Raw genomic sequence first — 1,074,872 nt, 5'->3', positions numbered from 1 at the left:
TGGAGACTCCGCCCACCACTGAGCCGGCTGTCAGACGTTCTAGGTAAGGGTGAATTCACACAGGTGTGTTGTAGAAACGTCTGCGCCTGTCACATTTATTTTACCCTATTAGGATGAATGACACTAACTGAGTGGCAGAAATTTCTGCAGCACACCTGCTGCGTGTGAGTATAGCCTAAGTCTGGATTCACACTGCATTTTCTTTTTTTTTGCAAAATAACAAAAGGAAAATTCACATGAGTATTTTACCTGAGGAATCTGCAGCAGAAATCCAAGATGCATAAATGTTTGCAGAGTTTTACAGTCACAACAAAGTGGATGGGGTCTATTTATTTTTTTAAAAAACTGTAATTATTAGATCCCCTAGGGTCTTGAACCCCAAGGGGCCTGACCACTACTGTAATACAATGAATTGCCTTGTAAATTCACTGTACTTCTATTACAGGCTGCATAGAGATGATTGTCCTGGCAACAGATTGCCAGTCACAAATCTAGCTCCAGGGGTCATTGATCCACCCAAGGATCAATGTTCAGTTGAGTTTTGACCTAGGCGTCAGAGGTTGGGGGGGAGGTAATGCGCTCGTTCAGTGCAAGCATTGCCTCCAGGTCTCTGCTGTATGATTTAGGGGAGACGCGGCCGCTCAGCTCCTGAGCATATATATACCATAATTAAATACCCACCATCCACCGTACTATTATGGCAGATGTTGGGAAAGGGTTAATGGGAAACTCTTCTACAGTGTCTCATACAGGGCTGCTTTAATAATAGGGCAAACAGTGAATCCACATTGCATCCTATGGTAGCAGGGCTCCCTCAGCCGACCTAGATTGAGGCTGTTCCGAGCATCAAGTACTGATTTCAGCTCTATCCATGTTCTTAAATGGAATCTGTCTCACAATTATGGCCCCAAATCCATAATGCCATGTAAAAGATGCCTTACAAACATATCCAAAGCATGTGTAATGCAGTGCTAAGGCTCCCCCGTACCTGAAACGGCGCTATCCAAGCCCCCTCTCTGTGACTGACATCTATAGTCTCTTCTTCTTGCCCTGAAATTCCATAACTGAATGCAGTGATAAAACACAACTGAGTGTTTATGTCCTAGTGTGTATGTATATCATCACAGATTGGTCACAAAAATGGTGGGTTAGAACCGGACTCAAGTGCCAGTAAAAACGCACATTAAGATAGAGCGTTGGATAATTTAGGGGCACCATTTTCAGGTATGGGGGACTACACTACACTAATTTAGTCTACACTAATAATAATATAATAATGAATAATAACTAAGAATAGTGTAGTCTACACTCCATTAGTGTACACTACATTACATATGCTTTAGATATGTTTGTGAGGGTGGATTCACACCTGCGCCCGATCCCTGCTTTGTGGGTTTCTGTCTTCTGCAGACAGGCGACGGAATCCTGGCAATCAGTGTCTGCCCATGAGCGTCTTCTGGTCTCCGCAGCAAAACCGTTTTTTTTTTTCTAACTGGACACAAAGTCCTGCATGTCCGACTTTGTATCCAGTTAAAAAAACGGTTTCACCGCGGAGACCAGAAGACGCTCACGGGTGGACACTTTGCAAACCCATACAAATGAATGGGGATTGAAAACTGAATGCCTGTTTCCGTCTCCTGTCCAGTTTCTCAGGCAGTAGATGGAAACCTGAAAGCGGAGACCGGGCGCAGGTGTCAAGCCGCCATAAGGCATCTCTTACATGTTATGTATGGAGGTCAGTGGCGTAACTACCACCATAGCAGCGGTAGCAGCTGCCACAGGGCCCGGGACATTAGGGGCCCGGTGACAGCTGCTACCGCTGCTATCATTATTCTCGGAGGTCTTTTCGGACCCCTGAGTATAATGATCGGGGCCCCCTGTGGTGGAATACTTTCCACCAACAGGGGGCCCCGAAGCTGCAGCAACGGCTGAGACACAGGAGCTGCAGCTCTGGCTCCTGTCAGCGCTTCAGGAAGATCTCCCTCTCTCCCCCCTCCCTTTCTCTGCTGTCCTCTGCCCACCAATGAGAGGAGGAGGCGGGGCTTATCCCTGCCGTCCAGCACAGAAGAGAAGAGGAAGAAGCTGCTCCAGGAAAATGAAACTGAAGCTACACAGGTACGTACTGGGGTTACTTATTAATATCAGGCATTTGGGGGGATTATTTGTGTTTTAGTAACTCCATGTGCCTCATAGTAATAGCAGTTAACCCCATCATCTCCCTCACATTAACCCCTGTTTGCCTCACCATAAGAGTTACTGATATGTGAGACATATGGGGGTAATAGTAATGAAGATACTTTATTATTACCTCCATGTCTCTCACATATCAGTAACTCTTATGGTGAGGCAGACAGGGGTTAATGTGAGGGAGATGATGGGGTTAACTGTTATTAATATGAGGCACATGGAGTTACTAAATTGTAATGCACAGGACCAGATTTTTTTTTATTCACAATTTGTCCTGGTATAGTGGTCAGCGGGTGACAGTATTTAGTCCTGTAGGGGCCACTAAGGGACATAATACTGTGTGCAGGGGCCACTATTGGGTATAATACTGTGTGCAGGGGCCACTATGGGGCATAATACTGTGTGCAGGGGCCACTAAGGGACATAATACTGTGTGCAGGGGCCACTATTGGGTATAATACTGTGTGCAGGGGCCACTAAGGGACATAATACTGTGTGCAGGGGCCTCTAAGGGACATAATACTGTGTGCAGGGTCCACTATGGGACATAATACTGTGTGCAGGGGCCTCTAAGGGACATAATACTGTGTGCAGGGGCCACTATGGGGGATAATACTGTGTGCAGGGGCCACTATGGGACATAATACTGTGTGCAGGGTCCACTATGGGACATAATACTGTGTGCAGGGGCCACTATGGGACATAATAGAGCGCGCAGGAATGCGTAGGAGGGACTCGGTTGAGATCTTCGGTGTCGGGGGGGGCCCCATGTCAAAAGTTCGCCACGGGGCCCCGCCATTCCTAGTTACGCCACTGATGGAGGCCATAATCAGGGTGACACAGATATTGTTGAATACAATAGTGGAGCACAGAGCAAACGGCTCCGTACTCCATCATTCAGCCTTCACGTGATGATGTCTGCTGCAGGAAGGCACGATGATCCTGCAGGAAAGTCCAGGGGACTAGTTACGGGCAGTATACTTAGAATATGGCTTCTAGCAGCCGCATCAGCTGATCAGTTCAGGTGATGGACCCCTTATACTAAAGAGCTATCCACTGATTGACCTAGGGTCTGGGTGTCGGACCTGTGGACAAGTCATTAGATTCAAATATCTTCATGTTCTGGAGATCTCTTATAATGCTCCTCGGTCCCCCTTCTCAGTAACTCTCCTTCTCCAAATTGTCTTTTTTTCTCTACTTCACCAAGAATCATATCTCTCCCTCTCCTGCCAAGATTTCATCTCCCATCCCAGAAATATTAACTTCTTTCTTCAAAGCTATCACCTTACCCTTCCCCTTGCACAGATCTTCCCTCCGAGTGTTGTATTCTCCATGGTCTCCCCGGATATAAAATCCTCCTCCTAGTATCATCTCACTCATCCCCCCATATATAATCTCCCTCCTCTCCCAGGTAACAACTCTCCTCTCTGGAGAAGGTATCATGTCTTCTGGCTCTACCTAAGCTTCAGTTTCCCTGTAGTCTCCCCCCTCCCCCTCCCGAGTCATATAACACCACTCCCCAATATTATCAACCCTAGTATTCAGTGGCGTAACTATCGCCATAGCAGCGAAGGCAGCTGCCACAGGGCCCGGGACATTAGTAGCCCGGTGACAGCCGCTACCGCTCCTATCATTATACTCGGGGGTCTTTGAACATAATAAACACTGTTACTTACCTCTCCACGATCCTGCCAGGCCTTCTTCCTTCTTGTCTGACGTCTCTGACGTCACATGAACCCGGCCTGCTTCCTGGGTCATGTGACGTCCGACATCATAGAACAAGGACGGCAGCGTAGGAGCCGGGGACAGGTAAGAAACAGTAATTTTTTATGTTTTTGCATACTGTGTACAGGGGCCACTAATGGACATAATACCGTGTGCAGGGCTTACTAAGGGACATAATAGAGTGCGGAGGAGGGGGTCGGTCTCGGTTGGGGGGGTTCCCATGTCAAAAGTTCGCCACGGGGCCCCGCCATTGCTAGTTACGCCACTGCTAGTATTATCTCTCTTTTTCCCAGTATATCTCCTTCCCAGAATTATCCTCCACCACTACATTGAGTGTACAGTCTGTAGCTGTGTCTAGTACAACTTTCTAACTTTCTGCCCATCACAAGAATAAAATTATTTCAAATGCCGGAAAAAACCTAAAATATGAATTTCTCATAAAACAGGTGCGAGGATCTGGCCCTACCACTCTGTGTGTGGCATGCATCCTCTACAAACACACTTTTACAATGGAGGGTATTTAAGTGGCTGTGACTACTTTTATTAAACATTTATAGGTATTCACATAATAATGATAACGTCTACAGCAAAACGGGAAATTAAAAAGAAATTGTAATTAAAAATTAATAAACTATTTCCAATCAAAACTTTATTGTGTCTTTTTAAGTGACCGTATAAATATAAAATTCCCAATTCTTTCGCCACATTATTAACATTTTCCACTTCATTGCCACCCATTATTTACTGCCTGTGATTCAATATTTGACGGTAATTTCCAGAAATATTTTCCAGAAGTAATGGTGGATTATGATTCACACTCGTCACTGACATTAGTACTATGTATAGGGTTTGTTACACACACTTGACTTAAAGTTCACAAAATCCATAAATGAAGGAGTAGCAGTGAGGTTTGTTACTAATCTAACTATCTATCTATCTGTCTGTCTGTCTATCTATCTATCTATCTATCTGTTTGTCTATCTATCTATCTATCTCCTATCTATCTATCTATCTATCTATCTGTTTGTCTATCTATCTATCTATCTATCTCCTATCTATCTATCTATCTCTCCAGACACGACTGTTTTGGTACATACTTATATTCCTCATAGCACAACAAGAATTCTACAGTGTGTTGTTCTTTACATAATTCAAAAAAAAATGTATGAATAAATGGTTACCAGATGGAGGTAACTATATACCGGGCAGGGGCACAACCCCGAATACTAACACTCAGTTGTCGATTTATTTAAAAATATTCAGGTGATATAACATTGGAATGGCACAACACAAAATTCTAAGGAAAGATGCTCCACAATTGCTATGTTATAAGGTGTGGAGATATTTCCTAAAACAGATATGTCCAGAGAGTTTTAGCCCTGACTGATAGGTACAGTATGCTAAGACTGCATTCACATCTCTATCACAGTCTCCATTTGGCACAGAGTTCTGCACAAATCCCGAACAAACAAGTCCTGCAAGCACAATTTTTTCATCCAGCAACGTATGTGAAAAAATAAAGGACACATGAATGACCCCAAAATAGTGAAAGATGCCCCTCGGGATCAGTTGTTGATTGTCATTAGATGGACTGTTTATCGATTCTTCTGGCTCTGTAATGGACCAGGACAATAGAGACAACAGCGCAGATGTGATGGTAGTCTTATTCAGATTAAATAGTTTTTAATAGAATATTTAAGAGGTTTTAGAGGTATGTAAGGGGTTTAAACATTAGGTTAAAGCTTACAAATTGTACAGTAGTACAGAATATGTTGGCACTATATAAATAAAATTTATTATTATTATTTCCAGCTAAAAGCAGTTACATGTCGGGTTTTGCTGTCCGCATGAAAAGTCGGACATCTTTGGGAACGGACACTTAAGGACAGACACGGACTGTAAAAGAACGCACCCGATGTCCCATTAAATCAATGAAAAATGTCACGGACACAGCTAGTGTCCGCTGCTAATGTCCGCACAAAATTTTGCACGGACATTAGCAGCGGACACTAGCCGTCGGACACCGACAGTAGTGTGAACGCCCCCTTAGCGAGGAATCAAACTGAACACACCTCCTGCACTGCAGCATGCGAGCAGAGGATGGTGCAGAGACCCGAACAGGCAGAGATAATACACTCTACGAGCTTGAAAAAGTATATTTTGTATACGAAACAGCTGTCGCCCAGTTGCTGAGCGTGCCTCCTCCCGCTTTTAAACTTTGTATGGACATTCTTCAATAAAGGTTCAACTTTTTACGCTACTGTTGGTGAGTGCCAAGCAATTTTTTCTATTCATTTTTTTCACATGCTTCTTTGTTCTGGACTTAGAGCACCACCACATTTAGCGTTTTTTTGTCTCCCGTGCAGATATATATCTCTGTGTGAGTAGTGCCTCCTATATCTACGTGCCCTTTTGGAAATCAGAGATAATACACTCTGGCTGCTGCTATCACAGTCTCTGACACTGTGCTGTATCTTCATCAGTGGCAATAAAAAGTTATACAACTACATCCTTGTCGGAGCAGTAATGAAGTAGGATGGTCGTCTATCTGGTCGGCAGCAGAGATGATGGAGAAGTACAAACGGGATTAGCAGTAGTAGTCGTCTATCGTCAGCAACAAGGTACAAAGTGTGAGGCAGAAGCAGGTCCAGGAGCAAAACAATGGTCAAAACAAAATGGTTACATGGGAGCCAAATCAGAAGACAGGAGCGAAGTCAAACGGCGAAGCCAGGGGTCAGAAACACTAGAGCAAAGTGCAGAGACAAAAGCCAAACTAACAGGACAAAATCTAAATAGCCAGCAACGAGGTTCAAAGAGGAGTGGCCTTTTAAAGACCCAGGAAACAAACAGGTTCCCAAACCTAAAAGGGGAACACAGACCAAGTAGAAAAGACATTAGAGGGAGGTTGTTACACTCACAGCAGAAATCACTGAGGTTCCAGCTCTGCTCCTAACATATACAGTGGGGCAAAAAAGTATTTAGTCAGTCACCAATAGTGCAAGTTCCACCACTTAAAAAGATGAGAGGCGTCTGTAATTTACATCATAGGTAGACCTCAACTATGAGAGACAAAATGAGAAAACAAATCCAGAAAATCACATTGTCTGATTTTGTAAGAATTTATTTGCAAATTATGGTGGAAAATAAGTATTTGGTCAGTAACAAAATTTCATCTCAATACTTTGTTATATATCCTTTGTTGGCAATGACAGAGGTCAAACGTTTTCTGTAAGTCTTCACAAGGTTGGCACACACTGTTGTTGGTATGTTGGCCCATTCCTCCATGCAGATCTCCTCTAGAGCAGTGATGTTTTGGGGCTGTCGCTTGGCAACAGAGCCGCCATCAGGAATTTTGGGGCCCCATACAGCCTACGTGTCTGGGCCCCCCCCACGCGACAAATTTAGCCCCGCCCACTTTTCTGTTGACTCCGCCCATTCATTTTCATGTGCTCCCACACAGTATAATCCTCCTACAGTCACCTGTAAATTATATACCCCCCCATCTCTCCCCCAGTTTCATATACACCCTTCCTCTGCCCCCAGTTTCATGTCCCCCCTCCATCTCTGTCCCCAGTTTCATGCTGTTCTCCCCCTTTCAACTGCCCAGTTTCATGTCCCCCCGTCTCTGCCCCATTGTCATGCCGTTCCCCTCTCATCTGCCCCAGTGTCATGCCATTCCCCCCCCTTCATCTTCCCCAGTGTCATGCCGTTCCCCCCCCACTTCATCTGCCCCAGTGTCATGCCGTTCTCTCCCCACCCCCTTCATCTGCCCCAGTGTCATGCCATTCTCCCCCCCTTCATCTGCCCCAGTGTCATGCCATTCCCCCCCCTTCATCTGCCCCAGTGTCATGCCGTTCCCCCCCCTTCATCCCAGTGTCATGCCATTCTCCCCCCCCCTTCATCCCAGTGTCATGCCATGCTCTCCCCACCCCCTTCATCTTCCACAGTGCCATGCCGTTCCCCCCCTCCCCTTCATTTGCCCCCCTGTTTCATGGGCCCCTTCACTTACCTCTTCCATCACTTCGTGTCACCCGCCGCTCCGCTCTCACGCCACTGAAATAATTTAGGCGCGATGTGATGACGTCATCACATCGCGCCTACAGACGCCGAAGCCGGACAGCAGCGTTTAAAGAAGGAGCTGAGCTGTCACAGCTCCTGCTTTAATCGCGTAAGTATTCAGCTCATCGGCGTCCGACGGACGCCGATCAGCTGAAATCGGGACCGGCAAGTGCTGGGGCGGGCAAGTGCCGGGGGCCCCAAGAGGCTCTGTGGGCCCCGGCACTTGCCCGACTATGCCCTGCGCTGACGCCGGCCCTGAATGACTGGTGCAGGCGCCAGGAGGCCGGCACACGGTGGCGGGCCAAAACCGGGCCCCCACCAGTTTTCAATTTGGCCGGGCCCCTGACGCCAGTACCAGTAATACTGGCCTATCGGCGGCCCTGCTTGGCAACACGGACTTTCAACTCCCTCCAAAGGTTTTCTATAGGGTTGAGATCTGGAGACTGGCTAGGCCACTCCAGGACTTTGAAATGCTTCTTACAAAGCCACTCCTTCGTTGCCCTGGCGGTGTGCTTTGGATCATTGTCATGTTGAAAGACCCAGCCACGTTTCATCTTCAATGCCCTTGCTGATAGAAGGAGGTTTGCACTCAAAATCTCACGATACATGGCTCCATTCATTCTTTCATGTACCCAGATCAGTCATCCTGGCCCCTTTGCAGAGAAACAGCCCCAAAGCATGATGTTTCCACCCCCATGCTTTACAGTAGGTATGGTGTTTGATGGATGCAACTCAGTATTCTTTTTCCTCCAAACACGTAAAGTTGTGTTTCTACCAAACAGTTCCAGTATGGTTTCATCAGACCATAGGACATTCTCCCAATACTCTTCTGGATCATCCAAATGCTCTCTAGCAAACTTCAGACGGGCCCGGACATGTACTGGCTTAAGCAGTGGGACACGTCTGGCACTGCAGGATCTGAGTCCCTGGCGGCGTAGTGTGTTACTGATGGTAGGCTTTGTTACATTGGTCCCAGCTCTCTGCAGTTCATTCACTAGGTCCCCCCGCGTGGTTCTGGGATTTTTGCTCACCGTTCTTGTGATCATTTTGACCCCACGGGGTGAGATTTTGCGTGGAGCCCCAGAGCGAGGGAGATTATCAGTGGTCTTGTATGTCTTCCATTTTCTAATTATTGCTCCCACAGTTGATTTCTTCAATCCAAGCTGGTTGCCTATTGCAGATTCAGTCTTCCCAACCTGGTGCAGGGCTACAATTTTGTTTCTGGTGTCCTTTGACAGCTCTTTGGTCTTCACCATAGTGGAGTTTGGAGTCTGACTGTTTGAGGGTGTGCACAGGTGTCTTTTTATACTGATAACAAGTTTAAGGGCTCGTTCACATCTGCGTCGTCGGTCCTTATTGCAGGTTTCCGTTTCCTGCATAAAACAGATGCAGGAGACGGAAGCCTGCAGGAGACTTTCTCACCCATTCATTTGAATGGGTGAGAAAGCTGTCCGGCCGTGCGCGGCAGTGAGCGTTTTGCGCTCTCCGCCGCGAAACCGGGTTTTATAATCCGGACACAGAGTCGGACATGCAGTACTCTGTGTCCGGATAAAAAAAATCCGGTTTCGCGGCGGAGAGCGCAAAACGCTCACCGCCGCGCACGGCCGGACCCGGTCTGTGGTTTCCGTCTTCTGGCATGCAGAAGACGGAAACCATAGAACGGAGACATGAACGCAGGTGTGAACCCAGCGTCAACAGGTGCCATTACTACAGGTAATGAGTGGAGGAAAGAGGAGACTCTTAAAGAAGAAGTTACAGGTCTGTGAGAGCCAGAAATCTTGATTGCTTGTAGGTGACCAAATACTTATTTTCCACCATAATTTGCAAATAAATTCTTACAAAATCAGACAATGTGATTTTCTGGATTTGTTTTCTCATTTTTCTCTCATAGTTGAGGTCTACCTATGATGTAAATTATAGACGCCTCTCATCTTTTTAAGTGGTGGAACTTGCACTATTGGTGACTGACTAAATACTTTTTTGCCCCACTGTAGCTGCGGAAACACTGGCATTTTCCGTGTAGGTATAATAGGGGCAAAAAGTCCGCAGGGTAAAACTCTGCAAAATCACAATGAAATTTTTTTTTTTTTTTTTTTTTTGCATTTTACTACATGGGGTCTTAGTCAACCTCCTCCCATGCCCTAGTAGGGCATAGGGACTCAATTTGAACAGCCCCCCCATAATATAAATTTTTTTAAGCCATGGCTGCAACTTGACAGCTGAATACTGGAGGTTCAAGTGTCATATCCACTAAATTTCTTTGATTTTAATTTAAAATTTATATCACCATTATTAAAAAAAAAATACACAGAAAATGAATATGAATTGAGAGAGTTATTCCCATCTGAGACATTTATGTCACTGACAATGACCACCTCAATTGGAAATGGAAATGCCATATATATGAATATCCCTTTAAGATGTAGAAATAGTAACATTTATTAATTTTATTTGTAGAATTTTTCATAAAAACCTTCAGAAAAGATAGAAATGCTAAAGAAAAAAAATATTTGAATCCTAAAATTCCTAGAAAAATAATTCTTCTGTTGGATTTCTAGTAACATGGTGCAGACACGTCCTGCATCATATTCTATGGATGGGATAGAGGAGACTATTTTTCTGTATTGATTAAACTCTCATGTTTGCAGTTTGCCTGCGCTACTCAGATAACGTCTTACAAGGTATATTCCATGGTTTAGCCAAGAAGCGGAAGAAGCTGGAAGGATGCTGATAAGATATTAGGAGGGGATTCAGCCTGTGCTGAGAAACAAGAGACAGCATATTCAAGACGTCAATTAATTCTACAAATTTTTTTGTTTTTAAGTAAATTTTAGCATTTTTTATACAAGTGCATGGAAAAAAAATCCAAATTATTCAAGCCATACACATAACCAATGAATTATTATTGAGGCCTAATACGTAAGTTTGTATTGTCAATATATAATGTATAGTAACAAGAGTACAAGAAGTAGAAAAGTAAGATGTAACGCAAGGGCAAAATCTACGAGATAACAAGAAGGAAGAGGGAGCAAAGGAGACAATGTTAGGAACAGAGGTGAGCGAACACTGTTCGGATCAGCCGTTCCGAACAGCACGCTCCCATAGAAATGAATGGAAGCACTTGGCACGGCGACCGGCTGCCGGCAAAGTATACGTGCCAGCTGCTTCCATTCATTTCTATGGGAGCGTGCTGTTTGGAACGGCTGATCCGAACAGTGTTCGCTCATCTCTAGTTAGGAATTATTATGGTATGAGTGATATCTAATTTCTGTGACATGACGGAATCTGCATCAGATGTGAAGCCTAGAACAGATATTTTTGTTTGCAACAGTCAACTATTAATTCAAAAATATTCAGCCCATATTCTGCGTGGTAATGGCAATCCATGACGAAGTACTAGGGGCCCCTTTAACTTAATATATAGGAAAAATAACACAAGTCGTCGGCTGCTGACAGAAGAGCAAAAGGGAGCGGTAGAAAGACTGTTCACTCTGATAACAACGTCCCGAACAAAGTGGTCAGCAAACCTAAAATGCATGGAAAGTGGTTATCGTGTTGATTTGTAATTTCCCTGGAAGAGGCATCATCCTATGGTCCTTGATCTTCAGAGAACTCATCTGGTGACACTGATAGTAATGTGGGACCAAAGATTACATATGAATATCAATTACCATGGACATAGTACTGCAACAATTGTATACAATAGGCATAGAGGTTCAGAAAAAAAATTAGAATAATTTTAAGAATTTTAACACCTTGAGGACACAGGAATTTTCCAGTTTGGCATTTTCGGTATTTACTTCCCATTTTTTAAAAAAATCCTAAATATTTATTTTTTCTGAGTTGTAGGAGGGCTTATTTTTTCAGGACAAACTGTACTTCATAATATTACCAATTAATATTGAGGATGATTTACTGGAATGCTGTAAAATATCAGAAGCAGATAGATTGGGAAAAATGAAATTGTGCTTTTTTTCATGGATTTGGATTTCATGGAGCCAATAGGGTTTTTGGCATTGCGCGCCTTGTGTATGTTGAATATATTTGAAATGCAGACACCCACCCCTCTCATAGATTGTAGGTGTGTGGGTGCACCTGAACTGTTTCTACCATGTATTGCAAGGGCCTGACTGTACCCTACATAGAGCCATATTTTTATACTGAAACCAGTACAGAGTACTGAGTATTTTAGATTGTGAGCCCCATATAGGCTCACAATGTACATTTTTCCCTTTCAGTATGTTTTGTATGGGAGGAAATCCATGCAAACACAGTGAGAACATACAAACTCCTTGCAGATGTTGTCCTTGGCAGGATTCGAGCCCAGGACTCCAGTGCTGCAAGGCTGTAGTGATAACCACTGAGCCACCGTGTTGCCCCCAGACACTGCTGATTTTCTTCGGGTTTCTACTGCTGAGTCTCCAACAGAGATCCCTACGCAGATGTGATCCTAGCCTAAGTGTGACTTTTTATTCTCTGATCTTTTTGTATTTTATGTCCTTTTTAGTAATATGTTTTTTTTATTTTTGGCAAATGGAAAGGGATTGCCCTCATGGGGCAACCCCTTTCATTTACCCCTCCAAGTAATATTCATATGGACTCGGTTACACTCAGGAACATTTGCACTCAATCTTTTAAGATCATACGGCACAAGTTTCTATGATATAAAGGGGTTTGTTTTACCCAGAATTTGCTGACATACAAAAAAAAAATAATTTACTGGGAAAACACTTTGGTAAATATCCTCTAAATTGGCCATATGGTATCTCTGTAGCCTTCCTCTCACAGCACTGCACATAGGCGCTAAGGTTTTTCCTATAGTTTTGTCTAGATGCCAGAACTCTAAATATAATATTTTTCCCCTGATGGTAGAAGAACGTGCTTTATAACTCATACTGTAAAGCTGAATTGAGATTTTAATGATCCCCATACCCTCTGCCCCATTCCAGCATCCAATAACCATAGCAGCTCTCACTCAATAAAGCACAAGCTCTGTTTGAAATACAAGAGGTCTACGGTTTTTCACCTCTTCTAGTTAAACTTCCATGCTTATCATATGTTTTCATGTATTTTTGGAAAGCAGCGCAAGTGAAGATGTGTGTGCTTGCTCTATTAACCTCCGTGAATATTTTCTCATAGAGGTCTGTGAGTAATTTCATGCCTACAGCTAAATCAGGCCTTGACTTTTTTATATCCAAAAAAAAAAAAAAAATTTTTGTTCTTCAGAGGGAATCGGGTTATGATTCGTATTTCTGCAGGCAATGAAGTTTTTCTTAAGGTTTCCCACAACTCCCAGAATAATAATGTAAATAAACCTCTGTCGTAAGAATGGACTGGACATCAGGGATATGCAAATGGTGGTAAAGGGAGCCGTGGCTGGTGACCAAAGTTTTTGGCCAGTTTCACGCAACCATAATAGGTCATACATATTGTGCCTTCAAGACTCAGACTCACATCTCTACCCATCAGAATCCTATGGCGATCAGAGGCAGGCTTGTTATTTCAGGGGCTCCAAGCAAAATTATGTCTAGGGGCCCCCTAATCATAAGGTTTACCAGAACTGGCCACCTATAGGTCAAATAAATCCACCTTTAATGCCCCACACAGAATATTATGCCCCTTTTATAGCCCCTACAAAGTACATTATCCCCTTTTATGGTCCCCACATGGTACATTGCCTCCTTTTATACCCCCAACTCAATACATTGACCATTTTTATGGTCACCATACAGTACATTGCCCCATTTACGGCCCCCGACATAGTACATTGCTCGCTTTACTGGCCCTCACACAGTACATTGCCCCTCTTATGGTCCCCACATGCTACATTGTCCCCTTTTTTGGCCCCTGCACCAGTGATGTAACTAGGAATGGCGGGGCCCCGTGGCGAACTTTTGACATGGCCCCCCCCCCCCCCCAACTGACACCAACGCCAAAGACCTCGACCGACCCCCTCCTCCGCACTCTATTATGTCCCTTAGTAAGCCCTGCACACAGTATTATGTCCATTAGTGGCCCCTGCACACAGTATTATCCCCCATAGTGGCCCCTGCACACAGTATTATACCCCATAGTGGCCCCTGCATACAGTATTATGTCCCTTAGTGGCCCTGCACACAGTATTATCCCCCATAGTGGCCCCTGCACACAGTATTATACCCCATAGTGGCCCCTGCATACAGTATTATGTCCCTAAGTGGCCCTGCACACAGTATTATGTCCCATAGTGGCCCCTGCACACAGTATTATACCCAATAGTGGCCCCTGCACACAGTATTATGTCCCCATAGTGGCCCCCTGCACACAGTATTATGTCCAGGATCGGCAAGTAAATAGGGCCCGTAACAGCCAATTTAAAAAAAAAAAAAAAAAACGCAGCGGTAGCGGCTGTCACTGGGCCCCCTAATGGCCCGGGCCCTGTGGCAGCCGCCTCCGCTGCCTCTATGGTAGTTACGCCCCTGCCCTGCACAATGCATTGCCCTCTTTTATGGCATTAGGCCATTACTTCTTGGATTATTCCAACAGGTATTACTGATATTCACTCACCCATCCTTGGTCCTGTTTGGCCTCCAGGAGACATCACACTCTATGATTGGACACTGAAAACTGTCAAGATGGGACGTTTGGACATAGTGAGCAATGCGTCATGGAGGCTGAAGTGGAGAGAGCATAGACAGGACCTGGTATGGATGAAAAAATTTGCAATTGCTAATCGAAAAAGTAGCGACTGATGAAAAAAAAGACCGTTATGCAACCCACTGCTGCACCCCATGACCTCCAAAGCTCCGCGCAATTTCATGGGTTTCATTATGGCAAAATCCAGCCCTCCCAATGAAGTGATTGGAAAGCAGAAAATACTGCCTGGAAGGTGTGGAAGTGACGCAGAATTTAGATAAGCAGAAAATTCAGCTCCAAATTCCTGAAGCCGAATTTTTACCTAGGAAAATTTCCTATAGAAGAAAAATCTCATCTATTCGTCAGCTTGTCCCTTGTTACTTCCGGTGATAGTACTGTCCCTACATATGTGACTGGCATCAGCAACCTGACCAAGACCCAAAATAACCTGAATCAGCCTGCTAGGGGTCTTTTTTTTTTTTTAATGTAGATTGTGAGCCCCACATAGAGCTCACAATGTACATTTTTCCCTATCAGTATGTCTTTTTTTGGAATATGGGATGGAAATCCATGCAAACACAGGGAGAACATACAAACTCCTTGCAGATGGTTTTTTTGCCCATGGCAGGATTTGAACACCAGGACTCCAGTGCTGCAAGGCTGCAGTGCTAACCACTGAGCCACCGTGTGCCCCCAGGGGTCATTTATTTTTTATTAAATTTTTTATTTGTTTAGATTTTATGTATTTATTTATATTTACCGTTTCAATGGTCTTTGGCCATAGAGAGCGTTGAAATATTGTTGACTACAAAATGGCAATTGATACGGTTAAAATCCTTCTCCTTGTAAAAAAAAAACACAAAAAAAAAAAAAAAAACAACTTTATGAGAATATATTTTTAGGGTTCATATATTATTGGGCTGAATCCAATTATCTTTAAACAGAAATCCACCCGCCATTTTTAAAATATTCTCTTATTCCCTAAGGATTGAACTACAAGCATGCTCAGTCTAAGACACAGACAAGAACATTAATATACAGTACAGCCGACCCGTCTGATGAGTGAGGGCAAGTCATAAGCCAAACTAAATTGGGAGTGAGAACATGTTTATTGCCCTTGTGCTGTGACATCACTGCCGAACAGGGATCTTTTTTTTTTTTCTTTTTTTTTTTAAATGTAGATTGTGAGCCCCCACAATGTACATTTTTTCCCTATCAGTATGTCTTTTTTGGAATATGGGATGGAAATCCATGCAAACATGGGGAGAACATACAAACTCCTTGCAGATGTTTTTTTTTTTTTTTTTGCCCTTGGCGGGATTTGAACACCAGGACCCAGTGCTGCAATGCTAACCACTGAGCCACCGTGTGGCCCCAGGGATCTTTTTTTAAATGTGTAGGGAAAGTGATTGTAAGTACGGTATTTTTGTTATCTATGTGATAACATATTTGAGAGTTTTGTTAAATTTTATTAAAAATCAGGCTTTGATGTTTTTATCGTATCAATGCTCTAAAACAGCATTTTCTAACAAGGGTGCCGCAACATCCAGGGGTGCCTTGGAGATCCGCCATGGGGCCATAGCATTCTGGTTGGGACGATGACTGCATGCCTTCATGCAACATTATCTGCATCCTTAAAGAGGACCTTTCACGTCCTCGGGCACATGCAGATTTATATACCACTTGAAAGCCGACAGTGCACTTTCCCGTAGAGATGAGCGAACAGTGTTCTATCGAACACATGTTCGATCGGATATCAGGGTGTTCGCCATGTTCGAATCGAATCGAACACCGTGTGGTAAAGTGGCCAAAATTTGATTCCCCTCCCACCTTCCCTGGCGCCTTTTTTGCACCAATAACAGTGCAGGGGAGGTGGGACAGGAACTACGACACCGGGGGCATTGAAAAAAATTGGAAAAAGTCATTGGCTGCCGAAATCAGGTGACCTCCATTTTAGACGAATAGTGGATTTCAAATCCGGGTCATATGAGAATGTGAACTTTGTGACTATGAGACAGGGATAGCTGTACAGGCAGGGATAGCTAGGGATAACCTTTATTTAGGGGGGAATGTTATTAAAAATAACTTTTTGGGGCTCTATCGGGTGTGTAATTGTGATTTTTGTGAGATAAACTTTTTCCCATAGGGATGCATTGGCCAGCGCTGATTGGCCGAATTCCGTACTTTGGCCAATCAGCGCTGGCTCTGCTGGAGGAGGCGGAGTCTAAGATCGCTCCACACCAGTCTCCATTCTGGTCCGACCTTAGACTCCGCCTCCTCCAGTAGAGCCAGCGCTGATTGGCCAAATTCCGTACTCTGGCCAATCAGTGCTGGCCAATGCATTGTATTGGCGTGATGAAGCAGTGCTGAATGTGTGTGTTTAGCTCAACTACACCGGTGGAGTAGTTGAGCTAAGCACACAGATTCAGCTCTGCTTCAATCAGCGCTGGCCAATGCATTCTATTAGCTTGATGAAGCAGAGTGTGCACAAGGGTTCAAGCGCACCCTCGGCTCTGATGTAGCAGGGTGCGCTTGAACCCTTGTGCAGCCTCGGCTCTGCTACATCAGAGCCGAGGGTGCGCTTGAACCCTTGTGCAGCCTCGGCTCTGCTACATCAGAGCCGAGGGTGCGCTTGAACCCTTGTGCACACTCTGCTTCATCAAGCTAATAGAATGCATTGGCCAGCGCTGATTGAAGCAGAACTGAATCTGTGTGCTTAGCTCAACTACTCCACTGGTGTAGTTGAGCTAAACACACACATTCAGCACTGCTTCATCACGCCAATACAATGCATTGGCCAGCACTGATTGGCCAGAGTACGGAATTCGGCCAATCAGCGCTGGCTCTGCTGGAGGAGGCGGAGTCTAAGGTCGGACCAGAATGGAGACTGGTGTGGAGCGATCTTAGACTCCGCCTCCTCCAGCAGAGCCAGCGCTGATTGGTCGAGTTCCGTACTCTGGCCAATCAGCGCTGGCCAATGCATTCTATTAGCCCGATGAAGTAGAGCTGAATGTGTGTGCTTAGCACACACATTCAGCTCTACTTCATCGGGCTAATAGAATGCATTGGCCAATCAGCGCTGGCCAATGCATTCTATTAGCGTGAACTGAGTTTGCACAGGGGTTCTAGTGCACCCTCGGCTCTGCTACATCAGATTGCTACATCTGATGTAGCAGTGCCGAGTGTGCATCAGATGTGTAGTTGAGCAGAACTGGCTCAGCACTGCTAAGTCTCTGCATTCGCATAGGAATGCATTGGCCAGCCTTCGGCCAATCAGCGCTGGCTCTGTCGGAGGAGGCGGAGTCTAAGGTCGGACCTGAATGGAGACTGGTGTGGAGCGATCTTAGACTCCGCCTCCTCCAGCAGAGCCAGCGCTGATTGGTCGAGTTCCGTACTCTAGCCAATCAGCACTGGCCAATGCATTTCTATGGGGAAAAGTTAGCTTGCGAAAATCGCAAACTGACAGGGATTTCCATGAAATAAAGTGACTTTTATGCCCCCAGACATGCTTCCCCTGCTGTCCCAGTGTCATTCCAGGGTGTTGGTATCATTTCCTGGGGTGTCATAGTGGACTTGGTGACCCTCCAGACACGGATTTGGGTTTCCCCCTTAACGAGTATATGTTCCCCATAGACTATAATGGGGTTCGAAACCCACTCGAACAGTGAGCGGCTGTTCGAATCGAATTTCGAACCTCGAACATTTTAGTGTTCGCTCATCTCTACTTTCCCGTTATGTGCCCCAGGGCTGGAGATATCAGTGCCATTACCGATATCTCCCCACTGTCAGAAGGGTGTTCCTGACAGTCTAACTGGGAACACCCCTCCTGACAATACTGTCCGTAGCTTTGTACTGTCAGAGGGGGCATTCCTTTCTGCCCAGCCTTGATGCTAAATGGTGAGGAACGCCCCCCAGTACTAGTCTATGGATGAGTACAGTCAGGAGGGGGGGTGCATTCCTCACTGCTCAGCATCAAGGCTGGGTGGTAAGGAACGCCTTCTCTGACAGTATAGCGCTACAGATAGTACTGTCAGGAAGGGCATTCCCAGCTGGACTGTCAGGAACGTCTTTGTGATAATGAAAAAAGATATCGGTAACGACACTGATATCTCCAGCCCCGGGGCACATAGGAGGAAAGCCGACAGCGCACTGAATTCAGCACACAGTCAACTTTTTAGCGGTATATAAAACCGCATGTGCCCGAGGACATGAAAGGTCCTCTTTAAGATGTTTTTGGTAATTACTTGGTAGGGGTACCCCAAGGAAATAGTTTTTTCAGTCTGAAAGGATTGGGAAACACTGCTCTAAAAGATTGCTGTCAAGGAAAGTCCATATTCAGTGTTTACTGCCATTGCATGCAGAGGCAGGTTCTGCAGCCTGTCTCTGCTCTCCTTGCAGCAGCCTTCCTATATACAGTGCCTTGCGAAAGTAATCGGCCCCATTGAACTTTTCAACCTTTTGCCACATTTCAGGCTTCAAACATAAAGATATCAAATTTAAATTTTGTGGGGAAGAATCAACAAGTGGGACACAATTGTGAAGTGGAACGAAATTTATTGGATATTTGAAACTTTTTTAACAAATAAAAAACTGAAAAGTGGGGCGTGCAAAATTATTCGGCCCCTTTCCTTTCAGTGTAGGAAACTCACTCGGTTCAGTGACGATCTCTGAATGATCCAATGTTGTCCTAAATGACTGATGATGATAAACAGAATCCACCTGTGTGTGACCAAGTCTCTGTATAAATGCACCTGCTCTGTGATAGGCTCAGGGTTCTGTATAAAGAGCAGAGAGCATCATGAAGACCAAGCAACACACCAGGCAGGTCCGAGATACTGTTGTGGAGAACTTTAAAGCCGGATTTGGATACAAAAAGATTTCCCAAGCTTTAAACATCCCAAGGAGCCCTGTGCAAGTAATCATATTGAAATGGAAGGAGTATCAGACCCCTGCAAATCTACCAAGACCCAGCCGTCCCTGTAATCACAGCAAAAGCTGGCGCTACAAAGTATTAATGCAAGGGGGCCGAATAATTTTGCACGCTCCACTTTTCAGTTTTTTATTTGTTAAAAAAAGTTTACAATACCCAATAAATTTCATTCCACTTCACAATTGTGTCCCACTTTTTGATTCTTCCCCCAAAAATTTAAATTTGATATCTTTATGTTTGAAGCCTGAAATGTGGCAAAAGGTTGAAAAGATCAAAGGGGCTGAATACTTTCGCAAGGCTATATATATATATATATATATATATATATATAGATATATATATATGTACTGTATATATATGCAACTATATACTGTAATACACTCTCTTCTGTAAATCTAAGGTTTCTTTCTGACCCCCTGACTTTTACACAAACTGTCAGCTCTGCTCTGTCTCCCTGATATGTCCTGGCAGCTAGTTCTGGGAGTTCTGGAAAGCTGACAGTCTATGCAAAGTCAGGCGGACAGGAAGAAACCTTAGGGCAGCGGTTCTCAACCTGTGGGTCGCGATCCCAGCGGGAGTCGAATGACCAAAACACAGGGGTCGCCTAAAGCATACCTCCCAACCGTTCCGGTCGGTGGGAGGTATGTCCCGGTTTCAACTGATCAGCGCCCAGAGGACACCGATGAGTTGAACACACAAGCGATTAAAGCAGGAGCTGTCACAGCCAGCTCCTGCTTTAACGCTGTGCTGCGGCTTCTGCATGTGTAGCCGCGATGTGATGACGTCACATCGCGGCTACAACTATACGAGTGAGCCAGACTGTGGAGAGAGCGGCGGGGGAGCGTTGGAAGGTGAGTATAAGTGGGGTTTTTTGTTTTAAACATTAAGGTGGAACATAATAAAGGGGCCCATGAACCTGGGGGCAGATGAAGGGGGGGGGATGACATCACACTGGGGCAGATGAAGGGATGGGAACGGCATGACACTGGGGGCTGAGATGGAGGGACATGAAACTGGGCAGATGAAGGGGGGATGGCATGACACTTGGGGGCAGAGATGGAGGGACATGAAACTCTAGGTAGAGATAGGGGAACATGAAACTGTGGAACAGATGGGGGACATGAAACTGGGGGCAGAGATGCGGGGACATGAAACTGGGGGCAGAGATGGAGGGGGGGGACATGAAACTGGGGGCAGAGATGGAGGGGGGTCATGAAACTGGGGGCAGAGATGGAGGGGGGGGACATGAAACTGGGGGCAGATGAAGGGGTTATATGAAACCGGGGGAGAGATGGCAGGGGGACATATAATTTACGGGTGACTGTAGGAGGATTATACTGTGTGGGAGCACATGAAAAATGAATGAGAATGGGCAGAGTCAACATAAAAGTGGGCGGAGCTAAATTCGCTGTGGCGCGCTGCATGTGCCGCACATCTTGTCCCTCCTTCTGATCTTCAAAAGTTGGGAGGTTTGCCTAAAGCCATAAGAAAATACATATTTCCGATGGCTTTAGCCGCTGAGAAGCTGTGCTACTGTCTGCAGCAGCGTTATTCAGCTGGAACGCACGCCATTATGGATGCATGTTCCAAACTGAATGGGGTCACTGCAACATGAGGAATTGTATTGCGGGGTCACGGCATTAGGAAGGTAGAGAACTACTGCCTTAGGGAATCCTACAGTAAATAGTGACATATACAAGGCAGCAGTCAAGAAAGTAGAGTCAAACTGATGAACCTGCCTCTCCATGCATACTACATGCTGAATATGGATTTTCCTTAGTAGAACTCATTGAGAAAATTGTTAAAGAAGAATTTCTGAGCTAACTTAGTAATTATTTAAAGGGGTTGTCCAGGATAACTAATCTAAACACCCTCCCACTTTCTTAATAACATAATTAATCAAAAAAGTATAATTACCCATATCATATGACCACCCCATGGATATTTTCTGATTATCCTGTAATGATCCGTTTCTCCATTTCCAGAAATGGATTGTAACTACTACTCCCCTTCCCATCCACTCCATTATAATTACCTTCCACACTTCTTCTGGTGAGACGGCTCATGCACCTGTACTGATTCTGTCTGTCTGCACTATTCTCCAAGTGTTCTGCGAACTGCTGTCGATAATTCGCCTGTACCGTGCATCCACGCATGCGCAGTAGAGATGCATCATCGCTGCAGAGAGCAGAGCAGTGATGGAGAAGAGTGCGCACTGACCGTATCAGTACAGGAGGATGAGCCGTCTCGCCAGAAGAAGCGTGGAGGGTAAGTATACAATATGAGTCGGAGGTTGGGCTGAGTAGATAGGGAAGGGTGGGATAGCTAGAGAGACAGGGAGGGGGTTTATGGGAGGGGGAGTGATGAAGGAAGGGGGAGTAAGGTGAGAGGGGTTAGTGAGGAAGTTACACAGCTAGGTATATGGGTACATTTATTAACCCATTAATAGCACCACCAAACATTTAAAAAAAACAACATTTTTTTGCTCAGAAACCCTCTTTAAAAAAATATGATAAGCAATGCTACCTCCATTGCTGCCCCTGCTACCTCTGTTGTCATCCCCTTTACCACACTGTGTGACTTATTCCTGGACTATGGCATCACTCTGTGTACTGGGCTCTTTGTACTGGGCTTATTCCTGTGTTGTGACATCACTGTCTTCTTATGTGTAACATCTTTGTTTATTGTCTTTGCATTGTGATATTATTGAGTATATTGTGACATCACTTGTTATATTGTGAGTGTGTATTATTCATCTTCTGTGATATATCCATCTTCAGTAACATTACTTTGTGCATTTGGAGGGACTTAAGTATATGAGATGCAGAGATTGCAGTCACTTCTGGAAATTGAGGCCAGGTTACGGATTTTGCATCTGGACCCTGAAACTCATCGTAACGCCTCTGCTCCTGGTTCTCTGTTCTATTTCATGTACAAGCAAATCATAAATCAGCTCAGCACGTGAATAACTGTATGTTGTGACTGGATTGCACAATAGAACAGAAATTTGTCCTTCTGCTATTATATTAATATTAATATAATATTCTGCTATTATACGGAGCGCTCAGACATACCGCAGGGTTTATTGCACACATGTATTCATTTTTGATGAATAATGATCTTTCAGAATTGGACTGTATGTACTTTATAATAATATCCAGCCATTTATGAACTGCTATAATTGTTTGTTTGCATACAATTTCAGTTTGAAAAGAGAAAATGTCTGAACTTTATGGAAATATTTGTAATTTTATCAAAAAAACAGTCATGAAGTGTTTGGGGGTTGGAAAGTTTTACTGGGTCCTGCAGACAGAATTTATTTTCTGCCCAGAATTCTGAGTCAAGCCGGGGCCCCACGGGTCAGAAACGCCGCGGGAAAAATTGCGGTGTTTTACAGTAATTGCAAAGTGGATGGGATTCTTGCAAATCCCATGCCCACTTTGCAGGAAAAACCGCAGTGTGGACATGCTGCGATTTCCAAAACCAGCTCAATTTTGGAAATTGCAGCATGTCAATTATATCTACAGAAACACTGGTGGCTTCTCCGTAAATATAATTGTAACAGAAAGTCTGCGGAGGAAAACTCAGAGAACTGTCTATTTAAAGCACTGCAGGAAGAACCGTCCCATGGGGCCTTAGCCTTAAAGGTTTTCTGAGACAAATAGTGATGTCCTATCCTTAAAGGGGTTTTTACGAACATCAAATGAGTTCAGTTGAGGGCAGAGAAGGGGTTAAAATCATAAAATAAGTTATACTCACCTGTTTTTGCGCCATGGTCCCAGCTATGGGGCCCTGGTCCTCTCCATCCATCTCTGGAGACCACTGCTAAGGACTGGGACCTCCTCAGCTAAGATGGTGGCTTGAAGAATTGGGAACTATTTATTCTTTTACTTTGTTTTTTCTCTACTTAGATACAAAAAAATTCCAAATCTATTTAGTGGTTTAGTGGTGAAACTATGTATTCTCCCCCATGAGAGCCAGTATCATTTTTTTCAGCATGCCCTATCACCTGGCCCATGGCCAACCATGTCCGCCTTCCCTCTCTTTGTAAATCAGAGTGTATTTCCCTGGGCAGTCACAACTGAGTATCATTGGGCTAATTCCAAATATTCATAAAGAGGAATCCACTCAACATTTATAAGAATCCTCCTATTCCCTGGAGAGGGAACCGCAAGCACGCTATCAGTCCAAATCACAGACACACATATCAACGCCAGGACCTTTAGTAAGGAGTTCACAGGATGGCCTACCAATCTGAAGAGCAAGTCATCAGCCAAAGTAAATTAGAAGAAAGACATTCGCTTCCAGCGCTGGGTCTTCCTGATACTATTCTAGGGCGACTGCAAACAAGTCATAAATCAGCTCAACGACAAGAGGGGAATTTATCGCTGACTCTACGCCAGGCATAAAATAGTCTAAAAATGTTATAAAAGCTCCTTTTTGCACAAAAATTTGCAATTTTCTCCCAGTTTGAGCTCTGCTTGTCAATTTTTCTTGAAGGTAGGTATGGAGGGACAGCAGGCTTATTTAATATAATCAAACTGAAATTTACACCAACTCCTTGTCACCATAAATTTCAGATTTTGGCACTCTATTAAAAGGAGTCTACCACAACTGTAATCTCTTATAGACCTCTTCTATGGTGTGGGAGTGGAGGTTAGTGACGGGACAGGGGCCCTGGGCAATTGTCCAGTTTGCCCCTCTTCCTAACACCAACCCTAACCTTACATGTACTGTGTTTAATATTACTTGAGTCTACATCCTCTGAATTCCAGTTACGTCAGTCATGTATATTGTCTGACATTGATCCATATATTAGGGCTAAATACACATGGATGGCACATGAATGATATCTGTATGCTACTCGTGCCTTCACGACCCATTGATTTCCTGCAGTGAGTATGGGCTGCAAAATGGACAGGTGTAGAATAGGATAGCACCCTTAAAGGGATTCTACCACTAAAACACATTTTTTTCTAGTTAACACGTCGGAATAGCCTTTAAAAAGGCTATTCGTCTCTTACCTTTGGAGTGCTCTCCGCCGCGCCGTTCGTTCAAAATAACGGTTTGTACCGGTATGCTAATTAGTTCTCTCGCAGCGCTGGGACCGCAATTTCGCGCATGCGCAGTACGTTCGGCAATCTTCGCCGAACAGAGCGTACTTGCGCAGGCGTTCGACAGACGCTGAAGGAGCAAGGGGAGGACACCGAAGACCAGAGAGGCGGCGCTGCGGTCGGTTTTCGAGCTGCAATGGGGACGCCCCCATCCCTTTAAAAGTACAGCATGGCGGCTCAGTGGATAGCGCTGTTGCCTTGCAGCACTTGAGTCCTCTGAATCTAACCAAGGACAACATCTGCATTTGTATGCTCTCCACATGTTTGCATAGGTTTCTTTCTGGATTCCTCTCACACTCCGTAGACATACTGATAGGGAATTTAGATTCTGGGTCCTTTATTTTACAGTGACCACAATAATAGTTGGCGCTATGTAACTAAAATAAATACAGCAAATACACATATTCATGTGCATAGAACAGAGGTGTAGCTAGGGGTCCAGCATAGGGGGTGGCGAACATATCCAAGTAGGCACCCAACTTAGGTATACCGATATTACCACTATACAGTGACTGTATAATGGTAGATAGCGGCTGTACACAGGATCTCCAGACAATTTAGGTGAATACATTGCAGAAACATTTAGTGACTTACAGGTGACGTCTCTGATTAATTGTTCACATTTCACATCTCTTCCATCAGGACCACCATGACGTCTCCCAGGTTCTGTAAAGTTTGCAGCACAGACAACTTTGGCTCTTTACTTTTCCAGACACCTGACCCATATTGTCCTTACCTGCACACCCATCCTGCTGCTACCCCAGTGATAAAATATATAATATAACCCCCATAATGAATAATAGATGGATATGAGGATATGTCTTATATTTTTGCTGATGTTCGCCCCACGTGAGTTGGAGGGGAAAGTCATAAGACCAGCAGGAAATGGATATTTATAAATCGGGGAATCAGTTACAATAAGGCTATGATATAGAGACATATTCTCCAACCTGTGGCTCTTCAGCTGATCTGAACTACAACTCCCAGCATTTAACAGCTGAAGAGTATCTGGTTTGGATGCATATAGGGGGGCCTGTAATCTCTCAGGGCAGGGTATTCTACGTTGCCTCTGTGTTGCATATAAGATGTTTATCCTGTATACAGTAAAATCTCACCATTGTTTATTCTTCATTTCTTAACAGTGACCACTTCCACCATCACCCTGCCACCGGCTACAGAGGAGTTAATCCTGGGATACACCACTGTGGCACTATCTGGCGCCTTGCTACTTATCATTATTGGCGCCTTTGTCTATTACATGTGCAAAAATCATCAGCCCGCATACTCGGACATTGCTGAGGAAGACTACCTTAAGGAAGTGATCATCGAGAAGCCGACTGTTCTGAAAATAACATCACAGACAAAGACAAATTTCAGTATCGAGCCTTATGAAGAGCCGAAAATCACTGAGGTCCAGAAACCTGAGTCTATGGAAGACTTGCTAATGATATTACAAAAAGAGGTACAATTGTATATCAGTGATATCAATAAACATCTAAAGAATATAGTTACTCTGTCCTCCTCCTCCTTGACCTCTCCTCTGCCTTTGACACAGTTGACCACTCCCTCTTGTTAGAAATTCTCTCATCCCTTGGTATCTCAGACCTGGCCCTTTCCTGGATCTCCTCATACGTCACCGACCGCACATTCAGCGTCTCCCACTCGCACACCACCTCCTCACCTCGCCCTCTCTCTGTAGGTGTCCCCCAAGGCTCCGTCTTAGGACCCCTCCTGTTCTCCATCTACACCCTTGGCCTGGGCCAACTCATAGAATCTCATGGTTTTCAGTACCATTGCTATGCCGATGACACCCAAATCTACATCTCTGGACCAGACATTACCTCCCTGCTGGCCAGAGTTCCAGATTGTTTAGTGGACGTACTCCTGCTTTCTCCAACTGAACATGGAGAAAACGGAGTTCATCATTTTCACCCCACCCAATGTGGCCCCTCCACCTGACCCATCTATCAAAGTTAACAGAACCACAATTACCCCTGTCTCACAGGCCTGATGTCTTGGGGTAACCCTGGACTCTGACCTATCCTTCAAGTCACACATTCAAACCCTCAACACCTCCTGCCGCCTCCAGCTCAAGAACATCCACCGAATCCGCTCCTTCCTCACCCAGGAAACTACCAAGATGCTTGTCCAAGCCCTCATAATCTTCCGCTTAGACTACTGCAACACCCTTCTCATGGACTCCCAGCTAACACCCTCGCCCCCCTCCAGTCCACCTTAAACTGCACTGCGCGCTTAATTCACCTCACCCCCCGATCTTCATCGGCTGCTCCCCTCTGCCAGTCCCTCCACTGGTTACCTATAGCCCAGCGAATTGAGTTCAAGCTACTAACACTTACATACAAAGCCATCCACAACCTGTCCCCTCCATATATCTCTGACCTAATCTCCCGCTACCTGCCCACACGTAACCTCAGATCCTCCAATGACCTCCTGCTCCGCTCTGCTCTCATCCGCTCCCCACAAAACCATCTCCAAGATTTCTCCCATGCATCCCCCATACTCTGGAACTCCTTACCAAGACACATAAGACTGACCCCCACAATCACAGGCTTCAAGAAGGCCCTGAAGACTCACCTATTCAGGAAGGCCTACAACCTCCAGTAACACTATCACCACACTGCCATCTGTACAGTCTCCCCCTTCTCCTTCTGTCTCTCCCCCTTCCCCCATAGATTGTAAGCCCTCGCGGGCAGGGCCCTCTACCCCACCGTGCCAGTCGGTCATTGTTAGTATTATATCTACCTGTATATTCTGTTTATTGTATGTAACCCCCAAATGTAAAGCACCATGGAATTAATATAATAATGTAAAGCACCATGGAATTAATGGTGCTATATAAATAAATAAATAAATAAATAAATAATAATAATAATAATAATAATAATATAATATATCTGAAACCAAGAGAGAAGAAAAAGAGTAAGAAGAGCCCCTACCATGTCCCAAATACAATATAAACTACATAGAAAACCTTCAAAAAAGAAATAGAACTTGGATACGGCTCACCTGATCCTCTTTAGTCTTCAGGGTGCAACGTCCTACGCCTCCGGACTTTAAGAGGCCACAGCAATGTAGTGAAGAAACAAGAGAAGACTGCTTTCCCGTCAAGACTTTTAAATAAAATTTAACTTTTAATCCATGACGTTAAAACATACAGCACCAAACAGATAAGTGAAAAAAGTCAGAAAGCATGTGAAAGTATAAAAATCGCTAACGCGTTTCGGGATGTAGTAGTCCCTTAGTCATAGCCATTGCTAATTAGTACACATTAGTAATGGCTATGACTAAGGGACTACTACATCCCGAAACGCGTTAGCGATTTTTATACTTTCACATGCTTTCTGACTTTTTTCACTTATCTGTTTGGTGCTGTATGTTTTAACGTCATGGATTAAAAGTTACATTTTATTTAAAAGTCTTGACGGGAAAGCATTCTTCTCTTGTTTCTTCACTACATTACATAGAAAACCACCAAGACTTCTGTTAATGGGTGACCATAGGATGGAGTGGAGGAACATTAGGAGTACCAGGCATCTTCAGTGGATAATCCCAAAGAGACTCAATGATGTTGAGATCAGGGCTTGTAATTGACAAAAATAAATAATTTTATTTGCAGCATTCATTGTAATATTTTTTCCACACCTACTTAAAAGTTCTGCTCAGTATTATAGTTTAATGAACTTGACAAAAGATAATTCCACGGGTTTCAGAATATTGTTGCAGGGCCGTGATTAAATGGCATGGACGACACAAGGATGACATCTGTGTGCAGCCTGTGCCTGCACAGCCCCATTCTCTCAGTTCAGTGAGCACGGGCCACAAAACGGTCTGTGAAATACATGCAAGGCCGCTTTAACCATAGGGCAAATGGTGCACTTGCACCGGGCCCTATGGTTGCAGGGGCCCCGTATCCGGGCACCAGACGTTTTGCCCAGGACAGCTCCACTCCCAACTGTGCCATGCACGCCGCTACAGTCGAAGCTTATGACAGGGTAGAGAGCTGAGTGCCCTGGCCTCTGGAGCTGTAGACATGATATGATGACGTCATTCACATTGCGCCTGCGCACCCTGAACAGTCCGTGAAAAGAGACTGTACAAGGTTGCTAGGAGAGGTCAGTATCAGTGTTTTATTATGTTAAACTGGGGGAAGATGAAGGGGGAGTCATTAAACTAGGGCAGATGAAAAGGGGAAATTAAACTTGAGGCAGATGAAGGAGGCAATTAAACTGCGAGCACATGAAGGAGGACATTGAACTGGGGGCAGCTGAAGCAGGCATTAAACTGGGAGCATATGGAGGTGGGCATTAAACTGGGGAGAGATGGAGGGGACATTAAACTGGGGTAGATGAAGAGGAACATTAAACTTGGAGGGGCAAATTAAACAGGAAGGTAACATTAACTGGAGGCAGCTAGAGGAGGACATTAACCAATGGGGTTCGCTGGATGGGGGAGTAAACTGGGGGCAATTTGGAAGGGGACATTAAACTGGGGGCAACTGGAGGAGGATATTAAACCATGGGGATAGCTGGAGGGTGACATGTTTGCTTCTAGTTGCCCCCAGTTTAACCCTTTCTTGACATCTGCTGTACTAGTACGGAGAATACTAGGTATTTAAACATGAAGACTGTTCAGGAGCCAGGTGGCCACCATCGCTGCCACGTATCTGCTGTTTTATACAGCAGACACCTGGCGCTAATGCCCGCGATCAGTGCCCACATGGATTGTAGACATTAACCCCTCAAGGGCCTCAGTGAAAGTTGACCAAGGTCCCATTTTGCCGGGGATTGCCAGCACCCAGAATAAGTTCCGGGGCTCTGTCATTTTATGGAGTCTACTGTAGGCTATTCTATGTAGTTGGCTACTCTATGTAGCCTGCAATAGAACTGCTGTTTTTTTTTATTGCAATACATTAGTGCTCAGACTCCCTGGGGGGATAATACTCCTAGGGGGTCTAATAAATGCAAAAAAAATAAAATAAAATAAATTAAAAAAAATATTAAAAGTTCAAATCACCACCTTTTCCCTAGAACACATATAAAATTACTAAAATTATGTGAAACACAAACACATTAGGTATTCCTGTGTCCAAAAATGCCCGGTTTACAAATCAATAAAAATATTTTTCCTGTATAGTAAACGGCAAAAAATCAAAAGTACCAAACTACCGTTTTTTCTTTGTTTTGCCTCTGATAAAAAATTGATAAAAAAGTGATCAAAGCAATAGACATTCCCCAAAATGGTATAACTAAAAAGTGTACCAAAAAGTACACTTGCTCCTGAAAAAAGAGATTCCTTATACATACCCATACATGGAAGTATAAAAAAGTTACGGGTGTCAGAAAATGGTGACTTTTTTGACACAGTTTTGGTCTGTTAAGGGTTTAAAATGTAAATAAAACCATATAAATTTGATATCCTCAAAATTGTAATGAAACATAGAATACAGGTGAAAAATGGATGAGAAGGGGCGGAGTCAATGTAGAAGTGGGTGGTGATAAATTTGCATCGTACGCTGTCCCTCTTTTTATTTTTTGAAAGTTGGGAGGTATGCACAATGTTACCGCCGTGGTTTTTCCTGCAGCGCATTTTTTGCACCCTCATATTATGACCCTGATCCCCACTGACATAAATACTGCACCCCTAATGACCCCTTATATACAAATGATCACCTCTTTATGTTCATAATTCCTCCTAATATAAATGATGACCCCCGGTGAATGATATCGCCTTACCAAGAAGCTAGACACACCTGGCGATCACCCTTCTTTCTTATTTTCCACTCATCCCCCATGAGTGTGCCTGGGTTTACAGGTCAATATAAAACGAGCTTTATAAATTTTATACATGCATTAACCTGAGTGGGTTGGTACTAGCCACTAGGAGGCATGATGATGTCACAGCATCGCGCCCGCCTATGTCGAGAAGCAGACATCCATCTGTGGTCTCTGTGTCTTGTAAACCGCAGGCCTGTATTGGCCTCTCTTGCTGCTGTTTTGTCACTGGAGACAACCACAGGGGTGACTAATCCGCCTGCCTTCCCATGGCAGTAACAATGGCAGAAACTTAAAGCTTTACTTTAGAATTTTGCCTTAAGATTCAAGGCAAAAATACACATTAAAGGTTTCCAGCATGTATTTTTTGCTATGTGAACAATACCCTAAGTGACCTCAAGAGTTTTCCCATCGTACAGGTTCTTCCTCTCACATCCACATCTTCTCCATATTTATACACTGAATTCCAACATCAGATCTCATTACAGTTGTGTAAAATGAAGACGGCGAAGCTTTCAGGTTGCTAAAATAAATTGCACAGATATTACAATTTAATATTAAAATCGTAAATCTTCTGCGCTTATCTATCGAGATTTTATCTTTTCTTCCTTGTATTTTTTCTCTTGTTATTTTTTTCTCTCCTCACAAACTGCAATGTGAGATGCTCAAGGTCAAGCTGACAATTATTCAAGATTCCTTCAAAATGTCATCCAGAGTGTTGCCAAAAAAGATTGTGAGGTATTTACAGGCAATTCCACCCATGTTTTCTAGTCTCTGTAGTAGTGGATAAGGAGAGTGACCCTAAGACAATAGTCTGTGGGCAACTTCAAGCCCTTTAGTGCTACCTCAAGGTCTTAGAATGTGTTGACCTTTGGTCATGGCTTCCATTCATAAGGAAGGATCATTTTGAGGGCCAAAATATAGCTACATGTTTTGTAAACTCTGTGATAGTAGATTAGGAGAGAAACTAGAAGCCAAGTACTCCATGTTCACTCACTATGCTCGATTCCAAAGCCCTATGTGATTTTTATCCAGTTCTATATTTAGGTCTTAGGAACAGTTCACATCTTTGCTATGTCTTCTATTGGTATATAAGGTTATACAGTATATTGGACCCATCGTCCCCCAGTGTCTGTAAAGTGGTCAAAGCCACCCCCTTCCACAAAAATAACACCCATTGGCCCTCAGTGTCTGTAAGGTGGCCAAAGCCACCCCATTCCACAATATTGCCTAAAGTGACTGATTTTGCTACTTCCTTAGCATGGAAACCCATACAAACATGGGGAGAACATACAAGCTCCTTGCAAGTGTCCTTGGCAGGATTAGAACCCAGGACTACAGCATTGTAAGGCCACTGTGCTGCCTGTATAACAGGAATTACACTCTTTATTACTACAATAAAAATTTGACGATGACTTACTAATGTAACACTATCACTTTAATTGTATTTCTTCTACCTTCTTCGGTCTAGTACATTCTGGAAAGAGGAAGGTTCATTGGCTCTAACCAAACATATGACTCCTAGTTGTGCCTATTAGTGGTGCTGTGTATGATGTACAGCCTATGACCCAACACCTTGTAGTCACACTGGGCGGTAGAGTTCCCATATAAAAAGGAGACTTTCTTGCTCCTTTGTGTCTTCTGCCCAGATCTCCATTGCAACCTTTGCAGAAGCTTGTATATTTCCATATCAGTCAGTATCATGGAGTGTTGTCTCCAACGTTACCCAAAGGCAGGTGTAACTAGCTTGTGTCTGAAAATCGGAATGCATATGAGCTAGAAACTTGCTAGAATTGGACAATCACTGTGTGTTGACTTGGGACTAGGGTTGAGCCGATCTTGACTTTTCAGGATCGATTTTAAAATCCGATTTCCGATCATTTTTCATTCGAACCCAATCTCGATCCCAATTCCGATCCCAATGCAAGTCAATGGGATTTTTTAATTAATCGGAGATCGGATTTTAAAAGCAATCCTATTCACTATACAGCATGGAATCTAAGAATTGTTATAATCCACGCTGTGTAGTGAATCACTAAAGTAGCCAGAGGATTTTTTTTTAATCCTCTGGCTACTTAGTCCCCCCTGGTGCCCACTTACCTCCAGAGATGGCTGGTCCGGTGCCCGGTGCTTTCTTTGCTTTGCTGCCGCTCCACACTGCTCCCTGCCCCCTCCCTGCCAGGTTAGGAGAGTGTGGGCAGGTTAGGAGAGTGTGGGCGGGTACTGGGAGGGGAGACGTCACGTCTACCCGCCCTGTACCCGCCCACACTCAGCCACAAGCCCCACCTACCTAGTGCTTTAAACACTAACCTGGGAGTCGGGGCAGCAAGACAAGAAGAAGGAGGGCACCGGAGCAGCCATCTCTAGAGGTAAGTAGCTGCTACAAATGTTAGTTTAGCCTCCCATTCCAATGAATGGAGGCAGCCGGCGCGCAGGGGATTAAGGCTGTGTGCCGGCTGCTTCCATTCATTCGTATGGAACTGCAGCAGAGCCTTCACACTGAGTATACAGCGTATACTCAGTGTGAAGGCTAAGCAAAGCATTGTGGGAAAAGATCACCGATCTCGATCCCACATAAAAAGATCGTGTTCGGAATTCCAATGGCGATTGTGAAATTTTCTCGATCACCGATTGGAATCCGATCTTTTCCGAACACGATCGCTCAACCCTACTTGGGACTGATCTTCTCTCTAAGACTGGGTTCACATCGATTCCGTCACAAAAATGGCTCAAAAGTGGCAGAAAGATTAGTCCAGCACAGGTTTTATAAACACCGAAGTCTATTATAGTCAATGGGGCCTACTGGTGTCCATGTGTGACCGCTGTTTTAGCAGTCCAGCTCTTCATAGTTTGGGACTGATGGAGAACCTAGTGTGAACCTAGCATAAGAAAGGTTGCTGAGCATATGGAGTGTCAAGTTGGTTCCTGCTACAATGGAGCAACAAGTGCTACGTCAGTAAAACAATGGCGACAACGATCCTGTAGAAGTGACTGTGCTTTCTTTGACAGCTGCCCTGTCCTCAGGTCAGTCGGTACGGGTGAGGAACAAGGAGGTGCTCTTAGATCTGGAGGACTTTGGGTAAAAGTGGTGGTGCTACCAAATTTACGGTAGGAATAGGGTTACTGTATATGCTGTGCTTACTGTCAAAAGTGATGGAAACCTTTACTGAACACCCAAATCATATGCCCTGACTGGGCTACATAACCGTAGTCATAGACATAGCATTTTTTGTTTTTGCATGTTTTTATCTCATTTACCAAAATACAAATACATGGATTATTCCCTTAGGGTATTATTGGCTTATTACCATTAACAATGACAATGATCATCTGCACAGGAACATTTTCCAGAGTATTTGATAGGTTTTTCTGCCAATGAAACAGATGCATTTACACTCATTATGATTAATACACATAAAGTCTTGTGTCTGCCAAATCTGTGTTTGTGTTGCTGTGTCCTAGAGATGCTATATGTCTAAATGAACGTCTGTCTCTGTGATTCCAAAACCTCGTATTATTCTGATAAAAATCAAGCAAGCCCTATAAATTATATTCCCATCCTGGGGAACCCCTATTAGTATGGATCAGTCACCCTGCATGTATCTCAGCACGATCTTAGACATCCAACTTGAAGACAGAGAACATGTTTAATGGCCCGGACCCCTTATTTAAACGTTTTATTGAGGTTTTGAATAAAATAGCAAGTGAAGTAATAAAGCAGGAGAACCAGATAAGATATAGGGCCAAGCCAAATACCTTACGATAGCGCAAAGTAACAACTATATAATATTCAATTTTCTGTTTAGATTCTTGAACTAGATAGATGCATACAAAGAGATAAGACCAAGTGTTTGACACTAAGACCTAGTGCACACAACCAAGTATGTAGGCTGATGCTCCTCCAAAGGGGCATCAGATAGTCCTTTACGTTCCAATGAACATAGAACAGGTTCTATACTGCTCCGTGTCATTGCAAAATAATGTGTCGAAAGCCCCCATTGAGGTAAGTACATCACGATATGCACTTGGATGACAATGCCCCCATCCTTCTGATCACTGGGGAACCCAGCATTCAAGCCCCCAGCGATTGCACACATCCCTTGTCTTGTGGATAGGGGATAATTGTCCATAATGGCTCAATTGGTGCTACATTCCCAAGGAGGATTTAGGGAGACCCCGTTCTGATCACTTGACTATTTAGTAGCAATCTGGTTGTCGTTCCTGTATGCTGGAATTGGAGAATAGGTGAAGTATCAGCAATTGAACTGAGTATTGATCTGAAGTGAACCCTTTTCGTGCAAGCAAAGATGATGCAAGTGGTGCCAAGTGGTAAGAGTGATGGAAATTGGGCTCTGAAGATGAAAATATTGCTAAATTTGAAAAGTACTATATTTTTGTGTTGCTGTGCTACTGTTGCATGAAGTTCCGTATAAACAGTATTCTTAAAGAGGCAGAATCCCTTGCAAAAATTTTTACAGCAACTGTGTCTAGTTGATAGCCTAGTATAGATATCTTACATATTTGTACTTCTGAATGTAGCCACTTGGAGACACCCAGGCAATATTAAACAAGAGGCTGGCTTAGGATGGTTAAGGTTGGACCTGTCAGCCATCTTAGGTGTACCTGTACCAACTGGAGGACGAGTGGTGAGGTACACTATTTTCTGGACTGCATTAGAAATTTGAAGACCAAGCTGAAGTTCTATAAGTGTTTCTTCTGTTGAAGTGCAGGTTTCCCACCACGTGTGAATGCCGGACACTAGGGATTATTTACCAAAGGAACAGTAACCATCAAGTATGTTGTATCCTAGCAGAAAAGTAATGATGGGGCATATTTATTAACATATTTTTGCCTTTTTCTTTGTGCAAATTGTATCATTTTGTGTCGTGGGGAGGGGGGCCCAGTTTTTGCTAGTTTCACCCCTGGGAATATATGTTTATTGGATACAGTTATTTTGGGTTTTATTCAATGTTCAATAAAGCTGTGGGTGTCCCCGCTAAATCCATACATAAATGTTGGTGTGAATTGATTTACGTATTACAAAACTATGGTGTTCAGTAACGAGCACAAAGGTCCGCTTGAGGTGTAGAAGGGTCAAGTCCTCACAGTCTGCACACAGTCATGTTATATGCGTGGAGTGGAGGAAGCAACAGCCTCTGAGCAGCGCTCACACTTATCCATTTACTAAGAAGTACGTCTGGCCTCGCAAAAAGATACCTTATGCATAGACAGAATATGAAAAAGCTATGGGTGTCTGAATATGGCACTCCAAGAATCTAACCCTCCATTGTTCACTCTCCCACGTTATCCCACAGGATATGATGCTTTATATGTCCAGGCACCATCTGCACAATAAAGGATACTGACCAGTGATGACACCTACAGCGTAATACATATGAATGATTAAGATAACCTTTATCACAAAAACCACTGCATAAGCAATGCTACATCCAATGCCGCCACTGCTACCTCTTGTGTTACCCCCTCCACCCCATAGATTGGAAGTGCTTGTGAGCAGGGCCAGTCCCATTGTGTGAATTGACTTACTATTCGGTTATGCCTCACTTTGTCTGTTCTTGAACCTTACAAATTGTAACCTGCTGTGTGAATAAGTTGGTGCCATAGAAATAAAAAATTTATTATTATTATTACTCCCCAAAATTTTTTTTTAAAGGTTTGAATTATTTTTTTAAAGGGGTTAAAACGTTAAAAAAACCCAACTATATATATTTAGTATGCCCAGAATCATACCAACCCATAGAATACAGGTAACATGTCATTTTGGCTGCATAGGGAACACCGTAAATACAAAACCTGTAAGAATGTTGCATGAATGCAGTTTGGGGGGTTTTTTGCAATTCGACCTCATCCTAAATTTTTCCCAGTCTCTGAGTACATCGTATGGAATATTAAATGGTACAAAATAGAATAGAAAAAGGGGCAACACGGTGGCTCAGTGGTTAGCACTGCAACCTTGCAGCGCTGGAGTCCTAGGTTCGAATCCTGCCATTGCATTGATTTCCTCCCATTCTGCATAGACATACTGATAGGCAGAAAAAAGTACAATGTGATTCCTATATGGGGCTCACATTCTACGTTAAAAAAAAGAACGGAATGGAAAAATAACAAAGTGATGAGGTTTGGAAGATAAGGAGTCAAAAACGAAATTCAAAAAATTCTTATAATGGGAAGGGGTTAATTTGGTCCTTAGGGTCCCACGTTGGGGTTTTGTGCTATACAGTCTACAGTTTGTGACACATTTTTGATTCATTAACCACATTCCTGCCACCGATATCCTAGTGTATTACTCATCCCCATGGAACCCTAAGTATGTGCCTGTGGAATAGACAGATATTTGCTTTTAATTAATTTATGCGTTCAAGGAAATGACTAAGAGACGGACATTGACTTCTGTTATTTATCTTTGATTTCAGAAAATATTGAGCTAAAAATAAGCATTTGTTGACACTACAGATGATGTCACCCGGCAATGTACAAAGAGTTCTTCTATAAGCCCCTTGTAAAGCTTCTTGCAACATAAGTTAACAAACCACAAAGAGTTTACACCCAAGAACATATAAAAATAGAAAATTTATTGATCATAAATAATAAAACTATCCAAAAAATTATCAAGAGACATGAGCAAAGAAAACAAGTATAAGGGAGGAACATAAAATATAATCTGCCTCTTCTGCAAGGAACATGGAAGAAAAAACACTGGACATATCCGCAAATAATCCATTGGTTTTTTTGTGGTCTTACCCCCATTACGTTTCCTGATTATATTTCATTTTCCTCTCTTATACTTGTTTTTTCTTAAATTGGATTTAAAAATTCCAGAAAAAGTTAATATACAAAATATCATGGAAGGGAAAAAAGTAAAAAAAAGAGCTTGTGAAAACAAAAATGTGAAGTAAGTTTGTTGATGTCTTTATTTTGTTGCAGAAATGTATCTGGCTGCAAATCAGTTCCATTCACCATGCATCGGTCCCTGGAAGCCCTAAACCTCTTTAAGGATAATGTCCCATAGAACACACAGTATAATTTTCCATAGTGACCCCTTCACACAGTATAATGTCCCACAGTGTCCCCTTCACACAGTATAATGTCCCATAGTGGCCCCTTCATACAGTATAATGTCCCATAGTGGCCCCTCCATACAGTATAATGTCACATAGTGGCCCCTTCATACAGTATAATGTCCCATAGTGGTCCCTCCATACAGTATAATGTCCCATAGTGGCCCCTCCATACAGTATAATGTCACATAGTGGCCCCTTCATACAGTATAATGTCCCATAGTGGCCCCGCCATACAGTATAATGTCCCATAGTGGCCCCTCCATACAGTATAATGTCACATAGTGTCCCTTCATACAGTATAATGTCCCATAGTGGTCCCTCCATACAGTATAATGTCACATAGTGGCCCCTTCACACAGTATAATATCCCATTGTGGTGCCTTCATACAGTATAATGTCCCATAGTGGCCCCTTCATACAGTATAATGTCACATAGTGACCCCTTCACACAGTATAGTATCCCATAGTGGCCCCTTCATACAGTAAATTGTCCCATTGTGGCGCCTTCATACAGCGTAATGTCATATAGTGGCCCCTTCACACAGTATAATGTCCCATAGCGGCCCCTTCACACAGTATAATGTCCCATTGTGGCCCCTTCATACAGTATAATGTCCCATAGTGGCCCCTTCATACAGTATAATGTCCCATAGTGGCCCCTTCATACAGTATAATGTCATATAGTGGCCCCTTCATATAGTATAATGTCATATAGTGGCCCTTTCACACAGTATAATGTCCCATAGTGGCCTTCATACAGTATAATGTCACATAGTGACCCCTTCACACAGTATAGTATCCCATAGTGGCCCCTTCATACAGTAAATTGTCACATTGTGGCGCCTTCATACAGCGTAATGTCATATAGTGGCCCCTTCACACAGTATAATGTCCCATAGCGGCCCCTTCACACAGTATAATGTCCCATTGTGGCCCCTTCATACAGTATAATGTCCCATAGTGGCCCCTTCATACAGTATAATGTCCCATAGTGGCCCCTTCATACAGTATAATGTCATATAGTGGCCCCTTCATACAGTATAATGTCATATAGTGGCCCTTTCACACAGTATAATGTCCCATAGTGGCCTTCATACAGTATAATGTCCTATAGTGGCCCCTTCATACAGTATAATGTCACATAGTGGCCCCTTCATACAGTATAATGTCCCATAGTGGCCCCTCCACACAGTATAATGTCGCATAGTACTCCCTCCACACAGTATAACATTCCATAGTGGCCTCCATACAGTATAATGTCCCATAGTGGCGCCTACGAATTTCCTAAAAATTTAGATTTTCACCGAACCTGAAACTTTTGGGTTGCCACTCTCAAACTATTATTATACTCTGGGATCTCTTCAGACCTCATAGTATAACTAGAAGAGGCACAAGGGAGGTGCAGATACATAACTAACAGAGTTACTCAACTCTCCTGGGCTCCGGCACTGGTCTTCAAGCCTTTTCAGGTCTCAGAGACAGAGAATTGATGTCAACGACCAATAAGGCCCAGTAATGCATAATAATGCTGACCCAACTGACTTGACTGCTGAGGCCAATCACAGGCCTCGGCGCTCCCTAATGTCAGACAGAAGTGCTGAAGAGAACAGGGAGCCACACCAGAGTCCAGGGGAGTTGAGTAAAACCACTAGGCGAGTTTACCTAACAAATACTGTAAATACTGTCAGTGCTTCCTCCTCAGGGACTTGACATCTTACCTCATGGCAGACAGGGCCCTGCTTATATAGAAGCCATAAGATGTAGTAAACCAACCCCTTGTAGTTGCTTTATAGCGGCCTTGAAGTTAATGCCAGAATGACTGTTTATAGGGGGCCACAACCTATGATGGACATTTTGTGTAATCACACGCTGTGTGAAATGTATTTTGCATTTTGTTTTGTACGTGTGTTTTGACTTGACATTTTTCCCATGGGTGTTTTAGGTCAGAACAGAACTCTTCCTGACTGTTTGCCATAGGTGGAGCTGTAGATGAGCGTTCCATGGTGTGTCGCCATATAGCTGAGACAGGACGCATGTTCTACCGCCCAGCACAGTTACTCTACAAATAAGAGTTCCTTCAAGTTTTCAGAGTTCAGTTGTCATCCATGTGCCATTCCGTGCTCTGCTCTCCAAAGTGCCACCATTATGTCCTGTTTAAACTTAAAGGGGTTTACGGGGCTCAAAATGGCAATGACAATGCCCCATCTCTGTCCTGCTGAAACTAATGAGACTGAGCTGCAACATAGCCATGTGACCTACGGACATGATGTCACTTCCTGAGAAGAAAGCAGCCATGTTTTCGAAGTTATACAACAAAGACGTTGGTTTCATTAGATTCTTCCTTCTTTCCACCTTGCAGCCAATTCACCAATTCTGAGCAATTTATAGACTTTGCTAAATGGACATTCTACAAAAAAAAACAATGTACATGTAAAACAACTCATGGACTTATATATGCTGTTAAGTCATTTTTATTTTATGACCAATGTATTTTCTTTTATTTTTACAGTTTTTGCCCTACAATATCCACATAACATCACGCAGTAGATCTATTGGAAAGAAGGGGTTAACTATCGGAGTGCATGAGAAAATGTGAATTCTGGTCTGGTCATGTGAAGGGAAACACCTTTGGCAATTATAGGGTTAACACGAGGTCAGAAAACATTTGTGGAAGGCAGAAGGCATATTCCCCATAGAACTCAGCAATCAGCCCTATTTGTACAATAATAAGCTATTAGAAACGGGAATTAAATAACAGGAAAACAAGGCTATCTGGTGAACAAGTCTATATTACATGTAGAGTCTGATACTGATGTGACGGACATGTTATCCGAAAATCAGGAAAGAAATACGCCGTATGTAGCGAAATTGTGAAAGCTGCAGATATAGTATAAAAATGTGGAATATTCATAAAGATGCTTCCTATAGTGTGTGAACTTAGGTTTTGTAAAATTCCCATTTTACAGGGGCAACACGGTGGCTCAGTGGTTAGCACTACAGCGCTGGAGTCCTGGGTTTGAATACCGCCATGAACAACACCTGCAAGGAGTTTATATGTTCTTCCCGTGTTTGCGTGGATTTCCTCCTATTCTACAAAAGACATACTGATAGGAAAAAGGAAAAAAAAAATACATTGTGATCCCTATATGAGCCTTACAATCTCCAAAAAAAGAAAAAAAAAAATCCCATTTTACGGCCATTTTTTTTCTGTGTTCCTGTGAACGTAACTTTACAGGGACCAATTATTGGCAATGAGTGTTTCTAAGGATTGATGCATTTAATAGGGATACTTAAGTAAAAAATAATAACTGATTTATCGAATGGATCTAGTGTGGACACAGGAACCGTTATATCTTGTGAAATCAATTCAAATAAATGTAAAAAAATATATATATATCAAATTTAATGGTCTACAGTCCAGGAGGAAAATATAGGATGGTTATGACATTACCATGGATAGCCTTTAAATCTATACGATGGCTAACAAATTACATTGCCAACATTAAAAATATCATAAAGTCACTGTAGCAAATTCACGAAGAAAACTTTTTTTTGGTGTAAGAAGGAAGGAACAGAGTCTTTGGCGGTCATCTTCTCCAGAAAGGAGTCTTGTCATGAATTAAACGTATCCTCCATCAGTGCAGGGAACATTTTTCGAGCTCAAACCAAGAATGGCTACAAACGGAATGAGAAATATATGGGAAGCTGTAATACTTCTCCCTTCTGCTAAATCAACATTGGCCTCAGTCTAAGGTCCCTTGCACATGACTAAGTGCAGGCTGCCGGCCATGATGGAACAGCACAGATGGTGCACGGGTGGCACATGGATCTGTATACCGGCATCACAACCTGTATTTGCAGTCCAGTGTCCTGGGATCTCCTATATTTTGGTCTCTTGGGTTTTTCTCAGCTATTTGTTTGATATCTTACAGTTACTTCTGGCAGAAATACATGTATATGAACCAGTAGCGGTAGTAATGGATAGGGGAGGGGGTAGACTGCTCTGTATTGTATACACTCCCCCCTCAGAAATAAAGGTAAAATGTGCTGCAGCCATAATAAGGCTATTAGCAACAGAAAAACTGATAAGGTTTATATAAACAGAGAACAGAATGCCTAGCAAAACCATGAAGACATCAACTTTTTGTAAAAACTCAGGAACCCTTTAAACCTAATTTATCAAATGCAATTTTTTTTTTTTAAAGTCTCAACATTTTGCATAGGCGCAATACTCTTGAAGCTTGTCATAAAATCTGCCCCCAAAAACTAGAGAACTGCAAAAATGTATGAGTAGGGCTGATTCTAGCTTTTAGTAAATTTAGAATGGACCCCCCCCCCCCCCCCGCCATGAAGTTAGAAAATTGGGTTTAACTACTACTGCACATGCGCACTGAGATAAAACTGCATGTGCAGTGATTAAAAGAAGCTGAGGATGTACACCCAGCTCCAGGGCTCAGCTTAAACGGGGTTTGGAGTCAGCCACCGCGGCCCAGTGATGTGGCATCAGTGGTCACGTGGGCTATGCCATCGTCATGATGCCGGCATCAAGCACAAGACTGCTGAAACCCAATCAAAGGTCTCAGTGGTCTCAGTTACAGAAGAGGACTGAACACACCTAAATACAATGCATACCTGCACTGGAGCCCAGGAGAGGTGAATAATGCTGTTTGTTATAGTTAATCACACGCACCCTCCCCTGGGAAGAAACCCCAGAGACTAATAATAGCACTTCCATTGCAGATTCAGACAATCTGCTGTATGAGGCAAAATACTCATCTTACCTCAGGGCAGATGCAACCCAGAGCATAAGACATTTGGAGGAATTTTTTTCAAAAAGACAAGAAAGAAAAATAGCATAAAAAATCCCCTTATGATAAATCGGCCCCACTGAGCATGCAGGTAGGTAATAGGATCAGAACAGGAACTCTGCAAAGCTGCTCTGTCCTCACCTGGACACAATTGTCAGAAGACTGATAGGGTCAGTGATGGACCATAATGAATTTATCATCATTAATACACATTAAATAATAAAGTTTGATTGTATTTGTCTTATTCAGGCAGGTTAATGATTGGTAATCTGAGACATAGACTTATTCTATTTATTTCTGCTACTGGGGGAGATTTATCAAGCAAAATGCACCAGAAGTCCAATGTAATTTGTGTAAAAGATTGTCTAACATGCACTGCACATTTATAAGTGTGTTAGTTATTTCTTAGACACATTTACAACTTGTACAAAAAGAGGTGCAGCCTAGCAGGAAAGGGGCATGACCTTGTGGAAAAGAGGTGTGGGCTAAGATGCAGCACTGTGCTGTAAAAATGAGACAAAACTTTAGAAACCAACTAAGTGGTATGATATTAGACTGCACAGCATCAGACGCAGATAAATCTGCCACAGTTTAAGGCTCTTCAGTTTGTTTGCACTAATTTGTCTAAAACTTATTACTACACATTAGTAAATCTGCCACATTATCTCTGTACTGTCATATTACTACATTATCTCAGTATTGTTATATCCCTGTACTGTGACATCACTGTGTGTATTATCTCTGTACTGTGACATCACTGTGTGTAGTATCCCTGTACTGTGACATCACTATGTGTATTATCTCTGTACTGTGACATCACTGTGTGTATTATCTCTGTACTGTGACATCACTGTGTGTATTATCTCTGTACTGTGACATCACTGTGTGTATTATCTCTGTACTGTGACGTCACTATGTGTATTATCTCTGTACTGTGACATCACTGTGTGTATTATCTCTGTACTGTGACATCACTGTGTGTATTATCCCTGTACTGTGACATCACTGTGTACATTATCCCTGTACTGTGACATCACTGTGTGTAATATCCCTGTACTGTGACATCACTGTGTGTATTATCTCTGTACTGTGGCATCATTGTGTGTATTATCCTTGTACTGTCACATCACTGTATGTATTATCTCTGTACTGTGACATCACTGTGTGTATTATCCCTGTACTGTGACATCACTGTGTACATTATCTCTGTACTGTGACATCACTGTGTACATTATCCCTGCACTGTGACATCACTGTGTGTATTATCTCTGTACTGTGACATCACTGTGTGTATTATCCCTGTACTGTGACATCACTGTGTGTATTATCTCTGTACTGTGACATCACTGTGTGTATTATCCTGTACTGTGACATCACTGTGTGTATTATCCCTGTACTGTGACATCACTGTGTGTATTATCTCTGTACTGTGACATCACTGTGTGTATTATCACTGTACTGTGACATCACTGTGTGTATTATCCTGTACTGTGACATCACTGTGTGTATTATCTCTGTACTGTGACATCACTGTGTGTATTATCTCTGTACTGTGACATCACTGTGTGTATTATCTCTGTACTGTGACATCACTGTGTGCATTATCCCTATACTGTGACATCACTGTGTATTATCTGTACTGTGACATCACTGTGTGTATTATCCTGTACTGTGACATCACTGTGTGTATTATCTCTGTACTGTGACATCACTGTGTGTATTATCTCTGTACTGTGACATCACTGTGTGTATTATCTCTGTACTGTGACATCACTGTGTGTATTATCTCTGTACTGTGACATCACTGTGTGCATTATCTCTGTACTGTGACATCACTGTGTATTATCCTGTACTGTGACATCACTGTGTGTATTATCTCTGTACTGTGACATCACTATTTATTAGCAGACTATCCTATGTATTATTTATTACTCCATTTAGTATTACTGATCTCTGTAGTGTGACATAACGCTTATGATATCACTGTGTTTATTATTCCCCTGTTGTGATATCACACATTATTCTATTCTATGACATCATAGTACAGAAGTAGTTAGCAGTTTTTCTTGCTGTGGTCCTGGTGCAGAGGGGCCACACCACATGTTCTGTTTCGGGCCCCCTATTATTACTGGTTGTACTTCTGATCAGAGTTACCTGTAAATATTTACCAGCACATAAACATCCCTGAAATAGACAGATATTGCAGTCATGTGCCTGTAAATGTCCTGGCTCTGCCCCCTCCTCTTAATTCACTGTTCCCATGTAATCAAATTAAAGATTACATTGCCTTGTTAATTATTTTCTCCAGTGTTGTCTGCCAGAGCCCCCTCCTCTGCTGAGACTCTTATGTTCTCTCCTATTAATAGAACCCGGATCTTGTTACATTGTTCAGGTTTCATAATGTGCAATCAGCAAAACCGCTGACTGACAGTGTGAACACCAGGGAACAGCTCATTAGCAGGCAACATAAATATGGAGACTGTCCGCCAGGTGGCGCTGCAGCTCTTCAGTTCTGCATTTGCAGGATTTAGAGGATTGTTCCCTTCCCCCTTCTTGTTCCATGTCTGTGTCCAAGGTACTTGCAGTGTTATCTCTATGTCAGCCTCCTGCAGAGATGGCAGCCCCTCTGAGCATCCATGCCCCCTCTAAATAGCTGTGCCCTTTTCTGCAGATAGATCCAGGCATGACAAAGGGAATTTCCCTGCCCTCCAAAGTCATGGATACTACAAGATAGAATAATCTTTATTTTTATAGCTCAAACCTATTCTACATTGCTCTACAATTCATAGGGTTCATGTACAAAGAAACCAGAGAGTCACAAACTAAACAAGTCACATCAGTAACATGATAAAATAAGCCCAGTGGGTTTGTAGAACTGGAAATCCCAGCATGTACCCCTAGCTTCAGTTCTGCAACATAATTGTACTTTAGATTATAGATTTAATACCATTTCACTATGTGGTAGTAGTAGTAGTAGTAGTAGTAGTAGTAATAATAATAATAATAATAATAATAATAATAATAATAAATATATTTTATTTATATAACGCCAACACAGCTGTACAATTTGTAGGGTTCAAGTACAGACAAAAAGATACATTGCAGAGAAATATTCAATACACACAATGGGAGTGAAGGTATATAATGCAATATAATCTATATTATAATAATGCAATGTAATATATTCTGTATTATAATATACTTATCTATAGGTGTCCTATAAACCCCACTGGATTGTGAGTCCCATCACAAACAGATCAATTTAGGGACTTGGGTTGGATTTTTCTATTGCAACCAAATCAGTAACAATATACTATATATATATATATATATATATATATATATATATATATATATTATAATATATTAGTACACCTTATATAACTCGTACACATGTATAGCAATGTTGATATATAATAGGGTTTGGAGAGTACAAGGTGTTCTCTATATCCCTTCCACTATCCTGGTACTACAACTCTAAGCATGCCATGTTGTGGTCACCTCAGGTTGTGACTAGTGTCCTATAACCAGACACACTTTCTCCCTCCATAATAGAGTCCTCTGTAAATAATTCCCTGCTGAGATCTGGGATTTCTGAACAAAGGGAAGTGTTTTACACATCCTAGAAGTGTTGCAGTCATTGTCTGTGTACTTACTGGCAGCTTGCACCCTGTTTACATTGCCATTGTACACACCAGTCTGATATATCTATAGAAGCACCAATGTGCAGTGTATTTATAAAGCCCCTTTCCAATATGTCCCTCTGTTTCTTCCCTGAAATATGTAACAGTTGCAATAAAGATTCTAAAGTTTCACACTAACCTCTGACTTTTCTGTTCTTGGTGCATCTCCTTCATCTATAAATCAAGGTTGTATGGGCTATGTATAGAAATAATGGCCACATGTTGGGGTCTTGGTGTGTGGGATCAACAGTTTAATAAGAACAAATAAACCTACAAGTTCCTTTAAAACATACAAACTATTAGAGAGGGATGAGGTATGAATGAGATATATGAGGGCTGAGCTGCCCTATGGATGGGGAACATGTGTGTTACTATACCTGCTGTGTGGTCCATATACAACACTAGTGTCCTGCTGAAGCTGCTGCACATATATATAGGGGATTTATAGGTTTCTGACAAACAAGGAATAGACTGATAATTTAAGGTAACCCCTATAGGGTGTAGGATCTGCAGTGTAAAAGGATCAAGGTGCATCACCCTGGTAATCCAGGCACTTAGATCCATCAGGACTCTCCTGTATACAGGCTCTGAGCCTTTCATGTGTCTATAAAAATCAGAGATTATAGAACAAATCCCAGCTTTCATGTGTCATCCCCCCACTGAAGAGAGGAGGATTTAGGGGAGGGGAACTCCTGCCCTCTCTATACAGAACTCCAGGCTAAATTGTGTATATTGCTGTAGGGTTGTCTATAGCTCAGACCATAGCTTAATATAAGGAATGATTTATCTCTGCAGCAAGGCAACCAAAGTGTTAACTCTCCTCTGTCTATTCACATCAATGAACCAGAACAGAATGACCCGAAACCCGACAGGTCCTCTGTCCAGCCAAGTGATCTGTCTCCTGGGGATGTGCCCCAATGTCTTATTATAGTGATATCAATGCTATGTACTAATATATATAGAGAGATCATTATTATATACTACAATATAATATTATTGCTGCATACTAATATATAGTGACATTATTGTTGTTATATACTGATAGAGAGAGAGAGAGAGAGAGAAAGAGAGAGAGAGAGAGAGAGAGAGAGAAAACAATACATACTACTAAATACAATAGTGCTATTATTATTACATGCTATCATATAGTTATATTATTATTATATACTACAATATCATGATATTATTGTTACATACTAATATATAGTGATACTATTGTATATTAATATATAGTCATATTATTATTACATACTTATATAGTCATATTCTTGTTACACTCTAATAGTCATATTATTACATACTAATATATAGTGATATTATTACATCTTAATACACAGACATTCTATTGTTACCTAGTAATATATAGCGATATTGTTACATAGAAATATATAGTGATATTATTGCTACATACTAATGTATAGAGATATTATTGTTACATTTTCCTCTCTAGCGATATAGTTACATACTAATATCTAGTGATATCACTGTTACATCTTGTACATACAGTTTATAGGCTAACAAGCGATACATTGTATCCAGTGTGACTGCCTTGTGTCCCATTCACTTCCATATAACACTGCTGTGTAATAGAGATATTGTCTACATGTCATATTCTCCGGAAACTGGACTGGATATGATGTAGCAGAGGTAAGTAAGGCGCTGTACACACTGAGGGAGCGGTAATACTTTCTTATTAGTAATATTCATAACGAAGAGTAATAATAGCACAGTAGTGAGTAGTAATAGAAGTGATAGGAATTGTAATGATCAGTAATATTAATATGGACAGTGTGTATTGTATATTAGTAGTAGTATGTATTGTATATTAGCAGTAGTATGTATGTATTGTATATTAGCAGTGATGTATATCTATATTGTATATTAGCAGCAGTATATATTAGTAGTGATGTATATCTGCATTGTATATTAGTAGTAGTATGTATTGTATATTAGTATTAGTATGTATTGTATATTAGTAGTAGTATGTATTGTATATTAGTAGTAGTATGTATTGTATATTAGTATTAGTATGTATTGTATATTAGTAGTGATATATATCTGTATTGTATATTAGCAGCAGTATGTATTGTATATTAGTAGTGATCTATGCCTGTAGTATTAATTCTTAGAGCAGTATATACTGTGTATTACCAGCATTAATACTTGGTAGTAGCATATACAGTATATGTTGTATATTGGTATTATTAATTCTTGGCAGTATTTTGCATGTATATATTGTGTATTAGTAATGTTACAATATGTCCTCTTCATTAGTATTAGTATTACTATATAGTAGTTTGTATGTGTTTATTAGCAGATGTATTACTACTTTATAGCACTATGTATGGTTTATTAGTAGCAGTATATATGGTTTATTACTATTATTTGTAGTATTAGTATATACTTAGCAGTATAATGTATCGTGTCCTAGTATCTTCAGTATTCTAGTATACATAGAACGAGCATGTCTAGCTGTATTATTAGCTGTATTATGTATACTTGTACTATTAATACTAAGCAGTAACCTGTTTGGTTTACTCTGGTTATTTAGCAGCCGTATGTAAGTATTATTTATTACCGGAATTGTGTTTTATCAGTAAAACTCTTTATAGCTGGTAGTAATAATATTTCTAATGATTCTGTGTAGTTTCTATTATTATACTAGTAAGATACAAATCATAAGAACATGTCATTTTTATTAATCGCTACCTGTACTTTTTGTATTCGATAGCAGAATACAAGAACTACTACAATATACAGTATGTTATATATATTCTGATGATCCGTATTACATTAGTATCATTATTGTCACCTATACATTTCTCCCAGTATATCACGCTAAATATCAGAAGTTTAGATTTCTGTATTTAATGCAATGTGATCTCCTAAATCGATCTATATTAAATCCAACCATCTATACATCCATGTACACCATCACTTCTTACAGATCCCTCCATCACCCCTATATCAGGTCTTTTGCTTTTTTCCCATTTTCCAGCCCTATTTCACCCCTCACTGTCCAGTTTCCAAATAAAATCCCTCCTGTAGGATCAGATTTCGTTTCCTCTTCGTTTAATACATAACACCACGTGACCTTCAAACCTGCAAAAAATTTTAATAACGCTGCAAAACTATATAGAAAATCATAATAGTCATCAGTCATAGAAATCCCAAGTGCTAGTAGTGTACAAAGCCCAGCCCGTATATACAGCTATAGGAGACATTTGTGTCTATATTTTATTATTTTTATTATTTATTTTATTACATTGATTTATACTTTATTGATAGTTTGTTGTTGTTATTATCATCAGTAGATTATAAATAATAATATATCTCATTATATAATTGAAATAGGCAAGTTACAAAATTGACTTTATAGGACAGGACACGGTAAGGAAGGACAAGTAATGTAGAAAGGAATAATAATAATTATAAAACTAACAATTTAGAGTTGTTACAATGTAAGAGGTTCATAAACATATTAATAGCTGGAAGTGATCGATGATTCTATATATTACACATATCACTATGATATTATGGGGTCTTTCTATAATAATTCCCCCTTTGCTTCTCTCTCTGATCTATAATACGTACTATATAACATTTCCCTCCTTCCAGTGACAGATACAATGGCTGTGCTGGTGTTTTCCATAGGATTGCCATTTATTACTGTATCAGCTTCATTTTTGGCTAGAGGACAAGGCTTCTCCCCTCTCTGGGGTCAGTCTGATCTTTAGTATTGAGGATGATGATGATCCTGAGTTGCTGACTATGCTCTATGTCATTTATCTACCACCCCCTCCCCCCAAAGTGATATAACAGGGCTCCTAGGTAATACAACCAGCCTGTATCTGACCACTGGTGACCAATTCCACATCTTAAGGATAATATTAAGGCTCAAAGTACCCAAAAGTGAGACCTACCCAGCTCTGCATACCCATTCTCCTCTATGATAGCTGGCATGCGGTTATAAATAGCTGCAGCATGTGATCAGCGTTATAGAGAAGGGGGCTTTTTGGTTTTACCAGCGGGAGGAGTGTTTGCAAATGGAAAGGCTACTCTAGATGATGTCCTGCAAAAAAAAACTGCGGTCCCTTTAAGGGTTAGTTGCTATCCAAACAGAAGTAAACACAGCGAGCCATTAGAGAAGCGGCGGGGCGTGGCCAGCGGTAGCAAGGGGGCGGGGAGAAAGTTGTTACAAGTTGTAACGTTCCATGAATGGGCGGGGAGATAGAAAGTTACAACTGCGAACGTTCCATGCGTGGGCGTGGCCAGAAGGGAGATGTTTGCAGCTGGAGGGCGGGGCTACAAGTGGAATAGACTCAGGGCTGAAATGTGATGGATCTGAGAGGCTGATCTCAGACCTGCAGCAAACTTAGGAAGAGGAGAGAGAGGGAACAGGGGGCACTGGGGAGCCACTGCACGGGCTGACTGCAAGCACTGTACTCCAGCACTGTACACCATGAGTCCTGCCACTGCAGCAGGCACGGACTGCCTCTACTGATCTTCTATGGTGGACCAATCGTGTGGATCTAATGCAAGGACAGCAGTACTAAGAGGATCTATTGTGGAGATTGGGGCCCCTGGAGCACAGAGCTGTGTTAGGTAAGTCAACTTGTGACTGCCCCAGTGTGTGGGAGGAAGGAGGACAAGACATGGCCTGTGCTTACAGGAAAATCACCAGTGTGAACACAGCCCAGGGAGAGAGGAGACTCTTCACACATAGACTAGTCAATGTGTGAAACATAAGAGCAGCACACAAAGAGTTAATGAGTGCAAGGGCCATGGCAAGGAGAAATTGCATTACTTAGAGCAGAAGTGCGAGGTGTAATGAAGGACTGTCAGGGATTACTGTATACCTGAGGAGTGTGAGATCACCTGGAGGAAGAGCCAGGGCAAGGTGTGGGGGACAAATGGTGGAAAGTCCAAAAAGTGACACCTACTGAGAGGGAAACATGCAGGAAGAACTAATACTATGTACAGGACACCATGTCAGGAGCTGGGGATGGAGTAACAGATAGATAGATAGATAGATAGATAGATAGATAGATAGATAGATAGATAGATAGATAGACATGCGATTGATCTTGTACACATGAGATAGATAGATCGATCAGTATATAGAAAAGAGATAGCTATTGTAACATGAGATAGATAAATCGATAGAGAGGTAAATCTGCGAATATAAGATAGATACAGTTGAGATAGATAGATAGATAGATAGATAGATAGATAGATCCCGTAGATCTGAGGGAGATAGATAAAGGTATAAGATATACTATAGGGTAACCACATGATTCTGCACTAGGCTTACACTTGTGGTTCCAGCACACACAGGAGATAGAAGTTACAGCAGATCTGTAAAAACAGACTATAGATAATTAGAAGATAAATATAAAGTAGATTAACAGGCAATCAGAAAGATATTAGACAGATTGATAGATATTAGAAGTATGTAAAAATACACAGACACATTGCTAAAGCTGTTACATAGATAAAATACTTAGTAGATGGACAGAATACATTTCACTATTCGTTTTTTAAAAACTGCAAAATGAGCTCTGCTACATCTATGTGAATCGCCAGAATACAGGAGTTCATTACTTGGTACTATAGATTTTCTAGACGATGTGCAGGATGTTCTCTGTATATCCGAATTCTCGAGTTGACCAAACTATCCCCCAGGCACGATCACACTGTCTGTATATATATATATATATATATATATATATATATATATATATATATATATATATATATATATATTTGTGTATTTATATATGTGATGTCAGTTGTTACTGTTGAACCAAATATTTCCTATGTTCTCCTTCCATCTGCTCAGGTGTCCTCCTCCTCTATATATCCATATCCTCTTCATACTATTACCTGTCCTGTGATATATATATATACAGATATTATATTATACAGATAATTCCCTCTCATGTATCCCTTGCAATGTACTTTGTATAATCTCTTGTTAATGTGTAATATTAATGTCTCTGTAGACAGAGATATATTAAGAATTATTCTAATAAATAGATACCATGTATTGTAAAAAAAAAAAAAAATACTTAGTAAACCCCTGTATATATTGTGATGCCATCTACCAGAATATGACATTGATATCATGGACAATTAATAAGAATGTTCTCTAGCTCTGGACATATCCAGCTCTCTATTCGATGGCGTTAATATAGAAAAGTAAATGTAATTGTTTCATATCTATTAAAGAGCGATATTCTGAAATTCTCAGCAATATAATCCCTTCCCTATACAATCCGATCAGTCTGTATAATAAAGTATCAAACAGTATACAGTATATGTGTCTGTATCTTGTGTCATGTACTAGGAATAATGTTTTCAGGTTACATTTCCAGGATATAGGTGGAATAGTTTAGGGTTTATTTGTATTAAATACAATAAATATCTTGTCTGATTATATGTATATTATAAGCTCAGCTCCTGACTATTGGCACTTTCTATAGTCTGTCAGATATCTGCAAGGAATTATATTATATAAGTATTATCAGAAAGCCGAAAAGTGTTGTCAAAACCATTGTCATCGAAATATCTATTATGTGCTACACAAGGAGCATTATAGAGTGTGAATATAGATAGACAGAGATATAGAGATATGTATGTGTATCAATATATATGCTGTATGTAAATATTATATATATATATATATATATATATATATATATATATATATGTGTGTGTGTGTGTGTGTGTGTGTGTAGATAGATAGATAGATAGATAGATAGATAGATAGATAGATAGATAGATAGATAGATGTATCAATATATATGTGGTGTAGAAATATATATGTGTGTGTAGATAGATAGATAGATAGATAGATAGATAGATAGATAGATAGATAGATAGATAGATAGAGATATATGTATTTGTATCAATATCAATATCTGTTGTGTATAAGTATATATACTTGTGTGTAGATAGATAAATATATAGAGATATATAGATATGTGTGTGAATATAGTGGTGTGTGTATGTAGTTAGATATAAATATATGTGTGTGCGTAGGTAGATAGATGATAGATAGATAGATAGATAGATAGATAGATAGATAGATAGATAGATAGATCATAGGTAGGTAGGTAGGTAGATAGGTAGGTAGATAGATATTGTATGGACAATGATATAATTGGGTTCCCGCATATTTAATAAACTCATAAGAAGTGACTACAAGAGAGATAAATCTTTATTGAAAGTATAACTGCTGAGAACAGGGATTCATGTGATAATTCATAGACAGTGTGTACAGATACTAATAGTTTACAGTGCGGTATTTAGTCTTACCATGTATATGTTCTCTAGCCTATTTCTTCTGTCTGAATATTCATATAGTTAGGGGTCCATAAAGTCTAACTACCCATGTCCTATAGTAGTGTATATTATGGTGTACATGTATACAGTATTCAGAATGGATCTATGTGCTGCTCACATACAAACACATCGTGACTTCTGTGTATAATAAGAACGGTTTACATGCAAGAATTCTGTCTGAGATTAGGATTCATGTAATGTTACATTTGGAATATTTTTCCATTTATCTTTCTTAGGAGTAGTTATTATTGGATCATATGTATAATAGTAAAATTATAACATAGGGATAGTATAATAGTAAAATATAATAGTGTAAGGGACAAATAATACCGAATATACTTGTCTGTCTAATGTGATATCTGTGTGTATCTAATACCTATTTATCAAGTAGATCTAGATATCTATTTAACACTATCCTTTCCATCCAGTATCTATCTCTCATCTATCCATCATCTATCCATCTGATATGTATCTAGCTCCCCACTATCTACCTACCATGCATTTCATGCTATTAGTTAGTCTAAGTATACTTCAGGTTGCCTGGGCATGATGGGAGTTGTAGTCCCACAGTAACCACAGTTCTCCACCTGTAGAAGACAGGACACTGGTGTAATCGCTGTATATGGTGTCTTGTGTCCTGGGGTGAATGTGGGGTGCAGGCTCAGTGTCCCTGGGCAGATACAGTGAAGTCTCTCCCTCCTGTGTGGCTTCTATACAAGGACCATCTGGAAGGGATCTGCTGTAAAGTGGATTTATTTAGAACCTGCAGTGCTGGAGGAAAGTGTGTCCTTTCTCTCCCCCAATTGCCTTGATGAATGAGTTGTTGTTGGATGAAGATAAATAGGTGGGCTTCATCTGCACTCCTTTCATGTAAACTCCTCCTTTCCCTCAGTTTGGACTTTATTTTAACCCTTCGGTAACCAGAGTTTCTAGCAATTTATCACAGGATCATCCTGAGCTATATACTATTCTGCAGGTTCTCCCAGTTTGCCTACTATTATGTATACACCCTATACACTCTCATAGTAGGACAGCAAACATTTAGGGTTTCAATAGGTGTTTTTGTTTATTTTAATGTACATTTTAATGCATGAGACTGTGGAGTACAGTGAAGGTCCTAGAGAGGATGGCAAGTTCCTCACAGCACTAGGAGGGCCTGGTGGTGGGGCCATAAGTTGCCTGGGCCTGGTGTCCATACTGTGTAGTGACTGGTTTATAGACTTCCCCCTACAAATAATCTCTTACTTGTCTGGCACAGCCTCCTAGGACTCTTCATTTCAGTCTGATCCAAGAAGCAGAGGCTGTTTTATCCTTTTGGTTCTAATTAGGAGAGGTGAAGTCCTTTGGAAAACATTGTTCTGCAGAGCAGCACTCTCTATTAATGCAGCCAAATGAATTCTTCCCACGTCTTGAATCACTTTGGTTTAAAAATATGTGAGGAAATGAAATACACATTGTGAATAAATCCACTTTTTCCCTCTTTTTTCCTCTTCTTCCTTAGAAACCCTGGTGTGGTGTGACATCCTTACTCTGGAGCGGGTCCATTCCACAGTACAAGGTGCTGGGTCGTGTGATCTGGAAGAGTTTGGAAGATGGGTAGCAAGGCCCTGCCAGCTCCAATTCCCCTGCACCCTTCCCTACAACTCACCAACTACTCCTTCTTACAAGCGGTCAATACCTTTCCAGCAGCTGTGGACCATCTACAGGGACTTTATGGACTAAGTGCGGTACAGACCATGCATATGAATCATTGGACTTTGGGTTATCCTAATGTACACGGGATCACAAGGTCCACCATCACTGAGATGGCAGCTGCTCAAGGCTTGATGGATGCCAGATTTTCCTTCCCCGCTTTACCCTTTGCTACTCATCTCTTTCACCCCAAACAGGGCACCATAGCCCACGTGATCCCAGCCTTGCACAAAGACAGGCCAAGGTTTGACTTTGCCAATTTGGCCATTGCTGCAACCCAAGAGGACCCACCTAAGATAGGTGACCTTTCCAAACTAAGCCCAGGGTTGGGTAGTCCTATTTCAGAAATCAGCAAATTGTCTCCAGACCGAAAACCTTCCAGAGGAAGGTTACCATCTAAAACTAAGAAAGAATTTATTTGCAAGTTTTGTGGAAGACACTTTACCAAGTCCTACAACTTACTCATCCATGAAAGAACCCACACAGATGAAAGACCCTACACCTGTGACATCTGCCACAAGGCCTTTAGAAGACAGGACCATTTGAGAGACCACAGGTACTGTCATATAATATGTCTTATGTGTGTTGACTAAAAAGATATTTGCTAGTACACATGTAATACCCAGCAGCTACTACATGAGGCAGAAGAATTGATTATAATGGTGTCAGGATCTCAAAGGAACTTCTAGTAGGCCCAGGTTCAGCTCAATAATGGACCTCACAGGTCCAGCAGAAGACCAACCAATTTGTAGATCATTAGGGTTATTTCTTAGGGGTTGATGGAGGTTCAACCCTGAAAAAATGTTTTATAACCTCACCTTTAAAGGTTGTTCATGATAAAACCACCATTTTGTAGACACAGGTTAGGGTACCTTCCATGTTCTACAAGCAACAAATCAATTCTGGTGGAAATCTATATTCTATCTGAATCTCACGTCTTTCTTCCAACGCCATGAATTCCTTTTAGTTCCTCCTGTGCCAGGAAGTTCTTCTTCCATTGTGAAATATGACATGTGGGCGTCATTGTCCTACCCATTGGAGTGGTAAATCTTTCGTTTTAGCCAGGTCTAAGTAAATATTCAATGTACCAGGCTGATTTCTGCAGGTTTATTACCCAGGTGAAGTGAAATTGTTGCAGTAACCTCACACTGAGAATGTATTTACAGGAGCTATTGAGATAAGGCCTTGTGTGAAGGTCGATGTCCTCCTGCAGATAATGGTAGGACAATGTATACTGTTTGCCTGTCACACTCCTGGGTTATAATCTCTGAGCACAGAGCAATAGTCTTTGATCAGGATCACTGATCCCCCTTCATAGGACTGAGTCTGTGAACCCAGATCAGTATTGCACACAGTCCTATCTGGGACAGATAGACTTGTATAGGCCCCTGTTGTGGCTGCTGTGTGCGCTCATAGCCATTAAACATAGATTTTTCATTGATTTTTTTTTTCCTCTCTCCACTAGATATATTCATTCCAAAGAAAAACCCTTCAAGTGTCAGGAGTGTGGAAAGGGATTCTGTCAATCGAGGACCCTGGCGGTGCACAAAACCTTACACATGCAGGTACAGCAATTATTTCTAAAGACATGTTACAACCCAAAGCGACCCATCACATACTAGAATATTACATGCATTATTGGACTAGGTTCATACACGTCATACCACCAATTTTTTAGGTCACTGTCTATTATATTATGCATATTGTACATATTTCCTATCTAAAAATTACATCTGCAAATAAAATGAAATTTAATATAATAATAATAATAATAATAATAATAATAATAATAATAATAATAATAATAATAATAATAATAATAATAATAATATCAATATTTAACTTTGGGAACTTTTATTACTTATCCTTCATTCCTACAAAAAAAAGCCCAGTTCTATATATTATAAGGCCTAGGACATTGGACTTTAACGTATATAATATCATACAGTTTAATATAAGGTCTAGGATACAGGACTGTAAAGAATATCATCCACTTTGATCTAATCTATACTAAAGCATAACATTTTCTATTAATAAATTTTAAAATATATATTTTAAGAATTATTTTCCTACAATGATCTGATCATTGCTTCTCCATCCCCCAGCCCTCCCCTACTATACTGTTTACCCCTACGATGGATTACTTGACATAGGTGACAAATATTCTTGATCAATTAATTAGAATCTAAATATTATTTATTTACCTACATTTTTTCACAAGTTAAAAATCTAAAACGTTTATCCAAAAATCCAAATAAATAAATAATTTAAATAATTAAGATTTTGGCCTCTATCTGATCCTGAAGTAATGGCGTATTAGTAGGTTGATGTAATATGTTGTATATTTTTGGGCAACGCTATAAGGGTGCACAGGTTGTTGATGTACCCTGATGACCAATGCCCTTCAGTGACCCAAGAAGACAACAGTATTATAATAACTTATAATAACTATGGGCCCCATAGTTTGAGGCAGTGCAGAGGGTACAGTCTTACTCAGGCCCTGGGGCCCACGGGGCCCATAAGGCCTCTCTTCTCAACTATAGTTGTGGAGCTTGGAATAAATTTTGCATTGTGGCCCCTGAGCTTAATGTTACACTTCGTCCTGTTAGGGATTACAGTGGTGCCCCCCCCCCCCAAGTTAGGCCTTTGATTCTATACTAATTTTCATGTTTATTAATCCACTAACTGATCAGACATGAAACGTCTTTCATGTGCTGCACTAAAATCGTCCAGTGTGTCCAGGGGCCTAGCTGGGTGTTCCACCCTCTGACTGATACACAATAGGAATAACATTAACATCAACAGGTAGACAAGGAGAGATGGTGTAAAGGATTAATCCTTTGCTTGCTTCAAATCTGAACAGGAATCACCCCACAAATGCCCCACATGTGGAAGAACATTTAATCAAAGAAGTAACCTGAAAACTCACCTTCTTACCCATACAGACATCAAGCCCTACAATTGTGAGCAGTGCGGGAAAGTATTCAGGAGAAACTGCGACCTTCGGAGACACAGCCTAACCCACAGCCCCAGGCAGGACTACTAGAGTGGGACCCCCACCCCAGCCAGCTACCTACCCACACCCCCCGCCTTACACCCCAGTGCCCCCGCATAGGGGAGGAGACATTGCTTGCACCTAAGGACTTGCCATTATGGACTGGACTTTACAACTCTCCATCTACCCAGGCAGCCTCCACTTCTTGTACAGATATAAAGCTCATTTTAGAGCTGTGTAAATAAGGTTTATTTTTTTTTTATTATTAATATTGTCAGGTTTTGATGCACAGTGGGACAGATTTTTTTTTTTTGCTCTGGAGAAAATACCATAAAAGTGTATTTCAAAAATAAAAATCTAATGTTTTTCAATATCTCTTCATGTATTTATTGAAAGGTGACTGTTTGTTGCTGAGGTTGTCAAAGTCTGTATACTCTATTGTCATAGCTATACATATATATATATATATAATATGTATATAGAGAAGAGACACATATCTCATATATATGCATATATATTTAAATATATAGTATACACATGCATCATATATATGTATGTATATATTATTTTATATATATATTATATTTATATATATATATATATATATATATATATATATATATAATTTATTTTAGTTTTATATATATATATAGTGTTGAAATATATATATATATATAACGATTAATAATATTATTAATTATTAATATTATTTATAAATGAAACAGGTCACTGACTTGGGATCATATATCTGAATATATATGAGAGGTGCCAATAAATATATCACAAAAGAAACTCATAGAATAAAATACATTTTCAGATGAATGTTCCCATCTTGTCCCAGTCAGACTTCAACCTCCCCTTGACATGCTGAGACTTGTAGTACTATGACATGTTGGCTACTTTTATGCAGAGCTGATAGAAAACACAAGAAGTAACTTTCTATAAACGTTTCCTTTCGTGTTCTTTTTCTGCCGTGTTCCACATTCTAGTAGAGATTGATACAATGTATGAAGCCTTCACCCTCCTCCTCCTCCTCCTATACAAGATCTGATTACATTAACAGAGATATTAGACTGAAATACTAGACGCCTCCAACATGGAGATTTCATTTCCACTACTTTGCAGAACAAGTTTTATTTACTCCCTGTGGATCTTCTTCTATTAGTCACTTCTTTTATGAAACACATGGAGAGGAGAAATCTCCAGTCACCCTAACAACATAGTGCAAGGACACTGGGGTCTGTTCACATCAAGCGGATTGTTAATTGTAATAATATACTGACTGCGGGACAGGAGGAGGATACAAGGACGCGACACGTTTACACTGCAATCCCCCTTGTAATTATTATACATTTATATTATTATTCCTCCAGTGAATATTTCAGAGTTTTTTTTGTATCAAAATAACTTTTAAGTCAATGGAATATTTAAAAAAAAAAAAAAAAAAAGTTCAAGCGATTGACTTTGTCTGCAACAGAATTTACTGTACTGTATATATATATATATATATATATATATATATATATATATATATATACATATATATACATATATGTATATATTATGTATATAGATATATTATTGTTATTATTATTTTTTTATTGAGAAAAAAAGAGTGGAAATGTTATTTTAGTTTAAATTCACACCGAGCAGATTTATCGCAGAAATGTCCTGGCCACCTAAACAATCGCATTCAGATGAATAGATCTGATCTTTCAGTCATAGAATATTCTATACCGGCCATTTTTTTTTTCAGTACGTCCATTTTTCTACATTTCCATTTCCTTGTGTTTTATTGTTATTGTGATTTTATTTTGATCAGACATCTATTCTAATATTGACTAGTTCTTACATAGTTTATTATAATTTATTCATAATTTAATTACTATGATTGACTTATTATAACATACAATTTTAATGATTTAGCGCGGCATCTAAATAATTAAAAAAAGGGAAATACATATTTTAATTGTAGTAATAAATTAATATGAGAGTTAATTATAAATCTAGATTTACAAAAAGCTATTTAAATATAAATAATAATCTCACTGCAGACAAGGCATAGCATTGCGATAATAACCTAAAGTCAGTGCAAGAAATCTTATTGCGATCCTGTAGAGAATTGCAGAATTATACAATGTATCTTTTTAGTGTATTTTTAATGTAGATTTGTTTTGATAAAAGAAATATAACTAGAAAAATAGTAGATGAAAATAATGCAGAAAATCGAAACAAATGTGATATTTGGCAATTGTTTTCCATAGTGTTGTAAGGATAGATAGATAGATAGATAGATAGATAGATAGATAGATAGATAGATAGATAGATAGATAGATAGATAGATAGATAGATATTATAAGATAGATACATGATAATTATTTATTTTAAAATGTTGGCAATTATTTTTGCACAAGTAACATTTATAAACTCTAATAATCGGAGGAATCTTTTCTTTCTATACTTCCATTGCCTCCCTGCTCCACCATCTGCTGATCTTGTCCCTTTCACAGGATGTTCATTCGTTAGGGATTTACAATGTTCTGCTAGGAATGCAGAGGAAAAACTTCTGAAAATATTATAAAAATTACAGCACAATCTGAACATCTGAATATATTTCCCGATGGCTGTGCTGAATGAATGAATGAATGAATGAAGGAAGGAAGGATAGATACACACCTATGGAAGATGCATATAGTAAGCTCTAGTATACAAAGTGTTCTTGGTGTATTTCCAGGGACATTAGGGAGTGGAGGAATCATGGTGTCATCTGTCAGTCATTCTGAAATTGGAATTTCCATTTAGAAAAATAGAAAAATACAACTTAACTAAAAAGTAAATGAATATATATGTCAAAATATAAATATATATATATATATATATATATATATATATATATATATATATATATAGATAGATAATAAATTTATGGAATTATTAAAATTTGTTGGCATACTAGTGTATGTTTGCCTGCTGGGTGTGGCTCATTTTGATATTGATGTAGTATGATGCAAGTTATCTGCAATTAAAATATAGATAGATATTGAATTGGCCTGTTCAGACTAGTGTGTACATAAAAGGGTATATTAATGTAATTAAACAAAATCCTGAAAATAGAAACAAATCTAAGTCAAGCATTTAATTGAAACCAATACATTTTCTGCTGACCAATCTGTTTAGATCAGTTGCTCAATAGTATAAATAAGAACATAGAATACAGAATTTCTATCTATGCACTTACCTATCTGCCTAATTTCTCTCTCTCTCTCTCTCTCTCTCTCTCTCTCTCTCTCTCTCTCTCTCTCTCTCTCTCTCTCTCTCTCTCTCTCTCTCTCTCTCTCTCTCTCTCTCTATATATATATATATATATATATATATTATATATAATTTTCATTAGCACAATTCTTTAAAATGATCTTTGGCTCTGTTCAAACCACATTTGCACACATCAGACACATCTGCCAGAAACAAAAAAGCATAACAAAAACATGGAGACATATTCAGCAGAATACCAAAAAGCTTCTATATGACAAACATGCTATATGTATATATATATATATCTGTAGGATTGGTTCACATCTGCATTTGTATTCCGTCCGGGGGAGTCCGTAAAAGCACATGCACCCCATAGACTATATATATATATATATATATATATATATATATATATATATATATATATATTTATTTATTTATTTATTTTTATTTTTTTATTTATTTTTTTTTATGTAGATTGTGAGCCCCATATATGGATCACAATGTACATTTTTTTCTTCCTATCAGTATGTCTTTTTAGAATGGGAGGAAATCCACATAAACACGGGGAGAACATACAAACTCCGTGCAGGTGTTTTTCCTAGCCGGATTCGAACCCAGGACTCCAGCGCTGCAAGTGTTGCCCCCGTGATCCCCATAGACTATAATGGGGTCCGTGTTCTTGCCACAAGATCTCCACAGGGAACAAGCGGACAGGAAAGTAGTTCACAATCTGCTTTCCTGTCCTCAGGACTCGTGCGGGCAGCGTGCAGAGAGCACATGGACCCCATTATAGTCTATCGGGTCCATGTACTTTTACTGCAGAGCGCTTGCAATTGCGTTTGGTATTCTGTTCAGGGGGTCACCATGCAGACTCCCCTGGACGGAATATCAACGCCGATGTGAACGAGTGGTATGACATTTCTTGCGTTGAGTATACAGTATGTACTGAATTCAGATTTTTTTTTTTTGTGATGTGGAAACTAACATGGTGCAGATTTTTAAATCTAGAGTTTGACAATTCTTAACACTAAGGCCCCACATTGCGGGAATACAGCTGTTTTTGTTGCAGATTTTGCTGCATTTGTATGAGCCAAAATCAAGAGTGACTACAGAAGGATTGGGAAATATATAGGAAGTTCTCAAAAAGAACACATCAAAATCTGCAACAAAAAAGCAGCCTTTCCGGAATGTGGGGGAAGGATTAACCACAAAAAATTTGCATGTAGATTTTTGAGTATTTTGGTGCCAAAAAGCTGCAGCAAACACAATTACATGTCTATGAAGCTCACCAGTTCTAAGAAGTCAATGTCAGACGGATCCAAACATCTTTGCGTATTTTTTCATAGTATACTTTGGATTTTAATGAAGAAAAGTGGAATAAAAACTTGAGTTCACCTAATAAAAAAAATGTTATGAGAGAATCCTTTACACACAGCCATAAATCAGTCAGGATGGGAGGGGGTGTCAAGTCAGACACATGTTACATAAATAATTTCACTTCTTTCAGATCAGAATAAGCAATTTAGCTGTATTGTTTTGCTGTCTGTGACCTATAACTGTTATATTTGGTGTTTTTGCTATTATTAAGCTAGATTTACAGGTATTGTGGAAGGAGTGTGCCTACATGGGATGTTGCTATGCTCCCATTACTGTAGGCTGGTTATATTAGGGGACTATATGTTCCTTATGTCACTCCCTGTTCTTTCACCAACTCCAACTCTTTGACTCCTTCCACTGATTCCAGCACAGTTGGAATTTTTTTCTCTAGCCCCCACCATTCCTGAGCAATCAGTGCTGTTAGTTTCAGGACCCAATATAGTAATTATGTTCTCTACTGTCAAGTGAGCAGTCCTGGTCTGGAACAGAGAGGGAGGGACCGCCCACCTGACATTAGAGAACATAATAGTATTGAAGCCAACAGAAGTGATTGCTTGGGAATAGCGAGGGCTAGAGAGAAAAAAAATTACAACTGTGCTGGAATCAGTGGATCGGTGCCTATTATAGGAAGCAAGAGTTGGAGTTGGCGAAGGTGGTGAAAGGTTTAGTCTGACATTGGAGGCCAATCAGACTTCAGATATGTTATTTGCAACGACCTGATTGGTTGCTATGGGTAATTACATCCTGTTAAGTCTCTTATATTGTACTTGTATTATCATAGTATCACATCTATGAGGAATTTTCCTAAAAACACATACAGTAACTTTCCAGTATTTTTTGGTCAGTGCAGATTGTCTCAGGGTAACAGAGTGTCTCATGAACAAATTAATCATTGCTATTGGAGAATTTTATACATTTCATCTTGTACTGAAGTTCTCAGCCCAGTATGTGTCTCATAGTGAATTATTGCTCATGACTCATTGGACTGTTAAAAGCGATAAAAGTACCATCCAAAATATTCCAATCCATCCTATCTGTTTAGGCAGTTTTAGACAAAGCAGGGAGTCTGTCACCAGGGTGAAGCATATTAAACCAGCAACACATTCAGATAGGTCAGGCTCACTTCAATGCTTTTTTCCCATGAAAATTTATGCTGCCATTGCCAAGGTATTCATTTATATCAGAATATGCAAATGAGCAATCTGGAGCACAGAGGGTAGCTGCATCGCACCAAACTGCTATACCCCATTCTGCTGTAATATGCCCTCCTTACTCAATTCCTTCTATGAGTAACAGGGCCAGGTGAGATTTCAGCACAGCTCCATGGCCTTGTTACTCAAAAACGGGAAGGAGGTAGAGGTTGGGGCGCAACTTTTGGGGGTGCAGAGGGTGCAGTTGCCCCGGGGCCCAGGTGCCTTAAGGGGCCCATAAGCACTGGCATCAGTATTGAGATTCCAGCTTCCATCTGGTCCATAAGCCAAGGAGACCCCAGATTACCCTAACCACACCCAGGTTGGTTAAATTCCTTAGCCCCCGTAACCATCACTCAAGAATTGGCTGTAGGGATGAGGTAGGGGGCCACGGACAAAAGATTACACCGGGCCCACAAGAATTTAGTTACGCCCTGAGCAGTAAGGGGGTGTAGCAGTTTGGAGCAACGAAGCCACCCTTAGTGCTCCAGACAAGGCATTTGCATATTGTGAAATAAATGAATGTCTCATCAATGGAGGAACAAATTTTCATGGGGAAGTGGGTGTTACCTTCAGGTGATCTATGTAGTATTCTATAGCAGGCATTCAAATGAATAACCATCACTATAACATATGGACATTTCCAGTTCACCACAATGGACACCAAAGTAATATAAATGTTTGTGAAGAACTACAAGATGTTTTTCCATAGAGATTTATACAGATTTTCTAAGAAAAATCCCTATCTCCACAACAATCAGTTGGAGAGGGGTTGTTGTACAGATGCCTCAATCTTTAAATATTACAATGAAGTCTATGGAGAGGGGGAGGAGGAGAAGGAGACAGCATTAAATGAGTCATATTTGTCAGGAGGAGTAGACTGCATAGTAATTCCTGACCTAAGCCAGCTATGTTGTGAAAGAAAACTCTATAGTCTTTCTATAGTGTCGGTGCCTCTCTGTTTTGAGAAGCTCTCCTTCTTCCTGTCCCTTTCCTCTCCTCTCCATAGACTTCTATTGTTCAGTCACAGATGGAGAATACAAGGGAAAAAACAAGCACATTTCTTTAATAAAATAGAATTTTATTATCTTCAGCTGTACTATGGATTTATGAATAAATAGATAAATAGATTTATAGATTGTCTTCTCCTAATATCTGCATCAGAGTATAGTGCAATGCAATGAACTATGGTTTACAAATGCCATTCACACACTGTAGAAAAAAAAATCTGTACAGTGTTTAGAGCATGCTATGATGCTGAAATCCAAAGCCTGCTCTGTATGGGGAGTATTCATGCAGTTCAAAGGGTAAAATCTGCTGAAAAAGACTACTAATGCCCTGACAGCTAAATACTGGGTGTAGTAGTTTCTGTAACATGGAGATCCACAGGCTGGAGACCCCTGGCATCATAGCAACATTGACATTACTCCACATAAAGAGGACCTTTCACCTGCTCCAACAAGTCCAACTCTTTGCATCATTTAATGGTCCACAGATTCTGGCACAGTTGGATTAATTTGTCTAGGTCCCAATATTCCTGAGAAATCAATGCTGTTATGTTATAATATGCTATTTAGGCTCTGTCGGGAGGGTGGAGTCAGTCAGAAGCATGTAAGTGGTGTGACACTAGCTGCCTCTGATTGGAGCTCTGAATCAAGCCCCCTGCCTGACACCGCCCTTCTGATATTACAGAGCTTAAATATCACATCAGGCACCAAAACTACCTGCACTTGTTGCTCAGGAATGGTTGGAGCTAGGGAAGAAAATCCAACTGTGCTGGAATCTGCACCTATAAATGGAACTAAGAACTGGAACTGGTGGAGGTGGTGAAAGGTCCTCTTTAAAAAAAAAAAAAAGTAAGATCTTATTATTAGCTCAAAGTGCAACATTTCATTCCCAAAGGACCTTTCTCAAGTAGCAGCTGATTCAAGACTTTATGGTCTTAGAGCAAAAGCTGATGGTACTGTGAACAATTAGATGTCACTATTGTGTTGGGCTCATTCACACAGAGACACTGCACATACTAAAAAATACATAATTAGACATACAACTAATGCTGCAATATTGGGGATTGGTCTCCATTGACCAGTCTGCCTTAATAAGCTGAGCAGAGGATGGTCCTCATCTGGAATCCCCAGTGCTCAGCTGTGATCTATAGAGGAACCTGCAGCAAGTCTTAAATTCACCTACAACGTCACCATAGGAAATAATATAGATTTGCAGATATATGGCACAAGTTATAATGATACTGTTGAGTGTTCATCCCTCTCCACCCCGTTCCCCACTATGCTCCACCCACATCTGCACAATGTGGCAGGCGAGTTGCGAATAGGGAATGTTGGTGCAAGAAAGAGCCAAATGTCTGGAACAATATCATCCCTTTATATAAAACTGGTGTAGAGGGTATGATGTATTACCCCATTTGTCTATATATTTTACAGACAGGCAGTCCTCAGCAGGTTGTAGTCACAAACCAGCTTGTCCTTGAATAACTCCTAGGCGCATTGTCAAAGTAATCTCTCCAGTTTTCCAGGGATCTGAACTTCACAGCGGGAAGACTACCAGTTAACTAGCTCTAGCTATTGTGACTGTCTGATGACTTGTCCTTGCTAAACTGTTCTCCTGCTATTAGATTGTATTACTGACTTCTGACCTTTTGGCTTCCTTTGTGACTACTCTTTTGGATTACGATGCTATATTGCGATATTGCTTTGTCTTTCTGGCTTTGACCCTTGGCTTGCTGACTCCTCTTCTGTGTTGTTTTGGCTTGTCTTGTTCTGTGTACAGTTATTCAGAGAAGGGACAGTCGCCCAGTTGTCATCTGATGCCTAGGGCAGTTCTGGCAAGTAGGTAGGGACAGGGGTTGGGTTAAGTTTAGGACTCACTGTCTCTGTCTTTCCCTTCTTCCTGTTTAGCAGCAGTACTGGGAAATTGCTCAACTAGCAATTCCCTTACAGGTCAATGGAGAAAGTGTTGATCTGGACAAATATAGTCTATGTGGACCCCGGAAGCTAGCCTTCTTTTTTTGCTGCAGTACCACCACAGGGAAAATAAAGTGAAATGAACACGCTTTTTTTGACATAGAAGTATATAAAGAGAAAAGAAAACGTATTCAGTCTATGTTGTATCTTTTTCTTGCTCTGTATCTCTGGGATGAAAATAGACAAGCTGATGAAAGAGCATGTTGTCACAGACTTGTGTTGACTTTCTATCGTCTTACGCCATATTAAAGGATGTCCGAGATATCCCTTGGACATATTACAAGATGTCGGCACCTCGTGAAATACTTTAGAGTCCTATAGTTCCAACGTGTAAGTCATCGCCATCTTATGTTTCCTAGGAGTGTTGTCTTCAAGTGCAATCCCAACATCATTGTGTTGCTCTTGCAGGGATGTACGCTGTTCTGAGAGCTATTTATGTTGTAGCCTTTTATATGTAATAAAACAAGAAGGAAAATCTTTAGGAAATTTTTTATATTTTTTTTTCTCATAAATAAATACAATAGGTTGATGGATAAATAAAGAGAGAGAGAGAGATAGATAGATAGATAGATAGATAGATAGATAGATAGATAGATAGAAGATAGATAGGAGATAGATAGATAGATAGTAGATAGATGGATGGATGGATGGATGGATGGATGGATGGATGGATGTATAGATAGATAGATAGATAGATAGATAGATAGATAGATAGATAGATAGATAGATAGATAGGAGATAGATAGACAGATAGATAGATAGATAGATAGATAGATAGATAGATAGATAATAGATAAATAATAGATAGATAATAGATAGATAAATAGATAATTAAGTTAAATGATTATAGTTCCACATATTTTTCCTTCCTCACAAATGTAGTGTTATATATGACACCAATAACTAGACAATATATATATATCCTCTGTGTGGGAAATGGAGAAGACAATTGTAAATTACAGTGATACCTGTGGAGGTATGAAATGTACACAGATCAGGTGACGTACATAATATTGACTATTTTGTCAAGATCTAGGATATATTGGACAGCATGTGTAAAATTTGTTCTTGACGTTAATGTTAGCAGGAAAAATGAGGAACTTTGACAATGGCCAGATGGTGATTAATATATGGATATGGATAGCTAAGTGACTAGGTCAGAGCACCTACAAAATGTCAGGTCTTCTGGGGTACACCCAGTATACAGTAATTACCAAAAATTTTAAAAGAAAGGGTAACAGGTCACTCAGTGACAGTGTCATGGGCAGCCAAGAATCATTAATGCTCATAGGGAGCAAATACTAGGCCATTTCATCCTATTCCATGCAGCCACATATTGATCAGAGTGCCTATGGTGATCCTGTCCACCACCAAAAGTGCCTACAATGGGCATGTGAGCATCAAAACTAGAACAAGGAGCAATGGAAAAGGTGTCCTGGTTCATAGTGAGCTAGGTTCATCCTGAATACTCCAAATATTTTAACGAAACATAGGGTGATTTGTTTCCGAAAAAACAAAACTGTCCACGTTACAAGAAAATAGCACCTCCACGTCTTAGACCTTGAAATACAGAGCAGACAATGTCATGTGCAGTGACTCAAACATCACACAATAGCAACATTTGACAGTCTCAGCCAAAAGATAGTGTTAGGTGGACATTACAGTGCCCTTATGTAGACTATATAAGGTTGTGCACTCGAGACCCAGCCTTTGCTGTAATGTTGGAAATGCACACGCATCTGTGTGCTATCTCAAGGCATCTCATAGCAGCTAGGCTATAGGCAGCGCAAGTCAATAAATGAAACCTGAACAATAGTTATAGGAGTACTTAGAGAGAATCAAGGAATAAATATACACAAGGAGATTAGTAGTATTGAATAGAATAGAATAGAATAGAATAGAATAGAATAGAACAGAACAAGATAGCTAGACATAGGACGGGTTGATTCAGTGAGTCTGCTCTGCTGCAGACAGTTAACCCTTTAATTGCTAGGCAATAATCTATATTGTTAGACAGTAATTATAATAGAATAATTTAATATCTACTCTATACACATAACACACTCTTTTCTAGCATTGTTTTAAGTCTGAATATTTTAAGTGTTTCTCTGTATGTGTAAGTGCACTGCGTATATGTAATTCTAGATATTCGTCACACACAATAGTGGCTCACAGCCACAAATTTGTCTCCCAAATAATGAGCCCTTGTAACACTTACAAGCCAACAAAACAGACAATTTTTTTTCTACAAGACCATTGCTTTATGCAATATAACTGCCATGACTGTCTAAATAAAAATGGATGCACACAGTTCCCTAATAAATACATTTTTAGAGCATCTTAAATGTTAACAGCGAGTGTCAGTGCAGTTTATGATTATACTCGGAGTTTGTATCCTCTGCTTATCATTCATTTTTTTTCATAGATATACATGTCACTTTCACTTTGACACTACTTTGTTTGCGTTTTTATTAGAGAGCTAGAAATTGGATAGATAAGTTCCTAATAGAGTAAGAGTATTCTACACTATGTTATATAAATAGGTTCCCAGGAGCCCTGACAGTGTTCTACACTATGTTTTATAGATATGTTCCTAGGAGTCCTGAGCGTGTTCTACACTATGTTTTATAGATATGTTCCTAGGAGTCCTGACAGTATTCTATACTATGTTTTATAGATAGGTTCCTAGGAGCCCTGACAGTATTCTATACTATGTTTTATAGATAGGTTCCTAGGAGCCCTGACAGTGTTCTACACTATGTTTTATAGATAGTTTCCTAGGAGCCCTGACAGTGTTCTACACTATGTTTTATAGATAGGTTCCTAGGAGCCCTGACAGTATTCTACACTATGTTTTATAGATAGGTTCCTAGGAGCCCTGACAGTGTTCTACACTATGTTTTATAGATAGGTTCCTAGGAGCCCTGACAGTGTCATACACTATGTTTTATAGATAGGTTCCTAGGAGCCTTGACAGTGTTCTACACTATGTTTTATAGATAGGTTCCTAGGAGCCCTGACAGTATTCTACACTATGTTTTATAGATAGGTTCCTAGGAGCCCTGACAGTGTCATACACTATGTTTTATAGATAGGTCTCTAGGAGCCCTGACAGTATTCTACTCTATGTTTTATAGATAGGGTCCTAGGAGCCCTGACAGTATTCTACACTATGTTTTATAGATAGGTTCCTAGGAGCCCTGACAGTATTCTACACTATGTTTTATAGATAGGTTCCTAGGAGCCCTAAGATTATCCTATGCTATTTTTTAAGGCAATTTGAAGTGTGGTCTCAAAATGAACCAAACAAATTGAATATTGAGAGGTTCACCCATATCTACTTGAGAACCATGTTCACTTCCACACTAACCCCTCTCATCTCACTCCCCCCTCCCTCCTTCCCTTCTCTCTCTCTCTCTCTCCCTTCCATACACCTATTCCCTGTCTCTCTAGCTATCCAGCCCTTCCCTACCTACTCAGCCAAACCCCCGACCTCATTATATACTTACCTTCCACACTTCTTCCAGGGGGGTGGCCTCTCCTTCCTTACAGATTCTGCGGGTGCGTACTCTTCTTCAGGGCTGCTCTGTTCTCTGCATGGATGATCCACATCTACTACACATGCATGGAAGCTGTAAATTAGAGGTGGATTATCGGCAGCACTGTGCAGAGCAGCACTTGGAGGAGAGGGCGTGCCTGCAGCACCCCATAAACAGTGCTATCATTATACTCTGGGGTCTTTTCAGACCCCGGAATATAATGATTGTTGGGCCAGGGGAGGTGAGGGAACATATAAAACACTGTTACTTACCTCTCCTGCACTCCGACAGGTTTCTGGCCTGTTTGGTGATGTTATGACATCACGTAGCCCAGGCCAGCATTATTGTGCATCGCGACGCTGGCCTGGGTCAGGTGACATCTGGTCCAACATTGAAGAGACCTGTAGGGAGTGCACCAGAGTCCAGAAGAGGTAAGTAACATTGTTTTTATGTTTGTATCCTCCCCTAGATCTCCAATCATTATACTCTGGGGTCTGAAAAGACCCCAGAGTATAATAATTGTTCATGGGTGGTCCACAACTGGGCCTAATACTGTGCACAGGGGCCAATATGGGGAATAATACTGTGTGCAGGGGCCACTATTGTGCATAATGGTGTGTGTGTAGGGGCCACTATGAGGCATATTAGTATGTGTAGGAGCCACTATGAGGCATAATAGTGCGTGCAGAAATGTAGTTTGTGCGGGGGGGGGGGGGGGGGTGTGTGTGGTGGCAGTATGCTGGGTTGGCCCCAGGTCAAGTGTTTGCCTTCGGGCTCTGCCATTCCTAGTTACACCACTGGATGGATCACAGTGTTTAGAATGACTAATTATAAAAGTGTTGAAGCAGAAGACACTTTGCATTGGACTCTCCCGTTGTTTGGGTTGTCCGGGGTCTGGAGCCCTTCAGCTAATACAGCTGCGGACAGCTGATACAGCTGATACAGCTGTGGACAGCTGCATACCTCATAGACTATAATGGGGTCTGCTGGGTACCTGCCGGGTTTCTGCTATTTTTATACTGAAATTGATAGAAAAGTCCTTTGTGTAGAGGAGACTACCACTCAGATGTGAACCTGACCTAAGTTATTGTAAACCCCGTGTATCACAATACCAAAAAATCATGTTGGTGTGAATTATGCCAATGGAGCCATATAACTACAGTATGCACAAATAACCAGAAACACTATAAATACTGGTAAGCAAAACTTTTTGGTCAGTTCCACTTACTGTAGTGGGCCTATTTGATCTCTTGGTGTTTCACAATCAGCTTTCTTCTTGGGTGGAATCTTACTCTTTGGAGATACAAGGCACCAGCAGACAGATGACTTGAAAGGCCATTCCTTATGTAAAGAATAGCTTATAGCACGCAGGTGATTTATCCGGTCAGGAGGTGTATGATCAACATAAATTACATTGTTTCAAGAAGAATTCCAGCAGATATGTAATCTGGACAATACTCATAAATACGGCATTAAAATACTTTGATCTGTAAGACGTATTAAATCTAGTAATCCTGCAAGTGCTTAATGACTGTGTGGCATTGAACAGAAGGAGTGTGAGAAGAGATAGAGATAAGGGCTCTGATTAAGAAGCTGTGTCAGTTCTCTGAGTACACAAATCCCTGATACAGCCCTGTACTAGAGAAGCAGTAAAACTATCTGGGTAAATGTATACATAGACATTATGCAAGTTTACAATGCCACAAGGTTGTAAGAGACTTGTAGAAATCCCTAGGCTCACATGTGAAATGTCAGACAGAGAAAAACATTTGTATTTTGGGGTTGGCAGAGTCCGCCATACTTGATGGTCACTACTAGGACTAGCAAAAAGTTTACCAGTCCTGCCAATATTTTGGTTTGATGATATGTTCAGTAAGTGGACAACAGTTAATAGCACGCATACACTGTCCTTTTACCCACTAGTGTCCTTAGATATTTGGCTTTCGGAACCAAATGGCTTCTTTGGCTTAGAGGAGGCTTTCCTTCTCAAGCTGTCTGAAGCTTCCAAGCTGGTCAGATCCAAGTTGTCTTCTGCTTTGACAAACAGTACTCCTTGGCAATCTGTCCTCCAAGTGGTCCATTCAACACAAGAACGGGCCCTTTAATACAGAGCCATTCCAGCCGTGGGCAACACCTGACTTCAATGGTTTACACCATGGGGAAGCAACAAAAAACTTTGCACGCCATGCAACTCACAAGTGCAACTTCATTCCTCTTCTAAGGAGACAGTGAGCAATTCCTCTTAATTTCGGTCTAGTTGTGACGGGATGGTGATGCAGTGCATTGATGTTCCATCGTGGCATCCCTCTGCTGATTAGGTCCAGATGAATGGGTCTGATATGCAGGGAATCTCGATCCACCGACTCCATGGCCGAATCAGCCGCAGGTGTCCGCGGAAAGATCAAGCAGGACGCTTCTTTTTGCAGCATCCTGCTGTGATCTCTGCCTCCCATTGAAAACAATCCTCCTCCAAATCCGTGGCAAATTCCTCTGTGTGAGCACAGCCTATCAGAGGATAGGATTTCTATCGTTTGGGTCCCCAAGCGGACCAGAAGGACAAAAACCTGAATTCTAGTCTGATCTTAGCATTACATGGGAACATATACTAACATCAAATTATACTTCTATGAAAACAGGAAGATGAGGGGGCATCAGAATGGCGAGGAGTTATTTTATTTTATTTTAACTTGAATTTTAGGGGTCTGAAAACATGTATTTTTATAGGGTCACTATTTAAAAAACAAAAGAAGCCATAACAACATAGGAGTTGTTATACTTGGTGGCGGTCCTGGTATCTGGTCCCCTAAAATTTTGATAATCTGAAAGAAATGAAGAGGCAGAAGCCTGTGGCTGAGTATTGTGCCTTTTTTCGGTTCTAATGTTTTGTTGTTTTTTTTTCCTGTAAGTGATGGGATTATAATATACCAGTCAAACACCTGCAATTCATTAAGCTCTTCAGGTCTACAAGGAACTGCAAGTTAGCTATAGGGGAACAGTGCTCACCCAATACAAGAACTTGGACCTCCACCATTCTAAACGTCTCATATGTCCTTATATATGTCCAAGTATACAGTGAGCACCAGAGCTCCCTCTAGTGGAGGCTGCTAACAGAAAGCTATCATTGAAGGGGTATAAAAAAGTTGCTATAACTGCAATACCTGATATATTATGAAATATGGAATTTTAGATATAACAAAAAATAATAAAGGTGGGCATTCGCTGTAACTGTTACTTTGAGACTGCATTTTTTAAGATTGTCCCATACAGTAAGCCACCAGAATTATATAGGGCACATGGTAGGTACAGGGGGTAGATGGCTGTTACACATTTTGCACTAGGTCTACTGTAGAATCGTAAAGTTACACCTCTGTGATCTTTTATACCAGTCTTTTTTTTTGTTTTAGATTTCTTGCACAATTTTGCAGATTTTCTTGCACATAGTGTTGGTTCATGCTGGTAATTCTCTGTTATATTCGCCTCCTGAGAAATTGTATTTGGTTAATGCCCCTTAGGTGAAGTCTCACCATGGCAGGAAATAGTTCTGCAGGTGCTGATCTTACCCTATAAGACATCTGAATGGAAGCATGAATTTTGCGGCAACAACTCCCAATTATTTTGGATTTTTGTGTGTCAGCTCTATAAATGTCTCTAAGCATGGGACTTATTGCACTGTCAGTACAGTAAATGTGAGGACAGTTTACTCATAAAGTTCACAGCAAAAACTCATATTCAGGAAATCTTTGCAAATCCTTCAAACTTTCTGCGTGACGGAATGGAATCATTGGCTCAAAGAATAGGTTTTCTTTCTAGAATGTAATATATACTGTGTATAAAGACCAAAATAAACTCATAATGCAATTTTTTTTTTTGCATCCTTCTTTATCTAGATGAGTCTTTAATTTGCTTCTAGGTTTGTAAGATACATCACACATCCAGGTACAAAAGTAAGTTCTAGTTCAGCCTTATGGTTGTCTTCAAAGAGCCATTAGTAATTCTGCGACTGTATAAAGGTAATTATGCCAGTGAGGTGTGGTTACATTTATAGTCTGTTGACAACAACCATAAAGCTGACATATTGTTATTTAGGACACTATTACCTATGTGTATTATCTCCCCCTACGGGTAATAGTGCCCCTCGCACATAAGTAATAGTGTCTTAATTGTCCTCCCCAACCCAAATTACATTACATACTGTTAAGGCCACACAACACTGGTGAACTGAATACTTATACTTATCTCTTCCAGCAAAATGCTGACGTAACGTTCGGCTGTGCACTTCTTCTACTCTCTTCCCTGCTACCCCTTAGGAAATAGCATGGCTAACAGGACATTAAAAGAGGTGCACAGCCGGGTGCCACATCAGTGCATTGCAGGAAGAAGAGGTAAGTATGAAATTCCCTACACCTGCAGTCAGTAGTGTGGTGACGGGTACTATTAGGCCACTCTGGTTCAGGGGCCCAGTCAGAAGGGCGACTTCTGTGACCCTTAAAGGGGTATTCCCACGTTGCATAGTCACCAGTCTTCACTGCTGTAAAATCTTCTTTCTTTCTGGTTTCTTGCGTCATTTGGATTTCACATGCAACCTGTTGTTAGCTCCACCCCCAAATTAGTATGTATCTCCGCCCACCACATAGCGTGATCCTATGGGGCGGCTGAAGGGCCTGTGATGTCATCAAAGGTACTCAAACAACACTATATGCACAATTTTGGACTATGAAGTACAGGCAGCAGCAACTCCATTCTGTGTTACATACAGAGACTGCCTGTCTCTGCCATAATGAACACAAATTAATTAGCTAGCCTGATAACTGGGAGAACAGAAGATGAGTTCAGAAGTGAAAGCAGCTCCTCTCCTCTATCTGAGAGCAGGACCTAGGTCACGTGGTGTAGACACAGGAATAGCTAGAAACACAGGCTCGCTCCCGTGCACTTAGCCCCTCCTCCCTGAGAGCAGCAGATACATCACTTGACTTTTGAGCAGATAAGTCAAGGGCTGTGTCAACAATGAATTGAATAAAGTAAGATAGTGGACAAACAAAGCAGTTTTGCTGAAGCAATGTATTTAGGAAAAGTCTTACATCCACATTAACAAGCAGTATAGATAGGATCCTTGTGATGGGACAACCCCTTTAAAGCTGTTTGTTTTGTGCTTGGCTGGTAGGTCTATAGCACTCCCCAGCTATATACTGGGCACCATCCAGCCGAAAGTAGAACAAAGTGATGTCATGTGACATGGTTTACTAGCAGCCAACACATAATATGGCACCCACACTGTATAATGCCCCCTTTTTTGGCATCCACACAGTATATCACTCCTTTTTTTTATTGGCAACTACACAGTATATCACCCCCCCTTTGTACTGGCACCCGCACAGGAAATCATTCCCCTTTTGTATTGGCACCCTCTCAGTATTTGATGCCCATTTTAATTGTCCTCCACAAAGTGTATGGCCCCTTTTAATTTTAGCCTACACAAAGTGTTTTGTCAGGCTGCTACTTACTCTATATGTAGCGGCTGATAATTTACTTACCTATGCACGCTCCTGTATAGGCAGGCCTCTGCTCCCATCACCAGGATGCACTGTGCCAGATGCTGGAAAATGCAGGGATCTTACGTTCTTCAGTGGTGTGATGTAATGTGCAGTGCCACATAGCTGCAGTAGTGGTGGCAGTAGTGGAGGCCAGCCTGGTGAGGAGCATCAATAGGTGAGCAGATGATTAAAATAAAGCATGGATAGGTGAGCAGACGTATTAAAAAACAATGTCACCCTCCAGTTCATGCCATAAGGCCCTCTCTGAGACCTTGAGTTTGACACCTGTGTTCTAGACTAACGGTGCACATACATCTTCTATACATTCAAAAATGCACCAGTCCTTCTGGCATCTCTGGTTCTGCACAGAAGTCTGGAGATCCAGTGATGTCTGACATGGCTTGTAGTCAAGGTGTCCATGTATCTTCAATAGCTGTTGGCGTGACATTTGTTTGGTCATGATTTGGGCTTGTTTTGTAGCCTCAGGATCTGGCCACCTTGCAGCCATTGAGTCAACCATGAACTCCTCTGGATACAAAATTATTCTAGAGTGAAGTATGAGGCCATCTACTCAACAGCTAAAGCTTGGTCAAAACTGGGTCATGTAACACACAATGAACACAAGCCCACCAGCAAATCTACAACAGGATGCATGGAAAAGAAAAGAATCAAGATGTAGCAATGTTCCAAAGTCCAGACCTCAAACCAATTGAAACCCAGTGGCAGGACCTTAAATGGGTAGCCTGGTTTCTCTTATTGATGACCTATCCTTAGATATGCCAAGTACCGAGACAGGTAATCTGTAGGATCCCAGGTTTTGGATCCCAAAAGCTGTAATATTGATGGCCTATCCTAAAGATAGTCCATCAATATTAAAAACCAGATAACCCCTTTAAGAGAATAACCTCAATGAACTGAAATAACGTTGAAAGTAGAATGGGCCAAAATTCCTTCAGAATGATGTGAGAGACTGATAAAGTCATACAGAAAACCATTACCTCAACTTATTGGTGGTTCTACAAAATCTTGATCCACAGGGTGTACTTCAGTTTCTCACACGTCTTTTCCTTTTTGGCTTCATTTTTGTTAATAATTTTAAGACCAGATTCTTTAGATGATATTATATGTAACACCATACACTTCAATGAGGGTGGACTTTGTTCTTCTCACGGCTGTATGTCTGGGCATTTCTCTTATAGGATTTTCCCAATTTGATGGGCTTGGTTTGTCTATTCTTTATCATCTACCAAAATGTGGTTTGTGTCTTATACGATATCATTCATTGGAGAGGATGGAATTCTCTAGAACTTCATAAAGTTTTACAATAAAATAAAATTTAGACCTTATTAAATATGACATCTAATATAATAGTAATAGTATTGTGCATGTGTTTCGCCTACAATGGTCTGTTGATTCATCCTTGGCTCGAGATTCTCATGTTCATCGTAACAGAAATCTGAATCACACAGCCCAATTGTAACCACAGAGTAGTAACTATGGGAGTACATCTGCAGGAATGAGAAAATATCTAATAAAAGCTGATATAAGATATAACATAACAGCAATCGCAACGCCTGCCCTGCAGTCACATGTTACAGCCAAGAATATTTCTTCTTTCTACAGTAAAAATTTCAGGGAGTAATGCTATAAAATCACTAACAGAAAAAATACTGTCAAGTTATTCACCATTGGATTTTTTGATTTTGTGTTTCTATATCTATATTTCTATACCCAAGCCTTCCCTGCTACACTGTCTACCAATAAGTATTTGGATACCTACCTATTCAATAGTTGATAGAGCCCAGCAGATGCTTCCTTACGAATGGTATTGAGTGACACAATACTCCCGGATGCCTGGTGAGACTCCTGGTGTATGTGAGCCATTGGTTGGGTGCGGTTTCTCTGGCCAGCACTTGTTGGTCTCTATCTCCCAGTTTCGGGGGTCTGCCGACTCGGGGCACATTCTGTCAATCACCGTTCACCTTCGACTTCGTAATTACATAGGCCACTGTCAATTTTGGGTAATTCAGTTCACTTGCTATGTCCCTTAAGGATCAACCATATCTATGGTACCCCACAATTACCCATTTCTCGAAATCGGATAACTGTGCACTTTGTGACATCTTTCAAGCGATTGATGTCAATGCTGTTTCCGTTTAATAGTCATTTTGAAAAACCACCTCTAGACAGAGATGGAAAATTGTGAAAGTATGGAAGAACTTTATTTGTAAGAGATTTTCTGAGTACTAACAGAACCTATCCTAACCCGCAAGAAAAAATGTACGGAAAATGAAATCTGGACTGAATATAACAAAGGCAATGCATATAATAAAATTAAATTGTCTTCCTCATTGAACCATGTAGTTATGCACTTGTTCCCTAAGGCTAAGACCGGGTTCACACGGAGTATTTTGGTTCGTAATGTGGAACGTAGACGCCGCGGGATCTTTTGCGGGCCGTATACACTCCCATTGTTTTCAATGGGAGCCGGTACCGTATACGCGGTGCTATTTTGCGGCCGTGATTTTTCGGTAGATATTCCGTTTTTCGTCTTTATGCAAATGAGTTCTCTCGCAGCACTGAGGGTGGCCCCAGTGCTCAAAACATACTACTAGAGCTTACGTAAGCAGCCACAAAAAAATGGCCACATGCAGGTGCCGTCGGCTCTGCCCCGCATGCCTGGAAGATTGAAAGCCAGGCCGGAGGACGACGCGTAGTTCTCTGGCAGCATTGGGGATGCCCCCAGTGCTGTTTGAGCGCTGGGGCCCGCCCTCAGTGCTGCGAGAGAACTCATTTGTATAAAGACGGAAAACAGAATATCTACCGAACGGCGGCAAGGAGAAGATATCTAAATGTAGGAGAAGAGTAGCCTTTCTTAAGGCTATTCCTATGTGATAGTTAGAAAAAAAGGGATTCGAATGTAGGATCCCTTTAATAAGGGAAGAAAACCCACATTAAAAAATGCAATGTGTTTCTGCTGCATTTTTTTTAGTTGTGATCCGCAATGTAGGGTCTTAGGCTTAAAGGGGTTGTCCAGGATTAAAAAAAAAAAATATTCCAGGGGAAAAAAAACATACTCACCTGTCCCCTGTTCACGCAGCATGGTCTGCTTCTGTTGCTCTGCTGTCTTCTTTTGCTGTGACATCCCATGTCCCTTTTCTGAGGCCACCGATAGACCCCTGTGGTCATGTGTGGCACAGACTTCCTCCAGAAGAAAACAACAGGAGCTACAGCCTGGACAAGCCCTTTTAAGATAAAGACACAATTTCAGGTTTTGTTGATACATTTCTTGAAGGCAAAACCAAGAGTGAATTGAAGAAAGAAAAGAAGTCCCATCTGGAGGTGGACCGTCTCCCTCAAGGGGAGAACAGAAGAACCGCGCTCGCCCAGATGGATACAACAAACTTTATTTGCACAGGCGCGATGCGCCTATCCGGACGCCGTGGGATGTGTAACACAGCGGCGTGCTCACAAGCACTTTGCCATGTGACGCTGCTTCCTGCAGATATCCCTTTTAAATCGTGAGTAGCAATTTTCACCCCCACACTGAATACCCAATATGGAAAGGTAAGCGTCTATATCATCCCACTTATTGTTGTGAATGATTTTAGCCCCCATCCTCTATATGTCTTATCGGTATCCTATGGCTTGACTGTTTTTTTCCAGAAGTGTTACTGTAGCCTTTTGAATGTGGGCAGCATGGTGTACCTGCGTGCACCTCTGTGGACCCTTGCAGCTTGCCCTTATGTTTTTATTTGTGACATATATCTAGCGTGACTGGCCTGTATAAAGCATGTCAGGGCCACACTATTTCCTTGTCCATTTGAATACGCACATATATTTGTGTTTAAATATACCGTATATACTCGAGTATACGCCGACCCGAATATAAGCCGAGGCCCCTAATTTTACCACAAAAAAACTGGAAAAACTTATTGACTCGAGTATAAGCCGAGGGGGGGGGGGGGGGGAATGCAGCAGCTACTGGAAAATTTCAAAAATTAAAATGTTCAGAGTTTTTGGGTGCAGTAGTTGCTGGGGAAAGAGAGGGGGTGTTTTGGTTGTCTGTCTGCCCCTTCCCTGAGCTTGAGAACTGTTTTTTTCTTCCCCCCACTTGGAATTCAGTCTGGCTGAATATAGGCTATCTGCAGTGCTCCTATTAACCCCTTCCCGACAGAACAGGAGCACTGCAGATACCCTATATTCAGTAGACCGGGCACTGTCACACACAGGATACCTAATGTGTTTGTGTGTCACAGTCATTTTCTACTTTTTTATGTATTCTAGGGAAAGGAGTGGTTTAGAACTTTTTTTTTTGTTTTTTTTTTTTGCACTATTTTATGGGAGATTCTATACATTGATATTTTGGCTGGTCATAGACCCCCCTCCCCTCCTTAAAAAAAAAAAATATATATTTTTTTTGCTGACTTGAGTATACTTCGAGGGGGGCTTTTTCAGCACAAAAACTGGGCTGAAAAATTCGGCTTATACTCGAGTATAGACGGTATGTGACCAATTTCTGTACTAGCCATTTGGTTTGATTTTTGGACACTAGACATAGGTCCCCCTTCTTTTACTAACATCTGTTTATGACTTTTTTGTTTTTGTGTCTATTTTTAGTTTAATCATTATGTTTGCAAATCTTATTGATCTTATTGATTATTGATTTTTGTGCCTGTTTGATTTTAAAGGTGATTTGTGTGCACTTGAAAAAGAGCAACATTGGCTCGAAATGCGTTAAGTGCGAATAAAGTTTGTTGTATCCATCTGGGCGAGCGCGGTTCTTCTGTTCTCTCCTTGAGGGAGACGGTCCACCTCCAGTACTGTTTCCTTGACGTTTCTTAGACGCGTATCCAGCTGTTGCCCTCCCTACCTGTGACATCTTTCTTATTATATACTACAGAGGTCGTTGTGTCCCACACAACCCTGCCAGGTGAGCGGCTACTCTTACTGCTTACCTTGGACTGACTTATTGTCTCTAAATACTACACTAGGGTCGGCTCGGAGCCTCTTTCCTTTTCTTTGCTAAGAAGTCCCATCTGTCATTTATAGGCTCTCAATCTTTGTGATCCCCACCTGCTTTGACTTTACTCCATCAAGGGAGTGTGTCACTGGAAAATGACCTATTTTTTATGTTAAACATATGTTTTACGCTTTTTTAATGTATTTTTTAATGAATTTTCCAAAAATGTAGGTTCATTGTTTGAAATATTTAGGGTTCACAATCACAAATTACTATTACACTTTGAGGCTTGTGATTGGGTCTCGTGGTGGTGTGGGGCGTGATGATGTCATGATTCTTTGCAATTGGAGGCAAAGCCTTGTGAATATTCACAAAACAAATTTAATGATAATAGGCAGCAACAGGCAACAGGCAGCAATCCCAATAAAGTCCTTACCTCTTTTCAGCTAAATATTTTAGGGGGTTATTCAAGATTACAAAAAACATGTCTGTGCTCTTCCAGTAACAGCACAACACCTATCAATTGGTTGTGCCTAATATTGCAGTTCCACAAGCCAAGTTACTATAACAGTCGTATCCTGCGGACAGATGAGGCGCTATTTTTGAAGGGAGCAGCCATGTTTCTTTCTATCACTCTTGGAAACTCCTTTGATGCTAGGCTCACACTAGTATTGTGATCTCCATTGTTCAGGTCTGGACAACGGGGACCTCATTGACTACAATGGGATGTGCTGGGTGTCCAATGGAGAACCAGCGTAGATATGAACCCAACCTTAGAAGGAACAATAAGGGCATATCAGCGCTCCAATCTCTACAGTAGAAGAATATGTAAAATTTATGTAGATCACTTCTACCATTGTTTAGACCAATGTTTTGAGGCTTCATAAGTCAAGTATCCACAGTAAAATAAGATATACCAGAGTACCCCAAGGCACATGAGCAGTACAAGTACCCCATAGAGATTATGTATTTCTACTTAGGTATTTGCTTCATAGCGTGAGGAGACAAGTTTGAGAACTCTTTATATGCCTCTCTTGCTTCAAAGGGGTTTTTCCATTCCACTGTTTCAGCAGTCTGCCTAAAGTTTCTTCTTCTTACTTCCTGTATTTCTCCCCACCCCTCCCAACTTGCTGAACAGGACTCTATGAAGTATCACAATACATATGCAGATCAGAAAATATGCATATTCTTGTACATAATGGACTCAGTGTTATCTGTGTGTTTACATACAGAGATAACAGACTCGGTTCTATCCGCAAACTGCAATTAGCTGAACTGATCATCCTGCTGCACTGAGTAAGTTACATCACTTGTCCTATCTCAGAGGTCTGAACTTATGGAAATGTTGTGTAAACAATGGGAAGAATAAATTCACATAGCAGGCAAACAAAGCAGCATTTCTAAAGCAATACATTTAGGAAAAGTCTTCAATTTTCATAAGCTACCAGTACAGATAGGATCCCTGAGATGGGAGTACCCCTTTAATAGTGGAACAGAATTTTTATCATGTACGATCAACATAAATCAAATAAAATGTATTTTAAAAGTATCCATTTTTAATTTAATTTTGCCCATTTGGTCTATAACTTTAAGGTGTTTGTTTTGTGGAAACCTGGCGTTCAATCCTATAAAAACCTGACTTTTTCATACACTTGACCAAACACTTGTGAACTAGAGTATTTGAGTATGTTCAAGAAAGCGCTTGGTGCCAGGCTCATGAACTATGTAGGCTGTGAAGACTTTTCCAATTTCCTGAAGCCAGTCTGACCATATGCGTCTTTTCTAACACTAGCAGGAATAAGTCTGTAAAAATTCAAAGGAGTTATAAGTGGGAATATGAGCTCTTGCTCCGTTCTAAAACTTCGCTTTGGTTCATTACTGAAGTAAGGAGCGGAAGAACTTGCCCCCCTCGCATTAAGAATACCTCAAAGCCAGCCATGATTTGAGAATCCTTGCTGGCACTCACACAGTCTTCCTCTGGAATATTAATTGGAAAATCTAATAAATGACATCTGCCCCTTTCAGATGTGCCACTGAATTTCAAACAAGCTTCTTGCTGGATGCGGAATACTTTCCAGTGCCAAAACAGGCAGCTCTAAGACATCTAATAACCTAGAATGTAATTTTCACATGCTGGATTTGGCATTCGTAGCAAGGTTACAGAAACTTGTTTCCCGGCGCTGAAAATCAACACCAATACTAAGAAGAGTTTGACTTAAATAATCCTGGTTTACTATTTAATGTGCATATAATATATAAGAGACTAAATCTTTAAAGCACAGTTATACAGACACCACAAAGCTCCGTAATAGAGATCTAAATCTTGTTTTCCTAGGGTTTAGATGGAGCTGGTTTGTAGAATTGTATATTGTGTGATAGCTAATATCAGATATACACAACTATAACATAGATATGGGCAGAGAGGGAGTTATTTACTACTCATGGTGGAAACAGTATCACAGTTACTACAGCTGGCCATACATGTTAGCTAGATGTCAACCCAATACTTATTTGGTCATCAGCTATTCCTCCCAGCTACTACATACACATGCACATACAGCTTGATGAAATCCAACCGCCCAATCCTTCCATCCACAACAGGGTGTCGAGGCAGATTTGCTAGGCCCCCATACACGTGAATGCTTGGCTTGTTGCTCCAAAATTGGGGGGTTTGGTTGACATTCATTTGATGTTTATGGCCACTTAAAGGGAACCTGTTAGAGCTATTTGGGGCGCTAAATCACTCACATGTCCTTATGGGGTTTAGTGTCTCAAGTCACCTTGTTCCAAAGCCACCAGTGCCTGCAATAAAAATAAAAAAGCTTTAAACTCCCCCTGCCGTTGTACTCCTTGCATCGGCGCAGTGTACACCTCAGCTTCAATGTGCATGTCCTGTTTCTCCAAAGTGTTGGGAGCACCAGAGGTGAGTCCTAAACTCATCTCTAGGTAAAATAAGATAAGACAATCCTTTAATAGTCCTACCATGGGGAGAATTCAGTGTTACAGCAGCATCATAATAGGGATACAGGATAATAACAAGTAATATCTACTATGCAACTATGTAATATATTACAGAAGGAGACACACATAAGCTGAGAAAAACGCTACAAATCAATAGAAGCTAAAGAGAAAAAAGAAGAACTTCAGGATCATTTAGTTCTCTCTCTTGTCTTGGTCTTATGTAGATTATGTAGCCTGACCATGGTTGGAAGGAAGGATCTCCGATAGCGCTCCTTCTCACACTTGGGGTGAAGCAGTCGGTCACTTACAGTGCTGCCAAGTGCCATCACGGTCTTATTCATGGGGTGGGATTTATTCTCCAGCATGGACCTCACCACGGACAGTATCCTTCTGTCACCCACCACTAGTACTGGGTCTAGGGGTCTCCCCAGGACAGAGTTGGCCCTTCTAACCAGCCTGTCAAGTCTGTTTCTACCCCTGGTTGATATGCTACTCCCCCAGCAAGCCACTCCAAAGTAGATGGCTGAAGCAACCACAGAGTTGAAAAAGGCCCTAAGAAGTGGCCCCTAAGTAAGTATAAGGGTTATTTATGTTAAATGTGGGAATGGATGGATTTTAAATAGGGCTATTTAGGACACTATATCCCCACTCTATAAGGATCTGTGCGTGGTTTAGTGTTCCAAATGCTTGGGGAGCCATCATCCATTGACCTTAGGAAATGCTGTCTTCTTTATCCATGTTTTTGTGCTTACCCATAAAACTGTAAGAATGATCCAATTAATTTATATGGCCCTCTTGTACAGGCATATAGTTGCTTAGCCTGTCATGTAACCTCACAATAATTTCTACTCAACAAAGACTGGAATTGGTCAAAGCCATCACTGAAGCTCCAGTCTTCAGCCTTATTCAATAGACTCATTCGCCCACGTGACATCATTTTAGCCAATATCTAAGTCAAAGATGACATCTGCTATTGGGAAACAATCAAGATACTCTCATGCTCATTAAATGGTCCCCAGTACTGCCTGGACACCGTAAAATCATAGGGTAGCTAGATTGCTGGGAATTACACCTTAATGTGTGTGTATATTTGTATATAAAGAAAAAAGTGCATTATAGGTCACACTGGATAATAATACAATAGGGGATAAATACTGATAGGAACACAATATTTTAGTAATATGCTAATAATACTTAATAGTATTTACATAACACTCCCATAATCCTATAGTGTAGTTATACCCCTAAAAAAATATAACTTTCAGGTTAGGCCCTATGTACGGGCCGCAGCAAAAAAGCATTGGCAGCACTTTTCCTAGGAAATCTGCTTCCATTATACCTATAGGGAAACCACCGGCCTTTCTGTAGGTAAAATTGACATGCTGCGATTTCTAAAACCACCACTTTTTAAGAAATTGCAGCATTTTTTGTTTTTGCAATTTGTGGATGGGAGTCACTGGAATCCTATCCACTTTGCAGGGACTGTTAAACGCTGTGGTTTTTGCATCCACCCTCATAAAGATCCCACTAGATCCTTCCCTATCCCCTTGACTTATATTGCTTTCTATGTCTCTACAGACTGTTATTCTTGCCATCAAAAATATATAAATGCCCGATGGCAAGGGAAGATTGCTCATGTGAACACAGCCTCCTATACGGCAAATGTTTTAGAATATAGAAATACATGTTTCTGACTCTCTGGTTGAAATCAGAGTATATTCGGATTCCGCTGTGGTTAAGGAAAATCCAGTCTAAAATGGTCGAAGTTAAATATGATGTCAAGTCGTAGTCGCTGTGGAGGTAACAATATATATACTGTACTGTGTTCTATGGAGATTTTGTGGTTAGGGTCCACTTGTTACGGTAACACAAGCGGATCGTATTAATTGACCACTGTGTCATATACATTTTCCCCTCCACCTTGTAATTTCGTGTAAGTTCTTCGACGCAGGTTTACTTTGCTCACACTTGGCTTGATATATATATTGTAGCTTTCTCTCTGGTTTCCATAGCTCAGTCAGCACCCCACATTCTTCACTAGGGGGGAATGATTTAATGTTGCTGTTGCTGACAGGTCTTAATGGTATGCTGAAAAAGACAGATATGAGCAAGGCCGTACATTTCTCAGGTTAAACAGCTCACTTATTCTGTGGTCAGGATAATAAAACCAAAACCCGTGTTTTTCTTTCTCCTTCCCATTCAGAGTCAAATTCATCTCTATTACACGTTTTACACTTTTGGGTTACCCCTCTAATATTACATTTTTCTCCATTTACCGGCTTCATAATCGGATACTTGGGATTACAACCCTAATACTTGGCTTTTGGGGATGTATTTGAGAATGTGTACTTTATTTAGAGATCATTTTAGCAATGTTTTCAGTTCATAAAAGTCTACTCCTTTGCACGCGATACGTGTAACACATAAAATCCTGTCCTCTTATGTGTTTTTATGTCATGTGTTTATGGCACTTTCATTATAAGTATGCATTTATTCTAAACTCACTTAATAGTATATAAAAACTAAGCTCAGACATCTTACAAAAACTTCTAGGGAAGGGCAAGAAATAAGAGCAAATAACTTTGGGGAAAAAAGTTGATGAGAAGTTAAGAATTTCCCTACTGTCAAACTGATCAAATATTAGAAGTCACCAAAGAATTTAGGTGTTATAGAGTTACGGTATTTTTAAGTGTTATTTCCTGTATTACCCCTAATTTTCTATTGTGCTTAAAGAGGACTTTTCATGTCCTTGCGCACATGTGGTTTTATATACCACTAGAAAGCCAACCTGAATTCACTGACAGCTTTCCCGTTATGTGCCCTGGGAGAAGAGATAGCAGTGCTGTTACCGATAGCTCTTCACTGTCAGAAGGGCGTTCCTGGCAGTCTAACTGGGAATGCCCCTACTGACAGTACTGTCCATAGATCTATACTGTCATAGGGGGCGTTCCTTACCATCCAGTCATGATGCTGTGCAGTGAGGAATGCCTTCTCCTCCTGACAGTACTCATCCATAGACTAGTACTGAGGGGGCATTCCTCACTCCTAAGTGTCATCACTGGGGGGTAAAGAATGCCCCCTTACTGTATTACTGTATATCGGTAACAGCACTGATACCACTTCCACCAGGGAACACAACAGGAAAACCGATACTGTCGGCTTTGTAGTGGTGTATAAATCCACATATGCCCGAGGACATGAAAGGTCCTCTTTAATGTACCATATGACATCATAATTCACTACTTGTAGTTAAGGATATTACTACATATAAAGTTTCTATTTAGAACTAGAGGTGGGTGAACTACTTTGGTATGAGTCAGATTCAACCCAAATATCCCAGATTGTGCGGTGTAAGCCGATGGCTGGTCAGGTAATGGAGGGGGTGTACATCTCACCCAGACTACTCAGGTGGGTGAGATGAGAAAACTCCAGGAATGTTTGCTTACAGCAGACAACTTTCGTCTGCTGAGTATTTTGGTAAATGCTCAGTACTGGGCTGGATTTTTAGGAATGGCAGGTAGGTTGGTAGTGGGACCTGTCATTCCACCCCCCACCAGTCCACACTTTGGGGATGTTCTGGCAGTGACTCAGCTGCAGAGAGTCTCCTCGTCAAGGAGGCTTAAGAAGTCAGCTCCAGCAGCAACACTTTGGCAGAGCTTGGCTGGAGAGCCAACAGAGAGGTCATATTTTTAGAGCTGTGTCCTGAATGATTCAACTGGTTTTTTGGATCTCTGTTATTCTAGGTGAGGTAACCTATTCTAACCTATTCTTCTGCCTAGCCGGGCAGGGATTTATTTTTGTATTGTTTCCTTTTGTTGCTACACTATATTTTTTTGTGAAAATAAACTCTACCTTTGTTTTGGACTAAAAGAAACTGGACTTGTGTGTCTATGCCACCCCACCTAGCAACCCCAGACCCTGAACTAATATGGCTGCCGCAACATGCGTTGCGGTGAATTATTATACCTCAGGGTCATTTCCTATTCTTCAGTATAAAGGGTGGAGGCCCAAGGGAGGTGAACAAAAATTTTTAAACATTTGTCCTCATCTTTTCTCACCTCTTTTGGGCCTCCTCGCTGCAGCTGATGCTCTCCTGATGACATCATGCATCCAGGGTCACCACTCAGGCCTGTGATTAGGTCATAGCAGAAACAAGGGCACACTGGGCACAAGATGTCATCGAGGAGGCTGAGCGACAGCGCTGGACAGGTCTCCTCCTATTATACTCTGGGGTTTGAATAGACCACAGAGTAACAGAGTAAAATAATTTCACTACTGGTTGAATAGCTCACTATTATTTAATGGGACTACTTTGCGGCTTTCTATGTTGAATCCATGAGAATAATGAATATACTCTACTTGAATGATTTCTATTACATGATTTCTACTCTGTTGACATGTATGGCAGGTAGATCAAATATCTATAATGCAGATTTTGGTGCTGGTTTTGCCCACTTGTCTATCTCCTTAGGTAAAATAAGCATAATTATTAAACTGGCTACTGTTCTAATTTCTGAATTGATAATATTGGTTACAGAATGGAAATCCTATTAAATCTTCTGTTGTTCCATTAGGCCTTATGTGCATCAATCATAGAGGGGAGTTCCATGATAATGATCTTGTTCTGCAACCTAAAAGAACAATCATACTTTGCATGGTTTATGGAATGGTTCCAATATAATCTTACAGTTCCCCATTGGTAAGTAGCTATCACTGAAATGTGAGTTTCACAAAAAGTGAGTTTGTTAGGACATCTTAGAGAAAAACCAACCCAGGGTGGTCAGAATTGAAAATTCTGAAATCTAAGGAAATGTTCCAACATAGCCCTGTTCTCCAAATATTTTATGTGATCATCATGTACTCTGCCTTTCTTTTTAATAACCTTTCATACATGTTATTTTCAACTTGAAGTGTGTAAAGAAAAATTTAGCTGTACAATAGTCAGCTAATCTCTTTTCAGTACTATACCCAAAGAGGAGGTCTAATGTGATAACAGTTGATAGCCAAGGGGCAAATTTTAATGTACAGCTGGCACTATGGGTACTACAATAAGTCTGGCACCATGAGGATTCTGGGGCTGGCCTTACTACTTGGCTGATGTTCAAAGAGCAGTGTGGGAAGAATAGAGTCTGGTTGATGGATATCTGCAAGATCAATTCTGAAGTTGTTACAGTCAAAGTCAAGCAATAGATTGATGCAGAACTTCCAATTTAGTTGAGGTGAATGGGTGAATACATTTTTTTCTTTGGTATTCTTAGTCTTGGCTGATATTCTAAGACTACATGCATACTATGGGGGCATTCACACTATCGTTGGTGTCCAACAGGTAGTGTCCGCTCCTAGTGTCCGCTCAAAATCTCGCTCGGACATTAGGAGCGGACACTAGCTGTGTCCGTGACACCTGTTATTTATTTAAATGGGCATTGGGTGTGTTCTTTTGCACTCCGTGCCCTTCCTTCCCTGTCCGCAAGTGAAGATGTCCAACTTCTCAAGCGGACAGAAGAACCCTACATGACATTCCCCTATTGCTTTCAATGTGATTGAAGGTAAAAAGAGGAGACATAACATCTGTCCTTTATAGGTTCTCACCCTTTATGATCCATACCTGGTTTTGGTGTCAAAAACTGCATATAAAATTAAATATGTTCCCTTACCCTTATGGGATTATGACCAGAGGTAGTTTACAATCAGACTACATGGCATGCTGCTCACGACCTATGTACCCATCCGTCCATCCAATCTGCTATTTAATTGTTCAATTGAAGGGGCAGAAAGGGCAGAATTACCCCTGCTAATGATGTATGAAGACACAGGTCAACGTCTTGAACTGCTATAACCTGTTTTGCGGTTCCACGTCTTCCTTGAGAATCTAAGGCAATGTGCTCAACGTCACTATTTACAAAAGGAGTAGTTATCCCATTTTATGTGCACTTTTATACACCATTAGTAATGGATTTGCACTGCACACTTAGCATAGTGCAACCTCTGTGCCTATAGACTTTCACCATGAGCTAAATGCTAAGCCAAAGCTCTCCCCATTATGTGGCTGATCCAGCAAATGTAAATGAAGCATTTTTAATGTTTATTATAGCTGTATAAACTAAAAGCTTTTCAGACTTGGGTCAAAAGCCAATTTTAAAGCATATGTTATTGAAACCATTATGGCAAAAATCCTACTTACTGCTTTTCATATTGCCAACAGTTTACTGCTGCAAATCCGATCATGCAACACTCTACAAAATTATGTGGGTACTTAAGAAATACTTTTACATTGTTGTTATTTTATAGCATAGTATGATACTCAGGAAGTCATTTATGACGGACCGTTTCCAGTTCTGTATTATTCATACATTTACTGGATGTTTGTATGAAAACATAGGCAGTATTTGCACCAAAACAGGGAACCCCGATGAGAGGTGTACAAGGGCCGCAGTGTTAAGGCTAACAATGTAAGTATGAGGGGTTCACACAATATATGGTATATTTTATAGCTGCTGGAATAGCTTTGGCAGGTTACAACACAAGTAATGGAAGACTGATAGAGTTGGGAAAGTACATTTGGTATGATTTTTATTAGGTTCAGATAATACAAACATATTTGCAGTTCGTGCTTTACCTACAGTACATGCATTAGGACGCTACATATGGCAGGCCTGTGTGCAAAAAGCTAATGGGGGGGGGATACCGGCATAATACAGCTTGTAGTAGAACATGTCGACATTTTGTGTCTAGGGACTGCATGTCTCACACAAAGAGGTAAAAAGCAATACAGCATAGCTCATGCTGGAAGATCTAGTATGGCCGTGTGGAGAAGGTCTAAGACAATGAGGATATACACACACAAACCAAGCATATAAGGTTTAGTTAAGACTGACCCCATCCTCTGATCCTATGTATCCACTGGCACTGCATTGCAAACAAAAATGATGTCAACATGTCTTTAGGTGTCCATACAATAGCTCCTAGCCAAATGCTTGTTTGGCCAACAGTTATACCTCCGGACCTCACCATACATATATATACTCAGCTGAACCAAGCATAAATATATTCTGAATGGAGAAAGAGGAACAGTTATGGTGGTTGCTCCTTAGTACAAAAGGATAGGACATTTAAATTCCCCAATCCTTTAAATTCCCCAATCACCAATTCTCCCCAACAGATAATAAGTCTATATATATTGAAAATTGTAGACAATTATGTGAAACATTTTTGCAAATATAGATAATTAAAAATTTTGCAGCATTTTAAGATCTTAGTGGTGACAGTTTTGATCGGTTTCCATTGGATATGGCCAATAATGTAGGAACTGTCTATGACCTGGGACTTGTCAGAAACTGAGCCATGATTCCTTATTGTGGACACATTATCAGGAGGGGACACTACATGTATGAGAAGATAACCTGACCACCATAAAGACATCATGGCTGGGTTTCTGACAAGTCCCAGTCCATAGAAAGTTCCTGTAGTCATGGTTGTATGAACTTTCAACAGTAAGATTGTTAGGGAAAATCTACAAAACATTGCAACATTTTGCATTACTTATATTTGCAAAAATGTTTAACTTTTGTCTACAAATTTAAATATAGTTCTGTTCACCATTTTAAGCTATTGGACTGGTCCCACTGAAATAGTTGGGTTTGGTCAACTAAGTATGGGTTCCAGGTCATATCATATTTACCTCTCTCAATATAAAAGAGTATGGTTCAACAAGTCCTGGGTCCTCTTGTCTTAGGATGAGGTGTATGTTTGCATGTATGAAGACCACAATTGGCCTCATTATTATTTCGGTATGATTTATAACACACATGACCGGTTGTATTCTTTGTCAGGTCATATCATTAATTCTTTTGGGAACACATTAATTTCTAGGAAGTTTTCAAGGAAACTTGTCTCTGCTCCTGGACAGATGTAACTGCGGCAGTGTGATATCTTATTGCAGAAGACAACAAAAACCAATGAAAATGTTTTGTTACAATGACTTTACATAGTTTTTTGCCTTCTGTGATAACTTATCACACCACAGCAGCTTAACCAATTGCAAAAGTTCAGGTTAACCCTGCTTCATCTGTATATCGTATAGGGGTTATGAAGGTTAGGGCTATATAAGTGTATCTAATATATTATTCCTGAGTGTCCATTCTGCAGGTGAATTAGATGGTGCCATTACACCCCTACACCTTCATAGGAGTCTTCTGTGTTTCAAGAACCATTTAATTTAGTATCCGCCTTTCTACACCATTCTTAGAATTTGGAGATATCCAACAGGATCCAGAGGGAGGACTATACCAGCAGGGCACATGCCTGTGTCATTTCACTTTACCAAGCTCTTAAACACATTGTCAGAGCTCGGTCTGATCACCCTGCCATATATTTTCAGTAGCGCTTAAAGGTTAAGCTCCCAGAACTCTACTTACTGGTCTATTGCCAAAGACTGTCCCTGGCGCCAGCGACTTAAGATCCTTTACCTTCTTTCTGCTCCTTCTATAATGCGTTCTGCTCTTTACTTTTCTACAAACGCAGCAATAGGATCTGTGTTATGAATAGCAACAATCAATCTCAAATGCTACTTAAGTTTCCTCTATTGCATTTATTCAACACCTGTCAGCTGCGATCAGAGATGCTACTTTTTTATGCAAATCGTCCTAGTTAGATACAAGCGATGCGTCCAAGTGTTCGGTGTCAGGCTGTGGTGAAGGGTGATAGATGACCCATGAGGCATAACCAACCTGGGAGACGATTTTGGACCATGTGTTCATGCGAAATGTTCGTTGCTACATACCATACGACTGTTAAGTAAGGCAGCAGTTTGTGACCTGCATTTGACAGTAATCTCTGGGCTGTAGGCATGAGTCCAACAGAAGCAATTTGCCTTTTGGAAAAGACACAGGCTGCTTAGCCTATAAAGAAGAATGTGTAGAGTGGAATTCTCAAGCTCCATGCCGTATGAACTTTCCCAACTGACGGCATGGGGGTCGGTTTTCAAACAGGCTGGTGTAATATGTCAGTATGATGGAATTTTGGATGTCGTGCAAATACTAGGTTACATTGGAGGTTCTAGGCTAAATCATACTAAGCTATTGATTCATACCACAAGGAGCGGTATATACAACTTATTGGCTTTACAGAATTAACACATGGGCACATTTACATGATATTCGTGTAATAAATATTTTGTTAAGGATATGCAACAATGTAACTGTAAAGTTAGCTTTGCACTTGACATAGTAACACAGTTAGATAGTTGAAAAGGTTGAAAAATAGCACAGCTCCTTCAAGTCTAACCTATAATCCTACGGTGTTGATCCAGAGGAAGGCCAGAAAAAAACATAAGACAGACACCAATGGGGGAAAAAAATTCCTTTACGGCTCTTAGCCACTTATGTTCTATGCCAGGTAAAATCAGATACAGTTTTGTTTATTTTTGAAGCCAAAACCATGAACAAATTGAAACATCAATTTATGGATGGTACATCATGCGTCATCACCCTACTACAGATGGAGTTTAGGTTCCCAAATTACTGACACCCTTCCCCGAAATGTGTAGAAAATGAAGATATAACTCACAAAAGTTTTACCCCTTCAGGACACAGCCCAAACGTGCAGTAAGTACCAGGCCTCGTTTTATGTGTCACTTTAATGGCAACAATGTTGAGACGCTATAACTTACACAAGTGATTTTGAGATTGTTTTTTCGTGACACATTGTATTTCATGTTAGTGGCAAACACTAATTTTCAAAATGTGAAATTTTCTGCTTTTCAGGCAGATAGTCATACTATGCAAATACATGAATAAATACTATCTACCATATCTCAGCTTTATATCGGCATCATCTTTTGATTGTCTTTTAATTTATTTTGTGTTACAAGGCTTACAAGTGTAACGGCGATTTTCCAGAATTACAAGAAAATTCCCCAAACTAATTTTTTAGGCATCACTTCAGTTCTGAAAGGAATTATAAAGGCCTATATAATAGAAAACCCCATAAATCACCACATTTTAAAAACGACACCCCTCTAATAGTTCAAAACAACATTTGAGAGGTTTTTTTTTTTATTAACCCTTTAAGCATTTCACGGGAATTAAAACAACATGGAGATGTAATTTAGACATTTCACTTTTTTTCACTAATACATTCATTTAGACCTAAAATTAACACATTCACAAAGGGTTAAAGGAGAAAATGCATCTCACAGTTTCTTATGCAAATTCTCCTGGGCACAGAAATACCCCACATGTGGGTGTAAACTGATGTTTGGGCACTCAGGAGCACACGGAAGAGAAGAAGCAACACTGGATGTTTGAAAAGCAGATTTTGCTGGAATAGTTTTCGGGTGCCAGGTCTCATTTGCAGTGCCCTTAAAGTACCAAAACAATGGAAACTCCTTAAAAGTGACCCCTTTTTGTAAACTACACCCCTCACAGAATTCATCAAGGGGTAGAGTGAGCATTTTTACCCCAAAGCCGTTTTAAAGATTTTACTATCATTGGGATGTGTAAATGAAAAGTTACTGAAATGTCACTTTATCCCCAACGAATGAATCAAGGGGTATTATTATTTTGAGCCTAAAATGCTTCCCAAAAATTAATGTACAAAATGAAAATTTTAATTTTTAAAAAAATATCAGTGACTAAAACATTTCAGCCACTTTGTGGCATGAGAGACATACACTCCTTAAACTATTATGTGGGCTATCCTGGGGGGCAAAAAATTGTATATGTGGTGGGTGTACACCGTTGCTTGGGCACACAGCAGGGCTCAGAAGGGAAGGAGCACTGTGTTTTTTTAGCTTTTGGAGAATAGATTTAGAGGGACTTTTTGGGTGCCATATTGTTTTTGCAGAGCCCTGGAGGTGACAGTACAATGGAAATCCCCAAGAAGTGACCCCATTTTGTAGGGGAAATCTTAGGGTCTCTGCAAATGTGACATGTGTCCAAGAATCAACAATCTAAATATGCGCTCCAAAATCACATAGCACTTTGCTGTGTTCCCAAACGGCAGTTTATGCCCACATGTATGATGCTGGTGTTCCCAGGATAGTGTACTTAATGGCATATGTGGTGTCAGGGTCTGGGGTTGTATAGACACACAAATCGAGTTTGTTTAGTCCAAAACAAAAGTAGAGCTTTATTTTCACTCACAAAAGGTAGTGCAGCAACAAAAGGAAATAATACAAAAATAAATACCTGCCCGGCTAGGCTCTTACTAAATATAAGAATATTTTACCTCACCTAGGATAACAGAAATCAAAAGCCAGTTGAATCACTCAGGACACAGCTCCAAAAATATGACCTCTCTGTCAGCTCTCCTAAATGTTGCTGCTGGAGAAACTTCTTAAGCCTCCTTGACGAGGAGACTCTATAGAAGCTGAGTCGCTGCCAGATCATCCTCAAAGTGTGGACTGGAGGGGGGGTGGAATGACAGGTCCCACTACCTAGGATGACAGAAATCAAAAGCCAGTTGAATCACTCAGGACACAGCTCCAAAAATATGACCTCTCTGTCAGCTCTCCTGCCAAACTCTGCCAAAATGTTGCTGCTGGAGAAACTTCTTAAACCTCCTTGACGAGGAGACTCGGTGCCAGATCATCCTCAAAGTGTGGACTGGAGGGGGGTGTAATGACAGGTCCCACTACCAACCTACCTGTCATTCCTAAAAATCCAGACCAGTACTGAGCATTTACCAAAATGCTCAGCAGACAAAAGTTGTCTGCTGAGAATAAACATTCCTGGAGTTTTCTCATCTCACCCACCTCAGTAGTCTGGGTGAGATGTACACCCCCTCCATTACCTGACCAGCCACCGGCTTACAGTGGGTATAAATTGCTGTTTGGGCACAGCCGGGCACCGAAGGGAAGGAGCGCTATTTTAGTTTTTGGAGCACAGTTTGGTTTTTGGACGTTATGCCACTTTTGCAGAGCCCCCCACACTACACCACTGAAGGGATTTATCAAATGGTGTAGCGAGCATTTTTAACCCTTGAGTGTTGCATTTATTTTTTCCAAAACTGAATCTCCACGACCTATCTCATTGGCTGCCTGTCCGGTTATAAGGTTAATACCTCTAAGACAGAGGCCTTGCCTATCCAAATCCCACTTCCTAGCTTGGCTGGATGTCAGGAATCTTTCCGGTATAAATGGCAGTCCTCCTCACTGAAGTATCTGGGTATTTGCTTGACAGGTTCCTTTTCCCAGTTATATCAGGCAAATTCCCCCCGCCGCCTCTGTCTCTCTTTGACAAGGTTGCTGCGGTCAAGATGAATATTTTGCCTAAGTTTCTCTTTCTTTTTGAGATCCTTCCAATACTGGTGCCCTTTCAGGACCTTTGTGCACTGCAGGGCTCAGTTCTCTAGTTTGTCTGGGCTGGGGGTGGGGGGGAAGACACAGGCTTTCTAAACAGCTTCTGCTGACCCCCTAGGGCGAGGGGTGACCTTTGCTTTCTTAACTTAGTTTTATACTACTAAGCACCCAGTTACACAAGATTTAAGTTTGGTCCACTCTCCAGGCCTCCTCCAAGTGGATGGAGATTGAGAAGTTGTGGCTTTCCCCACAACACCCTAGCTCCCTGCTTTGGTCCAGCCCCCACTCCCGCCCTCCGGGACTTACTTATTGGGCCCTATGGCATTTACAAGGGATGTTTGGTGCACCAGTACATCCCGCTTTCCCATTTCCTCAACGCGTTCCTCCATGACATTTTTCCTCCTCCATCCTAACTACCCACCTGGAGCTGACCTTTTTAGGTTAGCTGACATTATTGACTATAAGACTCGGACTCTTTTACTGTTTGCCGAGCTACAGGAAACCCAGGTCCAGTAAGTTCACGTACATCCAAGTTTCCCATCTGACCTCCTCTATTTTTCAGGGCTCTGTAGCACCTATTCCTACACTTTTTGCGAGGCTCTGTGAAACTGGTGTTGGGACACAAGGGCTTATCTCTGACATATAGCGCCTTCTCTCAGATCCCACCCCAGATGCCTTACCTAAATTTACCAATATGTCACGATGGGAGAACTATTTAGGAGCACCCATTTCAAGTAACAACTGATCCCTTATCTGGAGCAGAACGCCAATGACTTCTAGATGTGTTGCACATAATGAAAATTTCCTTAAAATATTGTTGCACTGGTATCACATACCAGCTCTACTCCACTCTTTTGATGGAATGTCCCAGATTGCTGTTGGCATTGTGGTACACTTCCCGCACATATTTTCCATCTCTTTTGGACTTGCCCCCTTCTCCAACCCTACTTGCGCCATGTCCAGGGTCTCTTGGAGCAAGTGTCAGGTATTAGTCTCCCCTTATCCCCTAGAACTTATCTTCTTAACCTTTGCTCCAACAAATTGCTCAAGCCCACTCTCCAGCTCCTTCTACTGCTCCACAACTCCGCTAGATGCCTGATTGCTAAACACTGGCGGCATCCTGCCCCCCTCTGGCCCTGGAGGAGTTATAGTCCAGAATTAAGGATGTGCGGTCCCTGGAGTACCTGACAGCTTTACTTCATAATGAGGAGGGGAAGTTCCACTTGATCTGGAACCCGTGGGACGAGCTTTGGGCTACTCAACCTCTCTGAACTAGCTGAATTTCTGCCTCCCCCTTCCTGGATGTCCTCCCCTTTTTTCCATATTTGTCCTCCTTTCTCATTTCACCCTGTTTTGTTGTTGTTTTCACTAGTTTACCCTCAGCCATTGCTGCCCCCCTTGTTTGCAAATTGCATTGTTTACAAGCCTTGTATGTTTTCATGGATGCGTGGGGCTCTCAGATTATTCTGTTTACAATATTTTTTATTTTATTAATTTCGTTTCTGCCTTGTTCTCCCTTCCTTATAGTGATTCACTATAAAATGCTCTCGGGAATTGAGATCTGCAGTTGGAACTCAATGCCAAATAGTGTTTTCAACAGTGAATCGCTCCATAAGTATAAATTCTATAATCAAGAGCTTGATATCAGTTTAAAGATAAGATTCTCTTCTTTAAAATGCATTTTAAACCATCAAGATATTGTCATGCAAAGATATCGGCATTAGTAGGGAAGACGTAGTAGCTACGTCCTCCCCTACTGTGGTGACACCCTGGGAGGACGTAGAGCTGACGTCCTCGGCGAGAAAAGGATTAATGTCCCCCTCCAGCTGCCCCCAGCTTAATGACCTCCCAACATCTGCCCTAAATTATGTCACCCCCTAGTTTAATCTGCTTCCCAGTTTAATGTTTCTCTTCATCTCCCCATTATAATTTCCCCTCCATCTCCTCCAGTTTAATGCCCCCATCCATCTTCCTCCAGTTTAATGACCCCCTTCAGCTTTCCCCAGTTTAATGTCCCTCTTCATCTACCTCCAGTTTAATGCCCCCCTTCATCTGTCTCCAGTTTAATATCCCCCTTCATCTGCCTCCAGTTTAATGCCCCCTTTCATCTGTCTCCATAATACTTTGAGCAGGGGCCACAATGGGGCATAATACGTTGTGTAGGGGGCACTAAGGGGCATAATACTGTGCACAGGGGCCACTATAGGGTATAATACTGTGCGCAGGGGTCACTATAGGGCATAATAGTGTGTGCAGGAATGTGGTTTGTGTACAGGGCAGGGGTGAACCTACCTGTTTCGCCGCCTGAGGCGGACGACAGAAATCCCCCCCCCAGGAGGGGGCGGAGCGAACGGGGTGGGGCGGAGTAAAGGGGGGGGCGAAGCGGAGCGGCGTTAGCAGGCAGGGAGAAGACCTGCTCTCTGCCCGAGCGTGAGGGGAGGCCGCTGGAGCAGCGCTGCTCCAGCGGCCTCCCTGATCCACTGCTCTGTGACTGTGACGCTAAGCTAGTCCAGGATAGCTTGTCCTAGACTGGCTTAGCCTGGTAAGCAAAAATGCCGCCCTCTCCGAGGCCCTAGCATAGCGCCGCCTGAAGCGGTCGCTTCAGGTCGCCTCATGGGAGGTGCGGCGCTGGTGCAGGGGCAGGGGAAGCCCATGTTAAATGTTCGCTTTTGGGCCCCGCCATTCCTAATTACGCCATTGCATCCTTGTGTTGTCCATGCCGTTAAATTACTGTACGGTAACATTATTCTGAAACGCATGAAATTATCTAATGTTAAGTTCATCAAACTATATTTAGTTTTTATTGAGAAAAAGAAAATTTTACTATAAGAAAATAAGAGCAAGGAAAGTAAGTACCAACAGTATATCATCACACAATTCAAATTTATTAAACTATAGTACTGTGCAGCATTTTTAAGCAGGTGTGGGGAAAAAAAAACATTACAAAGAATGCTGCAAATAAAATTGTTAATTGTTTCTTCTTTTTTTTCTTCACTTAAGAGCCCTAATCTCAACATCATTGAGTCTCTTTGGGATCATATGAAGAGGGACATCCACCGAAGACCACTGGTAGTCCTAAGTATTAGATTTTGGGACACAGTATTGGCACTTTCTTATTCTCACACACTCATTGATGGCACTGATATATAATTGTACCTCTCTTGGTAAAGTTATTGGAAAATTTTCCATATGTTTAGGCTTCTGGACCTCAGTGAGTTGGGGCTCTTTATAAGCAGGTTTCTCGACAACCACTTCTTTTAGGTCTTCTTCCTCTGCATTGTCCAAGTGTTCAGGCTGATGATTTTTGTACATGTAATTGATAAAGACGGCAATAATGATCAGTAGCAAGGTGCCAGATAATGCCACAGTGGTGTATCCGAGGATTAACTCCTCTGTGGCTGGGCACAGGGTGATACTGGAAATGGTGACTGTTAAGAAATGAAGAACAAACAATGGTGAAATTTTACTGTATACAGGACAAACATCTTACACGCAACCTCCATAGTTTAATGTCCCCCTACAGTTGCCCCAAGTTTAATGTCCTCCTCCAGTTACCCCTTTTTAATGTTCTCCACCCCGGGTAGCAGTATCCCAAGGACCAAGGATGGTGCTAGTGATCTGCGTATAACCCTTTGTACCAGAAGCCCCGGTTATTACGTTATTACCTTGACCTATCATGATGGTGACTCTCCCGTCCACATCACATGCGGTAAATAATAGTAAATTCGCAAGCAAAAATCTCTTCTCCACCTCCGTCTCTTCTTCAAAACCCTCAACTGTTTACCTCAGGTTCCTCACCTTATATACAGAAGAACAGGGCATTGTGATGTCATCCATACCTCCCAACTTTTGAAGAACAGAAAGAGGGACAAAATGTGGCAAATTTTAGCTCCACCCACTTTTATGTTGACTCCGCCCATTCTCATTAATTTTTCATGTGCCCCCACACTGTATAATCCTCCTAACGTCACCCATACATTATAATGTTCCCTTCCAACTGCCCTACAATATTAAGTCCCTCTCCTGGTGCCCCAGTTTAACCTGGGGGAAACTAGAGGGGACATGAAACTGGGGGCGCTGGAGGGGGGCAATAAATTAATGGTTGCTGAAGTGGGACATTAAACTGGGGGCAACTAGAGGGGAGGATTAAACTCAGGCAGCTAGAAGCAGACATTAAACCGTAGGGATAGCTGGAGCGGGACATCAAACTGGGGGCAACTAAAGGCAGACAGGTCCCTCTCCAGCTACCTACACGGTTTAATGCCCCCTCCAGTTGTTCCCAGTTTAATGTCCCCCCAGTTTAAGTGCCCCCCTTCATCTATCCCCAGTTTCATGTCCCTCCTCCATTTCTCCTCCAGTTTCATATCCCCCTCCATCTGTCCCCAGTTTCCTCTACCCGTCCATCTCTACCCCAGTTTCATATCCCCCTTTATCTGCCCCCAGTATAACGTCCCGCTTCCATATCTGCCCCTAGGTTACTGTTAACACACACACACACACAAACACATGCACACACACACTCACACACACCTTATACTGCTAGTCACATCCAAAGCAGCATATAGATGTCTTACACTAGTCACATCCAGATCTATATTCACAGGCATTGCACTAGTAATTCCATAGTGGCATTCCATTGACTTGTCTTACCCTAGTCTCATCCAGAGCTGGATTCACATATCATACACTAGTCACATCCAGAGCAGCATTTACATATCTTACACTAGTCACATCCAGAGCAGCATTTACATATCTCACACTACTCACATTTAGAGCTGCAGTCAGATATATTACACTAATTTCATGTAGAGCAGCATTAGTTTATGTTATACTAATCATATCCAGAGTTGTATTAACACACACACACACAAACACACACAAACACACACACACACACACACACACACACACACACACACACACACACTCTCTGCACCCTGCATCTCACATCCCCTCCCCTCTCAGTACCTTAGGGCTAGGTCACATGGGGGCAAGGAGGCAGATTTTGACAGCGGATTTCACCTCAAAGTTTGCGTCCATACAATGGTGGTCTATGAACACTGCAAGCTTTCGTTTTTCTGCTAACAGTTTTTTGCTGCTAGCAGAAAAAAGAAGCGACATGACCTTTCTTCAGGCAGATTACACCTGAGGAAAGCAATAGAAGTGCAAAAAAATGCATCGTATTTTTGGTGCGTTTTTTACAGTCCATTCACTTTTAGGGGAGGGGAAAACCGCCTGGAGTTTTCTGAAGCAGTTTTTACCAAAAACTGCTCTAGAAAACACTCCAACAAATGCCTCAAGGTCAAAAAATCGCTTCCTAATTAGGAAGCGTTTTTTTTCAGGACCAAAATAAGCCAAGTAGTTTTTACGTGTGTCCTTTCCTTCCAGCATTGCACGGGATACTATAACACGCCTACCTAGTCACGTGACATCTGATGTCACACAAGGTCTTTCAGATTACTGTAGTATAAGCTTTCTCCCGATTACAACCTTGTATCTATTATAAGAGCCGGGGGGGGGGGGGGATCAGGGAAAGTATATTAATAAGTAAAACACCTCAGGGGCAGAGCGGGACATGAGGGTAGCCGTGGGGGACCACGGGATATGAGCTTATGAGCTTAAAATCGGAAAAGTAGCTTGTTTACAGACATCATGTGTCAATAAAGATTATTCAATTATAAAAAATGCAATGGTCATGTAAAGGGGAGGTCCATGGACAGTCTCTAGTTTTATTCATACTATGGATATATTCTGGAACATTCTTTCTTGTTACTGTTGTCATTTCTGGCAGTTGAAGGACCTTTGAAGATGTCATCAAAGGTCTTTTAGCTGACTTACCATTCAGCAATCTATGTAGGACCTAGATAGATGCCGAATTGCAAGTCAGCTAAAGGACCTTTGATGACATCATCAAAGGTCCTTTAACTTACTAGGTTATGAGCAGACTCTTTAGTGGGCGGAGCCACACGGGACAGTGCAGTGTTACACAGAGAGCACAAGCTGCCAGGAATGGAGAATGAACAAAGATAAGGAGGTGAGAAGAGACAGCATGGGTGAGCAAGAGGAGGAAACTGAAGGCAGATGTAGGGGGCAGTTTAACTGAAGGCAGATGGAGGGTGACATTAAACTGGGGTCAACTGGAGGAGGATATTAAACCGTGGGGGGTAGCTGGAAGGGGACATGTCTGCCTCTAGTTGTCCCCAGTTTAATGTCCCCCTCCAACTAGCTCCACTGTTTAATGTCCACTTCCAGCGGCTCCAGTTTAATGTCCACCCTTCAGCTGCCCCAGTTTAATGTCCCTCTCCAGCTGCCCCAGTTTAATGTCCCCCTCTAGTTTCTGCTAGTTTAAACTGGGGCACAAGAAGAGGGGCTTAATACTTTGGGACATTTGGAGGGGAACGTTATAATGTTAATAAGTAAACCACCTCAAGGGCAGAGTGGGACATGGGGGAAGCCATAGGGGACCACGGGACATGAGCTTAAAATCGGAAAAGTCCCGCTAAATGCAGGACAGTTGGGAGCTATGTGTCATCAGCTTGTTTACAGACATCATGTGTCAATATAGATTATTCAATTATAAAAAAGTGCGAGAGAGAGAGAGGTTAAATATTTTAGTAAGGTAAGTCATGACAGCAGGCGACAGAGATTGGAGAAGGTGTGAGGGGAAGGGGTCACTACTGCAGGTTGTAGGGCAAGATGAAGAACGTAGCTGGGAGACTTCCTCTTCTGTAACAGGTTCAAAACATGAGACTGTACAGTCAGAAGTGCGGATTGTGAGGGGATCAGTACTATGGTAGGTGTGGGAATCAATGCCACCTGGGGTTTGGGCAGTTATTTCCTGATCTTATCAATTTTACCATGGAAATAAGTGGCCAGGTCATCAGCACTAAGGTCTGTGAATGGCGTCTGCACCTTGGGTGTGAGTAAGGAGTGAAAAGTTTCAAAAAGCCTTTTAGGGTTGCTGGAGAGAGAAGAGATGAGGGCGGTGAAGTAGTCTTGTTTGGCGAGGTGAAGGGCAGAACTATATGTTTTAAGCATAAATTTGAAGTGGAGGAAATCTGCAGGTGAACGTGATTTTCTCCAGAGACGTTCGGCACACCTAGAGCACCACTGAAGAAATCGTGTCTGTGGTGTGTGCCAGGGTTGCTGCCTCCTATGTGGGACTTTACGAGCGGAGGGGGGAGCCACCTCATCCAATGCTTTTTTAAGGGTTTCATTATAGTGACTGGTGGCCAGATTGGGACAGGAGATTGAGGAGATGGGGGACAGAGAGGACTGTTACACTATGTGTGGATGCTCTGTGGACACCTATGGCTGATAGGGGAAATGCACAGCAGACAATAGTTACAGCAAAGAAGAGACGAACTTACAGTCAGTTGCAGCACAGCTGGGTAGCGTTCGGCCGGTAGTAAAAGGCAGGTTGTGTAGCACTAGAGGTTTTCCTGATGAGAGACTGAATCAATCAGGGGGAGCTCATGTGCAGCTGAGGGGATAAGCTGAAGGGCAACAGCCGGGAGGAAGACAGGTATCTAGATGCAGGTATGGTAGGAAATGGCAGAACTCTGGAACAAGAGAACCACAGGACTCTTCACAATAGAGGCGGAGAGCTAGAGGCAGACGAGACAAAGATCTGACTGATACTCAAGCAGGGAGGAACACAGGTGCATTCATTAATATAGCCTCAAGAGCAGGCAAGATGGCCACCGAAGCTATAGCGGCCATCTTACAACGAGGCAGACTTGCCCACAGACAGGTGAAACGTAAAAACAGAACTGGATCCTTACACTACCCCCACCTTAGGAGTGGCCTCCGGACACCCTATGGGCAGGCTTACCGGGATGTCTTCGGTGGAACCTGGACACCAGACGGGGAGCATTTATATTATCAACAGGTTCCCAAGAATTTTCTTCAGGCGGGTACCCTTCCCACTTGACCAGATACTGTAATTGGTTCCTATGGATTCTAGAATCCAGAATCTCTTCCACCAAAAATTGTTCCTCACCATCAATCAATACTGAATCGGGTGGTTGGGCAGCGCGTCCCGGGAACGGATTAGGGATAGCAGCCTTCAATAGGGAAACATGGAATACTGGATGGATTTTCATGGTGTTGGGGAGCTTTAATCTAACGGCCACTGCACTGATGATGGCACTTATCTTAAATGGTCCTACAAATCTTTGCCCCAGCTTCGGGGAGGGTACTCTCAGTTTTAAATTTTTTGTAGAATGCCAGACTAAGTCTCCAACTTTGAATATGGGTTCTGGTCTGCGGGACTGATCCGCTGATCTCTTATATCTCTCCTGAGCTGCAGTCAAGGTTTCCTTCAACACTTCCAAGTTTTGCTGAATGATTGCCACACGTTCCGTAACTGCCGGTATGGTGACATCACTTGGCAGCCTGGGAAAAACTTTGGGGTGGAACCCCAGATTGGCATAGAAGGGTGACACCTTTGTAGAAGCACTCTGGGAATTGTTATAGGAGAATTCTGCCAGAGGAAGGAGATCCAGCCAATCATCCTGCAAATGACTGATGAAACAACGCAGGTACTGTTCCAAAGTCTGATTGGTCCTCTCGGTCTGGCCGTTTGACTGCGGATGGTAGGCAGAGGACAAGCGGACTTTAATGTCTAATGCTGAACAAAATCCTTGCCAGAGTCTCGCCATGAATTGCGCTCCTCGATCTGAAATGACTTTGTCGGGGACCCCGTGCAGCCGAAAGACATTTTGAATAATTAATTCCACAGTGTCTTTAGCAGTTGGTAGTCTGGGGTAAGGTATAAAGTGGGCAGCCTTCGTTAATCGATCAACCACAACTAGAATGGTATTCATACCCTTAGAGATAGGTAATTCGACAATAAAGTCCATAGATATGGATCCCCATGGACGAGAAGGCACTGGCAGAGGTTGTAGCAATCCAGTCGGAGCAGACCGAGGTGTCTTACATCTGGCACAGATGACACAAGAACGGACATAGTCTTTAACATCCCTCTGATACCCCGGCCACCAGAAGAATCGTGAGAGGAACTCTTGAGTCTTCTGCACCCCTTTATGACCTGCCACCTTGGAGTCATGCATCAGTCTTAGTACTCTTAGTTTGGCAGACTTAGGCACGTAGAGGCATTGGCCTTGGAACCATACTCCATTTTTAAAGGTCAGATGAACGTCATTAGCCGGCTGGGACAAGAGAGGATCAGTGACATAGGCTTCCTTAAAGGCGTTAATTAAGTCTTCATTCTGTATCACTCCCACCACATTGGCGTCGGGTACTATAGTCTCAAATGAGGGAGCCGAATCCGATTCGGTAGAGAACATCCGGGAAAGGGCGTCAGCCTTGCCATTACGGGAGCCCGGTCGATAGGAGATGATAAAATTAAATTGGTTTAGAAATAGGCTCCAGCGAACCTGTCGGGGAGAAAGACATCTTGCGGATCGGACAAACTCCAAATTACGGTGATCGGTGAGTACGACAATCTGCTGAGAAGCCCCCTGCAAATGATGCCTCCATTCTTTGAACGCGGAGATGATCGCCAACAGTTCCTTGTTTCCGACATCGTAATTCCTCTCAGCAGAGGATAACTTTCGGGAGAAGTATGCACAAGGGTGCAAGAGACCCTTCTCTCCTGTTCTCTGAGATAAGACAGCTCCCACGGCACTGTCTGAAGCGTCCACCTCTATTATAAATGCCAACTCCGGATCAGGATGTATTAATACTGGGGCGGATGTGAACCTTGACTTAAGGCGAGTAAATGCCTCCTGGGCTTGGGGTGTCCAACGGAACACTGTCCCCTTCTTGGTAAGTTGGGTAATGGGACTGACAATCTCTGAGAAGTGCTTAATAAAGCGCCGGTAAAAGTTGGCAAAGCCTATGAAACGTTGTACCTCTCGGGTATTCTTCGGGACCGGCCAATCCATGATTGCTTGGATCTTACTGATATCCATATACAATCCTTGTTGTGAGATTACATAGCCCAAAAACTGGATCTCAGTCTTGTGGAACTCGCATTTTTCGAGTTTAATGTAAAGTTGGTTTACTCGTAGGCGGTCCAGAACAATCTTCACATGTTCCTCATGTTCTTGTAGAGAGCTGGAAAAAATAAGGATATCGTCCAAATACACCACCATGAACTGATCCAAGAGATCCCGGAAGATGTCATTAACCAAATGTTGGAAAGCAGCTGGGGCATTGCATAGACCAAACGGCATGACCAGATATTCAAAGTGTCCGTACCGACACCGAAAGGCAGTTTTCCACTCGTCTCCTTTTCTAATCCGCAGTAAGTTGTATGCTCCTCGAAGATCTAATTTGGAAAAAATCTTGGCATGTCGAACTCGTTCCAGAAGTTCGGGGATTAGAGGAAGTGGATAACGGTTTTTAACAGTGATTTTGTTGAGTTCCCGATAATCTATGCAGGGTCTGAGGGACCCGTCCTTCTTTTTCACAAAAAAGATTGGAGCACCTGCTGGAGATGAGGAAGGACGAATAAACCCCTTTGCCAGGTTTTCATCAACGTAGTCCTTGAGGGCCTTTAACTCCGGCCCGGCTAGAGGATAGATGTGGCCAAACGGAATTGCTGCACCGGGCAAAAGCTCAATTGGACAGTCATATGGCCGGTGTGGTGGAAGTTTATCTGCATTCTTCTTGTCACTCACGCCCAAGAAGTCAGAATAGACTGATGAAAAAAGGTTAGAAGGATTGTCAGGAACCGATGTGACCGGGCAAATGGCTGACTTCTTCTTTGCAGGGAAGCGTAACTCTCTAGTTTCCCAGTTGATAGCTGGGTTCTGCTTTTTCAACCATGGGAGGCCTAGGATTACTGGAAAATGAGGAGAGGAGATAAGCATGAAGGATAGTTCTTCCTGATGATCAGGCGGCATGGATACCCTTAGGGGTCTGGTTTCCTGATCTATTGGCCCCGATACCAGGGGGGAACCATCCACAGTCTCCATAAGCACGGGTGAGGCCCTATGTTGGGTTGCGATACCATGTTCTTTAGCAAAGGCCAGATCCATGAAGTTGCCACTAGCTCCGGAATCCACCATTGCTGAGGTGGAAATCCAACGAGTGTTGGTCCAAATCTGAATTGGCAGGAGGCAATGGGTCTCCTTCTTCCTCTTCTCCAGGTGTGAAGCCACCGACAACAGGGTCTGAATAACTGCATTCAAAGGCTGTGACGCTTCTGAGGCTTCTGATTCACAGTCAGACAAATCTCCTTCGGCCACGGCTGCAACAGTCCTGCGAGGTCGATTCGGGCAATTTATGAGAAAATGACCGGACTCCCCACAATAGAGACATAGACCGTCACGCAGCCGGCGTTCCCTACGAGCATTACTCTCAGACCTCTGTACAACATCTAGTTGCATTGGCTCAGTCTCCTGTGGGGGCCTATTAGAAGGTTCCTTGGGAAATGCAGGAGAAAATGCTGGTGGGCTGTCCCTGCGATTCATCGCTGCCCATCTCTCTTGTCTTCGTTCGGATAAGCGGATATCAATCCGTATGCAATGGTGTACATACTCTTCAAACTTGGAGGGAGCCTCAGAACGGGCCAGTTCGTCCTTAATGGCGCTGGATAATCCTCTCCTGAACAACGGTAGTTGTGCCTCAGATTTCCAAGTCGTGTCCACTGCCCATCTCTTAAATTCCATGGCATACTCTGTGACCGTACGTCGGCCCTGTCGAAGCGCCAGTAAGTTGGTCTCTGCAGTGGCACGACGATTAGGATCATCAAACATCAGGGCCATGCCATCAAGGAACTGAGTCAGACTATCTAGACAAGGATCAGCGGTCTCAATTAGCGGGTTTGCCCATGCTAGAGCCTTGTGTGTCAGAAGCATGATGATGCAGAGTACCTTGGCGCGATCATTTGGAAATTGACCGATATGTGCATCAAAATAGAGTTTACACTGGTTTACAAAGCCACGGTACTTGTCGCGGTCTCCACCAAACCTAAATGGTGGCAATTTTGGGGGGCTCAGTACTACGGGGGGAGCTGACTTCAAAGCCTCAACCGCGGTTGTCCGTGTATGCAAGTCCTGCATCGCTTTGCCAAGATCCTGCACATTTTTGTTAGCTTGTAACTCTAGAGTATTTATCTTGGACTTTAGCGACTGCAACTCTGTATACAAAGAAGTTGTGTATTGCTGTATTCTCTTAATACGGGTCTCCAAGTCCCCAGACTCAGCGGCCTCCATCTTGTGGGCTTGAGTATCCTGTTACACTATGTGTGGATGCTCTGTGGACACCTATGGCTGATAGGGGAAATGCACAGCAGACAATAGTTACAGCAAAGAAGAGACGAACTTACAGTCAGTTGCAGCACAGCTGGGTAGCGTTCGGCCGGTAGTAAAAGGCAGGTTGTGTAGCACTAGAGGTTTTCCTGATGAGAGACTGAATCAATCAGGGGGAGCTCATGTGCAGCTGAGGGGATAAGCTGAAGGGCAACAGCCGGGAGGAAGACAGGTATCTAGATGCAGGTATGGTAGGAAATGGCAGAACTCTGGAACAAGAGAACCACAGGACTCTTCACAATAGAGGCGGAGAGCTAGAGGCAGACGAGACAAAGATCTGACTGATACTCAAGCAGGGAGGAACACAGGTGCATTCATTAATATAGCCTCAAGAGCAGGCAAGATGGCCACCGAAGCTATAGCGGCCATCTTACAACGAGGCAGACTTGCCCACAGACAGGTGAAACGTAAAAACAGAACTGGATCCTTACAAGGACTGTAGAATATCTGAGAGGTGTTGGGTGTCGATAGCACGCAAATTCCTATATGTGTGATGGGTAGGGGTATCTTGTGAAGGGGAGAGAGCACTGATGGTGAAAGATAGAAGGTTATGATCAAAGAGCGGCAGAGAAGAGTTAGTAAATTTAGAAACTGTGAGGAGTTGATGGAAGACAAGATCAATCGTGTTGCCATCTACATGTGTGGCGGAAGAACATTTTGAAAGACCAAGAGAAGTGGATAATGAGAGAAACTGTGAGGCAGCTGGGGAGTGAGGGGTGTCAATAGGGATGTTAAAGTCACCCATGATGAGGGTAGGAATGTCACTGGATAAAAATGGGGAAGCCAAGAAGCAAAGTGGTCCAAAAATTGGTAGGGTAGCCAGGTGGACAGTAGATCATGGCTACACGTAAGGAGAGTGGGTGGAAAAGTCTGATAGCATGGACTTCAAATGAGGAGAATGTGAGTGAGGGTACTGGTGGAATGGACTGAAAAATGTACTGTGGCAACAGAAGTAAGCCTACCCCACCAACCTGCCTGTTGTCAGGCCTAGAGGTGTGTGAAAATTGTAGGCCACCATGAGACAGAGCAGCAGGGGAGGCCGTATCTGTCTGCTGGATCCAAGTTTCAGTAAGGGCGAGCAGGCTGGGGGATTTACTAAGGAATAAGTCATTAATATATTCTAATTTGTTGCACACTCAGCGGGCGTTCCAGAGAGAGCAGTTAAAAGAGACAGGGGAGAGATGAGGGGAAGGAACACGGTAAATATTGATGCGGTTTGTAGGCCTTCTAATGTGTGCAGGAAGAAGAGTTAGTGAAGGAAGGAGTGCCGGGGTTAGGAGAGATGTCCCCAGCAGCACGGAGGAGTAAAAGGACAGAGACAGAAGGTGGTTCAGTGATTTATGTGGGCGGTTATGTTTGGTTTCACTGCTAAAAGAAGTAAAGGGGTGATTAAAGAGTGTGAAAAGTGCGTGAGAGCTGTACATGGGAGAGGAAAGAAGAGAGGGACTGACATGGATGGAGTGTACTGGTGGTAGAGATGGAGGAGAGGTCTGCAGGAAGACAATGGCTAAGATAGTACACTAAAGACACTTATTGTCTCTCTGATTCATTCTCGCCTTGACTACTGTAACTCCTTACTAATCGGTCTTCCCCTTACTAAACTCTCCCCTCTACAATCTATTCTGAATGCAGCGGCCAGGCTCATCCATCAGGCTAAACACTACAGTGATGCCTCTGGTCTGTGCCAGTCGCTACATTGGCTGCCTATTCATTATAGAATAAAATATAAAGTTATCACCCTCATTCACAAGGCTCTCCATAATACTGCACCTCCCTACATTTCCTCCCTCATCTCTGTCTACCACCCAACCCGTGCTCTCCACTCACTCAATGACCTAACACTTACATCCTTTATTATCAGAACCTCCCACGCTCGTATACAAGACTTCTCCCGAGTTGCACCACTTCTCTGGAATGCTCTACCCCGGACAATCAGATTAACTCCCAATTTCTACAGTTTCAAACTAAAGACACATCTTTTCAGACAGGCCTATCACAATTTTTAACGTAAACCCTTCCGTACTACAATTAGAATCCCCAAAATTTAACCCTCTTCTGTCCCTGCTCCCACATTTCCCCACATGATATGATGCCATTTCAGGCTAACTTTATAGGTCCAAGCTCCATCCACATGTTACAGGACACCACTAGTGACGGCTCATAAAGTTTTATGTTTGTGTAATGATAGTAACCTCTATTACAAAAGTGTCTGTCCTCTGTATAAGCAATGCCACCCCTGCTACCTCTTGTGTCACCCCCTCTACCTCATAGATTGTAAGCTCTTGCGAGCAGGGCCCTCAGTCCCATTGTATGAAATGACTTTCTTTGTAATGCATCTTTCTGTCTGTATTTGACCCCTACAAATTGTACAGCGCTGCAGAATATGTTGGTGCTATATAAATAAAATGTATTATTTATTATATTATTAGGGGTTGTCCCATCTCAAGAATCCTATCTGTGCTGGTAGCTTATGTAAATTGAAGACTTTTCCTAAATATATTGCTTTAGAAATTCTGCTTTATTTGCCTGCTATTTGAACTTATTCCTCCATTGTTTACCAAGCGTTGCTATAACCACGGACCTATAGGCCAAGTGATGTCACTCAGTACTGTTGCATGCATGCAACTAATTTGCTAGTTTGCTGATAAAGCCCTGTCTTTTATCTCTCTATGTAAACACACAAATAACACTGAGTCCATTCTGTACAAGCATTTGCATATTATCTGATCTGTATAAGTGTTTTGTGTCCTGTTCAGCCAGATAGAGGAGGGGGGAGAGAAATGCAGGAAATGAGAAGCAGGCAGAGTGCTGAAACACTGAGATGGGAAAAGCCCTTTAAGGTACAACTTACGAAAGTCTTAGGATAAGACTTTTAACTAAGGCTGATTAAACTCCTTACACCCATAACCATCACTATCAAGAATTCACTATATGAATGGATGGACAAAAGATTGCATCAGGGCCCGCAAGACTTTAGTTACACCACTGACTATAAAACATTTCAGACTACACAGTAAGTGGTCTTCCTATTTCTCTTTATTTTTTCTACAGGGTAACTACTAACTATCATTTTATACCATTTTTGACATGTTTTAAACCAGCTCTATACACAAATTTGTCAACATTGTGCGACATTTTGATAAATTTATCGTAATTAACAGCAACGTTGCCTCCATCAAACCTGACTCGAGCAATACCACACATGATAAATGCCCCTTCTTACCGACTCCACGGAACATGAGGCATTGGTTGCATATTCCTTTGGTTTACAGAATGAATGCACAATGACATGTTTTCATTCTTCAATTTGTAACTATCATTTTGTACAACTTTTGACAAGTTTCTAACCAGCTCTAGACATATTCAAAGACTGACAAATTTATCAACATCGTGCGACAATTTGATAAATTTATCACAATTAACAGTAACATTGCCTCCATCAAAAGTGACCTTAGAAATACCGCATGTGATAAATTCTCTTCTTACTGGCTCCACGCAACATGAGGAATTGTTGGCGTGTTCCTGTGGATTACAGAATAAATATATCATTACGTGTTATTGTTCGATTTGCTCTATAAATTCTGTTATATTTCATGAACCTACTTTATAGATTAGGAACATTAGCAATATGTCTGGGCGCCAACTAAAGTAATATTTAATAATACAACACTATCTATTTTTCCTGCTTCTATGTCCCAGATATGTAAGAGAAACCCAACACATGTCAAATCACAGAACACTAACATGTACATAAAGCAGGTCCTAGACTATTATTCTGAGTTTTATTTTTCCTTTTTTATTTCCTCGGGGGGATATGGCCGTCAGATAACTGCTTGACAAATCTTTGCGTAATTAAATTAGGCGTCTAATTGATTGCTAGAAAAATAAAACAGTTACTTGACCTTTGATTGTGTATCTAAGTGATTTTTTTTTTTTTTTGGAAGAAATTATTTTTACAGTTTAATGGATGACCCAGACATGCAGTGACATGCGAGTCAGACCAGGCTTGTCTGCGAATACTGAAAAAATAAGTGTGCTCATTGGAAAAATACTTTAAGCAGTGACAGCAAAATCTAGCAAGCTACCAACTATAAGGGAAAAATAAATAGGACTGTGGGAGAAAAAAAGCACCCGTACATAGGATCGGAGCTTTATATTTCCATTTTCTCACAAGGGATCTGGATTTCAGTGGGAACACCTCTACATTGCAGGTGAAATAACCTCTGTTTAATGAATGTTCCTATTAACCTTGCTTTGGAGATGTATACTGGGTATTATATTGAATTAACAGTAGTATAACTACCATACAAGACCAGAAGTTAAAGACAAGCACCTGTTCCACAAATAAATTTTAGTACTGGAGGGCAGTGCAATTTGTCTCATAGATTTTAAGCCCTCTGGGGCAGGGCCCTCTATCCCACTGTGCCAGTCGGTCATTGTTAGTATCATATCTGTTTGCGTATTTTGGGTACTGTATGTAAACCCCCAAATGTAAAGCACCATGGAATTAATGGAGCAATATAAATAAACAATAACAATTGCAATTTGTCCATAAACTCCCTGTAGATGCCCCATAATATTACACTTTTATACAGTGGCATAACTAAAGTCTTATGGACCACAGAGCAATCTTTTTGCCGGGCCCCCTACCTCATCCCTACAGCAAATAGTGATAGTGATGGTTACGGGTGCTAAGGAGTTTAACCAACCTTAGTGTGGTTAGGGTTAATAGATAATGGGTAATCTGTGGGTCTCCTTGGTTTATGGTACAGGAGGAAGATGCAATCTCAATACTGATGCCAGTGCTTTTGCCACCTAAGGCTCCTGGGCCTGGGACGACTGCACCCACTGCACCCCCCTAAAGTTACGCCCCTACTTCTATAGTCTCATGGATTGTAAGCTCTTGCAAGCAGGGCCCTCACTCCTATTGTTTGATATGTTCATTTATTTGTAATATGGAATGTCAGATTATTGTCCCTTCGGACTTGTAAAGTGCTGCGCAATATGTTGGCACTATATAAATAAATTAAATATTATTATTATAGCCATAAACTGTGAAGGGGGTTTCTTCACTTCCAGTGATAAAGTTGAGCTGTAAGGCCGGGCACCATGACAGTACAGGAATATTGGTTCCTGAAACTAAAAACACCAATATCTCTCAAATGGGTAAAGATACTAAAAAAATGGAAAGTGTGCTGAATTCAGTATATCAAGAGCTTTGTGATGGTATATAACTTACCTTGTCTTAGGGGACATGAAAGGTCCTCATCAAAGTAGCCATGATTGGCAGGCTGTCTGGCGAAAACCATGATGAGCACATCTACATACTGTACATTCATTTGTAATATAGATTGTGGACCCCAATACGGACAGGGAATAATATATAATATATAATATATATATATATATATATATATATATATATATATATATATATATATATAAATGAGTGTCTGTCTGACCTCTATGCGCAACCCAACAACTGGACCGATCTTCGCCAAATTTAGCACAGGGTCTCAACTCTCTCGGATGTACCGTTCCTGAGATACAGTATTCCCAAAACAATGACCTGTATTAATCAATACAAACCTGCAAGTCTCTCACTCATTTACAGTACCAACTCCCTTACACACGGTCACGTCACTTATCAGCCAACAGAAGCTCGCAGGGGCTTAGTCTCCACATGCCCACAAGTATTACAGGTTTCCATAACAACCCCGCCATTTTTCTACACTACACCCTTAGCAGAGCAGTGCGTGATGTGTAATTTTTTTTTATTAGTCCAGGGAAGATAAATAGATGTATAAATATATACCTGCATCTCCCCCAGGCTAATAACAAATATCCTGGACCCCCTTTCCTTCCCGACTGACTGTCAGGAACGCCCCTACTGACGGTGTAGAGCTACGGTACCGGCACCGATAGCTCTTCACCAGGGGCACAGATCGTGAAAGCCGACAGCGCGCTGAATTCAGTACGCGCCCCCCTGATTTTTCTCTGTGGAATACATTGGATTCTACTATTTGTTGTCCTTATTTTACTTGGTATTTCTGGAATAATACCCTTCTGCTTAGCACATTAGGGCCTGAAAATATAATTTCTAATTTCTACATGGCCTAATTCTCCACATTACTGCCCTAACCCTGGCAGTACACGCCAGCCTTCTATGTTACAAAACCCCTTTCATCTCTAGTACCAGTAATATAATATGCATTGTAACTATAATTATATGTGTTGGCAAAAATCAAAGGTGTTAAAACTAAGGCTTTTGGAGTGGAGCCCTGGGCACATTATAATACAGGGCTTTATGCTGAGTGCCGTCTCTGACTACTGGATTAGTTGACTTCAGTTCAGAATGAAGCACCCAGTCTGATATATCCTGGGGCATAGTAGCTTTATTACTGTGCTGAGATTTATTGAAATAAACTGGAACCACATGGCTGGATTTCCTCCCAGATGTGGGCAGACAAGGGAGCGCAGAGCAAAGGTCGCCCTTGGAAATAACTCACCTATACTGCACATTTTGCTGCTTTGCATGTTGAACTTTAAATCGACAAGTACAATGATCAGCCAACCATTACTTTAATAAAGGCCCACACAGGGCTGTCATCTAATGTAAAGCCGGCCACCTAGGTAACCGCCTGAAACATAATTCACATCTGCTAAGGAACATTCAGCAGGCAGATGACGCTCATAGATGGCCAAGGAAACAGGAATGTGTTCATTTGTCTTATCCTTATTCCCTTGTAATTGGTGCATGCAAATAAATTACTGTTATTTCAAGGAATACACGTGTTTTCATTATTATTATGTATTATCGTTTTATTAATCCGTCATGACTTGTAAGGGCAATGGACAGAAAAAAAGAATAAATAAGCAGTTTAATAGGAATACATCATTTCATCAAAAGAAGCCAATACAATACGTAACCACAGGAATAGAAAGAAAAATGCTTAGAAATTATAGTTTGTAGTAAAATACAACTGCAACGGACATGCTGCCATTTCCAACACCATCACTGTTTTGGAAATTGCAGCATGTCAATTATGCCTACAGAGACAACGGCGGCTTCCCTATAGGTATAATGGAAGCAGAAAGTCCGTAGAAGAAACCTGTGCCGGCTTGCTATCAAAAGTAATGCAGGAAAAATCACTATGCGTTGCAGTGCTTTTTTGCCTTTGTCGAGGGACCTTAGCCTAAAGAAATAATGGAAAGGAAAGGCAATTGTTAAAGAGGACCTTTCATCAGATCGGGCACATGCAGTTCTATATACTGCTGGAAAGCTGACAGTGCACTGAATTCAGCGCTTTCCCGATCTGTGCCCAGTGTAAAGCGCTATCGGTCCCGGTACTGTAGCGCTTTAATGTCAGAAGGGCGTTTCTGACAGTTAGCCAGGGACGCCCTTCTGCCCAGCAGCGCCCATCGCACTGCACAGTGTGAGCGGGGAGGTACACCCCCTCCGTCTGCTCACACAGCTCGTCCATAGACGAGTATTATCAGGAGCGGGAGGGGGGCGTTCCTCCCCGCTCCACAGCACAGTGCGATAGGCGCTGCTGGGCAGAAGGGCGTCCCTGGCTAACTGTCAGAAACGCCCTTCTGGGGATAGCGCTTTACACCGGGCACAGATCGGGAAAGCCGACAGTGCGCTGAATTCAGTGCACTGTCAGCTTTCCAGCAGTATATAGAACTGCATGTGCCCGATCTGATGAAAGGTCCTCTTTAACTAGTAATGCAGACATGAACAGAGTTCGCACTACCTGTTTTCTGAAAGAGTAATAATACTCATAATTAGAGATGAGCGAACACTGTTCGGATCAGCCGATCCGAACAGCACGCTCCCATAGAAATGAATGGAAGCACCTGGCACGCAGACTTTGCTGGCGGCTGGCCACTTAACCCCCTGCATGCCGGCCGCTTCCATTCATTTCTATGGGAGCGTGCTGTTCGGAACGGCTGTTCCGAACAGTGTTCGCTCATCTCTACAATAATTTTTGAAGAGTATTTCTACCTATAGAAGAGAACAAAGTTTACAGTAATAAATGATATATGGTATAATAATAAAAATAATATAATGATAATAGTATAATAATGCTAAGAGGTTGCTATCTTATGTAGGGAATCCATTACTATAAATGTTTTCCATGAATAAATTGTGAATTTAGGGTTTTGTTTTTACAAGATTCACTTTGCATTAAAAATTACATTCCTTATATTCTTTGGGTCAGCACGATGATAGCGATATTGAATTTACGTAGCCTTTTTCATGTTTTAATACCTTTAATAAAAATCCCAAAATGTTGGGAAAAAGGCATATTTTGATACCTGTAATTTCTCAATATTTTCTTTTACGGAGCAATGTAAGGGGTCATTCACACAGGGCAAGATGGGGCAGATTTTGGCGCTGAATCCTCCTCAAAATCTGCCCCCTCACAATAGAGGTCTATGCAGCTGGCGGAAAAAAGAAGCGAGCTGCCCTTTCTTCAGGCGGATTCTGCGGCTGATTCATCCGTGGCGTCCGCCTCACAGCAGCACCTTCCGGACTAGGCCCGTTCATTTGGACCTACTCCGGAGCGGGAAGACGCGACTGTCGGAAGCCGCGACAGTTGCAGCAGCTACATTTTGGTCCTATTCTGACAATGGGGAAAGGGGGCTAGCAGAGTCAGCAAAACAGCAGTGACCTGGTAGTTATGATGCTCGGCACACTCTGCTGTTTTACACAGCAACCAAAAGAAATTGAAATTGTTTTCCTGGTTTTGCCGCTGTTATTCAGATTCGGAGCCCAGTGTCCATGTAATTTGCTCTTTTATTCACAGGCAAATGTGTGTAATAGTGCTTTGGTGGTTTGCCTTAGCTTACCAGGGCTTTGACGACAGCTCTCGATTCCCAGGTAAAGCACTTATCCCCTCATTGACAGAAGAATTAAATGGTGAATTACATGAAAATAGTTGAATAACAGAGGCATATTTAGAAACTCTAGAATAGTGATGGCAAACCTTTTGAGACTGAGTGCTCAAACTGCAACCCAAAACCCAATAAATTATCGCGGAGTCCCAACACGGCAATGTAACCTTAAAACTCTGTGGATCCACAATTGCAGACAATTATGGACCCACAAATTACAGTCATATGAATGGGGCTTTACTGAAAGGTAAAGGTCTCTGTATTTGGTACTCTTGAACAATTAATGTTCACTATTTACATCGCACAGGATCTGTTTTATAGTGACAGCCATGTTATTACAGCCTGAACTAATATCACGTCTGCTATAAAACAGATACTGTGTGATATAAATAGTGAAGGGATCCCACACAGTACAATCTGGCCCACAGTGGCTCCCATACACAATACAATCTACCCCTGCAGTGGCCCCAACACACACAATACAATCTAGCCCACAGTGACCCCCACACACAGTACAATCTGCCCCGCAGTGACCCCCACACAGGATTATACCTGTATATTCCACAGTAGCCTCCTCCCCACACAGCATGAAATGGTCCACAGTAGTCCCCTCCCCACACAGCATGAAAGGTCCACAGTAGCCCCCTCCCCAGGCAGTACACACACATACACACAAATATACTTACCTGAAGAGCTGCTGGGCGTTCTCTTCTGTTCACTGCACACGCTGATGACTTACGTCATCACACCCGCGCAGGTGCAGAGGTCAAACTCTGTAGTCAGTGTAGGCCGTGCGGTACGCGCGGCCTACACTGAGCTACACTGACAGCTTTCAGCTGGATGTGCGTTTGCACAACCAGCTGAAGGCAGCGATCGCTCAGTAATGGGGAATCCTGTACCAGATTCCCCGTCAGTGAGCGATCCAGGCGACCACACGCATGCCAGCATGGAGGGCTGTGCGTGCCCTCTCTGGCACGTGTGCCATAGGTTTGCCATCACTGCTCTAGAGTCACCTCTACAAAGAACTGGGGTCAGATTTTTAACCAATTTACTGCTGACAGACTCCCATTAAATGGGGAAACAGCCCACATGATTGACCGCCATTCCATTTACCTAGAGATCATGGAACCCCTGTTCCAGGTGCTAGTGGTGAGATCCAATTTCTGGAAAACCTCTGTCCCATTCGAGCCCACAGCTCCAGTACTAAACACTGAGCCATGATGTTGTCCAAAATGAGTAATTTACTTACCAGTATTCCATTGGTCAGACAATCAGGCATATGTATGTTTTTTGAGTGTATTCATATGCATTAGATTTATTGCAGATAGTCGGGTGAAAAGAAGCTTACAGAAATCCACATGCTTACCTCCAAGGCAACCACATTTATGTATACCCTTATTCTTCCTAGAAAGGTTACCAGGCTCACTGGTGAGGAATGATAGTATAACATCAATGTTTGGTACTGTGTTATACTTTGTACGTCAGAACACATTGGCTTATTCACATTTGTTTAAGCTGTTACCCGGTTGACGAGAGTTAATATTGTGTGTCTTACACATGGCATGAATGGTCCAGTCCAAATAGATTATTATGACAACTAGACAGGAAAGACTGTCAAATTCTCTCCTGTTAACAGGTTACACACTTCCCAATGTGTTACATTGCCATATTAAATAACAGAGGAATAACAAAAAGCAATATTACTGACCTATTGTACCCAATAAGGTTAACCCAAACTTCCTGCCAATCAACTTCTATTTGACCATCCCTGAAAAGGGGTTAAGCAAACCATGAAAAATCAGTAGACAATCAGGACTGTGCGTACCCCAGGGACTCGAATATTAGCTATTCCTCAGGGAAATTGTTATCATAGGACGGAATGTACAAAGTAAGTGTTCAGCATATTTTACTTAATGTTTAATACAAGGATAACATTGTATCCACAGTACAGAGCTAGAGATGTATACTGGTAAATTATTACAAATGTGTATAGACAGAAAAAAGAATATATTCATTGCATGGTAGTAAAATACTTTCCCTTTAAGACCTAAAAGTAAAAAAATATAGTCTTTTACCAAAATTTTAAAAATTGCTCCTCTGTTCATACCATGAAACAGTCATTGAAATTTTTTCTTTTTTACAATAGGAACTAATGGGAGATGTGTGTGACATACTGATGGCATTGTTACTACTACTACTACTACTACTACTAAATCTAATATTATTAGAACCATACATTCAATAAATATAATAGGTTCCTGTGCCATGTGGTGTGAACAGAGGCTAGTTGTTATTATTTATTTTACTTATATAGCACCAACATATTCTGCAGCACTTTACTTATATTGCCAGTGACTGTCTCACGATCTACATTCCCTATCAGTATGTCTTTGGAGTGTGAGACAACATACAAACTCCTTGCAGCTGTTGGAACCTAGGACTCCGGTGATGCAAGGTGACAGTGATAACTACTGATATTTCACACTAGCTTGCTCTCTGTTGTTTGGGTTTGTCAGGGAGAGGCCTGGACCACTATAACATCAGTTACACACACAGCCCGGTGGACTCCATTGATTAAAGAGTCTGTTAGGAGTTGGTTGAAACCGAAAGTGACACATACCGCCCAACCGTCCTGGACACTTAAACTGGGGGACAACTGGAGAGGGCATTAAACCGTGAGAGGAGCTGGAGGGGGACCTGTCTGCCTCTAGTTGTCCCCAGTTTAATATCACCCTCCAGCTACCCCTACGGTTTAATGTCTGCTTCTAGTTGCCCACCGTTTAATGTCCCACTTCATCTGCCATTTATTTATTGCCTCCTCCAACTACCCCCATTGCTAATGTCCCCCTCCAGCTGATCCAGTTTCATGTTTAAACTGGGGCACCAGGAGAGGGACTTAATACTGTGGGGCAGTTGGAAGGGGGACATTACAATGTGGGGGCATATAATGTACGGGTGACTGTAGGAGGATTATACTGTGTTGGGGGACATGAAAAATGAAAGAGAATGGGTCAACATAAAAGTGGGCGGGGCTAAATTTGCTGCGGCGCGCTATGCATTTTCTCCTTCTTTCTGTTGTTCAAAAGTTGGGAGGTATGGTGACATAGGAAAAAGTTGACCATGCAGAACTTTTTCCTTCATCAATTTTTGACAGTCTCTGTGATGGAGTGTGATGAACCTGAGCTGCCGTGGTGCTCAGCCTTGGTCTTGTGATACATCCACACTGGCTGCAAAACAAGGAGGACTCACTTCTCATAGTGATGTGATGTCTTCTTAGGCCGCTTGCAGACGACTGTGCTGCAACCGCCCTGCCATGAATAAAAGCATGGGCTGCACACGGGGGACACAGGCTGTGATTCCGCGTCTCCTTTCATTAAATAAATAGGAGCCATGGAAGCACGGGACGTAAAATAGGACAGGGATAGGACCTGTGCTATCTGATGTGGCCTGGACTGTCGGCCTGCACACGGGACTGTGAAAATCACAGTCGTTTGAATGGGCTCATAGAAAATAATGGGTCAGTGTGCTCTCCGTGAAATATAAGGATAGCACACTGACCTAGACCATGGTTGTCTAGAAGGGGCCTTACTCCCAGCTTCTAGCCCTTGGGCTGTACAGGATATAGCCTCGCTGTCTATTTCTAGCCATGCTCAAAAAGAGAAGAGAAAATAAAGCAGCAAAAAATAGTGTAGATCTGTTGTAACTTCAAAACCGCAACTATATAGAGTGTGAAGATGTAATAAGACCAGTTGGCCTCTCACCTGCAGTGGTTGTGAGAATGCCACAACCACATATAAGAGCGTATATGAGCACCCAGGCGGAGGAGGCAACAAACACCACTGATGGCATTGAACACCAGATACGTGAACGGGAACAAATTAGGCAGAATACCAAGAGGAGTCAGGGGGGCGCACTCTGGTCAAGGAGGTCAGACGCGTGTTGGAATAATTGTACACTTTATTGGACAAAGCACAATGCAGGAGTGTTTCGGGCATAAAACAGCCCTTTTTCAAGTGCATAAAACTAATAAAATGATACAAAAAAAGGGGGGGGGGGGCAACAAGGTGGCTCAGTGGTTAGCACTACAGCCTTGCAGCGCTGAAGTCCTGGGTTTGAATCCCACCAGGAACATCATCTGCAAAGGAGTTTGTATGTTCTCCCCGTGTTTGTGTGGGTTTCCTCCCATTCTACAAAGACATACTATACACGTATGTACATTGTGATCCCTATATGGGGCTCACCATCTACCTAAAAAACTGATATACAAAATAAGCTAAATAAATTGTACACAATATTTGTACACAATATTTCTCTATGTATATGCAATTTTTATGTATACTGTATTTGGATTTTATGAATGATTTATGTATTCCACGTGTACAAATATTTTCTCTCTCTCTAGTACTATTTTGTTTATTTTCTTGCACAAATTATTTATTTATTTATGTAACTTATTTTTTCATGTTTCTTTGGATCATTTTATTAGTTTTATGCACTTGAGAAAGGGGTTGTTTTTTGCCCAAAACGTTCCTGCGTTGTGCCTTGTACAATTATTCCAACACGCGTCTGACCTCCTTGACCAGAGTGCACCCCCTGACTGCTCTTGGTATTCTGCCTATTTCTAGCTATGGACCAGTAAGAAGGCGCACTATGGGAGACACCACCATGTGGTATATGGGACTTACTAGATTTTGTTGAATGTATTTTTTATGCCATTTAAAATAAATAAACAAAAACATAACTAAAATTGAATCACTAAGGGCTCATTCACATCTGCGTCCGGGACTCCGCTCTGCAGGTTTCCATTTCCTGCACAAAACAGAGGCAGGAGACGGAAACCTGTCGGCATCTTTCAAACTCTTTCATTTGAATGGGTTTGAAAAATGTCCGGCCGTGAGTGTTTTATGCTCTCCGCGGCAAAACCGTTTTTTTTTAAAACCGGACACAGAGTCGGACATGCAGTACTCTGTGTTCAGTTTAAAAAAAACGGTTTCGCCGCAGAGAGCATAAAACACCGCCGCTCACGGCCAGACTCGGTATGACAGGTTTCTATCTTCTAAATGCAGAAGACGGAAACCTGACGCTGGTGTGAACCTAACGTAAATGGTCAAAACTAAAAAGCTCTTTGAGTACAGAAGTGAAAAAAATAAACAAAATAATAATAATAATAATAATTAGAGATGAGCGAGTACTGTTCGGATCAGCCGATCCGAACAGCACGCTCCATAGAAATGAATGGAAGCACCTGGTACTTCCGTTTTGACGGCGGCCGGCCGCTTAACCCCCCGCGTGCTGGCTAGGTCCATTCATTTCTATGCGAGCGTGCTGTTCCGGATCGGCTGATCCGAACAATACTCGCTCATCTCTAATAATAATAAATTTTATTTATATAGCGCCAACATATTCCGCAGCGCTGTACAAATTGTAGGGTACAAATACAGACAGAAGATATATTACAGAGAAAGTCACTTCACACAATGGGACTGAGGGCCCTGCTCACAAGAGCTTACAATCTATGAGGTAGAGGGGGTGACAGAAGAGGTAGCAGGGGTGGCATTGCTTATACACTTGGTCCTGAGGGAGTTACTGTAATACGGAGCCGTCCTTGTGCCAATGTGAACAGACAGACTCCTCCCACTCTCCGCCCCTCCCGAGTGATTGACGGGCACGTCACACGACCCGGATCCAAGTTCCGGCAGCGCGTCTCAATGTTTATACGACGTCACATCCGGCTTACACCACATACCCGGAAGTGTGGGTAGAACTTCATGCTGCTCAGGCTGGCAGTGGAAGTGCCGGGACCGGGTGGCAGCTGCGGGTGTCCGGTGTAAGTTTTTACCTCACACTTTACAGTTGTGACTCAGAGCGCGTAGCATAGATGAGGCGGGCTGATAATACGTGAAGGCGCTGCCAGGGTTACCGGCTACAGCTGAGACAAGCTGCTTCCCGCCAGCTGCTGAGGTACTACAAAGCCCAGCGCGTCCTGTCAGTCAGAAAACCTCTGGGCTGTAGAGCCGGGGAGCTGCACTACACGTACCAGCAGTGCCTGCTATGGAACTCACTGGACATACTGCTAGCATGCACACATCAATAAATTGTACTAATCATTATAGTCATTATAGTGGCCCAAAGCAACCAATCACAGCGCAGCTTATGTTTTATGTTCTGCGGTTATAAAATGAAAGCTGCCTAGTGATTGGTTACTATGTGTAACCTAAGATGCGTCTCTTCAAGACTGTTGTCCTAAATGTGCTCCCTCAGTTATTATTATATGGGCTATTATTACCCTTCTGTCAGGTATGAAATTGGCAGGAATGAAGGCGTTTGCCATCTGAATAAGGGCCTGTGCACACAAAGTTTATTTTCGCACTTGGCCATTCACTTTATTGGGTCAGGTGGCAGGCTACATGTGCCCAGTGAACTTGGTTCATTGCCCACATGTAGTGCAAGTGCTGCCCATAAAAATATCAGACAGCACACATGTCCATTATAGTGAATGAAGACATTCACACATTTGTTTTTTTTTTCCTGGAACGAGAGATACTCTGAATACAAATAAATCTATAAATCCTGGCATGCCGTATTTTGCTTTTCCTCTCTTTGTCCTGATCGTTATTATTATTGTTTATTTATATAGCACCATTAATTCCATGTAATACTAAGGGGGCGTTCACACTACCGTCGGTGTCCGACAGGTAGTGTCCGCTCCTAGTGTCCGCTGAAAATCTTGCACGGACATTAGGAGCGGACACTAGCTGTGTCCGTGACACCTGTCATTCACTTAAATGGGCATCGGGTGTGTTCTTTTGCACTGCGTGCCCGTCCTTCCCTGTCCGCAAGTGAAGATGTCCAACTTCTCAAGCGGACAGAAGAACCCTACATGTCGGGTTTTTCTGTCCACTTGAGAAGTCGGACATCTTCACTTGCGGATAGGGAAGGACGGGCACGGAGTGCAAAAGAACGCACCCGATCGCTATTTAAGTGAATGACAGGTGTCACGGACACAGCTAGTGTCCGCTCCTAATGTCCGTGCAAGATTTTGAGCGGACACTACCTGTCGGACACCGACGGTAGTGTGAACGCTCCCTAACAATGACCGACTGGCACAGTGGGGTAGAGGGCCCTGCCCGCGAGGGCTTACAATCTATGAGGGAAGGGGGGAGACAGTTCAGATGGCAGTGCAGTGATAGTGTTATTGGAGGTTGTAGGCCTTCCTGAATAGGGGAGTCTTCAGCGCCTTCTTGAATCCTGTGATTGTGGGGGTCAGTCTTATGTGTAAGGAGTTCCAGAGTATGGGGGAAGCATGAGAGAAATCTTGGAGGCGGTTGTGTGAGGAGCGGATGAGAGCAGAGCGGATTGGTCATATATGTCTGTGAACAACATATGTTTTGTTTTTCCGACCATTATATAATGCTGAAAAAAAAAAAATAAAAAAAAAAAATATATATATATAGTTCACTGATTGGACCCAATTCAACCATTTAGGTGAATGTAGCTGGTATAAAAAAAAATAAAAATGGCTGCTGCATAGATCCTAACCTAGATGTAGATTCTGAGCCCAATATAGGGATCACAATGTACATTTTTTATTCCTATCAGTATGTCTTTGTAGAATGGGAGCAAATCCACACAAACACGGGCAGAACATATAAACTCCTTGCAGAAGTTGTTTCTGGTGGGATTCAAACCCAGGACCCCAATGCTTCAAGGCTAGCCACTGAGCTACCGTGTTGCCCCCTTGTTTGTACATTTGACAGGACATACCTTCATATGAAATTGCAGGACCATGAATCCTGCAGCCCCTTCAGTACTCACATGATCACGGTCCCTAGCTGCTCACAGTGGCATTCCAGATTCCTATTCATTTCAATGGTGAAACTATAATATTGCTCATGAGTCATTACCTCTATAAATTGTGACCGCATCTTTTACTGAAGAGGTCACATCACTTACATGCCTGCTGTTTGGCAGGGATACTGAGAGTTGGACCCCACCATTTTAATATTGATGACCTATCTTGAGGCTATTAACTCTTATATAATGGGAGAAGGAGCTTTTTGGCATCTGATTGATAGTGAATCTATTGAACTTAATGGAGGTGTCTAATTTAGGAGTCCCATTTTTTGCAGCAGGTCTCAGTTCTGCCTACTAGAGGGGAGTCTTTACTGGGGAAGTAACCTCTATTAACCCCAGATTCCCCTGTATCATATGTTTTCTATCACTTCATTCTTTACATTGTCCTCTTTTCCCCTAAATGCAGGTAACCGGACATCCACTCCTGGAAGGGTTTAACAATGTTGGAGTCCTATGTGACTCCGATATTAATGAGCTATGTGAATCGATACATCAAGAATCTGAAGCCTTCGGACTTGCAGCTGTCCCTTTGGGGTGGAGATGTTGTCCTTAGTAAACTGGAATTGAAACTGGATGTTCTGGAACAGGTACATTTTCTATTTTGGTATTTTTGTCACGTGACTTTTGCACTGGAACACTCCTTACTGCTTTGATAACATATATGGTTGGACTTAAATTTCTGATACATATAACTGTTTATTAACATTAGTTTTAATGATGTACTAGATGATCTACCTGGTGTTGGAAATTATACAGATATTAGTAGTCGTTGGCGAGTTATATGTCTCCCACTGAAATGAATGGAAGAATTGGGAGTTGTTTTTTGAGTTTGTGTTAAAACGATATCTCTTTTGGAGACTGCACGTACTTTTCTTGTCACTATTTAAATATGGCAAATAGTGAGAAAATGTGCAAACTTTAGTGTGAAATCACATTATCATTTGAATTTTTTTGTGCACAGTTTACTCCAATAACATGCATAAACTTCCTTGTACATGTGACGCTAGGTTCACACCTGCGTTCGGGTCTCTGTTCTGTGGTTTCCGTCTTCTGCATGCAAGAAGACGGAAAGCACAGACCGGGTCATGCCGTGAGCGGCGGTGAGCGTTTTATGCTCTCCGCCGTGAAACCATTTTTTTAAAACCGGACACAGAGTACTGCATGTCCGACTCTGTGTCCGGATTAAAAAAAACGGTTTCGCGGCAGAGAGCATAAAACGCTCACCGCCGCTCACGACTGGACAGCTTTCAAAACCATTCAAATGAATGGGTGAGAGTCCTGCAGGTTTCAGTCTCCTGCCTCTGTTTTGTGCAGGAAAGAGAAACCTGCAGAACGGAGACCGGACGCAGATGTGAACAGCGCCTGCAATTGTGTTTGGTATTCCATTCTGGGGGGTCGCCATGTGGACTCCCCCGGACGGAATACCAATGCAAATGTGAACAAGGTCTTAGATATTTGAACAGACTGCAGCATTTGGACAAGCACTGCCGCCTCTTCACTGCTCACCATGGACTGTATATTATATAACCGCTATGTTTGGTTTTGCAGCTTAGCACCAGTCACTTGAAAGGGACTGAGCTTTACATGGGTATCAGCCAATCTGTGGGGTGTTCTGCATGTCGGACCCCACAATCAGATGTTGATGACCAATTCTAGGGTTATGTCTTAGTATTTAAATCTTAGGAAACCCATTTGAAGGATAAAAACAAAGCAAGTTATGTCGTGTTCAGAGGATAGATTGCAGAGTGCAACATCAATTTCAACAGCAGTGCACACAAGCGAGTTACATTTCCATTCACATGGGCAGGCAGGACATCATTATCGGCTTTGATGGGGGTCTGAGCAGTCGGGTCCCATCCCCCCCCAATCAGCAAGTTATGATCTATCTTGTGCACGTCATAACTTGCTATGGTGGTATTTCTTTGATTTGACAATTGCTGTCAGTGCTTTAACAATGGAAATCGTGGTGTGTTTTCTCATCCCATTAATGATTTGGGGGAGATTAACCCTTTGTACAATAAAAATAATAATATATTATACTATAATATGCATAATAAAATATAAACTTTAGCTGTTATGGAGAGTTTCATAAACTGTTGTTTTTTTTAACATTATTGTCTCAAAGAAAACAAAAAGTAGCTGTGGCCCCTGTGATTGCCTACCCTTGTTATATTATATGCAAGCAGTTTAGTTCAATAATCCATATCCTTGGCTGCAGCAATCCCATTTTTTCTGTAGACAATGTCTAGTCAGCTAAGTATACTCACTCGTAGGTTTGTTGCAAAAATTTCACACATGGGGTTGTTTCTGTACCCAGCACCTGTGAAGCTATGGAGTTGGAGTCTGGTCTCTGGTCAGTTTTGGTTGGTGTCAGAAAAAAGTTTCCAACCTCGGCTTCAAAATATCCTATTCAGGTTATAGCAACAGAGCCGCATTCCCATCCACTGTGTAGTGGTGACACTGGTGAACTGCAATTATTACTTTAATAGGAACAGGCTGCTCACGCTTCCCATCCACAGAAGCAACTTCTAGTGCCTGGAGGCTGCTAGAACATCTTATCTGTACATGGTCAGGGTTTCGGACCCCCACAGATCACATACTGATGACCGATTCACAAATGCCATTTTTCTCCCATTCCATAGGAAAATAAACTGTCTCTCCAGTGCCAATGTCCATCCTATGTCTGAGAATTACCGTATTTTTCGGACTATTAGACGCACCTAGGTTTTAGAGGAGGAAAATAGGGAAAAAAAATTTTGAAGCAAAAAATGGTGAAATATTTAATATATGGGAGTTGTAGTTTTGAAACAGCTGCAAGGCCACATTGACAGGTGACCCTGCAGCTGTACGGGGATGCATAGAGTGTTTTTTTTTGTGGGGCCAGCTGTACTTTTTAGTTATACCATTTTGGGGAATATCTATTGCTTAGATCACCTTGTATTGAAAAAAAACCCGGTGGTTTATGATAATATATATATATATATATATATATATATATATTTTCTAGGGACAGGAGGTGATTTAGAACTTTTATTTATATTTTTAAAGCTTTTTTTTTTTTTTTTACTATTTTATTCCCCCCCGGGGGCTTGAACCTGCGGGGGAGAAGGGGCCACCGATACTGACCCGGCATCCGCTGTACTAGAGAGGCGGATGCCGGGGAGGGATAGACGCTGGCACAGGTGCCGGGCCTGAGACATCGCTGCGCTCCACTGTCCTGCATGAAGCCAGCGGCATCACTCCTCCTGCTGCTGGCTTCATGCAGGGCAGAGGAGCGCAGCGATGTCTCAGGCCCCGGCGTCTATCCCTTTCCGGATTCCGCCTCTCTAGTACAGCGGGTGCCAGGCGCCACATTCGGACTATAAGACGCACCCTTCTTTTCCCCCCAAATTTGGGGGGAAAAAAGTGCGTCTTATAGTCCGAAAAATACGGTAAAACATGAGCAGGGTTTGACTGATATCACTAATCATATTTTCAATTTTTTTTTTCTTTTTTGGTTATGGGGGTGGGGGGGAGGAGTTTATATTGATAATTTATGGGAAAACCCCCGGAACACTATTTTGAAACTAGCTTAAGTAATCATGTAATGCACTGGTATATGACAGGAGCAGGACTTCCCCCAGTCCTGCTCCTGTCATATACCAGTGCATTACAGGACTACTTACACTAGGTTCAAACTAGCGTTCAGGTCTCCGTTGTTTGGGTTTGCATGGGAACCCGAAAAACGGAGAGCCGTGGACCAAATATACTTCAGTGGTCTTCCTTGCAGCACTTTTCTCTCTGCCAATTTTAATCCTACAGAGACTCCAATGCAAAAGTGAATCTAGCCTTAGTCCCATTCACTTGAGGTGACCTCTTTAATAAGTTGGTTGGTTAGGGTGCCTGGAGTCTGACACCCACTGAACTGGGGGTACAGTTTTATTCCTTACTAGCAGAAGCACCCGGCTTCGCTCGGGCGTATTTCATTTTTTGTTTGTGTAGTGGCCCCATAACAATTGCCCAGGTTTGCACTGGTGTATTTTGTATGTTGTTTGTGTGTGTCCATAAGCGTCATGTGATCATATGTATCTCAGTCTGGATAGCAGTGAAAAGCCTGTGATTGGTTGGTATGGAAACCTGGAGTAAGGATGTGTGTATGTGACCTTGTGTAACAGTGTCATCCATAGCGCCCTACCCCTTTAACCCCTTCCTAACATCCGCCATACTAGTATGGCAGATGCTGTGTGTTTAAACATGGCGGCTGCTTGGGAGCTGGGCGGCCGCCTTAGCTGCCGGGTGTCTGCTGTTTTATACAGTAGACACCCAGCACTAATGCCCGCGATTGGTGCCCACACCGATCATGGGCATTAACCCCTTTGGCACCTCGGTCAATGCTGACCGAGATGCCATTTTTCCGGGGATCACCAGCACCCGGAGCAAGTTCTATGTAGCCTGCAATAGAACTACCATATTTTTGCAATGCATTGCATTAGTGATCAGACTCCTTTGGTGTTCAAGACCCCTAATAAATGCAAAAAAAAAAAAAAAATTATTATTATTTTTTTTTTAAATTAAGTGTTAAAAATTCAAATCATCCCTGCCTCCCTTTCCCTAGAACACATATAAAAGTACTTAAATACTGTAAAACACATACATATTAAGTATTCCTGTATCCGAAAACACCCGGTCTACAAATCTATGAAAATATTTTTCCCATACGGTAAACACCGTGGGCGGGAAACGAGTCAAAAGTGTCAAACTGCTGTTTTTTCACTGTTTTGCCTCTGATAAAAATTTGAATAAAAAGCAATAACAATTCCCCAAAATGGTATAACTAAAAAGTGCATTTGGTCCCGCAAAAAAAAAAAAAAAGACACTATGCATTCCTGTACATGGAAGTGTAAAAAAGTGTCAGAATATCGCAACTTTTAGAAAAAAAATTTTTGGGCACAGTTTTGGAATTTTGTTAAGCAGTGAAAACGTAACTAAATACATATAAATTTGGTATCCTTGGAATCGCAACGAAACATAGAATACAGGTGACATGTCATTTTGGCTGTGCAGTGAACGCCGTGAAAAAGAAGCCTGTAAGAAAGTCGCACAATTGCACTTTTTCTTCAAATCCAACCTTTTGAATTTTTTTGCCGCTTCCCAGTACATTGTATTGAATAATTAATGGGAACATCATGAAGAACAATTTGTCCCACAAACAATAAAACCTCATATGGCTCTGAGTGCAGAAAAATAAAAAAGTTATGGGGTTTGGACAGAGGGGTGGCAAAAATGAAAATCAAAAAATGCCCGCAGCAGGAAAGGGGTTTAAACTGTGAAGAAAAATGGCTCGGTTGCTCTGTGTGATAGTGTGCATTGCCACATATCTAATCCTTCGGCATGTGGTACTATGTGCTGAGCCGTGTATCTAATCCTGCGGCATCTGGTACTGTTTGCAGAGTGTATCTAATCCTCTGGCATGTGGTACTGTGTGCTGAACTGCATATCTAATCCTCTGATGCGTGTATCTCAGTTTGGATATCAATGTTGGATTGTACATGTGCAGTAACTGTGTGTATTGCAGTTGGTATGTGAGTGAAAGACTTGCAGGTTTGTATTGGCAAATGGAGAATACTATATCTCCAGAACGGTACGTCCGAAACAGTTGAGGCATAGTCTTAAACCTTCCCGGACACCTGAAGTATCTGTGTGCAAAATTTGGTGAAGATCGGTCCAGTTTTTTTGGTCGCGCATAAAGAACAGAAAGAGAGCTGTTTTAACATAGTTTATGATATAGAACTGGTTCGACTCGATTGATGTGTCTTATGTTTGAGCAGTACTCACCATGTAAGGCTCTATTCAAACTTGTGTTATGTTCAGGGACTTAGCTATAAGGATTGCAGCAGGAGCCGTCACTACAGGGCCCTGGACCTTATGGGAGCCTCGGAGGTACCCGGCCATATAAAATATACCATTATTCTAAATAGTAGGCAGGGGCCCCACACTACAATTTTTGCAATGGAGCACAAGATCTTAAAATTTAGTTATGTCCTCTCAGTTGGGTTTGCATTTTGCCTTGTCAATATAACATCACATGATCTGGGAAAAATCAAAAACTCGACACTTTATATGTCAAAAAGGAAGTAGAGATATCTTATAACGCATCCATCAATCGGATCAAAACAGATCTTGACCTCTGCTTGTGCCCAATGTCAGTGCAAATGTAAGGAGATGATTTTTTTTTTTTTTTTTTTTTTAACTTCAGCACAAAGCCCAGGCTCATAATGACTGTACACAGATTGTCTAGAAAATAAGATTAGAAAATTCTGGAACAAGAACACAGAGCGGGCAGCGCCGAGCACAGTGTCAAGTATCAGATGTGTATTATTTTAGGAGGGAGGAGGGAAATTGGACTTTTCTAATGTTCTAGATAAGGTAGTAGACATAACATTTTTAATAAGGATTATGCTGTGAGGGTGCCAAAGTAAATCTCCACAGTGAAACGCATACAAATCTTATTTCTATTGTGGTCTAGCTCAACATTAAAATCCACAAGTTTTCTTGAAAGGAGGGAATATTTTTGTTATTGTACACTTGGTGCTCATCAGTCTTAATTAAATGGAGTAAATATTAGGGAAAGGGAAATGTGGAAAACACAGCCTCCAAATATAGTCCACGAGGAACGAATGTATGGATATCAAATGTGACAAATATATATGAGTTAAGAACACTTACTTTCATAAGAGGGGATTGCTGCACAGACCATCCAGGTAAGTTCCTCCGGCTAAGAGTGTGATAGCACATCAACGGTATACAATAAGAGGTTGGAGTCCTGCGAATCCTTTCTCGTTAAAATTCTTTTATTTTCACAAAAAATTAAAAAATACAGCTTCGATCATAGACACGAAGTGGTATAACAAAGATGGTATAACGCCAGGTAGTGTGACTGGTCTTTAGCTGACGTGTTTCGAGAGTAACTCTTATGTGAGGCACACAGGGGGTTAATGTGAGGGACATGATGGAGTTAACTGCTATTACTATGATCCCCATAGAGTTGCTAAGCTGCAATGCATATGACCAGACTTTTTATTTGCAATGGTGGATTTCCCCCCTCAGCTTATACTCGAGTCAATAAGTTTTACCACTTTTTTTGTGGTAGAACTAGGGGTCTCGGCTTATATTCGGGTCGGTTTATACTCAAGTATATACGGTATATATGATGGACACTATTAAATGTGGATACAGATTATTTAATTAAGCCCTTGAAATACATCAATGTTAAATAGGGCTCCAAAAACATCCAATGTGCCCACACAGGAGACGCAACAGGCTGTAGACTATAGTGTGAACATGGACTAATAAAATTTTAAACTATCCATTCTAAGAAGTATTGTGCCTGTCCAATCTCAGTTCGGGTGGGGTGACACCTTATATCTAAGAGACAACTAGAATCATAGATGTGGCTCTATTATTGTTCAAAGCCCAAAATGATATAAATTATATAGAATTCTAGGAGGGAGGGTAGAAGAAGGTTATTGGTTATTGTTACATACAAATAAATAATTCATCAGTTTGCAGTGTTCTTATCAGTTCACAGAGTTCAGTTCAGTGATTTCTGTAGGATGCCATGAACCCATGTGACAGATTCATCCCTTCTTGCAATGTCTGAAGCAGGGTCATAAACTTGTACTCATAAATCCGTCTCTCTTTCCTGGATTTAAAATTCCCTCTTAAAACCAAAATTTTCATGTGATTGGTGATATTATGATCTTCATTGCTGAAATGTTTTGACACAGGAAGGTCCATTCTAAGGCTAACAGTGATTGAGGAGGAACAAAGCCGGGCCTAGGTGATGAGGAGCCTCAGTTAGTTGTAAAATGATCTGTTTAACACCGTCCCAGAATGAGGACAATGCAGGGCAGAACCAGAAAATATGGAGCATATCCCTCTCTGTCTGCCCACATCTCCAACACAGCGGGGAGACCTGTGGGAAGAATGTGTGTAATTTCGTAGGGACCCTGTACCAACGAGACAGAATCTTGTAGTTGGTCTCCTGGTAGAGGGAACTGACAGAGGTTTCATGAGAAAGGCGAAAAATACGTCTCCTCTGGTCCTGGGACAGAGATAAGTCCTGTGCTCTTCTCTTTTTACCCTGGTCCGTCTGCCTGCATGTCCTCTACTTTGTTGTTACAGTGCAGGGTGTCACTTGAATGGGACAAGGCTGCAATCTTCTGTTCTACCACCACTAGGCAGACAGCGTGCCAGTACATGGACTGTTGTAAAACATGGAAAGGCCCGCGCACCATCATCCCATCTTAATGAAATTTTATAGAGCTATGCTTACTAAACAATGAGGATCAGCAGTGCTTGTCCACTTACCACAGTCCTTTCATTCAGCAGTGCTAACAGTTGGGCTCCTATAGATATAATATGGATGATTTGCCCTAACAATAGCCCAACAGTATTCTGACACTTATTAACAAATTTTACAATAATACATCTTACTGTTCTACACACTACAAACTACACAAAGTTTTTTGCTTCCGGCTGCATGGTATGTGGCAGTCTGGTGAGTGATGGACCCCACCAATCTGATGGGCTGACGTATCAAGATTTTTGTCCTAGAAAGCCCCTTTGATTTTTTGGTAGTCATTGTGTGGCAGATGTAATCCTTATAGAGGTCATTGACCTTCTGGATGTAATAGTTTACTTTGTGTGTTATATTAGCACAGTATGTTCATGTTGTTTGGGAATTATATGGCGGTATTTATCTAGGCTTTGTGTAGCATTGCACATTGTGTTTGTTTGGAATTTTATGGTAATGGTGGTACTGTATAGTTGTATGGCAATTGTGTTGAAGTCTTTATTTGGCCAGTGTATATCACTATTAGGTTCTGTTTGTGTCTGCCAAGGGAGAATTTTTTTATAGAGTTGCTGTCCACTATTAAAATATGTTTGACAGCAAGAATAGTGCAGTCTTCAGGACTATTTTAACAGGTGAGGATACTGGAACATAGATGACCCATTACAGTGTCTGTCTGCGTTTGTTGGTTACAGTAGTGTTACCAGAACCTTATTTCATCAGAGTACTGTATTGTAAAGGTATTTGTATACTGTAGCACAGTACACTTTATGGGGAGGGCACTGCAGAAGACCCCACCACAGAGCATCATCCAATGTATGGCTGGTCCTGAAGACAGGTTTTATTTAGTAATGAAGCCAGCCGAAAGTAACATGTATGTCTTCTAATGAGTTCACCTGGGTCGTACACCTCGTACTTGCTTGTAATCTTTTTTTTTTTTTTTTTTTTTTTAACGTAGATTTTATGTAGATTGTGAGCCCCATATAGGGATCACAATGTACATTTTTTCCTATCAGTATGTCTTTGTAAAATGGGAGGAAATCCACGCACAGGGAGAACATACAAACTCCTTGCAGATGTTGTTCCTGGTGGGATTCAAACCCAGGACTCCAGCGCTGCAAAGCTGCAGTGCTAACCGCTGAGCTACCGTGTTGCCCCTATATTTGCTTGTATTCTTGTCGTGTCATTCTGATATATATGTCTGCTGTACAGAGATTGTACTACTGCCCGAATCTATTGGTATTAGTATCTAAGATTAATAGTTGAGAACTATACATGCTAGTAGGTCCCCCGACTGTCTATTATTATCTGTTTTTGTCCAAACGTTAGAGAGTTTTGCATGTCAGTGAACCCATCCAAGATCTTTCATAGTAAGTGTGTCAATTGTAAAAGTAAAATAAATTGGGTAAAATTAAAACAATCCAAAGATTTGGTAAGGATTGTAGTACTTTGGTAAAACCTCAATTTAACCACCCTTGAAAAGTTGTTGCACTGATGTTTATTTGCTTCTTAATTTTTTTGTTTACTATTGTATCAAGGTGTATTTGATAAACATTTTTGTAATATAATTTATGAACCTATCTAACTTTCTTTGTAATAGAAAACAGGCTGTAACATTCTCCTTAGCAACCCTAACTGAGCTGTAATATCTCAGGTTGTTTTGTAGCTTAGAATCTCATCTTTCTTGAGCAATTTTACAAGGTGTATACAGTCATTTAAAGAGATTATCTCCCTTTATTAAATCCTTCAGCTTTATATACTGCATTAAGTACCAGGTATACGGACAGTCTCCTTACCAATGCTTAGATCATTGCTAATGGGAACATAACAGCCTATTTGCTGGTAAAAGCAAGCTAGATGGGTTAATACAGTATAGCAATATGTTCAACCCCCCCCTTCCCCAACACAATGGTGAAAAAAAAAAATTAAATGTTAGTTACTCTTTAAGTGCAAAATTAAAGGGGCTCTATCAGAAAAATTTTGCTGTATGAGCCCCACATATGCGTGAATGGCATTTAAAAAGGAAATTCAGCCACCGCTACAGTGATATTAAACTATCCCCCCGTTTTAAAATAAAACCTTGAAAAATAATATGTTAATCTTATCTATCGTGCACGGTGGGCGGGCATTTAGGGTCCGACGTCATCTTCAGCCACGCCTCTTCTTCCAGCGATGTCCCCGGGTCCCGTCTTCCTCCGGTGCTCGCGAACTGCCATTGATAAAAAATGGCGCGGGTGCATGCACAGTAGCTGTAGTAGTAGTAGCAGCATGCTACTGTGCATTCACCTGCGCCATTTTTTGTATCAATGGAAGTTCGCGAGCGCCGGAGGAAGATGGGACCCAGGGACGTCGCTGGAAGAGGAGGTGTGGCTGAAGATGACGTTGGACCCTGAATGCCCGCCCACCATGCATGATAGATAAGATTAACATATTCTTTTTTAGGGTTTTATTTTAAAACAGGGGTGGGGGGTGTAGTTTAATATAACTTTATCGGTGTCTGAATAGTCTTTTTTAAGGCTATTCATGCATATGCGGGGCTCATACAGCATAATTTTGCTGATAGAGCCCCTTTAAGAAACATTCTAACTAGTTTTGTGTTGTTGTGTCTGTGAAGTTTTTCATATAGCTGGTTATGCTGTTGGTTCTCACATAGATTTCTCAGCACACTGCTCATAGCTGTCGTTGGCCCAGGGCTGTCCTTGCTCTTCTCCTGTTCTCACAGCCCAGTAGTTGTTGTACAGAACATTTTAAGATTTATAAGAGGAGAAATAGAGCACTGAAAGTCTGCAGAAGGAGGGAGTACAACACATGGTCAGTGTATACTGTAGAGAGGAGATCCATCATGTATGATAGAAGTCCAGAAATGAAGGTTAGTGAAGGCAGAAGCTTACACACACACAGACCTCACATCCATATGCCTTAACAGATTCATGGTATACTTATTTTCATCATAATAGAGAAAAATCAGATGGTCTTTAGTTTAGCACAGCAGGTATGTTTGATCCCAGGCCTTACCTGTAGTAGGGTAATATCCTCTCTTCTTGGAGAACAGGACTCCATGGGAATACCCTATTTACAGAGCACCAGGTATCAGGACTTCTGTCACATCATAAATGGACTTCAGTATGAAAGCAAGAAGAATACAAGCCAATAGCCAGGCTTTGTGGCTATAATTTATATATGCCCTTAAGTGATCTTATTTTTGTTTTGTCTCCTTAGGAATTAAAACTGCCATTCACCTTTCTCAGTGGTCACATACACGAGCTGCGGATTCACGTACCATGGACCAAACTTGGGTCGGAGTCTGTTGTGATAACCATCAACACTATGGAGTGCATACTGAAGTTAAAGGATGGGGGACAGGTAAGCCCTTTTGCCTATTTGCATTGGTAGAATTTACCCTCTAAGACCTTGTATTGTGTATGAGGGTGTCCTGACTGTCGTAGAACGACACGTCATGGATATAAGTAACCGATTTCAATTAGCCGTTGCTTTTGTTCCTTTGAAGATAAGTCTCGGTCAGGGGCTTTCTTCCCATTCACCTGCATTGCCTGTCTGAGCTGACTGTACTTGTGTATGAGAGAACCACATGAGGATATCTGTCTGTCCACACAACCACATCCTGCCACTTACCTCTTTATCTCTGCCTCACCAGGCTTTTTCAAGGATTGGAGACCTTGTTCTTTGATACACAACGTATGGAACCATATTCTTGATGAAGGTCACACTGATATCCACATACTGGTATTCTCAAAGAAATTGATATTTTTGCACCGATACCTACAGATTTATAATCTTAAAATTCTGAGATTTTTTATGAAGCGGCCATACTGTTATTGCAGTATCCTGTGACTCTATGGGACTGCATCTCGGGCGGCCCCATTAAGTAAATGGAGCGCCAGTCACACAAGTGCCCTTGTACTTCATACACAGGGGGTACTAGGGGTACTTTCTACTCCCGCTCTCCTTATCTTTGGCGATCCCATCATGTCTTTAGGGTCACAACCCATTTAATAGGATTAAATTAATTTACACAGTGGTTACCCACCCACAAGACGGCAACAAGTTGAATTATCATCAATAGAAATGTAATGTAAGCAGTCATAGCCACAATTTTGTAATTCATCATCAGACCATAGTTATATCTCCCACTAGCCTATATATTTGCATTACTTTAGTTTTTACATATTTCGTCATCTGATAAACTGCTCACTTTGAACAAATGCATTGACATGTGAGGCTAGGAAACACGTGATAGATATTTAGGTTCATTTATTTTGTGTGGCATGTATACTTTGTGTTATTGGCCCTTGTACATGGCCCTTGCAGTTGCCTCATGGACTAGAAAATATTCCTTTTCCTGCTGATTTCATATTTCATACAGGACATAATCTTTATTATCAGCAGCACATCTCCTCATGCAAACACGAAACGTGCAGCGGACAACATGCAATCTGCATGGAATCCCAGTGAGTCTATTAATGGGGTTATCCAGTTTCTCAATAATATTTACATAGTGCAAGCCACGCCGCACACCCAGCGTGCAAACTGTAGTGAGAGTGTAAATACTGTATCCATTCAAGATCTAATGGGGCATTTTGTGTTTTATTTCATATATTTGTACTGTGGGACTTGATCCTGTTGTTGATCATCTGATCCCTGATTCAGTATTTTATACTGCAATCCTATTAATATTATAAATGTGAAAGTTTGTGGGTTTGTGTGTTTGGATGTTTGCATGTTCGGATGTTTGTTCCTCAATCACGGAAAAACCGCTCAACCGATTTGGCTGAAATTTTTCACAAACATAGTTAATACACCCGATTAAACAATAGGCTACTTTTCGTCACAATAGCTCACATACGTTTGTGCCAGGACCCCCACAAAACCCAAACTCACACCACCATCTCTGCAATCTCACACACTTTGGACCATAGCAAGCTACAAAATTCATATTGCCCTCTGCAGCCTCACCCCTAACCCCACACAATCTCATATACATATACTTTACCACTTTGCCCCTCACCTTACCGATACTCCAGGAGGCTCTCTTTAACGCTCCGGAGCAGCCATGTTTGCCGACCCCCACCGCTCTGACAATCCGCGACACCCCCCACCCATGTCAATACCCCTAGGCGGTCTAAAAAATGCAAAAATTTTTTTTTTTTAAAAAAAGTAAAAAAAATATATAAAAAAAATACAAAGGATTAAAAATTCAAATCACCCCCTTTTCCCTAGAACACATATAAAAGTACTTAAACACTGTGAAACACATACATATTAGGTATCCCCACGTCCGAAATCGCCCGCTCTACAAAGCTATACAAATATTTTTCCTGTTCGGTAAACGCTGTAGCAGGAAAAATGGTCAAAAGTGCCAAACCGCTGTTTTTTCACTGTTTTGATTCTGATAACAATTTGAATAAAAAGTGATCAAAGCAATAACATTTCCCGAAAATGGTAGAACTACAAAGTACACCCGGTCACGCAAAAAAAGACGCCCTATACATCCCCGTACACGTACGTATAAAAAAGTTACGGCTGTCGGAATATGGTGACTTTTCAAAAAAAAATTTTTAAACACAGTTTTGGATTTTTTTTAAGGGGTCAAAATGTAAATAAAACCATATAAATTTGGTATCCCCAGAATCGTAAGGAAACACAGAATACAGGGGACATGTCATTTTGGCTGTACAGTGAACGCTGTAAAACCAAAGCCCGTAAGAAAGTCGCAGAAATGCATTTTTTTCTTCAAATCCACCCCATTCTGAATTTTTTCCCTGCTTCCCAGTACATTATATAGAATAAATAATGGTGGCATCATGAAGAAAAATTTGTCCCAGGAAAAATTAAGACCTCATATGGGTCTGGGAGCGGAGAAATAAAAAAGTTCTGGAGTTTAGAGGGAGGGGAGTCAAAAACGAAAATCAAAAAATGCCATCGGCGGGAACTTCAAATACTTCTGTCCCAAAGTCACTATGTAAAGTTTCTCACAACACCGTATATATAGCAGCTCAAATACAAAGTAACTTCAACACAAAAGTCTCATGTATCCTCTGAATTACAGCAAAAACAAGATACAAAGTTACATTTCATATCCCATCCCTTATACACAGTACGAAAACCTTACCCACGCCTGTATATACCCACTTCTACAATCACCGCAGACGAAGTCGCGGGTACCAGCTAGTACTCCTATAAATGCACATCCATAGAACTTACTATAATGGCAGGACAGAAGAAGGCAGCCCAGGGACACTGACCCTATATAGGAAGAGCAGGGACAACCGACCCCCAGCCACTTTGGGGTTCGTGTGATCAGGGGGACGTCATTGCAGTGTCAAGTACCAAAGTTCCATGATGTATGTACCTGCCCCCAGTGCTCCATTGTACGCCGGTGCTGTCTGTGTCAGCGCACACTGGTGCCTGTGCCAGCTGAAGTCCTCACTACAAGTGGGGAGCCGGTGAAGTTACTTACAAGAGCCACCTATTCCTGTTCTTAGGCTGCTAGGATAGGCTTTAGCGGTCACTTATGGCAATGATTTCAGCAAGCACAGGCACTGACAGGCGCTGCTCCTGGTAGCGGCAGCAGATAACCGAGCTCCGGGGACAGGAGAGTATCTTTTTTTTTTTTTTTTCAAGTTTTCTCTTCCACAACCTCCACCAGGGTTTCTGAAATTCATGAACAACCCCTTTTAAGGGGCCTTTTATTTGGCTTGATGCAAGATATATGGGAATGTTGTTAATGGGATTATCCGTATTCTAATATCGATCTAAAGTGCCAGTAAAGTGGGATTCCCCGAGACATGACCTAACTTTGGAAACTACACCCCTCAAAGAATTCATCGAGAAACAGAGTGTGCATTTTTATCCTTCAAGTGTTGCATTAATTTATTTTCCAGAAATGTTACTTACAAAACTATAGATTAATTTGCTCTGTTCCTTCAGTGTGCAGAGAGCCTAAAATAAAGCTTTTCCATATACCGTCATTTGGAATATGGAGTTGATCTCCTGTTTAGGATCCTACTCTCTAAGTATTCCTGAGTTCCACTCTGGAATACTTCTAGTGCGCTCCAATATGTAATACTATATGTCCCCTGCAGTGTCAAAGTAACCCGAGCAGCTGATAACTGGGACTTAGACTCTGTTTCAAAAAAGGGGTCACTTCTGTAAGATATTAAAGGGCTTTTCTGGGTTAAAATGATGGATGACCTACATAGATCAGTAATATAATGTCTTATATCCAGCTCTTTCACTGATCATTTGGTTTCTGGCTGATACACAGAGAATAGAGCAGGAAGCAGACAGTGCTGTTCTCTGTGTAGTGGCTGAACCGAGTCATTGCAGCTTAGTTCCTAGTCAAGTGCATCGGAGCTGATCTGCAATACCTGGTCTGACCACTACATAGAGAATGGAGCTGTCTGCTTCCTGCTCCAAAAGTATAAACAGCTGAGAACTGCTGATCCAGACCTCCTTAGATATGATATGTGTGACCTATCTTTAGGATAGGTTATCATTATTTTTAGGCTAGAAAACCCCTTTAAAGTGGATGCTTGATAAATAATCTTATAGCCTAGGATGGAATTATTCTGTATGTTGTACAATGTCAGCGCATACATGTTTCATTTATTTTAATAGATGATAATTTTATTTGTGTGTTTTTGTGTTGAATTGTTTTTAGCAGAAAACCCCAATGTACTTTACTTTTGCTGAGGCCTTTTTTTATGGCCCGGTAAATAGTTTTGAGCGATCGGGGGGGAAGCACGGACATAAATATTTTTTTATTAAACATGCATTATGTTTGGAAGCGGGTCTGAAAAAGCCATTGACAAAATCCGGTGGCATGATCTCTGCTGTGCCAGAAAGATTATTGTCAGAACATGACATAACTGGAAAGACATATGTGCGTGTTCAGCAGGTAATAAAATATTTGGAAAACAGATCAATGCGGATTGTGTTCTGGGTTGTCACCGAGGTCGGGTTGTGAGCTGCTCCATGTTCAGCAATTTTTGTTACTGATATTGCCAGAATATTATATCATATATAGAGGCTGCAGTAAACATGTAGTTAACCTTTTACTGTTTTCTGCTCCAGCTTCTGTCTTGTACAGTCAAGTGTGGGAATGTTCTAGTAGGTTCACTCTACGCTTTATATATCAGGATAAAGTAATATTTAAAGGGAACTTGTCACCATGAAAATACAGTTCAGTCTGCAAGCAGCAGGTTGACTCATATTTTTCGGTGTCACAGCTATCTCTATGCAGTCATATATGGAGGACTGTCAATCAATATCCCTATAAGGTGCACGTCTGCAAAACCGCACTCCTTTTACTGTCCCCCTGGTCACTTTAACTGAATGCCAGAACACTGACAAGTGTTGTGGACTCCTTAGTCCAGGTGGTACATGGATGAATTGGTGGGCAAGCATTCAGCTACATGTGGTAGCCAGTTATGTCCATAGTCTATGTTCACTCATGTATGTAGTCTTTGAAATTCAGACCGTATGTCAGCTGTATTTCCTGGACTGGACACTGAGCAGAGACCCTTGTCTCCCTATGAGACTACTGTTTCGCACAGCCATTATATTTTCGTTACGGGACAGTAATTCAACAACTGGAAGGGCCTCCTAGCATTGTAGATGACTATGATGTTTGGATTCTGGGTCCAAGACAAAATATGTTGATGTGACGCTGACCATACTCTTACAAGTCTTTCGAATAAGGGGCAACACGGTGGCTCAGTGGTTAGCACTGCAGCCTCACAGTGCTGGAGTCCTGGGGTCGAATCTAGTCAGGAACAACATCTGCAAGGAGTTTGTATGTTCTCCCCATGTTTGTGTGGATTTCCTCCCATTCTACAAAGACATACTGATAGGAAAATAAAATGTACATTGTGATCCCTATATGGGGCTCACAATCTACATAAAAAAAAAAAAATAAAAAAAATCTTTCCATTAATTTAGGTAATGAAAGAATCGGCCATATTCTTCCTTTCCTGGACTTGTGTTGATAAATCTTACGCTAGGTTCACACTTGCGCTTGGGTTTACGTTCTTTGGGTTCGATTGGGGACGCAAAGAACCCAATCAAACCCAATACTCCAGCCACTTAAAAAGTGATTACCCGTGGAAACCAGTGAACCTCATAGACTATAATGGGGTCGGCCGGGTTTCTGGCCCGTTTTTGCCCGAATGCGGGATAGAATCCCTGAACAGGATGCAAGCGCAGATGTGAACCCAGCCTTATAAGTTGGCTGATAGCAGCCCAAAGATCTGTTACTAACTTGCATTGAACTAAAGAAAAAAATGAAAGGTTTTTTTTTTGGTTAAAAATAATTATTTATTTTGTTTTAAATATGGTCTGTTAGTGATATTAATGGGTTAATACGTGCACCCATAGAACTTACCAGCGTTTTGAGTAATTTATGGATTTCTATGGGAGTGCCTAGCATCTTCTGCATTTGTTTACAAGGTGTAGCTTCCTGCTGCAATGCATTGTGGTAGTTGTAGGCTCTCACACTATCTCTCTCACGCCCCTCTTTCCTCTCTAACATCCCCCTCCCTGTCTCCCTAGCTATTCCTCCCACTGCTAGCCCTTCCCAGCTCACTCATCCCTTCCCTGTATGCTATTATACTGTACCTGTCTTCTTCTTGTCTTCCTTCTCCTGGGAACATGCAGCTCCGTGCCGTAGCTTTCAATACCTCTGTATTGCACAGGCTCTCAGCTTGCATAATAGAGATGTACTGTTGGCTTCAGTGCTAAGCCAGGACTCTGGCTCTGTTGCGCATGCGCGTGCTGACGTCAGGGAAGAAGGAGGAGCCGTTCCCCGCAGAAGGAAGCCTTGACAGGAAAAAGATAAGTAAGTATGATGGAGTGGATGGGGAAGAGTAGTAGTGACGATCTGTTTCTGGAAATAGAGAAACGGATCTTCAACGGATAATCAGAATATGGGTAAATATACATTTTATTTTTATTAATAATGTAATTTAGATAGTAGGAGGGTGTTTAGATTAATGTGGGGGATTTATTGTTACCCTTTATGTAAACAAGTATACAAGTATACACTAAGGGATTTCATGGTAACACTTTGTTCACACAGTGGTAGTTACACATCAGAGTCCGCTGTAGTAATTACGCCATTAAGCGCTTTCTGATTTTTTTTAGCTGGAATTAAATGAAGCATCTGCCTCCCAATGAAATGAATGAGAGATGATATTTTATTGTCTGACGCCGGTTTTACATGTAGGGTCTTTCCCCCAAAAATGCTGTGTGAACCTCGCCTAAGGCCGGACTCCCACAGGACATAAACGCCACAATTTGCTCGCAGCGGAGATGCTACGGGAAAAATCGCGGTGTTTTGCAGTGCAAGCAAAGGGGATGGGATTCATGAGAATCCCATGCCCACTTTGCGAAAAAAAAAAGCTGTTGCGGCTTTGCAAATCGCAGCATGTCAATTATATCTACGGAAATGCCGGCTGCTTTCCCATAGATATAATTGTAACAGACAGAGGAAAACTCTGTGAACTTTCTGTTGACAGCGCTGCGGAAAGAACCGCAGTGCGTTCACGCGGCGGTTATTTCCACAGCGCTTTAGCACTGCGATTACGGCCCATGGGGCCTTAGCCTAAAGGTTTCTGCTGTTTCAGGTAGGTGAGCGTCCATTGTGGTAGGGATTAGTAGAGCGTATTATGTTTCTTACTTTATATAATTTCTTTCTTTCCTTGGTTGTTTTTGGGTTCAAACATACAAGTGTTAAACAACCATTAAAAATGAGAATTTATAGCCCACAGGGGGCAGTACTTAATCATTGGTTTAATTGTTTGTCCTTTATATTATATGGAGCCCGTCTATCCCAGCGTATTTATCATGTTTAAGGAGGTCTACAAATCTGTAATTGATATGACCATCAGTCATGGCGGTTTTATGGCTCGGCTGCTATTGCTGTTGATAGCCTTTTGACACCAGAGGAGGAGTTATGTGAGAAGTCTCCAAGATGATGATGATTTACGTAAGATACAGCAAAACCATATATACAACTTGTGTGTCCTTCCAGCCCCCCAGGATAACCTTTTGCAGCGTTTCACTAGATGGAAGTTACATAATACGTATGACTGCTCTGTGAAGGCTCAACTTTTCCTCAGGAAGGTCTGATTATTTTCCAGCACTGTCTCACCTTTTGAGATTCTTCAATTTTCCTTTAAAACATTTTGTGACTGCCGTTCCTGGAAATGGATTTAATTTAAGATGTGTTTTATGTGAGGTGTAAAATTTAGTAGAAGTCTTTCCTTTCTGGTAGATCATATAATAAGAGCTGAAAAGAACAGGTTTCTTTAAAACATGCAGTAAACTGTGCCCAAAAGGAGCTAAAGAGAATATACACATAGGGATCATTGATCCCAATATGGAGAAAAGTAGCAATAGACTGTATACCACCCACTAGTACAGAGCTTTTATGTGGACCAATTGTGAAGTCCAGCAAATTCTTCATTAAATGGATGTGGATGATTCAAGTTCTTAGAAACTGTCAATAGGTCTATTACTCGAGCACCGTCAGAAAAGAAGGAAGTGACGTTTCGTGCCCAGAAGAATGAAGATTGATAAGTAAGAACTGGCGCTGGAACTACATGGTGAATGGACCTGGAAGTAGAAGACGCCATCCATTCTGTAGTGGCCATATCAATTTTACAGCAGCTCAGTTCCCATATGTGTCAATGGGAACTGAGTGTAGTAACTTGGCATGGCCACTAAACAATGGCAGACCTGTCTGCTGTCACCTTTGTCTACGGTGTAGGTCCAGCAGCTGTTATGAGTGTTGGGGCACCATATCTGACCCCCACCAATCTTATAAGGTCACATTTACTATCAAATTGATAGAGAAGCCCTCGTGTGGAAAGAAATCTTTACCCGTCTCTTTATTTTGACATATTCAGGGCATTTAGCCCTGAACACTATGTAGAGTTCCAAGAAGAGACGTTCCGTAACTTTTTTTGTAAGTTTTTGCTAAACTGGAAATCTCAGGATCTGCCAGGTCCGCTTTGGCCATGTTTCATTGCACTACCAGATTATGTGGTGCTCATTTTCCTTTGTGGTGCCTCCATTACCATCTTCTGCCACCTGAGTCAGAGCGTGTGTGTCAGTCTTCCCTTAGGTTAGAAGATGAGGTTGTTATTACTTTCACAGTAGCAGATGGAGGAGACATTTTTTGGTTTTGATTAGGTGACGTTGACTTGCCGGGGCACGTACTAACCACTTCTAATATGTTAATTTCCTTTTTTTCTGGAAACACTTTTTTTTCTTTCTGTGGACTATTAGCTAAATGTCAGTAAACACATTGGATGACTGAGGTTGCCTTATGGAAACTATTTTTCCCATTCCTTTATAAATAACCGGACTTGTGGTAGTGCATTTCCGCTTCTGGCCCATCTTCTGCTTTCATGTAAATTTTTCTATAATGACCGGGCACTGAGGTCATGGCTGACTGTCATGTAAAATTCTGCTGAATTCCTCCTCTGGCTTGGCCATATTTTGGTAGGTGCGGAGTAACGTTGTCTGTGAAGCTTTAGGAAATATGCCTCCGTAGTATAAAACAGACTTTAACAGTAATGGCCTTTTTTTTTTGTTTGCAGTAGTAATTACTGTATGACTAACTGTGGAAAGTTTTCATGTCTAGTTTAGAGCAACACGAGTTGCAGTAATGGCATGTAACAACTCTCAATGTTGGCTAATAATGACGATTTCCTCCAGGGACTGGCAATTCTCCGATCCTTTTGGACTGACCGTTTTGCAGGCTTTGCTTGATGAGCTATGTGCAATTTTCTGGAAATTCAGAGGTCATGCAGTTCAAGCTAGTTGAAATTATGTGGGTGTATTTTTTAAATAAAATATATATATTTTTGTAGACGCATTGTTGTCAGCTCGATTTTTGTGAATTGTTTCTTAAAGAGTATCTCCAACTTTGCATACATTTAATAATTCAGGTGAAAATAAGAATAGTTGTAATATATTTTATTAGAAATCAGTTTTCTTCTCCACTTTTCTGGCTGAATTTTTCACATATTAGAGGGGAGGGGTAGGATGAGGCTGATAGAAAAGAAACTCAAATGCTGCTATTCTTAGCACTTTTAACAGGGCTGTGTTTGTAGATAAGAGGCTAGCAGTGCACAGAATAAAGCAATAAATTAATTAAGTAGCCTCCTACTCCTCCCCCACCTTCTTCATGTGTTCTGTGTTTGTGTGGCTGGATGCAGAGGTGAATCTTATGAAAACAAGCAGTCAGAAGATAAGGAGCAGAACAGCTTAATAACTGGTAAAGGCAACCACAGTTTCTTGTATTCAAATGTAGAGCTGGGCGATTAATCAAAGAATAACTGAAAATAAACATCAAGATCTTCTCTTTAAACCACAGAGTATAATAAACTGAGGCTTTGAGAAGTGAAGAAACAGCGTTACTTGCCTCTCCTGTGCTCCAACGCAACTCCCTGCTGTTTGTGGACGAACTACATTTCCCCCGATTCATCTGCCTGCTCTCACTCTCTGTGTTTGCTGCTCACAGGGAGGGGAGTGAAGTGAGCCTGCAAACAAAACATCACAGCATCATGTGACCTTAGATGTGGAAGGGATTTATTACCTGTGATTTAATTGCAGGGGATACTGGAGAAGGGAGGGGAGGCAGATGAATCATGGGAAATGTAGTTTGTCCACAAATTCACTGCAAGCAAAATTAAACCAAGCAAAGAGTGCACAAGGGAACAGAGAGTATATAGCACTACAGTGTATGTATTTGCATATAATTTTTGGGAGCTGGATAACCGCTTTAACTCTCCTGACGTTTCAGTTGAACATGAGCAAGGGCCCATTCTCCCGGTTAATTTTGGGGGGTTCTTTGCCTCTCAGATCAAGTTTCAGGGGTGGTGAGCCATGCTGAAGGCTCCCAGGCTTGTCTGGTATGGACGTCTATTACAGGCTGCACTACATTCACTACATTTTACATCATGTTCTAATGAACCATATAACAAAGGTCCTATTGCTCGGTGTATGATCATACCGGGGTCAGGATTGCTTTTCCTGATAGATTTGTTGGATCTAAATGGATATTGGTTTACTCCACTGAATTACGGGGTCTTTAAGGCTTCTTTTGGAAGTTAAGGCTATAGACAAAACTGGCCGTTTCTTGTCATTCTTTTTCCGAGTACCACTTACGTGTATTTTTCTGCACATTGTGTATTTATTCACTCTTCAGCTGTATCTCTGATCCCCTAAAGATTTCATTACAATCTTTTGTAATTGCTGTAACCTTCCGGATGATAGCAGAATACAGATTATTTTTCGTCAAATGATATAATAGCTTTGGTAATAATCTTCAGGTTGCAATACGTATAGAACAATATTTTCTTTTTGAGTGTAGATGGCAAGTGGTTGTACAAGTTAGGTCTCCTCTGATTCGGCTGTGTGATATATGTATTCTCGGAAGACTTGCCAATGAATGGAACATTCTGGGGAGCTGTTGTGACAGCTGTGAGGAGTAGCAGGCTCAGTGTATCAATGACAAGTGTCGGAGAACGTTCCATTTTGGAAAGTTCAATTTATGGGTCATCTGTTGGGTAAAATAATATCACCAATGGACTCTGCAGAACTGGTTTGGCAAGTGACTGATTTAACCTGTTAGGTGGTGCAAGCAGTCCTGCGAAGAGGAAATCACTTATACATTATGTTATCTATGTGCGTCAGCTAATTATTGTTTTGATGATATGTTAAATGGGTTGTCTGGGACTAACATTAGTGAAAAATTGATGGCACCAATAGACAAAACACAACACCACATTGACTATAATGGGATCCATCCAGTGTCTGTTCTTTTAAACTGAACTTTCTGAACAAAATTGCTAGACTTGTAGCACTCTATCATCTGCCGATTTTCAGAAGACACTGCAATGGTGTCTCCAAATGGAGGCTGTAACTCAGATGTAAACTCTGCCTTAGGCTAAGGCCCCACGGTAGGATACGCAGCGCTGGGGGAAAAACCGTGCTGGGAACGCATTGCGATTCTTCCCTCAGCGTTTTGAACAGAAAGTTCACAGAGTTTTCCTCCGCAGACTTTCTGTTACTATTATATCTACGGGGAAGCCGCCGACGTTTCCATAGATATAATTGACATGCTGCGATTTCCAAAACTGCATCGGTTTTGGAAATCGCAGTGTATCTGCGCTGTGGTTTTAAACGCAAAGTGGGCATGGGATTCACATGAATTCCATCCATTTTGCAATTACTGTAAAACGCTGTGGTTTTTCCCGCGGCAGAATGGCATTTCCAGCCCATGGGGACCCAGCCTTAAGGCTGCATTCACACTACGGAACGCCAGCGTGTATCACAGCCGTACACGCCGGCGTTACAGCAGGGCTGCCGGACACTTCCCATTCATTTCTATGGGAGTCGGCATGCGAGTGCTCCCCATAGAAATGAATGGAAAAAAGCAGTCCATTCATTTCTATGGGGAGCGCTCGCATGCCGGCTCCCATAGAAATGAATGGGAAGTGTACGGCAGCCCTGCTGTAACGCCGGCGTGTACGGCTGTGATACACGCTGGCGTTCCGTAGTGTGAATGCACCCTTAGAGTGTTTTGTAGCGCTGTTATTGCTTTGGCATTTGGCACCTGATACAGTTTAAAAGGATTCTTAAAATTTGAATGTGACAGAATAAAAAAAAAAATCTTTAAATAACACAGAAAAGTGTGCTCATTTTTTAAAATAGTTTTAAAACATTGAAGTAGTAGTGTGTGAAGTTACCATAAGCTTTTTCTAGATAGTAGAATGCACCTCATAAAATGCCTCCCAACCCTCCCATTCATTTCAATGGGAGTTTGGCAGATTTTTTGCTGTAGCTGAAAAAAAAAAAAAACAGCTAGAGGGAAAAAGAAGCATCATGACCTGTCTTTGGGTCTCTAAGGATTTTTTTTCTTTCTTTTTTCTCCCATTCATTTCAGTAGGAGTCGTAGATAGGTCATGATAGGTCATAAAGCTTCTTTTCTTGTAGCTGAAAAACCAGCTATAGGAAAAAAAAAATCTGCCACTTTTCCCCTTTGAAATGACTGGCAAACTTGAGAGGTGCCTTTTGCAGCAGATTTTACTTCAAAATCCAACTGCAAAAAAAACTCTGTGTGAACTTATTCAGGGATACTTTGGACATTGAGGGAGCTTTGTGAAAGTGTCTAAGGGTATGTTCACACTGAGTTTTTTGCAGGCGGATTTTGATGCAGAATCCACCTTTAAATCTACCTCCAAAAAAGGCTCCCATTCACTTCAAATAGAGGTGCTCGCTTTTTTCCCCCGCTAGCTAGCTAGCGGAAAAAAGAAGCGACATGCCCTATCTTACCACGGATTCCGTTTATTTGGGTCTAATCAGGAGCGGGATGCTACAACTGCATTGACACTACATTGGCATCCCGTCGCGGCTAGCTGCACCAAAAAACCACATGGTGGAAAACTTTTTCACTGTGTGAACTAGTCCTAAAAGGGTCTATGTTGTGCATAACAACCAATCACAGCACGGCTTCTTATGGTAAACTTTAAACTTAAAGCTGGCCTGTGATTGGTTGAGCAGAGACTATTTTGTAAATCTGCACCATTATGTTGTGGGCTGTTGTGCTAGTTTTTTATTTGGTGGTCTTTGCCTTTCTATTTTTTTGTACCATTATTATTTTATCTTTATTTTTCTATGACCATTCAGAGTTTTCATCCCCCCTCCGCCCCATTCCACTTGAAAAGAAGCAAGCAGGACTTTTCTCTCCTCATTTTTCGGGTGGAAACTTGATGGAGCCTATTCTAGTTTTTTAAGTGAATTGGGTTGAAAAGTGGACCCAAAGTATGGAAACCCCAAGGCAGGTGTGTACCTAGTGTTACTTACATAGCGCCATCATATTCCGCAGCACTTTACTGGCATTGTGGTCTCGGTCCCATCTAGGGCTCACAGTTCACATTCCCTATCGGTGTGTCTTTGGCGTATGGGAGGAAACCGGAGTACCCAGAAGAAACCCATGCACCATTCCCTTACACATGAATAATATAGAATATAATTTAGGCCCGGTTCACATCTGCGCATGGGTTTCCATTTGGGCTTGAACGGAAACCTACTCTACATAAAAAAAAACCTGTTACCTTAAGGAAACCCGCGGACCACAAAGAATATAAAGGGGTCCATGTGGTTTTGGCACGAAAAATGCGGAGAGAAAAAAGCTGCTTGCAGGACTTTTCTCTCCGCGTATTTCATGCGGATAGGGGAACGGAATGGGACAACGCAGATGTGAACCGGACCTGACAGATCCTCTAATTCCCAAAAAGCTCGTTATTAAAATCCTATGAAAGTAAATATGTCATAAACTATGTATCGGATTAATAATATAAGATTAACAATTGAATAACATTCCTAAAAAATGTTTTATTACATAGCTGGCATCGGTAACTTTTTTCACGATCGGCCGTTACTTAATATACAAATGTAGCCTTGCATTGAAGTGCATGAAAAAAAATAAGGGATGTCGAGAACTTTCCCCCCTCCCCGAACCTGATACTGTATCAGAAATGTTGAATTCAGCAGCTGGCTGCCTGCATGTGTGAACTACGCTTACCAACGCAGTTAAAAGCCTGCTTTGCTTTAATGTGTAAATCACTGTGCGTGCATTGCTTCACGGATGAAAGCCTATAGTCCAGACATGTTTTGGAAGCTGGCAAACTTTTGGAGCGGCGTTGGTTGTTGAGTTATAAACAAAACAATAACACTCTGAGGTTGGGTTCACTTTCCAAGCCAATAAACAGATCTTAAATCTGTAGAGATCTGGAGCTTAGGTGTTGATAGACAGTTAAAAAAAAAAAAAAAAAAAAAAAAAAATAGCCCTGAACTTGCTTTATAACGTATTCGGGTTGGAAATGAAAGATTAGCGTGTTTGTCATCGGAGCTAGTGCAAGATGACCCTATGGAAAAAAAAAAAGGTGGCTATTTATTTCAGCCTGTATATGGCTTTCCCATTATATCATTCAGCCAGCGCCTAAGTTTATAGCAGACTAATAGTGTTGTCAGACAGATTTCTGGTTTGCTTTTCTCTGGTCCCCGCTCTGTTGTGTATTGTGGCGCTGATATTGAAGCAGGCAGTCTATCAGGGATCTCATTCGCTGCAGGAACCTTATCTCACCATCACAAACATCAAAAGATGTTACACCAGGACGTTTTTTTAATCCCTCTAGGTAAGGTCGCGATTTGCCGAAAATGGTCAGCTATGTCTTATCTGTTTATATGTGTCATGTTATCATTGCGTTAGAAGAGATGGTAGGGAGTTATGTTGGCGCAACAAGGACTGTGGCATGGCTATGACTTTGTTCACATCTGCACTGTGGGATGTTATGAGTTTTCTGTTCTGTGTTAGAGAAACTGATGATATGGATCCATTTATACATCCATTGAATTCAATGGGTGTGCAAACTGTTCAGGTGCCATCCATTGGCATTTGTCAGGGATTAGTTTTGTAGATGGAGGTAAAACCACGTATAGGGGTGTTTTCCCTCTGTTTAGATGAAACCGATCCACAGTGGAAAGCATTCAATGTAATTGTAGTCCATTGTATTTTCCTTGGAGCTATTTTTTATGTACATTGCGAGCCCCCATATAGAGATCACAATGTACATTTTTTTTTAAGTACATTCTTGTACTTTTTAAGTGGCTGGAGTATTGGGTTTGATTGGGTTCTTCGCATCCCCAATCAAACCCAAAGAACGTAAACCCAAGTGCAGGTGTGAATCTAGCGTAATATTTATCAACACAAGTCAGGGAGAGGAAGAATATGGCCGATTCTTTCATTACCTAAATTACTGGAAAGGTTTTTTTTTTTTTTTTAATGTAGATTGTGAGCCCCATATAGGGATCACAATGTACATTTTTTTTTTTCCTATCAGTATGTCTTTGTAGAATGGGAGGAAATCCACACAAACACGGGGAGAACATACAAACTCCTTGCAGATGTTGTTCCTGGCAAGATTTGAACCAAGGACTCCAGTGCTGCAAGGCTGCAGTGCTAATCACTGAGCCACCGTGTTGCCCCTTCTTTGGATCCATTTTTGCATGACTGATCTGTCAACATCCAGATCCACAGCCAATATTCATCTCCTTCTCTGACTCCTAAATATGCAACAAACTATACGCTTAATACATTCATTATATAATAATTATATATTTTAATTTCGAAGCAATAGTTGGAGCAGGTACACTTTTACTAACACTACCCAAACCTCACTTTGACTTCATGAGTCCGACTCCACAGGCTTCGATGTGATGGAAATGATTTCTCATGTAACTTTACTCTCTGTGCAGTTACAGAGCTCACACAGTGGACCTGATCATGGGAGGAAAATCAAAAAGAAATAATAATCCAAACTATAGAAACAAAGGAGTCAATTCTTACTAATCTGGGTACAGCAAGTATTCTGGTCATAAGAAATGATCCCATCCACTGCTAGATTGATGAGGGTCCGACTATTGGAACCAGCAACACCCATGATAATGGAGGTCTTGAGTTCCACTGAATGGTGGGATTTAGATTTTGAAGAGTTTCCTTGTCTAGCACTCAGGGTTCTGTTTCCTCAGTAGGGGGCTGAGACCAACCCAGGATAATAATCGTCCTGCTCGATCTGGATGCTGCTGCAAAATTCTTGGTGCGAGACACAATGCTGAGCCCCATCGAGACAGAATCCAACTCAAAATCCACCTGTAAAAATTATTGTGTGAACTTACCCTGAGGTTGCTTTCACACGACCGAGTTTCAAAACCCAGTCCATGTGTTGGCCTGCATCTTATGCTAGGAAAGGCACTCCTATCAGTATAGTTATTTATGAGTCCCTGACTGGCAGAGACATAGTGTGTCATGCTATAATTGGTACAGGACAGTATGTCACAGGGAGGCAGGGACTCCTAGATGTCTATACTGCTAGACGTCCCTCTTCTGGATGAAACACGGTGGTGTGAATGCACCCTAAGACACTTGAAGACAACCTGGCTACAAAGCTTGGCTAGCAGTTCCATAGAATTGAATGGAGTGTCAGCTCACATGTACAACCACCATTCCATTCAAACATGGAAAATTGGGACCCCATTCTAGAGATCAATGGGAGCCCCTCCTGTAGGAATTGATTTACTATGCGTCTGCTATCCTATATTACAGGAATAATAACATGACACAATGTAAATAAGAATATAAAACCCATTTGAGATAGTTTTAGATATTTTCCATGAAATTTGCAGCTTGTACAATCAGTCTTGTAGATCTGTTCTCGGTTTTGCCTTGTTTCTCTGTAGTGTTTAGCGGTGTGCAGGGTGGATGTGTTTGTGTAATGCTCACTTACATCTGCCTCTCTCCTTTTCCATACGGCTACTAGTGCTCTGCTCTTGTGCCTGTTCAGCCTGTCTATGGCTATTTTGCAAAACTATTTCATCGACTGTGTTTGTGGAGACTTTCTGCCAACAGACATGAGCGAGATTCTGACAGCATTCCGAGACATTTACTAAAGCACCACAAGGTTACCCAATGAACCCTGGTCGTAGTGCTGAATAAGATGCATTAAGTAAGAGGTGAACACACAACAGATCAATTTTATGTCTGGCGCAGGCACGGTGCTGGTGTATATTCATCTGAAGAGACACCCACACCACACGTTTATTCAGGTTTTTTTTCACCTTTACTGGAATTACTGAAATTTTTGCCAATTTTTATTTGAACTATCTTGAATTCTTATAGACAGGCAACCACATGATGATGAAGTGTTAAAGGGTTTATACAATATAACATCAGGGAATGTACGGCACATCACTGGGCACAGCAGTCACATGGATGTACCTTACAGCGTACCAGATATCGGCAATTGATGTACCTTACATTAATTGGTAATACCATTTAAGGGGCCGGTGACATGGAGGCATTTAAGGCAGTTTTCCGCCTCAATTCCTCTCCAGCTAAAGCACAAGTTTGGCTTTCCACCACAGTTTTGCCCAAAGATTTGCCTTAGATAAAATGGGATTTACCTGCATGAGCCTCCCAGTGCGGCTGAATCCTTTCTGAAATCCACAGGAGGATTGAGCAGAAATTCGGAGCTGATTTTGAGATGGAATCCACCAAATTCCAGCCCCAAATGCCTCCATGTGATTTTTTTTTTTCTTGTGGGTTTTTTTTTCATTTATTTTTTTTTATTTTTAATAGATTCTCTAATGACTAGGTTTCAGCTCTTTCATTGCGTTAGTGCTTGTTTTCACCAGTTAGTGATACTACCAGATTGAAGTCGTGTTTTTTTTTTTTTTTTCTTTTTTCCTGTACCCAGTGGATTATTCACAGAAAAGGTATTCCGTGCATTAACCCTCCACCCTCGCCCAGGTTCAAAATACACAAATAGGGCAGTTTCAAAACCTTCTTTAGGCTTAATTCACACCTTAAAGGGGTTGTCTCATCTCAAGGATCCTATCTATACTGCTAGCTTATGTGGGTTTAAGACTTTCCCTAAATACATTGCTTCATCAAAACTGCTTTGTTTGGCCGCTATCTGAGATTATTCACTTCATTGTTTACACTGCGTTTCCATAACCATGGACCTGGGGATGTTCTCATCTCTCTGCCCAGGACAAGTGACGTAGCTCCCTGCTCTCAGGAGGGAGGGGGAGCGGAGTGCTCAGACCAGCTTGTATTTCTGAGCTCTTTATCTCCCAGTTATCAGTCGGTTAATTGAATTTTGCTGAGACAGAGAGTCTGTTACCTCTGTATGTAAGCACAGACTTGTTCCTGTAGCACATAAATTTGGGATTCTCATCACCTGCTATATCCGCTTCATATTTTGCATCTTCCAGTGATACTGTGCTAATTTATTTACAACCATCCCTCATTACTGACTGCAAACATGTACTGCTATGAAGAGAGATAGCAGAGCAAGTGAAACCCTGCCCACCAATTCACTGAGAAAACAGAGCACACCACAGCCTGCAAGATGTTGTACAGGTGAGTTGGGAATGCCCCTTTAAAGGGATTCTACCACTAAAACACATTTTTTTCTAGTTACCACGTCGGAATAGCCTTTAAAAAGGCTATTCGTCTCTTACCTGTGGAAGTGCTCTCCGCCGTGCCGTTCGTTCAAAATACCGGTTTGTACCGGTATGCTAATTAGTTCTCTCGCAGCGATGGCGGTGTCCCCATCGCAGGAGCAGCGATGGGGGCGTCCCCATTGCAACTCGAAAACCGACCGCAGCGCCGCCTCTCTGGTCTTCGGTGTCCGCCCCTTGCTTCTTCAGCGTACTGTCGGACGCCTGCGCAGTACGCTCTGTTCGGTGCCGAACGTACTGCGCATGCGCGAAATTGCGGTCCCAGCCATAGTGCGGGCACCGCAATTTCGCGCATGCGCAGTACGTTCGGCAATCTTCGCCGAACAGAGCGTACTGCACAGGCGTCCGACAGACGCTGAAGAAGCAAGGGGAGGATACAGAAGACCAGAGAGGCGGTGCTGTGGTCGGTTTTCGAGCTGCAATGGGGACGCCCCCATCGCTGCTCCTGCGATGGGGACGCCCCCATTGCTGTGAGAGAACTAATTAGCATACCGGTACAAACCGGTATTTTGAACGAACGGCGCGGCGGAGAGCACTTCCACAGGTAAGAGACGAATAGCCTTTATAAAGGCTATTCCGACGTGGTAACTAGAAAAAAATGTGTTTTAGTGGTAGAATCCCTTTAAGTTGTGGTGCAGTTTTTAGTGTAACTCTTTAAGGCAAAGAGTGGATACTATAAAGGAGATTTTTCAGTCTTTTCTGTATATTTCCTTTTCTGTCCACTGCTAACTCAATATATGAACCAAATATGACATCAGATTTGCCTACGTAAATGTGGCCTTAGGTCAGTTTGATCCAGTTCTATGGGATTTCTGATAATAGATAAACCTTCCTGCTCACCTAGAACTGAATAGATAAAGCTGCATCTGCTTCTTCACATCTCCAGTTACTGCAGGTTCAAGTCAGCAATTGAGAGGTCTCAGAGGTGCCACCTGCAACTACCAGACTTTTATGGTGTATCCTATGCAGATGCCATAAATGGTCTCTATGGGAATACCCGTTAAAGTCTGGGACTGTGATATTGATGACCTATATTTAGGATAGGCCATTGATAACCGTGTGGTGGTCCTGTCAGTCAGATGTTTAGATGAGTGCTGTGGACACTGTACACCAAGCAAAGCACCCTATATTGTATATCCGCTCGGCTCAGTACTTGCAGCTCTACCCCATTTGTTTCAATGGGACTGAGGCAATGCATGGCCATGTCATCAGCAAAGATGACATCACTGGCCCATCAGGACTTGTGGGTGGTTTAGTGTTACAAATCACTATGGTGGATGTCCTTTAAGGTCTAACGCACTGATTTATAATTTTCTTATGACCCCCACACAACCATTTATTATTATGGGTGAGTGTAGAGGGCCATAAGCCCCAGGGCAAAACTCAAGACTGGTCCTATTCCTGTCTATTTTGAGGCCCGGTCTTATTTATGAATTGAGGGCATGGACGGCACATGAATATCATCCATGGACCTATACATACACACATTCATATGTCTGCATCCTAAAATCACAAAACCCCGGGGGCTTTTCGGAGTGTTGCTTCTTGTGTGGTTACTGTTACTCATTATGCAGTAGGTCACTATTACAGTTCAGTTTTCTGTACGCAGTAATGTGTCCGGTTGCTATAGACTTCCCCAGATTTTCTTTGCATTCACATATATATATATATACACTCACCGGCCACTTTATTAGGTACACCATGCTAGTAACGGGTTGGACCCCCTTTTGCCTTCAGAACTGCCTCAATTCTTCGTGGCATAGATTCAACAAGGTGCTGGAAGCATTCCTCAGAGATTTTGGTCCATATTGACATGATGGCATCACACAGTTGCCGCAGATTTGTCGGCTGCACATCCATGATGCGAATCTCCCGTTCCACCACATCCCAAAGATGCTCTATTGGATTGAGATCTGGTGACTGTGGAGGCCATTGGAGTACAGTGAACTCATTGTCATGTTCAAGAAACCAGTCTGAGATGATTCCAGCTTTATGACATGGCATTGCATTATCCTGCTGAACGTAGCCATCAGATGTTGGGTACATTGTGGTCATAAAGGGATGGACATGGTCAGCAACAATACTCAGGTAGGTTTTGGCGTTGCAACGATGCTCAATTGGTACCAAGAGGCCCAAAGAGTGCCAAGAAAATATTCCCCACACCATGACACCACCACCACCAGCCTGAACCGTTGATACAAGGCAGGATGGATCCATGCTTTCATGTTGTTGACGCCAAATTCTGACCCTACCATCCGAATGTCGCAGCAGAAATCGAGACTCATCAGACCAGGCAACGTTTTTCCAATCTTCAATTGTCCAATTTCGATGAGCTTGTGCAAATTGTAGCCTCAGTTTCCTGTTCTTAGCTGAAAGGAGTGGCACCCGGTGTGGTCTTCTGCTGCTGTAGCCCATCTGCCTCAAAGTTCGACGTACTGTGCGTTCAGAGATGCTCTTCTGGCTACCTTGGTTGTAACGGGTGGCTATTTGAGTCACTGTTGCCTTTCTATCAGCTCGAACCAGTCTGGCCATTCTCCTCTGACCTCTGGCATCAACAACGCATTTCCGCCCACAGAACTGCCGCTCACTGGATGTTTTTTCTTTTTCGGACCATTCTCTGTAAATCCTAGAGATGGTTGTGCGTGAAAATCCCAGTAGATCAGCAGTTTCTGAAATACTCAGACCAGCCCTTCTGGCACCAACAACCATGCCACGTTCAAAGGCACTCAAATCACCTTTCTTCCCCATACTGATGCTCGGTTTGAACTGCAGGAGATTGTCTTGACCATGTCTACATGCCTAAATGCACTGAGTTGCCGCCATGTGATTGGCTGATTAGAAATTAAGTGTTAACGAGCAGTTGGACAGGTGTACCTAATAAAGTGGCCGGTGAGTGTATATACATGTCCCCCAATGAGTTCGCATTTCAGTCTTCGACAAGTTTGCTGCAGTGAAATCTTATGAAGAGAATTTACAGTTAACAGCTTTTTATTTGGCTTTTGGCATCCACCGGCAACAGTCCCAGAATTTATTGCCCCGCATATATTCTATCTTGATATTTTGCAGCTTACTGCGTTATTATCATGGGATGGGGGTGGGAGATGTCCGCGGCCCTCCTGGCTTCCTTTCAAACTCACAATTTTCACACATTTCTTCATCGCTATTTTGGTGCTCACTCAGAACATGTTTGTTGCGATTCCCATACAGAATTAAGACCTTTTCCAGCCTCTCTTCAGATAATCGCACTCGTAAATATTGTAGCATTCGCCGGTATTATCACACATTTAGCGGAGTGAAAGGTTCACACAATTCCTAGGTGGCTAGTAAACCCAAGTTATTGGAGCAATTAGAAAATGAAGGAAACTTATGGAGTGATGGTTGTTTGCTTTGGATAATTTTTCATTGAAGTTGTAAGACTGCGTGCCAGAATGTTTTAATGTCTTTCGAAGCCTCCAACTGATAAAATGCTTTCCGTCATAGGATCATGCGTGTTTCCCCAAAAATTGAAATGTGGTCGGCGCTTATCTTACGAGGAGATTTAACAAGTTTTGACACAATCTTGGACCGTAAAACAACTTAAAATATCTTGTGATCGAGTAACTAAAGCGATTTTCGGTGTAGGTGGGAAACTTGTCAATATTCATACCAATCATTTTTTTTTGCTCTGGAGTAGTAAGAGTTGTGTATTACTGGTGGAGCTGGAAATTTTAAAAGGGTGTTCCAGCCATGGGCACGGTTTACATCTGCACATGTGTTTCCCTTTGGGGATCCACTTGGGGCCCCCCTCTCCCAAAGGGAAACCTAATCTGCATAAAAAAGTGGTTACCTTAGAAAACCTGCAGACCCCATAGACTATAAGGGTAAGTTCACACGGGTTTTTTGGTCAGGATTTTGAGGCCATATCCGCCTCAAAATCCTGACCAAAAAGACGGCTCCCAATGATTTCAATGGGAGCTGGTCAGTTCTTTTTTCCGGGAGCTGTTTGTTCCGGCTTCCGGAAAAAAGAAGTGACATGTTCATTCTTCAGGCGGAGTCGCCTCGCGTCATCTGCCTGAAGACACTCCCTCCTCCCGACTAGGCTATTCATTTTGGCCTAATCCGGAGTGGAGTACGCGACTAGATGCTGGTGCAGTGCATCGGCATCCAGTTGCTGATACCCGTATTTTGGACCGGAAACTCTAATGGGATCCATGTGATTTCCACTGAGTTTCCACATGAAAAATGCTGAAACTGGAACAGAATGACCCCAACGCAGATGTGAACCGGGTCTTACTCAGTTTTAAAGGATGTCTATCACCTCTCTCAATCATAGTCTACTGCCACCATCACATTACAGTGATAATAATATACCTGTGGGATGTTGGTCCGCTTGGGGATTCCCTGAATGGAAACCTAATCCGCACAAAAAAGTGGTTACCTTAGGAAACTTGTGGATCCCATAAACTATAATGGGGTCCGTGTGGTTTCCGGTCAAAAAAGGCAAAAAATGTGGAGAAAATAATCGCTGTTTGCAGCACTTCCCTCTCCACAGTTTTCATGCGGTGAGGGGAGCGGAGTCCCTGTATGGAGACCGGGCGCACATGTGAACCGAGAGTAAGAAAGCCTTACAATATGCTACAAGTAGTGAAAGCGACAAACAAAAAATATTTTTTTTTTTTTTTTTTTGTGGTTTTAGGAACTTTAGCGGCTTACTGCAAACAGTATACATTATTTTTTATTGTGTTTTGTACAGTAAGCTCTGTTAGACTATGTTGTCCCCGTTTTCCATACATAAGGGCTGCTTACATGTAAGAAATCCTTGTAAGCTTGGGTTACTGCTTTCAATTTGCCATAGTGAACTCTAAAGATGTTATTATTCGGTATCCACAATCTTACTTCCTGACCCTATTGTTGAGGTCCTTTGGATAAAAAAGAAAAACCCCTCCTCTTGTGAAGTAGTGTGGCAGTGGAACCAAAGACAGTCTCTTGGAGAGAGTTAAGTCGAAATGATTTCCGAGAGACCAGTGACCACATGTTGTCAATAAAAGTGTGTGGCAGCCTCGGCAGTTAACAGGAGGATATCCCTTTTAGGCTGATCCACAGTCTACTTTGAAGTGGAATAAGATGAGGGTTTAATGTGGGGTTCTTTGGTATCCCATACATTTTACAACACATGAATCTGCAAATACAAAGAACATTGAGTAGGTGCGGAGATTTGGTGCATAAAAGAGAAATGCAGTCATTACATAAACTGGGCGCTATTTCAAGGGTTCGCTAGGCAGGACAGGAATGATTCCTAAAACCCGGGGCTGTGTAGGACACATTGAAATGGTTTTCAGTCATCCTTGAGATGAACCCGTAGAGGTGGTGCAGTAATGTGCCGTTAAGTTGTGATGTGTGAACCAGTCTATAACGGGAAAGATCACAAAAATCTGTTAGGGCTGTATAGTATGTGAAAAAAATACCGACAATCGTGGCTGAAATATATGGAACATTCCTGACAGCCAAATGCACTTTGTATTATGTCAGGACGCTTGGCTGCTCGTAGAATCATAGATATTGTATATCCAGTTATTTAGAAAATAGGAGTGTGCTCAGAATGGTTTTGGTTAGTTTATTTTTTCCAAACAATTACATGTATTTAATGGACTCCTATGGCACAAGAGCTTTGCCCCGGGGTTAAGCCTTGGGAGATTGGCTGGAATTGCAAACCCCTCTCTAGGTGTAATGACTGGGCTTGAAAGAAACTCCTATCCTGGTCATTTATCGCCTTCAGTAATAATATAATAATAAATTATATAGCGCCAACATATTCTGCAGCGCTGTACAATTTGTAGGGTTCAAATACAGACAGAAAGATACGTTACAATACTGTGGTTGGGTAGCTATCATTAAAGGGAGAAGGAAGTTTAGCTTAGGAGATAATTATCAGTTTATCCTGGACAACCCCTTTAATAATTTTGTCACATCTCATGGGCCCCTGTTAGTTGCTCTTTATGGAAGTTTTGTTTGAAAAATAATGTTAATTCTCTCTACCCAAATCTATTTTTCCAAAAACGGCAATAACAAAGCAAATAGAGAAGAAAGATGCAATCTTTTCCACACATATGACCACGTGCCAAAAACTGCAAGTTTTATCATATGTTTTATGGAAGAAACTGACAGTATAAAGTATGTGTGATAAATTCCCTTTTAGAGTAAAGAATGAAGAGGCCAGTGTTATATTAGTATAAAGCTCTTTATCAGGCTGCACCCACAGAGAAGGTCATCAATATAAAAGTAATGGAAGACCCCCTTAAATAAGGAAATTTAAAAGAACAATAGGAGGTGGGAAAAAAATCTATGACATTTTCTGGCATGAAAATATTAGATACCTACTGAGTACACGACTAGTTGGGTGACATTTGACTATTACACTACATTCATATCTGTGCCATTTTGTCAATTTTTTGGGTCATCAAAAGGGGCCAGCAGAACAGAAAAACGGACAAAAACGGATCCATTCTATGACAAACATGAACAGAGTCCAAGGGACCCCAATAACTATAATGGGGTCCATTGGGTATCAGTTTTCTTAAACTGACATTGCCAACTGAAAAAGTCGGAATTTCAGGACTTTTTAATTCATGCAATTCCTGATGTACATAGTGACAGACGCTCCAAATGAACATGTGAACATAGTATTATACACCGTCAGTTGAAGGCTATTAAGGCTCCAAAAGTAATTAGAAAAAAAGTTCTGCAAAAAAACATTCAGCAGTTTTTGGACAAAACAAAGTTCCAACCCATTGTAGAGCACAAAAAAAAAAAAAAAAAAGGGGGGGGGGGGGCTTGCCTGGTTGACATTTTTTTTTATTTTTTATTATTGCTACAGATTAGAATAGGTTTTTGACAATTGTTCTAAGTATTGATCAGGGTATTACGAAGATTACGGGGGCGTAAATCCATAGTTGTGCGAGAAAGAAATAAGCTTTCTAAGCATTGAACAGCGTGATAAAGCTATATACAAGAGTTACAAGGTTAAAACCAGGTCAACTTGGTGAAGAAAACAAGATTTAAAAAGTAACTGGGGAAAAAGATAGGAGTGTGGGAAAATGTGAAATATTTGGACACATCTTGTAATCGTCTTATATAATGCCAAAGAGCGAAGCAGAGGGAGCAGTTAGTGTGTAAGACAAAAAGAATGCATGGTAGTTTAAATGGAAGACATAGGATGCATGCGCAGCCATACAGATGGGATTGTGTAGTTGTCCGGGTGACCATACAAAGCTGTAAAGACTCCGACCTGGTGGACATGATATGATTTCATTCCCATATCTACATACTAACGGCTAAATAAGCAGCTGCAAAATCGGAAGAAAATGGTCGGCCACCCGGACGCTCTGCATAAATATATATCACGGCTCATGTTATAAAATGTATTAAAACAAAGCTCTAAAACGTAACTATTTTACTAGGACGTTCAAGTGAAAAAAAAAAAAAAAACCATGGTGGGGGGTGGGATACATTGCAAAATGTGGACAGTGGCGGACACCCACAGAGCCCATAAACTATAATGGGATCTGAGAGTTTCCATTGGTTCGCAGGTTTCCGCTTTTTTAAATGTAGATTATGTTTTCGTTCGGGGGCCCCAAGCAGACACCCAAATGGAAACCCATATGCATACATTAAGCCGCGTTCACATCATGATTTGCCTTATGTTTAATGTATAGGTTGGAGGAAAAAATGCTTCTCCATCCTTCAAAGTCCATTAAAAATGCATAGGTTAAAGGTTTTTTTTTAATTTTTTTCCCTACTGTGACCCTGTGGTCATTGCAAGGCATCTGTTGCAAGCATCCGATTAGAAAAATGTAAAAGTTTCCTTTAGAAACAGCGCCACACCTGTCTGTAGGCGATTTATGGTACTGCAGCTCGGCTCCACTGAAGTGAATGGAAATGAGTTGTAGTACTACACACGTCCTGTGGACAGATGTGGTGTGGCTTTAGGAAAGAAAAAAAAAAGCAGTCATGTTCTATAAATTTTGACAACCTCTACGCTCTGAAAATGAAGGCCTCAAAGCGGATATGAATTCCTGCAGCCAATAATTAGAAAAGAAAAATTGTTTATCGGCTTAAATTTCAGTGGATAAAGCTGTAGACATTATTGTGGGGAATATAAGAGCAGCGTGGGGTGTTTCAGTTTGGAGTAACAGAGACACCCTCGGTGCTTTAGACTACTCATTTGTTTATTGCCAAATGAATTAAAGGGGTATTCCCATGATGCTTGTTCACTAACCTGCAGGCTGTTGTGCTCTCTTCACTTCCTGCTTTTCTCAGCACATAGGTGGGCGGGGTTTCACTTGCACGGGAATGGTTGTAAATCAATTACCACAGTGTGAAGCTGATGTAGCAGAGCTGGATTTGAGCTGAATGTTTTTTTTTTTTGTTTTTTTTTGCAGAACTTTTTTTTCTAATTATTATTTTGTCTGTTACTATGTACGTCAGGAATTGCTGAATTAAAAGTCCTGAAATTCCAACTTTTTCGGCTGGCAATGTCAGTTTTAGAAAACTGTCACCCAATGGACCCCATTATAGTCATTGGGGTCCCTTGGACTCCGTTCATGTTTGTCATAGAATGTATCCGTTTTTGTCCGTTTTTCTGTTCTGCTGGCCCCTTTCGATGACCCAAAAAATTGACAAAATGGCACAGATATGAATGTAGTGTAATAGTCAAATGTCACCCAACTAGTCGTGTACTCAGTAGGTATCTAATCTCTTCATGCCAGAAAATGTCATAGATTTTTTCCCCCCTCCTATTGTTCTTTTAAATTTCCTTATTTAGAGGGGTTTTCCATTACTTTTATATTGATGACCTTCTTTGTGGGTGCAGCCTGATAAAGAGCTTTATACTAATATGATGTAACACTGGCCTCTTCATTCTTTACTCTAAAAGGGAATTTATCACACATACTTTATACTGTCAGTTTCTTCCATAAAACATATGATAAAACTTGCAGTTTTTGGCACGTGGTCATATGTGTGGAAAAGATTGCATCTTTCTCCTCTATTTGCTTTATTATCACCGTTTTTGGGAAAAATAGTTTGGGTAGAGAGAATTAACATTATTGTTCAAACAAAACTTCCATAAAGAGCAACTAACAGGGGCCCATGAGATGTGCCAAAATTATTAAAGGGGTTGTCCAGGATAAACTGATAATTATCTCCTAAGCTAAACTCCCTCCCCCCACCTAACTTCTAATTTACTTCATTACCAATCAATACCTATCCCAATCGATACTTACCAAGTCTAGCAGTGGGCGGAATAGGTTAGCCAAGGAGGGTGGGAGGGGCTAGCAATGGGCGGGATCGCTAGGTTAAAGAGAGATGGCAGGGTAGGAGGGGCTAGTAATGGGTGGGATCGCTAGGTTAAAGAGAGATGGCAGGGTAGGAGGGGCTAGTAATGGGTGGGATCGCTAGTCAGTGAGGGTGGGAGTGGCTAGGCTTAGTGAGGCGGAAAGTTTTGTAACGGAGTGAGAAAGGAGGAGGTGGTCTGAATGAGAGGGAACTAGTGCAGCAGCTACACAAGCAGCAACACAGCAGGAAGCTACAGCAAGTAAACAAACTCAGAGGATGAAGCAACTGCCAGAGACACCCAAAAATCACTCCAATAACTACTAAAGGTACACTTGTGGGTGCACTTATTAACCCATCATTAGCACTAACAGACCTTTATAAAAAAAAAAAAAGAAAAAGATTTTCTACCTGGAAAACCCCTTTAGGAGGTACTCCATGGCCACCAATTGTTAAGACTGGCATATGGTTTTCTAGTCTCAATAATTGGATGCCTTGTGTCTTTTTTCTTGCTTCATACAGACTCTCACGTATAGGAATGTTTGTTGTCTACCAACTACGTAGTAAACAATAATTTGGACTACCCAGCATTGTGTAGAAAGAAAGTCTTAAAACTCTTAAGGAACAAACATGTCCCAGTTTTTTCCTTGAGCTGACAGTGGCGCCCCCTCAGTATCAGCTGATCAATAAAACTCCACATTGGCTAGTTGACCACACATGACCCTGATTGTCTCTTAAATGGTCTTAAATGAGACAAAATGTAGCCGTTGGGGATAAGTAACATAGAAAGACAAAAGAACCACCATTGAGATTGGTAATTGACTGCAGTGGTCACATGCTGTAGCTAGGGCACCATCGCACCAAAATACACAAAAATTGGTCAGTAGGATTGAAGCTAAGGCCCTAAAATGATGCTGGGTTAACACCAGCGTTCGGTCTCCGTTCTCAGGTTTCTGTCTTCTCCCCTCCTCCATGAAAATAGAAAGCACCCTCCAATGATTCCATGGGATACTGAGAAAGCAGAAAAATAGACACCATGAAGCGCTAATGATGTAATACAGTATGGCTAAGAATAAATATGACGGATAGCTAGCAGTTAGCTGGTCACCTTCTAAGGTTTTAGTACATAACCACTCTTTAGGCATGTAAGATGGGATGGCTTTCCCAATGGACCTCTCAAAGCGGCTGGCGACCTCAGGATCATAGCACCAGGTACATGTCAGGATAATCCAGAAGATTGCAAAAAAAGGAGGTGATGGATTGTAGGCCCAACTTGATCAAATCTTGATTTCAAATAGTTGTAATATGCAATGCATTTTGGGTAAAACCCTTTTTCAAGTATGCATCATCACACTTGAGAAGGGTTGTACCCGAAACACGTCGTGTGTCACACCTATTTTGAATAAAAATTTACTCAATTTGCCATTGCCTGTTTTTTTTTTTTTTTTTTTTTTTTTTCTTTTTGCAATTTTCTGAATTAATTCCATGGGGGAATGGAAGGCACTCACATGTCATCCAAATGCATTCCACTAAAATTTTGGACCAACTTTCCCCTTGGCCTTCACAAATGGTCATGTTCATGAGGCTCAAGTAAATGGTCTTTTTTTCCCCCCTGACATTTTGGACACTTTGCTAGGTTCTTGGACAAACCCATTACCTGTAGGGTCCTGCCCCTGTTGTTTCTTTTCATGAACATGAGTTGGGCAGTTTTCGTTCCCCGATGGCATATTCTTTTCATATACGTAGTGGGTATTGTCCCCCTTAATACTACATAAAAGGCATACTGGCTTATTTTTGAACATGTGTTCTATGTCTAAAGATTTTTTTTTCCTCACTAAGCGTCTTTGTTAGCAATAATTTGTAACATATTGTAAGTTTTCTCTTTTGGGCCATAGAAAAACCTTGGTCTTAGGCTTGATCTTTTGGTGGGACATTGGGTTTCTCACGCTCAATTACAACCCCCTGCGTTAAAACAACATTTAAAACCCTTCATCGCTGTTACAAATGAGCTTAAGCTGGACTTTGGCGGCCCGAAAAGCTCATATATAACAACATCCGCTAAGAATGTTCGCGATTGCTCCAATAAAAGCCAAAAAACCCATCTAACAAATAGTCAGCTTGCTATGTTTCCTGCACGCTTAAGGTAGCTCCAAAAGCCTTACTTCTCTTTACTGTTCAGCTGGGAGAGCCGAGAAAGCTAGAGGTCGACATGTTGTGGCAAGAGACAGAAGGAAAAGATTTTTATTCCCCCTTTTTCTTTTCGCTTCTCAATCTTTCACATCTGGCCATAAAATCTGTTCAAGAGTCACAGCTTATTCTTCATTCTCATTAGTTTAAGTAGAACCATGCCAAGAGCCCGTCAAGGAGCGCTACCTCTTACATCTGTATCCTACTGCGCTCCTTGGGGGGAGACCTTGATAACACCTGAGTATTTGGGCCCAAAGGTCTGGCTTTGTTTTTATTTATGTATTTTTCCTTGGTCATTTTTCACTGTGGTTTAGTGCATAAGCTCTCCCATGTTTCCTGTGGTTATTACTCCTGCGGTTCTTGTTGTGTTTGCAGGTGCAGATGGATTTGGTGTTTTGGTTATTACAGAACCAGTGACAGCAGATTACAGGAATGCTTACTTTGGGGTGTTTGATAAGTAAACATTGTCTAACTTTTTTTTTTTTTTTGTAAGGGAAGTTGGTCATTTACGAGGTGAGAAGTTGGCATCTTTCTAATAAACTGTTAGAGAAAAACATTTGCCATTTTTTTTCTATTTTATTAGTGTTTGCTTTGCTCTTTTCCAGTTATTTTGAGGTGCAGTTACAGAGTGGCATATTGGATAGTGCCAATGCCACCCACTTTTTCGGTAAAATGAATTTGTGGTTTATTTTGGGACTTATTTGTAATGGCCTCCCAGTGACTAAACACATTTTATTATTTTCTCAGGGAGTCTATCACCTCTCCTAAGCATATCCAACTGTCAACACCGTGTTACACTTTGTTCACACTAGCGCCGGACCGCTAAAACAGCGGTTTCTCATGGAGACCGGCGGACCTCGTTGACTATATTGACTATTATTTCGAAATTGAAGGTGGCTAAGAAAAAAGGCCAGACTTTTTTCTCTGCTGATTTTCGACGGCCTCCGCAACGAAACCCTGACGCAGATGTGAACCCAGCCTTACAGAGAATATTATGCCCCTGTTATGTATATCACTTTGGTAAATTTGGAGAAAAATAACTTTGAATTGGTATGCAAATGAGGAAGTTGGTGCACTGGGGATGGGTCTTCAGCTCCCTGGAGTAATGAAAAGTGTAAGATGGGTGATGTCATAGCAGTCAACTCTCATTGCACGGGTGGTACAAGCAGGAAACAGTAGGGGTCTGAGTAGCAAGAGCAGCGACCGGTTCATTTGCATAAGGGTTTAAGTTTTTCTCCAAATCTACAAAAGTTAGCTATATAACAGTGGTATATTGTTTGTCATTGTAATGTGCTCTGTAACATAATGTTGGAATTTGAATATACTTGAGAGAGGTGGTAAAACCCAAGGAAGCATCAAGGGATATGAATTTGGCTGACAGAGAATCTTACAGGGCGGTCCTGAAGGTACCTTGAGCAGTATAGAGGGACTTGTTCCATTTTGGACTTCTATCTTTGTTCTGGTAACCGTAAAATGGGGAGCAGAATTGGCATATAAAATGGACTTATGTCATAATCTGCAGCAGAAAACGTCCGAAATGTCTGATCCCACCATAATTGTTGCCACTGATTCCTACCATTAGACCAAAGGATAACTTAAAGGGGTTATTCAGGGCTTAAAGGGAGTCTGTCAACAATAAATTGGTTAGAAACCAATCATTGTCGAGGTGATTCTACAGTTTACAAATATGCCTGTGTTATTCAGCTCTGGAGCCAAATGTTCATGTAAATCGCAGTTTTATTCTTATGCAAATGAGGGGAATATGTTTTGGCCAGAAAACTATAGTTGAAGTCAAAGCCCAGACAAGATAAGACACATGCCAAAAGTACTCCCCCCTCATTTGCATATTCATAAAATGGCACTTTTACCATGAAAATAAAACTCCAAAGCTGAATAACAGAGGCATATTTGGAAACTGTAGAATCACAAGACACTGAGGTTAGGTTGGTAACTAAATTGCTTGGGCAGTCTGTTCCATAATTGTATAAGCCTTCGTACATGACGTCCTATCTATCTATCTATCTATCTATCTATCTATCTATCTATCTATCTATCTATCTATCTATCTATCTATCTATCTATCAGCTTCAAACATTCACATTATAGCTGTAGCACATTTTACATTTGTCTCTGAGACAGGGTGTGTACAATAAAACAGTCTGCCACCTTCCTCTATTCCTTATGTATGTAATTCTGCCAGGAGTAACTGTATAACAGGAAACAAATAGCTGAGTAAAAGCCAAAGTACATATTATAGGAGATAAAGGAGCACTGAACTACAAATACAAGGTAAATGCATGCAGGCATGATACAATTAAAATGATCCTTCACACAGGGATAGAGCAACATAGGTGCACAGTCAGAAAGACTGCTTGCTGTCTATGAATAATATCCCACCTGTAATCACACAATACCAGCACATAGAAGACTTTTCTTACTTTGTAAGCTGTGAAATATGTAGAATATTCAGTCCTTTGCACAGAGAAAGTAGTTTGCAGACTTGTATAGACGCTGTGAGGAGAATCAGCCCCTCCCATCTTCATTAACTGTGTGAAGACAGAACAGAGCCTCCCCCTTCGCTCATTGTGAAATTGTCTTGCATCTATGGACAGGCCTTCACTAGTAGTGGGCTGAAATGCAAGTTAGCTGGAAGGGAGACACCTAGTGGCAGTAACTTTCCAGAGGTTTTTCCGGTTTTTCCATGTTTTACAGGGATCCTATCATTCAGACGACATTTTTTCTAAGTACCACGTCGAAATAGCCTTAAGAAAAGCTATTCTTCTACCTTTCGTCGTCTTCTTCGCGCCGCCGTTTGCCTACAATCCCGCTTTCTCTTGGTATGCAAATTAGCTCTCTCGCAGTACTGGGGGCTGGCCCCAGTGCTCAGACAGCACTGGGGGTGACCCCAATGCTGTGAGAGAACTCTCTCCAGCGCCGCCTCCATCTTTGTCAGGAATGGCCTCTTCATTCTCTTCTTCTGGTGGTGTCTTCTTACTTCTAGGCCTCGGGCAGAGCAGACTGCGCATGCCCACAGGGCCCGAGAAAATGGCCGCTTACAATACTATGCAAGCGGCCATTTTCTCGTGGCCTATGGGCATGCGCAGTCTGCTCTGCCGGAGGCCTTAGTAGTTACAAGCCACCGCTGGCAAGAAGAGGCTGAAGATGACGCTGCTGACGAAGAGGAGGTTGCGCTGGAGAGAGTTCTCTCACAGCATTGGGGCTGCCCCCAGTGCTGTCTAAGTGCTGGGGCCCGCCCCCAGTGCTGCAAGAGAGCTAATTTACATGCCGACAAGAACCGGGATTGTAGGCGAATGGCGGCGCGGAGAAGACGACGAATGGTAGGAGAAGAATAGCCTGTCTTAAGTCTATTCCGACGTGGTACTTAGAAAAAATGTCGTCTGAATGATAGGATCCCTTTAATTAAAGTGTATTCTATTTTGGTTCAGAATCCCATAGTTACATAGATCTATGAAACAAGACTAAGTTGTATGAAACGTTATTGACTCTTTTCTATTTGCTTGTACGAGTTCTTTTTATGGCTAGCCGCACTGAATCTCAATTTACCGTTTGGAGCTAGGGTGTGCACATATACACAGGGATGGCGGATAAATCTGTGTAATGGGTAAATCCTGGTCTCTGCTGGAACTTACCCTAATGTTCAGTTTCCTGGTCAGATTGTGTAAATATACAATTGCACAGAGTGACACAGCGAGCGGCTGGCCCGACTTCCACATTGTCTGTATATGATAGTGTCAAAACGACCCTCCAATTTATTTTCCTTTCTTAGCGTAAGGTTTTACATTACAGTGCGAGACCATTAGCCCGCCATAACTATCCATTCAGGAGGTTTTACTCCTAAATTAACAGTTTAGCCTCCATGATTAAGACTTCCTGAATACTTGTCCAGAACGCGGCAAGTGTTTTAGGACGGAGACCAATTTGGATCATTTGTAGGGGAAGGAAATAGGTTAGTTTTGCCGGAGAGCGGTTCTCGAGGCTGACATCCATTCGCTAGAACCTTCTTATGGCATTTATGATAAATATGTTTCATGAAATGTCTAATATATAATTGGTGTTCCTTTTCCCTTTTCATTTTCACATGTTTATTGTCATCTGGTGTGAGCCAGATTTATGGGAGCGCAGTAGTTTTAGTACGTTTTGGCCGGCCCGTATTTAATGACATCACCTTGATCTATATTCAGTATGTGATTCCAGTTGGTCCCAGTGTTAAATATTTTCATAATTATGCTGGTTTTGGCAGTTCTCTTGGAACTTTTTTCTATATTTTTTTTTCGGTTTCTTTAATGAACATGTTTCACCTCTGGGCTTGTGAGACAAGCGCAAAGGTTGAAAAATTAATAGTGTAGTTCTAATGCGTAGATTACATAGAAATGGTCGAGCACAGGAGCTTTTTTTTTCTGGCTCGGAATTTCCTCAGGGTAAGCCCACAGGGGTAGTCGCTTAATTAAATTGTGACATTTACTTCAACCAAATATTTGCATTTCATATGTAGATTTCGCTTATGGTCTGGTAATCTTTGCCGATTGACAAATATTATTGGACCAGTGTTATTGTCAAAGGGCAAAGTGCAAAATATATTGTATGCTGTGTATAGAGTAATGGAAAATTTCTGCTAACCTGCCTGTTATCTATAATGTTATGTTGTGTCCAGGGCGGTGGAGTCGCTAGACCAAACCACCAACTTCTACTCTGATTTGTCTATTTTCCCACAACTCCTACTCTTACTTCAATGGACGCTAGGCATGGTCAGACAGAAGCAGTAACGCTCCTCTAATTCACAAAAAAAATAAGCCATTGATTAAATTCATATGACAGTAGTGTATATAGACAAAGTATACATCTAATGATACACTAATAATTTTAGGTATAATTTATTTAATCATTTTATTTTGAAGCCAAAATTGGTAACTTTTTCTGACTCCACCCAAAACTAACCATTGAAAGTTGTGAAGTAAGGCTGGTCTTACACGACCGTAGTGGTTTTTGCGGATCCGCAACACAACTTTCACTTTAAAAATTAATTCCGCAGACATCTGCAAAGTACATCCGCAACGTTCCGTGTGTATCAGTATTATGCGGATCCGCAAAAAACAAAACACACCACAAAACACACATGTTGATATCCGCAATTGCGGATATTCACTGATGTATGTTCAGTGTATATCCGCAAAAATGCACGCGCCCATAGACTTCTATTGGACCTTCCGTGCCGTGCCGTAAAAGCATGGCCATTATGGACATGCAGTATACTGTCCGGACCATGGTTGCGGCGCGCCACACCACTGACAAAATCTATGATCGTGTAAGAGGCCTCATAGAAAATTATGGGACCGTAAATGGTCCGCAATTTTGAACCCGCAATTTTGAACCCGCAATTGCGGACCATTTGCAGTGCAAAACTACGGTCGTGTAAGACCAGCCTAAGGGAGCCAGTGGCTGCCATACAGGTGCTCGTTCCCAACACCCATGGGAAGCCAATTTACCTCTCACTTTATTTTTGACATGTGGGAGGAGACCAGAGTGCCTGGAGGAAAAGCATGCAAACACATGGAGAAAATACAAACTCCTTGCAGAGGTTGTCCATGGTCAGATTCGAATCCAGGACCTAAGTGCTGCAACCACTGAGCCCACTGTGCTGCCCCCACTTTTTTTTTTTTTCAAACTACTGAATCTGTTTTTCCTATAATAAAGGCATCATGCACACAACCATATCACTCATCCATGTGCATTTTATAACACAGTGACCCATTCATTTCAATAGATCGTGTACACAAGGGATGCCGGCAGTGTGTCATCCTTTCCATTTTTCATGGACCTACACACAACAACAGTTGTATGCATGTAGCCAAACATAGACAACACCCTAATTTCATCTCCTTATTTCCCTCAGTCCTACTTTGACTGCCAAGAATTAATCCTCCTTGTATAACTAGATGCCACATTCAGTAGTGGCATCTGTGCAGTTGGCACAATCGTTGGGGTGCTAAGGGGATGCCATGACAGTAGGACCTAGTGGAGAGCCCAGAACTGACATTTTATTATTACACTATTGCCCACTTATTATTTATATTATAAAAATTACCTAAATTGAATATGTAATCCAAATGCTACCAATAAGAGAAACGTCCGATCCTACAAAAAAACCCGAGCCTATCACTAGAACAATGCTTACATTTATGGCTCCCAGAATATGGCACCACAAAGCATTTTTTTCTTTAAGGTTTTATTGGCCTGCAGAATAAAGTTAGCACCTACTCTTTAGTGTGCAATGAATACCGTAAAAAGGAAAAAAAAAAAAAAAAAAGTTTTTCCATTCTTCCGCACTAATTTTTTTTTTATACTTTAGCAATGAATTTTATAATGTATTAAGGTGCCATTAAAATTAGAACTTGTCCCACATAAAGAAGTCCTCATCATTAAACAGTTTTTTCCACCGAGGCAAGTCATCCTTCATCCGTAGGATAGGAAATAACTTGTAGATGGGAAAGGGGGGTCCCACTGCTCAGACCCCCACCGCTCAGACCCCCACTGTCCCATATGCAGAATGGAGAAGCGATCAGGCACGTACTGCTCCATTCATTTTGGTAAGAGTACTGGAAATACCCAAAGTACAGCAACAATGAAAATGGTTTCTTTTCTTATTCTGCACCTCTTAAAGATCGTTTCGGATCTTGTGATACAGCTACACGGCTCTTTCTCTTTATGAATGGGCCCTATGCAGGGCACACTGTAGTAAATTATAGGTCTTTCCATGTTTCCATGGATTTATTTGACCCAATGCACACGGAGAAATCCAGATCGTAGAAAATCTAGCCCGTACATTCCCTGGATTTACCAGCTCGAAAATGAGAGTGGGACTTATTGCTCCATAGCTAGCCCCATACTGTATACAATATGGGCCGGAGAAGCCATGGGACTACTATGAGGCGAGGAGCCCTGCTTTCTAGACTCGGTTTGGACCTGGAAATCCCACCTATGTACAGACCAAATTTTCCAGTCCGGTGTGCGTGGGGCCTTACAGTTTTCTCATCTCATATCGTGTTTTTATTCTGTAAGTTCCCCTAAGTATGATTATTACATTGAAACAACTGAAATCCGCGGCGTGTATACATTTTAGCAAACCTTCATTTTTCATAGAGAATAGTTTAGTGAGCCGGTTAAATGTTTGACTTCAGCAATTTCGGCTGCGAATAAAGGTGTGTGAGTGATTAATACCATGTGAGAGAAAAATGGAGCCAAGAATCACATCCAATGATATATGGAGAGACTAATATACATTGCTGATATATTATCAGTATGAGCCTTTGCTTTTACATATGTGGCAGTGTGTGTTTTTTCACAGATTTTGCACATGTTTTTACTAAGATTAGCCTGTACATACCGAGCGGATAGGATTTAACCTAAATAATGTTTATTTTATGTCTGGTGTATTTGTCTTAATTGAGCCGAGATCCTCATCTATATTACTAGAGAGCTTTATGAGGCTGAATAGGATCACAATTACTTTGATTATAGTAGATATGTGACCTTCCGTAATGCCTTGGTTACCAGCTTGGAGAGACACCACAAAATTTCAATTGTGCACCTGCTGTCAAAATATTAGTTCACTTAGATAAGTCTCAGTGTGCTAATATACTATACTATACTATACTATACTATACTATACTATACTATACTATATACTTAAAGGGAATGCGTCACCAGAAAATGGCCTATTAATGTGACCAAGTTTTCAAAGAAATTTTGAAAGATTTTTTTATTTTTCCACGTGACTATTTATATTTGGAAACCAAAGTACTAAATCATGCAATTTCCACATTGGCAACTCATCTAAATAATAGACTGACAGTTGCCGATTTTGTAGATCTTTTCTTCACAGCAGTAACCTCATTTACATCACAGTCCGGTCATATAGCATTACAATAGAATACAATACAACTACTGTATATATGATATGACCTAATACTCATCATTGCATCAACTACTCATAATAGATGATGTCCTAATTTATTCAGCCCTTCCAAAGCATGCCTAGGAAACTGTCCTGTAGACCTCAGTGAGCGCGTCTATTGTTGGTTACGGCCATGAGACTAAAGCATGGCCATATCACTAAATGCTGAAGTTAAGTACTATTGTAGTCCCCATAATTATGTACGGAAAATAGAACAAAAAATAAATACAATCAGAAAGCAAAAGCTGATTTTTCCTAAAGGTTATTTCTCAGCAGCACTTTACAATTACTGCTTCCCTGGTGGCGAATCAGCGAACTAAAAGGGACATTTAAAATAAATAAAATAAAATAAAAAATCGTGGTGGGTGCACACTAAGGGTATGTTCACACGGCAGAATTTGCATTCCGCGTGTGAACATTGCGCGCGGCTAACCGCAATGGGATGCCAGTGAAGTGCACCGGAATCCCGCTGCAGCACTCCACTCCGAATTAGGCCCAAATGAAAGTGCCTAATCGGGTGGCAGTCTTGCACCGCGGACGCCACAGCTGAATCTGCGGCAAGAAGGGTCATCTCACTTCTTTTTTCCGCTACATTGAAGTCAGTGGAAGCCGGTTTTGAGGCAGATTCCGCCTCAATATCCACTGCAAGAAACCTTGTGTGAACTGACCCTAAGACATTGCCAACAACCGTGAATATGCATGCACAGTAGGAAAGATAGACATGGTGAAAAAAAGGCACAGCATTTACTAAAACAAACATAAAAGCTTACAGTCTCATGACAACGGAAACTGGATTTACCTTGAAATACATAATATCACAAAGATAATCAAAGTTATAAAGAAAACCTACGTAGTCTTGGGCGGTACATTGACATGGTACTTGTTAAGAGCGGGAGTAGCTGAGCAAAGTGATAAAGTTGTAACTGGACTTAGGAGTCCAGTAGGCGTCTCCTGTCATGGTTGGCAGCCTTCCTTGTATGAGAGTACATAAAGAGATTGACCATCAGGTAGGACCGCCCGTTGGACTGCTTAGGGGAGCCGCAGATGAACAATTTGCAAATCACTACAAATTTTACCGAACCTTTTCCCACAAAATGATATATTAATATTCTCAGCGTCTTCTGCTCTGTAACACTGTATTTCCAATACGATGGGTCTCGCTGTAATAATAGAGTATGTGAATGAGTGCCTGAAGTCTCCAGAAATATTGCAGCGCTAGTGTCAAGAAGAGAACGGCCCTGTAACTGTAGCCGGGGCCCTGTAAATGTAGCCGGGAGCTTTTTCAGATAATTATCACTGTGGTTAAAATCCAGCAAGGACTAATGTGAGACTTTATTATTTAGCTTGTTTGACTGGAGATTTCTTCAAAACCACAAAAGCCAACAAGTCTAATTAAATAAGGATTTCACAATATAACCTAACACTTCCACAATCTTAACCCTGACTGTTTGCCGCAAGGCTACTGGAAATGGATTCCCAACTGCATTTGGCTCTGGTCCTGTACACTGACATTATCTGAGCGTTAGACATGATTATGGTTTTGTGTAGGTTGGAGTCGATCTCCGACCTCTGCTCTGTTTACTGTTTGTCTTCTCGGAGGGTCCATTGGATTTCTTGCTCCGTGTAGCACCCTATAATTACTTTGTGCAGGAGTTTCTGGAAATCATTATAAGACAAATTGTGAGAGTCTACTGATAAAACTGGATTGAGTTTCTTCCATTTATTTAGTTAGCTCTAAGATGTTCCCCTTTTCACTACTCTCTTTAACCCCGTGACCTTTAATTGAGTTCTTTTTCTCCTTTTTGGAACATTTGGTTTGCACTGTGTTGTGTACTTAGGATGCATGAGTAGTCTTATGTCTAGAGCCTCATGGCCGTGTTAATAGGGTCATGGCTTCTTAAAGTGTTTTAAATGGCTTCTGAATAGATACAGAGCATGAACAGACAATCGACTGTAGTCCATCTTCATGCTCTGCTTGTTCTTGGAAAACAAAAAGTTGGGTATCCATTTAGAAGTTAGAAGCGATTATGTATTTCTTCTCCTTTTGGAAATTATTTATTAAAATTCCACCCTGAAGAATCAGAACTAAATTAAACAGAGTTGTAGTATGGCGCTTGGAGTCAACTCCAGCAACAGCGACCTATTAAGCTTGACTAGAACGAAGAGAGCCCCAAATTTGCTACTACTGGTGACACAGAGCAATAACTGAAATGCCTGGACCTGAGCATTCTCCATTTCCGTACTGAAACCCTACACACCCCTTTGTTTCCTTGTCTCCTTCTTCAGGACAATATGGTGGCTCATTGGTAAGCACTGTTGCCTTGCAATACTCGGGTCTAAATCCAATCAAGTCTGTTGTGTGAGAAAATCACAATACAAATGATTGTCATTCTAACATAGTTACATAGTAGATGCGGTTGAATGAAGACACAGTTGCATTCAGTCCAACCTATAACTCTACAAAGGAAGGCAAGAAAAAAACCCCATGAGGCTTATGTCTATTGCCCCATATCAGGGGAAAAAATTGCTTCCCAACTCCAATCTGGCACTCAGTATAAAATCCCGGATCAACTTGTCCTTACCCAAATCTAAAATCAATAACCCATAATATTGCTTCCAGGTCCTCTTTGAAATTGAACAATGAATTCACCATCACCACTTCCTGGGGCCGAGAGCTCCATAACATCACAGTCACTGAGGGCGGGTTCACACCTGCGCCCGGTTTCCGTCTTCTGCCCGAGAAACTGGACAAGAGATGGAAACCGGCAGTCAGTTTTCAAACCCATTCATTTGTATGGTTTTGCAAAGTGTCTGCTCATGAGCGTCTTCTGCCTCTCTGCAGTGAAACCATTTTTTTTTATAACTGGACACAAAGTCGGACATGCAGGACTTTGTGTCCGGTTAAAAAAAAAAAAGATTTTGCCATGGAGACCAGAAGACGCTCACGTGCGGACACTGACTGCCGGGTTTCCGTCTCCTGTCAGCAGAAGTCGGAAACCTACAAAGCAGAGACCGGGCGCAGATGTGAACCCGCCCTCTCTCCCAGCCTAGCAAATATGAGTCCCAACCTACTCCTGTTTAACTACATTATGTTTTCCTAAAATGTTTTGGATTTTGATGTTGGGACATTTTTGGTTTTATAGTACATTCTTCTAGATTAATGCAAATTTCTCTATTGCTATTTTTTATCTTTCAGGATGATCATGAAAGCTGTGGTTCAAGCTCTACCAGTCGAAGCAACACAGACAGTGCTAAATCCTCAGTTAAACCAAGGAAGATCCAGCAAGCAGCCCCCACCGATCCTGATCTACCACCAGGTGATTGTCTTATTAGACTCATTCTATTTCATCAAGTAGTCGCCAAGCCAAGATCTTTATAGATACATATGAATTCTCCACGTGGACGCCTTATATTTAACATCTGCTGAAAATTGAAAGCCAGCCCAGTTCCTAATGTAATGTAATTTAATGTAATGGGACCTAATTACAGGCCTACAGTTTTTTGGGAGATCGAACGTCCCCTTCAAGCTGTGGGTCAGCCACTGATGTGAGCCAATGAGTGCCATACAGAAGGATTTTATATAGTATTATCTAAAGCTGTTAAACAATGCAGGATGTGTATGTGGCCATTCCAAAATATAGCTATTCACAGACCATTATTAGTTACAAATTAACCTTTAGGCCAACACCCCACGTAGCGAAACACAGCTAAAAAACGCAGCAGAAAAAACTGCAGCAAAAACTCATTGTGTTTTTTCAGCAGCGTCTTTCATTACGTTTTTCTTCCCCTATTAAATCTATTGAGAAACCGCCTTCATTTCCATAGGTAAAATTGATATTTGCACTTTATATATTTATTTATTTTTCTTACTTATATAGTACAAACATATTTCGCAGCACTTTATAGACATTGCCAGTCACTGTTCCATATAGGACTTACAATCTACATTCCCTATCAGTATGTCTTTGAAATGTGGGAGGAAACTGGAGTATCCAGGGAAAGCCCATGCAAACACAGGGACAACATACACAGTCCAGTCACATTAATGTGATCACCTGTCACTATCCAGAGTAATCACCTTTGGCAGAGCAGACGCTGCGAGACGTGCAGGAAGAGAGGGGATGTTGTGATGATGTCACTGGGATGTTGAGCCATGCCAACTCCAGTGTCGTGGCCAGCTGCGTGAGGCTACGTGGTTGAGCATCCATGGCACGAACAACCAGATCGAGGTGGTGCCACAGATTCTCGATTTGGGTTCAAGTCCGGGGAATTTGCTGGCCAAGGGAGTACGGTAAACTCATCCTGGTGCTCCTCGAACCACGCACGTACACTTCGAGATTTATGACACGTCACATTGTCCTGCTGGTAGATGCCATCATCCTGAGGAAAAACATTTTGCATGTAGGGGTGAACATGGTCTGCAAGGATAGATGCATACTTGTGTTGATCCATCACGACTTCCACAATGATGAGTGCCCCCAGATGGATGATGACACATGCCTTCTATTATTGGTTATTTAATGTTGACGTCAAAAGTAGGCGGTGGTCACATTAATATGACTGGACTGTGTACAAACTCCTTGCAGATGTTGTCTCTGATCGGATTCAATCTTAGGACTCGAGCGCTGCAAGTCTGCAGTACTAACCACTGAGGGAGAATGGTGGAGCTGGGAAGTTAGTGGCTATTGTACAGGCGCTCATCCCCAAGTACAAGGGTTAGTTGTTTTATGGGAATTTACCTATTAATATATTTTAATAATAATTCCCAATTCATCAAAACGTTCTATTTTATTGTTAAACTTTTAAAGCAATTGAAAACCCATTACTAATCCAAAGCTTGTCCATTGGCACACAACCTATATTGCCATAGGCCTAGATCAATCAAAAATGATCAATGTTAAATAAGTCAAAATAATGGATAATAGCAGGCCTTAGATAATCACCTCAGAGCGCTCTAGACCCCAATGGGAAGTGTGCTAAAAATTCAACAGTGAAGAAAGAATTTTTTTTTTTTTTTTTTTTTTTTATACTCCTGTTCACCTCTTTGTACTACCCCTGTTGGTTGAAACAAGGGCAAAAGGGCAGACCTAGTTAGTCCGGAGGTCAGAGTTTGGTGGAAAACAGCAAGTGGGCTGTCTGGGTATTGAGTGCTCTCATAGCGGGGCCTCCTGCATTCCATCACACAGGAGAGGTTCCTCCAAGACGGTACCCTCACTTGGTGTTTATTATGCTTTAACACTGTCATAGCAACTTGATGATGGAATAATAAAGATATGTGTGAAAAATTGACCTTTTGGGATTTTCAAGCCTTTTCATGTGATTTATTGTAGGCTCTAATTGAGCTGTATTATCTAACCCGCTCTGTTAGCAGAAGCAACATTTTTTATATGTATTGCGTCAGCCGAACAGGTAACACAAGTCATTGCAGTCAACACTTCATTGTAGGCGGTGAATAATACTTTATTGGCTACTTTAGTAGTGTTAGACGCCATTCTGATACTGTTTTTTTTTTTTTTTTCTTCCGTTTAGCAGATTTGTCCAGTGGACGCAAACTGCGTTTAGTGTTTGTCCAAAAAATGTGGATGTATCTTCTTTTTTTTTCTTTCTTTTTTTTTTTGAAATGGTAAAGGGTTTGTCCAGGATAAAAATTTTATCTTAAAATTAGGCTAGGGGAGGTGAAAAAATAAGAATAAAAATACGTACCTGTCCCTGGTGTCTCCCAGTGTGGTCTGGTTCTGCAGTTTTTTTTCTAGCTGATGTCCCCACCGCATGTGACCACTGCGGGTTCAATGAAGGACATGAATTGTCACTACCTGTCACATCCCTGGGTCCTTTCCTTAGGCCGTAGAGGCTGTAGATTGGTCTCAACTAGAGATGAGCGAACAGTGTTCTATCGAACACATGTTCGATCGGATATCAGGGTGTTCGCCATGTTCGAATCGAATCGAACACCGCGTGGTAAAGTGCGCCAAAATTCGATTCCCCTCCCACCTTCCCTGGCGCCTTTTTTGCACCAATAACAGCGCAGGGGAGGTGGGACAGGAACTACGACACCGGGGGCATTGAAAAAAATTGGAAAAAGTCATTGGCTGCCGAAATCAGGTGACCTCCATTTTAGACGAATAGTGGATTTCAAATCCGGGTCATATGAGAATGTGAACTTTGTGACTATGAGACAGGGATAGCTGTACAGGCAGGGATAGCTAGGGATAACCTTTATTTAGGGGGGAATGTTATTAAAAATAACTTTTTGGGGCTCTATCGGGTGTGTAATTGTGATTTTTGTGAGATAAACTTTTTCCCATAGGGATGCATTGGCCAGCGCTGATTGGCCGAATTCCGTACTCTGGCCAATCAGTGCTGGCCAATGCATTCTATTGGCGTGATGAAGCAGTGCTGAATGTGTGTGTTTAGCTCAACTGCACCGGTGGAGTAGTTGGCTAAGCACACAGATTCAGCTCTGCTTCAATCAGCACTGGCCAATGCATTCTATTAGCTTGATGAAGCAGAGTGTGCACAAGGGTTCAAGCGCACCCTCGGCTCTGATGTAGCAGAGCCGAGGCTGCACAAGGGTTCAAGCGCACCCTCGGCTCTGATGTAGCAGAGCCGAGGGTGCACAAGGGTTCAAGCGCACCCTCGGCTCTGCTACATCAGAGCCGAGGGTGCGCTTGAACCCTTGTGCACACTCTTCTTCATCAAGCTAATAGAATGCATTGGCCAGCGCTGATTTGCCAATGCATTCTATTAGCCCGATGAAGTAGAGCTGAATGTGTGTGCTAAGCACACACATTCAGCACTGCTTCATCACGCCAATACAATGCATTAGCCAGTGCTGATTGGCCAGAGTACGGAATTCGGCCAATCAGCGCTGGCTCTGCTGGAGGAGGCGGAGTCTAAGATCGCTCCACACCAGTCTCCATTCAGTTCCGACCTTAGACTCCGCCTCCTCCGGCAGAGCCAGCGCTAATTGGCCGAAGGCTGGCCAATGCAGTCCTATGCGAATGCAGAGACTTAGCAGTGCTGAGCCAGTTCTGCTCAACTACACATCTGATGCACACTCGGCACTGCTACATCAGATGTAGCAATCTGATGTAGCAGAGCCGAGGGTGCACTAGAACCCCTGTGCAAACTCAGTTCACGCTAATAGAATGCATTGGCCAGCGCTGATTGGCCAATGCATTCTATTAGCCCGATGAAGTAGAGCTGAATGTGTGTGCTAAGCACACACATTCAGCTCTACTTCATCGGGCTAATAGAATGCATTGGCCAGCGCTGATTGGCCAGAGTACGGAACTCGACCAATCAGCGCTGGCTCTGCTGGAGGAGGCGGAGTCTAAGATCGCTCCACACCAGTCTCCATTCAGGTCCGACCTTAGACTCCGCCTCCTCCAGCAGAGCCAGCGCTGATTGGCCGAATTCCGTACTCTGGCCAATCAGTGCTGGCCAATGCATTCTATTGGCGTGATGAAGCAGTGCTGAATGTGTATGTTTAGCTCAACTACACCGGTGGAGTAGTTGAGCTAAGCACACAGATTCAGCTCTGCTTCAATCAGCGCTGGCCAATGCATTCTATTAGCTTGATGAAGCAGAGTGTGCACAAGGGTTCAAGCGCACCCTCGGCTCTGATGTAGCAGAGCCGAGGCTGCACAAGGGTTCAAGCGCACCCTCGGCTCTGATGAAGCAGAGCCGAGGGTGCACAAGGGTTCAAGTGCACCCTCGGCTCTGATGTAGCAGAGCCGAGGCTGCACAAGGGTTCAAGCGCACCCTCGGCTCTGATGTAGCAGAGCCGAGGGTGCACAAGGGTTCAAGCGCACCCTCGGCTCTGATGTAGCAGAGCCGAGGGTGCACAAGGGTTCAAGTGCACCCTCGGCTCTGCTACATCAGAGCCGAGGGTGCGCTTGAACCCTTGTGCAGCCTCGGCTCTGCTACATCAGAGCCGAGGGTGCGCTTGAACCCTTGTGCACACTCTGCTTCATCAAGCTAATAGAATGCATTGGCCAGCGCTGATTGGCCAATGCATTCTATTAGCCCGATGAAGTAGAGCTGAATGTGTGTGCTAAGCACACACATTCAGCACTGCTTCATCACGCCAATACAATGCATTAGCCAGTGCTGATTGGCCAGAGTACGGAATTCGGCCAATCAGAGCTGGCTCTGCTGGAGGAGGCGGAGTCTAAGGTCGGACCTGAATGGAGACTGGTGTGGAGCGATCTTAGACTCCGCCTCCTCCAGCAGAGCCAGCGCTGATTGGTCGAGTTCCGTACTCTGGCCAATCAGCGCTGGCCAATGCATTCTATTAGCCCGATGAAGTAGAGCTGAATGTGTGTGCTTAGCACACACATTCAGCTCTACTTCATCGGGCTAATAGAATGCATTGGCCAATCAGCGCTGGCCAATGCATTCTATTAGCGTGAACTGAGTTTGCACAGGGGTTCTAGTGCACCCTCGGCTCTGCTACATCAGATTGCTACATCTGATGTAGCAGTGCCGAGTGTGCATCAGATGTGTAGTTGAGCAAAACTGACTCAGCACTGCTAAGTCTCTGCATTCGCATAGAAATGCATTGGCCAGCCTTCGGCCAATCAGCGCTGGCTCTGCCGGAGGAGGCGGAGTCTAAGGTCGGACCTGAATGGAGACTGGTGTGGAGCGATCTTAGACTCCGCCTCCTCCAGCAGAGCCAGCGCTGATTGGTCGAGTTCCGTACTCTGGCCAATCAGCACTGGCCAATGCATTTCTATGGGGAAAAGTTAGCTTGCGAAAATCGCAAACTGACAGGCATTTCCATGAAATAAAGTGACTTTTATGCCCCCAGACATGCTTCCCCTGCTGTCCCAGTGTCATTCCAGGGTGTTGGTATCATTTCCTGGGGTGTCATAGTGGACTTGGTGACCCTCCAGACACGAATTTGGGTTTCCCCCTTAACGAGTTTATGTTCCCCATAGACTATAATGGGGTTCGAAACCCATTCGAACACTCGAACAGTGAGCGGCTGTTCGAATCGAATTTCGAACCTCGAACATTTTAGTGTTCGCTCATCTCTAGTCTCAACGATTACTTGACCTCTGAGGCCAATTGGTGGCCTAAAGGAAGGGACCTGAGATGTCACAGCCATCGAGGACTTCTGGCGAAAGAAGATAGTGCAGCAGCACTGGGAAGACATCGGAGCATCTAGTGACAACACTTTTATGCTATTCAGTATATACAGTACAGATGAGCCGTCAGTAATACACAAGGAAGCCGAGCTGCAGCTGTAGGGGCCCAAGCTTGCTAATAAATTTTCGTGCATTTTTTTCCCACCCCTAGCAATCGTCCTCCATTGGGGAAACAGTGAAACAAACTTGGATAAGGGCTGAAAAATAAAGCATGCAGCACTTCTTAAATCACTGCTAATGCTTTGGACAGAAATTGTTATTCGTCGACTTGAGTCATCGAGCTGTGCGCTTTGTTAGCGCTGATACCCAAAGTGGGAAATATTTACGGCCATTTATTTGCCAGAAATGTTCATGTTACAAAAGAAAACGTTCGTTTTCCCTGGTTTTGTGACTCGACAAAGTTAAACCGTGTTTGACAAGTGGAGTAGGTTTGTGGGCTTAGTCATAGGGCTCTGCCGCTAATGTGTGAAAAAGCTTCATCCTTGTATAATAGTAAGTTTTACAACTTCTACACCGGGGTTCAGTTCCTTACCAATAGCAGAATCTGTTTTTGCAGTCAGTGAATGGAAACTTTCCCATTTACACCCAAGGGCTTAAAGAGGTTTTCCTCTCATTAAATAGGAATTCACAAAGGTTATATGGGTATGATAGAGATTACTCACCCATGGAAGTGTATTAGTCTTTTGTAAAACCCCATACACACACATTATACTGCACATTTGATAATTTTTTCTTGTGCAGCATGGCCGTGCACAGCGAAACTGTCGATAAATGCCTGCTAGGATGTTCTGCAGCATTTTCTCTGTTAGAATTGCTGGTGAAATCAGGTAGTTTTTCCTGTGGCTCACTCGCAGATTTTTTTGCAGCCCTCTCATAGCTTTACATAGAAGAGTTTGACATCTGTGGGTAGAACCTGCAGCAATAATTGAAATTCTGTGGACTTAAAGGGGTTTCCTGCCCCAATGCATGGTTCTTAGGCTGAGCTGTTGGGTGAGTCTGACCCTTCAGTTGTCTGAAGCTGCTGCAGTGGATGGAGAATGGAAGCAACTTGTTTCCATTGAAATAATAAGAGCAGAGCTGCAATTTCTGCCACCGCTGCAATACGGTGGACGGGGCTCCAGTTCAGCTCCAATTACTTGCATAGTAACAGAACTTCTTCCACTCCCTGTCCAGTTTCCAGTGCACCAGAGGATCCTAGAATAGCTGATCTGTGCAGGGTCCTGTGTGTACGACATCAGTATAAATAAAGTATTAGGGGTCCGGAAAACCACTTTAGGGCTTAAGGCCTCATGGGACGACCTGTAGCTATAAAGCGCTGCGGGAAAAAACGCGGCTGCAATGCAATGTTTGCAGAGTTTTCCTCCACTGACTTTCTTTTTCAATTATATCTATGGGGAAACCACCGGCGTTTCTGTAGATATAATTAACATAATGCGATTTCCAAAACTGTGCCGTTTTTGGAAACCGTGGCGTGTCCGCGCCATGGTTTTTACTATAAAGTGGGCATGGGATTTGGAAGAATCCCATCCACTATGGAGTTGCTATAATAAAAGCCTTATTGCCGCTGGCAAATCGCAGTGTTTCAGACCCGTGGGGCCCCGGCCTAAGGCTAATGCCCCGCGTTGCGGAAATGCTGAAAAAAAAAAAAATATGCTGCATTTTACAGTATCATCAAAGTGAATTATGGGTAATCTCATCCACTCATTGCAGGAAAAATAATTTGTGTAAGAGCTGTGTTTTAAAAAATAATTAAAAAGATTTAATAATGAAAGAAAATTAATTATACAGTATTAAAAATGTAGTATTACAATTATAAATGTTTTTTTTTTTATTGTGAAGCTGGAGTCGGTAACTCTTTCCTAACTCTAGTGCCACCTATTTTTTCCCGACTTGACTCTCCAGACTCTGCTGTGCTGTATGGGTTGTGTGTACTGGATGCTTCTGTATCCAATATCATAGCAGACGTCACTATTGCATACAGCAGAACAAAGGTATCCTGATGTACACCAGTCTGATGACGGGACACTCTGTGAATGGGGGTCTATGGATAGTTCTCACTGCGACCAGAGTTTATAAACACTTGTCTAAGTAACAAGACCGGGCTATTTGCTCAAGTGTCTTAGCGGAAGGTCACATTTTGTAGCACATCTGTCCAATTGGTGCCTATTTATTTCTGTTTAGTAATTACCCCGGCTAATATTGCCTAATACTTTGCGTGTCCCTTGTGCCGGGCCCCTAATAGTACATTGCGTTACTATGTGCAGCGTGTTTGTTGCTTTATTTAGATATCGGCTGAGCCATTGGTAATGGGCTTCCTATGTGCCGGCTAGCAGGTGGTAAGCACCTCGCTATGGTTAGCCTCACAATACACAGTGTATATGGGGGTCACTTATGACTCATATTTTCCTATTTTAAGAAACAAAGCCGTCACCTTTTATTAGGCCGGCAGTAAAAGTTATGTTTGTTAGATTCTTAAATGATACTTTTGCATTTTTTTTTATTCACTCGATATTTGCTTGTAAATCTTTTAAACGGCCTTATAGAGTAAACCGCTGTTTAATGTGAAGCTGTGAAGTAAGTGCCGATCATTGTAACACATACCATCTTAATCCCCGGCTATTTTTATATCATGACTTCATAATGTTGGAAACCTTAAGCGACTTAGAACAAAAACAATAATCCCTTCACAGCTTGATGTGTAAACTGGTTATGTGTCCTTGTTTCCCAGTTTGATATTTTGGGAATATAGTAAATTTATAGTATGAACATGGAATTTTTTTTTTTTTTTTAAAGGGATGTGCATTGCTAGTACTTTAACAATTGCAGCACATTGGATTATAGGGGGTCTCTCTCCATGGTGAAGTGTATTAAACCAGCAATACCGACAGGTCAGGCTCAGCTGAATGTTACACTTTTCTCCCCATGACAATTCGTGCCTCCTTTGACAATATATTAATTTACTTAAGAATATGCAATTGAGTAGCACGGAGTATGGCAGTCGCCTGTGTTGCTCCAAACTGCTACGCCCCGTAGTGCTCTCATACGCTCTTCTTTCCACCTCCCTTCTTTAAGTCCCGGGCCAGTTTGCTATGCTGAAATATCGTCTGGCCCTGTGTCCTAACTTATATGCTGGTGTATTAGAGTAGTCTAGTAAGTAGCAGGTTGGAGCAACAGCGTCACCCTCATGCTCCAGATTACTTATTCGCATATTGTGAAATAAATTAATATTTTGGCAACAGAGGCACAAATTTTAATGTGAAAAAGGCGTTACCTGTCTAACCGTGGTGCTGTCATGCGATTTATATACCACTAGAAAGGAGACCGTGCACCCAATTCAGGGCACTGTTGACTTTCCCATTATGTGCCCTAGGCCTGGAGATATCGGTGCCGTTAATTTCGGCACAGATATCTCCCCACTGTCAGAAGGGCATTCCTAACAGTCTAGCATCATCGCTGGGCTGTGAGGAACGCCCCCCATAATAGTCCTTGTCCATAGACTTGTACTAGGGGTGGGGTGTCCCTCACAGCTCACTGTCATGGTTTGGCGGTAAGGAATGCCCCTCTGACAGTACAGCTCGTAGGTGTAATTGACATGTTGCGATTTTCAAAAGTTTTGGAAATTGCAGCATGTCCGCTGCATGTATTTCCCTGCAATGTGTGCATGGGATTCTCTAGCGCTGCGGGCTCCTCACTGAATACCAGGCATGGCAGTGTACATTGCGTAGCGGCTGTGTATGGTATTGTAGCTCAGCAGCTTTCACTTTTGAATGAACTTGACCTCACTGGCCTGTGAAGAGGAAATAGCGTTCACCCCACCGCCGCTGCTACTGCAAGCAGATGATCTATGGGGGTCTTCAGTGTCAGATCCCCCGATGAATCAAATATTGATGACCTATGTTAAGGATAAGTCATCAAAATATAATTCCTATAATACCCTTTTATGTGTATTACACCACATCACACAACACTATTCTACCATAACATCCCAACTTAAGCGGGCCATATACATTGTACCAGCACCAGCCTTCATAATCTTATTATTGGCGGAGGGCTCATGCCTTCTCCAAAATAAGACGTATTCTCCACCCCCGCACGCTCTCACCATGCCCCCTTTTCTGTAGAGTTGACCCGACCAACTCTGACTCCACAGACTTGCTCTAGATAATAGGAAAAACAATTACATTTTGCTGCCAAGTAAAAATAAAATCTATTTATTCCTGCATATTGTTATTTTTATGTATTTTCATTCTGCAGCACAGATGGAAATCATCTCTTGTGGACAAATACATATTGACTTTTAGAATGTTTGTGCTCAGTTTTTTTTTGCAGAGTCTTGAAGGATCTTCAGGGGACTTGTAACTGCGCTTTATGGCCTTTTTTTGTTATATTGCTGTGTGTGCATTTATGTTTTTTTTTCCTTTCTCCACCATGCAGCTATAGGATGTACGAGATGATTCCAGACTCTACATGACTGGTGCTTTCTCTTGTAGGTTATGTCCAGAGTTTAATCCGTCGCGTTGTGAACAATGTGAATATTGTGGTGAATAACCTGATCTTGAAGTACGTGGAGGATGATATCGTCCTGTCGGTCAACATCACATGTGCAGAGTGTTACACGGTGGATGAGTTCTGGGATCTAGCATTTATGGACATCTCTGGTGAGCTGTAATTCCTAATGTTTGTGTCTTGACTCATTTATCTTTATATGTAAGTTTGGCTTTTTACAGTCGGACATCTACTGAAAGAGCAAGTTAGCTTAGTTGTTTTAAGGATTTTCTGGGATAATGATGACTATTATCCAAAGGGGTTTGCAAACTTCCTTTAAAACCGAAAAAGTAATGTAAGCGACCCGTCACTGAGCAGAGGATTGTTGCCTTTAATGTAATGTTTTTCCATTGCAGGCACTGAACTCGTCCTTAGAAAAGTTATTAATTTTTCGGACTGCACAGTTTGTCTTGACAAGAGAAATGCCAGCGGGAAGATAGAGTTTTATCAGGATCCTCTTCTGTACAAGTGTTCATTCCGAACCCGCCTGCACTTTACATACGACAGCCTTAACTCCAAGATGCCTGCAGTGATCAAGGTAATTGTCTCTTATACTATAGGGTCAATATACCTTCTATTCCATGATCCCCCACCCTCCCCACCCACACACACACTTATACACTTACAGTAAATGTGTGGTTAAGTACTTGTGTTCTGGATTTGGAAAGGAGAATAAAACACTGCTGACTACTTCTCCTGCCCTGACATAATATTAGCTGGTTAACTGCTTCCATCCAAATCAACGTTTTTGGTTGGCATTAATTCATATGGCCATGATCTAAACACGTATACTTCCACAAAAGTCCAATCTGTGTATTCACTTCCTTGTTCACTCTAGCGTTTGAGTCTCCATAGGAGACTCTATCCAGGACTCTGCTTAAAATCAACAGAGAGAGAGGTCTTTTAAGGAGGACTTTTCAATCCCTTGGTTTCAGTATATAACTGGCGGAAATGGGTCAGCGTTTTTTTTTTTTTTTTTTTTTTTTTTTTAAAGCGGACCAAGTCTCCATCTTTCAAGTCTCCGTGTGGACCTTAACGACAGATACTCGAATGCTAATGTGAACCTAGCGTAATTCCGACATAATAGGGAAAAGGTATTAACACTGTCATTTCCTCTGCTAGTCTTAATCCATTCCTCCACTGGTGCAAGAAGTACCTGAATTACTAAGAGGCACCTTGGGAAGAAATTCTCAACTACGTTACAAATAAGTCAGTCTTGCAGGATTTTATGTCCTGGATTTTTGTCAGACACTGTGTCAGAGACTCTAAACGGAGACTCCAATGCAGATGTGACAGTAGCCTTAAAGGAAAAGTGTCACCAGGAAATGACTTATTGTTTAAATCTTTCAATTCCAACACTTGCCGCTAAGCCTTAAATAGTCTGTGACTTCCTGTCTTCTGGAGATCAACCATGGGCCGTAGACACAGTGGTCTATGGCAGACCCTATATACTTCAATGTGGGCATTTTCTCGGCAAGCTCTGTAATCTCTGCAGGATTTTTTTTTAAATATAGATAACAACATGGATTTTTTTTTTTTTTTAAATAAAAAAAACCTCACTAAAGAATTGAATAAATTACAGAGGGGAGCAGGTAAGGTGAAACATAAAAAACAAAGCAAAAAAACCCATACCTCTTACTGGCGCTCCAGTATCCGCTACAATGTCGGTATAGGCATGCACCATGCTGCTGGAAGTCCTGTGTGACAAGTGACCTCCAAGGCCAATTACTGGCCTCCGTGATGGTACCTGACAACATAACTCACGTATATCACCTGATCTCAGTGGTAACATGCAACATGTGGTTTCCAGCAACAAAGGCACCGCATGTCTGAGCAGACGGCGGCGATGGGCACTGGGGATAGGTGTGTATGATTAACTGTATATACTCGAATATAACCCGAATTTTTAAGCACAGTTTTTGTGCTGAAAAAGCCCCCCCTCGGCTTATACTCGAGTCAAGCAAAAAAAGGGGGAGGGGTGTCTATGACACCCGCAATAGTAATGTATAAAATCTCCCATAAAATAGTGGGGGAAAAAAAAAAAAAAAAAAAAGAAGCTTTAAAAAATATAATAAAAAATAAAATAAATAAAAGTTGTAAATCCCTCCTTTCCCTAGAATACATATAAAAGTAGAAAATGACTGTGACACACATACACATTAGGTATCCCTGTGTCTGACAGTGCCCGGTCTACTGAATATAGGGGATCTGCAGTGCTCCTGTTCCGTCAGGAAGGGGTTAATAGGAGCACTGCAGATACCCTATATTCAGCCAGGCTGAATACCAAGTGGGGGGGGGGGGGGGGGGAAACAGTCCTCAAGCTCAGGGAAGGGGCAGACAGACAACCAAAACACCACTCCCCTTTCCCAGCAGCCAGCAACTACTGAACCCAAAAAAGATTTTAATTTTTGAAATTTTCCAGTAGCTACTGCATCTCTCCCCCCCCCCCTCGGCTTATACTCGAGTCAATAAGTTTTCCCAGTTTTTTGTGGTAAAATTAGGGGGGTCGGCTTATACTCAACTATATACAGTATTTTATTTATTTTCATATTCAACCTTCCCCCTCCTCCTCTGTGATTTGACAACCCCTTTAACATAAAACTTGATTTAAAAAAAAACAGATAATTTTATGGTGAAACATTCCCTTTAAGTTATGGAAAGAAATAAGTGATGCTTACAAAAGTGAAGGCAACAGCTAGAATAATGATTCCAACCAAACTCCTGCAGGACTTCTTTATTTTAGGCATATTGCTGGATTTTTTTGTTCATGAAACACTTTTCTTCCTAAGTTCTATGTTCTTATATTTAGATTCACACAATGGTTGACAGCCTGAAGCTCTCCCTCACCGATCAGCAGCTTCCCATGTTTATCCGGATACTGCAGCTAGGGATTGCTCTGTATTACGGAGAGATCGGAAACACGAAAGAAGAAATTGAGGAACCTCCTGGACATGTAAAGGACACTGTAGTTCACATACCTGGTAAGTGCTGCAGTTTTAGCTTAAAGGTAGGGCTGTATGGCTACATTAAATTGTACCTGGTAGAGTTTATAATGGGGTGGCAACCTAAAAAATATGGTGCTCACCTCTTACTGTTTTCCTGCTGGTCCAGTTCTATCATTGTCCAGGTTCCTGCTACTCTTTGCCTCCAGGCCCTGCTCAACACACAGGAAAGAGCTGGAGGTCCTCACTCAACCTGTCGCTAGCCAAAGAATTGACCCACGAGTATTTGGCTGAATGGGCTTCTCCAAGCATTTTCAGGATGTGGAGAACAGCAGGGACCTGAACAGGACTGGCAGGGGATCCTAGAGAGTTGTTTTGCTAATTTGTTATTCCTTAGCCCTATAATCCCTAACAATTATGATATTATTGCATTGCTAGAAATTCCCTTTAAACCTGCAGCCAACTTGTCATGGAAAAAAACCGCGTGTTTATATTGTAGATTTTGCGACAGTTTTTTTTAACCAAACCTAAGAGTGGACCCAAAAGGAACAGACAATGTAAGGCAGTTCTTATACTTCTACCTTCTACTAAATCCACTCCTGGCTTTGGCTCAAGAAACCGCAGCAAATTCTTCAACAAAAAAAAAATGCAGCCAGTGGTTGGCCTCAAATATTAGTCACATCTCTAGGAAATGCCATCACTTTCTTTAGGACAACCACCGATTGTGAGAATAAGGGGGGCACAGTACCTCTGTATAGCTGCACCCCTTCTAGGTCTTCCCTGCTTACTTAGGAGATCCTTACGTTATATATGCCTCCGACAGAAATCTGCAGTGTGTCCCACTGTATAGGCCAAAAAATATAGCATACAGTATGTTAAACATTTCTTTATTCACTGAGTCTTTCTGCCTAAGACTATGCTTTCCCATACAGCTGAACAAAAGGTATTATGATACATACCATCCTAATGTATGCCAAAATAAGGGCAGGTTCACATCTGCGCCCGATCTCCGCTTTGCAGGTTTCCATCTTCTTCCCGAGAAACTGTGCAGGAGACGGAAACCGGCAGTCACTTTTCAAACCCAATCATTTGAATGGGTTTGCAAAGTGAGCGCCCGTGAGCGTCTTCTGGTCTTCGCGGTGAAACCGTATTTTTTTTTTTTTCTAACCGGACACAAATTACGACATGCAGAACTGTGTGTCTGGTTAAACAAAAAAAAACAAACAAAAAACGGTTTCGCTGCGGAGACCAGAAGACGCTTACGGGCACTTACGAGTGGACACTGACTGTCAGGTTTCTGTCTCCTGTCGGCAGAAGATGGAAACCCACAAAGCGGAGACCGGGAGCAGATGTGAATCCGCCCTAATACACACTCTTGGCTTAATGGGATCACATTGTACAGTGTTAATTCACCCTTTTGCTATGTTTGCCTCCTTGCCATTGTGTCCGTTGAAGGAACAGAACAACAGACATTCTGTCTGCTAAAATAGCGGAAACCAACATTGCCCGATGACCCCATTGACTATAATCCTTCGGATAAATGTTCTTTTACGCGGAAACTGACAGACAAACGTCAGACTTATCACACTTTTTTGCTTCTGTAACTTTACACTATGAACATGTGGAGGAGTGAATTGATAAATCCATACATCTGAATATATTTTGTAAGGGAACAGAGCAGTAAGGGAATGTCCCCAAATGAATGACCGATCTTCTAAAGACTTTTGGAGATGATAATGGAGACAATGGTTGTATATAATGACCGGTCTTCCCAGCATGTCTCCATTATGTCATTTTCGTTAATCTATGCATTTTGTTAAGCAGGCTTTCAATGTGCTGATCTCTGGTAGCATCATTTAGTGAATTGGGCCAATGATTAAAGATACTAGCCACAATAATATAATGTGGACAATTGTGGTGATTGTATACAGGGAGCTCATGGATTTCCCCCATTTCTGCCTTAAATGATTGCAGGCACGGTTTAACTTTGATCAGAAATTCTGTCCTGTAAAATCAGGGTTCAGGCCGAGGGATGGGCACAATACATCTGTTTTTAACAGCTTACAGATACGACGACGGTCCCAAATGACAATCCCAATTACCGAATTTAATTGATTACTGACATGGTCCTGAAATTAAATGATGCTCGGATTATGTCATGTGCCATGTGCTGGGATAGGAAGCACCTTAAATAGGGGAAATTGCAGTTCCTACTGGGACAATAGACAGGCCGGGGACTCCATGTCACTGCATTAACCCTTTATGTTATTGAGGTCTGAATAGCACTAAAGCTCAAGCTGAATTTTGTACCTGATAAACTCTATTTACCGATTTAAATACATTTTTATGATTCTGATTATTAAGCATTTTTTTCTGAATTTTTTTTCCCATATAATCTGATGCTTTTATATTAAATCACATAGTACGAAGCAACGAAGTGGGATTGGAAAAAAATGCTGCAAAGTAAGAAAGTTTCCCAGAAGGGTTAATAGTTTATTCTTGTCAATTAACAACATTAAGTGAATGAAGAAAAGAGAAATGTAAATCCCATCAATATTAGGTGTGACTTTTGCCCTTTGCCTTTCATCCATTCTTCTCGGTACATTTAAACACAGTTTTTGAAGGAACTCGGCAGGGAGGTTGTTCCCAGCATCTTGGAGAACTAAGCCCAGATCTTCTGTGGATGTAGTCTTAGTGCAATCCGTCTGTCTCTTTAGATAATCCCAGACAGACTGAATGTTGTTGAGATCAGGCCTCTTTGGGAGTCATATCATCTCTTTCCTGATTCCTTCTACATACCTATCTGTTCGTTCGTGGACCAAGTGGGGGAACTCTGCTCGGGTTCATGGTCTTGGTTGATATTTTTCCTAAATGTGAGGCAATCCATGTCTGAGGGGAGAAGCTAAGCTGTGACATCATCTGCTGTCAGTAGTGGATAATGTGATGCTTCAGTATTATTATAGAGGTGTGATCTTCTATTGGGATAAGGTGACTGCGCCAAAGAAAACCATTACAGATTTGGCAAGGGTCAATCTATTAATAAGCTTAAGCAGGTGTGGAAAAAATATTACATAGAACGCTGCAAATAAAATTACCAATTGTTTATTTTTGTTAATTACAAGCTCTGATGTCTTTGGGATTACATGAAATGGTTACTAAGTCCACCGAAGAGCTCTGGTAGTTCCTCCACTCCATCCAATGGTTACATAGTAACTGAAGTCTCCGTGCAAATGGCAGTCTCCTGAAGGAGTTTTCTTAGTCCTTGGTTTTCTATGGAGTCTATGGTGTTTTGGGACTCTTATGGTGTGTTGGGACTCTGTATGGATCTTCTTATTGTTCTTCCTCTTCTTTCATTATTTCAGACAATTCTTGTAGATTTTCACTGATGACGTTCATGTAAAAGTCTACGTCTTTTAGTAATGTTCTTATTAAAGCCTCCATAGGATCAGTCTTGGGGTCTTTATGTGCCGGTGTCTCAGTAACCACTTCGGTTAGTTCTACCTCCGCACTGTCCGTGTGTGCGGGCTGATGTTTCTTGTAGGTATAATATATAAAGGCGGCAATAATTATCAGTAGCAGGGCGCCACATAGTGCCACGGTGGTAGATCCAAGGACTAGCTCTGTAGCCGGTGGCAGGGTGATGGTGGAAGCGGTCACTGTTAAGAAATGAAGAATAAACAATGATGAGATTTTACTGTATACAGGACAAACATCTTAGGGGGCGTTCACACTTGCGCCCGGTGTCCGCCCTGTGCCACTCCATACCATAAACACAAGACAATTGTTCAGGAATGGTTTTCTTCCCTGATTCTGGTATTTTACCTTCTGTCTATGCTGAGATTATGGTTGGTTTATATATTTGAGAATTGGATGTTTTTGGGTTATATGTAGAAATAAAATGACAGACTAATTGTGCAGGGAAAGATAAATGGTGCTGTGATCTGCGTATAAGCCTTTGTACCAGAAGCCCCGGGTATGACATTATTACCTTGTGCTGTCATGGCAGTGACTCTCCCGTCCACATCACATGCGGTAAATAAAAGCATAGTCGCAAGAAAAAATCTCCTCTCCATCAACTTCTTCAAAACCCTCAACTGTTTCCATCAGATTCCTCACCTTATAGAGCAGAACAGGGCGTTGTGATGTCACTGGTATTGTGATGTCATCAGCTTGTATACAGACATCATGTGTCGATGTCTAATAAAGATTGGCAATTAAAAAAAAACATAGTGCAATGGTCATGTAGAGGGGAAGTCCATGGACTGTCCCTGTTTTCCTCATACTGCTGTTATGGTGGTGACATGTGATATCCTGGATCAATTCTCCGTGTCACGCTAGGTTCACACCTGCGTTCTTCTTTCCATTCTGTGCTTTCCGTCTTCTGCATGCCAAATGAATGGGTGAGAGAGACTCCTGCAGGTTTCCGTCTCCTGCCTCTGTTTGAGGCAGGAAACGGAAACCTGCATAACGGAAAGCACAACGCAGATGTGAACGAGCCCTTACTGACGCTTTTTCTTGTATGTAAGTGAAGCAGCGATGAGTTTCAGTTGGATTCCATTGCTGGCTGATGGTTTTGCTGTTAGCGTGTGGTCACCTGGCATACAATGGGATTTACAGAGAAGTGAAAGCACCGGTGACCCATGGACTGGCTATTGCTGGATCCAGCACATCATGTGTCGTCACCCTAATGCAGATGGAGTATAGGTTCCCAAATTACTGACACCTGTCCCCAAAATGTGTAGAAAATGAAGGTACAGCTCACAAAAGTCTTGAGACAGGTCATCATTAAAAATGTTGTGGGATATCCCTTCAAAGCTTGATGTTGTCCTTGAGTCTGTCAGCAATAAATCAGTTAGGGGGCGTTCACACTACCGTCTGTGTCCGACAGGTAGTGTCCGCTCCTAATGTCCATGACAGATTTTGAGCGGACACTAGGAGCGGACACTACCTGTCGGGCACCGACGGTAGTGTGAACGCTCCCTTACAAACCCAATCCCGATACCATGTACAATTTCCAAATATTCCTGTTATTTAGCTTTGGAAATGTAAATTGTCATTTTATTAATATGCAAATGAGGGGGTTGTGCTTTGACGAAGAGCTGAGACTGAAGCCCAGACAAGATAAGTCACAGCCCCAAAATTTTTTTTTCATTTGCATGTGGATTAAACTGCAATTTACATGTAAATGAGCTGAATAAAAAAGGGATATTTGGAGGCGTAACTTGAAGCACCTGGGCCCTAATGCAAAATCAGTAATGGGGATCCCACCTCCCATGTGGTGTATTCTTACATCAGAGAGAGGCCTTTGGGCCCATTGGGCTCCAGAGTCATTAGTGATTGTTACCCCTGACCTCATTTTGCTATGGCCCTATAATGTGATTAGATTTATAAACATCTAGCCTCTTCCCATGACTTCGTCTGTGGGCTGTTGGTGAGGATCCGCCTATATTTAGCGTAATGCGGCCAGCGATGATCGGGCTGCGCCTGTGTGTCGGCTCTTCTACATCTGTGCATATGCGCAGCAGACCCTGCGGAGGCCGCGTCTGTAGCTGTGTGGAGACATGTATATAGCAGTACAGACATGTGACAGGTAGAGCGCAGTATGGATATGAGACCTATAGATCAATGTATGGAAATGTGACATGTAGGTAGCAGTGTGGAACTATGCCACGTATATAGTCTTGTGTGAACATGCAGATAGCAGTATTGACATGTGTAGCTGTGTGGGGGACATGTATACAGCAGTACAGATACGTGACAGGTAGAGCACAGTATGGATATGAGACCTGTAGGTAAGTGTTTGGAAATGTGACACGTACATGTATTTCTCCCAAGGGCAGGTTCACACCTGTGCCCGGTCGCCGCTTTGCAGGGTAATATCTAGTTTTTAGTTATACTATTTTAGGAGGATATGTTTAATCACTTTTTTTTTTTAGGCGGTGAAGCAGTGATAAAATGGTTATTTCATCCATTATTATTATTATTATTTTGCTACGGCGTTTATCGCAGGTGATGAATGTTTTTATATTTTAATAGTTTGGGCATTTTTTGATTTGGAGATTCCTCTTGTGTTTTATTTAGTAATATTTATGTGATATGGGGAAAGAACGGGTGATTTTCAACTTTTTAGGTTTTTTTTATTTTTATATATATATATTTAGAAAAACAAAAACATTTAAAAAAAATGTGCCAAGAAAACAACAGATCTCCTCCACCTTCGTGAAGTGTTGTGACATGAAGGGTTACAACAGAAATCTGGATTCATCTGGACAATGTGTGTCCTCTGCTCGAGGATCCAATTTACGGTATGTTCTCATTTGCCCATTGGAGCTTTTTCCTAGAAATGGCACAAGGACTGGTCATCTGCTCTTATAACCCACCCGTGGTAATGAAGACTTGTACGTACAGATACCAATGTTGTATTCAGCTGCAGTTTGCTTGACTGTGCCCCACCTGTTCCTCAGAACAATTCTTGGCATCTCTGACCTCTTTCTTCCATAAGTATCGTTGGATGTTTTTTCTCTATTACACCAATCTCGTATATTCTCAATAATACAGTTGCATAAGAAAACCCCACAAGGTTGGCAGTTCTTAACCCCTTCCCGACATCCGCAGTAATAGTACAGCGGATGCCGGGTGTGTAATTATGGCGTTGGCCCAGGAGCCAGGCGGCCGCCATAGCCGGACCGATCGGAGGCATTACCCCTTTCGGCGCCACGGTCAAAGACGCCAGAGGCGCCATTTTCCCGACAGCGCATGGGCGCCGCCATTTTGCCAGTGATCGTCGGCACCTGGAGCATGCTCCAGGGCCGACGTCACGTTGGCATGACAGCCGGGAGCCTTTGCAAGGCTCCCAAGCTTGTCTGCAAATTCTTTCTTTTGCAGGCTGGTCTATGCAGCCTGCAAAAGAAAGGATGATTTTTTGCAATGCATTAACATTGTAATGCATTGAATTAGTGATCAGACACCGCCATTTTGCCGGTGATCGCCGGTGCCAGTAGCAAGCTCGAGGGCCAACGTCACGTTGCCATGACAGCCGGGAGCCTTGTTAAAGGCTCCCGGCTGGTCTGCAATCTCTTTCTTTTGCAGGCTGGTCTATGCAGCCTGCAAAAGAAATTATGAAGTTTTGCAATGCATTAGCACTGTAATGCATTGCATTAGTGATCAGACCCCCTGGGGTTCAGCGCCCCTAGGGGGTCTAATAAATGCAAAAGAATTTTTTTTTTTTTTTTTTTAAATATAACAGTTTTTTTTTTAAAAAGTATTAAAAATTCAAATCACCCCCCTTTCCCTAGAACACATATAAAAGTAGTTAAATACTGTGAAGCATATACATGTTATTTTTCCCTGTTTCCGAAATCGCCCGCTCTACAAATCTATAAAAATATTTTTCCTGCTCGGTAAACACCATAGCGGGAAAAATAGTCAAAGGTGCCAAACCGTCATTTTTTCACTGTTTTGATTCTGATAAATGTTGAATAAAAAGTGATAAATGCAATAGCATTTCCCAAAAATGGTAGAACTACAAAGTACACCCGGTCCCGCAAAAAAAGGACACCCTATGCATCCCCGTACACGGACGTATAAAAAAGTGACGGCTGTTAGAATGTGGCGACTTTTAGAAAAAAATTTTTTTAACACAGTTTTGGATTTTTTTAAAGGGTCAAAATGTAAATAAAACCATATAATTTAGGTATCCCTGGAACCGTACCAAAACACATAATACACGGGACATGTCACTGTGGCTGCACAGTGAACGCCGTAAAACCGAAGCCCGTAAGAATGTCACAGAAATGCATTTTTTCTTCAAATCCACCCCATTCTGCTTCCCAGTACATTATACAGAATAATTAATGGTGGCATCATGAAGAAAAATTTGTCCCGCAATGATTAAGACTCCATATGGCTCTGGGAGCGGAGAATTAAAAAAGTTATGGGGTTTAGAAGGAGGGGAGTCAAAAACGAAAATCAAAAAATGCCATCGGCGGGAAGGGGTTAAAATCCTGGCGATGACAATTCCTGCACTGATGGCCATGTCTTGTTCCAAGTCCTATTCTCTCATTCTGACGTGAATTAACACTAAGGGTAAGTTCACATAGGTTATTTTTGGTCCTAAACTTGAGGTGGAGGCCGCCTCAGGTTCCGGACCAAAATACGGGTAGCTGCGAATGGATCCCAGTCCGTTTTGTGGCCTGTGCTCACTGACCTGAGAGAATGGGGCTGTGCAGGCACAGGCTGCACACAGATGTCATCCATGTGTCGTCCATGCCATTTAATCATGGCCTAGCAACAATATTCTGAGACCTGTGGAATTATCTAATGTTAAGTTCATTAAACCATAGTCCTGTGCAGAACTTTTAATGACCACAGTGAAAGTTGAAGGATTAAGGGGTTTTTCCCTATGCATCGGAGTGGAGATAATTCTTAGGCACCACTCACACTGAGTTTTTTAGTGCTGATTTTGATGCGGAATCTGCGTCAGAATCAACGTGGAAAAAAAGCCTCCCATTGACTTCAAAGGGTTCCATTTTCCGCTAGCAGGAGGCTTTTTTTTTTCTCCATGTGGGTTCGGACGCGGATTCAACTACAAAATCAGAGCCAAAACATTCTGTGTGAATGGACCCTTAGACTTCCACTGATCAGTAGAAGCGAGCAGTGCTTGGACATCATGCACATCGTTCTATTCATATTAATGGGAGCTCCGGAGATAGCCAAGCCTTCTCTAACACTCCCATTGACTTGAATGGAGAGGTAAGCCTACTGTCTGACCACTGCTCCATTCAGAATAAGGGGGGTGGGGGGTCCAAAGTCCCCTGTTCTCCTGATCAGTGGGGTGAGCAGTCAAACCACCCTTGATCTACGAATTATCTCCTGTCCCATAGATAGCGATAACTTGATTTTATAGGAAAACTCATTTAAATATAAGTAAAACATGAAAGTAAAAAATCAAAAACTCTTAAGAAATTTGTATAAGAGAATTTTTTAAAAATCTGTTTAATATTAATTAAAATTCTGATTTCGAGGGCAACACGGTGGCTCAGTGGTTAGCACTGCAGCCTTGCAGCGTTGGAGTCCTGGGTTCGAATCCCGCCAGGAACAACATCTGCTAGGAGTTTGTATGTTCTCTCCGTGTTTTCGTGAATTTCCTCCCATTCTACAAAGACATACTGATAGGAAAAAAATGTACATTGTGATCCCTATATGGGGCTCACAATCTACATTTAAAAAAAAAATAAAAAAATTCAGATGTCGGATTGCGCATATTGCATCTGATCCCTACATTTAGCATATGCTTAAGGAAAAATTCTTGACATATACGTTAAACATATCTATAGGGCTCTATTCATCCAACTAAGACCAAAAGAGTGTCCTTGGAGTGCAATGCATCAGCATGTCTCCCCCCCCCCCCCCCAACTTTATAGAAATAGCATGCATCAGAGGTACACAAAGGGAGCATATAACTTTGACGGAAGGGCTGATCACTGTGTGCAAAGATCCTGATTATGTATAAATAAATACATAGGATTTAGTGCCATAAGTCAGGTTCTATAGCTGAAGCTACTTATAATCCAGTGTAAAGGAGCACTGTGGGAGTTGTAGTAGTCGCTAGGCTGTTTATCCCGCCACTATACGTGGTGTTAATCACTGTAGACAGATAAAAGGCTGCGGCAGAAGGAAATGATTACTTGATGGAGTTCAGCGAGGCTATCTGTGCAAGGAAGCAGATACAAGGTTTCCTTTCTCATCTGCCACTGTACATTACTCAAAAAGACTCTCAGCAACTGGTCCATTCCTTCTGCAACACATAATCATGTCTCTGTGCTTCTGTGGGGTTGGCAGCTCACATATATACTGTATGCCACTGATCTCCTTAGTGCGTGAAATAAAGCATCTGTTTCATCAAGACTTCCCTTGTAAAAAGTGATTACTGTTCTTACTGTAATAACTGCAGGCTCGGGCTTTACATTACTCCAGCCTACAGTCATATTGTTCCAGAGACTCTCAGTGCTCCTATACAGCAGAGGCTTCAGGTTGCGGCATAGAGTGCCAGGATAATGCCAAGGTGCCCTTTAAGTTAAACATTGTAGCAGGATGACAGGAATGTGGAGTCAAGAACAGCTTATTGACTCCGACTTCAAAATAAAATAATAAAATATTTAAAGTAATATTATGCAAATATTATTATTAATGCAATTATGTAATTACAAATATATATATATATATATATATATATATATATATATATATATATATATATATAAAGGGATTCAATCATTAGGAATAGCCTTAAGAAAGCCTATTCTTCTCCTACCTTTAGATGTCTTTTCCTCACCGCCGTTCTGTAGAAATCCTGGTTTTCTTCTGTATGCAAAGAAGTTCTCTCACAGCACTGGGGGTGTTCCCAATGTTGGCTTCAAACTTCTAGGCCTCGGGCAGAGCCAACTGCACATGCCTAGAGGTTTGAAGCCAGCGCCGGAAGAAGACACAGGGAGAGGCCGTTCCAGGCAAAGATACAGGTGGTGATGGAGATTTCTCTCGCAGCATTGGGGATGCCCCCAGTGCTATTTGAGCGCCAGAGACTGCCCCCAGTGCTGTGAGAGAACTCATTTGCATATAGAAGAAAACTGGCAGAGAAGACATCTAAAGGTAGGAGAAGAATAGTCTTTCTTAAGGCTATTCCTACGTCTTAGGGACAAAAATTGTATTTTAATGATTAAATCACTTTAAACAAATTCTATAAATAATTATACAAATACAGTTATATCATTAACCACATGAGGACCGCCGTACGTAAATTTACGGCCTCATGTGCTGGTACCTAAAGACCGGACTATTGCCGAAATACGTCCGGCCTTTAGGTACCTTTCTGGCGGGGGGAGGGGTGCGGGGGGGACAGGGGTTAGGTGTTACTAACACCTAACCCCTTCCTCCATAACGTCCAGTCGGAACTGAGTCCGACTGGAAGTTTTAACCCTTTCGATCGCGCCGTGAAACATCACGGCGCGATCGAAAGGCATCCGCCGACAATTAAATCAGATCGGCACCCCCCGCGGCGAGATCGGAGGGTGCCGATAGCAGTAAAAGGTAGTCTGGGGTCTGGCCAGTGACCCCAGACTGCCCGTAGCCCCCACATACCTGGTGATCCTGCCAGGACCTTCTGATGTCAGGCTGTGCGTCTACACAGCCTGACATCCTGCTACGGAATGCCATGTGGGACACCTGCATGCTGTGTCTCACATGGCATTCTATATCAGCAAAGTATTGCTGATTGAAGTGTCCTAAATGGACACATGAAAAAGTAAAAAAAAATGTAAAAAAAATAAAATGAAGTGTATGAAAAAAATTAATAAAGTTATAAAGCCCAAAAATCCCTTTTTCTCAATAGAAAATGAATTATATAAAAAAAGAACTCAAAAGTAATAAAAACAATGCATATTTGGTATTGTCGCGTCCGTAACAATCTGTACAATAAAACTGAGATAATATTTAATGTACACGGCGAACGCCGGAAAAAAAAAAACGGAAAAAACTCGCCGGAAGTAATGATTTTTCGCCATCTCACCATACAAAATATGCTATAAAAAGTGATCAAAAAGTCATATGCATCCGACAACAGTACCAATAAAAAGCGCAGGTTGTCCCGCAAAAAATAAGCCCTCAACCAACTCTGTCAACCGAAAAATAAAAATGTTACGCCTCTTAGAAGATGCGATGCAAAAAACATTGATTTATGTCCCCAAATGTGTTTTTCCTCTGCAGAACTAGTAACACATAAAAAAATACTATAAATGAGGTATCGCCGTAACCGTACCGACCCGCAGAATAAAGGGAACATGTTACTTATACTGTACGCTGCATGGCGCAAAATTAAAAAAAGTAAAACTCAATGCCAGGATTGATTTTTTTTTTTTAAATCCAGCAAAAAAGGGTTAATAAAATGTATTCAATAAGATGTAGACACCCAAAAATGGTGTCATTACGAAATGCATCTCATCCCGCAAAGAATAAGCCCTTATATGGCCGCGTCACCAGAAACATAAAGAAAATATAGCATCTCACAATGTGAAGACAAAACCCCTCAAAAATCGCCAAATTATTAGAACACAACTGGGTGCGTCATGTAGGGAATATATAAGCTGTGTGAGCGGATATCAGGGGACACCCCAGATTTACAGCTTATGAGGGAACAGACACCAGAAGTGACCCCTAAAGTGACCCCCAGAGTGACTCCCCCAATCATAGGAGCTACGGGGACATAGTAGGGAATTTGGTGTTTGCAATGTCCTCCGCACAGCTTATATATTCCCTCTTCGCCATCCGCTGTGCAGTCACGTCCGGGATACTAATACTCACTACACCCCCTGATAAATTCTTTGAGGGGTGCAGTTTTCAAAATGGGGTCACTCCTGGTACCCCATGGAATCCACTTTTCTGGTACCTTACAGGCTCTACAAACATGACATGGCGTCCAGATACCAAACATCTGAATCTGTACTCCAAAAGCCGCATAGCGCTCCTTTCCTTCTGCACCCTGCTGTACGTCCAAACTGCAGTTTATGACACATGTATGACACATGTATGACACTGGTGTACCCCCGGATAACGGACATAATGTCATATGTGGGTATAAACTGATACTAGGGCACAGCCGGACACAGAAGGGAAGAAGGGTCATTTGGTTTTTGGAGCACAGACGGTTTGGTTTTTGGATGCCATGACACTTTTGTAGAGCTGAAACGCCAGTAATTTGGAATCCCCTGATAAATTACCTTATTTTGGAAACTACACCCCTGAAGGATTTCTCCAGGGGTACAGACAGCATTTTTAACCCCCAAGTGTTGCTATAACTTTATATATATAACTATAACTGTAGTGGATTGTGAGAGGTGAAAATGACCATTTTTCCAGGAATACGTCCTTTCAGTGCGTAATATGTTATGCCCACCTTGTATCAGAGATGAACGCTCTGAAAGCTGTTGTGCCCAGGATACCCGCTTAACAGTTTTTGGAGTGTCTCTGCTGACATAAGTCGGGCACAACATGTTGCACACTGAAATGGCAAATCTGTAAAATTTTCATTTTTAACTTCTCTATCAGTTGCGATTTCATTTCTGGAAACTAAATAAATGCAACACTCAAGGGTTAAAAATTCTCGCTACACCACTTGATAAATCCCATCAGTGGGGTAGTGTCCAAAATAGGGTGACATGTCTGCGGATTCCACTTTATTGGCAATTCAGGGGCTTTGCAAAAGTGGCATGGTGTGCTCCAAAAACCAATATAGCGCTCCTTTCCTTCTGTCCCCGGCTGTGCCCAAACAGCCATTTCTACCCACATATGGCATTAAGTACGTTATCCGGGGTACACCAGTGTCATACATGTGGGCATACACTGCTATTTGGGTACCCAGCAGGGTGCAGATGTGAAGGAGCAATATGTGCTTTTGGAGTGAAGATTTAGATTCTTCGTTTTTGGACACCACGTCACATTTGCAGAGACCCTAAAATTGCCCCTACAAAATGGGGTCACTTCTTGGTGAATTCCAGTTTACTGGAACCTCCAGGGCTCTGCAAAAACATCATGGCGCCCAGAGGGTCCCTCTAAATCTGTACCCCAAAAGCTAAAACGCACAGTGGTCCTTCCCTTCTGAGCCCTGCTGTGTGCCCAAGCAGCAGTTTACACCCACATATATAATTTTTTGACCCCCGGGATGGCCCACTTAATAGTTTTAGGAGTGCAGGTCTCTGACAACACAAAGTGGGTGCAACGTATTGGGCACCGAAATGGCATATTTTTAAAAATTTCAATTTTCATTTTGTACATTAATTTTTGGGAAGCATTTTAGGCTCAAAATGATAATACCCCTTGATACATTCCTTGACAGGTGTAGTTTCTAAAATGGGGTCACTTTTGAGGGGTTTCCATTGTATTGATACTTTAGGGGCTCTGCAAATGCGACATGGCACCTCAAAACTATTCCAGCAATATATGCCCTCCAAAATCCAAATAGCGCTCTTTCCATTCTGAGCCCCAGCATGTACCCATACAGCAGATTATGGCCACATATGGGGTATTGCCGTGTTCAGAAGAAATTGTGTAACAAACTGTGGGGGGCTTTTAATTCTTAAACTATTTGCAAAATTAAAACTATGGCGCTAAATGGACGATTTATTGGGAAAAAAAGTAATTTTTCATTTTCACGTCCCAATGTTAATAAAATCTGTGAAACACCTGTGAGGCCAAAATACTCACTCTACCCCTAGACAAATTCTATGAGGGGTGTAGTTTCCAAAATGGGGTCACTTATAGGGGGTTTCCACTGTATTGGTACTTTAGGGGCTCTGCAAATGCGACATGGGACCTGAAAAATATTCCAGCAAAATCTGCCCTCCAAAAGCCAAATAGCCCTCTTTCCATTCTGAGCCCCGCCATGTTCCCATACAGCAGATTATGACCACATATGGGGCATTTCTGTGTTCAGCAGAATTTGTGTAACGAACTTTAGGGAGCTTTTTCTCCTTTATCCTCTTGTGAAAATTAAAAATTTGGGGCTAAATTGACAGTTTGTTGGAAAAAAAGTAATTTTTCATTTTCATGGCCCAATGTTAATAAAATCTGTGAAACAGCTGTAGGGTCAAAATGCTCACTCTACCCTTTAATATGTTCTGTGGGGGGTATAGTTTCCCAAATGGGGTCACTTTTAGGGGGTTTCCACTGTATTGGTACTCTAGGGGCTCTGCTAATGCGACATGGCACCTAAAATTATTCCAGCAAAATCTGCCATCCAAAAGCCAAATAGCGCTCCTTCCATTCCAAGCCCCTCCATGTTCCCATACAGCAGAATATGGCCACATATGGGGTATTGCCGTGTTCAGGAGAAATTGTTTAACAAACTGTGGGGGGCTTTTACTCCTTTATCCCCTTGTGAAAATGAAAACTTTGGAGATAAAGTGACATTTTAGTAATTTTTCATTTACACATCCCAATGTTAGTAAAATCTGTGAAACAACTGTAGGGTCTAAATGCTGACTATACCTCTTGATGAATTCTGTGAGGGGTGTGGATTCTAAAATGGGGTCACTTTTGGGGGGTTTCCATTGTTTTGGTACTCTAGGGTCTCTGCAAATAAGGCATGGCGCTGAAAATTATTCCAGCAAAATCTGCTGTTCAAACACCCAGTGTCGCTCCTTCCCTTCCATGCACTGCCGTGTGCCCAAAAATCAGTTTACACCCACATGTGGGGTATTTCTGTGCACGGGAGAAATTGCACAATAAACTGTCAGATGCATTTTCTCCTTCAACCCTTTGTGAATGTGTTAATTTTGGGTCTAAATGAATGTATTAGTGAAAAAAAATGAAATGTCTAAATTTCACTGCCATATTATTTTTATTCTTATGAAATGCTTAAAGGGTTAACAAACATCCCAAATGCTGTTTTGAATAATTTGAGGGGTGCAGTTTTGAAAATGGGGTAATTTATGGGGGGTTTCTATTATACAGGCCTTTATAATTACTTTCAGAACTGAAGTGGTCCCTAAAAAATTGGTTTGGAGAATTTTCTTGTAAATCTGGAAAATTGCTGTTACACTTGTAAGCCTTGTGACGTCCAAAATAAATTAAAAGACAATCAAAATATGATGCCAATATAAAGCAGAGATATGGGAGATAATATTTATTCATGTATTTGGATGGTATGACTATCTGCCTGAAAAGCAGATAATTTCACATTTTGAAAATTGCAATTTTTTTCAAATTTCCATCAAATTTCCTAGTTTTTTTTATAGATAAATGCAAAAATATTGATTAGTGTTTACCACTAACATGAAGTATAATGTGTTACAAGAAAACAATCTCAAATTCATTTGTGTAAGTTAAAGCGTCTCAAAGTTATTGCCATTTAAAGTGACACATGTCAGTTTTGAAAAAAGAGGCCTGGTCTTTAACATACTTTTGGGCCTGGTCCTTAACCGGTTAATAATGTAATATTAATATTACAATTACTTAGATGTTTAGTTTGTTGCATATTTATTTATAGGCGTAGTCAGCCACTTGCTTTTTCACGAATTAGAGGAGCTTTACTGTATCTGTCTGACCAAAGCTCTAAGTCAGAAGTAGCCAACCATCGGCAGCTGTTGTAAAACTACAACTCCCAGCATGCATACCTGCTCTGCTGTTTTGGAAGTGAGTGGAGCGTGTTTGAAGTTGTAGTTTCACAGCAGCTATAGTGCCGAAGGTTACAGACCCCTGCTGTAAGCCATTTATGGGATGGTGTGGATGGTTTGTCCTAACAAGTCCACAGCCTTGCTGCATTCTGTTATCGGGCTCAAAATGCTATAGTCATCTCCACCTGTGCATGAGTTTATGTGGTTGCTTTTTGTTTTATTTAAAAAATTGGAACTGGACTTTTTTTTTTCTCTTTTGTCAGTGACCTAGTTCTCCTTGGTTGCACCGTTTGTGGCTATTCGTGGCGGGTGCTGGCTCCATTATAGAGCCTGTCATTCCCCTTCAGCTTCTGAGCCCTCTTCATACAGTTCCTCATGGCCAATGACTTACTTGTACATCATTGGTCATTGAGGGGTTAAAGGTAGTCTATGGAGAAGGGGGGAGGAGACTGCTAGAAAAGCTAAACCTCCTGCAGCTGCTGAGCTCTGCTGCACAGTCAGTGAGATGGCCTGAAGAGAAGGCTATACTTCTGCACAGTATGTGGCTTCAGTTTGACTAGAAGCCGCCTCCTTCTCCTCTTCCCTCCCCTCCTCTGTAGACTTCTTTCTGTGAAGCTAAAGAGGGATAAGGATGCTATTAGAGATAACCATATGAGTGAAGAGAAGATGCTAAATAGGAATGGTTAAATCGGGTTCTGCCTGGTATGTCAGGGGTCCAGTAGGTGTCGCTGCCTCCTGTGACTGTTAGTATGAGGCACCACCTGTTGTATCCACATCAGACTAGGCTACTTAGGGTTAGGATTGCACATAGAGGAGGCATAGTCTCTACTTCAACAATTCAACACCCAAAAATGCCGAAGCTTTGGCTGTGTCGGTTGTGATGGAGTGGCAGGTGGGGCTAAGACTCCTAGAGCCAAGACAGCGCCACCTATTGGTTCCATGACACACCTCATTTAAACCACTCAATTCTAGTCTCAACCGTGTGACTGGAAGGAGGAGGAAAATAGCCCGATGCGTGTGGTAGGAAACATATTCTTATACATTTTATATTTCTTCTGGATTTATTAAGGTGTCATCTAGTCACCTGTAGTATTCATGGGAAATTGTTTTATAATCGGAGGTACACTTTAAATGAAGCCTATTTTCAGAGTTTCATTGCAGAAAGCATTGACAATAGTAAAACTGTAGATACCCTATCAGTGGCGTAACTAGGAATGGCGGGGCCCCGTGGCAAACATTTGACATGCGCGCCCCCCCCCAACCGACACCGACGTCGAAGACCTCGACCGACCCCCTCCTCCGCACTCTATTATGTCCCTTAGTAAGCCCTGCACACAGTATTATGTCCCTAACTGGCCCCTGCACACAGTATTATCCCCCATAGTTGCCCCTGCACACAGTATTATGTCCCACTGTGGACACCCATAAACAATTATTATACTCTGGGGTCTTTTCAGACCCCAGAGTATAATAATCGGATAACTGGGGGATTAAAAACCATAAAAAAACACTTACTTACCTGTCCCCCCAGTTCCTACGCTGTCTTCTCCGCTGGCGTCCTTATGAAATGACGTCAGACGTCATATGACCCCGGACGCAGCCCGGATTCATGTGACGTCAGAAAGGAGGCCTGTCAGAATCTTGGAGAGGTAAGTAACACTGTTTGTTATGTTCCCTTACCTCTCCCGATACGCCGATCATTATACTCGGGGGTCTGCAAAGACCCCCGAGTATAATGATAGTATTTGTGGGGCCCGCGGTGTCACTTGCCCATCCCGGCCAAGCCAGAATAGGCGAGTGAATAGGGCCCGTAACGGCCTATTTAAATAAAAAAAAAAAAAAAAAATGCAGCGGTAGCGGCTGTCACCGGGCCCCCTAATGGCCTGGGCCCTGTGGCAGCCGCCTCCGCTGCTACAGCGGTAGTTACGCCCCTGTACACTATAAATGTCAAATGTGAATTTCCACTTGAAATGGTTACTTTTGGTTGTGCACTTTATGGGCTCTGACAGATCCATTCATGTAAAGTCTATTCCTAAATCTATTTGACCAGTGCAATGTAAGTATTGTAAGGCTATGTTAGACTAATGAAGGGAACGTTGTTCTTCTCCTTCCATACTCCCTTATGAGAGCGGCAGACATGGCTACTTGTATGGCAAATACCCATTTCGTTGCAGAGGTGCTTGGAATATTTGCCAAATATTGCTCCGACTCTTCTGTAAAATGTTTATGTGGTCCTGCGAATAAAACTTGAAACACAGAGCTCTTTTTACCAATTCCTCACAGAAGTATTGTATCAAGGTAAAGTATCGGCTGTAACATCTGGGGACCAGTAGCCCCGTTCCTGGACTCGTATAAACTTCCATATGCATCTTTGGTTTCTCAAGAATTAATTCTGAGAAAATCTTCAAAGTGTTGGATTGCCGACAGTCTCCGCACATAACAGCTCATTGGGGAAACAGAAACATTAAAAATACCCCTTTATTTACTTTTTCCCCCCCATTTTTTCCCTATTATTTTTTTTCTCCATCATTACATAGGAGAAACCGTTAAACATGTTTAAGCAGTTTAGTTGTTACCTAGAAAACTGAATTTCAGATTTGTTTCTAATTGTAATGAACAAGGTCAGTAAATCAGAATATAGTGGAACTACAGAGTCGTTTATTCTATATAAATGGAAATTTAAAAATTCCCGTTGAAAAGGGTTTTCGCCAAAATGGACGTCTATTGCCTATTCCTTAAAAGAAATGCACCGCCAATTTTTAAATTCAATTTAATTAATTTTATTTATTATTTATTTAATCTGTCATTTTTTTTCTATTTTTTTTTTTTTTCGTATATATATATATATATATATATATATATATATATATAATATATTTTTATTCTTTTTTTCTGTCCATGAATATGGAGGCTGTATCTCATGGGCTGCATATGGCCATATGTTTTGGTTAGAGATGAGCGAGTAGTATTCGATCGAATAGGTATTCGATTGAATACTACGGTATTCGAAATACTCGTACTCAATCGAATACTACTAGCTGTTCGAAGTTAAGATTCGATGCAGAATCAGCGTTGATTGGCAGAATACTATACAGTCGGCCAATCAACGCTAGTTCTTCTCTTACCTTTAGAAGTCTTCTCCCTACACTGTAAGCGGCCATTTTCTTGTAGCGCGGGCATGCGCAGTTGGCTCTGCCTAGGCCCGATGCCTAGCAGAGTGAATTCAAGGCCGGAAGAGGATGCGGGGACACTGCGCAGAGAGAAAAATCCAGCCCGACCCTCACTCATGGACTTGGTAAGTAGAATTTGATCGAATGTTGCGTACCCCTGAAACGAGCATTTCCCCCCATAGACTATAATGGGGTTCAAAACCCGTTCGAACAGTCGAACAGTGTGCGGCTGTTCGAATCGGATTTCGAACCTCGAACATTTTAGTGTTCGCTCATCTCTAGTTTTGGTCCATGTGCTATGATTTGTTTGTGGACCCATTCATTTCTGTGGCCCCATATACATGACTGTGATGTTCATGGATCCATGGGGGGACATTGAGGCTTAGCCTCAAAAACTATTGTAAAGTGAAGGGCAACACAGTGGCTCAGTGGATAGCACTGCAGCCTTTGCAGCGCTGGAGTCCTGGGTTCGAATCCCGCCAGGAACAACATCAGCAAGGAGTTTGTATGTTCTCCCCGTGTTTGCGAGGATTTCCTTCCATAGTGATACATAGTGATATTTCTTTACATGAATATGGAGGTTTTATCTCATGGGCTGCATATGGCCATATGTTTTGGAAAAATAAGTACATTGTGATCCCTATATGGGGCTCAGAATCTACAAAACAAACAAACAAAAAAAACAACCCAAAAACTATTGTAAAGTAACCATTAGAAAAAGTGAGATGTAAGAAGTCGGTTCCACAATTTACTACTTAGTACAATGAAGCTGGTGGAAACAAAACGTGTATAGGTCCAGCTATATATACAGGAGATGCCAAGATGGGCTTATAAATAATGCTAAATGAGCCAGGCACCCAGACGTAAGGACGTGTTCACATTAGCATTTATTTGAGCTCCATTTACACAGAGCAGTGTTTCACAACAATTGAGTGTCTGATTTATGCTTTCATGTTGCCAGATTTACATTACAGGATTTTTTTTTTTGCCAATCCAATTTTTTTTCTAGGACATCACATCTTATGCAGGCGTTTAGAATTTTTTTTTCCAAAGGATCCTGCCCTCTAAATTCAAGGATTGAGAAACCACTTCAGACCAATATTATTCAAAGATGATCAACTCCACTCCCCTTCTATGTCTATTTTAGTACATTCTTGTACTCCAACATACCTATTGTCAAAATATACCATGTTACAATTCAGAAGCAACCTTTCCATCCTAGAAATAATTTGACAACTGGGCGTTCCCATTCCTCACACATTCTATCACTGTCAGTGCCGACTACTGCACCCCTCCAACTGGTAACACACAGATATCAATTCATTGATGACATTTCTAGGGAACATTGTGGCACATTGTTGACATCTGTAAAAACTGCTGAGGAATATGATGGCGCTATATAAGTATGCAAAATAAATAAAAAACCTAATGCCTCATGCGGACGATGCATCTGGTTCATGTGCATTGGACCTAACGGGAACAATAGAGCAGAGTTATCTATACTGAGGACTCTGCCGCAGAAACCGCCAAAGCCTGCACGGAGGACATTTATTCTCTGCTGCTTTCAGTATGAAAACAGGGGACAGCCGGCGGATTCCATTATAGTCAACGAAGTCTACATGTAACTGCTGTTTGTGGTCTGACTCTCCATAGTTTGAGCCCCTTTCTACCCTTTCTTTGTTCCTTCTTTGCTCTTACCCTTCAACCCTCCACCTTGTTACTGTAGCCACAATTACTGCCACTTTTTTTGTCCTTTTTCCAGAGGCTAGGTTCACATTTGTGGTCAAGTTTCCTAAGCAGTTACCTTAGGAAACCCGCGTACCCCGTAGACCAGGGGTGCTCACACTTGTACAGGGGTTGAGCTACTTATAAATTGACCAAGTCAAAATGATCTACTAGGTGACTGCGCCAAAGAAATCCATTACAGATTTGGCAAGGGTCAATCTATTAATAAGCTTAAGCAGGTGTGGAAATTTTTTTTTACACAGAACGCTGCAAATAAAATTGCCAATTGTTTATTTTTGTTAATTAAAAATCCCTGATGTCTTTGGGATTACATGAAATGGTTACTAAGTCCACCGAAGAGCTCTGGTAGTTCCTCCACTCCATCCAATGGTTACATAGTAACTGAAGTCTCCGTGCAAATGGCAGTCTCCTGAAGGAGTTTTCTTAGTCCCTGGTTTTCTATGGAGTCTATGGTGTTTTGGGACTCTTATGGTGTTCTTGGGACTCTGTAGGATCTTCTTATTGTTCTTCCTCTTCTTTCATGATTTCAGACAATTCTTGTAGATTTTCACTGATGACGTTCATGTAAAATTCTACGTCTTTTAGTAATGTTCTTATTAATGCCTCCATAGGATCAGTCTTGGGGTCTTTATGTGGCGGTGTCTCAGTAACCACTTCGGTTAGTTCTACCTCTGCACTGTCCGCGTGTGCGGGCTGATGTTTTTTGTAGAAATAATATATAAAGGCGCCGATAATTATCAGTAGCAGGGCGCCACATAGTGCCACGGTGGTAGATCCAAGGGCTAGCTCTGTAGCCGGTGGCAGTGTGGTGGTGGAAGTGGTCACTGTTAAGAAATGAAGAATAAACAATGGTGAGATCTTACTGTATACAGGACAAACATCTTAGGGGGCGTTCACACTTGCACCCGTTGTCCGCCCTGTGCCACTCCATACCATAAACATACAAGACAATTGTTCAGGAATGGTTTTCTTGTCTGATTATGGTATTTTACCTTCTGTCTATGCTGAGATTATGGTTGGTTTATATATTTGAGAATTGGATGTTTTTGGGTTATATGTAGAAATAAAATGACAGACTAATTGTGCAGGGAAAGATAAATGGTGCTAGTGATCTGCGTATAACCCTTTGTACCAGAAGCCCCGGGTATGACATTATTACCTTGTGCTGTCATGGCGGTGACTCTCCCGTCCACATCACATTCAGTAAGTAAAAGCATAGTCGCAAGAAAAAATCTCATCTCCATCTCCATCAACTTCTTCAAAACCCTCAACTGTTTCCATCAGATTCCTCACCTTATAGAGCAGAACAGGGCGTTGTGATGTCACTGGTATTGTAATGTCATCAGCTTGTATACAGACATCATGTGCCGATAAAGATTGTCCAATTAAAAAAACAACAACAATAGTGCAATGGTCATGTAGAGGGGAAGTCCATGGACTGTCTGTTCCTCATACTATGGATATATTCTGGAAGATTCTTTCATGTTACTGTTGTCATTTCTGGCAGTCAATAGTCGGGGAAACTTCTCATAGCAATAGGACTCCCATGTGCCAGATAGTAAAGGAATCCTGTAATGATTTTTGGGGCCACTAAATCATCGTTATGCTGTTATGGTGGTGACATGTGATATACTGGATCAATTCTCCGTGTCACTGACGCTTTTTCTTGTATGTAAGTGAAGCAGCGATGAGTTTCAGTTGGATTCCATGGCTGGCTGATGGTTTTGCTGTTAGCGTGTGGTCACCTGGCATACAATGGGATTTACAGAGAAGTGAATGCATCGGTGACCCATGGACTGGCTATGGCTGGATCCAGCACATCATCTAATACAGATGGAGTATAGGTTTGCCAATTTACTTATTACTTATTTACTTATTACCGCCTTATTCATAGGGCACCAGTCTCTTATTACCAATTTACTTATTACCAATTTACTTATTCTCTGCTCTGATGCAGATGTTCTGATTGGCTCAGAGCTCACATGGGTTACATGTGGTTTCCGTTCGGTATCCGCATGACAAATGCGAAGAGAAAAGTGCCGCTTGCAGCGCTTTTCTCTCTGCATTTTTCATGCGGAGAGGGGATTGGAAACTCTGAATGCAGATGGTTTTTTATTTTTGTAGATTGGGAGCACCATATAGAGATCACAATGTACATTTTTCCCTATCAGTATGTCTTTGTAGAATGGGAGGAAATCCACGCAAACACGGGGAGAACATACAAACTCCTTGCAGATGTTGTTCCTGGTGGGATTCGAACCCCTGCAGTGCTAACCACTGAGCCACCGTGTTGCCCCCCTCCCCCCCTGAATACAGATGTGAACGGACCCTAACCCATTTCTTGACTCACGCTCTTTTTCTTGAGCCACTCGAGCTCAAATTCTAATACTGTCGGCAATAGACCCGCCTTCCTTTTTATTATTTCCCCTCTCCTTATCGTGAGCACAGGCATGCTTGGATGAGTGCATGTCTATGGAGGTTTTCGGGAGAAATGACTGTTGTCCAACAAGTGTAGTGCCAGCACCAATTGTATGTAATATACAAGAGAATCCACCAGTGTGAACCTTGCCTAAAGCTCAGGAGCGGGCCGTAGAGTACAGGAGAGTCGATGAATGTCATAGTTGGCAGGTTGAATCATACAATTAAACCTACAGTAATTTCCAAGACAAATAAGTCAAACATGAGTTTCCCCCAAAAGAAACAGTAAGTTTTGTCTTCTTTCTGGTAGACGCCTTGTGCAACATTGCCGCAAAACACTTCACTCTCAGTCAGTGAGACGTTTTAATGAATTACAAAATGAAATGTATTTTCTCACCTGCGAGGCGCACACCAGGCTTTTCATCCAAGTATGTTCTCCCAGGTCAGAAGAATTTCTCTGTGGTTGTGTGCGGGTTTATATTACCTGAAATGTTTGGAGGCAAGATAAATGTGTGTATGCATGTGAATGCACATAAATATACATAGCACAGCTGCACAACTTACACCATAATTGATCCATTTAGCTTGTTTGGACTCTGTTCTTTTATATTATAAGCAAGCCTTTTCTCCACATGGCACACTGGAATGGTTAACCCCTGGAAAGAGGGAGGGGGTATGATGAAGGAGCTTCAAGGGGCTGTAATTTGTTTTCAGGAGGCTTAACCTTAGACCAAGTGAACAGGCCCTACAGCCTTGCGCATTTGGTTTGGAATTCTTACAAATTGATGAAATGGAGTCGAAACAGTAAAAATTTAGCTTAGGGTGATTTTGCCCCACCTTAACTACTGTTCCATTTTTGGGTCTAGATTACGACGGCACCACCTGAATGTCCTGCAACTCTGCTCCCTCAGTATAGGGTACTGGTAGAACAGCGGTGGCCTAGGTATTACATCTTTTTGAGTCCTACAAGAACTATCAGAATTTTTTTTTAATTTTTTTTATTTTTCAAGATAGGGTATAGTCAGAGTTTTTGGTTTTTTTTCTAAACAATAGTATAGTCAGAGTTTTTTTTTTTTTTTTTTCTAAACAATAGGTGTATAAATAAAAACTTGCTAATAAACTTTAGTGAAGGGTTTTCCACTAGGGTAATGGATCGCTCGGAGTCTGACCATTGGAATTTCAGTGATCACTAGGCCATCACTCCATTTTAATTTCTATAGGACTTTGGAGGGAGTGATGTCTGTCCAGCCCATAGAAGTGAATAAAGTATGTGCACCACCGCCTTATTCATAGGGCACCAGTCTCATAATCATTTGAGGTCCCAGCCGCCTGAACCCATATACAGTGCCAACAAGTAGTATTCAACCCCCTGCAGATTTAGCAGGTTTACACATTCTGAAGTAACTTGGCATTGTGACATTTGGACTGTAGATCAGCCTGGAAGTGTGAAATGCACTGCAGCAAAAAAGAATGTTATTTCTTTGTTTCATTTTTTTTTAAATTGTGAAAAGTTTATTCAGAGGGTCATTTATTATTCAACCCCTCAAACCACCAGAATTCTGTTTGGTTCCCCTAAAGTATTAAGAAGTAGTTCAGCCACAAAGAACAATGAGCTTCACATGTTTGGATTAATTCTCTCTTTTTCCAGCCTTTTCTGACTATTTAAGACCCTCCCCAAACTTGTGAACAGCACTCATACATGGTCAACATGGGAAAGACAAAGGAGCATTCCAAGGCCATCAGAGACAAGATTGTGGAGGGTCACAAGGCTGGCAAGGGGTACAAAACCCTTTCCAAGGAGTTGGGCCTACCTGTCTCCACTGTTGGGAGCATCATCCGGAAGTAGAAGGCTTATGGAACTACTGTTAGCCTTCCACGGCCTGGACAGCCTTTGAAAGTTTCCTCCCGTGCCGAGGCGAGGCTTGTCCGAAGAGTCAAGGCTAACCCAAGGACAACAAGGAAGGAGCTCCGGGAAGATCTCATGGCAGTGGGGACATTGGTTTCAGTCAATACCATAAGTAACGTACTCCACCACAATGGTCTCCGTTCCAGACGAGCCCGTAAGGTACCTTTACTTTCAAAGCGTCATGTCAAGGCTTGTCTACAGTTTGCTCATGATCACTTGGAGGACTCTGAGACAGACTGGTTCAAGGTTCTCTGGTCTGATGAGACCAAGATCGAGATCTTTGGTGCCAACCACACACGTGACGTTTGGAGACTGGATGGCACTGCATATGACCCCAAGAATACCATCCGTACAGTCAAGCATAGTGGTGGCAGCATCATGCTGTGGGGCTGCTTCTCAGCCAAGGGGCCTGGCCATCTGGTCCGCATCCATGGGAAGATGGATAGCACGGCCTACCTGGAGATTTTGGCCAAGAACCTCCGCTCCTCCATCAAGGATCTTAAGATGGGTCGTCATTTCATCTTCCAACAAGACAACGACCCAAAGCACACAGCCAAGAAAACCAAGGCCTGGTTCAAGAGGGAAAAAATCAAGGTGTTGCAGTGGCCTAGTCAGTCTCCTGACCTTAACCCAATTGAAAACTTGTGGAAGGAGCTCAAGATTAAAGTCCACATGAGACACCCAAAGAACCTAGATAACTTGGAGAAGATCTGCATGGAGGAGTGGGCCAAGATAACTCCAGAGACCTGTGCCGGCCTGATCAGGTCTTATAAAAGATGATTATTAGCTGTAATTGCAAACAAGGGTTATTCCACAAAATATGAAACCTAGGGGTTGAATAATAATTGACCCACACTTTTATGTTTAAAATTTATTAAAATTTAACTGAGCAACATAACTTTTTGGTTTGGAAGATTTATGCATCTGTTAATAAATCCTGCTCTTGTTTGAAGTTTGAAGGCTCTAACTTATTTGCATCTTATCAAACCTGCTAAATCTGCAGGGGGTTGAATATTACTTGTAGGCACTGTATAGGCAGAATCTGAATTAGGGATGGGTGTGGAAAAGCCCCTTTAAGGCTGAGGTCCTACGTTGCAGAAAAGATGCTTTTTTTTGTTGCAGAATTTGCTGTGGATTTTTAAGCCAAAGCCTAGAATGGCTACAACAGGAATGGGAAATATATAGGAAGTTCTCATACTTCTCCCTTTTGCTCAATCCACTCCTGGCTTTGGCTTAAAAAAATAAAAGCATCAAAATCTTCAATTTAAAAAACAAAACAAAAAAAACAAAAACAAAAAAAAACACAACAGCTTTTCCGCAACGTGGGGTTTTGGCCTAAGTGTTTTCACAAGGTACATGCTATTTTTATCCTAAATTTTGCGTGTTATCCAGAAGAAGGTGTGAATGAGCTTGTGCATCATTGCCTTTATTCTCATGATTTTGGGGCATCTTGGTGGTTAATAAAGAACTGTGGAGAAGTGTTTTTGAAAAATGGGTCATGTTAATTTTAGCTACAGAATCCTGAGTGTTTTCCTTATAGATTTAATAGGGGAAGAATATATTTAGAGAAAAACGCAGCAAAAACTGAATAAACAAATAATGCGGCAGAAAAAAATCAACACATTTTTGCTGAATTTTTTTTGTATAACTTTTTTTTTTTTTTTTTTTTTTTTAAGTTGCACAAAAAGTAAAAATTCACAAGCGGTGGCACATGCCTTTTTTTTTTTTTAAAATACATTTTTCAGGTTCACTAGGAGAAGATCATGTCCAGCAACAGAAAGCCCATCCGCTAAAAAAGCGGTTACCCATAGACTTTAAGGGGGCATTCATACGGAGTAAAGTGGCACTGATTCTGCCACGATACCTCGCGGCAGAATCAGCGCTGATTAAAAGACTCCCATTGACTTCAATGGATTCCGTTTTCCATGCTGAACACATTGAAATCAATGGGTTAAAAAAGCCTCCCATTGATTTAAATGTGTTCCACAGAAAACGGAACCCATTGAAGTCAATGGGAGTCTTTTTTTGTCAGCGCTAGTTCTGCCGCGAATTATCAAGGCAGAATCACTTTACTTCTTGTGAATGTCCCCTAATGGGTTCTGCTGGGTGTTCATCAGGTTTCTGCAGTTTTATACCAAAACTGGAATCTGAGACCGGAGTCTTCAACGCAGTTGTGAATGTAGCTTATCATTTCTAAAGTCAGAAAAGTTTAGCACAAATCGTTTTTTTCCCCTAGTAAGCGTAGATTTAATTTTTTATCTTTACGACAATCAACGGTGTATTTTAAATATATTTTGCATATTTTCAGTTTCCTACTAATCTCTGAAATGCCAGTCTTAATAAATCTTCCCGTGTGTTACAATTTCTCAACTTTTTCAAATGTTTTTTGCTGCAAATGATTGAAAACATTTTGATTTAATTTTTGTTCTCTGGATCATTAACGGTCCAGCGGTCGGACCCCCCCCATTCATAATGTTATGGCATTTCCTAATGGTAGTTATCACTCGTGAACATCTCCTTACTTTATTGCTTAACACTTATTAATGGCAGATCTACGGGACAAGTAGCGCCCGGCGATATATGCACAAATAGTGGACAGTTTGATCCTTTTGTGTGAAATCTTCACCCACACCCCCACAAAAAAAACAGTGACATGTCCAATGAAGCAATTTGTCTTTACTGAAGTAAAATACACCAGAGACAGGAGTCAGTAAGGGGGTAGATCATTATAGGTGATACTTTTTGGAGTTTGTCGGATGTGCCATATGGTAAAATAAATGAGTCCGCCGTCCTTTTGAAGTTGGAAGCAGAAGAGAGAAGGAGCGGAGCAACAGGTAATTTATCTCTTGGATACTTTATCTGTTTATAGAGAAGATATTGCTTACACTGTTACTGATGGATTATCAGTCCTTTAACACTTAGGTGACTGTGCCGGAGATTTTTGGAAAATATCCAGGGAAATGTATAAAACATTACATAAGAGGAATCTATGGGGAGGTATTTTTGAGCTTCTTATCAAAACCCATCCACACATTGCAGAAAAATAAGTGCAGTGGAAACGCTCCGATTTCTGAAACCGCTGCGTTTTTGGAAATCGCAGCATGTCGATTATACCTACGGCAATGCTGGTGGTTGCCCTATAGGTATAATGGAAAAGAGTGCTGCTGGAAAAACAGTGATTGGTTGCCAATGCGTTTTTACTGCAGCGCTTTATTGATTCGACCTGTACATGGGGCATTAGATTTAAACACCTATTTCTGTGCCAGCCGCCTACAAAAGCGAATTTAGCACTTTTTAAAGAGTATTCTTTTATCATTGTGTCTTAAATCGTGGCCTAGCAGCAAGCCAGAGCGCAGACAGATAATAGATGTGCCCCTTAGCAGGTTGTACACTACTTTGGAATAAAGTATTAGAGCGCACGTTATTTATACATATCTAACGCCATGTTCACATTGATGTCATATTCCGCTCTGCAAGATTTTCATTGTACTTGCAGGTGACTCAAAGAAAGCCTGGTTTGCCCATCTTGTCCGTCATGAATTATTAATAATCTTAAATCAAGTTTCCAGTGAAAATGAAAGCTAAGACACCATGTAACTAAAGCAGCTAAAGAATGTTGCCAGGAAAATTGCGCAACGAAAACTTTCGATTCTGCAGCTAAAATTAACATTCTGCATTTTCTTACGTGCAAAAATTCTCGTTCACTTTGATGATTTTTTTTTTTATTCTTTTGCGGTGCATTTTAGCAGCAGCCAAAAACGCGCACTTTCACAGCATGGGGAGTCAACCTTAGGGGGCATTCACACGATGTAACGCCTCGCTGATTCTTGCATGATAACTCGTGTAAGAATCAGCGCTGCAAAACAGAATCCCATTGACTTCAATGGGTTCTGTTTAGCACACGTAACACATTAAGATCAGTGCGAGGCTTTTTAACCCATGGATTTCAATGTGTTACGTGCATTACACGGAACCCATTGAAGTCAATGGGATTCTGTTCTGCAGGGCTGATCCTTACAGGAGTTATCATGCAAGAATCAGCAAGGCGTTACATTGTGTGAATGCCCCCTTAAAGGGGTTATTCTGGTAACGTGTTTGACCATTGGGACTCCGATTATGAGAACTACTCCCTAGTTTAAATGGAAAGCCCGGTTGGAGGTGCACAGCTGCTATCTACATTTTAATGGGAACCACAGTAGATAGGAGAGCAATGCACTTGGCTATCTCTGGCTGTTCCCACTGAAATTAATGTAGCTGCGGCATGCATTTCTGATCTGCCACTCCATTCATACTGAGTGTAAAACTAGTCCAGTTCATATGATCAGTGAGGGTCTCGGAGGTCAGATCCCCCATCGATCAGCAAGTTACCAGAATTCCCCTTTAATCGGTGTCCGTCAGCAAGGAAATCAGTATGAAACTAATGACTGTACCTTGTAGAGCGTCTTCTTCACTTTTTATTCACTTTTTTTTATTGTGCACTAGAGTTCCAAATTCATGAAAATTAAATGGAGAATAACAAATGCATCTTTTGTTAATGTATAAGGCAGAAAAATGCGAAGAGAAAAATCCTACTTGCAGGACTTTTCTCTTTGAATGTATAGCGAACACTATTGTGAACCTAGCCTGACAGACTCCCTGTAAATCCCTCTTGGGCTACCGATAGTTGAGACCCAAGTAGGTTACTTTTTCTTATTCATGCAATAATAAACTATATCCCTCCATTTTTTCGATTGTCCATTGACTTAAACAGGGATAATCTACAACACCTTGTCTAGCTGCTGTATGTGACTATAACCCTTTTGACCCACATTGACCAATATCAGCATGATTTTGCTCAGATTTACCTGTAGCCAGTGACTGCCGTGTATGGTGGGGCTTCGGTCACATGTGGACGTACACTGATACAGTCACAATTAGAGGCCTTATGATGACAACACCCTAAAGCAATGATGGCAAACCTTTTAGACACCGAGTGCCTAAACTGCAACCCAAAGCCCACTAATTTATCACAAAGTGCCAACATGGCAATTTAACCTTAGGCTCCGTTCCCATGGAGTAAAGCGCTGCACATTCAGACACGTATACACGTGTCAGAGTGTGAGCGCCCAAAACAGATCCCATTCACTTCAATGTGTGCTGGCTCATGCGCACTACACATTGAAAACAATGGAATAAAAAGCCTCCCATTGATTTCAATGTGTAGCGCCCGTAAGTCGGGACACTTTGAAGTGAATGGGATCTGTTTTGAGCACTCACACTCTGACACGTGTATACGTGTCTGAATGCGAGGTGCGTTACTCCGTGGGAACGGAGCCTTAATAATGTGTGGATCCACAATGGTAGACAATTACTGACCTACAGACAAAATATGGTCATGTGAAGGGGGCTTTTTATAGAGCTTTCTGCTCCATTGTGACCCCCACACAGTACAATTTGCTCCACGGTGGCCCCCACACAATATAATCTTTTCCACAGATCTGAGTGCCACCTCTTGCACCTGTGCCATAGTTTTGCCATCACGGCCTTACAGCTTACTCTTTCTGTACTGTACAAAATATGGATCGCCGTGATATCCTGGAATTGCAGTTTCAAGTTACTCACTGCAAAAGCTATGTGTAGGCTACTGTTTCTTATAGTAACCTTAACTGTATTATACATTTACTAACACTATATTCTCTCTATATATCTACTAAATTGTGTTATAATATAGGTGAATTCACACTGCAGAAATTTCCATGACTGTCCCATCCATCTCAATGAATGTTAGAGATCCCTGTGCTTGCTGTCTGTGCCGGGTTTCAGAATTTTGCAGAAATTTCTGCAACAAATCTGGTGCATATGAATGTATCCTAACCCTTCTGGTCTAATTTTCTACGTGCTTTACTTAGTAGGGAACTATTAGTTTACTTTTCTAGCTGCTCTTGATGGCCTGAATAGTTTCAGCCCGTGTGCCAGACCCGGTGGCAAGAGAGGGTTAAGAAAACTCAGTAAGTAAGTTGTCTTTCTGCACACAAGTGAGGTCATTCCTCAGGCTCTGTAGGCAGCTGTGCTCTTTCTAACCTTTCCTTTCAAGGTCTGAACTTGGTTCATAATATGTCTGTCAGAACTGATTTCTTTCTGATCCAGAAGCAACAGCTCGGCAGGAACAGATTAATTGCTCTGTCACCCCAGAGGTGCCTGGCTGCGGTGCGAGGCAGAGGTGATGTCAGTCAAGAAGCGGGTGTCATTGCTGATGAATTGCTCTATTGCACCAGATGAGCCTTCCTTCTTCTGGTACACTCATGCTGGAGGACTGAGAATGGCTCTGGCAGAGCTTATTAAACACCCACATGTCAGTGATATCATTAATAGACAGCTATTAGACCTCATTCACAGAGTGATAGGCTGACACATGTTCATATATTAGGAAATCTCTGTCCTATTTATGAGAAGCCTACAATCCCATCTCCCGTTAGTCCTTTGTTAGGGCTGTTTGACTAATATACACTATCAAAGTGTGCAGTCACATGACTTTATTTCAACCATGGACCTTGGATCGTGTGTTCGCCAGATTTACCGTGTGCTGGGAGAAGAACTCCTAGCAGTATACTTATCTGTGCTGCTTGGAGTCCTTGCTTCACTATGGGACAGTATGTTTCTAGGAAGCTAGCAGTATAGATAACTATAACACTAAGGCCCAGTTCACATCTGCATTCGGATTATTCCATTCTCCTCTCTGCATGAAGAATGCGGAGTGAAAAGTCCTGCAAACAGCACATGGAAACCACATGGACCCGGGGTAACAGTGGCTCAGTGGTTAGCATTGCAGCCTTACAGCACTGGAGTCCTGGGTTCAAATCCTGCCAGGAACAACATCTGCAAGGAGTTTGTTCTCCCTGTGTTTACGTGGATTTCCTACCATACTACAAAGACATACTGATAGGAAAACATGTATATTGTGAGCCCTATATGGGGCTCACAATCTATATAAACCCCCCCCCCAAAAAAAAATACATGGTCCCTATTATGGTCTATGGGGTTTGTGGGTTTTCTAAGTTACCAGTATGTGGAGTAGGTTTCCATTTGAGGGTTCCCCAAGGAGACTCCCCGAACGAAAACTCATGCACAGATGTTCACCGAGCCTCTCCTGGCATACTGTTCAGGCTCATAAATTCGGCAAACAGACAGATCGAGCTTTAGGTCACATGAATTCTGGTGCAAGCAGCATTAAAAAAAAAAACAGAAAAAAAAATAAATCAGTTTTTATGCCATTTTTGCACTTTAGGGTCGTTTGTTTTCCTCAGTCCCTCATACATTGCAGTGTAAGGGGCGATCTATGAAAACGGGTACAAATAAAACCTGACCTACAGTATATGTTGACAGTCCTTTACAGCAGGCCGTCAAAATATCAGTCATGTGAATAATTCCCATCCACATACAGAGAATTGAATGCAGCCATTAAAAAAAGAACATGTAAATATGGGGTAATAGTTATGCTTCTGCTGTATTCAATGGGGAGAATACATGATCACACAGTTCAGACACTGGTGGGGATTTACTCATCAATATGGGACAGAATTCTGGCACAATTCGCATTGAAACACTGGCGTACATGCTTTGCACCCCAAATATACATACGTTTTTATTTTTTTTTAATTTTTATTTTGCCTCTTCTGACAAGGAGGTTTTAAGATTCCAGTATTCAATATAACTTGTAGACATCTTCCAGAATCACTAATTCTACCCTTTGCACTGTAAAGGGTAAAATCCATAGCAAAATCCTAAGGTTCAACCAAAAGCTGCCATGTTTCCTATTTCTACATAACCTGCAATGTGTTAGGTGGTCTGTTACTTCTGTGTCACCGTGTGGGGAGACTTTAATGTTTTCACAGAGTAGATTAATATAAGTGAAGTGCGTCTGGTTAGGTCTCTGTTGCTCTATTTCCTAGACACCTGTATGCTATATAATTGTCACCTAGTTGGTGAGATAACCTTCCTGAGGTCAAGGGACCTGAAATTCAGACAAAGGTCAGGTCGAATACTAGTGCAAGGATTTAGAGTAGTTCAGAAAATGTTTGTCTTGTGGTTCTTAAGAAAACAGATTCCCTGAAAAACGAAGATGGGTTTTATGGTGGCAAGTTAAAAATTACATTTTATGGACTGCGTTTATCTTTGCTGTCGGTATAATAAAATGTATATCTTTTTTTATTGATTTACATTTCATTTTTTTAATCTTAATTTTAAAAGAGAGATATGGGTATTACTGCCTTGACAACCGCAACTCCCGCCATCAGGGATAGGGCCGTATGGCGACTTTGACTATGATCTAAACATTGCCACGTCGCCCTGTGACTCCTTCACTTTGGTTAGAGAATGGAATTCCATCTTGCGACGCTCTCGGGGCTGCAGTGTGACTCCATTCACTAACATGAGTGAAGGAGTCGCAGAGCAACACAGCCATCTTTGGTTTTGCAATGGGAGTCATGGCCAAAGTCGCCGTGTGGCCCTAGCCTTAGTTTTCTGGTAGGAGATGTACCATAGGTATGTGTACAAGTTCTGTCCAACTGGTTCTATATTTCCCATAGATTTGAGTGGTCTTTGTACTTTCAATAAACTTCACACAATCAATGTTACAAATATAAGAAACTTTGTAATAGATCAGTAAAATCTCAACTTATCAAGCTCCTTTACTTTTCTTTGCACCACTCCTTTCTCCCAAACTATTCAGTTGTGTTGAATTCTCTGCGAAATCCATCTTGGGAGAAGAGATGTACACAAACATTGCTGTGGCTAGTCACAAGCTTTATTCCCTCAGTACTTTTCAGTACTTCTCTATAATGTCCTCCATGCTGCTTCTGAATTATAAGCAGCAGAAGCTCCTGTTTTCTCCAAGTACTCTGCAAAGGAAACATCTTAGATTCTAGTGTTTGGCAATTAGCTCAGGAAAATCTTAGAGATTGAAATAAAGCCTGCAGAGGGGAAAATTCCTAAAATGTAGAATGTGAGTCATGTAATGGCTAGAAATAGTGTTAATCCTCATGTATACTATTATGGCAGCTTATCCTGAAAAGTAACATGAAAATGTGGCATTATCAATATGGCATAGTTACATTTTGAAATAAGAGAAGAAAAAAAAATCAGAATTCATTCTTATCAGTACTTGCAGACAAGTTCTGAAGAAACTCGGTAGGGAGGTTGTTCCCACCATCTTAGAGGATTAAGCACAGATCTTCTGTGGATGTAGGCTTGCTCCAATCCTTCTGTGTATTCATGTCATCCCAGACAGACTGTATATCATGTTGAGATGGTGGCTCTGTTGGGTCATATCATCACTTCCAGGATGTCTCCTCCAAAGGGCAAAGGCCACACCAAATATTGATGAGATATAGCTTTCTCTTCTCTTCATTCTGTTAATTGACAAAAATAAACTATTACCGTATATACTCAAGTATAATCCGAATTTTTAAGTACAGTTTTTGTACTGAAAAAGCCCCCTGTGTCTGAAAGTGCCCGGTCTACTGAATATAGGGTATCTGCAGTGCTCCTGTTCCATCGGGAAGGGGTTAATAGGAGCACTGCAGATACCCTATATTCAGCCAGACTGAATCCCAAGTGGGGGAAAAGAAACTCAGTCCTCAAGCTCAGGGAAGGGGCAGACAGACAACCAAAACACCCCCTCCCCTTCCCCAGCACCCAGCAACTACTGCACCCAAAAACCATTTTAATTTTTGAATTTTTCCAATAGCTGCTGCATTTCCCCCCCAGGCTTATACTCGAATCAATAAGTGTTCCCATTTTTTTGTGGTAAAATTAGGGGGGTCGGCTTATACTCGAGTATATACGGTAACACCTTTTCCCATAAATTAAATTTAATAGATTTTAACCGATCCATTCTTAATTTGTTTTTTTTGTTTTTTTTTATAGATAAGCCAGGAGTAGATTTAAAGAGGACCTTTCACCATTTTCCCCAAAGGCAGTGTTATATACTGCCAGAAAGCTGACAGTGCGCTGAGTTCAGCGCACTGTCTACTTTCCCGATCTGTGCCCGGTGTGAAGAGCTTACGGTCCGGTACCGTAGCTCTTCTATGGTCAGAAGGGCGTTTCTGACCATTAGCCAGGAACGTCCTTCTGCCTCGCGGCGCCAATCGCGCTGTGCTGTGGAGCCGGGAGGAATGCCCCCTCCCTCTGCTCACGCAGCTCGTCTATAGACCAGTATTATCAGGAGAGGGAGGGGGGCGTTCCTCCCGGCTCCACAGCACAGCGCGATTGGCGCCGCGAGGCAGAAGGACGTTCCTGGCTAATGGTCAGAAACGCCCTTCTGACCATAGAAGAGCTACGGTACTGGACCGTAAGCTCTTCACACCGGGCACAGATCGGGAAAGCCGACAGTGCGCTGAACTCAGCGCACTGTCAGCTTTCCGGCAGTATATAACACTGCCTTTGGGAAAAATGGTGAAAGGTCCTCTTTAATGAAAGCGGGAACCCTTAGTGCTTCCTCTTGAAGTCACTCGTGCCTTTGGCTCAAAATCTTACATAAAAATAATTTTTTTTTAAAAAAAAAGAAGAAAAAAACGCAATGTGTGGCCTCAAATGAACCTCATTTATGCAATGCATTTGCACTTAAATAATTCTTAAATTCTTTAAGATGAGAGCAAAGGAAAGTAGTAATTTTTTTTAGAACTCTCTAGTGTTATCTCTTTTTTTAATATAGCATTTTCAAACCGCTTTAGCCTTAGATACGATGTAAGCACTTGGGAGATGACTTGGCAGCCGTTTTAGGAACCATTTGGCTTTCAGAAGTAAATTAATCCCAATCCACTGCTTAGTGGGGTTCCAGTATATGTACATATTATTCACATCTATATAGTCTTATTCTGTGGCTGGCAAAAGGAAGTTCTCTTTTAACTTTTCAAAAGATTCCTGTTCAACCAGTGAACAAAACATATCCCAGTAGGCAACTTGGATTTCTCCATGTGTTGGCCCTCAGTGTGATTTGTCAATGTTTTCAACATGTAGAATTCTAATGAAACAACTCTGTTCAGAAGCTGATATGGAAATTTTCATTTCACGGTTACTTGTGTGCCGGACGGGTGTGCAACACTTTTATTCCACCCTTCCATGACAGATTTACTTGTTCTATAGCTTGTCTCTCTAGTCATTGTTCAATTAAAAAATCATTGCACACTCCGCTTATGAGGCCGGTATTCGTTTAATATAGTCATGTGTCGGGCTTACGGTTTCAGGCTGTGTTCTGTTGGTTACATTACGTAACTTTAGAACTTCATGAACCAAAATTAAAATTAGTTTAATTTAAAAGCATGAAATGTTCAGTTAATTAAAAAAAAAAAAAATGTTACTCTTAGCATAAAATAAATGACCAGCTCGAATAGCTATTATTGTAGATGTTGCCCATTCACATGTGCATCCTAACTCTCCCCTAAAAGAAGGTATCGGGATAAAGAGTGATCAGGCTTGTTGGGTAGTAGAATGGTAGTAAGGCCAAGTTAGGGCCTACCCAAAAAATCCCAGGTGGGCTCTCACACTGTTTTGAAACACTATAGATGATTTGATGTAGCTTCTATTGAACCGATTATGCGTTTTGGGGTTTTTGGTGTCAATCACAAACATCAGATCTAGTTACAACCCACCTGGCATTTTTTGGGTAAACCCTGACTGGGCCCTACTACCATTCCACTATTCTCCCAACAGTGTTGCCCATAGTGGCACCCGTCATCGAGAGTGTGGTGAACCATCGTCCAGGCCAAGTAGCCTCTCTACTCTCTGGATCAATATTTCTGCATCTCAGGACTAAGGAGTCCAAGAAAGTGACTAGTACTTTTGTGGATAAGTTACGAAGTCCATCCCATTAATCATTCTGAAGAATTCCCAAGCATAAGGAAGTGCAGAAACCCTTCTACTTTTCTTCCTCCCATAAACGATCAGGCTTATTGGGTGGCAGACACAACACTGCTTTTTTTTTTTTTTCTTCTTCGTGTATGGGCACCTTAAGGTGTTTGGCCTAACCTTTTTATACCAGTTTCCAATGCCAGTCTTCATCTCTCTTTCACTGGCACAAAGTCCGTCTCATATATGATAAGACACATACCATCTTATAAATCAGGAGCACCCTACGCTGAGCACAGAAATCTGAGCTTGTTCATACTAAATGGAATATAAATCTGGCGTGAGTGCAGACCCTTCCCATGCCACACTCACTTTAAGAAAGGTGTCGAGGGTGACTTAAAGAAGAAATTGAAATTTTTTTCATAAGATTTGTGACTTTATTGCCATCTTTATCTTACACACTTCCATATAAAGGCTTTTGTACATTTGCACTCATACCTATATGCACTCACATCTAATGGATTAATATATTTTATTCTCATTCATACAAAATAAGAAACCTATTATGGTACACTACAACCCCATGCACCTGTGTGGGAACCATATTATGACTCTGTTCTTTTCTATTCAGAATATGGCTGTTTGCGTAGACAACAGTTTGTAGCTCTTGTGTTATGAGAGTGAAACCTACCGTAACCTCTGTGGTTTTTATACAATTTTTGACTTTGTGTTTGTTTCTTTTGTTTCTAAACAACCTTAGGCCAAGAGGGTGGGCAGTACAGTAGGTAAAAGGGGAGTCGGTTGAAGTAAATCGACACCCTCACGATTAGTAGTTCTCAGCATCTGATACACAGGGAATGGAACTGGAAGCAGACAGGTCTGTTGCAGTGACTCAATCCAGCCACTACACAGTGAACAGCGCTGTCTGCTTCCTGCTCCATTCTCTGTGTATCAGATGCTGAGGACAGCTAGATGGATGGGGGTGCTTGCTGTCAGAACCCCACTAATCTGATATTGATGACCTATCCTTAGCATAGGTCATCTGTATTTTTAGCTTGGAAAACCTAAAACAAATTCTCTTTCTCTTAAATTCATGCTCCTCAACATCAGGATTCTGGGACCATTTTGTGCTTCAAGTGCTATGAATGCTGTATTTATAAAACCCAATATATTCTTATGTAAATATGAGTTACGTGTTGTTGCTCCTTTTCACAACTATTCATGTAGATAATGATATTATGAGTGATCAATACATTGAGTAATTTATAATTCTACTGTATGTGTCTTGTAGGATCTGAAGAGGAACTTGTAGGTGTACAGTACCCAGACCAGGAAATGTACGCTATGCAAGATGATGACCAACAAGGATGGGTATCATGGGCTTGGTCTTTTGTCCCAGCTATTGTAAGTTACGGTAATGACGTTGAAGGAGAGGACAGCTACATAGGATCTGAAGATGGGAATGTAACGTACGGTCACCAGTCACAACAGTCCAAAGATCCAATTATCTCCATAGGATTCTATTGCACAAAGGCCACAGTTACATTCAAGGTATGCTGGCTTTATTATTCTTTATTGACTAACTTTTTTTTTTTTTTTAAATCCATTTATAAAATTTAGAGGGGTCATCCGATTTGTAGTCTTTAGAATAGGCCAATAATGTTAGATCTGCAGGGTTTCAACATAAGGAACCCCCGCAGATTACCAGTACTAATGCAGCGCTGTTCTTGATAATATTTACATACCATGAGTTACTCTGCTCACTCACTGTACAACCAGTAGTGGTGAGTGTAGGTACTTTAGTGTTGTCCCATTGACTTTATTGAGCTGCAGTGTCTAAACTCGCCACTACAATTTGTATGATGAGTGAGCAGTGTAACTCATAATGTGTAAATATTTCTAGGAGTCACTCAGTCTCAGTACAGGTGATCTGCCAGAGTATTGAGTGTCAGATCCCCTCAGATTTATTATTTATGGCGATCTATTTTCCGAACCCTTTAAGGCCACCCTCGGGTTCTTGACAAAAAAAAAAAAAAGCTCAATAGTATACATCTATGTACATTATGCTTTGGTAGTCTAAGACACTCCCCCCGCTATAGAATGGACCAGCTGATAGCCGGAGGGAGTATCTTAGACTACTGAAGTACGATGGGCGTAAAGTAGATAAGTAGATTGACAAGTTAATGGATATTTTACAGAAACAGCAAGGGGACTTGGAATTTGAGGAATAACACTAGAGAGGTTAAAAAAGAGGACCAAGTATTTTATAGTGTAATGTGAATCAGAGAGTCACTTTCATTGACTTGGGCTGAGCTGCCATATTAGATAGAGCTGGTGCTGTTATGCTGGGTTCACACCAGCGTTCGATCTCCGTTCTGCATGCAGAAGACAGAAACCGGTCAGACCGGGTCCGGCCGTGAGTGCTGGTGAGCATGTTATGGTCTCCACGGTGAAACCGTTTTTTTTTTTTTTAAAAAACTGGACACAAAGTACTGCATGTCCGACTCTGTGTCCGGTTTAAAAAAAAAACAACGATTTTGCCGCGGAGAGCATAAAACACTCATCGGCGCTCACAGCCGGACACTTTTCAAACCCTTTCAAATGAATGGGTTTGAATTGCCTGCAGGTTTCCGTCTCTTGTCCAGTTTTGGGCAGGAAACAGAAACCTGCAGAACTGAGACCGAGCGCAGATGTGAATGAGCCCTTACTAGGGAAAAAATATCTAGACATTTCTTTTAACCATCACGATTATACAGTATTACACCTCATGGAGTGAAAAAATTTAACTTTGTGGCCAAAGTTTTCTATAATTTATTTTTTTCATGGTGTTAAGTTATTCCCCTGTCCTGTAAAGTTTACGTTAACTAAAGTTTGTAAAGTGTGTATAGTTTACGTTAAACCTAGTATGAGCTAGGAAAGGACGCAAGACCAACCCAGACCACGTAGAACAGTGGCCATCGAAGCTGCCGGCTCCCATATTGACTCCAACTTCTCTAAGCAATAATTCGTCTGCTCCTTAACACCTTCTACCCTCAAATGACCTGCAACAAATTAACAAACATCGAGCGGAGAAGAAAACTTACATCTGCAATGTGATGTTCAGTATGAGATTCACATGTTACACCGAGACGGAAAACATTAGCATTCATTGTTCTCGTTTCTTGCAAGGAATGTATGGAATTAATTTGTGGTTCATATTTGGTATTAAAAAAAGGGTCATATTTCTGCATTAGCATTCTGAGTGGTTGATACCGTTCCAAGGAAATGGGAAGAAAACATGCCAAATTAAACGTAACATTTTCCTAATACTGTTGAAAATTGTTCTTGTAATGTTTGAGTTCTTTTAATCAATTAATTGCTTTTCCTCTGCAATAATTGCTGACAGCTGATGGGAGGAAGGAGAGAAATTGGGCTATATTTAAGATTTAATTCCCCCCCCCCTCAAAGATGTCTTGTTTGACCTCACACTCATATTTGTGTGTGTCTTGTCATTAAATGACATTTACGAAGACTTAAAATGACAGTTTTCACAACCTTAGCACATCCCCATGGAACAAAAAAAAAAAAAAATCCAACCTGGTCATATTTTTTTTTGGATGCAAGGTCAACTTTTTTTAAGGGAAGTAATAAAGTTGCTGACCCTATTTAAAGGGGATGTCTAAAAAAAAAAAAAAACAGCTGCTAACAGCAGGAAAGACTGTTAATTTCTTTTTTCCCACTGTGGTCTAGTTCTGAAACTTCTTCAATACTTCTTTGTTTGTGTTTGCAAGGAGTTAGCATGTGACTAGTGTAGCCTATGAATGGCCCCAACAGTCACACGCTCTACTCCTGCTGCACCATATTGGTGGTAATATGGCCGCAGATACTGATGACCCATCCTGTGGATAGGTCATCAGTACTAATAATACATTTGGAGCCACAAAATTCCCTTATCAGGTTCTCCAATTAACAAAGCACTATGTGTATGCTCTATTAGAGGGGAGAGCAGCTAACAAATAGTGCAGGTGAATATAAGAAATGTTTTAATACTACAAAATATGTTCCTTCTGCATTTATCAGGCTGAGTTACTTTCTTACATAGATGTCTGTGGAGAGGGGAGGAGGAACGTGCTGTAAAAAAGGCACAGAGAGATCTTTTCTGACATTGCTGCATCTTGAAGACTCTGCCATATCTCAGAATGATACAATAAATCCATTAAAGGGGCTCTATCAGCAAAATCATACTGATAGAGCCCCACATATGCGTGAATAGCCTTTAAAAAGGCTATTCAGGCACCATAAATGTTATATTAAACTACCCCCCCCCCCCCTTTTAAAATAATACCCTAAAAAAGAATGTGATCTACTTACGCATCGTGCACGGTGGGCGGGCATTCAGGGTGTGTCGTCTTCTTCATCCACGCCTCCTCTTCCTCCGAAGTCCTCCAGTCCCATCCTCCTCCGGCGCTCGCGAACTGACATTGATAAAAAAAAAAAAATGGCCTGGGCGCATGCGCAGTAGCCGTAGTAGAAGCCGCATGCTCCCAGGACATTTTTTTTTTTAAATCAATGTCAGTTCGCGAGCGCCGGAGGAGGACAGGACCAGAGGACTTCGGAGGAAGAGGAGGCGTGGATGAAGAAGACGGCGCACCCTGAATGCCCGCCCACCGTGCACGATGCGTAAGTAGATCACATTCTTTTTTAGGGTATTATTTTAAAACTAGGGGGGTAGTTTAATATAACTTATACGGTGCCTGAATAGCCTTTTTAAAGGCTATTCACGCATATGTGGGGCTCTATCAGCATGATTTTGCTGATAGAACCCCTTTAACTAGCAGGCAGCAGACGCCTCCTCCCCCTCCCCTCTCCATAGACTTTTATGTGCTATTAGAAATGAGAGTCTGAACAAAGGGAGGGAGGAGAAAAACATTCTGGTAGATCAAGAAGGAAACAATTCTTTAATGAGATGAAAAGTAGTTTTATAATGTCAAGTACACTTTAAGGATGTTACATAGGCCTAATTTACTATAGGTTAGGTAACTCTGAATTTCTATACATTACATAGGGCTGATTTTATATATGTTAGATAGGCCTGATTTAATATACATTATAAATATGTGTGTGTATATATATATATATATATATATATATATATATATATATATATATATATACACACACACACACACTAGGGCTGATTTTTTGAATTCTCACTGCACGTTTATTAATAACGGGTGAGATTTTTTAAAACATTTCTTATTATCGTTGTCTTATGTGGATGAGGATAAAATATGATAACACAATGTAGGATGAAGATATTTTATATACATATGCAATAATATATTAGCCAGTGGACCTTCCAAACATAAGCCAATTTTTTATCCCCAAAATGTGGCTCTCCTATGTGTAATCCTGAACAGTTGTGGATATGTAAGTGGTTACACATGGCTTGTAGTACTAGGGAGGTCTCTTGAGCGTTCCTGCTCTTGCATATATATGCCGTTAGTATCCTGACAGATCTAGGCGTAAATATCTACAAGAAGAGCTGAATGACTAATGTTTAACCTTTGATCCTTAATCTCCACTGTACATGATATGCAAGACTATGGCAAAACTTGAGGGGCCGTGCACCACACAAGTGTTGTTTTAAGATACGTGGCCATTTTTCATGTAATGTATAAATTCAGCGTTGAGCGAAAAGGTGAAAGTAAATGAAAGGCAGTGTGTTGACTGGATGGGCTCCTGCCCCGCTTTACATTACACTTGGCATATTTAACGTCAGCCTCCTATGCAGTGGTGTGGTTAATGTCTTGCAGCTGTTTCATTGCACCTGTTTCCTGTCCAATAATACACTTTAGCCAATAGTGAACTTTAATTTGTCTTCATCAATGCGGCGGAGTAATGACAGATTGCCACTCTTTAATGCCGACGTTGGCCTAGAATGAAGGTGTGTGTCATATTGTTTTCCAGCTCACTGAAATGCAAGCTGAGAGCAGCTATTACAGCCCCCAGAAGGTGAAATCCAGGGAAGTCATACGCTGGGAGCAAGAAGGCACCACCATCGAGGTACTTATATTCAGGCCCATCTCCATGAATGGTTACATTTTTTTTATGTAGTTTTGTAAAATTAAAAGAAAAAAAATATATTAAAGTGATTTTTTTTCCTACTATCCACATAAAAGGTAATACGTGACTGACCAGTTTGGTCTTTTAGGGTTCTTGAGAACCAGGTTCCCCAGCTCCCTATTTGAATGACGCTTTATGTGCCCTCCATTCACTTCTATGAGACTGATAGAGGTAGCCAAGTACATTGCTCCGTCAGCCCCAAAGAAATGAATGGAGCATTGGTCATATATGTGCACTACTCATCCATTTACACTGTGCATACAGGGTACAGTGTTTTACAGATCACTCGAGGCCCCAGCAGTGTGACCCCAGGGATCAGACTCTTAATACCTATCCTGTGGATAGAAGATAAGCTGTCAGTAGAAAAACCCCTTTAGAGCTAGTTCACACGTTGTTAGGCCGGGTTCACACGGAGTATTCTGGCTCGTCATTTGGTACGTAGACACCGCGGGAGGATTTGCGGGCCGTATACGCTCCCATTGTTTTCAATGGGAGCCGGTACCGTACACGCAGCGCTATTTTGCAGCCGTGATTTTGCGGCGGCCGCAAAATAGCGCCGCGTGTACAGTACCGGCTCCCATTGAAAACAATGAGAGCGTATACGGTCCGCAAATCCTCCCGTGGTGTTTACGTACCAAATGACGAGCCAGAATACTCCGTGTGAACCCGGCCTTAGGTGTCGAAGAGTTTGGTTAGGAAAAAATCCGCTTCAGGAATTAGGAAATGGTTTTTTTGAAGCGTTTTTTGACATGAGGCGTTTTTTGGAGGTTTTTTTTGGAGCGTCTTTTGAGGCATTTTTAGTTTCTGTTTTATTTCCTCCAGCACAGTGTATGAACCTTGAAAAAAAAAACGCAAGCGGTTTTCGTCAAAGACTGCGACATGGTTTTTCCACCTCCCATTGACTCCTATTGGTTTTTCAGGCAGAATCCACCTGAAGAAAGGTCATGTTGCTTCTTTGGAGTCAATGGGAGGCAGAAAAACTGTGTTGGGGTGTTTGACACGCTTCAAAACCGCTAGCGGTTTTTTCAAGGTCCATACACTGTGCTGGAGGAAAAAAACCAAAACTAATAACACCTCATAAAACACTCCAAAAAAACGCCTCATGTCAAAAAACGCTTCAAAAAACCATTTCCTAATTCCTGAAGCGGATTTTTTCCTATCCAAATTCCTCGACACCTAACAACGTGTGAACTAGCCCTTAAAGAGAGTCTTTCACCTGAACCCAGCATATCATCCCAGCCCCGCGGCTAGGTATGTTAGGGTCACCTAAAGCAAGGGGTGTTTTCCTTTTGGGAATCGCTGCCTCCTTTGCCGAGATACCGTTTTTGTTAATGTGCTAATAAGCTCTTTGGAGCAACAAGGGTGTTACCATTGCTCCGAAGAGGTGAGTGGCAACAGTCTATTTGTTTTAAAAGCCTCATTTGCAACAGAGGCAACAATTCACAAGGGGAACATACACCGTAAACTGCGCTCGTGGTGCTGGGGAATTGCTCCATGAACTTGTATAGGAAGAGAGCTGCATCTGGCCTTATACTTTGTATATGTCTTCCTGCAGCCAGATCAGTTTATCGGTGCAGGGTCTTTTTATTTTGTTAATTTTTTAGTTTTTCTGTCATTGGTCTGATTCTTCGACTTCAGTCTCACAGTTCTTGGCAAAGGACTTGAGCCTGAAATCATCTGTTGATAAATGAGAAAGACACACATTTAGATATTTGACATGGTAAAGATATCAGTATCACTGACACAGTCTGTACACACTTCCCATCTGACACATGATAACTACACATTGTAGACTGGTTGGTAAGAACGAGGCAAAGACAAATGGTAGAGAGGAGGAGGTTACATTGGCCTGGACTCTTCAACGCCAAGAATGTGAGAAATAAGCAATTCTAGGAATTTATTTTACCCTAGAAAACTGATAGTAGTACATGTAATATTTGTATACAGCAAGAGGCACATGTCCTGCGGAGGGTGTAAGGTGGGAAGTAGTCTTATAAGAACATGTATATGATGTATATTTCCTGCAGGTCCTCATGAAGGGAGAGCCTTTCTTCGACTGCCAAGTTGGTTTTGTTGGTAGTCAAGCAATATGTCTGAAAGGAATTATGGGAATCAAAGACTTTGAAGAGAATACAAACCGGCCCGATTCTGTGAGTATTGAAATAATAAATTATCCAGAGATTATATTTGCTCTTTTGTATATGTTGCATTTTTATCACTTTGGATTTTGTTGCCTATTTATTTCATAGATGTGATATATTTTAGATAACAATACTTAATATTAATCTCCTCTTTATTACATGGAGATGGTCTGAACAGTTTAGATATTGCTTTACTTCATTGAGTCAGTCTGGAAACAGGATCATATTGGTAGGATTAAAGAGGATCTTGCGGTTTAATACACCGCTAGAAAACTAAAAGTGCACTGAATTCAGCGTATTATCGGCTTTCCCTTTCTGTGCTCCTGGTGAAGAGCTATTGGTGCCGGTACCGTAGCTCTTTACTGTCAGAAGGGCGTTTCTGTCAGGTACGCCCTTCCTCACAGCAGCGCCTATAGCGCTGTATTCTGAGATCGGTGAATAACGCTTCCCTCCCCTCCTGATAGTACCTGTCCATAGACAAGCGTCATGGCTGGGTGATAAGCAACGCCCCCTCTCTCAGTACAGTGCAATAGGCGCTGCTGTGGAGAAGGATGTTCCTGACTGACTGTCAGAAACACCCCTTCTGACAGTGAAGAGCTACGGTACCGGCACCAATAGCTCTTCACCCGGGGCACGGAACATGAAAGCCGATAGTGCGCTGAATTCAGAACACTGTCGGTGTTTTAACGGTATATAAAACCGCATGTGCCCCATATGGTGAAAGGTCCTCTTTAATAACCACTGTAAGATCCAAAAAATACTCCAAACAAAAATAAGTATCGCTCACCTAAACAATCCTTTACTGCTTTTGTTCCCTTCAAGAACTGTAGGATTCAGAGGTGGTGGTGGTGGTAAGTGAATTAAAGGGGTTGTCCCTTTAAAAACACTTATTCCTTATCCACAGGATAAGTGATAAGTATCACATCACTGGTATCATAGTGCTGGGTCCTCCAGCAGTGAAGGGAACAGCGGACTAAAAGTCCCCCATGTCTCCACCATGTAGGACACAAAGCCCCCATAGCATCTCAATGACTCTGCTACAAACATATTGCTTCCTTGGGTGTCTTACATCAAAATGAATGGCCCAACATCTCATTTATAGATATATCATACATATTACAATTATTTACACATGGCTCGGGTGCACTGGCGTACTAGGGACACCCTAGAGAGGTGCATCATTGATCGGTGAAGGGTCTTGTCATGTTATCTTTTTTTTATGGTTTTTAATTCGTATCTCTCGTCTTTGGGTCAATAAAAGTAACATTTTTACTGTATTTGGAGGGTGCAACATATTTAGATTTCTTTCCTTCTTGTTCTGTTTATTGTGTATTTCTCTATATATTGTAGTGAGGTGTCGCCTTATAGTATCTGGCAGTAGTATTAGATGTAGTATATTCATTCAAGACAAAAATGTTGTCCCTACATCCCTGAGCTGGCATTAGTGGCATCCTGGTGAATAATGGTAGACTGAAGAACCGATAAAACAAAAAACAGCTGCAGAGATCAACCGGTCGGCTTCTCAAATATTTGTTAACTAAGGCTTGGTCCTCATCTGCGCGAGGGTTTCTGTTTGGAGACTCCCTCACAATGACCACTGAAAACCCCCAGATGTAAAAGTGCTCCAAGTCTGATTTTTTTTTTGTCTTGCACATTTACTTTAAAATAATTTACAACCGACATAACCAAATGTATTTAGAGTTGTCGATCGGTCACCATTGTGTCAACTGTTTTAGCAGTCCGTTGTTCTGGTCCTTCGACGGACCAGAACAACAAACACCTGGGTGCTGATGTGAACCTAGCGTAACACAGTGTGAGCACAGGCTTAAGCCTCAGTCATTGTGCTTTTTTGCTGCCAGACTTGATAAGTAATAATAACATGTTACGTGAGGTTACGGTACAGCTCTGCCTATATGATATTTGACTATATGCCCCCTTCTGTTCTCAGGAGGCCTGCTTTTTTATTTGTGGGGAGAGTTTAAGTAATAAAGGAAACGCTTATCTTACAAATTCACTCTTTGATTACCGAAGTCCAGAAAATAATGGAATACGGGCAGAATTTATTTTGGACTCCTGCTGTCATAAGGTCAGTAAGCAAATAGCTTTGTGTATCTTTTATGTTTATGTCCCATTAACTGGTTAGGCTGTATTCACATCTGAAGACAGAAGGTGCGATCACATGAATTCTCTTTTGTGTCTCTGGTTTACCAACTAAGGGCGGGTTCACACCTGCATCTGGTCTCCGCTTTGTGGGTTTCCGTCTTCTGTCCGAGAAACTGGACAGGAGACAGAAAATCGTCAATCAGTGTCCGCCCGTGAGCGTCTTCTGCCTCTCCTTGGTGAAACCGGCTTTTTTTTTTTTTTTTTTTTAAACGGACACAAAGTCCTGCATGTCCGACTTTGTGTCCGGTTAAAAAAAAAAACTGTTTTGCCGCAGAGAGGCAGAAGACGCTCACGGGCGGTCACTTTGCAGACCCATTTAAGCAAATGGGTTTGAAGACTCACTGTCGGTTTCCGTCTCCTGTCCAGTTTCTCAGGCAGAAGACGGGAACCTGCAAAGCGGAGACCGGGCACAGGTGTGATCCCGCCCTCTGAGTAATGTATGTCTCCATTTACAGATAGCAAACTGAAGTCTTGAACTTATAAAAGGATGGACATGGGGTTAATAGGTGCTATATGGAGCCAATTCCAACCCCAATACTATGCATAGGATGGAGCCTGCAGCAGATAGAACTGGTCCCTTTATAATGACCAGGCACCAGTGCTGACTTCAATGGGAGATGAGCTGCAATCCCAATACCCGACCAATATAATACAGGTCATGAACTCAACAACTTCTGTGATGGGCATTGAAATTGGCTTTGGAATGGGTTAAAAATTTTGTATTGAATTTTTTGCAAGATTCTGATTTTGTAGCACATTCACCCTGGATTTTGCCATTAATTTTAGCAAATATGGCACACATGCACAGGTATGCAGCGGAAATTTTTTTTTTTTTTTTTTTTTTTTTTTTTTTTTATATGTGAATGAGGTTTTGAAAATCTCATTTATTGCAGATTTGGCTGCATCATTTTCCTAATTGTTGTCCTATGGCATTTATTATCCTATATGCAATGTCTTTCTTTCCCCTACGAATTCAGTTTTGTGTTTTTTTTTTTAACATGGATTTATCCATGCCAATGTCCTATCCCAGCCACTAACATCAGGGGGGGAAAAAGTATTTGTAACCACTAAGCAAACATTTCCTTTAGGCTTTAATGTTGTCACATTACTCATAGTGCAAGTAGGGGCATCCTACCTGGCAGGAACTCTATGTAATTTCATTGAAAATTGCTTTATCCATGGTCTGTTTGAAGTTTCTAATCCTAACTATCCTGCCATATTGTGTCTGAGTGACTCCATGGAAAAGAAACCCCTTGTTTTCAGCATGGTAATTTTTCACTAATGCCAGCCAGCAGCGGCCAAATTGAACATGACAGGGTTCTGACGGTCCCAGACACAAGTGGAATGTGGTGGGAACCCACTTAGTTGAAACGTGCGGTCAACCAAAATTATTCCATTCTGTTTAGTCCCTTTTGTTTCCACATTTTCATTAAAACATGTCTAAAAGTAGTCAAGTATCTAAACTGTCTAGGATAAACATTTTCATATGTAACATGACTTATTATAAAAAATAAAAAATTATACAATTTCTTACGACTTCAAAATGTAGATCCATCGGATCTCATTCTGGATAGGTGGATAACATCCACGTGAAACTACGTTCTTGCCAGAAACCTGGGAAAGCTGAGTTAGATTTTTAAAGGGGTCACCCAGCCGAGGCTGTTATCACCTATCCACCGGATCAGGGGTGAATGCAAGGTCAGTAGGAGAGCCGACTACTATGAACCTGGTTTTCTAAAGCACCTAATGGTAAGTTCACATGGTTTTTTTTGGACCTGAATCTGAGGCGGAGGCCACTTCAGGTTCTGGTCCAAAATACGGGTAGCTGTGACTGGATGCCGGTGCACTCTGCTCAGATAGGCCCTAATGAATGGGCCTTGTCAGGAGGGAGCGTCTTCAGCCGGATGTCACGAGGCGAATCCGCCTGAAAGTATGAGCATGTCGCTTCTCTCTCTCTCATGACTGGCTCCCATTGATTTCTATGGGAGCCGACATTTTGGTCAGGATTTTGAGGTGGATACGGCCTCAAAATCCTGACCAAAAAACCCAGTGTGAATTTACCCTAAGACACAATACCATGGTTAGGAGAGTTTTAATGGAGTGGTGGTCAAGTAGGATTCTTTCTTCTTGTAATTGAAATGAGTCTGAGCCCTTAGACCCCTACCATAGTAGCCTTTATCACCTATCCATTGGATAGAACCAGCTGACAGCCATTAGATGTATGGACATCTTTAGAGAGAAATTCTCTGTAGTATTCACCATGTATGTGAATACTGATGTACAAGTCAATATAAAAAAAAGCTAAAAACAACATAACAAAATGTATACAAATCATATACAATGGTAGGGATGTCAGGCATCCCTTGGCGTCCATTTAGAGCTGTTTATTAACTAGCCATTAGTATCCTGTTGTTAAAGTGTCCTGCAGATGTATGGCTATTGGTTTTGGTCAGGGAAGGGCACATAGAAGCTTCATTACCTATCTTGACAAGGTAAGTTCTTAGGATAACATCTGTTCTTTTGCACAGATAAGCTATCCTGTGTGTTGACACTCCAACCCAAACACCCACTTGTCTATGATACTTTGTCTGTCCTGTTGTAATCTGGGGACTCTCTTGTGCTGAACCAGTTCCATGTTTGCTTTGCTTTGTTGATAGGAGACCTACACAGAGATAGCGGGAATGCAGAGGTTTGGTGCGCTCTACATGGATTACCTGTACACAATGGAGTCTACAAGCAGCAAAGGTACAAGTTCCTTTCTCTTCTGTTTGTCCTCCTTTGAACAGAAACAAACACTTCCTTCATTGCCACCTGGTCCTTGACAGTCTGTCCTCAATTTTACCTTGGATATTTACCTTTTTAGAGTAGTCTCTTCAGGGCTACAGACACACCTAGTCCGTAATGAATCTACGGTCCGCATGTTGCTGATCAGCAACATACACTCCGCAGATGCCCGTGTCCTGCCGCACTTGCCCATAGAGTTCTATGGGCGAGTCCGTGCAGTGCCGCAATTCACGGGCATTACAGACTTGTTCTATAAATTGCAGACCACGGTTGTGGCCCGGCCACACCACGGATAAAATATCCGGTGGTGTAAGAGGCCACATTGAGTATAATGTGTCCGCAAATGGTCTGCAATTGAAAACCCTCAATTGCGGACTTACATTACGGTCGTGTAAGACCAGCCTTAGCTGGAAGCGGCTACAAAGTTATCCACTCTTATCGGCTGGATTTATCAATTATCTTTTGTGCACAGTGATAATGTACTGCATTTAGTCTGGTCTTACACAAACGTAAGTTAAATCCGCAAATGGTCCACAACTGTGGCTTCTAAATTGCGGGCTATTTGCGGACACATTGTATTCAGTGCGGCCTCTTACACCATCGGATATTTTATGTGTGGTGTGTCGTGCTGTAACCGGGGTCGGCACTGAATACCGCAGGTCCGCAAAGTCACTTACATCATGGCACGGACTATGTAGTGACATCAGTTTTTTTATGTTTTTTTTTTTTTTTTTTTTTTTTTTGCGGATGGACACGGACGTCTGCGGAATGACTTAATTAGTGTTGCTGATCAGCAAATTGCGTTCTGCAATAACCACTACTGTCGTGTAAGACCAGCAGAGGGGAATATTTTTTTTCTCACTGGTTATATATTTCACATATCTGACAATTCTGTTCATTCTGGCTAACCATCTAATATGTATAGGTATTCAAGCACTCCCCTATGGCATATAGCAGTCAAACAGTTATTAGTTCGCTTTCCAACAGAAAGCATTGGCCTTGAGTATTCAGGAAGAGTCAGGAAACCACCGAGCACATTAGATCAGTCGGTTTAGCACAAGTTGGCAGATTTAGACAACATTGATTTAATTTGTATGGACACCTTTAGACTGACCTATGGAGCTGCAGCATGTGGATGCCAAATCCAGTCCCGTGTGTTGAATATAAAAGAAAACGTAAAAACTTTAACACATTCAAAAGTTTTGTTTTTCAAGAAATATCAGTACAAAAAAAAAAAAAAAAGGAGATAAAAACAATGTGGCTATGGAGGATGCGAATGTTAGCGACACAGGATTAGCTAGGTCAAGGGCAAATGCCCACTGAGCTTGGTGGGTGCTCAAGAGTCTTCCCATTTGCGGCAAATGAAGATAAGCTGTCAGTGCATTATATTAGGGAGCCCTGGTATAGAGAAACAAACAGCTCCAGGCAATAATCCTGAAATATGCAATATTAATAGTCACAGAGATACCATATAATGGGAGATTAGGAGAGAACGGGACTGTGTGAAAGGCGTCCAACATTTGGATTCCCACCAAATGTTGGACATGATTCCAGAGATGACCCACATCTCCAACACGTCAGCTACTTTAGGGTACAGGGATGGAGCGGTATATGCGGTACTATCAAGCTATGTTCTTATAGCTTATGTTTTAGTCACAATCTATAGGATAGGAAGAACCATTTTTCCCAAAAATTTTTAACTTTTAGGGGTTATAAGAAAAAAAAATCAAGCGGCCTGCCTGTCTGTCCATTCCCAACAATGGTCCTATGAGAGGATAAGGGGAAGAATGGTATTTTGCACATACTAGTAAAGAGGCTCCATCTCAATTGAAGCAGAAGAGGTTGATCATCTCAATATAATGATAAATTATATACCTGTTAATGGGCCTTTATGTATTATATTTTTTGCAATCTTTCATATCAAATTCATCGGATGTGCTGGACCATTTGTTGTTACTTGAGACATTTACTTTTTTTTTGTGAACTATAATTTTTATTGAAAGGATTTTTATAAAATACAATATAACAAAAGAGTTGAAAACATAAAAAACATGAACGTGAAGCAATGCACGTACCGTCAAGTACACTGGGAATGTATACACATCACAAAAACCTGACATTTACTTTTAATTTTTTTTTTTTCCAGGTTCTGTAAACCAGCAAGATTTCCCGGCTGTCAAAGCAGAAGAGAATGGCAGCATCCAAGAGATGTCCATTAAGCGGCTAGTTGTCGGTCCCATTGACCTCCGACTGGACAGCAGTTCTGTACATAGAATAATGAAAATGGTGGCATGTTCTTTTGATCATGAATATGAGGCATACGGCTGTTCTCGTCCAGGTATGCTACGGCAAGACCAGTAGGCCCTTTCTTCCTTGAACATTCAGCGGTACCGCATCCAGACTGAATGTGAACGTCTCCGGTGGTAGGACTCCCATTCACCAATTCCCATAGCTTAGTGTTGTACTTCGGTTATCTCTGGTACACCCATTGAAGTGATTGTGAGCGTTAGAGATAACGGAGTGCTTTACTTTGGCTGTCTCTTTTGCTCCCATTTAAGTGAATGTCCACCACCATTAACCCCCGCATTTATCACAGGGGTAAAGAACTCCCTGTTCCTGGGATCTGTTGAGGTCTCAGTGGTCAGACCCTCAGCGAACAGGTATTTATCCTCTATCCTATAGATGGAGGATAAATAATTTTCATGGCATAACTCCTAAAAGAGGTTGATGAAATAAAAAAGAAAAATACATGCAAGCAGCAGGGGAAGGTATAGCAAATAAAACCACATTTATAATGTAAACCAGTGGGATTGGGTTGCAGTGGTTCCGTCAATGATCTGTGGTAGTGATAGCCAGCCCTGCTAAGGAGAATGCAGGTAAGTAGCGGTGCATTTTTATTTTCTACATCTCCCTTGCTACCTGTATATATATATATTTTTTTACTTTCTGATGACCCTTTTAACAAATGTGTTTTTTGAGGCTTTTGTGTCAGCCATATGCATTCATAAAGCCATATATAACTTTGTATTGAGAGATGTCAGACCAAGGCTCTGGTTTTGTTACCACTGACATGTAGAGTAATGTATTCTGCATTCTGCCAGGTAAATCACTGTTCACATATGTGATGATAAATGACAACAGGGTTTTCACTATTTTTGACTATATAGCATGCATTACTATTTCTGCCACCAATTGTGACTCCATTAGGGAGTCTTTAGGGATCATTTTATGACCTTTAAAATGAATAGGGTTGAGTTGCCAAATACAGTGCAGAGACTGCAAAGGTGTTTTTTTCTGAGAAAAATGTACTGCTCCACTTGGGCAGCCTCTTTAATTTTTGTCTATGCTTTCCTCTCCTCGGTGTAGACCTAGTCACTGTCATATGTGTCCTATTCAGACAGCACAATGAATTTACTTCTTTTCTTTAGTTCTCCCAGAGGAATGTAAGACTTTGCCCACCACTGAGGAAGTAGCATCTTTGGAGGAATACATACCTACACGGCTGACGTCAGTCACATTACTGAAGTGCTCCATTACACTGACTATGGCTGAATTCAATCTTCTTGGGCAACTTCTACCTGTCATAATGGGGCAAAAGGTAAGGACATGAAATATCAGTAAAGGCTGTATTAGGCAGGTTGATGTAGCAGCCAGTTGTTGGGAATAAATGCTCATACAAGTGCTGGTTCCTGGCACTGTCTAATAGTGCCCACAGTCACTCAACGTTGACTGATCTTCTGATTTTTGGCAGGACAAAAAAAAATCATTGTCATATAAATCATTGATGCATAAAAAATGTGTTTGTGTAATACCACCATAAGGCAAATGTCTCTGCTTATTGTTTCCGCTAAGCCTAGTTTCACATCTGCACTAGGCTCTCTGTCATTGGGGTCTGCCCGGGGACCTGAATGATGGAGAGCCCAAGTGCTAAAACAGCCCCCATAGACCAGTGATGGTGAATCTTTTAGAGACCAAGTGCCCAAACTGCAACCCAAAACCCAGAAAATTATTGCAAACTGTTTTATAGTGATCGTGCAATTATTATTACGGCCTGTACTAATATCACGTCTGCTATAAAACAGATACTGTATGATATACATACCCCATACAGTACCATCTTCCCTACAGAAGCCCCCACGTAGTACACTCTGTCCCACAGTGGCCCCCACACTGTACAATCTGCTCGATAGTGGTCTCCAGGCTGCACAATGTACCCCAAAGTGGCCCCTACTCAGTATTATATGCTCCACAGGTGGCCCCCCCACAATATTATATGCTCTAAAGTGTGTTCCACAGTGGCCCTCAGACATTATTATATGCTGCACAGTGGCCCCAACACAGTATTATATGCTCTACAGGGGGCTCCCACACCGTATTATATGTTTCACAGTTGGCCCACACACAGTATTATATGCTCCACAGTAAGCCCCCTACACAGTACTATATGCTCCACAGTAGGCCCCCACACGGTATTATATGCTCTACAGTTTGCCCCCTCGCACAGTATTATATGTTCCACAATAGGCCCCCATACAGTATTATACTTACCTTACATCCCACGAAGAGCAGCCAGGCTTTGTCCTTTTGATTGCAGGATTGAAAGATGTCATCGCACCTGCGTTGGTGCAGAGGTCACACTCTGCAGTCAGTGTAAACTGTGGTACCGCGACCTACACTGACAGTTTTCAGCTGTACATGCATTTTCACATACAGCTGAAAGAAGCGATCGCTCACTAACGGGGAATCCTGTACTAGATTCCCCTCTTAGTGAGCGATCTGGGTGATTGCGCGCGTGCCAACAGAGAGCGCTCTGAGTACCCCCTCTGGCACGTGTGCTATAGGTTCATCAACACTGTCATAGACTATAATAGGATCTTCCGGGTGTCCACCGTTTTTATACTGAATAGGCCCCCATACAGTATTATACTTACCTTACATCCCACGAAGAGCAGCCAGGCTTTGTCCTTTTGATTGCAGGATTGAAAGATGTCATCGCACCTGCGTTGGTGCAGAGGTCACACTCTACAGGCAGTGTAAACTGTGGTACCGCGACCTACACTGACAGTTTTCAGCTGTACATGCATTTTCACATACAGCTGAAAGAAGCGATCGCTCACTAACGGGGAATCCTGTACTAGATTCCCCTCTTAGTGAGCGATCTGGGTGATTGCGCGCGTGCCAACAGAGAGCGCTCTGAGTACCCCCTCTGGCACGTGTGCTATAGGTTCATCAACACTGTCATAGACTATAATAGGATCTTCCGGGTGTCCACCGTTTTTATACTGAAATTGCTGGAGAGAAAAGTCCTTTCTCTCCATCGATTTTTTTCGGCACATTCTGCGGCGGAGTCTCCAATGGACTCCGTGGCTTAACATTCTCTAGCAGTCTCTTGGAGTTGAACGGAGCACCAGCCAAACCTAGATTGCTCTAGAATTTTGTTCAATAGAGTCGCTGGAGGTGAGGATTTTGTGGTCCTATTTTGGTGATCTGAAGGTTACATAGCATTGAGAGTCCCAAAAACTGTATTGTTTTTTCAGTATTCTCTTTTTGTGCCTCTTATTGTTGTCGTCTTGACCTTAATCTTAACAGGAAATTTATATATTGTACTGTGATGGCTTCATCATGTCCTTCATTTTCGTCTTTCTTATGATGTTACTATTTTACATCTTGCAATTGACAAATATGACATTGCTCATGTCTGTTCCATAAACTCTTTCATATTTTCCCAGTCACATTTTCTGTAATCTGCCTTATTTCCTGTCCTTTTTCATCTTCTCCTTGCAGAAACCAATCATCCCTGGGATAATACTATTAGGTGAATTAGGGGCTTTGCTAGAGAAGGATTTTGATGCATTGCTGAACTGATCTATTATCAAAAGCTGATGCTTTGGGAAATGAGGGTCGTGTTCAATAGTCCATGTTAATAGACATATTTTACATTTGGAATCCTGGTAATTGCATCTAAATTCTTTGTCTTGAAGACTCGGCGGAGGGGTCACGAGATGCCTTATGTTCAGTAGTTAAGGTTTGACGTAGGAGGACGATTATAGGCCCATTTGTAATGGCACCTGCTTTACACCACCTTTTCTGCGTTTCATCAGACTGCTGCAGTTTCTGATAAAATGCCGTCATTTTTACCCAGCCTGTGCAGTCTGTGTTCCTTCAGCGGTGGGGGATTCCTTGTTCCTCTGAAGTTCGGAGAAATTTCTAAACAGAGAGATCATGTAGAGTTTTCCGTGAAGACCCTAATAACAAATCACATATAGCATCAACCCAGCTGGGTACGATCAATAGGTTGTAGTTCAGATACACTCTTACCTTAGGGAACATTTACATTTTACGTAATGTTAGCAAAAACGTATATACAGGCAGTGAAGTCATCCATTACAGGGAACATCTGGAAATATTAGGGAAGGGTTAGTAAAATTGCTGACATGTCACAGGAATGATTAATTTATCTAATAGCATTCCTGTAGGTAATAGACGTTGGGGCATGATAAAAGTTTTGGAGCCTGACATATAGAGGGGAAGAATTCTGCTTGATGGGCGCAGCATGGGAACACCATTGTATTTTGGAGTGAGAAGATGTAAAGGGGAATAGGTCATCAGCAGGGAGGACTCTAACAAGCCAGTAGGTGCGGTATTATTTATTACTTTTACGTTAGAATGGAGTTTGAGTCCAGTAGAGGTCGACCCAGGTAAAAACATTAATCATAATTCATCAGGCCCAGAAGTCCATCTTATTAGAAGATCCAGATCCACAATGACAGGGGGATTTTCTAACTTGTGACCTATCACCTCTCCTGTCATGTCTGTCTGACTACATACTTGTATCCCCTATGAAATAACAATTCTGCAGAGTCTTTTCTTATAACTTTGAGTTGTGCAGTTCCTGTATTACGTCTTCTAGAAATTTAGGAATACGTTTAGACATGGTTGTTAGAGGTGAGGGGCTCTTCGATTTTATCCCCTTCCTTTTGCAACCAATTTTATTTTTTTGCATTTTTGATTTTTAATTATTTCTGCCAAATGCCGTAACTTTTTTTAGAGCTATTTTTCAGTTTGCAGTCATGGCAGGGCTTATTTTTTGCAGGACAGACTGGACTTAACAATGTAATATAAATAGGAGAAAAGGGGGAAAAAGGAGTAATACTCAGCCCTCCTGCAGTTGCCCGTCACTGGTTTTTCCTTTTATCTCCGATATGCATTGTGTATTTGCGAAGCTTTTGGACTTAACAATGGTACCATTTAATTTTTCATCCTATGTACCTGAGAATGTTATCTTGAACCATCAAGTGACTTCAGGGCTGCTCTGCTTGCAGGTGGCGAGAACATTTAAAGGGATCCCTTCATTTGATACCCTTTTTTTCTAACTAACACGTAGGAATAGCCTTAAGAAAGGCTATTCTTCTCCTACCTTTAGATGTCTTCTCTGTGCCGCTGTTCGGCATGCAAATAAGTTCTCTCGCAGCACTGGGGGCGGGCCCCAGCTCACAAACAGCACTGAGGGCATCCCCAATGCTGCGAGAGAAATCTCCAGTGCTGCCTCCATCTTCTTCTGGAACGCCCTCTCCCTGTGTCTTCTTCCGTCCTGGCTTTCAATCTTCTAGGCCTCAGGCAGAGCTGACTGTGCGTGCCCAGGCCACAAGAAAATGGCCGCTTACACAGCTTACTGTGTAAGCGGCCATTTTCTTGTGGCTCGGACATGCGCAGTCGGCTCTGCCCGAGGCCGAGGCCTAGAAGATTGAAACCCAGGAGAAGAATAGCCTTTCTTAAGGCTATTCCGTCATGTTAGACAAACATAAAAACGGGTATCCAATGATATGATCCCTTTAAAAGGGAGTCTGTCACCAGAACCCAGAATATCAAGTCATCCCAGCACGTAGATGGGTTATGGTCACCTCATTCATACAATGATTTCCACGTGTGAATTGGTGTTGATGTTGCGGTGATATCACTGCTTTAGTCAATATGCAAATGAACTCTTTGGAGCAACGAGGGAGTTACTGATTACCTCTTTAGAGCAATGGCAACTCCCTAGTTGCTCCTAAGAGCTTATTTGCATATTAACAGTAATAGCAACAAAGGCGGGGGGGAAATGGGCTTGTTTCAATCTGCAGTGCTGGGTTCCAGTGACAGGCTCCCTTTAAAAGTCTAAAACAGTTTCTAGAAATGAAATATTGGCTTTGGCACGTATATAGTGTTCCCAGACTGTAGTACTAAATGGCATTAATGCATGTGTTTCTCTTTTTAGCATCCCACTAGCACTTTAAGCACAACATGTTTTCAGCCCATACGACCTCTGCCCGCCATCAAAATACTTGCCGACAAAATCAACTTTGAGCATTCTGTGCCAATGTATGCAGAGCAACTGGTGCAGACCGTGAGCAGTCTCAGCCAGCCCTCGGATAACCTGCTCCACCATTGCTATGCTCACTGCTACCTGAAGGTATAGTATCTACTTGTATCACTCCTGTACCAGCACTCACAACATGGTGAGCAGATCCGAACATAGCCCTCAACAACTACAGTAAAAATGGAGACACTGGAGAGGATTTACACAGCAACATGGGGCATCTTTATCAACACTGACAAACTTTGCACTGTCTAAAATTACAAATCCCATTCATAGTTTAACAGATAGTTATAAATTTGTGGTACAGACCTCCATAAATCGGTCTCACTTTCCAACAAGCCAAATTTCTGATTCATTTTCTGATCCTCCAAATTTCTTCCTCATTTTGCCAATGCAAAATATTGCTCCGTGCTGCAAATTATGCCGCAACTCAATGTTCAGCTAAGTTTACTGCACGAGTCATTTTGGCTTCAAAATAGGCTGGAAAGTATCTGTCACCTATGGATAACTATACCCCAATAAGTCAGAATTTGGTGTAATTTATGCAAAAAAACCCCAGTCTAACATGTCTTATTTACCAAGTGTTTTAGAGATTGTATGATTTGTGCAAAAAGGGACGGTGACGTTACATAAGGCCGTATAGCCGTGTGCCAGATATTGGAGAATTTTTCTGGCATAAACCAAAAGCTGTAAATTTCGACTAGACAATCTAATAATACCACAGACTTATCAGCCTTTGATAAATCTCCAGCAGTTTAGAATTGTCTGCTCTATATTTGCTCCGTCTAACTTTTTATACAGTTTTAGTGAATCAGTCCCAATTTTTATTATGGATAAGTGCTTCATACATGGCACAGGGATGCTCTTTTGTGTCATCCAACCCCCTCCTAGTGTACCAAATTTGCTTTTAGTGTTCCTTGTAAATAAATTCAGCCAAGTGGTTAGCGGGGTTTTCCAAATAAAAAAAATGGCCTAAAGGGGGAACAAATAGAATGAAATCACAAATGACCCATTACTTTTATATTACATCCAGCTCTGTCGCTGTCTTGCTCCTGGGTGGTCTTATTTTTTTTTTTACTTGGCCTTCACAATAGCCTCGTCATTTTCCCCATATTGTCAATAAAGCTAATCACTGGCCTCAGTGGTGTATTTTATGTCATTACACAGTTGGCAGTTTTTGTATCGTGTAGGCCCCATACAATGAGTGTGCCATCCAATTCTCCCCCAAGGGGGTGTCCAATGGTCCGTTATGTTGCAAAGTTCTATTCTGCTCTTCGGAGCACAACAGGTCTTAACCCTCCATAGAGGAAAGTACATCATGGATTACACTTGTATGTCTATCGGAGGTTCATTCAAGTGCATTCTACTGCAATCGGCCCCATCTCAGATTGTACACTTGTTCATGTGCATGGCGCCTGTCCCTGCACATCACATTTTGTAAACCCATTCAGCAAGTCCATTTAACAAATGCAAACCAATAGCCATCCCTTTGCATCCTTTTTTGTGTCTGATAAATGGGTCTGTTAAAAGGATGTAAAAAATGTGTTGTGAATAGACCTTTGCAGACTTTCATGGAGGGGGAAGCACATATGCCACCACACCATACAACTCCTCACCAGTATGACCATTGGCAAGAGCAGCGACAGTCCTCAATCCTAATGGTTAGTAGGGGTCCCAGCAGTCATACCCCAACCCTTGTGATATCTATCACCTTTCTTGTTCATTGATGATAAATGTTAATTAGGTAAAATCACTGTAATAATTCCCTATATATGTATTATTATATTTAATGCTATTATATGGAGATTTTAGCTTTGGTTTTCCTCCTCAGTATACATAACATTTAGCCTTTTATTGAACATTAAAGTTTTTACAATTTATTCCCATTTATATCATGGGCCCATAAGACAACTTTTCTCTGACCTGTAAAGGCTAACAAAGAAATACGTACACAGATCATTGAGGTACCTAGTTAAAACATCAAAGCGCTGGAATATAGTCATCACAAAGAACCAGAATTGCTCATGTGTATGAGGACATGGAACCAATTATGGATCCCAACAGGTCGTTCTGGGACAGATGTTTGGAGGAATATTGTACAATAGACTAGTCTGAATCCTGACATGTGATAAATCATCAACACTTAATGTGGGATGGGAGGGGAAAGACTGTACTTTATTATAGACCTCCAAAGGCAGATTATTTCAGAGTTTGGAGAATTTATGTTTTATAGTTTGATTGTATGCAAAAAGGTTTTTTTTTTGTTTTTGTGCAGGTAGGAAGTGTTAGTATGATGAACATATGTATGCAAAACCTGAAATAAACAATTATCTTCTTGTATGTCAATCTCATATTTCAGAAATTGTGATCTAACAGGGGTTGTCTCATCGTAGTATGGGAATGGTAGTTCTCAAAATGACAGCCAAAAAGTGATATTCCCAGGGAAAGTGACCTTCACCCGAGCAGTTCTACTGCAGTGGCCACTAGCGGGGATGTTTAGTATTACTAGTAGAGATGAGCGAACACTGTTCGGATCAGCCGATCTGAACAGCACGCTCCCATAGAAATGAATGGAAGCACCTGTGACGCCGGCCGGCCGCTGGCAAAGTCAGCGTCACAGGTTGCTTCCATTCATTTCTATGGGAGCGTGCTGTTCAGATCGGCTGATCCGAACAGTGTTCACTCATCTAATATACTAGTGGACAGAGTGGACCCCTGTGCTGTCTATTCTGGCTCATGGAGGACGGTTCTTGACTGTTATGATATCCATCCAGAATAAGTGTCTGTGCAGTGTGATTCTGACCGATGGGACACCCAACAATTTTGAGACCAGGATTCCTGTTCCTCTTTGCATTAATGGAGCTACATATGTGCATACTCATTGTGATCCATTCATCTTGATGGTAATATTGGTGATAGCTGAGTAACAACATATATCTATCTCCATCTTCATCTATAGCATTCCCATGAAGAGCTCATTTCTTGTAGGAGGGAGCTGGACTTTTTTCCTGGGATTGGGGGGTCCTAGCAGTTGCTCCATCATAGATATTACTTGTCCCATGTCCTGTATATAATTATCTATACTAGGCCAATCCTTTTAATAATAACATTCTATTTGGTAAGTCCGAGGGAACCTAAGCCAATATTACAGGACTTTATGAACGTCAAATCCTTGCTAGGTTCCTATTTCCTAAGATCTATTGCCCTTCATCCTTTTCACTGCACTTTTTGACATGTCTATACATTTAGATAACATCTATATTTTTTTTATTTTATTTTAGGTCTTTGGATTTCAAGCTGGGCTCACATACCTGGACAACAAAGGAAGCTACTACCCCACTGTCCCTGTGATACCTGCCTTTAGCACTGCCTTGTATGGAAAACTGCTTAGGCTTCCTCAGTATTGGTGAGTCTGTGCATTCTGTAAATGGGCTTTAAAAGGGTTGTCCAAAAGAAATCCCAAACTTATTGGCTATTCATATGGAAGGTGGTGTTTCATCATTGGAGAAATGGAGCAGCAGTGTGCATGTACCACTATTGCTCTATTCAGACATGATATACGGGCGCCCTATTCTTGGGATCAGTGATGATCAGACATTTTTGCTATTGCTAGCTTTGCACCAGTATTATATATATCTCGTCTGGGGTTGCCAGTCCAGTTTCTTTAGTCTTTTCTTTAATCTCTGAACGTCATTAGATCCAGGTTTATCATGTGAGAGATTTGTCTGTCAGTAGGTGTTGCTTCCTATCTGTGTCGTAGCTATGATGGCCTGTAGGAGCTGCCCTTCTCTTTTTCGGGACCCCCTATGTAGCTGGCTGTCCTGCAACTACACAGGGCGTCTGTGCTTTCTCTCTAGATAAAAGAAGAACAGCAGATAATATTGGGGTTCTGGTTTCCTCTGCAGCTTTTATATATATTGGCAAGAAAACACTCAGGACTTGCATTTCAATGTAACATGCAAGTGTTTAAACACAGACGTGATCTCTGAACCAGAACCATAGAAATAAAAACGATATGATTGCGTCTGGCCCTTTTCCATCTTACCTCTTAGTTTTTTTGTTTTTTTATATTCTGGCATTCACGGTTTTTGTATTTTATGTATGAATTGTCCAATATCACTAATATTAGATGCAATGCAATGTGACAATGTTACAGCGGATCTCGCAGCCAGTAGTCCGCATTACCTTTTATTCATGGCTGCGATGTAATATTTCCGTGCAGGTGTGCTTTGGTTCTGCACATATCTACCTTAGTTACTGTGTCTTTGCTCTAACCTGAGATACGCACAGCGGTTAGTGCTCCGGGGTCCTTTCCTATTACTATGAACTCCTATTTCCTTCCATTGTGATCTAGGATTAACCTGGCAGCTGGGAGCAGATTTTCACGATTATTAAAACTGTTTTCTGTAGTCTCTATTTCTCAAGATCAGGATTTATTGATGGGGGTTAGCCTGAATTTCTAAGGAGAGGTCAACAGTATCAGATTGGTGGTGGTCTGACTCTTGGCACCCCACCGATCAGCTGTTTGAGTTGGCTGTGATGCTTAGGCGAGCACTACAGCTTCTTCATTGAATAGCAGAATGTAGCTGTTGTGCTTACTGTTGCTTCCTCCCATTCATGTCAGTGGGGCAGAGATATGTGTATTACCAGGCTCAGTGACTACAATTTTGGATTTTTAAAGTACTGTCTTTCTAAAGAGCTATACACCTGCATGATCACACAGAAACCATCAAACATAGATTGATCTCATAGTCACCGCGCAAGAACCCCTTCAAATCAGCTGCTCTCTCCAGAGGAACCTTTTAGCAAGTGTACAGTTTTCCTGCACTGCCCCCACAGGGGAAATGAAGCATTACACACTACTCATTAAAATATTGTACAGCCAAGGTAAGCCCTTCAGAGAGAGAGAGACTGTTTACTGCTCCTCTCTACGCTAAATTATTTATACTTATATATGGGGAGCCATCTCACTAAAGCAACCCTATACTTTTTAAGAAATATATCAACGCTAGACGCTTAAGTCATAGTTGCTGTGGGTGCGGATCATTCAGTTCTTAGTCCCCTATATATTTATATAAAATAGTCACCAGTTTCTCAGACTATTGGTCTAGGACATTCCCCCTGCCTTTGGATGGATTGTCTGATAGCAGACGGGTCATGATAGGACCAGTGTCTCAGGCTACCAAAGCAAAGTGGGCAAAGTCTGATTAGCTAAAAAATTAAAAGGAAACTGAGAATTGGAAAAACCTACAGAAAGATTGACCAGATATTTTAATTGGGCTTTATTTAAAAAATAAATAAAATAAAATTATAATTTATTAAAAATGGAATGACTTTATTTTGGAATGCCCTATGGGGAATGCCTTGTTTTCTAAACCTATTAAACCAATTCTGCAATTTGCCCTGCACAGTGAGACTCCCTACTGGGCCTGACTACTGGGCTAGCACACTGTTACACATGCTGACTTTACATAATCTCGCCTGCTGTTTAAAGTGTTAATTCTGTAGGACCCTGCTAGGACCACAACTGAAGTAAGGCCTGGACATCTCAGTAGGACTTCAGACATCTTGGTTGAAAGTGTTTTCTTAAGATTGTGTTGTAAGAGTTGTTTTGTGCTGATTAACAGTTAATGCTTCTTAGCTCACTAGGGCTTGGAACATGGTAGCTAGTGCCAGTAATCTGAGTGGAAGAGAACGCAGAATACATCTGGTGGTGTCCATAGGACGTCATAAGGAGAGAAATTCTGTAGGATTTAATAAAGACCATGTGTCATTAAGGGTGGTGGGACACCTTGGTTTTAATTGTGGACTCATTGTGCAAGTTCAGGAATGACCTGCATGTCTTTGCCCCTTTCATATGTGCGTTCGGGTCTGCGTTCAGGGAGTCCAATTGGGGATCCCAAATGGAAACCTATATGCTTTAAAAAGTGGTTACCTGGGAAACCCCCAGACTCCATAGACTATAATGGGGTCTATGTGGTTTAATGCAGACAGAAAAGTGCTGCTTGTTTTGTGCGGAAACTGAGTGTTATAGGTTTCCGGTCGGGGGAGTCATCCCCAAGCGGACTCCACGAACAGAAACCTGAACGCAAAAGTGAATGGGGCCTTTCTTGGATGGAAACACATTACAGTTTATGGCTTTTGGTGAAGACTCATTCATCCAGGGATTTATATTGATTTCCGAATTTGGAGTTAGGAAGGAATTTTTTCCGTTTGATATTTTGATATGGGACAGTTTATCATAATAAATCAATTTTATCATAAAATAAAAACATTTTCTTAAAAACAATATTTATTTGGCATCACCATATTCTGACACTCATAATGGGGGAAATTTGTCAGCATGTAGATTTTTAAAGTTAGTTTAGCTGGAGACTTCAATGGCATAATTTGTACCAAATTTATCAAATGTTGTGTAATGTGTTTTTTTTTTTTTAATGTAGATTGTGAGCCCCATATAGAGATCACAATGTACATTTTTTTCCCTATCAGTATGTCTTTGTAGTATGGGAGGAAATCCATGCAAACAGGGGGAGAACATACAAACTCCTTGCAGATGTTGTTTCTGGCGGGAGTCGAACCCAGGACTCCAGTGCTGCAAAGCTGCAGTGCTAACCACTGAGACACCGTGTTGCCTCTAATGTTGTGTGATCTTTCATAAATTAGATGCATAGGTAAGAATGACATGTCTGTCCTGAAACGTTACTCCACTTTTTATGCCACCTACTGACTGGAGTGAGTTTGCAACTTTTATAAAAAAAAAAGTTGCATTTGATAAATCTGGAATACAGACATTTAGCTAGGCTAACCACTGCCACTTTCTCACCCACTTTTGTGAAGTGCTGTGAGTGGTGCAGAAATCAAAAAGTCATCAAATTTTTGTGTAGATGAGCTAAAAGAATTCCCAAATCTTTTCATTGCAACTTTTTTAGGCCAGAATCCTTCAACAAAAGTTTCATAAATTCTCCCCATTGTTGTTCTATTATCTCTATGGATGATGAATGTTAATGTAATAGATGATCAGTATATGTAAGTAGTAATAATACCCTTTATTTATATAGCGCCAACATATTCCGCAGCACTGTACAAACTGCAGGGTTCAGGTACAGACAAAAAGAGACATAAGTACATAGTATTCTGTCTGGGATTTTGAATAACCCAAGGGATGGGTGGGGAAGGTGTAAAAGATATATATATATATATATATATATATATATATATATATATATATATATATATATATATATATATATATACACACATTTTATTATTTAATACTTGTATAGCACCTCATATTCTGCAGCGCTTTGCAGACATGCTCAGTCACTGTCCCATATAGGGCTCACAATCTACATTATCTTTTGGAGTGTGGGAGGAAAACAGAGTACCCGGAGGAAACCCACACAAACACATATATAATTTGTTATTGTCCATTGTTGGTGCGCTTTCCGTTTTTGGAACATTGCAGCTCACATGACTGGTACCGATGATATCACTCACATATATCACCAGTTCCTTACCAGCAACCACTGAGGCCACTGATTGGCCTCAGTGGTCATGTGAGCATCAGGGCTTCCACTAACAGGGTGACAGACAACAGAGTATTGGGGACAGGTAAATTTTTTTTTTTTTTTTTTTTTTAAATGTATACATTCCCCAGTCGCCCCATGGATTGCTGCAGGTTTTGGATAAATAGCTATATTTTTTGGTGTATAGTACATTATTCATTAGATCATTTTCTTCTCCCACCAGTTCGTAGAAACAAGATAATGTGACTTGAAGGTGAGCAGGCTGACGCGTGGAACATTTGACACTTCTTCTCCTCGTATCTGTCTTTTCACCGTGTTCTGTGTCTGTCAGCAGCCCTGACACCTCCACTGTAAACCTAAACAGCGTCCCGCACCAGTCTGTTATGTAAACTCAACAATAGCAACGCATGAGTAATAAAGTAGAAAAATAAATGAGCAGAGCAGCAGCCTCCTCAAATGAAGTGTAGCTTGAAGTGAATAAAACTCCAGATGAAATGCATCAAATAGCACTTGAACTAAATCGAAGTCAGCGTGAGCGCTGAGAGCTTCATTGAAGTCATGCAGTTAGCGAGAATTAGTCTGCTAGAATAACCTGGTAATGCCATTAAACTCTGAGTCACTCCTCGAAATTATACCACCTGCTTTATTTGCAGTTTTGTATTGTACATCCCTCCCTCCCTCTCGCAGCACACATAGGATGCTGCACATGTTTTTCTCTCTCTCTCTTGTTTTTGCAGAATATTTTTAACACAGGCTGATGTAGCTTGTTTTTTTGCTCCTTTTTCCCCTTTTTTTCTTCTTCTTTTATGATGAAAAAAAAAAGAAAGACATTTTATGAACTGTTATGGAATCCCTCAGGTGGTATGTTTCGAGTTAACAGTGAAAATCCCAACTTTATTTCTGACATAAATCAAATTCTACGCAGAGCGATTGTGCTGTGGTGTCCTATGCACACATTCCTCACTAAGTAGTTACAACGCAGCCACTCTCGGTTCCTTTTTTTATTTTATTTTATTTTTTTATTAACAAGAGATGCATTGGAAACGTGACATTCAAGTAAACAGAATCGTGAGAAAATGTTGTGACTCATGTGCTTTAGTGTTCTAATCTCTAGTCTCCCACCAATTTTTTTGTTTGTTTACTTAATGCCATTTTATGGTTTGGTGGCAGTTTTATTGTTTTGTGATGCTTAGGGCTAGTTCACACGGGGGTTCCGTGTGTACACATTCTGTCAAGGCTTTCCGCTCCAGATTAGGTCCCAATGAATGCGCCTAGTCGGGAGGTAGGTGTCGTGAGATGGACGCCACGGCAGAATCAGCCACGGAATCCGCCTGAAGAAAGGGCAGCTTGCTTCTTTTTTTCCACGAGCGGGAAGAAACCGCTCATGGAAAAAGGAAATGACCGTCTCCCATTGATTTCAATGGGAGGCAACAGGATTTTGACGCGTATTCTGTGTAAAAATCCTGACCGTTTTGCCCTCTGTGAACTAGCCCATATTCTTTTTATTAAACCCCAGCTTTCAAAATTATCTGCAAATACATCCACAACAGTGCTAAATACTCACTGTTCCCCTGTGCACCCTTTGCTTGACTTTATTGTACTTGCTGTTCTTTGTATCACTGTTATTTACATGCAGCGAATTTTTGGCCAAACTATATTTCCCATGATTCATCTGCCTGCTCTCACTCTCTGTGTACCCCTCTCTTATTTACTCTCACTGACAATTAAATCACAGGTAAGAAATCACTCCCACATCTGAGATCAGGGATGGCTGTGATGTATCGCTTTGTTGGCTGAACCGCTCACAGGAAGCGGTAGTGAGCTTACAAACGAAATGTCACAGCTGAGGTCATTGACCTGAAAATAAAAGTTTCTTTAAGCAGGATATATATTAGGAAGATTTTTCTGTTGATACATTCTATTATTTGGTCCTTATTTTTTTAAAACTGGGTAACCCCTTTAACCCCTTAAGGACCAGGCCATTTTTTGGTTTCGCATTTTCGTTTTTCCCTCCTCACATTTCAAGAGCCATAACTTTTTCATTTTTCAGTTCACAGAGTCACATGATGGCTTATTGTTTGCGGGACAAATTGTACTTTGTAATGGCACCATTCAATATGCTGTGCAATGTACTGGGAAGCTGGAAAAAAATTCAGAATGAGGTGCAATTGGAGAAAAAATGCACTTGCGCCATTTTCTTATGGCTTTAATTTTTACAGCGTTCACTGGTACAAATGACATGTTACCTGTGTTCTACGTGTCAGTACGAACGCGGTGATACCAAATTTATATAGTATTTGAAATGTTTTGATACTTTTAAAAAAAAATGATAAACTTTGCAAAATAGAAAAAAAAAATTGTGTCATCATGTTCTAACACCTGTAACTTTTTCATATTTCCATGTATGGAGCTGGTTGTGGTGTCTTTTTATGCGGGACAAGATGATGTTTCTATTGATACCATTTGGGGAAAGATCTGATGGTTTGATCACTTTTTATTCAATTTTTTATAGGAGGCAAAGTGTTGAAAAAAACGCTTTTTGGCTGTTTTTATTTTTTTTTGCCGCTACGCCGTTCGCAGTACAGGATAAATGTTTTGATATTCTAATAGTTCGGGCATTTTGGAGCGCGGGGATACCTAATATGTTTATGTTTAATGTTCTTTATTTACTTTTATAGCTAATCTAGGGAAAGGGGGGTGATTTGAACTTTTATATTTTTTTATTTTTTTAATACTTTTAAAAACTTTTTTTTTTTCTTCTGTTACATTTATGATCAGACCCCTTAGGTACCTTGAAACCTAGGGGGTCTGATCGCTCATACTATTCACTGCAATACTACAGTATTGCAGTGAATAGGAAAATCGCAGCACTTCTATTAGACGAGGCCTCTGGCATCGTCTAATAGATCTCATGCAGAGACAAGCCTGGAAGCCTTCAATAGGCTTCCGGCTGTCATAGTAACCGATCACCGCCCTCATGTGATGTTCAGGAGGGCGGCGATCGGCGAAACATGGCGGCGCCCGTGCCGCCGGCGCCGTTTACACTTAGGTCACGTTTGACTGCAGTGTGTAAAGGGTTAACAGCAGCGATCGGCTCGGGCACCGACCGCTGCTGTTAGTGGCAGGTCCTGGCTGTATTATACAGCCGGCATCTGCCGTGTATGGAGCGAGCTCAGCGTGTGAGCTCGCTCCATACATCCCCATGCGACCCATGACGTACTGTTACGTCAAGGGTCGCTAAGGGGTTAAGTTTTTTATTTTTACATGATAATGACTAACAGTGTTTTAAAACTGGAAATGAGCTGCACCACTTCTCTGGAATGCTCTATCCCGGACAATCAGATTAACTCCCAATTTCTACAGCTTCAAGCAAAAACTAAAGACACGTCTTTTCAGACAGACCTATCACAATTACTAATGTCAACCCTTCCGTACCGTCATTAGAATCCCCAAAATCTAACCCTCCTCTGTTCCTGCTCCCACATTACCCCAAACAATACGATGCCGTTTTAGGCTAACTTTATATGTCCAAGCTCCATCCACATGTTAAAAGACATGACTAGTGACGGCTCATACAGTTTTATGTTTGTGTAATGACAGTAACCTCTATTACAGAATTGTCTCACCCCTGTATAAGCAATGCCGCCCCTGCTACCTCTTGTGTCACCCCCTCTACCTCATAGATTGTAAACTCTTGTGAGCAGGGCCCTCAGTCCCATTGTGTGAAGTGACTATTTCTCTGTAATGTATCTTTTTGTCTGTACTTGAACCCTTAAATTCTACAGTGCTGTGGAATATGTTGGCGCTATATAAAGACAATGTATTATTATTATTATTATTATTATTAATAAGTGTCAGGGACTGGGGTTGCTAGGTGGGGTGGCATAGACACACAAGTCCAAAATGGAGTTTTATTTTCACTCAAAACAAAACGGTAGTGCAGCAACAAAAGGAAAACAATACAAAATAAATCCCTGCCCGGCTAGGCTCTAACTACACACATCAATAGGTTACCTCACCTATGATAGCAGATTCAATAGCAAAATTGAATGGTACAAGACACGGCTCCCACAATATGACCTTCCAGCTGACCATGCAGCCCAGCTCTGTCCATAGTCTTGCTGCTGGAGCTGACCTTTTAAACCTCACTGATGAGGACAATCCACAGCAGCTGACACGCTGCAGAAACATCCCCAATGTGTGGACTGGAAGGGGGTTGAATGACAGGTCCCACTAACAACCTACCTGCCATTCCTAAAAAATCCAGTCCAATACTGAGCATTTAACACCTGTAGGCCCCCCTGCACTCGGCATATGTCAAAGGAACTGACTGGATCCTTCATATGATCTTGTACCAAAGTTTTAGTCAGGAATGGGAAAATTCTACAAAGTAAAACCTCATGCACATGAGCGTGCAGACCAAGCTACTTCAGAGTTTTTTAGTGGAAATGACTTGGGTGACACTCACATGACTTCTGAGTGTAATGCAAGTGCTTTCTGTCCCCCCGGGGATCCGATCGGTTCCATTCCAGTGTAATTGTCGGTAACAGAGCATCTGAATCCCCCTTCAGGAGAGCCTCGGCCTGTCCATAAGGCCTTCGAATGCTTTCAGAAATAGAAGGGTTAATAGTTTATTTTTGTTAATGAAGAAAAGAGAAATGTAAATCCCATTAATATTTGGTGTGAGCGTGCTTTACCATCAAAGCAACTTCAGCATTGGTGCAGTCTCAGAAAAGCAAGATCTATTGCTGTATGTAATGGCTTGTAGTTGCCACCCTGAATTTTTTTTTTGCCTGTTTTCTTAAACTGTATTTATTTGTTATGCAAGGAGCCATGGGGAAGGCGTTAGGTGGTTGTTTGCTTTTACTACATTGCAATGCAGCCCCAGAAAATCTCACACTCCCGGGCTTATCTCATGTCACTTCCTTGTTTATTTAAAGGGTCACACTGTACAAAAGCTTTCATTAATCCTTATCACCGAAGATGGACGATGCTAAAATATTTACGTGCATACTAACATCCTTTACATTGGACAGATAAGCTCTTAATTACCAGGGCTGCAGATTTCTAGGAGAGTTTGGCGCATTTATGGTCAAGCCTTTTAACCCCAATAGCTCACCAATAGGGTACATCAAAGTCGGGATCAGAGCGGAACAGAAGGGAGGTGTTCACATTGTACAGTAAGTCAAATGTGCAGATTAGTGCAGGACAATTGGTCCTTATCTGATACCAGCTTCCACTCATCCATGTATATCAAAGCCTTTAAGGAACTCCCTGCTACCTGATGGAGTGTTACATATGGTGATCTTAGATAGATTAGCATCCTAACACAGCAGATTCATGGACTGGAAATATGGCCATCATTAACATTAGGATTCTGACTAGGCAATTTGTAACCCATATAGATATGTAGTAGGAAATATGGGCTCCAAAATATTACGTCCTTTGAAATTGAAAAAAAATAAAAATTAAAAAATCATAATAAATTAAAATAAATATAATGTATGTTCATAAGAATAAAAACCACAACCATGTAGTAGATGCTTTATCAAGGACTCTAGATATCACTATTGAAGAGTGTCGCCCCATTTTACTACCTTATGGTTAAAGGGAATGGGTATCCGTAAAAAAATCTCCGTAAAGCCTTTTTGTGAATGGAGCACCAGTGCACTTGTTTGACCATAGTTACATAATAGATGAGGTTGGATGAAGACATCAGTCCATCAAGTCCAACCTATAACCCTACAATCCCTACAGTGTTGATCCAGGGAAAGGCAAAAAAAAACAAACCCATGAGGCTCATGCCATTTGCCCTATTTCAGGGGAAAAAAATTCCTTCTCAGCACTCAACTCACACCTCTGGGGTCTCCCCCTTTGTCCTACGCTCCAAAAACATACCGATGGGTTTATTTGTAATTTATATTGTGAGTTTAAGACCAAGGGCTTCGATAGTGAAACAATGCTGGAAAAAAAAAAAAAAAAAAGTGGAAAAGCATTAAAAAAATTTTGCCGGAGTATTTTTCATTGTGTTTTTTGCTGAGTTTTCCTCTGCAAAATTTATGCTCTTATACCTATGGGGAAGCATCGGCATTTCTGCAGATATAATTGGCACGCTGCGATTTTCAAAAACACAGGCATTTCCGAAAAAGCAACTATTCCTCTGCTGATTTTTTTTCCTGAAATTTGTGATGGGATTAACCAGAATCTCATTCACTTTGCGGGTAGTGTAAATTGCTACGGTTTTTGCTGCAGCAATCCACAGCCCCTAAAACGTTGCATTCTAGCAACGGGGGGCTTCAAGTTTAAAGGAGTTTTTCAGGTTTATCAATTGATGACCCATCATATTCAATTGGATTGGGCTCTGCAAACCCCTGACAATCTTCAACTGAAGGCCTATCCTAAGGCCTCGTTCACATCTGCGTTGGTATCCCCCCCCCAAACGGACTACCAAACGCAACTGCAAGCGGTGTGCCAGTGAAAGCACACGAACCCCATAGATTATAATGGAGTCCATGTGCTTGCCGCCAGATCTCCGCAGGTATCATGCGGACAGAAAAGTACTTCACAATATACTTTCCTTCCTACATGATTCGTGCGGTAAGCACATTGGCCCCATTATAGTCTATGGGGTACGTGTGCTTTCACTGGCACACCACTTGCAACTGCGTTTGATATTCCATTCAGGGGGGGGGGGGGAGGGAGAGTCCCCATGCAGACTCCCCAGGACGGAATACCAACATAGATGTGAACGAAGGGTAAGGATAAGTCATTAGTTTATAAGCCCAGAAAATGCCTTTGCTAGGGACAGGGACTGACATGAATGATGGCAATCTTTGTACAGCGCTACATTACATGTTGGTGATAAGTGAATAAAATCAATAAAGGACACAGATTTTGGGGAAATTGTGGTGTGATTGTAAAGAATCAGCTATTGTAGTGAATAATGCAAGTGTAATATCCCACAAACGCTAGTTACAAGTATACTATTATCTCAGGAAACCCATTGCTATAAAGCACTGGCTGAATGAAATGTTTCCTGTGCGGTTTGTCACAGCTTTACCTTTACAGAGCGGGTAAGTAATAGGCTGTGCAGAATGAACTGATGTAAAATCCTTCCGACAAGGGAACAGGTGACAGGGAATTACTCATTGCACTTGCCCTAACTTTGTAACTCTGTGGCTGATTTCGGACAGTCTTCAGACACACGCTTTGATGTAACTGTCTGTCTTCAACTAGACCTGAATAATGTCTGCCGAGTATTCCCTTTTTCACAGTTTTCTAATCCATTTTGTGCCAGCTTTTTCTGCAGCTTTAAGAATTTCCTGTGGTAGGGGTGCTGCACAAAACCCAACGATCTGTCCGCACAAGATTAATGGGGCCATTAAAAGTTACAGCAGTTTAATGCAAAATCTCAGACGCATGATTTCTACCCACAGTGCTTTGAAAGGAAGTATTAGTAATGTCCAAAAATCTAAATCCTTGTAGACTGTCAAATATCTCAAAGCGTTTTTTGGAACTCACTGTTGAGCCACCAAATGCCACCCAGCCGCCATTTCTGTACCCTTTCCTGCTTCACTAACTACTTCTATTCCCCATGGTATAACAATGGTGAAGCGTCTTTTCATAGATCTCTGTTTTGTGCCGTTCCTCTGTTACTCCTGCTACAAATTTATGAACAAATTGACAAGTTACAAAGTCGGGGTCCCAATATTATCCAATTATTATCCAGTAGAAGCTGACAGTGCCCAACGTGTGAATAACCGAGAATGTATATACTGTCAGGGTAAGTTCATTGGGAGGAAATTTTGTTGCAAATTGGCTGCCAAAATTCCACTTCCTTTTCATTTCGATGGGAAACCAAATAGTATGAATCCAAATAGTTACTATTTCAGACATGTCAGTAGGAATAAGAGGTCCTCATGTAATAAACTTGTGTAGTACGGTATATGTTTTTGGATGTACGTTATTTTATGTGGATGTGTTTCTTAGCATTTTTACAGTCAAGTCCGTCTTTCATGGACTTCCCTTAAGATGGATTTCAGCAGTGAATAGACAGCGAGGAGGAGAGGGAAGTCTGAAACAAGCATTTTTCTCTAATATGATATAGTGCAAAGTTGTTGTTTTTTTTTTTAATATTCATTAATATCACAACAGTTTTGACAAAACCATTTCAAAATAAGACTTGACAGACCCTAGTGACATGCACGCGAGGACTGGAGTGTTTCGGACCCCTGTTCTAGTGATCAGTGGGGTTGGAGTTCTCAATAATCAGATTTTTTTTAATTTTTTATATAGATTATATATTTCATATAAAGGTCACAATGTACATTTATTTATTTTCCTATCAGTATATCTTTATGGAATGGGAGGAAGTCACGCAAACACGGGGAGAACATGCAAACTCCTTGCAGATGATGTTCTTGGTGGGATTTGAACCCAGGACTCCAGCGCTGCAAGGCTGCAGTGCTAACCACTGAGCCACCGTGTTGCCTCTCAATAATCAGATATTTGTCATCTATCTTATGGTGATGAACCTCCATTGTCACACAAACCCAGGTAAAAAATATGCAAATCTATTCTCCAGGATGGAATTAGGAGAACAGTGCACTCTGTACACCACCCTATAGAGGGCAGCATCCTTAACATCATGAATGACTCAGTTATAAAGTCTTTTTAATCATAATGTGGATTTAATTGCCAATACTGATTTGGCAATTAATTCCACATTATGATTCTCTAATTCTCTAATTCACTAATTCTAATCCACTGTTCTCCTAATTCCATCCTGGAGAATAGATTTGCATATTTTTTACCCAGAATCCCTAGCGGAGCAGGAATGACTAGTAAGTCTCCGTACTGCCTATGTAGTCACCCAAACCCATTCAGTGTTCCAGAGGAGATTGGCTATCTTCATATTTTTCAACTCCACATTCTGTCCTGTTTGCAAGTTTGCATCTTGCTGTCCTGTTCATGCGTGCCTTAACGGGATCCTATCATTGGACACCCTTTTTTTCTGACTAACACATAAGAATAGCTACAGCTATTTTCTTGTGGCCGTGGGCATTCACACTTGGCTCTGCCCAAGGCCTAGAAGATTGAAACCCAGGATCGAAGGAGACACAGGAAGACCCCGTTCCTGAAGAAGATGGCGGCGGTGCTGGAGAGCTCTCTCGCAGCATTGGGGACACCCCCAGTGCTATTTGAGCGCTGGGACCCGCCCCCTGTGCTGCAGGAACTCCTTTGCATACCAAAGAAATCCAGGGTTTCTACCGAACGGCAGCGCGGAGAAGACATCTAAAGGTAGGAGAAGAATAACCTTTCTTAAGGCTATTCCTATGTGTTAGTCAGAAAAAATGGTATCCAATGATAGGATCCGTTTAAGCTGGTTGCACTAGCAGTAGTTAGCTTGTTTGTGCTGCATGCTATAACTCCTCTGAGACCTATATATTATGTTCATCTTCCTAAAGGGGTTGTTCATTTTCAGATCTACAATTTTCCATTTTGCTTTCTGTATCAATTCCTCCCGATTCTCTAGATCTCTGCCTTCCATCATGCATTCTGATTACATTCAGTGGATAAAAATCACAACTATGGCGCACCCTCTGCTGGTGCAAGAGATGGGAAGACTGGGGCCACTCTTCATAAATGTTCCCCAATGAGTAGTAGTGGCTCTGAGGAAGTTATTTTTAGTGCTTATATTACACTAGGTCCACACTAGCGTTCGGGTTTTCTTTCTTCGAGTCTGCTTGAGGACCCAAAAAATAGAAACCCTATCTGCTTAAAAAGCAGTTACCCGTGGACTCCATAGACTATAATGGGTTGCGCCACGTTTCTTCCTGAAATCGATGGAGAGATAAGTCCTGCTTGCATTCCACCTCTCCACCTATTTTAAGTGGAATTGGGGACAGAGTCCCTGAACGCTAGTGTGATCCAAGCTTTGAAGGAGTTATCCAGGAATTTGGAATTTGTAGTCTATCCTTAGAATAGTCCATGACTAGTTGATCAATGGGAGTCCTCACATGAATCAGTCATATAGGGCCATTTCCGCAGCCGTCCTATAGACAACACAGGGCTTGAAGCAGATAACTCTGTGCCTTGTGTAGTTTCTGGCCACCAAAGTTAATGGGAGCGGATTAACAGAACCAGGGTCTGACCAGCACACAGGAGCCAACTGGAGCCCCCTACTGATCACGTATTTATGGCCGATATTAGGGATAGGCCATAAATTGCTAATTCTTGGACAACACCTTTAATTTGTCTATCCTTTTCCATTTTGCACAGTCCTGCCTTTTGGCTGAGCAGATTCCTATACACTATATACTATAGTCTTAATTTATTATGTTAACTTTGTTGCTGTAATTTAAATGTCATTTCCCAGTATAGTTTTCTCTTGAGCTGCAGTTTTAGATTTGCACACTTCATTCATACAGGGTTACTTATTGCACTGGGAGTTATGCAAGGAAGTTGTAAAGCAGACTTTGTAGGGTCTTTATTATTACTTTTTTTTACATTTGACTCATAGCTATTCCATATGAAAGAGAAAATCATTATAAATGGGTGTGGGCTATACAAATGTTTGGATATGCTGGAACTTTCTTTATATTAGATGTAAGTATTTAGTTGTCCAGCTGTTTAGGAACTACAAGCTTAGCCTGCAAGCCCTCGGTTTCCGGACAGCTGGAAAGCCAGAGGTTATCTGTAGCCGCTAAATGTCTGTATGTGTGTATATAGTTACCACCAACCGAGGTGCTCCGAACTCAATAGTGAAAAGTAAAACCTTGCTCATAGAACGACAATTAAAGTAAAGGATCTCAGAAAATACTTTGTCTTCCCATAAACATACTTACAGGGGAATTTATCAAGACTGGAATTTCTTACACCAGTCTTGATCCCCCTGTGCTTCCAGAGTAAAGAGGTGTCTACTTTATTAAAAGCACTCTACCACCGCCCCTAAGTGTATTCAACTGCCACCATTGCATTAAATAGCTCATTACAGTGATATACAACATAGCTTTGTAATGTAGGTCACTTTTGTAGATTTTGGGGAAAAAAGCTGTTTTGAAGTCCTATAAAAATGAGGCAGTTGGTGCACTGGGGGCGGGCCTTCAGCCCTGGGAGCACGGCTGTTCCTGCTCAAGTTAGATGGGTGATGTCATAGCAACTCTCGCTGCATGGGGTGGCATACGCAGGAGATGGTATAGGTCTGATTAGCAAAAGTAGTGCTACACAAAGCTAAAGGCCCGCCCCTAGTGCACCACTTGCCTCAATTGCAAATATGCAAAAAAAAAAAAAAGACTTCAAAGTTGCTTTTCTCCAAATGTACAAAAGTGACATAAATAACAATGGTTTAGTGTTCATTATTGCAACAGGGTAGTGTCAGTTGAATATGTTTGGGGGCAGTGAACCTCTATATAAATTAAGGGCGGGTTCACACCTGCGCCTCAGTCTCCACTTTGTGGGTTTCCATCTCCCGCTGACAGGAGACGGAAACCCAGCAGATAGTGTCTGCCCGTAAGCATTTTGCGGTCTCCGTGGCGAAACCGGTTTTCTTTAACCGGACAGAAAGTCCTGTATAAACAGTTTTGCTGCAGGCGGACACTTTGCAAACCCATTCAAATAAATGGGTTTGAAAACTGACTGCTGGTTTTCGTCTCCTGTCCAGTTTCTCAGGTAGAAGACGGAAACCTGAAAGCAGAGACCGAGCGCAGATTTGAACCCGCCCTTAGGCGCATTTCCTGCCTTCCATTTTTTGGAAACTGATATCTACAACATTTGAGCCATAACTGACTCTAGGTCCTGGCATAAATTATGATGAGTCCCCTGGGCTGCGGAGGACAGTCCTCTTCATACAAGCTTGACATGCCAACTGTATAGAAAAATGGTGTGAGTTGCATAGAACATTAAAAAAAATTGCAATTTTTTGAAAAAAAAAAAAAAAGTCAATGCACCAATAACTGTGACTGTTTTTTCCCCGCACAAACCTGGTGTACAATCAGTAGTAAGTTTTCCCCTTAGTATAAAAATTATATGGTTTAAAACATCACATTCTGCAAGCTTTCCTTTCTTACTGATACTCAGAGCAAAGGGACCATGGTGTTTCACTCAGGAGTCTTGGCTAAAATTACCGCATAACTGCAACTCATCAGATACGTTTCTGATCACTGGGAGTCCAACCAATGACAAGAATGGGTGTCCCTGTTCACGTATAGGGGCATTCACCCATGTATGTTATTACTCTACTCAAAGTCTATGGGATTTATGAAGATCGCTGGGCGCCTTGCTTGGACAACTCTGTAAGGGCTCGTTCACATCTGCGCCCGGTCTCCGTTCTGCAGGTTTCCATTTCCTGAACAAAACAGAGGCAGGAGACGGAAACCTGCAGGACTCTTTCATACCCATTCATTTGAATGGATTTGAAAGATGTCCGGCGGTGAGTGTTTTATGCTCTCCGCCGCGAAACCGGTTTTTTAAAACCGGACACAGAGTCGGACATACAGTACTCTGTGTCCGATTTAAAAAAAAACGGTTTTGCGGCGGAGAGCATAAAACGCTCACCGGCGCTCACGGCCAGACTCGCTCTGACAGGTTTCCGTCTTCTGTATGCAGAAGACGGAAACCACAGAATGGAGACCCGAACGCTGGTGTGAACCTAGGGTAAGGCATATAAAAAGTGAATGAAGTGTAATTGTTAATGCTTGCTCAATGATCCATGAAGTGGTTGTATGCAGGACCCCCAGGGGTGTAACTAAAGTCTTGTGGACCCCAGTGCAGTGGTTCTTAACCAGGGTTCGATCGAACCCTAGGCCATGTGCACAGTTCATTTTGTGTACCAGTAAAAAAACCCATACACCTATGTCTTGAATTTGGAAAAAAAAATCATATTTGATTTATCACTAAAGAAGGGCTCGGTGAATGTGCATATGAAACTCCTGAGTTTGGTACCTCAAACAAGGTTAAGAACCACTGTCCCAGTGTAATCTTTTGTCTGGGGCTCATGCCTAAAGGAAATTCTTGATAGTGATGGTTACAGGGGCTAAGGAGTTCAATGATCCTTAGTATGGTTATGGTAATCTGTGGGGCTCCATGGTTTATGGGCCAGATGGAAGCTGCAATCTCAATACTGATGCCAGGGCTTATGGCCCCCTCAGGCTCCTGGGCCACCCTGCACCCCCGAGGACCTCCAATCTTGTGATTGGTGTGGGTTCTATCTGTGGCCCCTCAGTGAGAAGACATTCATTACCTATTGTCTGGATAGGTCATAACTTGTGATTGTAAGGCAACTGCTGTCCATCCATCCAGTCTCTATGAAACCGGTGGTAATAACTGAGCACTGTACTTTATGATATTTGGCAGCGCCGTAGACTTTGAATGAAGTGACATTGAAGTTCATGAGGGACATAGGACCCCCATTCTTATGATCATGTTGGATCCCAGTAGTCATACTCCCACCATTCAGACCTGTGTCGCCAATCCTATGGACTTGAGTGTAGGTTTCTTTCTTATTACTGGGGTTACATTCTCGCAGTACAAAAGGCAGAGAACAAAGCAACTGGGATTAGGTCTTGGGAAGTTCTGGAACTGGGAAAGTTGATCTTGTAATAAACCATTTATTAATCATCAGATACTTAATGAAGATTAAGTCTTCACCACAACCTCCGTTGACGTCTTCCTCATTCGGTGATACCCCCTGCTTTGTGTGAAAGTAACATCTGGAGTTTTCTTTTCAGTCTAATTTTAAAAATGTGGAAACCAATGCATATAATTCTTAACCAAAAAAATCACAGGCTAAAAATATGTTCCAGAAAACACGTTCCTCATATCAAGCACTTCTTATGTGGTTTGTGGCGTCTTGAATAACACATGAGACTCGCTTGAAGATCATATGTATCGGTGGTTTGTTCTCTAGCTGCGGTCTTTTACATGCTTCAGAATAATGAAAGCGGAGACTTGTTGTGTTTTTGTTCTCTTTAGTTTTTTATATGTGGCTTGTTTGTGTGAGCGCGTAAAATCGGATTAATAATAATAATTACTTCCTATTGGCTGACGTACAAAGGGAAGGATGTGCTTTTGACGGTATCACTTGATGCATTAATAGCTTTTGCTATGTTCATAATTATCCTGTATCTTTGTTAGAATCTTCCTTTAAAGTAGACAATGACTTATGGAGGAAGCTGACTTGTAAGGTCTTCCCAGGGAACATTGTATAAGTCCCAGCAAAGAAATGAGAAAGTCGGGCGGCACTCACCATTAAAATACGGATCCTTTATTTATGGTTCCATTAAAATGGCCAATTTGCACTGGCGAGGGGGACACATGGAAGGCAATGGCTATGTCATGCAGAACTGTGGACCTAGTCTGGCCCATCCAATGGACTTTTTTTCTTTTTTTTTTTTAGGGTAAGCAACATTTTTTGTTCAGTGTGTCGATTTAAATGAAAAATAAAGACTGACAACTTCTATACTAAAGTCATATACCACAAGCCATAACACAGAAGTGCTGCCATCAGATGCTTCAGGACACATGCGTGTACAGATGTTTCCTGGGACGCATCTGTACTGAAAGTCCATGTGCAGCTCCCAAATAGTGGTAAATGTATATATCCAGGAGCTATATGGCAGCATCCTTATGGTGGAACACACTATGTATCTGGATACAGATATAGTCTTAGGCTGCTGCAACTTTTAATTCGATATAAAACTGCATTCACATGGTGCATTTTGCACAAAAAAATTGCAAAAATACACCTTTATACAGAATAATGTCCCAGAGTGGTCCGTGCACACGGTATTAAGTCCCATGCAGGACTGTGTACGTAGTATTATGTCTCATAGCTGCCCTTGCACATGGTATTATGTCCCATAGCACCCCCTGCACACAGTATATTATTATTTTATGTTTGCCAAGGGACAAACATAAAAAACAAGTGGCCATTTTTCTTGTGGCCGCTGGCATCTGCAGTTGGCTCTGCCCGAGGCCTAGAAGATTGAAACCCAGGATGGAAGAAGACACAGGGAGAGGGCATTCCAGAAGAAGATGGAGGCGTCGCTGGAGAGTTGCTGCGAGAGAACTCATTTGCATACCGAAGAAAACCCGGATTTCAACCGAACGGCGGTGTGGAGAAGACATCTAAAGGTTGGAGAGGAATAGCCTTTCTTAAGGCTATTCCTATGTATTAGTCAGAAAAAAAGGGTATCCAATGATAAGGATCCCTTTAAGTATTTTAATTTAGGATGGCAGGGTTGTCAGAAATGAAGCTGGTATAGGTTATTTGAGTTCCCCACATCAGTACGCTGCTCCGTGCTATCCTTCCTCACCGTTCTGGAGATGATCCAGCGTAGACTTTAATGAGATTCCTGCTCAGCTAGTTACATTACAATTTATTTCTCCCCGTAGAACATCCTTCAAATTGATGGCTCTTTAACCTGATTTCTGAAGCTGATATTTTGGTGTAGTAGTGTGCTCTATAACACAACCTGTCTATTGTATGATCTATTTTTTCACTGTAATAAAGAGATATACGGCCCTTACATCGTGAGATCTAAGCTCAGACCAGTAGTATTTTAAGAATTGTTTTGGTTTGGCAGCCATGACCGGCTTGTAATATCCTTCATCTATAAACTGGTTTCTGCGAATAAAATTGTGAATGTAGTAACTTAGCATATGTTGGTAGAAGCAAATATATACACACCGCTAAATAGAGTACAATAAAACAATATAAAAGCCCGGGCCACCAAGAAGTTTGACCATATTAAAGTATCCAAATAGGAATTTTTATTTATTTTTTTCATATCTTTTTATATTTGTTTGGCACAGCATATTATAACAGTAAGTATGAAGGCATAAAGAAAACAAGATAGAAATGGAAATTTTAAGATTCACTTAAATATAATGTATTTCGCCTCTTGCACATGGCCGTTTTACTGGTCCTCCCAGTTGTACTGAGCTGTAATATAACACTTATGCAGACATATGGGCCTTTACTGTACTTCTGTATTACTCACGTTTTTATGAAGGCGTACAGATTTTTTTTTTCTCTTTCAAATCCAGTGGAAATAAATTAAAGGCATGCTCCATTGTATGCCATATGTTATCAGAGCAGGAAGAGACTGCAGCACATGGAGGCTGTGCAGAGCCATATGTACGGGCAGTAGGATAACTTCTGAGCAAGTCTTAATCAGTAACTTCCTCATTAAAATTATGTGTCGTCAAAGTGATCAATAATATCCGAAAGTCTGCAAAAGGCAGCATTCTTAGTGTAAAGCTTCTGGTTCTGAGTCCTGGATTCTAGGGAACCAAAGGCAACGGCCCATTGGCCTGTGCTGTAATATGTCCCTATAGTGATAGGACAAATAAGAGTGTGGTAAAAATGCAACTTATACACTATGTTGGAATAGAATGGATACTAACCATGGTAAATATGTAACTGTAACGTTGGCATTTTGTGCTCGCCAACGTACCTCTCCCAGACATACTTAGCCACCAGCTTACCTCTTGTTCACACAGTGTAGTTCCTGACTCTCCATACTGCTGTGTAGTAGCTCCTGCTGCTGCTCCTGATCCAGCCCATAGGTCAGGCAAAAACCTCCCTCTCATCTACTTGAGGGTTAACTCTGGTTTTGATCTTATTCTGCTGCCCATTCTGGCCTTGTGCATCTGAGCTACCTGCCCTGACCCTTAGGCTGGTCTTACACAACCGTAGTTTAAGATCGCAAATGGTCCGCAATTGTGTGTTTTAAATTGCGGACCATTTGAGGACCCACTGTTTTCTATGCGGCCTCTTACACCACCGTAGATTTTGTCCGTCGTGTGGTGTGGCGTGCCGTAACCGTGGTCCGGACAGTATACCGCATGTCCACAATGGCCATGTTTTTACGGCACGGACTGTCCCATACAAGTCTATGGGTGCATGCAGTTATGCGGATATACACTGAATATACATCGGTGTATATCCGCAATTGCGGATGTCAACATGTGTGTTTAGTGGTGTGTTTTGTTTTTTGCGGATCCGCATAATACTGATACACACGGATGCACTTTGCGGTTGGGCACGGACGTCTGCGGAATGAGTTTTCAGAGTGAAACTTGTGTTGCAGTTTCACAAATTGCGGACCATAAAAACCACTATGATTGTGTAAGACCAGCTGTTTTTGACTCTGCCCCTTACCTTGACTTTCAGACCGGATTCGAACATTCTTTGCCTGACCTTCTGATGCTTTTCAATGTTGTCTCTCTTGCCTTTGGGTTAGCTACCATTTACACCAGGGGGCTACTCTAAGTAGCCCAAAGTCCAAACAGGTTAGGTGGCACAGCAGGTCCACATCCGCTGTCCATTACAGTCACTAACTAAAATGTAAAGATTGAGGGTCCTCAGTAGTTGATACCTTTTTTTAATGGCTAACAAAAAAATGATGACCTATTGCAAGATTTCGGAATTACTAGGTTCCTTCATCAGGCTGGTATAACACAATATTTGAAGGCAAGTACATCTATGCAGGAATATAATGTTTGATGCACAACTGATGAAAAGCAATACAAGCAAATAAACAGATAAGTCCAAAAAATATGTCCATCAATTGTGCATCAAACACTGTATTTCTGCATAAATGTGCTTGCCTTCAGATATTGTGTTATACCAGCCTAATGATGGAACCTAGTAGTTCCGCAATCTTGCAATAGGTCATCATTTTTTTTTTGTTAGTCATTAAAAAAAGGTATCAACTACTAAGGATTCTCAATCTTTACATTTCATATCCACTGGCTAATAAGGTACAAAGACCACATTTTTCTATTAACTAACTATACATCTAATTATACTCGAGTATAAGCCGAATTTTAAGCACAGTTTTTGTGCTGAAAAAGCCCCACTCGGCTTATACTCGATAGTAATGTATAAAATCTCCCATGAAGTAGTGAAAAAAAAAAAAAGAAGCTTTAAAAAATATAATAAAATAAATAAAAGTTGTAAATCCCTCCTTTCCCTAGAATACATATAAAAGTAGAAAATTACTGTGAAATACATACACATTAGGTATCCCTGTGTCTGACAGTGCCCAGTCTACTGAATATAGGGTATCTGCAGTGCTCCTGTTCCGTCGGGAAGGGGTTAATAGGAGCACTGCAGATACCCTATATACAGCCAGACTGAATTCCACATGGGGAAAAAAAAAACCCAGTCCTCAAGCTCAGTGAAGGGGCAGACAGACAACCAAAACACCCCCTCCCCTTTGTCAGCAACTACTGCACCCAAAAACCATTTTAATTTTTGAAATTTTCCCCCCTCGGCTTATACTCGAGTCAATAAGTTTTCCCAGTTTTTTGTGGTAAAATTAGCGACCACGGCTTATACTTGGGTCGGCTTATACTCGAGTATATAGTATTAATAATTGTATAAAATCATTCAAAATAATTCATCATTTTAGTTTGAAGTCAGATTCAGTAACTTTTTTCTGACTCCACAGCTCTGGCTGTAACTTATATTTTGTTATACTTTCCTCTTCAGTTTTAGGAGGCTACACTTAGATATAGGCTTACGAAAACCATCTAGTTGTAACTTCTTATTTAGGATGTGCCAGGTCCACGTCACATTCTTTAATAACTCGCACCGCACTTTGCAGTCTGCGCTCCGTTTGGAAAAATTCTCAAACATTGTATGTGAAATTATTCAGGGCCCTGGAAGTACCACCCTTTATAGTCATCTTTCTTGGCTCTGAGACTTCGTAAACCATGGGAAAAAGAAAAAGAAAGTCTCAGGAAAGTGCTGAAGGATATTACCCAGTGGAAATGTTTACATGTATAGAATATTAGGCTATGGGTTCATAATGAAGCACTATTAAATAAGCCACCGGTGATGTCATCTGTAGGACATCTGCGGCCTTGTTCAGTTTACCGTTTGTGTGAAGTAGGTCTTTAAGCCTAATATATTTTTGGAGTCTTTAAAAATTTCTTATAAACATCCTTAAGACTTTATTTCAAACTAAGAGTAGGAATAATCTTTTTATACACGTCCTTTTGTTTTATAGACATGATATACAGTGCAGCCTGGCTCCAATGTATTTATATAGTATAATTAATATTTTATACCTAGGTTTATTTTTCTTTGTCGTGTTCTTTTACAGGAAATGATTCTTCTGGTCGCTTAGCAACCAACAAATGAACGGGTTGTGTGACCACTAAACGTAGCTAAGTGTACAAAATCGGTAAGGCTGAGGCCCCACGTTGCGGAAATGCAGCTTTTTTTTTTTTGTTGGATTTTGCTGCGGTTTTTTGAGCCAAAGGCAGGAGTGGATTGAGCAGAAGGGAGAAGTATAAGAACATCCTACTAATATTATAAATGTGAAAGTTTGTGTGTTTGGATGCTTGTGTGTTTGTTCTTCAATCACGCAAAAACGGCTGATTGGATTTGAATGAAATTCGCCACATAGATAGATTGTAACCTCGATTAAAACATAAGCTACTTTTTATCCCGGTAAATGACATGGCTTCATGACTGTTATGAATTTATGTTCACATACTATATTACACTGTTCGTGCAACAACCTTATCACAGGTCCCAGAGCTGTTATCTCTCTGTGTAAACACACGCTAACCCTCAGTGTGTATACACATTTGCATATTATCTGATCTGCTCCAGTGCTGACAAACTGACATGGGCAATCACCTTTAATCCAAATTGGCAGTTTGTCAATTTTAAACATGCTGTGAAAAAGAAAATCTAATTTGTCGCAAACGACAGCTATGAAGGAAGCCAGAAGTCACAGAGTTTTCCTCAAGCGGAGCTGAGGGGAATCATCGACGCCAACAACACACGCATTATATGGCGTTGCAGCGAGCTGCTGAGATGCTGGACAAATTACAGACACGGTGCAAAGAACAACTTTAGTGCCAGGCCAGCTTCAGAGCTGCTGAAACGCCGGAGCAGGCGGATCAATGCCAACAACACACTCATTATGTGGCATCCCAGCGAGCTGCTGAGATGCCGGAACAATCACAGGCACGGCATGAGGAACAAGTTCAGCAGCAGGACAGCTTAAGAGCTGCCAAAACGCCGGAGCAGGCAAACCATTGACGGCAGGAATTTGCTGAATATAGGCGGATCATCCACTCCAACAACCCGCAAACGAAGTTGCAGGCAGAGGCTAGTTCTATATATTTTCCAATCTTTTTGTAGCCACTCTTGGTTTTGGCTCAAAACACCACAACTAAATCTGAAATTAAAAAAGTTGTGTTTCGCAACGTGGGGCCTGAATGGTTCATACTGTATGCTAGACAGTACGCCGGCTGTCAGGGCTGCACAAGCTTCCGTGAGGTCCCTTTTTTCTTTCGTAGTCACAAAACACTTTTCATGAAATATAAACTGTCTCCTCTATGACAGGACAAGGCAGAGAATGTGAAAAATGTCTTTCAGGCCTTTCAGCACACCATGCATCATGGCACAGGAGGTCCGTGTTGCAATATCACAGACCCTTTCTCTTATCCTAGTGATGGGCTTGGAATTGTAGGAATACTTCGCTTTTTGTTGTGCAGATGTGAATATTTTTCGAATTATGGTACGTCATTTTTGTTAAAATTTTAGTGTACTGAACTATGAGTGGAATTTAGTAACCTCTGTATACCAGAAAAAAAAATACAAAAATTTAGCTCCTTGTACTTGCCATTCATGCCACTTCTGTAAACAGTTGTGGGCACCGTGGCCTAATAAATTTATCATTCAGTTTTATATGCCAATAGACTGGTGCATCTCACTGCAGTGGACTTCTTACTATGTCCGGCATAGGTAACACCAGTCTTAGTAAATCAACCCCATTGACTTTTTGTAGTTTTTGTATTATTTCTGGTCTTTGGTTAGATATTATCTAGGAAGCTTTTTGTCCTGGGATATTGCTTACCGGGCGATGGGGTGGGGCGATCTACTATTTAAAAGGATTATTCGTGAGTTTATAAAGTCTGCCTACAAGTAGGGAATAGTATGGGCTAGTTCACACGTGAACTGCCCGCGCGGGTTTTGACACAGAGAGAGACGCGGCGAGCCGCGTCTCTCTCTTGTCAAAACCCGCCCGCCGCGACCATCGCTGTCGCGGCTTAACCCTCTGCTGTCGGCTCAAATGAATGAGCCGACATAGGAGGGAGCTGCGGGGGGCGGAAGCCGCGCGACTGAGACAGCGCGGCTTCCGCCTGAAGAAAGGACATGTCCTTTCTTTTCTCCGCTAGCAGCAGCTCGCCGCTAGCGGAGAACAGAAGCCCGGCGGTCTCCATAGACCACCATTATAAGGGGAGGTTTTGGACGCGAAATCCGCTGTCAAAAACCTCCTCTTATACTCACGTGTGAACTAGCCCTATGAGTGTAGAGTAATGCCAAGAAGGCTGCTCAGGACGGTGCCTGCCAGCACCAATGGGGGAGGGAGATGAAGGCGCTATCTTTTATAACATCATTTTTTTTTATTATTATTATTATTATTATTATTATTATTATTTTATTTTTGCAATATAGATAATGAGCCATATAGAGGGGCTATCCGTATGTCTTTGGAGTATGGGAGGGAATCCACACAAACACGGAGAGAACGTACAAACTCCTTACAGATGTTGTCCTTGGCAGGATTCAAACCCAGGGACTCCATTGCTGTAAGGCTGCAGTGCTAACCACTGAGCCACAGTGTTGCCCCCCGTTTATTTTTAATTCAGAATTTTTATTAAAGATTTTGCAAGGGGAGAATAGAACAGACAGTAACAAGTAACAGGGTTAACAAACGTCTTGAGGACGTCAGGCTACATAGTAAAACACGAAAAATAACCATCCTAAAGCAAGTCCAATAGACAATAAGGGGCAGTGCGAGGGGGAAGGTAAACAGGGAGGGAGGAGAATGGAAGGAGTAAAATAAAAGAAAAGTGGGGGGGGGGAATACACAGTAGTGTGTGTGTGTGTGTGTGTGGGGGGGTGCGTGCGGGTGGGTAAGAGACAGGCTAGGTCATCCACTTCCACCAGGTCGCTTGGATCCCGATCCGGGAGAGGGGGGAGGGGGATTAAAAGAGACCAGTATCCAGGTGACTATGGTGTGCTGGAATAGTGTCAGTCTGAGGGGGCATCAGAGCCCAGAAGCGTCCGATACTCTCCAGATTGCTGAAAGGCGAACCAGTAAAACCAGTTTTTGGTAGGTGCCTCAGTTGTGCCATGCAGGAAGGAGGTGAGATTCTCCATGTGCATTATCTCGTTAACCTTCTAAATCCAGAGGGATAAAGGGGGAGGTTCAACTCGCTTCCAGAAAAGCAGGATACATGCCCGGGCAGCGAGGACCAAAAATCTAAGCAGGGAGTCTTTGAAGACTTTTACAGGAGACTCACAGTGGTTGAGGAGAAACAGAGCAGGGCCCAAGTGGTGGGAGGTCTCAGTGAGCTGGAGGGTGATCCGTTTGACCCCTTCCCAAAAGGATGACAGGACGGGATAAGACCAGAAAATATGGAGCATGGTTCCCTCCTCTCCGCCACATCTCCAAAGTAGAAGGGAGGTCTAGGGAAACATGGCCTTTATTCTCGTGGAGACCCTATACCAGCGGGACAGGATTTTGTAGTTGGCCTCCTGGTAGCGAAAGCTGATAAAGGTAGCACGAGAGAGGCAGAAGATACGTTTTTGCTGGTCCTGGGAAAGGGAGAGGGACAGATCAGATTCCCACTTAAGCATGAGTGGGGGAACAAAGTCCTCTGGGGGCTCAATCAGGAGTTGGTAGACCAGTGAGAGGGAGTGGCGAAGGGGACTGTTTCCAACACAGATCCTGTCTAAGGGGGTAGGTTCAGTGAGGAATTCTGTGTGTGGGGGGGGGGAGGATCACTAATTTACATATTGGCAATATCTCGGCAATGGAGGCACCAAGGAGCAAATACCAACTGATTCAGGTAACCCTAGTGTTTCTCTCTGCAGGTCTGGGTTCTGCTGACAGGCTTGCTATAAGGAAACATTATCTAAGGAAATTAATATTTTTCCAACGTCCTAATATATTTTAATAACACTCTCCCCTTGAATACGCAGGACTGAATACGCTGTACTCTTTCAGCACTTCCAGTAGCCAAGTGTCATAACCGTTTGTTGCTATAATGGCTACTAGTTGTACAGACCTGTAGCGGTAATATCCTACCATTACATCGTGTAACATATTAAACATGACAAATCCATATAATTAGGACTTCACTATATTATTCCTGTCACCCGGTGATATCGTACGACGCGGCTGTTTATAGTACAGATGCTTGTGTGTTCCCCAATAGTCAGCGCCCTGTACATGTACGTGCCTGGAGAGCCGTATTCTTTTTACTGTAGAGAATTAATTCATTAGCTAATATTGCTTGGAATGAACAGGTGCGTTCCGGTGGCTTAATTGCTTTTTCTAGAAGTAATATTTACCTTCACGTCCCGAAATGAAGCCGGCCCTGTATATTCTGTTTTTCTTTTATCTTTCCCCATTCCCAATTAATGAAACATTTATTGGAGGCATTTGCTGCACACATGATCCCACTTCTAATGTCGTGGCTAGCTTTCCTTCTCTTTTACAATAACATTGGAAAAAAAAAAAGAAAACAGAAGTCGTCGCTGCTTTATTTCCTTAGAGGTTATTGAAATCCACTATAAGAAAATATTTGATTTTGGATTTCACATATCTTTACAGTTTTTAATTAACTATGTATGCTTTATTGCACTTCGGGGATAGATTTTTTTGTTTACAAGAGTTTTAGATTAGAACTTGTTTCGCACCTCAAGTTACTTTTTATTTGTATGCTTTCATTTCACAGTGATCTTGCTAGCTGTGTGTATGGTGCTACCAAATAATCAGAGAGTCCATTCACTAGAGCACCTACTCTCTCTGCACACCTATATAGATTGCACATGCAATACCTGTAAGGGAGTAAAAATGTATTAAAGGGATCCTAACATTTAAACTCAATTTTTTCTGGGTACCACATAGGAATAGCCTTAAGAAAGGCTATTCGACTCCTACCTTTAGATGTCTTCTCCGGGCCGCCGTTCGGTATATAATCCGTTTTTTGTCGGTATGCAAATGAGTTCTCTCGCAGCACTGGGGGCAGGCCTCAGCGCTCAAACGGCACAGGGGGTGTCCCCAATGCTGTAAGAGAACTCTCCAGTGCCTCCTCCTCCATCTTCTTCAGGAACGGGTCTTCATCCGGCGGTGGCTTTAAACCTCTAGGCCTCGGGCAGCCGACTGTGCATGCCTGCCGGCCAAAAGAAAATGGCCGCTTGCAATACTGTGTAAGCGGCCATCTTCTTGTGGCCGGCAGGCATGCGCAGTTGGCTTTGCCCGAGGCCTAGTAGTTTGAAGCCATCCCCCGGAAGAAGACGTGTGAAGACCCAGTTCCTGAAGAAGATGGAGGCGGCGCTGGAGAGTTCTCTTGCAGCATTGGGGACGCCCCCAGTGCTGCAAGTGAACTCATTTGCATACCGGCGGAATTTGGGATTTTAACCGAACGGTGGCCTGGAGAAGAATAGCCTTTCTTAAGGCTATTCCTACATGATAGGCAGAAAAAATTGAGATTAAATTATAAGATCCCCTTAAACTAAAGTATATGAATGAGACCTATTTGTAGAAATGAAAATTATTTATTTTGCTTACTTATATAGCCCCATCATATTCCGCAGCACTTTACACATGTTGTGCTCTTGTCATTGGTACCACCTTAGGAAGGCTTTACAGATATTGTCAATCACTGTTCCATATAGGGCTCACGATCTATACTCCCTATCAGTATGTCTTTAGAGTGTATGGCGAACCCATGAAAACACAGGGAGAACATACAAACTCCTTACAGATGTTGTCTTGAGTTGGTTCAAACCCAGGACTCCAGTGCTGCAAGGCGTCACTGCTAACCACTGAGCAACTGGAAAAAACTTCAATGCGGGTGGCCAATTTTTGGTGGAACTCTGCTAACAAGTCTCTTAAGGAGGCTCAACGCAAATGGGAATGAGACCTAAGGCCAGTCGTAGTGACTATGACAGCGGGTACAGAGTAAAATGTCTGTGTGTGGATCTACCAATCATTTGATCTATGGTTTTTCCACTCTCATCTTACTTCTTTCTGTGAATGTCTGCCTTGAAAGATATTGTATTATTATTTTTTTTTTTTAGTAGACTGCCAGGTCACGTAACTACTATCGCCATATTTCCTACTCTGTTTTATGGAATGCTTGCTAGTTAGTATTGACAGACTACAAGGAAACTATCTTTGTAGCTTCTATTATATATGTCCAAATTGCTAAACCTTTCATATTTTGCCCGTCTTGAGTGCTCTTCCAATATACAACCCATTAATAATGTTTCAGGCTTCCATAAACTGTATTCCTTTTGCATCAGGATAATGTGTACGGGCTGTTTTTCTACTTTAAACGTGTGACAGATTTGAGGATGGCTTGTGTACAATTCAGCATTGTGTGTCCATTGTATTCGGTACATTACATCTGCAGACTGTACAGGAAAAATGATGTTTATTCCACTTGATTGTTGTATTGTAGTAAATCAAAGTGATATCTTTGCTGTATAGCTTAGTATCAAGTTTACAGATGTTTGCTTCCCCCGAGGATGGAGCTGAGTCCTTTACACAAATTTCTGCCAAGAATCAATTGTGAAGAAAACTCCTTAGCAACAGTTTAAGTGACGGTGAAGGGACTCGAGCCAGCGGGTCACCGGCTTCCATGACCTTACTTCCTACTGAATGACTGAGAAATTCAGATGTGAAATAATAGGAGACGAAGCTGTGATTGGGACTCGCCGAGCCTCTATAGACCGCTTGCTGGCTCAACACGCTTATGTTAAAAGTTCATGTAAAAGCCTGATCATGTTAAATTATGTTTTTTCTGTGTCATTTTCTGACCCTAGGCTCATCAATTCGGCAGTAATAGGGAACATTAGGAATGATTGTTATGTTCTTTTCTACTCGGTATTTATTGGCTTTTTAAGGATAAAAAATGGAAACTCCATCCAAAAATATAGGCTTGAAAATCCAGAGGCCCGCTTACATCGGGAGATTATTTTTACAATTTGTACAGATTTACACAATTGTATCTAAAATTGACCATGAATTTGTGAAGAGGGATAAGAATGTGGTTAAGGGATAAAACTAACATTTAGGTAATGTCTAATAGATAAAATGGATCCGCTCAGCCCCATTGTATATTCTGGACCTTGAGTTTACAGAAACCCCAGCAAGTCAACTATAAATTCAGTAAATCCAAAACCCAGCACTTTGACAAGATATATAGTTCAAAAAGTGACTATTACATTATATACAATTCCAGCTTGATGTGGACATGTTTCAGCGATAGGCATATTGTCAACTTTCTGTGGCATAATTGGTGGGAATTGTGTGCTGCAAAGCACGTGAAGTTGGAAACGGTTGTCCAGGGTACATTGAAAACTTCTTGGCAGCCATGGGTGGGGAGAATTAAAATAAAAATGAAAAGAATATTCACCTACCCCATGTCCTTAGTTTGGTCATTGGGTCCCCAGTTGTGTACTGGTGACATATCAGCAGTGATGACACCGGTACCAAAAATGTGATCTCTGAAGGCAACAATTGGCACAATGTGTGATGGACTAGAGGCTATGGCAGATGCCACACCCAGACTGAGGACCAGGACTAGTTGACCCAGTCCTGGCCCTCAGAGATTTTACAAATTATCCCGAACAACCCCTTTAAACAAATCTCATAAAAGCCTGCAACATACATTTTCCTGTGTTTGGATTTTAACTCCATCATTTTCGGTTCATGCTGCCATTTTTCATTGTGGATCTCAATACATAGAGTGTAATGAGTGGCAAACCTGTGACTAAAGCCCATATTTTATACCTTGTGGGTCTTGACATATACTGTAGCAGGAACTCTTCAGTTTATATATCCAATTTGGGTGTACCCTTATTGTTAATCTTCATTGACTGTACCACCATAAATTGCATCAGTGGCACAATGGAACATTATCACAGCTCATAGTGACTAGCAGGTAATGGACAGCATTGTGCTAATAGAGATGTCCATTGGATGCCCAGCCACAACATGAAGGTCATGAAGTGTAAAGGTGCTGAGGATTAGTGTCAGTATCTTCTTTCTTCACACTGTTCCCAGCATGTAAACATTACCAGGGAGTGTAGTGTCCCAGAAGAGTTGATCTGCGGGGTCTCAACTGTCTGACCCCCGCAGAGTTATAGGTGGATAACCCCCTTTAATTCTTGAGCTTATCAGTATTATTTTGTATTAAGCTAAAAAGTTAACCCTGCCCATAATCATTGGCTAGCAAGCAAAATAAAATTACAAGGTGGCAAGTTTTGCTCACTAGGTGTTATTTAGGGCTGTGGAGTCGGTGGGCCAAACCACAACTCCAACTACTCCGTTTCTTCACAAACCAACTCTGACTCCTTCACAAAAGGTTGACAGCCACGGTCAGTCAGAAGTGGGTAAAGCTCCTCCCAGGGTTGGTTCTTACTTGCGTTAGGGGGACTGCCAATTTCTCTCTGCCAATTTCAGTATAGAAGTGTCAGAAACCGGGGGGCAACACGGTGGCTCAGTGGTTAGCACTGCCGCCTTGCAGCACTGGAGTCCTGGGTTCAAATCCCACCAAGAACAACATCTGCAAGGAGTTTGTATGTTCTCCCCGTGTTTGCGTGGATTTCCTTCCATTCTACAAAGACATACTGATAGGAAGAAAAAAAATTGTCAGAAACCTGGCAGACCCCATTATAGAATCCATGGATAACCACTTTTTATGGAAATAGGGTTTTCCATTTTTTGGGTCTCCAAGAGGACCCAGAGAACAGTAACCCGAACACTAGTGTGAACCTAGTGTAATTCATTAAAAAGCCGGTGATTGATTTTCTATGAAAATAAATATGTAACGAGCTGTACATCTAATTCATTATACAATATTAGTAATTGTATAATATAATTTAAAATAATTTTATTAAGAAGCCAAATTTTTTTCTGAAAGAATTTGTCCCGGTTCCGACTATACAGCCCTAGTATTATTAGTTGATTTCTCTGGCTTATGTAGTACTGGCCTATTTTGTAGAACTTTACAGACTTTGTCAGGACTCGCTGCCCCCCGTAGGGCTCACAATCTAAATTCCCTATCATTGCGTCTTTGGAGTACAAACATTAGAACATACAAATGCCAAGAGTGTTGGATTTGGACCACTGGACCCCAGGTCTACAAGTCGAAAATGCTAACCACTGAGCCACCGTGGCATGGTTGATGTTCATATGATCACATCACTGCCTATGCCATATGCTCACATGATATTTTTATATGATCCTTTCATGCTGTTCACTTATCAGTTCTGTTAATAAATGAAGAATATTTGACTTTGTCTCCACAGGACAAAGCGCACACATGTTCCCGTGAATGAATATATTTTCGAGCTGCCCAATTTAACCGTTCAAGCAACAAGAGCGCAAACCCTACTCCTGCAAGTCATTTGTCAAAGTTGGTCTTACGGTACTAACACTTCTGGCTCTTCAGGTCTGAGCGAAGCCTTACTGACGGAGGTCTTCTCAGGTAAGTCCGCTAGAACCTCAAAGTGATCAGTAGATTGTACTAATGGACTGAGCAGAGATACATCCCTAACTGGTAACACCCAGTTGTCAATATATTCAGAACAACAGAGGAACAGCACAATGCAAAGGTCTAAGAAAAGAGGATTCGGAATTGTTATATTATGAGGACAAATATGGGTATTTACTAAAACAGACATGTTAGGGGAGCTTACAAGTGTGAGCTACAGGGCAGTACAGATATAACAAACCCTCATACTAATACATGTCCATTATGTTTTCATTTGGGACTTGAATAAATCATAAATTTTAACCTATAGGATGTCCATTTACAGAATTTGTTTCTTTGCTGGAACTTGCAGAAAATTTAAAGAGGACCTTAATGTTCTCTGACGTTAGTGAGAATAACTTTAAAGAGTTAATTTCATGCCCCCTACTGTCAGGTTTGCCGGTATGTACCCCAGTTGCAGAGATACTGGTGCCGTTAGATTCAGCATCAATATCCCTGCATTGTTATAGTGGCTGGCCTTATAGCTCAACATTATCGCTGGGTAGAGCGGAACGCCCCCGAGCCGATACTCTTCCATAGCCGTGTATTGTCAAGGGGGAACATTCCTCACAGCCCAGCGATGAGGAAAGAGCTATAATGTCAGCCCTTCTGAAAGTACAGGGATATCGATTTCTGAATCTAACGGCACCGGTATCTCTACAACTGGGGAACATACCGGCAAACCTGACAGTAAGAGGGCATGAAATCACCTCTTTAAATGCTTGGATAATTAGTATAGATCCTCTTTAATGTATAATGTTACTTTATTGATGGATATTAATAATTAATAGAGATGAGTGAGTACTATTCAGAACGGCAGTTTCGAATAGCACGCACCCATAGGAATGAATGGATGCAACTGGCACGCAGGGGGTTGAGCAGCAGGACGCCAGCCCCATCTGTGTGTGCCGGCCGGCTCCATTCATTGCTTTGGGTGTGTGCTATTCAAAACTTCCGTTTCGAATAGTACTTGCTCATCTCTAAAATAAATAATAATAATAATGTGCAATTATTTAAAATAGTAAAAATAATTTAGTTCTAAAATATGGAATTATATGCCTTATGTATTATAGATGGATGGATGGATGGATAGATACGATAGACCGATTTTGTACAATTATTTGCAATTATTTTTGCGTGTTCTTGAAGTCTACTCTGCCCAGTACACCTCTTTATTAGGGCTTAGATAGTTAGAATACTTAGTTGGTGACTGACTTCTACTAATGTGACCACCGTATGTTCTTTGCTTATTGAGAAAGACGGGACCTTTTGAATTTGCAGGCATTTTGTGGAAAGAGGTAAGCTAATCCACCACTATTTTAGTTGCGCCATTCTTGATCATGCTTTAGATTATGATCCGCATCCTTGGCTTTATAGTAAATTAGTGTTAGCTTGGTAAAATGAATATGTGTTTAATATTAATTCTTCCCTCTGTTTTCTTGGCCGGCCATTTTCTGTTTTTAAATAGAAATGTGGGAGAGTACACGGGGTTAAGTGGCCCTCAATGGACATAAATATTTCAGGCGTTTTAGAGGCCCAGTGCACAGAATGTAAAGTGTCGGGAAACCTTTGATTTGTCGATTAATTGACCCAGAAATATTATGCACAAAACAGCAGATGTGTGAACTAAACAATAAAACGTAATTGGTGCCCAGCAGGCAGCGCTTGACGGACATATTTATGGGTTTGTGTACCTTAATGCCGAAAGTTCACTGAATCTAAATCCACCTTGAAATGTGTGATTTTTTTTTTTTTTAACCCCTGTGGGAGTTAAATGAATAACGTACAATATTTTTTTCTAATTTTCCTTTCAATTATATGTTAGTTTTTGTTTCACAGCTTTATTATTTATAGTATGATGTATGTTTTTATGTGTTTTTTAATTTAGGCAAAAATGTAATAGATTAGTTGGCTACTCATATTTAGTACCAAGAAGTCACATACATGTCTGTTTCCAAAAAGTTTAAGCTAAATCTTCTGTAATATTGTCAGCTTTAGAAAATATATTATAAGATGAAAAGGTAATGCAACAAAAGTAAAAAAAATTAAATAAAAATAGATTTTATACTGTATATTTCTGCAGTTACCATTTTTGGGGTCTCTGAACAGAACCTCGCATATAAACCCAGCCCAGCAGATAGAAAGGTTAGAGAACTGGATCAAACAGTGTTTTCTCCTTGTAGTTGCCACTTTTGCCAATATGCACATTTCCTCTTCAGTGTGACGCGGGGTTGCCACTTATATCTTTGGAGCAACGGCAATGCCCTTGATGCACTAAAGAGCTCACTTGCATATTGGCAGGATCTGTGATATCTCAGTAATGGAGCCTCCAATTCACGAGGGAAATTCTGATTTTAGTGACCCTAACCTATCTATTGGTGGCTGGGTTCTGGTGACAGCTGGTGTGAGACCACTAATGCAGTAGTATGCTGTTATGCTATGTTATGTATTCTAAACCTTCCTATGATACTGCCATTCATCACTGGAATTAGAAGAAACATTAGAACTGTCCGGGGTTGTGTTGCAGGCCTCTAGTACATCTACATTGTAGGCAGTGAGCTGGAGGTCGGTATTCATTGCTTGACAGCGCACAACGTGTACATCAGGAATATTCACCGTTGTGTACTGACCGTGGCTACTTTTCATGCAATGCGCATGCGCTGGAGGGCTGAAGCGGATTCCTGTCTCCAGATCCTTGCCACTTTGTTTTCTTCTGATTCCTGCAATGGGTGAGGGTAACTTACTATTGACACCCTAAACCCCAGCCCCTGACTGTTTACAGGTTCCCAATACACTACGGTAAGAGCTATAAAAGCTTTGTTGCTTGACACCAATATATCCCATCATATTTCCATTGTCTGGTCTCTGCATCTTTTCATCTGAATACTATTGTGTCTCTTATCTACATCAGCATGTATTGTACATACCAATATTAGGTCATTACAGCTGCAGTGAATCTTGGCACATCACAGGCCCTGTCCGCTGTCACTGGTGCTGAATCCTGTCCAGTACAAATAATACGACTCCCGCGTACAGGTGAAAGGTTTGCATGTCCTTGGTAATGAAATACACAACCATTGTAGTATGAGAACTACCAGGTGTCTCACATGAAAGTTCACTAATATCCACTTTGTATTGTACTCTCTGTATCTATACCCAACTAAGGAATGGAGTGGAGTATACAAAGTAATGTGTTCATAGAGCTGTGGAATTTCTTGCAAACTCCCTTTGTTGTCCTTGCAGCTGTAATCTCAACTCTTCAGCCAAGAGATTGCTTAATCCCCAGTACAAGATATAGATAAGCAGCAATATTCATTCTAAAGCCATACTGTATAACAGAAGACTGTTAACTACTCTGTGCTTAGTAATGGGATGTGAAAGCTTAAATGGATAGCTTGTATAGCACATAGATAAAATACCTGGTGCCCTCCTCGTTAAAGGGGTTGTCCAATCACAAGGATCCTATCTATACTGCTAGTTTATGTGGATTTAAGACTTTTCCTAAATGCATTGCTTTATCAAAACTGCTTTGTTTGGCCGCTATGTTAATTTATTCACTTCATTGTTTACACTCCATTTCTATGGCCCTTGGGATTATCATTTGTTAAGTGATGTAGCTGCCTGCCCTCAGGAGGGAAGGAAGGGGCTGGGAGAAGCTCTGAGCTGTTTGTGTCTTTGAAGTAGTGGAGTTTCTCAGAGGAAGTGAAGAGAGCACAACAGCCTGCAGGTTAGTGAACAAGCGTCATGGGAATACCCCTTTAATCTTTACAACATGGTTCCTCCGGGTCTCAGTCTCCTCTTCATTTTTGCATTATGACCGCCCACTAGACTACTGTATACACACTGGAAGAGATTTTATCATACCCTGTATGCCAAATTTTCTTGCAAGCCAGGTTTTTTTTTGCAAACATTTGCGTTGACTTTTTTATGCCACAATTGACACTTTCCTGAAGGAGGGCGCTGCATGGGCTCAGCCACTAACTCTGAAGTCATAGCTGGTATATATTTCAGTTTAGGCACACCTTCCACTGGGTGCTGGTGATTTGTGAGGAGGACCCAGACTTTATAACCTTCCCTATTGTGCCTTAGTAGTCTAAGATTCTCACATTGCCCTTCGATGGTCAAACCAAGCACAATAGCACTGGTGGCCAATTTTTCAGAAATAACATGTATTATGTATTTATTATGAACTAGCTGGTACCCGCGACTTTGTCTGCGGTGATTGTAGCAGTGGGTATATACAGGCGCGGGTAAGGTTTTCGTACTGTGTATAAGGTATGGGATATGAAATGTAACTTTGTATCTTGTTTTTGCTGTAATTCAGAGAATACGTGAGACTTTTGTGTTGAAGTTAATTTGTATTTGAGCTGCTATACGGTGTTGTGAGAAACTTTACATAGTGACTTTGGGACAGAAGTATTTGAAGTTAACCCTTTCCCGCCGATGGCATTTTTTTGATTTTCGTTTTTGACTCCCCTCCTTCTAAACCCCATAACATTTTTATTTCTCCGCTCCCAGAGCCATATGAGGTCTTAATTTTTCCTGGGACAAATTTTTCTTCATGATGCCACCATTATTTATTCTATATAATGTACTGGGAAGCAGGGAAAAAATTCAGAAAGGGGTGGATTTGAAGAAAAAATGCATTTCTGCGACTTTCTTACGGGCTTTGGTGTTACGGCGTTCAATGTGCAACCAAATTGACATGTCCCCTGTATTCTGTGTTTCGTTACGATTCCGGGGATACCAAATTTATATGGTTTTATTTACATTTTGACCCCTTAAAAAAAATTCCAAAACTGTGTTAAAAAATTATTTTTTGAAAAGTCGCCATATTCCGACAGCTGTAACTTTTTTATACGTGCGTGTACGGGGATGTATAGGGCGTCTTTTTTTGCAGGACCGGGTGTACTTTGTAGTTCTACCATTTTCGGGAAATGTTATTGCTTTGATCACTTTTTATTCAAATTTTTATCAGAATCAAAACAGTGAAAAAATGGCGGTTTGGCACTTTTGACCATTTTTCCCGCAACGGCGTTTACCGAACAGGAAAAATATTTGTATAGCTTTGTAGAGCGGGCGATTTCAGACGCGGGGATACCTAACATGTATGTGTTTCACAGTTTTTAACTACTTTTATATGTGTTCTAGGGAAAGGGGGGTGATTTGAATTTTTAATCCTTTTTATTTATTTTTTTATATTTTTTTTTTTCCATTTTTTAACCTTTTTTTTTGCATTTATTAGACCGCCTAGGGGTATTGACATGGGTGGGCGGTGTCACGGATTGTCAGAGCGGTGGGGGTCGGCAAACATGGCTGTTCCGGAGCGTTAAAGAGAGCCCCTTGGAGTATCGTTAAGGTGAGGGGCAAAGTGGTAAAGTATATGTATATGTGATTGTGTGGGGTTAGGGGCGAGGCTGTAGAGGGCAATATGAATTTTGTGGCTTGCTATGGTCCAAAGTGTGTGAGATTGCAGAGATGGTGGTGTGAGTTTGGGTTTTGTGGGGGTCCTGGCACAAACGTATGTGTGCTATTGTGACGAAAAGTAGCCTATTGCGCAATCGGGTGTATTAACTATGTTTGTGGAAAATTTCAGCCAAATCGGTGGAGCGGTTTTTCCGTGATTGAGGAACAAACATCCGAACATGCAAACATCCAAACACACAAACCCACAAACTCACAAACTTTCACATTTATAATATTAATAGGATTCAGGGTCACTTTAAAGGGGTTATCCGATTCCGAAGATTGATGGCCTGTCCTAAGGATAGGCCATCAATCAGTATTAGATCTGCAGGAGTTCATCAACTGAGGCCCTTGGTACCAATACAGGGGGGGGGCTCACGGTATTGTGTCCATACTGTAGCACTGCTCCATAGACTTCACTGGCTCCTGTGCTGCCGCAGTACCGGTGATCTGCACGGTCCTAGGTAAAGATACCTCTTCAATCTTAGAAACTAGATAACCCCTTTAAGTTAAAGGGAGTCTTTACCAGAACAGTCCCTGTTGAACTAAAAACACACATATATAGCTGGGGTTCAGGTGAATAAAATACTTTATTTTTTCTCATTCTCGATTGCTGAGACGTGTTTCCTGATATGTTAATGAATTGTTTTGGTGCACCGTAGCTCTCATCCTACTTAATAACTTATAACTAACAGGGCCAGGCAGTGTACATGTCAGTCATAGCTGGGAGGATTGGAGGAATGGAAACTATAAAGGAAGGTTTTTTTTTTTTTTTTTACTTCTCCCTTCTGCTCAATTCCCTCCTGGCTTGGGCTCAAAAAACAGCAGCAACATCTGCAACAAAAAAATCAGCTTGGGATCTTAAGTAATACTGCAGTATCGTTGAGGAGTGACCTAACTTGTCCTCTTTCAAAACCGGAACTTTGAAATGAACACCTTTGTCTTGACTGACAGTTTGGTTGCTAAGAATACCCTCCCTAACAATCACAGGGTTTTCATTTGGATTGTCGGGCATCACGTGCATATCAACCAGGGTTCTTAGTTTATTCTTGTCCTAAATTCAATGCAAAGTAGAATAGAGAAGAAGCTAGGAGACATGGCAGGACATGACTTATGAATTTTAAAGGGGTTGTCCAGGATAACCTGTATCATACCAGGAGACTGGACCTGGGGAATGTGGGGAAAAAAAAAAGAAAAACATTCTCACCTGTCTCCATTATCTCCCATTGTGGTCCGGTCCTTCTGCTTCGGGATCTTGCTTTGGCGGAAGTCCTCACCGCACGTGACTACTGAGGCCCATCAGCGGCCTAAGGAAAGGAACTAGGGCGTCACTTGCATACGTCACCTATGATGACCCAGTTTCTTTCCTTAGGCCATTGATAGGCCTCAGCGGTCACGTCTCACGTCTTATGTCAAAACATGACCCTGGTGTTGCAGGACCAGACCGTGATGCAAGGCATCGGGGGCAAGTTTCTTTTTTTTTTTTTCTTTCTACCTTTACCGGCCTCCTTGCCAAAAACAATTAATCCTGGACAATCCCTTTAAGTTAAAAAAAAAAAAAAAAAAAAAAAAATCTATGGAATTTAGTCTTTATTTTAATTTCATGGTGATTTATTTTGAGCCCAGGTAAAACATGGCTTCAACGCTTTGAGATTTTACACCTAAACCCTGGTAGACTTTCTCGCCCCTGTCGGGCAGTTCATTATTTTGTTGACAACCCAGCGCCATTAATCTAGACCTGGGTTTGGGAAAGGGGAGGGAGAAACGACTTGCAGGCCTCACACTTCATGTGCAAGGCAATTGTCATGGGATCCGAATCCCTCCTGCAAATGGTGTCTTTAAAGTTAAAATGAAATCTACTTTCCAGAGAGGAACTGTAAAACTATTTTATGCAAGATTTCATTTGGGATACCTTAATGGTTGAATAATAAATTTTACCTCATAAAAATGAAATTCAATAATACAGTAGCTTTTCTCAGTGCAGTAGCATCTGGTTGATCCTCATGAGAGCCAATATTTTCCAACTCATTAGGATCATGTCGTTCTGTATGTCGTCAACATTGGGTTAGCCAAGCTACCTTTACTTACATAACCGCCAAACTATTAAATAGGTCTCTTGTGGAGTGAAGTCAAATATTCCTCTTATTTTGCTTGTGCTTTGGAAGAAGAGAAGAAAATGTACGTAGTGTAAGACTTAAACATCTGGTCCAAACCACATCAGGGTAAAACTGAGGAAAGTAACAAGATTCCCTATTCCTCCCAGGTGTGCTTATAAAACAGACCGGAGTCTCTGCATAGTTCTTTAACCACTTAAGAAAAAAAAAAAAGAGGAAAAAAGAAGCCCTGGGAGTTGGGACAAGTGGGCCGCATGCCTCTGTTTGCCGGATGACAAACAAAAAGGATCATTGACTCGAGTATGACATAAACGTTTTCCTTCCCCCCCCCTCCTGTAATGTGCCAGCTGTGATCCTCCGTGTTTTAACTCCCGGAGAGTTGCCAAGGTCGGCGCTTATTTGCGTCTTTTAGCAGTAAAAAAGCGAGGCCGTGCTTTTGTGGCGTAATTGTTGGGAGTGGTGATGTAGAGCCGTGCAAAATATTGGCAGATGCCATGTTTTCTGAAATGCATTCCCTAGGGGGCCACTTCTTTTTTTTTTTTTTTTTTTTCCTGCTTCCTGTTCTGGTTTTCTGTACTTTAATATCAATATTTTTCGGGCGTGTGTTTAGTAGGGTAAGGATGGCTACAAGATTGTGTTTTCTTCACTGTGTCAGGGTAGAAGGATGGTATATGGAAATGTATCTTAAAGGGAACCTGCCATGTAGAAAATGACGCCCGATCTAATGCTTTGTTCACATCTGCGTTAGTATTCTGTCCGGGGAAGTCCGCACGGGGACCTCCCCCCCCAATGGAATACTAAACGCAACTGCAAACGCTGTGCAGTTAAAGACCATGGACCCCATAGACTATAATGGGGTCCATGTGCTTGCCGCCAGATCTCCGCACAAGTCATGCAGGCAGGAAAGTAGATTGTGAACTACTTTTCTGTCTTCATGTTCCCTGCGGAGATCTGGCGGCAAGCACACGGACCCCATTATAGTCTATGGAGTCCGTGTGCTTTCACTGGCACACCGCTTGCAGTTGTGTTCGGTATTCCGTTTGGGGGGGGGGTCATCATACGGATTCCCCTGGACGGAATACCAACGCAGATGTGAACGAGGCCTTAGGGCAGTATGTTATAGAGCAGAAAGAGCTGAGCATATTGATATATGATTTTGTGGAAAAAAATTAAATATGGCTAGTAATGTATTTGTTTAAAGGGGGTGTCCACAAAATACACTTGTGTCCTGTCCATAAATGTCAGATATATGTGGGTCTCACTTCTCATATCTACTCCGATCACCAGAATAAACCCTCCCAGACCCCATCCCCTGCTCTCTCTCACCTCAACCTTGCCTCAATTTTTGGGTTTTACAGATACATTGTAGCTGTTTCCTCAACTCCCATAGAAATAAACATGAGTTATGGAAACAACGTAGTTCAATGTTTTACACCGTTTCCATATCTCCCATTCATTCAAAATGCCACCATCAAGGATTTCACCGTCAGCGTTGTTGTGGTGAAGTAGAGACGGTGAACGGCTCCTGGGGTGGTTTCATTTTACATATAGGTGAAGGTCCCAGAGGTGGGCACTGCATCTCCTCTGGATAGCCTATAAATATCTTTTGTAGAAAACCTTTTAACCATTTGCCTAATTTTGGTTCATGAGTCCAGTGGGTCCTGCTCAGTGTTTGGCAATTTTCGTTGTATAAGTGCAAACAGAGCTAGCAGTCAGTCTATAACTAGGAGCCCCCACAAAGGGCAGGAGACATCTTGGGTAACGAGTATATTATAAACATGATTTCTGGAGATTTAAAAGGGTTGTCCAAGAACCCATGTGATTTTTGGATACTGATGACGCCCACAGGATAGGACATCAATATCTGCTGGTGGGAGTCCAACACCCGGAACCCACATAGATCAGCTGATTTTCCTGCCAGGATCGGTATTCAGGGTATGCCACTAAGCAGCTCTGCTTCTGTGTATAGGTCATCAGTATACAGTACATCGGGGGTTTTCTACAGCCTTTTTAAAGAGAGTCTACCATTAACCAAAATCTTATATGTTTTAGCACTATTAGTGACATATTTAACATTGCTTTTTTGGCAGCTACATAACACCAAATGCTGATAACCATGTATAAGCGACTTTTACACTAATGATATTTATTCTCTGTCCACAAGAGATTTCTATTCAGGAAGTCCCATAGAGCTGAATAGTGCTGAGGCCAAGTTTGTACACTTCTGTTTTATTCATATTAGGCACTTGGGGTCACATGTGAATGTGAATTGGGGGATAACTTCTGCTAGTCATTAAAACTAGAAAGGAAAAATTACAGATTTAGGGGTTGTCCAGGAATTGGACAAATTCCACAGGAAGCTGGGGAAGGTGTAACGTAAAAAAAACCCAAAAAACTTTGTTGCCTGTCTCCAGTACTATGGTGTGCACTGTCCCTTCACATGGTGCGCAGGACTTCTGATGATTAAAGGGATGGAATCATTAAAATCCCGGGCCGGGCATGCGCACTCAGGTGGCAGTGCAGACTGCGCATGCCTAGAAGATTGATACCCAGGACGGAAGACGACGCAGAGAGAGGCCGTTCCTGATGAAGATGGAGGCAGTGCTGGAGAGTTCTCTCGCAGCATTGGGGACACCCCCAGTGCTGTAAGAGAACTCATTTGCATACAGACGAAAACTGAGATTTCTACCGAATGGCGGTACGGAGAAGACATCTAAAGGTAGGAGAAAGAATAGCCTTTCTTAAGGCTATTCCTACATGTGATCGAGAAAAAATGGGATTTTAATGATAGAATCCCTTTATGGTACAGACACTGGAGCGACAGTGACACGTGAGAATGTTTTTTTTTTTTTTTTTTTTATTATTTTTTTGTTACACCTTGTCTGACCCCCTCTGGGATTAACTTGATTAATAGAGAAAGTAGAAGAAGGAACAAACTTCAGCAGTAGCGGCCATTAAGGGAATTGCTACACAAAGATGCGGAGAACCCACTCCATTCTTATTAAACTAGGAATTAGTTTTAACATTGAAGTCAGTTTTAGGCCCATGCACATGAAGCAATCTGGACTAGAATATTTGATCCATACATCAGCCTGATTTCCCAGTCCAAACCTAGTCGTTAGATTGGACTCCTCACCTCATAGTAATCTATGTCCCTGGAAGTCCCTGGCTCCTGGTGGCTTTCCTGTCCTTACTACATACAGTGTGGGACAGTCGTGGGCAAACAGGGACTGCATTGTACAAGGAGCTTCCTCTTGTGAAAACGTTTGAACCAGGACATCCGGCCTATATACGGATCTTATTGCACTATGTGTATGAAGCCTTAATGGGGTTGTCCATTTTCATTTCACTTTTTGGGACTGGTCTTGACCTACATTGCACAGACAATACCTTGATTGGAATGGACAATGTGTTATGCTTTGTGTCCTCTGTGGTGGTGCTACAGAGAAATTAACCAGATACTACCCTGTTTCCACACAGATCACAACTGATCTCTGGGGGTCCCTAAAGGATCCATATTGTCAGCAGTCAGGAGACCCTTTTAATAACTAATGTTTTCATCTCTGTGTTCTCGCTGGACTTTATAGTGCCATGTTTTATAACTTTTTTGTGTCCCTTTTTTTTTATATATATATATATATATATATATATATATATATATATATATATATATATATATAGATTTTTGCATCTTTTTACATTGTATCATCCTGTAGGTGTTTGTTTTCTCCTCTTGTCTTTTTACATGTGTTTTTTTCCTGCTATTTTTGTACAAGAACACAACTATTGTCCTGAACCCATACCACCCGTTGTCAGTTTTCTTTGCAGACTAAGTGAATGTAGATGTAGGAAAGAGCCTCTTATTCTCAGAAGATGCTAATTAACTGCAAGCAAGCATCTTGTTTTATGCTCTCTGGAAAGCCAGCTTTAAAGGCCTGTGTGTTGGTCAGAACAATTATATCTAATCCTCATAATAAATTAGCACAGTAAAAAGTCATTGTAGAACGTGTGAGCGTTTCTCACTGGATAATGAAATAAACATGGCTAATAAAAAACAGTGCATAAAAGACACGGAGTTAATCTTACCCACTGAGCAATGAAAACAAAATGTTTAGAAAAGCTGCTTTTTCCTTGTATCATTGTATATGCCGTCTATCAGTCTGTACTGTATGATAAGATGGACAAGACGTCATTAGAACCAGAGACATAACATGATGCTCAGAGGCCCCAGCGCAAAATCTATACCAGGACCACCAAATGTTTATTGTACTGGTCACCTCGTATTATGGACCCCCTATATGGGCTCGTTCACACAGAGTTTTTTGGCAGCAGATTTTGACGTGGAATCCGCCTCAAAATCCGCTGCCAAAACCGGGTCCCGTTGACTTCAATGGGGGCTGCTCGCTTCTTTTTTCCGCTAGCTAGTAGCGTAAACAAGAAGCAAGATAGGGGCAACACGGTGGCTCATGGTTAGCACTGCAGCCTTGCAGCGCTGGAGTCCTGGGTTCGAATCCCGCCAGGAGCTCCCTCCCGAATAGGCCTTTTCATTTGGGCCTAATCCGGAGCAGAATGCCGCGATGGGATGGGATGCCATTGCACTACACCAGCATCCCGTCGCGGCTAGCTGCGTGTAATGTTCACACGTGGAATGCAAATTCCGCCGTGCGATACCTTTAGGCTCCTGGGCCAGGATGTGACTACATCCATAGCACTGTCTCAAGTTATGCCATTGAGTAGCGCTAGGGCTGTGGAGTTGGTAGGCCAGACCTCCGACTCCAACTCCTGTTCCAACTCTGACTCCTTTATAAATGGCTGACAACCATGGTCAGTCTGAAGCAATAAAAATGCTTTTAATTCATTAAAACGCCAGTGATTGATTCCTATGAAAGTAAATATGCAACAAACTAGACATAATTTAATTGTACAATATTAATAATTGCAAAATATAATTAGAAATAATTTTATCATTTTATTTTGAAGCCAGAGATGGGGGTCGGTAACTTTTTGCCGACTCCACAGCCCTTATTAGAAGAGTGTATCATCAATACCTGCAGTGTATAAAGCTCATTATATATAAGCATGGGTTAATGGGATCTGGTATCGTTGGTAGATTTTTTTTCTGGTTGTGTAGGCCTGTAGTATTTTTGGAAGATAGTAATTAGAGATGAGCGAACAGTGTTCTATCGAACACATGTTCGATCGGATATCAGGGTGTTCGCCATGTTCGAATCGAATCGAACACCACGTGGTAAAGTGCGCCAAAATTCGATTCCCCTCCCACCTTCCCTGGCGCCTTTTTTGCACCAATAACAGCGCAGGAGAGGTGGGACAGGAACTACGACACTGGGGGCATTGAAAAAAATTGGAAAAAGTCATTGGCTGCCGAAATCAGGTGACCTCCATTTTAGACGAATAGTGGATTTCAAATCCGGGTCATATGAGAATGTGAACTTTGTGACTATGAGACAGGGATAGCTGTACAGGCAGGGATAGCTAGGGATAACCTTTATTTAGGGGGGAATGTTATTAAAAATAACTTTTTGGGGCTCTATCGGGTGTGTAATTGTGATTTTTGTGAGATAAACTTTTTCCCATAGGGATGCATTGGCCAGCGCTGATTGGCCGAATTCCGTACTCTGGCCAATCAGTGCTGGCCAATGCATTCTATTAGCTTGATGAAGCAGAGTGTGCACAAGGGTTCAAGCGCACCCTCGGCTCTGATGTAGCAGAGCCGAGGCTGCACAAGGGTTCAAGCGCACCCTCGGCTCTGATGTAGGAGAGCCGAGGGTGCACTTGAACCCTTGTGCACCCTCAGCTCTGCTACATCAGAGCCGAGGGTGCGCTTGAACCCTTGTGCACACTCTGCTTCATCAAGCTAATAGAATGCATTGGCCAGCGCTGATTGGCCAATGTATTCTATTAGCCTGATGAAGTAGAGCTGAATGTGTGTGCTAAGCACACACATTCAGCTCTACTTCATCGGGCTAATAGAATGCATTGGCCAGCGCTGATTGGCCAGAGTACGGAACTCGACCAATCAGCGCTGGCTCTGCTGGAGGAGGCGGAGTCTAAGATCGCTCCACACCAGTCTCCATTCAGGTCCGACCTTAGACTCCGCCTCCTCCGGCAGAGCCAGCGCTGATTGGCCGAAGGCTGGCCAATGCATTCCTATGCGAATGCAGAGACTTAGCAGTGCTGAGTCAGTTTTGCTCAACTACACATCTGATGCACACTCGGCACTGCTACATCAGATGTAGCAATCTGATGTAGCAGAGCCGAGGGTGCACTAGAACCCCTGTGCAAACTCAGTTCACGCTAATAGAATGCATTGGCCAGCGCTGATTGGCCAATGCATTCTATTAGCCCGATGAAGTAGAGCTGAATGTGTGTGCTAAGCACACACATTCAGCACTGCTTCATCACGCCAATACAATGCATTAGCCAGTGCTGATTGGCCAGAGTACGGAATTCGGCCAATCAGCGCTGGCTCTGCTGGAGGAGGCGGAGTCTAAGGTCGGACCTGAATGGAGACTGGTGTGGAGCGATCTTAGACTCCGCCTCCTCCAGCAGAGCCAGCGCTGATTGGTCGAGTTCCGTACTCTGGCCAATCAGCGCTGGCCAATGCATTCTATTAGCCCGATGAAGTAGAGCTGAATGTGTGTGCTTAGCACACACATTCAGCTCTACTTCATCAGGCTAATAGAATACATTGGCCAATCAGCGCTGGCCAATGCATTCTATTAGCTTGATGAAGCAGAGTGTGCACAAGGGTTCAAGCGCACCCTCGGCTCTGATGTAGCAGAGCCGAGGCTGCACAAGGGTTCAAGTGCACCCTCGGCTCTCCTACATCAGAGCCGAGGGTGCGCTTGAACCCTTGTGCAGCCTCGGCTCTGCTACATCAGAGCCGAGGGTGCGCTTGAACCCTTGTGCACACTCTGCTTCATCAAGCTAATAGAATGCATTGGCCAGCACTGATTGGCCAGAGTACGGAATTCGGCCAATCAGCGCTGGCCAATGCATTCTATTAGCCCGATGAAGTAGAGCTGAATGTGTGTGCTAAGCACACACATTCAGCACTGCTTCATCACGCCAATACAATGCATTAGCCAGTGCTGATTGGCCAGAGTACGGAATTCGGCCAATCAGCGCTGGCTCTGCTGGAGGAGGCGGAGTCTAAGATCGCTCCACACCAGTCTCCATTCAGGTCCGACCTTAGACTCCGCCTCCTCCAGCAGAGCCAGCGCTGATTGGCCGAATTCCGTACTCTGGCCAATCAGCACTGGCTAATGCATTGTATTGGCTTGATGAAGCAGTGCTGAATGTGTGTGCTTAGCACACACATTCAGCTCTACTTCATCGGGCTAATAGAATGCATTGGCCAGCGCTGATTGGCCGAATTCCGTACTCTGGCCAATCAGCACTGGCTAATGCATTGTATTGGCTTGATGAAGCAGTGCTGAATGTGTGTGCTTAGCACACACATTCAGCTCTACTTCATCGGGCTAATAGAATGCATTGGCCAATCAGCGCTGGCCAATGCATTCTATTAGCGTGAACTGAGTTTGCACAGGGGTTCTAGTGCACCCTCGGCTCTGCTACATCAGATTGCTACATCTGATGTAGCAGTGCCGAGTGTGCATCAGATGTGTAGTTGAGCAAAACTGACTCAGCACTGCTAAGTCTGCATTCGCATAGGAATGCATTGGCCAGCCTTCGGCCAATCAGCGCTGGCTCTGCCGGAGGAGGCGGAGTCTAAGGTCGGACCTGAATGGAGACTGGTGTGGAGCGATCTTAAACTCCGCCTCCTCCAGCAGAGCCAGCGCTGATTGGTCGAGTTCCGTACTCTGGCCAATCAGCACTGGCCAATGCATTTCTATGGGGAAAAGTTAGCTTGCGAAAATCGCAAACTGACAGGGATTTCCATGAAATAAAGTGACTTTTATGCCCCCAGACATGCTTCCCCTGCTGTCCCAGTGTCATTCCAGGGTGTTGGTATCATTTCCTGGGGTGTCATAGTGGACTTGGTGACCCTCCAGACACGAATTTGGGTTTCCCCCTTAACGAGTTTATGTTCCCCATAGACTATAATGGGGTTCGAAACCCATTCGAACACTCGAACAGTGAGCGGCTGTTCGAATCGAATTTCGAACCTCGAACATTTTAGTGTTCGCTCATCTCTAATAGTAATGCAATGTGCACAAGAATCCTTGTAACATATATGCTAAATAAGAAAATATCTTCCTAAATGAATAGACACCCACATGCAGACAGATGTTTCAAGGTTTTTGTTTGGTTTGTTTCCTGTAAGGTCAATGATGTGGGTCATCAACACGTTGTCTCATTACAAAGTTTGTTGTAGCATCAGCATAGAGAGATTAAGGCTGAAGCAGTTTGCAGAAACGCAGCTTTTTTTAGTTGAAGATTTTGCGGCGATTTTTAAGCCAAAGCCAGGAGTGGATTGAGCAGAAGGGAGAAGTATAAGGACTATGTATATATTTCCCATTCCTTTTATAGCCACCCTTGACTTTGGCTCAAAGAATTGCAGCAAAATCTGTAAAAAAACAAACAAACGCGCCATTGATTCTGGTAAAATTAGAATTTTTTCTTTTTATCCATACCTATTCCTGAGCACCAAGCGTGCTATTTAGGATCTCCGCTGAATAGGGAAAGGGGAGAAATCTCCATGTGAACGAACATAAAGCAGGGGTAGGGAACCCTGGCTCTCCAGCTGCTGTGAAACTACAACTCCCAGCATGCTCCATTCACTTCCATGGGAGTTCCAAGAACAGCAGAGAAAGTATGCATGCTGGGAGTTGTAGTTTTACAGCAGCTGGAGTGCCGAAGGTTCCCTACCCCTGATATAAAGGATTGAGTCTTGAAACTTTCCATACCAGGTCCTTTTTTTACTTGCAGATTTCACTGGCAGAAAGTTGGCGCACCCCCATTGACATTAGATAATCAGTCCCATTAAAACCAGCATTTTTGTCTAACCTCTAATGGCTAGCTTTAGATTTATATTCATTTTAGGTTACATATATTTTTTGTGTGTATATATAGCATGTATGTATGTGTGTGTATATATATATATATATATATATATATATATATATATATATATATATATATATATATCCTACTAATATTATGAATGTGAAAGTTTGTGCGTTTGGATGTTTGTTTCTCAATGACGCAAAAACGGCTGAACGGAATTGGCTGAAATTCATACACAAATAGTTTTTGATCTGGATTGAAACATAGGCTACTTTGGATGACGCTAAATTACTTGGCCTCTTGGCAGGGAGCTTCCAGAAACGTGACTGTTAACACCAGTTCTGAAATCAGCGCCAATCCTTAGCATTTACAGCCCCAAACTCGCTTTTCCCGCCTCAGCGGTAGCAGCTAGCCTCTGTCGCTTACATTGCGCTGTTTTTGGGGAACTTGCACACGCAGGTTAGGGTTACAAAGTCCAGCGTTCTACTGCACCAACGCATTGCAACGCATGTATGCAGAACAACAGAACTACATTGCACTCATGAGGCCAAACGCAGCCATCCAACTTACACTATTTACTCCGGCCCTCCAGAACTTCGCAGAAAAGTTTGCGCCACCCACGACGTCCAGCTATGATCCCCGATACCACAATCGCCTGGACTGTGTTACGTGTTCTTCACGCAGCTACGAGCATCGGTAAGTTCGCACCGGACACTCTTCTGGGGACAGGGGGGCCACATCCCAGCTGTCCTACACATGTCTTCTGGCCTCCGCCCGAGGCTTACAACACAGATCCTGTGTCCGGAGGGTCCTGTAGTGCCCTGTCCCTCAGTTACTCCTCCGGCCACTTGGAAATATATACATGTCACATTTCCATACACTTACCTACAGGTCTCATATCCATACTGCGCTCTACCTCTCACGTGTCTGTACTGCTGTATACATGTCCCCCACAGCTACACATGTCCATACTGCTATCTGCATGTTCACACAAGACTATATACTTGTCACAGATCCACACTGCTACCTACATGTCACATTTCCATACAGTGACCTATAGGTCTCATATCCTTACTGTGCTCTACCTGTCACATGTCTGTACCGCTATATACATGTTCCCACACAGCTACAGACGTGGGCACCGCTGGGTCTCCTGCGCATATGCACAGATGTAGCAGCGCCGAGACACAGGCGCAGCCCAATCGTCACCGGCCTCATTTTGCTAAATATAGGCGCAACATCGCCAACAACAGCCCGCAGACGAAGTCACGGGAAGATGCTAGTGTATATATATCAGTGATGAGAGTGTTGTTTTTATTTTAAACACCTTTTATTTTATTTTTTATAGAAACGATAGGCCGTTGTTATATATATATATATATATATATATATATATATATATATATATATATATATATATATATATAATTTTCTTGTGCAATTCTGGTAACTTTTTCCTCCAGATACAAAGGACCTTCCCTGCGCTCTAACTACTTAGTAATGTTTCTTCGACTTCAGCAGTTATGGATTCAATATTTTTGTTGTCCACGCTAAGCGTAATTGCAATCACCATACAATAAATGGAGCACAAGCCGTGCACTGGCGAGCCTGCTCACTGAGCCTCATTATAAAAGATATACGAGTTTGGCTTTCTCTCCTTACAAATCTTTCCAGAGTGGAAATGCTCTGCTGATTAATTTTTAATACAGCTGTTGAGTTGTTCTAAAAAGAGACCTGCAAGAACGGATTTCTTTCCTTTTTAACCCATGCGTTGCCGAGTCCTGCTGGCCGTCCTCCTGCGTGCCAGCTATATTTATACATAGAATTAATGAGGTAGCTGTGACTTACAATCTGCTAAGTACTGAATGTGCTTCAGGTGACATAATAAACCAAAACGCTGCAGCAGGAATCTCCTATGATGTCACCTGACCCATGGGGGCTGATTACTCCTGTTGGGTTTTTTTTTTTTGGGGTATTCAGCCTCCATATATTTTGCTGAATACGTGAACTCTACTCTTTTGACTGGTGATCCACCATATTGACCTGCCGATGTTCTGGAAAGTCCAGTTTGTAACTTAATGTGTAATTGATGCAGAAGATTTTAACAATGCATGTTTCCCGACAGTGTTCTGTATGGCTTTACTAGAGGGGAATTTACTAATCTTTTGCACAAGCCCTTGTTGTGCAGCTTTTAGGCTAAGGCCCCTTGGGAAAAGCTGCGGCGGGTACGCATTGTGGTTCTTCCTGTAGCGTTTTAAACAGAAAGTTCTAGGAGTTTTCCACTGCGGACTTTCTGTTACCATTATACCTACGAGGAAGCCGCCGGCATTTCCGTAGATATAATTGACATGCTGTGATTTCCAAAACTATGCCGGTTTTGGAAATCATAGCGTATCTGCACCGCAGATTTTACCGCAAAGTGCGTGTGGGATTTGCATGAATTCCATCCACTTTGCAATTACTAACACCACGGGCGGCATTTCCAACCCTTGTGTCCCTGGCCTTAAAGTGCCTCATTGTACATATTCTCTGAGCTCTCCTCTGCAGCGGCTCTTCTTCTTGTAGTTCTTCTGTTAACATTTTTATAACGATCATTGAATCTCCATCCGTTTAGAATATAGTCACTACCCAACATGTCTTCTCCCCTTTGGGGCTTTATTACAGTTCCATCAGCAAAGATATAATTTCTGCAGCAGCTCAGACCATAGGAGGGAGGTAACTTGTTCTGCAGCATCTCTCCAGTTATGTATGGTATTTAGCATTGAAACAATCAAAATAACATCGGAATTGGACTAAATTATTTTGGGTTTGACTAGGCTTAAAATACTGACCCGATCAATGGGGTTCTGACACCCTCATTTATAATCGTTTCTCAGCAGCAAATACACAGAATAGCAGAAAATAGACAGTTCTGTTCTTTGTAGTGGCCAAACCAAGGTACTGCAGTTCAGCTCCTATTGAATGTGAACAAGAGAACAAAGCTGTCTGCTTCCTGCTCTATTCTCTGTGTGCCAGTTGTTGAGTACAGCTGATCGGTGTGGGTGCGGGTTGTTATACCCCCACCAATCTGATATTAATGACCTATCCTTAGGAGAAGTCATAAATATTTTTAGCCTGGAAAACCTCTCTAACCTACTGTGAAACTGAGAATTACTAATGTTGCATTTTATTTGAGGTCATTGACTTTGTAATTCATTTTTAAGGAATGATCCGAAAGAATGATAACAATTTGAAATGATTTATTTTCAGTGATTTTTGTGGGCAATAGCCTTCATTTTTGTAACTTGCTCTTTCTTATATTATTATTTTTATTGTACTTCATTCGTTCATTACACAAGCCAAGAAACATATTTGGCAAGAAGAGGGAAACTTTTTTTTGTGTGTGTGTTCCTTTTGGTATTTTAAAATTATTAATTTTATTCCTATTTTGGAACCGACTTCATAAAGAGTATGCCATGATATTAATCACACGGTCCACCAGAAGAGGTGAAATTTTTTTGGCCACACAGGACTGCTTTCAGTGTTTCCATGCCTTGTCCGTGTGTGCTCGCTGGTATGTAACACGTTCACATATGACTGCTTGGGTCCTTTCATCTCACCTCCACTTATTTACTGCATGTTGTGTAATCTGGAAGTCCTTACTTGGTGCTTGTGGGGCTTGTTGGGTCAAACAGAAAAGCTCGAAGTAAATCCTAATGGTTTGTTTGTAGTTTGAGGCTCACGAGGGCTATTATTTTGCTTTATATCCAAGTAGGCTGTTTATCCTTTACTAGTAACAATTAGAAGTAAGAACAAAGGTGTACTTGGAAAGTCTACATTATATACAGCTGCAAAACATCCTTTTGTGTGGGCGGACCCAAGTCAAATGTGAGTCTATCACTAGAACCCTTTATATACACCCAGCCCCAGAGGCAGATTGGTTAAAGTCCAAGTAAACTCTTTGGAGCAGTATGGCCATTGCTGCTTACCTTTTTGGAGCAATGGCAATGCCCTCATTGCTCCAAAGAGATCATACACATATTGACAAAAAATAGTAATATCTCAGCAATGGAGACACCGGTTCAGAAGTTGAAAACGCACTTTGGATTAGGTGGTCCTAACCTATCTGTAGGGCGGGGTTGATATGCTGGGTTCTGGTGACACCATTTAAATATTTTTGTTGCCTGAAATATCAGTTTACACTTAAATGCTACCTATGTGCAATGGGAAGAACTGATATTAAGGCATGCAGTAGGTTTTTAAAGGGGATCTCCCATTTCAATGAGTTTTCCCCTATCCATCTTCTAGCCTCTGTGCAGATAATTGGGGGTCTTACCACTCAGACCGCTAGTTTTGTCCCCTGTCCTCTGCACCACTCCATTTATTTCAGTAGTAGTAATGAATACAGAGCTTGGCTTTCTCTGGCGCCCATTGCATGCATTCAGAACTGTTCCTGATTGGGAAGGGGGGGAGGGGTTCTGAGTGGTCGGATCTCCACCAATGTACAAGTAAGTTACTAAGATGGGTAAACTCATCCCTAGCATGTCTATTATGTTGGGCATTTGTTGCAGAATATCATTATGGATTTCGTTGTTCTCATGCAAAGGGTAAAACCTACATAGGAGTCTCCCACTACATTCGGAGGCTCTTCCTTTAGATTTGATGGCTAAAATAGCACATCTTGCTGCACCATTGGGATACAGACAGGCTAATTTCACATCTGTGTTGGAGTCCCCGTGCACAGCCTGCACTGTGGATTTTTCTCTCCTTTTTTCAGTTTCTGTAATATATTACTGTGTATTATCCTGTACCTGTATTACTATGCTGCTGTAACATGCTGTAATTTCCCCAATGCTGGACTATTAAAGGATTATCTTATCTTAAAAATGATGGATACTTGACGGACCCCATTTTAGTCCATGAGGTCCGCCGGACTCCATGTGTAACCGCTGCAGTCCGCCTCTCTGTTGTTTGGGTCTGTCAGGGAAATGCAACAATGATATTAATGTAGAATTAGGCACCGTTAGGCAACCGTTAAGCTTGTGCTATAAACAGAAGTTACAAAGCTGATTTTGCCGCTGACTCTTTACAGAACATTTCCGTTATGTTTGAACCACCGTAAAGAGTTAAAACTTAACTGGGGACTTTATTATCCCATATATACCAGTCTTGTGGCATATATGGGTGATAATGTGTCACATGTTTGGCGCGAGACACTTTCTTGTGCCAAAGTTTTAACAAATCCTCCATTTTGCACCTCGCTTGTTACTTTCCATTAAAGTGTGCTGGGTGGTTAGATTGGGGACGTTTTGACCCAAAATATTTATTAAAACTCACAGCAGTTTTCTGGTGTGATTTATATGAGAAATCTATGCAAGTTGCTGACTATTGTAGATGTCCACTTGGGAGGCCAGAGACTCTTGATAGATCAGGTATGCCATATGTCTGTCCGTCCCTTTAATAGGACTGGCATTCATGATGCCAGTCTTAATTAACCCATTATCTACATTATTTTATTACATCTATTACATTCGTGTCACTGGTGGTGATGAATGTTGTTGTACTTTAGTAGTGGGGAAGAAATATTTACTTAGTCTGGTTACTATGAAATCTTTCACACGCTAAGTAATGTGATGAGCGTGATCTCAAGTCTGTTTTACATATATTCCCCAGTGCTGTGGTTCCACCGCTTCCCCACACCACTGTCAAGTCAGTCCAGGTTTCACACAATGTTATACTCCTATACTAATGATGTAAGTAAGTATGGCGTCCCAGAGGAGAGCTGCACAACCACAGATCAAGCACTGCAGGCATCTATATGTGAAGTGTGAGCATTGCCAAAATCCAGCAGTTCTACTCCTGATGTATTATTTCCAGTCTTGGTAAAAGAAAACTTAAAGGGTAATTCCCATTTTATACAGTGATGGATTAATTCTAGGATATGCCATCACTTTATGATCAGTGTGGGGCAGACCTTTGTGATCCGCACCGATCCATAGAATAATAGGGCCACAACGCTGCTAATTCTGCGCTGTGATTTCCGTATAAGGCCATCCACTGTGCAGGTAACTTAAAGGGGTATTCCCATGACGCTTGTGTCTCTAACCTGCAGGCTGTTGTGCTCTCTTCACTTCCTGCTTTTCTCGGCACATAGGTGGGCGCGGTTTCACTTGCACGAGATTGGTTGTAAATGAATTACCACAGTGTGAAGCTGATGTAGCAGAGCTGGATTTGAGTCAGTTTACATTACATACAGTGGTAACGGACTCCCTATCTCAGCTCTTATCAGCTAAATTCAATGAAACCGACTGATAAGAGCTCAGAAATCCCGGAGCTCTCACCTCCCCTATCTGAGACACAAACAGCTCAGAGCTGCTCCCAGCTCCTCCCCCCCTCAGAGCAGGCAGCTACATCACTTGACAAATGAGCAGATAATCCCAAGGGCAATAGAAACAGAGTATAAACAATGAAGTGAATAAATTAAGATAGTGGCCAAACAAAGCAGTTTTGATAAAGCAATGCATTTAGGAAAAGTCTTAAATCCACATAAACTAGCAGTATAGATAGGATCCTTGTGATGGGACAACCCCTTTAAGGGCCATTTGATAAATCTGAATAGGACTAGCTGCAGTTTATTGCCCCCTCATTTTAAAGTCTGATCCCCACCAATCATAAAGTGATCTTAGCAAAATGCTATCACTTTATTTAAAGGGAATACACAGATTCACAACGGAGTTGACACTGATTTTGACACCGAGTCTGCCTCAGTATCAGCGCTACATTCCTCCATGTAAACATACCCTTAGTTTGAGGCCCCATGTTGCAGAAATGCAGCTTTTTTGTTGCAGATTCTGCTGGGTGTTTTTTAAGCCAAAGACCTTAGGGGCTATAATATGAGTGGGAAATACCTAAGAAGCTCTTATACTTCTACCTTCTCTTCTTTGCACTCCTGAATTTGGCTCAAAAAACTGCAGCAAAATCTGCAACAAAAAAAGCTGCGTTTCCAGAAAGTGGGGCCTTAGCTTTAGATGAAGGTCTCACCTGGCATCCTACAGCAAAAAAAGCGATGCGGTATGAACCGCGGCTGCAATACATCGCGGTTCTTCCCACAGAGCTTTAGACAGAGAGTTTTCTTTTGCAGACTTTTTGTTTTAATTATACCTATGGGGAAAGCTCCGGCCTTTTTGTAGGTATAATTGACATGCAACGAGTTTCCAAACCACATCCGTTCTGGAACTCGCATCATGTCCGCAGTGTTGTTTTATCGCTAAGTGGGCATGGGATTCGCTAGAATCTCATCCTCTTTGTCCTGACTTTAAAACACCACAATTTTCCCCGTGATGCACATTGCGGCCTTTACATCACATGGGCTTCCGCCCTAAAAGTGTTTTTTTTTTTTTGTTTTTTTTTTGTGTCCTCCTCCTTTGCTTTAAGCTGAGTTCACACGCAGTTTTTTGGTCCGGATTTTGACGCGAAGGTCACCTCAGAATCCGGTCAAAAAAACGCGTGCCGTGGCTAGCCGCGACTGGATGCCAATGCAGTGCACCAGCATCCAGTCAAGGTGTTCCGATCTGGATTAGGCCCAGATGGATGGGCCTAGTCAGGTGGGAGTCTCTCTCCGCGGTGGATTCAGCTTGTAGGGCAGCTTGTTTCTTTTTTCTGCAAGCCGGAAAAAAAACGTTAACAGAAAAAAAGAATTGAACGGCGTTTTATGTAGCCGGATTCTGAGGAGGATTCCACTTCAAAATCCTGTCCCGAAAACTCCGTGTGACAGCCTTACAGCACCCACTGTCTTATGTATCGAGGTTAAAAGAACCCTTTTTTTGTTTTTGTCACTTCCGTTAATCAATCTCTCTCTCTCTCTCTCTCTCTCTCTCTCTCTCTCTCTCTCTCTATATATATATATATATATATCTGCATTTAGATATGTCTGTATATATTAAAAATCAGGACTTTTTTCTTTAAGAGATTGACATATGTAGAGTCAATTGAAGTGACATAACTGAACTGTATATTTAGTGATTTAATGCAACTTTTTTAGCTACTTTTTGGATTTGTTGAGTCCACAAACGGTTCATTTTGTACATTTCCACCTGTTTCTTAAAAGTAATGAGACTTCCAGATCTGTAATAGAGTTGTCATCCGCGTTGCGCTGGGAACCGTTTGATATTTAAGTTGCTCTCTCTGTTTTCTAGTGGTTCTAGCAGCGAGGTGCAGTGAGTGCTCCCTTAGGATTACTTTAAATAGAATAGAAGACTTTGGGTATATGGAGTTGTGTGGCCTTGAATGTGATTTTTTTTTATTTGATATATGAGCTGTGACATAGTTATTGCATGACTGAGATGTGCCTGTAAGCAATGCAGTATGCAGATGGGGCTCTTCAGAATCAAAGCCAGAGACCAAATGTGAATGTACTCATTTATAGGGTAAAGAATACTGGAAGCAAGCATAAGGAAACATTTTTATTTTAACCCTTTTGTAGGCAAGCCTTTCTTCTTATAAAGAAATGATACATGTTTTAGTGACAAAAACTTTGCCAAAGCATCTTCCATTTTCTGAGTGTTAGTTTTCAACAGTTTAGCTATGTACTATTTCAAGCTAATTTATAGTGTAGGGGTTGTTGACTAGACTCCAATGATGCATATTATGTTTCATAACTTAAAGGCAATGTGTCCTCAAAAAATGGCTTCTTTTTAGAAACCAAGTTTTGTATGTTGAACCTTTTTTTTAAAAAAAAATAAAATAAAAAATCTTTTATTAGATTTTTAAAATTTTCAATGTCACTATTATTATTTTATTTTATTAAAACAAATATTAAGCCCTGCAATTTTCACGCTGGCCACTAAGCCTTATAATAGACTAGCAATTGCAAAATTTGTAGGGGTTTTATTTGTAGCTGTTACAAGTGATGTTATTCATTACAATAGAAAATAGCACTTGTATTGATCACCCAATAGTGCATCCATTACTGACATTATGTGATGTCGCATTTTATCTACCACCCTCCTGCATAAACCATGCCTAGAAACTCTCCTATAGATCTTTGAGTCTGTTCAGGACTATTGCTGCCTATGGCCCATGAGGTTGCTGTAAAGCGAAATGCTGTTAACAGAACAGAGGAGAAGCTCAGGCAAGATGGCAGCTCTCATAATTCTGTACAGAAAATAGTAGAAAAAAAAACATAATCAGAACGTAAAAACATATAAAAAAAATTAAATTGGCAATTCATTCCCTTTAAATGGACCAAAGCTGCAGTACCTTACACAGCCACTACAAAGGTGATGGTGTACAGGTGTGTGGAGCAGGATTGGGGCACTGACCTCACATATTAGGAAGGTTTTTGAAATATTGGTGTATTTCATATCTGTTGTGGTGTAGTATGTGGACCTTTTTGTCTGGAGACTGGAGGCTATAGAAGTGGTGGATATGAACATGGAGAAGGGGTGGGAATTTAGTGTATTGGAGTATTAGGGAATATGAACTCGTTCTGAGAAATGACATGTTCTGTCTTTTCTTGGATCCGTCACATGGACCGTTAAAACAGCGGTCCATGTGAATAGTCATGTCTATGGGACCGTGTGCTGGCCATTAGTACAAAGTCTGGCACATGGCTGTTGAGTCCTGTCATGTGAATGAGGACAAATTAGATTAAAATACTGAAAAGGTTTGTAAAATAGCTCTGAGCAGGTAACTTTGTCTACGGAAATTGAGACCCTTTAGGCCGGGGCCCCTATGGTGCAAACCCTGTGATTTTCCTGCTGTGAAAATGCCACGGGAAAAAAATCACGGTGTTTTATAGTCAGAGCAAAGTGGATGGGATTTTAGGTAACGCCATGCCCACTTTGTGTTAAAAACTGCACTGTGGACACTCCGCGATTTCCAAAACCAGCACAATTTTGGAAATCACATGATGTCAGTTATACCTACAGAAATGTTGGCTGTTACCCCATAGGTTTAATTGAAACAAAGTCCACAGAGGAAACCTCTGTGAACTTTCTGTCTAAAGCGATACGGAGAGAACTGCGATGCGTTGCCGCCATGTTTTTTCTCTCAGTGATTTTTACTGTGGGATTCCACGTGGGGCCTTATCCTTAAACAGGTTGCCCAGGTTTAATTTTTTTCTGTCCTATCCTTAGGATATTCCATATGTTCATGATCACTAGGGGGACAACACCTGGACCTAAGACCAATCAACTGTACAGAGCCAATTCCTGCGCCTGTACAGTACATAAATGGGGCCTGAAGCCGAAAGCTCTGTCCACTGTATAGCGGCAAGACACCTTCACTACATCTCAGCACTCATTGAAGTGATTGTGTATTGTTAGGTATAGGAAAAAAGTTACTTACGCCAACATCAAAATAAAATGGTTAATTAATCCAAATGATATTATACAATTTTTATTATTGTAATTGTATAATTATTAGATACATAGTTGTTTTTTTTGCACGTTTGCTTTTATAGGAATTCAATCACAGTTGTTTTTTTTTTTTTTTTTCATGGGTTATAAGAGCCTTTACTGCGTTTGTCTAAGGCCTGGTTCACATGGAGTTTTTTTTTTTACCGGATTTTGAGGTGAAGGCTGCTTCAGAATCCGGTCCAAAAAAATGGGTAGCGGTGACTGGATGCCGCTGCATTCCACTGCGGATTAGGCCCAAATGAATGGGCCTAGTCGAGAGTGAGTGTCGCGAGGCGGACATCCGTGGCCGAATCAGCCGTGGAATCCGCCTGAAGAAAGGGCATGACACTTCTTCTTTCAAACCGCTCGTGGAAAAAGGAACCCATTGAATTCAATGGAAGGCGGCTTTTTGTACCGTATTCTGATGTGGATTCCGTGTCAAAATCCAGCCCAAAAAAACCCATGTGAACCCAGCCTAACCATGGCTATTACCCATTTATGAAAGAGTTGGAGTAGTTGCAGCTGGGGAGGAACAGGGACAGGCATCCTCCATTCTGATAATCTGTGGTGCCATCCACCAGTTGGAAACGCGTCGATTTCGCATCATCTATGTGAATGAGGTTTTTACATGATAAATGCTTGTGGCGGATTTCCCTAGTAATGTTACTAGCCACGATTAAACTTTACATATACAGTTCTATTTTAGACATCATGCCTTTTATTAGATTGTTCTTTTTTTTTTAGGACCCCATTTTCTATCTGCACTGTTATAGGGCATAGATTCTATATGAGAAAATATTGAACCAGCAGCCATAAATTTCTGTAGGAACATCCAATATCTTCATCTGTCATTTCCTATCTGTTAATATTCCGTTACTTAGAACGCTCTATGGCTCTGAATCCTGAAGAGTTAACCAAACCTTGATATTTTTTTTGACTCGATGTTCGCCATGTATTGAGTTAATTACGACAAGTCGATGCAAGAGATAGTGTTTCCTACTGAAATGAAAGAACATCTTAAAAATTATAAACAGTTGTACAGTTTCCAAACAAGTAATACAGGACACATTTTAAAGAACAGAAGAAATGATTTAATTTCATTAACTGTGGTCTAATATATTGTGCATCTTTCTCTTGGTAAACCACAGCGGCATTTATTGGCAGGGGCTTCAAAGTACTACTGGATTTGTCTGCTTTCATTGGCCAAATGTGTCATAAAAAAGAGACGCATTAACTCTTGGAAGAGAAGGCTTGTGGATTTTTTTGCAATGATTAAACTATTTTGCAATGCACTTGTTAATGTAGTCGAATCTATAAAAATAACTTATTTCAATACAAAAAGGTTAGTTTAAAAAAATGCAATGACTAATAATACTGTATTTTTCAGACTCTAAAATACTCAACTGGAAGTGGAGTTATCTAAAAAAAAAAAAATAATAATAATAATTCTACTTATCTTTTTTTTTAAATTTAGACAAATTCAAAATTTTATGCATGTTGGGGAAGCAAGTAATGCAACCTCCCTCAATTGTCTAGGTTATTGGATCATTTAAAGCCATCTTAATACGTGTTTTTGTAACCTTCGTTGGTTATTTATTATAGAAGAGTAGGTTTGGGCTGTATTCACACAAACTTCATTCTGGTCTATGCACTTTTCTACAATAACCTGCTCCTGGACCTATAGGTAGCGCATGCTGCAATTGTTGCGTGCACTGTGAACGACACGGACTTGGAAACCAATGGCGACAATTGAATCTGGTTGTCTCCTTTAAAGGACATTTGGATTTTTCAGGCGTATGAAAAATCGTCTTTTTATTCCAAATAAAACTCTGATGATTTTTTTTCTTATGTCCATGTGATCCCAGACTAAGGGAGCCTACACACGGAGTTTATGCTCGCTCATTCTGAACGTAAAACTCATTCAGAGTGAGCGGCATAAAAAACAGATCCCATGGACTTGAATGAGTGCCGGCATACGTGCGTATCACATTGAAAGCAATAGGTAAAAAAAAACCTCCCATTGATTTCAATGTGATACGCACGTGTGCCGGCACTCATTCAAGTCAATGGGATCTGTTTTTTACACCGCTCACTCTGAATGATTTTTACGTTCAGAATGAGCGAGCATAAACTCTGTGTGCAGGCTCCCTATGGCTGAGTTCACATGGAGTTTTTTGGTCAGGAATTTGGTCAGGAAATCTGCTCAGGAAAATTCTTGAAGCATTTTTGGAAGCGGTTTTAGAAGTTTTTTTTTTGGTTTTTTTTTAAGCGTTTTCCGCAACAACAACAAAAAAATGCAAGTCAACGGGAGACAGGAAATCCATCTGGCATTTTATGAGGCATTTTTTTGTCAGAAAACGCCTCAGAAAAACGCTAGCGGTTTTTCCACCTCCCTTTGACTTGCATAGTTTTTTTCAGGCAGAAAACGCTTGAAGAATGGACATGTCACTTCTTTTTTTCCGCTAGCAGAAAATCCGCTAGTAAAAAAAAAACAGCAGGTTACATAAGACTGCATGATGAGGGGTTTTTTTGGAGAAGGATTTTGAGGCAAATTCCTTACCAAATTCCTGACCACAAAACTCTGTGTGAACGCAGCCTAAGGGTAAGTTCACACAGGGTTTTTTGGACCGGAACCTGAAGCAGAGGCCAACTCAGGTTCCGGTCCAAAAGACGGGGTAGCCGCGACAGAAAGCTGGTGCACTGCACCGGCATCCAGCCACGCACTCCGCTCGGGATTAGGCCCAATGAATGGGCCTAGTCCAGAGGAGGGAGTGTCTTCAGGCCGAATCGCGAGGTGAAACAGACTGTAGAATGAGCATCCGGGAAAAAAACACCTGAGCGGCTCCCATTGATTTCAATGGAAGCCGTCTTTTTGGTCAGGATTTTGAGACGAATATGGCCTCAAAATCCTGACCAAAATACTCCGTGTGAAATTACCTTAAAGGATTTTCCTTGTAGTAGAAAACAATTCCCCACAGCCTCTTCGTTGTTTTTTTTCCTTCACGTTGGTGCTCCAGATCACCTGGCAGTGCAAGGGGATTACAGCTGGCCCCATTAGCTTGAATGGGGTGGCAAGTCTCCTGTTTAAGGTCCCAGATATCCCTATACTAACGCTGTCTGTGCCCAGATGTTTCTGGGATATGTGTAGCTATACCTAGGCTTCACTACACATGGGCCTGACCTTAGGGGAATGCAGGGAAGAACATGGGTGCCTATGTCAGACTGATAATACTTAGTGGAGTCTGGTATATACAGATTCCTACGTTTTCTATCACAGAAATGACACAGGAGAAACTTTAGCTGTCCCTCAGCAATGCCGTGTGAAAAGACCCTAAGAGATCTGTATCTTCCCCATAATGTTCCTGTGCGTCTTGCTTTTTCTGGTATTTATGAAGGCATCTTACTTGGTTGTATGTGTGCTGTACGTACAAGAAGCCTTGTAGAACGCTAACATACCAAGTCATGTAAAACCCAGGATTGATAATGTTGTCTCAGCTGCTTTGGCACTCGGAACGCTTTCTGCAAATTTCCCTCTCGGTGTTTTTAACAGGGATTTTTTGGATGTATGAAATAATCGAAGTTTGAGTAAATTGGGTCATATTGTAATTATATTTTCCCCAGCTAAAACGTTAACACGTCTCAGAATAACAAAACGTGTCAGCATTTGCTGGATTAGGGATCGAGTTTTGTACAACGGTTTTATGACACGTTCCAAAAGAGGCGGAGATCTGTCCTGTCCACATAATACTAACAGGCCCTGTAATGTCGACTTGGCTCCATTCACACTGCAGGTGCTATATGTGCTCTGTCATTTGCTGTAAAGATTACATTGGCACATAGGTAAAAATTCATATAGTGTTATTTTTTAGGATTAATATACCATCCTGCTATGTGAGAAGACTGAAGACTATGGAACACTTTTTTTTTTGGTTTATTCACACATATTGGTAACGTTTCACATGGTTAAAAATGGTGGTAATTACGGTAAAATGTATGCTGTTTTACATTGCGGTGAAAAACATATTACTGGCCAAGTTCACACTTGGTCAACTCTTTCCACCACGATTGTGCTGCTCAGGCCTCGTTCGGGGGAGTCCGCATGGGGACGCCCCCGAACAGAATATCACACACACTGGCAAGCGGTGAACAGTGAAAGCACACAGACCCCATAGACTATAATGGAGTCCGTGTGTTTGCCGCGAGATCTCCGCAGGGAACATGAGGAGAGGAAAGTACTTCACAATCTACTTTCCTGTCCTCATGACTTGTCTGGAGATCTCACGGCAAGCACACGGACAACATTATAGTCTATGGGGTCCGTGTGCTTTCACTGGCACACTGCTTGCAAATATATTTGGTAGTCCGTTTGGGTGGGTCCCCATGCGGACTCCCCTGGACGGATTACGAAATGCAGATGTGAACGAGGGGTCAGTCTGTGCATGCTACACTTGGATTGCTTTGCTCTTGAATAGAGCTGGACTGGAGATATGAGACTGGTGTATTCTTCGAGCGCTGCAGGTAGTTTTAGGTGATGCTGACCCATAGATGTAATATACTGCACTTACCTAGGTAACATATTAAGATGAGAGAGTCACTTAGGGTCTGTTCACACTGAGGTTTTTTTTTTTTTTTTTTAAACGTCATTCTTGATGCAGCTTTTGTTGCATCTTAGAGATGAGTTTTTCTACTCCAGCCCACTGTATAGACCTGGAAAAAGGCTTTTAGGGTAATCCCCAACACATTGGCCTTTTACCTGCAGCCCTTTTCACAGAAAGCGTGCAGAGTTTCTGCTTCCATTGTACCTATAGGGAAACTGTCATGACATGATGCGATTGCCAAAAACACAAGCATTTTGCAAATCGTAGCATTTCCGCTGTGGATCGTTTCTGCAATGTGTGGATATGATTATCCAGAATCCCATTCATTTTGCTGTTAATTCTAAACGTCACTGGAAAATTGTAGCTTTTCTGCTATAGGGGGCCCGGTTCTCAAATGCTTTTTTTTTTTGCAAAAACTACGCTATAAAAATCACAGTTTTTTCTGTCTTCTTTTTATTTTAACGTAGAATCCACCTGAACATAGGTCATGTCAAAGGGCCAATGTACATGACTATAGTTTGTTGCCACATATAATCCTCAATTATGAGTCCATAGTTGCAATATACAGGCTCATTCATTTCTATGGCCCCATTTTCACATCTGTACCATTCACAGATACCTTGATTCTAGTAATAACCACCTACAAATCATTTTTTTTATCTTTTTGCGTTTCGATCCATTCAATCTTATGTGTGGGTCTGTGAAAAACATGGACAGCGCACGGATACCAATCCATATGCCATATGGTTTTTTGCATTAAGGCTAAGGTCCCATGTGGGGTACAGCATCAAAAAAGCACTGCGGGAAAAAAGGGCAGCAACGCATCGCGGTTCATCCTACAGCGCTTTAGACAGAAAGTTAACGGAGGTTTTCTCTGCAGACTTTCTGCTTCAATTATACCTATTGGGAAACCGCTGGCATTTCCGTAGGTATAATTGACTTGTTACGATTTCCAAAACCGTGCAAACTTTGGACATTGTGGCGTGTCCACAGCGTGGTTTTTAGTGAAGTGGGCAGGGGATTCGCTAGAATCCCATCCACTTTGCTCTAACTTTAAAACGCCATGTTTATGCCACGTGGGGCTCCGGCCTAAAAGTGAAAAGGTGTGATGCCATAAACAACCCGTGGACAGGTGCGTCACTGATTTTGGAAGAAAACAGTGATGGTCCTCTAATCCTGTTTCAAGCTATGTGACCGGTGAACCTGACGTCAGATAGCGTGCGAAGCAGAAGCGGTGCATAGAGTGCGTCTCCTACGCTTCCAAAAGTCAGTACGTGAGGGTCCGGCCTGTTAGACCCTCCCCCACTGATCTTCACTTGATGACCTATCCTTGAATACATTTCCTGGAAGAGTAGTAGAAAAATGGTGTAGTGCAAAGTCTTAAGTCAAAGTAAGAAAAAAAAAAGAAAGGTAGGGGGAGGAAGGCTCTTTTTTTTTTTTGCAAGACAAAAATGATATTTTGAAAAGCCCCTTCTTTTTTTAATAGCATGTTTCAATATAGTCAGAAAACCGAAATACGGTGCTTTACATCAAAGGGCATGTTAATCAGTAGATGAAAAGAACAAACAGCTGTTACTTGGTTTTGTCTCAAAGTGTTGTTAAGAAGTTGCGGTCTGTATTGTGTTTCTGATCCCGAAGCAAAAACTGCCAACAGACGTGCAAATGTGCATAGGATGGGGTTTAGACAAGAATGCAGTTATGTAGAGAATAAAATGAAGGCATTAGGAAGCATGTGTACAGTGCAGATGTGAGATTGAAGTGCTGTGCGTCCTAGCACCTAGTATATTACTAGACCCTCCCTCCAATTCATGCTATCAAATGTCACTCAATAGGTGGCAGGTGGAAAGCGACTGTTTCATCACCAATACTGCTGTGGTTCTCAAGAGAGAAAGGAAAAGTTCATGATCATGGAATTTGGACTTTAAATATAGAAATTATTTGAAATATATATTTATAATATTTATTTGATATTATATTGTTTATTGGTTTATATTTTATTATATTATTATTATATTATATATATATTAGTATTATATTATTCTAGATATGTTTGAGAAATCACAGGACAGCAGAGTGGCTCAGTTATTTAGTACTATTAACATGGACAAATCTGCTGGGAGTCTGAGTCAAAAATCATGAATTGAAATTGGCTGTCATGTCGAATTCGGACACAAGATGACCGAATTGAGCAGTGATTGGGAATGGAAAGTTCTCTCTCATTGTCGTCACATTTGCTCCATTTAGACATAGCAGTCATTTCTGCAGTTTTAACATCTACATTTTGCATTTGTTGGCTACATGTTGCCCTATTCACACTGAGCCTCTTAATTCAGATACCTTTGGGGACTTCATTACATCCTTAAGGCAGAGGCCCCACATTGCGGAAACTCAGCTTTTCTAGTTGCAGATTTTGCTGCTTTTATTTTTTTTCCAAAGCCAATAAGGGATGGGAAGTATATAGTACAGTTCAAATGTTCATATTTTTTTTTTTTTTTGTGCAAAATCCTATAACAATGCAAAACAACAGGACATGTTGTGCATTTGAAAATTTACTACTTGCACACAGATTTTTTTCTCGCCATGTCTAAGTGAGATTTTGTGCGTTTTCATTCACTAGTACTGGACAATACTTCAATTTTTGGTTTGGAATCTGGACTAAAAATCCTTAAGCTGAATATCTGCCTCAAAATCCTGACCAAAAAGACGGCTTCCATTGAAATCAATGGGAGCCGGTCAGGTCTTTTTTCTGGGAGCTGTTTGCTCTGGCTCCTGGAAAAAAAGAACGGACATGCTCATTCTTCAGGCGGAGTCGCGACGCTCCCTCCTCCCGACTAGGTCCATTCTTTGGGTCTAATCCGGAGCGGAGTGCGCAATTGGATGCCGGTGCACTGCACCAGCATCCAGTCGCAGCTACCCATATTTTGGACCTGCCTCAGGTTCCGGACCAAAGAACCCTGTGTGAACCCGGCCTTACAAATCTACCCCACATTCCAGACCTAGACTTACGTGTGACTGCAAATGGCTGCGGTTTACCACTGCATGTGTTGTACAGGTGAATGTACGTGCTTCATCTGCACTAGTAGAATTGACTTTGCAAAATAAGACATTCATGGTAAATCCATATGTGTACCGGCATCCTGACTCCTTGCTTTTCCTGTGTATTCTACTAGCAGATTGCAATTTATATGTGCACCAATTATCTGAGATTTCACACAAGTCTGAAATTTACCATGTGACAAACATTCAATATATAATCCGAACATTAAGAAGAAATGACACAATGCGTATGTTATTTTGCAAAGGCTGGCGCAGTCGTAAATCTTAACGTTTGTGCGTCTCTAAAAAATACTAACCCATATTGTTCTCTGCGGACCTGTTGCGGGGATGACGAACACAGCTGCCAAGGTCTCCCTTTATGCGTTTGATAGAATACTTGGACTGTATGGTTACAGCTGTGTCTTTATGTGCTGTGCACACCTGCAGCCACTAACAAATAGCTCCAGTATATACCGTATACAGAATTGCCTCGCCACTACAGCAAATGAGGAAGTCGCTGGGTTTGAAGCCCATATGTCTGCTTGTACTAGATGCCAGCTGGGGGTATTTATGTTGCATTACACAGATGTAGGACTGCCAACTGATTTTATACCAAATAAAGCTTAATCTTTTTATACATATTTGGTGTCAGAGTTATGAAGTGAGGCTTAAGAATGTTCTCACGACTTAACTCTCTTTAAATGAAAATTGACAGAAATAAAAGGAAAAAAAAACAAACTGCAGGTTCAGCTATTGAGATCCCGGGGCTGAAATGAATTTAATTAGTACAGGAAGGGAAACGGAGAATTGAATTCAAGTAAAATCCATGTTTTTTTATGTTGTTTGTTCTGCTCTCGTAGTCGATCATTTCTTCATCGATGTCAACGCCTGAACCGCTCCAGCTGAAATGTGTCTACTGTACATGGAAATTTGCTGCATCCAAAATTTCCTTCAAGGCTTTAGGCAATATGTTTGACGTACCTTAGATTTCCCTTCAGGGCATTTAGGGTTTCTCTTGGCAGCCTCCGAAATACTTAGTTTCATCCGGATATCATGACTTGAAAATATCTTTTTAATAAACTTGTCTTTATAGAAGGAATCCATGTTGGAGCTAAAAATTCATATTTGCCAACATTAAATAATTTCTTGGATCTCTTACAGTTCTCGTAATTGGAGTAGGTTTGGTAATCCGTGTAATCTCAATCCCCAGAACCCCATTTTGGCACTTACAGTAAGGTTATAGAAGCTATTGCTTTCACCTAACAAGCACATTGTCAGAGAATCCAATTTTAAGAGGTTTTCCAACTTGAATGCTAAATTGGTCTTATATTAGTACATCTGAATTTAGAATGGCTGCCAAAATGTAGTTATGTTTTATTTACTGACACAGATAGTGGTATCTTTCTATTTCTTCATTCTGAAGAAGGCGAATTCACTTTCTGTTTTCACCATTGTGACAGAAGAAGAAATATGACAATATCTTTTAGTAAATAAAGTATAATTAAACTCTTTAATTTTACATTTTTTGGTGAAAATCCTCTACGATATATAGGTATATGTCATCTGGAGAAGGATATGGAATAAATATCAGTGTAAAACCTGGCAGGACTCCTAGGAGACACAGTGGGAGTCCTGATTACTCCGCCCACACACAGTGATTGACAGCTCTCCTTGTATCCATGTGCACACAGAGCAGGCTGACCATCACTGTTTGTGATCAGGACTCTTATTGCCTTTCCTAAGAGTCCTGTCAGGATTTATTCAGCAGAAAACTCCTGATAGGTTTACATTCAATAAACTTTAAATAAATCAACTAAAGATTTAGATATTTTTCAAAGTAACCTTTACTTATCATGACTTTTTCACTTATAGAACTTATCCTCCATCCACAGGATAGGAAAAAGTGTCTGATGGCTGTGGCGTCTGACCACTAGGACGCTTAGCAATAGCAGGAATGGGATCCTCAATTGTTTCATGTAAATGTAGAAGTAGTCCGTATGGAAGGTCACTACTCTGGGAGTGCGATCCACACAAGTCACCATAACAGGAATAGAATCCGTGGCTGTGCATGGACATTACCACCCCATTTATAGGAGGCATTTGGGTATCCCCATTCTGATGGTAGCTTCCGTTACTCCAAGAGAATCAGGTATGTGGCCTTTCTGGAAAAGCCCCAATGGGCAGGGCACCTAGGAAGTTATAGAAGGATATTCCATGTGGGTATGTTTGCTGTTTTTGTAGGGGTAGTAGAAGGGTTAATTATATATTACTGCATATACCGTATATACTCGAGTATAAGCCGACCTGAATATAAGCTGAGGCCCCTAATTTTACCACAAAAAAATGGGAATACTTATTGATTCGAGTATAAGCCGAGGGGGGAAATGCAGCAGCTACTGGAAAATTTCAAAAATTAAAATGGTTGCAGTTTTTGGGTGTAGTAGGTGCTGGGGAAGGGGAGGGGGTGTTTCGGTTGTCTATCTGCCCCTTCCCTGAGCTTGAGGACTGAATTTTTTTTCCCCCACTTAGAATTCAGTCTGGCTGAATATAGGGTATCTGCAGTGCTCCTATTAACCCCTTCCTGACGGAACAGGAGCACTGCAGATCCCCTATATTCAGTAGACCGGGCACTGTCAGACACAGGGATACCTAATGTGTATGTGTTTCACAGTCATTTCCTACTTTTTTATGTATTCTAGGGAAAGGAGGGATTTATTTACTTTATTTTTTTATTATATATATTTTTTAAAGCTTCTTTTTTTTCCACTATTTTATGAGAGATTCTATACATTACTATTGCGGCTGGTCATAGACCCCCCCTCCCAAAAACAAAAAAAAAAAAAAAAAAAAAATTATTATTTTTTGCTTGACTCGAGTATAAGCCGAGGGGGGCTTTTTCAGCACAAAAACTGTGCTGAAAAATTTGGCTTATACTCAAGTATGTATGGTAACCCTTTCCAAGAGTTGTATTCAGTGATGGACTGACCCACCAGAGGATTCCCAAGTGTACCTAGGTTTTAGCGCATTACTAGTTCAGCATAAGACACCCAAATTTTATGATATGGTATAATACTATGAAATTTTTAATAATGATATTTTTTTTTCCCTTGGGATTGTTAAAGGGTTGGATCCCAGAATAATAATATCTGGTGGACCCTCAGTCTAAGTATTGGACATATTGTGCAATGTAATATTTTATAGGACACTCTTGATCAATATTGTGATGATTTTACAGGTATGTTGGACCATGTATGGCCAGATTACATGGTGCGCCATTACCACAAATCTTTTCTACACAAAGACTGAATAGTGTCTATTGCGCATTTATAACTTTATGACCTTTTGTGACCCAATCTACACTATGTGAATGGATCACTGACTTGTCATAAAGTCTTAGGTCATGTAGAAGAGAATATATATTTAAGTCATGGCGTTGGGCATTCAGTGTCCTTTCTCAAGGCTTCTGCAATACTTCACATAACCATCAAAGGTATGAATTGATGCTAAGCTTGCAGAGTTTGCGTCTACTCAACTTGTCATTCCAAAAATGAAACAAACATTCAAGACTGTACATGGAAAATGTTCGACTAAAAGCAAATATGTATTTAGTCAGTGACCACATTACAAACACACTATGTCACCAGATTGAAAAACCAGTTCATTTTTGAACATAAACTTCAAACCTAACCTGAGGTCACCAGAAAGTCCAACCATAGGACTTCTACTTAGGATTCTTCTTAAGAGAATTCATTGTAGGTTGTCGCATCGGACTCCTCTCTAGTGCTCATGGCGCCTGACAGTGTTTCAGTGAAGGCGAGGTCTGGAATATGCACATAAGGCCAGACATCCCCGACTTTACTGAACTTTTCATACTCACTTCCACACTCACGTATCACACTATGATACACAAGAGTGAAGCGACTCCTACAATCACACATCCACACAAACAGCTATGACTATAGTGTTCACTGATCATCCATCCCAGCGAGTTGTGTACTTGTTAATGCATAGGGTACATCCACATCGGACACAATCCTCTGCAGAAAAATCAGTGACGGATCCTTGGCAGAATCCACGTGAATTTATCATGGATTTTGATGTGTATTTGCTGTAGATTTGATCATATCCATTGTAAGAAAAAAACATACATTGACGTCCTGGATTTAAAATCGATTTCCACTGTAGTTTTAGTGCACAGTATAGGAATAATAATAATAATAATAATAATAAAATTGTATTTATATAGCGCCAACATATTCCGCAGCACCGTACAATTTGTAGGGTTCAAATAGAGACAGAAAGATACATTACAAAGAAAGTCATTTCACACAATGGGACTGAGGGCCCTGCTCACAGGAGCTTACAATCTATGAGGTAGCAGGGGCGGCATTGCTTATACAGAAGTCAGACACTTTTGTAATAGAGGTTACTAGGAATTAGAAATTGTTTGTTTTTTTTTTAATGAGTTTTCTAGGGAGAAAATTTATTTAGAATATTTTTGATATATACTTGCTTATCGCTCTTTGATCCCATGCCGCTATAGTTCAGCTGTCCCTAGTGTCTCATACTAGAATTGTATAGTAGTGTCTCGTGGCCAGTGGATGAGTAGGAAGATCAGGACATATGTAAAGACACCAGAAAGTAAAGTCTGGGAGGGACCTGCAGCACCTGAACCAAGCAGTGGGGAATCGAAGAGAGGTAAGTATTTGTTCATTTATTCTTTTTAACCAGCTATAGCGTTTTTCCATAATATATTCTGTCCCAGAAGAACCTTCGAAATCTCATCTCGTGCAGTTTATAAAGGACGTGAACCCTGTTGAGTTGATTTGGGACACTAAACAACCACAGGTCCTTATTGCTCTGATACAACACTGTCCACAACTGCATGAAATACCACAAACCTTTGTACTTACCCTGAGATGAGTCTTATCGCACTCATTCCTGGTTCTCCCAGCGGCTGCGCAGTTGTTTGGTGAAGCCGGAGACACCTCTGCTTCACTGCACATGGGCCAAAGGTATAGCGCATGCTCACTGAAGCCGAGGTGTACTCCTCTGGCTTCACTAAGGAACAGAATTGGTTCCAGAATTTTTAAAGGGTATCTATTTGTAATGTGGGCATGTCAGACAGTACAATAGGGCTATTTAGGACACTAAACCCCCGTTCCATAAGGACCTGTGCTTGGTTTAGTATTCCAAATTGTCCTGATAGGTTCCCTTTAATGACTTTATCATACCAATTAGATCACTACTAGTAGATAAGTCATTTAACCCTTCCCACCATCCTTTTATTTTTCAGTTGATCACAAAATTGAACTTGTAAATATAAAAGTCAATGTAAGTCATATAGAAAATGTCCTGGATATGAATAGATTACTTGTCAAGGTGAAGACAGTCGACTTAAGGTCTCGTTTCAAGCTTAAGCATACTTATGGTCTTGATACATGACTTTTCATCAATCCCTGTCTTCTTATTTCAACATTTGAGTGTATCATGTAGATGTAGATGCTCTCGCCTTGTTCCAAGTCACGCCTGCCGGCAGTGGATTAAGATGTGGCTGGTAAACTGTCTTCTGAAAAGCATTGTCCTCTAATGTGCACGCACAAGTCGCCTGTCTCTGCCAAGTATCATGGATTATCTCCACAGTTTCAGATATCTAGACCCACTTTATAAATTCAATCTGGGTAATGAAAAACTAAACAGAGACTTCAAGATGTCTTACATGGGACAGCTACTTGGATCACAAATGTTCTTTAGCAGTTTTTATGTATCAGAGTCATTTGGAGAAACTTTTCCCTTTGCATGATGTATCCAATAATACATAGGTTCTCCAGTTTTGATACTTTTCTTATTTCTTTTTTGGGGCTCATTAACAAAAAGTAGCTGGTAAATCGTACCTTAGAGTTGTGCCTATTCTTCTGGTTTGGTAGGTAGCGCCTGACCTCCGTGTCTTACTCTGTGATGTCCTACAGGATACTTCATCCATAAAGTTGATGAATTTACTCGCTAGTGCTCTTGGGCTATATGAACATGCCTGACCTTGCTTTGGTTTAGTGAGTAGTAGGAACATAATTCTGAACGAAAATTATTTATTTATTTTTGTATATTATTGTGGAGGGTGTAGGTGGGGATTTTCTAATCCATCTACTTCAGTTTTCTTTGGCGCCAAGTCCTTTTTTTAAGCAATGCTGCAAATTTTGATTTTGGTTCTCCTCCTTGCTTGAGACCAAGATGGGCTAGGGCAGGTTTGCCTCCGTACTACCAATATACTTTAAACAGGTTGTCCAGGATAAACTGTTTTTGATAAGGAGGTCAGGGAGGTTAAAAAAAAAAATACAACAAAACCCATACTCGCCTGTCCCCGGTGCTCTGGTGTTTCCCACCGCGGTTTGGCCAGCGATAGTGATGTCCCAGTGCTTAAGTAAAGGAACCGGGACATCACTTGCATACGACACCTTTGACATCCCATGTCCTTTCCTTAGGTTGCTGATTAGACTTAATGGTCACATGCTGTGAGTCCACATATATATGTCACACATGTCAACAACAGTTCTAACTACACATGCACCCCCCAAAAATGACTCATTGAAATCATTTAAACAAAATGTATTTAACTTTAATTAAACACAATAGACACAGGCAATAGTTAATCCATTAAAACCGTAGAAAATAACAACAACCGATGGTGTTTAAGGTGTTTGTATGTTTTCCCTGTGTTTTGCATGGGTTTCCTTCAGGTACTCTGGTTTCTTCCCAAACTTCCCACCCATGAATTTTGATTTTGAGCACTATTAGGGACAGTGTTGACAGTCTCTGCAAAGTGCTGCGGGATATGTTGATGCTATATAATTACACAAAATAAATAAATTATATATCTAAAAAAAATGGAGGATGAAAGGTTGTGACTACCCACATTGCAGAAAAATATAGCAGAGCAATTCATATGGTGTACACTACATACCCAAAATTCATATAAAGAAGGAATCCAACGGAACTAATAACGCTGGGTTCACTTCTGCACCAAAGTCTCCATTTGGAGAGCGCCGACTGCCAAAGGACTTCAGGCAAAGTCCTACAAGACTGACTTTATCAACAGCGGACACCCAATGGACCCCATAATAGTTGGTGTCTGATAGACCAGAACAACGGGCACCTAGGCGCTTGTGTAAACACACAAATAAACCCCAATAAATGTACACTCAATACCTCAATAATATGAAACCTATACAAACCAGGCTATGAATATTGCCAGTGAGATGTAGGAGTCATGGCCTCCAACCCCTAAAAATATATTGATCTATTGATTTCTATACCTTTTACTCAGCATTTCTTGAATTTAGTCTTTTTTTTTGCTGACGTGATTGTAGATTTTAGCTAGGGAGTAGACAGTTGTTCCCCTACAGTTTCCTTGTATTACATTTTGGCGATTCTTTCATGGCCTATCATCCTGCAGCCTCCGAGACGTATCCGTGTAATGACTGTAATCTCACCAAGTCATGCAGAAAAATTTGAAGATATTACTATGTCTTTACATGTCAACAGTCCAAGTAACGTTCCAGCATCTTCAGGAAGAATAAATATTCACTGTGAACTATTGCAGCAATAGTGATGGCAACCCAAGTGTCCTATTGTTACAGGAGATTGTCCCATTGACGTTTGTCTGGATGGGAATGGATCTCAGAATGTTCCCCTTCTTTGTTCTGTGATCTGTTTCCATTTTGATGAAACCTATATCTGGGGAGTGAATCTTCTGGATGCTTTGTTTTTGGTTTTCTAGAGATCTAGATGTTACTATTTTTGTCAGACTACATTCACATCCATGCCAAAATCTCCTTTTGACAATCCAATGCACTTTCCACTGAAAGAAAAAAAAAGTCTTACACAAGGGAATTTTTCCTCCGCTGGTGTAAGTTTAAAAACACCAAACACCCGACAGACCCCTTTATAGTCAATGGGGTCTGCCGGGTTCCATGTGTAACCAATGTTTTAGTGGTTCGCCATTGTTTAACCATTTCAACACTGAAAACATACAACAACGTGCTCCCTTGTACAGAACCTTAAATTACATTTTGTCAGGTGCATTACGATGCATTGTGGACAGTGCTGAGAATTTTCTCTCTCCAGTTCAGTTCTTATATAAAGATATGGTTGCTATAAATTCAACCTTTTGAGGGCTGCACGGTGGGCCAGTGGTTAGCACTGCAGACCTGCAGCACTGGAGTTCTGGGTTTGAACCCTGCCAAGGACAATTTCTGCAAGGAGAATGGATGTTTTCACTACTGATAAGGAATTAAGATTGTGAGTCCTATATGCGACAGTGTTGACAATGTATATAAAGCGCTGTGGAATAGGATGGCGCTATATAAGTAAGCGTAATAAATAAATATATAAAGTGTAAATATAAATTTTACCTACGGAAATGCAGGCGATTCCCCTATAGATTTAATAGGGGAAGAAAAACGTAATGAAAGACGCTGAGTTTTCGTTGCAGTTTTTTCTGCTGTGGTTTTTACCTGCATTTTGCTATGTGGGGTCTTGGCCTAATGGTTAATTTATAATAATGGTCATTTAATAATTCTTCTGTCCAAGGGCTGTTGGTGAACAAAATGGACAGCACACAGGCCCATTCACATCCATTGTTTTATTCCACAAGTCTAAGGGTCTGTGAAAAAGAATGGACAGTATATAGATGCCATCCTTGTGTTGTCTGTGTTTTGTTAATTTTTCACAGATTTCACATTGCTTGATGATACTGAGAAAAAAAAAAAGCATTTTTTAATTTATTTTTTTTCATTTTTTTTGTGGATACAGTTCGGACTCTGATCGGAAATGGAAACACACATCCAAATTCTTTATAGTCTGCAAAGCTGAAAAACACTTCAAATGCAGTGAAAACATATTGCCTTTTTTCTGTATTTTTTGGGCATTGCTTTTGCTGCATTTTCCTTAGTATTTTTTCTTCCCCTATCTGTAGGGAAACTTCTTGTGATTCCAAGGCTAAACTTTACATGCGTTTTTCAAAAACACCAGTTTTTGAACACTCAGGCTCTTCCGCAACTTTTTACCCTTGCATCGTGTGGATGAGAATGACCAAAATCTCATTTGTTTGCTGGGACTGTAGCATTTATTTCCTCTACGTTTCATCACCAGCGAAAAATGGCGCATTACCATAGTCTTGGGGCTTTATCCTAATACTGATATCTCTTGAGATTCCAGGAAGTAATAAGTGTCATCTTCCCAGTTTCTCAATGATGTCTACTTCCTGAGATACTGGAATCATTATCAGCTTGAGTTAGACTTTTATTTATTCTGCTTTTGTTCCGTTTTCTTCCCCTTTTCTCTAGCTCTTTAAATACAGACATAAATGACGTATTCAGCAAATAATGGTCTTCCAGGCAGTAATATTAAAGCCGTCACATGCTGATAAGAGTCCCCTCCGCACTATTGTGGAAGCTTAGAAACATTAAACAACCAGCACCCCAAAAGTGTACAGAGCTCCACGTTGTGTTTAGATTCCTGCCAGAGCCCATTGTCATGAACAAACTTCATCCATCTCTCTAAGCAAACAGTCTTCCTCCTGCAGAAAGCACAAGGTTAATGAGTAGGTGGCTTTTAGTTTTAGTCCAGATACTCCCTGTTGTCTGTAGAAAGTACTTAAGGACTTTTGCAAAAATCTTTAAATAGTAGCCAAGTCTCCCAACTCTTATTTTAATGTTTAACTGCTTATGGGAGTAACATTACTGTGGGAAGATGCTCCCCTGACCTCCCAACTAGTGGATGGGAACACTAGAAAGTCTGATTGATGGGAAGATACAAAGGATAAAGAATGAGTGAGTTTAGGGAAGGCAATGAAAGTCACTGTCCCCATTTTTAAGTTTAGTGGAGGGAATGTATCAATCCATTTATGTCAGTTTTCTAGCATAGAGGGATGATGTGACACACATATGGCACAAAGCCCTTTCTTGCGCCAGACGTGTGCCACAAGCTTCTGTTCCTCACGTGTCACGTGATGCTGGGAGGTCTCCAATCGACACAATCGTCATAACTCATGCCTGTTTTCTGGCCTGAGTTATAATGGAAATCTACGCGAGCTTCTGAATGGTGTAAATTTCCATTCTAGCACTGGGATGTATGGTTGATGTTTGAAGATTCTGGGCCTTTGTTAAGACTGTATGGCATGTAAGATTCCAGTCTTAAAGGGGGCGTTCACACGGAGTAACGCGGCGCTGATTCTGGCACTATAACTCGTGTAAGAATCAGCGCTGCAAAACAGAATCCCATTGAGTTCAATGTGTTGCGCGTTAAACGGAACCCATTGAAGTCAATGGGATTCTGTTTTGCAGCGCTGATTTTTACATGAGTTATCGTGCCAGAATCAGTGCCATGTTACTCCGTGTGAATGCACCCTTAAAGGAATATTGTTAGTACCATTTGGGACACTTAAGCTTCTGGTCCATGAGCACTTGTGGGTGGTTTAGTGTCCGATATTGACCTGTTATAAAGATATCTATGCCCACAAAAAAAATAAAATAAATATATATATATATATATATATATATACTCGCCCTACTGCCTTATCCTCGTGCCAATGCCATTCTTCACCGCAGCCAGAAGAGTACACCTCCGATTCAGTGCATATGCCCTGTACCTCCACCATGTACACAATGACACCAGGGTGTACGTCCTCAGCTACAATGAAGAACTGCGCAGGCGCAAGGAGCACCAGAGATGAGTCTGACTCCTCTTTAAATAAATATTAAGGTTTATGTTTTTTAAAAATATGGGCACAGGTGGATAACCCCCCCCCCCCATCTATAAGAAACTGTGTGTGGTTTAGTGTCCCAAATCAACCTGACGTTCCCTTTAACAAATCTGTCCCCTGTGTGTTTTAGTTTTGCTCCACATTTCAGAATTATTTTAATGTAATCGCTTAAAGGGATTGTCCAGGATTTTAGAATTGGCCTATCCTTAGAATTCAGACTAATTGTACTTTGTATAATATTAGAGTAATAACTCTCTGACCTAATGTAAAATAAGATGCTAGCATACTAGTATGTGAGTGAATAACCCGACCACCACTGCAGGTCGGAGAATATGTGATAATACGTTTCTATAGAGCAGCTACAACAGAAACATGAGTTTCTAACTAGCCAGTAATTTTCCAAAATTGCTCACTTTATCGTCGGAACATGTCATCAATCCTGAAGTAGTTTCCTCAAGTCAAATGGAATAGTTTGCAGTGCAGACACAGCTGGGAGCAGGTGATGGTGCGCCGCCGATATGCAATATGTGTGGCTTGGTGGTTGTCAGACAAAAGACAGACTATCTCTATCTCAGATAGGCAGCAGGCCCCACCTGGAATGGACACAAACTAGTTCTCCCATTACAAATAATTCCAAGATGAATAGACTTTGCTGCATGAGGTTTTCCTGCACTTGTCACTTTGTAATTTAGAGCAGTGTTTCTGGACCTTTTCAAGCCAAGTGCCTCCTCGTGTTCCAACTGAGTACCCCCAATATACACTTTGGCGTCCATCGTGTGACCGTTCTTGCTCCCAATCTCATGCTCGGAAGAGAAATTGGCACGCATATTGTGCTAAGGAAATCCTTTTGCTTGTGGGAGCACCTGTAGCTGGCCAACACTCAAAGTTCTGAGGGTCTTTTAGCTTCCGACCAGCTTTTCACTTATCAGGTCATAGAGAACAGACTACCCTCTGCTGTAGAGGAAACCCACCCCTTTAACCCTGACCCGACGTTGTCTGACACCTACTGTGCTTCAATATATGAAGATGGTTTGGGTGTCACTAGCCCATCAGGAGCCCAGAACCTGACCACTCACTTAAAGGGGTTGTCCAGGCTTAATATTTTTATGATGTATCCTTAGGATAGACCATAAATGTATTATTGATAGGGGGCCAACACTCAGCCTCCTGACCAATCATAATAAGCCTGGACAACCCCTTTAATTTGCCACTTCCAGAGCAGTCATACTCGGCCATGTGGTATACATACCCACCTGGTGTACATGTACCACAGATTGAGAACCACTGATTTAGAAAGTATATTTTTCTCTGACTTTTGCGGTTTGCTTTATATTTTGCAGCACATGTAATATATGTGTTATTGTAAGGCAATATAATGCAGAATGTAAAGCATATATTTACGAATTGTTACGCAGTGTTAAGTTAGTCTGAAGACGTGACAGACTCAGTGGCTGATACTGGGTGCTATATCTGGTGCATATTTATAGTATAATACCTATTAGTTGATTTAGGCCGAGAATTTTACCCAAACTTTTGATGCAACTTGTCACATTTATGGCCTCCACCCTCTCTTTGAAACTTCACCCCTTTTTCTGGAATTATCTAATGCCGAGTTCATTAAACCATAGTCCTGTGCAGAACTTTTCAGCAGGTATGGAAAAAATATTACACAGAACGCTGCAAATAAAATTGCCAATTGTTTATTTTTGTTAATTATGAGCCCTGATCTCTTTGGGATTACATGAAATGGTTACGAAGTCCACCGAAGAGCACTGGTAGTTCCTCCACTCCATCCAATGGTTACATATTAACCGAAGTCTCCGTGCAAATGGCAGTCTCCTGAAGGAGTTTTCTTAGTCCCTGGTTTTCTATGGAGTCTATGGTGTATTTGGGACATGATGACATTGATGCACAATTTTATGTCTTTTAGTAATGTTGTTATCAAAGCCTCCATAGGTTCAGGCTTGGGCTCTTTATATGCCGGTGTCTCGATAACCACTTCTTTTAGTTGTTCTTCCTCTGCATTGTCCGAGTGTGCGGACTGATGGTTTTTGTAGATGTAATATATAAAGGCGCCAATAATGGTGAGTAGCAAGGTGCCACATAGTGCCACAGTGGCGGATCCTAGGACTAGCTCCTCTGTAGCCGGGCACAGGGTGATAGTGGAAGTGGTCACTGTTAAGAAATGAAGAATAACCAATGCTGAGATTATGGTTGGTTTATATATTTGAGAATTTGATGTTTTTGGGTTATATATAGATATGGTTCCTTCCTAATATGAGAGTGAGAGCTTTACATGTAATAGAAGGAGCAAATAATCTTGGACAGACTAATTGTACAGGGAAAGATAAATGGTACTAGTGATCTGCCCTGGTCAATGCATTCCTATGGGAAACAGTCAGCTCCCGCATATCGCAAGCTGACAGGGATCCCGACATAATACAGTGACTTGGGCATGTTAGATGTTAGACATGCTTCCCCTGCTGTCCCAGTTGCATTCCAGGGTGTTGGCATCATTTCCTGGGGTGTGATATTGGACTTGGTGACTCTCGTGAGTCGAATGGTGGGATCCCCTGAAACGAAGCATTTTTCCCCATAGACTATAATGGGGTTTGAATAGTCGAATATTGAGCGGCTATTCGAAACGAATATTGAATATTTTACTGTTCGCTCATCTCTAGTCTTTATCAGTCTCTTACCCATCTTATTTCTTTTATAATTGGTTTTCAGATGGGATTTTGGATCAAGTGCACACAAGGATACTCCGAAAATGTTGGTATTGTGGCTGTAGTTCAAAGTTAGCTCTGCCTTATGTGACTGTAAAAGCATTATTCTGCTGAGGAGTAATATCCTTTATGTATCTCCATAACATAAGAGGATCTGAACCCCAATCGGACGTCTGGGATGTCTTGATTGGAAACACATTAACAATAGTGATTTCCTTTTCTGAAGCTTTGCCTTCTTTCAGCACCTAGGTTCAGCAGTCGTACGGCTTTGATCTTTGTGCAGGACAGCTCCCAATGTTCGGTCACTGACTTCTGTGATGTGGTTAGTAAGGTCTTCTGCGTTATAGGGTATAAAAGTCCTTTGTAAGAGCAAAGTGAGTATGCCTATTGCTTGCACTCTGTTGTAGTAGCATTTGCTGAAAATGGTTTATCATAGAGGAACTATGAAAAGAGCGCCTCATCCATAAATATGGCCAAGGCTTATGTAAATAAGGACCTCATTGGTGAAAAGAGAAATAGGCTCCTAATGCCATATATTGGAATGTTAATACTGGGTTTTCAACAAAACCTAAGGGCATAATCTGTGAATGATAGCCAAGCCAGAATAACTCGTCCAAATGGAAGAGATTCTCATCCGCTGACAGCTGTTTTAAGGGTTTTGTCTCTCATCAGTGCAGAATAGGGTATCGACTGGCTTTGTGAGAGGTCTCAACAAGGGTCAGAAGGGTGAGACTGGTACAGGGACTTATTATGGACAAAAGAAATCCATTTTGTATCCATATATTCTAAGAAAGGCCTGATTCACATCTGTGTTCAGGTCATTCTGTTCTGTTATCCGCATGAAATATGCAGAGAGAAAAGTCCTGTAAGCGGCACTTTTTCCCCCGCTTTTTACGTGCAAAAACCACATGGGCCCCGGTTTCCTAAGGTAACTGTTTTTTTTCCAGTGTGGATCGGTCTCTGTTCAGGGGGTCCCTTTGCAGACTCCCCTAATGGAAATCCGAATGCAGATGTGAAGCGCGTTCACTGCAACCTCCCAGCTGACACACTCATGCCACCTCTCCTATCCACTCTCATCTCTACTACACAATTAATTCGCTCCCCTTCCTCCAGGGGTGAGGATAAAATAAAAATTAAAGTAATGATAATAATAATAATAATAATAATAATAATAATATATTTTATTATTATAAAATATAAATATTATTATAAAATAAAATTTAAGTTATACTCGCGCGCCCTGGTTTCTCCGTTTGGGTGATGCCTTGTGTGTTCCATCTGGAGCCAACACTGACTTGGCTGGAGGTCAATCTAATGGAGACCGGTGATGTATCATCAGCGACATCACCAGTACCCATGAGGTGACCAGTGTCTGCACGGGTTAGAACAGGGGATGAGATACCTTTACCCTTATCTAAGATACCTTTAGTCACTTTATTTTTCCCAGCCCCTCCTGTACTTTTCATTGATCTAGCAAACCCCATTATTGGTGCTCTAAAATACTTGATCACACAGGGATTAACATGTACATTATGTTTAATGAGAGTTGTAATTGTCTTGAGTCTAGTCATAGACTATAAGCCAGTGATACTTACACATTGGTGAAGCAGTACAGTGGCTCAGTGGTTAACACTGTTGCATTCCAACTTTGAGACCTTGGGTCGAATCCGACTCCGACTTGAAGGCTTACGATTATTTACTATTGAAGCTCTATGGAAGTGTGTTACTGCTTGAATACATAAACCAAAGCTGTATTACATTTCCCTTTGACTGTATAACACAGGTACACCTTTCTACAGCCCTAATTCTAAAGCCATACTATATTTACAGCATATCTGCTTGTGTCTCTCAGTTTTTCCCTTGTACATGACATCACCGTAGATGTGAAATTTGAGTCTGGAAATGGAGTGAATCGTGTGGTGGACTTGGGAGGGGTACAGTGCGCCCTTACAGGTTGCTGTCTTCTGTCCAAATTGCTGATCACAGGGTCTTTCTGTTTGTCGGTAATGTGCTCGGCTATAAGCTTAAATATATTCCACTGGGGAGGAAGGCGGAATAGGTTACATACGCTGTTCCTAAGTGCGATAAAAATAAAACTCCATTACTCACTTTAAGCAGGTGCTTTTTATATGAGGTTTTAAAGAAGTATAAAGCTGCTGGTGAAGTGATTGGTTTACATAGAGTCTGATCAGGCTGCGCGTATCCCTGTGCGGTGGCATGGTGCTGGGCTTGGACTAGGCTGAATGACTACTTCATGATTGTTGCCAAGGAAGCCAAACATTTTCTGTACCTTACCTTAACAGATCTTATATACAATTTTCCACATAGATTTATTGATCACGTGGCGTCCAGCAATTTGTAGCTTTCTGAAATTGGAATATGATCATAAGCTAGATAGGTGCTTCCATATGTGATGCCATATATATAGTTTTCTGCATGTATTAGTTGATCACATGGCATCCATCAATTTGTAGCTTTCTGATATTAGGACATGGTCATAGGCTAGATAGGTTCTCCCTTATATGATGCCATATATTGAGTTTTCTGCATATATTTATTGATCAGATCGCATCCAGCATTGGCAGAATTCCGATATTATAATACTGTCATAGACGTAATAGGTTCTTCCATATATGACAAGAAGTCAAAAATGCAGTAAGGTCCAAGTAACTTAGAGGTATTCTCAACTTGCCCGCTCACCAACTTGCAGGCTGTGTGCTCTGTTCACTTCCTGCTTTTCTGGGTACATTGGTGGGCGGGGTTTCACTTGCTCTGCTATCTCTCTTCATAGCAGTACGTGTTTGCAGTCAGTAATGAGGGATGGTTGTAAATAAATCAGCGCAGTATCACTGGAAGATGCAAAATATGATGCTGATGTAGCAGAGCTGGATTTGATAGGTGATGAGAATCCCAAATTTACATGCTACAGGAACAAGAGTCAGCTTGCAATAAAATCCGTTTTAAGTCTGTGTTTACATACAGTGGTAACAGACTCCCTATCTCAGCCCTTATCTGCCAAATTCAATTAACCGACTGATAACTGGAAGAGCCAGAGATAAACGGCTCGAAAATACAAGCTGCTCTGAGCACTCAGCTCCTCCTCCTTCCTGAGAGCAGGGAGCTATGTCACTTGTCCTGGGCAGAGAGATAAACAGCTCCGAGCACTCAGCTCCCCTTCCCACCTGAGAGCAGGGAGCTACGTCACTTGTCCTGGGCGGAGAGATAAGACCATCCCCAGGTCCGTGGTTATGGAAACGCAGTGTAAACAATGAAGTGAATAATCTCAGCGGCCAAACATAGCAGTTTTGCTGAAGCAATGTATTTAGGAAAAGTCTTAAATCCACATAAGCTAGCAATATGGATAGGATCCTAGAGATGGGACAACCCCTTTAAAGATAGTCTGTTGGCATAAAAAATAGTAGCCCTGTACTTTATAGTGCTCAAAACAGTTTGTAGAATGACCTCTTAATTTTGCTTTAAATCTTTTTATTTCTACACAAATAAGGTAATGGTGCATTGGTGGTGGTTGAGCATTGCTGCAAGATCTTCCTCTTGCCCGGGAGGAATGCTCCAATTGCTTTCAGTGTTCCTTGAATTGGTATTGGCTAGTGGAAGATCTTGTTATGATGCTCGACTGTCCCCAAATACACCGTTGATGCTAGGACTGGTTTAAATAAGGTTTTTGGTACTGACAGACTCGCTTTAAATGCATGGGGTATCCGCCTTATACCTATATACAGCCTTCTTCTTTGATTGTCCATTTTATCCCCCTTCAGGTGCTGTATACCTACATTACGCTCTGGAATGCACTACTACGTCCAATTACAGTAACTTTTACCACGGCAGCTTTTATGGGTTCCCCAGGATCACACCTCATCAGGAAAGCTTTTCCAGTTCTGTACGATGATTTCTTGAATGCGTAAAGCTTTACTGACATGCAAGAGGTTTACTCTACTTAGGTCATAAATCACACACAACACATGATTGAGGCATTTCAATAATTGTAAAAGAGAGCTCTGGAGCTGGGGGCTTTTATGGAAGGAGGTATGTGTTGCTGACTATGGAATATTTAATATGTCAGGGATATGGATGGCTGATTTTTACCTTATATAATGTCCTATACAAAGCAGAACAAGCGGCTTTCTAGTAAATTTACGCTAAAGCAGGGCATACGCACTGGATTTTTTTCTGATACTGCAAAATTGAGTGGGATCTGTCGACAATCTTATGTTTAATGTGACAGCCCACTAAAGCAAGACTGACTAGGATCAGGCCTGTTGAATTTCACCATGTCCAGTCCTTTGCTCCAGAAGATCCTGCTACCAATTTATTCTCAGCAGCTAACAGGCACACTCAACCAATATGAAAAAATGTATTTAGATGGGGTGTCTGGATCTGGAAAACTTACATATATATTAGGTTAATGTGGGCCGACTCCAGCAACATTGATAAGATAAGATAGTCCTTTTATAGTCCCACCATGGAGAAATTCAGTAGGATAGACCAACCATGCATGTTGGTGTCCCGACTTTCTCTGGCAACAGATATTGGGGGAAAGAAAGATTGAGCATGTTGAAATTCTGCATGCCCAACCCTTCTTTTCCCTGGTGTCTGCTGTATAATTGGCATACCACTTATATTAGACCACTTTAGATGGTTGGCCCATACCACAGGAGTCAGCAGATTCGGACATTGTTTATCTGTGTATATCCAGCTTTGGTAACAGAGTGTCTAGAAATACCTTTCTCTACTGAAAACACATGACTGCTCTGCCAAGCGTGCATGTCTATGGAACAAAGAGGGTTGTGAACCAATAATTTTTCAGTGCCACTGTGTGTTGTGTAAAAGTAGTGTTGCGTACAGTATATCGGTTGTTCAACCTGGACAACCCCATTCAATGTGATGTACACAGCCCAGTCATATTAATGTGACCACAGCCTACTTTTAACGTCAATGTTAAATAACCAATGGCAGAAGGCGCGTGTCATCAGCCATCTGGGTGCACTCATCATTGTGGAAGGTACGGTGGATCAGCAGAAGTATGCATCTATCCTTGCGGACCATGTTCACCCCTACATGCAAAATGTTTTATCTCAGGATGATGGATCTACCAGCAGGACAATGCGACGTGTCATAAAGCTCGCAGTGTACGTGCATGGTTTGAAGAGCACCAGGATGAGTTTACCGTACTCCCTTGGCCAGCAAATTCCCTGGACTTGAACCCAGTTGAGAATCTGTGGAGCCACCTCGATCGGGTTGTTCGCGCCATGGACGCTCAACCGCATAACCTAGTGCAGCTGGCCACGACACTGGAGTTGGCATGGCTCAACATCCCAGTGACCATCATCACAACATCCCCTCTCTTCCTGCACGTCTCGCAGCGGTCCGCTCTGCCAAAGGTGGTTATTCTGGATAGTGACAGGTGGTCACATTAATTTGACTGGACTGTGTATTAGGGATATGGACATCAGAAAGAGGATTCCTTAGTTTGGGACCCCTTTTTATGACTCAGAATGTCCTTGATCTGTCTGTGCATTACATGGTTGGCCAAACTTAGGCTAAATCAAGACAACCCTTGGCCATTAGCCGTGTGGATGGTTTCTATTTCTTAATGGGTTGCCTTTGTGAGATACATTATATGAAGCTCACTATATGCTTGTAGTTACACATTATCATGCGTACCAATGCTTCATGAAAATACCAGAGTTTAATGGTACATAATAGTTTTATTATTAAGCAGAAGTATCCCAGACTGGCAGCTTTGTTTCATAGACATCCATTGATATTTTATATGCGCTGATATCTGGTTACAAATGTATCTGTAATCCCACAAACAATTGATTAAGCGTACTGTAAATGAGAAGTCTTCATTATATTTGCCTCAGTAAAACAAGACAGCATTAAAGTACTGGACATCTGTTATACGACAGATGGACTTTAAATTATAACTCGTGGAGTTTGGAGGAAGTTACAGAAGTTGAAGCAAAGTTATTGCAAACTTCCGAAATAAAAATAATTTGGCTACTGCAAAACCAAAGATAATGGTAGTAATGGTGATGCATATCATGGTGACGACTGATGCTAGATTTACACTAATGCTGGTTCTCTTAGTTCAGGTCCATTGAGGACTGCTAAATCAGAGATTACACTCGGAGCCTGGTGGACCCCTTTGACTATAATGGGGTCTGTTGGGTGCCCAATGTTTCTAAATTAAAAGCAATAGAGATCAGCAGATAGGTGCAAGCTAACAGTCAGTGAGAGATTATTGGGGTTGAAGGTATATAGAAAATAAAACAGCAACAAAAAAAAAATCTTGTCCAGCACTTACTAAACATTAGATAACCTAGGGGCAACACAGTAGCTCAGTGGTTAGCACTGCAGCCTTGCAGCACTGGAGTCCTGGGTTCGATTCCTGCCAAGGACAAAACATCTGCAAGGAGTTTGTATACTCTCCCTGTGTTTGCATGGATTTCCTCCCATGCACCAAAAACATATTGATAGAGGAAAAAATGTACATTGTGAACCCTATATGGGGATATATGGGGCTCACAATCTGCATTAAAAAAAAAAAAAAAATCAAACCTCAAAATATTACACAACCTTAGCAAGTGAAGATGTCCGACTTCTCAAGCGGACAGAAAAACCCTGCAGGGTTCTTCTGTCCGCTTGAGAAGTCGGACATCTTCACTTACGGACAGGGAAGGACGGGCACGGAGTGCAAAAGAACGCACCCGATGCCCATTGAAATAAATGACAGGTGTCACGGACACAGCTAGTGTCCGCTCCTAGTGTCCGTGACAGATTTTGAGCGGACACTACCTGTCGGACACCGACGGTAGTGTGAACGCTCCATTATTTTTGTCCGTTTTCATGAACCCTCCATACACTGTAATGTATGCAGATTTGTGAAAATGATTGCCTCTTGGGTGCAAGACATTGCCGTTTTTCATGGACGTTTTGTACCACAGTTGTCGGATATTGTCCCTCTGTCATTTTTCCTTGCTTTATGCAGGTACAGTACAGTAAGGCAATGGCCCCGCGTGGCGGAATGCAGATTTTTTTAAATTTAAAGTTACAATAGCTGTAAAAGGAATGGGAAATACATAGGAATCTCCTATACTTTTACCTTCAGCGTAATCCACTCCTGACCTTGACTGAAAAAACTGCAGCAAAATCTGCAACAAAAAAAGCTGACAAGTGGCTGGTGTAAAATCTGCACTATTTTAGGATAGTCACATAAGTATCCTAAATATTGTAGAATATTTATTATAAAACTTGTTGTTGCACCTTATATATTCAATTTATAGTGAATTCCATAGACTCTATTCAGATTATTGCATTTTTTTTTCTTTTTTTTTATAAAGTTTCTGGCCAGACTTGCCCTTGTTTGGTTTATAATATTGTACGGAATACCCTGAGCAAGCAATATATTTTAGAAATATTATACTAGTGAATTTGGGTCATTGTGGATGTCTAGGTGATGACTGTTTCCAAAATAAGTATTTGTTCATGCTATTGATCAGCAATGCCAGGAGATTGTCTTCAGTCTGGTCCCTGCTGTTAACACCTCCCCAAGTTGGACAGGTGTGGAGCTCAAGAAGGAACGTCTCGCTGGAAAATCTGCTGATATGGAGACTTGAAATGATACAGACTTGTTAAGTGTAATAATTGAGTCTCTTGCTCCGTCCACATTGCTAGACAGAAGAGGAATGATCTAATAGACTGTGAGAATTGAGATAGAGAAGCGGGTAATGTAGGTGGGCCAAGTGTTTCTGATCTGCCATCAGTTTTTATGTTTTCAGATCAGTGCAGCCTCGGCTCGCAGCGCGCTGTCTGACAGTAGGATTGTTCCCTTGGGAGCAGGAAGGCTTGAAAGTGAATTCATACTTTCCTGTATTAAGCATCACTTCCATGCTGTCTAAAGACTTCAACTTGATAAAAGCTGGCACATGCGAGGAGTATAACAAGAACGTGACGGACTTTACAGTCCAGCCAATTTATCCTCCACTGACTGGCCAGATTTGCAGATTGGGCTAGATACACAAAGCAAAAGATGTTCAGCTTCTTTAGTGGAGCACTATAGGACGCATACACTTACTTTCATGTATCCCTGACCTGTCACCATACAAGATGACTACTTATGCATATGTCTTATATACCGTATATATAATTTTACTTACATAGCGCCATCATATTCCGCAGGTCTTTACGGAGACTGTCAACACTGTCCCATATATGGCTGAAAATCTACATTCACTATCAGTATGTCTATGGAGAGTGGGAGGAAACCGGAGTACTTAGAGGAAACTCGCCCCACACAGGGAGGACATACAAACTCCTTGCAGATGTTGTCTTAGGTTGGATTCAAACCCAGGACTCCAGCACTGCAAGGCATCACTGCTAACCACTGAGCTATGGGAAAAACACTTCAACGGGGGGTGGTGATATCTTGCTTTATCATGCCTCCGGCAGCAGACTCTGCCCTTTGATGGTAATGAAATGACTCTTCTCATTTTGTCTCAGTCTACACTGCAAACTTGCAAAGACATATAAGCATGAAATAGCTTATGAAAATGATATCTTTTGAATAATTTTCGATTTCCATTTTGTCTTTAATAGTAGCTTTCATTTCTTTGCTAAGTAGAATATCATAAGGGTTAAATATTATTATAGAAAACCCACCAAACACGGAGAGAACATACAAACTCCTTGCCCGAAACGTGTTGTGTGTTCCAAACTAATAAAAAGGTTTTGATATTCATCTATCGGGTAAGTGCGGATTCTTTACCTTGGTCCTTTGATATTCCTTGCAGATGATGTCCTTGGCTGGATTCGAACCCAGGACTCCACTGCTACAAGGCTACAGTATTAACCACTGAGACACTGTATATAAATTTAATTTATTTTTATCTATAAACCATATTATAATTTATCAGATAAAATTGTCGCTCCGTTCTCCTGACATTAGTAAATACCAGTATTCTCAAAAAATAACAGTGCTGCAGCATCTTTTCTTAGACCTCTGTGTTCAGCAATTCCTCTGTTGTTCCTCCTAGAAACATATGAATATATTAATAATATAACATTTGCCTTCCTATTGCAAATTGTTCTTTTTTTCCTCCAATCATTTATTTATTCATCATATTTTTTTTGTGTATCTATGTATTTTTCCCTCCAATTTTGATGTTTGACTATTATGTTTAATAATAATGTATTCTGATCTTATTTTCTGTTTTAAAAGGAAATAAGTCTGGCTTCTATAGACTGTATGTCACACTTGATCACAGCCGTGTTCCTGCACCTTTAGTCATGCAAAAGAATTATCCACTTTCTAAAAATTGATGGCCTATTCTATTTTCCATTGTCCTAAATTGATGCCCTAATTCAAAAAGAACATTTAAAAGGAGCCACATGCTCTACACTCCGTTCACTCCTGCATTCAGTCTTCCGTTTGGGGGTGTCCGCTTGGGGGAACCTAATCCACTTAAAAAAGCAGCTCGGAAACATGCAGATCCCATAATCTATAAGGGGGTCCACCCAGTTTTTGGCTAAAGAGGGCAGACATTGTGGAGAGCTAAGTGCTGCTTGCAGGACTTCTCTCTCAGCATTTTCAGGGTCCATACACACGGGGTAAAGTGTCGCTGATTCTGGCGCGGTAACTCTCGTAAGAATCAGTGCTGAAAAACAGACTCCTATTGACTTCAATGTGTACCGCACTAAAACAGAACCCACTGAAGTCAATGGGAGTCTGATTTACAGCACTGATTCTTACGCACGTTACCGTGCCAGAATCAGCGACACTTTACTCTGTGTGAATAGACCCTTAAAGCAGAATGGGGGACATAATCCCCGGGTGGAGACCCAGTGCAGGTAAGAACCTAGCCTAAGGCATGATGACCTACCTCATCTGATTGTGTTTGTTTAGCCAAATGCATTCAGCTATTCCAAAGATATAAGCCATTATAATGCTGATGCAAATTAAGGTATACTAGCCAAGTGGGCAATCATCCTGCATGGAGTACATCACACAGAGACTACACCCCACAATGTTACTGCCCACTTGGCTAGTATACCCTAATCTGCATCAACACTGAGGGGGTATTCACACTTGTGCCCATGTCCGCCTGCCAGTTTTATTCCCCAGAGAAACTGCATAGGCGACGGCTTCCTGGCTGTCAAAACCCATTGATTTGAATGGGTCTCCAAAGCAAATCGCTGGTGTCCAGATGCAGCTTCTCTGCGGGGAAACCATTTTGTTTGGCCGGACACAAAGTCCTGCATGTCTGACTTTGTGTCTGGCCAAAAAAAAGCGGTTTCTCCTGCACACTGGCGGTTTGTTTTTAAAATCCATTTAAATCAATGGGTTTTAACACTGACAGCGGCAAAGCCGTCCTCTATGCAGTTTCCCTGGGGAAAACGATGGAGACCCGGCGGGTGAACACAGGCGCAAGTGTGAACGCCCCCTCAGTGTTGATGCAGATTAGGATATACTAGCCAAGTGGGCAGTAACAGTGTTTGGTGTAGTCTCTGTGTGTTGTACTCCATGCAGGATTATTGCCCACTTGGCTAGTATACCTTCATTTGCATCAGCATTAAAATGGCTTATATCTTTGGAATGGATGAACAGAATTGTGTAAAGAAAAAAAAAGCCCATCTGAGAGCGCCGATTAGATGACGTATGATATTGGATATCAGACTCTGTGGCAGGTCCTCTTTCAGGCAGAATCTTCTGTAGAAGTGTAGAACATGTGACATTTATTTCCAAAAACTGTGAGGGTATGTCCACAAGGGAAGGATATGTTGTAGATTCTCCACTGCAAATTTGTGTACGGGAAATCTGCAGTGTTTCAGTGGCGACTAAATGTGAGATTTTGCAGACTTTCATCCACCCTTTGCGGAAATTTGTCTTCAATGCAGGTGTCTAATCCACGACATGTCAATTCATTTTATGGAATTTCACTGCAGATTTCTTTTTTTTTTTTTGCATAGCATTGATTGAACTTCATAAGAAAATCTGCATGCAAGGTTTCACAACAGATTTCACTGTCAATTCTGCTGTCAATCTGCAAATTAAAACCCATGGTATCCTTAGAACACCTGTTCACATATTTTTTGCTGCTGTTCAGAAGTAAACCATGTGTTAGACACTGTTCACACTTCCTTTTGTCTTTCTTTCAGTGTTTTTAGACCACAAACATACACAACATATGTGGCATATATGTATCACTTCCATGTTAAATTAACAATGCAAGGTCCCTTCCCCCTGATTTCTAGTTTTTAGACAGTAAATGGTGTTCTTTGTCCTTCTGAAATGGAAAAAAAAGATGAAAACAGACAGAAGGACCTTTCTGAAATGAATTAGGGTGCAGGCGTAGTCATCTGTTCACATTCACTCTTTCAGCATGTTTACATCAGAGTGAATGGGAACGGACACAAACAGAGGGGGCTCCATCTGTATCCACCACCCTGTTACCATTGACATCCGTTGCTCTCATCCTGTGAAGGATGAGCGCAATGGACATTTATAACAGAAGCGTAAAGCGTAAACCAGAGTTTTTTTGGCAAGGATTTTGGTGCTGAATTCGTGTCAGAATCTACATGGAAAAAAACCTGCCTCCCCATAGAGTTCTATGGGTTCCGCTACCTTTTTTTCCCCGCTAGCGGAGAAAAAGCTTCCTTCAGGCGGATTCTGGCTGCAAATACCAACGCAGTCAATGGGAGGTGGAAAATCCACGTGGAATTGGCAAAAACTGTGTGGAAAAACCGCTAGCATTTTTTTCAAGGTCCATACACTTTGCGTTAGGAAAAAAACATTTCCTAATTCTTGAAGCGGATTTTTTTTACTCACCAAAAACCTCCTTAGGGTGTATTCACACGGAGGAAAATGGCACTGAGTTTGGTGTGGAATTTCAGCGCTGAAAAAAAAAAAGCCTCCCATTGACTTCAGTGGGTTCCTTTTTCTGCTTGAAGTCAATGGGAGGCTTTTTTTTCAGCACTGAAATTCCGCACCAAATTCAGCGCCATTTTCCTCTGTGTGACTGCACTCTTAGGGTCAGTGCACACAGAGTTTTTTGGTGCTGATTTTGATGTTGAATCCGCTCCACATTCAGCCTCTGAATTTTGAGGATTGAGTCTGATTTTGAGAATTCAGCGTCAAAATCAGCATCAAAATACTCCATGTGCACTGAATGTTTTTTTTTTTTTAAAGATGGATACAAAAGGAAAGTGAATGGGATCTGTCAGGATCTTTTCGCTATAGATCTGACAACCCAATTACCGGTAATAAGGAAAGCCACAAGGCTAATGTGAACAGAGTCTTTGAAATGGCCCTTTTGGTAAGTCAACCTATTGCTCCTCACACTTAATGCTCGTGGTCTGATTATACGGGGTGTCGGATCATTCCAAACATATACAAGGTGCATGAATTGCGTGTGCTGGGTGTTACTCAATATTCTTCTGTGCTGTTAGCTGGAGGACTGTGCCCCCAGAGCCCCTTGCCAAATCCCAGACACCTGCACAACAGCCTGACATCAAACAGGTTATGCAGAACACCATGTGGATGCAGTGACATGAATACTGTATGAATAGGAGTCCCATCCACTTTCTAGTGTTGGGTAATTAAAACGTAAATGTAAGAGCAGCAAAATGATTGTTTTACTGTCCGATTGAATGAATATTAAAGTATATTACAATTCAACAGGCTAGTACATTTGCAGCTTTCTTTTATTAGGTGTGAAATCCAAGAATGCGCTGCCAACTCTGGAGGGTTCTATCCAGAATGTTGAACTGAAATTCTGCAGCACATCATTGGTCAAATGTGTCTCCGGGACCCTGGGATCAATAAAAATTTGTGCCAAAGCCCCAGGTATGTGCAGCTGGACCGTATAAAAGTTTATTGCCTGTATAGGAGAATTGGCCTTACTTTTTACAAGGAGAGTTACTGAAACAAGAATTTATTCATTGTTCCTATGAATCAGAGATTTAGCGTGTTTTAATTTTATCATGCCAGGATAATACATTATAACTATTGCCGTTTTCATTTTATAATTGTATTCTGGTGCTAGATTTTTTTTTTTCTCGTTCCTGTCCCTCGGTAGTCATAGAATACAGTATTAACAACACAACAATTACCAATACTAAGTGATGCCGGGCCAAGTGACCACATGAAAGGTCATTCCGGGTGATCATTGGGAATTCTGCTTTGTGCTAATTGGTGCTTTGTAATGGAAGGCTTGGATCTTTATGAAAGGCCGTCCCAAAAAAAGAAAGCAGGTGAAAGTTTTGGGATTTTTTTTGCCCCCTGCCTTTTCTATGTTTTAAACGCTCAGCTTTCAAAGCAGAAACCCAGATTGCTGCCAAGTGCCTGGCACGCCTAGAAGTGAATTTGTTCTGCTTTTCTTTTTTTTTTGGAAATGGACATACATAACAACATTGTGTAACACTTTGTACCTCTAGGGATTAACAAACTCTTTACTTGAAAAACACCAATTAATTTTACTCAATTAGTTTAATTAAACATTGACATGATCGACTTCACATGCCAGCGACATCTGCTTTAGGGAAGTCAGATCCTTTACCACTGTCTCAAACAAACAACTAGGCCTTATTCACATGAATTTTTTTTTTTTTTTTTTTTTTTTTGGGAGGGGGGGGGCTTATTCTCATTGGGAGAGGCTAAACACCCACATGAGAGAAGTTTCTTGAACAGCCATCACACGACCATTTTAAAACCAATGCAAGTCTATGGTTGTATTCACATGTCTGTTACTAGAACATGTCCTTTTTAAGACCCAATGTGTCCGTCAAAAAAAGTTAAAAATAATTATATATATACACACACACACACACACACACACACATATATATATATATATATATATATATATATATATATATATATATATATATATAGACCCATTCACTCATTGGAGGAGGATTTATCAAATGTGCCTAAAAATGACTTGTTTCTACTTTATGTAATATAATAATAATAATATTACACAAATTGAGATAAATTTTAGCAAATAGCCGCAAATGATTTGAGTTTGCCTCAGTTCAAAAAAAAGGGCCATCTTTTCAAAATTGACTATTATTTGGCACAAGTCTTGTGGTATTGCAATTTTTTAGGCGCAATAAGTGTATAATGTGGCTTTTAAGGGGTTTCCACCAGGATCAGGGTACAGTGATTTTTTTTTTTCCTGCCTAGAAATTCGACTTTTGTATTTAGGCGCAATTGTTGAATTGTAATAATTTCTCAGCACCATGGAATGCCCAACCTGTGCCCGCCTGCTGTCCAGACCCCTGCACCTGGCTTTTTCATTATTACAGCAGCTGGCAGAAACCTTCATCTCCTGCCCGCTTTCCCGTAGATTGTACTGCACTATGGGATCATCCCTGGTGCCTTCACATGTGAGGCATCTTGTGCACGCAGTAGGGACGATTGGCCATCCTTGCTGGCACTTATTGTAAGGTATCAGGGCTTGATGATAGCAGGCGGGTGGTGAATGTTCCTCCTGGCCATTGTTAATTTTTAATTATGTGTGGAGTCACGGACGGGCAGCTTTACTGTGGGAGTGGGTGTACTATACTTTGGAGAGGTACAATAATGTGGCATTATACTGTGTGGGGGCACTAATGTCCCTATAATGCTCCTTAATGCCCCACCCACCCTATGGGTCGAGGGGCAAAAACTGGCCCCTTCGTGGACTAACTGTTCAGGGATTCATCCATTTTGTGCCCTATATAGTGCATGGAGTTAGAGACAGTTGGCCCCATGCCCTGTAATGTGACCCAGTGCCAAAATTGTAGCTCAGCTTTCATGGACTTCAATTGGTTCTAAACTGCATTTTCGATGCCCTGCCACTATACAGGACACCAAGCATACTGCTTCCGACTCTATGGACTATAGTATGGAGGCTATATGCCCCTCTTGTTATAAGGATAGGCCATAAATGAAAAAATGATGGACAACCCCTTTAAGCTACACGTTGGAATGCGATTCTTATTCTTCAAGCCTTGCCCCTTTTCCTTTCCTGCAGTCTATATAAAGCTCAAAGAGTACTATGAACCTAGTAGTGGCAGTGGCAATGCTGCTACGTCCTTTGGACTGGGAAATCTTGTCATTGTGAGTTCCCTCGACATGGCAGCTACTGGGTCTTGATAGATGCAAATCAGGTCTGCCAATGAATATTGCCACCACAGGGGGGGCTGTTTTCACTAGTAAAGTAAAAAAAAAAAAATTACAGCGAGTCAAAGTGTCCATCAGTTATGTTTTAGTTTTTTAATTATTTTATTGGAGACTTTTTACAGTAGGAAAATATTGTTACACAAGTTAAAAAAATTATATATATATATATATATATATATATATATATATAATTTTTTTTTTACATATATATATATATATATATATATATATATTTATTTATTTATATTTTTTTACATATATTAAAAAAAAAAGAAGAAAATGACATACCCACAAAAAAACAAGCCGTGGTCAGAGCCGATTTGTTCACCGAAAAGTGTAATGCATAAAAATGACAGAATGAAAAAAATAACCAACCCATTCCAATCATTTATTTTTGTGCGAATTTGCAAATTTAAGCAATACACATTAGCGCTAATAAAACTTTAAAAATAACAGCTGCAAATTTATTTATTGGACCAATGCACTTTGGTTAAGGGCTCCATGATCATATTCAGCTGACGCAGGTGTACAGCCTGTTACAGTGTATCATACATATATTAGTCACGCACCTGTGTCAGCTGGACATGACCAATACAGGTTTTTCAGGCTCTAGGCTCTTGATCTAGCCAAGAATATTTCTGTTCATTAATAACAAACAGGGATTGAAATGAGTGAGGACTGAAGCAGAAACTGGGAAATGTATTAATACTGGCACAGCGTCTGAGCAACGTACCGGTCTATCCCTATGTGCTGGATTCATCCACAGGGCACGGGCCTTATTGATGAACATGTAAGGAAAAAGCAACTTCATGTCAGACCTGATTTTTTTAAAACATTTTTCTATACAGTAAAACTATATTCTCGGCATATTACTGTCCACAAATGTGCCCAAGTCTTTTTCAGCACTAGTCTTATCCGGGGGGTTTATAATTCAATCTAGAAGTATAATACGTGTTTCCACATTCCATGTGTGAACTTTACATTTATCCATATTAAAACTCATCTGCCATTAGTCTGCCGTTATTTCCGGCTTCCCTAAATCCCTCTGAAATATTACACTATCCTCCTCTGTAATGATAACTTTGCAGAGCAATATCATCTGCATATATTCGGATTCTACTCTGTAAACCCTCTACCATTAATAAAAATAATAAAAGGTTGAGGATGCAGTACTGAACCCTATATGGCACTTACTGGCCAATAGCTTCCAAGGTCACTTTTAGACCCTTTTTGAATATTAGCGTCACATTTACTTTAAACCAATGCGGTGGAAGAGACAGGATTTTCCTATGTAAATTGTGTAAATCCAGTAGAAAATAAGATATTTAATATATCTGCCTTATCCTCATCCTCTTCCACCATTACACCCAGATTATTTTTCAGCAGGCCCACATGGTCACAGTTTCTTATTATTTATATAGTTTAAGCATTGTCTAGGACTTCACAATACTATTTACAAGCTTTATTTACCGATTATTCTGACAGTTCTTAGTTCTTCTTGCTCAGGCCCAGAATGGACAGGAATAGGACCTGTCCTGAATTTGCCCGGACTCACAGCCCCCTAATAAATGGACTTGTGATAATACACCAGTGTATGTATAGAGCCATAGAAAATACAAGGTCTCTGTGTTAGCCATTATTAAAAACATGATTGACATTCTAATCTAGCGTATGGTCATGTACATGGAGCCTTAAACCTGTGTTCGGCTGCTATCTCGTTCACTCTCTTCTTTGCCTACACCCCCACTTTCCATAGACTCTTATAGACCTGTGACCTGGAATCCATCTTGAGACCAATGCAGCAGAGATTTCAGAGTGAAAGTCAATTGACTAGAGAGAGAGAAAGCAGGGACACAGCCTAGTAAGAGCAGAAAGAAACATTTCTCTCTGATATGTCATATTACTAAGTTTCTTATACTCAACTGTTCTATTTATGCAAAACTTGCTGAAAAGTTAGTGACTATTTAAGATCATAGAGCTTTCTCACATGAAATGATCCAAAATCTGAATAATTCCTCTGTGACTCTAGACCTGTTGTCCAAAATCCAAGCAAAATGTGTTTCGTGAAGATCTGTATCTCGGAATCAATCACTGACATTTTTGACAGTTTTTCCTTGTTCCATTATTACTGTGAGCTTTTGGCTAATCCACAGGGTCTTAGCTTGAAGTTTTCCCCCAGCCAATGTCCCTAAATGGAGAAGACAGCTCTTTAGTCTTGAAAGCAAAACACAAAAGCACCACTCTGCAAAGTAGACAAAGTCTAGGCCGACTTTGCTGTGGTTGGGTTTGCCCTCTAGACAGTCCTAAAGTCCTGATCAACGAGCAACACTTTGATCGGCATTCGTTTGCATCGGCCTGATTTCACAATCTGAATCGGGGGAGGCCTTTAGATTTATACTCGAACCAGATTTTCAGAAAATTTTTCATTTCGTGTCTCTCGTGTGTTGGTTGTAAGCCAATGGTTAATGTAGTTCTACCACATAGCTAATAAATCAATGACCATCTCAATAAATGATACTATAAACTCATTAGTAGCTCGGCTACTTGCTAATTTATTTTCATAGACGATAAAGCCACTTTGGACGGCCGCCAGGATGATAAGCCCATGACTGATTTTTAACTTGTTCCTACGATGGAGCTGGGAATATTGTCGGGGAAGAGCATGACCAATCACAAGTTTTTATGAGCACTGTAAATCCTGAGTTTATTTCCTTTTTTAATTCAGTATGAAATTGAATCGCACAATTTCAGCCTGGAAGGATCATTTACACATAAGCTGCTTTCATTAAATCTGTTTAATAAACAGCTCCAGTTTTTTCCCTCTTCAAAATGTTAGTGTAACATTTGTTAAGGCTTACCTTTCCCCAGTTCTAAGCCTCTTTTTTTTTTTTTTTTTTTTTTTTTTTTTTTTTGCTTTTTTAAATTCACAACTTCACATACTTTTTTTTTGGAATATTTTAATTTTTATTGGGGTTTTTTTCTCCATAGACACAGTTATAAAAAAAAAGCATACCATGGAATGAAAAGTATTTTTGTCATAAGGAATATTAACACAATGGATAGACAGCTATCTTATTTGTATAACTTGCTACACTTTAGCTTTTAGCTATGCAATGTAGTCATTGAAGTACATTTAAAATATAGTATTTGCTGAAACAGTATTCCATGTCTAGTACTTGTATCTATGCCTGGTAGCTGTATCCCTGTCTAGTTACAGTAAAACACTGTAGAGCTATGGACCTTCCAGGACTTTAGACTGTGGGAATAATTTCACCAAAGGTCCTGAAAGCTTCAGCAACGGCTGCTGAGAACACTGTGAGGCTGCGTTCACACGTAGTAAAGTGGAGTGGCCGCAAAATTACGCGGTGTGTATGCTCGTAACTCCCATTGAAATCAATGTGATCTTTTTGAGCGCGCAAACTCTGATATGCCGTGCCAGATTGCGCTCCACTTTACTACGTGTGAACGCAGCCTAAAAGGTAATTGGAGTGTGGTGATCAAATGGGGCCATAGAGAGCAAATGATGGTACAAGTAGAGAAAGAACAGGGAGGTATTTTGACAGAAGAGGTAAGGTGAAAAGGATGAATTTGAGGTAATTTACAGGCAGCAGACAATAGAATCTACAGGCAGCAGAGAGAGACCTTCTGTTTACATAGCAACACATGCTAGCAAAAACAGGTCCTACTGTGATATTGTGATTTATCTAAGAAGGTGAAGAGAACTATTACTATTGAGGGTATGGTCTTTCACATATTAAAAAATAGAATCAACTGAGTACCTCTTTAAAGAGGATCATTCACCACCTGGGGCACATGCGGTTCTATATACCGCTAGAAAGCCGACAGTGCGCTGAATTCAGCGCACTATTGGCTTTCCTGTTCTGTGCCCCCGGGGAAGAACTATCGGTGTCGATACCATAGCTCTACACTGTCAGAAGGGCGTTTCTGGGAGTCATAAATCTTAAGTCATAAATGCCCTTTCTCACAGCAGCGCCTATAGCGCTGTACTGTCAGAGGGGGTGTTGCTTACTGCCCAGCCATGACTGGTCTCTCAGTACAACGCAATAGATGCTGCTGTGAGGAAGGGCGATCCTGACTGACTGTCAGAAACGCCCTTCTGACGGTGAAGAGGTACGGTAACGGCACAGAATGTGGGGCACAGAACGTGAAAACCACATGCGCCCCAGGTGGTGAAAGGTGCTCTTTAAGTCTGTCAGTGACCATGAACACGTGTATGTATGAGCCAGTGACAAACCTCACACATGGCACGTGGATATATAATAATATAATCTGTGTGCCATCCATTCTCTCTATGGGCTCATATATGCACAGGAGTAGGAATAGTTTTGCCTCTAGGCTCATGGCCCCCACACAGACCCGTGATAATACATGGTTATGTGTTTGGGGCCATAACAAAGGAATGGGGCAGTGTGCTAGCAAACACAAATAACATGCTAACAAAGCACATGGTCATGTGCATGTAGTCTAGTCTACATCCTCCTACCCTGCGCTGGTATAAGCTTAGTAACCATAAAGTACCGACCTCCTTTTTAAGCATTTCTATGTGTGTATTATGTAAGCTTTTATTAATATATTGTAGTAACCTCTCGCTATCTCTTATGGTAAAGGTGATAATGGGAAGGAGAAGTTAATTCCATTGGTACAAGGTCCTTCTGACACAAAAGATCTCCACAGGAGTAAGTGGTTGAAGGAGAGCAGGAAGCCTGAATCCTTGCTTGGTCCAGATTTGATCGCCTTTACAATCCAGGTTCCCGAGCAGATGGACTACTGCCACAGCTCTGGTAAGTGTAAAATCTCTATAAGGTTGCGATCATGTTACATCCCGTTATTCAGAGCTGCTCTCTTGGGAGATTTAATATAAAATGTGGCAAGTGACAAAGTGTTTCTGTTTCACATGCAGAGCACATATATATTGCTTGGATATTACTTCCACAGTCATGCACCATGGCAGCCATTCACTCTCTTAAATGTTTCTAAAGCTAATATAAGCATGGTCGATTGGTTAGCCTTTGCTGCTGTATTAACCTGAGAATTTACTACTTGAGTGTTGGTATGGTGTGTATGCTTTTTGTCCTGCCGTCTACCTACATGCTACAAGTTGGCAGGAGCTCTTGCCCCACGTTCAGCGAACGTGACTCAAAGTTTCTTCAACACAGCAGCTGCCACATGGTGTAGGTGACGGCAACTTTTGTGTGACAGTAGCACCCTATAAAAGTCACGTTGTTGAGCAGCACAGTTACACCAACTACTGTGGGTACAAATAGAAGGTGAAGAAACTGGAATCCTACGGAGGTCTCTGCAGGCTCCTCATCTCATACTAACTCTTAAGGAGATTGTATTACTATATATGGGTTTTTCAGTTCTTAAAGGGGTTGTGAAAGAGAGAAAGATAGTAAACTTGCTGCAGAAATTATTATATTTTAAAGTTTAAAAAAAGACTATGTTCGCCTGTTTCGTTCCTTGCCACTCCAACACTGATGCTCTGGTGGACTCCACTGGCTCTTTGTTTGATCAGCACGTCCTCTGCTGCCGGTCACTAGCCACAAAAGTTATCTGCCATTTATACTGCCATTGATAAGGTCAGAGTCAGGTTTATGACTAAATGACCAATAATCCCGGGTAACTGTCGTCGTCCTAATTAATTAGGCTGAGTGCCAGGCGGTAAAGAAGTCACACCACCCTGTGTTGGTATTCGTTCTTCTCTCAGGTAAGGAATGTGTGCTGACACACTTTTTATTAAAAACATGGGGGTTAAATAGTAGCAGAGAAAGGAAGTGATATAACGACAACGTAAGTTTTCATATTCATTCCTAAATGGTATGGTACATCTCAATCAAACAGAAAAAGTTTAAGCAGTGCCATATATAGCCAGCTGCTCCTCGTCCTGCGTGGTAACCTTGGGGAATTGTCTTCTGGCAGAAAGCCAAGCATATGTTTTTCTTGCACCCATCCTGGATACAGGCACCATCTTATCCTATAACATTAAGCATAAGCAACTATATCTAGCATTCAACTTTTAAGGATAACAATGTTTTTCATACATTACATGATTATAACCTTCACAACATCACCATTGAGGCTAATGACTGGCTGTAGTGGTCCCATGCCAGTAAAGCTTGTCACTACTCCAGAGGGGTAAACAAAGGATGGCAGGGAGCATCCAGGAAAATGATGCTGGAACTGCAGGGGCTTTAGCAGGTCTGTCATTTTTGTATGATATATATATTTTCCTGCAGCTACTGTAGATTAATTTCTTCAACTCTAAGATAACCACTTTATTTTATTTTTATTTTTTTAATTTAAAGGTGTTTTGGATAAATTGCCCCCCCCCCCCATACAGTAACTACCCCTTTTCCACCCCCACAGACTGCTCCCTACTGAACTATTTTAGCAAGAAGCGGCCTATATTGACTTTTCCATCCCAGCTTCGGCCCAAAACTCCCTCCGCTTCAACACCAGCCTGTTGAGGCATTACATCGCAACTCTGAACAAAATCTGAATTCAACGTCCGGACATTATTCAGTTTTGGGATGTAATCTGTTGTGCCCCCTGGAGGTCAAAACAGAGGAGTCTGTCTGCTGAAGCTGGAATACATAAGTGAATATCGGCCATTATCAGCAGGCAACAGGTCTATTTAAAAAACAAACAAACTAACAAACAAAAAAGGTAGCAGTGAATTGGAGTCCTTAATGTTGCGAGCCCCATTGGAGCCGCTACGGCTACTATAGCATTAGAGGATAGAGCCCTCTGTAGGATATTATGGGATGATTGGGTTTGTCATCTAAAAGGCTTCTATCTTTATTTTCATTCTAACAAAGGTCGAAAAAATGGATACAAAGTATTCCTTGGGTCCTTATCTGCCTTTCTATACTTAGCAATGCAGTTTTAGACATTGTGTAAGGGGAATGACCAGATGCAATTTTTTTTTTTTTTTTTTTTTTTTTGCTGTATCGAAAAGCACTGTGCTACCCAATTCAGCAAAATGAAAGACATTGAGACAGACGTGTTTGTGTGATGATATCTGGTATATCTGCTAAACACTCAATTCTCTATCTGTAGTTAATTGGATATAAAAACACTGTGTGAAAGCTGTAACAAAGTAAGGGTGTGATCATATCTCTGGTGTTTTATCCGTCCATCACAGACATTAACACAAATGTTAACAGAACCTTGCAGACATTACCAATAGAATTGGTTAATATAAGGCTTAAGAAAAAGATGTCAGCAGCAGCAGCAGCAGCAAGTATTATAACTATAGGGCAGGGATTTGTAGCTGAGGTCTGCAAGAGAGGCGCTTGTAAATATGTTGTAGTGTAAGGATGAATTGCAACGTATGGAGACCATGCATACTGAGCAGGGTTCACAAATTTGATAAGAGTCGTCTTCGTATAAGGCTGTAAGGTTTCTCTGCATGTGTAATATGAAAATGTTCCCTTTTTAGCATTGTGTATATAGTTAGCATTATCAAAGGCATTTACACAATGAAATGTAAAATACAATTAACCTCAGTGCGTTACAGAAAAAGCTATTGTCATCCATTGTAATAACAGACTTTGTATTAATCAATAGTATAAGTGACGATAAGAACCTGTGGGATATATCTTATTGGGAAAAAATGCCTCTTTCTCCACTTATGTTCTTTTTTATACAGCATTTTTATTTCTATTTCTTACAAATCATCAAATTACAGTCCACATCAGTCCTTGTCCCCAATATGGTCTATAACAGGGGTGGGCAATTAATTTTCCCATGGGGCCACATGAGAAATTGTAACGGTTCTAGAGGGCCATGCGCGTCGCGGCAAATTTAGCTCCATCCACTTCTCCACTGACTCCGCCAATTCTTAATCATTTTTCCATGTGCCCCACAAAGTAAAATCCTCCTACAGTCACCCTAACTTTATACACCCCCCCACACACACACACATTATAACGTTTCCCTCCAAATATCCCACAGTATTAAGTCCTCTCCTGGTGCCCCAGTATAAACCAGCAGAAACTAGAGGGGACATTAAACTTGGGGCAACTAGAGGTAGACATGTCCCCCTCCAGCTACCCCCCATGGTTTAATATCCTCCTCCATCTGCCCCCTAGTTTAATGTCCCCCCTACATGTGCATTCAGTTTACCTGCCCCCCTACATCTGCCCCTAGTTCCCCCCTCTTGCTCACACATGCTGTCTCTTCTCTATCATCCAGCAGCCTCCATAGCTGGCAGCTTGCAGGAAGCTCACAGTCCCGTGTGGCTCCGCCCACTAACGAGTCATAGCCTATCCTGGTGACAGACAGAAGCAGTCAGAGGACCGGATGTGGCCCGCGGGCTGCACATTGCCCAGGTCTGGTCTATAATTTAATTTCCCTCTTAATCATACATGCTAAGGCCCTGTTCATAGAAAATCATTAGACTTATCTAGTATTGGTATTAATGGGCTGAATGGTACCTCCTTGACTCTACAATACTTAGATACAGGAATAGGGCTGCAAGCTCCATCTTTTAAGGGGTTTTCTGGGCTAAAAATATTGATGATGATTGACTGACCAAAGGATTTGGTAGTAATCTGGCACCCAACACCACCATGAATCAGCTGTTCTCAGCAGCTGATACACAACAGAATGGAGCAGGAAGCAGATAGCGCCGTTCCCTGTCTAGTGGCCAGGCCAGGAACTACACATCAGCTCCCATTCACATGCATAAGAGCACAGCTGCAGTCCATCCACTAAACAGAGAGTGTGTGAGTTCGTTGATTAATAAAACCGTATTGTCCAATTATTGAGAAGAGAGCAGTTCCTTAGTGCCAGATTTACCATTGAGTCTGGTTCGCTGGCCCTTTATACTTCACTAAACAGAGAGCAGCGCTGTTTCCTGCTCCATTCTCTGTGTATCAGCTGCTGAGAACAGGTGACTAATGGGGGTGCTGGATGTCAGACCCTCACCGATCTGGTACTGGTAACCCATTCTTAGGATAGGTCATCAGTATTTTTAACCCTGACAACTCCTTTAACCCTAGCTATAACTCTAAATGCATGTATACAATGTAAATCTAAGTGTAAATGGGTGGTCTCCAGTACTAGAGGAGAAGACCCCTAATCCACTTGCTGTTTTCCTAAGAGTAATTTGATCCATTTTGAGGGAGGTCTAAATCCTATTTGATCTTTCTTGTAGACATTGCTAATAAATTTCAGTAATACTAAACGTCACCATGTCCCCGTACCCGCGCTGACCACGGCCACTCACACACACACTGGACCATGTAACAATGATCCTACTCTCTTCAGTTACATTTCTCCTCTGCCGCCTACAAGCTGACCACATACTTCATCTCCAATTGTTGCCAATATTTTCTAGAATTCCCACTGCAATACTAGCGTGCACCAGGAGAAAAAAAAATATCTCTCATCCTCCCGATGACAGAGCTTGCCCGAATGATTTCATGCTCCTAGGTTTTTTTTTTTGTTCACGGGAATTAAGGGCAAAGTGAACATGCAGCTGAATATAGCATCTATTTTTGTAATTGAAAAGTTGAAACTTGCGTTATTGGAACAAAATGAAGAGATGCAGGTGTTCCCTAGTGCGAGTCCGCTGGGACTATTTGATGGTAGATGCTTGAAAAAAAAAAAAAAAATTGCATGTGTTTTTGGAGTCAAACAGCAGCTGTGAGATGAGGATTTATGCTTTTTCTCAGAACTTTGGGATTTCAAAATGTTACATTTAATCACAGGCACAGAAAGCAGAGCAAATGTTAAAGATGTTACGTATAAAAGCAGCGGGCTGATTTCTTTACCATACACCGACCAGTTGTGGGAATACAGAAACAAAGTGATCTTTAATCTTAATATGAGCAATTTGAAAAGGATTATGGTGGTTGCCAGAACTCAGGATCCCGACTCTCTGGATTTTTTTTTTTCTTCTCCTCCTCGCAGTTGTACAGCATAAAGCTCTTATCCTCCTAATTACTTTAAAATCTGGTTTATTCTCATTATTTTCTTTCAAAGTGAACGACCAAATCCCAGTGCGGAAAGAACTCAGAATATCGCTCAGTGGATTATTTTAGATTTTAGAAAGCTGATAAAACCTGTGATGGGCAGGATACGTGTGTAGGCTAATGGAGCTGTTCACTGATTGGAAAAATAAAAAATTAAAAAGAACAAAAATGTGTTCAATTCGCTATTGCTCCAGTGCCGCCTCTCTGGTGGACCCTATTGGTCTCTGTTCTCTTATCTTTATTTATTTTATGCTTACTTGCATAGCACCATCATAGTCTGCAGCACTCAGTTACAGTCCCATATACAGCTTACAATTTACATTCCCTATCAGTATGTGTTTGGAAGGTGGGAGGAAACAGGAGTACTCTGAGGAAACCCACACAAACATGGGGAGAACATACAAACTCCTTGCAGATGTTGTCCTTGGCAGGATTCGAACCCAGGACTCTAGTGCTAAACTCTGCTGCAGCCAATCACTGACCATGCATACATGCTAGTATCAATCCTGAGAGTATTGACTGACTGCAGCAGTCACTTATATGTGTGTGGCACATTTCCACAGCAGGGAAGACATTGGATTTTGAGGCAGATTCAGCATCAAAAAACTCTGTGTACACTGACCCTTTTAGTGTCTGGAAAAATTGACAGAGGAAAATATTCTGCATAGTTGATTTTTTTTCTCTTACGGCTTCAGTTTAAAAATCAAAGACACTCAAAGGACCCCCCTCACAGTCAATGGGTTCAATGGGCTCCTTGTCTTGTATTAGGATAAGTTCACACAGGGTTTTTTGGTCAGGATTTTAAGGCCGTGTCCACCTCTAAATCCTGACCAAAAAAGGCAGCTCCCTTTGAAATCAATGGGAGCCGGTCAGTTCTTTTTTCCGGACGTGCTCATTCTTCAGGCGGAGTCGCCTCGTGAATCTCTCCTCCCGACTAGGTCCATTCATTTGGGTCTAATCCAGATCAGAGTGCACGACTGGATGCTGGTGCAGTGTTCCGGTCAAAAAAAACCCTGTATGAATTTACACTTAGCAGTCCGCCTCTCCACTGTTCAGGTCCTCCAACAGACCCGAACAACGGAGAGCCAGCGTTAGTGTGAACCGAGTGTTAGAGAGTCGAGTGTCTTTGTTTTAGGAAATAGTTAGGTTTGGTTGGTTTTTAAAAAAATTTATTTTAAGCACAGTCATCAAACTTTTACTTTGTCAGAATTGACCAACCCTATTATTATAGACCAAAACATCAGATATATCTACCTTCATAGGTATCAATCACTTGCTTTTTTTAATTAATTAGAAGTTCTTTACTGCTTCTGTCTGACCATGGCTATAAGACAGTTATGAAGGAGTCGGGCTGTGGAGACATAGAGGAGATGGAGTTGGTGGTTTGGCCCTACCGACTCCACCGTCCTGCTAGTGAGGCCGACCTACGGCTATGGAGAAAAAAGCAGCACAAACGCAATAGTAGGACATTTCTTGTGTGCTCCTTGTAAGTGATTGAATTAAATGCTTCCCACCTGAGTGGGCGCGGGGTTAATCATTTATATCAGGTCGCTTCTTCCCACTTAGCGAAGAAACAAGTGTAAAAGTTCATTACGCTTCTCTGTTTGTTATGTTGCTAACAAAGCATGGCAGAAGCCAGCCAGGAGGAAAGATGACTCCTCAAAAGCTATTGATCAGGTTTGGTCAAGAACCACTGGTTGCCCTCCTTGACTTCTTCATTTATAATAACCAAGGAACACTGTGTTCTATCACCCTGACATCCTGGGAATAGGGTCGTCCACACATATTCTTTCTCACACGTGACTTCTGTGTACCATGTTGTTTTGTTCCTTTTTGTAAAATGGTTGTCTCACCAAGGAATACCATTTATATATGCCCTATTAACCATATAAGTCTATGCCATTCCTGCCATTTTTTTCCTTTTAACTTTAAAGAGATTGTCCAAGGTGTCTTATCTTTCTTAGTTCTTTAGCCTAAGATTTTCTCTAACCATCTTAGTGGTTTCTAGTCTTTTGTTTTGATCGGTTGCCAGTGGATATGACCATGAATGCAGGTACTTTCTAGGGTCTGGAACTTGTCAGAATCCCAGCCATGATGTCTTTATAGCTGGGGTAGGGAACCTTCGGCACTCCAGCTGCTGTGAAACTACAACTCCCAGAATGCTCCATTCACTTCCATGGGAGTTCCAAGAACAGCAGAGCACTTGTACATGGTGGGAGTTGTAGTTTTGCAACAGTTGGAGAGCCGTACGTTCCCTATCCCTGCTTTATAGTGTCCGGATTATCTTCTCATATATGTAGTGTCCTCCTGATAACCTGTCCACAATAAAGACATCATGGCTGTGTTTCTGACAAGTCCCAGAATATAGAAAATCACCACTAAGCTGGTTAGAGAAAATCTTTAAAATTCTGCAAAATTTTACATTTTTTTTTTTTTTTTTTTTTTTTTATGTTTAACTTTCATCTCCAAATTTATATAAGTGGGCTCAATCCATAATCATGATCAAATAAAATATTATAGTTGGTCTATTGATAGACGGTCTTTTGTATTGATCAGTTACCTTTTGTTATGACCATGGATGCAGGAACTTTTTTGGTCTTGGACTTGTCAGAAACCCAGCCATGATGTCCTTATTTTGTCCAAATTATCTTCTTATACATGTAGTGTCCCTGTCCCTGCCTGATCCTGTCCACGATAAGGAAATCATGGCTGGGTTTCTGACAGTGCCAGATCATAGAAAGTCCCTACGTTCATGGCGATAGATCAAGACAGCAGACTGTCATAGAGAATGTTTTTAAAGGGATCCTTTCATTAAATTTTTTTTTTTCTTGACTAACACATCCGAATAGCCTTAAGAAAGGCTATTCTTCTCTTACCTTTAGATGTCTTATTCGCGCCACTGTTTGGTAGAAATCCCAGTTTTCTTCAGTATGCAAATGAGTTCTCTCGCAGCACTGGGGGCGGTCCTCAGCTCTCAAACAGCACTGGGGGCGTCCCCAATGCTGCGAGAGAAGTCTCAAGCGCCGCCTCCATCTTCTTCTGGAACAGCCTCTATCCACGTCTTCTGCTGCGCTGGCTTCAAACTTCTATGCATGCGCAGTCGGCTCTGCCATCAGACCTCGTGCAGAGCCGACTGCACATACCCGCAGCCATTTTTTTGTGGCCGCTTATGTAGAAGTTTGAACCCAGTGCCGGAAGAAGATGCGGAATGAGGCCGTTCCAAAAGAAGATGGAGGTAGCGCTGGAGACTTCGCTCGCAGCATTGGGGATGCCCCCAGTGCTGCGAGAGAACTCATTTGCATACCGAAGAAAACTTGGATTTCTACCAAACGGCGGCGCAGAGAAGACATTTAAAGGCAGGAGAAGAATAGCCTTTGTTAAGGCTATTTCTACGTGTTACTCCGAAGAAAAAAAAACAAAAAAACATTTTAATGATAGGACTCCTTTAAAAGTCTGCGAAATTTTTCATTACTTATATTTGTAAAAAATTTTAACTTCTATTTGTCTGTCAGTGTAAATTATTCTGTTCATGGGAAACCTCTTTAATAGTTTTGCGTGCCAACCCCCTTGTCATATTATGTAGAGTCACAACCTCTAGCACACACTTCTATTACGTGCTGTACATTACGCTCAGTAGTCCGGCTCTTCTTGGGTTGGTCAGACTTTTTCTTATTTGTTTGCTTTTAGTTTTATATTAAGTAGAAATGACTTTGTAAGTTGTTTGCAAATTCCTTTTCGTCTTGGCAGCTGGATAAAGTGACCTGAGCTGACTATATTACCTCTTTGTGTTTCATCCTCTTCTCTTTTATAGCTCTGACAGTGGAAAGTGTGTTAGCTGTTCCAATAACATTTATTTTTAACGCTCTGGTAGAAATAGCAGTCACATAAAAGGGGGATTAGCTATCCAGGACTGTTCCATTGTGCTTCAGTAGTTTCTGAATGGTATGAGATGTTTTATAGGACACCACTGCGTTCTTCTACTTGAGGTTGGTCTTGCACGGTGCCAGATACTGGCAGATGACCCCGGGCACATTCTGGAAAAGCAATGGAAGCTGGAGACAGTGGCGTTACTGGTAGGAAGCGGGTAACAGCACAGGACATGTGTCACTCCGATACATGGAAAATTGGAATGCTAATGGATTGGAAATGCTCTCTGATATCCATGTGTGAAGTACAAGCAAACTCGCTTCCTTGGGCTATTTTAGAAAAAACTACATTTCTGCTAATACCCATAGCCGCGGTCACTTCATACTAATCCCCGATGACCTCAGAGAGGTGCGAAAACATGCTTTCTGGGTGGCTTTATCATTCCTGCAAGTGAGAGCTGGACACAAAAGACAATGTAATACAAAGGGGAATTTATCAGTAGTGTTTTACAATGTATGAAGTTTCTAGTAGCTGCAAAAATCATGCTAAACTACTGAACGTATTAGACACATTTCTCCTATCTACCTTACGGCTGTCATGTGCAAGCACCAATATTTAGCATAAAGCCAAGTGCATGAACCAGTATTTTTATAAGTCAGCGTACAGTGCATGTGCTATGCAAAGATGAAGTCAGGCTTCTGCACACAGCTACACAGTGCATGTGTTGGTACCAAAAGACAACAGGATTTTGGACAGGTGCATCAGTCAGAACAGATTGTGCATATGGTGCATGTTTGTCCGACTGTTTTATTTTTGTAGGGCTGCTGAAGTGTCCATTAACATAACAAAACTTTACTTACCTCTGCCCAGTCCTCCATATCCCGCAGCAACAGGTCCGGTCTTCAGTTTTCATTTCCCCAGGCTGGCTGTTCCGAGTGACCCTGCCCCTAGTCACTAGGCCTCAGCAGTCACTTTTTTGCAAACGGCATGTCACAGCCATCACTGTTTGGGCAGCTTCAGCAAAGTAAATACAGGTCACTGGGATATATGTGATATTTACAGTAATGTGCAAAAAGTTCTAGGCAGTTGTGGGAGGAAATTCTTCATAGTAAGCCTAGGTTCAAAATCGGCAGCACGGTGGCCTTGCAGCACGGAGTCCTGTGTTTGAATCCTGCCAAGGACAACATCTACAAGGAGCTTGCATGTTCTCCACGTGTTTGCATGGATTTCCTCCCATAATACAAAGACATACTGATAGGAAAAAAATGTACATTGTGATCCCTATATGGGGCTCATAATCTACATTAAAAAAAAAAAAAAAGAGAATCAGGATGCCGCTGTCTGCCTGCTCTTGCCAATATTATGTTTATTAGTTGCAGACTTGATCTTCCATGACAGTATGGGATGATGTTTTGTTAGCTATTCATGCCTCCTGACTTGCCTCAGTTTAGACTTTATACCACGTCAGTATATGACCCTGTTATACAATAACCAGCCCTGGGCACTGTGCAGGGTACACGGCGTATTCTTGCAGAGCTGTGCCCAGTGCTGACTCAGTTATGTCAGCTGAATGGAATGTATGGCAGCTCCAGAGAGATGTGCTCAGTCATCAGCTTACGCTACAATACAAGGCTCGTGAGCTATTAATATAATACACGCTTCAAAGCGAAGGTGGGAATAAGCTAGAATTTGTAACAGTCTGTGATGCTTAGCATGAAATCAGTACAGCCGAACGTTGGGAGCTGGGAGACAATCAGGGTACTAGGGAGCAATATAGATAACTGTGAGAGTTTTATTAGTTTTCTATATTTATTACTGAACTTCAGTAAAATATATTGTTGTATAATGTGTTGAAAAAAAATTATTTGCCATCAAAGATTTTTTTACTTATTTAAAGGAGTCAGCACACATGAGATATTGTTCAGACTTTTAAAATTGAAGACCAGTCCTAATAACTGAAGGCCGTCATCTCTCTGTGTCCCACCAGTTTAAAGGAGCCATGCATGTAGACTTCAAAGGGGCAGGGATACAGTACCTAACCTGCAGTTGCAGTGTGTATGGTGACTAAACAGTGCAGCTCCTACTGTGTAAACATTACCAGGAGACGTCTTAGGAAAGCTGATCTGTTGGGTACCTGATGTCTCAGGCCAGGTGTCTGATAGGCCATCGGTAGCATAAACCAGATAGCCCCTTTAATATAGGTTTCGGGATGGTTGACACTTACAAATGCCATGCTCTATGTAGCGCAAGCTGAAGCTTTTGCAAGTGCACAGCAATCTACAGGCACATGTGAACATTGAAGAGGCTGCAGCACTCCTACAGGCACCAGAGTGAAAAATTAGGGTAAGTTCACACAGGGTTGCATGCACTGGCATCCGGATTAGGCCCAAATGAATGGGCCTAGTCGGGAGGGAGTGTCTTCAGGCGGATGTTGCGAGGCAAACCGGCCTGAAGAATGAGCTTCTTGCTGCTTTTTTCCGGGAGCCGGAACAAACGAATGGGAGCCATCTTTTTGGTCAGGATTTTGAGGTGATATGGCCTCAAAATCCTGACCAAAAACCCCCGTGTGAACTTACCTTAGACCTTATATCTTGCCCCATGTTGGATGTGAGTTGTAGGCTGAATAGGCCATTTCCAAAACTTATTTTAAGTTTGATTTTTATTGAGAAGAAAAAAGAAAGTTTTACATTGTATACGAAGCAGAAGAAAAAAATCAACAAGAAACTATACATAAAAAAGAATAAACAGAAGAACATTGCTCCATACAACATTCAAGATGCAAGGTTCGCCCATGCAAAATTAAGAGAAATTATATAAGAAACCCAGGAGCAGGACCAACATGAGCTTCCCAGGCACCATTTATATAGATCATAGTTGAGAGTCCAGATAGGATGAGGAGCGAATAGGGGAAGAGAGAGATCCAGGAGGGGGGAGACAGGGGAGAGAAGAGGGGAGGGAGGAAGTAAAAGTAACCAAAGACAAAAAGAGAAATTTTTTTTAAAAACCCACACAATTAGAACAGTACACCTGGGCACACGAAATATGATGCAAAAGAGTCGTAGGGTGAATGCACATCAGTCACCAGGTCCTATTATAGAAATCAAACGGAGCCATCCAGTACCATCTACCAATTAGGGAGTCGTTGTTGGACCAGACTGGGGCTGAGAAGGGGAGGACGCTTTCCTAATTTCTATATAGGAGGACCAAAGAGACCATTTGGCGTGAATGCTGGGGAATGTATGGTTCCCATTAGCCAGCATCCTCTCCAAAGTGAAGGCTAGGTCAACATGGTGAATTAGTTCGTTAATGGTCAGACAAAGCGCGGATTTCCACTGACAAGCGATGATGGACCGAGCCACCAGCACTATCTGACCCAACACAACCTGCGTGCCTGAGGGGAAAAGACCAGTATCCAAGAAGCAAAGAGCTAGACCAGGAGAGGGGCGTATAACAAGACCGGCTATGGAGGACATAAAGTTAAATACTGCTACCCAAAGGCTAAGACCGGAGGGCACTCCCACCACAAATGTATAAAAGACCCTACGTGACCGCATCCCCTCCAGCAGAGTTTCGAAAAAGAGGGTTCTATGTGTGCCAGCTAGCTAGGGGTCCTGTACCAGTGCAACATTATCTTTAAGGCTGTCTCCCAGTGCAGCACTCCCCTGGAGACACGTTTGACGAACCCACTAACCTTATACCAGTCTGGCATGATCCATTTCCCATTGGAGCAGATGAAAAAGCTTGACCCACTCAGTGGGAAGAGAAAGAAAGCCGTAAAACGCAGAGGTCCCCCCTTTAACAGGTGAGGATCGGTTCCACAATTTTAGAGCAAGTCGGGGGAAGACTAATCTCGAGGGTTCATGGGTCTAAAAAAGATGACGCAATTGTAGGAATTTTAAAAAGTTGTTGGGAGGTTAAACTCCTCTTGTAACACGGAGAATGATTTGAGCCCCTCGACAGAAAACAGATGGGCTATCTTATGTAGGAATGCGGTCACGTACAGTAACGGCAGTTTGGTCAAAGGGGCCAGGTCTTCCAAAGAAGTGTTAGACAAGAAATATCGCCATGCAACTGTGGAGGCTCTAATGCTTAACAAAGGAAGGTGTGCAGTAGTGGGGCCCAGGTCTCTAGGGCGTAGGATACTCAAAAGAGGGGCATCCAACAAACTCTCCTGAATCTCTGCCCAATGCCACTCAGAGGTCTCATCCCATCCAACCTTAAGTTGCTCGAGGATAGACGCCATGTAGTACTTCCTAACACCGGGACACCTGCTCCCCCTTTGGTCCAAGGTCTGGTCACGACTTTAAATCGGACCCTAGACTTCTTACCCTCCCATATGAAGTTAGAAAGCATACTCTGAAGTTTGGGGAAGTATGAGTCAGGGACAGGGATAACTACAGTACGAAACAGGTATAAAATTAGGGATAATGCCATCATTTTAACGATGGCAATTCTGCCAGGTGGAGAGGAGAGAGGAAACCCTAGTGAGGAGAGGAAAATGATTGGCAGAAAATAGATCAGAGCTCGGGGCCGTCAGAGAGATGCGAAGGTAAGTAATACGAGAATCATTCCATTGATAGGGGAATTTGAGACTGAGGTCCCGTCTCATAGTAGGCGGGATTACAATGGGCAAGATTTGGGACTTGGAAGGGGTAACTCTATAATAGGAGACCCTACCAAAACTCTCAAGGACAGCAGTAGCTGCACTCAAGGAAGAGCTAGGGGAAGTCAAAGCCAGTATGACGTGATCAGCGTATAGACTAATTTTGTTTTGCTGACAATCCACAGTAATACCTTCAATGTGCCCGTCTGTTCGATTGGACTCCGCCAGGGCTTCCATTACCAAGGCAAATATAATAGGAGACAAAGGACAGACCTGACGGGTTCCATTCGAAGTCTGAAAGGCGTCGGACAAGAAGCCCGAGGAAAGCACATAGGCCAAAGGATGGGAATAAAGAGATAGTATAGCAGACTTAGACAGTGCCCACACCAAATTTATCCAAAAGGCTATCATGGTAGCTCCAGTGGACCCTGTCAAAAGCCTTTTCGGCATCCAGGGCCAAAAGCAGGGAAGGTGCACCATCTTTTTCGGCTTTCTGGATGAGGTCTATAAACCTCCGCATGCCATCCGGGGCCTGTCTACCAAACGCAAATCCCACCTGATCAGGCTTGATCAGCTGGGGGAGGAGATGAAGGAGGTGTTCAGCAAGGTTTTTGGCATACAACTTAATGTCGATATTCAAGAGCGAGATAGGCCTAAAATTAGCCAGAACGTTGGGAGACTTGCCAGTTTCGGGAGAGTTACTATACTAGCGGACAACCTCTCCTCCAGAAAACGTTGTTCCTCCGCCGCCCTCCTGAAAACCCCCAAAAGATGAGGGGACAGAACATCTGCAAACTTTTTATAGTAAATCCCCGAAAAGCCATCAGGACCGGGGATTTTAACGGCTTCAGTGAGTCTATGTCCTCCTTAACCTCTAATAAAGTAATAGGAGTGGCTAAAGATTTAGACTGATCAGGAGAGAGGCGGGGATGGGACACCGAGTCCCAAAATCTCATCAATTTTATCCTTAGTGGGCTGGTATGTCTGACAATCCTCCTTTAGGTTGTACAAGGACTTATAGTACAAGCGGAACTGGTCTGTGATGAGGCAGGGATCAACAATATTTATTACCCTGGTCATCCACAAGGTAGGCAATTCGGGATTTGGGTTGGGATTGCTTAACTTTGCTGGCTAAAAAGGCGCTAGCTCTACTGTTGTTGACGTAAGCCTGACATTGAAAACACCTGAAGGCCAGGCCAGAAGTCCCTGCAAACGGAGTTGACATTGCCTAATCTCCACAGAAACAGAAGGGGTGGGATTGAGTTTAATTGCGGAGAGAGTAGATAAGGAGTCAAGCACTGCGTCAATATCCCTAGACCGCTCTTTTTTTTGCTCTTGCACAGGCCTGGATGAGAATCCCTCGCATATAAGCCTTATGAGCATTCCAAAGTATATGAGGGTCTGACATGGTGGGGGCATTAAGGGAAAAATACTCTACCAGAGCCTCATGGAGGCGCTCACTATAGGAAGGGCAATCCAGTATATATTCATTTAGGCGCCATTGAGAGGGCAAAGCAGTGGAAAACTTTTTGTGCAAGGACAGGGACACCGGAGCGTGGTCGGTCCAGGTAATCAATCTGATAGTGGTCGATTCCGCCTGCATCAAACCTAATTTAACAGTGAGGAAAAAATCAATGCGGGAATAGGAGGATGAGAAGAAACTGTAGTCTCTCTCGCTACCGTGCTGACATCGCCAAATATCACACAGGCCTTGATCAGATAAAGAAGGGGTCAAAATTGGGGAATGCCTTCTAGGGTTAGAGGAGTCTAGGGACCAATAAGCAGTTAAAATCACTACCAATGATTAACATTCCAGTGGCGAAAGATCAGATCTTAGAAAGCACAGATTTCCAGTATTGCACCTGAGAGCGGTTGGGGAGGACCATTTCCAAAACTTGAAAGCCAAACTGCATTTGCAGAGCTTGATCACCTACCCTATAGATAGACCATAAGTGTGAAAAACGCATTTGGGGCTGGGCATCCCCTTTAAGAACTTGTGTATTATCAATGTAGTGTAAAGTTGAAGCTCCATTAAGTAGATAACAGCACAATAAAAAAAATATCTACCGTATATACTCGAGTATAAGCCAAATTTTTCAGCCCAGTTTTTGTGCTGAAAAAGCCCCCCTCGGCTTATACTCGAGTCAGCAAGGGTGTAGGGGGTCTATGACCAGCCGCAATATTAATGTATAGAATCTCCCATAAAATAGTGCAAAAAAAAAAATAAAATAAAAAAAAAAAAATAAAAGTTGTAAATCCCTCCTTTCCCTAGAATACGTACAAAAGTAGAAAATGACTGTGAAACACAAAAACATTAGGTATCCCTGTGTCTGACAGTGCCTGGTCTACTGAATATAGGGGATCTGCAGTGCTCCTGCTCCATCGGGAAGGGGTTAATAGGAGCACTGCAGATACCCTATATTCAGCCAGACTGAATTCCAAGTGGGGGGAAGAAAAAACAGTCCTCAAGCTCAGGGAAGGGGCAGACAGACAACCAAAACAACCCCTCCCCTTTCTCAGCATCCAGCAACTACTGCACCCAAAAACTCCCACCATTTTAATTTTGAAATTTTCCAGTAGCTGCTGCATTTCCCCCCCTCGGCTTATACTCGAGTCAGTAAGTTTTCCCAGTTTTTTTTGTGGTAAAATTAGGGGCCTCGGCTTATATTCGGGTCGGCTTATACTCGGGTCGGCTTATACTCGAGTATATATGGTATTTCATTTTTTTTTTATTCTATGAACCTGCTGTCAAGATGTTTTGTGACATACCCATGAGTTTTGCTCATTTAAGTCAACAGGTCATTTTTAATGCTTTCTTCTTCCAAAGTTGAACTATAGTACGCCTTACAAATCTGGTTTAGTTCGGATCTCACAAAGTGAATTTTTGTATCAGGTCTGCACTTTTTTTTTTCTCTTTTTTTTTTTTTTTCCATTGTCATTAGCGGAACAAATGAAAGTCTTTCTGGTTGGCTGCATGCAGCTAAACAGCCAAGTGTGGGAGATTATCAGTCCCTTAGGTTGATTGGTTTATTGGCAGGGGCTCAGTTTTGGATCACATTTTCCCATGTCACAAGGTATACACTGAAACCCCAGAAGTTGTAGCAAATTTATAGCTTGGTGTGACAGCAAGTTGCCGAGAAGCCATCAAAGGGAACCTGTTATTAATTGGCAATTCATTGACTTCGTGTAACGTTTTAAGTTTCTGCTCACTCTTTGAAAACTGTGTGAGGTCTGCGAAATCTGTCATGTAAGCTGTAACTATTCAACAAATGCATAATTAAAAAAAAACAAAACACATTTTAAACAAGTGATTTTTAAGGCGGTGGATGAAATCCGTAGTCGTGTTAGAATTCAATCTAGTAAAATTGCACTTTTACATCATGAACCAAATATTTCAATTGCTATAAAATGTACAATGTAGCGCTTTTATTCAGAATTTTTTAGGCTAAAGCTATTTTTTTTAATTGTAATTTTTATTAGAATTTTTTTTTTAACAATGTATCAAAACATATGGCCAGCAAAGTCAACAAAAATAACTGTATAAACTTTGAAAATATGACAAACTATTTGTTGCAGAAAAACTTTTTTTTTTTGTTGCAAATTTTGATGTTTTTTCAATTTTTTGTTATCCAATGTAGGGAGCGGACTTAGCAGAAGGGTAAAATATAAGTTTGCTTTATAATTTTATTTTTTTGAAAGCCACTTTTGGCTTTGGCTCAAACTGTAACCAAAAAATTCAGCTTTTCCACAATGTGTGGCCTCAACAGAGAACCTGCCACTTGGGGAAACCACAGTGTTACCGTCCACTTGGCTAGTAGACCCTAATTCATATGAATACTAAGGCCCGGTTCACATCTGGATTCGGCAAATCCGTTTTAAATCAGTATTTGATATCCTCAAAAACTGATTTTGAATTGTCCAGATTAAAACCCATTGGTTTCAATGGGTTTTTTAAAGGAATCCACATGGATCAGTTTGTGCTATTTCCGTCTGGTTTCTGCTTTTTTGTGCAGAGAAAAAAGTAGAACTTGCAGAACTTTGTCTTCATACTAAAAATAAGGATTCCAGACGGACAGCAACCAATCCATTTTTTTTTTTTTTTAACATTGAGGTCTATGCAAAACAGATTACAAATGGATAGGGCTCATTCACATCTGTGTCGCCCTCTCCGTACTGCAGGTTTCCGTTTCCTGCCTAAAACAGAGGCAGGAGACGGAAACCTGCAGGAGTCTCTCTCACCCATTCATTTGAATGGGTGAGAGAGATGTCCGGCGGTGAGCGTTTTGCGCTCTCCGCCGCGAAACCGGGTTTTATAATCCGGACACAGAGTCGGACATGCAGTACTCTGTGTCCGGATAAAAAAATCCGGTTTCGCGGCGGAGAGCCTAAAACGCTCACCGCCGCACACGGCCGGACCCGGTCTGTGCTTTCCGTCTTCTGGCATGCAGAAGACGGAAAGCACAGAACGGAAAGAAGAACGGAAAGAAGAACGCAGGTGTGAACCTAGCGATAGCAGTTGGTGTCCGTTTTGCAATCCATTTTTTCCTCTGTGCATGCTCAGAATGAAGAAGGGGGAAGAAAAAAAAAATGATTGGTCAAAAACAGACACAAACGGATTACAGAGTGACGCTAGGTTCACACCTGCGTTCATCTGTCCGTTCTGAGCTTTCCGTCTTCTGCATGCCAGAAGTCGGAAAGCTCAGACCGGGTCCGGCCGTGAGCGGTGGTGAGCGTTTTAGGCTCTCCTCCGCGAAACCGGATTTTTTAATCCAGACACAGAGTACTGCATGTCCGACTCTGTGTCCGGATTATAAAACCCGCTTTCGCGGCGGAGAGCCTAAAACGCTCACCGCCGCTCACGGCCGGACAGCTTTCTCTCCCATTCAAATGAATGGGTGGGAAAGAGTCCTGCAGGTTTCCGTCTCCTGCTCTGTTTTAGGCAGGAAACGGAAACCTGAACTACGGAGTGCACAACGCAGATGTGAACGAGCCCTGAGTGACGCTGGGTTCACACCAGCGCCCAGCCTACGTTTTCAGGTTTCAGTCTTCTGCTGACAGAAGACTGAAACCTGTCAGATCGTGTTCAGCTGTGAGCGCCGGTGAGCGTTTTGTTTTTTTAAAACTGGACACAAAGTCCTGCATGTCCGACTCTGTGTCCAGAGATCACAAATCAACACTAAGTTGAGCCGATCTTGAGATTTCAGGATCGTTTTTAAAATCCGATTTCCGATCATTTTCTATTCGATCCTGATCCCAATGCAAGTCAATGGGATTTTTTTTTATCGAAGATCGGATTTTAAAAACGATCCTATTAACTACAAAGCATGGAGTCTAAAAATTGAACGCTTTAATTGTTAGACTCCACGCTGTGTAGTGATTAAAAAAAATCCTCTGACTACTTAGTCCCCCCTGGTGACCACTTACCTGCACAGAAGCGCTGCCGCTGGTCCGGTCCCCACTATTCTTGCTCCTCTTCTTGCCTCCTCTGCCCCCGCCTCCCAGGTTAGTGTTACAGACTTAGGAAGAAGGCGGGGCTTGTGGGTTAGGAGAGTGTGGGCGGGTACAAGGCGAGGAGACGTGAGTGCTCTCCTCCCAGTACCCGTCCACACTCTCCCAAGCCACAAGCCCCGCCTTCTTCCTAGGTCTGTAACACTAACCTGGGAGGCGAGGGCAGCGAGGTGAGAAGAGGAGCGAGAACAGTGGAGACCGGACCAGCGGCAGCACTTCTGTGCAGGTAAGTGTTAGCTACTAGAGATGTTAGCTAGTCTCCCATTAGAATGAATGGACGCAGCCGGCGCACAGGGAGTTAAGTGGCCAGATGCCGGCACAGGCTGTGTGCCGGCTGCATTCATTCATTCCTATGGGACCTAGCTAACATTGTTAGCTTTTCCCACAATGCTTGGCAAGTATAACTGATTAAATTTGGGCCAAATCTATTCGCTTATCTCTATTACAGAGTTTGCCCTAGTTAAGGGGAGTGGTAACGCCCAGTTTTATAATTTACTGTTAAATTTACAGGAGGAATAACAGAGAATCTTCCCAACAGAGAGCTATAGAAAAAGTGCTTTGAATTATCATCTGTCAGGGTGATTTGGGACACTAAACTACCATTGTTCCTTTTTTTCTTATGTAGATTGTGAGCCCCGTCTATGGTTCATAATGTACATTTTTCCCTAGTATTTCTTTGGACTACGGGAGGAAATCCATGCAAGCACAGGGAGTGGGAGAACATTTTTGCAGATGTTTTGTCCTTGGCAGGATTTGAACCCAGGACTCCAGCGCTGCAAGGCTGCAGTGCTAACCACTGAGCCACCGTGTTGCCCCTAGCATGGGTCCTTTTTGACCAAGGAATTAGTATTCCAGATAGCCATTTGTGTCCATGATAAAAATAACCATTTATTCTTACCAGGCTCCTGTACTCCCAGCACCAGAGGAGTACACTTTCAGTGCGCATGCGCTGGACCTTGGGCACATACGCATTGAAGCCAGGTTGTACTGAAGAAATGCGCGCCGCATCCTCCTGCCATAGGCAGCATTCACCTTGCGCTCTTTTACCTACCTGGGCATATCCCCTTCTCGGAACCAATTGGAATTTTGCGGGCCTGGGCTGGAGCTTCTGGAGATAGATTTACTACTGTGACCCAGAGTACTGGCTACCGCAGATCTATAATTTTCCACTGGATATATTAGAGCCTGAGGAAGGTCATACGACCAAAATCGTTTACTGAACTTTACAATACATGGCGATTGAATTGCACAAGCTTGTGTGAAGTCCATCATTTAACTTATGTGAAGAAATGCACAGGCGCCGGGAGCACCAGAGATGAGTCCGATGCGACTTATCAGACCCTCCTTTGGGTAAGTATAAATGTTTGTTTTTTCTTTTATTGCGAGTTTATATGTGAAACGAAACCCCCACTCCATATAGACCTTTGGGTGGTTCATTGTCCCTTATTGCCCTGACAGGTTCCCTTTAATAAAACAGACCTATCAGAAGAGGCGACGGGTCCACTTTAATGACTCTTGTGTCTCTGATCAGGCGCTGGCATTTCCGTCTACGCGGCTAATTTTTTTCTATTAAAGATTTTTGTATCCAGGTAATTATTATATCACACGTGTACTGCCGGGATGTTTGTCAGTCGCCTTCTATTTTGAGAGAAACCTATAAGGAAATCCAGGCTGGGTCAGTGAATAGACAGCGGTGAAACGTGAAAATAAACAGCTTTGTGGTTTGTTTAACTAAATCAGTTGAAGTGTCACACTACCAAGTCCTAAAGCATTTCCATATGAGACAGGTAACATTAAGCTGTTAGCAATGTTGGTGGGCAGCAAGCAATGGGAATGGAATTCAGCTCGCCATCGCTTTATTAGGTCATTTGTAATTTTTACAGCAGATTGAATCTGAAAGTGTCAGGGGGACCTCGAATCTGACGCTACACAAAGATGCCTCCGGTATATTTATTATCATGAGAAGATGAGGCCGATAGCATTTGTTCAGATTCTTATATAAATTTTTGATGGAAGTGCCATTGTCTTCTGGAGCAGTGTGACCTAAGTAAGAACAAACAGTAAAGCCCTAAGAAATATGTCAGATTTCACAATTTATTCAGGCCCTTATAAAGCCAAAGTGAAAAATGAGTGTTATCCGGATGGTGTTTTATCAGAAGTTCTTTTATCCTTTTACTACCAAGCCAAGATTTCAGTATAATAATAACCAGAACTGTATAAATCCTTATATAGTTACAGTGCTCCTGTACTGTAATAACGTCCCTAAAAATTGATAGTGCTCCCTTAGGGCCCCTATACAGTGATTCTCTCACCTTAGTGCCCCTATACAGCAATGCTACCCTTATACACTATTAGGACTGCAAACAATATGTCTTCACATGTATTCTGCAATCCGTAGAGAATGTTAAAGCCACTCCATATGCTTCCCTTACTGTCACTAAACATCAATAGTGCTCTCATTGTGCCCCTATACCAGTGATAGCGAACCTTTTAAAGACCGAGTGCCCAATCTGCAACCCCAAATCCACTAAATTATCAAAAAGTGCTAACATGGCAATTTAACCTTAATACTGTATGGTTCACAATTGCGGACAATTACGGACCTGCAAAATATGATCGTGTGAATGAGGCTTTACAGAGCTTTCCATTATACAAACAACTTTGTAATGCATTTGCTATAATTTTGAACAATTAATGTTGACTATTCACTTCGTACAGATCCGTTTTATAGTGACCGTGCAATGTTATTATGACCTGTAATAATATCACGTCTGTTATAAAATAGATACTGTGTGATATAAATAGTAACAGTCCAATCTGCTTTACAGTGGCCCACACACAGTACAATCTGTTCTGCAGATGGGTGCCCACAGAGAGGGCTTTGAGTGCCACCTATGGCACCCGTGCTGTAGGTTCGTCATCACGGCCCTATATAGTGGTTGTGCCATCCTAGTTCCTCTAATACACTGATAGTATCCCTATACTGTAGTAGTGTCCCCTAAGTGTCTCTATTATTTATTTATTATGCTTACTTATATAGCGCCATCATATTCCGCAGCGCTTTACAGATATTGACAGTCGCTGTCCCATATAGGGCTCACAATCTACATTCCCTGTCAGTATGTCTTTGGAGTGTGGGAGGAAACCGGAGTACCCGGAGGAAACCCACGCAAACACGGGGAGAACATACAAACTCCTTGCAGATGTTGTCCTTGACGGGATTTGAACCCAGGACTCCAGCGCTGCAAGGCTGTAGTACTAACCACTGAGCCACCGTGCTGTCTCTAAACATCAATAGTGCCCTCATTGTACCCCTATACAGTGATTGTGCCACCCTAGTTCCCCTAATATACCAATAGTACCTCTATACTTTAATACTGTCCCCTTAGTGCCCCTAAACATTGCTAGTGTTCCCATAGTTTCCCTGTACAGTGCTTTTGCCATTTTAGTGCCCCTATACTATATTCGTTGATAATACTGCTGTACATGGGAAGAATATGCAAATCTGTCTCCCAAGATGTAAACAGGGAGACAGTGCCTCTGTTATGCTGCCCTCTATAGCAAGCACCCTGAACAACATGCCCGATGTTCCCAGAAGTCTTTACTGCATAATGCGAGGTTATAACCAAATCAATTTCTCAGCTACGAACGGCACCGTTTCTGTCTGGTTGGACTTCATCAGTGCAGCCTAGAGAGAATTGATTTGGTAGAAGTGAGAGGCTGAGGCATTATGCAGTAAAGACTTCTGGGAAAGTTGGGCATGATGTTCAGGGTGCTTCCCAATAGAGGGCAGCATAACAGAGGCACTGTCTCCCTGTTTACATCTTGGGAGACAGATTTGCATATTCTTCCCATGTTGCCTTTAAGTGCAGCAACTATGGCTGTATAAGTCTCCACACACCTGAAAAGGTGGTCTCTCCCTAAGGAGTGACATTATCCCCACAATACTGCTTTACAGTCATTGTACCACTTTAGTGCCCCTCTACAGTGATAGTGCCCTCATAATGCTCCAAACTTAAATTGTCCCCTAATAAAATGATATTGTCTCTTTAGTTTCCTTTTACTGCCCCACAAAAAATAAAATGTCCCTTTGTTGCTTTCTCATAGTAGAATTTGACAAAATGTTGTAAAAATATTAAAATAGTCATTGAATACCATTCCACAATGACCAGAGGTGCAAGGCCACAATCCTCTTTCACCCGCAGACCTGATCTCAGCAGTATGGGGTAGGCAGTTTAGATGATGTCCCGCCATAGTAGATTTCTGTATTTGCGTACCTAACGGACAATCATAGTGTTAAAAGTGGTACAGGGCACAAGGGGGCAGTTGTTCCGGTCTCTCTGCTCCCATGTGTTTGTCCCTGGTCACCTTCTAGGTATTGACACCTTCCATATTGATCTAGAGCACTACATTATTAGAAGTTTACTGTAAATGGAATAGTATAAGGACCCCCAAATATGGGATGAGCTGTTTCTGAAGCCTTGGCCAAAGCCATGTGTCCCATTCTCTGAGAGGCTCCAGAATGGAATACATTATGTTCTTTAGATCCGTTCTTCTAGAACGTGAAGTCTATCATAAGACAACATAGGAGTGAAAATTATGGCTCAAAAACCATTGTGGGACAAGTCTGATGTAGCTATGTGGCTAGAATCCTATCTCTGTAGGTATTACGTCTTCAGATGGTTACTTAGTACCGACGATGGCCTGTGTAAGAATGTTTTATGGACGGCAGTGACATAGCTGTGTCTTTAGGTGCGCACATGCTTCCAATCTCGAGTTCACGGCACATTGTGCTCTGCGTGGGGTTGCATTTTATAGACTGATGTGTCTGTGACTCGCAACATTTCTGGTTTATGATCAGGGTTTTGTGACCATCACATGTGCTTCCAATCCACATACTAATCAAATACACAGGTGAGATGGCTGCATACCCAGGCAACACATTGCTCATCACAAGTCCTCCATGTCCCAGCGCACCATCATTATTTCTATAAAATACTCAGGATTATATAGACTGAGATAATGCATTGTCCAGATGCTCCTCTGCTAGTCTTCACAATACTACTTGTCCAGCTTTAGAAAGTGAATTTTGGGGCTAAATACAACATCATATTATGATTCATAACTTTATATAGACACGGATTTGTTTGCAAACGCCCGTAAGACCTGATATTAAAGTTACCTAAGTTTTTCAGGAGAGAATTTCCTCTAATTATTGGCTTTATGGCTGTGTTCTCAGAAAATGACATTTCTTCTTACTACATACCGTATATACTCGAGTATAAGCCGACCCGAATATAAGCCGACCCCCCTAATTTTACCACAAAAAAACTGGGAAAACTTATTGACTCGAGTATAAGCCGAGGGGGGGGGGGGGGGGGGGGGTGAATGCAGCAGCTACTGGAAAATTTCAAAAATTAAAATGGTCAGAGTTTTTGGGTGCAGTAGTTGCTGGGTGCTGGAAAAGGGGAGGGGGTGTTTTGGTTGTCTGTCTGCCCCTTCCCTGAGCTTGAGGATTGTTTTATTTCCCCCACTTGGAATTCAGTCTGGCTGAATATAGGGTATCTGCAGTGCTCCTATTAACTCCTTCCTGACGGAACAGGAGCACTGCAGATACCCTATATTCAGTAGACTGGGCGCTTTCAGACACAGGAATTACCTAATGTGTATGTGCTTCACAGTCATTTTCTACTTTTGTATGTATTCTAGGGAAAGAGTGATTTAGAACTTTTATTTTAAAACTTTTTTTTTTTTTTTTTTGCACTATGTGAGATTCTATACATTGATATTGTGGCTGGTCATAGATCCCCCTCACCCTCCTAAAAAAAAAAAAAAATTTTTTTTTTTTTTGCTGACTCGAGTATAAGCCGAGGGAGGCTTTTTCAGCACAAAAACTGGGCTGAAAAATTCGGCTTATACTCGAGTATATACGGTATGTAGTCTCTCTTATAGATCTGCCTGCTCACTACAGATACATGTTAGGTATGGTTTATGGACTTCATACATCCTTCCTAAACAATGGATGTAAGTCCTCAGAAAAATTGATAAAAGTTAACTAATCTATCTATTGTATCTATCTATCTATCTATCTATCTATCTATCTATCTATCATCTATCTATCTCCTATCTATCTATCCTATCTATCTATCTATCTATCTATCTATCTATCTATCGTATGTATCTCCTATCTATCTATCTATCTATCTATCTATCTATCTATCTATCTATCTATCTATCTATCTATCTATCTATCTATCTATCTATCTATCGTATGTATCTCCGATCGATCTATCTATCTATCTATCTATCTATCTATCTATCTATCTATCTATCTATCTATCTATCTATCTATCTATCTATCTATCTATCTATCTATCGTATCTCCTATCTATCTATCTATCTATCTATCTATCTATCTATCTATCTATCTATCTATCTATCGTATGTATCTCCTATCTATCTATCTATCTATCTATCTATCTATCTATCTATCTATCTATCTATCGTATGTATCTCCTATCTATCTATCTATCTATCTATCTATCTATCTATCTATCTATCTATCTATCTATCTATCTATCTATCTATCTATCTATCTATCTATCTATCTAATGTATCTCCTATCTATCTATCTATCTATCTATCTATCTATCTATCTATCTATCTATCTATCTATCTATCTATCTATCTATCTATCGTATGTATCTCCTATCTATCTATCTATCTATCTATCTATCTATCTATCTATCTATCTATCTATCTATCTATCTATCTATCTATCTATCTATCTATCGTATCTCCTATCTATCTATCTATCTATCTATCTATCTATCTATCTATCTATCTATCTATCTATCTATCTATCTATCTATCTATCTATCTATCGTATGTATCTCCTATCTATCTATCTATCTATCTATCTATCTATCTATCTATCTATCTATCTATCTATCTATCTATCTATCTATCTATCTATCTATCGTATGTATCTCCTATCTATCTATCTATCTATCTATCTATCTATCTATCTATCTATCTATCTATCTATCTATCTATCTATCTATCTAATGTATCTCCTATCTATCTATCTATCTATCTATCTATCTATCTATCTATCTATCTATCTATCTATCTATCTATCTATCTATCTATCTATCGTATGTATCTCCTATCTATCTATCTATCTATCTATCTATCTATCTATCTATCTATCTATCTATCTATCGTATGTATCTCCTATCTATCTATCTATCTATCTATCTATCTATCTATCTATCTATCTATCTATCTATCTATCTATCTATCTATCGTATGTATCTCCTATCTATCTATCTATCTATCTATCTATCTATCTATCTATCTATCTATCTATCTATCTATCTATCTATCTAATGTATCTCCTATCTATCTATCTATCTATCTATCTATCTATCTATCTATCTATCTATCTATCTATCTATCTATCTATCTATCTATCGTATGTATCTCCTATCTATCTATCTATCTATCTATCTATCTATCTATCTATCTATCGTATGTATCTCCTATCTATCTATCTATCTATCTATCTATCTATCTATCTATCTATCTATCTATCTATCTATCTATCGTATGTATCTCCTATCTATCTATCTATCTATCTATCTATCTATCTATCTATCTATCTATCTATCTATCGTATGTATCTCCTATCTATCTATCTATCTATCTATCTATCTATCTATCGTATGTATCTCCTATCTATCTATCTAGCCTCTATTGGGCAATATCACTGAGATTCTGTCTTCCTAATTACATCAGGGAAGACAGGCTTGCACATTCCAGTGAGCGCCCTCTATTGGTTTGCAACACTGAGGCACCTGACTTCCTAATTACATCATGGAAGACAGATTTGCATATTCTTCCCATGGTCCCTTGCACAGTGGAGTGCTAAAGGCTTAATAAATCTCCACACACCTAAATGGTGGTCTCTCCCCAAGAAGTGACGATATCCCCCTAACTCTGTTAACAGCAGTGATAGTGAGTCATGGCTATAGGCAGCAAAAGACTGAAAGCAACTGCTTGTAGTCTATACAGGAGGAGGGAGTAGATACGCTGTTACATCAGCTATTAGCAGTAGTGAATGCAGTGATGGGCATTATCTATAGAGATGTTGTCTGTTGTAATCCTGCCAGTGATGTAAATAAGATGACTGCTGCAAAGAACCACCCCCTCCCAATTGGCAAATAATATTATATTATATAATTTGAAAAAAAAAATAATTATACAGTGTTTATAGGTATACATTTTTCCATATTAATGTATTTAATTTATATTTTTATTTAATTTTACATTTTCATTTATATTTATTGTCTTAATATTTTCCATCTAATTTTCAAGTTATATTTAACATAAAATCTTAGTCATTCTCTGGCGACACAGTTCCCTTACAGCAGTGGCTTGTAATGGTAACTCTGTAGTAATGAACCCGTCCATATCCTCACATGCCAGTGTATAAAACAGCTCCCTTTGTTTTCCTTGCTGCCGTCGATAGCCCCTTACAACCTGTTAGATTTCAGCGATAGCCACTTGTACTTGTGGCTGAACAAGATTAACTGTAATAATGTAATTCTAGTTAAAATGAATGGCACGGCGTGCTACCATATAAATAGATTGGCAGGCGATCATGTTACCAGCGGGCACATTGCTTTCTGAAGAGGTAAAGGGCAGCTTTCAAGGTTTTACAGTCTGTGTATTTAGACATGCTCGGCTTATAATAAATTGTTTGGGGAGGTCATTATTACTATACTATTTTGTATATAAACACTTACGCACAGAGTATTTGCTAAGAAAGGGCCTTGTATCCAGTGAGGAGAAAACCCCACCGTCGTATAAATCTATATTTGCGAGAATGTAATCTGTTTAGTCAAGGGAGAAACACATGCTTACATAGTTAAAAGGAGACCTACCTGAAGAAGTATATGAAAGACACCTAGTCTGGGGCTACACACAGACGTTGTAGTGTTATGTGGGTAATGGGAAGGAGGTCTCTATTCCTATAGAAATGGCCACCGCCATCTTGATAAACCACCCAGGCACTCCATTTACTTCTATGGGACCGCCAAAGAGATGGAGCGACATCTATTGAAGGATGCAAGAGTTGGAATTGGTGACGACGGTGAAAGGTTCCCTTTAAAGGGGACCTATCAGGGTGATTTAGGACACTAAACCACCCACAGGTTCTTGTAGACCAGGGGTTTAGTGTCCCACAAGGCTTTACTATAACGTAATACGCAGCTGCATTAAAAATAACAAACTTCAATGCGCATGTGTCGAACCTCAGACACATGTGCAGATAAGTTGGGGTTTACAACTCTGGCCATACTTGAGAACAGTGCAGGCGCCAAGAGCACCATAGGCGAGTTCAATGAGACTCGAGTATAAAGTTTGTTATATTTTTAATGCAGCTGCAGATTATGTTATAAAAGGGTCATGGTGGGCACTAAAACCCCCGGACCATGAGGACTGGGGGGAAGAGCCGCACCTCCCATGAAGCGACCTGAAGCGACCACTTCAGGTGGCGCTATGCCAGGGCCCCGGGGAGGGCAGCATTTTTGCTGACCTAAGCCAGTCCAGGACAAGCTGTCCTGGGCTGGCTTAGGGTCACCGTCACTGAGTGGTGGAATGGGGAGGCCGCAGGAGCAGCGCTGCTCCAGCGGCCGTCCCTCACGCTTAGGCAGAGAGCAGGTCCTCTCCCTGCCTGCTCTCTGCCTGCTAAAGACGCTTGCTCCGCGCGGCCCCGCCCCCTCTGTGTGGCCCCATCCACTTCCACTCTGCCCCGCCCCTTACGCTCCACCCCCTCCTCGAGGGGGGGCTTTCTGACGTCCGCCTCAGGCGGCAGAAACCCATGGTTCACCCCTGCTTGGGGGTGGTTTAGTGCCATAAATTGCCCTGACAGTTTCCCTTATAAAGTGAGTTTACCACCACTAAAACCACTTGTATGCTGTTATAACTCTTGGCAATAACATAGTAAACATATTGCGAAATTATTCAATATGCTAATGAGTTACTCAGGGCGGTTTCACCCCTACACCTTGGTGCTGGCCAGACCCAGTGTGCATGAGAGTGTTGGATTTCTACCAGCGCTATATGGTAATGAATTATTGTCTTCTCTCCAGCCGAGTGTGCATGTACTATATAGTCATAGCAGTTTTGTTCACAGCTGCCATTGAGTAACCAAAGGTCACGGTGTCGACCTGCGGCATTGCAAGTAATTTCAGTGAATGAGGTTTCTATTTGATGGTACTTCTCTGCTGTAAGATGAGTGTGGCTTCTCTAAACAGTAGTAAATAGGGATTACCGAGGTCTGCCATGACCTCAGGTCTGTGGTCTCCTGACCTGGGTTAAAGCTTGCAAAGTGTCCTTAATAAACCCGTCTGGTTATCGCACTTATCAGCAGAGCTTTTTGTTGAGTAAGAGTTCCAGTTACAATAAAATAATCCTGGAAGCCTAGTAAGCAATATATCCTTGTACAATCTGAATCCTAAGACAACATGAGGATACATGGACCATATTTACAATGCAGTAAACTGCATCCAGCAGACGCTGACAGTCCTCAAGTACACGCTTTATCTTCACATGGGTCATAGGATCAAAAATATTCCCCTCCATGACTGACCATTGTCTGAAATGTATGGCCTCCAATGTGGTGCAGTCTGATATCTATGAGTGCTCACTATATGGCAATTTGGTGCTGTCCTACTGGGACACTTGATATGGATATAGTCCTTAATGTAGGTATCCATATCCACCATGTCCATAGGATATGCCATAAATCCTTGGAACATTTGGGTTCACCTTTGGGACCGTCATCTATCTCCAAAATTGGGCTCACTTTGAGAAGGTAGTTTATTAGTGAGTGTCCCTATTCACTTTTATGGGGCTTCCAAAAATAGCCGAGCAGGCATTTTTGTCTATTTTCACTCATAGCTCTCTCTTTCTCTTTAGGTTGCAAACAGGACCCTGTGCTCAGGATAGATGTGGTACACAGAGGTCAGATCTGCATCTATAACATATCCTATGGCTGTGGACATAGATGCCTAGATGGGGAAAGCCCTTTCATTTTTTCCTAATAATACGGATAACACAGGGTTATTCTTCCATGGGCTAGCGCTATATATTTGCATGTGATATGACGCTGTGAGATCTGAAAATTTGTATTGTACGTGATGGTTTTGTTGCATTTTGTCACATTTCACCTTTAGCATTCCTATACTGTCTCTTCATTATGACAGTGCTATTGTTCCGCAGCATGTGAAGGATATTTGTTAACATCTCCTCCATTTTGTTGTTACCATGAAATGACTTCGGATATGCCATGTGCAAATCTGTACAGAAGACCCATAGCCTTCCCAGTATATGCAGATGATCTAATATACCCGCACACAACTCCTAGCTCCATATTTATTGTACTGCCGTTGCTGCAGTTTTGTGATACAGATTTGCAGCACATCTGCCCAGTCTGAACTCATTCCGAATATGAACATGTGCACCTTGTTCTCTTGAAACCCTTTTTCATTTAGAATCAGTCAATTTTGAGGAATTCTCTGCATGACGGGAAGCTTATAGGTCTTATCCTCTATGGCTATGCTTACAGACTACCTGGAAATGACTCCCAGATCGCTGAGGTCACACTAGACTGCCCCAAGCTGTGTACGGAGCACGCTCGGATTTGACATCAATATTTAGCACAGTCTTGGATGACATATTGGATAATTGTCTCCTCTGACACGAGGGCGCCTTATAAATAGATAGTGCGCTGCTGTCGTACTTTACACAACTTTTATTAGGTCAGTGAGATTTAAATTGAGATTGTGCAATGTTGTCATTGCCGTACATGTGAAAAGAACCCAGATTAAAGTCCGAGCAAGCCGCAGCATGTCATAAAACAGCGCTGAAAATAATAATAGATCAAGCATGGGACTGCTGCAAATGTCATGTGGCTCCATGGAGAGCCGGCATCGTGGCCTGGGGTCCTCTCATGCAAATATAATTGTTTCTACAAGTGGCCAGACCCGTACTATGGACATCAGTGAGACCCCGGCCTGCCGTCTGGTGTAATATTCACTGCATTAATAATACTGTTCATATAAAACACGCAGAAGCATCTTTACATTACCAGTAGGATTTGAAAGAGGATCTGTCACCTCTCTTGACATGATACTTTGCATTGTACTATTCCTCTGTTATTCCTCCTGAAAATGTACAAATTGGGGGGCCAAACGGTGGCTCAGTGGTTAGCACTGCAGCCTTGCAGTCCTGGTGTTCAAATCCCGCCCAGGGCAGAAAACCATCTGCAAGGAGTTTGTATGTTATCCCCGTGTTTGTATGGATTTCCATCCCATATTCCAAAGACATACTGATAGGGAAAAAAATGTACATTGTGAGCTCTATGTGGGGCTCACAATCTACATTTAAAAAAAAAAAAAAAAAATGTACAAATTGATAATTTATATCGTCAATGTTTTTTTTTTTCCTCTTTCTTCAGACAGCATGGTGGATCAGTGGTTAGCTTACATCTAGGATAGTCCATAAATCTGTAATCAGTGGGGGTCCTGCAGACAGCCCCTCTATGGATCACAACACTGAGAAAGAAGCAGTTTGCTCCATGCACTGCATAGTGGCCAGGTACTGGTACTGCAGTTCCTGTTGAAGTAGCAGTGCCCAGACACTATACAAGGTACAGAGATGCCTGCGTCTAGCTCTTTGTAGTATATAGAATGGGTGTAGGAAGTAACCCCAAACAGCTGATCTGTAACCCCAAATAGCTAAACCTAGCCTTAGCCCCATAGTACAGGTAATACACACTGAATAGGTAGTCTGGGAAATCCAAGGTTTGGGCTGAACAGAACCCAGCCAAGAGGTAAGTGCATACAAGTCCCTGGATAACCCCTTTAACTTCATTCTGTACCAGAAAGCTATATTGCAGTGGAAGGTTAATAAAGTACTAGAAAACAGAAGTACACGGTGCCTGAAATTACTCCCAAGCATCTTGTGTCAGTTGTCTTTATGTGGGGGCTTTAAGGTTCCCCTCATAAATCTGACAGTGTTCCCTTGCTGTGGAATGTTAATAGAGAGCAGTAAAGTGCATGGCCGGGTCTGCATGAAGGATCAAGTGGCCTGGCCCAGGCATATGTGCTGACAGTAGCTTCAGCACAGATACAAGCCGCAGGGTGTCTGCTAAACCCAGCAGTGGCCTGTGTGCGGTGTCTATAACCTGGCCATAGAAGTGCTGGGGAAAGAAATCTGTCAAGGACAAGGAGAATAAAGTGCTATGAAGGTTTAAGATATGGGAAGGGGAAATATATAGGTTATAGTCAATTTTACCCCAACTTTTAAAGTGCATATCACATCTTCCTTGACATACTCTTGTATTCCCAGAAAACAACAACTTTTCTTAGAACTTGTTGTGCCATCCCTCTGTTATTATTCTTGGAAATGTATGATTAGTTGGATAATCTTACTATTCCCCTCGTGAACGAGATCTATCCCTACTAGCAGCATTGGTTGGACAGTGTGACATCCGGCAGTCAATTTATTCCTAAATTTCCAGGAGGCATAACAGAGAAACAGCACAATGTAGAGTGTTAAGACTATAGAGAATACAATTATTTATTGAAACAGACATGTCAAACAAGCGGACAGCCCTTTTTAAGGAACATAAGTATTGTTGAGTAGTCTTATTTTGTTTATTTGGCTGTGAGGGTGGTCTTCTCAGCCCCATACACGCAGCTTTATGAGGACAGGGCAACTAATACAATACAGCGGTGTATAGTACATCACTTACATCACTATTGGTTTATCTATAAACACGTTCTAACCTCACCCACCTTAGTACTCCTGGAAGAATCATGCACTGGGGTCTGAGGTCACAGTCTGATGTGTGTCTTATCATCCACTTGGATTTAGAATAGTAAGGTTTTTTATTTATGTAGTGTCATCATATCCTGCAGCACTTCACAAATTCTAAGCCTGGATTCGCATCTGCATTGAAGTCTGTGTAGGACTTTTCTGTCCACCAGTGTCAGCGGAAATGCGGTGGACGCCATTATAGTTTATGGGGTCCACGAGTAACTGCATTTTAAGTGGACAGGGTTTCCGTCTATTGGGTTACAATGTGGACCCAAACAATGAAAGCTTGAACGCTTGTATGAACATAGCGTACGGTTCATGTACAGACAAAATGAGACATTGCAGGGTAATAAGTAGGCGTGAGGGTACAATCTATGGGGTAGAAGGGGTGACACATGAGGAAGACTTGGATTTATGAATCTGTTTAATTTTTGGCTTTGAAGTTTCCCTTTTATGGTTATAACGGATGGGTTTATGGCGGTACCTGCTCTATTTTATTTTCAGCTTGTGAACTTCCTCTGTCTATGGTTATTTCCATAATGTAATTTTTATGTATTTTTTTTTATGTAATTGATATCAATGACGTATGTTTGCATAAAAAGTGAAATTGTAGATATCGGAGACTATATAGATTTTTGATTTTCTGGGGGATGGGAGTGTTTATTATAACTGATGAAATTCATTAAAAAAAACCCAACTTTCTAACATTGATAATCTATATTTATTTTTATATATATATATATATTTTTAATTTAGTCATTTTTAACATATACAGCCTAGTCACTCAACACCTCCATAATGTCCTTAAATTAATATTGAATTTTTAAACAACAAACTCCATTTTTTTTAAATTTTTTCTATTAGAACCGCCCCATTATCTGGTTGTGCTCTCGCTATATATTAAAAACGAAGCTATCTTTCCCATGACCACTGCTTCCCATACATTACACCATATGAACGAATCTACTGGGACGTAAACAATTCAGCAAATTAAATAAAAGAAATACATAAAAGATCAATAAATCATTCAAGCTCCACAAACCTAGACCTTCTAGGTTTCCTTAGAGGTTGAGTTTGTTGCCAGTATACAAAAAGTTCACAAGGAGGTGAAATGTGCTAATTGTTTTATTACAGCGCCCCTGCCAGGATTGATGGTGGAGTCGAGGAGCCTTCTAAATGAAATAATAACATGAGTCTTGAGCACCCACTTAGTTATTCTGCTGTCGCTTTTTGAGAGTGTTTGTTTGTTTTTTTGGTCAGGAGCGGGATTCCTGACTCTGTCTTAGCTCCTGCAGTAAAGTTTGACAGAGGTCATCGAAACAGCAACAAAAACAAACAGGGGAGCATTGAATAACCAGCTTAGCAGTTGGCATAGTGTCCCTGTGTTGCATCCTATCAAGTTATCAGTACTTCGGCCAACCCATCTCCGTTACCTAGTCAGAGACTTTCCACCATGGAAATAGTCAAATCTCCCTGTACCTCCTGCTGGGCTTTACGTGCATGGTATGAAGGGTTAACACCACATTTATAGCTCCTAGCGATTAGAGCATAACACATGAAATCTAGTGGAAAATAGGAAAATGTGAGATTATATTAAATATTATATAATGTTAGGATCAAGCCCTTGTCCGGGAGCCAGTCACGTAGTTCTTATTTCGCTCACCATTTCTTCAGACTGGATGAAAAGGAGACAGTTGTCAGATTATGGACCGTTCTCTGTATAATGTATTCATGTAAGTGGCTTAGAACTAGAGTTTATAGCCAAAGGGGTTTACTGGATTCCCAATATTGATGTATGCCTATCCTTAGGCCGTTAATATCAGATCAGTGGGTATTGGACTGTGTCCACTGCCTGTAGCGGTCACCTGCTTACATGGACCATGGCGCTCTTCACTGCTGACATTGCTGTGTACATCTGCATGGCACCAGTTTAGTAGCCTGTGCAGGTTATTACCACTTTGTCCCAATGTCTACTAAATAGGCAGTGTGCAGATGTACAGACAAGTGTAAGCAGAGGGTGCCGTGCTCGCCCATGCATCATGGCCCCTTCCAACTGCTGATCAAAAGTTGGACCCCAATGAATATGATATTGATGGCCTTTCCCAAAGATTGTCGGGAAAACTATTTAACTCTTTGCTTAAAATAAATTAAAATGTAATCTAGATTTATAAATCTGCCTCAATTCCTCTTCATTTTTTGCTTTCTGAATGGGCCCCATGTCAGTTTTGTGGTCCAGGACTGTTTATTGAAACTTATGGTCTTGGAACGGACCACAAACTAATATGTGTCATTTGGGCCACATGTCCACGTCTGCATGCAGCCTATTGTTTTTTTCTTCACCGTGTATCTGTCTGTCTTGTGGTGGGCGGCATTCATGGTGTACGACAGATAAATGGTCTTAACCACAACAAATTACTAATATGTCTTAAAGTCCATTGATTCATTTACATAGGAACATCTTGGAAATTGCCCCTGCCAATATAATTAGATGGCACACTTAAGATACCGCACATGAGGTTGTATGGTCTTATGTGGGGTTGTCACTTTTTGGTAAAATGTTTTATTGGGAATGGGGGTTGGAGGAAATTATCTGAATGGCAGAAGCTTCTTTATCTCAGTGCTGGCTTCTCAGTTGATAAGTCGCTAATTGATATCGCTATGTATGAAGCCGACTGTGCAGAGTCTGTTCATTGCCTTCTGATTCTTCGATAAGAAAAATAAGGGGTCATAGAGCTCAAGTAGGAAAATAATTTATCTTCACTATCTCTCTGATACAAAACAGACTCTTCTGTCTTTAATGTTGTCTCAAAGACATGGTTGCATTTCCCTCTTCATTCACAATGTTGTCTCTTGAAGCAATTACCAGTGATATAGCAAACTCCATTGTTAACACCTCCCTTATCAACTTACTTTGTGGGGTAGTGTTAATTCACTTCTACAAGGTCTACTGAGATAGACTGGACTCTGGACGGAAGTGTAACTGGAAGCTCATGGGGTACAATGCAGAATCAGTAATGGGACCCCTCTTTACCCTGTGCCATTTAGAATAGTGGTATTTTTTATGTTGTATGGGGCCCGGTAGTGACTGCTATCGCTGCACCTCTTATAGCAGTGGTTCTCAACCTGCAGTGTTTGTACTTTGGGGGTATGTCCCATAGTCGACATTTACCGTCTCCCAATTTCCAGGATGGATGCCTTTGCACAGCCAAAGGAGTTATCCTTACTTTTGAAGTGTAAATAGTGGGTCTAACAATGCTGATGGAGGTGCTCATTGCAGTTACAGACACCTTAGAAAATGAGTGATGATCTGCATTTGTTACTCCTTAGCATGCTCCTTACTTCCTGAGGGGACCATTCTACTATATGTAGGAGCACTAAGGGGACCATTCTACTACAAGGGGTTCGCACTGAGAGGGCCATTCTTCTACATGTGTAAGCACTGAGAGGGACATTTGTAAGCACTGAGAGGAGCACTGAGAGGGCCATTCTACTACAAGGGGTTAGCACTGAGAGGGCCATTCTACTACAAGGGGTTAGCACTGAGAGGGCCATTAGCACTGAGAGGGCCATTCTACTACAAGGGGTTAGCATTGAGAGGGCCATTCTACTACATGTGTAAGCACTGAGAGGACCATTCTATTACATGTGTTAGCACTGAGAGGGCCATTTTGCTATATGTAGGAGCACTGAGAGGTTCATTCTACTACAAGAGGTTAGCACTGAGAAGGCCATTCTACTACAAGAGGTTAGCACTGAGAAGGCCATTCTACTACAAGGGGTTAGCACTGAGAGGTCCATTCTACTAGATGTGGGAACACCAAGGGGGCCATTCTACTACATGTGTAAGCACTGAGAGGACCATTTTACTACATTTGTGAGCACTAAGGGGATCATTCTACTACCATGTTCAAGTTCTGAGGGGTCCATTTTACTTTGGGGCACTGAGGGACTGATTTCATTACATGTGGGAGCACCAAGAGGCCAATTATAGAACTATTGACAGAGGTGCCAAACAAAGCCTTATTTTGTGAACACTTGGAAGTGATGGCTCTTTTGGAGGTACTCAGTTGGGACTTTTTCTTAATAGGAGATACTTTGCTTGAAAAGATTGAGAAACGCTGCTCTGGAGCTATGCCCCTGGTATATGAAGACTGGTAGCTCTTTCTAACAATTCATACAACATTAAAGCAGCGTACTAAGTAAACATGGGCTCCAGAGTTTAACCTACCACCAGCAGAGTATGAGTGGATAGTCATAGAACTGTTTTTCTTGTCCACTGAGAATGGAAAGTCAAGTCATGACCCCCTGCAGGGCCGGAGTCTATTAGCTTCGCTGCTCCTCAACGTCTGATGGGTCACTGAGTGTTTTTTGTTTTGTTTGAAGTGTTTGTTTTTGTTTGTTCTTGGTACATTTAGAATGGGGTAGAAGAGCTCTGCTTTCCATTGAGGAAAAAGGCAATCAGAAGAGGTTTTATAGGGGGAGATCTGTTTATTGTTAAATTCCTGACCCCGCATTGGACACCTCTTGCCACCAAGGCACATCTCTCATTATCTCTGCTATCAGCTCTAGAGCCCATAAACCCTCTCATCTGTTTCTTATCACAAATCACAATCTGTTATATTTTCCACGCAATGTGTGCACAGTCACAGCAGACACATGCTGTAATTTAAGACATCCTCTATTGCATGTTACTCATTATAAAGTTAGCTATATAGGCACATAAGATAGCTGTTGGCCGCACAAGAAACTTTCTCCCTCCCAACTTTTCCATAAACTTCTTTCCAATTCTACCATAAACATGGCAAGTTATAGTTCGCTTAGCATGCATGTTGAAAAAAAAAAAGTAGGGATAATAGCTACTTGGTAGCTCTACCATTGTGGCTCTCCCAAGGTATAAAGGATCACCTTGTTTGCTTTCCCTCTAGTTGAACCAAATTTATTAAAGTGTAACTTTTTCCCGCTGTTGACCATTTTTGTAATATACTTTATTAACCTATCTAACTTCCTTTTTCTTATAAAGCAGGCTGTAACATTCTCTTTAGCAATCCATTAACTGAGCTGTTACTGGGGAAAGTCCATACACCTTTGTATTGTGACTATGCGGAGCTGAAGCTTTTACCAAAGAGTCTCTTTAAATGGCTGTATCTCAGGTTTTATACTACCTAGAAAAATGGTCATGTGCTTCCAAGATATAACAGAACCTGAGATATCGCTAGTTAAACTTTGATCCATGCAATTCATGTTGTATAGAAAATCACATTCCCAACTTTGTTATTAACTGGTGATATCTCTAATTCTTTTATAGCAGGTACTTCAATCTAGGCAGCATATGAAAGCAGATACATATGTGATACTGAACCATTTTTCTAGGCGATATAAAACCGGAGATACAACCATTTGAAGTGGCCATCGTGTTTGGTAAATGCTTTATCTCTATGAACTACAGTCTCCTGGCATTGCTTAGTTAGAGCAATGGTAACGTTACAGCCTGTAACAGGTTAATAAAGTATATTACAAAAATGTGCACCCAACCCCCCGACTTCCCCTGCCCAACACAATAGCAAAAATAGATTAATATAATGGCAGTTACACTTTAAGGTCAATCCACCGGATTTCTGGCGTAAAAGTGTCACATCTGTAGGTGCACAACTGTTTTACACCTAAAATTTGGCCACTTTGTCAACTTCCCAAAGGTCTTGTCACTTTTGGATATAGGTGGGCTGGGTAAGGAAGCCTCGGCCTATCAGATTTACTATAGCTCTTGCCAGCAAATAGTTATACCAGAAATCTACGCCAGTCCCTCTTACTAATTGTGGTGCATTTGTTAAGCAAAGTGCGGGATGGTTATTAGGTTGATGATCTATTTTTTTATTCTAAAGTTTATGGTCTGTTTATTTCAATAGCATTAGTCAACTATGTAATATGCATTGAGGCTTCCCAACAGCAGATGTTCGGGGGAAACATTTTGCAATTGAACCTGCTTTATTGATCCCTTAAGAGATAACCTTATTATCCTTCCGCTATAAAAAATACGACATGGGGAAAGATGGCTGTTGGCCAGTATTAAGTTGCTCATACACAAAGAGCAAAGTTGGCTGAACCCGCCAATTTTATCAGGGTGAGAAGTCTATCTTTTATATATGGGAGTTTTCTGATGCGCCTGACAGATAAAATCATGGAAGGATTGGGCATGTTGGAGATTAACATGCTCCATCCTTTATTCTCAATGGATACACATTACAAAGGTTTATCCCCCTCTTCCTATTGTGAACACTTGGCCAAACCAAGTCGACATGTAGATAGAGAATTCAGGAAGAATAGCTGTTGAATGAAAAACTGATCAAATAAATATTCTTTCTTTTAGATCCAACCTAAGACAAATTTAGCGGGACATCTCAAGGTGTATCACTAGTTCAGACCATAGTTTGATACGGGGACTCAGTGGATAGTACTTTTTCGGGGACTGTGAGATGATCAGGGGTGTAACTTGAGGGGGTGCAGTCAGGGCCCTGGAGCCGTAGGGGGCCCATAAGCACTGGCCTCAGTATTGAGATTGCAGCTTCCATCTGGTCCATAAGCCAAGGAGACCCACAGATTACCCTAACCACACTAAGGTGGATTAAACTACTTAGCACCTGTAACCATCACTATCAAGAATTTACTGTAGGGATGAGGTAGGGGCCCCGGACAAAAGATTGCACCCGGGCCCACAATACTTTGGTTACACCACTGGAGTTGACAATATCTGTAAAGCGCTGTGGAATATGCTACGGTAGTGTAAGCAAGCAAAATAATAATAAAAACATACAGAAATGCTTTTTGTCTCCCTTGTTACAATAAAGTCTATAGCAGAGTAAGACATCTCCCATTCCTAATGGGTCTGCTCAGCATCTATATCCCAGGTTCTAACCTTTTGCACATGTCAGATCTGCAGGGCACTTCCTGTATACAGCAGTCAGGGTGGCTTGTATCAGTACATGATATGGGTGAGCTGGTCTGCTGCACAGAGCCTCTGATAAAGTGATTACCCCGACAGATTGCAGTAGCTACAGCTTGGATCACACTAGCTGCCCTTAAAGTCCACCACGGGGACCTGCTACTTGCAGTTGAAAGATTTACATATATAAAAGTAAACCATCTTGTAACGCAATCTCCTGTTGACTGTGGGGTCTAAATACTGTCCTAAATACCGGCTGTCAAATCCTTCTGAGTCTCTTGAGTCATGATTGACTATAACTCGCTTAGGCTAGTCACTTGTGTACTAAGGCAGATCCCTGTATACTGCAGTACACATCCTATATCTAGCACCCCTATTATTGCTGGGCTGCAGCTTTGGAATTGTCAAAGTCTGATAGGTTACTGTATAGCCAAGAAAATACACTAAGCACATTTTCTGAAACTATAGAAATTTTTTTTTTTTTTTTTTTTTTTTCTTTTAATGAGTGTTTATAACACAGGAAAGCATGGGATGTTTCTTATTATTATTTTTATAAAGAGATCTCGAGGGAGAGGTATAGAGCTGGTTCTGACCCTAGAGCAGAAACAGAACCCAGCCCAGAGACGCTCTGCCTCATCCCTTCTCTAATGTGATCACAGGTAAGCAGCGCCGCACCTCCCATGAGGTGACCTGAAGCGACTGCTTCAGGCGGCGCTATGCCAGGGCCCCAGGGAGGACGGCATTTTTGCTTACCTAAGCCAGTCCAGGACAAGCTGTCCTGGACTGGCTTGGCACCGAGCGGTGGATTGGGGAGGCCACTGGAGCAGCGCTGCTCCAGCAGCCTCCCCTCACGCTTAGGCAGAGAGCAGGTCCTCTCTGTGCCTGCTCTCTGCCTGCGAACGCCGTTAAGCCCCGCCCCATTCGCTAAGCCCCGTCCCCTCCTCGGGGGGGGGGGGGGGGGCTTTCTGTCGTTCGCCTCGGGCAGCGAAAGGGGCAGGTTCACCCCTGCAGGTAAGGTACCTGCGCTTTGGGAGCTGGCAGACTGATATTAAATCCAGCTTCCCTAACACAAGTAACTACCTGTGAACATAGATGAAGAGAGAGGAGGCGAATCCACTCGGGGAACATGCGCTGGTTCGTATCACATGACCCAAGTTCCAAACCAGCCCAGACCCCCGGATTCATCTCCTAAAAACGGTGGGGATAGTAAGCATTCACAAACTCCCTATTACATTTATTTCAAAGGATTTATCCAGCCTAGAAAATGGAAGTGGGAAAAAAAATAATAATAAAAGGAGACATGTTCACTTTGCAGGTTGCTCACCGCTTCCCGGTCCACCAATGCTCTCTTTACCTTCCAACAATGTGACGGGTGCAGTGGTGACTCGCTAGGGCCAAGTATTAACTACAGCGATCACTTGACCATGTTGTGACATCATCATTGGAACAAGAAGTAAAGAGTCTGGCTACAGGAATGGGAGTGGAGAGGGTTGTAAAGGTGAATATGTCGTCTTTTATTATTAGACTAATTGGATGTTTGCAAAAGGAACAATAAAGGATACTAAATGGTCTTCAGTCTAAGTACCGTAGAACATACAAGTAAAAAATACTTTGACCTTGCTGTCACCTGTAGTAGTGGTACTTATCCCAAATCTACTTATTTGTAGAACGTGTAGGCACAAGGGCGAATCCATTCACCACCAAGTATTCATCATTTCAGGCATGTTCGTGACAAAAGTCACCTACTAAGCTGCTCTCCACATTATTTTATGGCTTTGCAAATCTATTTTGCCATATATTATATAATGATAGACAATATAAGTATTCTATGGGCATCCTAACAGCAAATCAGAAGACCTTCTATATTTAAGGATCTTATTTTGTCTGTATTTGCGTCACTTCCTAGGATACAGCAACGTGTGCGTTATTTTGTTTCTAGTTGCACAATTTCCATAGGAGCGAATAAGCAACCTTGCATTTATATCTAGCTATCAGATGAGCGGACAGGACATTTGCATGTTGTTTTTGGGTTATGATGTTATTCTGATGATGTAATTTAAGGCATGGCATAATTAGCAGATCATCACCTCACATTTGGACATCACAGGTTCATCCGAGATCTTCCACTTCAGTAGATCACCACATTTCCAAAAACAGAAATAGCAGAAGTTGCAAGTAAATCAAGTAGTTGCCTAATAAAGCTGAACTTGTCACCTTGTGCTGACATTGCACGGGCGCTATCCTGAAACTGGAGCTTCTCTTACACACAGGACAAATACTGGGCATGTGGTTTATATGTATGTCCTAAATGATTGAGGTAATTCAGTATTGTACATGGTATAATGCAAACACATTAGATATTATACTGCTATTCCTGGTATAAATGCTGGAATTAAAGGGAATCTGTCAGAGCGATTTTGAAGACTAAACCACCCTCAGGTCCTTATGGACTATAGGATTAGTGTCTCCAATCGTCTTGTTGTAAAGTCATGCATGCCTGCACTAAAAATAAAAAAGACTTTATACTCGCCCCCGTGGCTGTGCCAGAGAAGTTCACCTTGGCTTCAGTGTGCATGCACCTGACTTCAGCCGCACGCGCAGTGTACACCTCCAACTTCACTGAGCACCAGTGATGAGTCTGATGAAACTTATAAAGCTGGGTTCACACAGGGTTTTTTTTGGTCAGGATTTTGACGTGGAATCCGAGTCAAAATCTGTTTAAAAAAAACCCTCCCCCCATTGAATTCAATGGGTTTGTTTTTACGTGAGCGGTTTGTTTATGCTTGTGGAAAAAAGAAGTGACATGTCCTTTCTTGAGTTGGTGTGACCCCTCCCTCCCAACTAGGCCCATTCATTTGGGCCTAATCCGGAACGGAATGCTGAACTGGATGCCGGTGTACTGTATGTAAGTCGCGACTAGCCAATATTTTACACTGCCATCACTGTGTTACCGAGCACATTACAGTGATAAACAGCATACCTTTGCTATTTATGTCACTTTTGTAGATTTGGAGAAAAACAACTTTGACGTCTTCTACAAATGAGGCAGTGGGTCTGCTGGGGGCAGTCGCCCAGTTCTTAAAGCTCTGCTGCTTCTGCTCATGTAGGATGTGTGATATCATAGTAGTGGTAGGATCAGTGTACCTTACCCCTTTCTTTTCAATGGGAGTGAAAAAGTAAATACAACTCACCCTTGGTTCACATCTGTGTTTGGTAATCCGTTTGGGGAGTCCGCATGGGGACCCCCCCGAACGGAATATCGAACGCACTGACAAGTGGTGTGCAGTGAAAGCACATGAACCCCATAGACTATAATGGGGAAGAGGGGACATAGCGACCCTGGAGGCTAAAGGCCGGTTCGAATCACATGACTCATAGGGAACGTGATATGGCCAGACCACCCAGGTGTCCATCGGCTGCAATAACCCTGGACTGGTAAATAAATTAACAGTCTCTCAGACAACCCCTTTAATGCTGAAATGGTGGGGGCTTTACAGGTAAATAACAGGTTAAATACAGAGGCACCTGTCTGATATGATCAGAATTTGCAGGTTATGTATAGAGTGGGCCATGATTTCTTAGACGGGATGTACGAGGCTTACTTGTGCTCTTAGCATTAGATTCATGTTTTCCTAGTCATACTCTCACAGTGTCGGATTGTTTGATTTGGAGTCGTAGTTTCTGATCTGAGCCAACAAGCAGGTGAACACCTGGAATATATTTTGTATTATGACAAGTGTCACAAGCTCACCAAGACTTTCCAAATGAAAATACTAAAAATAAATTCCTTAACAGAAAAAAAAAACGGGTAACTTGTAGATATCAAGCTTTGGAGACGTATGTTTTTGTATTTTTGTATATGTGTTTGTACAACAAGTAAACTTTTAATAATGAAACCTAACACATTTTGGTAATTGCCGAGTTCTTAAAACACCCTAGTAAAAAAAGAAGAAGAAAGTTCCTTTTTTTAAGCCTGTTCTTTGGGCAATATTATTAAATGACTTATTGACATCTTTATAGTGAAGTTATGAGCTCTCCTATGGAGCAATCTCATCCTCTCTGCTCCTGTGATGTGCACAATATCACAGGAGGCACAGGCTTCAAGTCTCACAATGGCACAGGGGGGGTGAAACAAGTCTTTTAGAGTCTCCATCTAACTCCCATGGGCCTTAATTGATGATTTGTCCTCCTGATCACTCAGGAAACACTGTGTGCATCAAAGGAGCAAAGAGCAGATCAGTGCTCAGGAGGAGAGCAGATAACTTCACAATAAAGTAGACAGTAAAGTTTTCAATTACATCACACTGCACACTGATTCATTTTCAAACGGACGGACAAAATTTTTAGCAGAGTACCAGGGGGACACTTCACTACACTGAGCACAGGAGGAAGGAGGGTAGGGGTTTGCTGGAAGGACAGATAAGGGACAGACTCCCATCTGACTTAAGCAGCCAGTGGCTGAATCTGGAGCAGCCAGGAATAGGGGACACAAAGACCTGAATCCACCATTTTTGTAGAAGTCCTCATTAGTAATGCACTACCCATAAGGTAATGCGGTGACATAAGCTTTAAAAGCTCACTTATATTCAACCCCTTAGTGTTCTGCTGTGCTGTGCATAGACAGCTAGTGGTGTTTAAAGGGGTTGTCCAAGACAATGTGATATATTCCTATATTGCTAAAAAGCACAACTATGAACCCCCTATAAATGTGTGTGAGATCTGGAATGTCCTTATTTACATAAATAACACATATACAGTATATGCATGAAAGCCTTTTGAGGACGTTTCATGTCCATATTATATAGAGTGGGTGGGGCCTGGAAGAAGAGCATGATTTAATTTGATCCGTTTTTTGCAGACCATGGACATCATTAAGGTCTCTGGGTCTGTGAAAATATCGGGAAGTGAAATAAAAAACATTGATCAACCAAAGAGACAACTCCAAAAAGAAATAGGATTGTGTATTGTCTGAGATTAAAGCGGACATATGAATGCGGCCTCTATATTTTTGCATTCAAACACTTATGGTAGAAATGTTTTTAAAGTGTAAGTGTCGTGAATGTTTTTATTCATATGCTATAAATATACAATTATTTTTTATTTATTAAAAAGTTATTTCATCCTAATAACACTGGGGGAATGTATTAAGTCTTGCCCTCCAGAAGTCTGGTATTGAAAGTCTGCCATATTTTCTTGCAGAGAAAGTGGGTATGGATAGCTTGTTAAGCATGAGTGAGACCAGATTTATCAATGTGACATTTTAAAAATTTTGCAAAGATTGTTGCATTTTTGCTCCAATAGAAAGTGGAGTAACCTGTCAGAACAGAAGTGCCAGAGCTAAAGATGCCCCAAATGTATCATCCAATGTAGTGCAAACAGACTCCAGCAAAGCTGACTTTCAGAAAAATTCCTCTCATGATATAATGCCCCCAATGGTTTTCAATATTCAAGGAATAAAAATTTAAGAAAAAAGAAAAATGTAGATTTAATTTAGGGGGAGGGTTTGTAGGCAGCATCTGCATAAGAAGGGGCAGATTTATGAAAACTGATGACTGGCATAAATCTTCATAAATCCGGCCAGTCATCAATCAATTTTTTGGAAAGGGTAGCGCCAAAGTAAAAGAGTTGTAAATTTTTGCATTTGTGATTTTTTTTTTTTTAAAAAATGTCTTTTACGCCCCAAAACTGTCATACAAGGAACACATCTCCCCGATATGTTGTTATATGGATGACAAAAATAAAACATAAAAAAAGTGAATCACCCCCTTATAATTGCATTTTTTATGTATGTGGAAAGAAATCAATTACATTTTTTTATACGTTTTATGTGATTGATATAACGGTAATATTATATGGATTTTATTTTCATTTTTCTAATTTTTTTTTTTTTAATTTCCTTTTCGTGTTGAGCTGACTTTTTGAGTAGTCACCGCTCAGCGTCCATCCGCACGCGTTCCTCTGTGTTTAGGCAACGTGCCCTTGTAATGATATTCATTGTTCTCTCGGCCGCTCACAGATCCCCGTGTGATATTATGATTAGAGTCCCCGCGCTCATTAACAGTCTAAATCAGCAGCACATCTTGCCGAATGTAAGCGCTCACTATAGCCGGCTACATGAGGAAGGCCATGAGTAACCAGCTTTAGGAGACTAGTGTAAATTAGAGAGAATATTTCATGCTTTCAGAAGCTGTCATCCACTGGGTGGTCCTCGAAAAACGCTCCCGTGGTAACATTTTAAAGGGGAGTTTGTTTGACAGGCAATAACCTTAATCTTTTGTGTTATTTCCTTTCAGCTTATGGTTGTATATCTTTAGAATTTCATTGATTGTTTTGAGAGCGTTTCATCTGAACAAGTTAATTAAGGCCCATGGAGGGCACTGCCTGCCTATAGCCTAAACATGACTGCCCTCACATGGAGATCAGGAGCAGATGCGGCCTCTCGCCGCTGACGTTCATCTCCAAATTGACTGTTTTTGAAAGCGAGATAAAATCCTTACATGTATTGTTTCATGCTGCTTCCAGGCATGTGGTTATTGATGAATTTCTCGAGATAATTTATAATGATTTCTTTCAGTCGTGAGGATGCGTGCTAGGCCGGGCATTATGAAGTCTTGGTAATGGGAAACAAATGCTGCCGTGGTCAAGGCTTTCATTTATTTGTTTAGTTCTTTGTGCTGCTACAGTTTTCTGTGTCAGGTTGAGTTTTTATATGTGCGTTATGTGACTTTGTTTTAAGGTGAAGTCACGTGTGGCAGGTTTGCTGCAGGAATTTCTACAATGAAGGGCTCCTTCACACACCAATTTAAAAACAAAACAAAACATGGATTTCTGGTGTTTTTAGTGATGGTTTGTATCTTGTAACTTTATAGGCCCCATGCACATGGACGTGTGCGCAGGTCGAGGAAGTTCCCATGCCTTCCGCCCTCTATTGATTTCAGTTGGGAGTTCCACTCCGTTGTATTCCATTATCACAAAGGTGGATAGGACTTGGTCCATTTTCCATGGAACATCGGAGCCCTCTTGGACTGCACACTCTATAGTGTGTATATGGGACCTTAGGGGGCATTCGCACAGAGGAAGATGGCGCTTATTCTGGAACGATAACTCACATCAGAATCCGCGAGGAAATAAAGCCTCCCATTTAATTCAATAGGTTCCGTTTTCCACGCAGAACCCGTTGATATCAATGGGAGGATTTTTTTTCCCCCCATTGAGTTCAATGGGTTCCGTGCGGAAAACAGAACCCATTGAAATCAATAGGAGGCTTTATTTCCGAGTTATCGCACCAGAATCAGCGGCATCTTCCTCCGTGTGAATGCCCCTATAGGCCAACTTCCCATGGATCGATTTGATCTGGGAAACACAGACTGGGTGTTGACCATATTTCCCAAATTGGATCCTTAGCTGACATCCAGACTCCAAGCATTATATTAAAGGGGTTGTTCAGGATAAGGGCTCGTTCACATCTGCGGCCCGGTCTCCGTACTTAGGTTTCCGTTTCCTGCCTAAAACACAGGCAGGAGACGGAAACCTGCAGGAGACTTTCTCACCCATTCATTTGAATGGGTGAGAAAGCTGTCCGGCAGTGAGCGTTTTGCGCTCTCCGCCGCGAAACCGGGTTTTATAATCCGGACACAGAGTCGGACATGCAGTACTCTGTGTCCGGATAAAAAAATCCGGTTTCGCGGCGGAGAGCCTAAAACGCTCACCGCCGCGCATGGCCGGACCCGGTCTATGGTTTCCGTCTTCTGCCATGCAGAAGACGGAAACCACAGAACGGAGACCCCAAACGCAGGTGTGAACCCAGCGTAACCAGTTTTTTTTTATATAAGGGTGGGGAAGGTGAAAAAAACAAAACATGCACACCTGTCTCCAGTGCTCCAGTGTCTTCCAGATCAATCAGGTACTTTTTTAAGTCTTTGTGGGCAAACATTGAAGCATCGGGGGCTGGTGAGTATGTTTTGTTTGTTTTTTTTCTTCATCTTTTCATCTTACCCAACCTCATATTTAAAAAACAAACAAACAAAAAAACCAAAAACAACTGGTTATCCTGTACAACCCCTGTAATCTATGATCCTTGGAGTCCCTACTTCCCCGAGGTTCTGCTGTGCCATACTGAAAACAGAATTACGGTATTAGACAGTGGAGTTGCAGGAACTCCTTGCATTACAAATGGCTTAGGCCTCGTTCACATCTGCGTTTGTAATCCGTTTGGGAAGTTCACATGGGGACCCCCCCCCCTCCCCGAATGGACTACTGAACGTATTAGCAAGCGGTGTGCAGTGAAAGCACACGGACCCCATAGACTATAATGAGGTCCATGTGCTTTCCGCACGGTCTTCAAACAAGTTATGTGGACAGGAAAGTGAATCGTGAAGCACACAGACCCTATTATAGTCTATGTATATGCACACCACTTGCCAATGCGTTCGGTAGTCCGTTCAGGTGGGGTCTGTGTACGTCATTGCAATGAGAATCTGCTAGTTATACACGCTCGGTATCATTTTTTCATAAATCAGTAGATCCAGTCTGCTGTTTATTTCAGGGCTCAGAGCCATCTTCGGTGAAGACAAGCGGACATCTATAGGGGGTAGAGCAGGAGTTGGGTTGGTGGGAACAGCTGCTGTGTGATTTCCAAGTGCTGTATTATACAACTGGGTCCAGTACAATCATCAGAAGTTGGATAATGCTCCAATGCCAATCCTTAGGATAGGCCATCATTATGAGATTGGTGGGGTTTCAACACCTGGAACCCCCACTGTTCTCAGCAGTTGGTACACATAATAGAAGGTGGACAGCTCTGTTATATTTACAGTGGCCAAACCAGGTTTCTGAAGGTCAGCTTTCATTCACTTGAATGGGAGCTAATGTGCAATAACTCGATTTGGCCACTGCACGGAGAACAGAGCTGTCTACCTTCTCCTCTATTTGCTTTGTACAAGCTGCCGAGATTAGCTGATCAATGTTGTGCAGTTTGTTGGATCCCTACCAATCAAAAATGTATAACTTATCCTTAGAATAGATCATCAATATTTTTAGAATGGGAAACCTGTTTTTAACCTTTCAGATCCCCTCATCAATAGTGAAAGATAGGGGGCACTGCAGTACATTGTAGAAGGGATCAAGCAAACCCAAGTTCAAGTCAATAAAATAAAGTTAAACTAAAGTTTTAAAAACATAGCGTAAAAAGGAAATAATAAAAAAAATTTAAATGCAGCCCTATATCAAAAATGAATATGTAAACAAAAAAAAAATTAGGAATTGCTTTGTGTGTATAAATCTGCACTATCCAAAAATAACATTATTTATCCTGTAAAAAAAGGAAAATACCTCAGTGAGCAATTTAATCTGTTTTATTCACCTTGCCCCAAAAATAGCATCGAAAGTCATGAAAAAGTTGTATTAACCCCCACAAAAATGGTAGCAATAAAAACTACAACTCACGCCTCTGAAAAATGAACCTTTCCCCATATCCCCAGCAAGCCGGCTCTGGCCTATTACGGTCTATGCTGTAAAGCAGATCACCAAATGCTGTAAACATTGCTATGGAAAAGCTCAGGCAAAATGGCCGCCCCCCATAATCATGTAAAGAAAAATCCATAATCAGGAAATAAGAACAGATTAGAAAAAAGTGATTTGTTCCACTAGATCAGACCTGGGCAAAGCCCGGCCCCCGGGCCATATCCGGCCCTCTGACTGATTCAGACCGGCCCACACAGCTTGACTAGGGAGGCGTGTCTAGGGGGCGTGTCTTAGTGCCGGCAGGACAGTGCAGGAAGATGGAGACGTGGTGTGTGTCATAAGGTGCTGAGAGATGTAAGGTGAGATGCAGGGGGGGAGAGAGTGTGTGTGTCTGTCTGTCTGTTTGTGTCTATATGTGTCTATCTGTATGTGTGTGTCTCAGTAACCTAGGGGCAGAGATGGAAGGGGAATATTATACTAGGGTAGAGATGGCAGATGGAGGGGGACATGAAATGGAGAAAATAAAGGGGGATATGAAACTGAGGGAGAAATGGAGGGGAGGGACATGAAACTGGGGGTAGATGAAGAGGGCACTTAAACTGGGGGGACATTAAACTGGGGACAACTGGAGGGGGCATTAAACCGTGGAGGAAGCTATAGGGGGACCTGTCTGCCTCTAGTTGCCCCCAGTTTAATGTCACCCTCCAGCTACCCCTACGGTTTAATGTCTGCTTCCAGTTTCCCGATTTTAATGTCCACCTCTAGTTGCCCCCAGTTTCATGTCCCGCTCCAACTGTCAATTTATTGCCCCCCTCTAACTACCCCCACTGTTTAATGTCCCCCTCCAGCTGCTCCATTTTTATGTCCCCTCTAGTTTCCACCAGTTTATACTGGGGCACCAGGAGAGGGACTTAATACTGTGGGGCAGTTGGAAGGGAACATTATAATGTGGGGGCATATAGTGTACGGGTGACTGTAGGAGGATTATACTTTGTGGGGGCACATGGAAAACTGATTGGGAATGGGCGGAGTCAACATAGAAGTGGGTGGAGCTAAATTTGCTGTAGCGCGGCCCTCTAGCATAGTTTCAATTTCTTATGTGGCCCCATGGGAAAATTAATTGCCCACCCCTGCACTAGATGGTATAAAAAATAAGAATATATTCCCTTTAACATTATGGAAAGTTTATTCAATGTATGTAGACATCATTTTATAAGATATATATATATATACCGTATTTTTCGGACTATAAGACGCACTTTTTTTCCCCAATATATATATACATATATATATACACACACACACACACACACACAAAGTATATCTTTGTATTAGAGATCAAATATTGGGGATAAGTGAAGAAATGGTTAAGCCGTTCCTGCAGCCGAGACTTATACGTTTGGTCATTAGGTCTCTGTAATGTTGGAGCTTCTTATATACGCTGTCACTTTAAGTGTTGAGGCATTTTCTGCTTCAGTGTGCTACTGCTGCTTGAAGGAAGCACGAGGGGAGGATTACTCTTATAATCGCTCTTGAGGGAATGGCGCTTTGAATTTTCAATAACTTTCCAGTAGAGAAAACTTCATCAAGGGTATCATAACATAACAAAATTCTGTTCTTTTCCCACAACTGTTGCAGCAAGAAATCGCCATTTAGGCTTTTACTTCTGAAGTTAATATGAACGTTTATGACAATATACATTGTATGGTAGTGTGTGATGGACCCAGTAAATACCTACTATATGGCTTCCTTAGGATGCTACATTGAGCAATTGCTCTGTTAGGCTGAGGCTCCACGTTGCGGAAATGCAGCTTTTTTTGTTGTAGATTTTGCTGCGGTTTTTTGAGCCAAAGCCAAGAATGGCTACAAAAGGAATGGGAAATATATAGGAAGCACTTTCACTTCTCCTTCCTGTGAATCCACTCCTGGCTTTGGCTAAAAAAAAAAAAAAAAAAAAAAAAGGCAACAAAATCTGCAACAAAAAAGCTGCGTTTCTACAATGTGGAGCCTCAGCTTTAAATGGGTTATGCAGAGAACTAAAAATCATATCAGAGAAGCCTAAATACTAGTATATATACAGGGCACATGTCTTCACTATTCTCAGCTTGTAGAGCACAATGCAGTGCTGGAAATCTCTATGTTCAGCCTCTGGCTTTCTGTTATGTCATTGACTCTGCTCTTCTACTACTGCTTGTACATGGAGTAGAGCTGGATCAGTCACATGACGAACACCAGATTTCTGGTAACAGGTTTTCAGGTCCGCCATATACTATGCACATACCTCCCAAGTGTCCGGCATTTGGCGGGACACTCACGCTTTTCTACCCCTGTCCCGCTTCCCGCGCAACTCCCTACATGTCCCGCTATGTCTCTTTAATGTTTTATTGAAAAATCACTCCTCCGATCACCGTCGGCTCTTATAACAGATAAAAGGCTGTGGTGATCGAAGGAACGCTTCACTATGGTGCAAGGACCTTGTGTGACATTACACGGTCACGTGACTAGGTGGGCGTGTCAGTGTCCTGTGCAGTGAAGAGATGAAGTGCTGCGAGTCAGGTAATGAGAAGGGAGGGGGGCATGTGAGATGCAGGATGGAGAGAGAGAGTGTGTGTGTCTGTGTGTGTGAAAAGGGGATATGAAACTGAGGGAGAAATGGAGAGGGGGAGATGAAATCGGGGGCAGAGATGGAGGAGGGGACATGAAATGGGGCAGATTAAGAGGGGCAGTTAAACTGGGGACAGCTGGAGGGGAGCATTAAACCGTGGGAGTAGCTGGAGGGGGATTGGTCTGCCTCTAGTTGCCCCCAGTGTAATGTCCCCCTCCAGCTACACCTACAGTTTAATGTCTGCTTCTAGCTGCTCGAGTTTAATGTCCCCCTCTAGTTGCCCACCGTTTAATGTCCCACTTCATCTACCATTAATTTATTGTCCCCCAGCTGATCCAGTTTCATGTTTAAACTGGGGCACCAGGAGAGGGACTTAATACTGTGGGGCAGTTGGAAGGGAACATTACAGTGTGGGGGCATATAATGTACGGGTGACTGTAGGAGCATTATACTGTGTCGGGGGGCATGGAAAATGAATGAGAATAGGAGGAGCCATCATAAAAGTGGGCGGAGCTAAATTTGCAGCACATTTGTTTCCCTCTTTTTGTTGTTCAAACGTTGGGAGGTATGTATGCATTCTGGCCGTCTTATTTGAGACAGCCACCTCCCTAAAAGGCCACTTTTCAATGCAGTTGTAGGTTGGGCCCCCACGTTGCGGAAGCACAGCTTTTTTTTGTTGCAGATTTTTCTGCAGTTATTTGAGACAAAACCAAGTATGGCTACAAAAGGAATTATATAGGAATCTCTTATACTGCTCCCTTCTGCTCAATCCACTCCTGGCTTTGACTGAAAAAAAAAAAAAACGGCAGCAAAATCTGCAACAAAAAAAGTGTTTCCCTGCAATATGGGGCTATAGCTTTAAAATGGTTTTCCCAGACATTTTAATTGATGACCTTTCCTTAGGATATGTTAGCAATTGAAGATTGCACCTGGGACCACTGTGGGTCAACTGTATGTAGCGGCAATATCCACTTCACAGGCCATGTAATGTCACATCCATTGGTCACATGGTCCAATCGCTGCTCAGTCCCATTCAAGTGAATAGGCTGAACTGCAATACCAAGCATTGCCACTATACGATGTATGGCACTGTGCCTTTTAAGTACTGTAAAGGCTGCAGCGCTTACCGACCCATAGGTTAGGTCATAATCGCGGAAAATCCCCTTAAGTGGTCATCTAAGAAATGTTTAACTGTTTATTTACTAAATTATTACTAAATAGATATTTCAGGAGAATAGACAGGTTCCCTTTAACACGACTGTATTTACATACAGTGCCTGCCATTGTGTGTCAGTGTCTATGGTGTTTTACACGTATCCATGTGATTTTGCTTTTCCTCTGCGTCCTGTGGATGATTCGATGCAGCTTTCTCCTGCTCTGCACCCTCCTTGTTCCTGTCTATAGATATATTACAATGTTGTTGTTTTGTTTTTCCATATAAACATTTTAACTCACATACTTACTTTCATCATTGTCTTTTTGATGTCTGTTCCATGTCACAAGTACAGAAAGTACCGGTAATTTCCTCTGTCCCTTCGACTTGCTTGCTGAAGATAGTGGTATATAGTATGTATATGATATAGAATAAATGGGTTGTGGCATGAAAAATATTCCATTGATATAAAGTAAAGCTCCATTTTGGAACCTATAAAAAAGTACAGCAATTAAAGGGGATAGGCATTTCCATGATTTTTTATTTTTTTTCGTATTCTCGTGATGGTGTCCACACCACAGTGCTAAAGTTAGTTGATAGTGGAAATGTTAAGCACCATGGAATTAATAGTGCTATATAAATAAACAATAATAATAATAATGTTGGTAAGGGATTGGTTACATTATTACTTATTTGACATCAATGCAAGCTGGTTGCTAAAAAAATAAATAAATAAATATATATAGCGGGTTGGAAAATACCTTTATATTCTATTTATATTACCAGAATGTCCATGGTAAGAAATTTCAAGTAAAATTCTGCACAGATGTGACCTATAGGTTCCTGTTACAACACATATTTGTTACTGAGCTGTATAGAAATTTCCAAAATGGCTTCCTTCTCTCTGGCATGACAGGGTACCCTGGCTGGCACCCGGCACAGATTTCCTACTCTGCCTGCCCCCTGTGTGCCCACTGTAGTCTAGACAATACCTTGCATTTGAGAGAGTAATGGAAGAATTAAAGTCTCTACCTTGCTATGGATAAAGCAGTTGGTTCACCTACAGAACCCGCTGTGCAAGGCTCGGGCTGATTTATCCCCATTGTGTTTGCCAATAATCAGCAAGCAAACCCCTGGTGGAAAGTGAAATTTTAGCTTTGACTTTCCACCATGGCCTATCACAACATCGGATTTCAAGAGCAAATGGAGGTGGAGGCCCGCCTCGTATTCCCATGCGTGAATTTGGTATAAGAGTACGTCAAAGGGCATCTCTTCTAAAAGTAATTTGCGCACCACTGTGAATATTCTCCGCCATTGAGTGAAGTCTATCTGTGATAAGTCGTGTTGTAGTCTCAGTCGTGACCCTCTATCGCAGATGGCAGACCAAATACATCCCGCACTATCCAGTATAATGACAAACAGAAATCTCATTGCCATCAGCGGGTTTTGGTTCGGTTTGTTGTCTATCATTTGACCGATCCATCCCCAGCTTATGTTCCCTTTTCTTTTCCAATAATGGAGTAGACCTATGGAAAGCCCATACAGATCACAGGCTCATGCCCAGATTTCTCTGCAGCGGGTAAAAGCTGCAACAAGTCCTAAGAAATGTGAGCAGCATTGTAGGACCATGTACTGTATGAATGAGGTTCTGTAAAACCTAAATATGTCTCTGTGAGATGCTTGTACAGAAGTATTGTACAGTACTGTATCTGTATGTGAAGTGCACAGATGGAGCAGAGTATTGCTTACTGTAGCTCTTTGGCTTCTTTAGACCTGCTTCAATGAAGTGCTTGAAATATTCCTCTCCGCACACATGACTTCTGTTTTTTCTAGAAATTCGATTGTGGTTCCTAGGATCAGCACAGTATTCCCATTTTTGGAATACTTAGGTTCAAAAGATTACCTTTAACAAGGCTCATGTATGTGCAAGGAAATCCAATAATAGGGCTATTAATAAAGCTGAGATTTAGTATGACCGCATCAGCCGCGTTCTGAGGAATTCATACAAGAGAGGATTTCTCTACAGTCAGGGCTGTTTCACAAACTATCATTAATATCTGCAGAATGGGACTTTTTACATAACTATATATATATATATATATATATACATATATATATATATATATATATATATATATATATATTCACAGTATTTTTTATATTGAAAACTAACTTAATTAATGTTAATTTATTTTTCTAATCCCATCGAGGATTCTCATGGCCGACATAATGCTTTCAAATTCCAAGTACAGAGCAGCACCAAAAAAATAACCTGCCTCGGGGGCAACACGGTGGCTCAGTGGTTAGCACTGCAGCCTTGCAGCACTGGAGTCCGGGGTTCGAATCCACCAGGAACAACATCTGCAAAGAGTTTGTTTTCCCCGTGTTTGCGTGGATTTCCTCCCACTCTACCAAGACATACTGATAAAAAAATAAATGAAAAAAAATGTACATTGTGATCCCCAAAAAAAAAACCTGACTCGGCTGGTGGGTACAAATCCTAATGATCCGGCATATGATACAAGGTAAGTAATGCAAACACTGGAGAGCACTCCAAAAATGTGAATCAAATGGGCAAAGATTTATTCCATTGCACCATTTCGGCCCTAAGACTACAGGACCTTTCTCAGGCTTGAAACCGAAACAGTGTAATGGAATAAATCTTCACCATTTGATTCCCATTTTTGGAGTGCTCTCCATTTTTTTGCATGACTTAAAGGGGTATTCCCATGTACATAGTTTTTTGTTTGTTTTTTTTATATAATTTGTAGATAATTAAAAGTTAAACATTTTTGCAAATATAAATAAACATTTTGCAGAGTTTTAAAGATTTTTCTCTAAATATCTTGTGGTCAAAGTCTGTTGTCTTCATCAGTTGCAAGTGGATATGACCATGAATGCAGGAACTTTCTAAGGTCAGAAAATCAGCTACGATTTCCTTATTGTGGCTGAAATATCTTCTAATCCTTGTTGTGTCCCTGTCTGATATCCCAGCTACAATAAGAAAATCATAGCTGGGTTCCTGACAATTCCCAGACCATAGAAAGTTTCTGCATTAGTGGTAGTTTCTATTGGCAACTGATCAAGACAACAGAAAGTTAGAGAAAATCTTTAAAACGCTGCAGAATTTTTAATTACTGATATTTGCAAAAATGTTTAACTTTTAATTATCTACAAATATAGATATGATGATGTACATGGGAATACCCCTTTAAGGCTTTGCTATACTCTGTATACCAAAGCACGGTTACCTGTGGGCACTAAATTCGTTAGGTGGACCCCTCCTTTTATTATATCAGTTCGATGCAGTGATCGCTGTTGATCGGGGCATCTAAAAGCTTCAATTGCCAGAAAGTGTGACCAGGAGGCAGCTCAGCATCCAACATAGTAATGGACGCCATTATTGTAATTGATTCTGGCCATGTCCAGATAAGAGGCCATGACGCTGCAGTGAACTTTAGCTGTACTATTATCCCTGATCTATCACTGAACTTTCTATCTCCTTTTCTTGTTGTAGTTCATAACACCAAACTTAATGTTCTAAGTAAAGTATTTATAACAGAGGCTTATAGTGTGTTTGACTCCGCACTAGCATTCCGGTCATGACGGCCACGCTGCGATTTTTATGTTTGCAGCCTTTGTTTTAGCTGCTGTGATCTATTGTTCTAAATTAACTATTTTTATATCTAATAAACAGGCTCCAGCTGCCTTCATAAATATAGCTCTGCCGTTAAAGTATTTGCCAAGCTTAGCACATCGCTTTATATAAAGATTCTGTAAACAAATATACGACACGTTTTCTAAGTTTAGCAGCAATTTGGCGCAAAAGAAGTGGGAAATTACAGTAAAAGTGAAACGCACATTGCAGAATTGAAGGAAACCGGAGTGTGAGATAACCATGTGTTAAGAATGAGCGTGATAAATAAGGTAGAAAGCTGACCTGTCAGATGTCAGTGAGATGTGTCCTAAATCATTTTATCGGAGAGCTGACAGGCGGGATTGTCGCCATTATTGATAATAATAACCTTGTTATCAGCATTAGTGTCGCACGTATAAGTCATTGATGGGGTTTTCCCATGAACATAACCATATTTTATTTTCTGGTCAATCAAAAGTTAAACATTTTTGCAATTATAATTATCAATTTTGCAGATTTTCTTATCTTAGTGGTGACTTTTTTTTTTTTTTTTTTTTTAATCAGGATCTGTTACAAACGGATAGCACCATGAATGCAGGTTTCTGACAAGTCCCAGACTATAGAAGGTTCCTGCATTCATAGTCCTATCCATTGACAACAGATCATGATTAGAGATGAGCGAGTACTGTTCGGATCAGCCGATCCAAACAGCACGCTCACATAGAAATGAATGGACGTAGCTGGCACGCGGGGGGTTAAGCGGCCGGCCGCTGTCAAAGCGGAAGTACCAGGTGCATCCATTCATTTCTATGGCGCGTGCTGTTCGGATCAGCTGATCCCAACAGTACTCGCTCATCTCTAATCATGATCATAGACTGTCAAGACTATGATGGTTAGAGTTGGTTTTCAGGATTAGTGTTATTTCTGCCCATGACATGACTTGTAGCAGTTTTCTCCCCACCAGTCTCTATTTCTTATTCTTGACTGTCTCTAAGCTAGTGTGTGATGAGATGTTGTGATGTCTCACCTAGAAAGCACATGGAGAAAATAGGAAATTCTGCTAACCAATGCTCACACAGTCAAAAGTAGTATTAAAGGGGTCATACTACAAAGCTTATTTATTTGATTGGGGGTGATCTGACTGCTAAGATGCCCACCGATCCTGAGAACAAACGGTGCCTTACTTTAATTGTGAATTCAATGGGAATGCAGCTGGGGTGAATGTAAGTGTACCCCCACTGCCCTCCCATTCAGCTTAATAGGAAAGCCAGACATAGTCGCCCTCAGCTATCTCTGGCACCCCCACTGAAGTGAGATGCGTCCCATCATGGCATAACCTCTTTAAGAACACTATGGAGTAATGAACAATGTTGTGCTCAATAAAGTACCTGGGGTATGATAGAAAACTTACTAGTGGCTGCAGCAGCCTCTGTATTTGTATCTTGGGTTTTTACACACTCACCGACCCCGTCCTCTCTTCTTTTTCTTCCCCTTTCCATAGACTTCTATGGCCATTTGCAGTTTATTACTTGGTCTCTTTGGAGACCAAGATGGGCCTAGTGGGGATATTACAATGAGCAAGCAGTTTAGGGGAGAGAGAGTCCCTAATAATTGGATTACTAAGCATAGACAAAAGAGATGCAAATGTATAAAATACCATTGTTACTTATCTTGTCCTCACAATACCATATATCAGTCTTCTCAGCTTCTTCACCCTCCACCCACACAGCACTGCATGTACCCCATGCAGGTTTAGAAAAACCCTTTTACACTCTTTTAACTTGGCCCTGCCATCTCCCATCGACCTGTTTAGTTTTCGTGATACCGTATAGCTTGAGAGTCCACATTTGCATTTTCATCCCATATATACAATCACATGAGCTGTACTTTGCTTTTCTGCCAACAGCCTCTAATAACAGAGGATAGTGCAATCTATGATACAGATAATGTTTTCAGCGGTGTTATTACGGTCTTGTGAAGATATTGTTCCAGTACTGGCACACCAGACAAAGGAACATGTAGATACAAAACAGATGCACATTTGTGGCGGTTTGGTGAAATTTAATGGCTTGCAAAAAGAATGTATAGATTTAACCACAGCATTTACACATTATATATTTCAGATCTTGGTCATGTCATCTACCTATATGGGCAGTAATGAACCTGTCTGGGGTAATCACATTTGATATAAGTGTGAGACTCTGGGAGGTATTATTTGGGGACACCGCTAACCGTGGAGCCTTAAATAACAGTCTGTTACATGTTGATATTTTCTCAATCTGAATTTGTTTTACTTGAAATCACTTTATTTCACCTAAAATTATGTTTCTCTGCTAAAGAATTACCTAACAGTGCTGGACACTAGGTGTCTCATTTCCCTCTGACTCGTTCACTGCCTGTTGTCGTGTCAAGTCCGTCTCTAGCGGTAGAGATGGATTACAGGACGTGGAACTTTGGTTTCATAGTTGCAAGCCCTGCGCTCTTCTTTGCGAGCCCTCCTTTTTCAGAATGCACATTAATACCTCTAATATTAACAATTTTCCTCCTCCCTTTCAAAGACGGCTACAGTGTTGGTGCTTTGTGCAACCACAACTATCCTGTGTGTCCTAGACATCCTAAGCACATTGTACTGGCATTACTACTGCTACTACACAGTCCAGTCATATTAATGTGACCAGCGTCTACTTTTGATGTCAAAGTTAAATAACCAATGGCAGAAGGCACGTGTCATCAGCCATCTGGGTGCATTCATCATTGTGGAAGGCACGATGGATCAGCACAAGTATGCATCTATCCTTGCGGACCATGTTCACCCCTACATGCAAAATGTTTTTATTCAGGATGATGGCATCTACCAGCAGGACAATGCGACGTGTCATAAAGCTCGCAGTGTACGTGTGTGGTTCGAGGAGCACCAGGATGAGTTTACTGTACTCCCTTGGCCAGCAAATTCCCTGGACTTGAACCCAATCGAGAATCTGTGGGACCACCTCGATCAGGTTGTTTGCACCATGGATGCTCAACCGCTTAACCTAGCGCAGCTGGTCACGGCTCTGGAGTTGGCATGGCTCAACATCCCAGTGACCACCATCACCACATCCCCTCTCTTCCTGCACGTCTCGCAGCGGTCCGCTCTGCCAAAGGTGGTTATTCTGGATAGTGACAGGTGGTCCCATTAATGTGACTGGACTGTGTATGTAGCATCATATGTGTGGACCACAGGTAAATGCAGCAAGGCTATGCATACAGCTTTGTTGCATAGTGTCACAGTAAACACAAATATAATTTTATAAACAACCAATTGACATGTCTTCGATTGGAGGGGGGAAAAAAGGGTTTTGTAAGTGTGGGCAAATTTCAAGCAGCAATGTCATGCATTTTTTTTCAGATTACAGCAAAATCACAGGTATTGGTTACTGACATTTTGATTGTTTGTTATTCTATTTTTTTTTTTTTTTTTTTTTTGGGGGGGGGGGGGGGGGATAAAAAAAATGGAACTGGTTTATATAAGGTCAGATCTAGCTTTATAAGCCTTGGGTCCCCCCAGAAAAACCTAAACTAGGTTGTAACTAAAAAAAAAAAAAAGACTGAGCCTCTCTTTTGAATGGATGTCCAACTGGTAATGCTTGGTGTAAAAACTACACGGTACACACCTTTTATGGAGTACTGAAGCTGGTTACAATAGCACATTGGCGTGAGTATCTTATTTGGATGCAGTTTATTAAAAGGGCCTGTGACCTCTCTCCTAACCCCATCACGATATAGGTCCTATCATCCCTTTATTCTGCATACAGCATACTCTGTGCTTGGCGCTCAGCACAGACCATTCTGCTCTTATTAGCTCTTTGTGAGAGTTTATATAGTAATGTTGTGAAGACCAAACACTGATAGAGATGCCAGAAAGCAGCAAAGGTTACAGCGATTTCTGTTAGTCTTTGTTTCCTGGAATTCTCCGCACTGTACAGAAAGCTGCTTTCACTTAACAATCCATTTTCCCTTGACTTGCACACTGAAAGATGTATATGTTAACCTTCTGACAACATAAGTATAGGCACGAGTTTTACGATGGGTCTTATAGGACTTGTTTAGTGTAGAAGCCACATAGATATCTTGGGCTGTATACTGTTATAGAGCCTCTTTTATATTATCAACCTTGGACTGAGTTTGCTTGGGCTCACCTTAAGAAATGATTCTAAGGGCCCACCTTGTTATGTCCCTGTAATGGTACACACACTGCATATCTATAGGGAGTAATAGGGTATTTGTAATAAACCCACAAGAAATCCACCTAAAGCAAGTCCCAATAGGGGTTGCCTTTGGTACTGGTGGGTCAGTTCATACGTGTGTGGGATCATCACATTGTTAGTACTGCTTTAGGTTTTGGGCAGAAAAACATTGTAATCCAAGGGTTCTCTCTTACTGGGTCCTCACTGGTCTCGCAGAACACAAAAGCAATATCCGGGGGCCACACGGTGGCTCAGTAGTTAACACTGCAGCCTTGCAGCGCTGGAGTCCTGGTGTTCAAATCCCACCAAGGGTAAAAAACCATCTGCAAGGAGTTTGTATGTTCTCCCCGTGTTTGCATGGATTTCCATCCCATATTCCAAAAAGACATACTGATAGGGGAAAAAAAATGTACATTGTGAGCTCTATGTGGGGCTCACAATCTACATTTAAAATAAAAAAAAGAAAAAAAAAAAAGAAATATCCGCTCAGTGGTGTCCAGCGTTATCTGCTGCACCCAGGGATTTAGTGGGCATGACCTGTGTGTTGAGCAGGAAATATGAACCCAGTGAGAACCTGTTATACATTGGAACAGAACCGATGGAGGAAAGTTCTGGAGAGTACCCCTTCTTAAATGTATTCAATTATTTTATTATGCACTGTTGGAGGTTGTTCCCACCATCTTGGCTTTCTCCAGTCCTTCTGTGTCTACGTGTAATCCCAGACAGACTGGATGATGTTGAGATCAAGGCTCTGTGGGGGCCGTATCATCACCCTTTGGAGGAGGAGTCTTGAAAGTGATGATACGGCCCCCATAGAGCCCTGATCTCAACATCATCCAGTCTGTCTGGGATTACACATAGACACAGAAGGACTGGAGCAAGCCTACATGCACAGAAGGCGGGAACAACCTCCAATAGTGCATCATAAAATAATGCACTGTTAATGATGGATATTGATATGATTTAGATTTCTCTTTTGTTCATTTTGTTAATTGACAAAAATATACTATTATCACTTGTATATTTGAGAGCATTCTGCGTATAATTTTTTTTCACATTTGCCTACAGGAGTTCTATTTGTTGCCTTGCAGATGTAGTTCTTTCACAAGGCCCCGGATTCTTCGCAGCGATGTTCTGTGTTTAGCGATTGTTATTCTGGGCATTGGATTAGTGTTTAATAAATCTAATATGATTGGGAAAGTCATTTATAAAGCTCTCGCCCTGACCGCTGGCTACGGCTTGTGAAGTTGTGTGATTGATGCTTGTAGCTAATAGTTTTCTGATTTAGAATCATTTGTCACTGATACATGTGTTTGTAATCTGCATACGAAGCACATTGTTATTATTATAATGGTTTTAGATGAAATGATCATTCTAGCCATAGACCTTAAATAATTGTCAGCCAAAAACCTAACTTTTTTTTTAGCTAATGGTTAAAACAGCTGATGATAAAAGTGCATGTTATTCCTCATCAGCAGAGGATGAGCTCCCATCGGATACCTTGGGCAAGGATTTGGGATAGGGCAGGAGATGTGACATTAGAGTTTAGGATAGGGAAAGTTGAACCTCAAGGTTTCTGCAAGGTTCACAGTAGGGTTCTGGTCTCATCCTTTGAATGTGCCAGTGGACCCGAACAATGGAGAGCAGGACTGCTAAAACAGTGGTCACACATGGATAACAATGGACCTCATTGACTATAGTAGGGTTCACCTGGTGTTTGTCTTTTTCATACTGAAAACCCCCATGGATCTTTAGTTGGTCAGTAGAGATGAGCGAGTACTGTTCGGATCAGCTGATCCGAACAGCACGCTCACATAGAAATGAACGGACGTAGCCGGCATGCGGGGGGGTTAAGCGGCCGGCCGCCGTCAAAGCGGAAGTACCAGGTGCTTCCATTCATTTCTATGGAGCGTGCTGTTCGGATCGGCTGATCCGAACAGTACTTGCTCATCTCTATTGGTCACCCATCCTAAGCACTGTCAGCAATTAAAAAGTCCCTGAAAAGACTTGTAATATTTGAATACAATAACAATGTATTGCACCTAACCCTGGGACAGGGGGTAAAGGTTTTTTTGAGAGTTAGCTATCGATGACCTATTCTGCGTTCTCATCGAACCGATAAGCAGTTTTTGGGCGAGTGGTATGGTCTCTTCACTGAATTTCGAGCAAAGCACTGTACTTGATATTGAGGCTTAAAGGGGTTGTCCCATCACAAGGATCCTATCTATACTGCCAGTTTATGTGGATATAAGACTTTTCCTAAATACATTGCTTTATCAAAACTGCTTTGTTTGGCCACTGTCTTAATTTATTCACTTCATTGTTTACATGCGTTTCTATGGCCACGGGGCTTATCTGCTCATTTCCCAAGTGACTTAGCTGCCGGCTCTCAGGAGGGAGGAGGGGATGAGTGCTGGGAGCAGCTCTGAGCTGTGTCTGTCTGACAAGTAACGGAGCTCCGCAGATAGGGGAGGGAGGAGGTGAGAGCTCTGGCATTTCTGAACTTTTATCTTCGGCTCTTCCACTTGTCAGTCGGTTTAATTGAATTTGGCTGATAATAGCTGAGATAGGGAATCGGGTACTTCTGTATGTATTACAAACTGACTCAAATCCAGCTCTGCTACATCAGCCTCTACATCAGCTTCATACTGTGGTAATTCATTTACAACCAATCCCTGATTACTGACTGCAAACATAGCAGATAGCAGAGCAAGTGAAACCCCACCCACCAATATGCCAAGAAAACCAGGAAGTGACGAGAGCACAGAGCCTGGAGGTTGGTGAACAAGCGTTATGGGAATATCCCTTTAACCTTTTCTCTCTATCAGCTGAGTTTCTAAGTGTTGGATCCACCAATTTTAGCCCTAGAAAACCATTTTAGGTTAAGGCCCCACGGAACCCCGGAAAAACTGCGGCGGGATTCTGTATTACACAGACTTCAATGGGGAATGTGTAATACTTTGTTTTTCTCTGTGGTGGCGCTGCGGGGGAATTATTTGCTTTTTGCTAAGTTCTCCATTTTATCATTGATCAGTGGTGGACTCAGCAATTGATCGTCTTATCTAAATCTGGTCATACAATTCACACTCATTTTGCTGATAGCTATTCCTTTTGACCACCCATACACATGCAATCTTGGTCTGACCTAGTTTACCTGTGTTTAGACCAGATAGAGAGGAGTAATGCACTGCTAGATTCCTCTTGTTTGAGTGGAGTAGAAATACAACTTTTCAATCCTTCGCTCCCCTGATATTTCTTATAATGGGAGAGTCATGAGACCTCCAGATCAGGTGGTCGACTGGTATTGACAAAACGGTCAGGTTCAGCCTTACCAAAAAGTGTTTGTCGAAAGTGCACGACTCCTTTAAGGTTCTTTCTCAGTCCCAGTATTCTGCCTCTGAACCCAGTTGTGTAATAGATACCGGTAGATACCAGTGACCGTATCCGAGTCTACGTGATAATTGCTCGCTTTCCTTTTATCACCATTCCTGGCTGGTAATACAACAGGAAAGCAAATACGGATTTAGGAAGTCAACAAAAAATCCTTCAAATTTTCTTGTTTGGATTGCCAAAACTCTCCTCCTGTGCACTTGCTTCAGTCTCCAACTATAGAGAAATTGGGTTGTAAATGTTTCTTTGCAGAAAAAAAAGTTGAAATCAAACATTTGTATTTCCGCGTTGGAGGGAGTTATTCATGGATGTGTGTGCAGCTCCCTACGGCAAGAAGTGCATCTTTTTTTTTTATATAAATGCTGGTGTCTGTGTTGGGTCCAGAATAAATATTAGGGCACTTACTGGTTGTCCTGGCATATACCCGTAGGATGAACAGAGGCCTGTGTAGCAGGAAGCGAGCACGTTTTCATTGCTGACCGTCTTTTACAACCATGTATAAGCATCTTTCATTTAATCCCCCCGTACTATAGATAAATAGAAGGACAATTTCTTATGTTTCATGGTTGGAACGAGAACCTTGAGTTGACTTGTTCCTGCCTAGGATTTATGGGAATCTGAGATGGCCTTGGTTCTTTTTTGGTTTTTCAAAGAGTTCTTAGCACATTCTGTCTTCACTAATCCCGCATGAACACACACTTGTTCTCCTATGAAATCCATCATTGCTCTGTGACTATTCAGGCCTACTGTGTTCTAGGCTTATGAAGAACTGTGTGGCTGATTTTTCATAACCTAAAAAAATGTAATTTGAGCAGAAAATTTTGCGGTATCGATGGTGGCTACTCGCGTAGATTTGCCCATGGATGTGGAGTTGGTAGATCAAAGCTCAGATTCCTCTTTTTTTCCACTATCTGACTCTGACCCCTGCTCCGACTCCAAACAGCCACAGCTAAACAAAAAACTGCAAAGCTCTTGAAACTTACAAAAAAAAAAAAAGATATGTATATTTTAATATCCTATAATACCGGTATCCCAGACAGATGCAGCCCTAACTCACAAGTCTATCACACAAGTAATAACTCCACACCCCGTCGGGCTGAGCAAGTCTTCCCAAGATTTGAGGAGACTTGAGGGAGATCTTGCTTATTTCCCATCGAGCAGAAGGAGCTCAGTCTATCCTGTCGCAATCCTCCAATATTCTATAATAAATCATAGAATTTTTTTTAGTTTTTTTTTGGATTGTGGGTTAATAGAACACCGCCCTCCCCCCCCCCAAAAAAAAAAACAACAAAAAAACAAAAAAAACTAAGCAATTTTTTTGTCCATTTTTTCGGATCAGACACACTTGAGTACAAGAATACCATCTAGGGGATGATGAGAAGGTGCTACTGTACACTCACATGACTTTGTATTTCAGATCATCTTCTATCTTTCTTAAGTACATATGGAAATCAGATGACATACCAATGGAAAATGATATTTATTTAATGAAACTACAACACATTTTTGACTGGTGCTTGCATTTATATTATAAGTTTGATGTCCCGTGAAACCATTTGAGGACTTAGAAAGTTTGAGTTCTGTTTTGCTCCATCTCTTCCCTGACCCCATTTGAATGCATCCCTTTTCAGGGTCCATCCTCATATCCCCCATCTGTAGTCACTGTTTGCTTATTGTAATCCTCCTTAAACTACCATGTGTTGCCAGCAGTTCTTATAATGCCCAAGTGCGTTATAAGAACCATCCTCCAATAAGAACCATCCTCCAATAAGAACCATCATCCAATAAATAACTTTAATTCCTTATGCAAATTAGGTTCTTCAAGTCAGAGGAGTAGAGCGCTAATGGAAGACACCAAGCTCTCCTCAACCCAACCTGGCCCCTTGACTGTGAGCTCTCAGCCCTTCTAACATCACTATCAGGCTAAAGCTGAAGAATGTCAATCCCAGCTGAAGGCCCTACTTGGAGCATGAAGTTGTGTGACTACTTCTTTGGTGGCTCACACGTCCTAAGTTGAAGGACCTCACTTGCACAAGGAATAAGTCATTTTTCGGAGGATGATGGCAGCTTTCTGCCATTATACAAGCACAGTTGGACAACACATACGATGACATGGGAGGGACTGATGGTGGTTTGGGAACTTAACCCAAGCTGGCAAGGAGTCTATCAGCAGAGAATTGGTTATAAACCTAATCCCAGTACCTTTTAGAGGTGATTGTACAGTTTCCAAATATTCCTTGGTTTGGAGTCACATTTTCATGTACACCTCCGCTATGTTTATATGCAAATAAGAGGAAAAGTACTTTGTGGTGTGTCTTACCTTTGCCTGGACTTTGGTCTCAGCTCTATATTCATGGGCAAAACACTTTCCCATCATTTACATATAATTGATTTACATAAAAATGAGGCTCCAAAGCTGATCAGATATTTATTGGGAAACCATAGAATTACCTCTACAAGGAGCTGGGATTAGGTTTATAACGAATTTTTATTGCTGCCTGACTTCTGATGGATATTTTTCTGTATGATCGGTCTTTGGGTCCTACGCTGACCTGCACGATCAAGGTGTCCTGTCGCCTGTATGGTTTACACGTTGTCATTAGAGATGAGCGAACACTGTTCGGATCAGCTGTTCCGAACAGCACGCTCCCATAGAAATGAGTGGAAGCACCTGGCACGTACACTTTGCCGGTGGCCGGTCGCCGTGCCAGGTGCTTCCATTCATTTCTATGGGAGCGTGCTGTTCGGAACGGCTGATCCGAACAGTGTTCGCTCATCTGTAGTTGTCGTGTACATTGATCGAAGAGGCTTAAGCATACAGGTGGTTGAACCTTCTTCTGATGAAGGGAACCAGTGGAGGTACCACGTACAGCCACCAAGGTTGGCAAGTCTCTCTGCCTAAACACCAAAGGCAATAGATATAGTGGTCACGTTATAGTACTGTGACTCCTCCATTTTGCTGTTGTGTATGGGTAGGAAGATCAGATCCACGTCATCCAAGCATTAATGGTCTGTCTTTAGATATCCTGTACTGTCATAGTTTTAGCGCAGCTCTTTGTTATTGCTCCATACTCTACAGATTTCATCGTCCACCATGTAATCCATTGTCTATGGCACCTACTAGGGTATAACATCTCTGTACAACATAGACTTTTTCCTCTCCCTCCCGTCTCATCGTAAAGCCCTGAAACACACACATGTTGAAGCAATAGTTCTGGCACGCTCGCAGCTTGTCAGCAGAAAGACAACATATTTATCTGGGAGCAAAAACTGCTCACCGAAAGTTTGCCAAGACTCTGTCTTTGTACAGTCCATTTTTTTAGAAACTAAGTTTTACCTGAATTTCCCCAAAACAATACAATAGATGCATATAGTTATGGAAAAGTGCCTGTAAATCTATGCCTTATGTATAGCGTACGTAAATGGTTTCATGTGCAATATAATGATCAGAAAGAACTTCATATGTTCTTGCAAGAGTTACAACAGTTCTCTTCTATGTACTTATATCGGTCTTTGTCTCAATCTAAGCATCAGACTAAAGATGGCCGTATACTACAGAATAGACAGCGTCACATTTATTCCACACCTACACCTATTTCTTTGAATGCCTCATACACATGCACACTTGGATCAACTAGGCTGAGCATTCATGTGTTCTGAATGGGGAGGGGAGGGATTTGATAGCATTTTGTCCTCCTTTACACCCCTCAGGCCCAGCACTGGACATAACATAGGTTTACTTTAGCATTCGGGTTTCCATTCTTCAGGTCCTCTTGGGGACACCCTATCCAGTTAAAAAACGGTTCCGACCGAGATCGGTTGAGATTTTAAGAGGATTGGTGGACGGAGTCCTTGACCAGTCACACAATGCTAGTGTGACTGTAGCCTTAAAGGGGTTAAAAATGTGCGCCGTAATGATTCCTGTGTGTATTTAGCCATAAGGAGCAAATCCACGTGCTTGGACAAAGGTAGAACTGGTGGTAAAATAAGATTGAAAATTTAAGCACATTGTCTTACAAGGATGAAATAGTGTGAGGTGGTTACAATGAGAAATAAGACCATAAGGCTGATACTGTATCAGTACTGTATATAGCATAGAAAGTATAAAGCACATATGGAGTGACCCAGTTTTTAAGCATATTTGCAATCCTGTTCATAGAATACTTAATCTAAAACATTTCTTCTTTGGCTTCGGCTGAATTTCAGATCGTATTGGCTGCTGCTATTTTATTTCAGTCTGTGATAGCTTTGGCAAGTCTGGAAAAGAGCAATATTTAGCCAGGAACCTATAGGGGTCAGTGACATAGTAGGCTAGATTCCTATCATAGAGTTTGGCACTGTAGCAGAGGACAGTAGATATCAGTGTACATTTATTTATTTTGCTTCCGTATATAACGCTAACATATTCCGTAGCGCTTTACAGATATTGCCAATACTGTCCCATATAGGACTCGCAATCTAAATTCACTATCAGTATGTATTAGGAGTGTGGGAGGAAACCGGAGTATCCAGAGGAAACCCACACCAACATGGGGAGAACATACAAACTCCACGCAGATGTTGTCTCTCTCTTGTACCCCCAGTGCTTATCCCCTAGCCTATAGTTACAGTGTTGGTAATGGCACAACCCCTTTAAGAGTTCTGAACCTTGTAATCATTCCATCTCATCAAGGAGGGGAATGAATGAATGGTGGAGTCGTCTTAAAAAATTCCCCCCATTGAAAACACTCATTGTCCCAAGTAGGGCTCACAATCTAAATTCCCTCCATATGTCATGGACAGAGATGAGCGAACACTGTTCGGATCAACCGATCCGAACAGCACGCACCCATAGAAATGAATGGAAGCATCTGTGACGCCGGCCGGCCTCCGGCAAAGTCAGCGTCACAGGTGCTTCCATTCATTTCTATGGGTGCGTGCTGTTCGGATCGGCTGATCCGAACAGTGTTCGCCCATCTCTAGTCATGGAGTGTGGGAGGAAACTGATATAAACATGGGGAACATTCAGATTCAATGACTATGTTGCCGATGGTCGACCTCGAAGCCAGGTTGCCAACAATTGAGACAACAATGCCAACCACAGAGAGATGTTAGATCCAGGGTGATGGGCTGCCTTCCATGAGACTTTAGTAGGTTTACTTTGGTATCTGTGCATTTCTTACTCGGCATATTTATAGTAATGTATGGACGATGATGTATATGTGTATTGTACATCATGTGCGTGGAACAGACATGAATCGGTTTGTATTCACTTGAAATCTGGCATGTTGTGAGATCTTGTGAAGAGAGCTTGTCAGGCGCTCAATATGGGAATCATTATACAATATATCCCAGAGCATTCCCTCAGCTTGCTTGAGTTTGCTAAAGATTAATATTTTGTAGGAAGCCGAAGCCGGCCAGCGTCCAGAATTTAATCAAGATTTGTCGAATGAAAATATTTGCATTGGCAATGTCAGGGTGAAGCTTTGCATCTCCCACCTTCATCTGTAGAGGCCTTGCGCTGCACTTGTGAGCTTATATGGTCACCTGTTGAACATCATGTATGGAAATTTCACTCACACACAGCCTTGATATATTCTGCAAATATTAAATCTGCGTGGGAAAAATCAAAAGCTGGTTTTAGCATGCATTCCCATGTCAAATGCTCTAAAATGCATATTTATTAGTAGAGCGGCTGAATGGAGCACAGCATTGGAACAAATATAGATTTTCTTTCAAGTCATAGAGTTATTGGAGTGCTCAGGAAAGCAGGACTGCTTGAGAACGCCCCTAAAGTTCACAGAGATTGTGCTGGATTAGTGGATTTGTAATGCACTTTCTTAAAGGGGTTATACAGAACTTTAAAATTGATGGCCTATGTTTAGAATAGGCAACATTAGATCTGTAGGTGTCCGGGTCTCAGCCCCCTCTAGTTAGCTGTTGGAAGGGGCTGGGAGCAGGGGTGTAACTTGTGGGGGTGCACAGGGTGCAGTCATACCGTGGCCCATAAGCACTGGCATCAGTATTGAGATTGCAGCTTCCATCTGGCCCATAAGCCAAGGAGACCCACAGATTCCCCCCTAACCACACTAAGGTAGAATAAACTCCTTAGAACCCATAACCATCACTATCAAGAATAGTATGTTGTATTGTTTAGAGGGTTATTGAATGTGCTGATGACTTTTCTCTGCTGTACATACACATAGAGCAAACTGTGATCACAGACACTTCCAGTGCACGGGGAAGCTAACGAACATATGAATAAAACCGGACTGATTCCAAATCTACCGAGGCATAGCCTTTCTAAAGCCTATGCAAGGATGTGCTTATCTAAAATGACTTTTCCCCAATGAAAGAGCCCCTTTAAATCTATAAGGCTGAGGTGTTCTTGCTCTGGCCTGTCTTGATCCCTGCACTGCCCACTTTTCTATTGGTGCAAATAGGTAACTGCAGGACTTGAATTGTGACTTGAACTGGACTACTTGAATTACGCTCCCTGTGCTAGCTCTATCACACGAGTGTCAATGTAGCCTAAGACTAATAGAAACATTGGACAGATTTTGACTAAATGCAAAATCTAAGAATGGAGAGATGGAAGATTGGGGGCTGAGAGCTCTTAAAAGGGTTTTCCCATGAACCTAATCATGTCTATATTTGTAGATAATTAAAAGTTAAACAATTTTGCAAATATAAGTAGTTCAAAATTCTGCAGAGTTTTAAAGCTTTTCTCTAACTCTCTTAGTGCTAACATCTGTTGTCTTGATCGTTTGCCATTGGATACAACCATGAATACAGAAACTTTCTATGGTCTGGGACTTGTCAGGAACCCAGCTATGATTTTCTTATTATAGCTGGGCTATCAGGGACACAACATGTATCAGAAGATAACTTTTAATTATCTACAAATTTAAAAATGGTCATGGGAATATCCCTTTAAGGGCTCGTTCACATCTGCGCCCGCTCTCCGTTCTGCAGGTTTCCGTTTCCTGCACAAAACAGGGGCAGGAGACGGAAACCTACCAGCATGTTTCAAGCCCATTCATTTGAATGGGCTTGAAAAGTCTCTGGCCGTGTGCGCCGGTGAGCGTTTTATGCTCTCCGTGGTGAAACCGTTTTTTTAAAATCGGACACAGAGTCGGACATGCAGTACTCTGTGTTCGGTTTTTAAAAATCTGGTTTAGCCGCGGAGAGCATAAAACACTCACCAGTGCACATGACTGGACTCGGCATGATAGGTTTCCGTCTTCTGAACCTGAAAACGGAGTCCAGACACTGCTGTGAACCCAGCGTAAGTCGATTTGGGTCTCGTGTGGAAAATGCAGTCCTCACTCTTGTAGAACAAATAAATGTTCCAGGTCACAAGTTTCTTCAAACTGTTTATTGTTAAGAAATATTTACTTGTTATATAAGTCAATTGCTGCTCAGATATCTTTCATTGTGAGCAGAGTCCGTGCATTCTGTGTATAATCTCCTAGTGCAATACAATTAGTGACAATGGAGGGAGCATTATCACATCATAATAACCTCTGCTCCAAAAATAAACTCGACTTGCTGTATCCAAATATTTACTCCACGCAAGGCTCCAGTTGCTATACGACAGCCCCAGTGTTTGGCTGAGCTCGAATTTTCTTCTTTACATTTGATGGTCTGGTATGTTGCATTGTTTAGAGGGTTATTGGCTCTGCCTTATTCCTCGGAGCATTGAGGAATGATTGAGATCATAGTAGTATTAGGAGACAGCTCTATTAATGGGACGGCACTGGTCAAAATGGGTTACAAAATTGTAATAAAGGAAATCTACCACCACCAAAATCTCTCCTAATCTTGTATTAAAGGAATTCTACCACCACCGAAATCTCTCCTAATCTTGTATTAAAGGAATTCTACCACCACGAAAATCTCTCCTAATCTTGTATTAAAGGAATTCTACCACCACCAAAATCTCTCCTAAACCATTAATATGCTGTTGTATAGTAAACATATATTCTTTGGTCTTCAATTGAATTTTTAATCTGTGTGTAATGAGTTATTTGGTGCGCCTGCCCCCCATCCAGGTTGTGATGGAGCCTGTCAATGTACCAGTTATTACTTGTAGACACCCCACATCAGTACCTGCCAGTATTAATGTTAAGGGATGGCACTGTGTGTCAATCACTAGGAAAATCGGGTGCTGTGTCAGATGTGGCCCCAACATGGCTACACCAAACAGCTCAGGTTACAGTCATATCTGTTCCGGTGTCTCCATTGCAGTGCCTACTGAAAATGGGTGGAGAGAAAAGTCCTGCAAGGAGTTTTAAAATTTACGGACATCCAGTGGACCCCATTATAGTCAATGGGGTCTGCCAGGTTCCGTGTGTATCCCACTGTTTTAGTGGTCCGCCTCTTCTTTGTTCTGATTCCCGAAAGAGAGGTGACGCTAGAGTCATTGGCATACAAATTAATAGTAGATTTTCTCGACAGTAAGTTTGTACTTTGAGAAAAAAAAGCAACTCTGTTCACGTTCACTGTTCCTACAAGAGCCTATAAGTGTATTAAGAGTGATTTTGTTCGTGGTAGTCTCCCTTTATATTTGGCTTTAGTAGTAGAGATGAGCGAGTACTGTTCAGATCAGCTGATCCGAACAGCACGCACGCATTGAAATGAATGGAAGCACCTGGTACTTCCACTTAACCCCCCGCGTGCCGGCTGCGTCCATTCATTTCAATGCGTGCGTGCTGTTCGGATCGGCTGATCCGAACAGTACTCGCTCATCTCTACTTAGTAGCATTAAGCAGCCATTACTCAGTTTATGGCCAGTCATACTCTAGGAGTGGAGGCCTCAAAGGGAGTCTACGATTATGTTACTAGTAAATTGGAGATAAACCTAATGACAATACTTTGTATCGGGGATTCTGTTATTCAGCTTTAGAATTTCGTTTTAATGCAAATTGTCATTGTATTCGTATGCAAATGAGAAGAAAAGTGCTTTGCTTGGGAATCTAGGCTGGCAATTTACGTGAAATTGGGGCCCCAAAGCTGAATAACAGGAATATTTAGTAAGTGTAATATCACCTCTACAAGTGACTGGGATTAGATGTACAACTCATTGACTGCTGGCAGACTCCCTTAAAAGATGCCCCTGCCAGAGGGTTTTAGCAGCAGCTTGTTCCCTTCACCTTGCTGAACTATGAAAGCGTTTGGGCAGACGGCGCTTGTATCTGTCTTATGTGTGACTGATACTATTTGGCTAAGCACTGGAAGTCCAAAATGAAAAGCAAGTACATAGTTTTAGCCAGAGGCTATCTTAAAAAGGAAAGATAATGCTTGCTGAAACACAAGTACATCAGGCTAACTAGTTTACACTTAAAGGGGTTGTTTAATGGAATAATTTTTCAGAAAAGCAGCAGAATGGGTTAACAAATAAAATGCACAAAACCTTAATTTTGCTTTTAGATATTTACGTTGCTCTATAGCTTATAGAATGTCTTAAAGACTGATGTTACCCAGTCCCTTGGACTTTAGCTTTGTTCTGCTGCGATTCACTCACCGCTATGCCTTTTTTTTGCAGGTGCTGTCCTATTGGCGAGTATACAAGGCTTAGCACTGAATGTCGACCCTGTGTTATATACATGGCTTCTATACCAACCTCAGAGGAAAGGTGACAGACATCCCCAACAGGTAACAGACCATTCTATCTGTGACTAACTACGATAGCCTTAAATAGCTAGACGTGTACTGTAAAGGGAGCCACTGTGCAGGGTATTACAGTTTTGTCCCATTCTAGTGGATGGCACTATGCAGGAATAACCTAACACGTCTGCTAGTAAATGTGCAGCATGCAGGGGGGTAGTAAAGGAAGGGGCTGCAGTGCTCACACGAATGTTGTGGCCCCTGATTGTCTCACATCTACCTCTAATGTCCTAGTGGGAATACGCAGCTGTTTGTACATTTATACCACTGCACGACAAATTTCATGGTGACCGTTTAAAAAATGGGCTAGGTGGAAGCCACTGTTCTCTCTTGATCTGTCCATAAGTTTTTGAGAGTCTGACCTCTGAGACCCTCACCATCCTCAGAATGGGGAATGCAGACGCAACATCTCTCCCATTCCCTTTAAGTAGTACAGCATTTGGCTATCTCTGTCATTCCCATTGAAGTGAATGGGAGCAGGGGAGTGTCAGCATCCACCAGGAATTCGGCTGCTTCACAAACATCCCCTATTCTTAGGAGCGGTGACACTCTCATTGATTAGAACCCCACTGATGACCAATTTTTCCTCTATCCTACCCTTTAAATGGATGTGATCTTCCAGTAACTTTTGAATCGATTTCCGAAGTTTTATGTTTTGTCCTAATTTTCAAAAATTCTGCTTAACTATTAAGAACATCTCCTCTATTTGCTGCCTGTATCACATCCATCAAGCAATACTTGTCTATGTACGCAGCCTAACCCTGCCCTATAACCTGGGAGTCCCTGCACTTTTGTCAATGCTGCTGATTGAACCTTTCACGTTGCAAGCTCCTAAGAATCAGCTCAGTTATTGAAAGACATAAACAGTGACAGCTCCTGTTTCTGGCTTTGCTCTGGCAGGGATCCTGTGAACCTGCTAAACACTCCGTTATAGCAGTTTTACCTTTCACCTGCCTAACGTACAACATTGCGGTGTTTATTTTTTCTGCTTTTTCCTCCTCAGCCGCTGGGATCCGCTCCTCTTGCTATGCCACTGTCGAGGAAGAAGGAGGATGAGGTGTCAATTGGCAGCACGCCCTTGGCAAAGCAGGCATCGAATCAGCCGTCTGAGTATGCCAGCAGTCCTGTCAAAACAAAAACCGTAACAGGTATGCTCTCTTCTATAGCTGAGAAAATACATATCGGGAGCTTTTAGTGGGTCAGCTGTGCAAACACGCTCAGGCACCTTTGGGCTTTTCACAAATAGCCCCTGTGTTAGAGATTTAATGTTTCTATAATTAAAAGCCATCCATTCTTATTATTTCTACAGCTCATGTTCTGCTTTTCTTCTTGTTCATTTTTTTTTTTTAACTACAACATTACTTCTGTTTCCCTCATTTTGTTTTAAAGAAGCACATGTTTGCCCTCTAGCTCCATAAGGTGACAAAATCCTATAGTTAAGTATGTGCACTGCACAAGTACCTATAGCGGCAATGTATAATGTTGAATTCAGGACGCAAAGTACAAGAATTTCTGCTGGTAATGCTCATCACAGCTTCTGGATCTAATCTTTAAAGAACCCTAAGGGTATGTTCACACAGAGCTTTTTGCAGGCGGATTTTGACTCTGAATCCACCTGCAAAAATAGCTCCCATTGACTTCAATGGGAACCACTCGTTTTTTTTCCCCGCTAGCTTGTAGCAGAAAAAAGAAGCGAGATGCCCTATCTTGCCGCCAATTTCGCAGCTGATTCACACGCGGCGTCCGTGGCTCGAGACATGCTCCTGTTTGGGCCCATTCTTTCGGGCCTAATCAGGAGCAGGATGCCGCGCCAAAAAAAATCACACAGCAAAAAACTTTTCCGCCGTGTGAACTAGCCCTTACACACAAGGTCTTGAAGATTTCTTAAGATGGATTCTCACATAAAATTTTTGGAGCCAAGAGTGGCTCAAAAAAAAAAATCAACTGCGTGTCTATTTTTCTAAATTCATAAATAGCACATGAGATTTCTTGGGGTAGATTTTAAAGACTTGGCTTTTTGGGTTCCTTGAGGACAATTTTGGGCACTAATTTAAGTGGTTATGACTAGGTTCACATCTGTATCGGAGACTTTATTGCAGAGTCCACCAAAATTCATCTGCACAAGGACTTTTTCCTCTGCTGTTGGGTGCGAACACCCAAAAGACCTCATCATAGTTAATGGGGTCGGCTGGTCTCTGTGGGTAACTGCAGTCTTAGCGGTCCGCCTCTCCATTGTTTGGGTCTCCCGACGGACCTCAGTAATGGAGAGCCGGCGGCTAGTGTAGACATAGCATAAATAGCAAAGTTTTTGCTGTGTGCATGAATAGTATTCTCTGATCTATAAAGTGAACACAGTGAAGTTCCCTGCACCAATCTAGAACCTCTGCAACTTGGAATGGTAGTCCACTATAAATGGCCTTACACATTAGATAGAATAATGGTCTCATGAGAGATTGTTCTAAAGGGCCAGCCATACACATTGAAGTCCATATTGGCCAGGGTTCACACTGACCGTAAATGATCAGCAACTGTGAACAAAGGACAAGCAATCTAGATGGGATTTTGAAGAAAAAATAGAAAAAATCGGGGTGGGCACTCACCATTCAATAGTCGGCAGATGATACTTGACACGTCTCGTATATAAAAACAAAAGTCCTTTATTAAGTGTGAATAAAAATAATAATACAGGGAGGGAGAAAAAGCATTATAGGCACAAAAAAATGGCAACAGCCGTTTCGCATCTAAGCTGACGCTTTTTCAAGCCAGAAATGCAATTGCATTTGCATTTGCAATTGCATTTATAATAAGGACAATCTAGATGGGAATCTTCTTCCAAAATTCTAGTACTATGCAGGACATGCAGCGGGTCTTGGCTCCTCCCCGCACTCGCCTACCAAACTTTGGGCAACTATATTATACGTCACTTGTCCCTGTGACGTGTAATGTAGCTGTAGTGAGGCTGTAGTGAAATTAATCCGTCATCAGTAGCCATCTTCATAACCTCCTGTGTCCGTCATCAGTAATCTACACCCCCATGCTTAACCCCGCCCCAACCACACCCCTTTCCTGCCCCATCCACACCCCTTCCCGCCCCCACTGGGCCATAGAAAAATTGTCTTGCTGAAACTGGTCCCTGGTGGAAAAACGGTTGGGGACCACTGTTGTAGAGCATATCATTTATACATTTAGCAGACTTTTATATAAAAGTGGAAAACCCCTTTAAGACCTTTGTATAATAATAGACATAGTAAATGTTTTTTGGCCTGTAGACCTACAGACTAAGGGCAGGTTCACATCTGCACCCGGTCTCCGGTTTAGCCAATCCGGCCAGTTTCTGTCTTCTGCCCCACAAAACTGGACAGGAGATGGGGCAGAATGGGTTTGTATAGGTGACCGCTCATGTGTGTCTTCTGCCTGTCCATGGGGAAACCATTTTTTTTTTTTTTTTTTTTTAGTCGGACATGCAGAACTTTGTGTCCGGTTAAAAATACCAGTTTCCTCGTGGACAGGCAGAAGACGCACACGGGCGGTCACCTTTACAAACCCATTCAAGTGAATCGGTTTGAAAACTGACCGCTGGGTTTCCGTCCCTGCCCAGTTTCGCGGGGCAGAAGACAGAAACCGGCCAGATTGGCTAAACCAGAGACCGGGCGCAGATGTGAACCCGCACTAAACATCAACAGGCACAAGGTAAACCAAAACTTATGTAGACTTGTATATAAATAGTAGAAGAGTCTTAGGCCTATACCCAGAATAAGTAATACAGCATGGGAAAGCGATACTGATTATTATGAGCCAATATTAGTATCTGTCGTAACGTGGTATATAAAAATATGCTAGATGGAGTAAAATGTCTTTGGAAAAACATAACACTAATATCAAGTAAACATGCCAAAATGAATATGTTATGTAAAGTTAAAAATCCCAATTTTTGGGTGCACGGTTAAAGGGAGTCTGTCAACAGAATCTCGCATATGAACCCAGCCCAGCAGATAGATAGGTTAGGGTCATCTGATTTAAACAGTGTTCTCCTGTTGTGAATCGGAGCCTCTTCCCCACCTCTCCATTGATACCCTACTGGATTGTGTCTCCTCTTGCCCATTCTCCCAACCCTGTCACTTTCCATCTCCATAGTCCTCTTATACCTTGTTCCCACAGAGGGGGACCCCATTCAAAATTTGGCTATTGGGTCCCACGATTACTAGTTATGACCCTGACTGTAGTCAGTTATGAACAAGGTCTAAACATCTCTTCCATAGCCTCGTTCTTTTCCTCATTAACATAGATAAGCATATCCTGGCTGTTTAGCATTCACGATGAGAACACATTCGTCCTCCATTAGACCTGCTGATCTAAAATATTTGTTTTGTACTAAAAATATTGTAGTGTAAACAGCAGCCGATCACTAATGATTGGACACGGTCAGATCTTCCCAGAAGTATTTACATAATTGCAATCTGTCATCTCTGGAGAGCGCTGGGATATTTGCACAAATCATTGAGTTTCCATAAATGTTCACTTACATAATGTGGTTGTTTTCATATTACAGGCTGAAGGTGGAATAGGGATTACATATAAATTTTTGCAGGGCCAAATATGTATTTTCTGATTAATATTTGCAACCATCCATGACAAGGACAGCTTTGTAATGACGGGCTTATATTCAGTGGTTCAAATGAATTATAACATAACCCAAAAATACAAGGTTTCTCTTCATAGGAAGCTAAATTTTAATTTTCTAAACATTCATGTATATGTAAGTGAGTGTCCTGCTTTTCTAGTTCAGAGTATTCCTTATTCATCACTTTATGATCCATGGGATTCTGACCTCCAGAGAAGTGATACCCACCACTTGGCTTCACGTGCTTACTTTTAAGGATCCGTGGTGGTACTGTTAATTGAAGTCCTACCGATCATGAGTGATGGCATTATACTACTGATATGCCATCATGAATTGACAGGAGAATACCCCTTTGTTAAATTCAGAGAACCTTATTCCAGGATGGCCAGTCCAGGATTCTAGAACACAAAAGGAAACACAGAATAGTTGCACATATAGCGTGCTTGTCGTAGTATTGAGGTGGTAATAATTCTGGCGCATGCGTGACATGCCATGTGCCGGACTTCAGTCTACCCCAGTCAGAGACTGGCATAGATTTGAAGTGTCATTCACAACAATTTTATGGCATGAGTTATAGTTACCCTACTAGGCCAAGGTGTCCTCACCCGACCTGCTTTGATCTCTGGCCGACTTCACCTACTTAAACATGGTGAACAGGTTGGAAAATGGACAAAAGGATGCATTTTTTGGCACAAACGTGTGCACCAAAAATGTTCTTAAAACTGTTGTGATCAGATCAGTAAATGCTGCCAAATGTATTAGAGTAGGCGATAATGATGTAAGCTTAGTGATTGGGGTCACTATGGATCTGCAGAGTAATGTGTTCTTAGAGTTTCAAAGTTTCAACTAGAAACCCCAAATGCATTCCCTTGGAGCCAAAAGTAGAGGAAAGCAGAATGGAAGGAAATATGGGTCAGCAATGCTCTCGGGTCTTCACAGCAGACACATGTAAAGTGTCTGACAATAGAAATAATTATCTTTATTATAGTGACTTTCATAACCTGATGAAGACCACAATCCAGGGTTGAAACGTGTTGTACAATCACTGTAGTAAAGGATCTTATTTCTAATTTTGGACAGTTTACATATATCTTCGTTGGGAACCCAAGAGCATTGACAGTCCATATTCTATTTCTTTTCTGATATCCTCTATTAGATTAAGTCAGGGGTAAACTTTAGTTGAAATCCAAACTATTAGCCATGGCCTAGAGCAGAGTTTCCCAACGGTTTCAATCTCAGGGCACTGCTGGAAAAAAAAAATTCTACAAGACACCCCTACCAAATAGTTTTTACCAAAAGACAAAAAATGGTGCAGATAATGTTACATGAATGCATGCAGTCTTCTTCCTAAATAGAGTTATGCATCCCCCTGGTGGGCTTCTTAGGCACCCATGGGTGCAGCAGAACCCCTGTGGGGAATTGCTGGCATAGAGCTACAGTACATGCAGCTTTCAGTTACAGTTCTCTGATTGCCCCATTAATTAGCACGATTGCCCTCTTTATTTTTAACATTTCCTATCCGCAGTAATAATAACGCTTAGACCTTTATTCCCACAGCCTGATATTTTGTATCGTGTTCTTTTTACCCTTAAATGGTCAGTAACTTTTCAAACAACTTAGTTTTACTCAATGCAGCATGAGATTATGAATCAAAATGTGATGAACATTAATTAAAAATGTGGCTGCTTTCTGCCTGAAAAACCTGGTTAAAGTTCCTGCCACTAGGTATCTCCAGTCTAGCTAATTTGCAGCTCACTTCCTGTTACTAGCTAAGGTCCGTCCATGGATACCATCCAAAAGCAAGACATCTTCACCAATAGTGGAGTGGGAGGTTCTGTTCTGTTCACACAGTAAATGGAGAGGGAAGAGATTGATTCTCCTCATAGCAGGTCTGCAAACTGTTAGGTGTGTACAAAGGACTGAACATTCTGCAAATCTCACTGCTTGCAGTGTAAGAAAAGACTTCTATGTACTTGTATCTGCTTCTGGGTGCTTGTGTGGTTACAGATGGGATGTTATTCACAGACATGACTGTGCTTATATATTGCTCTTTTCCAGTGTCAGGGATCTTTTTGGCTGAGTAATGCCTCCATGTATTTACATTCCAGTGTTCCAGGAGCTGCTATATTATGTTCTCTTGGGCTCTTCAGTTATGTGTTTGCTATTGTACAGTTACTCCTGGAATATTGCATGTAAAGAAACCAGTATTATCAGTGATGGATAGAGATGGACAGCCTGCTCTTTACTCTAGGCTCACTCTAGAGCCATGCTCTCTGTGGCTGGGGAACCCAAATGACGGAGAGCCAGACCACTAAAACAGTGGTTACACAGAGACATCGGCCGACCCCATTGACTGTAATGGGGTCCACCGGGTGTACCCGGTGTAATTGGGTCCGCCTCAATGCAGGACTCTTCTCTCCATTGATTTTTGGCGTTTTGTAGGATGGATTCTCTAACGGATGTGAAGCCAGCGTTATCAAACATGCTCACAGCCTCAGAGACAAATGCAAAATGTGGTTCAGCCATAATGTGATTATTAGAAAATCTTATAAGTCACCATGTATGAAGGCTTATACAGTCATAGAACAGTCTTCCCAGCAAGACCCTGCACCTAATTCAACGTTTCATCCAAACTCAGGTACCCTTTAAAAATGAGTGAATGTAGTACCGCTACCTATTAACCATGCTAAATAATTTATCCCAGCGCTAAAATATTGTAGAAATTTCTTTCAGCCCCTTGATTTGTGGAGCGATCATATAACACATTTCCATTTCATGTGATTGACATATCATTTCCACATACCACCATTTAAAGAATAATAATCTAAAGTAAAATCACAGGCCGGCTCAAGTGTGTCTCATGTGTCCGTCCACTTATCTAGCAAATCTTGACATTATTTCATCATAACTCATGAATCCAGCAGATTACAAGAACTGTTATTTTGCATCAAAATTCCGGAAGGAAGGGAAGTTTTGTGCCTCTAAAATTAGCACCATATGCAGTAGTGTTTATGTAGCTTTTAGCATGTGACACCTCGTATTTCATCTGTAATGACATCTGATGCATGGTGCCAGCCAGCTTATTCACTTTTATATAAACAGTTAATATGTAATTTTTATCTAGGTGGGATTTATAATGATCGCTTAATCCCATTACATATTTTATAATCACCACGCTGTCAGAAAGGATATACTTTTATTTTCTTAATGTTTCGTAAGAAATATCTATTCTTGTGTAAACAAAGGAAAGCCATTCACACCACTGTGCAAGACGTATGTCCAATATCACATTTAAGCAGCTACGCAGGAGCCGTACATTACTTATGTAACAGGATCAGGACTACAGCTGGGAGCATTTTGATAAATATGATCTTGGAAATGAATGCATGAGACTCGTGAACTCATATGACAGCCAAGTAATACAGGACAAATTTTATATATTTTAAGACATTATATCCGTCTTCACAAAACTTTTTAATTTATTCCCAGTCTATCTAAAATGAAAAATTAAAGGGGTTGTCCCATCTCAAGGATCCTATCTATACTGCTAGCTTATGTGGATTGAAGACTTTTCCTAAATACATTGCTTCATCAAAACTGCTTTGTTTGGCTACTAACTGAGATTATTCACTTCATTGTTTACACTGCGTTTCCATAACCACGGTCCTGGGGATGATCTTATCTCTCCGCCCAGGACAAGTGACGTAGCTCCCTGCTCTCAGGACAGGAGGGGGAGCTGAGCACTCGGGAGCAAACTTGTGTTTCTGAGCGATTTATCTCCCAGTTATCAGGTCGGCTAATTTAATTTTACTGATAAGGGCTGAGATAACGAGTCCTCTCTTACGATAGGGAGTCCTCTCACCGCACTGTCGGCTTTCCAGTGGTATATAAAACTGCATGTGCCCCAACTCATGAAAGGTCCTTTTTAAAGCAAATTGTTTAACAAATGTAATATCATTTTGTATATGCAGCTCATATGCATACCTACGATTTATCTCTCTGCGTAGTCTTATGTTTGCTTCAAGTCACTTTTTGTATCTATCCCCTGACTGACACCCCCCCTTTTTATGCAGCCTAGTACCTATCTATTGTCGTATGTGCAGGTGCCTTTGGCACATGGCATTTAGGGGTACAAACACTTAATAATGATCTCAGTAATGATCTTTCGATATAGATTAGAAATTTTCTATTAAAACATGACTTAACCACCAATACACTTAAAGATGTTATACCATGGAATGTATGTATGCTCTATTCATAGGGTATCGGATAAATACATGATCGGTGGGGGTCTCACCACTAAGACCTCTACTGATTCCGTCATCGAGGGTCCTTTCTCTCCATGGTACAGTCAACCTAACCACAACCAGGCTGCATGTAGGTGTGACTGATGGTGGATGGAGCTCCCACTCACTTCAGTGGCAGCGCCGCTGATAGCTAAAGTCCGCCACTCTGCTTTCTATGGTGCTCCATTCACCACCAGTCATGCCTGGCTGCGATCAGGCTGAGTGCACAGTTGGGGGGAAGGGCCCCTGTTCTCCCCTTATGGCATAACCCCTTTAAAAGCTGAGATATTTTGCGGAGCTGTCTGTTCTTTGGCTGTATAAACCTTCCTTGTTATCATGGACTTGCTCAAGCCCCAATCTATGAGATCCATATGCTATGTTGGGCAAGATTAGAAAAACAGGGCTGCTTTTTGCAAAAACGGCATTGCACCTGTACAGAGGTTGCATGTGGCACTGCAAGCACTTCACTGAAGATTAGAAGCAATATCACAAACATGGCCTCCTCTTGTAAGAATACAGCCATGTTTACTTACTTGTTTTACTTATTCCATACAACCCCTACTATGTAGGGGTTGTATGTAATAAGTAAAACATGGCTGCATTGCCCCTGTACAGAGGTTGCATGTGGCACTGCAAGCACTTCAATGAAGATTAGAAGCAATATCACAAACATGGCCTCCTCTTGTAAGAATACAGCCATGTTTACTTACTTGTTTTACTTATTCCATACAACCCCTACTATGTAGGGGTTGTATGTAATAAGTAAAACATGGCTGTATTCTTACAAGAGGAGGCCATGTTTGTGATATTGCTTCTAATCTTCAGTGAAGTGCTTGCAGTGCCACATGCAACCTCTGTACAGGGGCAATGCAGTTTTTGCAAAAAGCAGCCCTGTTTTTCTAATCTTGCCCAATCCCTTTAACCCTATTAATAGCCTTGGTTGATCATTAAAATGTCCTGGACTCACAATTCAGAATTCATTGCCATAATGTGTGTGCACTAAGTGGCTTTGAAAATTATAATACTTCCTTTTTCTCCCTCATTTTACTCCAAGGTTAACAAATGCTTTTGTTTTCTTTGGATTGCTCATTTGGACTGAAGTGTCATGATTTAGCAGTTATTTTTAGTACTGAGGGAAAAGCAGGCCTGCGCACTTACACAAAGCAGAGGTGTGAGTCTCCACAACAAACGGCCGTGTAATGAATCTGCACCCCAGCTCTCTGGGAAATTTTACAACAATTTTCATGCAGCCTACAGTTCACTCACCGTCAGCGTCGCACAGATCATAATGTACACCCCACTGCCAGTAATAAGGCTGTAAATTCCACCGGGGGTATCTGGTGATATCATAAACCACAGCAACAAAACGCTGAACGGTTTAATAATGTCACCGGAACTCTTAGATGGAATTACAGCATGGCTTTTTACACGGCTTTTGGGTGTATTTTATTTACTGCAATACATGGTAACCAAAAATAACACACACCAATTTGTGCTTCTCGGGATCTGTTTGCAGCTATAAATGCAATGACTTTGAATGAGATATTGTGAAAGAAATCACAATGCTGGAACTGGTTGTGTGCGCTCAGTCAAGGACCCGCAGTCATTAAAACACCATATTGTAATACAGCCTTTAAACATCTGCACAGAGGCTGCCCGGCTGCTCACGTCCCAGGGCTGGCCTGTGCTGGAGCATGTGTTGCTTTGGCTTCAGCGTGTCTTTTGCAGTTTTTAACCATGCCAAGATGGATTTGTGCTCTTACATAGCCCAATATTTAGAAATGGAAGGGGCATCAAAAAGATCACCAAAAGTTAAGAGTGGGAGAATTGAAGCCGAAATACAAAAAATTACATTTTTGGGGTACTAGTATTATCCTATGTGCTTTGTTGATGAATGCACACAGTCTGAATAAGGGCCCGTTCACACAGAGTAAACACACGTGTATTTTGGCAAAATACATGTGTAAAAAATACATGTTTAAAAATAAGACTCCCATTGACTTCAATGACATTTTTTTACATGTGTAAAAAAAAAACCACATCAAAATACACGTGTAAAATGTCATTGAAGTTAATGGGAGTCTTATTTTTACACGTGTATTTTGCCAAGATACACGCTCGTTTACTCCGTGTGAACGGGCCCTAAGGCTGCTTTCACATGGATGATCAGTTTTGCAGGCTATAAAAAAAAAGAACATTGTATGTCCTAGTATATGTCTGTGACAGGTCCGTATAAGATCCCCATGCCATACGCTTTTTTTCCGGATGCAACACAAGTGCTGGCTACATGCACACGAACATGGAGAAAACAGAACATATAGCTGCCTGTGACCTCCATGGACCCATACTTTTAATTGATGAGCCCGGGCTGCAAAACGGACAAAAATAGGACCTGTTCTCAATTTTAATACGAGGTTCGCGACCCCTCACATGGACCCATGATAACACATCATTGCGTGTATGGGGCCATAAGAACAGAATCAGTAGGTTGCTAGCCATTATGAACACCACTAGCACATTAAAAAAGCACACATTTTTGTGCATGGAGTCTATCAGTGACAAATGGATGAAAAACGTACAACACACGGATGGTGTCCATGTGCTATTCTTTTTTTCACAGACCAATAGACTTGAATGACAAAGTAAGAAATAGCGCATGCTGCGATTTGTTCTCATTCGATGTACGAACAGCTCCATTCACCATTATGGGTCCACGTACTGTCCGTATGTTGTCCACTTTTTTCACAGATAACCCTCAGTCAGAAAAATTGTTTGCGTGAAAGGACTCTAAATCACAGCAAACCAAGGGTACCCTAACTTAAAGTAAATTAGCTCTTTCAGTACTAGGTGGAAATAGAAATACTAGTTTGGCAATAATCCCCGCATTATGTTATTAGGCTTATTGAAAAAAAAGTCATGCATGTTGTTAAGGGGGCTGTCCTAAGAGACAGCAAACAGAGGCACTGTTTTCCTAATTACATCCTAGAAAACAGATTTGCATATATTTCCCATAATCCTCCAGTGGAGCGAAAATGGCTTGTAAGTCTCCATATGCCTGTAAAGGTGCGCACTCCCTAAGGAGTGTTGTTATCCCCTAACCCTGGTCTATAGTTTCTTACCCTGCTAAACTAGTATCCCTACCCTGTGCTGATGAGATCCAACAGATCGAAACAGCACTGTCCACAACTGGGAATCTGTTCCTTTTGGAATAGAAATACTAGTTTGGCAGTAATCCCCGATGTTATTAGGCTTATTGAAAAATTATATCCTGGAGAACAGATTTGCATATATTTCCCATACTAGGTACTGCTGATTCCTATGGCCAGAACTTACAAGGATAGCCTAGCAGTGCTGCTCTGTACTCATCCCTTAGCTCCTATAGAACAGAGTGGGAGCTACAGAAACAGCTAAGAGGCCTAGCATAGATGTTTAACCCATGAAACTCAGTCTATGTGAGTGCCGGATTCCCCGGCCCTAACAATATGCTGGGAGAGGGTCTTCTAGCATTATATTACTATCTATGATGTTGGGAGTTCCTGCCTCCCAGCAACATACTGTCTTCAATGTCTCCTGTGTCTGCTGAGATTGCTCTTCTCGGTGACTCCTGACCACGTTGCGGCATCTGAGAGACAATGCAGCCCCAGGATTCATCACTTGAGAAACCAGTCTTTGTATTAGAGAGTCTCCGCTGATGGAACCTGACTACAGATGACACTGTAGTCAGGAACCTTACCCACTGAATTCTGTACACTAGTGCCAAATACACCCAGAAGTGAAACAGGACTAAGAAAACAAAAAAATAACTATTACATACTACTGTACACAGTGGCAGATTTATTTGTTAGGGCAAAATAAAATATAACTACATATAAATAAATGTGAATTTGCCTCTAAAATATATTTGTATACTTAACGAGTTTTTGCTTTTTCACTTGGAGACTAGAGACCTGTTTAAGCAGAATATTTCTAGTGATCGCATCAATAGCTTGCACTCGGTGAGCCGTATGATCATGGTTTATTCATGCCTGCTGCGTAGTGTTTGACCACTCATTAGAAGGAACAAAATCAGCAGGTGACGCTAACTGGGGTTAAGTAGTCACGCATGAATGGACAGTCAAGTGCTGCCAAGACCTTTACTCTGGTATTATACAGGTTTCCAATGGTCAGTCAGTGGGAGTTAAGAAGCAGGAATGTGGAAATGGGATATATTACATTGATGATCAGGCGGCTTTATTGTTGTAGATTGATTTCAATTACCTTTGAATTGGACAAAGGCCAGCCTAAAAGTGACCATACACATTCAGTAGCTGACGGCTAAAAGGTCTTTTGGTTGACAGCTATTCCTTCTAACTATCCCATACACATGCACCCCTATTCAGCCAAGTGTGCATGTATTGGCAGAGGAGAGTAAGCTGCTTCCTGACACTTCTTTTGACTTATTCTCCAGGAGAAAAAAAAGAATAAACACTGAACATCAATGGGGCAAATTTATTAAGACCGGCAAATCCTACACCGGTCTTAGTAAACGGGTCGACTGGCGCGCGGAGAAAGAGGCTGAATGGAACTGGAGTAGATTTCTGTTATAACTCTCGCTAGAAAACTGGAGTGAGATATAATAAATCTGTTGAGCCAAGGTGTCCCTGCCCCGATACCCATGCATTTGCACAAGAAAGGGCCTTGCGTCTAACTTCAACCTCAATATCATCCCTCTATGCCAGAAAGAGGGAATGATTTGGGATACAGCGAATAATGAATCTCCCCCCCCCACACACACACACACTTTGTCTAATCCTTCCCTCCCCTGACATTATCTGTATCAGCGTTATCAGCACATCCCACCCCTCCTCCCTACTGTGCATGCAACCATACCAATCCTAAGTGCCTAAATGAGAGCAACGTACAGCCCACATAGTGACATACTTTTGCCAGATAATACTTTCATGCCTTTGTGACATTGACATGCTACTACATCACATCCATGTATTGCAAATATTATATTTGGTGCAGTGCAATAAATATATACCTCTGCACAGTGCGGAAATGATCCTATCACACAGTGGCCAAATAGCAGCAAATAATATATTCTTCTAATAACAGTGCTCTACAATTTATATTTAGATTCATAGTGGTAGCCAGCCTTAGGTGTCTGGCCATATGCATTGCATCCTTGGTCATCAATATTTGACCAGTTGGGGAAGGGGACCCCTGGACCCCCAGAGATCAGCCGTTTGAAAAGAGTACATTATGTGTGTAAATGCTGTGACTAGAGATGAGTGAACAATGTTCTGATCAGCCGATCCGAACAGCACGCTCCCATAGAAATGAATGGAAGCACCTGGCACGCAGACTTTGCCGGAGGCCGGCCGGCGTCACAGGTGCTTCCATTCATTTCTGTGGGAGCGTGCTGTTCGGATCGGCTGATCCGAACAGTGTTCACTCATCTCTGAGCTGTGACCTCTTCACTGAATGCCAAGCTCAAGACTATACATTACATAGGGGCTATTGTAGCTGTACCCCATTTACTTGAATTGGACTGAGATGAAAGCGGGCAACGGGACAAATCAATGTGACATTATTGATGGGCGGTCAGCACTCTTTGTAGGCTAGTGGGTGCAATTTCAATGGGAGACTGGTCCGGATTCTTCACATAGGTAGCAGCAGGCTGGAAGAATAAGACCACTCCAATGTAGGAACGGGATTCTCATTTTCTACTTCTACTAGAACAAAGCACAAAATGACTCAAAACTTCAAAAAAGGTAAAACTGATGCACCTCCAGCATAAGATCATGAAATCCAAGAGGAAACCATGTAGGAACAAAAAAAAAAGATTGTAAGCTATGTGCTTGGGGGATTTAGGCTGTAATTGTTCATAAAGAATAATCTTTCCTATGCCAAGCTCCAGAGGTGAGCTGAACTGATTTCTGAATGTTTGTACATTTACCAAATTTCTCATTGGTGTAGTAAGTCCCCGACCACTGGTAGTTACTGACTTTGATTCATGTTCTTTCCAGTTTCTCAAGTGCTAAATGACTTTTTCTGCAGTTGCCAATGAATTGTTAACTGAAGCATGTCAATTGTGGTGGCACATATTACCCAATGTGCAAAAGACATTTTTCATAATATTCCCCTAGAACGTGTGTATTATGACATTGACAAATTATAATAGATATCCTCTTGTGACTCGGTACACTAATGTATATTACAGCATGATTAGTAAGATTTGGACGGATAAACTTGTTTCTTAAAGCTTAATTTAGAATCCATGGTTACCTCCGCTGGATGCCTGGAGGGTTTGATAATCCCTTCTAGTGGTTCTAAGGGCTGTCTGAGAGTTTAAGAAACTAAAAGAGCCGCAAGACATAATTTACCTGTAAATCCCTCTGCCTCTCCAGAGTTAACGCTTCGGTGGTGCCCACTAGTTTGGCTTCTTCTTCTTACATGCTTTACAATACATAGCAAGCTGAAGAGTGCCATTCACTAGGTAAATCCTTAAGATTGTCTGTTTGGCAGCTAGTTTTCCAGCCCTTCTTTCTCCTCTCTTGAATGACCATCTAAGCTAATTTATGACCAGATCAAAGTTGATTTGGTTGTGTATCAACTTAGATGTTTGTTCAGGGGCAGAAGACTGTAAGACTTCCAGTCTGTGGGATTTACTAGTGAACGGCATACTGCAGCTTGCTATGTAGTGGATGTGCATGCCAACTGCTTGCAAAAAGTATTAGCACAAGAAAAATGAAATGAATACAAAATGATAATTAAAGGGGCTCTATCAGCAAAATCATGCTGCTAGAGCCCCACATATGCGTGCATAGCCTTTAAAAAGGCTATTCAGGCACTGTAAAAGTTAAATTAAACTACCCCCCCGTTTTAAAATAATAACTTAGAAAAGAATCTTCTCTACTTACGGAACGTGCGCCCTGGGCGGGCATTCAGGGTGCGCCGTCGTCTTCTTCCCCGCCTCTTCTTCCTCTGACGTCTTCAGGTCCCGTCCTCCTCCGGCGCTTGCTCGCGGACACTGATAAAAAAAATAGCCCGGGCGCATGCGCAATAGCTGTAGTAGAAGCCGCGTGCTACTGCGCATGCGCCCGGGCTGTTTTTTTTTTATCAGTGTCCGCGAGCAAGCGCCGGAGGAGGACGGGACCCGAAGACGTCAGAGGAAGAAGAGGCGGGGAAGAAGAAGACGGCGCACCCTGAATGCCCGCACAGGGTGCACGTTCCATAAGTAGAGAAGATTCTTTTCTAAGTTATTATTTTAAAACGGGGGGTAGTTTAATTTAACTTTTACAGTGCCTGAATAGCCTTTTTAAAGGCTATGCATGCATATGTGGGGCTCTAGCAGCATGATTTTGCTGATAGAGCCCCTTTAATGTTGTTTATGAATTATGCTTTAGTATAGGTCTTCAATATCAGATTGGTGGTGTCCAACATACAACACCCCCAGCGATGAAGAGACCGTAGCATTGAAATGGTGCTTCCTTGTTTACCATGCACAGTGCTGTGCATTGTATAGCTGTTGTGCTTCGTCTTGCAGCTCAGCCATATTAACTTGAATGGGACTAAGCTGCAAACTGGCAATGTGACCAGTGAGCGTGGCCTGTCAAGCGGTAGCTACATTCACCCATTTGGTGGCAGGATCTGGACCCCTCTGATTGATATTGATGACCTATCCTAAGGATAAGTCATGAATATTTAAGTCCAAGAGCACTGATTTCATTTTTTACACTTATGGACACCCCCAAAACATGGAGCTGGTACATGTGGGATTGGTGATGGCGCGGTCACCTTTAGGAAAGATGTTCTGTTGGGACAGTCCATCTAAGGATATATGTCGTGTATCTTTATATTTTGGGGAATGGGATGCATCAGATTTCATGCAAAAATTTCTGGAACTGACCTTCTTATCTGAATGGGGCTTGCAGATATCTATATGAGATTTCTGCTTCAGTTCTGCCTCGTGAGAATATAGTGCAATGGTGGTAAAAGGAATAAAACAATGAATCTGGAATCGGACTGTTTTTTTGTTTTTGTCTTTATCCATGATCTAGAATATCATTTCGGGTGTATCAAGGCATTTTTAGTGGTTACTGGAAGGAAAATAAGCTCCAATGTATCCATTCTATCACAGTTTTGTCTGATTATTCATCAGGACTAATGACTAAATCAAGAACCACAATGTTGATTTAGCTGCAAAATAAGGGATCCCACATTCCTTCTCATACATTACTTTCCATGTGTTCGATACGTTAGCCGATTATTTTATTAAAACCCTCTGTACAAATATTGTGCTGGTGAGTTTAGTCACATTGATGTTTACCCAATGACTTTGTAAGACTGTTTTTTTTGTTTTTGTTTTTTTTTCATTTCTGCCAAGATAATGCTTTAGGCCTTGTGCACACTACCTGGTTTCATCCCTATGCAAACTGCACTGTCCAAGCTCTTATCGGGGCTCAATAGCTAAATACACTTTAAAGAGCTGACAGAGACTCTATTACATGTCAGTCATAATGAAAAAAGAGAGAGTAAAGGTGAATGGAGCAGCCGGCCATGCTGCGAGACAGCTGAATGGTCTGAATCCTCGGCAATGAGATGTAGATACTGGTGAAGTGTAATGAGCAGTATCTGGCAAACGGCGCAAGATAGATAAAGCAGTGTATTAGGTAAAACACTTCGCTTAAAAGGGTTGTCTCTTTATAGATACTTATCCTCTATCCACAGGACAGTAAATAAGTGTCCCATCGCTGAAAGACCCGAACACCAGGTCTCTTAGTGATCAGGAGAACGGGTTCCAAAAGTCCTCCTAAGGCCTCTTATGACTGTAGTGCCAGTGCACTTCCATGACTTGCGCTCCATTAACATCTATTGCTCTGCCAGGACTGTAATCTCCGTCTGCACCTGCAATCCCATAGAGGTGATTTGAGCACCAGTCACACAAGCAACCTTGTACTTCATTCACATGGAGGTCTTTGGTCCCCCTTCCTTCTGATCACTGTGGGACCCAGCATTCAGGTGCCCAGCCATCGGATACTTATTCCTTGTCTTTTGGATAAGAGATACTTGTCCATAATGGGACAACCCCTTTAGAGCAGTTTTTTAAGCTAGCAGAAAAAAGTAGTATGCTGCTTGTTCTTCATGGGAAGAATATGCAAATATGTTTCCTAAGATGTAAATAGGGAAACTCTGCCTCTGTATGCTGCCCTCTATGGGAAGCTCCCTTGAACATCATGCCCGACTCTCTTTATGCTGCCCACTATGCATATTCTTCCCATGATCCCCTACAGTGTACTGAGAAGCATTGCCTTTTGTGGAGTATGTTATAAAGTGACACCATATATACCATGTGTGCCACCATAATGCACATGGCTGATTCCCAACAACCCCAGCTGATTTGCCCACACAAACCACAACCAACCTTCCTCTGTAGTTTTACATGGCATCCATTCAGAGAAGGGGGTGCCATAATATAGAAATGTGTTGTTGGGTCTGGTTATTTATCAGGAATCATAACGTGACCGAGTTATGCGGCGTTCAAACCTGCGCCTTGACCTGTTCGCCTTGATTCTGGACACTGGTGGTTTGCTTTAAATACCCACTGAAATGAATGAATTTTTAAACTGACCCCTGGCAAGCTGTCCCCAAGCAGTTTTTCTAGGATTTAGGCAGAATCACGGTGGACTGGTCAAGGCGCAAGTGTGAATGTCGCGTTAGCTGCAAAAGAAAGTAACCTTCAGCCTGGGCTGTGTAGTCATAAGTTGGAACAAGTTTTGGGTGTAGTCAGAGTCTAAAAAACTACTCTGCCTTCAATAGAAAGTGATTAGTTCTGGTCAAACCAGGGCCCTTAAGCCATTATAGTTTATGGTGTGCGCAGGTATCCGCTGTTGTATTTGGACCTGGCCAAGTGTGAACCTATCGTTACTTTAAATTCTATTATACAATTATCGATACTCTAGAATTCATTAGATACATACTTTGTTACCTATTTACTTACATAAGACTCAATCACTAGCTCTTTTGTGATATAGAGGAGCTTTACTGCATCTGAATGCCTTTCGCTGCCCTTTATGAAGGAGTCGGAGTCGTGATTTGGACTACCCACTGCACAGCCCTGCCTGCACTGTACTTACATGTATGTGATACCTTTCCAGAACACTTTATTACAATTATTGCATTGTGTAGCCACTAGTAATAGCCTTCGTAAATCCTTCTGCAATCGTGGAGTCAATTTTGCCACCACGAATGAAGGTCTCCGCTTCAGTTAACGGAGGGGGATCCTGAACCTACAACCTAGTGAAGCCGACAAGCCCTGCAGACCTCATAACGCAGCGTATGACTTTCATGATAGCTTGAAATGCATTCAGTATATTGCTGAAACAAGGTATGCAATGCCCACAAGTCAGTGATGATGTAATAGTTATCAAGGCGCTACCATTAACATGATCTATATAGTAATAAAACCAGAGTGAATGACCTAACAGGATGATGAGGATAAACTTAGATGACAACCCAAAGTTTATGACACAGTTCTAGAAAGTATGCAGCTTTAATCACCCGAAAACGAAATCTCTCCCATCTGCCCACATTTTACATTTTACACTCTATTTTCATTTATAGGGAAAGATTACTCATGTTTAATGATGAGATCTGCTGTAGCCGTTTTCTGTAATTTCCAGCTGTAACACGTAATTTATTACCGCGCTGATATTAATAAAAACAGAAGCAAAAGAAACACACCTGCGTCAAACTATACCTACAGGACTCGCCTTCACTGTAAAATAAAATAACAGTGAAAAAACAGTTTCAGGGTTTTTTTTTTACTCAAGGAATACATTACCAACTGTTTGTATAAGAGTCTCCATAACAACGTGGTCGACTGCTGCAAAGATATGGCAATCTATGGCAGAAGGCATTGCTATACAGCGGTGGTGACATCATCTTTTTCCAGCTTTATATGGACCCTACTTAGACTGGTGTATTTATGTTGTGTTCTGGATCCAGAGCTCTGGTTTAGTCTTCTAGTAAAGTAATGGTTGACTGACTACCAAGATAGATCAATAGAGCAGAAGAAGCAACCTTCTCATGAGAGACAAACGTTTGTTAAATTGGAAGGTTCCCACAGGACTGGGTCCTCCTGGGAGGAGTCGACCAGCCGGACAATTCATCGCGGTGGCCACTGTAGTGGAAATATAAAGCGTATTCAGTAACTTTAGACTTAAAGGGGTTTTCCAGGAATTGGACAAACTACAGAGGGGCCCAAGGCAAGTCTAGTCACATGCTGCATGATGGTCCTTGGAATCCTTAGACAGCTTAGACCAATGAGTGGCCTCAATCCCTAACGTGCTGTTTTTTGGTTCTTAAAAGCCCTGCACCCCATTTCACTGCTGAGACCAGTCAGTGGCCCCAGTTCTTGCAGCTCCGTTGTTCACTGCTGCAGTCTGGTCAAGTGCTGTGTGTCGGTCCTCAGAAGCCTTGCACCCCACTTGACTGTTGAGACCAATTGGTGGCCCTAACAGTCACAGGAGAGGGAGTGGTGACATACGTGTGACTTGACCTGTCCCTCTCTAGCCATTGATTGGTCTCAGCAGTCATTTGGGTGGCAGGTTTGGATTGGGTAGTCTGTTACTATGGTGCCATATACAGTTTGGAGCAACATGTGGTTGCAAATTTAGATATTTTGTAATTTATTGGATAATAAATTACTGATTTTCACTGGTGATACCAGTTCTATTAGGTTTGCTTCAACTCCTCTCAACTGGTTTTTGGTAGTAGGTAGTTTTTATTTTCACCCCATCTGCTTCAGTCTGCATTAGGTTGCCAATGGATATGATCAAATTCTCAGGGATTCTCCTGCATTCATTGGCAGCTAATGAGGACAAAAACCTGGGTACCCCTCGTTCACATCTGCGTTTGGTAATCCATTTGGGGAATCCGCAGGGGGACCCCCTGAATGGACTACTGAACGCATTGACAAGCGGTGTGCAGTGAAAGCACACGGACCCCACAGACTATAATGGGGTCCCTGTGCTTGCCACGAGATCTCCACAGGGAACATGCGGACATGACAGTAGATTGTGAACTACTTTCCTATCTGCATGTTCCCTGCAGAGATCTCGCGGCAAGCACAGGGACCCCATTACAGTCTATTGGCTCTCTGTGCTTTCATTGCTCACCATTTGCCAGTACGTTTGGTAGTCCACTTGGGGGGTCCCCATGCGAACTCCCCGAACGGATTAAAAACGCAGATCTGAACAAGGATTTAGAAAAAAAAAAATCTTTAAAATGCTGCAATTTTTAATCATTATTTTTTACAAAAATGTTTCACTATTAATCTTCTACCAATCTGAATATGCTCTTTAACTAATGACAGGGGTACTGTAACGTGACAGCAGGCTTTCCGAATATTTTTGTCTCATGCCAGCCACTGACACTTATGCTATGACTATAAATCACTATCTTCAGATTTTGTGTCCATATACTATAGTACATCTAGTGTATAACGTCTGATTTTGTGGTTAGGTGACCTTTTCTTATGTAGAGAACAAACGGAAGAGATATATAGGATGGCACTGCTGAGTATATGGATGTAAGTCCTGGTGAATAGGAGATGACTGTGAGGATTAAACCTTATATGCGGCGAGCCGTGGGGGTGCTCAACGACCAGAAAAAAGCACTTATGGAAGTAGAACAAAATATAGGAAAAATTTGGAAGGGCACTCACCCACACCGAGGCTCATCTTCATAAAAGACTTCTTTATTTAAGGTAACACATCTTAAAAACAATTAGTGCAGGGAGGGAAAAACAGCATAATATGGCAAGCAGGCAACAGCCGTTTCGCGCAGCTCTGTGCGCTTTCTCAAGCCTTAGAATGCAATGACCTTTTCTTATCCTATATCTCTCTGAACAGAATTTTAGATTTTACAGTTATTTTACCGTAAACACTAAGAAATGTTTTACTGGTAAATGTGAACGATCTTCTACGAAGCAAATTTCTTTTAATATTTTTTGTGCCTAAGTTGACTTGTGCGTGTCCTTTACAAATGATCTGTGATGTGAATTCCATAGAAGCAGCCAGGACTACTCCAGTTGTTCGAGTGTTGTGTTGTGATACACCATGACACCTCACCGCACATTCAGCTGGGACTCTGGGATGCGAGTGGAGTTGTGTTACTCACTCAGCAATGATGTCATTCTACTGAGTTCTCTGTAAAGCAGAGAGTTATAAACTACCATAATTGTATGGATCCTAATGGTTATTGCAGTTTTATAAGTGGAAATAATGTACAAAAACAGCACTTTCATGTAATTAGATTTTACGTGATGTCATTTGGGGCTCTGAACTGCACCTGTTGGAAAGACTAACAGTCTCTGAGACTAAAATGTGCATATCTTCCCTGCAATCACTCGAGGATTTTTCGTGGTTTTGTTCCTAATTTATCAATAGTAAATGTACCCAAAAGACAAAATGTATAAATGTTTGCTTTTTCTCCGCAGCTTGTTAAAATACTAAGCGGTTTGACCACGTTGTTTTTATATGTACTTTTTGCAAATTGGACACATTGGGGTGGTAGGACATTCAAGGGGCCCTTACACAAAATAGGGAACAAATGTTTGATCACTGGGGTTTGACAGCTGGAATTTCAGAATGGATTGTTGGCCGGGTACATATACGAGAGCTCCATTCACATAGGGCAATTTTAAGCCCTTGTTTTAATGATTGCCCAAAGTCGGTAAGTAAGTGTTGGTTGGGAGCTTGGTAGACTAAAAGTTAACCATTAGAGATGAGCGAGTACTGTTCGGATCAGCCGATCCGAACAGCACGCCCCATAGAAATGAATGGATGCACCTGGTACTTCCGCTTTGACGGCGACCGGCCGCTTCACCCCCCCGCGTGCCGGCTACGTCCATTCATTTCTATGCGAGCGTGCTGTTCGGATCGGCTGATCCGAACAGTACTCGCTCATCTGTACTAACCATACATATTAGATTTTCTTTGGCCAAAGCGGATGATTTGTCCATTTTGGCCCACAGACAGCTGGCAATCTAACTTGCAGATGAGATTATTCACAGCTGGCCCACCTGAGACTTTAGTCTGACGAGAAAAGTTTGGGTATTCTCAAAATTTGAGCCCAGCAGTATTTGGCATGATCGGCCACTTTTCGGCAAATTGCGCAGACTCACGATAACACCATCAGTTGGCCGTCCATTCAGAATCTAACGTATATGGCCAGCTTAAGTTTTCTAAGCGATGTCTGTGTCAGATCTTGTGATTTGAAGTTCTTGTCTTTTCCTGACAAATCCTTTTTTTGTTACAACGGTCCCCTGACAATTGGTGTCATGTCTTTGACTCCCCAGAGATCTGCTGAAGAACCTGAAATCAAATTTTATATTACCTTGCAATAGCATAAACAGTGAAATGAAGAATCAGACTGTGTCCATTGAAATTGGTTTTGTGTAATTCATGTAGTAACAGTCCTCCAGAGCAAGGGGCGCTCTTTGCAGCCAGTCATGAGTGATCTTAGCAATCGAGCGCCAACTAAAAATTCATTTTATTCTTTAAACAATTTTTGCCTGATATTTTATGGATTCCTAAAGTCAGAATTCTTCTGCCTATGGCTTCCTTCCATACAATGGCAGCGTCTTCTTTATGTAAGTGACAAGGTCAGTTTAATGTGTTCTAAGAGGCTTGAACATGTATGAGATGAAGGCAGTGAACCATGCAATGTTATTTTCTGTCTGATCTGTCAAACCACTTGTGACATTACTGGATTTTAGTTCATTAGCCAAGAAACCAAAAAAAAAAAAAAAAAATTGCTGAGATACCATATTGTCACTAGCCCATAAATAAGGCTTGTGAAGCGGCGGAGGAATGTCGTATTCTACCTACTAGATTCCCCCGCAGTCACTGTTTAATTAGTTAATAAAATGGATCAGGCGGTATTGTGTAAGGCATTAGCTCTGGGTAAGTGCTCCTACAGGCGGGGTGGTAATTGCTTTTACGTGTTACGATGGGCTGATTTTCCTCGGCCTTTGATCATGTGTAACATGATTTCATTTGCTTAACCAAACATTCTCGGAGAATGCCTTTCAGCGCAGAATCCAGCGTTTGTTTGGAGAAGTAACTAATAATCAGCCCTTTACCTATTCGGTCACAGTTAATGTGTTGTACTAAAGCGCTGCATTTAATGGTCTTTACATAATCACTGTTCATAGTAGCTGAGAGGCGCTATACGTAGCGTGAAGCGTAAATAAGTACTGTGCTAAGAACAGTAGTCATTCATGTATCTTTACTGTAGGACACCGTAAGGCCTTTCTAAAAGGGAAATCTGCCGACATTTTAAAGTATATTGTGATAAAGGAGACCACCCTGAAATACTGGGTGGTCTTTGTGGAAAATGAAAAGTGTTTGAAAGCGGAACCTTGCCTAACAAACTGAAGAAGGAAAGCTATTGTCGCTTAAAGGGATATCCAACCTTGAACACTTTTTTTTTTTTTTTTTAATCTAAGCAAACTGCAAATGATGCTAAATTACATTACCAGTAGAGATGAGCCAGTAGTAATCGAAACGGCAGTTTCGAATAGCATGCACCCATAGGAATGAATGGACGCAGCTGGCACGCAGGGGGTTAAGCGGCAGGACGCCGGCCCTGTCTGCGTGCCGGCCGGCTCCATTCATTCCTATGGAATGAAACTGCCGTTTCGAATACTACTCGCTCATCTCTAATTACCAGTAAATTAATGATACAAAGTTCTACAAATTCCCTCTACATATACAGTATATCCAATCCAATCCAATCCAACTAATATTATAAATGTGAAAGTATGTGTGTTTGGATGTTTGTTCCTCAATCACGCAAAAGCAGCTGAACATATTTGGATGAAATTTGGCACATACATAGATTCCCGACTGTTATGAATTTATGTTCACATACAATATTACGCTGCTCTTGCAGCTTGTCACAGGTTCTGATAAAGCCAGGTCTCTCTGTATGAACACACGCTAACCCTCAGTCCATTGTGTACATGCATTTGCATATTATCTGCTCTGCTCCAGGCAGTGCTGACACACTGGAAGTGAAAACACCTTTAATCCAAATTGGCAGTTTGCCAATTTTAAACATGCTGGGGGAAAAAAAATCTAATTTGTTGCAAAAAAACAGAGGTATGAAGGTAGCCAGAAGCTCAGGGTGATCATCGAGGCCAACAACACACTCATTATATGGCGTCCCAGCGAGCTGCTGAGATGCCGGAACAATCACAGGCACGGTGCGTGGAACAACTTCAGTGCCAGGACAGCTTGAGAGCTGCCGAAATGCTGGAGCAAGCCAACCATCGATGGCAGCAATTTGCTGAATATAGGTGGATCATCGACGCTAACAACACGCAGATGACATCTCGGGCAGAGGCTAGTGTGTGTGTGTATATATATATATACATATATATATATATATATATATATATATACATATATATATATATATATATACTCACCGGCCACTTTATTAGGTACACCTGTCCAACTGCTCGTTAACACTTAATTTCTAATCAGCCAATCACATGGCCAATCACATAATTTAGAACAATAGATCACAGCAGCTAAAACAAAGGCTGCAAACATAAAAATCGCAGAGCGGCCGTTATGACCGGAATGCTAGTGCGGAGTCAAACATACTTTAAGCCTCTGTTATAAATACTTTACTTAGAACATTAAGTTTGGTGTTATGGACTACAACAAGAAAAGGAGATAGAAAGTTCAGTGATAGATCAGGGATAATAGTACAGCTAAAGTTCACTGCAGCGTCATGGCCTCTTATCTACACTCACCGGCCACTTTATTAGGTACACCTGTCCAACTGCTCGTTAACACTTAATTTCTAATCAGCCAATCACATGGCGGCAACTCAGTGCATTTAGGCATGTAGAGATGGTCAAGACAATCTCCTGCAGTTGAAACCGAGCATCAGTATGGGGAAGAAAGGTGATTTGAGTGCCTTTGAACGTGGCATGGTTGTTGGTGCCAGAAGAGCTGGTCTGAGTATTTCAGAAACTGCTGATCTACTGGGATTTTCACGCACAACCATCTCTAGGGTTTACAGAGAATGGTCCGAAAAAGAAAAAACATCCAGTGAGCGGCAGTTCTGTGGGCGGAAATGCGTTGTTGATGCCAGAGGTCAGAGGAGAATGGCCAGACTGGTTCGAGCTGATAGAAAGGCAACAGTGACTCAAATAGCCACCCGTTACAACCAAGGTAGCCAGAAGAGCATCTCTGAACGCACAATACGTCGAACTTTGAGGCAGATGGGCTACAGCAGCAGAAGACCACACCGGGTGCCACTCCTTTCAGCTAAGAACAGGAAACTGAGGCTACAATTTACACAAGCTCATCGAAATTGGACAATTGAAGATTGGAAAAACGTTGCCTGGTCTGATGAGTCTCGGTTTCTGCTGCGACATTCGGATGGTAGGGTCAGAATTTGGCGTCAACAACATGAAAGCATGGATCCATCCTGCCTTGTATCAACGGTTCAGGCTGGTGGTGGTGGTGTCATGGTGTGGGGAATATTTTCTTGACACTCTTTGGGCCCCTTGGTACCAATTGAGCATCGTTGCAACGCCAAAGCCTACCTGAGTATTGTTGCAGACCATGTCCATCCCTTTATTACCACAATGTACCCAACATCTGATGGCTACTTTCAGCAGGATAATGCAATGCCATGTCATAAAGCTGGAATCATCTCAGACTGGTTTCTTGAACATGACAATGAGTTCACTGTACTCCAATGGCCTCCACAGTCACCAGATCTCAATCCAATAGAGCATCTTTGGGATGTGGTGGAACGGGAGATTCGCATCATGGATGTGCAGCCGACAAATCTGCGGCAACTGTGTGATGCCATCATGTCAATATGGACCAAAATCTCTGAGGAATGCTTCCAGCACCTTGTTGAATCTATGCCATGAAGAATTGAGGCAGTTCTGAAGGCAAAAGGGGGTCCAACCCATTACTAGCATGGTGTACCTAATAAAGAGGCCGGTGAGTGTGTGTGTATATATATATATATATATATATATATATATATATATATATATTTATAGTATATATAACTTTTTATTTTTTTTATACACACACACACATATATTACATATGTATTATGCTTTTTCATTCTGGACCACCTTTGCTGGGGTCAAACAAAACACATGTCTGTTTTGTCAAAATAGCAGCAGATAGTTGTAAAGTGACACTAGGTCACGTTTTATTGATATGATTGCAGGTGTACAGAAAATAAAGTAAAAAAGCAAACAAAAGAAAATCCCTGCCTGTCTGGTGCTTACTAGACATGAAAGGTCTCTACCTAGCAGCTGGAGAGCTTCTTCCCATCAGCTTACAGACATAACAAGAACCAGCAATCTCTTACTTACATGTATCTCTCACACAGACAGGCTTTCATTGTCTCCATCCAGAGAGAGATCTGCCCTCCTAGTCTCTTATATATGGGGCCTATCTGAATGACCTAATTCATTAGTTAGCAGGTAAGGGCCTGTGCCTGGTACTTCACATAGGAGAGAAAGCTGGGAGAAATCTACCTCCCCTCCGCATCCAGTTCTGCACAGGTGACATAATATATGCCATATATGTATATAGTAATATGAGGGGGCAAAGTGCATACTGTTTATACATTGAACCAGGCAATAGCTTAGTATGCAGTTACCTCCCTGTAGTGGTGTCCAGAACTAATCGTTTCAAGGAGTTTTTTGGGACCTTACTTTTGATGTCCTATAGCATCGGTTATCAATAGTAGTGAGTGACTGTCTTGCTGCAGTAAGTACTCCCTGACACTACACTGTGTCCGGAGCTGTATTTGAAGATGGTTTAGGATTAGAGTTGAGCGAGTAGTATTCGATCGAATACCTCGCCGGCATAGGAATGCGTGTAATCCGCCGAACACCAAGGGGTTAAACGCTTTGAATATTCGATGGGTTTAACCCCTTGGTGTTCGGCCGATTACACACATTTCTATACCGGCGAGGTATTCGATCGAATACTACTCGCTCAACACTTTTTAGGATACATTCACATCTGTGCCAGGATGTCAATTGCTCTGGTGTATAGGGGAACCAAAACAACCAACATGAACCCCACAACAACAAACACATACGGAGACCGGCAGATCCATGCGCTATGTCAAGATGGAGTTATTTAGAAGCCATTTGCCCCTCCTGACCTAAATCAGTAGCCTCCCACCTAGTGAACCAGAAGTACCCTGCTTTTTAAAAAAAAAAAAAAAAATTCATTTTGTAAAACAAAACCGAAACCTGGTCATTTTTAGGTGTCAAAATCTGAACTGATCAATTCCTTTAATATTTTACTATTTCACCGTTTTGATATGGGCTCCAAATTTCTTTAAAGTGGTTATATATTAAAATTCTGGCTCTTTCCAGCAGCCACTAGGGGGAGCTTAGGAGCTTACTGTGTCCTGATTTATTCTTGAGATCAGTATGTTATGATCATGCATAAGTTCCTGCACTCCCTCTAGTGGTGGCTGCAGGTTATCATCATGTTGTATTGCCCTGTATTAGTAAAGCCGAGCTGCAGGAGATTCATCTGTGAGTCCTTTTCAGGTAATCTTCAGTAATTATATAGATTTGCATAACAATAGCATTTTTATTTTCTGGTTTACAGAATCTCGTCCTTTGTCAGTCCCTGCTAAGATGGTACAGACCTCAAGAGATACCAGCAAGACTCCAGAGGAGAGCATGAAGGAGATTATCAGAGTCGTCTGGAATGCGGTCAAGCGTCTGACTCTTCAGGTGAGTTTCTTGAAGCGTTAGAAAAAAACAATATATTATTAATTTTTATTACCTTTTATTTCAAGTTTAGTGTTTTGATTTCTTGCAGTTTAAGTTTATAGATACAATTATCATCATTATTATGCTTAATGATCACATTCTGTTACAACGTGTCTCTAGTGAGGATGAAATGTAGGTTTGGTATAGATACTGTAGCTAGTTTCTGTACTTAGATACTTCTACCTTCTGCTCAATCTACTCCTGACTTTGTCTCAAAAAACACAACAAAATGTTCAACTTGGGGCCTAAGAGGGTTTTTCTGGGATTTCTTAAATGGGTTATCCAAATTTATGGCCTATCCTTAGGATAAGTCATCAATTGAAAATCCATGGAGGTCCAGCACACCCCCCCCTCCCCAAACCTCCCTTAGTACTGATACTGCTCCACATGCCATGTGACACTAGTTTGATCGATCACATGCACTGATCACAGCTCAGTCCCATTCAAGTGAATTAGCTGAGCTGCGATCCCAAGCTCATCTACTATACAAGTATTGGGGAAGCTGCAGAGCTCACATGAGCGCTGCAGATTCTTGAAAGAGCTGGGTGTCCGATCCCGATGATCTTAAATTCATGAATAGAGATGAGCGAGTATTTCCGATCAAATACCTCCCCTCCATAGACGTGTTTTTAAAAAAAAAAAAAAAAAAAAAAAAAAAACGCGCCAAGGGAGGTTGGTAGAGAAATGAATATTTCCCGCCTTTCCACGTGGTATTCGACTGAGTACACCAATAACTATGCAAAGGCGTGTTTTGATCGATTACTACTTTTCGATGGAATACTATTTGCTCAGCTCTCTTCATGAACTATCCTAAGGATACGTCAACAATTAATAAGCCCTAGACATCCCCTTTAATTGATAAGTTATCATTTGAAGAGATCTGACACCTGGCACCCCACAGATCAGCTTTTTGAAGTGGCAGCTGCATTCCCTTAGTACCACTCCACAGGCCATATTCCGTCACATTCGCAGTTCAGTCCCTTTCAAGAGAATAGGCTAAGCTGCAATACCAGGCAGAGCCACTATACAGTTGTGTATAGTGCTATGCTTGTTTTTTGTTTTTTTTGTGAATACTGAGGCCTCTGCAATAGCTGATCAGCAGGGGTTGTAGGCTTTGGTCCTCTAGTGATCCAAGGATTGGTCAACACTTCAGCCTTAAAACTCCTTTAAGCATTTCTTGTGACGTGAATTGTGCCATGTAAAGTACAGCTGTTTTCTACAGTTTACCTTTCTATGAGGCTGCTTTTCCTGATACCATAAAAGTCATTCTGGTTTGCAGTCAGCTCGGAGCTCTGTGATTGAAATTCTTGCTTGGAATCAACATCAAATTTGCAAATGTTTTTCTAAGCCACCGTGAAAATGATATAAAGCTCCTATTTTGCAGAGAAACATTAAGGGCTCTATTCACAGGAAATATTATGTACCTATTTCTTACCCACAAACTAGCAGAACAGATTTCTAAACTATACTGATATTCACTAGGAACTTGGCTGGGAGCGGACAACCGTGTTTTTACAAAGGAAAAACAGGATGAAACTATAATCATGATGTATCGTCATCTTCATAGGATTGAAACAGAATGATCTTTTGTTTTCATCCGCTGAGGTTTCATTTTTAGAACCTAATTTAATGGCTCATTCCCAGAATACCAAAAAATTCTAGGTGTGTGTTTTTTTTTTTTTTTTGTTTTTTTTTAACTGTGTAATATAAAACGTCTTACTTGTCACGTTTTTAAGACGCCATATTTTCTTGGAGTCATTTTTCTAGGAATTGTCTAAGATTGTTCATTTGGTTTATGTAGCTAATGGGTAACAATTAGAGATGAGCGAACACTAAAATGTCTGAGGTTCGAAATCCGATTCGAACAGCCGCACACTGACTGTTCGAACAGATTTCGAACCCCATTATAGTCTATGGGGGGAAATGCTCGTTTCAGGGGTAGGCAACATTCAACAAAATTATACTTACCAAGTCCACGAGTGACGGTCGGGCTGGATTCTCCTTGAGGTGTTCTCCCTCGCAGCGTCCCCGCGTCTTTTTCCGGCTGGAATTCACTCTGCCTAGGCATCGGGGCCTAGGCAGAGCCGACTGCACATGCGCGGTCGGCTCTGCCCAGCCCGACGTCTGAGCAGAGCCGACTGCGCATGCGAGGGCATGCCCACGCATGTGCAGTCGGCTCTGCCTAGGCCGAGTGAATTCCAGCCGGAAGACGCCGCAGGGAAGCTGCACGGAGAAGACTTCTAAAGGTAAGAGAAGAACCAGCGTTGATTGGCAGAATGTATAGCATTCTGCCAGTCAACGCTGGTTCTGCATCGAACCTTAAACTTCGAACAGTTAGTAGTGTTCGATCGAGTATGAGTATTTCGAGTACTGTAGTATTCAATCGAACACCTACTCGATCGAACACTACTCGCTCATCTCTAGTAACAATCAGAGAAAGAGGTTAATGTTAGCAACACTGGTGATCTAGGACACTGAAGGGGTTAGTGACTGAATCCTTGGTGTTCTGCTGGAGTGAAGGGGATTATGATGGTGCATTCTTGGTAGCATAGGACAATGGAAGGATTACTGACACCATTGCTGGTAGTCTAGAGCAGTGAATCTTAACTTCCATGGTATTCTTTGGCAGAGATAGATTTAATTTTGGCATCCCTAGAGGTCTTGGGCAGTGAAGGGATTGATGTTTGCATCTTTCATGGTCTACTGCAGATAAATGGTTTGTTTCTTAGTATCTTCATGGTCTACGGTTAAAATAAGAGTTTATTCCAAAATCCCAGCCGAGGGCAGAAAATAATTAATAGTTACTTAGTAGATGAGATTGGATGAAGACATCAGTCCATCAAGTCCAACCTATAACTCTACAATCCCTACAGTGTTGATCCAGAGGAAGGCAAAAAAAAAACAAAAAACCACGAGGCCTATGCCAATTGCCCTATTTCAGGGGAAAAAATTTCTTCCCGACTCCAATTTGGCAGTCAGTATAAAAACCCTGGATCAACGTGTCCTTAAAATCGAGAATCAATAATTCGTAATTTTGTTCTCTTCAAGAAAGGCATCCAAGCCCTCTTTGAACTTGTTTAATGAATCCACAATCACCCGGGGCAGAGAGTCCCATAGCCTCGCTGTTCTTACTGTGAAGAATCACCTTCTATGTTTCTGGTGAAACCTTCTCTCCTCCACACGTAGGGGATGTCCTCTTGTCACTGTCACTGGCCTAGGAGTAAAAATATCCTTAGAATGTTCTTTGTATTGTCTCTTCATGTATTTGTACATTGTTATTAGATCTCCCCGTAGATGTCTTTTCTCTAAACCCCAAGTTTGTTAATACAGTATCATTGGTGGTCAAGGGAAATATAAAAGGTTAACAATATTGCTGCCATCATCCCTGGTGGTCTAGGGAAGAGAAAGGGTTCTTGTCTTGGTGATCTATGTAGAGGCTAAAAACTCAGCTTCCTCTGTGCTCTGATCATATAGAACAGTAATGGAGGTCTAGAGAAGACAAGAAAGCACAGGGGGTCTCTATGCCAGCAGATATTTCCTGAGCACATGAGTCTGTAAGGCTATGGTACCACATTGCGGAAAAGCTACTTTTTTGTTGCAGATTTTGCTGCAATTTTTTGAGACAAAACTAGAAGTGGTTTCATTAGAGTGAAAACGTATAAGAACTTCCTTTATATTTCACATTGCTTTTGTAGCATTACTGGCATTGAATTAAAAAATCTGCAACACAAATAGTAGCTTTTCTGCAGCTTGGAGCTTTAGTCTAAACAGGATTTCTGGGCCCAAGTGGATTTAGCATACTGTTGACCTATCCACAGGATAGAGCACTAGTATCTGATGTGTGAGGATCTGACACCCGGACCCCACGCAGATCAGCTGTTCTAGTAGCCTCCACATTTGGGAAGTTAAAGCAGTGCACAGGGAGCCCGTGCAGGTTGTACCTTCACATGTGGATTCAAGAGGATTTACTGCGCCAATCCTTTCACACAGGCACACAGTTTGATACTATCACAGCCATAGTAATCAGAGATCTGTATTGTAATGATCCGTGTACCTGTGTCCTGTGTGTCCATGACATGGAAGTAATTAGAGTGAATGATGAGATAACGTGGGAAGGGGTTGAACAGATGGGGGTTAGTTTGGGGAGTGTAAGTGCAGAGGTGCTAGATTAGTAAATGTGGTTGCCTGAAAAGATGAGTCTTTAAGATATACTGGAAGTTGAGACAGGACGGGATATAAGCGTCCAAACACTGGGGGACTAATCTCTGGATCCCCAGCCATTAGGAAGACAGGAGGACTGACTCCATTCCAGGGAGGCCTTTTTGTTCCCTCTCGTCCTGATTATTTGGGGCCCGGCCATAGGGACTCTAGTGATCGGACACTTATCTATATCCGGTATAGTGTTTAGAGATTAATCTGGCTGACGCATTTCTTAGGTTGATTACTTATATCTTGCAGACATATTGTAGCCTGTATACAGTATCTGTAGGTGACCTCGGAAATTTTGATATATTGCATGCGTTTTATATATATTTGGTATATTCACGGAGGTCATTGTATCCCAGATCTTATTGGGAAAGGCTAGTTCACAGCAAGGCTTTGAAGTATAGATCCCGCACAATTCCTCCTAATCCCGACAAGTATTACGACTGCCTCACAGACCTACTTTATTTGAGGCTTGTCTTTTTCTTGGACAACTTTGCCTTCTGGTGCTGTCACTGCTCAGTGTACAATTGATGTTCTGCTGGTTTCAATTGTTCTTGCAATTAAAACTGAGTTAGTTAATTAGAATCTAGGAGCTGAATGAGAGGAATGGTTCAATAAGCGCTGCATTCCCTATGGAAATCGAGGAGACCGGAGGATGATGGAATCTGCCCTGGATTCTGCCATCTGGTGATGGTTACTGCTGGCGCCCTATATTGTTATATGAAGTTAGGATGATACTTGTCCAACAGATGGACACCAGCAATACTTCCAAATGTCTCTCCTTCTCAAAACAAGATGTTTTCCCTCATTAAATGTTTATACACCAAGAAAAGTGAAAGTATCTCCTGAAGCTGTCAAGCACACAGTATGTGATGTGACGCCGGAGCACAGTGCACCAAATGTAGTTTGTTGGAAATCAAGCGACGCGTTTCAGCCTTGTGGATAATTTCTTACCAATAAAAGGGTTAACCCAGTCACATATTTACTCTTTATTTTAAAGGACCTGTCTACTTTTCCAACATTGTGTCTTAATATAAGATAGGACATCAATTTTAGATCAACGGAGTTCTGACTGTTGGGACCCTCACAGATCAGCTGTGCACCACATAACCACACTAGCAGCAGTGCTCACTTTTCAGGTTTAGCGGACGCAAGCTGCAGTACTCACAATCACCACAATTAAAAGTACAGTGTGAGTGAGCAACGCAGCTTGTGTGGTCACAAGGGAAACAGCTGATCTTCAAGGGTCCCAAAAATTGGACCCCTGCCATCTAAAAATGATGTCCTTTCTTATAGATAGGACATCAGTTTTGATAATCCCTTTAGTTATGATAGTTGCCTCGATATCCAGATTTTAGCAACATCTTACAATTGAGGAACATCCACTTCTTGGTTCAATCCAACACATTTCTTCCCGTTCATGTTTTGGTCACATGTCATCTTTCTAACTTAGTTCATTTTCTAAGCCAACCCCTTTCACACCCAAAATTGAATTTTGATCCCAAACCACAACATTTCTCTGGCCGTTGTCCCCATAAGGAACTAACTCCCTGATCTAACTCAAAACTAGATGGACGTTAGACCCCAAATAAGGTCAGAAATCAGATCAGACTCTAAAGTATCTTCAGACATCAGATCAGAATTCCTTGTGGATTTCTCCTTGCTCTTACGGTACACAGTCCTCCTCACACAATATCCTAACACCCATGTAAAACTTGTTGGGTTGATCCTTGCATTGGGATTTAGACGTGATACCCTAGAGAATATTCCAGAAGTTCTATAAGGGTAGGTAAGTATGGTATAGGTGCTGGTGATGTCCCGTAATGAGGACATGAGAAAACATGGATGTGAGAAGTATTGTGCAAAACCTTGGCTAGAAATGCTACACGCCAGAACTGAAGTGCTTATTTACAGTCTCTGAGTGGTTGATGTCAGGGTGTTGTATATTTTTAATATTTATGTCTGCCTTCCCCACATACTAATTCTTTATCTGAAGTGCTAATACTGTTTTTGTTAAAGATTCACATTTGAGATTCATAGAACTGATTGGAAATTTTAATTTCCGGCATCATCCAATACCAGAGAACAACTACTCAGAAGAGGGGCGTTATATAGACTATATTAAGAATTTAATGGTCTATACTGGAAATACCAGTATCACAATTAGATTTGTAGAAGCATGGGACTTGGTACCCCCAGTGTTCAGCTGTTTTTTTATTTTATCACCTTTTTCTAATCTGTTTTTATTTTCTGATTTATAGATTTTTTATTCTATTTTTTGTGCATGAATATAGGGCGGCTTCTCTTCTCTGTTAACAGCATTTATTGGTATAATTTACACCATAGTCATGGTAATAGGCAGCAGTAGACTGGTGCTGACTCATTCTGGTTTATGATCTGTGCAGGGAGAGGGGAGGAGATAAGCTGTGACATTATCAATTGTCTGTAGTGGGTGCAAAGATGGGGGCACTTTGGGTGATATCTGTATAGGGGTGATCTTTTATTGTCATTCTGTCTGTCTTCTTTGTGATATAAATGAGGTGGCTGCTGCAATGAATATTCCTACAGAATTAGCAAGTGTCAGTCTATTGTTAGGCTTAGAAGTCAGAGTGAAAATTGCAGGATATAGTATTTTTATAATAAATATATATATATATATATATATATATATATATATATATATAAAGAGTTTTTGTGATATAGCAAATGAAAAATAAAATTAACTAAAAATCTTAAAATATTGTTTACATAAAAACTTATAGTCCATTTGTGGTGACCCATTCTCATTATATGGGCAGTGGTGCACAGCAAAACCTCTAGTCTTTGTTGTATGAGACTGTACTGCAGAACGCCATACATTTTCTATCAGAATTGTAGGATATTACAAGAGTCAGCCAATGACTCGGTGATGCAAGTATCAGATTTATTTTATCTTTTAAGCATTATCTTTTTTTTTAGTTACTGTACATTGGAAAACCTGAGCAGGTGAAAATATAGTAAATTGCATTTTGTAATAAAATTATAATTTCAATACATATAAAGTAACTCAGAAACTTCTGGCTATTTCTGTATTTGAATGTGATACATAATAACCCAATTTATAAGTAGGTTGTAAAATATGTCTAATCTTTGTCTATCTGTATCAACATCACCACTTGTCCTTTTTGCACGTAAATTACTATACAAGTGGTACCAATGGGCAGTAATACTAGAAGTGTCTATAGGTGGATATATGTGATATAAAATGTCATACAATTCAAATTTAAATATGTTATATTGAATCTTTTCCATATTTCTGGAATATATTATCCACATTTACAAGTAAATTTAGAAATTTAGTCTAACTATATCACTCTCACCCTCCTCCTATTGGAACACGAAGCAATACCAATGGTTAGTATTGTCTAGAAGTCTCTTCCTTCCTGGAACCTGCACGTGTAGCGCAGAAGGCATGATGTATTCCTCTTCCCTGAAGTCCGGATAGTAACACCACATTCTTCTTTGCTTCATCATTAGCAATTGATATTTTTCATATGTAGCTCTTGACATAACAGGAATTAAAATAGGAGGTGATTCTATTTCAAGAATTTGTAATAATTCCTTCTCTTTAACACATAAATGTGTCCAATATTGGCCAGAGAACACGTTGCTACCAAAACTGTAACAAGATCCTTGAAACATAGACGACGTTTCCATGGAAAAATGAAGTAACGCTCGCTACAGCTGTGATGCATTAATGAATAGGATATTTTTTTTTTTATTTTTTTTTTTTAAGATCATTTGTGTTTGGTGTGGCTCAGTGGGTCCCAACCAGATGGTTTCCATGAACAAGATGTGACCCCCAGCTCGAGGACTTCTTGCTAGCAGATTACTTCACTTTCTTCAGCTCTGCAATGTCAGATCTTTACGTTAATGCAAGATTTACTGTTACAGATTTATACCTCGCCCCGTAAATCACTCCAGATTTTGCCTCTAAAATCAACATTTTTTTTCTTTTTTTTTCATATGCAATCTACGGTCATTTACAAAATCGCCCAAAATAGTTTGTGTGTATAAATAGTATTTATGTTCCTCTCGGCTGATGGCTCTTGTAGCGTGCCACATGTTATAACAGAAGAGCTGCGATCGGATGTATGAAACGAAAGTGAAAAGCTGGTTTTGGACGTATTGTCATAGGGGGACACATACAGTCGGTGAGTGTGGGTGGTCTCCTCTAAGCTTGGCGCTTTAGGTAAACAGCTTCTCGTTTTAATGACTGTAATTTAATCAGAATGAAGGTGTTAGTGACAAATATGTTTAGATATCATTGTAATTGGTACCATGTTTTACAATCGTTGCCGTAAACATTGGGAGATCTAACAAGATGAAAGTGGCTTGTAGAGTAACAAAGGAAGGAGTGATAGAGATGGTTAAGTGGCCAATGTCACGTGTCTTTGTAATCTGTAGAATTATTAAAAAAAAAAAATCTATTTGTTTAATGGAAGAAGGGAAGGGCAACACCTGGCACCAGTCATACCAAAATATGATAAGCCCGAAAAATCCAACCCTGCTGAGTCAGTTCCATTGTCGGTGGGTTCCATAACGGTTTGTCATGGAGAAAAATAAATTCCTCTATAGTTTCTGGTCTATTTTTTTTAAATAGATATGTAAATGGAAAATGTTCCATAAGCCAGTCTTAAAAAAAAAAAAAAAAAAAAACTGGCGTGAGGCACGCCTGAATTATTAAGAAGCTCCAGTCTCTTAATATTTCAGGTGCCCTCCCATACACCAGAATGGAGATCTACCTCGACCAGGAACAGTAATAGATTTCTGGTATATCTCACCAGGTAAATGTTTAACCGGTTAAGGACCGCTGGCCGTAAATTTACGGCCAGCAGTCCTGGTCTCTAAGACCAGCCGATAGTAAATTTACGGCCGGTCTTCAGAGACTCACTAGGCAGGGGGTGGGGCGGGGGGAGGGCAGGGGTTAGGTGTTACTAACACCTAACCACCCCCTCAACAACGTTCAGTCGGACTCAGTTCCGACTGAACGTTTTAACCCTTTCGATCGTGCCGTGAAACATCACGGCGCGATCGAAAGGGATCCGCCGAAGATTGAAGCTGATCGGCACCCCCCGCGGCGAGATCGGGGGGTGCCGATGTCAGTAGAAGGTAGTCTGGGGTCTGGCCAGTGACCCCAGACTACCGGAGCCCCACATACCTGGTTGATCCTGCCGACCGATGGAGGAAGTGAGCGATGCAGCTCACTTCCTCTGCAGCTTGCAGGACACGAGCAGGCTTGTGTCCTGCTCGTGTCCTGTCTGCTATTGTGCAGATTCAGTTGATGCTTTCATCAAAGCATCAACTGATTGAAGTGTCCTAAATGGACACATGAAAAAGTTAAAAAAAAAAAAGTTAAAAAAAAATAAAGTGTATGAAAAAAGTAATAAAGTTATAAAGCCCCAAAATCCCTTTTTCTCTATACAAAATGAATTATATAAAAAAGTACTAAAAATTAATAAAAACAATGCAAATTTGGTATCGCCGCGTCCGTAACAACCTGTACAATAAAACTGAAATTATATTTAATGTATATGGTGTACAGCTGAAAAAAAAAACGGAAAAAACCCGCCAGAAGTAATGATTTTTCACCATATCACCTTACAAAATATGCTATAAAAAGTGATCAAAAAATCATATGCACCCCACAACAGTACCAATAAAAAGCGCAGGTTGTCCCGCAAAAAATAAGCCCTCAACCAACACTGTCAACCGAAAAATAAAAATGTTACGCCTCTCAGAAGATGGCGATGCAAAAATCACTGATTTATGTCCCCAAATGTGTTTTTGTTCTGCAGAATTAGTATCGCATAAAAAAATACTATAAATGAGGTATCGCCGTAACCGTACCAACCCGCAGAATAAAGGCTACATGTTACTTATACTGTACGCTGCATGGCGCAAAATTTAAAGGGTACAACTCAATGCCAGGATTGATTTTTTATTTTTTTTTTAAATCCAGCAAGAAAGAGTTAATAAAATGTATTCAGTATGTTGTAGGCACCCAAAAATGGTGTCATTACAAAATACATCACATCCCGCAAACAACAAGCCCTTATATGGCCGCGTCACCAAAAGAATAAAGAAAATATAGCATCTAGTAATGTGAAGACAAAAAAAACCAAAATCGCCAAATTATTAGAATACAACTGGCGGCGTCAGGAAGGGAATGTATAAGCAGTGTGAGCGAATATCAGTGGACACCCCAGATTTACAGCTTATGAGGGAACAGACACCAGAAGTGACCCCCAAAGTGACCCCCAGAGTGACTCCCCCAATCATAGGAGCTACTGGGACATAGTAGGGAATTTGGTGTCTGCAATGTTCTCCGCACCGCTTATATATTCCCTCTTCGCCATCCGCCGTGCAGTCACGTCCGGATACTAATACTCACTACACCCCCTGATAAATTCTTTGAGGGGTGCAGTTTTCAAAATGGGGTCACTCCTTTGGGGAATCCACTTTTCTGGTACCTTACAGGCTCTACAAACATGACATGGCGTCCAGATACCAAACATCTGAATCTGTACTCCAAAAGCCTCATCGCGCTCCTTCCCTTCTGCGCCCTGCTGTGCGCCCAAACTGCAGTTTATGCCACATGTATGACATATGTATGACACTGGTGTACCCGGGATAACGGATGTAATGTCATATGTGGGTATAAACTGATATTGGGGCACAGCCAGACACAGAAGGGAAGAAGGGTTATTGGGTTTTTGGAGCGCAGACGGTTTGGTTTTTGGATGCCATGACACTTTTGCACAGCTGAAACGCCAGTAAAGTGGAATCCCCTGATATGAGACCCTATTTTGGAAACTACACCCCTGAAGGATTTATCCAGGGGTACAGAGAGCATTTTTAGCCCCCAAGTTTTGCTATAACTTATTATCCATAAATGAATACGAAGCTGATTGTGAGAGGTGAAAATGACCATTTTTCCAGGAATACATCATTTCTGTGCGTAATATATTGTGCCTGACTTGTATCAGAGATGAACGCTCTGAAAGCTGTTGTGCCCGGGATACCCGCTTACCAGTTTTTGGAGTGTCTCTGATGACATAAGTTGGGCACAACATATCGGGCACTGAAATGGCGAATCTCTGGAAATTTTTCATTTTTAACTTCTCATTATCAGTTGCGATTTCATTTCTGGAAACTAAATAAATGCAACACTCAAGGGTTAAAAATTCTCGCTACGCCACTTGATAAATCCCATCAGTGGGCTAGTGTCCAAAATAGGGTGACATGTCTGCGGATTCCACTTTATTGACAATTCAGGGGCTTTGCAAAAGTGACGTCCAAAAACCAAACTGTGCTCCAGAAACCAAAATAGCGCTCCTTCCCTTCTGCGCCCTGCTGTGTACCCAAACTACAGTTTATGCCACATGTATGACACTGGTGTACCCGGGATAACGGACGTAATGTCATATGTGGGTATAAACTGATATTAGGGCACATGTATGACACTGGTGTACCCGGGATAACGTACGTAATGTCATAAGTGGTTATAAACTGATATTAGGGCACAGACGGACACAGAAGGGTTATTGGGTTTATGGAGCACAGATGGTTTGGTTTTTGGATGCCATGACACTTTTGCAGAGACCCTAAACTTGCCCCTACAAAATGGGGTTTACAGTTACCTCCAGGTCTCTCCAAAAGGAACATGGCCCCCAGAAAGTCCCTCTAAATCTGTACCCCAAAAGCTAAAAAGCGCAGTGCTCCTTCCCTTCTGAGCCCTGCTGTGTGCCCAAGCAGCAGTTTACACCCACATATATCATTTTTTGCCCCTCGGGATGGCCCCTTAATAGTTTTAGGAGTGCAGGTCTCTGACAACACAAAGTGGGTGCAACGTATTGGGCACCGAAATGGCATATTTCTTTCAAAATTTCAATTTTCATTTTGGACATTCATTTTTTGGAAGCATTTTAGGCACAAAATGATAATACCCCTTGATTCATTCCATGACAGGTGTAGTTTATAAAATGGGGTCACTTTTGAGGGGTTTCCATTGTATTGGTACTTTAGGGGCTCAGCAAATGTGACATGGCACCTCAAAACTATTCCAGCCACATCTGCCCTCCAAAATCCAAATACCTCTCTTTCCATTCTGAGCCTCACCATGTACCCATACAGCAGATTATGGCCACATATGGGGTATTGCCGTGTTCAGGAGAAATTTTGTAACAAACTGTGGGGGGCTTTTAATTTTTTAACTACTTGCAAAATTAAAAATATGGCGCTAAATGGACGATACATTGTGAAAAAAAAGTAATTTTTCATTTTTACGCCCCAATGTTAATAAAATCTGTGAAACAGCTGTGAGGCCAAAATGCTCACTCTACCCCTAGATAAATTCTATGAGTGGTGTAGTTTCCAAAATGGGGTCACTTATAGGGGGTTTCCACTGTATTGATACTTTAGGGGCTCTGCAAATGCGACATGGGACTTGAAAAATATTCCAGCAAAATCTGTCCTTCAAAATTAAAATAGCGCTTTCCATTCTGAGCCCCACCATGTTCCCATACAGCAGATTATGGCCACATATGGGGCATTTCTGTGTTCAGGAGAAATTGTTTAACGAACTTTATGGAGCTTTTTCCCCTTTATCCTCTTGTGAAAATGAAAAATTTGGGGCTAAATTGACAGTTTATTGGAAAAAAAGTAATTTTTCATTTTCATGCCCCAATGTTAATAAAATCTGTGAAACAGCTGTAGGGTCAAAATGCTCACTATACCCTTTCATATGTTCTTTGGGGGGTGTAGTTTCCAAAATGGGGTCACTTTTAGGGGGTTTCCACTGTATTGGTTCTCTAGGGGCTCTGCTAATGCGACATGGCACCTAAAATTATTCCAGCAAAATCTGCCATCCAAAAGCCAAATAGCGCTCTTTCCATTCCAAGCCCCGCCATGTACCCATACAGCAGAATATGGCCACACATGGGGTATTGCCGTGTTCAGGAGAAATTTTTTAACAAACTGTGGGGGGCTTTTACTCCTTTATCCCCTTGTGAAAATTAAAACTTTGGGGATAAAGTGACATTTTAGTAATTTTTCATTTACACATCCCAATGTTAGTAAAATCTGTGGAATAACTGTAGGGTCAAAATGCTGACTATACCCCTTGATGAATTCTGTGAGGGGTGTAGATTCTAAAATGGGGTCACTTTTGGAGGGTTTCCATTGTTTTGGTACTCTAGGGTCTCTGCAAATGAGGCATGGTGCCTGAAAATTATTCCAGCAAAATCTGCTGTTCACACACCCAGTGTCGCTCCTTCCCTTCCATGCACTGCTGTGTACCCAAAAATCAGTTTACGCCCACATGTGGGGTATTTCTGTGTACGGGAGAAATTGCATAACAAAATGTGAGATGCATTTTCTCCTTTAACCCTTTGTGAATGTGTTAATTTTAGGTCTAAATGAATGTATTAATGAAAAAAAATGAAATGTCTAAATTTCACTTCCATATTATGTTTATTCTTATGAAAAACTTAAAGGGTTAACAAACATCCCAAATGCTGTTTTGAATAATTTGAGGGGTGTAGTTTTGAAAATGGGGTGATTTATGGGGGTTTCTATTATATAGGCCTTTATAATTCCTTACAGAACTGAAGCGGTCCCTAAAAAATTGGTTTGGAGAATTTTCTTGCAAATCTAGAAAATCGCTGTTACACTTGTAAGCCTTGTAACGTCCAAAATAAATTAAAAGACAATCAAAAGATGATGCCGATATAAAGCAGAGATATGGGAGATAATATTTATTCATGTATTTGGGTGGTATGACTATCTGCCTAAAAAGCAGAGAATTTCACATTTTGAAAATTGCAATTTTTTCAAAATTTCCATCAAATTTCCTAGTTTTTTTATAAATAAATACAAAAATATTGATTAATATTTACCACTAACATGAAGTATAATGTGTTACGAAAAAAACAATCTCAAAATCATTTGTGTAAGTTAAACCGTCTCAAAGTTATTGCCATTTAAAGTGACACATGTCAGTTTTGAAAAAAAAGGCCTGGTCTTTAACATACTTTTGGGCCTGGTCCTTAACCGGTTAATTGTTGGGGGTCCCACCACTGAGATCCCCATCAATCAGGGGCCCCTGAGTCTTCTCTGTGATCACACAAGGGGTCTTAGGGACCCAACTTCTTGTGATCAGTAGTGGTCCCAGTCATGGGACTTCTATAATCAGATACTTCGCCCGATGGATACGGAGTAAGTATTGTTTATCGGAAATCTTTTAAAATGTTTATTAATTCCCTAAGTTCCAAAGCTTTAATAGACACACATGTATAAATACTAGCCTAATAATCCAGCATAATATCAAATAGGGCTATATACATATTTGTGCGGACTCTGTCGCAATGTCTGTCTGATATTGACAGACGAAAAAATCCTGCGCGCAGAAATTTTTGTCCACCGATTTTAGTTTTAAAACAATGGGCACCCAATAGATCCCATTATAATCAATGGAGTCCACTGCTCTAGCTGTAAGCGCTATTTTAGGTATTTGCCTGTCCGTTAGTCTGGTCTTCAAACAGACCAGAACAACGGACAGGTGATGCCAATGTGAGCTTAGTGTAATACTTTACAAACAAAAATAACCTTTGTTTCTGAAATTAGAATGTTCCATACCAGAGTATGGCTATGTTCATACAGAGTTTCTTTGATGCAGATTTGAAATGTTTTCTGCCTCAAACACCTAAAATTAGCTTTATATTCATTTCAATGGGAGACAGTGGCAGATTTAGCACAAAAGGAATTGTCTTTCCCCATCTTCAGTCAGAATGAGCCTAAAACTCCCATTGAAATCATTTGAGTTCGAAAAAAACCCCTCTGAAGTGGTTTTTGAGGTAGTTTCTCAAAAACCCATATTTTAATATGCAGAACCCTGTAGATTAGGCAACAAAAAGGTTCAGAAAACCTCTTTAAAAAATTAAAAAATGCTTAAAACAACCAAAAAGTTTGAAAAAGCCCTCCAAAGTTTTTGAAACTCGTAAGCAGATTTTTTTTCTGCCTGCCGCTATGTACTATAATAAGTGGGCAAGAGGGCGCCACCTCTATTGTCTTAAAGAACTGTACGAAATAGAGATGAGTGAATAGTATTCGATCAAATACCTCCCTTTGCATAGTTATTGGAGTACTCGGTCGAATACGTGGTAAATATTTGATTCCCACCGTCTCTAGGGCTTTTTTTTACAGCAATAACTATGCAGGGGAGGTATTCGATCGAAACTTCTCACTCATCTCTAATAAGAAATAAAGAAGTCTCTGATCAAGAAAGCTGCTTGCTGTTTATGAAATCCCATTTACCATGGGAACACAAGCAGCTAGTCTGAAGTAGATAGACTTTCACATTGAGCAGTAATTACCTGCAGATTCCTGAGCAGTGTACATGCAGTGGAAACATGGAAATGCTATGAAGACAGACCTGCTCCTCTTCCTCTTATATTCCGTCTTGAGCTATTAGTTTCTAAAGACTGCCCTTCTGTAGCAACAGGGAGTGAACAGCAAAAACACTAACATTTTTAACTAAAGTGCATTACATATTGGTCCAGTATCACATGTTCTATTAAATGAGCCTAAATTGTCAGAAAAGTTAATGATCATTTAAGGAAAACTTTCCATGTCAGAACTTTGAATATTTCTTGTTTTTCCACACTAGCATGGCGGTAAAACCTGACTACAACCTAGGTCGTAGTGATGGCACATCTGACCTTTTCCTAATGAACCGGGAAATGATTGTGGATGTCAGAGGAACAAACCTTGAAACCTTTACACAGTGACTAATTCTAGCCGGGTTCTTAAGAAAAATGTAAATGCTTTACATCTGGAACAATACATGGTCCAGGATAAATAAAGTACGTCCTGCAACCTTGGATCAATAAACTACTTATCAAAGGCGTAATTAACTTCAACGCATGACTCAAATAGCACTAACATCAGATACAAACAGAGACTTTCTGAAACAATATATTTATTTTTGCAGAATTCCACTATTTTCCTGCAATGAATTCTTGTCAGGTTCTCTAAGCGAGAGACCACAGAATTGTTTAATTGTGGATGCATATTTAGGTTGTGTGTGCCAGGTTTTCACTTTACGTAAAATGAGGAATACCATGTGGACAGGAAGATTGCTCTCGCTTTACCGATCCCGGGTCTCGATGTAGTGGCTTCTGATGTAAATGCCTGTATATATGGGATTTATTGTTGGCTGTTCTTCTCTTATTCAGTCGCCGTTCACTACCTATTCATGTGTTTATAGAGTGATAATTGACTGTTAATTATAGCAATGGCTTTATTGAGTTTTCTATGGCAAGGTAAAAAGGTAAAGTGGCCTTTTGGAATAGGGCGACTATTTTGACTCCAGCCGGCACGTGAAGCGAGGGTTATGGTGGGTTTTTGTCTAGCTCTTTTGTTCTCTTTTAAAAGCCTGGATAGGGAGAGTCTGGTACCTCGAGGTGTTGAATTATAAAAAGAGGACGTGTACAGGAGAAGTCCTGAACCTGAGAATATGAGGAGCAAACAAGCGGAGAGGTGAGAAGACTGGAGATTAATACTGATGGGTTAAGTGGTTAGATTGTCTCCAAGAAGGTCTCCAGTCATATTTTGCATTGGATCCTATAAGGTGAGACCTCCATGGATCCGACTTTTTTTTGCATCACATTATACAAATTCTCGATTGGATTCAGATTAAGAGTCCAAGTCGACACCTTAGAAAGATTTCCAATTTCTTCTTTTTTTTTTTTTTTTTTTTTAATGTAGATTGTGAGCCCCATATAGAGCTCACAATGTACATTTTTCCCTATCAGTATGTCTATGGAATATGGGATGGAAATCCATGCAAACATGGGGAGAACATACAAACTCCTTGCAGATGGTTTTATGCCCTTGGCGGGATTTGAACACCAAGACTCCAGCGCTGCAAGGCTACAGTGCTAACCACTGAGCCACTGTGTGGCCCCCCAATTTCTATCATTGATAGCCTATCTTAGTATCAACAGTACCGAGGTAGTGTTGTAGTTCTTACTTACTTTAATACCTACTCCATGTTTCCTTGGTATCGGTGATCTGTTTCCACCATTGATCATCAGATAACCTATTTAAGCTTTCCATATGTACCTTACGTCATTCATGGACAAACAATTTTTGTACTGCAGTAGGACACATTATCCTACTGAAAGAGGTCATTACCATCACATACTTTTTTATGAAGAGGTGTACTCGCTATGTACAATGTCTAGATAGCCGGTATCTGTCAAATTAACATCCAGTGAATGCCTGGATCCAAGATTTCATGCTCATGTGTGCTTTTGGCATTAGACAAGGATCAGCACATAGGCAAGCTCCAATACTCATTGTGATCTTACAGCTTTCTACCATAGCTGTTCTGTGGGATGTCTCCAGACCAACCAGGTTTTACATCTTACGCACATCAGGGAGCCTTAGGTTATGTTACCATGTTTGAATTCAGAATGATTTTGCAGCGAATTCTGCTTCATAATCAGCACTAAATCCTGCCCTGAATCTGCCTCCCATTATTTAAATGGGGCACTGAGATGGCAGCAGGATGCTGGAAGTCCACCTCAAGTTCCTCTTCTTTTTCTGCTGTTTAAATGTGGTTTTGAAGATACAATGAGTCGTTTACTGATCACAGTTTGGCCCTTGTAAAAGTCACAAAGATCCTTACACTTGCCAAGGTTTTTTACTTTGAACATATCAATGTCAAGAACTGACCACTTACCGGTAGTGCCGCCTAATATATTTCCATTTCTCGAAGTTTTCAGAAGATAGTTGATGTTATTCTCTAGACCTCATTGTTATGGCACATATTAAATGTCTGCAGAAAACAAGCAATATTTTGGTTAATTTAGGTTAGCATTATCAAGTTGTTTTAGCCTGGTCTTAGTCGGCCGTTGTAACCAAGAAGTACTGGAGCGTAACTGTGCTAGTTCCCCCCGACTCTCTTTTATTGTCTTTACCAATTTCGTGAAGGCTCTCTAGGATCATTCATTGGTCCTGTTAGTGCTCTGGAAACGTGTTCTTCACTTGTGTAGAAGTGAAATGTTTTAGACCCTGGCAGTTCTTCCAAACACCGAACATCTTGACAAACCAGTTTTCCAGCTTAGTTCTGAATCTCATGTTGTGGAAGGAAGTGGAAGCCACAATCTTATAGGGGATCTCAACCACAATTACAAGTCAAGAAAGAGAGTTTAAGTTTTGTAACCTCAAAAACATCTTGAAACCAGTTATGTGATGTAATAGTGCAGATATTGGTGTTGTGAAAAGGCGACTGCCATTAAAGCATTCTGGCGTGAGAATTCTCTGCGTAAAAGTATCGGTAGGAATCCTCTGAAGTTTTTTCTGTTTTTCAGACCTTGTAGTGCACACTGTCGGAATCGTACACTATATTTCACTAATCTCTATAGACCTATACTAATATGGATGATTTGCTAAACACTGATTGGGCAGATTTACTAGTAAAAATTTCCCAGAATTCTGGTAAAAGTAAAACTTGTATCCATGCAGAACACTGCCTTTATTATTCTTTAAAACACTTTTTGCACCTTGTCCAACATCGGGGCATGGCTTTTTGAGAAAAGTGACATTGCTTATGGTGCAACTTTGTATGCCAAAGTTTGGTCTAAAATCTAAAACCAAGCCAACCAATAGGTGTGAAAACTTGGACTATATGCACCAAATTTCTCATCCAGAACTAGTCACTGTGATAAAACAGTTGAAGTGTAAGTTGACACTATTAACTATTAGTAAATGTGCCCCATTTTTTGTATCATTCTTATTCATGTATTAATGTAACGCTCATCTTTTACTAGTCTTTAGCTTTATGTCAGTGACTTTTATGTGAGTGAGTCGAGTTATAACAAATTATCACCTATCCACTGGAGAGGTGATAACTGTGAGATTGGGGGTGAGGTCTGACTACTTGGAACAGGGGTCCTTCATAGGAATAGAGTAGCAAATTACATATAAATAGTTCTACTCTTTCATCTCTATGGGGCTGACATCTCTAATGGAGTGACAACATGCTTAGTTGACTTGTTGCTCCTTTCATCTCTATTGAATATTTAAACCATTCTGGTAAGTCGGTGATAATGTCTTATAACTGAAATACCCCTTATATCAGGGATAGGGAATCTTCGGTTCTCCAGCTGCTGTGAAACTACAACTCCCATCATGCTCCATTCACTTCCATGGGAGTTCCAAGAACAGCAGAGCAAGTATGCATGCTGGGAGTTGTAGTTTTGCAACAGCTGGAGAGCTGTATGTTCCCTACTCTGGCCTTATATGGACCACAAGGAGAACTTGGGATGAGTAGATGTAGTAGATGCTGCTTACAGACCGACCATTGATTCCATTTTATGCCATTTGATAGGTTTACATGGGTCAGAAGGAGTACCATGACTCATTAAGGAGATTTTGCCTCGACAGAGGCCACTTTGCAGTGTGCAGAGACTTATTAGACCATGCATGTCCAGCTAAGAATTCTAGGAAAAGAATATTCAAGTAAGTTCTTGGTGGAAAAGGGGAACTCGCTCTTGGGCCACCTTTCGAAGGTAGTTTCCTATAGATCAGTGACTGATGTTCTTGAAAGCTGGTGGCATAATCGGGGAACACAACCAAACCAGAATAACTCTTCCAAAAGAAAGAGGAACCCATCAGCAAACAGTTGTTTTGAGGTTCTGGACATTGATTGATAAGGAACTACTTTTCACTTGGTGGCGCTGGAGCCTGTTCCTCTTTTCCACCAAGGAAGACTTATTTTCATATTGCTTTCCAAGAATTCTTAGCAGGGCGTGCATGGTCTAAAAATTTCTTGTACACTGCAAGGCGGCCTCTTTTGAATGAAAGCATTTCCCCCTTCTGACCTACAGTATGACCTCTCACCCAGCCTTCCATTACACTGCTTTGCACTGGTGAGAAGCAATAATCTTGAAACTGACCACCTTACTTTTCGAGAAGTTATTCTGGCTTTGGTTTATTCCCAAATTATGACACTAGGTTTCGAGACAACCAGACATTGATCAATAAGGAGCAACATTATAAAAGGTGGCACTAGAGCAAGTTCCCCCTTCGACCAAGGAGGACTTTGCATACAGATTTACTTGAAATAGTGCAGACAGCATGTTATAAAGAGAATGGATTTACTGTCAGTAGATAAATATGTGTTAACCAGTACAGGGATATGGTTGGGAACATGTCCATATAAACCCTATTACTTTTGGGACAACACATCATCATATGCATATTACGTGGATCCTATGTGGCACAAGCGTAATATAAAGCCTCCAGGTTCATAGACTGTGAGGCCGGCACATCAGCGCCAGCCCAGGGTATAGTAACGTGTAGATTGCAGTAGCCGGGATCAGTCTGATCTAGAGCTAATGAACTGCAAACAAAAGAGGATTTTGTCACCTGATGTGCCAACACGCTTTCAAGAGCAGTCATATTTTCTTGGATGAACTTGTGGAAAGGTGGATAGATTTTTCATTACGCACATATGGCTGTTACTTCTGGATCTGGTTTGCAGAGCAGACATGTCCGACTGTTCATGGTTAGGAACACGAAATAAAAACATATTAAAACATCTTTTTTATATGCAGCATTTGAGATGATTCCAGTGATCTTTTTTTGTGAAACTAGGAAATGGTAATATTTCTCTTTATCCACTGGCTTTACTCTCTTGGATCCTTTGTTCTTTATACTGCACATCATTTTTAGGACTTTTATACGTAGTCTTGTTGCCATTTGAGTATACTGTATCACTCTGTCAGCGTGATGTATTACTGGCCTTTGTCTTCTAGGTAAAAAAAAAAAAATGGCACAAAATTTGGTCTGTGTAGGAAATGTCCCCGACATAGACGTCTAAAGCACATATAGTTGTATTGGACAGATATATGCCAAACATTTCATATATGTAGATGGGATATGTCTTTGTTAAAAAATTTAAATTGGCTGCTGTGGTGTCTACTACAGATACACATGGAGTAAAGAAGAGATTCTATTCCCTAATTCTCTCTCACTTATCATAGCGGACACATATAGAGATGTACTGACCAGTATTGATATAAATAAACCACTTAGGATGGGATAGAAACTTACTATTTAGTTACAGCAGCATGTACCTTTGTCTTTCCTTCTATGTCACTCTGCCCCGATTCTCTACAATAATTTCTATATTCACATATGATTCGATTCTTCTGTGAACAGTCCATCTCGGGAGACGGAGGCAGATTCAGAAGAGATTTTAGAGTGAATTTTTCTGATAATATATTTTATATACCGGTAGTTTACTATATTTACTTATACTACTGATTTACATAAAATGTGTTGAAAAGTTAATGACCAATTAACATGTAGCAGAAAAAGGAACCCATTGAAGTCAATGGGAGGCTTTTTTTCAGCGCTGAAATTCCACACCAAATTCTTCACCATTTTCCTCTGTGTGAGTGGACCCTTAAAGGGAGACTGTCTAGCAAATAAAGCCCCTTGTCACATACCAATTTGTAAATAATAGATGGGCTCATCTGTTGAGGTTCCTAATGTCTTGGCCAGAGTGGAGGGGAGTTCACAGTTTTAGTAGTGTGTAATTCTTCGTTAAAAAAAAAAAAACATACTCGCCTGTCTACAGCTATCTGGTCCTGTCGTGCTCCAGAGCTTTTACGGCAGAAGACCCCAATGCACATGGTTGCTGAGGCTAATCGGTGACCTCAGCGGCCTAAGGAAAGGAGCTGGGATGTCATCTGCGGCGTCCCCTTTCCAATCAGACTCAGTGGTCTCATGCAGCAGGGACTTATGCCAAAAAAGCCCCATGAACTGCAGGACTGGACAGAGGACCCCATGGAGAGGTGAATATGTTTTTGTTTTTTTCACTATTTTTCACCTTCACCGGCCCCCTGCTGCCATACTAAAATATCCTGGGCAACCCATTTAACAAAAATGGCGATAACTTACATACATACATACATACAAATGGCTTACGTACATACATAGTACAAATAATAAGTACAATAAGCACAAAACCAACTAGATGACCAATATGTGAGTAGTAGGAATGAGGACCCTGTATGCAGGCTTATATAGGGGAAGATGGGTGGACACAATTGGTGAGGAGCGCACTGTATATCTGTCAAAATTGTCATTTGTACTAACTTTTCTTTGGATTTCTTTCTTTGTATAAAGTATTTATCATCCTCTTTTGTTTCTGAAAATCTATTCTTCTCTTGCCCTTAATGTAGGTGGAGATACAGACATGGTGTGTATTCTTCCCAAATGACAGTCTACCGTCCCCAAGCACCATCGTGTCAAACGACATTCCCGGCACCGTGAGAAGTTGGTATCACGGCCAAGCGTCTATGCCAGGAACCCTTGTGGTCTGCTTGCCCCATATTAAAATCATGAGTGCGGGACATAAATACATGGAACCCATTCAAGAGATACCGTTTCTGGTGCCAAGACCTATAGTGGAAGAAGGTAAAGCTGATGTTGTGATTTATTCCCATGATGTCCTTATATACTTATTAATGGGGTAAAACTGGGGAGATCAAAAAAGTTCTCTGCTCCTTTATATTTTGTGATATTTTTTTTTACCTATTGTATCTGAATCCTGGGAATCCTATATGTATTAGGAGGCTATTTTTTTACCATTTTGATCTATTTTGCCCATGTTATAAATAGTTCTCTCTTCTTATGCAGCGTACATCATGAAATATTATTGTGTGGCAGGTGTTGTACATTTTTTGGACTGAATCCTTTTCTTTACAGTGTTACATCTAAACCATAAAATAACTTGTCTACATTCAGAGCTATGTCTACTATTCTGGTGCTGGATGAGGCCAAAGCTGATGTAAAACAGTATGGCACCTCCGCCCACTGCATTTGGACTGTTTCCCTGGGAAAAAGAGAGTTCCCAAAACATCACTTTTATACAGCCATTGTATTGTTTATACCTCTCTTTGTTTATTATTTTAAAGGCCTTATCTTTGGTATTTAACCATAGGGAAATAAAAAGCTAAAATCATATAGAAAACCATATTTTTTACATCTGCAGGAGAGTCGCGTCTCTTTTCAGCAGAGGCCGGAGCTGTGTACTTGTGTCACTGTTTAAGGGTAGGCTTACATGGTGTAATTTGCAGAGGAATTTCAATTGGTTTTCCACTTCAGATTCCTCTCAAAATTCTAGGCATGTTACAGGGATTATAATATGTGTGAAATGTGTGTTTGCCCCTGGCCCGAGGCTCTAAGGTTGGGGGGGATCCAATGGTGACTGCACACTTGCCCCAACCTTGTAAATCAACTGTATTGGCAGCCGCCTATATCGTTCATTACTGACATTACTGTGGCAGGACACAGGAGTCTACTGGAGGTGAGTACGTGAGTGAACCTTGCAAAATTCGACTTGTGAATATTTGTGAGGTTCGCCCGCCATTTTCGTTTAAATTGAATACGTCCAAACTGGAACTGCCACTGCTTAATATACCCCAGAGTATAATAAACGAAGACCCAGGACAGGTGAGCAAACATAACAAACAGTGTTACTCAGTGTTACTGTGATTGGTCCTCAGTCATTCAGGAGTCCGGAAGAAGCCTGAAGAAGACACCAGAGCCCAAGGGAGGTGAAGAACACTGTTTGCTCGCGTCTACTGGGCCTCTGTTTATTTTATTCTTGTGTCTGAAGACATTATACCAGGGTTTCTAAAAAGCCCGGGGCTCATGGTACCCATATTCTGCCCCTGGCCTAGGCATCCCTTGGCACAAAGGTGAAACAGAACTTTGACTTTTGGTCGCAACCATCGGGGCTAATCAGTCAGTGACTCGTGCTGCAAAATCCACAACAAACTCTAGCAGGGCACTTCTTTTCTTCCTAAGGAAAAGACACAGGACGTCACAGATGGCCGATGTGAGTGACATCCTAGTTCCTTTCTTTATAACACTCAGGATTGGCCTTAGCGGTCATGTGCGGTTAGTACTTTTGCCAGAATAAGACCCCAGAAGCAACAGGACTGGACTACGGTGGAAGACATTGTAGACAGGTGAGTATGAGATTTTTTTTTTTTTTCACCTCCCCCTCATACCTGGCAAAAACCTTTTTCTTCTTGAACAACCCCTTTAATTCCCGCACATCTAATTTATATTTACTATGTCACGTTTATTCTCGATATTATGGGTTGAGACCTAGTCAACCCTATATTACAGTAGTGTTAAAGAATTTTTATACATGGTTATTTCCTAAAAACTGTTTTATGGTGGAAAATGTTACTGTGTTACATACAGTGTATATCAATTTTGCAAGGAACAATGAAGTTTCAGTACTTTTCATTTCGAAATATAATTTTACGGATAAATGTTTGCGAGTCCGTTCCCCAAATGAGATTACCATCTATTTTTCACCTCTTCAGGTTTCCTCTATTGTATAATACAGTGAACCCGAGACGATGATAGACAGCAGATAAGCATCACTATATAACCTTTTGCACCTCACTTGCTGCTTAAAGCTCTCGCCATATTTGACCTGTGGCCTCGTGTTTTCAGCAAGTTTTATATGTCACCCAAATGGAATTTGTTAAAATGTAAGCGAACTTGATAGCTAAGGTGGATGCTGAAGTCTGGTAGGTTAACAGCATTATAGCTATGGTGTTAGTATCCCCTGTCCTCAGCAGAGCTAGAATAGTTGCTTATCCTAGAGATTGTGATCTGCAACCTACAGCTTTCCAAATGTGGTGAAACTGCAAGACTGCTTGCTATCTGTAAATAATTTCCCATCTGTAATCACACAAGCAGTCATAAGTAGATACAAGTACAGAGAAGACCTTTCTTATATTTGTAAGCTGTGAGGTGTGCAGAATGTTTAGTCCAGTGCACAGAGAAAACATTTTGCAGATTTGTGTGGTAGCTATAAGGAGAATCAGGTCCTTCCTTTTCTGTCCGCTGTGTGAAAACAGATCTGAACCTCTCCCTCTACTCACTTTGAAGCCGTCTTCTCTCTATGGTTGGAATTTCCCTATCAACAGGAAGTGAACTGCAAATTACCTAAAAGGAAGACACCTAGTGGCAATAACGTTAGAAAAGTTTTCAGGCACTTTTAATTTAAGTTAATTACATTTAGGTCCAGAATCACATGTTGTTTTAAGTTAGAGTTAGTTGTCTGAAAAGTTCGTGACTATTTAAGCATCTGTAGTTAAATGGTCAAACACTCAATCACAATCAATCAATTCAATCAATAGTACAGGCAAATCAGAATATTTGTATTGTTTGTTATGGAAGAAAAATGCTTCTTTCTCTATCAGGTTCTTTTTGTTGCTCCTGTTATTGTTAGTGAACACCATTCAGATCACAGTCACCACCGGCATCGGTCTGTGTACTGGACTATGTAAACAAAATTCCCATTCTTATTTTTTTACATCGTCATCACGGGGCTGTGTCAGAGAAGGTAAAACGGGAATAGAAATAATGGGAACAAGTTGAATTGGAAACATTTCCAGGCTTAAAGTGAAGTTCATGTTAGGAACAAAGAGAATATAAATCAGAGGGTAATGAGACCAGTGCAGAAGAGTAATGTGAGAAATGGTAATTGCCGGGGTGTTCAGGCTACTGGATTCTGATGTAAATTAAGCAGATAAGTGAAAGAAGATGGAAATTGTGAATCAATGGAACTAATCTAAAGGTTTGCCAATCACAGTATAGACGGGAAGTTTGGCTGCATCAAAGGAGGAAATGGAAATGGATTGAGTGCAGCAAATGAAAAACATGTAGCCCCCATTGCCCCCGAAGCTCCACTTGGCTGTCACTTGGATTGGAGTTTGGCAGCTCTTCATGAATGCTGTACAATACACAATATATTTAGCTATGTACCCATACTGGTTAGTATGTAAATCCCATGTACCAGGGAAATAAGGACTTCTCTGTTCTTCATATTGGTTTTGTCTTCACTACCATGTTGTACACTTCTCAACTTTTTGGTTGGTCTAAGAGGGACACTTACAATTGAAAGAGTGGAAGATCCGTTCTTTTTATGCCTGTCTAAAGGCTTCATAGTTTTGGGGGGTTTTACCATTCATTCACTCCAAGAAATAAATTATCTGAATAAAGAAATTTTAAGATCCAATTTGGATCAGATAATGATATTAAAGTACAGTAATCCCATTCTGGGATATGCCATTCTGTGGATATGCCGTAAATATAAATATGTGTATTCATATATAATGTGGTGTGTATGTGTGTAGATAGATAGGGGATAGATAGATAGATAGATAGATAGATAGATAGATAGATAGATAGATAGACAGACAGATAGGAGATAGATAGATAGATAGATAGATAGATAGATAGATAGATAGGAGATAGATAGATAGATAGATAGATAGATAGGAGATAGATAGATAGATAGATAGATAGATAGATAGATAGATAGATAGGAGATAGATAGATAGATAGGATATAGATATGATAGATAAGATAGATAGATAGATAGGAAATAGATAGATAGATATGATAGATAGATAGATAGATAGATAGATAGATAGATAGATAGGAGATAGATAGATAGATAGATAGATAGATAGATAGATAGATAGATAGGAGATAGATAGATAGATAGATAGATAGATAGATAGATAGATAGGATATAGCTATGATAGATAGATAGATAGATAGATAGATAGATAGATAGATAGATAGATAGATAGATAGATAGATAGATAGATAGATAGGATATAGATATGATAGATAGATAGATAGATAGATAGATAGATAGATAGATAAGATAGATAAGATAGATAGATAGGAAATAGATATGATAGATAGATAGATAGATAGATAGATAGATAGATAGATAGATAGATAGATAGATAGATAGATAGGATATAGCTATGATAGATAGATAGATAGATAGATAGATAGATAGATAGATAGATAGATAGATAGATAGATAGGATATAGCTATGATAGATTGATAGATAGATAGATAGATAGATAGATAGGAAATAGATAGATATGATAGATAGATAGGAGATAGATAGATAGATAGATAGATAGGATATAGCTATGATAGATAGATAGATAGATAGATAGATAGATAGATAGATAGATAGATAGATAGGATATAGCTATGATAGATAGATAGATAGATAGATAGATAGATAGATAGATAGATAGATAGATAGATAGATAGATAGATAGATAGATAGATAGGATATAGCTATGATAGATAGATAGATAGATAGATAGATAGATAGATAGATAGATAGATAGATAGATAGATAGATAGATAGGATATAGATATGATAGATAAGATAGATAGATAGATAGATAGGAAATAGATATGATAGATAGATAGATAGATAGATAGATAGGATATAGCTATGATAGATAGATAGATAGATAGATAGATAGATAGATAGATAGATAGATAGATAGGATATAGCTATGATAGATTGATAGATAGATAGATAGATAGATAGATAGATAGATAGATAGATAGATAGATATGATAGATAGATAGGAGATAGATAGATAGGAGATAGATAGATAGGAGATAGATAGATAGATAGATAGATAGATAGATAGATAGATAGATAGATAAAAAAAAACTGATGTGAATTTATTCCAAGAACTACATTTCAGTCCTAGGAGTGTTGGACCTTTCTCAACAAAGGGCTCTCCCAGGAACAAAACGTAGTTCTTGGAGTAAATTCGGACCCTATAGATTTGCGCCCACTTTTGAACTTTTACAAGGTGCTACTCTAAATACTATGTGTTTTAGGTAGATAGATATGGAGAACGTTCTGAATCATCAGTTAAGTGAGGGTGCCTGCCTGAGGGGTCCTACCTCTTCTCCTGAGGGGTCCTACCTCTGCTCACACATTATATATTCCAAAAAATAGACAACACTTCAAGTGAGATAGATAGATAGATAGATAGATAGATAGATAGATAGATAGATAGATAGATAGATAGATGGATTTCTAAATTTAAACTGCATAGACTTATTGGCTATCCCGGAAAAGCCAATACGGTAAAGCTGATCGACATATTGGTGCTCACCTGTAAATATATACACTATATATATATATATATATATATATATATATATATCTATGGATGCATATACAGCCATAGTTATAATTCTAGGTTTGTCATAGGGGAGCCCAGCTATCCTTCTTATTGTTCATATACAGCAGGTGTGCACAGATATGCCCATCAGCTTTACCATATTGGCTTTCCTCGGGATTGCCTATAAGTCTATGCAGTGTAAACGTGGAAATCCATACTTTCTGTGACCACTTAACTTCAAGGTGACATTATTATGTTTCCAATTACCTATTCTATCTCAACATCCTGTATACGGAGCCCAGACTTCTCCTTATGTCCTTTTATTTTCTTTACCAAGGAGATCAAAGAAAATCTTTACTATTAAAATCACATATGAGAAAATTTGTTTCCTTTCACACCCAGAAGTCATGCCTCGCGCCTGTTTTCCCCTTTGAAATATGACTGTAACAAGCCAATGTGTCTTTTAAGTTAAGACTTCAGAACGGGGCAGCGAGGAGGATCTCGCTAGATGGACGGGCGATAAGCAAGTAGCAGCTTAAACATTTCATCTGATTTTGAATCGGGCAACTCAATCTTCTCTATAAAGAGAGAAATTTCCCCTTGTTACGATAGGCTAAATCCTTTTATAAAAAGTTTATTTTTATAGCGGTTTGTGCGCTGGGAATAATGCCAACCAAATGTTCACATAATCCTGATATTTTCAATTCTTTAATGTAGCTGACGCCGTTCCTTCATGCCGGAACTCTGCCTTATTGAGACAATTATGGGACAAGTTTTAAATCATTCAAGGTGATTTTCCTCCTCTCCTCTTGTACATATGGTTATCTGTCATGAGATGTTATAGGATAATATTTTACAGTTTTTTTCCTGAATAACTCCGTGCACGAATCGGGGCATACATCCGATCTTAAGATCTTTCTTTCAAACAATTCAGAGGACAAAAATGCCATTAGAGTTCTGTTTCCTGAGGGAAAATCTATAAAAAAAAAAAAAAAAAAAAAAAAAAAAATATTGATCGATTGTTCCATCATCATGCAATGGAATGAAATTTCTTTTTTTTTTTTATCTGATTTTTCTTCCAAGTGCCCTAATGCGTTCCCTGTTCTTTGGCAGCGTAGCTTGGCGTGTTTTTCGTTCTCCAAAACTGCAAGTGCAAAATTAGGGTCAAGTCATTTTGCAGCTTCCGACACATGACATTAATTCTTCTATCGCACGCCGGGGCCATGATATCATGGAAATGGCGCGCGTGTTGTGTATGGAAAACAGGCTTATGTTCCGCCATTAGACTAAACTGGAGCGATTTTCATTTAATTCTTATTATTTGTTTGGCTACAGGCTTTTTGCCAATGCAAAAGTCTTTGAGGTTATTATTTTTTTGAGGTTTCCGTGCGTTGTCATGTCTCCCATCATAACTTGGATGTATCATGCTGGTAGAAATTAAATTATTTGGTGCACGATGCCCTGGTTTTAGTGAATTCCCCCACTGTGACTACAGATCTGTCGACAAGAGATACAATATATTCCGCTAGAAGCAATACTTTTAGTGTAGATTAACTCTATAGAATGTCAGGGAACATATCACAGACTATGTGAAAGCCCTGAAAAAACCCACAAATTTAAGGGAACCTGTTAGGACAAATTGGGACAATAAATCATCCACAGGTCATTATGAACTATAGGTTTAGTGTCCCAATTGCAGAAAATAAAAATAAAATTCCTTAAAAGAGACTTCACACATAGGAATTTGATGCCGATTTAGGGCCTGTGATTCTGTACATGGAAGCCGGGATGTTTCACCAAAGAGCTGCACAGACGCCAGGAACACCAAAGATGAGTCCCATGATCTCTAGGTAAGTATAAAGATTTGTTTCTTTTTAGGATGGCTCTTCAACAGGTCGATTTTGGATACTAAACTCTTGGTCCATAAGGATCTGTGTGTGGTTTTGTGTCCCAAGTTGGCATGTTAGGTTCCCTCTAAAGGTTCCATATATAGGATCATAGTGTGAGGACAGGATCAGTCTCCTAGTACCAACAATGATAGGAATGATGAAAAAGAACAATCGACACACAGTTTATGAGTCCAATGTATTCATGTGTGTAGCACCTGCCTTCATACACCACAGCCTGTCTGTCAATGTAAAGAGTACAGGCACTCACCTGATGAATACACTGGACTCAGAAACTGTGTTCTGTGCTTTCATTTTTTTTTTTAATTTTTTTTAAATCAGTCATATGAGCCAAATATCACATTTGTGTCTCCTTTGACTAATAGAAAAGAAAATGTTTCCCCTTACTGTTTGTCCTTACGATCTGCTTTAAATTTAAGTTCCAACTTGACATAGTAATAATAATAGCTATACTGAAAAGTTCTGTAGATTTTCAATACCCAATTTTTTAATCAATGTTTTAATGGTTTTCATTTTCTTTGCTGTCTGTAAGTGAAGTGGCTTAGGATAGGGCCAGACTGTGCAGCAACCACATTCAGCTGCAGTCCCACTTCTTTATGGCAGCCCGATTCTGTAAGAAAGAACAAGTTGTAACGCCGTTTTACCTGCAGCATCAGATGACCATGGGGGGTGGGGCTAGGTGAGGTTTTGGCCACCTTCTGTTCCAATACCATCTGGCCGTGCCATAAGTGGGTCAAACTAATTGTATGATTATAGTTTGGACTTGATGGACTGATGTCTTTATCCAACCTCATCTACTCTGTAACTATGTAATGGGATTTATAGTTCTATGGGCTAGCTGAAACATCCTGCTTTGGTGTGGTTTAAAAGAAGCTATACCGACTTACTATTATGATTTCCAAAGTTACACCTATTGTTCATCTTGTAAACTTTATTGTGGCAAGTCAGGTCTACAAGGGTTTTTGAAGTGTGCTCGGACCCTTTGCAGAAGCCCTCAGATCTTTAATACATGGTATTGCATTAATAATATATTCTCCTAGCAATACTTTTAGCAGAGAGTAACGCCATAAAACATCATGGAGCAGACGATTTGAAATCTATGAAAAAAAATTCAGTGGAACAGGTTTATCTTACGATGATAACCAAAGTGTATTGCATTTTCCACAGTGTTGTTTTTTGTTTTTTGGGGTTTTTTTTACTGCAGTTTTGTATACAATTACCTGAAATGTCATTCACTTTGCTGGGACTCTTAAGCAAAGCATTTTCAATACTTGTGCTTTCATAGTGAATATAAATGGTGCATTTCTGCCACATTTGGCTTCAGCCTAAATCAGCTTTATTTCTGACAGTACTACATTTATTCTCCATTATAATACTATATTTACATGCGATATTACATGTATTCTAGATTATACTATTACATTTACTCTAAATGATATTCTACAAAAACAATTGATCACGTATCTTGAAATGCAACCTGCCCAATCTTTCTTTCCCCTTATCTGCTGTCCCCATACACAGAGTGACTGCAGATCCTTCCAGATTGTGTACAGCCAAGCATAGAGACAATGACTTAGTGATCAGATCCATAGCAATGAGCACGGCTAAGTCACATTGATTTGATATAGTTGTGTTCAGGAAGGCTTGTGTCACCGCGGTATAAGTCAGGAGACAAATACATTTTTGTTCACTCTCCGCCTATGATAATGTGGAAAACACCATATAACATTGTTTTCTCCATGCATGACAGTGATTGTAAGTAATTTACATTCCACTCCCCTTAAAACCTACAAACGTCTTACTTCTCCCGCTCTCCGCAAATGAGAAGCACATTTACAATGGGACGCCCAGGCTACTTTTTAAACATATTCCTCTCTCCTAAAACCTTTCAATATGTTTTGCTTTTCTCAAAATATGTTGTCTCCCCTGGTTAATAAGACAATTTCCCAATGCCTATCATCTTTGTCCAAGAAGGGTGGTTAGTGCAGCTATGAGTTCAGTGAATTTCTATCAGATGTACATGGTGATGGACCGCAAAGAAATACTTATCCATGCTCTCGTTTTCATTAATTCCAGCGCTGTCTGAAGGATCGGTAACGGGCGGGGAGGGGGTGTAATTGTTCCTCATCTTGTAGACTACAATGGTACCGTCACTAGGTACTGTCTTATTAATACTGTCCCTATATGTCCCCAGTATATCCCATGGTGTTTACTTTGTCAGAAATATCTATACATAGAACAAATTTACATACACAATCCAGTCATATTAATGTGACCAGCGCCTACTTTTGACGTCAGCGTTAAATAACCATTGGCAGAAGGCACGTGTCATCAGCCATCTGGGTGCACTCATCATTGTGGAAGGCACGATGGATCAGCACAAGTATGCATCTATCCTTGCAGACCATGTTCACCCCTACATGCCAAATGTTTTTCCTCAGGATGATGGCATCTACCAGCAGGACAATGCGACGTGTCATAACGCTCGCAGTGTACACGTGTTGTTCAAGGAGCACCATGAGTTTACTCCCTTGGCCAGCAAATTCCCCGGACTTCAACCCAATCAAGAATCTGTGGGACCAACTCTATCGGGTTGTTCGTGCCATGGATGCTCAACTGCGTAACCTAGCACAGCTGGACACAGCACTGGAGTCGGCATGGCTCAACATCCCAGTGACCATCATCACAACATCCCCTCTCTTCCTGCACGTCTCGCAGCGTCCGCTCTGCCAAAGGTGGTTATTCTGGATTTTGACAGGTGGTCACATTAATATGACTGGACTGTGTATAATGTGAACTGAATTTGGCTTGTTTCAGATGTCCCACAACAAATCATGTCCATATGATGGACCTAACACTCAGAACCACCGTCGTTCTTCTGAATCTAATGTAGATAACAAAATGGTCATCCAACTTTATGCAGTGGATCAGTGGAGGTGTTTTCTGTACTGTAAAATATGGAATAAATACGTCCATCTGAAGCTAGCCTTATTACTTTCTGCATGTTGCTCTAGCTCCATACTCCATCATCCTGTTTTTCCAATTTCATGGTCCCCCCTTCCACCATATCTCACCATACCATAGCATGCCACATAGAGTCCCCATGGTATATACACGGGGGGTGCAAATATATGGGTTGACTTGAGAGCAATGAATTCTTCCCTCCATAGTCTTTAGGTTGTCGAACTATTAAAAAGTAAAAACATGATCCCATTTGTTGAACGCCATAGCAGAGAAAAATGAGAATGGCCATTTTGCCGATTTTTCTCCACTTTTCTTTCCCCAGCAAAATGAAGTACGTGACTTGTCATACAACTTTATGAGCATAAAATTAAAAACGTCATGGGTTGTGGAACACGGGCATTAAAAAAAAGAAACACAAAAAAGTTTAAAGGGGGTTAAAAAACAAAACAATGTTGTACCACTTATACTGTACTCCATGCGATACACCTGCCCTGGCACTCGACAGCAATGGTGAAATGCCCTTTACTCCGGGCACAGGCCGGCATTATCTCCCTTACTATATCATGATAAATGGCGAGGGGATTTGTAGCCCCCTAATAGAGTGCTGTACCGCCGTTTCCCTGCAGCAGGCGTGCCCCTCATTTAAACAATGAAAAAAGAGATCAATCTATTTCACAGTGTCACTGAGCCGTGCAGGAGTTAGTGCAGACTATACATCTTCAGTAGATGTGAGTATTCCTTCAGACACCTGGGATACCTTGCTATAAATCAGAGCAGGATGTATAAACCATTCCCCTTCTCCAAGATCTAGTGGTATGAGAATGAGCTCTGTAACCCTTCATGTGTCTGCTCAACATCACAGTGACTGCGAGAGAGATAGCAGACAGTAATCCAGACCAGGAAGATGTGTCAAAGTTTCTCCGAGACAGGAAATACAGCAGTCTCTTCAGATTGTGCTGATGAAAGAAACCAGCCAGAACTACTAATCTAATAGAGGATTTCACCGGAGGACTGTTCAGAGGTGACCCTAAGTACTAGTGATTGGACAACGACTTTATATAATATGTCTGTAATGGAATCACAGCCCGCCATGTGTAATGGACTGTGCATTATGCAGAGCAGGTCATGTGACGGAAATGACAAGCATCTGGGGTCACCTTTAATTGCTAAAAATGGATCTATCTATCTATCTATCTATCTATCTATCAGTAGTATCTATCTCTCTGCCTATCAATCTATCTATAGTATCTATCTATCTATCTATCTATCTATCTATCTATCTATCTATCTATCTATCTATCTATCTATCTATCTATCTGTTTGACTATCTAGCTAGCTATCCATTTCTCTTGCTATCTGTTTGGCTATCCAGCTAGAGAAGAAAATTTTAAAGCAGCATATAAAATAACATTCAAGTGCAAGTCCAAAAAGAGAGGAGGCAATACCTCAAATGATTAAATAGTGAGGAAAAAATGGCAGCTCTCCAGATAAATGCAAAAACTATGTGACTTTTAATCCAAGACATTTCGCTACTCACAGGAATTGTTCTCAAGCAATAATGTTGCTTGAGAATGGTTCCTATGAGGACCGAAACATCACTTGTCTTGGATGAAAAGTCTCTAGTTTTTGTATTTATCTGGGGAGCTGCTATTTTTTCCTATCTATCTATCTATCTATCTATCTATCTATCTATCTATCTACCCAGCAGACAGCATTATAGTCAAAGGGGGGTCAGTTGGGCTGTGTAGTGGTCTGTTTGACCATTGTTCTGGTCCTGAGCAACCTAACGCTCGATACAGATGTACACATACTGTAACACTTAGCACTTAGGGCTAGTTCACATGGGGCCAATGGAGCGGATTTTGACGGCGGATTTCGCCTCAAAATCTGCCTCCTTACAATGGAGCCCTATGTAAAACGCTAGCTTTCAATTTTCCACTAGCAGTCAGCGTCACTCTCGGTGCCAAAATCCACCCCACCGCCCCCCATATGAACTAGCCCTTAAACTGTGCATCCAGTTATAAAACCACTTTTCATAAATTATCAGTACAGGGGTATACAAGAAACTTTATAATATATATTATTAGTATTTTATTCTCCACTTATAAGTCTGCTCTTCCGCCCACTTGACAGTATAGAGCCTAATTTGCATATCAAGCACCAAAACTACCTGCACTAATAGCTCAGGAACAGTTTGGGCTACAAAAAAAAAAATCCAACTGTTCTGTAATCAGCAAAACAAAGCCTATGAAAGGATCGAGGAGTTGGGATTGCTGAAAAGTCCTCTTTAAGAGCTATTTTGGGCCTTTATATTGACTCTGGAACAAATTAATTAAAATTGGAAACAATTTTTTTTCCATTTTTGGGACTCCAATTTGCATTTGATTAAGCGTTATTGTTGGGATTGTGTTTCCTCCAGCATTTAGTCGTCTATTAATCATGTGTAATGTCTGCATTACATTAATTCATAGAAAACTCCACAAAGTGATTGTTCTTATAGTCCTATTGTTTGGAAATTTATTGCAGGGTTCAGCAGTATTACATACATTTCCATAAAGCACTTCATTTCCATGCAGAAGATTCTGAATTACTGCTTAATAAAAACTATTCATAAAATATTTAATATGTTTCATGTGAATGTTCTGTAGGTTCTCTTGCCGGTGTACTTGTTAGTGTAGAGTAAATGACAATGACGTATTATGGGGAGCGGGCTCAGGCAGCACTCTCATCTCATTATAGACCTCATGCATACGACCAAGTGTGCATAGGTTTTTGGCCAATTTTGCAGCAGAATTCAGTATCCGAGTGTCATCTGAGTATATTCCATTATGCCTCCGTTCTGTTCTGATGAAATGGAGCAGGAAAGGACCTGTTGTATTTTCATCGGAGCAGAGCGGACCCACTGATGGCACAGTCAGACGTGTGCATGAACCCTTTCCCTAGTTTTACACTACCAAGTTTCACCTATGAAACCCAGTCCATATGTTTGCCCAACTTACCGACTTGAACTCGGTGCTGGGAGATGGACCGAAAGTTAGTACAGTTTTTAAAAAAAACTCCTAGTATTATAGCTATGTATAATGCTAGGGGTCCCTGCCTGCCAGAGCCATACGGTCCCTTACTGTAGTTGGTGCAGACAGTATATCACAGGAAGATATACACAGTCCAGTCATATTAATGTGACCACGGCCTACTTTTGGCGTCAATGTTAAATAATCAATCGCAGAAGCCATCTGGGTGCACTCATGATTGTGGAAGGCACGATGGATCAACACAAGTATGCATCTATCCTTGCGGACCATGTTCACCCCTACATGCCAAATGTTTTACCTCAGGATGATGGCATCTACCAGCAGGACAATGCGACGTGTCATAAAGCTCGCAGTGTACGTGCGAGGAGCAACAGGATGAATTTACCATAATCTCTTGGCCAGCAAATTCCCCGGATTTGACCCCAATCGAGAATCTGTGGGACCACCTCGATCGGGTTGTTCGCGCCATGGATGCTCAACCGTGTAACTTAGCGCAGCTGGCCACGGCACTGGAGTCGGCATGGCTCAACATCCCAGTGACCATCATCACAATATCCCCTCTCTTCCTGCACGTCTCGCAGCGGTCCGCTCTGCCAAAGGTGGTTATTCTGGATAGTGACAGGTGGTCACATTAATGTGACTGGACTGTTTAGATAACTATACTGAAAGGAGCTCCTTTTGCAGCATGAGGTTCAGGGGTGAAACGTGGTCGTGTGACTCTGGGTAAGGATGCGGTCATATCTGATTTTCGTCTGTTTGTTGTTTGGGTTAGTCGCAGGACCAGACTAACAGATAAATGGTTTGTTTAATGATGGACAACAATGGATCCCTTGGGACTCCATTGAGTATAATGCAGTCCGTTGGATGCCCATAATAATTTTTTCACAGACTTAGCTAGCCAAAAATATTGGGCTTGCAGATTTTTTTCCTCTGGGTTTTCAGACAAACTCTAACAAAGGGAGACACCAGCTCAGATGTAAGATGTAGCATCACAGATGTAATTATCGTTAAAAAACCTTTCCCACAATGTTACTAACACAAGTTATGGTAGTGATCTGTGGCCATCCAAGAGCTAGGACACCATATTGCTTCTTTTGTTCACATGAGCAATGAGGGAAAGAGGGTAAGAATTCAGCCATGAAAGTTTTATGGCAGACCTTATGGGAATGCACTTTGACTTACTCATATCATATTAGGTAAAGGGAGTCTGTCAAACCAGCCACAGTGCATTGTAGGGAATGTTATACTGAGCACCATATACCTTTATGGGGGGGTGGGAGGGTCGTGAGGCCTTAAAGGGCTCTATAGGACTTGGGACTCTTGTTTTCACTATATGTCCAAGTGATCATACATTTATCACCTATCCTGAGAATGGATGATAAATGTTTTTTTGTAGAGGCCAACGTTTGGGGTTCCATTTGGCACAATTCTACTGTAGCCATATTATAGTCTATCCCTGACAACATTAAGATCTCACTGACAGAAGATTAATCTTTGTGGTAATAGCCTTGGAGACGTTCATTCGCTTGACTAATTCTCCTTGGCTTTATGTTCTTTTATCAAACAGAACACAGTACAGAACGTGATCGCCTGGTGATCACCATCCATATATTAATGGAAACTCTCACTTAATGTCACTCACTTCTTAGAAAGAATAGCATCAGTTTGTTCCAAAAGGTCATTTATTTCCCAAAGAATAAAGCTGTATTATAGTGTAAGCCAGCGGCCATGACGCATACACATAATGATATGAACATTCATTACGAGGGGAGTACGTCTCCATCGAATCAATACCAAACATGTTTCATTGCTGTTTCCAGCCATCTGTTACATCAGACACCATGTCACTTTGGACGCAGTTATGGCAGAACACCCCATGGCTTTGATAATAAACATCTCTGCTTCTTTATTTACTATAGAAACCCCTCCTTCCCGTCGTCTTTATTCAGATTACAGCCAGAAGCCATTATCCAGCCATAGCGTTCCTTTCCTGTGACAAGTCTTTTTACGGAGAAATTATCCGTTACTTGGGGAATTCATCTACCCTATACACAATAGTGTATCACTGGAAACTATTCTTCTCTATACAAACATTTATGCCGAGGTCGGTAATTGTAGCGAATGTTCTATATGTCTGTGCACGGCAGCACTAAATGTTACTTTGAAGCTTTGGTGGAGGGGGTTTTGGGCCTTTTTAGACTTCATTTTGATATTCCAAATGCACAACAGGTGAATTGTTTTTGTCTGCATGTCTAGAAGTATACATAGGAGTGAAGGTTCTGGATCTATAATAGGAATATGTGATAGATGTGGCATATTATTTATCTTCTTACTTATGTAGCACCGTCAGATTCCGTATCTCTTTTACAGATAATGTCAAAGCTGTCCCATACAGGGTAATCAGGAAGTCTATGGAGTTTGGGAGGAAACCAGAGTACCCAGGGGAAACCCAGAGAGAACATACAAACTTCTTGCAAATGTTGTCTTTGGCTGGATTCAAACCCAGGACTCCAGTGTTGCAAGGCTGATCAGGGAGCCATATTCCCTTTCCTCTACCTGGCTCCCTCGCTACTACAGCCATAACCAGATATTTAGAAGTATGGTACAGTATAGGGAAGTAACAATTGTACAGTATCTGTCCTCTCTCCTGACATCTCTGTTTTAGTAACTTGTATTCCTGATAAATTTACAATTTTTTAAGCTTATTTTCTTACAATGTTTGTTTCCTTGTGGAAATGATTGTAGTAATTGATTATTGGGTGCTGTCACTGTTCCCCTTGCCACTTGATAGTTTGGCAATGTCCTATGGTAGAACACTTCTCCCTGCCATGCTATGCACTAGATCTATTCCAATCAAGGTCTATCGACCGAAACGTCAAAACATTGATCTAGTTTGCATTTTTCCATTTTTTCTTTGCACTGTGTCAATGGCATTTGTTGTATTGTAAAATAAATCTTTACACTTTTCCAATGCAAATATAGTGTGTGCAGCAAAATTTACTTCTACTATAGTAGAACTCATCATAAAATCACAGTCTGTGCCCACTACAAACAAAACGCCAAAAAATGTCACGCAAAATGCATAATAAAAATATTAAAGAAGTAGAATGATAAAAGGTCACAAAACAAAAGGTGCTGAGTGTGTAGTGTAACAATGCAATTGTATACTATACCAACACCCAGTATACTACAATATTAAAGGGGTTATCCAGTTTCAGACCAATATTACATGACAAATCTGATTGTTTGTGTAATGAAAAGTTATACAATCTTCCAAGTTATCACATGAGCTTGGACTGTATAACTCACGAGCATGGACTGTATATCACATGAGCATGAACTGTATATCACAGGATCACGGACTGTTTATCACATGACCATGGACTGTAGATCATATGACCATGGACTGTATATCACATGACCATGGACTGATTTTAATCCATTGGAAGTAACCAGCATGAATGACAGGTAGCAGAGAACTAAAAAATCATGAGTAATTGATACAGAAAGTATATTGGAAAATTGTACAAGCTTTTATTACATTAACATTTGTCTCTTAATATTGGCCGGAAACTGGACAAGCCTTTTAACTATATATGAGCTATACATAGTACATGCATATAATCTAAGTACAAGAATGGAATAAATGTATATCATATACTGACACATACATACCACAACTGCCTGCCCAACGTACATTTTGTTCCCACAATGGCTGACAGCTATGGAGAAATTAAGGAGTCAGAGTCGGTAGTTTAGCCTCCTAATTCCACAGCCCTGGCTGAGAGAGTCTGTGCACAAAAATGTCAAAAGCAGCTTAAAGCTGAAGCCCCATTTTGTGGAAACGCAGTTTTTTTTGTTGCAAATTTTGTTCGTTTTTTTTTTAGCCAAAGCCAGCAGTGGATTGAGCAGAAGGGACAACTATTAGAACTTCGATATATTTCCCATTCCTTTTGTAGCCACTCCTAGATTTGTCTCAAAAAACTACAGCAAAATCTGTAATAAAAAAAATCTGTATTTCCGCAACATAGGGCCTTAGCCTAAGACCTTTCTTCCATGTTGTGGAAATGCAGATTTTTTTTTTGTTGCAGAATTTTTGAGATTTTTTTTTGCTTTATGTTTAACCAAAGCCGAAAGTGGTTTAAGCAATTTCCAGGGGGCTTTAGCCTTAATGAAGAATCAAAAGTGAAATAGCAAAGAACAGAGCAAAATTTCAGAAGAGTTATTGGAACTCAGCTTTTGTAATAATAGATGCAAATTTCACAAAATTTATGAATTTATTCTTGCAATACTCAAAATTTTCTCTTTTTTTCCCCATCACCTTTTGGGATTGTAAAGTCTTATGTACAGAAAATAATCAGAGTTTTCATTTCATTAGCAAAAAAAAAAAACAACACGGTGCAGATGACTGGAAGAAGAACGTGAACACTAAATATTATTTCTGGATGTACTTTCTCAGGTCACTGAAGAATATCTTACCCACTGTTGCCTTTCTGTGCTAGTCAGAGGGGAAAGAGAAAATCATCTATCTTCATTAGGCAAAACCTTAGAGACCTCTGTGTTTTATGTATGTAACATGCAATTCTATTCCGTAATTACTTTGTTTTTCTTCTCCGGAGTAAACATTTGGGGAAATGTTATCACTGTATATGTATTTTTGCTTCTTCTTGACTCCACAGTTATATAAATTCATCCTGTAAGTATATGTAGCCCTTGGTGCCTCTAGAATTCAGTGCATCACTTCGAAATACTGTACTACATACCATTGATTGAACTGTGTCGCCCTGCTTGTCACACCCAGATGTCAATATATTCATAAATGTCTAAAACAGGGCTTTCCAATCCTTTCAAACTCTAGACATTCCTGGAAAAAAAAAATCCTTGGAACACCTCTATCAAATAACGTTTACCAATAAAAAATTTAGAAATATCACCAAAAACCACATCAAAAATGGTATGCATTTTTTTCTGATGCATTTTTAAGGCACTTGTAACTGCATCACAACAATTGTGCGAATTCACCCTCAAAGGCACACCATCCTTTACTTTCCACCCAGCACATGCAAAAAAAAAAATCACATTTTACCATCACCAGGCTTATATAGTGGCCCCCACATAGTATATAGTGGGCTCCAAGCACCTAATAATGCTCCCCACTGCCCCCTGGCACTTAGTAATGTTTTCCATTGGTCCCCAGGCAACTAATAATGTTTCATGGCCCCCAGGTACCTAGTAATGCTCTCCAGTAGGCTCCAGGCACCTTGCAATGTTCCCCATGGCCCCCAGGTACCTAGTGATGTTCTCAATGGCCCTCAGGTACCTAGTAATGTTCCCCATGGCCCCCAGGTACCTAGTGATGTTCTCATTGGCTCCCAGATACCTAGTAATGTTCCCCATGGCCCCCAGGCACCTAGTGATGTTATGCATGGCCCCCAGGTACCTAGTAATGTTCCCCATGGCCCCCAGGTACCTAGTAATGCTCGCCAGTAGGCAACAGGTACCTTGTAATGTTCCCCCATGGCCCCCAGGCACCTACTGATGTTCCCCATGGCCCTCAGATACCTGGTAATGCTCCTCAGTAGGCTCTAGGCACCTAGTAATTTACCCCATGACCCCCAGGCACCTAGTGATGTTCCCCATGGCCCCCAGGTACCTACTGATGTTCCCCATGGAACTCACGTACCTAATAATGCTCCTCAGTAGGCTCTAGGCACCTAGTAATGTTCCCCATGGCCCCCAGGCACCTAGTAATGCTCCCCAGTAGGTTCCAGGCACCTTTTAATTTACCCCATGGCCCCAAGGCACCTAGTGATGTTCACCATGGCCCCCAGATACCTAGTAATGTTCCCCATGATCTCCTGGCACCTATTGATGCTCCCCAGTAGGCTTCAGGGAGATAGTAATGTTCCCCTTGGCTCCCAGACACTTAATAATGTTCCCTATGGCCCCCATGTATCTAGTAATGTTCTCCATGGCCCCCAGGCACCTAATAATGTTTCCTATGACCCTCAGGCACCTAGTAATGTTCCCCATGGCCCCCAGACACCTAATAATGTTCCCCATGGCCCCCTTGCACCTAATAATGTTCTCGATGGCCCCCAGGAACCTAGTAATGTTCCCCATGGTCCTCAGGCACCTACTGATGCTCCCCAGTGGTCTCTGCCACTGATTCAGTGAAGATGTGTGGGCCTAAAAAACTAAATGTCTTGAGCCACAGACTCTCCATCTGATTAGTCACGGAATCTGCAGCAAGATAGAGCAAGACACTTATTTTTCACCGTCCTGCTCCCGATTTCTTCTTTCCATTATAATTCAGTGGGAAGCAGAAAATGCATATTCAGTTCACTTATGTCCATTTGTAACAATGGAACTGTCCTTTTAGTTACATTAGATGCAAGCATGTGACCTGTATTGGGGCCAAACTCACTGCGTGACCCTAACCTACGTATGATCACTGGTTTCTCATGAATGGTTAGATTTGCTCTCAGATCATCTCACCGGACAGTGATTTTGGCTACAGAAATATTATGTAAGATTGTCTTATATAAACCAATTTCCCTGACAAGTAAGAATTTAAAAACAGAAGTTAGAAGGAATTTTACACAGAAACATAGAAAACATTGATATTTCTTCTTTTCAGGAATAGCAACTCCATGCCCTAATGTTATAGAAGATATGACAGGGGTTGTATTTGAAGATGTGACTTTTATTGGATCTAGCTCCTGTAGATTAAAACCATATAGTCGGAAAACACACGCTATGTAAATACATTGAGTGTGACATGTCAGGCCCGTTCATGTTACAGTGCTGTCCTTTTATATGCAGATATAACTCAGTATGTGTGCATCTTGCAGTCAAAGATTTCGGTCTTTTTTATATTATTTTTTAATACTGAAACTCAATAGGGGGAGATTTATCAAGTCTAGTATTTTCGATGTCAGCAATCTGGTTATAGGTATAATCAGCTCTTCTCTATATATTGTCCCCAGAATTCATCTGTGCCTCATTTCAGACAGAACAGGGACTATCCTAATATAGCATGTATATCACTCCGCTCTGCCATGGAGAAAAGTTGCCTATGGGTTTCCCATATACCTGGTTAACCCTTCAACTCCTGCATTGAACATATTGCCTCCGCCCAGATCGTAGTTGGTGGTACTGCTTCTTATTGAAAAGGCGCCACTGATGTGCGGTGAATTATATTCAGGCAATGCAGCATGGGGAAAAAAAGTGACATGTTAAAGCAGTTGGACTTCCCTTCCCAATCACTGTGAGCATTGGTTGCTCAGGAACATTGGGGGCTAGAGAAAAAATTCTAACTGTGCTTGAATCAGTGGAGTATGGCAAGTGGTACATTCGGGTACCCAACAAATGTGATGAACAGCCCGCACTCTTAGGAAATAAACCCTGGTCATAGTGAATGGGTAATAATAAGTAGAGATGAGCGAGTACTATTTGGAACGGCCGTTTTGAATAGCACACACCCATTGGAATGAATGGAAGCGGGTGTGTCCATTCATTCCTATGGGTGTGTGCTATTCGAAACTGGAGTTTCAAATAGTACTCGCTCATCTCTAGTAATAAGGACTTTTTTTTATTGTTAAAAAGGCACAACACTTTCCAGAGCACACACTACTTTGTTAAGTGCATGAAAGTGATAAAAGCATACGGAAAACAACAGACTACCGTATTTTTCGGACTATAAGACGCACTTTTTTTCCCCAAAATTTTGGGGGAAAAGAAGGGTGCGTCTTATAGTCTGAAGGTGGCGCCTGGCATCCGCTGTAATAGAGAGGCGGAAGCCGGTAAGTGATAGACGCCATTACAGGTGCCGGGGCCTGAGACATCGCTGCGCTCCTCTGCCATGCATGAAGCCAGCAGCGGCAGGGGCTCCTCCGTGCCCCCGCCGCTGGCTTCGTGCATGGCAGAGGATCGTAGCGATGTCTCAGGCCCCGGCGTCTATCCCTCCCCGGCATCCGCCTCTCTAGTACAGCGGATGCCGGGTCAGTATCCGTGGCCCCTTCTCCCCCGGGGCCGGTCCCCACCGGCCCCGTACCTGTAAAGTTGCAGGCCGGCTCCTGCGCGGCGATATCGCAGGAGCCGACCTGTTCGGGTGACAGCCGGGAGCCTAATGAGGCTCCCCGGCCTGTCACGGCTATATTAGTATTGCGGCTGGTCTCTATGACCAGCCGTAATACTAATAGACAGAATATCCCATAGACGGCAATACAGTTGTATTGCCGTCTATGGGACTTGCGATCAAGTGACTGCAGGTTCAAGTCCCCGGGGGAAAATAAAATAGTAAAAAAAAAAAAAAGCTTTAAAAATATGAAATAAATAAAAGTTCTAAATCACCTCCTGTTTTTTTTTCAATACAAGGTGATCTAAGCAATAGATATCCCCCAAAATGGTATAACTAAAAATTACAGCTGGCCCCGCAAAAAAAAACGCTCTATGCATCCCCGTACAGCTGCAGGGTCACCTGTCCATGTGGCCTTGCAGCTGTTGCAAAACTACAACTCCCATATATTAAATATTTTACCAGTTTTTGCTTCAAAATTTTTTTCCCCTATTTTCCTCCTCTAAAACCTAGGTGCGTCTTATAGTCCAGTGCGTCTTATAGTCCGAAAAATACGAATAATATATAAAATCAATGTAAAAATTTCTATATAAGAATCTATAGAAGGTGAAGAATAAATAGAAGTGGTATTGCTTCCCAGGCAGAATTCTTTTTTTTTTTTTTTTCCATAAGGGTGTGTTGGTGCTAGCAATGGGTTAATAAGTGCACCCATATACCTTTATCAGTGTTAGGAGTGATTTCTGGGTATCTCTGGTTGATTTTGGCATTCTCTGCCTTTGTTTACTTGGTGTTAGCTTCCTGTGTAGCTGCTTCACTAGTTCCCTCTCACTCAGCCCCCTCTCCTCTCTCACAAAACCTTCCCTGTCTCTCTAATCCTATCGATCCTGCCCATTACTATCCCCTTCCCATCCTCCCCTGTCTCTCTCTAGCCTATCGATCCCGGCCATTACTAGCTCCGCCCACTCTCCCTCTGTCTTCCTAGCTAACTTATTCCACCCACTGCTAAAAGACAGGAAGAGGGGAGGACCCATCCCGGACACAGGAAGGCTTGGTAAGTATTGGAGATAGGGGAGGTGTTCATATTAAATCTATACATTATGGATTCACTGAATTGCCAGTGTTACTATGTGTTGAGGGAAATAGGGAAAGTGGGCATAGTAGTAAATAGGGAAAGTGGAGAAGATTAATTGAAGGAAGTTATTAAAAATATATGAGCATAAATCATCAAGGTTGTTACAAATGAGGAAAACTTTTACAGCATTAATCATATGCTAATTAGTCCTAGCTGCTTACTAATCCATCAAACATTGTCAATGTTGGTAAGTGTAGTGCTGAATAAAATAATGGTGCAAATAAAGTTTTATGGAGATTTTTGGTCACTTGTGGTGCTGTAATAGCAAATGAAAGAACTAAATGAATATTACAGGTTTATTGATGTTGACTGTGTTATGTGTGGAATGACCGGTACTAGAGAATTTATTTATGGGAAAATAAGAATTTATTGAATGAATTAGCATGAGAAGGGACTGATAAGATTTCATTTGTTTGGTAGCTTGTTATTGGTTTATGTTAGTTTTAGTTTGATACTAATTTTTATTGTTTTTTATAAATTAAGACAATTATTTATAGGTTGTTTTTTTTTTTTTTATTGTTTATTGATATCTTCCGGGGCCTCATTGAGGTCTGCTGGAATCAGACTGTCTATTTTGTAGATCTAGTATGTTTCTCTTTTATTATTTGGTATTTCGGTTGGAATATGATCTATTGGTATTACTTTAAATCCTTCCATACTCCCAAAACATAATCCTTCTAAAACATACTCTCTGTTTTGCGAACATTGGCTAGTTGTTTATTAAGTCATTCTTGTAACATCATTGTGGTTCTCCCTATGTACTCTATTCTGCATGGACACTCCTTATTGCCCATTCACTTTGACTGGGGGGTTATTTCCTAAGATTATGCGCTGTCCATTTCATTTGTTGGGTAACCCAAGGTACCACTTGCCAATTTCCAGATATGTTGACGTGGGACAAACCTGCTGCCAGTCTTGCCTTGTCTTGGTTGTTCAGTCAAGCACTTTATGTTGTTGTGAGCCACTACACAACCCAACAAGGTGAGAGACAAACTGGTCAATACATTTTTATCTTACCTACTTTTCCTACGGAATTACACGATGTGCCGCTTGCGTTTGTCCTCTTTTTTTTATCAGTGGAGTGGTGACTATTACTTGATCTATAAAGCTGGACTTGTTCAAGGTGGTGAAAGGTCTTGTTTAACAGAATATTTTCTTTCTTCCATAGATACCCAAGTAACAACTTCCTATATGCCACTGACTTCTTTCTCCTTTCTCCTGTAGGAGTTGCTTTTCCGTGGACCATCAGCCTCCATAACATCAGTGTCTATACTCTTGTGGAACACCAAGTCATACTGAACTTGGTAGAACCCATGGGCTGCACTTCTACCCTGGCGGTCACGTCTCACACGCTGCCATCAGCTGGTCCTGAAGCTGGACATTCATTTGTTGTCTGTCTGCATGTGGACTTGGAACCTCTGGAGATAAAATGCTCCAATCCACAGGTCAGTAGATCCAGTCATTGTACTTGAAGTGAATTCTATATTTAAAGGAAATGTTTGGCCCCACAGGATAGGTCAGCAGTATGTGGTCTATGGTGGTCTGAAACCTGAATCCCACAAAGATAAGCTTTTCTGTCAACACCCAGGTGGACAGGGGAACACTTGCAGGATGTTTTTGTGCAAGTACTTGGAGCAATGCTGTAGTTTCCTGGAACTACTGATGTGCAGCGGACAGGGCTGCAGCTCCGCACCTATTGGAATAGAAGCAGATTGCATGCACTTCCTGCCCACTGCTGTAACCTTGTATCCTAGAGGCTGCCAGACAACTGGTCTGTGTAGGGCCTGTGATATATAATTATACTGTGCATGTGAGGGGAACCAAGGAGCATTATAACATGAAGGGACTGTACTAGCTCATTATAATGTATGGCATCAAGTAATGGGTCAATGGGCCATTATACAGTGTACAGTATGTCCCCCACACCCACAACAGATTGCTCCCATAATTTCATGTCCCCTTCTAGTTTTCCCCTACAGTTTCATGCCCCATCCAGACTGCTCCCATATTTTCATACCCCCCTCAGGTTGCCCGTCTTTCTTAGATTTTGCGGATATCATTCAGATGTCATGTCAGGTTCTGTAGACTTCTTCCAGTCCATGTGCGCAGGCCAGCCATCACTACAAGTCAGCATTATGTTTCGGCATAGTACGGTATTGTTCAGCTGTGTTACATTATAGCGTGTTTATAGTTGTCGCTTCTGGATTGTGCTGTTATCATTAGGCAAACATAACTGTATGTCAGTTCCTTGTAGGAAAACAAATATTTTGTCCTATTGTCGATGAAATGTTGAAAAACTGCAACGCTCTTATCCATTTTAGTTCTTCACCCTCGAACCATACGGTAAAATGCCTAACTTTGCAGCCCTATTAACCAGCATATTAAATCTGTGGTAGCAATGGCAGGGCTTGTGCAATTTGAATACTGTTTACTTTGATGTATTTGTGGGTTTGTGTAACTCGAGCTCCTTCTAGGAGAGGCGTCTTTGGCCTGATGGGAAGAAATAAGTAGCAGATGTGCAGTTTTCGCAGATCCTGACGCATGGCAGCGCTGACTTGTGGACGCACGTGCTAAAGAACAATAAAAATTCCTCTAGCCGGGTTCACACCCTTGTGCTTTTTCACGCTACATGAAGTTCTGATTGGAAGGCGGCAGGCAGTTAAGGGTGTCTGGAAGACATCACAGCCGAGTGGAGTGGAAAGGTGCTTGGGGACACACAATGTGACCTGAGTTTGCTTTTTGTTTGTGTTCTTTGTAAATGGCAGCGTGTGTGGGTTCGGTTTTGAAGCTTGCCCTCTGTTACACTCATGGCCTTCATGTTGGCCCTTTCGTGTCACCATCCCTTTGTGAAGTGGAAAGTTGGTACTTGTAGATTTGTACATGAGAATCCAGTTTAGTATTAGAATCGGCCGTTTCGATTAGTACTCGCTCATCTCCAATTATTTTATTTACCTTTTATTACTATTTTATTTAACAGTTGGCCGAGAAGTTTTTTTCCTAACTGATATATAGTCAGACCTCCTGTCTATTTTAGTAGAAAGAGAGCAATAATCTTATACCTGATCCTTCTGGCAGAAGCTTAACTTTGATACAATTGATTGGCCATATTGATAACCAACATGCCTGATCTTTGTTAGAGTTTATTTATATTGCACCATCTCATTCCCCCACGCTTTACAGAAATACCTCCATTGGAATTTTTGAAGAATTTGTGCTTATAGGCTTTGTGGAACAATTCCTCCAAAATCACTGGATCTAGCTTTTATATATTGTGTCCAGAGAACCTTAAAAGTAAAGGTTTTCACAACATACAGCCTTGCTATTGTTCTGTCCGTCTCCATACTGTGCCATTTTTCTGTTGTTCCTTCTTGAAATTAATGAATAATTTGACATCCGGTGTTGCTGGTTGGTGGGGTGTGCACGGTCTGGCACTGTCCTGTAAGTGCTGACAGTATTAGGTATCATGTACAAGACTGTGTATGATTTGAGGTCACCAACAAACATCTCAGGGCTCGTTCACATCTGCGCCCGGTCTCCATTCTGCAGGTTTCCGTTTCGTGCACAAAACAGGCAGGATACGGAAAACTGCAGGACTGTTTTCACGACATTCACGATTTGGGTGACATGTCCCGCGGTCCCGGTTGGAGGGAGGTATGTCCCGATTTCAACTCAGATCTGCGTCCAGAGGACACATATGGGGCTGAAGCAAGGAGCTGACACAGGTCAGCTCCTCGCTTCGCCGCTGCGTGCCTCTCTCCCTGACACATATGCGGCTGAAGCGAGGAGCTGACCTGCTACTGGCTTGTAGACGCTCCTTGCTTCAGCCGCATATGTGTCAGCAAGAGAGGCGCGCAGAGAGCTGCGAGGGAGCGGAGGAGAAGGTAAGTGTAATGTGGAGGTGGAACGTGAAACTGGGGGCAGATGAAGGAGAGGACAGCATGACACTGGGGGCAGAGATGGAGAGGACGGCATGACACTGGGGGCAGAGATGGAGAGGACGGCATGACACTGGGGGCAGATGAAGGAGGGGACGGCATGACACTGGGGGCAGAGATGGAGAGGACGGCATGACACTGGGGGCAGAGATGGAGAGGACGGCATGACACTGGGGGCAGAGATGGAGAGGACGGCATGACACTGGGGGCAGAGATGGAGAGGACGGCATGACACTGGGGGCAGAGATGGAGAGGACGGCATGACACTGGGGGCAGAGATGGAGAGGACGGCATGACACTGGGGGCAGAGATGTGGGGACATGAATCTGGGGGCAGAGATGGAGAGGACATGAATCTGGGGGCAGAGATGGAGAGGACATGAATCTGGGGGCAGAGATGGGGGACATGAATCTGGGGGCAGAGATGGAGAGGACATGAATCTGGGGACAGAGATGGAGGGGACATGAATCTGGGGGCAGAGATGGGGGACATGAATCTGAGGGCAGAGATGGGGGACATGAATCTGAGGGCAGAGATGGGGGACATGAATCTGGGGGCAGAGATGGGGGACATGAATCTGGGGACAGAGATGGAGGGACATGAATCTGGGGTAGAGATGGAGGGGACATGAATCTGGGGGCAGAGATGGAGGGGACATGAATCTGGGGGAAGAGATGGAGGGGACATAAAACTGGGGGCAGAGATGTGGGGACATGAATCTGGGGGCAGAGATGGGGGGACATGAATCTGGGGGCAGAGATTGGGGGACATGAATCTGGGGGCAGAGATGGAGGGGGGACATGAATCTAGGGGCAGAGATGGAGGGGACATGAATCTGGGGTCAGAGATGTGGGGACATGAATCTGGGGTCAGAGATGTGGGGACATGAAACTGGGGGCAGATGAAGGGTGTATATGAAACTGGGAGAGAGATAGAGGGGGGACATATAATTTACGGGTAACTGTAGGAGGATTATACTGTGTGCGGGCACATGAAAAATTAAGGAGTGGGCAAAGTCAACACAAAAGTGGGCTGGGCTAAATTTGCCGTGGCGCGCTACGCGTGCCGCACATTTTGTCCCTCTTTCGGTTCTCCAAAAGTTGGGAGGTATGCGTCAGGAGGTGACAGTTCCCCTTTAACACAGACCATGTGAACAAACTCTAGGACTTCAATGACTTAGAAGTGACCCGTTTCGACCTCCATGGTGTTAACTTTACATTTCTACTTCCAAGTGTCTGCACATTAGAAGGTTCACTTTAGTTGTGATCTGTACAGATTCTCCATGAAGACATTGTTAGATGATTCAGATACTTGTCTCCCAGGGCTCGGAGGGTTTTTTGTGTGTGTTGTTTTATACATGGCCGTCTCATGCAGTAAATGTAAGAGTATCACTGTAACATTCTGGCAAGACGGGGCTGTGAAAATGAGCTCAGGGAACTCAGAACTGGTCAGCACACAGAGGTATTGAGTGTCTTACAATATATCTTGGTCTGCAGTCAACTCCAGTGCAGCTGGGTGACCTGTGCAGCTCTATGGAGTGTATTGTGTGTCTCATTTATAGGAAAGATGTTCCCTAAAATGTGCCCCTTGTGACTTACAGCAATTCAACATTCAAGGTAATAAAATGTTTGCAAACATGATACGCAGGCTTTTTTTTTTCTTTTAGGAAAAAAGTAACTTACAATGAGTTATATATATATATATATATATATATATATATATATATATATATATATATATATATACCTCCCAACTTTTGAAGAACCGAAAGAGGAATAAAATGTGCGGGGCGCAAATTTGGCCCCGCCCACTTTTGTGTTGACCTCCGCCCACTCGTTAATTTTTCATGTGCCCGCACACAGTATAATCCTTCTACAGTCACCCGTAAATTATATGTCCCCCCTCTATCTCTCCCCCAGCTTCATCTGCCCCCAGTTTCATGTCCCTCTTCCATCTCTGCCCCCAGATTCATGTCCCTCCATCTCTGCCCCCAGATTCATGTCCCCACATCTCTGCCCTCAGATTCGTGTCTCACATCTCTGCCCTCAGATTCATGTCCCTCCATCTCTGCCCCCAGATTCATGTCCCCCATCTCTGCCCACAGTTTCATGTCCCCCATCTCTGCCCTCAGATTCATGTCCCTCCATCTCTGCCCCCAGATTCATGTCCTCTCCATCTCTGCCCCAGATTCATGTCCCTACGTCTCTGCCCCCAGATTCATGTCCCACATCTCTGCCCCCAGATTCATGTCCCTCCATATCTGCCCCCAGATTCATGTCCCCACATCTCTGCCCCCAGATTCATGTCCCCACATCTCTGCCCCCAGATTCATATCCCACATCTCTGCCCCCAGATTCATGTCCTCGCCATCTCTGCCCCCAGTGTCATGCCGTCCTCTCCATCTCTGCCCCCAGTGTCATGCCGTCCTCTCCTTCATCTGCCCCCAGTGTCATGCCGTCCTCTCCATCTCTGCCCCCAGTGTCATGCCGTCCTCTCCTTCATCTGCCCCCAGATTCACGTTCCACCTCCACATTAAACTTACCTTCTCCTCCGCTCCCTCGCCGCTCTCTGCCCGCCTCTCTCACTGACACATGCGGCTGAAGGAAGGAGCTGACACAGGTCAGCTCCTCGCTTCGCCGCTGCCCACCTCTCTCCCTGACACATGCGGCTGAAGCTTCTCGCGTTCTTGCTTCGCCGCTGCGTCTCTCTCTCGCTGACACATGCGGCTGAAGCGAGGAGCTGACCTGTGTCAGCTCCTCGCTTCGCCGCTGCCGCCGGCTCCTGGCTTGTACATCGCGTCTACAAGCCAGGAGCCGGCGGCAGCAGCGAAGAGAGGAGCTGACACAGGTCAGCTCCTCGCTTCAGCCGCATGTGTCAGCGAGAGAGAGACGCAGCGGCGAAGCGAGCACGCGAGCAGCTTCAGCCGCATGTGTCAGTGAGAGAGGCGGGCAGCGGCGAAGCGAGGAGCTGACCTGTGTCAGCTCCTTGCTTCAGCCGCATATGTGTTCAACTCAGATCTGCGTCCTCTGGACGCAGATCTGAGTTGAAATCGGAACATACCTCCCTCCAACCGGGACCGCGGGACATGTCACCCAAATCGTGACTGTCCCGCGGAAATCGGGACGGTTGGGAGGTATGATAGATATATATATATATATATATATATATATATATATATATATATATATATGGTAATACATTATCCTGCATACATTTCAGATCTTTATGCCTTAAATGGGTGTCTAATACCCGTTGCCCCCACTGAATGACTCATTGAAGGGGCCATGGCCTCTTCACTGTATACCAGGCACAGCGCCATACATAGCTTAGTGGCTGTACCCGATATTGCATCCACATGCAGAAGGATCACATGACTCATGGATGTGATGTCAGTCACTAAGGTGGCAGCACTTTTAATAGCAGATTTAAATTAATTTGAAGCATCCTTAAAATATAAGTTATCTTTCTCATTGCTTTGGTTTTGACTCCCTGCGCCCCCCTTGGTGCTGCAAGTAGTCTGTACTACTGTGAGCAGACTCTGCGCATCAATAACCTCCTTCCCCATCAGACTATTGGCACTATCTTAGCGTCTTCCTTTCCCTGGAGTCAAAGGAGCTAAAATTTGATAATAAACTATATCACAAAATGTATTAATGTCACAAATACTATCAGAAAATCAAAAGTTGTCCGAAAGATTACTTATGTTTTAATTGTGGGACAATCCCCTTAAATTGCACATTTCTGAATACCTACAGTTACCACTAGAGGGAGCACACCACTTAATCTGAAACAAAATAATACATTGTTATTATACGTGTGCTCCTAAACTCCACCTCAATGTATTCGCTTAAAGGGAGTCTGTCAGCAGAACCCAGTATATTAACCCAGCCCTGCAGATAGAGAGGTTAGGGTCACCTGATCCAAGCAGTGTGATCGGGGCCTCTGTTGCTGGGATGTTGCTGTTTTTGTCAATATGCAAATGAGCTCTCTGGAGCAATAAGGGCGATGCTGCTTTAGCTCTTTGAAGAATGATAACATCCTTATTATACCATTGACAAAAACTGCAATATCTCAACAATAGAAGAACCAATGCACAAGGGGAAAGCACCATTTGGTTCAGGTGACCCTAACCTATCTATCTGTGGGTTGGGTTGATATACTGGGTTCTGCTGACAGACTCCCTTTTAACTGTTTTCAGTCCACAAGAATTCCATCTCCATATCAGAGAAGCAGCTCCTGTACATGTCTATTACCAGCATGACCACTGCTTATCTACAACTGGTTAAAGCGTCACCACAACTGCGCTGCACTTTATGGTTTAGGACCAGAGTTGAACCGATCTTGACTTTTCAATATCGATTTTGAAATCCAATTTCCGATCATTTTTCATTCGAACCCGATCTCTATCCCAATTCCGATCCCAATGCAAGTCTATGGGATTTTTTTTCTTCTAAGATCGTTTTTTAAAAGCAAAAAAAAAAAGGTACCCAAAAACACATACAAGTTCTTAGAATGCATAGAAACAGCAAGAGACTTAAATGACCATAAAAACTTTATGGTTAGAAAATAAATTTCTAATCACTACACAGCGTGGAGTCCAAAAATTGAAGCACATGAACCTCTGAAAAATTGTAACTTAAAATAAATAAATATGTGCAGGAGGAGCTACAGAAAATCGATGATAGGTTTTTTAACAACATCGATTTCTTTATAATGCCAATGGTGTTCCTAGCCCTTCTCAATCCAGGCCTCGTTCATCTTTATAAAACTCAGGCGATCGACATTGTCAGCAGAGAGTCTTGTCCGAAGCTCCGTCACACCACCACCTGCAGTGCTGAACAGTCATTCAGAAAAGACGCTAGCTGCTGGACAGGAATGTAACCCCAGGGCATACTGGGCAAGTTCAGGCTACATTTCCATCTTTGACACCCAGTAGTCCAGCAGGAAAGACTCTTGTGGTAAGTTGTCTATGTGCGTTTTCATATAGTCTTGCACCTGCAACAAAAAATGCTGTCTCCGGTCTGATACCTCTACATTTAATGTTGGTGTAATAGGCCTCAACAAAGACAGCCAAGCACTAGCCATTATGCCCACACTTCCCTTGCAACGGGCTGTGCTTCTGTCTCTGGGACCACCATGGTGTTGTGAAAGGTGTGCAGGAGTTGGAGATGATCTTGACTAACTGCTTTGTGTAGGAAATGTGTCCATTAAGTCGTCCAATAGTTTTTGATGGTACATATCGATATCCCTATAAGGCTGGTCTTACACGAGCGTAGTTTTAGACTGCAAATGGTCCACAATTACAGGTTTTAAATTGCGGACCATTTGCAGACCAAGTGTCTTCTATGTGGCCTCTTACACCACCGTAGATTTTGTCCGTGGTGTGGCGTGCCGTAACCGTAGTCTGGACAGAATACCGCATGTCCGTAATGGCCGTGTTTTTACGGCACGGACTGTCCCATACAAGTCTATGGGCGTGTGCAGTTTTGCGTATATCTCTGAGGACAGGACTGCCTATTGGATTATAGACAGCCGCTGGTTGTCAGGAATGGACGTATACCTAGTTGGCTAAGGTATATATATATCTGTCTGAGAACAGGACTGCCTATTGGATTATAACAGCCACTGGTTGTCAGGAGTGGACGTATACCTAGTTGGCTAAGGTATATATATATCTCTCTGAGGACAGGACGGCCTATTGGATAGGCAGCCACTAGTTGTCAGGAAGAAACGGATGCCTTTTGTGAAAGGTATATAGAGTATAACACCCTCACTAGCACAGCTAACCACCTGCCTACACTGACCCTAGCTACCACTGAGATCCTCTGCCTAGCTAGTATGTGCAGTAAAATGGTGGTGTCTGCATCATCACTGCTCTTATATAGAGGGGTGTGATGATGCTGCTGGCAACCAATGAGCTTTCTGCCCACAGCTAACATGGTGCCTGAGTTTCAGGCGTCATGTTAGCTGTTCCCACAATGATTGGCCAGTAGCCAAGCATTGTGGGAACTTAATCTCCGACCTCGATCCCGCCGGAAAAGATCGTGTTCGGAATTCCGATCGTGTGAATTTTTCTCGATCGCCGATCGGAATCCGATCTTTTCCGAACACGATGGCTCAACCCTAATTAGGACGTTGAAGTTGTATACTTGTTCTAGCTGTCAAACCATATCCATATAGATCTATACAAATACCCAGACTTCATGTTCTCTGTAAAGTTCTCTGATGACTTCTTAGATCTTCTTACATTTTCACAGTACTTGTCATAGTTGTGAGATGTTTAGGTTTTGCCGCTCACTAGATTGACCTGCCATCCGGGTATTCTCAGAGCAGAGCTTGTGTAACTACTCCAAGAAACAATTAAGATGCCACCAGGAAGTGTCAGAAGAACTAAGAACAAGAGACCTCACACTAATCTGGGAATTATTGCTCAGCTATTTCCAGGGATGTATGTAGCAGTGCCGAAGGAGCTGCTGCCATAAGAAAATATTGTAAGAGTTCATCATTGCTGCAGTACAACATTATCACCTTATAATAAGTCATAAAATATATATACATATTTGCAGAAGTGTCTATTTCTTACTCGTTTTAGAAACATTCTGCCAAATACGACAATGCACATTATTGGGTTAATTCTTTTTTATCATTATACAATTGGTGTTGGTCCCAAAGTGTCATTCATATATCTCATTGATATGGCAGAGCCACTTACACTTTTTATGTGGCCATATGGTGCTATGTAATGGACCGCATTATGGCGCAGATATATCGTGCCTTGTATGCCAGACATGAAAAGTCACAAATATTTGTACAAGTGGTCTCATTCACTTGGCAAAGCATTATGCGGTAGATTTATCATGCCTTGTATGCTAGTTTTTTGGCAGACAAGGCATGAAAAGTAAAATCTGCCCCTATGAAGAGCAAGAGGAGTATATCGGGTGTAGAGTTTCACTGAGTACGAGGGGGAATGTGTTGTTCTGCCTCTGATGGGGGAGGGGGGAGAACTTTGGCACATTTCAGCAACATCCGTTCAGCCCTTTGTAACATAGAAGCTGCTCATGTAATCACAATTGCCCAATGTAGCAGAGCTTACGCAGCGCTGTAACACACCTCTGGAGGCTCTCCATATGCAAACATGTACATACAGCTGGCTATCCTACGCATATGCAGCGATGTAGCAGAGCCGAGACGCGGGAGCAGGCTGATCGAACTTTGGCACATTTCAGGAACATCCATTCAGCCCTTTGTAACACAGAAGCTGCTCACACACTGACATAAGAACACCCCTATAATCCAAATGGCCAGATGTAGCAGAGCTTAGGAAGCGCTGTATCACAGCTCAGTACGCTCTCCATATGCAGAGATGTACATACAACTGAGTATGCTGCGCATATGCTGCGATGTAGCAGAGCTGAGACGTGGGAGCAGGTGGATCATCCACAACAGCAATTGGTTAAATATAAGAGGCTCAGCGCCAACACCAACCCTCAGACGAAGTCGCGGGCAGATGATAATTAATACATATTATGATATACTTTATTAACAAATTTTGTCTCCTTTCGTTGAAATCCTGCATCTCTTTATTCCTCTCTTGTTCTGTATTGAGAGCTGTTCCTGCCTCTCACTGAATGTTACTGTGTATGGAGTACGGGGCTGTGTAAAATGGAGAGAAGTTAAGGGTGAGGAAGGCTCACTTCAAACAGTTATATCTCTGATGTTCTAAAACGGAGAAACTTTCATGTTGTGTCATATGAAAGAGGAGATTCTCTTCTTTTTGTGTGCTGTACCTGTTATATCCAGAGATATCACTGGTTCAAAACACAGTCAAGATTAGGATATGTAAATGCTGCTGTATAACATATATATGTTATAAATGTCCGACTACTGACTGTTTGCAACCAGTGATATCTCTGGATATAATATAGTTATATAGATACCACTGTAACTTTAGTGTCATATGAAAGAAGAGAATCTCCTCTTTCATGCGACACCATAAGCAAGTTTTTACATTTTAGAATGTATGAGATATAACTATTAGAAGTCACCTTCCCCTGGTCTCATTTTCTCTACATCTTACACACAGTAACATTTAGTGAGAGGCAGGAACAGCTCTCAATACAGAAACAAGGGAATGAATAAAGAGATGCAGGATTTCACAGAAAGGAGACAAAATTTGTTAATAAAGTATATTACAAAATGTATTAATGACGTAAATACTGCCAGAAATATAAAATGTTGTCCGAAAGTTTACTGACGCTATCAGGCAAAAAAAATCTTTACAATTTAGTGTTATGCACATAATAAAAAAATCATTCAAAACTAGAAACAGAATATCGGCAAAAACATTTTTTTAAAAAAATTCTACAGAGAGACTGTTTTACCAGTTTAGGGCTCATCATTACTCAGGTCTATTTCATCTTTACGTTCCCAACCGTAGGTCAAGTGTTCCTACAAATAGCCGGATTAAATCGCTCAGAGCTGCACTTAGGCAAATAAGGACAAAGCACAGAAGTTCAAGGAGCTTTTATGTAAATTTTTCCAAATTGTATAGCGTTGAAAGCTTTCATCATATAGAGAAATCAAGTCCTGTTAAACATTAAATGCAGATTGACCCAAGCGTTTCCTGCATCTGTTCTGCCCATATAAGAAGCCGGCATCAAAGCCGCAAGTATCCCCAGGCTGAGACGTCTTAGAAATATATAAATATATGGGGGGGAAAAAATTCCCATTGACTCAGTTGGGAATATATGGCATCCAGCTGTGGTCGGATCCAGGGCTTGTCCTTACTCCTTGTGTGCGCCATGTTTTATATACCGCATGGTAAACGTGTTGTCATATACATCCCGTGATTAATGCTTATTTATGAGCGCTTGTGTAAATATCTTCCAACTTAGTCAAACAATGTGTAAGTTAAACATTTTCTTCTGTGAATATTGCAATGACAGTTCCCAGTGGGCTGTGGTACTGAGCTATACACATACACATGCCTTCATGCCATCGGCTGAGGACACATCCCGAGCTCATTGCCTGCACTCCTGTATTCTGCAACCATTGAATGATTGGAAATCGCCTGAAAGTTCACGTCATTACGGGTTTTGGATGGTTGTTTTTCCTTCACATATTTTGCATGTTTTTATAAAGCAAGTATTTAGGTATTTTTGACCTTTTAGTATAGTTATAGTAGTTTTGATTAAAGGGGTTTTCTAGTATTAAAATCTTGATGGCCTATGTTTAGGATGGGTCATCAGTATGTGATTTGTGGGAGTCAGACACCAAGGTCCAGCACCCATCAGCATTTTGAAAAGGCTATTGCACTCATGAGCACTCTGCCTCTTCCCCTTGTTGGTGATGTTTTGTTCATAGGTCACATGATACAGCTGCAGCTCAGTTCCATTCAAGTGAATGGGGCTGCGCTGCAATTTGCAATGTAAGGCACTGTGCTTTGTTTTCATTGAAGAGGCTGCAGCATTTGGGTGGCCATTCTTCAAAGAGTTGAAATGTGGGGGTCCAAGGTATCAAACCCCCACTGATCAGATACCTGCAACCCTTGGGATAACCCCTTGTTATATGAGGCTGGAGAAGGTAAAAAAAAAAAAAAAAAACGTACTCACTTGTTCATGGTGCTCCAGTATCTCCCAGTGTAGTCCTATCCTGCTACCCCGGTGTTTTCTTCAGGTGGAAGTCCCGTTACGCCAAAACAAGACGTTGGAGGATCGCACCGGCGCACAAAGGACAGGAGGGTGTGTTTTTATTTTTTCCACCTTCCCCAACTAGATATTAACAAAGCCATCCTACACAACCCCTTTAAATCCCAGACAACCCCTTTGAAGGCATTGTTCACAGTTTCTTTTTCTGTACCACACTAATCTTTTGTTTTTTGGTTTTATCCTGTGAACTGTGACTTGGGTGCTGCAGCATATAAGTGGTTACATGGCTAGTATGTTTTCTAATTGATAATGGGGGTGGTATCATGAACAAAAGTCCATTGTATACCCTCCCCTGAAGTAACAGGGACAGGAGAATAATAATAATAATAATAAAAAAAAAAATCCTTCTCACCTCCCTGCACACTGTCATTTGCATGTGTACTCCTGCACCCTGGTTGAAGTGCAAGCTGTGAGTATATGCAGCTTCACTTTAAACAATGATATCTCAGAATCTTGTTGGGCTACAGGCAAGATTCATGGCTTTAAAACAAGACCAATATCACAGCTTTGGAAGTGGAGCCATCTAAAGTGACTGCCATCTCTACAATCTCCCTGGACGTATCCTGATAGGGGTAAACTGTAATGCACCTTGCTCATACCCTGAGCAGGGTCTGTCCAGAACTGTAGAGTGGGGTAAAAAGCCTTAAGTTAGGAGTGGAGTCGAACAATGAGAAGTAGACTCTTCCCTATAGACTGTACTTTCCCATTCATTACAATACATTCCTAATATTGGCTTCCAGAACTACGAAATAAAAAACTTAATCAAAATGGCACATGTGAAAGTGCCCTAAGGTCAGATTTACACATCATCAACTTTTATTGTGATCCAACTGTAAATGGCTGCTCGTAATGATACCCGCTAAAATGATTGGTAATTCCCCGAGGATCGAGAACTTTCTGACTTACTAAAACATTTTCCGATCTGATCATGTTTAATGATGTAACCTGCAGACAGTGAGCATTAGTTAATACCCTGTTATTTTAGGTAGCGGCGTTTTATTGACTATGATGGGATACACATTTTCTATAAAATTGTTCTCTCCCTTATGGAATATTTCTGTGTGTCCGTGTGCATCTTGGATAATGTTCCCAGTATTGGAGTTCTGGTTTCTGCCTCAGTGTTCATTTGTGAATGTTCCTATAGTCGATTTTCTAGAAATTCTGTGTTGAAAGTCAATCCATGATCAATATTTGTCTTCATAGATGTAAGGTCTCATTCACATTACATTTCAGAGATCTTTGACGTACTATAAAGAGGTCTCATTTTTTGCCTAATGAATGTTGGAAACAGAATGGCTACCAGTGCTGTCCTCTGTTTCCATTCTCACCTCGAATATAACAAGGCGGGTCCCTGCTCCAGGAAACCTGGGAGGCGGTGTCAGGGCAGGGCTTATAGGAAATTTATCACCAAAAATGGTCTAATTTTTAGCGCTCGTTCACACAGGGCAAGAGGGGACAGATTCTGACGCCAAATCCACCTCAGAATGCACCCCCTCACAATAGAGGTCTGTGTAGACCGCTAGCTTCCTTTTTTCTGTGAGCGGTATGTTCCAGCTCACGGAAAAAAAAAACAAAGCTGCCCTTTCTTTAGGCAGATTCCGCATCTGAGTCAGCCCCGGCGTCCGCCTCACGACAGCACCCTCCGGACTAGGCCCATTCATTTGAGCCTACTCCGGAGGGAGAAGCCGCGACAGTCGTGGCAGGCGCATTTTGGTCCTATTCTGACATGGCTTCCTGCTTCAGAATCAGGACCAAAATACGCGGTCCCATGCCCCGTGTGAACAAGACCTTAAACCAAGTTTGTACGTGAAACAAGAATTTTTGATGATTTTATTTTTAATTCTTAATGTCACTATTTATATTTTAAAAAAGGAGTTCTCACTCTGGTCACTAAGCCTAATAATAGACTGACACTTGCCAATTTTGTAGGGATTTTCTTTGCAGCAGTAACCTCATTTATATTACAAACAAGACAGACAGTATCACAATAGAAGAGAACACCTATACAGATAACATCCATGGTGACTCATTATTGCAACAATTACAATAGATAATGTCAGAGGTTATCTAATCTCTTTCCCTGCATAGAGTATGTCTGTAAAACACTCATAGATCTAAAGTCAGTGCCAGACTATTGCGGCCTAGTAGCCATGACTATGTCGTAAAGCACATCACTAAATGCTGTTAACAGAGCAGAGGAGAAGCCCAGGCAAGATGGCCGCCCCTGTAACCATGTAAAAAAATAGAATAAAAACAAAATTCTACAATCAGGAAATTAAAACAAATTAGAAAAAAACAGTGTTAGATTTTATTATCTGGTTTTAATAAATAAAGATTTCCAATATATTCCTTTTCTAACCTTTCCTTCCTGCAGGATTTCTGCAGCGCTGACCATGGCTTAGTGTCTTCTCAGCTGCTCCACCATCATCTTCATGGTCTCAGGCCACTGTCAGTTTTGGTTTTAACATCACAGATTTGATAGAAGATTTCTTGTTTCTATTTCTCCCATTTTAGGTGCAATTGTTATACCAGCTGACCGACACCATGAGCAAAGTGTGGGAGAGGATCCAGAAGAGAGGAGTTCTGTGTCAGCCATCGGTGTACTTTGACTCCTCGGCTGCTCCCAGCTCCCCGATCAGGAGCAGCGTTGGCACCGCGCCGCAGGATACCAGCACATGCAGCCCATCTGCTGATATTGGGACCACTACTGAGGTAAGTGTTTGTGACAAATGAGTACACTGTCAGCACATAAAGCATTGCAGCCGTCATCATGCCACTATCCTATGTAAGTTATGTCTCACAGTACATTCCTCACTATAGATGCTGCTCATTCTTCACGACCACCTATGGCCTTATGACACTGAGTTAAAAATAAAGGGAGCCAAACCGTGCAAGAGATATACTGCGTCCTATAGTAGAATGTAGTATTGTTGTAATTATATGGATGGGGCTCCCACAGTATATACTTATTGTCCATACACAGGATAGGGTATACATTTCTGATTGCTGGAAGTCTTACTGCTGGAATGGTTAGAGGGATGAGACCTTCAACTTTCCATAAGTACGCCACGTGAATGGAGCATTGGCGCGCATTCATAGGCCACACTGCATTCACTTCTATAGGACTCTCAGAAATCGCCATTCTGGTAGTAACATGGCAGTGAATGGAGTGGTGGTGACAAAAGTGCAACACTGCTGCATGCACATAGAGTACTCGGGAACATGCAAAACCACATTCTTGTAGTCACTGGGGTGCCCAACCGTCAGGTCCTCAGTGATGGACAGTGGACAAGGTATAATTGTCTATAGTATGAATAATAAAATAATAGGCAATAAGGGTGTTTGTTACCATCTGACAAACAGTGAGCACAGGCTTAGGGCTAGTTCACACGAAGTTCTGCGTCTACATATTCCATCATGGCATTCCATGATGGATTAGACCCAAATGAATGGGCCGGAGCCTCACGCCACGGCTGATTCAGCCTCGGAATCCGTGGCACGATAGGGCAGCTTGTTTCTTTTTTCCTCTACTAGCTAGCGGAAAAAACAAGCAAGCAACTCCCATTGAAGTCAATGAGAGCAGCGGATTTTGAGGTGTATTCCGTGTCAAAATCCGCTGCCAACTTGCCCCGTGTGAACTAGCCCTTAGTGGCTAAAATACGCTTCTTTACAGAGGGGCAACACTCGGTGTTCACAGTGCTTAACAGTTGTCCTTCTGTTCCGAGATCGCAGCAGGGCGCAGAAAAAAATTCAGCATCCTGCCTTGGATTCCGGGGCTCGGAGTCCCTGCCGATTAGACCTGATCAGCGAAGGAAAGTCGCAACGGAATACTGATGCCATTAATCATGATTGCGTTGCGGCAATCCCGTGGCTGAATACAGCGGTGGAAAGGGAAGAGGAATTTCTCTTTATTATCCAACATGTGAACTTAGCCTTACTGGTGCTTTGTAAATTTTGGGAAACTTTCGGTTTCAGAAGTGAGGGGGCAAAAGTGAACCAGAAATAGCCACAGCATAGGAGATAAGTGTGTGTTGCTGTGGGGCTCACCTGTCATGATAATAGGGGTCCTGTGTGCCTTGTTTAAATGGCGTTACAGTCACACATCAGCATTATCCATTCATGTAGCAGAGTATATTGCTTGTCTCTCTTCCATAGTCCCGCACATGAATAGGGTAGTAGTGCAAATGCATGACTGTCCCTCACTTCAAAAAAGGAGACCCTCAGCAGAGATCACACTACATGTTTTCCATCAGGGGTATTTTTAGCGAAAGCGGAGTCCAGAATTTGTAGTAATGCAGGCATACATAATGTTAGGAGGTCACAGTGGGGCTTTGCACATTAGGATGCATTCAGTTACACACAGTGAAGGTTCAGTTTGGTGCAGGCGGCTAAACGGCATCTAAAATAATTCCATACAGTTTTACGTGCAGTCAACTATGCAATGTGAATGCAACCCAATTAGAGAGATCATTCAACAGTTAATAAAAGTGACATGAGAATGTAGTATAGGAGATTTGTAATCTCACTGGCACTGCTATATACTGTAGGTGTATGAGCCTGGTCATCTTGTCAAATAGAATAGGCCGCGCTCTCTCTATAAGGATTTCGGCCTACAGGTGGAGAACTGTGTTAGATATTGGCTGTGGTCTGTAGCGCGGACAATGGCAGGTGATCCCTGAGCAGATGCACCAATATAGTATATGCAGTATTGAATCAGGAGGTCCAGAGCTGGGGGCCGGTGTTATTTTGACCTTTGCCTCCAGTTTTTATACATTTATCTCCTAGAGGAGTAAATAGATAAATGTAAGGCTAAGTTCACACCCGCGCCGGAGTCTCTGACTCTGCCACAGAAATTACCGAAAATCGGTGGAGAGAAAGGTCCTGCACGAAGGACTTTTCTCTCTGACAGTTTCAGCATAAAAACAATGGAAACCCGGTGGACACCATTATAGTTTATGGTATCCACAGGTAGGTAATTGTTATTGTAGTGGTCTGGCCCAACGTTAATAGAGTCCTGTGGTTCATGCTTTGGGTCCTGTTCACAAGTTGCTGTTTGGAAAAAAGCCACTGTGGTTTATTAGGGAGTGAGGGTTTCAATATCCTATAGGGCATATATAGGTGTATATACAATTGCCCCTCCCTAGTTATTTCTTCACTTTTGTATGGACTGAACAGTTGGAACACAATCATTTTGTTTTACTTTTTGGATTGGTTTTAAAGGATATCAATAAAAGTGAAATTTTATGTGTTTATTTTTTTGGGCAGATAGTGTCATTTGTCCCTCTGTGAACTTTCTAATTGTTATTGTAGTGGTCTGGCCCAACGTTAATAGAGTCCTGCGGTGGACTCAAATGCCGGAGAACCATTTTCAGATATGAACCTAGCCTAATATGTCAGAATACCCTTCATAGGCTTTCCAGCTAGGGTGAGACAGCTTGTATATACAGTACAGACCAAAAGTTTGGACACACCTTCTCATTCAAAGGGTTTTCTGTATTTTCATAACCATAAAGTGTGAAACAACCGATAATCTGTCTTATATTCTTGGTTCTTCAAAGTAGCCACCTTTTGCTTTGATTACTGCTTTGCGGCTTTGCACACTCTGGGCATTCTCTTTATGAGCTTCAAGAGGTAGTCACCTGAAATGGTCTTCCAACAGTCTTGAAGGAGTTCCCAGAGATGCTTAGCACTTGTAGGCCCTTTTGCCTTCACTCTGCGGTCCAGCTCACCCCAAACCATCTCGATTGGGTTCAGGTCTGGTGACTGTGGAGGCCAGGTCATCTGGCATAGCACCCCATTACTCTCCTTCTCAGTCAAATAGCCCTTACACAGCCTGGAGGTGTTTGAGATCATTGTCCTGTTGAAAAATAAATGATGGTCCAACTAAACGCAAACCGGATGGAATAGCATGCCGCTGCAAGATGCTGTGGTAGCCATGCTGGGTCAGTATGCCTTCAATTTTGAATAAATCCTCAACAGTGTCACCAGCAAAGCCCACACACACCATCACAGCTCCTCATCCATGCTTCACGGTGGGAACCAAGCATGTATCACCTTTTCTGCATCGCACAAAGACACGGTGGTTGGAACCAAAGATCTTAAATTAAGACTCATCAGACCAAAGCACAGATTTCCACTGGTCTAGTGTCCATTCCTTGTGTTCTCTTCTGCTTGTTGCCTGTCCTTAGCAGTGGTTTTCTAGCAGCTATTTTACCATGAAGGCCTGCTGTACAAAGTCTCCTCTTACCAGTTGTTGTAGAGAATGAGATGTGTCTGCTGCTAGAACTCTTTGTGGCATTGACCTGGTCTCTAATCTGAGCTGCTGTTAATCTGTGATTTCTGAGGCTGGTGACTCGGATGAACTTATCCTCCGCAGCAGAGGTGACTCTTGGTCTTCCTTTCCTGGGGCGGTCCTCATGTGAGCCAGTTTCTTTGTAGCGCTTTATGGTTTTTGCAACTGCACTTGGGGACACATTCAAAGTTTTACCAAATTTTCGGACTTGACTGACCTTCATTTCTTAAAGTAATGATGGCCACTTATTTTTCTTTACTTAGCTGCTTGTTTCTTGCCATAATACAAATTCTAACAGTCTATTCAGTAGGACTATCAGCTGTGTATCCACCTGACTTCTGCACAACACAGCTGATGGTCCCAACCCCATTTATAAGGCAAGAAATCCCACTTATTACACCTGACAGGGCACACCTGTGAAGTGAAAACCATTTCCAGTGACTACCTCTTGAAGCTCATCAAGAGAATGCCAAGAGTATGCAAAGCAGGAATCAAAGCAAAAGGCGGCTACTTTGAAGAACCGAGAATATAAGACAGATTTCCAGTTGTCACACTTTTTTTTGTTAAAGGGGCTCTATCAGCATGATTTTGCTGATAGAGCCCCTTTAACAAAAAAGTGATTATATTAAACTACCCCCCAGTTTTAAAATAATACCCTGAAACAGAATGTGATCTACTTACCCATCGTGCACGGTGGGCGGGCATTCAGGGTCCGCCGTCTTCTTCATCCACGCCTCCTCCTCCTGCGATGTCCTCGGGTCCCGTCTTCCTCCGGCGCTCGCGAACTGACATTGCTAAAAAAAAATGGCCTGGGCGCATGCGCAGTAGCCGTAGTGGAAGCAGCATGCCTTTAAGTATATAATTCCACATGTTACTTCATAGTTTTGATGCCTTCAGTGTGAATCTACAATTTTCATAGTCATGAAAATACAGAAAACTCTTTGAATGAGAAGATGTGTCCAAACTTTTGGTCTGTACTGTATATTTGCCTGAAATTTTCCCACAGTTCAAGTTGCTTTTTTAGTTGTAACACATATTGTAGACCTCGGCTGCCATACATGTGTTTTATGCCATGGTTTTTGTGATTAAGTTTTGGGGTGACTTTGTGTAAGTGGAAATATCCTCATTTCGACAATCTGGAAATGTAACACCGATAAATCCACATGATTGAAATACTGAGTCGACAAACTTTCCATAACCACTCAGTGTAGGTGGGACACGTTTACTAGACATGACTTGTGATGATGGGTTTGCCGCACTGAGTGATGTAGCTTTGTGTCAAAAAGACCAAACTCGGCATGAGAGATTACCTCAGGTTGAATGGAAGCAGAAATGTGCAGTCATATGTTTCCTCCTGAGACCGAAAACTTCCCCATTTATGATTCACCAGCCTGTAGTCTGAGGCCAGGAAGATTGTCTCATTATTCGGACCTCAATTCCCACATTAGCTGCACCTTTTCCATAGTCGGGGCCAGCCAAACACTGCAGCGAAATGCAGTCAGGTAAAGTTGTTTCCAGCTGTGTGAGGGATACATGACAAGTCTAAGAATGAGTGATGTCATGTTACTTCTAATGTCCCAAAAATGATGTTTATCCATTTCCCAGTTGAATCCGTTTTTGTTTTTTTGGAATGAACAATGTCATCATTTCTAGGCTTTGGAAAAGCAAATCTAATAGACCAACATTGTTGGTGGGACAAGGCATTTTCTGATACTGTATAACTTAGGCCTTGGGATAGACCATCAGTCTCTTGATATCCCCACCAGTCAGCTGAATAAAGGAGCTCATACATGCAGCGTTTGCTGGAGTCCCCTAGCATCTTCATGATGAGGATCAACAGAGATACTAGGAGTAGCCCCCACCCGTCAAACATCAACTGACTTTGCTAATTATAGGCTATCAGTATTATAATCTTTGAGATCCATTTAGTTGAGCAGTTTTGGTAAAACTTAGTGCCTGCACTTCGGGGAGCTGCAATAATGGTGTCCATATTGAATGTGAATGAGCTCCAGAAATAGCCTCCATAACATCCCAAGGGAAGCGAATGAAGTACATTCCAAGATCTAGGTTCTTTTGAGTAAATATAGCAACATCATCTTATAGTTACTTAGTATTTTTGGTTACCTGTGTCCAATTAAGAGTATTAATCCACATATGTACATTACTATTTCACTGTCTATACCAGAGGTTCTCAAACTTATTTTGTCTACCGCCCACTTCGAGAATTAATTATTTTCTAGCGCCCCCCCCAAAAAATTTTTTTTTTTACTTTACTACATCTTAAGAATCACAATCGCAGTCATTATGTTAATAATTAAATTATGTGTGTCATGTGAAAATAAGACTTTCTGATGAGGGTAATGTAAAACACCATTTTGTAATATTAGGAAAACTTTTATTCATGTTATTAAAACAAACATTTCAATTTTAATTTTAAAACTACCGTAATCTAATGTGAAGCTCTGCCCACCACATAGCGTGATCCTATGGGATGACTGAAGGGCCTGTGATGTCATCAAAAGGTCCTGTAGACTTGGATTTACCTTTTACGGAGTTTCCTAAAGGACCTGGCTCCTCTGTCCACTAGCAGCCTGCTCTATATAATAAAGCTTTATCCTAGTGAACAGAGAGACCAGGTCCTTTAGCCCAGTAGGATTTAGACTGCTTTATATAAGAAAGCAGCACTTATTCCCCCCCCCCTCCCCCCCTCTATCTCACAGCAGGGAGCTAGGTGATGTGTATGTGTGGTGCAGACACAGGCTGGCTCCGTACACTCAGCCCCCACACAGCAGGGAGCTATGTTATGTGGCTCCCTCAGCAATGAGCAGGGGGCCAGGTGCTAGTGTCCATAATGAAGTGAATAAAGTAAGATAGTGGACAAACAAAGCCGTTTTGCTGAAGCAGTGTATTTAGGAAAAGTCTTAAATCCACATTAACAAGCAGTATAGATAGAATCATTGTTATGATACCACCCCTTTAAATTAGCCATCGCCCCCCTAAACCGCTTCAACGCCCCCCAATCTTCTCTGTGCCCTTTACTGCCCCCCTATAGGCCTCCAGCGCCCACAAGGGGGCGTTATCGCCCACTTTGAGAAAGACTGGTCTATACTGATATCTTGGCTGTAGTACATGTATTGCTCACTGTAATAATGACTAAGACACTGTTCCAGCATCTTGAAAATGAATAGAGATTCTTTCATGGAGTCCAAGACACACCACATATCGACTCTCACAGGGGTCTTTGTCAAGTGCACTTGACAAAGGCTCCTGCAAGAGTCAATTCATGGTGTGTCTTGGACTGCATTAAAGAATCTCCGTTTGTTTCAATTGCTGATGGAGTTGCTTCTTTGTTTCATGTCTATGCCCTGAGTAGAGCCCGGGAGCTCTTGTGCAATTTGAGGAGGAGGAGGAGAAACTCCCTATGTGGTTGCTGTAATATCTTCTTGGTCTTGTTTTGTATGATAATGGCTAGATACCAAGAATAATTGTTAGGCAGGAATCACAAGCAGTGCCACTAGAACCCAGAATATCAACCCAGATACATTAGTTTATTAGATCAGGGTCAGTGTTTTCCAATTGGAGCACTGGCAATGTCCTGATTGATCCAAAGAGCTCATTTACATATTAATCAGCAATATCTCAGATCAGAAACATAAGTATTGATTCACAAAGGGAAAACACTGTTTGATTCAGGTGACCCTAACCTACCTATCTGTAGGACTGGGGTGATATGTTGGTTCAGGTGACAGATTCCCTTTTTATGTCAAAGATAAGAGTAGCCCAACATGATAGCCATAAGTTAGGAGGAGCCCCACTGTGATAATAAACTTCACCAAATTACAAATGGCTTGCCTGACTTAGGAAAAACCTACTTCATCTCCTTTTCAGTGCCTTCATCTATTTCTCTCAGGAGGACTCAGCAGGTCCATGCATTACAGAGATAGCCCTTTGATTTCATTGGCAACTATGTAATATTGTTACTCCCCTGGGGTGGGGTGGGGGGGGGGGGCACTACAGGGAGAAGGAACTCTTGTTTCTAACTTTCCCTACAGATTGCAGCTGATCACTTGGGGTCCCAACGTATGGTGAGAAACCCCTCTAACAAAATGGACTTTTCTAAAATGGATAAGGACAGTAGACAGTATAGGATAGGAGACAGTAATATGGTTTTGATGTTCGAGTCACTGAAGCCTGAGACCTGCTTCATTTCTAGCATTGTAAAAAATTACCCCTTTACTTTTTTCTTAAAGGCAATGTGAATAGGCAGTGCACCTTAACAATACTTACAACCATGGTTCAGTCTAATTGGAGCCCCCTAGTGTGAGCAAACCAGTACTACAGTTCATACTTACAACTCTTTCCATATGTTCATACATCCACCAAGACCTCGTAATGTGCAATCCACTCTACAAATGGCCCCTATCCAGTCAGGTGCAATGTATTAAGCCAGGTATGCTTGTCTCGAGTTACTTAAGTCCATTCGCTCGCGTCTACCTTTTCCTTCATTCCTGACCACTTCTGGAAAGCAGAGAAGCTGGAGAGATGTTTTCTGCTCAGGGCTGCTTAATTTGGCCGCAGCCTTGTAGTAACCTGGCAGAAGATCGAGCATAGGGTGGGGCAAAGTGTTTGGGAAATTGCTTTTGGCAATTGAAAAATGAGCTGGTGCAATTTAATACAACACCATGAGACTAGAAAGCAAATGTAAAAACAATCATTTTTCTAAGAGAAGCGAACATATTTCTACCAGATTGTCAATAAGAATCCCACATGTTTGTTCCCAGGCAGTGGAAAATTGATGTTACATACTAGATTAGGAAATTGTTTTTTCTTTCAGTATATCTATATATTATTTTTTTTTTGTTCTGTGTTCTTTCTCCGATTACAATAAAAATGACTGAGGACTATTTTTGTGCACTCTGGAATTTCCAAAGTTTTTTTTCTTCTGTCCTTGTAAAACATAGAAATCGGAGTTGACACGCCACATTGAGATTTCCTAGCAATATTGTGTCTGCACGTGATTTGGGAACATGGTATTAAGCGAACAAGTTCCCTGCCACAGGCACAACTTTTTACTACATGTGCAGGATCTCAGAACCTCTATGAGAACACCTGTAGTCTCCACCTGTGGTTACTGTCCAGCGCCTCTAAGAGAAAGGGGGCATTCACATGGCACTGATTCTGCCACGATAACTCTCGGCCGAATCAGCGCTGATAAAAAAAAAAAAGACTCCCATTGACTTCATTGGGTTCCGTTTTCCGCGCGGAACACATTGAAATCAATGGGTTAAAAAGCCTCCAACATAAGAAATCTCCAAGCGATGAAATTGTTGCAAAAATAGACAAAGCTGTAATAAGTGTTTATTAAACATTTCCAGTTATAACCCTGAAGTGATTTGGGGCGTTCATGCTTCTTGCCTAGGGTTGAGCGAAAATTTCACGATCGCCATCGGAATTCCGAACATGATCTTTTTATGTGGGATCGAGATCGGTGATCTTTTCCCACAATGCTTTGCTTAGACTTCACACTGAGTATACGCTGTATACTCAGTGTGAAGGCTCCGCTGCAGTTCCATAGGAATGAATGGAAACAGCCGGCACACAGCCTTAACCCCCTGCACGCCGGCTGCCTCCATTCATTGGAATGGGAGGCTAAACTAAACATCTCTAGCAGCTACTTACCTCTAGAGATGGCTGCTCCGGTGCCCTCCTTCTTCTTGCCTCACTGCCCCGCCTCCCAGGTTAGTGTTTAAAGCGCTAGGTAGGCGGGGCTTGTGGCTGAGTGTGGGCGGGTACAGGGCGGGGAGACGTGACGTCTCCCCTCCCAATACCCACCCACACTCTCCTAACCCGCCCACACTCTCCTAACCTGGCAGGGAGGGGGCAGGGAGCAGTGTGGAGCGGCAGCGAAGCAAAGAAGAAGGAAGGCACCGGGCACCGGACCAGCCATCTCTGGAGGTAAGTGGACACCAGGGGGGACTAAGTAGCCAGAGGATTAAAAAAAAATCCTCTGGCTACTTTAGTGATTCACTACACAGCGTGGATTCTAACAATTCTTAGATTCCATGCTGTATAGTGAATAGGATTGCTTTTAAAATCCGATCTCCGATTAATTAAAAAATCCCATTGACTTGCATTGGGATCGGAATTGGGATCGAGATCGGGTTCGAATGAAAAATGATCGGAAATCGGATTTTAAAATCGATCCTGAAAAGTCAAGATCGGCTCAACCCTATTCTTGCCACTACCAAGCAGGCGTCTTCAACAAAATATTCTTGTTTTAAAGCAGCCATTCTGTGTGTAGTTATTGACACTGCTATATACTTATGATGGGATATAATATTAGCTAGCCTATATATATTCTAGATGTATTTATTGTTAGTTGTCTGATATATTTCCTGACGGATCACTATTGATGAGTTGTGACATTTACAGTGCGGTGTCACAGCCCGCAGCTCCTCTCTGCTGCTATTGTACTCCGCTTTTACTGTTTCTTTGCTTTATTGTTTGTTGTAAACTTTAGTACCGCACACAAATTACATACATAAAGTTTTATTTCTTTGCACTTACATTCTCTTTCCTGACTCAGAATAGGAGGTCGTTGATCTTAATGTACTATTTTTATGCTGCCAGAAACAGACCTGTACTTAGCGGTACAATGCTAATCCTATGAGTAAAGCCCATCTTTAACATAAGAATTTGCTCTGGTCTATATTCACATTGACGTGTTACTGGGTTTTTCATACTGATGACCTATCCGTCTGATCTGTAGGGGTCCAACACCCAGACTCTGCGCTGACCTGGCTGCCTTGGGGAGCTGGGACCTTGTCCTAGTGCTGTGGATGGGTTTGGAAACAGCTGTGCAGAGGTGCACTTGTGTCCACTATATAACATTGGTTCTGGGTTAGGGGAGCTCTGACCCTATTACTTGAACAGTAGCTGAACTGCTCATGGCTCCCTCTACGGCAGTAGCTTCTAGCACCTAGTCAGATCAGCTGATAGGTGCGAGGTCTTTGTGTCGATTGTGTCAATGCTTTCAGTGCACAGCGCTTACAATTGCGTTTGGTATTCCGTTTGGAGGGGTCCCTATTACCAAACACAGATATGAACAAGGGGTTAGCCTCTACTGGTTTTATAGATCTTACACCTGTACTCAATATCATCTCATTATTAGTACAAATTGTTGCATACTGATTTATTTTATGGTCTGTATAGTTTTTTGAGGGATTTTTTTGACAATGGCTGCCTTTATAGTCACATGTTGCCACGTTCATTTGGAGGGAATACGCATTATGATGTGCACCTCTAAGAGAAAGCACAAAAAAGTCTTAGTTTCTAGTAGAAAAATACCTAAATTTGGAGTGAGCACCAGGTCAGAGCAGTTTCCACCTTCAGCTTCTAATGAGGCAATGCCGCTGTGCCCAAGGCAGGGGGCAGCACTGTGCAACATGTGTTTCTTGTATTAAATGATTGGGTACAGAGCGGTTTGGTTCCAATCATTGCGTTTCTGCCCATTTCAGGACACTGTTTGCATCATGTTAATAAAGGGAGATGTATCCAGACATTAACCTATTGACTTTTGAAAACGTGGAGCAGATACTACATAAATCATTACTTTACTCTCTACTGGAAAGCTGCAATGAATTAGGATAGAATTATTTATACTATAATGCCCAGACAATCAGCTCTCATCTTCCTTTGTCTCCTGCAACATTACAGCATAATAGGTGAGGAATCAATGAGCAGTGTGCCCGGCCATCTCTGCTGGTACCAATAATGATTCACAGATGGACGTATCCCATCCAAAGCTTCAAACAATCCAACGATCAACGAACAATCCTCATCCTCTTTTTATATTAATATGACTTGTTTCCTTATTCCGAGCAGGGCTTCCAAAAATGGAATTTGTTACATGAAAGCTCCAGCATAGAATGATTGTTGCGTGTAGATTAATATTTATTGTAGATCGGCATGTTGTGTATTTATATGGAAGGTGTATAAGTATAAAACAAGTACAACGCATTGGTGGGCCCAGTGCAAAGGTTTCATGAATGGCCCCCTCCTCATCGCCAACACTTACATGCCTCCCCACATTCAGAGGATACAAAGATGGATAAGATTACATTGCACACAGTTGTGTTTTGGGCTAATGATGACCTTTCACAACCTCTGACACCAGCGGTATTATATATCGATAGATGACGCTGAGCATAAGGCCCGCTCTTCTGACAGTCAAGGGATATCAGTGCTGAAAGTAAAGGCACCAATATCTCCATCACCCAGGTGTATACCAGCAAAACTGACAGTACCCATGACATATAATACTGCTGGTGTCAGAGGACGTGTCAGGTCCTCTTTAAGCCTGCCCATGTTCCCTTTAAACCCTCCCATTCCCATCAAGCCCCTTTATGTATAGCACAAAGTGATGATATCTCCTTGGATCCAACCACACAATATAATATACCCTTGGTGGGGGACACTAAGTACTATGCTTCCCACATGGCCCACATAAAATATAATGTTCCCCAGTGGCCCCATACAATATAGTGTCCCCCCAGAGGTCTATAACATGGTGAAACGCCCCTGGATTAGTCCCTATACAATGTACTGCTCCCTCAGTGGCCCATCACACTATATAATACATTTAGAAATAACATATTCACCCAGTCCCATTCCCACGGAGTTGCCTGCAGGCTCTGCCTCTAGTGCTGACTCTAGCTCAGTGCTCATTGCAACTCCTTGCAGCAGGGATAGGGGTCCAGTGAACACTAAATCTGAAAGCTCTGTGCTTTACCTATGTATTCATTTCCATCTGCATGTACAGGCTGTGACAATATCAAACGTACACACTTGCTTTTGGTGTCCTATGACAGAGGAGATTCTCTTCTTTCATGACACTAAGGTTGCTATCTGAATTATTTCCAGAGATACCACTTGTTGAAAACAGAATTGTAATTGAGAGTTTTAGATCATATATATTATACAACTGCGTATAAATACCCTAATCTTGACTGTTTTTCAATCAGTGATATCTGGAAATAATATAGTTAGTGCACTGCAATAGACTATAGACACATCATAGTCACTGCCTTAGTTTCATGTCAAAGAAGAGAAATCTCCGCTTTCATATGACACCAAAAGCAAGTTTGTAGGTTCTATATTGTCCAAGATATAACTGTTTGAAGTCACCCTCCCCCACCCTCACTTTTCTCTCCATCTTACACAGCCACTCAATCCTTATACAGTAACATTCAGTGAGAGGCAGGAACAGCTCTCCATACAGAAACAAGAGAAAGCGTGAAAAATGCAGGATTTCACAGACAGGAGACAAACTTTGTTAATAAATTATATTACAAAATGTATTAATGAGACAAATATTGCCAGAAAAAGTTGTCTGAAAGTTTAGTTATGCTTTAAGGCGTTGCGCCTCTAAGGACAACTCTTGGAGTTGCAGTCTTGGAACCCTGATAGAACTGAATGTAGCACCACCTGATCAGTGGTGGTTTGGACACCCTGGTAATACAATACTTATCTCCTATTATCTCCTATTCTGTGGATGTAATGACACAATCCCTTTTTAGCATTGCACCATCGGTGGGCTGCACTAGAGGATTCCTCTAGAGCAGGGGTAGGGAATGTACGGCTCTCCAGCTGTTGCAAAACTACAACTCCCAGCATGCATACTTACTCTGCTGTTCTTGGATCTCCCATGGAAGTGAATGGAGCATGTTGGGAGTTGTAGTTTCACAGCAGCTGGAGAGCCGAAGGTTCCCTACCCCTGCTCTAGAGCAAACTACGTGATTTGTCGCCAGTTTTTGGTGTGGCTTATACTAGATGAGGGTTCTGAAAGAGGATGTGTTCACGCCAAAATATTAATAGGGTACTTAATAATAGTTTACCTCCGCTTTCTATGGACATTTATATGGCATAGGGCCTGTCTTCTTACTTGAAATAGCGGGCCAAAATATCTGGATTATGGGGAGATCTCCAGACAGTGGCACATTGCTGGCAATGGTATATAACCATGTGAATGAGCACGAGCATGGATTACTGGCCATGGAACAGAACATTAGTATGTCTGTATAGTTTACAATGTCATTTCCAATACAAATTTCTAACAGTATGTTGAAGTCCATAAATGTCAAGTCTATTCGTGAGTTTGAAAGAGAACAGTAATTTGACCAAGTAATGGGAAGATCAAAGTCATTGTGATGTGGGTGCTGAGCGGGGGAATGTCAGCCAAACATTAACGTGCATTTAGGAGTAAGGGAAAATTCATTTTTGATCTCATTGTCTGCCTTTATATGAGCCGCACGTCTTAGTGCAGACTTTAACCTACAACTATCAAGGATTTCTGGGAGCCCATATTTAAAGGGAACCTGTCGGGGGTCTAGTTTCCCAAATATTACTATTATTTTTAATGCAAGGAAGGAGTCAGGTGGTCCTAACAGTGATTGACAGCTATCTCTGTACATATAGTCATAGAGGGAAGGCTGTCAGGCACTGTTACGAGCCCACTGGACGGTGCAGAGAAACAAATGACAAGTTATACTGAATATTTTCCAACAAAACTTTATACCAATCTGCTCCATTCATCCTGCACGTTACACTGCCTTTTCATGATGGAAGCTTTCCTTTACAATTAAATATTTTTGCAAATATAAGTAATTAAAAATTTTCCAGAGTTGTAGATTTTCCTCTAACCATCTTATGCTAGGTTCACACCTACATTGGGGTTTCCGTTCTTTGGGTTCGCTTAAGTGGAAACTCAGTCTGCTTATAAAGTGGTTACCCATGGACCCCATAGACTATAACGGGGTCAACGGGTAACCACGGGTGTCCATCTTAGTGGTGACATCTCTTGTCTTGATTAGAGATGAGCATATAGTGTTCGATCAAACACCTCCATTTGTATAGTTACTGGTGTATTCAGTCGAATAGCACGTGGAAAGGCGGGAAATATTTGTTTCCCCTCCAACCTCCCCATGCACTTTTTTTTTTTTTTTTTTTTTTTTTTTAACACCAATGTCTATGGAGGGGAGGTATTCGATCGAATATACTCGCTCATCTCTAGTCTTGATCAGTCGTTAATGGATACGACCATGAATGCAGGAACTTTCTAGGGTCAGAAATCCATTGATTAGTTCCTTATTGTGTCCAGGTATCTTCTCATATATGTAGTGTCTCTACCTGATAACCTGTCTACAATAAGGACATCATGTCTGGTTATCAAAAGGACACGACATGTATGAGAAGATAACCCGACCACAATAAGGACATCATGGCTGGTTATCAGGAGGACACTACATGTATGAGAAGATAACCTGGACACAATAAGGACATCATGGCTGGTTATCAGGAGGACACTACATGTATGAGAAGATAACCCGACCACAATAAGGACATCATGGCTGGTTATCAGGAGGACACTACATGTATGAGAAGATAACCCGACCATAATAAGGACATCATGGCCTGAGTTTCTGACAAGTCCCTGACCATAGAAAGTTCCTGCATTCACGTCGCATACATTGGCAACCGATCAAGACAACAGATGTCACCTCTAAGATGGTTATATAATTATCATTCTTCTTGGAATTATAAATTCTTATCAGTATCTGGACCAAAATATTAAGAATCTATAATAAGTGTAAATATTCTGCAACAGATTAAACTGGAAGCTAACATTGCAATCTGAATACCTGATCTGGATTTATCAGCAGTTTTCTGCCCTGAAAGTAATTGGAAAAAGTTCACTAAAAGCTAATACAATCCTCGTAGCGCTATTTTAATCATCACTTACTAGTAAAGATTCAGGGTCATAAATGGAGCCTCAGGCAATGTTGGCTGGATCTCTGACCCTCATGATTAGTCTGAAAGTGGAAGGCTTATTGACTGAACAGTGCTAATACTTGTGTCTGACAGGACTTGTACTATGTCGCATTGGAGCATATTGTCTACCCTTACAACTAATTTTACGTTGGTTGTTCCAGTGCGAATATAATAGAAATTGGAGCAACTTTGCAAGTAATGTTATTAAAAGTGTTGGACTATTTTAATATGCCTGCAGCTCCTGTGTTGAGCTATATGACTAAATGGAAGCTCTGTATATTTTAGGTGCATTTGAGCTCCAACAAGATGTTGGTTACAAAAGTGGACATGCCCTTTAATAAAGGAACCATTCAATGTTTTTGCACTTTGTATGGTCTCTGCTGCTTAGGGAGCGTTCACACTAACGTCGGTGTCTGACAGCTAGTGTCCGCAGCTAATGTCCGTGGAAGATTTTAGCATCAGACACTAGCGGCGTCCGTTACAATTTGCATTATTTTAAATGGGACATCATGCAGTGTTCTTTAATGTCCATGGGTGTTCTTAAGTGTGGGTTTACAAAGATATCCGATTTTTTAAGCAGACAGCTAAATCCTACATGTAGACTCTGAGCCCCATATTGGGATCACATTGTACATTTTTTCCTATCAGTATGTCTTTTGTAGAATCCGAGGAAATCCACACAAACACGGGGAGAACATACAAACTCCTTGCAGATGTTGTTCCTGGTGGGATTCGAACCCAGGACTCCAGCACTGCAAGGCTGCAGTGCTAACGACTGAGCCACCGTGCTGCCCCTTCATTTCAAATAATGCTAATTATAACGGATGCAGCTAGTGTCCGATGCTAAACTCTTGCGCGGACATTAGCATCAGACGCTAGCTGTCGGACACTGATGCTAGTGTGAACTCAGCTTTATAAAGTTCACCTCCTCTTTATGGATCCTTGTACAGTGCCCGAGCAGTTATCGGAAAGGACTCTCCAGAACTGCTATCTCTTGGAGAGTACAAGCACATGTGTTACAAGTGGTGACAGATTCTCTTGAATCGGTCATAGGCCTGCGAAGACCTACCGTGCTGTGAATGTAGGGTTAATTTGAACGTCCCTATAGGCCACGCGTAGGGAACATACGGCTCTCCAGCTGTTGCCAAACTACAACTCCCAGCATGCATACTTGCTCTGCTTTTCTTGGAACTCCCATGGAAGTGAATGGAGCATGTTGGGAGTTGTAGTTTCACAGCAGCTGGAGAGCCGAAGGTTCCCTGTTACAATAGGGAATAGCAATGTTACAATAGGGATCAGAAAATTGTTGAGGATCCCTATTGTGAGCAGTTTATCAGGTTTTCTTACACCAACACCTAGGCTGTTTATAGAACGCATTTGGGAGTATTTATTGCCCCCTTTTTGTGATCGCCGATGACCCCAATAAACAGACAAACTTGTCGGTTATCGTTTAAACAATGTGGCAAAATGTTGTAAAAAACATTTAAAAAAAAAAAATATATGTATATATATATATATATATATATATATATATATATATATATATATATATACTATGGTGAAAATTCTGAATTATTGAACAAAGCCCAGTAAAAATGCCTATAATTAAGATCTATGCTTTCAACATGTATAACATAGAGGGTATGATAAAACGGTTAGAGAAAGTAAATATATCCCAGTCTATTTTCTTTCTGTCCGTCTTCTGGCCACCCAATAGTCACGCACGCTGAGCATTCAGATAACTGACAGCATTAAAAACATGAAAGGAGCCAGCCTGTGTCAACACCATGTGCGGCTCATAGGTTTTTCCTTTTCTTTCCTCTTGTGTTAATTTTCACCCCCATTTAGTTCACATTTCTGTTCTGTTTCTTGTCTCTTTCCTACATATGTAGAAAATGCAGGGAGTAAAAGCACCGAGATCATAACTCCCAGCTCCTTAAATGTGAACATGTTGCATTAATATATAGCTCCCTATGTGAAATACAGAATACAATTTTCTAATTCTGTAATTGAACTTATTTTATCCAATTTATTTAGTATAACTATATATATTAAATTAATATAATTAATATAAATTTAATATATTTTATCATTTTTTTAAAAAACTATTATTAGCCGTCTACATTAGAAAAAGATTTTCCCGCCGGCTCTGAAACGACACCTTTAAAGGGTTTTTGCAGCTAAATATTTTATCAAATTTAATATGGTCAACTAGAATCATAGAATTTTCTTTTTTTCATTTTATTTTTATCTTGGGCTTATTTTTCTTATAAGATTGAAATAAACCTCATTTATTTAGATTTCTTGTTTTCACTATTTTTTAATTTTATTAAATCTTTGAAACAATAGATCATGTTAATAATAATAAAAATAATAATAATAATAATAATAATAATAATAATAATAATAATAAATAATAAATCTTAATTATATAGCACCAACATATTCAGCAGCATTTTACAAAATTAAATCTTATTATTATTTGTGTTATTTTCCTATTGTAGTGGCATTTCTATGGCTTACATTTGTTTGCGATTGAATTGTTTTTTTTTGTTTGTGTTATTTTTCCTCTTTACCTACTTGATTCTTCATTTCTTTGGCTTTGCAGCCATGACACTATTCCATTCTTTCCAGTCTTTGCATATAAGGGTTTGTTCACACGGGGCAAGAGGGGTCGGATTTTGATACCAAATCCACCTCAAAATCCGCCCCCTCACAATAGAGGTCTATGTAGACCGCTAACGTTCTTTTTTCCCTGAGGGGTGTGTTCCCGCTCACGGAAAAAAAGAAGCGAGCTGCCCTTTCTTCAGGCGTATTCCGCGGCTGATTCAGCCCCGGCGTCCGCCTTGTGACAACACCCTCTGTACTAGGACCATTCATTTGGGCCTACTCCGGAATGGGAAGCTGCAAGTGTTGGAAGCTGTGACAGTCGCGGCAGGTACACATTGGTCGTATTCTGACGCAGCTTCCTGCCCAAAATCAGGACCAAAATATGCAGTCACTAGCCCCATGTGAACTAGCCCTAAGTGAGCAGCATATGTTTGCTGCAGCAGTCACGTGGCGCATTACTGCAGCCATAGAGCGGTGATGCCAGTTGATTGGCTGTATAGGTCATATGATTGCCACTTTGGCTACTGATTGGCTACACTGGTCATACGATTGCTGATCAACAAATACGCTGAGGATCCAATGATCAGTGCTGAATCACAGGGAAAAGAAGAGGTTAAGGCCTGGTTCACATCACCTATACGCATTAAAGAGTGGTTACCTTCAGGAAACACGCGATGAGAAACGTGCGGAGAGAATAGTACTGCTTCCATGACTTCTTCTCTCCACATGTTTTGTGTGCAAACCAAGTGGACAATGCCCGGACCTCATTATAGTCTGTAGGGTCAGCGGGTTTCCCAGGTAACTGCTTCTTAATGTGTATAGGTTTCTGTTCAGGGGTCCTCAAGTGGATTCCCCAACCAGAAACCTGAATGCAGATGTGACTAGGGCCTTAGGCTACGTTCACATCTGTGTTGGGATTCTCCTTTTGGAGATTGTGACGCAGTGTACATCCGAACTTTGCCAAATTTGACTTTTTCATCTGCCCGTTTTCGCTTTAAAGAACAAACGCCCAACGTATCATATTGGATCTTATTTTAGTTATTGGGGTCCATCGGACTCCATAACTGTCTGCCATTATAGTGGTCCGTCTTACTACAACGATAGGATGGCCAACACTAATGTGAACCCAACGTAATATCATTTTTTGTTGTTGTTGTTTTTTTGTTTTTTTTATTCCATTTGCAGCTGTTCTTAGGATTTTAACCCCTTAAAGATGTTTATTTATTTCTGGTGCATTTTTTTGTATCTCTTTCCATTTTTATTAAGTGTCTCCATCTCAGGACGGTTTCCTTGTTTATTTTACCTTCTCCTCTCCTTCCCCGACTGTCATTGGTAATTTATGTCCAGGCCTTGAACAGTTTATCAGTCTTTGTTGGTGGGATCCGGGAATAAATATTTCTAACTCTTACGTTGTCTGTCAGAGATTAAAAGTGAAGGACAGCGTCTGTAACACCAGTTACAATGTTTGTGCGACCGGCAAGACTTGGGGGGCCCTGGGTAACTCGCCCATATGGATTGTACAGGCCGTTCAGACACGTACAGTACATCCGCCGAGGAGTCTTCCTCCGATTTGCTTTTAAAGCCTTGAGCGCTGTCAAACAGAGCTAAGTTTCTCCAGGCCATATTTATGGATTTGTGAACTTTGTATGTTTTGCATAGAAGGCATCCTCTGTTCTGCGAGCTTGGAAACTCTCTGATTATTTATCAAAGTCTTCTTTCAAGTGTAGTGAACTTTTAAATGATTTTTTTTTGGGTGGGGGGGGTCTTGAAGTAGGGGGCAGGGAATCCATCTGACCACTTGTTTACATTAAACTGGAAAAGGAGGCATTTGCTTACAATATCCGTAGATGATTTATATTTCGAGCTGTGAGTAATTCTTTTCTCGCTGACAAGTTTATGGTGAGCATTGAACTCCTGTGTGTGCTTATGGGAGAGCTCCATAGCTTCCTACATTCATTTCAGTCTGGGTGGCGTGTGGGGGTATGTCGGAGCAGGAGGGGGGTATGTCGGAGGAGGAGGGGGGTATGGTCGGGGTACTTCTCCTACATGAAAGCTAAAAAAGAGTTAATCATTTTTTCTTCTCCTTACCAGGCTGAGATTAGGAGCCGGAGAGCAAAGGTAATTCAGACTACAACACACCACTTGTTACTGTTTATATAGGCCTAAACAGTGGTAGAAGTGTTTAGTCCTGCGGGACACTTGGTGATTGAACAAGAAGCTGAAGTTATTTTGATAAGATATAGCACCAGTGTGGCCAAGAGCTACGATCATCTAGGGGCCTTGAGGCGGGCCAAGGATGAAGACCTTATGTGTTTAGTTCTTCCTGATGCTCAAAGATAAATTTTGGCTAAAAAAATAAACTTTGTATTTGGACCAATTTGCAAAGCATCGGTGAAAGAATGGAATTGTTTATCTTAGGACTTGGCGTGAGAAGGTGTGGGAAAGTGAAGGAGCGAGAAGAGCGAGGATGTAGGGAATCTCGGGCTCAGCAATATCCATAGCAATATGGAAACTTTATTCTTTTTTACTAATATTTGATTATATGACATAGAAATAAATGACACATTTATGTAAACTTGCTAAATGACACAAGGGGAAAAAAATCAAGGCTGCTGAATTTTCGGGTGGGGGATCGCCGCTTATTGTTCATCATTCAGTTTCAGGCAAAGTTAAAATGGTGATTAGTATCCCAAGAAACGCGCCACTCCTTCCTATAGGCTGTGTTTGGTATTGCAGCTCAGTCCCATTCAAGTACCAGGCCCAACCAATAGCTTCTGCGTGCATACCAGATTTGGAATCCCACATAGACCCTTCAAGTATTCTATTATATTCAGGATAATGCACCCCCTACTGTAAATTGTAAGAATAACAGCTGTGACCATATTAAAGCATGAAGCTGCAGACTGGGTGCTTTTACATGGGTCCTGGTAGTCCAACATGCCTACTAATTATCTTGATAATTTATAGTATAGGGTACTTTATTATGTGTAATAAACACTTTAGCTGCTGCAGTACCCCTTTTTCAAAGATACAGAGAGTTTCCTTCCTTTCCACATAATTATTTTTTTACTAATTATTGTGAAACTACTTCATCCTTGGCTAGGACTACAGGATATTATATCGTTGTAAGACATAAGATCGTAATGTCGCTCGACTACACTGCACTTAATCGTGAATGTGGTCGCAGTGTGACCTTACAATTTACAGAAATTCAACCTGTTGGGTCGCTGTGTGTCTACAGTCACTGGCAGTGCAATATCTGTGATCATTTCCAATGTCTTCTTATTGCTCCAAAGCGCTTGTTTGCATTTGACATAAATGGCAGTGTTTGCGTAGGTTTCTTCCAACACTCCAAAGACATACTGATAGGGAACTTAGATTGTGAGCCCTATATGGGACAGTGACCACAATGCCTGTAAAGCGCTGCGGAATATGATGGCGCTATTCATATATATTTTTTTATTTTTGCAGCTGCTTAATACAGTCTACAGCTCCTGAAAAACCTGCTTGTCGGGGATGTAATTTGGTGGTGCAGTGGGGTGTAGTCGCATTCAGGCCCAGAAGTTGTTGATACATCATACTTGGGGGTCTGATACATGTACCTGGTGCTGTTATGGGAATATACTGCTGTATGATACATGCCCTGAGCTATTGCCCCGTATTAGTAATAGTACAACAGATATTTGATACGTATCACTATTATTTTGCGCCCCTCACATCTCTCCGTCCCCTTGCCAACAATAAACAGCTGCTGATCTGCCCCTACAAAACCGTCAACCTTATGTAAAAGAATTATCGTGAGAATAACGCTCAAATAGCTAAAAGCTAAAGTAAAATTTCCTATAAAATCACTTGTAAAACAAAAAAATACCCACAACCCCTCCTCTCCAATGATATCAGATATGTTTTTCCTACATAGAAAATTACCAATATTTTCGTCAGATTTCCCTAAATTGCAGGCCATACAGTTTCAGGAGCCGCTGAGCAATAACATAACTAATGATTTATGATCTCCGCTGTTACAATTGGCTTTGACCTTTTCCACTTTCTGACACTCAACTAGTTAATAGTTCCCACTCCTTTGTCTTTTATGTTGAACTTTTCCAAGTGGCATCTTTTAAGTGTGTTTATTCCAGTCTTTAACATTGTAATTGCTTTCAAAGTATACAGCGCTTACCAGTCTGATGCAAGCGCTCGGCAGACCACCCGCGCTGCCATGTGAATATTACAGCACTTCATGTGGTCGGGGGTTAGAAGTAGGAGGACGGCTATAATAGCGCCGCGCCACGATCCCGTTTATCATGCTGAGTGACTTCAGTAAATACATTGTAGTATTTTTTAGACTCCAAGTGTCGGCTTAGTATACACAGTTTAGAGCTAGATAATGAGGCTGAATGACTTGGGTAAATACGGGGTTATTTGCGTTCCCAGCCAGGTGTCTATAGTATATACAGCACCTAGGTTAAGGTTACAGATTGTCGTCGCCTCTTTCTGTACGACGTGTTTATAGAGATAGATGATACAAGTTTTGAGGGAGAAGTTTCATTATAAATTGTAACTTATTACCTAAAATCCCTGCTCATTCTGGGCTTAGGAGTCCAGTGGGCGGAGTGATTTTATGATTGATTGACCTTCTCCATACACATGCAAAGTTTTCCATCAGTCAGGACCGCCCACTGGATTCCAATGCAAAAATGTGCTTAAGTTTAAAGGGATTGTAAAGGATTAGTCATTTACATTCTATCCCTAGATTAGGATTGTTGGGGGTCCGACAGGCGCTGGTCAGCTGTACTGGGCCCCCTCCAGTGCCCGTGTTGTACAAAACACGGGACGCGAAGCAGTTATCTCTGGTTCCTCTTTAGTGGCTGAGAGCCTATAGTATAGCGTAGCTCCCTTTGCTGAAGTACTGGCGCCTGACCACTATACCACTAAGGATAGGCTTGTAATTACTAATTCTTGGACAATGCCTTTAAATGAATAAAATACAAGTTAAACTGAAGCTTTTCCCTCACCCACCCCTGTATACTAATCTGCTCAGCTCCCCCTGCTCTATAACATGATGATGTTGTGTGCAGTGTAACAGGCCCCCTACATTAAAATCACATCTTCAGTTTTGTGACTAAGTGCAAGAGGAATTTTTGGGTACATAGTCTTACACCCATGTAAAGTGTATTGACATCTACGTTTGATCCATATAGATTAAACAGTAAAGACAGTCTGTTTAGTAGTAGGCAGCAATGGATCCCAAAAGACCCCATTGACTATAATTGGGTCCGTCAGGTATCCCTTCTTTTCTTCTTACCAAACAAAATTCCACTTGCTGGCCTTTGTCTGTGATTTCAGGTGTACTCTGTGCGGGATAGACACTAGCTTATAAGAATATAGCTAAGACTTGACTATAAGCTGCCCATACACAGTCATTTTTTTGGTGGCCGTTCTATCAATGGTGGAATCCTTCAGACATACAGACAATCAACATCAACAACTAAGATCGGCAGATTGGCAGACAGTTTAGATCACAAAAACACAGAATTAGCTGATGATGGGACCATAGCAGTCGATCATGCCTAATGCCATATTTTTGGTTGACCACTGACCAAAAATATCCAGCATAGCCGTTCTGCCTTTTGGCCGTCACAAACACACAATCTCGGTATCTTCTTGTCTGCTTATCGTCTGAAATTGACCATTTCTACCAATGAAAGATGAGGGTATATGGTCAGCTATATTCTCTTGTAGATCCATTAATCCAAAAACCCAGGTTAATGTTGGGTCACTAAATCTTTTGTAATCCACTAAATTTTTTAAGCATAACCAGTGGCGATTGACATACATATTATTTACTGTCATTTACTGCCATGTAAGCCGTTTACCTTGTCTGAGATATGATCTGTATCATTTACTATTTGTCTCTGGATCTCTTATCCTATACGTTTCATCCTCCAGTTTACAATTGCTTATTTTTCTCCCCAGGGCGATTCTCTACAAGCCGCTGAGTCCCCATTCTCAGACTCTGTTACCCTGGAACAGACCACAAGTAACATTGGGGTATCGAGTGGCCGAGTCAGTCTGTGGATGCAGTGGATGTTACCCAAAATCACCATAAAGCTGTTTGCGGCTGACCCTACTTGTAAAGGCACAAGTATGACGCTATACATGATACATTACACCTGTATGAGTCCGGCTCCATCTTCTCTTCCTGTCTGACTTGGATTCGTGTTTTTGCAGAGCTCTGTGTTGTCAGCGAGCTGGAGGACCTCAATGCATCTGTGGATGTCCAGGATGTCTACACTAAAGTCAAGTGCAAGATTGAAAGCTTCAACATTGACCATTACAGGAGCAGGTAACACAAGGGATGGCGGTACATTCACATGAGGGTATTTCATGTCTCTCTTAGGCCCTGTTTATATCTTATCTCGTAGACCCTGGAGGTATACGTTGTCTTCATTCCCCCACGTATACTCTGACTTATCTGTAGGCCCCTTAGTCCTGCTTCAAAGCTCCTGAATACTTACCAGTAGTGAATGTCGGTCACTGCTATTCTCACATAGCATTTATTTCACATATAGTGTCTAACATGTCCTACCATAGTCCTTACTACTACAACATTAAGCCAATGGGCCCTAGGTATATACTCACTTTAAGCGCCATCAATATGTATGAAATTTTCTGGAAAATTGGGAGATCATAGAAAAATTGGATTAATGGGTTATTCCCATTCTATGGTTTATTCCCCAAAAAGGGAGTCCTTTTGACACCCATCCCTCCTGAGGCTGTGTCTGTGCCCGGCCATATCCATTCACTTTTATGGGAGTAAATAGAAACAGCTAAGTAGGTGTAGCTGCCTCAGGCATGGTGGGGTCAGAGGAGCCATTTTCTGGAGATAGGTGTGGGTCCTAGAAGTGGGACCAGTATCAATCAGACAGATAGCCTGTATAGGAATAGAAATAGAATACTTTAGATCGAAAGTATTCAATAAAATAATTGCTATTATAGGGGTGGGATGGGGATCCACAGAATTAAGTTGTTTAGGAATCATGATAAAATGTCAACCACTCCTTCAGTTGTTTCTGAGAAAAAAAGTTTCAGTCCATCTGGTAAGGCAGAGAAAATTTCCTACATGGTATTGGATATGTCTGAAGTCAGCCCAAGACCACAATTTTTTGGCACAACTTCACATCACCAATGAGCCTATCCTTAAAGGAGTTATCTTAGAATCAGCAAGTTTAACCTGTTAACATCACTGGGGTTTCCATTGCTAGAACCTTCTCCAATCATAAAAATGGGGGCCTTGTGTCAGGCATTTGAGGAGAGCAGTGGGTGTATGGGTCTCTCTACTGTCAATTGGGTGGTCCTAGGCTGGAACTGAAAGACAGGGACCTCCCACCTGACAGTACACAGCATAATTTTGCTAAAACGGACATCTATGGTTACTCAGGACTGATGGGGGCTAAAGAAAAAATTCTAATTGTACCAGAATCAGTGAGGCAGCGCCTATTGAAGGATATAGAGTCGGAGTTGGTGAAAGGTTCTCTTTAATTGAAAGTAAGCCCCAATACCAGATGCCTTTTACCAAGAGTGATACTCTTTTTCCCCAAATCTTGTTAGTTACTTTTGTCCTTAAAGTGCCCTCGATGAAGGAGATCTTTCATTCACAGCATCTTGGCTGCCTTCCGTTACATTGCACTCCACAACCTGTTAATTAGAACCCAGTGCCGGTCCTGTTTCCCATTATCTGCTTATTATTTGACATCATAAATTGATTTTAAGACGGGAGTAATCCAGTTTCCTGAAAACAAACTTTTGCTCATCTTTCCTACTAATGTGTTCCTAATTCTCCATGTGTTTTTGGTTCTCCAATGTGTATTCAACCAAGATTGTCAATTCCATGATGTATGCCCTTGTTTACAATGTGTAATGTTGCCTGACAGCTAAGATGGTGATGGGGGGGAGGACAGAAATCTTCTTATTTTTAGCATTTGATCAGACATTGCACATACGGGTAACATGTAATAACATTTCATTCCAGGCCAGGTGAAAGCTGGCAAACAGGAGATTTTCTGGGGATAATCCTACAATGCAAAGAGAAAAATGTGGTGAGGCTGTTAGTCACTAAGTTACTTATTAAGTGATAGCCTTCCATCTGACCTGTGTGAGCCTTTAATCCCAAACAATATGATTTCAAGAATCACCTTGCTGAGGTCTGTTCACCATTGGAAGCCATTTTACAGTACCGGCTCTGTACACACAAGTCTGTCTATCTGGATTTCCTGTATTTTTGGCAGCAAGCGTAGCACAGTCCTCCCAGCTCTATACCAAAACAAGTCACTGGTATCCATCACAATCTATTGGTATGTGTTAAAAAATGGATCACAACAGTTATGGCTCCTATATCTGACATGTAGCAAGAGCCATCTGTATAAAGAATTTTAAACTGTTTTTTAAGAGGGTTTCCCATGAACCAATGAGGCTAGGTTCACATCTGTATCGGGCTCTTTGCTGTTCGAGACTGCAGGTGAACCCAAACAGCGGAGAACCAGACTGCTAAAACAGCCGTGACGCAGACACCAACAGACCCCATTTATTCTAATGGTTTCAGCATGGTGTCCGCCATTTTTACACCAAAATCGGCAGATAGAAATATCCCCTGTTCAGGACTTTTCTCTGACGATTTTTGGCAGTTTCTGCGGTGGACTCCGGCACAGATGTGATCTTAGCTGGTCTACAAATGTAAATGGTTTTGTTCATGGGAAACCCCTTTTAATGGTGTTGTCCATGAATTGGAGCAGCATACCAATGGAGGTTTGGGAATTTTAAACTAAAAATAAAAGCATACTCAATGGTTCCTAGTGCTTTGTTGGCTCCTTCTGGTGTCCATTCAGTCTCGTGCCGGCGCCATGTTGCTGAAAGTCCTGTACCTTCTGTGACTCCTGTGAGCAATCAGTCGTCTCCACGTTTCCTGGAAAGGGACCGGTGATGTCACTCACATAAGTCACTGGTTCCTTACCAGTGACTGCTGAGGCCACTGATTGGTCTCATTGGTCATAAGAGGTACAGGACTTCCAGGATGAGACGGAATGGACACTGGTGGTGGACAGTGGAGCTCTGATGACACGTCACCATGATTTTTTTTTTTTTTTTATCCTTCCCCTGGCCTCCTGCTTCAGTTCCAGACCAACCCCTTCAAGTATTGTGTCATTTCGCACCATGCTATTTGTACTAATACCAAGTGTATTAGAACAGTCATGTGTTAATTATTCAGATAAAATATTTGGCAATGTGTACAGGTGCCGCTTCTTACATCTATAAAGGAAATCCATGACAGCACCTATGTGAACAGAGCTTTATATATAGAATTAATCCACATAAAAATGTCACTTTGAGAACAATATTTCTTATCATGTATAGATTTTGAGTTATTACACATCAGAGCTGCAATTCTGCTGGCTTCAGAGCTGAAATCTTCAGCATCCTTTGTCACATAAATGTCTCAGTATCAGCAGCTGAGTCTGGTGATTTTATGTAGGAAATATTATTTCTCCACCATATTATAGATCAGATGTGTCTGTCTACACAGTTGTTGACTGTGTCCAATAGTAACCAGCAGATTTGTGAATATAACTCAGGATCAGTACAAGATAAGTAATGCAAGGCACTTACAAATGGGTAGACTTTTTATGTAGGTTATATATCTATATGCAGTAACTGTAATGGTGTTTATAGCGCAACCTTACTTTTATTAAAGTAACCTTAACAGTGGTTGTCCTCCTTTCGATTCTTTTCTGTTATTGGCTTGGACTTACAAAGTGTTTTACTATCCTTTAAGAGGACCTTTCACCAACTTCAACTCTTTGCATCCTTCAATGGGCACTGCTTCCGAAAAAAAGCTTTTTTTTTTTTTTTTTTTCTCTAGCACCCACCATTTGCTAGCAATCAATGCTAGAAATAAAAAGCAATGGTGGCTCGGGAATAGTGGGGGCTAGAGAAAAAATTCCAATTGAACTAGAATCAGTGGAGCAGTACCTATTGAATGATATTGGGAGGTGAAGGTGGTGAAAGGTCCTCTTTAAGTAGATAATGGCTGCCATTTTGTACGATATTCGACAGAGAGTAACAATGTTGTTGAGATTGTGCCTCCAAGCCAGCCTTTAAAGGTGATCTAAAGGTAGACAGGCCAGTGAAAAACATTATAGACCTTTAGTTTATTCTTGGAATCATACGCCACAAGCCTAATAAAGCTTCTAGATAAGTTGACAACTATTGAAAATCGGCAGCCTCCCTCTTTTTTGCTTATAATCTCTGGTTGAGCAGCGGTGGTCTATACTTGCTGGATTGCTGAACTTTGAGTACCTTTCAACACATGTTCGAAGGGTCATTTTATTGGTCAAAAAGAAATCTATACAAGAGATTTATATATTACAAGTTCATCATTATATAATGGAGAATGTCATTCTGCTGAAAATACAATGTTGCCTGAAGACCAAAAATACTCACTATGGTGTGTCCAAGCAGTCTTTTTTGACATATGTAAGCCAAGTAATCCTTCGTTGACCTGTACCTTAAAGAGGACCTTTCATGGTTTGGGGCACAGGCAGTTCTATATACTGCTGGAAAGCTGACAGTGAGCTGAATTCAGCGTACTGTCGGCTTTCCTGATCTGTGCCCCGGGTAAAGAGCTTTCGGTCCCGGTACCATAGCTCTTTACAGTCAGAAGGGCATTGCTGACAGTCAGTCAGGTACGTCCTTCTCCACAGCAGCGCCTATCGCGCTGTACAGTGTGAGCGGGGAGGAACGTCCCTCCCTCTGCTCATAGACGAGTATTATCAGGAGAGGAGGAGGTTCCTCCCCGCTCACACTGTACAGCGGCAGGGGAAGAGAAGGAAAAGGAAAGTGGAATGAAGCAATGTGAAAGCAAGCAGGCAGCCCTGGCCCCATCCACGGGCCCATGGCCTGAGGACCAGCATTTAACTCACTAGTTCTCTGTATCCAAAAAAGAAATTATTTGCTGCACATTCTTGATTCAGTGATGAATAAACAAATACATGTGAAAATAACATAGGTTGATGCGCCATGGAAAAAATGGTATTTAGGTATACATGAAAAATTGATCCAATGTTGAGCAGGGACGTTTCAGTCCAATGACCTTCATCAGGCCAGATCAATGTGTGAAGTACAACAAGCCTCCCTAGTTCTCTGTATGTCTGAGTGCCATGGAAGAGAATCCAAGGAGTCCAGGCATCCATGAAAGAGGCATGCATCTCAAACAGACGCGGTGAGATCCTCCTTGCCCTGAATATCCTCCACCTTACAGAACCAGTGGAAAATGGATGGCAGATTAGGCAATTTCCAGAGTGCCAGGAAACAGGCTCTGGCGGTGTGCATCACGTGTCGTAAGGAGGAACTATGATAGGCGTAGAGAGAATAGTCCGAAAGGTGGAACAGGAAGAACGCCGGTGTATAAAGGAGAGGGACCTGGATGAGTTCTGTTACTCCAGAGCAGACGGAGAAGAGAACATCACTTCTCCGAGGTGTTGAGACCGTTGGCATTAATAGAAGAGGACACCAAGGAATCCATGTTGGGGATATTATGGCAGACAATAATTTTAAATTCCTATCAGGGAATTAGGAGGAAATAGAGGTCTGCAGCACAACCAGCTAAGCTTTACAAAGAAAGGTTACTATACGAGTATATATATATACAGTCCTATGAAAAAGTTTGGGCACCCCTATTAATCTTAATCATTTTTAGTTCTAAATATTTTGGTGTTTGCAACAGCCATTTCAGTTTGATATATCTAATAACTGATGGACACAGTAATATTTCAGGATTGAAATGAGGTTTATTGTACTAACAGAAAATGTGCAATATGCATTAAACCAAAATTTGCCCGGTGCAAAAGTATGGGCACCTCAGCAGAAAAGTGACATTAATATTTAGTAGATCCTCCTTTTGCAAAGATAACAGCCTCTAGTCGCTTCCTGTAGCTTTTAATCAGTTCCTGGATCCTGGATGAAGGTATTTTGGACCATTCCTCTTTACAAAACAATTCAAGTTCAGTTAAGTTTAATGGTCGCCGAGCATGGACAGCCCGCTCTCAAATGATCTGAAAACAAAGATTGTTCAACATAGTTGTTCAGGGGAAGGATACAAAAAGTTGTCTCAGAGATTTAACCTGTCAGTTTCCACTGTGAGGACCATAGTAAGGAAATGGAAGACCACAGGGACAGTTCTTGTTAAGCCCAGAAGTGGCAGGCCAAGAAAAATATCAGAAAGGCAGAGAAGAAGAATGGTGAGAACAGTCAAGGACAATCCACAGACCACCTCCAAAGAGCTGCAGCATCATCTTGCTGCAGATGGTGTCACTGTGCATCGGTCAACAATACAGCTCACTTTGCATAAGGAAAAGCTGTCAGGGAGAGTGATGAGAAAGAAGCCGTTTCTGCAAGCACGCCACAAACAGAGTCGCCTGAGGTATGCAAAAGCACATTTGGACAAGCCAGCTTCATTTTGGAAGAAGGTCCTGTGGACTGATGAAACAAAGATTGAGTTGTTTGGTCATACAAAAAGGCGTTATGCATGGCGTCCAAAAAAAAAAACAGCATTCCAAGAAAAACACTTGATACCCACTGTAAAATTTGGTGGAGGTTCCATCATGCTTTGGGGCTGTGTGGCCAATGCCGGCACCGGGAATCTTGTTAAAGTTGAGGGTCGCATGGATTCCACTCAGTATCAGCAGATTCTTGAGAATAATGTTCAAGAATCAGTGACAAAGTTGAAGTTACGCCGGGGATGGATATTTCAGCAAGACAATGATCCAAAACACCGCTCCAAATCCTCAGGCATTCATGCAGAGGAACAATTACAATGTTCTGGAATGGCCATCCCAGTCCCCAGACCTGAATATCATTGAACATCTGTGGGATGATTTGAAGCGGGCTGTCCATGCTCGGCGACCATCAAACTTAACTGAACTTGAATTGTTTTGTAAAGAGGAATGGTCCAAAATACCTTCATCCAGGATCCAGGAACTGATTAAAAGCTACAGGAAGCGACTAGAGGCTGTTATCTTTGCCAAAGGAGGATCTACTAAATATTAATGTCACTTTTCTGTTGAGGTGCCCATACTTTTGCACCGGTCAAATTTTGGTTTAATGCATATTGCACATTTTCTGTTAGTACAATAAACCTCATTTCAATCCTGAAATATTACTGTGTCCATCAGTTATTAGATATATCAAACTGAAATGGCTGTTGCAAACACCAAAATATTTAGAACTAAAAATGATTAAGATTAATAGGGGTGCCCAAACTTTTTCATAGGACTGTATGTATATATATATATATATATATATATATATATATATATATATATATATATATATATTATACTATACTCGTATATATCTCTTTCACTGAAGGTACACTTTAAGACACAAGACTAGGCAAAGCCTATAAGTATGTCCACAATAGACAAACCATTTAATGTGAATGGGCACAACTTTCATAGTCCCCCATGTATATAAATAAGTATTATCTAAGGCAGCATTGATCTTTTGCATTTGATTTTTCAGTATTGAGTGACATTATCCTTTATGTCCTGATCAGCAGGGTAGGGGGACATGACTTTTTAGCTTCTGTTTACCAGATACAGAAAAACTAACGCAAATGTCAGACATAATGTTATACAACTTTATTCTGATCAGCGTGGTAAATGGCTGATCGTTGTTGGCATCCATTTATTAGATAAACAGTCATCCATTGTCATTCATTTTTTGCATTAATTAAACAGAAGCTAAAAACCTGATGTGAATGGTCCTTCATAAGTGAGATTTATGTCTCTTATACACAGGAGAACATTATTTTTTTAAACATTATATACACTAGACTTTCTCCATTGTGTATAAGGGTGTATTACTGATCATTGCAGCCCAGCAGGTGTCAACATCATATTGGTAAAACCTTGGCTTTATAGATTTGCATTTTTTTTTTCTCTATTCTCTTTCTATCTCCTTTTCAATTCTTTAAGCCTCGTTGAGAACTGTTGGTGTCTGGGGCAGTATGGCGGGGTCTTCCTTTCATGTACCGACAAGCTGAACAGACGCACCACATTGGTTCGACCCGTCAGCAAGCAGGACCCTTTCAGTAACTTTTCTGGCTTCTTCCCTTCTGTAAGAAATCATTTTTGGAATTTTTTTTCTTTTATTTAAGGAAATTCCATCAACTCTGGTTTCTAGCGGATTTTTATTATTTCTCTATTCTGTCATTTCATGATCAGTTGATGTTGATGGAAATTCTTTAGCTGAATACACAACCAGATATGATCTATAGTTTATGGATTGAATGTGAAATAAACTCATTGGTGTTATAGCTATAAGGGTATTATGGGAGTCGCACCCTAGGCCATGGGGCTGTAGAGAGCCAATAGGCGCCCCTGCTTTCCTCCAGGCATTGGTATTAAATTGTCACATTATAGTTGGGGTCTAAAGCTGTTCCTGAAAGTATGAAATGAAATAATGTTATATAATAGATGAATTTATTATATTTCTTATTGTATGACTTGGTCGAGCAGTGATCATATCCTCATTGGTGTATTCAGCTTCCCATGTGATGGGTTGCAATCAATGTGTCTATATAAATGAATGCCTTTCCTAGATTCGCCCACCAGCTGCTCAACATCGCTTTACAGCTAGAATGCCTCCTCTTATCCAATGATAAATCTACTTTTAGAATCTGCTTTTTTGGAATTGATGCTGTTTTATTGTTTTTAACACTGCAGCTATTTCTGTATGTGAATATAGGTGGTTTACTAACTGGTATCCTCCATATTCTGCAGCACCTCTCTAGTCTTTAGTAACACACACCTCATAAGATTCTAAGAGGAAACCTGTCACATTGCACATGGTGTCTGATCTGTAGGCTGCATGTTCTAGATTCAGAAGAGCTGATTGGATTGATATGTAAAGTACTGCGCAAAGAATTTAGGCAGGTGTAGACAAAATACTGCAAAGTCAGACTGGGTTCACATCTGCACTGGGCTCTCTGTCATTCGAGTTCGCCAGGCAGTGGCGTAACAAGTGTCTTGTGGGCCCAGTGAAAGGCAAACTTTCATCCGAGCTCCCCTGCACCAATGGGCCCCGCCCAGCGGTGGCCCCCAAACACAGTATTACATTTCCACCAGTGGCCCCCTCACAGTATTACATGCCCACCAGTGGCCCCCTCACAGTATTACATTTCCACCAGTGGCTCCCTCACAGTATTACATGCCCACCAGTGGCCCCCTCACAGTATTACATTTCCACCAGTGGCCCCCTCACAGTATTACTTGCCCACCAGTGGCCCCGCCCACAGTATTATATGCTCTCAACAGCCCCCCTCGCTCTGGTGCTATTATTATATTCTGTGGTCTCCTCAGGGAAGGTGAGTAAAAATAACAAACACTAATAGTCACCTTGCCTCACCTTTCCTGGGCATCCTGATTCCAGCTGTCTTCAGCATCTTTGGCCATCTTCCTGATGTCCCTGCTGAGGCCTGTGATTGGTCCTCAGCAGTCACGTGGGGGCGCACTGACGCCATTACACTGCCGTGCCCCATGTGACCGCTGGAGCCTAATCACAGGCCTCAGTCATGAGATGGAAGAGCGACGGAGAGGGCGCTGAGCCCAGGAGAGGTGAGTATAACTATTTATTACTTTGTCACCTCCCCTGGGCTAGAATGTATAACGTTCAGGGAACCAGGCTTTCTCTGACTGCTCTCTTAGTTGTAAGTCAATGAAGAAAAGAGAAATGTAAATTCCATCAATGTTTGGCGTGACCTTTGACTTAATTTGGTTAATTAACAAAAGTAAACTAGTAACTTTTACACAGTACTGTAATTTTAAGGAAAAAGATTCATTGTATCTTGTAGTTCATTCATCTCAATTTCTGTTTTGTATGTGCTTAGGAGTCCAGTGGGTGGTCCTACTCAGTGATTGTTCACTGTCATTGGACTTATGCTAAATCTTTTCCAACAAAACTATATATCCATCTGATCAGCAGCTTCATCTCTATAACATGGTACTGGCAGATAGGGCGGCCTTTACAATGTGGCAGATTCCCTTGAAATTTTCAGATTATCATTTCTGTTTAATGCAAATAAATGTTGATTTTGCCATATTATTTTTGTGTTTAGTGTTCATGATGTTTTAATTACATTTTTTTTGTTTTAATTAACAATTATATGTAGTATGTAATATATTTGGAGGATTTCAATTTTGCAAAAATATAAAGGCAGTTTATCACCTGATCCCAGCATTTCAACCCAGCTCTGCAGATAGATAGGTTAAGGTCACCTGAATTAAACAATGTTTCCTCTTGTGTTTCGTTACCTCTGTTGCCGAGATATTGCTGATTTTGTCAATATGCAAATTAGCTTCTTGGAGCAATGAAAGGTAAGAGCTAATTTACATATTGACAAAACCAGCAATATTTCTGCAATGGAGGCAGCGATTCACAAGGGGAGAACACTCTTTAATTGAGGTGACCCTAACCTATCTATCTGACATGCTGGGTTCTGGATACAGACTCCCTTTAAAATGTATTTAGTGCCAGAAAGGTCCCCCAAAGCACAAATCTGCTAGTAAGAACACATGCACCAGGGCATACTGCGAGAGCTAAGTCAGCAGCCCTTATCGCTATGTCCCTGCATTAAAGATTTTAGAAATAGCACATTGGGATCTGCACACCTAGATTTTCATTTCATATTGATAAGAAACAGAGCATTTTCCCAACAAATCCTTTTGTACACTCTTAAAGTGTGTAAAACACTTAACAAATGATGAAAGGTATTGTTGGGTATGCAACCTTAAGCAATAATGTGAACACCTATATAGTCACATGGAGAATTATTTACGAGTAAAAGAATTGAAATTGCCAATTACATATGGGTTTCTCAGGGCAGAACACAGGAAAGAGATTCCACTGTGCCCACATCTCAAGCCAAAGGGAATCAATCCTTAAATCTATAGCAGGGGTCCTCAAACTGTGGCCCGCCAAGCACTTCTGTCTGGCCCAGCCGACAACGCCGGCAGGCGTGCATTTATAATGAAGCTCCTGGGGAGCTCGGGCCAGGCCATGGAGCGCACTTCACTTTACCTATTGGAGGGCACCGCTCCCGATGTCTGTGCAACCTGCTCTGCCTCCGGCCCACTGTTTAAAAAGTTTGAGGACCCCTGAGCTATAGTTTAGTTTATTGTACAGTACTTTCCGCTAAATTAGAGCTATTCTAAGGCTAGGCATCCACATTAGATAGCTGTCCGCAGAATGCCCAGCATGCATGTGTTCTCAGTAGGAAGAGGGGAGTCAGTGTCTGACAACTCCAGTAGACGCTTATCTCAAACAAGAACAAAGCCCAAGTAACCAAGCCAACTTTGTCTTCCTCGACATCTGCCTTTGGGGCAGAGTAGGGACACCGCTATGCACATTAGATGTTAGGGAGTCCTGCTGAAATGGCACCTTTGGGCGACTATCATCTAATGTCCATGGCCAGTTAAGGTGACTATAAACTTTTTGGTCCACAATACAAAGTTGTATTTCACTCTGTATTGTGTTTGTGCCATCTTGGACTCCACCTCTGGAGTAAACAATATGGATCCCAAATATATACCCATGTGCATGAGCCCTTTGTGTTATGTAACTGCGGCCATTTTTCTGTATATGTTACTAACTGTTCAGCTGTTATGTCCTTTTTAATACAGACCACAGCAAAGCTTTTAGAGAGCTCACACCAGCAGCATGGATTCCTGTCCCTTACTTACACCAAAGCCGTGACCCGGAATGTCCGCCACAAGTTGACCACTAGAAGTGAAAGGAGTTCTCGGAGCTTTCAAAAGCTCTCTGAAGGTTCCTCAGACAGTTCTCCTCACTTCCTTCATGAGATCTTAATATCAGCACAAGCTTTTGACGTTGTCCTCTTCTTCCCTTTGCTTCACGCAATTTCAACTATTTTTGAGGTCAGGAGACCGCAAAGCAAAAAGGAAAAACACAAATCTCCTGGACAACCCATGAGATCACACACATTGACCTCACGCAATCTGCCTCTTATTTACATCAATACCAGCGTCATCAGAGTCTTTGTTCCTAAAGCTGAAGAAAAGCAGCAGCATATAGGAGGTATGTCTATACGCTGTATCAATTCTTAGTGATGGCTTTGAGTTCCTGTTTATTTACTGTAGGGGCAGCATCAATGGGATCCTTGGAGAGCGAGATGGCCTCAAATACATTTATAATGGATATAGAAAACCTTTAAGGACTTCCCTCTCCAAGGATCTGTATTGATGGCAAACCAAGGGGTGGAGAATCGAGCCAAGAGTGGTGGAAATGACAGGTGACAAATATACAATCGCTGAGAGCCTTTTATCCAAAATAATGGGGAGCCCCTGTGTGAATGAAGTGTTGACATCTGACCATCTTTCAATTCCCTTTTGTGGGACTGATGGCGCACCTTAAGTAGCTGTTTCTGAGGGACCCCTATCATGATTGTCGTTGTTCCCTCAATAGACTCTCAATAATCAAATCAAACAGGCTTAATTGGCACGTCCGAATAGATATTTGGCATTGCCAAAGCTAATAAAGTGTGTGTGTGGGGGGGGGGGAGGAGTTGGAGTCGGGGGGGGGGGGAGTGGTGGGGATGGGGGGATGGGGTGGTTGATTTGGGGTATAACAGTCCGTGGTGTTTCATCTTCCTCTTAGTTGGTGGCCGCTATATGGGGAGGTGGGGTGGGTGGTTTGGGGTATAACAGTCCGTGGGGTTTCATCTTCCTCTTAGTTGGTGGCCGCTATATGGGGAGGTGGGGTAGGTTGTTTGGGGTATAACAGTCCGTGGGGTTTCATCTTCCTCTTATATATGTATCTATTTCTGATCTGACTATGCCATACTATTCATGACAGTTGTATGGCAAGAATTAGGAAACTTCCTTAAAGCATATCTCCAATTATGAATGAATAGTACAGATGACTTTAAGAAACTTTGTCATATCTAAATTTTATTGAAGACATATGTTTCCTTCTCCATTTCTCAGGTTACTTTTTACATAGAAGTCTGATGGGGGCTACTGGGACATATATACTGCTACACTGTGAGTGAGAGAGACAGATATTCTGCTATTTTACAAGAATCTACCACTGCACAGAGGCAATGAAAACAATTAACACCCCACCCCCCCCTCTCCATAGACATCTGTGTGAGAAATTGATATGGAGACAGATTCTATGTAAATAAACAGACTGAGTGAAGATAAGGAGATAGAGAGCAGCCTGATAAATGGAGAAGGAAACATATTTCTTTAATGAAATATATTACAAAGTTTCCTATATTCACCTGTGTTATTTATAAATGGAGGTACATTTATCGTTTGGGTTGTTATGTGGAGCTTATGTGTGCTTTAAGTTAGGTTAAATCTTAAGTCTTTTACATTGTATTTTTTTCCATCAGCAAACCAGAATATTAGTGAAGATACCCTGGTGTTAAAGATGGCCTCCGTGTCCATGGCTCCACAAGCAGACAACCCTCTTAGCCGAAGTGTTTTGAGAAAGGATATTTATCAGTAAGTAAAGTTTAAGCACACTTCCTAAGAATATCTTGTGGATTTCATATTGTAAATGTCTTTTTGCAGATTGTACATATAGTTTTGATTGTCATATACTCATGAAAATCCCTGAAAGGGCCAACATTACAAAAAGCACTGCTAAATGAACTGCTGCATTTCAGTGCAAAACCCCAATGAGTGTAATAGGAATTAGCTTCTCCATGCTGTAACTGATCACTACCTACAAGTAAATTGCAAATGTTGGTGTGTATATTCAGCCTAACTTCTAGAAGCACTGGCATTGTGGGAAGCCGGGCCACTCTGTATGGTGGTGCAAGTATAAGGAACAGTAACATATCCAAATACACAGTCTCTAATATCTGAGCTTAATACTCAAAGGACCAGTACATGGACAATGCTGTTGATGTAGTTGAAGGAACTGCGCTCCCACCAGACCATATAATAATCGTGGATTTTATTAGTAGAATATACAGCAGTACGCGTTTTGGGCTTAAAGAACGCCCTTCATTAGGTGCAATGGCTCAACTGTAATAAACTTCCTTTAAGTCATCAAACCTACAGCAAGGTGGATATAGTTCATGGATCAGTAAAGCAGATGATGTCTGTTTCTGGTATTCATGACCTAGTATAGTACCTACATGGTGTAGCGGTTGCCTACGCGTTTCAGGGCGTTAGCCCCTTAATCATGGCAATCATGATTAAATCATTGGGATTTTTTAATTTTAATTAAACCTATCTTCATGTAGCCTTTAGAAAGGCCATTGTCGACATACCTTTATTTTTAATTATGTTGCCAGTGTTTTCACAAAAAGCCGTTTTCTGTTGCAAATGAGTGTTTACGGAGCACAGGGGGAGTTCCCAATCTGCTAAAAGCACCCCTGCGAACATCAGCCTAGACCTGCATCCCTACCCCCTTCTTGATTGTAGTTGAAGCCTCTTACAAGAGCAGGTGTACTGTGCCTGCTCATGTAAGAAGAAATCCAAGATGGCACATTGTATAGCCTCTGTGTATAGTGGATTGGGTATACTCTTGCAGTAGTTGGAGGACTTGTGTGCCCACTAGCCCCCAAGAGTGAATGGGCCCACAATTTCTCCCCTGTTGGCCAGTCCAACCTGCACCCACATGGAAATGCTTGAACCAGAGAAACAAAATTCTATGCAGCTTTTCTGCTCTAATACAGGACTGTAAACCAGACTACTCAAGCAGCCTGGGCGATGGCTACTTCTTACAGCCTAATGGTTGAAATGTACGTTATTTAATTTTACTATATATTTAATCAGTTCCTAAGTCCTAAAACCAATTTCTACATAAGAGGGAGTAGGGCTCCAACATACGGGACCCCCGCACATCAGCAACCTGAGAACCACTTTCACATAACAAACCATATAACATCATGTTCATTGGTCACATAGCCTGATTGCAGTTCAGTCCCATTATACTGAATGGACTGAGCTGCGAAACCAAGCACATTCGCTCTACAAATGGACGTCGTCTCTGCAGCCTTTGCTGGGGTGTCAGAGTCCTGTCGAACTTTGAGGACCAATCCTAAGGGTAGGTTGCCAATTATTTGGCCTAGATAAACCCTTTTATCTCATATTTTCAGCTGAAATACATCATACAGCCTAGATACAAAAGAACCACCTTGTTACTCTTTGCAATAATAAAACCAAAAAAAGTTTGAGGCCACTAACAAATTTCCATGTGCGTTCTGGCGGTGACTGGTCTGACCCTGCTAATAATAGTTATATCATCTGTATGATCTGTATTATTGCAGTCAGCAGATGTCGAGTGCCGCGACACAACAATCATCAGGTGTAAATGGTTCTTTGTCAGAATCGTCTCACGTCCGTCCACGCGTTGCCGCTGCTTCCTATAGGTTCATACTTCAAACAATGGATCTGACAGGAGCACCTTGTTACCATTAGGGCCTTTTTAGCTTTATTGAATAAAAAAAAAAAGTAAAATGTGCCTATTTATTTTTTCGCTTTGAATATAAGCATCTGAAGCCCTGGACTGTTGATGCTACTTTGGATCAAAGCTGGAAAAAAAAAATCTTAAGTTCTAAAGGGAAAAAAAAAAAATCACAGTTTACTGATTTTCTGTGAAATACGGGGCTCTGGTTTTTGTCACCTCTTGATTTAAACCATGTTGATCACAAGGGCAGAGAGGCTGGCAAATAGAAGCCATCAAGATCTCAATGAAATAATACATGACATTGAATGGAATTGGCACCATCGCCAGACATAAAAGCACGCACGTAAGTGGTACCAAGTGAGAAAAGTCACAGAGAAAAGTCAGCTGTGTAATCCAGTCGTTCGTGGTAAAAGCCAGTCTGCTCCTCAGATGTGGCAGCTTTCGTGCTCTAAAGTGCTTCCGACTGAACTTCAACAGATGTTGTTAAAATGAAATACTTTTCTGGGTATAAACAATTCACATTCTTCGACATGACAATCTTTTCACTTCCTGTATCATGTATCGTGAGAGGAGGAAAAAATTCACAATACCGTCTTTTTTATTGGGGCGGCAAGTGCCAGCAACACGACGTTACACCGAGGCCGTGGCAGCAACATTGAAGTTCAAAGGCCGGACTGATGAGATCCGTGAGTTATTGGCCGAAGGGTAACACTTTAATGGCTTTAGTGGGACTTCAAAGAATACCGTTGAGTTTTTCTCATTCGCCTCTGCAGCTTGAAGGGAAATATACGTACGGTGATTGAAAGCTAAGCCCGAGTGTTGGAGACGCATTAGATTTGGTTTCATTAAGGGCTATAGGAAGGTATTCGTTCTTTCACCTCATATTCTCTTCAGTGATATACTGTGTGTTGTACGAGACAAGAAGGGGTCCCAAAATTGTCTGATTGAAGACTTTTTAAAATCTCTTTTCTGTACAGGATGATGGGGCGGCCATCGCTCCTGTGCTGCTGTAAGTAGCATTCAGGAATATGTAGCCATATGGATCACAGGACGTAGAGATGAGCGAACACTATTCGAAACAACCGTTTCGAATAGCACGCTCCCATAGAAATGTATGGAAGCGGCCGACATGCAGACTTTGCCGGTGGCCGGCCGCTTAACCCCCCGCATGCCGGCTGCGTCCATTCATTTCTATGGGAGCGTGCTATTCGAAACGGCTGTTTCGAATAGTGTTCGCTCATCTCTAATAGGAACCTCTAGACTAGAGAAGACATAGTGGGGGACACTCATAAGAGAATGTCTGGGGAGTTTGATTTATATTACTTCTTTCGACAGTTTTCTAAAGCTGGACTTTGCGATTATGGGCTGGTTGTGACCCCACGTCATGTGGACTTGCTGTCAACAGAGCTTTTATGAAACTACACCTAAGGGGTCCAGGCTGGTTCTGATCCTGGGTTACATGATCAGAGCCAGCACCCCGTCTCAGGGTCACTTTGCCTCCTTCCATCTCTCCTGTTTTCACCTGTACTGTTGGGGCTGACAGATTATAGTAAAGCCAGACCCCATTACAGAGGCTTCAAAATGGGAGAGGTGGGAGGAGGCGGAGTGCACCAGGGACGGGGTATTGTCTCCAAACACGTGACCCAGGGTCAGAACCAACCTGGAACTCCCGGGTCTAGTGTCATAAAAGCTTTGTTGGACGTAAGATAAATTCCATACTCTCTGGACATCCCCTTTAAAATAATTTTACAGTAGTAATATTTGAAAGAGCTTTCGTCCTGTATAGGATTTAGACTACTTTTTAAAGGTGGTCTTTCAGGTCCAAAATAACTCCCGAACCAGTGATAGTTCGGTTTAGGAGTCTTTGATAAAGACATATCTTGTAAGCTAAAAATTGCTGAAACAATAGAGAGATAATCATCTTTTTAATAATATGCGAATCATCCTGCAAGTACATCGGGTGCAGGGCCAGATTTACCTACAGACAGCTGTGACATAGAAAATATCAGTTATAGCTAACGTGGCTTCATTGGGGTTTCAGAAATGAACTGGAGCACTTCCAACCACTGCCAAATCAGACCCCGCCCCTGCTGCACTTACATATTCATAGAACGATTATAATCTGTGCAATACATTATCAGTATGCTTCTGTTTCTATTATAGGTTCCTACATGGCTCTGTTATTAGTTTTAGAGACATTCTAGCCCTGACAGAAACCCCTTACAAGATGTGATATGGGTATTGTATGCGTACTACGAAGTTCATTGACATATATGACCTATTTGAGTGTCACACCATCATTCAAACACAATTTCCACAGATACCAAGTAATGTCAGATGTACCCATACTTATGTAACTAGTTGAGAGTCAGTTTTCTATTCGTGGTCTGTATAGGGGCTTAAAAGACTCCATTATTTATTTTGTGTGGTTTTTTTTTTTTTTTTTTTTTATTTAGATTGTGAGCCCCATATAGGGATCACAATGTACATTTTTTTTCCCCTATCAGTGTGTCTTTGTAGAATGGGAGGAAATCCACACAAACACGGGGAGAATATACAAACTCTTTACAGATGTTGTTCCTGGTGGGATTCGAACCCAGGACTTCAGCGCTGCAAGGCTGCAGTGCTAACCACTGAGCCACCATGATGCCCCTTTTATTTAGTGGTATTTGTAAGAAAATTGTTTTGTGCTGCAGTGCCGACATATTCTAGCGCTACTTTCACAATGTAGTATGTACAATGTTTGCCATGTACAGGACCCAATGGGAAAATTTAGGAATCCCTCTGCACTAATTTTCTGGCACAGAGGAGTGATCTTGTGGTACACATTTGGCACAGGGCCCTTTTTTGCCCCACAACCATCATTCTGAACCTCGCTTGCCACGTTGTGGTAATGTGAGCGTGGCGGAGACGCCTCGGCCTGACTTAGTTATTACAAGTCACGCCAGTTTTTCTGTTGTGAGTTATATTGGAGATCTACGCCAATTTCTAACAGGCTTAGATCGATGTCCGTTTTGGCGCGCAGTCGCGCACCTGATTTATGAAGAAGCCAGAGCCAGTCTTAGTAAATCTTCCCCAGTGTCTGTGACGTTTACTATATTTCTTCTCTGTTTTGCTCTGCTATGTAATCCCATTTGTGTATGGATAACTATAGTATAGCTACAATTCTTGAAATTTCAGTCCTTCCGTGTCCTCCAGGGTTCTTAATATGATAAGCCCTTGTTATATGTGAAAAGAACGAGCGGTTCATAACGTCATGAGCAGACGTCTTCCAAGACTTCAGATGTTCCATCTGAGCGTCCTGAGCTTAGAACCTAAATATTCATCACTTAGGTCATAGGACTTTTCATAACCCGAAGTTACAATCCAAATCTGTTATTTGTCTCTAAAGTGATGATTGTTTCACTTGTTGTACATTTTCACCTTCCAGATGTTTTGCTTTTCGGCATAGACACCTTCCATGACTTCAACCACTTGAATACAGCACTAAAACTACTATTGTAATACTTTATTACTAACAGTACCCACCAAATAGATTGAAGTGACGTACATGTGAATCTTAGGCTAGACTTCTGTCTTAAAACTATTTGGTCCAATGTAAAATCTCTGTAACATTTTGCTGTCCTATAGGAATAATATTCTCTTATGTGACAGACCCTGTACTTGTGCTTCGCCAAAGGTCAAAAACAGGGTTGTCCAGAAGTAGATGAACATGGTGGCTTTATTCTAGAAACCTTTCCAATGTTCAATGGGACTGCCCAAGATAGCCAAATGCGACCACCCCGGGAGAACCGTGCAGGAGGCTGGACTGTCACGGTGACCTTATAGGCACCAGAACTCCCAGGAGAGGTGCACAGGGAAATAGGCAGAGTCAGTTAGTTGTGACGCCAGTTGGAGTATTGAGACACCCGCTGGTCCCTGGGCTGAGATGGTGATGTGGGTGCCAGTGCTCTACTCCAACAAAGAGCATTTGCCCAGGGCTTAGCTACAGGGAAGGCAATGTCCAGGCCAGGATCAGTAGAAGTGCTCACTGCTTTATTGTAACAGGCATCTGCTGGTCACTTGTCCTGTAGCAGTGAGCTGTGGCACAGTGGCTTGTAGCTGGATGACACCTTCCCCTGTATTAGCAGAGAGTCTAAGATGTCTGCAGGTCCAGCTTCTGGTCTACTGCAGGGGTTCAGTTACCTTGTAGAGGTAGGTGCAGGCTGCCAGGGTTATAGCTTTGCTCAGCCTGATGTAATTCCTGTCCTCTTACTGATAGTGATGGGGGCGCTGTCACACAGCTTCTCTGTCCTGCTGTTGCTGTGGCAGTCCTCACAACACAGTGTCTGACACACAAGATGGCTACTGCCACCCTTCTCCTTCCCTGGCTCTTACAGAATACTACTTCCTGTCTCTGCTATGACTATTTCCTGTTCCAGCTACAGATCCACCCACTATAGTGTGTGTTGCTATGGAGACCACAGCTCACTAGGACAAGTGAAACCAGAGAACAACAGCTTAACAACATTACACAAATGAATACAGAATAAACATGACAACATATACAAACTATCATAACATGTAAGGCACTTCTATGGCCAAATAACCATTAGTAACTCCTGTGAGGGGGTTACATCCCTCCCTTCTTGAATGTAGCACGTCCTCGGGCTACCAATAACACAGAAAACAGTCAATGGCTTAAATATTCCATAGTCCAAAGTAAATGGAATAAACGTTAAATGGGTTAGGAACAAATAATAAACATAGAGGTAGAACTTTGGGCAGTCCAAGCATGGTGTCGCCACTATGGCACCAGGTATATGGCTTATTTGTTGAAGTGAAGATAAGTTTCCAAGGCAGATGATCAGCTGAAATGCACAGTCTACTATGGCTGATCTTGGCATGCTCCTTTAAGGTCTGTAGCGAACTGAGGGTTTACCCTTGTTTACCCTTTGGGATCTCCTTTGAGAAATTGTTTCAGGCTCTGAGGCCTCCTCTCTGTCAACAGGGAGTACCTGAGTATCCGGAGTCTCTGACACAAAGTCCTCTAAGGAAATGGAGTCACTTGTTTCCCTTGACACAGAGGGAGTCTCTCTTTGCAACGGTGTAACCGTAGGTCTCACAAAGAAGTATAAGTTAGGGGAAGCCAGAGCAAGTCCTAATTCTATACCATGTTGGCCAGGAATGGGTATACAGGGTAATGTCCGTCTTGGTTGTGACAGAGCGTGTGGAGTAGCCGGTAACCGACGGGTCACTCTTGGACTTGTATAAGAGGAGGGACAGACTTTGAGATCATCTCGAGACACTAACTGGGATGGACCTTCTCCATCCTCTGGAACAATTTTACACACTTTAGAGTTATCATGTGGTGCCTCTTGGACAACATAGGCTTTGTCTTCCCAACGATCCTCTAACTTATGATGCCTAACATGTCGCCTTTTTAGGACCTTATCTCCAGGTTGCAAGGGTTGAGCATTTGCTCCTTTGTCATACTGGAGAGCCTGTTTGTGTCTAGCCTGGTCCAGAGATTTACACACAAGTTCCTGAAGTTCTCTACTAACCCTTAGTCTTTCTGCTACCCAAGTGTCATTTGGTAAAGGTGGGGACCTAACCTCTGTAATCACTCCCATTTGGTGATCAGCGGGGAGCTGCCCTATCTGTCCTCTAAGGAGGTATGCAGGAGTGTACCCTGTGGAATCCTGTCTGGTGTTATTATAGATCTCAGTGATCTCTGGCAATAGCTCTGGCCACTCAGATCGTTTTTCACGGGCAACTGTTCTCAGCATGTTGATAATGATTTGATTGGCTTTTTCACAAAGCCCATTACCCTGGGGATGGTAGGCTGTAGTGCGGATCTTTTGACACCCATAGAGGTTGCAGAACTCTTGAAAAAGCTCTGACTCAAATGCAGGACCTTGATCAGTAAGGATCTTTTCAGGATAACCGTAGGGTCGCCCAAAATGTCTTTGGAATTCCCGAGCTGCTGTTTTACCAGTGAGATCTTTTACTGGGACTACAACCATGAATTTTGAAAAATGATCAATCATTGTTAATGCATAAGTGTAACCTGACCGACTTGGAGTCAACTTGACGTGGTCAAGCGCTACCAACTCTAGTGGTCTGACTGTGACAATGCCCTGTAGAGGGGCCCGTTGGTAAGATCCTCTCCGCAAAGCACATTGTGCACAATCCCGGCACCACTGTTCAATTTGAGGGCGCATTCCCACCCAGTAGAAACGATCCTTAATGGTTCGTTCTGTCTTTTGGGCATTGAAATGTCCTGACTGATTATGATACGCATCCAAGATCAAAGGAGCGTCTTGTCTTGGTATCACAATCTGAAACACTCGCTCATGGGTACGAGGATTTACATAACGGCGGACCAGTTTTCCCTGCAGATAGGTTAAACGACCGCGCTCTCGCCAAAGATTTTGAAGTTCAGGGCTTGCATTGTTATCTGGACCTATTGAATTTGAATCTTTTAAAAGGTCTTTTAATCTTTGCAATGTTGGATCTTGTTTTTGGACTTGTTCCCAATCCATATGATGGAGGGACTCAACCCGCGTGGTCTGAAGGTTACAATATTTGGTCCGGACATTTTGGTTAACACGTTGAGTGACCTTGTCATAGAAGTCAGGGAGTTCAATTTCTTCCCATATGTCAGGGTCATCTAGGTCATTAATTGACTCTTGGGGTAACCGAGATAAAATGTCAGCATTAACATTCTCTCTCCCTGCCCGGAATTTTAAGGTAAACTGATAATTGGCAAGACGTGAAGCCCAACGCTGCTCAATTGCTCCCAATTTGGCAGTGCTAAGATGGGTCAGAGGATTATTATCTGTGTATGCAACAAAAGGAGTGGCGGTGAGATAATGATGGAATTTTTCAGTAACCGCCCAAACCAAGGCCAGAAACTCCAACTTAAAGGAGCTATAGTTAGAGTCATTACGTTCAGTCGCCCGAAGCGAACGACTGGCAAATGCAATGGGTCTAATCAAACCTTCTTGTTTCTGGGAAAGGACAGCACCAAGTCCAGTTTTACTTGCGTCTGTTTGCAGAATGAACGGTTTACTGTAATCAGGGTAAGCAAGGACATTTGGACCGACTAAGGCTGCTTTTAACTCATCAAATGCTTTTTGCATTTCAGGGGTCCATTGGATAGTTGGACTCTTACCAGATCGGGTGGTAGACTGACCTACCAGTACAGCCTGTAAGGGTGCAGCAATCCGGGCAAAGTTTTTTACAAATCGGCGGTAATAACCGGCGAACCCAAGGAATCTACGGATGTCTTTTACCGTTTCAGGAGTTGGCCAGTCGCGTATCCGTTCAGTGTACTGAGGATCTGGCGACACTCCATCAGCGCTCACAATGTGTCCCAGGTATTGGATTTCAGATTTTAGGAGATGGCATTTGGAAGGCTTGAGTTTCAGACCATAGCGATCCAAAGACTCAAACACTCTCGCAAGGTGATCCAAATGCTCTGCATATGTTCTGGAGTAAACAATTATATCATCCAGATATAACAGGACAGACTCAAAGTTTAGATGACCTAAACAGAACTCCATGAGCCGTTGGAATGTGGCAGGCGCATTGCACAACCCAAATGGCATCCGGTCAAATTCAAACAGACCCATTGGTGTTGTGAAGGCAGTTTTTTCAGCATCAGTTGGGGACATAGGGACCTGCCAGTATCCACTGGTAAGGTCCAGGACAGAGAAGTAGGCTGCAGACTGAAGAGCTGCAAGGGACTCCTCTATCCGGGGCAGCGGATATGCATCCTTGTGAGTGATATCATTCAATTTGCGGTAATCCACGCAAAGGCGAATAGTACCGTCCTTCTTTTTGACGAGTACTAAGGGAGCAGCCCAAGGGCTTCGGCTGTCCCTTATAACACCGGAATCCTTCATGTTTTGGAGTAAGCCTTTTACTTGTTGGTATTGTACTGGGGGAATGGGCCTATGTCTTTCCTTGATGGGAGGATGATCACCAATTTGAATTGTGTGTTCTACTGCAGTGACATGCCCAAAGTCCATAGGGGACTTGCTGAAAATGTGTTCGAATTCGTGAACTACCCGCAATACCCCTTCCAGCTGAGATGAAGGCGTCTCAGGGGTTCCAAGGTGAATCTCTTGCCACCATTCTTTTTGCTCCTCAGTGGGGTTACATGTGGGTTGTGAATTGGTGGTCTGAGCTCCACAATGGACTCTCTGGAGGCAATCAGCATCCTGAACTCTGGATAATTTGGCAACCACTGTATACCGTGGTAGTGTAACTTCAGAATCCCCAAAATTCAACAATTGTACAGGGACTCGTCCATGGGTCACCTTAGCCAAACTACGGGCAGCAATAACTGTACGATCCGTAGGCATTGACTCGATGAGCACGGAGTAATCCCTGCCTTTGACACCAAACCTGGCCCGGCACCAGACCATCATCACATGACCAGGTGGTAAGATGATGGGTCTAGCGTCAGTCACCCTAGCTTTTCCGATCTCACCTTGGGAAAGTTGTACCTGTTGTTGTTGTACCAAAACCTTAATGGCCTTATGGTAGATGTGTCTCTCTTTTGGAGCGGCTATTTGAAGAGTGTCAGACAAGGCAGCAATGGCTTCATCAAAACAATTAACTAAGACATTGGTCCCAATGATGATGGAGGGAGTGTCTCTGTCTTTGGCAACGTCCACAATGACAATCCCTTGATCCTTCAGTTCGGTTTTGCCAATCTTAAGGGTGGCTAGGAAGTATCCTACCTGTTTAAGTTCTTGTCCATTGCTGGCAATTAGAGTCACCTGCTCATGAGGATTGCATGGTTGTAGCTGATCTTGAGACCAATATTTTTCAAACTGGGCAAGGGGCATGGTGGTCGTCTGTGATCCCGTATCCAAGAGAGCAGTCAGTGGGATGTTGTTCATATTGATGGAAAGGATAGGACGGTCTCCAATGAAACGTTGGCCCCATTCAGGTGATAGTGGACCATGGTGGTGGTTGTCTCCTGGGGGTAGGTCCTCTGCCCCAGGACGGCCTAGTTTAAAGACTGGCATTCTCGTTCAACATGTCCTGGTAAATGACAACTTCGACAGATGGGCCTTCCGGATGAATCAAACTGGTCCGTGACCCTGCGACCGGGTCGGAATAACGGTCTGCGTGAATACTGACGTGGTGAAGGTCGCTGCCAGTGCCGGGATGAGGGAGACCTCGGTGGTGTCAGCTGAAGGTCATCCACTTTTTTGCAAAGCTTAATTAGATTCTTTGAAAGTTCAGCGATTTGTCCTTGGAGTTCAAGGTTGGAGTCAGAAGGTTGGATCTGTGCGCACTGAGAAATGGGTTGTTGGATTACACAGGGCGGAGGTGCTGTAGAAGCTGAGGGCACATTATGCTGCTCCTCTGGCATTGTGTCCACTTTAAGGATTTGGATGGCTGTCTCTTTAAATAGGTTGAAGGGTCGGTCAGGGTCTTGAGAGTTAAGCATACGTAGTTGCATTTTAACTGCATCAGGTGTAGCACCCTCAATGAATTGCTCCTTCAGCGTGCAATCATAATTGTGAAGCTCATGAGGATCTAGTTGCGCAACCTGGCGGAGAGCTTCATCCAAGCTCAGAGCATAGTCTCTAAGACTTTCACCTGCGTTCTGCTTGCGGCTAAAGAACCGAGCTTTTAGTTCTGACAGAGTCTTAGTTTCAAATATGGCGCGCAGTTTATCAAAAATTTGCTTAACAGTTTGTTTCTCCTTAACATCCCAGGACTTAACTTCACGGAGGGCTGCTCCTCCCATCTGACCCATTAAGATAGCAACCTTCTGCTCAGCAGTGAGGGGATAAACTTTGAAAGTTGCTTGCATCTTTTCTTTAAAGTCCTTTAGGGTATTTGGCTCGCCTACATAGAGTGGCAGCCATGGCACACCTGGGTAATAAGGCATTGTGATTGGCATTACTGCAGCTGTGGGGGCTGAAACACTACACCCCTCTTCCTCATCCTCACTACTGAACCCTTGGTGTTTAAAACTGACAAAATCCCTTTTTTCTTTGTTCCTAAACATACTGGCAGTACGTGGCTCACCTGCTTTTGCCTGTGCTGTAGATTCAGGTATAGCGTGCGATGCAGGGCCAAGATGGCGATACTGCACAGTGTCGCAGTCACGGATCCTTTTTCCTGCCAGCAGCTCAAGTGCCTCCCTTCTTTTTCAATGGCACAGAAATCCTGTTCGTGACGCCAACTGCGACCACCCCGGGAGAACCGTGCAGGAGGCTGGACTGTCACGGTGACCTTATTGGCACCAGAACTCCCAGGAGAGGTGCACAGGGAAATAGGCAGAGTCAGTTAGATGTGACGCCAGTTGGAGTATTGAGACACCCGCTGGTCCCTGGGCTGAGATGGTGATGTGGGTGCCAGTGCTCTACTCCAACAAAGAGCATTTGCCCAGGGCTTAGCTACAGGGAAGGCAATGTCCAGGCCAGGATCAGTAGAAGTGCTCACTGCTTTATTGTAACAGGCACCTGCTGGTCACTTGTCCTGTAGCAGTGAGCTGTGGCACAGTGGCTTGTAGCTGGATGACACCTTCCCCTGTATTAGCAGAGAGTCTAAGATGTCTGCAGGTCCAGATTCTGGTCTACTGCAGGGGCTCAGTTACCTTGTAGAGGTAGGTGCAGGCTGCCAGGGTTATAGCTCTGCTCAGCCTGATGTAATTCCTGTCCTCTTACTGATAGTGATGGGGGCGCTGTCACACAGCTTCTCTGTCCTGCTGTTGCTGTGGCAATCCTCACAACACAGTGTCTGACACACAAGATGGCGGCTACTGCCACCCTTCTCCTTCCCTGGCTCTTACACAATACTACTTCCTGTCCCTGCTATGACTATTTCCTGTTCCAGCTACAGATCCGCTCACTATAGTGTGTGTTGCTATGGAGACCACAGCTCACTAGGACAAGTGATACCAGAGAACAACAGCTTAACAACATTACACAAATGAATACAGAATAAACATGACAACATATACAAACTATCATAACATGTAAGGCACTTCTATGGCCAAATAACCATTAGTAACTCCTGTGAGGGGGTTACATCAAGTACTCAAACCAATGGTCCCATTGAGATCGGTCAAACCAGCGCTCCATTCTCAGCTGCCATTAGTCTCAGTTTAGTATTACATCTCAGCTCCGTTACATGACCATGATCAAATTATTTATGATGACCTAGAACTGATCATATGTAGTGTATATGTATTGTAATATATACAGTACTGTTCAAATTTTTTAGGTGTGGAAAAAACGGTAGAAACAAGAATGTTTCTAAAAGTATGAATATTCAATAGTTTAGGTACATTTTAAGATTTATCAGCCGTATCTTAATTTATTTACCATTTTATCTTGCACATAAGTTGGCAGCAGATTATCTATGAGCAGAACAAAACCAACATGGCTGATCCTTGCCTGTGTATCTGCTGTCCAGATTTTATGTGATTACCATTAGGTTTATGGGAATACCATTTGTCATTTAGATCTAATATTTGGTCTTCATTGTTACCAGTTGTAGTGTTTTCATTTGGTGGTTTCCATGTAGTGGTGCCTACTTTGTATTAATACCATGTTATATTACTGGAATGTGCTATTATTTTGTGACCGATGGGGTCCAACCTTGGGAAGCCCCACAGATCCTAAGAATGAAGAGGCTAAAGAACTACCTTAAAGGGGTTCTCCATATCAGTGACTTATAATCTACAGTTGCAGAAGATGGGACCTCCACCCACCATGAGAATTGGGATGTTTTTGTTCTCCAGTCTCAATGGTGCAGTGGTGAAACAGACTCACTTTCATTCCATTCGTTTCAAGTGGACCAGCAGTTACAATACTCAGCTATCTCTGGCAGTCCCATTGAAATTAATGGAGTAAAGTCGCACCTGTCTGACCACTTCTTAATTTAGAATAGTTACCAAAATGTCCCATCTCTAGTAATTGGTGGTGGCCGCACTAATCTGCAACTCATGCCCTATCCTGCAGATAACTTGCTGAGATGGGAAAACCCTTTTAACCCTGCATTCACTTCAGTATGTTCCCAGCGCAGCAGTCTCATTCACTGGAAAGGAGCGGAGCCGCCGTTCCTTGCACATCAGGTGTCTGGGATCACGACTGTGCAGGGCGGAACAGTGAAGAGGCTACAGCGCTGGTTTAGCACCCCATCATTCTCATTATTGGTGTGGGTCCTAGAAGCCGTAACCCCCTGATCTCAAACTGGCTAGGATCTGCCATTATAAAATGGGAGTAATCCTTTAAATATGTCCATACCTTTGTTCTTATCGATTTTCCATTGAATTTCGCTTCTCTTCCAATTCCCTCTGCCGGTTCTCTTTCTCTGACCATAAATCACTGAAGGCAGAATGACTTGTTCCAAAAACCAAGAATTATTGAGGCACACCTGTCTGGTGAGCAATAAGTACTGTAAGCACTACGGGCTAAATAAGTTTCATTCTTTGTGAAACTGTAAAATGGTTTGCCAGTTTTGTAATTACTAGCAGAAAGATATTCGTGCCTCGAAGTCTGTGGTGCCTAGTGTAGAAGTAGAGAACATTTCTACTAAATGGATTCCGTATGGGCCAGGAAGCAGCGAGAAATAGTATAGAACCTAATACCCACGTCTTGTCCACATCCATATTCAGTCCATTCTTAATGTTAGTATGGTTATACTATATAAAAGCTGAACGTGATTACTTTAACTCTTGGCATGCTAGAGAAGAAGCCAATGAGCAGTTTCGTATATATGTATATTATGGGAAAACATTTAATATCGGTTATTGCTTTAAAAGGGTTATTCAGCCGCTAGAAGTGACAACAAGTGACTCCCATCCATAAGAAAGGAGGGAACTTGCTGATCATTGGGCGCCCCACGACTGGGAGCCCCACGGATTATGAGACTTGAGGTGAGTGCAATCGGACAGTGCGCGTCGCTCCTTTCATTTCAATAGGATGGCTGGATATAGCTGAAACACAGCACTTGGTTGTCTCCGGTGGCCCCATTGAAATGCATAGAGCAGCACACGCTGTCCAATCTCATGCTCCGTTCTAAGCTGGGGTACAAAACCTAACTCTATCTGCTTCATAAATGGGTGATGGCCATGGTCAGACAGAAACCGTAAAAATCATTTAATTCATTAAAAAAAAAAAGCCAATGACTGATTCTTATAAAAATAAATATACAACAAACTATATCCTTACACAGTCCAGTCACATTAATGTGACCACCTATCAAAATCCAGAATAACCCCCTTTGGCAGAGCGGACCACTGCGAGATGTGCAGGAAGAGAGGGGATGTTGTGATGATAATCACTGGGATGATGAGCCATGCCGACTCCAGTGCCGTGGCCAGCTGTGCTAGGTTACGCAGGTTGAGCATCCATGGCGCGAACAACCCGATCGAGGTGGTCCCACAGATTCCCGATTGGGTTCAAGTTCGGGGAATTTGCTGGCCAAGGGAGTACGGTAAACTCATCCTGGTGCTCCTCAAACCACGCACGTACACTGTGAGCTTTATGACACGTTGCATTGTCCTGCTGGTAGATGCCATCATCATGAGGAAGAACAATTCGCATGTAGGGGTGAACATGGTCCGCAAGGATAGATGCATACTTGTGTTGATCCATCGTGCCTTCCATAATGTTGCGTGCACCCAGATGGCTGATGACACGTGCCTTCTATTATTGGTTATTTAACGTTCACGTCAAAAGTAGGCGGTGGTGACATTAATATGACTGGACTGTGTAATTTATTATACAATATTAATAATTGTATATTATCATTAAAAATAATTACCATTTTATTTTGAAACGAGTGAGTTACTTTTTTCCAACTGCACCCAAAACTGATTCCACTCTAGTTGCCATGATCAATGGGGGTCCCATAGGTGTAAGTTACTTGTTTTCACCTTAAACAGGGTCTTAAAAGGGTTACTGAAATATCACTCCCATTTCTATGTAAAAGTTTCACACTGCAATGTCACTCATAACCTGCCATGTGTTGGCAGATAACAGCCATGTTTTTCTAAACCTGCACCTGAGTTCAGTGGTACATCTTACTCAGAGATTGACCCATCTTTGTAATGTTGTATTGGTTGTTTTCCACTTATGGAGAAGATTTTGAGATCATCTTCCCCCACAATATCCTCTCCAACAACTGTCCCTAATCTCCATCCCATAGTTTTCAATGAGAGTCAGTGAATGATGCTTTTTCTTTTTGTTCTACCTGATCTTGCCGCAGTTTCTGCAGTACAATCACCAATGATACCACGATGCATAACCTCACTCATGCTTGCAAACCAATACCAGAAACTAGAGATGAGCGAACAGTGTTCTATCGAACTCATGTTCGATCGGATATTAGGCTGTTCGGCATGTTCGAATCGAATCGAACACCGCGTGGTAAAGTGCGCCATTACTCGATTCCCCTCCCACCTTCCCTGGCGCCTTTTTTGCTCCAATAACAGCGCAGGGTAGGTGGGACAGGAACTACGACACCGGTGACGTTGAGAAAAGTAGGCAAAACCCATTGGCTGCCGAAAACATGTGACCTCTAATTTAAAAGAACAGCGCCGCCCAGGTTCGCGTCATTCTGAGCTTGCAATTCACCGAGGACGGAGGTTTCCGTCCAGCTAGCTAGGGCTTAGATTCTGGGTAGGCAGGGACAGGCTAGGATAGGAAGGAGAAGACAACCAACAGCTCTTGTAAGAGCTAAATTCCAGGGAGAAGCTTGTCAGTGTAACGTGGCACTGACGGGCTCAATCGCCGCAACCCAGCTTTCCCAGGATCCTGAATGGAATACACTGTCAGTGTATTCCCGTATACCCGATATATACCCCGATACCCGTTCCAACGGTGTGCCCCCCCACCTTCACCCCAGAAATACCCTGCAAGTCCCCTAGCAATAGAATTGGGGCTATATACACCCACAATTTTTACTACTGGTATACAGTGCCATTGTCTGACTGGGAATTCAAAGAATATATTGGGAATACAAATACCCTCATTTCTTGCTACTGCCATATAGTGCCAGTTTCTGACTGGTAATTCAAAGAATATATTGGGGTTACGTGCACCCACAATTTTTACTACTGGTATACAGTGCCATTGTCTGACTGGGAATTCAAAGAATATATTGGGAATACAAATACCCTCATTTCTTGCTACTGCCATATAGTGCCAGTGTCTGACTGGGAATTCAAAGAATATATTGGGGTTACGTGCACCCACAATTTTTACTACTGGTATACAGTGCCATTGTCTGACTGGGAATTCAAAGAATATATTGGGAATACAAATACCCTCATTTCTTGCTACTGCCATATAGTGCCAGTGTCTGACTGGGAATTCAAAGAATATATTGGGGTTACGTGCACCCACAATTTTTACTACTGGTATACAGTGCCATTGTCTGACTGGGAATTCAAAGAATATATTGGGAATACAAATACCCTCATTTCTTGCTACTGCCATATAGTGCCAGTTTCTGACTGGTAATTCAAAGAATATATTGGGGTTACGTGCACCCACAATTTTTACTACTGGTATACAGTGCCATTGTCTGACTGGGAATTCAAAGAATATATTGGGAATACAAATACCCTCATTTCTTGCTACTGCCATATAGTGCCAGTGTCTGACTGGGAATTCAAAGAATATATTGGGGTTACGTGCACCCACAATTTTTACTACTGGTATACAGTGCCATTGTCTGACTGGGAATTCAAAGAATATATTGGGAATACAAATACCCTCATTTCTTGCTACTGCCATATAGTGCCAGTTTCTGACTGGTAATTCAAAGAATATATTGGGGTTACGTGCACCCACAATTTTTACTACTGGTATACAGTGCCATTGTCTGACTGGGAATTCAAAGAATATATTGGGAATACAAATACCCTCATTTCTTGCTACTGCCATATAGTGCCAGTGTCTGACTGGGAATTCAAAGAATATATTGGGGTTACGTGCACCCACAATTTTTACTACTGGTATACAGTGCCATTGTCTGACTGGGAATTCAAAGAATATATTGGGAATACAAATACCCTCATTTCTTGCTACTGCCATATAGTGCCAGTGTCTGACTGGTAATTCAAAGAATATATTGGGGTTACGTGCACCCACAATTTTTACTACTGGTATACAGTGCCAATTTCTAACTAGGAATTCAAAATGCGCAAGGCTCCCGGAAAGGGACGTGGACGAGGCCGTGGGCGAGGTCGGGGGAATGGTTCTGGGGAGCAAGGTAGCAGTGAAGCCACAGGGCGTCCCGTGCCTACTCCTGTGGGGCAGCAAGCATTGCGCCACTCCACAGTGCCAGGGTTGCTTGCCACATTAACTAAACTGCAGGGTACAAACCTTAGTAGGCCCGAGAACCAGGAACAGGTCTTGCAATGGCTGTCAGAGAACGCTTACAGCACATTGTCCAGCAGCCAGTCAGACTCTGCCTCCTCTCCTCCTATTACCCAACAGTCTTGTCTTCCTTCCTCCCAAAATTCCGAAGCTTTACAGAACAATAACCCAAACTGTCCCTGCTCCCCAGAGCTGTTCTCCGCTCCTTTCATTGTCCCTCAACCTGCCTCTCCACGTCACGATTCCACGAACCTAACAGAGGAGCATCTGTGTCCAGATGCTCAAACACTAGTCTCCTCCATCTCCGTTCGATTTGGTGGTGGATGACCAGCAACCCACCCTCATCGACGATGATGTGACGCAGTTGCCGTCAGGGCATCCAGTTGACCGGCGCATTGTGCGGGAGGAGGAGATGAGACAGGAGTTGGAAGAGGAAGTGGTGGATGATGAGGACACTGACCCGACCTGGACAGGGGGGATGTCAAGCGGGGAAAGTAGTGTGGATGTTGAGGCAGGTGCAGCACCAAAAAGGGTAGCTAGAGGCAGAGGCAGAGGTCAGCAGCTTAGGCGAAGCCAGGCCACACCCGGAATCTCCCAAGATGTTCCAGTTCGTACCCAGCCCCGAAAAACTCCCACCTCGAGGGCACGTTTCTCGAAGGTGTGGAGTTTTTTCAAGGAATGCGCCGAGGACAGATATAGTGTTGTCTGCACAATTTGCCTCTCGAAATTGATTAGGGGCTCTGAGAAGAGCAACCTGTCCACCACTTCAATGCGCCGTCATTTGGAATCCAAGCACTGGAATCAGTGGCAGGCAGCAACGGCAGGACAAAGGCCGCCTGCCGTTCACGCCACTGCCACTGCCTCTGCCACTGCCTCTGCCTCTGCCACTGCTGACTGTGCTGGCGATGCACTCCAGAGGACGAGCCAGGACACCACTTCATCTGCCTCCGCCACTTTGTTGACTTCTACCTCATCCTCCCCTGGTCCTGTCTTATCTCCTTCTCCTGCACCATCAAAGGCACCATCAGGCGTTTCTTTACAACAACCCACCATCTCTCAGACATTGGAGCGGCGGCAGAAATACACTGCTAACCACCCACACGCGCAAGCCTTGAACGCCAACATCGCTAAACTGCTGGCCCAGGAGATGTTGGCGTTCCGGCTTTTTGAAACTCCCGCCTTCCTGGACCTGATGGCAACTGCGGCACCTCGCTATGCTGTCCCTAGCCGTCACTACTTCTCCCGGTGTGCCGTCCCCGCCTTGCACCAGCACGTGTCACTCAACATCAGGCGGGCCCTTAGTTCCGCGCTTTGCACAAAGGTCCACTTGACCACCGACGCGTGGACAAGTGCATGCGGACAGGGACGCTACATTTCACTGACGGCACACTGGGTGAATGTAGTTGAGGCTGGGACTGCTTCCCAAACTGGCCCGGTGTACCTCGTCTCCCCGCCTAACATTCCTGGCAGGGACACGAGAAGAACACCCCCCTCCTCCTCCTCCTCTACCGCCTCCTCCTCCGCCACCGCCTCCTCCTCCTCCGCCACCGCCTCCTCCTCCGCTGTTAGATTGACCCCAGCTACGAGTTGGAAACGTTGCAGCACTGGCGTTGGTAGACGTCAGCAGGCTGTGCTGAAGCTGATCAGCTTGGGGGACAGACAGCACACTGCCTCCGAGGTGAGGGATGCCCTCCTCGATGAGACGGCAATATGGTTTGAGCCGCTGCACCTGGGCCCAGGCATGGTCGTTTGTGATAACGGCCGGAACCTGGTAGCAGCTCTGGAGCTTGCCGGACTCCAACATGTTCCATGCCTGGCCCACGTCTTCAACCTAGTGGTGCAACGTTTCCTAAAGAGCTACCCCAATGTTCCAGAGCTACTGGTGAAAGTGCGGCGCATGTGCGCCCACTTTCGCAAGTCGACAGTAGCCGCTGCTAGCTTAAAATCTCTCCAGCAACGCCTGCATGTGCCACAACACCGGCTTTTGTGCGACGTCCCCACATGCTGGAACTCAACGTTTCAGATGTTGAATTGAGTGGTTGAGCAGCAGAGACCTTTGATGGAATACCAGCTACAAAACCCTAGGGTGCCACAAAGTCAGCTGCCTCAGTTTCACATCCATGAGTGGCCATGGATGAGAGACCTTTGTGACATCCTACGGGTCTTTGAGGAGTCCACAAGGAGGGTGAGCTCTGAGGATGCGATGGTGAGCCTTACAATCCCGCTCTTGTGTGTTCTGAGAGAATCCCTGATTGACATCAGGGATAACTCAGATCACACAGAGGAGTTAGGGATAGCATCCGATCCGTCACAGCTGGAGAGTAGGTCCACACATCTGTCCGCTTCACTGCGTTTAATGGAGGAGGAGGAGGAGGAGGAGGAAGAAGAGTTGTCCGATGATGTGATGGTGATACAGGAGGCTTCCGGGCAACTTCGAATCGTCCCATTGTTGCAGCGCGGATGGGTAGACATGGAGGATGAGGAGGAAATGGAGATTGAACTTTCCGGTGGGGCCAGAGGAGTCATGCCAACTAACACTGTGGCAGACATGGCTGAGTTCATGTTGGGGTGCTTTACAACCGACAAGCGTATTGTCAAAATCATGGAGGACAACCAGTACTGGATCTTTGCTATCCTTGACCCCCGGTATAAAAACAACATCTCGTCTTTTATTCCGGTAGAGGGGAGGGCCAATCGCATCAATGCTTGCCACAGGCAATTGGTGCAGAATATGATGGAGATGTTTCCAGCATGTGACGTTGGCGGCAGGGAGGGCAGTTCCTCCAGTAGGCAACCAAGTTCTCACCGGTCCACACAAACGAGGGGCACACTGTCTAAGGTCTGGGACACCTTGATGGCACCCCCTCGCCAAAGTGCCGCCACGGAGGGTCCTAGTGTCACCAGGCGTGAGAAGTATAGGCGCATGTTGCGGGAATACCTTTCCGACCACAGCCCTGTCCTCTCCAACCCCTCTGAGCCCTACACGTATTGGGTGTCGAAGTTGGACCTGTGGCTTGAACTTGCCCTATATGCCTTGGAGGTGCTGTCCTGTCCTGCCGCCAGCGTCCTATCTGAGAGGGTGTTCAGTGCAGCCGGTGGCATCATCACTGACAAGCGCACCCGTCTGTCAGCTGAGAGTGCCGACCGGCTCACTTTGATAAAAATGAACCACCACTGGGTAGAGCCGTCATTTTTGTGCCCACCTGTGTAAAGCACCCCAACATGAAACTCCATGTCTGTACTCAACCTCTCCAATTCCTCCGCATCCTCATACTCATCCACCATAAGCGTTGCACAATTCTGCTAATACTAGGCTCCCTCCACCCTGATTTCCCCCAACTCTGCTGGTTAGAGGCTCCCTCCACCCTGATTTCCACCAACTCTGCTGTTTAGAGGCTCCCTCCACCATGAATTGGTCCAAACTGGGGTTTTTAGAGGCTCCCTCCACCATGAATTGGTCCAAACTGGGCTGTTTAGCGGCTCCCTCCACCATTAATTGGTCCAAACTGGGCTGGTTAGAGGCTCCCTCCACCATGAATTTGCCCAAACTGGGCTGTTTAGAGGCTCCCTCCACCATGAATTTGCCCAAACTGGGCTGGTTAGAGGCTCCCTCCACCATGAATTGGTCCAAACTGGGCTGTTTAGCGGCTCCCTCCACCATTAATTGGTCCAAACTGGGCTGGTTAGAGGCTCCCTCCACCATGAATTTGCCCAAACTGGGCTGTTTAGAGGCTCCCTCCACCATGAATTTGCCCAAACTGGGCTGGTTAGAGGCTCCCTCCACCATGAATTGGTCCAAACTGGGGTTTTTAGAGGCTCCCTCCACCATGAATTGGTCCAAACTTGGCTGTTTAGAGGCTCCCTCCACCATTAATTGGTCCAAACTGGGCTGGTTAGAGGCTCCCTCCACCATGAATTGGTCCAAACTGGGTTTTTTAGAGGCTCCCTCCACCATGAATTGGCCCAAACTGGGCTGTTTAGAGGCTCCCTCCACCATGAATTGGTCCAAACTGGGCTGGTTAGAGGCTCCCTCCACCATGAATTTCCCAAAACTTGGCTGTTTAGAGGCTCCCTCCACCATTAATTGGTCCAAACTGGGCTGGTTATAGGCTCCCTCCACCATGAATTTGCCCAAACTGGGCTGTTTAGAGGCTCCCTCCACCATGAATTGGTCCAAACTGGGTTTTTTAGAGGCTCCCTCCACCATGAATTGGTCCAAACTGGGCTGTTTAGAGGCTCCCTCCACCATGAATTTGCCCAAACTGGGCTGGTTAGAGGCTCCCTCCACTATGAATTGGTCCAAACTGGGCTGGTTAGAGGCTCCCTCCACCATGAATTTGCCCAAACTGGGCTGTTTAGAGGCTCCCTCCACCATGAATTGGTCCAAACTGGGTTTTTTAGAGGCTCCCTCCACCATGAATTGGTCCAAATTGGGCTGTTTAGAGGCTCCCTCCACCATGAATTTGCCCAAACTGGGCTGGTTAGAGGCTCCCTCCACCATTAATTGGTCCAAACTGGGCTGGTTAGAGGCTCCCTCCACCATGAATTTGCCCAAACTGGGCTGTTTAGAGGCTCCCTCCACCATGAATTTGCCCAAACTGGGCTGGTTAGAGGCTCCCTCCACCATGAATTGGTCCAAACTGGGGTTTTTAGAGGCTCCCTCCACCATGAATTGGTCCAAACTTGGCTGTTTAGAGGCTCCCTCCACCATTAATTGGTCCAAACTGGGCTGGTTAGAGGCTCCCTCCACCATGAATTGGTCCAAACTGGGCTGGTTAGAGGCTCCCTCCACCATGAATTTCCCAAAACTTGGCTGTTTAGAGGCTCCCTCCACCATTAATTGGTCCAAACTGGGCTGGTTATAGGCTCCCTCCACCATGAATTTGCCCAAACTGGGCTGTTTAGAGGCTCCCTCCACCATGAATTGGTCCAAACTGGGTTTTTTAGAGGCTCCCTCCACCATGAATTGGTCCAAACTGGGCTGTTTAGAGGCTCCCTCCACCATGAATTTGCCCAAACTGGGCTGGTTAGAGGCTCCCTCCACTATGAATTGGTCCAAACTGGGCTGGTTAGAGGCTCCCTCCACCATGAATTTGCCCAAACTGGGCTGTTTAGAGGCTCCCTCCACCATGAATTGGTCCAAACTGGGTTTTTTAGAGGCTCCCTCCACCATGAATTGGTCCAAACTGGGCTGTTTAGAGGCTCCCTCCACCATGAATTTGCCCAAACTGGGCTGGTTAGAGGCTCCCTCCACCATTAATTGGTCCAAACTGGGCTGGTTAGAGGCTCCCTCCACCATGAATTTGCCCAAACTGGGCTGTTTAGAGGCTCCCTCCACCATGAATTTGCCCAAACTGGGCTGTTTAGAGGCTCCCTCCACCATGAATTTGCCCAAACTGGGCTGGTTAGAGGCTCCCTCCACCATGAATTGGTCCAAACTGGGTTTTTTAGAGGCTCCCTCCACCATGAATTTGCCCAAACTGGGCTGGTTAGAGGCTCCCTCCACCATGAATTGGTCCAAACTGGGTTTTTTAGAGGCTCCCTCCACCATGAATTTGCCCAAACTGGGCTGGTTAGAGGCTCCCTCCACCATGAATTGGTCCAAACTGGGTTTTTTAGAGGCTCCCTCCACCATGAATTTGCCCACACTGGGCTGGTTAGAGGCTCCCTCCACCATGAATTGGTCCAAACTGGGGTTTTTAGAGGCTCCCTCCACCATGAATTTGCCCAAACTGGGGTGTTTAGAGGCTCCCTCCACCATGAATTTGCCCAAACTCTGCTGGTTAGAGGCTCAATCCACCCTGATTTTCAAAACAAATGTTGGTGCCAACCTCAACTTACTACAAGGGCCAAATTCACTGCTGGTGACAAGCTCTCCTCACTGCAAGTGCCAAATACACATGTTTCAAGGTGTTTTCCTACTGTCAGAGAGGTGGTATTGAGTGTGTAAAGTGTGTAGTTGTTAGGCTGTGATGTTGGGGTAATAGAGGGTCTTTGGTGTGTTAGATGCCCCCAGACATGCTTCCCCTGCTGTCCCAGTGTCATTCCAGAGGTGTTGGCATCATTTCCTGGGGTGTCATAGTGGACTTGGTGACCCTCCAGACACGGATTTGGGTTTCCCCCTTAACGAGTATCTGTTCCCCATAGACTATAATGGGGTTCGAAACCCATTCGAACACACGAACATTGAGCGGCTGTTCGAATCGAATTTCGAACCTCGAACATTTTAGTGTTCGCTCATCTCTACCAGAAACCCAAGGCTCAGCCTCAGCTTTCATGCGTTGATTATACTTTTGCACCAAGTCTTTGAGCCAGAAGATTGCCTCAAAGTCCTCTCCAAAAGGTACCAAGTGATTATCCCTTAAAAGAGTCACTCGGAGACCCAGAGTGCCAGGATTTTAACCAATACCTTATATACCCATCTCCTGCTCCTCTATTACTGGACTCTATTGGTAGAACAGCATTCCCTAATTCTCAGAGAACAGAGAAAACTACTAATTGTTTGCACTCCATAAATGCATACGGCATCTGAGTTGTATGGAATCCACCCCCAAATAAGAATCATCACGTTTGAATGGCCCATTACTGGTTGGTACACCAGCGAGGGTCTTTATAGATCTCCATGAGTCAACTTCTTCACTTAGATTAAAATACTTAGCACTGGAAGTCAAAACGTCCTATATTGCTCCCACACAAAGACTCTTTACTGTCTGTGCCGTCCCCTGGGTGCCCCAATGGGTTAAGAGCAGCATTATAAATACATTTTATATTGTTCTGTAGCAAGAGACCATTTGTTCTGATTTTACATTCTAGGGTTTGATATTATCAGGTAGTAAGCCAAAATTTTCTGAAATATTCTCCACAGCCAGGACTAGACCACTTGGCTGCCAATTAAGTATTGTGTCTTAGCAGTGTCTTAGCAATAAGAAAAAAATAGATAGCAAGAATCTGAGCAATGTTATTACATTCTGTATCCTCATAAAGCACCATGTAGCAGAATAATGCTGAGAGTGTCTGTGATGGGTCTGTCACAGAGATGTAATGGCTGTGTCTGCGCTGGGACCTTGGACAGGTCAGGGAAGCACACGGAGCCTACACAACATGTCCATGTAAGTGAGCGCTGGAACACGCTGTGCGCTGTCCTGGTATCCAGCCCAAGGTATAATCTTACTAGATGGAGGGATGTTTTTCCAACATTAGATAGTTCTTTCTTAAATGTCAGCAGTGGGGACAATACCTTCTGCTATCCAAAAAAGAAAGATACTTCAAAAAAGGAGAAAAAAAATATTTGATTAAAAAAACCTGTATTTGCTTTTTCTAGAAGCCCATAGGATTTCTTCTTTCAGCCTGAAGGTAGAGAAGCCAAATGTAGACGCTATGATGAGTTTAGCTCAAATACAGCACATTTTGCACCACTAAGCTGCTTTATTTGAAATATATCAGCGCCTATAAACATATTTTGGATGCATTTTTCTGGGAAAAAACCCTCCAAAAGACGCCTCCTATTCAGGTTCACAGGTAGTGCTCATGCTTCCATTTATATCAGTTAGGTCAGGTTCACATCTATGTATTGGTTTCCGTTCGGGGACTCCCCAAACGGAAACCTAATTTGCAAAAAAAGGGGTTACCTAAGGAAACCTGTGGATTCCATAGACTATAATGGGGTCCATGTGGTTTCCGCACGAAAATGCAAAGAGAAAAGTGCTGCTTGCAGGACCTTTCTCTCCGTATTTTTCATACGGAGAGGGGAACGGAATGGTTCGAACGCAGATGTGAACCGGGCCTTAGACCAGTCTTGTATGATGCACTTCCATAAATCAATGATACATTCATCTGAACTTTTTCTCATCCATATATACTTGTGGTGAAAGTTAGCAAGAAGAGGGGGTAGATGGAAGAGTGTTGAACATCACGGCAGGATCAGACTACATTGAGTCAGACTACTTTTTTATCAAGACTGCAACAGTGTTTTATTTTTTTTATTTTAATGAAAGCATTTGCAAAAGTGCATAGAAAATACAAGTTCAACCATCGCCAGCTAACACGTACATCAATAAAGTGTCAAGTGAACTGTAGGCATTGAGTTTTTTTCTCGTAGATAATGGATGAAAGCCTGTGGCTGGTTTATCGGTGGGATACAACGTCCAGGATTCAGACAGTTAATTCCTTAAGGAATTAATTTACAAAAAGAAGAAAAAAAAGTTCTGGTTTTGCCCAGTTGAAACACTCGCTCTGCCAGATTCTTCATCTCTCACCATCTGGAACACGCCGCTCTTGGCAGTCGTGTAAATCATGAGCTAGAGTGATCAATTTTAAGAAAGCAATGAAACGTTATCAAGATTTTAATTCCATATTTTAAACATATGGCAATATTCGGCCTTAGAAAATGAATAGGAGCATTTGCCAAAATCCCAGTCCATAAAAGCATGCAATATTTAACATCACGTTGTTGTTACTACAGCCATGATGGAATTTTAATATAAGCCACAAACTGCCTCTAATGATCCATTCCTGGTACTTGTGGTGTCACTAACTTACGAGCGCCGTGAATTGTGTCGTGTTTTACGTTAATGAAAACATAAGTTATAGGTAGAAAGATAATTTTCCATGCTAAGTGGTAGAAGTACAATAACTTTATTTTACTACTAGATGTAGAGTACTGCCGCGATTTTATGCAGTGCTAGGGCCTTGGCATGATGGCAAACTCTCTACCGCCATTCACTGTGTCTCAGTACACCAATGAACCAAAGTAAGACTGGAGTCACATCTGCGCCAGGGTCTGTTGCAGGAACCATCGAAAAATCGTTGGAGAGAAATGTCCTACTTGGAGGCATGGGTGTTCATCTAGGCCGAGCAGGTATATGTTCTGTCTAAGGAGATTCTTTGTTGCAGTGAATGAAAGAATTATAGGAGTATGGAAATCCAACTACCTGATACTTGTGTCCCCTGATATCTGCCATAAGGGACTGTTACATTGGGTTCACAGTAGCATTCGGGACCCGAAAGAGCGATAGCCAGCATGACTAAAAAGCGGTTACCTGAGGACACTCGTGGGCCCCATAGACTATAATGTCAGTGTAAACCATTGGATAGAAAAGTCTTCTTTGCAGGACCTTTCTCTCCGCTGATTTTAGGCAGAATCTGCAGCAGAGACTCCAAGGTTAGCATTTATTGCTTCTGATATTGGTGGAATCAGTCAACATACATCTAATGGGTAAGGTCCGCTTTAGGCTCGACATATTTATTTTCTGTATACGATTACAGATAGGATACAGATCCATTGATTTTTATGTCTCCGTGACTGCGACTTTATTTTGCACAGGATCGTGTGAAGGCACATCTGGCTCATCCATAAAATGTGGGATTGTCCAGGATTTGGAGCAAGCCCTGGTGTGACTGCGTTTGGTGCAAAAGATAAAGAGACATAATCACTTATTCCTGGTACTCCGTTGTCTGCTTCTGGTCCAGTTTCCGTCATGTGCTGCAATCGCTGTTCCAGAAACCAGGAGGCTCACATGACTCAGAAGTCAATGGTAAGGAACTGGTGACAACTCTCATATATGTCACCAACTCCATACCAGCAAGTGCTGAGGCCACCGATTGGTCTCGGTGATCATGTGAACCCCATGGCCAGTGAGGAAAAGAGGAGGCAACGGAGTGCCGAAAATAGGTGGGTATGTGTTTTTTCTGTTTACCATCTCAGGTGCCCGGTTCTAAATCTTGAACGGTCCTATTAGGCCAGATTAAAATACATTTTGAGTCCCAGTGGACAGCATTTGGAAGGGGGTTATACTGTAGCTCAGCTCCATTTACTTGAGCTTCAATACAAAACACAGCCTGTAAACAAGAGTGGCGCTGCTCCTGTGAAAGGAAGAAGATCTGCACAATGACAAAATAGATTGTCATAATTATCAGTACATAATGTAATTCATTTGGAATTATAATAACCTCAGAAGTCATGTTAGGTGACATTCACAGGATTATATGGCATGGATGACCTCTGTATACTGCCCGAGCCTCCACGGCCCCATCCGATGATGTCACTGAACATTGCCACATATTTCGGACAGGGATATGAAATGAATAGAAGCCATAAAAAACACATGTAGGACGCTGGCTGCAGAGAGCTGTGTGCGTGAGTGCTTAATCTATGAGTAAGCTGTGAATATACAATATATACGTTACATAAGTGTTTATAGAGGTTACCTATATACAGAAATGTGCTCCAGGTAACAAGACTTCATTTTCTTTCCTACCCGGGTCCCCAGTGTAGTATTCAGTCTCCTATTGTGACCACCAAGAACACGGAGATCTACTGATGAATTATTAAGATTTACAGTAAATGGGATGTAACGATTTAGATTTTCACTTAAGTAGATAATCTTGTTTCCCCCGAAATGTTCTCACCTGCAGGCTCCTGCTCGCTCTGACCTTTCTGGAAATGCACTTGACACGTTAGTCGCGCACTTTCCTTCATGGCAGTGATGTGAGTTGTTCTGCAGCTTTGCCAGCCGTTTCATACTAATCTTTTTTTTTTTTTCCTTTAGCTTTTTTACCACCGCTCTGGTTCCCTAGTGGTACTTGACTCATTTCTTTTATGCATCCAAATCCTTAGTTCACTGATCTTGGCCCACAGCCCAGAGAAAGCCCCATGAACCTGCCAATTAGCCTTGTCCTTGCTGGAGCTGCCTATGTTCGCGGATGTGCCAGTATATTCAGACAGAATATCTGGAGCTGGGCTTGTGTTATAGATCCTACTAACCCTATACATGGCGGGCCTTGTGTAATCGTATCATGGAGGTTAGCTTATAGCATCCAGTTAGATTGCCACTGTGTACACCGCACGATACTGCAAAGGCCACATTTCCAAGTTGTGCAGTTGGAATGGGGCTCTATTTCTTAGCAATATAAAGAAATAAAAGGAACGTAGGGTTCACTCGCCACCACTTCTACTTTCCAAACCAGTGACATAACACACGTCAGTCACATATCCTCTTTGCAGTTCAGTCCCATTCCAATGATTGGTGTTGAGCTGTAATACCAAGCACAGACCCCTACACAATGTACAGCGCTGTGCTTAGTATTAGGTAAAGAGGTTGTAGCTCCCACCTGAATGCTGTTGTCTCCTCAAACAGTGATGATCCAAGATGTCTACACACCATGAATTTGTTTACAATCCCAGGCAAATCCATTTAAGTATTGAGTTACGATAGACACAACCTATATATCACTGACTTAAAGGGGCTGTCCAGGGAGTGTTTTTTGTTTTTTTTACTTCCAGTTTTTTTTATGCTGGACCTGAAGGTTCTGGGCTAGTTCTTAAGCGATCAAAGCCAACAAACGGCCTCTGGGTCACTCTACTTCCCCTCTACTCTCCCATCTTCACATGCAGTTATCTGTGCTATGTTGGCTGCCAGACTATAGTAAAGCCATCCTATGAAAATGGAAGAGATTGATTGACCTGGGGGCTGATTAGGGGTTGAAACCAGAATGCAAACTACACATATAGCATCAACAAATAAGTAAAACAATACCCCCCTGGATAACCCCTTTAAGCTTGTGTGAACAATTATAAATGCTCCTTTGTCAAGTGTCCTATTAGAAGATGGAGCAATAATTCCAATTATATGCTTGTATATTTTTCCATTCTTTGTAGCACCTGTTTATTCTGTAGCTCCTCACAGAGATTGTCTTATGCACATCAGTCATGGTCCCTATTGGGACTCATAACCTATAATTTTCCCTACCTAGGACACCTACATTAGGGCCATTGTAAATGAATGCCAGTTAACCTATGAGGAGTGTGGGTGGAAACTGAAAAACTTAAAGGTGGCATCTAAGACCTGAAGGTAATTGATACTGTTGACCTCTCCACAAGATAGGTTATCAGTTTTACATCAGTCGGGATCTGATATCTGGACCTGCCCCGATCAGGTGTTTCAGCCGCTGGATGCAATATACTAGGTTTATGGCTAGAAGCAGTCCTGCTCCTATTCAAGTGAATGGGCCGATTCAGGCACTGTAGGTACTACTACTACAGTGTACAGAGGTTTATATACTGTGTACAGATTCCAGTCCATACAGTGTAGCTGTGGTGTCTGGAGCTACAGCCCCACTCCCTATCACTCGAGTAGGACTGGGGGCTACTTCCAGTAGCAGAAACTCCAGGTTTCGGACCCTGACAGATCTGATGTTGATGACTTATCTGATGGATGTTCATCAGTATCAATTAAAATCAGATCCTGGAAACCCCTTTAATAAAACTCATGGGGAAAACTTACAAACTCCATGTATATTTTGCTTTGGGTTGAATTTGATCCTAGGACCCAGCACTGCAGCATAAGAGTACTGACCACTGAGCCTTCACCCCAATGTGGCTAAAAGATGGAAGTAATAAGCAAAAAAACATGGCAGTCCTACTACTGTGCCTGTTGCTTAGGTTCCTTGCACCAGAGATGAGTCCAAATGCAATCAAAGCAAGACAAAAACAAACCTAACACCAAAATGTTCTAGAATTCACAAGTATCCATGGAGTAGAGGGAAAGCAACGTTTTGTGGCTGCTAGTACACACAGCAGGGAGACGACACGTCATGCAAAGGACTGGAAAGAAAATAAAACTTAAAAACATAAAAGTTCTCCTTGGGGTGTTGTTACTGAGCTTCAGAATAACAATGATCAGAACCATTACTATACATAACCATATTCCTTAGAAGTGCAAGGACTGTGACTCGTAACAACACAGATACAAGGAAAGAAAGTGAGAAGGATACAAGGAAAGACATAAAGAACAAGAGAAGGAGCGGGAAGTAAAGACCTCAAGATTCCCATATTTATTGATTGACGGCTTTTCCCATGAACTTAACCGTTTTTAACTTTTCTTTACACAATGAAGAGTTAAACATTGTGTAACAAGTAAAGTTTTAAAGATTTAGCTATCTGAGCCTTCATTCACATCTGCGTTGCAGTTTCCATATGTGACTGTCACAGATTCCACTGAAAATTGGCAGAGAGAAAAGTCCTACAGGGACTTGTATTATAGTCTATGGGGTCCGCAGGTAACCACTGTTTTAGCGGGCAGGCTCTCACGTAGGATACAAGCGACGAAGATCAGGCGCAAGTCTTAGCCTTAGTGGTGACGGACTTAATAGGTTGCCACTGGATATGACCATGATGAATGCAGGAACCTTAATGTTCTTAAACCCAGCCAAGATGTCCTTATTGTGTCCAGATTATCTTCTCATACATGTAGTGTCCCTGCCTGACAACCCGGACACAATAAGGACATCATAGCTGGTTTTCTAACAAGTCACAGATCATAAAAAGTTCTTGCATTCATGGTCATATCCATTGACAGTCTTTCAAGACAAAATACATTTCTTTATCCGCTTATGGAGCAGAGTTACTTTTTGCTTTTTTGCTTATTAGTCTAAGGAGGGGGGAGGACACTGCTGCAATGATAGTTACAGCTGCTACTATGTACTATTTGATGTCTAACACTGCTATGCTTCAAGAGAAGACAGCTCAGAATCAGACAATAAATGAAGTAACAGCCTCCTCCTCCCCCTTTCCTCTCTATAGACTTCTGTGTGTGAGCTAAATACAGGTATGGACTCTATGTAAACAAACCAACTTAGTGAAGATAAGGAGTAGAAGAACATCCTATTAAGTGGAGAAGGGAACAGATTTCATTTAATAAGATAAGATCGTTTTATAATTGGAGGTCCTCCTTAAGTCTACATCACCCTATAAGTCTTGAGCGGTTTTCATGCCACGTCTTCATATCGTATGAATTGAATGTTAAGATGGGTAATTATTAATATCACTAATTCTTGGAATGGCGCTGCCTCCTTGGCCGCTTGTCAAAGATATGTTAATACAAGAACAAAGCATAATGTTCCACCATAATGTTCAGACAGATGTAGAACAATTGGTGGCAATTACTAGGAGGCAGCCTGTTCCATGTGTGCGCACGTTGCCTCGAACATTGTCTGTGTTCTTCAAGCCTTTTAGTCCAGAGAATTACAGACAAAAGGAGGTGTAGAAGACTCTGGCCAGGAGGGAAGGTATTTCTTGGCCTTCAGACTGCTTCTGTTTTCAAGAAACACCTTTTGATGAAAAAATAAAGTAAGAGAATATGGAATACTCCAGCTGGGACGAGAGAAGTGCTTGCTGTATTCCTTGAGCAACTGCTTGACCTCATCGCTTCTCAGTACATAAATTGTGTTTTCAATGTGGTTGCCCAAACACAGATGCTAAGGTGTAAGGAGATTCTTCTGTGAGCTATATAGTGATTCTATGGAGAGGCAGAAGGCGTTTGCCGCTGGCAGCCGAATGGCTTGTACACGGACTATTAGGGCTGCATTGTACAGCTGGTTACCCTACTGCTTTGTCAAAGGGATCAGCCTAAATATGCAATATTGGCTTGAAATGATGCTGGGTCTGAGCAATGATGTAGATCGGTGAAAACTTGCTGTTAATACAAAGAGTAAAACAAGCATTTATATCCAAGTACATTAAGTACAATTTACAGTAAGACTACACCGAGAATTTTTCTCCCCAGAAGACTATGGTTGAGCATAAAGACTGATGTGGAATATAGGGTGGACCTGCCTTAAAAACTCACTGGGACAGATTTAGGCTAGGTTCCATTGGAGACTTTAATGCAGAAATCGTCGGACAGAAAAATCCTGCGTGGAGGACTGTTTTAACGGTCCAGCTCTCCATTGTTCGGGTTCCCCAATGGTCCAAAATGATGGAGACCTATGCACAGATGTGAACCTAACCATACGAAGCTAAATGCGCAATCTGCTGTGCACCATATTTGTTATCTATATTGTATACTTCACCTTAGTGAGATAGGCTGTGGCTTACCAACAGTACGTGCCAGAATTGTGCCAATATTATGGGACAAAGTTTCTAGGTGGTATAAACTTAGTGCACCAAATTTATAATCCAGCATCAGCCACTTTGATACCTATGGCTACAATTGGATCGAAATGTCAGGTTTTGACTTCCCTTGCATTGAAATTGTTTATGGGACCAAAACCCAGCCACTATTCAGGGACAGCTTCAGACCCCTGTTGTGTATAGTGCAGGATTCGGAAATTCACCCTTTACCAACTGGTGCCACCTGTCTGACCTCCAGCAATCAGATAGTTATAGCCTATCATAAGGATATGTCATAAATTTAAAATTTTCTGGGGTAACACGGTGGCTCAGTGGTTAGCACTGCAGCTTTGCAGCACTGGAGTCCTGGGTTCAAATCCCACCAGGAACAACATCTGCAAGGAGTTTGTATGTTCTCCCTGTGTTTGTGTGGATTTACTCCCATTCTACAAAGACATACTGATAGGGGAAAAAAATGTACATTGTGATCTCTATATAGGGCTCAGAATCTACATTAAAAAAATAATAATTACATTTTCTGAACCCCTTTAAAGGGGTTGTGTACAAGTAGATTCATGTCCTCTTTCAGTTTCAGAGTCTAGACAACAGTTTCATACTGTAGGTTAAAATTTGAAGGGTCTTAGGCAGATTTCTTCTAGTACTTTACAGGTTGCCACGGCACACTCATTCTTACACTTAGTCCCTCCATTTAGGTCACATTCACATGTGTTTTTGGCCAGATTTACTGGTCTGAACAATATGTTGAGAGGGACTACTAGCAATACAGTTATCTATGTGGCCTGGAGTACTGGCCTCCCAAGATACGTACTGTCCTGTACTATAATTGGCATTATAATCGGTACGTAATAGGTTTCACAGGTAAAACTTAGTCATGAATGCGACCTTAGAATTCTCATGTATTACCCAGCTGTAATTATCAACATCACTTCGCACAGAGAACTAAATAATCCTGCACTTTGACTTTGCTTCTTCCTTTTTAGTTGCTATGACTCCTAGTATATCTTGTGACAATTGGGGGTAATTTAGCATCAAACGTAAGCAGTGTTTCTGGATTTACAGAGGTGTTGGTGGCGCTGGGTGCCAAATAAACAGCAGTCCAGGTGGTACAATCCAAAATAAGTGGCTTTATTCAGCTTTAAAAAGGAACAAAAACAACAACCATCCTAGCCCACACACAGGGCAATACCTCACTCCTTTAACCTTTACTAAGCTACTGAGCTCAAGATACTTTCTGAGGTTTCAGCTCACCAGTCCGGCTCACACTGAGCTTAACCAAGTCCTTTATGGAATCCAGTCCTCCTGTCTGTCTCTAACTGGTCCAAGATCCACCTGCTCCTGCAGGTCACAAGCAACACTCCCTCTCTGGAGTTGGGCTCCTTTTGGATTCCAGTCTTCTTGGGACAGACCTCCTGTCTGTCTCCAACTGGTCCAGTCCACCTGCTCCTGCAGGTCACCAGCACCCTCCTCCTGCTGTGTGCACTCCCTTTGGAGTTGAGCCCCTTTCTCAGTAATGGGTGTGGTCCAGATCCTTTTTAACCCTGTTTTGGGTTGCTCTACAGTGCCCTCTAGGTTCACACCCTCACACTCTATATCTGCCATGAGCTTGTATGTGTTTCTCTCTAGCTATATACTACTGTACTATCCATGCTGCTGTATCACACTGAATTTCCCCATTGTGGGTCTATTAAAGGATTATCTTATCTTATCTTATCTTAATATGTGAGCTCCAGTGGAAGCAGATAATGAGATGAATGTATTCTCCCATCAGTTGGGTCATATATGTACAGATGCGCCATATAAACTATGTAATGAATAAAAACTGGTATCTCATAATGGAAAAGAATGAGCGTTTCTGCAGAATACAATGATACCCACTACTGTGGGCCATATTATCCCTAGACTACTGACTTACACAGATGTCCCATATCTACAGAAGACATTGTTTTTGTTAGGAGTAAAATAAATGGGGTAGAAATAAACTAAAAAGATAACAGAATGATGTTGTTTTTTCCTAAATGAGCCATGTCACTATGTCATGGACAGCCTGTAATCTTTATTTGCAGATAGACAACACTGATAAGACTGAGCTGTATGTTCTTAATCTCAACCTCCATGAAAGTGATATCTGTGGTGGCTTCAAGTGCATATATACCATTCAGTTCAGCAGTATAATGAAAACATGACAAATATTATTTTGATCTGTGTTTGTACCTTTTTGACATACTTGATAATACAAATTACTTTTTACTTCTCCTGGTGCTTATGTAGGGCTCTGTTCACGTTTGGCAAGCTTTAGGTTGTGAATGATTTTTGATACTTTTTTTTTCCCCACACCGTGGAACAGATTTATTAAGACTGAAATATCATACACCAGTCTAAATAAGGGCCTTGACGGGGTTTATGAAAAGGTATCTGATTTGGCGATAGAATGGAACTGACATAGATTTCCATTATAATTCATGCCAGAAAACTGGCACAAGATATGATGACTATATCAGGCTTAGGACTGCCCAATTTCGCCTTATGGCAAGCAAGAAGCTGCAGGGCCTTGCACCAAATGGGTGACACACTATCAAAAAACTTGCATTTCCTAAAAATGGTTTGTTTCAAGCAGGGAATCCGGGTTTGTTTTGAGATGTCTAAAAATTTAGCAAAATTGCATTCAATTTGTTGCGAACGGATCAGGGTTTTTTTTTTTTTGTTTTTTTTTTTGCTACATCCATATAATTTCCTGCCTGAAAAAAACTTGGTGTAAAAGCAGCCTCAGTATATATACCTTAGGCATTAATTCACCCAAGATGTAGGATTTTATTGACACCCCCCCCCCCCCCCTCCCATGGTATATTCAGCGCCTGGGGCGTTTTCCTTTCCTGCTTCCATTTATGTTGACTTTTCTTGGTCTCATGCCTATTTGTATTGTACATGGTATATGGGGCCATACAATGTAGATATTATGTGTTTTTGTATCATCCCCTTTCTACAAAGAAGACTGGCTACATCTGTAATCCACACTAGGCTTGGAAATGGTTGACCTTTGTATTTGGATGTCTTCTCCTTGATTTTTATGTACCGTATCAGGAAACCATAAAAGCTTTGTATCTTTTCTTTTAATACCTATGCACTGCTTGTTGTACTAAATCATTGTTCTGAAATGAACAGATTGAACTACTTTTATACCATGTACAGCTGCAGGCAACAGCAAATATTCATTACTACCCAGCAATTATCAAAGAAAACTTGGACAGACATGATTCTGTAAAAGTTAGAGACAAACTTTTGTTTCTGAATCTTTCATACATTTACTGAACTTGCATTGAAAACGGTTGTAAAAACGAAAACTGTTCCCCAGCAAAATAGCATTGATTTAATAACTTTACTTGGAATACTTCCAGCCTTGTAATTTAGTTTTCTTTTTTTATCTTACACGATGTTCAGTAGTGTAAAGTATCTGAATTTATAAAGAATACAATTGTCTTCTGTAATGCTGCTCTCTCCCCCTCTACATAGCAGAAGTCACAGCACAATATGGAGCAGCAGTCACTGGATAAAAGGGGTTGTCCAGGCTTAAGATGACCACAGGATAGGCCATAAATAACTGATCCTTTGGGGGCTCCTAGACCAATCATCTATATGGAGCCATGCCATGACGGCAGCTCAACTCCCATTGACTTCCCACAGCAGGGATGGCACATGGCTGCTATACAGGAGATGGAGCTTTCTGCTTCTTGCCCTGTATTGTATATGGGACGGTGCCGGAAGTGGCTCCGTACAGATGGTCAGTCCGATAACTGACCCTTGGCTAACCCACTGATCAGGTATTTCTGGCCTATCCTGAGGATAGGCCATAAATAGCTTACGCCCAGATGACCCATTTAATGTTATGGAGTCTGAAATTATCTAATTCTCATAGCCAGTGGTGGATTGAGGTCCCTTGGGCCCTCCAGATAAAATGACTATGGAAGCCTACCCTGCAACAACTCTTGTTAATAGACCATTGTACCTTCCAAATTTGGGTGTCTTCTTCTGGACCACTACTTTGTTAGAGCCTGGTCCCATCAGAGGTTTTTGGGGTACTGTGGTTGGCCAGTCCTACTCTGTTCATATCCATACTGTACACAATTTGTCAGTATTATAGAGCCACCTGCATGCTCAGCAGGAGACTGTTCTTTGGACTGACAATTTTATACCAAAAATATTTAAGATGTCTGAGAATCTTGGTGAAGTGTTGACAACTTATTGCGTTCTAACGTGAGGTGGTAGAGTTGAATCGTAATGTCGTAATCTAAATGCCATTATTACAAAAAAAAATTGTCTGTACCCAGTACTCCATTTGTAAAGCTGGCCATACATGTTAGATGTATACTATTCAAGTCCACCAGTTTTATTGGGATTAAATGACCATCCACAGTGTATGGGGCCTCCCATTTCTACCCCAACAGTGCAGGTGTTCAGAAAGTGAAGGATCTGGCAGTGGGATTTCAACATAACTGATCCTTTTGTTCTCTGTTCCTGCTTGTGTCTGTCACTTTCTCTACTCCCTGTTTACAGCCGATACAACTGTGCGTGTCTAAGGGATGGGGGTTCATCTGCTAAAACAATGAACACACACGGAACACATACACCATCATTTTTTTCCATGCAGGACTTTTCGGTGGAATCTCCGACGCAGATCTGAACATTCTTACATTTTTTATATTCTAGGTGTCAGGGTTAGAGTTGTGCCTTATATTTTATTGGTTTAGGTTTATACAATGTAGCTCAACGAAGTATACATTTGTATTATTCTAGGTAACATGACAATGGGGATTCTCATGTTTTACCTCCCACCCGATCTTTCCGTTCTTCTTTATTATTTGCTGTTTCGTACAGACGATTGTACAGAGGGAAATAAACATCTTTACATGCTTGTAATTATATGGTGTCATAATATTGCACAGGGTTTGGATGACACGTTTAAGACCTGACATTTGCGTTGCCAAGGCAAATGGCTAGTTTTAAGTTTCATCTTGGTTTCCTGCCTCTGTTTTTAAGACATCCAAGGATTAGTAGTGTTCTGTGCTCTTCCCTCCCAGGAGGCAGAAGCTGAGCCTAATATTGCTCTTATACCGGCACCTGTGGCCTGCAAGATTAAAGGCATCCCTATGAGGGACTATACTATGCTCTCATCAGCTTTGGGAGGGGGGGGGGGGGCAAGTTCATCTATTATCTTGGAAAGACACATTTTTAAATAATAGCTACAAAACCCTGAGAAAACCAGAACCTTCGAGAAGCTAAGGACAAATGCCAAAAAGATCAAGCTATTATGCTTTTCTGTGCTTAAGTTTTTCCATTTGTACAGGAATCCAAAATATTACTATGTTGTTTGCTATGTTGGATCGATGTTTTAGGGACCATTCTTGGGCAAGAGAACCAGAGTTGTGTCGTTCTGAATTGTAAATTAGCACTGCGTTAAAATTTTTTTCTTTCAAGCATAATATATATTATAAAAATATAAAAAATGTATGGGATATTGAATTTATATTGGATGAGGATCTTCTTGGTGGGTCTCTTTTCAACATATATATTAATATATATGTATTTAGTATGTGAAGGTACTAAAAATCCATCCCATGAAATGTGATCTAGTTATACACAGTCCAGTGACATTAATGTGACCACCTGTAACTATCCAGAATAACCACCTTTGGCAGAGCGGACCGCTGCGAGACGTGCAGGAAGAGAGGGGATGTTGTGATGATGTCACTGGGATGTTGAGCCATGCCGACTCCAGTGCCGTGGCCAGCTGCACTAGGTTACGCGGTTAAGCCTCCATGGAGTGAAAAACCTGATGGAGGTGTTCCTATACATTCTTGATTGCGTTCAAATCCAGGGAATTTGCTGGCCAAGGGAGTACGGTAAACTCATCCTGGTGCTCCTCAAACCATGCACGTACACTGTGAGCTTTATGACACGTCGCATTGTCCTGCTGGTAGATGCCATCATCCTGAGGAAAAACCGTTCGCATGTAGGGGTGAACATGGTCCGCAAGGATAGATGCATATTTGTGCTGATCCATCGTGCCTTCCACAATGATGAGTGCACCCAGATGGCTGATGACACGTGCCTTCTGCCATTGGTTATTTAACATTGACATCAAAAGTAGGTGGTGGTCACATTAATATGACTGGACTGTGTAGTATTGGCCTTCTTGAAAACATATGCCTTCTGGGGAGGATTCACCGCATGATAAGGAAGCCGTACTACATGTATTTTTGTCTTGTTTTTATTTAGTTTTTTTGGCCTCTTTGGTAAACTATCGATTCTAATCTATAAAATGCACATCATACAACCAGGGCCGTAAATAGAAATCATGAGGCCCCATAACAAAAATCACAATTGGACCCCCCTTCCAAAAAAAAAAAAAAGTTGAAGAAAAACGGTTGTAGAAATAATGGTGGGATTTTTTTGTCTGGCCTAGATAGAGGTAGATCCTTGGCACACCATCCTTTTTTTATGCCAAAGGCGCGTCTTTCTCTTTTTTTGGGCCCCACTTGCACTTTTTATGAAACTGGGCAATGTTAGGCAGGAATCAAAGCGGTCCCCAGATTTACTATAACTCGAACCAGAGAACTTTGCCGATTCCTGACTGGCATACATTTCAGTTGCGGCGACCAGGACATTGTGGTAGACCAGAATTCTTCAGAGGCCTGGTCCTCTTAATAGTCCTGGTACAACTACTGCTAGTGGAGAATGACTTAAGATTGGTGTACAAGATGTCAGTCTTACTATATTCCCCCCAGTGTATTTTTGATATTTTTAAGTAAATGTTCTTAAAGAAGGAAAAAAAGAAAAACCGCTCGACACCAATGACAACAATGGTGTACTTACCTCTGCCTGCAGCGGCCTCTCTCCAGCTGGCAGCAAGCCTTACAGTGACATTTTTCTCCACCACCTCCCTTATTTGACTATATACTGACCTACGGCTGCTTTTGTCATTAAAGGGTTAACGATCTCCTGACAGGGTAGGAAGACATGTCTGACAATCTCAGTGAACAGAGCAGGGAGGAAAGATTTATGACACTTGGACTACCAGACATCAAAAGAGCTTGTGGTGTTGTGAGGAGCACCTGCAGGCCCCCTCCTTCCACGGGCCCGTGAGTCCTATGACGAATGTGCAATGATTGGGAAGGGACTTTCCTAGGACTGTCAGTTCTCAGTCATTGCCCTGCTTTTTGTCCCGTGTGGATGAGGCTTTGCATTCTTTGCTTGTTTTATAGCTGTCTTTTGTTCCGTGTACAATTGGACCGTTCCCTTCTATAAAGTACAAGTTCAGCTTATCTGCTTAATAGTTCTGTCTGTTTCTGGGTGACAACCAATATGAATGACATTATCACTTTCACAGGGGTTGACTTATTTATCCCATACTGATGAGTTCTGCAGAAATATGGGCGCGTATACGGTTTGTCACTGCATAACTATTCAGATTTGCTGTGCTGGAGCCTGGGAATGCTGGGTGACAACTCCTATTGGCATTTGCCGAAAACTGATATATTTAACTGGTTTGGAGAAATAGTTTGTGCGGAGCTAGCAGGCCTGTCTGCCAGTAACCTTCTTTTTTATTTTTGAGTATGTTAAAGGGGTTCTAAAGGGTTCTATTGTGGGTGAACCATGGGATTTGGGCTGATTCTGACCTGGGTCATGTGATGTAATCAGCACCTAGCACCTTAGCCGCCCTCCACTGCCGTGCATACTGGTAGTTACCTGTATTATTTGGGCTGCTTTACTATTATAATAATGTATTTAGTGTAAAAAATATGCAAATCTATTCTCCAGGATGTAATAAGGAGAACAGTGCACTCTGTATAATGTATTTAGTCAGTTCCTATGATACAGGCCACTAGCAGTGAACACAGGAAAGGATAGGCAAGAGTGAAGCCACAAGGTACCTGGTGGGATGCTGGTTCTGATCATGAGACCTGGAGTTGGAACCTGAATGGAAGCCTGTGGTTCATCTGCAATAAATTCAGCAAATATCGAGAACCCACCCCTTTAAAGAGGCCTTTTCATCATCTTCAATTCTTTGCATCCTGTGGTAGGTGCCACTTCACTGATTTGTGCACAGATGGAACTTTTTCTGTAACCCCAACCGTTTTTGAGCAATAAGTGCAATTAGTTTCATTACCCAATATGCAAGGCCAGCTTTAGACAAAATTTGCCCCTGGGCAAAATTAAATGCAAGTTCTCAAATGCTGATATACCAACAACGCCGTCATATTTCCAGTGGCAGACCCTTTAATAACACCTCAGTTTTGCCCCCAAAACAGTAACAACCACCCCCTTATGCCCACACACAATTCACATAACCACCTTTGTACCGCCTGATAGATTTTTCACCCCCTTATTAGTTATTATAGCACCTCCTTATAAACAATAGTCCCTGCTTATAAACAGTACCCCATATCAGTAATAGTTCCCCCTAATCAGTAATTTTCCCCTCATAAATAATAGTTCACCTTATCGATATTAGCGCTCTAATAAATAATAGCCCTCTAAACAATAATACTCCCTTATAATTAATAGCCCTCTTATAAATAATAGTTCCCTCTTCTTGATTATGTTATGCATCGTGAGCAAAGGAACATAAAGGTATTTGGAGGTGGACTTGGAACCTTGAGATTGTTGATACTTTTTGGCTCTTATATGGGTCTCTTCTCCTCTTTCTGTTCTCCATGCTTAGTGTGGCACATACAATGCAAAGTCTGAGTCATTTTCTTTCCTTTTTATCTGGTTCTAAGTGTTATTTTTATATTGCCCACACCTGTTACTTGCCACAAGTGAGTTTAAACTTCCATCACATGCTTGAAACAAAATTATTTAACCACAGTTTTAAAAAGTTTCCAATAATTTTGTCTGCCCCATTTTTGGAGTTTTGTTTGAAATGATGTCCAATTTTTTTTTTTAAAAAAATGTTTTCTTTTGTTCCTTTTTTTAATGTTGTTCCAATACACACAAAGTAAATAAACATCTGTATAACAAACCATGTGTAATTGCAATAATTTTCTCAGAAAATTCAGGGGTGACAACACTTATAGCCATGACTGGATGAAATATAATAGTGATAAGCCTTCACTTACTTTAGTGGGAAAACAAAGTTAAACGTTTGCAATTGAGGATTTTTTTTTCAAAAACTATCTTAGTTGCTCCTCTTAGGTATTCCTCACTTTGACAGTCTGTAAATAATATGGCGGGGCTGGGCGAGTTGTGTCTCTCTGACACCGACATTACTTGCCCGATAAGGTTTTTTTTTTTTATAATTTTAAAAAATGTTGTACGGTTCAAATTTACTCAGATTTTTCTTTCTTTTTTTTGTTTACATCTGTATTTGTTTTAGACTTTGTATATAAAATTTAAATATATTTTAAAAAAAGGAATGTAAAAAAATGTTAAAATTCATTTTGAGCCTGTGAAGTGACTGATGTTGGTCTGTTCTTGTTATCATGTTACTTTCAGAAGCTTTCCCCTACATTACAGGGTGGTCCGACTTCTCAAAGGTGAAGAGACAGGTTTACTAGAGTTGCTTGCTTTCCTGCCATTGTCCTGGAGATTTCCATGATTTATATGTCTCAGCTTTTGTTATAAATAGGAGGAATTAAGTCTATTTTCAGGCTTTGGATCTATGTCAGTCTCAAGGAGAGATGTTAAGCAATCCATTTTGCAATAGTCGAAAACTTAAGCCAACAAAGGAACACCGAAAAAAAAGATTCCAGTTGTCTAGACCACATCAGTCCACTGTGCATGCAGATTGTTATCCAGGAAAAAATCAGCGTCCAGTTCATGAACCTTCTGTCCGGGGTCTGCTCTGTATGTTTGATCGCTGTGAACGTTCATAAGCGCACATTGTAATTTGGATCCGTATACGAGCCAAGCGAGCGAGTCACCGGATAGTTGATAAAATGCTTTGTTTATTGAATACTTGGCAACAAACTCATGGCTTTGGTTTCTAAAACTTGTACATCTGTATTCTTCTTATTATAAGTAAATCGAGATACTTACTGAATAATTGATACCAAGATAATACCTATTAAGGCAATGATCTTTTCCTGGAATATTATCACTGTATTATGTGTCGTAAAACTACATAGTTACTCCAAGTGGCCCCATTGAAGTATTCTAAAAGTCTGACAACATGGTCATGACGACGTTTTGTTGAGAACTGGAAAAAATGGAACAGATAGCACATGGACAGTGTTTACGTGCCGACCGATGGCCCCCACACACAGACCCATAAAAATCATAGTCATTTGCTATAGAGGTGAATAAGTCCATGAGCTGTCCATCACCCACCAAGTCCCAAGTAAAAGGAATACACTGTCTACCAATAAGTATTTGGACACCTGTGGTAGAATAGAAAAACAACATTTATCCATATACAATAGTTGGTAGACCCCAGCAGATGCTTCCTTACGGATGGGATTGAGTGACACAATACTCCCGGATGCCTGGTGACACTCCTGGTGTATGAGCCATCGGTTGGGTGCAGTTTCTCTGGCCAGCACTCGTCGGTCTCTATCTCCCAGTTTCGGGGATCCGCCGACTCGGGGCACATTCTGACAATCACTGTTCACCTTCCACTTGGTAATCACATAGGCCACTGTCAATTATGGGTAATTCAGTTCGCTTGCTATGTCCCTTAATGATCGACCATTTCTGTGGTACCCCACAATTACCCCGTTCTCGAAATCGGACAACTCAGCACTTCGTGGCATCCTGCATGTGACTAACGCCAATGCGATAATGCCAATGCTGTTTCCTATTTAACGGCGGAAGGCGTGACGTCCATCACGACCGCAGATATCTTCATTTGCCTGGGTGTCCAAATACTTATTGGTAGACAGTGTATATCTGACATAAAACTAATGGGACATCTGACTCTGTATTTCAGAAACTAATGTATCAATATCTGGTCTGATGGCGATAGCTGCAATTGTCACCTCCAGCACATATAACGTCTCACAGTGGCAATTCCATTGTCTGTGCTTGGAAAATAACACAACACCGCCATGCGTAATGTCTGGCGTGCATTTACAATTTTGTGTTGAGCCTCTGGTTGGTCACTTCTGCATTACACTATTCAGTAGGTTACAAGGTTTTGTAATATCCCAGGGGTCTTCTGGCATATTAACGACTATCTAGAAATAGACTATTAACTTTTGATTTGTAGAGTCCTATCTTGATCTTGCCTCCTGCAAGCACAAGCTTCTTATTGCTGCACCTTGTCAGTACGGGCCACTCTGCCTGGTACTTCATTTTTTACCATTGACTTGAATAAGATGAGCAGCTCAATGAAGAGGCGCCCCCATGGTCCTAGAGGTCAGACCACCACTGATCAGTCATTCATGGCCTGAGGATAGATAATCTATGTTCATGTTTCAAGGAGTTCCCATATATCAATTATCTTAGAATTTAATAACAAGTAGTAATAAAATAAATCTTATAAATTAGAGACTGGTATAGAAGTCTTTGCTTTTTGGAGAGCCTTCACAGTAGTTCAGACCAAGTCCCTTCTGCTATTTTATATTCAGCAATAATATAGACAATTTGCTCGTTCCTACTACTCAGTCTGTGATCGACTCATTCGTAAGATTTTCTCAGCGTAACACTGTAGAAAAGCTCGCTTGTCTTGGCATAACATGTCAGCGAGCGCTTTTGTGTTGCAGCTAACATTTCCAGATTTAAACCTCAACTTTATATTCGGATCAGCCAAAGCAAATAGGTATGTTAGCGTACGATCTGATGTCACCCGGTGATTTGCAGCATAAATTAATGTACACAAATTCATAAAACCAGCTTGGTTAGAGAAATAAATGACATCATTCAGAACGCCGTCAGAAAAATCATAAAAAGAAGGTTCTGAACATGGGCAGCGGTGTTAGCATGTCAGCTATTACTTACAGCCTCAATACCATAAGTACTTACTTAAGTCTCAGAAGTTTAATCGTAAGCTGAAGAAATTCTTGGAATATCAAAGACAAATAATGTTAACTTCCATTAGACTATGCAGCAGATCCTGTACACTGCTCTGTGTCTGCCCTAGGGGATGTCCGGATTTTCAACTACACTTTATATGGGTGTACGAAGTCTTAAAGGGGCTCTATCAGCAAAATCATGCTGATAGAGCCCCACATATGAGTGAATAGCCTTTAAAAAGGCTATTCAGCCACCGTAAATGTTATATTAAACTACCCCCCCCCCCCCCCCCCGTTTTTTTGAAATAATACCCTAAAAAAGAATGTGCTCTACTTATGCATCGTGCACGATGGGCGGGCATTCAGGGTTCACTGTCTTCTTCATCCACGCCTCCTCTTCTTCTGACGTCCTCCGGTCCTGTCCTCCTCCGGCGCTCGCGAACTGACGTTGCTAAAAAAAAATGGCCTGGGCGCATGCGCAGTAGCATGCGGCTTCTACTACGGCTATTGCGCGTGCGCCCAGGCCATTTTTTTTTTTATCTATGTCAGTTTGCAAGCGCCGGAGGAGGACAGGACCGGAGGACATCGGAGGAAGAGGAGGCGTGGATGAAGAAGACGGCGCACCCTGAATGCCCGCCCAGTGTGCACGATCTGTAAGTAGATCACATTATTTTCTAGGGTTTTATTTTAAAACGGGGGGGGGGGGGGGTAGTTTAATATAACATTTCTTACTCTAACATATTAGGGGGGTTGCCTCTTGAAGACATTGAGACAGATAAACTAAAATCTTCTAACTGTTAGATAGACTAGTACAGTAATGGCGAACCTTTTGAGCTCGGGGTGTGAAAATTTATAAGAAAATCCTAGCTTAACTCGGGTGCCGTTTCACATCTAGAAATATCCAGAATTTTGTGATATTTATAGCTGTTGTAAAAAAAAATAAGTTATATTTTTCAAATACAGTATGTATTTATATTATATTATATGCATTTCTGGCCCATGACATAGTATATGACCCCCTATTTCTGGTCCATGACACAGTATATGACCCCCTATTTCTGGCCCATGACATAGTATATGACCCCCTATTTCTGGTCCATGACACAGTATATGACCCCCTATTTCTGATCCATGACACAGTATATGACCCCCTATTTCTGGTCCATGACATAGTATATGACCCCCTATTTCTGGTCCATGACACAGTATATGACCCCCTATTTCTGGTCCATGACACAATATATGACCCCCTATTTCTGGTCCATGACACGGTATATGACCACCTATTTCTGGTCCATGACATATGACCACCTTTTTTTTTTTTTTTTTTTTTTTTAGCCTACCCCCCCCCCCAACACACATTAGATGAACCCCTTTTCTTAAGCCCCCCACCCAATATATGACCCCTTTCTTATGCCACCCCCACAGTATATGACCCCTTACTTATGCCCCTCCCCCCCCACACACATAATATATAACTTCCTTTTTCTGGCCAGACACACAGTATGTGACCCCCTTTTTTTCCTCCCCACATATACTCATTATTTACTAGGTGACACACGCCTCCTCATAAATCTGGCACAACCAAGCTAAGCACCTGGCCAATGAACCCGTCCCAGCGCACCCTACTTATGCCCGCAACACTTTCAGAAAATGGCAAGGGCATAAGAACGCTAGTGTCTATAAAACTCGTCTGTGAGGTTTGTGACCTTTTTTTAAAAAAATAAAATTATGCATAGTAATAATCTATCTCCCTCCATTGTGTGTACAGTGAGGTCGTATATTGAGAGTTAATAAAAATCTGTACATAAATGTTATATTTCTACAGTGATTTTTTTAATGTAGAACAAAATCTCTAACGCTATAACTCATTATTTTAGGCGTGCCTTAAACTTAGGCATCCTTCGAGATCCTGGATCTGAAGTAGAAGACCGACAATACCAAATTGACTTGCAGTCCATTAACATTGGGACAGCTCAATGGGAACAGCTGAAGCCAGAAAAGGAGAGTAATCATGGAGGGCTACTGGTCGAAGCAGACCGAGGATCTCAGAATCCAGCCCTGGAATGGAATATGGCTAGCAGGTAAGATTAACATAAAGCATACAGTCTACCTAATACTGCATACTGTCTTTTTTCTGCCAGTGACCTTAGACTTGTATCCTCTGTTATCAGAACATCTCACTCCCGTCTTCTAGACTTGTCTCGAGCTGCTCCAGTGCTCTGGGATGCTTTACCCTTGACAATCCAATTAATACCCAACTACAGCAGCTTCAAAACTGCCATAACATTACATCAGTTTAGTCAAGATTATCACATGACCTGATCACATTGTACTACACCTCCGCACACTACACTAACATATCCTATGCTATTCTATCCTTCTTCCTCTTTTCCTCAGGTCCTAACCCCTCCATCTAGAACTTTCTCTGCACTCCATGCACTTGATATCTGTATATTTACAGATACCAGCTGGTGACGGCTCATACAGCTTCAGTTATATGATCTTCTTTATTACTAGATGGCTGGACCATTGTACTGAACAATCCCTCTTACCATCTGTCTCCCTATTTCCTCATAGATTGTAAGCTCTTGCGAGCAGGTCCCTCTCTCCTATTGATTGATATTTTGTAATGTCTCATATTATCTGTTCATGTCCCCTTTTACTTGTAAAGTTCTGTTGAGTATGTTAGTGGCCTATAAATAAATTTATAATTTTCATTATTATACAAAATTTCCAAAATCTAAATTTCCTTGTCACCCTGAACCGTTATGCTGCACCCATGTGCAGTCTTTCCCCTGTAATCTCTATTATTTGTGCGGTACTCTTTTCCCGACCTCATTGTCTAGGACAGATTGCAGAAGCTTCTTTGACATCCATATTGGCTTTCACGGAGCTTATATTTATATGCCCCTTCACCTCTAGTGTGAGCCTCTGCTTGTAGTATATGAAACATGATCTGGTGGTAGGAATGCGTCAAAGGAACCTGGGCATCCACCTTAATAAATCACCTATGATGAAGCAATGATAATAATACATTTTTATTTATGTAGCTGCAACATTTTCTGCAGCACTTCACCAATGATAGGGATCATGTACAGACAGAATGGGACATTACAGGGTAATAAATCAATTCACACAATAGAACTAAGGTCCCTGCTCAAGAGCCTGCAATCTAAGAAGGGGTGGCATCCTACTCCTACTAATATTATAAATGTTTGTGGGTTTGGATGTTTGCGGATCAATCACAGCCAAACGGCTGAACGGATTTTTCGGAAATCTCACACAGGGCTACATATTGGTCAGGAAGGAAACATAGGCTACTCTAAAAGTGAGGGGGAGGTGTTTTTTTTTTGGGGGGGGGGGTTTCTGGAGGTTAGGCAGGGGGTCCGGGGCGGGTGCTTTGGGAGGGGGACGTTAGGGGGGATGGGGGTGGGGGGAGGTAAATAGGTAGTGAGGCCACCCGGGGGGAATTGATATGTGTAGCAACGTTGTTGCGCCCCGCGGCTGGGTACCAGATGCTGTGAGTGGATGGGAGTGGCGGGCTTCGGTGCGGTACGGCGGGGAAACTGGCTTGGCGATGCCGCGCATGCACGGCGAAGGCGGATGGGTGCGCGGGGGAATGTGGGCCTGTGTAAGTGGTGATTGGTGCAGGCAGTGAGGGCGGTGCGGGTAATGCTAGTAAGAGATAAAGGTACTTTTACAGTGAGCCAGATGAGGTAACACAATTCTACACATTATACTGTTTTTTGTGAAGGGTCTGCATCTGGTTTTGGCTCACAAATACTGATGCAAAATACTGAATATGTGTGAAAGTGTTCTAAGGTAGAGAAGAGACTTACTAGTGAATGGTTGTCCTGGAAAACACATTGCATACATTAAAGGGGTTTTCCAGGCTCAATATTAATGACCTATAAGGTTAGGTCCTCAGCAAAATATTGTCAGGGGTCTGACACCCAGGCCTCCAGCCAATGAGCTGATTGAAGAAGTGGCTGTGTCCAGGTGAGCTTCAGCCTCTTCAGTATATACAAAGCACAGTGCCATATACTTGTGCAGACGCTCTGTTTGGTATCGTAGGTCAGCCCATTCACTTGCATGGGACTGGCCTGTGATCAGGCCATGTGACAGAGGAGTGTGAAGTGTTGCAGCCCCTTCAGTAAGCTGATACATAGGGTCTTCAGTGTCAGCTCCCCGCAGATCTTACCAATGATGTCAGTGGGTGCCATATAATAAAACCTATCTCCTGCAACATCCCTGGAATGACTAGCTTTCATCAGCCAGATCTGCGGGGATCAGCTGATGAAGTAACAGTATCCAGTCTATTTACAAGGATAATAGACGATCCTATGGATATAATTGTCTCTAGTCAGGTTTTTTCAGAACACCCCGTACTTTCTGACCATGTTGGTGGTCTGAGAAACCCACATCATATGGTCTTTGCAAATATGGCAGCCAGAAACACAGAGGCTCCGACTGACAAGTGAAATACTTCTGGCATATTATATATTAACAACACATCCTTCTTCAGCCCATGATAGATATTAGGTTGGATCCAGATTCCGTCATTTCAGCTGATCAGTGCCTTCCAAATACAGCCGTATAATATGATTCAGTTGTACTAGTGGATAGTGGCGTGGTTTGTTTGACATGGCGTAGATGTGCCTATTAACACCCATGAGTAATAAGCTCCTGATTATTTGTTTTACTGCTACACGCGTTCCAATCAATATAGGCAGATTATCTCAAGGAACATTAGCATCGAGCCAAAGTTTACATTTCCAATTTTGACTCATGCTTTCTGTATACATAGCAGTGGTATGTTTATTAGAATAGGCCAGCGGACGTGATCAAATAATGTATAACATTCCAGAATTCATTATCTTCCCTATGATGTGAAGTTGTGCGTTCTGTAAGCGCGCAGAATCTATAACTTACACTTTTGTAATAACAAACCACAGGTGGGCCGCCATAATGCCTATGCTGGATTAAACAAAAGGCTTTAAGGAGCTTGCAAGTTGGGTTTTGCACTTATCTTCCACAAACCACCAGATAAATTTGAGAGAAACCTAATACTGCTGTTTGAATGGCACTTAGAAGAAAGAAATCCTGGATCGGTGACAGATAAAATATACTGAACAGGCTTCTGCTTTCAAGTGTTATCTGAGAGGAAGACAGCGTTCGGCACAGAACAAAGTAGCACAGGAGTATGTTTGGCAGAATGACTTGATCATGTGTTGATCTGTGTTTACATGAACATGTAGACTTAAGAAGAAAAGGGCCAAACAAATTGATATTCGGAAGATTTTTGTTGTCCTTCCCTATCACCCCCTCCTCCTGGTTGTAAAGTTATCATATTGAACCCTGTAATTTTATTTAGACTAGAACACTGACTTCTCAGGATACATTGACCAGCTGTTGAGAGAGTTTACGTCTCAAGTATGTCTTCACGATACCCTCCAGATTCCAGTTTTAGGCCGCATTTTGATGAACATATGGTGCTATAACTTGAGTTTAGCAGAGCCTTGGGATCCTGGTTTCACAGACCACCCCTCAACCAGCCTCCTATGGCTGTCCAGACTATGCGTTTGTCCTTAAGATGGCTGTAAACAGTGGCCAAATATGTGATCATGCCTTCTCACTTTGTATATCGTTTCTTACGTCTTAGACCTGTGCACTATGTTCTGGGAATAATATCAATCCTTAAGGAGAGAGCACCTTCACAGGCATATGGAGTCTTACAAAGCCATTTTCGCTCCACTGGGGGATTATGGGAAAAATATGCAAATCTGTTTCCAAGCTGTAAATAGGAAAACAGTGCCTCTGTTTGCTGCCCTCTAGGGGTCGCCCTCTTAAGCATCATGCATGACTTTTTCAAACAAGCCCATTGCTATGATGCAAGGATTTGCCAAGCCAATAAATCTATTCCAAAAGGAACAGAATCCCAGCTGAGGACAGCGCTGTTTCGATCTGGTTGGATCTCTTCAGCACAGCATAGGGAAACCTGGTTTGGCAAAGATGAGAGACTTCTAGACCAGGTTCTGGGAGTAATATCACTCCTTAAGGAGAGAGCACCTTAACAAGGCATATGGAGCCTTACAAAGCCATTTTCGCTCCACTGGGGGATTATGGGAGAAATATGCAAATCTGTTTTCCAAGATGTAAATAGGAAAACAGTGCCTATGTCTGCTACCCTCTATGCACTATGCCTGTGCATATACCTGTACACTATGTTTCAATAGAAGATGCATGATGACTTGTTTAGTCAGATGCTACTTTATCTACAGCCAACATGGACAGGACTTCCTTCCAGGTTGGTTGAGGGTTGGCATGACTTCAGGAAGAAGAGGTATAAATAATACAGTAGTAAATACCTTGACACAAATTGGTCACAGATTGTTATGAAGATGGGTACACCTCCTCGTAAATGAGGCCCACCCTCTGCTGGTGCAGGACATATGAAGTGTTGTATATGCCAGTCTTCATAAATTCCCCAGCATCCCTAATTGTTTCCGTTTCCAGGTGCAAGCATGTATTTACATGGTCGTAACTATGTAATAATCACAGCCATTAAGCCCTCGGTGTAGCCCTAACCTAAAAATGGAATTTTTTGACCTATGAGAGGTGGTACAAAGAAGCAGCTTCCTTTCCATGTTGAAGTTTTTTTGCAGTCAATCTGTATACTCTGTCTTAGTTCAGAAGGGCTTCCATGCTTTAGGACAGTCTTTGCCGGACACTTTTCACTGTGAAAAGTTGTACAGACGATACATGCTTAGAAAACAATAAGCAATGCAGATGGGTCTTCCGTCTTTTTGGAGGAGATATTCTGGTGTGGTTTAATCCCCGATCATGTCACTAGGTTTCTTGCAACCCACAACTTAATCTATAGGGAACTACCCTCCAATAGGGTGGCACTAGAGCAAGTTTCCCATGAAGAACTTGTTTGCATATTGCGTTCACTTTCCCTTGTAACTTTATCAAACTTTTTCATTATCCACTAGAGCATAAAAATATTTCGCAAATTGCGCTCCTCTTTCTTCCTAGAAGCCATAAATTGTTCATAAATATTTTGGAAGACTATTTAGTAAAGTCCGACATGGAACGCTCATAATTATGGGATTCGTGATAGTTAGATTGTGAAAAGTCTATAAATGTATCAGCCCCTATCACCCGGCACTAAATCTTCAGCCTTCAGTCCCATATGTGCAGTTGATGGGGATTCAGAGTTCATCAGGCAATAACTCATCTCTCCTCCTTGTTCTCTATGAAGAGCGACCAGACAGCAATCTCTTCCTCTGACATGAACAAGAACAGTGACTAGCATGAAGCGCTCCTGTCCTGCCAACTCCAGTTGTTTCAAAGAAATTGCTGTTGGCCTGAATTACACAGCGAGTATCCGAAAATACATCCGACAGATGGGCTCCGTCAGTGCAGAACAGTAACGCACTCTTGTAATTGGCCATGTCGTACTGTAGATCCCTATAAAGGAACAAGGAACGACAGCTCCCTGTTCGGTTTTCTCCACACCCTTTTTATTCCATCTTTGTCCAAAGTAGCCCCGAAAACAGCTGCAACTATGGTATTACGCCGTTTGGGGTCGAAGCTGTTGAATTGTTTCCAGTCCCTCATTTTTAATACTTTTCTCCATCTGAAATGAGAGAAATGCAGATGTATAATATGCCTTGAGTTATGTTCATTCTCAATAACTTGTGGGTGATAAGGCTGCGCCGTACCCGGCTGCCAGCTCTGCTCTCTCTCATTGGTTGCACATGTGTGCCGCTCATGTTAGAACTATTTAACCTCATAGGAACTTGCTCAGAAAAAAAGGATCATATAAGAATTCTGAAGCATAATTTCTCATAACTCTGTCTTAGATTGTTCCTTTGTCTCTCCTACTAGAATAAATTGGTTTGTGGGTGTAAAGGCTACATTCACATCTGTGCCAGGGTCTCCGCTGGAGATTCCATCATAGAACCGCTGGAGGAAAAAGTCCTGCACCCATTCATTTCACTAAGTAGACCCTATTATACTCAATGTGGTTTTCATAGGTATCACTATGTGTAATTGCTGATTTAGCGGTCCAACTCTTCATTGATCATAGAGCCAGCGCTAGTGTGAACCAGTTGGTTGTTTGTCCCTCACAGTCTGACAGTACCATTGTAATGGTAACATCCAGTGGTTAATGTATTCTTAGATTTCTAAGAGGAATAATAGAGCTCTAAAGATGCTCTAGAATTGTCATTCCACAAGTATTTACTAAAATAGACATGAGTGGGGAGTCAATCACAAGGCTGTGGACTTGGTAGGCCAATTCCTCCTCATAGTCTTTCAGCAGTCCGACTCTTCTTCCTTTATAAAGGACTAACAGTCATGGTCAGACAGATCCTCCAATTCAATACACTAGTGATGAAATTCCTATAGAATTAAATTTGGAACAAATGGCGTATTTAATTATTCAATATTAATCATTTATATATTAAAAATAACCGTTTATTTTAACATTTAGGTCCTTTTTTTATATTTTTTTTTCTTGCACCTTTAAATAAACCCTTTGTTTCTATTAATATTATTATTATGGCATTTTTCAAAAGTTGGAGTTTCATCTATGTATAGTCTGCAGTGAATGTGTCAACCATATGACATGCTCCACCTGGTGTTAGCCACATCAAAGGCAATGCATGAGTTTGGATGTTTGTTTCTCGATCACGCAAAAATGGCGGAAAGGATTTGGATGAAATTTGGCACATACATAGATAGTTTGTAACCACGATTAACACACAGGCTATTTTTATCCAGATAAATGACATGGCCTCACAACTGTTATGAATTTATGTTCATATACTATATTACACTGCTCTTGGCAGCAGCATTAATTTAATTGCAGGTTGCTGATAAATTAATTTAAGTTAATTGCAGGTTGCTGATAAAAGCCATATCTGTTATCTCTCTATGTAAACACACAGCTAACCCTCAGTCCATTGTGTACAAGCTTTTGCATATTATCTGATCTGCTCCAGGCAGTGTGCTGATAGACTGGATGGGAAAACACCTTTAATCCAAATTGGCAGGCTGCCAGTTTTAAACATGCCTGGGAAAAGAAAATCTAATTTGTTGCAAAATTCTAAAACAACAAGAGCTATGAAGGAAGCCAGAAGTCAACAGAGTTCTCCTGAATCAGAACTTAGGGGGATCATCGACGCCCACAACACATTCATTATATGGCGCCCCAGTGAGCTGCTGAGATGCCAGAACAATCACAGGAACAGTGCGAGGAACAAGTTCAGCGTCAGGTCAGCTTGAGAGCTGCCAGAGCAGGTGGATCATCGTTGCCAAAAACACGCTCATTATATGGCGTTGCAGCGAGCTGCTGAGATGCTGGAACAATCACAGGCACGGCATGAGGAACAAGTTTCGCAGCAGTACAGCTTGAGAGCTGCCAAAACGCCGGAGCAGGCGACCATCGACGGCAGCAATTTGCTGAATATAGGTGGATCATCCATGCCAACAACAGGCTGACAAAGTCGCAGGCAAAGGCTAGTAAGATATAATAATGAAAATGGAATTATACCTCAAGTCATTATTACATGTATTCTGCAAAGAGACAATTATTTGTTGAATATATTAATACTACGTGTTTTATAAGGGGTTTTCATTCCATCTCAGATTTGGGGGGGGGGGGGGATATGTTTGGCTGCACCTGCTTTCCTTGTAACGTTCTTGTGTAATTCTCCTTCCAGTGAGGTTTTCATTTAGTAGAATATCATGTAAGAAGTTCGTATAATTTATGATACAGATGGAATTCTTTCCCTGTAATATTAATAACTTTGTCTCTTTTATCTTCTTTTGGCTTGGAATGTTTTTCTCATGAAAATCTTTGTCTCCATTTCCACTTGGATTTCCATCCTACAAGCATTGTCTGCAGAGACTTGGCATTGCACGCAAGACCCCTCTTCACTTACTTAGAAGCTTTGGGAAAACATGTTCAGATACATATAAAATCACACAGCTTTGTACTGAGGCCAGATCAGCACTGCCCTTCTGTCATGTATTTCTTTTTATTATTACTATGTATTTTTTATGTTTTATATCCTTTTTGAGAAAATTCGTACATGTCGTTTAAGCATACCTCCAATTGTAAAACACCTCTTTGTAAATTAATAGTATAAGTGAATCTAAGAAACTTGGCAATATATCTATTTTAACTTATTGTGCTGAGTTTTTTTTTTTTTTTACTTATTAATCTATAGAGATAGGAGGAGTAGGCTCTAGCTATCTGTGAATGGAGGAACCCTTCTAAAACGGCTGTGTTTCAAGTTATGAGTCCACCAGTGCACAGAATAAGGCAATACATTAATTTGGAACCTCCTCCTCCCCCTCTCCTCTCCATAGAGTTTTGTATGTGAGCTGGATTTGGAGAGGACTCTATGTAAACAAATAGTGTGAATGAAGATAAAGAGGAGGAGAGCAGCTTAATAATGGTCGAAAGAAACAGATTTTCATAACAATTTGATATATAAGATATTTTTGTAATAAGATATGTTACAAATTTACTTATATTCACATGTGCTATTCATTTATGAAAAGTGATTTTATAATTGGTGGTATGCTTTAACACGCATAACAGAGTTTGTCTTATTATACTACCTTGTCCATCTGCCCGAATAGGGCCCATTCACACATTCAGGTTGTGGCACGGATTGCAGTGTGAATTCTGCTAAAATTCATATTGTGTCTATATTGTGTCATATTGTGTTGTTCATAGTATGGTTAAAAATACACTAAATAACCGGTGGATTAGTCTCATTGAATAGGATTAATCCTCGTACAGAACCACTGGCAGAACAGTAAAAACATGTCTATGGCAAGTACCCATAGTGAAAACATACCCTTAAGGTATACAGAAGTAATAAAGTATGGTTGCCCCCTGCTAAGACCCCCCTCTATTAGCCCAGCTGAAATTTATTTTACAGATGTCATGCAATGCCACATTTCACCAGTAGTGGCCACTGTAGGAAAAATGTTTAGTTTCTCACAGTCTCATGCCAGCATCAGATCAGGGGAATCGGGACATTAACATTGTGCACCAATGCTGAAGCCTAGGAATAGGCCATCAAAGTCAAAACCTTAAATACAGACAGAACCCACTGGTAAAGAGTGGAGGGCATACAAAATAATATGTATAACGTTTACCGATTATTATTGAATTCTGTGTAATAAGGAACCTTCATCTTTTAGTATCAGAAGACATCAGGAACGGCGAGCGATACTGAGCCCAATTCTCACAGACTTCACCGTGCGAGTTACAGCTGCACCAGCAATAATCTTTAGTAAAGTGTCCCATGACAGTCTGCATACTGAGGTGAGAGCACAAAACTTCTGAATATACTACAGAATTAGATATGGAGGGAATTTTTATCACTCTTAAGAAATCCCTAAGCTCTTCCAAGGAAAATTCACTTGAAACCATATTTCGGCCTAATACGTTTTCCAGAACCGACTTCAAAAGAAAACGAAAACATTCAGGAGGAGGAAAACTAATCTCTATGACAGATATCTGCATTATAGATAATATGAGTGTTTGGGCTTTTATTTCTTCTATTACATGACAAAGTTATTTTTACGCAGAGAATGTATGCTGTCCCACCGCTTTGTGTTCCCATTCTGTAGTAGTATTAGTAACCGTTATGGACTTCATTAGCTTAAAGGGATTGTCCAGAACTGAACTATTGATGACCTGCCCATAGGATAGGCTCTTTGGGGGGGTCTACCACCACTAAAAAGGTTTGAAGAGACCAATAGTTCAATTTGGAAAGTAACAAAATAAAGTAAATTTCCAATAGTCTTTATTAATGAAGATTTGAATGTCACCAAAACAAACAACAGACAACAAACAAACTCTGTGTAGTCTGATCCGGCAGATATATTCTATTCTTTGAATCCTTTACATCTTCTTAGTTTATCTTTGGTAGATTAGCACAAAGTAGGGTATAGACCGAGGTAGGTATGCTGGATCAGACTACGCAGGGTTTGTTTGTTGTCTGTTACCATGCATGCGCACAGATCTACGGGGTGGGCCATAAGTATGGATACACCCAGATACAATGGAAGTGGTTGCTGATATCACCTTACCATTTGTGGCGTATTAGTACATGGGAGGGGGAAACATTTGAGGCCGGGTGACGTCCATGGTGGCCATCTGCAAAGTTGACTAGAGATGAGCGAGTACTGTTCAGATCAGCCGATCCGAACAGCACGCTCCATAGAAATGAATGGAAGCACCTGGTACTTCCGCTTTGATGGCGGCCGGCCGCTTAACCCCCCGTGTGCCGGCTACGTCCATTCATTTCTATGCGAGCGTGCTGTTCGGATCGACTGATCTCTAAAGTTGACATTTTGGATTCAACTTCATCAATGGAAAATTACACTGTGTATCTGCAATTGCTACATGATGTGTTACCCTCTCAGTGCACTGAAGCCGAGCGTCACCCGGCCTCAAATGTTTCCCCCCTCCCATGTACTAATATGCCACTAACGGTAAGGTGATATCAGCAACCACTTCCATTTTATCTGGGTGTATCCATACTTATGGCCACCCTGTACATATAGTATCAACTTGTAGACACAAGGAGGTAGCACATAGAGTGACTTTTTGGTTATACGCTTTCCTGAGCCCCAGTGGGCTCTAGGCCCCGGCTCATTACATGCCACTGCCTTTGCCTTGCACATGTTATGTTAACCTTGCAGTTGCACCCGGTGTTTGTAGAGGTTCTCCTACGTAAGCGGATTGCAGCATTTTTGACATGTCTGACTTGGTCAGCAGCGGAACGTACATATTGATTACAAATGAAAATAATCTGTGTTAGAAGGATTTGGCACCCGCGTGTAGGTATTTCAGGTGCATTTGATTTAAGATACGTTAGACACGGAGATTTCTGAGGTTTCTTTGGTCCCCTGAGCGCAAGTAAACACAAATGACATGAGATCTACCTTTTCACCTCAGGATATTTTAGTGTGTGGCCATTCCTTGGAAGTGAATATTACCACAAGCTTGGACTTCTTCCTAAGTGTGGCTCAAGTACAAATCCTGCAACAGCTGCTACAGGCGAACATGGTCGGATTTGAACAAACAAATATGGATGCTGAGGTAAGGCATGGCACGCTTAACCCCTGGCTTTCCATTCAGACCGATGCAGATGTATTTTTATCAGATGCATTTTTTCAGGGCTGTAAATGGAATAAAGATTGTGATATTTTTATTTTTTTTTTTGCACCTGAGGTGTGGATTATCTCCAGCCATAAAGCACTTTACATCAGTGTCACAGAACCATTAAATCATTTACACATTTACCAGATATTGTGTGAATTACAGTGTTGTCTCCATTGGCTCCCATGTAAACCATCTGTATGCGGTGTATTTAAAGGGGTTTTCCGGGATAAAATTATTCATGACATCTCCTACGGATAAATCATCAATATGACACTCAGCAACTAATACACAGAAAATGGAGCAGGTAGCGGACAGCTGTGATCTCTATGTAGTGGCCAAATCAGGTTACTGCCAATTAGTGTATCATCACTGGAATGGAAGCCAAGCTGATGTAGCCTTGTAATACATTAGCAAATTGTCTTTATTAAAAAACATAGCATTTTTTAGTATTTATATCTGCTATGAGGATTTAAGTGTCACCAGGGTAACAGACAACAAACAAACTCTGCGTTGTACGCTTTTCTTTGAGTCCTTTACGTCTTCTTAGTTCCCTTTGGTATATTAGCAAGAAGTAGGGTATGAATAGGAGTATGTCTTCCAGATCAGATTACACAAGGCTTGTCTGTTGTCTGTTACCATAAATACGCACAGATCTTCATACAGAACAGTACCTTGTTTGGCCACTACACAGAGAACAGCGCTGTCCACTTCCTGCTCCATTTTCTGCTGCTGAGAACAATTGTCTGGTGTCAGACTCCCACTGATGTGATCATTTTTAGCTATCCTTAGCATAGGTCATCAATATTTTTAGCATGGAAACCCCCTTTAAGTGTATTTGATCTACCCTGACCATCCGCTATAGCTTCTGTATCCACTGTATGCATGGTAAATGCTTCAGACCTGCAGGTTGACTCCTTATCCTTGACAGGTCTTTACATATGTTGAGCTCTTGTGCCTTCAATATACCCGTCACAGTCAGTTCTTTCGTGCCAGTCATGGGCTCCACATTATGTGAATGTTAAGGGTTAATCACGGGTTTCATTGGGGGGGTCTCTGTCACATGCAATAGGCTCTTGGCTGTGTCTTCAGTGCCTAGACATTAAATGGAGTGGCAGGATACTTGCTCAGATACCGCTCCTTTAAACCTCTCCAAGCGGAGGGTATATGACCCATGTCCACTGTCCACTCAACCCCAAGATATCGGTTTCATGGGATATGTCAAACAAAAAGGTAAGGAAGGACAATGTAACAATTGTCTAATATTGTACGTGAAAATGTGTAATGTGCCCGGTGTAATGGAACAGAAGTAATTGTGGCTTGTTGGTACTTGGGGGTTGCTCAGACCTTACATGCAGGTGCTTAGTTCTGGGTTTTACTACTGTAATATTTATACAGTTGCATAAATCTGCCTGGAATATTATTCTAACTGCGCTCTGTGTCCTTAGAGAACATATATGGCTTTCTTTCCATCCTTGTGGTTTTACAGGCAGACTGTTCAATGCTTTGTGTGTTACTGTGTCCCCTATTTGTATGCGAATCTCCTACATTAAATGTTCATGTCCTATAAAAAAAAAAAAACCTCATTGTTATAGCTTATTTCTGCAGCTTCCTTTGTTTTTCCCAGTTTCATAGCACTAACTAAAATAAATCACATGTGAGTCACAAACCATCCTGCTCCAGAACACTGAGCTTGTACATACTTATAAGGTAGGGTAAGTCTGGGGGTACCTGCAAGAAACTTGTCACTGTACAGTAGTCACCCCAGAAACATAAGAGCTGAAGATTCAGTGAGCGTGGGTATCTAAGGTAGTGTTAAGGTATAGATTTTTATGTTTTTTTGGTTTTTTTTAATGATCATAATCTGTCCTGAAACGTTTCAAATGGTAAAAAGCAACACAAAGTTGTAACTTCTGACGTTTCCTTCTTTCTTTTAACCAGCTTTAAAGGGATTCTATCATTAAAATCACATTTTTTTCTCGGTCACACGTAGGAATAGCCTTGAGAAAGGCTATTCTTCTCGTACCTTTAGATGTCTTCTCTGCGCCGCCATTCGGTAGAAATCCCAGTTTTCGTCTGAACGCAAATGAGTTCTCTCTCAGCACTGGGTGCGGTCCCCAGCGCTCAAACAGCACTGGAAGCGTCCTCAATGCTGCAAGAGAACTCTGCAGCGCCGCCTCTATCTTCTTCAGGAACAGTCTCTCCCTACATCTTCTTTCGGCGCTGGCTTCAGATTTTTAGGCATGTGCAGTCGGCTTTGGCGTCAGGCCTCGGGCAGAGCTGACTACGCATGCCCGAGGCCTGACGCAGATTACTGTGTAATCAGCCACAAGAAAATGTCTGCTTACAGCAGTTTACTTTTTAAGCAACCACGGGAAAATGGCCACAGGTATGCGCAGTCGGCTCTGCCTAGAAGTTTGAAGCCAGAGCCGGAAGAAGACGCGGAGAGAGGCCATTCCAGGCAACGATAGAGGAGTCGCTGGAGATTTCTCTCGCAGCATTGGGGACATTCCCAGTATTGTTTGAGCACTGGGAACCGTCCCCAGTGCTGCGAGAGAACTCATTTGCATACCAGAGAAAACCGGGATTTCTACCAAACGGCGGCGTGGAGAAGACATCTAAAAGTAGGAGAAGAATAGCCTTTCGTTCCTACGTGTTTTCAAGAAAAAATGTGATTTTATTGGTAGAATCCCTTTAATAACAAACCAAAACAATGTGATACTCTGTCATGGGATGTCTATCCTATATGGGTCGCCTATTGATGGAGGTGGTGAAAGGGCCTCTTTAAATCGATATTGCTATATATTTTACAATACTTATAGATTTTCCCATGTCCAGGACATTCCCAGTACTCTTGTTATACTTGCAGCTATTATCCCTGCCTTGTCCTGTCCTCGTAGTATTATCCTATTCCTAGACAGCAGTGAGCCGTATTGCGCATTCCCCTGCCGTGCTCTCTCTTCTGGAATGTGAAGCTTTGGACGCTGTATGTAGCACAATAGCACACGAAGGTGTTTGCCCAGGGGGGTCGCTTGTGTTTTTAATTGTCATCATTACTATCCCGTCAGCCAGAAGCCAAAATGAATAATCTCGGTAGTTAACCAAGAGGGACAGATTATTATAGATGTATGTGCTTATTTTATTGCAAACAAATGTGAAGACCATATAAGGTTTGAGCGACACGGAAACAAGCGCTTGCTTGGAAACACTGTTTGTTATGCTCGCAGAAATCTTTACCAAATACAGTATATGGAGGGCTGGTAAACACGAGGCACGAATGCCATCTGGGACGTCTCCCGGATGCTTTGTGCTCTTAATTCTCCCCACATTTTCGGTGCACCAAAGGTCATATCTCTCAATGAGTTGAAGCGAGGGCGTTCGATCCTATAGACGCTTATTTCTTGATGTAATAATTCCATGGGGTTGGAAGCAGCAGCTCTGAAGGCTTGTACAATGCCCGGCACATATAATGATCACATTACTCTGCACTCGGCTCATTTGGAATCTGGCAAGTGCATAAAGCAATACACGTAAAATATTAGAAGTTGGTATTTATGGAGCCCTGTGACTAATACGCAGCGGTTTTTTTGAACCCCACCCATTACCCCTGATGTCCTACAGATGGGTAGTCATTCAGTATTATTTTCTCTAACCTAAAGATGAAAAATTCCAGAAAAATTCCATCATAAATGTGCTCACAGCTAGGACTGGATGTTGCCTTGCCATGCTTCGTTCAAGAATGTTTACGGGACTTTTCGGTTTCAGCTGCGGGATTTATAATAACAAGCTGGTGCTAAGATGACAAAAATAGCTCATTACTTTCCATATTTTGTGAGGGAGTTGTTCCTCTACATTAGTTAATTCCATAGCTTTGTCCCCGATTTAATCATTGTCCTATTACTACGCCCTTGTGGAGATTACGTATAACCCAGGTTACTTCTAATAAGTCCTTTATGTGATGGAACAGCTCCCAATGGACACATGAAACACATGGCACCGAGTCGCACCTGTTTCCCATAGCCAAGTACACCATAAGGATTTTTTCAGCAGATACAATCCTACCACAGGCTCATTTAGACTTCGTTGGGCGAATTGGGGTCTATGGTTTTGGGAACTTCCCCATACATTAAACAAACGGGCCGGGCATGATGTGAAAGAGTTTTATACTCTCTATACCCAATAGACTGCTGAATACTGACAGCAATCTGTCTTGACAGTGTTGGGCTGAGATTTCTTGGGCCCAGATTAAATGATTCTGGGGGCCCTCCCTCCAATAAGCCCTAGAAAATGAGTCATTTGGGTTATATCTGCTGTAGCATTATTGTCTTAGAGCCTGGGCCTGCCAGAGAATCTTTTGGTACTTTGGTGGCCCAGTCCAACATGGTTTTTCCACCTTCTCATACCAATGACCAATTCTCTAAGCCAAGTGTTTTGAGTGGACAAAAGGCATGAGCCACTGCCAGACACTTCACCTCCACTGAAATTCAACATGGACCCTCTTACGATCTCTACATTGTACAGTTCATCCTTTATTCCTATTACAAATTCATGAATACATTGACAAGTGGGTGTTACCAAAAAGGAGTGTCCATTCCTTGCCAAACTGTGATGGGATTCACCCACTTGACAAAGAGAATGGTAACCTCCATTTGTAAATTTTTAGTAGGAGTCATGGGGGAATTTTTAATAAAAACATAATTGATATTTTATGGTAAATTTTGTTGCTTTTTTGTCAAATCTACTTGTCAGAAATCTTGACTGTGATTTAGGGTGAAAACAACATGAATATCCTAATAACATTAAGTATAGCTAAGGGCAGGGTTCACACCTGCGCCCGGTCTCCGCTTTGTGGGTTTCCGTCTTCTGCCGACAGGAGACGGAAACCCAACAGACAGTGTCCGCCCGCTAAACAGTTTTTTTTTGTAACCGGACACAAAGTCCTGCATGTCTGACTTCGTGTCCGGTTAAAAAAAAAAACAGTTTCGCTGCAAAGAGGCAGAAGACGCTCACAGGTGGACACTTTGCAAACCCATTCAAATGAATGGGTTTGAAAAGTGACTGCCGGTTTCCGTCTCCTGTCCAGTTTCTCGGGCAGAAGACGGAAACCTGAAAGCTGAGACCGGGCGCAGGTGTGAACCCGCCCTAACAGGGCAACCTATGTTTGCATGTGATTGCATGGTAGCAGGCAGCACAGAAAGTCTGACCTGGTAGAATTTTAGGAATCATACAGAAGGTCATGACCATGACCAACTGTCACCCTGTAGCCCTGGCCTAATGAAATCTAGTTGCAGCCCTGTCGTCCACCAATAGAGTACGACTACTGTTTGTATACATATGTCTATTATTTTCACATGATCAACATGTAGCAACATCCCCGCGGACAAACACAGAACATCCATTTTTAATTACGGCCGATATGTTTTACATTTAATACATAGTGGAATCTGAAATGCAAGGATGTGTCATGTAAAGCTCGACTGAGGTCATTTTTTAATTTGATGCACGTTACAAAAAAAAAAAAAAAAAAAAAAAAAAAAGAAGAAATAGTAAAATAGTTGTGTGTTTTTCGCTGGCATGTTTAGCTACATCTGGCAATACGAGCTGCAGAGCCAGCTTGGAACCCGGAGCCAAGTATACTTTGGCTGTATTGTAGTAGAAAAACGAAAACATTAAACAGGGCTGACATATGATGAAAGCTGCTGTGCCACTTTCAACCTCTTCCCTGAGTGTTTTTTGCTATTGTTTTTCAGAGATTATTATGTTGTATATTGGGTCAGATCAGAATTCTGCAGAGCTTTTGAAATGGGAGTAATATCTGAAATCCTATAAAGAGATGTGTGAGTGGAAACAGAATATTTTACTTAATGAAATCTGAAACAATACTGGAGACGTTGCAAGGGTGGGATTTACTAAAGGGCACATGTGCGCCTTCTGGAGCCGGAATAAAAAGATTGCTCCGATAGTTCTCTTCTAAGCTCTAGAACGCCTCTGGCTAGTACAGATCCTAGACCATGCACAGTTAGACTTGGGCCCGTCCCAGGCTTGATAGTACTACCGCAACTTTTTGATACAGTGTTCTGTGCTTCATGGTCTGTTTTTCGTTGAATTCTAGGGAATTTTTAATTAGTGGGTAATGGGTTTTACATAAAATTACTAAGAATTTACAGGGTTAAGGGGATATTGTCACTCCTTGGGGAGAGACCACCATATAAGTGTGTGGAGACTTATTAAGCCGTTAGCACTCCACTTTGCAAGGGACCATGGGAAGAATATGCAAATCTGTCTTCCATGATGTAATTAGGAAGTCAGCTGCTGCCTCCGTGTTGCAAACCAATAGAGGGCGCTCACTGGAATGTGCAAGCCTGTCTTCCCTGATGTAATTAGAAAGACAGGATTTCAGTGAAATAACCCAATAAAGGTTTGCTCCCTTTAGCATCATGCTCGATCTTCCAAGAGGCCTTTGTTTTGCAATGATGCTGGGATTATTACCAGGTATAGTCTCTCAATCGAGGACGGCCGTTTCGATGTACTTGCATCTTATCAGCCCGATGTAGAGAAGACTATAACCTGGTAGAGGTGAGAGGCTTAGACAGGGTTAAGGGGATATTGTCACTCCTTGGGGAGAGACCACCATATAGGTGTGTGGAGACTTATTAAACAAAGGCCTTTTGGAAGGTCGAGCATGATGCTGAACGGAGCAAACCTTTATTGGGTTATTTCACTGAAATCCTGTCTTCCTAATTACATCAGGGAAAACAGGCTTGCAGATTCCAGTGAGCGCCCTCTATTGGTTTGCAACACTGAGGCAGCAGCTGACTTCCTAATTACATCATGGAAGACAGATTTGCATATTCTTCCTAAGAATTTACAGTACCGGTATATTCTAGATCTAAGTTAGATCATTGTCTTTATGTCGGTCCATATATAATTTTGAACAGAACATGACCCATGATCATTTTTACTTTCAGTAAGTTTTAATAAGGATTTCAAGAGGGGAATAGGCACAGTCCAAAGGGTTAGCAACAATCCGGGATATCAGGATTCTATTAAAGAACATTATATGTAGGAATAGGGGGGATAACAGTTGTAATAGGGGGAATGAAATGACATTACAGAGTGCTAAGACAATCCAGCCTAATGGGTCATAGAAAAGTGAAAAAGAATCCGGCTCCACTCCTTAAGTCCCTTTTTTTAAAACGTAGCGTTTATTTTACATTTGTTTAAAAAAATCCAGCATATGTTACAAGCATGATTGCTCTTAAGTCATCTCCATGTTCCCAAAGAAAAGCCAACAATGGGTCATAGCAAAGCGAATTTGACTTGAGACATAAGTTTTAACAAACTTTTAATAAAATTTTTCATCCGCTGAGAAGCAAAATTGATGAAGCCCAATGATGTTTGTATCTATTTGTACAATGAGTACTAAAATAAATGTAGGCCATTTTACATAAAATACAGAATTTCCTACATTGCATTGACATAAAATAGTCTATTAGGGCTAATAATAACATTTCTGTATAGGAGATACTTTCACGCTATAGAGCTACATTCATTGGGTCATGAAATAAAGTAAACCCATAGTCATCTGTGACGTGATGCTATTGAGCGATCTGTGAAATTGGGTAATGAATTATTTTTTTTTCTTGGATCATTCACATGGACTGTTATAATATTGGTCGTGTGAATAGATCCACTAACGTCTGTGGAGTTGTGTATTGGCTGTTAATACAAAGGTTAGTACATGGCGGAAGAATCCCGTTGTGTGAATGAGCCCTTAGGACGGGTGACCCTACACAGTTCAATTGTAATCTTAACCCACATGAACAAACCATGTTGTAAATCAGCAGGGATGCTTTTAGTGGGTGGCAGAATGGTCAATTGTCCATGTCTAAGGGTGCCCAGTGTATGGACCCGAAATATAGCAGTGACCACTTCTCTACCCTAGAATACCAGGTCATTTAAAAATAACTTCTTCACTGTCTTAGACCAACACGGAATATACATTTAATCCTTTTACAGTAAAAATACAAGAAATACTTAGCTTTTTTCCCTAGGGCCCTAGAAAACTAACCATAGGTATCAGACTAGGCAAAGATGTGAGTCTGTAAATTTACAGATGGTCTATGAAAATAGGGACAGGTCAGTGTCGAATAAATTCGGGATGTGTTTGTGATTATTTTGAAAGTTAGAGGAGATGGAAGAATAGGTAAATGATTTTTCTAGGGTTACAGTAGTGAGGATAGGCCATCAGTATCAGATGGGTAGTGGTCCTTGGCACCTCCTCCAATCAGCAGGTTAAAGGGGCTGCGGCACTAGAGTGGTCACCATGGCCCGTTCATTGTCTACGTGGGTCCATCTGCCTGCAGACTATGGTAGCGTTACTGGTAGTGTATGGTGTGCAGGAGGCAAGGCTGCCGAGAGTTGGGCCTTCACTGATCGGATATTGATGACTGCCATTTAGAAAATGGTTCTGGGTCTGTTAGGTGGTGTGGCCAGTACCTGGGGGCTTAGCCTAGCACCAGGGATGTTGCTGAGTTACTGTTTTTTCTCCCCCCATGAGCGCTATGTTGCAGTGGTGGTTACCATCCAGCAGACTAGGGACCCACTATGCAAAGGTCACCGTGAAGTGACTACTGGATACATGATCAATATGTATACCAAGAGCCTCGTGTTCATATATGTACATCCTGCAAAATCCTCTTAATGTGAATTTTGACTTTATATCTAGTCCAAAAATAGCAGGTTGCTAACCCTGAGCCCTGTGCATTAAATCTGCTATGTATTGGTATCCCTGAATCTTAGATTCTCTTTCTTGTCTACAGCTTACCATTTGGTGATCTATGTATGGTTATTCTCGTGTACGTATGTGATTCTTGTGTTTTTCCTAGCGATCAGGCGGTTCCTTGGAGGTTTCCAGCACGGGAGCACTGATGGATGTGCTTTAGTATGAAGGTCAGAGCCATGAACTAAGAGAGCTCGGCTTATTCAGCTTGGTTATGGTCCAGTCTAGCTGCGACTGAAAATTGTTACCAAAATATATAGAACGTGTAGGTGGTCTCTGCTGAATAAGCCACAGACAGACGTGCACGGTAGGACCTAATTGAAATTTAATTGTAAAGGTCATGGCCTGAATTTTTACAGGCGCTAGGCTTGTAACCCGGAGGTCACACAGTTTTGTGTTCTTTACCTTTTGCTACCATTCAAAATATTTCCTGAGGACTATATTAGGAGTAATTTTTATAGAAAAACAGCTTTGAGCCTGTGGTAGTAGCTTGTGTTTTATTTTTGTCTTGTTTTTTTTTCTTATTTAATGGCATAAGTGTCCTGAGTTTAAGTTAAAGAATTAAAAATAGATTCTGAAGATGGTAACCATCATGAAATAGCTAAAAAAAAAAAAAGTATTCTGCTCTGCCCAAGCCTCTATTGCAGGGTGTTCCTTCACATAAGAAAAGATGTGCCTGTATCTTGATATTTTGGCCATGGTACGGTAGGTTGTTGACATTTTTGGTACCCAGTATCTGCGGCTCTCCGTCCACCTCACAACTAAACTGCCTCTTGTGTTGTTAAAGGGGCTCTCCAGCTTCCAAAAATGTATCTGCAAATACATCCACAGCAGTATTAAGTACTCATTCCCTTGTGCATCCTTTGCTTGGCTTTATTTTACTTGTTGCTCCGTATATAACTGTTATATACATGAATCTGTGAATAAGCTACATTTCCCATGATTCATCTCCCTGCTCTCACCATCTGTGTCCCCCTCCCTTTTCTTTCCTCCCTTGCAATTAAATAACAGGTTATAAATCGCTCCCACATCTGGGGTCACCTGCTGCCTTGATTTTGCTGTCTGCACTGCTCACGGGGAGGGGTAGTGAGCTTGCAAATAAAACGTCACAGCTGAGGTCAATGACCTGAAGATAAACGTTGATGGATTTAAACAGGTTGTGTATTTGGAAGTTTTTTGTGTTGATACATCCTGTTATTTTTCCATATTTTTTTAAAAAAATCTGTAATACTGATTAGAGATGAGCGAACACTGTTCGGATCAGCCGATCCGAACAGCACGCTCCCATAGAAATGAATGGAAGCACCTGTGACACCGTCCGGCCGCCGGCAAAGTCAGCTAATACTGATGGTGGAACCGTTTATAAGAACTTTCCCATTGACAACCAGATAGCTGAATCACAGCCAGCCAAAATTTAATGGACATGGTGAGACAGACGGCCATATAGATTAATGTGTCCTAAGTGAAATAGGAGATTGAAAAAATCTACAATATCAGAGTACATTTTTAGGGTCCACCTTGTTGTTGATAACCGAACCTTCTGGGCTCCGATGCAAAATCTGTAGCAGGGTCCTCAGTTAGCACGTGTTATTTATAATACTGGTATAGCCTTATGTGTCGGAGGGGCCTTTGGGCACCCAACCTTATATGCAGCTACCACACCTTTGCCCCCACCTTTGAAGCTAGACCTCTGATTTTACACCGAGTTCCTGTGGATGTGAGTTTTGGCTCCTCATCTATGGATATCTGTAGTCGAGGATCACACGGCTCCTGCGTTAATGCGATTACTGGTGAGTATAGGTAGCAGTGTGGGATTTTTTGATGCCCCGGGAACAAGGAACTTGATAGAAGTTTCACACGTCTCAGTGTGTTTTTACTTTTACATGGACAAATGTTTACAGATAGATTGGGGTTTTTTTATGTCCTGAAAAACCACTTTCAAATGACAACCTGTCAGCAAATCTGTCAACGGTTACGACGGCTGTGTAAAAGGAAAAAAAAATCTCAGCCCGCTGGAGATAAAAATAGACTGCGGAGACGGGATATCAAATGTAAATCGTACCAGCGTTTTTGTTTTGTTAATCCTGAAATGTTCATTTAACATTCTGTGCTTCGTAGGGGAATGGAAACCTAATCTTTATTTAGTTTACTGTCAGTCCGGGCCGCCATTGATCTATTTAAGGCCTAAAACTTCTGGGGACAAAGTTTAGGAGTTAAGGTTAACCCTGTGAGTGACAGCAATGCTGTTTTCTCATTGATGACATGATCATAGAACTTGGAGTACTTTTATGGATACGAGATCAAACAATCTGTTTATTTTATTTCAATCAGACTTATATACACAGAGATACACGGATTCTGATTTTGCAATCTGTTTTTATTTTCTGGGTATATATATATATATATATATATATATATATATATATATTCCTGAATATTTGCACATCTTTTTTCCCTGAGCTGCTGCTCTGCATATTAGTTCAAAGCTATGCTTTAATCCATCCAGGTAGACGCATGAGAACTAGTGATAGTGGACTCTGTTTCTATGGGAAAGTGTTATGGGCATGCTTTGTGACCTATGCAGCGAGGGAGGGTTAAGCTATGAACGTCACCTATTCAATGATGTGATCCTGTTCTATCTGTATAAGGCTATGGCCCCATGTAACAAAAAAAACGTGTCAGCAACGCATGTATACTTCAGCAATGTGTATATAGGTTTGCTAGAATGCTGCAAATTTTTTGGCCACTGCGTTTCAGCATTGGCCAAACCTAGTCATTTACGCCACGTGGGCCCCAGCCTTAAAGGTTCTCGCCCTTTAGTACGTTTATTCCAAAGGGTACACCTCTAGTGGGTATGCCCAGAACTGACAAGAGCACTGGAGCAAGTGATGATTGATCATTCGCTATTCACCGCAATGCTCCCTTTCTGCTCCAGGTGCTGAGCACTGACATCACATCAGACCCCAAAGCAGAGAAGAAGCAAGAAGTGGTAAGTAATAAATCCAGCTCACTCTCGGGACTTTATATTGAATTAGGGGGCCATTATACTCTATGTGGAGGCACCAAGGGGGCCATTATTCTCTCCATCACTATCATAGGAAGGATAGTGCTGCATGCTCTACTGTTCTTCCCTTCAGATGGAACATAACTTCAGGTGTAAGTTCCAAATGGAGCCTTATTTTTTTAACATTTATAAGTAGTCGCTACTTTGGGGTACTTGGTTGGAACTTTTTTCTGCTAGGGTTCACCTCACTTGAAAAGGTTAAAAAACACTGATCTATATGGAGATAATACATTTCATGGCAAGCCTACCTTTGATGATAACTACTGAGAAGTGATCTCTACAGAACAGGAAGTGTCCAGTGTGAGGGTCAGTGGCAAGAATGTAACTGCAAGGGAGTTTTGTGGGCATTCTCTGTGACCTGAGCAGAGGTCATTGTGTAGAGAGGGTTAAGGTATGACTGTTACCCTATTATTAATGGTGTGACCCTGTGCTGTCCATATGTAAGTGATACTTTTCATGGTACTCCTTCCTGAGATGATAATTAGATGACTTCTGAGAAGTGATCTCTACAGAACAGGAAGTGTCTGATTTCCTGTCAAAGAATGAAACTTCAAGGTCATAATATGTTACTTAACACACTACACTACACAAAACATTATGCTGTCACCACAGACTTGAAGACTTGAGAGAATTTTAAGACAGACATAACACTTACAGCTTGTTTCTTCTCATCCCAACAATGGGGAGATCTGAAGGATGTGCAGACCAAAGTAAACTTGTCGTTTTGTGTTGACAGATACAATCATTATAACATGGGAATTGCCCTAATACAATGTTATCATCACAATAAGCTGCTTGACATGATGACAATCCTCTGCAAGTGGCCTGTTCTTAGAAAGAGGTCACCCAAAACAGTTGTAATGTTCAGGGGAGCAGCACAGTTCTAAAAAATTATTATTCTGATGATTTTGGAGGGTAACCGAAGTGATCTGTAAACAGCACAGCAGTGATTTGCTTTACTGCAGCCACATAAAAATATGAAACTTATGAAAATAAAAATATGAACTTATTGGAGGGAATGTATTATACATTTTAGAGCGAGTTCACACCTGCACCCGGTCTCCGCATTGTGGGCTTCCGTCTTCTGCCGACAGGAGACGGAAGCGCGGAATCCGCCCGTGAGCGTTTTGTGGTCTCCGTGGTGAAGCCGTGGTTTTTTTTAAACTGGACAAAGTCCTGCATGTCCGACTTTGCGTCTGGTTAAAAAAAAAAAAAACGGTTTTGCCGCGGAGAGGCAGAAGATGCTCACAAGTGGACACTTGGTAAACCCATTCAAGTGAATGAGTTTGAAAACTGTCTGCTGGTTTCCATCTGCTGTCCAGTTTCTCGGGCAGAAGATGGAGACCTGAAAGCAGAGACCGGGCGCAGGTGTGAGCCCGCCCTTACACCAGTTTCTCCCAGAAAGAGTATAATAAAAGTCACACTTTTTGATACATGACCATTTATGTGCCAAAAATGAATTTTCCTCATTTGCACTGCCCTCACCAATTTTCCTGTGTGGGGTTTCATGGCCTCTCTATTATAAGATTATTTACTCCAGAAAACGGGCACAGATAATGGCTCAAATCTACTTCAGACTTCAGCATCAGATGAAGGAACCTCCCAAGATGTCCCATGACGCTTGTTCACTAACCTGCAGGCTGTTGTGCTCTCTTCACTTCCTGCTTTTCTCGGCACATAGGTGGGCGGGGTTTCACTTGCATGGGATTGGTTGTAAATGAATTACCACAGTGTGAAGCTGATGTAGCAGAGCTGGATTTGAGTCAGTTTGCATTACATACAGAGGTAAGGGATTCCCTATCTCAGCACTTATCAGCCAAATTCAATTAAACCGACTGATAAGAGCTCAGAAAGCTCAGAGCTCTCATCTCCCCTAGCTGAGACGCTCCGCTACTTATCAGACACAAACAGCTCAGAGCTGCTCCCAGCCCCTCCCTCCCCCCTCTGAGAGCAGGCAGCTACATCACCTGACAAATGAGCAGATAATCTCAAGGGCCATAGAAACAGAGTGTAAGCAATGAAGTGAATAAATTAAGATAGCAGCCAAACAAAGCAGTTTTGATAAAGCAATGCATTTAGGAGAAGTCTTAAATCCACATAAACTAGCAGTATAGCTAGGATCCTTGTGATGGAACAACCCCTTTAAGAGACATGCACCTCTTAAATTGTTACATTTCAGTTCAGCGCAGCCATTTAATACGATTGGCCCCAGTGACCTCTATGGGATGGAGTTGTGGGCATGCTCAATGACCTGTGAAGAGGTATCTGTCACCTATCATCAGTGCATCCTTTATCTTCCTTCAGCCTCAGAATAGAGGTGATACCTTTCATTGTAATCCTACATGTGGTGATAGTGAGATGAGTTGCTTAGAAGTGATCTCTACAGAACAGGAGGAGTCATGTTATTATAAGGCTTTTTAGTATTTTATTTTAAATACAATGCAGGAAACATTCCCGGCAGTATTTATAAGGTCATATGGCCATATTATGGTTCTCTAGAACTTGAAATGTATAGAGCTGTAATATGGCACCTATAGATTTGTATAAGGCTCTACCTCTGTATACTAATTCTATGGAGAGAAATACAAAGGCTTATTCTCTGGAAATCTGTATAAAAAGAACACATTTTTTTTTGTATGCACCATTACATACCCTGTTGTAGAGTAATACCCTGTTGGGGGGAATAACCCTAAAATATTGCACCACATGGTAGCACTTGGTGTGTCTATGGCTCTTGTGTGCATGAGGGATTTTTTTCAACTTTGTTACTATATTACCCCATGTGACAATTAGCTTTTGTCTGCCCAAAAAAAAAAGTCAGAGCTCTACATCCGTACATAGATGACAACCTATCGGAATGATTTATAGACACCGTTCCCCATTCAATCCATTAAACCTGTCTGACTTTTTCTTGATTTTTCTTTAAAAAAAAAAAAAACCTTTTGCTTTTCTAAGTTTATGTTGTGTTTGCTAAGTAGACTTTAAAAAATAAAGTTCTTTCCGTTACATCACATTTCGGTCTAGATTTCATTAGCATCTGCAATGTGCGCGGTCGGAGCAGCCGTCTTACGTCTCCGCAGATAGCTCCTGTGGTTTAGGCGAACGGTTGTTCTGGTATTTTTATTTTATTTATTTTTGATTAGTTCTACAAGTTGCACTTTCTTAGTTGTCAGAGGTGCACTCTCTGCCGGGTCCGGTCCAGGCTGCGATTTCTTTTGATCTAACAAGTTCATCAATGTGCAGTAATTTGCCACTTGGCTGGGATCCACTTGGCAGATCTCACGTGGCATAGTGTTTTACTGAACTGTTTTTACCGTGCACATAAAAGAGGCTCTTTGATGGTGATCCCGCAATACTCAGAAGTCTTAGAGTGCATTAAATGACCAGTGTGATTAATGAAGCTTTATGTAGCAGGGGTCTTTTGGGTTAAGTGCCCGTATAATTGATGGAACAACAAGGTGTGCTGACATTTTACAAATGGGTGCGCTTAGCGGACATGATATGTTGGATTGCTCTGTATGTTTAACTTCTTAACATGGATAAAGTGTGTTTACACAACTTTTTGCAGTGTAAACCTGCTCATTTTTGACTTGTGTCGTTCTCTCTTGTCCCATATTTCTTGCATTCATTAATAATTTGCCCTGTTTAGATCTGCAGATAGAGCTACGGATGTGTCCACTCTTAACATTCCTCGAATTCCATCAAGAACACAATTTCTTACCATACAATTTTAATACCATATCATGACATGATAGCAAAGCCCTAAATAGGGTAGCACTCACTTCACAGCCACTATATAGAAACACACTGTATAAGCAGTTTTTGACAGAGTGCCTTGAATCGCTGGGTGGAAATAGTTTCGGTCATGTTACATGTCTAATATGAGATCAGGACATATGGTACCAATACAGTATGTAGAAGCATTTGTCAAAGGGGTTTTCCAACATAACTGGGGTGGCCAGGGGTACTAGAAAAAAAAACCTCATACTCACATACCATTCCTCTGTTTAGCACCCCTGTTCCCTCTGGTGCCAGCACTGGCTGGGCCAGAAGTGCAGAAGCTCCAGTGCTACAGCCAAACACTACTAATATGTCACTGATATCCACCATGAGACCACCAGTGGTCACATTTTTTTTCGGTGTAGCCTGCTGGAGGAGCAGTATATCAACCAGGGACAGAAATAGACTTGACAGGCTGATCAGAAGGGCCAGCTCTGTCCTGGGGAGCCCCCTGGACCCAGTGCAGGTGGTGGGTGACAGAAGGATACTGTCTGTGGTGAGCTCCATGTGGGGGAATAAATCCCACCCCATGTATGGGACCTTGACGGCACTTGGCAGCACTGTAAGTGACCGACTGCTTCAGCCCAAGTGTGAGAAGGAGTGCTTACTCCCAACCGTGATCAGGCTACATTATCTACATCAGACCAAGCGAAGATCACTCCGCACAGAGAACTAAAAAACCCTGAAGTCTTCCTCGTTTCATCTCTTACTTAACTGCTATGGACTCCTAGTATATCCTCTTTTCTCAGCTTATGTGTGTGTACGTCTGTATTATATTACTGTGTATTATCCTGTATCTGTATTACTATGCTGCTGTAACATACTGAAATCTCCCCACTGTGGAACTATTAAAGGATTATCTTATCTCCTCCCCCTCTCTGCACAGGGACACAGAGCTTGCCTAGACTACTTTACCTTAGGAGTTAATGTGGATTCTAAGAATGTTGTCTTTGGGTCACATACAGTAAATGTACTGGTATTTCGGATTCTGTATTGAGATATGTTAATGTTTTACAGTAGAAGGAGCATTACGATGAGGGGAGATGTGGCTGCAGGATGTCCTATACACATTGTTGATCTGTTAGCACCCTTCTTATCATTACTAGGGGTGACTGACAGTCATATGTGATGATTCCCCAGATCATAACATCAACAGTTGGACCAGTGATGATTTCAATGACTTCTCCTAAAGAGGTACACTACCCAAAAGTAGCACGTGACAGCCTTTTTTATTAGGCAAAACCCAATGTGTTTCCAGACCACACCTCTGCTAAGACATAATAGCATGTCACGCTATGACACTTCTGTCTGGGTGTGTTACTTTTTGTCAGTAAGTATACTGTTTCTCTATAACCTTCATAGTTTTCTGCTTTGTTTTTTTCCCCCCCAATGAAATTGGAATAGCTGTTACTTTTACTTGGCTATATACCACTGTCATGTAGTAGACTATAGCATTATCACACAAAGCAATCTGGTCTAACACTGCCGAGTTGGGCTTTGGTCCAGCCAACGTACTGGCAGTCCATGTAACATGTAAGTAACAGTATGTTAAAATACTTGAGAATCCCTCGGTAAGACGGAATAGGGGGGCTGTATAAGCTCATAGATTTTCAGCTATCATCTAGGTCACAATTTGTAGCCGTTTAAGACCAACGTATTTGGTTTCTACACTCGGTACAGCACCGCAGATAGTGGTCGGCAGCGTGCTCGGAGGGTTTTATAATGGAAGAATTATTTTGTTCTTGGATGTGGTTCCATTTTTCCATTCGAGCTTGTTAAGGCACTAGGTAATACATCCTCTTACTTCCTGCGGTTACACGCACGCCTTGCCACCTGCACCTTGTTAGGGAACGTGTGAGGCATTACCAAAGTTTGGCCTTTGAAACTGGTTAACACGGCCTCCAGGGCAATCCATGGCCGGCAGCTATGCGAAGACTTTCTATGGGTCTATGGCTATCTAAGAAGCCATGCTGTAAACACCACGCGCTGCAGTAGTGCTGTTATGACTTGCAGACCACATCATTCATACATGGAAATCTCGAAGACGATAAGAGTTAGGTTTTTTTTTCTTCCCATGAAAAAGGAAACGGGGCTAATTTGTATAAGGAAGACATTGCCCTGACTCCGGCTTGTAATCTGCCTTTTCTCTAACTCCTTCTCCCAGAGTTTACAATGTGGGAGTGAGATCAGATAATACGCCTCTTTCAAGCTCTCTATCTGCAGACTCGGCTCCTGGCCTACATCTGGAATTTTCATAACAACGTCTTCAGGATTTTTTTTTTATTTTAATGATTTAACATTTTGTAATGATATTAACATCATGTACTTGTCACATCGGTAAAAAGCTAAGTTGTTGGATCCCACAGCGATGAGCTGTAATCTCCATTAGAACTCAGCAACAAGTGTTTCGTTCCTTAATTCCTCTGCAGCGCCACCACTGGAGAGATGAACCATTGCACATGTCTCTAAGAAGTCTGTATGATGCACAAAGACAGGGAGAGACTTGCTGCTCTTCGTTCTTTTGTAACAATCTAATAGAAAACCATGCTATTTTTGCCCTTCCTCTTATAGCAGAAATTGGAACAAGGGAGATGTAACCATTGCACTGCTGCAGCAGAGTATGGAGATCTGTAAGAACAGAAGCACGCATGAACTTGGGGATGTATGTATAACTATATTCACATCTGCGTCAGAGATTCCAGCAGCAATTCTAAATGAAAAATCCTATGAGTCAGGTTTTTTTTTACACAAATTTTTTACAAAACCAAACAAAAAAAAAACTTTAAAAACTCACAGCCAGGATGAAATTGGCTATGCAGGGATATATGTATATATATATATATATATATATATATATATATATATATATATATATATATATATATATATATATATATATAATGTGTATGTTTTTTGTTTGTTTTTCTTTGCTGTTCGTTCATCATACTTGTAGTAGCAGTGGGTTTGGGTACTGCAGAGTGTCCCATTCACATCTACGGAACACTGCAATACAAGCCATACCTGCTGCTACTAAAACTAGGGGCAAGTGAGAAGTGCAGCATATGAAGTGATGACATCGTCATTTGATCTGGGTGAGGGTCCTGATAGTCAAACCCGACCCATCTAAAATTGATAGCATATCTTAAAGGAAAGCCATCAATTTTGAAAAGGCGGGTGACACAATTTAGAGAGGACTTTTCATTACCTCCTCCAACTCCAGTTCTTCACATCTTTTAATGGACACAGATCTACTGAGCCACGTGCAATGAGTGCTGTTAGTGTTGGTGCCTGATATACTGTTTAGGCTCTATACTGTCAGGAGGGCAGTGGCAGACCAGGGGGTGTGATTCTGAGCTCTGACTTTGGCTGCCTTAGATAGGAGCTCTCAATCACGCCCCCTGCCTGACACTGCCCACCTGACATTACAGAACTGAAATACCAGATCAGGTACCAAAAGGAACTGCGCTGGTTGCTCAGGAATGGTGGGGCTGGAGAGAAAATTCCAACTGTGCTGGAATCAGTGGAGCAGAGCCTATTAACAGATGCTAAGAACTAGAATTAGTGAAGGTGATCAAAGGTTCTCTACAAATTGAGTATCAAATACTATAGGTCAGCAAATGTCAACTGTGTAGCACAGTGATAATATTCTCATTGGGCCTGCAGACTGTTGATGGCCCAGTCACCCCAGTGCTGGTTGTACACCCCACAATCATTTAGTACATTAGGGTTTCTTTGCTACATTGTAATTTCGCATTAATATGTACGTTGACTTGCATTGATGCACTCGTTGGTTAATCACATTCATTTGAAGCCTAGAAATCCCACAAAGCCTTGCAACCATAGACCAGTTACCTCATAGCTTTCAATTACAAAGTCAGCCTGGCCTACACATCCAGCATGTTTTAGGAAATAATTTCTATGTAAATCCAGTTAATTTTTACAGTGGTTTTGGAGCTCCCATTAATCACCAGAGCAGCGGCCCATCAGTTTATAAAGACTTTAACATTCCCTCTAGACCAGGCCTCAGTCCAGTTCACTTGGAAACATGCAAAGCCGCAAATAATTGGTTCGTTTTAATGTGAATTACTGGCATGTGGTGGGAGAACAAACATGAACTATTTCTATTGGAAATCTCAGGTGGCAAATTTGATTTAGCGCCGTTTTCCTTTATCCCTTCTCATAATTAATATTTTGTAGTTTTCACATCTTTGTATATGTTGGCAGCCGAGCAAAAGGAGTGTCTGTAACAAGATAGCCCTTTTATAAATGAATGTGGGTAGAGATTCCACTGCTCACGGTGAGTCACCCAGAAACACATTTCTATGCGTTTCGCCATGTATCATCTATATCCGTGTTTATTTTTTCAGATGTATCTTTATTTTCCTGCTCCTTCTTCTGCTATTGCAATTATAAACCCACCCTGAAGGTATTTGCAGAAATCAACTAATTGTTCTCCCGAAAAATGTCTAAGGCATCTGCTCTATATATATGTAATGCCAGTGAGCATATGGTCTGGATCAGCCTGTTTAATCCCACAGAGGAAATCGTCTTATAGGCAATGTGTTGCCTGCCCACAGTTTTATTGGTTTATAACTTTTGCTTTTTTAAGCTTATTTATCCCAAACTGTATTTGATGGCTAAAACATTGCGGTAGTTACACAAGAAAAGTCAAAAAGGACTAAAACCTTAAAAAAACACATTAGGTATTTGCAGAGAAAGAGGCCTTTGACATGTTCTTGGTGTCCATAATGCAACATTCTTAGTGACAACTTTTTCTAAGACAAAAAAGGAAAAAACACGGCACCAAGCCGTTCCTTGTGTGACACCCTCAATATATAGGGTAATGATAGGAAGACAGAACAGGTGACTGCTCACCTGATTTGGTTGAGTGTGACACAACAACCAGTGGACTTAACAACCAAGAAACCAATTTGGTACTGGAGGGCAGCTGCTAGTAACCGTCACAGGGACGTGAGAGCAAATGGAAGAATGGACCAGCCTTATGGAGGACAGGCAGTAAACCAGAGCTCACCCAAATATGGATTCAGAAGACAACTTTAGGGGGCATTCACACGGAGTAACGCCGGGCGTGTATCACAGCCGTACCACAGCGGCGTTTACGAGCGCTCCCATTGAAGTGAATGGGAAGTGTTCGGCAGTCTGCCGTAACGCCGGCGTGTACGGCTGTGATACACACCCGGCGTTACTCCGTGTGAATGCCCCCTTATTTGCCAAATAAAGTTGTCTTCTGAATCCATATTTGGGTGAACGCTGGTTTACTGCCTGTCCTCCATAAGGCTGGCCCATTCTTCCAACGTTTTCTAAGAATCTTTTTAATTGGTACATTGATAGGCACACAAAGTTCTGGTCCTAAAATGTCAGTCCATCTGAGAGTGGATCCATAGGAAACCCCACATATATCAGAGGTGTTTTTCCAGTACTTTATTGCATGTTGGAAGTCATTGTGCTACACTTCTATGGCAAAATTAGAAGGTTACGTATTCTTCAGTATACTCTAAGGGCGTACGCAACGTCCCTGGGGATACAATACAGACTTTGCATAGCAGGGGAGGCCTAAGGTGGCAGCTATTCACTCCATCTCTGGTCATGGTGGCATTGACGCAAAAACCTCTGGCAGGTCCTAGTGCGGCACAGTGATATGGAAGTCACACCAGTAGGGTGAGGGTAGACATTTCTCCCAGGGCACTCCCTAGTATGGCATCTCCGGGATATTCGGATTTTGTGCTTCCTTTGATGTTAGATGCGTCTAAGACAAGGAAGCACGGGTAGCATTTTAACAAATCTTCCAGTTACAAATAACATGGCGGCACAGTTTCTTAGGCAAGCGGTAACAACTCACAAGACACTCTTCATACACGAATGAATGTGGTGCCCTCTCTTCACTTCCTTCTTTACTTATCTTTTCATATGGGGTCATTCTGGCTCCAAGTCCCCTTTCCCAATGCATTAAACCTGGTCCCTTTTTCAGCCACTATTGGGGAAATGCAGGGTGTGGTGGGCCATGGATACAGCCATAAGGTTCGTTCTGCAAACTTTTGGGTCCCAATGTTGTGGGTCAACCTGTCTCAGGTCTAAGTGCCGCAAACTAAAGAGCAGAGGTGCCCTCAACATGTCTGCACTCTTCTGCAGCATCTCCACCAGCACTTCCAAACTAAGAGGGGGTTTCTAGGCTCTCCTTCCACCTTCTGGAAACCAGAGAGCAAAGGCCGCTCCCATTTACACAGAATGGCACCGCAACATAGGAATGGAGGATTTTAACCCTTAAAGATCCATCACAAAACACATTATTAGAACAATCGAATGCAGCATTATACCTCCAGGAAGGTCCTTGTTGGACACTACATTTACAACTTTATCTCTCTTGATGATTCAACCAGTACAAAGATTGGTGGTCATTTGTGTATAAGAACATATAAATCCCATTTGTAAGTAAGAACTCCCTCCTTTTGTGCAGCCATTTAGACAATGTTCGCACTGCTATTGTAGGCGTTATTCTGCAGTTCCCTCAATTTAGATGACAAAGCCATTCTGCAGTGTTTTTCTATCAAAATGACGGCACCCAATAGACCCCGTTAAAGTTGAGTAGAGTTCATTGGGTGATGTTTGGATCCATCATACAACACACCCGACAAAGTCTTGAAGAGTATGACCGTTCCCATTTTGCAAAATGATGAGTAGCAAGTTTCTTACATAAAAAGAGCACACTTGCCTATTTTTTTTCCTCAGGGCTAGTAGAGTGGCTAGTAGACTCTGGTTAATACTGTTACCAATCTAGGCTCACCTACTCTGGATGGGGTCTCAGTTTTAGGCCACCACTCACCATAGGATGGAGCAATAGTCACTAGTTATGGCAGTCTGTGTAGCGGTGACTACATAGGGTCATCGCACAGGGGTCATCACACAAGAAGAGACCAGGAGCCAGCACTGTGTGATTGTATTGTTACAAGGGAGCAGCACTATCTGTCCTACTTAATGTCTATGAGGGTATAATGCATGTGTGTACATCATTTTCAGAGAGAGATAGCAAAGCAGTATTATCTTTGTCCACTTCATTGACAGGGAGGCCGTACTATTGAGGATGTAATTTACAGGGAGAGACTAGGAAGAAGTACTATCTGTGCAAACATTATTTTCAGAGAGAGAAAGGAGGACAGTGCTACCGACTTCAATATTTGGGCAAAAGGACATACTATGAACTATAACAAAGTGACTACCATGTAATAAACCATGGACATGGTAGTCGCTTTGCTTATACATGGACTGCTGTTATGATACAACACCCAGTCATTGTAATTGCATGTAGCAGTACTATTCAGTGACAGATGGCTTGTATAGAATAATGTATTTAACACAGGGGAATATTTCACCAGAGCTTGTCTTTAATTTGCTTTCTTGTGCATTTAGCTTCCACATGTGGGATCTAACTTTTTTACTTCTTTTTTTTTTATTGCATATATTTTTTTACATATTTCTTTCTAAGGCATGGATGTGCTTTGTGAGGTGTCCAGCTATTAATACAAAGTGTCTGTATGAGAAAGAGAGAAATACTCATGTTTTCTGTTCTGCTACTTACGCCTTCATCACCTATTTCACATTTACTGCAAGCGCTGGAAAGCATACGATGGGAAAAAGCCTTGGAGTGATTTAAGAAAGAAACTATAATTTTTCGGCTGCGGAACGCTCCCATGTACACCATCACTTTGCAGATTTATAAAGCATCTGGCAGTGTTCAGAGCGAGCAATATATTGTTTTAGTGGAATACTGAAGTCTTCGGCTCTGTAACTGTTTAACTGCAGCTCTGTGATTCAGCTAGCGCTGGCACAATCTATTGAAAACTGCCGTACAGGAATGGCTAAAAACATCATTTTTGGAGACAACTTAAAAGAACCTCCTCTTACCCCTGTCCATCCACACCTCTACCCTTACGAAAGTCTTCACCATCAAGTTGGAATCAACTCTTCAGGTCCATATGAAAGAATTTCTTTTGTTGTCTCCTGAAACTTACCAATGTTGTGTTTGTGATTTTTTTGGGATTTCATTTATCCTTTTATCCTGTTAATAGTTGTTTTGTTAACATAGTAACATACCGTAAGTGGATAAGGTTATATGAAAGCACAAGTTCATCAAGTTCAACCTAAAAAAAAACCTACCTAGTTATTCTAGAGCAGGGGTAGGGAACGTACGGCTCTCCAGCTGTTGCAAAACTACAACTCCCAGCATGCATACTGGCTCTGCTGTTCTTAGAACTCCCATGGAAATGAATGGAGCATGCTGGGAGTTGTAGTTTCACAGCAGCTGGAGAGCCGAAGGTTCCCTACCCCTGTTCTAGAGGAAAGCAAAAATAAAACCCCTATGAGGCAGACACCAATTGCTCATTCGCCGAAAAAAAAATTCCTTCCCAACTCCAAATATGGCAGTTAGTCAGTGGATCAACATCTTAGCCCCAAAATTCTAGTTCTGTGATATTTTTACTTTTAAGAAAGGTATCCGGTCCCATCTTGAACTTGTACAAGTCATCCATCATCCTTACATCTTGGCATTGAGTTCCATAGTCTCACTTCTCTTACTACAAAGAATATGGTAAACAGAGAGGATGCCCCTTGATATGGTTTCAGGTCTGAGTGTAAAGGGGTCTTTGGAAAGATTTCGGTACAGTCCGTTCATATGTTTGTACATTGTTATTAAGGCATCCCCGGTTCACATCTGCGCATGGGTTTCTGTTCAAGAATTCCGCTTGGGGACCCCCGAATGGAAACCTAATCTGGATTTTAAAAAAAAACAGTTACCTTAGGAAACTGACAGACCCCATAGATTATAATAGGGTCCATGTGGTTTCCACTTGGTTTCTGTGCGAAAAATGCGAGACAAAAGTGCTGCTTCTCATGCGGAGAGAGGAACGGAATGACCCAAACGCAGATGTTAACCAGGCCTAAGCCGTTTTTTTTTCCAAGTTGAACAGCCTGAAGTTTTATAACTGGTCTTGGTCTTGTATACTTTTCCACCAGTGATTTCCATTGTTCTGCTCCATCATAAGAGGCAACACTGGGGCTCAGTGGTTAGCACTGCTGCCTTGCAGCGCTGGAGTCCTGGATTCCAATCCCGCCAGGAACAACATCTGCAAGGAGTTTGTATGTTCTCCCCATGTTTCTGTGGATTTCCTTCCATACTACAAAGACATACTGATTGGAAAATATGGGGCTCACCATCTACATTAAAAAAAAAAAAAGAGCAGAGCAAGGACAATATTGGAAGTGCTAAAGACATTACATGATAGACACCAACAGTATTTGACTGAGCCCATTTGGGGGGGTTATCAAGTTTTCATCACCCAGCCCAAGCATGTTATGGGGCACAGAATGCACATTTGACGGAGCAGATGTGAACAGTCTAATACACATCTGTTACATATAGATGGTTATATATACATATAGTACATAGATGAGTTCAGTCATGTGAACAAGTGCTCCGATTTGACTGCTCGCTCTCTGCCAGGATCGGCACTATGACCCCAAGTGCATCTAAACCATTAGATTTGGCTTCTTCCCACCTATATTTCTGTTATCCTAATTGGTCATTCTTGAACCAAATTCCCCTTTGTCCCAGCCCTTTCAATCCCGTTTAATTGCAGTTATCATGCCAACTATCTTAAGAAGGTTATTTCACCGATAGAGTTTAATTTAACATACCCCATATGGAACCAATAGGAACATTTCCTAATGCGAATGCTTGGAAACTCTTACATTCATATGTTAAGAGTACACATCCTTTCCTCATTAGCTGGAAAGTAGAGCGATTTTGGCACGGTTTCCATGTGGAAGCTTTGTGTTGCTTTTATATGAATTTTGTTTTTAGGCTTTGATGACACTGTTTAGAATAGGAAGTATCTAATAAGTCAAGCATTTTGTCTAATGTCCTGCCAGTATATTTAATATATGCCTGGAGGTCTGAAACACTATCTTCTTCACTACAGTAATATGCATTTAATTCTCTGAAAGCAGAAGGTCGATCTTTTTAAAAAGAGGCTCAAAGTACATTTTCGGACGGAATAATTTAGAACATCTGTTGGAGGGTACAAGAGTAACGTACGGTTGGTTTTTATGGTTTAATCACGATCATGTTAATGTACACCGGTAGCTAATTAAAGAAAACTTTATTGTCTGCTGTACAAGGAATACAAGTAGGAGTCTGCTGGTAGCCCTCAATGATAAATGGTGCCTTTATAGTCACATTCCAGCAGCTGGGACTCCATGCAAAGCCCGGGTCACTTTAAATGTTTACAGATAGATGGTTCTGGTTACTCGCTTTGTTCCCGTTCACAAATCTTGCCTTTATTGCCCTCCCCACCTCGCGCTGGAGTTTACCCAGAGGAATGCTATACCTAAGGGCATCTCTTGTATCAGTGCAGCAGGTGACCGCAGGCGCGCAGGGATCGGTAGTTAAGCCCCGGGCGCTGTTTGAAGTTTCTCGTTTTCCAGTAGTCATTCTAAGTAATTGCCATATTTTTTTCACTGTACCCTTGGGAGACTGTTAATATACTCAATTAGTTTCAGAAGCGTGCATAATAAATCAATGTCTAGAGGATCCCGGCTTCTTTACACTTAGAAATGGTGGTAAAACACTTGCCTTGTTGGTCTCTTCAATTACCAGAGGCCTTCCATCATTAGACAAGTCATTTATCCAATCGCGGCAGTACAAGTGGTCATTATACCGTGTTGTTTTCTGTAAGTATGGCTCTGTATGCCTAGTGTGTGGCTACACACCTTATTTACCTCTTCTGTATCCGCGGCTGTAATATTATTGCTGGCGGATTTTATGTTGACGTTAGAGATGACGGTATATACAGGCAGGGTAATTCTAATGCTTGGAAATTGAGACTATTTTTATAGATTTTCTGTGTCAGAGGCTCCATTGAAGACTCCATCTAAATTTGTGGACAAAATTGCACACAGGACATTTCCATCAAGAAAAGTGATGGGTCCCATATCTGATATGTGATGGGGCCACATTGGAATCTGTTGGGCTCCTTCATTAGATGGATCCTTCAATTGAACACTGATGTGAACTTACACTTAATTTGTACTTCCAGTTACAACTTGTAATATGTGATGAAACATATATAAAATGACCTCTTTGCATCTTTCACCGATTCCACTGATTCTGGCATAGTTGAATTTTGTCGTCCAGCCCCCACAAGGCCTGAGCAATCGGTGCTGTTGTCAACTGGAGAAGATACACTGGGACCACCCACCTGGCAGTGGACAGCCTAACATATTGGATGCTGAAACTTATAAAGCTGAGTTTTTTGGACTGGATTTTGACACGGATGTCACCTCAGAATCCAGTCCAAAAACCGCTTCCCACGGCTAGCCCCACTTGGCATTCCACTCCGGATTAGGCCCAAATGAATGGGCCTAGTCGGAAGGGAGTCTCGTGCCACGGGCACCGCGGTGGATTCAGCCGCGGAATACATGGTAAGATGGAGCAGCTTGCTTCTATTTTCCGCGAATGGGAAAAAAACGCTTGTGGAAAAAAGAAGTGAACGGCTCCCATTTGAAGTCAATGGGAGGCGTTTTTTGGAGCCGGATTCTGAGGCGGATTTCGCATCAAAATCCGGTCCTAAAAACTCTGTGTGAACTCAGCTTAACACTGATAGCTCGGGAAAGGTAGGGGCTACAGAAAAAAATTAAAAGGAGCCAAAATCAGTGGAGCAGCATCAATTTAAGGATGTGAAGAGTTGATGATAGTGGAGATGATGAATGGTCCTCTTTAATAAGAGGACTGAGATGTGATATTACTATAGTACCTATTACATTATCACACTGCACTTTACAATAAACAAGATGGAGGAGCATTTTTTTTTTAATTTTCTATGGAAACCTGTGAATGCTGGAATGAAGATTGCAGCCTCCAACTTTTTTAATGCTAGTTAACTAATAATATATAAAAAATAAAAATGTGACATATGTGAGATGTGTATATAATGGCTTCATGGTGTTTGTAGTGGCCATATTGAATCAGACTTAAACAGAAAATATTAAAGGTGCCAAAATTATTGTTTTTTTATCAATCAAATCAGTTAAATGTTATTGTTTGTGTGGTCAGGTTTTGTGTTGTACCTTGTAGAACGTTGGTCCTTACTGTTACATCTACCTAGTTCTGTTTTTTATACAACTGGAGAGATCCACCATGGATGCCCCTCAGAAGTGTTGAGGAATATATAATTTATAGTATTTTACAATTTGGCAGTGACTTATCTTGTTAACCAAGTGTTTAATCTGTTTTCAGGTGTCTAAACAAGAGCATCAGAAGAGAGATTACACCGATGGTCGCACAGTGGACACATCGTCGCGATATAGCGGAGCCCAAGACAGTGGCATCGGTAGTGACAGTGTGAAAATAAGAATAGTCCAGATCGAACCACAAAGTGGTACAAGTCATCACAGAATAGTGAGACCGTCCAAACAGTCATCCATTGTAAAGAATCTGAATTTCATCCCATTCGATATATTTATCACTGCCAGCCGCATCTCCTTGATGTCCTACTCGTGTACTGCCATGCCTAAATCGGAAAGTAGAGAAAACGAGAAAGTGGGCAAAAGTTCTCTGAACCAGTCCACGACAGAAACGGAGGAATTGGACAGATCAGTGCAGTCGTGTATATCCTCGCTCACTGCTGAGGACCTTCTTACTAGCAACTCTTCTTCTCCGGCAAATGGAAAAACTGGTCTGCTTTCTCTAGAACGTCTCCATGCTTCTACAAGGTCTTCTGCTCGACAAGCTCTGGGCATCACCATTGTGCGTCAGCCTGGAAGAAGAGGAACCGGAGACTTACAGTTGAATCCATTTTTACATCTTATTGTTTCCCAACCTTCTTTGCTCATAAGCTGCCATCACAGAAAACAGAAGGTGGAAATATCGCTCTTCGATGCACTCCTCAAGGGCGTGGATCCGGAATACAAATGCTCAGGTATGGATGTTGAACGTAACCTATCTGATCTATGATTATTACAATGTTCCTTATTGAATTATGTTTTGGATCTAGTACTTATCGCAGGGAAAACTCATGCTAAGCACATCCATAGGGTTCTGGTAATAAGGAGGAGTCCAAAAGAGTGTCCTTTTGGCCTTCAAAGGGGCAATATGTTAGTATAATGCAAAAAAAAAAGAAAAAGGGATGGAACAGTGTAGAATTTTATTAAATGGGCTGTCCTGTGATACACTGATGGCCTCCACCCCCAAAAATCTGGCTGGAACAGGTCCAACCCATCTGCTATGTATAAGTATAACCATAGTCAATGGGGTCCACCGGACTCCTAATGTATCCACTATTGTAGCGGTCCACCTGTCCGTTGTTCTACTCCTCCGACAGACAACGCGGTGCGGATGTGAACTTAGCCTTACCAGCATTTACGGAATATGACCACGCACAGTCTATGAGAAATGTTATAAGCGCAGATATTACAATAGCTGACAATCATTTTCAGAATGAAACACAAGCCCTCATGTGTTTTTTGTTACAGGACTTAGAGTTTTAAAGGCGGATGAAGATTATCCAATCAAAAATAATATAGTAATTCAATATCCACTTTCCATAAGCCTCCTAGAGAACAGAGCGTTCTCGAAGGATAAAAAGCTTTTATTTACATAGACATTACTTGAAGAATAACATTATTTTAAGAGATTATCTTGTTTTACTGTCCCGGAGAATCCAGATAGTTTCCACCAAACCACTGACAGAGGAAGATGGGTATTAAAGAGCGTATATGGGAATTGGAGCTTTATCGAAAGTAGGCACTGCTCCGTAGACCCTGGCTTAATACAGACTGTTCACTAACTCTAAGGCCAGGTTCACACAACCAAGCTCAGCTGAACAGACATGCTGTGTTCAGACTGGCAAATGTGGCCGATACATGGACCGAGTTTCAAGGCCTGAACCTGCCATGTAAAACCAGCCTTATAATATACATTACTACTATGGGTGTCATGATATTATAACACATAGGTAATGTCTCTCATTAGGGAGAGATGACAATAAGTCATGCCCTGCTAAGAATTCTGGGTAAGTAATATGCAAATAAGACCTCATTGGTAAAAAATAAGAACGTGCTCCTAGCGACACCTATTGTAAGGTAGCTCCCTATAGAGCAGCGGTTCTCAGCCTGTGGGTTGCGACCCCTTTGGGGGTTGAATAACCATTTCACAGGAGTCGCCTAAGACCATCGGAAAACACATATGTCCAATGGTCTTAGGAACTGATACACCATTCCCATACCTTCTAACCGTCCCGGATTCAGGGTCATGTCCCACGGTCTTGGTTGGTGGGAGGTATGTACCAGATTAAACTCATTTGCGTCCCGAAAGGGCACAGATGAGTTTAATACAGTGGTGAAGCAGGAGCGGACAGATTCTGCCTCGCCCTTGTACCCCTGCGTGCTCTTGCTTCGGGATCTGTAGGTGCAATGTGATGACGTCACTCACATCCTGCCTGTAGCTCCCGGGATAAGAGACTGCAAACTGTACAGCAGGCCAGCAAGGAGACATGAGTATCAGTGTTTATGTTAAACTTTTTCAGCTCAAGGCCGACATTAAACTGTGGGGGCAGGTGCTGGGGGAACAATATACAGGGGGCATATGAGGGGGACATCAAACAGGGTGGGGCACATGAGGGGGATATTAAACTTTGGGGGCAGATAAGAGGAGGAATTAAACTGTGGAGGTAGGCAAAGAAGGACATTAAACTGGGGGCAGATGGAGAGGACATTAAACTGGGGGCAACTGGAGGGGAACATTAAACTTGGGGGTACCTGGAGGAGGGCATTAAGATGGGTGGGGCATATGAGGGGGGCTTTAAACTTTTGGGGGCACATAGAGGGGACATTAAACTGTGGGGGCAGATGAAGGTTGCAATAAACTGTGGGGGGAAGACATAGATGACATTAAACTGGGGGCAGATGGAGAGGACATTAAACTGGAGGCAACTACAGTAGGACATATAACTGGGGGCAGCTGAACATTAATGTCCCTCTCCAGCTGCCTCAATTTAATGTCCCTTCCTATTTGCCCCCCAGTTTAAACTGAGGAAGCTGGAGGAGGAAGTTAAGCTATGAATTATAATCACTGGGCAAATGTAAAATCATCAACTACTGCAAAAAATTAGTTATAAAGTCGCAACAAAAATAATTTTATGGTTGGGGGTTGCGGCATTAGTAAGGTTGAGAACCACGGCTCTAGATTAAAAGGGTTTTTATGGCCTTTGCTCAGGACAGGCCGTATGACAGATAGGGAGCTGACACCGAGCCCCGTGAACGATCGTCTGTACAGAGCCGCTTCTGGCGTCCATCCTGTACACAATATGGGGCTGGACGCGTCACTGTGACTTATTGCGAACAAGACCTAATGGAAGGAGTAGAAGTCAAGAATTAGACATTATAGACATAACCTTGTAGACTCTGCACTTGACCTGGTAGCAGTGGTATTTGTCCCATGGGAGATACACTACACTAGAAGAGAGATTTGTGGTGCAAAACCTCTAAGGGTTACACACACACTTAATGCACATCAGAAATGAGTTGGTCTGGTGTAATGTGTTATTGCATCAAGATAGAAACACATTTATGGCTGGAGGTGCAGAGTGGGCTAAATGGTCTATAAGTTATGTAACATTCTTCATAAACCAATGATTTACTATGGTCTAGTGATTACAGGTATACAGGTCATAAGTGCTTCATTGTTGGCTGGGCGACCCCTGGAACCCTAAGATCATAATGAAGGAGCTACGACAAGGTCAGCAACCCCTGCATTATTTATCCATACAAGTGCGTTGTCTGTCCACGCTACTACAGCTCAGCCTCAGCCACTCCACTTTGATGAATCTTAAGGTTTAGACTCCTCAGAATAGTCCATCAATGCTTTAAGGTGCCGATTAGGCAACAAGTGGCTGCTAGTCACCTTTGACAGCACCGATAAGGTGTTGAAATTCAGTATGCCCATTCCCATATTTTCCCTTTCCCTTCATACTAACCTCAATATTATCTATTGGGGGAGAGGCGGGAGCACCCATACATATACAATAGTTTGTTGGTCTTGACAAAAGCTGTCCATAGGTTGTCTGTAGTATTGCATTTAAGTCCTATACACTTCCATGGCACTGAGTTGCAATACACTAGATCCAACTGGACAGGCATAGGGCTCATTTTGGAACAAGCAGCCATGTTTTTATAATCTTGGCCAACCCCTTTAAGACCTGAAAAATCCCTTTAAAAGCATGACAACTTGGGTAGAATGGCTTGTAAAGATGATGTACTCTACGTATAAAAATACAATGGTAAGACTGACAACGGGAGAGCAAACAGTCTAACCTAGTCAACTATACTTAAAGGGATTGTCCAGTTTCCGCAAATAACTGTTATTACACAGTCCAGTCATATTAATGTGACCACAGCCTATTTTTGACATCAACATTAAATAACCAATCACAGAAGGCGCGTGTCATCAGCCATCTGGGTGCACTCATCATTGTGGAAGGCACGATGGATCAGCACAAGTATGCATCTATCCTTGCGGACCATGTTCACCCCTACATGCGAAATGTTTTTCCTCAGGATGATGGCGTCTACCAGCAGGACAATGCGACATGTCATAAAGCTCGCAGTGTATGTGTGTGGTTCGAGGAGCACCAGGATGAGCTTACCGTACTCCCTTGGCCAGCAAATTCCCTGGACTTGACCCCAATCGAGAATCTGTGGGACCACCTCAATAGGGTTGTTCGCGCCATGAATGCTGAACCACGTAACCTAGCACAGCTGGCCACAGCACTGGAGTAGGCATGGCTCAACATCCCAGTGATCATCATCACAACATCCCCTCTCTTCCTGCACGTCTCGCAGCGGTCCGCTCTGCCAAAGGTGGTTATTCTGGATTTTAACAGGTGGTCACATTAATGTCACTGGACTGTGTATTTGTATAATTAAAAGTTGTACAATTTTCCAATATGTTTTCTGCACCAATTCCTCACAGTTTTCAAGATCTCTGCTTGCTGTCATCCATTGTATACTTCCAGTGGATACACATGACAGCTCTGATCCCTGTTCTGTATGGCCATCACATGAGTATGGGCTGATTTTTATCTACTGGAAGTATACAATGGATGACAGCGAGCAGAGATCTAGAAAACCATGAGGAATTGATACAGAAAGTAAATTGGAAAATTGTACAACTTTTCATGATACAAACAATAGCAATTTATTTGCTGAAACTGGCCAACCCCTTTAAGACTGATGGCGGGCGCACAGTCTATGTCTAGGTAACGGTACGTTAGTGGCCGCCTCTCCTCCTAATATCTGCTCGTACAGGAGGAATAGAGGCATGTCAGGTATTCTGTTGCCCGGAGAAATAGTTTTGTCTTATGCCCGCGTCATCTTATAAAGGGGGAAAAAAAAACAGCTGAGGAAGGTATTCGCATTCATTGATCACAGCATGTCTCGGGCTTATAAGGATGCTTGTTGCTATCCTCTAGGATTAAAAAAATGTCCGTGCTTTGATGTTTTTCACGCACACTTTGTCCATTTTTGATGTTTTACCTTTAATCACAGAGTCGGCAGCTTGTTTTGGCAGGCGATCCTGGCTGTGGGCAGGAACTTGTGAGTTATGCCACATTCTGTACACAGAACTTCAGATGAACTCGGAATAATGAAACTCCCACTGAGACAAATTCTGTTCCGCAACTACTGTTATTATTTTCTGTTTGATGGAGGTCAAGAAGGAGTCTCAGAAGTGGTTTACAATTGCACATCCACTCTTGTGGCTGAAGCCTTCCAGTGCTCATGCGTAATAGTAAAAGAGCTTACATTGCTTCCTCGCCTTATCCAGCTACATTGCCCAACTTGCAAAGTAATCAGATGTAGTCACTTATGCATAAAACGCCAAATGTTTAGTCTTATAGTAACTGCTTTTGATCTCCGCCAATGTATACCTTTAATCTGCATCTTACATACCGGAGACGTCAATACTCTTCTGGGCAGGGTCATAGCCAGGCCTTGACCTCAGGCTGCCAGCTCTTTGCATGAAAGTGGACAGCCAGGGCTATGTTATCTTCAGTTCTCATAGGCAAGCCGAGTATAAATCAGTGTATGTGTCCAATCTTTAGGTGGTTTGCATCCGGTTAAAGGGGTTGTACCGTTACAGACACTTATCCCCTATTTACAGGGTAGGACATATTTTGGGAGTCTGACCGATCATCAGGCAAAGTCCCCATGCATTGTGTAACACTTCTATGTGGCTGCCGGAGATTGCAGGCCTAGAAACCTCATAGCAAAGAATAGGGTGCCAGCAACGCATGTCATTCACAGGGCGGATATTGGGGAACTTTCAGTCCTCTATTCTCCTGATCATTGGGGTACCCAACAGTCCTATATCCATTGATGTGACACTTATCTCCTGTCTTGTGGACCGAGAACTGAATGTGACTCCATTACTTTACTGGGATATAATAATGTCTGTGAGTGACATCATTGTAATTATTTTCTTGATAGGCTGTGATGTCACAATGTACACAGTGATCTTTTTGATGTGTGCTTTATCACTCTGCTATGATGTCATAGTGGGCATTATCTCCGTGCTGTTACAGTACTGTTATCCCTGTACTGTGACATCACTGTGTGTATTATCCCTGTACTGTGACATCACTGTGTGTATTATCTCTGTACTGTGACATCACTGTGTGTATTATCCCTGTACTGTGACATCACTGTGTGTATTATCTCTGTACTGTGACATCACTGTGTGTATTATCCCTGTACTGTGACATCACTGTGTGTATTATCCCTGTACTGTGACATCACTGTGTGTATTATCTCTGTACTGTGACATCACTGTGTGTATTATCCCTGTACTGTGACATCACTGTGTGTATTATCCCTGTACTGTGACATCACTGTGTGTATTATCCCTGTACTGTGACATCACTGTGTGTATTATCCCTGTACTGTGACATCACTGTGTGTATTATTCTGTACTGTGACATCACTGTGTGTATTATCCTTGCACTGTGACATCACTGTGTACATTATCCCTTTATTGTGACATCACTGTGTGTATTATCTCTGTACTGTGACATCACTATGTGTATTATCCCTGTACTGTGACATCACTGTGTGTATTATCCCTGTACTGTGACATCACTATGTGTATTATCCCTGTACTGTGACATCACTGTGTGTATTATCCCTGTACTGTGACATCACTGTGTGTTTTATCCCTGTACTGTGACATCACTGTGTGTATTATCCCTGTACTGTGACATCACTGTGTGTATTATCCCTGTACTGTGACATCACTGTGTGTATTATCCCTGTACTGTGACATCACTGTGTGTATTATCCCTGTACTGTGACATCACTGTGTGTATTATCCCTGTACTGTGACGTCACTGTGTGTATTATCCCTGTACTGTGACATCACTGTGTGTATTATCCCTGTACTGTGACATCACTGTGTGCATTATCCCTGTACTGTGACATCACTGTGTGCATTATCCATGTACTGTGACATCACTGTGCATATTATCTCTGTACTGTGACATCACTGTGTGCATTATCCCTGTACTGTGACATCACTGTGTGTATTATCTGTACTGTAAGAACACTGTGTGTATTACCCTCCACCCCACCCCCACCCCCCATGGTGACATCACTGTGTGAATAATCCTGATAATAGAGTACATAGAGTATGGCCCCCTTACAAGTGTGGCTGAGGGGCCCCATGGTTACTTGTTACACCCCTGTTTATTGTTTTATTAAACCCCATATTATACATAATGACTTAAAAAGGACCTTTACGTCCTCTGGCACCGGCGTATTACATACCACTAGAAAGCTTACAATGTGCTGAATTTAGTGCACTCTCAGCTTTGACCGTAAGTACCTGCGTGCCAGAGATATCACTAATATCCCGTTACTGTCAGAAGGGCGGGCCTGACTGCTTAGTGTCATCACTGTTCTGGGAGGAACAACCCTCTGACAGTACAAGGCTATATAAGAGTACGCTACACAATGACACTAGGCTGTAAGATCTGCCCTTTTGACAATGGAGAGATGTCGGTGCCAAAACTAACAGCACAGATCTCCGGTACCCAGGCGCATACCAGCAAAGCTGTTCTGAATTCAGCACATTGTAAGCTTTCTAGAGGTATGTAATACTAGAGGTATGTAATACTGCCAGTGCCAGAAGTGGTGAAAGGTCCTCTATAAAGCCAAATTTTGACACAGTGGCCTAGGTGTACACCAAATTAATGGTAACTCTTGTTATTTCTGCCAGATTTGTTGTCATTTATGCTAGAAATTTGGCATAAATGACGTGGGAAATTTATGCTGGAGTACATTTCCCTCCAAATGCACCACCCGGCAGAGGATACACCTTATTTATGAGGAGGCATGTAACTCTTCATATATGAGGTGCACCCTCCACTGGCAATAAGACTATGAAGACTGGCATTTATGACATCATAAATCTGCACCATTAAGCCTTTATAGAGCATCTGCCCCCTCTCTTGAATATTTAAAAAAAAAAAAATTACAATACTCGGACATACACGAGAATTCTACATCACACTTCTGTTTTATTACTCTTTAAATAGTGTGGGGAAGGTAGCTTGGTAGCAGCAGTGGTGCGGACCCAAACAGTCAGAGATAGGGACACGATGTCTGGTGCATACAGGTTTATTTGGAAAAACAGCAAAATAAATCAACTTTGACTAAAGGCACAAAATAAAATACAGCCTTAACTTCAGACAAAACATCAAAGAAAGCCCTGCTCGTCTGAGCACTAACTAAACAGTATAATGCTAACTATACGTATGGCTTACTGCCAACCACATGAACAAACAAAATAGCACTGTACGGTCTCACCACACTGTCAGTATTTTAGGACAGACCCAGGTGCCTCCTCTCGCTCCCAGGATCTGCCCTGAAGTGCAGGCTCTGCAGCCTTTTATGGCTCAGTAACAAGCCCAGGACTCACATCTGGACTGAGGCCTACACAAGACCAGCCCTGGAATAACGCATTTTTTGGGCTAATTATTTGTATATGGAGTACCCCCCAGACCTCCCCCCCAGACCCCCCCCGTAAGTAGGGCCCCGCCAAAGTCAATTGCCCAGGGCCCCGCAAAGCCTGGATCCACCACTGTCTAACATATGGTGGTACAGATGACTGACTCACTACTGAGGAGATGTATCCACAGCAGGCAGGCATCCTACAGATTTATCGCTGCTGCTTGCACATTCCTTGTGGTGGTCGAGTTGTTTTTAGCTGTGGTACATATTTCTTACAGGGCTTATGTATTATTCTGTACACTTTGTGTTCTAGCACTATTTCTATGGCGTTGGTTAAAAGCTTTGTGTTTCCAATAAATCTAATAAAATAAATGGAGCAACTCTGCTACTAGTCTTGCAAAAAGCATCCTATGTATTGTTGGGTATGAAGCTCCCGTCCTGTGAATAGGGTGCTTATAATGGCACAACCCCTTTAATCACTGTATACTTTTTTGTGCACATCAGTATATCTCCACCCAGAATTGGGGCACATTCACCACCTCAGAGGATAAGGTTGACTTTGTAGTTTTTGTATATTGTAAGGAAAAAACTTTTTTAAAGAATGCTTCTTGAACTTATTTGCCTCCCACCTTCTGCTGAATATATTGAAATTTACACTCAGTTTACAGCTAAAACTACTGAAGTCTATGGAGAAAGGAGGGGGAGAAGGACAAGCAGAGAGATGACGAGCCCTGGTTAAAAGCCCTATTACATTACCTGTTATTCAGGGCGATTACTGGAAACAGTGTTATTGTCCACATATGCTTATTTTGGCCACAATTGGGCTGTGTAATTCAGCCGTAAATCTTCTAGTGATGGTCTTCCTTCTTCATAGACCTGGATTACCAGTTGCCTGCACCAATCATGGCTGGTTTTCTTTTAGTAGTCAGATGTCAATTGACATCTAAAGGACTGTGGGACTTAAGATCCATCATATTGCCGTCGGTTGTTCACAATATGTGATTTAATTATTTAGTAGATCTCTCAGACCTGAGGCCGGTGTATACAGACATCAGAAAGGCGGAATAATCGTTTCTGAAAGTTTTCCTGTCTAGTATTAAAGAGAGTCCATCTACAATAAGAGAACTGCAAAGGATGAACATGTTCATCTATCTTGAGAAACTTCTCAAGATTATACAACCAGTCTGACATAGATTCTCAAAGTAAGTACATCAGCACCATGCGGGCTAACATCCGTCTGTGTGTAGTTTATATAGAGAAGTCTGGTGATAGACTCACATTACAGGGAGTCTGTCACCAGGATAAAGCATATTAAAGGAATCCTACTTTTACACATTTTTTTAACTAGGACGTCGGAATAGCCTTAAGAAAGGCTATTCTTTTCCTACCTTTTGTTGTCTTCTCTGTGCCGCCATTCCGTAGGTATCCCAGTTTTTGTTGGTATGTAAATGAGTTCTCTCACAGTATTGCACGTGTCCACCAGCCATGAGAAAATAGCTGCTTACAATACTGTGTAAGCGGCCATTTTTCTTGTGGCCGCGCACATGCGCAGTTGGCATTGCCCTAGGCCTGAGGCCTAGAAGTTAGAAGCTACCGCCAGAAGAAGACGCGGTGAAGACCTCATTCCAGAAGAAGATGGAGGCGGCGCTGGAGAGTTCTCTGGCAGCATTGGGGACGCCCTCAGTGCTGTTTGAGCACTGGGACTTGCCCCCGGTGCTGCGAGAGAACTCATTTACGTACCGACAAAAACCAGGATTCCTACAGAACGGCGGCACGGAGAAGACAACGAAAGGTAGGAGAAGAATAGCCTTTCTTAAGGCTATTCTGACGTATTAGAAAAAAATGTGTTTGAAAAATAGGATCCCTTCAAGCCAACAACACACTTAGGTCGGGCTCTTAGGTGAGCCTCACCTGAATGTAACAAGCAGGCCTTAGGGGGACTTTTGAGTTCCCCGTCCTCCTGATCACTGGGGGGCCCTGTGATTGAGCCCCTAGTGAGCAGACCGCTATCTCTTGTCCATTGATAGAGAATAAGAGTCCATAACGGCCCCTTTAAGGGAAATCCAACTTCAGATAGTATGTTTTATGTCTACAAAATTAAAGGTCCCTTCACTTGAACTTTCTTTTTCCCTTTGCCCCATTTTTGAAGTCGAGGCAGAGGTGAGAACACATGGGTGCAACCCCAGCAAATCATTAGATTTATGGAAACCAATTGTACAGTAGAAATATATAAAAAGTTAGTCAAGAGGTGGCATAGAAAAGGAAAGGTAGATTTTAGGGTGGGTGACTTTTATGAGCAGTCTAATAAAGATATTCTTAAGAATCCCAACATCAAGTTTGGTAGTGAAATAATAATTGATCCATAATAGGGAACCTCCTCTTCCTCTTCTATATCAAATGTCTACTATAGACAAAGATACATACAGTGATGGAATGTATCAATAAGTCCGTTCATTTTCATTAAGGTAATACAATGTGTTTCCAGCCCGATCCTTATAATGGTTTGTTTTAACCCCATAGGTGTTAGATTGACAGCACACGTATTAAGGCTGGATGTCACGCTGCATTACTGACAGGTGAAAGAAGAAATGTCATGAAGCAATAAACACTGGTGTAGAACCAAGTAAAGGTCAATAGCAGTCATTTTCGGGTGTCCATACACAGCTACACAACAAATTAGACGTGTTCTTACAATCCCCATCAGAGCTGACCATTGCAGACCCTCTAATGCAAACACTGTCAAGACAAAGCTGACAGTCCTTCACGTTCCATAGTCCCAGATTCTCTACAATATAGAGGGAAAGTAGGCCTAGTCACAGTTCATGTGATATAAATGATGGCTTGTAGCACTTTCAAAATTTACATATCTGTAAAAAAAAAAAAAAAAAAAATTAAATCCTTAGAAATTCACACCATTGCCCTTACAATATAACAGCTAGGGCTGGGTTCACACACGTTCAGGAGACACTGTCGAAACTCACTAGACAAAAGTCTGAATTTTTCTTCCAGTAATTTTAGTTATAAAGAACAGACACCCGACGCGGTCAATGCGGTTCGTGGTTCTCCATTTGTGTCTACTATTTTAGTGGTCTGTTGTTCCTCTCCTCTGATGGACCAGAACAACGGAGACCCAAATGACATCTCAATGAAGTCACATGACATAACCTAGCACTGGAGGCGCTTACGGTAACTAGGGTTTGTTTTTTGGAGTATGGTTTATATTTCAAGCCTACTCCTAAAACCAAGCTAGGGCTTATTTTTGGAAAAAAACAGGGTACTCATACAACGATTTGTAATTCTGCCATGGACATTACTCAAGTTGTGTATGTTTGGTTGTATAGGGACTGCACATTCTTAGGCTTTGTCTGGAAAATATAACTTTAAAATAGAGACATTTTAAATTTAATATTTCCCATAAAATCTCTGGAGTTTTCTATGACTCACTTGATAAAGTCAAAGATACAGAAATTCCATTGCCGGTTTTAAGTGCCCAGTGCACTAAAGAGACAGTGATACAAAACTGCCATATGTTCAGTGTAAAAACAGGGCGTAACATGGTTACACACAGGAATAGGAATCCTACAATTAATAATAGCTAATATAATAAGTGCCTCGATGGACTGTAAATAACATGAAAAAATATCTTTTATGGTGCTGTCTGTAGTTTGGACTTCTTAAGTATGTCTCATATGGGTTTACCAAATCGTTGAAATACGCCCTCCTACTTATAGCGTGTTCATTGCTGACTCTTCAAAAGTCTACATATCTTGTGTTGTAAAGTATACAGATGTATCTATACTGTTGAATGGACAAGTCCACATATATATAACATAAGTTAAGCGCCTCTTCTAAAAGCAACACGACTATATTATAGTTAAAGGGAGTCTGTCAGCACCAAAAACATCATTATTACACCAGCCCCAGTACAGTGCAAGAATTGCTTTATCAAAACGCTAATAGTAGGGAGGGGGGAGCGGTAGAAGGGGATGTTCTGGGGTGGCTGAATGTCTTCTTGGCATCTGTAGCCGGCAAGGAAACCTCCCGCAGAGGTCATCATGATTACAATAGATGAACCAAAGTCTGGATTTTGCTGTAAATCGGTGGACACAGTTTACTATGTATGGACTTACCTTACAGCTGTATTTCACCCTCTTACTCCACTTTGCAGTACCTAGTGATGCGGGACCATTCTGGTTTACATGAGATGGCTTCTAGTTTTGACCTGTCTCCATATACTATAATATTTTCTGACCGTATGATGAACTTTATCTGTCATGACCATGGTTTATGAATGGGTATTCTCATTTCGTAAAGCAATGACATATCACTAGCAGTTTTAGTCTCATGTCTGGGCCATCCACTGATCCTGAACAGGAGAGAACCCGGTACTAATTGACTACTGCAGCCCCACTACAGGCTTTCCCTGCACAGGAGCCCCAGGAGAACGGCAGCATCGCTACACTAAAAGTGCGATAGCCTGCCTCCTGTTCTTTGCACCTCGGGGTAGCCAGGATAGCCACTGCACAAGGAAAAACATTGAAAGATCTTGTTCATTCTCAGGATCAATCGGGGTCCTGGAAGTCACACCATGATAAAGTGAAGGCATAGCCTAGCGATATGCCATCATTTTTTAAGATGGAAATAGTCCTATAAGTTCTGATTTAAAGGGAACCTATGAGTGCAATTTGGAGCACTAAATCACCCACAGGACCATTATAGGTACCTAACGTCTCTACTCCCAGCAGTTGTGCAGTGAAGCTGCCAGGGAAAGAAACATAGGCACCAAACATTGGGCACTTGCGCATCGAAGCCAAGGTGTACTTCATCAGCTTCAATGAACCACTGCGCAGGCGCAAAGTGCACCATCGATGAGTTTGATATAACGCACAGCTTTACAGCAAGTATATTTGGGACACAAACCTCCCATTCCTGAGATCGCCTTGACCGGTTCCCTTTAAGTCGGATTAGAATGTAGATGGAATACATGGGAACAGCTGCGGCAAATACATGAAATAAGGTTATTTATACGCACATGGAATCTCTTCTCAAGTCTTAAAAGTTTGTGACACATGGACCGCTAGTTGCCAGATTTAGTGAAATCTAAATATTTGAAACAATGTTTACAATTATACTTATCAAAATCAGAATAGTAACTCGCTGCGGGATTCTCAGGGTCTAAAACGAGACCTTTCCCTGAATATTAAGGGATTTAACAACAGAATTAATGGTCTCCAGAAGGCAACGTTTTCCTTGAGTTAACGCAGCTATTAATACACTGCCGAGAACAATAATCGATCTCTGGCCATACATTGAACAAGTCCAAATTCAGATTTCTCAGTTCAATATTTATTTGTGGGGCTGACTACTCCGGTTCTGCTTTGAGTTCAGGACCTCAATAAGGTCAGATCCCTTCCAAATGACTTTATAATGCAAGGTGCTTGTAGCTTCTGGATCCGAGCCAGTATCATTACATTCAAGTGTGCAAATGGCCGCACGTCCTTTGAAGTCTAAGACTAAGTGGGCTGTTGGCATAGGTTGGCTTCGGGGGTTATATCTACTAAGTGATGGTTAAGACTGGAAGAACCACAAGAATCTGTTTATACAGAGTGTAATAGGTCATATGATATTTTGATGTCTTTTTGATTTTGGTTTTATTGCACATTTGTTCTTTTAACTAGTTTATACTTCGTGAAATGGAAATATAAATTAAAGGAAGTAAAAATGGATTCCGTTAGCTAATTGACCGAAACTGTATAATTGTGTCTAGAAATTGTTTCCTGGGTTTATAAAGGGCGTAAGAGATACAGTAAGTGTCCCCCATGGTTCATGAGGACAGGGCACAGTGTCCCTGATCGAAGGGAGTGTTGGGCGCACATAAGAGCTGACTCTCAATACAACTCATTGGGATTGTTATAAAAATGGCAATATCTTGACAATGGAGGTGCCAATTCAGAAGGAGAAAACATTGTGTGATTCAGGTGACCCTACCCTATCTTTCTATGTAAATGAAAAAAGAGAGACACCGAGTGCACTAAGTGCAGTATTATACTGTTAAGCTGTGACAAATATTGTAATAATGAAGAACGACCAGTAGACCCCTCACCTGATGGGGTTGTGACAAGATCACAACACCCAAAGACACAATTGTGTGGTAAATGCTTCTGGTGAGGGTGGCAGCGGTTCCATCAGCATACACCGGGTGCCCGGGAAATGAAAAGGATAATGGAAGGACTGTGTGGTGCCACTCAGACAGAGTTGAACTGTCCAGATGGGACCTCCAAAGCAGTGATTTTTGCACTTGAAAAAGGGTGTTCTACAACCCGAAACGCGTTGTGCTGTACTGTTTTACCAATAAAGTCGTGTTCATCTACATGATCGCTTCTCTCTTTTTCTGCATGACCTTTGAGCATGGATCCTCTTCTCCTTCCATTATCCTATTATCCTATCCTATTATCATATTATCCTATCCTATTTCTATGTGGTTGATATCTTGGGTTCTGGTGACAGACTCTCTTTAATGGTGATCATTGATGCTTCTTTGGTCGTTTTCAGCTACCTTTCACAGATCGGCAAATCTATTGCATAACTTCTGAGACGCCTTATCGTCAATACTATTACCATCTGGTGTTTGGTGGGATTGTATATATGTATAGCCTCTTCTGATTTCTGAATGACATGCCCCATATGGGAAAATATCCCTACCAGGTATATCTAAACTCTCTCGTAAGCTGATCTTCGGGTGGCCAAGAATGCCACCTCCTCCTTATGGAAATCCGTATTAAAAAATGTCAAGATCGTGAAAAGTTGTCTCATATTGTCTGCAAATATTATCATTTCATGTTTGCTTTCTCTGGATTGAAAAAGTGAGACATTAAGCAGATATTGGGATCTTAGATTGTCACTGTGGGTTGATACTGTAGATGACCTCATGTGCAGAGAATCTACAATGTCATCTCCTTCCCCTTCCCAAATTCTCAGTTCAAAAATTTTCTATCAGTAGGCTCGTGATATCTGTAATACCCTATTTTTTATTTCCTTTCCTGTCTCCTCTTCTTAAAGTTTGTCCCCATGTGCCACAAAGTTTTGTTGCCTTACTACATGGTCACTGTGTAATCCTGAATTTGTCATTCTAACAACCACTTCTAAGTATTTCACCTTCCGACCGGTGTACTAAGCTTGAAGAATTGTGTTGTTTTCTAATTATAAAAGCCAAAACTTCTTCATCCAATGGACATTCTGTTATCTTCTTGTAGATGCTGGAAAAACTTTGCCAGAAGGTTTGGATTACTCCAAGATTTGGTTACAGACCGCGGCAGGAGAGGTGAATGTCAGAACAGGGATTCCTCCACCATTCGTCACCCTGCAAATAAAGGATTTCCTTAATGGGCCAGGTAAGAGGGCTGTCCGTTTTATCCATATTATTATTATTATTATTATTATTATTATTATTCTGTCTTTATTATTACTGTTTATCAAATATATAAATCATGTAGAAAGAAATGGTGGAACTATAACAAAGTTTTTTGTTTGTTCTGCCTTGTAATTACATCATGGAAGATAGACTTGCACATTCTCAGTGAGCGCCCTCTATTGGTGTGCATGACTGAGACTCTGTCTTCCTAATTACATCATGGAAATCAGATTTGCATATTCTTTCCATTGTAATGTTAAGGAATTCTGTCTTATAGTCTTATAATGAAATCTATAGGAAGTTCACCAGGCAAAAACATTATACTCAGAGCATGCTGCATGTACAGGAGATAAAAAACCTACAGACAACAAAAACAAGGTGCATGGAAACGTTTAAGTAATTTCCTATAGGCTTTAAATTAACATCTGGATGCAGTGTTTTTGAGAGAAAAAAAAAATGATAAAAACGATGCTACTGAAAATGCTGCAAAAGTGTAGGGGCTTTATCAAGGCCAGCATTCTAGAAAACTAAGAAGAATGTGGATTTTCAATTTTTTTGAGCTTACTTGCTCAAAAATAGTTTTTCTTTTGTAGGTTTACATTATTCACTTTTAGAAAGTCTCAAAAATTTGGGTAACAAAAAAATAATTTTTAAATGCCATTGGAGACAAAAATTGTTACAACTGACGTTTTTATGCATTTGCCACGTTCATAAAAGGGAATGGATCCTGACAGATTGTGCAGAGTCATAGGTTTGAATAATGCCTCTTTGTCTACTCCTCCCTGACACCACCCATCTGACAGTAGAGAACCTAGTTAGCATGCCAGGCACCAAAACTAACAGCACTAATTGTTCAGGAATGGTGGGGGCTAGAGGAAAAAGTTCCAACTGTGCCGGTGTCAGTGGAGTAGCTATTAAAGAATACAAAGAGCTGAAGCTGATGGAGGTGGTGAAATGTCCTCCTTATAACTACAGTTGGGGATTAGTGTGATAAATATGGTGGTTATGTCACCAGGGTATTATTTGTGACCTTATTACATATGTATACTATGCACATCCAGTGCTTCAGACTACTGAACACTCATATTTTAATACAAAGTTACTTATAATCACATAAAGTTTTCTGTAACAGATGATACTTTACTAAAGCTGACACATACTCATAGCAGGAATTACCACTCCTATAACCATTATTATAGGGCTTTCACGGGGACCTGAAAAAATCAGCTTCTGCCTAGTTATGTAGCAATATGGGAGTAGGAAATTTAATCAGGCTTGCCATTTAGAAGTTTGAGTTGGTTTTTTGGGTACATCCAACCATCTCAATAATAGATAAGACATAGAACTTTCTGAAAAGCAGCTTGTAAGTTTCCTCTTAAAGGAACGCTAACCCTAAACATGAATGATAACAGTAAACTGTTGATCATGTAACCCTGACTGTTTCTTGACCTCTAGGATTTCCTGCATGTTCCTGTAAGAAGATTTAAAAAAAAAAAAAAAATGGTCTTGTAGAAATCTTGTAGAGAACACCTGGGTCAATCCGCTGATTGGTTCCATTTTCCAGGAGGGGCGGGGTGTAATATTCTTTTTGTGTATAATGGGGGAGAGGCTCCTGCTGCAGCTCATTGTTTTACAGTTCAACACAAGATGGTAAAGACAAGAAGTAGGAACAGTGCTGAGCTCCTGGGACACTTGGAGAAGGTTTTTTTTTGTATTTCTAAGTTTTAATTTTAATATGAGACAAAATGAAATTAAAGGAAATAATAATGATGGACTTTCTATGCTTAGTGCTCCTATAAGAACATATTTCAGTTTAATGAAGTTATAACTTATCCACCTATTACTTTTAGTTCAGTGGGGGCTCACCTGCCGGGCCCCTCAGTAATTGCCAAAATGGGGGTCTTATTCATATTCTCCCTTCCCAACCCTGTCTTAAGAGTTGAATGGCGTAGAATTGAGCATGGCCCCTGATGAAGATTGGTAGGACTGCAGAATGCTTGCTTATTCCTGCCAACGCCTTCTGGCTGTGGTCATGTCTGGACGAAACAAGGGACACAGGACCCCTGCCCTGACAATTGGTGGGGGTCTGACCTCTCAATAAGAATTAGCAGCTTCCAGTGGCTATAGGATACCTTGTTCTAACTAGAATACTCTTTGTAGGCATCTTACCCCTTACCATTAGAATGCCATGTCCCTGTTTGCTAACCTGTAGTTCTTCAGAATCCTCCATTCACCATAGTGGAATCAATCAGATTTCCCAGAAACAGTAATATAGAGCAGGATAGGTTGTGGTTGTTCAATATTGTGGTCATTGGAGTGTAATGGTATATAATAAGCCCAGCGGAGCGACTGATAGTTATATCCCAGTGTATCTGTATAGAAGCAATGCTGCCCCTGCTTGTATACAGGTCGTAAATTAATTCACTGTACTTATAAATCACCATAAAAAAAAGAACATTCTTGGAAAATAACTGCAAGCAGAACGCCAGTGTGAAATACAGAAACTGTTACAGGCCGATGGAAAGCAATTTATTGTAATATATTTTCCCTTGCAAGTATCAATGACTAAAATGTTAGAACAAAAAATTCCTGTTTTCAAAATTATTTCCTTGAAAGAAGAATTTTGTTGCAAATGCGAAGTGTAAAGCTGGAAGTGTGGAGCGGCTCGTCTTACAGAGAGGAACAGTCTTGGATATAATCTGAAGCAGTACTACCACCTAGGGGCGGTCTGCCGCCAAAGGGGTTTGGGACGGATTTTTTCAGGTGCTCGCTTTTTCTTTACTTGTATACGTAATTGATAGAACACAACGTAAAACATACAAGGAATACTAAATTGTCACAGTGAAAGAACAAAAACAATAGAATATATCACCAGGTACTCAAAAAGTAGCTATACTTAGTATAAAATATACAGCAAATTTGTGCAAATCGGGCAAAATCTTTAGAAAACCAAAACATTTTATACAAATTCAGACTTACACTTATACATTAGATCTTCAGCAGCTTATTATGATGTTTCTCTATTATAGGATGCCTAGGATCTGCAGATATTTTATTCTCTAAATAGGTTTTATTGGCATATACAGTAATAATATATAATAATAATAATAAATTTTATTTATATAGCGCCAACATATTCCGCAGCACTGTACAATTTGTTACATAATGTACCTGATAAACAGTCACTTTTCACAGTGCTTTTCCCCAGCATCGAAAATACTTGACTGCTACATTATCAAATACTATACAGTGAAGTACTGTATGTGTTTTTAAGAATTTTTATTTTTCTAGAACTTGGTAAATTATTTTAAAAAAAATATATATATATTTTTTTTTTCTTTTATTCACCAAAAATTAAAATAATACAAATAAAATAGTCAAATTCTATTACCGTACTTTATCTTTTTAAGTAAGTTTTTTTTTCTTGACAGCTGTCTAAGGAAGATTTTTTTTTTCCAGGAAATTAGTAGGATAATTTTTTTTGTTATATTGTGATAATATATCACATTCAGACATATTTTCTTTCATTTTTATATTGGTTAATAAAGCATATTAGAATTTTTTTGTTTTTACTTAAAACTCAATTTTAGTGACAGTAATGAAATTATCAAATTTGTAGTCTTGATAACAGATTTTAGATATCTTAGAAGCATTAAAAATCATATGACATTGTAAAAAAAAAAAAATAGTTTTTGAAAAAAAAATTATAATTATACAATTTATTTGTATTATATTTATTTTTATTTATTTTACTTTATTGAATTTATTTTTAAGAGTAAAGCATTTGTTCACATCTTTATATAGTATTATTTTATCACAAAGTCATATTTCTTGAAATAAATGGACGACTTCAAGAAATATTTCATGACCTAAAACATTGTAGGGCATTTTTGCTACTGTTCAGACCGCTGAGATAAAAATGAAATCTGTAAGACATTCAAATGATAACTAAATTCTAAAAAAAAAAAAAAAAAAAAAGAGATAAAACACTGTAGCCAAAAATAGATTTTTTAAAAATTCCTTCCTGCATTTTGCTTGTTTTTATTTAATTTTGTGTGAATTTATTTTATGATTTTTTATTTCTTTTATTGAGCCAACGTTGTACATTTTTTTCTTCTACCTGATTCTGTCTTTGCCTCTTTTCTAAAAGCGATAGATTTTTCTTTTCCCCCAAATAAAAAAGCAAAACCACAGGGAAAAAAAAACTCTAAAAATTGCCAGATTAATTTCCCTAACTATATAAGTGTAATTATTGCCTACATGTAGTGACATATAGGTTATACTTTGAAGTTTCGTTGCTGTTATTTTGGTGATTTTCCATCACACCTCGTCCATAGGAGAAGGCGCAGCTCACACTTCTTCCGCCCTTTCAGCTATAGGTTTATTCCAGCATTTCTACAAGAATGACTCCATTGAAACTGTGAACAGAGCCCAAATCACGTGACGGTAAACCTGCTGTACCCCGGCCATAATCTCGTTCATTAGTTACCTCATAGTGGTTTTTGTCAGCGACTATATATACCACATTACATTTTCGTCTGCCACAAAAATATTTTGCTTTCCTTTAAAAAGGCCCAATTACAGCCATTAGCTAGCTTAGCATTATAGGAAGGCTGGGGAAGGCTCGGCTACCAGAAACCCTTTAGAATAATATATCCAGCAGGTGATAGATTAGTTGGAACAAATTGGAACCATTGCACTTAAGGGGTCCTGGTTTCCATCAAACTGTTTTAAAAATGTCGTCATTTTAATACACAATCTCAGGCCCCGCAGAACAGTCCACAGCAGGTTAATGTGAATCATATGATGTGTCACTGCCCTCAGCTGACATGAGCTGCGTTCCATGTGTGAAGCCATAATAAATCCAATCCCAACCGAGGCAAATTCCCTGTGAGAAGGTGAACTAATCCAGGCCTCACACTGGCATGCTAGCCCTCCGTAATTGAAAGCAGGGCCACCTGTTCCTAAGTCAGCCACACCAGGGTAGTGCTGAACCGGAGGCGAAGAGTCAGGCGGGTCATCCAGTGCAGACCTCCACATCGGCCCTGGCTGACAGCACACCTAGAGTGTCAGCTCCTGTGTACAAGGTCCCAGCAGCTTCTTTATACCTTCCCCATTGCCTTACTCTTTACTGCCACATGTGCTGGTGTCAATGGAAATTAAATCAAAGCTGTAATTGCTCTATCTAGCTATCTATCTCCTATCTATCTATCTATCTATCTATCTATCTATCTATCTATCTATCTATCGTACCTTTCTATCGTATCTATCTATCGTATCTATCTATCTTTATATCTATCTATATATCTATCTTTATATCTATCTATCAATCATCTGTCTCTCTATCTATCTATCTCATCTATCTATCGATCCATATCTATCTATCTCCTATCTATCTATCTATCTATCAATCAATCATCTGTCTCTCTATCTATCTATCTATCTATCTATCTCCTATCTATCTATCTATCTATCTATCTATCTATCTATCTCCTATCTATCTATCTATCTATCTATCTATCTATCTATCTATCTATCTATCTATCTCCTATCTATCTATCTCCTATCTATCTATCTATCTATCTCCTATCTCTCTATCTATCTATCTATCTATCTATCTCCTATCTATCTATCTATCTATCTATCTATCTATCTATCGTATCTATCGTATCTATCTCATATATATATATATATATATATATATATATATCGATCCATATCTGTCTGTCTATCTATCTATCTATCTATCTATCTATCTATGTGTATGTATATATTTATAATTCTATTGTTTTATATAGTTAAAGACATATATAGAGAGAGTATTTTTTTAAAGATGTTTTTAACCTAATATATTTTTTTTTCTGTGAATTACTTGTTTGTTTAATACACAAATTATTTTCTTGCTAATAAAACAACTGAAAAACGAGTCGTGAGAAAATATTACCAGGGTTCTGCTTTTTTTAGTTTATTTTTTATGTCATTCAGAAGGCTGAGAGAACTAATTCCTAATATGTAAAAGGCAATGCAACATTTAATAATAGTAAAAAGGGTTTGTTTGTTTTTTTAAATTCTATCTATCTATCTACCATCTATATATCTATCCCATCTATCTCTATCTATCTATCTATCTATCTATCTATCTCCTTTCTATCTATCTATCTATCTATCTATCTATCTATCATCTATATATCTATCCCATCTATCTGTATCTATCTATTATCTATCTATTTATCTATCTATCTATCTATCTATCTATCTATCTATCTATCTATCTATCTGTTCTTTCTCTCTATCTCTGTGTAATATAGAAAAGTAGAAATTCCTTTAATTCAACATTTGATAATCCATAAAGTCTGATAGTTTTGCACTTCTTTTTTATCATTTTGGAGCACCTCCTGGGGTATGTATTCACATAATGGATACTCTTCTGTGAGTTATAGCATCACAGTCCAGAATCCATATGGAAATCGGTTTGGATGTTTAATCCATACCAATGCAAATTTTTTTTTGCATATTTCACCATTCGTGATAAAGTATAGGGAAAGATGGCATTGTACCATGTCAGTAGGAAAATACCGTACTAAATCATGCAATATTTAATACTTTAGTATAGGCGTTATAGGTATGAGACCTTTACTAGCCGAAGGCATTTCTTCAGGCGTATACTGATATATATTGCAAATGTAAATTTTCAGGTTACCTAGTAAAAGTGTCATACCTACAGACATTTGTTTTTTTACACCATTTGTAATGCACAAAGTGAAATCAATGACACAATCTACATAGAGAAACTTGTCTATTTTGCTGTAGGATTTGCAATTTCAGTATGGGCAGACCCCAAGGTTGTACAAACCCAAAAGCCTTACACCGCCTCTCTCATAGTCATAGCTACTAGATATTATAAAGCCTTACACACACATATTTATTGTATATATTTCCTACACTGGCACATGTATTGTTAGATTAAGGGAATTTTACTATATTTGTGAGGTAATATATGTGTGTATATATATATATATATATATATATATATATATATATATATACACACACACACAGATGTTGCAGAGTTAGCCTGAGCTTCTGCAACTGATGAAACTGCTGCAGCATGATGTCTTATCACAGAAGACGACAACCAATGAAAAGTCATTGAAAAAAAAAATTAAAAAAAAATTGTCCTCTGCAATAAAAAATGCTGCTGCCTAAGTTCCAGCTTACTCTGCTCCATCTGTGTATATATATTTATATCTTCTATATATGAGCTAAGTGTAACCTACAAGTGAGCTAAGTGTCCCCGCACCCTTCTCCTTCTCATCCCCTACAAGTCTCCAGAATGTTCGGGCAGTAATTAATGCTCCTTACAAGTTAAGCTGTCGGCTTCTTAGCATGACTTCATGTGGAAACCCAAGAATGTGCCCACTTCATTCCAGTTTAGCGGTTATGTTAAGCATGGCATTTGTTAACTTTGAAATAAGAAATTTTTTTCCCGTCTGATTTAATGAGTCCTGACACGTGAGAAGTGGAGCTGGCCGGAGCGCAGACTTTTCTAATTACCGGAGGGTCATTTGCTAAAAAACATTTCAGTGTCTTGATAGTTTTTCATTAGGGCATTACAAACATTTCGGTGACTAACACGACCGTCTGAGGAGCCAGCTGTGTGTACATGATACACAATACAGTAGCTCGACATGATAGGAGAACATGCTGGAACTTGTAGTTCTAGAACAGCTACAACAGCACAAATTGGCAAAAATGTAAATACTTTTTTTTTCACTTCTTGAAACTAAAAGAGGACCTGACCGCTGTCGTAATATGTCTGTTTTAGTGAATACTTATATTCCATATTACATCGTAATAGTGAAACATATTATGTTGTCCCTCTGTTACTCCTCCTGGAAATGTTTACATACATTGGCAACTAAGTGGCACTATTCCCTTTGCCAGTATGGTGTCAATGTACATAGTATGGTACTGTCTTATCAGTACTGGCAGCATCAGACTGTGGGAGGACGCACCCTGCTGACAAGAGGGAAGATAGCACCAACACAAAATGAATTTTTTTGGTGCCTCTTTTGAAGAGCAACATGTAGTTATACAGTCCTATGAAAAAGTTTGGGCCCCCCTATTAATCTTAATCATTTTTATTTCTAAATATTTTGGTGTTTGCAACAGCCATTTCAGTTTGATATATCTAATAACTGATGGACACAGTAATATTTCAGGATTGAAATGAGGTTTATTGTACTAACAGAAAATGTGCAATATGCATTAAACTAAAATTTGAATGGTGCAAAAGTATGGGCACCTCAACAGAAAAGTGACATTAATATTTAGTAGATCCTCCTTTTGCCTCTAGTCACTTCCTGTAGCTTTTAATCAGTTCCTGGATCCTGGATGAAGGGATTTTGGACCATTCCTCTTTACAAAACAATTCAAGTTCAGTTAAGTTAGATGGTCGCCGAGCATGAACAGCCCGCTTCAAATCATCCCACAGATGTTCAATGATATTCAGGTCTGGGGACTGGGATGGCCATTCCAGAACATTGTAATTGTTCCTCTGCATGAATGCCTGAGTCGATTTGGAGCAGTGTTTTGGATCATTGTCTTGCTGAAATATCCATCCCCGGCGTAACTTCAACTTCCTCACTGATTCTTGAACATTATTCTCAAGAATCTGCTGATACTGAGTGGAATCCATGTGACCCTCAACTTTAACAAGATTCCCGGTGCCGGCATTGGCCACACAACCCCAAAGCATGATGGAACCTCCACCAAATTTTACAGTGGGTAGCAAGTGTTTTTCTTGGAATGCTGTTTTTTTTGGACGCCATGCATAACGCCTTTTGTATGACGAAACAACTCAATCTTTGTTTCATCAGGCGTGCTTGCAGAAACGGCTTCTTTCTCATTACTCTCCCATACAGCTTCTCCTTGTGCAAAGTGCGTTGTATTGTTGACCGATGCACAGTGACACCATCTGCAGCAAGATGATGCTGCAGCTCTTTGGAGGTGGTCTGTGGATTGTCCTTGGCTGTTCTCACCATTCTTCTACTCTGCCTTTCTGATATTTTTCTTGGCCTGCCACTTCTGGGCTTAACAAGAACTGTCCCTGTGGTCTTCCATTTCCTTTCTATGTTCTTCACAGTGGAAACTGACAGGTTAAATCTCTGAGACAACTTTTTGTCTCCTTCCCCTGAACAACTATGTTGAACAATCTTTGTTTTCAGATCATTTGAGAGCGGGCTGTCCATGCTCGGCGACCATTAAACTTAACTGAACTTGAATTGTTTTGTAAAGAGGAATGGTCCAAAATACCTTCATCCAGGATCCAGGAACTGATTAAAAGCTACAGGAAGCGACTAGAGGCTGTTATCTTTGCAAAAGGAGGATGTACTAAATATTAATGTCACTTTTCTGTTGAGGTGCCCATACTTTTGCACTGGTCAAATTTTGGTTTAATGCATATTGCACATTTTCTGTTAGTACAATAAACCTCATTTCAATCCTGAAATATTACTGTGTCCATTAGTTATTAGGTATATCAAACTGAAATGGCTGCTGCAAACACCAAAATATTTAGAACTAAAAATGATTAAGATTAATAGGGGTGCCCAAACTTTTTCATAGGACTGTATATGTACCTGTATCTGTACCTTCTGGTCCCTCCTGGCTATGCCTATGGCTACAGAATGAGGAGATCAAAATGAAGGCAAAAAACTGAACCTGAGACAAAATAAACATAAATACAAATCTTATTTCTCGACGTGTTTAGTTTTTGCATAGTCTTGCGGATTCAGGATCTTCTGACCTTTGAACTGCAGTAAGGTTTAAGATTAACAAAAGCCTACTTTTTTATTCTTCGTGTAGTCACATCAAGAGATAATAAAACACAACCTACTTAAAATGTGCTGCAATTTCCAAAAGCGTTGGAAAGCAAGACAAGATTGTCAACTGGACATTATTGAGCAATCTGTCCAAATAGCTGTCCAGTGTTTGGGTGTAAGCCCTTTCCATGACATCCTGATAGGAGGTCTGCAACTCATCTGCTCATTCTCTGGACACTGCTCTACGCCCATGGGGACACACAGCCATCTTAGCGAACGTCTAAGGAACAAATTGTTATCTGGAGCTCTAAGTTCTCCAGTGGGCTTCTTGGAGATTGTAAAGTCTTATACCATGGCTAACAATTATGTCTTCCAAAGTAGCCAACTCAGACTCTTAATCGAGGGTCAAAAAGTTGATTTTTGCTGTTGAAAGATTCTATTTCACTGCACTGGACACAAGTAATTCATGGCACCTATTGGCAGAAAGTTGGACTCGTGGTCTGCCGGAGCTCAGAGCTGTGATAGATATGGTTCTGCCATGTAAGAGGATTTTTATGTCTTATTTTGAACAATATGAAGACATTTTTCATTCTTGGGAGGTTCCAAGACGGCACCTCTCCAATAAGTTTATTTATGTATTTTTTCCTTTTGCAGAAAGGACCTTTGGAATTGGCTCTTACACTTCTGAGAAACTTCAAGGCTTCTCCCCATCTCAGAAAATGTCTGCTTTCATAGCCCGTCTCCTAGGTTGGAAGTTTTTGGAAAAACCAAGCAGTGCTGCTCTATGATCCTGTAAATCCCATACAGAAGAATGAGATATACAGAACAATCTAGCACATCTAGCAATGCAGTTTCTGCTACTCTGCTTCCATAGCTCCCATTCATAATGGGAACAGCCTTGAGCAGCACTGCTTGGCTATTCTCTTAAGTTTGGTCTAAGAAGTTATTCCCATCTCAACAGCAGATTGCCGAAATCGGAACAAACCATTAAGGCTTTCCATAGACTATAGTCGGCTGAATGATGCAGCTATCCCTCCCACCCTACAACCTTACACATACTGACATGGTTTGGCCAAGTTGTTTCCTGAGCAAGGAGAGAAGAGAAAAACACTATCGGACATCTCTGGTGGTAGCTTATTTTCCCCTAAGAACAAACGGATCAGGCATGTTGAAATCCAACAGCCCCATCCTACATCTGTTGTCAGGGGAGAATCTGGAGTGTCTCATACACATTGGAGGGTTGGTTAGTCTTACGAAAATTGTCAGGTTCACCAACATTAATGCATGTGTCCTAATAATGTAAGGCTTATCTATCCAGGTAGGGATAAACAATGACACCATAGATCTATAAACTCTATGGACAATAGTGATTCTAATATATAGTTCTCAGTTTTTTGTCATACATTTCCCAAGATCCAACATTATGTTGGGACATAGACATTTCCCAAGAGCTGATAGATCTTATCTCTAGATCCGAGCCCTTAGCTGTGATTTTTTTTCATCTTGAATATATATGACATATCCAAATAATATGCCATAAATGTCCTATAGATGCCAAACCCACCTCCATTGACATCAGCCATGAGACAGGTATCTGGGTCCCGTCATTCTTGAGATGGTTATGGGTGTCATATAAGAGATATACATCTATCAGACATTGATGGCATAAGTCTGAGATGGGAATGGCCCTATAATACCAGTGTCTTTTTAAATACTTTACCATTCACAATGCATTTTTGATTTAGCAAAGTAAAGCGTGTACTTTAGTTACTTCTTCGCTAATTTTAATGTGTTCTGTACGTTTTCTTCATCTGCTCCCCAGCCTATCCTAGATTTTTCTTAATCCCATCTGGTATATAGACCCCGTACTGATTGATGGGTCTGTGCCAAGTGTGAAAGGTGACATGTAATTTTTGAGTAATCACTAAGTCTGGAAAAGTTAGTTTTGCAACTGTAAGTGACTACTACTCCAGGGAACGTTCTGTGCTAACATTTGTTTCATATGTCGTGCTCTAAACCCATCTGCTTTCCTTCTCTCACTCTTTTACATGGTGCTGGCGAGGCAGACTGACAATCTTAGGATGTTTTAGAAGCTGAATTTTTTTGGTGGTTCATTTCATGTGAAAATATTATATTAAATCCTTACCATGAGTGGTGTGGGTTAAATAATGGACATAAGTTCACATGTTCAGAAACCAGGAGTGGATCAGAACAGGAGAGAAGGTGTAAAGGACAGATGATCTATTTTTTATTTTTTTTTATAGTCATATTTTTGGATTCAAAAACAGCATAAACAAAACCTGTAAATGTGTCCTAATCCTTAGAGGGGTATTCCCATCTCAGTCAAAGATAGCCGACATAGGAATATAGCGCCCCTTCTCCAGTCTACTAGGAAAGGAGTTACCAAAACAGCCCAATGCGTCTGGTGATCTATACTGATAGGTTGATTTGAGACACTAAGCCACCCACAGGTCCTTATAGACCGGGCGTTTGGTGTCCCAAATCCGTGCCCACATTTAAAAAGAAAAAACAACCTTTATACTTACCAAGAGATGACTCCGATGAGACACCTCGGGGCTCAGCCACATATGACGATACAACAGGGCGATTTGGGTCATTAAACCCCCAGTCCATAAGGTCTTGAATGTGGTTTAGTGTTCCAAATCACCCTGACAGGTTCTCTTTAGCCCCCATAGTGATAATTGGGATCTTAAGAAACAGGGTAGCGTTTCTGTAACTCCTGAATGTATGGAAACAGTGTAACTTGCTCTAATATGCTCTTTCACCCCTATGGTAGATACAGTAACAGTCGACTGGTGCTACTCTGCTGTTCCCATAATTCCTGCCCTAGGGTTTAGGGCTTATAACAAGTTGGCAGCAATTTGTCCTGATCGTCATAACCCTTTAAAGTCGGCTTTTTGTATGAGTTATGAATCCTAAATCCTGTAGTCTAAAATTAAGTATTTTGTTTCCTTGTTTTTGTCTTCACAGTTGACATCAACGTTGATATATCACGACCATTGAAAGTCAACTTCAGCTTTGTCAAGTTGGATCAGCTAAATGTTTTCTTAGAAAAGATAATAAAAAGTGGGCTTGACCATTCTCTAGAGAGTCTAGCAACGACAGATGAAATGCCACAAACGGATGAAACTGTGAAGCCTACCTTCACTCATAAGAAGGATCCGGGCACAATGGCCCACGAGGGTTCAAAAACCCATTTGCCCCAAGAAGGAATGTGGAGGTCAATTTCTATTTTTAACAGGATCACATTCCAGACGGCTCAGGTGTTTCTGTCATTAGAGACTGTGCCACATCCAAAATCTCCATGCATTTTGACAAGCTTTTCCGACCTTCAGGGGTGTCTTAGTATTCAAGCAGGAAACAAAGGAGGTACGTTTTTTTTAACATATATAGAAGCAGACATACCTGACGTGAGATGATGTTTAACCCTAACCAGATGTATCTAACATAGATATACAACCACTGCCAAACACGTTTATCCGAGACAACAATTCCACCAATTTAACAAAAAAAAAAAAAAAATTCTGCACTGGCTTTATACATTAGGATTGTACGCGGACCCAAAAGATGGAAACCTGCATTCAGGTTTCCATCTTTTGGGTCCGCGTACAATCCTAATGTATAAAGCCAGTGCAGAATTTTTTTTTTTTTTTGTGAACCTAGCGTAAGCCACTGTCAAACACCTCTAGGGGTGGCTTATCTACCCCATGAGCAAAACAATTGAGCATGTTGATATCCAACTGCCTGATCCTTGGCTCTTGTAGACATTGTATTTCCTGATTGGTACCAGGTAAAATATATATTTCAATTCCTCTTTATTTTTCATCACTTTTCTTAGTAAAAGAAAAAAGTGAAGTCTATTGTTCTGCATATTTGTAGTATAAAGTGTATACCTTTTTGAGAACTTCGGCTACATGCACAGGACTGTAGTGGTATTTACTGTCCACAAAAAACATGTCCGTATGTCATCCACAATCACGGATTTGCAAATGTGGCCAAGCATAGAACATGCTTCATAATTTGCAGTCCGCAAATTCTACGACCATGTATGTGGGCCCATAGCAATGAAAGAGTCTGTTCTTTTATCCGCATTGAGGCCTTCGTGTTTTAGTGCCGATATGCCATTGGCACTTTTCTCTAAATCTCCACTGTTACTCACTATACCGACAGAGTAACCCCATGTTCAAAAAACTCTGCTAGAAGTTTTTTTTTAGGGGAGATCTGGGTGCCAAGACCCCTGCCATTTGCTGTACCAAAAAGCATAAAAGCTTTATCTCGTTTCCATTTTGACAAATGCAAAAATGGAGACATGAATGCGCAAGCTGGGTTTTAAAACAGCTGTCACAATGGCATTTTTCACTTCATATGAACAAGTCCCAAAAATTGCTGACACATCGGTTTTTCACAGAACACAACTATCGCGTGTGTAACGCTTTACAGGCAAGAGGGCACTAAGTTTCGCCCCTTTGTTTCAGCAATTGGTGTGATTCTCGGCACAAAGACCCTGTGAGCCTACAAGCACATACAGTGCGGAGAGTCCAAATCGTATAAGGCCTGCTTTTTCTGGACTGAATGTGGTCTGGAGATCAGGACACCTTGCATCATAGTCATTCATGCGGCTTTACCATCATGTACTGTATAGTATGGGGCAAAAGAGCCAAGGACTCCTAGCATAATTGATCACTGACTCTGGCCAGGGAATTGAGCAGAGTTTTTGGCCCCTATTCACCAGTGTGCACGAGGCCTGACAGGTCAAAATTTGTTTTTTTAATGCAATTATTCCTTTAATTTAACAAAGAACTAACAATGGAACAAAAGTGGCGTCCCAGAATCCTGTTGAGCACGCCATCCAACATTCATGCAAATGACAGGGACATGTTTTACATTACCAGTCACCTCCACTTTGGGATGATGGAATGGGCATGCTCGAAGTGTTAGTTTATGGATTTACTTAGTGTTTTTGTTCCTTTGCTTGCTGTTATTTACAAGAGAAATTCCTCCTCCGTACATAAGCGGAAATGTGATTTACAAGAAAGGTGCATCGACATACAGCATAAATATTTAGAAACTGGAGTATCTGATCCAGGCGTCTTAGAAACATTCTGCATTATTCTCCGCGAGAGAGATTATGTTTATTGCAGAATTTTTTCAAGGATTTAACGACGCCGTTCCATTCCGAAATATTTACAATATCGTCGTAATTGCTCTTGCGCCGTACGATCCCATATCTCATCATAAATCGTTCCCTCCATTTATTTTCGCTGTCTCTTAATGCCTGCCATTTGTAAACCAATATTAATTAGTTTAGGACTCGGCTTTAGAGCTTTAGTCTCGCCATTTCATACAAGTTTTGCCTCTAGCAAACCTATTCTACGTTCCTTCGAGTACGGATTTCAAGAAGCACTCTCCAAGAAGCTTTTTATCTTATTTATCTTAAAAGGGGAAATATGGAGCATGCCCCGCGCTGTAAAAGATGTCATGCTTAGCTGAGTGCTTGCGTTTTATTGACCCCGCCAAGAAAATGTAGCCAGACGTATGAATAGACAGTACTGTGCTGAATGAAACTGTATATCGGTCATTGTTTTTATGCTCCGCGCAGTAAGGTTGTATGATATTTAGGATGTTGGCTTCTTCCAGCAAGCTGCTGAGGGGCACATTTTTGGCGCCATGGTCTACATGATGAAAGGCATGGGGCCTTCTACGAGAGCCAGGCTCCCTGACGGCACTAGAATCTCCACACAGAGCCGTCTCTGTAAGGACCTGAATAGAAGAAGGAAGGGTCTTGAAGACGTTTTTCCAGAACCAGTTTGGCAGTGCCAACAGTGCCCAAACGGCACAGTAATAAGACAACCTTATAAAGAAGAATACCAGCTGAAACTCGACCTAGCAACACAACAGATACAGGAAATGTTTTGTAACTGAGACGTTCTCATAGCGGGCCAAACCTAAGGTGATTTATTTCCCTCTTTACTTCAAAAAATCTGGCAGGCCTCACCGCATTTCAGTGCATTTTGCAAATGCTTTCTAAGCTAAAATGCAACATGAAAGACTTTGTGAGTGCTCTGGGCCGGCATTCTTGATTTAGCCATAAAGACTTTTTCAGACCGGTTCAGAACATTGTTTTCATTCCCACGCTTACCTTAGCCAGGGCTGGGAGGCTTGAAACAAGTTCATGGTCACTGTAAGGATTACATTCTCATTATACATCATATTAATATCCAGTATGGAGGAGTCTGTATCACACATGCTCCTGTACTGAACTGAACGTGTAATCCACGAGACAGACTACAAAGTGCATGTTCCCATCTCCGCTAGACGTGGGGCTGATGGCTGGAAAGGTTGACCTGTCTGTTTCCCCAGACTTCTAACGTAAGAGACAACGAGGCATTGGTAGGCTGTAGTCTGTGCGGGGAACCCGTAAATGGATAGAGAGTCAATTTACTTTCTATGTCTGGGACAAAAGGCCGGAGAAGGATATTGAAGATCAGCACCTGCTCCTCAAAGACTCTCTTACCCTGGTTGTCTGGGATTATCTCTGCCACTCTGTAATGTTCCTAATGTCAATCCTATTTCTGAGCTTAGACTTTGGCAGTCATGGACCAAAATGCACTTAAAGGGAACATGTCAGATCCATTATGCCGTCCTGTTAAGGGCAGCATAAACTAGTGACAGACATTCAGATTTTGCTTGTTTCACCACCAATTTTTGAGAACTTGTCAGTTAAAGGAGTTTGGTAAGATTTGAAAACATGGCTGATTTCCTCTACTCATGATATGACAGGATGTTCATTGGTCACGTGGCAATTCCATATCTCTGTCTCATTAAAATGAATAAGACTGAGCTGCAGCATGACCATGTGACCAATGCACATGATGTCAGTTCCTGAGAAGAAGAAAGCAGCCATGTTTTAGAAGCCCTGCACAACTTTAAACTTTGCACTGAGCGATCTGACCATTCCTCTGCACAGTACTAGGGAGAAATCTATCAGTCAGGGGCTGTTGCAGGGCTTTAACAAGTACTCATAAGCTCCATAGCGAAAATTGTCAGATGACCATTTTATTTTATTTTAACTATGACCTAGCTATACCCCACACTGACCAGGAATGCCCTCCTTTCTTTGAGTTGAGATAAATTCTCCGCCTGGCTCTGTGTTCTCTTGTTCACACAGGTGTATTACAGCAGTGCAAGGTATAGCATTATAGAGCAACAGAGTCGCCCTCAGTGCTCCAGACTGCTCATGTGCATCCTGTGAAATAAATGAGTTTGAATAAAAGCATTAATTTTCATGGGGAAAACAGCATTACATTCAGGTGTAACTGTGTTGCTGGGTTAATATGCTTCACCCTAGTGACAGACTTCTTTTAAAGGGGACATTTCATATCCTCAGTGTACAGCAGTATTATATACTACAATAAAGCTGACACCAAATTCAGTGCATTGTCAGCCTTGCTGGTTTGTGCCCAAGAAATATCAGTGCCATTAGTTTCGGCACCAATATTACTCCACTGTCAGAAGGGAGGGCCTTACAGCTTAGCGTTATCACTGGGCCGTAAGGAACGCCCCCCTGAGAGTACTCATACACACCCTTGTACTGTTAGGCAGAGGGGGCTGTAAGGCCCGCCCTTATGACATTGCACGGTTATTGGTGCTGAAACGTAACGGGCACAACCCAGCAGTGTGCTGAATTCTCCTTACCTAATTTGTGACAAGTGTATACAATTGATTTTGGGTAGGTTTAATGAGTTCCAATTGACTTCAGTAGATGCTGTTCGGCACTATCGGCACCTGGCCATCTATTTCTGGCTCTATGTATTGTTTAGTATGGGGATCGGCCGTACCCAAAGCTTTCAACCCCCTACCGATCACTTATTTATGCCTATCTGAAAGATAAACCATCAATAATATAATAATAATAATAATACATTTTATTTATATAGCGCCAACATATTCCGCAGCACTGTACAATTTATAGGGTTCAGATACAGACATACATAACAAAGAACGTCATTTCACACAATGGGACTGAGGGCCCTGCTCAAAAGAGCTTACAATCTATGAGGTAGAGGGGGTGACACAAGAGGTAGCAGGGGCGGCATTGCTTATACAGTGTTCAGACAATTTTGTGCATTAGGAATTGTGATAGGCTTGTCTGAAAAGATGCGTCTTTAGTTTGCGTTTGAAACTGTAGAAGTTGGGAGTTAATCTTATTGTCCGGGGTAGAGCATTCCAGAGAAGTGGTGCAGCTCGGGAGAAGTCTTGTATACGAGCGTGGGAGGTTCTGATAATAGAGGATGTAAGTGTTAGGTCATTGAGTGAGAGGAGAGCACGGGTTGGGCGGTAGACAGAGATGAGGGAAGAAGTGTAGGGAGGTGCAGCATTATGGAGAGCCTTGTGGATGAGAGTAATAACTTTATATTTTATTCTATAATGAATAGGCAGCCAGTGTAGTGACTGGCACAGACCAGAGGCATCGCTGTAGCGTCTAGCCTGATAGATGAGCCTGGCCGCTGCATTCAGAATAGATTGTAGAGGGGAGAGTTTAGTGAGGGGAAGACCGATTAGTAAGGAGTTACAGTAGTCAAGGCGAGAATGAATCAGAGAGACAATAAGTGTCTTTAGTGTATCTCTGGTAAGGAAAGGGCGTATTCTGGAGATGTTTTTGAGGTGGAGGTGACATGAACGTGCGAGTGATTCAATATGAGGGGTGAAGGAAAGGTCTGCGTCAAATATGACCCCAAGGCAGCGGGCATACTGCCTAGGAGTTATAGTAAGGCCTGAGACTGCAATGGATATATCAGGGACAGATCTGTTAGATGGTGGAAACAGTAGTAGTTCAGTCTTAGAGAGATTTAGTTTCAGATAGAGCGAGGACATGATATTAGAGACAGCAGAGAGACAGTCACTGGTGTTCTGTATGAGTGCAGGGGTGATGTCACGGGAAGATGTGTATAATTGGGTGTCATCAGCATAAAGATGGTACCTGAAGCCAAATCTGGCGATGGTTTGTCCAATGGGGGCTGTGTAGAGAGAAAAGAGCAGGGGGCCGAGGACTGAGCCCTGAGGAACCCCAACAGCAAGGGAAAGAGGGGAGGAAACAGAGCCCGCAAATGATACACTGAAAGTGCGGTCTGAGAGATAAGAGGAGAACCAGGAGATAAAAAATAAAAAAAAACCTGGACGACTCCTTTAAGGGTAGCCATATCTGTATCTCCAATAGCTAACACTAGAAAGACCGTTCCTTATTTACATACTTATACCCCTGTACTTTAGCTGAATCTCCTTAATGTGAACTAGTACCCCCTCGAACATTGCTCTGTAGATACCACCCACCCCAAAGAGCCTATTGTCCCCGAACACCACACAGCTTCATAAATTTTACATTTCATGGACCAATAAAGAAAAGGTGAGCGCTCCAGCTTTTCCATTTCACAAGTCTTCTGTCTAATGCGCCTTTGGTCTGAGACTAAATAAAATGAAATCCATGTTTTCCGAAATGTGCTATCTATTTCTTGCACCGATACCCTGAGTACGGCCGGATTAATGTCAGTGTTTTTATAGCATGAAACTAATACATGAAATAATTCACTGGGTCTTTGATTTTATAGTGGCACAGTCCCGCGGACATCTGCAGCAGCTGCATTTTTTTTTTTTTTTTACAAATTATTTGCTGACCCAAGCTGAGCGCAGCGACAAAAGTTGTCATCTCAGATCTACTTTAGAACAGGAGAAAGAAAACGGAGCATTGTTTTTCCGCCTTTCAGCCATCTGCTCTACAGATGTTATTATATAGAATTACTTAAGATAAAATGATAGTAGCGTTTTTCCTTTTTTTTTTTTTTTTTTTTTTTACGAAAACCTCAACAATTCGCACTTGTTTATTCCAATCTGCATAATTCCCCTATGAGAAAGCTCCATCCACTTGGGGTTTTCTTCGTTCTCACCAGCTTTCCTTTTGATCGTATTTCTTGTACCGAGTCTTATAAACACATTTGGAACCATCACGGAAGAAAAAAATAACCAGGGAAAAAAATTCTCTCTAATCCTTTACTTGCGCAAGCTATATTTAGTAGAAGAAATCCCTCTTTCTTTCTGACACGTTTTATATGACATTGTCTTGTAAACTATGCTGAACTGTTCTTTCTCAGAAATTTTAATTTGGATACAGAAGATAGTTAATATGTAATCCGAGGATCAATCCGTGTTGCTCACAGTTTTTGACTTCTAACAAATGTGAAATCCAGGATGGCTGTGGTAAAGGGGGGGGAGTTTCTGAGGTCACTTTGGTTGGTTTTAATCATTTTATTCTTGCCGTGTATACATTTACATGGAGAATTTTGATCCATTGTGCTGATCTATTCTAAATCAGAAGGGTAAAATGAAAGGTTTTCCATCATCAGGCAACTTGATGAACCAAATGGAAACTGCTGACCTACAAATCAGGGCTGGTGCGTTGGTGGCTCCGTCTCGGATACCATCAAAGTTGGAGAACTAAGTAGCAGAGTATGTGTCACGTTTTTGTCCTGGAAAATCCCAGACGCTATAATGGAAACCTCACCGATCCCTTTATAGTTAGTTGGGACGTTGGGCTCCGTTGGTGTCCATTGCAGGACATATCTGGCCCGGTCACTACTTTTATTGTTTTGCTACTTTGACAGAGCAGAAATAAAGAACGTAGGTGTGAAAGAACCCATGTTAGGCTTTGTTCACTCTGGGGTCATGGATTCTGTTTGTACTTGAGCCATTACAGATATCCCTTATGATATGTCATGATTAGAGATGAGCGAGTAGTATTCGATCGAGTAGGTATTCGATCGAATATTACGGTATTCAAAATACTCGTACTCGATTAGGTACCACTCGCTATTCGAATGGAAAAGTTTGATGCAGAACCAGCATTGATTGGTCGAATGCTATACAGTCGGCCAATCAACGCTGGTTCTTCTCCCACCTTTAGAAGTCTTCTCCGTGCAGCTTCCCCGCGGCGTCTTCCGGCTCTGAATTCACTCTGCCAGGCATCGGGCCTGGGCAGAGCCGACTGCGCATGCCCACGCTACAAGAAAATGGCCGCTTTGACTGTAAGCGGACATTTTCTTGTAGCGTGGGCATGCACAGTCGGCTCTGCCCAGGCCCGATGCCTGGCAGAGTGAATTCAGAGCTGGAAGATGCCGCGGGGAAGCTGCACAGAGAAGACTTCTCGGAGGATCCAGCCCGACCCTCACTCGTGGACTTGGTAAGTATAATTTGATCGAATGTTGCCTACCCCTGATTTTCCCCCATAGACTATAATAGGATTCGATATTCGATTTGAGTAGTCGAATATTGAGCGGCTACTCGAAACGAATATCGAACCTCGAACATTTTACTGTTCGCTCATCTCTAGTCATGATTACCGGTAGTTTTTTTCTGAATTGACTTGTGGTTCTGTCAAGTTTCTATTAGGTATCATTTTTTTGTGTTTCCAGCATGACCAATAAAAAAAAATATCTAAGGACTGATAGAAAAGAGCTGAGTCTTGTATATGTTTTTTTTAAAAGGGATGTCCCATATTGCTGACCACTGAAGGAAGTGTCTGTTCAGTTCTCCATCTCTATGAACCAGAGTAGATTTCACTGAGAAGCTCCAACTCTGACAGGCTCAATCCCACATGGTCACCCATTCATTTGATCTCATTGTGGTCACCATTGTCTGCGCTTCTATCTAAGAAGGGGCTTGTCCATATGGGTGCATGACAATATAGCAATTATAAAAACTCCACCATTATATTAGATGCATGGGTAATAGCTAGAGATGAGCAAACACTATTTGAAACAGCCGTTTCGAATAGCACGCTCCCATAGAAATGAATGGACATAGCCGGCATGCAGGGGGTTAAGTGGACGGCCGCCGGCAAAGTCTGCGTGACGAACGCTTCCATTCATTTCTAAACGGCTGTTTCGAATAGTGTTCGCTCATCTCTAGTAATAGCCCCATTAATGTAGGTTAATACAGCACATGTCACGTAGTTGTATAGTAGATAAGGTTGGATGAAGTTCCAGGTCCATCAAGTCAAATGTATAACCCTACAGTGTTGATCTAGAGGAGGCAAAAAAAAACATGATGCTGATGCCTATTGCTCTATGTCATGGGATAATATTATTCATCTTAATACCTCATGTTAATACATAAATAATATAATTTAGTTTTTGTAATGTAGAAAGGGATTTATGTGTCTCTGTCATTCACATCACACTGTGAATGACAGAGACGCTTAGTTTCTGAAAAATGTCTACTTGTGCACTTGCAAGTTCAGAGCTTAGGGGGCCTTTCCTGTAACACCCGCTCAGTCGTCTCGGATTTTCTCGTTAATAAAACGTGCCCTGTATTCACAGAATGGGATATAAATGTCTGATTGACCTGCAGCAATGATGTTATGAGAACAAGGGCCTGAAAACTCCTTTGTGTACCTCATGTAAATGGTCTAATGGTCAGATGTGTAACCAGGACCCTCAGCTGTAATGTTTGTAGTACTGGTCTCATATTGGTAAGAGACACCTTATGAGCTCCCTAAGGTTCCTGAGCCCAGATGTGGCTGCTCCTCCTGCAACCCCTCTGGCAGTAGTGCAGACCATGACCACCACTCCATTCACTTTTATTGGGACTTTCAAGATAATGTTCTCACTTAACCCCATAATAGTGAATGGAGATATGGCCGTACATGCATCTGCTCCACTCACATGTAGCACACTGATAAACAGATGTTGTATTGTTTGCCATTGGACTTTTCAGACCCATCAGCACCCTTGGATTCCTACTGTTTTGGGGCGATATCTTCTGTACGTTACAGTCGCACCCGCTGTTGATGACTCTGGTGCAGCTTCTGTGCTTCTGAATTTGCCATTAACTCTTTTTGTGGATAGAACACCGAAATTAGGATTTGATTTTATATATATATATATATATATATATATATATATATATATATATATATATATATTTTTTTTTTATTATTATTTTTTTTTTTTTTTTCTTATATCCCACTCTCAGTTCTGACAACTACTTCTTAGCATTGTCCTGATGGTTCCCAGCCGCCACCTGCATATTCTGGGCTCTTGAATATTCATCAGACAGGATACTTTGCAATAATCTGAGTTGAAGTGAAATGAACATAGGGACATGTATTACGGTGTAGGACTTCTGCCCAGGAGTTAGGGGCAATGTCTGTCAGCAGCAACCAAGTAGCAACAGAGTTTGGAAAGCTTTTTAGCATTATGTGACTCAATATTAGTTTTAGATTTTATCCAAAAGTAAACTGTTCAGTGATAGGGGTTAAATACATAAAGCGGCGTATTATAAAGGCCATAGTATTATAAATCCTGGTTATTAGTTGCCACTGTGTCAATTACAAGGACTTGGCTTAGGCCGGAGCCATCACTACAAGCAGAGGCCATTGGGTGTGAAACATTTGCTTCACTAGTAGGGAATGCCTGGTGGACACATTAAAACTTCTTTTTCTTGGTCTGTTCTCTCCCTTTATTGCTGCCCCACGAGGCGTCCCGCAGCAATAAAGCGCTGCAGGAAAAACCGTGGTGGGAACGTATCGCGGTTCCTCCCGCAGCACTTTAAACAGAAAGTTCGCAGAGTTTTCCTCCATGGACTTTCTGCTGCAATTATTCCTAATGGGAAACCACCGGCGTTTCCATAGGTATAATTGACATGTTGCGATTTCCAAAAATGCACCGGTTTTGGAAATCGCAGCGGGTCTGCACAGCTGTTTTTATTGCAAAGTGGGCATGGGATTTGCTAGAATCCCATCCGCTTTGCTTGTACTGTAAAACACCATGATTGCTGAAGCCGCACATGGCGTAAACGCAGCCGCTAAGACCTCCATAGCAGATTGCAGAAAAATACCCGCAGTGGAAAAACTGAATTTTCCAACATTGCTTCAATGATGTCTACGAAAATGTCTGGCGGTTTCCATATAGATGTAATTGAAGGAGAAAGTCCGCAGAGGAAAACTCAGCGAAAAACAGCGATGCATTTCCGACACGGTTTTATCCCGCAGCGCCTTTTCTCTGCGATCTGCTACGTGAGGCCTTAGCACATTACAGAAGGCAGCAGAAACAGACGGCGTTTTTTTTCCACAGCGATTTTCATTGCGTTGTTTTCCAAAATTTTTCTCTGTGTTTTTTCTTCCCTTACTAAATCTATAGGATAAATGTGAGAATTTTCACATGAAAAATTGACATATCTGCATTTATAAAAATGTGGCTTTTCCGTAGCTTTTTTTTTCTGCAGTGTTTTTCCTTTTCGCAATATGCGTAAGGTATTAGCCAGAATCTTACCAACTTTGCTGTAAAACTTAGCATTTTTTTTTCTGCTGCGTTTTCACAACGTGGGGCCATAATCTTAATCTTCATCTTGTTGTGGCAGTATTTGATTCTCTCTTTTTAGCTCCTACACACTGGGGATACCATAGACGTCTTTCCTTCATACTTTTCCTTCATTTCGGATGAACCCCTGACTTTGTCACAAAAATCTGCACCAGAAACTGCAGGTGTGTTTCCAGCTTTATGGTTATGGTTTGAGCCTGTGATCTCTGGCTTAACATTTGTACTTCACCTTTCCTACTTTGAAGTAGGTTTTGTATATACTGTAGGATTTATTAGTATTTTCCTTGACATACATGATCTGTGCGTACAGATGGATCCGTCTGCTCTGCCCTTACTCAGGTTCATCCATCATACGTAGAGAATCCAAAAGGCCAACAAATACAGCAATATAAAGATTACCCTGACATCCCTTGTGGTCTTGCTTTTTATTAGACAGCTATCTAATGTGTCCCAGATACTAACAAACCATTCTCGGGCCTGGGTAGAGCAAAGGGAAAATGAAGTTTTTTGTTTTATTTTATTGTATGGGTAAATGTAGGACCAGACACCTTTCCCATAGGCATTGACTGATGGTTGCCAGGGCTTAGATAAGCCGGACCTGTCATGATCAGCTGTTCCTTGCCCCCAACATTTATTTATAAAGTAATATTCATTATAGGGCAACTTTCTTTTATTTCTTTCATTTTGGGTGGCGTAAATGCATTTGTCCAAGAGGTTTACGGTTCATGTACCCTACTATGATTTAACTCTGTACGTCCTCCAAGTTGAAGATCGGACCAACTGAATGGAGGTAGTTCATTGTCAGTCATTGTAGCATTCTCTGGCCCTGAGGTCTATGGACTTACAAAACATTTCACTTTAGATCCAGTTCATTTATTATGGTTTACCATTTTTGTGGTCACCCCCAACATGTAAATAATTCATATACTCTACGTATATGGACACCCATGCAAATGAAGATATCTGTGGTCGTGATGGACGTCACGCCTTTCGCCATTAAATAGGAAACAGCAATGACGTTAGTCACATGCAAGATGCCACGAAGTGCTGAGTTGTCCGATTTCGAGAAAGGGGTAATTGTGGGTACCACAGAAATGTTCGATCCTTAAGGGACATAGCAAGCGAACTGAATTACCCAAATTCGACAGTGGTCTATGTGATTATGAAGTGGAAGGTGGACAGAGATTATCGGAATGTACCCCGAGTCGGCAGACCCCCGAAACTGGGAGCTAGAGACCGACAAGTGCTGGCCAGAGAAACCGCACCCGACCGATGGCTCACATACACCAGGAGTGTCACCAGGCATCCGGGAGTATTGTGTCACTCAATACCATCCGTAAGGAAGTATCTGCTGGGGTCTACCTACTATTGTATAGGAAGAAATGTTTTTTTTCTATTCTACCGCAGGTGTCCAAATGCTTATTGGTAGACAGTGTATGTGTAATATATCCTAGTAACATAGAACTGAATACTTACTCCAGGAGAGCAGTAACAAAGAAGTACTGTAATTTATAGGTTTATAAACACATTTGAAGTCAAAAGCAGAACAGATCCGGACACAGGACTCTTTAGAGAGATAGTAAGAGTCCTGATACCCCGCCCACACACAGTGATTGACATCTGTCTGTATACCAGTGTGTGCATAGAAGGCTGTCAATCAGGACTCTTAGTGTCTGTCCTGGCTGATTATGGGGAGGAATCCTGCTCCAAATCGTATAAATATAAATGTATATGTCCCTCTATAAATATAATATACTGCTCTCAGCGTGTAAAAATCACTTGATAGGTGTATAAATATTTAACCATTATGTTTGCACTGTCACCAAAAAAATTTTCAAGTATGTTCCTTTACTAATAAAACAAAAAACAACAGTAACATTTATTCCAAAAAGACAAGATGTATTTGCCATATTAATTCCCTATTACCTATCCACACCGTCCATGTTAAATCCAATTATGCGCCGGCGTCCCTTTCTGATACACAAATACTTTGGCAGACCGGCTTTCCGTAACAGTTCATAGTCAATGGAATCCGCCCAAATACCTAATTTCCACCGTCAGGCCAAGTGCCTTTGTAGCTTTGATTGTCATTCTTCTCCAGAATGAAAAAAGGTGCACAGGATCCAGGGGGAAATAAAACATTAAATTAAAAATGACTACCTGCAATAATAAGCAGCAGAGAGCGGCCGTTTTAGGCGCCCCTAAGGGCTTTTTAACTTTTACAAAGAAATCAAAAATGCTCCAGCACTTGAACAATAGGAAATGAATTCTCTGTCCGTAAACCTGGAGGACAAGCTAAGTAATGTAAATGGCCGGGGGGGGATTACGGTGGAAGTGTTGTATGCGGACAGCTAAACAAATTACTAACAAAAGTGAATGGATACTGGGTGTGGGCATCAGGGTTCTGTCAGCAATGACACCCTGACCCGGGCTGGATAGACCAAACGCTGCAGAAAAGGTGGAGACCTCATCAGTCCGCTCACATCTGGGATTGTATTTGTCATCTTGGCATTCTGTGCAAGTGCAAAAAAAAAAGTTAAAGGGGATTATCCTGACAATGAAGTGAGTTACTGAATCTTGTGATAATGAGAAGCAGAAAAATTCTAATTCCTCTCTATGGTCCCCAAGGTGGAGGTGCGTTTATAGTTTAGCAAAAGTAAAATGTAGGAGGGAGGAACAGATGGCCTAAAACCCATGAAACAAGACACCATCTAATCCCAGGGCTGAGTACCACTATTAATCCTGGTCACTTCCCTACTGTTAGTTTATAGCCGCGCTCTGAGTGGCTACTGATAAACTACCTAGAAGAAGCGCGCTGTTTTCACGCAGAGTTTACTAATGCAGGCATATATCTTCTGAGGATGCTCGCCTGCAACGGGGGACTCCAATGCAGTTTATCCAGCTGAAAACCTACAAAAATATCAAAGCTAAAGCAAATAGCTACAGCCGTTGTGTCACACTAAACATGGTTTATATTCTCAGATACACTACATATTTCTTACATGGACTAAGCCGAGCGGTTCGTATTTCCAAGTGTCTAGCAGAGTATTGTACTAAGTTAGGCCGCGCTCATATCTGTGTCTGAGATACGTATTATATTAAAGGGATTCTATCATTAGAATCCCGTTTTAAGTTAAACCCACGTAGGAATAGCCTTAAGAAAGGCTTTTCTTCCCCTACCTTTAGATGTCTTTTCCGTGTCGCCGTTCAGTAGATATCCTGGTTTTCGTACATATGCTAATTACTTTTCTCGCAGTACTGGGGGCGGTCTCCAGTGCTATGACAAAACTATCCAGCGGCGCATTCTTCTTGTTCAGCACCTCCACCTCTTCTTTCCTGTTCGGCCGCAGGAAAATGGCCGACTGTACCCACTGCACATGTCCGTTGGCCATTTTCCTGTGGCCTCTCCTGTACGGCCACAGGAAAATGGCGACAGACATGCACAGTTGGCACATTTTGAAGAAGACGTGACGGGACAAGGAAGAAGAGACGGAGGAGGTGAACAAGAAGGCAGCGGCACTGGAGTGTTTCTCACAGCACTGAGGAGGCCCCCAGGGAATTCTGCTCTATGTCATTGGTGCCATTCACATATGGCATTATTTGTTCTGTGTTTTATAAGGAGCAGAGAAGGGATGTGATTCTGAGCTCTGATTGGATCTCAGAATCACACCCTCTGACTCCACCCACCTGACAGTAGAGAGCCTAAATAGCCCATCAGGCACCAATACTAACAGCATTGATTGTTCAGGAATAGTGCGGGGTTAGAGAAGAAATTCCAACTCCATTTTCAAAGTTTCTAAGAACTGGAGGTGGTTAAAGGTTCTGTTTAAGCTCAATGCTTAAAGGTGTTGTCCTGTTACAGACACTTACCCTATTCACAATATAGCAGGTGAGTGTAACATCACTAGGGGTCCCATAAAAGTTCATGAAGTGCCAGTGTACTTGTGTGACCACTGCCCCATTTTCTTCTACAGGGCTGCCAGAGATCGCAATCCTTTACCATGATAGGACATTTGTGCCTTCACACGGTGAGGATTGACAGGTCACCTCCAGGACTTGCACCTCTCTTATCAATAATACCAATTTCTCTTTGAGAGAGATTTATCAAGCAAATTGTGCTAGAATTCTGGAGTAATGTCTGCAAGTTGTGCGCCACATTATCAAGTGTTTCAGATATTTTTTAGACACTGTAGCAACTTGTACAACAAAGTATGTGTGGCTTTATGGATAGACAACATCAAAAACTTGGATAGGTCTTTTGCCTTGATAAGTTACCAATGGATATGACCATCGTCTGGGTCAGAAACCCAGCCCTGATGTCCTTATTGTGTCTGGGTTATCTTCTCATACATGTAGTGTCCTCCTGATAACCAGCCCTGATGTCCTTATTGTGGTTGGGTTATCTTCTCATACATGTAGTGTCCTCCTGATAACCAGCCATGATGTCCTTATTGTGTCCGGGTATCTTCTCATACATGTAGTGTCCTCCTGATAACCAGATATGATGTCCTTATTGTGTCCGGGTTATCTTCTCATACATGTAGTGTCCTCCTGATAACCAGCCATGATGTCCTTATTGTGGTCGGGTTATCTTCTCATACATGTAGTGTCCTCCTGATAACCAGCCATGATGTCCTTATTGTGGTCGGGTTATCTTCTCATACATGTAGTGTCCTCCTGATAATCAGCCATGATGTCCTTATTGTGGTCGGGTTATCTTCTCATACATGTAGTGTCCTCCTGATAACCAGCCATGATGTCCTTATTGTGGTCAGGTTATCTTCTCATACATGTAGTGTCCTCCTGATAACCAGCCATGATGTCCTTATTGTGCCTGGGTATCTTCTCATACATGTAGTCTCCTCCTGATAACCAGTCATGATGTCCTTATTGTGTCCAGGTATCTTCTCATACATGTAGTGTCCTCCTGATAACCAGCCATGATGTCCTTATTGTGGCCAGGTATCTTCTCATACATGTAGTGTCCTCCTGATAACCAGCCATGATGTCCTTATTGTGGCCAGGTATCTTCTCATACATGTAGTGTCCTCCTGATAACCAGCCATGATGTCCTTATGTGGTCAGGTTATCTTCTCATACATGTGATGTCCTCCTGATAACCAGTCCTGATGTCCTTATTGTGGCTGGGTATCTTCTCATACATGTAGTGTCCCTGCCTCATAGCCAGTCCATAATAAGGACATCAGGGCTGGGTTTCTGACGAGTCCCGGATCACAGCAAGCTCCTGCATTTATGATCATAGCCATTGGCAACGGATCAAGACTAAAGACTGAAAACCACTTAGATAAAAATCTTTAAAACTCTGCAAAATTTGTCATTATTTCTGTTTGCAAAAAATGTTTAACTTTTCATTTTCTGCAAACCCAAATGTGGTTATGTTCATGGGAAAAGCCCCTTACTAGTACCAAGCTGAGGATATCTTGCGGCTGGTAAGGGGAGATGAGCTCATAGTAAACAGATAAGCATCTTTGATATTTTTTCCTCCTGATTCATCAGTATCTTGAACTCCGCATGAACCGCGTTTAGTAAAGATTTCTGGCCGGCGGTAGAAAATGTAATTAAGACTTTTAGAAATGATGTGTATATTACAAGTGCTCAGCCCCCACTACTGACCCTACCACAACCAATAAAGTTAAGTCCAGTACAGCCTGCGGTGGATTAAAAAGGTTTCCAGACCACGCTGTGCAAGTGTTTGAAACGTGTGATGGAACAGGCTCTGTGCGGCAAGTGTATCTGCTCCTGCAAGAGCTCTTATTAATTCACCAATACGCTGCATCTGTTTAACATCACTGCTGCCGGGGCTTTGAAAGGGGGCTTGTCACTTCAATGCAATTTAGGACTGAGCTTTATGACGATGCTACAAAAAGAGCTCAGGTTGCACCCGTAACTACAGAGGGAGCAAAACCAAAATGGGTGCCTGCTGCCTAACCGGCCGTGCCTGCTAATGCATGGTCATATTATGTTGCGGGACTCGCTTTGTTCCTCTTGAGTTCATAAAACAGGATAAGTATGAGAATTTTCCATGTGTATTTAAACACAAGAAATTTCGTGATTTTAAGTGCACTTGTCATTTATTTACAGGATTTTCAAGGAATAATTCATTACCGTATACTGTATAGAGAACCATCCACAAAATTGAGTTGGTTGGCTTTATTCAGGTTTTACAATAGTCTCTTTGTTAACGGGATCAGGCATCAGCATCTGTGGTGGGGCCGACAGCTGGACCCCATACAGATCAGCTGATCCGCCAGCCTTCGGAAGCTGCTGCAGTGGAAGGGGAGCACGTGCAGACTGCTCCTATTCAAGTAATAGGGATAGAGCTGCAGCTCCGTCTACTGTATAGTGGTGGCGCCAGGGAACTGCAGCTATGGTCATATTAATTGAATAGAAGAAGACAGCACTATGATAAAGGTATAAGGGGCCGGAAGACCCCTTCAATATGACCTCTAATGGCAACCATGCAAGAAATAATAGAAATACGTTGTAAATTAATTCTTAAAGTGTTACTAAAGAGAGTGCCTCATCCAGATGCAACCCCCCCCCCCGCCAGTGGTGATCACGTGACCAGTGCCCATCCATCACCTGATACCCCAGGTGATCAGTAGCTGTCACTAAGGAAAATTTCATTCTGCCCTACATTAAAGGAACCTGTCACGGTGATCGGTACAGTCGGTGTTACAGAGCAGAAGGAGCTGAGCAGATCAATATATAGTTTTGTGGATGAAGATTCAGTAGAACTTAAAGGAGTTGTCCAGGATTTTTGTTTCTGGCTTATCCTTAGCCTAGGCCATAAATGTCTGATCTTGGTGGAAGGCAGTTTTCTGCATGGATCTGCTGTTCGGGGTGCATACAGTCTCCGTATACGGTATAGATGTAGGTGGACACGGAGCTATCTTCTTCCTTCTCTGTATACTGTATATACTGTGTACTAAGAGATTGGGCACAATACCAAATAGTTGGTTCAGTCAGGGGTCAGCTGTTGTAGCCTATTTAACCTATAACTTAAATTCTAGTTCCGTCCAGTGGGTGGTCTAATCAGTGATAACCTCTCCTGTATATGTATGCACACAGAGATAGCTGCCGGTAAGACCGCCCACTGGACTCCTAAGCCCCGGAATCAAAATGAAAAAATTGTATCACCTCATTTTGTAGACAGAAAACATTAAAGGTGAACACCCAGGAGTATTATATAAAGGGCCCTCTGTTTCCCTACATTAACGGTCCTTTAAGTTATAGACTCTGTACGGGTCTCCTATTCTGGGACATCACCTCCTTCTTTGAGAGTCCTGTAATATCTCACAGGGACAAATCAAGATCCAAATCAACGTCTACATCCTAACTGCTGTGTTTCAAGGGGCTGCCACCCATATGACATCCTACAGTGCTGTGCATAAGTTTTCAGCGGGGGTGGAGAAAATGCTGCAAAGTAAGAATGCTTTCCAAAACAGAAGGGTTAATAGTCAATTAACAAAATGAAGTGACTGAAGCAAAGAGAAATGTAAATCCCATCAATATTTGATATGACTTTTGCCCTTTGGAGGAGGAGTCCTGGAAGTGATGATACGGCCCCCGCAGAGCCCTGATCTCAACATCATCCAGTCTGTCTGGGATGACGTGAAGAGACTGAAGGATTGGAACAAGCCTTCACCCACAGATGATCTGGGCTTAATTCTCCAAGATGGCGGGAACAACCTCCCTGCTGAGTTCTGCCAAAAACTGTCTGCAAGTACCGAGAAGAACCGATAAAGGGCAAAGGTCACACCGAATATTGATGAGATTATGATTTATCATTTGTTCATTCACTTCATTTTGTTCATTGACAAAAATAAACTATGAACACTTCTATTTCTGAAATCATTCTTACTCTGCAAAGGTTTGTTTTTTCTCCACGCCTGCCTAAATCTTTTGCACAGTACAGTATGTCTTAGTGTTTTCGATGACACTAACGTTTTGTAATCGTCAATGTCTCTATTAAGTAGCAGCTCCAAAGTAAACAGAAGGAAGGAAAGAACAGCTGAGAAGGATTATTTTCCTGCAGGTTACTGGTTTATAAAATGTTATTTTTGTAAATAAATTGTTCTCTCGTCTCTCCGAGGAATAAAGCCAAGATTGAGCTCCGCACATTAGGGCGCCCTGCCCAAAGAACTTAATGGATATTACAATAACTATTAGCCAGAGATATGTGTTGTCTCATGGACAATCTCTCAGGCGCGGACGTGTAATGTGAGCGTATGCCAATGAATCAAATTAAAAATCCTCAATATCCCATTTATATATTGTATCTATATCTTATGGTAACGGGACCCATAAGCTGAGCAGGATGGGCTGATTGTAAGTGCATTAATGGTACGATCTGTGTGCAAATTTGTTTTTTCTTTCCTCTTATTTTTATAATTTTCAGAAATGCAGTCCTAGCTGTAAATATTTTCCTAGATAGTATGTTGGGTTAAGGATATAGTAAGTAATAGCAGGTTCCGTTCCTGTATGAGATGTATGATCTGTGTAGCATTGTGATCATTGATAGTATCTATGAGGAAGTATCTCTCTTTCTCCACTTTTTTGCACTCATTCCTTTCCATTTCTGTTTTCTGTAATACATATTTCTTATTCTGCTTTTTTTGGTCTTTCTTGCATTATTCTTGTCTAGAGATGGACCAGAAGATCCTCTAGAAGATTGAAGGCCACATGCTACATCTAGTCTGTCATTCTATATCATTTGCATTTCATCTTAGGCCTGGTTCACATCTGCGTTCAGTATTCCATTCCGTGAGTCCGCCTGGGGTCCTCCTGAACAGAACACCAAATGCATTAAAAAGCGGTTAGCAGAGAAACCACATGGACCCCATAGACTATAATGGGGTCTGTGTGTTGTCCGTACAGTGTCCGCATGAATCATGCAGAGACAAAAGTGCTGCTTGAAGTACTTTTCTCTCCACATGATTCCTGCAGACACCACACGGACCCCATCATAGTCCATGGGATCCATATGGTTTCACTGCTAATTGCTTTTTAATGCGTTTGATGTTCTGTTCCGGGGACCCCAAGTGGACTCCCTGAATGGAATAGCAAACGCAGATGTGAACGAGGCCTTAGGATAGACTTGTGTTTATAAATGTACTTACTATAGATTTCCCAACTACTCCTGCTAGAAGTTTGTCCCAAGCATCAACCACTCTTGATGAAGCTGCCTTTTGGACAGGTCACTTGCTACATACTAGGGGTCGTTCACTAGTAGGAATTTGTCACTGATTTGGGGGCAGATTCCGCCTGCCATTGTTTTTATGGGAGGCAGAGATCGCAGTAGTACACTGGGAAAATAAGCGTCCTGCTCCATCTTGCCACAGATCCCAGCATTCTCCTGGGCCAGAGGTGCAATGTCGATGCTCCGCACTGGCACTTTCCCTTATGGTTAGCTGGCGGCTGGAAAATGAAGAGGATTTTCTCTTTGTTTTCTGCTGTGTGAACGGCCCCCTAGTGATTTAATAGTATGTAACCTATAGGTGTATTGATAACAGAATATGCATCCCATTTGTAGTACATATATGGTCATGATAGCAGTGATGTCACCAGTACCCAAAAAGTGACTACTGAGGCCAGTGATTGTCTGCAGCCACTTGAGCCTCAGGACTTCTGGCATAGGTAGTCAGTGCTCACGGAGAACTGGGGACATGTCACCAAACCGATGACCAGTGATAGGTGAGTTTCACTTGATTTTGTCTATGTTACACGGCTCTCTGGCCTCCAATTACTTTTTTCTTTATCCTGGACACCCATTTAAAGGGAGTCTTCCCCAGCACCCAGCATGTCCACCCAACCCTGCTGATACATAGGTTGGGGCCACCTGAATCAAGTAGTGTTTTCCTCTTGTGAATCGGAGCTTCCATTGTCAAGGTATTGCCATTTTTGTCAATTTCCAAATAATTTCTTTGGAGCAATGAGGATGTTGAGGCTTACCTTTTTGGAGCAATGGTATCACCCTTGCTGCTCATTTGCATATTGACTAAAATGGCAACATCTCTACAACAGAATCAGCGATTTACTAGGAGAAAACACCCCTTGTTGTCTGGGTTCTGGTGACAGACTCCATGTAACGCAATACTAAGCACGCGGTAATAATGAAGCACCGCAGATTATCAGGCATACATAACTTGGCTCCTGGCAGGAAGTCTTTATGGAGAACACTCATGAAGTTGTCCACTTGTCCTGAACCATCGTGTGCTTCCTGGCATCACGGTTGTGCTAACCATCACTATAATCAGTTTATATCCTAAGCTGCTGCTTTAAAATCAGTTGGCTCACGCATTTTGGCATCCAGTTACTTTTTATGGAAAATGCAGTTTTGTTCATTGTCTCTATTTCAAGAATTTTTTTTTTTTATTGTGTTTAAATAATTTTGCCTCTGGGAGCACATGTAGTTAGAGAAGAGGCGCTCATGCCAAGCAATGCTTTTATGCCTGATATAACTGTTCTCATGTATCAGGGATCACAAACCTCTGCAAAACAGTCATTACTTTGGGTTTTGTTCGCATGTAAACAGTGTACCACATGTGTCTCTTCCAGCTGGCATGGAAAAGGGGTCTATCTAATCTTAGATGAGTTCTGGTCTGGCTGAAGTATAGCAGATTTAGAAATCTCAGCTGGTTGAAGTAATCTTCAGAATTGGACTTTAGATACATGATATCCTGGGGTTGTAATTTTTCGATCATTTGTTTTATTGGGCAATTTACAACAAACAAGATACAATGTTCGCAAACAGTGATAGGTGAAAGGAAATAAAAAGTCATATTACGTGAAAATATTGCCTTTTGTACTCATAGTTTAATTTTATAAAAAGTGGCAAAGGACAATGGGAATATGTAATAAGGGTGTCTAATAGAGAAAAGAAGACATCAGAACTAGTATAACAATTTAGAATAAAACAATATACAAAGAAGATGAAAGAGATCCAATTCTGGAACATCTTTTGTAGGAGTGGTCTCTATCTTAGAACATTCACTCATTTGCTCATCAGATACCGTACCTTTAACTGCTAAGTTGTGTGCCTATCAGAAAAGTGTAACCACCAAACTGTGAACCAGTAGTATTGCAACTATCAAGCTGTGTGCTTCAGAGATTTATAATGACTAAGCTGTGGGCGCATCAGAGACTTGTAATAGCTAACATGTATGTGCATCAGAGACTTGTAATCACTTACATGTATCTGCATCAGAGACTTGTAATCACTAACATGTATGTGCATCAGAGATTTGTAATAGTTAACATGTATGTGCATCAGAGACTTGTAATCACTAACATGTATGTGCATCAGAGATTTGTAATAGCTAACATGTAGGTGCATCAGAGACTTGGAATCACTAACATGTATGTGCATCAGAGATTTGTAATAGCTAACATGTATGTGCATCAGAGACTTGTAATCGCTAACATGTATGTGTATCACAGACTTATAATCGCTAATGTGTGTGCATCAGAGACTTGTAATCGCTAACATGTATGTGCATCAGAGATTTATAATGACTAAGCTGTGGGCACATCAGAGACTTCTAATCACTAACATGTATGTGCATCAGAGATTTGTAATAGCTAACATGTATGTGCATCAGAGACTTGTAATCGCTAACATGTATGTGTATCACAGACTTGTAATCGCTAATGTGTGTGCATCAGAGACTTGTAATCGCTAACATGTATGTGCATCAGAGATTTATAATGTCTAAGCTGTGGGCGCATCAGAGACTTGTAATCACTAACATGTATGTGCATCAGAGACTTGTAATCACTAACCTGTATGTGCATCAGAGACTTGTAATTACTAACGTGTGTGCATCAGACACTTCTAATCGCTAACTTGTGTGCATCAGAGACTTGTAATCGCTAACATATATGTGCATCACAGACTTGTAATCGCTAACGTGTGCATCAGAAACTTGCAATTGCTAACGTGTGTGCATCAGAGACTTGTAATCACTAACCTGTATGTGTATCACAGACTTGTATTCCCTCAGCTCTGTGCTCATCGGAGACTTGATATTGCTAAGTGCTGTACAAATCAGAAACATGTAATCACTGTAAGTTGTGTATGCATCAGAGATTTATGATCATTAAAGAGGTTGTCCAGAATAAATAATACTTTCTAATTAGGCTGGGGGATGTGAAAAAAAACAACAAAAAAACCATACTCACCTGACCCCAATATTCCGATGTCCTCCCAGGGTGGACCAATTCAGGCCAGGCGGCTGAATTCTTGTTCATAAATTTCTCTGGCCATGATATTCTGAATCCCTTCCGCTAGCAGGAACCTTGGAGTGCTGTTTCATTTCTTTGTATATTATATTGTGTGCGCATCAGAGACTTATAATCGCGAAGGTGTGTGTATCAGAGTCTTGTAGTCACTGAGATGTGGGTCCATCAGAGACTGGTACCCACTTTACTGTGGACCTGTTAGAGACTTGTAACCGTGTAGCTAAGTTTCTCTCCATTATTCTTTGTGCCCCATCTGGAATAAAGCTCTTTCATACATTCATCTGAATGCGTTTCTCTCAGTGGCTGCTTCAGTGATAATATCTAGAAGGCAATGACTACACCGAGCAAAATCTGTTGTTTTCCAGTGTTTTCCATCATCTGCAATCTCTGATGAGACGACCCATTTCAGTTCATGTAGGCCGTTGCATTTTCCAACAAGAAGCACTTTTAGAATATTTTTATATGGATGACTTTGTGAAACTTGATCCTGATCATTGGTGGAGATGTTTCTTTTAAAGATGAGCGAACACTGTTCGGATCAGCCGTTCCGAACAGCACGCTCCCATAGAAATGAATGGAAGCACCTGGCACGTACACTTTGCCGGCGGCCGGTCGCCGTGCCAGGTGCTTCCATTCATTTCTATGGGAGCGTGCTGTTTGGAACGGGTGATCCGAACAGTGTTCGCTCATCTCTAGTTTCTTTGTCATCTTATAGGTCGGGATGCAGGACAGGTTCCTAAGGCAGTTGGGCAGGTTTGACATAAGCCTGATAACCTGAGTTTCTCCGTTTCAGTTGACGCTATATTTTCTTTTTTCTTTGGATGCAGTTTTAGGCTTTGTGAGCTTTACTTGGACATTTGCTTTGAGCTTTTTGATAAAAATCACTTTGCTCCTCAGTTATAGTTTCATGTATTTAGACCTAAATGACCAAGAGCAGAAAGGTATCAGCTTCAGTATTTCCGTATCTCTACTATCTATTTATTAATAACAGTCAGCGCTGAATCATAGGTCGGGCCGTTTACTGTTACAGTATGGATGGCTTTGTTATAATTTTGGAAACGGGAAACATCTGTATAATGTATGTGGCCCTGAGGCCAGTTTCTCCCTATATTATTCCAAGAGATCTGATTTCACAAGCTCTGTCCATAGCTAGATTCTGCAAAGGTGCATTCAATTCTATACAAGACACTATAAGGTTAGATTACTATCTGGGGAAATGCAAGGATATCCAGGTCATATAAACCAAAAGCTTCAGACCATTGAGGGACAGTGGTTATTGAGAATACAAGATCAGCTCCTGGTCATGTCTTTTTGATTGTCCTCTTGGTGTCTTGTAGACTATTTCCTGTACTTGGATTAAAGCCAGTTTATTATCAGTGAAGTTAAAACAGCACATACTATATTTCTAAGTTTTTCCAATGTGATTTGGTCAAGTTTATTCCCATTTCCAAAAGGTTATCATGTGCCATAGAGAGGAACCTGTCCCTAAAAGTTTAGGAATTACCAAAATGAGCATGAATGGACAGGCAGTAAGATTTTACATGACCTGCCATTCATTTGAATGGACAAGATGTAACGTTACATTTCTGTTTATGCGTCTGCTGGACCTGCCAACCGTCTACTGTGTGGGGGCCTCCTGACTTCCGTGACGCTAGGTGTCATTAGTGAGAAGGATTGGGCTTGTAGCTTTCAACATGCCCAATTATTTTGCACCTTAGTTTGGCAGTGGCATACCCCCCCCCCTCCACATTCAGAACCTATTAAGTCAAGTGTGCATGTATATGGGGGATGTTAGCAGAAAATAGCTTTCAGCCAACAAGCATTTGGTCAACAGCTATAGAATATGTATAACCTTAGTAATGCAATTGTATATCTGTTACTTCATCATCTAATAATTAACAATAGTTTTTTTAGTTTTTCACATTATTTGTCTTGTATGTTTGTATTATGCCTGTTCACACGTAACTGTCTCTTTTTGTGTGTTTTTTTATTTTCAGCAGATACCATTTCTGGAGCAGGGTTTACCTTGATTTTAAGTGACTTTGTCCTAAAAACAAGCTTGAATGAAAAAAGCAGGAATATGATTGGACCTGTTTCGGGTTCTATTAATCTGGAAGCCTGCTGGTGCAAACATAGTGGGGATCCAGGTCCCCAACCCACAGCTCCAAAAGTCCTTCTTGACGTGAGATGCGGATTGCTACAGGTACTTTTTTGTGAAATAAGATTCTAGAATTTTACTAATTGTTGGCTGGTTCGTGGCCATTGGGGGTGCCTATATATATATATATTTATGAATGTAAATGTAAGGGGGGCATCACTAGCTATTGATAGGTGCAGTAACATGGAGTGTGAACTCCTCTGAATCTCCCGATAATCAACTACTTCCTGGGCTGCCATTTAAACTAAATTTGGCCTAAACTTTGCCAGGACTTCCCTCAAAGTCCCAAGTAAGCCTTTTTCAGATGTTTGAAAGGAGAATCGGACTATTATATCCTACAAGCCACTGAATACATTACTGGCAGGACTCCTTGGTATATGGCTATCACCTATGCTAGACCTGCCAACACCATCTACCTGCAGTAAGTGAATCCCAATGAGAGACCCCATCCTCCTCTTGGTTTGGAGCTGTTTTGACATGGTACTGGAGCTTCCGAAGAGATGTCCATCCGAGCTTTGAAGTCTTGCGCAAATTTTTTGAGAGTTTGACTTCACTTAAAGGAACAGTAGACAATACTGGACATATATTTCCTAAGGTCAACCTAATAGTTTAAGAATTGGATCATCTTGACCGAACCGTATGATATTTGCCACATTGCAGTACAGCCTAGCAATTCGGACTCGATATCCATTTACTAAGGAAGAATCCAGATCTGTCATGCAGATCTCCTTTAAATGCAGGATCTAACAGCCAAATTCAGACTCCTTGAACTTTCCGACACACTCTAGTAGAGAAATCCTTTAATTCCCTCTGTGGCCCCTAGTGTAATTTCACAAACTTTGGTAATGTGTCCAATTCAGCAATTTTGCTGCTTATTGAACTATAGCTCCTAACTGTAATGGACACTCATGACTCATCCTTATAGGTCACCATTATTGGATATTCTGACGCTGACAACTCCCTTTTTCATTGGAAGACCACCAATCCTTGTGTTTACGCACAGTGACTTTCAGCACACCAGTAGATATGCGATCACTATTTTACTATTTGCAGTAGTCGTCTGCAAGTCATTCCATGCTGAGGTGATCATAAGTAATCTATAGAAATCAGCTGAAAATCGATCATCATCTGCTATAACCAAATATGGAAAGCCTGGTTATACTATCCATTAAAGAGGCTCGATCAGCAAAATTATGCTGATAGAACCCCACGTATGTGTGAATAGCCGTTAAAAAGACTATTCAGGCACCAGTAATCTAATTTTAAACCCCCCTTCCCCGTTTTAAAATAATACTATAAAAACATATGAAGAGCTCAACGGAAAAATGGCCTAAGTCCACATTTTGTCATATTTCAAATTATTACCTAGAAAGCTTCTTTGTACCTCGTTCTATGCATTGGGTTTACAAGGTACCTAGGATTAATGACCTAAGTCCATATATTTCAATGCAGAAGAATTTACATTCAATGGAATAATGGCCTAAGTCCAATACAAACTTACTTACTTCACTCTCGTTGGTCATTTTTTCATTGAAATCGTGACTTCCGGTCTGTTGTTTATATTAGTGTAAAAACTTTGTCTTATTGTTTAAAAGGCTCTAAATCGACTTTTGCACATATTTAGCGCCGAAAAGGGAGGCAGGTAATTATTATTCTTCATCGTTTAATAATAGTAGTAATTAATTAATAATATTAAATAAATAATATTTATACATGAAGCTGCAATTTTTTTAATAAATAATACAATTTATGATTAGGATTAACGGTGTTCATTAGCTGATTACATTGGATAGATATATTCCACAATAATGCCCGTTTGCTTTAGGCTAAAACTTTAAATTTCGTTTTTCTCACAATATTGATTTTTGGACTTAGGCCATTTTTCCGTTGAGCTCTTCATATATGTAAATGATACCTGAACATGCACGCTGGGTGGTCGTGCCCGATCCGATGTCCTCTTCGGTCCCTCCTTCCTCTTCTTTCTTCTTCCAGCGACGTCCTGCTGTCCTGGCTCTTCTCCGCCTTCATCTTCTTTTCTTCCGGATATGAAGATGTTTGCGAGCGTACTGCGCATGCTTGCGTAGTTCTAAGGCTACTTAGAACTACAACAAAAATGGTGGCGTGTGCGCAGTAGCGCTCCGGAGGGAGTGCTACTGCGCACGTGTGGGATTTGAACACAACCCGCCGGAAAAACAGAAGATGAAGGCGGAGAAGATCCAGAAGAGGAGGACGTCGCTGAAAGAAGAGAAAGGAGAGACTGAAGATGACGTCGGATCGTGCACGACCGCCCAGAGTGCATGTTCAGGTATCATTTACATTTTTTTATTTATTTTTTTTAAACTACAGTCCAGTACTCTTTGCCTTTAACCAGGTTGTCATTTTGTTTGAAGGGGAACCTGACAACAAGTGCTCGATTTCCCTGCCACGTCACCGCATGGAAAATGAAACATTTCGTGGTTACCATTAAATGACGACCTTTCACTACCTCCCACAAGTCCATCACTTTATATCAATTATTGGTGTTGCCCCACTAATTCTGGCACAGTTGGAATTTTTTCTCTAGCCCCTAGCATTCCTGAGCAATCAATGTTTTTAGTTTTGATGCCTGTACTGTCAGGAGGGCGGTGTCAGGCAGGAGCAGACAAAGGGTGTGATTCTGAGCTCTGACATTGGCTGCTTCTGATTGGAGCTCTGAATGACACCCCCTGCCTGACACCGCCCATGTGACATTACAGAGCTTCAATAGCACATCAGACACCAAAACTAACTGCGCTTGTTGCTCTGGCATGGTGGGGGCTAGAGAGAAAATTTCAACTGTGCTGGAATCAGAGGAGCGGCAGCTATTAACAGTTGCTAAAAACTTGAATTGGTGGAGGTGGTGTAAGGTCTTTTTTAACTTGATGGTCACTCATATAATGAATGGTCATGTGGGGTCCTCCAAAAATTGAGTTGCTCTTTGTAGCCCCTCTCTGGTAGATGAGTATTGTATAGTAGACACGCTCCTGTTAGCTCACAATACTCATGCATATAAATATTCTGAGCCAGACCACCCCATTTAATTCTACTGAATCTAAGTATCAGCAGTATAACATAGTACAGGAGCGTTCTGATTGTGACTGATCTATCAAAACACACAAGGAGAAATAAGACACGTAAAATAAGATTTGATGGCACCCTGCTTGTCTTGTAGATAATAGAGGTATATTTCATTGGATTCCCTGGACAATTTATCACTGTTGATCTTAACCAGGACTGAAAACAATGGTAACACTGTGCCGAGAACACGAGTCGGAGGAAGTTATCTCTTTCTTTTTTGCATTTCTCATGAACTATGGATGAGACCTTGCCAAATAAAATATCTAATCAACGTGGATAAGTGGTGTTTAGATAACTTCCAGATTGGGCTGTATGTTTTTCTACCTTAACATAGCTAATAATGTTTTCTTTCTAGGTTTTCTGGGGTCAGGAGAACCTAAATTGCTTAACGCTTCTGAATGAACTTGTCCAGGAATACCTGAAGAGAAAGTCAGGGCTGGGCACGACAAGTTGTGAACAGCCCCTTCTTCCCGTCTCCCCTGTGATCAGTAGACCTTCAACCTGTAAGACAGAACACAGCTCTGATGACTTGAGAACTGGACTTTTTCAATACATACAGGATGCTGGTAAGTCAAGGACATGTCGGATATGGTTTTCACATTATCATTTTTACTTAACTTACTACTTCACATAGCGTTCCAGAACTTTCATTCTACCAAGGACACCATCTTTATAGGGTTCACTGAATTTGCTTAGGATTCTTCACAAAATTCTTAATCATGGTGGTTTTAAAGAGGACCTTTTACCACCTTTACCAACTCGAACTCCAATTCTTTGCATCTTCAGCAGTTGGATTCTTTTTCTGTAGTTTTCGTTTCCGAGCAATTGGTGCTATTATTTTAGCACCCAGTTAACAATGCTCTGTACTGTCATGTGGGCAGTCCATGTCTCTCTATAAAACCGCCCACCTGACAGTAAAGAGGCTAATTAACATATTGGGTGCTGAAACTAACAGCACGGATGTCTCAGGAATGGTGGGGGCTAGAGAAAAAATCCCAACTCTGATTGGATCAGTACCTACTGAAGGAGGCAACGGGTTTTAGGTGTTAGAGGTCCTCCTTAAGGGCAGATGCCCTATGGAAAATGCAACACCAAATCTAAAAATAAGGCTCATTGGTGTCTGAATAAAACTTGGCTACAGTGTTTGTCATTCTGCAGGATTCTCTGCATTCACCAGAACAGTCTGAGATATCTATTTCGTTTATGCGTTCAATTGCAGTGTGATAGATGGCTGAACTGGGCCAGGATTAGTTAGGAGATTGGGATTTAGTGGTCCTGGGGTTCTGTGTCCTGTTGCAGACTAGGCAGATGGTGTCGGCTTCTTCTGTAGTCCGTAACATTACAGCCAAGCACAGGACTGTAGGGATGAGGAAGGGCCACGTCTATACATATTATGTTCTTCTGATTGCAGTATGGGACAGAATATGAGAGGAGGATACTATGATTTTACCAATAAAGTATATTTTATTTTTGTTTTTTGCATTTTTCTGGGTCTTGTTAATGTAATGTTCATACTGTCAACTCATGTGAAGCTTTCCCTTGTAAGAATTCTTTAGAGTTTTATCATTTTGACAATGACAACAATATCTTGAATAATATACTGCACACACTAAAACATCCTATAAAAGAGGGGAACCAAAGAATCCAACTCATAGGGAAAAGACAGCCCAATCCCTGCACACTGTCCATACCAAAGACTCACACCCAACCAGAACTACCCCAAGGCTCACGTATACCCCAGAAGGTTACATTGTGCCCAATACAATGTTCAATACATAAGTGCCCTGTGCTACAGCTCAGGATGGTTCATGATGGTGTGATGTGGTCGGATTCCTGTTCTTCTGTATATTCTAATTGTGATATCTGTCTATTATTGGTGTCTCATTGTTATATCTTATGTGCTACCATGGTGTAAGCTTTGCTCATACCTCTTACTGTTTTTGGATAGACGCCCAGAAGATGCCCAGTGCTTTCGAAGTTGTGTTTTACAATGAAACAGAAGACAATCCTGGGATGATGCTTTGGAAATACCCAGAGCCGAGAGTATTGACGTTGGTGCGAATTACCCCCGTGCCTTTCAACACCACAGAAGATCCTGATATTAGTACCGCTGACTTGGGAGATGTTCTGCAGGTTTGTATCTCATTATCGAGTGTAAAGGGGGTGACTTACAAAAACTTTGGCCCTAAAGGGTTCTGGGTGGGTTCTGCATGTTCCTGGAAGAGGGAGGCAAACTTTGGTATCCAAACGTAGACCTTTTGGAGCATAGTCTGCTAAGCAATGGGTGGTGTAAAGTTAGGCAGAAATTTAACGATGCACCAAATTTTTCATCCAATTTGACACATCTTTAGACTGTTTCCTCTTAATTTAGGCTGTAACTAGACTGCACAAATTACTTTTTCCCTTCACTCCAAACCTAGAAGAATTTTTTTTACAATTTTTTGCGATAATAAAAATGACTATTATTATTGTAATATAATTATAATATGTTGTATTAATTATTGAGATATAATATTATAATTTCGAGAGGAATAACAGAGGAGCATTGCAATGCACACTTTTAAGGAATTGTCTGTAGAGCTCTTTGTATCTTTTTGTAGCCCTTGTGTCTGTTTATGCTTTACTAGTCTTTTTATGTCTTTTCCTTATTTTTCTTATTTTTTTCTTCAAGTGCTAAGTGTTATTGGTTTTGAAGCATAGTACAAACAGGTGGGAACAAGTGGTAAGCCAAATGGGTCAAGCAGGAAATAGATGTGGATGTAACCTGTTTCTGTTCACGAAGAGAGGTACAAAATGTCAGGGGAAGGTCACATAAAAATTACATTGTATACGTCGTATTTGATGTCTGTTTTTCCAAGAAGCACCCATTACGATTATGAGATAATGTCATTCGAAGGCAGCACATCTTATGTGTATCATGGAAACTACTAAGTCAAAACAGACGTAAACCGAGTGAAGCATTGGTTGCGATTAGGTTGATGATCAAGTCATAAAGATACAGAACGTAAAGCTTCCTAAACCTGGCTTATGTATCAGGAGTGTGTAGGTTACCATTATGTGCACAATAATAACATATAAGTGGAATGAAGAAAAATATAAATAGAATGAAATGTTAAAAAGTACACAACGTTCTAAGGCTAGGGCCACACTTGCGCTGGGATCTTCAGGGGGACCCAAATGACAGAGAGCCCATCTGCTAAAACAGCGGTTACCCGTAGATCCCCTAGACTATAATGCTGTCCGTCAGGCTTTATACTGAAACCATCAGTCTCTTAAAAGGACAGAAGACTAGGGATCAAGCAAGTAATGCGGCGTTCACACTTAAACCACTGTCCACCCTTTGGGTTTCCATCCTAGTCCATCCCTGGAGAAACTGCTTAGGGGACGACTTGCTGGCATTCAATTTTAATGGGTTCAATAGGTTTGTAAAGCAAGCCGCCAGTGTGTCCGTATGCAGCCTCCCCGTCGTTTAACCTATTTTCTTTCTTTTTTTTTGCACAAAGTCATGCATGTCCGTCCGGGATTAAGACGGAAATCCAAAGGGCGGACAGGGACGCAAATGTGAACGCCCCCTAAGTCGTTTCAGGGATGTGTGATGACCTATACCGCTGCTGACATTTTATGTTTCATGTTTTTCCCCATCTTATCCGAATTTGTAAACCATAAGCAGATGTTTGTTCCTCTTTTTTTGTTTTTTGTAAGAAGCTTCCACATCTTGGTAGTTCCTTATCTCAGATAATGTAAAATCTCCATCCTCCATTCAGGCCTGGCTTCCAGCAAATACTTGAGCGTATTAGTCCCAATGTGATCCGGTGCCTAATTTCTGCTCAGTCTTATTTATGATGTATCTCAGCACACAGTGATACTTTGGAACAAGTGAATATTTGTTTGTTTGCACAGCTGTATGCATTCTTCTGTGTGCAGAAAATATGTCCTGCTGGAAGTCAGCGCTGCAAAGCTGTGAGGATTGTGCTCACCATTATGGGCTGGGCGCGTCCTGGAACCTGATGGACCATTCGTGACCTTGTCCTGCAGTTCACATAATAATACCTGTCCATATCTTTAGGCACATCGTCATTGCAGGGCTGTCATCTATTAACATTACATTGTGTATCATGAATGCATGGTCCTAGGAGACAGAAGTTGCTCATTGAGTGCATGGAGTTCCTTAGGCTCTGTTCACAGTAGTCTCATCAGGTTTTTAGAATAGTTCACTTATCCTAGTAATACAAAAGTTGTAATCTAACTAATCCCAATATACCGTATCCGATCTGTTACAAAATGCATTATGGCTGATCATACCCATCATGTACAATATCCTTTAACAGGGATGGGTCATGTTTTTCAATATGGTGGATTATTTCTGTGTTTATTTTTATCTTATGGAAGTCTGCAGAAGAGAATTGTGTTTATGGTCTTTTTTTATTTTTAATTGTTGAACCTATTATTATTATTATTTTTGTATCAGAGACATACACTTCCATACCATTTGTGTAAATAGTGTAAAAGGATGTATGTGTTAGGGCGGGTTCACATCTACGCCCGGCTCCGCTTTTTGTATTTCCGTCTTCTGCCCGAGAAACTGGACAGGAGATGGAAACCGGCAGTCAGTGTCCACCTGTGATCATCTTGTGCCTTTCCGCGGCGAAACAGCTTTTTTTTTTTCTTTTCTTTTTTTTTTTTTAACTGGACACAAAGTCATGTATGTACGACTTTGTGTCTGGTTACAAAAAAACCGTTTAGTCGCGGAGAGGCAGAAGACGCTCACGGGCGGACACTTTGCAAACCCATTCAAGTGAATGGGTTTGAAAACTGAATGCCGGTTTCTGTCTCCTGTCCAGTTTCTCGGAACAGAAGACGGAAACCCGCAAAGCGGAGACCAGGCACAGGTGTGAACCCGTCCTTAATAGATTATTACAGTCTTGAGAAAGAGACGGTATACAGCCCTTACCCCAAAGACCAGGACGTAGGAAGGAAGATGTATATAAAGCATTATCTGTGTATAGTGCTGCTGTCTTGCATTACCTATACCTTCTGTGCAATAGAACTCTTATTAAAGGAGTTGTCCAGGATAAAGGGGTTTTTGATGAAGTTAAAAAAAACAATGACCATACTCACATGTCCCTGGTGCTCCTGTGTCCCCCACCACAGTGCATCCTGCTGCTCTAGTGTCTTGTTTTGGTGGAAGCCCCTGCCACACATGACCGCTGAGGCCAATCAGCAGATTCCTTTACTTAGGTAGCTGATGTCACTGATCGGCCTCAGTGGCTACGTGTGGTGGAGACTTCCACCAAAACAAGACACCAGAGTAGCAGGATGCACTGTGGTGGGGGACACCAGAGCCTTCACATACCCTGGCTTCATATAAAAAATCCAAATATCCTGGACATCCCCTTTTAACTTGTTCACCATCTAAAGATGAAATGGCTCTGCTCACACTGTCTTATTGTGTACAGCTAAGCTGACCAGGGAACAGAAAAAATCCAATCTTGTCAACCAGGAATGCTGCACAGCCAGTGTGATACTGAAATATTTTGAGTATTTATTCTCAGACTACATGCTCCAGAGGACCACCCACCTGACAGCATGTAGCTTAATTAGGTAATCTGAGACCGCCCACCTGAAAGTAGACAGCATAACTGTGCCAGAATCAGTGGAGGAACATCACTTGAAATATGGAAAAGTCTGGCATTGGTGGAGGTACTGAAAGGTTTATAGGAGTCATGTTTTTGGTTGGGTCAACCTGTTGCCTATATACTGGCATCCAGTATCCAGGTCTCAAATATTGATTTGTAACATCGAGTCATATTACTAGCTTTCTTAACTCTCTAATCCTATATAGGTGGCTGTATGTACAGATTAGTAGATTGTGTTCTTTGGAAGACAGGTGTCCACATCATTATTCAGCCTCCAAGCTGGGGTGAACCTGCCAGGGAACTTTACATCACGGAAATGTATTCACTTCCGTGTGACAGATGCTCCCGGCTGAAGTTGTTTGGCAGGTTGATTTGTGCTTTTCTATTATAAATAAGCGGCAGATGTGGACACGGCCCACATGGATGGATGATGATTATGTTGTCAGGTTGAAATCAAGGTTACCTATTATTTTATGGCTTCTTACCATTGGAAAAGATGGCACATGCATTCAAGAAATAGCAAAACAGTAGTTAAGCATACAACTCGAAAGAAAGAAAAACATACAGTGCTGTGGAAAAAGTGCAAGATAATAAGAACGCTTTCAAAGTTAGAAGCGTAAATTATTTTTTGTGAATGAACAAAAAATAAATAGTAGATGCCCAAGAAATATAGATTGCAAATAAGATAAATGCAGCATCACAGTGTAATAATATGCCGGGAACATAAAGCTGGTCCTTATTATGTGAAAAATGGCTAATCCTCATACACGGAAGGTGATTCTTCAATAACATCAAATGCTTCACAGCAATCTTCAATGCTATTCAAGTGAGTTAGGTTATATCATTCATGCATTGTATAGCTAAATCTTCAGAGATTTAGTACAACATGGCCTATTCTGTAGAAACAGTGGATTTCACCACAAAATTTATCCTTGGCATTTCTGTGTGTGAAATCTGCGGTCAAATCAAATCAGATTCTGCACAATCTTTCTTCCATTTTGAATTTTCTGCCGATTTTGTGATTAAATGCCTTCAATAATGATGAGCTCACTCTGCTTTGTCATTCCCAATCTATTCACCAAAGCTTTCAACCTTTGCAATAAATTATGTAAAATCCACAGTCAAATCCACATCATGTCCTGCGCAAGTTCTATTCCATTGTGGATTTGTGTTTGATTTGGTCATTATATATCTTTCAATAATGATAAGAAGGCTCTGCTCATTCATTTCCAATCTATACAACACAGATCTCATCCTTGGCATTAAATTATGTAAAATCCATGGTCAAATCCACATAATTTCTTGCACAAGTTGTATTCCATTGTGGATTTGCGGCTGATTTGGCCATTATATATCTTTCAATAATGATGAGATGGCTCTGCGCATTCATTCCTAATCTATACAACACAGCTTTCAAAGTTGGTATTAAATTATGTAAAATTCACAGTCAAATCCATATTGTATCCTGTACACGTTGTATTCCATTGTGAATTTGTGGCTGATTTGGTCATTATGTATCTTTCAATAATGATAAGATGGCTCTGCTCATTCATTCCCAATCTATACAACACAGATCTCATCCTTGGCATTAAATTATGTGAAAACCATGGTCCAATCTACATCATCTCTTGCACAAGTTGTATTCCATTGTGGATTTGCTGCTGAATTTGTCATTAAATTTCCTCAATGATAACCAGATTTTTGTGTGTGTGTGTGTGTATTCAGTACCAGTCTAAACAGCAAAGGTGCGGAAAGCCAGGAAATGTAAACCTATTGTAATAGCTTTAGCGACCATTGTGAATACCAGTCAGAATTTATTTTTTTCCAAGTCATCACATAAATGGAAGTATGGTAAAAAAAAAAAAATTCTAATAAAAATGTCTTAAAATAATATGTAATTCTCTAATGATACATTCCCTTTAGAAAAGTCCTGGTCTCTAAACTCTATCTCATATTATAATCCTACTGTTTCACTTTCTAAAATGAGATTTAGAGATTACAGAGAAGAAATGTCCATTTTATACCACACACCTGTGACTTGCTCCACTTACGTCGCGCCCGATCATCTGATAAACTCCGGGTCACGTTCTATATTATTATTATTCTAAAAAATGAGGGACAGAAACTAGAAAAACATGAGAGCGTAATAAAGAAAGAGTTACATATTTCATTGAAAAGGTTAAAAAGTATTTCTCAGGGCTCTTGAATTACCATGTTAAAATACCAAGGGAAAATAAAACCTGGGCTAGGATTCTTGTTTGTACTTAGAGGGCTTTCCGGACAGGAAGGCAAGTCTTGATGCAACACAGTAAGCCACAATACCAGTGGGGCAGTACAGGTGAAATGGCTGCAGCTGTACCCTTCATTTCAATGTACAGCAGCTATATACCCTGGAATGTTTCCTGAACAGAATTCACATTCAGTTAGCTCTTGTTCCCAGGAGTAGATCACATTAAAATGTTATAAAATCATGATTTCCTGCACTTGAATTCTTGTGGTTTCGCAACTGGTTCCAATATTACAAAGGAGGAGATTCTGTGGCTTCTACGAGCTGATATATGAATTTCACTTTTTTTTTTCTTTACATGAACATCATGTTTTATTAGACAGTAGATGATGTTTTACGTTTTGAGGTGTTTGCCTTTTCCAAAATTTGCAAAACAAAGTTTTTTTGGCTGCCGAATATATTGCCTGAATTGGTCTGCTACCGACCAGGAATCAGGACTCGACACATACAGAGTATCTTGTGACTACTGTTTTACAGGAAACTCAATGGTGGTGTGCACAGAGCTGTCATCACCTCCTTGTGTAAAAGAGAAGAGGAACGATTGGGAGAACCACCAGCAGAAACTGCGCGTTTTTGAGGCTAAAACTTTAAAGGTGTTCGTTGGATCTTGAACAAAATTCAATTAATAAACAGTCTTTTCCATAGGTTGTGTCTAGGATTGCAGCTCAGACTTATTCATTTGAATGAAGTTGTACTGCAGTACCAGACCTTACCACATGAGTATGAGTGGCGCTGTTTCTGGGAAAAAGCTGGCTTTTTTTTCTAGTTCTCTTTAAATCCACCAGTAAACCGGTTAATATTCTACCATATATTGTATCTTCTATTGTGCTGGTATCTTAGATATAAAGTATTCTATAATGGTCCTGAATACGTTTCCAGTAGCACTTTGATTTACTCTGTGAGTACACAGCTTTACATGTTGCTTGATCAGAGCCCGGCAGGGGCCAAAGCAGGTCCAGCCCGATAGATATATCATAACGCACCAGAAAACTGGTGTGAGTTATACTTGAAATCTATGTCAGCTCCTGGCTGGTGTTGATTTCAGTTCTGGTGCACAGTAGTACGCCTGAATTATTAAGATGCCAGAGTCTTATAATAATTCAGATGCATCTTATCCAGCCAAAGACTTCTGGACAGAATTCCAGTCTTAATAAAGTCCTTGGACTCCTAGGACAGAGAGTGAGTCCCACCACACCCATATGGGCTGACGGACCGCCTCCTGTCTACGTACTCTGATACAAGAATAGCTGTCAGTCATACGTTGTTAGTGGGGTGGTCAGGACTCTTTCTGGCTCTCCTAGGAGTCCTGTTGGATTTACTCAGATTTTTACTCTTAAATCTGCCGTTTCTTAAACCAAAGATGTGCCAAATTCCCTGTTCTATGTCTTGTTCACGACTCTCTGCTGGGCTAGGATGCCTCTGGCATGAGTTATGCAGGAATTCTACATCAGTTCCTGATTGGCGTAGACCCCAATTCTGGTGCACGGGCATGCATCTGCCTTATTAACAGGTGGGAGCCTCTGGATAATTGAGACGCGCCTTACACCAGTCGGGGTCTTTGTTAAGACTGATGCTAGGTTCACACTAGTGTTTGGGTTTCCGCATGGGGACCCAAAAGACAGAGACCTTGTCTGCTTAAAAACATGGAAGCCCGTGGACTCCATGGACTATAATGGGGTCCTCCAGATTTCTGCCTGGTTTCAGCGTATAACCAGCAGAGAGAGAAAAGTCCTCTTTGCAGGACCTTTGTCTCCGCCAATTTTAGGCAGATTCTGCGTCGGAGACTTCAACACTAGTGTGAATCCAACCTTATGGGTGTTGCACCAACCACAGGTTAGTAGATACGTTGTAGATTTAGGCCGGGTTCACACGGAGAATTTTGGTTCGTAATGTGGAACGTAGACGCCGCAGGAGCTTTTGCGGGCCGTATACGCTCCCATTGTTTTCAATGGGAGCCGGTACCGTATACGTGGCGCTATTTTGCGGCGTCCGCAAAATAGCGCCATGTGAACCCGGCCTTATGGTTCTTAATTGCTGATATTAGATTATACATAAATCTAATCTGCAAAATGGTGGAAAAGGACTTTTTAAAGGGTTTGTCCATCTTCTCCAGAGCAAATTTGCTTTCATTCCAGAATCGGCATTATTTCCATCTTTGAGCTGTGTTTAGTATTAAAGGATATCTTCATTCATGTCATTGAGTTTTATTTGGAATCTGTGTTCCGAGTGTTTTTCTATGTATGGGAACATTCGAGGATTTCTACCTATCTTGCTGTACAGAGGATATCTTTTGTAGGCTTATATCAGCATTATGATCTGAGTGGTGGTAAAACAATCGTGGTATAAAATTTTTATCCAGTTTAGAAAGTGGCGCATGTAATATCTCCAGGTCTATACTGTCTACATGATTGTTCTCACACCGCAAGAAAGTTGTGAATGGAGTTCCCTCTTCCTCTGCTATAACATACTGGAAGGTGAATTCAATTCGACACAGGTCAGAGTGCGATTTTGCAAGTACGCCTCTGCTCCGTTAGATTCATGTCTTCTAAACCAAAGCCTGTCATCACTGCTTCCCCTCAGTGCAATTGTAAGTATAGATATACCCTCCTCGAGCCGTATGACGTGAGAACACACATCTGCCGTCTTCTGCCGAGAAATCCTACAGCTTAGGAAAAAAATAAGAATTCCAGCACACTCATCAGGAGTGTAATGGATTGATATAACAGATTGCATCAGCGCCAATCAAGAATCGCTTTTCCATAAATTGCTAGATACCATCTTAGCCTTTTCAGGAGGAAGTTAAGTAAAGAACCTAAGACCTGGAAGGCTCTCACGCTTGTACTATGAGATGTTTTCCAGCCTGAACTTGGCAGGTGCATCTAACAAAGGAACCTGCTCTGAATAAAAGTAAGCAATGCGGAGTAGTATGGCGGAGCTTTTTCTGCATCTCTGATTACCGAGCGGAGCAGGAAGCCATTCTTTTTCTTTACCTTGGAGATCGCTTTGTCTTTAGGTATATTTATCGAGCTTAGTATGTAAAATAGATCGAGCAATAACTTTTGACATGTGACTTTTGTCAGCTCCGAATTACCTTCAGCAGGACTGATACAGATCAGTGTTATAGGAAAAAAGACTCGGACCAGATTACAGCTCCTCTTGCCAAGATTTCCCTTGTCTCAAGACGTGTACGTTTTGTTTTTCTTTAGCGGAATACATGGAAGATTTGTATTCTAAGGGAGCTGGCCACAGAACAGAAAGGAGAGTAGAAACACTTGAGTCGACAAGCAAGCAGTTTATTCATCCTCAGGAAGCCAGGCTTATAATCCCAGCATGAACTGGCGTTCTCCACCTCATACAAGACGATATTGTGTTCTTCTGCGTCCACTTCTTCACTTAGGTGGCCTGTTTGAATAAGATAAAACGCACACACTTCCTGTCTTCTGTGTACGTCTAGTAATACAGTAGTTGTTACTGGAACAAAAACCATGTTCTCTCCAAGGCAAGCCCACCCTGCGAGAACCGCAATCTGAAGAAGTTCAAGATAGAAGGAAGGTTATTAATAAAGGAATAACAAAAACACCGACCGCTTCGGGGAATACACAGCGTATTACAGGACCGTCCAGCTGTGTGTGCATTACTATATTTACACTGTGGGTTTTGATGAGATTCATCCTTGATCTAGTAACAGGTGGTTCATCCTGGAAGGCTCCGATGGAGTCATCATCAGTCCGCTCATTGTTACTCGTGTTATTGCACACTGCAGTCTGCAGCCTTGCTACTTTTTTCTTTGACCCTTTGCGGTGAAGGGATCCTTCCTGAAATAGTTATGGTGTTACATTTTTATTGCTAGCAGTTTGACCCGAGGAAAATGGAAGATTAAAAAAGACAAATACAGTCAATTGTAGGAAGATGATAAATGTATTTTTAGTCGTTACACCCAAAGTCCTCTTCCTCACCAAACAAAGACTTTGATTGAGCCTTTACTGGATTATAGTTTCTTATTGTACTCGTCTGTTTACATGTGTGCATTCTTATTCTTGTGCGCTCACAACACTTACTCTTCAGACTTACGGTCTTACTTTATAGAACAGGACATATCTTTGTCAGACCAGACATTGTCTGCCATATTAGATGTCATGGGGGGGGTGAAGCTGTCACTGACAGAGCCTTTTATATGTGTTTCTATATTCTATGAACTAGTTTCTCTTATGCCTGATTCAGACAGGATTTTTCGGTCTGGAATTTGACGCGGAGGCCACCTCAGATTCCAGGCCACAAAATGGCTAACTGCGCCTGGATGCTGGTGCAATGCACTGGGGTCCAGTCGCAGCAATCCACGCTAGATTAGGCCCAAATGAACAGACCTATTCGGGAAGGTGGTGTCACGAGGCGGATGTCCGCGGCTGAATCGGCTGCGGAATCCGCCTGAAGAAATGACCGGCTCCCATTGATTACAATGGGAGGCGTTTTTTTTTTGTTCAGGATTTTGACGCGAATTGCGCATCAAGATCCTGACCAAAATACCCTGTATGAACTCAGCCTTACACTGTTTCTCCATCTCTCTCTTCAAAGGTTTCCTCATCTATTTCTTATCTGTCCCTCTCTCTTTGGATGTTTGTCCCCTTCTCTCTTTCTTTTATTCCTTCTCAATTGTCTTCCTGATTTTCCCATCCAAGTCTTTCCATTCATCATTCTCCATTCTCTCCTTGATTCACCCATCCAATTCTGTCTTTATCCATCCGTTTCCATTCTTTCCTTGGTTTCCCCATTCAATTGTGTCTGTATTTTTTTTATTCTTCTCCATCTTGCCCAGACACAACCATCCCAATCTTTCTCTTCTCCATTATTTCCCTGGTTTCCCCATCCAAGCCTCTCTTTCTATCCTTCTCCATTATCTCTCTATTTTCCCTATCCTAGTCTATTTCTCCTTGTATCTCCATTCTCTCACTGACTACCACATCCAAGTGTCTCTGTCATCCAGTTTTTCTTTATTTCTCTCTCTCTCGTCACTCTCATTTTCCCACTTTTTTAGAAATACCATTATGACTGCCCATATTTCCCCATCATTCAGCTTCATAGCATGCACTGTAGTGGAACAATGATGTACATAGGAGAGGGAAGTAGTAGGCATTTATTTTGCGGTATATTTGAGAGATTTTCTTAATCTAGTGCACAAAATGCAGATATTTTTTTCCCTGCACAGACACAGTGTGTTAATTTTTTGTATGAATTCTCTGCAGATCTTCCCTATTTCAAAGAGAGGGCTGAGATTATTTACAAATAGAGATGAGCGAGTACTATTTGAAACGGCCATTTCGAATAGCACGCACCCATAGGAATGAATGGACGCAGCCGGCAGCATGGGGTTAAGCGGCCGGCAAAGTTTGCGTGCCGGCCACTTCCATTCATTCCTATGGGTGCGTGCTATTCGAAACGGCCGTTTCAAATAGTACTCGCTCATCTCTATTAACAAATTGTGAATATTAAAATTTTTTATTTTTTGTTGCATATTTGATGAGACTAAAGCTAAGTTCACACTAGCATTTGAGTCTCTTTAAAAGACTTTGTCCCATATTCTGTATAAAGTTGGCGGAGAGAAGAGTCTTCCTTTAAGCCGGTTTCAATATAATATCGGTGGAAAGCTGGTGGACCATTATAGTCTATTGGTCCATGGTTTCTTTGCGTAACCACTCTTTAAGTGCATAGGGACCTGAAGAACAGAAACCTGAATGCTATTGTGAATCTAGAATGTGATGTGGAAAATCCACAGTAACCAATTTTACATGTGCAGGCTCACATGAAAAACTCCATGGAAAAGTATTGGTTGCAAAATAGTGAAGGATAATTTGGAATGGGACCTTATAGATACAAATGGCCATGGCTCTGTTCGCCACTCTACAGGTACCTGACCGTAGCCATCACCTTGGACTTTATACGTATATTCTGCTTTAAGCATTGCTACCAAACCACATTTAATCCTTAGAATTCTCCATCAGTGGGGAGCAATGGAAAGCTTTAGTGTAAGCGATGGGTCGCTATGCCAAAGTTGTTCTGTTTGAAGACAATGTCGCATTTCATAGAATTTGTTCTGCTTGGTGATTAGCTCATTTCTCTTCTTCTATTCTTTCTTTGTTTAATATATTCCATTGTGAGTCATGCCGTGTTTCTGAGTCACTTTGTAATAATGATTTCTATGTATGGTTGTGTATTTTTCATATTTATTTATTTAGCTTACGGCGAGGTCTTTTAAGGCAAGATTTGCATGCTTGCATATTTTCTTGCATATTAAATTTTAAAGCTGAAATAACTGGAATTTTCATTGTTTTTTTATAGATCCCTTGTAGCCTTGAGTACTGGGATGAGCTCCAGCGGTCATTTGTTGCATTTCGAGAGTTCAGTCTATCCGAAAGCAAGCCATGCGAGCTTCAGCTGCCCAGCATTACCACGGTCAGCGACCAGAAGGAGCTCGTGTCTTCACATCTTTGGAGAATCGTGTTGAATAGCAATACTAATGCCATGGACGACCAAAGGTAAAACATGTTATACGTAGATGTGGTTAGTATAGATTGATGGAACCCATCAGACATGGTGATAGTGAAATACACAACTGTACTATATATACAGTGTTAGCCAAAAGTATTGTTACCCCTGCAATTCTGTCAGATAATACTCATTTTCTTCCAGAAAATGATTGCAATCACAAATTCTTTGGTATTATTATCTTCAATTTGTCTTCAATGGAAAACCACAAAAAGAATTGTCAAAAAGCCAAATTGGATATAATTCCACACCAAACATAAAAAAGGGAGTGGACAAAAGTATTGGCACTGTTTGAAAAATCATGTGATGCTTCTCTAATTTGTGTAATTAACAGCACCTGTTACTTACCTGAGGCACCTAACAGGTGATGGCAATAACTAAATCACACTTGCAGCCAGTTGAAATGGATTAAAGTTGACTCAACCTCTGTCCTGTGTCCTTGTGTGTACCACATTGAGCATGGAGAAAAGAAAGAAGACTAAAGAACTGTCTGAGGACTTGAGAAGCAAAATTGTGAGGAAGCATGAGCAATCTCAAGGCTACAAGTCCATGTCCAAAGACCTGAATGTTCCTGTGTCTACCGTGTGCAGTGTCATCAAGAAGTTTAAAGCCCATGGCACTGTGGCTAACCTCCCTAGATGTGGACGGAAAAGAAAAATTGACGAGAGATTTCAACGTAAGATTGTGCGGATGGTGGATAAAGAACCTCGACTAACATCCAAACAAATTCAAGCTGCCCTGCAGTCCGAGGGTACAACAGTGTCACCCCGTACTATCCATCAGCGTCTGAATGAGAAGGGACTGTATGGTAGGATACTCAGGAAGACCCCACTTCTTACCCAGAGACATAAAAAAGCCAGGCTGGAGTTTGCCAAAACTTACCCGAGAAAGCCAAAAACATTCTGGAAGAATGTTCTCTGGTCAGAGGAGACAAAAGTAGGAAAAGGCACCAACATAGAGTTTACAGGGGGGAAAAAGAGGCCTTCAAAGAAAAGAACACAGTCCCTACAGTCAAACATGGCGGAGGTTCCCTGATGTTTTGGGGTTGCTTTGCTGCCTCTGGCATTGGACTGCTTGACCGTGTGCATGGCATTATGAAGTCTGAAGACTACCAACAAATTTTGCAGCATAATGTAGGGCCCAGTGTGAGAAAGCTGAGTCTCCCTCGGAGGTCATGGGTCTTCCAGCAGGACAATGACCCTAAACACACTTCAATGCTTTCTCTCAAACCATTTTCTAGAGTTTTTTGGATACTTCTAAAGTGGCCAGCAATGAGTCCAGACGTGAATGCCATAGAACACCTGTGGAGAGATCTCTTGATGGCAGTTTGGAGAAGGCCTCCTTCACATCTCAGGGACCTGGAGCAGTTTGCCAAAGAAGAATGGTCTAAAATTCCAGCAGAGCCTTGTAAGAAACTCATTGCTGGTTACCGGAAGCGGTTGTGCGCAGTTATTGTGTCTAAAGGTTGTGCTACCAAGTATTAGGCTGAGGGTGCCAATACTTTTGTCTGGCCCATTTTTGGAGTTTTGTGTAAAATGATCAATGACTTGACTTTTTTTTTTTTCATTCTCTTTTGAGTTTTTTCATTGCAAGCAAAATAAATGAAGATATTAATACCAAAGAGTTTGTGATTGCAATTTTCTGGAAGAAACTGAGTATTATCTGACAGAGTTGCAGGGGTGCCAATACTTTTGGCCAACACTGTGTATATATATATATATATATATATATATATATATATATATATATATATATATATATATATATAATATGTACAGTTAAGTAATGTCTGTGCTATATGGCAAAAGACCTTATACAGCTCCATAGATAGAATTATAAAAAAAAGTTACCAGTTAGCAGTATGGTGATGCAAAGAAAAAAGTTTGCATTTCAAAACATTGCAAAAACTATACAATTTTGGTATTGTTATATTCATAATGACCCACATACTAAATGTAACACCAATTTTGCAGCACAGTGTATCCCGCAAGAATTAAACCTGTAAGAAAGTGGCACGACCATGTATTTTTTCCCAATTTCACCCCATTGGTAATTTTTTTGTTCAATTTGCCTATATGTTGTATGAAATATTAAACAGTGCCATTAGAAAATACAACTCATCCCATGAAAAAACAAGGAAAAAATAATAATAATGACTTTTGGGGCAGGGAATACAAATCAAACACAAATAAAATTGAAAATGGCCATAAAATTCATAATTTGTTTAAGTTGCTGTAAATGACAGCAGTGAAGACGCCACCAAAACTGATTTCTGAATTCTTCTCCTGATAAATCTTTGAGGAAAAAGATTCAGCGATTTATTAAATTAAGCCCCTGCTTATTCTTGGCTAAGCAGTCCCAGGGGTGGTCTTTTAAGTGATCTCTAGCCTCGGACAGGCTCAGTATGATTGTATACATTGATAGCTATCAGTCACTGATTAGCCCCGCCCACTGGACTCCTATGACCAGAGATTTGCATGAATAAATTACTACGTCTACTGAAACCTTTTTCATAAAACTATATATCAGTCCACTCAGCTCCTCCTGCTCTATAGCAGGCTGGATTGTATTTCATTCTGGCAGGTTCGCTTTAAGTCCATTTAAGGTCAAACAGAACAACAGAACATGATCAACTATTCTCAGTTACTGATGTACAGACAAAGGAGCAGGAAGCAGACAGCGCTGTTCTCTGTGTAGTGGTCAGACCAGGTACTACTGATCAGCTCCCATCCATTTGATTGGGTCCTAAGCTGCAGTGACTCAGTTCAGCCACTCCACAGAGAACAGCGCTGTCTGCTTCCTGCTCCATTCTCAGTGTATCAGCTGCAAATAACAGGCAATATATTAGTGACCTAGCTTTAGGATAGCTCATCAATGTAAAATTAAGGTTGAGGAGGAAGCTGAGAAATTTCTCGCTGATATTGAGTCAGGATTTGACTTTGTGAAAGGGGGCTTACCTCTTAGGACTGTGTTTGGCATCTACAAAGACAACCATAAGTCATTTAGATTGTGTATGGATAATGATCAAGGGTAGTAAGGCACTTTACTGTATTGTAGTGCTTTCAATAGTCTTTAACCTACTTACAGCTATGACTTGGCTATGTAATTAATGAAAAATAAATAATAATAATAATAATAATAATAATAAAAAATCCACACAATAGGTAATGAACTAGAACCATCTATTAACGGAAACAGACACATGTCTAATGTTTGTAAGGAACCAATACTGCAGGTAGAACAGTCTCATAGAGCATGACTAAGATGGTGGCAGTCACTGGAATATAGGGAAACTATATAGAATAACTGATATTAAACCAATCGCTGTTGTATTGTGAAGGATTTTGCACCTGAGGTTGGTGGAATTGTACTGTACGGGTTAAAACTGAAATCTCTAAGAAGTTGTGATTCTGGGTATGTACCTATTGCACAGATGAATTGCTACTCACGGTAAGGAGAATGTCTTTGCAAAAGAGAAGACTTTATACAGGCAAGTTGAAAGCATACCAAGTGACTGATCTCCAACACTATAGTTTGGGGTAATTCGTTCCAGAATTTACCAACCTATGCCAGATTCAGTGTTGAATGTATGATTGGTATTGACCTTGCCCTACGGGGGAAGTCCCACGTCTCCCATTTCTCCTCACCACTACAACCAGATATACGGATGTGTCCACCCTTACCTTGACAAAAGTTTGGTCAAGGGCTCCAATTTTACATGAAACCAATTCGACTTCACAACCATGACAAGCTGCAACTCAGCACACAACCACTGGGTGATCATAGGCTGAGGTTTATTGGGCCCCAGATAAAATGGTTCTGGGGGCCCCTGCAGCTATCCCTGAGAAATTGCCCGTGGAACCCTTCAAATTTGGATTTCTTCTGCTGGTCCTTTATTATGTTAGAACCTGAACTTACCAAAGGACCTGGTACTCTGGTGGACCAGTCCAACACTGTGCCACTTATAGAATATCCACCTTGCAACAGAGTATCACAAAATCATGTTTTTTTGGGGGGAAAGCTGGTCATTTTATGCAACATACATTTCGCCAAGAGGAAAAGTTAGAATACATCTGTAAAAAGTGTCAGAGATCTACACCGCTGTTACATAGAAACTTTGTAGGCATTGTGGAAACAGCCAAGTAGAAGTGAGACTATGGGAACACAAACTTCAAGGGTAAATAGTGTTACGGGAATGCATACATATTTTGGTAAGTATGTCAGTGCTGCTGTTAATCCTATGTTATATGTTCCCAGATTGTACCATGTTCTGTCTGTGAACATTTTGTTCCACGCTGGTCATTGAGAATATCATCCAATAAACTCCAGTTCCAAGATCACTGCTAAATCCTTATGGTTGAAATATGCTCGAGAATGGGGGAATCTCAACAGATTTATTAAAAGGTCCTTCTGGTATTAAGAAGTCTGCGGACATAGTAAACAACAAAAAATTAATCCAGTTGGAAGCTATTCGGTAGACAAGTTCCCAAAGCAGATATCAGTTGGACGCCCTTCTCCGGTTTCTCAGCCCTCGGTGGAGATAGAAAGAATTTTTTTCGGCTTATATTTGTGCTGGAGTTTGGAATTGACAGTGAAATTTGTCATGCTGCCGCCCATCCACAGAGCTCTGTTCAGCGAACGGTTCAAATGTCTCCTCTGGTTCTCTCCTCTGGTATTCGGCTGCACTGGCCTTGTTTGCTTTCATCCCGCTTCATGTGCAGAAGTAGTCACAGATATCAAGAGGATCTGGGAAATCGGAAAAGCGGATCAAAAAATCAATAACGAAATTAAACATCTGCTTCCCATTAATTGGACAGAACTGGGACTGGTTTCTTGATGTTAATTGTGAAAGAATGTATTCTCGTCATTGAGAAGTTAAGTGTTTTGGACAGGGTTAATTCTTCTGAATTTGGGACCTCCACAAAATTACCTTTGTGGTCAACTTGGCACCGCAGTAACGTGAACACTGTGGGAATGTTAAATGTTGCTCGTTTCAAGTCAGCGTATTGTTTCGATGTCAAACCATTTGACATTACAGCCCAGCCAGTGTAGCGTACAAGTATGATTTCATCCTCGCTTAAGTTCATAGTAATAGAGAAATGATATCTAGTTCTGGCTTTTTTTGGTCATGTAGATAATGCCATCAAAGCCACAAATTTATATTGACACGGAGCAAAGCTGGGGTGATGACACCCACAACTGTGGTAGGGCAGGTCACAAGCTTTTGTAGAAAACGAACCCTTACTTCGTAGGTAGTTAATAAGTCACTCTTTTATTCAAAATACACTAAGCGGAGTCAATCCTGAAACGCGTAGTGCTCCTTTTATTTTGAATGAAAGAGTGGCTTGTTAACTACCTACAAAGTAAGAGTTCATTCTCTACAAAAGCTTGCCACCTGCCCTACCACAGTTGTGGGTGTTGTCACCCCAGCTTGGCTCCTTGTTTATTTGGCGTCTTCTTGCTACGTAAGGACAGAAACGCTGGCACCCAAGTTTAGGTCCCGTACATGCTTATTGGTTGTTGTGAAGGTAATAGGCCATCTTGGCTCACCTTCTCCTATATCATTTGTATTTGTATTTGATCATCTAAAACTGTGTCACACTATGTGGCCGCTCGGCGTTTCTTTGTGAACAAATTAGTATTGATATCTGTTTTATATAAGTTGTGACCAACTATTGCTCTTATCTTTCTCTATCTAGTACTTTGAGTGCACAAGGGTGTATTGATATTACATGTAGTTACATAGTAGATGAGGTTGGATAAAGACATCGGTCCATCAAGTCCAACCTATAACCCTACAATCCCTACAGTGTTGATCCAAAAAAAAAAAAAAACATGAGGCTCATGCCAATTGCCCCATTTCAGGGGAAAAAATTCCTTCCTGACTCCAAATCTGGCAGTCAGTATAAAAACCCTGGCTCTATATCGTCAGCTGTTCTTCCAGCAGTCAATTTTCAATTGCTATTTGCTTGTAGTGTGAGAAACTTAATAGCTTAAAGAAGTTTTACAGGCAAAAATATAATTTTTTTTCCAAAAACTGTCTGTTATTGCTATTAATAGGTTACTGAATGCACCCAAATACCTTTATCAGTGTTTCGAGTGATTTCTGGGTTTCTCTGGGAGATCCTGGCATCTAGTGAATTTGTTTACATGGCTGTTTTGCTACAACTACCATGATGTCTTAGGTCACTCACATGACCTTCCTTCCATTACCTTTCTCACTCACACCCCCTCCTTATTTCCCCCAATTCACACAATGTGACGAGTATAAAGAGGATGGGGGCAGGGCGGGGGTATCTTGGCCCGATAGGTTTACAGATATTACAGTTTTCTGCCGCGAATTATAATCAAGATCTTGGCCAGTTCCAAACTAGAGTAGATTTCCATTCTGGTGCAGGGACGTCTGGCTGAGTTATGTGGTCCTTGCACCAGTCGGTCCCCATATTAAGACTGGCATATTAAGACTGGCATACGACACATGAGTCTTAGTAAATCAGCCCATATGTATTTCTATTTAGCCCTTTGAGAATAGCAGGAATATATAAATATTTATATACTATATGGACCTGTATCACAAGCATTATATATTCAAGTGAGCTCTATTCACACTGTCATCACTATATTGCAGAATGTCAGGATTTATGACTGCGGTGCGAGATCTTTCACAATATGGATACAAACAGTATCTGACAGACCTTCCATATTCACTATCATATCTATTTTCTGACTATGATTCCAAAAGGAGCATTTGACAGGGATATGAAACTGGCCTTAAAGGGAACTTGTCAGGTCAATTTGGGACACTATACCAGCTATAGGTCCTTAAAAAAACTAGGTTTAGTGTCTCAAATCAACATGTTATGAAGCCATTCATGACCACAAAAAAAAAAGTTTTGTACTCCCCACGCCGGCACAGTTCCTCACTGAAACTAGAGGAGTACAGCTCGGCCCATACCTCCGACACTTGTGCAATGAATCCAAGGTAAACACTGGGAGCACCAGAGAGGAGTCCGATGAGACTCATCGGACTCGTTTGTAGGTAAGTGTAAAGGTTTGGTTTTTTTTTTTTTTGGTTTTTTTTTTTATTGCAACCCCAAATGGATTTGTTACTGGACATTAAATGCCAGGTCTATAAGGATCTGTTGGTGGTTTGTGCCCCAAATCAACCTCACTGGTTCTCTTTAAAGAGGACGTTCACCACTTCCTTCATTACTATTTCTTAGCATTTATGGATAGACGCCGCTCCACTGATTCCAGCACAGTTGGGATTTTCTTTCAAGCCCCCGCCATTCCTGAGCAATCACTGGTGTTAGTTTTGGTGCCTGATGTGCTATTTAAGTTTTGTAATGTCAGAAGAGCGGTGTCAGGCAGGGGTGTGAGTCAGAGGCAGCCAGTGTCAGAGCTCAGCCAGTCTGCTCCTGACAGTAGTTACAGACTAACACCACTGATTGCTCAGGAATGGTGGGGGCTAGAGAAAAAAAAATTCCAGCTGTGCTACAATCAGTGGAGCAATGGCTATTACAGGATGTAAAGTGCTGCAGTTGGTGTAGGTCGGGAAAGGTCCTCCTTAAATCATACCACCAATTCTAAAATAACTTTTCATAAATGGATAGTACCAGTGAATATAATGTAATATACCTTATTTAATAAATAATCCATCTCAACATCAAGCTGTGCAATTTTTCGGACATTAGTCTATGGTGAGGGAAGGGTAAGAAGGGGGCTGCTAGAAATGGCACACTAATAGTTGCCGCTGCTACACTGTGTAAGCGAGGAAACCTACTGGATTTCAAGGGAAAACTTTACCTTACTGCAGATAATAAGGGGATACATCAATGAACAGCCTCCTCTCCCTAGAGTTCTGTGTGTGATCTGGATACAGATACAGACTCTATATAAACAAACAACCCGAGTGAAGATAAGAGAATGGAGTGGAGAAGGAAATAGACTTTCCTAACAGGATATATTACAAAGTTTCTTATATTTATCTGTGCTATTTATTGTTCTGAAGTTGCCCGGATCTTCATCTTATCAGTCTCTCTTACCGCCGATGATAAATTTTTACCCCAGAAAGAAGCTTTGTAATGGGCAGCACGGTGGTTCAGTGGTTAGCACTGCAGCCTTGCAGTGCTGGAGTCCTAGGTTCAAATCCTGCCAAGGGCAACATCTGCAATGAGTTTGTATGTTCTCCCCGTGTTTGCGTGGGTTTCCTCCGGGCACTCCGGTTTCCTCCCACACACCAGAGACATACTGATAGGGAATGTAGATTGTGAGCCCTATATGGGACAGTGACTGACAATATCTGTAAAGTGCTGTGGAATATGATGGCGCTATATAAGTAAGCATAATAAATAAATAAGCTTCAGATGCTGATTATTTCCCATCAAGGGATAAATTACCAAGATTACTGAAGTCAATGTTTGTTTTTTTAATTTAATTTTTCTTTTTTTGGCGGGGGGGCCGTAATAGTAAAAACTCCATGAGCAAACAAAAATAAATACTAAAATGCCCTAAATGCCAAGGTGGTTAATCTAGGGGAGATTTCTCTGGATTGCTGTCCCTGCATGCTCTGTAAATGGATCAGCAGAACTCCGTCCGTTCCGTGTTTTCACACATTTAGCGTAAAGGCGACGTCTCCATGAAGAGTGCGATTTGTTTGGGGCTTCCATTAATCATGTAAATGGCCCCACATTAAGATCACATTGCTATCTCCCTCATTATAAACTTGCTTGTGTAGGGGGGCAGAGCACATTTCACATCCCAGCTAATTTGAGCTGCGCCTTCACGTAAACACTTCGCCACAGAGTAATCTCAGTGTTTTAAGTGCGGACGCAAGTGTGAGAATATAAACAGCATTCTTACCCCGCGCAATAGTTTAATGACAGCTAAATGGGAATTAAATGGAGGCTTGTGTTTGTTCTGGCCCGCTGTGATTGTTAGCTTATGTGGCAACCAAAGGCTGCAATATGAGGCCGAGGGTCAAGAATTGATATTAACTCAAACACATCCAATAGAAGTTGTTGTTTTTTTCCATTATAATTTAGCTTTTTTTCCCCTGCTGATCTCTTTTGGCAGGGATATTCAGATCATGGAGGGACATCAGTATCATGGCTTGACCCACAGCTTTGTGTGGTCCGCGGTAATCCTGACTTTTCTGATTTTTTTTTTCCCTTCATTGAATGAAACATTTTTCTTTTCAGTTTTTTTTTTGTAATGTGAACTGGGCACCTAAGGAAATGAGGTTATTTAGGCACCTTCCGTACATGATACTGGCAGGCCATGTAGGGAAGCGGAGCATGGGGGCTTGTATTTTGGCAGCAGATTCACTTTGTGTGGTGGAGAAGATCAGGGTCACTATTCAGAGGTAGGGGGAGCCAGGGTAGGGCAAGCTGATATTTGGGTATGTGTTAGTTTGGGAGGGAGGGAAACAAAAAAGACAAGAATATTCTGTTGAAATAATACCTTGTAATGGTACGTCTGTGATTGGCACAGTCACCTTGCAACGCTGGGGGTGTTGGATTAGATATACATGGAGTTTATAGGTTCTCCCATATTTGCAAATGTGAAATAAGAACTTTTTGAGGGGGAATGTAGAATATGAATTTAAAGGGGTTGTCCCATCTCAAGGATCCTATCTTTACTGCTAGATTATGTGGATTTAAGACTTTCCCTAAATACATTGCTTCAGCAAAACTGTTTTGTATTGGGTACTATCTGAGATTATTCACATCATTGTTTACACTGTGTTTCCATAACCACGGACCTGGGGATGATCTTATCTCTCCGCCCAGGACATGTGACGTAGCTCCCTGCTCTCAGGGGGGAGGGGTGCTGAGTGCTCTGTGCTTGTATTTCTGAGCTGTTTATCTCTCTGCCCAGGACAAGTGACGTAGCTCCCTGCTCTCAGGAGGGAGGGGGAGCTGAGTGCTCAAGACTCGGGAGCAGCTTGTATTTCTGAGCTGTTGATCTCCCAGTTATCAGGTCAGCTAATTAAATTTTGCTGATAAGGGCTGAGATAGGGAGTCTGTTACCTCTGTAGGTAAATACAGACCTAAAACGGATTTTATTGCAAGCTGACTCTTGTTCCTGTAGCATGTAATTTTGGGATTCTCATCACCTATCAATTCCAGCTCTGCTACATCAGCTTCATATTGTGCATCTTCCAGTGATACTGTGCTAAGGGAAAAACACTGACCCTAACCTATCTATATGAGTGCTGTGTTCTGGTGACAGACTCCCGTTAATAGTTAAACCGGTGTTTGTGTTTCCAAACTTTTTGTTTTCTTTTTGTTGAACTTCTTATTCTGATTTTGAACTTATTTGACATTCGCTATCAAGATGGGTCACAGCGAACGTTGGATAATTTCACCATGTTCTCTGGTTATCTGATTGCATAAAACAACAATGACTCCAGATTTTTAAGGATGTTTTTGAATATTTCTTTTTACTGGTTTTGATTATTGACTTTATATAAAATTATATTACAAAGTAACTGACATCCAAAAAGTTCAGGCGGAAAGGATGCTGACAAAAGTACTGTGAAATGGCATCTTTCTGGTGACCACTTGGTCCCAGTGATTTTTTAAGGTTTTTAATGTACTTAAAGTAAAAAAAAAATAAAGGTGTAACATTTAAAGACAGGGTTTCATTTTTGGAAGAAAAAAGAACTTCCGTGTTTTTAATATATATATATATATTTTTTATGTTATATTAAATCTATTTTATATTAAATTGTATTAACTACATGATATGTCCTAGGATAAAAAAAAAGTGTGGGGTTAGGATGTTGAACCCCCACAGATCACATACTGATGACCTATCAATTTGGGGCCAGAAAACCCCTTCAAGGCCGGGGCCCCACGGGCTGGAAACGCCGCGATTTGCCCGTGGCGGAGACGCCACTGGAAAAATCGCAGCATTTTACAGTACCTGCATAGTGGATGGGATTCATGCGAATCCCATCGACACTTTGCAGAGAAAATCGCAGCGAGGACACACTGCGATTTCCAAAACCATTGCGGTTTTGAAAATTGCAGCATGTCAATTATATATACAGAAACACCGGCGGCTTTCCCGTAGATGTAATGGTAAGAGAAAGTCCGTGGAGGAAAACTCTGTGAACTTTCTCTTCAAAGCACTGCAGAAAGAACCACAATGCGTTCACGCTGCGGTTCTTCCCGCAGCGCTTTAGCTCTGTGAATCTCTGAAATTCCAGAACTGCTAGACTGTGCAATTTAGATCATCAATGACGTTTTGCCACTGTGTTTTTTCTTTTACATTTACTCACCATTGAACATGTCTAAAAGGGCCATAAAACCACTCTAGGCCGGGGCCCCACAGGCCAGAAACGCCCCTGGAAAAATTGTGGCGTTTTACAGTATCTGAAAAGTGGATGGGATTCATCCGAATCCCATGCCCACTTTGCGTTTAAAACCATAGCGCGGACATACTGTGACCGGCGCGGTTTTGGAAATCGCAGCATGTAAATTATATGTACGTAAACGCCGGTGGCTTCCCCGTAGATATAATGGTAACAGAAAGTCCTCGGAGGAAAACTCTGTGAACTTTCTGTTCAAAGCGCCGCGGGAAGAACTGCGATGCGTTCCCAGCACAGTTTTTCCCGCAGCACATCATGGGGCCTTAGCCTTAAGGAGCTGATGTTATAGCATCATAGGTTGTAGTAGAAGCTTTGAAATTCCAGAATCACTTGACTGCGGAATTCAGACCATCAATGACGTTTTGCCACTATGTTTTTTCTTTTACTTTTGCTCACCATTGAGCATGTCTATCAGGTGTCAGACAACCCCTATAATTCTCTAAGCAGCCCCCCATAAATCTTATTGCCATGTTATGGGCCCTTCCAGCTCTCACCTGCTACACTGGGGATGTATAAAAGAGCCGCGCAGTTTTTAGTCTAATTTTTCTCTTTTTTGTTTATATATTATTTCCTCTCGGTTTCTTTTTGTAGTTTTTTATTGCTATGCCTCAGGTAACCGGGGCTGTATAAATCTCAATGTTATTAGTGGCCCTTTCTAAACATAGAATTACCGATGCAACTGGGTTTTTTTTTCCCTCTTTTTCATCAGTAAATGAATTACATCTGCTTCAGTTTTTCTGCTTCTATCTTTTTTGGCTTATTCGCCGTAGCATTTTCTATTATAAATAGGAAAGAATAACAGTATACGGATATAATTACACAATTGAATGCCACTTTTTCCAGATAAATATTTATGCAAATTCTAATGGTCAGATGTGAAATGAAATATAATTATGTTGGCTGCACTTTCCAGAATATTTTGGGCAAACGGACAAGACCATCTGCACTTATCATATAACATTTTATAATCTTGGAATAGCTTAGTTATAACTTTAAAAAAAAAAATCATCTTTTTTTTTATGTTTCCCATAGCTCCGAAAGTGAATCTGGCTCGCAAAGTGCCTGTGACCAGCTTGTGACTCCTACAGCGCTCGCAGCTTGTACAAGGGTGGATTCCTGTTTCACTCCCTGGTTGGTTCCGTCTATTGGAGTCTCCGTTCACTTTGCTCATCTGGAACTGCACTTGTGTCACCATCGGGATCAGTTAGGCACAGGTACATATTATCATACAATATTTTATCACTGCCCTGTCCAAAGATCCGAATAGGTAAGTTATAACTATTACCGTATATACATTTCTATTCTCCAGGATGTAATTAGAAGAACAGTGCCTCTGTATGCCGCCCTCTAGAGGGCAGCCTCCTTAACATCATGCATGACTCAGTTAATAAGCCTACTATCATGATGCGGATTTAATTGCCAAATTAGTATTTCTATTCCAAAAGGCAATTAAATCCGCATCATGATAGTAGGCTTATTAACTGAGTCATGCATGATGTTAAGGAGGCTGCCCTCTAGAGGGCGGCATACAGAGGCACTGTTCTTCTAATTACATCCTGGAGAATAGATTTGCATATTTTTTACCCAGAATCCCTAGCGGAGCAGGAATGACTTGTAAGTCTCCGTACTGCCTATGTAGGCACACACTCTCCCTAATGTGTACGATTATCCCCTGACCCTCGTATATACATTGTCATAAGGTTGTTTTCCCCCCATAAGAGTCATTGGGATCCATCAGGAGTAGAGATGAGCGAACAGTAAAATGTTTGAGATTCGATATTTGTTTCGAGTAGCCCCTCAATATTCGACTACTCAAATCGAATATCGAACCCTATTATAGTCTATGGGGGGAAAATGCTCGTTTCAGGGGTAGGCAACGTTTGATCAAATTATACTTACCAAGTCCACGAGTGAGGGTCGGGCTGGATCCTCCGAGAAGTCTTCTCCGTGCAGCGTCCCCGCGGCATCTTCCGGCTCTTCATTCACTCTGCCAGGCATCGGGCCTGGGCAGAGCCAACTGCGCATGCCCGCACTACAAGTGGACATGCGCAGTTGGCTCTACCCAGGCCCGATGCCTGGCAGAGTGAATGAAGAGCCGGAAGATGCCGCGGGGACGCTGCACGGAGAAGACTTCTAAAGGTAGGAGAAGAACCAGCGTTGATTGGCCGACTGTATAGCATTCAGCCAATCAATGCTGGTTCTGCATCGAACTTTTACATTCGAATAGCGAGTGGTACTCGATTGAGTACGAGTATTTCGATCGAATACCTACTCGATCGAGTACTACTCGCTCATCTCTAATCAGGAGCCACCTGAGCATTATAGTAAAAATGTAATAAAAATTTGGGGGGGTTATGACACATTTTACATAAGAAAAATAAAACTATTTTTGGCATAAGTCCATATTTCTTCCAAAATTGCAATTTATGCTGCACTCACCATTTTTCCTAAAAGTGGACAAAGAGGAGAGTTAGAGATTTACGTTCCTACGAATTTAACATTTTTTGGAGCAGGTAATGCTAAAACTGCGTTGATTGGGTTTTCCAAGGATCAGGCGGTGCACCCATGTGTAGCAGAAGACGTGTTTCATGAGCAACGCTTCTGCTTTACATGTCATGCAACGTCATAGTCATCGGTCACATGGCCTGTTTGTGGTTTAGTACTATTCAGGTGAATGGGGCTGAGCGGCAGTGCCAAGACGTCAAATTGATCTACTGAGTGCCGAGCTATCTTCAACATTATCAGTTGATAACCAATGTTTAGGATAGGTCATCAGTAAAGACGAGCTCACCTCTGGAGATTTCGTTCCTCCCATGTTTGGACAAAGCGATCTTTCAGTTCATTTTGGGCCAAATTTATTCGGATAGAACCAGAAGTAAAAGACTGCAGAGTATAACAGATGGAGGCCCATGGGAGGTGACAAAATTGTGATATAATGTGTCTGCGGCCACCATCTAGGCCTGTGATTGGGCCTCAATAGTGGCATGGACATGCCAAGCATCATGATGCTCAGTGTGCCCATGTCACCACTGTGGCCCTGGACGCCATGAGGAGGCCCAAAAGAATTAACAGAAAGTGAGTATAATTGTTTTTTTATTCTTGTCACCTCTCCCAGGCATCCACTTATTTGGTGAGACCCCCAGAGTATAATAATTTACTGCAATGCTTCTCGTAGTGGCCATTTTAGTTCAATAAAAAAAAAAACAATTTGGAATATTGGTTCGAATCCGTTTAGTTACAAACTAATCTTTATTTGATAACCTATAGTAAAGATTGGTCATCAATTGATAATCCTAGTAAAGCCCTTTAAGTCTTAGGCCCAGTTCACATCTCCGTTCGGTATTCTATTTGGAGAGTCTACTTGGGGACCTCCCCCGAACGGAATACCAAACGCATTGACAAGCGGTGAGCTTTTGAAAGCACATGGACTCCATAGACTGTAATGGGGTCCATGTGTTTTCCGCGCGGTGTCTGCACAAGTAATGCAGAGAGAAAAGTAGGTTTGTGAAGTACTTTCTTCTCCACATGACTCGTGCGGAAAACAAGTGGACCCCATTATAGTCTTTGGGGTCCATGTGCTTTCATAAGCTCACAGCTTGTCAATGCATTTGGTATTCCGTTCGGGTGGTCCTCAAACAGACTCCCCGAACGGAATACTAAACGCAGATGTGAACCGAGCCTTAGTCCCCATTTTGCAGAAAAGTTGCTTTTTTGTTGCAGATTTTGCTGTAGTTTTTTGAGCCAAGCCAGGTGTGAACTTAGCAAAAAGGGAGAAAAATAAGCACCTCCTATATTTGTTCCATTCCTGTCGAAGCCTTTCTTGCTTTTGGGTCAAGGAACCACAGTGAAATCTTAAACAAAAAAGCAGCTTTTTGCAACGTGTGGCCTCAGCAGGTTTTTCTATAAAATTGAGAACTGTTTTAGTCAATTGTTTGTCGTATTAAGGAACCAGCTCACACTAGGTTCTTTTTTAACATGATGTCCATTCTGAACACCTTCTATGAAAAACAACTGGTATAAATACATGATAGACCTCCTTTACAGAGTGATAAAAATTGCTGCCTGCAGCCACCACTAGGGGGTGCTCTGTGCAAAGGAGTTAATACAGCTAACATTGAGCTCCAGGGAAGCTGTAACAAGCTCTTTGCACTGAGCTCCCCCTGCAGAGGGCAGGAGAAGTTCTGCTCCGGGCCCTCTGCCCCCCACGGGCCCCATAGCAGCTGCATGGTCTGCCTACATGGTAAGCACGGCACTGGAAACAAGCAAGTAATAATGATATATCTATCTATTTAGGAATACGACACATTACAGTTTCTTTATGACTAAGGGATATGAGTTTTTGATCCACTATTAAACTGAGAGGAGTCTAAATATCAAATTACGCTGAAAATTAGTTTCAGTGCCGGGTGTTCAAGGCTGGACATTTACTGCAAGGTTTAATTGGTACACTAGAGGCTTGTCCTCATGCATGGTGTATAGAAAAGAGACCTGCCAAAAAATGCAATAGACCCCTCATCTATCTACTGTGAAGCTGAATAGCAAGACATTGCAAACTGCAGGTGATAAGAAAGCAGAAGAGACTTTAAGGATATGTTCACATGGCTGAATTTACATTCCGCCATGTGAACATTCCGGCGACTAGCCGCCACGTTATGCTGGTGCAGTGTGTCTGCGTTCCCCTCCAGATTAGGCCCGAATGATGGGCCTAATCGGGGGGAGCCTTGCGCTGCAGACGCCACAGATGAGTCAGCTGCGGAATCCACGGCAAGATAGGGCAGCCCTTTTACACCAAGGGTTTAGGTTGTGAAAACTGCAAAATTCTGGCTAATCCCATCCACACATTGCATTAAAAAAAATCTGCAGCGAAAAAAAAAAACGTTTTCAAAAATGCCTGCAATTTAGTAGCTCTCAGCCTGTCAACTATACCTACAAAAACCCTGGCATTTTCCATATAGGTAAAAAATGCTGTGAAAAAAACGTAGTGCATTTGTGCCAAAGTCTTTTCGGCTTTTAGCTGCAGCTCGCCACGTGGGGAGGTCAGGGTCAGCTGTTTGAAGAGACCACAACATTTGGGTGAGCACTGCAGCCTCTTCATTGAATAACAACAACTATAACTAACAACGTTCATTGCATAGAACTGTGCTTGATAATGCAGCTCAGCCTCGTTCACTAGAATGGGGCTGAGTTTCAAACAAGCCATGCAACAAATGAACACGTCATCACTGGACTGTGCCACTCCAAGCATCTGATAGGTCCTAAATATTTAACCCCTGGAAAATCCCTTTAGGCTGAGGCTACACTTTGCTGAAAAGCGGATTTTTGTTGCAGATTTTGCTTTTTTTTTTGCGCCAAATCAAGAGTGGGAAATATGTAGGAAGTTCTTATACTTCTCCCTTCTAAATCCAGTCCAGGCTTTTCATCAGAAAAAAAAAAAACTGCTGCAAAATCTGCAACAAAAAAGCATCTTTTTGCAATGTGTGACCTCAGCCTGAAGGAGTGTAGGCCTGCTCGGGACGTAAGTACTTGACACATAATCCTAATGTCTGAATAGTCAGTCCACCATTGGGGAGATTTGAGGGCTCAATGCGGGGCTGCAGATTATATGCTGGGTTAGATTGTAGCCAGCGCTTTAGATGTGGAGTATAAAGGACATGACAGTGGCCGTCTGTCTTCTTTATGTGATGGCTGACCATGGACGTGTGTACTTGCCCTCCTGCCACGCGGCCATTCTGTTTCATAAAGTTGTTTGTACAGTTCAAAGTGAAAGGAGCCATCAAAGCATGTCTTCCTCTTACACAAGATTTTTCCCTTCCTTGTGTTTGTCTTGGCCGTGGCCGGGTCTGTTTATGACTGAACGCTGTAATGATGCCCGGATCAACCATTACAAATTGTGGCTTTATCCAGCAATATAACACAAATTGGGATGTGGAAAATGGCTAATTGACACAATAAAGAGTCCGGTTTATAGCCATTAGAACACCTTATAAAGGATGTCTATGATGAGAAAGTCATTTCCATATTACTTTTATATCCGGCAGTTTAGTAATTTGTTTCTGCTCCGTTCTAGTCATATGTTCCATATATTGGACCTTTTATTCACCATTTTTTATGTTTTTTATTTTAGTGCCCCCCAAATTCCTGCATCCATTTGTCTCCGATAACACAACTCCTAGAGACCTGGAATACATGCTTGTCAGACTTAAGGAACCCCATATGTATATGCGTCAATGGAGCGGCTCATCCGTATGCCAAGAGATAAGATTCTCCACCGATGCCGATTGCCAGCTCCTGGAGTGCCGTAATCTCACCATGAAGAGTTTGCTGAAACATTTCCACATTCAGGGGCAGGTGGCCATTTCTGTGAACGCCCTGGAAAAGCTAATCGACTGCACCGTCCTGGTGGATCCTGTATTTGTGAGTGTGGGGCAGCACTCCGTACACTCCATTAACACGGCAATCCAGGCCTGGCAGCAGGTAAGGAGACGAGGTAGATGTGTGACTCCATGTTAAAGGGATGTTATAGCTAAATGTAGCCATTTGGGGCCGTGACAAGCTTTTGTTTGTTGCTTTGGATGTCACTTGTAACAGATGAGAGTAGAGTTGACATGTAAGCATCGTGTATCTCCGAAACATATGTTCATAATGTAAAGCAGCTGCACAGGTAAACCAAGGATATACTTGAGAAATAGTAGTACTGCATATAAGGTGGATTGGAGTTTAAAGGGATTCTACCATTAAAAACCTTTCTTTTTTCAATGACATGACTGTACTCCATAGAACTACAGGAACGTACTGCGCACAAAAAAATGGCCGCCGGCATGTGCACTCGGCTCTGCCTACAGCCCAATGGCAGAGTCGACTGTGCAGGCGTCCAAGTGTGACCCCAGCGCCGGAAGACGAAGATGAAGAGGCCGTTGCTGACGAAGATGGAGGTGGTGCTGGGGAGTTCTCTCACAGCATTGGGTACGCAGCCAGTGCTGTTTGAGTGCTGGGCCCCCCCCCCCAGTGCTGCGAGAGAACTCTTCTGCATACTGACAAAAAACGAATTTTTAACCGAATGGCAGGGCGAAGAAGACATCTAGAGGTAGATGAAGAATAGCTGTCCTTAAGGCTATTCCGACGTGTCAACTAGAAAAAAAAAGTTTTAAAAGGTAGTCTTAATAGATTGTTTTACTATTGTTTTATGAACTACATTTATACTATACTTGATTGAAACTGGAGTATGGGTGTTTGGGAGCAAGTACTGTATAATCCTGAGGGGTGGAAGTCAGTTCAAACTGGAATTTTGTTATGTAGAATAGAGATTCTCAGCTTTTATATGACTCCAAGATTGCAATTCTACCTGTATTATTTCCACTTGAAAACAGAATGGCAGTCTTGGTGTCGTGTGAAAGCAGAGAGTCTTACCTTTCATATCACACAATGACTCTTGTACCTTTCATATGACATACACCACTGTTGTGTATTATAAAATGCCAGACATATATCTTGGTCGCGTCTAGCTGGAGCTGCTCCAGGTGGGTGTGACGTCACCAGAAGGGGTGGGGCCTCTCTGAGGAGGGCGGGGTCTCTTCCATCACAGCACTATGCTAGAGGAAGACACAGTACCTGCTTGAAATGGAGAGATCCATGTGGTCAGTAAATTAATCACCACCCCATTTTTCAGCTTTTGCAATTCTTAAAAGTATGATATAGGGGGTCTTGAGGTCAGAGGGAGTTCCTGCCATCACTGTAAGTAGATTTGGGGTCCCTCTAATAGACAGAGAGTGAACAACAGTATAGAGAACTGAAGTGCCTCTGTATCTGACAATAGTATATCTGACACAATGATTTTTATCCATAAAACATGTAGCATAGATGTCTAAAGTTTGGTATTGTAGTGGGGGGGCAGCTTATTGGTGGGGAGGTGCATCCGTGGAAAATGACACAGTGATGACGTATGCTATGATAAGCCTTTACTTTATCTCTCTGAGACCCCAACTAATTGATAGAATAAACCTGGAATCACTCCTGTGACACCATTGATCTAACAGTTAGGATTGTTGGGGGACTCCCACAATCATAAAGTGATGGAGATCGCCCCTTAATTCTAAGATCTCGTGAAGTTTCACAGCACAGCGCGGCCCACACTATACAGGATATCACATGAATCACGGGTAGCGGCTGCTTAGAAGACACAATGACCTTTCCGAAACACTTAATTTGCAGAAGAACACAGCTCATTAATCTTTATTGTGTAAGAGTGTCTTGGACACCAGGCACGCGCTGGTCAGTTGCACCCTATAGCGAGCCTTTAATGGAGTGCTTGTGCAATGTTCTAGATGGTCCATGTGATTCTCCTCATCTCCTGTCTCGGGCTGTTTGTCTCATGTAATTAATAGTATGTGTAACATTGGGAGCCAGAATTCCTAGCCCTAAACCCCCTTGGCTAATAAACCTATCCCCTCGTCCTCCCCTGGGTCCTTTGGGTGCTCCTCCCATGACTTAGCTGGAGAAAAACAAAGTCCTTGTTATTTATATGGCTGCAGAGCTGGAAGCGTCGGGATTAATTCCCTAACATGGCACTACAGCAGCCGCGGACTAGAAGATAAAACATCTGCTTTATATCAAACATTCTTTTTTAAGGGCATTCCATGGCTTTGCTTGTTGCAGGAGGACGTTCGTAAAACAAGAGCTAGTGTGATCTAAATCCTCGCAGCTGGTTCAGATATCGCTGTAAAAATGCTGTTTTCAGTGTCATGTTTTCGGCAATGCACTTAAATGGAGAATTTATTTTTTATGCGCCTACTTACTGGCTAGATAGCAACATCCAAAGCCATTAGACCAAGGACGTGCGATCCACTGGTAATGGGAGATGGGCCTTTGGCATGGACGGGCACCTGCCTTTGAAATATATTCCATTGGGTATTTTGGGATTTTGAGACTTTTTTTGACAAGCCTCCAAAATTTTTTGTTACGGGGGGGGGAATTGCTGTACTTACATCTATACGAGCAGTCCGATCATTTTGACTCAATGACTAACATTTTCTGTTCTAAAATTTTATTGGATGTTCTTTGAAATATTACTTTTGGGCATAGTTTTCATTCCTTGTCAGGCAGAGACATTCCGAATTTACATAGTCACATAGTAGATGAGGTTGGATAAAGACATGAGTCCATCAAGTCCAACCTATAACCCTACAATCCCTACAGTGCTGATCCAGGGGAAGGCAAAAAACCCCATGAGGCTGGGATTGTTTTATAAAATTTGGGACAATCCTGGTAAATTTGGGAGCGTTGCCAAGTATTAAATTGTAATTCCATTTATAATAAATTTTAGGAATAAAAACTTATATAAAAGAATATAACCAAAATAGATTGTTATAATGTATTACTATCCAGACTATGAAAATCATTAATGCAAAAAAATAAAAAAGTCTCGATCTCACTATGTATATGTGATCCAATCTCTCCCTGGGTGCACGGCCTTTCACCTCTGGACTGGACGAGGCAACCTTCGTATCTGAATGATCCACCACAATATATTATATATTATATATTATTATATTGTGGTGGATCATTCAGATATAAAAATCATTGTTTTGATTAAAGAGGACCTTTCAGGAGTTGGGGCACATGCCATTTTATATACCGTTAGAAAGCCGACAGTGCCCTGAATTCTGTGCACTGTTGGCTTTCACGATCTGTGCCCTGGGTGAGGAGCTATCGGTCCCGGTACTGTAGCTCTTCACCGTCAGAAGGGCGATCCTTACAGTCCGTCAGGTACATCCTTCTTCACAGCGGCGTCTATAGCGCTGTACTATGACAGTGGGGCGGAACGCCCCCCCAGTACTCGTCTATGGACAGGTACTATCAGGAAGGGAGGGGGCATTCCTCCCCGTTCTCACAGTACAGCACTATAGACACCACTGGAAGGAAGGGCTGTCTGACTCCCTTCTGACAGTGAAGAGCTATGGTACCGGCACCGATAGCTCTTCACCTGGGGCACAGATCATGAATTCAGCGCACTGTCTGCTTTCTAGCGGTGTAGAAAACCACATGTGTCCCAACTGATGAAAGGTCCCAAAAAGGGCTGACCCATACCCTTATAATTTTCTGAATGACGGAAGCATAAATAGAGAAATAGCGCCATGTAGGGGTCTTCAGTAGGGGCAGAAACATACCTGCAAGTGCACTGGAGGTGTGGCCTGATTTGTCAGATTTGCCTACAGAGGGCTACAAGCTGTTCTCTGCAATGACCGCCCAATGTCTCCCCTTTAGCCATGATTATATTTTTTTAAGCCTTGGTTTGCCTTATGGCTGTCTGTAGGCAACTTCCACGACTTAGGCCCCACCCTCCACAAATCAGGCACCACCCCCTATGCATTGCTTCATGGGATTGACATTTCTAGGGCATCTTTCTGCTCCTACTAAACACCCCATACACAGCACTATTAATAGTTTGGCCCTGATAGACTGCCTTTAATGTTCTTCAGTTTTCCTATATGTTTCCGATTCCTTGCATTTATAGGAATATGTTGGATCATGTAAAAGAATGTGATTGTGCCGCTGTATAGGTCACAGATATCCATAGGCACCTATTATCCAAATGGAGGCCAAAAGAATGTCCCTTTGACCTCTTATATATAAGTATGCCTAAATGGGGGGAAATAAAGTTGTTTCCGTTCATAAGGATTTTCCCTATTCTTATTCCTGTTCTAGAGTTTCCTACAAACATGTAAGTAGGACATTATTGACATGTAAATGACTTTGCCCATGTCACAGTGTGAATAGGGACGTCCTTACGGTTTGATGTTATTAGCGGTTGGGGAGGAGAAGTGATCGAGTGTTGTGTATTTCATTAAGTGAAGCCATATGTCACCGGGTACAGGCTGACAGGTACAATGGAAGAATGGCTTTCCTGATTTATAAAGGGATTTGGCAATGTTAACATGAGCTACAGGAGGACATATTTCTGTAATTGTTTTAGTAATTTTCTCGTTTCCTCTCATGTCATGGCTGCTTTCCACCACATGTAGAATGGTAAATGAATATCTTGTGATTTTTGCATTTAGGAAGCCTTTAGTAGTAGCTGCAACTTCTGTGGATCTCTAGACCAGAAATTGTTACAGATAAGTCTATTATGTTGTTTATATCTTTTATATATTTTTTATATTTTATATATATATATATATATATATATATATATATATATATTATAGTTATATATACTGAATATATGTATATAATTGTATATAGTCTGACCCCTTTCATTAATTAAAGGGAATCTTGTCAGGTTTAGGCTGTCTTTCTTGTCTGAGAACCAGAGATCCATAAAGACACTGATTCCAGGGGTGTTTGTTTTTTTTTGTATACCTGCGCAGCTGCCTCCTCGCACCAATCCGTCACTGATTGACAGCTTTGTCCCTATGTACAGTATAGGGAGAAAGCTGTCAATCAGGCAGCCCACTGCTTATGAATACTGCCTTGATTTCATTAAAAAAAAAAAATACATCGAGAAAAAAACTCAGTGATTCAGTGCTGAAAATAAGTCAGTGCTTTATGGTACTCTCAGATAGGTTAGCATAAAACTGGTGGGAGAGTACTTGTAGGATCCATTCACACGGAGGAAAATTGTGAGGAATTTGGTGTGGAATTTCAGGGCTGAAAAAAAAGCTTCCCATTGAAGTCAATGGAAGGCTTTTTTTTCAGCACTGAAATTCCGCACCAAATTCCTCACCATTTTCCTCCGTGTGAATGGACCTTTAAAGAGAACCAAGATCACCAAGTCTGTGAAGCCTAGTGACATACCTCCTCTGATCGGTGCTGACACCCTGAGCATTTTGGTGTTTATCCAAATGTGTTCAGCCATTCCAGAGATATAAGCCCTTTTAATGTTGATGCCACTTAGGGTCCATGAGCCAAGTGGGCAGGAATACTGCATGACCTACATCACACTGAGACCCCACCCTAGAGGAACCACAGCGTTACCACCCACTTGTCTAGAAGACTCTAATTTGCATAAACACTAATTGTACTGAATGGATTTGGACAAACCAAACACCAAGAGGCTCAAGGTGACAGCGCCCATCAGATAATCTATGTCATTAGGCTTTTAAGAACTGGTGAAAGGTCCTCTCTAAAGAGCATCTGGGGGTGGAATCATAGAAAGACTTACTGCTTGAGGTCCCCCGAGCCCTCTCAATGCTTATTGTTGACCTAGGGGACTCCTGTAAGGAATCCTCCCAACTGCTCAGATTCTTTGAGAACCAATGAGTCTGATCAATCCAGACAGAAAGCTCACCTAAGCCTATACAACCACTAAGCTCAGAATAGACATTTTCAGATTTGGGGAAGAGCCTGCATAATGGTTGAGTAATACAGGTCACACTTCTGGTTCTTAGTTATATGTTATTCTTGCAAAGCAAGCCAAAATAATTAATATCCATCGGATAAATGACTTATTTTGGGTAAAAAGATTTTTTTTAAAAATATCCAAGATTAGAAAACGGGGATTGTCTGTTTTTAATGCCTAAACAGCGCCACTTCTATCCATGGGTTGTACGTGGTATTGCAGTTTGCCCTCATTTAGGTGAATGGAACTGAGCTGCAATACCAGGCGCAGTTAATAGACAAGAGTGGCGCTGTGTCTTTCTTTATTAAACCCTTTATTCTAATCCCTGACATCCCCTTTAACACTTCTACTCTTCGGACAGATTTATTTGACCTTTGACATATACGCTGCTGTATAATATCTCCTCGAAGGGCCAACAATAGACGGGAACGCTGACGACAATGAGAACGTATTTTGATATGTCTCTATTAAAACAGTCTGTTCTTTCTCTTTCAGAACCAGTGCCCCGAGGCAGAGGAGCTGATCTACAGTCATTTTGTCGTCTGTAATGACACACAGGAGACCCTGCGGTTTGGCCAGTTGGATACTGATGAGAATATTCTGCTGGCCAGCCTCCATAGCCACCAATACTGCTGGCGCTCACACAAGTCCCCACAGGTATATATCAAAGTCATCTCAATATATTCGATTAAGACTTCTATACATGTTCTCATGGATTCATTTTTAGAAGTCACATAACATAAAAGCAGTAAGTAGTTTCCCCAAATGTATCTGAGAACCGCAGAGTCCTGCACGCAGGCCGTCATGCCTATTAAGCGCTGCTTGTCTATCAATATTCTATTTTCTTTCAAGGGAATTTCACATGAAAAATCTGAAAAATAGAACCTAGTGGTTAAATGTATTCTATGGGAGTGTTTCATTTCCTCGCAGTGCCCCCACAGGGAAGGTGAGGCATTACACTTTCACAGTTAAAATCAATTATCTTTGTAAGGCTTTGACCTCCTCCAAGAGCAAGACATTTGTGTCCTCTGCAGGTAATAAAAAGTATCCAAAAGGGATAAAGGTGTCATAGAGGGATTCTCAGGCGTTTCTCATACACCAGATGAATTGTGGGATTCAGCTGCTACATTTGGCCAGCAATAGATTCCTATGTGTGCGGCCATACTGGAAGGTCCATTAGCTGAGCCTGAGGTTCAACATTTATGTTGGTTGTTACAGTATCTAGTAATGTCTATTTATTTCTATGGTATCTAGTATATACGTGCTGCAGCATATAGATTAGGTTTATATCAATTATCAATATACTGTATATGTGGGTAGAAGCAGAATATAAAGACAATTTCCAAGATAGAAAATCCAGAGAGAAAAAAATACACCATGTGGTAATGTGTATAAGGATAAAACAACTGCTAAAAAAGTTGCTACTCACATATATATGGGGATAATATCACTCCCTAAGGAGACACCACCTTCTCAGGCGTGTGGAGTCTTACAAAAAGCCATTTTAGCTCCACTGGGGGGATTATGGGAAAAATATGTAAATCTTTTTCCCAAGATGTAAATAGGTAAACTGCGCCTCTGTTTGCTGCCCTCTAGGGGTAGCTCCCTTGAACATCATGCCCAACTTTCCAACAAGCCTTTACAACAATGATGCGGGATTTTGCGAAGTCAGTTAGGATGCAGCTGGGATACTGACTTGGCAAATCCCGCATCATTGCGGTAAAGGCATGATGTTCAAGGGAGCTACCCCTAGAGGGTAGCAAACAGAGGCGCTGTTTTCCTATTTACATCTTGGGAAACAGATTTGCATATTTTCTCATACTCGCATATAGGGAGTAGAGGTGTACACCGGCCCCTATAACCTCGCAGTGGAATCTGGCTTCACAATCATGGCAAGAATCTACAGTCTAAAATCTACATTCAGATACCACTTATTAGTCCACAATGCTAATATACACAGCTCAACACTTTTTATCAATGGTAGAACAATATTCCCCTTCATCAGGAGAAACAACATGTAAAATATAGCAATGACTTACTTATAATAGTCCCAACACTTCTGGCCACCTATGAAAGATAAATACTGACCCAAGATGGGGTGGCATAAAATAGCAAAGACCCATGATCTACCTGCTAAACCCCCACCATTCCAGCATGCTCCATGCTACTGTTTAATGACTTGACTGCTGCAATGATGGCCCCGTGGTCTACCCATGTAATGCCTGTAGTCAATCCCTGGTCCTAGTGGTGTACAGCATCAGTCCACCGAGGCCATTGCTCAACTGCTGCTACCATGTGGATAGTTTAGAAACATCATGGCGGCAGCCACTTAAATAAGAACCAGTTGGGAGCCTACTAGTAACATCAGTGGATAGCCCCTAAACGGGTAAGTATGGGGTCTTTTGTTGTTTTATTCTTTTTCTGCCCTGTAAGGCAATTATTTTTTTTAATGTCAGAAAATTTCTCAGTCCTTGGTTGCTAATGATAATTTGAAGAGCATATAAGGCTAAACATAATTCCGCTTCTTTGGTACTTCCTTTGCCGATCACTATGTAATTGAGGCCAGATGGTCCTTTGTACAAGTCTCTCCCTCTCCACGCAGTGTCATATAATGTTTGCCTAAGTTTTTGTCTGACGAGAATGCTTTCTGCACTCGGCACTATTCAGTTAATGTCATTTAAATATATGTCTTTATGTATATCACATAATATGGCAATTTTGATTGGAAGTGATACCTTACAGGCACCATTCCCATTGAATGAAACCTTGTTTTAAAATGTAAGGTTTGTACTGTACAATAAACATTGCTGGGAGGACACTTAGAAGACTTCTCACGTGCCACAGATTCTTAAAGGGGTTGTCCCATCACAAGGATCCTATCTATACTGCTTGTTAATGTGGATGTAAGACTTTTCCTAAATACATTGCTTCAGCAAAACTGCTTTGTTTGTCCACTATCTTACTTTATTCAATTCATTGTTGATACAGCCCTTGACTTATCTGCTCAAAAGTCAAGTGATGTATCTGCTGCTCTCAGGGGGAGGGAGGAGGGGCTAAGTGCAGGGAGCCAGCCTGTGTTTCTAGCTATTCCTGTGTCTACACCACGTGACCTAGCTTCCTGCACTCAGATAGGGGAGAGGAGCTGCTTGCATTTCTGGACTCGTCTTCTGTTCTCCCATTTATCAGGTTAGCTAATTCAATTGTGTTCATTATGGCAGAGAGAGGCAGTATTGTGCATATAGTGTTGTTTGAGGACCTTTGGTGACATCACAGGCCCTTCAGCCGCCCCATAGGATCACGCTATGCAGTGGGTGGAGCTACATGCTAATTTGGGGGCGGAGCTAAACAGCAGGTTGCATGAAACCCCGCCCACCAAATGACGCAAGAAACCAGGAAGAAAGAAGATTTTACAGCAGTGAAGACTGGTGAATATGTGACATGGGAATACCACTTTAAGTCTATTCTCTTCCTGGACAGAATTTTCCTTCTCCCCTTCCCCTGAAAGATATTTAAGAACTGGAATAGTAAATTTGTCCCGTTGTTTGAGATTTTGCTCATTTCAATTTTGCCCCTATAAGAAAGATGCAAAGAGCAGGTTTCTCAAGGTCCGTTCTATGTTTCTTTGGCATAAACATAAAGCCCTGTCTTAGATAAATAAGGTGATTACATGTTTGGGGAAGGTTTGGGGCATGACGTAAATGTGTAAACTAACCATGGACCCAGAGCAATGTATCTAGCAGAACAAGGTGTTTTATCAGATTGTGGGGAAAATATGCCTTAAATCACCTTCTAAAAATTCTGCGACCACTTTTTCGTTTCATAAACAGCTCATTATACCGGGTTCACTTAATACACAAGATGTAGAGATACTCACGTTTTATTTATGCATAGTTCTGAGGATTTCTGGCAGGTTTATTTTTTTTTTCATGTTTTTGATATAATAGTCACAGGATTCATTTCTTATAGGGATGGAGAAGGGGTCAAGTCACTTATGTAGTTAGAAAGCAGCGAAAAACATCTGCTTGTCTTTACCTTGTTCTAGATGTTATTGTAGTTCAGTTTCTTTATTGAAGTCTTCATATAGTAACATTTCCTATTGACGGGATACATTTCCTGGGTAAAGACTTCAGGAGTTCTTGGTGAATATCATATACTGTACGTTATTAGGTATTCCAGGTACTGGGGAGAACTTGGGTGTTTCATAGGCTAGGTCAGGCAGCACATGGCACTCCTTTCATTTCAATGGCACCACTGGAACGCAGAAGCGTTCCATCAAAAAGAATGGGATGGTTCGTGAGCTGGCTGACCTCCTCATTGCTCCTGATCGGTGGGAGTCCCAGCAGTTGGACCCCCACCGATCAGTAAGTTACTATTAGGGTTGAGCCGATCTTGAGATTTCAAGATCGATTTTAAAATCCGATTTCCGATCATTTTCCAGCCGATCTCAATCGCTGATCGGAATCCGATCTTTTCCGATCCCGATCCTCAACCCTAGTCAATGCTTCTCTATGGGAAAAGTCACTTTTAGGGTTGAGCCGATCTTGAGATAACCTCCGATCTCGATCCCACTGGAAAAGATCGGGTCGGAATTCCGATCTCGATCGTGAAATTTACTCGATCGTCGATCGGAATCCGATCTTTTCCGATCCCGATCGCTCAACCCTAGTTACTATCTATCCTTTGGGAAGGAGGTATCCAGTTGCTATGGGAATACTGTTATAGATTCTCATAAAATAACAATGCTCAAACATTTTTTCTCATCAGTCGGTTTTGCGCATCCTCTGTTATTCCTCCTGGAAATAAGCTATAGGAATAAATTGACAACCAAATGTTACCATCCCTTTTAGTAAGAAAAGGACAGCAGAACAACGAATTATAAGAAAAATTGCTTCAGAATTGTTATTTCAGAGGAATACAAACATTTAATGTAGCAGTCATGCCAGGTTGATGGTCCCCTTTAAGGCTTAGGTCACCTGTTTGTGACCCTTTTTTAGCTGTGCTATTGCAATGTGTGTTTTTCAGGGCCTTCTACTTCGGTTTGGACACCAATATTAGATCAGCAAGAGTCGGACAACTTGTTGATCTGAAATGGTTACGGTGCTTGGTTGACCATTACTTCCGCTTCACAGCCCCGTAACATTATGTCCAGTCATCCTATGCCTTTTTGCAGCTCAGTCCCATACCAAGCACAGCCTCTCTACAATGTACAGCACTGTGCTTGGTTATCCCCTTTTCATACAACTGATCAGTGTGGGTGCCTGGTGTTGCACCCCAGCTGATCAGTATGAAAATCCTAGAAAACTGCTTTCCAATAATTACTGTAAATCTCTATTTTTTACCTCTATGTTGTTTAGTCGATGGCATACAAGGGTACAATTTTTTAGAGATACCATAAGTGTTAAAGAAATATCACTTTATCCATCCACATTTCATTTTTCATTTACCGCTCGGATTCTTTATGGATGACTTTGACATTTAATATTTTTAGGAAATTACAAAAATATTGAATAATATTGGTGCGGTGCTGAGTCCCTGGAAGGAAATGCAGATTATCGCCTATCCGGTGTATATTATGAATTCCATTCCACATCGAGGGCGCTTGTGGTTTCACTGACATCTTTCCTTCTTTTTTTTTTTTTCTATCCTTCCAAGTAATTTCCATGTTAAATGAATTAATGAAGTGGGATTACCTGTAAGTCAAAACAGTGCCCAAGCCCGGACAATCCCTGCAAGTGTCAGTTTCAAGGAATGCTGCATGATCTCATAGTTCTGAAATTATTTCATTCCTCCTGATAATTCTCCACTTGCCAAGAGAGTGAATTTTAAGAACTCTGAGAGCAGATTGCGAGATAGATGTGAATAATCCGTTGTGTTGGAGAACGGGACTTCCCCCAGGCATTGCTTCATATTTGACTCACACTTGGGGATAAAATAAGACAGGACCGATTCTTATACCACATTTTGTTACAGGGAAACAAAACCATCTCGCCTCCCTCCGACTGGTTCGGATTTCTTCATAGAGAGCCAGTGGCTGCCACCAAATACTTCAGCTAACCTTTACAAAATGTTTGCTTAGTACCGTAACGCCGTCCTAGTCAACGAAAACAGTCGCAAAGGTTTTCCGTTTCTTTTTCGCATCCAGGTCAATTAAATCCTGTGTTTGGTTTGTGGTAATTAAAATGGAGGATGGAATTTCGGAGGATGAAGAGGGACAAGAGGTTTACAGTAAATAGTTTATTTTATTTAGCTTGGGTAACACCTCCAGGTTATGGAGAGAGTCGAATTGGCTGCTACTGAGTCCTCTACATGTGTTTGGAGGGGGAAATCTCAACCTTACGCTTCATGGACATAAGGTATAGAGGGAATCGCAATACAATTACCGTATATACTGGAGTATAAGCTGACCCGAATATAAGCCGAGGCCCCTAATTTTACCACAACAAAACTGGGAAAACTTATTGACTCGAGTATAAGCCGAGGGGGGGGAAATGCAGCAGCTACTGGAAAATTTCAAAAATGAAAATGGTCGGAGTTTTTGGGTGCAGTAGATGCTGGGGGAGGGGAGGGGGTGTTTTGGTTGTCTGTCTGCCCCTTCCCTGAGCTTGAGGACTGTTTTACTTCCCCCACTTGGAACTCAGCCTGGCAGAATATAGGGGATCTGCAGTGCTCCTATTAACCCCTTCCCGACAGAACAGGAGCACTGCAGATCCCCTATATTCAGTAGACCGGGCACTGTCAGACACAGGGATACCTCGTGTATGTGTTTCACAGTTATTTTCTACTTTTCTATGTATTCTAGGGAAAGGAGGGATTTACAACTTTTATTTTTGTATTTTTTTTAAAGCTTCCTTTTTTCCCCCACTATTTTATGGGAGATTCTATACATTGATATTGCGGCTGGTCATAGACAGCCCCCCCTCCTTTTTTCCTTTTTTTTGCTGACTCAAGTATAAGCCGAGGGGGGCTTCTCAGCACAAAAACTGTGCTGAAAAATTCGGCTTATACTCGAGCATATACGGTAGATAGCCAAACAGATAGATAGACAGATGGATGGATAGAGAGGAAATAGATAGATAGATAGATGATAGATACTATAGATAGGCAGATAGAAAGAAAGGCAGAGAGATAGATAGATACTACTGATAGATATTTCATTTTCTACTTTTGTATGTATTCTAGGGAAAGGAGGGATCTAGAACTTTTTCTTATCTATTTTTTTTTTTTTTTTTGCACTATTTTATGTGAGATTATATACATTAATATTGTGGCTGGTCATAGACCCCCCCCCCCCCCCCTCCTCCTAACAAAAAAAAAAAAGAAAAAAAAAATTTAATTTTTTTTTTTTTTTTTGACTCGAGAATAAGCCGAGGGGGGCTTTTCAGCACAAAAACTGGGCTGAAAAATTCGGCTTATACTCGAGTATATACGGTAGGTCTACAATATAAATCCATATTGCGGTCCGCACCTCTATGCATCTTACTATGTCTCTGACTAAGGCCTCGTCCTGCTTATCCAGATCTGTTCAGCCATTCCACAGATAAAAGCCCTTTTAGTGTTGATGTATGTATACTAGTGCTAGTTTACATACTATACGTACAGTATTATAGAAGGCATTCTGGATAAGCTACTGGTATTAAGTATATACAATAGATATTTATTTTCTTATAAACTGTTGTTTTATCTTATTGTATTTTTTTGACAATTCGTCCATCAGTCCTGCAATAGACACATTTATTCAATTAGTTACTTAAGATACTAAACAGCTGTCCCCTGAAACTGTTCCATATGCTGGATACAATCTAAATTCCATAGCAAGTAAAACATTCACGTGCTGTAGACTGGGAAGATAGCGACTTCAATAACACTCACATGGATGAGCACAAGGATCAATACATTGCTAGTGAGAAAAGTGGAATAAGTTGTTTTTTAAGCAAAATTCCAACACGATTGTCCTCCATGTGTGAAACATCACTTTATTTACATCACGTAAGGCTTGACCAGAGATGTACAACTGGGTATGTGTTTCGGTATATTCGACACATTGAACCCAAATAGGTGGCTTCCTTATAGACACCCATCACCTCTCAACAGTGGTAAAAACATCATAATATAACACTTAATAAAAGCCGTAAAATGGTGCAACGATCAACAATAATAATCAGTAATGGTTCACTATATAGTGTCGGATAATGTTCCCTTCCTAATAGTTTTTGCCTAAGATCTCCACCCCTTGTAGGCTTAGTAACTCAAGACCTACAAACCTAAAGGAACTACAGTTCCCATAATGCACTTGCAAAAAGTGCTTACACTAGGTTCACACCTACGTTGTAGTTTCCGTTCTTTGGGTCCTTTTGTGATCCCCATAGACCCCACTCCACCCGGTTTATGCCCGAAAAATGCAGTGAGAAAAGTCCTGCAAGTTTTTCAAGTGGAATGGGGGACAGAATCCCTAAATGGTCACGAAAGGGGCAACACGGTGGCTCAGGGGTTAGCACTGTAGCCTTGCATCGCTGGAGTCCTCGGTTTGAATCCTGCCAGAGACAACATCTGCAAGGAGTTTGTATGTTCTCCCCATGTTTCCTCCCATACTACAAAGACATACTGGTAGGGAAAAAAAAGTACATTGTGATTAGGGTTGAGCCGATCTTGAGATTTCAAGATCAATTTTAAAATCCGATTTCCGATCATTTTCCAGCCGATCCCGATCTCGATTGTGAAATTTGCTCGATTGCCGATCGGAATCCGATCTTTTCCAATCCCGATCCTCAACCCTAGTCAATGCTTCTCTATGGGAAAAGTCACTCTTGGGGTTGAGCCGATCTTGAGATAACCTCCGATCTCGATCCCGCTGGAAAAGATCGGGTCGGAATTCCGATCGCAATTGTGAAATTTACTCAATCGCTGATCGGAATCCGATCTTTTCCGATCCCGATCGCTCAACCCTAATTGTGATCCCTATATGTATTTGGCTCACAATCTACATAAAAATAAAAAAAAAGAATCCCTGAATGTTCACCAAACACAGGTGTGACCAATGCCTTAGGCCCGGTTCACATGTGTGTTCAGGCCATTCCGTTCCCCTCTCCAAGCAGCAGTTTTCATGCGGGAACAACACGGACCTCATTATAGTCTATGGGATCTGCAGGTTTCCTAAGGCAACTGATTTTTTATGCAGATTGGGTTTCCGTTCAGGGGGTCCCCAAGTGGACTCCCTGAACAGAAACCCGTGTGCAGTTGTGAACCAGGCCCTAGACAGCATAGACACTTTAATTGTCAGTGGATATCGCTAGTTTCACACTCACATTCTTTGGGACCCGAAAGATGGAAACCCTATACGCTTAAAAAATCAGTTACCCGCGGGGTCCACCAGGTTTCCATGGAAAACAGCAGAAGGAAAAGTCCTCCTTGCAGAAGTTTTCTCAACACTGATTTTAAGTGGAGTGGGGGAAAAACCTGCAGTTCTGAGACATGAATTATTCTCGTGTGAACTATTCCTAAAATAATAGGGATAAGATTGTATTTTGGCAACACGATGGCTCAGTGGTCAGCAGAGATTTAGTACAACATGGCCTATTCTGTAGAAACATAGTGGACTTTAACATAGAATTCATCCTTGGCATATCAGTGTGTGAAGTCTGCAGCCAAAATTCGCATCAGATTCTGCACAAAATGTTTTCCATTTTGAATTTGCCAACAATTTTGTCATTAAATTCCTTCAATAATGATATGACTTTTTTTCACTCATTTCTAATCTATTCACCAAAGCTTTCAACCTTGGCATTAAATTATGTAAAATCCATGGCCAACTCCACATTGTATCAGGGCAACACGGTGGCTCAGTGGTTAGCACTGCAGCCTTGCGGCGCTGGAGTCCTGGGTCCGAATCCTGCCAGGAATAACATCTGCAAGGAGTTTGTATGTTCTCCCCGTGTTTGCGTGGATTTCCTCCCATTCTGCAAAGATATACTGATAGGAGAAAAATGTACATTGTGATCCCTATATGGGGCTCACAATCTATATTAAAAAAAAAAAAAAAAAAAAAGATTGTATTTTATGTGATCGCCCTCCTATCTACAAACATAACCTCATTAGAGATCACATTACATAGGGTCTGTTCTTGGCAAAGTATAGGTAAGTATTTTTTTAATTATATCCACCACTTTCTTATTCTGTATGGTAGAAAACTTAACTCTTTCACCTAATCCCTCAGTTTTTCTAGAACCCTCAGTTCCTTCCTATCATTATCCGTAAGATCTTCCCCATCAATATGGGACACTGTGTGTTCTGCTACAATCTGGGTAACTCCTACAACTCACTTTGTCACATACTTTATCCATCTCACCTTCCCATCCATCAACTTTATATCCCGGTCTGCTTCCCTACTGGGATATTTTTTATGACATGTGGTGAATGACACAAATTTGCTTTTAATATAGAATTTTTTGCTCTTGGTTTCATATATGGCATTATATTAATATTTTCATCTCAACCTCCAATTTAATATAAAAAATATATATATTTTTTAAAAAAAATTTTATCATGATTCGCAATGAACTTAAGAGTCATATTGTTGCTATCTAAATAGTATATACAAAGGGGAATATCTGACCTTCCTATATCAGGAGCCGGTTGTCAGTATAACAACCGGACCACCATGAGGAAATGTGAATCATGTAAATATCAAGGTGGTCTTGAAGCTTGTGCTTGTGGGGGTCATTCTTATGTGTTGTGGGAATGAGTCCCAGAATATGGGGGATGCACGGGACAAGTCTTGGAGGCGGTTGTGTGAAGAGCGGAGAAGAGGTCTTGGAAGGATCGGAGGTTACGCGTGGGCAGGTAGTGGGAGATTAGGTCAGAGATGTTTTTAACATCTTACCCGACCTTCCCAGAGGCCATTGCTGCAATGATGTGGGATTTTACCAAGTACAGTCTCTCAGCCGAGGACAGCTGTTTCGATCTGTTTGGATCTCTTCAGCCCGGCGTAGAGAAGACTGACTTGACAGAGGTGAGAGGCTTCTAGACCAGGTTAAGGGGATATCGTCACTCCTTAGGGAGAGACCACCATATAGGTGTGTGGAGACTTATTAAGCCATTGACGCTCCACTGTGCATGATCCCTCACAGTGGAGCGCAAATGGCTCTTACCTATATGGTGGTCTCTCCCTAAGGAGTGACAATATCCCCTTAACCTTTTCATGACATCTTATCACTTAAGAATTGCAGCATCTTGGGAACTTGCAGGTATCGAGAGTTACTAAACCCACAAGGGGTGGAGATCTTAGGTGGAAACTATTAGGAAGGGAATCCTTCTGTAATTTTACTCTTCGGACACATATTCCAACTTGTATAAATATTTATAACGATATAATATATTAATACTGATATTATTGTATATCTTTGCACAATAGTATGGTTTGTATGAAGTTCTATATTATGATGTTTATACCATCGTGGAGAGGTGATGGGCGGTTTTATAAGTGACCCCATTTGTGTTCAATGAGCTATGACTAAGGCGTCATGTCGAAACGCGTAAGCAGCTGTATATCTCCATGATTGTGAAGTTTTATGTGATGTAAATAAAAGTGACGTTTTATATAGGGGGGATTATGTGCTGGAATTTTGCTTATTTTGGATTTTATGGAGTTTCTCCAACTCTTCTGTACATGAATTAACTTGCATTTTAGACCTAACAGTGTTGATTCCTTACTGAGGTTTTTTTTATCTTTTCTTTACTTTTCTCTGTCCAATATTTCCACTGTGTTTTCCAATAGATTTCCAGTTGACTTTTCAGGAAATAATACTGATTGCCTTTCCTATGTCTGTGTCTATGAGGTCCAAAATGTCTCCCAAGCGAATAGTAGTGCCATGTAGTGGCCTTTAATGGGAGAACAAATGGACACAAACCAGAGATGATCATCTTATTATGGATATGTAAATCAGCCTGCAAGTGCACAGTGGGCGGGGCTTGAATTACCAGATTTATTTATAGGCAGCTGCAAGTGCTTAGATTCTCCTATGAAATCACTGCCAATTTTTAATATTTCTGGCCATCTGTAGGCAAATCTGGCAAGTCAGGCCTTCCCCTAATGCTTTATGCTGATTCTGGTGAATTTTTTTTATTCTAGAGTGAAATTCTCTTTATTTGGGTTGTCCAGCATTTCTATTGTCCCACCAAGAAGATTTACCCTTCTAGCAATATGAGAAATATTAGGTGACATCCTTTGTTTATTGGCTGTATTTGCTTCTGTCACTTATGGAAAACCTAAAATGGCCCTGTGCGTAGCGTGGTGCTAACATGATATGTATATCGATCATTTAGATGGGTGAAATACCATTGACAAAGGTCAGGGAATGACCGAAACGTTACATTGAGGATATGCCATAATACTTTTATGTCCATTTTTTCAATTACCAATTGAATGTTCGTATCCGCGCCAGGCTCTCCATCATTCGGATCTGGCAGAGTACTCAAATGACGGCGAATCGGACTGCTGAAACGGTGGTTACCCCTGGGCCCCATAGACTATAATGGGGTCTGTCGAATGTCCATTGTTTTCATACGTTAAGTGGTGGAGAGAAAACTCCTCTGTATAGGACTTTTGTCTCTGCCAATTTCTGGTGGTCTTTGCTGCTGAGACTTCATCGCAGATGTGAATTTAGCCTTAATACTTTGTGAACTTTTGGGGTATGGATCTTCTTGTTTTTGGTCAAATCAAATGATGGGTCTGGAGATTTTCCTGCTTTTCTGAGTGTCCAGGTGGTTGCTCCTTTCTTTGGGAGCCTCCTAGACATTTTGGGAGAGCTGGCCACAATACAACTGAGACTCTAGAGTTTAAGGACATGTTGACACGTTGAATTGTTTCCCCTGAAATGGGGCAATTGGCATGAGCCTCATGGGGGTTTTTTTTTTGCCTTCCCCTGGATCAACACTGTAGAGGATTGTAGGGTTATAGGTTGGACTTGATGGACTGATGTTTTCATCCAACCTCATCTACTATGTGACTATGTGTGGAGATCACCAAAGTGGCGGTACAGAGTTGACACTGGTTATACTAGGTGCATAGTACTTATTTTTTATTTTTCTCCTGGACAGCCCCGTTTTTATTGCTCGCTTTTACTCCTGGACAACCCCTTTAAGTAGACGTAATAAGCATTATGGATCAGAGTTTACTGTAGGAACATTCCATGCCTAGAACAATGACTGTCAATAGCACCTCAGACACAATAGCGGCAAATTCCACCACTTTTATTTCACATTTACTATGTGCCTCCAAGTATATTTTATCAGCCAGCTTTCAGACAGTCGTAAATCTCTTAATACTTAATAGTGCAGTAAACCTTGGAATATCTCATCGTAATAATACTGATAAGATTACAGGGAGAATAGCCATAAGGACTGGCAGCCATCTCCGCACAAGCCACCCACAGCCTGCAGTGATGTCTGATGACAAGGTTATTACCAGGAGCCTTCAAGTGTTATTTAACCATTTCACTGCCACCTCCGCACTGTTGTGCAGATACATTCCCAGTTTGTTTCCTCTCTATCTTCAGTAAGCTTATACTTCGGATTGTAAAATGTAGAAGGTGTTTTCCACCTGTTAGATCGGAGACTCACTCAGCAACATGGATGTGGGTTAGCCGAATAACTTTCAGCAGTTTGCAATTGCAACATAGTGAATGGGAATGAAACAAATCCTATCCATGTGCTGCATAGAAACCAGAAGCCTAAGGTTAGAACCTGCAGCATGTCTTAAGGCAACTTTTGATTTTCTGGCAGTATTGGTGTCATTAATACATTTTGTAGTATCTGTTATTGAGAAATTTTGGCTAGTTTCTGTGAAATATTTCATCCTTTTATTCTAACCCTTGGTTCTGTATTGAGAGCTGTTTTCAGTAACTGTGTATGGAGTATGGGGATGTATAACATGCGGAGGAGGGTGACTTCAAATAGGACATTGTAAAACTTAAAAACTCAGACGAAAGAGGAGATTCTCTTCTTCTTGCTTCTTTTTATGTGCTGTCTATACTATTTCCAGAGATATAACTGGTTGAAAAAAACTGTCAGGATTGAGATATTTATATGCAGCTGCATAATATATATATATATATATATATATATATATATATATATATATATATATATATATATATATATATTATAAATATCCTAATCCAGACTGTGTTTGCAACCAGTGAAATATCTGGAAATAATAGCACTGCAAAGTCCTCTTTCTTATGACACTAAAAGAAAATTTTGTAATGTCTGAGATGGCCGGGTATTGGTACCCGGCTCTTCCCGGTATCCCTGCAAAACAAGAACAAAAAGGTTCGGCAGCCTAAAAAAAATACACCCATCTAAAGCTGACCTCCTTCCTTTGCTGAACTGCACTATTTCCACAACGGCCAACAAGGTGGATGCAAATTATGAACACAATGTAGAACGGTGAGCTACTCTGTCTTTACTAGGTCCTGTACCAGTCGTAGCCTGGTTTTAGCAGACATTAGGACTGGGTGAAAACAGGAACAAGTGTGGGGGGGAAGTTGTAGTTTCTTTTCTGGTGATTATTAATTGTAGCACGTGTAGGAGGTCGGTCCCATGCTCCAGAGGACAAACCTAGAACAGTGTGTCTCAAAGCTACTTAGGAGTCTACGTATGTTCTGGGTGGTTCTTGCATTCATTGTTGTTCTCGTACACTGTCTACCAATAAGTATTAGGACTCCTGTGGTAGAATAGAAAAACAATATTTCTTCCTATCCAAAAGTTGGTAGACACCAGCAGAGGCTTCCTTACGGATGGGATTGAGCGACACAATACTCCCGGATGCCTGGTGAACCTCCTGGTGTATGAGCCATCGGTCGGGTGCAGTTTCTCTGGCCAGCACTTGTCGGTCTCTATCTCCCAGTTTCAGGGATCTGCCGACTCGGGGGCACATTCCCACAATCACCATTCACCTTCCACTTGGTAATCACATAGACCACTGTCAATTTTGGGTAATTCAGTTTGCTTGCTATATCCCTTAAGGATTGACCATTTCTGTGGTACCCGAAAATTACCCCTTTCTCAAAATCGAACAACTCTGCACCTCGTGGCATCTTGCATGCAACTAATGCCAATGCACTAATGCCAATGCTGTTTCCTATGTAACGGCGGATCACAACTGCAGATACTGTGTCTGCATTTGCATGTGTGCCCAAATACTTATTGGTAGACAGTGTATTTACAGCAGGCGCCGCCTGGCAATTCATTTGAATTGACAGTCAACTCCTGCACTTAGAGATGGTAAAATCCAGGTGTAAATTATCACACCTCCATAGCTCCACCTATTGTTTATTGTCTGCCATATCTGTAGTTGTTGCCATTCACTGATAGCAAACAGAGATTTTGAAATGATAAGAAATTACAAGCAATGACAAGCAATAGTAATATGTTGCTGAATTTCTTGTATTGACCTAAAATGCAGAGAAAAAAATAATAATGCATACCAATCTTACATTACATTTTTTTTAAACAAATCTTAGCGCTAAAATTCCATAAAATGTTTAACGAAAGAAAAAAAAGATGACAGACTTCTGAAACGTAAATGTAAAATGATAAGTGAAATAATATAATGAATTGTGTGTCAACAAAGAGGTTAAAGTATTTTCCCCCTCAGGAAGCTAAAAGGCCTAAATCTTTACAGAAGAATGATAATGAATCCGTAATGACAGAAAGCAGAGTATTTATGAGGCCATACTTCTAATGCATGTTGTATCTCCCTGCAGCTGCTACACATCTGTATTGAAGGCTGGGGGAACTGGCGCTGGTCTGAGCCTTTCAATGTGGACAACGCTGGGACATTCATCCGAACCATTCAGTACAAGGGGCGGACGGCAACGCTGATTATTAAAGTGCGGCAGCTGAACGGGGTGCAAAAACAAGTATGTTTGAGGTGGAATTCGTATCTAGATCTATTATCCATCCACAGAAATATGTTGGTTATTTTATTAGACCGTATGGGTGCACCATAACCCTGCACGGCTGGGTTCATGTTGTGTACGTTCTGCATATACTCCAAATGTATAAATAAGTATTGCATGGCATACATTCCTTACCCGGAGTCAATGAAGTCTATATGGTTGTATACCATACAGTTACACATGTCCAGTTTATTTCCCGACTTACGCACTGAACATAGTGTTAGCAGAGCCTAAGCAGTGGTCATTCTGCAAAAGTCATCATGATATCAGAAGGGTCGCAAGAATTAAATGACATACTCGGCTCTGCTGCATCTGTGCCTCTTGTGGCTATGTAATGACGTGAAAACATTACCACACATGTTCACATTTACGGCTTGTCAATACCATTGAGATTATTTATGTTACTGGATGTAGTTAGAGCCTAAAACATCTCTGACATGTCTGTTTTAGTAAATACTTGTATTCCCATGAAATAACAGTTCTGGAGAATCTTTTCTTATAGCTCTGCGTTGGGCTGCTACTCTTTTTTTCCTCCTGAAAACGTGGGAATCCATTTCCCATCTCCGTGGTGTGTGTCCTTACATTGTCTGACATTGTCATGTGAGTACTGATGTTGTCAGATGTTGTGTAGGGCCACCCTGACCTATTGGCACTTTCACCCCTAGTTAAAACAGCTTGTACCCTGCTATATTTGTAGCACTGCAATATCACAAGAATAGTGTCAATCACAGGGGGACATATGGTGGGGTATATAGTATAATGCATCCAGGCCCCACACAATATAGTCCCCCCAGGTCCCACACAGTATAAGGGCATAGGTTCCGGGCAGGGAGTGGTGAGTATAATCCTCAGTACTCGCTGCTCATAGGACTCCAAGATTATTCTCTGATCCTACTTAAGTTTGATGTTGGGATACAGAAGGGACAGGGATTCTTAGGAGGGGTAAGTCCTGAGAATAGTACTCACAACAACCAATGACTACTTGTATCACTACTGATAGATTTGCTCATTGGTTCCCAGGCCACCACTTTTATGGTTCATGATTCAGGAGAGCGGTGTCGGTCACAATCAGCAAGGGGGTGTTTTTACCTATGAAACCAGCCCCCGTCTATGCTCTGAAAAACAAGGGTAGAATTATTTTTAAGGAACGTGATTGAAGGTCTTTGTTTGGCATAGAAATTTCCAAATGTTATATTTGTACAATGATTTGTGGCTTGTGACTGGGCAGAGGGGGCCAACAAATGTCCGACTAAGCCAGGAGTGGATTAAGCAGAAGGTAGAAGTGTAAGAGCTTCCTTTATATTCCCATTCCTTCTGTAGACACTCTTGGGTTTGGCTCATTAAAAAAAGTTGCAAAATTTGAAGCAAAAAGCACAGACTTACTGCAATGTGTGGCCTTCACCTAAAGTGGTTTTCTGTGATTTTTATATTGGTGACCTGCCTTTAGGATAGGTCATTAATCACATATTGGTGAGAGTCCGATTCCCAGCTCCCCTGCCAGCTAGATGATTGAATGGGCCCTGTTGCGTGCTTGAGAGTTGCCCTATAAGGCATAGCCTCTATATATATATATATATGGGCCTCGTATCCAGTGAAATGTCAAAGTATGGTTCAATCAATAATAAAAACTCCAAGTTTCGGACTATGTCTGTAGTATAACATACGTACATGTAATGGTATCTTGGCCGCTGTATTGGATTCTAAAGTTGCCGCTGGGAATGGCTTGTATAATGGCCGCCTATATCTCTTACTACTCTGCATTGTTCCTACAGGTCACCATTTGTGGAAGACAAATCATCTGTAGCTATCTGCCTGAAAGTATTGATCTCAAAGTCGTACAGCAGTATATGGGACATGATGGCTGTGCTGTGGTGCGAGAACATATAGACTGCCTGGAAGCAAAGCAGAAGCTTCCATCTTACATCCTGGAAAATAGTGAACTTACAGAGCTGTGCCTAAGGGCGAAGGGAGACGAAGAATGGTCCCAAGATGTCACTCTGACTTCTGATGTCGCAGAGACCAGCTTTATCATTCAGGTATACTATATGTATAAGCGGTAGTCATGAATGCCATATGTCTCTAATGAGGAGACATTGACTTACAGGGTAGCTCCCGAGAGGGATTCTTTCCTTGGTATACCTTTCCCAGGCATACTAGATCTTTTGGCAAGCAAAAACAGCAACCCCCCTCTGAATCAATTGTTGTCTGTCAATTTTCTGTCCCCATGGTCTTGAGTCGGAACGTGCCTTTAATATCATACATAGCTGCAGCGTTCCATTATCTATTTCATTTTGGTGCAGATCTTTTTCTTAATCCAAGGTAACATTCTCAATGTATACAATTCCTTAGCTAAACATCACATGCCATCCACCGCAGCCAATAACCGCAGACAGGTGTAGAGATCCTCACGCACCCCTGTGCTGACCCCACTGACTGCACCTGAAAGGGGTCTTAGTCTTATCTTTTCTGACTGGTCTGCTGTCCATTACACACTTCATTCTTTATACGATGACCAAAAATGTAGCACCCTTGTATACATATATTCCCATCTCCATAGGCATTAATATGGTCTGAAATGTTCCTCTGTATGTCGGAGCTGCTGATATATGTAGCCCAGTACACCAGTCTGTATTGCACTCCAGGGTCTATTTATTTGCTCAATGTCTTGTACACGTAACTCTTGGATAAACTTATGTTACATGTGGGATAAACATACGTTACACACGGGCACGGCCGTATGTGCATTGTGTATATACTGTGAGCTTTCTGTTGACATTACAGTTCAAAGTCGTCTTCCAAATGTTTAGTGTGATCAGGAAGTAAGGAGCGGGATCGCCCCGTAGTAGGATCATATCACCGAGGGCCCTGGTAGTGATGTGTCTTGATCACATTACAAGACAGGCTACCGAGAAGCAGTTTGCAATTTGTGTGTGAGAAAATGCTTGAGCTATGTTCTCATTTACACACCCTATGTTCCTGGCCTGTTTAGAAGTTGGCAAAGCCCTTGTTCTTTGATTATGTGATGTAGATATTTTACATCTGTTCGCTTTACTGTTGATATGTTAGACATGGATTTCCTGTCTTTCCAAAAAGAAAAAAAATGCCTGACAAAATGAATTCCACCCTTATTGCACCATTGAGTAGACAAAATGCATGCTACATCTAATAGAGTCAGTGGGGTCGGCACAGGGGTGCGTGAGGATCTCTACATCTGTCTGCGGTTATTGGCCGCGGTGGATGGCATGTGATTTTTAGCTAAGGAATTGTATACATTGAAAATGTTACCTTGGATTAGGAAAAAGATCTGCACCAAAATGAGATAGCTAATGGAACGTTGCAGCTATATATGATGTCAAGGGTGCGTTCCTATGCAAGACCATGGGAACAGAAAAATGACAGACATCAATGGATCCAGAGGGGCAGCACTGACTCTAACAGGGTCCGTTGGGTGTCTGTTATTTTTTCTATGATATTACTAGTAGAGATGAGTGAACAGTAAAATGTTCGAGGTTCGATATTCGTTTCGAGTCAATATCCGACTACTCGAACAGAATATCGAACCCTATTATAGTCTATGGGAGGGAAATGCTCGTTTCAGGGGTAGGCAACGTTCGATCAAATTATACTTACCAAGTCCATGAGTGAGGGTCGGGCTGGATCCTCCGAGAAGTCTTCTCCTTGCAGCGTCCCCGCAGCATCTTCCGGCTCTGAATTCACTCTGCCAGGCATCGGGCCTGGGCAGAACCGACTGCGCATGCCCACACTACAAGCGGACATGCGCAGTCGGCTCTGCCCAGGCCCGATGCCTGGCAGAGTAAATAAAGAGCCGGAAGATGCCACGGGGAAGCTGCACGGAGAAGACTTCTAAAGGTAGGAGAAGAACCAGTGTTGATCGGCCGACTGTATAGCATTCGGCCAATCAATGCTGGTTCTGCATCGAACTTTTACATTTGAATAGCGAGTGGTACTCAATCAAGTACGAGTATTTCGAACACCGTAGTATTCGATCGAATACTACTCGCTCATCTCTAATTACTAAATGAAAATATCAGGCTTGTAGGACTCTTTGTGCAGGATACCTGACGGACACCCACCGCAGATGTAAATATCTTCAATCAGAAGTAGATATTTGCTGGATTGTTGGGTGCAGGATAGCAATTGCATCTAACATTTTAAATGGGGTGAACCAACAGGAAGAAAACAGGCTCAGATTGGGTAAACACTAAAAAATATAAGCAACACTCAACTGAACAATTTTCTGCTGCTCCCGTTCTGACACCTCGGCGACCACTGGCGTCTACTTCGAGGCTCCACAGGAAATGCCTGAGATGTTTGCTCAGCCAATCACAGCTTGCTAAGCAGGCATTTCCTGTGTGTGAAGGGCAAAAAAGGAAGTAGAGACCAGCAGGGATCTGGTAACCATCAGAATGGGGGGGGTGGGAATTCGGTGAAGTGTGTTCTTCTTTATTTTTTTCCCCCTTATAGAAAAACAGGCTTTCCTTACTTTCTTTTAGGATTCTCCAGTCTGACTATCCCTGCTCGAGTTATCTCTTGACAAGGATTTTTCCAGTTTAATGCCAGAAACAACACACTTCATGAATCTGAAGCCACAGAACAATTTAAAGGGGCATTTTATGGCCTATTCCTAGGATGCCCATAATATTTTGCTCATGATGGTCCCACATTAGAGACCACTGCCATTGAGAAGAAGAGCGGTGCCCTTTATGTTTTGTACTACACAGCTGACCATCAGCCATTGTCTTTGCAGAGAATTGCAATACAACCATGTTGTGCCAAAGAACACCCCAATGTTGTTCAGCGAGAGCCAACTGGTGGTTCCTCTAAAGCTTCTGGACCTGGGTGCTTACATGCTTATGCACCCTCTCAATGTATACCCCTGATGCAATCTGTTATTTACAGATTAGAACCTCCCACTGGACTCCTAAGCATAGAAGGAGCACAGATCTAAATACATAATATATAGGTTATAAGAATCTATGCCAACAATACTATATATCAATCTTCTCAGCTCCTCCTGCAGTGCAGATGGCATTTTGGAAGTGGGAATTCACACTTTTTAAGGCTTGGCCCAGCGACTAAGGTTCTTTGGGCCACCCAGATAAAAATAATTCTGAGAGTCCTAGGAAATAGATCATAGTACCCTTTAAAGTTGGGTGTCTTCTGCTGGACCATTATTGTGTTGGAGCCTGGGCCACTGAAGGATCCTCGGGTACTCTGGTGGGCCAGTCCGACGCTGGTCCAGTCACTTTCTGGTGAAATAGCCTAAAAAAATACCACCCCTTTAATTTATTGGAACATTAGAGAGCTGTTGTATTTATAGGATATCCCGATTATTTATACTATTCGTTTTTACTTTATTTGTTTTTTATTCTTACCCTAAAATTGTGCAAGATATTGGACAGAATTAAAAGCAGGAAATAGTAGAACTGGTGTCCAGATAAGGATTAGTTAGTAATATCCTCTTTTTGCTTGCAGGTGCCGTCTTCAAAGGGTCCCATTATTTACGTGTGGTGCACGATTCTAACCTTAGAGCCCAATTCTCAGACGCAGCAGCGAATGGTAAGTAATGGATACAACGGCAGCGTGACCTCACATATCCTGGAAGGAATGGAGGTTGCAGCGACCTTGGAAGCAACAATTTACAATATCAGGCAGCTGGAGAGTGCAGAGATTAATGTCATTCTGTTCTTTGTCTTTCCAGATTGTGTTCAGCCCTCTTTTTATCATGCGGAGCCATCTTCCAGATCCCATTATTATACATCTTGAGAAAAGAAGCCTTGGCTTAAGAGAGACACAAATGATTCCTGGAAAGGGGCTGGAAAAGCCGCTACAGAGCATAGAGCCAGATATAACCCATCACCTGACATTCCAGGCCAGGTAAAAAGCAAAATGCTACTACTTGTCTACTGTCACTATTTTGGAGGCTTCTGGTTGTCATTCGGGGACATTAGAAAAACATTTCACTGACATTAAAGGGGTTTTCTAACACCTGTAGTCCTCACCTTACCAATCCCCTGCTGCTCCGGTGTGGACTCTTCCCTGGTTCCCTGCTGGTCTCCGTTCTTTCTGCTCTACAATAACGCATCAATAAAACATGTGACTCCCTGCAGTCAACCATTGGCTTTAGGGGTGACGTATTTAGAGGTGAGGGTGCTGACACTACTTCAGCCTGTAATTTTTGACATTTCATTGCTGAACAGGAACAATAGAGACCAGCAGGGATCAGTGACATGCTCGCACCAGAGCAGCAGGGGAGTGGTAAAGTAAGTATTTCTCATTACTTAGAACTGTTGTTTTTTTTTAACTATTATTATTATTTTAATAGAATTGGACCTCTTTAAAGGGATTTTACCATTAAAATGCTTTTCTTTTTCTCAATAATACATAGGAATAGCCTTAACCCTGCTGTTCTGTTCGCATTTGCTATACACTTGTACTGTTCCCGGGTCAATATGACCCGACCTATTAATTCTTAATTTTTAGCTACTCTAATTGTTTTATTTGAATATTTTTTTCATTGAAATACTGTATGTGAACATGTTTGATCATAAACAAAAGAAAAATTTAAATTTAAACTTAATTTTTTTTTTTTTTTCATAAAAAGGTTTCACAGGCTTTTTGCAATTATCTTCGATTGTTGACATTCTGCACACAAATAATAAAGAAGCTTTACATTACTATTACTAAAACATGAAATTTATATTTTTGAAAACAAATTTTATAAATCAACAAATGAAAAGTCATAAAAACTTCAACCATTTTAGAAAGAAAAAAGAAAAAACTGAACATGTTCATGCGTTTTTACACTGAGCACAATAATAAGACACATGTCCTTTACACAGATATTTTGAACATCCAGCACATGTCAGATTAGTCTTAGGGCTCGTTCACACGTGAGCCCAGGGGAGGTTTTTGACAGCGGATTTCGCGTCAAAAACCTCCCCTTACAATGATGGTCTATGCAGACCGCCAGGCTTCTTTTTTCCGCTAGCGGCGGGCTGCTGCTAGTGGAGAAAAGAAGCGACCTGCCCTATCTTCAGGCGGAAGCCTCGCGGGGTTGAGCCGTGCGGCTTCCACTCCCGGCAGCACCCTCCTATGTTGGCTCATTCATTTGAGCCGACAGCGGAGGGGAAAGCCGCGACCGCGATGGTCTCGGTGTCAAAACCCGCACGTGTGAACTAGTGTGAACACGTGTGAACTAGCCCTTATTGTAACAGGAAGATGGACAGAAGCTCCATCTCTTCCTTTTTTTGCTGGTAGCTGTGCTGGTGGAGGCCGTGGATGTGGAGTCTCTTTCTTGTTCATGCTGGACACTTTTTACAATGGCTGTTGCTCCATCACTTCTGGGGGTCACTTTTCTGCTCTCAATATATGGCCTCACCAGGGATTTTCACAATTCCTCAAGAAATAATCTTCTTTTATGCAGCTTATTCCGGTTCCAATCGGGGTCGATTTCTCTCCATAAGACAAATGCATTGTATGCAGAAACGTCCAGTATGTTATAAAATAAAATCATTGGCCACCGATTGGTTTTGCGTTTGCATGTATATGTTGATATTACTTGCTCTAAAGTATCAACTGCTCCCTTTGTGGCATTATAATCCAAAATAATGTCAGGCTTTCTGTCTTCTCTATCACTTACGGCATTGTCATGGTGCATTGTGCTCATGAGAATTACCTGTTGGTTTTTTTTTGGAACATAAGAAACAACAGTTGTATTTCCAGAAAAATAAAAAGTTGAACTGTACACCTCTCTCTTGCTAAGGATACCTTGCGGTAGTTCAGGTTTGTTTTTTCTCATAGTACCCAGCATGGTAAGTAGTTTTTTTCTTCAACATCTGGCCTAGTTGATAGGATGTAAAAAAGTTGTCACATGTGACATTTTGTCCTTTTAGTCCATGAGTCAAATCTAGAACAACACGCATACCCTGATTTTTTTCAGGTCTTTCATCAGGGGCTTTTCCTGTATACACTTGAACATTTAGAGCATATGAACTTTTGCTGTCGCAAAGTGTCCAGATCTTGATGCCATATTTTGCTGGCTTACTTGGTATATATTGTCTGAATGGGCACCTACCTCGGAATGCCACCAGTTGATGCCAGAGATGAAGAACACATAAAACAACAAAACTTTTGCAGTCAGAAATAATCAGAGACCTGTAGAACAATATAAAATGCTATTGGGTCATATTGACCCGAACAGTACAAGTGTAACAATCAGCGTGTAACAAAAAGTAAACAAAAAAAACAAACAAAAACAACAAAAAAATGTAGAGCTCCACAAATGAGGAGAAGTCAAGGAACCACTAGTTTCAAATCCTCATTAAATAAAATCTGCAGGGTCTCAAAAATCATTTAGGGTCATATTGACCCAAACAGAACAGCAGGGTTAAGAAAGGCTATTGTTCTCCTACCTTTAGATGTCTTCTCCACGCTGCTATTTGGTAGAAATCCTGGTTTTCGTCTGTATGCAAATGAGTTCCTTGCAGCACTGGGGGCGTCCCCAATGCTGCGAGAGAACTCTGCAGCGCCGCCTCCTTCTTCAGGAACGGCCATTTTCCTGTGGCCGGCAGGCATGCACAGTTTGCTCTGCCCGAGGCTTAGAAGATTGAAACCCAGCTCCGGAAGAAGAAGCACAGAGAGGCCTTCCTGAAGAAGATGGAGGCAGCACTGGAGAGTTCTCTCGCAGCATTGGGGACGCCCTGAGTGCTGTTTGAGCACTGAGGACCACCCCCAATGCTGCGAGAGAACTCATTTGCATACCAGGATTTCTACCGAACTACGGCGCGGAGAAGACATCTAAAGGTAGGAGATGAATAGCCTTTCTTAAGGCTATTACTCCGTATTATCGAGAAAAAAAGCATTTTAATGGTAGAATCCCTTTAAGGTAGCAAAGTGTGTGCGTCCTGGTCCACTAGTACGGACCAACTATGGGTTTAAGTGGAAGATTCCCCCTTTATGACTTCCATATGCTAACATGGATGTTGTCATAAAGAAACCCTTTTAGTCCTATTACTTTAAGGGTGGGATTGTTATTTAAGTAGGACATGATCTACCATATTACTTGTACACTAAGTAAAGCAGTAAAACAGCTAAAACTTTTTTCCTGTTAAATTTGACATTTCCTTACCTTCTATGTCACGGCGAACAACTTCCTTATCTGATAGGAGCTGTATGTTCTTCTGTCTCCAGGGAAGAAGACGACCCATCAGAATGTGCTGTTCCCATCTCGACAGCTCTGATTAAACAAATAGCCATGAAAGCACAAAATGAATACTCGGCAGGTCAGGTCATTTCCGACTTTTATGGGGAAGATTGTTGTTTGCAGCCTGTGTGGCCATATAATAAAAAAGATTCAGACAGGTAGGTCTCTTTTTGTCATCCTGGTCTTGTTTTTGCCCTTCGGGAGAAGTTTCTTTAAGCGTCTGTTGTTACTGAAATGATTTATTTAAAAAAAATTAAAAAAAATAATGAAATAAAATAAAAAAAATTTAAACAAAGCACAAGAAGGCTGAGGACACGTTGCATAAAAGCAGCTTTTTTCTGTTGTAGATTTTGCTGCAGTTTTTTGAGCCAAAGAAAGAAGGTAGAAGTATAAGAACTTCCTATATATTTCCCATTCCTTTTGTAGCCATTTTTGACTTTGGCTCAAAAAAACGCAACAAAAAAAAAGTGTTTCTGCTGCTTTTTCTAATATAGTTTCTGAATTAATCTCCTTCAATTTTATACTTGTCTGCGTCTAGTTATTATTAAGTCCTACACAATGGTGGAGATTTATCAAGCAAAATGAAACAGAACTCTTGGTGTAATTTGTGCCAAAAAAAAAATAAAAATCCTGTCTTAGGCTAAGGCCCCACGTTGTGGAAACGCAGCTTTTTTTGTTGCAGATTTTGTTGCGGTTTTTTGAGGCAAAGCCAGAAGTGGCTACAACTGGAATTGGAAATATATAGAAAGCTCTTTTAATTCTCTTCTGATAAATCTAGTCCTGGCTTTGGCTCAAAAAACCGCAACAAAATCTGCAACAGAAACAGCTGTGTTTACGCAATGTGAGGCCCTAACCTAAAACGGGGTTCACACGGGCTTTTTTGGGCCGGATTTTGATGCGGAATCCGTGTCAGAATCCGGCTCAAAAAGACGCCTCCTATTGACTTGAATGGGAGCCATTCATTTCCACTAGTGGTTTTGTACCACTCGTGGAAAAAAGAAGCGACCTGCCCTTTCTTGCTGCGGAAACCACGGCAGAGTCCGCAGCACTCCCTCCCAATTAGGCCCATTCATTTGGGCCTAGTTTGGAGCAGAATGGCACGACTGGATGCCGGTGCACTGCATCGGCATCCAGTCGCGGCTAGCCGTTTTTGGACTGGATTCTGAGGTGGCCTCCTCCTCAGAATGCAGTCCAAAAAACCCTGTGTGAACCCAGCCTAACATGCTGTGCACTAGCACCAGTTTTCAAGGTTTTTAGCCCTTTTTACAACTTGTATGACAAAGGATGCATGGCTTTGTAGAAAGAGACATGGCTTGATGGAAAGTGGCGTGGTGCAATAATACGCTGATATCTTGGTGTATTTTTTCTGGTCTGAGGTAAGCCAACTAATAGCAGGTGCAAGTTAAACTAGACAGTCCAAGAAAACAGATTTATCATAAAACATGAGACAATCTGATAAGGGTGGGTTCACACCTGCGCCCGGTCTCCGCTTTCGGGTTGCCATCTTCTGCCAAGAGAAACTGGACAGGAGACGGTAACCTTGAATGGGTTTGCAAAGTGACCGCCTGTGAGCATCTTGTGCCTCTCCACGGTGACACAGTTTTGTTTTTTAACTGTACACAAAGTCCTGCATGTCTGACTTTGTGTCCGGTTTAAAAAAAAAAAAAACGTTTTCGGCGCAAAGAAGCATAATACGCACACGGGGGCGGTCACTTTGCTTGATTGAAAACTGACACCAGGTTTCTGTCTCCTGTCCAGTTTCTCTCAGCAGAAGATGGAAACCCGAAAGCGGAGACCGGGCGCCGGTGTGAACCCGCCCTAACTTAGGCACAGTTTACGACTGTCTTGTCTAAATTTAAGGCCCAACGTAAAATGCAATGTTTTTTTCTGCTGCGCTTTTCACAGAACGTCCATGGAGTTTTCCTATGTGGACTTTCTGTTTCGATTATACTTAAATGGAAAGCATCGGCGTTTCCGTAGTTATAATTTGACGTACTGCCATTTCCAAAAACGCAATGGTTTATGTAAATCGCAGCATTTCCACTGCGGATATATGTATGCAATGTGTGACTGGGATTAGACAGAATCCCATCCACTTTGCAGGTACTGTAAAAGGCTGTAGCTAAATCGTGGCCTTTTCCCTACGTGGGGCACCAGCCTTAGACAATATTGACAAATCTCCCCTAATATTTCCATTCACTAACAGTCTGCAGAAATTTTCAAAACTACAATCAATGGATAAAATTTCCCAAAATTGGGAAATTTATATACATTTTTGATGTACAATAAAAAAAATTTAAAAAAAATTAGATTTAATAGTTCATCCCGGCAAACACTTTGGGAATTTTGGCTTCCAAAAATTTCAAAACAGGATTTTGCAATTTTTTGAGCTTATTCACACATTTTTACATCGCAGAGTCAGTCTCCACAAATACAGATATTATTTCACTAGATTTGTTTGTATGCCCATGACTAGGTTTGATTTACAATATGTAAATTGGTTTTCATAGCCTCAGTCCTATAGAAAGCTCATTATTTTTTTCTTTTCTAATATTTTTCTGTTCTTTACAGTGGAGAACAGTTGGCTCAGTGGGACAGCCCCATGCGGGTTAAGCTTTCTCTCTGGAAGCCTCACCTGAAGACACTTCTTATTGAGCTGCTCCCTTGGGCTCTTCTTATCAACCAATCCCGATGGGACCTTTGGCTTTTCGAGGGTGAGGACATAGTTCTTCAAATTCCTGCTGGAAAGACCATCGTCCCTCCTAACTTCAAGGTAAATATGCTTGATAAATTCCCTAGGCAGGCTTCGGGACCATTTTGTAAATTTTTATGCTCACAAAAAATATGGAAATTTAAAGGGATCCTATTATTAGAATCCCTTTTTTTCTAACTAATACGTAGGAATAGCCTTGAGAAAGGCTGATCTTCTACTACCTTTAGACGTCTTCTCCACACCGCCATTCAGTAGATATTCCGTTTTCTGTCTTTATGCAAATGAGTTCTCTCGTAGCACTGGGGGCGGGCCCCAGCACTCAAACAGCACTGGGGGCATCCCCAATGCTGCGAGGGAACTCACCAGCGCCGCCTCCATCTTCTTCAGGAACCAGCCTCTGCGCATGGTCTTCCGGCCTGGCTTTCAATCTTCTACGCAGGTGTAGTCGGCAGTGGAGTAAGCTTTGATAGGAGATAGATAGATAGATAGATAGAGAGAGACAGATAGTTGTATATACTTACACATATACCCATCTACTCACACACATACAGTCATATTCAACATACACACACACCTATCTACACACATACAGGACTCACACAGTCTATAAAACACATAATGTAAACACATATACACATATTTTACCCAAGAATATATACTTACCTTTGGCTGAATTGCTGGGTGCACAGGACATGGAGGAAACTCCTGTGCAGCTCTGCCTGGCAGTGGAGTAAGCTGTGACATTGCAAGAGACTTCTCCCCTCACACTCCGATGCTGAGGGGGAGGGGCGGCACAGCAAGCTGATGTGTGCAGGGAAACTTTTACAAACAGCGATCGGCTGCCCCCCCCCCTCCTCCTGGAACCTCAAAGGTTCTTTAACTTTAATACTGTTTAGGTAAAGAAAAAAAAAAATCCTGTGGCTGCTGCCCTCTCCCAAACTGCCGCCCTGAGGTGGCTGCCTCACGACACCTCATCAGAGGTGCGGCCCTGCTGTCAGAATACAGGTAACCTGTACCACATAGGGAATACTGTAAAAGGTAAACCCATATGAAATTGGTGCAATTGTGTGTTTTTTTCCCAATTCCACTTCATTTTGAATAATTTTTTTTCCAGCATCTCATTACATTGTACAGGGTATTGAAAGTACAAAGTACAAATTGTCCTACAAGCAATAATCATGTGAAAAAAAAATAAAAATATGGCTTTTGGAATGTGAAATTAAAAAAAAGGATACACAAAAAAGGAAATTGCATCTTAAGGGGTTAATATATAAGCTGTTGAATGACGTGCTGGTTCCTGTGCCTATATGTATACTGTACTCTTATAAGACTATTCTAGAATGTTCCCTTCCTTGATCCTACGGCAGACATACTGTATAATATATTGCACAGAGTAATGGGACGGAGGCATGGTAAGCAGCTGACACAGAATTTTACTCTACAGAGCAGAAATCCCCTTTGGGACATGTAAATCTGCCGCTTTGGATGGATAATATGACAACAAAGCAGTCACTTAGTGCTCCATTAAAAGTTATCGCTTTACCAATCAGTCGTCAAAGGAAAACAGGTTTGAGGTTCTTGTAATGAGTAGCAGACATGTGTACGGGCGGCTGCTGGACAGCTACTGAAAGCTAACTATTATCTCTGTCCACGGCTTAACCCTACAGTGTGACGAGGGCAGTCTTAGTGTCCTGACCTATAGGTCAGAGGTGAGGTCCTGGTCAGCAGACGGCTTATATTTATTTCTTTATTAGATTGCTTTTATTCTCTGAGCAGGGAATGGCGTAAACTAAAACAAATAACCAATATATACCTATTACAGTCTCCTGCCCCACCATTGGTCCCCTGTGGTTAATCGATGGCATCACCCACATTATTCACATGAGCACTGAAGTCAGTTTCTGGCCTCAGCTATGATGCCTGTACTCGATATTGTATGGGGGGTGTCAGGTCCACTCGTAAAATTCAGTTCAGGGGCCCACTGGACCAATTGTGCTGTTTTTGCAGAAGTTGACTCTTATAGTATCTGTAGTCTGCTGGGTGGCACTTATCTTGAGCTGGTGCCCACTTAACTCATATAGCAGCAGGCCTCAGACAGGGGCAAGACCTGTTCAACTACATCAGGGGGCACCATCACCTTAGTGGCAGCTGTGTATTGTCTGTTAGATTGCAGGTAAATGCAAACTAAAGGACTGAGGGGATATCGTCACTCCATAGGGAGAGACCACCATTAAGGTGTGTGGAGTCTTTTTAAGCCATGAGCGCTCCACTGCAAAGGAACATGGGAAGAATATGCAAATCTGACTTCCATGATGTAATTAGGAAGCCAGTGCCTCAAGAATGCACACCAATAGAGGGCGCTGACTGAGAATGTGCAAGTCTCTCTTCCATGATGTAATTAGGAAGACAGAGTCTCAGTCAAACAAACCTATATAGGGCGCTCCCTTTAACATCATGCCGACCTTCTCAGAGGCCTTTGTTTGCAATGATGTTGGGATTTTACCAGATACAGTCTTCTCAGCCAAGGACAGCTGTTTCGATGTATTTGCATCTCATCAGCTTGGCGCAGAGAGGACTGATCTGGCAGAGGTGAGAGGCTTAGACAGGGTTGGGGGGGATATCATCACTCTATAAGGAGAGACCACCATATAGGTGTGTGGAGTCTTATTAAGCCATGAGCGAAACAGCTGTCCTTGGCTGAGAAGACTGTATCTGTTATAATCCCAACATCATTGCAAACAAAGGCCTCTGAGAAGGTCGGCATGATGTTAAAGGGAGCGCCCCCTATAGGTTTGTTTGACTGAGACTCTTTCTTCCTAATTACATCATGGAAGATAGACTTGCACATCCTCAGTGAGCGCCCTCTATTGGTGTGCATACTTGAGGCACTGGCATCCTAATTACATCATGGAAGTCAGATTTGCATATTCTTCCCATAAACTAAAGGACATCATGGCTAATGATTCATGGTGGACTGTTAGAAAGAGATAGGGGCGCTCTATTCTGAGCTCAGAGGCCCTCAGCTGTCTCTGATAATGATGGTGACCAGGGCCTCCATAGTGATGTCAAAAATTTGAAGTTAAAGGATATTGATCACACTGCCTTTCTGCCTAGATGTAATCTCTGCCTGCTGATCTATCTACATAATGGTAATTTAGTTTATATAGTTTAGTTTAGCATACATAGTGTTCTATAGTTTATAAAATAGCCTAACCGGTTTATTATATGGATGCATAGGTTGGTTAAGATGCTATACATGGCCTATCTGTAGGGGGAATAGAGGCTGCGGGCCTATACTGGTTAATGGGATTCAGCTGCTCCCTGTGGGTCAGTCCAAACCATTGATGTTTCTTCAAGGGGTAGTTTACTTTACAACTCCTCTCTAAATGCCCTGTGACTGTGATAACAAGGTGTTGTTGGGAGGTTACTACTAAGTATTAGCAATACTTGGAATGGAGCCCTGGCTGAAGATGGGCCCTGTAGCAGCTCGTATGACTGCTACCATGATAACTATGCATATTGAGAGGTTTGTACCAATTACCATTATTTTCACTAATTATCTGTAGGAACAGATTTTTTGGGGCACCATAAACTCCACCCATCAAGTAAACCAGACCTTTAAGAGGTTGGCCACTCAAGGAACAACAATTGACATCCAAATATTCAATTAACGAACAAATATTTTTTAGAAGATTTTTTGTAATTTTTTTTCCCATTCTAATTTGTGAATTCACATTAGAATGGGAAAATTGAGCTAGCTGAGCACTTTGAGTGAATCATCTTCATCTAGACTAGGTGGTGCCAGCTAAAAAATAAAACAAACTGGAATTCTGTTATGTAACAAACGAAAAGGGTCAGAGGAGGACGTCAGGAATTGTTCTGATGAATGGGTGATGCACAGCCAGGAAAATTGTAACAGAATACAACACTGGTTCTACTAAGGTGTCTGAGCGTACAACTCTTAGGAGCAGTGGTGTAACTAGGAATGGTGGGGCCCCGTGGTGAACTTTTGAAATGGCCCCCTCCGACCGACACTAACGCCGAAGACCTTGACCAACCCCTCCTGCGCGTTCGATTATGCACCGTAGTGGTCCCTTCACACAGTATTATCCCCCATAGTGGCCCCTGCACACAGTATTATGTCCCATAGTGGCACCTGCACACAGTATTATCCCCAATAGTGGCCCCTGCACACAGTATTATGTCCCTCAGTGGCTCCTGAACACAGTATTATCCCCCATAGTGGCCCCTGCAAACAGTATTATCCCCAATAGTGGCCCCTGCACACAGTATTATGTCCCTCAGTGGCCCCTGCACACAGTATTATCCCCAATAGTGGCCCCTGCACACACAGTATTATCCCCCATAGTGGCCCCTCCATACAGTATTATGTGCCACTGTGATAACCCATAAACAATTATTATACTCTGGGGTCTTTTCAGACCCCAGAGTATAATAATCGGAGACCCGGGGGATTAAAAACATAAAAAACTGCTGTTTCTTACCTGTCCCCCGCCTCCTACGCTGTCAGCCTCCGCTGCCGTCCTTCTTCAATGACGTCGGACGTCACATGACCCGGGATGCAGGCCGGGTTCATGTGACATCAGACTACTAGGAAGGAAGCCTGGCAGGATCGTGGAGAGGTAAGTAACAGTGTTTTTTATGTTTCTTACCTCTCTCGGTCCGCCAATCATTATACTCGGGGGTCCAAAAAGACCCCCCGAGTATAATGATAGCAGCGGTAGCGGCTGTCACCAGGCCCCTAATGTCCCAAGCCCTGTGAGAGCTGCCTCTGCTGCTATGGCGGTAGTTACGCCACTGCTTAGGAGCTGTTAGAGCTAAAATTAATTAAATTTCTCTAATTTCAAGCGTTTTTCTCATGATTTGTAGACCATTAAAAGTTAAACATTTTTGACAATATAAATAATGAAAAATTTTGCAGAGTTTTAGGGTACATCGCCCCAAAATCCGTGGCAGATTCCATCCCAAATCTACCTTTTCAATCTGCTTTTTCACTACAAATGTACACATGGTTATAGGCATGAGCATATCCCTTTAAGTCTTCTTCCTGAACTCTATAAATTATCATTGTGGTGCTTTCCGCTTGTGTAAGAGATACAAGGTTTTCTGGATGAGATAATACTGTATATATTTCATTATGGAAGTAACCTTGTAATTCTATAAGTGTGTCCAGGTACAAGATTTGAGGCCACATGTGATTATAAGGGTCCCTGACATGACATAATATCATTGTAATTTGCAGTAGGGGGTATGTTGTGCTGTATAATATGGAGGAGCTTGTAATGAATGCTGATGCAATGACATCACTGCGCATAGTTTACAATGTTATAGTGAGAATGTTACACACGTCTGGATTCTTCCTTAACAATTATTGCAATTCTAAGTACCGTAGTTATTTGGCAATTATTATCATTATTTTTCCCTTGGTGATGTCTCTGCCTTTCCTTCCTGGACGCTAGAGATGCATGAAGAATAGGGCAATGCTCGTCTTCATTAAAGCTTTTCCTCTCTCCTCTGTAAAGAGGCCCTTTCACCACATATTTCAATTCTAGTTCTGATTCTGGTGTAGTTGGAATTTTTTCTCTAGCCCCCACCATTCCCATGCAATGCTTGCAATTGGTTTTGGTGCCTGACATGCTCACTAGACTCTGTAATGTCAGGCAGGAGCAGGCAAGGAGGAGTGACTGCAATTAGTGGCACACAGTATCAGAACTCAGAGTCATGTCCCTTTGCCTGTTTCTGCCTGACGCTGCCCACTTGACATAGAGAGTCTAGTTAGCATATTAGGCACCAAAACTAACAGTAGAGATTGCTCAGGAACAGTGTAGCATAGAAAAAAAATTGCAACTGCACTAGAGTCAGTGGGGCAGCAGCTATTAAAGGATGAAAGAACTTGCATTTGTGCATGTGGTGAAAGGTCCTCTTTAAAGGACACTACAACTTATCAGCAGAATAAATACATTGGCATATTCATGGGTTCTGGGGTGTTATTTGTCCATATGGATGAGAGGCATGTACAGTATATAGATATTTCCATCTATTGCAGTCAAACTTTCAAAGATCCATCTTGAACCTTAAAGGGTTGTTCCCATCTCAAGGATCCTATCTATACTGCTAGCTTATGTAAATTTAAAAGTTTTCCTAAATACATTGCTTTAGCAATGCTGCTTTGTTTGCCTGCTAAATTAGATTATTCAACCCATTGTTTGCACAGAGTTTGCTTATTCCCCAACCTATCCTGTGATATCAGGTCAGAGGGAGAGTCACTGCTCTCTGACTTCTCTGCTGTTATCTACAGCTCTGTGGTTAGGTCAATCAGTTCTGCTATTTGCACTTTGCCGATAAAGACTCTGACAGTGCAGGTTATTTCTCTGTGTAAACACAAAGATAACACTGAGTTTACTGCACGTCCATTCTCTGTAGACGCATGGTAAGTGTTCTCTCCAACCCTGTGTTATGTAATATACATATACTGTGCATATTATTTGATCTGCATTTACATTAGATTTCTACTAATCATAATAAATAATCTCTCAAAGTAAAAGCAATATATTATGTAAGGTACTTCATAGAGTTCAGTCCATCAAACAGTCAAAGCCTCCTGCCAGCTTGTTGTAGAATACAGGAAGTGAGAGGAAAAGTAAGCAGGCAAAGTTCTGAGAGAGGGAGATGGAGAAATCCCTTTAACCCCTTCCCGACATGCGCCGTAATAGTACGGCGCGTGTCGGGTCTGTAACTATGGCGACCGCCCGGGAGCCGGGCGGCCGTCATAGCCGCCGGGTGTCTACTGCTTTAAGCAGTAGACAACCGGCTCTAATGCCTCCGATCGGTCCCCGGACCGATCGGAGGCATTAACCCCTCCGGCGCTGCTGTCAAAGGCGCCGGAGGCGCCATTTTCCCGGCGGCGCATGGGCGCCGCCATTTTGGCAGGGATCGCCGGCTCCTGGAGCATGCTCCAGGGCCGACCCCCCCGTTGCCATGACAGCCGGGAGCCTTGTTAAAGGCTCCCAGCCGATCTGCAAATTCTCTCTTTTGCAGGCTGGTGTATACAGCCTGCAAAAGAGATGATGATTTTTTGCAATGCATTGCAATGCATTAGCATTGTAATGCATTGCATTAGTGATCAGACCCCCTGGGGTTCAACACCCCTAGGGTGTCTAATAAATGCAAAAAAAAAAATTTAAAAAAAGTAAAAAAAAAAAAAAAAAAAAAATATAAAAAGTATTAAAAGTTCAAATCACCCCCCTTTCCCTAGAACAAATATAAAAGTAGTTAAAAACTGTGAAACATATACATGTTAGGTATCCCCGCGTCCGAAATCGCCCGCTCTACAAATCTATAAAAATATTTTTCCTGTTCGGTAAACGCCGTAGCAGGAAAAATAGTCAAAAGTGCCAAACCGCCATTTTTTCACTGTTTTAATTCTGATAAAAATTTGAATAAAAAGTGATCAAAGCAGTAACATTTCCCGAAAATGGTAGAACTAAAAAGTACACCCGGCCCCGCAAAAAAAGACGCCCTATGCATCCCCTATGTATAAAAAAGTTACGGCCGTCGGAATATGGCGACTTTTAGAGAAAAAAAATTTTAACACCGTTTTGGAATTTTTTTTAGGGGTCAAAATGTAATTAAAACCATATAAATTTGGTATCCCTGGAACCGTACCGAAACACAGAATACAGGGGACATGTCATTTTGGCTGCACAGTGAACGCCGTAAAACCAAAGCCCGTAAGAAAGTCGCAGAAATGCATTTTTTCTTCAAATCCACCCCATTCTGAATTTTTTTCCTGCTTCCCAGTACATTATATAGAATAATTAATGGTGGCATCATGAAGAAAAAATTGTCCCGCAAAATTTAAGACCTCATATGGCTCTGGGAGCGGAGAAATAAAAAAGTTATTGGGTTTAGAAGAAGGGGAGTCAAAAACGAAAAACGAAAATCAAAAAATGCCATCGGTGGGAAGGGGTTAACATAGTGCATAGTAGTCGATGTGAGGTTTGAGTCCTGTTTCTCTCAACTACTTTAAGTATTTAAAGGGTCCGGGAATTAAAAAAAAAAAGAAACTCCCCTTTCCTGTTGCTGTCCGGCCCTTGCCACTGACTGCTTCAGCAGTTATGTGCATATGTAAGTGTCCTTTTGTGTGACCGCTGAGGCCACTGACTGGCCTTAGTCGTCACATGCAGCGAGGGCTTCCACGGGAAGTACTTGTAGCTGGAGAATCCCTTTAAATTGTATTTATGGAATTGCTTTTTCCTACAGCTGTGCCATATCAGCCTCTGTGCACAAAGTAACATGTGACATGTGGAGAAATAAAATTCTCTATGAAAGTATCCTCCAGTATACTGCATGCATTCATCTGCCATTGTATGTTTTGCATTATGACACACAAATATTTGTAATGAATACTGAACCAATGACATCATCAGTCGCCCTATGTGACTTATCACATCATAAATCACTTTTATGCAGATAGTCTTTGTAGGATCGCCTGCCACACATCTCCTATAGCACTGCACGGAGCCCTCTTATAGTCTCATCTACAGTTTTACTATACAGTTTGCTGTAAATACTGAAGAGAGAAAAAGTGGAAATCTGGCCGGGTTACCCTGCGAGTGTATGAGCGCTGGGGTTAGGAGCCAGTTGGAACGCCTCAATAGGATCTGTTTTTGTTTGTTATAAATACAAGTTCTAGAACATTGTTACATTGTGTACCTCGGTGACATGATGTGTCAGATAATCCAGTCATTCTCTCCTAATTCCACCAACCACAACCCGACATGCCTTCACTTTATAGTGGTCGTAAATGGCAATTGCAAGCCACAGACTATATAAACACACCGCAGCTTTCATCAGATGTAATACTGGAAGATTGCTCAGCTGATCAAAGGGAATCAATAGGGATTGATACAGGACATGTGACTGCAAGGTTTTATTTATTTGTATGTTTTTTGGTTATTGTGGGGAGGGGGCTGTCCGGTGAGGCACCAGCTGCACTTCCTGGGGTCTGTGTGTCTTTACTTAGAGGTTCTTATTAGGTTTGACTGGTGATTGTTCCTTATGGGGCTCAGCAGGAGATTCTTCCTCCTCTGATCTTCTGATTATAATCAGTTACAAGGCTCCCATCGTACACTTGTCTTTGTTGTGAAAAACGGAAGAAATTACGGCTGGAAATGACGTCCTCTTTCGCTATTACAATTTTCATTATTTCAGTATTTTTCGGGATCATAAATGCTTGTCGATGAGATAAGGGTGACCCATGCCAGCCTCTTGCATCTATACAATGTGAAACATACAGATACTATGTAACCGAAATCAATCTGTTGGGATCTAGAGGTCTGAAAATGGATGTCCAGCTATCTAAGGGCTATTGGTAAATGGAAGTGACACTTGTAGCCATAATCGTATTGCTCTCTCATGGGCTGTCATTAAAGGGGTTGTCCAGGATGACCTGTTTTTATATATGAGGCTGGGGAAGGTGAAAAAAAACAAAACATATTCACCATTTCCCAGTGCTCTGGTGTCTCCCACTGCAGTCGAGTCCTGCTACTCCAGTGTCTCGGTTTGGGAGAAGTCCCCACCACATGTGACCGCTGAGTCCTAAGGAAAGGAACTAGAACCTCACTTACATATGTCCCACATAACTGTGACATCACGTCCTTTCCTTAGGCAGCTGATTGGCCTCAATGGGGAGAGGGAGGGAAACTATCTCCATATACTTCCTTGAGAACAAAAGGATCAGGCTTATAGGAATCCTACAGCCCAATCCTTTTCTCAACCAGCATCTGCTATTGGGTAAGATATGCAGTTCCCCTTTAACTATTAGGAAAAATTGTAGTTGAAACCTTCTCAATTGTGACTTATTGGTCATGTTCCTAGTGTTTCGCAATATAGATAACACATACAGCCCTGAAATACCTGAATACTTCCAGTTTTTTGGCATCTGGGCTGGTCTCATGCTAAGAGACTCAGTAACTTTAATTCCTCAAGCATAGACATGGCGATACAATAAAAATAGGCCAATGTACACCTGGGTGTTGTAAGGCAGGTACCTGGGCTTGACAGGATTTCAGCCTTCTGTTGTATATATATATATATATATATATATATATATATCTACTATATTTATGAACAGCATGCAGAGATCTTTAAAGGGATTCTACCAATAAAATCATTTTTTTTCTCATTGACAAGTAGGAATAGCCTTAACAAAAGCTATTCTTCTCCTACCTTTAGATCTCTTCTCCGCGCCGCCATTCCGTAGAAATCCCGTTTTTGTCTGTATGCAAATGAGTTCTCTCGGTGGTCAAACTTCTAGGCCTCGGGCAGAGCTGACTGCGCATGCCCACAGTCCACAAGAAAATGGCCGCGTAAATTTTAACGCTATGGATTAAAGGTTATATTTTATTGGAGTCCGGATGGTGAAAGCAGTCTTATATTTTGTCAATTTACTACATGTGTGTAGCCTTCAGAGTCCGAAGGCGTAGGACTGTGCACCCCGAAGATCCTAAGGAACTAGGTGAGTGAAGTTATGAAGAGTTTCTTCTCATTTTTTGCATTTTTCATGTGGCCGCAGGCATGCGCAGTCGGCTCTGTCCGAGGCCTAAACGTTTAACCGTCAGCCCCAGAAGAAGACGCGTGAAGAGGCGGTTCCTGAAGAAGATGGAGGCGGTGCTGGAGATTTCTCTCGCAGCATTGGGGACGCCCCCAGTACTGTTTGAGCTCTGGGGCCCGCCCCCAGTGCTGCGAGAGAACTCATTTGCATACCGACGAAAACCGTGATTTCTATGGAATGGCGGCGCAGAGAAGACATCTAAAGGTAGGAGAAGAAGAGCCTTTCTTGTGTCGAGAAAAAAAATTATTTTAATGGTAGAATCCCTTTAAAATGGGAATAGTATTAAAATACAGTAAGTCTAGAAAAATACTGAAATTTTCATTATACAATGACCAAACCTGATAAAACATGCTAAAGCCCCATGTAGCGAAAAAACGCTGTGGGGGAAAAAAAACAGGGTGGATACGCGCACTTTCTGCTGCTATTGCTCCTATTCTAGTTATGGGTCTTTCTTCCGATAAATATTAGAGGCTAATATATATGAATAATAGAATAATAATAAGTGAACGAAGTCCCTGGTGGAGTAAAAGTAGAGCAAAAAAAATTACAAAGCAAGTATAGAAAAGACCAAGAGGAGTGAAGGTTCCGCACGTCAGCGTGGAAAATCCCAGCGCCCGTCCTTGGGAGGTTATGTTAACAAATTTCTGCAGTCGGAACCAAACAGAGTTTCCAGTATCCAGTACATGGCAGGCTAGTAGAAAACACACGCAGGGATTTTTTTTTCTTCTTTTAGTTAAAGATCTGTTTTTTATATCTGTCTTGTTCACGTTACTGTTGTTCATCACGGCTGACAACACAACCCAGTTTGTGAGCTTGTTTCTGTATGTAGGAAGCCATGGCTCACAATGTAGTTATTGCTCAGTGCAGCTATTGTGGCCCAGACGGGGTCTAATGAGATTGTTGGCAATGCCCTGCTCTACCTCACTAGCCCGACTATGTATCCAAATTCATTAGTCAGGCAAATATACTCCCAAGTCTAAATACCACAGACGCATGCCCGGGAACTTTACAAGAGATCAAAGAAAAACCAAATACGTCAATAAATATCAAGACGGTTTGCTTGAGGTCACAGGCAAGAATCCTGACAGATGCTGAAATACAACTTACCTTCTTATATGTAACTAGTCAATGAATAGCACCGCTAGTTTGTGGCCTTTGCTCTGACGTATAGAGGTTTTTCAATGTGCTGATCTAGATTTTTTTGTTTTTCCGACATTCTCAGATTCTGTGCATGTTAGGTTGCATCGGCCAAACCAGAGATGCCTCTAAAAGGGATAGTCACCCATCGGTGAACAGCTGGTTTGGGTTTGATTGAATAGGTAGCCATCAAATCACACAACTACTGTGTACTGTGATGTCACACAGGCTGGAGCGCAGTACAATAAATATCTCGTACTCAGAAGCATGACGTAGAGTCAAAGCACAGATCCTTCACCAAACCTTACACCCTGGAAGCAATATTGTTTTGGGGGTTCTTGCACTGGATGGTTTGGTTAAGATGCTTAAAGGGGTGTACTGGTTCTCATTGAAGAGACCCAGCCATTGAATAGGGACTTAGTTACAAGCAGAGCACCATGGGAATAAGGTACGCAAATGAGCACAGACCCCAGGAAAAAAAAGGCAGAGTGACCCATCAGTACATAGCTCTTTAAAAGTTCTTGCTCCCCTCACCATCGAACAGGGCACTAGTTGGCTAGGTGAGATGTCTTAGATGCAACTTTAGGTAGACCTATTGATCCTAGTTGAAGAGGCACAATAGGCGTATAGAGACCAATGTATAGGCAATGGATCCATTCTGAAGGTTTAGAAGAGGCCAAATTGTCTTATTGATAAATCTGTATATATTTTTCAGGAGGCATTTCAAATTGGGATCTACTGGGCCAACACGAATACTGTGCACAAGTCTGTAGCTGTACGGTTGGTTCATGACGTCACCTCTCCAAAATGGAAGGATGGAGATAACGGTGAAGTGGTGTCTTTGGATGAAGAGGGATTTGTTGATGCCAACATCAAGCTTGGAGCCTTTCCTGGACATCAAAAGGTGAGAGATTGAAAGAGCTGAATCTTTCTTTTATATCCAGGAGCAGAGGTTTCTCATTCAGGTTGGTGGAATAACCTACTAGAGTGGGGGCTAACCAGAAGGGATTGATCCCTGGCCATACAAATTGCATCTAATTTATATCATGACTTCCATAGTGGCAGAGGTTAGGAAAGAGAAGGATCAGATTGTTGAATTTCAGCATGTCCTATCATTTTGTTCTCTGGCAGTGACTTTCTCCTCTTTCAGAACATTTCTAGACTCTCAGGGCATGTGCGTGTATGAGAGATACTGGGAGCAATCGTGGTCAGTCAACAGTTATCTAAAGTGTATGGCTAGCTTAAAATCTGAGAGGGAGTCTATCTATACTCGAATGTCTTAAAGGGGTTTTCTGGGCAGGATTTTTTTTTTTAGAAGGATCTGATAGTGCTAGTAATGGGTTAATAAGTACACCCATATACCTTTAGCAGTGTTTGGGATGATTTCTGGGTGACTGGCAGCTGCTAGCATCTTCTGCCTTTGTTTACTTGGTGTTAGCTTCCTGCTGTGCAGCTTCCTGTGTAGCTGCTCCACTAGTTCTGTCTCACTCAGCCCCCCCTCCTCTTTCACTCCGTTACACTCCCCCTCCCTGTCTCTCTAAGCCTAGCCCCTCCCACCCTCCCTGTCTCTCTAAGCCTAGCCCCTCCCACCCTCCCTGTCTCTCTAAGCCTAGCCCCTCCCACCCTCCCTGTCTCTCTAAGCCTAGCCCCTCCCACCCTCCCTGTCTCTCTAAGCCTAGCCCCTCCCACCCTCCCTGTCTCTCTAAGCCTAGCCCCTCCCACCCTCCCTGTCTCTCTAAGTCTAGCCCCTCCCACCCTCCCTGTCTCTCTAAGTCTAGCCCCTCCCACCCTCCCTGTCTCTCTAAGTCTAGCCCCTCCCACCCTCCCTGTCTCTCTAAGTCTAGCCCCCTCACCCTCCCTGTCTCTCTAAGCCTAGCCCCCTCACCCTCCTTGTCTCACTAAACCTAGCGATCCCACCCATTACTAGCCCGTTCCACCCTCCTTTGTATCCCTAGCTAACCTATTCCACCCACTGCTAGAAGACTGGAAGAGGGGAGGACCCGTCCTCAACACTAGAAGGCTTGGTATGGGGATAGGGTAGGGGGAAGAATAATGGTGACGTTCCGTTTCGGAAGCAGTGAAATGGAACGTCACTAGATTATCAGAAAGTGTCCCTGGGGTGGTCATATGACCGTTCCAGGGATATGGGTAATTATAGACTTTTTAAATTGAATTAAATTAGAAGTTTGGTGCAGGGGAGTTTAGTTTAGGGGTTAATTCTCAGTTTATCCTGGACAACCCCTTTAATTCAACTCAAAATCATCTACAGATTCCTCCATGTGAACACCCTTTTATAACATACATCAACATTTTGGTCAGGGTCATTTGCAGGGTCAGCAAGGGACCCAGAGGTTAGAAGTCTAGTGATATGCCATAACAATTGAGGATGGAATTCCCCTTTAAGGAAATGAAATCTTGCCCATATTATGTAATCTGACGGGTATCAGATAAGTGGTGGACACTATAGTATGTAGATAAGTCTATAGGACTGATATACAAGGATGTTCTGATATTTGGGTCAGTTTAGATTTAGACTTGAGGGACTCTGAAGACCTGATATGTCTGAGGTTATGGGTTTATAAGAAAATTATAGGAAATAAGAAAACAGAGTATTCTTAGCAGATGACAGGTGTATATTCACTTGTTCACATTAGGAGAGCTGTCAGAGAACGTTACAAGTGACTGCTCGTCTTCCCGGCCTGGCTGTTATAGTGAATGGGCCCTTTGTATAATGGGAAATGAGACCTAAAATACAAGAATATCTCATATCAAAGGCCGAGTCTCGGAGTTCTTGTATGAAGGGTTTTATACCACATTAAAACTAATGATCTTTAAACAATAATATTAGATCCAGCGCCGGGCCAGCTCCTATTTTTACGTCTCTGTTCCAGCATTACCCCCATCTTGTATTTTTTTTTCCGTTTTTATGTACTTATTGGTATTATTTTTTTTTGCTTAGTACGACCGGGGCCGATCTCCAACATTCCTGAGCCATGGAACAACCCTGTAACTAAATGGTGCATGCTATGCTAGTTTTATATTTCTTTTTTGCAGGACACGATACACCTAAAACATCATTCCAAATTACCCGGCTCCTTTCATGTTAAAAATCAAATTAGTCTTGTAAATTAATAATGTACCTATATTTCGGGGTTGGCACGGAGGGGAACATAATTTGGTGACTACAGAAAACAGTTTGACTTTATAGCCCAAATTATAGATCATTATGGTTTATAGAACAATTAGGAGGCGGATTTTATGTTCCAGTGACCAGAGACGTATGTTCGGAGAGCGTGCCAGTGTCAGACACGTGCTGTAAAGCTAGTTGTGTTGTAAGGTTCCTGGCTTTATAGATGGCCTCAGTTACCCTGATGGATTTGTTAATCGTTTCTAATGGATTTTTATATATTCCGGGACTTATTTTTCCGGTCGTTGGTTTCCCACATTCCGATTCATAAGGCTCAGTTTACACTGCTGGATGTTTGATCACCAGAGGACATTTTACAGTATCTTTCTTTATCAGATAAGCTGTTACTGTCACAATCCATTCCTCCAGCTGTTGTTCCTTTGCTGCTGGTACAATATTGACTAACCACCCATATGGCACATTCATGGTGATAGCCCTAGATAAGGAAGGCCGTAGGCCGCTGCCTATCTTGGCAACTCCTTTCCCCGTATTCGGTTAAGTTCTCACAGTTAGAAAGCTAACAAATATCTTACTAAAGGATCCAGAAATCAGAACCCAATTTTGGATATGCCTAAGGATTAGTCCCATTGATATCCATCCGTCTAATCCGGTGCTTCTCTGTGTAATATCTGCAAAAATAATAGACATGTTCATTATTCTTCTGGGCGAGTTTTTGGAAATTCCACTTACCGTATATACTCGAGTATAAGTCAGGTTTTTCAGCACAGTTTTTGTGCTGAAAAAGCACCCCTTGGCTTATACTCGGGTCAAGCAAAAGAAAAAAAAAAAAAAATTATTTTTTTTTTTGCAAAGTAATAGTAATGTATAGAATCTCCCATAAAATAGTAAAAAAAAAAAAAAAAAAAAAAAAAAGGATTAAAACAATAAAATAAATAAAAGTTGTAAATCCCTCCTTTCCCTAGAATACAGTGGGGCAAAAAAGTATTTAGTCAGTCACCAATAGTGCAAGTTCCACCACTTAAAAAGATGAGAGGCGTCTGTAATTTACATCATAGGTAGACCTCAACTATGAGAGACAAAATGAGAAAAAAAATCCAGAAAATCACATTGTCTGATTTTGTAAGAATTTATTTGCAAATTATGGTGGAAAATAAGTATTTGGTCAGTAACAAAATTCATCTCAATACTTTGTTATATATCCTTTGTTGGCAATGACAGAGGTCAAACGTTTTCTGTAAGTCTTCACAAGGTTGGCACACACTGTTGTTGGTATGTTGGCCCATTCCTCCATGCAGATCTCCTCTAGAGCAGTGACGTTTTGGGGCTGTCGCTTGGCAACACGGACTTTCAACTCCCTCCAAAGGTTTTCTATAGGGTTGAGATCTGGAGACTGGCTAGGCCACTCCAGGACCTTGAAATGTTTCTTACAAAGCCACTCCTTCGTTGCCCTGGCGGTGTGCTTTGGATCATTGTCATGTTGAAAGACCCAGCCACGTTTCATCTTCAATGCCCTTGCTGATGGAAGGAGGTTTGCACTCAAAATCTCACGATACATGGCCCCATTCATTCTTTCATGTACCCGGATCAGTCGTCCTGGCCCCTTTGCAGAGAAACAGCCCCAAAGCATGATGTTTCCACCCCCATGCTTTACATTAGGTATGGTGTTTGATGGATGCAACTCAGTATTCTTTTTCCTCCAAACACGAAAAGTTGTGTTTCTACGAACAGTTCCAGTTTGGTTTCATCAGACCATAGGACATTCTCCCAATACTCTTCTGGATCATCCAAATGCTCTCTAGCAAACTTCAGACGGGCCCGGACATGTACTGGCTTAAGCAGTGGGACACGTCTGGCACTGCAGGATCTGAGTCCCTGGCGGCGTAGTGTGTTACTGATGGTAGGCTTTGTTACATTGGTCCCAGCTCTCTGCAGTTCATTCACTAGGTCCCCCCGCGTGGTTCTGGGATTTTTACTCACCGTTCTTGTGATCATTTTGACCCCACGGGGTGAGATTTTGCGTGGAGCCCCAGATCGAGGGAGATTATCAGTGGTCTTGCATGTCTTCCATTTTCTAATTATTGCTCCCACAGTTAATTTCTTCAATCCAAGCTGGTTGCCTATTGCAGATTCAGTCTTCCCAGCCTGGTGCAGGGCTACAATTTTGTTTCTGGTGTCCTATGACAGCTCTTTGGTCTTCAAAATAGTGGAGTTTGGAGTCTGACTGTTTGAGGGTGTGCACAGGTGTCTTTTTATACTGATAATAAGTTTAAATAGGTGCCATTACTACAGGTAATGAGTGGAGGAAAGAGGAGACTCTTAAAGAAGAAGTTACAGGTGTGTGAGAGCCAGAAATCTTGATTGTAGGTGACCAAATACTTATTTTCCACCATAATTTGTAAATAAATTCTTACAAAATCAGACAATATGATTTTCTGGATTTGTTTTCTCATTTTGTCTCTCATAGTTGAGGTCTACCTATGATGTAAATTACAGACGCCTCTCATCTTTTTAAGTGGTGGAACTTGCACTATTGGTGACTGACTAAATACTTTTTTGCCCCACTGTACATATAAAAGTAGAGAATTACTATAAAACACATACACATTAGGTCTCCCTGTGTCTGACAGTGCCCGGTCTACTGAATATAGGGGATCTGCAGTGCTCCTGTTCCATCGGGAAGGGGTTAATAGGAGCACCACAGATCCCCTATATACAGCCAGACTGAATTCCAAGTGGGGGAAGAAAAAAACGGTCCTGAAGCTCAGGGAAGGGGCAGACAGACAACCAAAACACCCCCTCCCCTTCCCCAGCAACTACTGCACCCAAAAACTCCGACCATTTTAATTTTTGAAATTCTCCAGTAGCTGCTGCTTTTCCTCCCCCCCCCCTAGGCTTATACTCGAGTCAATAAGTTTTCCCAGTTTTTTTGTGGTAAAATTAGGGGCCTCGGCTTATACTCGAGTATATACGGTACTTGCATGAAAAGCCGATTTTACGCAGATGTGATGCATAGTGTGGCACATCTTTGATAACAAATCTTTTTTTTCTTTTTTTTTCTTTTTAAAATATAGCTTGTGAGCCCCATATAGGGATCACAATGTACTATTTTTTTCCTATCAGTATGTCTTTGTAGAATGGGAGGAAATCCACGCAAACAAGGGGAGAACATACAAACTCCTTGCAGATGTTGTTGCTGTTGGGATTTGAACCCAGGACTCCAGCGCTGCAAGGCTGCAGTGCTAACCACTGAGCCACCGTATTGCCCTGATATCAAATCTTTGTCAAGTGATCCAGAAAAACTGCTTTTTATGTTGCAAATTTTGTGAATTGAGCAGAAGGAGAAGTATAAGAACTTCCGTTTTATTTCGTATGACTTTTGTAGCTATTCTTGGCTTTGGATCAGAAAATTGCAGCAAAATCTAGAACAAAAAATGCAGCTTTTCCTCAATGTGGGGCCTTATAGTTCAGAGCTGCATCCACAATTCTGCTGGTTGGAAGCCATCAACAAATTTATCGACAGGATAATTTGTAATAAACTAGTCTTGAAGATTACAGCTTTGAAGAATTGTGAATGCAGCTCTGGAGAATGATACAGGATCGGGTAATGCAATGCAAATTGTGAAATGGAAGATTGAACAGATCCTTTAAGGAACTGGGATTTGGGATGGTTTTATAGTCGTATCCAAGGATTATTATCACCTACAGTACAGCTCGGTGTCTGTGTCTATCTTGTGCTTCTTGGCTGATGGATTGTTGTCTCTTTTAGCTTTGCCAGTTTAGCATCTCCTCAATGGTTCGCAATGGAATCCAAATACTACAAATAGAAGACAAGACCACTCTTATCAACAATACTTCCTTCAAGATTTATTACAGCCCCCAGATATCTGCCCCGCAGCAGCAGTCTGATGAAGAGGTAAGTACCGGACTGAGTCCTTCTTTTGATTTTATACTCCATCGCCTGTCATCCATGTCAAGATCACTGGTGTAATGAAAGGCCGCAGATCGCCATAAGGAGGCTCAAGCTCAAGATTTCTTATCTAAGAAAGATCTTATCTATCTCACTGTTTCCTTAAAGGAGTTGTCAAGGAATTTGAACCTGTGGGGGTGGCCACTGATTTTTGTCAGTGGTCATAGGCTCCTCAGGGCTTCTGGAAACTCAGCCTCCAATCAGGAAGGTCCCTGGTGGCAGACAATGGAAGGTCGGGGACGTGCGACTATGCTCCAATTCCCAGACAACCTCTTTAACTCCCCATTCATGTCTATGGTATTTATGGAAACAGTGTGGAATAGCCTCTTCAGACACAAGGTGCTCCAAACAATATTCCTTTAAGATGCCCATACAAATTAGGGGAATCTGTCTGCTGGATTTCCACATGCATATACCTTCTGTTCCCAGGACAGATAAGTTGTGACCAGAGGTGTCTGACGTTAGTTTTTATTCCCCTCCCCATTCAAAACATATTCCAGACATGGCTGCTTTTGTGCAAAAAGAAAAGTGCTACACCTGCCAATGGGTTGTGTCACAGATTACAGCACAGCCATATTCATTTCAGTGCAGCTGAGCTGCAGTACCTGAAACAATCCACAGACAGCTGCGACAGTTTTTGGGTAAAAAGCAGCCATAGTTTTCTAACGCTGTACAACCCCATTTGGGGATTGATCCTTGGCATGGTAAGCATATTTTAGGCCGGAGCCCCAGAGAATCCCATTCACACATTGCAGAAAAACACGTTCAGCGGAAACGCTGCGAATTCCAAAACCATTGCAGTTTTGGAAATGCAGCATGTCAATTATATCTACGGAAACGCCGGTGATTTCCCTATAGGTATAGTTGTTTCCTCTGTGTATTTTTTGTGAAAAGCACTGCAGGAGAAATCGCACTTTTTCCTGCAGCGATTTTTCTGGGGGGCCTTAGCATAATGTTTTATTCTAGCCCCCGTATGCTTGTAAAGGTGGAAGATTTAAAGGGATTCTATCATTAAAACTCATTTTTTTCCTGGGTACCACGTAGGAATAGCCTTAAAGGGGTATTCCCACATCGCATACTCAGCAGTCTTTACTGCTGTAAAATCTTCTTTCTTCCTGGTTTCTTGCATCATTTGGTGAGCGGGGTTTCACATTGCAACCTGCCGTTTAGCTCCGCCCCCAAATTCACATGTAGCCCCGCCCACCCATATTGGACTATGAAGTACAGGCAGCAGCAACTCCATTCTGTGTTACATACAGAGACTGCCTGTCTCTGCCATAATGAACACAACTGAATTAGCTAGCCTGATAACTGGGAGAACAGAAGAAATGAAAGCAGCTCCTCTTCTCTATCTGCTAACAGGAAGCTAGGTCACATGGTGTAGACACAGGAATAGCTAGAAACACAGGCTCGCTCCCTGCACTTGACTTTTGAGCAGATAAGTCAAAGGCTGTGTCAACAATGAATTGAATAAAGTAAGATAGTGGACAAACAAAGCAGTTTTGCTGAAGCAATGTATTTAGGAAAAGTCTTACATCCACATTAACAAGCAGTATAGATAGGATCCTTGTGATGGGACAACCCCTTTAAGAAGTCTATTCTTCTCCTACTTTTAGATGTCTTCCCCACGCCGCCGTTCAGTATATAATCTGTTTTTTGTCGGTATGCAAATGAGTTCTCTCGCAGCACTGGGGACGTCCCCAATGCTGCGAGAGAACTCTCCAGCACTGCCTCCATCTTCTTCAGGAATGGGTCTTCTTTGCGCCTTCTTCCAGCGGTGGCTTCAAACTTCTCGGCCTCGGGCCTAGGGCAAAGCCGACTGCACATGCCTGTCGGCCACAAGAAAATGGCTGCTTACACAGTATTGTAAGCGGCCATTTTCTTGTGGACAGCTGGCATGCACAGTTGGCTGCCCAAGGCCTAGAAGTTTAAAGCCACCACCGGAAGAAGACACGAAGAAGACCCATTCCTGAAGAAGATGGAGGTGGCGCTGGGGCCTGCCCCAGTGCTGCAAGAGAACTCATTTGCATACTGACGAAAACCGGATTATATACCGAATGGTGGCCTGGAAAAGACATCTAAAGGTAGGAGAAGAATAGACTTTCTTAAGGCTATTCCTACGTGGTACCCCCCCCCCTTCCCCCCAATTTTTATTTTTATTTTTTTAATGATAGGATCCGTTTAAGTCATAAAAGCTTTTTTTTTTTTCTATTTTTGAAAGACTTATTTTCCTAGATGATATGTATAGATAGATAGATCTATATATAGATATAGATCCATCCTTGTATGTATCCTTATGGTTTTTTTTTGATGGGGGGGGGGTTGTTTTTGTTTTGTTTTTTTTTATCTGTGCACCCATCATATCCCTCACAAATTTATACCATGTGCCTGTGCCTGGTGGATACAAGATCAAAGGAGTCCAAGCCCAGGCCGTACTGTACAGAACACACACACAAAAAAAAAGAATGACAAATTTAGTAAAATTTATGTTCTAAACAAATGAGTTACCCTTTTGGAAAATGCTGATGTTTTATCTAATCCATGTCCTATGTAATAAGAGGAACCATGGGTCAGAGCGGGCCGACCTCTACATAAAGGTCACCCTGGAACTTGTGTTCTGCTTTGATGCTTGCTGTTATCTGTCCACAGTATGCGACGACCACAAAGACTTTTGGGGGAAATGTCGACTTTTCACCTGTTGCTAAGTCAAATACAACGCAGCGAGACCTCTCTGTGAACTATGTTTAAAGCCCAAGGAAAAATGATATCTTTGTGTTCTGTGTTGGAAATCTGGCCGTACTTCAACTATCCAATGTTTGGCTTCAGATGTCCAACTCATAATAATAAGTCAAACCTCCGTGGACTGAATCATCTGTTTCTTTTAATCAGGCTTATCTTCTTTACTTCTTTTCCCCCCTTTCTTCCAAAGTACGTTCCTGTACCAGACAGCACTGTGTTCAGCATCGGCCCGGTTGGGGAACATCCCGTCGCCAAGTACAACACAATTCCTTGCTGGGATCTAGTCTCGGACAACAGTCTCTCAACAGGAGAGCCATCTCCTCTGCAGAAATACATGCTGCTCAGCCTGTGCCACAATGCCGCCGCTGGAAGTCCGGACTGTTGGAGTCTACCAGCCATCGTCCGCCTGGAGTGCCCGAGGCAGAGCGTCGCTGTTCCTCTCGGAGAGTGCATTGGCAACGATTTGTGCACCAAGTACGATAGCGCCTGCCTTTATATAAGTGGTTTGTCTTAAGTACACCTCACCGGGAATTCTTGAGTGACAATTGATGGGGAGCTCATAAAATGTATTCAGTAGTTCTCAACTATGACCTGTGAACCTCACCTGGGCCAATGGGGCTATAAGCCTAGGAACATGTCATGTGATCACTAATGTATATCACAGGGATAGGCAACCATCAACCTGTTGTAAAACTACAACTCCCATCATGCTTACTTGATCTGCTATTCTTGGAACTCCCATGGAAGTGAATGGAGCATGCTGGGAGTTGTAGTTTCACAGCAGCTGCAGAGCCAGGGTTCCCTGCCCCTGGTATATCATTTATTACATATACGCCAATATTAGTTATATAACTTACGCCATGCCATGTCTACCCTGTTATCCTCCCCAGCTACATGCTGTTCTCTTTATACCATACAAACCGTATTATACTTCGCCCCAGAGAATGGGCCGCACTACTTCTCCTGTCATGGCCAATGTTTTAGAAAATGGGGCCCTGGATAATAAGCAAAGAAAGAACAGACAGATTTTTATTGATAATGTTAAAATTCCTGGTTATCTAAAGCAGTAAAGGGGTTTATTTTACATTCCCTAGTAGGGTAATGGAAAGTCATGTCAGTCCTTGGGGGCCCTTGGTGATTCTCCAGTTTACCATCCACTTAACCCATTCCTGCCTCGTGTCCCAATCCCATTCTCCCAAACTGAGAGCAACATAAATATTGTATTATACTGGGGATTTTCTTAATGTATCGTAAATTGCGGCTATAAACAATCTGTTATTTGTTATTTTCTTTTTCTCTTTGCCCAGGGCTCTGGTTTTGACTTATCAGGAACATTTTGGAGTGACGTACATAACCCTTACAGAAGACCCAAGCCCTCGGGTGATTATTCGTAACAGGTGCACCGTCTCCTTACTGCTGAAAGAGAATGTTAAAGGTATGGATTACATGAGCAGTAAGTCACCATGTAGCACATTCATCCCTGCTAATAAAACGTTATCAATGTAGAAGCGTGTCTATGTGATAATGCCCAGTGCAGATATAACCTCATCTATGACACCCGGGGCCTTCACAATGGGGTGGGGTTTTAAAGCAAAATGGATTGGTGTTTTTTATTACATTTATAAGGAAAATGCATGTTTTAATTTATGTAAGGTCTGCAGTATGAAGGACGGGACAAGTTTCTTCTGTGCAGTGTCTGTTCACACAGAGTTTATTGCAGGCAGATTTTGACACGGAATCCGTCTGCAAAAAATGGCTCCCATTCACTTCAATGAGAGCCGCTCGCTTTTTTTTCCCACTAGCGATTTTTTTTTAAGCTAGTAGGAAAAAGAAACAACATGACCTATCTTGCCGCAGATTCCGGCATCGGTGACTTGAGACCAATTAGACCCATTCATTTGGGCCTCATCAGGAGCGGCGGGAATTTACACAGTGGAAAAGGTTTCTGCCGTGTGAACATACCCTGATAGCATTGAAGGGGTTTTCCAGGCTAAATATTTGATGACCTATCCCTAGTTTAGGTCATCAATTAAAGACCGATATGGGTGACACCCAGGTCCTCAGCTGATCAGCAGTTTGAAGACATTATAGTGTTTGGTTTGGGTGCACAGTGCTGCTCATTTGTATAATGGCTGCGCCTTGGTATTGCAGTCCTTCAGTTGAATGGGACTGAGCTGCAATTAGACCATGTGGACAGTAAACCACCTAATAGCACATCCCATGTGAAGTTGTGGCTGATACATTAGCAATTTGCTGAAGCAGCAAACTTGTGCCCAATACTCAACACTTGTGCCCAATACTTGATAGACTCCGGACCATTGCCACTAGCTATGCTACAGATCCAGGGCTTGTGTCAGGTGAGGCGGTAGAACAACCTATTTACAGTTTATCCCAACCTGATGGAACTCAATTGTTTTTACCTTTTGCTTTCTTTCCTCATTTTATTGACTGTATGCTTGACTATTACGTCCAGACTTTGCATTATCCTTACTTACACATGTATCTTTCCAGAAACCCCAAAGTTTGAAGTTTATTGTAGGAAAATCCCCGCTGAATGCTCAGTGCACCATGAAATGTATCACCAAGTCTCCAGCTTTCCAGACTGCAAAACCAAAGATTCCCTTCCTGGGATCTACCTGAAAGTGCTGTCATGTGAGGAGTCGGCGATGGAGTGGAGCGACCTGATAGATATCAACAACCACGGCACACAGGTATTGCAACAGACCACGTCACAATTTGTAGTGGAACCCTGGCCAACATTTGGAAAGAAAGTTTGATCCAAAGTTGAGCTTAAATTGAAGTTGCCCGAGACCTCGGAATTACTTGGACTGGCTTAGACCCATGACCCTATAGATGTGTTGACATAAGCTGTCAGTCTAGAAGTCTGCATAAGACTTTGTAATATATTTTATTACCGAAATCTCTGTCTTCACTTGTCAGACCCCTCTCCTCCCCCACCTTGAGGATGATAAATCAGTATAGAGAGTAACCAGCTCCTGCATGGATAGACTGTTCTGTGCAGTGTCTAGTCCCTATACTGTACAGTACACAGAGCCAGAAGAAAACAGCTCCATACACTGTATAGTAGCCTGACACCAGTGCTGCTGCCCTATACCCATTGATGTTAATGGAACATGAGCTGCAGTAGTGTTCCCAGCCACTATGTACAGAGCTATTGGCTCCTGGCTCTGTATACTGTATAGTATGTGAACTGCTGCCCTATACCCATTAATGTTAATGGAACATGAGCTGCAGTAGTGTGTCCGGCCACTATATAGTGTACAGAGCTATCGGCTCCTGGCTCTGTATACTGTATAGTATGTGAACATGACACAGCTCCAAACAGCTGATCCACGCAGGAGCCAACATGGCTTATCCTAACTGTTAAATAACACTGTTATTCCAGAGGGAGCCTGTAGCCATCTTGACCAGATCCTGACCCAAATTAGCCTGCCATTTCCCGTATTCATCATCATTTATTTGGTGTATTTGGTCTTACAATGTGATGATACTGATAACATGATGTAGAGGATATTACATAGATCAGCCTAGTGGTGACACATGAAGACTCCGGCCAAGGGCTATTACTATCTCTACATTTGGATTTGTTTTTTGCCATCTGGTCTTCTGTGTCATAGACATTTATTTTCTGCATGAACTAAGTGTTGTTTTATCTCTTGCTTTGCAGCAAATTGCAGCAGTGGGGCTATCAGACATAATAAATGTCTATAATTTGTGACATTTCAGAAGCCCCTGTTCTCGTACAGGCATCTGCAGGGATGGTCATGGAAAGATTAAGAACATGTGTCTTATCTTGCCAGAGGAGCGTGCGTCTGAAATTCATACGTGGGATTCCTATAGAGGGGTGTCTTACAGAACATGTTGGTTGTGTTTCTATAGGTGGTTTTCCTAACTGGATATGGCTACGTCTACGTGGATATCGTACAGCAGTGTGGAGCCATCATCATCACTCTGGCCCCGGAAGGAAGGACAGGACCCGTTCTAACAAGTCTTAATAGGTACATAGGTTACCACCCTAAGGAGTTCAGGGTCAATGTACTATATCAGTGAAAGCCTTAAAGGTTATGGGCGCCTTCATCGTGTCTTTTTAGGTTTGACATACTGTAGTAATGATTTTTTTTATATATCTTGATCGTTCTCAGAGCTTTGGTTTTCTGATACAGAGCTCCAAATCCCTTGTATAGACATAGATTTATAAAATAATGCAGTGATTGTTTGTTTTAGTTCCTGCAGCCACCACTAGAGGGCGCTTACTACATACTTTTACATTGAAATAATGAATAGAGTGCTCCCTCTAGTGGTGGCCGTAGGCAGCGGCAAAATTGTATTTTTAATGTATGGGTTTATACAGGTGGTGATGTATAAAAAACAATAGCTCTTAGTACGTTAAGAAATTAGAGGACCTTTCACCACCTCCACCAGATTGAGCTCTTTTATCCTCTAAAAGACACTGCCTGACTGATTCTGGCACATTTGGAATTTTTTTTCTAGCTCTCACCGTTTTCTGAGCAATCGTTGCTGATAGTTTTGGAGCCTGATATGCTAAAAAGACAACGGCAAGGAGGTGGTGTCAGAGTGGAATAGGCAAGGGGGCGTGACTCAGACCCCCTATCAGGATATCAGCCACCAAAACTAACTTCACTGACTGCTCAGGAATGGTGGGGCTAGAGAAGAAATTACAAATGTGATTGAATCGGTGGAGAGGACAAGGATTAAAAGGGTTATCGTGTTTCAAAGACTGATGACCTATCATTAGGATAAGTTATCAATATTACATATGTAGGGTCCAATACCTGGGATCCTCATAGATCACTGCTACCAATTCTCTAAGCGAGAGCCATACTGCTCACTTGATCTACAAACGGTGAGACAAGTGTTAGTACCCATTGAAGTCAGTACTGGTTCCACCACCACAGATCTAATAACATCAATCTTATAACCGGATAATCCCTTTAAAAGAACTGGAGCTGGTGGAGGTGGTGAAAAGTCCTCCTTAATCTGCACAGATTTTATACCTAATCCCACTTCATCATCGTAAATTTACTTGCCTTACCCCATATTGTGAAAAAAAACCCTGTCCATGGTATAGTGTTAACACAGCACTGTATCCAGGGGTATCAATGATGGTGTGGCTTCCTATACTATATACTATGTCCAGTATATACAATACAGAAGGCCGCCACCATCATGGGTCCCCGTGGATGCAACACTATATTTATATTGCTTTCATGGGGGAGGGGGTTTCATTGTAGAAATTAAGGTAAATCCTAAAGTGGGATTACGGCTTGTCTTGCCTTTACATGTTAGTGTATGGCATTTGTGAAATTTATTCAGAAAGTGGCCAAACCAAGTAAACACGGGAGGGCTGGGGCCACAAGCGCAGGTGCCACTTTCTCTGCTCCGACTCTTCAAGGAGGATCCCGAGTGAATTTCCTGACTTCATGAAAGACTTTATATTGTCATTTTAAGACTATCCCTATATACCTATCTGTATGTGGTCGTATTGACTTTTATTTTTCCTAGGACTCAGTGTCAGCGCATTGTGTTTAAGGCCTTTATCACAGAGCTCAGCCTGGGCCTATACGACGACATCACGAATTATAAAGCTTCATCAGAACTCCTGCGGGTGACGTTGGACAACGTGTTCCTTCATCTCACCCCGGTCACCAGCTATCTCAGACAGCCCTGCCAGGAGATGCAGACAGAGCTCACCTCCGGGATACCCATGTTTTACAGCCTGGACGTGTATTGCGGAGACTTACAGATAGACAATCAGCTCTACAATAAGTCCAATTTCCATTTCCCTGTTCTGGTTTGTCAAGAGGAGAAAATGGAGTGCACCAGATGGCCAAAGGCTGGCAGCCTGCTCATGTCTATCAAGGAGCTGGAAGAATACAAGGAGACTTCATTCTTCAAGCTCTTCATCACGTTCTCCTTAGAACAAGGCGTCTGTGATCTGAATGAACTGAGCTTTGACTTGAGGCCATCCCGACTCTACGTGGAGGACACATTCGTCTACTATGTCAAGACGCTGTTTGATACGTATCTCCCAGATAACAAATTGCTGGAAGGTCAAGTCAAACACGTTGGATCTAAGCTTCATCATATACTGCCGGATCAAGTACGACAGCATGCTTCAGCCCTGGTTAGTCCAGTTAAGCTCAGGAAATTGACTGTACAACCAGTTAACCTTCTGGTTAGCATCCATGCGTCTCTGAAGCTGTACATTGCCTCTGACCACACTCCATTGTCCTTCTCCATCTTTGAGCGTGGGCCAATCTTCACCACAGCCAGACAGCTCATACACGCCCTAGCAATGCACTATGCCGCCGGTGCACTCTTCAGAGCAGGTGAGTGTTCATGTTTTTCATCTCCAGTTTCCTGAAAGGGAGACCATCACCAGAACCCAGCCCTGCAGATAGATAGGTTAGGGTCACCTGAATCAGAGTTTCCCCCTTGTGAATCAGTCACTCCATTCCTGAGATATTGCCGTTATTGTCAATAGACAGATAAGCTCTTTGGAACATTAAGAGTGTTGTCATTGCTCCACAGAGGTAAGCCGCAACGCCCTTGTTGCTCCAAAGAGCTAGTTCACATATTGACAATAATGATGATACAGACACAGATTCACAAGAGGGAAACACTGATTGATTCAGATGACATTATCCTATCAATCTGCAGGGTAGGATGGGTTTATATGCCGGGTTCTGCTGACACTCCCTTTAAGTGACAATTTCAGTATCAGATTGTAGAACTTTTATGTTAAAGCGGTTGTCAGTACTTTTAAGAAATGAAATCGCCATCCGCTGGTCTTGTGTTGCACATGTTGATATCACAGCTAAGGCCAGTGATTAGTTGAGCTGATCATGTGATTGTCCCGCATTTCATGGCTTCTGGAAAGAAAACTAAGCCTTGGTTCACATCTGCATTCGGTATTCCATTTGGAGAGTCCGTTTGGGGTCCCCCGAACGAAATACTGAAGGCACTACAAAAAGGTGAGCAATGAAAGCACACGGACCCAATAGATTATTATGGGATCCGTGTGTTTTCCATGCAGTAGCTCAGTCCCCTTCAAATGAATGGAGTTGATCTGCTGTACCAACCACAGCCACTACTCAGTGTATGGCGCTGTGTTTGGTAGGTAGTGAGGAAGCCGCAGTAATCAATATCACCGTCCTGAATAATCATCCCCTTTAATAACTCAGAATGACTGCCCGTCTGTGTCTGAATGGTGATGAATAATATAAAGGGATTCTACCACTAAATAGCTATTTTTTCTGCTTTAGACGTCGGAATAGCCTTTAGAAAGGCTATTCGTCTCTTACTTTTAGACATGGTCTCTGTGGCGCCGTTCCTTAGAAATCCCGTTTTTTACCGGTATGCAAATGAGTTCTTTCACAGCAATGGGGGCGGGCCCCAGCGCCCAAACGGCGATGGGAGCGTCCCCACTGCTGCCCGAGAACTCTCTCCAGCGTTTAGTGGTAAAATCCGTTTAAGACAAGAACAGGACATTAAAATAGATAGATAGATAGATAGATAGATAGATAGATAGATAGATAGATAGATAGATAGACAAACAGACACAGATACTGTATATATATGTAATCTAACCTTGTATTATGTGTAGAATGAAGCAGATTTGGGATGTGCCTCCGTCCATGTGAGCGCGGCCGTGTCACCTGATATAGGATCATGTACAGATTCTCTTCATTAACATACTTGCGGCAGCCCCTTTAATCCCCAGTTAATATGTTAGGGATGGAGTGTAACGTTTACACCCTGGAGTATTGGGGATGGCTCTGTTCACAGATGTCAAGGTTGGCGGTGACTGGAGCTGACCTGACAGGCGTGTAGTACCCAGAGATCAATGGTCATGAAATGTCCTTAATTAGCGGAGTATTATGTTTAGCGGGGCCGCACCGGGCCCACTTATGGGTCACTGATCCAATTAATGGTAAACCTTGATTTTCACACACATTAATGGAATTCACTTTGATGGCTGATCAGACACGACAGGTTTCTAATACCTTCAGCTTTTTTCTTCCTCTTTTCTGGATAATCATACTTGTGGAATGGCACAGCGAGGTTTCCAAAGATTAAAGGACGTAACGCCCATCTCAGTAGCTAAATCTGCTCGCCCCTTCTCCGCTTACTTTGTTATAATTGCCAACATTAGTGAAAAAAAAAACTTCTGTTGTATCACAAGCCTGTGTTTTATTTAAAGGGGTTCTCCATTTTGGACTATCTCTACTTTTTAGAGCGGGCCCTTGACATGACCTGGTCACAAAGTGTTCCCTCTACTGGATAATATGTAAATGTTTAGTTTTGCCTGCAGCACCCCCACAGGAGAAATTAGGCATTCCACAATGTTCCTTCTAATCAATGCGCTGTCTGTGTAGTACAGGGCAGTATGGGTCATCCTGAGTGAGAGACACTCTTTTTAGCTACTCTCCAAAAGATGAACAGTGACCCTATATTAAAGGGGTTTTCTAGACTTTAATTGATCACTTATCCTTAGTATAGGTCATTCATTGAAGACCCAGGACCGCTGCGGACCAGCTGTTTGAAGTAACAGGTGGCATTCCCTGATCACTGCATCTGTCCCAGCTCAGTCTCATTCAAATAAAGGGGCTGAGCTGCAATACTAAGCACAACCACTAAACCAATAGACGGCACCGTGCTTGGTTTCCTGTTAAGAGGCTGCAGCAATCAGTATCAATAGCAGTTTCTTTAAACAGCTGATCGGCATGGATCCCGGGTGTTGGACCCCCACCGATCTTCAGTTTATGACCTGTCCTAATCTAAATCCTTAATGAATAAGACTCAAAGTGGGCGGTGCTTATACAAATGTGCCCAAAGTGGGCGGTGCTTATACAAATGTCCCCAAAGTGGGCGGTGCTTATACAAATGTCCCCAAAGTGGTCGGTGCTTATACAAATGTCCCGAAAGTGGGCGGTGCTTATACAAATGTCCCCAAAGTGGGTGGTGCTCATACAAATGTGCCCAAAGTGGCCGGTGCTTATACAAATGTGCCCAAAGTGGGCGGTGCTTATACAAATGGGACCAAAGTGGGTGGTGCTTATACAAATGTCCCCAAAGTGGGCGGTGCTTGTACAAATGTCCCCAAAGTGGCCGGTGCTTATTCCAATGTGCCCAAAGTGGGCGGTGCTTATACAAATGTCCCCAAAGTGGGCGGTGCTTATACAAATGTGCTCAAAATGGGCATATCTGAAAGTATTTTTGGGGTAGGAAAGCATCTTACGTTCCCATCTAACAGACGTGTCCAGATCACACTGAATATATAGCACATTGTCAGCAGCTGTAGTCACAAACCACCGATGTTGTCACACACCGCCGCCTCCAGCCGTCCCCTAATTCTGTTTATTATTATACATATTGCAATTATTCTTCGTGTTTTCGGCGACTTCCTGCTCATTATATTATATGGCCATAATACTAGTATTCATCTGCAGCTTACAGTAAAGTCATTACAAGCAAATATGTTTCTATTAAAAATATGAACAGATGTATTGAAGGAATGAATCACAGACATAACGGGAAAATGTCGCAACCACAGGACTGGAGCTGTTTACACCGCAGCGGAATGGGAAATCTTGGTGAACCGGGGCTGTCGGTCATTTAAAGCAGCAGTAATCCCTAAACTATAAGGGAACCAATGCTACTCCTATAAGACACAACTATAAGGCTGGAACGTCAGTCATACCGGAGGATAAGATTATATTGTACTACCTCTGTGATACTATGGCCTCAATGCAAAGGCTCATGGGAAAAGAAATCATTCAAATAGCTCCAGATATATATGTACGTTTGCCAGGACAATACGCCAATAGATGCCCGGACGCACATTCAGGGGGCATGGCCGGAAGAAAAGTAAGACAGGTATGAGTTATAGCAGGTGGACCTCAATGTGAAATCATTAGGGTGCCCCCATCTACCATGTAGGGTGTTACAATGGGGCAGAGGCCTTAACATGAGGTGATATTTGTCTGGACGACTGTTCGTTTGTGTAACTGATGTTCACAGTTGTTGCCTCGTGTAAAGACGCAGTGACTGAGGGTTTATTCATCTGTCAATCATCACAAAATTCATCATGTCCCCCCAGACTGTAAGAGGGCGCTGACTCTGACACCAATGCGTCTAGTAGTGCACTGAAGCTTGTAGGAGCCCTGGCCGGTGGATAGTAGTCCTATCATGTATCCACCACATTGGTCCCTGTGGCCTTGAAGTCCTAGGACTACCCCAAGGAAAGACTGTGAACTGTCAGAGACCTCCAGGACTGTAATGTCTGACGACAAAGCGAGGGCTGCGCCGAAACTCTGAGGAACATCTATCAATACTGTTGAACGTTGCATCAGACACTTGTCCCCTGACCTGTTCATAAGGTATAGGTGTCCTTAACAGCTCAACAATCCCTTTAAGGGTACATGATCAATATTGCGATCCCAAATATTATAACAGCAGATTCTGAATCCTGACTGTCACCTCCAAATAAGTCATACCTGAGTGTAACTGAGCGCCCCCAGAATAACCCCCCTCCTTGCCGTCACAGGTCGTTCATTTCCCCCCATTGATCACTTTTATGTTTTTAGCTCCATTAGTTAACTCGTACGAGACAGCTGCAGAGTTGTCGCTGATCCATGGCCCTGGCGTTTCAGCCCATGTCTCCAGCCCGCAGTGTTACTTTAAGACGTCTGTGACAGCTACTTGGTCCCCATCTTAGCCTGATATATGAGGTTTTACAGGAGTGTCTATGGCCAGAGTGAAAGAAAAAAAGAAAAAAGGAAAGAAACTAAAAGCAATTTGTAACAAATTATTCAGTTGCGGAATAAAAACCAGCGGTACATTAAGATAGTTGTGTAACGTGAGCTCATCGCATCTAATGGTTTTGTCTGCTGCGGAGAACAAGAGATCCCAATAAAGAAGTCTCCGCAGGACGTGGGGATGGCTAACATGGCTGACACTAAGCAGACGCGGTGTACATGCCAGCTCTCTAATGAGGCAGAATTGTCTAAGACCAAAGCAGATACATTCCTGCACTGCCTAATAGACAGCTCAGCTCTTGGAACATGTGTGAACAGGGCTTTGTGAGGCGCTGAAGTGCCCTACAGCACCAGGATAGGCTCCGTCCTCGCCGGTCATATCCATCCTAGGGTGACCCTGCCAAAACTAATCTGCTGCAACCAGGGGTAACAGATTTAATCAGCGGGAAGATGTCACTGCTTAACACACATGCGGATGAAATAAAACAGCTATCTGGCAGTGAAATATGAGGTTCCTGGAGAAAACCGTCCTCCTTCCAACATAGTGCGCTCAGCTAAAAGCAATTCCATGCTGTGCATATATATATATATATATATATATATATATATATATATATCTACAGAGTGGTGTTGGATCTCTTCACAGTGGGGTTAATATGGATTTTGAAATTACACATTTTTATTACGTTGATTATCCTTAACATTAAACTAGCGTTTTCTCACCGTTGTACTGGGTTGTAGGAGGACCAGAACAATGGACAGGTGTAACGGTAAGGCTGGATTCACACTTGCGTAGAAGACTGCCACAAAATCCGTTCGTTTAAAGTCAGAGGAGAGGAAAGTCCTGCACGGATGACTTTTCTCTCCACCAGTTTCAGTATAAAACCGGCGGGAACTCTGCAGACCCCATTATAATTTATATAGTTTTGTAACTGCTTTTTAAAGGGATATTCCCAATTCACCTGTTAACCAACCTGCAGGCTGTATGCTCTGTTCACTTCCTGGTTTTCTCGGTGCATTTGTGGGCGGGGTTTCACTTGCTGTCTCCAAGGCAAAGCCAACTCTGCTATCTCTCTTCATGGTAGTACATGTTTGCAGTCAGTAATGAGGGATGGTTGTAAATAAATTAGCACAGTATCACTGGAAGATGCACAATATAAAGCTGATGTAGCAGAGCTGGATTTGATAGGTGATGAGAATCCCAAATTTACATGCTACAGGACCAAGAATCAGCTTGCAATAAACTCAGTTTTAGGTCTGTGTTACATACAAAGGTAACAGACTCCCTGTCTCAGCCCTAATCAGCAAAATGCAATTAGAAGATCTGATAACTGGAAGAGCTGGAGATATAGAGCTCAGAAATACAAGCTGCTCCCGAGGCCCGAGCACTCAGCTCCCCCTCCTCTATCTGAGAGCAGGGAGCTACATCACTTGTCCTGGGCGGAGAGATAAGATCATCCCCAGGTCAAAACGCAGTATAAAAAAATAAAGTGAATAATCTCAGGCGATGAGCAAACAAAGCAGTTTTGCTGAAGCAATGTATTTAGGAAAAGTCTTAAATCCACATAAGCTAGCAGTATAGATAGGATCCTAGAGATGGGACAACCCCTTAAAGTGGACAGGGTCTCTGTCTTTCAGGTCCCAATTCAGACCCAAAGGATGGAAATCTGAACATTAGTGTGAACCTAGCCTAACACACGGTGTCCATTGTTGTCCACTGTTTTAAAACTGAAACCGGCGCAGGAAAAATTCCACAATGTACGAGTTTTTCCTCTGCCGATTTTTCAGGCCATCACAGTTTCCAATAGAGTCTGTGGGGTGAGATATGTGGTGCACCAGCAGAGGGCGCACCACATTTATACCTCCTCATAAACCAGGTGCACCATCTGCCAGGTCGTGCACCAGCACTGATCTCTATGTCACTCGTAGCAGGTGTAGGTTTTAGGGATCATTTAGGACAGTAAACTGCAATTTTATGCACAAAGACCAGTATGGCACAAAAAATAGAGACTTGTTATACATTATACGCTAGAAAACTGAATCTCAGTGACCGACAAGGACCAAAATGTGAGAAATAGAAAACTGGGTCTGGGCATCTCTATAGAGAATATCTCCGGGTATAAACAGTAGGGGGCAGTGCAGTCCCCTATTAAGAAGAATGAGAGAGTATTCACACTGCCTTGTACTACAGTGTACAGCAGAGATATAGGTCAGGAGAATCTTACAGCGCCGTACATCACCCATTTCTGAAGTTTTCTATCTTCTTTATATAGAATAATATTCTGGGTAAGAGGAAATTGGTGAAAAAGAGGGATTTGGTCCTAGTGTCATCTATGGGGAGGTAGCCCCCTTCCTAATAAGAGACATCACTCCTTCTGACCCATATATAGAATAGTATATAGTTGTCTACACCATTCCATACAGCAAAAACATCATATAAATCTAATTTCAATGCAGCGCTTACCAAGTGACACTTGTAATACAGTCCATACACCTTGTTGGGCACAGGTACAAGATCATCCCAAATCAGGAGTGGTATGGACATAACATAGTGACATATAGTGGCCCAACAGAAGTCAAAGGGATACTATTTGGCCTGTGTCAGGTGACTGATACCTTTATGTTTGATATACTGTATACACTACAAGCTATATACTCAGGGCATGGTGTATACGCAGCATTATGGCCTCCTTCTCTAATACTCTGGATACACCACATCAATGTGCATGAGCCCTTATATGCACGTACAGATATAATAATGTTCCCGGGGTAATAAACAAGTGACAGCAGTGTTATTACACGTCTACAGACAGATGAACTACATATATAATCAAAGAAAGTCCCGGCCAGTTGTAAAGATGTTAAATTGATAGCAGTTCTGCATGTTTTAGCAATAAGTAACTATCCCGACCCCTCCGCTCTTCAGTCCTCATGCAGTTCATCATCTCCCCTGTCCGCACCCCGTCCTGCGCCAGTTTCTCGTAGCGCAGTGTACACCATTGCTAGGCTAAAGTTGATGGGACAATACATTGGAGACCAGGATCCTGCACGATGAAGAAGAAGAAGACGAGCCTGTCCAAAGCCAAAATATGATCACATTACAAGAGAGAGAAAAGTGTCAATTTTAAGGGGAAACCATTATTTGCGGGCCAGCTGTACTGTAAACTGTTGATAAATTGATTCCCAGAAGAGATGTGGAATGAAGTGGTGAATATCACATCACCGCACAGAAATGACCTTGGTAGCGCGTCCAGCTCCTCGGCACCGCTCTCTGGTAATTGTCATAAATGGATGGAGTTGTCTCACGTTCCTCCCATATAATGCACATTGATGAGCTATCAACCGTTCAGGGGCAGAAACTAGGGAACATAAAAATCTGAGGTCAGCACGCAGCCATCCAAGGAGAATGATGTATTGTGGTCATGTCATGTCAGGACAGTACTCTGCACCGAGATGTGAAGTGTTCATGTGAGGCTGGGGTCTGCGGGATCTATCAGATGAACATCCCGGAGATAAGGAGCGATGGAACGATTGTAACTATATCAGAAATACGTATATGGAAAGAATCTTCTTATAGAACCTGCAGAAAAGATTGGAAAAACTCATAAGAAGCGTTTACTACGTCTGTAGCTGCCACATTGTAATATTTCACAAAGGGAAACCCTTTCTGTGGGCCCTGTTGGGCATATTGGCCCCTACAAGTGCGTATGTTGCTGGTGCCCCCTCTATTGACAGGGCACAGATCTACAGTCATGGCCAAAAGTTTTGAGAATGACACAAATCTTATATTTTCACATGATCTGCTGCCCTCTGGTTTTTATGTGTGTTTGTCAGATGTTTTTATCACATACAGAAATAGAATTGCAATCATATTATGAGTAACAAAAGCTTATATTGACAGTTAGAATGAGTTAATGCAGCAAGTCAATATTTGCAGTGTTGACCCTTCTTCTTCAGGACCTCTGCAATTCTCCCTGGCATGCTCTCAATCAACGTCTGGACCAAATCCTGACTGATAGCAGTCCATTCTTGCACAATCAATGCTTGCATTTTGTCAGAATTTGTAGGTTTTTGTTTGTCCACCCGTCTCTTGATGATTGACCACAAGTTCTCTATGGGATTAAGATCTGGGGAGTTTCCAGGCCATGGACCCAAAATCTCTATGTTTTGTTCCCTGAGCCATTTAGTTATCACCTTTGCTTTATGGCAAGGTGCTCCATCATGCTGGAGAAGGCATTGTTGATCAACAAACTGCTCTTGGACGGTTGGGAGAAGTTGATCTTGGAGGACATTCTGGTACCATTCTTTATTCATGGCTGTGTTTTTAGTCAAGAGTGTGAGAGAGCCGATTCCCTTGGCTGAGAAGCAACTCCACACATGAATGGTTTCAGGATGCTTTACAGTTGGCATGAGGCAAGACTGGTGGTAACGCTCACCTCGTCTTCTCCGAATAAGCTGTTTTCCACATGTCCCAAACAATCGAAAAGGGGATTCATCAGAGAAAATGACTTTACCCCAGTCCTCAGCAGTCCACTCCCTGTACCTTTTGCAGAATATCAGTCTGTCCCTGATGTTTTTTCTGGAGAGAAGTGGCTTCTTTGCTGCCCTCCTTGAGACCAGGCCTTGCTCCAAGAGTCTCCACCTCACAGTGCATGCAGATGCACCCACACCTACCTGCTGCCATTCCTGAGCAAGTTCTGCACTGCTGGTAGCCTGATCCCGCAGCTGAAACACTTTTAAGAGACGGTCCTGGCACTTGCTGGTCTTTCTTGGGCGCCCTGGAGCCTATTTGCCAACAATGGAACCTCTCTCCTTGAAGTTCTTGATGATGCGATAGATTGTTGACTGAGGTGCAATCTTTCTAGCTGTGATACTCTTCCCTGTTAGGCCATTTTTGTGCAGTGCAATGATGACTGCACGTGTTTCTTTAGAGATAACCATGGTTAACAGAAGAGAAACAATGATGCCAAGCACCAGCCTCCTTTTAAAGTGTCCAGTGGTGTCATTCTTACTTAATCATGACAAATTGATCTCCAGCCCTGTCCTCATCAACACCCACACCTGTGTTAATGGAGCAATCACTGAAACGATGTTAGCTGGTCCTTTTAAGGCAGGGCTGCAATGATGTTGAAATGTGTTTTGGGGGATAAAGTTGATTTTCTAGGCAAATATTGACTTTGCAAGTAATTGCTGTTAAGCTGATCACTCTTTATAACATTCTGGAGTATATGCAAATTGTCATTAGAAAAACTGAAGCAGTAGACTTTGTAAAAATTAATATTTGTATCATTCTCAAAACTTTTGGCCATGACTGTATATCAGACAGCATCTCATGCCCAATCACCATTCATTTGAATTGTCAGCATGTAATACAACCTCTATCCTGCAGAGGGTGCTGCAGGGAAATGTAAGACCTACATGTATTTCTGCAGCCAATGGTGATCAGCCAGTCAGTCGGTAGCTTCAGTACATAACTATTGCCTTGATATGACTTATCGGTGTCAAGTTGTTCACATTCCTGGTCAGCATTTCTATATTTTCTGGGTGACGAGAGAGGTTCCTGTCATTAGGACGTCCCAGAAGAGTCGACCAGTTTTTACACCGCAGATAGATAGATAGATATGAGATAGATAGATAGATAGATAGATAGATAGATAGATAGATAGGAGATAGACAGACAGACAGACAGACAGACAGATAGATAGATAGATAGATAGATAGATAGATAGATAGATAGATAGATAGGAGATAGATAGACAGACAGACAGACAGACAGATAGATAGATAGATGATAGATAGATAGATAGATAGATAGATAGATAGATGATAGATAGATAGATAGATAGATAGATAGATAGATGATAGATACATAGGTAGATAGATAGATAGGGGATAGATAGATAGATAGATAGATAGATAGATAGATAGATAGATAGATAGATAGATGGGAGAAAGGGACGTAGCTTTGCATTTGCTGCAATAAAATCTTCTATATACATATATACGGTACATTGGGGACCATCCCCCTGAACTTTTTGATGGTCAGAGAGACACTTGTGTATACTGTACACTGTCTGCTCCCTATAGTGGTTTTATCACTACTATCACCTGTCCCCTATCCACACAATAGCTTTTGGTGAGAACAGGGGTCGCTGAAGGTCCTAAATGAATGGAGCAGAGATGCACCGTTTTGGCCACTTCTCCATTGACGTCTATGGGATTTCCAGAATGCTGATCATCTTCAGTCCCATAGAAGTGAATGAAGTAGTGGTGATATATGCGCTCCAACACTCCTTTAATGTGGGGCCTCCTTTCATGATCATACACTTACCCCATTCTGTGTATAGGGGATATGTGTCAGTAGTGGAAAAAAAACAAAAACCTTTAAGGAGCAACTAGAGGAACACTTGAGAGGAGCGGATACTTCTTGGTGCTTTGGTCCTCATCTTATAAATTTAGTGGGGAAATGGATAGCAATAAGAAGTGACCTCAGGGTGCAAAGACAAATGGTGGCCGCTCCTTGCTTACCTGTGCAGGTCCGGGGCACCCTCCTGCCTTACATCACTGCATTGATACATTATATATATTATATTATTATTATGTATTTTCTATTGTACTTTATGTTCTTTCCCTTACTATTCCTTCATTGTGCTACGTAATAATTCTGCTTATTCTCTTTCTGTACTTTTTCTGTGACCATTTTCTTACCATCCACAAACATATGTTCCCCTTAGGCTGGGTGGTTGGATCCCTAGAAATCCTGGGAAGTCCTGCCAGTCTGGTGCGGAGCATAGGGAACGGCATTGCTGACTTCTTCAGACTCCCCTATGAAGGTCTCACCCGAGGTCCAGGGGCCTTTGTGAGCGGCGTCTCCAGGGGCACCACATCCTTCGTAAAGCACATTTCTAAAGGTAGGTCACAATATGTCTTCTACAGATATTATCTGGACAATGAGTAGACGTTGCCTGTACCAATATGGCAACAATAGCTGAACGTGTCTAGTACTTACATATATGGAGATGTGTTTCTAATCCTCCCAGTCCCCCTTGAACCGTACCCAGTATTTTTGTTCCCCATTTATACAATTAGAGATCTCTTTAGTGCCTCCACACAGTATAATGCCCCCATAGTGTCCATACACAATGCAATAACCCCAGAGTGCCCCCTGGTGGAGGTGTAGGACGACTGCAGGAAACTTCCTTGCTACCGTATAATGACACTGACAGCAGGTGGGAGACAGGCTGATCTCCTGACCGCCATCATTTTGCACTGATGTGTTAGAGTAGTTGCAGTAGAGTCGGCAGGGACCATTGTAGATCCCCGCTGCGGCTGATATAATACATCAGTATGAAAGGGACAGCGGTCCAGAGGTCAGACTTTCTCCTGACTTATGTCATTATGTAGGAACAAGGGGGCAGAGGTCTGGAGAGCTGGCATCTGTAGTCCGCCTTCAGACTTTCTCTACTCCAGGTATTGATCTTGATTGAGATTGATCTTTTCCAACCTTGTATATATCAGAGGCGCAGCTTGGAGTTACTTTTCCCACCTATTCCTTTATATGCACCATGTTAAGAGGGTTTTCCAGGGCTATAATATTGTGGGTTATAAATATCAGAGCTGTGGCGGTCTGACACCCAGAACCCTCATAGATCAGCTGATTCATGGGGCTGCAGTGTTCGGCCTCTTCACTATTTACCAAGTGTAGCTCGATTCATTGTACAGTGGCTTGATATTGCAACTCAGCCCCACTCATTTTAATGGGACTGAACTGCAGCATGGCCATTTGACCAATGGAAGTGATGTCACTGCCTAAGATGAGGAAGTGGAGCTCAACCAAGCATAGAGCTGATCAGCAGGGGGTAACGGCGTTGCATTTTACCAATCCAATACTGAGGGTGGGTCCTAAGGATCAGGTATTAATATCATAGTCCTAGAAAAATCCCTTTAATTCCATCATACAGTATGGGTGGACGTGCGTTCAGATAAATAGTGTGTGCATGTGTATATATATATATATATATATATATATATATATATATATTCTTATCATAATCATTATATGCCAGAATTTTACATTAAAAACAGTCCCCAGCCCTGCACTTGTGTCCCCAAATCCATGCCGTGCCAGGGCAGCCGCCTCTATCCTCCGAGGTCCTATAAATGAAGTCATTATGGCCCAAATATATGATGTATAAGTGCCAGGAATAGGATTATGTGGGGCAGGCTCTGGATCCATGGCTGGATTCTGGGGTCCACATGATAACACTCGCTCCATATATTTCATATTCACTCCTGGCTACGATGAGAAATTATTACTAGAACTTGCCAAGGAGGAGATTTCATTTCCACGGAGTGAAGCGGTAATAAAAATAATGAATAAATCACAAGTAGAGAAATATTAATATTTCTGTGTGGTCATATAGCAAGAAAATCCCCCACATACCAGCGCCATTACATTGTGTCGTTTCATAAAAAGGTTATATCTTAAGCTTCCATGGGTATATGATACTCATCCACAATATATTGCAAATCCTTATATACATCTTCTGTGGGAGCCTTCCAAAAGCGATGTACTGACACCCCCCTCAGGAGTAATGTGATGCTGGCTGTAGATCCCGCTGCACGTGATAAATGGGGAAACGTTAAGTATATTTCAGTGTTCCTGTGGGCTGTGAGAAATCCTACCCGGGCCGGCCGGGCTGCTGAGTCCTCCTGCAGCTGAATGTCAGATACATATGTCATATAGAGCAGGGGAAAGTGTGCAGACAGTGACATCTAGTGGGCGAGTAGGGGACGTGCCGCCATACAATGTCTTTCTATACCTATATACTGTAATTAGTGTCAGAGGTTTTCATAGGTGAAATAAAAATAAATTGTCCTCATTATATTCAGGTACTCTGACGTCACTCACTAACCTGGCCACAAGTCTGGCGAGGAACATGGACCGCCTGTCTCTGGATGAAGAACATTACAACAGGCAAGAGGAATGGAGACGACAACTGCCTGATAATCTAGGAGAAGGACTAAGACAAGGCCTGTCCCGCCTGGGAATCAGTCTGCTGGGTAACGTCTCAAGATCTGACTATCATTTATTATATACTTCCCTGTGCTGTGTAGTGGTAACATATTCCAGACTGATACAGTACAGCTTATCTATCTATCTATCTATCTCCTATCTATCTATCTATCTATCTATCTATCTATCTATCTATCTATCTATCTATCTATCTATCTATCTATCTATCTATCATCTCCTATCTATCTATCTATCATCTCCTATCTATCTATCTATCTATCTATCTATCTATCTATCTATCTATCATCTCCTATCTATCTATCTATCTATCTATCTATCTATCTATCTATCTATTTCCTATCTATCTCCTATCTATCTATCTATCTATCTATCTCCTGTCTATCTATCTATCTCCTATCTATCTATCTATCTATCTATCTATCTATCTATCTATCTATCTATCTATCTCCTATCTATATATCTCCTATCTATCTATCTATCTATCTATCTCCTATCTATATATCTCCTATCTATCTATCTATCTATCTATCTCCTATCTATCTATCTATCTATCTATCTATCTATCTATCTATGTATCTATCTCCTATCTATCTATCTATCTATCTATCTATCTATCTATCTATCTATCTATCTCCTATCTATCTATCTATCTATCTATCTATCTGTCTATCATCTATAAGCTGCCAGCTCTTCAGGCGTGTACGTCATATGTGAGCTTTGCCTTATAACCGCATAGTAATAAGATGATAAAACCTCCAGCAATGCATTGTACATGTCCCAGTCACAAACGGCTTAAAATAACATAATGGGGAAGTTTTGGGCGTTTTACTTGAACACGGAGCCAGCAGGACAGGGGTGCGTTATATTATTGTAAGTCATTGACACTGAAATATTCCTTATAGTGATTCCTGACACTGACATGTATGATATATAGCTGTCCAGTGAATGCCGGTTTAGCTGATAGCCATCTTTTCCATCCCTCCATAGACTTGTTCAGTCGGCTCAGCCGAGGGTACATGTGTTCTTACAGGGACAGGGGAGTATCAGCTGCTGCCAGACATTTAACTTCCTGAGAACAGAAGGATTTTTATTAAAGACTGGACAGAAATATCAGAACCCGCCTGACATTGTGCGGACACCATTGTGGATGTGTTTCTAGGTTCACACCAGGTTCTCTGTCGTTCAAGTGCACATGAAGACCCAAAAGATGGAGAACACGGAGTGTCTGTCAGGTGTATACCAGTTTTATAGTCCATGTGGGACTTTTCTCTCCTCTGATTTTAGATGGACTCTGCAGCGATGACCCCTATGTACATGTGAACCCAGCCCAACCTGTGCATTACTTCCCTGCCTATAACATGGGGGCCAGAAATGCAAAAAAGGAGAGCACTCACAGGGGTTGTTGTGTCCTCCTTCATCCTAGCAAAAGAATAGGAGTTCTTGTATGAAAACCCATCGGACAAGACCCTCCGAGCTTATGCCCTGAGTATAGGGAAGTCTGTCCTGACTGCACGTCCGTCCCTTAGTCTTTCATTTGGTTCCCATTATCTATGACATATTATATTATCTTTTTCACTTGTATAATGTCCTTCTTGTTGGAGCGTTCTCGTTGCCCTGTGCTCCATTGGATGCGTCCCCTACTTGCATCCATCTACACTCACCGGCCACTTTATTAGGTACACCTGTCCAACTGCTCGTTAACACTTAATTTCTAATCAGCCAATCACATGGCGGCAACTCAGTGCATTTAGGCATGTAGACATGGTCAAGACAATCTCCTGCAGTTCAAACCGAGCATCAGTATGGGGAAGAAAGGTGATTTGAGTGCCTTTGAACGTGGCATGGTTGTTGGTGCCAGAAGGGCTGGTCTGAGTATTTCAGAAACTGCTGATCTACTGGGATTTTCACGCACAACCATCTCTAGGGTTTACAGAGAATGGTCCGAAAAAGAAAAAACATCCAGTGAGCGGCAGTTCTGTGGGCGGAAATGCGTTGTTGATGCCAGAGGTCAGAGGAGAATGGCCAGACTGGTTCGAGCTGATAGAAAGGCAACAGTGACTCAAATAGCCACCCGTTACAACCAAGGTAGCCAGAAGAGCATCTCTGAATGCACAGTACGTCGAACTTTGAGGCAGATGGGCTACAGCAGCAGAAGACCACACCGGGTGCCACTCCTTTCAGCTAAGAACAGGAAACTGAGGCTACAATTTGCACAAGCTCATCGAAATTGGACAATTGAAGATTGGAAAAACGTTGCCTGGTCTGATGAGTCTCGATTTCTGCTGCGACATTCGGATGGTAGGGTCAGAATTTGGCGTCAACAACATGAAAGCATGGATCCATCCTGCCTTGTATCAACGGTTCAGGCTGGTGGTGGTGGTGTCATGGTGTGGGGAATATTTTCTTGGCACTCTTTGGGCCCCTTGGTACCAATTGAGCATCGTTGCAACGCCAAAGCCTACCTGAGTATTGTTGCTGACCATGTCCATCCCTTTATGACCACAATGTACCCAACATCTGATGGCTACTTTCAGCAGGATAATGCGCCATGTCATAAAGCTGGAATCATCTCAGACTGGTTTCTTGAACATGACAATGAGTTCACTGTACTCCAATGGCCTCCACAGTCACCAGATCTCAATCCAATAGAGCATCTTTGGGATGTGGTGGAAAGGGAGATTCGCATCATGGATGTGCAGCCGACAAATCTGCGGCAACTGTGTGATTCCATCATGTCAATATGGACCAAAATCTCTGAGGAATGCTTCCAGCACCTTGTTGAATCTATGCCACGAAGAATTGAGGCAGTTCTGAAGGCAAAAGGGGGTCCAACCCGTTACTAGCATGGTGTACCTAATAAAGTGGCCGGTGAGTGTATGTATTCACTGTGGAGGGAGTTCCCTGGTGTAGCATTCGTCGGCCATGTTGCACCCATCATTTATAGCCTATGTACTCCTGGTTTTCTCCATTTTCTTTCTATTACTATCAGGTTAGTATCCGCGTAGATTCCCATTACAGACAGACATTGGAACGTGCTCCTTACTTATCCCTAGCCTATAGGCCTGGTTAGCCCCTGCCTCAGCCTAGACCTCACTTCACCCATGTCGCCGTACTCTATGACATGGCAGGATATTCTAGGACATTGATTGATTGTCTAGAATTTACTCTATGAAGATGAATTAACTTTCGGGCGGTTTCTGCTTGTTTGTGGTGTGTTCTTTGTTGGTGTTGGCTCCAGGAGAATATTGACATGCGAGCACGTATGGTATGTACACATGTCCTGTATCTTGTTGTACTTCATGTGACACGAGCCGCGTTTTTAGCTGCGGTCTTTCATGAGCTCCGTTCCATGATCTTAAGGATGCGAGATCAAAGCGACCAGAGACATTCCATGGGAAAAGGTCGCAAGAGATGACTCTGTAAGGATTTGTAGACGTTCCTAATATGTGGTACGTTGGTCCTGAAATTGCAACCACAGACCTCAAAAAGGTCCCCAGAGGAAGTGGTGAAATGTTACATGTTGGGCCAGAAGTGCTGGAAGTGATTTACGTTCTCGCATCCAATGATGTGGCTAGTGTCATGTGATAATCCCGGCAGATTCCGGCGGGAGGTTCTGCTGAGGTTAATCCCAGGATCACAGCAGTACAGTCACCTCTGTCACACAAAATGGAGATATCATTGTCAGTTTACTGATGCAATAGGGAGGGAGCTGCTTTCTAGTATTACATGCTATTAAAAACCATAGAGGTTGTGACAGCACCTGCATCCCCTGCCATGATGTTATATTGCTGGGGAAGTGTGGTTGGGCATGACCAGAGGGATGTGGCAACAAGACACTTGGGCAGGATCTTTAGATACAGGGTCAGCCAGAGCTGGAGTAATACAAAGGTGTAAGTAAGTGTTATCATGCATTACTGTACAAAGGGACTATAAATACAATTGTAGTGCTAATACTTCATACCTAGTGCTATACTGCACACGTCACATAGATAGTACTGCTATACCATACACATAGATACTAGTGCTATAACACACACATAGATAGTACTGCTATACCACACACATAGATAGTACTGCTATACCGCAAACATAAAAAGTAGTGCTATACTGTATACATAGATAGTACTTCTATACCGTACACATAGATACTAGTGCTATAACATACACATAGATAGTACTGCTATACCACACACATAGATAGTACTGCTATACCACACACATAGATAGTACTGCTATACCACACATATAGATAGTACTGCTATACCACACATATAGATAGTACTGCTATACCACACATATAGATAGTACTACTATACTGCACACGTCACATAGATAGTACTGCTATACTGCACACATAGATAGTACTGCTATACCGCAAACATAAAAAGTAGTGCTATACTGTATTCATAGATAGTACTGCTATACCGTACACATAGATACTAGTGCTATAACACACATAGATAGTACTGCTATACCACACATAGATAGTACTGCTATACTGCGAACATAAAAAGTAGTGCCATATCATACACATAGATAATACTGCTATACCACAATCATAAATGTTAGTGCTATAGCGCATACATAAGTAGTAGATGCTATACCGCACACATAGATAGTGCTAATAATATAGATAGTACTACTAAAGTATACCGCAAACATAAATAGTAGTGCTATAATGCATACATATAGATAGTATTGTTATAACGCACACACAGATAGTACTGCTATACCACACACATAAATAGTACTGTTATTCCACACATATAGATAGTACTGCTATACCACACACATAGATAGTACTGCTATACCACGCACATAAATAGTACTGCTATACCACACAAATAAATAGTAGTGCTATACCAGACATAGATAGTACTGCTATACCACGCACATAAATAGTACTGCTATACCACACAAATAAATAGTAGTGCTATACCAGACATAGATAGTACTGCTATACCACACACATAAATAGTAGTGTTATACCACACATATAGATAGTACTACTATACCAGACATAGATAGTACTGCTATACCACACACATAAATAGTAGTGTTATACCACACATATAGATAGTACTACTATACCAGACATAGATAGTACTGCTATACCACACACACAAATAGTACCGCTATACCACAAACACTGGCACATCTAGTTCGAAATATTTTTTTTTTACAAGTTGCTAGACATGTGGCTTAAATACACCAAAATTACTGTGTAAAATTTTGGCTCAAAGAAAGCCAACAAACAGGTGGTATAAATCCAGACTGGGCAGGCTAAAGACCAATTATCATCCAGCATCAGCCACTGTGATAACTTGGCACATTTACAGACTACACTAGCTGTTAGTAAATCGGGGCCGTTACCTCTCTGCAGGCTCTCTCCTTTTCCTTCTTAGACCTCATGAACATGACCGAGTGTGTTTCCGATGTGGGGCCGAGTGTTCAGCGGAGTACACTCAGATGACACTTGAAGTGACATGCGGGTGCAATCCGTTACGCATTCATGTCTATAGGGCTCCTGATCCATTCTGTTCCAATGAGACGTAGTAGATTAGATCCAGCATAATAATCATCTGTGTCATCAGAATGGATTAGAAGCCCCCATAGACATGAATCAAGTGTCATCTGAGTGAATTCCACTTCAAACTTGACCCCACATCGGAACCACACTGTCATGTGCATGCGGTCTTATAGGTATTCCAACAAAGCTGCTACCTGGATCAGGTTACAACAGCCGTAGAAGCTCTGGCTGCTGTAACTTACAGACAGACAGAAAAGGGAGAGGGGAGGCAGAAGTATCAGGAGAAGACCCATAACCAGAGCTGGAATGCCCATTGTTGTCATTAGACGTATATTCCCTATAGGGGGTTGGATACATGTGGTTTGTGGGTTTGTCCTATATGTTCCTTGTTACACAAACTGATCTTCTTCAGATCATTGCACTGGAGATTTTTGCCTTTTGTCCCTGACTAGGGGACAGTATGACATCTATTTCTGCCCTCATAGATGACCCATAGGTGATAATATAGAGGTCCTAGTCATCGCCTTCACACGTTCGCTCATCACGTGTATGGATTTCACTTCACATGACCCTAATTTACCACTAAAGGGATTCTAAGTGTAAAATCTAACATGAGACTTTGGCTGTGCGCTCCGCACGCCTCCTGGTGACCTCAGTGTGAAGCCAGGACACTGCCGAGCCTACGATTATGTGTGCTCAGTTATTAGCCCCCGGGGTCGCCGCGCGTCCAGATCTCTCCTAATCGCATTCTATTCAATCGAATACAGACGACCCTAATTAGGAATCCAGAACAAGGTCCGGGATGAGTGATGAGGTAGGTACAAGCGTGAGAACAGCCATCTTTACGAAGCCCCCACGTATTGGATTGCGTCCGCTCCAAAGCAAACAGCGGCCATAGATTCCCCATTGATGTCTACAAGCATGATGCACAAGCAGAAATATTCTAGTGTTATTGGAGATAGCAGGCCTGGCCGTGTCACTGACAGATTGTTGAATGTCACCTCCGGCTACAAAAGCCTTTTAAATCTCCATAGTCCAAAATATCTCAAGAAAAACGAGAAGAAAAGCAAAAAAATAAAAAAGCAATACCATTAAATTGCCGGGAATGACTGCGTCCCATGGTAAAGTTAATATTCTCTCCTTCACTCCAAAGAAATTAAGTGTTTCAGTCCCGGCCGCAACGTGATCGGATTTCATGAGGGCTATTGGTTTTTAAACAACAAAGGCCATAAAGACAGAAGTAGAAATATATGTCATGTATTGGCCGCAGCAGATACTGATGTGTCATATGGGAGATGAATAATGTGCTCGCCGCAGCAGAGCCGGCAGGTCAGGAGCGGGGACAGGACATCCATCACACCAGAGAACCATGGGGGTTGTAGTCAGTGCAGAAACCTACATACAGGGCACTTAAAGGGAATGGGTCACCATAGTGATAAAATAGTGAAACAGATCGCTATGCTCTAATCCACGTAGAGTTTGTTTATTCTACTGTATGTACATGATGATGGGGGCGGCCATCCTGCCTTAGCGTCTTGTCTGCTGGGTTAACAGCATTTAGTGATCTGCTTTACAGCAGTCCCATGGTTATAGGAGCTGACTCACTGGGGTCTATGGGAGAGACTAGAGGCATGCTCTATGCAGGGGAGTAGATAAGCTGTGACATCATCTATTATCAGCAGTGTATGTAACGATGCAGTGGTGTTATCCATAGAGGTGTTATCTTCCATTTGTAATTCTATCTGGGATGCAAATAAGGTGATTGCTGCAAAGGAAACCCTTATAGAATTTGCAAGTGATGGTCTGTAATTAGGTTTAGTGGCCAGAGTGAAAATTACAGGATTTACACAGTTACATGGTTGATGAGGTTGGATGAAGACATAGGTCGATCAAGTCCAACCTATAAACATACAGTGTTGATCCAGAGGGAGACAAAAAAAAAATCATCAGGCTTATGCCAATTGCCCCATGTCAGGGAACGAAATTCCAAATACAGCAATCAGTATAAAACCCTGAATCAACTAGTCTTTACCATAATGTAGAACCCATGGGAAGTTGGGACGGGGGAAAAATAAATCACCAAAAATTCTTTAAAAAATGTTTAAGAATAAAGTCCACAGCTTCATCTGTCACTCTAATGCTCTCTAGCGCCCCCCACACACAGTATAATGCTCTCCAGCGGCCTATACATATAGTATATCCAGTGGCCTACACACATAGTATAATGCTTCCGACGGCCCCCACACACACCCAGTATAATGCTCTCCAGTGTCTACACCACACAGTATAATGCTCTCCAACGGCCCCCCACACACAGTATAATGCTCTCCAGTGTCCACACCACACAGTATAATGCTCTCCAGTGTCCACACCACACAGTTTAATGCTCTCCAGTGTCCACACCACACAGTATAATGCTCTCCAGTGTCCACACCACACAGTATAATGCTCTCCAGTGTCCACACCACACAGTATAATGCTCTCCAGTGTCCACACCACACAGTTTAATGCTCTCCAGTGAACAAACACAAAGTATAATGCTCTTCAGTGGCCCACACACAGTATAATGTTCTCCAGTGGCCTACACACATAGTATATCCAGCGGCCCCACACACAGTATAATGCTTTCCAACGGCCCACACACACACACAGTATAATGTTCTCCAGCGGCCTACACACATAGTATATCCAGCGGCCCCACACACAGTATAATGCTCTCCAGTGGCCCCACACACAGTATAATGCCGTCCAGTGGCCCCACACACAGTATATTGCCGTCCAGTGGCCCCACACACAGTATAATGCCGTCCAGTGTCCACACCACACAGTATAATGCTCTCAAGCAGCAGACGCTCACAGTATTATGCTCTACAATGGCCACACACACACAGTATTATGCTCTCCAATGGCCACACACACACAGTATTATGCTCTCCAGTGGCTACACACACACAGTATAATGCCGTCCAGTGTCCACACACACAGTATAATGCTCTCCAGTGGCTATAACACACAGTATAATGCTCTCCGGCAGTCTACACACAGTATAATGCTCCCCAGCGACCACACAACACCATCTTGTCACGTGGCAGTGTGTTCCAGGTCTATCTGCTTTTTTTTTTTTTTTTTTTGCTAAAGAGGCAGCACAGCAATGGGGTTGTTGGCAGACGGTGCCATGACTGGTCACTTCTTAGATCTCTGAGCAGTGCAGTTTGTTTCATTACATTATCACCTATCAAATCTCTCCTGGCTGTTCCTAGTCACCTCCCATGTATACCCTCCTTGTTTCTTTGCATATCCCTGCAGTACTACTAAAAAATACCATTTGTCCCTTAGCGAAGGTAGTGGAAGTACTGCAGTCATATAATGGGTCCATATACGTGATCACTAGTGCACTGAGGATTATTGGCTGTGTGCAGAGTCTCGGTGTACAGTATCCTGGGAGATGAGGGTTCACAACGCTTACGAGACTCACAGCAGATCAAGAGCAGGCTAATAAAACTTCATCCCTGAGGGATCATGGGAAATGTAGTCTGCAATAGGGAAAACGTATCAGAGGGAATCAAGATGACAGGTAACCCATAAATGGCACATCAAATAAAACCGGTATACACAAGGTACACAGAAGAGCCTGTACATTATGATTAAGAATAGCCTGTGCTGCACCATACAGGCAGAAAGTGTTTTCTGGAGTGCTTCCTTAATCCGTACAGAACCTCGGACCTACAAGACATGTGGTGATGAAGGAGGACGGACCTTTAAGCAGTCTAAAGCTTATAACATTGTATTGTTGTTTCAGGTGCAATCGCTGGCATTGTAGATCAGCCCATGCAGAACTTTCAGAAAACATCCGAGGCTCAGGCTTCTGCTGGACACAAGGCCAAAGGGGTCATCTCTGGCGTGGGGAAAGGGATTGTCGGCGTTTTCACAAAGCCAATCGGAGGCGCAGCAGAACTCGTGTCACAGACAGGATACGGTAAGTGGCGCAACCACTGGGGGACTCACCAGAAACTCACAAACCAAAAAAAAATCAGTGATAATAATAATAACTGGATCTCCCATAAAGCTGCATAAGATGTCACTGGCCCATATATGTGTATGTATATACTGTACAGGAAGTATGTCACAGTGCAGGGGGGATAAAGGGAACAGGGGAGAAGGAAATGAACAGAAAAGAGTTATAGTAGTAAAAGTCATTGGCCGGTCTAGAAGTGTTTCTAGAGCACATGTAAAACTGTGGATATTGTGAATTAATCTAATTATCTGGGGTGGCGCAGTCTAGAAAACTGGTGCAGCTCCAGAAAAGTCCTGCAAATCTGCTAAGCATTGGTTGTATGACTTCTCCTCTCTATCTGGGGACTCTAGTCATTGAATATCCCAGTTTTTGGATCACTCTTTTTGCTCAGCTTATTTCCTATCTAGTGAAATACCACCTTTCATTTTGGGTGACACTCCTCCACTGAGCATAGTTGGAATTTTTTAATTAATTAAATAAAAAATTTAATTAAATAAAAAAATGAATTAAAAAATTAGTGCCGCCATTTCTGAGAAGTCAGTGCAGTGAGTTTTGGTTCTTGAAATGCTGACAAGACTCTCTAATGTCAAGTGAGTGGTGTCAGGCAGGCAGGTGTGACTAAGCGCTAACACTGCCTCCTCTGTTTGGAGCTATAAACCACACCCCCTTGCCTGCTCCTGTCTGACACCACCCGCTAGAGCAGGGATCCTCAAACTGCGGCCCGAGGGCCACATGCGGCCCGCCAAGCACTTCTGTCTGGCCCCGCCGACAACGCCGGCAGGCGTGCATTTATAATGAAGCTCTTGGGGAGCTCGGGCCAGGCCATGGAGCGCACTTCACTTTACCTATTGCAGGGCACCGCTCCCGATGTCTGTGCGACCTGCTCTGCCTCCGGCCCACTGTTTAAAAAGTTTGAGGACCCCTGCCATAGAGAGTCTAGATAGTATATTAGGCACCAAAACTAACTGCACAGATTGCTCAGGAATGGTGGGGACTAGAGAAAAAATTCCAACTGTTCCAAAATCAGTGGAGGTATAAGAAAAAACAGCACCGAGCAGATCTTCGTGTATTATCACCTGTTAGTGGGATAACGTATGACAAATAGCTCCTCACCTGGCAAGGTTGTGAAGAGGTCACAACAACCTTTTCAGCATATATTGCTCACTCCAATGGTGAGGTAAACAGGCAGCCGCTGAGACGTCGGGACAACAGGATGTAGTGGATCAGCCTCCTCCAAGGAACCGGCAACAAAACAGCGCTCACCCGGAAATGATTGGATCACCTTTATTAGTACAACGCATTTCGGGCCACAAAAAGGCCCTTTCTCATGATAAACCTCTCCAGGCCTTTCTCAGCTTACTAACTAAAATCCCACAGCCCGATCCTTCCCTGCCCCATAGACATTAGATGGTGGGTTGGTTCAGCTGATATATCGGGTATGGCCAGTACGGGGGTGAGTGTCTATAAATACTTGGCGTCCGTTCTAGCAGAATTGGACAAGGATCTGTCCGTCATCTTAATGTGAGTGCCTCGGTCTGCAGCGCTGAGCGATATATGGCCGGTGATAATGGAATTAGGGAGTAGAGCGCAGTAAATTCTGAGAGCGATTACATTTCAAGCTGTGCATTAAACTCTTCCTAATGTTGGTGAAATCCATGAGCAAATGTTACTTTTTTCCCCCTATTTAAATCTTTACGAACTGGGATGTATATTTCACAGTGGAAAAAGCAGTGCGCGTCCCCTCCCATCAGCAGAACATATTCTCCGTGTCTGGCGTTCCAGGGAATTCATCCCCCATAAAACCATTTTATAGGATCGCTGAAGGTTTTACTAACCACTAATTCTTGCAGTAATGACCATGCCTCATTTATTAAACCTTTACAAGCCATCACAATGCGCACATGTTGTCTCCTCTTCTCCTCTCGCAGTCGCCCTTGCGCTCGCTGGCACCCGCTGCCGCATCCCCAAAACCACATGTCCCTGGAGGGCTCATAAACCTATATGGATCCATGTTTAACAGCTGGATTAAGTAACTTCTCTATAAATACTGTATCTAGGCAAACTGTTTGTTTTTTCAATTTTACCATCCATGACACGTATGGAGAAGAATTTTCTTTCTAAGGGAGGACGGTAACTCCAGGCCGAGTCCTTCTCTTTCTGCGGGGCTTGTAAACGATGTGTGCGATACCCGCCGGACATGGCCGCCTCTCAAGAGTATTAGGTTTCCTCTAATTGCTAATACAAGGTTGCCTTTCAGACATTCATTTGCTTGGATTTAGACTAATGCAACATCATGAGGTTTAAGTGCACGGCCATTGCATTTTAATGCTACATGTTGCAGAAGTGGCTTCCAAAGAAATGAGCTCATTGGGAAGGACTTTGGGGCTGAATATGGAGCTTTGTATAAGGATATGCCATGTGTGTAACACGGGATTGTGTGTAGCCCTGCCGTCCCTGACTCTTGACATTATGGTATAGGGTAAAAAGGATGTCGGGGGTTAATGCGGCCTAACATGAAGTGTGTCCAGTCTAAGCGTCAATCTCTCTGTTCCTCCTTCAGGGATATTACATGGGGCCGGTCTCTCTCAGCTTCCTAGACAGCGTTACCTGCCCAGCGACCTGCAAACCCAGAATGAACCCAACAGTCACGTGAAATATGTCTGGTAAGGTTATTCCTGGTGATATTGGCCTGGTCTTAGCGGCATTATGGGCATGTAGGGTAGGCACCCCTAGCAGTCTATCAGATCCTACTGTACAGACATGGCCGCCGCTGCCTTTACACTAATTTGGTTAAGAACTTGCAGTTTTCACAAAACAAATTTCAATGCAACTTGGCAGGCTGCAATTCACAACATAACCACTAGGGGGCCACACATATAGGATATAGATCTAGTGACAGAATATCACGAGAACATGTTTTATTCTGGTCCTCCAACGCCAAACATGTTGGGGTATATTAAGGTAGGTAAGGACACATCTGTACCACTATGATATGTCTTCTGTGTCACACAGAGATCTGTTATGAAGGTATTCTCTCCTCCATACGTTGCTTATAGAAAAAGGCATTCCGTTGTATATGGAGACGTATAGAGTATTAACATAGCAATAGGTACTACCTTATAGCACTAAACAGGTTCATATAGCGGCAATTATCAGCACTACAAGTCCCAGCATGCACTATAGCTCTGCTCTTCTTGGCGATACTTATAAAAGTGACTGGTGTATGCTGGGAGTTGTAGTTCCACAACAGCTGGAGTGTTGAGGGTTGCTAACCCCTATATTGTATTAGTCAATGGGATCCGCCAGGCTCTATGTTACCGCTATTGTAGCAGCTCTTCTCTCCAGTGCAATGCCAGTGTGAACCTAGTGTAAACCTAGTGTAAGACAATTCTGTATTCAATGAGAAGTTGTTAGACGGCGTCTTTGTGTAACCTATTTATTTCTTGACATGTATTTTCAGTTATAAAACCACTTTCTTTTCATAATTGAGCAATTCAGGAGAATATAGTTACATAGAAGTCTATGGAGAGTGGAGGGAGAGGCTGCTGGAAAAACATACAAATAACTACTGAATCTTCAGGATACGCCTGTACAACTGCACAGAATGAGTTAATAAATCCGTTACCAGCCTCCTGCCCCTCCATAGACTTCTGTGTGTGGGATGAGGCAGACTGTACACTCACCGGCCACTTTATTAGGTACACCTGTCCAACTGCTCGTTAACACTTAATTTCTAATCAGCCAATCACATGGCGGCATCTCAGTGCATTTAGGCATGTAGACATGGTCAAGACAATCTCCTGCAGTTCAAACCGAGCATCAGTATGGGGAAGAAAGGTGATTTGAGTGCCTTTGAACGTGGCATGGTTGTTGGTACCAGAAGGGCTGGTCTGAGTATTTCAGAAACTGCTGATCTACTGGGATTTTCACGCACAACCATCTCTAGGGTTTACAGAGAATGGTCCGAAAAAGAAAAAACATCCAGTGAGCGGCAGTTCTGTGGGCGGAAATGCGTTGTTGATGCCAGAGGTCAGAGGAGAATGGCCAGACTGGTTCGAGCTGATAGAAAGGCAACAGTGACTCAAATAGCCACCCATTACAACCAAGGTAGCCAGAAGAGCATCTCTGAACGCACAGTACGTCGAACTTTGAGGCAGATGGGCTACAGCAGCAGAAGACCACACCGGGTGCCACTCCTTTCAGCTAAGAACAGGAAACTGAGGCTACAATTTGCACAAGCTCATCGAAATTGGACAATTGAAGATTGGAAAAACGTTGCCTGGTCTGATGAGTCTCGATTTCTGCTGCGACATTCGGATGGTAGGGTCAGAATTTGGCGTCAACAACATGAAAGCATGGATCCATCCTGCCTTGTATCAACGGTTCAGGCTGGTGGTGGTGGTGTCATGGTGTGGGGAATATTTTCTTGGCACTCTTTGGGCCCCTTGGTACCAATTGAGCATCGTTGCAACGCCAAAGCCTACCTGAGTATTGTTGCTGACCATGTCCATCCCTTTATGACCACAATGTACCCAACATCTGATGGCTACTTTCAGCAGGATAATGCACCATGTCATAAAGCTGGAATCATCTCAGACTGGTTTCTTGAACATGACAATGAGTTCACTGTACTCCAATGGCCTCCACAGTCACCAGATCTCAATCCAATAGAGCATCTTTGGGATGTGGTGGAACGGGAGACTTGCATCATGGATGTGCAGCCGACAAATCTGCGGCAACTGTGTGATTCCATCATGTCAATATGGACCAAAATCTCTGAGGAATGCTTCCAGCACCTTGTTGAATCTATGCCACGAAGAATTGAGGCAGTTCTGAAGGCAAAAGGGGGTCCAACCCGTTACTAGCATGGTGTACCTAATAAAGTGGCCGGTGAGTGTATATAGATAACAGTTTGAATATAAGGAGGAGGAGAGCAGACTGACACATGGAGAAGGAAACAGATTTCTTTAATAAGATATATGACAAAGTTTCTTCTTTTCACCTGTCTTATACATTTATGAGAAGTGGTTTTATATCCGGAGGTGCACTAGAAGTACCACAAGAGCCATCTGCTATATAGTTTTAAGTGGCTTCTGGTAACATGGTTCATGTACAACATCAGGGATCTGGAGAGATTGATCTCATACTCACAGGAGGCTGCTGCGCCATTATATATATTATATATGATATATTATTTATGGTGCTGATTTCTTCTGCTCTCCAGGAAAATGCTGCAGTCTCTGGGTAGGCCGGAGCTGCACATGGCTCTGGACGTGGTCATTGTCAGCGGCTCTGGCCAGGAGTATGTTGGCTGCCTGCTGCTCACCTCAGAGGTTCTCTTTGTGGTCAGTATCAGTGAGGACACCCAACAGCAAGCCTTCCCCGTCACCGAGATAGACTGTATGGAGGACCCGGCCTCGGAGAACTGTCTCCTGGTGCAGCTCAAGCAGCAGCCTGTGACCAGCGAGCTGGAGGTAAGTGGCACAGTCATACCCATGTGGGGGCAGCGCACACACACACACACATATATATATATATATATATATATATATATATATACATACACACACACCATACACTGCCTTGTTCTGATGGTTAGATAATAAATACAATATTTTTCCCCACCTTTTCCTTTATACAAGCACAACTTGTAGGTCAGGTAGCCCAAGTTCAGCTCTTCAGGTATCTGAGGTTTAGGTACACCATGTTGTCTTGTACAGGGAGTGATTTCTATGAACGCTTTATTTAGACAAGTTTCCATTATCCTTATTATAAATATCTGGTTACTCCAAGGGGGCCTTAGCCTAGACCATCAGTACTGAATTAGTGGGGGCAGAATCCTAGAAACCTCACCTATCAGCTCTATGAAGGAGCCATGTCCCCTTCATTTCTCTGGACTAGCGCCACTTGTACAGCTCTGGTTGTGCATGGTACTGCAGGTAAGATTGAACAACCATAAGGAGCGGTGCCTGACTATACAACAAAGCAGCGGCTAATTCATTGTGAGTCTGATCCCACCAGTCATATGCCCTTCATACTGAAGAGTAACTTTTCACGTCTGAAATCTGTCCATCAGCGGGTGGTCTAGATCCTGATAATAGGGGGGCTGAATCGCTCAGGAGCCCTGTGTTCCTTTGGCTGTGCAGGACTGTTTTTTGGAGAGGTGGGCTAGTGCACCCCCTGCCCACATCTTTGGATTAGAAGAGCATTACACTCACAGCTGAGGGGACACAGAGCTCAGGTGAGCAGTTTTCTCTTAAGTTTCCAAGATCTTTGGGGGTCTCAGGAGCCAGACCCCTATAAATCTAAACATACACTGACATAAGGCTGCTGTGACATGAAAGCCATTACCTACATTACTAACACAAAGGAACAGGAAAGCGTCTCATGATCTTCTCTCTCTCACAGTGTGACGGGACCAGAGAGCGCCTCTCTGAGCAGCAGTACAGCCGACTGGTGGACTACGTGGCAAAAAGTTCCCCTCACCTGATCCCCAGCCAGTCCTCACTCCACATCGCTGCCCAGGTAGTAGCGGCCGAACCGCCACCATCCAACATAAAGACTTACCAGTTCCTGGTGGCGGCCGCCTTCGCCAGAGTCTTCATTAGCAAATTCAAGATGGTGAAGAATAAGGCCCTGCAGAGAGGGTTTTACTGAGCGACCTCTACACTATATCATTGTTCTAACCTCCGCTCATGAGGGGGCCACAGCCAGAAACTATTTATTATCGGGAGACCCTCTAGAAATGTCCATGAGATTATATCAGACACTATGTATCCTATAAGGACAACCCTCACTAGGAATAACACACAAGACATATCGTTCTCCATGTTATATCTTTTATATAAAGCTCTATAGGTGACTGTGTCCTCCAGTATGGGGTGTGATGGGCACTACTAGATGTGATACAGTCAGAGACGACCCCTCAGAGTCCTCCAGAGTTGGCTGCATACAAGTATACAATTTATCAGCCAGCATAACACTTGGCAGCCATCTTTTTTGAACCCCAGGTTAGTGGGTGAGGTGGGGACATTCTGTGGTAAGACTTGTCATCTTAAAATCTCCTCGGAAAACACTACAGCGAGTCTCTCCCAGCCTAAAATAATTGTTTACAGGGAAAAATGTTGTTACAGAGCTGAGAATGTAAGATAGGAATACAATGAAGTAATACTCACCTCTCTCATGGTGGATGTCTGGGCCGCTAAGGGGGCGTTCACACTAGCGTCGGTGTCCGACAGCTAGTGTCTAATGCTAATGTCCGCGGAAGATTTTAGCATTGGACACTAGCTGTGTCTGTTTGCAATTTGCATGATTTTAAATGGGACATCATGTAGTGTCCTTAAGTGTCCGTGGGTATCCGTTTACAAAAGTGTCCGATTTTTCAAGCGGACAGCAAAATCCTACATGTAGGATTTAGCTGTCTGCTTGAAAAATTGGACACCTTTGTAAACAGACACTACATAGTGTCCCATTTAAAATCATGCAAATTGCAAACGGACACAGTTAGTGTCTGATGCTAAAATCTTCCGTGGACATTAGCATTAGACACTAGCTGTCGGACAGCGACACTAGTGTGAACCCTACTTAAGGAGTTCCTGACTTGGCCTGTAGGTGGCGCTGCCTCAGCTCCTGGCATGTTAGCGGTCTGGCCCGCCATCCCATAACACCTAATACACTTTCCGCCTCAGCATAGTCCAAAAACAATAAGGTCCCAAGTACATGACCGAGTGTGCGAGTTACAGAGTCTGATCGTTATAGAGCAGGTCCGATCCTGCACTGACAACGGAAACAAACCCTCTATTGAAATCAATGTGGTGTGGAAGACGCTCGTCATATGAGAGCATATAGATAAATAATCCGCCCCTCTCAGTCATGTGCATGAGGTCTAGGGTAAACTACTTCTCCTAAGTACCCATACATTTTAGGAATTCCCCTCACTGATCCCCTGGTTGTCTCTACTTCCTGGTATGCCGACACACAGGAAATACCAGCTCAGCCAATCACTGGCTGCAGTGTTGACTTTCCTCACCTCGTGATTGGCTGAACATCGAGGGACCAGGAAGTAGAGAGAGACCAGTGAGGGATCGGCGAAGTGACTAAAGATCTTCCATGTCATAGATAGAACAACTTCTGATCAGATCCCTTCTGACCTCTACAATGAGGAGGTTATGGCGCTGTACACATTAGGGTTGGCACATTATGTATAACCCTTTATCTAGAGATTCCCAGTGATGGCGTCTGACCACACACGAGACAGTAAACCACTGGAGGTCTAGACTCCACGAGATGGCTCAAGGGTGGACGTCCTCTTCTAAGGTGTGTCAGTAATAAAGGCAAAACCGGGCGTCTGACATTATTATCTGACATGACAGACTGAGCTCTGCTACATCTGTACGGACAAATAGTCACAATATAAAAATCTGATGACAAAATCTTAATGTTTTGGGCTTTTACGAAATTCTAGATTTTATTAAATGATTATTATGTTTTGTAATAAAAGGCCTGAGTTGTTGAAGAGGGAGGCCGATGTTCTGGTTTATTGGTAGTCCGCCATCTACCTCGTATACAGTACCTCGGGCCTCCAGGATGTCGCTGGTTACTACATATATTACTGGTTGACGGCTCAAAATGTTAACATTTAGACAAACAAGATGGCTGCTCTTTTTATTATTATTTGGTTGGGGCGTTCCTTTAACTAAGGGGGTTGGAAACAGAAATGTATGCAAGTAATATAAATGTATTAGCAAAGTCTTCTCTGCCGTCCTCATGTCACTGCTAGTCTGAAAATGGCCGCCGACGGAGTTTCGTGACCCAACCCTCCATTGGTCTCCTCTATTACAAAGAAAAAACCTCTGCAGCTGATAGTGCAGCCAAACACTGAAATAAAAAAAGTTTACTTTTTTTTGGTACAATTCCGAAATGTTGCACAAAAATTGCAATTTTTTAATTTAAATTTTTAAAGTTCCAAGTTCAAAAGTATCATCATTTCTGGTAGGTTTCTGATGTAAACGATGCCAGTAATGGCTGCAGTTATGTTGTAGGTTTCTGTTTAGGCGCTTGGACCCCGGCGGCTGCACCTACTTATAAAGTGGGAGCAGACTATATGAGCCCGGCTGTATACAGGAGAGTAGTATACGTGTAGTGCGTGTTGGCTGATGGATAGGTCTGGGCGCACTCCTCTCTGTCTGCTGTCTCTTCATCAGGAACCACAAAAACATCGTGATTTTTTTTTTAGCCTGTGTTGGGCCAGTCATTTACCATTTAGTTTGACACATTTCACAGCTCTCTGCTCCCAGTTCTGTTCTCCATATAGTGGCTGGTGAGATCAGCTGATCGGTGGGGGTTCCAGCTGTCACACCCACACAGATCTGATAAGGATAGGTTGTGAATATCATTTGCCCAAAACCCCTTTTAAGTGTACAGGGGGGCTTTATATAAGATCATTTAGGACTTAAACGCATCAAGGGTGGAGGATGGGCTTATAAAAGGAACTCTCCATATTAAGGGCGTTCCTGTTTTCTTAGTTAGCTCAGGAGGACACAACACTACCATGTAGCACAGGCCTATAGAAATACCACCTTATCCACCTGAAGATTCCTCTGCTGTTAATAAGATTCTCCAGGATTGTAAAAATATTACAAAGTGACCCATTCTAAGATTTACACATCAATAAGACGTGTGGGGGCGACTGTCAGGCTGCAGCTTTATATATATATATACACATATATATCATACTATAACTAAAGGGATGGGATGAGACTGAAAGAACAAAACATGGCTGCTTCCTTCTAGGAACCGCACTGCACATGTCCATGGTCTGCATCCATAGGGAACATTGTGTATGTCTGGTCTGCCCCGGGAATCAGGTTAGAGTAGTCATCCCTGAGAAATGTGACTTGTGAGGAGGTGACATGAAGCGTCTGCCTGCTCATATCTATATATCCCTTATCATCCCTGTCTGTGCACTCCAGGAGGAGCCTTCTCTGGGAACGCTACGTATAAGTGGTGCCTTTGTACTACGCAGGACCAATGTATTGCACTTTATGTACCAATATCTTGAATTTCAGGTAAGATCCCCTCCCCCCGCTGTTGACGTGATGTGTGATGCCAATTACAAGCCATGTCCCAGGTATATACGAGCACATATAGAATGTGTAAATAGAGGTTTGGACTGGAGAGAATCTTTATATGATCTATTTCATAGAACTGAACCAATGTATATTACTGGATATCATCTATATTTCAAAAATAAAAGTGATATTGTAAAGTGATGTCTGGACTGCGGTGTCTGTGTCTTGTGGCTTCTAACAAACCTAAGGAGACGTCCATACTAAGGGTAAGTTCACACTGACATTTTTGGATCAGAACTGAGGTGTAGGCCGCCTCAGGTTCCAATCCAAAAACTGGATAGCCGTGACTGAAAGCTGGTGCACTGCACTGGCATCCAATTGTGCACTCTGCTCCGGATTAGGCCCAATGAATGACCCTAGTCCAGAGGAGGGAGAGTCTTCAGGCCGAATCGTGAGGCAAAACATCCTGAAGAATGAGCAGCTCGCTTCTTTTTTCTGGGAGCCGTTTTTTCCAGCTCCTGGAAAAAAAGACCTGAGTGGCTTCCATTGATTTCAATGGGAGCTGTCTTTTTGGTCAAGGTTTTGAGGCGGATACGGCGTCAAAACCCTGACCAAAAAAACTCTGTGTGACTTTACCCTAACACAGTCTAACCCTCCGCGCTGGTCTTTGGGATCAGTGACAAGCTCATCGCCTTGATAAGTCTAAATCCCCCCCCAGCAAGTAAAGAATTGTCTAGCAAAACTGGGAGATTCTGCCTAAAAATTAAATTACTTTTTCTTGTTTTAACAAAAAAAAAAAAAAAGGCAGAGTCTGCATACAGACACCAGCACTTTGCTTTAAAAACCCATTGACATGAATGAGAACAGAGAGACACCGAGCAGACCTTATAGTGTAGTACATTGTGTATCTTATATCAAGATGTCACAGCATATACGTAATTGACCAGATGGCCTCTCACCTGCTGTGGTTGTGAATGATGGTCACAACCACATAAAACATTTATCACATGTGCACAGGTGGAGGGAGCAGCGCGTCTTACCCGCAACAGTCAACCAGAGATCACCCGGGAGAGAACAATGGAGAGGAGAGAAGGGCAGGAACGACGGCGCTCACAGGTCAAAAATGTCGACGTTTATTGGAAAAGGCACAGCACAATAAAATACACTGCGATTTGGGCTGTATATAGCCCTTCTTCAAGTGCATGAACTAGTAACCAAAAACAGAATAAAAAGTAGAAATATTCAGCACATTAATAAAAAACAAATACCAAATCATTGCCTGTTATTTTTTCTTTCCTTGTACTTATCATAAATGAACATGCCTGTGACTCTACATTGGGTAACAACAGGCATGTTCATTTATGATAAGTACAGGGAAAGAAAAAATAAATAAAATAGGCAATGATTTGGTATTGTATTTGTTTTTGAATATTTCTACTTTTTATTCTGGTTTTGGTTACTAGTTCATGCACTTGAAGGGTTATATACAGCCCAAAATGCAGTGTATTTTATTGTGCTGTGCCTTTTCCACTTTTCCAATAAACTTCGATTACCCATTTTTGACCTGTGAGCGCTGTCGTTACTGCCCTTCTCTCCTCTCCATTGAAACGAATGGGGTTTTAAAATGTCCACTGGCAAGCCATCCCCAAGCTGATTTTCCTGCAATTTCGGCAGGCAGGCGGCAACACACGTGTGTATACCCCCTAAATTGTCACTGTCCTTTGTAACATAACTAGGGAATTGTAATTCCTGAAAATGGTCACCAGAGGGCAGCACTGAGCGCTCTTCAGCCCACCATACTGTGCATTACATGAGGACCTACCTGTAATACATCAGTGGTCCCTATGTCTGAGGACCAGTAACCATAAAAAGCACCAAATTAATCAAAGTCAGTTTAAGTTCACATCTGTATTGAAGACCACCACAGAACCCATCAGCTCTGAGGGGCATGTAATAAAGAATGAGAGCTTTATGAAGGACAGGGAGGTCCACAATACTACGGCGACCCATGAGGACCAGTCTGCTTACACATGTACACGTCACACAGAACAGGTTTAAGTGATATATTTAAGTACATTTACAGAGAATTGTAAAATCCAGTCCAGTGGCTTCACCATCACTGGTATCTGATCATGTTACATCAAGAATGGCCAGCACTGAATCCACATGGAGAATGGAGAATTGGTTCCAGGGTTATGGATCTTCCTAAAATGAAAAACGTCACAATATAAGCCACCGAAAGATTCAGATCTTAAGAAACAATGGACAGCCACAGACATAACAGACGACCACCATACTAACAGATGACCCCAGAACGAAGGACCCTTCAGCAGATGACATCTCAGGCCGGGAGGATTTCCAATATATGTCTACAGTGTATACCCAGTAGCTTATGTCCCCGTAAACCCTAACACCACAAAATCTGCATCATTTACCCTAGAAAAAGTTATACTAAGAAGGCTTTTTGGTTTTTCCACCCACACATGAAGGGGTAATGGGCCACTTGCTACAAAAAACTTCTGTTTCTGTGAAACCAGCACCTTAGGCCTTATTCACGTCAGTGATTTTTATAAGTGGACTGAGAACAGAACCGGTACAAACCCTTCCATTATATCCCATCTCTGTATAGTCTCCGCTCCTGATTTTAGCTCACAACCACAGACTACATGTGAATAAGCCCTTAGCAATCTGTCCCATCCAGAATAAAGACCAAGTAGGACAAAGCAATGAACACGAGTCCAAATACTTAAGGCAAACCCTGGGCCATCCAGCTCTGCACCAAGAATGGTCGCCACTGCCTGCTCGGTTACTCTTCCCTGGCTCGCACAAGCTAGCGCTGACTTCACACATCACTGACCACTCGCCATCCAGAGCACTGGACATGCAGAACATTTTATCAGGTTTCTCCCCTTTTGATTTTATTCAACCATTCAGACTAAGTCGCCAAAGTCAAGGTTTTATCCCTCCAACCAAATATCTTCCAACTCACCTGAATTTGGTCTTATTGTTTGGGACTCACACCCTGGAAGACTCCAGCGTCCCTCATGGCCTCAAACTCCTTCACTGCATCGTAGTTCTTATAAAAATTGGCATACGCCGTCTTCCTTGGTTCAGCCACGCCAAACTAGATCAATGGGATCAGAAAAGTGACAGGTTAAATGCAAGGCAGGCGACAATCTCCGCTTAGGGTGCATGCACACTACGTAACTACGTAACTACGAGGGGTCACCATGAAGTGGCTATATATATATATATATATATATATATATATATATATATATATATATAGTAAGAACCTCATGTTCAGTGTTGTAGAATTTGCTGGGAAGCACAAGATCAATGTATAAGACTGGGATGTGCGGGCTTTGTCTTTTTACCTTGTGGATATTGTTTGTTCAAAAGATTATCAGTTTTGAGGGGTCAAATCTGGTGATTGTCACCCATGTACCACTGACAGGTAGTAGTGCTTATGTATGTTCTGCACAGACCAGTCAAACAGAAATAAAACTTCTGCATGAGACCTATGCACAGCCATACACAGATCCAGTAGAACCTACAGACTTCTAGGCTTCCCCATAGAACTAGAGGTTATATGACGCTATAACACTGCCATGTGCACGAGGACCCCCAGAGGGATGAAAAGTGGTCCATGATGCAGGACACCCCCACCCCTGTCACATTAGATTTAGTCTATTTTACAGTTCACAATACCTTATATAATGCAACAACGCCTATTGAGAAGGCAAAGGCTCCGAAGATGTGGAATCTCAAGCGCTTGGCCAGGAGGCCCCTCATCTGAGGCTTGGACAGAAGAGCTTGTGACATGGTGACGATTGGTAAATCTGCAGAGGAAGAGACAGAACATTACAGAATGACAGACCCCACAATCGTGTACCCTGAACATTACAGGAGCAGTGACCCTGAACTGCTGCAAGAGGGTCACAGACCTCCAAGGTGACCTCGGGATGGACGGTAGGGAGCAGATCCCTAGAACTTCTGCAGCTGGAGAGACAAGTCTATAGAGTCATTTATTACTCTGGCAGACGTCAGTAAACCATCGCCCTTCATACAGTCGCACTGCGGGAGGCCGATGAAATGACAAGACAACCATTCCTCTGTCAAACCCCATAGTGGTCAGAGTCACTAGTGCTGCAACATCTAAGGGGTTAAACTGATCAGAGACCTGCACAGTCCGTCCATCAGCGCTGCCGGGGTACCAGGATCACAAAACCCACTCACGACACTACATAGTGGCCATCAAGGGGTTAACAGGTACAGCATACATTACACTGAGCTGTATACCACACTGTAGAGGTCACGGCTCCTTGTATACACTGAGCTGTGCTGTATACCACACGGCTCCTCATATACATTACACTGAGCTGTATACCACACTGTAGAGGTCACGGCTCCTTGTATACACTGAGCTGTGCTGTATACCACACGGCTCCTCATACACATTACACTGAGCTGTATACCACACGGCTCCTCATATACATTACACTGAGCTGTATACCACACTGTAGAGGTCACGGCTCCTCGTATACACTGAGCGGTGCTGTATACCACACGGCTCCTCATATACATTACACTATGCTGTATACCACACTGTAGAGGTCACGGCTCCTCATATACACTGAGCTGTGCAGGTTGGGCTCGGTTCACACCTACATTTGCAGCCGCTATTGTTTTATTATAACTGTCAAAACGGGATAAACCATTACAAGCCTGGGGGGGGGGGGGCACAGATTGATTGTGACCAGAGCCCGAGCACTAGACACATGTGACGTTCAGCAATGGCCCCCTGTACAGCTCCTGTGGCTGACACCAGAGAACACTAGCTGTCTGCTGGGGCTATGACACACATTGCTCCATAGACTATAGCAGGGGCAGCAGCATGGCGGCGGACACCACAGAGCTTCAGGCCCGCTATGACCTTGTCCCCTCAGGGGCCCCCACAGCATCAGCAGCACACGGGAGACCTGAGGCCTGGACAGACCCCGCACCTCAGGCCATCCTGTCACCTCCTCCAGGAAACAACGACCCACCGCAGGCCGCGACCGGCTGAATGACCCCGCACATCTGAGCCAATGCCGGGAAGTGCCTACAGAATCCCCGCCCTGACCAGCACCGCTCACCGGCACAAGCCGGAGCCCACAGCGGAGGACCGGCCATACCCCGCAGCCACTCACCTCCGCAGCGGGCGCTGTGTCCTTCTCGAATGAGACGAGACCGGGCGGAAATAGGGACAGATAACTCCGCCTCTTCCAGTACTACAAGTGCCGAGCAGGGACAAATCTGCTCAGAATGCGTGCTGTGACTGATGTGACTGCAGCTGTAGGGGTGGAAATGAAAGCAGTTATCTGATTGGTTACTATGGACAACACTTAAAGGGAACTTGTCACTAGGATTGATGCTCCTAAACCAGCAGCTTGTCACTGTGGTGCTGGGGATTAGGGTCCTAAATAGGGTTGAGCGATTGTGTTCGGAAAAAATCGGATTCCGATCGGCGATCGAGAAAATTTCACGATCGGAATTCCGAACACGATCTGTTTATGTGGGATCGAGATCAGTGATCTTTTCCCAAAATGCCTTCACACTGAGTATATAGTGTATATTCAGTGTGAAGCATACCTCCCAACCGTCCCGATTTCCGCGGGACAGTCACGATTTGGGTGACATGTCCCACGGTCCTGGTTGGAGGGAGGTATGTCCCGATTTCAACTCAGATCTGCGTCCAGAGGACGCAGATCTGAGTTGAACACATATGCGGCTGAAGGTCAGGTCAGCTCCTCGCTTCGCGGCTGCGCGCCTCTCTCCCTGACACATATGCGGCTGAAGGGAGGAGTTGACCTGAGCTGACCTGTGTCAGCTCCTCGCTTCAGCCGCATATGTGTCAGCGAGAGAGGCGCGCAGAGAGCGGCGAGGGAGCGGAGGAGAAGGTAAGTTTAATGTGCATGACACTGGGGGCAGAGATGGAGAGGACGGCATGACACTGGTGGCAGATGAAGGAGGGGACAGCATGACACTGGGGGCAGAGATGGAGAGGACGGCATGAAACGGGGGGGCAGAGATGGAGAGGACGGCATGACACTGGGGGCAGAGATGGAGAGGACGGTATGACACTGGGGGCAGATGAAAGAGGGGACAGCATGACACTGGGGGCAGATGAAAGAGGGGACAGCATGACACTGGGGGCAGAAATGGAGAGGACGGCATGACACTGGGGGCAGAAATGAAGAGGACGGCATGACACTGGGGGCAGAGATGGAGAGGACGGCATGACACTGGGGGCAGAGATGTGGGGACATGAATCTGGGGACAGATGAAGGAGAAGCGCTACGCGCGCCGCACATTTTGTCCCTCTTTCGGTTCTTAGAAAGTTGGGAGGTATGCACTGTGTTTCCATAACCAAGGACCTGGGGATGATCTTACTTCTCCACCCAGGACAAGTGATTTAGCTCCCTGCTCTCAGGAGGGGAGGGGGAGCTGAGTGCTCGGAGCAGCTTGTATTTCTGAGCGGTTTATCTCCCTCTTTCAGTTATCAGATCTGCTAATTGAATTTTGCTGATGGGGCTGAGACAGGGAGTCTGTTACCTCTGTATGTATATACAGACCTAAAACTGAGTTTATTGCAAGCTGACTCTTGGTCCTGTAGCATGTACATTTGGGATTTTCATCACCTATCAAATCCAGCTCTGCTACATCAGCTTGATATTGTGCATCTTCCAGTGATACTGTACTAATTTATTTACAACCATCTCTCATTACTCACTGCAAACATGTACTGCTATGAAGAGAGATAGCGGAGCTGGCTTTGTCTGGGAGACAGCAAGTGAAACCCCGCCCACCAGTTTACCAAGAAAACCTGGAAGTGAAGAAAGCACAAAGCCTGCGACTTGGTGAACAGGCGAGTTGGGAATACCCCTTTAAATCCTGGTATCCATTTCTAGGCAGTAATAATGGCTGGACCTGTGATTTACCAGTGACAAACCTACTTGGACCAAAATCAACCTAATATTTGTCATCAACCCAGTGGATAGTTCATAAATGTTTCTTGCTGGATTAACCCTTTAAGTCAAGTTAAGAAGTAAATAAGTGGAGTGAAAGACCAGGTAGATTCGATGAGTTGTGATGCACCTTGAATAGTTATTAGTTGAATGGGAAAATTCTTGGTCTACACTTTCATGTATCACTGACTACAATTATAAACGTGAGGTTCTTAGCGCACAGTTTGATAAATTGTGCGAGCCCATCTGCCACGTCACGGCGACCTCATTCAGATGGGTCCCTACACTAAGACTTTACTTCTATACTAAATGCCTTTCCCCGCTATAGACAAGACCCCAGTGATGAGGTTCTTGATCAAGACTCCACTGTAACAGTAAGTAAATAAAAAGTTTCTCCCCTCCCCTATATATAAAGTGTTAGTGTAGGGACCCATCGTAAGAAGGCCACTAAGTGGTCGATGGGGTCAAAACTATCATATAAAATCTCTAAATAAAACTTGATTCAGCAAACATTAAAGGGGTTGTTAATCCCCACAGTCCTTGGCAGCAGCTCTATGGGTCTTTATTAGAGATGAGCGAACAGTGTTCTATCGAACACATGTTCGATCGGATATCAGGGTGTTCGCCATGTTCGAATCGAATCGAACACCACGTGGTAAAGTGCGCCAAAATTCGATTCCCCTCCCACCTTCCCTGGCGCCTTTTTTGCACCAATAACAGTGCAGGGGAGGTGGGACAGGAACTACGACACCGGGGGCATTGAAAAAAATTGGAAAAAGTCATTGGCTGCCGAAATCAGGTGACCTCCATTTTAGACGAATAGTGGATTTCAAATCCGGGTCATATGAGAATGTGAACTTTGTGACTATGAGACAGGGATAGCTGTACAGGCAGGGATAGCTAGGGATAACCTTTATTTAGGGGGGAATGTTATTAAAAATAACTTTTTGGGGCTCTATCGGGTGTGTAATTGTGATTTTTGTGAGATAAACTTTTTCCCATAGGGATGCATTGGCCAGCGCTGATTGGCCGAATTCCGTACTCTGGCCAATCAGTGCTGGCCAATGCATTCTATTAGCTTGATGAAGCAGAGTGTGCACAAGGGTTCAAGCGCACCCTCGGCTCTGATGTAGCAGAGCTGAGGGTGCACAAGGGTTCAAGTGCACCCTCGGCTCTCCTACATCAGAGCCGAGGGTGCGCTTGAACCCTTGTGCAGCCTCAGCTCTGCTACATCAGAGCCGAGGGTGCGCTTGAACCCTTGTGCACACTCTGCTTCATCAAGCTAATAGAATGCATTGGCCAGCGCTGATTGGCCAATGTATTCTATTAGCCTGATGAAGTAGAGCTGAATGTGTGTGCTAAGCACACACATTCAGCTCTACTTCATCGGGCTAATAGAATGCATTGGCCAGCGCTGATTGGCCAGAGTACGGAACTCGACCAATCAGCGCTGGCTCTGCTGGAGGAGGCGGAGTCTAAGATCGCTCCACACCAGTCTCCATTCAGGTCCGACCTTAGACTCCGCCTCCTCCGGCAGAGCCAGCGCTGATTGGCCGAAGGCTGGCCAATGCATTCCTATGCGAATGCAGACTTAGCAGTGCTGAGTCAGTTTTGCTCAACTACACATCTGATGCACACTCGGCACTGCTACATCAGATGTAGCAATCTGATGTAGCAGAGCCGAGGGTGCACTAGAACCCCTGTGCAAACTCAGTTCACGCTAATAGAATGCATTGGCCAGCGCTGATTGGCCAATGCATTCTATTAGCCCGATGAAGTAGAGCTGAATGTGTGTGCTAAGCACACACATTCAGCACTGCTTCATCACGCCAATACAATGCATTAGCCAGTGCTGATTGGCCAGAGTACGGAATTCGGCCAATCAGCGCTGGCTCTGCTGGAGGAGGCGGAGTCTAATGTCGGACCTGAATGGAGACTGGTGTGGAGCGATCTTAGACTCCGCCTCCTCCAGCAGAGCCAGCGCTGATTGGCCGAATTCCGTACTCTGGCCAATCAGCACTGGCTAATGCATTGTATTGGCGTGATGAAGCAGTGCTGAATGTGTGTGCTTAGCACACACATTCAGCTCTACTTCATCGGGCTAATAGAATGCATTGGCCAATCAGCGCTGGCCAATGCATTCTATTAGCGTGAACTGAGTTTGCACAGGGGTTCTAGTGCACCCTCGGCTCTGCTACATCAGATTGCTACATCTGATGTAGCAGTGCCGAGTGTGCATCAGATGTGTAGTTGAGCAAAACTGACTCAGCACTGCTAAGTCTGCATTCGCATAGGAATGCATTGGCCAGCCTTCGGCCAATCAGCGCTGGCTCTGCCGGAGGAGGCGGAGTCTAAGGTCGGACCTGAATGGAGACTGGTGTGGAGCGATCTTAGACTCCGCCTCCTCCAGCAGAGCCAGCGCTGATTGGTCGAGTTCCGTACTCTGGCCAATCAGCACTGGCCAATGCATTTCTATGGGGAAAAGTTAGCTTGCGAAAATCGCAAACTGACAGGGATTTCCATGAAATAAAGTGACTTTTATGCCCCCAGACATGCTTCCCCTGCTGTCCCAGTGTCATTCCAGGGTGTTGGTATCATTTCCTGGGGTGTCATAGTGGACTTGGTGACCCTCCAGACACGAATTTGGGTTTCCCCCTTAACGAGTTTATGTTCCCCATAGACTATAATGGGGTTCGAAACCCATTCGAACACTCGAACAGTGAGCGGCTGTTCGAATCGAATTTCGAACCTCGAACATTTTAGTGTTCGCTCATCTCTAATTATTATCTTTCTCCACCTCGTTCAGTTCATTTTGATCATCTTTACTCCTCTCTTGTCTATCTATTTATATTCCCTTACATTCTCTCCATTAACTATTCCCTCAAGATGGCCGGAGGCACCCATCAATCATTGCGCATGCGCCAACCCCGATGACCACTTCAGGATTCAAGATTGTTTATATTTTATAGAGATACTTGTTATACCTACTTACACATGTGTCTAAATACATACATACATATTATATACACACAAACACAAAATACACACACACCTTATGAATACTAGTTAGGCTAAATCCACACTAAATTTTAATTCTGTTGTTCCAATCTGTCATACAACCAGAACAGACTGAAGAACTAATGTACTGACAGATACAGGCGCAGCCCGTTGGAGCAGATTTATTAAAACTGGCATTGCCTAGACCAGCCTGAGTAAGGGCCCCGACAGGCGCAGGACACCAGTGATTTATGAAGAGGCTCCAGCTCTAGGTTCTGTCCTATGATATTCAGTACTATGATTAAATCCCAATTACTTAACCTAGATGTGGCCACAATGTTGTCACCGCACCGAGCCGAGCCGAGCCTGCCCATCTCCGTCATCATCACTGCGAGGAGTAACTGACGGCGGCCAACTGTCATTTTCAAATTTACATCCAGCGATCCTATTGGTTGCAAGTGGATGGCGATATATACAGCTGAGAATTTAACCCCTTAAGTACCAATACAGTTTTAGCACTAAGGCAGTGTTTCTTTTTTCCATAACTATCGCTGTATGAGGCTTGTTTATTGCACAATGTATACATATATACACACACACACACACACACACACATATACAGTTTTGTTTTTTCTTTCCAGTTTTACAATATTGTCAATAAACTTTATTTAAAATTGTTTTGTCCTGCTAGGAGACTTAACAGTGCGAGTTTAGACATTCCAGGCATGTATAGGTCCGGCTCATGATGTGCCACATGGTCACTTTGTAGTCCATACACAGGCTGAATCCATCGTAAGGCTAAGGCCCCACGGGACGTTCTGCAGCTCTAAAGCGCCACGGGAAAAACCATGGCAGGAACGCATCGCGGTTCTTCCTGCAGCGCTTTGAATAGAAAGTTGACAGTTTTCCTCCGCGGACTTTCTGTTACAATTATATCTACGGGAAAACCGCCGGCGTTTCCATAGATTTAATTGACATGCTGCGATTTCCAAAACTGTGTCGGCTTTGGAAATCGCAGCGTGTACGCGCTGTGGTTTTAAATGCAAAATGGACATGGGATTTGACGCGGGCAAATCGCGGTGTTTCCAACCTGTGGGCCCCGGCCTAATGGTCAGCAGTCCAATCATGAATGCTGCATGTAAATAGGGCCATGATAACAATGCTAATGACCATCTTACCTTTTGACCTCGGTTTATAAGAATCTGTTAATTTTTGTATACAGACTGTTGTAGTCAGGGCCGGCGTCAGCACACGGCATAGTCAGGCAAGTGCCGGGGCCCTCAGAGCCTCTGGGGGCCCCCTGGCACTTGCCCGCCCCAACACAGAACGCAGATGCAGCATTCTGTGCTGATGCATATCTCCCAACTGTCCCGATTTCCGTGGGACATTCACAATTTCGGTGTCCTGTCCCGCGGTCCCAGTCGGCGGGAGTTATGTCCCGATTTCAACTTAGATTTGCGTTCTCTGAGGGCAGAGGAAGGGGGGGGGAGAACGGCATGAATCTGGGGGCAGAGATGGCGGGACATGAATCTGGGGGCAGAGATGGCGGGACATGAATCTGGGGGCAGAGATGGAGGGGACATGAATCTGGGGGCAGAGATGGCAGGACATGAATCTGGGGACAGAGATGGGGAGACATGATTCTGGGGCAGAGATGGGGGACATGATTCTGGGGCAGAGATGGGGGGACATGATTTTGGGGGCAGAGATGGGGGACATGATTCTGGGGCAGAGATGGGGGATATGATTCTGGGGGCAGAGATGGGGGGACATGAATCTGGGGGCAGAGATAGGGGGACATGAATCTGGGGGCAGAGATGGGGGACATGATTCTGGGGGAAGAGATGGGGGACATGATTCTGGGGGCAGAGATGGGGGACATGATTCTGGGGTCAGAGATGGGGGGACATGATTCTGGGGGAAGAGATGGGGGATATGATTCTGGGGGAAGAGATGGGGGGACATGAATCTGGGGGCAGAGATGGGGACATGAATCTGGGGACAGAGATGGCGGGACATGAATCTGGGGACAGAGATGGGGGGACATGATTCTGGGGGCAGAGATGGGGGGACATAATTCTGGGGCAGAGATGGGGGACATGATTCTGGGGGCAGAGATGGGGGACATGATTCTGTGGGCAGAGATGGGGAGGCATGAATCTGGGGACAGAAATGGGGGGACATGAATCTGGGGGCAGAGATGGGGGGACATGAATCTGGGGCAGAGATGGAGGGGGGATATGAAACTGGGGGAGAGATGGAGGGACATGAATCTGGGGGAGAGATGGAGGGGGACATATAATTTACGGGTGACTGTAGGAGGATTATACTGTGTAGGGGCACATGAAAAATGAATGAGAATGGGTGAAGTCAACATAAAAGTGGGTGGAGCTAAATTCGCCACACACTTTGTCCCTCTTTCGGTTTTTCAAAAGTTGGGAGGTATGGTGAAGGCTCCGCTGCGGTTCCATAGGAATGAATGGAAGCAGCTAACACACAGCCTTAACCCTCTGCGCGCCGGCTGCCTCCATTCATTCTAATGGGAGACTAAAGGTACTTACCTGCAGAGATGGCTGGTCCGCTGCTCTTCGCTTCGCTGCTGGTCCAGCTGCCGTCTTCTACTCGCTGCCCCCTCTCTGCCAGGTTAGGAGAGTGTGGGCAGGTACAAGGCGGGGAGACGTGACGTCTCCCCTCCCATTGTTATGCAATGTCACACCATATTTAGGATAATAATGTGCTATTATTTGACCCTCGCACATAAGAATTATGTTATTGTCTCTGACAAATGCCTTGTGGACTTAGGGATACATTTAAATGGGTTATATGAAAGATGAGCTGCAATGCATATATGGGCAACAAGACCAGGACCTATTATTTCAATTGATGCCTATGGGGGGCATTGATGTATAAGAAAGGTCTTTTTATGTTTATTTATGTATGTGATTTTATTGAGTGGGGATAGTATAGGCCTTTCCCATGAGAGGTTATTTATTATGATTATTAGAAATCTAATATAAATGCAGATCAAATAACATGCACAGTAAATGTATATTACATTACACAGGTTTGTATAGAACACTTACCATGCTTACTGAGAACAGACGCAGTGTTATCTTTGTGATTACATAGAGATAACTGACACTGTCAAAGCCTTTATCAGTAAAGTGCAATTATCTGAACTGATTGTCCGGCAGAGCTGTAGATAACAGTGAGAGCACTCAGCCTCCCCAGAGAGCAGGGACTCACATCATCCATCTTGTCTTATCACACAGGCCCCCCATGGAAATTACATATAAACAATGGGAGAAATAATTTCACAAGGAAGCAAACAAATGGGGTCTATGCATATAGCTGATATATTGACAGTCGGTTATCATTGACCATCACAATATATGTCATGCTCTATTTTTGTCCATTTTTACGGATCCCTCCATACATTGTAATACATGCGGGATCTGAGACTCTAAAGTACCGCACAGTTTACTTCTGAACACTGGTAGCACGGCCATGGCTGGATGTGAGGACTGAGTCATTTCATCAGATGTTTGTGTCGTATTTAGGGTATTTTTTTTTACACAAATTAGGAAAACCTGTTCTCATGTCTCTTCCTGTGCACCACTTATAGGACAAACCGTCCCGGCAATGAACAGTGATGTCAGCTTAATACAGATTTATTAGCTTCAGGAGCAATCTCCAGGAATGCTTTTGGCCAGATGAGATTGCTCTAAGGGTGTCACTTTTTTTCCCCATTGTGAAGTGTTAGAGTGTGACAATGTTCAGAATCTAACAGGGTATATGTGACTATGTAAAGGACACGCAAACAAAATATGGATGGGATTTAGATTTAAGTGACAAAAATAAACTATTACCACTTGTATTTTTGACTTATTGTGCATTTATTCCACCCCTGCCTAAAACTTTTGCATGGCATTTAATGTGATCTAGCCCTACTTTATAGTAATACTCAACCAACTATTGAATTCATACCCAGTAGACTTCCTAATGGGGAAAGACATGTAGAGTTCGGCTCATTCCTCACTGTCCGTACTGCGGTGACTCATTCCCAGCTGAAGAGCGGAGATGGATGATGGATGATGGATGGAAATGTGGCGAACACATCAATCCAAGTGTTTATTTTATTATATGATGGAAAGGTGTAGGAAGAGACGTGATCTCATGTGTGTCTTACATGACCAGACCTCTCATCATAAACTTGTGTTGTAGGTTAAATATTTGTGACCTCTTCGGGGTGTAATACATAGACTGGTGGTGGTGAGATCTTCTTCCCTCACTAGGAGCTGATATACGTCATAGCATACCGTAATGGCTGATCTTTCTGCTTTGATATCTTGACCTGGTTGTGACTAATCCTGGCTGTACTTGGAACTTGGAGTTACCTGTAAGTCATAGACCGGTCTGTTCCTTCTAGTCATTATTCCTGAACTTTTACTTAATAGGGCGACGTGAATATAACTATGTTCAGACTTGGGCTAACCGTGAAGTTGCCAGCAAAATACAAGTCTGTAACTTGTAAGAAAAAAAGTCTACTTTAGCATCAAAAACTGATTACAATATACCGATAGTGTGTGTATACATATACCGTAGATATATATGACAAGCATGTGACTAACCTCACGCACGTCGGATGTGCTGCTGTCATGGCACCAATGTGACCCAAGTGGCTGCTGGGCCCCGAGATTGTACATCTGAGGACGTGACGTCAGTCGCAGGACAGGGAGGTCCAAAGAGGATGTTGGAGAGAACCAGACACAGTATGTTTGCCCAGGAGATGTGAGGCAAGGTGAGTATAAGTGTATATATGTTATTTTTACTCACCTACTTTTACTCTGGGGTTTGAAGAGACCACAGAACCCAATAATGGCAAAGAAGCGAATAGAATTATGTGGGTTTCACCTGAAGCAGCCGAGGCTTCCAAAGCATATTATACTGTGGTGGGGGGGCTCTTGGGAACATATTATACTGTGTGGGGCCACTGTGGAATAATATAATATATGGGGCCGATAAGGAGCAATATACTGTGTGGAGGCTGTGGGGAGCATATTATATTGTATGGGACTGCTGTGGAGCATTATGCTGGGAGGCCCCTGGGAAGCACATTATATACTGTGGAGACCATTGTGGAGCATATTATGATGGGCAGGGCAGCACGGTGGCTCAGTGGTTAGCACTGCAGCCTTGCAGCGCTGGAGTCCTAGGTTCAAATCCTGCCAAGGGCAACATCTGCAAGGAGTTTGTATGTTCTCCGGGTACTCCGGTTTCCTCCCACACGCCAAAGCCATACTGATAGGGAATGTAGATTGTGAGCCCTATATGGAACAGTGACTGACAATGTCTGTAAAGCGCTGCGGAATATGATGGCACTATATAAGTAAGCATAATAAAAAAAAAAATAATATTATACTATGTGGGACATTATACTGTGTGGGTCCACTGTGGGGAACATACTACACTGTGTAGGGCCACTTCACTTTTTACATTGCATACCATCTGTTTTAAAGAAGCCGTGTAATGTTATTGCAGATGTTACTTACGTTGCACGGTCACTATAAAACAGATACTGTGTGATGTAAATAGTGCGCTGCCACTAATCTCTTAGACTGTTAGGACCCTGCAGATCAGCTCTTTCCCACAGTATGCAGTTTCCAGTATTAGTTACATATCGGGCGCTGTGCTGCTAACTCACTGTGGGTACTATTGTTATATCCCTTTCAAGTATCTAAAATATCTGCAGCACCCATAACCATTAATATCAAGAATACACTGTAAGGATTGTGTAGAGGTCTCTGAGCTAAATTTGCATCAGGGCCCACAAGACTTAGACTGGAAGTATTTCTGAGGTTACGTCTCTGAGGGAGCAGGAGCACATTTGGCCAAGGACAAACATATTTGGCATAAGACAAACATATTACAATACATATGGTAAGGCACATGTGTTTGTGTGGTGTTTTTTGGGGTGGAGGTATAAATGGCTGAAAAACCGTTGAGTATTGCGGACATGTTTGTTATTGAGTATTGCAGCACTGGTGTTCACTTCTTGTGTTCTTGTTACACCCCAATGTTTCCTTTATAAAATGATTAAGAATTTTAAGAAATTCCTTGTGTATGTTGCTTTTTGGAAGAAAAAAAAAACCTTGGGGACTGATTTATCATTTTTGGACAAAAATTGTGACTTTTTAGGCTTTGCACCCCAAATGCCACTTTCCTAAAGGGGGCATGGAGCTGGTGTAGATTTCTGCCTTATGTATGATGGAGCGAGCACATTGTCCTAAACAAGGCTGGGCAGGGATGATCAAGATCGGCATGGGCTCAGTAAATATAAATTTTGTCACGATTTATAAACCTATCATTTCAATTATTTATTTGACCGTTTTCCCCAAAGGGCTTTATAGGGAAGGTGAAAGGCCGAGCAGGGGACGTTCCCACAAAGCCTGGACTTGGGCTCAGCAGAGATTAATAGGATTATTTCTCGGCAGACTTAAGTAGTGTAAGAACATGAAGAACATCCTATTATTATGGAATAGTAAATGATATCAATGTACTAGCAAACAATAGATAATCTATGGTGAGAACAAGATGTAATAAATCGCTGGAAAATGAAGGACAAGATTCTATTCCCAGGGTTCTGGTTCTGTATCTCAGTATCCGGCGATTTTTCCATCCTGTAATTTGCAAAATTGCTATTTATCCTCATAGAAGTCACTTTGTGGGAATCATTGCAAAGAAAGGCCATCATCAATGTATCCGCAAATAGACAAAGTCATTACGTGCAATTACTAAATGTGGAAAGTCTGGGATATCTTACTGCATCCTGGTTTATTCTTGTGATAATATTAATCAATCAATCTTGTAAGATAACATAAGATTAAGTAGAGGCAGAATGATATTACCTGGGCTGGAATAATGGGGTACTGCTAAACAGTTGCCAGTGTGGCCCCTGAAAAACTTGGAATGGTTGAATTTGTGAAATAGTTGAGTCTTGAAACCAACCTGAGATCTTGGCCCTACTCAACTAGACCAATGGTCTCCAACCTACGACTCTGCAGCAACTATCAGGGTTTGCTGGGGTTGGGTTTCCCAAAATCTGGAGGACCACGGCAGGTCTAGATCAATTTGAAGATTATTGTCTTGCTTTTAATATCTGGACAGATAAAGTCAATTTAAATATATTAGAATTGTGTGTGACCAGCAAGCTCTTTGGTAGATGAAATGTGACCTATGGGATCAAGAAATTACGCCAATTAACCTGCTGGTCTAAGAAATTGCGTAACCACCCCCAGAAAACATTGACTTTGTTGTTGTTTTGGAGACCTAGATGGTGTAAACATAGATAGAATTTTGGACCATGAGAGAACTATGAAATTTTCTCTCTAGCCCCCACAGTTCCTGAGCAATCAGTGCTGTTAGTTTTGGTGCCTGATGTGCAATTTAGGAGCAGTCAAGGGGACGTGACTCAGAGCCCCAATCAGAGGTACTTAGTGTCATATCTAAGAATTACACCCCCTTACCTGCTCCTTCCTGACAAAGCCCTACTAACAGTACAGAGACTAAATAGTATATCACCAAAACCAACAGTACTTATTGCTCAGGAACAGTGAGGGCCAGATAAAAAAAAAATTCTAATTCTAAGAGCTGGATTTGGCAGAGATGGTGAAGGGTCCTCTCTAAAGAAGCTGATTGCTTTGGTTAGTCCTTTATTGTTACCTTGGTGCTCTAATAAATAAGCTTATCACAGGAAGTCCCAATGCAGGGACCCCTTTGCAATCCATCTGCATTTGGTAGAAGGATACAGCATCAAGTTCTCAATTTCTCTACAGTGCCAACAGAGTGAACCATTACACGATGCAAGATAAAATAAAATGGCTGCCCATGTAATGCCTGTACAAGTCGAGCCCCTCAGAGACAGAGGAGAGAGAGCTTCTCTCTGTTTGTAGCTTCTCTCTGCTCTGATGGAGGTCACATATGAGGGACTCCATTCTTTTAGCTTTGTATGACCCGATAGGATATTTTATAATGAGTTTTCCAACGTGGACAACCCTACTTTGGACTATGGTCACTCGTTCTGTAAAATTATGAAGCAGAATATAATATTAGAAAATTAACTTGAACAGATTTTCAAAAGCAGAATCTTACATATGGGACACAAAGAATTCTGAGAGCTGGGAAACTGACAATGAGGATAATAGAAAGGACAGTCATTTGGGACTGATAACGTAATGAATGACTCCGGCCTCCGTTTCAGCAAAAATATTATATTCAATTTTCACTATAAGCGTCTTGAAGCCGATGAAAGTCTTTGCGCCTGTACAGACTGGTGTGATGAGCCGACTGTCTTTCCAGATCTTTTCGATGCATCAGTTTTAATGCTGTAGATTGAGGAGTCATCTAAGAAAGCAAATAAATGAGACAACATAAAAGTTATCCTTATTTCAGAAATGACCGTACCAATCCCAAAGGAGACCATGAAGAAACAGGGACCACTACACCCTCTAAACGGCATGGCAGTATGGCAGAACAGCTCAAAACCTCACTTGTGGGAAAGTCTGCCACCATGAAGACTTTCTGAGCTATCCCCTTAATGATTGGGCATGATGCTTTTGAATCACTCTGCCCGATCATAGAGAAAACTGTGCAGCTACACAATTACAGATGCACAGTTTCCTCTGCCTAGCCTTGAACTTATCCCTATGATCAGCGCAGGGAGGAAGCAGAAAACTCAGTGATCATTTAACTACTTTTCTGCTGCAAACTACCCTAGACAGCCTTGTGAAGAGTCTGCACCATTCGGGTGAGTGCTGCAGCTTCTTCACTATTTATTAAGTACAGCACCGTACATTTGTACAGTTGGCAGTGCTTGGTACCGCAGCTCGTCCCATTTATTTTCTGCGATCATACCATGTGACTGATAAAGTAATGTCACAGACTGTGAAGTGGAAGTGACACACAGAAAGTGCGGCTATCGCTTTAAACAGCTGATCTACAAGGGTCCCTGGTATTGGACCGTACACATCTACAACTAATGACCTATCCTAAAGATAGATCAGCAATTAAAAATTCCAGAAAACCCCTGAAATGCTAAAGCCCCACGTAGCGAAATGCAGCAAAAAAACACTGTGAGAAAAACCGTGGGGGGAACGCATCGCGTTTTTTCATCATTGCATTCTCAGAGTTTTCCTTTGCGGACTTTCTGCATATTGTACCTATATTGAACATGCCAGCGTTTCCATAGGCTTTTCCGCTGCAGATTTTTTTATGCAATTTGTGGATGGGATTAATTGGAATCCCATTCACTATGCAAGGACTGTAAAATGCAGCGTTTTATGCTGCATTTTCGCAATGTGGGTCTTCAGTCTGAAGCCCACATTGCGGAAAGTACCAGCAGAAAAGCAAGAGTCTTCGAAAAACGCAGCATTTCAATTATACCTGCAGGAACACTTGTGTTTTCCCTATAGGTTCAAATAAGAGAAGAAAATCCACAGAGAAAAACACAGCAAAAAACGCAATGAAAAACACTGCAGGAAAAAAACGTGATGCGTTTCCATTGCATTTATGCGCAGTGTTTCTCTCTGGACAGCCCCTTTAAGCTGGTATTGTTATCTGTACCTGACATTACACTTGACTCCGTTTTCTTTTCCAAGTCTTGCTGTATTTTTAGAAGCATCCTTTCCTGCTCCAGAGCCTCCAAGTACTTTGAGTAACTCCAAGACACCTATGTGAACAGTGACATATGATATAACTTGTGATATTACTATAATAAGTATAACATAAGACTGACCCCCACAATCACAAACTTCAAGAAGGCCCTGAAGACTCACCTATTCAGGAAGGCCTACAACCTCCAATAACACTATCACCGCACCCCCATCTGTACAGTCTCCCCCCTCTCCTTCTGTCTCTGTGCCTCTTCTCTCATAGATTGTAAGCCCTCGCGGGCAGGGCCCTCTACCCCTCTACCCCACTGTGCCAGTCAGTCATTGTTAGTATTATATCTACCTGTATATTCTGTGTATTGTATGTAAACCCTAAAATGTAAAGCACCATGAAATTAATATAATATTGTACAGCTCCATGGAATTAATATAATCATGTACAGCAGCCTGGAATTAATGGTGCTATATAAATAAATAATACCGTAATAATAAAGCAGGACATACATAGGTGATTTTATATAGCTATATATCCATATTTTAGCCCATCACAAAAGTAAAGCCAAAAGTGATATCCCATATCCATGCTATAAGTGCTATGTGTGTCTACAGTATATAGTTTGAGTCAGCACCTGTAAACCCATAAAATTCGGCAAACTGGTGTATAGAGGAAATGACAGCTGTATGATCTACCACTGTCTAATTTCCCCAAAAAGTATGCTGGCACAGAAATGCGTGGGACATCGCAGCTGCAAAAACTGTGTCTGTGCAATGAAAACATGACATAACTCCATCACATAATAAGACCATTAATCACCCTCAATAAGTAAAGTTTCCTGTTTTGTCAGATTAATAGCTGCAGATTTTCCTCACTTATGTGATTATTAAATAAAGGTCTATAGAATCACGCCCCCTTGTGGGCAGAGTTCACCGAATACTAGTTACGGTAACTGCCTATACTGCTCCTAGTTGCACATTTGGACAGGGACAATAAAAACTTTTCACCAGCTCCACCAACTGAAAGCAATTCCAGCACTGGTAAAATTTGTTCTCTAGCCCCTACTGTTCCTGAGTAATCAGTGCAGTTAGTTTCAGCACTTAATATGCTAATTAATCTCTCTACTGTCAGGTGGGCAGTCCCAAACTAAGTGCTCTTATTTCCAGTGGGTAAAATCAGTCCATGGTCACATGATGGACACACAGGTGCAAATCCAAAGATTTGTCAGGCAGGTCAGACTGGGATGACTATTAATGGCTACCACATGTCGAGGGGTGTAATGATTACTATATAATGACTGCCACCATTTTCTGACCATTACTGTAGCAGATGACTATATTATAATAAATGTACAATAAAGTCTACTCACATTTCTGCTACGTCCGAAGGTGTTGCGGCCAGACAATGACTCTTCGCTGTAGCTACTCTCGTTGTCACTATATATGTCGGAGAAGGTGCCCTTCCTTTTGGAGACTTCCTGTTGCTGTTGCTGTAGATGTAGAACATGATGATCGGTTGAGATCAAAGGATTAACATACAGAAGTCAGATGAGGAATCTCTGTAAGGGCAGCACCAGTGTTTGTTTTACAATCTGTATATGTACGTGGAACATATGACGCTAGGATCACACTAGTAATTTGGGTCTCCATCATTGGGGTCCACATGGGGACCCAAAAGACGGAGCTCCTGTCTTCCTAAAAAGCGGTTACATACGTAAACTATAATGGGGCCCACTGGGTTTCCTCCTTGCAGGACTTTTCTCTCCGGAGATTTATAGAGCGGAATATCCTATGGCTGGGGTGCCCAATACGTCGATCACGATCTACCGGTCGATCGCAAAGGAAGTATGGGTCGATCGCGAGCTGCAATGTGTGAGCTGCTAGGCCGCACTGCTGGCGGGAGATTGGAGAGGGCAGGATAGGCAGCGGCGCTGGTGCTGATCACTGTGTGTTACAGGCAGGTCGAGGAGGACCCGGGCTGAGGGGGAGGGAGGGTCGGAGTAAGAGGGGGAGGAGGCCCGATGATGTGATTCATAAGCAGTGCCCCGGCGCGCCAAACCCGGCTTCTCCATACACGTGTGCCACAATAGCGCCAGCCCGAGCACAGGACCAGGGTGCAGGGATTGGACTCCCACAGATCTGATACTGATGATGTAGAATTAAATCTATTACTAACACAATCCGCATTGATATTAGTAAAGAGACTGACTGTGCTTCTATGCTCCGTAGACTGTGTCCGTCGGCGACACAAAAAATATGGAAGGAATGGAAAATGTAGAGAGCAGGATAAATCTGATAAAGGATTGTAGATTTCATCATACCAACAATCTAAAACATACTCATGTGTAATTCTGCATAAAGTATGACATTGGCCTTTACAATCTCCCAACTGGAATACTTTGTTATTGAGAATTTCAAGCCTATAAGGCAGGAAGTCCAAAATTATTTCTGCAATATAATAGTTCTGCATGAGAGAAGGGGCAACGCCGTATAGTAAGAGTATAAATTGGCCGGCTCCATTAAATGTTTGGAGACTGATTTGTACTCAAGGAGGTGTCAGTAAGTGCTGACTGGCAACTCGCGCAAGACGTTGTACAGTCACATTCATGTATCGTTTTAAGCCTCTTAGGAAATACATAATAGCTGCAAGAAATAATGTATAGAAATGTGTTCATTTAGTGTTGTAATTTTGGGGGTGATCGTCCTCATTGTCCCTACACTACTACCCTCGTGACCTGTACACAGGAAAGTTAGTATTACGTGCCATCTATTCAGATGAATGGATAGCCATATAAAACATACCTAGTAGAGATGAGCGAGTAGTATTCGATCGAATACCTCCCCACCATAGGTATGCGTGTAAGCAGCTGAACACCAAGGGGTTAAACGCATCAAATATTCAATTCGCTTAACCCCCTGGTTTTCGGCCGCTTACACGCATACCTATGGCAGGAAGGTATTCGATCTACTACTACTTGCTCATCTCTACTACCTAGTTCAATGTTTCAAAACTAATATTATTGGAGTAGGCCACTATTGCCATATACAGTATGTTACATATAATATGACTAGTAAGATAGTGGATTTCTATAATATTATTATTCTGATTCTTTCTCACCCTCCAGATATTTTAGAATGGCTTAGTCATCTGTGAACGGGTCTCTGTCATTCAGATCCACCAGGGGGATGACAGAGAGCCAAACCACTAAAATAGCGGTTACCCTGCGCACCCCCGCAGACTCCATAGATTAGAATTGGGATGCCAGGTTTTTGCCGATTTATACTGAAACCACTGAAGAGAGAAGTCCCCGTGCGTTTTGGCTGGACACCCTCGCACAGATGTAAACCTAGCCTTCCTTAAAGCATTGCACACAAATTAACAATAGGCATAATAAGCCCCAACATTAAATTTGTAATGTTCTCTCTGTAATAATGTGAAATGTGATTCTAAGGATGTGATGCATATATTACTGTAATGCCTGCGCTCTATGTATACCGGCATGCTACCTTTCCCAGCAGACCTATTGGTTACCTCTGTACTTGATCCTCCTGTCTTTCTGTGCATATGAAAGTCTGCTTCTCTATCCACGCCCTGCCAGAGCAATGTCTTAGTTTGTACCTGCATGTGTGTCTGTTTGGATGCATGCTGTTCTTCTTTCTGTATGTCTGAGCAATATTTCAGTTTCTGTCTGGATGCCGGAGTGAAGTCCTAGTTTCTGTCTGTATCTGTTTGCTATGTATTCCAGTATGAATGCGTATGTCCTTCTGCCATACAAGGTGGATGTATGTCTTTCTGCCATGTATTCCCATGTGGCGGAATATGTATAGAGCACTGCTACCTGTCTGGGTATCCGAGAAAATTGGGAATAGTCTCAAATTTTATTACAAATATGGTTTGCACAAGCATTTGCAGCTTATATAGTCCAAAACACTGGTGAAAATCAATTGTCCTCTGCAAGGGAAACGCGAGCAGAATATTCCATTGATTTGTCATTCCATGAGTATTGTATATGATAGATGTAAAGTTACCGGTACTCACACTAGCAAGCTTCTCTTGTTCCCTCATTTTTTGTCTCATCTGTTCTGCCTTCTTCGCCTTCTTTCGCTCCAGTAGAGGGACAATCTTCTCATCTGTCAGACGATTCCGGAATTCACAGAACTCAGGCCAAAACTTGAACATTATACTGAAGATTGTCATCTAAGTATACAGACACATTCACAGTTACTTATGTCCACCTGTATATCGCAAGTCTATAGAAAGGCAGATGGATGTTAGACTTTAAGATCATGGGAAGGCTTGTATGGAGTTTTTAGGCTTCCTATGTGCGAGGATGGGTTGCCTTTGGACTCTCCCTACGAATTTTTTATTTTTTTTAAATCAGATAATTTTTATTAACACATTTTTCTTTACATAAAATCAAACTCGACAAAACAACAGCAACACAACAACAATTCAAAGTAAATATGGAGACACAATCCGACATATAAGGGCAGGGGCGGATCCAGCATGACACTGGGGCAGATGGAGGGGGAGAACAGCATGACACTGGGGCAGATGAAGGGGGGGAAAACGGCATGACACTGGGGCAGATGAAGGGGGGGAGAACAGCATGACACTGGGGCAGATGAAGGGGGGGAGAATGGCATGACACTGGGGCAGATGAAGGGGGAGAGAACAGCATGACACTGGGGCAAATGAAGGGGGGGAGAACGGCATGACACTGAGGCAGATGAAGGAGGAAGAATGGCATGACACTGGGGCAAATGAAGGGGGGGGAACGGCATGACACTGAAGCAGATGAAGGGGGGAGAATGGCATGATACTGGGGCAGATGAAGGGGGGGATGGCATGACACTGGGGCAGATGAAGGGGGGAGAACGACATGACACTGGGGCAGATGAAGGGGGGAGAACGGCATGACACTGGGGCAGAGACGGGGGGACATGAAACTGTGGGCAGATAAAGGGTGAGGATGGCATGAAACTGGGGACAAAGATAGAGGGGGGGACATGAAACTAGGGGTAGATGAAAGGTGTATATGAAAATGGGGGAGAGATGGAGGGGGAACATATAATTTACGGGTGACTGTAGGAGGATTATACTGTGTGGAATCACATGAAAATTGAATGAGAATGGGCGGAGTCAACATAAAAGTGGGTGGGGCCTAATTTGCTGCGGCGCGCTGCGTGCGCCGCACGTTTTATTCCCTCTTTCTAGTCTTCAACAGTTGGGAAGTACAGGTTAGAAGTGCGAGACCCCCCAGTAAGTAGGGCCCCGCCAAAGTCAATTGCCCAGAGCCCCGCAAACCCTGGATCCGCCACTGTATAAGAGAAGGGGGGGAGTCCATTAGGACCCCGACTTCCTACGAAATCAATGTTACAGAATATAAGTCGATGCAAGTAGCTTTTTAGCCATGTGTATAAGCAAGGATGATCTCCTGATATATACACTAAACATACAGATCGGATCACCTTTGCATTGAAAAACATAGTTAAATGTGCTTTTCAATGCACAGAAACAATGGGATGTTGATGCTCACCACCCAAATATATGGCAAAGGGATACATTTCTGGTTAAATGAAGCCCATAGATGTGTTCAGTGCATTGCAGATTTAAGATGTGAACATAGCCTAATATATAATTCACCCCTGTAAACGCCACACAGGACCCTACTCATAGGCTAAAGATAGATTTGAGGATCTATCTGATAGAGTGATGTTCCCTACTAAGGATCCCCTCTATCAAAAGAGGCAAAGAGTGTCAATAAACAATAAGCATGAAATAACATGAAATATTCTTAACAAGGACTTCCCCTTTAAAGAGGACCTTTCACCATATCCGGGCACAGGCAGTGTTATATACTGCCAGAAAGCTGACAGTGCGCTGAATTCAGCACACTGTCGGCTTTCCCGATCTGTGCCCGGTGTGAAGAGCTTACGACCCGGTACCGTAGCTCTTCTATGGTCAGAAGGGCGTTTCTGACCATTAGCCAGAGACGTCCTTCTGCCTCGCGGCGCCAATCGCGCTGTGCTGTGGAGCCGGGAGGAACTCCCCCCTCCCTCTGCTCACACAGCTTGTCCGTAGACGAGCATTATCAGGAGAGGGAGGGGGCGTTCCTCCCGGCTCCACAGCACAGCGCGATTGGCGCCGCGAGGCAGAAGGACGTCTCTGGCTAATGGTCAGAAACGCCCTTCTGACTGTAAAGCGCTACGGTACCGGGACCGATAGCGCTTTACACCGGGCACGGATCGGGAAAGCCGACAGTGCGTTGAATTCAGCGCACTGTCAGCTTTCTGGCAGTATATAGAACTGCCTGTGCCCAGATATGGTGAAAGGTCCTCTTTAACTAAAGTATGACTGTATCCATCCATCCATTTCTGCTGACCTGGGCTTCCCGAAACACATATGGTCCTAGATCTCTACGTCGCTCTATAATTTGCTCTGCTTGTTCTGGAGGAATGTCTATCTGCAGAGCTGGTGGGATGGAGGAGTTGATGAAGCAGTTGATGATAGCGGAGATCTTGCTCTGAATTGTAGATTCATCACAGTGAGAATGGCACAATTCCTGAAGGACAAGTAAAGAAAATTGTATTAGATGGGAAAGACGACAGTGCAAAGTTATAGCTAAAGCCATAGACAGAAGCATTAACAATCCAAATGTAAAAGACTGTGTTAACAAGTGCAATACTGAGTCGTATCTAGGGTTTTCTTTCTTGGGGCAAATATTTCATTTGCAGCTCTGTACAGTCATGGCCAAAAGTTTTGAGAATGACACAAGTCTTATATTTTCACATGATCTGCTGCCCTCTGGTTTTTATGTGTGTTTGTCAGATGTTTTTATCACATACAGAAATAGAATTGCAATCATATTATGAGTAACAAAAGCTTATATTGACAGTTAGAATGAGTTAATGCAGCAAGTCAATATTTGCAGTGTTGACCCTTCTTCTTCAGGACCTCTGCAATTCTCCCTGGCATGCTCTCAATCAATTTCTGGACCAAATCCTGACTGATAGCAGTCCATTCTTGCACAATCAATGTTTGCATTTTGTCAGAATTTGTAGGTTTTTGTTTGTCCACCCTTCTCTTGAGGATTGACCACAAGTTCTCAATGGGATTAAGATCTGGGGAGTTTCCAGGCCATGGACCCAAAATCTCTATGTTTTGTTCCCTGAGCCATTTAGTTCTCACCTTTGCTTTATGGCAAGGTGCTCCATCATGCTGGAAAAGGCATTGTGGATCGCCAAACTGCTCTTGGACGGTTAGGAGAAGTTGATCTTGGAGGACATTCTGGTACCATTCTTTATTCATGGCTGTGTTTTTAGGCAAGACTGTGAGAGAGCCGATTCCCTTGGCTGAGAAGCAACCCCACACATGAATGGTTTCAGGATGCTTTACAGTTGGCATGAGACAAGACTGGTGGTAGCGCTCACCTCGTCTTCTCCGAATAAGCTGTTTTCCAGATGTCCCAAACAATCGAAAAGGGGATTCATCAGAGAAAATGACTTTACCCCAGTCCTCAGCAGTCCACTCCCTGTACCTTTTGCAGAATATCAGTCTGTCCCTGATGTTTTTTCTGGAGAGAAGTGGCTTCTTTTCTGCCCTCCTTGAGACCAGGCCTTGCTCCAAGAGTCTCCGCCTCACAGTGCGTGCAGATGAACTCATACCTGCCTGCTGCCATTCCTGAGCAAGCTCTGCACTGCTGGTAACCTGATCCCGCAGCTGAAACACTTTTAAGAGACGGTCCTGGCGCTTTCTGGTCTTTCTTGGGCGCCCTGGAGCCTTTTTGGTAACAATGGAACCACTCTCCTTGAAGTTCTTGATGATGCGATAGATTGTTGACTGAGTTGCAATCTTCTAGCTGCGATACTCTTCCCTGTTAGGCCATTTTTGTGCAGTGCAATGATGATTGCACGTGTTTCTTTAGAGATAACCATGGTTAACAGAAGAGAAACAATGATGCCAAGCACCAGCCTCCTTTTAAAGTGCCCAGTGGTGTCATTCTTACTTAATCAATGACAGATTGATCTCCAGCCCTGTCCTCATCAACACCCACACCTGTGTAAATGGAGCAATCACTGAAACGATGTTAGCTGATCCTTTTAAGGCAGGGCTGCAATGATATTGAAATGTGTTTTGGGGGATAAAGTTCATTTTCTAGGCAAATATTGACTTTGCAAGTAATTGCTGTTAAGCTGATCACTCTTTATAACATTCTGGAGTATATGCAAATTGCCATTAGAAAAACTGAAGCAGTAGACTTTGTAAAAATTAATATTTGTATCATTCTCAAAACTTTTGGCCATGACTGTATATAAATACCCTGGGCTAAGACTGGGGTCTCATGTGGCGGAAGTGCTGCGGCAAAAAACTCAGCGTTTTACAGGCCCTGCAAAGTGAATCTCATCCACACATTGCATACAAATACATGCGGTTGAAATGCTGCAATTTCAAAAACCGTCGCAGCATGTCAATTATACCTGCGGAGATGCGGTTTTCCTATAGGTATAACTGAAGCAGAAATTCTGCAGAGGACTTTTCTGTGAAAAGTGCTGCGGGAAAAACCGCAATGCATTTCCGTCTGGGTTTTTCTCACATTGCCTTTTTGCCGCAGCCCGCGATGTGTGCTCTTAGCCTAAAGCTCGTTATACACATTTGAATCAAAGGAGTCTTCGGGTGAATAAGGGCCTGTGCACACGGAGTTAACGCGAGCGCATTTTAGCATAATACACGTGTATAGAATACACGTGTAAAAATAGCACTCCCATTGACTTCAATGAAATTTTTTACACGTGTAAAAAAACACGTCAAAATACGCGTTGTGTTTTTTGGCGCGTTTTTTACACATTTAAAAATTTCATTGAAGTCAATGGGAGTGCTATTTTTACACGTGTATTCTATACACGTGTATTATGCTAAAATGCGCTCGCGTTAACTCCGTGTGCACGGTGTACAGAGCTGTCTGGTTCTGGCTCAGTACACGGTACTCTGAACATATGATCAATGGAGGTGTGGGGAGTCAGCTCTCACCAGTCAGACACTGAGGACCTATCCTAAAGATAGGACATCAACTTCAACTCTTGGACAACCCCCTTAAGATGCCCGATTCTTCTTTCCCAAATATAGGTGAATGAAAGATGGCCACACATGCAATACACATTACAAGATCGACCAATACCACAGAAATTGACAAGTTTGCCAACCTTAGTTTAATGTGTATGGCCACTTTTAGGCAAAGTAGCTTCATGTTGCCTTTCTTGGCGTCCACCACCTAGGGCCCATGCTGATCACCCCCCTCTAGATACTAAACCCCTGTGTTATGCTACGACAATGAAACAATTGGCCTCTTACCTTATATTTCTGCACCTCCTGCCAGAAGAGCAGTCCATTTTCAAAAAAATCTCCCTTTAAAGATATATATCGTTGAAATTGGCTTGCTGTGATTGGATTCAGTAATGCTTTGCGGAAAGCTATGATTTCTTTGGAGGAGGAAATCCATTTGCTGTCTAATTGCTAAAAAAAAATAGTAAGAAGTGAGTAATCCTCTATACACAGTCCTATTACAGGCTCTGGGTATTAGTATATCAGAAGAATAAACCATTTATTTTTAGTCTTATTTTGTATAAAACTGAAAAAAATATCCTTCATAATTTCTATGTTTTAGACATTGTTAAATATATGACACCCCTCTGCTTCTTATTCTGTTGGTTACAAACATTTGCTTTATACATCACTGTCTTCATTCATTTATCGCTTGTATAGTGCCGCAAGGCAAGCGTTCAGCCGCGCGTGCTGCCCATTACTATATGCAAATCTAGCTAATTGGGCCGCCCCTAATGCACTCACAGGCTGATTTGCATATTGATTAAAAAAAAATGGTTAGCTTTGCATGGCTTGATGGGATTGTGGCCACGTATTAAAGGTTCCCACACAGCACTATTTTTGCTTTTAGAGGTATTTTGGACCTGACAAACGTCCCTTAACCTGGTCTAGCTCCAACCGCTGTCCAATGTCAGTTGCCTGATAAGAGGGAGCAATAGACTGCGTGCTGCATGGGCTTATTGTGCAGCCAATTTCCCTCCACCCCAGCAGCTTGATATGGCTGATAAGAAAGAGCAGCGGACGTTTGCCAGTCCTACAGCCGGCCTAAAACAGCAACCGAAGGAAAGCAATGTTAACAAAAAAAAAAAAAAAACAAGCCCCCAATGAGCCGAGCATCTTATATTTGAAGCCTGCAGTAAGTTGCATGCCAGATAAGCGGCCGTATGAATTTAAAAAAATCCCCAAAACCGAGCGGGAAGCAGCCGATTGACCTAAGTCAATCCCACTGTACCGTTCATAACAGCACCGAAGGCTGCAGCGACATCTGCCGTGCACCCGATAGAAACATGTCGTCTGTATCAGTATTTATACCCCACTCGGGAGGGCTACTGTACCCTTAGGGAGAGATCAGGCTCAAGAGAATTGGAAGGTTCCTGGCCAAAAAACACCATCTGAAGGCCCCTGCCCAAATTCTCACTGCTATACAAAGCCCCAATTCATGGAGGAATGGAGGAGAGATGACACCTGCCATCAGCTCATTTGCATACATGGCTCCCATTGGCTGGCTGCTCACACTCTATGCATTCAATGGTCAGTGCAGCTGCAGCGCCTGCCAGTCATCTAGCGCCTCTTGCAGATGAGCACACCTCCTGTGGAAATGTAACTGCCCCAGGCAGGTCAGCCCTGCTCTCATCCATCCCAGTTCTTGTCTTTCATCCCAGCGTGATGATGACTTACTTCTTGGGGACGGAGACTGGCCAATTTGGTGCAAGCAGCAGCAGCAGCCCTGTGTCCCCTGACTTCTGCCTGCCACCAGTTCCCAGTCTGTATGGCAACGCAAAGAAATCTAGAACACCAATCCAGGCCCCCATCCACAACAGGACTGCACAGCAGATCCCCATAAGCGTAACCCACTGCCAGAACCTAGCAAAGTATAGGACTTAGCAGTCAGGTACAGCAGGCGCAAACGGCTGAGGACAGAAAGAGAAAGGCTGATAGCAGGGAGCAATAGATGTCTGACTGTCCTCCGCTCAGCGTCTCTCCAGCCTGACATGACTGAGAAAAGAGAAAGCAAAGTTAGGGAGGGTTCACACGGTGTAACGTGCTGCGTGATGTGGCACGTCTACGCCACAGGACCCTTTGCGGGCCATACACGCTCCCATTGATTTCAATGGGAGCGGGGATCGTATGCGCCGCGCTAGTGGCCGCAACATCACGGCCGCAAACTAGCGCGGCGCATACGATCCCCGCTCCCATTGAAATCAATGGGAGCGTGTACGGTCTGCAAAGGGTCCCGCGGCGTAGACGTGCCACATCACGCGGCACGTTACACCGTGTGAACCCTCCCTTAAAGTATGGCTTAGCAGGTAAAGGAGTCCTAAAATGGAAAACCAGGTGCTAAATTTGAGCCAAAATTATGGAGCAAAGTAAGAGAACCAAGAGGTGTCTAATAGGGACAAAATAAATACATTTTGTAGATGTACATAATGTGATAGAATAGAATATACCTTCCACACTCCCAATTTCTTCTTATTTGTCTGGAATATAACATCTTCTGCCACATCCTTCATCTGTGACTGGAGAGAAATAGACACATAAATCACAGAAATAGTTACATTGTATCTCTGCAATGTCCCAGAATCAGCAAAGAGAACCATTCTCCACTGTCTTCTTGTTATTCCCTACGTATATTACAATGACTAATGGACGTCCTGGTCACTGCGTCTTTAGTTGGAGAATTCTTGTAAAGAGCCTAAACCACAGTAGCAGATATTTTAACTGCTAAGGGAGCGTTCACACTACCGTCAGTGTCCGACAGCTAGTGTCCGCTGCTAATGTCCGTCCAAAATCTTGCGCGGACACTAGCTGTGTCCATGACATTTTGCATTAATTTAAATAGAGATCGGGTGCGTTCTGTTACAGTCCGTGCCTGTCCTTAAGTGTCCGTTCCCAAAGATGTCCGACTTTTCAAGCGGACAGAAAAACCTGACATCTTTAAATGCGGACAGTGAAGGAAGGGCACGGAGTGCAACAGAACGCACCCAATGCCCATTTAAATAAATGACAGGTGTCACGGACACAGCTAGTGTCCGCTCCTAATGTTCGTGCGAGATTTTGAGCGGACGCTAGGAGCGGACACTACCTGTCGGACACAGACGGTAGTGTGAACGCCCCCTAAGCTCTGCTACACTTAGTAACGAAGATAGCTCTTTTAACTCGCCTAGATCTACAATAAGGTTGTACAGATTGAGGCAATGGATCAATTACTAGCCAGTCAGCCTCCCCCTCCATAGACTTCTTTGTGTGAAACTGAATATGGAGACAAGTCCGAGAGTCTGAGTGAGTGAGGGAAGGGAAAGGAAAACAGCCTTATAAGTGGAGGAAACATATTTCTTTAATAAGATTACAAAGTGTCTTATATCCCCTTGTACTATTCATTTGTGACAAGTGGTTTTATAATTGGAGGTACACTTTAACTGTCACTACTTATTTTGGGGGTAAGAACCTTGATGAGTCTGCAAAAGACTACAGCACTTTTCCTATTTCATCTGAAAATCTGACTCCACAACGTAAAAGTACAACATGCAGCTCTTACTTTACGTTTCTTGCGTTCTCTAAATTCTTCGGTTGCTAGAAACATTGGTAGCCATTTCTTCTCAATCCTCATACGGACGTATTTCTGTATCTCGGTGATGACGGTGGAAGGCAGACGCTCATGTAGTAGCTTGCCCCATCCTCCCGCCAGCATCATGACCTGTACAATATTATTTAGAAGACATGGATTTCCAAATTTGTTGGTGAGGTAGCAGGATTTATACTCAGTCGACACAAGTGTCACATTATACCTAGAGCAAAGTAACATTGGTGCTTATGGAAGTGTATAGACTGTCATGACGTTTCCATCCTCTGATGAACTTAGAGGGAGTGTTTGGATTCTTAGCCCCCAAGAGTCATATGGATTGTCATAAGAGAATCCATGTCTCTGAAGACCAGTAGACCAAATACTTATTCTAATTCCTTGGCAGTAGGAAGAACAGTTCTGAAGAACAAGCTGCTATTCTAACAGATAATACTGTGCATACTAAGATAAGACAAAGAAACATCAGAATTGGTGTCTGTTTTTGGCTTTTGTCTCACCTGCTCCTGCTGATCTCTTGTAGCCGGACTGTTAGGCCCGAAGAAATATTTTTTATTTAGATATTTGTCCTTTACATCTTTTGACGTTTCTAGACGTTCTTCCTTTTTTCTGTGCGAACCCCTTCTGAGATGTTCAAGATCAACCCAGCACTTAAGATCTATGCTACAAAAGACAAAACGAAGTACTGTGAACAAACTTACCACAAACCGAGACATAGAAGCAGCGGTAACAACATGTATGCAATAAAAAGGACATGGCAGAAGTTGTACAAGTTAAAAAATCCAACTTCAGGAATTTGAATCTGAATTTTTCCGCATCACTAAATTCTGCAGTAGAATTAGTAAATTCTCTGCTAGTCAGGTAAAAAATGTTTGACTCCCATTCACTTCAATGGGAGTTATCAGAAAATATCCGTCTTAATACCAGTAAGATGCTGATCATCTACAGAAAAAAAAATCAGTTTCTGCCTTCTATTGAAAGGAATGGGGGAAAATTTCAGGTAGGATTTGGATCTGATGTATATTCAGATTTTCTGCATATAAATCCTGATCTTGTGCATGTGCCCTATGGGTATAACTAATGGCGCTATGGTGGCTTGCATTATTTGGGCACCACTATAAAAGATAAAATAACAAAAGATAAAATAACAAATAAATAATTTCAATTTTCACAATATATATTTTTATTACAGAGAAATAAATATATAAATAAATTAAAAAATAGCCATATGCGTTATTCATGCGTCCCTATCAACCCATAGTATAAAAATAAAACATTATTTATACCCCGCAGTGCCACTAAAACTTATTATTTTGGGCAAATAAGTGACTTTATATAAATATAAACTAAATTAAATTATATAATATAAATAAATTATATACAAACTAAAATAAAAATACAAAATTTTTAATATAAAATACAACATAAATACCCAATAAAAGCTTGCTATCACTATAACAGGCCGAACAAAGGTAACATATAATTAATGATGCCCAGTGCAGTCCATGAAAGTTAGAACAAAAAAAAAAAAAGATAACAAAAACAGTTTTTTTGCCATCCTGCTAAGAAAGAATTAATAAAATCTGATTAATAAGCAAAATGTTTCCCAAAATGCCAGAAAGTACAATTCATTGCAAATTCTCATATGTCAACATTAAGATGAAAAAGTTATAGCTCTTAGAATGTCATAAGGGAAAAAAAAACCAAAAACGTCCTTAAAGGGGTTGTCCAGGATAAAACGATCTTTCTTATCTAAACTACCCCCCGCCTACCTTCCAAATTACTTACTGTACCAAAAAGCTCTATTTACCTAGCTCAGAAATGGAACGTCACCAATACTAACCCATCTCATCATACTTACCTGTTTTCCTGTCCGGATCTTCTGGGCACAGGACGTCACTTGTTCTGGGTGGCCGGCACCTCGTTCTCTTGATGTCTGTCGGCGCCCACGCCTGCCCAGAACAACAAGTGAAGTCCTGTGCCAGAAGGTCCTGCCTGAAGACAGGTAAGTATCATGGGATGGGGAGGATTCAGTTAGTTAGGAAGGGGAGAGGTGGGCTAGCTAGGGAAACAGGGAGGGGTATGAGTGAGAAAGGGAGGGAGAGGGAAGGAGGGGGAGTGAGTGAATGACTGAGTAGTAGGGAGTCAGCTCTGAGTGAAGCACAAGGCGTCATGGTAGTTGTAGGAAAACAGAACAGGAAGTTACCTATATAAACAAATGCAGAAGATGCCAGAAGCTCACAGAGAATCTCAGAAATCACTCAAAACACGGCTAAAAGTATTTGGTTGCACTTATTATCCTAGTAATAGCACTAACCGACCTTTTTGAAAAAAAAATAATTTTTGCCTAGAAAACCCCTTTAACAGTTTAAGGACCTACCCTAAAGAGATGTCACCAATATCAGGTCAGTAGGCGTCTCATCCATAATCCCCATTGATCAGCTGTTCTCAGTAAATAATACATAGGGAATGGAGCAGGAAGCAAACAGCGCTGTTCTCTGTGTAGTGGCTGAACTAAGTCACTGCAGCTTAGGTCCCATTCCAAAACCTGGTCTGGCCGCTACACTGTCTGCTCCTGCCCCATTCTCTATATATCAGCTGCTGAACAGGTGGTAAATAGGGGCTATGGGTAACAGACACCCACCAATCTGATATTGGGCACTTATCCTTAGGACAGTCATCAATATTTTAAAACCTTTAAGGTAAAAGTGTTCAGTTCAGCAGCTGCCCCAATATACACTCATTCTTAGCATTTCAGCACACATAGTCAGCTTCTATGGTCCTAAAGGACGTGGTCAGCAGGGTGAAGACGTGTACTTCTGCCGGTATAACCTTAAATTATCCCCAGGAGAACCCAAAAAATTTGACGTCCAAGATCAGTGTTTGAATCCCATGATGTGTCTCATGTGTCTGTGCTTTGGTCTCAGGTACATCAGTAAGACAGTTTGCTTGGTTACTCAAGAAGTGTTGCAACCCGGCATCAGAGTGGTATATGCAGATCACATATCTAATGCTAAAAAATCCTATATAATGTAGCTGTTTCCAGCTCTGTCCTATGTGAGCTGCCTAGAGACCAGATTTGGCTCCAGGGTCGCTGCACAGACTTAATGCAGTGCACGGCTGCCAATTACACTCCTGGCACTGATTCTACTACATCGCTGTGTCTGCTAGGGGCAGATGTTTTTATTCTATATGACAATGATAAAATGGGTATTGGGGAATTTGCAGGATCATTATTAATTCTTATTGAGCAATATAATTGTATCTGATTCTAAGTCCCATTACATTTCAGCAATTCTAATTTATTGGGCATTTTCGTATGACAAGGTTCATGTCATAATACGCAATAAGAATGTGAGAATGATTTATGGGTCTCGGTAAACTGGCAAAACTGCAAGGAAAACAAATGCCTATAACAAAAGAAATACATTACTAATATGGAAACTAGGAATGGGACCTGAATGGATTAATATCCCGGTCTCTAGTGAAGGTATAATGTAAGGTCAATATACGCAAACAGATCATAATGTAGCACAGACTAGAGTAACTCATTATTAAATGGGCAATAACTTTTCAACAAGTTGAATAAATCAATAGTACAAGAGAATAGAAGAAACATTGTAATATATCTTATCAGAGAAAAATGCTTCTTTCTCCAATTCAGCTCTTTTCCTTCTCTCCTCTTCCTCCTAAACGGACATCCTAGTAAGAGTTCTCACAGTTCTCACTCAGATCTATCTCAAGAACATAAGACACTGACCTCTGTCTTGTAGCTGCAGTGAGCAAAGACTATATGTAGCTCTCTCCATTCACTTCTGTAGGACTTGGAATAGCTGAACATTGAGGGGGATCTGTAGGCAGCCTAAAATGTCCTTCACTTTACCCAACACACAATTGGCAATCACAAGATCATATACTGACCCAAGTTAGACAAGTCTGAAGGCATCAACTCGCATGTTGTCCCATAGGCAGGACATGGTGCATCAGGTGTCAGAGAGAGTGGGGTGCAGGTTGTTGCAGGCCACCTGTAGACACGTCTGCTGGTCCTATAAAACTGAAGCTGCTTACATAGCCTGCTTAGTATAATCTCTTAAGGTGTCTGTGCTGTAGTATCACAACTTTTGAGGGGTGCTCTTCAAAAAGTTTCAGCTTCCCCAATTTACACCCTAGCTAATACCAGAATGGGGATCTCATTCCCTTAAAGGGGTTGTTCCATCACAAGGATCCTATCTATACTGCTTGTTAATGTGGATGTAAGACTTTTCCTAAATACATTGCTTCAGCAAAACTGCTTTGTTTGTCCACTATATCACTTTATTCATTTCTCTGTTGACACAGCCCTGACTTATCTGGTCAAAAGTCAAGTGATGTATCTGCTGCTCTGAGGGGGGAGGGAGGAGGGGCTAAGTGCACGGGAGCGAGACTGGAGGGAGGGGGGAGTTTACATTTTTTTGGGGGGGAGGGGTTACCAATACAGACCCGGCATCCGCTGTAATAGAGAGGTGGATGCCAGGGAATGTAGACGCCGGCACAGGTGCCTGCAACATCGCTATGCTCCTGCCCTGCATGAAGCCAGCAGCGGCAGGAGCGATGCTGCTATTCTGGAGGGGAGGGGGGGCGGCTCCTGCCGCTGCTGGCTTCATACAGGGCAGGAGCGTAGCGATGTTGAAGGCACCTGTGCCGGCGTCTACACTCCCTGGCATTCGCCTCTCTATTACAGCGGATGCCGGGTCTGTATTGCATTGTGAAGGCTGTACGTCCGATGCCTAGCTGCATCGGGAGCGCACACGCAGGGCCAGTGGCATAGAAGCGACGACTTCTCGCCGCTGGCTTTGCATATGTAACCCCGCCCACCAATGACGCAACAAAGCCAGAAGAAAGAAGAATTTACAGCAGCGAAGACTGGCGAGTATGCGACATGGGAATACCCCTTTAAGCTATAAGGCTTGGTTCACATCTGCATTCGGGGATTCCGTTCCCCAGCACTTTTCTCTACACTTTTTTCTTGTGGAAACCACACAAACCCCATTATAGTCTATGGGGTCCATGGGTTTCCTAAGGTAACCGCTTTTTTTATGCAGTTTAGGTTTATGTTTGGGGGGTCCCCAAGTGGACCCCCCAAACGGAAACCAGAATGTAGATGTGAATCTATCCTACGACTGCTGCTAAGGGCATGCTGACTGAGTGTCTGCTGCTCCATTCAAAGTGTATGACAATGGGAAACATAGATGAACATGAATAGAAGAGCTCAGGTACCAGGGCCCAGATTCTAGTGCCAACTCTGCACCTGCTATAGTCAGTAGGGTGAGCATATTGACCCAAGAACACATGGACCCAATCTACACAAGTTCAGAAACTACTTTCCTGTCTGCACGATTCGGCGGGCTGCGTGCAGCAAGTACATGAACCCCATTATAGTCTATGGGGTCCATGTGCTTTCACTGGCACACCGCTTGCAGTTGCGTTCGGTATTCCATTCGGGAGGTCCTCATGCGGACTCCTCCGGACGGAATACCAACGCAGATGTGAACGAGGCCTCACATCCACACGTACCTTTTACATTAGATGTACATAGGAGTAAAGCAGCCTTCTACAATCATATACATACACAAATATCTTACACCACTTACCTTCATATGATAAGCAAGGCACCAATATATCCAAATCACTCACCCATAGAAAACAAAAGGGTAACCAGACTAACAATGTGTACTCTCTTTGGAATTAGGGGGATGTTTAGAGCCGAAGAACAATCTTGTTAAATTTTAGATTTAATATACACAAAAAGTACAGCGCTTTAACAATAAAAAGATGTAATAAAAATGAAAAATAATGTAAAATAAAAAGGAATATCGTACAGAACTGGGCGTATAAACACCAAAGGGAGGACAGATGGCACACACTAGACATGGCTCCAAAATATCTGACACTGAAATCATGACCCTTGTCACATTTATGAAGCCCTGACCCCCAAACTACTTCCTGCAACTTCCCACTAGTGATGTCATAATTTTCCTTTGTTGGATATCAGGACTTTGATGAATGATGATCGCAGATGACCCAGAGTTGCAATGTTGGCTACACTAGACACCAGAATAGCAAAAATTATTACTTGCATTTGTCAGAATGGGTAAATCTGTCAATCGGAGGCTTTTTTGTCACCTGCAAGTGGGTTCTTGACATTTTACCTTGCAAAATGATCTTCCAGAAAGGAGCGGAAGTGCTCTAGCTCCATCCTGTGCCGGAGCAATGTATCAAGGTTATAATTCCTGTACTCTTCCGGAACCAGCTCCCATAGATTGGGTTCTTTAGGTATGTCAGGAGGTGGAACAAAGATTTTGTTGACCTGATTCTGGAAAAGAAAGTTGAGAAATAATATATTGATCTGTATTGTACTAAAATATACAGAAAAAGGAAATTTATTTGTGGCTTGTGCCAGTTTTTTTGGTGTACAAAAAGTTGCAAATTTTAATCAGTTTTGCAACTTCCAATGAGAGAAAATGGCACAAATTTGAGAATTAATTAGGGTTGAGCGATCGTGTTCGGATTCCGATCGGCGATCGAGAAAATTTCGCGATCGGAATTCCGAACACGATCTTTTTAGGTGGGATCGAGATCGGTACTATTTACCACAATACTTTGCTTAGCCTTCACACTGAGTATACGCTCCGCTCATTCTGAGTGGAGTGTATACTCAGTGTGAAGGCTCCACTGCAGTTCCATAGGAATGAATGGAAGCAGCCGGCACACAGCCTTAATCCCTTGCGCGCCGGCTGCCTCCATTCTAATGGGAGACTAAACTAACATCTTTAGTAGCTACTTACCTGCAGAGATGGCTGCTCCGGTGCCCAGTGTTCTCCTTCTTCTTTGCCTTGCTGCCGCTCCACGCTGCTCTTCTTCACCTCGCTGCCGCCGCCTCCCAGGTTAGTGTTTAAGGAGGAAGGCAGGGCTTGTGGCTTAGGAGAGTGTGGGTGGGTACAGGGAGGGGAAACGTGACGTCTCCCCTCCCAGTACCCGCCCACACTCTCCTAATTTGGGAGGTGGGGGCAGCGAGGCAAGAAGAGCAGCGTGGAGCGGCAGCGAGGCGAAGAAGAACACCGGAGCAGCCATCTCTGCAGGTAAGTGGACACCAGGGGAACTAAGTGGCCAGAGGAGTAAAAAAAATCCTCTGGCTACTTAGTGATTCACTACACAGCGTGGATTCTAACAATTAAAGCGTTCAATTGTTAGATTCCATGCTGTACAGTATAGTGAATAGGATTGCTTTTAAAATCCGATCTCTGATTAATAAAAAAATCCCATTGACTTGCATTGGGAACTGGGATCGAGATCGGGTTCGAATGAAAAATGATCGGAAATCGGATTTTAAAATCGATCCTGAAAAGTCAAGATCGGCTCAACCCTAGCATTAATCTCTCTGCGCATAGCAGTCATACATTTCATTCTCTGCATTTAGGACAGCCTAGGGGTATGTGCCTCTTAATAAATTTGGTGCTGTTTACATCAAGGGACTTCTGTTTAGAAGAGTCATATAAAACATCAGTCCAAATAAAATGCTATTTTAAGTATATGTGCATTTATAGTAAAATTGAGTCCTCTAATTCAAAGTTATACTGTTTAGCTTGGTCAAATGCAGCTGTAAAGGAATGCCATTCCCTACCAGGGAAAACAAGGAACACATGTACCACCTTAGTTTGTATTTCCTGCCAGCGGGACCAACAGGATGAGCCATATTTCAGGGGACCCGACAACTAAGATTGATCTGCCTCTTTAGCCAAATTCATACATACTATATAGGCTGATACAGTTGCTATTGACCCTTGGTTGTGGGGCCATTCCATGCACTACTTCAAGGAGTCCCCTCTCCAACATAGGGATGGGCATTTGACCCAAGGGGCATGGCAAGGGTGTGGAGAGAGAAACAAACATCAGTGCCATATATCCTGTTTGCCAATTTCCAGCACCATTTCTTTAAAGAGGAAAAGCCCAATATCACGCATCATCTGATCACTGCTGTCACCCTGAGCATTTGGATGATTTGTTCATTCAAATCTGTTGAGCCATTCCATAGATATATGGCCTTTTACTGTTGATGCAGATTATAGAGTGTACTAGTCAAGTGGGGGGTTACATTGCATGACGTACAGCCCAGAGGGAAATTACAGTGTTACTGCCCACTTGACTAATACAGTCCTATGAAAAAGTTTGTGCCCCCCAATTAATCTTAATCATTTTTAGTTGTAAATATTTTGGTGTTTGCAGCAGCCATTTCAGTCTGATATATCTAATAACTGATGGACACAGTAATATTTCAGGACTGAAATGAGGTTTAATGTACTAACAGAAAATGTGCAATATGCATTAAACTAAAATTTGACCGGTGCAAAAGTATGGGCACCTCAACAGAAAAGTGACATTAATATTTAGTAGATCCTCCTTTTGCCTCTAGTCGCTTCCTGTAGCTTTCAATCAGTTCCTGGATCCTGGATGAAGGGATTTTGGACCATTCCTCTTTACAAAACAATTCAAGTTCAGTTAAGTTTGATGGTCGCCGAGCATGGACAGCCCGCTTCAAATCATCCCACAGATGTTCAATGATATTCAGGTCTGGGGACTGGGATGGCCATTCCAGAACATTGTAATTGTTCCTCTGCATGAATGCCTGAGTCGATTTGGAGCGGTGTTTTGGATCATTGTCTTGCTGAAATATCCATCCCCGGCGTAACTTCAACTTCGTCACTGATTCTTGAACATTATTCTCAAGAATCTGCTGATACTATCTGCTGATTCCCGGTGCCGGCATTGGCCACACAGCCCCAAAGCATGATGGAACCTCCAACAAATTTTACAGTGGGTAGCAAGTGTTTTTCTTGGAATGCAGTTTTTTTTTGGACGCCATGCATAACACCTTTTTGTATGACCAAACAACTCAATCTTTGTTTCATCAGTCCACAGGACCTTCTTCCAAAATGATGCTGTCTTGTCCAAATGTGCTTTTGCATACCTCAGGCGACTCTGTTTGTGGCGTGCTTGCAGAAACGGCTTCTTTCTCATCATTCTCTCATACAGCTTCTCCTTGTGCAAAGTGCGCTGTATTGTTGACCGATGCACAGTGACACCATCTGCAGCAAGATGATGCTGCAGCTCTTTGGAGGTGGTCTGTGGATTGTCCTTGACTGTTCTCACCATTCTGCTTCTCTGCCTTTCTGATATTTTTCTTGGCCTGCCACTTCTGGGCTTAACAAGAACTGTCCCTGTGGTCTTCCATTTCCTTACTATGTTCCTCACACTGGAAACTGACAGGTTAAATCTCTGAGACAACTTTTTGTATCCTTCCCCTGAACAACCATGTTGAACAATCTTTGTTTTCAGATCATTTGAGACCGGGCTGTCCATGCTCGGCGACCATCAAACTTAACTGAACTTGAATTGTTTTGTAAAGAGGAATGGTCCAAAATCCCTTCATCCAGGATCCAGGAACTGATTAAAAGCTACAGGAAGCGACTAGAGGCAAAAGGAGGATCTACTAAATATTAATGTCACTTTTCTGTTGAGGTGCCCATACTTTTGCACCGGTCAAATGTTGGTTTAATGCAAATTGCACATTTTTGTTTTCAGTTATTAGATATATCAAACTGAAATGGCTGCTGCAAACACCAAAATATTTAGAACTAAAAATGATTAAGATTAATAGGGGAGCACAAACTTTTTCATAGGACTGTATACCGTAATAGTATATCCTAATTTGCATCATGACAGGGCTTATATCTTTGGAATTGCTGAATGGATTGGGATTACAAAAAAAGTTCCAAAATTCTGAGGGTGACAGAGCCAATCAGATGATGTACAACATTGGGTTTTCAGAACTGGTGACAGCTCCTCTTCAACTCTCATCCACTTTGCTGCCTCTGTACACTGCAACAAGTTACCTGTTGCAGAATATCCAAGTACATCCCGTGCGGGTCTAGTCTTATGCTGCTATGTAGGATTACCAACTAGGACATAATCCATTTATACAACCTCTGCAAACAATAAAGGGTTGTCCAGTGAGTGGCCATCTGTTCAATAAAACTTGGTTATGAATAGCACAATCATATCAAAGCATATAATCCATCACTATGATTTATAGTATACGTGCTGTATTAACAGGAGGTCTGGCAGTTGACATTTTACTGCATACAAAAAGATACGGTTACAGATTGTATTATGTTCGCTGACATTTTTAATGCCTGTCTGGGTGTTTCTATGGAGGATTGAGCACTGTTCATACCAAATACATTCAGGACTAATGCTGCCATAAAGCGAGAAATGATGATAAATGAGATGTTTTATTCTGCTGACTAATCGCTCTACTTGGAATAACTAATCTGACTGTATAAGAAAGGATTATAGGGTTTGGATGATAAAAATGGTGACTGTGATTTTCAATGCAGAATTATGTTTGTCTGAAGTCATTCAACCCCCACATCTGCGCAAAGACTTTGGGAGGTTCTTTTAATCATGTTTGTTGGAAACTTTGCAAAGTCGACTTTTATCAAAGTGCAAAATTTTGTTTGTTCACAAATTTTTGCAGATGCTGAAACAACACAGACTGGACTGCACAGGAACATATTGTGTAGCAGTCTGGCCATGGACAGAGAGAACTTTTGCATATTTGTTATTAATCTGATATTTTGTTATAGCTGGAACAATCCCTAAAAAAAAAGATGTATGAAGGTATTTCTGGGGTCCAAGGCGATGTAATCTGCATAGCAGAGAATGATAGCCTTAGGCTAGTCGCATGGCACTGTGAGGCTGAGGCCCCATGTCGCGGAAATGCAGCTTTCTCTGTTGTAGTTTTTGCTGCTTTTTTTTTTAGCCAAAGTCAAGAGTGGATTGAAAAGAAATGGAAAATGTATAGGAAGTTCTCAGTGGCATAACTAGAAATGGCAGGCCCCGTGGCAAACTTTTGACATGGGCCCCCCCCCCACCCGACTGCCCCTTTTCCCTCAAGACCCTAACTTGAACACTATCATTATACTCCAGACCCCAGAGTATAATAATTGGCGACCCAGGGGTTGGATGCAAACATAAAAAACACAGTTACTTACCTCTCCTGGGCTCCGGCGCACTCCCTGCCACTGTCAGCCATCTTCAATGATGGAAGAGACGTCACTTGAGTCGGGGCTTGTATCGCGATGCATAAGGGGAGACAACCCTGGCCCACATGACATCTGTGACGTCACCAAGTAGGCATGAAGCTTTCCGGAGCCAGGAAAGGTAAGTAACAGTGTTTTTTATGTTTACTCACCTCTCCTAGGCCTCCAATCATTATATACAGGGGTAACGGCCTATTAAAAAAATTAAATAATCAGCAGCAGCTGCCGCTGGGCCCCTAATTGTCCCAGGCCCTGTGGCAGCTACTACACCTCGGTAGTTACACCCCTGGAAGTTTTTATACATTCTTCTTTTAAATCCACTCCTGACATTGGCTCAAAAAAAAAACACAGCAAAATCTGCAACAAAAAAGCTGCATTTCCGCAACATGGGGCCTCTCCTTGCAGAAGTTCTTTTAAAGCAGAATGTCACTATCACATAAAGTCAAAAGGAACACGGGACAATTTGTGTTCTCTCTTATGTATGCATCCATGGGGATGATTCACTAAGAACCTGCACCTCTTTCTTGATGTAAAAAAAGTCAAAATGGTGGTTTGCAACTTTTTAACACCGTCTGCAACTAGAAATGTTGCAAATGGCATTTTTACCTTGCCTTGCCCACTTTTATCAAAGTGGGGGGTGTACAGATGGAGTGTGTGAGGGGGCCATTGGCTGTGCCACATTTACACTTGCAGGGTAAATAACTATAGAAATTTACACTAGCTATGAGCTGACAGAGATTTTTGCCAAGGTGCACAACCCAGCAAAGGATGCAACTGATTCGTAACAAGGCTTGGTCTCATTATAAATCAGTCGAATCCTCCGCTGTCGCAGGGATCATGAAAATTGGTGAATAATATGCTGGCAGGAATGCCTCTGCATGAGCTTGGTATTTGTATGGAACCATATATATGGGGTCTTGTAATGAAATAATCGACATAGGAACTGTCACAACCAGGTTGGAATCACTGCAGATTATATTGCATTGTAGAAAATTTTGATACTTAGCCTAGCTTCACATGACCGAGTTTCCTCCTGTTGGATTTCCCGGCCTGAACAATGTACGAGGAGAGGGACTGCTAGCGACATACTGTCACATACTGTTATTTCTATAGAACAATACATCACTGTGACAATATGTTGCATATACAGGTATATTCCCGAGGAAATTGGGCAATTCCAAGTAAAGGAGAATAATCTGATAAATTTTGGCTCATTGGGAATTCAAGAGATTTTGGCTAATTGGGAACTGTATATACTCGAGTATAAGCCGACCCGAATATAAGCCGAGGCCCCTAATTTTACCATAAAAAACTGGGAAAACTTATTGACTCGAGTATAAGCCGAGGGGAGGAAATGCAGCAGCTACTGGAAAACTTAAAAAATTAAAATGGCCAGAGTTTTTGGGTTCAGTAGACGATGGGGAAGAGGATGGGGTGTTTTGGTTGTCTGTCTGCCCCTTCCCTGAGCTTGAGCACTGGGTTTTTTCCCCCACTTGGAATTCAGCCTGGTTGAATATAGGGTATCTGCAGTGCTCCTATTAACCCCTTCCCGACGGAATAGGAGCACTGCAGATAGCCTATACTTAGCCTGGCTGTAGTCAGGCTGAATTCCAAGTGTGGGGGGGGAAACCCAGTCTCAGGGAAGGTGCAGTTAGACACCTTTTTTTTTTCGTTTACCGTACAGGAAAAATATATTTATAGATTTGTAGAGCGGGGGTTTTCAGACACAGGGATACCTAACATGTATGTGTTTCACAGTATTCAAAGTATTAGTTTTATATGTGTTCTAGGGAAAGGGGAGTGATTTGAATTTTTAATACTTATTTTTTATTTATTTATTTATTTATTTATTTCATTTATTAAACCTCCTAGGGGTCTTGAACCCCGGGGCTCTGATCACTAATGCAATGCATTACAACGCTAATGAATTGCAATACATTGCAAAAAATTGTCATTTCTTTTGAAAAAAGAAAAGCACTGCAGGCCGGGGAACCTTTACAGAGGTGCTATGGGGAATCCCCGGCAGGAGCGCTGAGGGGAATCCCCGGCAGGAGCCCTGGGGGAATCCTTGGCAGGAGCGCTGGGGGGAATCCCCAGCAGGAGCGCTGGGGGGCGGACCTGAAGGAGGACCTCGGCCGGTTGGACCTGAAGTGGAACTGCAGTTCCCCTTCAGGTCCGGCGGCCGAGGTTCTCCTTCAGGTCCGCGCTCCTGCCTGCGGCAGGGTATCTCCCTCAGCGTGGTCGAGCCTATCCTTCAGGATCGCCCTTGAGAGAGCAGTCGCGCCCGCTCCCTCCACCCTCCAGGGGCATGGCGGCGTCTGACGCTTTCCCGCAGCTGTTCCCCTCAGTGCCTGACGACAGAGAGGAAGATCACCAGACCGGGACATCACCGGAGAGTATCTCCGTTGTAACACTTACAGCGGAGATGTCAGATCTTATGCCTGCAATCTCTGATTGCAGGCATTAGCTCCGGCATTATCGCTGTAAGAGTTACAGCGAAGGTGCCAGTTGGTATGGCGACCACTCTGGAGCAGAGCGGCGCCATAATAGTTACAGACCTGGCATCCAGACCCGGCATACAGATGCCAGGGCCCGCAGCATTGCCATGCTCCTGGCAGGAGTGTGGTGATGCTGTTCATTTCAAACTGCAGAAGTACTTACGGTACTTCTGCTAGCAGGCCAGGAACACAGATACACGCTGGGTACGGGTCTGATCTTACGTGGCAACGTCACCTGGCGTGTGATGGAGTGGGGGGGGGGGGCGGGGTCTACGTTCCGGGCCTGCTAGCAGAAGTACTGTAAGTACTTCTGCAGTTTGAAATGAACAGCATTGCCCCGCTCCTGGCAGGAGGTGACGATGCTGCGGCCCAGCACCCATCCTGGTGTCTGTATGCCGGGTCCGGATGCCGGGTTTGTAACTATAAATATTGCTGAATTACCGTAATGACTCAAGTATAAGCCAAGGCGGACTTTTTCAGCACAAAAACTGTGCTGAAAAACTCAGCTTATACTTGAGTATATGCGGTATTTGTGCAAAGTTCACATTCTGCCACAGAATTCTCAAATTTTGGAAATGTTACTAGTACTTTAACAAAAATTACATATTTTGCCTCGTACATGGGAAAATTTGGAGAACATTGCTGCAAACGAATGCGGTAAAGCTATTATCTTACCTCATCTTTCTTGGACGCCTTCTCCTGTTGCAAAGCCTGTAGCTTTCGATAGTTAGCTGACTCCAGCTGTCGTGATTCTTCAACCAGCTCTACCTAATAAAAAAAGAATAAAACAAAGTAAGGGAGAAACACTGCCGACCTCTCTGCCAGTGCGGGGGTTACATTGACAAGCGAATGTGAAGACCATCTGTCTGTTGTTGTGACAAAGAAATCCTGATGTGTTTATAATGATAAATCTGCCGTCGCTCCGCTAACAGCAGTTATTTTACTCTGAATATTGTGGGATGTGATGTGGAGCAGCTGACTGTAGCAAATAGTGATTCTGACTGTCATAAAGAGAGGAAAAGGTCTATATTCTATTATATGGCCCACCTATCCAGCAAAACCAGTAAGTTTCACCCCTCCAGTTGGCCTACTCTTGTGTTGCACCAGCTCTCTGGAATGCGCTACCTCAGACAATCAGATTAATTCACAACAAGAGTTTTCAGTATGTTCTAAAAACTCATCTTTTATAGGCTGACCCATCACATACCCTAAAGTGATTCCTCCCCGTTAACTCCATTTCCTTCTACATTATTCCTTGGAAGTCTATCCCCTGAATTAACACTACCTGCCACTTAACTTGCACCCTCTTGCACTTGGGCTGGTGATGGACTTCATGCATCTCCTATAAAAGATGGCCTGACTCTGGATTTCAAGGGTTAACGAGATCATGCGCATGGAAAATCTCACCTCCCTCCTGCGTGGCACGACTGAAGCCTACACTAAGACCTGGTTCTACTGGTTTGAGTTCCAAGGCTCTGGGGTATACCGGACGCTCTTGGGCTCTGTTCCTCCTCCATAGACATGTGTAGTGTACCTTGCTAGTGGTTGTTAGGGGTGGGTGCACTCTTGTTCCTACTGTTTTGTCAACTTAGGCCTTGTGGCCCCTCGGCTGGTTCGCTTTTCATCTGCTCCCTACCCTCATCTTCCCTTTTTCATCTCCTCCTTTCTTTTTTTCCTTATGCCATCTTTCTTTCCTCCTCCCTACACCCCTCCTTACTTTCCGCTCCCCCCCTTATACCTAATATGGCCGGACCTTCCTGGAATTTTCTGGTGGTCCATTGTAATTGTTGTACTGTTTTTACTGTTGTACGGTTCATACCCGTGTCTTTTTTTTTTAGTTTGCTATGTAGACCTTATTGTGTAAAATCTTGCAAAAAAACTTTTGAATTGGAAAAAAAAGATGGCCTGACCACTGTGACAAGCACTTTTACATTCAATATTATTTTATTATCCTTAGGTCCAATCATAATATGACTGCAGTTCCCTTACAATAGTAAGGCCAGATCATAATATGGCTGCAGTACCCTTGGTGTATTGAGGCCCAATTATAATATGGCTACAGTACCCTTGCAGTAGTGAAGCCCGATCATAATATGGCTACAGTATCCTTGCAGTAGTGAAGCCCGATCATAATATGACTGCAGTTCCCTTGCGGTAGCATTCAACCAGTCTTACATTACCATATTGCCCTGTGTTCAGTGTAGCCTGGTTATGTAGAACGGTGAGGGTCGGGCACTGAAGCTGTAACATGGACATTACAATTACTGTATGAGAGTAGTCATTGTGGTTCATATTGAGGATCAGACCACTACTCATCTATAGACTTCACACGGTACTGTACATTTTCCCTATATGTTGATATTTAAAGGGAGTCTGCCAGGAGAACCGAACATATCAACTATTTCAGATAGATAGGTTAGGGTCACCTGAATCCAATGGCGTGAATTGATACCTCAGTTGCTGAGATATCACCGTTTTTTACAATATGCAAATGATCTCTTTGGAGCAACAAGGGTGTTGTCATTGCTCCAAAGAGCTATTATGCATATTGACAAAAACGGAGATATCTCACAAGTAGAAAACACTGGTGACGTTAACCTATCTATCTGCAGGGTGATATGTTGGGTTCTGGTGACAGACTCCCTTTTAACCCCTGTCTAAAAAGCAAACAAATAACAATACATACCTTCACATAGACCTGTTTGTCTAACTCAGTCATCTGTATCCAGGCTGAGAGTAGAACCGTGAGGACATATTCTTCAGCCGAGTCGAATAAATCCTCAAAAGGTGGATCAAGTTTCTGGTAAATCTCTTTCCTTATGGTCTGCTCAACACCAATGTCCATGGAAGCAGAAGGAGCAAGGTAAGTGCCAAAAATGAGCTGGAGGAGAGAACCAAACTTAGGTCAATAAATCATTTTATGACTTTAATGTGGGATTTGAATTTCACTGAAAGAAAGAACTTGACAGCAGATAGATGCTTTATGTACCCGGCCTGTACATGGAGATTTGTGGAAAGTTCATTTTAGAACAGATGTGTGTAACCTGCGGTTCTGCAAGGACTGAGCGGTACAGGCTGGCTTGTTCTTCCACAGCAGGTTGAATGACAGGTTGTCTATGTCCATTTCAGAAATTGGCTAGCTCCGACATTAGACAGCTGCAGCATTATGAATGAGAAACACGCCATTCTTAACCCATTTATGCCTAGAGTTCTAGTATTGGAACTGAAAAATATAGAACCTCCGACATAAATGGGTTAACCCCTTCAAGACGTAGACTATTTGGGTATTTAAGGACACCATTTAATTTTTTCTTTTCATTGTCACACCACAAAAGCCATAACCTTTTTATTTTTTTAGCAATGTATACAAATAAGGACTTTTTTTTTTTTTTCAAGAACAATTGTATTTTTCAATGGCACCATTTTTGGAAACATAACATTTATTAACTCTCTTTGGCCAGGAGAGAAAAAAATGACTAAATTTTGTTATATGTGTTGTCTTTAGGGGGTGTTCAGACTACTGTTGGATGTCCGTTCTGATAGATGGGCGCCAATCATAAAAGACATTAACGGAAACTAACTCGTGTTAGGGTAAGTTCACACAGGGTTTGTGTGAACTTACCGGAGGCGGAGGCCGCCTCAGGTTCCAGTCCAAAATATGGGTAGCTGTGACTGGATGCCGGTGCAGGGCAATGGCATCCAGTCGCACACTACGCTCCGGATTAGGCCCAAATGAATGGTCCTAGTCCGGAGGGAGTGTCTTCAAGCAGATGTCTTGAGGTGAATCCGCCTGAAAGAATCAGCATCTCGCTTCTTTTTCCAGGAGCCGGAACAAACGGCTCCCGGAAAAAAAGAACTGACCGGCTCCCATTGATTTCAATGGGAGCGATCTTTTTGGTCAGGATTTTGAGGCAGATACAGCCTCAAAATCCTGACCAAAAAACTCTGCATGAACTTACCCTTAATGTCTCCAGTTTTTGTTACTGATCCATTTAAATCACTTAAGTCTCCGTCAGCATCCTGATAGAGGTGAACATGAAGACATTGCATCAATGATATTGCGCGGACAATGAGACAATGACAACTTGTGGTGATGGCACCTGAAGTGGGGTGCAAAGAAGTGGAATGTCCTTGCATCAGGGGATTGAAGGCAGGTATTTTGTTGGAGGAGGGGAGACGGGGTAGATAGGTCACATGGGTGCCTTAATATTAGGGGGTATAAATAATTAAAAGGGATCATATTAAAATATGGGGTTACTGGGAGAAGCAGTAGTAATACAAAGAAGTACTGTTAGCTGAAAAGGACTTTAGGGACGTGTCTTCTGCTGCCAGGGCTTCACTCTCTGCTCTAAATCATCGTCCCTAGCTGTCGCCCATCTCCCACTTTGTCACACTTTGTCTGAAGTTAGGGCCAGTTATCTGGACCACTCCAGACAAAGCCCCAGCAGGAGAAGAAACGTTCCTAAGGCCGGAGCCAGAAACGCCGCAGGAAAAATCGTGGCGATATACAGTAACAGCAAAGTGGATGCGATTCCTGCGAATCCCATACCCACTTTGCGGTAAAATCTGCAGCGTGAACACTGATGCGGTTTTGGAAATCGCAGCATATCAATTATATCTACAGAAATGCTGGCGACTTTCCCGTAGATATAATTGTAACAGAAAGTCTGCGGAGGAAAACTTGGCGAACTTCTGTTCAAAGCGCTGCGGGAAGAACCGTGATGCGGATCGTCTCGTGGGGCCGTAGCCTAAAGCCCGTTTCAGCTAATTTCCAATAGAATAAAACACCAATTTTCAAGAAAATGGAGCTGCAATGTGCAATAAGAAAGGCAGCAGCACCTTGTAGCAGCAGTCCTCCAGGGTACCGTCATTAGTTTGATACCGATTTTCCTGCTGACTCCCTTTAAAGGGGTTATCTCAGATCATAACTTTTAATGCAAGCAACAGGGGAGAACCTTTTTTACAGATCCCTCAATATGCTCAAATGTGCAAAGCGACCGTAAAATTGTATATTTTTCATGGCCATTTAGTTCCATGGTTGCGTGATTCCAGGCTTAGTTTAAGGTACATGGTGAATCGTGGTAAATTGCAGTATCAATATATTATAGTTAAAGAAAAATGAAGAATCAAGAATAACATTCTTCTGAAAGACCAAGTTAAAAAAAAAAAATTCAATAAAAGCAAAGAAACCAAATAACACATTTATAAAACATACGGGACATATTTGGCTCCATACAATTCAGTTAATCGTAAGATTTTTGCACTCGCCCCCTTGTAAGAATAAGGCTGACATGACGTTTTGTTTTTTTTTCTAAAAAGGTGATATTCTTACAACTATGAGGCAAGGACAAGAAGGGCTAAGGAGAGTACAAGATGTTGTGAGAAGTGCACCACAATGTTCTGCTTTATTTTGTAAGAGCAGACAAATGTCTTAGGCCTGGTTCACATCTGCATTCGGTATTCCGCTTGGGAAGTCTGCTTGGGTACCCCCACGAATGAAAACCTATACGCTTTAAAAAGCAGATACTTTCAGGAAACCCGAGGACCCCATAGACTATAATGGGATTCATGAAGTTACCACTCAATTTCGGCACAAAACATGTGGAGAGAAAAGTGCTGCTTGCAAGACTTTTCTCTCCGTATGTTTTGTGCAGAAACCGAGCAGAAACCACACAATTTCCCAGGTAACCGCTTTTTAATGCATATAGGTTTCCAATCCGAGGTCCTCAACCGAACTCCCTGAGCGGAAACCTGAATGCAGATGTGTATAAGGCCTTAGTCCTCCAGAACAGGAAATCCAGTTCATATATTGGTCAAATTTCCTGTTCCAAACCCTGTGCAGAGATCCGGACTCCAAACCTCGCAGTCATCTACAATGCTGGGAGTCCCTGCTCCCTTGCAGGATAACTGTCCCAAAAGTTAGGCTATGTGCATGGCAATAACTACATGCGCAGATTACTTACTAAATGGGAAAATACAGGGTAAAACTGCCAGGCCAAATAACATCAATGGGTGCAACAAAAGTTCAGACACATCACGAGTCAGATCAGACATGGAATATTGTGCAGCTGTACTAATACTGGGTAAATGTAAGCAGGGCTGTGGAGTCAGAGTCAGAAAAAAGTTAGCAACTGCGACTTCAGCTTCAAGGTAAAATGATCATTTTTATTTATAATACACAATTATAAATAATGTAAAATTCATTAAGCTAAGTTCATATCTGTGCCATTGGAGACTATGCCGCAGAGAACACTCCTCATTGGAAGATTTTTCTTCCAGTGTGAAAAAGGCAGCATCCAGTGGACCCCATTATAGTCTATGAGGTCTGCCAGTGTTTGCAGGTAACTGCTGTCCGGCGGTCCGGTTCTCAATGATTCGGGTCCCTGGGTGGACCCAAACAACAGAGAGTCCAGTGCAGATGTGAACCTAGCCTCAGGTGTATAGCTTATTAGGTGACTCCATCACAATGTCAGTATGAAATCAGTGGATGATTTCAGTTTTAAAACAATGGACACCCTTCACAGAGTCTGTTAGTTCCCGTACGTAATCGCAATTGTAGTGGTTTGCTTGTCTATTTTAATGGTCCTCCCTCGACCAGAACAAGGACAGCTCAACACAAGTAAGACGTTTGGCCTCCTGACTCCTCAGACCTGAAAGTAAGAATTTAGTCTCTACAGTCTGAAACTGTACCAGATTTATTGACTAGATTGACAAGTGGGTGTTACCAGTGTCTGACATTGTCCTATCAAGGCTGACAGTGCTTTGACAAGCAGAAAAGTAAGTCCAGTTGTTGAAACATTCTTAAAGGGATTTTACCATTAAAACCCTTTTTTTTTCTCGTTAACACGTAGGAGTAGCCTTAAGAAAGGCTATTGTTCTCCTACCTTTTGAAGTCGTCTCCAGCCCACTGTTTGGATAAAATCCCAGTTTTTGTCAGTATGCAAATGAGTTCTCTCGCAGCACAAGGGGCAGGCCTCAGCGCTCATACAGCACTGGGGGTCGTCCCCAATGCTGCGAGAGAAATATCTCCAGCGACGACTCCATCTTCTTCAGCAACCGCCTCTTCATTCATCTTCTGATGGCTGGGGTCACACTTCAACGCCTGCGCAGTCAGCTTTGCCATTGGACCTCACGCAGAGCCGACTGCAAATGCCAGCAGCCATTTTTTTGTGGCCGTTACAGAGTGTTCTGCTCATGCTCGTGTAAGCGACCACAAAAATGGTCACCGTATTTGCAATGGGCTCTGCATGAGGCCTGATGGCAGAGCCGACTGTGCAGGCGTCGAAGTGTGAACCCAGCCGGTGCTCGCTGGTTCCCGTTTGAGCGCTGGTGCCCGCCCCCAGTGCTGCGAGAGAACTCATTTGCATACCGATCCATACCCATCTCCGGTGGGCTGGAGACGACTTCTAAAGGTAGGAGAAGAATAGACTTTCTTAAGGCTATTCTGATGTGTTAACGAAAAGAAAAAGGGTTTTAATGGTAGAATCCCTTTAAATATACAGGAATAACAGAGGAACAACACGAGCATTATATTAAAAGGTACTTTAATGTAAGTACAGGGTAAGGTAGGGAGGTATGGATGATTTGAATGGGGCAGCACGCAAGGTGGGGATAACCTTAGTGGATAAAGAGTGGGGGTATCTGCTCGTCAGGAGCCGCCATTTCAGTAGCAATGGAGACGTGGCCAATAGAGCATTGTGTGTTCGTGAAAACACCTTTATTGAACGGGCCGTTCTGTCATTCAAACACAGAGACGTTTCCGGAATCATTTCAACGTTGGCCGTCATGGTCGTGTTCCGAAGTTTGACACGATTATGAAGTGGGTGAATCACTTTCAACGAACAGGTTCTTTGAGATCCAGAACTGCACGAGGAGGTGACCAAACGATACGGACCCCGGAAAACATCGAAAGGGTGCGTCAAGCAGTTGAAGCCAGCCCTCGATGTTCGGCCGTAATCAATGTTTTAATTTCTTTTGTTTTTCTTTGATTTTTGTAATGGCAACATACAAGCTACACATTGAGAAAATAAGATTTGAGTTTCGTTGAAAAATGAGTGTGTAACTGTTATTTCAGATCATCCATACCTCCCTGCCTAACCCTGTATCTACTGAATCAGTTGGGTCAGGAAAGGTGACAGGCTCCCAAAAAAATCAGATTTTCCTTTTTTCCTAGCTCAGTCAGTGCTAGGTGAGATACAGACCATCTTTCTGCAGCCCAGGAACAGGTGTTTCACAAGAAGTTTTCATGACGTGACTTATTATTGTAACCCAATCTCTCGCTACTGGTAATATTCCAAAAAATGATGTGCTCTTTCCATACAGCAACGGCCAGAAACACAAGAAATGTGTCAAAAGCCACAGAATCAGTGAAATTGGAACCGTTTCCAGAACATCTCTGCAGACTTGTGTTCTGGGCCTGGAAGGAAGGCTGGTAACGTGCCTGCGATATCTAAAGCCATTGTAATTATTTTTCTCACAGAAATCAGTCATGACACCGTGTTATGCCAGAGGCGAACACAGATATTGTGAACACTTAGCTTGCAGCCGCTTTGGTGAGGAATCAGATTAACGCTCATTTTTGTTCCAATAATAACAAATTTTGTATTTGCAAAGGGCTTAAAAAGCTATCTAAAGAACAAAAGTAAATATCCAGGCCAACGGGCTGATCTGTCTGTGAACATTCTCATGTGTGTAAATGCCATGAGGTCTGTGTAGGATTCCTGTATTTATTTTAGAGGTCACTTTACGAATAATGATGTCCAGTGGCGTGGTAATGTGTAATATGGAGATCTGCTGTCACCCAGAGGCGGACACAGGAATTAGCTGCATGTATCGCAACGCTTCACTGAATTTTCTTTCCTTGTTATTTTTTTTGTGTATTTTTAATAACTTTTAAATTCTTTTTTTTCCAGAATATGATGCTTTTTGGCCATGTATACTGCATGTCTATCAAAGCTGTACTATTTATCAATACACTTACTGTATCAATTCTTCACTGTTTTCTAGACTAGTGGATAAAAATCAATCCATGGTCATGTGATGTACAGTCTATGGTCATGTGATATACACACAGGTGCACAGCTCGTTACCAGGCAAATACTGTGATACTGTGCTGTGACTATAACAAGCTGTGCACCTCTGTATACATCACATGACCATGGACTGTACATCACATGACCATGGACTGTACATCACATGACCATGGACCATATATCACATGACCATACCTCCCAACCGTCCCGATTTCCGCGGGACATTCACAATTCCGGTGACATGTCCCGCGGTCCCGGTAGGAGGGAAGTATGTCCCGATTTCAACTCAGATCTGCGTCCAGAGGACACAGGTCAGCTCCTCGCTTCGCCGCTGCAGCCGGCTACTGGCTTGTAGACACGATGTGATGACGTCACATCGCATCTACAACTGTGCGCCAGTGAGAGAGAGGCGCGCAGAGTGCAGCGGGGGAACAAGGAGAAGGTAAGTTTAATGTGGAGGTGGAACGTGAAACTGGGGGCAGATGAAGGAGAGGATGGCATGACACTGGGGGCAGACATGAAGAGGACATGAATCTGGGAGCAGAGATGGGGGGACATGAATCTGGGGGCAGAGATGGAGGGGACATGAATCTGGGAGCAGAGATGGGGGACATGAATCTGGGGGCAGAGATGGAGAGGACATGAATCTGGGGGCAGAGATGGAGGGGACATGAATCTGGGAGCAGAGATGGGGGACATGAATCTGGGGGCAGAGATGGAGAGGACATGAATCTGGGGGCACAGATGGAGGGGGGACATGAATCTGGGGGCAGAGATGGGGGACATGAATCTGGGGGCAGAGATGGGGGGCATGAATCTGGAGGCAGAGATGGGGGGACATGAATCTGGGGGCAGAGATAGAGGGGACATGAATCTGGGGGCAGAGATGGGGGGACATGAATCTGGGGGCAGAGATGGGGGGACATGAATCTGGGGGCAGAGATGGAGAGGACATGAATCTGGGGGCAGAGATGGAGGGGGACATGAATCTGGGAGCAGAGATGGAGAGGACATGAATCTGGGGGCAAAGATGGAGGGGACATGAATCTGGGGGCAGAGATGGAGGGACATGAATCTGGGGGCAGAGATGGAGGGGGGACATGGGAGTAAGTACAATGAATGATGGCAAGCAGAAATCTAGAAAACCGGGGGCAACACGGTGGCTCCGTGGTTAGCACTGCAGACTTGCAGCACTTGAGTCCTGGATTCAAATCCCCCCAGGAACAACATCTGCAAGGAGTTTGGATGTTCTCCCCGTGTTTGCGTGGATTTCCTCCCATTCTACAAAGACATACTGATAGGGAAAAAAATGTACATTATGATCCCTATATGGGGCTCACAACCTACATTTAAGAAAAAAAAAAAAAAAAGAAATCTAGAAAACCGTAAGGAACTGATACAAAAATTAGCTTAGAAAATTGTACATTTTTTCTTTATACAAACAATTACATTTGTCTCTTAATATTGGTCTGAAACTGGACAACTCCTTTAAAAAAAAAATAAAAAATTTGTTCACTGAGTTGGCATAGGGGGAAGAGTCAAATATATTTGATGCAGGCTTCCTTGTCCTACTGACAAGTGTTCTTCATAGTTTGTAGTGGGATGAGAAAGTCTGCATGGAAGTATCAGAGTCAGTCACACACAGAAAATTGATGCTGATTCTTCCCATATGTCACAAAAAGTATCCTCAATCCCTAGGACAGCGAAAAAATAGCTGATCATTGGGGGTCTGGTCAATGAAATGTCATCAATCCTGAGAATGGGGGTTGTTTTGCCCCCATAGTGAATTCAATGTGACTGTAGGTGTGCTCCTGCTGGATGGGATACATCTCTGCTCCCATTCACTTCCATAGACGTGCAGGAGGTAGCCGAGAGCTTTTCATAAAATGACTCTATATTAGACTGTTCTCAGCAACCAATAAAGAGGAGCAAACTGCAACTCCTACTTTGGACACCAAGAGATCCTGTCCTACTTTGTATAACCTGAGGGGTGAGTGCATTACCAAAATAATATTCTACAAAAATCTGTTTCCTAGTTGCATAGTTATGCTTTCCTTTAAATCTTTGGATTTTGATATCTCTGATGATTTGTGATAAAAGACAAGCTTAATTTCTATTAATCCTGTATTGAGGTACGTGACATTTGATAGGGGTATACATCATATGTTTTGGGTTCAGACAAGGGTCCATCTCATTAATGAAGACAATATTCCCTGAGTGGAATTCACAAGAATCACAGAATATGAAGAACATTATGCAATCTGCTCATACTCGGCACATAACATCTCGTTCCTAAGATTTACCACTTACTTGGGAATGTCTGCGTAGTTTAAAAGGTTGTAGGGTCTCTTGGTAGAAGAAGTGATGATAGGACTGTAGATCAAACCAGAAGTGGACGCCATTCTTCCACAGCTGAAATAAAATAATATTAACATACTTAGCTAATACTTTACATACTATCATTATGACAACTGCCTTTTTGGTGTTTGTTCTAGTATTCGCAGTATTGGTTCACATATGCATTTGGTATTCCATTTGGGTAGTCTGCTTGGGGACCCCCGAACGCAATTCCGAATGCATTAAAAAGCGGTTTGCTAAGAAACCACACAGACCCTATAGACTATAATGGGTCCGTGTGTTTTCTGCGTGGAGTCCGCACGAATCATGCAGAGAAAAAAGTGCTGTAGATAAATAAGATTTCTAGCAGAGCTTGGATCATAACACTCAGACCTAGAAAGAGATTCTTGTGATTTTCATGGTTTATCATAGTCTTTTTTTTTTCCCTATCAGTATGTCTTTGGAGTATGGGAGGAAATCCATGCAAACACGGGGAGAACATACAAACTCCTTGCAGATGTTTATCAAACTCTTGGGCGTATAACAATGAGCGGTCTCTGTATAATGGAACAATGTTCTAGATCAGGATATTCATGTAACCGTACAAACCCACTCTACAGTTTCCCAATTACAAGATCGTAGTTTTTGTCTCTTTTTTTTTTTAGCTTACCTTGTTTCCTGACTGCTGACAAAAAGTTGTGAAGAAATACCCAGCCCGAGAATCCAGATGTAGAGCTTGTAACATTTCCTCCATCTTGGAGCTCCTCAGAACATCGTCGTTTGTATCTGGGCTCTGTAACCAAGCAGTACACCATGATTTATCTGTAAATGAACCAGTTTCCTTCCAAATACCACAAAGTTACCACAAATAGAGTGTTACACAAGGCGTATTCATTCATGTTGATCCTAATACATTCATTATACAGCTTGCAATCTAATATCCCTATTCATGTTAAGTGTCAACTGAGCCCAAACAAGGAGAACATATACATGTCTTCTACAATTTCTGATAACTAGATGACTTTCTTGGAATTGCATCTTTAAAATCTTTCCTGGTCACTCTCACACCTCTTCAACTATCCTCAACCTCCCATGTACTTCTATATGTTCATCCATGAATAGTGTGCTATTATATAGGACGTAAGAGAACAGGAGTGCAATGCCATAATACATAAGTCCATACAGTAATTAGCTGCAGAGTTATAAAAGTCCCATGATTCACATTTTCTAGATATGCTCTCTGAGTGCTGTGTGCAGAATCTCCAGTGTATCCCAATAGATGCTGTTTCACTCTGCTGTCCTATGCTTCCTGCTTCTAAGAACTCACAGGGGAAACAATCCAGAGACAGGGGAGACAGGAATAAGCTGCAACATATAGGATACACTCAGGCCATAACTAGCAGACCCTATAGCTGTGGGCATCCCCTCCGGAACAAGTGGGAACAGTTCCTCAATTCTCACCCATCATCCACTGTGGGAAGGTTATCTGTATGCACTTGAGAAAGAGCAAGATAAGCTCGAAACGCGTTGTACAATTAAAGTTTGTTGATTTACCCGGGCGAGCGCGGTTCTTCTGTTCTCCACTCGAGTGAGAAGGTCCACCCCCAATATCGTTGCCTTGACCTCTCCCAGACGTATATCCAGCTGCCGCCCACGTTTACCTGTGCCATCCAGTCCTGAGATACACTATAGAGGTGGTTGTGTCTCACACAACCCCACCAGGTGAGCGGCCATTTGTTTCTGCTTACCCGGACTTTTTGTTTAAAAAAAATACTACACCAAGGTCGGCTCGGTGCCTCTCTTCTTTTTTTGCTCAATTCAAGAGCTGTGCCATTACTTCAGGTGGCAAGCAGTGATTTCAACTCTTTCTGTATCCTTAGGCTAGTTATTGGGAAATTAATTTATGTTGGGGGGGTGCTCAATTACAAAAAAAGATGAACAGGACCCCATTATGTATTAAAATGGCCCTGGATACACTGAAATTCTGTTGTGTGTTAGGGCTCAGAAGTTTTACATCATTGCTGCCTTTAGTTAAGATTTTGTTTTGGGGCAACACGGTGGCTCAGTGGTTAGCACTACAGCCTTGCAGCGCTAGAGTTCTGGGTTTGAATGCTGCCAGGAACAACATCTGCAAGGAGTTTGTATGTTCTCCCCGTGATTGCGGGGCTTTCCTCCCTTTCTACGAAGACATACTGATAGGTAAAAAAAATGTAAATGTCCCTAAATGGGCTCACAATCGACAATAAAAAAAAAATGGTTTTCTCATTTTTTGCAAAACCAGAAAGATAATAGGAAATGTAGGATGCATTATAGGAGCCATACAAGTGGAAGAGAAAAGGATGGCGGCCAACCCATTAATGGAATGCCAAATTATACAATTACACCCAAGGCGTACACAAGGTCCTCTACATTATTCTTTATCTTTTAATAGAGCCCAGGCTATGCTATATAGAAATACATAAATAAATTGTTAGAGTGCTCCCTTAAATAGTGATGCTCCATTTAGGGTGTTCATTTCAGTGTTATCCCTTATGAGTCATTTTTAGGGCACTATCCCCATCTAGCGGGAACACTTGGCAGGGTTCTTTGTTGCTCACAAGCTGTCCTTTAACACTCGGGTTATAAATTCGTTCTGTTCTATTCCACTTGATGTAAATAAACGGTGATGTGATACTTCCTCCACGTACAATGCTTACTTGCTGGAGGGTGTACTCTAATTTTCTACAAAATGAAGTCACTCAGAAGATATTAACAGTAAAAGCAAACCTGCAAACAATCTTAACCTCCCTGACGTACATGCACTTCTGGGTGAAAATACTTAAGCGCAAAAATTTGTAATGTAAATTAATTTTTCTTCCTGGAAGACCTAAATCCAGATTAAGAAACCGATGGAATCAAATTTTACTTGGGGATGGATTATTTGTACTGGCGAGGAGTTTATTTGTAGTACATTCAAGTAATCCTATGAGGTCATGAGTTTAACGCTGATGTTTGTATTGAAAAGTGTCTGAGCACAGTTGTCAGGGGGACGAGTCCATGGCACGAGACCAGAGTAGCAGCATATGCTAGTAAAATATGGAATCGCACCAAGGATCACGAGCGGCTATTTGACCTGGGCTAGAACTCCCACCCTGGCAGTGTTTTCACGATCTCAAGAAGACAGTCATCACTTCCCTAGATCCCCATAATCCATCTTTAAGCAGTTGGGATTTGTAGCAAGCTGTATAAGCCTCCAACTATTCACACACAACGCTCTAACAATTATTAATTGTTGATAGAACTATAGTCTCATATTCTAGGAATGCTCAATCAATACCAGAAGTTGTAGGTTTATATACGGTATAGATTGACAATTTATCACAGATCATAGTCCTACCCCATCAGGGAGTCAGTTTACGCTTGTCTCAGATCTTTCCATTTTACACTATTTTAAGGCTGCATGTCATGGATGGCCCCGGGCAGCGCCGAGAGGAAAATTCACATCGCAATCATTTATTCTTGGAAAAGCAAAAAAATAAAATCCAATAGTTTTTCTGGTGTTGCTTTGGGCAATGAACCAATTGATATTAAGTCATATCCCAGTATGGTAGTAAACTTCCGTGTCTCTGTAATAAAAGTATGTCCAATCTCTGCCATAAAGAGTAATAGCTACGCTATCTGAGAAGATTGTTAAAGGGGCTATTTTTAGAATAAGAGCAACAAATATGGTAAAATAACATAGTATAATGATTGGAGGCCCGGGAGAGGTAAGAAACATAAGAAACACTGTTACTTACCTCTCCACGATCCGGGCAGGCCTCAGGCCTAGTCGTCTGACGTTTCATGACCCCGGCCTGAGTGCCGGGTCATGTGACGTCTGACGTCATTGAAGATGGCCGACAGCAGAGGCTGAAAGCACAGCGGAGGGAGTGGAGGCCGACAGCGGAGGCGGGAGATAGGTGAGTAACAGTGTTTTTTTATGTTTTTCTTTTTTTATGTTTTTCAGAGCGGAATCCGCCTGAAAATCCTCCTCCAAAAAACCGCCTCACTATACAGTCCTATGTAACCTGCTTTTTTTCCCCCGCTAGCTGAAAAAAGAAGCGACGTGTCCATTCTTCAGGCATTTTCTGCCTGAAAATATCAATTAAAATCAATGGATGGTGGCAAAACTACTAGCGTTTTTTTAGGCATTTTTTGACAGAAAACACCTCAAAAAACACCTAAGGCTGAGTTCACACTGAGTTTTTTGGTCAGGAATTTGGTCAGGAATCCTGCTCCAAAAAAAGACTCACAATAGAACTCTACTGGGAGGCTTTTTTTGGAGGCTGATTTTTAGGGTAAGTTCAGACTGGGTTTTTTGGACTAGAACCTGAGGCGGCCTCCAAAAAACGGGTAGCCGCGACTGAAAGCTGGTGCACTGCACCGGTATCCAGCCACGCACTCCACTCCAAATTAGGGCCAATGAATGGCCCTAGTCCGGAGGAGGGTTTGTCTTCAGGCAGAATCGCAAGGCGAAATGTCCTGAAGAATGAGCACCTCACTTATGCTGTCTCTTGGAAAAAGCTCCTGAGTGGCTCCTATTGATTTCAATGGGAGCCGTCTTTTTGGTCAGGATTTTGAGGTGAATACAGCCTCAAAATCCTGACCAAAAATCTCTGTGTGAACTTACCCTCAGGCGGATTCCTGACCAAATTCCTGACCAAAAAACTCTGTGTGAACTCAGCCAAAGAGTTGAGTATAGGAGGTTCAGGAGCTGAGCCTTTTCCATACATAGCAATAGCATTGACAGGACCATTGTATTTCAGCAATTGTATATATGAGTTATCATGGTGGCTGGGGACCCAGTGAGGGCTCCTAGGCCTGCCATCTTTTTACACCATGTCTCAGACAGGGTGTAACTGAGTGCTATTCAATGCACAATACATTGCAATACAGAAGTATTGCTGAGAATTATATATGCCATCATTGAGAAATCAAACAAGTGCAAATGTCAACGTTTCCATAGGTATATGAGTCCATTCACACGGAGTAAAATGGTGTGGAATTTCAGCGCTGAAAAAAAAAACCTCAAATTGACTTCAATGGGTTCCTTTTTCTGCTAGCGCCATTTTCCTCCGTGTGAATGGACCCTAATTAAAATGCTGAGATTTTCAAAAACGCTCATATTTGTGCTGATTTTTTTCTGCAATGCCTGGAAGGCGAGGGGGAAAGGGGGCGGTCGGTCGGTGGGGTGTTTGGGAGGGGGCCATGTCAATGGTTCGCCATTCCTAGTTACGCCACTGTATGAACCCCTAAAAAGGTCTCAACAGAAACAACACCTAACCTGCAAAAAAACCAAACAAACAAGTGACAGTGACAGTGAATAACCCAAAAAATGGAAAGTTGGTATTGCATTTTTTTCCACATCTCACCCCACAAATAATATTATTTTTTTTTTACCATTTTGAAATACATTGTATGGAATATCAAATAGTGCCAGTAAAAATGCAACTTGTCCTGAAAAAAAACAAGCCCTCCTACATCTATGAATGAAAAAAAAACAAAATTATATCTTTTGGCAGGAGAGGAGATAAAAAATGAAAATTGAAAATTTGTTATGAAAGGAAGGGGTTAAATCTTGGATGCATGTATATTCATGAACATTTAAACATGGTAATAAACATGTAAACATGTGTATGTGTTTCCAGAAAATAAATGTACATTTTAGAAAGCCTAAAGTAAATGTGCACTTACTGATAGGGCGTCGTGTTCCATACCACTGTGATAAGACTTTGATCCCGCTCTTTCCTTAACCACATTTGTATGCACAGTTGCGGGTCTTGAGCTCAAAGGTCTAATCTGTGTCCTAATTAAATAGAAATAAATAAAAATATTATATACCATAAAACATCCAGTTACACTTATACAGCTCTGACCTGACTTATGATCTCTTTTATGGATGTGACATCTGATACATGTGCCCTATTACACTCATAACACTAAGTAACAGATCGGGTGGAGTCATGTACAACAGTGCCTTTTAGATCGTACTGTGAACAAGTTTTAGACAGGGGGCAATGCTACAAAATAGGAATGCTTTCACAAATAGAAATGTTCATAGTTTATACAAAATCAAGTGAATGCAGTAAAGAGAAATGTAAATCCCATCAATATTCGGTGTGACCTTTGCCCTTTGCCTTCCTTCAGTTCTTCTTGATACTTGCAGACAGTTTTTGGCAGAACGTGGCACAGAGGTTATTGGAGAACTAAGCACAAGTCTGTAGATGTAGGCTTGCTCCAATCCTTCTGTCTCTTTATGTCATCCCAGACAGACTGGACAATGTTAAGATCAGGACTCCTCCTCCAAAGGGTAAAGGTCACGCCGAATATTGAAGGGATTTACATTTCTATTTTCACTTCATTTTTTTGACATACCATGTACTATCTATAATTCTGGTGTCTTCTTATGTTGCCCCCTTAGGCTCCAGTGCCTGGTAGTGATTGTTACTTCTGTATCCCCTATAGCTACACCCCTGGATCTCAACAGGATTACATATAGGGTTTGTTTTGGGAGGATGTCTAAGTCGTTTATATTTGGGTCTACATGGTAATTTTGTCATGACTCCCATTGCACAGACAAAGATCCCTGTCTATCCTTATTCTAATGTTTGTTAGTCAACCTTAACCAGATGAAGGTCACTATGTCACCTGTTCACATGAGCCAGTACTGCACTGCCAGGTAAGCTCCTTATTTGTCTTTTCTGTGGCAATAACTTTGCAGATATCAGTCTTCCAGACAGTCTAGGAGAGGAGGCACTTTTAATCATTTTAGGATATCCTTCGTTCTTTTCATTCAACTATAAAAGTAATAAAAATATACAATTAACATAATATAAGGCAATGTAGAATATTTTACTTATAAATACGCTACCTATTTCCCATTACTTGTATAGCACCAACATATTCCGCAGCACCCTTAGCACCCTGTATATATATATATATATATATATATTTTTATATTTTTTTATTTATTTATTTTTTTATCAAAAACTGCATTTTATCCTAGATAATTTTACCTTCATAAAGATAAAATACAAAGCCAACCTAAGGGGTGCGCGACCTGTGTGGCTGTACATGGCAGATTGTCCCTACCTAGTCATTTGGGCGATGGATTCCTTTAAACTATAGGAAGTGCCCTTAGTGATCTGCCTAACTCAACCCTACCATGTCCTTGCCATAGACCCCTAAGGATCTCTACCCCCTCATCTTCTAAGACAACACGTTTGTGCTCCTTAACCTGTTTTTTTGCATATATATATATATATATACAGTACAGACCAAAAGTTTGGACACACCTTCTCATTCAAAGAGTTTTCTGTATTTTCATGACTATTGACTGTAGATTCACAAAGAAGGCATCAAAACTATGAATTACCACATGTGGAATTATATACTTAACAAAAAAAGTGTGAAACAACTGAAAATATGTCTGATATTCTCAGTTCTTCAGTAGCCACCTTTTGCTTTCATTACTGCTTTGCACACTCTTGGCATTCTCTTCATGAGCTTCAAGAGGTAGTCACCTGAAATGGTCTCCCAACAGTCATGAAGCAGTTCCCAGAGATTCTTAGCACTTGTTGGCCCTTTTGCCTTCACTCTGCGGTCCAGCTCACCCAAACCATCTCGATTGGGTTCAGGTCTGGTACCTGTGGAGGCCACGTCATCTGGTGTAGCATCCCATCACTCTCTTTCTTGGTCAAATAGCCCTTACACAGCCTGGAGGTGTGTATGGGGTCATTGTCCTGTTGAAAAATAAATGATGGTCCAACTAAATGCAAACCGGATGTAATAGCATGCCGCTGCAAGATGCTGTGGTAGCCATGCTGGGTCAGTATGCCTTCAATTTTGAATAAATCCCCAACAGTGTCACCAGCTTGGCACCCCCACACCATCACACCTCCTCCTCCATGCTTCACGATGGGAACCAGGCATGTAGAGTCCATCCGTTCACCTTTTCTGCGTCGCACAAAGACACAGTGGTTGAAACCAAAAATCTCAAATTTGGACTTATCAGACCAAAGCACAGATTTCCACTGGTCTAGTTTCCATTCCTTGTGTTCTCTTCTGCTTGTTGCCTGTCCTTAGCAGTGGTTTTCTAGCAGCTATTTTACCATGAAGGCCGGTGGCTGCACAAAGTCTCCTCTTAACAGTTGTAGAGATGTGTCTGCTCCTAGAACTCTGTGTGGCATTCACCTGGTCTCTAATCTGAGCTGCTGTTAACCTGCGATTTCTGAGGCTGGTGACTCGGATGAACTTATCCTCCGCAGCAGAGGTGACTCTTGGTCTTCCTTTCCTGGGGCAGTCCTCATGTGAGCCAGTTTCTTTGTAGCGCTTGATGGTTTTTGCAACTGCACTTGGGGACACTTTCAAAGTTTTCCCAATTTTTTGGACTGACTGACCTTCATTTCTTAAAGTATCGATGCCCACTAGTTTTTCATTACTTAGCTGCTTTTTTCTTGCCATAATACAAATTCTAACAGTCTATTCAGTAGGACTATCAGCTGTGTATCCACCTGACTTCTGCACAACACCTGATGGTCCCAACCCCATTTATAAGGCAAGAAATCCCACTTATTAAACCTGACAGGGCAAACCTATGAAGTGAAAACCATTTCAGGTGACTACCTCTTGAAGCTCATCAAGAGAATACCAAGAGTGTGCAAAGCAGGAATCAAAGCAAAAGGTGGCTACTTTGAAGAACCGAGAATATAAGACAGATTGTCAGTTGTGTCACACTTTTTTGTTAAGTATATAATTCTACATGTGTTACTTCATAGTTTTGATGCCTTCAATGTGAATGTACAATTCTCATAGACATGAAAATACAGAAAACTCTTTGAATGAGAAGGTGTGTCCAAACTCTTGGTCTGTACTATATATATATATATATATATATATATATATATATATATATATATATATAAACATTTTTTATGGGAAGGCGCAAAATATTAGCTTTCACAAGGTGCCTGAACTTGATCACACACATAACTTCCCCATGGAGACCACTTATCTTACTACTCACTCTTCACTTTTCTTCTCCCTGTATCAGGATCATGAGCATTGTCTTCCCCCAAAATATATGTTTAAATTATTATTTTTATAAAGCAATGAGCTAGCCAACACCTTAGAAATTATTTACTTCAAAGGAGTTCTCTAGCCTGAAAAAATATCAGTTTGGTAAGGGTCCAACACCTTGCACCCCACCATTCAGCTGTTGTCAGAATCATATACACAGAGAATGGAGCAGGAAGCAGACAGCGCTGTCGCTTATGTATTGACCAGACCAGGTTACTACAGACCATCTCCTGTTTACTTGAATAGCAGCCAAACTGCAGTAACTCAGTTCATCCACTATACAGAGAACAGTGCTTTCTGCTTCCTGCTCCATTCTCTGTGTACGATGGAGGTGCCAGGTGTCGGACAGCCAGCAAACTGATATTGAGATTTTTAGCTTGGAAAACCTCACTACCTTCCCTACATGCATGCTTAGATCAAATGGACTCGGTTTTTTACTGCAAGATGGAGGAGGGAAACATATTACCCTAAGAATAATCTAATCTTATGTATGAGGCCAACTACAACTGTGTGGGATGAAGTTAAATTTTAGGTGGCCAGACACAATTTGTCAAAATGGACGATTTCAATGAAAATTGCTAAAACTTTATGAACAAACAATAGTCCTAGGTTTCTATATGTGTACCAAAGATGCCCCAGTTTATTCGAAGATAAGGAATCTGGGCAGCACAGAACAACATGGGCACCTACCTGGGAACTGGAGGTGGCAATACTCGGCATACAGGACTTGGGTCTGAGGGGTAACAGAGTTATCGTCTGCGCAAAAGGGTCAACATCTTTCTTTGGCCTCAGCTGCCGATCAGAACGCGATTTTAGATCAGTACCAACTTTATTAGCCATTACAGAACTGGACAAAGAAAATCTAGGGCCCCTTAAAAATAAATGGAGACATTTAAGCTGGTGAAGCAAGAACACAGACCCCTATAGAAAGTGGTGAGGTGATGCGGACATTTCCTATTCTTACCAGTACAGAAGCAGTGCTTTGGCTATTTCGGCCTGGACTTTTTGCAGATGGTTCTCATGCCACTGATTTGTATCTAGCAGGGTCAGTCTTGCCAGGATCTCCGCCTGAAGGTATTGGTCACCCGTTACCACCAGATACAGTTTTTTCATCTTGTTAAGATGGCTTGAAGACATAAAAACACAGTCAGTGTCTTAGAATAATATGTACTATAATACACGATGACTATTATTATTGAAGGGATTCTCTGCTTTAGACAATTTCCACATATTATAAGGCTCCTTGGCAATAACCAATTCTGAAAGTGTCTTTCCACAGAAAATATGTTCAGGTTTCATCTGTGGACTTTCTGCTTCTATTATACCTTTATGGAAAATGCTAGCTTCATCTGTTGTCAATGGATACGACTGTGAATGCCGAAATTTTCTGTGGTCTGAGACTTGTCAGAAACCCAGCCATGATGTCCTTACTGTGTCCGGGTTATCTTCTCATACATGTAGTGTCCTCCTGATAACCAGCCATGATGTCCTTATTGTGGTCGGGTTATCTTCTCATACATGTGGTGTCCTCCTGATAACCAGCCATGATGTCCTTATTGTGGTCGGGTTATCTTCTCATACATGTAGTGTCCTCCTGATAACCAGCCATGATGTCCTTATTGCGTCCGGGTTATCTTCTCATACATGTAGTGTCCTCCTGATAACCAGCCATGATGTCCTTATTGTAGTCGGGTTATCCTCTCATACCTGTATTGTCCTCCTGATAACCAGCCATGATGTCCTTATTGTGGTCAGGTTATCTTCTCATACATGTAGTGTCCTCCTGATAATCAGCCATGATGTCCTTATTGTGTCCGGGTTATCTTCTCATACCTGTAGTGTCCTCCTGATAACCAGCCATGATGTCCTTATTGTGGTCAGGTTATCTTCTCATACATGTAGTGTCCTCCTGATAACCAGCCATGATGTCCTTATTGTGTCCGGGTTATCTTCTCATACATGTAGTGTCCTCCTGATAATCAGCCATGATGTCCTTATTGTGTCCGGGTTATCTTCTCATACCTGTAGTGTCCTCCTGATAACCAGCCATGATGTCCTTATTGTGGTCAGGTTATCTTCTCATACATGTAGTGTCCTCCTGATAACCAGCCATGATGTCCTTATTGTGTCCGGGTTATCTTCTCATACCTGTATTGTCCTCCTGTTAACCGGCCATGATGTCCTTATTGTGGTCTGGTTATCTTCTCATACATGTAGTGTCCCTGCCTGATCACCTGTCCACAATAAGGACATCATGGCTGGGTTTCTGACAAGTCTCACACCATAGAAAGCTCCTGCATTCATGATCACATCCACTGGCAAATGATCGTGGCAACACACAATAAGAGAAAGTCCTTAAAATTCTGCAAAATTTGTAATCATTTATATTTTTAAAAAATGTTTGACTAATTTGGTTAAACCCTTTAAGTCTAAGGCCCCACGTAGCAGGTCGCAGTAAAAAAGCGCTGGGGGAAAAACCATGGAAGCAATGCATCACAGTTTTCCCCTTGGTGTTTTCACAGAAAGTCCATGACGTTTACAACACGTGGGGCACAGTCTAAGGGTGCATTCACACTACGTAACGCCGGGCGTGTATGAGAGCCGTACACGCCGGCGTTACAGCAGGGCTGCCGAGCACTTCCCATTCACTTCAATGGGAGCGCTCGTAACAGCGGCGTTTACGAGCGCTCCCATTGAAGTGAATGGGAAGTGCTTGGCAGCCCTGCTGTAACGCCGGCGTGTACGGCTCTCATACACGCCCGGCGTTACTCAGTGTGCATGCACCCTAAGGGTGAATTCACACTGAGTAAACGCTAGCTTATTCTGAACGTAAAACCCGTTCAGAATAAGCGGCGTCTAAAGCAGCTCCATTCATTTCTATGGGAGCGGGGATACGAGCGCTCCCCATAGAAATGAATGGGCTGCTTCTTTCACTCCGTGCAGTCCCATTGAAGTGAATGGGAAGTGCCGGCGTATACGGCAAGCTCTGCTCATGCCGGAGCGTACACGCCGGCACTCCCCATTCACTTCAATGGGACTGCACGGAGTGAAAGAAGCAGCCCATTCATTTCTATGGGGAGCGCTCGTATCCCCGCTCCCATAGAAATGAATGGAGCTGCTTTAGACGCCGCTTATTCTGAACGTGTTTTACGTTCAGAATAAGCTAGCGTTTACTCAGTGTGAATTCACCCTAAGGCTGAGTTTTTTGGTCAGGATTTTAAGGTGGAATCCGCCTCAAAATCCTAGTCAAAAATACGCCTGACCATACAGTCCTATGTAATCCGCTTGTAATTGTTTTCCGCTAGCGGTATTTTCTGCTAGCGGAAAAAAGAATCGTCATGTCCATTCTTCAGGTGAGCTTCGCCTGAAAAAAATCAATGCAAGTCAATGGAAGGCAGAAAATCCCTCTCGTAGTTTTTGGATGCGGAATTGACAAAAACCACCTAAAAAATCACAAGGCGTCTTTAAGAAGATAATGCATGGCCACATTCAAAAAAACGTACCAAAAAACGCCACACGAATTTTACTAAGCAGTTTTTCCTGACCAAAAAACTCCATGTGAACTCAGCCTTAGGCTGAGGCCCCAAGTTGCAGATTTGGTGCGGTTTTTTAAGACAAAGTCAGGACTGGCTTGAAAAGGAATGGAAAATATAAAGGATGCACTTAGACATTTCTTTTGTAGCCACTCCTGATTTTGGCTTAAAAAACGCAGCAAAATCTGCAACAAAAAACATTAGGTTTCTAAAACGTAGAGCCTCAGCCTTAAGGTGCTTCAAATCTGTACATACTCCTTTTAATATTTTATGTATATTACCTTTAAATGTCATAGGCAATACTAACCACAGCATCTAAGTGATTAAAAAGGGATGAAGTTCCCTCTGTCAAGAATTCGACACCCTGACAAATGCAATCACTAAAAGGGAAAGTTCACACGGGGTTTTTTTGGTCAGGATTTTGAGGCCGTATTCACCTCAAAATCCTGAACAAAAAGACGGCTCCCATTGAAATCAATGGGAGCCGCTCAGGTGTTTTTCTCCGTGAGCCAGTTTGTTCCAACTCCCAGAAAAAGAAGTGAGATGCTTATTCTTCAGGTCGTTTCGCCTCACGATTTGGCCTGAAGACACTCCCTCCTCTGGACTAGGCCCATTCATTGGGCCTAATCCGGAGCGGAGCGCGCAATTGAATGCCGATGCAGTGCACCGGCATTCAGTCGCCGCTACCTGTACCTTGGATGGGAACCTGAGGCGGCCTCCTCCTCAGGTTCCGGTCCAAAAAACCTGTGTGTTTATTGGAGGAGGAATTTGAGTCAGTTTCCTGACCAAATTCCTGACCCAAAAACTCTGTGTGAACGCAGTAGGCCCAGCTCGCATCTGCGTTCAGGTTTCTGTTTGGGGAGTCCGCTTAGGGACCCCCCAAATGGAAATCTTTACGCATTAAAAAGCGGTTACCTTCAAGAAACCTGTGGACCCCATAGTCTATAATGGGGTCCGTGTGGTTTCCACTCGGTTTCCTCAACGAAACATGTGGAGAGAAAAGTGCTGTTTGTAGAACTTTTCTCTCTGCATGTTTTGTGCAGAAACCAAGTGGAAACCACACAGACCCTAATATAGTCTATGGGGTCCGCGGGTTTCCCAGGTAACCGCTTTTTAATGTGTATAGGTTTCCATTCGGGGGTCTCAAAGCAGCTTTCCTGAATGGAAACCAGAACACTGATGTGAATAGGGCCTTAGTGCAAATTCCTGGCAGAGGGAGCCCCCACCTAATATCAGCAGTACAACCTGAGCATACCACCTGTCATACCACACTGGACCGACATCCCACTGCCCAGGACCTAACAAGTCACAGGGACTAAATTTGTCACATGATGGGTTAATTGCATTTTTAGATAAAGTACTTACCTCTGTTTTATTTTCCCATCATTCATAGATTTCAGCCTCTCAATGTCCATCCACAGTAAAACAAGTTTTTCTCCTGAAGTTCCCCTAATAAAGGATTTAAACCTTTCAAACTCTTTCCGGCTCTGAATCTGGGAATATTCCTGCTTACGATGAGAACTATCCAGGTTGTCCTGTTCATCGCTGTCTGATTCGGAGATATCCAGCTCTTCCTCAATCGACACTTCAGAGGAGGTGGAAGGGGCCCCTGTACTTGGTACTCTTTGGATCGTCACCTGAGACAAGTCAAAAATATCCACCCCATCTACACTTTTCTTCACATAGTTACCATTCAACTTGGAAACTGCAGATTTCATAACTTGATCGACGTAATAAAATGCAAATTCCTCCATTGTTGGAAAGACTGGAACTTGAGTGTTTGGGGTGTTGTGAGGAGCAGTGTCTTCTGGTTCTAAATAAAGTCTTATTGGACTTGGAGTGGGGGAAGGTGCGATAGATACAGAATATTCATCCGTCTCCCACGTATCCTGCACGATCTTACCGTCCCTTTGAGATTTAGCAGATAAATTCTTATTGGTGTTGGGTAGACTTGGTTTTCGGTGACTTGTAGTGCTCTGAAGGACTTTGTAAAAGAAAACGTGACATTAACCACTAACTGCAGCTCTAAAACTCATATAATAATAATAATGATAATAATCATTTTAATGATAATAATAATTGCTCTGTGGGCACAAAACAATAGATTTTTGTCGTCAAAATTAGTTGCAAATTTTTTATTTTTAATTGCTTAATTTATTTTTTTATATATTTTTTAAATTTTATATTTTATTATTTTGTATTTTTTAAGACCTGTGGTTCTTAGATATTACAAAAAATGGTTATAACTAGGTGGCAAAAGTTATCTACGCCGGTTACCTTCATCGCCCCAGGAGATGGTTCCTGACACTGAATCTGTGCTATTGAGATTTGTACTTTGCTTCGCTATTGTAAACCATTCTTTTGTCTGTGTAAAAGAAGCCTGTAAAAAACACAGGAAGAGCTATGAAACAAGTGACAAGATTTCTCTCCTGCTAGGAGATAACAAATGATTAAGTCAACATTTTGGCTCACCAATGATCCAGGAAGTCAGCAAATAAGAGGAGGTAAAGAATAAAAAGGAAATAATCAATAAAATACAACAAAAGCCAAAAAGACAGCGTATCTTAAAGATAACTTTTCACCAAATCCATCAATTCCAGTTCTTAGCATCTGGTAATAGGCGCCGCTCCACTGATTCTAGCTCAGTTGGAATTTTTTCTCTAGCCCCCACCATTCTGGAACAACAAGTGCAGTTAGTTTTGGTGCCTGATGGGCTATTTAAGCTCTTTAATGTCAGTAGGGCGGTGTCAGGCAGGGGGTGTGACTCAGAGCTCCAATCAGAGGCAGCCAGTGTCAGAGCTCAGAATCACAGCCATTGACTGCTCCTGCCTGACACCACCCTCCTGAGACTATATAGTATATTTGGCACCAAAACAAACAGCATTGATTGCTCAGGAATGGTGGGGGTTAGAGAAAAAATTTCAACTGTACCAGAATCAGTGGAGTAGTGTCTATTAACTGATGTAAAGAGCTGAACTTGTTGGAGGTGGTCAAAGGTCCTCTTTTAACCACTTCCGGACCGCCCATAGACTATATAGGTCCAGGAAGTAGTTGCCTAGTTCTGACAGGACGTACCTGTACGTCCAAGTCAGAACACAGCAGCTGCACGGAGATCGTGCAGCTGCTTTCAATAGGAGCTGGCTGTAACTTCAGCCGGAGCTCCCAGAGAGATAGCAGGGAAGGTTTATTACCTCCTCTGCTATCTCGATCGCTGTGTATACAGCGCTCAATGACTGTATACACGGCTATGGACGCTGCCATAAATCAGCTGTCCTCTGACCCGGCAGACACGTGATCTCCCGGGAGCAGTGTCCTGCCAGAGCTGCTGGGTCCTACAGGACCCAGATCAGCTCTGCATACTGTGTATACAGTGTGCAGGAGGCTGTATTTCTCCTGTAACTGAGGTTAAATGTAACAGCCCCAGTTATAGGAGAAATCAGCCTCAAGTACAAAAAAAAAGTGATCAGATGTCCCCAAAGGTCTCTTATCACCTTATGGGGACACAATCTGGGGAAAAAAAAAATCTATAATAAAAAAGTTTAAAAAAAATGTAAATAAAATAATAATAAAAAATAAATAAATAATACGCTAATAAAACGCCGTTATTAAAGGTTATAGCCGCACCCCCGACGACACCATACAAAATAAAAATTACCGTAACGGAGAGGAAAAACTATATTATAAAGTTTTTCAGTGACACTTTGTGTTATTAAATAAAAAAAAAATAATAATAAATTGAAAACCAGACACAATTTCCCTCCTATTTTGTTTATATTTTCCTGGATATAAAAAAAATTAAAACACATTTGAAAATAAAAACAACATAAGGGTGCATTCACACTGAGTAAACGCTAGCTTATTCTGAACGTAAAACACGTTCAGAATAAGCGGCGTCTAAAGCAGCTCCATTCATTTCTATGGGAGCGGGGATACGAGCGCTCCCCATAGAAATGAATGGGCTGCTTCTTTCACTCCGTGCAGTCCCATTGAAGTGAATGGGGAGTGCCGGCGTGTACGCTCCGGCATGAGCAGAGCTTGCCGTATACGCCGGCACTCCCCATTCACTTCAATGGGACTGCACGGAGTGAAAGAAGCAGCCCATTCATTTCTATGGGGAGCGCTCGTATCCCCGCTCCCATAGAAATGAATGGAGCTGCTTTAGACGCCGCTTATTCTGAACGTGTTTTACGTTCAGAATAAGCTAGCGTTTACTCAGTGTGAATGCACCCTAAAAATAAAGCCCTATGTGTCCCCGAAAAAAAGACGCAAAAATTAGTTGACTAAGACATACGAGAAAAATTTTACAGACCTCAAAACCGCACATACATAATAAACCTAAAATGTGTCTGGTCCTGGACCACAAATTGGCCCGGTACTGAAGTGGTTAACTAAAATATAAACCTTATCTAGATAATGTGGGTTTATGAAAAATAAAAATCATAACAAATATTGACTGGATTTTGATTGTTTCAATGTTGGTAGATATAAATCCACAGAGTTATCCCAAACTACTGCAATTCTTTAAACTGTTACAGCATGGTATCTTATCACAGAAGAACCATTGAGAAGTAGTTGAAAAAAACGGTTATACTATGTCTGAGTATAACATAGTGGGTATATTATTTGTATACTCTAGACACTTTGAGTAGCTGAGGTGACATCTAGGTGTAGAGTGAAGCCAACCAGTGACCTTCCTCCATGGGCCCCATCTTCTCGATAACACTGCAAGGCCCCCATTAACCAATCAGCTCATATCTCTGGTTTATAGAGCTAATGCTAGGTTCACAGTAGCGTTCAGGTCTCCATTCTCAGCTTTCCGTCTTCTGCCGGCAGAAGACGGAAAGCTGTCAGAGCGGGTCCGGCCATGAGTGGCGGTGAGCGTTTTATGCTCTCCGCCGCGAAACCGGTTTTTTAAAACCGGACACAGAGTACTGCATGTCCGACTCTGTGTCCGATTTTAAAAAAACGGTTTTGCGGCGGAGAGCATAAAACGCTCACCGCCAGACATCTTTCAAACCCATTCAAATGAATGGGTGTGAAAGAGTCCTGCAGGTTTCTGTTTCCTGCCTCTGTTTTGTGTAGGAAATGAAAACCTGCAGAACGGAGACCGGGCGCAGATGTGAACGAGCCCATAGAGGGTGCTAGTTCAAGACAAGAGTCAAAGGATATAAAGCAAGTTACTACTGGAAAATAAACAATTATGGTGCTGAAATTTTAAGAATTTGTGAATGAGCATTAGGTAACTATATAGTCGGCCCCAGAATGAATTTTACTGATTGACCCTAGGTCCAGTCCAACACTAAATATGTCCAGGGTTTATCCATTATGCAGCCCATTACGTTTAGTCCAGAAAACCCATTCAGCCCATTGATTTCAATGATGCTTAATTTCCCCTATGGTGGCGCTGCAGGAAAACTGAACATTTCCAGGTTACCCCACAGAATGCATCTATTACTATCTCATAGATGGTGATTCCAAATTTGGGATTCCATATTTGGGATTCCCACCTATCATAATAGCGTCGGCTGACCTCCACATCACAACTAAGTAATGAAAGGATTCCTAGGGAAGAAAGTGCAGGAAAAGGGAAGGTGGAGAAGGTGTGAAAAAATTGTAGGAGACAATAAAAAGTTGGGAGAAAACCCCACAGGAGGACACTCTCCTATAAGTATACATCAATAGACATTAATCCTCCATATCAGTGTGATAAATAATGTCAGGAAAATTAAGCAGAAAACCATAATTGATTGATTTTCAGGGGTGTCCTTAGAATCATTTGCTTAGTAGTTAAAGGGGTTATCCAGCTTCCAAAAATCGACAAATACATCCAGAGCAGTGCTAAATCCTCTCTGCTCCCTTTTGCACCCCTTGCTTGGGTTTATTTTACTCGCTGCTCCTCATATCACTGTTATTTACATGCAGTGACTTTGTGGATAAACTACATTTCCCATGGTTCCTCTGCCTGCTCTCACTCTCTGTAGCCCCCTCCCTTCTACACTCTCCCCTGCAATGAAATCACAGGTAATAAATCACTACCACATCTAAGGTCACATGCTACTGTAATATTTTGTTTGCTGGCTGAGCTGCTCACAGGGAGGGGTAGTGAGCAGGCAAAGGAAATGTCACAGCTGAGGTAAATGACCTAAAAATAAATCAGATAAATGATGCTAAATATAAACAAGATATATATTAGGAAGTGTGTTGTATTTATGTATTCTGTTATTTGGCCCATTTTTTTAACTGAATAACCTCTTTAAGGGTAGCCTGTTGCACTAAAGTCTCTCTGTAAACATAAGCAACCTTAATTTAAAGGATTTACCTGACCAAGTGTAACAAAGAACCTCTTCATAAGTTCTTCATTCTCAGTCTCAGGGGAAGGGGACGCGGCAACTACATTTTTCAGTGTCCAGGGCTGATAGTGCGGATCAATCTCTAAACTCACTCCCATATTATTTGCTTTCACCTGGGACAGCAACTTCGCAAGTCTGTAATTACCAAAGGAAAAACATGTCAGAATAATTCCAGGAGTGCACATAAAGGGGAACTTTCACCACCTGCACCAACTCCAACTCTTTGCAGCTCCACTGACTGTGGCACAATCGGAGCACCCATCATTACCAAGCAATCAATGCAATTAGATTCAGCACCCAATATGTAAGTCAGACTGTCTACTGTCAGGTGGGCCATCCTGGGCTTTAGCACATAGCCATGGTATGCCGACCTGACACTAGACAGCATAAATTGCATACTGAGTGCTCGAACTAACAAAAATGATTGCTCAGGAATGGTGGGGGCTCAAGAAAAAAAAAGACACAGAAAGTCTATGCAGTTGTCTTTGGTGGGATTCCATCTCAGGACCCTACAAGATAACAACGCTAACCACTGAGCAAGTCAGAAGCTAAGGCAAAGAGGTGAACTTTTGGTTTGTGCGTGCAACAGACAGCACACAGACCTATAAGTTGACATAGAATTTTTAAAGGCAGATTTGTAGGTCGGAATCTGCATTAAAAAAAAACACCTTCCAATCATTCCCTTCTCTTCAATGGGAGTCAGACAGATTTTTTTCTTCTAGCTAGCTTTCTTTTTCTTCCTCCCATTAATTTCAATGGGGTTTACAAGGCAGAATCCACCGGAAGATAGGTCATGACACCTTTATTCTTCCAGGAGAATAATCCGCTGGAGGAAAAAAATTTGCTGAAATGGTAAAGTTGGTAGGCTGATTTCAAGGCAGAATTTGAGGCGGATTCTGCCTTCAATAAACTCTGTATATATGGTACTTATCCTAAGGGTGCTGAATTTTGATGCAGAACCCTCCTCAAATTCCCCCTGAAATCTCCCGTTGAAATTAAATTCAGTAGTTGATTTTTTTCTGTTGCTGGAAAAGTAAGCATACTGCCCGCTCTTCAGATGGATTAATTAAAATGAATGGGAGGCAGAAAATAAACCTTTTCCATCAGCACGAAATTTGACATGAAATTTGTCAAATTGCTATGGACTGCTCCTCCATGGGAAACGTTGTGTTTTTCTTGCTGATGCAAATATTTTATATGCTTGTGTGAACGTGGTCTTACATTATGACCCTGGGAATAAAAATGGTAGGACAAACAAACAATTCATAGGAATAACATCTTATTTTATTTCAGTTTTACCTAAATCTAATGGAATTCTGAGTGGAGATGGCCTGTACAATGTTACACTGGGGAGGAGATTAGCGTATCAGATGACTTATTCAGGGCTGAAAAGGCGATAAATAAATTTCTGAGACCAAAACCTGAATTTTCAATGTAAAAGTACCAACTTTTTAAGTAAGTTTCCATATAACGGAGAGCTTTCCATTACCCCTGATAGCGTTAAACCTTTCTCTGCCCCTGTTTTATTACTCCCTCGGCCCCGCTTACATTTTATAGCGGTTAGACAATGGGATGTTTTTGGTAACCCGGGATACATTTGGTATCTAACCATGAAGTATGTTATAAAGTTTACCCATTTGCAGCTTCTAGGCTGAACTGCAGATGCATTGTGGTCCTGTGTGTGTATTACATGATTATAGTTACTTTATTTTCTCCGTTTTCTCAGTTTACTGTACCTGTATTCAAAGTAACAGTCACTTTTCAGAAACGCTGGGAGTCTTTCCTTCTTTATCCATTCAACTCCTTGTTCCCGATTCAAACACTTAAAAAAAAAATAATTGAAATCATCAATTTTTATCCAGTTGTAGATTTTGTTTGGAGAATTTTATGTGATCAGTCTCATCCAAGTGTCCTCTGAGTGCATTCTGCTGAAAAAAAAAAATGAACCCACCTTGGCCTACACGGGGCCTTGTGATGGATATAATGGATATAGATTATCATTTAAAGCGAGTCTGTCACCTGGATGAAGTATATAAACCAGCACCACACTTAGACAGGCCAGACTCACCTGAATGTAAAGCTTTTTCCCCATGAAAATTTATGTCTCTCCAAGATATAAATTTTTCTCAGAATATGAAATTAAGCAGGCTGGAGCAAAGAGGGCGACTCAATTGCTCCAAACTGCAACACACCACGCATCCCAAGAATCTCCTCCTTACCCCTACCTTCTTAGATGGACAGGGCCAGGGCTAAGCTGAAATCCTGCCTGGCGTTGTCAGACAGAGAAGGGAGGGGGAAAAGCGGATGTATTACGGCTAGTTCACACGGGGGCCGGTGGGGCAGATTTTGGCATCGGGAGTGACGCGGGGAGACAATGAATGAATGGGCTGACACCGGAGGTTGCTGCCGCCTGAAGAAAGGGCAGCTCGCTTCTTTTTTCCACTGTCAGCAACATGCCGATAGCGGAAAAAAGAATGCTAGTGGTCTCCATAGACCACCATTGTATGGAGGCGGATTTTGAGGTGAAATCCGCTGTCAAAATCCGCCTCCTTGCCCCCGTGTGAACTAGCCCTTATAGGAGTGGTGGGTGTAGCATTTTGGAGCAACAGAGGCACACATTTTCATGGGGAAAAATTGTGTTACATTCAGGTGAGTCTGACCTATGTAATGCTTCACGTGGGTGACAGCCTCCCTTAAAGATCTGGTATGATTCATCATAATTAGAGATGAGCGAACACTGTTCGGAACAGCCGTTCCGAACAGCACGCTCACAGCACGCTCCCATAGAAATGAATGGAAGTGGCCGGCACACGGGGGGTTAAGCAGCCGGCCGCCGGCAAAGTCTGCGTGCCATGTGCTTCCATTCATTTCTATGGGAGCGTGCTGTTCGGATCGGCTGATCCGAACAGTGTTCGCTCATCTCTAATCATAATCCTTTGTTTTCTTCTCCATGAAATAATAATAATACAATATCTGTATGAAATAATAGGTCCAGAATTCTATAGGTGAAACAGTTCAGATATTTTGGATACTAAAACAGTTTGCATGAGTCTTAAAGGGGTATTTTGCAAAACCTAAAACCCCGATTCAAAAACATCTTAGGGGGCATTCACACGGAGTAACGCCGGGCGTGTATCACAGCCGTACACGCCGGCGTTACGGCAGACTGCCGAACACTTCCCATTCACTTCAATGGGAGCGCTCGTAAACGCTGCTGTTACGAGCGCTCCCATTGAAGTGAATGGGAAGTGTTCGGCAGTGTGCCGTAACGCCGGCATGTACGGCTGTGATACACGCCCGGCGTTACTCCGTGTGAATGCCCCCTTATAGTTGAGCCCTTCCCTTGAACTTCTACTTATGTCATGTAAAAGGATTTGTTCTTCACCCCGACACCAACTGTGAGCCGGCCTTAAAGGGGTATTCCCATGAACATAATCATTTTCAAATTTGTAGATAATTAAAAATGAAACATTTTTGCAAGTATAAGTGATTAAATATTTTGCAGAATTTTAAAGATTTTCTCTAAATATCTTGTGGTCACAGTCTGTTGTATTGATCGGTTGCCATTGGATATGACCATGAATACAAGATCTTTCTAAGGTCAGAAAATCAGCAATGATTTCTTTATTGTGGCCGGGATATCTTCTCATACATGTGGTGTCCCTGCTAGATAACCCAGCTACAATAAGAAAATCATGGCTGGGTATTTGACAAGTCCCAGACCATAGAAAGTTTCTGCATTTGTAGTCGTATCCATTGGCAACTGATCAAGACAAAGGAATTTCACTACTAAGATGGTAGAGAAAATATTTAAAACTCTGCAAAATTTTTAATTACTTATATTTACAAAAACGTTTAACTTTTAATTCTGTACAAATATAGATATAGTTATGTTCATGGGAATAGCCCTTTAAGGTCACAGCTATGGTATACTCAATAGGCTACCCAGACACAGAGCAGTGACATGGAAAGGCTGCGACAATGGATGAGGGTGACGTTGTATGAACAGACGGGGTCCAGACTGTTACACACACTGATCTTTTATTAATGAATATTATCACCAAAGAATAGGTCATCAGTAAAAATGAGCTGGACAATGCTTTTAAAGTCAGATTAAGATGCTGGTACCGGCCAACCATCTAAAGGGCATCTGGGGCCTCCTGACTCACCCAAAAGGCAGTTGTCTAGGGAATGAAGGGAAGAATTGAATTTCAACATACCTAACTGTTTTAATAAGTCTCCACCATAGGAGTCTGGCAATAGTTTGCTGTCCCCTCCTTTTTGAGACCACAAGTAGTCTTGGCTGATACAGCACACACACTTGTGTGGGGGAGAGGATTTGAGAAGGATGGCTGGTGACCAAGTGGCATAACTAGGAATGGCGGGGCCCCGTGGCGAACTTTTGACATGCACACACACCCCACCCCCCCCGGCCGACACCGAAGACCTCGACCGACCCCCTCCTATGCATTCTATTCTATTAACCCCATAGTGGGCCCTGCAAACAGTATTATCCCCCATAGTGGCCCCTGCACACAGTATTATCCTCCATAGTGGTCCCTCCACACAGTATTATCCCCCATAGTGGCCCCTGAACACAGTATTATCCCCCATAGTGGCCCCTGCACACAGTATTATGCTCCATAGTGGTCCCTCCACACAGTACTATCCCCCATAGGGGCCCCTGAACACAGTATTATCCCCCATAGTGGCCCCTGCACACAGTATTATCCCCAATAGTGGCCCCTGCACACAGTATTATCCCCCATAGTGGCCCCTGCACACACTATCCCCCATAGTGTCCCCTGCACACAGTATTATCCCCCATAGTGGCTCCTGCACACAGTATTATCCCCCATAGTGGCCCCTGCACACAGTATTATCCCCCATAGTGGCCCCTGCACACACTATCCCCCATAGTGTCCCCTGCACATAGTATTATCCCCCATAGTGGCTCCTGCACACAGTATTATCCCCCATAGTGGCCCCTGCACACAGTATTATGTCCCTTAGTGGCCCCTGCACACAGTATTATCCCCCATAGTTGCCCCTTCACACAGCATTATACCCTATAGTGGCCCCTGCACACAGTATTATGTCCCATAGTTGCCCCTGCACACAGCATTATACCCTATAGTGGCCCCTGCACACAGTATTATCCCCAACAGTGGCCCCTGCACCCAATTTGGCCACAACACAGCTAAAACCGCGGCCTTTCTCAGTAGCTACAAAGATGGATGGCCCCACCTAACATAATTGTCACAATATTTTACAGTCCCTGCAAAGTGGATGGCATTCTGGCTAGTCCTATTCACACATTGCAGAAAAATATCCGCAGCGGAAATGCTGTAATTCCAGAAATTCAAGTGGTGAAATATATCTACGGAAACGCTAGCATTTTCTGTATAGGTATAATAGGGACAGAAAGGTTTATGTGAAAACCTCTGCGGTAAAAAACGTGATGCATTTCCGCTGTGTTAATTTCTGCAGCGCTTTTTGGCTGTGGCCCGGTACGTGAGGTCTTAGCCTCGCACAGTTTTTATTGCAAAAGGTGACTACATTGTGTGATTACCACTATGCTATTTCAACGTAGGGGATGAACCCATTCTAGACAAGGTAATAGATATAAATACTCCAATATGGCTTCTTTTATTGATTAAAAAAAGAAGAAAGAAATTGTAAATATAAAAGTAACACAGCGCGCTTCACCTACCATAACACTATAATTGTTGTCAATTTTTATATCCAAAACAGGAGATTTTTTGCGTTCCAGCCCAGTGACACTTCTGGTTGCATTGTAGACGGGGTTGGGCGACTGATGGTCACGTAAAATCTTTTTAATTTGCTGTTCCAATTGATCGGGCACATTACTAATCACCTCAAAAACTCCATAGATTTTGTTGAACCGGAGCGCTTCAGTAAATGCCTGCATAGAAAGTGACAAAAATATACATGCTCATGCATTGCTCAATTCAAGCCTTGTTCTCATCATACCTGCCAAGAAAATCTGCATCTGTGGATGGATTTTGTCACCATCTGCAATCTTGATTTTGTAAAACTCCAATTTACTTGCATGGAACTAGTTTTTATACCCCAAATTTGCAACAAATATGTGAACGTGGTCAGTTAAGGCCCGGTTCAGATCGGCGTTCGGGTTTCCATTCAGGGAGTCCCCGAACGGAAACCTATACACATTAAAAAGCGGTTACATAAGACACCACACGGACCCAATAGACTATAATGAGGTCCATGTGGTTTCCGCACGAAACATGCGGACCTAAGTCCTTGTAGGTGATACCTTTTTTAATGGCTAACTCATAATGATGACAGAATATGACGTTTCAAAGCTCTCAGCTTGTTCTTCAGATATATCTAAAAACACTTTCTAAAGGCTGCATATTTATGTACAACTGGACACATAGGGATAGGATTTTAGGAGGGAGGGGGAAGAGGCTTATTTCTATATACATATAAATTTAAACAATTCACAGTTCCCAGGTTCTTTATCTTTATGGCTGTCTTAGTTCAGTGATTTGTATAGAATGACATGAACCCATGTGAAACATTCATTCCATTATCCAGAGTGTTAAATAGGGTCATGCACTTGTACTCATAAATCCGTCTCTGTTTGCTTGATTTAAAATTCCCTCTCAAAATCAAAATTTTCATGTCATTGGTGATATTATGATCTTCCTGGCAGAAATGTTTTGGCACAGGAAGGTCCATTCTTTGTTGTTTAATTGTATAGCGATGTAAATTAATTCTCATTCTGAGCTCTCCAACATACAGATTTTCAGTGGAACATTTGGTGCACATTATTAAATACACTACATTAGGTGTGTTACAGGTGAACGTACCTGGGATTTTATATTCCCTGTTAGAGTTTGGTATCTCTATTCTGTCAGTGGTCATTATGTGAGGGCAGGTTTTGCACTTGTTCTGTCCGCATGGAAATGATCCTGTGTTAGTTGGAGGTGACAGTGAGCTGCTAACAACCATATTCCTGAGGTTTGGTGGCTGTCTATAGCACAGGAGAGGGGGGTCTGGAAATATGGATTTTAGACAGTGGTCTTTTTGCAGTAGTGGATGTAATTTGTGTGTGATTCCTCTCGGCGTCTCCAGGTGTGGGTTATATGTGATGACCAGGGGCACCCGATTGTTTTCTGTTTGGTATTGAATTTTAAGAATGTTCCACCGAGTTAGCCATTAAAAAAGGTATCACCTACTGAAGACTCACAAGTTTTTTGTTTTTTTATATTTCCTACTGAAAGCTATTCAGTATAACCACAGAATCTCTACAGCATTGTATTATATTAATGAAACAATCCCAAAGCTTAAGGGAACAATATCAATAAGTGTATTCTATTAGTGACTTATTCTATTACAAGAAGAATAGCAAGAGATTGAGCAATAAAGGGATATTTAACAATGTATACTTACTGGTAGACTTAAGAATTCATTGAAGTAATCGACAAGCAAGTCATCTGTTACTAGGAAATCCTCCTGTGCAAAGAGAACAAACACAATATATGACGAAATGCAAACCATAATAGTCGCTGTCAGGACCGGTTATAGAATATGGCAAACACTGACAGGCGCGACTACAAATAAGAGCAGGTATAATCTAATAGTCCTCTCTGTGGTCAGTTGTGTGTCACCATGTGGACGTCCCTTATGTACTTCTACCCAATCCATCACGTGGATTAAAACGTCATTTGTTGCTACTAATAAGGTATGCATAAATATCTCTCCAGGGCTCCGACCTACGGGCGACACTGCCGACAAATTCCCTTTAAGATGTGTTATAGGCCATGACCCCGCAACACTAAGGGATTTGTTATATTGTTGTTATATGCTAAGCTCTACAATGGAGTATCTAGGGAGATGTAGGATCTAATGGAAATTATCTGTGACTGTGTTTACTAGACCGGGACCTATACACTAATTATAGGAGACACTGGGGATTATAGTACTACTATTACAGCGCTGATATATATAGGATAAGACCTCGGGCTTCTACATATCAGCATTCATGACGTATCTAAGGTAATTCAATGAGCCTTAAAGTATCCACCTATGACAAAAACTATAGCAAAAACTACCTAGCAACATACGTGCACCAGAGCCTAATCTCCAAATGGTAATGGTGACACTTGTAATCCAGTATTCACTTATAGCATTCCTACAGTTCAAGCATTTGGGAAGGGGTAGGGGTGGGGGACAATGACGTAAAGCTAAATATTTCCCTTTTTAAGAACTAGAATAATAAATTTCAGCATAAAATGCAACAAAATAGCAACATTTGGTTGCATATATGATGATGAGTGCAGATAAGGAGTAACGCTGGGTTCAAGATGGTTTAAACACTGTTTGTATAATAAGATCATGTATGATACAATGTATACAGTGTATGTATAATAGGATGTATATGATGTATGTATGATCGATCATCTGACACAAAGTATAGAAATATGAAATGTTTTTTCTCTTCTTTTATAAATAAACCGTCAGCCGTTTTAATGGTAATGAGATTCCCTAATGTATTATTGGTGTAGTGTCACTAATAAGGGACCATGGAGTTCCTTAAAGGTGTATTCCAACCGTAGCCATCTTCAGCGGTCCCACTGTAGTGAATGGAGAGGAGCGTGCATCAACAACCACGATCTCATGATCCATAGGGAGTCCAGTGGTCAAACCCCAACCAATCAGCAGGTTATCCCCGATGCTGTGCTTAGTGGGTAATGTGTGGACTGGATTACCCCTTTAAGACTCCTAATGGCTTTAATAGGAGATATATTCAATGATATTTCAAAAATACACTTTAGATACTTACAAAGTTATCTTCTGTAATATTGGGCGGCCCTGGCAATTGAAGAACAAGACATTTAATGAGACATGTAGTAGTTGCACTTTTGTAGAAAAAAAATATGTATTTCCATTACAATGTTGCCCTTACTGATCTAGGCTGAAATTACTCTTGTTTTGAGGATTGGAATTGGAATGAAAAAATAGAAGTATCCTTTTTTTCTTATACTTTTCCTTCATTTTTCAATTCACTCTTGTGTTTGGTTCCAGCCTTAAAGAGAACCTATAATCACATCCAACAACTCCAGCTCTTTACATCAAGTATGGTAATAGTCACTACTCCACTGATTCTGGCACAGTTGAAATTTTTTTTCTAGCCCTCACCACACCTGAGCAATCAGTGCTGTTAGTTTTGGTGCCTGATATACTATTTAGTCTCTGCACTGTCAGGAGGGCGGTGTCAGGCAGGAGCAGACAAGGGCTGTGATTCTGAGATCTGTCAGTGGCTGCTTCTGATTGGAGCTCTGACTCACGCCCCCTACTTGATCCCGCCCTTCTAACATTACAGAGCTTAAATAGCCCATCAGCTACCAAAATTAACTGCGCTTGTTGCTCAGGAATGGTGGGGGCTAGAGAGAAAATTTCAACAGTTTTGGAATCAGCAGAGCGAAGATTTAGAATAGGTGAAGATGGTGAAAGGTCCTCTTTTAGAAGTAACTATGCCATGAGGAGTTGTCCTACTGATCGTGACAAAGGATTTTTTGCTTATAGTCATGTAGACATTTTGTTGAAGACATATGCTAAGGGAGTATGCTTGAAAAGTATGGTGCCAAAGATGTCCAGGCTTCAAACTCTGTGAGATGAGTGTTGGCAGAGAAAAATTGTCATGACTGTCTGGATGGAAAGAAATGAGAAAGTGAATGATTCCAAACGGGGAAGTCATCACGTCAGAGTCCCTAGAACTTATTGCATTGACTGTGCTTTGCAGAGTACCAGTGTACGTAGAACTGATATCTGACTGATGATTTAAGACCCTAGTAAAGTTCCTAACCATATAGACAATGGGGTGAATTCATTAATCTATCTCCGACAGATTTTTGGTATAGGTCGGTATAATTGTGGCGCAGACCTTTTTTGGTTCTGCACACCGCTCAACACTTTTTACAAAGTGTGTAAAGCAGGACACAGACTCTGTGGACCAACATATTTCACGTAACTCATGCCAGATAACTGAAATCTACACCATATCCTGACTGGTAAAGATTTCAGTTGTGATGTACTGAATTAGGGCCAGAGCCTTTTAATAATTTAGGGATATCTTGCATAGGAAACGCCAGTCTTAATATATTCCTCCCATTATGTATTCCTCTTGAAGTACATGCAGTGGCGTAACTACCGCCATAGTAGCTGAGGCAGCTGCCAAAGGGCCCGGGACATTAGAGGGCCAGTGACAGCCTCTACCGCAGCTATCATTATACTTGGGGGTCTTTTCGGATCCCCGAGTATAATGATTGGCGGCCCGGGAGAGGTAAGAAACATAAAAAACACTGTTACTTACCTCTCCGCGATCCGGGCAGGCTTCGTCCTATTCGTCTGACGTCCCATGACCCCGGCCTGCGTCTCGGGTCATGTGATGTCTGACGTCATTGAAGATGGACTACTTCAGAAACCGACAGCGTAGGAGACGGAAGATAGGTGAGTAACAGAGTTTTTTTTATGATTTTTTCCCCCTGGGTCTCCGATTATTATACTCCGGGGTCTGAAAAGACACCAGATTATAATAATTGTTTATGGGTGTCCACAATGGGACATAATACTGTGTGCAGGATCCACTATGGGGTACAATACTGTGTGCAGGGGCAACTATGGGGTACAATACTGTGTGCAGGGGCAACTAAGGGACATAATACTGTGTGCAGGGGCCATTGTGGGGCATAATAGAGCGCACAGGAACACGTAGGAGGGGGTCGGTCAAGCTCTTCGGCATCGGTATCGGTCGGGGGGGGGGGGCATGTCAAAAGTTCGCCATGGGGCCCCACCATTGCTAGTTATGTCACTGAGTACATGTATCACAGATTGATCACTTAGACTATACAGTATACCTTCTGTGCATTACTGAATAGTCACCTACATTTTTCATTGTCATCTACAATAATCAGAGCAACACGGTGGCTCAGTGGCTAGCACTGTAGCCTTGCAGTGTTAGAGTCCTGGGTTCAAATCCAGCCAAGGACAAAAAAACATCTGCAAGGAGTTTGTATGTTTTCCCCGTACTTGTGTGGATTTCCTCCCATTCTACAAAGACATACTGATAGGGAAAAATGTGCATTGTGATACCTATATGGGGCTGACAATCTACATCAATAAATATATATATATATATATATATATATATATATATATATATATTCTACAATAATCAATAAAATCATCCCATTTTCACAAACTGAAATTTGGGCAGGGAAAAAAAAATAAGAATCCCATGTCAGGGTGGAAATACAAGTCAGAGCTGGAAGATCCAGGACAGAGAACGTTACTAGATCCATAACCCCAAAGGTTTCAGTCATATAGCCAGCCATATGTCCTTGTGACTTTTTTAACGTGACTTCCTTATCTTCTGATTTTTTTCCCACAAAATGCAGATATAAAACAGGTGCTTTAGGATTTTAGGTTTACCTGCAGTCCTATGTAAAATAAAACTAGACATAAAACATAATTATACCACCATCATTTAGCTTCAATCAAACGGCATGATGTCTTTCTCTATTCTAAAACTCATAATAGAACAATCTTGTACATTATTATAGAAGGCGTCCATAATCCAAATATAGTACATGGGGTCATTATACTTGTGATTTATCTATAATAAACCAAAAACAAGACACAAAAGGTTACAGGACATCAGTGGTTAATCCAGTGTTTTTCTATATCTGTATGCAGCATTTCTCCTCCTCTATGAGACGACGGGTCTGACTATATAGTTTATATACTACAGTAGCACTGCATCCTTCTCCTACCAGTTGCCAGCCTCTTGTGCCCCATGGTTATTGGCAGCGTTCAGTCCTCAGGAGAATTGATTGACGGCTCTGTCTGCATAGCGAGGGTCCTGACAGGTGTGAGCACCTAGGATTGGGAAGAGAATCGCTGACCTCCAGGGAGCACAGTGACTGGGTTGCAGGGCAGGTACTGCTTGCTTTCTTCCTGGGTGTGTATGTGACTGAAGGTTGCTATGGTGTTCACATTTGTAATGAATGGTGAAAGTTCTCCTCCTCCCACAGCTTTTCTTAAAGGATGGCAAGTTAAAGACGTTGTGTTTGCCCGCTGTGATAATGCTTCCTGGGTCTGGCAATCTGATTCGTAACAGGGGCAACTGAAAAGGCAACTGTGCCACGGCCGGGGTGTAAACAGTGAACTGACAATCATACAGTGCAATGTAATGTGCTAGTATAATGTGTATCATCCTAGTAATGTACCGTATATACTCGAGTATAAGCCGACCCGAATATAAGCCAAGGCCCCTAATTTTACCACAAAAAACTGGGAAAACTTATTGACTCGAGTATAAGCCGAGGGGGGGAAATGCAGCAGCTACTGGGAAATTTCAAAAATTAAAATGGTCGGAGTTTTTGGGTGCAGTAGTTGCTGGGGAAGGGGAGGGGGTGTTTTGGTTGTCTGTCTGCCCCCTCCCTGAGCTTGAGGACTGTTTTTTCTTCCCCCACTTGGAATTCAGCCTGGCTGTATATAGGGGATCTGCAGTGCTCCTATTAACCCCTTCCTGACGGAACAGGAGCACTGCAGATCCCCTATATTCAGTAGACCGGGCACTGTCAGACACAGGGATACCTAATGTGTTTGTGTTTCATAGTAATTTTCTACTTTTATATGTATTCTAGGGAAAGGAGGGATTTACAACTTTTTTTAATTTTTTTTTTTAAAGCTTCTTTCTCCCCCCACTATTTTATGGTCGGTTCTATACATTGACCTTGCAGCTGGTCATAGATTCCCCCCCCCCCCCCTAAAAAAGAAAAAATTATTTATTTTTGCTGACTCGAGTATAAACTGAGGGGGGCTTTTTCAGCACAAAAACTGTGCTGAAAAATTCAGCTTATACTCGAGTATATACAATAATTGCAAAATGAAGCCGTATGTGGAGGGCAACAATACTAGGGACCAATTGTGTCCTCTTTTAGTAGTACAACAGATTCTGTATTTTACTATCTTGATGCATGGGCTCTATTTGATACCCTGTTGTAATGCTGTTGCTAAAATAGCAAATGTATGTGCAAGGGTTTAACCTTAGGGTTACATAGGTGTAAAATGCTACTGGGTCCTAGACCATGAGGGGGTCAAAGTCCTCTATACAATATAAGAATACACCTTTGTAATGATAGTTACAGTCAGGGGTATGTTACTATACATTATGGAATTAGCTCCCTCTAGTGGTGACAGCACATGTTACTGTATATTCTATGGAGTAGGCTCCCTCTAGTGGTGACTGCTACTGACGTCATGTTGGGATCTCTGTAGTGGTCACTGAGGCCCGAGACACGTTACAATCTCATATGGAAAAGACTCGCTCTATTGTTGACTGCGGCCAATGGTGTTACTTTATAATATAGAATAGGCTCCCTCTAGTGGTGACAGTGGCATATTACTAATATTATATATTATGGGAGACTCCCTCTGGTGGTGTCTGCTGCCAGTGGCATGTTACTATACAATTTAGCATAGGGATGGGCTTCCATGGCTCTATTTCTACGCTACCTTCTGCTTTTGCATTTAACCGTTATTACGTGTATTACTGCGAGTGTCTCACACCTTGTCTTTTTGTTTTTGACGCTCCGCAGGGTGGTTTACTGTCTCCTGTTTGTTTGGAGGTCGGTTTTATATGGTTTGTACTTCCTGTGTCTTTGTTTGCTCGGCTATAAATAAAGAAATTATAAAAAAAAAAAAAAAAAAAAAAAGATAAAGAAACTACCTGTGGGGGCGTGGCTTTACCTCAGTTACTTGGGTCAGAATCCCTTTATTTCAACTGATTGGCCATGGTCAGACGTGTAGGATGCAGGGGCACCTCTTCCCTGGTCTCAGAGCCGCGGAGCTCCGGCTTCCTGAAGGCTGCAGCCCCTGTTTCACTGCCAGACAGTGCAGGCGCGTGCTCCTGCCTCCCTCACTATATCACCGGCTCTTCTGCCATCGCATGTGCCGGCCTCCTTACTCCTCCAAGCGGCACCAGGTACCCAACCAGAGGCCTCTGCTTCTCCAGACTGCACATGGACTGAATCCAACACCCTTGCTGGCTTCTGCCTTACCGCTGCATGTGGCAACTCTGCCTGGCCGGATGCAAGATGGTGACTGGAGCCCTTCAGATGCCTTCCTATAGAAACGAAAGGTTGTAAAGTCGGTGCATCATAGGCCTCTGCACCCTCCTGCCACTGGAGGACCACAGCCAGACTTCCGGTGTTCCTTCTCTAAGCGTGCCAATCCTCCAGCCGCCTATCATCCTTATATAGGGAGCTCAACCTCTCCAGTCTCCACTTGAGTCTGGGGGATTCTCAAGCTCTCCAGTTCTCTTCACAAACCTCTTCTGGCCTACAGAGTGATGTCTCCTGGCTGCCTTGGTCCTTACGGTCAGGGGCCCCTCCTGCATTTAACCTATCCATAGACCCCACCACCTTTGCTATAGGCCCTGTATCGGGCGCAGCTGTCCAACTGGTCAGCTCAGCCTTGCTTCCTGCTACCGCAACTGGATCTGAACCCATCTACTATGACTTGTCTTCCACTCCGGCCGCTCTTCACACGCCAACTTTCTTGGATCTCTCTGGCTCCTCTCAGCCACACTCTGCATCATCTAGCTGCAGATCGAAATGTCCTAAACTCGTGAACATTTGGAATCTTCTCAGTGCCCTCCCCACCAAGATAGACTTGGAAATTATTGTACGTAGAGTTGAAGCCAAGCAGGAGCGTATTATCTCCCAGTTCAGGTCAGAACTTCACTCCCTGTCTGCGCAGATTTCTACTCAATAGCACCAGACCACTTTGCCCCATCAGTGGCTCACGTTTTGACTACTCATTAGGCTCTCTACAAGTCCCTCCTTTTACAAGTGGATGACCAGGAAAGTAGAAGTCACCATAACAATATCAAACTATGAATGTTCCAGACGTTGTCCCCCCGGCCGAGCTCTGTTCCACAGTAACTTCTATCTTCAATACCATCTGCTCTCATCCCGCCGATACTGAAGTTAACCTTGACAGAGTTCACCAGGTGCTGGGCCCCAGAACCAATGGCTCGCAGAACCTCAAAACGTTCTCTGCTGTGTTCACTTTTTCAGAGAGAAAGAAGATATACTTTAAGCGGCCTGGCGGAAAGGTCCAATCCTGTTCTTGGACTCTCATGTCCAATTCCTTCCTGATGTTTCACAGTGCACTCTAGAAAAGTGCAGAACCCTTAGGCCTTCCTGAGTGATCTCAATGGCAAAGTTTCTAGACCTGCCCAACTTGGCTCTTCGGGACCGGATGGACTTTCCTTTGCCATCAACCTTGACTGACGGGTGACCTTCCTCTGCAGCCTTTCCTTGCCAACATCTGGCAGTGGGTGACTCATGGCGACCTTCCTGAGTGGTCTTACCCCTTCACTGATTACTCATTAGTGGGTTTTGGATTGTATGTAAAGGTAGAGGGTTTTGGATTGTATGTAAAATAACTGGTTAAATGATAAATTAAATACATATCACATTAGCCATCTTTATTGGTTATTATGTATAATCTCCAGTTATCATGCATACTGTTACTTTGATGTATTAGTACATGCTATGTATGGTGCGGTGTGGTATGCAATGAAGGGGCAGCAGCTCTTGCGGCGTACCATGACCCTCTCACTCTCCTGATGCAAGTTTAAGGCTGGGCCACATGACGACTGTGACCATGACTTTCTCTCTGCCACTCTATCACTAGTGAATGGAGTCACATTGCAACCCAGGGGATGCATGACTGCAACTTCTAGCTGCAGAAAAAACCCCAAACCCCCGGTACTTTGGCAACAAAGTGATGCATAGCCCTCACACAGTGTAAATAAAACTACATCACTACAGAACCAATAAACATGGATTTAATGAGCGAGATAAAGCAACAAGACAGACACACATATAGAATGTAATATTGTACAATTTGTAAATGCATAGCTTTGCAATAGTAAAACTACATTTACCGTCTTAAAATTTTATTTAAAAATTGTATTGAAGCAAAAAAAGTGATAAAATAAGTTACAAAACATCTGTAGATAAAGATAATGTATATACACAATATAAAACATTAAGGAATATCAACATGTCAAGACATTCTAACACTTCATAAACCTAGATGTAAAACAGTGGCGGTAAGTGCTACAACGGCAATACATTTTAAGCATTGCGATACGTTTTGCCCTGTTCTACAGCAATCTCTCTAGCCACTTGGACACTTTAAACCTTCTATCAGCCAAGTAGATGTTGAAAAATAAGTAGAAATTGCTATTAAAAAAAAGGGTTAAAGTGGCCCATACAAAAAGTAAACCGTGTAAAAAAAAAAAAAAGAAGTTAGAGCCTTCTCAAGTTGCGCTTGCTCTGGGCACTTCCAGGTATGACATCCTTTTTGTGTACGCGCTTTCCTGATCCACTGCGACATTCCTTAGAGCCATGAAAGGCGCACAAGCAAAGAACACAAAAGTCAAAGCCACAGTCTTTTCTGCTGCACTTGCCTCGCTTCTTAAGCGGCTGATACTTTGCGGGGTACTGACACTGTGGACAGGGTTTCAAGGCTTCATCTGTGAATAAAGTTTTTGCAATCTGCAGAGAGAAGATTTTCAGGTGGTGTAAAAAAAGAAATAGCACATTAATGGTACAGATCTGCGTATCCGAAAATTGTAAAGGCTAATGCCTAACAGTATTTCAGCCCAACAAATGACACTTATCTTTGCAGTAGGGTCAAATATGAAGGAAAAAAAACAATCTTAATGAGTGGAACAGCAGCTTTCTAAGGCTAGGTTCCTCCTTGCAAGACTTTTTCTCTCTGCTGACTTTAGCCTAGTGGACTCCATTGAGTAAAATGGGTTCTGTATTTTTTAAAGGACTTCAGAGTGAGATTTCGCTTGATACCTCAGTAAGGGTCCATTCACATGGAGGAAAATGGTGAGGAATTTGGTAAATCATGAAAGATCATGAACATTCTCCCCCCCACCCTCCCCGTTCCAGAGCATATTTCTATTCTGTAAGTAAAATTAGAAAGCCCTCCCCTTTATAACCATTCATTTATGTAAGAGGGAAATAAACTGACCTTAACATATTCTTGTTGTTTGCTTGCAGACTGAGGAAGGAGTGCAGAGGCTTTTGGAGTCATAAATCCACTTGAAGTTGGGGTATAAAATACAGACTTGGATTGTGCTTGAACAGATTTCAGAGCAGATCTGTTAAGGAGATTTAATCTGGTTGCAGCATCTTCAGAGGAGAAGATCCATCCTTGCTAGAAAAATTGAGAATTATTGGAGATTAGTTGTCTGGATTGTGTCCATGATATTTATGGCATCTTATCATATCTCACCTTCTCTCCATCATATTCAAAGAGTATAGCGATGTATGACTAAAGTTATTACTAGAGATGAGTGAACACTACTCAAAACAGCCGTTCCGAATAACACGCTCCCATAGAAATGAATGGACATTCATGTCTATGGGAGCGTGCTATTCGAAATGGCTGTTTCGAATAGTGTTCGCCCATCTCTAGTAATTACCACTTTTTTTTTGCCCCCATCCAGAAAGTCTTGAGGATTATGAAGACGAGAGTCTCTAGCAGGAGAAATTGCACTTCTCACAAAAATGCCTGTATAAATACTGTGGCAGAAAACACTACTACATTGAAAGACCCAACGTACATCAGGGGAAAGTTCATTAAGACCAGTATCTTTCACACAAGTCTTAATCTGCCCTGCATTTAATCTGCTGGAAATCAGAAGAGGTGTATACCACAAATCAGAGTAACTGTCATTTCAAGTATTTTTTGCTAAGAAATTTTGTAACATCTTGTCACAGGAAAATACTCCTATTGGCTCCTCTCCTGCATGTCAAACTGCTCAGTTCAGTGAAAGAAAACCAATCTCACTGAAGATAGGCTTTGGTATGAAGGTGGGGAGCAAGAAGAGGAATGAATAAGAAGCAGGGTGAAACATTACAGGAATATCTCTCCCTCACCAGAGCTTTAGTCACATTATACAACTCAGTCCTGCCAAGACCTGGTGAAATCTGGTTATCAAAAGAAGGGAATCTTACTATTTTCTGCAGCAGCTTGTTCTTCCCTGCTAGTTTCTGCCTCACTGGGCTACTCCTCCTGCTCCCCCTCTCCTTCCTTCCTACATTGCAATTTCATCTCTGAGTGAGCAAAACACATCTTCAGTGACAACAGATCTGTCTGTGAATCGTGCAGTTTGCCAGTCAGGAGAGAAGCGGATAGCAGATAGGAACGTATTCTTCTGATAAGATATACTGTATTACAAAGTTGTTGCTTTTTCATATTCATGTGAACAAAAAAAATATTGAAACAATTACTCAGACTAGAAAATGGATTAAAATAATTTTTTTTTAGAGAAGTCCTCAGTAGTTGATACCTTTTTTAATGGCTAACTTAAATGGATGTAATCACTTTTGACTGTCACTTTTGACATGAGCAGCAGAGACAAGCTAAAATTTCGGCACAAACATGGCATGAACCAAAAATTGAGCATTTTTCCCCCTCACAGATTTCAGTTAACGGATGTTCTACATTTGCATATCTACAGCTTAGGCTAGGTTCACATCTGCCCTCAGGTTTCTGTTCAGGGGGTCTGCTTGGGACCCTCTGAATGGAAACCTAATCCACATTATAAAAATGGTTACCTGCGTACTTCATAGACTATAATGGGGCCCACGTGGTTTCCTCCCGAAAAGATCGAAAAATGCAGAGAGGAGAACGGAATCCCCATAAAGGAGAGCTAGAGCAGATGTGAACTGAGCCTTATATTGAGAAAAAAATATAAGTGGTGTTCTCATTGCACCAAAGAGCTACCTTCAAGGTAGGCAGCAGGGAGAGAGGGACAGAGAGCTGGAAAGCATAGCTCATTGGTACATACAGTACATATCTACATGAAGTACACACCAGCTTAGAGACTTCACAACTAGATGAAAGATTTTGAATTAAAGTGGTTGTGCCACAGGACAAGGGATGATAGTTTGATTGTTGGAGCCCAATCGCTGAGTCTCCGAGTAATCAGGAGAATAGACTGAAAGTTGACCTAAAGCCTTCTTGTGAATGCAGTGCCAGCCCAGTGCCCAGTGTTCCATTCACACAATTTCTGAAGGACATGATAATAAGGCCCCAGTGACAGGACACTTCCTTAATGGCACAACCCATTTAACTGATGGAAAAACAGTAAACAAGTTACACATGCACCTTAAACCAAACGAGCAAATTTACAGTTTACTTTCGGGAAACAAAAGTTTGATTCTTACCTCCGATTCAACGCTTAGCTTTTTCAAGAACAATTTTCTCCTGTTATAAGCATCTTTATCTTGGTTCACCATTTCACGCCATTCATTACTGACTTTCCAAACACTAAGAACAATTTAATAAAACATTAAAATATATACATATAGAAAACAAACCACTTGTAGCGAGAGTATATAAATACTTTCAATACCATCCTATCCTTTCCTCAATGTGAAAGTTTGGATGTTTGTTCCTCAATCACGCAGAAACAGCTGAACAGATTTGAATGAATCATAGATAGATTGTAACTTCAATTAAAACATAGCCTACTTTTTATTCCGGTAAATGACAGGGCTTCATGACAGTTATGAATTTATGTCTATATACTATATTACACTGTTCTTATCTCAGCTTCTGAGCTGGCGGGGGGGGGGGGGGGGGGTCATCAATGCCAACACCACGCTCATTATATGGTGTCGCAGCAAGCTGCTGAGATGCCACAACAATCACAGGCACAGCGCCAGGAACGAGTTCAGTGGCAGGTCAGCTTGAGAGTTGCCGAAACACCGGAGCATGCGGATCATCAACGCCAACAACACACTCATTATATGATGTTCCAGCGAGCTGCTGAGATGCCATAACAATCACAGATACAGCGCGAGGAACAAATTCAGCAACAGGCCAGCTTCAGAACTGCCAAAACGCCGTAGCAGGTGGATCATCAACACCAACAACATGCTCATTATATGGCATCCCAGCAAGCTGCTGAGATGCTGTAACAATACCAGCCACAGTGCGAGGAAAGCGTTCAGCGACAGGCCAGCTTGATAGCTGTTGAAATGCCGGAGCAGGCGGACCAACAACAACACGCTCGTTATATGGTGTTCCAGCGAGCTGCTGAGATGCTGGAACAATCACAGGCACAGTGCGAGGAACAAGTTCAGCAACAAGACAGCTTGAGAGATGCCGAAACGCCGAAGCAGGCAAACCATAGACTCCAACAACCCGCAGACGAAGTCGCAGGCAGAGGCTAGTGTTTCTATAAAAATAAGAAAGGGTCATATATTTTTATGCTGCAAAACATGGCTTAGGGCTTATTTTGAGGGGAGGACTTATTCAACCCTCTCCCCCTTTCATGAACAACAATCCACTCCCCAGACCATCTTAGATCCAAAACAATTAGAGTCTGCAAGTGCCAATGATGAATAGGCTCTCACACAGATCTGCCTCACTCCTGTCAAAGGTGTGTCACTGTCAGGTCCCTTGTCATCACAGCAGCGACCAGAGGCAGCCAAAATGGAGTGGTGCCAGCAGGACGACCCAATCGGAGTGCAAGAAACCAGCATTACTGGGAGTTAACTCTTGTTGTGGAGCCATCTTGTATAGATAGCTTCCTTAAAGTCAGTGTCTGATTCTTTTGGGGGTTCGACTCTTTTGGGGTTGTCAGCTCTCCTTGATGAAAGGTCTACAGTACTATATCTGTTCTGCTGTATTCTATTCACACACAGTTGTCTAAAAATTTTTTTTTTAAATATAAAACAGTAACTAGGGCTTATTTTCAGAGTAAGGCCATTAAAACCGCGCACTCCTGCTCCACATAAGCCAAAAGAAAACATTGGATACAGTCACATCAGGGAATGACCTCTAAAAAAAAGTGTTAGTAACAAGAACACCAGTATATACACATTTGTGATAGATTCATAGAAGATCTTGAATATGTTACAGCTTATTGAAACAGATGCTGAAATTTTGATCCATCAAGTTTGTGTTTTGTTTTTTTTCTAATGTTATACTTTTCATTATAGTTAGAGTTTAGTATAATGCAGAATGGTCTGGTTACACATTTTTGTCGTGGTGACAGCCAAAGCTACTATGGAAGGTACGGGAACAGAAGAGAACAGCACTGGTTAGCTGTAACCCTATAAAGAATCCTAACGTTTTGGACAGGAAGCAGGAATTTCCCCGAGATGGGCATAGTCTTCTAACCTCTTCCCGCTGCAGGCATTTTTCAGTTTTAGTTTTTGACTCTCCACATTCCATACCCCATAAACTGATGGAATGTGGTGAGTCAAAAACTAAATAAACTTAAATATTCGGTTCACAAAGTCAGAAGAGGGCCTAATGTTTGTGGGACAAACTGTACTTCATAATGGTACCATTTAATATTCTGTACAATGTATTGGGGAAGGGAAAGGAAGGGAGAGAAGCAAAGCAAAAAAAAAAAAAAACAATCACACAAACCAAAATGTTTCATATGTGCCCTAATTAAAGAGGACCTTTCATGTCCTCCTGTACATACGGTTTTATATACCGCTAGAAAGCAGAAAGTGCGCCGAATTCATTCCTGGTATGTGCCCCAGGGCTAGAGATATCAGTGCCACTAGTTTTGGCACAGATTTCTGCCCACTGTCAGAAGGGTGTTCTTGACTTTGTAGCTGTGCTGTAAGGAACGCCCCCCTGACAGTACTGGTCCATAGACTTGTACTGGGCAAAGGGACGGTGGGGCGTTCCTCACAGCTCAGCATCATCGCTGGGCAGTAAGGAACACCCCCTATGTTAGTACAGGGCTATGGACGAGTACTGGCAGGTGGAATGTTCATCACAGCCTAGCTAGACTCTCAGGAACACGCTTCTGACAATGAACAGAGATCGGTGCCGAAACTAACGGCACCAATATCTCAAGCCCTGGGGCACAGAACGGGAAAGCCAACAGTGCGCCGAATTCACCATACTGTTGGCTTTCTCGCAGTATATAAAACCACAAATCGCGGTGTGCGTGTCTGCACCACCGTTTTTACCGCAAAGTGGACATGGAATTTGTTAGCGTTTACATCCCGTGGGGCCTCAGCCTAAAGGGGTTTTTCAGCATCACATATAGGTCATTAATATGTGATCGCTGGGTCTGACAACCTCAATCAGCTGTCTGAAGAGGCCACAGCACTCAAGCCAGATGTGTCACATTCAGGGTTCTGAAAATCCCTTCAATGACAAGGAGTGAATATTGTAGTTTCAATATATGTTACAGACGTTCAATCTCCTTATGATGCAGTCCCAATAAAGGACCTCTGAGGTCTGAAGTTTCACTTTTGTGCTAAAAGAAAAAGTTGCACTAATTCGCATCCATTATTCTCATAAATTTCATATAAATCACTTTAACCAATTGCTAAGAAAATAAAATCAGTTGACCCCCATTTACCTGCAAATACTTTCCACATTCAAGATTTTAAATATAAATGCAATTATATGCTTCAGATTTCTGCATTTTAACTCCGATAAAATATCTAGTTGTTCCAAGCCCATCTTCCTGCCAATGAGTCTCGTCAAATCATCCTCCAACACATCTGAACAATCCAAACTACCCAAAAGTTCCTGCATTGTAGCCCGTTGAGCCCTTTTCCGGGCGCTTCTTACCACCATTTCACGAACCACCCGCAGGGCAGGCGTGCCTGTTAAATCCTCAACTTTTAAGAGAGGATAGTTTGCGCTGTCGTCAAAACTGAATTCGCTTTCCTCGGTGACAGAGTTCCTTATCACTTTTGATTTGTACGATGAACTCAGGATATTAGTTTCCTTAGATTCCTCCTCGACTTCCGACTGCGAGCCTCGCTCACGCAGGGTTGACAATCTCTTACATCGTTCCAGTTTTCGCAAGCGGTTTTTATTATGAGTGGATTTGGGGGTTTCTTTTTGCTTCTGAATAAGCTCTTGGAAAGAGCCTTCATGATCGGTTAGAGAGTCTTGGGATTTATCAAGACTGAGCGAATGAAAAGCGCTGTCCTCGGTTATGGAGTTTTCAAGGTCTGTTGCCACAGTGCCAGTCGGGGTACATAAACTAAAGCGAAAATTTGCAGCAAGGTTACTAATAGGAGTCTGAAACGCTTCTTTAGCATCTGAGATTACGTTGCGAATAGGTGTGGCATGCAATTCGGCAATGCTTTCTTCATTTACACTTAGAACACTATCATCAGTTGACTCTGTAGAGTGCTGAACTGGAGATAGGTTCTCTACTTCTGGAAAATGACCAGTGTCACCTTTAGAGTCATCTAAAGTCGAACTCCTCTGCTGAGCAAAAGAAAGTCTCCACTTTTTACATGACGTGTTAGAGTCCCCTTCGGGTTTTAAAGTGCTTGTTGCTATTGGTTTGTAGGCGTCATCTTTGGGGGAGTCAACAAAATTGGTGGAAAGGTGTGCCTCGAAACTAGGAATTCTTTTAACAGTTTTTTCTCCTAAAATTTCAACTGAAGCGTCTGAAGTGTCAAAATCCAAATTTCCACCAGACGTTGCCTTAGAAAGAAGAAGCCTGCGTCGCAAAGAGAAGTCTTTTTTAGCAACTCGTGGGGTTTCGTATATTTCTGGAGTGTAACTATTGAGCTTTGTGCGAGCTCCACGCTCCGAGAAGATTTCACATATAGGAGAACATCCCAAAGTAGGATCCACATTTTCTGAATTTTCAAAGTCTTGTGATGGAGTTCCACTTTCTAAAGAATCACTGCTATTTTCACCAGAGTCTGGACTGGATGCCTTCAGGGATTCATTGTATCCACTGTCTTGAGATACATACATGAGGCAGTTTCTGTAGCCAACAAGCTTCTTTGCACCGGCTATATAACTGTCTTGATGCACTGCAGGACTGTCTAAAACTGATCTTTTGTAAGACATTTCGGATTTCTTTCTTCTGTAAACCTGTAAAATATAGATGACCAGTGTTACACTTGTCGTAAGGGGCAGCAACAGATCTTTACACTAAACTTGTATCACTTTGCTTGAGAAATCCAACAGGTACATTACAGGGCATGCTTAAAACAAGTTATTCACTGCAAAATGGTCTGTGTCTAGTCTGCTATGGTGTATAGTACTGGTGCTGTGGATCACCCGCAGAATGTAAATGCTTGCAGGTTCACCTGTGCCTTTCATCCTTTGCAGGGCACCGGGAAAGAAAGCTGCAACAAAAACAGATTTCCATCCAGTGTCCTTAGTCTAAGGCTAAATTCACACAACCAACTCACTTGTCTAACTCTGTCCGTGTGTTCACCAGCCTGACCTTCATGCCGGGATCGGGACTCGTAAGTTCATAGATGATGATGATCCTAGAAGTCCCTGCCTCTCAGTAATATATTGCCGCGTACTGATCACAGTATAGGACAGTATGTTGCTGGGAAGCAGACACTGCTAGCATCATATATGACAATAATGCCAAGAGTCCCACGAACCGGTGGTGAACACACGGACCGAGTTCTACAGGTAAAACTCTGTCATGTGAATCTAGTCTTAAAGTGGTTATGCCACAAAACTTATTTATCCTCTACACATAGATTTCTAGCCATTTGGTGGTGTCTGACCACTGAGATTCCTCACAGATCACGAAACTGGGATTATGTTAAAAGTTGCTACTAAAAGGGTATATTCACATGCGGTTGTCACTGCAAACATTTTGGCAATGGTCCCACTAACTAGAATAGGGCCTGCAGTAACCCATGTACATAACCATAATTAAAGGGGTTGTCTGGCATAAATTTTAAATATTGAAAAATAGTCTAACGCTCCCCTAACTTCATAAAATAAATAAATTTACCTATATACCTGAGGTGGTCATGTGACCACCCAAGGCACATTTTCTGATGATCCGGTGACGTTTTGTTTCCGCATTTCCAGAAACTAAGCATCACCAATACTCCCCTTCCCCCTTATATTTACAAACCTCACTCTTCTGGAACAAAACATCACTTCCTCTACTTCTACCAGTGCCTGCGCAATAGAGCATTACTGTACAGTCACTGGCAGAAGTGAAGAGCGCATACAACGCATGTGTAAGAAGTCCACAGAAGAAGATGCCGCTGGGGCTGAAGAGAATGATCTCCTGACAGGCAAGCAAAAAAAGAAGAGAGCGGTTTCCATTGAAGTCAATGGGAGCAGCGGATTTTGAGGTGGATTCCACATCAAAATCCGCTGCCAACTTGCCCCGTGTGAACTAGCCTTAAGGAAACAGGGAGGGGGTATGGGAGAAGGCGTGATAGGCGGCATCATCATAGGAGTTGTAGACTAGGGAAGCATGCAAACAAATGCAGAACATGCCAGGAGCTCCCAGAGAAAGCTAGAAATCACTGAAAACCACTAAAAGGTATTTTTGTGCGATTATTAACCCATGAATTGCACTAAAATACCTTTAATTAAAAAAAAAAATTTGCCCAGAAAAATCTGCAGAGTTTTAAAGATTTTCCTCTAACAGAGTGTCTCTAGGTTCAGATTTATCCTCATTGGCTCTTCTTGCAGGACTTTTCTCTCTGCATGTTTTAAGTGGAATGAGAGACGGAGTCCCTGACAGTCGATACGACCATAAATAAAGGAAATTACTATGGTTTTTACCCAAAATTCTTTCAAGAATTTTTTGTCTGGCGATTTCTAATTGACATTGCTGTGGAGTCTCCACTATAGATATGAACCTAGCCTTAGACAGCCCACTGACCTGACTGTACACCATGTAATGTTTTATTTTACCTGCGTAGATCATCAAGTCTCACAATTTACCACAATTGACAAGGCAAAAAATAAGTTCTAAATATGCAAGCTCTTCTAAGGCTATGTTTACACCACATTTATGTAGAGATATCTCTGCCCCTATGCTGGGGATACCCCCCACTGTCACAAAGTTGGGCCTTATAGTCATTGGTGGGCTGTGAGGACTGGGGGTTGTTCCTCACGGCCTAGAAATGACGCTAGACTGTAAGGCCCACCTTTCTGACAAGTGGGGAGGGGGGGGGGAAGAGATCTGTGCTGAAATTTTATCGGGCAGATATCTCCAACATCAGGCACATACCGTGAAAGCTGTCAGTGTGTCTAATTTAGCATACAGTCAGCTTTCTAGCGGTATATAATACCATACATTTATGAAAACGTGATATGTCCTCTTTAAATTCTTTAATGTGAACATACCCATAGGAGGAGAAAAAGAATTTTTTTTTTTTTTAAATATATATATATATATATATATATATATATATATATATATATATAGGGAAATGTTCGTTGTTGTACCGTGTTAGCCAGTGGGTTGGAAATATAAAAAAAAAAAAACACGAAAACTTGGTAATCTTCAGTAGTTGATACCTTTTTAATGGCTAACTCATAATGATGACAAATGGCTAACGTTTCGAAGCGCAAGGCTCCTTTGTCAAAGCAAATTTAAAAACATTTTTGAAGGATGCATATATATATATATATATATATATATATATATATATATATATACAGAGCAGGCACAAAGGGTGTTAGATTTCAGGAGGAGGGGGGGGTTGTTAGTAGTTGGTGAGACAATGTAAGCAATTGGTGGAGACATTTGGTCGAGACAATGTGGTAATTGGTGGAGACAATATAAACACTTACAGGTCCTTGTCAGATCACACACTACTGTAAAAAGACATGAACCCCTGTGATGCATTAATCCCACACTCTAGTGTCCGAAACAGTGTCATGAATTTATATTCATGTATGCGTCTTTCTCTCTTAGATCTGAAATTCCCTCTCAAAATCAGAATTTTCATGTCATTGGTAATGTTGTGGTCCCCCCTGCAAAAATGTTTTGACACGGGAAGGTCAGATCTTTGTTCTTTAATAGTATGGCGATGTGAGTTCATGCGCAGTCTAAGTTGCTGTCCGGTCTCTCCAACATACAGATTATCAGTGGAGCATTTGGTACACATAATTAAATACACTACATTGGATGTGCTGCAGGTGAAGGTACCTGGAATGTTATATTTCCTCCTGAAATCTAACAAGGAATATAAGTGTTTATATTGTCTCCTGTAAGTGTTTATATTGTCTCCACCAATTACCACATTGTCTCGACCAAATGTGTGTGTGTGTGTGTGTATATATATATATATATATATATATATATATATATATATATATATATGCATCCTTCAAAAATGTTTTTAAATTTGCTTTGACAAAGGAGCCTTGCGCTTCGAAACGTTAGCCATTTGTCATCATTATGAGTTAGCCATTAAAAAGGTATCAACTACTGGAGATTACCAAGTTTTCGTGTTTTTTTTATATATATATATATATATATATATATATATATATATATATATATACATATACATACACACACACACAGTGCCTTGCGAAAGTATTCGGCCCCATTGAACTTTTCAACCCTTTGCCACATTTCAGGCGTCAAGCATAAAGATGTCAAATTTTATTTTTTATTTTTTTTTGGGGGGGGGGGAGAATCAACAAGTGGGACACAATCGTGAAGTGGAACGAAATTTATTGGATATTGTAAACTTTTTTTTAACAAATAAAAAACTGAAAAGTTGAGCGTGCAAAATTATTCGGCCCCTCCTGTTAATACATTATAGCGCCACCTTTTTCTGTGATTACAGCTGCAAGTCGCTTGGGGTCTGTCTCTATCAGTTTTGCACATCAAGAGACTGAAATTCTTGCCCATTCTTCCTTGCAAAACAGCTGGAGCTCAGTGAGGTTGGATGGAGAGCGTTTGTGAACAGCAGTTTTCAGCTCTTTCCAGATTCTCGATTGGATTCAGGTCTGGACTGTGACTTGGCCATTCTAATGCCTGGATACGTTTATTTGTGATCCATTCCATTGTAGATTTTGCTTTATGTTTTGGATCATTGTCTTGTTGGAAGATAAATCTGCGTTCCAGTCTCAGGTCTTTTGCAGACTGGTTTTCTTCCAGAATGGTCCTGTATTTGGCTCCAACCATCTTCCCATCAATATTAACCATCTTCCCTGTCCCTGCTGAAGAAAAGCAGGCCCAAACCATGATGCTGCCCCCACCATGTGTGACAGTGGGGATGGAGTGTTCAGGGGATGAGCTGTGTTGCTTTTACGCCAAACATATCGTTTTGCATTGTGGCCAAAAAGTTGGATTTTGGATTCATCTGACCAGAGCACCTTCTTCCACATGTTTAGTGTCTCCCAGGTGGCAAACTTTAAACAAGACTTTTTATGGATATCTTTGAGAAATGGCTTTCTTCTTGCCACTCTTCCATAAAGGCCAGATTTGTGCAGTGTTCGACTGATTGTTGTCCTATAGACAGACTCTCCCACTCTCAGCTGTAGATCTCTGCAGTTCATCCAGAGTGATCATGAGCCTCTTGGCTGCATCTCTGAACAGTCTTCTCCTTGTCTGAGTTGAAAGTTTAGAGGGACGGCGGGGTCTTGGTAGATTTGCAGTGGTCTGATACTCCTTCCATTTCAATATGATTGCTTGCACAGTGCTACTTGAGATGTTTAAAGCTTGGGAAATCTTTTTGTATCCAAATCCAGCTTTAAACTTCTCCATAACAGTATCTCAGACCTGCCTGGTGTGTTGCTTGGTCTTCATGATGCTCTCTGCTCTTTAAACAGAACCCTGAGCCTATCACAGAGCAGGTGCATTTATACGGAGACTTGGTCACACACAGGTGGATTCTATTTATCATCATCAGTCATTTAGGACAACATTGGATCATTCAGAGATAGTCACTGAACTGGTTTGCTGCACTGAAAGAAAAGGGGACGAATAATTTTGCACGCCCCACTTTTCACTTTTTTATTTGTTAAAAAAAGTTTAAGATATCCAATAAATTTAGTTCCACTTTGCAATTGTGTCCCACTTGTTGATTCTTCCCCTCAAAATTAAAATTTCATATCTTTATGTTTGAAGCCTGAAATGTGGCAAAAGGTTGAAAAGTTCAAGGGGGCCGAATACTTTCACAAGGCACTGTATGCATCATCAAATACAAGTGAGAATTGGATACAGCATAGTTGCAAAAAACAGTGTGCGTTTTGTGGTCCACAAAGTAGTAATCAGTGTTCCTTTTTTGTGGACTGAGTCTTCGGCATCAGTGCTGTACGTCGCAAAAACAGACAGTGTGTCATCAGTGTGTGATCCATTTTGTGGATCTGAAAAAATAAAGACACAGGAGACATTTAATGTTCTCACCCACGGTCGTCTGCAAGGAGCTTTAGATCAGGGGTTTGGGGAAAAAAACAAAACAAAAAAACCACACAAAACACACTGCCGAGAACTTAGCGTTACTATACTGTACTTCTGATAAGTAAGGTTGAGAGAAGTGAGCAGTGAACGGTTAAAATCCACAGTGAGAATCTGCAACATCCACAACATGCTTGTTTTTGCAGCTAGGTAGTAATTCTGCAAACTTTTTTTCTGCTATACTTAGATAGGGTTTGCAAGACTTTTGAGAACCTAGTCACATGTACTGTAATTTGCTTTTTAACTGCAGTATAAAGTCGACCATTGACTTCCTACTCACACTGTTTTTTTCTTCATCATCTTCAATGTCTTCTTGTTAGCGGCCATTTTCCCGTGGCCTGTGCGATCTGCTCTGCTAGAAGTTACGAGCCTGCGCCGGAAGAAGACATTGAAGATGACACGGCGGACGAAGAAGAAGGCAGTGCTTGGAGACTCTTCTCTGGCAGTGGTGGGGATGCCCCCATCGCTGCAAGAGAACTCATTTGCATACTGGTAAAAACCGGTATTTCTAAGGAACGGCACAGCGGAGACCACGTCTGAGGGTGCATTCACACTGAGTAAACGCTAGCTTATTCTGAACGTAAAACACGTTCAGAATAAGCGGCGTCTAAAGCAGCTCCATTCATTTCTATGGGAGCGGGGATACGAGCGCTCCCCATAGAAATGAATGGGCTGCTTCTTTCACTCCGTGCAGTCCCATTGAAGTGAATGGGGAGTGCCGGCGTGTACGCTCTTACCTAAAGGTAAGAGATGAATAACCTTTCTAAAGGTTATTCCGACGTCTTAGCCACAAAAAAAGGGTTTTAATGGTAGAACCCCTTTAAGTACCATCAATGTGTCTATCATAATGATAGGAATACGATAGTGGTGTAGGATAGAGACCATGATTGTACTTCAGGGTTAAGTAACATAGATATGGCACTGAAAAGAAAAAATTGGCTCTAAACACTGAGTGGCCCCAAAGTTTTTCTGTTTAAAAATATAGCAGTATCCTAAATGGCACAAAGTACGAAGGGGGTCCCATTACAGATTTTGGAGCACACAAGCTTCAAGTTGCACCTGTTTCTAGCAAAATATGACAGCCTTTTCAGTCTGGATTCACACTTTTTTTTTTTGTTTTTAGCAGCAATTTTTTTTTACTGAGGAAAAAAAAATAAAAAAAGTTTATTTATTCACTTTTTTATATCTATAAACATGCAAAAATAGAGAAAAAAAAATAAAAAGTTGTGAATAATCTCACATACACTGCTTATGTGAGAATACAATATATATGTCGTATTTTTCAGACTATAAGACACTTTTTCCTCCAAATATGGGAGGAAAATGGGGTGCGTATATATATATATATAAATATAAAAATAGTGTTTTTACTCACAACGTGACGTGCTTTGGGGGAGGTATATATAAAGAGATAGATAAAAAAAAAAATAAAAAAAAAATATATATATATTTCTTTGGCATTTCTCTTGAAGGGAAAAAAACAAAACAAAAAAAAAACCTGTGTGGAAATACGCATGTGAGGATTATCTTAGACATTCGGTGACCTCTAGATTTGATCCTAATATATAGCTTCTCCTGGTACGTCCATACAGGTATACACATTACATACACAGGTGTATACAGGGTAAAAGGACAATCTTGCCACAGCTATAAACTACTGACATGTTACAAGCACAGGTGTGAATGCTGCCCAATGTTGTGTAGGCTCTGCTACCTGCGGTCCCCCAGCTAATGTGGCACTACAAGTCCCAGCACACCCAGTCTCTATTGATCCCTGGATCCCCTCATACATCACCTTCAGTCCATGCAGGAAGCTCCAGCAGCCAGGCTCACAGCTCTCCTCCATAAGAATAAACTACAGCAAAGAAAACGCTTCGTCTGCACAAAGCAAATACAAACAAGAAGAAGATGACAGAGAATGGAGTCGTTCAGTGACAGCTGCGGTCACACACAGGACCTGTCACACAGCAGAGCCTCCTCACTCATTTATTACCACATTACTAGATCACAAGCACATGCCACTTTTCCTATGGCAACGCCAATCCTGCCCCGGCTATTGCTCGCTATGGGAACTGCTCAGCGCGTGCCCCAGCCGGCTTTCCCTCACGGACGTTCAAATCGCCCGCCATAGCCAACCGTCACCGCCGGCAGAGGCGCGCCACACAGCGGCTGAGAGCGGGAGCGCGCCACCTAGGCTAACTGCGCATGCGCGCCTACCTACTGCAGCGCTCGCAGGAGAGCTGCACCGAAAGGAAAGCTTTGCGGAGTTTCACTTGCGCCAATTCATCTCTTGTTCCCATTTCTTCCCTATACCAATGCATTTTTATCATCAGGAGTGTATCATTGATTATTGGTCACAAATTTTCATTAATTTTAACCCATTTTATAGTTCAAAATTGATTATACATCGAATAGGGTCAAAATAGCGCTGCGTTATATGGAGTCTCCAATGCAGATGTGAGCAAAGACAGTCTGGGGCCCCATGTAATGTAAACGCCGCAATTTGCCCACGGCAGAAGTGCCGCGGATAAAACCACGGCGTTTTAGGGAAAAGGCAAATCCCATGCTCACTTTGTGGTAAAAACTGCGGTGCAGACATGCAGCGATTTCCAAAAATGGCGCGGTTTTGGAAATTGCATCATGTCAATTATACCTACGGAAACGCTGGAGGTTTCTCCATATTTATAGTTGAAAAAGTCTGCAGAGGAAAACTGTGACCTTCCTGTCTAAAGCACTGTTGTGTGAACCACGATACATTGCCACCGCGGTTCGTTTTTCCTGCAGTGCTTTTTTGCTGCGGGACATCCCGTGGGGCCTTAGCCTAAAAGGGGCTGTCCAGTTGGATGCTTAGCCGCTATTCACAGGGTACCAGGGGATAAGTGTTGGATACCCATGGGCCCCATTCCATAGTACCCCAGTGATCCAGACGATAGAGAACTGAAAGTCTCCCTATGGTGGAGGCCCCATGTGGTGTAAAAACTGCTGCAAAAAAAAAAAAAAAACCACAGCGTATTATGACATTTTCTAGAATTCTATCCACACATTGCAGAAAAATGTTCTCAGAAGAAATGCTGGGATTTCCAAAATGGTCATGTTTATGAAAATCACAGCAAGTCAATGTTGCCTATGGAAACACCCGCTTTTTCATATAAATCTAATTGAAGCAGAAAGTCTGCAGGAAAATGCTGCAGACTTTCTGTGAAAAGCTGCAATGCATTTCCACTACGTCTTTTCCCACAGCACCTTTTCTCTGCAGTGTGCTACATAGTGCCTTAGGGCCCCTTCACACGGAGTTTACGTTCTGTGTATTCTGTCCATTTTACACGTGTAAAATGTAGTTAGCCATTGAGTTCAATGGCTTGTTCGTATAACGCACGCATCTTTTTGCGTGCACATTATACGAACAAGCCATTGAATTCAATGGCTAACTACATTTTACATGTGTATTTTTTACATGTGTAAAATGGACAGAATACACGGAGCGTAAACTCCGTGTGAAGGGGCCCTTAGTCTTAGGCCTCCTTGTGTGCTTATGTGACTGTAGCTCATTCACTTCTATGGGGCTGCCACAACTGTCACACATGATGCTCCCCCTTAGGGCTCGTTCACATGGGGCAAATTTTGACACTGAATCCATGTCATAATCTTCCCCCTCACAATAGAGTCTATGTAGACTGCTAGCTTAATTTTTTCCCATTAGTGGCATGAAGTGAGCTGCCCTTTCTTCAGGCGAATTCCGGCGTCAGCCTCGCAGCAGCACCCTCCAGACTAGGCCCATTCATTTGAGCCTACTCCGTAGCGGGAAGCTGCAACAGTCGTGGCAGGCGCATCTTGGCCCCATCCTAACCCGGCTTTCCGCGTCAGAATCAGGTCCAAAATACCCCATACGAACGGGGCCTTATGGGGACTTTCAGTCACCAGTCATACTGATCACTGGGGCACCCACAACCAGGCACTTATCCCCTTTGCTGCGGATAGTAGATAAGTGTCCATAACAGAACAACCCCTTTAAAGAGGACCTTTCATCAGATTGGGCAAATGCAGTTTTATATACTGCTGGAAAGCTGACAGTGCGCTGAATTCAGCACACTGTCGGCTTTCCCGATCTGTGCCCGGTGTAAAGCGCTATCGGTCCCGGTACCGTAGCGCTTTACAGTCAGAAGGGCGTTTCTGACACTTAGCCAGGGATGCCCTCCTGCCCAGCAGCGCCTATTGCGCTGTACTGTGTGAGCGGAGAGGAACGCCCCCTCCCTCTGCTCACAGTGCTCGTCCATAGACGAGTATTGTCAGGAGGGGAGGAGACGTTCCTCCCCAGTCTTAGAGCACAGTGCGATAGGCGCTGCTGGGCAGAAGGGCGTCCCTGGCTAAGTGTCAGAAAAGCCCTTCTGACTGTAAAGCCCTACGGTAGCGGGACCGATAGCGCTTTACACAGGGCACAGATCAGGAAAGCCGATAGTGCGCTGAATCAGAGCACTGTCAGCTTTCCAGCAGTATATAAAACTGCATGTGCCCGATCTGATGAAAGGTCCTCTTTAAGAGAGATAGAAGTAATATCTGTTGTGTGATATTAAATGGCAGTCAGACTCCTACATTAATTTCACATAGATCATCGCCTACACTCAAATATACACTGGACCCATAAAACTAGAACCCCTTTGTGTAAAGTGGCATGAACGTTGTACATTTTTCGCATCAGTTTTGACCATTGGCCGTGTGAATGTAGCCTTAGATATTTCAGGGTTTTTTTTTTGTAAAGTTCTGCATTGAATCAATCAGGAACTTCTACGTCAAACTTCAAAGTGGAAAAAAAAAAAAAGTCAATTGTGTCTGTCAGGTGATAAATCCAACACCAGGGGTATAGCTCTAAGGAGTGCCTCGGGTCCTGAATCGTGAGAGGGTCCCCAAAAATACCTCTGCCACATAAGATATACCACTATTCTATGGTGGTGATGTCAAGTCATGGTTTATTGCGGCAGTTACTGCAAAGCCATTGTAAAATACAGCAGTTCTGCAATAAACAATGATTTGAGAGAAGTTTAAAAATAAGCCCCAATGTTAACATAAGACTAGGCGGCTGTATCGTACCATAATAATGGATCATAGTCTATAGAATATGGCTCTGAGCTCTCTCGTATTGAGGTGTGCACAATGAGGAACAGAAAACACAAAAAAAAAAAATCAAAAAAAAAAATCAGTAGGCAGCACTCCAAGTGGAAATGCTCTTTATTCCCAATGAAGCATTCCATCTCCTCCATCACCCAGTTGAAGCGGAAACGTTGCAATGGGAATGAAGAGGATTTCCACTCAGTTTTCATACTTGCAGTTAGAGATGGATTGGTAATGCATACAACCAGGAAAATGCTCAATGGGCTAACTGATATCGACAAGCTACCTGGCCAGAAAGTCTCTCACCTGACTACTGCAGCATAGTGCAGCTCGGTAGCCGCTGCTCTTTACATCTAAGATCACCAGTGTAAGCGGCACTAAGGGTATTTGTTGGGTGAACCTTGCAAGATTCTTCTCGTGAGGTTCGTACAGCGGTTTCATTCAAACCGAAAGCCTCCATAATGGAATTGCTATTATACTCTGGGTACTCTTCCAACCCTCAGAGTATAAGGAGCAGACATTGCTCACTTCCCCCGGTCTCTGGTCTTCAGGCCTCATCCAGTCTAAGAGACATCATGAATGACCTCAGAGAACGCTAAGGCCTGTGATAGGGCCTCAGTGGAGACGTGGGTTATACTGGCACCTTTATGCGTCATGACAATTGCATAACCCACATGACAGGCCTCAGTGGTCTCTAAGGTCATTCATGAAGCGGAAGACCCATGCCAGAGCCCAGGGGAAGAGAGTAACATATGGTACAACGTACCACTATAGGAAGTTGTACTGTATGGAGGGGCCACTATGGGACTTTTATTCTTAAAGGGATTGTCCAGGAATTGGACAACTTCTGGAGGGGCCTGGGAAAGGTGTAACTTTATAAAAGCAAATAAAAATAAATAAAAACACGCTGCGAGTCTCATTTTACAGAAGCTCTGTATTACATATGACCACTGTGGCCAGTTAGCAACTTCAGCGATTACTGCAGAGGTCACTCACATTCATCACCAGTCCCTCTCCAGTAACAGCTGGGGCTACTGATGGCCTCAGGTTAAGTTCACATCTGTGCTGGCGCCTCCATCACAGAAACCCCCGAAGAGAAGAGTTTCAGTATAAAAACAGTGGATACCTTCAGTGCTCAGTTATAGTCTATGGGGTCCATAGGTAACCACTGGTTTTGCAGTCTAGCCCTCACTCATTTGGGTCCCCCGATGCAACCAGAAAATGGAGACATGCGCAGATGCAAACCTAGCATTAGCGGTCATATGGGATGCAGGGTTTCTGCTGAACAAGGCATGGTACGTGACCAAATGCAGTGCAGCAGTGGACACTGGAATGCCAGGAAGTTTGTTTTCTTTTAATATTACACCTGCCCCTCCCCCCCCCCCCCCAGAGTTTAATTGTCACTATACAGATACTTTCCAAATCCATCTGGGCCTAGTCAGCGATGGACATCCGTGACAGAATGCCATTGCAGGGAGCCAGGAAAATTCATTCCTCTTCATTTTTCATCATGTATATAGGCCCTAAGGATCCATTCACACGGAGGAAAATGGAGCTTTATTTGGTGCTGAATTTTCCACACTGAAAAAAAAAGCCTCCCAATGACTTCAATGGGTTCTACTAGCAGAAATTCTGCTAATGGGGGAAAAAAAAAAAGAAAAAAAAAAAAAGAAAAGCTATCGGCACCCATTGAAGTCAATGGGAGGCTTTTTTTCAGCGCTGAAAATTCAGCACCAAATAAAGCTCCATATACACAACTATAGAATCCGTGAAAATCAGAATAGAGACCACATGGATGGCAGCATGTGCAGTTCAAGGAAGGCAAGGGATGCTTTGACCCAACAACTTTACTATAATTCGTCACACAAAGATAATAACCCTATTACAACTGAAAATCCTGTCCTAACAGCAGGTGCAATGAACCAAACTCATAGCATCATATATCCCTGTAGTAGTTAACCTGTAGCCAGTATGGGATTTGTCGCCATGTTAATCAAATGAAGGGAACAGGAATATATAAAATGCACGTTTACAGCACTGCCATTATAAAGTATTTCTGAGACCGCTGCACTTCTTGTATACCATCAGTCAAAATATATGTGAGTTACGTACAACAATAAAGTTTCCAGACCTGGATATCCATAGGCCTCTAGACACCGAAGTCTCCTCCAGCAAACAAAACAGATTCTAACCCTGAGCCAACAATCAAGACACAATGAGGAATTAACAGGCTGGTATTACTGATTAGGCCTGGTTCACATTTGTAAGCTTAACAAATCACATGACAGGGCACATGTTGCCTTTCTATTGCTAACAGAATGTCTATTGGTCGCATTTCCAGACTACCTGTGTAGCCTTAGTCCTCCTTTACATGACCGTAGTGGTTTTTATCGTCCTCAAATATTGATCTGCAATCCACCAAAAAACAATCATGGACGTGTATAATACCCTACACAAAAAATGTGGTCGTGTGTCTGGTCCCGTAGGAATTAATGTGTCTGTGCTTTTATCTGCAACTGCAAATAAAAACTATGGACACACACAAAGTATGTCACACACGCTCTCCGGATTTAGGAAGATGTAAGTATTTGATGCTGATTTTCCAAGCAGAAAATTTCTGCTTCAGGAATTTGAAGAGTATTCTGCTTGACAAAAACCAACAAGGATTATGATGCTGAATTTGAGGCGGAATTTCTAGAAGAGCATCACTGTATTTTGCCTTTATTAGGCAGGCACAAATTCCAAACTTTCTGAAAATGAACAATTTTCCTGGTGTCACCACATTCTAACGCTTAAATTTTTTTTTTTTTTTACTGGGCTACGGGACAAGTTGTTACACGGTAAGTAAGCGGCCATTTTCTTGTGGCCCGAGGCCTAAAAGTTTGACTCCCAGCACCGGAAGAAGAAGCGTGAAGAGGCCATTCCTGAAGAAGATGGAGGCAGCGCTTGAGAGTTCTCTCGTAGCATTGAGGACACCCCCAGTGCTGCGAGAGAACCATTTGAAAACCGACGAAAACCGGGATTTCTACCAAACGGCAGCCCAGAGAAGACATCTAGGTAGAAGAAGAATAACCTTTCTTAAGGCTATTCCTACCTTTTAGTCACAAAAAATTGCTTTTTAATGATAGGATCCCTTTAATGTCATAGTTGAGGACATCAATTTTTGATAGGTGAGGGTCTGACTGCTAAGACCCTCCAGATCAGCTATTTCTTCATACTGGCGTGAGCTACACATCTCATTCTCAGTAATAGCAGCAGGAATGAACACCACAATGGCATACCTCCCAACTTTTGAAAAACCGAAAGAGGGACAAAGTGTGTGGCGAATTTAGCTCCACCCACTTTTATGTTGACTTCACCCATTCTCATTCATTTTTCATGTGCCCCTACACAGTATAATCCTCCTACAGTCACCCGTAAATTATATGTCCCCCTCCATCTCTGCCCCAGATTCATGTCTTCCATCTCTGCCCACAGTTTCATGTCCCCCCATCTCTGCCCCCAGATTCATGCCTCCCCATCTCTGCCCCCAGAATCATGTCCCCCATCTCTGCCCCAGAATCATGTCCCCCCATCTCTGCCCCCAGAATCATGTCCCCTCATCTCTGTCCCCAGATTCATGTCCCGCCATCTCTGCCCCCAGATTCATGTCCCCCATCTCTGCCCCCAGATTCATGTCCCCCCATCTCTTCCCCCAGAATCATATCCCCATCTCTGCCCCCAGAATCATATCCCCCCATCTCTGCCCCAGAATCATGTCCCCCATCTCTGCCCCCAGAATCATGTCCCCCCATCTCTGCCCCCAGAAGCATGTCCCCCATCTCTGCCCCCAGAATCATGTCCCCCATCTCTGCCCCCAGAAGCATGTCCCCCCATCTCTGCCCCCAGAATCATGTCCCCCATCTCTGCCCCCAGAATCATGTCCCCCATCTCTGCCCCAGAATCATGTCCCCCATCTCTGCCCCAGAATCATGTCCCCCCATCTCTGCCCCCAGAATCATGTCCCCTCATCTCTGTCCCCAGATTCATGTCCCGCCATCTCTGCCCCCAGATTCATGTCCCCCATCTCTGCCCCCAGATTCATGTCCCCCCATCTCTTCCCCCAGAATCATATCCCCCATCTCTTCCCCCAGAATCATGTCCCCCATCTCTGCCCCCAGAATCATGTCCCCCCATCTCTGTCCCCAGATTCATGTCCCGCCATCTCTACCCCCAGATTCATGCCGTTCTCCTCCCCCCTTCCTCTGCCCTCAGAGGACGCAAATCTAAGTTGAAATCGGGACATACCTCCCGCCGACCGGGACCGCGGGACAGGACACCGAAATCGTGAATGTCCCGCGGAAATCGGGACAGTTGGGAGATATGCATCAACACAGAATGCTGCATCTGTGTTCTGTGTTGGGGCGGGCAAGTGCCGGGGGGCCCCCAGAGGCTCTGAGGGCCACGGCACTTGCCTGACTATGCCGTGTGCTGACGCTGGCCCTGACTACAACAGTCTGTATACAAAAATTAACAGATTCTTATAAACCGAGGTCAAAAGGTAAGATGGTCATTAGCATTGTTATCATGGCCCTATTTACATGCAGCATTCATGATTGGACTGCTGACCATTAGGCCGGGGCCCACAGGTTGGAAACACCGCGATTTGCCCGCGTCAAATCCCATGTCCATTTTGCATTTTAAACCACAGCGCGTACACGCTGCGATTTCCAAAGCCGACACAGTTTTGGAAATCGCAGCATGTCAATTAAATCTATGGAAACGCCAGCGGTTTTCCCGTAGATATAATTGTAACAGAAAGTCCGCGGAGGAAAACTGTCAACTTTCTATTCAAAGCGCTGCAGGAAGAACAGCGATGCGTTCCTGCCATGGTTTTTCCCAAAGCTGCAGAACGTCCCGTGGGGCCTTAGCCTTACGATGGATTCAGCCTGTGTATGGACTACCAAGTGACCATGTGGCACATCATGAGCCGGACCTATACATGCCTGGAATGTCTAAACTCGCACTGTTAAGTCTCCTAGCAGGACAAAACAATTTTAAATAAAGTTTATTGACAATATTGTAAAACTGGAAAGAAAAAACAAAACTGTATATGTGTGTGTGTGTGTGTGTGTGTGTGTATATATGTATACATTGTGCAATAAACAAGCCTCATACAGCGATAGTTATGGAAAAAAGAAACACTGCCTTAGTGCTAAAACCGTATTGGTTTTATATCGCTATATATATGGCTGTATATATCGCCATGATAACAGCATCCACTTGCAACCAATAGGATCGCTGGATGTAAATTTGAAAATGACAGTTGGCCGCCGTCAGTTACTCCTCGCAGTGATGATGACGGAGATGGGCAGGCTCGGCTCGGCTCGGTGCGGTGACAACATTGTGGCCACATCTAGGTTAAGTAATTGGGATTTAATCATAGTACTGAATATCATAGGACACAACCGATCATATCACCAATCTTATTACAGATATGGGAGGAGGGGGATCATACATGTCCAGTATTGGTCTATAAATTCACTAGACATATTTATATGTGTGTATAGGGTGTATTATAAGGTGTGTGTACTATATGTATGTATAGATAAATAGATATGGCACATATACATGTAGAGGTTTTAGTAGTGTCAGTATTAGTAGTAGTGTTAGTCATGTATGCGTGTCCTATTATGTCATACATATCTCTCTATATATAGTGGGGGGAGTTATCAGTGGAAAAAATAGGCCGTAGATTTCAGGCATCATAATACTGATGGGGCCAGTAGCCCTACCAACACCATGCCCCTCGCTACACTCCATATCGGGACAGTGGAGAGGGTGGCGTAAATTACAAAAAAATTGCCATTTTTTTGTGCAAACTTGGCATAATAATAATAATAATAAATTGTATTTCTATAGCGCCAACATACTAATTTCACCCAATATGTTTAACACTTGGTTCACACTAGTGTTGCATCTCCATTCTTGTGGTCCGTTATAGGACCAGAGAAACAGAGTCAGACCGCTAAAATAGTCCAACGGACCTCATTGACTATAACAGGGTTGTTTGGGTATCCATCATTGTAAAACTGAAATCGCCAGAGGAAAAAGTTCTGTGTGTGTATGTATATAGTAGGACAGCAGCAGAGTATGTGTATAGTATATATATATATATATATATATATATATATATATATATATATATATGTAAGTATATATATATATATATATATATATATATATATATATATATGTGTGTGTGTGTGTATATATATATAATTATTTAGATGTCGTTTTTTAAATATGTACACGGTGTCCTGTTTTGTAGCAAGTTTTTCTAGAAGATTAATTTCTCATTAGCCTCTTTTAAGTCTGTTGTTCTGATCCGTCATATTTATTATAACTCGCTAGTTTTCTGGTATAAGTTACACTAGACATCTATGCCAGTTAAGAACCTAGAGCTGGAGCCTCTTCATAAATCACTGGTGTCCTGCGCCTGTCGGGGCCCTTACTCAGGCTGGTCTAGGCAATGCCAGTTTTAATAAATCTGCTCCAACGGGCTGCGCCTGTATCTGTCAGTACATTAGTTCTTCAGTCTGTTCTGGTTGTATGACAGATTGGAACAACAGAATTAAAATTTAGTGTGGATTTAGCCTAACTAGTATTCATAAGGTGTGTGTGTATTTTGTGTTTGTGTGTATATAATATGTATATATGTATTTAGACACATATGTAAGTAGGTATAACAAGTATCTCTATAAAATATAAACAATCTTGAATCCTGAAGTGGTCATCGGGGGTGGCGCATGCGCAATGATTGATGGGTGCCTCCGGCCATCTTGAGGGAATAGTTAATGGAGAGAATGTAAGGGAATATAAATAGATAGACAAGAGAGGAGTAAAGATGATCAAAATGAACTGAATGAGGTGGAGAAAGATAATAATAGAAAGTGATGGGAAACTGGTAAGAAAAGGGATATAAGAATGGTGGGAGTATGTATATGTAACAAGGAATAAATCAATGAATCAATGGATGAGATAAATAACAAAAATATGAATAAGGGGAGAACATAAAAGGAAAGAATAAAGGGGAAAGGGGTAAAGCCTGGAATAGTTGAATGGGGGGGGGGGGTGTTTAGGGGAGAAGGGAAATACTGTGTCTGTTAGAAACCTGTAGACATAAGAAATATTATTAGTAGTATATTGTTAAAGGGTTAATATCCCTATTAAGTCCACGTGGATGTAGAGTGTATAAAGCGTGTATCCACTTCATCTCTTGGGTCTTAAAGGTTTTGATTCTGTCACTTCCCTGGTGAGGAGGGGGGAAGATTTTAATTGGTGCAACTTGTGATTGTGTTCTTTGATGTGAAGCGGGAGTGTAAGCTCAATAGCATGTGTAAGGTGTGTGTATTTTGTGTTTGTGTGTGTATATATGTATATGTATTTAGACGAATGTGTAAGATACGAAAAGTATTTATTCTCTGTCCATAGGATCGGTGAGGGTCTGACCACTGAGATCCCAACCAATCCTGAGACAAAGAGGTGGTGTTTTCTCCCAGATGTGGATTCAATGTTAGCTGAATGAGGCTGAATGTTAGCGTGTTGTTTGGTGGACACATGAAGCCATGCTCCTATCCACTTCAGTAGGGGTGCTGGAGATAGCTGGCTATCCTAGAGACTCCAATGTAAGTGAATGGAAGCGACGCCCACCAAATACATAGATAAGAGGGGTGTAGCTCTATAAGGGGGGCGTAGCACATGCTCCCAAAAAGTTCAAGCCTGTGAAAGTTCGGCTTTGCTGTGTTGCTGAGCCGCTATGTGTTGTGAGACATGCGGCAGTCAGTGAAAGAGGGGTAGATATTTTTTGGGATTGGTGAAAGTAACTGATACACCAATGAGTAGCCCATGCTCGACAATGTATAAGGCAGCCACCTGTTACATGAATCTGATCATTCTTTACAAGCTAGTAACCTGAATCTTTTTCTAGGAAACACCCTATTTATGTATATATGTATAATATATATATATATATATATATATATATATATATATATATATATATATTCAGATATGGCTAAGTAATTCCATGTAATAAATATCACTATGTACAGTATGCGTAAAGTGTATGTACTATGTATAGGTAGTTAGAGAGCTAAGCAGTGTCAACTTATATATGTATGTCAATATATACCTATTAGAGATGAGCGAACACTGTTCGGATCAGCCGATCCGAACAGCACGCATCCATAGAAATGAATGGAAGCACCTGGCACATATACTTTGCCGGCGGCCGGCTGGCGTCACAGGTGCTTCCATTCATTTCTATGGGAGCGTGCTGTTCGGATCGGCTAATCCGAACAGTGTTCGCTCATCTCTAATACCTATATGTATAATATATTTGTATGTGTTTATATAAATGTAGAGCAAAATATATATATATATATATATATATATATTTACATGTTTAGGCATATCTGTTATTATTGTCATGCATCTCTATATCCAGCATGTGTAAGATTTGTTACACTCTCTATAATTGCTTAGTAAGACATCTGTAAGAATAGGTATGGTATCTCCACCTACAGTATGTCTAAGCTGTGTGTGCTGTATTTATACACATATGAATGAATATATATATTTACTGGATTAATATTTATGTAACAGGTATCTATGTATATAGTTTATGTAAAATGTGTGCACTATATAAATATATACTTACTTGTTAATGTATAAGTATAGAGTAGATACGTAAATATACAAGTGTGTGTGTGTGTGTGTGTGTATATATATATATATATATATATATATATATGTGTTACTCTTATATAATAAGTCTGTGTATATACAATATGTGGATGTTCATAAATTAAGTTATGTGTAATAATGAGAAATGACACAGGGAAGAGGTATTGTTGGTTGATAGTGTTGGTGATGACAGCTTCAAGTCGCCTCCTGTATGGAGAAACTAGTCATATGTATTGCTCAGGTGTGGTGTGACTTTGGCCCACTCTTTCACACAAACACCCTTTATACCCTGAAGTTTCGGTGGACTCCTTCTATGAACCTTGAGCTTTAGTTCCTTCCATAGATTTTCCATAGGATTCAGGTCAGGGGATTGGCTGGGCCATTCTAGCAGCTTTATTTTCTGTCTCTGACACCAATTGAGTTTCTTTGCTTATGTGTTTGGGATTATGGTCTTGCAGAAATGTCTACCCTCATTTTATCTTTATCATCCTGATAGTTGGCAGCCGTTTATATCATGAATGTCTCGATATATTTGCACTTTCATCCTTTCTTCAATTATGTGAAATTTTGCAAGTGTTGTATGATGAAAAACAGACCCGTACCATGATGTTCCCACCTCCAAACTTCACTATTGGTGTGGTGTTTTGGGACGATATGCAGTGTCTTTTGGCTTCTAAACATGGTGTGTATTATGGCATCAATTTTAGTCTCATCTGACCAGACTATATTCTCCGAGTATTTGACACGTTTGTCTAAATGTTGTTTAGCGAACTTTAAATGTTCTTGAACATGCTTTTTTGCAGCAATGGGGTTTTGCATGGTGAGGGCCCCTTTACACGTTTATGATACGCGCACTCCCATTGAAGTGAATGGGATGTGTTTTGAAGCGCTCGTGTATACGTGTCTGAATGAGTGGAGCGTAAACTCCGTGTGAAGGGTCCCTGAGTGTGTATAAAGGCCATGGAGGTAGAGGGTATTGGAGGAAGCACTGAGGTATAGGACTAACTTCACGGCTGCTGGTTTATGGTGAAATAATGTTCGTTCTTCTTCCAGATTATGGTTCTAACATTGCTCACTGGAACCTTCAGTAGCTTAGAAGTCCTTCTGTAAAGTATCAGTATCAGATTGCCATCAGTATGTTTTGCAACAATAAGTTTGCAAAGGTCTTGAGACAGGTCACCCATCATGAGATGTTTCTTGCGTGGCTTCTTAATAATGAGACCCCTTTTTATAGACCATCAGTTGAACTAGCTGATATCATGTTTCGCCATTCTTCTTCATTTTTCTGATTACTGACTGGTGTCATGATTTTTCATGGCTTTTTGCTCCTCTCTTTCTTTATATGTTCAATAGTTTTCCCCTGTCATTTCTTATTATTACACATGGCTTACTTTATGGACATCTATGGTTTGATTTCTTTGCATGTGTGGATTGGATAGGCTGTTACTGACATTTGGTGAGAATTTCATGACAGTAATACCTTTAGGGCTAGTTCACAAGGGGTTCTGCGTGAACACATTTCGCCGCGGCTTTCCGCTTCGGATTAGGCCCAAACGAATGGGCCTAGTCCTGAGGGTGGTGTCGTGAGGCGGATGTTGTGGCTGAATGACCGGCTCCTATTGATTTCAATGGGAGGCGGCAGGATTTTGACATGGATTCCGCATCAAAATCCTGTCCATTTTACCCTGTGTGAACTAGCTCTTAGAAATATATTAACTTAGAAAATTGGTGACATGTTCAATACTTATTTCACCCACTATATATAGCCAAATGTATCAAATGAATTTATTTAGTTGCAAAGCCCTAAAATGACTGTTAACATATGAAATGTCATTCAGTTCAATTGTATGTATTGTGTTCAATGCTAAGTAAAAAGGGTTGTGTTTTTCAGCAGCTCCATTGGTCTATATACAAGTCCCTCACTGGCATCACCATTGACGTTCCATTTGTGCCCAGTGACCGGTGCAGCCAATCACAGGGCTCAGTGGTGACCTCTTTGCAAACGCCACATGACTGATGCAACAAGGAAAGGACTATGTTTGGCTGCAGCAGTCACCTGGCACCAACAGCCCATTGACCTAAATAAAGACCCATAGAGCTGCTGCCAAGGACTGTGGGTATTAACAACCCCTTTAATGTTTGCTGAATCAAGTTTTATTTAGAGATTTTATATGATAGTTTTGACCCCATCGACCACTTAGTGGCCTTCTTACGATGGGTCCCTACACTAACACTTTATATATAGGGGAGGGGAGAAACTTTTTATTTACTTACTGTTACAGTGGAGTCTTGATCAAGAACCTCATCACTGGGGTCTTGTCTATAGCGGGGAAAGGCATTTAGTATAGAAGTAAAGTCTTAGTGTAGGGACCCATCTGAATGAGGTCGCCGTGACGTGGCAGATGGGCTCGCACAATTTATCAAACTGTGCGCTAAGAACCTCACGTTTATAATTGTAGTCAGTGATACATGAAAGTGTAGACCAAGAATTTTCCCATTCAACTAATAACTATTCAAGGTGCATCACAACTCATCGAATCTACCTGGTCTTTCACTCCACTTATTTACTTCTTAACTTGACTTAAAGGGTTAATCCAGCAAGAAACATTTATGAACTATCCACTGGGTTGATGACAAATATTAGGTTGATTTTGGTCCAAGTAGGTTTGTCACTGGTAAATCACAGGTCCAGCCATTATTACTGCCTGGAAATGGATACCAGGATTTAAAGGGGTATTCCCAACTCGCCTGTTCACCAAGTCGCAGGCTTTGTGCTTTCTTCACTTCCAGGTTTTCTTGGTAAACTGGTGGGCGGGGTTTCACTTGCTGTCTCCCAGACAAAGCCAGCTCCGCTATCTCTCTTCATAGCAGTACATGTTTGCAGTGAGTAATGAGAGATGGTTGTAAATAAATTAGTACAGTATCACTGGAAGATGCACAATATCAAGCTGATGTAGCAGAGCTGGATTTGATAGGTGATGAAAATCCCAAATGTACATGCTACAGGACCAAGAGTCAGCTTGCAATAAACTCAGTTTTAGGTCTGTATATACATACAGAGGTAACAGACTCCCTGTCTCAGCCCCATCAGCAAAATTCAATTAGCAGAGCTGATAACTGAAAGAGGGAGATAAACCGCTCAGAAATACAAGCTGCTCCGAGCACTCAGCTCCCCCTCCCCTCCTGAGAGCAGGGAGCTAAATCACTTGTCCTGGGTGGAGAAGTAAGATCATCCCCAGGTCCTTGGTTATGGAAACACAGTGCATACCTCCCAACTTTCTAAGAACCGAAAGAGGGATAAAATGTGTGGCGCGCTACGTGCGCCGCAGAAAATTTAGCCCCGCCCACTTTTGTGTTGACTCCACCCACTCGTTAATTTTTCATGTGCCCGCACACAGTATAATCCTCCTACAGTCACCCGTAAATTATATGTCCCCCCTCTATCTCTCCCCCAGTTTCATATACACCCTTCATCTGCCCCCAGATTCATGTCCCCCTTCCATCTCTGCCCCCAGATTCATGTCCCCTCCATCTCTGCCCCAGATTCATGTCCCTCCATCTCTGCCCCCAGATTCATGTCCCCTCCATCTCTGCCCCCAGATTCATGTCCTCTCCATCTCTGCCCCCAGATTCATGTCCCCTCCATCTCTGCCCCCAGATTCATGTCCCCTCCATCTCTGCCCCAGATTCATGTCCCCACATCTCTGCCCCCAGTGTCATGCCGTCTTCTCCTTCATCTGCCCCCAGATTCATGTCCCCACATCTCTGCCCCCAGTGTCATGCCGTCCTCTCCATTTCTGCCCCCAGTGTCATGCTGTCCCCTCCTTCATCTGCCCCCAGTGTCATGCCGTCCTCTCCATTATCTGCCCCCAGTGTCATGCCGTCCTCTCCTTCATCTGCCCCCAGTTTCACATTCCACCTCCACATTAAACTTACCTTCTCCTCCGCTCCCTCGCCGCTCTCTGCGCGCCTCTCTCGCTGACACATGCGGCTGAAGTGAGGAGCTGACACAGGTCAGCTCAGGTCAGCTCCTCGCTTCAGCCGCATATGTGTCAGCGAGACCGGCGGCAGCGGCGAAGCGAGGAGCTGACACAGGTCAGCTCCTCCCTTCAGCCGCATATGTGTCAGCGAGAGAGGCGCGCAGCAGCGAAGCAAGGAGCTGACCTGTGTCAGCTCCTTGCTTCAGCCGCATATGTGTTCAACTCAAATCGGGACATACCTCCCTCCAACCGGGACCGCGGGATATGTCACCCAAATCGTGACTGTCCCGCGGAAATCGGGACGGTTGGGAGGTATGCAATGGTTATCCCATTCAAGTCTATGGATCGGCAGGACAGTTCCCGATTCTGGGTGCTGCTCCACTGTCCTAGACAGTGAGAGATATGTCTAGTTTTCACATATCTGCATGATTGATCAGAATAGGCACGGGGTCAAAGTGGAAGTGAGTGGGTATATAGAAATTTGCCACAACATGTGCTCCATTTTGCCCCAATCCTTTGAAAGTTGGGATACCTGCGGTTGCTATTGGGGTACATGCACTCACTTAGGATTACAGGTGGATTTCAATACATAAAGTATTAAAGTCAACATTTATTTAGCTTCCATTTTTTTTGTGTAAATTACACTTTTATGTGGTCTTTGTTTCACCCTACGCTTTATTTTTGAAGCATTTGCACCTTTTTTTTTTTCCAGTTATTATACTACCCTCGCCATGGCCGAAATGGAGATACTTCCATGGGTAGCCTAAAAAAGCCTGTCAGGTCAGACTGTATTGAAAAGGGGCAATTGCACTTTTTTGGGTTTAGTGCAGATACTTTATTAAGGTGCATATAAACTAACATGGACGCGTACATCATAAATAGAGCTTGCATAAAATTAGTCTAGGGGGCGTTCACACTACCGTCGGTGTCCGACAGGTAGTGTCCGCTCAAAATCTGGCGCGGACACTAGCTGTGTCCGTGACACCTGTCATTTTTTTAAATGGGCATCGGGTGCGTTCTTTTGCACTCTGTGCTCTTCCTTCCCTGTCCGCATGTAAAGATGTCCGACTTCTCAAGCGGACAGAAAAACCCGACATGTAGTCGGACATCTTTACATGCGGACAGGGAAGGAAGGGCACGGAGTGCTAAAGAACGCACCCGATGCCCACTTAAATAAATGACAAGTGTCACGGACACAGCTAGTGTCCGCTCCGAATGTCCGTGCCAGATTTTGAGCGGACACTAGGAGAGGACACTACCTGTCGGACACCGACGGTAGTGTGAACGCTCGCTAAAAATAAGAAGCTCCTTTGAAAAATATGACTAAGAAAGGGGTGGATGATAAATAACCCTAAATGGGAAATTCTATTTCTAGTGCAAATGATGATAGAGTCACAATCCTCACCAAACCTATGTCAGTTGGTGCTAATTTTCCACATGTATTTCTGGGCTGGTACATGTGGATTTTGGTACGCGTGTTCCGTTTTTCTATAAAGTGCATGTGTCCTAAAAGTACATTGAATGAGCATTGCAGCTCATGCCAACACAGGAAATAGCTGATCTGCGAGGGTCCCGACAACCTAAACTTAATATCATGGATGGATCAATTAAAAAAAAAACTGGGTAACTCACTATAATATCTTATACATGCTGTTGTCAGCTAAAGCAAACAGTGCAGAGGTTGGTAAAAGTAAGAATAAAACTAAAATGTAATAGGTGAAAAACTTCTGCACTAACTAAATATATAAAAATAAACTAAGTTATGCCCACAATCAAAATGGCCGGGGCAGCACTTCCGCCCAGAACAGTGACGTCCTGTAGCTGCGTCCCGTATACCACTGCTCATTTCCGGTTACGTCATAACCTTGCGCCCGATTCGGCAGACAGCGCACGTTCTAGTGTTGTGAGGCCGGTGTTGGAGCTGTGCGGTACGCAGAGTGTGTATATGACTCTAATTGGTGTGTCACGTCTTCTCACCTGTTTCTCATCAGGATCTGACCATTTCTTTTATTTTAAGGCTCAGTATGGAGGCCCAGAAGGACGCCCCTCCACCCAAGCAGCAGCCTATGATCTACATATGTGGCGGTAGGTGATGTCTCCGGATCTCATCACCATTACTATACTGACATGTCACCATAGCGGGATCTGAGGCTATGAGCTGTATACGCCTAATATTGGGGGTGATTACTGGATGATTTTGAAAAGACAGGGGTGCAGCAGAATCATTATGGTTAACCCATTTGGTGTGACCAACTTACTGACTCTCTCCTCTGGATAGATGATCACCTGAAGATCTTCAGGATACCTGGCACCTCAGTGGATCAGTGTTCTGAAGAGGGAGAAGTGCTACCTGGGCACTGCTTCCACTTTGCAGTCCATATGATGTTACATTCACCGGTCACATGGCCTGATCGCAGCTCAGTCCCATTCAAGTGAATAGTTTGAGCTGCCAAACTAAGCCCAGCTACTGCATAGATGTATGACGCTGTGCTTGTTATGTACTCGCCTGAACATTGTGGTCTGCTGATCAGCCAGTGCCAGGATGTCAGACCGTTGACTGTTTTTAATTGATGACCACTTCCTAAGTCATCAATTGTAAAGCGTGGAAATCCCTTTAAGGGATTGTCCAAGATTTTTGTTGAAAATTTGATGAATGGCAGGAAACCGTGGAAAATAAAGAAAAACTTTACGCACTTAAGTGCTGCAGCTCTATTTCCTGCTGGTTCAGAAGAGATGCCATGCAGTTGCTTGTGACCATGCAGGATCCACACGAATGGGGCATTGCTGCTTCAACACCCGTGGATGTGGTAGAAACGACAGTGAGGTCTTCTAGTCCTATGACCTGTTCCAGGACCTTATTTTTGCATTACATGGACTGTCTATCTATTACAGTGGACCCTGTGTAATTTCTCAAAACAGTGTTTGATGAGGTTGTCTGAGATCGGGAATCATAACCCTAATTTTCTGATTGCTCTGGGGGCCATTGGTGGAAACCGTCACTGATCACTACTCACATGAAGACCTGCAGTGCTTCGATCTATGGATTTCTTGAATTAGAGCAAACCTACATGATTAGGAAGTTATGACAGATAGTTGCAAAATATTAAAGGGCTTTTCCACTTGGCCAATCACTGGCTGCAGTGGATATCGACCTCAGCCAGTGACTGACTGAGCAGCATTTCTTATATGTCAAGAGGAATGAGAAAGTATAGCGACTAGAGATGAACGAGTACTGTTCGGATCAGCCGATCTGAACAGCACGCTCGCATAGAAATGAATGGACGTAGCCGGCACGCGGGGGGTTAAAGGTCGGCCGCCGTCAAAGCGGAAGTACCAGGTGCATCCATTCATTTCTATGGAGCGTGCTGTTCGGATTGGCTGATCCGAACAGTACTCGCTCATCTCTAATAGCGACCAGTGGGCACTGGTGAAGTGAACATTGCAAAGTTATCTGCCAAAAAAGTCCTTTAATTTTGGACCATCCCTTTAACTTTAATTTTCAAACACAGAAGAAGACTTTTAAAATGAACAAGGAGGATTTAAGGACTTGTCATGTCCTCTGACATTATACCTCTAGAAAGCTGACAGTGCCCTGAATTCAGTGCTTTCAGCTTTACTGGTATGTGCCCTGGTTGCAGAGATATCAGAGCTGTTAGTTTTGTCACCGATATCCCTGCACTGTCAGAGAGGGTGACTTTACAACAGGGACGCTCCCCTGACCGGACACTTCTATAGTGAAGAGGCCATTCCTCACTACCCAGTGATGATGCTCAGCTGTTAGGTTGGCCTTTCTTGACAGTGCAGACATATTAGTGCTGAAACTAATGGTACCGATATCTCTGCAACCAGGGCACGTACCAGCAAAGCTGGTTGGTTGCTTGGACAAGGAAGCCTGCAATGTGTATATCTGACTACCTCTCTTTGTGCTAGCTCACTGAAATGCTTTTAGTTTCTTTGAACAAAACAAGTCATACAAAATCTAAATTTTATTTTTTATCCATAATTGCTCAGTACTACATTTTGTGTGCGTTTAAACCTCTGTCTACACTGTAATGAATCCTATAAATCTTGGATCACGTAGATTTGGTGTCTTGTTGAAATGCTTCAGCTCAGTGACTGGTTGGCCAGTGAGCTTCTAGTATGGCACTCCTGTATTTTTCTATTAAGCCTGTCCTTTCAACTTCTCTTTCAGAATGTCACACAGAAAATGAAATAAAAGCCAGAGATCCTATCCGATGTCGAGAGTGTGGCTACAGAATTATGTACAAGAAAAGAACAAAGAGATGTATCCTTAAACCATTGTGCATTTCTGTCTGATACTGGAGATCTAAACTTAATGTATGCTAGTGTGGCACAACGGCTAATTCTGGCCCACCATCCAATGAGAAGGTGACTCCGACGTTAGGAAAAAGTAGTACTGGGTATGTTAGAATTCAACATGCTCAGTCTCTTGTTCTCATTGGAGTTAAAGGGGTTGTCCCATTAATGATACTTATCTCCTGCCCACAGGATAGAGGATAAGTGTCACATCACTGCTAGGGGTCTCCTCCTTGTGAATGGAGTTCCTTTCACTGCTATGGGGCTGTTGGTATTGCAGCCTCTATAGCAGTCAATGGAGTGCCAGTCACATAAGTGCACTAGTGCTCCATTCACAAGGAGGAGGCATGGGGGACTTTTGGTCCCTCATTTTGATCGCTTTTGAACCCCCAACGATCTGACACTTATTTTGTATTTAAAGAGGACCTTTCATGGGTTTGGGCACATGCGGTGTTATATACTGCTGGAAAGCTGACAGTGCAATGAATTCAGCACACTGTCGGCTTTCCTGATCTGTGCCCCTGGATAAGAGCTATCGGTCCCGGTACCATAGCTCTTTACAGTCAGAAAGGCGTTCCTGACATTGCAGACTCACTCTGTGCTCAACTGCAAACTCCAGTTATAGCGCTTTTTCTGTCTGCTATATAAACACCATGGTCATCTGAAGACTTTCTTTACTGCAGAAAATCTGTTTGACGATGGGATATTAATGTGAATGTCCAGGTGATGTTTCATTTTGTTTCTACAAAATATTAGCTGACATTGGAGGCATCTGCAGCTTTGAAATAAACATGTTTGTTCAACCACAAAAAAAAAAAAAAGGTGTTCCTGACAGTCTGTCAGGGACGTCCTTCTGCACAGCAGCGCCTATTGCGTTGTACAATGTGAGCAGGGAGGAACGCCTCCTCCCTCTGCTCATCCATAGACGAGTATTATCAGGAGGGGAGGGGACGTTCCTCCCCACTCACACTGTACAGCGGAATAGGCACTGCTGTGCAGAAGGACGTTCCTGACAGACTGTCAGGAACGCTCTTCTGGCTGTAAAGAGCTATGGTACCGGCACCGCTAGCTCTTTACCCGGGCCACAGATCTGGAAAGCCGACAGTGCGCTCTATTCAGTGCTCTGTCATCTTTCCAGCGGTATATAGAACTGCCTGTGCTCAAACCCATGAAAGGTTCTCTTTAACTTAATTGACTTAAAGGGGCTCTATCACTAGGAAAAGTCATTTTTAACTAATCACACCTTTGCATAGCCCTTAGAAAGTCTATTTCACACCTACCTTTTGTATGTAGATTGCCTCACTGGTTTCTGAATAAGTCCGTTTATATTCATATGCTAATTAGACTAGTGCATGATAGAAGGTGCACACCTCTCCTATTGTCTTCTATGGGAGACGGCTCCTGCTGCTGCTGATGACTCGCTTCCTGTTTGCACACACACATAGAAGATAATGGGAGAGAGGAGGCTGCTGGGAACTTCCTGTACTGGCTGGAGGCTCATTAGCATATGAATAAAAACGGACTTATTCAGAGACCACTGAAGCAATCTACATACAAAAGGTAAGTGTGGAATAGCCTTTCTAAAGCCTATGCAAGCATGTGTTTAGATAAAAATGACTTTTCCCAGTGATAGAGCCCCTTTAATTTAACCTCCTTTTAAAACCGGCTGTAATATTCTCCCTAGCAACCCTCTAAAGCAGTGGTTCTTAACCTTGTTTGAGGTACCGAACCCACCAGTTTCATCTGCACATTCACCAAACTCTTCTTTAATGATAAATCAAATATGATTTTTTTCCAAATTCAAGACGTAGATATGTTTTTTTTACTGGTACACAAAATGAACTGTGCATAGGGCCTAGGGTTCGATCAAACCCTGGTTAAGAACCACTGCTCTAAAAATATGTTCACACAGGAATGTGGAGCTGATTTTAAGGCAGATTCTGACTCAAAATCAGCTCCAATTTCAGGGGCAACACGGTGGCTCAGTGGTTAGCACTGCAGCCTTGCAGCACTGGAGTCCTGGGTTTGAATCCTGCCAAGGATAACATCTGCAAAGAATTTGTATGTTCTTCCTGTGTTTCCGTGGATTTCCTCCAGTACTCCAAAGACATACTCTTAGGGGAAAAAAAAGTACATTGTGAGCCCTATATGGGCTCACGATCTACATTAAAAAAATAAATAAATAAAAAAATCCGCTCCAATTTCTGCTTGAAATCTGCTTCCAGTACATTTCAATGCAAGGCAGATTCTGTTTTCTGCTACATTTATTTTTTTTTCATTTATCAGAAAACCGAAATGTTCTGCTCATTTTTCGGATACTACTTGTAAGTCCCATTGGGAAGAATGTGAGGCAGATTTTGGAGCTTTTTTTTTCTTTCTTTTTTTCAGCAGATTTTCAGAATTGACAACAAAATCTACAAATTCCCGAAGCAGAAAATTTCTGCCTAACAAATTCAGGGTCATGCACACTTAGATTTTTGACGCTGAATCCGCCTCAAAACCAGCCTAAAAAAAAGCGCCTTTTTTTGGAGGCTGATTTTGAGGTGGATTCAGCATCAAAATCAGTGCCAAAAGACCCTGTGTGCAGTGACCCTCAGTGTCAAATTCCTCCTTGTGTACCACCCACACCGAGCTCTTACCTGGGGAAATCTGTACACAATTGTATTGCCAGTATGCCGTGCTGTAGCACTTACCAAAGGGGGAATGCCCGTGTGTGTGTGTGTGTGTGTATATATATATATATATATATATATATATATATATATATATATTACCTAGAAAGGTGGTTCTGTATATAATGCAAGCTGGGATCCTCTGCTTTCTTATGCTGCCACAGTACTAGCTATAAAACAACCAGAGATATCACTAATTAAAACCTAGTTGAGGTTGTTTGTAGATGTTCATGCTGCCTATAAAAATCACATTCTCAATTGTGTTTTTAACTAGTGATCAACTTTTATGCAATACAGAACCATTTTTCTAGGTGGTATAAAACCAGTGATGTAGCCATTTGAAGTGACCATCTTCCCCCTTTGGCACAAGCTACAGCTCTACATACTGCACTGAGTACAGGTGTATGGACAGTCTCCCTGCCAATGCCTATAGTGTTGCTAGTGGGAACTTTACAACCTGTTTTCTATTAAACAGAAGTTAGGTTAGTAAAAAATGGGACCAAACACCCCCTGATACAATAGTAAAAACCAGGGGAGTTACACTTTAAGGGTGAATTCACACTGAGTAAACGCTAGCTTATTCTGAACGTAAAACACGTTCAGAATAAGCGGCGTCTAAAGCAGCTCCATTCATTTCTATGGGAGCGGGGATACGAGCGCTCCCCATAGAAATGAATGGGCTGCTTCTTTCACTTCAATGGGACTGCACGGAGTGAAAGAAGCAGCCCATTCATTTCTATGGGGAGCGCTCGTATCCCCGCTCCCATAGAAATGAATGGAGCTGCTTTAGACGCCGCTTATTCTGAACGTGTTTTACGTTCAGAATAAGCTAGCGTTTACTCAGTGTGAATTCACCCTAAAGTAGCAGTCCAATGAAAACACTTTTTCCATCCTGGAGCCCCTCACCTGTTATATATAGTGGGTGAATAGGTAGATAATGAAAGAAAGAAAAATTACTGAAGTATCCCTTTAAGATGGGATTTTCCAGGCTAAAAATAGTTGACCTGTTGAAAAGATAGGTCATCAGTATCAGATTGGTGGGGGTCTGACCCTATCACTTATCTGTTTTCGGGAAGTGTCACAACTCTGTATAGTGGCTTAGTGCCCATTCAAGAGAATGAGCGCTGATCTTCAAAGTTTTAGTAGGGGTACTAAACTGAGAACGGAGCTTTCTTCTCCATCTGAGAACAGATGATTAGTGGGGTGTTGGATGTGAGACCCCCACTTATTTTATATCGGTCATTAATCTAATATGTAACCTGAAAAACTAAATTCTGTCATAAAGATTGGTGTGTGTTAATTGGTTGCTTTTCCTTAATGAATTCTCAGTGGTTGTTTTTGACGCTCGTTAAGTCTCCAATTCCAAGGATCCTGGATTTTTTTTTTCCCCCTCCATCCTTTTTTTTTTTTTTCTAATGGACTGTATCAGATGATGTTGTGTGTATAAATTATTACATTCTTTGTAATAAAAAATGTTATTGTTAAAAACCTACTTGTATCCATTAATTTTCCGCTTTATACCTGCATATTCCTCTTTATTAAAAGGGCTTTCTCTAATTGTCCACTACTCCATTCACTGCTATGGGATTGCTGGAGATCACTTATCTGGAGGTCCCATAGAGGTGAATGGAGTAGTGGCTATATATGCATACATATCACCACTCAATTCACACGGGACACTGGAGAACGTATATGCACTATAATTCTCATGATCACTTAGTGTTCCAGCAGTTGGACTCCTATTCCTCAGGCACTTAGTCCTTATACACAGGATAGAGACTGTTTCCTTTAACAGTTAAGTCCTATCATGGTGTCTATTATACACCACTTCCATACACATATCATTATGATAGACATCATGACAGTACTTAAGGGTTAAAGTGATTGTCCTAGACCTAGAAAAGTTAGATATTGGTGAACTATCCACAGGACAGGTCATCTGTCAGATTGGTTGGGACCCTGTACTGATCAGCTAGTTTGGTTATTGGAGTGCCAAGGACAGATGAGTGTATGTTTTGTTTCACCTTCCCCAGTTTCCAGGGGAAAATAAAATGTTTTTCCTGCACAACCCCTTTAAACATCCAGTTTACATCCAATAACTGCTGAATGTTGAACTGAAATCTCTCCACATGGTGGCAGCACCAGTTACTATATACAGTAACTAGTAGATTTTGGTCAGGTTTTGCAGTATTCTGTTATTGTTAAATTGATGATCCTATATAGTGTCTCCTAATCACATTTCCATCGCCATTTTTACCCATCTCATCGACCTGTTTGTATTCGTTGTGACCACATTATCCCCAGTTCCACTTTTTGGTATATCACAATTTAAGCTGATCATATAGGGCTCCATTGTGTTTTATACAACATTTTGCAATGTAACCACACTGTAAAAATCTAATGAGATATGGAAATGATAATTTTGTGATGTCAGCAGAAAACATGTCACATGTAAAATTGCAGATATATATATATATATATATATATATATATTTTTTTTTTTTTTCTGTAATTTCAGAATGGAATCTTCAGGTCAAAAATTTTTTTATAATTGCAATATAGCATAAAATAGCAATAGCATGGTACCATACACACCTTAAGGCTAAAGCCACAGGTTATGGAAACGCAGCATTTTTTGTTGCAGATTTTGCTGCCTTTTTTTCAGCAAAAGACAAAAGTGGATTAAACAGAGGGGAAATGCATAAGGCTGAGGCCCCATGTTGCGGAAACGCAGGTTTTTTGTTGCAGAATTTGTTGCATTTTTTGGGCCAAAGCCAAGAGTGGCTACAAAAGGAATGGGAAATATATAGGAAGCTCTTCTACTTCTACCTTCTGCTCAATCCACTCCTGGCTTTGGCTCAAAAAAACGCAACAAAATCTGCAACAAAAAATGCTGTGTTTCTGCAACGTGGGGCCTCAGCCTAAGAGTTTCTTTTATATTTTCCATTCCTTCTGTAGCAACTCCTGGTGCTGCAGCAAAATAAAAATAAATTCTGCCCAAGACCCCATGTGGTGGAAAAAAGCGCTGCATTTTACAGTCCCTGCATAGTGGATCCCATCCACATGCTGCGATTTCCAAAGCAGTTTTGGAAATCGCAGCATGTCAATTACACCTACGGTAACATCGGCAGTTTCCCTATAAGTATAATGGAAGCAGAAAGTTGGGTTTCCTCTGTGGACTTGATGTGAAAAGTGTGGCAGGAAACACTGTGATGTGTTGCTGCTTTGTTTTTGTTTTTTCTTACGTAGGGCCTAAGCTTAAAGGGGTTTTCAGGGACTTAATAAGTTGTCACATTATTATGACCACCAGCTAATATCCAGAGTAACTGCCATGCACACCTAGTAGGCGAGCAGGGAGTGACTCCATAAGGTGCTGGTAGGTTGTCATCGACTTGTGTAGCCATGCTGTTTGCAGTGCATCCCACATAGAAGATGTGTGGTGGAGGATCCACAGAGCAAACATGGAAGTGAAAAATACAGCTAGCACGCTGACTCTGCACATGGTTGTATGCATGAGGCCTTAACTGTATAGGGAAAAGTAACCAACGCAACTTAGGTTTATTGTAGAAAATATTTTGAGTCTCTTTTGCTATGACGGTTGTCTGAAATCACATGAATGACCAAGAGGAACTCTGCTCACTACTAAGCACAAGAGAACTGGCTGCTTGGCTTCATGGCCTTCAGTCTAAACCAGTGGTTCTTAACCAGGGTTAGATCGAACCCTAGGCCATATGCACGGTTCATTTTGTGTACCAGTAAAAAACCATATACCTATGTCTTGAATTTGGAAATAAATCATATTTGATTTATCACTAAAGAAGGGTTCGGTGAATATATGTGCATATGAAACTGGTGGGTTCGGTACCTCAAACAAGGTTAAGAACCACTGCTCTAAACATTTATCTCTTCCCAGACCATTAAGATCAGGAACTCCGATCGGCAGGGATCTCGCTACATGGATGCCAACTTGTCTAACATCACTAATATCGTGCAAAGGTGATGCATTTCTCCTACATAAAATATATTTAATTGTCGTTTATGGATTCTCATGGTTTCACAGATCATTTGTGACACAGCCATAATAGTGAGCGCACCCTACAGCAGTCATAAATAAGGTCACCCACGTAATGCATGTAGTGAGAGCTGGTCTCCGTTCTGGCAGAGTAAGGTCCCAAACTGTGGACTGCTCTTTTATAATGTCCATATGCGTTGTCCAGCGGTATTCATGGTATAATAAACAATGTAAATATGTTTTACCAGGACAACTACATCAGCCATCCATTAGATGCAGCTGCCACAGCTCTGTAGACATAACCCCACCACCATAATTGTGTGCATCACCACTGTGGACATTACAGGTGGCTAATAAATGTCACATAAGATGTAGAAGTTGTGCCTGTGTAAATAGAATAGTTAGGTAAATATTGTAAAGTTGTCACTTTTAAAATTCAAGCCCAAATGCTTCTTATGGGGCAGGAAGTGCAGGTTCTCAGTTTGTAGCAATATCTTGTAAGCGAGGTTCTCATCTGCGCCGTTGGAGACTCTATCGACAGAAATTCTGCATGGAGGACTGATCTCTCCTCTAGTTTCAGTATAAAAACAGCAGAAATCCAGTGGATCCCATTATAGTCTATGGTGTCCATGGATAAATGCTGTTTTAGCGGGCTGGGCCTTCTAGCGGAGATCCATGCGCAGATGTGAGCCTAGTTGCTGCAGTAAAGGAGGGCTCAAGGGTCCCAGAGCCCCTCTGCTATATGAGCTGCTGTTAACTACTAGAGATGAGCGAGTACTGTTCGGATCAGCCGATCCGAACAGCACGCACGCACGCATTGAAATGAATGGAAGCACCTAGTACTTCTGCTTTGACGCCAGCCGGCCGCTTAACCCCCTGCGTGCCGGCTACGTCCATTCATTTCAATGCGTGCGTGCTGTTCAGATCGGCTGGTCCGAACAGTACTCGCTCATCTCTATTAACTACTCTTTGTCTTACTACAACCACCTGCTCTACATCAAGGATCAGAGGAACTTCTGATCCTGGCATTTAACCCTTTCATGGCCCAGTCTGTAATCATGGCATGATCCACTTTAATTGGGTTTCCCAGTCCCAGGACTGTCTGTTTCGTAAGCCTGGAAGGACCACATGGGACATATTTTGTAGCCAAAAAATCCACTGCTAAATCCTGCAATACCCAGGTGGAACATCTGCAGTCTATACAACCCTTGTAGACGTGCCTTAAGAATTGTCCTTACAGCAGCCTATGTCATAGTGACACAGAACATAATATACTATCAAACAGGGCTGTGCTAATACGTTATAGATTTAAAGTGGTATAGGTTCAGAAGTTATCCCTCTTTCCAGTGCGCCCATAAAGAATGAATAGAGTGACAGAGTCTTCTATCCGAGCTGGGAAACAGACCCCCATTCTCAGAATAGTTGGGGTCCTAGTGGATCAGTCCCCACTGTGTTTTCCGCACGGTGTCCACACGAGTCATGTGGAGAGGAAAGTAGTTCATGAAGTACTTTCCTCTGTGCATGACTTGTGCGAAAAACACATGGACCCCGTTATAGTCTATGGGGTCCGTGTGCTTTCACAAGCTCACTGCTTGACAATGTGGTCGGTATTCTGTTTGGGGAGTCCCTATGCAGACTCCCCGAATGGAATACCAAATGCAGATGTGAACCAGGCCTACTATATTTCCCATTCCTTTTATAACCATTCTTAGCTTTGGCTCAAAAAAAAAAAAGCAACAAAAACTGCAACATAAAGGGGTGGCTCAGTGGTTAGCACTGTAGCCTTGCAGCGCTGGAGTCCTGGGTTCAAATCCCACCAAGAACAACATCTGCAAGGAGTTTGTATGTTCTCCGCCTGTTTGTGTGGATTTCCTCCCATTCTATAAAGATATACTGATAGGGGGGAAAAAAATACTTTGTGATCCCTATATGGGGCTCACAATCTACATTAAAAAAAATAATAATCTGCAACATAAAGAGATGTATTTCTGCAACGTGGGGCCTCAGCCTACTAGTAGTTTGCAGTACCTGGAAGCTGGGGCAGCGCCTGATCTGTGCCGGTCCCAGGTTTCAAAGTATCACAGATCCTATGATGACCGATCCTATGAAAAATGAATTTACGACTGAAAATCCACTTTAATATTTCATCTATGGGCGTCCAGAAGCTATGACGCTAAGGGGTGCACAGAACGCCCTCCGTGCACGATCCGACTCATTTGCATATCGATTTCCACTGTAAGACACACAAACGGGGGGGGGGGGGGGTCTTTTTCCAAACTAATAGCAGCACCTGACTAGGCTATTCAGACATATCTTTAGCTCATAACAGGTAAATCTAGTGATAGAGCCCCATTAATGAACATTTACAGTAACAAAAAAAAAGTTACAAACTAGTAATGAGCCTGCTCACAATGGTAACTGCAGTGCTTTGTGGCATTGTATTGCACAGTTTTACTTATTCCTTGCAGATAGGTCATTGGCCTTATTTGTAGACACAAAACCATCACTGACCTACCAGGAGCAACTCCAGACACTAGAGGCCAAACAAAATGGCCGCCGTCTCTTTCCTGTTTATAGCCCACGTTTCCCTCTAGTGTCGGGACAAGTCTAACGTGTTCTTCGTTGCTATTGGCTGGCAGCGAATGGGCGTTTGAGTCACCATAGTAACGCCAAGCCAGTATATGTTGGTGAATAGAGCGCAGAGAGTCTCATTGTGATACCGGCGGCGTCTTCTGGACTGTTCACCTCGCCCAGGTAAGAGATAGGAGGAGTGCGGCGCTGGAGTTGTGTTGTGCGACTTCATTTCCATGAGGCGTATCATTTTCTGTCCATAGAATCTTCTGTTTCCTTCCCTTCTTTGGTTATTCTGTAGTCACAGCTTATACTGGGGGTCTATGGCTGACCTGCTGCTGCTGTATACACATGGCCTAGGCGTGCACCGTAATGGCTGACCCTGACCATGGACACATAATGCAGTAAGTGAGACCAGACTAGACTAGGACTCCTGCACAAGCCCCAATACACAACTAACTATGGGGAAACCTGTTATATCTTGTACCTAGCCATAGATATAAAGTGTAAGTCCCATATACTGTCTGTATATGTGTGTGTGTGTATATATATATATATATATATATATATATATATATATATATATATATATATATATATATATATATATATATATATAGTTCTATTACTGTGTTGGGGAATGTTTGGTGATCGGTTTTGTAATATACTTTATTAACCTATTTAAAGCGATGTTCACACTGCTGCTGCTGCTGTCCACCCTGGGGTTTCTGTCCTAAACCCCCAGGACACTGGACAGGGCCCGGCTTGCTGGCGGCCATTCATTTTCAGGTTTTTAACTCTTAAGTACTAGCATGGTGTCTATCATGATGATATGTGTAAGTCAGACCCCTTGATAGTATTTAAGGTGACCGCTGGTATCCGTATGCAGACACAAAGTTGTACATGCAGCCCTTCCCCCGACTACTTGCCAATAGAAAATACAAATACAAAGGGGCTTTATTAGCATAACCGAATACACACTTGGTATTGCCAAAGAATGGTTGGGGGTGGAGTGTGTGGTTTGGGATTAGGGTTAGTGTCCTTGGGATCTCGTCATTCTTGTTTAGGACATGTGGGTGATTCGGTGAGTGTGGGGGTTTAATAGTCTTTGGGGTCTCCTCTTCCTCTCGTTTGGTGGCAGCTAAATGCCATAGCCCTGTACCATCAGAGTAGGCGTTCCTCACAGCCCAGCGATGGCATTAGACTGCAGGAACCCCCCTTCTGACAGTGGCCAGAGAGCGGTGCCGAAATTAATTGCACAGATATCTCCAGCCCCGGGGCACAGAATGGCAAAAGCTGATTGTGCACTGAATTCAGCACATTGTCTGCATTCTAGTAGTATATAAACATGCCACATGTGCTTGGGGCATGAAAGATCTTTTAATTTTTTTCACAATGTACATTTTTTTTTTCCCTATCAGTATGTCTTTGTAGAATGGGAGGAAATCCACATAAACACAGGGAGAACATACAAACTGCTTGCAGATGTTGTTCCTCGCAGGATTCAAACCCAGGACTCCAGGGCTGCAGTGCTAACCACTGAGCTACTGTGTTGCCCCAGATCCTCTTTTAATCTATTCAGCCATACCATACCAGGCCATACATTTTCACGAAGTCCTTATTCACACATCAATGATTTGCATAAAACTGATTGTGAACCAAAACCAGGCATGGAGTCTACACAGAAGTGAATTCACCGCAGCAGTTTATAATACTCATGATCTTGATCATGACATGAGGAGTCTTCTTTAAAGGGATTCTACCATTAAAATCACTTTTTTTTTTTTCTCGATAATACATAGGAATAGCCTTAACAAAGGCTATTCTTCTCCTACCTTTCGATGTCTTCTCTGCACCGCCGTTCCGTAGAAATCCTGGTTTTCGTCTGTATGCAAATGAGTTCTCTCGCAGCACTGTGGGCATCCCCAGTGCTGTGAGAGAACTCTCCAGCGACACCTCCATCTTCTTCAGGAACGTCCTCTCTGTGCGTCTTCTTCTGGTGCTGGGTTCAAATTTTTAGGCCTTGGGCAGAGCAGACTGCGCATGCCCGCATCCACAAGAAAAATGACCGCTTACACAGTAAGTAAGCAGCCATTTTCTTGTGGCCTGTGGGCATGCTCGGCCCGAGGCCTAGAAGTTTGAACCCACCTCCAGAAGAAGATGCGCGGAGAGGCCGTTCCTGAAGAAGATGAAGGTGTCGCTGGAGAGTTCTCACTCCCAGTGCTGTCTGACTGCTGGGGCCTGTCCCTAATGCTGTGAGAGAACTCATTTGCATACAGACGAAAATTGGGGTTTCTACCGAACGGCGGCACGGAGAAGACATCTAAAGGTAGGAGAAGAATAGCCTTTCTTAAGGCTATTCCTATGTGTGAACGAGAAAAAATTTGACTTTAATGGTAGAATCCCTTTAATTGGGTGCAGATTATAATTGTAGTAATGAGTAGCACATGTTACTATTCATTTCATCTGTATGCTAACAGCCATTCAGTTGCATGCAGTTCTTAAAGGGATTGTCCAAGACTTGAAGCTATTTGATACTGATGACCTTTCCACAGGAAAGACCCCTGAACAAAACTGTAGGTAGAACCTCGCAAGTATTGCAATAACTGAACTGAAATAACCAATGGAAATGAGAACAGGGCTGCAGTTTGAGGTGACACCGCTACAGTGTACGGAGCTTCCAGTTTGTACACTGTAGTGGCTGTGCCTGGAACTGCAGCCCCTCTCCCATTCACTTGAATAGGGGCAGGGCTGTATCAGTAAACACCTGTCTGTCAATGGCATTACCATAGTCTCACTTATATCCACTGGGAATAAGCAGAATACGTGACCGCAAACAGAGATCAAGAACACCACGAGGAATTGATACATAAAATATATTTTATTATACGAACCACAACATCTATTCACTGAAACCTGACAACTCCTTTAAGTACCCTAAACATGATAACATTTGTTTCAGGGAATTCGTATTTGGCCCTTGTCAGGTGACCTGCCCATTGGTAAGCTGGCACGGCAGTGTGTGTGTAGTCGTCCGTTCCCCCCCCCAACAGATGTAGTGTAAAACTGGTTTTGTCTAATTTTTTTGTGTTTTTGCCTTAAAGTGAAAGCAAAATCTCCTGAACTTTTTTCTGAACAATGAGCAGCTTCCACCTGGGAACAACCAAAACCCATGGGATACCTATCGAGCAACTTGATTACAAGTTCATTGAACAATGTAAAGATGTCAAATATCTGGAAAAGATCCTAAGTGTTCTAAGGTAACGTTATGGAATGGTGTCTGCACAAAAATACAAAATCTTATGTATTGTACAGAAGGGAAATATTAGAATGGTTTGTCAGTGTTCACAGCAGCACAGGGTATTTCAGCAGATTTGGGTACTATATTGGTTCGGGTTTATTATGTCTTGTACTCCAATGTTATGGTGCACAAGGCATAAAAAGTTGTATATTTTCTGTCTGCAGAACTAATGGTATATAGTAAATGTCTGATAGCTATAGATGCTCTGTTAAAGTGTGGTAGCCTTTAGGGTAAGTTCACCCAGGGTTTTTTGGGCCGGATTTTGACACAGAATCCGCTTCAGAATCTGGCTCAAAAAACCGCCTCCCATTGACTTCAATGGGAGCTGTACACTTTTTACGGCGGATTCCCGCGTCAAAATCCGGTCCAAAAAAAACCCATGTGAACTTATGCTTACTGGGAACTAAGTATGTTGTCATTGTTTAGGTCGGGAGAGGAAGGACACTACCCTCATTTGACCACATTTTGTGAAGAGAGGATAAAAGCTTTGTCTCCTAGCAGTCGTGCTCTAAGGACAGACAAACCTCCAGCTACTGCCGCAAGCTGCCCCTTGGAAGAATGGAAGAAATTATGTCATGACATGACGGTAAGTAGTCCTAATTTATCGGTAAACTTGTATTGTCATTCAATATCTACAAGTTCCGGGCTATAGTTAATACATCCTTTATATTTAAAGGGGCTGTCCAGGCAAGTGTTTTATATTGGGTGGGGGGAGTCATACACTCCTGTCCTGCTGCTCCGGCATATTCTCAAAGTGAAACTGCTCACTGTCAGTGACATCATGGATCTGTTTTGGTGAAGCTGCTATTTAACCTCAGCGATCCTGTGACCACTAAGACCAATCAGTGGCCTCAGGAACAGACCCGAGATGTCGCAGGCAGTGACATCTCATGCCCTGTACTGAGGCCGCTGACTGGTCTCCGCAGTTACGTGTTGCTGGGACTTCTGCCACAGGTTAACACTGGACCGAGCTGGGAGACACTGAAGCATTGTGCTGCTATTAGCATTGTAAGGCGGCAGACCTGAAGGTCTTCAATAGGTCATGGCAAATTTTGGCCATACCTTAGCACCCCGTGATTGAGCCCTGATCCCCTGTGCAGAGGCTCTGACACTGCAGTCTGTTTGACCGTGGAATCTGAGGATTGGAGTTGTGTCCTATCTCAGATGGTCTCCAATGTATAGCACAGTAGATACTTGCTGTTCACTATTTCTGCCATATATAGTTGTCAGTTGTATATGACCTATAGATTTGGTTGTGAACCGCTATATACCAAACCTTATATTGGATGGGAGTGACCATGCTGTCAGTACTTGAAAAGGACAATTCTTTATTTATTAACTTTAATGATTTTGCAACTATATTTCATGGATGACACTCTGATACCATTACACACGTCTTCTCTGCTCAGACATATGCAGGAGGGAATTAATTGATCAGATTTTTATTTATTTTAAAGACTTTTCTAGATGAAATAAAACTTAAAGAAGAAGAAATACAAAAACCACCCGCCTTAAAGCCCAGCAGCGAGATGGATATTCCCATTCGTTCTCATCCTGGTCCTGCAACTAGCAAGGTAATTTTTTTTTTTTTTTTTTTTTATTGGATATTTTCTACAAGTTTAATGGCTGGATATGTGCTTGGTAAGTCCTGCAGTTCTCTATGCTGTCTGAAGCATTACTTAGTGGCTCAGTGATCTGAGGGTGTAATACATGTATGGGACGCTTCCTACAGGGGAACAATGGGTGTTTAAAACGGAAGGGATTTTGCATAGGTCATCCTCACTCTTTTTTTGCAACTGTTTTCTCTAATAGGTCATGGCAATGAGACCTATGGCTATGAGAGGCTCTCCTGACATGTCTGTTAAATACTTGTGTTTTGCTAAGAGGGCTTTACAGCCCGACCTGACGTGTCTGATGGCAACTTCCTCCAATCCCTATAAAATAAGCCACATGTACCGTTCTTCTGTTACTCCCCTTGGACATATGTGACTCAGTTGACAACTGGGCATTACCATTCATGTTGCCCATGGGGGTGTCAGCCTGTAAAATCTTGATGCTGACATTATCAGACTGCATAGTGACTTACTATTGCTCTTGTCAACAGGTAGTAAGACTAAACTTATGTATCCATTCATTTCCAGGGGCTTTCACTTGTGAATCTTTACCTCTGTTGGCAAGATATCGTCTTTGTCAATATGCAAATGAACTCTTTGGAGTAATTGGGCAGTTACCATTGATCGAAAAATATCAGCGGCAAAGCCCTCTTTCCTTTACAGAGCTAAGTTGCATACTGACACCTCCAATGAGATCTTTGCTATTGGTGGAGGCACCATTATAGAAGGGGGGGGGGGGGGGAGTTAGTGTCACATATCTGTAGGGCTGGGTTGACATGCTGTTTTCTGGTCACACTCCCCATAAAAGGGGTTTTTGGTTTCATTAAATAAGTCCCATTCACACAGCGGATTCTGTGTATGTCTGTATGAAATTAATGCAACAGCATGGCTCTTGAATAGACTGTGCCACTTATTGACAGAGCATAACTTTTTTTTCTACTAAAAAGATATAACTAACTTTTTTTCTTAAATTCATCTTTGTCTTTCTCTTATGCTGAAAATTAATCCATGGGATATAAAGAAGAGATCTAGGGGACCCGAAGACTTGAATAGGTGAGGAGTTATGTTTACTAGTGATATTTCTTATACATGTCATTAAATAAATATATGTCCATATGATTGTGCAGAGGAGCTTTGACTTGCACTTCAGATGACATTTTTACTAAGTACCACGTCAGAATTGCCTTAAGAAAGGCTATTCGTCTCCTACCTTTTGTCGTCTTCTCCGCGCCGCCGTTCGCCTACAATCCCGGTTTCTCTCGGTATGCAAATTAGCTCTCGCAGCACTGGGAGCGGCCCCAATGCTGCGAGAGAACTCTCTCCAGCGCCGCCTCCATCTTCGTCAGGAACGACCTCTTCATTCTCTTCTTCCGGCGGTGTCTTCTCACTTCTAGGCCTCGGGCAGAGCAGACTGCGCATGCCTACAGGGCCCGAGAAAATGGCTGCTTACAATAGTATGCAAGTGGTCATTTTCTTGTGGCCTGTGGGCATGCGCAGTCTGCTCTGCCCAAGGCTGGAGGCCTTAGAAGTTACAAGCCACCGCCGGAAGAAGATGCTAAAGAGGAGGCTGCTGAAGAAGAAGTGGAGGCGGCGCTGGAGAGAGGAGTTCTCTCGCAGCGTTGCAAGAGAGCTAATTTACATACCGACAAGAACCGGGATTGTAGGCGAACGGTGGCACGGAAAAGACAACGAAAGTTAGGAGAAGAATAGCCTTTCTTAAGGATATTCCGACGTGGTAGTTAGAAAAAAATGCCATCTGAATGATAGGATCCCTTTAATAGAATGTGACAATCAGCAGATCCTGGTGACTGCCTTATTGGGTTATGTTAATGCTGGAAGTATTGTAACTAAAAGCCAACAATGATCCCTGCTATTTAAAGGTGACCTTTCACTTCACTCAGTTCTTGGCACCTGGTAATAGACACTGATTTGGGAACAGTTGAATTTTTTTCTAGTTTTGGTGCCTGATATACTATTTAGGTCTGTACTGTCAGGCAGGAGCAGACAAGGGCTGTGATTCTGAGCTCTGACACTGGCTGCCTCTGATTGGAGATCTGAATCGCACCCACCGCCCACTTGACATTGTACATTGGGAACCAAAACTAACACTATGTTTTGCTGAATAACTGTGAGGGCTAAAGAGAGAATTCTGACTTTGTGAAATCTTCCTCTAAAGATGGAGGTGCTGAAAGGTTCTGTGTAGGCCTGGCCCCACATGGCATAAATGTGCAGACGGGAAAAAAAGCAGCATTTTACAGTCCCTGCAAAGTGGATGGGAGTCTTGCGAATTCCATCCACACATAGCAGAAACATACACGCAGTGGATACACTACTCCATCTTCCAAGACTGTCGCAGTTTTGGAAACTTCAGCTTGTCAATTATACCTACAGAAATGCTGACAGTTTCCCTATTTGTATAGTGGAAGCAGAAAGTCTACAGAGTCTGTGAAAAGTGCTGCAGGGGAAAACAATGATGCATAAAAAAAAAAAGCTGCAAACACTTGTAGGTCATTATGAGAATCCTTACTGGATCCAAAAAAGCAGCTAATATAAATGGCAGGCTCTCGCCAGTTGCATGACTTGGAATTGTTTTATGATTCACATGAAATGGTCCATAAAAGTAAATGACAAATGGAGCCCGAACTCTGTGGCATCTTACACTTTACTAACTGACTTGGATTTGTGAGCTCTCACTTCCTGGAACATGACACCGTGTCATTAATGTTAGTAAGAGAGGGTGGATGTCACCTTATAAGATTATATAGGACATTCCTCCAAAATGATGTGCCATGTTTGTAATTGTTAGAGTATGTTCACCCAATGGAATCTCGTGCTCATTTTGAGGTGGATTGTGCCAGTTTCAGCCCTTATTCATTCATTCTTGCATTGTTTTAAGATTGGAGGTGTGTGTGTTCGTCCTGTAGGAGCCATGGTGTGATCAGCCCGATTCATTCATCTCTGCTTCCACTCTGCTACAGTGGGGCCAGACCTGACCTCGGAAAAAGCCTGTACTATAGACATTTTCCTGAAAGGGATCCTATCATTGGATATCCTTTTTTCTGACTAACATGTACGAATAGCCTTCAGAAGGGCTATTCTTCTCCTACCTTTTAGATGTCTTCTCTGCGCCGCCATTCGGTAGAAATACGGGTTTTCTTTGGTATGCGAATGAGTTCTCTCGCAGCACTGGGGGTGGCCCCAATGCTGCAAAAGAACTCTCCAGCGACTCCTCCATCTTCTTCAGGAATGGCCTCTCCCTGTGTCTTCTTTCATTCGGGGTTTCAATCTTCTAGACCTTGGGCAGAGCCGACTGCACATGCCCAGGCCACAAGAAAATGGCCGCTTACACCAGCTTACAGTGTAAGCGGCCATTTTCTTGTGGCCCGGGCATGCGCAGTTAGACATCATTCTTTGATGTCTGTCCTAATGGCTGTGAGTCTAGAATGTCTGTCTGTCATCTAGGAATAAAGTCGCCCATTCTCTAGTCATTTTGAGTGTCCCCTTTTGTCTGTACTTTATTTACTGATATATGAACGTTTCTATCTTTAATCTTAGATTGGATGATGAAATGGAATCATCAGAAGCTGATAAGAGCAAAGAGGGTGCGGAGTCAGACACTGCTATGAAGATGACCGAGCCAGAAGTAAAGACCACATTAGATACAAAGGGTAAATGTGTAGAAATGTAATCTTTAAGTGTAACATTGTTTTCTTTAATATTCACAATCCTGTAGAATAACTCTATAATATCTATACTTTATTACTAAACCTATTATTGGACTTGACCAGGATTATATTATAGCTATATAGCTCTTTCATTTGGAGAAGTCATAAGTATCTGATCGGTGAGGGGTCGACATCCTGCCCCTGCATAGGTAATGTGTTTGGGAGTGCCTCAGGTACAATACAAGAGCCAGAATCAGATGGGTGCTAATACTGCAGCTCAGCATCTATTCAATGGGAGCTGAGCTACAGTAAGGGTGCATTCACACAATGTCTTTTGGCACGTAGACGCCGCGGGAGCTTTTGCGGGCCGTATACGCTCCCACTGATTTCAGTGGGAGCCTGGACCGTATACGCGGCGTATTATGGTACGTTATCTGTTTCTGGTCTATGTAGTGTATAGATAGTACAGAGAGTGGATGTATCCCAACAAATCGGATATCTATGACTGTAATTATGAACGGGCCTACACAATCACCCTGTCAGCTCTGATTGGACAGTATTAATACTTGCAGGGCCCCCCCCCCCCCAACTAGTAACATCATGAACTTATTCTAAGTTTCTAGAAGGAATAATGGGGGGGGGGGGACAGCAAAAGACAGAACTTTGTGAACACACACAAGCAAACAAAAAAACAGACTACCCAATTGGGTGGACAACTGTGTACACACACGCTATAACTATGTAGGGGTTGCGTGCATGGAAAAAAAAATGTCTGTGTTGCAAACTTTGCAGAGTCAAGTCACAACTTGGAGTGGTGGTCATGGCGGTCCAATGGGAAGAGAAAGGAAATGTGGGAAGACTTCTTCTGTAAGTATTGCATTGTATTCAGTGTAGTGTAACCACTAGCACTCCCTCCACTGCCAGAGGTGAATGATTGTCCGCCTCATGCAGCAGAGAGGCTAGGTTCACCACTGGCCATGACTTGGCACGACTGTCCTTTAACCCCTTAATGCTCTGATCAGTAATAGTACGTTGCTGCGGTAACTTCGTTCACGCTCCGTATTATTACTGACCAGAGGCTGTGCCTGCGACATTACTCCCGACACCTGGCTGTGTTACACAGCAGAGAGCCAGGACAAGCTGCCCCATTAGCTTCTGGTCGGATTGACTGTTTTAACCACTTGGATGCCGCAGACAAACATGTAGGCATCCAAGGGGTTGCGTGATAATTCTGACCCACTCAGCACCCCCCTCAGCAAGATCGAGGGTGCCCTGATGCATTTTGTGTGACCCTGGGCTGCTAGGACCCCCGAGTACCTGGTTGATCCTGCTGTGATGCAGGAAGTCAGTCTGTGTTGGCATAGACTGACATCCTCCTATAGACTGCAATACAAGTGTATTGCAGCCTATAGTACTGGATCAGCAAGCAGAGTATTGCTGCTCTAGATGTCCTTAGTGGTCAAAAAAAAAATGTGTGAAATTTAAATAAAGCCCCTAAATTCCCTTTTCCTATATCAAATTAGATATAGATAGATGGACTAAAAATTAATAAAACAATGCATATTTGGTATTGCTGCATCCGTAACAACCTGTAAAATAAAACAAACTTTATTTCACCTATACGGTAAACGTCAGGCAAAAGAATGCCAGAAGAAGTAATTTTTTTTTTGCCATGTTTTAAAAAGTGATCAAAACGTCATATGTACCCCAAAACAGTTCGAATAAAAAGCACACGTTGTCCCGCAAAAAATAACCTCCAACCAACACTGTCAACTGAAAAATAAAAAGGTTACGCCTTTCAGAAGATGGCGATGAAAAAATCATTGGTTTATGTCCCCAAATGAGTTTTTGTTCTGCAAAATTAGTATCACATAAAAAATAACAAAAATGAGGTATCGCCATAACCGTATTGACCTGCAGAATAAAGGTCACGTTACTTATGCTGTATGCCGTGCGGAAAAAGCATTTAAAAAGTAAAATGCAATGCCAAAATTGATGGCTTTTTTTTTTCTTTTTTTTTTTTTTCATTTAATCAAAAAAGTTTAAAAAAAAAAGTCAATAAGTTGTAGGCACCCAAAAATGATGTCATTACAAAATCCATCATATCCCGCAAAAATACAAACCCTTATATGACCACGTCACCAAAAAAAAAAAAAAAAAAGCATCTAGTAATGTGAAGACAAAAATCGCCAAATCATTAGATCAAATCTGGTTGCATCGGGAGGCAGTGTGAGTGAATATCAGGATACAAACCCGTTTTACTGCTTACAAGGGAAAATAGAAGAGGCACCCAGAGTAAACCCCCCCCCCCCCCCCCCCCAAATCATAGGAGCTACTGGAACATAGTAGGGAATTTGGTGTTTTGCAATGTCCTCCGCACTGCTTATATATTCCCTCCTCACCATCTGCACTGCAGTCACGTCTGTGATACTAATATTCACTACACCCCTTGATAAGTTCTTTGAGGGGTGCAGGTTTTAAAATGGGGTCACTCTAGGTGAATCCACTTTTCTGGCATCTTAAAGACTTTGCAAAAATGACATGGTGTCCAGATACCAAACATCTGAATCTGTACTCCAAAAGCCACACAGCGCTCCTTCCCTTCTGTGCCCTGCTGCATGTCCAAACTGCAGTTTATACCACATGTATGACACTGGTGTACCCGGGATAACGTATGTAATGTCATATGTGGGTGTAAACTGATATTTGGGCTCAAATTGGAAGGAGCGCTATTAGGTCTTTGAAGCACAGATTTAGACTGTTTGGTTTTTGGAGCACAGATGGTTTAGTTTTTGGACGCCATGACACTTTTGCAGAGCTGAAACGCCAGTAAAGTGGAATCCTCTGATACATGACCCCATTTTGAAACCTACACCCCTGAAGGATTTATCCAGGGGTACAGAGAGTATTTTTAACCCCCAAGTGTTGCTATAACTTATTATCCTTAAACGAAAATGAGAATTTTTGTTTTTTCATGAATACTTCATTTCAGTGCGTGATATGTTGTGCTCGCCTTGTATCACAGATGAACGCTCCAAAAGCTGTGTGCCCGGAATACCCGCTTACCAGTTTTTTGAGTGTGTGTTTCTGCTGATGCAGGTTGGGCACAACATATCGAGCACTGAAATGGCAAATCTCTGGAAAAATTGCAATTTTTACTTTTTATTATCAGCCACACATTCGTTTCTTGAAATTTTTTTTTTTTTTTTAAACTTGTTTTATTGAAGAAGGTATAACAAGTGAAACAATACAATCAGGAGAATGCATAAATAGAGCAAAAATAAGGAAACAAGAAAATGGTACCAAACAAACAGAGATCCGCCACAGTGCCATCCTAACCCACGCCTGACCACATCACACAACAGAAGCAAGATAGGAGCAAAAACACCTCGGCGTCAGTGTTTATACAGGGACCCAACACAAGGGGAGTACAGCACCACTCAACAAATCTCCCACTCAGGACTCTCACCCAGAGCTGAGCCTATCAAAGGGGCGAAGTACTGAGTAAGAGGAGAATCGCACCACGCCCCCAAACCTTGATCTTGAAATTTAAATTAATGCAACATTCAAGGGTTAAAAATGCTCGCTATTCCACTTGATAAATCCCATCAGAGTGGTAGTGTCCAAAATGGGGTCACATGCCTGTAGATTCCACTTTATTGGCAATTCGGCAGCTCTGCAAAAGTGGCATGACGTCCAAAAACCAAAATAACGCTCCTTCCTTTCAGTGTCTGGCTGTGCCCAATCATTAGATTATACCCACATAGGACATCAAGTGCTTATCCTGGGTACACCTGTGTCATATATGTGGGCATAAACTGCAGTTTGGGCACAGCAGGGCGCAGATCTGAAAGAGCACTGTGTATTTTTGGAGTGTAGATTGTTTGTTGGTTTTTGGATGCCATGTCACATTTGCAGAGATCCTGTAATTGCCCCTACAAAATGGGGCCACTTGGGGAATTCCAAGTTACTGGCACCTACAGGGCTCTGCAAAAACATGGTACTCAATAAAGTCCCTCTAAATCTTTACTCCAAAAGCTAAAAAGAGCAGTGCTCCTTCCCTTCTAAATCCTGCTGTGTGCCCAAGCAGCAGTTTATGTCCACATAGGTAAATGCATTATGAAGCTATTCTCACATAAATCAAAAGATGTCATATTTGTAAAATCGGGTCTGAGCCTTAAGGGTAAGTTCACACTGGGCTCGGGATCAAAATAAGGGTAGCTGCGACTGGATGCTGGTGCGTTTCACACTCCACTCCGGATTAGGCACAAATAAATAGGCTTAGTCGGGAGGGAGTGTCTTCAGGCGGATGTTACGAGGCGACTCCGCCTGTAAGAATGAGCATGTTGCTTTTTTTTTTTCTGGGAGCCGGAACAAACTGCTCCAGGAAAAAGAACTGACCGGCTCCCATTGATCTCAGGATTTTGAGCCGGATGCGGCTTTATACTTGCCTGGAGATGAGCCTGATTCTCGTCAGATTCCTCTCTGGTGCTCCCGGCGCCTGCACCGTCCTTTAGTGAAGACAAGGATGTACACCCCAGCATCACTGCACAAGTGCTGGAGGTGTTGGGCATGTGCACTGAAGCAGAGGTGTACTCCTACAGCGGCAGGGGGGACTATAAAGCGTTTGTTTTGATTGTGGGTATGGAATGGCTTTATAACTTGGGACCAAGTGGGTGCTTTAATATCCCAAATTGCCCTGACGGAATCTCTAAGGTTGTTTTGGAGCAGCATAATTTGAGTGTATTTTTATCGTGGAGATAATACACTGACTCTTACCAACTCTTTTTAGACATTGTTATAACTTAAAATTCTATTATTCCAGATCTCTTGCGACGTGCCCTTCACCACAAAAAATATCATAATTACTTTGCTGCAGTCGCTGATCTGAAGACTGTCTTGATTTGTGATCCAAAGAATCCAGTAGCAAAGGTAAGGAGTCCTAGATGTATAGCAGACCTCATTTAGGCCAGGGCTCCACGTTGCGCAAATGTGGTATTTTGGCTGCTCATTGCAGTAACTTTAAAGTGTGCTAATCCCATCCGCACCTTGCAGAAATATATCTGCAGTGGAAATGCTGTGACCTCAAAATATCACTTTTTTTTTTTTGTAAATCACAGCATGTCAATTATACCTACTGGAACTCTCTCATTTTCCATATGGGTATAATAGAAACAGAGTCTACAGAGGAGAAAACTGCGAACTTTCTGTGAAAAACGCTACAGGAAAAAATATGATGCGTTTCCACTGCAGTCTATTCCACTGTGATACGTGGAGCCTTAGCTTTAAGGCCAGGGCCCCACAGGCCGGAAATGGTGTCGTTTTACAGTAATTGCAAAGTGGATGGGATTCATACGATTCCCTCACCCACCTCGCGATTAAAACCGCAGCGCGGACGCCATATAATGAGCATGTTGTTGGTGTTGATGATCCGCTTGCGTTTTGGTAGCTCTCAAGCTTGCCTGCCGCTGAACTTGTTTCTTGCACTGTGCTTGTGATTGTTCCTCGGTGGAACGTCATATAATGAGCGTGTTGTTGGCGTCAATGATCCCCCTCAGCTCCGATTGAGTACTCTGTGACTTCTGGCTCCTTCATAGCTCTCATTGTTTGCGACAAATTAGATTTTCTTTTTCCAGGCATGTTGAAAAACTGCCAATTTGGATTAAAGCTGTTTGCCCATGTCAGTTTGTCAGCACTGCCTGGAGCTGAACAGATAATATGCAAATGCATGTACACAATGGACTGAGGGTTAGCTGTGTGTTTACACAGAGAGATTACAGCCCTGGCTTTCTCGGAAGCTGAGATAAGAGCAATATAATATAGTTTGTGAACATAAATTCATAACCCATGAAGCCATGTCATTTACCAAGGTTACAATCCTCTCTATGTGCCAAATTACATTCAAATCCGTTCAGCCGTTTTTGAGTGATTGAGGAACAAACATCCAAACACACACACTTTCACATTTCTAATATTAGTAGGATTAGCAGGAGGACCTGGCTTCGTACGGGTATATTTCCTTTTTTGTTTGTGTAGTGGCCCTATAAGAATTGCCCAGTTTTGCACTCGTGTAATTTGTATGTCGGGTGTGTGTTTGTCTCTGCCCGCGACTTCGTCTGCATGTTGTTGGCGTTGATGATCTGCCTATATTCAGCAAATTGCTGCTGTTGATGGTTTGCCTGCTCTGGTGTTTCGGCAGCTCTTAAGCTGTGCTGCTGCTGAACTTGTTCCTCACGCTGTGCCTGTGATTGTTCTGGCATCTCAGCAACTCGCTGAGACACCATATGATGAGCTTTTTGTTGGCGCCGATGATCCCCGTCAGCTCCGCTTGAGGAGAACTCTTTGACTTCTGGCTCCTTCAGAGCTGTCATTTTAGAATCTAATTAAATTATTAATCGGTCATACATCAGTATATAAAGCATAAACTCTTCATTAGTAAAGTTCTCTCATTTTTGCTCCCCTAGGCATTGCTGTATCAAGTGGAGAAATTACTAGAAAAAGTGGAGTTTGCAAAGAAAGGGAATATCGAGTACTCACTTGAAGAACCTGAAAGTGCATCAGCGGAGGGTAAATGTATTGTCAATGCGTCTTCTGCCTGTAATGTCCTAGTGGGTCCGTCACCTTGAGGTCACCCTGAAATATGTTCGTATTTGTGTGTTGCCTTCACATAGGTGATGTCAGGAAGCAGGAAATTATTATTGCTGTTAAAATGGTTTTCTCATGAGTGCCACTTATGACATATCTATGATGTTGTTAGCAATCACTTAGTGCACCTGTCCTTTAAAGGGGTTGGCCACTTCCAGACCAATATTAAGAGACAAATGTTATTGTTTGTACAATAAAAGGGTATACAGTTTTCTAATACTTTCTGTATCAATTCCTCACGGTTTTCTAGATCTCGGCTTGCTGTGATTCATTCTGTTACTTCTAGAGGATAAAACTGACCTTGGTCATGTGATTTATAGTCTATGATCATATGATGAGCACACATGTGTCGCTCGTTACAGTCATCAGACATCTGCCTGGTAATTAGCTGTGCACCTGTGTGCTCATCACATGACCATGGACCGTAAATCACATGACCATGGTCGGTTTTATCCACTAGAAGTAACAGAATGAATAACAACAAGCAGAGATCTAGAAAACCGTGAGGAATTGATACAGAAAGTATATTAGAAAATTGCACAACTTTTTATTATACAAACCATAACATTTGTCTCTCAATATTGGTCTGAAAGTGGCCAACCCCTTTAAGGTCGTGCTTACAAAAAACCGCATTGCCCTCAGAGCTGCACTGTTTCTATAAGTCCCATAGAAGTGAATGGTGCAGAACAGTGCGTTTCATTACCTCTGTGGCAGAGCTGTGCTGTTTCCATAAAGCCTGATAATTTCTTACATCCTTCTGGGCAAGGTTGCGATCAGGTAGGAGTCAGGGCATGGGGTCCAGGGAGTTCATTCTAGAGATAATGAGGGTTTCACCTACAACCTATATGTATGTAATCCTCCGTACTCTAGATGCCTGTACCAGGACACTTGGGGAGTCTTCTCAGAGAAGATTACCCCTATGGATTATTTGTTTCCTGATGTCTTATTTTGGGTTGACTATAATAATGGAGAGTGAATGGTGGTCTCTATGCCATTCAGGGAATGCTCTTGTCCTGCACATGTAATCGCCACTTGTGGAGTAAGATTAGTGTCGTCTTCATAAGCTTCATCTGTCACGTGAAGCTTTAATGACATCTGTGTAACTAGTGACAGCCCAGTGATTGTGACCTCTGTAAGTCTTATAGTACAGCTTAGCTTCAGTGAAAACATTTGTCAGAGAGCTTTGGGGCCTTGCAGATAACCATCAGGAGGTTACTAGGGGTCTAATACACACTAATAAAAAATACATGTGATCATGTATAGAAATTTCTGTGGTAGTTGTTCACATGTAGAGATTGTGGCCGAACCTGTATGGAGTGCACATGTGCCTTGTTGCTTCACTCTGACCAGGTGGCTCCGTATAGTGTTGTAGGATGTAATGGGAATCCTGGACATCCCCTTTAATGAATCCTTGGAGCATTCTCCTGTTTGTAGTGTATGTACTTCTATGTCTATACCTGGACATCTGTACTGATTTATTTCTGGTCACATCGTGAGGGGATAGCAAGTTCGTACCTGTCCCATGTGTGCTGAACAGGGCAGAATATTCTATTACAGGGATTTTTTTTTTTTTTCTTCCTCTAAAGGTTTTTCTTACGCTTTTTATTAAAGATAACTGAACGCAATCCATGTCACGTTAGATGGAGAACGGTAGTCATGACCTATATAGGGCAAATGATCAAAATGCTAAGAAAGGGGTGAATACAATAATGTATTTTATTTATTCTGCTTGCTTATAGCGCCATCTTATTCCGCAGCGCTTTACATATATGGTCAGTCACTGTCCCATATAGGACTCACACTCTACATCTCCTATCAGTATGTCTTTGGAGTGTACAGATAGTCCAGGACCATACACTGCCGCGGCAAAGAAGAGATTAAACCACTAATAAACACACAATCGCCCACCGTTCATACCGCCCCACACCCTCACCCACCTCTAGCTCGGGTAGACATCCAATCAAATAGCGGTCTCTGACTTTTTCAGCCAACATGACCATTAAACTTGTGAAGGTATCTGCTACTCAGGTATACCCCCCTATAATAGAGGTTTTTAAAGGGATCCTATCAGTCAGACAATTTTTTTTTTTCTAGGTGTCACATCGGAATAGCCTTAAGAAAGGCTATTTGTCTCCTACCTTTCGTTGTCTTCTCCGCGCCGCCGTTCGCCTACAATCCCGGTTCTTGTCAGTATGCAAATTAGCTCTCTTGCAGCACTTGGGGGCATCCCCAATGCTGTGAGAAAACTCTCTCCAGCGCTTCCTCCCTCTTCGTCAGTAACGTCATCTTCAGCCTCTTCTTCCAGCGGTGGCTTGTAACTTCTAGGCCTCGGGCCTTGGTCAGAGCAGACTGCGCATGTCCACAGGCCACGAGAAAATGGCCGCTTACAAAACTGTGCAAGCGGCCATTTTCTCGTGGCCTGTGGGCATGCGCAGTCAGCTCGGCCCAAGGCCTAGAAGTTACAAGCCACCATCGTAAGAATAGGAAAGACGCCCCTAGTGCTGCGAGAGAGCTAACTTGCATACAGACAAGAACCGGGATTGTAGGTGAACGGTGGCGTGGAGAAGACGACAAAAGGTAGGAGACTAATAGCCTTTCTTAAGGCTATTCCAACGTGATACCTAGAAAAATGTCTGACTGATAGAATCCCTTTAACCTTTACTTTGGTATTTCTGTTGATATTGATAGAGAGGTATGTTTGGACTTGGCTACCATTTGTTTCTCCACCTAAAGTGAAGCACATATGTCTTCTATCAACCATACTACCTATATAACTATGTAAGTCTATCAATTGCTCCTGCTCACGTTGGGGTGCGTGACAACAGTAAACTGCGACTCTGACCATAGTACATAGGTTAACGTTTATAGTAAACCCTTTTATGTCTGTTTGCTGAGCTGATCACCACCAAGGCATGTTTATGGCGATATAATAGTTATTGTACATGAGTCGCGTCTATAGAATCCACTTGGAAGGCCTGGTGACCCAGAGGACCGTGGAGCATGGAACGTCACTGTTATGGATATCAAGCGGCATCCACATCTAAACTTGCTTTACATTAATTTCAACGAGGTTTGTTAGGTGGAATCTGCAGATGGGTCATGATGTGTGAAGATAAACAGGGACCCGCATTCCAGTGATCGGTGAAAGTCCGAGTAGCTGGGCCCCAACAATAAGACGGCTATCAAACCTAGCCTGTGGATTGGTTTTAAGTGTTTTATCCTACAACATACTTACATCTTATAAATTATCCTTTATAGGTTCTCAAGCCTTAAGAAGTGCACACAGTCTGCTCGACTACCTACGTTCTAATCGGACGGATACGTTAGAGGATGACCATGACTCTACAAGAGCGAATTTTTCATGCATGTATGATACTATCTCTCACCGGACTTCGGCAATCCGTGCCATGCAACGTCAACTGGAGGACCTTGATAACGAGGGTCGGCGTAACCATATCCGCATTAGGGGGCTCCCTGAGGCTACTCGTACTGAGGATCTGCCCATCACCCTGGAGGCTATTTTTAATTCCATTCTTAGGAAACCCCCATCGCACAAGATCAAACTTGATTGGGCCCATCGAGCTCTCCTCCCTAAGGTTTCCTCGCCTGAACCTCGTGACGTCGTCTGTTGCGTGCACGACTTTTCACTTAAAGAGGCCATAATGCGCAAACAATGGAAACTTAAAGAAATTGACTTTGATGGGGCCAAGCTGGAACTTTATCAAGAGGCCTCCCCTATTACGCTCTATAAACGTCGCCACCTCCTACCTCTTCTTCAGACTCTCAAAGACTTCAATATCTCATACAATTGGGGCTGCCCGTTTTCCCTTGTAGCTCGCAAGGAGGGTCGTACTGCTACGCTTCGTTTCTTTTCAGACCTGTCCCACTTCTGTGACGTTCTGGACATCCCTTTACCAGACTTAACAGACTGGGAATGGGTACCAGCTCCACCCTCGGTGCGGCACCGTCTGGCTCTTAAGCGATATCGATCATCTCTGGTGGCAACCGTCTCCCAGAGGCCCCGCTTGGAGAACGCCCCTTGAGAGGCTTTCACCCTGTGATACTACTTTTTCTTTTCCCTCCCATGTCTGTGCCGGACATCATATTTGCATTTGTTCTTTTTTGCCTTTTTTCTAGGGCCATAGGTTCCAATAATTTCCCATACTGTTTGATTCCTTATAGTGCGGGATGGAGTGGGGTGTCAGTGGATCCCTATTTTGTTTCGGAACTTACTGCCCTCCTCTTCGGCCCTTTAGGTCACGTTTTCCCCTAGGAGGGCTACTGTATTGATTGGTTTCTCCTCTTGTTTACCTGCTATTTAGTCCCCAGGCAAGTGAATTGGCCCCGCACATGATTTACTGTATACCTGTTCATTTTGTCTTGCATTTCTGTATTTGGTTTTTGTATTCAGTCTGCTACTGTCCCATGTTTGATTCCCCATGGTTAGGTGTGTGATGATTAAAGGCATTCTACCATTAACCCCCCCCCCCCTTTTTTTTTTTTTTTTTCTCGTTAACACGTTGCAATAACCTTAAGAAAGGATATTGTTCTCCTATTTTTAGAAGTTGTCTCTGCCGTACCGTAGAAATCCCGATTTTTGTCAGTATGCAAATGAGTTCTCTCGCAGCACTGGGGACGTCCCCAATGCTGCAAGAGACCACTTTTTTTTTTTTTTCGAACTGTGACCCCGGCTGGAAGAAGACGAGTGAAGAGGCGGTTGCTGAAGAAGATGGAGGCATTGCTTAAGAGCGTTCTCTCGCAGCATTGTGATGCCCCCAGTGCTGTTTGAGCGCTGTGGCCCAACCCCAGATGCTGAAAAGGCCTTTGATTGCCTAGACTGGTTTTTCATGCAGGCTACACTGAGGGCCTTTTTTGCAGCGATCCAGACTCTTTATTCCTCCTCCCCCCGGTGGCGGTTAGACTCCCACCTGCCCCCTCACCCTCTTGCCCTCTCACCCTCTTGCCCTATCCGTAATGGCACCAAGCAGGGCTGCTTATCAGTATGTCTTTGTAGAAAGGGAAGAAATCCACACAAACACAGGGAGAACATACAAACTTGAGTCCACGATAGGGAGTTTAGTCTCCCTTTTCGCTGACTATGTACTCCTCACCCTCACCTCTCCTTATACTACCCTTCCTAACATACTGCATTTGCTACCTGCCTACAGTAATCTCTGGCCATAAAAGAACACCTCGAAAACTGATGCACTTAATATCCCACAGGATCTCCTCGCTCTTCTCTGAGGGAGCAATGATTTACAGTGGCGGTTGTCTTCTATCTGCTATCTGGGGATCCAGATACCCTCTTCCTACGCCACCTTGTACTCAAAGGAATGATCTGTCTGTGTTTTGCAAACTTTGAGCCCTCCTGGACAGATAACAGCTGTTGCCGATCTCCCTTTTGGGGAGAATTGCAGCGGTCAAGATGGTTCTTCCGATACTCTTGTACTATTTTGAGACTCGTTTGGTTGCAGTTCCTCAGATACATTTACATAATTTACAGAAGGCTATCTTTCAGTTTATTTGGCAGGCTAGGCATCATTGCATCCCCCGTTCTGTTATGCTGGTGGGGAGGTGATGTGGACGCTTGGCTATTGGACAGCCCACTTGTGCTGCATCCCCTTTTTGGGCTGCTACGCTGGCATATACCAAGTGGGTTGAGATTGAGAAAATGTGTGGCACCTATGCATCCCAATGCATTTCTGTGGGTCAGCTCTCCCCCATCTGTTTTATTATATCTATCTGGTCTGCTTGCATTAAGTTCTTTCTGATGTCCTCATGCTCCTCAGTGGTCTCCATACTATATAACCCCCAACTCCCAGATAGTCAGGCTTCTGCTATGGTCAGGGTGTGGTCCGAGGCAGGCCTCTGCCGTATTGCTGATATGGTTGACCTTGCACCATTGGAGCTCAGGCCTGTCACCTATCTCACGGCCAGCTTGAACCTCCCAACTACTGAGTGGCTCCGCCTACTCCCAGGTGGTCCACTTTGTCCATTCCCTACATTGTTCCTCTAAGGTATCACCCGCCACACCCTTCCAGAAACTTAGCCGTGCAGGCACATCTACCAGGGGCCTTATCGCCTCAATCTACCAGCTTCTCGCCTCTCCGGCATCTGGTTCCCAGGTAATCATCGCCATATGTCTAGATGGGAGGAGGTGACGGGTAAACCTATTTCCCTGGGACAGTGGCTGATTGTGTTGTCTTGCTCAGAAGTCATCTCGGTGTGTGACCTTCTGGGAGGCTCAGTATAAACTGATGTACTGGTACCGTACCCCCACTCTTCTTCATGCTTTAAACCTGGCGATTCCCTCGGCGTGTTTGCGCTGCGGTACTGCAGAAGGCACTCGGTATCACATTTTTTGGGACTTGTTGCCTTATCCTGGACTTCTGGAGGGAGGTGAAGTCCCTGACGGATGCCTTCTTAATCAGGGGGTCCCCCTAGACCCCCCCCCCCCCCTTGTCTATCTCCTGAACCTCCCTCCCAGACACCTAGGCCGCAAGATGTCCAGGCTCTTCTTGTACCTATTGTACTGTAGCAAAGACCCTCATTGTCAGACATTGGATGAGTGTGAGCCCTTCTTCTGGTCTTGGCTCGAGTGAAGGTTGTGAGGAGCCTTGAATTTCTGACAGCTAGCCTTAATAATACTCTGGATGCCTTCTGCCCGATCTGGACTCCCTGGGACACGTATTGTACTCTGCAAGGTCTCTGATCCTTGATTCCCTCCTTTCTCTTCCCTTGTTTTTTCCCTGATCTTTTGTGGTAGTCTCCCCTCCCCCGTTCTGGTTTTTATTTAATGACTTTTTAGTCTCTTTGGGGGTGGGGCTGTTGTGGTTAGCTGCCTTCCCCTCCCCCATCATGTTTCTGCTTGGTTTTCAGTATACCTTATTTTGTTTTATAGAAAAAAAAAAATATTGAATAAAATTTATTTTTTCACTTTTAAAAATCCTGAGTGTGTGTTTCCCATAAAAATTATTAGGTTCGCAATGTTTATCATTGTCTCACTCTTAGGGTATGCCAGAACCATGTGCGCATCGTAAAAGTTGAGAACCTATAAAGGGCAGACTATATCTCCTCTTCTCTGGCTTCAAACTCTGCATTATAGAAGGTGAACCTCTGTCCTTACTGTAGAAGGGATCTCTGGGAGCGCAATCTTGATGGCCTATTGTTGGGATAGAGTTGGATGATTTTTAGCTTGGAAGGATTCAATTCCACCTTTCCTGGTATTCTGCTTACTATAGGGATGATGGAACGTATGTCTTATAGCGCCATACGTTTGGTTGTGGCTGTGCCTGGTACTGCAGATTTGATTGCCATTCAAGTTCACCTGCAAATGCCTACGCCATAACGTCCTGGATCTAGGCCAAGTATAATTCTTGCTATAATCCGCTCTCCATACACTACTGCTATATCACTTACAAGATTTCCTCTAAGATGGCATCAGTCGGTTTCTGTGCATTTAGTACAGGGTATATCTTCAGTAGTGATCTATATGTTCTTTGACCTCTGCATATTGTTCTGTGCCACTGATATATTATACATTTCTATTGTAAGCCAAATCACTGACCACCAGAGCTCGCCATACTGTAATGGGCAGTTAAGTGATGTCGGCGGGCGCGTGCACACAGTTTAGATGCCGTGTAAAGCAGTGCAGATGAATTTAACTCTCAGCATAGTTTCCATTTGGGCCCTATAGGACATGGAATAAACCAGGCAGGGATGGTGCTAGAAACCTTATTATCCCTGATGTCTTCAGTAGACACGGGTCATGCATTTCACAGGATTGTCTGCATGGACGTCCTCCTTCACTCCATAAATCTACTTCTAGATCAGTCAAGATCCTGTAAAACTGGTCATAGAGGTATAGTAGGCCACCCTAGAGACACTGGTGTGAAAAATTATATTCAGTATATAGCCATTGTAAATTAGCCCCTTATACGGTCTGTTTGTGGAGAGAGACCTCTTTCCTTTGCCATAATAAAATGAAGCTGGTTGGCGGTTACCGGACAGAAAAACAAGATGGCAGGATACAGAAACCTCTTCTACATCCATACACCATATAGTTTAGTCAGACATTACCAAATCTTATCCTCATATGGATCAGTAAGAATGATGGCGTCTACAGAGTGATATACAAGACCCTGTATGTCCTACCGAGCTAGTGAAGGCGACGGCCCCCTAAACTCTAAGGTCACTTACTGCCTCTTATCTGGTTGGACAAGGCCCAAGAGGAACATGTGTAACATGCTGTCCGTGCTTCCTTATGACCACAGTATTGGGGTTTCCATTTGGGTGCCAATTCTTTACTCTGTCTTATATAATACTTCCTAACCTGCGTCCCATGGGTGACATGTTGACAAGACAAGCTTCCTGAAGGTGACAGTGTTTATCTCCATAGGTGCACATAGTTTCGGGGTGGGTGCTGCTTAGCTAGTTGTGTCTCTGGATCTGTCCTTCCCGGTGTCCGTGACCATCCTATTGTTTTAATGGGCTTGTCCAGGAAGTTGTATTTTACTTGTGCCAGGTTTTTTTGTATTTCTGGTCCTGGGGCTTCCCAGCTGGCTCGAACCCAGAGTCACGGGACTGAAACTTGCCCCCGGGGTTAGTCTGTCACTTCCCATAGTACAGGTAACCTGTGAAAACCTCAGGTACAGCATTTAAAGAAACCCAGAGGAAGTAAGTATATTCCTGGGCAACCCATGTAACCCCATATACCTGGGCACTGTAACGCTTCAATTCTCCTGTGTTGGCACTGCGGGGAATACGATCACTTACTGGCAGGTATCGCTGAGAATCCACATCACTGGGATTCTCTTATTAGGGCGGGTTCAGATCTGCGCCCCGGTCTCCGCTTTTAGGTTTCTGTCTTCTGCTGACAGGAGATGGAAACCCAGCAGACTCCACAGCGAAGCGTTTTTGTTTTTCTGTAACCGGACACAGTCCTGCTTGTCTGACTTTGTGTCCGGTTAAAAAAACCCAAAAAAACTGTTTTGCTGCGGAGACCACAAAACGCTCAAGGGTGGACACTTTGCAAACCCATTCAAATGAATGGGTTTGAAAAGTGATTGCCAGTTTCCATCTCCTGACCAGTTTCTTGGGCAGAAGACGGAAACCTGAAAGCGGAGACCGGGCGTAGGTGTGAACCCGCCCTTACTCAACAAGCAAGACTTGTCTAAAGTGGAGAACCCCTTTAATGTCTATTTATAACACTATTGGTACTACAACGTCCTGCTAACCCTCATCGTAGGCAATTACAAACACATTGTTGGGGTACTCTACTGCCCCTGACTGGTCATGCTAGGACATGTTGCCTATTTTCCAGGGATTCCCAGTTTCCTAATGCTCCGCAGCATTAAGTAGGTTGCAGATGACGTTGAGGTTAGTATTCATATGGAATCGGCTGTCTCAGGATCTGCCCCTGACTGCTTCAGCATACAAATGGTCAGAGTGAAGAATGACTATTGTATTTGGTATGTTAATCGCTGTACGAGCAGGGGCCTGGCAGCCGCCACACGGTGTATACAGCACACATGCTTGTGTTTATTGCACTCGTGTACAGGGTTACACCTCACCGGTTAGATTATTTTTCCTTGCGTGTGGATTTTATGTGTCAGGGCAGCTGTATGGCTCTGCTAACCTCCAGGGTGACTACCTCACACCCCTCCTGTAGGCTGTACAGTAGTCTGCTCTGGTGATGTCGATACTAAGCCTGTAACTTCCTTGTAGAAGCCGGTGTGACAGTGGGAGGAGGAGAGACTGCAGTCGAGCGGACTGAAATGGGGAATGCTCAAAAAAAGTTTTCTCCTAAGAAAGGAAATGAAAAGGAGGAGGTCAACCCGGCACCCAGGCACGACAAAGCGGGCACCGAGAATGGAGTAAAGAAGGACAGCAGTAATGGGAAACCCAAGAACCACGTCGAGCAGCAGGGAAATCCCGTGCAGCCTAGTAGTACTCGCACCGGCAGCCAGGAAGCCAAGCTGTCATCACAGTCCCTTCCTCTTGCTACACAACTGAAAAATGAAGGCAACCAGCTATTTAAGAACGGCCAATTTGGAGAGGCTTCCACCAAGTACACGAAAGCAATCGAGCACCTCAGTGAGACAGGTCAGTTCTATCCGATGTCCTCTATTCCTCCTGTAAGGGCTCCCGGTCCTGCAGCTTCTGTGATTTACCATCTTGCTGGTGGCTTGTCAGGCTTGCGCTACCTGCGCTGTGTTACTGCAGTGGCAGCAGTTTGTGCTGCAGTGCTGCCTCTCTTCTTGCCTGCTAACTAAAAAAATTTTCTACAACTCTATAGGTTCGGAGGACGCAGAAGAATTAGGGATTTTATATTCTAACAGAGCGGCGTGCCACCTCAAGGATGGGGACTGCGCTCAGTGCATCGAGGACTGCAACAAGTAAGTTTATAGATCATGCCAATGTCATGTCTCGCTGACACCAAGGGTTAAGTGTGTGTGTGGTGCGAATAAGCCTAAGACTGTACGTGTAATTGGCTCAAGGTCTTCAGATGTCGCCAAGTCACAGGGATCAAAGGTCAGGGTGGGAGAGAACAAGAAATCCCAATGTCACTGGGTGACTGTACATTGGCCGTGGTTCTGTAGCAGTGTCCGCGTGTGCTTCACTCCTGTACAATAGTTTATATTGATGTCTGAGTCACATGAAAAGGGTATGGCCGTGACTGAGCTGTCAGCATTCCTAGAATCTTGCTCAAGAAATACCCAGAATGCACCAGGGCATGCTAGTAAAGAAATGGATAGTGAGAAGGTGCATCCATTAGTATATTCAGGTCAGCATGGGCTGGAGTTTGCTGTAAGGGTTAATGTCCATAGTCCATATGGTGTTGTACACATGCCATGGTATGTGTTCACATTCCACCTGCGTGAAAAATTGGTTTTACTGGAAGGATTTCCTATAACGGCTGAAATGCAGGTCAGGCTGGTTTGTGGTTCTGAAGATTATAATGTAGATACAGCTTAGAAATACAGATCTCTAGTTGTGTTTTTTTTTTTTCCTTGTCACCCCTTCATGCACGCTATATCCCTTGTACTAGTTTACTGCCATCATGTACCAGATCTGTCCTCTTATTACGGTCAATTGAGACTATACAGATCCGTTATTCTCAGTAACGCATCCCTGTTTACACACAATGTGTTGTCGACGTTGATCATCTTGCTGCAAAAAAAAAAAAAAAAAAAAGTTTTTGTTAATGTTTGGCCATGTGGGAATAGTCTCTGGACACGTGTGGGGTTACACTGTCCGCCTGTGTCCTTAGCTGCCCAATTATATGAAACAACCTAGGAATGAAACCGTAGTTCCTAATGTCACAAGTTACTAGCTTTGGAATTAAAGCAATGTTATGGAAACCAAAAAAAGTCACTTCAGGCCCCTTTTAGGATACCCTTATGTGGTGCAGCCCGGTGGCATCTGGCATGTGACTTGCTTGGCAGCTCTAGTCCCTGCCACTCCTGAGCAATCAATTTTGTGGGATTGCATGGCCTGAATACAATTGTAGCAAATTCTTTAGTATTGTGTGTAATGACTTTTCCTCCCTTTGGTAATAAATGTTTCCGTTCACTGACAACAAGCAGATCTTACGAAAGGCAGATGATCTGAAATAAAAAGCATGTGACAAAGTCTAGGTATAATATTAGGATTAGGCTTTCTTTACATAAAAGGAGACAATAGCTGTAAGGAAATATCCTATATTTTTCCGCCAGGTGCACCGTTGCGTATCCTTGTGGCGGTGACGGCTTTGTGTGTAGATCCCACAATCACCTGGAGTTGGAAAATAGTTGTCAGGGACAGCTGAGAATAGGAAGTCTTATCCTCTGCGGGATTCATTGCATGGCAGGAATGGGTTTTGTTGCAGCAGCAGTCAACTGGGAACTGCCGGGAACATCTCTCTGATGTCTCATCCATGTTTTTCCAGAGCAAGGTGTGATCGTTACATTGAATATGTGAAACATAAAACATTGTATATTCTAGTAAGAGAAGATCCTTCTTGGTCCAAGTGAAGGAGAAGCTACAGTCCATGTGATCACAGTGGACCTCACTAGTAACCGCCATTTATCCTTTACAACCTTCAACACTCCAGCTGTTGTTAAACTACAACTCCCAGCATGCACCCTGGCTCTGCTGTTCTTGGGAATTCCATAGAAGTGACTGGAACATGCTCAGAGTTGTAGGTCTTTTTTTTTAGAGAAGCTGTAATCTATTTGGTGCTGACATCAGTTTGGCGCTTGTCGAAAGACTGCATAGAAGACTGGTCGTGGTACTGAACTCTCCAGGTCAACGTGATGAGTGCCGATCTCTGCTGATGGTCTTTGCAAAGGAGGAGATTGCAGTTGGGTTATCAGTCTTTCACCAACGGTTGTCATGAGGTTTGAGTGAGGATCACTTGGTGGATAACCCAGTTCATTGCTATAGACCTATTATCAGGATAGGTCATCTTAAGAAATCGGTGGAGGGTCGTGACCCCTTTGCAATTTACATTTCATATCCTATGTCTTGTATAGGATGAGGATGTATTTGCATTGCATGACTGCTATAAGTAAAAAAAAAAAAAAAAAAGTTATTAGGGCTCGTTCACACGGGGCGCATTCTAACACCGAATCTGCCCCCTCACAATAGAGGTCTATGTAGACCACTAGCTTCCTTTTTTTCTGTGAGCAGTGTGTTCCCGGTCATGGAAAAGAGAAGCGAGCTGTCCTTTCTTCAGGCGGATTCCACAACTGAGTCAGCCCCGGCGTCTGCATCGTGACCGCACCCTCCGGACTAGGCCCATTTGTTTGAGCCTACTCTGGAGCGGGAAGTCGCGACTGTCGTCAGGAAGCCGCGTCAGAATAGGACCAAAATTTGCGGCCCTGTGCCCCATGTGAACGAGACCTTACATTATATGATTGATATAAAACACTCTGTATACAGCGAAGGGGTCACAGCACTTGCACAACTGCAAGTGTTCTTTAATAACCAGGAACTGGAACACCATTTTAAAGAGGTTATTCACCTTTAAAAAAAAAAAAAAAAAAAAAAAAAAATTGATGGCTTATCATTAAGATTAACCTGCAATTTTAGGTTGCCAGTTGTCTAGCTGTCGGGAAGATGTGTGCTTGTGAACCCCTTTGGAACAGTTTCCTAGAGCGCAGGGCTCCCAGCAGGGTTTACATACTGGGTGCTGTGTCTGACTTTGTCTATAGGAACCTACTGCAGCACCCATAGCCGCTGTTATCAATAATATGGTGTAGGGAACCCCAGTTTGCACCAGAATCTGTAGGACTTAGTTCTGCCACAGTGTAACTGGGTAATGTGCATAATGCAGCTCCTCTAAACCATTCTGGGGGTTTTCACTCTTCAAATTTGTTCTAGTCATCTCTGACCCATTAAATGGTTTCCTGTTGAAAATGCAAACTGTGTAGGAGTCGCGTACAGGCAGGAGCATCACTACTTGTCATGCACATCATTTAGGACATATGATAATGGTTTTGTGTCATGCAATTGGCTCAGAAGCCAGACGTGACCCATAGTGGGAGAAAGGACATGTCCTGGAAGTGTTTTCCCAAATTTCTCTGTGCCCATGTGGTCACCTTGCACCTTTTCAGGGCTGTGAAGGGCCTGCAGATGACACTAAGGGGACAAAGCCGTGTACTGAAAAGGGATTTCTCATAGTGTCCTGTATACTTGGATGCGTGAGCTCCCCCTAGTGACTGTGACATGCAATCAGGAATGTATAATTTCCAAGTTTCAGCTTCTTGGGGTATGTTTACAACGCAGGAATTTTTCCTAGCTGAAAAATTCTGCTTCAGGAGTTTAAAGTGAGGTTGTCAATATATTTTCGGTTCCTATTCGTGCTCAGTTTCACATCTTTCATTGTGCATGTGACCGGTGTATGGGACGACTGACTGCACAGTCTAGTGCTGACTTTTGTACTAACTGAGGTGACTAGAGTTGGGAGCCATGTTCCTGGATGAGTGAAAGCTAAGCCGAGTACTATATCATTTTGGAGCATCACTTGTACCATTCTAGGACTCCGAAATATCACCGCATGAAAATATACAAAGACTTTTGAGCTGACATTGTGTTGTGATCTGGTCATAGTGGTTTTTATGCCCTTTCTATTCATACATGACTGTCTTCCATGGCCTGGCCTAGCTCACTATTCTGTGTGGTTTCCATAACTTCAGTTCACTTCTATGCTCATGACCAGGATATTGTTTTGCGTCTATACAATTCACCGGTCAGTACCGGAAAAATTGTGCACCTGCATATAGGAAGGATATACAGTAGCTGAACTAGAGTCCAGAGGGGGCGACCAAGGGATGGCGGATTAGAGTATAAAGACAGGATAACTGACTTGGAGTTGTTCAGACTGACCTACCTTCCCCCAGCACTCAGATATACGTGGACAGTCCAGAGATCCTCAATGGTTTTTTTTTGTTTGTTTTTGTTTTGGGTTCATGTTGTCTTATACATTTCTATTGATATTCTTATTTACCTGAAGAATGTGTACGTCGGCCCTGCAATCTGACTCCGCACCTGCAGAACTTGTCACATCTCCTGACATGTCTGTCTTGGTAAAAAGTACAAACCGGAAAATGAGCATTCTCTTTGTCACACCTATCTGAGACTCCATGTTACCATTCCCTTTGTCAGAGTAACAGGAATGGCCCAACACGAGGGGCAACACGGTATCTCAGTGGTTAGCACTGCAGCCTTGCAGCGCTGGAGTCCTGGGTTCCAATCCCACCAGGAACAACATCTGCAAGGAGTGTGTATGTTCTCCCCATGTTTGTGTGGATTTCCTCCCATTCTACAAAGACATACTGGTAGGTGAAAAAAACGTACATTGTGATCTCTATATGGGGCTCACAATCTACATTTAAAAAAAAAAAAGAAAAAAAAAGAGGGAATGGCCCAACACAGAAGTTATCTGAAGCGATGTCATTTAGCATGTAAGGGGTTGTGTACAAATATTAATATATACGGTATGTGTAGGTATATAATATAAAATATATATATATATATATATTTGTACTTTATAGACTTGTATACAATGAGATAAAAGATATCTGATTTATACAGTGTATATGATATACTTTATATGTATTATATGTCCCCCCCCCCCTTTACCTGAAAAGGATAGTAAATAAATATATGGCTGCTGTGTGGAAGTTGTTGACAAGCAGCTCCCGTATGTCTCTTATGTACTGTGCACACATGCGGTTGGCTCATTAACCCCTTAATACTCCCTACAGTCTAATTAGACTTGTAAATGTTCACGTGTTAATGAACGTCAGGTATTCATGCATCAATGAGTCAGTCTGTGCTCTGTATTCTCATAGGACACAATAGGAGTAAAAATATAACCATAAGATCCGTCATATCCATAATCCTTGGAATGCGCTATTGTTGGATGATCTTCATTTAGACAACCCCTTTCCATACACTCAATTATGGCAGACTAGTCTTTGTCCTCGACTTCGTCTGCGTGTAGTTGGAATAAATGATCCGCCTATATTCACCAAATTGCTGCATCGATGGTTCACCTGCTTCAGTGTTTTGGCAGCTCTCAAGCTGTCCTGCTGCTGAACTTGTTCCTTGCACCGTGCCTGTGATTGTTCCGGCATCTCAGCAGCTAGCTGGGACGCCATATAATGAGCGTGTTGTTGGCGTTGATGATCCGCCTGCTCCAGCACTTTGACAGCTGTTAAGTTGGCCTGCCGCTGAACTTGTTCCTTGCACTGTGCCTATGATTGTTGCGGAATCTCAGCCGCTCACTGGAATGCCATATAATGAGCATGTTGTTGGCGCCAATGATCCCCCTCAGCTCCGCTTGTGGAGAACTCTGACTTCTGGCTCCTTCATAGCTCTTGTTGTTTGTTTTAGAATTTTTTGACAAATATTAGAATTTCTTTTTCCCCGGCATGTTTAAAAGTAGCAAACTGCCAATTTGGATTAAAGGTGTTTTCCTATCCAGTGTGTCGGCACTGCCTGGAGCAGATCAGATAATATGCAGATGCATGTACAGAATGGACTCTGTGTTAGCTGTGTGTTTACATAGAGAGATAACAGAGCAGCTTTATCAGAACCTGAGATAAGCTGCTGCAAGATCAGTGTAATATAGTATGTGAATATAAATTCATAACAGTTGTGAAGCCATGTCATTTACTGGAATAAAAAGTAGCCTGTGTGTTAATCAAGGTTACAAACTATGTGCCAAATTTCATCCAAATCAGTTCAGCTGTTTTTGTGTGAGAGTAACAAACACCCCAAAATCCAAACTTTCACATTTATAATATTAGTAGGATTGTCATTACTGGGGCTCGGAGTCTTTTCCAGTTGCATGCTAGATCTTTGTGTTACACAATGTTAATAAGTTTTTCTCCCCAAAGGGCTCTGGAGCTTCAGCCGTTCTCAATAAAGCCACTCCTGCGACGTGCACTGGCGAATGAGTCCCTCGAGAAGTATAGACAAGCTTACGTGGACTATAAGGTCGTCCTTCAACTAGACAGCGGGACGCAGCTGGCCAATGACAGTATCAACAGGTAGGTAAAAAGTTGGAGTTTGGTATATCTCCATACTGTGGCGCAGACCAGAGTCCGCTTGGTATAATCTTCTGTTTGCCGTTAATCTTGTCCACTCTTGGGATGCATCAGCATGTTGTCTGTCCAGGCATCTGTACATGGTGGTCTGTGAGGACAGCCCGCCTCTGTGATCGCTATACATTGGGGTGAATTTACTAAGACTGGTGTTCACCGCACCAGTCCTAATTCATTTCCCTCTCCCAGTGTGACAAGTGCCTGAGTTAAGAAGCTCCAACTTCTTAATTCTGGTTCTTCTTCATTTAACTTGCTTATATAGCGCCATCCTATTCTGCAGCGCTTTACAGGCCTAGTCAATTACTGTCCCATATTGGGCGCCCAATCTACATTCCCTTCGTCTTTATTCAGTATGTGCTTGGAGTGTGGGAGGAAACCCAAATGGAGAATATATAAACAGACTGGGGTCACAAGTGCCTCGTCTTGATAAATCCCCCCCCCCCCCCAATTTGCACCCACTTTTATCTCTGACTAAACTCCAGATTTTTTTTGTACTTGTGTTTCCCGTTGCTGTATTTTCTGTATCATTGTAGACAGCTTTTTCTTGCAAAACATATGAAAATTTAATTTACATGAGATTTTCATATTATTCTATGGGAAGAAATGCAGAGAGAATTCCTACGAGCTAAGAGGAGAAAAAAAATCCCCCGTCCCCTCCCCTGCTCATAGTTTCCTCTGCTGTGGTTTAATGTTTTCTATCTATCGCTATCCTTGTGCTTTTTCCCTTAGCAAATACACATTAGCACATGATGCCATTGGAAACTAGTCGTACAAATTTTGCAGATGAATACAGCACAAGATCCACGGCAAAAGTGAAATAGACAAAGACAGATGCAGATGTCAAGTATTGTAGCTGATGCTTGTGCCAAGTCTTACTTATGTCATGTCTGTGTAGATATAGAGATGGATGAAGGGAGACAGACCATATAGAGAGGTTCAGTTCAAGATCCTTATCCTTTGGCCAGTGTGTAGTATGGTTGCACGAAGCCTCCCTGTCGCTGGAGGATCTGGGATCTCCTGCATTACACAGGCAAACCATTTATTTAACTGGGCATTGTGTAATGCCTAACCTCACCTGTGGTGGTGCTGCAGGGAAGCAGAACACTTATGTCAGGGCTCATCAGACCTCAGCTGATCTCTCTGGGTGCTCCACTTGATAAAGAGAGGACATCAGTGTATTTATAAGGGAACCCTAAAACAAGTATTGATTGTCCAAAGTGAAGAGCCCTTTAAAGGACTTTTGGCTTGTGCCCTGTAGCGCATGTACTAGTATAATATAGGGATTCTAGCGTTGCTTAGTTATCTGCATATTAGTGTAGAAAGATGAACTTGTAGTGAAGGCCATTTTGTCTTGCAGATGACTTTGCACAGTACTGTACAATGCTTTCTTATATCGAGTGTTTTCTTTGGTTTCCGTACAGAATTACAAGAACATTACTCGATATCGATGGGCCGAACTGGAGAGAGAAACTTCCCCCGATCCCATCAGTGCCTGTATCTACCCAAGTACAGCATCAGGAGAAAACCATGGCGGCCACAAATGCCCGATCAGATAGCGATAAAGGTATGAAGCGGTGCTGATTGTACAAGGCTCCGCAATACTATGGGGAAGTTTAGTTGAATTTCTGCCAGGAATGATTTGTAAGTCTCCGTACACCTATGTAGGCACACACTCCCTAATGTGTATGATTATCCCCTGACCCTGGTCTATAGTCTCTCACTCTGCCAAATCAGTGTCCCTGCGCTATGCTGAGGAGGTCCAAAAGACCGAAACAGCGCTGTCCATAGCTGGGAATCTGTTCCTTTTGGAATAGAAATACTAATTTGTCAATAAACCCTGCATCATGTCACTAGGCTTATTAACTGAGTCATGCATGATGTTAAGGGGGCTGTCCCTAGAGGGCGGCATACAGAGGCACTGTTCTCCTAATTACATCCTGGAGAATAGATTTGCATATTTTTTGCCAAAATTCTGACATTGAAAATTAAGTTGCATTCCATGTTTACACCATAGGTAGTGGTCACCCTTGTGGAGGAAAAAAATGCTACCTGGGTGCAGGGCAGTGTTGTGTGAATGTAGCCTAATGCTTAACGTCTCCAGTGGGGGCGCCGCAGAACTTGACATTCTTCCAGGGTTTATAGTAAGACTGCTGTAGGTGCCACCTGGGAACACTTTGTGAGCTGCTTATAGCCAAGGGAACCTTGTAGTAGTAAGTGGCCAAAATGGAGATAATTAGACCTGGAACTTGCTATTAGTTCACATCCTGTAATAGCTATTTCTATGGTAGACGACGATATCAAACAATGGACTTGTCGTTGCTTGTTGTGCATTCCAGTTCTATTAATATGAATCTATAATATTTCACATATCATCTGTTTATCCAGAGGTGAAAATCACTTCATATGATATACTGTACATGTCACATAAATTCGGGGCACAAACCTCCTAGGTGTCTTATGTTGCAATCTTATAAGCACCTCAGCTGCTGCAAAACCTCTCTGAAAGTATGGTGGAGATTTATATTGATTTTGATTGCTATGAAATGGCATCTAAGGTCTCTTATGGTGTTTTAAGGGTTGCCATTTCTCTAGGCTTTGCTCCTGGCAACTCTGCTGTGTAGGGAAAAATTAGGATATGCAGCAGAAAACAAGTACTGCATTGCTCTTATACTCAAGAGCGGTGGGTGTCCCAGAGGCTAGCCCCCCTAAAGTGATAGTAGATCACAGTAAATTATACTGTGTATATACTAACAATACTTTTGTATAGTGACTAAACTGGTCTCCATAGAAGTAACAACCAAAGTCCAGGCCAAATATATGAAGCCTATACCATGTGCCCAGGAAAGATGGCTGAGGGTCTGCATCATTTTTTCTTAAAGGGAAATGCCAGCAAGCAATAGCTAATCTCCATGGAGGACATTTACAAAGACAACGTGGACCAGTATGTCTCTGCTGTCTCCCAGTAACCTGTCACGGTGCTTTCTATTCTAGGTAAATCTCTAGAGGAGAACTTCTCGTCCCTGAAACAGGAGGGGAACGACTATGTCAAGAATAATCAGTATAGAGAAGCAGAGAAGAAGTATACGGAGTGTCTGGCGTTAAAACCAGAGGAATGTGTCATATACACCAACAGGTGAGGACAACGTCTATCCCGCCGCCAGCATTCGGTATAACCACAGCTTATATCCTTTAATACAATACCAGCGTGATGCCGATCGTCTGAGGAGGAAGTACAACTGGAAATTCCCTCCAACCCCTCAGCTTCTTATGTCTTAACAATGTCTATTTTATCTACATTGGTGCAAAGTTCTGTGCCGTATATTATATATCTTTATAGGAGGTCAAAGTTTTTGTTTTTAGAGCTATATATTTCCTTCTTACACTGACACAGCGGGAACTAAAGTTGTCTTCCAAGACTTGAGCGTCACAAATCCACAGTACTACATAGATTGTACCGTCTGTAACTGTATTGTGGTCTTCTGTGCCCACCACCAGTCCATTACTGACATCACTGGGGTGTCAGTCGCAGTTATGTCTGGTGACATCAGATAGACGCTGGCCCAGTGCTAGGACATGGAAGGGGCCTCAGTACTGAATAGTGACCTGCCCTTTCTTGACACTGATTCCGCACCGGAGTCCGCCTCAATGTCTGCGACGCGACACCTTCCTCCAGACTTGGCTCATTCATTTGGGCCTAATCCGGAGCGGCGTGCCACGACTGGATGCCGTTGCACTGCATTTTTTTGGGATCTGATTCTGAGGTGGCCTCCACGTCAAAATCCGGTCCAAAAATCCCCATGTGAACCCGGCCTTAATAGCATCACTGACGGCAATATCAGAAGATTACAGCACTCACTATCTGGTTATCTGTTATTGTCAGAAGATTGTATCCAGAGAGGAGAGGGCTGTATTGGTTCAGGTCATTACAGGCCATGTTTGTGGCAATATTATATCAGTACAATATCGGCCTTCATGTGGCGCAGTCTCCAGGATTTGCCAGTTTTTACTTTTTCTGTTCTTATCAGCAGCTTGCAGACTTTACTGTATAATCTTGCATGGGAAGATCTGCTGGAGCAGCTGAAAGAGTCAAATCCTTCCCCACTACATCTTAGTACTCAGCATTGTCCAGATATATTCTAGATAGATAGATAGATAGGATACTGCATAGAATGTCTGAATTTTTAGATGAAATAATCATTGCACCTTCAGGAATGATACACCGACAGACCTGAAATACTAGAACAAAGCGTTTTGGGCACTGGCGCATGAGTAATATTGTGCAGATTATACTTATTAATCTGGGGTTTGATGTCCGGATCACTGACTGCCTCCGCTTTAGCTGAGCTCACACTTTCTTTTGCAGAGCCCTGTGCTACTTGAAGCTGCGCCAGTATGAGGAGGCCAAGCAGGACTGCAATTGTGCCCTGCAGAGGGAGGCGTCCAATATCAAAGCCTTGTACAGGCGGGCTCAGGCCTACAGAGGATTAGAGGTAAATGTGGGATATTCACTAACAAAACATTAGCACCCGGCGGCTGCCCCTGAATTTCTGCCACACAAGCAACTCACTTTCTACTCTGGTTTAGTAATCGTCTGTCCTGCCCATTGACACGGGGTAGTGCCGGTGACATGGACGGGTGCGGTCACTGAGACTTTCCAGACACGTAATGAGAAGCTGGTTAGTCACCTAGAGGAATGTACCTTATACACAGTGACGTTTAAGCTCTGGTTTACAGGGGTTGTCCACATTTTATAGTCTAATTTTGTCAACAGTGCAGCAGAAAACATGCAGATCACAGTTTGTCCTCCAGCGATAGGCTTCCCTATATTGCCTAACTGCAGATGACAGCCGAAGTATATAGAAAGCATTGCAAGGGGTCTATTGACATCAATGCGATGGTCATGTAATGGACGGACATGCTGGGTCCAGGGGGAGCGAGTCTTTGTAACCACAGTCTGCTATATAGAAAAGACTTACTAGTCAGAGCAGCTTTAAGATGCAAAGCTACCAAATATATCCTCTAGTCTGACGGTAAGACACCCATGTAATGTACCTGTCCGAACGGGATACACCTTAGACATCCCCCTCCTCATTGTGCCTAGTCTGGCCTCTTGTAAGTTGGATGAGAAACTCTAATTTATTTGCACTAGGTTTCATAAGTCTTTTATGTCTCCATTTTAGCAATACCAAGATTGTGCCAACGATCTCCGAAAACTTCTCTCAATTGATCCAGGCCTCGCAGAACCAAAAGCTCTGCTGACAGAAATCACACCCTACTTATCAAGTGATGGAGGACAAAAGCTGAGGACGAAGATCCTGATAGAAGAGGTACAGGATGTTTCCATGGCTAAGTCTCCACATCGGTGTGATAAAGGTTAAGTTATAGTGGAGTTTTCTGTTGGAATAAGCGGCAAAATAATCCGCCTTCTATCCATCTCAATGGGAGACAGACACTTCTTATTCTACTAGCTGCAATATACCAGATAGCAGAACAAAATTGAAGTGTCCTGCCCAATCTACAGGTGGATTCCACCTGAAGGAATGACTTTCATAGGGATGAAGAAGCAAGTCTTCCTATGGACTTGAGACCTTTCACCAATTCCAGTTCTTTGTGTCTTTGAATAGTTGCTTCTCCATTGATTTCTGGCATATTTGGATTTTTTTTTCTCTAGCCCTCACCATTCCTGAGCAATTGTGGCTGTCAGTTTCAGCAACCAGTATGGTATTTGGGCACTTCAGGACAACCCACTTGACAGTGTGGGACTGCCCATCTGACAGTTTCTCCACCCAATATGCTGGTTATGTTCTCTACTAACTGCACATATTATTCAGGAATGGTGGGAACTAGGTAAGAAAAAACGCACCTAAATCAGTGGAGCAGTGACCATTACCAGATGCAGAGAGTTGGTGTATGTGGAGGTGGGAAAGGTCCTCTTTATAACTTAGAAGTGGGGTTACTTGTGATGTCACACCAATGGGAGAAGTGCGATCATGGTCTGGTTATGGTGATTATGGAAGTCTTATCTACCGCAGAAGTGATTCCTGAAGTGAAATGGTTAATAGACCATGGTTAATGACCTCAAAAGCAGGTTTATTCCTGTAATGAGTGGCTTCAGACTGGAAATGGCAAGTACATAAAGAGTCCTGAGAGACCTGCAATTCCTGCCTATGAGAGTCTCGTGTGAGGTCAGAAATCTGTTCCCTGGAGGCACCAGACTGTCACTGACATGTACTACCGCTCTATGTAACTCACCAGGCTGTCACTGACATGTACTACCGCTCTATGTAACTCACCAGGCCGTCACTGACATGTACTACCGCTCTATGTAACTCACCAGAGTGTCACTGACATGTACTACCGCTCTATGTAACTCACCAGACTGTCACTGACCTGTACTACCGCTCTATGTAACTCACCAGAGTGTCACTGACATGTACTACCGCTCTACGTAATTCACCAGACTGTCACTGACATGTACTACCGCTCTATGTAACTCACCAGGCTGTCACTGACATGTACTACCGCTCTATGTAACTCACCAGGCTGTCACTGACATGTACTACCGCTCTATGTAACTCACCAGACTGTCACTGACATGTACTACCGCTCTATGTAACTCACCAGGCCGTCACTGACCTGTACTACCGCTCTATGTAACTCACCAGGCTGTCACTGACATGTACTACCGCTCTATGTAACTCACCAGGCTGTCACTGACATGTACTACCGCTCTATGTAACTCACCAGGCTGTCACTGACATGTACTACCGCTCTATGTAACTCACCAGACTGTCACTGACCTGTACTACCGCTCTATGTAACTCACCAGGCTGTCACTGACATGTACTACCGCTCTATGTAACTCACCAGACTGTCACTGACATGTACTACCGCTCTATGTAACTCACCAGACTGTCACTGACCTGTACTACCGCTCTATGTAACTCACCAGGCTGTCACTGACATGTACTACCGCTCTATGTAACTCACCAGACTGTCACTGACCTGTACTACCGCTCTATGTAACTCACCAGGCTGTCACTGACATGTACTACCGCTCTATGTAACTCACCAGACTGTCACTGACATGTACTACCGCTCTATGTAACTCACCAGACTGTCACTGACATGTACTACCGCTCTATGTAACTCACCAGACTGTCACTGACCTGTACTACCGCTCTATGTAACTCACCAGGCTGTCACTGACATGTACTACCGCTCTATGTAACTCACCAGACTGTCACTGACATGTACTACCGCTCTATGTAACTCACCAGGCTGTCACTGACATGTACTACCGCTCTATGTAACTCACCAGGCTGTCACTGACACGTACTACCGCTCTATGTAACTCACCAGGCTGTCACTGACACGTACTACCGCTCTATGTAACTCACCAGACTGTCACTGACACGTACTACCGCTCTATGTAACTCACCAGACTGTCACTGACACGTACTACCGCTCTATGTAACTCACCAGGCCGTCACTGACACGTACTACTGCTCTACGTAATTCACCAGGCCACTCTCGGCATGTGAATTACACCGTCATTGGAATACCATTATACAGGCAGATACCCAAAGTTGAATGAGCAGAAGAATAACATGATGGTCCGGGGTAATGGGGCCTATGGCAGTCAGGGGGTCCCTGGTTCGTGGCCTATACAGTTCTATAGGATGTTTGGGCACATACATGGGTTTCAGATGAGAATTTCTGCTTCTTCATCGCCTTTCATCTTGGACCCCGGCAGTATAGGGAATGACTGTACCGCTTTAGGCTCGGCTTCCGAGCAGTGCACAGATATGTTAAGCCCCACGTCCTGTGACCAGAACTACTGTGAATTATACTAATTGTAATTGCTTTGTATAAGGTGGAAGAGACTTCAGACAATGGCCAGCAAGAGCCCCAGGAGAAGACTGGAAATCCTCATGTCACAAAGCCCAGCAATTCCCTGGAGTTTGAGCAGCTCATGACTGAGATGAGGGCCGGGAAGGATCAGAGAAGTTGTGCCCAACTCCTGTCTCTCATAGACCCTACGGACTTGCCAATGCTCCTAAGCAACAAGCTAGACACAGAGACTCTGCTGCTTATTGTACAGTCACTGAAGCTCCATGTCCTGGAGAAGAATCCGGCCCTGGTCTACCAGCACCTGGCACAGCTCAGCGCGGCAGAGAGATTTACGGTAAGACGTCACATTACACACACTGCAACCCTTATTGGGTGCCACTGACTCCTGTACAGTAGATGGGCCAGGCCCGCCCATCTGACTCTTTCAGCACCCAAAACGCTGACTGGGCTCTATCATCATAATGGCAGGGAATAGAGAAGAATCCAGACTGTGCCTGAGTCAGTGGCATCTATAGAAGGATGCAAAGAGGTGGTGAGTTTTTCATTGCTAGATAAAGGGGCTGTCTACCCCAAATCTTCTTACAGTATGGGTCATCGGTATGGGATCTGTTGGAGTTTGACACCCGGACCCTGCAGCCTCCAGGTGCCAGAAGTCGATATTAGATGGGCGGCACGTGCAGTGTTACTCCTATGCAGGGAATAGAAGCGACGCTGCCATTTACCGGAATCACCGCCATGCAGTGGACGTGGCTGCTGTGCCGCTCCTATTACCTGAATAGTTGTTGGGGCGCTACATGTACCTCCATCCACTAGCAGCTTCTGGCACCTGGAGGACGTTGTAACAGATGATCTATCCTGACTAGAGATGATCGAATAGTATTTGAAACTAAAGTTTCGAATACCCCACTCCCATAGGAATGCATGGGAGCGGCTGAACACCAAGGGGTTAAGTGCCACCTGCTAACACTTATTCCTATGGGAGCGGAGGTATTCGAATGTATTCGCTCACCACTAATCATCCTGACCACTGTATGAGTTCTGTTCTCTGTATACTTCAGAGTTGGGGGAGGGGGGGAATGGGTCAATACCTTGGCGTGGGCAGTGATCACCCCTGGCATACCACCAGTGTGTGCCATAGCTTTGGCCAGTTGTAGGCAGTTTCCTTGGTTCAGCCTATTCTCTAGTGACTTGCCATTTCCTTATATTCTATCCTAATCTTCTCCTCCTCAGGTGGTCGTCTTACTACTCAACAAAGATGAGAAAGAGCAAGTCCAAAGTGTCCTGGAGAGTCTGTCCGCCATGGAGAATGAGGACTTCAACCAAGACGACATCTCCAACCTTACAAAGAAATACGGACTCTGATCTCCCGTCTCTCTGGGTTTTCTGCACGGTTTGACTGATCGTACCATTAGGAGGGGGAGGGGGGGGACAATAAACTATGCAAATTGTAAAATATCAGCCGACTGGTAACCTATGCAGCATGTCTGTAAATGTTCTCTTCACTCTCATACCAGAGTCGTCAGTGTGAGAAATCTTTTATCTGTCCATTACGGGGCCGCTGCATCAATCCCTGTGCACAACTGTCCAGTGACTTGTAATTCTCAAATATATGATGATAATGACCCGATCCCTGTCCTATTGGCAGCATGGCGGCTGCAGTCAGTCCTGTGCTGAACCTGCCCATACAGTACCGGATACATGTAGGCGTGCAGTGTATTGCGGCAGAGTTATCCGGATGTACCGTGTAGTTAGTCTATTATAAGATCCCCAGGATTGCCCTGTACATCTGGCTGCCTTAACTCTTGTTTTATCTGCATGGGATGTTCTTCATATGTGTTCATATGTGTTCTACCTCAACTATAAACCATATCCTCAGCAGACGCCGCATCCTCCATTGTGTACAACATTTCTCTCCATCCTGTATTATATAGGAGGAGATTGGGTAATGCAGATATCCTTACCCCTCTCTTACCCCTCTTCTCCCCTCTGTAAAACGTCTTTAGCTCAGGGCAGAGTAAACAGATTTAAAGGGATATTCCTATTGTGCCAAATTGCAGCTGAGATGGGCTCCTTGTCTCTCACAATAGCTAGAACTTATGGGAACAGCCATAGTAGCGGACAAGAAAAAGCTGCAGAGACCGTTATAGCACCGCCTCGCTGTGGCCATTGCAGTGACTGTATAGCCAGATGTGCTGCAGGGTTTCCTTAGCTGTCTCCTCTATGGGAGTCACGGGATCAGTGTGGAGTATTACTGCTCAGCCGTTCCTATAGGTCCAAACTTGGGAGTCTTTGGCAGCCATTTGTCACAATGGAAATAGCCCTTTATGCTCGATTCCTTTTTGTTTCTTGACAGCAGAATCCTTTATATTACAATTCAGCACAATACATGGGTTTTCTATCAGGACTGTACAAGGAGTGAGGCCGACCATTGACCATTTGGCTAATATGACCCTTTATGCCGACACCTTGCACATTTCTGCTGAGTACCTAAAGGCTGACACAATCTGTGGCCAAAACGTGACACCTTGGCACCAGTAGAGGGCGCTCAGTTTACAGGGTGTATAGTGAGGCTTAGAACCAGGAAACAAACTTTCACCAAAGTGGAATCCACCAGACACAGAGAATAGAACTGACCACAAGATGGCGCCATTCATTAGGAGAATAGACATAGCACAAATGACAGCTCCTTCCTGTAGACTGATATAATGATGTCCTGAGATTGTGTGTGGTCTCCTTAAGCTGTATTATAAGGATTGTCATGTGCTCGCCACTGCAGGAATCAACAGACCGCTGAATGTCACCAGCATTACAATCCAATCCAGGGTGTCCTTTAGCACCGCTGGTGTCACACATAGTAGTATAGTATCATTACAATACACTCCAGTGTTACATATAGTATAGCAGTATCCTGGTGCAGGGTGCGGTATAGTACATGGCATTACATTTAGATGTGGATTCTATTAGACTGGGTATCTCGGTAATGCAATAACCTAATCTGGAATGAAACAAAAAGGAATGATCCAGCTTTACCTATAGGGGGCAGTATTCTGGGTACATGTGGTACAAATCTTACAATACTCCTATAGATCTATGTAGGACATTTGTGTTCCTACCCTAGGCCGGACCACCATATAAACGGTGACTTTGAGGGCTTGTCCTCCTTCACAACCATTTCTGTGATGTTCTTCTCTTTGATTCGCTGGCCTGTGATTTATTTGTTCTCGTCTTCATTCACGTCTGAGGAGTCGTTGCCTTGTTGTCCATAGCAAAGCGGCATCGTCCTGTTCCTATTGGCAATAAAGCATTGTACACCCACAACTTTATTGACAACGCCTATTATGAACACAGCTGTTTTATGGTTTCCACGCTGAGATGTCCTGTAAATACTTCATCTTTCTATTGGCCGGATGACTTGTATATTAGAGATGGCGTAGCCTTTGTTTACATGGTTCGCTTCCGACATATTTATCACACCAGAAACTTTATTAAATATTTTTTCATTCATTAAATTCTTGTCTGACCATTATTTGTGTGAGTGTGAACAGTGTCCTGAAGCTTTATCTTGACGGACGGGTCACCACGAAACAAATCTCTTCACTTTCTCTCCGGATATTGTTAAGGCAACAGAACGGCGCCAAAGGGGTGTAATTATTAGGACCCGTGCGTAAGACTTCTCAGGCATCCTATGGTGGCCTTAACAACTCTATCACCCCACCTGTGTGTCTATGCCAAATGCAAGGTCATTGTGGAGCACAAAAGTAACGCATTTCGGAAAGTTCTTAATACGTCATCTATTGAACCCAGATCACCATCAATTCATGATGCGTTACCCTGGTTATTGCCAATTCATGTCTGTGCAATTTCACTTCTCCCACCCCAACTTCTTGTATTCATGACCCAACTTTCCTCCCTGCCCGAGTCAAGCTTTATACATCTTATGGCTGCTGGCAGACTAGCAGACCCAAAACAGGCTATATTTTTTCGGACCAATTTTATAGCAGGGGTGAGGAGTTGGAAGTTTTTGGGTTTTTTTTTTTCCTGACTACAACCAAGACTAGTCCAGGCTCCAACTTCAAAATTTTATTTATTGTAGAATCCTATCTGGCTGAATGGATTGCTTTGAAATTTCACACACACCTACATATTGGCCAGGAAGGATACATAGGCTACTTTGAAAGTGTCTCACTCACCCCAAATCACCACCTCAACCCTCAAAAGTTGGCTCCGGCTCCGCTGTCAGCCCAGCCATGACGTCAGCGCAGGTAGTGACACGCAGCTCTGATTGGTGCATGGCGGTGCGGGGGCAGGATAGGGAGACAGCACAGCGGACCCATAGGTTAACACCGAAATGTGGGCGTGGCCAGCGCGCGAGGACACTTGCCTGAACATGGCGGCTGCCTGCATGTTCCCAATGCTGCTCACATGCCGGCCGCCCACACAAGAGTTGGTGTGTAGGGGGCTGGGGGGGGAGATGTGGTGGGTAGTGGGGGTTGGTGGTTTGGAGGAGGTGCCGGGGGTTAGGGAGGGGGCCTGGGGGGGTTGGGACCAGAGGGCCGAGGGTGAGTAGGAGGGAGGCTGATTGCACAGGTTGAAGGGGGAAGTGGGAGGGTGAATGGGGTCACGGGTGGGTGGTGGTGAGGGCAGGGGGGAGATGTGGAAGGTCACGGTAGGCTCTAAAGGGGGGCGCAGGTGAAAGGTAAGGGGAGAGCTGGGGGTGTGGGTGGGTGCTGGGGGAGAGCCGGGGCCACAGCAGCAGGGCTATGGGGTCCCGCCACATGAGGCTGTGGGAGGGACCCGCGGGGGCCAACGGGCCGCGCTGCACATGGTTCGCGGATGAAGTCGCAGGTACAGCTAGTTGGATATATGGTTGGTCACATTCACTGTCATAGGAATCAAACACTGGATTTTTAGTGAATTAGGGCTAGTTCACACTGGGCAAGTTAGCTGATTTTGATGCGGAATCTGCCTCAAAATCCGCTGCCAAAAATGGATCCCATTGAAGTCAATGGGAGCTGCTCACTTTTTTTTTTTTTTTTTTCCCACTAGCTAGTAGCGGAAAAAAAAAAAAAGCGAACTGCCCTATCTTGCCGTGGATTCCACGGCTGAATCTGCCTCTGCGCGAGGCTCCGGTCCGTTCATTTGGGCCTAATCCATTGTGGAATGCCAGTGCTCTGCACCAGCATCCTGTCATGGCAGCTACAACATAATGTGTACATGCAGAACTCCATGTGAACTAGCCCTAAGAGGGTTGTTCCTGCTTTTAACTTTATTTTTCCACAGCTATAGACGCCTGCTCAGACGACTTTATAAATGGTTGAGGCTTGGTCTGCCAAAGTAACAGCCCTGCCTAAAGAGGTCACTAACTTTTCAGACAACTTAGTCTCATTTTTTTAAAAAATCTGCCCGTAAAACCGATCTAAAGTTCCCTCCACTAGGTGTCTCCTTTCTAGATAACTTGCAGTTTACTACTTTGAAGCCTGCTTACAGATTTGTTAGATAAGCAAGAGGTCTGGAGGAGGTTCTGCTTCTACTCCGAGCCTGCAAACTGCTCTGTGCAAAGGACTGAAGAGTCTGCAATCCTCACAGCTTACAATGGAAGAAAAGTCTATGTACTTGTGTGACTTTACAAATGGGGTATTGCTCAAACCATAGCAGCTTTCCTGACTGATCAGATTGTATTTATAGTCCAGTGTTCTATTATGGTCAAGTGGGCTTTTTTTTTAAATTTATTTATTTGTTTTGTAGTTATTCCTGGCAGAATTACATATTAAAAAAAGAAAACTAAACTAGTATCAGTAATGGGGGAGGGGGCCAACTGATCCTTATTCTATGCACTCAAAGTTTGAGCCTCAAATGGAAAGTGTGCTGCAGCCATTATGTGACTTAGCAGCAGTAAAAACAGACAGGATCTCATATGAACATTTATACAGAACAGACCGCCCAGCATGTCTGTCCACATTCTTCAATCTCCATGGCAAGGCTTCTAAGACGTCTGTTTCTTGATATCTTGCTTTTCTGTATCTCTTTTTGTAACTATACTTGTATTAAATCTTAATAAAATTCCCACAATCCTGAAGATGGAACTTACTGTGTAGCTTTACCTTGTTACACCAGTGTTCTAGAGCATCAATGTGTGTTGTGGATGGGGGGGGGGGGGGATGTCAACGTACTCCTATAACCTAGTGTAGAAGCAGAGTCTCCCTTATAAAGGTGAATCCTATGTGGTTGTGACAGACTTGTGTTAGATCCCTGACAGTCGGTCACCAGTATCGGATTGGTTGAGGTTGCTAGGTGTCTAGGCATCACTAATCTGCTGACAACCACTAGTGCCATTACAGATGATATATGGGGAAAAATATGCAAAATAGAAAAACTGTGCCCGTTTGCTGCCCTCTATGGATAGCTCCCTTGAACATCATGCCCAACTTTGGCTAAATCATGCAACAAAGGCTTATTGAAAAAGTCAGGCATGATGTTCAAGGGAACTACCCATAGAGGGCAGCAAACAGGCACTGTTTTCCTATTTACATCTTGGGAAACAGATTTGCATATTTTTCCCATAATCCCTCAGTGGAACTAAAAGGGCTTTTTGTAAGACTCCATACGCCTGAGAATTAGATATGATAGTTATACAAGGTGGTCAGGAAAGTAATAGCAAAATTTGCTGATGTTGTCACCAATGACTAGTAACTAAAGCACTACAGAGCTTCTACCAACATGTACCATCCAGGACCTTACACTGCGAGGACGTCTTCACCACAGGTCCAGGTAATGATGGCCATGGTGATCTGACTCTGGAGAAGGAGGGGCAGACTACAAGGAGCAATTTGAGAGGTAGAACGGGAATTTACACAGAGCTAGGATGGGGGATGGGGGAGAAGACCAGACATTCATTTACTAGGATGGAGGACTCGGCTGCCCGTGGATAGTAATGAGAAATATCTAAAGGTCTGCCCCAACATTGATGAGATGGCGTACTAATATTCCAGAGCTGACGGAGGAGACGTTTCAGGAGATCTTAGAGTCTCCTCTTTACGTCTCACCCTCGGCTAATAACAGATTGATCCAAATTTTCATTCTACACCAGTGCTATTTAACTCTGGTCCGGTTGCACCGGATGGGTCGACTACCTGGCCCTAACTGCCTTTGGTGTTCGTGCCCCCGTGTGGACTTTTGTCACCTGTTGTGGAGCTGCCCAGTTATTCAGGCCTTTTGGAAGGGGGTGGTAGACCTCCTGACAGATGTCCTGCACCACCCTGTCCCGTTTTCTCCCAAAGTATGCCTGTTTGGTGTGCTGGAGGAGGAATTGTGGCAGCACCACATCCGTATTTTCCTACGGGAATGCTTGTTTTATGTGAGAAAAACAATCGCTTTGCGATGGATGGCCCCTCGACCCCCGTCCGTTCCTCAGTGGTGCAAACTGGTTAACACGGTTCTCCCGTTTACTCAGATTATATATAAAGGTAGAGGCTGTGCCCAGAAGTTTGGGGTGCCTTGTGTGACTCCCCCATAACCCAATACTCAGCCCTTCAATTCGTTCGGCTATTGATGCCTTCACTCCGTTTCACAGCCCCCCCTCTGTTATGATGTTTCCTTTCCTCGGTATGATATGTAATGTGTTGCTCTGAACTGTACGGGTGGTGGGAGGGGGTTTGGGGACGGGAGAGGATGATGATGTGGCTCATCTTTGTTCGGTTGTGCTTTTTCTTTGATTGATTTGTGTTTCCATTCTGTTTTCTTCTACTGTATTATTTGCTCTGTTATGTACTTTTCAATAAAACGTTTAAAAAAAAAAAAAAGGTCTGCACAGCAATGCATGATGGGAAGTGTCACAATTGTGTGACTTGCTGCAAGAATAAAAGGAAAATCCTACCCGATAACTGTTCCTATAGAGGGGACGGGGCTTTCAGACGGAGTCAAACCACAAATCCGTGTCTCTGCCCATTAAACAAGGAAGTAAAACCTTTGCCTGAGCACCAGGACCGCTTGGCTTGGCAGGGGTACTAGGGGTTGGATCCTTAATCTAATGTTGATGGTATCGGTGCTGGCACATTGACACCCTGGGGCCCCACCTAGTGTAACCTCAAATTTTTTTGGTGGCATTTTTACTGTACCTGTAATGTGGATGGGACAAATCTCATCCACACATTGCATAAAAATATCTGCAACGGAAGATGTTTTATTGTAAATCGCAGCTTGTCAATTCTATCTCCAGCAATGCTGATGGTTTCCCTATAGATATAATAGAGGCAGAAAGTTCCCAGAGGAAACCTCTGCAGACTGTCTATGAGAAACTTGTGATTTTTTTCCACAACGCTCTTTGGTGGTGGGACGCTACATGGGGGTCTCCACCTGAGGGGTGTTTTTAGATGAATAATCCTATGATGTTGCTATGATAACTATGAACTATATCTGGTGATCCTATAGAAAAATGGATCAGTAGGGCGCATGCGCAACCTGCCACTCCATCAGGACCCCTGTTCTCTGGGGGTCTGAACAATGTTATCCTCCACCCTATCAATAAGGGATGACGTCTAACCCCTTTAAAGACTGTCATACCACTAAAACTCCTATCTATCCCATGCGAACACAATGTGGCGACACCTCAGAAATAAAGACTAGATGGCGGAGAGTGGGCGCTCAGCACAGACACATTTATTCGGTATGCATTGTACACGCATCTTTATAAGCAAAATAAAACAAATATACAAATACAGGAACAAGCCTTGTCCAATGTAACTGGCACTAGTGTTATAAGCGGATTAAACAGGTGACTGGAATCATAATATGGGACTGCCGCACATGGCCTATAACGTCTTACAAGCACTCCGGCACAATCATTAGCACCTTCTCGCCAATACTTACAGAGACCAGAACGGCGACTCTTTCAATACCGACAGCCGCTTTGCATTGTCAGAGTGAATTCCATTGCACGGATAACAGCGCCGGTTCTCGGATCGCCTTCTGGACTCGTAGATTCTTAATTCCTTGCTTTATATGATAAAAGTATAAAACTAGATGACAGCCATGGTCCACAGCCGCCATTGTACGTGTGCAGCTCCTGCACTGTGCTTTATTCGCGGTTGTAGATGTCAATATACAGATTTCCTCGAAAGCCTGAGTGAGTCTTTGGTAGGTGAATACGGCTGTATTAATGACATACGTTAAGAATGATCTACCACAGTCATTGGCCTGGAGGGTATAACTAGTCCTCGGGTGGCCATAGAGGACTACGCCGAAAAGAAAAAGAAAGGAACAAGAACACAAAACAAAAACATTTAGTAGAAATTCTCATGACCAGGCACTTAAATCCCAGTCTTTGCTGAAGGCACCAAAAATGAGAGGGTGGTCTGCTCCCAAAAAGATGACGGGCGATGCTGGACTGCCCTGTGATACGCTGAACTAGTGTCATACAGGCTCCATATTGGGTTTTCTATTATCATGAGTGATGCCGAATACATGGACATATTCTTCTTTAACTTTTGTGCAAAAAAAAAAAAATTATAATTCAAAAACTTCTGCTCGTAACATCTCAATGAACCTGCCATATCCCTGCAGACTGACTTACACACTTCACACGTTCTCCGGCCTCCAGATTTTGGAATGAAGTTACTTTAGTGATTGCAATTACGACCCTGTTATAGTAACGCGGACAGTCACGTCTTCACAGATCATCGTGTGGCGGGGCCATCAAAATGGCCTCCATCCAGTGCGCGCGAGCCTGCTTATTCACCGTACGATAGGACGTGCGGTCGCAAGCCTTCACCAAATCAATGTTACGCAGCACTGGAAGGATTCGCGTTCTCTTTACTACGGTTTCCCCGAGTGGTTACCCAACGTTTTGCAAAGCTTTCCATGTGAGCAGAACTGGTTAGTGGTAGAGAGTAGTATTGCAGCAATGACAGGCCTAGATGTCCGTCTGGATTGCACAGTTCCCTTCTGTTTTTGGATCATTCTCAGTGTCCGTCTTCTCCCCTTGGTCGGGTGAGCTCTGGCCGGCCCCCTCCTCTGCTATATAACTCAGCTGAGGGACGTCCGTGCAAGGGACGGGGATGCTAACCATTGAGACACCGCTGGGTTGAGGAGAATTTTCCAAGCGGTCGTTTTCCACTTCCGGGAGCGGGCTGACCGTGACAAAGCGGGTGTGATACTCATTGGAGCCGTGGCTGCAAGAGGTTTTCATGCTCTCCATATCGGAGCAGCTGAACTCTGAGAAATGACTAGAATGAGAGTCTGCCACGGAGGGTAAGCTGTCACTAAGAGAAGGCGAGTCACATTCACTGGAATGAGTGCTCTGCTGCTCCAGGAGCTGAGCGTCCATGTCCTCTCTCGTCTCATTTATCTTGGTGCTGCTTTTCTTTCGTAGCTTGCCTTTGCACTTCTTCCCTGCTGTATTGTCTTTGGACCATTTGGTGGCGCTGCACTTACTTTCTGCTTGGCAGGCTGTAGAGCCACTCACACTACTCCGACCTGGGGCGCTGCCATCGTCCACACTACTGCTGCCGCTATTATGCCTGAATTTGGCTGGTTTGGACTCGATGTCCACTTGAACTTCCATGCTGTTACCTTCCCTGGGGGAAAAAAAAAATAAAAATCAATATATACTTCGATAATTTTACAGAAACTGAGAAATAAAAATACTTGTAAAGTGAAAAGTCCTATTTGGTAACAAAAATGGCTACTGCGTCCAGATTCCTCGGGATAGAAACTATTCCCAGTTTTTGGAAAGATGGGTGACAATTAGAGATGAGCGAACACTGTTCGGAACAGCTGATCCGAACAGCACGCTCCCATAGAAATGAATGGAAGCACCTGGCACGTACACTTTGCCGGCGGCCAGCCGCTTAAGCCCCGTGTGCCGGCCACTTCCATTCATTTCTATGGGAGCGTGCTGTTTGGATCAGCTGTTCCGAACAGTGTTCGCTCATGTCTAGTGACAATCCCCTGTAGAAAGTCCAGCGATGGCCGCCCCGGTTGTCAACTGCCCAAGAAACAAGGACGAGCAGGATTGTAAAAGGGGACAATCCAGGTGTCCCATGAAGAAAGTGCCCCACCCCCACTCTATGGACTGTTATAGGCATTTATAGATGGTTGGTAACCCCAGCGGAGGGATCAGCGACCTTCGACACTCCAGGCGCAGTGACACTACAACTCCCAGGAAGCCAGATTCACTTCTGTGGAAGTTCCAATAAGGGTACAGCAAGTATGCATGCTGGGACTTGTAGTTCCACAAGAGCTGGATTCCCAAAGGTTGTCTACTGCCGCCCTAGTGGATTAGGGAAGTGCAGGGATGGTCTCACAATGGATTATATTGTTATTGTTTACTAGGTAAGAAATGTCTGATCTCTAGGAGACCCCGCCATCATCATAACAGGGGTCTCAAGCCCCCGCATCCATCCGCACTGCCTGACTGTAGCATGGAGGAAGTGATGGCCAAGCACGCACTGTACCACACGTCATATAGGGGGCAGCCATTATGTGACAGCTCCGTACCTGTCCAGCGGGATGTAGGAGTTCAGGATGGATCCAGCCATGGCTTTGGTACTTGCGTTGTCGCTGACGGTTCCTAGGCTCACCGTGCCCGATTCTCCGCTCAGGCTATATCTCTCCTTCTGAATGTCTGCTTGGACTTCCAGCCTGTACACAGCGACATGACAGCAGATTACACACCAGCACATCTGTAAACCCAGACTAAAAGTCCTATAAACCCAAACCTAAATCAGCACAGAATCCTCTGATGGTCTAAGATCAGTTCACCTACAGCATGGGGTCTTGTGGTCACAACATGGATACCAATATGAATGCCACCTATACCTGCTCTTACTCAGAGGTGAGCCTGTGTATTACAGGCAGTGTATTACACCTTTGTGGTATGTCCACATTTTACTACACAACCATGTGCTGGCCGAAAGCATAAAAACATACAACCACCCCTGGTTTTACAGGACGGTCTTGTAGGGTCCACATTCCTGTTGACAGCCGGGTATTTCCCCTGTAGCAGGAAAATGGCCGCTTATGTAAAATAGAATTGGTCACCGAGAATTTGTGGTGGATTCCCATCTATATACTCTAATATGTGGATATAAGATACAGCACATTGTGGGATCCTGACGTCGTGTTTAGGGAGTCTTGTAACCCTTTCATCTAACGCCACGTCCTATCTATTTTACAGCTCCTTTATATCACTTTCTTCACCTTTGCAGCCATTTTTCATACCTCATTCATAAACAATAAAAAGTCATAACTGTACAAATCCATCAATGATCTTCTACTGCTTAGTGTATAAGGCTCCTATGCAGAGCTAAGTCTGGTCTAGTCTCATCCTGCAGACGCTTCCTGAGGAGGCAGAGCACGCTACACCCTTTCTGATAGAGGTCTAGTTGAGGTCTCGGAGCTCTCCTTTATGGCAGGAGATCACATGGGTAAGCAGACTCAGGTTATTGACGGTCATAACCAGTCCTCTCTCATGTAAACTGGAAGGGGGGTTGGTTTAAACAGGGAAAAGGCCCAACAATCTCACGTTTCTGAGAAATTCTATTCTTAGGGAACTCCCTCCACTTTTGCACCTTATCATAGTGTCTCTGGTTTCTATTTCATGTGTTTCTGTTGCATTTTCACTTCCCCTAAAATCTGGGAACCGGTAAAGAAATGCTCTGGCACCTACTTACTACCCCGACATCTGAAATATCACAGCACTAGGGTTGGAAGCCAAACCAGGAGCAGTGCTAAGACATCTGTAGTGGTGGGTACTGTGCCACCCCTATGGTGCCATATTCTCTGAGAGATGAAGTGGGTTGTATCATAATATGGAGATAATAGAGGGGAGGGGTCTGCTACTTAAGCCCCGCTCTATGTGCCAGAATAGGGAACAGTTCAGTAATGGCAGTTCTCACTCCCCCCGCCCTGCCCGTCCAGATACATGAGGGTAGGGCTCCATCTATCAGCCATAGATGACGAGTAGGAGTTTCAGATGTCAAACTGATCAGATGTGTCCCCTTCACCAGTTGCCAGGTATTACGCCATATATTTTCCAGTGGCTGCGCCAGGTACTGCAGCACATTTAACTTAAGTGGAATAGTCACTGGTAAAGTCTATGGAGCACAGCCTGGTAAGCAGTGCAGGGACACCTTCCTAGCTGGAGTCCTGTGATCCCAACAAACAACTGGGGCGCCAGGTGTCAGATCCCCACCAATCGGAATTGGATCACCTATCCAGCGCGCATTATGTCACCTTCACGGTTTACCAAGCAAGTGGCCATGTCCAAGTACTACAGCTCAAGATTCACCTGAATGGACGTGAGCTGCAATGCTTGGCAGAGACACTGCAAAATGAATGGCGCTGTGCCTGATAAACATGGAAGGGAGTCTGGCATGCCCTGAAGAGCCGCAACCGCTTCAATCAGCTTATAAGTGGTGGTGGGAAGTGGATTCCCACCGATCAGACATTGATGGCCTATCCTAAAGGTAAGTCATCAATATTAATGTCCTGGAAAAGCCCTTGTTCATGTGCAGCACCTGGGAAGCGAAGGTTAGTGTTTGCTAGCTTCTAGATATTGTGTTCAATCTGATTTGGAAATTGTGTGCCGCTCACCCCTCCCCCTGCAGGGGTCTGCTGTCTGGCGGTCACCAGTATTAACTAGTGTCTGATAACTGGTAAATTGACAGACTTGTTCGCGTCCCCCCGATCTGCTCACTTGTCCCATTCACACTATCGTCTCGCTATGTAAGAAAAGCTCATGAAACGTCTAGAAACTGTTGAGATTTTATTGACCGCTCTCCAGGCCACATCTGCAATATTTACCGATTAAAACAATTCACCATTGCGCTTCCTGAGAGGCTCCCGGTAATACTAGCCCCAGCTAAGGCCATGGTGCTGGCCGTTTCACTCAGGTTGTCCCGGATGGCGCCAATTCTATCCATGTGACTTCCGCTGGCGCTCAAGCTGCCAGTCATTCCTCCTACGCTTCCTTCCCCGATGCTGGGGTTATGACGGGCTTCTGCTACAGACGTGGCATCTACACAGGAGACACAAAGTAATGGGTAAGGCACAGAATGGCATCGGATCAACACAAGAAGATAGAAGAGCTGCTCATACCAAAAGAGTTATACTATAGGGGAGGTGTGAAGATCCGCAGTCCGACCTGGAATCCCTAATAAATGGCAATGCCAAGGAGCACTGCGCAGGAAGTTACAAGGGGACGTTTAGTTTTCCACGGTGACTTGGCTTGTAAATATGCAAAAACAGGATGGAAATGTGAGGGGTCTGCAGGGCGCACTGCTCAGGAAATAAAATGTACGGCACAGGAAAAATACACCGTACGGGCCAGGAGTGTGAGCCGCTGGTATGTGGGAGGCCAACATGTACGAGTAAGGCCTGTGAGGGGGTGCAGACTGGTTGTGACAGGATATAGGTATACACAGAGCTGATAGAACCCCATGCATCCTTGCACGTTCTGCAATCTCTGGCGGCCGCACAGCGGTATACAGCCTTATCGGAAAATCTTCAGTGAGTCACCATCACAAGGGATCGTGGTTGTGTTTCTATGAGGCCGTAGTCTGTTCACTTCCCATGACCCCGTAACCCCAGTGTTCACCCTGACCTGGTGAAGTGGAGCTCTGGTCACATCGCTGTGTGCATTCACATTGCATTATCTTACATCCTATAGCGATGGGTGTAAAAACGTGACGTTGTTTAGGACGCTTTGTAATGGCTGAGCCCGATTTGACGTCACGTACCATTTGTTATCTTAGCCCAGAGACTCTTGGCTCGTCCTTGTCAGGAAATATTCTCCTGACATGAAGAGAGAAGTTTGGATCTTAATCTTTCCTTATATGGGAGGAGATAACCACCGGGCAGCACATCACAGCCATGTAACAGCAGCGCACACCAGCAGGGGGCAGCACTGCACCTTTAAACGCACTGAACACTTTCTGACTATTGTTAACCTCTTCCCTACCACACAGGGCTCATGGTTATATGGAATGTACCATTCTGCTGTGGGATTTCTAAATTGTTCCCAATTGCATTCAGTCTGTTTTCTAGCGACCGGGGTCACAACCAATAGGCGACATTCATCACAGAGAGCAATGTAGTCACCCAGAATAAATAAGTAAATGGCTGGCACGCAGACATCATCCATGTGATGTCCATACTGTTCAGCCATAAACCAGGCACATGCACAGTGTTGTGTGAATGAGGCCCAAGGATGTCACTTATGAGACAGAAAGATAAAGGACTTCTCACCTGCCGCAGTGTTCACTCCACCGACATTGATGTCATTCTCATCATCAAATTCAATCCGGACACCTTTCCCGTTCCCGGCTGACACCCCACAACCTCCGCTTCGACACAGTGATATGGGGACTACGCCGTAGACATAAGCCAACATAATGGGAACTCCAATGCCTGCAAAACAACATTAATACATGACATTTTCAGAATACTGAACCAGACAAGCAAAGGCATGGGAAGATTGTCTCTGGATCTCAACACTACAAAGGAGAACTCATCGGATCTGATCGGTGGGGAGGCTGACACACCGACCCCACAGCAACCAGCTGATCTGACCGCCTCCAGGGATGTCAAGTAATAGGTGCAGATCTGCAGTAACCCTGCCACAGGGTTGTAGGAGCTACAGATCTGTGACTATTACATGAGCGGATTGGAGCATGTTCACATGTGATGGTCTAATTGCATTTTATTGCTGTCTATGCAACTAGTGGCAAAACCAGCAATCTGACCGCAAGGTGTGACGCATTCATTCCTTACCTACGGTTACAGCAGCAACAACTGGAGAGACGATGACCGACAAGGTGACGCCGCCTGCTATCGCCAGATTTCTCTTGTGCTTTGAAATGTCTTTACCCTCGTAGCGATTGTGAATCTATGGAAAAGACAGTCATGTTAGTTACCGAAAAGGTAGATGGGTAACAGAGATATAAAGGGCGGCCATTGCTGCGGGTCACTGTACCACTAGGATGAGGTCAGATCCCTACAGATCACACAGCGATGGCACATCACCAGGATTTACTATCACCTCATCGTCTCTCATTTTCAAGGTCTAAGCCTCCACCCCATTGGCAGTCACGGACAATCGCTCCACTATTCTATACATAGTCTTAATCATTTCCTCCTAGTTTGTTGTGGTTTATAATGGCAGTTCATAGGAACTTCTAAAAAATCAGACACCACTCCCTGTACATTGTGCAAGAAGTACTGAGAACGTTCAATGACACAAAAGGTAACTGAACCACAGACGATTTCCCAATGTGGGAACGGACGGTCTCCTGCCAGCTCCTAATAACTACCTTCTAATAATACAGAAATATGCCCAATGCCAGGGGACTGCCCGTCAGCACGTGTTTATGTGACACAGAAGATAATCTCACGTGGATTCCAGGCACAGGACGAGATCTTCTAGTCGTACTGATATTAGGTGCACGGTTCTGTTACAACTAGACTGCTATTATGCAGACAGGACAGCCAAAATGAAAGGGAACCTGTCAGGACGATTTAGGACACTAAACTACCTGCAAATCCCTGTTATAAACCCATCCATTCCTGCATTTAAAAGAAATAAACCTTACTCCAGGCACCTGCTCAGTTTTTCAGTGATGCCAGGACATATATCACGGCTTCACTGTGCAAGTATGGGGTGTAGGGGGCATGCATACTTCACAGCCAGATACTATATACAGATGGCACTGCGCCCTTTATAGGGGTCAGGTGCAGTCCTATCGACTTCAATGGGAGCCAAGCTTCAGTATCGATGTCCTGCCACTAAAAAGGTCTAGCCAATCCCTTTAAGTGGGTATCTGGGTTGTCATACAGGGCACATCAGAGCGCTGTTACTTTCCTGCTGCCAGTTAATGACATGTTTTGGGATTTCCGGCTGTAAAACAAGTCTCAACAATACTGAAAGAATCCCGGTATAAGTCGCCTTACCTTCCTTCCTACATATACAGGAATACCAATAATCATTGCAGGAATGGCAATCCCGGCTATCAAAGCGATGCCTACAGGGGCCCCAACCAGGGTCCCAAGCTGCCAAAGGATCTTCTTCTTTCTGCTCCAAGGCTTCTTTCCCCAAAACGTACATCCTGATGGGCTATGAGAAAAAGCAAAGAATACGCTGAGTACACCTGAGATGTCTACAGACAAAGCAACATCTACTGCAGAGCTAAACAGACTGTGGACTTCTGGGCTCAGCACATTAACCCCTTCCCGACATCCACCATACTAGTACAGCAGACACCGGGTGTTTAACTATGGTGGCCACTCGGGAGGCTGCCATAGCTGCTAATGCCCCCGGCGGGTGTCCAGACTGATCTGAGGCATTAACCAAAGCAGACCGAGGCGCCATTTTCCCTGCAGCACATGGGCGTCGCCATTTTGCCAGTGATTGCCGGCACATGGAGCATGGTCCAGAACAAACGTCACATTGGAATGACAGCCGGGACCCTTGTAAAGGCTCCTCATCTTGTCTGCAGTGTTATTCTTTTGCAAGCTACACTATGCAGTCTTCAAAAGAAATGACAATTTTTTGCAATGCATTAGCATTGTAATGCATTGCATTAGTAATCAGACCCCCTGGGGTTCAACACCCCTTGAGGGTCTAGTAAATACAAAAACTATTTTAAAAAAAAAAAAGCTAAAAAAATATTTAAAAAATTAAAAATTCATATCACTCTCCCTTTCCCTAGAACACATATAAAAGTAGTTAAACACTGTGAAACACCTACATGTTAGGTATCCCCGTGTCCAAAATCACCCGCTCTACAAAGCTATAAAATATTTTTCCTGTACGGTAAACGTCATAGCGGAAAAAATAGTCAAAAGTGCCAAACTGCCGTTTTTTCACTGTTTTGCCTCTGATAAAAATCTGAATAAAAAATGATCAAAGTAATAGCAATTCCCCAAAATGGTAGAACTGAGAAGTACACTCGGCCCCGCAAAAAAAGCTGCCCTATGCATTCCCGTACATGAATGTATAAAAAAAAGTTACGGCTGTCAGAATATGGCAACTTTTAGGGAAAAAAAATTTGGCACAGTTTTGGATTGGATTTTTGTTAAGGGGTTAACATGTAAATAAAACCATATTAATTTGGTATCCTTGGAATCGTACTGAAACACAGAATACAGGGGACATGTCATTTTGGCTGCACAGTGAACACTGTAAAAATGAGGCCCATAAGAAAGTCGCAGAAATGCACTTTTTCTTCAAATCCACCCCATTCTGAATGTTTTTCCAGCTTCCCAGTACATTGTATAGAATAAATAATGGTGGCATCATGAAGAAAAATTTGTCCTGCAAACATTAAGACCTCATATGGCTCTGGGAGCGGAGAAATAAAAAGGTTATGGGCTTTGGAAGGAAAAACGAAAATCGAAAAAGGCCATCGGCGGGAAGGGGTTAATAAGCAATTCACGTTACTGGAGGAGTTGAAAATGTCCTGCGGCTTTTGGCACTCCGCTGAATTTGGCCGCGCTCTCAAAATAGCCAACATTGGGTTTTTTTAGTTTCTATTTAACCTGCTCTATTCTGGGCATCGAAAACCATAAAAGTCTTGAAGGACACGGCAAGAACAATGGCAGAAACCCAAGCGGCCGGGCAGCAGACCATAATAGCCGTCACTACGTGGGGTGGAAGAGTTTCAATGGAACTAAAACCACTATCAAAAAGTACATAAAGATCACACCCCAGAGATTAGATAGAGGAGCGGGCTTTCTACATAGCTCCTACTCTCCTGTACCAGGAAGGGCAATCTGTTACACTGTATCTACAGACGCGGTGCAGAGGTCGCCTGTACGTTCCCGCAGAAGTCTATGCAGGTGTTTTACGTCTGATACTTCCCTAAGCAAGAAGCAGCCCCTGCAGGTATGAGCGACTCCTAGAACATTCTGCTCTCTACATGCTGGTATATGTTTGGGGAGGATACTTCTATCATATGGCACAGTGCAGACCTATACGTAGAGGACATCTAATCTTTGTAACTATGAGAAGACACAGGAAATATTGCAGAAAATGCAAAGTGTGAACAAGCTCTTAGCACTTCATCAGAATCAGAACGCCATAAGTTTCAATTCTGCACTAGGTTCACAGTAGCATTCGAGCCTCTGTGTCCCACATTCTGCTTAAAGTCAGAGACTAGGCGGACCCCATTATAGTCTACGGGGTCTGCGGGTTTCTGATTTTTAAGTAGATAGGGTTTCCCTTTTTTGGGTCTCTAAGTGAAGCGCAAGCACGAGTGTGAACCTAGCATTATACAGTGCTTTCAGGAAGAAACTGCTACCCCATTCACAAGAATTTGTGGCTCTGGGTTACTACATTACAGCAGCTTTCCTTTCATTGTCAGGAACAGAGGGAACTCCCTCCCCCCATCAGTCATAAAAGTGAAGTATCATCATAGGGATACGCCATCATTTACAGTGGTAGGAAAACCCCTACAACATAGAGAAAAACCTTGACATTGGGACAGCGACTTGCTTAGTGAGCGAGCGGTTATAACGTGACAATCCTTCACGCCGTGGCGGGTACATGAGACACGGCGAACCCTTATATTTACCTGAGATAATGCAAATCTGAGATCTCCTTCATGCAGAGCCAGCAGAACTCGCAGCCGCACACCGCACACGTCATGTGGTTGCAGCTCCCATCGTTCATCTTTATAATATATGCAGCACATCTTGGGCAAGGCTTGATGTCATCCGCTAGTCAGAGAAAAAAAAAGGATAAAACAATATTAGCTTATCACAAACGGACAAAAAGGAGAAAAAATATGTATACATAAAAATCAGCAATTATTATAACCTCCATGCCAACACGGCCATGGCGGCTACTGTGGTTGACAATGGCTTGTAAACGTAAGAACCCTACAAGCCGCTAATCTGTAGTCGCCAGGGTCCCTGGAGAAATTGTCATTCACTGGCCATGGCAGGAAGAACGTGCACAGGATCAACCACTGAGATATGGAGGCTGCCATCTTGTCTGAGCATCTGAGAAATGCTATACAGCAGCCACATGGTCCATAGTCACCTGTAGTCTGATCCATATACAGGTCACAGAGCATGCCCACAACACACTCCCATTCACTGTGCAGGGAAGAGGAAAAGAAGCCGGACTGTGAATGGTAGATCCTGTCGGTCGGTCTTGCTTGTTCTGTAGAGATCACTTCTCAGTAGTCTTATTACAGGCAGGTTTATATTATTACTTATTTGCTTGCTTGTATAGCACCATCATATTCTGCAGCGCTTTACAGACATCAATCAGTGTCCCCTATACACAAATAAATAAACCTGCCTGGGATAAGGAAATGACTGGGAAGTGATCTCTACAGAACAGGAGGGGTTAGTCTAATGTGCATGGTGAATCTTGTGTTTTATACATTATAATCTATATATATATATATATATATATATATATATGATACCTGTCATTATAATACAGCGTGGGATGATAACGAGATGAATACTGAGAAGTGATCTCTACAGAACAGGAGGAGTTAGTGTAATGTGCATGGTGAATCTTGTTTTGTGTTTTATATATTATATTATAATCTATATATATATGATACCTGTCATTATAATACAGCGTGGGATGATAATGAGATGAATACTGGGAACTGATCTCTACAGAACAGGAAGAGTTAATCTATTATGAGGCTCCGTAGCTTCATTTTTTTTGATGCAGAGCATAACCATCGCCACTAACGGACTGTTCTGCACTGGTCCGTGCACTTGCTATACTGCAGCCTGTCCCTAAAAGACGCTATACAAGGCCACTAGGTAAAAACCTCGGCAGTGTCGCTACCAGTAATATCTACAACACAGATCCAGGAAGAAATGCTCAGCACTGCTCGGATGAAAAAAAAACAATGGCAGAGCAGACTATCAAGTGTTGCATTGCAGCAGCCATAGAAATGCCTGGTGGATAATAGAGAGGAGTTATTGTAACCTACATCATAGAATCACAGGGATCGTTTTACAGAAGAGAGATTGTACGCAGGCACTCCGGGCTCGGTGCCAGCGCCATGAGACATCTTTACACTGCCTGGCCCCGATCGGCTTAGTTCATGAGATAATCACTCAGTGCAATGAGAAGAAAAATATGTCTCTGTGTCTCAAATAAACGGACGATACAAGACAATGGACAAGACCACCCACGACAAGATACCTGCAGCTCCGGACTCCTGGCTATAGCTTATCGATGATGACCGGATCGTCCTCAGACGTAAGCTTTGGGCCCGCTCTTGACGTGCAGCGTCACATGTCTGGTTCGGGTGCCATATCTGTTTGCAGTGGTAGCAGAACTCTGTTCCACATCCGTCACGACCGCAGGTTAACTTTGGGCAGCTGGCACAGCCAAAAGCGATGACGGCATAGCTAGAGGGCAGAAATATTATTATTTATATGACACATCGTGAAATAAGAGGATCGGTCTGCTCTCCGGACTGCAGTCACCGGGTCCTGGGTTTGCACCTGAACAAGAGGATTTTACATTTTGAAGAGGAATTTGAGGCAGCCCCCCGCCTCGGATCCCTCCTCACTCACTCTGTACATTGTGCCGATCCTCTGTTATTCCTCCTGGGAATTATGTTAAAGGAAAAATTATAATTACATTGACAAACATTGACTATATCATCTATTTATTCACATATTTTCAAGGGGAATAACAGAGGGCCGACACACGTCAGAGCAATGAGAACCGGTTATATCATGGAGGATACAAGTATTTACTAAACCAGACGTGTCAGGAGACCAGACAGATACCAGGATACTTTATAACAAGAAAAGTAGCTTTACTAATGGGTTTTTATAACGATATTAAATCTCTATTTTTAAGTCTTTCGGAAGGTGACAAGACATATAACCTGTTGTGGAACAGATTGCAAAATCCTATTTTAATGACTTTAGGCAACTGCCCCCACCCCACTGACTGTTTCCGGAACTGTGCAATGCTTGTCGGCACATGTTCTCCTATGGGGGGGTAGGAGAGGTGAAATGACGCTGCTACCTGGTGCGCCTCCAATTCTTCATACGTCATACCGGGTTTATCTTCTAGTCTTCACACGGTGACATCTACACTGACAAGCCCTAAGCTGCGGCTGCCACAAGTCCTTACCACCAGGAACTTTGCATGTAGAGGAAAACCTGAAATGTGCGTTTCAATGTAGCGTATAATCTACAGCCATGAGGGGAAGGGTCTCCTCTTACAGATCAGTGCTCGGGGGGCAGGAAAGCCTTGCTTGATAAAGGAAGTGGTTATAAGATTTCAGAAGTCGTGTAATGCATGAGTTATATGAGGGCTAGTTCACACGGGGCTCCGCGTGAACATATTTTGACGCGGCTGCCGCGACGGGGTGCGAATGCAGTGCACTGGCATCCCATTGCAGCATCTGCTCTGGGTTAAGCCCAAATGAATGGGCCTAATCCAGTCGGTGGTGTCGCGAGGAGGATGCTGCGTCTGAATCAGCGGCGGAATCCGCCTGAAGAACAGGCAGCTCGCTTCTTCTTTTTTCCATGAGCGGGAACAAACCGCTCACGGAAAAAGGAAAATAACAGACTCACATTGATCTCAATGGCAGGAGGTAGGATGGTGACGCTAATTCCGCAACAAAATCCTGTCCATTTTGCCCCGTGTGAACTAGCCCTAAGGGTTGGATATAGGTTTGCTCTGGATTTTTTTTATTTTGCATTATTCTGGTGCTAAAATCCATTTTTACTGCACACTGTAAAGCGCTCCGAACCCCCGGCACAGCTATTAGGTGTCAGTTCACATGGCTCAGGCCTTGGCACAAGCTCCTGGAGAACATGGCACACGTATACATAGGCTTCTGTTCACATGACAGAGCTCAGAAGAGTCCTATATTGGGCTGGGATATCTTCCTGGGGTATGGAATAGCAATGAACGATATAAGATTTACAATGGAGCCTATGGCAGCATATCCCGCTGTAAGCCTATCCCGTCGGATCCATTGCAGCTTTCTGACATAGCGGTGATTTTATATTTACGGCACTGCCAAGTCCCGGCCATGTAAAGCGCTTGACGTGACTTCTATTTCCGTCTGCCACTTCAGATCTCATTTCCATGTTATTAATCTCCCTCCTAAGCTCGGTAATTCCTTCCATCCTTAGATTTATATGTCATACGCTGTATTAATGCAGGTATTTGTGCTACACACCCAAGATGTCCATTACAGCGAGCGCCTGGTTATTACACCGCACCACACACGCCGTCCTCTGCCAGGAAAACCAATGAACTAGTCTGAATTTGTTCCACAGAAATCCTGTGCACTAGAAGGGTTTAGTTACTGTTCACACCCTGCATTGTCTACGTGGCGGATACTTCGAATATTTTCGAATACTTTAAGTTTCTTCATATCAATGACATCAGGGGAAAATAGCTCATAGTATGTAATATATATCCAGCAGCGCAGGGGCACATCTATGTAGGCAGTACTCTAGGATATGGGGACGTGCCTTGCAGGACACAAGGTGTGTATTAAAGGGGTCAGACACAATCCCTTTAAAGATCAAACGCCCCAAAACCCAGTTCCACAATAGTAAATAGAGTGGTGGTCTCACATGCACAGCACTGCTCTGTTCACCTGGGGATCTCGCGGACCATCACTATTGTGATTGCTGTGGGGCCTAATGGTGCTAAAAGGAAATACGCGCCATTCGGGGTACAATGGGTTGAATTCAGTGGGAGCCGGTCATTTCCTTTTTCCACGAGCCGTATTTTACCGCTTGCGGGAAAAAAGCAGCAACCTAACCTTATCTTGATGCAGATTCCGCGTCGGAAACCACCTTGGCGTCCGCGTTAAAACAATCCCTCCAGACTAGGCGCATTCATTCAACAGTCGCGGCTAGCTGTCAAAATCCGGACCAAATAACGACGCGTGAACTAGCCCTTAGGGCCCTTTTACACAATAGAGTCCTGTCCATGGAAATTAGTCCACAAGTGGGCAGTAGCACCTGGACTGACCTCGGCCCTGTACCTAGGAGTCGCTGTATGACTTGGTGACAACCCAAAGAGCGCGATTACAACAGTAATGGTATGACATAACCCCATCAGCTTATCGGGTCATTCGGTAGCCCACGAATATCATAACGGTTAAGACACAGTGATGGCTATGCACATGGCCGAGTTCAATCCAGGACATACAGCCCATACACAGACAGATTTCCATGGACGGTCTCTGTCATGTGACATCTCTCCTGTCAAAGTAATGGCCCATTATTTTCCCGTGAATTAACAATTCAGGAGTAATTTATTTTATTAGTTTTAATTAATTACTTTTAAAAAAAAAACAAAAAACTCTGCAGTGTCCTGTCCTCTTGAAAATGTATTCTACATCCACAGAGGAAAAAAATAAAATATAATAATAATAATAATAAATCCCTTGCATTTCACACATTCACTGAGCGGGGTGATATCCAAGGAGAACTTGAAACACGCTGAAGCACAACCCATATAACATATACAGATTCACTCACCTTATCGGACACCGACACCTATAGGCAGTGACATCTCCGTTTACTATACTATAGACCAGTGATGGCGAACCTATGGCACGCGTGCCAGAGAGGGCACGCAGAGCCCTCCATGCTGGCATGCGTGCGGTCGCCCGGATCGCTCACTAACAGGGAATCCGGTACAGGATTCCCCGTTGATGAGCGATCACTGCCTTCAGTTGTATGTGCAAATGCACATACAGCTGAAAGCTGTCAGGGTAGGCCGCGGATCGCGCGACCGCGGCCTACACTGGCTGCAGAGTTTGACCTCTGCCCCGACGCGGGCGCGATGACGTCATCAGCGCCGCCAGTGACAAGAAGGTGGATGCCGGCGGCTCTTCAGGGGTGAGTATGAGAGTGGCTCACTGTGTATATGATGTTGGGGGGAGCGCTTATAATACTTGGTGGGGTGTATGATACTGGGGGGGAGTGTATAATACTGGGGGGCTTATAATACTGGATGGGGTGTATAATACTGGGGGGAGTGTATAATACTGGCGGGAGTGTATAATACTGAGGGGGCTTATAATACTGGGGGGAGTGTATAATACTGGGGGGGCTTATAATACTGGGTGGGGTGTATAATACTGGGGGGAGTGTATAATACTGGCGGGAGTGTATAATACTGAGGGGGCTTATAATACTGGGGGGAGTGTATAATACTGGGGGGAGTGTATAATACTGGGGGGAGTGTATAATACTGGGGGGAGTGTATAATACTGGGGGGAGTGTATAATACTGAGGGGGCTTATAATACTGGGGGGAGTGTATAATACTGAGGGGGCTTATAATACTGGGGGGAGTGTATAATACTGGGGGGGCGTATAATACTGGGGGGGGCTTATAATACTGGGGGGTGTACTAAAGAGCATATAATACTGGGGGGGGGGGGGGGCTATTTATAAGCACACAATACTGTGTGTGGATGCCACTGTGGAGCATATAATCCTGGGGGGGGGGGACACCTACTGCGGAGCATATAACACTGGGGGGCTACTGTGGTACTGTGGAGAATATAATATTGTGTGGTGGGCCCACTGCAGAGCATATAATACTGTCTGGGGTCCCCTCACTATTTATATCACACAGTATCTGTTTTATAGCAGACGTGATATTAGTACAGGATGTAAGAATATTACACGGTAACTATAAAACAGATCCTGTGCGATGTAAATAGTGAAAATTAATTGTTCAAAGTACCAAATGCCGAGACCTTTACATTTCAGTACAACGTTGTTTGTATTATTGAAAGCTCTGTAAAGCCCCACATGACTGTAATTTTTGGTCAGTAACTGTCCGCAATTGTGGATCCGCATAGTATTAAGTCTATATTGTCGTGTTGGCACTCCGCGAAAATTTTGTGGGTTTTGGGTTGCAGTTTGGGCACTCGGTCTCTAAAAGGTTCGCCATCACTGCTATAGACCTTTTATAAAGCAATGCTCATCTTCCCCGAAGTATCGCGCTGTACTTACATTCACAACCCATACACAAGTACATGAGATCCTTACCCACAGTCAGGAGCCGGACACCATCTGCAGTCCGGATCAGCGACGAGCCACCTCCTGAGCATAAACTCCTCGTATTTCTCCATCAATACATCATCATTAAGGATTAAGCGGATATCGTAAGGGTTAAAGCGTTCGGAGCACTCTGGACAGCTGATATTGACCCTGCTCTCTGAAATCTCTATCCGCAGGTACTGACGCAAGCAGTCCGCGCAGGAACGATGGTGACAGGTCATAATTTCAGGGAAACGGTCCTTAGAGTGCCGTAAAAGGCACAGGGGGCACTCCATATAATCCCCGCTCTGTTTGCTAGCACATGCATTGTCCGAGGAGGAGTTTACAGAGGCAGAAAATATGGAATTTTTATCAGTGCACATCTCCGAGTGAATGCTCTCAATGCTGGCAATCCCATCCACCCCACCAGTCAGGTCCCTCGATTTCCGTTTCGGATCTTTTTTCTTGCGGAAGATGGATCCCCATGGCATTCTCCTTTTCTTTGGTGCCTTTTTAACAGGAGGAAGGCTAACTGAGGAAGTCGACGACTGGAGGTCCCGATCTGAACCCATCTGCCGATGCAAACTCATTTCTACCAAGCCACAAATGATTCATTCAGCACATGTGCTGGGCACAGGTCATCATTCCGGGCGGGGGTCACAAGGCCGAGGGTTAGGGAGTCACCGATCAATCCTCTCTGGTTTCAGATGGAAAATCCTGCGTCGTGGTAGGGAGGTCCGCACTAACCTGTGAATGGAAAGGAGAAAAAGTCAGTACCGCTCAGAAATGGCGAGTGGTGGTTTTGGTGTATGATGTATTGTCTGATAATTCTGAAAAAGGAACTTGAGAAGCTCCATGGAGGGGAGCCAGAGATGTGACGGAGAACTGCTGGCGAAAACTTCCTGGTAGCATGTAAAGGCCAAAAAAAATGAGGTCATGAACCTACAGTCCAACTTCCGACAAGCACAACAAACTTTCCCGTAGATCACAAGTCTATCAAAGTCATTTTCGGTCTGGATAGAAGGTTTATCACGCGTCCAATATACAATAGACTAGCTAATACCCGCGACTTCGTCCGCAGCCCTCTCACCCCTTGCGTGCTCCACCTGCAGTGCCGCCCCGACCCGCCGCCTTTGCCTTGTGGGCTCAGCGGGCCTGTCCAACACCAGTGTGCACATGGACTCCCACATTGCGCCTAGCCGGCCCACTTGCCCTCCTCTAGTCCCTGGCCCCCCCCACTTTTTTCCCCTACCCGCTCCCCCATTCCCTCCCCAAGCCGTGACCTCGGGCCCCCTTACCCCCTTCCCACACCACCCCGGGCCCCTTAACCAGGACTAAACACAGAAAAATAAAATGATAGTCCGAGCCAGTAAAAACAAAGGTCTATGAATAAGTCATGAGAAACCTGCACAACGGCACGAGGCAGCGTATACTAGATGACAAGGGCTAATGCACCCGGACACGTAGATGCGGCCCCTGATCTTACTTACCACAACGCCAGATTTTAACGTCATTTAAGGGCTTTTAGTAACCTAAAATATTAATGGACCCTACTTGCCGTATACCATCAAAGTGTGATAAATGGCATCTCCACTCCTGCTCTCCCCAGCCAGCTCTTTACTAAGACGACTCCATATATCCCGTCCCCACTCCGACACGTCTTGAGCTAACCATCAAATCACAATTCTACGACATCTCATGTTAGATACCCACGTTGTGTTGTTCCTGTTATCCCTCTTACAACTTTATGAATAAATTGACAACTGTCCATTAAGGTATGTTCACACTGAGGACCGTCACAGATCAGCTGGTTGCAGAGGCTGTAACACTTAGGTGAGGTGCGACCTCTTTTCTGAATACAAAGTGCAGTACAATACTTGGTATTGCAGCTTCGCTCCATTCACTGGATGGGACTGAGATGTTGCCGTAGCATGTAACTGATGAACACGGAAGACATCACAGTGAACTGACAACAATTGTCGGACCCCCACCCAGTTTGATGGCCTATCCTGAGCACATGTCACCAACAAACAAGTCCCCAAAAGATCCTTCAACAATCCATTTTAAATCTACAAAAGGCTTGTAGTAAAAGCACACGTTGGCGCAGGCTTTGGCCACATTATAGTCACCATGTGTGACCCTAGCGTGAAATCCAGGCCATTTTTTGGAGTTTTACAGTCAGCTGGTTCTCCATTACAACATTCACAATGCTTTGGCACCAGCGTAAATCCTCCGTAAAGACAGTATTTTGTCAGTATTATTTAACAATTGTCAAACATCCCCCCATTTAAAAAGCCAGTGAAAACCACACAAAAAAAAAAATCCTGCAAAAAACCCGCCTGGCATGTCCCATAGACGTGCCCAACATACTACACATCCACTGACTCAGACTGAATTTTCGGCATGCGTCATGGCTGTCGCCATCTAAAAACAATCCTAGCACGTTGGTAAGTGTATAAGGAGATACGGGGCATTGGAAAAAATGAGGCGGTCGGAGTGAAGTAAAAGTGTTTTATACGAGTAACAGTGAGAAAGCGAGAGTGAAAGCTGTTCTTGTATGTGTAAAATGGAAACCAAAAGGAGACGCGCAGCACGGAAAGCAAATGCCAGGTCAACCACTGAGGGCCCACAACACTATAATGTCAGCTCAGAAGAGTACGTGGGTGCTCAAAGGTGCCTCATGTGTCCAAGGCCTGGTTCACATTTGCCACCTCGGGCAGTCCGCTTGTGGACCCCCCTTCCCCGATCGGAAACCGATCCGCATAAAAAAAAGTAGTTACCTACGGAAACCCGCAAACCCCATTAGACTATAATAGGGTCCATGTGGTTTCCACAAAAAAATGGAAAGAAAGCAAAACCATCTAAACTACTTCATTAAATCACATACTAGGACAAATGTAAAACCGTCTTATTAATCTATGGCTATGTTTTTGGCCTACACAGATATAATAGGTCCAATATAGGAAACACACACAGTGACGGTACACAAGGGATAGAAGACATTAAACTACAGTGACATTTATAGAGCGGCGGTGGCGGCCTTACAGCCAGCATACCATACCGCACAGACGTGAACATGCAGACTCATTACTACTGTAAACCCATATCTATTTCCCACAGAGGCGTTTACATAGAAGGGCCCGGCTCTTTACTGGAAGCCTTCCTTATCTTGTCATGGCTTTGGTATGAGTTCTGCTCAGGAGATTCCTGCCAGCACAGCGGGACTCGGAAATGTTCCTTTGGATAAAAACACATGTAATAGGGGCGAGGGACGAAAGACGCCGTATGGCAATAGGGAGCAGGGGATACAATCCGACTAATATTATAAATGTGAAAGTATGTGTGTTTGGATGTTTGTGGGTTTTTGTGTGTTCGAATGTTTGTTGTAGATGTAGGAGGTGACTGCGATCTCTAAAGGGGGAGAAGGGGGCGCGGGTGGGGGAAAAGGCCCATGACTAAGAGACTGCAAAGCCTCGAAACGCGTTGGAGTTTTTAAAACACTATGTCTTTTTTCTGAACTTTTTTCACGTTTTTGTTTGTCCTATGTAATTTTAAAATGGCGGATTAAAAGTTAATTTTTACCAAGCCTAAGGAGTGCGGACCTGCTATTACGTGGTGGATGGTTTTCATATGAAAGTTGCCTCATTCAGTCCAGGGGTTAAAGGCCGTGCACCCAAAGGAACATTGGACAAATACTTATATGGTGAGGTCGAAACCTTTTCTTCTTTTTTGCATTTGGAAAAGGGGAGGGCCGGAAGCGCAGCAGCAGAGCCGTGGGTTCACAGCCCATGATGCTGTGGGAGGAGCCTGCGCCGCCCGCAAGCAGGTTGGCGTGGGGGGCCCCGGGCCACGCTGCAAGTGGTTCACGCAAGCATGAGGGGGCTGTAGACGAAATTGCAGGTTATAGCTAGTATAGAAATAATGCAAGCCCTAAAATCTGTGCAGTCATGACCTGTATCATTCAGTGCACGGAGGAGGAGGAGGAGGAGGAGGAGGAGGAGGAGGAGGAGGTTCTGCTTTTTAGCTTTCATGAAAAAAGGAAATGCAGCCAGTGGGGGTATGCCCGAATTTACTGGAAACCGTATGTGTGGCGGTAAGACAGACTATTACTTTCAGTTACATTTCTAGTGAGTGAAGACACAATATGGAGATCAGGAAGTCAAGTACAGTGACATACCTGAAATAACTGGTGATCTACGCCGTGTACAGTCCTAGGCAGCACGGTGTACGGCAGATAAGTCCCCTGGAGTTTGGACCGCCGTTTATGGATTTCATAAAGGTTATTGATTAACATGGTGAAGACGTGCAGCGCCGAGGAGCCGGCGGCCATCCTGCATCTTCTACATACTAATCTGATCACAGCTGATCGCTGCTCGACTGCTATAAAGTAACAGGATAAGCACGGCCTGCTGTACAGTATATGGCTGCTTATGATGAAAGTGCCGGCTATTAGGGCAAAGGAGGAGGCCAAAGCACCGACTCCAACTCCTGTATTATTCCACAGCCCGACTCCAACAGCTGCCCCTTCATAAATGGCTGACAGTCACGGTTAGTAGAACGTAGTAAAGACCCTCTAACCTACAAAGTCTAGTAACCGAATACCTAGGATAGGAACGGTCCCAAACTACATCTAGGCAGGTAGGACACAAGAGAATAAAAGTTGGCTACGAAGCTTAATGGGAGCATGCATGGTGACCACACTGGTAATCACCCACCTACACAAAAGCGGAAGGAGGGGGTTGTAAGATCCCAAGTGCCCGTTGTACACCTCGCTGGTACAAACAAGCATTATACCCACTATAATGCCATACTCCATTTTCATCTCAGCATTTCCATAGTCTAAGCAGTGGAGAAGAAAGCCGATCAGTTCCTTACATTACAATTAGACCACAACGCGGCTTCTCAGAAGTGATTTAGCGTTCTCGTGTGGGAGGCTGAACATAAAGCCGGAGCTGCAGCTGTTCAAGGCAAGTATAATAGACGGCAGCCCTACCTCACATTCGTCTATACATATGTCTGGACGCCCACTGAGCATTGCAATGTTACTTACTAACCTGAGACTCTCAGGGTGAGAAATAAATGTACTTTCTTACTGGGTGGGTCCGTCCATAGGTGTCTATCCTGACCTCTAGATGTGATGGACAAGATCCAGGTGTCCGTGGAAGACATGCAGAATAAGTACTGGAGACGACGTGATGCAAATCGCGCCCCCTCTGATGCACTATATTTAGGTTGCCCATGCAGTTGTAATATGGGGGCTGACGTGTGCCAGTATTCTACTAGCCTGAAACCTACCATAGACTATAATATGATATAATCAGAGTAAATTCAGACCGGACTCCTAGCAGAGAGAAAGAGTCCTACATACCCGGCCCACACATCATGATTGACAGCTTCTGTGTGATGGAGAGAGATCTGTCCATCACTATGTGTGTGCAGGATAACCAGGACTCTCACTGTCTCTCCTAGGAGTCCTCTCAGGATATTACATTTTACCCAGAAATCCCAAAAACTATATAGACTCTCAATACACTTCACTAACTCAGGATGCACACGGCTTTCTGCACAAAATCTCGCCTGCTATCATGTTTTATTTTTTTTTAATATAAGAATTCCACAAAACTTTCCACTTGGACTTCAGGAACCAAGGCCGTCCGTGCAGGCTGCAGCTATGCCGGGTCACAGACTTGTCAAGGGCTTGTACACAAACTAAAGTGTGACATCCAACCTTATCACCAGCTGATAGGAAAAACAGGAGAAACAAATTGTTCTGAAGAAGTTATGTCTGCTGGGCAGTAATGTGCCCGACTACAAATATTTAAGTTCAGGGATTGTCCTACTAACATTAGTCCTTTCTATATTACCGATTAGGGCATATCTGGAAGTCAAAAGTGGGGGTGCCCTGCTCAGGACTATGGACCTCAATGTGGGTCACAATGTAATACTACATAACCCCAGTAGAGGCCACTGTAACAGATACATGTGATCCAGAAGTAGACGATCAGCTGATCAACAGGTCAGTAACATAACAGATAGTTCTGGAGAGGAGACAAGGCCTGGAAGTGATACATTTCTCATTCTTATGCTTGTGGCGTTGAGATATTCCACATGATACTAGTATATCGGATTATCAGATATTCTGGATGACCAAAGACCGATTTAGAAATACTACATGATAGATGCAGAGACGGGAAAGTATGGCGTGTTGTCTGAAGAAACTATTATGACACAATCTGGGCTGTATCGCTACTTACGTAACCTAATTCCGTGGAAATGGACTAGAAAGAAAAAGTAGAAGTAACGTCTAGGAGCTCCAGTAATTTCCCTATATATATATATAGCAAGACATGACGACGACTACGTGGAAACTACTCCTAAGTCTCCAGCCCTGTCCGCACCAGTATATATAGAGATTTCGTGCGGGGAGTTCCTCTAGAACAGGACGAGCAGGTGAGCGGGCGTGCCGCCATACTCCCAGGTATCAGCACTCTCTCCTGAATACATTTTATTCCCACGTCATGACACCATCATGACACATCTAAGTGACTAATACCGGCAGTCTTATCATGGGACGGGAATGACACAGAAAAGCCAAATCATGACTTTTACTATGGGTTATAACCAAACAGCACCTATACGAATGAGCAAGTTCCAACCACGCTGAAGTTTTTGAGACCGCCATGCAGATACCCCTCACCCCTATGAAGGTGCACACGACTTGCTGTAGACTTGATAATGCACATCCCCTGTACAAAGTTACCCTGACCTTTATACATACTTGGGCCCCAGGTCCTGAAATGAAATGACCAATATCTTAAAGGGGTTTTCTGGGATTTTAATACTTTTTATATGACCTTTCCCATCCACATCTGATTGGTGGGGGCCAACTTCTGCATTCAGGTGATTGTATGGCGTCTTCTGCCTATGGCATCACAATAATGAGTCAAATAGCATTTTTGTAACTCAGTCCCATTCAAGGGGTCATGTATTTTAACTTTCAACAATAGCTCAATAAGTGAGAGAGGAGGGGTCCTAATACATAGCAGGTCTAGCCTAAATCCATGGGTCATCTTCCATTCATCCATCTGTCCTTTCCTCCGGCATACAGGTACAAATGGCAGCCTGAACCATGGAGGGATAGGACACATGGGCAGTTCCTTTCTGGTGCAGTAAACTCATTCTCCCCCAAGGGCCATATCAGGATTATGGTTGCCCTCAAATGGCTGTGACTCGTATCAAAATGCCGATGTATTTTGTGCTCCTTTTACCGCCGACACTACCTCATAAGGCAAGAAACAGATTTTTCTCCTTGAAGCACAACATGTTTTCACCCTTCCATCTTCCATTACGCTGCCTTCGCTCTGCATCACTTTTTCTCTTGAACATTATTTCTCAACTCCACTTGGAAAACTGCCTGATGTGGAAATCCAGCAATCTGTGTCGTCCTGCTTGCCAAGATGGCCCCCCTGCCAAATGCTGCGTCCCAAGCGAGATATTTCTTGGGCTGATTTGCAACTACTGGAAACCGCACACCAAGATGGCCCCTGCTCCTCTGCTGGCATCGCCACCCTGACAGGCATTGTGTCCTTATTACAGGACAGCACACCTCAAAATAACTTCTGCCCCCCTGTGCTGGCGCCAAGACCTCCACCCCAACAAGCATTGCGTCCACCAATTACTGTATTTCTGTGCACCAGGATGCCCTCGACTTGCCAAGAACTGACCCTTTCCTACTGTGACAGTATGTGAACTCTGCGACGGACCTTGCTGGCCACATAAAATGACCCCCAAGGGCCAGATTTAACCCGTAGGCCTAATGTTTGACACATGGGCTCTAGTATTTGCCAGGGGGTACATCCATTATTGTCTACCCATGATCAGCCTTACACAGAGGCCCGACTGTAATAACAGCGACGTCTTACAGATCACGAAGCTTTGACCTAAGGAAGTAATGACACGATCCCAAAGGAGCGACACAATAAGCGGCTCTATTACCGCCATATCATTGTGATATTGTCACAGCTAATGAATGATGACATGGCTATCCGGCCCACATATAAAGCCCTGTCTCCACCCTCATTTATTTATAGGAAAAGCTACTTAATAATGCAAATTGGGATAAAAGAAAACGTGAAGCTACGACAAGGCCGATATTCCCGATCCTGGTTGTCAGCTCGGTGTCCATCCTAGGCCCTGTTGTTAGGGATACACTGCCCAGTAACCACAGTCTTGTATATAGGACTGACCAGAAGAACCATTGTAACAACCAATCTGTCATGGATTAGTCAGGTCTGCAAAGTGAAGGGCAAAGATTACACTGAAGATTAGGGTACGCCGACCCCAAAACATACAGTACAACCCCATACAAAACCTATATAAGAACTATAGAATTAAAAATGTGATTTTTTTAAATGTATTATTCCCCATTCCATGTGCACCTATATTATTATAGATTATATATTTGGCCCAATCCTGTAAAGGGTCCTTTGCAGCAGACACCTCATTTACAGCACAGACAGGATTACAACAGAAGATAAACCCCTCACAGATAACATCACCGACCCATCATTACATCACTACCGATAACAGATGACATCACAGATGACGCCTTCCCACACAGACGAAGTCTAGAAAACTCCCCCATAGACCTCAATGAGTCAGCCCCAGTTTATTGCCGCCTATGGCCATGACGATGCTGTAAAGCACATCACTAACTGCTGTTAACAGAGCAGAGGAGAAGCTCAGACAAGATGGCCGCCCCCATAATCATATACGCAAAAAAAAATTAAAAAAAAAAACCTACAAAGAGAGGGAAAAAAAACAGATTCGGTATAAAGTGATAGATTTCACTGTCTGTTTTTAATCAATAAGTTATAAAAAATGGCGATACAGTCCCTTTAAATAAAAAAAAAGCCCTGATATACTGTGTGTAAAGTGAGCGAGTGCCAGAAAGCGATTGTCGAGTCACAAACATCAGTCAAATCCCAAACAATGGCGGCAGTTTCACATAACAGGTCTGATAACTATTTCATGTCAGGTCACGTAACGCGGTGACAATGAAGCAAACCCCGGGGTGACAGTAAGACACGAGAGATAGAACCTGTGAACATCTTGGCCGTCACTAGATAAGTTGTGGCGTTACTTACACGGACGTCTGAGCTCCTCACACGGCAGGCGCAGCACTGGAGGCCACTCCTCAGTCACAGCGCTTCTTCCTGACTAGTCACGGTGGACATGGCTCACATGAATGATCAGGGTTGTAATAGAGGAAGTATACAGCACGGGGAAATGACAAGACGGTGCGGTGGCCATACAGTACGATGTGGGCGGCCACCAAGACGTGTTAATCATTACTTCCTGAGACAACAAAGGCTGCAGCTCATGACCTTTACCAGAGAGAAGGCTCTGCCTGGAATGTCTCGCAGTATAAACACAAGACAGCTCACATACTGTGGAGACACAGTGTCACCATAGGGGGCAGCACTTCACTGCACAAGGCCAGAGGAAGGAAGGAATGACGGCTCCATAGGCCAACTATACATGGCAAGAAACTGAAACCTTTACCAGCCCGTTGCTTCATAACCAGCACAAAGCTCTAGAGCTAACCACAGGAACTTACTGCTGCTTTACTGGAAGGCTCATACCGAAACAGAACCCCAGGTACGGGGGCTTTCCAATGGAAAATCACTGCAATGTAGTAAAGAGAGGTATGAGGTCTGGATTAGGAGTCATGGGAAACACTTGCAATAAAGAACTATATATATATATATATATATATATATATATATATATATATATATATATTTTACAGGATAGGCCACAATCTAGCTGCCCGACACAGCCACCAAGCCATCCATGTGCTGTCTGGGCCCTTTAATCTTGGCCTGCCTACATACACACAGTCACGAACATGTCACTTAAATCTGTCACACGCGCGGACTGAGTTTCACAGCCTTAGACTCACTGGGAGGAATAAGCCCTCTGTCCCTTTGAAGAAAAAGAAAGAACTGCCCCCCAAAAAGTGACCGGGGCCTATATTTCATGGGAAAACATGGCATTTCTTTGCACTTGTACTCAAAAACAGTCCCAGTGACTTCAAAGGAAGAAGTGACATCTAGAAGTTGCACAAGGATCTGAAAAAAATCCCCTTCATGATATAAAACGTATTATACACTATATAGGGTAACAGTAGAGTCAACTTGAAGATTTTCCACGACCACCCAGGGACAGTAGGATGCCAATTTCACATGTTGTTATTGCTCTTATCAGTTGTAGGATGAGAGCAATGGACTTTACCATAGTGATGGACATAGACTGAGCCCCCTCTGTCTGTGTCTGCACCCACTGAATATAATAACACTTATATGTACAGCATATACCTGATGACATCACACTATACCTATATAGACATGCTGTACTATGTGCAGAGAGCAGACAGGGGGCAGTCCTTCATCCTGCGGTGGGTGGGCATCAGAGGGAATTATGAAGGGTTGACTGAAGACCAAACTGCAGAGTACACACCCCTAAAGCCCTTTACAGTTCATTTATATATTTATAAAACTGCTCCACCGCAGTTGGAATTTTTTTTCTCTAGCCCCCACCATTCCTGAGCAATCATTGTTGCTAGTTTTGGTACCTGATATGCTATTTACGTCTGTATTGTTCAGAGGGCGGTGCCAGACAGGAGAAGAAAAGGGGTGTGATTCTGAGCTGCCTCTGATTGGTGCTCTGAATCACACCCCCTGCCTGACACCGCCCACCCAACATGACAGAGCTTACTATCCCTATCATGCACAAAAACTACCCGCACTTGTTGCTCAGGAATGGTGGAGGCTAGAGAGAAAATTCCAACTGTGCTGGAATCAGTGGAACAGATGATAAGAACAAGATAGCATGGAGGTAGTGAGAGATCTTTTTAAGCCATTTTAAACAAACTAAAATAAAACAAATGAAATTGATGGCAGGATAACGCCTTTAGCGGTCAGACCTCTACTAAGAGACACGCGTTTGCAGCTAAAAGAACCAGCTCACAAAGCCCTTCCAAAATGTCCTTTCCAGCTGGATCCTGGGGAAAATATAAAGCCAGCCCCCAACCAAACTGGTTCTGGGATCGGTAAACTGAATCCTCAGTTTAACCCTTCGATAGCGGCGTCACCACAGCCGGCATATCATATTACTGGATAGGCCATAAAGCTCTTACTAGTGGGAGCCGACATCTGCTACAGGAATATAACTAGTCTACCCCCACCCTAAAATCACGGGTCCAGAGACTCTCTGTGATACAAGAGTTAAAGTCTTCAGCTCCTGACGTCTTATGACCATGATACTTTCCAGCCCACAGCCCTGTCACCCACAATCTCCAACCCCTGAACATACATACAACAGTCTGCAAAAACAGACACGGCCCGGCTGTCCCTTAAGGCCTATGAAGAGAACAGACGGGTGGCAGATTATTTAGCAGGTGGCAGTGGAAGGCACAGGACACTTTGGTCGCTGACAACACATTCAGAAAGGGGAGAAAATAATAAAACGCAGGCCGCAGCAGAGGAACAGGCTTCTCACATTACATGACACCCTATGGAAAGCAACAGGAAGAGGAGCGACTCCGCGTCACACACAGGAATAACCCCGTCATGGTTACTGGCATGGGAATTACATACAACTGCAGGAGACCTCAGGGGAGAAAGCGATCGGTCACGCAGCAGCACGGTATACTAAACACATGACACGTCGCTACACTAGGAGGTATACACAACATGGGACACGTCCTGGGCAGAACAAGCCAGATGTAGCTCAGTCCTCGGTCACACAGGGTGATCGGATACATATATACTCGTGCGGCTACATACTAACTAGTATCATAGGAAGAATCTATCTACGCCCAGATATACCTGGCACCATCTCCATCTGTAGGCTTCTTGGAATATATGTGTTTTAATAAAGCAATCGTATTATTTCTCTTACTTGTGTAGCGCCAACATATTCTGTAGCGCCTTGTCAGTCACTGACACACATAGGGCTTACAATACTATTTTATTGGGTTTTGGTCCTGCAGCGTTGCCACGTTGAAGTCTTTGGGGCAGGGCTGCAATGCCAAAACCAGCCATTGCAAATCGTATGGCGACCGAGCAGCGTGTCACAGCATGTAAATAATACCGGGAAACGCGCAGTCCCCAAATAGGTGATCTGCAGGGTCTCGGCTGTCAGATCCTTGCAGAGCTATCAATATTAGAAACTGGATAACACGCTCAATACAAACATCTGGTCCACAAAACAAAGCATGCTCCAAAGAGGTAAGAGACAACACCCTCATTGCTCCATAGAGGTAAGCGACAGCCCCCTCATTGCTCCATAGAGGTAAGAGACAACACCCTCATTGCTCCATAGAGGTAAGCGACAGCCCCCTCATTGCTCCATAGAGGTAAGCGACAACACCCTCATTGCTCCATAGAGGTAAGCGACAGCCCCCTCATTGCTCCATAGAGGTAAGCGACAGCCCCCTCATTGCTCCATAGAGGTAAGCGACAAGACCCTCATTGCTCCATAGAGGTAAGCGACAGCCCCCTCATTGCTCCATAGAGGTAAGCGACAATAACCTCATAAGCGACAACACCCTCATTGCTCCAAAGAGTTTGGCAATGGAGGTGCCGATCCACAAGTGACAAGCGCCGTCAGGTGATCGTACCCTATGTGCGGGGATGGGTTGATATACTGGGTTCTGCCGAGACTCCCTTTAAGAGGATGGTCACACAGGATGTTTGTCTGGCAGCCCTTACATAGGAAGGTGTGAATGTTCCCTTTATATACCGCAGTTTATTACACTATTTCACATCCAGACACATGAGCGATGTAACCACATCTGTCTAGCAGCAGCATGGCCTATATGTAACAGTAAGCGGTCCTAGGGAGGACATCATTTACAAGAAGTCTACACCAAGAACCAACCACGGGTACATTATGTAGGCTATATCCAGATGCTATATCCTTATATACCGCTCTGTGTCACCTCTGTCAGTAATACTATAGCCGTATCACCCTTCATCCTATTCTGGCAGCACAAAACGGAGCGTCATGGCGGTAACAGGTCAGAATGTGCAGTTGTGGTATTAATAACCAGTATTTGTGCCCTCCAGGCCAGGACGGCCCGTCTGCCACATTGTTAGGAGGATTTTCTTATACGCACCCAGTGTAAATCCTCTGCATAATTCCTCTGTGCTGCGGCCCTCCTGAGTGAGATTATCTATTCTTTTTATAGTTATACTGACCGCCATGTTCCTGCGCGATTCTTCCAAACAATCGGTTACAGGACGCTCGCCACTTCCCCTCTAACCCAAACAGCTATTTATGTCACAAGTCATTACTGTCCCTCCCAGAGCTTCCTAGTCTATCCTCTGCTCCGCACCAGCCGGGGATACACACAATTACCTTCTGCTGGGTACAATTTGACCCAATTTATTATAATAGACTCAGGAGGACGACGGGATTTTCCCATGATCTGTAGAAGTTGCGCTGTAAGACTTGCAGATTTCCACTTAACCACGTCAATGGGATTTCTGTATCAGTCATTACAGATTATGGGTTAAGAGATTAAATACAGATACTGGGCTGGAGGAGGAGGGGGAGGGGGGGGATCTGTTCTTCTGAATATTCAACCACTATTTGGTGACCAATTCTGGAATGAAAGCGAAAGGTTCACGCTACTAGGAGGACAATGTTCAGGGCGGCGAGGAAGAGGAGCGCAACACGTTGGAAATAGACTGGTAATGACAACTCACTGGCCAGAGTATTTGCTGGGGCTCAACAGATCAGATTCTAGGAAATCACAACTCTAAAGGGTGTATTACAGTGGATAGTGATGTTGTATAGGGCGCCATAGAAGATGCCACAGAGGAGGCGCCACCACAGTAGGAAGAAAGAGGTGCCACCGCAGCAGGGGGGTGGGGGGGGGGGGGGAGAGGAGCCACCGCAGCGGGGAGAGGAAGAGGAGCCACCGCAGCGGGAAGAAGAAGAGGAGGAGCCACCGCAGCGAGTAGAAGAAGAGGAGGAGCCACCGCAGCGAGTAGAAGAAGAGGAGGAGCCACCGCAGCGAGTAGAAGAAGAGGAGGAGCCACCGCAGCGAGTAGAAGAAGAGGATGAGCCACCGCAGCGGGAAGAAGAAGAGGAGGAGCCACCGCAGCGAGTAGAAGAAGAGGAGGAGCCACCGCAGCGAGTAGAAGAAGAGGAGGAGCCACCGCAGCGAGTAGAAGAAGAGGAGGAGCCACCGCAGCGAGTAGAAGAGGAGGAGCCACCGCAGCGGGAAGAAGAAGAGGAGGAGCCACCGCAGCGAGTAGAAGAAGAGGAGGAGCCACCGCAGCGGGAAGAAGAAGGGGCTCCACCGCAGCGGGAAGAGGAGCCACCGCAGCGGGAAGAAGAAGAGGAGGAGCCACCGCAACGGGAAGAAGAAGAGGAGGAGCCACCGCAACGGGAAGAAGAAAAGGCGCCACCGATCAAAGAAGAGGCGCCACCGAGGACGCTACATTTGCAGACAGATGCAGAGCAATGGCTTCCATCTGATGCATGAGAAGGGCTGCAGGCTGGAGATCCCAGCAATACGTCGTATCCCGGGGCAGACACATCTCTGTGACAACCGCTGCCTTCTATAAATAAAGCCTGGTTACCATGACAACACACAATACTAGATCACCAGGAGTCAGGACACACACACACCTAAGTACATAATGGCTGGTAGACACCACCGCCCCCCCCCCCCCCCCCCGCTGCAGAGCGGCTCCAGGACACGGGCTAAGTGACACATTAGTCAGGTTATCATGGCTGCGGCTATTACCGCCTATTCTCTGCAGCCGGGGCCCTGGTGCTGCTGCGGGGTGGCCGAGGACGATAGGATTTGTAGTAGAACAATAGGGATCGGCAGGGTGCCCACGCATGGGTTTATGTTCCTAATAACTACGGGAACACAGAACAGCTGTTTAGAAATATGTCAGTGTAACAATGCCGATCAGTCGGGAGAATGGCCGCCTATTATTCCCCGCTAATGAGATTTCACCGCACATCGCCGTCAGGGCACATTATAGAATGTGCAAAATCCTCAGCAAACACTCACAAAAAGCTTTTTTTTTTTTTCCTTCTTGTAATCCTTGTAATTACCAGGAGAGGAAGTCGCCGGCAATCGCACCGCCATAGACGCCTCCAACGCCTCACAGGATGGGGATCATTTCTATTACCAGACAGGATCAGGATAGCAAAATGGTAAAAGATCACGGAGGACCTATTTGTGGGATCAGTAGGGGTGCAACATCCAGGACCCCTGCAGATCAGCTACTGAAGAATCAAGAGTGTTCCCCTGAGCAAAGCTTCCAGGTCACAGGTCAAGTGATGTGACGATCATCTGGCACATGGCCTGTTTGAAGTTCAGTCCCATCCAAGTGAATAGGGCTGAGCTGCAATTCCAGCCACAGCCACTAAACAATGCATGGCACTGTGCTTTGTTATTTGTGAAGAAGATGGCCACATCTGAACACTATAGCTGATCCGAGGTCTGGGTGTCAGACCCCGCTGTTCAGTCGATGACCTACCCCAGGTCAAATCGGCACCAAAATCTATGACCAGATTCGCACAAGGATCTACACATGCAGGTCGCCTACAGGTATGTTCCCCCAGCACATTTTGCACGCTGTAAATCCACACATTTACACAGGATATCTGACATGTTGTCCAATACTGCACACGCGCTTTGCAGTAAATTTCCCGTCCGCCCATTTGCAATGGAGAAACCACTACGTAAAAATTCTTCAAGAAGTTACATCACTTTCTGCATTTTGTGAATCACTCCCTAACAATCTCTGCAAAGAGAAACCCAACCCACTCTGAGAGCCAAAAATATCTAATATGACGTCCAATCCTAACCCAAGTACCACTGTGCGTACAAGGGGTATTCCTTCTTTCTAACCGTACACAGACCTGGATCCTGCTGTGAGCACTAAATAAGACCATTTGTGTCCTCCGCAGCGGCCAGGAATGGTGGAATTCGGAGCATTTGTGGTAGAACTGGAAACGCCTCCTTGTCTTGTCACCCGCCAGACAGTCCATGTCCCTGTGTGTGAGGACACGGTGACAGTGAAGTGCATGTTCAGGGAGCGGCGCACGACTAATGAAAGTGAATGCCATCGTGTTGCTCAAGTTGCAGCATTTACAACACCAATCCAGCAGGTTTCGATACCAGAAAGATCAATGCCAAACCATGAAGGAGGTATCACCGCCATGTCCGCAGCCAGTCATTGCAGGACCAGACCGCCGTCCTGTTTATTTTATCACCACATTCTCAGGTGTCGGCATTCCTCAGGATCACAGACAGGGCAAAAGCCTTGACGAAAAGCAGCTTTGTCTTTGTGACGGTGAATTCACACCCAGCCAGATTGGTTGCAGTAATCCATGCATCTGCTGCAGAGATGTCCTGATGCAGAAGAATAGTCCGTATATTATCACTGGAGGTGGCCGAAAAACACAACAGTCCGTCATTTCTGGCAGCCATGAACATGCCCAACCATCAGTACATTGTAACCGGGATATAAGGACCCTCCGTTGGTGAACAGCAATTGGAGCCCCAACTATGTACAACGTATTCCTTACTATGTCTATAGAGGACAGGTTGTGTTGGTGGGAAAACTGCTTTAACACCCAATGCCCGTACGGAACATGCAGGGTGCACGGCAAATATATAGTATTCACATACTAAAAGCACACTACATGCTTGTGATGACATCATCAGTACGGGAGATGCCGCCAGAAACAGTGTTCTCCAATGCATACGAAACGGACAGCAACCCTGTAAATGAGAAATATTCCACCGTTTGGTGTATACAGCTCCTATGCAGTCCAGGCTGATGCATAAAAAACCCTGCCAACATACAAAGCAGCATAAGGAATCCTTTACTAGGGTAAGCATCGACCAAAAAAAGAGAGAAGCCTGTAGAGACCGCTGCTAAGCACCGAGTGTCGTGCTGGGTGCAAGTAGCCCTGACAAAAATGATACTGCGATATCTGAGCCTTGTTTATAGACTTCCTGTATGTGGAACATTGTGTTACCCCTGCCAAAATACATGACCATTTCCAGTCATTGTTCAGGGATTACACTGGATTTTGTCAGATATCTAGGCAACCACATACCTGTCCATAAAGATGGCTCCCTGACACAGCCGCACCCCTTCACACCAGCGTTTTGTTATGTTTGTTTGTTTTAAGGGTTTAGGGTTAACCGGAAGGCGCCCGGGCAGACCACAAGTCCAAGCAACCACTTTACATATATTCTGTGGAGGTCTAGGACAGTTTCTGACAGTCCATCAAGGCCAAATGAGATCCAGCCCCAAATCCAATGTGATCTATAGGAACCCAACCCCCAACCCCCATACAGATCAGCTGTTGCAGCATCCGCCAAGTGGTGTCCCCGTCCACTGTATAGTGGTGGTCCAGGGAAGTGCAGCACTGCTCCTATTACTTGGGCCGAACACCAGTGGTACCTGGAGGCAACAGCTGATCTGTGTGAGATTTGGGTGTCGGACCTCTATAGATCGCAGACAGTCCTGTGGATAAATAATCAAAACTCGATTTGGGCCCAGAGAACACTAAGCCTGAGGCCTCACGTTGCGGAAACGCAGCTTTTTTTTGTTGCAGATTTTGCTGCAGTTTTTTTGAGCCTAAGCCAAGACTGGATTGAGCAGAAGATAGAAGTATAAAAAGCTTCCTCTATATTTCCCTTTTATAGCCATTCTTGGCTTTGGCTTAAATACACGCAGCAAAATCTGCAACAAGAAAGACGCTGTGTTTCTGCAAAGTGGGGCCTCAGCCTAAAGTAGCTTTCCAGGATTGCAATAACCGTGTCCTATTTTTCGGATAGGCGGTCCGAGACCTGGGACACAATTGGCTGTGTGACGCAACCAAAGCATTCAGGTTAGCACTATGGCAATTGAATACCAAGCGTCATACGTTGTGCTTGCTATTGCATCTCAGCCTCATTCTCTTAAATGGGACTGAGCCGCACCCGGACCAAATGACGCCATGGGCCTGTGAAGTGGAAGTGGTCCTTACCTGGGAGTTGCTGCCACTTCGAGGGCATCCCAGGTATGGACTCTCTTGGATCGTATAATGATGGCCTATCCCAAGGATCCCAGAAAACCCTTCTAACTCGGTCCCCTAAAAATACTCCAAACCCCAATGCAACTTTATTCGTAAGCCCAGACATAACATTGAGGTGTGGTCCTTCTATTACAGCTCGTCTCTCTCCTTCGCTGCCATTACCTGGACCTGAATTCCAAAGCTTCATTTCGGCCGGAGGCTTAAGCAGAATAAACAGGCGGACAGAGGGTGTATTAATACATCTATTTCTGCTTAAAATATTTCCCCTCGGTTGCCTAGACACATAAACAGGAGCGACTTGAAATAGAAAGTATGCACAAGCCTTTTAAAGAGGTGGTGGAAGAATAATGTGCAAAGTGGATGGCCGGGGCCGACTGCAGGCCCTCGTACACACCAGGACGGCATCCTTCTTATAGGACTGTAGTCACCCCCCATATAATGCAAATACAGGTTTATCTAGAGATTCTCAGGAACCGCCACCTCATCTGAGCAAGAAATATACCGAGACTTCATTATTAATTCACCCCACAGCCTATCATGACATGCTGGAACGTGAAATGCATCGACCGCCATACCGAAAATACCATCAATACTCTAAGGTAACGAATATGCAAATTAGTTAATGGAAATGAGGATTGAGCTGCAGCGCCACCTTCTGGAATACAATGCATGCTGTTCAAAGTAAGAGCAGTGGACTGTATAATGGGGGGGGGGGGGGTTGGGAACTGGTCTGGTATCTTCCAGTCACAGACCTATATTACCGCAACGTATAATTACTAATCATTTACATCCAGGTCATATAAGAGGCAATTATAGAGCCGCAAGTGTCTCATACATCATTCAGCTGTCAAATAGTTCCAGGAAAAGCTACCGAAGGTGACAACTAATATGGCTGCCATATACACACAGAGATCAAACTGAAAAGGGCGGCCAGCTAGAAGACTTAAAGGGGTTATGCCATGAGAAATATATCCTGTATCCGTAGACGCCTCTGTTCACTTCAATGGGAGTGCCAAAAGCTGAGTGCTCGGCCATCTTGGGATTCTCAGGATCGGTAGCGGTCGGAGCCACAATAACCAGGCACTTATCAAATACTTTTCATGTACATATTGTCCGTGCCCGGGAACATAACATATCCATAGGCCAAACACAGGGGAATTTATTATCCCATCTGCATCTTAAAGTGGCTTAGATGTTTGGACACGTGACGCATCTTTGGCACGGGACTTCAATTTGCATCCACCAAGCTGGTTTGCTGCTCTGAATGACACTTTTATACAAAGAGGTCAGGATGGGACCATCTCGGCTCAACAAATTTACTATAATTCAGCAAACTGGCATGACTTATTCCTGAAGTCTTCAGCAACTCCCAACGGTGAGCTTCTATTGGCTGAAAAGATGGAATATGAGTGAAAAACTTGCAGGCTTCTATTGGCTAATGCAATTTAGTTTATTGGAAATACTGTATCTTAGGAACGGTATGTCCTAGAGAGCTGAGACCCGGTCTAAAACCTTCTTGGACATTTGACGTACCTGTGTGCCAAATTTGGTAAGAATTGGTCCAGTCGTTTGGTCGCGCATAAAGAACATGCACAGACACATTATCTATCTAGCATATATAGAGCGAGGTGGCACTACTTAGATGAGCAATAGCCTAGGTAGGGGTGATAAACGCTGTATAAAGGTGGTGCTCTAAGTGAAGTAAAGTCCAAGTAATATTGAAAAAATAGAAAAAACTTGGCACTCACCCCTGTGCGTTAAAAATCCAAACTTTATTGAAGATTTCCAGGTAAAAACATATACACGGGAGGAGGCACGCTCAATGAGGAAGTGTGACAGCTGTTTCGTGCTGTTCAGCACTTTATCAAGCTTGACAGCTGTCGCTCTTCCTCATTGAGCGTGCCTCCTCCCGTGTATATGTTTTTACCTGGACATCTTCAATAAAGTTTGGATTTTTAACGCACAGGGTGAGTGCCAAGTTTTTTCTATTTTTTCAACATCTATCTCTCTACATACCCTTTTTCTTTACTGTACGGCTATACAGTGGCACACATAGAAGGCATCCATTGAGAAATTCTCCCATCCCTCCCCTGTTACAAACCCTTATTCTTAGTGGATGAGATGATCTGAGGATGATAATAGACAATCACTGAACTAATGTAATTTCTTAAGAAAAGTTCACAGACAATGAGGAAGACTGACTAAACACCGAGCACTTAGAGGTATAGTATTACCCTATTACACAGTATAAAATTAGTGGAGTCTATAAAAGGATCTCTAGAGAGAAAAGGTAAAACATCCTCAATGATATCATACAGATCGCTATATGGGAATAGCAGAACCTGTCTCATATGTGCCACTTTACAAGTGCCAGCAGCCCCTTCAAGATATAACAGGGAATGTCCCCTGACCCTGGAAGTCCCAATGAAATGAATAGAGAACAGCCTTCCTGTCCCCATGCGAGGTGGAGGGTCAGAGTTCTGATCACATGACGCAGCCGAGGACCAGAAGGGGAGGGAATAATTCAACATACATAAGTCCCCAAGTAAGAAGGTTACAACTGACATCAAGTATCTTTCTAATGGGCCATAAATAAGACATTTCTTTGGCCCGGGTCCTATAAGGTTGGGCTTTTTCAGTGACTGATAACACTATCTGCGTTCTCCGCCTGTGGTCAATGATCTGGCATGTCTCTATACAAATCAATGAGCTGACAGCTAAAACCCCCAGCATGGATACCTTAGGAGGACAACCACCTCTCGGCCAGTTAATGACTTCATTTCTAGAGACGAGAAGTAATGAGAACAATACATCAACGTGGACTCCAGTACACAGACTGACTTGAGACGACTGAACTGCATCTGCAGCGACTCTCTAGAGAAGACTCGCTTCCCTTTAATTATTAACCTGAATCTCAGGCGCATTCCAGCGGAAAACCAGAAACAATAACCATGTCCATGCCCTGAACGGTCCAGCTGTGAGGGTCCGCAGCACAGAACATCTGTACTTTACGAGGCTCCTCACAAGTAAACACTCGGAGTACTCTCACTAGCCTTATTAGGCCACAATGTGCGAGAAAATCATCTCAGTACAAGGAGACGGATCTTGCCTACGCATCAATAAAAATGGGTCTTATGACTAAACAGAGAAGGCCAGGACTGGAAGGAAACTTTGGCCACAATATATCTGTCACAAGGCACGCAGATTTTCTTCATGTGAGCTGCAATGTAATGGCATCGGAGTTGGGGCAGAGTCTATTACTGAATGCAGTCGGATGACACTCGAGGGGATGCAGTCAAGACTATGGCACTTACTGATCCGACAACACAGAGCCGAATAGGAGCTGCCCTATAACAGGCCCTATTCTGCTCAGTGTTATTGGAACCGTATATATCTTGAAGCCCCACAGACACAAATGCAATGCTGAGATCCATAATCTGGCACTGGCTCCTGAGCAATCACACAGTTTTAGTGCCGATATCCTAACTAGACTCCTTAATGTCAAGTGGGTGGCATCAGGTTGGAACAGAAAAGGAAGCAGGAATTGGAGCAGAGTCACACCCCCTTGCCTATTCCAATACCACCCAATTGGTATTGAAAATAACAGCACTGATTGCTTGGGAATGGTGGGGACTAGAGAAAAAAAAAAATCCATCTGCAGAGGAATTAGCGGAGGGCAGCCTAGGAAAGACAACCTTTTCATCACCTCCACCAACTCAAGTTCTTAGCATCCTTTAATAGCTATAGGTTCCTCTCTACCGATTCCAGCACAGCTGCAATTTTCTCTCTAGCCCCCGCCATTCCCAAGCATTCCATGCAGGTAGTTTTGGTGCCTGATGTGTTATTTAGGCTTGTAATGTCAAACGGGAAGTCCGGCAGGGGGTGTGATTTAGAGGGGGGGGGGAATCCTCAGGGACAGATATCCTGAGTGTAATACAAATCCATTAAACATGGGATGATGCATTTCGTACACTATAACTAGCAGACCATGCAGTGAACATGGAACAACATAAAGCTTACTTAAGGCACAAAAAGGCCACGTGAATTAGACTGATGTCTATACCGATTTGTCATGTGTCATTTTTACCCTGTGAACTTACTCGCATAGCCGCCGTCTTCTGCTTATTGACCATATTAGTGCTAGAAATCACATCACAAGCTAATACAGCAGGTTCATGACACCAGGGTTATATCTACAGCTGCTATATAGTGCTATGTGAGGATGAGGTCCCGGGAGAAGAAAAAGTGACCTGTAATCAGATTTAGCTACAGTGCAGCGTACAGTAAAGGACACGAGCTGACAGCCGGCTGCCAGGAATCACTGTACGCTGCCCAGCATATAGCCCTGACATGTATAGCTGCTCAAGAAGTGCGCCATGGCCTGGTGCATCTGTGCTCAACACCTGGCACATTTTCTGCAGATTTTTTTTATGCGTATTTTGCACCACCAACTCTGAAACAAAGACCAACATAATGCATGACAATCTGAATGGGGTTTTACAAAATCTAAAAAAAAAAAAAAAAAAAAATACCTGGGCCGATATAACCGGCTGCAGCAGATTTTCATAGCCGCAGTGCTGTATTTTTGATGGATTTCTTCTAGAATTGGACAAATTAAAAATCCGCTGCTGTATCTGTGCACAGCATGAAGACTAGGCCGTGGATGCCTGTAAGTCCCATATAGCTGAATACAGAGTCATAACGATTTATTTTGCTTGTTTCTATATAGCGCCAACCTATACAGATATTGTCACTCACTGCCCCAGATAGGGCTTCTAACCTAAATCAGTAGGTCTTGGGAGGGTGAGAAGAGACCGGAGTACCCGGAGTCTCACTGCAAACATGGGGAGAACATACAAACTCCTTGCAAATGTTGTCCTTGGCCGGATTCAAACCCAGGAAACCAGCGCTGCAAGGCATGCCCCGCCACCTATCCGTTCAGTTTTCTGTTGATTCATTCTGTCTTACACATTCTGGGTATTTCCACATTAACATCTTACAATATACTGCATTTCATCAAAACAGCCAAAACCACAAAGAAATAACAGTCCCTCACCTGCACATCGTATGTGTAACTACACCAACATAGTATGTGCAGTCTGTAAATCTCTGCTAAACAGCACAGCCACCAACTTGGCAAACAGATGGCACCAACCATGCAGATCAATACATGTCCCCTGCCACGGCCTTAGCTATGTCTGCATTATATAGCAATCCAAAGACACAGACATACCTATGCAGACACAGACATACCTAGGAGAGGGGCGGGTGTGCGAAAGTTTCCAGAGCAGAGTTTGGTGTTCCTCCAAGAATTCCAATCTATTGAGAAACTGTACAGAAGCAAGAAGGAAAAAGCAGGCAGGACGGAGAGAACAGGCGCAGGCGATCCGGCCTATGTCATGGGGAAGGGGCAACTACTGTGCTGCAAGTAGGGATCATAACATCACAAGCAGACCATGGCCAAGGGGAGTAGTCCAAAATAATTGTTCAGAATTGGAATTAGAAGAACAGCACATCATTATTTCAAGGGGAAGTCAGGAGAGGTTCCCTTTAAGAAGTTTTTCGGGAGGCCATAGGCCATCATCCTGGTTTGGACACTGCTGCAGGACACACAGGGAATGTGACATACGCCTCATGTGCACACACAACGCTTGTGATCTGTCACTTTCCTGCATAAACTCCATGGAAACAAACTGCGGCTATTTTTACCTCCTCACACTAACCGCTATCCTCCGACATCCATATAAATATAACTTAAGAGACTCCGAAGTAACTGGTAATTACTCCAGACTGTCAGAGACACGGGGAGGGGAGGCGTGACCCTGCCGCAAGACAAGGAGGGGGCGCTAGCCAAATGGACTCCCAGTCACCGGGATTATCTGCAAAAGGGGGTCCAGTAATGGCAGGAAGGGGGCATTCATTTTACTTCTATAGCGTCATCATATACCACAGTGCTCATATCAGTATGTCATGGATGTGCCGCTTGTGCTTCCGCAGCCCCACTCATTCAATGAAAAGGGCCCACAAAGCTGAACAGGAATAAGACCTGACCTGAATTTTGCGGCCCGGACTGTCAACCGGCACATGACACCGTGTAATACATGGTCGTGTGTGTGGCCTGACCTATAGGAATGGGAAAACCCAAATAGCATACCGAATCATGCTACAGCCGTCTGTAAGGGGCTACCCCCAAATGTAAAGCACCATGGAATTAATGGTGCTATATAAATAAATAATAATCCTATTAATATTATAAATGTGAAAGTTTGTGAGTTTGTGTGTTTGGATGTTCGGATGTTTGTTCCTCAATCACGGAAAAAACGCTCCACCGATTTGGCTGAAATTTTCCACAAACATAGTTAATACACCCGATTGTGCAATAGGCTACTTTTCGTCACAATAGCGCACATACGTTTGTGCCAGGACCCCCACAAAACCCAAACTCACACCACCATCTCTGCAATCTCACACACTTTGGACCATAGCAAGCCACAAAATTCATATTGCCCTCTGCAGCCTCACCCCTAACCCCACACAATCACATATACATATACTTTACCACTTTGCCCCTCACCTTAGCGATACTCCAGGAGGCGCTCTATAACGCTCCGGAGCAGCCATGTTTGCCGAACCCCACCACACTGACAATCCGCGACACCGCCCACCCATGTCAATACCCGTAGGCGGTCTAATAAATGCAAAAAAAACAAGTTTAAAAAAAGTAAAAAAAAAAATATAAAAAAATAAATAAAAAAGATAAAAAATTCAAAATCACCCCCCTTTCCCTAGAACACATATAAAAGTAGTTAAAAACTGTGAAACACATACATGTTAGGTATCCCCGCGTCCGAAATCGCCCGCTCTACAAAGCTATACAAATATTTTTCCTGTTCGGTAAACGCCGTAGCGGGAAAAATGGTCAAAGGTGCCAAACCGCCATTTTTTCACTGTTTTGATTCTGCTAAAAATTTGAATAAAGTGATCAAAGCAATAACATTTCCCGAAAATGGTAGAACTACAAAGTACACCCGTTCCCGCAAAAAAAGACGCCCTATACATCCCCGTACACGCATGTATAAAAAAGTTACGGCTGTCGGAATATGGCGACTTTTCAAAAAATATTTTTTTAACACACTTTTGGATTTTTTTTAAGGGGTCAAAATGTAAATAAAACCATATAAATTTGGTATCCCCGGAATCGTAACGAAACACAGAATACAGGGGACATTTTGGTTGCACAGTGAACGCCATAAAACCAAAGCCCGTAAGAAAGTCGCAGAAATGCATTTTTTTCTTCAAATCCACCCCATTCTGAATTTTTTCCCTGCTTCCCAGTACATTATATAGAATAAATAATGGTGGCATCATGAAGAAAAATTTGTCCCAGGAAAAATTAAGACCTCATATGGCTCTGGGAGCGGAGAAATAAAAAAGTTATGGGGTTTAGAAGGAGGGGAGTCAAAAACGAGAATCAAAGAATGCCATCGGCGGGAAGGGGTTAACTTCAAATACTTCTGTCCCAAAGTCACTATGTAAAGTTTCTCACAACACCGTATATATAGCAGCTCTAATACAAAGTAACTTCAACACAAAAGTCTCACGTATTCTCTGAATTACAGCAAAAACAAGATACAAACTTACATTTCATATCCCATACCTTATACAAAGTACGAAAACCTTACCCGCGCCTGTATATACCCACTGCTACAATCACCGCAGACGAAGTCGCGGGTACCAGCTAGTAAATAATAAAGGGGCCTTATGAAACAATTTTGGATAACCCCTTGAATAACCCCTGACTGCAGTGCTTTGGATCTAAAAATGCATCAAAATAGGGGCCATGTTTTGCATTTGGAAGCATCTTCTACATGAATAACTATTATCCCCCAAATGAAAACCCCACGTCAAGTGTCATAAGTAGTCTAGTGGGGGAAGTTACCATCCTCCACATTCAGTCAGAACTTCCACTACAATAAAAGGGAAAATTTATTTATTTACAAAAATGAGGCCTTATTAAAAAAAAAAAAATAAATAAAAAATAAATTTTTAAAAAAAGCAATGAGGCAACAGTACGTTATCAGATCCGGAGCTTGTGCAATGGGCAGAGCTGTTCTTCTGCGGCTGATACCGGCTAAAAAACACAGCCGGCTTTGTGGTTAAGCAGAGGAGGAAGAAGTTTCAGATCTCAAGTGGCGATGGAGTATATAAGGTCCTGCCCAAGTATATTCCTACACAGTGCAAACCGCATACAATAACAACCTAAAGAGCACAACCTACAAGAAATGGAGAGATTGGGGACTAGATCACAGCTTCTTAAAGGGTCTCCAGCACCTGCATAGTGATAACCTATTATTTCTTTTGCTTGTATAGTAACAACATATTCTGCAGCGCTTTACAAATATTGAGAGTCCGTTTCCCATATAGGGCTCACAAGCTAAGTGTCCTATCAGTACATCTTTGGAGCTCTTTAAGGAAGGTCATCAATATGTGTTACCTGGAACCCCCACCGATCAAGATGTGATACCTGGAACCCCCACCGATGAATATGTGAGACCTGGAACCCCCACCGATCAATATGAGAGACCTGGAACCCCTCCGATCAATAGGTGATACCTGGAACCCCACTGATGAATATGTGAGACCTGGAACCCTCACCAATTAATAGGAAATACCTGGAACCCCCACCTCAGCCCCCAACATTGCCAATATAGTTTCATGAATTGGGCCTCATGCACAAAACCAGTGACCTCAACAAATGGAGCAGTGAATGAGCAGGCAAGACACAAATGTCATCCGTGCGACTATCACGACTCTGACACACGCATTTTGCCCAAGTATGTGCCGCACACATTGACATGAACAGGACCTGCACCATATTTTGCGGATTGTTTCTATGGTCTGGATATTGATCTGTATAAACTTGACATGTGCATAACAGCTCAGTAATGAATGTGTCCGTATACTATCTGCATTTACAGATGTGCCATTGAAGACAATATATTGGAATATATTGAGTTCAGACAAAAAAAAAAAAAAGTTTGCGGCGTCACTTCAACAAATCTCAGAATTCTCAGGAAAAACCGTGATTAACGCAAGGGCATTTTCTGTACACAAATAAAGCAATAAATGAGTGGCTTTTACGCCTCCGCCATGTAACACGCTCTTTACGGTGACATCAGGCAGCAGTAGGCTCAGATCACAGCTGGAGTCCACAATGGGGATGGTGTGGATTATCCGCACAACTCTCAAAAATTCTTTAAATGCAACACTATAGATTCAATTTCCAAGAAAAGGAAACCGATAGTTTCACTTTGAACGCGGTTGCCACGCCCGGACGGATTAAATAGAGCACGCTGCCATGACTGAAAGGGAAGCAGCTGACTGCAAGCTGACAGCAGGATTTTAATCCAACTATGAGTCACGCCAGCAGGGCTAGAAGCAAACACGGGATATTAACTCTACTGTCTAGTGAGAACTGCTTGCTACGGGCCTGCAAAACCTCCTGGATGCATCAGTGTAAATTAGATCTCCCAAGGCGACAAGGACAGCGAGGCAGCGCTGCCTTGTAACGTCTGACGGCTCCGAAGCGAGCATCATATGGCTTTATCCAAAATTCATGAGAAAACCTAATAACGGAGTAGAACTTCACGGTTGCTAGCCATACAACTAGCTGTTAAAAATCTAACCCTCGGGATGACTAGCGCCATTCTTCTAAGCTGAATCACATATCTCCCAAACATTAAAAGCCTGTAAAGTCAAGTCCTTGAGACGTCGTCCTTGTCAAGATTTTAACAATCAAATATAGGCGACACCCTAGGAATTAAAGGAACAGTAAAGCAAAGGAAAAGAAAGATTTTGCCAAGTTATAAGATCTATATAGAAATCTTCTGTGTGCGACATCTTGTCCCCTTCCTTGTCTGGCTAGAGCAGGACAGAAAAATTAGGTCTTGCCCCTCAGTCATTCATTCTTCAATTGAAAATGGAGCTGAACAGCAGGGAACTAAAGGGGTTGTCACACAACAGACATAGGTCAGGTTTCTGGGGGTCTGACCAATGGGACCCCAGCGATTAGGAGACCTGAGAACAAAAGTTCCTCTGAATTCTTGTGAATGATGCTCCATTCTGCCCGCGAAACTGGAATTCAATTCTAGTTCAAGATTCTGCTCCGAGAAACCCCAGAACAGTGAATAGAGAACTGATCACACAAGCACACCGACCATTACACCTCCAGAAGAATTCCCCATTTATCTGATCGCTGGGAGCCCCAAATGTGAGACCCACAACGATCTGACACTTATCTTGTGGTTACGGGATAGTGGTCTATAGTGACAACCCCTTTAACTCCATATTTCCGGTCTAAACCTAGAGTTCCCTTTAATACTTGCCACCGGCTACTATTCTAAGTGATCCTTGTGGTTCCAGAAACAGGACAGCCTGCAATCGTCTCTGGGGAAAAAAAAAAAAAAAAAAAAAAAAAAAAAAAAAAGAGTCCAAAGTGTCTCCTTAAAGTTTGATGGGAATTTGGTGATAAGGCTTCATTCATCCCGTAGACTCAAGAGGTGACTTGAGCAGGCTGGTGTCAAGAGTCTATAAGCTTGGGATACAGTCTTCCAAGATTAATCTCTCCAGTGACTCGGATACAGGTGGACTCGTATTCACTTTCAGGGAGGAGGCGAAATGCAAGAATGACAAATCTACTAGACTTTCCTACGATAACTAAAGTTATATAGATCTTTATAGCAGAAGGCTGGGACGCATACACATCACTTTTAGGTCATTTCATTTTAAAGGGATCCTATCATTGGATACCCCAGGCCACAAGAAAATGGCCGATTACACCAGCTTACTGTGTAAGCAGCCATTTTCTTGTGGCCCGGGCATGCGCAGTCGGCTCTGCCCGAGGCCTAAAAGAATGAAACCCAGGACGGAAGACGACACAGGGAGAGGGCGTTGCAGACGAAGATGGAGGCGTCGCTGGAGATTTCTCTCGCAGCATTGGGGACGTCCCCAGTGCTGTTTGAGCGCTGGGACCTCCCCAGAGAGCTCATTTGCATACTGAAGTAAACCGGGCTTTCTACCAAACGGCGGTGTGGAGAAGCCATCTAATGGTAGGAAAAGAATAGCCTTTCTTAAAACTATTCCTAAGTGTTAGAAAAAAATTGCATTTTAATGACAGGATCTCTTTAAGAAAAACTTAAGGCAAAGTATATTCTCCTCTCTATCAATCTGCTCTATAGTTCCCGGGAAAAGTCATGGGACACATCTCACCTACAGGCAGTGGAATAGCTTTATAATTCTAGCCAGCAACCATCTCAGAAGACAAGTGTCCTCACTAGTGTTCATGAAATACCTGCGTGCTGCCATGTTCAGGTCTATATACAATGTGTCAGACCCTACATCAGACATAGAAGACTGAGAAAAGCTTCGGAAGTGTCCTCTTTAGTCCTATAGGATGAGGGATGTTCTGTCTTGGCATCGCTGACCATGCTTTCCTATAAGGTGGGCCGCAGCAAAAGCCATGTACCATGCAAAAAAAAAAAAAAATCCTAATCCTAAAACTAATCCTTTTAATCTCCTTCGCTGTTTCTATGGCTAAATATCACCGCACCTATGGGCAGCACGTTGGCTCATTGGTCAGCACTGTTGCCATGCTGCACGAGGGTCCTGGGTTTAAGTCTGCCCAAAAGCAATATCTAAAATTACAGCTTACACAAGTGGACTCCGACCCCACTTTTGGACTCTTCATGCCCCATATTTTACCCAGGTGAGGTGATCTCCTTTGCTTATGTTTTTTGCAATGCTCTCCTCGCTTTATGTGGGTGTCCTGATTTGCTCCCACAAGCCAAAGATATACTGATATTATACAGGACCCCTCTACACATATTTAGTGGGGTCCCAGTGATCACTTAACCCCTACCCTGCTGATAGAGAATACAATAAAGCAAAAAACATAGTGAAAGCACAAGAGTATTTGCCCTCTTAATCTACCCCATCACCCAGCTCAGAGTCACGGCCTACTCTTCTGTGTATAACCTGATACCCTGACAGCACACGCTCATTTTCCTTTTTCCCGGGGGCGAATTTTGGTTTTATACAAATGAGATCATGGATATCTAATCTGCACATCATCATCGTACAAGTAAGCCATTCAAATGAAGTACAATGTGAACGTCTATGCAGGTTTCTGTGGAAGTGAAAAGATGACTAAAAACGTTCCTTACGTTCTGGCAGGCCGGACAGATGGAAACTTCCACCCGGCACTATAAACAGATAGGCAGGGATTGTAAGAGGCATTCACGGCAGTAACAAGCGGCTCCGTCACATGGAGGGGGGGGGGGGGGGGGGGGAGGAACCTCCCATTTATACAAGGAATGTATTTTTAATTCCATGGTCCGAAATAGATCATATGAGCCCTTCTAGCCAGCTCGTGCACCGGCGGGTGCAACTGAGGACATTATGTGATCCCAAGACCCTGCAGCATCCTCTGTCTCTGTACCAGGAGTGGACACCGACCACAGAAGGTCCCAGTGCAAGAACAGTCATGGGGTCATTGTTTTCTAATATTTCCACCCTAAGGAGGGAGATTATGACCTAAGTAAAAATTGGGCATCTTACCTCAATTATGATTATTTTGGCCATGCTACTTTTGGGTTGTAGCCCAGGGCCTTCCATTACAATCCATCCTCCTAACCAACTCTATCAGCATCTTGACGTTATCTAGGAGGCTAAAAGAGGCCTAAAGGAGTTGTGGAGCCCATGAGAAGGGAGCAAGGCTGGATCCACATCTGTATTGGAGTCTCCGCTGCAGATTCCACTAAAATCGGCCGAGAGAAAAGTCCTGCAAGGACGGGTGGGCCCCATTATAGTCTTTGGGGTCTGTGGGTTTGCAAGCAGACGGTGCCTCAGTCTTTCAAGTCCCCATGCAAACCCAAATGCTAGTGTGACCCTAGCGCAAAACCCCTAGGCCTCTGCTTATTATACTCTGGTCTGAATAGACCCCACATAGTAATAAAAGCAGAACAAAACTGCAGATAGAACCTGGCAAATATTGTAATAAGTGAACCGAAATAACCAAAAATAAAATAAAAATCTATAAACCACCAGAAATTATTAGCCATGACGTTCATCGGTTTAGGCATTTTCCCCCAGAAAGCTGATATGAAGGCGATAGTCCCCCCCCCCCGCTTAGCATGTCCGCCCCTGCTCTGTACACTTTAGTGTGTACAACTCCTTGTCCTACTTTTATCAACTAGAATAGGGAACGCTCCCTATAAAACACACGTAAAAAGCAGCTGCACACCCACAACGCCCCTGACCGCTTTTTTGTGCAAACGGAAAATAAATTATTTTCCCTAAAAAATGTATATTTACTTCCCCTGAGTGACACAGAGCTGCGGTTTGTATTCTTGGAGACTGTTATCGCGGCATATTTTTAGAACAAGGTAGGACGTTAGAATTTGGTTTGTCTTCAGGACAAGAAAAAAAAAAAAAAAAAGATGACCTCTAATTCCAGTCTCAATGCAAACATACATATACTCTGAGGTAAACGTGTCACAGTGATATACATCATAGCTCTGGATCCGGGGCACTCAGGCTTTTGGCCTATAGGCCTCATTAATGTGCTCTTGGGTGTCCAGATTTCTCTCTGGGGAGGAAAACAATTAAAATACCCCAATAAGAGGGCCATAAAAGTGTAACCTTATGGGATTCCTGACAGATCCTAGTAAGGGGGGGACATGCCAAGGGGCTGCATCTATGAAGCTGTAAAAATATTTTCTTCCCAATTTTTTAGAAACCCTGCGGCCTTGTAGCGCTGGGGTCCTGCGTCCACACCAGACCAAGGACAATATCTGCACGGTGTATTTGTTCTTCTCATGTTGGTGAAGGCCTCCTCCTGGTTTCTCAAGCCCCGAATCTATACTGAGCAGTAAACTGGCATCCTGTGGAAGTGACCATGGCGGGTGTAAGGGCAGCATGGTGGCTCAGTGGTTAGCACTGCAGCATTGCAGCCCTTGGAGTCCTGGGTTCAAATCCCGCCAAGGGCAACATCTGCAAGGAGTTTGTATGTTCTCCCCGTGTTTGCGTGGGTTTCCTCCGGGTACTCCGGTTTCCTCCCACACACCAAAAGACATACTGATAGGGAATGTAGATTGTGAGCCCTATATGGGACAGTGACTGAAAATATCTGTAAAGTGCTGCGGAATATGATGGCGCTACAAAAGTAAGCATAATAAATAATAATAAACTCTAATATGGGTCAACTCGACATCTACTATTAACCATACACAATGCTGAGGAGGATGTCCCGACTATCAAAATCTGCCCCCCAACAGAGACTGGTTTCCTCAGAGACTGGAGGTCATTACCAAAAAAAAAAAAAAAATTAAAAAAAAAAAGTTTTTAATTCTAGTGCTGAAGTCACGTAATCCGTGTATATCCGGTAATCCTTAGTAACAGTAACACAATGGTTTCACAGCTGACATTTCTCCCTTGTCATTTTCCCAATAAAAAGCGGCCTAGTCCTAGAAACATTCCTGTCTCCCACACGCTCATCCCATAGAGAAAAGAGAACAAAGGAGTCTGAATGACACGACTGTTACCAGGGCTCAGATGGGGATTTTGTGCCCCGTCAGCCCCTGCTGATCTTTAAGGCTTAATTCCCACATAGCAACGTGACACGTTGCAGTATCCGAGCCCTAGGTATAGCCTGCATCAGGCTGGCAACCCAAGATGGATATTCCTGTGAAATCTGTGACTTTGTAAAACACAGACGATCAATGGGTCCAACCATCTGATGTGAATGGAGGAGTCTCCCAAAAGTCAAGGCAAAGAAGGATCAGACATGCTGGCGCCCCCTTTATTAAAGGGGTATTCCTATTTTCTATTGTTAGGACAGTTCGGCTACACATTCAGAGTCTGCATCTCCTAAAAAAAAATATTTTTTTTGTCTGGCGCTTTCAGTTCGAAAACAAAGGGCACCATGTGGTCAATAGGGTCCATCGGGCTCTGTTCATGTCCGCCATTTTAGTGGTCCTATTGTCCATCATAGGACAAGAACAGGCGGCTCTCAGTGCTGGTGTGACCCTGGTGTAACCTGCTTAGTCCATGCTATCCAGAAAGTAGAGACTGGTGGTGAAGGCCATCTTCCAGACAACCCCTATAACCAAACAGGAGATGCGCACACTGACCACCTGCCAGATAGTGAACCAATTGTCCTCATCTATATCTGCCGCGGCTACTACGTTCTTATATCCCCGACCCACTGGGTGAGAAGTATGATAAGGATTCGTTCACACGGCATCTTTCTCAATCGCTTTTACTTTCCCAGCAAGTATTGTAGCTATTTTTCCCTGCATGATGTGTCATGGGACATGTCATCCCACCAGTTTGTACTTCTGCTAGGTCTGCCTATGGGTGGGATAGAAATGCGTTAGTACTGAGAACCGACACTGTCTCATAAGACGCCGACCTTGTATACAGAACAGCACATGATACTTCTTTTCCTTCCTCCTCCCTACACATGGCCAGAGAGATAGGTCCGGGCTCTCTCGCTCAGCCTTCAAACTTTCCAATTCAGAGATAGGATGTAATAAAGCAAGAGGTCTGCTTACAAAGACAAAAAGATCTATTAGAAATGGCTATGGTAGCATAAGACGTCTTAGTCCTACCATGCCCATTACTAATAGATCCAATATACTTTAAAGCCCCTTGCAGGCGACCATGGTGTGGATCAGCCGTGTATTTCCGGATAGCACACTGACCCGTTCTTTTCTATGGGCCCGTACACACGACTGAGATTTTCACGATCCCAAGTACGGGCTGACATCCCGGGCCACATCAGATAGATCCTATTTTGGTACCTATGCTTCTGTGGCTCCTATTCATTTAATGAAAGGAGCCACAGAAGCATGGCAAGGGTAGCACATGGGGACATCCCCGTGTCCCCAGTGTGCAACCCATGTTTTAATTTCGCGGCAGGCCGGTGGCAGCACAGTCATCTGCTGGTCCTGATCTTGAAGCGGGAAGCTACATCAGAATAGGACCAAAATGCGCCTGCTGCAACTTCCGACAGCCGCAGCTTCCCGCTCCGGAGTAGGCCCAAATGAATAAGCCTAGCCCGGAGGGTGCTGCCGCGAGGCGGACACCGCGGCTGAAACAGTGGAAACAAACCGCTAGCGGAAAAAAGAACGCTAGCGGTCTGCATAGACCTCTATTGTGAGGGGGGCGGATTTTGAGCAGGATTCAGCACCAAAATCCGCCACCTCTTGCCCTGTGTGAATGAGCCCTAAATCAGTATGAGGCTGGAAATTTGGCTCAGCTACAAGTCACACCAATAGACTGGATGGGCCATCACTTGAGTCGGACAGAAAAACGCACCAAAGTTGCACCATTTTTACACCAGTTTTCTGGAATACATATAATAATAAATTCACCCCTCAAATTCTGTCCTCTGCCAGACTGTTATACCTTACAGGATAATTTTCCCTCAACTCTCCTTCCCCAAAACCCCCTCGCCCACCCCCTCCTGAATTATCTATAAAAAAGGCAAAGTATGCAAAAAAAAAAAAAAAAAAAAACGACCATAGCACATGGGTGACATTTTTTTAGTATTGGGCCCCAGCATGGTTTTACAGGGGCAGACATCAGGAAATACACAGACGTCTGACAAGGCCTCATACACAGATCCAGTACGGATATTCACAGCGAGAACATCTGTCACGATTTAAGGAATATATTTGCACTCCGTGATATCCGTGCATCTATGTAGACGACTTCTCACATCTCAGGGCCTCTGTGTGCACGGGGTGAGTATTTTACGTCTGGATACTAAGCAGGTATCACGTTGTACTGGTAATACTCAGCGCTATACTTAATAGGCTTCTGGTAACCTACGCTGCTCAGGGCACCTAGTCCTAAAAAAGTACAAGCGCTTAACAAAAAAAAAAAATAAAATCGAACCTTCTTCTTTGAGCTGGCAGATAGCGTATCCTTCAAGGGTTTGGCCCCCCAGCACCAGTACAAGCAGTTTTGGAGGGTTTCCCTGCATTGGGTTAAATACACATATTATGTATTCCATGACATCAGCAGGAATTTGTCAACGCAGACGCACGTTCACTTCTGCAGAGTCGGACAAGAAAATCAATGCATGGCTTTGTTGTCCCCCCCCACGCACCCCTGCAGCGGAAGAGCATTTCAGGGAGCAGACAGTGAAGTATGAGGCATGAACTGTCACTGCAACGTATCGGAAAGAAAACTGCAGGTTTCTTAGGCAATGAAGGGTTACTAGCAGTAAGTAGTGATCAGATTAGTGAAAGCTTATTTCTCCAGAATGAAATGTTACTGCGTTATTTTCCATTGGTGTACAAGGCTGGGTATAGACCGGGCACCGCTACCATATACTGAGGACAGCCTCTCTCTATAGGCCGTATCTGGACGCCATCGATGTCTTGGACTAGGGAAACTATCCAAAAGGTACGGAGGATGTAAATACTGCCTCCTGCAGAGGAATAGGTGACATGACGATGCGGGATCAGTATAATACCTGGAAGGTCTCCAGCAAGGATTCCCCCACCATCGGTTCACTGTCAGGTAATGAGGCCCGTCACTATAATCGCTCAGACAGCAAATATAGCAGAACAAAAATTCCACGCCACTCATTTCTGGGTGTATGATATTGAAGACCGATACTTAGGAAAAGCCAGCAACTCTAGATTGGTAAAGTTCGACACCCAGGACACCTGCCGATCAGCTGTTTGAAGAGGTCATGAAGCTTTGAGCGAGTTCCTCCTTAGATTGGTGACATCAGATGTATTGGTCACTTGGCCATGCTACAGATACATCATATTTCATATCACTATACAATGTATGGCACTACGGTCCGGTCCATATCCGAGTTTGGGGATTCCATTCCCCTCTCTGCATTTTACGTGCAGAAACCACACGGACCCCATTATAATCTATGGGGTCCGGGGTTCCTAAGGTAACTGCTTTGTTATGCGGATTAGGTTTACGTTCGGGGGAGGGGGGTCCCAGAGCGGACTCCCCAAATGGAAACCCATATGCACAGATGTGCACCGGACCTACACTTCAAAAAGAACTTATCCAAAAGCTTCAGCCCCTTCACTTAGTTGATCTGTTCTAAGTGTTGTACCCCCACTGATCCTGGGGAACCCCTTCTAAGGGTTCTCTGGATCCTAATATTTATAGACTGACAATATATACAATGAAGCAGCTTATAGGCAGGGTTGCTGCAGTGCACCCTGGTCTTTGCTTATGTTCTGGGGACAATGCTGCAGCAATTTAATGGGATTTAAAAGGATTTTCCAGTTAAACTAGAAAACTCAGGGAAGTGTGGGGGGTCTGTTACAACTGTGTGCGGTCCCCCATTCCACTCCATGGGTTAGTAGTGCAATGGATCAGCTGGCCACTATGGCCAACCATTGGCAGTGACATCACAAGAAGCCAACTGGTGACTGCTGAGGCTAGTGATCGGCAGCAGCGGCCACCTCGGCCTCTTCAATTCTAGCCTGAACAGGGCAGGAACTGGATAGAATAGGGGAGAACCCATCACTATAATACGAGAACCCCAACCCTCCCTCTGGGTTTTTCAGTTTGACTGGGAATTCCCTTTAAGAGGCAAGTACTGTGCGTGGGTATTTTTTTAAAATCACATTTCCTTAGTTTTCTCAGCACAAACTCCCTATATTATAAGTAGATTTAATACGCACGGAAAAAATGTTAAATCTTGCAACACAACGTAAGATATATACAAAAATCTCTAGAGGCGACGTAATGGAAAGCGGTAGTATATAGAAGGGGACTACTGTTTACTCCATAGCTAAACTAAAAGGATTTCCGAAACACTGACGCCCCCTTTAATGCCGTGTGCCTGTAGATGACACAGGGACAGATATTTGCATCCATAGGCGGCCCGCTGACCAGTCTAACCAGCAGCTCCTAAAGCAATTCCAGTTAATGTTGCCATAGCAATAACATTAATATGGAAGGGGTCCTAAAGGGGGGGGGGGGGATGCAAACTACATGAAGCCTGCTACGCAACGCTCAAAAAATGAAAGCAAAACCAGCGTGTCAGAGAGCAGCGTCATGTCAGTGATAGCAGATCCCCCTGCTGCAGAGTCGTGACAAACGTTAGCTAAAGACACCGAGCACCTCAAGGAGGCTGGATGAATGCAATGACGAGTAGATTTCTCCATACGTCAGCGAGCACCGAGCTTCCACCCACATACCCAGGTCCAAAGGAGTGTCAGGGAATGCAGATCACCTATACATACGAGAAGGGATCACAAAAGCTGCGAGCGTCAGACACTATGTATACAAGGAAAATAAATAAATGGCCCCCATCAAGTAAAATATATACAAAGTGCTAATTCAGACGCTACCTCTCCCCCTCTCCACATGATATCTGTACTGTAACAGCACCACAATACCCCTCAGAGGCTACAGGAAATCTTAGGGTTACTTCACAAGTAAAGAACGTGTGGCTTATTTTGGACCTTGTCAAGCTTTTTTTTGAGCTTTTTTTTGCAAAAACAGCTTAAAAAAACAGCCAGGCTGTTTTCCCCTCCTGTAAAGTGAATGGGCTAAAAAAAAAAAAAAAAACAAAAAAAAAAAACAAGTCGCTTTTTTTTGCAAAAAAAAAGCGTTGCTTATTTTTGCAAACAACCACGCGAAAAAAAAAATGCACGGTTTCCGCCTCCCATTCACTTCCATTGCTTTCTTTCAGAAAAATCTGCTAGCAGAAAAAAAAAAAAAAAAAAAAAAGCTAGCAGTCTACATAGACTAACATTGTATGGAGGAGGATTATGACGTGGATTCCGCTGTCAAAATCCTCCTCCATGTCCCCGTGTGAACTAGCCCCTTAATGCTTTCTAGAGTCTGTAAGTAGCAGCGGACAGCTGAGAAGACAAGCTCTTGTCACAAGGCTCATCTACTCGATGCTTTATATCAGTGGATGGCAAAAAGAAAAAAAAAGATTCATTTGTACAGAAAGAGCGCCACTCCTGTCCACAGGCGGAGTCTGGAATTACAGCTCTGACCAATTCAACTAAATAATGTTGAGTTATAAGACTAAGGGGGAGTTCACACTATTTCCTCTGTCCGCCATGGGGTTTCTGTCCTAAACCCCGGGGAAACCAGACAGGGGATGGCTTGCCGGCGGTCAGCTTTAAAACCTATTCATTTGAATCCGTATGCGGCCTCTCCGCCTGGAAACCATTTTTTCTGCCAGGACACAAAGTCGTACATGCAGGACTTTGCATCCATGCATAAATAAGAAAAACAAAAAACAGTTTCCAGGAAGAGAGGCCGTATACGGACACTGGCGGTTAGCTTTAATAACCCATTCAAGTGTTTGGGTTTTGAAGCTGACCACCGGCAAGCTGTCCCCTGCCCGGTTTCCCCGGGGTTTAGGACGGAAACCCCTTGGCGGACAGCAGTGGTAGTGTGAACGCCCCCTAATAACATCCCATAGACAAGATTCGCTCTGTTTCTCAAAGACGGCAGCCATGTTTTTTTTCCTATCACGGTTGTGGGATGAGATCCTATTTTAGCTGAAGTTGGGGGAAAAAAAAGTTGCCAACTCTGGCTGTAAAATAACGTGATTTTTAATTCTATTTTACAATTATTACTATCATATAATTAGACGTATAGGTTGTTTCATATTCGCTTTCATAGGAATCAATCACTGGATTTTTAATGAATTCGAGGATCTTTACTGCTCTGACCGTGACCAGCCGCCATTTATGAAGGAGTCACTCTGTGGAAAAAATAAAAGCCAGAGTCGGTGTTTTGGATACTGACACTCCACAGCTTTGGTCTTTAGGCTGCAACCCACTTAAAAGGGGTTATCCAAAAATAAAATAAAATTATACTCGCCTCTTCTTTACCAGTATTGATGCGTGCAGCCCATCACTAGTCACAATGGTCACATGCCGTACCAGTGCTAAACAATGATGTCATCAAGACAAGACAAAATTTTGCGCTGACATTAGCATCGGACACCGACGGTAGTGAACGCTCCCTAAGATAGCAGTTACACACGGAGCCCAGTGGGCCCTTTGACTACAAGGTGATCCGTTGGGTGTTCGCTGTTCTAAAGCTAAAAGCGGCAGAGATTAAAAAAAAGAAAAAAAAAAAAAAAAAAAAAGACACCAATTCACAAGGGATAACACCATTATATTCAGGTGACTAACCCATCTGTGGGCTGAGTTGATATGCTGACTTTGGTGGCAGACTCCCTATAAACTGGCACTGCAGCTGCCTTCCTGTCCCTTGTGATACGGTATAGTGGGAATGGTGGAAGCAGATGATCTGATCACTACCTGGCGTGTGGAAAAAGGCCATCAGACCAAAGGAGCCTGAATCCTGTAGACTGTACTGGGACAAGAGCACCAGGGAATCTGAATTCCATATAACTTCTCATACAGGGAGCGACCTACAAGCAATAGACAAGCAAGGAACGCCGGCAGTTCCATCACCCTTTCCCATGCTCTGCTAACATACCATTGTCATGCTCTAACCCACATAGAACAAACAGTAATATCCACCGGGACCCTGTGTAAGTCATTATAAAGGTGGTCACGGCTGGGAGAGCAGATCAGCCCATATCCACAGGTCCTATTCTTCCCCACAGATTCTCACAGTCTGCAATAAACAATACGTTTGCTTAATGCTAACCTAGAAGTGCACAGGGGTTCCTTCCGGAGCTGAGGAACGTGGCCACTTACAATGATGTGAATGCCTGGAACATTATGTGACTACCTGGAGAAACACACAATAGGGTGCGTACAATGACCTGACAGGAACCTCCACGATGAGGCATCTGCAGCGTCAATCTATAGCAGGACGCCATCAATGCACAGGATCCATTGAAGGACACAAGATATGGTAAAGGGTTAAAAATAATAATAATAATAATAAGAAGGACCCAATTAGGAAATTCTAGATTAAAGAGACTGCTCTATTGAGGATCAAATTGCCACAGTCCTACTTGAGGCCGACGAATCTCATCCACACACTACGGAAAAATAGACGCAATGGAAACGCTGCGATTTCCAAACCGGTTGTGGTTCTGGGAATCGCAGCATGTCAGTTATACCTACAGACATGCTGACAGTTTCCCTATAGGTATAACGGAAGCAGAAAGTCCACAGAGGAAACCTAAGCAGATTTTCTGTGAAAGGTGCTGCAGAAAAAAAACCAAAAACAAAAAAAAAACACGCTTTGTGTTGGAGCCGCATTTTTTCCGAAGCGTTTCTTCTAACCGCTATGTGGGGCCTTATTCTAAAGGGGTAAAAACGTATCCACATAAGTGACTGAGCACTGGGGCTCCCCTCACTGGACGCCTAACTTCTACCCACATCTGTCGGTCACGTCCATCGCCCTGTGTTTGTGCAGCATGACCTCTCTGGCCCGAAGTTACAAGCCCGTCTAGAATGTCTATCGCCTTCTAAAACTGGACAGAAAACTACTGGTGGGCATAAGTCATTGCTCGGATCTGTCAAAATGATTTTAAGCATGGCCGACCATACAATTCCCAAGATGGAAGTCATCCAGCTTTTCTAAGATCTTGTATGGTAATCGTAGATAACAGAGGAAAAAAGATAGACATATTGAAAACTAGTGTAGATAAGGATCATAGCCCAGGCTTGCAACAATGGTGCGCCACCTTTTTTTTTTTTTTCTTGGGGGGGGGGTGGGGGTGGAGTGGGGACACCTCAGGCCCGACCAATTTACTACAGCTTATGGCAGAAACCGAGTTACTACGAGTTATATCAGAAAGCTATGCCAACTCCTGACCGACATAGATTTCAAGGGGCCTCTTTGGGTATGTTCACATAAGAATGTGAGATGTAGAAACTTTCCGATGTGGAATCCATGGTAGACAATCACAGCCGAATCTTGGATTTTTGACATGGATTTGCAGTTTAGGATGCCGCGGGGTGCTCACTGATTAGTCCTATTAAATGAGGCCAATCCATAGGTTGTCACCCAACACAGAATCGGATCCAGGACAGAACATGTTGCATTTTGCTCCTTATTTCTAACCCAGCAGAACTAGAAGTGTATGAACTACGGAACAGTTTTGCCATTGAATACAACTAACTGAGTAAGTTTTCAGCAGGGGAACTACGCCGAACTCCATTCTGACACAACATTATGTGAACACACCCCTAGTGATGATTTAATACCATTAAATACAATACAAGAGAAACCAGCCATAGTGCATAGTAGAGAGCAGCAGATTGCAGCAAGGGTCAAAGCATGCTGGGAGTTTTAGTTCTACCGTGATGATTTGCAGTACTACAACAGCTAAGAACATGATGGAGGTTGTAGTCACCTGGACATGCTACAGAGCCAACATGCACAATATGATGATATAAAGTTGTCCCCTATATACCTAGAAAAGAAAACTTGTCCACTGAGCGACACAGCAGCAGCAGCAAGCAGGCACTAAGTGTATGACTGTATATAGCAGCAGCTGTGACACAGCACAAGTCTGTACTTTACAGCCAGTAACAGACGCGTTTCAGGTTCACAAAGTGCCATCTGTGGCAGCTGCATGTCTGGTGTGGGGGGGGTTAAGAATAATAGATACCAATAAGAACACACAAGTGCTTATGAACACACACATGTAAATGGGAACAACAGGTTCTGTAAGATTCTGACCCAGCAGCGAAAACGGTAACAAGTAAACAGTGACATGTACAGTACTTGCTGAAGGCTCTGTTCACATTAACATCATGACAGAGCACCCGATCCATCACATGACACACACCAAAGGCACCAAACAGACCGCACCGACTTACAATGGGATCCGCCTGCTTCCATAGATAGGAACTCTTGTCCAGATTTTACCATACAACTTAAAGGGGTATTTCTGGTCAAAGGGAATGAATGCTAGACCAGTGCTGGGATCCCCAAATATTACAAGATAGTTTACTAAGTAACCAATGCTCTGTTCATCTCTATGGGACAGCACTCCACTATCTCAGACAGTCCCATAGATTTCCAGAATCTCCCCCTTACATGTCCCGATCGGTGTGCACACAGCATACAGGCAGATAGTATGAGTAATACCCAGCTATGTAGACGCACGGCACAGTATGGGGTCACCAGTTGCGGTACGTTCTCTTGGCACAGTACCAATCCTCAAGTCCAATGTTTAGAAGCAATGGTTAATAGACAAGATACTTGGTCTAAGGGGCAGTTTTCGAGTATCACATTTCACATAGAGCTCATAAGCAAACCTCAGTCCCCTGTCCATAGGCAAGAACAGTTTGGGGCTCGGCATCGAAGCTCAGCCACAGTCTCCTGGCACACTTACACGTCTGTATTACAGCAGCTATGTGCCTATGGCAGAGCTCCACATACACTATGTGCCCAGTGATAGGCACTGGTGCCAGTCTATGTGCGTATAGCATCCAGTATAGGCACAGTATGGGGTCACCAGTTGGCTGGCATGGTACCCTGTCCCAAGCAGAGGTGGCATACACTGTCTCCTGGGCAGATTGTGAGCACCACACTTTACATACAGCTCATAAGCAAGTCTCTGGCACAATGCTCAGTAGCCAGTCCATGGGCTAGCACAATGTGGAGCTGTGGGCACACTCACAAGCCTGTATTACAGCCGGCACATCCATGGATACACTCCATACACCAGTATCTCCAGCACATTACACAGCAGCTCCCTGGCCATGATCTCACCCTTGGCAACAGACTCCCATCCCAGCAGCAGCAGCAGCCGCCACCCCTCACTTCTGAGCCTCCACCATGTCCTACCTCAGCACCGTGTCCACGTACAGTCCTCCTCGGGCGGCCAGGACACAGGACAGAGCATATAATCACCCGACTTTCCTGCCGGACCCCACGGCCGCCGTCTGAGCCATCAGTGAAGCGGAAGTGAGGGAACCGGGGAGAAGACGGGGGGAAGAGAGAGCAGGGAGGGACGCGCGCTCCCGACGCCTTCAACAGTCGCACAGCGAGACGCGATGACGTAATGCGCGCGCACACACACTCATACACGGCCAGGACCCTCTGCTGCGGAACAACGGCGGCGCGTCCTGACGTGCGGGAGCGCGCCGGGCGCGTGTGACGTCACCGCAACATCCTGTGGGGGGACGTGCGGGCCGTGAGCGGAGACAGTACACACAGTGCTGCTGGCGTGTTATTGTGTGTACAGTCACAGCACAGGAGGGGTTAATACAGGGAACAATGGAAACTCCTGTGACCGAAACTAAAGCTTGTCTGCTGCCCAACCAATCACAGCGCAGCTTTAGGTTTAAAGTCATCTGGAAAATGAAAGCTGCGCTGTGATTGGTTGCCATGGGAAACAAGGACAATTTTTTTTTAAATATGGAGAGTTTATTAGATTGATGTTTCTGTGCACAGGAATCCGTCCAAATATCCAGGGCTCAAGAACTGACCTGGCAACTTTTTAAAGTTGGGCCCCTGGAGATTTGGGGCCAACAAAGGCCCTCCCTAATATGTCGGCACCCCATGCCTCTTTTTACACAACCTGTGCTGGTGACGCTGCTATTATATAATGTAACCGGCACATAAAGTGCCCAAGTCACGTATAATTTAAGGATGACCTTACACCATCTCCAACCAGTCCATTATTCTGGCACAGTTGGAATTTTTTCTCTAGCCCCCACCGTTCCTGAGCAATCAAAGCTGTTAGTTTTGGTCCCTGATATGCTATTAGGGAGGGTTCACACGGTGTAACACGCCGCGTGATGTGGCACGTAGACGCCGCGTGAGCTTTTGCGGGCCGTTCACGCTCCCATTGATTT

General features: G+C 42.4%; 8 protein-coding genes and 1 non-coding gene across 10 annotated transcripts; 5 read left to right on the top strand and 4 right to left on the bottom strand.

Moving 5' to 3' along the window:
- The first annotated feature begins 50,357 nt into the window (after window positions 1-50,357).
- On the top strand, window positions 50,358-58,346 carry OSR2 (odd-skipped related transciption factor 2). Of its 2 annotated transcripts, none has more exons than XM_075272097.1 (4): window positions 50,358-50,600; window positions 54,844-55,590; window positions 56,500-56,599; window positions 57,980-58,346. In XM_075272097.1, the coding sequence occupies exons 2-4, from the start codon at window positions 54,935-54,937 to the stop codon at window positions 58,052-58,054; spliced, it is 831 nt and encodes a 276-aa protein (XP_075128198.1). In that variant the 5' UTR covers window positions 50,358-50,600; window positions 54,844-54,934; the 3' UTR covers window positions 58,055-58,346. The 2 variants fall into 2 exon arrangements, with proteins under 2 accessions (XP_075128198.1, XP_075128197.1); XM_075272096.1 differs by having other exon boundaries at window positions 57,898-58,346.
- A 64,689-nt stretch (window positions 58,347-123,035) lies between these two features.
- Window positions 123,036-828,403, top strand: VPS13B (vacuolar protein sorting 13 homolog B). The gene is made up of 62 exons (XM_075270303.1): window positions 123,036-123,136; window positions 125,570-125,750; window positions 136,715-136,858; window positions 178,276-178,396; window positions 188,722-188,889; window positions 189,133-189,314; window positions 191,586-191,757; window positions 230,236-230,495; window positions 234,894-234,989; window positions 237,077-237,199; window positions 239,139-239,276; window positions 242,011-242,098; window positions 244,284-244,475; window positions 245,566-245,735; window positions 250,392-250,586; window positions 253,775-253,899; window positions 286,386-286,564; window positions 347,406-347,540; window positions 354,491-354,664; window positions 428,668-428,777; window positions 429,793-429,937; window positions 457,370-457,497; window positions 480,042-480,276; window positions 504,193-504,413; window positions 519,125-519,322; window positions 543,315-543,483; window positions 543,570-543,684; window positions 551,369-551,510; window positions 555,074-555,488; window positions 556,810-556,921; window positions 603,919-604,122; window positions 613,271-613,394; window positions 615,036-615,179; window positions 643,173-643,854; window positions 659,188-659,325; window positions 672,161-672,559; window positions 697,821-698,026; window positions 701,433-701,643; window positions 703,026-703,210; window positions 715,334-715,530; window positions 727,950-728,131; window positions 733,042-733,391; window positions 739,747-739,908; window positions 755,013-755,168; window positions 756,980-757,243; window positions 760,704-760,787; window positions 760,930-761,105; window positions 764,421-764,591; window positions 767,005-767,206; window positions 779,635-779,823; window positions 785,834-785,980; window positions 788,964-789,247; window positions 790,081-790,208; window positions 791,285-791,484; window positions 792,674-792,792; window positions 794,318-795,144; window positions 806,310-806,486; window positions 808,468-808,638; window positions 817,942-818,118; window positions 820,718-820,820; window positions 823,382-823,631; window positions 824,566-828,403. Exons 2-62 carry the CDS (start codon window positions 125,604-125,606, stop codon window positions 824,812-824,814), a joined length of 12,057 nt encoding a protein of 4,018 aa, XP_075126404.1. The 5' UTR covers window positions 123,036-123,136; window positions 125,570-125,603; the 3' UTR covers window positions 824,815-828,403.
- A 1,873-nt stretch (window positions 828,404-830,276) lies between these two features.
- On the bottom strand, window positions 830,277-833,536 carry COX6C (cytochrome c oxidase subunit 6C). Its single transcript, XM_075272095.1, has 4 exons — window positions 833,420-833,536; window positions 831,939-832,069; window positions 831,217-831,351; window positions 830,277-830,432 (listed from the first exon to the last, which is right to left on the bottom strand). The coding sequence occupies exons 2-3, from the start codon at window positions 832,050-832,052 to the stop codon at window positions 831,229-831,231; spliced, it is 237 nt and encodes a 78-aa protein (XP_075128196.1). The 5' UTR covers window positions 832,053-832,069; window positions 833,420-833,536; the 3' UTR covers window positions 830,277-830,432; window positions 831,217-831,228.
- A 12,982-nt stretch (window positions 833,537-846,518) lies between these two features.
- RGS22 (regulator of G protein signaling 22) lies at window positions 846,519-916,407 on the bottom strand. Its single transcript, XM_075271954.1, has 26 exons — window positions 916,383-916,407; window positions 913,394-913,422; window positions 912,001-912,063; window positions 910,274-910,486; window positions 906,297-906,382; window positions 904,530-904,695; window positions 900,479-900,590; window positions 899,576-900,194; window positions 895,642-895,803; window positions 895,368-895,548; window positions 892,248-892,396; window positions 891,294-891,405; window positions 886,252-886,374; window positions 885,555-885,656; window positions 876,899-877,093; window positions 874,888-874,980; window positions 866,765-866,928; window positions 861,077-861,239; window positions 860,535-860,693; window positions 859,447-859,515; window positions 857,249-857,410; window positions 854,283-854,462; window positions 851,936-852,094; window positions 849,267-849,386; window positions 847,856-847,961; window positions 846,519-846,637 (listed from the first exon to the last, which is right to left on the bottom strand). Exons 1-26 carry the CDS (start codon window positions 916,405-916,407, stop codon window positions 846,519-846,521), a joined length of 3,831 nt encoding a protein of 1,276 aa, XP_075128055.1.
- Window positions 916,408-920,936: 4,529 nt separating this feature from the next.
- On the bottom strand, window positions 920,937-935,702 carry FBXO43 (F-box protein 43). The gene is made up of 5 exons (XM_075270309.1): window positions 935,652-935,702; window positions 927,050-928,536; window positions 923,877-923,979; window positions 921,673-921,858; window positions 920,937-921,185 (listed from the first exon to the last, which is right to left on the bottom strand). Exons 1-5 carry the CDS (start codon window positions 935,700-935,702, stop codon window positions 920,937-920,939), a joined length of 2,076 nt encoding a protein of 691 aa, XP_075126410.1.
- Window positions 935,703-953,525: 17,823 nt separating this feature from the next.
- POLR2K (RNA polymerase II, I and III subunit K) lies at window positions 953,526-960,095 on the top strand. Its single transcript, XM_075272094.1, has 4 exons — window positions 953,526-953,597; window positions 953,687-953,754; window positions 955,862-955,954; window positions 959,988-960,095. The coding sequence occupies exons 2-4, from the start codon at window positions 953,694-953,696 to the stop codon at window positions 960,008-960,010; spliced, it is 177 nt and encodes a 58-aa protein (XP_075128195.1). The 5' UTR covers window positions 953,526-953,597; window positions 953,687-953,693; the 3' UTR covers window positions 960,011-960,095.
- LOC142201740 (small nucleolar RNA SNORA77) lies at window positions 956,572-956,697 on the top strand. Its single transcript, XR_012715633.1, has one exon. It is a non-coding gene; the product is annotated as a small nucleolar RNA SNORA77 (small nucleolar RNA).
- Window positions 960,096-989,832: 29,737 nt separating the features above from the next.
- On the top strand, window positions 989,833-1,008,417 carry SPAG1 (sperm associated antigen 1). Its single transcript, XM_075270323.1, has 10 exons — window positions 989,833-989,935; window positions 990,192-990,569; window positions 990,763-990,862; window positions 996,854-997,006; window positions 998,482-998,624; window positions 1,000,052-1,000,193; window positions 1,001,424-1,001,550; window positions 1,002,241-1,002,387; window positions 1,004,937-1,005,248; window positions 1,006,145-1,008,417. Exons 1-10 carry the CDS (start codon window positions 989,920-989,922, stop codon window positions 1,006,274-1,006,276), a joined length of 1,650 nt encoding a protein of 549 aa, XP_075126424.1. The 5' UTR covers window positions 989,833-989,919; the 3' UTR covers window positions 1,006,277-1,008,417.
- A 5,130-nt stretch (window positions 1,008,418-1,013,547) lies between these two features.
- Window positions 1,013,548-1,074,046, bottom strand: RNF19A (ring finger protein 19A, RBR E3 ubiquitin protein ligase). The gene is made up of 10 exons (XM_075270305.1): window positions 1,073,860-1,074,046; window positions 1,030,939-1,031,676; window positions 1,026,087-1,026,295; window positions 1,024,480-1,024,624; window positions 1,021,859-1,022,021; window positions 1,020,683-1,020,797; window positions 1,020,158-1,020,319; window positions 1,018,715-1,018,928; window positions 1,016,408-1,016,551; window positions 1,013,548-1,015,485 (listed from the first exon to the last, which is right to left on the bottom strand). The coding sequence occupies exons 2-10, from the start codon at window positions 1,031,517-1,031,519 to the stop codon at window positions 1,014,822-1,014,824; spliced, it is 2,397 nt and encodes a 798-aa protein (XP_075126406.1). The 5' UTR covers window positions 1,031,520-1,031,676; window positions 1,073,860-1,074,046; the 3' UTR covers window positions 1,013,548-1,014,821.
- Window positions 1,074,047-1,074,872: the final 826 nt, after the last annotated feature.

This window comes from Leptodactylus fuscus, chromosome 4 (genome assembly GCF_031893055.1).
Source record: "Leptodactylus fuscus isolate aLepFus1 chromosome 4, aLepFus1.hap2, whole genome shotgun sequence".
In the NCBI taxonomy this organism is placed as follows: domain Eukaryota; kingdom Metazoa; phylum Chordata; class Amphibia; order Anura; family Leptodactylidae; genus Leptodactylus; species Leptodactylus fuscus.
Note: the sequence above shows the minus strand (reverse complement) of the source record. Positions and strands in the feature narration are given on the sequence as shown.

Excerpts from the sequence above, each read along its gene's own strand:
- POLR2K (XM_075272094.1), top strand. The coding sequence starts at position 953,694 with ATGGAGGCCCAGAAGGACGCCCCTCCACCCAAGCAGCAGCCTATGATC. Across the intron at positions 953,755-955,861 it reads TATGATCTACATATGTGGCG|AATGTCACACAGAAAATGAA; the intron begins GTAGGTGATGTC and ends CTTCTCTTTCAG. Across the intron at positions 955,955-959,987 it reads CAAGAAAAGAACAAAGAGAT|TGGTTGTTTTTGACGCTCGT; the intron begins GTATCCTTAAAC and ends ATGAATTCTCAG.
- VPS13B (XM_075270303.1), top strand. The coding sequence starts at position 125,604 with ATGTTGGAGTCCTATGTGACTCCGATATTAATGAGCTATGTGAATCGA. Across the intron at positions 755,169-756,979 it reads TGAACGGGGTGCAAAAACAA|GTCACCATTTGTGGAAGACA; the intron begins GTATGTTTGAGG and ends TTGTTCCTACAG. Across the intron at positions 791,485-792,673 it reads TCAACAACCACGGCACACAG|GTGGTTTTCCTAACTGGATA; the intron begins GTATTGCAACAG and ends GTGTTTCTATAG.
- COX6C (XM_075272095.1), bottom strand. The coding sequence starts at position 832,052 with ATGTCACAAGCTCTTCTGTCCAAGCCTCAGATGAGGGGCCTCCTGGCC. Across the intron at positions 831,352-831,938 it reads GCGTTGTTGCATTATATAAG|TTTGGCGTGGCTGAACCAAG; the intron begins GTATTGTGAACT and ends CCATTGATCTAG.
- FBXO43 (XM_075270309.1), bottom strand. The coding sequence starts at position 935,702 with ATGGAGGAGAGCTGTGAGCCTGGCTGCTGGAGCTTCCTGCATGGACTG. Across the intron at positions 928,537-935,651 it reads GCTTCCTGCATGGACTGAAG|GTTTACAGAAGAAAGAAATC; the intron begins GTGATGTATGAG and ends TATATTTTACAG. Across the intron at positions 921,186-921,672 it reads AACAACAAGAATATGTTAAG|ATTGCAAAAACTTTATTCAC; the intron begins GTCAGTTTATTT and ends TTCTCTCTGCAG.
- RNF19A (XM_075270305.1), bottom strand. The coding sequence starts at position 1,031,519 with ATGAGTTTGCATCGGCAGATGGGTTCAGATCGGGACCTCCAGTCGTCG. Across the intron at positions 1,026,296-1,030,938 it reads TGTCCGGCTCCTGACTGTGG|CTATGCCGTCATCGCTTTTG; the intron begins GTAAGGATCTCA and ends TCTGCCCTCTAG. Across the intron at positions 1,020,320-1,020,682 it reads TGTTGCTGCTGTAACCGTAG|GCATTGGAGTTCCCATTATG; the intron begins GTAAGGAATGAA and ends GTTGTTTTGCAG.
- OSR2 (XM_075272096.1), top strand. The coding sequence starts at position 54,935 with ATGGGTAGCAAGGCCCTGCCAGCTCCAATTCCCCTGCACCCTTCCCTA. Across the intron at positions 55,591-56,499 it reads GACCATTTGAGAGACCACAG|ATATATTCATTCCAAAGAAA; the intron begins GTACTGTCATAT and ends TCTCTCCACTAG. Across the intron at positions 56,600-57,897 it reads ACAAAACCTTACACATGCAG|GAATCACCCCACAAATGCCC; the intron begins GTACAGCAATTA and ends AAATCTGAACAG.
- RGS22 (XM_075271954.1), bottom strand. The coding sequence starts at position 916,407 with ATGGGGCACAAGAGGCTGGCAACTG. Across the intron at positions 913,423-916,382 it reads GCACAAGAGGCTGGCAACTG|GGCCGCCCAATATTACAGAA; the intron begins GTAGGAGAAGGA and ends TTCAATTGCCAG. Across the intron at positions 900,195-900,478 it reads GGGCGATGAAGGTAACCGGC|TCCTTCAGAGCACTACAAGT; the intron begins GTAGATAACTTT and ends TCTTTTACAAAG.
- SPAG1 (XM_075270323.1), top strand. Across the intron at positions 990,863-996,853 it reads TGCATCGAGGACTGCAACAA|GGCTCTGGAGCTTCAGCCGT; the intron begins GTAAGTTTATAG and ends TTCTCCCCAAAG. Across the intron at positions 1,000,194-1,001,423 it reads TGTGTCATATACACCAACAG|AGCCCTGTGCTACTTGAAGC; the intron begins GTGAGGACAACG and ends TTTCTTTTGCAG.